At 39.1% G+C, this 915048-nt stretch overlaps 15 protein-coding genes, 2 non-coding genes and 7 pseudogenes across 28 annotated transcripts; 8 read left to right on the top strand and 16 right to left on the bottom strand.

The window, feature by feature from the left end:
* Positions 1-35739: 35739 nt before the first annotated feature.
* Positions 35740-45071, top strand: CEBPD (CCAAT enhancer binding protein delta). Its single transcript, XM_057307783.1, has one exon. The coding sequence runs from the start codon at positions 35861-35863 to the stop codon at positions 36680-36682; it is 822 nt and encodes a 273-aa protein (XP_057163766.1). The 5' UTR covers positions 35740-35860; the 3' UTR covers positions 36683-45071.
* On the bottom strand, positions 37811-516508 carry SPIDR (scaffold protein involved in DNA repair). Of its 5 annotated transcripts, XM_057307780.1 has the most exons (22): positions 516372-516508; positions 514553-514582; positions 490972-491127; positions 490062-490128; positions 477123-477293; positions 473086-473252; positions 374158-374402; positions 355362-355462; positions 329256-329469; positions 196337-196532; positions 194376-194623; positions 111228-111368; positions 106196-106390; positions 74869-74956; positions 73803-73946; positions 73651-73710; positions 63286-63472; positions 62448-62600; positions 45316-45409; positions 44130-44244; positions 43798-43851; positions 37811-38683 (listed from the first exon to the last, which is right to left on the bottom strand). In XM_057307780.1, the coding sequence occupies exons 1-22, from the start codon at positions 516402-516404 to the stop codon at positions 38528-38530; spliced, it is 3015 nt and encodes a 1004-aa protein (XP_057163763.1). In that variant the 5' UTR covers positions 516405-516508; the 3' UTR covers positions 37811-38527. The 5 variants fall into 5 exon arrangements, with proteins under 5 accessions (XP_057163763.1, XP_057163764.1, XP_026372290.2 ...); XM_057307781.1 differs by lacking the exon at positions 106196-106390 and having other exon boundaries at positions 516372-516507; XM_026516505.4 differs by lacking the exons at positions 106196-106390; positions 514553-514582 and having other exon boundaries at positions 516372-516506.
* Positions 127977-128080, bottom strand: LOC113268182 (U6 spliceosomal RNA). Its single transcript, XR_003321044.1, has one exon. It is a non-coding gene; the product is annotated as a U6 spliceosomal RNA (small nuclear RNA).
* A 91-nt stretch (positions 516509-516599) lies between the features above and the next one.
* Positions 516600-597018, top strand: LOC113250087 (uncharacterized). Of its 8 annotated transcripts, none has more exons than XR_008957757.1 (21): positions 516600-516823; positions 520151-520444; positions 550426-550540; positions 568667-568713; positions 569523-569693; positions 574733-574953; positions 579388-579450; positions 584848-584900; positions 585311-585335; positions 585960-586024; positions 586506-586533; positions 587396-587472; positions 588065-588089; positions 588742-588806; positions 589398-589422; positions 590067-590131; positions 590613-590643; positions 591521-591597; positions 592190-592214; positions 594009-594092; positions 595931-597018. XR_008957757.1 is itself a non-coding variant. In XM_057307777.1 (21 exons), exons 6-20 carry the CDS (start codon positions 574911-574913, stop codon positions 594075-594077), a joined length of 741 nt encoding a protein of 246 aa, XP_057163760.1. In that variant the 5' UTR covers positions 516600-516823; positions 520151-520444; positions 550426-550540; positions 568667-568713; positions 569523-569693; positions 574733-574910; the 3' UTR covers positions 594078-594092; positions 595931-597018. The 8 variants fall into 8 exon arrangements, 7 of the variants coding, with proteins under 7 accessions (XP_057163760.1, XP_057163756.1, XP_057163762.1 ...); XM_057307777.1 differs by having other exon boundaries at positions 594004-594092; XM_057307773.1 differs by having other exon boundaries at positions 516638-516823; positions 520374-520444; positions 594004-594092.
* A 58247-nt stretch (positions 597019-655265) lies between these two features.
* Positions 655266-656231, bottom strand: LOC113249155 (olfactory receptor 11G2-like; annotated as a pseudogene).
* An 8622-nt stretch (positions 656232-664853) lies between these two features.
* Positions 664854-665804, bottom strand: LOC113249154 (olfactory receptor 11G2-like). Its single transcript, XM_026490692.1, has one exon. It carries the CDS (start codon positions 665802-665804, stop codon positions 664854-664856), a length of 951 nt encoding a protein of 316 aa, XP_026346477.1.
* A 15249-nt stretch (positions 665805-681053) lies between these two features.
* LOC113249159 (olfactory receptor 11H6-like) lies at positions 681054-681919 on the top strand (annotated as a pseudogene).
* A 21607-nt stretch (positions 681920-703526) lies between these two features.
* LOC125281079 (U4 spliceosomal RNA) lies at positions 703527-703609 on the bottom strand (annotated as a pseudogene).
* A 7302-nt stretch (positions 703610-710911) lies between these two features.
* On the top strand, positions 710912-711881 carry LOC113249073 (olfactory receptor 11G2-like; annotated as a pseudogene).
* Positions 711882-721369: 9488 nt separating this feature from the next.
* Positions 721370-730642, top strand: LOC125281712 (olfactory receptor 11H6-like). Its single transcript, XM_057308129.1, is given in 6 exon segments — positions 721370-721376; positions 722474-722574; positions 726562-726634; positions 728977-729197; positions 729199-729897; positions 730562-730642. Coding segments are annotated over 6 exon segments (1182 nt in total).
* Positions 730643-734011: 3369 nt separating this feature from the next.
* On the top strand, positions 734012-735015 carry LOC125281711 (olfactory receptor 11H7-like). Its single transcript, XM_048215368.1, is given in 2 exon segments — positions 734012-734435; positions 734438-735015. Coding segments are annotated over 2 exon segments (1002 nt in total).
* An 11398-nt stretch (positions 735016-746413) lies between these two features.
* On the bottom strand, positions 746414-747360 carry LOC113249078 (olfactory receptor 11H6-like; annotated as a pseudogene).
* Positions 747361-759510: 12150 nt separating this feature from the next.
* On the bottom strand, positions 759511-760514 carry LOC113249076 (olfactory receptor 11H7-like). Its single transcript, XM_026490631.2, is given in 2 exon segments — positions 759511-760088; positions 760091-760514. Coding segments are annotated over 2 exon segments (1002 nt in total).
* A 3369-nt stretch (positions 760515-763883) lies between these two features.
* Positions 763884-773179, bottom strand: LOC113249081 (olfactory receptor 11H6-like). Its single transcript, XM_057308128.1, is given in 6 exon segments — positions 763884-763964; positions 764629-765327; positions 765329-765549; positions 767916-767988; positions 771975-772075; positions 773173-773179. Coding segments are annotated over 6 exon segments (1182 nt in total).
* Positions 773180-782594: 9415 nt separating this feature from the next.
* On the bottom strand, positions 782595-783626 carry LOC113249153 (olfactory receptor 11G2-like). The gene has a single exon (XM_026490691.3). The coding sequence runs from the start codon at positions 783528-783530 to the stop codon at positions 782595-782597; it is 936 nt and encodes a 311-aa protein (XP_026346476.2). The 5' UTR covers positions 783531-783626.
* Positions 783627-794847: 11221 nt separating this feature from the next.
* Positions 794848-795800, bottom strand: LOC113249150 (olfactory receptor 11G2-like; annotated as a pseudogene).
* Positions 795801-805823: 10023 nt separating this feature from the next.
* LOC125281710 (olfactory receptor 11G2-like) lies at positions 805824-812307 on the bottom strand (annotated as a pseudogene).
* A 1580-nt stretch (positions 812308-813887) lies between these two features.
* On the top strand, positions 813888-814022 carry LOC113249087 (U4 spliceosomal RNA). The gene has a single exon (XR_003313687.2). It is a non-coding gene; the product is annotated as a U4 spliceosomal RNA (small nuclear RNA).
* Positions 814023-817492: 3470 nt separating this feature from the next.
* LOC113249072 (olfactory receptor 11H6-like) lies at positions 817493-819838 on the bottom strand. Its single transcript, XM_048215367.1, has 2 exons — positions 819800-819838; positions 817493-818443 (listed from the first exon to the last, which is right to left on the bottom strand). The coding sequence occupies exons 1-2, from the start codon at positions 819836-819838 to the stop codon at positions 817493-817495; spliced, it is 990 nt and encodes a 329-aa protein (XP_048071324.1).
* Positions 819839-833704: 13866 nt separating this feature from the next.
* LOC113249074 (olfactory receptor 11G2-like) lies at positions 833705-834673 on the top strand. Its single transcript, XM_026490629.3, has one exon. The coding sequence runs from the start codon at positions 833705-833707 to the stop codon at positions 834671-834673; it is 969 nt and encodes a 322-aa protein (XP_026346414.2).
* A 9090-nt stretch (positions 834674-843763) lies between these two features.
* On the bottom strand, positions 843764-844732 carry LOC113249075 (olfactory receptor 11G2-like). Its single transcript, XM_026490630.2, has one exon. The coding sequence runs from the start codon at positions 844730-844732 to the stop codon at positions 843764-843766; it is 969 nt and encodes a 322-aa protein (XP_026346415.2).
* A 19317-nt stretch (positions 844733-864049) lies between these two features.
* On the bottom strand, positions 864050-864817 carry LOC113249082 (olfactory receptor 11H6-like). Its single transcript, XM_026490636.3, has one exon. The coding sequence runs from the start codon at positions 864815-864817 to the stop codon at positions 864050-864052; it is 768 nt and encodes a 255-aa protein (XP_026346421.2).
* Positions 864818-889953: 25136 nt separating this feature from the next.
* On the bottom strand, positions 889954-890922 carry LOC113249079 (olfactory receptor 11G2-like). Its single transcript, XM_026490632.3, has one exon. It carries the CDS (start codon positions 890920-890922, stop codon positions 889954-889956), a length of 969 nt encoding a protein of 322 aa, XP_026346417.3.
* A 17761-nt stretch (positions 890923-908683) lies between these two features.
* Positions 908684-909610, bottom strand: LOC113249083 (olfactory receptor 11H6-like). The gene has a single exon (XM_026490637.2). The coding sequence runs from the start codon at positions 909464-909466 to the stop codon at positions 908684-908686; it is 783 nt and encodes a 260-aa protein (XP_026346422.2). The 5' UTR covers positions 909467-909610.
* Between the last annotated feature and the right edge of the window lie 5438 nt (positions 909611-915048).

Raw genomic sequence — 915048 nt, 5'->3', positions numbered from 1 at the left:
TTCAGAGACTATTGCACAACTGCTCAGAATGGTAAATGACCTCATTACACATGGGGGACTACATGTCTAACCCATATCTTGTCCCCAACCTGTGATTCTTGGCTGAATAAAGATATTTGTCTGGAAACCAGGAATAAAAGAAGATATCTGTACTGATGATAAGGAAATAGGAATAATAATAAGATTTTTTGGGATTTTCTATATGTAGGGTCATATCATCTGATAATAATTTAACTTCTTTTCTAATTTGTGTGCTTTTCTTTTTTCTTGCCTAATTGGTCTGACTAGAACATCCAGTACAGTGTTAACTAACAATGGTAAAAGTGGGCATCCTTGTCTTGTTTTTTCCTCAACTGTAGGGAGACATTTTCATCTTTCGCCATTGAGTATTATGGTAGCTGTGGGACATTTACATATTATCATGTTGATAAAGGTCCCTTCTGTTCTTAGTTTGCTGAGATTTTCATCATCATAGAGTGTTGAGTTTTGTCAAATACTTTTTGCATTAATTGAGATGAACTTGTGGTTTTTCTTCATTAATGAATGTGAATTGCAATGATTGATATTTAGATGTTGAACCATCCCAGGATTGCTGGGATAAATCCTGCTTGGCCATGGTGAGTAATCCTTTTACTATGCTGTTGGGTTCTGTTTGCTAGTATTTTGTTGAGAACTTTTGAATCAGAGTTCATAAGGGATATCGGTCTGGTTTTCTTATGGATCCTCTGTCTGGCTTTGGTATCGGGGTGATGATGGTCTTTTCAAATGAGTTAGGAAGTTTTAACTTCTCTGATATTTTTTAGAAAAGTTTGAGAAAGATTGGTGTTACCTTTTTTTTTTTTAAGACTTTAAAATTTATTTTCGAGAGAGAGAGTGTGTGTGTGCCGGTGTGGAGAGAAGCAAGTGGAGAGAAAATCCCAGCAGACCCTGTGCTGAGCATGGAGCCCAATGTGGGCTCGATCTCACGACCCCGAGATCATGACCTGAACTGAAGTCAAGAGTCAGATGCTTAACCGACTGAGCCATTCAGGTGCCCCAGGATTGGTGTTATCTCTTAAGTGTTTTATAAAATTCATCAATGAAGTCATCTAGGTGTTGACCAGCTCTTTGTTGGGAGATTTCTTTTTGTATTTATTTTTGTCGTTTTTCTTTTTTTTTTAATTGAAGTATAATTAACATACAGTATTATAGTAGTTTCGGGTGTACAATATAATGATTCCACAATTTTTTTTCAAAGAGTTTATTTGTTTGAGAGAGAGTGAGAGGGAGAGAACACAAGCCAGGGGAGAGGTAGAAGGAGAGGGAGGGGAAGAAGACTCCTTGTTGAGCAGGGAGCCCAATGTGGGGCTCAATCCCAGGACCCTGGGATTAATACCTGAGCCAAAGGCAGATGCTTAACTGAGCCACCCAGGCACCCTATTCCACAATTCTATACATTTCTCAGTGCTCATCAGGGTAGGTGTACTCTTGATCCCTTTTGTCTATTTCACCCTCCCTCCACTCACTTCCCCTCTGGGAGCCACCAGTTTGTTCTCTGTATTCAAGAGTCTGGTTTTTTATTTGTCTTTTTTCTTTGTTTGTTTTGTTTCTTAAATTCCACATACGATATTTGTCTTTCTCTGACTGAATTATTTCACTTAGCATTATACTCTCTAGGTCCATCCATGTTGTTCCACATGGCAAGATTTCATTCTTTTTTATGGCTGAGTAATATTCGTGTGTGTGTGTGTGTGTGTGTGTGTGTGTGTGTGTATCACATCTTCTTTTTCCATTCATCAAGTCAGTGAACATTTGGATTGCTTCCTTACCTTGGCTATTGTAAGTAATGCTGCAGTAAACATAGGGGTGCATATATATTTTCAAATTAGTGTTTTCATCTTCTTTAGGTACATACCCAATAGTGGAATTACTGGATCATAAGGTAATTCTATTTTTAATTTTTTGAGGAATCTCCATACTGTTTTCCACAGTGGCTGTACCAGTTCGCATTCCCACCAGTAGTGCACAAGGGTTTCTTTTTCTCCACATCCTCTCCAACACTTATTTCTTATGTTTTTGATATTAGCCATTCTGACAGGTATGAGGTGATATCTCATTGTGGTTTTGATTTACATTTCCCTAATGATTAGTGATGTTGAGTATCTTTTTATGTGTCTGTTATCCATCTGTAAGTTGTCTTTGGAAAAATGTCTATTTAGGTCCTCTCCCCATTTTTAATTGGATTATTTGGGCTTTTTGGTGTTGAGTTATATGTGTTTTGGTTATTGACCCTTATTGGACATACCATTTGCAAATATCTACTCCCATTCTGTAGGTTGCCTTTTCATTTTGTTGTTTCCTTTGCTGTGCAAAGCTTTTTATTTTGATGTAGCCCCAAGACTTTATCTCTGCTTCTGTTTCCTTGCCTCAGGAGACATATTTAGAAAAAATGTTTTTGTGGCCAGTGTCAAAGAGATTACTGCCTGTGTTCTTCTGGGAGTTTTATGGTTTCAGGTATTTGTTGGGAGGTTTTTGATGCTAATTCTATCTTAACTAGATATAGGTCTGCTTAGACTTTCTATTTCTTCTTGATGCAATTTTGGTATTTAATATTTCTAGGAATTTATCCTTTTTAATTAGGTTATTTAACACGTTCGTATTTTTATTTCTGTAAGGTTGATAATTTTATTTCTGGTTAGTTATTTGTGTAGTCTTTTTTTTTTTTTTTTTTTTTTTTTTTAGTTTAAAAGGAAGCATGTGAATTTTGTTGACATCTTCAAAGAACCAACTTTTGGTTTGTTGATTCTGTTATTTTTCTATACTCTTTCATTTCTGTGCATTAACTTTTATTATTTCATTAATTTTCTAGCTTTGGGTTTAGTTTGCTCTTTTTTTCTTTAGTCCTTAAGGTTATTCTTAGGTTATTCATTTGCCATCTTTTTTTTTTTTAAATATTTTATTTATTTCTGAGGCAGAGTGAGAGAGAGAGAGCTCACAAGCAGGGGGAACAGCAGGCAGAGGGAGAAGCAGGCTCCCCACCAAGCAAGGAGCCTGATGCAGGACTTGATCCCAGGACCCTGGGATCATGACCTGAGCTGAAGGCAGATGCTTAATGACTGACCCACCCCAGCATCTCACCATCTTTATTTTTTAATGTAGGTGTTACATGTGACTATTGCATTTGTTGCATTATGTTTTGGCATAATATTGTGTTTTTGTTTTCTTTGTATCAAAGTATTTTCTGATTTCCTTTTGTGATTTCATGTTTGACTCCATTGTTTTAAGAGTATGTCAATTTCCAAATATTTGGAATTTTTCCACTTTTCCTTCTAAAGAAGGGATTGATTTCTAGCTTCATTGCATTTTGGTCAGAGAAAATACTTCACAAGATTTCAATCTTTTCAATTTACTGAGATTTGTTTGGTGCCTAACATGTGGTCTATCCTGGAGGATGCTCCAGGTACATTTAGAGGAATGTATGTTCTACTTTTGTTGGGTGGAGTGTTCTATGTCTGTAGGTCTAGTTGGTTTATAGTGCTGTTCAAGCCCTCTATTTCCTTATTGTTCTTTTGTCTGGATGTTCTGTCTCTCCATTATTGAAATTGGGGTCTTGAGGTCTCCCAACTGTTATTGTAGGTCTATTTCTCCCTTCAACTCTGTCAATGTTTGCTTCATGTCTGGGGGAGGGGGATTCCTCTTTGGTGTGTGTATCTTAATAATTGTTATATCTTTTTGATGGATTGACCTTTTTACTGATATACAATGTGCTTTTTTTTTTTCTGGTCTCACACAAAGTCTATTTTCTGATATTCGTAGCCATGCCAGCCTTCTGTTGGTTACTAGTGCATAGAATATATTTTTCCTTTTTTTTTTTTTAACTTTTAATCTGTTTGTCACTTTGGCTCTAAAATGATTCACCTGTATATGGTATATAATTGGATTCTGCTTTTATAATCCATTCTGCCAATATCTTTCTTTGAATTAATGAGTCTAATTCATTCATATTTCAAGTGATTAGGAAGCACTTCCGTCATTTTTCTATTTGATTTTTATAAGTATCGTATTTTTCCCCTGAATTATTTCAGTACTGTTTTCTTTTGTATTTAATCAATTTTGGTAATATACCATTTGAAATCCCTCCTTGTTTCCTTTTCTGTATGTTTTTAAGTTTTTACTTACAGGTTATTCTGGTGATTATAATTAACACCCTAAATTTATAACAACATGGATTGAATTAGTTTTAATAGCATACAAGAACGTTGTTCCTATAAAGCTCCAGGCTGTCTCCCACTTTGTGGTGTTGTTACAAATACATCTTTATGTATATGTCCCCATTAATATAGAATTATTATTTTGTGCAGTTGTCTTTTAAATTACATAAAAATAGTAGTTATAAACCAATATTTATTTATATACTTATATTTACCAGAGTTTCTTGGTAAGCCTTGTAATCTCTTTTCTTTCAAACTGGAAGTTATGAAAATCGTAATGCTGGAAAATTCTTTTTTCTCCCTTCCCTAGGTTTACCATTGTTGTTTCTTGATGGCTGCAGTTGTCTATTTTTTTTCTCACTTTTTTTTAAAGTTAGTTTCAAAGGTAGGATTTAGTCATTCATCAGTTGCATATAACATCCAGTGCTCATTACATCAAGTGCCATCCTTAATGCCCATCACCCAATTAACCCTGTTCTACCTATTCTACCACCACCTACCCTGCAGCAACCCTCAGTTTGTTTCCTACAGTACAGCATTTCTTATGGTTGGCTTCACTCTCTGTTTTCCTCTTACTTTATTTTTCCTTCCCTTTCCCTATGTTCATCTGTTTTGTTTCTTAAGTTCCACACATGAGTGAAAGCCTATGGTATTTGTCTTTCTCTAACTGACTTATTTCCCATCACATAATACCCTCTACTTCCATCCAAGTCATTGCAAATGGCAAGATTTCATTCTTTTTGATGGCTGATAATACTCTACTATACACACACAAACACAGACACAGACACACACACACACACACATATATATATAATGTAAAATGAAATATTCCATATATTAATATTCTATTATATATATGTCTGTAGACATCTGGGCTCCTTACATAGTTTGGCTATTGTGGGCATTGCTGCTATAAATATTGGGGTGCATGTGCTCCTTCAAATCACTGTTGTTTATATCCTTTGGATAAATACCTAGTCGTGCAGTTGCTGGGTTGTAGGGTAGCTCTATTTTTAACTTTTCAAGGAACCTCCATACTGTTTTCCAGAGTGGCTGCACCACTTTGCATTCTCACCAACAGTGTAAGAGGGTTGTCCTTTCTCTGCACCTCGCCAACATTAGTTGTTTCCTGTCTTGTTAATTTTAGCCATTCTGACCAGTGTGAGGTGGTATCTCATTGTGGTTTTGATTTGTATTTCCCTGATGCTGACTGATGTGGAGCATTTTTTCATATGTTTGTTGGCCATTTGTATGGCTTCCTTGGAGAAATATCTGTTCGGGTCCTCTGCCCATTTCTTCACTGGATTTTTTGTTTTTTTTGGGTGTTGAGTTTAACAATTTTTTATAGATTTTGTATACTAGCCCTTTATCTGATAAGACGTTTGCAAATATCTTCTCCCATTCTGTATCTTATCTTTTAGTTTTGTTGACTGTATCCTTTGCTGTGTAAAAGCTTTTTATCTTGATGGAGTCCCAGTATTTCATTTTTGCTTTTGTTTCCCTTGCCTTTGGAGATGTGTCTAGCAAGAAGTTCTGCGGCTGAGGTTAAAGAGATTGCTGCCTGTGTTCTTCTCTAGGATTTTGATGGATTCCTGTCTGCCATTTAAGTCTTTCATCCATTTTGAGTTTATTTTGTGTAAGAAAGTGGTTGAGTTTCATTCTTCTGCCTGTGGCTGTCCAATTTTCCCAACACTATTTGTTAAAGAGACTGTCTTTTTTCCATTGGATATTCTTTACTTCTTTGTCAAAGAGTAGTTAACCATAGAGCTGAGGGTCCATTTCTGTTCCACTGATCTATGTGTCTTTTTGTGCCAGTACCATACATATTGTCTTGATGATTACCACCTTTTAATATAGCTTTAAGTCCAAAATTGTGATGCCTCCAGCTTTGGTTTTCTTTTTCAACATTGCTTTGGCAGTGTGGGGTCTTTTGTGGTTCCATACAAATTTTAGGATTGTTTGTTCCAGCTCTTTGAAAAATGCTGATGGTATTTTGATAGGGATTGCATTGAATATGTAGATTGCTTTGGGCAGCATAGACATTTTAACAATATTTGTTCTTTCAATCCATTAGCATGGAATATTTTTCCATTTCTTTCTATCTTCCTCAATTTCATTTATAAGTGTTCTATAGTTTACAGAGTACAGATTCTTTACCTCTTTGGTTAGATCCTAGGTATCTTCTGGTTTTTGGTGCATCTATAAACGGGATTGATTCCTTGATTTCTCTTTCCTCTGCCTCGTTGTTAGTGTATAGAAATGCAAGTGACCTTTGTGCGTTGATTTTATATCCTGGGACTTTGCTAAATTCCTGTATTAGTTCTAGGAATTTTTCGGTGGAGTCTTTTGTTTTTTTCTACGGAGAGTATCATGTTATCTGCAAAGAGTGAGAGTTTGACTTCTTTGCTGATTTGGATGCATTTATTTCTCTTTGTTGGCTGATTGCTGAAGCTATTTCTTCCAGTACTTTGTAGAACAACAGTGGTGAAAGTGAACATCCCTATCGTGTTCCTGACCTTAGAGGAAGAGCTGTTAGTTTTTCCCCATTGAGGATGATATTCGCTGTCTTTTGTATTTGGCTTTTATGATATTGGGGTATACTCCCTCTATCCCTACACTGTGGGGAGTTTTAATCAAGAAAGGATGCTGTATTTTGTCAAGTGCTTTTTATTTTCATCTATTGAAAGAATCATATGGTTCTTGGCTTTTCTTTTATTAATGTGGTGTATCACATTGATTGATTTGCAGATGTTGAACCACCCCTGCAGCCCAGGAATAAATCCCACTTGGTCGTGGTGAATAATTCCCTTAATGTGCTGTTGGATCCTGTTAGCTAGTATCTTGATGAGAATTTTTGCATCCATGTTCATGTCTTGTTTTGTTTTTGAGTAGTTTCAGAAGAATAGGTATTATTTCTTCTCTATATATTTGGTAGAATTCCGTTTTGTTTGTTTTGTTTTTGAGTAGTTTCAGAAGAATAGGTATTAATTCTTCTCTAAATATTTGGTGGAAATCCCCTGCCACGCTGTCCTGCCTTGGACTCTTGTTTGTTGGGAGATTTTTGACTACTGATTCAATTTCTTTGCTTGTTATGGGTCTGTTTGGGTTTTCTATTTCTTCCTGTTCCAGTATTAGTAGCTTAAGTCTCTAGGAATGCATCTATTTCTTCCAGATTGCCTAATTTGTTGGCATATAATTACTCATAATATTCTCATAATTATTTGTATTCTTCGGTGTTAGTTGTGATCTCTCCTCTTTGATTCATGATTTCGTTAATTTGGGTCCTTTCTCTTCTTTTTGATAAGTCTGGCTAGGGGTTTATCAATCTTATTTATTCTTTCAAGGAACCAGCTCCTAGTTTTGTTGATTTGTTCTACTGTTTTTTTGATTTTATATATCATTGATTTCTGCTCTAATCTTTATTATGGATTTAGGCTGTATTTGCCTTCTTTTTCCAGCTTGTTTAAGTGTAAAATTAGGTTGTGTATTGTTCAGACTTTTCTTGTTCCTTGAGGAAGGCTGTAGTGCTATATACTTCCCTCTTAGGACTGCCTTTGCTGCATCCCAAAGGTTCTGAACTGTTGTGTCTTCATATTCATTTGTTCCCATGTGTTTTTTTAATTCTTCTTTAATTTCCTGGTTGTCCATTCATTCTTTAATAGGATGCTTTTTAACCTGCATTTATTTGTGTTCCTTCCAAATTTTTTCTTGCTGTTCACTTCCAAGTTTTATAGTATTGTTGTTTGAAAATATGCATGGTATGATCTCAGTTTTTTTGTAGCTTTGCAGCCCTCTATGATCAGTAAACTTGGTGAGTGCAAGTTGTTTGTGCTGGTTTTCTGGGGGAGGAGCCTATTGCCCTGATTCTCAGGTGCACTTGCCCTCATGGAAATGCACCTCCAGTGTGCAGAGGCAAGACTTGGTGTAAGCAGTTCCGGACCCCACTAGGTGGCACTGTTTTGCTCCCTGAAGGCTTTCAGCACTAATGGGTGGGATTAATATGGCCCCACCCCCCTCTCTAGCTCCAGAGCTGACAATTCATGCCCCCTGTTCTTCAGTGAGCCCTCACAGAAGAGCAATCAATCACTCATCTCCCTGGTTTCCATCAAAACTCTGTATTTACCCAGTCTGTGACTGAGCATTTTTATCTTAGGCATGCAACTGAATTCCAAAGCTCCAAGTTTTATGGACTTCCAAGGTGTTGACCTGCCCTGTTCCTCCCAGGGGATGGGGGGCATTTTGCCATGCTTTTGCCTTTTGCTGGACCCTCCCAGGAAAGTTGCAGGACCGTATAGCAGTTTGAAGTTCATGACAACACAGAAAAGAAAGCTGGCATCTAGACTCACTGTTTTCAATCAGCTTCCCCACTCTTGTGCCTGGGAACTCTGTTGCACTCAGGCAGCACCATTCTTGTGACCCCGGTGATCCTGAGATCACACTGTCACACCCGGGATTCCACCCTATTTTGCCACCTGAGCACATTTGAGGCAAGGACATACCCCACTGTAGCTAACTTCTAAAAGTTTCGATTTTGTGCTCTACTCCTGTGCCTCCTTAAGCAGACTCCCTCCCTCTGCTGTATTCTCAGATATATCTTCCCAGATTCAAGTCTCCATACCTCCTATCTTCCAAAAAGTGGTTGCCTTTCTACTTGTACAGTTGCAGCATTTCTTTTCTCAGATCTCTGATTGATTTCACAGGTGTTCAGAATGATTTGATAACTATCTATCTGTATTCCAGGGATGAGACAAACTTAGGGTCCCCCTAATCCTCTGCTATAACTCCCATTTGTGTCATCTTTGATTTCTTTCAGCAAGTCTTACAGTTTTCATTTAACAGATTTTTCACTTCTTTGGTTAAATTTATTCCTAGGTGTTTTGTTGTTTTTGATGCTATTGTGAATGGGATAGTTTTTATTGTATTTTTATTTTTAGATATTTCATAGTCTATAGAAATGCAACTGGTTTCTGTATATTGATTTTATATTTTTTTAACTTTATGAAACTCTTTGATTATATCCAACAATTTATTAATTGAGTTCCTGAGATTTTCAAGATATAAGATCATACCATCTGCAAATAGTGACCATTTTATTACTTCCTTTCCAATTTGGATGCCTTTTCTTTGCCTTGCCTGATTGCTCTAGCTTGGGCTTCCAGAACTATGTTGAATACATGGAGAGAGTGGATACCCTTGTCCTGTTCCTAGTCTTAGAGGAAGAGCATTACATTTTTTCCCATTGAATATGTTAGCTGTTGGTTTGTCACATAAGGCCTTTATTATGTTGAGGCATTTTCCTTCTACATCTCAATCTGTTGAGTGTTTTTATTATAAAATGATATGTTTTGTCAAATACTTTGTCTCCATCTATTGAGATAATAGTATGATCTTTATCTTTCATTCTATTAATGTGCTGTATCACATTTTATTGATTTGCTTATGTTGAACCATTCCTGTATCCCAGGGTTAAATCCTTCATGGTCATGCTGTATAATCATTTTAATGAGTTCTTGTGTTTGGTTTGCCAATATTTTGCTGAAGTTTTTCCATCTCTGTTCTTTAGGGATATTGACCTGTAGTTTTATTATAGTGTCCTTACCTGGCTTTTGGTATCAAGTTATTACTGGCTTCACAGAATGAGTTTGGAACTGTTCTCTCCTCTTCAGTTTTGTGGAAGAGTTTGAAAATGATTGGTGTTAATTCTTTAAATGTTTGGTTGAATTCACTAGTGAAAGCCATCTGGTCTTGAAGTTTTCCATGTTGGGACATTTTTGATTATTGATTCAAACTCCTTACTCATTATTGGTCCGTTCAGACCTTCTTTCTCTCTCTCTCTCTCTTTTTTTTTTTTTTTTCCTGTTTCAGTATTGGGAGGTTGTATGATTCTAGGAACTTAATCCATTTCTTCTAGGTTATCAAGTTTGTTGGCATATACTTACTCATAGTACTCTCTTATGATCCTGTGTATTTCTGCAGTGTCTATTGGAATTTCTCCTGTTATATTTCTGATTTCATTTATTTGAATCTTTTTTCTTAGTTACACTAAAGGTTTGTTGATTTTGTTTAGCTTTTTGAAAAACCAGCTCTTATTTTTGTTGATCTCTTCTATTGTTTTCCTGGCTTCTAATTCATTTATTTCCACTGTGATCTTCATTATTTCTGCTAATATGACTTTTGTTAGTTTTAGGCTGAATTTGTTCTTTTTCTGATCCTTTGAGGTTTAAAGTTAGATTGCTTATTTTCAGTCTTTAATATTTCTTTATATATATAATTTTATATATTAATTTATATTTTTATATATTTTATAATTTATTTATATTTTATATATTGTTTATTTTTATATTATATAATGTATTTATATTTATTTTATATTATATATTATACATATATTAATGTATTTTATTTTATTTATATTTTATTTATTTTATTATATATATATAAAAATCAAAACTGCTTTTGCATCATCCCATAAGTTATAGTATGTATAGTAAGTTATAGTATGTTGTATTTCCATTTTCATTTGTTTTGAGATATTCTTTGGTCTCTTCTTTGTTCCATTGGTTGTTCAGGAGCATATTGTTTAGTTTTCATATATTTGTGGATTTTCCAGCTTTCCTCATGTTGTTGATTTCTTGTTTTATGTCACTGTGGTTAGGAAAGTTACTTGGTATGATTTTAGTCTTAAATTTTCATAGACTTGTTTTATGTCCTATCGCATTATCTATCTTTGAGGGTTCTGTGTGTACATGAGAAGAATTTGTATTCTGTTGTTGGATGAAATGGTCTACAGATGGCTCTTAGGTCCATTTGGTCTATTGCTTAGTTCAAGTGCATCCTTGTTGATTTTCTTTATGGATGACCTATCCATTGTTGAAAGTGAGGTATTGAAGTCCCCTATGATTACTTGTTTATTTTCCCCTTTATTTCTGTTAGTGTTTGCTTAATATACTCAAGTGCTCCCATGTTGGATGTGTATATATTTATGATTTCATCTTTAAAAGTGTGTTGTGTGCTTTGATATGTTTTCATGTCACTGATTAGTGTCTTTTTTTTTGGCTTGAAGAACTCCTGTCAACCTTTCTTGTAAAGCAGGTATAGTGGTGGTGAACTCCCTTAGCTTTGTTTTTCTGGGAAAGCCATTATTTCCCCTTCATATATGAAGGATAACTTTGCAAATAAAGTATTCTTGGATGGATTTTTAAAATTTATTTATTTATTTATTTATTTATTTATTTTATGTTTCCACACTTTGAGTATGTTATTTCACTCTTGCCTGGGCTATAGGATTCTGCTGATACCCTAACAGGGATACCCTTGAAGATCACATTTCCTCCCCCTCTGGCCACCTTTAAGATTATTTCTGACAGTTTCATTATAATGTATTTTGGAGAAGGTCCTTTTGCATTGGGATAACAAGATGATATATTCACTTTGTGGAGTTGTATGTTCAGCTCTGCCCAGATTTTGGAAGTTCTCAGCTATTATTTCTTTAAATAAACCCTCCACCCTTTTCCCTCACTTCTCCTTCTGGCATCCGATTATTCTGATACTTATCTTTTTGATGGAATCATACAGTTCATGTAGGCTTTCTTCACTCTTTTAAACCTGTTCTTTGATTTCTTCTGTGTTATTTCAAAATTCCTTTCCTCCAAGTCACTTACTCTTTCTTCCATCTGATCTGCTCTGTAACAGAGGCTATTTCATTCTTCATCTCATTCATTGAATTTTTTGGCTCCAAAATTTGTTTTGTTTTAATAATTTCAATCTCCTTGGAAAATAATTCATTTTGCTCACATATTTTTTCCTGATATTATTGAATTTCCTTCCTTAATTTTGTTGTAACTTGTTGAGTTTCTTCATAATCACTATTTTGAATTCTATATAAATTAGATTGCAGTATTCTCTGCCTTTGAACTTGGTTGCTTGTTTTCTTTTTTGGATGCCATATTTCCTTGGTTTTATATATTTCTTGTGGCTATGCATTGATGCTTTCACATCTGAAGTAGCAGACAGCTCCTTAACTGTTAATTGCCTTCAGCAGTTGGGCTGTTATATTCTGTAGTATTGTTGTTATCTGATGTCACTTCTATACATTTCCTCTGTGTTTGTGAAAGTAAACTTGCTTCACTCTTCTTGCTTTCTTGTGGCCCAATAAATAAATAAATAAAAATAAAATAAAATAAAATATATATATAATGTATAAATATATATAATGTATAAATATACATATATATGTATATTTTTAAATTCAATTTAATTAACATGTAGTGTATTATTAGTTTCAAAGGGAGAATTTAGTTATTCATCAGTTGCATATAACACCCAGTGCTCATTCCATCAAGTGCCCTCCTTAATGCCCATCACCTGGTTACCCTATTCCCCCACCCATCTCCCCTCCAGCAACCCTCAGTTTGTTTTCTAGTTAAGAGTCTCATAGTTTTTCTCCCTGTTTTCATCTTACTTTATTTTTTCCTTCCTTTCCCATATGTTCATCGGTTTTGTTTCTTAAATTCTACATGAGTGAAATATGATTTTTCTTTCTCTGACTTACTTCATTTTGCATAATACTCTCTAGTTCCATCAATGTTGCTGCAAATGGCAAGATTTCATTCTTTTTGATGACTAATACCACATCTTCTTTATCCATTCCTCTGTCAATGGATATTTGGGCTCTTTCCATAGTTTGGGTATTGTAGACATTACTGCTGTAAACATTGGGGTGCATGTGCCCCTTCAAATCTTACTGTTTGTATCCTTTGGATAAATACTTAGTAGTGCAATTGCTGGGTCATAGGATAGCTCTATTTTTAACTTTTTGAGGAATCTCCATGCTGTTTTCCAAAGTGGCTGCACCAGTTTGAATTTCAACCAACAATGTAAGAGGGTTCCCCTTTCTCCGCATCCTTGTCATGGCCAAATTTTCAAGCTTTTATGTCTTCTCTGGTTCTTAACATTCACTGATGTGGCTATTTGAAACCTCTCCTTTTTTTCCAGAAGGTTGTGTTAGAGCTCTGTATAGTTTCTTCCTTGCCCATATACAGTGGCCTGCTTTCTGAGTGTGCTCCCCTCTCTACTAGAGCTTGCTCTCAAGTCATACTGGGGAGTGTGTGCCAGGAGCCAGCAGGAGAGTGGAGGGAGGTGTGGGTTTAGCATTTAGCACGTTGGGGGTGCCCTTGTATCCTGCAGGGACATCTCTAGGGGTGGTACTGCCAGAGGTTCGTGGGTAGACTTACTTCTAAGTAGAGTCCCTTTAATGGCTTTAAAATTAATCTTCCTCTTTCCCATTATCCTCCTTCCCCTCAGTGGTAGAGCTTCCACCTTAGTACTCTGCATGCTGTTGAAGATAAATGGGTTTCTGCAGCTGTGTTCTGCCTGCATGAGGCAACCAGGCATTTACTTACTAACTTCCATCTCTCCCGTGGGAGAGGTTGCCTCCACCTGACAGATCAGCTATATTCAGTGTTTCCTTGGGGGGGGGGGGGGGTTGTTGGGAAAGTTTCTCCTAGTGTTTCCACTGTAACCAAATTCATTTCTCCCCAGTAATGTGCTGGAGTTTTCCCTTTGGGAAGGCTGATCTTCTACAATTTCTGTCTCGTGTGTGAGTGCCGGCCTAGGTTAGAACTCACCAGATTTTGCCTGACAGTGATGGGAAAGGTCCAGCTGTTTTGCTGGCTTAGCTGGTTCTGCAGCTTGTTTGGAGGTTTGTCTGGTTCTTACTGGCTGCACTGGTGAGTGAGATGGTTCTTTTTGCTAAGTCCCAAAAGACCCCCTAAGGTCCTTTTGTTTATATATGAATATCTAATCCGTAGATTAAAAAGGGAGATAAACAAAAAAGGAATGTCACACTGCCATGTTGCTTAATGTAACTCCTATGCATTTTGTCTTTTAAACCAAATAGTAAAACAAAAGAGTTTACAAACCAAAAATCAAATAACACTGGCTTTTACATTTATCTATATAAAAGGTAGCTATCTTTACCACCCTTTATTTCTTTATGTGCCTTTGAATTACTGTCTAGTGTCTTTTCATTTCAGCCTGAAGGACTCGCTTTAAGATTTTTTTTTTTTTAAGATTTTATTTATTTGACAGAGATAGAGACAGCCAGTGAGAGAGGGAACACAAGCAGGGGGAGTGGGAGAGGAAGAAGCAGGCTCATAGTGGAGGAGCCTGATGTGGGGCTCGATCCCATAACGCCGGGATCACGCCCTGAGCCGAAGGCAGACGCTTAACCCCTGTGCCACCCAGGCGCCCCTCGCTTTAAGATTTTTTGTAAGGGCAGGTCTGCTAGTGAAATACTCCCTTAGTTTTTGTTTATTTGGGAATGTCTTAATTTCTCCTTCATCTGTGCTGGATATATTCTTTATTGTCATATATTTCTTTTATCATGATGCTCCTGGCTTCCATGGTTTCTGAGGTGAATCTCTTGCTTGTCATGAGTCACTTTACTCTTGCTGCTTTCAAGATTCTCTTTGTGTTTGTCTTTCCACCATTTGATTACAATCTTTCTAGATATGGATCATTTTTGAGTTTATTCTATTTGGCATTTGTTTGGCTTCTTTGTTGTGTAGATTCATGTCTTTCATAAAATTTGGGAAGTTGCTGGTCTTTGTTTCTTCATATAGTCTTTCTGCCCCTTTCTTGGGAGTTCCATTGTGCATGTGCTGTTGTTCTTGACCCAACATCCCTTAGGTTCTGTTCACTTTTCTTCATTCTTTTATTTTTATGCTTCCCTGATTAGATAATTTCAATTGTCTCATATTCAAGTTTGCTGAGTCTTTTCTTCTGCTTGTTTACTTCTATTGTTGTAACCCTCTAGTGAAATTTTCACTTAATTGCAGCTTCAGAATTTGGTTCCTATTGATAATTTCCTGAATCTCTTGATAGTCTCTATTTGGTGGTACATCATTCTCCTGGTTTACATTAGTTCTTTGACCATGTTTTCCCTTAGTTCTTTGAGCATATTTAATACAGTTGATTTATTATTGTGATTATGATTGAAATAGAGTTGACATACAATATTATATTAGTTTCAGGTGTACAACAGTGATTTGATATTTATATACATTATGAAATGATCACCATAAATCTATCTAACATCACCTATTCCCCCCACCTTCCCTTTTGGCAACCATCAGTTCTCTGCCTTTATGAGTCTGTTTCTGTTTTGTTTTGTTTGCACATTTGCTTTCTTTTTAAGATTCCACATATAAGTGAAATTGTATGGTATTTGTCTTTCTCTGTCTCACTTGTTCACTTAGCATAATGACCTCAAGATCCATCCATGTATTCACAAATGGCAAAATTTCATTAACCTTTATGACTGAGTAATATTCCATATATATATTTCATTTTCTTTATCCATTCATCTGTCGATGGACACTTAAATTGCTTCCATATCTTGGTTATTGTATATAATGCTGCAGTGAACATAGGGGTGTATGAATCTTTCCAAATTAGTGTTTTTGTTTTCTTTGGATAAGTACCCAGAAGTGGGATTGCTGGATCATATTGCAGTTCTATTTTTAATTTTGAGGAACCTCCATACTGTTTACCAAAGTAGGTGCACCAATTTTACATTGTCACCATCAGTACACAAGGGTTCCCTTTTCTCCACATCTTTGCCAACACTTTTATTTCTTATCTTTTTTATTCTAGCCATTCTGCCAGATGTGAGGTGATATCTCACTGTAGTTTTGATTTGCATTTCTCTGATGGTGAGTCATGTTGAGCATCTTCTATGTGTATGTTGGCCATCTGTATGTTTTCTATGGAAAAGTGTCTATTCAGGTCTTCTGCCAATCTTTTTTTTTTTTTAAAGATTTTATTTATTTATTCAACAGAGATAGAGACAGCCAGCGAGAGAGGAAACACAAGCAGGGGGAGTGGGAGAGGAAGAAGCAGGCTCATAGCAGAGGAGCCTGATGTGGGGCTGGATCCCATAACGCCGGGATCACGCCCTGAGCCGAAGGCAGACGCTTAACCGCTGTGCCACCCAGGCACCCCTTCTGCCAATCTTTTATTTTATTTTTTTTATTTTATTTATTTTTTTTTTTAGATTTATTTATTTATTTATTTATTTGACAGAGATAGAGACAGCCAGCGAGAGAGGGAACACAAGCAGGGGGAGTGGAAGAGGAAGAAGCAGGCTCATAGCGGAGGAGCCTGATGTGGGGCTCGATCCCAGAACGCCGGGATCACGCCCTGAGCCGAAGGCAGACGCTTTAACCGCTGTGCCACCCAGGCGCCCCCTGCCAATCTTTTAATCAGACTGTTTGTTTCTTTGATGTTGATTTGTGTGAGTTATTTATATATTTTGGATATTAACCACTTATTGGATATATTATTTGCATATTCTTCCACTCAGTAGCCCCCCTGCTTTTTTAAATTTAAGTAGGCTCTACACCAAATGTGGGGCTTGAACTCATTACTCCTAGATCAAGACTTGTATGCTCCACCAACTGAGCCACCCGGGTGCCCCTCACTAGCCCTTTTTAATTTTAATTAATTAATTTTAAAGATTTATTTATTTAGAGGAAGAGAGCACATGTGGTGGGGGAGGGGCAGAGGGAGAGAATCCCAAGCCTACTCCCCACTAAGCACGGAGCCCAGTGCAGGGCTCAATCTCACCACCCTGAGATCACAAAATCAAGAGTTGGATGCTTTACTGACTAAGCCACCCAGTAGCTGTTTTTAAAATTTTTTATTTTAATTCCAGTATAGTTAATATACGGGGTTATATTAGTTTCAGGTATACAATATAGTGGGTCAACAATTCCATACATCACTCAATGCTAATCATGACAAGTATACTTCTTAACCTCCATCACCTATTTCACACCCCCCCCCACACACACACCCACCTCCCCTCTGGTGACCATCAGTGTGTTTTCTATAGTTAAGACACTGTTTCTCAATTTCCCTCTCTCTCTCTCTCTCTCTCTCTCTCTCTCTCTCTCTCTCCACTTTTCTTATTTGTTTTGATCTTAAATTCCACATATGAGTGAGTTCATATGGTATTTGTCTTTCTCTGACTTAGTTCACTTAGCATTATACTCTCTAGCTCCATCCATATCCTTGCAAATGTCGATTTCATTCCTTTTTATGGCTGAATAATATTCCTCTCTCTGTGTGTGTGTGTGTGTGTATGTGTGTGTGTGTGTGTGTGTGTGTGTCTACCTGTTAATCTTTTTTTTTTTTTAAAGATTTTTTTTTATTTTTTTATTTATTCATTCAACAGAGATAGAGACAGCCAGCGAGAGAGGGAACACAAGCAGGGGGAGTGGGAGACGAAGAAGCAAGCTCATAGCGGAAGAGCCTGATGTGGGGCTCGATCCCAGAAGGCTGGGATCACGCCCTGAGCAGAAGGCAGACGCTTAAGCGCTGTGCCACCCAGGCGCCCCTACCTGTTAATCTTTTGATGGACACTTGGGCTACTTCCATAATTTGGATGTTGTAAATAATGCTGCTATAAACATAGGGTGTATGTATCCATTTGAATTAGTGGTTTTGTGTTTTGGGGGGTAAATACCCAGTATTGCAATTACTGGATCATAAGGTAGTTCTATTTTCAACTTTTTGAGGAATCTCCATACTGTTCTACACGATGGCTGCCCCAGTTTGCATTCCTCCAATAGTGCATGAGTCCGTTTTCTCCACATCCTCACCAATACCTATTGTTTCTTTGGTTTTGATTTTAGCCATTCTGACAGGTATGAGGTAATATCTCACTGTAATTTTGATTTGTATTTCCCTGATGATTTGTGATGTTGAGCATCTTTTCATGTGTCTGTTGGCCATCTGAAGGTCATCTTTGGAGAAATGTCTGTTCATGTCTTCTGCCCATTTTTTTTTTTTAAAGATTTTATTTATTTATTCAACAGAGATAGCCAGCGAGAGAGGGAACACAAGCAGGGGGAGTGGGAGAGGAAGAAGCAGGCTCCCAGCAGAGGAGCCTGATGTGGGGCTCGATCCCATAACGCCGGGATCACGCCCTGAGCCGAAGGCAGGCGCTTAACCGCTGTGCCACCCAGGCGCCCCATGCCCATTTTTTAATTGGACTGTTTTTTGGGTGTTGAGTTGTATCAGTTCTTTACATATTTTAGATACTAACCCTTTATCAGATATGTCATTTGCAAATAATCTCCCATTCTGATTGTTTCCTTTGCTCTGCAGAAGCTTTTTATTTGATGTAGTCCCAGTAGTTCATTTTTTCTTTTATTTCTCTTACCTAAGGAGACCTATTTAGAAAAGCGTTGCTATGCCAATGTAAGAGAAATTATTGCCTGTGTTCTCTTCTAGGATTTTTATGGTTTCAGGTCTCACATTAAAGTCTGTAATCCATTTTGAATTTATTTTGGGGTAAGTTGTAAGAAAGTGGTGGTCCAGTTTCATTCTTATGCACATAGCTGTCCAGTTTTCCCAACATCATTTTTTGAAGATATTTTTTCCCATTGGATATTCTTTCCTGCTTTGTCAAAGATTAATTGACCATATAATTGTTGGTTTATTTCTGGGTCTTCTGTTCCATTGCTCTCTGTGTCTATTTTTCTGCCAGTACCATACTATTTTGATTGCTACAGGTTTGTATTATAACTTGAAGTCTGGAATTGTGATAGCTCCAGTTTTGTTTTTCTCTTTCAAGATTGTATTGGTTATTTGGACTGTTTTGTAGTTCCATACAGATTTTAGAATTGTTTGTTACAGTTCTATGAAAAATGCTGTTGGTATTTTGGTAGGGATTGCATTAAATCTGTAGATTTCTTTGTGTAGTATAGCCTTTTAACAATATTTGTTCTTCTAATACATGAGCATGGGATGTCTTTTCCTTTCTTTGTGTCATCTTCAATTTCTCTCATCAATGTTTTACAGTTTTTAGAGTAGAGGTCTTTCATTTCTTTGGTTAGGTTTATTCCTAGGTATCTTATTCTTTTCAGTGCAATTGCAAATGGGATTGTTTGCTTAATTTCTTTTCTGCTGTTTCATTATTAGTGTATAGAAATGTAACAGATTTCTGTACATTGATTTTGTATCTTGCAACTTTATGGAATTAGTTTTTCAGTTCTAGCACGTTTTTGGTGGAGTCCCTCAGGATTTTTATATATATCATGTCATCTGTAAACAGTGCAAGTTTGACTTCTTTGTTGGTGATTTGGATGTCTTTATTTCTTTTTGTTGTCTGATTGCTGAGGCTAGGACTTCCAGTACTATGTTGAATAAAAGTGGTGAGAGTGAAAACAGTATGGAGGTTCCTCAAAAAGTTAAAAATAGAGCTACCCTGTGACCCAGCAATTACACTACTAGGTATTTAACCAAAGGATACAAATATAGTGATACAAAGGGGCACATGCACCCCAGTGTTTATAGCAGCAATGTCTCCAGTAGCCAAACTATAGAAAGAGCTCAGATGTCCATTGACAGATGCGTGGATAAAGAAGACATGGTATGGGGGGAGAATAAGGTGGCAGAGGAGTAGGGAACCCTATTTCAACCAGTCCCCTGAATTTAGCTGGATATCTACCAAACCATTTGAACATCCACGAAATCAGCCTGAGATGTAAGAATATACATCTGGATCTCTATAAGCAGAAAATCTCCGGTGATCGCAAGGTATGAAGGGCAGAGCCGTGATTCTGAAGGCAGATATTGGAAGATAAACAGCAGGGGAGGGAGCCGCCATAAACTGGCACCAGGAAGGTGACGTGGAAATCCTCCAGAGAACAAAAGTTCAAAAAACCGGTTTTCACTAAGCTGACCACCCCACCACGCCCCCCCCCCCAGGGGTCAGGGCAACTCTGCCCAAGTAGGGTTGCCTGAGTAACAGCGCAGCAGGCCCCTCCCCCAGGCTGGAAGAAAAAGAGGACAACAACCCTAGGGTCCCTATAAAGGAGGTGCATCTTTCTTGGGTCATGGTTAATACTTTGGACTATGTACATTCCCTCAACCACCCTTCGACACTAAGAAGAGGAACCCCCAACAAAAAAAAAAGAATCAGAGACTATAGCCTCTGCCTTCAGCTCAGGGCGTGATCCCGGTGTTATGGGATCGAGCCCCACATCAGGCTCCTCTGCTATGAGCCTGCTTCTTCCTCTCCCACTCCCCCTGCTTGTGTTCCCTCTCTCGCTGGCTGTCTCTATCTCTGTTGAATAAATAAATAAAATCTTTAAAAAAAAAAAAAGATTGGCAGAAGACCTGAATAGACACTTTTCCATAGAAAACATACAGATGGCCAACATACACATAGAAGATGCTCAACATGACTCATCATCAGAGAAATGCAAATCAAAACTACAGTAGATATATAAAGAACATTCTACCCTAAACCAACAGAATACTCATTCTTCTTGAATGCACAAAGACCTTTCTCCAGAATAGACCACATACTGGGTCACAAATCAGGTCTCAATTGATATCAAAACATTGAGATTGTTCCTGCATATTTTCAGACCACAATGCTTTGAAACTGGAACTCAATCACAAAAAAAAATTTGGAAGAAATTCAAACACTTGGAAGCTAAAGAGCATCCTGCTTGAGAATGTTTGGGTCAACCAAGAAATTAAAGAAGAACTTAAACAATTCATGGAAACCAATGAGAACGAAAACACATCAGTTCAAAACCTATGGGATACTGCAAAGGGCAGTCCTAAGGGGGAAATACATAGCCATCCAAGCCTCACTCAAAAAAGTAGAAAAGTCCCGCATGCACAAGCTAACCTTACCTAACGGAACTGGAGAAAGAACAGCAAATAAAACTTAAACCAAGCAGGAGAAGAGAAGTAATAAAGATTAGCGTGGAGATCAATGAAATAGAAACCAGAAAAATAGTAGAGCAGATAAACGAAACTAGAAGCTGGTTCTCTGAAAGAATTAATAAGATCAATAAACGTCTGGCTAGACTTATCCAAAAGAAAAGGGAAAGGACCCAAATTAATAAAATTATGAATGAAAGGACAGAGATCATGACTAACACCAAGGAAATAGAAACAATTATTAGAAATTATTATCAGCAACTATATGCCAATGAATTAAGCAACCTGGAAGAAATGGATGCCTTCCTGGAAACCTATAAACTACCAAGACTGAAACAGGAAGAAATTGACAATCTGAATAGAACAATAACCACTGACAAAATTGAATCAGTAATCAAAAACCTCCCAAAAAAACAGAGTCCAGGGCCAGATGGATTCTCAGGGGAATTCTACCAAACATTTAAAGAAGAAATAATACCTATTTTTCTGAAGCTGTCTCAAAAAATAGAAACAGAAGGAAAACTTCCAAACTTGTTCTCTGAGGCCATCATTACCTTGATCCCAAAACTAGGCAAAGACCCCATCAAAAAGGAGAATTGCAGACCAATATCCCTAATGAATATGGATGCCAATATACTCAACAAAATCCTAGCCAATAGAATCTAACAGATTAAAAAGATTATCCATCATGAGGAGGTGGGTAATATTCCTGGAATGCAAGGGTGGTTGAACATTCACAGATCAATCAGTGTGATAGAACACATTCTTAAAAGAAAAGACAAGAACCATATAATCCTTTCAATGATGCAGAAAAAGCATTTGACAAAATACAGCATCCTTTCCTGATTAAAACTCTGAAGAGTGTAGGGATAGAGGGTACATTCCTCAATTTCATAAAAACCATCTACGAAAAGCCCACAGCGAATATCATTCTCAATAAAGCTCTCAGTTTCCCTTAAGATCAGGAACATGACAGGGATGCCCACTATCACCACTATTCAACATAGTACTAGAAGCCTTAGAATCATCAATCGGACAACAAAATGAAATAAAAGGTATTCAAATTGGCAAGAAGTCAAACTCTCTCTCTTCATAGATGACATGATTATGTAGAAATTCCAAAAGACTCCCCCACAAATTGCTAGAACTCATACATCAATTCAGCAACATGTCAGGATACAAAATCAATGCACAGGAATCAGTTGCTTTTCTTTTTATTTATTTTTATTTTTTTTAATGATTTTTTATTATATTATGTTAGGCACCATACAGTACATCCCCAGTTTCTGATGTAAGGCTCGATGATTCATTAGTTGTGTATAACACCCAGTGCACCATGCAATACATGCCCTCCTTACTACCCATCACCGGTCTATCCCATTCCCCCACCCCCCTCCCCTCTGAGGCCCTTAGTTTGTTTCTCATAGTCCATAGTCTCTCATGTTTCATTCCCCCTTCTGATTACCCCCCGTTTCTTTATCCCTTTCTTCCCCTACCGATCATCCTAGTTCTTATGTTCCATAGATGAGAGAAATCATGATAGTTGTCTTTCTCTGCTTGACTTATTTCACTTAGCATTATCTCCTCCAGTGCCGTCCATGTTGTAGCAAATGTTGAGAACTCGTTCTTTCTGATAGCTGAGTAATATTCCATTGTATATATGGACCACAACTTCTTAATCCAGTCATCTGTTGAAGGGCATCTCGGCTCCTTCCACGATTTAGCTATTGTGGACATTGCTGCTATGAACATTGGGGTGCATATGGCCCTTCTCTTCACTACGTCTGTATCTTTGGGGTAAACACCCAGTAGTGCAATGGCTGGATCATAGGGTAGCTCAATTTTTAACTTTTTAAGGGACCTCCACACTGTGTTCCAGAGTGGCTGTACCAACTTGCATTCCGACCAACAATGTAGGAGGGATCCCCTTTCTCCACATCCTCTCCAACAATTGTTGTTTCTTGCCTTGTCTATTTTTGCCATTCTAACTGGCGTAAGGTGGTATCTCAGTGTGGTTTTGATTTGAATTTCCTTGATGGCTAATGATTTTGAACATTTTTTCATGTGTCTGTTAGCCATTTGTATGTCTTCATTGGAAAAGTGTCTGTTCATATCTTCTGCCCATTTTTTGATTTGTTTATTTGTTTCTCATGTATTGAGTTTGAGAAGTTCTTTGTAGATCTTGGATACCAGTCCTTTATCTGTAGTGTCATTTGCAAATATATTCTCCCATTCCGTGGGCTGCCTCTTAGTTTTTCTGACTGTTTCCTTGGCTGTGCAGAAACCTTTAATCTTGATGAAGTCCCATAAATTCATTTTATCTTTTGTTTCTCTTGCCTTTGGGGATGTATCATGAAAAAGGTTGCTTTGGCCGATGTCGTAGAGGTTGCTGCCTATGTTCTCCTCTAGAATTTTGATGGATTCCTGTCTCACATCGAGGTCTTTCATCCATTTGGAGTTTATTTTTGTGTATGGTGTGAGATAGTGGTCAAGTTTCATTCTTTTGCATGTAGCTGTCCAATTTTCCCAGCACCATTTATTGAAGAGACTGTCTTTTTCCCACCGGACGTTTTTTCCTGCTTTATCAAATATTGGTTGCCCAAAGAGCTGAGGGTCCATTTCTGGGCTCTCTATTCTGTTCCATTGGTCTATGTGTCTGTTTTTGTGCCAGTACCATGCTGTCTTGGTGATCACAGCTTTGTAGTACAGCTCGAAATCCGGCGTTGTGATGCCCCCAGCTTTGTTTTTCCTTTTCAACAGTTCCTTGGAGATTCGGGGCCTTTTCTATTTCCATACAAATTTAAGGACTATTTGTTCCAGTTCTTTGAAAAATGTCATGGGTATTTTGATCGGGATAGCATTGAAAGTGTAGATTGCTCTGGGTAGCATGGACATTTTAACTATGTTAATTCTTCCGATCCATGAGCATGGAATATCTTTCCATCTTTTTATGTTTTCCTCAATGTCTTTCAAGAGTGATTTATAGTTTGTAGAATATAGGTCCTTTACGTCTCTGGTTAAGTTAATTCCAAGGTAACGTATGGTTTTTGGTGCTATTGTAAATGGGATGGATTCCCTAATTTCTCTTTCTTTGGTCTCGTTATTCGTGTATAGAAATGCAACTGATTTCTGAGCATTGATTTTGTATCCCGCCACATTACTGAATTGCTCTATAACTTCTAATAGTTTGGGAGTGGCTTCTTTTGGGTTTTCCATATAGAGGATCATGTCATCTGCGAAGAGAGTCATTTGACTTCTTCTTTGCCGATTTGAATACCTTTGATCCCTTTTTGTCGTCTGATTGCTGTTGCAAGGACTTCTAGTACTATGTTGAATAATAGTGGCAAGAGTGGGCATCCTTGTCGAGTTCCTGATCTTAAGGGAAAGGTTTCCAGCTTTTCCCCATTGAGAATAATATTTGCAGTAGGCTTTTCATAGATGGCTTTTATGAGATTGAGAAATGTACCTTCTATTCCTACACTCTGAAGGGTTTTAATCAGGAAAGGATGCTGTATTTTGTCAAATGCTTTTTCGGCATCGATTGAGAGAATCATATGGTTCCTGAGTCTTTTCTTGTTGATATGATGTATCACGCTGATTGATTTGCAAATATTGAACCACGCTTGCATCCCAGGTATGAATCCCACTTGATCGTGATGGATAATCCTTTTAATGTACTGGTGGATTCTATTAGCAAGTATCTTGTTGAGGATTTTGGCATCCATATTCATTAGGGAAATCGGTCTGTAATTCTCCTTTTTGAGGGGGTCTTTGCCTGGTTTGGGGATCAAGGTAATATTGGCCTCATAGAATGAGTTTGGTAGCTTTCCTTCTGTTTCTATTTTTTGAAATAGCTTTAGGAGAATAGGTATTATTTCTTCTTTGAATGTTTGGTAGAATTCCCTAGGAAAACCATCCGGGCCTGGAGTTTTGTTATTTGTAAGGTTGTTTATCACTGACTCAATTTCTTCATAATTAATTGGCCTGTTTAAGAAATCAATTTCTTCCTGTTTCAATCTGGGTAGTTTATAGGTTTCCAGGAAGGATTCCATCTCTTCCAGATTGCTTAGTTTATTGGCATATAGCTGTTGATAAAAATTTCTAATAATCCTTCCAATTTCAATGGTGTTCGTCGTGACCTCTGCTTTTTCATTCATAATTTTAATAATCTGGGTCCTTTCTCTTTTCTTTTGGATAAGTCTTGCCAGTGGTCTGTCAATTTTATTGATTCTCTCAAAGAACCAGCTTCTAGTCCTGTTGATCTGCTCTACTGTACTTCTGGTTTCTGCTTGATTGATTTCAGCTCTAATTTTGGTCAACTGCTTCCTCGTGCATGGATTAGGCCAGTCCCTCTGTTGCTGTTCCAGCTTTTTGAGGTGAGAATATAAAAACTGCCTTTTAGATTTTTCTATTCTTTTGAGTGAGGCTTGGATGGCTATGTACTTTCCCCTTAGGACTGCCTTTGCAGTACCCCATAGGTTTTGGACTGTTGTATTTTCATTCTCATTGGTCTCCATAAATTGTTTAATTTGATTTTTGATTTCCTGGTTTATCGAGTCATTCCTGAGCAGGATGGTTCTTAGTCTCCAAGTGTTTGAGTTTCTTCCAAATTTTTCCTTGTGGTTGAGTTCCAATTTCAAAGCGTTGTGGTCTGAGAATATGCAGGGGATAATTTCAATCTTTGGTATCAGTTGAGACCTGTTTTGTGTCCCACAACATGGTCTATTCCTGAGAATGTTCCATGGCATTAGAATAGAATGAGTATTCTTTGGTTCTGGGGTGTAGTGTTCTATATATATCTATGAGGTACAACTTGTCGAGTATGGCATTCAAAGCCTTTGATTCTTTGCTCAGTTTTTGCCAGGGTGTTCTTTCTATTTCTGATAGTGGAGTGTTGAGGTCCCCTACTATTAATGTATTTTTATTTATATGTCTCTTTATTCTGGTTAAGAGTTGGCTTGTGTATCTTGCTGCTCCCCTTTTGGGGGCATATATATTTATAATTGTCATATCCACTTGTTGAATACTTCCTTCAAGAATAATATAGTGCCCTTCTGCGTCTCTAACTATAGTCTGTAGTTTTTAAAATCCAATTTATCTGATATGAGAATTGCTACCCCAGCTTTCTTTTGAGGTCCATTTGCGTGAAAGATGGTACTCCATCCCCTTACTCTCAGTCTGAATGCATCTTTGGGTTCGAAATGAGTCTCTTGTAGACAGCAAATGGATGGGTCATTTCTTTTTATCCAATCTGCAACCCTGTGGCGTTTTATGGGATAGTTCAAACCATTTACATTAAGACTGATTACTGAGATATATGATTTTAATGATGCCATGTTGCCAGTAAAGTCTTTGTTTGTATTGGTTGTGACTTTCTGTTCTGTATCACTCTTGGGGCCTTTTTACTTTTATAGAACCCCCCGTAATATCTCCTGTAGGGCTGGTTTTGTGGTTACGAAATTGGTTAGTGACTGGTGATTCTGAAATGTCTTTATTTCTCCATCAATTCTGAATGACAGCCTTGCTGGATAAAGGATCCTTGGCTACATGTTTTTCTCTGAAAGAGCTTTAAATATGCTCCCCCAACCCTTTCTCTCATTCCAGGTCTGTGTAGACAGGTCTGACGTAATTCTGATGCCTTTGCCTTGGTACGTGAGAAATTTCTTTGCCCTGGCCGCTTTCAATACTGTATCCTTGGATCTAATATTTGCGAAATGCACTATGACGTGACATGGCGTAGGTTTGTCATGGTTGAGCTTGGGAGGGGTCCTCTCTGCCTCTTGGACACGAATGTTTGTTTCCCCTCGCTAGATTAGGGAAGTTTTCAGCTACAATTTGTTCAAATATCTCTTCTAGACCTCTGTTTTTCTCCACCCCCTCGGGGATGCCGATGATTCTGACATTGGATCGTTTCATTGAGTCAGTAATCTCCCGTAGCCAACATTCATGGGCGTGGATTTTTTTAAGAACAGCTTCTATTTTGTTTTTTTCCTCTCTTAACCCATCCTCCAATTCACTAACCCGTTCCTCTGCTTCTGTGACCCTGGCCGTCAGAGCCTCTAGTTTTGCCTGCATTTGGCTCATAGAATTTTTAATTTCTGTCAGATTCGCTCTCATTTCTGTCCTTAGGGATTCTATATTCTCAGTAACCTTTTCGTTAATAGTTTTTTCATTTCTACTCATCATTTTGACCATCGTTACTCTGAATTCCATTTCTGATAATTTGGTTACATCCATATCCATTATTTCTGTGGCAGAGGCCACAGACTCACTGTCTTTTCTTTGCTGGGGGGGGGCTTCTCCTTCTTGTCATTCTGATGAGGAGAGGTTGCGGGGTTTCCAGAGCCCAAATTATTGACTGGGTCCCAGGCCGTGCCCCTTGTTTTATAGGGATCTTTGGGATGTGGGCTTCTTCTTTAAAGATTTTATGTATTTATTTATGTGGCAGCCAACCAGCGAGAGAGGGAACAGAAGCAGGGGAGTGGGAGAGGAAGAAGCAGGCTCCCAGCGGAGGAGCCCGATGAGGGACTCCTTTCTGGAACGCTGGGATCATGCCCTAAGCCGAAGACAGGTGCTCAATGACTGCGCCACCCAGGCACCCAGGTTGTGGGCTTCTTGATTTTTCAGCCTGCCTTCTGTGTTCTGGGGGAGGGGCCTGCCGCGCCGATACTCAGGCAACCCTGTTTGGGTAGCGTCTCCATGTCCCCTGCGAGGGGGGATGGGGATGGGCACTCTCTGAACCAGTATTTCCAGGCTTTTGTTCTCTGGCGGCTTTCCCTGGCGGTCGGCTATGCCTCTTCTGAGAGTCAGAGCAGCAGCGGCCGAATTTCAGCCTCTGTCACAGAACAGAAGGATTGCGGACCGTTCTCTACTAGTGTTCTGGCCACTTTAACTCTGTTACTGTTGGTGCTGCTCAACCCTGCAGCGTCCCGGGATGTGCGCCCCACACCTGGTTTCTCAGTCCTCACTTCCAGGGCCGGCGCGTCTCTGTCCTTTGTGTTTCTAACGCCGCCAGCCGCCAGCCGCCCCGTGCGTGCTCCCGGACCTCCCGGTCTCAGTCTGGATCCAGTGAGCGCACTGAGATTCCGGTGTTCTGCGAGATGCCTAGTGGCGCGTGCTCCCGGCTCACGGTCTCAGTCTGCTGTTTTGTGGGTGCCGTCCGTGAGCCCCGCCCGCTCTCCCGTGCAAGTGGTTACCGCTTCCCGGCGCCCGAACGCAGCGGCTCCCTCCCCCTTCCGTTTATCTTCTGATATCTGTGCAGGGTTTCATGGCTCCCCGCTTCGTACCTCAATACTCAGCGCTGGAGATATTCATTTGTAGAGATCCAGATGCATCTTCCTGCATCTCAGGCTGGTTCCGTGGTTGTTTAGGCTAGGCTGGTCTGGTATCTATCCAGCTCGACTTGGGGGACTGGCTGAAAAAGGTGTCTCCTAGTCCTCTGCCATCTTAACTCCTCCTCCTCCCAGTGGATCGCTAGCTCTTTGTGGACAGGAACATATTTGTCATCATCTTTGGGTCACCAGTGGCCAGCACAGCACCTGCCACATAAGGGTAAGCGTGTCCAAGACTTCTAAGGATCCTCTTGAAGTATGTCTTCACACTGCAGACTGATTAAAAGGCCTCCTTCCTGCAGCTCGCCGCCTGGCCGCCCTCTCTGTCCATCTGAAGGAAAGGAGCCCCAGAGTTTGCTTCCCCGTCTCAGAAATCAGTTTCTTTTCTATACACTAACAATGTAGCTGTAGAAAGAGAAATTAGGGAATTGACTACATTTACAAGAGTACCAAAAACCATAAGACACCTAGGAATAAACCTAACCAGAGAGGTAAAGGAGCTATACTCTAGAAACTACAGAACACTTATGAAAGATGTTGAAGAAGACACAAAATGATGGAAGAACATTCCATGCTCATGGATTGGAAGAATAAACATTGTGAAAATGTCTATGCTGCCCAGAGCAATCTACACTTTCAACACCATCCTTATTAAAATACCATTGGCATTTTTCAAAGAGGTGGAACAAAAAATCCTAAAATTTGTATGGAACCAGAAAAGACCCCGAATAGCCAAGGAAATGTTGAAAAACAAAGCTGGGGGCATCACGTTACCTGACTTCAAGCTGTATTACAAAGCTGTGGTCACCAAGACGGCATGGAAAAAAAGACGGTCTCTTCAATAAGTGGTGCTGGGACAATTGGACAGCTATATACAGAAGAATGAAACTGGACCATTCCCTTACACGATATACAAAGATAAACTCAAAATGGATGAAAGACTTCAATGTGAGACAGGAATCCATCAAAATCCTAGAGGAGAACACAGGTGGTAACCTCTTTGATATCAGCCACAGTAACTTCTTTCAAGACACGTCTCCAAAGACAAATGAAACAAAAGCAAAATGAACTTTTGGGACTTCATCAAAATAAAAAGCTTCTGCACAGCTGAGGAAACAGTCAACAAAACTGAGAGGCAGCCCACGGAATGGGAGAAGATATTTGCAAATGACATTATAGATAAAGGGTTGATATCCAGGATCTATAAAGAACTTCTCAAGCTCAATATTCAAAAAACTAATAACCCAGTCAAAACATGAGTAGAAGACAGGAACAGATACTTCTCCAAAGAAGACATACAAATGGCCAACAGACACATGAAAAAATGCTCAACGTCACTAACCATCAGGGAAATACAAATCAAAACCACAATGAGATACCACTTTACACCAGTTAAAATGAGAAAAATTAACAAGGCAGGAAACAACAAATGTTGGCGAGGATGTCTTGGTGGGATTGCAATCTGGTACAGTCACTCTGGAAAACAGTATGGAGGTTCCTCAAAAAGTTAAAAATAGAGCTATCCTATGACCCAGCAAGTGCACTACTGGGTATTTACCCTAAAGATACAGATGTAGTGAAAAGAAGGGGCACATGCACCCCAATGTTAATAGCAGCAATGTCCACAATAGCCAAACTGTGGAGGGAGCCGAGATGACTTTCAACAGTTGACTGGATAAAGAATATTTCTCAGCCATCAGAAAGGATGAATACCCACCATTTGTATCGACATGGATGGAACTAGAGGGGACTATGCTATGAGAAATAAGTCAAGCAGAGAAAGACAATTATCATATGGTTTCACTCATATGTGGAATATAAGGAATAGCATGGAGGACATTAGGAGAAGGAAGGGAAAACTGAACGGAGGGAAGTCAGAGGGGTAGACGAACCATGAGAGACTATGAACTCTGGGAAACAATCTGAGGTTTCATGGCGGGGGAGGGGGGTTTTGGGTTAGCCCAGTGATGGGTATTAAGGAGGGCCCGTGTTGCAATGAGCACTGGGTGTTATATGCAAATAATGAATCATGGAATGCTACATCAAAAACCAATGATGTACTGTATGGTGAGTAACATAAAAAACAAGTGGTATATATATGGTATATATAATGGAATAATACTCTGCCATCAAAAAGAATGAAATCTTGCCATTTTCAATGATGTGATTGGCACTAGAGTGTAGTATGCTAAGTAAAATAAGTCAGTCAAGGAAATACAAATATCATGATTTCATTCATATATGGAATTTAGGAAATAAAACTGATAAACATAGAGAAAGAAAGGAAAAATAAAATTAGAAGAAAACAGAGGGAGGTAAACCACAAGAGACTCTTACCTACAGGGAACAAATGGAGTGGCTGGAGGGGAGGTGGGTGGCGGAATGGGGGACTGGGTGATGGGCGGCATTAAGGAGGCACGTGATGGAATGAGCACTGGGTGTTGTATGAAACTGATGAATCACTAAACTGTACCCCTAAAACTAATAATACACTGTATGTTAACTAACTTGAATTTAAATAAAACCAAAAAAGAAAAAAAGAAAAAAGAAAAAAAATGGTGAGAGTGGACGTCCTTGTCTTATTCTTGACCTTAGGTGAAAAAGTTTCAGTTTCTCCCCATTGAGTATGATGTTCACTGCAGGTTTTATTAGACCTTTATTATGTTGAGGTATGTTCCCTCTAAACCTACTTTGTTGAGGGTTTTTGTCATGAATGGATGTTGTACTTTGTTAGATGCTTTTTCTGTATCTACCGAAATGATCATATGGTATTTATCTTTTCTCTTATTGATGTGATGTATCATGTTGATTGATTCACAAATACAGGCTTTGTTTTAATAGTTACCTTAAATGCCTGAAGCCAAAGGTAAAAAAATATATATGCCCCCCCCCAGTACAATTTTAGTTTTTGCAGATTGGATGCTTAGCTAGGCTTTTATTAATTCTGCCTTGGTTTTCATTTCTTGAATGAGTGGAGCATGAGTACAGCCAGAAGTGGAAGACTGGGGTATTGTAGGGCCCCTTCTGACTACGCAACCCATCCTGAGCGTGCACGCGGACTTCTTGATTTCCTGGCATATGCAGGAGCTTTTAAAAGCCCGTTCCTCCCATTTATCTCCTTTTCCAAAGTCTTCCTTCCCCAGGTTTTCGGTCTTACTATTGCTTGCCCCAGGTTTTGCTCTTACGTGCTTTTGGCCCAAATGCCACCCCTTGCTCCACTCCCTCAGGGAGTCACTGGACAGATCCAAACAGGCATCCTCAGTTCATTGTGAATAGTCTGCCTTGCTCCCTCTGGCGCCAGCGACCTGCACCAGGAATTCACCCTGCCGTCTCAGGACTGCCAGCAATCTGGAGAATGGGGGAGAGTAAGCAGATAGTTTGAAATGCCACCGCACTTGCTTAGTGCAGGGGAGCAGCTGCTTTCTTCATCATGCTTTCCTCTAGCTGTTGTACGTTTCTGGCCAGATTGTAGACTTCTATGAAAGCAGATTCTGACAGTTTTGCCCGTTATTGTGGAGGGACAGAGCCCTGCTGTTCCCTATTCCACTATTTTTAGTGACTTTGCTCCTCTCATTTTCTTAAAATTACTACTTTGTACTCATATAAAGAACTCAGTCTCCTTTAGAAATTGATTTTAATAATGTATCGCTCGAATACATATGTAAACAGGAAAATATAAGCCAGGTATATTGCTTAAGATATTTCTACACTTCACATTCACTGCTTGCCTGCTCTGAACCACTTTTCAATTCAGTCTTTGATGTTTGGGGTTTCTACACAACACTGCTCTCTGTCCGCCCTAGAGAGTTTATGATATAGAACTTCTTAAGAGAGCACTCTCCACTGTCATCCCAGGACTTCACTCCCAGCCTCTGACATCCGTATACAAGCAATGACAATCATAACTGACACACTGGCCCAAGGTGACTGTCCTATGAATCCTTATTTCAACAAAATATGAAGAAACATACATCTAATAATTGGCAATACGTGGGACTATTTTTCTTAGAAACCAAATGAGGAAATGATTAACTTGGCTAACGGACAACGCAACAAAAAGACACCATTTTGGTAGGGCTGGAAAGTTGATGGAAGAATCTGGCCAGCCAAGCAGTAGAGGAAAAGCCCTGTCAGCAGAACCATCAGCATCACACACAGGGGACCAGGCAGGTCTGTAGAATAGTCAGAGTTGAGTCACGTGTCAGTTGCTTGTGGTAGGAAATGGATTTAAAGAAGTGGGCAGTGGAGGGTTCACACTTGGAAAGTGAAACACTATTGTCTTGGCCAAGGACTTTTCAAAAGACTCTGAGGAACAGAGTGATGTGATGACATCTTCCTCTTCAGAGATCTCTTGGCCATGTGAGGAATGGATTGCATGTGGAGGACAGATTGTGAGATCTGTGGCTCTGTGGGTGAGCATGTGTGACAGAAGTGCCACTAAGGGGATGGCTGAGGAGCTGGGCTGTGACAGGGAGGAAGGAGACAGGACTGACAAGTGTAGGCTGACTGGGAGATAAGTCCACTTGACAAGACAGGTTGGGAAGGCAAACCACTTTTCATTTCTGTTTTTATTATTGGGAATGTGAGCAAATATACGGCAGGTTGGACAACTGACCCACATAATCAAATACCTGTTCTCAGCTCTGGCTGCTGTTTAATCTGGGGGCTTGGTCTCATAAATTAGAGACTAAGGTGGATGCAGAACTGTTTACATATCACAGTAGATTTTTAATAAAATCCATAGGATTTAACAGCACCAGGGATGTGAGCCCAACAGACATGGACCTTATGTTTTTACTATATTGGCCCTTGTCTTTTTCAAAATTAATACATTTGGAATAAGGTTTATCTAAGAAAGTGTATAATTGTAACCTCACTATTGTCTAACATAAAACACATACAAAAATATACCATGAAGTTAAAATTAGCCCCAAGGTAGGTTAAAATATATAATGTGATAGTTGAGAATAATAATCTGAAGAGGGCGCTAAAGTCAGCAAAGTGTCTTTCCTCTTGAGACTTCATTTTTACATTTTAGATAGCACTGTTCACAAAACATTTGTACTGTTTCAGACTTTAATTGGGAGGAGACCTGTTCTTGTTTCACATCTTGTACCATATGAAGCATCCAAAAATGATCCCTCATTAGAACTTGAGTTATGGTCCCTGTGTTACAAACGCGGAGAAGGAAACCCGAGTAACTTTCTAACCCTGAAAATGCTCAAAAATACTAGAGCATACTGAAAAATTTAAGCACTTCCAGCCTCCTGGATTTCTAAAAAGGTTGATGTGTTTGGAAACTCCACAGAGAGTGGACTTCATCTGAACATCTCAACTGTGCTCAACGTAGGAGCGCCCTCATAAACATGGGGAATCCAAAGGTTCCCAAGTTTCACAGGAGCGCTTTCTTACTTGATGCCTTCCTTTCAGCAGTTCTTCTCAGAATACCAAAGCCTCAAGGAGGCTCAAGTAATTACTTGAAACAGAACCCTACCAATGAGAAATGATGAAGAACTCAGTATTTGAATACATTTAAAATTGAATAAATTTAGAGGAGACCTAGGAAAGAGCAAAAAGAGATTTCAAGAAAGGACTATGAACTACCGTCAAAAAAAAAAAACTTATTATTTTTAAAAAAACTAATTTGCCCTTGGGGCGCCTGGTTGGCTCAGTCGTTAAGCATCTGCCTTGGGCTCAGGTCATGATCCCAGGGTCCTGGGATAGAGAGCCCTGTGTCAGGCTCCCTGCTCTGCAGGAAGCCTGCTTCTCCCTCTCCCACTCCCCTTGCTTGTGTTCCCTCTCACACTGTCTCTCTCTGTCAAACAAATTAAAAAAAACAAAAAACAATTTGCCTTAAAATGTCACAACAAATCCATACTTCGCTGGTCTATGACCTCTCCCTCTAACTCCTTCTGGAAAAAGAAAATATTGAAATCTAAAAGTGATTACTAATTAGTGCATAGTACATTTTAAAAATGTTGGCCTAGCATGTCTTTCAAACTCAATCCTAATCTGATATCTGAATGTACTAATCTCACTGAATTATTTTTGAGAATATGGTTCCTCTGTATATTTATTTTACATCCTCTAATTGGAGAGGGCTTCAGTAGTGTTTCTATGGGTTCCTAAATACGTAAGAACTAAGAAATTTGTCTGGGCATGCATGAGCCCACACTACATGTGTCACTCGGTTTTACTCTTCATAGGAAATTAATCAATAGTATAACATCAACACTGTGTGCCCTCTCCAAGTCATTCTAAAGCAACAGGTTTGTCCTTGTAGGAAACCTATAAAATATCCATAGCACATTATTACAAAATACCTCTGGAATTGACTGCAGAAACTCCGGTAAAATTTGTGGAGCATTAGGTGTTTGGACACAAAATCTGGTGAGTGAGAAGCCGAAGCTAGGCATAGATTTGAGATGGAGGCCATGTTTGAATAGGGACTGTGATTTAATAAATGGAGTTGACCAGAAATGCCCCAAATTTCAGGAAACTTAATGAACAAAATCAATCTATACTGTGCTTTCATGCACTTTACAGTATGAAGAGCTAGCAAGTTAATAGTCTATCAGAGCTGCAAGTACAAATCTCTTTCTCCTAAAGACCCAAATGCTTTAGATTCAAAAGGACTTCTCCGGAATACTGAGCAGAGAAAAAGTTCCCGGAACTAAAAACAGAACTGGAGACCTCACTGCTTTAGAAGGGCTGGAAGGGACGTCAGCCCGCGGGGAGCGCGGGGCCTCGGGTTCGCGCTGCTCTGCGGGATTCGAGCCGGCCGTCGGGCCTGGTCGGGGCTGGGCGCGCTGGCGCTCGTCGTATTTGGGGCGGCCCGCGGCTCAGACATGCCTCGGGACTCCTCTTCCATTTGCTGCGCTCCGCAGCCCCTGCGGCCTGGACGCTCCAGCCGCGAGGCGGAGCCTTGACCCCCAAGGCCTTCGCCCCCAATGCGAAGGGACAAATCGGGCCCCGAATTCCCGGAAACGCGCGAAGCAGCCCCCCAGGGCGCCCTCCCCGCCGCCCCGCAGGCGGACCAGGGTCCCCAGGACGGGAGCTGTGGCTGGAGAACGTCCCCAGGCTCTGTCCTCAGCGCCGAAGCCGCCCTCCCCCAGCTTGAGCTCCTCTGACGATGGGAACCGGCCCGGGACGCGCGCGCCGCAGCCAAGTCCCGGTTTTGATTTCACTGCCTGCTGCGAGAGTGAAGAGGCTCCAAACCCGACAAACAGGAAGGAGAGAAGGAGCCGGAGTGCGGGCAGAGGGAGGGTCATTCCCAGCAGAGGCGCAGGGGCCGGGCCGGGGGGCGGGGAGGAAGCAGCGCCCCTTCCCCTCCCGCGCGGGCCGGAGGTGCGGGGACGGGGGCCGCGGGGAGGTTCGGGGGCGGCTCCCGGGCCGGGCCGGGTGCTCGGGGCGGGGCGGGGGCTCCCTGGACGCTGCCACCCGCAGCCCCCCTCCCCGCGGCCCCGGGGCGCCCCCGCGGTTCTGGAGCCGGGGCGGGGCGTGCGCGTCAGCTCGGGCTAGAAAAGGCGGCGGGGCCGGCCCAGCGAGGTGACAGCCGCGCTCGGACGAGGAGCCCGGCCTGACGCCGCCATGAGCGCCGCGCTCTTTAGCCTGGACGGCCCGGCGCGCGGCGCGCCCTGGCCGGCAGAGCCCGCACCCTTTTACGAGCCGGGCCGGGTGGGCAAGCCGGGCCGCGGGAGCGAGGCGGGGAGCCTGTCCGAGCCAGGCGCCGCTGCCCCTGCCATGTACGACGACGAGAGCGCCATCGACTTCAGCGCCTACATCGACTCCATGGCCGCCGTGCCCACCCTGGAGCTGTGCCACGACGAGCTCTTCGCCGACCTCTTCAACAGCAACCACAAGGCTGGCGCGGCAGGCGCCGGTGCGGGCGCCCTGGAGCTGCTGCCCGGCGGCCTCGCGCGTGCCCACGGCCCGGGCACAGCCGGCCCGCGTCCGCTCAAGCGCGAGCCCGATTGGGGAGACGGCGACGCGCCCGGCTCGCTGCTGCCTGCGCAGGTGGCCGCGTGCGCGCAGACCGTGGTGAGCCTGGCGGCGACCGCACAGCCCACACCACCCACGTCGCCCGAGCCGCCGCGCTGCAGCCCCGGGCCGAGCCCTGCTCCTGGCCCGGCCCGGGAGAAGAGTGCGGGGAAGAGGGGCCCGGACCGCGGCAGCCCGGAGTACCGGCAGCGGCGCGAGCGCAACAACATTGCGGTGCGCAAGAGCCGCGACAAGGCCAAGCGGCGCAACCAGGAGATGCAGCAGAAGCTGGTGGAGCTGTCGGCCGAAAACGAGAAGCTGCACCAGCGTGTGGAGCAGCTTACGCGGGACCTGGCCGGCCTCCGGCAGTTCTTCAAACAGCTGCCCAGCCCGCCCTTCCTGCCGGCCGCCGGAGCCGCCGACTGCCGGTAACGCGCGCCCCGGGGGCGGGAGAGACTCACCAACGACCGATACCTCAGACCCGACCGGCCGGGGAGCGGAGCGCGCCCCGCCCGGACGCCGCGAGAGCCGCTAGGCGCCGGCTGCAGTTTCTTTGGGACGCGCGAAGGAAGGAACCTACAGCCTGGACTTAACACCACTGAACTTCGAGAGAAGCTATACATGTTTATTTTCCCTTAAATTATTTTTATAATGGTAGCTTTTCTACATCTTACTCCTATCGATGCAGCTAAGGTACATTTGTAAGAAAAAAGACTTTCCAGACAAACCCTTTGTATTGTAGATAAGAGGAAAGGACTGAGCATGCTCACTTTTTTATATTAATTTTTACAGTATTTGTAAGAATAAAGCAGCATTTAAAACCACCCCGATTCCTGTATTCACGGTGACTCCTGAACGCTGGTAACCCCAGAACCTCGCCGGGGAGGGCACATTCCAGTGCCAGACACGCAGCAAGGCCCCGGGGAGGCGGCGGGACCCAGGTGTGTCCGTGAGGGAGAACCAAGTTCCTTAAAAGAGGGGGTCTGCTTTGCTTTTGAAACCAGCCATGGCGTACCTCCAAATGTTGTATACTTGCCTAAGATCGGCGAAGCGCGGCTAAGCTCATGTCCGGCTAGCAGCTTTCTGGTGGAAGGTGCTCCCAAAGAAGGAGCCGGGCCTGGAGAAGGGGCCGGCTGGCCTCCCGGCCCTGCAGCGGCTTTACGGGGTCTGTGAAGAAGAGCTGAGAGGCTGCGCGAGGGGTGAGGGGGTAGTGGAGGGCTCCGATTATCCGAGAAACGTCTGACTCATCTTTGGCTTTCATGGGACTTTGCTTTCACTTTCTTCAGTCTTACGTACTGCTTCGAATACATTTTTCAAGTGGGGATAAACAAGAAACAGCCCTGTAGTAGACGCAAAGGACGGTCAAAACTACTCAAAACTGACTATCTTGACAGTCACTGTAACGTTTCAAAGGTTAATCAGGACACATAAAGCCGTTTGCCTCTCTCCCAGCCCAAGTGGGTACTAGGCGCCCTTTCTTGCTCTGCGCTGCTAGAGCATATTATGTAATTAACCGTGGCCTGCCATGATTATATTTTTAGAAGGAAGGAGACAAAAATCTTTATTGTCTAAAGATAATTTATTCATCATTTTATGTTAATTTAAATCTCTGCCAACAAAGCAAGATAACCAACCACTTCTCTTGAGTCTGTAATCGTGGCTTTCTGTGCACAGTACCCAGCAGGATTACACAGGCCTATCTACAGTGAGCCATCAATACCTCTGTGCAGTATAGCAATAATCACACCAGGTAACTTATCTATACTTTACGGGTAACAGTTTTACCTCTGACACAGTTCCCCAGAACATTTTCCCAAAATGCTTAAGTTGGACACATATTGTGCAGTAGAACAGTAATACTACAACTTAGGACACATGTTTCAGCTTTGCAGGGTACTCTTTGGGACAGTGTTAAATAACTAAACTACCAAGAAAGGCATGTTGAATGGTAAAATTAAACTTAAAAATTACAAGTGAACAAAATTTTTTTCTTGCTGTTTTAATATTATTGCCTAAGATGAAATACAAAATGAAGACCTTAGGCTTACTTAAGTTTTAATAACGTTCCTAAATTTGCAAAAAGGTAAAAATAGAACTAGAAAAAAGTATTTTGATGTTTAGTTTACAAAATCATCTTACTAACATTTGCCCCAGAAAAATCTAAGTTCCATTTCAAGATCATACAATACATTTGCTCTGCCCAGAGTTAACAAATAACTACCCCGAGCCACCACCACCTCCACCACCATTGTGACTGCATCGCAAAGTTCACAGATCCTATGGCAACCGGCATTGTTCGGAAGAGGCTCTTCCTGCACTCAGCAGCTCAATTTCCTCCAATCCAACGCAGCTAGCTGGGTGGGTGGTTACAGACTGGACAAAACAATTCAACAACCCCACCTCCTTTCCGAGGACACTCTTCACTTCATAACTCTGCAGTGATAGAAGGCATGCTGGTTAAAGCAAATAGAGTTAGCCCCGGACATTCTGTTCCCAACACAGAACACCAAAGAGCAGAGCAGAAGGTCCTTGCCTCAGTCTGTAACCTTCTACTTTTCAAATGGTAAGAGCAACACGGGTAAGGAGGGAAAAAATTAAGCGCTTGATAAAAAGCTCTATTTATTATGGCAAATGAAGGAACTCCTTTTTTCTGCTGTCTGTTAGTGGATGCAAAAAGCATGTCCCAGCTGGCTGTCCTATGAGAGGAACTGGGGACGGACATACAGAGGGACATGTCCTGTTCTCTAGCAGAAAGGCTGGGGGCTGGGCATGCATCATGCTTGCAGCTGTCTCCCACTTCCTTTGGGACACTTCCCCAATCTAGCAACACTTCTGGTCAAAGGATTTCCTGGTACTTTGCCCCAAACTTCCCTCCTCAATAGGATCCCATTTCTTCTAGAGTAACACTGAGCCAAAAATGTCTATGTTGTAAAAAGCTTTTCCTTCACACTGTTTGATGAGTATTTTATGGTGATTGGTTAATCTTGAGCAGGTTTTATCTCTAGATGAGAACTCAGGGCACTGGACAGCAGGGGTACCAGATGACTAGGCTAGGAAGGTATGGCAGGGCCTTGGTGGTCTCAAACCTCAGAACATTTTCTTCCTGGGGTGGGGATGGGGCTGAAAATAAAGAGCAGCTCAAAAGCATTGGGATAAATCAAATCTGTGGCCTTACCAGAGACAGAAGCCCTAGAGGGTAATGTGTTCTTTCAGAGACTCCTTTGCTGCCACTTGCAGAGTACTAACTGGGGTATCTCACTCCTCTGTGCAAGACGCTTAACACATCTCTACAGTAGCTTGGTTCAGTATGTTTTAGCTCACACGTTCCATCATTAATGTGTCTTGGCAAAGGAGATTGAGGCTGGAGGGCTCCAACAACGTAGCCAAAGTTATCTCTTTAGCTCCTTGGTGCCCTCCGATCAAAGGTGGGCACCTCACTGCCGTCACCCTGGATCCTGGGCTGGGCTCAGCGACTGCTTCTTAAGAAGAGTGTGGTGGAAGGGACATTGAGTGGTGTCCCCGGCTTACTCAGGAAGGTGCCCAGCCTCTGCCTACCTCTCTCGGGATCCAGACACACGCCCTGAGGGAATCCAGACTGTGTGGCATCTGGCCAGAGCCCAGGAAGGTCCCAGGCAACAGGAGTACAACAGCCGGCCAGGGACTGAAGGGCATTCTGTGACAACAGCCCAGCCTTTGGGGTACCAGCTGATGTCCTGTGGAGCAGAGATGAGTTGTTCTGGAAGAGCCCTATCCAAATTGCTGGTCTATGTGCAGAGTAAGTGTGAAGGCCACTAAGCTTTGAGATAGTTTGTTCTGAAGCAATACATATCAGGTTCAATCTGGGATGTGAGCAGTGCTCTAACGCCAAACCACTGTGATCATTTTGCTTTCCTGTCTTTTAAGTCAGGCATGGTGTGAAACACCTAGTGTATTCAATATGGTTTGTAGAGTTTAGGCTTCTTTAGTAAAAAAATTAGAGTAAGGTCAACAGAGGGATGGGGGAGTAGGAGTTGTAATCAAGACAGGTGAAGAGATGGAACTAAAGTCTCTGACCGGACAACCATGGCTGAGGCCTTCCTCCGCTTAGTTCACCTGTGACACTGATGTCAGGTTCATGGCCCACTGCCTTGGTCATTCATCAAGGGCTTGCTATGAACCATGAAGAGACGGCAGAAAACCAGACAGCCACAGGGGTGCTGGTGCAGAAGGAGCGCACAGGGCCATGCAGAGGGAGCGGTTGTTGTCCAGGTCTGGGAGGACTGAGGTAGGCCAGCTGGATACTCCTTTGCTGTCTCTTCCCACTTTAACTAGCCTTGTACCTTTGTGTCTGGGGAAGTAGAAGGCCCAGGCACTCCTATAGTCACTTGGGGTAAAAGTACAGAATTCTAACTTGAAAAAAATAAGTCAGCAACAGATCATTTCTTTTTACAATGTCAGGTTTTGCAGCTATAGTTTATAATAAGTATATCATAGTCAATAATAACTACATTACTTATAAATGGAGATCAAATGATAAATGTATTTTGGGGGGAATTAGTTTGGAGAGATTAAACAAACAATCACACCAGCAAATGCAAACACACTGTTCATATGAATGTAATGAATGTGCATATGTGTAAAACACGTCTCTATTTTTGAAAAGCACACACTATTTTCCTTCAACTTTTCTTTTTCTGAAAGTAAGGAAACCAACTCAAATTTCATATTGCTATAATGTGACCTTTGAGAACTGACATGTACAACGGCAGCAAACTCCATTGTTTTCACATTTGTAGCTTGAACACATTAAAGTTGAGGCTTAAAACTTAACACTCATGCGTCCTAGCCAGAAACAGTACATCTGTTCCTGGGAATAGAGTTCTCGTGGAAAGCCTCATTTGATTCTTTGGATTTTGGCCAATGTGCATTCTCATCCCGAAAACTGACAGAATCCATACTGGAAAACTCATGCTCACGTCTACACAGAGGTCCTTCTTGTACCCATCTTCTATCAGCTTCTTGCAGGTCATCCGATCCGTACATCTGTAAAGCCCTAACTACCCACTGTGAGTAAAGCTGGAGGACAGGGGATGAGCTTCTGGCCCTCCAGGCTTGCAATTTACCCTAATTCGACGGGTGTCAGCTCCGATAACACAGCACCCAGAAAGGTGGTACCTGAGGCCGTTGCCACCCTGTGCCCCTCACCCACAGGCACACACTCAGGCACCCTCACGTACACATGAGCACACACAGGTGTATACACACACTCAAGCACACCCATGGGCAAACCCGTCTACACTAAGATACACACACACACACACACACACACAGAGGGTTGTACACACGCCCTCTTAAGCACTTTATAAATAGGGTTTTGCCTACAGGCACTCCGTAGTTAAGAAGTGTAATGTGCAAGAGGTACAAGTCAGCCTCAGTCAGAAGGAAATCAAATGTAGAGGCAGGATTTCTGCCAGGGCCTCCTCCTGGTCTCTGGGTCCCCACAGGGAGGTAGGGTAGTCAAGGGCAGCCCACGGCTGGAAGCTTCCTAGAAGAAGCACCAGGCTGCTCTCCTGGGGAGCCTGCGAGAAACCAGTGGGAGATCAGGCCTGAGTCTGGTAGGACCCAGCCAAGGCCACCTGAGGAACTTCAGGGCAGACAGAGCACCTCTGTGCTGTGTGGGACTCCAGGGAGCTATGCACCATCCCAAGTGCTGTTGGGTTTTGTTTGTTTAGGTTGTGGGTTTTGGTTCATTTCCTATGTGTTCTCCTTAAGCAGGAGTTTTCCCCAACACTTCCCCAACCTTTTCCATGGAAATATCTTCCCTGATAACTTGGATCTGCCATCTGGAGCACTTGTTTAAAGCCCCCTCCAATTCATAAGCCTTACCCAACATCATGCCCTTCTTTCTTCCTCCTCCCCTACCTCAAAGACTGAGAGATGAGGGGACAAGGGATCAGCCAACAGATACCACTGTCTTGTCACACATTAAACATATAAACTTCAGGAAGAATAGAAACGTATGCACAAGGATCCCTGTCACCTCCCCCCACTCTGTTAGGTGGTCACTTGTGGGGATAACAATGCACCCAACAAAGACTGTGACTGTAAGCCCTGCACTCTTGTTTCTTCAGTGGTAAAATGTGGATTCTGCTCCACTGAGATACTGGAGAGATTAAATAAGGCAACATGTGAGAAAAGTGGTGAGCACAGTTCTTAGTCCATTAGAGTCATTTACTTACATTTTACTTGTAAACAATCAGGGAATACTAGCTCATAAATCCTCCTACGGCCTGGTCTACACATCAGTCCCTACATGTGAAACAGCCCTTTAGATAAAGGTCTGGGGCTGGGCTGGGGGTGTCATGGAGTTGCTTTAGGAAACTATGCCCAGGCTGGTGGGCTTTATTCCAGGGAGGCAGCCAGAAACTCTTTTTAGAGCTCCACAGACAGCTCCACCCTGAAATCGGGGTTGGAAACCATAATCAGACCAGTGATCCTCAAGGATCCTATTCATGGCTTTACCCATGTTCCGATTTAATCCAAACTTTGAGAGCCATGGTTTTGAGGAATGAATGCAAATGGCTGTTCTGCCTCCTCATACTGCCAGCCCCTCCCAGGGGGCAAAGGCTGGCAGCCACCGGAGACAGAAGCCCCTCACGCTCCACAGGATGGATAAATTCAGCCTTGTATTCTGACTGGAATCGGAGCTGAAATTTGACCATAGGACCCCTATCAGAAAGTTCTGTAGATGATCAGCCCCCTTCTCACCACAACCTCCCCAGCTGGCCCAACTCTGCTACTTGGATGTGGACCCTAACGCTGGCCATGGATAACTTTTGTGACCTGGGGGCTGTGCCCTGGCATCACCCCAGTGGTCAGTCATCCCCAGTGCTCTTCTCTGGGGTTCAGTGATTCCTGAAGCCACTTGTGGTGCTTTTAAATGGTTTTGACAAGGCAAAGTTGGCGTCTCAAGGAGAGACCTCTCTTGTTTATGAGGGCCAAATTTCACAAGGAAGAAACTGTCTCTAGATCATAAGTTATATATATTTAGGTGGTGGTTTTCTTGGAGGAACACACCACTTTACTAAGCCTCACACCATGGTAACTCTCAGGGAAGGCAAAACAGTTCTGAGAAATAATGGTCAAGTTTCCAGTTACTCAGATTCTGAAATACTCAGCAATTAAAAAACACAGAGTGTGTGTCTCAGATATTTCTGTTCTATTAACATGAATCACGGCAGTCGGACTTGAAATGTCACCGGTCTAACTATAATCAAAGCCAGGGGGGCATATTCATGTATCTACTGCAAGGTTGGTCAGGAAATCACCTCAGTTCCAAGAAGGAAAGGATCTCATGAACAGACACAGGTATTTGTCAGGGAATGACAGCAGTAAGACTTATCCATGTCTTGGTATAGTCTAAACACTTAGCACGCACACAATGATATTGTGGCACTTTGTTGTAATTGCAAGTACCTGGGACAGGGACCTTCACCTGGAGATGATCCACTGACTCGGGGCTTAAGAACACAGGGGTGCACACCTGGGCTGCATGTCCCTGGACTTACCCCATCCTCGCAGGCAGCAAACCTCAGGAGTGAAGAAATACTGGTCTGGGACAGCTGCAATAACAGTGGGGCAGGCTGATTAAACTCCCAGGACTGGGGCAAGTGCCCACGCCCACGCCCACGCGTGGAGATGGATGTTCAACCTAAACAACCTTCATCTCTGTAGCAGCTTTCACCTCAGAGCCACAGATGTGGAAAGACTGCTTTCCTGGGGGGGTGTCCGTCCCCTCCCCTCCCCAGGGAAGGAACAACAGATGCTGCCCCCTTGGCTAGTGCGGGAGCAACTCCATGAGGTGAAGTTGGATGCACATGGGCTCCCGCACCGCTCCTACCTTGACCCTCACTGTGCACTGGGGTCGAGAGGGACAGTCCAGGAACACCTGCAGGTGCCTTCTGAGAAGAGGAGAGGTGACCACACGGGAGCAGTCCCCACAGGAAAAGGTGCCTCTGTTGTTTGGAAACACACAGGGAAGGTAAGACTTGAAAAAGGCACAAATCAGAAGAGTCCAGCAGTAGACAGGCATTTTTTTTCTAAACTCGAGTGTTCGCTGATATAGAAAAGGGAGATTTACTCTCAGAAACCAAGTTCCTGAAATAGGCCTGAAGAAGCTCAGCCTGTTCTGAGGGATCAGCGTCAGCTTCCGGCTAACGGCTACAGGGGCAACTGACGCCCCAGGGGGCGGAAGGGACACTCAACCAGGGAAGCCTCATTCAGGCTGGGCAGAGAGGATGACCGCAAACATCCCATGAAGCGAAGTGGAGGCCCTGTGCTCAGTAAGGGGAAGTCAGGGCTTCCCAGCTGCCTGAACAGGAAAACGTACTTCTAATCACCAGTAGCTACGCTCCTTACGGCTCCCAAGTAAACCCGTGATACAATCTCTTATTGTCTCTAAAACAATCCAGTGATGACTTGTTTATACATAAGACCACCAACCCAGGAGGCATCAAGAAAACACTTGTTCTTTAGTTATTAAGAAGCAGAAAAGTAATGAGCATGCCCCTTTCTGACTGTCGGGTGACAAAGTTACCCTGGGAGGCTGGGGAACTGGCTCAGAACTACATTGATAACCAGCCCCAGCTCCCAGAGCACAAGGGAGGATATACTCTGGTCAGGGAAGGACTGTCTGTTTATGTAGCTGTTCGCTGGTCCCTGGAAAAGTCTGCACCCCTGCAAAAGACAAGCTGTACAGTTACCAAGTTTGTCTTATTCATTCAGGTTTGCTCTGAGTTTTTCTTTTTTCTCCTAGCTGATAATAAAGGAGCTGAGTACAAAACCTGCCTCTTTTCTCATTTAAGACAGGAGCAACTGAAAGGACCAGCAAAAGTCCATGTTATAAAGAAGTAAGCACATCTAAGTGCCATGGCCTCCCACCTGCCAGTCGAAGAACTTGCTTTCCCAGTGGGAGCTCATGCCTGGACCTTAGCACGGGAAGCTGTCCCGAGACAGTGCGGCAGTGGAACCCCTAGGACTGGCTGTGGCCGCCCTGGGGTCTTTCAGGCCAGCTCCTACACCCTTACCTGTCTCCTGGGCTCTGTTCCAATCTCTCGTTGCCACACAGGTCACAAGTGGGCCATGAGAAAGCAGTGCTGCCATCCACACCAACCACAGTGCCTAGGCCCAATAGAAAGCAAAAGCTGGAGTCCCAGAGGCAGTGTCTTCCCTCCCAACTTCTCTTTGCCCCTTAAGACATAGATGGTAACAAGAGATTCCTTAGACTATTTTTCTCACTTATGAGTTCATATAAATGTTCCCAAGCTTTTTATAATTTCCACGTACTGCACAAACAAAACTACAATAAAAAGTTTTAAAATTTGCCCACATTACTACCCAACCAAGTATCTCCATTCTGCCTCGTCTTTTTAGTCTCTTTTTCCAGATGCATGCATACTGAAATCATCATAAGCAAATTGTCAGGGCAATGTCTCATTCTACTTTGTAGGTTGCTGTAGGGCTGTTGTAGGGACTGTCTTATCGATATTCCATTCAGGTGATGTGTCACAGTTCCCTCCACATTGGACATACAGGTCTGGGGCAGCGGACAGCCTTCCACATAAGGCCTTTCCTGTACTGATACACCTCCCTTAGGACAGATTCCTGGAAGCAGAATCACTCTGCCAAGAATATGAGTACTGGAGATACAGAAACACCCTTTTAGAAAGTGTTTCCCCAAGGACTTTCTGATTCACACTTTCACCATCCATTTACAGAGTGCTAGCCTCACTGAGTTGTATCCTAGCATCACCTCAGTATTTGCCTCCTTAATAGGTATAATGAAATTCCTTATTTTAGTTTCTACTTCTTTGATAAGGAAAGAGAAATACACAAAAAATATAACGATGAATGCTACAGCCCCTACTCTTGTGAACTCCATAGTGTGGTCGAGATGAACAAATAATGAGAAAAACAGCATGAATATGGGAGAAAATATTCACAAAAAACACATCTGATAACCGACTGTTATCCAAAATATACAAAGAACTCTTAAAACTCACAACACAAACAACCCAATTAAAAGATGGGCCTAAGACCTTCATAGACGCCTCAGCAAAGGTGCTATACAGATGGCAAATAAGCATATGAAAGATGTCGAACATCATGTGATTAGGGAAATGCAAATTAAAACAAGAACACCAGAAAAATTCAAACAACGCAACTAAAAATGGGCAGCGGACCTGAATAGACGTTTTTCCAAAGAAGACATTTGGATGGCCAACAGACACATGAACAGATGCTCAACATCACTCAGCATCAGGGAAACACAGATCACAATCACAGTGAGATATCACCTCCCCGGTCAGGATGGCTAAAATCAAAAAGATGAGAGAAAACAAGTGTTGGTGAGGATGTGGAAAAAAGGAACCCTAGTGCATTGTTGGTGGGGATGTAAATTGGTGCAGCCACTGTGGAAAACAGTATGGAGGCTCCTCAAAAAGTTAAAAATACAGCTTCCATGTGATCTAGTAATTCCCTTACTAGATATTTACCCAAAGAAAACAAAAACACTAATTTGAAAAGATATACCCACCCCAGTGTTTATAGCAACATTATTTACAATAGCTAAATTATGTTAAGAGCCCAAGTGTCCATGCATAGAGGAATGGATAAAAAAGATGTGGTATGTATATATACAATGAAATATTATTCAGCCAAAAAAAAAAGAATGCGATCTTGCCGTTTGCAACAAAATGGATGGGCCTAGAGGGTTTTATGCTAAGTGAAATAAGTCAGAGAAAGACAAATACTATATGATTTCACTCATATGTGGAATCTAAAAAACAAAACAAATAAACAAAAAGCAGAAACAAACCATAAATACAGAGAACAAAGTGGTAATTGCCAGAGGAGGAAGGACTGGGGGGATATACGCTTCCAGTTATGGAATGAATGTAATGAGGATGAAGCTACAAAATAGAGAATATAGTCAGTGGAACTGTAGAGCTGTATGATGACAGATGGTAGCTACATTTGCAGTGAGCATAACATAATGAATAAAGTTGTCAAATCATTATGTTGTACACCTGAAACTCATGTAACATTGTGAGTCAACTACAATAAGTAAAAAAACAAACAAAAAACAAAAACAAAAACAAAAAAACCACCCAACAACGAGACAACACTCCATACCTATTAGAATGGCCAAAATCCAGAACACTGGTAAGAATGTGGAGCAACAGGAACTCTCATTCCTGGTTGGTAGGAATGCAAAATGGTATAGCTACTTTGGAAGACATTTTGGCAGTTTCTTATAAAACTAAACATAGTCATACCATATGATCCAGCAATTGCACTTGGTGGTATTTATCCAAAGGAGCTGAAAACTTATGTCCACACAAACACCTGTATAAAGCTGTTTATAGCAGCTTTATTCTTAATTGCCACAACTTGGAAGCAACCAAGCTGTCTTTTAGTAGATGAATGGATAAATAAACTGTGGTACTTCCAGACAATGGAATATTATTCAGCACCGAAAAGAAATGAGCTACCAAACCATGAAAAGACGTGGAAAGAACTTAACGCACATTGCTTAGTGAAAGAAGCCACTTTGAAAAAGCTATATACTGCATGATTCCACCTATACGACGTTCTGGAAAAAGCAAAACTATAAAGACAGAAAAAAAAAAAAAAGATACGGACAGTAAAAAGATCGGTGGTTGAGGTGTTAAGGGGGACAGAGGGATGAATAGGTGAAGCAGAGGACTTTTAGGTCAGTGAAACCATTCTGTATGATACCATAATGATGGATACATGTCAGACATTTGTCTAAACCCATAGAATGTACAACACCAAGAGTGAACTCTAATGTAAACTCTGGACTTTGGGTGATTATTATGTGATAATGTAGGCTCATCAACTATAACAAATGTACCACCCAGGTGGAGGATGTTGATAGTGGGGGATGGAGTACATGTGTAGGGTATGGGGAATCTCTGTACCTCCTGCTCAACTTTCCTGTAAACTTAAAACTGCTCTAAAAATAGTCTATTAAAAATTATCATGAAATAAATGCTAAATTGAGAAATGGAAAAGGCCCCTGGAAGTAGAGAAGAGAGGCTCTCTATGCTACTTGAGGTCAGGGAAGGTTTCCCCAAAGAAGAGACATGAAGTGGGGCTGCAGGTGGGGTGGGGGGGCACAGGCTGACCCTGCACCCTGAGGCAGGGCTGGAGGCCAAAGGGGCATGAAGGAAAGTAGGTGACATGGCTGTGAGGTTAGGAGACCCAAGTCATCCAGGATTTTGCTGGGGATTGTAGACTTGGAAGACATGAGAAGCCAGTGAAGAATTTTAAACAGGAGATTGAGATAGTCTACTTTGTTGAAATGTGAAGCATTATAGATATCATCTAGATATGCTGGCAAATCACAGACCATTCCTGTTGAAAAGTGGTTAAACTAGACATTTGAAAAGAAGTAAGATGTGACCTAAGTTTCCAGAAAAATAGAAGAATCATCCTTCCCACTCCTGGAGCAAAAATTTCATTCCCCACTAGAACAAGCATTGGGAAAAAATTTATCTGTAGAGGCTAAAACAATTGTTAGAACAAAGTAGGCTTGATTTACTAAAATGCATTCGTGCAATGCCCACTTGAATGACTTTTTAAAAATGAAAATAATAGATCTTGATTTTGAAAAGGCTGTCCCAGCTAATTTCATTGTCCTTGCAAATCTAATCAAGACTGAGTCAAAGGGATGAAAAGCAAAGTCAGTAATGGGTTATAATACAGCCGGAAAGGAGTGTTGACCAATTCACAATAGGCAGAGGCATAAGTAGGGCCAAGCAGGATGCGCGACTCCCATTCCATGGGCGTGTGTGCCCAGCAGTACTTAGTAAGTGTCTGCTACATGAATTAATAAAAAGAAGACTCCTACCAACTGAAGTTCCTTTCTTTTTTTTAAAAAAAAGATTTTTATTATTTATTTGACAGAGAGAGACAGCGAGAGAGGGAACACAAGGTGGGAGAGGGAGAAGCAGGCTTCCCGCCGAGCAGGGAGCCCAATGTGAAGCTCAATCCCAGGACTCTGGAATCATGACCTGAGATGCTTAAAGACTGAGCCACCCAGGCGCCCCTAAATTCCTTTTTATCCCAAGGTATCTTTGGGTGTTAACTGCATTTACAATTAGATGGGATTAAGCAATTTCCTTCTAGTAGGGAACAAGACGCAGTTGAAGAAATTTATTTCATCTGGGGTCTACACACCACTGGAAATACCTTCTGGTAACTCTAACTAAATTTCAAGGGAAGACTGGGAAGTGTACTATTGAACTTTTAGTATCTAGAACATTCATTTATATGATCGTCAGAAGGAAAAAAAAAAGTAAGAGTTTGAAGGTTCTGACACCACACATCATTTGGCTGCAATCTGCTATTAAAAGCTTTTACTTTCCTTATCTTATTTACAGAAATCTCTTATAACTAGGCTTGGGAAAGGTATATCACATATTTATTAAAACACCTTTTTAAAAAGGTTCTTTCAAACGCTCCTTCCTGGGAAGTGCAGGGACTCCTTTCTAGTAGGGCACATAGCAGCTTCATGCTCTGGTATTTTCTTCAGTGACTTTTAACTCTCCGCCACACCCTCCTCTCCAACCTTTTTGTTCTGACAGAAAGAAGTTGGGGCTCAGAAGTGTTTCCTTCTAGTTAGAGGCCAAAGCCTGGTTTGAAGACAGGACTTGGCCACGCCTTCCCAGGGAGACAGTACAAATGTGCACTTGCTGAGTTCGTGCCCACGCGGTGAGCAAGACCACCACCCACTAACAAGGGGTATATTAAGAAGTGGTGAGCAATACAAAGAAATAAAAATCAATGCTGCAAAACTTTGTCATCCTAAAAAAATAAACTGGGAAGAAGTCTTTGCATAGTCTGGATGCTGATGTTTGGGCAATGAGATGAGAAGGTCTGGCAACCTGAGGGAAGCAGTGAGTACCATCCCCTCACCAAAGCTCTGTTTCCTAGAAGCACTCATGCAGATGGACAGATGTTATTTCTCAGTGAGCGGCTGACTCACAGTACTCTGAGTTTGTTCAAGCCCTGCCTGGGGAAAATGCTCAGTGTTCTGCAAGGTCCACACCACACCAATGCCCAGCTGACTTAGCTGCTGCAGAGAGCTATCCAACTCCCAGCACTGACTTCCTACAGATGATGAAAGAGCCTGCTTGGGGCTATCTTTGGACAAGCCATCACTGGACTTTCTGGGACAGGGACGGGCAGAGTAGGGCAAGGCTGAGTTGCTGAGACAGGGTTGTCTACTACTGTTACTTCACAAAGTAGTGAGGACTCTAGCCCTGCATGACTTTGATGGAGTCAGATGGGGTGAGTCCACAGCTGGTTGGAGAGCAGGGCAGGGAGCCTCTGTACCTCTCTGTCTGTCAGTGGGATCTGGTCAGTGCCCCAGCCTCTGCCTTGTCTGGGGTGTTCCTGCATGGGAGGCTGGGCCAATCTTTGCTATTTTGCAGCTAGGGTTTTGTTTTCTCTTAATCCTTAGTTAACTGGTTCTTATCAGAGGATCTGGCAGCACTGTGATAGCAGTGTTTACATATCCACCTGACCCACCCAGAGGCCTGCAGGACAACTTCAGAGAGAGACCCACAGGGAACTCTACAGTGAAATGGTGACATGCGAAGGAAAATAACATAGGTCAGAAACTGGAGCTACATAAACTAAAGAAAGAGCATTAGAGAAGGAATAAATGAAGGTGAAAGAAAATCTTTTACATTTGTTATTCTAAATTAATCTAAAATATAATAGTTTGTTTAAATAAAAATAACAACAATGTATTCAGTTGACTATACCTTATGGATAAATGAAGTGAATGTCAGCAATGTTCTAAGGAATGGGAGGGAGGAACTGAGAATATCCTTATAAGATACCTGTACTACCCCTGGAGCAGGAGAGTGTTATTTGAAACTGTACTTGATTGGTTGGAAGTGTACTAAAGAATGTTTAAAAAAAGTGTTAATATGCTGAGAGAGAGGAGAAAATAGAATCATAAAATGCTCAGTTAAAACGAGAAAAGGCAGAAAAGGTGGAAGATGAAACAAGAAACAAGACCAATGAATGGAAAACAATTATAAAGATGATAGATATTAATCCAATTATATACGAGTATTGACTTCAAATGTGAATGGTCTAAAAACACAAATGAAGAGAGACTATCAGAGTGGACAAGAAAACAAGAGCTAACTCTATGTTGTCTACAAGAAATCCATTTCAACTGTAAAGACACATAAAGATTAAAAGTAAAGTTATAAAAAAAAGATATACCCTGATAACACTAATAAGAGAAAGTTAAAATAGTTACATTACTTTCAAGCAGAGCAGACTTCAGATCAAGGAAAATTATCAGAGACAGAGAAGGGCATTAAATAATAATAAAGGGGTCAATTTGCCAAGAAGATATAACAATCCTTAATGTGTATGTGCCTAACAACAGAGTGAAAATATGTGAAGCAAAATGATAGCACTTCAAGGAGAAATAAACAAACCCACCATTATATTTTATTTATTATTCTTTGAGACATCAATACCCTTCTATAAATGATAGATCCAAAGGCAGAAAATCATAAAGACATAGTTGAACTAAACAGCGCCATCAATCAACTGGATCTAATTGGCATTTATAGAATATGCCACCCAATGACAGCAGAACAAACATTTTTCTCAAGCTCACATGGAGCATCCATCAAGATAGACCACAAAGTGGGGCATAAAATACATTTAAAATTATAGAAATCATACAGAAATCATACTAAGTATGCTCTTAGACCATAATGAAATTAAACAGAAGTCAATAAAGAAAGATAGCTGAAAAACTCCCAGATAATTGGAGATTAAATAATGTACTTCTAAGTAACACATGGGTCAAAGAATAAATATCAAGAGAAATTTTAAAATATTTTGAACTAAATGAAAATAAAAACACATAAAAAATGCTTAGAGAGAAATTTATTCTACTGTATGCATATACTAGAAGATATCTAAGATCAATAATCTAAGTTTTCATCTTAGAAAAAAAGAAAAGAGAAGCAAATTAAAACCAAAGCAAGGAGAATATAAGCAATAACAAAAATTAGAACAGAAATCAATAAAATTAAAAATAAGAATTCAATAGAAATTTAAAAAACCCAAAAGTTGGTCAATAAAAGATCAATAAAAATTGATAAACTTCCAGCTAGGCTAATCAAGAATAAAGAAGAAGAAAAAAATTATTTCTATCAGAAATGAAAGAAGGGCCATCATTACTGATCCCATAGAAGTTGAAAGGACAATAAAAGAATGTCAAGAATGACTCTATGCCCCCAAATTTGCTAAATTATGTGAAATGGACCAATTCCTTGAAATACACAATCTATCAAAACTCACACAAGAAGAAATAGATGATCTGAATAGGCTTACATCTATTATAGAAATGGAGTCAATAATTCATAATCTTCTAAAACAGAAAGCACCAGGCTTCGGAAGTGTTCACTGGTGAATTCTACCAAACATTTAAGGAAGAAATGATACCAATCCTCTACAATCTCTTCAGAAAATATAAGCATAAAGAATACTTCCTAAACTCATTCTATGAGGATGGCATTACCCTAATACAAAACCAGATAAAGACATTACATGAAAAGAAAACTACAGAATAACATCTCTCAAGAACAGAGATGCAAAGTTCTTTACAAAATATTAGCAAATCTAATCCAACTATATATTAAAAAAATGTAACATGACCAGATGTGGGATTTATTCCAGGGATACAAGGCTGGTTCAATATTTAAAAAAAACTCAATTAATGTAATCTATCATATTAATGGACTAAAGAAAAAAACATATGATCATATCAATAGATGTATAAAAATAATTCGACAAAATCCAACATCCAGTCATGATAAAAACTTTCAGCAATCTAGGAACAGAGAAGACTTCCTCAATTTGGTAAAGAACATGTACAAAAACCCACAGGTGGAATAAACCAATAAAGAAGCCTTAGAAAGGGATAAAGAAAGGGGGGGGGGTAATCAGAAGGGGGAATGAAGCATGAGAGACTATGGACTCTGAGAAACAAACTGAGGGCTTCAGAGGGGAGGGGGGTGGGGGAATGGGATAGACTGGTGATGGGTAGTAAGGAGGGCACGTATTGCATGGTGCACTGAGTGTTATACGCAACTAATGAATCATTGAACTTTACATCAGAAACCAGGGATGTACTGTATGGTGACTAACATAATATAATAAAAAAAAAAAGAAAGAAAGAATAAGGCAGATCCAATATAATTTGTATCACAAAAAAATCAAGTTTACATAAGATGATTAATAATACTCTACATTTTCTTTTTAAAAATTTCAATTTCTATGTGACACTTTTGTCATAAAGCTTACACAATAAATGTATAGCAGAAAAAAAAAGAAGCCTTATGTAGGAAACAGTTAATTAAATCTAAATGATTAGGGCGCCTGGGTGGCTCAGTCATTAAGTGTCTGCCTTCGGCTCAGGGTGTGATCCCGGCATTCTGGGATTGAGCCCCACATCAGGTTCTTCTGCTGGGAGCCTGCTTCTTCCTCTCCCACTCCCCCTGCTTGTCTCTCTCTCTCGCTGGCTCTCTCTTTCACTGACTGTCTCTCTCACTGGCTGTCTCTGCATCAAATAAAAAAAATAATAAAATCTTAAAAAAAAAAATCTAAATGATTAATATGAGGGTCCCAGGACAATAGCTGAGAGAAAAGCAACTAGTCAAGAATGATTTGGAGGGTATCATGGGGAATCCCTCCCATAGAGGGAGCTGTAGAAGGAACACTCCAATGATTTGTCACTTTTTTTGAGATTTGGGGCGGGGGGGGGGGGGGGGAAGGATGTAGTGAAGACAATGCAAGGAAAATAAAAGTCAATATAAAATTAATGAGAAATCACACAAGAAAGAAAATAGAAGTGTGATATATTAGTTTCCTGTGTTCAGTGAAAAAATATATATATATTCATTTTTATATAATAAAAATACCACTGAAAGTCAAACTGTAGAAAAAGAAAAGAAAATCTGTAGACAAAGTGTTCACTCTTAATTATGGTTATAGAACAGAATATCATCAATCTTACAGATATAAAGTATAGAAACAACTGCAGAAAGGTAGAAAGTGTAAAGTAAAAGAAGTGTAGAAGAGCTAACATGTTTTCTTTAAAAATATGGAATGAAGAGAAACTATCTTTAGCAGAAAGAATGACAAACAAATAAACAAAACCCCTACAGCCAACATCATACTTAATGGTGAGAGAATAGATGCTTTCCCCTTAAGATCAGGAATAGAGCAAGAAATTCCCTCACACTATTTCTATTCACTTTTATACTGAAAGTACTAGCTAATAAAATAAGACAAGAAAAGTAAATAAAAGTACATGAATTAGGAAGAAAGAAAAAACCATCCTTGTTCACAGATGACACTGTTTTCTATGTAGACTCCAAGATTAAAATATAAAAAAAGCTTTTTTTTTTTAATATATAGGAACCGTTTCCCCATATACTTGCAATGAACAAATGGAATTTGAAATTAAAAACACAACACCATTGGGGCGCCTGGGTGGCTAAGTTGGTTAAGTGTCTAACTCTTTGTTCTGGCTCAGGTCATGATCTCAGAGTCCTGAGATCAAACCCCACTTGGGGCTCTGTGCTCAGCGTGGAGTCTGCTTGAGATTCTCTCCCTCTCCTTCTGCCCCTCCTGTTCATGCTCTCTCTCTCTAAAATAAATAAATTAATTAAAAAAAACCCAACACACCATCATTTACATCAACACTAAAACAAGTAAAATACTTAATTGCAAATGTAACAAAGTATGTACAAGATATATACGAAGAAAACTTCTTAAAAACTCTGCTGAAAGAAGTCAAATCTAAATAGATATCCATGTTCAGGAATAGAAAGACTCAATAGTGTTAAGGTATAAATTTTTCCTAAATTCATCTACAGATTCAACACAATCCCAATCAAAATCCCAGCAAGTTATTTTATGGATATCAACAAATTAATTTTAAAGTTTATATGGAAAGAAAAAAGAACGCCTAGAATAGTCAAGACAGTATTGAAAAACACAGTTGGAGGACTGATACTACCCAGATTATTCATAATATCAAAAACAGACATCAACTGATGAATGGATAAACAAAACTTGGTATATCCATGTGATGGACTATTAAGTTACAAAAAGGAACAAAATGCTGATAAATATTATAACCCGGTTGAATTTTGAAAATGTTCTGCTATATGAAGGCAGCCAAAAACAAAAAGAACACATATGATTCTGTTCAAATGAATTGTCCAGAAGAAGGAAATCCATAGAGACATAAAGTGGTTAGATTAGTGGTTGCCACAGGCTGGACAGAGTGGTCAGTGACTGCTAATGGACATGAGGTTTCTTTTTGGGGTGATAAAAATATTCTGGAACTAGTTAGTGGGGATACTTGCACAACTCCATGAATATACTGAAAAACACTGAGCTGTACACATCCTGCTTTCAGCCCAGGTCATGATCCCAGGGTCCTGGGATCGAGTCCCACATCAGGCCCCTTGCTCAGAGGAGAGCCTGCTTCTCCCTCTCCCTCTCCCTGCCTCTCCCCCTGCTTGTGTTCCCTCTCTCTCTGACAAATAAATAAATGAGATCTTTAAAAAAGAATAGAATGCAACTTCATTTTCAAAGCCACTGAGATGTCAAAAGACAAAATATAAAACAGGAGGTAGTGGCACAACATTGTGAATGTACTAAACACCAATGCATTGCTCACTTTAATTTTTTTTTTTTTTTACTTAAGTATAATTAACTCATGTGTTATATTAGCTTCACGTGTACAATATAATGATTCAACAATTCTATATGTTGGGGCACCAGTGCTGTTAGTTTTGTACACATACGAGTCTCAAGCAGACTCAGTCGGTTAAGCATCTTGCCTTTGGCTCAGGTCATGATTTCAGGGTCCTGGGATCGAGCCCCACGTTGGGCTCCCTGCTCAGCAAGGAGTCTGCTTCTCCCTTTCTCTCAGCCCCTCCCCTCACTTTTGCTCGCTCTCTCTCCCACTCTCTCAAATAAATAAAAACCTTCTAAAAACAAAACAAAAAAACAATTCTATGTTACTAAATGCTCATCAAGGTAAGTGTACTCTTCATCCTCTTTATTTATTTCACTCATACCCTACCCTCTTCTCCTCTGGCAACCACCAGTTTGTTCTCTGTATTTAAGTCTGTTTTTTTGGTCTCTTTTTTTCTTTGTTCATTTGCTTTGGTTTTTAAATTCTATGTATGAGTGGAATCATATGCTATCTCATATGCTTTCTCTAATTGACTTATTTGGCTTAACATTCTACCCTCTAGGTTCTTCCCTGTTGCTGCAAATGGCAAGATTTCATTCTTTTTTCTGTCTGAGTAACATTCCACTACATGTAAATACACCACATCTTCTTTATCCATTCATCTATCAGTGGATACTTGGGTTACTTCCATATCTTGGCTATTATAAATAATACTGCAATAAACTTAGGGGGGGGCAGATATCTTTTTGAATTAGTGTTTTTGTTTTCTATGGATAAATACCCCATAGTGGAATTACTGGATCATATAGTAATTCTATTTTTAATTTTTAAAAAAAGATTTATTTATTTCTTTTTAGAGAGAGAGAGAGAGTGAGAGAGCATGAGTGGGGGGAGGGGCAGAGGGAGAGGGAGAAAATCTCAAGCAGAATCCCCACTGAGCAGAGAGCTTGATGCAGGGCTCAATCTCATGACCCCAAGATCATGACCTGTGCCAAAATCAGGAGTCAGACATTTAACCGACTGAGACATCCAATCACCTCTTATTTTTAATTTTTGGGGAATCTCCATACTGTTTTCGACAATGGCTGCACCAATTTCCATTCCCACCAGCAGTGCATGAAGGTTCGTTTTTCTCCACATCCTCACTGACACTTGTTATTTCTTGTATTTTTGATTTTAGCCATTCTGGCATGTATAAGGTGATATTTCACTGTGGTTTTGATTTGCATTTCCCTGATGATTTGTGATGTTGAGCATTTTTTTATGTGTCTTTTGGCCATCTGGATGTCTTCTTTGGCAAAATGTCTATTAAGGTCCTCTGACCATTTTTTAATTGGATTATTTGGGTTTTTTGTTGTTGAGTTATGTAAGTTTTTAAATATATTTTGGATATTCACCCCTTATTGGATATGTCATTTGCAAATATCTTCCCCCATTCAGTAGGTTGCCTTTTTATTTTGGTGATGGTTTTTTTTTTTTTTTTTTTTTTTTTTTTTTTTTTGCTATACAAAAGCTTTCTATTTTGGTGTAGTCCCAATAGTTTATTTTTCCTTTTGGTTCCCTTGCCTGAAAAGACATATCTAGAAAAATGCTGCTATGGCCAATGTCAAAGAAATTATTGCCTATGCTTTCTTCTAGGAGTTTTATGGTTCCAGGTCTCACATTTAGGTCTTTAATCCACTTGAATTTATTTTTGTGTATGATGTAAGAAAGTTTTCCCAGCACAATTTGTTAAAGAGTCTTTCTCCACGCCATATGCTTGCCTCCTTTGTCATAGGTTAACTGACCACATAAGCATGAGTTTATGTCTGGGCTAGCTGTTCTGTTCCCTTGATCTATGTGTCTATTTTTGAGCTAGTATTTTGTGCTAGTAGTATGTTTTAATTACTATAGCTTTGTAGTTACCTACAGCTGGGATTGTGATACCTCCAGCTTTGTTCTTCTTTTTTTTTTTTAAGATTTTATTTATTTATTTGACAGAGATAGAGACAGCCAGCGAGAGAGGGAACACAAGCAGGGGTTGTGGGAGAGGAAGAAGCAGGCTCATAGCAGAGGAGCCTGATGTGGGACTCAATCCCATAACGCCGGGATCACGCCCTGAGCCGAAGGCAGATGCTTAACCGCTGTGCTACCCAGGCGCCCCATCCAGCTTTGTTCTTCTTTATCAAGATTGCTTTGGCTATATGGGGTCTTTTGTGGTTCCACACAAATTTTAGGAGAGTTTGTCCTAGTTCTGTGAAAAGTGTTCTTGGTATATAGACAGAGATTACATTAAATCTGTAGATTGCTTTGGGTAGTATGGACATTTTAACAATTTATAAAATGTTTATAATTTAATATTTTGTAAATCCCACTTATAAATTATTTTTTAAAAAATATGAAGTTCTTCAGAAACTAGAAAAATCAGATCTTCTCTTTCTCCATAAGAATCTACACATTCTCCTCTTTTTGCATCTCTGTGGCATTCACTGGCTATGGATAATGGGTTAGGTTTCAGACTCTCCTTTAGAAGCCAAATTCTTCAGGTACGTATTTTCTCATAACACGGGTGCTACAGGTGGTGGTGATTCTTATGGTCTTATAATAACAGGGTCCCATAAAGCTTTTTTTAAAAGATTTATTTATTTGAGGGGGGCAGAGCAGAGGGAGAGAATCTTAAGCAGACTCCATGCTGAGCACTGAGCCTGAAGCAGACTCAGTCCCATGACCCATGAGATCACAACCGGAGCCGAAACCAAGAGTCAGATGCTGAACCGACTGAGCCACCCAGGCGCCCCAGGGTCCCATGCAGCTTAAGCAGTGTGGGTGGATGGTGGTCCCTCTCAAATGTGGGGCAGAGAACACTGCTGGGAGGCTGCTCCCACACCCTTCTCTCTCTTTTGAGCCCCCGACCAATCCTGGGCTCTGGGAGAGGTAAGGGGTTGGGATGAGAATAGGTGGCAGCCAGTGAAGAGAACGAAGGTGGAAGGGAGGCTTCTGGAGGTGGTGGAGATGTGCAAAGGGCAGCAGGCTGTGGGCAGAGTGACAAGGACAGGTGCATAGTGCACCTGCTGCAGGGCATGTGTCTGCACTGTGCACTGTCCTCACAGCCTGTGCCCAGGGGCCCAGCAGAGGCAACTCTTGGAAACCCCCACAGTCCACTTAGCCTCTGCAGCTTCCAAACAGCCTGTCAGCAACTAATCCAGCTTTGTACCATAGTCTATCTTTGGTGCTGACAGAATTGCTTCATTTAAGACAACAAATTGATCATACAACCTCCTTAGCATGTCTGGGAATAGCAGAACAAGACAGAGCCAGCTCCATCCCAAGAGGGACCTGCCTCCTCCAACACACAAAGCTTTTATAACTGCCCTTGGCACCTCTGTGGGTTTTCCATACGGCCTTCATCTGTCTGGAAGACCTTCACCACTCTGTCTGACAAATCCTAACAGTCCCAAGGCCACCTATCTACTGCCTCACTTGTTCTTGCCCTCAGCCAGCCCTCCTGGTCTGTAGCAGTGGAAGCACTGAGATGTCATCCTTCTCCACCAGTCTGTGAGTGCTCCAAGCCCTCAAAGCCTCATGTGCATTATCTTATTTAATCCTCAACAGTGCTTTAAGGTGGATTCTATTAGCCCTGTGTTACAGATGAGAAAATGGAAGACCCAAATGATAGGTGGCTTGTTAGAGTCTGCTTTCTTCAGGACCGCTAGGTTATACTGCTCATTTCTCACTTCAATCACAATCTTAGTTATGTTTTGGTACTAACACTAAAAGATGTAGCACAGAAAAGAAAATCCAGATGGCCTCAACACAATGAATGAGTGCTCAATCCTACAAGCAGGCAGGGGAATGTGAATTAAAGCAACAACAATGGGATCAGATTTTGCTGTTCATAAAAATTATAAAAAGATTCAGGAATCTAGTAGCAGGCAAGGCTGGAGGAAATAGGCCCTCTTAGAAATTACTTTTGGAGGGGCGTCTGGGTGGCACAGTTGTTAAGCATCTGCCTTTGGCTCAGGGCGTGATCCCGGCGTTCTGGGATTGAGCCCCACATCAGGCTCCTCTGCTAGGAGCCTGCTTCTTCCTCTCCCACTCCCCTGCTTGTGTTCCCTCTCTCGCTGGCTATCTCTCTCTCTGTCAAATAAATAAATAAATAAATAAAATATTTTTTTAAAAAAAGATATTACTTTTGGAAATGAGAATTTTCGTATCCTTTTTGGAAATTAATATCTTTTAATATTAAGGATACACCAATAGTGTGGCCACTTTGGAAAACACTTACATATTTCTTCAAAAAGGCTAAGCATAGGGTTTCCCATATGACCCAGCAATTCCACCCCTAGATACATACCCAAAATTTGAAAACAGGTTGTTCAAACAAAAACTTGTCCATAAATATCCATAGCAGCACCATTTACAACAGCCAAAAAGTAGAAACAACCCAACGTCCATCAACTGATGAATGGATAAAACAAGATGTGGTGCATTCATACAATGAAATATTCAGCCATAAAAAGAAATGAAGTGCTGATACCTGGTACCTCATAGATAACTTTGAAAACACTATGCCAAGTGAAAGAAGCCAATCTTGAAAGACTACATAATGTGTGATTCCATGTATGTGAAATACCCAGAAAAAGCAAATCTATAAAGACAGAAAGTAGATCAGTGCTTTCCTAAGACCAGGGTAAGGGCTGGGTGGGGGAGAGCATAATGGGGAGTGACTGACAATGGGCATGAAGTTTGTTTTTGGGATGATGACAATGTTTCTTTTTAAAGACTTTTTTTTTTTTTTTTTTTAAATAATCTCTACACCTAATGTGGGGCTCAAACTTACAACCTGAGATCTGGAGTTGCATGCTCTACCGACTGAACCAGCCAGGTGCCCTGACGATGTTTTAAATTAGATTGTGGTGATGGTTGCACAACTCTGTGAATACACTAAAACATTTTAAATGAGTGAATTGTAGCAATGAAAGTTATATCTCAAAAAAGTTGGTTAAAAATACATGAATCCTAAGACCCTGAAATCTTTCTACATAGAAATCAGTAGAGATTCATATGAAGGATGTTTATTTCAATCTTGTTTATAATTGCAAAAACAGAGGAACATCTTGGATATCCATCAGCAGAGAGACAGTTTATTCATAGGAGGGAATATTATACAACTATTAATACCCTGAGTTACATCTTTATCTATCCACCTGGATGGACATCCCTGCTAGAGTACTAAGTGAGGAAAGCAAGTGACAGGATAACGTGTTTTAGAAAGTTTTGCAAAGTCACACACACGAAGGGGGCAAATGCATGTGCTTCTATGTACACGGGGTGCAGCACGGTATGTACACAGCAGGAAATCGTTAGTCTTTCCCTTTATTCATCTTTCACTAATTCCACTGGATATGCACTACTTTTATCACTAAAAAAATTTAAAAAGTTAAAAAAGAGTATTAACGCTGTGTTCAGCACCAGACTCACAGAGCTAACCAGCTACTGAAAAATCTCAGATGTATCAAAAACACCTAAACTCTCCCAGACAGCTTAGATTGTTCTCTCAAAGCTGGCCTCTTCCACCATATCCTACTCCATTAAACAGCTCTACCATTGCCTTGTTGCCTAAGCCGGAATCTCAGAAGTCATCACATACATTCTCACCCTCCATCTATGCCTTTCTCCCTCTGTACTGAATTGACTACCCAACCTGTCAGTTTCCCCCAACTAAACCCACTTCCAGATTTACTTCACCTCCTCCCTTGTCTCACATCTTGGGACTGGTGCTTGCCCTCCCACTGGTTACTACCCAAGGCCCTTTCCCTTCCATTCTGCTCTGCAGAGAAATAACCTGCAGTACCTGCCTCTCTGTTGATGACAGAGTACACTCCTGCAAGGGCCACCCACCTGGACAGTGATTGGCCCTTCAGCGTAATCTCTGGTCACTCCATCCATCCAGATGCCTTTCCTGCCCCCTTCCAGACTCTGGTACTCCCCCATTCTGCCCTGTCAGCAGACGTTATATGCCTTATTCTTTTCCTGTCAGATAGTCTTCCTACCCCAACTCATTCACCTGATTGGCTACTTCCTATCCTTCAGATCTTAGCACACGGCTCCTGTCCCTGGGGAAACTACACTGAGATTCCTGACAAGGTGAGGTCCCAGCAATCAGCACCTGGAGCCCTCGGAACATTGCAATTCTATACCTGATTCTGTGAACAGCTCATTGAGGTCTTTCTATACACAACAGAAGTCTAAGAGGCAAGAACCTCTTCTGATTTTGTTCCTTAGATATCCAAAGTTGGGAACAGGTCAGACATAAAAACTTGTTGAATAAATAAAAAGAATATGAAGTATCATATTAAAAAAATATAAATACCATTTCCACCAGGATTGACTGCCCACCTTGAATGCTGCAAATGGAGTTGACCTGAGTGACAGAATCCAGTTCATTGAGCTTCACAGGGCCAGTCAGTTCACAGGAGCGAGCACTGGAGTCCATACCCAAAAGGGGCTTTTGAAGCAAGAGGACACTTCGTGCAACACAAACAATCCGACCTGCCAACAGAGACACTTCAGGTTACTGAAGCACCGAAGAAAAAAGTGAGTTCTCCTGCCAGTAAAGACAGTGTCCTTTGCCAACCCCCCTGTGGGCAGAGGGCACAGTTTTGCGGACCATCCATTGTATCCAATGACACGTGCACTGTACGGAAAGGAAGTGCTAAAGCCACCAGTGCACTAAGCGGGGAAAGCACACAAAACCAGATTCAAATTCATTTTAGAAAGGTGAATTTTGTGGTATGCAAATTATAGCTCAACAAAATAAAATAAAAATATATAGTTTGGGCAGGATTCTAGTTTGATTCCTGGGAAAAAAGAGCTAACTAATCTAATTTATAATGTTCCAGCTTTTTGTTTGTTTTAAAAAATGATGTTCCAGGCAATGGCTTCAAGTGGCTTCTATACCTGTAAAGTGTGCAACCAAGAGACAATCCTTGAGTGACCAATGGCATCTTTCACAGGGAGTGTCAGCCCTGCAGGGGTTCTGGTTCTGTCCAGGTGGCCATGACAGGGACTAGTGAAATCTGAGGGCTGGAACCATGGGCCTCTTCCACTCCATGTGCCATGTCCACAGCTGGCTTCATGGAGGGGCCAGCAGTTCCAGAGTAAGGGAAAGCCACAATGCCATTTTATGGCATCTATCAGTCACCACTGGGTCAAAGCTGTGAAGAAGAAAGCATACCTTGGGCTCGGAGAGTGTCCCTGAAGAGAAAGCTGTGAGAGACAGCCCCAGTGAGCGCTTCCAGGACTTCCTGGCTCAACACACATGAGGGGGCCACACAGACTGTCACGGTTTTGGGGAGGCCAGAGTTATTCTCATCCTGCATCTGCAGGGTGACATCAGTCACCATCAGCCAAATCTCCCTTTGCTGCGGAGGAAGCAAACTGTTTAGCTACAATTCAAAGACACAGTCAAGTCTATTAACTTTAAAAGCTATTCTTCTATCCAAAATTTTAAAAAACCAATTATGTTAGATGATTATTACTAACAATTTTAGTTATCATTCCAACAAATATTTTCAAATATACTATAGATTATGCATATCTTGGTCACTAGCCCCCATTGACATGGCTGTGCCCTCAGAGCCCAAACCCTATACCTGTTTAAAGGGCTCTTTTACTGGGATATAATCTGCCCTTCCCTAGCACTTGTCCTTGAACTACTCAGGGAGATTTCATTGCTCTGTTCCTCCAGATCTCACGTTCCCATACCTAGGATGTTAATTACCATATTGTTTTATATTTAGTCCATACACATTCTTCTTTCCTGTTAGATGTAAGTTTCCTAAGGTTCAGACATTGTTAGGAACTGAATGTTTGTATCTACCCCAATTCATATGCTGAAGTCCTAACCTCCAATGTGATAACGGTAAGTAGGGTCTTTAGGAGGTAATTAGGTTACAAGCCTGGAGCCCTCATGATGGGATTGTCTTTCCAAGACATGAGAGAGTTTGTTTCCTCACTCTGCTCTCCACATTGTGAGGATGCAAGGAGATACCCTATCGTAAACCAAGAGAGCCCTCACTAAGAACCTGACCTGTTGGCACCTTGATCTCAGACTTCAATACTCCAGACCTGTGAGAAATAAACTGTTGCAGTTTAAGCCACGCAGTGTATGGAATTTTGCCATAGCAGCCCAAACTGACTAAGACGGGAATACTTGTTACTTGCCCCAGATTTTGTATAGGGCTCTAATATAAAGCAGGTATAAAATATTTGTTGTATCTGCAACAAATTCACTTTCACTTTTTGGGTTTTTTAAAATGTTTTTTTCTTTTTCATTTAAATACAATTTTGTTAACATACTGTATTATTAGTTTCAGGGGTAGAATTTAGTTTTTCATCAGTTGCAATATAAGACCCAGTGCTCATTACATCAAGTGCCCTCCTTAATGCCCATCAACCAGTTAACCTATCCAACCAACCACCTCCCCTCCAACAACACTCAGTTTGTTTCCTACAGTTAAGAGTCTCTTATGGTTTGACTCCCTCTCTGTTTTCATCTTATTTTGTTTTTCCTTCCCTTTCCTTCCCCTTCCTTTTCCTTCCCTTTCCTTCCACTATGTTCATGTTCTGTTTTTCAAATTCTACATATGAGTGAAAGCATGGGATATTTGTCTTTCTCTGACTAACTTATTTCCCTTAGCATAACCCTCTGGTTCCATCCATATCATTGTGAATGGCAAGATTCCATTCTTTTTGATGGCTGTGTAATATTCCATTGCATATTATACCCCACATCTTCTTTATCCATTCCTCTGTCAATGGACACTGCTCTTTTTACAGTTTGGCTATTGTGAACATTGCTGCTATAAACATTACATAGCAGGTGCTCCTTCTGATCACTATGTTTTTATCCTTTGGATAACTGCAACTGCTGGGTCATAGAGTAATTCTGTTTTTAACTTTTTGAGGAACCTCCATACTGTTTCCCAGAGTGGCTGCACCAGTTTGCATTCCCAATGGTGTTAGAGGGTTCCCCTTTCTCTGCATCCTCGCCAACATCTGTTGTTTCCTGAGTTGTTAATTTCATCCATTCTGACTGGTGTGAGGTGGGATCTCATTGTGGTTTTGATTTGTATTTCCCTGATGCCAAGTGATGTGCAGCATGTTTTCATATGTCTGGTGGCCATTTGTATGTCTTCTTTGGAAGACATCTGTTCATGTCTTCTGCCAATTTCTTGACTGGATTATTTGTTTTTTGGGTGTTAAGTTTGATACATTGTTTATAGATTTTGGATACTAGCCCTTTATCTGATAAGACATTTGCAAGTATCTTCTTCCTTTCCACAGGTTTCCTTCTAGTCTTGTCGACTGTTTCCTTTGCTTTGCAAAAGCTTTTTATCCTGATGAGGTCCCAATAGTTCATTTTTGCTTTTGTTTCCCTAGCCTTTGGAGATGTATCTAGCAAGAGCTGCTGTGGCTGAGGTCAAGAGGTTGCTGCCTGTGTTCTCTAGGATTTTGATGGATTCCTGTCTCACATTTAGGTCTTTCATCCATTTTGACTTTATTATTGTGTATGGTGTAAGAAAGTGGTCCAGTTTCATTCTTCTGCAAGTGGCTGTCCAATTTTCCCAACACCATTTGTTGAAGACACGGTCTTTTTTCCACTGGATGTTCTTTCCTGCTTTGTTGAAGATTAGTTTACCATAGAGTTGAGGTCCATTTCTGGGTTCTTTGTTCTGTTCCATCAAACTTTGTGTCTGTTTTTGTGCCAGTACCACACTGTCTTGATGATTATAGCTTTGTAATACAGCTTGAGGTCCAGAATTCTGATGCATCCAGCTTTGGTTTTCTCTTTCAGCATTCCTTTGGCTATTCGGGGTCTTTTCTGTTTCCACATAAATTATAGGGTTGTTTGTTCCAGCTCTGTGAAAAATGTTGATGGTATTTTGATAGAGATTGTACTGAATATGTATATTGCTTTGGGCAGCATAGACATTTTAACAATACTTGTTCTTTCAGTCCATTAGCATGGAATGTTTTACAACTTCTATCTTACTCAATTTCATTTATAAATACTCTATACTTTTCAGAGTACAGATTCTTTACCTCTTTGGTTAGATCCTAGGTACCTTCTGGTTTTTGGTACAACTATAAATGGGATCGATTTCTTGATTTCTCTTTCCTCTGCCTCATTGTTAGTGCATAGAAATGCAACTGACTTCTGTGCACTGATTTTATATCCTGGGACTTTGCTGAATTCCTATATCAGTTCTCACAATTTTTTGGTGGGGTCTTTTGGGTTTACTATAGAGAGTATCATGTCATCTGCAAAGAGCGAGAGTTTGAATTCTTTGTTGATTTGGATGCCTTTTATTTCTTTTTGTTGGCTGATCACTGAGGCTAGGACTTCCAATACTACGTAGAACAACTGTGCTGAGAGTTAACATCCCTGTCGTGTTCCTGACCTTAAGGGAAAAGTTCTCAGTTTTCCCCATTGAGGATGATATTCACTGTGGGTCTTTTGTATATGGCTTTCATGATATTGAGGTATACTCCCTCTATCCCTACACTGAGGGGAGTTTAACCAAGAAAGGATGCTGCATTTTGTCAAATGCTTTTTTTGCACCAAGTGAGAGGATCATATGGTTCTTGTCTTTTCTTTTATTAATGTGGTGTATCACACTGATTAACTTGCAGATATTGAACCACCCCTGCAGCCCAGGAACAAATCCCACTTGGTCGTAGTGAATAATCCTTTCAATGTACTATTGGATCCTATTAGCTAGTATCTTGGTGAGAATTTTTGCATCCATGTTCATCAGGGATATTGGTCTGTAATTCTTTTAGTGGGGTCTTCCATTTTGGGATCAAGGTAATGCTGGCCTCAAAGGATGAGTTTGGAAGTTTTCCTTCCATTTCTATTTTTTGAAACAGTTTTAGAATAGGCATTAATTCCTCTTTAAATGTTTGGTAGAATTCCCCTGGGAAGCCTTCTGGCCCTGGACTAGTTTGTTGGGTGATTTTTGATTATTGATTTAATTTTTCTTTTTTTTTTTTTAAAGATTTTATTTATTTATTTGACAGAGAGAGAGACAGCCAGGGAGAGAGGGAACACAAGCAGGGGGAGTGGGAGAGGAAGAAGCAGGCTCCCAGCGGAGGAGCCTGATGTGGGGCTCGATCCCAGGACTCTGGGATCACGCCCTGAGCCGAAGGCAGACGCTTAACCGCTGTGCCACCCAGGCGCCCCATGATTATTGATTTAATTTCTTTGCTTGTTATGGGTCTGTTCAGGTTTTCTATTTCTTCCTGTTTCATTTGGGGTAGTTTATATGTTTCTAGAAATGCATCCATTTCTTCCAGATTGCCTAATTTGTTAGCATATAATTGCTCATAATATTCTCTTAAAATTGTTTGTATCTCTTTGGTGTTGGTTGTGATTGCTCCTCTTTCATTCATGATTTTGTTGATTTGGGTCATTTCTCTTCTTTTTGATAAGTCTGGCTAGGCGTTTATCAATCTTATTAATTCTTTCAAGGAACCAGCTCCTAGTTTTGTTGATTTGTTCTACTGTTTCTCTGATTTCTGTATCATTGATTTCTGCTCTAATCTTTATTATGGATTTAGGCTTTATTTGCTGTTCTTTCTCTAGCTCCTTTAGGTTAGGTTGTGTATTTGAGACATTTCCTATTTCTTGAGAAAGGCCTGTATTGCTATATACTTCCCTCTTAGGACCACTTTGCTGCATCTCAAAGGTTCTGAACAGTTGTGTCTTCATTTTCATTTGTTTCCATGTATATTTTAAACACTCCTTTAATATCCTGGTTGACCCATTCATTCTTTAGTAGAATGTTCTTCAGCCTCCACGTATTTGTGGTCCTTCCAATTTTTTTCTTGTGGTTGACTTCAAGTTTAATAGCACTGTGGTCTGAAAATATGCACGGTATGATCTCCATCTTTTTGTACCAGTTGAAACCTGATTTGTGACCCAGTATGTGATCTATTCTGAAGAATGTTCCATGAGCACTCAAGAAGATTCTGCTGCTTCAGGATGAAATTCTCTGAGTATATCTGTGAACTCCAACTGGCCCAGTGTGTCACTAAATCCCTTGTTTCATTCTTGATCTTCTGCTTAGATGATGTGTCCATTGTTCTGAGTGGGGTGTTAAATCCCCCACTATCTTTGTAGTATTATCAATGAGTTTCTTTCTTTCTTTTTTTTTTTTTTTTAAGATTTTATTCATTTAGTTATGAGAGAGAGAGAGAGAGAGAGAAGCAGTGGTGGAGGTGGGGCAGAGAGAGAGAGAGAAGCTGACTCCCTATCAAGCAGGAAGCCTGACTCAGGGCTCAATCTCAGGACCCAGAGATCATGACCTGAGCTGAAGGCAGATGCCTAACCAACTGAGCCACCCAGGCACCCCTATCAATGAGTTTCTTTAATTTTGTTATTAACTGGTTTTTATGTTTGGCTGTCCCCAAGTTAGGGACATAAATATTTACAATGGTTAGATCTTGTTGGATAGACCCTTTTATTATGATATAGTGTCCTTCTTCATCTCTTATTACAGGCTTTGGTTTAAAATCTAGTTTGTCTGATATAAGGATGGCTACTCCAGGCTTTCTCTTGATATCCATTGGCATGATAAATGGTTCTCCACCCCCTCCCTTTCAATCTGGAGTTGTCTTTGGGTCTACAATGAGTCTCTTGTAAGCAGCATATTGATGGGTCTTGTTTGTTTTTATCCATTCGGCTACCCTATGTCTCTTGATTGGAGCATTTAGTCCATTTACATTCAGAGTGATTCTCGAAAGATAGGAAGTTAGTGCCATTGTAAAGTTGTTATTCCTGTAGATCGTCTCTGTTCCTTTCTGGTCTTTGTTACTTTTGGGCTCTCTCTTCACTGAAGGGATCCCCTTTAATGTTTCTTGCAGGGCTGGTTTAGTGTTCACAAATTCCTTTAGTATTTTTTTGTCCTGAAACTCTTACTTTTCATACACTTGTTAGTTAATTTAAGAGTGGAGAAGCCTAGAAAACACCACATTTTTTTTTTCCCTTCAAGTTTTTGTTTAAATTACTGTTAGTTAACATATAGTGTAATATTAGTTTCAGGTGTAGAATTTAGTGATTTATCACTTACATACAATACCCGGTGTTCATCATAAGTGCCTTCCTTAATACCCATCACCCATTTAGCCCATCCCCCCACCCACCTCCTGTCCAAAAAATCTCAGTTCTTTCTTATAGTTAGAGTCTGTTTTCTAGGCAGCTCTTTCTGCCCATGGGTCAAGTCCCCATGCTTTAAGTTAAAAAAAAAAAAATCTGTTTTCTAGTTTGCCTCTTTCTTTTTTTCCCCTTTGCTTGTTTCATTTCTCAGATTTCACTTATGAGTTAAACCATATGGTATTCTTCTGTCTCTGACTGACTTACTTCACTTTAGCATATTACCCTCTAGCTCCCTCCATCCACATTGTTGCAATGGCAAGATATCATACTTCTTGATGGCTGAGTAATATTCCATTGTGTATATAGACCACATCTTCTTTATCCATTCATCAGTTGATGGACACTTGGGCTCTTTCCATAATTTGGCTATTGTTGATAGCTGCTATAAACATCGGGGTGCAGATGCCCCTTCAAATCTGTATTTTTGATTCCTTTGGATAAATACCTAGAAGTGCAATTGTGGGATCAAGGGTAATTCTGTTTTTAACTTTTTGAGGAACCTCTATACTGTTTTCCATTGTGGCTGGACCAGCTTGCATTCCCATCAACAGTGTAAGAGGGTTCCCCTTTCTCTGCATCCTGCCAAAACCTGTTGTTTCCTGTGTTTTAATTTTAGCCATTCTGACAGGTGTGAGGTATCTCATTATAGTTTTGATTTGTATTTTCCTATCGATGAGTGATGTTGCATCTTATAAAACACCATCTTAATCAATTGATAAAATATCACAGCACTGGGACAAATCAACTGTGTGCCTCCTGATATAAAGACAGTATATTTATGTGGTATTCCTGACAAAGATGCATAACTTGAATCTATTCATGAGATAACACCAGGACAATCTAAATGGAGAGATGTTCTATTAAGTACTGATCTCTCGTCTTAAAAACTGTCAAGGTCATAAAAGATAAGCCAAGATGCAGAAATATTCCATCTGAAGAAGAAAGAGACATGACAACTAAGTGCAGTGCATGACACTATATTGGACTGTGGAGTTATAAATGATTTTGGGGGAACAACTAGCAAAATCACATTTTAAAAAATGGTAGATATCTCAGGAAGGGCAAAGATTTCTACAAGATTATCTGTAGTTGGGAGTTTTTCTGACAAACTTCAAAGACTTTAGATACTCTTTGTAAATACCCTGGATTTGGCTTACTATCTCTTTTTCAGTCTCTTGATGAGCCAAAATGGTCTAATTTCCTTTGAAATTAACTATCAAATTATCTTTACCATTGGGGCGTCCTCTGTAAAAAGATGCAAATAACCAATTAATTCAAAGCAGTGCTACCAATCTAATTGCTATAATTTTATTTAAAAATAGATCTGTTCCATACAAAAATGCCCAATTAATTTTGACACAGTCACAAAAGCAATTCAACAGAGGAAAGACAGCCTATCAACAAATAACGCTGGAACAACTGGACATCCATAGGCAAAAAAGAGGAAACTTGACATAAAAAAATTAACTCAAAATGCAGTGTGGATTCAAACGTAAAATTATAATTTTTCTAGAAAAGAACATAAAAGATAAACTTTGGGACCAAAAACTAGGCAAAAGGGCTTGACTTGCCTTAGATTTTATGACAAAAGCATGATCTATAAGAGGGCAAATTAATAAATTTGCATAAGAATGAAAAACTCTGCTCTGCAAACCCCTGTTGAAAGGATGAAAACACAAATTACAGACCATGAGAAATATCTGCAAATCATATATCTGACAAAGGCTTTGTACACAGAATATATAAAGAACTTCCAAATTCAGCAGTAAACAAAGAAATAATCCAAACAGAAAATGGGCAAAAGACATGTATAGACCTTTCACCAAAGAAGTTATACAGATGGCAAATAAACATATGAATGGATTTTTCGACATCTTTAGTTCTCTGGATGAATCTCTAGAGTCGACGACAACCACCACCACCACCACCACCACCACCACCACCACCACCACCACCAAATACCTCCCAAAGGAGCTGTTACAGGTCAAATTGTGTGCCTCTAAAAAGATCAACTGAAGTCCTAACTCTAGTACCTCAGAATGTGACCTAATTTGGAAATAAGGTCTTTACAAATTTAACCAAGTCAGGATGAAATTGTGACAGCAGGCCCTCATCCAATCTGACTGGTGTCCTTATAAAAAAGGAAATTTGGACACTGACAGGCACAGAGGGAAGACCACGTGAAGATACATAGGGTGAATATGGCCATGTGCCTGGGGTGATGTGTATATAAAGCCAAGGATTGCTGTCAAGCACTAGGAGCTGCAAGAGGCAAGGGAGGGTTTTCCCTAGAGCCATCATAGAGAGCATGGCCCTGCTGACATCATGATTTCAGACTTCTAGGCTCCACAAGTGTGAAATGATACATTTCTGTTGTTTTAAGCAATCTAGTTTTGGTACTTTGTGCAGCTGGCCCAGGAAACAACACTGATATATATTGCATGGTTTCATTTGTATAATGATCATGAAATAACATAATTATAATGACACCAGATTAGTGCTACTGTCAGTTTCTTGGTTTGGGTGTTGTATGGTGGCTATTGTGGGCATGGGGTGTTAGTATGGGAGAGGGTGTACACTATATATTTCTTTGAAGCCTATTGTGAATCTATATTACCATGAGTCTAAAAAGTTAGAATAATTTTATTCAAAATAAAAGTTAAGGGGATGCTTGGCTGGTCCAGTTAGTAGAGCATGTAACTCTTGATCTTGGGGTTATAAGTTTGAGCCCCAGGCTGGGTGTAGAGATTACTTAAAAATCCTAAAAAAAAAAAGTTAAATACAAAAAATATGTCTTTCATTTGCATGACTTAGCCATTTGTATTATGGAAATACAACTGAATCTTCTTTGATAACTCAGGTTTCTTGCAGTGACTCATTGTGCCATTCTTAAAGTCAACTGTCACGTAGAATGTATAGGTGATTGACTTGAGCACACAGTGGCCCTGGGACTTAGCTTATTTCAATTTCTCCCTGAGGAAGTTGGTTTCTGGTGATTCTGTCCCACAAAAACACAATCCAGGAGGTAGAAAATTTTAGTGCACTGAGGAATTTGTTCCATTGACTTCCTAAATACCACTAGTTCTTTGGTACACACACCCACTGAAACCCATACTTGTTGGCAGGCTGCACCCATGCTAGTGGAAGCATATTTCTTGGCAGAAAACTTGGGACAGGAGGGTATCAGTGTTTTCAACCAGCCACAAGGCAGGGTTCCTTCATCCAGTGAGGCAGATGATCTTTAGTTTGTCTTTCTCTGTCCTAGGGCTCCCCTCCACTGGGGCTGTTGTCGAGACTAGCAATGGTGTATCTGACACCTGTTGTTTATTTTCCACCTCTGTTGTCAGCTGGGGCTTTGAGCAGGTGAGGCTCTGTGGGCAGGAACACGTGGTATATTGCCCGAGGACAGTATTCTATCTGCAGAGTAAATGGCAGCTGCACAGTGAACCACTGTCTGATGTCACAGCCCTACAACCTGGAATGTGTGTTAGAATAATAGGAATATGCCAGATGCCAAGCATGTCTTAACATACTGAGCGTCCTGCAGACAGTGGGTGGGGGAATTTGCAGTCAGCTCTCAGTTCGCTTCAGGGTTGGAAGGTAAGAGACACATCAGGTGCCTGGACCTCATCTTCACTATGGGCCTGTCCCTGTGCCTGTTGAGCCAAATTCTGGGATGGCTCACAGGAAGCGCTGTGACTGACTTATGTCAATCACTCTCCGATTCCTCAGGAGAGGTACCAATTCACTAAAAGGTGAACAGAGAAAAGGAAAACGAGGATTGAACAACGGGATGTTCTGTATATCTCAGGTGACAGACTTGATGGATGTACCTCTCTGAGTTAAGGTCAACCAGAGGTTTCTTTCTTGCAGAACTTACACCATATGTTCAGCTTGCCAAAAACATTCCCGTCTCTTGTCTGTTTCTTGCTGATCTGTGGAGTGGGAAAGCAGCGAACAAGCAGCTCCTTTAGGCTGCAGCTCCCCAGCACTCCTGAGACCTCCCAGGGGCTTTCTTCCCCTATTGATGGCTCAGAGCTATTGGGCAGTTCTGACAGGGGCTAACCTCAATACTGAGATTCCTTCTTCCACCTCCTTTCTTTCCTTTCTACAATCTGTGTGCCAGAAAGGAACTCACAGTGCTGCACTGTGAACCTTTCAGATGACCTATGCCTAGGTTGTTTCATACCCAGTACTTACCACAGTGGCTGGCAGGCAGCACCTGCACAAGGACTGGATTAATGGCCTCAGCATGGATCAAATATAAATGGATTTTTAAAATGCTTTTCTATTTTAGCACCCCATTAATTTCTATGAGGTTATCCTTTAATAAACTTTATAACACCTTATCAGAAAGAGAAAGGAAGAGGGATTGATTACCTGTGGTCTTTGATAAATCACTCTGGCATAGAAACTGCAACGGGTACTAAGATCATTAGTCTGAAAAGGCATTGAAAATGATTAGAACATCACACAAAGCACACAAATACAGTAAAAATAATTACAGACCCTATCAGAAACACAGATGTTACCTGGAGAATTTCTCTTAAGAAGCGGGGAACTGGAGGCTGGTAAAGCTTAGAGATGGGATCTTCTTCAATGATATCAATTTGCCCCCCATTTGGGTGAGCAGTGAGGATGTAACAGAAGCTAGGAGGAGGCACAGGAGTTTCTACCTGTTTAAGAAGAAGGCAAAGGTAGAACATAAATTCAAATTCACTATGAAAATCTACTCTTTCATATATAGATATTTATTCACAGATGCATTCTATTTCTCTGGAAGGTTGTATAAGAAATAGATTATGTTGTTTATCTCTAGGACCAAGCATAAGAACTTTTATACTTTTTGAATTTACTATGGATTCAAGACTTTATTTAAAAAATTCATTCTTCAGAGTATTCTTGAAAAAATGATTTAGAAACTTTTTACTCTTAAATAATCAAGAATTGGGCATTTTGACAATTATTTTCCTGGCTTAGCCCTGTATAGTCATAGTTTTAGCAGTCTGCCAGGAAGTTAGCTACCACACAAACAAGACAGCCCCCGTTTTCAGCTTTGGGAGCAATGGCCCAAAGTAGCCGCTGGTCAGTCTGCTGGATAAAACTCAGGATGGAGAAAAAGTGACACATTTTGATCAGTTTTCCTACATGTGAGCAACTACCATAAACAATTTTATGTAGCAGGAAAACGGAAATCCATGGTGGTTGAAAGGATATCCATGGAGTTTATTTATTAGGTAATGTGAGTTTGTGCTCTAATTGGTAACTGAGCGTTGGTTCTAATAGTGATTGAGAGATGGTGGGGAAAACATCTTAATTACGATGAGGCTAAGACGCTAACTGCTGCAATGGCATGCAATGGCTGTGGTTTAAAAACTTGCTGTAAATTAACCTCAAGAAGAATGGAGTATGGCATCAGCAGAGAAAGCAGCCAGAGTCTGGACTTTGGAGTGAGGTGAGCAAGTCTGAATCTCTGTCCTCCTGGCTCATGGTCACTGGACCTCCCCTTTCCAGGGATGTGGACTATGGGTGGGCCTGGCTCAGCAGTTGGCATAGAGCAGGCAGTGACCAGAGGAAGCTCTTCAGATGCTGGCTTACCTCTTCACAGGCTCGGCCATGGCCAGGTGCTTTCAGAGGCATTACTGGAGGCCACATTGTATCGATCAAACTGAAAAGCCCTGCTGTCCTGGAAAAAGAAAAGATGTTGTCCATAATATTCAGCACTTCAGTGCCTCTTTATGAGCTGGTCGTATGCAGTTTTGCTTAACAGAAATTATCCCTAATGCCAAGGAGACACCATTTAGGATGTGTGGTGATTCAGATGGGGAAGACAGTGTCACACAGACTGACAGGCCTTTGAAACCGCACAAGAACAGGAAGGATATTGTTCATTAAATTATGATACAGTTCCCAATGAAGTATTTTACAGCCATTGAATGGTTACATAGAAAATATTTAAAGACATGAAAAAATGTTTCTGATACCTTGCTAAGTGAAAAGCAGGCAACAAATTATAACGTTCTTAGGGATATATCTATGCATGTACCTACATGTAATAATCCAAAGGAAAAGGAGACTGAAAGATATAAAATGATTTTAGTGGGTATCTGAGTAGAGCTTAGAAGTGATACTCACTTTCTTCATTTGGCTTTTATGTGTTTCCTATCTTTTTCCAAAATAGGTATGCGTTACTCACATAAGAAGAAAATTATCTATTTTTTAAATTATATTGTTAGTCACCATACAGTACATCCCTAGTTTTCGATGTAAAGTACCTTGATTCATTACTTGCGTATAACACCCACTGCAACATGCAATACGTGCCCTCCCTATTACCCATCACCAGCCTATCCCATTCCCCCACCCCTCTCCCCTCTGAAGCCCTCAGTTTGATTCCCAGAGTCCATAGTCTCTCATGGTTCATTCCCCCTTCTGTTTACCCCCCCTTCATTGTTTCCTTCCTTCTCCTACCGATCTCCCTGCTATTTCTTATGTTCCATAAATGACTGAAACCATATGATAATTGTCTTTCTCTGCTTGACCTATTTCACTTAGCATTATCTCCTCCAGTCCCGTCCATGTTGCAGCAAATGTTGAGAAATCGTTCTTTTTGATGACTGAGTAATATTCCATTGTATATATGGACCACATCTTCTTAATCCAGACATCTGTTAAAGGGCATCTCGGCTCCTTCCACGATTTAGCTATTGTGGACAATGCTGCTATGAACATTGGGGTGCATAAGGCCCTTCTCTTCACTACATCTGTATCTTTGGGGTAAATACCCAGTAGTGCAATGGCTGGATCGTAGGGTAGCTCTATTTTTAACTTCTTAAGGGACCTCCACACTGTTTTCCGAAGGGGCTGTACCAATTTGCATTCCCACCAACAATGTAGGAGGGATTCCCTTTTTCCACATCCTCTCCAACATTGTTGTTTCCTGCCTTGTCCATTTTTGCCATCCTAACTGGCGTAAGGTGTTATCTTGGTGTGGTTTTGATTTGAGTTTCTCTGATGGCTAATGATTTTGAACATTTTTCATGTGTCTGTTAGCCATTTGTATGTTTTCATTAGAAAAGTGTCTGTTCATATCTTCTGCCCATTTTTTGATTTGATTATTTGTTTCTCGTGTATTGAGCTTGAGAAGTTCTTTACAGATGGTGGATACCAGTCTTTTATCTGTAGTGTCATTTGCAAATATCTTCTCCCATTCCGTGGGCTGCCTCTTAGTTTTTTTGACTGTTTCCTTGGCTCTGCAGAAGCTTTTTATTTTGATGAAGTCCCAATTTTCTTCTGTTTCTCTTGCCTTTGGAGATGTGTCATGAAAAAGGTTGATGTGGCCAATGTCGTAGAGGTTGCTGCCTATGTTCACCTCTAGGATTTCGACGGATTCCTGTCTCACATTGAGGTCTTTCATCCATTTGGAGTTTATCTTTGTGTATGGTGTGAGAGTGTGGTCAAGTTTCATTCTTTTGCACATAGCTGTCCAATTTCCCCAGCACCATTTATTGAAGAGACATTTTCCACTGGATGTTTTTTCCTGCTTTGTCAAAGATTAGTTACCCAAAGAGCTGAGGGTCCATTTCTAGGTTCTCTATTCTGTTCCATTGGTATATGTGTCTGTTTTTGTGCCAGTACCATGCTGTCTTTGCGATCACAGCTTTGTAGTATAGCTTGAAATCTGGCAACGTGATGCCCCCGGCTTTGTTTTTCCTTTTCAACAATCCCTTGGCGATTCGGGACCTTTTCTGGTTCCACGCAAATTTAAGGGCTGTTTGTTCCAGTTCTTTGAAAAATGTCATGGGTATTTTGATCGGGATAGCATTGAAAGTGTAGATTGCTCTGGGTAGCACAGACATTTTAACTATGTTAATTCTTCCAATCCATGAGCATGGAATATTTTTCCATCTTTTTGTGTCTTCTTCAATGTCTTTCAAGAGTGATTTGTAGTGTCTAGAATATAGATCCTTTACGTCTCTGGTTAAGTTAATTCCGAGATAACGTATGATTTTTGGTGCTATTGTAAATGGAATGGATTCCCTAATTTCTCTTTCTTCAGTCTCATTATTCGTGTATAGAAATGCAACTGATTTCTGAGCATTGATTTTGTATCCCGCCACATTACCGAATTGCTCTATAACTTCTAATAGTTTGGGAGTGGAGTCTTTTGGGTGTTCTATATAGAGTATCATGTCATCTGCAAAGAGAGACAGTTTGACTTCTTCTTTGCCGATTTGGATACCTTTTATCTCTTTTTGTTGTCAGATTGCTGTTGCAAGGACTTCTAGTACTATGTTGAATAATAATGGTGAGAGTGGGCATCCTTGTCGTGTTCCTGATCTTAAGGGAAAGGCTTTCAGCTTTTCCCCATTGAGAATGATATTCGCTGTAGGCTTTTCATAGATGGTTTTTATGAGATTGAGGAATGTACCCTCTATCCCTACACTCTGAAGGGCTTTAATCAGGAAAGGATGCTGTATTTTGTCAAATTCTTTTTCTGCATCAATTGAGAGGATCATATGGCTCTTGACTCTTTTCTTGTTGATATGCCTATCACACTGATCGATTTGCGAATTTTGAACCACGCTTGCATCCCAAAGATGAATCCCACTTGGTCGTGATGGATAATCCTTTTAATGTACTGTGGATCCAATTAGCTAGGATCTTGTTGAGAATTTTGGCATCCATATTCATCAGGGATATCGGTCTGTAATTCTCCTGTTTGATGGGGTCTTTGCCTGGTTTGGGGATCAAGGTAATACTGGCCTGATAGAATGAATTAGGTAGTTTTCCTTCTGTTTCTATATTTTGAAACAGCTTCAGGAGAATAGGTATTATTTCTTCTTTGAATGTTTCGTAGAATTCTCTGGGGAATCCGTCAGGCCCTGGACTCTTGTTTTTGGGGAGGTTTTTGATCACTGCTTCAATCTCTTCATAAATAATCAGTCTGTTTAAAAGATCAATTTCTTCCTTTTTCAGTCTTGGTAGTTTATAGGTTTCCAGGAAGGCATCCATTTCTTCCGGATTATTTAATTTATTGGCATAAAGCTGTTGATAGAAGTTTCTTCTAATGATCCTTCCTATTTCATTGGTGTTGGTTGTGATCTCTCCCTTTTCATTCATAATTTTGTTAATTTGGGTCCTTTCTCTATTCTTTTGAATAAGTCTGGCCAGTGGCTTATCGATTTTATTTATTCTTTCAAAGAACCAGCTTCTAGTTCTGTTGATCTGCTCTACTGTGCTCCTGGTTTCTATTTCATTGATTTCTGCTCTAATCTTGATCAACTGCTTTCTTGTATATGGGTTAGGCCCGTTCTTCTGTTCCAGCTCCAGCTTCTTGAGGTGAGAATATAAAAACTGCATTTTAGATTTTTCTATTCTTTTGAGTAAGGCTTGAATGGCTATGTATTTTCCCCGTAGGACTGTCTTTGCAGTGTCCCATAGGTTTTGGACTGTTGTGCTTTCATTCTCCTTGGTCTCCATAAATTCTTTAAATTGAGTTTTGATTTCCTGGTTTATCAAATCATTGTTGAGCAGGATGGTTCTTAGTTTCCAAGTGTTTGAGTTTCTTCCAAAATTTTCCTTGTGATTCAGTTCCAATTTCAAAACATTGTGGTCTGAGAATATGCAGGGAATAATCTCAGTCTTTTGGTATCGGTTGAGACCTGTTTTGTGACCCGGTATATGGTCTATTCTGGAGAATGTTCCATGTGCATTTGAAAAGAATGAGTATTCTGTTGTTCTGGGCTGTAGTGTTCTATATATATCTATGAAGTCCATTTGGTCTAGTATGACATTCAAAGCTCTGGTTTCTTTGTTGATTTTCTGCTCTGGTGCTCTGTCTATTGCTGATAGTGGATTGTTGAGGTCCCCTACTATTAACGTATTTTTGTCTATATGTCTCTTTATTCTGGTTAAGAGTTGGCTTGTGTATCTTGCTGCTCCCCTGTTGGGGCATAGATATTTATAATTGTCATATCCACTTGTTGGATACATCCTTTAAGAATAATATAGTGTCCTTCTGTATCTCTAACTACAGTCTTTAGTTTAAATCTGTCTGATATGAGAATTGCTACCCCAGCTTTCTTTTGAGATTCATTGGCATGAAAAATGGTTTTCCATCCCTTCACTTTCAGTCTGGATGTATCTTTAGGTTCAAAATGAGTCTCTTGTAGACATCAAATGGATGGGTCATGTCTTTTTATCCAATCTGCCACCCTGTGGCATTTGGGGCAGCATTTAGGCCATTCACATTGAGAGTGATTATTGAGAGATATGATTCTAATGATGTCATGTTGTCTGTAAAGTCTTTGTTTCTATAGGTTGTAAAATTCTGTTCTGTATCACTCTTGGGGCCTTTTTTCTTTTATAGAACCCCCCTTAATATCTCCTGTAGGGCTGGTTTCGTGGTTACAAAATTGGTTAGTGACTGGCGATCTTGGAAGGTCCTTATCTCTCCCTCAATTCTGAATGACAGCCTTGCTGGATAAAGGATCCTTGGCTGCACGTTTTTCTCTGAAAGAGCTTAAAAATGCCCCCCCACCCTTTCTCTCATTCCAGATCTTTGTAGACAGGTCTGATGTAATCCTATTATTTTTTCCTTTGTATGTGAGAACTTTCTTTGCCCTGGCCGCTTTCAATACTGTATCCTTGAATCTAATATTTGCGAAATGCACTATGATGTGACGTGGCGTAGCTTTGTTGTGATTGACTTTGGGAGGGGTCCTCTCTGCCTCTTGGACACGAATGCTTGTTTCCTTTGCTAGTTTAGGGAGGTTTTCAGTTACAGTTTGTTCAAATGTCTCTTCTAGACCTCTGTCTTTTTCCACACCCTCGGGGATGCTGATGATTCTGACATTGGAACGTTTCATTGAGTCAGTAATCTCCCTTAACCTACATTCTTGAGATTGGATTTTTTTGAGCCAAGTTTCTGTTTTAACTTTCTCCTCTACCATCCCATCCTCCAATTCACTAATTCATTCTTCTGCCTCATTTACCCTGGCCGTCAGAGCATCTAGGTTTGACTGCATTTGATTCATAGCATTTTTAATTTCTGCCAGATTTGCTCTCATTTCCACCCTTAGAGATTCTATATTCTGGTTAATATTTTTGTTAATATTTTTTTCAAGCCTACACATCATCTTGACCATTGTTACTCTGAACTCCATTTCTGATAATTTGGTTATATCCATATCCATCAGTTCTGTGGCAGAGGCCACGGACTCATTGTCTTTTCTTTGCTGGGGGGGATTTCTCCTTCTCAGCATTCTAATGAGGAGAGGTTGCGGGGTTGTCCAGAGCCCAAATTATTGACCAGGACTCAGGCAGTGCGCCCTTGTTTTATAGGGACCTTAGGGATGTGGGCTTCTTGATTTTTCAGCCTGTCTTCTGGGGGAGGGGCCTGCCATGCTGATTCTCAGGCAACCCTGTTTGGGTAGAGTCTCCCTGTCCCCTGTGAAGGGGATAGGGATGGGCACACTGTGAGCCGGTATTTCCAGGCTTTTGCTCTCTGGTGTCTTTCCCTGGCGGTTTTCTGTGGCTCTTCTGAGAGTCAGAGCACCAGTGGCCAAATCGCAGCCTCTGTTTCAGAACAGAGAGATGCCGTCCACTCTCCACTGAGCTCTCTTTTCCTCTTTAACTCTGTTTCTGTTGGTGCTGCTAAAAGCCCTGCAGCATCCTGGGTTATGCGCCCCACAGGCGGTGTCCTTCCCTCACTTCCAGGTCCAGCACGTCTCTGTCCTTTGTGTTTCTAACACCACCAGCCGCCAGCTGCCCCTGTGCGCTCTGGAGCTCCGTTTCAGTTTGGTTCGTGAGCACTCCGGAGCACAGGTTTTCAGTCTGGTTGCGCGCACTCCTGAGATCCCGGTTTCAGTCTGGTTCCAGTGAGCGCACCAGAGCGCAGGTTTTCAGTCTGGTCGTACGCGCTCCTGGACTCATGGTCTCAGTCTGTTCTCTAGCAGGTGTCCACGAGTCCAGCCCGCTCCCCAGTGCAGGTGGCTACAGCTTCCCGGTGCCCAAGCGTGGACGCTCCCTCCCCCTTCCGTTTCTCTTCTGATATCTGTGCATGGATTCACGGCTCCCCGCTTTGTACCTCAGTACTCAGCGTTGGAGATGTTCGCTTGTAGAGATCCAGATGTATCTTCCTGCGTCTCAGGCTGCTTCCGTGGGTGTTCTGGATGGTCTGGTACCTATCCAGCTCGGCTCAGAAGACCAGCTGAAAAAGGGGACCCCTACTCCTCCACCATTTTAACTCCTCCCTCTCCAGAAAATTATCTATTTGTCAAATACACACACACACACATACATGCATATCTCACAAAGGCTTCTTAGGTTTTGCTCTAAGTTTCAACATGTAAATATATAATATGTTGTTTTTTTTAAAAGCTTGTGTCCGTAATAATTAATGTGACATATTATTATTTCTTTCAGTGTTTAATAGCAAGTACTGTTTTCGGTGCTTATGATCTAGCAGTTAATATACCTGAACAACTCAAAACCTGAAAATCATGTACTAGAACAAGACACCTCCTTTTGGTTTCTTACACCAATTACAATAGAAAAAAACCCATGCAGAGTATGGCCTGTGACAAACACCCAGCTCGATATCATTCCTGTGAACTTTTAGGTTCTGGGTCAAAATCAAGCAAAAAAATAAGCAAAGGCATGAAATCACATGCTAAAAAAGGGCTGCCTAGTGAAAATTCACTCTCTCCCTCTTGATTATTTCTGAGAAGTATGCTGCTGCAGCTATTTGTGTGAGTGATGGACAGGGCTGGGTGACCCAGAGCTGCCTAGGTCAGGAAAGGCTGTCAAGGAAGGTTCAGAGGTGAGCTCATTTGACCTCTCACTGCCCTTCCGTAAGACTAAGGAACTGGTGGGCCCACTGTGCCTCTGGGTGAGGGGGAGGGAGAGGTGGAACAGGACATGGACTGTCCACTTGCTCCCTGTCTGCCATGTGCCCAGGACTTCCTGTTTCCAGCTTGGCTCCTTTCTTTTCACTGAGCATGCCCCCTGGCTCATGTTCCTCTGCCATCCTCTCACTGTTTGATATGAGCTCCCCAGGGGATGGGCATGGATTTGTCCCAGTTACATTTCCACTGCTGCAGAGAAGTGCCCAGTTCATACAAACTGGTCAAAAAGACTTGGTGAATGAATAATTGACACCCACTATCACAAGCACCTACATACTTCATTGCAGAAATCAGACCTAGCACCTTCGATATGCTCATTTACTATTTGTAAGTCTGAGAAACACAATGTTCAAGGGCAAACTAATTTTCTACACCAATAAATAACCCGTTTCTCACCGTAGACCTGACCACATTTCTAAGACAAACCTAAGACTTTACTCAAGCCCTTTGATTATGAGGGAGTGGGTGCAGCATGGGCCTTGGGGTCAGACCTGTGTCTCGCTCTAGCTCTGCCTTTTATGTACTGTGACACCTTAAGAAAGTTGCTTAAATCCTGGCCCTTCTGTCTCCTCTTCTCTAAAATTGGGAGAGATCAGTAAAGAACTGCTGTTTTATTTCAAGGAGTGAAAGAAATCATGCATGTACAGCATCTACTAGGGTATCTATGCTCAGAATAAGTACTCAATACATGTTTCTGTTGTGTGGAGTCCCACAAACTCCATGACGACAGAGTTCTGTGGTCAGTTAGGGTTGCCGTGTGCAGCATAACTGTGGCTTAGCAGGACACAGTGGAGTGGTAGACTATGGAAAACCTTTTGTAAAAGACACATGTAAAATCTGGACAAATGGAAGTTTCTTCAATTTATAGCCATGAAATCCTTTTTGGTGTAATCACTATTAATATCCTAAGAAATCTGTGTTCCCTTGGAATCTTCTTTGAGAAGTGCTGTACTATGAACATAGCCTTAGCAAAGTTCTATTTGAATTTAATGATGTTAATTAAGAGGATGCTAACGGCTAATTTTTTTTTTTTAAAGATTTTATTTATTTATTCGACAGAGAGAGACAGCCAGAGAGAGAGGGAACACAAGCAGGGGGAGTGGGAGAGGAAGAAGCAGGCCCATAGTGGAAGAGCCCGATGTGGGGCTCGATCCCGTAACGCCGGGATCACGCCCTGAGCCGAAGGCAGACGACTAACCGCTGTGCCACCCAGGCGCCCCACTAACGGCTAATTTTTAAAAGTTTGAGCTGGTTACACATTTATATTTCAATGTAGACTCTTACGTATGGGGTTGCACTGCATTAAATAGAAAGCTTAGTCTTATAAAAAATCAGCTTCTCTCCTGTTCTGAAAAATAGATATGATTCAGATGGCTGTTGCTGCTTTGTGAACTAGAGCCTTCATCTTGGGCAGGACACACATTCCTCGAAATGACTCCAGACTGTGCTGAAGCTAACTTTTGGCACAGTTAAAGTGTATTGTTCTTCCTCCTTCAGTTCATTCCTTACCATTCATTTTTACATAAGGTTTCACTTTGTTGCATAGGGAACTCATTCTTTCTAAAAAGCCATCCCTTTAAAATATGTTTAAAACAACAAACAAGCTGTCTGACAAGGTAGAAGCCACCAAAAGTTTGTATTTTAATTTTTTAAGAATTTTATAAAATAAATGTTTAATTAAAATAGAGGAGGGACAGGACATATAAAGTCATGTTTATAAATATGATTAAAAAATCTGAAAACATCATTTTGCCAGAATAAATTTCTTAGGATATATCTTAATTTACAGATTGCATAAAGTGAATCTGCAGAAAAATTTGAGTCACATCTCAGAAAATTAGACAGCTTCTATAGTATATTTTTATTTACAGTAACATGTACTTTTCAAATGGGAAGCCATCAAGATATATGCACATATTAAAATTATATTTACCAAACTGCACACTTAAAATACATTTTGTACATTTTGTTATGTATATTTTACCAAAAAATAGTATCTAGTATTTTGATTGGGGTCTCTGGGGACTGTTGATAGTTCATAAAAAGGGGTATACTCCCTTCTGTGTGAGATGTGATGCAATATTCTTTACTGTATCATAGGAACATAGAAGGTGGTATAAACCCTATTTTTAAAATTGAGATATGTCACAAATGAAAAAATTCATACTTTTCCAGTGTACAGTGCACTAATTTTTACTGTATTCATAGAGTTGTGCAACTTTCAGCACTACTTTCAGAATGTTTTATCATGCCAATACTATCCCAGATACACCCCCTGCTGTGCCCATCAGCAGTCATTCTTGCTACTGATCTACTTGCTGTTTTTATGGACATTGTAAATAAATGGAATGATACACTATGTGGTCTTTTGTTTCTGGCTTTTTTCACTTAGCGTAATTTTTTTAAGGTTCATCCATGTTATTGTCATGTGTCAGTACTGCATTCCTTTTTTGGCTGAATAATATTCCATGGTATGGATAAATGACATTTTATTATCCATCAGTTCATGGACATTTGGGTTTCCACTTCTCAGCTGTTATGAAAAGTGCCTCTATGAACATCCATGTACAAGTTTCTGTGTGGACATATATTTTCAGTTCTCTTGGGTAGATAACCTAGGAGTGATTTGCTGGGCCATACAGTAATTCTGTGTTTAACTTTTTGAGGAACTGCCAAACTGCTATACACAGTGCTGTACCATTTTACATTCCCAACAATGTGTGGGGTTATAAATCCAATTTTGCTTGCAAGTTAAATATATATATTTTTTAAAATTTGGAAACATGAAACTTTGTATCTGGAAGGATTTATAAAGGAACTCTTGGTATTTTTTTCCGACATTCACTTTTGGACACTCTGAAATTTTAACAAGAACATATATTACTTTTGTTATTCATTTTGAAAACCAAAAAGTTATGGCTCTGTTAAAACAGTGGTAACCAGTCAAGAAAAGTGTCTTAGAGTGAAAAGAAGATTCTCTTTAGTCACACACAGGTCTGGTCTAAGCCTAGCTGTGACCACCCCCACCCCCCACCCCGAGCCATGGGGCTGTGGGCGTGTTTCCAGGGTGGCTGTGGGGACTAGAGAGAATGTACCTTCTGTGCCTGAGTGTGGCATAAATGGCAGCTGCTATTGCTATTACTGGTATTTTGAGGTACTTCCAAATAAACTCCAAAAAAGTAATATCATTTAATCCAGTTACTTAACTATTACTGTTTTTTAACTCTTTAATCAGTAATTCATTTGATTTAAAAAAAAACTTATTTTGAACTAACTATAGATTCACAGAAATTTGCAAAGATATCAGAGACATTCTGTGTAGCCGTCACCCATTTTCTTATAACAGTCTAGGTGTGTAAAGCACTAGCATAGAATAAGCTAGTGATACAACTACTCATAAATGCAAAGTATACTCTTCTCAAAGACACTTACTCCTGCGACCAACAGCAGAAGCAGAATGTGGGATCAGAGATTTCCTTTAAAATGGTTTTCAACTCGGGTGCCTGGGTGGTTCAGTCAGTTAAGTGTCTGCCTTCAGCTCAGGTCATGATCTCAGGGTCCTGGGATTGAGTTCCATGTTGGCTGCCTGCTCAGCGGGGAGTCTGCTTCTCCTGCTCCCTGTGCCCCTGCTCATGTTCTGTCTCTCACTCTTTCTCTTAAATAAATAAATGAAATCTTTTTTTTTTTTTTAAAGATGGTTTTGAACTCTTCCTCTCTTTCTAACAAGAGTTACAGGGGAGGGGACCAATTTGAGGGCACCACCAGAAAAATTCTCATAAATTTGGCATAAGAATCTGAAACGGTGTCAACACTCAGAGTCAAGGTGCCTCACCCTAGGACAAGAACGGTGCAGGGAACTGAATAAGCTATGTATGCTCAGAAAACACCAAATGGGCATATCCACTTAGAGAACTTTTGGCTGAGAAAGGCAGCTCTCTGGCCCTTGACTCACAATGCTCTCGGTTATACGATAAGTTAAACAGGACTGGGGTCAGTCCTGGGGCAGTGACAGCAGGTCCTCTGTTTGGCACTGAAAAGGAGGCTGTGCGAGTAAGGGGTGTGACTGGGGACAACATTAAAGAGGAATTTCAGATGAGGAAGGAAATGGGGCTCCAGCTAAGTTTATATATTTTAATATATGTAAATATATATATGTAAATGTATATATATAAACAATGTAAATATATATATATATGTAAATGTATATATATATAAACAATGCTAAGTATGTATTTTTACACGAATTTTATAAATTCTTTGGTGCAATGAATGATCGACTTCCTCTGGTCTCATTATATCCAATCTTATTTATCCTGACTGGTAGATAATTAATGCCATTTAGAAAACCAACTACTCAAGTAAGGGAAACTAAGACATTCTCCGCCTCCAGCCCATTGGAAGAAGGTGAAGGTGGCAAGTTTTTCCTTCTGCATACTAGATTAACTGATACTACCTGCTTGCTTGGCCTGTTTTCTGAGTTATTTTAGGGGCTATTTTCCCCATCTGATATTGTATTATCTAACTACAAGTCCCAAGTCTTCACTGGGTAATCTAACACTGCCTGAATCACTTTCTTTGGGGTGTGGGTAGAGTGGAATTTGCTCCAGCAGATTTAAACCACAATGGTGGTGTCAACTATAATAGGAAGGCAACAAGTAAAGAAGCAACCTGGTCCACTGAGTTGGTTCAGACTTAGATCTTTTTTTTTTTTAATCAAGCATATATTTTGGGTATAAAATGTTCCTAAAATTTGCCATGTAGTTGGTAATTTCTCCAGACCTACTATGATAGCAGTACTCAGAACTCTGCAACACAGATTATCTGAAAAATGGAATACTTCAGACTTTTGTTTCTCAAAGTGGGACTTGATGACCCCTGGAGGTCTCTGACACCTTTTTAGGTGGCCCACAAGGTCAGAACTATTTTCTAAAACCTAATTTCCCTTTCTCACATGTGTACAGTGGAGTTTTCCAGAGGCCACAGGATGCATGATACTACAACAGTCTGAACACAGAGCAGAAATGATACTCCACTGTCTTCTATTCAGCCAGACATTAAAGAGATCAGCAGAACATAAAACAATACTACTCTTCTCACTGAAGTGGTTTTGTTTTAGAAAATATTTTTCATAAAAATGCTAGTTATGTTATTATTTAATGGGCTTATTATTGGGATTTTTAGGTGAACTAATAAATATTTAATTTTTTTCAGTTTTAATTTCAAATATGTTAAGTATTTTTTTATAGACTCTTGTTTTTAAGATTTTATTTATTTGAGAGAGAGCAAGCGAGCACAAGAGGGGGAGGGGCAGAGGAAGAAGCAGACTCCTTGCAGAGCAGGGAGCCTGAAGCAGGGTTCCATCCTAGGACTCTGAAATCATGACCTGAGGTGAAGGCAGGTGCTTAACTGACTGAGCCACCCAGGCGCTCCTCAAATATGGTAAGTACTAATCAACATAACCCACGTTTTAAAAAGTCTCCTTGGGTTCTCATTAACTTTGAAGAGTATAAAGGGCTTCTGCGACCAAGAAGTTGGAACTGTTCTTTAAGCCTTAAGGTTGCCCAAGACCGACTCTCCCATTTTCCCTTCATGTCTGTCTGTCTCCCTCTATGCACTGGATGATGGCCATCTGCCATTAGATGACATAGGCTGCACATCTTCCTTCACACAGCACTGGTTCTATGTGCCTGAACTCCTACCTATCAGAAGACAACAGGCTAAAGAAAAAAAAAAAGAAGATAACAGGCTTCAGGCATTTCTGGTAAGTTGTATGTTTAGATATAATCACAGTGCAGTCTAAGAAATAATATCGTCCTTATTCCTGAATCATTACTAATAGTGTTCCACTTAGACAGGAATATTATTTTCAGTTGTAAAGATAACTTTCCACTCTTTGTAACATTAGGTCAATGCATCTGCTTACTTGAATCACTTTATACTTTCTTGTGGCCCAACACTCAAGAAGAACACAGTAGTTCTAGAAGCAGGCCAACTGGCAGTGCTGAGAAAGACCTATGGGGATCCCGAGGAAGGTGTCTTCCTGGGGATGGGAGCACTTGGGGGGGTGCACACTTGCTCACCCAGGGGAGGAAGCCACCTCCAGGAGTTGCCTACACTTCCACTGTGAATGCCTTGTCAGTACCAGAGAGAACAGCAAAAGTGAAGCAGTTCTAAGGAGACTATTCCCACAGGAACCATTGTCAACATTTGTGCAAGAATACAGGTGTGAGAACAGACAGAGGAGCCTCACTTGCAGGTGTTCAAAACCATCTAGGAATCCTAGGAAGGCAACAAATCTCTTTTCTAGGAAGGTAGTCCCTCTTGAAAATCCAGATATAATCATAATAACAGCTACTAATTATTACTTGGTAATTTTATTATGGGCCAAGGACTGTTTTAAGCATTTTTATTTTATGTTTCATTACAACCCTGTTTGTACAGATAAAAATCACAGCAAATTAACTGACTTGCTCAAGGTTACCCTTTCTGGTAACACATAGTAGTTTAGACTTAGAGAGGTAAAAAGAAAGTATTTCTTCAGAGGCCTTATAGCCAACATGTGCCCTCCACCGTCCATGGCCAGGTGCTGTGGTCTTGCAGGGCTGGCTCCCTTTCTTGCAGTGTTGCTACCTCTTACAGAGGGTCCATGCCATACCCACACCACGCCATGGGAGAGCACAGAGGTTCCAGGGGCCACCACCAGTAAGTAGCAAGAGGCTGAAGCCAACTCCATATCAAAGCACCCCATTAGGATCTGGTGACACTTTAAAACTTCTCATGACAGGTATCATCTGGGTCAAAGTTAGCTCTTACTTGCTATAGCACAGACATCACGATACCCAAGTAGGTCCTGGCAGTCAGAATGGTAATAGAAGAGTGCCAGGAAAGCTATGCTGGAGAGCAGCTGGGCATACCCTCATGGGCAGAGCCCCTTTGCCTGTCCTGGGAAGGTGGTGCTGAAGAGGTTGGGAGAAGGGATGTGTGCACACAAACTTGGGGACACTGGCGTCATCCCCAAGCCACTTCTTGACGAGGCAAGGGGAGGCTACACTTGAATGGGAGTCTGGAGAGAAAACAAGTGAAACTAAAGACCCAACGAAGTCATAAAAAGAAATTTTTACAAGTAGCTAAATGAGAAAGAATAGTCCGCAGCAACAGAAGCACTAATGTATTATGTTACAGGTGGTAGGGCACAAGGGAACAACACAACCCCTCTCTTTAAAGGAAGGCAATGGTATAAGTCATTTTGCCCAGGCCATCTTTCTAAGCATGACTACTTTTATTTGGTACAGGTAAAAATGCTCAAAGAGAAGAAGAAAATGTTAAATCATCACTATGTATCTCCCAGACCCAAAGTGAATACAGTATAAAAAAAGTGAATACGGTATTAAAAAAAAGTCTGCCTTTCTCAGATTTTCCTTTAGAGGGATTGCCAATTATCATCAAGGGTAGATAAGAAGGCTCTTTAAAGATATGCCTTCATTGTTTAACAGGCTACACTGATTATGCAAGAGGATAGCTTGCAGCTGGGGTGGCACTGGGGGTGTTCAGAGCACTGACCTGGGCAGCAGAGCTGAGCCCAGAAGCCCACAGAATGTCACCACCACCTGGGATCCACACGGGAGCCATGAGTTGTGCACATGTGGGACCACATCCCTGCAGGACTGCAGGCTAATCTGGGGGTGGGGGGCAAAGAAAGGGTCTTTATAGTTAGTCTGAAGTGGCACCTCCCTACCTAAACCCCACCTTATTCTCTCTTCCCAAGGCCTGTTGTGACCTGAAATGAGCTTATTTATGAAAAATTCTCAAATGGAGGCAACTTGCTATGTGTGACAACAGTTGCCAGCATTCCGTGTGCCTTCTCTATGCCGTACTAGAAAGTGAGCCTGGGGAGGAGTTGGGTGGTCCAGTGAGCACAGGGTGCCCAGACCACAGGCCTTCACTCTACCATTCAGCATTAAGTGTGCTTCGCGTGCCACACCCACATCTGGCACTGAGGATTTTGCGGAGAACAGGCACAGCGAAGCTGCTCTCAGGCGGCTGGCTTTCTTGGTTTACACAAAGCTTCCATTTGAGAATTTTTCATAAGCCTTGGCTCTCCTTTTAAGAAACCTTCTAATTTTCTTTTGTCTAATCACACTTGTTCATTTAATTAATCTAGTATCAGACTCTACTAGTCATAAATACAGTTTTAACATAATTCAAGAAGAAAAAAGACTGTCTTCCAGAAGGTACCATATGTCCCTTTATGTCCTTTTATGTCATCTTCATTACACTCAAAAGAGAACTTTGAATGAATTAAATAAGCTTTGTCATGATACTGAAATGTATTTCCTTCAAAGAGTTTGGTCTACTAGAGAAGACATTACTAGATGGCCCAGGAGGTCCTTAACAAATTGACAGGAGCCATGGAAACCTTGAGATCCTAATAAGATTAGATAACCAGTGATTTAAAATGTATCATTATACTGGTGAGATGGTAACCTGAGGCAGTCACTTTGGAAAACAGTTTGGCAGTGACCCAGCAATCCTGATCCTGGGAATTTACCCTAGAGAACCGAGCACTTCTGTCCATGCAAAAATTGTATATGAGTGTTCACAGCAGTTATTATTATTCATGACAGTAAACAAGAAGCAACAACCCAAATGTCCATCAGCTGATGAATACATAAATAAATCTGGTATATCCGTATAATGGAGTATATGGCAGCCATAAAAGGAATGAAGTACTTGGCAAATACTTCAAAAAGCCAAGCATAAAAGACTACAGACTATATGGTTCCATTTATACGAGGCGTTCAGTATACGCAAATCCAGAGACAGAGAGCAGATTAGTGTTTGTCAGGGGCTGGGGAGGATAGGAAGCAACTGCTAATGGGTATGGGGTTTCCTTTTGGGCTGATAAAATGTTCTGAAATTAGTGATGATGGTCACACACTTTGTGAATATAAAAACTACTAAATTGTATACTTTTAGAAGGGCAAGTTTTATGCTGTGTAAACGGAATCTCAACAAAGCTGTTACTTGAAAAATATAACTAACTGAAGACAAGGATCTCCAGCAAGGAGACCTCCAGCCTTGACCTAAAATAAGTCCAGCGTTACATCCTCTTCAGTTCTGCTTAATGATTTTGCTCCATACATCATCTTTCTTCCCTTTCCTAGAAGCTCTCACCCAAACGAATATCAAATATCCGGAAAACCAAAGGTCGGGGACTTCTGCAATCAAATAGTGATGCTGTCATCTTTACTGGAAAGCTTACATGGGACCCAATAAGCAGTACGAGGGCTGGGAGAAAAGAGGAGAGAGGCTGGGGAAAGCCAGACAACCCTTTTTTTTTTTTTTTTTAAAGATTTTATTTATTTATTCGACAGGATAGAGACAGCCAGCGAGAGAGGGAACACAAGCAGGGGGAGTGGGAGAGGAAGAAGCAGGCTCATAGCGGAGGAGCCTGATGTGGGGCTCGATCCCATAACGCCAGGATCACACCCTGAGCCGGAGGCAGACGCTTAACCGCTGTGCCACCCAGGCACCCCAAGCCAGACAACCCTTAACACCCTTCTTTTATAATGCCTGCCCTTCCTTTTTCTAAGTCAACACAGGCAGGATATGGGGCACTAGCTCTGTGCTCCTTGTGGGTGCCCCTACACCCCACGTGAGCCAGGCATGCTGTTGACCCATGGAAGCGAGTCCATGGCCCTGCACAGGCCTGCCCCGAACTCTGACATAGAGGCTGTACGTGTGCTGATGCCCAGTACTTGCGGAAGCTAAGGAGAACATGAACACTAAGAAAAATACATCATTTTCACCTGAGTTTGCATAGACATCTATATAAAGACATGGACAGCTTTTGGAATAGGCTGATCTGATTGATGGCTGAATTTCAAGGAGTGATTTCAGATTTAAACCTTCTTTGGTGATGAGAAAGATACTGAAAACAACAGAAAGAATACTGTAAAATAGCTTTTCAGTGATACTGCTAGGATGGTTGTATTCACTGAGAATGCACCCCTAGCTGGGTCTGGACCTCAGCACCTGTACACATGTACTCACACAGCCCTCTAACCACTCCCCTGCAGGGACATACCTTCCCCAAGGTTGAGTAGCCAGCAAGGGCATCAAATCAGGCATTTTGACCACAGAGACATTTCTCTACTAAGAATAGTCCACAAATACTTTATAGATGTAGGGAATAACATTTCCCACGGTTGGTCCACAGAATTTCAGGAAGGTACTTTTCAAACTGTAGATAGCTGGAGAAACTGCAAAAAGTAAATTAAATATACACCTGAAATCAAGCCTTTTGCACTATTCCTTTCAATCACTGATTAAACTGCTATAATTATGTAAGATTAATTTATAGCTCTGTGAATATTTTACAAGATATCTACTACTTATATTAAAAAATGTTCTTCCTAATCTCAACTCTTTCTTCAAGGTTTGAGATATAAAAATATTAACTAGCACAATTTTGTATAGAACAAGTTCTTTGCAAATTGCTGTGCTACGTTAGCAGGAAATATCACACACACACACACACACACACGCACACTGTTACTTGGGAAGTCAGGAATGTCTATAACATGTTGCTATCTGGAAGTCTGCAAGGTTCTAGGTCTTTCTGATGTCCCAGGTGGTATTTATTATTTCAAAAGTGTCACATGTTCTATTCACTCACTAGTGTGGAAGCAGGAACACCCACGTTTCCACAGAAAATCTGTCAGCCCATATTTTTTGATACATGTTTTTTACCAAACATTATTACAAGTATGCTGATACTTGGAAAAAACATCAACAACAAAAAAACCCCTGCCTCCTTACAATCCGCTATCATGACTTCACATATTAAGTAGCCTCCCTTCATATACTCTAAGACTGAAATAATTTACAATGGGGTGTCAAATAATGAAGAGGAAAACAATAAAACACCCTTTACCAAGTGAGTGGGCTCCAACCTAATTAATAAATCAATCTGCCCTACTGCATGGATAGCTTCAGGGAAAAAAGTATGGTGCTAGAAACACAGAAGTACAGTACGTTTTCCCCAACTACTGTGGCAGGAAGCAATGTCAGCTCCCCCATGCCCCCACCGCGTTCTGAAACTGGCATTTCTAAGCATATGTCATAGGAGAGGCAGCCTGCAGTGGGGAGGCTCTCATGCCTTACCTCCACCCCCACCCTATCCAATCACAGAAAGTAACTGAGGGGAAGGATGGTGGTTTATTTTGTAATCAAGCATCTGGCATAGGCCATAGCAGCCTGTACTCCTAAGCCCAACCCAAGTACAATCAAACTAGACTATGCTTCAGGATACCATCGCAGAAGCTGAATTTGCTTTGGAGCCATTTAAAGCGCGTTTAAGGTAAAATATTTACTCTTGATGAGCTTTAAGTCCCTCACCTATGAAATGAATAAAATAATATTTCCTTTAAGGGGTTATTTTGAGGATTATATACAAGTGCACACCCAGCATTGTATCTGGCATATGATAAATAGTAGCCCTTGTTATTATAAACACCCTTTTGACTTATTTTACATTTTACTGTTTCCCTTGATGCCTTGGTTAATCTCATTACCTATAAGCAGATTTCTTTTTTCTTTTTTCTTTTTTTTTTAAAGATTTTTTATTTATTTATTTGACACAGAGAGAGAGACAGCCAGCGAGAAAAGGAACACAAGCAGGGGGAGTGGGAGAGGAAGAAGCAGGCTCCCACCGGAGGAGCCTGATGTGGGGCTCAATCCCAGAATGCAGGGATCACGCCCTGAGCCGCTCAACGACGGAGCCACTCAGGCGCCCCTATAAGCAGATTTCTTGAACCTGGGGGAGACCCAGCCTCCCACTGTGCTGGGCGTGGTCCCAGGAGAGGTAAGGGTCATTTCAAAGAGGCTTATGATAACTTCATGAGGCCCTGCCTGTAGGGTCATGAAAACAAGTCTAGTTACATACTCTTGGCTCAAACAGTTCCACTTTGGGAATGCTATCCCAAATCAAAGTACAATTCATGACCTCAGGGTATGAAAAGATTTCTTAAACAAGTGAAATGAAAGCACTAACCATAAAGGAAAAGATTGACAACTTTGATAAATTAAGTATTTCAGCTAATAGAAAAAGAACAAAAAGACATGCAACCTATATAACACATAAACCATATAGAACCACTGAAGGACTCATTTTCAGAATATATAAAGCTCAATATTCCAAAAGAAAAACAAACAACAGACTTGAATAGACCAAAGAGGAAATACAAATGGCCATTAAACATAGCAAAAGTTTCTCAGCCTCAGTAAGTAATCAAGGAACTGAAATTTAAACCAAAATGAGATTCCACTACAGATCCATCAAGCTGAAAAAGAATAAAGTCTGGAAAAAATAAGGAAAAGACATCTAAAGATGCCAAATAATGGAAGGAAAGTAGAGCAGCAGGAACACTTCACAGTGCTAACAGGCAAGATTGGACCTCCTGCTTTTGGAAAACAGTTTGGCATTACCTACTGAGGTTGAAGAAGCACCCTCCTCCCCACCATGACAGGCACACACTTGTACACTAGGGGCCACACATCATTGGGTTTATGCCACTGTCTGTAATGTCCAAAATGCCTAGAATGATTATATGGATAAACAGTCTGTGGTAAGTGCATAGATCTAGAAAGAAAATGAACAAACCAGAGTCACCTACAATAAATGGATGCATCTTACCAAGTTTATTGGTGAAACAAAGTATCAACAGCACACAGGTGCTCAATGCGAGGGCCCCCACTCTGAGCTTCTTGGCTGCTACGTATGGCTGGGGCCTGTGGCATCTCTTTGGTGAGTGAAAGAAGCAAAATTTAATAATATACATGTATAGTATCATCTCTATAAAGGTCAAAAACAGGCAAAGATAACTATATTTTTAAGAATGAATGCAAAATGCTAAAACTATAAAGAAAAACAGAAGAAATCTGAGGACTGAGATGATCTCCAGAGGAGGGACAGGGTATGTCACCAGGAAGGACACATACTGGGGGTGGCTTCTGGACACTGATCGTGTTTTGTTCCTTGAATTCAGTAGTGGCTTCATGGGTGTTCTTATCAATCATTCTATACTCTACAATTATGCATTCTTTCACAGTTTGTTATATTTCACAGTAAAAAAGGTGAACGTAAAAGAGCAATACATAAAGGAGACATGTATATATACACACAAGGATGTTAGCTGCAACATAGCTTTGAAGCGGCAAAAACTGGAAACAATCTGAAAGTCTCTCAGGAAAGGGACATCCTCATGAGATTATTAAGCGAAAAAAGCAAACCCTATCTCTTTGTTTAAAGATGTGTTTACATTCATGAAGAGAGGTATGAAAGATCACACTCACTGGAATGAATACCAAGTAGAAAGAGAGATCATTAAATTTCCTTTACTCTTTATATTAATTATTTGTACAGTGACAACCAACAGTGGCTATATTATTATCTCATTTGCAGATAATATTGAAAGTCCTAATGTGAGGCTTTTTACAAATGTGTGGTCCAGGTTCAGTGGACTTCATGACAATCCACTCCATTGTTGGCAATTCTAGGAAGGAAGCAAACTGCCTTTTTTTTTTTTTTAATGGTAATGAAAATTACCTTTCTTGGAATTTATATTTTCATTAATAAGTATCTAAGCAACTGAAAAAGAAAATCTCTAACTAAACCTGAAGCATTCAGTGTAATTATTTACTAGAGATCTGATACCATTCCTGGTTACTCAAGATAATTCTAGTATAGATAGCTTATTGCTATTGTTTAACAAAAACAATGGAAAACACCAAGAATCTAAATTAATACCAACACGACTGACAAGAAGTAATCAGATTTCTTATTTAAGGGCCAGGGACTGTAACCATAAAGCAAATGGGAAATTTACAGAAATGAATTCCCCTAAAACTGGAAGTAATTAAATGTCAGCTGCAATACTGAAAATGCAGGCTTTGGAATTTGATGGATCTGGCTTGAGCCCAGCTCACATATTTGGAGCCAAAGTATTTAATTTCAGCGAGCTTCAGGATCTTCATTCAACATAGAATAACATCACCTAATATGCCAGCTAGTTGAGGGTTAAATGAAAGAGGGGCCTTAGTGACATTGATACTTTCTCTTTCCATTTTCTGTGCCCCATATGAACAGACAGATATTTTATTGGCAAATCCATAAAGATTTAAGAGTATTCTATCTAAAATTAAGACCTATAAGATTCTCCAAATCTGAAAAGCCAGCTAAGGATGGCATATTTAAATTAAACATCTGATTTCATATGTGAGATTAACAGAAGAACACACTCCCATCCAGCTTCTGGATTATACCCTTACCTGTGCCCTCATGATAACTATTGCCACAGGCTATTAACCTGAGAGAGGGTGGAAAAAGCTATATTCATGTGTAAAATGTTTATAGGAGCAATTAATCCTCAATAATTACTTTCCAACTATGCTGCTGGAACCCTAAGAAGCCAGGTGGAGAGGCTGTGGGGGCCTCCACTCATCCACTTCCTAGTTTTAAACAGAACAGCTCCACATGGATTTGCTGTCATGTTTCAACTGAACTTTAGATTTCTATTTTTAAAAAAAGTTCTAAAGTTTTAAAACTGCTGGCCTGCTGGTAGATAATTATGATTTTTTGTGAGGAAAAGAACAGCAGGGGGCTAGAAAGAGGAATTGCTGAGATTTCCAAGAGAAGGAATGAATGAAAAAGAAAAAAAAAAATCCTGCCCATTTACTGAATTCTAGAGTTGTTATGCTGCAAAGCACATTAAGTAGATAAACCGCCAACCTGGAGAGACAGGTACTAGTTGTTTTTATGTTCTTGTATCAGCTGATCTTTCTTCTGGTTTCTTTGATCCTTGTTTTAACTAAATTTCTCTGTACTTTTACTTCCACTGGTTTCATTATCCATTCTTTCCCATTATGATTGGGCAATTGACAAGGCCTGGCAATTTCCAACTGGCTTTCTTTTCTTTCCTGGAAAAAAGTGGAACACTTCCAATTTCTAATTATCATTCTTCTAAATTACTCTATTGTCTTTCTCTTTCCATTTTGTTTAAAACAAGACAACAAAGTCTTAGATCAATTCAGGCCAGATTTCTACTTTTCAGCTAATTAGAAAAGAAAAAATAAAGTAGGAAGAAGAAGGAAAGAACCACTGTTTATACGGTGTTTTAGACTGTACAAAACACTTCCATGTATTATCTCATTAAATTCTCCTAACAACCCTGGGAAGCAAATACTATTTATCCTGATTTATAACTAAGAATGGGATTAGTTTTGATCAACCAGCAAACATTAAGAGCTAATATATAACTCAGATATACTGATTCTGAGACCAGTATCCTTTATCAACACTGAATCCCAACTGCCTCTGCTCAGTGTCCAGCAAAGTTCTTGGAAGTATGAGTTTTGTTTTTTAACCAGCAAGTCCCCTGGCAGACATAGTTATGTAACTCCAAGGTAACTTGGTTCTATTTTGTCTCTTGGTTATGGGGTGAGTATGTAGTGAAGTGAGGGAGGAAGATCAAAGACAGTTTTGAGATTACTACTAATTTTGTTTTATATAGCCAAGAAATATTTGTGACTGTTTTGGTTCTGAATTTATCATTTGTTCGTCAGGTTTTTTTTTTTTTTTTTTATTATATTAGGTTAGTCACCATACAGTACATCCCTAGTTTTTGATGTAAAGTTCCATGATTCATTACTTGTGTGTAACACCCAGTACTCCATGCAATATGTGCCCTCCTTAATACCCATCACCAGCCTATCCCATTCCCCCCCACCCCGCCCCCGCTGCAAGCCCTCAGTTTGCTTCCTAGAGTCCATAGTCTCTCACGGTTCATTCCCTCTTCTGTTTACCCCCCTTTCTTCTTCCCTTTCTTCTCCTACCGATCTTCCTACTTCTTATGTTCCATAAATGAGTGAAACCACATGATAATTGTCTTTCTCTGCTTGACTTATTTCACTTAGCATTATCTCCTCCAGTGCCGTCCATGTTGCAGCAAATGTTGAGAGATCATTTTTTCTGACGGCTGAGTAATATTCCATTGTAGACATGGACCACATCTTCTTAATCCAGTCATCTGTTGAAGGGCATCTCAACTCCTTGCACGATTTAGCTATTGTGGACAATGCTGCTATGAACATTGAGGTGCATATGGTCCTTCTGTTCACTACATCTGTATCTTTGGGGTAAATACCCAGTAGTGCAATTGCTGGATCATAGGGTAGCTCAATTTTTAACTTTTTAAGGGACCTCCACACTGTTTTCCAAAGTGGCTGTACCAACTTGCATTCCCACCAACAGTGTAAGAAGGATCCCCTTTCTCCACATCCTCTCCAACAATTGTTGTTTCTTGCCTTGTCAATTTTTGCCATTCTGACTGGCATAAGGTGTTATCTCGGTGTGGTTTTGATTTGAATTTCCCTGATGGCTAATGATTTTGAACATTTTTTCATGTGTCTGCTAGCCATTTGTATGTCTTCATTGGGAAAGTGTCTGTTCATATCTTCTGCCCATTTTTTATTTGTTTCTCGTGTATTGAGTTTGAGAAGTTCTTTGTAGATCTTGGATACCAGTCTTTTATCTGTAGTGTCATTTGCAAATACCTTCTCCGTGGCTGCCTCTTAGTTTTTTTGACTATTTCCTTGGCTGTGCAGAAGCTTTTTATCTTGAAGTCCCACAAGTTCATTTTTTCTTTTGTTTCTCTTGCCTTTGGAGATGTGTCATGAAAAAAGTTGCTGTGGCCGATGTCAAAGAGGTTGCCGCCTATGTTCTCCTCTAGGATTTTGATGGATTCCTGTCTCACATCGAGGTCTTTCATTCATTTGGAGTTTATCTTTGTGTATGGTGTGAGAGAGTGGTTAAGTTTCATTCTTTTGCATGTAGCTGTTCAATTTTCCCAGCACCATTTATTGAAGAGACTGTTTGTGTGGAACCAGAAAAGGCCCTGAATCGCCAAGGAATTGTTGAAATGGAAAAACAAAGCTGGGGGCATCACACTTCTGGATTTCAAGCTGTACTACAAAGCTGTGATCACAAAGACAGCATGGTACTAGCACAAAAACAGACACATAGACCAATGGAACAGAATAGAGACCCCAGAAATGGACCCTCGGCTCTTTGGGCAACTAACCTTTGACAAAGCAGGAAAAAACAGTCTCTTCAATAAATGTTCGTCAGGTTTTTATTGAAAACTATGTTAACCGCAATGGAGGACACAGGAAAAATAATACTTGGCTTCTGAATGGTAGTCTGTTTTTGGTCAAAAGATAATGGGAAAATAAATTTATGTCTGGGAGAATGCTTTCCTATGGGTGTCTGCCTGGAAACCTGATGAACCTATAAGTCATACCACGAAGGCCTTCTTGTTGAAGCCTTCCTACTGACTCAAGCAAATGAGGGGGATTATCCACCCACTCCTGCAAAAACCTTATGATACTGTTATTGATTGGTTCCAAACTGCTTCCCTGCTAGAATGTAAACTCTCTGAAAACTGGAACTAGGACACCATCCATGTATCCACAGTAAGATGATGTGTTAATGAATGAATAAGGGAAGAAAAAGAAACATGTAAAAGTCTATAGTCAAAACAGAATTTCTTATCTAATGGACTACAGTGCAAATTTATTTTTATTGAATAATTTTTCTATACACTATCAGGGCAATAATCTTGACAATGGTTAGTGCATGACCTGTGAAGTTCAAAGAGAAGCTCTTAGGTGGTTTGTGGTTGTCATTCAACTTTCCTGTGATCAATCTGGTGGGTGTGCCAAGCCTTGCTGCACTCTGTTGGTTTTTTCTTTGTATGCTTTAATCAATGTCTTGATTTTCACTATCACTGATAATAAAAACAAATTAGAGGAGATATAAAATAGCTTTCTTATCCTAAGGATTTTTCATTGAAAGATAAAGGTGATGAATAATTTAGAGGGGTGCCCGTTTTAATAAATCCTTGTCTTAATTTCCGCAAAATAATGGTTAAGGTTAAATAACGGGCATCCCCTTTCTGAGCCCCTAGTCCCTAGTTACTCCTTTTTGAGATATGTGAAATTATGCCCAAAGGTTCCATTTAGAAACTATTCTTCTCCAACTGCACCTATGAAACATTTGTAGCTGTTTTCATAACTCATTGTATGTTTTAGTCAATCAGTTCATTTTTCTATTTTCCTTTTTAAAAACTGAGCTAAAAGTCATACAGCATAAAATTAACTCTTTTAAAGTACATGATTCAGGCGCATTTAGTACATTCACAGTGTGGTGTAACAATCACCTCTATCTAGTTTCAAAACATTTTCATCACCCCCAAAGCAGACCCCGTACCTGTGCGCAGTTGCTTCCATTCTCTCCTATACCCAAGCCTTGGCAGCAGCCACCAGTCTGCTTTCTGTCTTCAGAGATTTGTCTATTCCAGGCATTTCATATAAATGGAATCATATAATATATGACCTTTAGTGCCTGGCTTCTTTCTCCTAGCATAATGTTTTCAAGGTTCATTCATATTGTAGCACATGTCAGATTTCATTCTTTTAACTCAGTTTATTTTTGACTTATTAAAACCTGTTTTGTTTGCCACTTCATTTATTCTCTGGAATACATGCCTTCCTTTACTTCTGATTATATTTCTTTTCTTCTTCAGGTTGGGATTATTCACAATATTTTTAAAAATTTGAGTATAGCTGACACACAATGTTATATTAATTTCAGGTGTACAACACAGTGATTCAGTTTTTCGATACATTATAAGCTATGCTCAGCCCATATGTAGCTACCATCTGTCACCATATAAGGCTATTGCAATATCACTGACTATATTCCCTATGTTGTACCTTTTATCTCCATGACTTATTAATTCCATAACTGGAAGCCTGTACCTCCACTCCCCTTCACTGATTTTACCCATCTCCCCAACCCTCTTTCCCTCTGGCAACCATCAGTTCTTTGTATTTTATAGGGCTGACTCTACTTTCTGTTCGTTTATTCATTTGTTTTATTTTTTAGATTCCACGTATGAGTGAAATCATATGGCATTTGTCTTCCTCTTATTTCACTTAGCATAACAGGTTCATCCATGTTGTTGCAAATGGAAAGATCCCATCCTTTAAACAATCTTGAGAAAGAAGAACAAAGCTGGAGGTATCACACTCCCAGATTTTAAGATACACTACAAAGCTGTAGTAGTCAAAATAGTATGGTACTGGCACAAAAACAAATACATGGATTAATGGAATAGAACAGAGAGCCTAGAAATAAGCCCATGCTTACATGGTCAATTAATCTATGACAAAGGAGGCAAGAATATACAATGGGGAAAAGACAGTCTCTTTGATAAATGGTGCTGGGAAAACTGGATAGCGACTTGCGAAAGAATGAAACTGGACCACTTTCTTATACCCTACACAAAAATAAACTCAAAATGGACTGCAGACCTAAATGTGAGACCTGAAACTATAAAAACCCTAGATGAAAAACAGGCAGTAATTTCTTTGACATTGGCCATATCAACATTTTTCTAGACATGTCTCCTAACGCAAGGGAAACAAGAACAAAAAATTATTGGGACCACATCAAAACAGAAAGTGTCTGCACAGTGAAGGAAACTACCCACAAAACAAAAAGGCAACATACTGAATGAGAGGACATATTTGCAAATGACATATCCAATAAGGGGCTAATATTCAAAATATATAAAGAACTTATACAACTCAATACCAAAAAAACAAACAGTCCAATTAAAAAATGGACAGAAGACATGAATAGGCATTTTTCCAAAAAGCACATCCAGATGGTCGCAGACATGTGATAAGATGCTCAATATCATAAATCATCAGGTAAATGCAAATCAAAAACACAGTGAGATATCACACCTTATATCTGTCAGAATGGCTAAAATAAAAAAGATAAGAAATAGCATATTTTGGTGAGGATGTGGAGAAAAAGGAACTCTCCTGCACTGTTGGTGGGAATGTAAATTGGTGTAGCCACTGCAGAAAACAATATGGAGATTCCTCAGAAAATTAAAAATGAACCAATAATTCCACTACTGGGTACTTACCTAAACAAAACATGAACAGTAATTAAAAAAATATGCACCCCTATGTTTATTGCAGCATTATTTACAACAGCCAAGATATCTAAGCAACCCAGGTGTCCATCAATAGATGAACAGATAAAGAAGATGTGGTGTATGTATATACACATACAGTGGAATATTACACAGGCTTGTGATTATACTTCTGTGTTTGCACAGAGGTAAGGTTTTGGGGTTGATATCCTGTTTGTTTGTTTTTTTTCTGGCAAAGTTCTAGCCTGTGTCAGATTTTATAGGAGAGCTTTGGAGAGCGAATTATAGATTAGATTTTGTCCAAACTTTAACAGGAGTTGGGCTTTCATAAGACACTCATTGGCTAAGGGCCACCTAAACTAAACTAAGGGGGACCCAAATTCTCAGATACTTCCAGCTGTTTTCACAGGCAGGTAAAACAGTATCTGTGGCTGAGGGCAGTCCTTTGAAGACAGGGACAGATGTGGGCCCACAGATGCAAAAGTACAAAGGAGCTGGGGATAGGGGTGGGGTGGTACAAAAGAAATGATGGAAGGGCTTTAAGGGGATCTGGTCCAATATCAATAGTTGTTTGCTACAGGGATTATTTATTAATTCTGATTAAATGATTCCCAATCATTAAACAAATTATTCATTTCGTGATTCTGAAACATTTTCATTTTAAAAGAATTATTCAATAGGTAAGCGATCCTGTTCAGATGTTAGCTTAGCCAAGGGCTACACTATAGGAAATCCTTCTCCTTATTATTTCTCAAACACACCATATACAATTCTGTCCCACGGACTTTGTACTTGTTTCTTCTGCCAGGGTCTTAACACCACAGGGAGAAAAATATGACTTTGTGATAGAGGAGCCTGCCTGTTTCACCCTGCTCCCAGTCTTGCTATCACTGACTAGATGTTGTGTGCCTCTTACTGTGATGCAGTACAAAGCGTACAAAGTCATCACGGAGTATTCTAGCCCCAAACTATTTAAATAGACTTGGATCAAACCTTTCCTAACTTCCAGTGTACAATATAAATACTGTTTTATACAGTCAGTGTTACCTGGTAGTAGAGCACTGGGTTTGCCCACTTATTTACCATTGGTTTGCTCATCCTCCCTTCTTGCACCTCACGCATTTCAGTTTGGTTTAATTGTATCCTTTTGAATTTTCTTATTGGTGCTATGTCCCCGTATTCTTCTGACTCGGGCTTATAAGTTCCCTCTTGCTTTTGTTTTGATTGTTCTTAATTAAGCCGCTGAATACTAATGACTATTTAGCTGATAATAAAAATACAGAAACCAAGCTTTGATGCATGATACTGCTTAGGTTACCTTATTTCTTCTATACATCTCCTTCTTATCATAATAAAATGAGCACGTAGGTCTTTGTAAATTAACGATGAAACTTTTCCCAATTATTCTCATTGTTCTTAAGCAAAATGTATGGTACTAAAACTATTTTAAACAGATTAAGTTATTAAGTAAAGATCTCCTTGTATCAGAATTAATTAATGTGATTGCAGCAAAGCAATCAAATATATAAGGAAGGAATTCAACAGGTGGAGTTTAGAGTTGTATATCTAATCATGATTTGTGTGACTTGGGACTATAACCTCAGATTTCAAAAAATACCTTCCCTCTAAATAAAAATAAAAGGTATGATTTCTATTAATCTTTGATTAGAATCTAATAAAAATAACTGTCAGTTCACAGTAACAAAGACACTCAGAAATAAAGTGATTAGAGCAAACAATAATTAGGAAAATAGACATCATCTTCCTAAAATGTTTCTATTTCAAAGAAAAGTTGTGTAGAGCTTGTTTTACCTTCACAAATGCTTTACACTGAAAGTCACAATCTAGCTGACTGTAATCCTTTCTTTATATACCTTCAAGGTTTACTATATTTATTATGCTCAGCCAAAGATGTATGCTCCGTACCTACCAAAAAGATGGCAACTTTGCAAATTAATCGGTAAGAAGATTGTTTAAACAACAGGTTCAATATTTTCTTTAAGGAAAAGATGTACAAATGGAAAAAGTATCTTTGTGTACAAAGCTAAAAATAAAAGACTCCCTGAAAGGGAAAGTAATAAACCTAAAGAGGCCTGAAGGTTATCTGGTCTAGTCATTTCATTTCCAGATGTATCAGGGGCCAGAGTTACTGGTACTGGTAGCACAGCCAGGAGTACAATCCAGGTCTCCTGATTTCAAGTTAAGACTCTTTCCACTCTATGCAGAATGTCCATTTGGTTGCCCTCAAATTAGAGAACAGCACAGCAGCAAAATAAGGGGGTGTGGGCAGCACAGATATATAAGAAACTCTCTATAATGTCAGGAAAGAAATACATCAGAACACAAGAACAACACATACACAATATTAAGAAAGGTTGAAGAAGAAGGGGGGATACAATCTTGAAAATATTTGCTTATTTAAACTACTATTTACTGTTCTACTGTTGTTTATGCTTCCCTGTACAATTGTTAAATAGAGACCAAAAATAATTCCACTTTCAAGGACAATAGAAAGATTAAATTTTCATTTAAAATACTCATTTTAAGAAACAATGGCAGAAAGAAAACAATAAAATCTACAGAGGAAACACAAAACACACTTCTAAACTGATTAAGGGGTAAAATTAGTAGCATGAAGCTTGTTTAGGGGAGCTTCCTTTTGCTTCTTTGAGCATCACTGGTTTCAAGATTTAGTATATTCTCATCCACTGACATTTTATTCACCTTCCAGAAACCTAAGCGATCCCCAGGAGCAATTTTATTTTTCAAAATCATGAAATTATTATTAAGAACATCCCTTAAAAGAAGGCTTTCCAACCACAGCAATTAACAAGAGTTTCTGGACCTCAAACCCCAAAGGAAGCATGTAGCTCTTTAAAAGGGTGGCCTTTTTGAAGAGGGAAAATCAAAGGAAGGAAATTACTGCATAAGTTTCTTACCCAAGGAGAACTCTCACCACCACATATTTCCTGCTAAAAGAGCATCTGAAATGGTTCCTCAATAATAACCCTAACCCAACCCAGTCGACTTGCACTGAATAATTCCTAATGACTCCCTTCTACTGCACTTCTGTGTACTCTGGGTCACATCCAGCTGAAGCGAAGGCAAAGGTCTCCACAGGAGACTGAACACCTTAGTGTCACATCACACTGGAGTTTGACCTTGGCCCACTGTGTGACCCTGGGCCAATCACCTTCACCTCTAAGATGGGGGTGAGAACAGAGTCTTTTACTGACTCTTGTGAGGACTAAAAAAGACAAGAAAACCAAAGTGCAATGCATGGAAACTTTTTTTCTGTGAAATATTAAGTAATGGACATTCACACTCTCCCCCTCTTTGGTAAAGCGTTTTCACAGCACAACCCCATGCATGTCCCCTTAGACTTTGTGAGGCAAGGTCTATGTCCAGAGGTTCATAGAGAGCGTGGCCCTCACTTGCACTGGATGCAAGACTTGGGGCCAAATGATTTCCATTCTTCCTGCTAAAATTGAGCTCCCACAATTATCACTTACCATGTACAAAAATATACACCCAAATCTTATTGAGGAAAACTCTAAGATAAACCCAAGCAAACAACTAATGTCCATTTCACAAGTACTTATTATGAGCGTGTCATGTGCCAGGAAATACAATGGTGAACAAGAAACAGCACCTGCCCTCACAGAGCCTAACAATGGGGCAGACCAGTTTGAAATACTGGCCACCAGGCATTCTAATCAACGTCAACTTTTACTGATTGTCTACACCATGCAAAGGAATGTGACAATGACCAAGACAAGGTCTGTTATCTTGGTGTGAGTCAGAGCCAGGCACATGGTGCAGGCCAGCTTGAGAGAGCCATTCCAAGATTCCTCATAAGTCTTGATGTTTGTATATTATTACCAAAAAAATGGACATATTCAAACTCAGGCCTACAATGTCACTCTTATTTACATTAAAGTATACCTGTCTAGTAGGACACAGGTCAGCAGGAATCCTACAGAGTCCTGGGCGTGGGCATTGAAGTGAGCAGCACTATGACCACTGGGTGCCCATGTGGAGGAAGGGAGGAGATGACCCAGCAGTAACTGCAGGAGATAAAGGAAGCGGTGCTGGGTACAGGTGCCAGGAGTCTTAATGAAGCAGCATCTTAAGATTGGCCTATGAAGGAAAGGTGCGGCTTAAATAAGGCCCAGGGGAAAGGCAAAGTGTTCTAGGTCTAGGGCATGGCACATGCCTAAGTGGCGGGACTAAAGGCCACAAATGCAGCTCACTGGGAACTAGCAGGAGGGCTTGTAAAGGACTTCTGAATCCTGACTATGGGGTTAGTATTTGAGCATTTTGATTAAACTTGGCTTCCAGTATAAAAATTTTCAGTACTTAATCTGTTACCTTGAAAAAAAAAAGTTGACATTTAAAGAGTAACTATCATTTGGATCATTCTCGGAAATGCACCACCCCACACACAAAGTGCCCACCCCTCACTCTATCATGAAAGCTGACCAGACTTATCTTCAGTCTGGCTCCCAAAGGAGATAATGGAGACAGTCTTCCCTCCCTTCCTCATTCTAGTCCTTAGCCCCAGGCCTTTCCTGTTCTCTTCAGGGTTCCTAAATCTTGACCTGCCCTCAGAAACCCCCTCAAAGGTGGCTGCTATCAGCCCACAGCTCTCTGTATTAGGCACTTGCCAGTCAGTGTCTGCTTGGGTCACCCCTGGCTCTCCTGTGGTCCACGAGCTCTTGGAGGGAACCGTCTATTTTTACAGTCCTGGTGGAGCTGCCTGCAGGTATCAGAAATTAAGATTAGTTCCTAACTGGTTCTTTGTTCTCCTTCTCTCAATTGCTATAGAAGTTCCCAAATCTGTAGCCCTGCCCCAATCTCTCCCTCTATCTCAAATCCACTAGAGGTAGGTAAAACAGCAGGATCATCTTAACTTGATTTTTATTTTTATTATCTCTTCTTTTCTTCTCTGAAAATCCACAGAGGCCCTAATTTTCTCTTGGATTGATGCAGAATCCCTAAAAATAGGACATAAGGCTTTATCTAGTTGACTTTATACCCCAGTATATTCTGGTTTAGGATAAATCCCAAAAATCTAGCACAGAGCTAGCTCAGTGCCACAGCCATCAGCCAGGGGCACAGCACCAAGAGGCACTAAAGAATTACAGAATCAATGAGTGAATTATCTTTTCAATAAACCCTCTCATTTCCTCTTTTGCATATTATCTCCACAGATAACATCTTAACAGTTTGAAGAGAACTTTTCTTTCTGACAGGTCAGGATGTTTAAGGCATTTGTTCTCACTAACTTCTTTTATGAAATCTGAGATCAGCCAGTTAGGATCTAGTCACTTAAAACATTAACTGCTCCAGTACTTGTGCCTGTCTAGTTTTCTGTTCAAAGGGATGGAATTTAAGGTCAAAGATCATGTCAACTGCTTCCTTCTCATTCTGGGTACTCAGGTAGAGCCTTCTGTATATAGTGAGTACTGTTAAATGCTCTTCAATAAAATCTTCCCTTAAAGGGCCAGTCAACAGATCTAAATCAAATACCACCTACAAATTAGTCATTTTAGACGCAGAGATTAGTGGGTTTTAACAAGTGGGACACAAATATGAGTAGGATTTTGAACTGAAAGAATTTCCCCCCCCCCCACAAAAAATTTGGCTAGCTATATTTTCCATTTCTATAGGGGTAACACGTATTTTAGGAATTCTTTTCCCCCTCAGTATTTCCCTATCATATAAAAATAAAATCGTATAATAATCAACAATAAAAAGATAAAGTTCATACATAGAATTAAGACAGCAAAGTCATGTAACCTTTCTGCTCATTTGACCCACTAAACTGCTGCACAGGCCACGTGGGAAGACAAAGGTCAGGGCACATGCCTTAGGAGGAGAGAGTCACTGGACAAATAGCAGGGAGTGCTCTAGAGAGGAAGAAAGCACAGGCAGAGCTCCACATTCTGTTTAATGAGCATGCCTCAGCAGTTTTTTTTTTTGAAAATGGTAGTTTTTTTCCTTTAAATCCAGGCTATTTTTCAGGCTCTTTTTGCTTTAAGCAGTCAGTTTGGACACACAACTCCAAAAATACGTCAGAGAAACACAAAAGATATGATTGTTGTTTTTCTGCAAGCTTTTCTAAATGAGGCAGGTAGACAGAGCAGCGTTCCCCACACACTGATCCAACAGCATGTCTGTCTGACTGGACAGCTCTGAGGTCATCGGTCCACTTCATAGCCCTTGTAGGGAGTAGTGATTTTCCATCACTAGAAGCATGGATCAGATGAAATCTGTCAGCCAAGATCTAAAAGACTTCATGACTTAGCCCAAACACACAACTATTTTCCAACTGGCAAAAAAGTTATTTTCTATATTAGATATTGGAGGTATATAATAATAATTAATCATTTTAGCTTGAATTTTGGGAAGTAAATGTACTTTGTTAACGTTTATGAGAAGTATATTTTGTTAGAGTTTATGGGAGTTGCCACGAAACAAAGTAATTTGGGGGAAAATAAAAGAGACAATTTGTGTTTACTGGGCCACGGATGGATGACTGACAATGGATGATATCACTAATAGGCAATTATAACATCCAGCATTCCTAAGTGATTTAATCATTTGTTTTGAAGAAATATAGTTTCCAAAAGACCAAAAAGAAAATCTAAACATTTATTTGGGTAGCTGTGTGCCAAAATTAAATTATTATTATTATTATTTTTTAAAGATTTCATTTATTTATTCGACAGAGATAGAGACAGCCAGCGAGAGAGGGAACACAAGCAGGGGGAGCGGGAGAGGAAGAAGCAGGCTCATAGCGGAGGAGCCTGATGTGGGGCTCGATCCCACAACGCTGGGATCACGCCCTGAGCCGAAGGCAGACTCTTTAACCGCTGTGCCATCCAGGCGCCCCGCCAAAATTAAATTAAATATATAAGTAAAGAAATTAATCCCAAACTAAAAAAAAAAAAATCGAGTATTTAGTTACAAACCTAAAAATGGTATGGGTTCCAAAAAGTTTGTTTGTAAATGAATTATTTGCAATACTCAGTGCATTTCCTGTGGTAAAAACATTTCCTATGGGAATGTTATAGATCTAGTAGTAGGGATCCCCTTGTAACCCACAAAAAAGTAGATTAAGTCTTAGGAACACATACAACTATAAAGCATAATGGTAAAAGAACATGAACTTTACAGAGCCAAAGACTCGGGATTGCAGTAGCTCTGTCATTAACCAGTAGAACTGCCAGAAGAAGTTATGTGCTGTAGTCTCCAGCAAGAAGCCTCCCAGGGCAGCCTCTGTCTGGCCTGTAACACACCAGGAAAGCTGGCAGCTGGAGCAACTGTGCTGCCCCATAGGGAGGATTTCCCGTGATGGGGCACCCACTTGGATCCTGGTGTGCTCAGGTGGGAGGCTCATGTGTAGAGTTCACACTGAGGAAGACTACCATGGCCCTGATAGAGTTAATGCTGTCAGGTCAATATGTTGGGGCAGCGATACCATTTACTGTATCTACACAGTCTTTTTAGAAGCTTGTAATTCTAAACCGTAGGACTAAAATGAGGTTCAGCCTTAATAAAGATACATTTCATGTGAAACTTAAGCTTTTCACACATGTAGATATGCTTTCTAAATATCTGGGCAAACCTCCCCACCCCCAATCTATAACGCAATTGCATTATAATATAGCCACCCTTTCATAAATAAAAGGAAGCATTTGTTATAAGACAAATCTTCATGGATCTAAAATGTTCTTGTATCTATCTACCCAGGGCTTATAGGGGATCTTTCTATGAAATACATGTCTTTCAGGCAGAGCCATCACTCACCTGCACAGTACTATATGAAAGCCAGATGAGACACGGAGTTGTGGTCTCTGGGAATGCTGACTGCCTACATAGGTCCGTCAGAACAATACTCAATAAATGTTCACAATTTAGAATGACCATGGCTAGAATGTTCATTATGCAAACAACTGGAGGATGCCATCAATAACTGCTTCAAAACCAGAACATCATATATTCATCATGGGTTTTTTTTCTCTCAGATTCTGGTATAAGCTCAGATGTTACAATAATTAAGTAAAAAATTAACATCAAGAGAATTAATACACTATTGAAGGAAGGAGAGATTAAAATAAGATTGAGAAAATCCCAAATTCACTGTTTATGCTAATTCTCTATATGACTGGATAGTTTGATTAAAAATGTTTCTTCTTTTCCCTAACTTACAGATTTAGGATGATTAATGGAGATGTAATTGCCATAGTTTGGACCAGATCTACATACCATTCTATCCTGCTATCCAAAAACACATTTTAAGGTAGGGTACCATGAAACTTGACAGAGAACAAAACTTTCTTACTATGGAAAGCAAAAAGATATGACAACCTAAGAATTTGTTTAATGCTGATAAAATGTCCTTATACTAAGTTATATTTTCATTTACATAAACTGACTAATGTAAAACTATCTTATTTTTTAACTAGGAAAACATACAGAAAAAAAATCTTTAGAATTAAAGCACACATGCATAACATTTTTTATCTTCTTAACTTTCAATAAAATTAGGAATCACTAAAACTGCATTATTGTTTTTGTTGCCAATTTTTCTCCTAGAAGTACTTTATGAGCTTGATTCACCTCTGGCCTAGTTTTACAGGCAAACTCTAGGATCCTAGTTTATCGTCTTTAAAAATAAGAGATAAGAGGCATTTGGGTGGCTCAGTTGGTTAAACATCTGACTCTTGATTTTGGCTCAGGTCATGAGATCAGGTTTGTGAGATCGAACCCCACCTCTGGCTCCATGCTCATGGGGGAGTCTGCTGAAGAGTCTCTCTCCCTCTGCCCCTCCCTCCGCTTGTGCTCTTTCTCTCTCTCTCAAATAAATAAGTCTTAAAAATAAATAAATAAATAAATAAATAAAAGATAAAACACTAATAAAGGAACCAGTCATTGCAGCAAACTAGATGCTATTACAGAGTGTCCTCACCTTCCTCTGGTGGCCTTCTGTAGAACCTTCATTCCCATCAGGCTGCAGGACTTCCCTTCCAACTGTTGGTCCTTCAAGATGGCACCCTCAGAGTGCACTTCACTGAACATTCCATAGGCATCTTGCACGAGAAGGCAGACTCTACAAAAAAGTATTTACATTTTTTTAGGAGACAGTTTTTGATTCACTACAGAGGTCAGGATTTCCTTCTCCTTTACTAGAGATCCATTTTAATCATTTTCCTGAATGGGTAAATCAGGGTAGAGGAAGTTGAATTCAAACATGCACTTTTAGATTTGTACTTACAGGTGTTGGGACCACTATACACAAAATAAAGAAGGAAAGAGAATTTTCTTTTGGCATAAAACTAAACCCTGAGCCAAATGTGGTTTAAAAGCACACGAAGAAGATCATCCTTTCAAATAAAATATATTACCACTGCCCAAAAAGAGATTACCCTCTCTCCCCATTTTTATCCTGTCTGTTATAACAGGAAACACTTCTATTTTGTATGGATGTTCAACACTGAGAAAAGCCTCAATGGAACATTATGATGAAAACAACATTAATAAGGGGCTTTCTCTGAGAAGGCACATATTTACAGACATGCATATCCCACAAGGATAAAAACCAGCATCTCTGCTGGCAGCAACACAGACATGATGGATATCCAATGACATGATGGGATTCCCCCCAACTTTTAAGTTCAAAGGGTAGTACTTATAAAAACCTATTTATGATTGAATCTCCAATCCTTTCACTTCATAATTCAGGTACATGAAGTCTTATTTATTATGAAATGACACATTCTCAGAAAATATTTACTGAAGCCTGAAAAAAATTAGGCAGTAAATAACACCACCAAAAAGACTGAGGAACAAAACTATTTTACGGATGAGGGTGTATAGGAAAGTATATGGTGAGAAAGAACATATGACAAATGATGAACGAATGAATGCTAAATCTGAAGCAATGAACTTTTTAAAAAAAGATTTTACTTATTTATTTGTCAGAGAGAGAGAGAGAGAGAGAGAGAGAGTGCATGCACAGCAGGGGGAGCAGTACACAGAGGGAGAAGCAGGGGACCACTGAACAAGAAGCCCAATCTGGGACTCTATCCCAAGACCCTGGGGATCATGACCTGAGCCTAAGACAGACGCTTAACCAACTGAGTCACCCAGGTGTCCATGCAACAATGAACTTTAAATAATGCTTAGAAGCTAGACTTCCCAATTAATTCTCCCAGGTCCACAGCCCCCCCCCCACCCCCGCCAATTCACAAAAGGCGCAAAGGTAAATCCTGTCTGAAGGAAATCACCTTTAATTTTAGCCTGGTGTTGGGTATTAAGGAAGGCACATATTGCATGGAGCACTGGGTGTTATACACAAACAATGAATCATGGAACACTACATCAAAAACTAATGATGTACTGTATGGCGACTAACATAACGTAAAAAAATAAAAAAATAATAATTTTATCATTAGCTGTCATGGAGTAAAATCAAATAAAAATGTGCTTGAATAAAAATCGCTAGTATAGGGGTGGCTGGGTGGCTCAGTTGGTTAAGCATCTGCGTTTGGCTCAGGTCATGATCTCAGGGTCCTGGGATCCAGTCCTGTATGGGGCTCCCTGCTCAGCAGGAAGTCTGCTTCCCTCTCCCTCTCCCTTTCCCAACTGTTTCTGCTCTCTCTGTCTCTCAAATAAATAAATAAAATCTTAAAAAAAAAATCACTAGTACAAGGAAACAAATCACTCTGTGGAAAGAGTAAAACAAAACAAAACAAAAACAAAAACAAAAAATAGATCTCCAGAGGACTTGACATATTAGAATTAAAAGATATGAAATACTGAATAACTATTTTAAAAAGGTAAAATCACAAAGATAAAATACAAAACAAAAATCTATACAGTGTGACTTGGCAGATTTGAAGAATGAAATAGAACTTTCAAAAAGGAAACACTACATTTATTGAAATAAAGAAGTTATTAAAAAGGTGTAAACAAATGGTTACATGTACCTGAAGAGTGTATATATGTGAACTGGGTTATAAATTTGAGTAAATAACCTAGAATGCGTAATGAGATAAAAAACATGAGAGAAAACAGAAGTACAGAAGATAGAATGAGAAAGTCTAACATTTGTCTAATAGGAATTTCAGAAGAACAAAATAGAGGAAGGAGAAGCAATAATTTAGTAAGTGCAAATTTTCTCCCCAACTGATGAAAAAAATGAATCCAAAGATACAGGAAGAGAAATAAATATCAAGCAGGACAACTAAAAGGAAACCCATCCTAGGACACATACTGTAATAAAACTAGAGAACATCAAACACAATGAGAAGATTCTAAAAGCAAAAAGGGTGAAAAGTCCATCCGCAAAGGAATAAAAATTTGATTTACACCAGTCTCCTCAAAAGCAATGAATGAAGCCGATGATAGTGAAATATTTTCAGAATTATGGAAGCCATTTCAAAACTGTATCAGCAAAACTATCTTTCATGAATGATGGTAAAATAAAGGCATTTTTAAATAAAGAAACACTAGGCACATTTTCCACCTATAGAGCCTGATATATGTACTAGTTATTAGGATAATTACTAAAATAATTTCTAAATTATGCATTTTAGGAAGAAGGAACTTATTCTGGAAAAAAGGTCTAAGATACAAGAACTACTTTTCATCAATACAAACAAATCAAAACAAAACAGTAGGATAAAATAACACCAACACCAATAATATCAACTAATGCAGGGGGAGCTAAAAAACTGGAAATGGAGAGCAAGTAGGTCAAATGGGGTAATGAACTTCAAATGGTCCCATGTGGTCATATCGCCCAGAGCAGGATGAAGATATTAACTCCAGACTTCACTGAGTATTTACATCTGGTAAAATTTCAACGATAACCACGAAAAGAACAGAAATATGGTGTATAACTTCCAAATTACTAGATGGAAAAAAAAATGGAATGAGAAATATAGGCAAAAACAAGCAAAGAAAAAAGTCTCAGAAAATGCAAAGAAAAAGCACCAAAAAAGGCAGAAAAATGTAACGTAATAAGTATGATGGTAGACACAAATCTATGTACATTTGAAATGGAATAAAAATGATTTAAACTTGTCAATTAAAAGGCAGAGTTTGCCACGTTCAGTTTGAACGAAAAAAAAAAAATAAAAATGATGTTGACAGGAAACTTCTTAAAACAGAGGAAGGTTCAAAGGGTGAAAAAAAAATGTTTTAGGCAAATATTAACTAAAAAAAAGCTGAGGAGGTGGTTTTGAGACTAAATTAAAGAGATTCCAGGAGAGAAAGCATTATTAAGGGTAAAAAGGTCACTAATACTGATTTTTAAAAAGCTTTATTTACCAGGAAGACATATAATTCTAAATCTGTATGCTCTCAGCCTTGAAATATATAAAGTATAAACTGACAAAACTACAGGGAGAAGAACAAATCCAACATTATTGTGGGAGATTTCAACCCACCCCTGCCAAGTGTTAAGTTAATCTGAGGAAAATATTAGTAAAGACTTGGAAAACTTACAAATACCTAACAAGTTTGATTTGTTGGGTAGGCAATTAGAAAAACTGCCCACAATTAGAGAAAGTGCACTCTCAAACACACATAGGACATTTATAAAATGTGACCAGACACTGGGCCATAAGTCAGGTCTCAATGAATTCCAAAGAATCAGTATTGTATGGGACACATTGTATGTCTACAATATAACTAAATGAGAAATCTAACAAAATATATATAGTTTAAAAAATCTTCCACTTTGAAATTTTACAACATCCTTTTCAACCCATGGGTCAAATATGAAATCATAGTAGAAAAGAGTATTTTGAACAAGTTGATAAAAATACCACATGCCAAAATTTCTGGATTACAATGATTCAGGGAATTTGCAATCTTAAATATAGTAAAACATGATCACTTTTCCTTTTCTATATAGATCTTTAAATTAGTTTTCTTCATTCCCCCTTCTGATTACCCCCCTTTCTTTATCCCTTTCTTTACATCAAAACATAAATAAATAAATAAATAAATAAATAAATAAATAAATAAATAAAATTAGTTTTCTATGTACTTATCATAAATTCTACACCTCAGCCAATTACCAAAATGTTCCTTCAGGGTGGTGAACCTCACATGTACTGTGCCTTGATGAGGCTCTCCTGGAGCCTCTGCCTCACTCCAGTCTGGACTGGTTAGCATAGTAGTCGTCCAGTATTTCCTGTCAGAAAATCTGAGGGATTTACTTTGCTGCTTTAGAATTTTAGATCTCCTATTTTCTATATCCTATGTCTTCCTTTCTTACTTGACTTCAAGTTAGTAGCTCACAGCTTCTAGGTCCCTAAGCAGGGGCAATTAGGAGCTAAAATCATTGAAACCATTCATGAAATTGTCAATAATCTATCCTCAAACTTTATGGGCAGTTTGGCTGGGTATAGATTTCTAGATTGGAAATAATTTTTCTATTCCAAGTTCAATACTGCTTTTGTCTTCCTCCTTTCTCTACAGGAGCTGAGCTTTGTTCTAGTTCCCAGGGCACTGACAACACTGCATGGTGATATTCCTCGGTACAGATCTATTTCTATGTACTGGGTGAGTAATATCCTTGGTGGGTCCCTTCACTGTGGAATCATATCTACTCTGTCATTTCATTGATATTTCCTCTCTATTTTTTCTCTTCTTTCATTCTGGTTATTGGACATCCTGGACCAGTTAAGTTTATTAACTTTTCTCTCCTATTTTCCACTTCTTTCTGGCAGTTCCTTCAACTTTGTCTTCCAATGCTTCTAATTAGGTTTTTCATAATTTCTACTTTTATATGTTTAACTTGTAAGAGTTCTCTTTTAAGCTCTGAAAGATGTTTTCTTTCCCCCTGATAATTTCCTCTTTCATTTTGTGGTTGCACTATCTGTAACTTCATTTAAGAAGCTTTCTTTAGGCCCCTGCTGTCTGTTCCCACTTAAGAACAGAGCTCTAACAAGCTTCCTGGACTCACCATGGGTAGGAGGAAGAACTCATCAACCATGAACAACACACGGGCAAATAGGCTGGGCCATTTTATGGCTGGGGAATCTCAGAGGTTAATATCTTCACATCTCCTCTTGATGAGAAAATTCCTCAGAAAAGACTATGTTTACCTTGGCACAGCACTATATGCCAGGGTAAGGGAGAAATGACCACTCAGCATTGCGGAGTAAGTGAATAGGACATGATCAATTCCTGGAGAGACTTGGAACTAATCATTCACTTCCCCTCCCCTTTTCTTCTTCGTTCCTTCCTTCCTTCTTCCCTCCCTTCCTTCCTTCTTCCCCCCCTTCTTCCTCCCTCCCTTCCTTTTTTCTTTCTTTCTTTCTTTCTTTCTTTCTTTCTTTCTTTCTCTCTCTCCCTCCCTCACTCTCTCTCTCACTTTTTTTTCTTTCTTTCTTCCTTCCTTCCTTCCTTCCTTTCTTTCTTTTTCAGAAAGAATCTTAAGCTGGGTGTGTAGCCTGAGGACAGGCTCAGTTTCATGACCGACCATGAGATCATGACCTGAGACAAAATCAAGAGTTGGTCACTTAACCAACTGAGGTACCCAGGTGTCCCTGTTTTTCTTATTTTAGTCCTTTCATCTGCTACCAGAGGTAATAGGAAAACTGGAAACACTAAAAAATAAATAAATAAATAAATAAATAAATTCCTTAACTGCTGTCGCACATTATACACAAAAATTAACTCAAAATAGATCATAGACCCAAATAAAAAATTAAAACGTGAGAAGAAAATACAGTAGAGAAATCGTTGCAACCTTGGGATAGGTAAAAAATCAATTATTTTGAAATTATCAAAATTAAAACTTCTCTTCAAAAGATGCTATTAAGAAAATGAATAAGATGTGGTCCATATATACAATGGAATATTACTCAGCTATCAAAAAGAACGATTTCTCAACATTTGCTGCAACATGGATGGCACTGGAGGAGATAATGCTAAGTGAAATAAGTCAAGCAGAGAAAGACACAATTATCATATGGTTTCTCTCATCTATGGAACATAAGAACTAGGAAGATTGGTAGGGGAAGAAAGGGATAAAGAAAGGGGGGGTAAACAGAAGGGGGAATGAAGCATGAGAGACTATGGACTCTGAGAAACAAACTGAGGGCTTCAGAGGGGAGGGGGTGGGGGAATGGGATAGGCTGGTGATGGGTGGTGGGGAGGGCACGTATTGCATGGTACCTGGGTGTTATACGCAACTAATGAATCATCAAACTTTACATCAAAAACCAGGAATGTACTGTACTGTATGGAGACTAACATAATATAATAAAAAAATATTTAAAAAATAAATAAACAAACAAACAAACAAACAAATAAATAAATAAATAAACAAATAAATAAAAAAGAAAATGAATAGGCAAACCACAAACTAGGAGAACATATTTACTAAATATACATCTGACAAAGGACTTGTATTTGGATTACATAAAGAACTATAGAACTTATAATTGATAATAAAAATAATAATACTCTATATTATAAGAATAGAAAGACAAACAATCCTATCAAAAAATGGAGTAAAGATACAAAACATCACAAATTCCATTTCTATGGATTATCTTGACTAGTTAAATCCACAGAGACAGAACACAAATGATGGTTGCTAGGGGGTAGGTGGAGGCAGACATAAGGAGTAACTGTTTCTCTGTATGGCATTTTCTTTTGGACTAAAATATTTTGGAACTAGAAGGAAGTGGTGATTACATAATACCATAAGCTTTATATTATGTGAATCTCATTTTATTGGAAAACAAAATGGACAAAAGATAAGAATAAACATTTCATTAAAGAACATACACATGTGGCCAATAAACACATAAAAAGATGCACAACACCATTAGTCATAAGGGAAATGCAAGTTAAAACCACAATGAAATACCACTACACATACACTGGAAAGGGTAAAATAAAAAAGGTGGATGGTATTAAGTTTTGTTGAGGATATGGAAGAAATGAAACTATCAGATTTTAGGTGGATGTGTATATGTTATAGCCACTTTAGAAAAAACTTTGGCGGTTTCTAGTAAAGTTAGACATATACTTATCACATGGCTAGCCATTCTACTCTAGGATTTTTCCAAAAGAAATAAAATCATATGTCCACACAAAACTTGTAGACAGATGTCTATAGTAGCTTTATTAAATAATAGCCCAGGGCACCTGGGTGGCTCAGTTGGTTAAGCTTCTGTCTTCAGCTCAGGTCATGATCCCAGGGTCCTGGGATCCAGACCCACCCTGCTGAGCAGGGAGCCCATTTTTCCCTCTCCTTCTGCCTGCCACTCCCCCTGCTTGTGCTCTCTCTCTCTCTCTGTGTCAAATAAATAAATAAAATATTTTTAAAAAATAAATAAATAATAGCTCCAAACTGGAAACAAGACAAGTGTTCAGTAATAGCCGAATGGATAAATAAATTGTGATATATCTTTACAGTGGAATACTACTCAGCAGTGAAAAGGAACAAGCTACTGATACACAGATGACTCTTGAAAACATTGTGCTGTGTGGGAAAAAAACATGAAAAATATATAAAAGGCAAAGTAAATCGACAGTAATAGCAAGCAGATCTGTTGCTGCCTGCAACTGGGGCCGGGAGAGACTGACAGCAGAGGGTATGGGAAACTTTTGGGGTTATGGAAATAATCTATGTCTTCACTGTGGTTGGTATTAGGTGGTAGATATATTTGTCAAAACCCACTGCTTAAATGGGTGCATTTTATTGTATGTATGTAAACTGTATTGCATGTAAATTATACCTTCAAAAGGTTGGTTAAAGAAAAAAAGGGTGGGGTGCCTGGGTGACTCAGTCAGTTGGGCTCGGACTCTTGATTTTGGCTCAGGTCATGGTCTCACGGTCCTGGGATTGAGGCCTGCATCTCTCTCGCTCTCCTTCTGCTTCTGCCCCACTCTCTCTCTCCAAAATAAATAAACACATCTTTAAAAAAATAATAAAGAAAAAAGGGTATAGGAGACAACTTAAAGAAGATTCCACAGGATAATCATAGGATAATTATGGAGAAAAGACAGGAAAACTTATAGGTACCTCTGGTTCCAACTCTTTGTGCTAAAAACTGGCAAACAATGGGGAAGAATCAAATGCTTAAAAATCCATTAGAAAAATATTATGCTTTGCAAAGAAGCATTTCCCCTTGTCATTATACACGGACTTTCAAAGGAAAACTGTGATATCATCTAAGCACATGTTTTCTTGTGCATCTTCGACAAATACTGAAAACCACTTACTTTTAGAGACAGCTCTCAGAGTATGAAATTATGAATATATTTGGATATTTTTTTAAAAATACATTATTGATGTTTCATGAAACAAAACTTAAAATCTTACTCTTTTGATGAAATCTTCTCCAACATAAGGAACCACATAAAAATTACTAATTCCAGCCTGAAAACATGAGGGTTGAAACTGCTCCCATGTTCTCTATCTGAGCTACAGCAGGCTCTCAATAAATACTCCTTCCATGTCTGAGAGAACGAATGAGGCTCTGTTGTGAACACACGCAGCAAACTCACATAATACCTAATTGCACAGTGTTCACAGAAATATTCATTCATATATTCACTCACTAATGCATTCGTTTGAAGCTTATTTGGCTTATACTTTATAGGATATGTAAGGAGGAAAGGGGTCAAATAAAAATGTAATAGAGAATCAAATAAAACATTGAGCAACATTAACACCTAACACTAATATAATGTATTATGGCTAATTACAGCATTCTCATATTATCTACTAAATCCTTCAACTGAGGAAACTAGGCATTATTGACAGATGAGGAGAGTGAGCTCAGAATGTTTATAAAGTCTACCCAAGATAGTAAGGAGGGAGGAGAATCAGGTCTTAAATACAAGGCACTCAATTTGGTATTTTTGTGCCATAATATCACATTACAGTAACAAGTTATAGGAATGTAGAAGACTGATTAATTTTTCAGAGTGGAACTGGAGACAGCATCCCAGAGCAACTAGCATTCTAGTCTGCAGGGCAAGCACCAAGAAGGCAACAAGGAATAAATTCATGGCAAACTTCATGATGACCATAAATCCAGAGTACCTAAATCTAATCTTTATAGAGGGGCAATGAGTTTTTCCACTGCAAAGTCAAACTATTTAAGATATACATAAATTGTAACTAGTCCATAATGAGGCCACTTATCCAAAATAACTTTATCCACTCTGTAAGTTTCAAAAGATACATTTATTTATTGATTTATAGAGAAAAAGGAGAGGAGGTGCAGAGGAAGAGGGAGAAAGAGAATCTTAAGTAGGCTCCATGCCCAGCACCGAGTCCAACGCAGGGCTCAATCTCACAACCCTGAGATCATGACCTGAGCTGAAATCAAGAGTTGAACACGTAACTGACTGATCCACCCAGACACCCCAAAAAGATACTTTAAATGTTTGACAAGAATCATATTAGAATATTAAGGTCAGAATGTAAGGAATTTATGCTAAATTATCATTTTAAAGGCTGCTAATGTAAATAAATAAAGGAATATAAGGAAATAAAATAAAATAAGGAAATAAAAGGAAATACTCTTAAATCACTTGAAAACAATTTTATTAACTGTTTGATACTGTATGACTTTAATCAGAATCCCAAGTGGGAAAGAATGAAAGATTACTCTTTCATAATATTGTCCTATTTAAAACAGTATGCCATGTGAACGCAAGGATGAAAGTATACATTTTTGTGTTGAATTTATAATGTCTTTTTTGGTCCACAGACCATTTCATACCATAGCCTCCTGGAGGGAAGTACTTCAATGTTTTTTTTCCTCATTTCCTAATTACCCCATCACTTGACTTGCTTCTCTGCTCCATGTTTAACTAGGGAGGTTGAGGCAGAACCTTGGGGAATCAGGCTTCATTTCCTAAGGAGGAAGCCTCAGGCTTCCTGTAAGAGTGGCCCTGTAACAGCTCAATTAATGACTGCTTGACTATACTGATGCATCCAGCACTGTTTTTTGTAAGCATTGTTGTTTGTTAATGTATGCAAAAGTCAAGATGAATATAAAGATCTCCATGGATCTGCTTTATAAAACTAGAGAGAATTTTTGATTGCTTGTGTTGAAAAGGGAGAGATGAGGAATTAGCTAGTACCTTTTCCTTAAATCTGTTATGATATTTGCCTTTATCTCAAATAGCCAAGGAATGCTGCTCTTGTTTATTCTTCTGCCCTAGAGAAGAGGTATTAATACTTCTTTCTCCCTCTTCTGTTCATGCCTGGCCCCACACACTCCCCCACCTTGTCCTGTTCACACAGCTGAAGCTCAGGAGCTCAGTGGGTCAGGCCTGAGGTGGAGTCACTGTCCTCATTGGTCCAAATGACCTGGAACTGTGTCATTCAACAGACAGTCCAAACCAGAGTTAGCTCATCGCCAGCACACAAAGAATCCCACCCTCTTGTTGCTGCTTCCTGCTTAGTAAATATTATCTCCTACAATCAGGGCTAGTGTGACAGGTCTGAACAGAAAAGGGCCCCCTGATCAATTTATTTTTCCTGAATCACCAGGAAAATTCCCCATATTCCCCATAAATAACATCATATTCAAAGGAACATAAATGGCTTCCCGGGGAGGAAAGAAATATCATGTTAGTAACTCTGGGACCCTAAAAAAGTTACTTATTGAATGAACTTGAATTTACTCATCTTAACATAGGAATAAAAGAACCTAACTGAGAGGGCTGTTGTGAGCATTCGAGCAACGATACAGGACTCAGCACAGTGGCTGGCACAAATACATCAATCTTTCCTTTGCAGGGTCCTTAGGCCAATTTTATGATATAATTTTCTCCATACAGTTCTTGAACATCTTTTGTTAGATTTATGGCTAGATCACTTATGACTTTGTTTGATATTTTAAATAGTTTTTTTGTTTGTTGGTTGCTCTGTTGCTGGTGAACAGAAATACAGTTGAGTTCTGTATTGAACTTTTGTAATCCATCAATCTTATTAAAATTATTTGTAATACTTTTTATGAAGTTTTACATAATCATTTCATCTATGCATAATGACAACTTTGCTTCAGCCTTTCCAATCCTTATGTTTTTTTTTATTACATCTTTTCTGGCTGTACTATAGGACCTACAGCACAATGCTGAAGAGAAGCCAATGACATTGAGCATCCTTATCTTGATTTTGAATAAAATGTCTTCAGTGTTTCACAATTATGATACGCTGTAGGGTTTTTTGGTTGATATCCTTCATCAGGTTAAACATTCTTAGTTTGCTGAAAAATATTTTTAATCATGAATGGGTGTTGGACCTTATCAAATGCATTTTCCGTATTAATTGAAATGACTATATGTTCTTATCTCCTCTGCTAATGTTGTAAATGACAATTATACCTTTTTAAGTTACTTTTTTAAAAAGGATTTTATTTATGTATTTGAGAGAGAGAAAGCATAAGCAGGAGGGGCAGAGGGAGAGGGAGAAGCAGACTCCCCACTGAGCAGGGAGCCCAACGCGGGGCTCAATCCCAGGACCCTGGGATCATGACCTGAGTCGAAGGTAAATACCTAACTGACTGAGCCACCCACGTACCCCTAGAGCTTTTCAAGTTAAAGCAATTTTTTTACTCCTAGGATAAAGCCAAGATCCTATTTGCTATATTTTGTTTAGGAGTTTTCTATGTTCATGAGTGATAATGACCTTTAATTTTAATTTTTCAAACTAGATTTAATTTTTTTTTAGTTTTTTAAAAATTTTTTATTATGTTACGTTAGTCACCATACAGTACATCCTTAGTTTTTGATGTAGTGTTCCATGATTCATTGTTTGTGTATAACACCCAGGGATAGGCCAGTGATGGGCACATATTGCATGGAGCACTGGGTATTACTTCTTCTATCAAGACTATTTATAGTAGTTTCATACAATCAGTTGACATGGATTCTTTTTTCTTTGAAAAATCTTTATAAGATTTGAACGACCTGCTTTTCGAAAGTTTGAAATAATTTAGTAATAAAATGAATTGAATCTAGTGTTTTTCTGGGAAGATTTTTAACTATCAACTCAATTTCTCTAATGATAATTGGGCTATTTGGGTTTTCTAATTTTTAATTGAGACATTTGGTTAAGATATATTTTCCTAGGGATTTGTCCATTTGGTCTACATTTTTAATTAATTTATTAATTTATTAAGATTTGTAGTATATATGTATATTTTTGTTAAGTTTTTATTTTAATTCCAGTATAGTTAACATACAGTGTTATATTAGTTTCAGGTGTATAATTAGTGATTCAACAATTCTTACAACACCGGAGCTCATCACAAGGACACTCCTTAATCCCCACCACCTATTTAACCCATCTCCCCATCCACCTACCCTCTGGTAACCATCAGTTCTCTATAGTTAAGAGTCTGTTTCTTGGTTTCTCGCTCTCTTTTTTTTCCTTTGCTCATTTGTTTCGTTACTGAAATTACACATACAAGTGAAATAATATGGTATTTGTCTTTCTCTGCCTTATTGCGCTTACATAATATTCTCTAGCTCCAGGCACGTTGTTGCAAATGATGAACAAAAGAGTTCTTTCTTTTTTATGGCTGAATAATATTCCACTGTGTGTGTGTGTTTGCATATCTTTATCCATTCACCTACTGATGGACACTTGAGCTGCTTCCATAATTTGGGTATTGTAAATAATGTTGCAAAAAACATAGGAGTCCATGTATCCCTTTGAATTAGTGTTTTTGTATTTCTGGGGTAAATACCCAGTAGTGTGATTACTGGATCATAGGGTAGCTCTATTTTTAACTTTTTAATGAAATTCCATACTGTTTTCCACAGTGGCTGTACCAGTGTGCATTCCCACCAAGAGTGCATGATAGTTCCTTTTTCTCCACATCCTCGCCAACACTTGTTTCTCGGCTTTTTTATTTTAGCCATTCTGACAGGTGTGAGGTGATATCTCACTGTAGTTTTGATTTGCATTTTCCCGATGATCAGTGATGTTGAGCATCTTTTCATATGTCTATTGGCCATCTGTTTGTCTTTGGAGAAATTTCTGTTCCTGTCTTCTCCCATTTTTTAATTGCATTATTTGTTTTTTGGGTATTGAGTTGTGTTGATTCTTTATATATTTTGGATATTAACCCTTTATTAGATATATCATTTACAAATATCTTCTCCCATTCAGTAGGTTACCTTTTAGCTTTGTTGATGTTTCCTTCACTGTGCAGAAGCTTTTTATTTTGGTGTATTCCCAATAGTTTTGCTTTTATTTCCCTTGCCTCAGGAGACATATCTAGAAAAATGTTGTTATAGCTGATTTCAGAAAAATTACTGCCCATGTTCTTTTCTAGGATTTTTTTTTGGTTTCAGGTTTCACATTCTTTTTTTTTTGTTTCAGGTTTCATATATTTCATCCATTTTGAATTTATTTTTGTGTATAGTGTAAGAAGAGGTCTAGTTTAATTCTTTTGCATGTAGCTGTCCAGATTCCCCAACACCATCTGTTGAAGATCGTCTTTTTCTCATTGTATATTCTTTCCTAATTCACTGAAGACTAACTGACCATATAACTGTGGATTTATTTCTGGGTTTTCTATTGTTTCATTGATCTATGTGTTTATTTTTTGTGCCAATACTATTATTTATTTATATCTTCTCTTTTTCTTTATGAATTTTACCGTAGAATTACTTAACATTTCAAAGAACCAACTCTGGGCTTTGTTTATTTACTGTTCCTTTATGCCATTAATTTCTACTCTTACATTTATAATCTCCTTTGTATTTTCTTTGTATTTATTCTATTTTTAACTGTTTCTTATATTAGAGGCTTAGCTCATTAATTTTGAGCCTTCCTTCTTTCTAAAGTGAGTTGTTTAGACTACAAAATTTCTTATAAATATCAAATTAATGATATCACGTAAATTTTGATATTTAGTATTTTTATTATTTATCAGTTTTAGGAATTTAAATTTTCCATTATTGTTTCGTTTTTAATCCATATGTTATTTGGCAGTATTTAAATTTTTTTCTATAAGGATTTAAAATACATATTTTTAAATTAATTGCACTAAGGTAAGAGAATGTGCTTTCTAATAATGATTCCTTTAAATCTGTAGAAAATTGTTTTATGGTCTAGCAGATAATCAATTTTTATGAAAGGGTCAAATGAGAAGAATGCATATGGTTTAGTTGTTAAGTAGAGGGCTTTGTACATGATCTATAAGTCAAGTCATTTAAGAGTGTTTTTCAAATATTCTCTTTCTTTACTTTTTTGTCTGCTTCCCTGATCAGTTATTGCAGTATTTATCCTACAAATCAGAAGATTAAAATAACAATTTCTTAAATGTATGTGGGTTAGAAATTCATCATCTTGATGGCAGTTAGTTAGTGCCAGGCTCTCTACTATTTGCATTGTCTTACCCTCGAAAGGCCACTAAGAACTAGGCTGGCTATTACTATCCTTACTTAACACAAAAAAGACAGAAGATCAGAAAGATTTGGTATTGTACCCAAGACTGTACAGCATTAAATAAAATTCAAAAAATAAAATGAATATGTATGGGTGCCTGGGTGGCTCAGTTGGTTAAAGGTTCAACTCTTGATTTTGGCTCAGGTCATGATCTTAGGGTCCTGGGATCAAGCCCTGTATCAGCCTCCCCACTCAGTGGAGAGTCTGCTTGTTTCCCTCTCCCCCTGCCCCTCCCCTGCTCTCTCTTTCTCTCTCTCTCTCTCTCTCTCACACACACACACACACGCACATGCTCTCTCTTTCTCAAATAAATATATCTTTTTTAAAAACTGAACTTTAAAATCAATAAAATAAAATGAATGCATAAACATATTTGATATAAATATCTCTTTAAATGTACAAAAATGGTAAATAATCAACATAATTTCCAGAGCTAAACCTCTATCATATTTCAAGTACAGGTGAAACTGATCTACATACTGCTGCAGTTAGCAGTAAGTCAAAAGAAGCATGTGGTCTAAGAGAACTCTCTGTGCTGATGGAATGTTCTACATCAAGTGTAGTCTAATGTGGTAGCCACTAGCCACATAGAGCTGCTGAGTGCTTCATTTGTGGCTAATGTAAGGAAGTGAATTTTAGATTTTATTTATTCTTAATTAATTTAAATGTAAATAACCACCTGTGGCTAGTGGCCACCCTATAGGACAGCACAGTGTAAAGGCATAAGAATAAGAGAAACCAAAACTCTCAATACCTCATAATTGGTTGAAACCTTTCAAAGAACAGTAAATACAAAGTGACAGCGAAAGTGAACAAGAAGTAACAGTCCATTTAAAAATATTTTCAAATTATGTTTTATCAAATACTAAAATGTTAATAGGTATTCCTTGAAAATCATCACTATTATCAAAATGCTGCTCACAATATTTTTTCTAAAATATACTTTACTAGATCTATGGAGAAAAATGTATCAAAATCACATATAATTATTAATCTGTGTTCAATTCTTCTTGCAAATATATTTTATACCCTAGAATACCAGGAAATGCCTGACTAGTCACCTGATGAACATATATATGGTTTGAGGTCTGCTCATTGTGCATAAGCAATATTTAGCACATGGTACCCAGAAGAATTTGCCATCTATCTTAAACAACTAAACATTTCCACATATATGTATGACATTAGTTAATATGTTGTAGCTCATATGTTATTTCTCATAACTTTGTGAATGAAAAAGAATTATTTAAAAATTAGGGTTCTGTGGCTTATAATCAGGTCAAAATGAACAACTGGAGCCTTTGGTTCTACCAAAATTGAGGGGATGAGTAGCCTAAGATAAAACAATGTTCGTTTTGTGATGAACAAACTGAAGGCTTCAGAGGGGAGGGGGGTGGGGGAATGGGATGGACCGGTGATGGGTAGTAAGGAGGGCATGTATTGCATGGTGCACTGGGTGTTATAAGCAAGTAATGAGTCATCGAACTTTACATCGGAAACCAGGGATGTACTGTATGGTGACTAACATAATATAATAAAAAAAATTAAAAAAAAAAACAATTAATGTTCAATCCTACTGACTTAACCTCAGGATTTAAAGACCAAAAAGCAGTGTGATGCCAGTTATTTGTTTCTTTTGAAATTCTGAATATTGTTCCATCGCGTCTGGCCTCCATTATGTCTATGCTCTTTTCTTACTGGGTTCTCTTATTATATAAGTCACTTTCCACTTGTTGCTTTCAAGGTTTTCTCTTTACCTTGGGTTTTCAACATTTTGACTATGATATGTCTGGGTATGGATCCCTTAGGTTTATCCTACTTGAAGCTCTTAAACTTCTCAGATGAGTAAAGTTCACCAGTCAAATTTGAAACGTTTCAGCCACTATTTCTTCTGCATTTTTTTTTCTTCTGATATTTTTTCTGCACCCTCCTCCCAATTCCCCTGACTTTCTGGCACACCCATTACATGTATGTTGGTGCACTTAATGATGTCCCACATTTCCATGAGGTTCTGTTTCATTTTCTTCATTCCTTTATTTTCCTCCTTAGGATATTTGCCATTTGGGAGATTTCTATAATAATACAGAAATGACTTATTTTGGTGTGCTCTAATTCTTCATAAGGATTGAGTTATTTAAAAGTCTTCACAAACCTTTTAATCTCTAAAACACTCTGTGGTAGTAAATTTGAGATTAAGTTTTAACATCCTATTTAAATTACCATTCTCTTTTGGGGAAGAATTTTAAATTAGATGAAAGTCTTCAAAATATGTAATGCTTCACAAATTTGTGTGTCACCCTTGTGCAGGAGCTATACTAATTTCTGTATCATTCCAATTTTAGTATAAGTGATAGCAAAGTGAGCACTCATCATTTTTTTTTTTCCTCTCTCCTTTAGATTGTGCAAGCTCAATTACTCTGGATTCATGTTCTCTTTCTTCTGTCACCTGAAGTCTACTGTTGAGCCGAGCTAGTGAATTTTTCATTTTAGTTATACTTTCTAACTCCAGAATTCCCATTCGGCTCTCTTTTATAGTTTGTATCTTTTCATTGATATTCTCCATGTGATTAGACACTGTCATCATACCACCCTTTAATTTCTGAGACATGGTTTCCTTGAATTCTCTGAATAGGAATGCCTTGAATTCTCTTTATAATGGCTACTTTGAAATTTTTGTCTGCTAAGTCCAGCATCTGGGACCCTTCAATTGCCTGCACTCTTTTCCCCTTGTGTATGGGTCACCCTTCCCTGTTTCTTCACCAATTTTGTAATTTTCTTTTGATATCCAAGCATTTTTGATAATATATTGTGGCAACTCTAGATATGGATTCCTCCTCTACCCCAGGGGTTGATGCTGTTGTTATTTGCATGGTAGTTTATTCAGTTGTTTACTGACTTGTCTGAACTACTTATTCCTGCAGGCTTCAGTATCTAATGCTCCTGTCCCCATTTTTTTTTTTTTGTTTGTTTGTTTTTAATCTTTTCACATGCCCCTAGGTCACCATAAGCCACTTTTTGGTGAAAGCTTATGCTTAAAACCCCTTGGAAGTTAGATTTTTACTCTTTGCCATTGGATGTATATACCTTGGGGGTTGCTATCATCCCTCTCCATCAGGCAGGGCTTATAATCCCCCTCTTTAATCACTCATGTGAGGGTATGGCCTTGGGCCTGCCAGACTGCCAGGGATGTGTGTCATTTATTTTAAAGTCTGGCTTCTTAGGAGTTGCTCCTGGGTCAGAGTAGCTTATTGTTCATCTAGTGTGGCTGGAGGTGGTGCTGAGGACTGCAGTGTCTGAGGCTTGCATCCCAAATCTTCCCTGTGGGTTGCTCTGACTGTTCCTGAGTGGATGAAGCCAACCAAGCACACCCTTCTTTTTTTTTTTTTTTTTAATATTTTTTTATTATATTATGTTAGTCTCCATACGGTACATCCCTGGTTTTTGATGTAAAGTTCGATGATTCATTAGTTGCGTATAACACCCAGTGCACCATGCAATACGTGCCCTCCGTACTACCCATCACCAGCCTATCCCATTCCCCCACCCCCTCCCCTCTGAAGCCCTCAGTTTGTTTCTCAGAGTCCATAGTCTTTCATGCTTCATTCCCCCTTCTGATTACCCCCCCTTTCTTTATCTCTTTCTCCTACCGATCTTCCTAGTTCTTATGTTCCATAGATGAGAGAAACCATATGATATTTGTCTTTGTCTTCTTGACTTATTTCACTTAGCATTATCTCCTCCAGCAAGCACACTCTTCTTGACTCTGAAAGTTTTACTGTGATACTAGGAGGGTTCTTCTTGGCTCTGTCTTTTCCCTGATGCTCTCTGTTAAACTTCTGATTGGTCGGCTGTTTCCTTGTTGATATAGTATCACAGAGCTACAGGTACTCTTGGAATTGCTCTTCACCAAGATCCCCATTATTTTAAAAAATGCCCTTGGGCACGGAATTGTACTGTGTTCCAAATAAAGTCAGCACTCTTAAACAGTGCCTGAAAGCCCTTCTTCCTTATAACCTGTCTTCCTCTGGGCAAAGCTTCTGAGTCACTCATAGAACTGGGGGTTACACCTCTGCTCTAGAGTGGGTGCTGGGTGGTACTCGTCTGGGGGTGCCTCTCTGGTACGGTGCTTCTAGCCTATGGGTGAATTGGGGTAGAACAATTGGGCTAGTATTCTTAGCCTACCACACTTGGGGCAGAGCTGCAACATGGGCTAGGAGATCTCCTGCAGTGAAACTGCACCCTAGACTGTGTGCTGAGGGGAGAGGAGACATCTTCTTGACTGCAACCTTGGAGTAAGTGCCCCACAATAGTCTTCATAAGACAAACTGGGTTGGGGGGGTAGGTCATGGCTCAAGGGCCACAGACTCCTTGTTCTTCCTGAAATACAGTAGATTCGCTTGATTCTCTTGATGGAATGTTTCTCCATTTACTGTATGCCTTTAGGAAAATTTCCTGAGGCTTTAAATGATTAGTATTTTTAAGCTTTCTCCAGTTAAAATGTTTATTAGGGAGAGAATCCACTGTGTCTTCACTCTGCTATTCCAGAAGCTAGTCTTCCATTTTTATCTTCAATGTACTTCCATTAAAAATAATGACCCTCTGGATATTTAGCACGTGCTGTGTAAGAAAACATAATGGCTCTTTAGCCATTATTTACAAGTTTTGAGGGTCTCTGGAAACTACCCATTCTGAATTTGTAGACTTAAGTGTGAGTTGTCCCTTTTTCCTCAAAGATCTCTTGATTTGCTTGAACACAATAATGGAGTCAAGTACAAAATTACCAAGTCAGACAAAAGAAGTACAGTAGATGCAGTGAGCCACAGAGGTCCACAGAGCCATGATATAAACATCATAAGATTCTTAATAACAATGGCACTTATGCGTTTTTCACTGTACACTAAAACAGTGCCCTGGCTTTTTGCTGAGCAGGGAGCCTGATGTGGGGCTCGATCCCAGGGATCATGACCTGAGCCGAAGGCAGGAGCCTAACCAACTGAGCCACCCAGGTGCCCCTAAGCTGAGTCTTGAAGAGGGACAAGTCAATCATGCAAAAGGTTGAGAGAAAAGGACTTAAAACAGAGAACACAGCATATACAAAATCCTGTGATGGGAAAGAGCTTTTATATGTTTAAGAAATTGAAAGAAGGCTAGAAAATAAGAGAGGGGGGTAGAGGGAGGGAGAGAGGGAGGGAGAGAGGGAGGGAGGGAGGGAGAGAGGGAAGGAAGGAAGGAGGAAGGAAGGAAGGAAGGAAGGAAGGAAGGAAGGAAGGAAGGAGAAAGAAAAGAAAAGAAAAGAAATGAGAAGAAGAAAAGAAAGAAAAGGAAAAGAAAAGAAAAAAGAAAAGAAAGGGAAAGAAATAAAGAAAAGGGAGGGAGGGAAGGAGGGAGGAAGGAAGGAAGATATGAAAATGATAATAAGGTAAAGACTAATATTTGGTGATTTTGATGCAGTAATCTTTTTTTCAGTGGATTATTCTTAATTTAAAATTAAAGTTACATTTATAATAAAATTAAAATGTTGATAAGCATTTGTAAAGAAAGGAGAAAATGGGATGGGAAGGAAAGGACTGGGTTGGGGGAAGGAAAGAGAGACATCATTCTGGTGGAATCACGTGGTTGGACATGGCTGGCACAGTGATGCCTGACAGTGGCTGGGGGTAAAGGCCATATGATGCTGGCCATGTGGAGGCTGACTTGAGAGGGGAGCAGACTCTGTGCTTAGCGTGGACCCTGATGCAGGCCTTGATCTCACGACTCTGAGATCATGACCTAAGCTGAAACCAAACGTTCACCATTTGAGCCACCCAGGTGCCCCACGAGATTTGACATTTTAAAGTTATGTGATGGGTCAGTGTTAATAAAACTGAGTTTCTGCTTTGGGAGGCAGTTGAGTATACCCTTTGCTTTCCTGCTATAGAATACCCACTGGACAAGACTAATGTGCACATGTAGTAATACCGAATCTGTGCTGCCAGTGATGGGCAAGCTAAGCCTCAGGCCCTGGGTGACTTTTCATTCTCCACCTGGCACTGAGCACTGCTGGTAGGTACCCTATGCCTAGCGTGAGAGGGACACCACTATTTTTAAAAGTGATTAACTTAGAAATGCGGAGAGAAAATGTCTCACGGGGAGGAAGTAGGATGTTAGTGGTTTGAATAAGAGCCTCAGAACTGTATTTGTTCCATGAAAAACTTTGACGTTCAAAATTCTTGGAATAAAGATCTGGCAAGTGAATGCCACTTATTTAAAATCAATGTTCCACCCATGTCTAAAATGTAGACCCTCATCCACATAAGATCCCTCCTCTTATTTTCATGATTTTAAGCATGTGGTGCAGGGGAGAGGCAAGTCTGCAAAAGAGGGGCTCTGTTTTGAGCTCTGCTGTTGATGGATGTGAGCACCTGGCTATGCACCTGTATAATCCAGATTAGTTTAAGTCTGCTTCCTACCTACTAGAAGCTTGCACTGAATCTGTGCTCAAAATCTTGATTTCCTTCACCCACTAGGCAAATTTATTATTACAAATGCAGTTAATGGATAAGATTATTCTCTAATCAGGCGGCCCCTCTCCTAAGTCTGTAAGCAGGTATGTGCATCTTGGTGAAGGGGCTTAGAGAAAAGTGCTTGATAACAGCACAAAGTCACCCTATGCTACACAGAAATGGCATTGCCACACATGAAACCAACCCGTAAATGGCCTTGTGACACTCCCCTTGTCATCCAGCTACTGCACCTCTCTTTGGAAGGTAAAGCTCTACTCTGGGTGAAGCAAGAAACAATCGTGAAAATACTGAGGGTCTTCAGGCTAGCCCCTGCTCCCAGCCAGAGACACCCCACCCCTCCCAGTGGGGGGAAAATAAGATAGCAGTCAAAAAGTAGTTCAACAATCTCCTGTTTCAGCCATGAGGAGTCATTCGGGAGGACTTTGATTCCATGAGTTTCTGAGCCATGAGGGTGAGGCCCAGACCATGTTGGAAGAACTGACTAAAACTGGTGCCAAATGAAACTACATTCCACAGTACATTCCCAGCAGCATAAAATAATACAGATAAGAGGTTCACTGTTCAATCACATTCATATCATGTTGGAAGTATAAAAGTCCATTATGGAGTTAATATTTGTCTTTAAGAATGTTTTTTTCTTTCTCTTACCAGCTTAATGGCAGATCATGCTAATTAAAGAATTAATTTAAGAATTCTAAAAATTCATGTATTCTTAATCTGCAAAAATGAGAACAAAGCACAAGGAATAAGGAAAACAAAACTGTTGATCTGTAGGGGGAGTTTCAGTGAGACTCTAATTTAATTCCTCTTTGAAGTTTCAAATGTTCCTCCCCAACTTTTGAAAAATATTCAATTTCCCCCTTCCTTTCACTCACTGGCTCAGTTTCATAGAAACGCAAGAGAAGAAAAAGAAACAGTGTGTGCCTGTGTGTGCCTGTGTGTGTGTGTGTGTGTGTGTGTGTGTGTGTGCGTGTACACTGAGAGGGGAGATTACGTGAACATGTGGGATGTTTACCCGGGTTATGGGAGCAGTTCTTAGCAGTCCACCAAGAATTCCCGGAATCAGAGTCAGTCCGGCCGCTTTCTTCTAGGTCAGTGTCAACTTAAGCAGCCTCTAAAGATCAACAAGGTTCTTTCTCTCCACATTATAATTTCTTACTAAGCCTCCATTTTAAGGAAGGAATGGAAGAAATTTGAGGACAAAGTGGGGGGGGGGAAGCAAGAGAAAGGAAAGGGGGAGATAAAAGGGGGAGAAGAGAAGAGAGTTTGGATATGAACAGGGGGAAGGAAGAGTCACAGAAAAGAGGGAGGGAAGAGGAAGAAAAGCAGGAGAGAGAGACAGCAGAGGGCTGAGTGGGTGGAGGGCCTTTCCCCAGCTCCACCAACCCGCTCAGCAGACGGGAAACCAGATACAGCAGGACATTGTGTTCTTCTCCTGAAAAACAACCAGACTGCACTCCTAAAGTAAACAGTTAATCCTGTTGTTTATCTTTGTAACATGAGGAGATGTTAACAGGATGATTTCTACTGCACAGAAATGTGGTTTTTATTCATTTTAAAAAATCATATTTTCTCTTTGATAAAATAAAAGTGTGACATATTAACTTTATAGTATCAGTGAACAGGAAGGAATAACAAATCTTTCTTTGCTAAAAGTGACTTAACTAAAAGATGCCAAAAAAGCCTGAGAAAAGCCTTTTCTTCACTCAGGCATCCTATTTATTTTTGGAAAATATTGCATTACTGAATCAAACCAAGTCAAACCAAAACAAAACCTGCTGTAAGTTCGGTCCATTCTAAACTTTGATTTTGGGTATTGCTCGTGGAAATAAGACTATAACTGGGCCAAGACAAGAAGAGTAAGAAGAGTACATTTTATATGTTAGTAGAAGTTTGCCCACAGAACAAATTTTCAAAGATATAGAGTTATTCTTACACATTTTTATTAACTGAAATTTTTATGGAGGTACTGTGGATTCACATGCAATTGTAAGATATGCTATGGAGCTCGTATGTACACTTGCTTAGTTTCCCCCACTAGTGTACTATTATATTAGCAGATAATGGTACAATATCACAGCTAGGATACTGACATTGATACAATCCACCAAATCTTACTTGTGCTAGTGTGCATGTGTTCATGCGTGTATTCAGTGCTATAAAGTTTTACCGCCTGTGTAGGATCCCATATTCAGCACCACAGTCCAAAAAGTGAACAGTTTCATCACTACAAGAATCCCTTAAGCTGTCTTTTTTTTTTTTTTTTTCCAGCCAGGCACCACTACTCTTTTTATTTTTAACATAAGAGTTTAACAAACTTTTTTTTTTACTTAGAGGAGATACTATAGATAAGTACATGATTAAATTTATATATTTATATAAATATATATTTATATAAAAATGTATATATATTTTATTTATTTTTTATAACCCACTTCCCACCATCTCCCCAACATCTGATGTTATTAATCTGTCCTTCATTCCCAAAATTCTGCCATTTCAAACTGTTATAAAAACAGAATCATCTAGTATATGATCTTTGGGACTGGATTTTTCCCCTCATCACAGTTTCTGGGTGATTAACCCAAACTATTGTGCCTTTTATTTTTTAGCAGCTTTGAGACATAATTTACACGCCATAAAATTCACCCAGTTAATAAAAACAGTAAGTGGCAAAATACACATACTATTTACCATTTTAACCATTTTAATGTGCAATTCAGTGGCATTAAGTACATTCACAATGTTCTGCAACCATCAACACTCTTATTCCAGAATATTTTCATCACCCCAGAAGGAAATCTCACTCTACTAAAGTAACCTCCTCATCTTCCTCTCCCAAGTACCTGGAGACAACTAATCTACTTTCTGTCTCTATGGATTTGCCTATTTTGGATACTTCACATGAATGGAATCATGCAATATGTGGCCTTTTGTGTCTGGCTTCATTCACTTAGCATAATGATTTCAAGGTTCATTCACATTGTACATCATTCATTTTTATTGGTGAATATTCCATTTTGGGGTTATTTCCACTGTTTTCCATTTATGAAACAATGGTGCTAGGAACATCTGTGTAGAAGTTACGTGGATAATGTTTTCAATTCTCATGGCTACATATCTAGGAATGGAACTGTTAGGTCATATAGTAATTCTATGTTTAACTTTTTTTTTAAAAGGCTTAAAATGTATTTTAGTAAGTTGATGCTACATTACTGATCCATTTCTCAGGAAAACTCCAAAGATATCAGGGACAAATAAAACATGGTATACTAATAAAAAATGCACAACGTAAGTACCTAAGATAGGCAAGGCTAAGAGCTACTGTCTGACCCTCAGCACACAGCAACCCTGTCCTTAAGATTGTACTAGGCTTATTAAGAAAAGTTGTGAACAACATCGTAGACACAAAAGGGCCAATCCTGTGTTGTCCTTACCCAAGAAAAAGATGCAGGCAGATTAATACAAGATTTAAAAAAATATATACTAAAATGAAAATCTCTAAGAGAAAATGTCTTCCTTAGGATATGATGGGGTAATATATGGGATATAATAGAACTATATGTATGTTATCTGCGACCTCTGTGGACATTTGCCTGAATTCCCACCTGTGAGTGACTGGAGCAATGGGACTAAGGTCATTGGGGGATGTTTGCTTTTGTGGTGTATGTGGCAGTGTCTCTAGGGTTGTGAGGTATAAGAATGAGAAAGCAAAGAGAAGAAGGATGGACAAAGAATGGAATGATCAAAATTAATGGGGGCTCTAACTGGATCCATATTGTCATGGTTCCACTCTGCACCCAGACCCTCAACAATCACATGACACTTCAGGAAAGCACCACAGATGATCCATTAGTTAAATGATATACTACACAGAACTGATTTGTTAAGTATTGTTCCTCCCTTGTCTTCTATATTTGATTTTTTGAGGAACTGCCAAACTGTTTTACAAGGTGGCTGCACCATTTCACACCCCACTAGCTGAGTATGAGGGTTCCAATTTCTCTACCCCTCACTGATATTATTGTCTGCCATTTTTATTATAGCCATACTAGTGGGTGTGAAGTAGTATCCCACTGTGGGATTTGGTTTGCATTTCCCTAATGACTAATGATATTGGTCATCATGTACTTCTTGGACATCTGTATATCTTCTTTGGAGAAATGTCTATTCAAATCCTTTGACCAGTTTTTATTCGGGTTATCTTTTTATGTTCAGTTGTATTAGCTCTTCATATATATTCTGGATACAAGTCTCCTATCACATATGTGATTTGCAAAAAATTTCTCCCATCCCCTGGGTTTGTCTTTTTATTTTCTTGGTGATGTCCTTTGAAGCACAGAAGTTTTTAATTTTGATGAAATCCCATTTATGAATTTTTCTTTTGTTGTGTATGCTTTTGGTGTCATATATAAGAAACCACTGCCTAATATATAAGGTTATGAAGCTATATTTCTATGTTTTCTGAGAGTTTTATAGTTTTTCGTTCTTATGTTTAGGTCAATGATCCATTTTGAGTTTATTCTTCTGTATGGTGTGAGGAAAGGGTCAACTTAATTCTTTTGCATGTAGGAAGGGGAAGGGAGGGAAGGGAAAAAGAAAAGTTTCAACCCTGCCGAATAGAGGATTTAATTAGAGTTTTAGAGTCTATCATTGGCAAAGGGTTGTACAAATGTATCTATACTCCCTAAAGTACACAGACTAAAATTGCTGCTGTATTTATTTAGGTCCAATGAATACAGAGCAAATGTCACTGGCCATTATCTTATTTCATCCAGTTCCATTACTTTACCATCATCATTCAGAGGACTCCCAAAGCTCTATGCCTTCTGATCCAAACTTATTCTTCCTCCTACGCATTACCTCTTTGTGTAAAGTGGACCCTACCATTCTCAGTCACTGTTTCAAAACCTGAGAGCACTCTTTACTTCCTTTTTTCACATCCAGTTGCTACAGCTTATCCATTTTACCTTCATATTTATCTTTTTAATATCATTCTTCCTTCTCATTCCTGTTATCATTATATTGTTTTGCTTGTGACTTTGTTGCCCAAAAAAGCTTCCTAAGCTCATTCTTCCTTTTTTCTAACCCCCCCTTAAGGGACAGAGTTAATCATGTCACTGAACTAATCACGACCTTCAAAGGTATCCTAATGACTTCTACATGTCTCGACACGTGTGTAAGTCTAAGAAGATCAAGTTCCTACAACCATTTCCCCATCTGAGTCTTGGCTCCCATTAGTCCCTCTAAAATAATCTGATATTCCTTGTCACTTCCACTCGTCTAAGTATGTTCATTTTCAAAATCAAATTCTAATTCCATGGAGATGTCTCTCATTCCAATAGTGAGAACAATTCTTCCTTTTTCTTTGTAATCACAGTGGTTTTCTTTTGGGGGGGGGTTGCCTTTATTTTAGTTCTTACCACATTCTACTCTTTTTTAAAGATACTTGAATAGATCTTTTTTCTCTACTTTTTGTCTGGAAGTTTCTTTATTTTCCCTTTTTCCATTAAGTTTTTAATTTTTAATTCCAGTATATTTAAAATACAATGTTGTATTAGTTTCAGGTATACAATATAGTGATTCAGTAATTCTGTACATTACTCAGGGTTCATCATGATAAGTGTACTCTTAATCTCCATCATCTAATTCACCCACCCCCCCACCTCCCTTCTGGTAACCATCAGTTTGTTCTCTATAGTTAAGAGCCTGTTTCTTGGTTTCTCTCTTTTTTTCTTTCCTTTGCTCATTTGCTTTGTTTCTTAAATTCCGTATGAGTGAAATTATATAGTATTTGTCTTTCTCTGCCTTATTTTGCTTAGCATAATACTTTTTTTAATGGGAAAATACAATTTAATTGTTTTATAATATGGCATTATTTTTTAATAATAATATTTTTTATTATATTATGTTAGTCACCACACAGTACATTCCTGGTTTTTGATGTAAAGTTTGATGATTCATTAGTTGCGTATAACACCCAGTGCACCAAACAATACGTGCCCTCCTTACTACCCATCACCAGCCTATCCCATTCCCCCACCCCCCTCCCCTCTGAAGCTCTCAGTTTGTTTCCTGCTTAGCATGATACTCTTGAGCTCCACCCATGTTCTTGCAAATGGAAAGATTTCATTCTTTTAAAAAAAAACATTTTTATTTATTTATTTGATGGATAGAGTGAGAGAGAGAGCAAGAGCGAGCGAGCACAAGCAGGGGAAGCAGCAGGCAGAGGGAGAGGGAGAAGCAGGCTCCCTGCCGAGCAAGGAGCCTGATACAGGGCTCAATCCCAGCATCCTGAGATTATGACCTGAGCCCAAGACAGACACCTAACCAAACTGAGCCACCTAGGCACCCTGAGATTTCATTCTTTTTTATGGTTGAATAATATTCTATGGTGTATATATATACACCCCCTCTTCTTTATCCATTCATCTACTGATGGACACTTGGGCTGTTTTCATAATCTCACTATTGAAATAATGCTGCTAAAAACATAGGGATGCATGTATCCCTTTGAATAAGCGTTTTTGTATTTTTTGGGTAAATACCCAGTAGTGCAATTGCTGGATCACAGGGTAGTTCTATTTTTAACTTATTGAGGAAACTTTATACTGTTTTCTACAATGGTCACACCAGTTTGCATTCCCACCAACAGTGCACAAGTGTTCTTTTCCCCCGTATCCTCACTCACACTCATTGTTTTTGGGTTTTTGATTTTAGCCATTCTGACAGGTCTAAAGTGATATCTCATTGTAGTTTTAAGTTGCATTTCCCTGATGATACAGAAATTAATCCACAATTATATGGTCAATTAATCTTTGACAAAGGGGTAAAGAATATACAGTGGGAAAAGTCTCTTCAACAAATGGTGTTGGGAAAACCAGACAGCTACATGCAAAAGAATTAAACTAGACCCCTTTCTTACATCGTCCATAAAAATAAACTCCAAATGGATTAAAGACCTAAATGTGAGACCTGAAACCAAAAACATCCTAGAAGAGAACACAGGCAGTAATTTCTCTGACATCAGCTGTAGTGGCATTATTCTAGATAAGTCTACTGAAGCAAGGTAAATAAAAGCAAAAATAAACTATTGGGACTGCATCAAAATAAAAAGCTTCTGCACAGTGAAGGAAACAATCAACAAAACTAAATAAAAGGCAACCTACTGAACGGGAGAAGATATTTGCAAATGACATACCCAGTAAAGGGTTAGTATCCAAAATATATAAAGACCTAATACAACTTAACACTCAAAACCCAAATAATCCAATTAAAAAATGGGCAGAAGACATGAACAGACATTTCCCCAAGGAAGACAAACAGATGGCCAACAGACATATGAAAAGATGCCTAGAAGTTTCTCAAGGGCAGGGATTGTATTTCTTATTCCCTATGTGCCCAACACAACTCTTAGCTCAGAGCTTTACAGATGATCCACATATGCTTGGTATACCAAGTTGAATTAATCAACAAGTATTTTTTCAGGCTTTTTGGGGATAGAAGGTATAAGATGTAGTTCCTACTCTCAGGTACTTAAAATGCTTTCTTCAGGTAATTCATAAGGAGACTTCTACATTGTTCTAAAGTATAGGTGTGGGAAAGGAAGTGTTAGTATTCCAGTGAAATACTAAGTTAGAACAAAATAAATGCAGGAAAGGAGGGAGGGAGGAATAAGAGCTAAGAAAGTTTATTACTCAAAATGTGCCAAATTAACTCAGCAGCCCTGGGCAGACTGTGGTTTTGTTTTCTCTCAATTTATTCCCCAACTCACTCTCAAATGAGGGGTCACTTGGTATTCTCACTTTTCCATGTCTACTCAGCACTGAAACCTAGAGACAAAGGTCATAACTGAGAATAGAGTAAGAAACAAGGAACCATGCAAGGGGCATAGTTTTCGTAGTGCCATAGGTAAGTTAGAGTATCCCACTGATTCCTCTGGATCACCAAATAGTATGTCAGCCAAAGCAAGAGTCATCACAGCCTTTCTCAACCAGGGTTCTGCAAGGGAACTGAACCCTAAAACTCTGAGGTAGCACTGCATGAAATGAATAAGAACTCTCCATTGCATCTAAAATGGCACCAGTTATGTGCACTCTTAGGAGAAATGAGAATAAGCTTCAGGGTTCTATACTCCCAATGTGGGAGCCAGTCTAGAGTATATGAACCTGAGAGTAAACAGCACTACTGTATTGGGCCTATTGAAACAACAGGGAACAGTGTTTAATCATTCTTGGATGATTTGCTTCTGAATCAGGGTTTCACACTCTAGGCTAACTGGCCTAGAAACCAGTCCCACCTAATGCAATGGCTTATAAATCATCTATGTTTGTGAAGTACAGGTGCATATTCTATCTACTCTGACTCTACCAAATAAGACACAGATTACCTACGCAAAAGGCAAACGTATAAGGCTTACTGGGTTTTTTTCTGAAATATCAATGGTGATTTTCTAAATTCTTCTGCAACCCTAAGAATACCTGTTCTAGAAACAATATCACTGAGAAAAATATTAAATTGCTTTATGATATTTTATAATAAAGTAATTTCAATTCCAAAGACTAAACCATATTCAGTTTACTGTATTGAGAACAGACAAGGGGTCATTTTTAGAAGACAACTCTATTTCTCAGAGAGAAGGAAGCTTCTCATGTATGAATTTGTTCCATTTCCAGCCCACCTACCTCAGTACATAGGACTACATGCCACACCAGCTGACATTCCACTGAGCTTCTTACCCATCCTCAACTTCCCACCTAACCTGGGCACCCAGGACACCCACTGCCTCCAGGTCTTTGTTTTGCAATGACTACTGTCTATCCTACATCTGCTCACTCTCCAAACACCAGCTTTCACACGAAGCTCAGAGCAGTCTCCTTTCAGCAGGTAGCCTGCTTTGTCCTCTTCCTGCCAACCTTCTAGAAAGTATGGGCTTAGCTTATTTGCATTTATTCACTTCTTATTCGCTTGTGATAATTTAGAAGTTTTTGAAAATAATCTCAAATTTACTAAAAGTTCTAAATACAGTACAAAGCATGTCCCCCCCCCCAATCATTTGGGAATAAGTTTGTACAAACAAGGACTTTCTCTTACATAACTGCTGTACAACCATCAAGGGGAGGAAACAAACACATAATTCTCAGACCCCACTCATGCATCACCCATTGTTCCAGTCATGTCCTTTGTAGCAAAAGGAGATAACTCAGAATCACGTATTACATTAAGTTGTCATGTCTCTTTAATCCTCTACAACCTGGAAGCGTTTCTCAGTCTTTCTTTGACTTTCATGACCTTAACATTTTTGAAGGATACAGGCCAGTAATTTTGTAGTGCACAATCCTTCAATTTGGGTTTGTCTGATGTTTTGTCATGATGAGATCCAGCTTATGTATCACTGGTAAGAATAACACAAAACTGATGCTATATTCTTCTAAATAGTTGGCATACTATCTCAATTTGTCCCATTACTAACAGTGTTCACTTACTACTTGATTAAGGTGATGTCTGCCAGGCTTCTCAGCTATTTCCTTCTGAAATTAAAAAATACTGTGTGGGAGATACTTTCAAACAATGTAAATATCCTATTCCTTATCAAATTTTTAATTCATTCATTTTTATACATGAGTGTGGACTCATGGATTCTTACACTATGGCCTACAATCCATAACTATTATTTATTTCGATGTTCAAATTGTCCCAGATTTTGCTAGTGGCAGTTCCTTGCAAGCTAGCTCCTGAGTTCTTTTGATGTCTCCATCATTCTCTAAGAATGTTCTTACTTTCTGACATAATGAAATGTTCAAAGCTCATCTTATATTTTGTCTCATCCAAACCTGGAACAGCGATTTCACCAAGGAGCCCTGGTTTCTTTCAGATATTTAAAAACTAATATTTGGGTGCTAAATTGCTCATTGCTACCAGAGTATCACTGCCTCAGGACCTCTTAGTAGACAGAGCTAGGGAGTGTACACACACACACACACACACACACACACACACAGCAATACACATTTACTTCTGTTTATTCATCCATTCATTTATTTAGAAAACTATGAGTTGACACCACCATGGGGTTCATTTCAGTTTTCCCCTTTTCTACATTTTGTTAACTCACAGGTACCTCAAACTCAGCACATCCAAAACTAAAAGTAATTTTTCTAGTTTTCTCCAAATCTGTTCACCCTCCTAAATTTCTCATCTCATTAAACGATACCATTTATTTTGTTGCCCAAACCTTAGAATCCTTCTAGATTCTTCCTTTTCCTCCACCTTCCACAACCAATTATTCATGGAGTCCTGCCTTTTACACTTCTCAACTATTTCCAAATGTACACCACCCTTTTATCCATTAGTTTGTCTAAACAGATGAGTTAGACTTCTTGCTTTTCACACAGGCATTTACAGTTACTTTCTCTTCTGTTCAGAAACTTCTAGTGTATGACACCTATCACATGTAGAGAAAAATCCGAAGAATTTGCTATAGAAAACTAGAACAAAGTTCTAGATCTTCTCATGACCAGAACCCTTACCCTATTCCTTCTATCTTCATTTACAATGTATGAAAACCCACACTGGCCTCCCTGCTGTTTTGTAAACAAGTCAAGCATGCCCCTGCTTTGCAACCTTTTCCACTCACCCTCTCTGCCTGGGACACTCTTCCCCCAGACATCTGCATGGTTTGTTCTCTCACCTCCTTTGGAATTTTTCTCCAATATTACCTTCTCCCAGTGAGGCTTTCCTTGATCCTCAGGTAAAAAGAGTAACCACTCAACATTCACTATCCCCTTATCCAACTTTATTTAAAGCCATAACCACTGTTACTTTCTTATATTACATCCTTTGTCTGCTGCCAGTCTTTCCCAATTTGTAAGTCCCATTAATTTATGTTTAAATCTTTGAATTAGCACAAAGATTGTGTGTGTGTGTGTGTGTGTGTGTGTGTGTGTGTGTGTGTTTTAAAAGATTTTATTTATTTGACAAAGGGAAAGAGAGAGCACACAAGCAGGCAGAGCAGCAGGCAGAGGGAGAAGGAGAAGCAGGCTCCCCAACCAGCAGAGAGCATGACATAAAGCTGGATCCCAGGACCCTGGGATCATGAGCTGAGCTGAAGGCAGAGGCTTAAGCGACTGAGCCACCCAGGCGCCCTGGCACAGAGTTTTGTGAGTTTTTTTTTTTTTTTTGGGTCTTATTTATTTTGTATCACTAACACCCAGGACAATGTGTGACACATAATAAATATCTGGCAAATGAACATTTCCTCATGGTCTTCTTAGTTACATTATACAGTAGATTAATATTCTATCATGTAGCATGTTATGATTAAATAATTCTCCTTTTACTGGATATTTAGGTTGCTCCCCCCCCCCCCGATTATAAGGCACTCCTACCATGAAGAACAGTGTGTGTGTGTGTGTGTGTGTGTGTGTGTGTGTGTGTGTATGAATGTTTTTGTTTGTTTTTCATCAATTAAGTTTCTAGGGATTACTGGGTCAAAGAGTATATCTTTATTGCTATATGTTATGTACTGCTCTCCAAAATAGTTGTAATGCTTAGAAATTCCATTAGCAATAACCATTAGTGTATAAAGAGTCCTAAAATTTTTCTAAATAATATATATAATTCAAAATTTTAAAGTGTTACAGGAATATATGACAGAAAGTTTCCCTCCCATTCTTGTCCTCCATTCTCCAAATTCCCATATGTTTACATAGATATTCACTGTAATTTGTATTTTACATATCCTTCCACAGTTTTTCTCTCTCTTTCCTTATCGCCCTCTCTCCCCCTCCCCACCCCATGTATATTCTCCAAGGAAAATAGCACATTTCAAATCTGCTCCTTGCTTTTTGTATTTAACCAATGTCATAAATTTTTCTTTTTTTTTTTTTAGGGAGGGGTAAGGGTCAGAGGGACAGAGAGAATCCCAAGCAGGCTCCACACCCAGCACAGAGCCCAATGTGGGGCTCAATCCCATAACTCCAAGATTATGACCTGAGCCGAAATCAAGAGTTGGATATTTAACCGACTGAGCCACCCAGGTGACCCAATGTCATAAATTTTTCTATATAAGTTCATAGAATGCTTCCTCATTCTTCTTTTTTGTAGCTGCATAGATAGCTCTATGGCATTCTATAATATGGATGTACCGTAATTTAGGTTTAATCTCTAATGCTAAGCATTTAGGCTGTTTCCATGCTTGCTATCCCAAACGATGAGTCAGAGAATAACCCTGTACTTCATATGTATGTAAGTGTACCTGTAGGATAAATTACAAGAGGTGGAAGTGCTGGTCAAAGAATTAATGCGCTTACAATTTACACACCTGCACACATTCACAGCCCCCCATATTTATATGTGCATACTAGCAAAGCCCTCTCTATGGGGGTAGTAACAATTTATTCTCCCTCCACCAATGTGAGAGGCTGCTTGTTTCCCTTTAGCCTCACCAAACAAATGTTACTGAAGTTTTGGATTTCTGAAAATTTGATAATAGTGTTTTTTAAATTTGTATTTCTGCATTATGACATATTCGTCTTTTTATATGCTTATTTTTATCTATAAACTGTGTGTTCATATGTTTGCTCATTTTTATTTTGGGTTATTGGCTTTTTCTCTATTTCTGTGGGTACTTTGCATATTAGAGAGATGGGTCTTGTCATATGGATTGCAAATATATGTCCAGTTTGTGATACTTTTGACTTTACTGTGCAGATTTAATAGAATTTATTAATATTTTCTTTTGGAGCTTTTGGATGTTAACTCACAGAAAAAACTTTTGCTCCAAGATAATTCTCCCATGATTTCCTCTAGAATTGTTTTAGCTTTTATATTTAAATCTTTGATCCATTTGGAATTTATCCTGGTGTGGGATAAGAGGTTGAGATCCAATTTTTTTTTTTTTTCCCGGATGGCTCATCTGTTGTCCTTGCACCATTTACTGAAATGGTTAATTTTTTCCCACTTTTCTGAAATATGTGTATTATTTACAAAATTTCTATAATTGTGACTGTCTTTTCTGTTCCACTGGTTTATCTATTACATTAAGGGAGAAAAACCCTTTAATTTTAAAAAGTGGCTTTCATTAAATGAACAAAGGAAAAAAGAGAGAGACAAACCAAAAGACAGACTCTTAACTATAGAGAACAAACTGATGGTTACCAGAGAGGAGGTGGGGGTGGGGGTGGGGAAAATAGCTTATCTTGATGAGACTGCGTAAGATATGAAATTGTTAAATCATGCTACTGTATACCTGAAACAAACAAGTACATTAACTACAGTGGAATTAACATAAAAAATAAAAAAATTTTAAAAAGAAGTTGCTTTCATTAATTTCTGCTTCTAATAACTAGATGTCACTTATCTTCAGTGTTTTTTGTGAAAAATAAAGGAAATAACTCCTGCCTGTGGTGAAGATCATGGATGGCTGACCAGGACTGGCATTCCTTCTAGCCAGAGCTGAAGCCAGAACCCTCTGGTGGCTGAGTAATGTGGTTCTTCCCTACCCCCTGAACTGGAAAACTACTTACTCTGACTCTCATGTCCTGATCTCTCTTCCACTGCAGGTTCATATCAAATTTGATTTTTCCAGCTCAATGATTAATGAGACTTCTATCTCAACAAAGCCATACTGGAACTCTAGGCTCCCACTGCTAAACCTCCCAAGTCCCCGCCACCTCAGTTACTTAAAACCATCAAACCAATAACCTCACAGTCATCTTCCCTTCCCCCTCTACTACCCTATACCCAATCATCAGCAAGTAACATGCACTCCATCTTTAAAACAGATCCCAACCTTTCAGGTTTTTAACACTTCTTCACTAGCACTCTGGTCCAGCCATCAGTCTTACCTGTCTGGATTGCTGACACAGCCTTCTCTTTTGTTTCCTGTACTCCTGTGCCTCCACATTCCATTTCCTCTAGAGCAGCCAAAACAACCTTTTCAAAGTAAGTATCAGATCATATCCATCCCATGTTTAAAACCTTAAAGTCTTCCCATCATACCTGGCATGAAGCTGCCTGCCTCCCCTTGTGCTTATCTTCTGTAATGGCCCCTGGGTTCACTAAACCCCAACCCCACTAGCTTCTCTCCTGCTCCTTGAATGTACCAACTTCATCCTTATCTCTGTAATAGTTGATGCCTTTGACTAGAAAGTGTGTCTCTCAGAGCTTTTCACGACTGGCTCCACCTCTTCATTCAGGGCCTACCTCAAAGGGTAGGCTTTTCCTTACTAGTCATTCCAAATGACCTTGATACCCTCACCCAAATCACAACATCATTCCCATAATGACAGCAATGCCTTTTGAGCACCTAAGGAGAAAGAGTTGACTTCGGCCTCCATTCAGATTTATGCTGTGCCTGGTTGGGTCCTACCTCCCCCTCCTTGCCAGGTGTGTAGGTTAAGGGGGTGGCTGGGGAGGCCAACAGAGGAGGCTGCAATCCTCAGGGAACTTCCTCATTGGTAACCCCTCCAGTACTGGCTTGGCCATGTGGCTAGGTTTGGTGTGAGTGGAAGTCATTGCTAAGGACCAGCCACCAGCACTCTGCCCTCAGTGCAGCCAAGAAAGACTGAGGGTGGAGGCCACAGGTTTCAGAAATGAGAACACCACACCCTAAACCTCTGTTGACACTGCGCTTATACTTTAAACAGTGCAATTTAAAAAGTGTCTACATGTCACTGTGATGAATGACCTAAAAAAGTTTATATAATTGAATAAAACATAACATGGAAAAAAACCGACCTTTAATAAATTGATAGGATGTATTGGCTATTGCTCTCCAAGGTCGCAGTAGTATATAGCTGAATTAATATTTCATTTTGGGCAGGAAGAAAAGTCCCTCCCCCCTTTTTTTAAAGATTTTATTTATTTATTTGACAGAGAGACAGCCAGCCAGCGAGAGAGGGAACACAAGCAGGGGGAGTGGGAGAGGAAGAAGCAGGCTCCTAGTGGAGGAGCCTGATGTGGGGCTCGATCCCAGAATGCCGGGATCATGCCCTGAGCCGAAGGCAGACACTTAACGACTGCGCCACCCAGGCGCCCCGTCTTTCCCTTTTGAATAACACTGTTCAAAGTGTCTTCATGGCAAATTCTTTTTGTGTATATAATATATAGGAAATATTTCATTAAGTATTGAATTGCAGCTTTCTGTAAATTACAAGATCACAGTTATAAAAGTATGGAGAAGAACACTACACAATGCAGAACGGAAAATAAAGAGTATTTTATCTACTAATCATCTCAATATTAGTATTTTCCATCACATCTATGTGGGCTAAATTTGGCTTAAAATACCTTCCACTTAAAAAAAAAATCCCATAGTATGTATATGTAAAATCTACATTTTAAGGCTTTCGTAAACCTCAGCAGCTATCTACCCAACAGATATTGGCTGAGAAAATCAAGATGTTAGCAAGGGCTGTCACTGCAGTAAAACAAAGTAGAATAAATAAGAGTATTCTAGATTGAGTCAGTACACAAGATTCAATATGCCAGAACCCTCACATATGAATGAGATCCATTCCAAGACCTTGATAATTTCCCACGTTTACAAAGATTGAGAATATCTGTACATGTTTTGCCTTCTACCAAAACACATTTTTGTTGAATTTTCCGTGAACAGACTCACATAATTCAAAACTGACTTTTTCAGTCTTTTTCAACCTTCACTGAAGTTTCCTCTCTTACTGATGACCTTTTTTAAATAAGAAAAACCTGAACTTTACAAGAGTTACTGTTTATTAGAGGTCTCAGAGAATATGACACAGTGGTGGCACAGGGTCTCTCGCTGGGCTGCATGTAGCAAGCCTAAGGCAATTTCTTAGTCTGACACAGTCACCACCATTCACTAGGTACCTTGCATAGACTGCAGGGCCATTCTCAGCCAAGGCTATGGATGCTAATCCTTGCATATCAGGGGCCACTCTGGTTTGTGCACAAATACTACTTAGCCCAGAACACCACATCAAGCCCTGTCACTGCCACACAGATCTGCCATTGCTTCTAGGCCCCAGCAGTCTGTGGCTAGCTTGGATCAGACCTCGCAAAAGTGCTAGTTTCCTTTCCTCTGCCAAACCTGCTGGCAAATATTCCAATTTACTTCATTATTGAACAAGAAGCCATTTTGGGAATTTGTTAACTTCTAACCTAGCTTTTCCATGGGTTGGGTTGGGTAAAGCTGAGATAGTCAGCAAGGCTTCTGTGTTGGGTGGTGGCTGAGTTCCGGGACTTCATTTGGTCCATCCTCTCTTGACGGTTTGTCCTTATCACCTTAGAGGCCAAATAAGGAAAAGCAGCTCTTAAGGACATGCATCCATTTGTGCTTGCCTTATTATCATCACTTTTTACTTAAAAGTTTCAAGAACTCTTAAGCCCTTAGTACTATTATGCTTAAGCACTTACTATTTAATAAACTCACCATCATTGAGCACTTATTTGTAAAGGTCATACTCTTTAAAAATGTCGCATCTTGGGAAACTTGGGTGGTTCAGTCAGCTAAGTGTCTGACTGTTGATTTTGGCTCAGGACATGGGATTGTGCCCCGCATCAAGCTCCATGCTCAGCAGGGAGTCTGCTTCTCTCCCCTCTCTCTCTCTTTCTTTCCCATCACTCAAACCCTCCCCCCACCCGTTCACAGGCACACACCCTCTCTGTCTCTAAAATAAATAAATAAATCTTAAAAAATGTCTCACCTAAAGAAGGTACTCAAGTAAATCTGTTGAATTGAATCTTCAGAGATAAAGCAGAAAATGAATCTAAGACAAAAATTATGGAAATAAAAAATATTCAGAAATAACATTAAGTGTTGCAGAGAGAAAAAGTCAGAATTGATTAGTTTTATTTATCTAATTTCTTAATTTATAGAGTATCTATTTGCACTAAGATTTGCTTACTTCAAAAAATTTTTAAGCAGCACCTCAACTATGCATGAATATTTTGAGCATCTACTAATTAAACTTCCCTTTTAAATCACAGCTCAATAGTTGTAGTCTATACTGTAAGATTTTATAGTTTTAATAACCTTTTTTTTTTTTTTAGATTTATTTGACAGAGAGGGAGAGAGCACAAGCAGGGGGAGTGGCAGGCAGAGGGAGAGGGAGAAGCAGGCTCCCCGCCGAGCAGAGAGCCCAATGTGGGGCTCAATCCTAGGACCCCGGGTTCATGACCTGAGCCAAAGGCAGAGGCTAAACTGACTGAGCCACCCAGGCACCCCTATGGTTTTAATACTTATTATCAAGTAATGTATCCAGTAATTTTAGAACTTTGAATTCTTTTTTTTTTTTAAGATTTATTTATTTATTTCAGAGAGAGCGAGAGCACGCATGAACAGGAAGGGCAGAGTGAGAGAGAGAGAGAGAATCTTAAGTAGACTCTGCTCTAAGCGCGGAGCCCAATACAGTGCTCAGTCTCATGACCCTGAGATCACAACCTGAGCGGAAACCAGGAGTTGGACGCTCAACCAACTGTGCCACCCAGTTCCCCAACTTTCAATTCTTTTAAAAAGACAGAACATTAAGTTAAATGATAGAAATATATCTTTGCACATTCTGCATTCCATAGCTACTGGCATTCTAAAATGAAATTTTAGGACTGTGGGTCTTTGCTATTTTCCTCTATTTCCTTCCTACATTTTTACTTCTCTCTTCCTAGTGTGTTCTAATTTTTTTTTGGGGGGGGGGATATGAATGATTCCAATTTCCCTCTATGGGCCTCCCTAAATTACAGAGACTGAGAAGCAAACTCTACACGTCTGGGGTTCTCTTGTGACTAAAATCCCTGATGTGACTTAGGACCTGTCAATCAAAGTCAGAAGTGATACCATACCCAGGCAGAGCTCCTGATTTTTGCTACTTCTGCTAGCAAGCATAACAGTGACAAAGATCTCAGGGTTTGGCGAATTGCTTTGAAGGGTTAAAAGGCAAGAATGAGGCTTTTAGTTCATTGATTCAGCTTGTAGCCCACAGTGTGTCTCTAGAGTGGTATTAATGACCGCTTTCTGATCACGCAGCCCCCTACTCTTAGCCATGGCTCTGGAGTTGCTGGAGAAATGAAGCACCAGACCTCTGGCTGTAGAAGGGAGAGCAGCTCCCATGGTGGCCTGGCTCTTCAGGGCTGCTCTGATAGTCTTTCTTAAAAGTTCAGCACAGAGTCTATTTCTTTAGTTTTCCCAATGATTCTATAAGCATCCTGAATCCTTTAATAAATCTCTTTCTGCTTAAGATGGATAGAGTAGACTTCTTTCTCAATTAGCAATTCTCGTATCAGACAGACTGGATTTTAAACTAAAGACTGTTGTTAGAGATACAGAAGGATACTATATTATTCTTAAAGGGTGTATCGAACAAGTGGATATGACAATTATAAATACCTATGCCCCCAAAAGGGGAGCAGCTAGATACACAAGCCAACTCTTAACCAGAATAAAGAGACATATAGGTAAAAATATGTTAATAGTAGGGGACCTCAACACTCCACTATCAGAAACAGACAGATCACCTAAGCAGAAAATCAACAGAGCTTTGAATGACATACTGGACCAGATGGACCTTATATACAGAACACTACACCCCAGAACAACAGAATACTCATTCTTTTCGAATGCACATGGAACTTTCTCCAGAATAGATCATATACTGCGTCATAAAACAGGTCTCAACCGATACCAAAACACTGAGATTATTCCCTACATAGTCTCAGACCACAATGCTTTGAAATTGGAACTGAATCACAAGGAAAAATTTGGAAGAAACTCAAACACTTGGAAACTAAGAACCATCTGGCTCAAGAATGATTGGGTAAACCAGGAAATTAAAAATCAGTTTAAACAATTTATGGGGACCAACGAGAATGAAAACACAACAGTCCAAAACCTATGGGACACTGCAAAGGCAGTCCTAAGGGGAAAATACATAGCCATCCAAGCCTCACTCAAAAAAATAGAAAAATCTAAAATTCAGTTTTTATATTCTTACCTCAAGAACCTGGGGCTGGAAGAGAAGAACAGGCCTAACCCATGCACGAGAAGGCAGGTGATCAAGATTAGAGCAGAAATCAATGAATTATAACCCAGAAGCACAGTAGAGCAGATGAACAGAACTAGAAGCTGGTTCTTTAAAGGAATAAATAAGATTGATAAGCCACTGGCCAGACTTATTCAAAAGAATAGAGAAAGGAGCCAAATAAATAAAATTATGAATGAAAGGGGAGAGATCACGACCAAAACCAATGAAATAGGAAGGATCATTAGAAACTTTTATCAACAACTTTATGGCAATAAATCAAACAATGTGGAAGAAATGGATGCCTTCCTGGAAACATATAAACTACCAAGTCTGAAACAGGAAGAAATTGATTATTTACATAGACTGATTAATTATGAAGAGACAGAAGCAGTAATCAAAAACCTCCCCAAAAACAAGAGTCCAGGGCCTGACGGATTCCCTGGGGAATTCTACCAAACCTTCAAAGAAGAAATAATACCTATTCTCCTGAAGCTGTTTCAAAAAATAGAAACAGAAGGAAAACTAACAAACTCATTCTATGTGGCCAGTATTACCTTGATCCCCAAACCAGGCAAAGACCCCATCAAAAAGGAGAATTACAGACCGATATCCCTGATGAATATGGACGCCAAAATTCTCAACAAGATCCTTGCTAATAGGATCCAACAGTACATGAAAAGGATTATCCATCATGACCGAGTGGGATTCACCCCTGGGATGCAAGGGTGGTTCAACATTCACAAATCAATCAGTGTGATACATCATATCAACAAGAGAAGAGTCAAGAACCATATGATCCTCTCAATTGATGCAGAAAAACCATTTGACAAAATACAACATCCTTTCCTGATTAAAACCCTTCAAACTGTAGGGATAGAGGGTACATTCCTCAATTTCATAAAAACCATCTATGAAATCCTATAGCGAATATCATTCTCAATGGGGAAAAGCTGGAAGCCTTTCCCTTAAGATCAGGAACACGACAAGGATGTCCACTCTTGCCACTATTATTCAACATAGTACTAGAAGTCCTTGCAACAGTAATCAAGATGACAAAAAGGGATAAAATGTATCCAAATCAGGAAAGAAGAAGTCAATCTGTCTCTCTTCGCATATGACATGGTACCCTATATGGAAAACTCAAAAGACTCCACCTGCAAACTACTAGAATTTATAGAGCATAGACCAATGGAACAGAATAGAGAACCCAGAAATGGACCCTCGGCTCTTTGGGCAACTAATCTTTGATAAAGCAGGAAAAAACATCCAGTGGAAAAAAGACAGTCTCTTCAATAAATGGTGCTGGGAAAACTGGACAGTTACATGGAAAAGAATGAAACTTGACCACTCTCTCACACCATACACAAAGGTAAACCCCAAATGGATGAAAGACCTCAATGTGAGACAGGAATCCATCAATATCCTAGAGGAGAACATAGGCAGCAACCTCTGCAACATCGGCCACAGCAACCTTTTTCATGACACATCTCCAAAGGCAAGAGAAACAAAAGAAAAATGAACTTGTGGGACTTCATCAAGATCAAAAGCTTCTGCACAGCCAAGGAAACAGTCAGAAAAACTAAGAGGCAGCCCACAGAATGGGAGAAGATATTTGTAAATGACACTACAGACGAAAGACTGGTATCCAAGATCTACAAAGAACTTCTCAAACTCAAAACACAAGAAACAAATAAACAAATCATAAAATGGGCAGAAGATATGAACAGACACTTTTCCAATGAAGACATACAAATAACTAACAGACACATGAAAAAATGTTCAAAATCATTAGCCATCAAGGAAATTCAAATCAAAACTACACTAAGATACAACCTTACGCCAGTTAGAATGGCAAAAATAGACAAGGCAAGAAACAAGAATTGTTGGAGAGGATGTGGAGAAAGAGGATCCCTCCTATGTTGTTGGTGGGAATGCAAGTTGGTACAGCCACTCTGGAAAACAGTGTGGAGGTCCCTTAAAAAGTTAAAAACTCAGCTACTCTATGATCCAGCAATTGCACTACTGGGTATTTACCCCAAAGATACAGACATAGTGAATAGAAGGGCCATATGCACCCCAATGTTCATAGCAGCATTGTCCACAATAGCTAAATCGTGGAAGGAGCCGAGATGCTCTTCAACAGATGACTGGATTAAGAAGATGTGGTCCATATATACAATGGAATATTACTCAGCTATCAAAAACAACGATTTCTCAACATTTGCTGCAACATGGACGGCACTGGAGGAGATTCTGCTAAGTGAAATAAGTCAAGCAGAGAAAGACAAATATCATATGGTTTCTCTCATCTATGGAACATAAGAACTAGGAAGATTGGTAGGAGAAGAAAGGGATAAAGAAAGGAAGTGTAAACAGAAGGGGGAATGAAGCATGAGAGACTATGGACTCTGAGAAACAAACTGAGGGCTTCAGAGGGGAGGGGGGTGGGGGAATGGGATAGGCTGGTGATAGGTAGTAAGGAGGGCACGTATTGCATGGTGCACTGGGTGTTATACGCAACTAATGAATCATCGAACTTTACATCAAAAACCAGGGATGTACTGTATGGTGAATAACATAATAAAAAATATTATTATGGGGGCGCCTGGGTGGCACAGCGGTTAAGCGTCTGCCTTCGGCTCAGGGCGTGATCCCGGCGTTACGGGATCGAGCCCCACATCAGGCTCCTCCGCTATGAGCCTGCTTCTTCCTCTCCCACTCCCCCTGCTTGTGTTCCCTCTCTCGCTGGCTGTCTCTATCCTGTTGAATAAATAAATAAAATCTTTAAAAAAAAATATTATTATGAAAAAAAAAGAACTTACAGAGCAACTCAGTATGTGGCAGGATACCAAATCAATGCTCAGAAATCAGTTGCATTTCTATACATGAATAATGAGACTGAAGAAAGAGAAACTATGGAATCCATTCCATTTACAATAGCACCACAAATCATAGGTTATCTCGGAATTAACTTAACCGGAGACGTAAAGAATCTATATTCTGGAAACTACAAATCACTCTTGAAAGACATTGAAGGAGACACAAAAAGATGGAAAAATATTCCATGCTCATGGATCGGAAGAATTAACATAGTTAAAATGTCTGTGCTACCCAGAGCAATCTACACTTTCAGTGCCATCCCGATCAAAATACCAATGACAGTTTTCAACGAACTGGAACAAACAGCCCTTAAATTTGTGTGGAACCAGAAAAGGTCCCGAATCGCCAAGGAATTGTCGAAAGGGAAAAACAAAGTTGGGGGCATCACGTTGCCTGATTTGCACTACAAATCTGTGATCACAAACGCAGCATGGTACTGGCACAAAAACAGACACATAGACCAATGGAACAGAATAGAGAACCTAGAAATGGACCCTCGGCTCTTTGGGCAACTAATATTTGACAAAACAGGAATAAACACCCAGTGGAAAAAGACAGTCTCTTCAATAAATGGGGCTGGGAAAATTGGACAGCTACATGCAAAAGAATGAAACTTGACCACTCTCTCACACCATACACAAAGGTAAACTCCAAAAGGATGAAAGACCTCGATGTGAGACAGGAATCCATCAAAATCAGAGGAGAACATAGATTGCAACCTCTTTGACATCGGCCACAGCAACTTTTTTCATAACACATCTCCAAAGGCAAGAGAAACAAAAGAAAAATGAACTTGTGGGACTTCATCAAGATCAAAAGCTTCTGCACAGCCAAGGAAACCATTAAAAAAATTAAGAGGCAGCCCAAGGAATGGGAGAAGATACTTGCAAATGACACTACAGATAAAAGACTGGTATCCAAGATCTACAAAGAACTTCTCAACTTAATACACGAGACACAAATAATCAAATCAAAAAATGGGCAGAAGATATGAACAGACAGTTTTCCAATGAAGCCATACAAATGGCTAAAAGATATATGAAAAAATGTTCAAAATCGTTAGCCATCAGGGAAATTCAAATCAGAACATATTGAGATACCACCTTACGCCAGTTAGAATGGCAAAAATTAACAAGGCAGGAAACAACAAATGTTGAAGAGGATGTGGAGAAAGGGGATCCCTCTTACACTGTTTGTGGGAACGCAAGCTGGTATAGCCAGTTTGGAAAACAGTGCAGAGGTCCCTCAAAAAGTTAAAAATTGAGCTACCCTAGGATTCAGCCATTGCACTACTGGCTATTTACCCCAAAGATACAGACGTAGTGAAGAGAAGGGCCATATGCACCCCAATGTTCATAGCAGCATTTTCCACAATAGCTAAATTGTGGAAGGAGCTGAGATGCCCTTCAACAGATGACTGGATTAAGAAGATGTGGTCCATTTATACAATGGAATATTGCTCAGCGATCAGAAAGAATGATTACCCAAGATTTGCAGCAACATGGAGAGGACTGGAGGGATTTTGTTAAGCGAAGTAAGTCAAGCAGTGTAAGACAATTATTATATGGTTTCGCTCATTTATGGAATATAAGAAATAGCAGGAAGATCGATAGGAGAAGGAAGGGAAGACTGAAGGGGGGTAAACAGAAGGGAGAATGAACCATGAGAGCCTGTGGACTCTGAGAAACAAACTGAGGGCATCAGAGGGGAGGGGGGTGGGGGATTGGGATAGGCTGGTGTTGGGTATTAAGGAGGGCACGTATTGCATGGTGCACTGGGTGTTATATGTGAGTAATGAATCATGGAACATTACATCAGAAACTAAGGATATACTGTATGGTGACTAACATAGCATAATAAAAATTTATTATATAAAAAAAAAGCAGTATAGACCTCTGTCAGACATTACAATAGCCTATGTAGACAATGATAAATATCTACATAGATTCTAGGACCCCCTGCCCTAAAGCTGAGGCCTCAGTAGAGATTTGGTAATCAATATACTGGGAAAGGATAATTCTACCCTATATCAGTTTTACTGAGTTATAATTGATGTATAACACTTTATTAGTTTAAAGGGTACACCATACACTTTTCTTGACTAGCATGACTATTTTATCATTTTGTCACTAGTACATGTTTCCAAATTGTTACGATTTCAGATTTAATTTTATTTATTAGTATAGCATTCAACCATTTCTTAGTTAGTGTTTCTGAGTACATTTCTCTACACATAGGGGAAATAGCTCTGGGTTCTATTTCCCAAAGCTGCACAGAAAGCCAAAAATTACGTCTGCCGGATTTTTACCCAGTGGGAAGTAGGTGAGGATGCTGACTTCCTATTACCTCCCAGAAGCCAGAGGCAGCTTGGCCCATACACCTTCTCCTTAGGGTAGTCTGTTTGTATATTTGATGCTTGGTTATAGGTCTTTCACAGTTCTTTTAACTGATAACTGAGCAAACCTCAGGGTCCCACTCTTAACTAAAGTGTTAACCTGATGATCTATAAGCTTTCTGGGTCAAGGTGGTAAATTAAGCATTATAGTCAGAAATAGAACAGATTCACTGGAAACTTTAGTTATCCCCATGGATGATAAAAATTTTCCTCCAGCTGTTTAATACACCATTATTTCATTTCTGTAGGGCTGATAAACTGCAAAACAAAAAGAAAAAAAGAAGCAGTGATCTTTCTGACAAATGTTTTGTGAAAGGTAAGTCAGTGAGTGTTGAATGGGCTAGGTGGTACCTGGGCCAGGTGAGAGCAGTTCCGTGTGCCAGTCAAGGCTGGGCCAGGCACTTAGGCCATCCTCTGGCTCAGGCCGGAACATGACGCTCAAGAAGAAACAGTGACTTTAACGAATATCTTTGCTGATCTCAGGGTATATAAAGAGTGCAGATTTTCCTTTGGAGGGACACAGTGAGTCAGAATATGAAGTCTTTTCTCTTACTTTTATATTTGAAAAAAATTGTTTTCTTTGCTTTTAAAAGCTGCATCTGTGCCCTCCTTAGAGGGCACATATTGCATGGTGCACTGGGTGTTACACGCAACTAATGACTCATCGAACTTTACATCAAAAACCAGGGATGTACTCTATGGTGACTAACATAATATAATAAAAAATATTATTATAATAAAAAAAATAAAAGCTGCATCTGGGATCTAGATGAGAATCTAGACTAGACTTGAGATTATTTTGAATTTAAGTTCACTATGCTTTTTTCAAGTCATACTATTGCCATGTACCCTGAATGAAGATGCCTCATACATATTAAGTGATAGTAATGATGAATGCAATTAGTAAAAAGCACTCTGTCTCCTTCCCCTCTCTCTTCAACCACGCTTAGTGAATGTCTGCCCTGCACTAGACTCTGGTTCCTATGCTAGAGTTGCAAACCTCAATGAAACAAATTTCTTACACTGATGAAGTCTGCAGTTCTGTGAAATCTACAGAATGAAAAACTCAGATTTTTTAAAAAAATAGCTCATGAGATATGCCCAAAACGGGGAAAATTAAAAAATACTCCAAATCCAAAACATTTAGTTTAAAATTCAATGCATAGACACCAATCAGAATGGCTAAATAAAAACATACTGAAAAAAAAATACTGAAAACACCAAATACTGGTGAGGATGCAGAAAAACTGAGTCACTCATAGATCGCTGGTGGGAATGTAAACTGGTATTGCCACTCTGGAAACAATTTGGCAGTTTCTTATTAAATTAAACATGTAACTATCCCATGACTCAGCAATTACGCCTTTGGGCTTTTATACCAGAGAAATGAAAACTCAGGTTCACACAGAAACCTGTACATGAATGTTCATAATAGCTTTATTCATACTCGTCAAAAACTGGAATTAGTCTAGCTATTCTCCAACAGAGAAATGTTGAATCAAACTGTGGTAGATGTACACCATGGAGCACTACTTGGCCAACAAAACAAATCATTGATATTTGCAACAACTTAGAATTATGCTGAGTGAAAAAAAGCCAATCCCAAAAGTTTATGTATTGTATATTCATACAGCATTTATATAATATTCTTGAAAAGAGAAAATTAGAGAAATGGAGAGCAATTCAGTGGTAGCTAGGGCCTAGAGTGGGGGTAGGGGGTGAAGTACACTGGGAAGGTGGGGCAGGAGGGAAGTGGATGTGGTTATGAAAGGACAAAAGGAGGAAATATCGTACGTGCTGAAGATGGTCAGTGTCTGGAGTGTAGTGGTCCATACACAAACCTAAATATGTAATAAAATTGCAAACAACTAAATACACAAACACATACAAGTAAAATGGGAAATCCAAACAAGATTGGTAGATTACATCACTGTAATATACTGGTTGTGATATTGTACTACAGTTTCACAGAATGTTAACTATGAGGGAAACTGGGTCAAGGATGCATGGGGTCTCTTCTGTATTATTTCTTAAAACTGCATGTAACTCTACAATTATCTCAATAAAAATTCCAATTTAAAAAAGACAAAACAACAAAAAAACACAACATTAAAACCTTTAATGAACATATTTATAGCATTCACTACCAAAATATGCCTGTGGCCTCTGTGTCAGACAACAATTAAAATTACTATTGGTTCCATCATAAAAACATCTACCACGTAGGCACAAGAAATAGTGAGATTCAAAGTGAGCATCTGTCCAATTAAAATCATTTTATCACAACTTTGATTTGGTAATAAAGCAAGTTTAAGCATCTATAATACTAATGGATACTTAGAACCTGAAAGATGCTTATTCACAAAGGACCTGATGGAATCTTCCCAGTCAGGTCCCTCCATGGTACCACGTGAGCTACTTTCATTCACTGTTCAGGAAGGTTAAAGAGATGTGTCCACATGTCTGAGGTAGAACACAGACACATGGACTCACACCAAGGGCTACACTTTCTCTCTTCCGGGTCTGATCCAAGTGGTAACACATTACTCATAAAATATATAAGTAATAATTCTATACAGCGATATCTGAGTAGAAGTGATTTTTCTTCCCTCTCTCTTCTTAATTTTCTTCTTCACTTCATGTTTGACATCTACTTTTCCACATCCTGATGTCTGCTTTTTTAAAATTATCATTTCCATATCTAATCATAAAAAGGAAAAACAACAATTTTTCCACATCTCATGCACCACAGGCAGCATGGCATGAAAGCCTAACAACAGCAGACTAGTAACACTTCTCGTTTTCATGGCCCTACTGGTTCTATTATCTTCCTTTCCTAAAGAAAAAGCATCTTAGTCCTTTCATTGCTACCCACACGGCTAGAAAAAGTAAGAGGTGACACTGAAATGCTCAGTAATGTTTTTTTTTCTTCATCCAAAAGTCTAAACAACTTTCTGATTGAAAAGATGATTTTTTGTTTAAAAATATGTTTAAAGGATGCCTGGTAGGCTCAGTTGGTAAAGCATGTGACTCTTGATCTCAGGGTTGTGAGTTCAAGTCCCATGTTGGGCATGGAATCTACTTAAAATAAATAAACAAACAAACAAACAAACAAACAAGTTTTAGACATCAAAAAATAGTGTTACTAATATTAATTTTCTAAACACCTGATTATAGACACCTGTTTCAACAGCTGGGTTCTTTACAAGTGGAGCTAACAGTAGTAATTGCTCATATTTCAAATAAAAATATGGCTAGTATTTTTTCTATTATCTGTAGCAGTGCAGGTTTCCATTCCAGTAAATAAGAATAACCATTTTTGTGATATGACCAGTGGGTCTAAATGATTACTGTTCTAGCGAGCTACAGAATGTGAAACAAGTTAGCTGCTACATTTATAAAATCAAGTTACTCTGTGCCCTTATTTGCTTTAAATGCTCAGAGTCACACAGACCTGGTTGTGAGTTCTAGCTTAGCCTGAGATGAGTTTTCAGTCTCCTTACCTTTCAGCAGACTCCTCTAAGCAAGGGGAACACTCACACCCACCTCTCTGAGGTGCTGGCCTTTTCCATTACTGCTATGCAGAGTGCCACCAGCAGGTACTATGTGGATATTTTACATGCTTTCTTTCATTAGTATCTCCACAAACAAAGAAAAACACAAACGCTTGGGATATCATTAGTTCCCAAAAAAATTCTCTTCTTCTCCCCACTGATCGTAGTCAAATTGAAATGTTGCATAGAGTAAAGACAATTATAGTTTGCTAACGTTCTTTGGGCTAAGAACAAAATGTTTCATGATCTCAACTTAAAAGCAGTATTATAAAAAAAGACTAGAAGAGGGGCACCTGACTGGCTCAGTTGGTAGAGCATGTGACTCTTGATCTTGGGGTCATAAGTTTGAGCCCCACATTAGGTGCACAGATTAAACAAACAAACAAACAAATAAGACTAGAAGATTAACATACAGAATGATTATACAGGGGACAGAATTAGAACACTTTTTCTATTTATGCAAATTTTGAAACTTTCCATAGATGTCACTATATTGCTTTTATCGTTTAAAGTCACAGTAAAAATATTAATGGACCAGGCTGCCACTGCACAGTCATATTACCTCATGCATAAGACGGGCTGTGAGCACAAACAGTGAAAGAGTGCAACGTTGAGCAATGCTGCTTGTATTTTGAGTTTTGCCAAGCCTAGCCCATGCCTGGGTACCATGTGTTAACTCTCAAATTTCAGACCAGGCAAAACTTTGCTATTTGTTTGAAAAAGATGGGATGGTGGTTCAACTTGGCATTTCACTATCAGTATAGTCAACCACAGTGCAGAACATGTCAAAATTGAATTAAAATGTAAATATCTGTTATGGTATGTAATGAAAAAAGTTGTGAAAAAACATTTCCTAACCCCCTTCCATTTTTCTAAAAATAGTCCATTCCAAAGGGTTTAACTCAAAATATGTTCCACTTGGGTGTTGGGGAGGGGGATGTGTGTGTGCAGAATTCTCTTTTACATCTGTGACTCCTGCAAAAATATCTGGCAGTACATTCAGTTCTGTGTCTTAAAACCTCACAGGGCCAATTTAAAAATAATATTATAAATGCTCATGGTTATCATCACTTAACTAATCTAAAGCAATAAAACTGTTGGACCTTTAGTCTTCTTAGATCATCCTGAGGTAACATCTGAATTCTGGCCTCTGGTCTCATTAGAAAGACTTGGTTTGTCACAGAGTACATTTTATATAAAACAAGGAGCTGTATTTCACTGCCTTTCAGAAAACAAACTACAGCAATCATCGATAACTGTATTTTGATTCTCTAACTTTTTGGTGAATTATCAACTCTGAAAAGTCAAATACGAATTATTCGTCAACTCTCCATTTCTTTTACATATGTTCTGAGCAAATAAAATCTAAGTCCACTTTCCAGATACAAATGTCCTCTTTCACCATTTGCCCAACATATTTATTGTGATGATTCATGAATCCAGTACTCTTCTGTGCTACTTTTTAATTTAAAAAAATGCAGTCATATTTGTGTGGTTTTAAGATTTGTGTAGTTTTAAAATTCATCAACTAATACACTAAATATGCAATATGAGGAGGTAAGACCCAAGTGATTATAAACAAATGCCTACATTTTAATTTTAAGAACTGTTCATAAATTGATCCTAATACAGGTTTTCCTTAAAATCTATAGTTACAAATAAGTTCAAAGCCTTAAACCAAAGACTGTGATCTTTATTCTCCCAGTGTTACAAGGCCATGGGAGCAGTCACGATTTAGGTCTGGAGGGTGCCCCAGGGAAGAGCAGAGACTTGGGGCTCACATTTCCCCTCCACCATCCAGAGCCTACATGAGCTTCAGCAGTCTGAAGAGTGGTCAGAAATTTGGGTGCCCTTACTGAGGTGTGCCTTAGTCTCTTTACAATTCCCTCCCTTCCTATGGAGTCCCTCATTCCTTCTCCTTCCTCCCCCTTCCCTGAGGATGCTTGGGGTTGGTCCCATTTTTGCTCTAATAGTCTATAGTTCTCCCTTTAAGGCCTCCAATTAATTATTTAATTTTTATTTATGTTCAATTAACATATAGTGTATTATTAAGAGGTAGAATTTAGTTATTAATCAGTTGCATATAACATCCAGTGCTTATTCTACCAAGTGCCCCCCTTAATGCCTATCACCCAACCCTATCCCCCCACCACCCTCCCCTCCAGCAACCGTCAGTTTGTTTCCTAGAGTCAAGAGTCTTCTATGGTTTGTCTCCCACTCTGTTTTTGTCTAATTTTTCCTTCCCTTCCCCTATGTTCATCTGTTTTGTTTCTTAAATTCCATGTATGAGTGAAATCATATGATACTTGTCTTTCTCTGACTGACTGATTTCACTTAGCATAATACCCTCTAGTTCCATCCAGGTCGTTGCAAATGGCAAGATTTCATTCTTTTTGATGGCTGAGTAATATTCCATTGTGTGTGTGTATACACACACACACACCCCACATCTTCTTTATCCATTCATCTGTTGATGGACATCTGGGCTCTTTCCAAAGTTTGGCAAATGTGGACATTGCTGCTATACACAGAGGAGTGAATGTGCCCCTTCAAATCACTATGTTTGTATCCTTTGGATAAATACCTAATAGTGCAATTGCTGGGTTGTAGTGTAGCTCTATTTTTAACTTTTTGAGGAACCTCCATACTGTTTTCCAGAGTGGCTGCACCAGTTTGCATTCCCACCAACAGTGTAAGAGGGTTCCCCTTTCCCCACATCCTCACCAACATCTATTGTTTCCTGAGTTGTTAATTTAAGCCATTCTGACTGGTATGAGATAGTATCCCATTGTGGTTTTGATTTGTAGTTCCCTGATTAAGGCCTCCAATTTCGTATGAGTTTGGCACTGTGTCTTCCTTCCAGTGGTTATCGCCATTTTACATTTTTTGAGTCAACAGTGCTAATAAATGGACTTGATCTACACCCCACATGATTAAGAACCAGTTATTTTGCATTAGCCACACAGATTTACCCAAAGAGCAGGGGATTACAGGTCAAATGACATTTGCTGAATAAGAAGTTAGTAATCTCTTCTCTAGAACATTTAGCCCATATGCACCTCTCAAAGTTGGGTATGTGAGGCGAGATGAATGTGTGGGTAACTAAGAGAAGCTCCATGTCCTCAAGTTCTACTGCTCTGGAAAAGGTCAGTTGTACAACACATCAGAAGGCAGCTCCAAATTGCCCTGGACCAAGGTAAGTATACCTGTCATATGTACAATCAATAATGTTATTTCATAGCAATCTAAAGCTCCCAAAGCACTTTACACACCTCTTCAACACTATAAAACAATGTGTATATTATTCTCTCTGCTTAATGTGAGAAAACTAAAGCTCAGAAGCAGTAATTAAGTTGCCCAGTATCGTAAGACCATGTGGAGTACCAGAGCTGACAATGGAATTTAGAGACTTTCATTACAAATGCTGGATTCTTCCCCCCCCCCCCTTTACTGCTTTCCTCAGGACGTACATTAAACATTGCTTTCATCCATATTTTTATACTATTAACACTTACTCATGTGCTTTCTATTTCCCCTGTGTTCATTCTCTCACTTGTAAACCATAAATCCTGGCATAAAGTTTGTGATTTTTTTTTTAAGTTTCTGATTTTTATCTTACTGTGGGGTTCATAAAGGTATACTGGTATACTATCTGTATCATTTTGTAATTCAACATATTTGAGAGACAAAGTATGCAGAGAAATCCCAACATTTCTAAATGTCACATCATTTTACCCCATGGGATAGTAGATATTTTATCTGAAAATTAATACATTAAGCCCTGTAATTTTACACATTCTCTTCTGTATGTAGTTCAAAAAAACATAAGCATAGGGGCACCTGCGTGGCTCAGTTGGTTAAGCTTCTGCCTTCGGCTCAAGTCATGATCCCAGGGTCCTGGGATCAAGCCCCAAGTCAGTTTCCTGGCTTCAATGAGGAGCCTGCTTCTCCTTCTTCCCACCACTCATGCTCTCTCCTGCTGTCTGTCTCTCTCTCTCCCTCTCAAATAAATAAATTAAAAAAAATACATAAACATGTACGTGTACCTTCACGTGTTATTTTGATGTGTAGGGTGGGAAGTGGGAACTGTAGTAAACAGTGGCTGAAAATTCTCTTATCCTTCATAGGAAATACAAAACATAAAAAAATTTACCTATTTGTATGGGTCATGCATTAGCAAACTACGGCCTATGGGCCAAATCCTGCCTGTCACCTGTCTTTGTAAATAAAGTTTTCTTGGACCTCAGCCATGCACATCTATTTACATATTAGTGTCTATGGCTGCTTTCACAGACTTGACAGTGTAACAGAATAGCTAACTTGAATAACTGTAACAGAAACTGTGGTGTGGCCTACCAAGCCTAAAATACTGTGTTTGCCAACTACTGGTCTATATAAATGCAAAAAAAAAAAAAAAAAAAAAAAAAAGATAAGACTTACTATGTGGCCTGCAATGCATCTTTGTTACGTCATTTAATTCCGTAAACTATTTGGTGAGGTGGGTGATAACTGAGTAACTATTACCATACTAACACATGTAATCACTAAGTCTCTAATACTGTCATACTCTATTCTGGGGAAAAAGAAAGTGGAACGGGGAAAGGAGAAGAATGAAGGACAATTTTTTTCTTAGGATCCAGACTGGGATCCTATGAGAGATGGCTATATCTCTTCAAATAGCTGCTCTCTATTAAAGAAAGAATCTTAGCCCTCGTATTTTTATGACTTAATCATTTAGCACTTTTCAAAGGCCTAAGCTCACTTTTGCAAATAAATTAAGTTGAAAAGGAGGATATATTTTCTAATTTCTGATGAGACTAACACAGGAAGTAGCTGAGGCCTACAGATTCTTGGCTACATCAGAATACAGGCTAAATTGGTTTATCCTTTAATCTCCAAACAAGCTACACAATAATCCAATAAACACTGTCTGTTCAAAATGTTTTCCATTTTCCACTTCCATTTCTCTAGATAGAAATGAATATATAATTAATAAATATAATGTAATATAAATAATATATACTTATTTCTATCTCCTATTTCTTCATTTCTATATTTAACTTGTTAGGAATCATTTAAATAGAAATATGTATAAATAGAAATATATATTTTTTCATTTCTATCTAGCTATTAATGGTTTCCTAAAAGGTAAATTTTGCCTTCAGTCAGAGTTTTCAATTCATGAAAAGCTACAGCAATATGAACGGTTCTGTTTAACTTATCCAGAAATGGTTGGGCAAATTATCCTCTACCCTTATAGGATGACGATTCCATGCTGTGGCTAGAGTTAAAACAACTTTCTTCACCTAATTTTTAAGATACTGATGGGAGAACATCCTAGCTCTCTTTAAAAGCATAATCCAAGGAAGCATAATCTGTGAAGGATGGCTAGTTTAATACAGAAACCTATCTATATTTTTGAGTTCCTTGTTTGTTTTCAAGGATGGACCTCAGGGAGTTCCTGTATTTTAACAGAGGCATTCTAAATCACATCCCATGACAGACTGAGTTCATGTAAACACAGTCAGTGGTATCATGAGTAACAAAATCTGTTTCCATCAGAAGCCCTTTATCCTGCGTAAGAGACCTGTACACTAATAGGCAGCCGAGGCTAACATTAACCAGCTACAGCTGGTTCAATGCTATAAAAAGAACTAATGAAAACACAAATGCTAACTCTTTATTCCACTTCAGCCAGTACGTCAAGCCTGCACAAAGACAACCGTTTCCAAATATTCTCTGTGAATGAACTGGCTGGGCCTGGTTTTCTGAAGTTGTTTACTGAACAGTGTGTGCAAGGACTCACTGAGCACTGAGGTGGGGGAGGGCAGGAATCGCATGATCTATTAGTGCACAAAGCCAACTTTCCGGACAATCTTGGATTTAGTTCTATAACAAATAGGGGGCAGAGAAAATTTTCAAAAGCAGAACTAACTACTTTGAGCAATTTCTTAAATACACATGCACACACACACACAAATACACACTTTGATTACTTAGGGTTTTGTTATGAAAATGTATCATTAAATCTGAGATAAATTCTTAAGTAAATGTAAATAATTTCTTATTAGGTGAGTTCACTTTCCAGGAGAAAGCAATCTGATGAAGAAATTGCCACTATTTTAATTCTTTACACAACCTAAAAGATCTAGACTTTTAGTTAGTACTAGAAGGGACTGTGGTGATTTTTTCCCATCTTGTCATCTCACAAATGGATCATCTGGGGCTCAGAGGATCCTTAGCCTGCCTGCCTCAGACCACACTGCTTGGTGGCATAAAGAACCTGGATATCCTGGCATCCAAAACTGTTTCTCTACTCCATCTTGTGCTAGACGTGGCTAAATGAACATAGCCAAGAAAAACGAACAGAGTGCCTGGCTTACTTCATAATATCATGGGTTTTGACCTAATCCAGACTTTTAATGTATGAGGTTACTTGCAATGTCAACTGAAAATTTAGGGAGTTTCCTTGGCATTTTTTCATGTTCTTGAATAGGCTGAAAGTGTTATTCAGTAAACTATTCTGCTGGATAAAAGGGTTTTTGCCTTGGACATGCAGGGCTGATGCTTGGTGCCAGAGACATTAATCTGCAGTGCAGATGCTAATTCATATGTCATCAGCACCTCTCCTCAGGACTCCAGTCCTGCACTTCCATCTGCCTGTGTGACATATCACCAGGGTGTTCTATCATCACCTCCATTTCTACATTCTGCTGAGGCACTCACATGTAAATTAATGTGAGATACCAAACCACAGATCCAGGAAGCTCAGAGAACACGAAGCAGGATAAATGCCAAAAATAACCCCAAAACCCTACACCTTGCCATATTATTTTCAGATTACAGCAAATGAAAAATAAAGAAAAAAATCCTTAAAAGAGCCAGAGGAAAAACAACAAATAGATGAACAAAGCTAAGAATTACATCTAACTCCTCCCCTAGACATCACTCAAGCAAGAAGAGAGTTAGTGAAATATTTAAAGTGCTGAGATTAAAAAAAACAACAACAACAAAAAACCACCAACCTAGAATTCTGTACTCTGTGAAATTATCCTTCACAAGTGAAGGAGAAATAAAAACTTTCTCAGACAAACAAAAATTGGAGTAATTTGTAGCCAGGAGACAAACCTTGCAAGAAATGATAAAAGAAGTTCTTCAGAAGGAAGCAAAATAACATAGGTCAGAAAGTCGAAAAAAGGAAGAGTACCAAGGAAGAAACAAGTGAGGTTAAAATAAAAACTTTTCTTAATTCTTAATTAATCTAATAAATAGCAGTTTGTTCAAAATAATTATACCAATAATGTATTCAATTATGTATGTTTATGTATGGACTTTACATATATATGTGTATGTGTGCTTATATATATATACACACACGTATGCTTATATGTAAGTGAAATTAATGACAGCAAAGGATGGAAAGAAGGAATTAGAATTATTTTGTTATTATAAGGTATTCACACTACCCATGAAGTGGTCAGTCTTATTTCATAGTAGACTTGTATTAGTTGCAAATGTATATTGCAAATTCTAGGGCATTCACTAAAAAGAAATTTTAAAAAGTATAACTGACATGCTAAGAAAGAAGAAAAAAGGAATCATATAAAATGCTCAGTTAAAACTACAAAGGGGATGAAAGAGTAGAGGACAAAAAAGAAAAAAAAAACCAAGAGCAACATATAGAAAAAAGCAATGAATATAGCAGGTATTAATCCAACTATCACTAATCACTTTGAATGTCAATGGTTTAAATGCTCCAATTAAAAGGGACTGTCAGAGTGGATCAAAAAAAAAAAAAAATGACCCAACTATATCTTGTCTGCAAAAAACTGACTTTAAATATAAAGACATATACAAATTAAATAGATGGAGAAAAATATACCATGCTAATATAACAACATACTTATGGTATTGATATTCTAATTTTTAAAATACGATGCTAACACTAATGAAAACAAAGCAGGAGGGGCTATTTTAAATCAATTTTAAAAACTTTAATTACAGTATAGTTAACATACAGTATTGTATTAGAGAGCTATTTTAATTTTAGACGGAGCAGACTTCAAAGGTAAGTAAGGTTATCAGAGATAAAGAAGGACATTACATTTCTACAAGAAGACTTTAACAATTCTTCATTTATGTCTGACAAAAGAGCATCAAACTATATGAGACAAAAACAGAACTGCAAGAAAAAACAGATGAATCCACTATCATAGCTGGAGACTTCAACATCCCCTTTCTCACAAATGGATATGTCCAACAGGCAGAAAAGCAGCAAGGACATAGTAGAACTCAACTGCACTATCAATTAACGGGATATAATTAGAATCTATAGACTACTTCATCCAGCAGTGGCAAACTACACATTCTTCTCAAGTTCACATGGAACATTCAACAAGACAGACCACGGTCTGGGCCATAAAACACAAGGTAACAAATTTGAAGAATAGCAACTATACAATGTTTGCTCTCAGTGGAATTAAATTAGAATTCAATAACAGGGCGATAACTTGAAAATCCCAAAATACATGGAGATAAAAGAACAAACTAAGTAACACATGGATCTTAGAAGAAATCCTAAGAGAAATCAAAAAATATTTTTAAGTAAATGAAAATGGAAACACAACTTACCAAAATGTGTGGGATGATACCAAAATAGTACCTACAGGGCAATTTATACTATTGAATGCAGTTTTTAGGAAAAAAAAGAATAATCTAAAATCAATAATGTAAATCCACCTTAACAGATTATAAAAAGAGCACACTAAATCTAAAGTAAGAAGAAAAAAAATATAAAGGTGAGAGCAGAAATCAGTGAAATTAAAAACAAGAAATCAATAGAGAAAATCAATGAAAAAAAAGCTGATCCTTTGAAAAGATCAAAAAAATCTATAAACCTCTGGCCAGGCTAACTAAGAAAAAAAGAGAGAGGATATAAATTACTAATACCAGAAATGAGGGAGGGCACATCACTACAGATCCCATGGAAATTAAAAGAATACTAAAGGAATACTATTAACAACTGTATGCCCACAAATTTAATAACTAGATGAAAAAGACCAATTTCTAGAAAGATACAACCTGCCAAAATTCATATAAGAAGAAACAGATGATCTGAATAGGCCTATATCTATTAAAGAAACTGAATCAATAATTCAGTCTTTCAAAACAGAAAGTATCACGCTCAGCTGGGTTCACTGGTGAATTTGATCAAATATTTAAGGCAGAAATTACTCCAATTATCTATAATATCTTTCAGAAGATAGAAGCAGAGAGAACACTTCTTATCTTATTCTACAAGGTTAGCATTACCCTAATACTAAAACCAGACAAAGATATTACAAGAAAGGAGAACTATAAACCAATATATCTCTTCAATATAGATGCAAAAATCCTCCCCCAAATATTAGCAAATCATATCCAATAATGTATAACAGGAATTATATGCAATAATCCTACCAAGTAGGATTTTATGCCAGTTAGGCAAGGCTAGTTCAACATTTGAAAATCAGTTAAATCAATCCATCACATCAAGGGACTAAAAAAGAAAAATCACATGATCATATCAATAGATTAAGGAAAGCATTTGACAAAATCCAGCACCCACTCACGATAAAAACTTTCAGTAAACCAGGAACAGAGAAGAACTTTTTTTTTTTTAAAGATTTTATTTATTTATTTGACAGAGACAGACAGCCAGCGAGAGAGGGAACAAAAGCAGGGGGAGTGGGAGAGGAAGAAGCAGGCTCCCAGCGGAGGAGCCTGATGTCGGGCTCAATCCCAGAACGCCGGGATCACGCCCTGAGCCGAAGGCAGACGCTTAATGACTGCGCCACCCAGGCGCCCCAGAGAAGAGCTTTCTCAACTTGATAAAAATTGACTACGAAAAACCTACAGCTAACATCATACTCAATGGTGAACAACTAGAAGCTTTTCCACCAAGATCAGGTACAAGGCAAGGATGCCCCATCTCACCACTACTGTTTAGTATTTTACTGGAAGTCCTTGCTAATGCAATAGTGAAAAAAAAAAAAAAAAAAGGAAATAAATGGTATACAGATTGAGAAGGAAGGCATAAAACTGTCTTTGTTTACAGATGACATGATCATCTATGTAGATAATCTGAAAGAATTAAAAAAATAAAAACCTCTTGGAACTAATAAGTAATTATAGCAAGGTTGCAGGATACAAGGTTAATATATAAAGGTCAGTTGCTTGCCTATATAACAACAACAAACAAGTGCAATTTAAAATTAAAAACACTACACCATTGCGGCACATGGGTGGCGCAGTCAGTTAGGTGTCCGAGTCTTGGTTTAAACTCAGGTTGTGACCTCCGGGTTGTGAGATGGAGCCCTGGGTCAGCATGGAGTCTGCTTAAAACACTCTTTCTCACTCTCCTCCTCACCCCCTCACTCTCTCTCTCTTCATAAATCAATCTTTGAAAAAATAAAAACACCACCATTTAAATTAGCACCTCCCAAATGAAATACTTAAGTGTAACAAATTATGCACAAATGCACATAAGAAAAACTATAAATCTCTGATTAATGAAATCAAAGAACTAAATAAATGGAAATTTATTCTATGTTCATGGGTAGTAAAAATATTGTCAAGATTTCAGTTATTCCCAACTTGATCTATAGATTCAATGCAATCCCAATAAAATCCCAGCAAGTTATTTTATGGATATTGACAAAGTGATTCTAAAGTTTATGGGTAAAGCAAAAAACCTAGAATAGCCAACACAATATTGAAGAACAATAAATTTGGAGGAATGACACCAGCAACTTCAAGACTTACTATAAAGATACAGTAGTCAACACAGTATGGTAATGGTGAAAGAATAGAGAAGTAGATCAATAGAACACAATAGGGAGCTGAGAAACAGACCCCTATAAACATAGTTAGCTTATGTTTGACAAAGGAACAAAGGCAATACAATGGAGCAGATAGTCTTTACATTACATGATGCTTGAACAACTGAACATCTACATGCAAAAAAAATCTAAAAATAGAACTTATACCCCTCACAAAAATTAACTCAAAATGGATCATAGATCTAAATACAAAATGCGAAACTATAAAACTCTTAGAAGATAACATAGAAGAAAACTTAGATGATCTTGGGTATAGTGATGTCTTTTTAGATACAGCACCAACCAAATAAATGATCCATGAAAGATATAATTTATAAGGTGGACTTTATTCAAATAAAAAACTGCTGACCCGTGAAAAACAATTTATGAAGAAAATGTGACACAAGCCAGGGACTGGGAGAAAATATTTGTAAGATATATCTGATAAAGTACTCCTTTACAGAATTTACAAAGAATTCTTAAAACTCAACAAAAAGAACACAAACAACCTGATTAAAATAAGGGCAAAAGACCTTAACAGATACCTCACGAGATACACACACACACACACACACACACACACACACACACACACACAGATGGCATATAACCATATGAAAAGATGTTTCACATCATATGCCCTAAGGGAATACAAATTAAAATAGAAATAAAATACCACTACACATTCATTAGAATGGCCCAAATCAGGAACACTGACAGACCTAATGCTAGCGAGGATGTGGAGCAACAGCAGCTCTCGTCATTGCTGTTGGGAATATAAAACAGTACAGCTACTTTGGAAGACAGTTTGGCAGTTTCTTACAAACCTACTCTAACCATAAGATCCAGCAATCATACACCTTGATATTTATCCAAAGGAGCTGAAAATGTATGTCTACACAAAAACCTGCACACAAATATTTATAGCAGTTTTATTCATAATTACCAAGACTTGGAAGCAATCAAGATGCCCTTCAGGAAGCGAACGAATAAATAAACAGTGGTACATCCAGACAGTGGAATATAAACATTAAAAATAAATGAGCTTTCAAGCCATGAAAAGACATAGAGAAACCTTAAATGAATATGATTAAGTGAAAGAAGCCAATCTGAAAAGGCTACAGACTGTATGATTCTGACTATATGACATTCTGGAAAAGGCAAAACTATGGAGACAGTACAAAGACTGGTGGGTGATAGGGGTGGGTCAGGGGAGATGAACAGGCAGAGCACAGAGGCCTTTTCAGAGCAGTGAAAAGACTCTGTATGATACTATGATGATGCGCATTTGTCATTATACTTTCCTCTAAACACAAAGAATGTACAATACCAATTGTAAACCCTAATGTAACATACGAACTTTGGGTGATTATGATGTGTCAATGGAGGTTCGTTCTTGGTTAACAAAAAAAAAAAATACCATTCTGGCTAGTGATGTTGATTAAGAAGGTATAAGGAATATCTTTGTACTTTCCTTTCAGTTTTGCTATAAACCTAAAATTGCTCCAAAAAAAAATAAAATAAAGTCTTAAAAAAGGAAGTGGGGAGGAATAACATAGATGTTAGATGACAGAATCAGGATTAAAACATTGAATTGGTTCGTGGGCTGAATCTGCCAAAACAAAATTTAAGAGAGATAAATATAAGGTGCTGCACTTGGCTCCAAAAATAAATCAACTCCAAAGGCAAGGACAGAGAAGCTCATCAGGAACTTCAGAGCCTTTAATATAGGAGAACAACTAGGATTATAATGAGAACCATGTATCACGTGTGTAATATGCTGTCATGCATGAAAGTAAACAGATTCTACACGATCCCAAGAAGAAGCATCAGTTCCAAGGGTCAGACGACCCAGGAAAAGAGACTTAGGCTCAAGATAGGAGAGAAATTTCCTAGAGTGAGAACTGAACATGAACGGGCTATAGTAGAGCACCGTCATGTGTCTGCCATCAGAGGAGTCCAATCCTACTGCAGCTGAGACTCAACTATCAAATCCATAACTTACAACTGCTATCTAAGGGCCAGTCCAACTATAAGATTCCATGATTCTATAATATTTTGGGGCGCCTGGGTAGCGCAGTCGTTAAGCGTCTGCCTTCGGCTCAGGGCGTGATCCTGGCGTTCCGGGATCGAGTCCCACATCGGGCTCCTCTGCTGGGAGCCTGCTTCTTTCTCTCCCACTCCCCCTGCTTGTGTTCCCTCTCTCGCTGGCTGTCTCTCTGTCACATAAATAAATAAAATCTTTAAAAAAAAAAAAAAGAAGATTCCATGATTCTATAATATTTTTATTAAAAGACATTTAAACCAAAAATACAAATTAATCAAACCAAAGCTGAATAATCCTACTACGTGGAAAAAAATATTCAGAGGTTCATCGTGTAGAATTGTATCTTGGAGCACATGAAGTTGCCAAGACTAAGAATAACTCAAAGTGAGGTTCAACTATTAACAAACTTAAAGCTAACAATCAGTTCTGTTTTGGATAATTTATTGCAAAAGGTTTTGTGTTTTGTTTTTTTTAAATAAGTAATACATTCACATTCTTTCTCTTCTTCTCAACCACCTGGTTCTCCTGCCATGGGACAAATAAAGTTACCAGCTTTTGTGTATTCTTCCACATATATTTTATGCATATAAAAAGCATTTAAGTCCATATTGCCCCTCAACCTTTGTTTTATCCAAATGGTAGTATATTTTGTATATTGTTTTGAACTTTGTTCATTTGTTTTAATAGTACATCCTTAAAGACCATTTCATATTAATACACAAAGAGCTTTCACATTCCTTTTTTTTAAGTGACAGAATAATATTCCATTTTTGACATGGCTATGGCTCCTAAAATAATTTGAAATTCCTCATGAATAAAGCTGAAGACCAGTGGAATTAACTAATAATCTTACTTTTAAAGTCAATTCCTTAGTTGTTCTTACCTCAAAGCACACAGCTATCTTTAAAAACAATCTTATAATTACACAAAACAGAATCTATAGATTTTAAAAATAAGAACTTATATAGAGGAATAAATTGTTTCCCAGGTAATTATGGGAAAATAACACATCATCTTCTTTTTTATATGTTTTGAGAGTTTACAATTAAAAAATTAAATCATGAGAAAATATAGCTGTATGAATAAAAATTAAATCGTGTTAAAATTTAGATAGTGATCACTGTGCAGCCTATCATCCTCGGAAATATTTTATTTTATTCAATTTGAGTTGATGTATGCAACTAAAGAGGAGAAAATACTTATAATTCAAATGATTCAAAGTTTGAATAAATTCAGTTTGGTTTTCTTTCAACACTGCATAAAAATGGCTAAACTGTTTTGAACTAATTGGAATAAAAGCCTTACAGCGATAGATACACCTTTCTTTTATGGAAGATATTTCATTAATTAAAAAAAAAAAAACCCAGCTGGACAAATCAACTAGAAATGATATACTGGAAGGATTCTGATTCAAATACAAACCACAAGTATAGAAGCCTATTAACACTGCAGTGATCTCTTGACTTCGGAGGGTCATCCAACACTACACTTTCACAGCTTACTTGGTGACTAAATGTACACTGTGGTCAAAGGACACCATGAACTCTAAGGATGTCAAAGCTCCTGACAACACAACTGTAGCTGTCCTGAAGACCCGTGGTGTATCTCTGGCATAATGGCATACTAAGCAGCATCCTAGCACCAAGAGTGTGAACACAGTTGCTCTAACAGGAACATGACATTCATTCTAACTTATTATTTCCCATCCCCCAAATGGCATTAAGTAATCTAAGGTTGGTGTATTATCCAGGGCAAGTCTTGTATGGAGCTGACTTTTATTCAGATGTCCTAAAATAGCTGTTTTAGGACAGGAACTCCATTTTCTCTTTCTTGTACATGCCATTTTTTCACTGCAGGGTGATGTGCCACAATAGGCACTAGATAAAGGTCTGCTAATTAAACAATACCTCTTATGTATTATGCTTTTAACCCTTGTAAAAATAAACCTTATTATTTCCATTTGACACTAATAAAGGGTAATGTTGGGTATTCTTATATCCGGAATAATGCTCTTCTCACTTACACAATCATGTTTAAGAAATTCTAACCTTATACTTTCAATACAGAAATGAATATGAATAAGAAATGACTTCAAAGAGGGGCGCCTAGGTGGCTCAGTCAGTTGAGTGCCTGGCTCTTGGTTTTTGGCTCGGGTCATGATCTCGTGGGTTGTGAGATTAAGCCCCTAGTCAGGCTCCGTGCTCAGCGCAAGCACTCTCTCTCTCAAATAAATAAAATATTTAAAAAAAAGATTTTATTTATTTATTTGAGAAAGAGAGAGAGAGAGAGAGCACAAGCAGGGGGAGAGGGAGAGGGAGATGGAGAAGCAGACACCCCGCTGAGTAGAAGCCCACATGGGGTTTGATCCCAGGACTCCAGGATCATGACCTGAGCTGAAGGCAGATGCTTAACTGACTGAGTCACCCAGGCGCCCCTAATATAAATCTTAAAAAAATAAAAAAATAAATGACTTCAAAGACTTCAGAAATCTGACTTGTCTATTATCTCTCCTCTGCTCCTATAAAGTCAGAAATGCTCTTCCTTCATACTCCCTTAGGTACGAATGAAGGTAACAGTGTATGCTCCAGCTTTGCTCCCAGGACTTTATACAATGGGTGTTAAAACATAATGCTAAGTGAAATAAGTCAAGCAGAGAAAGACAATTACCATATGGTTTCACTCATTTATGGAACATAAGAAATAGGAAGATCGGTAGGAGAAGAAAGGGAAGAATGAAGGGGGGATAAACAGAAGGGGGAATGAACCATGAGAGACTATGGACTCTGGGAAACAAACTGAGGGCTTCAGGGGGGAGGAGGGTGGGGGATTGGGATAGGCCGGTGATGGGTATTAAGGAGGGCACGTATTGCATGGTGCACTGGGTGTTACACGCAAGTAATGAATCATGGAACATTACATCAAAAACTAGGGATGTGCTGTATAGTGACTAACATAACATAATAAAAAATTATTATAAAAAAAAGAATAATAGTCTGAACATGAACAGACATTTCTCCAAAGAAGACATACAGATGGCCAACAGACACATGAAAAGATGTCCAACATCACTCATCATTAGGGAAATGCAAATCAAAACTAAAATGAGATAGCACCTCACACCTCATATCAGAATGGCTAAAATCAAAAATATAAGAAACAACAAGTGTAAGCAAGGTTATAAAGAAAAAGGAACCCTCATGCACTGTTGGTGGGAATGCAAACTGCTGCAGCTACTGTCGAAGACAGTATGGAGGCTTCTCAAAAAGCTAAAAATAGAGCTACCTTATGCTCCATCAATCACACTACTGGGTATTTGCCCCTAAAATACAAAAACACTAATTCAAAGGGATACATGCACCCCTATGTTTATTGCAGTATGATTTACTACAGCCAAACTATGGAAGCAGTCCAAGTGTCCATCAATAGAAGAATGGATAAAGATGTGGTATATATATACAATGGAATACTATTCAGCCATAAAAAAGAATGAAATCTTGCCATTTGCAACATAGACTGAGCTAGAGAGTATAATGCTAAGCAAAATAAGTAAGAGAAAGACAAATACCGTATGATTTCACTCATGTGGAATTTAAGAAACAAATGAGCAAAGGAAAAAAAAGAGAGAGGGAGAGAGAGAAACCAAGAAACAGACTCATAACTACAGAGAACAAACTGATTGATGCTTCCAGAGGGCAGGTGGATAGGGGATGGGGGAAATAGAGAGGGGGATTAAGAGTACAACAGAATTGTTGAATCACTGTATTGTACACCTGAAACAACACTGTATGTATGTTAACTATACTGGAATTAAAATTTAAAAACTTAATAAAAAAAGAATAAAAAAACCATAAATTATTTTTTTAAAAAAGTAACTTCACAGTATAGAAACCTAACAAACCCTAACTCAGTTAGCAATCAAAGTCAGCCACAACAGAGATATGCTGTTGATATCATGTTGTTAGTAGTACGTACCTCTGATATGATGTAATGAAAATGACACTTTACCTCTGTGAACTTCTACCCTGAAGCCCATACCAGTGTAAACAGCAGAAAAACAAAAGTTAAGGGATACTCTACAAAATACCTGGATAGTAATCCTCAAAACTGTTAAGGTCACTAAAAACAAAGAACATCTATAAAATTGACAGTCTAAAGTAGTCTAAGGAGACATGACAAAAACATGTACAGGAAAAGGACATTAGGGAAAATCTGAAGAAATCTGAATATAGTATGGATTTCCTTTAATGTAGTATCAATATAGTATAGTATTATTATAGTATATAATATAGCATAATAAAGCAATAATAATATAGTATGGTAATAACCTAATATCAATATCAGTTTAATAAGTGTGAGCCTGTATCATACGAATATAGGATGCTCACAATAGGGAAACTGGGTATGGGGTACGTGGGGACTCTTTGTGAATCCAAAACCAATCTAAAATAAGTTTATCAAACTTAATTAAATAAAAAAAGCAAATATATGCTTATAAATTCCCATTACAGAGAATACTACTGCAAAGAAGTATCAAGGAGAATGGAACTAGTTCCATAACCAGATGACTCAAAGCAATTATTTCAATAATTTGGTTAGAATACACTCTCTACTAAGAATCATCAAATGTAAGTATATTCTCTAATTCCTAACCATATAATGCATAATACCAAAAAAAGGTGGATTAGGCTATGCAGAAAAAGCATTTGACAAAATCCAACACCCTTTCATGATGAAAACATACAACAAAGTAGAACAAGGGAACATCCTCAATCTGATAGAGAGCACTTATGAAAACCAAAAACCAACCAAACAAACAAACTACAGTTAACATTATACTCAATGGTGAAAGACTGAAAGTTTTTCCCCCCTTAAGGTCAGGAACAAGACAAAGATGGCAGTTTTTAATACTTCCATTCACTGTTGTACTAGAAATTCTCTCCAGATATTCTACTCAGAAGAATTAAGTAAGAAAAAGAAATAAATGGCAAATAAGTTGGAAAGAAATAAGTAAAAATATCTCTTTACATGTGATAGTACAGTTGTTATTAAAAATTTAAAAAAAAAGAAAGAAAGAAAATAACAAGTGTTGACAAGGATGTAGAGAAACTGGAACCCTCATACAGAGAGGTGGGAATATAAAATGGTGCATCTGCTGTAGAAAACATTCTGGTGGTTTCTCAAAAAGTTAAATACAGAATCATCACATGACCCAGCAATTCTACTCTTAGGGTTATACCCAAGAGAAATGAAAACATATCCACAGAAAAACTTCAAGGCAGATGTTCATAGCATCATCATTCACAATAGCTACAAAGTAGAAACAACCCAAATGTCTATCAGCTGATAAATGGGTAAACAAAATTTGATGTACCTATATGATAAACTTTATTCACCCATAAAAAGGCACGAAGTACTAATACATGCTACCACATGAATAAAAACCTGAAATCAGTATGCTAATTGAAAGACAGCAGACACAAAAACACATATTTTATGATTCCATTTAAATGAAATATCCAGAAAGGTAAATTCATAGAGACAGAAAGCAGATTAGTGGTTGTCAGGGGCTGGGAGAGGGAGTTTATAAGGGATGGACTGCTTAAAGGGTACAAAGTTTCCTTTAGCATGATAAAAAATGTGTTGGAACTATATAGAAGTGGTAGTTGCACAGCATTATGAACATACTAAATATCACTCAGCTGTATACTTTAAAATGGTTTATGCTATGTGAATTTCATTTCAATTAAAAAAACTTAAAAAGATAATGTGTGCACAAACACAAAATTCGTATGTTCTTTTTTTTTTTTTTTTAAAGATTTTATTTATTTATTTGACAGAGAGAGACAGCCAGCGAGAGAGGGAACACAAGCAGGGGGAGTGGGAGAGGAAGAAGCAGGCTTCCAGGAGAGGAGCCTGACGTGGGGCTCGATCCCGGGATCACGCCCTGAGCCGAAGGCAGACGCCTAACGACTGCGCCACCCAGGCGCCCCAAAATTCGTATGTTCTAACAGGAATTGAGGGAGCCTGTCCCACAGCATCTAGTTTCTTCTCCCCAGAGGGAGGGACTAGAAAAAGTCCCTTAATTTAATTTTTTAATTTTTAATTTTTCTTTTTTAAGTAGGCTCCATGCCCAAGGTTGGATTTGGACTCATGACCCCGATATCATGAGTCACATGCTCTACGGATTGAGTCAGCCAGGTGCCCCAACAGTCTCTTCTTATGTAAACTTGTAAGCAGTCTATTCATAAAGAGGCATATATGAATATCTATGTGAAAATAAGCGTATTCATTGTTGTTTTTACTAAATGTTAACTGAACAGGCTCTCTCCAAACAGGGGAGATGGTGGAGTCAAAGCTACCTCAGGGCCAGAAATCCCTCAGAGATGGGGTTTCATTAATGTGCCTCGACTCCTCAGGCTGTACTCTCCCCCATTTTCCACCCACCCCAAAAGCAGAGAACAGATACTCTTCTTTAGGAAGCACCTGAAAGAAATTAAAAATCTAAACATAAAGGTCAAATGCTAGAGAGCCTGTTGTGATGAATGACACGTGCTACCAAACACAGGTCTCCCCTGCTATCTGACAAGATCGAGCGTGTTTAGGGTGGCATGGCCATAGACTCCCCTGCTATCTGAAAGTAGAGCATTCCTATTAAAACTTTCTTGAGCTGAAATGGCATAAAGTAAAGAAGCAATTACCATTAATTTATATGGAAAAATTTTTGAGTATTCCCAGACCTCAAAAATAACCTCTATTAGGTTTTTCTAATACATCACTAGGACACATCACACATCACTAACACATCACTGACAGATGCACAAAATAAATCGAGATAAAGTACAGATGCTCACAGATACAGTTCAAAGCCATGGTGGCTTGATACTGAGTGTAGTTCCAGGGAAGAAGCTGCACAATGCCAGCCCTGGTGGGCACATGCTGCCTCTAGAATAGCTTGGTGCAAAACAAATGCTGAGGCTATTTTTGCTTTGCATTTTCACTTTTTTTCATAAAAGCAAAACTCTTCTTTGGATTTCTTTCGGTTAGCGAAAACAAGCACTAATGTAGGTCTTTTGTAAAAGCAAAGTGATGTAATGTGAACTTTGGAAAAATGAGAGGTATCTGTATACAGTAACTTTTGTGCAAAGTATATCATTATAGGAAATCTCATTCTAGTCTTTTCTGAAGAGAAGATGTTGAACTAATGAGCAGAAAAAAAACTGGGATTACTTATATTCAAAAATTGTAAGGATAAGATTTACTGGTATTCTTGCTGTCATTGCAGTTCCACTTTTCTTTTTCTTTTTTTTGTTTCAAGTTTTTATTTAAATTCCAATTGGTTAACATATAATTTTCCACTTTTCTATAGCTCACATAATGAAAGGGCTTTAAGACCTTCAGGTTTTCCCCCATTCAATGTCTGGGGCTTTCTTGGATAGTCAGTGTTCTTATATTGTAACTTATCTGGGTGCAAAGACTCAAGGTACATAGTTGAATAAGCTAACTTTAAGTTTTCCAAAAGTCTATTTAAGTGGTAAAATATCCAGGAGATTTTTATATTTTTTTAAAATAGTTTTTAAAGATTTTATTTATTTATTTGACAATGAGAGAGAGAGAGAGAGCATAAGTAGAGGTAAGGAGCAAGGAGCCCAATGCGGGGCTCGATCCCAGGTCCCTGAGACCATGACCTGAGAAGAAGGCAGACGTTTAACTGACTGAGCCACCCAGGCATCCCAATTTTGATATTTATTTCATTCTTCTTCCCACTCCCAAACACACAAATACAGTCTGGTCCTTTTTTTGCCTCCCCCACAACCTCCGGAGCTTGCAACAGCTGCACTCAGATTCCTACTAGAGAGAGGAAGGGTAGTCATCACTTAAGGAAAACACAATGCAGGGCAGGACACAGCTCACAAGGCAGCTGTGAGAATTAGAGCTACTAAAGACCTTTAAACCTCTGCCCACCATCTTCCCGTGGATGACTCAGTCTTCCTTTTTGTTTAATTCAAATCATGAGTTCCTTCCTTTTCAAGTAATTAAGTTTGGTTTAATGTTAAAAGTTAGGTTTTCATCCTTTCATCTTTTACCCGTGTCTGCTTAAGGTTTTCTTGACATCTCTTAGTTCTGCGTTAATTGTAACAAATGTATCAAACTCAAATCATTACCGACGGGATTCTTTTACTTTCTTTATAAATCCTCAGTCAAGAGCTGCTCTTGTTCCTCCTTTGCCACCTCCCTAAGTGCCCCTCCTTTTTCTTCCTCCACTTCCCTCCTCCTTTACACTGAATGAAAACTCCATAGGGGCCTCTGGTCCAAGTATCTCATTTTCTGTAAGACTGGTGAGGACTAGACTTTATCTTTTTGCTGATATATTGCAGAGTATTCCTGGCAATTCTTACTGCACTAGCCTCTTTATCAGTGTTTTTAGAGAAACAACAGCATTGCAGTACATCTCCATGGACCAATTGGTCCTGAGAAAGAAGAATACATAGTCCCACAGCTACTACTTTTCCCCATCTATGCATACTTGTTAAGTGTCCACTAACATTCATGGTCTGGTACCAAAATATGATGAGTCACAGTCCTTGATCCCCAGAGGGTTAAACAGGAGAAGTAAAATTTAAAAAAATATGTATGGCCTTATTTTGGAAGGACTGACAAGTACCAGTGCAATGTATAATACCTGGCCATTATGATTACTATATAACCAAGCACCTGTCTAGATACCTCTATCTGTCACTCTTTTTTTGTCCCTGTGCAAGTAAATGTGAAGGTTCAGAATATTTATATCACTGCTAGGCAAACTGGTCCAGAAAAAACAAGGGTACCTGTTGATATATCATAAAGACTCTTTCTTGTGAAGGACACTCTTCCAAAGAATTGTTTTGGAGGTTCTGTTTGCTCCAGGTTTCTGTGGAGCATGGGGTTGATTTGGCTCTAGCTAATTAGAACTGTAGAGCCAAGAAATGAACACAAGGATGAGCTTACCAGGACTGCCAGCTGGCTGCCCTAAGTGCTCTGGGTCTAGCAGCAGCTGGGAGACAGGGCAGGAACAGGTCACCTGACAGAGCCAAACAGGGAGGAAAGGGACAATAAGGTGTAGCAGCCTAGCTAGAGCTGGAGTCAAGATGGGTATTACACTTAATCTCACCCCATCTGTGCTTTTGGCTATAGAGATATGTGGTGTTGTGTGCTGGCATTTGGCTGCCACTGCATACTCTGCCAGTCTATGTGTTCTGTCCCTCATAGCTCTACTCTGTGCTGTCATCTCAGAAAAGTACATTCCAGAGCTGCAATCTAGCTCACAGGAAAGTTCTAGCATGACCACAGTACTGCTCCAAAATGCAGCTGCAGACACAGAGGGGTGGGGATACAGACTATTAGAGGTCTCCAGCCTCTTTTAGCAACAAAGTTTCCAGGGAAAGGAGGTCAGAGATAGGCAGAAAATTCCATGCCTTTTATATTGGGCCACTTTGAAATCATTCTCAATCTTGATGGATAACAGGTGCTGGAAAATCATCAAGGCCAGGTTAAGATGCAAACTTAGAACTATGGATACACATACCATGTCTGGCTATGATTCTGGAAAACTACTCTTGCTATCTTCATTCTGTATGAAAATTTCATTTTCATGATTGTCTATACTCACAGCACAAGGCTGTTGTCATTCCCTTTGATCTTTTCCTTCAAGTCTAACAACAATTTAATACATAAAGAAAAGAACATGGGAACTTTCATTTCAATTTCATATTATCAATAAGCTCATTAAGGATACATACTCAGGATATGTGTGTCATAAATGTAAAGGACGGATCAAATGACATGGGTTGATATTATAGAATATTTATTTTTATTTATTTTTTTAGGGGGGGGGCAGAGGGAGAGGGAGAGAGAATCTTTAGCAGGCTCCATACCCAGCATGGAGCTCAATGTGGGGCATGATCTCATAACCCTGAGATCATGACCTGAGCTGAAATCAAAAGTCAGATGCTTAACAGACTGAACCACCCAGGCACCCTTGAATATTTAAGAACTTAAACATAGTGCTTTCAAATAGTCTACAATTCTAATTCTATTCTGAAACATTTAAAATTTCAATCTGCTAACTGAAACCTGATACTAGATCAATAAAATAATAAAAATTTAAAGAAGAGATAAAGGGTAGAAAAATGGCTCCATTTCCTACCATTTAGAATGGGCAAAATGATACACAGAGACATAATACAGTGCCAATAGTCATAAATGTGAAAAAAAGAGATATAATAGAAATATATTTAGGAACATATATAGTAGGAACAGTATATGCATAAAAAGCATTAATGAATACTACCACTACTACTTTGCATAATCCTCACCAGCAAGGACTTTACAATCTTATAGTAAAGGCTGACACATGTGTAACTAACTACAGTACAAAAGCTATAACAGTCATAAAACAAATAGTGTTAAAAGCGTTTACTTGGTGTCAGGCATTTTATAAATGTTATCATCATTAAATCTTCAAGTTTGAAAGTAATGGTACTAACTTTATGGGGCTGTTGTGAAAATGGAGAGATAAGATCGATTGGTCGATCTATCTGCCTACCTACCTACCTACCTTTAACCCAAAAAAATATAGCTAAGTAGTTTTTCATTCTATCATGCTGAAAAAGAGGCTAACTCCATAGGGGAAATTAGGAGAGATTTCACGGGGCAAGTGGTATAAGACTGGGTAGTGAAGGATGCATAGGACTTCAAGAGAGAAGAATAGAAGAAGATGAGCTACCATACTGCACCAAAGCATCAAACAACGGTTTCTTTTTCCCTGCCTTAAGATACTTAAAAGAATTGACAGGACAATTAAGAAAGAAAAAGAAATAAAACCTACCTGGATTGGAAATGAAGAAGTAAAACTATCTTTATTTAAAGATTACATAATTTCACATATGGAAAATTCTAATGGATCCACTAAAAAACTATTAGAGTTAATAAGCAAGTTCAGCAAGACTTCAGCAAATAGGTCCATATATAAAAGTCACCTGCACACCTACACATTAGCAATAAATATTCTAAAATGAAACTAAGAAAATAATTTCGTCTGCAATAGCATAAAAGAATACTTAGATATAAATGTAAAGAAGTGTTAAGACTTCTACTGAAAACTATAAAACACTGCTGAAAGAAATTAAAAAACTAATGAAATGAAAAGACACCTCATGTTTATGGATCCAAAGACTAAATATTGCTGAAATGGCAATTCTTTTCAAAGTGATCTACAGATTCAACATAATCTCTATCAAAAACCCAATTGTTTTATTCCAAAATTGACAAGCTGATTCTGAAATTAAAATATAAATCTAAGAGACTAAGAATTCCCAACACAATCTTTAAAAAAAGGTTAGAGTACTTACATTCTGATTTCCAAATGTACTATAAAGTTTTAGTAATTAAGATCATTATGGTACTGGCATAAAGGTAGATATATATAGGTCAATAGTAGAAAACTGAAAGTCCAGAAATAAATACTTATATCTGTGGTCAATTGTTTTTTGACAACAGTACCAAGAAAGTTTCAAAGAGAAAGAATAGTCTTTTTAGTAAATGGTGTTGGACAACTGGATACACACATGTAAAAGGATGAACCACCTGTCTCACACCACACACAAAAATTAACGCAAACGGATCGTGGACCTAAACATAGGACTGTAAACTGTAAAACTCTTAGAATAAAATATAGGAGTAAATTTTCATAATCTTGGATTAGGCAACTGTTTCTTAGATGTGACATCAAAACACCAAAGCACAAGAGAAAAAAAAAGATAAATTGGACATCATTAAGGTTATAAACTTTTGTGTTTCAAAGGACACTATCAAAAAAGTGGAAAAAATACTCCACAGAATAGAAGAATATATTTTCAAATCATATATATGATAAGAGACTTGTAATCAGAATAACTAAAGAACTCTTACATTTCAACAAAAAAAGGACAAATGACCCATTTAAGAAAACAAGCAAAGGATCTGAAGAGGCATTCTCCAAAGAAGTATACAAATGGTCAAAAAGCACATGAAAACATGCCCAACATCATTAATCCTTAAGGAACTGCAAACCAAAGCAACAAGGATATGCCACTTCACATCCACCTGGATGGCTATAATAAAAAAGATAATCACAAGTCTTGGTGAGGATGTGGAGAGACCAGAGCCCTCATACACTGCTGGTGGGAATGTAAAATGGTAGTTTCTTTGAAAAACAGTTTAACTCTTCATAGAATTAAACACGGAGTTACCATATGACCCAGCAACTCTACTCCTAAATATATACTCAAGAGAACTGAAAACGTATATTCACAGAAAGAACTTGTACACAGATGTTCATAGAAGCACTATTCATATTAATCAAAAGTAGAAACAACCTAGACGTTCATCACCTGATGAATTAACTGAATATGGCATACCCATACAATGGAATGAAATACTGATACAAGTCACAACATGGGTGAGCCTTGAAAATATTGTGCTAAGTGAAAGAAGCCAGTCATAAGACCATATATTGTATAGTTCCATTTATATATGTCCAAAACAGTCAAATCCATAGAGACAGAAAATTGGTGATTGCCACAGGCTGGGGGAAGGAGGAGTAAACAGTTAATGGGTCTGGGGTTTCTTTTTGAGGTCACGAAAGTGTTCTAATATTAGACTATGGTTATAATTGCAAAACTGTAAACACAGGAGTGCAAAGAAAATATGGCAAAATGACCTTGGGATATCTTACAGACCATCAAGAACTGTCTTAGAGAGGAAGTAGCAAAACTTAAGAGCTGGGTACCTGAGACTGAAGTGTTTATTTAAGACTTATGAATACAGAACTAATGATTAAAAGAGGATTTAAATTTACTGTGAGAGCACAAGTAAGGGAAACCTAAAGAATGAGATATAGTTCATATCATTAATAAGAATACATTAAAAAATATGAGTCCCCACTCTCATATTTTTTGCATTGCAATAAAAATACTCAAATCATTGAAAAAGAGTAATTCCAACTTTTCTGCAACATGAAGAAAAAAAGAAACTTCGGAAATAAAGTATGAATAACAATAACAGCCTTATGAGAGGGTGATGCTAAGTAGTTTAATCAACAGAATCAGTCCACAGATTCTTGTATGTGGTAGCATGTAGAAACAGAGCAGGTGAGATGGTCCTGTGTACTGTTGAGGGGGAGGAGATGGAGGCTTTCCCTGGGGCTCTTTCATCACTGACACATAGGTATCTCTGTTCTGGGGAAGGAATGCCATGCCACTCAACCTCTACGCACAGAAAAGGAGACCTGAGTCCACTATAACATCCAATCATTTAATAGGAAGAAAAGGAAACATTCACAATCAGGGAAAAGAGCTGCATGTACCTAGGGAGACCTGGCTGGTGAGCACACAGCTGAGGAATCAGGGCACCACAGCCGACAGCCCTCTCATCAAAAGGAATCTTGCAAACTTGATACAAGTCTTTCTCTACTGTCCAAACACGCACAAAAGCTAATCATCATAAAAGAACACTAATCATCACAACCACTACATACTAGTTTGTGTTCCTCATTCTGCTTTAATACTGTATCATTTTCACCATCAGGGGTCTGGGATGTCTTTAAATGCTCTAGACAAAGACAAAAATATACCAGCCATAATTACCAGCACCATCCAATACTGGACCCAGCACTAGGGCAGTTTTCTGTGGTGTTTATTACAGAGGAACTTCTATGCCTCCATCATTTAGAAGGCAGTAGTCACATTTCATATGTATGAATTTACATAAATGTTTGTTTTCTAAAGTAAATGAGCAGCAACTCCTTGTTGATGGGTGGGGGGCGGTGCAGCCAGGGGAGTGGTGCAAAAGGACAGGAGTAAAAACCACCTTCAATCAAGCTTCTCCTGCAGCCAGGCAACAGACTCAACTCTAACATAAATGTTGGTTTGTAATATGATCTTCTTCTTTCTTTATTTTAGGTTTCTATTATTGTAACAATGTTATTTATCACTATTTTACAATTTTGAAGTCTTGGCAATTACTTTTGAAGAGCTAGTGAGCCACCTTCTATTGAGTCCTTATGTAAGAAGCATAATGCTAAACACATTACATACATAATCTCAGTTTATCTTTATCATGAACCTGAATAATGGAAAGAAATAATTCCAATTTCATAAATAAGGAAAGAGAATTTTCCCCAAGTCTTCCTACTGAGTGGCGGAATCAGCATTTGAACCTAGACCAGTTTGATTCCAGACCTTCTGCTCTTCCCATTAATGGTCTGCCTCTACCTCAATGCATTTTCAAAAATTTTAATTCCAATATATTAACATACAGTGTTATATTAGTTTTAGGTGTACAGTATAGTGATTTAACAATTCTATATATTAGTCAGTGCTTATCACAATAAGTGTACCCCAATGCATTTTTAAAAGAAAAATGGTACCTACACTGGAAACCATGGACAGAATGCCCTCATGAGTTTTGTTGTTCCGTTGAACACTTGACATTCTCATTCTCTTATGCATCAACAAAGCACTTACCATAAAAATCAAAACCTGTCCTTCCTCCACACCTCCCACTCACTCTTCAACTCCCTACCAGCTAGCTTCCAGTCTTACGTCTCCCCTGCACCTCCTAAAGTTATACAGGAACTTCTCAGCAACCCATTGCATGTGTTTCCAGTCCTCATTTTATTAGGCTGCTCTGCACCACCAACTTCGCTGCTACTTGCACACACGGAAAATCCTGTCTTATGTGCTGCCACAGTACATTGGGTCTTCCTCTTCCACCATTAGCCCTTCCTCTTTAGTCTCCTTTGCTGGTCCCCTCTTCTACCTGTTTTCCAATGCTACAGGACTTTAGATCTCTGTGCTAGCATTTCTTCTTTTCTTCGTGTCTACTTTTTCCCTAATGTGATCTCATTGGCCACCCTGGTTTTAGAGACTTACTAGCTGTGACACAACACCCCTAGAAGGGGTGTGGGGAAGAGGAGCAGGAGGAACCACCTGGGATGAGGGCTAGGGGCATCTGCCTTTCACTGTATGCCCTCTAGTGCCTTTGGAACTCAGCACCACGGACAAATATAACCTATACAAATTAGCAAATAAAATCAATGAATGTACAAATGCACGTCGTGACCAGCTATAGGCTGAAAACTGCCAAATGTTTATCTCCAACCTAAAATTCTTCTCTGAATGTGAGATCTTTATATTCAACTTTCTCATCTGACACCTCTCCTTAGATGTCTCAGGAATCTCAAACTAAATAGGCCCCAAACTGAATTCTTAAGCTTCCCTCCAAACCTGTTCTCATCCCAGTTTTTCTCACCTCAGTAAGTAACTCATCATTCCACCAAGCAATCAAACTGAGCACCATTCTTATTATTTCCTTTAACTTCACTCTCTCCACATCCAATCCATTCTCAAGTCATCACACATATCTAGAAGGTGACCCTTTTCTCCACATCCCAGTGACGCCATGTGAGACTCAGGAGCCCAGGCTGACTTGGAGTCCTACAGTGTGCCTCTTCCTGGTCTCTCCACTCCCACTGGGACCGACTCCATGTGCCTCTTCCTCTTCCTAAACCATTTTCCATCTCACAACTAAAGTCATGTTCCAAACAGGTAAAGTTTATTTGGGGTCAGTGGGCAGCCCTGGCAAACACTGCAGACCATGTGTGCAGCCTACATCTGGCTTGCCTCTCTGGGCTCTCCCGCTGGTCCACACATCTTGGCCAGATCAGCATCTCCCTCCTGTCTAGGAGTTTTCAAAGGTGTGTTTTGCTTTTTTTTTTTTTTTTTTAAGAATTTATTTACTTATTTGAGAGGGAGAGACAGAGCACAAGCAGGGGGGAGGGCAGAGGGAGAGGGCAGAGAGAGGGAGAAAACTCCACGCTGAGCAGGGAGCCCTACATGGGGCATGATCCCGGAACTCCGGGATCATAACCTGAGCCAAAGGCAGATGCCCAACCGAATGAGCCACCCAGGCGCCCCTATGAGCTTTCAAAGATATTCTCTCTTCCACTGCAATTCTCTTTCATCTGCTTTTTACCTATCATCCACTTATCTCTCAGGCACCAGCTTAAATAGTACTGCCTTACAATACCCATCTTTGAATTCTCTAAACTAAATCTTGTCCCTTCTCCATTGGTTTCTCTCGTAGTGTCCTACTTTTCTTACCAGAGCACTTATCACAACTTATAATCATAGATGTACTTGCTTTTAATTGTCTTGTGTGGGACTTCCCCACTGGACTATGCTCCATGACCATAAGGACAATGTCTGACTTTGTTAATCACTGAGGACCCAGAACCTAGCCTAGGACAATAGTGGATTTTTAAAAATCTTTCCTTAGTGAAAAGGAAGAAGAAATACAGGAAAAGAGACTAAAGGAAGAGTCAAAAGATGAAAAGAGAAAATAAAATATCAAGATTTGGAGAAAGAAAATGTACTCTTTTCCTGAGCTCAGCTCAACAAATTTCTATACAACTATAATGCATGATAACTATTAAACTGTTAAACTGGGAGGTTCTGTCATTCCAACTTTTTGTCAGAACATAAGACCACTAGCAAGCTGAATTCAATGCCCTAACAAAAGACTAACTCTCCCATTATCAATACTTCTGTAATGACAAGCAAGAAAGAATGTACATCTCTAAAGGATAAAATTAAATTATTTGTCCCTAAGTTAAATATCTGAAGGAGAAAGGATGCGGATGTTTCAGAAAGGGAGCAAGAAAGTCAATGTTTAATGGCAACCAGCATGGTCTGGGAGTGAGGTAACACGGTCCAGAGTCCGCTCTGCCATGAGGTAGGGAGTCACTAAGGAATTCACTCACTTTTTCTTTGTCTCAGTTTCCTCTATTATAAATTATCTCCAAGACCAGTGGTCCCCTTCTGCTAAAAAACAAACAAACCCCAACTAAACAAACAAAAAACCCCATTACTTTATTAGTCATGCATTTATTTCGCATTCATTCAATATGCAGTGGATCTAGATAAAGGTGGGTTTGGGCTCTGAACTGTCTGCCTAGATTAGTGGTTAGGGAGTGCCTTCGAAGTTGGTTTTTTGTTACTTTTGATTTTAGTGATTTATAAAATTCAAGTTTATACTGGTTATTCTGACCCATAACACTTGAGAAACTTTGTAGAAGTGTTTTCTTTAACAGCTTGAGTTAAAAGAAGTCATTCAGAAGAACAAGGGACAGAAGACTCTTACATGTTATAGTTCCGAAATCTAAAATGTATATGTGTCAGTCATCAGGGAAATTCAAATCAAAACCACATTGAGATTCCACCTTATGCCAGTTAGAATGGCAAAAATTGACAAGGCAATAAACAACAAATGTTGGAGAGGATGTGGAGAAAGGGGATCCCTCTTACACTGTTGGTGGGAATGCAAGTTGGTACAGCCACTTTGGAAAACAGTGCGGAGGTCCCTCAAAAAGTTAAAAATAGAGCTACCCTAAGGTCCAGCAATTGTGCTACTGGGTATTTACCCCAAAGATATAGACGTAGTGAAGAGAAGGACCATATGCACCCCAATGTTCATAGCAGCATTGTCCACAATAGCTAAATTGTGGAAGGAGCCGAGATGCCCTTCAACAGATGACTGGATTAAGAAGATGTGGTCCATATATACAATGGAATATTACTCAGCCATCAGAAAGAACGATTACCCAACATTTGCAGCAACATGGACAGGACTGGAGGAGATTCTGCTAAGTGAAATAAGTGAAGCAGAGAAAGACAATTATTATATGGTTTCACTCATTTGTGGAACATAAGAAATAGCAGGGAGATCGGTAGAAGAAGGAAGGGAACAATGAAGGGTGAATGAACCACAAGAGACTATGGACTCTAGGAAACAAACTCTGGGAAACTCTGAGGGCTTCAGAGGGGAGGGGGGTTGGGTGTTGGAATAGGCCAGTGATGGGTATTAAGGAGGGCACATATTGCATGGAGCGCTGGGTGTTATACACAAACAATGAATCATGGAACACTACATCAAAAACTAAGGTGTACTGTATGGTGACTAACATAACATAATAAAAAATTATTTAAAAAAATTTAAAAAATAAAGTGTAAGTGTATATATATATATATACATACAAAATCTAAAGTGTATATATATACACACACACATATATATATGTATTTTAAAAATTTATTTATTTATTTGAGAGAAAGCATGAGCACATGTAAGTAGGGGGAGGGGCAGAGGGAGAGAATCTTCAAGCAGCATCCCCAGTGAGCGTGGAGATGGACACAGCGCTCTAGCCCATGATCCATGAGATCACAACCTGAACTGAAACCAAGAGTCAGATGCTCAACCAAAGGAGCTACCCAGACACCCCTGAAATCTAAAGTGTATTTAAATAATGTTTCACAGCTCAGAGGAAATGAGCCTTTTGACTGAATCTATGTGTCCCTTTTCTGGACTGGCTGGCTCCAAATGAATTTCCTTTTATTTTTCAATGTTGGCAACAATCTGGCTGTCTGCCATCAGAAGATGAGCTCTTACTGATCTTAGAAAAGTGAGACTGCTAAAGCACTGGGGACAGATTGAGACAGACACCTATGGCTGAGGCGCTAAGTGCACTTAGATATGACTCACCACAGTGCTCCATGAGGACTCCTCTGGCCTCGTTTGGGCAGAAAAGGGAGAATTATTGCGGCAAAATATCTACCATATGACAGAGTCATTTCTTTTTTGCAGGCCTTAATTTCTTGGGATATGGTCATTTCTGGCACTTTATGGAAAACACATAGTGATCAACATTGTCTTTCAGTTCACTGATAGAAGGATCTCTGGGGTATAGCAGGTTATGGCAAGAGAGCAGACCTGGAGCTGCCCACAGTGTAAGGGGTCACTATGCCATTTCCCTGCCTGCTGCACTCATGCCTCTGGATGAGAATGACTCCCATGTGCTGCACAGGAGTTCACCCAAAGTTACAGGTAGAAACTGTAAGTAGAAAAGAAAGGAATCTTTCAAACTATAAACTTAAGTCTTTTAATAATGTTTTCTCTTATATACATGCTACATGTGTATAAATAAAAGTCTACATTAGAAAACATGTTTCTAAATGATCCTCCAAAGCAGATATTTTAATGCTTTTGATAATATGCCCATTAGCAAAGAATTAGTACAGGGTTAAGTATAATTTTCTTTCTATATTAATTTTGTTTGTAAACTGGAGCTTGATCATTATAATAGCATTATGAATCTAGAAAATATTAATAATCAGTTTTACAATAGTACTTTTTTTGTACCCAAAAGACATCTCAGAAGCCTTGTCCTCAAACCCAAGCTCAAATGCTATGATTTTCTCTCCAAAGGTTCATTTTCTTACACAATCCAATCAATTTTCCCTGTGGCTGGGCACTTTCACTACTCCTACTGCCCAGGATGACCTGACTCCCCAGTCAGGCTTAAACTTAATCAATCACATCTTGGTCCTAACTCAATTTTATCCCCTTTCTTTCAGCTCCATACTCTCTACAACCCTGACATATTTGGGATTCTATCTCATGATGTTATTCGTTTTGTCCACCTGTATAACTGTCAGCAAGTTAAGAACCTCTCTAAGGCTCAGTTTCCTCATCTGTGAAATGGGACTAATGCCCTCTAGACTCAACATTGTATAATCTCATGTGTGCTACAGGAAACACAGCACACACAATGCATATTTAATTACATCTGAATAACTGAAGGTTATTTTCTTATTTTTGAAGTTTATGCCTGGCCTTTTTTCAATCCACAATTTAGGACAGTCTCATTTGATATGTCCCAGTGTATGTTCTAAGGTACAAATCCAAAACATTCGTAATGCCAGCCACTGGCAGCAACTCACCAGAAGCTAACTTCCAATTCTTCTTTTTGCTTAACAAGTAAAACAAGTACCACCAGAGAAGCTAGAGGGATAGGATTCGAGGTGTACACTGCTTGTGATTACTCAAAAGGAAGCAACCTGTCAGTTTCTCCTTGCCTTCTCATCACTGTGACTCAGTCCCTGCTGTCCCCAATCTCCTCTGAGTGTGTGTGTGGTCTGCGTGCTGGGCTGGAGAAGCTTTACCAAGATCATCATTGCTTAGGTTACTCAATATTTCCTTCTCCAAAGCCTAATGCTGGATACATTCCATGAAAAACGCAAAGCAAAACAAAACCTATGTCTGATCTAATAGTGGCTCAGATAATTCTATTTAGGTTTACCACAGATTTAAGTTAAAGACTACAAGACTGGTCTACACCTAACAAGTTAAAAACCCTAAAATGATATAATCATTTCAGACGTACACATATTCCAAACAAAATTAAATTTTTTTCTATAAATCCAAAAGAAATATTCTCTAACTCTATACCTGAAGGAGACTTTTTGAAACTCATAGGACTTTCAAATAAAGTGCCACCCACCTGAAGAGGATTCATAATTAACACAGAAATGTTTCTTGTCGCTCCTTCTGAATGCTATCAGAAGGCACTATAAGAATAGGATATTGCTATAATTACTGCTTCTTCAATATGTGTTTTCTTTTAAGAGGAGATATAAAAAAAAGGTTTATGAACTGGTATCCATACTTTTAATTTCTATTATATTATAAGTCCATCTCACTGCTTTGAGGACAGTTTCACACAGAAAGAAATACAACCTCAAAAGGTTATGCCAAGGCTGTGACAAATAAACCCTTCAGTCAATGACATGACTACAGCTATTTGAAAAAACACAGGAAGGGCCTAAATACAAGTAAAAGAAGATATCATTCCCATATTTAGTATGAACAAAGTACTTTGAATATGGGTTTGGCTAATGTAGCTGCACTGTCACCAAGGTAGCCCCTAGCCACATGGGGCTACTTTTAACTACAGTTAATTGAAATAAAATAAAACTTGAAATTTAGTTCCTCAGTCCCATTAGCCATATTCTGAGTGCTCAGTAACCATACGAGGTCAGTGACTACCCCACTGGATAGTATAAATATACGACATTTAATTCATTGCAGAAAGTGCTGATATAGGTTAGAACAGCACTCTCTGAAAGCCACAGATTTATTAATTGCCATTTACTTACTTAGGTTTTTAGATACATAAACCTTGACAGATATTGCAGTGGTCTTTTTAGGTATGGTAATCACATGTCCTGGCTTTTCTAAAACAATACCAGTATTTGTCTATATTACTTTTAATAACATGAACCATTAAAGGTAAAAGTAAATGCAACAAATTAAATTTTTAGTAGGACTTTTTATATTAAATAAATAAATAGATTCCTTTGTCACATCACGTGTCCCAAATTTTGATGCAAGAAAAAACAAAAATTAAACACTCATGTACATGGTAAAGGCAGCCAAGAGTCTACTTTCTCCAGGAAGAGTCTCTACTTTCTCTAAGTGACTCTAGCACCGACGCCTGTGTCTTAATTACTCACCGAACTCTAGGTGGGTCTGAGCCAAGTAGAGCAGCTGAACCACCTCCCTGCTGATATCCGCCGGGAAGATAGTAAACTCTCTGTACCACCACTCGGACCCCAACTCCTGACCATGTGGCAGCTCCCTGGCTTTCCACTGCATCCAGAAGAGAATCCCTCAGGGGAGCTTGGGCTGGGAAGCACTGTTTGGCTTCCTCATGTCCGTGGTTGCAGTCTGTCCTCATGGTAGTGAGACCACTACACATAACCTGGCCAAGACATGCAAAGGGAACAATTTCAGTTTAACTCACAAAAGCATGGTACATACCAAACCATGACATTCTGAGGCAATCTTCTGATGTAACTACAGAACACCAAAGGAATAATGAAGATAAGACATTGCATGGGCCTCTGTGTCTGCCAGGTAACTAATGCTGTTGAGGAGGGCAAAGTGAGCAAGACGCCATGGGAACAGCAAAGAGTGTTTCCAATCAATAGAAGCACAAATCATCTTGGGTCTTTGAAAACATGTAAAGTCCTGCTATTACAATACTTTATGGTAATTTAGAAAATTTTTCTTTTATGAGAAAACAATTTTTCTTTTATGAGGTAAACAATCCCAACAGGACAAACTAAAAAACAAAAGAATGACTAGGGTTTCAAAATTAAGTCATTATTAAGTGCTTGTTGTGTGCAGTCTACTAGGCTAGATACTTTATAGGCTCATGTAACCTCCCAACAACCCTTTACAATAATATTAAATATCATAATAAGATAACACTTCCAGAGTACATTCCAGGCACTCTACTTTATGTACTATACTTACAAAACAAACATACTTAGATTATATCATTATTAGATTATATCATTATTACCATTTTAAAGATAAAAATATCGAAACACAGAAAAATTCTGGAGCTTGCCCAATGTTACTCAGCAATAAGTGGTTGAAGCAGAATTTAAACTAGGAATCCTGGTTCCAAAGCCTATATTCATAACCACGATGTTACACTGCAGTTTCATTGTACTGTTGTAAGACAAAAATGTTATCTCAAGAATTTAATATCAATAGCTATTTACAACTAAATGTTAAAACAGTAATGCACTTTGAGCCATAAGTTAAATTAATTAGAGAGCCCTCTTTTTCCCATTATCCCTTTCAGATACTTCTTTTGATAGTCAAAGGGAGAGTACGCTTGTTGACGTATTTACAAACAAGATGAAAGTTTGTCTACTTTTTTTTAAGAATTTATATATTTATTTGTCAGTGAGAAAGAAAGAGAGAGTACAAGCAGGGAGAGTGGACACAGAGGGAGAAGCAGGCTCCCTGCTGAGCAAGGAGACCGATGGACCTGAGCCGAAGGTAGATGCTTAACCGACTGAGCCACCCACACTATCTGTCTGCTTAGTATTCTGTTCACTGCTGATTCAGCTAACTGGGTGAACCTGAGATGGTGCACCTGGAGTTACACACACTTAGAGCTTGGAATGGTCCCTGGAGTGCCTTTCTTGCCTTCTATGAGTGAAATTTAGTGGTTCTCTAAATTTATCTTGACAAATGATCATGGCTTAGGGCCAATAAAATTTCAGAAAATAATCTATAGCATATATTTTCAAGTTTATGCACTTCTTTTTATCCTAGGGGATACAGATATAGTGAAAAAGAAAAATACAACTTAAAAAGGCTTAAGCAAATTCTTAGACAATTACAAAATGAGAATAAAAAAATGAAAAATCATATATTTTGATAGATTAGGATAAAGATTAAAAATAACAATTAGATGAAATAAACTGAGAAAAGACTACTAGTAAATACTGAACTGCTTCATACTTTCTTCAGGAATAACAATAATAACAAGATGTTCTAACATACATATTTACTGAATATTTGAATGGGAACCAAAGGTAAACATCTTTGCTTATACCTTTCAAATACAATATTATTACTAAGCATAAAACACCTAAAACAAGTGGAAATTAACCTGGCTTTCAGGTGATTTATTTGTTAGATTCTTCAATCTAAATATTTGAGCCAAACTGATACTTCTTCTTGGAAGGGATGTGTCCCAACAGCGCATTTCATGTATTCTTTTTGAATCTTCTTTGGCAACAACTTTCTGACAAAAATAAGTATTCAGAATAACAGGGCAACTTCCATTTGGGATAATAAGCTTTTGCCTGGAAAAGAGAAAGAAATATAACAGTTTACAGTTATGGTTTATTTACAATGTTGGGTTTCCCTCACATTCTTACTAAATCAGGAATACAAAGGCAATGACTCACCTGCTATAGACAGATAATACCAAGTCGGCCCATAAAGTGACAGCCACAGATGAATGAATGGATAGAGAATATGTGGTACATATATACACTGGACTATTACTCAGCCATAAAAAGAATGAGATCTTGCCATTTGTGACATGAATAGACTTAGTATTATATTAAGCGAAATAAGACAAAGATAGGCAAATACCATATGATCTCACTTGTATATGGAATCTAAAAAACAACAAAAACAAATAAACAAAAACAGAAACAGTCTCATAAATACAGAAAACAAACTGATGGTTGCCAGAGCAGCTGATCTTGGGGTGGGAGGATGGACAAAATGGGTGAAGGGGATTCAGAGGTACAAACCTGAAGTTATAAAATGAACAAGTCATAGGGATAAGAAATACTACATGGGGGACATAGTCAACAACATTGTAAAACTTTGTATGATGACAGATGGTAACCTATCATGGTAAGCATTGTGTAATGCACAGAACTACCAAAGCACTACGTTGCACACATGAAACTAACGGGTTCTTGTATGTCAACTATATTTCAATAAAACAAACAAACAAAAGTGACACCCACCCTCACATGCTCAGGAGAGAATGTCAGTGGAATTGATTTTACTGTTCTAGTGCAAGTCTGTGTCAGGACAGCAGGAACGGAAGAAGGCCACGTCACCACTCGGGCTCACCACCTGAGCTCTCTCAGGTCTCCTACGTTAGTAGATGATGGCGTTGGAGAAATGCAGTGAATGAGGCTCAAGAAGCTCACACTCAAAAATTACCCAGACATTAAAATAAATGTTATTTACAAATGAAACCTTCAGACACTTTGAAAGCTCTAATCTTCCAAAGAACATGACATCAAGACCCAAAGGACCTCCTACCTTCACTATCAAATAGAACACAGTCACAGAAATGCTTCACATTTAAGTTGAAAAGGAATGTGGACATAACAGACAAAATTCTCCTGGTTCCTTTCAGATATCTGATTTGACTTCTTCAACACTCATTCCTCAAAGGAGGTAGTGCTGCTTAACATTAAGGAAAACTTAGGACTTCTACTTCTGGGAAGGTGGGAGTAGACATACTTTTCCCTAACTTATCCTGTTAAGCACAATTAAAATACCTAACATTATATAACAACTAAACATAAGACACTGAGAGGTGGAAAGAAGGCACACCAGCTAGGCCCTAGAGACCTTGAGACCGAAGGAACAACAGAGTAGTGTGTTTCTGGATTTTCTGTTTGCCTCTTATATCCCAGACTTCAAACTGAAGAAGATGGCAACCTGATACAGCGATGGGTACAGATAAAAAAGCCCCTAAAAAAGCTTACTCTCTCCAACTAAAGGCTAAGGAAGGGACAGCCTAGTAAAACACAACACTTTTAGAAAATGACTGCTCTAATCTAGGCAAACATCACAGAAAACCTGTGGACCCGCTATCATACACACCAGAAAAGGGTGAGTGGGGAGCTCAGACTTCCACTCTCGTCAGGCTGTAATAAAAAGTCTCAATAGTCCAGGTGGGGTGGTGTGAGAGAAGGCAGGATAGAGTATTGGGACTTCCACCCCTGCAGGCTTCTAATGAGCTTTCCCTGATCAACCCCCACCCCCCAACACATATACACTATGACAGTGGAGACCACCTGAGGGCCTGGACTACCACCCCCTCCTGACATCAGTAGCCAGTACTCCTGGCTACTCTCTATCCTCACACCTTCCTCCAGTGCTCTCAGTGGAAGCCATGTGGGAAACAACACCCCTGGCATTCCCAGCAACGGTGATGTCAGTGGAGGCCAAGCAGGAAGCTGGAACTCAAATCTACCTAGCAGTAACAAGGAGTCCTTACCCTCTGAGTATTAATGGAGGCCAACTGGGGAATTTGGACTTCTTCTTCCACCTGCCAGTAACAAGCCCCACCAGCAACCTCCACTTCTCCTCTCAGAACAGTATCATACAAAGCCCCCTAAAACAGATTTAAATAAGATCCAGAATCTCATAATACATCAATGTACAGGTTACTATCTAAAGTCCTTTCTTATACTAATTCCCAGGAAAAATCCCAAATGAAAAAAGATAATTAATATACGACAATGCTGAAATGACAAAGGTATTAGAATTATTCGACAAAGATTCTAAAGTAGCCATTATAAGCATGCTTCAATAGGCAATTATGGGGGGGGAGGAGTTAAGATGGCAGAGGAGTAGGGGTCCCCTTTTTCAGCTGGTCCCAATTTGAGCTGGATATCTACCAGACCATCCTGAAACCCCACGGAAGCAGCCTGGAACACAGGAATACATCTGGATCTCTACAAATGACCATCTCCAGCGTTGAGTATTGAGGTCCAAAGCAGGGAGCCCTGAATCTGTGCAGATATGGGAAGATAAACGGAAGGGGGAGGGAGCCGCCGCGCTCAGGCGCCGGGAAGCGGTAGCCACCTGCACTGGGGACAGGCCGGAATTGCGGACCAGCACCCGCGAGAGAGCAGACTGAAACCGTGAGCCTGGAAACACGCATGCGACCATACTGAAAACCAGAGCTCCGGTGCGCTCACTCGAATTAGACAGAAACCGGAGATCGGGAGTGCTTGCGCGACCTGACTGACAACCGGAACTCTGGAGCGCTCACTGGAACCAGGCTGATACCAGGAGCTCGGAAGCGCGTTGGTGACCAGTCTGAAAACCGGCACTGCGCTCCGGAGTGCACACAAACCACACTGAAACAGAGAGCTCGGGAGCTCGCGTGGGAACCAGGGCAGCTGGCGGTATTAGAAACACAAAGGACAGAGACGCGCCAGCCCTGGAAGTGAGGGCTGGGACACCAGCTGTGGGTTGCACAACCAGGACGCTGCAGGGTTTTTAGCAGCACCAACAGAAAGAGTTAAAGAGGCCAAGAGAGTTTAGTGGAGAACAGACTGTGATCTCTCTGTTCTGAGACAGAGTCTGGGATTAAAAGGCCACTGCTGCTCTGACTCTCAGAAGAGCCACAGCAAACTGCCAGGGAAAGTCACCAGAGAACAAAAGCCCGGAAATACCAGCTCAGTGTGCCCATCCCTATCCCGCCTCGCAGGGGACAGGGAGACTCTACCCAAACAGGGTTGCCTGAATATCAGCGCGGCAGGCCCCTCCCCCAGAAGGCAGGCTGAAAAATCAAGAAGCCCACATCCCTAAGGTCCCTATAAAACAAGCGCACACTGCCTGGGTCCTGGTCAATAATTTGGGCTCTGGTCAACACCGCAACGTCTCCTCATCAGAATGACAAGAAGGAGAAATCCCCCCCAGCAAAGAAAATACAATGAGTCTGTGGCCTCTGTCACAGAACTGATAGATATGGATATAACCAAATTGTCAGAAATGGAGTTCAGAGCAACAATGGTCAAGATGATGTGTAGGCTTGAAAAAAATATTAATGAAAATATTAACGAGAATATAGAATCTCTAAGGGTGGAAATGAGAGTGAATCTGGCAGAAATTAAAAATGCTATGAATCAAATGCAGTCAAAACCAGATGCTCTGACGGCCAGGGTAAATGAGGCAGAAGAACAAATTAGTGAATTGGAGGATGGGATGACAGAAGAGAAAGTTAAAACAGAAACTTGACTCAAAAAAATCCAATCTCAAGAACGTAGGTTACAGGAGAGTATAATGACTCAATGAAATGTTCCAATGTCAGAATCATAGGCATCCCCGAGGGGGTGGAGAAAAACAGAGGTCTAGAAGAGATATTTGAACAAATTGTAGCTGAAAACTTCCCTAATCTAGCAAGGGAAACAAGCATTCGTGTCCAAGAGGCAGAGAGGACCCCTCCCAAGCTCAACTACGACAAACGTACACCACATCCCGTCATAGTGCAATTCGCAAATACTAGATCCAAGGATACAGTATTGAAAGCGGCCAGGGCAAAGAAATTTCTCACATACAAAGGCAAAAATATCAGAATTACATCAGACCTGTCTACCAGACCTGTCTACCAGACCTGGAATGAGAAAAAGCGTTGGCAGGGCATTTTTAAAGCTCTATCCGAGAAAAACATGCAGCCAAGGATCCTTTATCCAACAAGGCTGTCATTCAGAATTGATGGAGAGATAAGGACCTTCCAAGATCGCCAGTCACTGACCAATTTCGTAACCACGAAACCAGCCCTACAGGAGATATTAAGGGGGGTTCTACAAAAGTAAAAAGGTCTCAAGAGTGATAAAGAACAGAAATTTACAATCTGTAGAAACAAAGACTTTACAGGCAACATGACATCATTAAAATCATCTCTCTCAATAATCACTATCAAGGTGAATGGCCTTGTGTGGAGATCCCTTAAAAAGTTAAAAATGGAGCTACCCTATGATCTGGCAATTGCACCAAAGATACAAACGTAGTGAAGAGAAGGGCCATATGCACCCCAATGTTCATAGCAGCATTGTCCACAATAGCTAAATTGTGGAAGGAGCCGAGATGCCCTTCAACAGATGACTGGATTAAGAAGATGTGGTCCAATGGAATATTACTCAGCCATCAAAAGGAATGATTTCTCAACATTTGCTGCAACATGTGCGGGACTGGAGGAGATTATGCTAAGCGAAATAAGTCAAGCAGAGAAAGACAATTATCATATAGTTTCACTCATTTATGGAACATAAGAAGTAGGAAGATCGGTGGAGAAAAAAGGGAAGAAGAAGGGGGGGGTAATCAGAAGGGTGAATGAACCGTGAGAGACTATGGACTCGGGGAAACAAACTGAGGGCTTCAGAGGGGAAGGGGGTGGGGGAATGGGATAGGCTGATGATGGCTAAGGAGGGCACGTATTGCATGGAGTACTGGGTGTTATACGCAAGTAACGAATCATCGAACTTTACATCAAAAACTAGGGATGTACTGTATGGTGACTAACATACATATAAATACAATAGGCTTTCCAACTCCTATTGGGTTTTCAAAATTGTATTTAGAGTTGTAGCAACAATTAGAACATTCTCCGATATAGTTCTAAATGCATATAAAAACAATATAAGAAAATCATAGTTTGAAACAGTAAAGGGATATAAGAGGTAAGGTTTATACACTTCATAAAAACTGGCAAAATGTTGACCCAGTAGACTGTGATAAAATTTAATCCTTAGACCAATCAATAAAATAGCTATAAAAAGAGATATACACAGGGGCGCCTGGGTGGCTCAGTCGTTAAGCGTCTGCCTTAGGCTCAGGGCGTAATCCCAGGGTCCTGGGATCGAGCCCTGCATCAGGCTCCCTGCTCCACTGGGAGCCTGCTTCTTCCTCTCCCACTCCCCCTGCTTGTGTTCCCTCTCTCACTGGCTGTCTCTCTCTCTCTGTCAAAATAATATATAAAATCTTTAAAAAAAAGAGAGAGAGATACACAAAAACATTATAAATAAATTAAAATAAAATTCAAAAAATGTTCAGGTAACCCACATGAAGCCAGAAAAAAGAAAACAGAAATGAAAAACAGAAAGAGAAAGTAGAGAAGACAAAAAATAAAAAGGTAGACCTAAGTCCTAACATATCAATAATTACGTGTAAATGGTCTAAATAAACCAAGTAAAAAACAAAATTAGCAGAGTGGATTAAAAAAATCATGATCCATTTATATGCTGTCTAAAAGAAATTCACCTCAAATATAAAGCTATAGGTGAAATGAAAGTAAAAAGATTTAGAAAATACATCACATAAACATTAAGAAACATATAGCAAGGGGAGGGGTATCATATGAAGTAGGCTTTAGAGCAAAGAAAATTATCAGAGACCAGAGGAACATTACATAACGACTTTTACCAAAAGTGCAAAGAAGAATTAACACCAATTTATCTGCAAAAGTGGCATAATTTACACACACAAACCCAAAAGGGGCTCATTTTTTTTTTTTGATCTCTTGTTGACAAAGTGAATAAACTCATGATAGATGCAGGATTATTGCATCAAAATAAATAAAAAACATTAATATATTTGGCCTGTCCTCAATGCAACTACATTAGATAACTGTACAAATATACCCATGATCTCAAGCATTGGTGTTTTTGCTCACTTTCCTCCATTTTCTTCTTATTTATGAACAGACTTTAGGGCTTCTTAAAGTGTTTCAAATACCTTGCTAATCTCTATTATAAAGCTCACATTTTTATTCGCTAATAAAAATAAAGTTTACACTCCATATTTTATTATTTGCCTATTAGAAACATAAGTCTCTAATGCTAATAGCTCCCATATTCTAATTTTCCTTAGTATTTAATGTTCAGTTCTATATGAAAATATTCAAAACATAGTCTTGATAAAAAAATTAACTTTGAAATTTTACAATTCATAGCAATCTGATAAGGAAGGTAGACCTGGCAGGAACCCTTTTTAGCAATAAAAAATAGAACTATTTTCATTTCAAATGGGAAAAAACGAAATTAGCTGATAGGCAATTAACAAAAATAAACATTAAAGTAATGCAGTTTGAAAGAGCGATGTCCTTAATTAAATGTGTATCATTATGCAATATCACAGCATTTCTGTTTACTTACCCAGCCCTCTACCTTGGTAGCAAAGTTAGAGTTAATCCAAACTAAGAATCTTCCAGATTCCCGGAGATTATAGAAATGATAATATACAGTGTCATCCCAAATAAGCAGATGTTTTAAAGTTTTAAATTAACATTAAAAAAAGATTTACCTTTTAACTATTAATCTGGACCTCTTTTATAATTAAACAAGTCACTACAAATTTAGCAAAAAGAAAAGTTTTAACTCTCTATTTTGAAATGTAGCTGAGTAATTATGTATTTTCAAAAATAGCACATTATAGATATATTGAGAGATAGATAAATAGATAGATACATGTCTATCTATCTATCTATCTATCTATCAAAGCCTGGAAACACGCATGCGTGTTGTTAGCTTTGCTTACAAGAAGGGAAACCCAAGGCAGAAATAATGGTTCTTTGGCCCAGCTGTAGGGCTCTGAGAGAGACAAAAACTCAGGCCATGCTACTGGACCATGTGGCCAGCTCACCCACCCCTGCATCTTCTGCAGAAAACAAGGGGGAACATTTATTCTAATGATGACACAAATGTTTATTTAATTATACACAAAACAAAAATACTGAATATACACATTTAGTAAAATTCTTCCTGATTCAATCTAATCAAACTGAATGAGTCTAGAATAGAAATGATTTGTAAGGATGTTTAGTTCATTACTTTAAATCACAAATTAAAATTATACTCCTTAGAAAAGAGAAAGTTTTGGCAAGCCTTCTGAAACAGATATAACTAATTTTTTAAAAATTAAGTTATAATTGACATACCATATTACATTGTTTCAGGTGTACAAAATGAGTCAGTATTTGTATATATTGTGAAACGATCACCACAATAAGTCTAGCTAATATGCATCACCATATATAGCTACAAATTTTTTTTCTTGTGATGAGAACTTTTACGATCAACTCTCTTAGCAACTTTTTTTTTCTATTAGCAACTTTCAAATATACAATATAGTATTATTAACTATAGTCTCCATGATGTACATTACATCCCCAGGACTTACTTGTTTTATAACTGGAAGTTTGTGCCTTTTGAATCCCTTGACTCATGTATCCCGCTCCCAACCCCTGCTTCTGGAAACCACCAATCTGTTCTGTATCTATGGGCAGATATGACTAGACTTCGACTAGCACATCACTTGCTTCTGTACAGATAGTACAGAGGTTTGAAAATAATCTATTCTCTATGATAAACATACTTGATATCTTGTTCAAATTTCTCATGTACTCCCAAGTACCTTCTATCTTCAAAGATAACTACACAGGCAAACATAATCTAACTAGATAGATCCACAGGATCATATTTCTGAATTAGGGAAAGTGATTGAGGTTTAAAATGATTTAGCATAATATGGGCAGTATGAAATTTCAGTCACAGATATAACTTGCTACACTCAGAGGATCTGGGAAATTAATTCAAATAACACAACTAATAACAAGATTTGGAAGGCTAGTAGATACTGAAAGACCTTAAAACCCTTATCTAGGTCCATTTGATTCATTTCAGTCTTTTTTTTTTTTAAGATTTTATTTATTTATTTGACAGAGAGAGAGAGAGCTGCGAGAGAGGAAACACAAGCAGGGGGAGTGGGAGAGGGAGAAGCAGGCTCCCAACGGAGCAGGGAGCCTGATGCGGGGCTCGACCCCAGGACCCTGGGATCAGACCCTGAGCTGAAGGCAGACGCTAAACGACTGAGCCACCTAGGCACCCCTCATTTCAGTCTTTTTATTGAACACCTAGGATGTGCCAGGCACTAGGAACCTAGTCAAGACAGTTTTACTAAAAAGGAAAAGGGTGTTAATGAGATAGGATACCCCAATGGAGGACCCTCTGTGAGTAATCCCACTGTGGTTAGGGAAGTCTTCCGGGAGAGGGAGCCGGTTGAGGGGTGTCATGGGTCAGGGAGGGTGAAAGCACAAAGAAGAGACGCATGGAGGCCTCCAGAGGTTGCCCAGTGGCAATGACCACAATTTAGTTTCAGTGTGATGAACAAATATGTCACACTACCACATCACTGAGTCTCTTCAAAAAAAAAAAAAATCCACATGTTCAATTTCCTTTTCTAGCAGGAAAAGGAAGTTAGAGCTTTTCAAGCATCCATATCCATGGTTCCATCATTATTTCTCTACATAGTATGACCTCTCAATTTCATTTTATACTGCAATCCAATATTAACTGCTATGGACCTTACAATCATCTCTTGATGTATCTTACCCCACAAATGTTGTATGATGACCAAAAAAGAAAGTTTACAGAGCATGAATGGATTAAGATTAATATTATAACATATTTAACTAGTATTTCTAAAGATCAAACTGAAAATAAAAACAAACCTAAGGTGTTAAACTTCACGTGACAAATCATACATAAAACCAACAACATCAGTGAACATTATCATGGCACTGAAGAATATGCATTTACTTCCTAGCAAACTCTCTGAGCATCCTTGAGATGGCAGCAGGGTGGGCTATATGGGAGAGTTATACACACAAATGAAATACACAAAAACTATAAAATAACAGCTTTCAAAGGAGTCCAAGTACTAAGGTTTCTGGTAGAAATCTTTTTTTTTGTTTGTTTTTGTTTTTGTTTTTAATAGAGAATACTGTATGTTTGGGGCACCTGAGCGGCTCAGTGGGTTAAGCGTCTGCCTAGGCTCAGGTCATGATCCCAGGGTCCTGGGATCCAGTCCCATAACAGGCTCCCTGCTCAGCGGGGAGTCTGCTTCTCCCTCTGCCTCCTGCTCCCCTGCTTGTGATCCCACGCACTTTCTCTCACATAAATAAATAAAATATTTTTTAAATAATAGAGAACTCTATATATTTAATAAAAATGACTATTTGTCAAAGTGTTCTCTGAAAACAGAAATGACTGCTCAAGCACATGTTTTGCATTAAGAACCGTTTCCATAACTCCTCACCTGAGAATGTTATATATAGAACTCAAGTAAACAGAGGGGCGCCTGGGTGGCACAGTGGTTAAGCGTCTGCCTTCGGCTCAGGGCATGATCCCCAGTGTTATGGGATCGAGCCCCACATCAGGCTCCTCCGCTATGAGCCTGCTTCTTCCTCTCCCACTCCCCCTGCTTGCGTTCCCTCTCTCGCTGGCTGTCTCTATCCCTGTCGAATAAATAAATAAAATCTTAAAAAAAAAAAAAAAGAACTCAAGTAAACAGGAAACAACAGACTTTTTAAAAAAATGTCCTTAAGATCAGAGAAGGAAAATCAACTGAAATATCTTTTCATTTTCTAACATTTCAAAGGTTGACAGTTCTATCACTATCAACACTGACAAATGTGAAATGCCCTTGTAAACACTGTTTTCAGGAAGTCCGAGGTTTGTGAGCAATGTTTCTTTTTATTTTCCCACTTGTTATGTGTTCTCAAATTTTTTGTGTCTAGCAAATGATTAAATCAAGACTATATTTTGCACTGAATATGTTGATAAGGGTGATTGTGACTGACACATAGCCCCTTAAAAAGCAAACTGTTTATTCCGAATCATAAAATAAGGTCAATTTGCTTATTTACAGTCTAGGAAGAATTCATGCCAATCTGTGGTAGGAGCAAAGAGGATTAATGGGTTAATAGGATTAATGCAGTGACCTAAAGAAAACAAAGACAAACGAATTTTTTTTTCTTTTCTTCCTTCTTTCCCCTATCTTCTTTCCTTTCCTCTTCCAACGACTAACTAGCTAAAGAAGATTGGACTAGGAACTGTAGTTGCCGGAAGAACAAAATCTAGTTTAATTTTTCTTTTCACTGAAGACATGCTTGGGAGAAACCAATCAATTTTGTTTACAGTTTACCTTCATCTCTAAGCCTTACCTACCCCGGGCCCAAATCTGACTAGTGTATACACCAGGAGAGGCTGGGTCATTGGGTGGGGAGTAGAGAGGGCTTAAGGTCCATGTAGGGCCATACAAAAGGGAAGCAAAGAAGTGCAGTAAAACATTCTTTGTGCTACAAAAGGAGGAACATGGGCTTCTACAGGGAGACAGAGGACAGACTTCTCCATATTAATTAAGTCTCTTCTAAAATGCTTCTGTGAGAGGTCTTGATGGGCTGGTTCAACAATAACAAAAACAAAAAAAAAATGTTGTTTGCATGAATGTCCGTCCTTCTAGCTTCCTCGGGATAAGTTGTTCGTTTCTCTGTGCACTGAGAGTGCTTTTCACACTGATGTGTTTGTGTCTGTTTCTACAAAGAAATGCTCAACTACTAGAATATATCAGCTGTTTCATTTTTATCTTTGTTTTTTGAGTGCCAAACAGTACTTGACATCAGCAAGAAACCCAACAGATGTTTCCTAAACTGATGAATAAAAGTTTATTCCTATTTATCAGATATATGTATAGAGAAATGAGTGTGACTTTAAATAACTAAATCAGGCCTACTATAACTGAGCCCTATGAGTTCCAAGTAGGAATCTGGGAATGGTATAAATTTAAAATAAGGTCTTGGAAAAATGAAAGTTCTAAAGGGGGAGCATCCAGGCCCATGAATGTCTACTGCATAGCACACAATAATTTGAGAGGCCAGAGAGAAGATATGAGTTTTGGATCTAAGACGTCTTAGAGTTAAATCCTGGTTTTGTCACTTATTAGCTGTGTGACTGTTGACAAGTTCAATCTAGTTTGTTTCTCTAAAATGGGAGTATTAACAGTAGCAAGAGGTACTCCACAGATCTCTTGTTAGAATGAAATGAATGAACTGATGTGTTTTCCATTCAGCTTCACCCCTGCAAGGGCTCAGGGGGTGAGGCTGTCAGTGCTGCTGCTGCTCCAACTGTGAGTTTTATTTTCAGTCATTTCACATTAGTCACTGTCTACTGTGCAGCAAAAACTAGGGTTATTTAGTCTTATTTCCAAGGCCCATTTTCTTTTTTCTCCTAAAGATTAACTAGGATTACAAAAGAAATATTACTTTTCTGTTACCCACTCATTTGCTAATTTGCCTAACACCTTCTCTGCTATTGATACTCACTGCTTAGATTCTGCTAGGTCTTACTGCATTGGCCTACAGTCTTAGTACTCAGTCTTTCAGTCTTCACTCCATAGAATAAATATATCTATCCCAATCTTCAGAGGAGGCTAAATAACAATCATTTCTATACCACTGGTCCATTCCAGGGCAGAAATACAAACCAACTGGCTTTAAAGCTAGTCTAGTCTTTTTCCAAGATACGAGGCTACCTTCCTAGAACAAGAATGCGACTCACCACTTGGACACTGGCAAGGAAGTTTCTGCCATTTTCCCGAAGGAACCAAAGCAATGAGAAGAGGAAGTGATACAAATTTACATGAGTTGGTTAACGAGCCCACAGGATAGATCAGGCTGACAAGAATACATGAAGTTTAGGTGAGACTATAGGAGATTACGCTTCTTGTTCATAGCTGTGAAGTGCTAGGCAGTTTGACAAGCTGCAATGGAGGGACTTTAAATTTAACTGCACAAAGGTCTCTGGTGATAGCAGAACATTTAAAGCCACTTTCTATATCTGTGCCTATATGGTAGCCACTAGCCCTTGTAGCTAATCAAATTTAAGTTAAATTAATTTTAAAATGCAATTCCATAAATTGCATGAGCCACATTTCTAGTACTCAATGTGACTAGTGCTTATCATAGTGGACAGCACATTTCCATCACTGCAGAAAGTTCCATGCAGCTATCTGAGAATTCTGATTTTCAGGATAAACAATACCATGTTCTACTCATCAGTAAATGCTTTTTGATCAATTGATTGATGGATTGGATTTGAAAGGGGCTACTATGCCCAGTGACTTCTAAGGCTAACTTCACAAACTTTGGGCCCACCATGTCCCCTACTGTGGACACCTACACCAGCACATGGGCACTAAATCTAAGTCAGTGACAAGACAATGTTTATGATTTTTGTTATGAATTTTTAAAATTGGCAAAATATCCTGCCCATCTTCTCAGTTATTTAAAGAGTGAATGGGCACTCTTTCTCCCCCCCAAAAATTCAAATTTATTTTAAGAAAGATTTAAAGCGGTGCCTGGGTGGCTCAGTCAGTTACGTGTCTGCCTTCGGTTCAGGTCATGATCCCAGGGTCCTGGGACTGAACCCAGCATTGGGTGCCCTGCTCAGCGGACAGCCTGGTTCTCCCTTTCCCTCTGCTGCTCCCCGTGCTTGTGCTCATGCTCTCTGTCTGTCAAATAAATAAGTAAAATCTTAAAAAAAAAAAAAAAGAAAAAAATTTAAAAACAGAAGTCCTAGGAAATCTTTCTAAACTGAAGAATTAAGCCAACTTCAGAAATAAGAAGTTTCAGGCTTATACTTTGTTTTCAGCTTTTTTACTGTGTTCAAATGCCTTTCTTTTACCTTTCTATGCAAATCAGACTAAGAAACTGATAAAAACCACTGCAGAACACTGACACTTATAATTGTGAGTGCTATTTTTAAATTCCCAGAATACACTTTGTCTAATTCCCCTTTTACCCAAATAAACATAACACTGAGGAACAGTTTATTTCTGTTTGACAGTGGCTAGTATAATAAATAACATTTAAGATGAATTCACAGAAGGGTATAAAATATGAGAACAAACTTCCTTTGTAAACCAGAAGTCTAGTTCTCTTGACAAACATAAGCCTCTGATCTGATAATGTCCTTTTCAAGGAACAGGGCCACTGGGAATGTCAATTTAAAGAAAGAATCACCATGTTTCTGGCAGTGATTGTAAATTTTATTTTCAAGGCACAGATCCCACACTTTTATTTGCTAATGAAAATTCTGCCAGAACTTGACAGGAAATACAAGGAGAACAAAGCAGAAAGAAAAGCCTGGTCTGAAGTCACAGTGACTTGGGTTTAAATTCTAGCTCTGCCACTTATTGCCTCTTTTGTCTTAATCAAATTACTTCAATTTCCTGAACTTTTCATATCTAAAATGGGGATCATACATACCTAATGGCGTTACTGTGAGATTAGGTACATAAGCCACACATGCAGATGACTTACATATAATGCCTGGCACATAGACTAGCTATTCTTTAAAAGAGGAGCTAGTATTACTAGATACTGGCTATTTCTAAAATCTCGAGAAGTTAACCTAATATTTACAATGCAAGATAGGATATCTTAGAAAAATTAATTTTTTTCTGGGTTACTGTAGCATATTCATTTCTATACACAACTGGGTAATTAAAGGTCTTAGAAATGTTCATACAGTTTTACTCAACAAAGTCACTGTAAAGAATCTATGCTAATGAAATAATCAGATATGTGAACAAAAACGTCTATGTATAAAAATATTAATTATACTCATTAAATATAGGGAGATATAGCAAAGAATCTAAATTTCTAACAAAAAGTAGAAAAACAAATCATGAAACAGTGATACAAATGATAACATTAAAATCATAATTCAAAAAAATGTGTTTAATGAAATTGTGAATTATACCATTGTTGTTATGCTGTTGAATTAGAAAAACAGACTTGGGCCTATAACAACTCTGTGATCCCAAGATGGTAAGACTATATCTTACTAATATAATGTTCTTAGAAAGACAAAGTGCTAGAATAATCTGCACCAAAAAATTAAGCAATTTATCCCTAGATGAAAGGATTATATATGGGTAACTTTTTATGTTCTTCTCTGTATTATTGTGTCTTTTTTCTTCCCACAATAAAAGTGTACTTTTTAATATGTATAAATAAACATTTAAATAAATCTTTTCTTTAACAATAAATTGCCTCAAATAATTGGGTAAATTATGTAACAATCACTTCCTATTTGAGTAACTCTCAAATATGACCAAACCAACCCACCGAGCTACTACTCAAACATTTCCTTCATATTTTCTTTTCCCTAGCATCACAATTTTCTCTCTCTCTCTAATTTTAGATTTGTGCAATGATAGTACCATCTCTCCACAGAGTTGGGTTTGTGATTCTAATACTCAAAAGGCTGATTATCACCTTTCAGCTACTTTGCTGCAATTAAAACATGTTCCACTAGGTCAATGAAGCACAAGGCTATGGCTGGGCTTCCTATAGGTATGTTTCCTGTTTCCTCAGTAAAGCATTACACCTGTTCTGTTCAATACTGTTTTTGAAAACCAGAAGTAGGAATCATTATAACAAGATCCAAAATATATGCATTAACAAGTGAAGTGTGTAGTGCAGTCCTGAAAGAAAACTGGATACCTTAGTATCAGTTATGACTGGTCCCTGTCTTTAACGATCATTCTGACACTGAGTTGTAAGGCATCTCCGGAATATAATGTATTTACATGCTTGTCAGCATTACTTCTCCCAGGCCAATCTTAAATACTTATCTTTATGGTCTTTATCTCCCAGTGTGACTCCAGAACAAAAATTTTCAAAGCTTAGCATGAATCAGAACCACAGGCTTGTTAAAACACAAATTGTTGCACCCCACCCCCAAAGTTTCTGATTCAGTAGGTCTAGGGTGGGGCCCCCTCGCTGGCATTTTTAACAAGTTATAAAGTAATGCTGATGCTGATTGTCCTATAGCCATACTTGGAGGATTACTATTCCAGAAAAACACACATAACCATTTAAACAACTACCTATAATGCACCTCAAGCTCACCCTGACAAAACCCCTGCCCAGCTATCAGGACTTCGCCTGAGTGAAAGGAAGCACTTCTACGGAGGCCTTCTGGTTTGGCCAGTACTTGTAGGAAAGCAACACTTCCTCCTTTGAGTTCTATCACATCTGGTCAAGCTTTGAAATCATTACAGCTGTAGTGTTTTAATGCTTTAACTTGTTGGCATGAACAGCTTGGCTTTCTCATCCCCAAATTAACTATAAACATCTTACTCCATGCAGCAGAAGAAAGAGAAATTATTAGGTAAATCTCTGGGCCCACAGCTCAATTGCTGCAGAGAATTACAATTTGACACTTTTCTTCACTTGATTGACTTAACAAAGTCTCCTATGCATCTGGTCTGTAGTATCAATAAGTCTATAGCATACATATTTTTAGAAACATCCAATACACCACTCCACATTTTTTCTAGGTATAAAGTATCTATTCAGGGCAGCAGGGTGGCACAGCAGAGAGAACATAGTCTACAGAGTCTACAGATTTGCATTCAAGCCTCAGTTTTGTCCGGTACAAGCCAAATGATCTTGATTATATCACCCAAACTAATAGAATCCATTTTGTCTTGTATATGGGTATAGCAACATTTATGTTAGAGCATTTTAAGGAATAATGGATAAGAAACTATTTGATATATTAAAATGCTTTATATAAAATATTTACTATTCTTCAAAGACCTTGGATTTATGAAAATTATTCTAGAAAACTTTAAAAATAGTACCTTTCCCATAACAAACCATTTACAACTATCATTTCAATACAATTTAATATCATTTAAATAAAACAATGATACTTTTTAAACTACTGAAATTGAGAAATCATGGGGTGTCTGGGTGGCTCAGTCAGTTAAGCATCTGTCTGCCTTTGGCTCAGGTCATGATCTCAGGGTCCTGGGAGGGAGCCCCACATTGGACTCTCTGCTTAGCGGGGAGTCTGCTTCTCCCTCTCTCTCTGTGTGCCCTCCTCTCTCTCTCTCTAATAAATAAAATGTTTAAAAAAAAAAGAAATTGAGAAATATTTGGTGTATCATTTTTACTCAGAAATAAATACATTTCTAAACACACAGGTAACAAAGCCTACTCTAACTCTAGGATGTCAATAACAACAAACCTCAACTGTGGGAACCATTTTTCAAAGAACACGGAAACTTAGAAATAAAAAGATGAAGTGCCAATACCCAAGACAAGCAAAGGGTCAGAGTTGGTGACTCAGTTTTTACTGAAGCTAATTTTTACTACAGCTCTCAGAAGAAGAAACTGGCTAAGGATAAGCTGAAGATCTACTGATTTTAAATCAGTAAAAGCAGCCAGGCAGTTGTTTGTTTTGTTGTCTAGTTTTTAAAGTCTAGTTGAGATGAAATGTTGATTAAAAAACCACTTAATCAATAAACATCATAGTAAGTATTCAAATGAATAATTTAATAATTTGCAAACAGATTTAGATCATTAAAGATCAACAAAGGCAACAAGGTAACAACTTACTTTAAAAGGTATAAAAAGGAATTCTAGTAATGGTCACCACATATAATGTAAGTCTAGGTCAGCTCAACAAAAGCAGAATATGTTCATATGCAAAAAATGTTTTAATGGTTAAATCTTTTGATTTCAACAATAAAATTGAGATGGCACAAAATATGAGAAACAGACTATAGTATTTGAATAGTGTACTGAGAATAGAAAGCGGTAAAAGTAAATGAAATGGATTGAAAATTGTTTTTCTAAAATCCACAAAATGTCCCAAACTGAAATTTCAGTTGAAAATTTATGAAATTCAGAACAAAAGGATTCACGCTAAATGGCATTAAAAAGAATTTGAGAAGACAATGATCACAGAAGAGCTGAAGTTGACACTACTAAAATAAAAGAATCAGTAAAATAAGACAAATAAATATTGTCCTCAAAAATTACAAAGCCGAAGTTTAATTATTACCACAAATATGCAAATACTAAGCTTAGTCTAGCTTCAAACAGAAAAACCTCAGTTAAACTAGATAAATGTGCAACTCTGGTTAAAGGACACTGCTTTAAATTATACAAGGAATAAGAACATTCTGGCATCAAAACTGTATTTTACAGAGGAAGCATAACTTCTCTTGAATGGCACTGTTATTTTCACAAACAAAGAAATTAGGGCAAATAAGGACAGCAGAAACCTCACAATGCCACACAGCAACCAGAGCACAGTCAAACCACAGCAGGGTGTATCATATGCTGACATCAAAACTATACCCAAGGTGAGCCTCAACCATCCATGAGAGAGACAGTATGCTAACCAGAGTCAGAAACACATACACAATTTTTGACCCTTAGAAAGTATGACTGTGCGCTGAAAAAGAAAAACTTTCTCTGAGATGCTAGAACTATCTAAATGCTGTAAGTCCTGGTAAGGATTAATCAGGGGAAGGGATGAAACCTCCCAAGCTTAGCTTCTCCTCTGACTTGCTCCCATTACCTTCTACCAGACTTGGCCTCTCTGACATGTCCTTCTGAGAGCTGCTTGGCTCTGGCCACAGATTGTAATGTGGCCCCCTCAAATGTGAGTGTAGAACAGGGACATGTTTGGGCAGCCACCACCCTCATGACAAACTCAACACACTCTGACACTCCCAGGTTATCACAGAGGATTCCTAAGCCTGCCCTATCTGAAGGAGAAGTGTGGAACCACAGAGAAGTCAGTGTGCCACTACACTGTCAATTCTCCATCCTTGAAGATTAGTCATACCCGCTTGAAACATAAACTTAGCTACAACCACCAGCCTCTGCATCCACCCACACTTCATGTCTCCCCAGGTGCGAGAGATTGCCGAACACTGTGCTGAACCCTCTAGGGGACAATCAGGACAAGCAGCAACTGGACTCTGCTCTCAAAAGTTCATCGTGTAGAAGTTTCACATCATAATTTAGACACCTTATTTATTTGTTTGTTTGTTTATGCTATCTTATGTTAGTCACCATACACTATAAATCATTAGTTTTTGATGTAGTGTTCCATGATTCATTGTTTGCGTATAACACCCAGTGCTCCATGCAATACGTGCCCTCCTCAATACCTATCACTGGGCTAACCCAACCCCACCCCACCCCCCGAAATCTTCAGTTTGTTTCCTGGAGTCCATAGTCTCTCATGGTTCATCTCCCCCTCTGATTCTCCCCCTTCATTTTTCCCTTCCTTCTCCTAATGTCCTCCATGCTATTCTTTATGTTCCACATGTAAATGAAACCATATGATAATTGTCTTCCTCTGCTTCACTTATTTTACTTAGCATAATCCCCTCCAGTTCCAGCCATTTCGATGCAAATGGTTGGTATTCATCCTTTCTAATGGCTGAGTAATACTCCATTATGTATACGGACCACATCTTCTTTATCCATTTGTCTGTTGAAGGGCATCTCGGCTCCTTCCACAGTTTGGCTATTGTGGACATTGCTGCTATGAACATTGGGGTGCACGTGCCCCTTCTTTTCACGACATCTGTATCTTTGGGGTAAATACCTAGTAGTGCAATTGCTGGGTCGTAGGGTAGCTCTATTCTTAACATCTTGAGGAACCTCCATACTGTTTTCCAGAGTAGCTATACCAACTTGCATTCCCACCAAAAGGGTAAGAGGGTTCCCCTTTCTCCACTTCCTCTCCAACATTTGTTGTTTCCTGCTTGTTAATTTTTGCCATTCTAACTGGTGTAAGGTGGTATTTTATTGTGGTTTTGATTTGTATTTCCCTGATTGCTAGTGATGTTGAACATTTTTCATGTGTCTGTTAGCCATTTGTATGTCTTTTTTGGAGAAGTGCCTGTTCATGTATTTGACTGGGTTATTATTTTTTTGAGTGTTGAGTTTGAGAAGTCCTTTATAGATCTTGGATATCAACCCTTTATCTGTAATGTCATTTGCAAATATCTTCTACCATTCCGTGGGTTGCTTCTTAGTTTTGCTGTTTCCTTTGCTATGCAGAAGCTTTTCACCTTGATGAAAGTCCCAAAAGTTCCTTTTTTCTTTTGTTTCCCTTGCCTTTGGAGACGTGTCTTGAAAGAAGGTACTGTGGCTGAAGAGGTTACTCCCTGTGTTCTCCTCCAGGATTTTGATGGATTCCTTTCTCACATCGAGGTCTTTCATCCATTTGGAGTTTTATCTTTGTGTATGGTGAAAGGGAATGGTCTACTTTCATTCTTCTATATGTAACTGTCCAATTTTCCCAGCACCATTTATTGAAGAGACTGTCTTTTTTTCCATTGGATATTTTTTCCTGCTTTGTCAAAGATTAGTTGATCATAGTGCTGAGGATCCATTTCTAGAGTCTCTATTATGTTCCATCGGTCTATGTGTCTGTTCTTGTGCCATGTACCATGCCGTCTTGGTGACCACAGCTTTGTAATACAGCTTGAAGTCAGGTAACATGATGCCCCCAGCTTTGTTTTTCTTTTTCAACACTTCCTTGGTGATTCGGGGTCTTTTCTGGTTCCATACAAATTTTAGGATTTTTTGTTTCAGCTCTTTGAAAAATGCCAATGGTATTTTAATAGGGATGGCACTGAAAATTGTAAATTGCTCTGGGTGGGATAGACTTTTTAACAATACTTACTCTTCTAATCTATGAGCATGGAATATTTTTCCATCTTCTTGAAGACACCTTATTTTAAATAGAATTTCAAATCATTTTATACTATAGGCTAATCTGTGTTAAACTTACTATCTAAATCTTAATGTGAATGACTTTTTTTTTTAAGATTTTATTTATTTATATACCAGAGAGAGAGAGAGAGAGAGAGAAAGCACAAGCAGGGGGAGTGGCAGGCAGATGGAGAGGCAGGCTCCCTGCTGAGCAAGGAGCCAGATGTGGGGCTTGATCCCAGGACCCTGGGATCATAACCTGAGCCAAAGGCAGATGCTTAACCGACTAAGCCATCCAGACGTTCCTGTGAATGACTTCCTGCTTAACAAACACAAAATGTTCTTGTTTTGTAATATAAAGACAAGGCACATAAAGATTTGTTTTCATCAATGATGGTGTCATTTTCTTCTATTCTTAGGGTGTTGGTCATTTAATGCTCTTCTCTTTCTGGACTTTATTTAGTGGGTTTCCTGGGGGCAGGTGATGGCAAAGCTCTAGCTTCACTAGAGACAGTGAGTCAATGTGTGTGAGAGTATGAGAAAAACAGACCCATCTGAATGGAAGGCTTTTCCATACTCCATTTTTGTCCTTAAAACATTTCTCATTTGCAAAGCAGATCTCCAAAGAAAACAATATAAGAATCAATTGTATAAGTGTTTATATCTTCTTTTACAATGTATTATTGATAATATCTACTAACTGGAATTCTTTGCCCCCTAAAATTTACATATACACAAAGATATATGTATGTTAAGGTTGTAAACCATCTCTCTGAGGAGCTATAGTATTTATACCTTGGAAAAGATTTGTAACAGTAAAGATTTTCTAAGTATCTTTGTCAAAATAAACCAAATAGATTATTGATATTATATTCTAAATAGTCTGTAGCATCCTCTCAGTAAAACCAAATAATATCCAGGTATTTTATATTATTTCAAAGTTTAGACACTGCAATTAAATTTTTCTCCAGGACATTTACTGAGCATTTATTATATATAAGAAATTACTCAGTATAACAACAGATAGAAATAAGAATAGGATTAGCTTGATAAAGACTCTGGCCTACTAGGAGAGGGAAAGATATAATAATGTATATTGTTATTATGTTTATCATAATGTTTAATAATTATGCTTATTATTACAATGATTTGCATTTTATACAATGAGCACTTTATAAATTACTTTTCCTTAAATGATCTCATATGATTCTTTTTTTTTTTAATATTTTTTATTTATTTATTCGACAGAGATAGAGACAGCCAGCGAGAGAGGGAACACAAGCAGGGGGAGTGGGAGAGGAAGAAGCAGGCTCATAGCAGAGGAGCCTGATGTGGGGCTCGATCCCACAACGCCAGGATCACGCCCTGAGCCGAAGGCAGACGTTTAACCACTGTGCCACCCAGGCGCCCCTCATATGATTCTTATAACTATCCTGAGAAGAAAGTTATCTATGCAGAATTAGCTTCATTTTAGAGGTGAAAACTGCATGATTTGCATAGCACATCAGTGAAAAGGCCAAGACTGACATCAGGGCTCCAGACTCCTAAGCTGGTAGTGATGGTACTATGGTATGACTGAGCTTATGAAGACAACTAAAGGGAGCCAACCAGAGCTAACAATTCATGCTTCCTATGTGCCTGACACCTTTCAACTCATTAACTCCTGTACAACTCATAGAAGATCCTCTGAGGCAAAGAGAAGTGCAGTAATTCCCTAAAAGTACACAGCTAATAAGCAGTGGACCAAGATTTGAATAGAGGCAGCCTGACATGACAACCCATGATCTCAATCATTACTCTTTTTTTTTAAATGATTTATTTATTTTAGAAAGAATGTGAGCACATCCCTGAGTCGGGGGGGGGGGGCGGGAGAGAGAGAATCCTCAGGCAGACTCCCCACTGAGTGTGGAGTCTCAGATGGGGTTTGATCCCAGGACCTCAAGATCATGACCTGAGCCAAAATCAAGAGTCAGCCGCCCAACCCACTGAGCCACCCAGGCACCCCCTTAAATCATTACTCTTATTGGCATTTGCATGTCTTCTTTGTAGAAACATCTATTTATATTCTCTGCCTTAAAAAATTGATTTTTTTATTATTGAGTTGTAGCAACTCTTTATATACTCTACACACAAGTTACTTATTAGCTATAATTTGCAAATATTGCTTCCCATCTGTGGGTTCACTTTCTTTTTTCTTCCAGCTTTACTGAGGTATAAATGACATATAAAAATTGCATATATTTAAAGTGTACAACCTGATGTTCTTATATATGTACACACTGTGAAATGATTACCACCATCAAGCTAATTAGCATATCCATCACCTCACATAATTACCTTTTGGGGGGGGGGAATGAGAACACTTAAGATTTACTCCCTTGGCAAATTTCAAATATACAATATAGTATTATTAACTGTAGTCACCATGCTGTGCATTAGGTCACCAGAACTTATTCATCATACAGTTCGAAGTTTGACTCCTTTGACCAACATCTCCCCATTTCCCCCACCCCCAGCCCCTGGTAACCAATCTTCTACTCTGTGTTTCATGAGTTTGACACTTTTATATTCCACATGTAAATGAGATCATACAGTATTTATCTTTGTGTGCCTGCCTTATTTCACTTAGCATAATGTACTTTTCACTTTATTGATATTATCTTTTCAACCACAAAATTTCTTAATTTAGATGATATGCAATTTATCTTTTTTTTCTTTTGTTGCTTATGCTTTTAGTGACATATCTAAGAATCCACTACCAAATCCAAGTTATGAAGATATAGTTCTATCTTTTCTCCTAAGACTTTTATACTTTGGCTCTTACATTTAGGTCTTTGATTCATGTTGAGTTACTTCTTGTATATGGTGTCAGGTAAGCATCCAACTTCATTATTTTGCATGTGGGTGTCCAGCAGTACATTTGTTGAAAAGATTATTCTTTCTCCATTGAATTACCTTAGCCTTTGACAAATATCAACTGACCATAGATACATGGGTTGACTTTGGGGTTTTCTAATCTATTCCATTGGTCTATGTTTATCCTTACGACAGTAACAAACTGTACTGATTACTATAGTTTTGTATTAAGTTTTAAAATTGGGAAATGTGAGTCTTCCAACTTTGTTCATCTTCTTCAAGACTGTTTTGGGGATTCTGGGTCTGGTGAGTGTACATATGAATTTCAGGATCAGCATGTCAATTTCTATAAAGAAGCCAGCTGGGATTCTGATAGATATTGTATCAAATCTATGTATCAGTTTGGTAAGTACTGCCATCTTAACAATACTAATTTCTTTCAACAATGTTTTATAGTTTTCAGAGCATAAGTACTATACTTTTGTTAAATTTACTCCTGAAAATTTTATTCTTTTTTATTCCAATGTAAACAGAATTGTTTTCTTAATTTCATTTTCAGATTGTTCACTGCAAATGTACAGAAGTGTAACTGATTTTTATATATTCATTTTTTTCCTGCAACCTTGCTGAACTTATTTATTACTTCTAATGGTCTCTTAGTGAATTCTTAAGTGTTTTCTACATTTGAGATCATGTCCTCTGTGAAATGAGATAGTTTTATTTCTTCCTTTCCAATCTGGATACCTTTTGTTTTCTTTTAATGCCTAACTGCCCTAGGTAGAAATTCCAGTAAAACGTTCAATAGTGGTAAAAGTACATTTCTTTTTCTTATTGATAATTTTAAAGGGAAATAATTCAATCTTTCATTATTAAATATAATGTTAGCTGGGGGTGTTTTGTACATGCCCACTATCAGGTTGAGAAAATTTCCTTCCACGTCTAGTTTGTTGAATGTTTTATTAAAAGGTGTTGAATTTTGTCAAAAGTTTTTTCTGCATCTCTTGAGATGATCATGCTATTATTATTCACAAACTGCCTCTACTGGACATACATATCATTCCTGGTAGGAAGTGATTAGTTAAGAAGGATACAAATAACCTTGCATATAAATTGAAGAAGAGCTCGTTTTCAGCTGAAGAAATAAGGACAAGATTAGAACCAAATTTTAAAAACAGTTTGATTTGTTATTTTCTGTAGTTACAGTTATCTGTAACATTAATAACAATAGATACTTAAAAATAATTTTATTGAGATATAACCCACACATATATTTCACCCAAAGTATAAAATTCAGGGGTTTTTAGGATACAACATTATTAATTTTAAAATTGTGAATAATATATGTAACATAATACTTGCCATGTTAAACAAGTCAAGTGTACAATTCACTGGCATTAATCATATTTACAAGGTTGTGCAGCTTTCACTACTATATCCAAAATTTTTCATCACCCTAAACAGAAACTCTATACCCATTAAACAAAACTCCCCATTTCCCTTAGTCCTAACCCATTAACTGCTTTTATCTGAGTCTATGAATTTGCTTATTCCAGGTATTTCATTACAAGGAAACATACAACATGTGTCCTTTTGTTTCTGACATTTCATTTTGCATAAGGTTTTCAAATTCACATCCATTTTGTAGCACATATTTGAACTTCCATTCCTTTTTTTTTTTTTAAAGATTTATTATTTATTTATTTTTGAGAGAGAGAAAGAGAGTGCAAGCGTGCAGGGGGATGGACAGAGGGAGAGAGAAACCCAAGCAGACTCCACACCGAGTACGGAGCATGACGTGGGGCTCAATCCCATGACCTGAACCGAAACCAAGAGTTGGATGCCCAACTGACTGTACCACCCAGACACCCTGAACTTCATTCCATTTCATGAATAAATAATATTCCATGGTGGGTATATACTACACTTATTAATCTATTCATCTGTTGATGGACACTTGGGTTTTTCCATCTTTTGGCTCTGTGAAAAATGCTGTTATGAGCATTGGTATATGTGAATCTGTTTAATTCCCTCCTTTCCATTCCTTTGAACGTATACCCAGGAGAGGAACTGCTGAATCACATGATAATTCTCTGATTAGCTTTTTGTGGAACTGTCAAAATGTTCTGCAAAGCAGCTGCACCATTTTACAATCCCACCAACAGTGCACAAAGGTTCCAATTTCTCAACATCCTCAACATTTGTTATTTTCCATGTCTTCCGTAATAGCCATCCCAAAGTGTATAAGGTAGCATCTCATTGTGGTTTTGATCTGCAATTTTCCTAATGACTAATGAGGTTGAGCATCCTTTCATATGCTTAATTGTCATTTGTATATCTTCTTTGGAGAAATGCCTATTCAAATCCTTTACCTATTTTTGAATTGGTTTTGTTGTTGTAGTTGTTAACTTGTAGGAGTTCTTCATATATTCCAGGTATTACTCCCTTAGCAAATATATGATTAGGAATTTTTTTCTTCCATCCTGTGGACTGTCTTTTCATTCTTGCAAGAGTATTTTTTAGATGCACAATAATTTTAATTTTGATGAAGTCTAATTCATTTATTTTTTTCCTTTGTTGCTTGTGCTTTTGGTGTTATATCCAATGTCATGAAGATTTTCCCATTTTTCCAGGAGTTTCATAGTTTTAGAACTCATACTTAATTTTCCAATCCATTTTGAGCTATTTTTTGTATATTGTGTAAGGTATGAGGTTCAACTTCATCCTTTTGCATGTTGATACCTGGTTTTCCCAGCATCATTTGTTGAAAAGACTATCTTTTTCCCATTATTGTTTTAGCACTGTTGTCAAAAATTAATGATCATATAGATAAGAGTTTATGCTGTGTTATATTTAATTCCATTGGTCTATATATCTATCATTATGATGGTACCATACTGTTCTTATTACTGTAGCTCTGCAATGAGTTTTGAAATCAGGAAGTGTGAGTAATCCAAGTTTATTTTCCTTTTCCAAGATTATTTTGGCTACTCTTGAGAGCCCATATGAATTTTAGGATGGACTTTTCTACTTCTGTAAAAAATACCATTGGGATTTTGATAGGGATTGTATAGCAATGTATGGATTGCTATCGATAGTATTATCATCTAAACAATATTAAGTCTTCCAGTCCATGAATACTTTCATTAGGTGCATATATATTTATAATTGTTATCTTTCTTGCTGAATTGAAACTTTATCAATACGTAATGTCATCTCTTGTAAATTTCTTTGATTTAAAATTGATATTGTCTCAGTAATATAGCTACTCCAGCTCTCTTTTGGTTACTATTTGCATGGAATATCTTATTCCATCTTTTTATTTTCAATCTCTATTTGTCCTTATAACTAAATTGAGTCTCTTGTAGAAAGTATACAGATAGAACCTGGGTTGTTTTTTTTTTCAATCCAATCTGACAATTTCTATCTTTTAAGAGTTGAGTTTCATCTACTTACATTTAATGTAATTACTGATAAAGACAGATTCATTTCTAGATTTATCTATTTTTTCCTTTATGATGTATTTTTTTTCTCCCAATTCCTCTATTATTGTTTCTAAATAGTTTTTTTATAGTGTACCATTTTAATTCTCTTTTTTCCCTTTTCTGGAAAAATATCAGTAAGGAAATATTGGCTTTAAACCACACATTAGATCTGATGGACATAATGGATATAAATACAGAATGTTCCATCCAAAAGCATTAGATTACACATTCTTCTCTAGCATACATGGAACATTCACCTGATAGATCATATGATAGGCCACAAACAAGTCTTAATAAATTTATGAAGACTGAAATCACATCAAGCATCTTTTCTGAGCACAACGATATGAAACTAGAAATCAATTACCAGAAGAAAATTTGGAAAAAATCAAATATGTGGAGATTAGACAATATGCTATCACATAAATACAAATGATCATAAGATACTATTAAAAATAATTATATGTCAGGTGGTATCTCATTGTGGTTGTGATTTGTATTTCCCTGATGATGACTGCTGTTGAGCATTTTTCATGTGTCTGTTGGCCATATGTATGTCTTCTTTGGAGAAATGTCTGTTCATTTCTTCTGCCCATTTCTTGGCTATTTTGAGGGGAGAGTGTTGAGTGTGATTACTTGTTTATAGATTTTGGATACAAGCCCTTTAACTGAAAAGACATCTGCAAATAACTTCTCCCATTCTGTAGATTGCCTTTTAGTTTTGTTGACAGATTAAATAAAAAATTTTTTTAAAAAGGAAAAAAAATAATTACATGTCAACAAATTGGACAAGAAATGGATCAATTCCTAGACACATGCAACCTACCAAAACTGAACCATGAAGAAATAAGGTAATCAGAACAAATTACTAGTATGTAGATTCAATCAGTAATCAAAACCCTCCCGACAAACAAAAGTCCAGGACCAGACAGCTTTATTGGTGAATTCTACCAAAAAGTCAAAGACGAATTAATACCAATTGTTCTCAAACTCTTCCAAAAATTAGAAGAGGAGGAGACACTTCCAAATTTTTTTATGATGCTAACATTACACTGATACCAAAATGAGACAAAGATGCCACAAGAAAAGAAAATTACAGCCCATTACCCTCATGAACATAAATGCAAAACTCCTCAACAAAGTATTAGCAAACTGTATGTAATAACACATTAAAAGGATCATATACCATGATCAAATGGGATTTATTCTAGGGATGCAAAGATGGTTCAATGCCTACAAATCAATTAATGTGACAAACAACATTAACCAAATGAAGGATAAAAATCATATAATTATCTCAACAGATGCAGAGAACGCACTTGACAACGTTCAACAACCATTTATGATAAGAACTCTCAACAAAGTATGTATAAAGGGAATGTACATCAACATAATGAAGGCCATCTATGACAAGCCCACAGCTAACATCATACTGAACAGTAGAAAGCTGAACACGTTTCCTCTAGGATCAGGAACAAGACAAGGATGCCCACTCTTGCCTTTTCATTCAAAGTAGCACTGGAAGTCCTAGCCAGAGTAATTAGAGAAGATAAAGAAATAAAAGTCATCCAAATTGGAAAGGAAGAAGTGAAAGCATCACTGTTTGTAGATAACATGATATTGTATATAGAAAACACTACAGATACCACCAAAAAGCTGTTAGAACTAGAAATGAATTCAGTAAAGTTGACATATACAAAAATCAATTACTTTTTATACATTAACAACAATTAGAGAAGTTAAGAAAAAAATCCCATTTATAATTGCATCAATAAGAATAAAATACCTAGGAAGAAATTTAACCAAGGAGGTAAAAGATTTCTACGCTATAATCTAGAAGACACTAACAGAAGAAACTGAAGACAACACAAATAAATGAAAAGATATCCCATACTCATACTCATGGATTGGTAGAATTAATACTATTAAAATGACCATACTACACAAAGCAATTTAGTTTAATCCCTAACATAATTTCAATGACATTATTCACAGAAATAGGACAATCCTAAAATATGAATAGAACCACAAAAGACACCAAATAGCTAAAGCAATATTGAGAAAGAAGGAACAAGCTGGAGGCAGCATGCTCCCTAATTTTGAACTGTATTACAATGCCAGAGTTATCAAAACAGTATGGTATTGGCATAAAAACCGACAGATAGATCAATGCAACAGCTAGAGAGCCCTCCTCCCCAAGCCCCTTTCACAAATATGTTCAATTAACTTGTGGCAAAAAGGTCGAGAATATACAATGAGGAAAGAAAAGTCTGTTTAATAAATTATGCTGGGAAAACTGGACAGCCACACAAAAACGAATGAAACAGGACCACTATTTTATACTATATACAAAATCAATTTAAATGAATTAAAGACTTAAACATAAGGCTTGAAACCACAAACCTCCTACAAGAAAACATAAGTGGTAAGTAAGTACGTTGACATTGGTCTTGGTGATGATTTTTTGGATTTGATACCAAAAGCAAAGGCAATAAAAGCAAAAATAAACAAATGGGACTACATCAAACTAAAAAGTTCTGCACAGCAAAGGAAACTATCAAGAAAGTCGAAAGGCAACGTACAGAATGGGAGAAAATATTTAAAAATCATATACCCAATAAAGGATTAATATACATATATACAAAAAACTCATGAAACTTAATAGCAAAATAATAATCCAATGAAAAATGGGCAGAGGATCTGAATTGACATTTTTTTAAGAAGACATATAGATGGCCAGCAAGTATATGAAAAGATGCTCAATATCACCACTCATCAGGGAAATGCAAATCAAAATCACAATGAGCTATAACCTCACACTTGTTAGAACAGTTAGTATGAAAAGACAACAAATAACAAGTATTGACAAGGATGTGGAGAAAAGGTAGCTCTCATGCACTGTTAGTGGGAATGTAAACTGGTGCAGCCACTAAGGAAAACAGTATGGAGGTTCCTCAAAAAATTTAAAAGAGAAATACCATACCACCCAGCATTTGTACTTGTGGGTATTTATCTGAAGAAAACAAAAACACTAACTTGAAAAGATAAATGTAGTATTATTTACATTAGCCAAGATATGGAAATAACCTAACTGACCATTGATGGATGAATAAATGAAACGAATAAAATGTGTGTATATTATTTTACATTTTCAATAGTAAACATATTATATTATACACACACATACAATGAAATATTATTTGGTAATAAGGAATAGATATTGCCATTTATGACCAAATGGATTGAACTTGAAGGCATTATGCTAAGTGAAATTAGCCAGACAAAGAAAGACAAATATCATATGATCTCACTTATTTGTGGAATCTTAAAAAAAGAAAAATTGAACTCATAAATATAGAGAACACACTGGTGATTTCCAAAGCTGGCAGTGAAGGGAGGGTGAAATGGGGGACTGTGGCCAAAGGTAAAAACTTCCAATTTTAAAATTAAAAAAATCATAAGGGGTGGAGGAGAAAAGATGGCAGAGGAGTAGGGGAACTTTTTTCAGCTGGTCCCCTGAATCAAGCTGCATGTCTACCAGATCATCCTGAACACCCACGAAATCAGCCTGAGATGTAGAAAGATTCAACTGAATCTCTACAAACGAACATCTACGGCGCTGAGTATTGAGGTATGAAGCAGGGAGCTGTGAATCTGCACATAGATATTGGAAGATAAACGGAAGGGGGAGGGAACCACCACGCTCAGGCACCTGGAAGCAGTAACCACCTGCACTGGGGAGCAGGCCAGACTCGAGGACCGGTAGCCACCGAGAAACCAGACTAAAACCAAGAGCTCCAGAGCGCAAGAGAACCACATTGAAACAGGCAGCCTGGGAGCCCGTGCGGAAACCAGGGGCAGCTGGCGGTGTTAGAAGCACAAAGAGCAGAGACATGCTGGCCCTGGGAGTGAGGACTGGGAGAGTGGCTGTGGGGCGCACAACCCAGGATGCTGCAGAGTTTTTAGCAGCAGCGACAGAAACAGAGTTAAAGTGGCCAGGAGAGCTCAGTGGAGAGCAGACTGCAATCTCTCTGTTCTGAGACAGAGGCTAGGTTACGGCCACTGCTGCTCTGACTCTCAGAAGGGTCACAGAAAACCACCAGGGAAATCTGCCAGAGAACAAAAGCGCAGAAAAACCAGTTCACAAGGTACCTATTCCCACCCCCCACACACAGGGGACAGGCAACTCTACCCAAAAACGGTTGCCTGAGTATTAGCGCGGCAGGCCCCTGCACCAGAAGGCAGGCTGAAAAAACAAGAAGCCCACATCTCTAAGGTCCCTATAAAACAAGTGCACATTCCTTGGGTCCTGGTCAATAATTTGGGGTCGTACTGTACAACGCCGTAACCACTCCTCATCAGAATGACAAGGAGGAGGAACCCCCAACAAAGGAAAGAAACACAGACTGTAGCCTCTGCCACAGAACTGATGGACATGGATACAAGCAAATTGTCAGAAATGGAGTTCAGAGTAACAATGGTCAAGATGATGTGTAGGCTTGAAAAAAATATTAATGAAACTATTAATGAGAATATAGAATCTCTAAGGACGGAAATGAGAGTGAATCTGGCAGAAATTAAAAATGCTATGAATCAATTGCAGTCTAAACTGGATGCTCTGACAGCCAGGGTAAATGAGGCAGAAGAAACAATTAGTGAATTGGAAGATGGGATGATAGAAAAGAAAGAAAAAATGAAAACTTGGCTCAAAAAAATCTAATCTCAAGAATGTAGATTAAGGGAGATTACCGACTCAATGAAACGTTCCAATGTCAGAATCATCGGCATCCCCAAGGGGGTGGAGAAAGAAAGAGGTCTAGAAGAGATATTTGAACAAATTGTAGTGGAGAACTTCCCTAATCTGGCAAAGGAAACAAGTATTTGTGTCCAAGAGGCAGAGAGGACCCCTCCCAAGATCAATGAGAAGAGACCAACACGACGTCACATAGTAGTACACTTTGCAAACCTTAGATCCAAGGAAGCAACCTTGAAAGTGCCCAGGGGGAAGAGAATCCTCACCTACAGAGGGAGGAACATCAGAATAATGTCAGATCTGCTACAGAGACCTGGCAAGCCAGAAAAAGCTGGCAAGACATATTCAGAACAATAAGTGAGAAGAACATGAAGCCAAGGATCCTTTATCCAGGAAGGCTGTCATTCAGAATTGATGGAGAGATAAGGACCTTCCAAGACTGGCAGAAACTGAAAGAATATATGACCACCAAGCCAGCCCTACAAGAAATATTAAGGGGGTTCTATAAAAGTAAAAAGACCCCAAGAGTGATACACAACAGATATTTACAATCTATAGAAATAAAGACGTCACAGGCAACATGGCATCATTAAAATCATATCTCTCAATAATCACTCTCAATGTGAATGGCCTAAATGCTCCCATAAATGCCACAGGGTTGTAGATTGGATAAAACGACATGACCCATCCATTGGCTGTCTACAACAGACTCATCTTGAACCTAAAGACACATCCAGACTGAAAGTGAAGGGATGGAGAACGATTCTTAATGTCAACGGACCTCAAAAGAAAGCTGGGGTAGCAATTCTCATATCAGACAGATCAGATTTTAAACTAAAGACTGTAGTTAGAGATACAGAAGGACACTGTATTATTCTTAAAGGATGTATCCAACAAGTGGTTATGACAATTATAAATATCTATGCCCCCAACAGGGGAGCAGCTAGATATACAAGACAACTCTTAACCTGAATAAAGAGACATATAGATAATAATATGTTAATAGGAGGGGACCTCAACACTCCACTCTCAGCAACAGACAGATCACCTAAGCAGAAAATCAACAAAGAAGCAAGAGCTTTGAATGAGATACTGGACCAGATGTGCCTCATAGATATATACAGAACACTACACCCCAGAACAACAGAATACTCATTCTTTTCGAATGCACATGGAACTTTCTCCAGAATAGACCATATACTGGGTCACAAAACAGGTCTCAACCGATACCAAAAGACTGAGATTATTCCCTGCATATTCTCGGACCACAATGCTTTGAAACTGGAACTCAGGGATGCCTGGGTGGCTCAGTCATTAAGTGTCTGCCTTAGGCTCAGGGCGTGATCCCGGGGTCTTGGGATCGAGCCCCCCATTGGGCTCCTCTACTGGGAGCCTGCTTCTTCCTTTCCCACTCCCCCTGCTTGTGTTCCCTCTCTCGCTGGCTCGCTCTCTGTCAAATAAATATATAAAATCTTTAAAAAAAAAAAAAAAGAAACTAGAACTCAATGTGGAAGAAACTCAAACACTTGGAAACTAAGAACCATCCTGCTTAAGAATGATTGGGTAAACCATGAAATTAAAGAAGAACTTAAGCAATTTATGGAAATCAATGAGAATGAAAACACATTGGTCCAAAACCTATGGGACACTGCAAAGGCAGTCCTAAGGGGGAAAATACATAGCCATCAAAGCCTCACTCAAAGGAATATAAAAATTTATTTATTTATTTTTTTAAATTTTATTTATTTATTTGACAGAGATAGAGACAGCCAGCGAGAGAGGGAACACAAGCAGGGGGAGTGGGAGAGGAAGAAGCAGGCTCACAGCAGAGGAGCCTGATGTGGGGCTCGATCCCAGAACACCGGGATCACGCCCTGAGCCGAAGGCAGACGCTTAACCACTGTGCCACCCAGGCGCCCCAGGAATATAAAAATTTAAAATGCACTTTTTATATTCTGACCTTAAGAAGCTGGAGCTGGAACAGAAGAACAGGCATAACCCACTCATGAGAAGGCAGTTGATCAAGATTAGAGCAGAGATCAATGAATTAGAAACTAGGAGCACAGTAGAGCAGATCAACAAAACTAGAAGCTGGTTCTTTGAAAGAATAAATAAGATCGATAAGCCACTGACCAGACTTATTCAAAAGAATAGAGAAAGGACTCAAATTAATAAGATTATGAATAAAAGGGGAGAGATCACGACCAACACCAAGGAAATAGAAACAATCATTAGAAGCTATTATCAACAACTATATGCCAATAAATTAAAGAACCTGGAAGAAATGGATGCCTTCCTGGAAACCTATAAACTACCAAGTCTGAAACAGGGAGAAATTGATTATTTAAACAAACCGATTAATTATGAAGAGATTGAAGCAGTGATCAAAAACCTTCCCAAAAACAAGAGACAAGGACCTGACGGATTCCCTGGGGAATTCTACAAAACATTCAAAGAAGAAATAATACCTATTTTCCTGAAGCTATTTCAAAAAATAGAAACAGGAGGAAAACTCCCAAACTCATTCTGTGAGGTCAGTATTACCTTGATCCCCAAACCAGGCAAAGACCCCATCAAAAAACGAGAATTACAGACCGATATCCCCAATGAATATGGACGCCAAAATTCTCAACAAGATCCTAGCTAATAGGAGCCAACAGTACATTAAAAGGATTATCCATCATGACCAAGTGGGATTCATCCCTTAGATGCAAGGTGGTTCAACATTTGCAAATCGATCAGTGTGATAGATCATATCAACAAGAAAAGAGTCAAGAACCATATGATCCTCTCAATTGATGCAGAAAAAGCATGTGACAAAATATAGCATCCTTTCCTGATTAAAACCCTTCAGAGTGTAGGGATAGAGGGTATATTCCTCAATCTCATAAAAACCATCTATGAAAAGCCTACAGTGAATATCATTCTCAATGGGGAAAAGCTTAAAGCCTTCCCTTAAAAACAGGAACACGACAAGGATGCCCACTCTGGCCATTATTAATAGTTCAACATAGTACTAGAAGACTTGCAACAGCAATCAGACAACAAAAAGGGATAAAAGGTATTCAAATTGCCAAAGAAGAAGTCAATTTATCTCTCTTCACAGATGACATGATATTTTATATGGAAAACCCAAAAGACTCCACCCCCAAATTACTAGAACTCATAGAACAATTCAGTAATGTGGCGGGATATAAAATCAATGCTCAGAAAAAAGTTGCATTTTTATACACGAACAATGAGACGGAAGAAAGAGAAATTAGGGAACCGATTCCATTTACAGTAGCACTAAAAATCATATACCTCGGAATTAACTTAACCAGAGAGGTAAAGGATCAATATTCTAGAAACTATAGATCACTTTTGAAAGACATTGAAGAAGACACAAAAAGATGGAAAAATATTGCACACTCATGGATCAGAAGAATAAACATAGTTAAAATGTCTATGCTACCCAGAGCAATCTACACGTTCAACGCCACCCCGATCAAAATACCAATGGCATTTTTCAAAGAGCTGGAACAAACAAACCTAAAATTTGTGTGGAACCAGAAAAGACCCCAAATTGCCAAGGAAATGTTGAAAGGGAAAAACATAGCTGGGGGCATCACGTTGCCTGATTTCAAGCTATACTACAAAGCTATGATCACCAAGACAGCATGGTACTGGCACAAAAACAGACACATAGACCAATGGAACAGAATAGAGAACCCAGAAATGACCCTCGGCTCCTTGGGCAACTAATGACAAAGTGGGAAAAAACATCCAGTAGAAAAAAGACAGTCTCTTCAATAAATGTTGCTGGGAAAACCGGACAGCTACATGCAAAAGAATGAAACTTGACCACTCTCTCACACCATACACAAAGATAAACTCTAAATGGATGACAGACCTCGCTGTGAGATAAAAAGCTAATGCATAGCAAAGGAAACAGTCAACAAAATGAAGAGGCAACCCACAGAATGGGAGAAGATATTTGCAGATGACACTACAGATAAAAGGCTCATATCAAGATCTATAAAGAACTTCTCAAACTCAATACACGAGACACAAATAATCAAATCAAAAAATAGGCAGAATATATGAACCCTTTTCCAATGAAGCCATACAAATGGCTAATAGACACATGAAAAAATGTTCAAAATCATTAGCCATCAGGGAGGTTCAAATCAAAACCACATTGAGATACCACCTTACTCCAGTTAGAATGGCAAAAATTAACAAGGCAAGAAACAACAAATGTTGGAGAGGATGTGGAGAGAAGCGATCCCTCTTACACTGTTGGTGGGAATGCAAGTTGGTATAGCCACTTTGGAAAACAGTGTGGAGGTCCCTCAAAAAGTTAATAACTGAGCTACCCTATGATCCAGCAACTGCACTACTGGGTATTTACCCCAAAGATACAGACGTAGTGAAGAGAAGGGCCATATGCACCCCAATGTTCATAGCAGCATTGTCCACAATAGCTAAATCGTGGAAGGAGCCGATATGCCCTTCAACAGATGACTGGATTAAGAAGATGTGGTTCATATATGCAATGGAATATTACTCAGCCATCAGAATGAACGATTACCCAATATTTGCAGCAACATGGATGGGACGGAGATTATGCTAAGTGAAATAAGTCAAGCAGAGAAAAACAATTATCATATGGTTTCACTCATTTATGGAACACAAGAAATAGCAGGGAGATTCTAGCAGAAGGAAGGGAACAATGGGGGGCTAAACAGAAGGGGGAATGAAACCGGAGAGACTATGGACTCTGGGAAACAAACTGAGGGCTTCAGAGGGGGAGGGGTGTGGGATTGGGATAGGTCGGTGATGGGTATTAAGGAGGGCACATATTGCATGGAGCACTGGGTGTTATATGAATCATGGAACAGTACATCAAAACTAATGATGTACTGTATCTTGACTAACATAACATAATAAAAAATTTTAAAATCATAGGGGTATTATGTAAAACATGGTGACAATAGTTAATAATACTGTATTACATATTTGCAAGTTCCCATTATTAGAAAAATAAATTGTAACTATGTGATAGATGTTTACTAGATTTATTGTGATCATTTTACAATATATACAAATAGCAATCATTATTTTGTATATCCGAAACTAATATAATATTGTATGTCAATTACATCACAATAGAAAACTTCAACATATATATAATTATTTTATTTAATATTTAAATATTTAAATAGTAATATTTAAAAATGTTTCTACAACACTAGAATGACACAACAAGGAGCCTTATTTTCACTTTTAAAAAGTAAATACACACTATTTCCTTAGACATACTTGAGGAACTTGGTGTAAACATTACTCTGTATTCTAATTTGAAGTTGTTTTGTTTTACTGCCCAAAGTATGCAAGTCACCCAAGGAGCAAATTAGACTTGGTCAGTCGATTTCTTTTACACAGAGGGAGTAAACCTAAAATGAATTTGTACTCCATTTTATTTAATATTCCAACTATTAAGAAAAATTGCTAAATAAAAAAAGCTTAAGTTGAGCAAGTTAATACTTTTAGAAATTCATTTAGAAATGATGAAATAATATATTCATTATGTGTGAAACTATCTGATTTTAAGAAGTCTTCGTATTTAAGAAAAGCACATGTATACAATGAATTACGAAAATATACTTAACTACCAAATTCTATAACAAGTAAATATTTGAATGTGAATTGTTTTTTTTTAAAGGATTTTATTTATTTATTTGAGAGAAAGAGAGCACGTGTGCAAGAAAGAAAGAATACAAGCAGGGAAGGAGCAGAGGATGAAGCCGACTTCCTGCTGTTGAGCAATGAGCCCAATGCAGGCTCAATACCAGGAACATGACCTGAGCCAAAGGTAGACACTTAACCTACTGAGCCACCCAGGTGCCCCTTGAATGTGATTTCTTAAAAGGATTAAATGGTCCTTAAGTCTTGGAAGAATTAGATTTAAGTTCTTTTTCACACTTTGAAGATTTTTCTATACCCAAAGATATCAACCTTAGACTTAATAGGAAAGTAATAAAGTAGCTGAAAGAATAGTCAGAGATCATGTTAAATAGGTATTTCCTCCCTCTTATTTCCAACAAGAGCAACTAAAAAAATTTTCAAAGACCGTAATCGCCCAAGTGTCCTTACTATTGAAATCCATAGATTAGAGACAGTAAGCTTTTTAGGAGTGTTATTACAAAACTGATAGCATTCAAGATAAAGATTAGGGTCTTTTCAGATTCTTATTTTCTCATACCCTGTAGACTACCCCCAGCATGTGACTCTCCTGATTTATTGTGTATAGAGAGGAGCCCAAAGGTCACGTGGAGCTCCAAGGCAAACAAGTGGTGTTTCTAGTAGAGAGAATATGGGCACTGGAATCAGAAAGACTTGAGCTTAAGAAGGCCTATGTGACCTGGACCCATCTCTTCCTGGCCTTTTGTAAGAATTTATAATAACATGTATAAAAGAACAAAACACATTGTGGTCCTTAGTGAGGATGACTGACTTCTTTCCTTCACTGGTGAAGATGACAACCAGTAAAGTACTGTTTCTAATGAGCTCAATAATTCTAAATACCAGGAAGCATACTTGCTAAAAACAAAAACAAAATAAACAAAAAACCTGTCATAAACCCAAAGAATGTTGAGAAATTTTCTCTAGACTGCAGTCAGAAACTTTCCTGATAAAATGTACAAAGACTAGATGTGAAGTGCATTCAGACTGCATGGTCAGGGTATAGCTGGAGGGGTAGTTTAAAAGGGGTGGAAGATTGCTCTGGGTAGCACAGACATTTTAACAATACTTATTCTTCCAATCCATGAACACGGAATGTTTTCCCATTTTTGTGTCTTCCTCCATTTCCTTCATAAGTGTTCTGTAGTTGTTAGAGTACAGATCCTTTACCTCTTTGTTTAGGTTTATTCCTAGGTATCTTATGGTTTTTGGTTCAATGCAATCCCTATCAAAATACCATGAAAATTTTTCACAGAACTGGAACAAACAATCCTAAAATTTGTATGGAAAGAGAGTAGACCCCGAATAACCAGGGGAATGTTGGAAAAGAAAATCAAAGCTGATGGCATCATAATGCCAGACTTCAAGCTGTTTTACAAAGCTGTAATCATCAAGAGAGTATGGTACTGCCATAAAAACAGACACATAGATCAATGGAACAGAACAGAGAGCCAGAAATGGACCCTCCACTCTATGGTCAACTAATCTTGGACAAAGCAGGAAAGAATATCCAATGGAAAAAAGGAGAGTCCCTTTAATAAATGGTGCTGGGAAAACTGGACAGCCACATGCAGAAGAATGAAACTGGACCATTTTCTTACACCACACACAATGATAAACTCAAAATGGATGAAAGACCCCAATGTGAAACGAATCCATCAAAATCCTAGGGGAGAACACAGGCAGCAACCTCTTCAACCTCAGCCACAGCAACTTCTTGCTTTTTGTTTCCCTCCAAAGGCAAGGGAAACAAAAGCAAAAATGAACTATTGGGACTCCATCGAGATGAAAAGCTTCTGCGCAGCAAAGGAAACAGTCAACAAAACTAAAAGGCAACCTACAGACTGGGAGAAGATATTTGCAAATGACATATCAGATGAAGGGCTAGTATCCAAGATCTATAAAGAACTAATAAAACTTAACACCCAAAAAACAAAAAAACCCAATCAAGAAATGGGCAGAAGATATGAACAAACATTTCTACACAGAAGACATACAAATGGCCAACAGACACATGAAAAAATGCTCCACATCACTTGGCATCAGGAAAATACAAATCAAAACCACAATGAGATAGCACCTCACACCAATCAGAATGGCTAAAATTAACAAGACAGGAAACAACAAATGTTGGTGAGGATGTGGAGAAAGGGAAACCCTTCTATACTGTTGGTAGGAATGCAAGCTGGTACAGCCACTCTGGAAAATGGTATGGAAGTTCATCAAGAAGTTAGAAATAGAGCTACTCTATGACCAAGAATTTCACTACTAGGTATTTACCCCAAAGATACAAATGTAGTAATCCAAAAGGGCACCTGCACCCCAATGTTCATAGCAGCAATGTCCCCAATAGTCAAACTGTGAAAGAGCTGAGATGTCCATCGACAGCTGAATGGATAAAGATGTGGTATATATACACAATAGAGTATTACTCAGCCATCAGAAAGGATAAATATTTACCATTCACATTGACGTGATGGAACTGGAGGGTATTATGCTGAGTGAAATAAGTTAATCAGAGAAAGACAATTATCATATGGTTTCACTCATATGTGGAATATAAGAAACAAGGCAGAAGACCATTGGGAAAGGGAGGGAATACTAAATGGGAAGTCATCAGAGAGGGAGAAAAACCACGAGAAACTCTTAACCATTAGGAAACAAACTGAGGGCTGCTAGAAGGAAGCTGGGGGGGTGGGTGACAACTGGGTAATGGGCATTAAGGAAGGCATGTGATGTGATGAGTACTGGGTGTTACACGTAAGTAATAAATTATTGAACAATGCATCTGAAACTAATGATGTACAGTAAGTTGGCTAATTGAATTTAAATAAATTAAAAATAATAAATAAATTAAATAAATAAATAAATAAATAAAAGGGGTGGAAGATGGGACTATGACAAAGGAGTGTGAATAAACATTTTCTACAGCTTAATCCTAAGAACAGGCATGTCTGCAACAAATATAAAGCATTTAAAAAAAAACACCAAAAAACACTTGTCTTAAAACCTTTTTTTTTTTTTTTTAAAGAATCCTCTATATATTCATGTATGGAGAAAAACAGGTCCTTTTCCCCCTGAGATTAAAAAGTGGTAAACACAACATCAAGTCTGTTCTGGACTGTACATTTTTTGTAGCCTCCTGACACCCAGCAGTCACCTAAGGTGATAATGGCATGGATTAGCTTTCTCTGTCCTGACTCTGGAGGCCCCTGTATATTTTACTTGGGGGGCACTGTATATTTGGCCCCAAACATTTGTCTCAGCTGGGGGTGAGAGTGGAGAGAAAGACTATGTCAGGTCTCTAGGCATGGTAACATTTCCAGGTGGCACCAACTGTTCTCATTTTACCCCTTGAGAAAATTAAATGTTAAAGTGGCCTCTGTTGAAATTGAGACTATGGAACCTCTACCATCATCTGTTACATAGGTAGCATCAATATAAACAAAGGTTATTTAAAACTGGTTATCTTTTTGAATCAGTGGAATATTATGGTATCAGTAAGAATGGTCACAAATACAACTCAGAAGAATGGACATATGTATATTATATAATGCCAAACAGAAAGAGAAGAAAGTTATGTCTAAGGCTGCAGTTAAAAATCTAGATGAATCATCATACTTTCATGGATGTGAGCATTCCAAGATATATATAAAAAAGAAAGGATAGAAGAAAGGAAAGAAGTATCTTTTTCTCATTATAAAAATAATAAATGACCATTAAATGAAGCTTGGAAAAATAAAAAAAATAGAAAGGAGAATGAAAATCATTAGGCAGACTGCCATGAATACTATGGTGTAATTGCTTGTCTTTCTTCGAACTTATTTCACAGTTGTAATCATGCTTCACAAGGAAAATTCCATATTTCACTTCTCAATGTTATTACACAAATGTTTATTCATATCAATATAATTAATACCATGCAATAAAACACAATGTGTCAATCATTATTTATAAGGCTTCATGCTGACCTATAGGATCTCTTAGATATGGGATAGGCAGGAGGTGGGCAGATACTGGGAGAGATGAGATGAGGGACCTTTCAGACAGACAGGGTGAGGAACTCACCAGAGAGAGATGGGGTTGAGGGACCTACAGGAGAGGCAGGGATGAGGCAGGGGAGGAGAAGGGGTGAGGCAGGAATGACCACTGCAACCAGGATGCAAGCTGGAAAAAGCCAATGAATCTAAAAATTAGTTGGTCAGGAATTTACTATGGAGTAACTGATCTCAGAAGCAAAGTGCAACTGAAGATCAATGCAATGGGCTGAGAACAGAATGTAAAATCTGCCATGGAAAGAGAGGCTGCTGCTTGATTTCTTAAGTTGCAAAGGGAAGGAGAGTTATGAGGCACAGCTTGAGGCAATATGGCTCATAGGTGGACAGAGGGAAGGGCTCAAGGTAAGTGACGGAGCAAGACACTGAGGAAGTTTGAGGATTAAATGTCAGGATGTTAGAGTAATTCTACCTGGCTGCATGTGGAAACTCCAAAATAAATATAATACTTGAAAATACTTGAAACACTGATACGCTGCCATGCAGATATGTCCAACACTTCACAGGCCCTGGTACTATAACCAGGGTGCATGCCAGGAGTTTGATTTGAATGTATGTAGTGTTCAAGCCATTATTAAATTCATAGCAAAGATCTTACAAAGCACCTGTTCCATGCCTGGCATTCTGCATATGCTTTACCTCAGTGAACCATTATGCCCATCCTACAAAGGAGGTGCTGGTAGTATCACGAATTTAAAGCTGAGGAAACTGAGGTGGAGACAGATTAATGTCCCAAGATTACAAACCAGGAACAGAGAAGCTGGGCTTGAATTAACTCTGCTTTAAGCAATCTAACACTATACCTAGAAAGGACACCTTCCAGGCACAAAAGAATTGACTCAGTTTCATTTTACAGTGGAGTCCAAAGGGAGTGTTTGGAGTGAAATGCTCATTTTTTGGAGAAAAACACAGGTACTAACTCTTAAAGTGGTAAAATGTGGGAATCACTGTGGATTTAAGAATGGATAGATGACCCCAAGATAAATATAATGGGAGAGTAGGAGAGCAGTAAGAAAAAAATAACTCTTTTCTGATTATAAAAGTCATAAAATAGACATTATAGGAAACTTGGGAATATCAGAAACATAGAAGAAAAAATATCATTACTAGGCTGCCAGTCATAAAGAACATATCGGTGTAATGCTGTAACTCGGGTATAATATGTAAAAGCAATCACATTGGGCTTCTTGGACTTTTGTCCCTGAGCAAACCCAAGAGATGTTTGGCAAACTGCCTAAATAGTCTGAACTTCTTGGCAGAAACTGGAAGGCTTTTCAGGGAACTGAGAATCCCAAAGGAACTCTTAGATGCAAGAGGACAGCTGCAAGTTGAATGAGAGAGAAGGAACATGCTCAGTTGTCTGGCATCTAAAGACTGAAGAATAGAATCTAAGTGGCTAACTCGAGGACCTCTAGAAAAGATGCTGCACCCCAAGAATCTGAATAACCAGTAGGAAGTCTTTTCCTGGACCCCACCAGTACTATGTGTGAAAAGATGTATTTGGAAAGAATTGTCAAAACTATAAAAATGTCCCACAAGGTAAAAGAACAGCAATTCCTATCAGGAGAATTGGGTAAATGTCAAGTTTCACATTGACATTTGCATTTTATAGTTTAAGAAAGAGTTAATACCAGGGAATACTATGAAATGTTCTTTGGTTCAGCCAACAAAAACGACCACTTTTGATAAGATCACCTGAAATTTTAATCAAGTATGGCCTATCAACATAACATAAGCAAGAAAATTTTACCACTTTAACCTGTGTCTATTTTCCCCAAAGGGAATAAGCATTTTGCTTTAAATAGATACAACACTGCATTAAATGTTATTCTTATCAGAAGGTGGTCATTCACAGGTTACATAAAAGTAAAATCAACAATCAAAGTTTCTGTTTGTATTTGGTAAAGTCAAACTGACCTGAAAGAAAAAACTTGAATTTGGGACATAGAAGAAACAAAATGCTCCCACACGGAGTCCTTCCTACCAAGATTTCTTTCACTGTGTTTCAGTTCATTTTTTCACAAGGAAAGCAAGGGCCTGTGAATATGGCACCACATGCTGCTGCCCCTCGTCGTCATCTTTATGTCCTCTCCAAACAAGCAAAGGGGATGTTTCTGTGTCAACCGGAACTGCGTCATGTGTCTACTCAACTCCCACTGCACAAAAACTGAAAGACCTCCCCAGTTGTCAGTACCAGCCCTCTTCAGGAGAGTGTACAATTGTTTCTTTATGCTGTCATGGACATTTTATAGATGAGAAAACAGAGGCATGAATGACCAGGTGATGGCTCACAAGGACTGCCAGAGCTGAGGAAGGGGGCCCGGCTCAGGTTGGGCTATGCAAAGCACCTGTTTCCAGTGGAATGCATGTGTGTAAGTTAAGCAAGACAATCACATCTAGGCGGGTGCAATTGCTTTTTAAAACTACAACCTGTAGTTTTAGTCACATGGCACACTAGGATATAGGTACAAATAATTAAACGAAACAAATTTGTTCAGTACTGAATTCCTATTATTCCAAAAGCCATGTAACTTAAAAATGTCCACTACTTATATAAGTGACTTTTTCACTTCTTTACACCCAAACTTTATTTTCCTTTTGTGTTAAACAGCTAATTATTTAAAGGAAAACGCCATGATAAAGTAGTGACAAACCAGAGAAGTAAGTAAGAATAAACTCTTAAAAGACGAAAACAAACCACATCAGCAGCAGCCACAAAGGATATTAAAGTCTACAAATAAGGATAAGCATCAGATACTGCTCAAGATATACCTATGCATATTTCACTGGATTGTTACAAGGTTAATGCGGAATTCAAAATTTTCCTCATGTTTTAAAAACAGAAAAATCTGTTACTTATCCAGAACTGAGTTTGTAAAGACCATAATCAACCACAAGTTCTGGATGTAAACTTAACTTGCCCACTATTTATTGGTATCTTACTGGAATAAAGACATTGCAGGACTCTTCCTCTTTGGGAGAAAAATAATTTGTGTTCAGTTGGAGCTATGTAAAACTCAAGATATACTATTTACATTTGCATGCTATAAATATTTGTATCAAAGTTAAAAAAAAGCTGTGTCTGTTTTAAGAATATTAGAACTGCACACAGCACAGTACTTTTCTGCAATAGAAGCATCAAATTATAAAACTCGTTCCTTAATCAACTATAGAACTCACAAGTTTGGTACATACATAAGGAGATCATTGATGTCTTTAGTAATACACCACAGATTAATCAGCTTCAATCTGAGATGAACTATGCAAAATGCTGACCAATACCATAAACTAAGAATTTTAAAAGGTAGCCATGTAGTGGAGCGTTCAGGTTATCTACGAAGAGTTAAGCCAATACTGATTTCTGCTCTCCCATTATTTGCAATTTGATACAGTAGCAATGATGAAACTTAAGATGTTTTAAACAATGAGAAATATATATATTGAAGACTGTTTCTGACTTGCATCCAGTTTAGGAAATAACCAAACACAGTGTACAGATTAGCACAAAAGACCTTATCCTTTGCTCTCTACCATTCATAATCACTCTGCAACTGCCCCTTTTGTTAACAGTCCAAAACAGAGGATCAGTGGCTGGCCTGTTCTAAGAAGACATAAAGGCTTACTTTTTAATGTTCAGGGATGGTTTTCCAATTTATTAAGACATTCCTGACCCCAAACACCTAGAGTTCTCTTCTTTTCCCCATCTCTCATTCTCCCCATTTCAGGGGGACATATGTCCATAGTATCTAAACTAGATTCAAAATTCTTTTTCTCAGAGAAATAATGTTATAAATGTGGTTAAGGAGAGATGAAGTTTTGTTATCAGTAAAATGTTAGAATATATTAGTGTGAAACAGACTTTTGGGAGCTAACCTGGGAATGGAACCATAATTTCTATTACTGTTCTTTGGGCAAATAGAGTCTAAGTTCCAAGACAAGAAGTTTTGGGAAGCAAACCATTCAAATTCATGGGGGTGTAATTTGGGGTCAGAAAGTAAAAAGTATGCAAGGCAGGGACATGCAAACACTCTAATTTAAACTTACTAATGCTATTCCTAACACCATAATTACTTGTGACAACTTTTAGTCCTAAATATTCACCTACAGGTTTAAATTACAACATGTAGGTTGGGCATTATTTATGTGTATGCACAGGATTTCATTCTCCAAGTAATGTGAAGGCCAGATATGTTACTATAATACATATGTGTTCCAGAAAACAAATAGAAGGAATTTTTCAGCCTAAATATCTAGGCCTCAGATGACAGTTCTGGCTTGGGAGGCACAGCTCACCCTGCAGTTAGAGGAGATCACACCTAGCATCTCCCCTGGAGAATGAGGCCAGTGAGTGGACAGAGTGGGTGGAATCAGTGGGCAAGTCGGGAATCAGTGTGGGACAACCGTAAGGGCAAGCTAAACCAGTGACTCCGAGAAACACCCCCTTCCCTGGCCCCCAAGAGTCCATCTGAGGTCAGCGTGCCTTCAGGTCACAGTTGTGGCTCTACACTTGAGGTCACTAGACTTATGGGTTAGTTTTCATTATCTGTCTTTTCTTTGGCCTAACAGAGATAGAAAGTTGTCCCTGACTGACAATAGATAATGTAAAAGGAGTGCGTATGGCCTTCAGGAACTTAAAGAAATGGGCACCTACGTCCCATAAAAACTCATTAACATGCCTGATCCATGTCTACTTATCTAAGAATTTTGCTTCTATTATTTTATTCAGTTCTCATAATAACCTTGTCAGGTATATAGGGTACTGTCAACATTCTTACTTAATAGATGAGAACGGTTCATAACTGCTTTGCTGTCAGTGACAGTGTGATGTTCTTTCCATGCCACAGTGATTTTTACCAAATGTAGTAAAAACTCACATACACTGAATGCCTTGAATACCCAAACGCTCAGGAGAGGAGACAAACTAAATATAGAAAACCACAGGTTTCCCTTCATATCATATAGTCTAAAGAATAAACATGCCTTGACTCCCAATCCCAACCATTATCATCTCCATTAAAATGCAATGTGCACAGAAAGGAATCTGAGCTCTATTATATTCTATAGATTCATACAGAATTAGTATAGAATTAAAATATGACATATATATATATCTCATATATCTCTATCTATCTCTCTCTCTCTCTCTCTCTCTCTCTCTCTCTCTCTATATCATGTTACTAAATCACTGATGGACCAAACAAAAAGTTACTAGACCACATCATTATAGGCAAGTGTTTATCTCCCAGTTCCCACTGTTGAGTGTGCCAATGAGATTTTAGTGATGGGAGAGACTGGAATTACATCTTCTATTTTTTTCACTTTATATAGTATGCAGGAAGTGCTAGGGATATAATAGGCACCAATAGATACATGTTGAAATAACTTTTTCTCAGTTCCTTTAGAAAGTCATTCTTATCCTGGAATTGTTATTTTATATAATAAAGTGCTATGGCTGAATTTATTTCTCATATTTTCCGATTCTTTTTTTTCCCTAAGAGTCTATATATATATATATAATGTCTTCAGAAATCTGTGCTTTTAGGGCAATAAAATAATGATCCTGAATGCATACTGGGAGAAAGTCAAAGCAAAGCAGAGATAAAAGCTACAATAAAAAGGGAAATGATTATACCACTTGTTTATTTACAAGTACTGTAGATTAGATCATGACCATCTAAGATTTAGGAAAAATCTATTAGTCAATGAGGAAGTCTCAAAGGAGACTTTCCTTTCCTAGCAAAGGAAAATGAAAATAATTACACATCAAAATTGGTGGCAAGCAGCTAAAGCAGTGCTGAGAGGAAATCTTACAGCATTAAATGCATATGTGAGGAAAGTTTCAAATCAATAATCTCAGATCCCTCATCAATGACACAAAAAGAAGAGCAAACTAAACTCAAGCAAGCAGAGAGAAGGAAATAATATAGATAAGAACAGACAGAAATCAACAAAGTTAAAAAAAAAGAAAAATCAATGAAACAAAGAACAGGTTAATGGACAAGGTCAACTATACTGACAAACCTCTGGCAGGACTGACAAAGAAGCAGAAGACACCAATCACCAGGGCTCCTGGGTGGCTCAGTCTGTTGAGCATCCGACTCTTGATTTTGGCTCAGGTCACGACCTCAGGTTTGTGAGACTGAGCCCCCCATTAGGGCTCTGCACTTATCAGGGAGTCTGCTTCTATCCCTCTGCCACAGCCCCCCCACCAAATAAATAAATCTAAAAAAAAAAAAAAAAAAAAAAAAAGACGACACAAATTACCAGTATCAGAAATGAAATAGGGAATATCACTGCAGACTGCAGAAGACATCAAAAGGATAATAAGGCTATACTACAAACAACTCTACACACATAAATTTGACACATTAGATGAAACGAACCAATTCCTTGAAAAAATACAAACTACCACAACTCATACATTATGAAATAACTCCTGTCATTCATATCATATCTGACGTTTTTCAGATTTATCTCCTTGCTTGCATTCATGAGCACTCTCATCCAGGTATCTATAAGATGACAAATAGTTGAGTACTCATCTACTCACCCCATATTTCCTCTTTAGCAGTCTTGATCATTCAAAAACAGCAGGTAAGAAAGTATTGCTTACAGAAAGTTTCTTTCTAAATTGCTTCAATTTCCTTTTGAGATTTTCTAGATCTTATTTTGATAAATGTCTCCAGAATTGGGTGCTTGGTTTCTTTCAGTAAAGATCAGATGTAGGTATACGATGTGTGTGCATTTGTATGTATATGCATAAACATGTTTTCTAATAATTTTAATTACTGTGAAAATGAGATAAAACTGCCATTTCAGAACCTTTATTTGAAATGTGCAATACTGCCATACACCTAATTCTGAATGTTGCTACTACTAGCATAAAGAAAAATTATTAAGTATAGTATTTTTAAAAATTCTCCTACTCACTACTGTACTTTAAATTATTTCAAAAACATGTTCTTTCACCATGAGAAGATATGCACAGTCTTGTGGTGATGAGCAAAAGCACGTGAGTGGGCCAATTGGGCCACCTACTAGCAGTGTTCACTTGAGCAAGTTTCCTAACCTGTGAAATAGGGGTGGCAGCAGTTTCTAACCATTGGATTATTGTGAAGATCAAATGAAATTATTCATACTAAGAATTCAGTACAAAGATAGGTTTATATTATGTTCTTTTAAGAGTGTAAAATCTGAAAAATGTCCATTATCCATTAATTCACCTCCTAACTATTTCATGAATACCTACTATTTCGCAGACACAGAGTTTCATAAAGCAGTCTCTGACTTAAAGGTGCCTACTCCCTAAGGACAGTAAGGGAAAGACAAGAAAAGAAAATTTCCACAGAGAATGGAAGGTGGTACAGGTAATACTGTAAATCATGGAGACGATTTACAAAAATGGAGTTCCAAAATGCTGGTCTTAATGCAGAATGGAGGTAGAGAAAGATTCCAAAAGGAGGTGATGACAAGATCTCAGTCTTGAAATAAAAAGTAGACTGGTAGGCTGGCTACTGGGGCAGAAGAGTGCTAGGGACTGTCGAATAGAAGGTCAAAATACCTTTTTTAATTTTTTAAAAAGATTTTATTCATTTATTTTAGAGATAGAGCGAGTGATCAGGGGGAGGAGCAGAGGGAGAGGGACAAGCGGACTCCATGCTGAGTGCGGAGTCTGACTCAACCCTAAGATCATGACCTGAGATGAAATCAAGTTGGATGCTTAACCAGCGAAGCCACCCAGGTGCACCAAGAAGGTCAAAATACTTTATTATATTTTTTGAATACATTTCCTGGTAATACAAGCTTTCAAAAAATCATCCTATAGTTATAGAAATACTATTTATTAAATTTATGTTTAAAATACTATACATTTATTTTTAAAAAGTAAATAAAAATAACTCTTCTGTTTTCTTTTCCCTTTCCATTTATTTGACTATAAAAGTCAGCACATTGCTTTTTGGACACTTTCCTCTGTGCTGCAGGCCAGCTTACCCATTCCCAAACAAATGAGAAATCTAGAGAACTCTAGAGAACTACTGACTCTGTTTCATTCAAAAATTGTGGTCATAAGTGAGCCTTATGACCTTTTCATGATATTATTCATAAAAGTGTTTAAAAGTCACCTATTTTATCCATCCCCCTTTGGCAATCACCAGCTTGTTCTCTGTATTTCAGTCAGGGTTTTTTTTTTGTCTCCTTTTTCTTTGTTCATTTGTTTTGTTTCTTAAATTTCACATATGAGTGAAATCATATAGTATGTTTTTCTCTGACTTATTTTGCTGATTTAGCATTATGCTCTCAGGTATGTTCATGTTGTTGCAAATGGGAGGCAATATTTAATTCTTTTTTATGTTGAGTAATATTCCATCATGTATATACCACATCTTCTTTATCCATTCATTGATTGATGGACACCCTCTAAGTTCCTGCCCTCTCTTGCTCTCTTTATTTCTCACCTATAGAATTTTTTTACTTCTTCACTTTTTCTTTAAAAAAGATTTTATTTATTTATTTGAGAGAGAGAGAGAGACCATGCACAAGCAGGGGGAGTGGCAGGCAGAGGGAGAGCGAGAAGCAGGCCTGCCGCCGAGCAGGGAGCCTGATGTGGGGCTCAATGCCAGGACCCTGGGATCATGACCCGAGCTGAAGGCAGAGGCCCAACCTACTGAGCCACCCAGATGCCCCTACTTCTTCCTTTAAAAACTGGATTAAGGGACAGAGAAATTTGGTCAAATGCACTAGTAGGCATGGGCTGGGTCCCCACCTTGGAAGGAGAATGCAGCTGCTAATAGGCAGTCCTAACTGGGTTTCAGGTCTGAGAATAAGCAATCAAGATACCAACAGAGAACCTCCCTTAGGAAAAAGAGATTCTTAAGGAGGAAAGCAAAGGACCTTAGAGTGTTACATAGCAAACTCCATCTCTCAGGATTGCTGGATAGGAATCTCCAAAGAGGTTGCATGCACCCTCACTACCTGACTCTTAAGACTTCCAGGAATCAGTTTTTTAAAAAGCAGGGAGTTCAGCTAGAACATGGCTCTTGCATTTCATAATTAGCTTGTCATTTTATAATTATTAGATATAAAAGGTGAATATACAGTTGAGGTAATGCTTTATTGTACATAAGTTTCTTCAACTGAATCACAAGTTTAGCAGTCTAATGATCAGACCCTTCCTCTTGGGGAAGGGAAGAGGATCTATGTGTGGTGGGAGAAATGTCCATGGTTCCCTAAGTTAAAGAAAAGAAAAAGGTCTTTACTGTGATTTCCACTAGCCATCACTCCATTGTTTAGGTTTCTTCTTAGCCCACCTTCTCGAAAGAATAATTGTTTGCCTCAACCTTCAGTAGTTCAGTTTCCCCCAACGTAGTCCGTTAAAACACCTCCCCAGTCCAGTCACGGAAGACTCCACAGTGCAAACTAAAGGGGCACTTTCTTATCTTATTTCATCTGTCTGTTGACCACATTTTTTCCCCTGGACACTGGATAACTATCGTCCCCTCTAGTCCCTGATGCCCCTTACCAGGGGCTCGTTGCTGAGGGTCTTCACTTCCTCTTCCCCCTCTGCACATTTCTCTTGCTTGGACCCTGCAAGCCTCACTTCACATGACGGTGAATCCCATGTGCTCCTCAGCTCCATACCTACCTGCTGATCTACAACTTGGGCCTGAACATTTTGCTTGCCCTCTACTCTAACTATCTAACAAATGATTGGATCATACGGATTTTTAATGAACCTGTCAAAAATGGAACTAGAAGTCTTCGATGGCTTCGGTATTATCTATTTTGGTTAACACCCCCATTAGCATGCAATTATCTAAGTCAGAATCTGGAATTTGTCTTAGACCCTTTCCTCTTCCTCAACCTGACAATCCTTTAGGAGTACTTTCAACTTTAATCACCCTCCTCAGGCTTCTCTCAACAGCCTTCTAAGTGCCAACTCTGCCTACTTTGAGCTCGTCCCCCATGATGCTGCCAGACTACCCACCGGACCCACAAACCTGTGCTCCTTTCACTCCACCACTGCTCCATGCTCCCTCCCATCAAAGGGTAATAGAGCATGCTGTTGAAATATCATTCAGGTATTTAAGTTATAGCAAGTCTGTAAGAATGGATTCATCTACTTCTCCTTGCAATTTTACCAGTTTATCCTCACATGTTTTGATAGGTCTCTCAACAAGCACATAAACATTGAAGGCTGTTATGTCTTCTTGGAGAAGAGGCCTACTCATCATTATGTAATGCTCCTCTGATAGTTTTACTTGCTGTGAAGTCTGCTTTGTCTGAAATTAACATAGCTATTCCAGCTTTCTTTTGATCGATATTAACATGGTATAGCTTTTTACATCTCTTTACTTTTTAAAAACTAAGGTATAATTGACATATAACATTGTATTTGTTTCAGGTGTACAACATGATTTGATATTTGCACATATTGCAAAATGATCACAATAAGTCTAGTTAACATCTGTCATCATACATAGTTGCAAATTTTTTTTTTCTTGTGACGAGGACTTTTTACTCCCTTAGCAACTTTCAAATATGCAATATGGTACATACTATTAAGTATACTCACCATGCTATACATTACATCCTCCTGACTTGTTTATGTACAACTAGAAGTTTGTACCTTTGGACCCCCTTCACCTATTTTGTTCACCCCTCTAGCTACCTCCCCCAGCCAGCAACCACCAATTTGTTCTCTGTATCTATGAGCTTGGCCTTTTTTTCTTTTTAAAGATTCCACATTTAAGTGAGATCACACGGTATTCGTTCTTTTCTATCTGACTTATTTCACTCAGCATAATGCCTTCAAGTCCCATTCATATTACAAATGGTAGGCTTTCATTTTTTTCCTGTACTTCTTTTTATCTGTCCATCCATCCATCGATGGACACTTAGGTTGCTATCGTAAATAATGTTGCAATGAACACAGAGGGGCACACACCTTTTTGAATTCTTGTTTTTGTTGCCTTCAGATAAATACCTAGAAGTGGAATTGCTGGATCATATGGTATTCCTGTTTTTAGTTTTTTGAGGAACCTCCAAACTGTTTCCTACAGCAGCTGCAACAATGTACATTCCCACCAACAGTGTCATTCCCTTAATTTTAATCTGTTTTTATATTTAAAGTGAGTTTCCTATAGATAATTTGGTTCTTTTTTCCACTCTGTCAGTCACTCTCTTTTAATTGGTGTTAGGCTACTGATGTTTAAAGTGATTACTGGTATAGTAGGATTAATATGTACCATATTTGTTACTGTTCTCTATTTATTGCTCTTGTTCATTGTTCCTATTATTGTCTTACCCACTTTCTGCCTTCTGTGGTTTTGAATGAGTATTTTAGTTTTCTCTTCTCTTAACATATCAATTATACTTCCTCCTAAAACTTTTTTAGTGGTTACCTTTAAGTTTTCAATATATATTCCCAACAAATTCAGTTCACTTTCAAAGAACACTGTATCACTTTATGGATAGTGCATACACTTTATAACAAAGTATTCCCAATTCCTCCCATCCCTTATAATACTGCTGTCATTCATTTCACTTATATATAAGCTAAAACCACTGAATACATTGTTGGTATTGCTTGGAACAAATGATTATTAAGATCAATTAGGAATAAGAAATATATTTTATTTTACCTTTATTCTTCTTTTCTTTATGTAGACCCTAATTTCTGACCTTTCCTTATTTCTAAAGAATTTCTTTTAATGTTTCTTAGAAAGCAGTCTACGTCGACAAATTCCCTAAGATTTTATTTGTGTGAGCTAGTGCTTGTCTTTTACTTCTGAAGAATATTTTTGCTATATTAGGATTCTAGACTGATGTTTTGGGTTTTTTTTTTTTTTTTTTCCTGCTAATACTTTGAATATTCCATTACACCCTCTTCTTGCTTGCATGGTTTCTGAATAGGGTGTGATGAAATTCTTATCCTTGCTTCTCTATAGGTAAAGTGTTTTTCCCCCTCTGGCTTCTTTCAAGATTTTTTTTTTTTTTTTTGGTCTTTGATTTTCTGTTTGAATAGGATGTGCGTAGGTATAGATTTTGTTGTTTTTCCTGCTTGATATTCTCTTAACTTCCTGGATCTGTAGTTTGTTGGCTATCATTAATTTTGGAAAATTCTCAGTCACTATACATTGCTTCAAATATTTCTTTCAATCCTTTCTTTCTTCTCTAGTATTCCTGTTACATGTATATCACACTTGGTCCATGGTTCTTAGATATTATGCTCTACCTTTTTCAACCTTTTTTTTTTCTCTTTTGCATTTCAGTTTCTTTCTACTGGCATTTCTTCAAGCTCACTGATTCTTTCCTTGGCCATGTCCAGTCTATTGATGAGCCCATTAAAGGCATTCCTCATTTCTGTTTTGGTGTCTTTTATTTCTAGCATTTCCTTTTCATTCTAGAAAAGAAAAGGGTTTCGGGACGACTGGGTGGTTCAGTAAGTTGAGCTTCTGCCTTCAGCTCAGGTCATGACCTCAGGGTCCTGGGATCAAGTCCCACATCCTGCTCCTTGCTCAGCGGGGAGCCTGCTTCTCCCTCTGTCTATCGCTCCCCCTGCTTGTGCTCTCTCTCTCTCTCTGACAAATAAATAAATAATCTTAAAAAAAAAGAAAAGAAAGAAAAGCGTTTTTATCTCTCTGCTTACATTACTGTTCTGTCCTTGCATATTGTCCGCTTTTCTCTTTAGAGCCCCTAGCATATTAATCATGTTTTAAATTCCTAATCTGATGAATTCTTTTTTTTTTCTTTTTTTAAAGAGAGAGAATGTATGTGCATAAGAGAGAGGGGGGAGGAGAGGCATAAGGAGAGGGAGAGAGAGAGAATCTTAAGCAGGCTCCACCCCAGTGCAGAGCCTGAGGAGCGGCTCAATCTCAGGGCCCCGAAATCATGATGTGAGCAGAAATCAAGAGTCCAATGCTTAACCGACTGAGCCACCCAGGTTCCAACATCTCTTCAATATCTAAGTCTGGTTCTAATGTTTGCTGTTTCTTTCAAACTATGTTTTTTGCCTTTTAGAGTGCTTATAATCTTTTATGGAAAACCAGACATCAAAGGATCTAAGGAATATATGCCCATCAAATGAGGTTTTGTTTTTATGTTATCCTTACTGTTTGTTGTAGCTATATGTGTCGAAAGTGAAATTTTTCTCTGGTCTTTGTTGCTCCTGTTGTCTTTTCATTTCCAAGGAGACTTCTTAAGTAAGGTCCGAGTTACATTTTTCTTTCAGATTTATTTCTCTGTATTAGGGCTCAGTTTGGATTGTGAACCTTCTAGGTACTTCTCAGCTTTATCCACTTAGGTGAGGTAAGAAGACTAGAGGGACCTGAAGTTGAGTATTTCTATTTCCCCAGGTCAGATGGGCTTTGATAAAACCCCAACAGGTTAGGCTCTGGTAAAACAGTTTCTCTTGAGGGCAGGCCTGTTAAGAAGAACAGAATGCTCTGGCACATTTCAAGATGGCTACAGTTCCCTTCCCTCCATTGGAAGCATGAATGGATATTTCTCTGATCCTCCCTGTGAGAACCTGATAGGGCTTCTGGAAGTAGGGCTCACAAAAGTATGCTTCTGCCCCCACCCTCCCAAGACTGGGGCCCCTGAGGTTTTTAACTCTCAACCTAATCCACAGAGTCTCTAGCAATTTGTCAATTACACTTGAAAGTTCTTCTACCCTGATAGTAGTTCCATGAATGTATATCCTCCTGGGTTTCTGCTCTGGGAAGATGCGTCTCTGCATTCTCTTGTCTGTCTCTCCAAATTTGGGGGTGGGGGATGGTGCGCCCTATGACTTTGTTATAACACCTGACAAAACTTGGTAGAACGTGTATTAGAAAGGATCATTTCTTCACTAAATGTGAAGATGTCCAGAAGGATACAATGGCACCAGCCTGAGTGCCCTTAGGAATAATATATTTGGGGATGGTGGTGTGCCCTATGACTCTGCTGGACCTAAAAGAATTGTTGATTTTGTTTGGTTAGCTTTTATCTTGTGAAAATAGGTATGATGATTTCCAAGTTCCTTATATGTCAGACCAGAAACTGGAAGTCAGAACTCCTGTTTTGATTGCTTCATTTTGGCCTCTTTATTATTTTTTTTATAATAATATTTTTTATTATATTATGTTAGTCACCGTACAGTACATCCCTGGTTTTTGATGTAAAGTTCCATGATTCATTAGTTGCGTATAACACCCAGTGCACCATGCAATATGTGCCCTCCTCACTACCCATCACCAGCCTATCCCATTCCCCCACCCCCCTCCCCTCTGAAGCCCTCAGTTTGTTTCTCAGAGTCCATAGTCTCTCATGCATCATTCCCCCTTCTGATTACCCCCCTTTCTTTATCCCTTTCTTCTCCTACCGCTCTTCCTACTTCTCTTTAAACACTGTCTTGTTAGCATTCCTGGATGTCCACTGCTGCCACCCCTGCAGCACTCTATGCTTGGCTTTGGGAATCCTGTCATCCATTTCTTCACTTCTGTACTTGTGGTTCTTCTGAACACCAGGCAGCTGAATGTTCCACTTCCATAAAATATCCAGGCATGAACCTGGTTTTTTTCTTTTTGTTCTCGTTCTGCTGCTATATGACAGTCAGCTGGCTTTAATCCAAAAGAAGACAGTAGGTTCCCTATGACCAAAATCTGTATCTTAAATGTTCTGATTTTTCTCTTAGTACCTAGCAAAGCAGTAGCAAGGCAGCAGACTCTTTGTTAATAATAAACCCAAAATTTATTGATATTTATCCAATTAAATATTCAAATTTCTTCCAATTATATAAAACTAAGCCTAAAGAAAAGGTAATCTGGCTCTAGTTCAACGGGCCAGAACAGAATTAAATAATAAGATCAGGATAGCAAGAAATACATATGCTGCAATGTCACCAGGGCAGGATGGTGTCACTGACCCTCAGGCATCATCTCCACATTCCTTATTTCAGTATCATGTGGCACTGCCTCAACAGGAGGAAGCAAACTCTGGGAACAGCCACCAAAAAGGCCAGTCTTCCTTTCTGTCCTTTCTCCAAATTAAGAGGTTGGCTCTCAGTTTAACTCAGGAGAATGACTCTAAATATATTATTTCTGAAGGCACTCAAGCCAGTGCCATTGTATCCTTCTGGACATCCTCACATTTAGTGAAGAAGTAATCTTTTCTATACACATTCTGCCAGGTTTTGTCAGGTGTTATCATGGAGGCACCTGGAGTGACAATGAGTACACTGAGTCATATTCTTTATTGTTCCAGAGAGAAGGGATAAGCCCCACAGATCTTACACACAAATACAGAGGGCAGCCTGCATGACCTGGGGTTCCCTCCAGGAATACTCAATGGGCCCACTCAGGTTGGATTAGTCAGCAGTGCCACCACCCTGCTTTGTGATTTCTCCTTATACAAGTTCTTTCTTTACACAAAACTTTGAAAAGAGGGAAAACATAAAATTTCCTACTTTTTCACCCCTACTTATTAGCAGGGTAGAAGAAGACACACCAGTTTTTGTGTTGTTTTATTTTGTTTTAGGCTTTCTCTTATTCTGGTAAATGGAATATCAGGATTCTCCACAGAATCATGTGACACAAGGCAGCAAACAGCTGCCCTCTGGCATGGTATGTAAATGAACTCAGTCACCCTTTGGGTTTTCCCCTCTTCTTTCCCTGCTCTTTAGGGAGGACACAGAATCATAGGGAGTAATAGCTGAAGTTTGCTCTGTACTTTAATAGCAGGCAGGAAGCCAAACTGCAAATACAATGACTGGATTCAGTTTTACAGGCAAACACTGGAACTGAATTCACCCTAGTCCGGGAAGAATGCCTGGGATCAGAACTAGCAGGAAATCCAATTCAAAACAGGGTGTGTCATCTTTAATTCACAGTATGGCCTTTACACCTTTAATGAAGTCCTTTGGAAATAAAAGCTTCCTTCTGCTTAGGGTCGGCACAAAAGACTAAATTTTATTCAAATGATACCAGAAATGTTGTGCAGGAATGTCTGCATTCCCACAGCTTGCACACTTGGTAGAGAGTGTTAGCTGTGCTCTTTCTCCTTTGAATACTGATTGTTAAAGTCTTAGAAGATATTAATAATTACTTAACTCTCCCAACTCCCTTTGAACCTCTGACCCCTCTCTTACATCATGTATTATCAACTCCCCTCTTATTCTCTGGGTCATTTGAATACATGAATATGAGAACTCTCTGAGATCCTGAAAGAATGAGGCAGTCACATACTTTGGCCCAACACCCCCTTGAATGTGCCAGGAGGTTTACATGCCTGTGTCTTGTGCCTCTAGCTGGAAGGGACAGCACCCTGAGAACGGACAAATGCAAATGCCTAGAGTCTACAGTTCCAGCAGGGGAGTGTCAGGAGAGGTCAGGACCTCATGCCCAGCTGCCCATGGTCCGGCCTTACCAACATTGTGATTATCGGAGCCCAAAGGGATTGCTATCAGGCAGGTGAAACACGGAGCTAAATGCCACTTAACAAACATTCTCATTTGGATGTATGGGGGGAGAGAACAGAAGAAGTAAGTATGAAATAAAGACTTCACAAACTTATTAAAGTTGTTGGTGAGGAATAAGAAGGTGTGGGGTGGCGGGGGGAGGATATTTTTCATCCCCACGATGGAATTATTTTATGCAAACTCAACATTTTATGTAATTTATAGCATCAGGTGTAAAGTTGCCAGATTTACCAAATAAAGTATAGGATGGCCAGCTAAATGTGAATTTCAGATAAACGGTAAGTAAATTTTTAGTGTAAATACGCCATCTTAACTGATATTCGCATTTACTTGGGTACCCTCTATTTTATTAGGCAACCCTACGCAGGTGTCAATTCTAACAAACTGATGATCCCTAAACTAACTTGTCCTTCAAAACACAAATAAAAAATCAGGGCTGAGATTCCAGGATTGTGAATCAAACCAATGCCAACAAGTTGTGCTTGACACTCAGTTCAGCCATCACTATTTTCTCATGGGGATGTGGACAAAGATGCCATCTCTTCACCCAACGACAGGAAAACAGAGGGGCCCACAGTTCTGTAAAAAGACTTTGCAATAACTCTTAAATACTAAAATTTTAACACCAGAGACACTAGGTTATGTAATGGTGTATACCACACTTCTGTTTTCCTGAGGAAGTTAGCACTTCTTACTGAGAAGACTGTGGCTTGCTCATGCTGTTACTATTAAAAGAAAACATGTGCTTTTGCATACTCAAACAGAGCAGCATGTAATAAAGAGAAAAGAGTGGCAAACCTGGATGTAATGTGTTTTACATCAGGGATCAAATGTAATCTGTATCACCAACCAACATGAAGGCAGATTTGCACTGAAGTCAAAAGGACAACAGCCCCCTGGAACTGCAGCCTGTATTGCTTCAGACTCCAGATAATTTGCTTAAATTGGTGGCTATACTGAGGAATTTCTAAACAGCTCAAGTGTTAAAGTTAAGCCTTAAAACCTCTGTATTCAGTTGGTCTTTCCCCCTAAAGCACACAGAGTCTTCAAACTTCCATGAACAATGGGAATGTGCCTTGCTCTACTGTATGAGGTGCTCAGTCCACACTGGTTGTGTATTTGGCCACAGAACAGACATTCAGTCCTACTAAAGACCACCTCTGGTGTGATGCCTCAATCTTACTGTTTGCTTAGGGTCAAATAGAACAAAACCGGTTTTCAATAAAATACCAAGAAGCTTCACAAAAAGGAATTTAGGTGAAAATATACCACAGCACCACGGTTCAAATTCTAAAAGAAAAACTTCTTTTAAAAATCCCTAATTCTTAATGTTAAATGTTGCTTTCAAAACAATGTGGCAGAAACATCTTGAGATTATTATAGATTTCACAGATAATGTATTTTAAAGAGTTTTGTCAGAAATAGTAATCATACTAGGGGCACCTGGCTGCCTCAGTTGGTAAAGCATGTATGTGACTCGTGATCTTGGGGTCTTGAGTTAAAGCCCACTGGGAGTAGAGCTTACTTTAAAAAAAAAAGAAAGAAAGAAATCGTAATACTACCAGGAGGGGGAAAAAAATCCATCAAAAAATAAGGACATCCAGTAAATAAAACACTTTTTAGGATTAAAAAAGACAAACCATGTTTTAAATATTCAACAAATACTTTCCACTTTTGTCTTTTTGAAAGAGCAAAGCAATAGAATATTATGCAGACAACACAGTGATGTTTGTGATTTTTGATACGAACACATTTGTACCCAACCCAACCTCTGCAAACAGGGAGGGGAAGGGGTTAGGCAGGGGAGGGGGTACTGGTCAGCCTAAGGTCACTCTGGCAGCCAAGAACAGCAGAACTTCCTCTTTCCCTTTGAGCTCACAGGCCCTAGCACACCCAAGCTGGCTCTAACCAAATCTTTAGCCACTTTTCCTGCTGCTGACAGCCAAATGGGGAAAATAAATGAATTCTGAAACGGTTATTTTCTTCACAGATTCGGGGAAAGAGACCATGCAAGAAGAAACACGTGTGGGTATATACGGTCACATATTATTAAGGATGCTGCAGAAACCAGAGAGCCAAAGTACACACTTAATCTAAAACAACGAAGCAGGGCGGGAACAGGATGATCCTTTTAGTGCTAAAATTCTTTTTCTCCTGCTCATACATTTCTAAGAACTAGGAACATCCTTCATTAACACAAAATACTGCCCTATCTTGCTGATTAGATTAGATTTCCATCTATCAAAACTAACTGGAATGCTTCCAAATATGAAATGGATTTCTCCTCTATTAGAATAACAAAAATATCTGGGTATTTTTTTCCAGTATCCTCCTTGTAGGTTCTGTATATTCTTCATTTATAGCCATGCACATTCCATAATACCCAGGACAGAAATTTCTGGTTTTAATTATTTGTTCTCAAGGAGAAAATAGTAAGGAAAGGAAGATATGTGAAACACAGTTATCACTAGTTTATTAGTCAAAGCAACTTTAATCAAATCTCTGCAGTAAAAGTGAGTGAGGTTATCCTCAAGATTTACTTGGTGCCACCCTCCTAAAAACAAGTCACACTTTTGATGCTTAAGTGGATTCTATCTGATTTGCCTCTAATTTGACACCCTACTTTTAGGAGCCTCTCTGCTGGCAGATGATTTGGTTCCAACATTCACTCTCAGAGGCGCCTGGGTGGCTCAGTCGGTTAAGCGTCTGCGTTCGCCTCGAGTCATGATCTTAGGTCCTGGGATTAAGCCCCGCATCGGGCTCCCAGCTTGGCGAGAAGTCTGCTTCTCCCTCTCCCTCTGCCTGCTGCTCCCCCCGCTTGTCCACTCTCTCTCTCTGTCAAGCGAATAAAATCTTTAAAAAAAAAAAATCACTCTCAAAATGCTACACATGCATTGTCCTCTGAAGAAGCGAAGCCTTCTTACTCTTCTTCAGAGCAAGGCCATATCCATATTTATATGGAAGCTGTATTGCACTGCAAGATTAGGCAAAGCTGTTCTCTCAAAAGGAAGGTTCTGCAGTCATGTCCCTGGAAAATTTTTGAATCTCAATCCCTGGATGAGATTTTCTCAAGGTCACTGACATTCTCTTGTTATTAACAAACCACAGGAGACTCAAGAAAACTTGACTAGGTTATCTGTGTGCTAAACACTAATACAAGTCTAAGACAAAAATGGGTTTCTTTTCTGAAGCCAGTTAACCAGAATACGACTCTGGAGTCTGATATGCCCAGCGTCACACAGCTTTGTGATCCTTACTAGTGGTAGGACATTAGCAAATTATTTAAACTCTGACTTCAGTTTCCCCATCTGCAAATTTAAGAAGATAATACCTCTCTTACACTGTGTTAGGGATTAAAAGAAGAATCTATACAAAGTGTTAAATTTGACTAGCTTCTTTTTTAAGGACCACATTAAGAATTTTCATGCCAACTGTAGCATAATGTCTTGGGCTGCCAAGGGTTAGACGGGGAGAGGTAGAGAGACCAAGAAGGAAAAAGTCAGGGTACAAAGATTCTTAAGGTTAAATTTTAAAATGAACAAACAAAATACTCTGGAGCCAGAATTCTTGGAACTTGCCTGATACAAGCATAAAATTTAACCATTCAAGTTTTGTTCAGTTCAACTCAAACACTCAAAATGTGTAGCAGTTTCAATAGGAAATAAAAGATCAACTGAACAGGTCCCTGCCACTCCTGGGCTCACTCATACACATTCAACTGACCATTAGCAAACTAGGGAGTCAAAGAGCTAGGTGATCATTAGAGTGCTTATAAAACATGTCTCCCCATGTTATTAGAGGCATATCACTCTAGAATTGCTTTTCAGAATTTCGCAGGAAAACTGAGAAAGAAAACTAACTAAAAGTCAAGTAACAGATACTCCACATTCAAAATCCATGCAATGATTTATTATCTGCAGTAAAGTTGAGGTGTACTTTGGTAGCCAACTCTCCTCCTTTCCCCAGGATTCAAAATGAATTTGTGCTATACTGAGGGTGCAAGAGTTTAATACAATGGCAAGGGTAAAATTTAAAAATCTGTCAGACTTTGTGCTTATGAACTAGCTTAGCTGTCTTTGAAACTGATCGTGTACTTTGGTTTCGAATTTTTTAAGATTTTGTCCCCCAATCAAGCTTATTTATTTATTTATTTATTTATTTATTTATTTATTTATTTTATAGAGAACGAGAGCACAAGAGAGAGCACATGAGTGGGGGCAGAGGGAGAGAATCCCCAAGCAGACTTTCCGCTGAACACAGAGCACAACATAGGGCTCCATCCATGAGATCATGACTCCAGCGGAGATCAAGAGTCAGATGCTCAACCCACTGAGCCACCCAGGTGCCCCTAAAGCATATTTATTTTCAAATTATTCATACACTGATGAAGCAAGGCACTAATTTTGGGCAAGGTTTATAGACTATCACTACAATGAAACAGAATATAAAGGTAAGAAATAAATCCTATGATGTAAAGGAATACAGAATGTGGTAAGAGAAACATTTAAAATCATCCAGGGAAGGATTATTCAGAAGGTAATGCTGATAAAACTATTTGGAAAAAAATATGAAAATTGATTCCTATCTCATTTTATACACCAAAATACAATGTAGATGTATTTATGTTAATTACAAATAATAAGACCATAAAGTTACTAGTAGGGAAATAAGCATTTTGTTGATTTCATAATTTCAAGATGTCCTTACTGTAGAGTAATAATTTCACAAACATTTTCTTTTCCAGTTATTTAATGTCTACATATTGTAGCTTTAGATTAAAAGCTGTTTTTCAAAGAATACTAAAAATCAGTGAAAGTGAAGATAATCATTTTAGATACTTAATGAATCTAACAAAAATATAGCAAAAGATTACAGTGTAGCAAAATTAGCTAATTAGAGGAGAACTCTTTCTCTGAACCCTCACAGAGTAGTGGCCATCTAGGGCGACCTGTGGTCACAGATGTGTACATCATATCAAGTAACCAGTGTTTGTGGGCAAGAGGAGGACTGGAATTGGAGAAAGCTTGATGAAAAACTCTTTGCATCTTTGCTCTACACTTCTATTTTGCAGGTAACAGAAAGTAATTGTTTACTGGGGGCATTTCAGAATTTTAAAGTATATTATGTACTCAACATCACTATTCATTAGGAAAATGCAAATCAAAACCATGATGACGTCCCACTTCACGCCCATTAGGATGGCTATTTAAAAAAAAGAAAGAAAGAAAGAAAAAGAAAAAGAAAAAGAAAAAGAACAAGCATTGGTGAGGATGTTGAGAAACTGGAACCCTCGTGCATTGCCAAAGGTAGACTTCAGAAATGAAGAGCATCATGGCTTCCTGAAAAGCAGTCATATCCCAGAAACTTGGTGTGCTGTTTGTAAGCTGTATGCATGCATATAAGGACATAATTTTCCTTTAAAGCAATCTTGAATATCTGTCATACATATATTTATATTTCCCTCATTTCCTTCATTAGATTGTTTTCTTAGCATTGCCTACTCAAATTACTTTCAATCATCAACTCTGACAGCTTTGGAATGATATCAAAAGAAAAAGATCCCACAGAATTTAGCATAGATTTGAGTATCCTCTTCCTTTATGCCTCACTGTACTTTTAGATTTTACCACAGCAACTGTAAAGGAATACTACACGTATTTATGGACACATAATCCCCCTCTGATCCTTCAGCGCCCACTTCACCCCCCCACCCCCACCAAACAGAGAACAAAGAGCACATCTTCTTCAGGTCCTCCTCAGTACCTAGTCTGTCCTGACACAGAGGAAGTTACTCAGTAAGTATTTGTAGAATTGATGGGTGAACACATCTGGGATATATTAACTCTAAGACCAGAGATCACTATAGAAGGTGAATTTTTGTTATGGAAAGTCCCTCTTCCCCAAATCTAACAGTCATTTCCATACCAAATGAATGAAATAGAAATTTCAATCAGTAACTGCAGATTTCTAGAATTTAACAAATGTAAAATATCCAGGACAAAGCCAGGCACGTTAAAGGCAACAAATCCCTAGTTTTTTTTTCGTAAATCCTGCTGAATAATATTTTTAGTTTTCAGTAAATTCTTGCTATTAGATTCAGGGTCTTCTAATCAGAAAGACTTTTATAAAAGCATATGGTATATGCAAAGTATACGCAGTACTATAAATCTTTTTCTGGACCAATCTCCTAGCTGCAAGCACCACTGCGACTGAGATATTACAGACCCTGCAGTTAGTCATCATGCCAGCCTGTGGTGCCACAGGGTTCAACAGTGGGGCAAGAAACAGAAGAGAACAACAGTAGGTGACTCTAGCAAAAACAACCTGTGTTCCAAATTCTAATAACAGACTGTAGAAAAACACACATTTAGACACACACCTAACCCTAGAACTTTTAGTCATTTTAAAGCTATTAGTGAGGCTCTTATCCCAAGCAAGACTCTCTTCCATTCCCACCCCTATGTCTAAAAATAAAATAGTACATTACAGAGGCATATTTTGCTTGCTTCAGCCAAGAGCTCAGAAAACCCCCCAAGCCCTACTGTAGCTGGATCAGTCCATTGTATGCTATGAGTCAGCACTTCTCCACAATTCTGGAAATTCCTCACCAGCAACATGACCTACAACAGGAAGCCAACTTTCCATTTCAATGTATAACAGGAAGTATTCAGACACATTTCACCTAAACTGAAGAACTGCTGTTAATATAATTGCTGTTACACATCAAAATAATTAAAAATCTACAGAAAAGCATCCATTTAAGAAATACTTTTTTTACTTGAAAGTACACAGACACAAATTTTGATTTGCTAAACCAGTAAAATGAATTTGAACAAAGGTACTTCGGTGGCCAGAAGACATGAAAATACAAATTAGGTTTAAAATTTAACTCAATTACTGTCCAATTTTCTGTTGCACACATTATTGCAGAGTTGCATGACTCTGGCAAAACCTATGTTTACTGTATTAAGAGTCGGCCAAGTTTTGTTTTGAGTATCTGGCTTGGCAAGTAATGTGATACACAGAAATAATAACAGAAATGTAAATATTTTGAGAAAAAAACCTCTACAGCAAATACTTTAACAGATATACCTCTTCCTTCAATTAATGGCTTGAACTTATTCAATTAGCACAAAATACATTAACAGGTTCCAGAGATTTTATGTCTCAGACGTGACTTTTTAGAAAATTAACAGGCATGAAACTCATGCACAAGGGTGCCTTTTCCTTGCTTTGCCCTAAGAAAACTGCTTTCGTAGTTAAAATGTCAGCTACAAGAAGTTGTTTTTCTATAGTTCTTAAAGAGAGTTTCAAAATTTAAGTTCAGTAAAAAGCCAAATAGCTCAGCCATTACAGTCATTAATAAATGTATTTAACATTCGTGCAGCATCAGAATGCAAGACATCTGGTTCTAATTTCAATTTTGGCTCAGAATAAAAGTGCCTCCCCCACAATAGTTTGATTATAAACTGTTCTTTTCCTCCTCTCTTTTTTTCCTCTTTGGAAGCTGTTGTCCTTCATTCTTGCTGGAAGCCACCTGACCACTGCCAGGAAGAGGAATGCAAAACATTCCCAGGAGCGGCTGTGACGTAAGCACCACATTCCACCTCTCCGTGGTCAGAGCTGTCGGGAAACTCCAGCCTCCAGCAAAATCCCTCAAATGAGATAACAGCTGAGGCCTGTACTAAATCACACTAAAAACTCTCATGTTCTGCTTTAAAGATGGATAGTTAAAGAGAAAGAGAATGAGAGCCAGAGAGACTGAGGAAGGGAAGGAAAGAGAACAGAGCTGGCTTTATAAGGCACATTTACTGTTAATCTTTAAAACTGTCTATTTGTTCCTACTTAGGATTAGTGTGTAGACACGGTAAGATGAACAATAGAATAGGCTGGGCTTCAACTTGCAGACTTTCCTCAATTAACCCAACAACTGGTTTCCAAAGCCCCTTATAGAAGAGACAATTCTATTGAAGGATGCTTTAGACATGTTAAGTAGTAGATGCATTTTCTCTAAAGAGAAATACTCTAAGATAGATACTGAAAGGTTTAAATATTAAAGAAAATTCTAGCAAAACATAATCCTCTTACATACAATATTCATTTGTAACTTCCTAAATTCTGTTAACAAGTATATTTTAACAAATTAACAAATATATTACACATGATATTTTGTACTCTGTTGTTTGCACATACTATAACATATATTATTATCCCATGCTATATTATGATCTTCTATACTTTATGAAACTCTAAAACTATAAAATGCTTCTTGGGGTGGAGAGGGGACCTATTAAAAAAAGTGTTTTACACACATAATTTTTTTTGTTGCTGCCAAATGATGTCCTTGGAATAAATTTGCTAAACTAAACTGCATAAACTAAATTATGAAATTTCTTATGGCATTAGCTACATGCTGCCATACTGATTTTCAAAAGAACTATACTCAATTATAAGCTTCCTGTAGCCACTGTACTGTAACTTGGTCAGCATTTGTATGTATATGCACAAATAACTGCACATACAGTTGGCATCTAATAACTTGCCAAAGATACTTTAATGTATATTTTTCTGATTAATAATTAGACTGAAGAGTCCTTAATGAGTTGAGTTTTGGGCAATTTTTGTGGTTAGAACTTTTAGGAAAAAAAAATAGTACACTTGTAGGTATTATCAAAAAACAGATTTTACCAATCTAGTGAAATGCTAAATAAAGAAACACTGAATTTGGGATCTGAATAAACCACCTAATAGAGGCACAAAAATTATTCAAGTATAGATAAAAAGATAGTCTTAGTATGTCTCTTTTATGGAAAAGATAATGTAGTAGGATGACATGCTATAGACTGGTTGAACATAATGCTACGTTAGGTTTGAGTGGCAAACATAGGTGTCTTGACCTGGTAGAATAATACTCTCTCCCTTAGACAGCAAAGGAAAAGCCCAGAACACAGCAAAAAATTTCTAGGATGGGCCTGCAGTGATATTCGAAGAATTTAGTATTATTTTTATAGTCACAAAATGGGAAATCTTTCTAGAGACTGTATGGAAGGGTTTATAAACATTCTAAGTATTTATTGCGACTCACAACTTAGGCACTGTTTTATATTACTGTGTTTTTTTTAATGGTTTTCAATCCTGGTTTGCCTTTAGAAATTATAATTTGAATATTAAAATGTGTTAATCACAAATGAGAATATTTAATCCAGGTTGCTTTGATAAAGAAACTGCTGACCTCAATTATTCAAGATGGAATGCATACCAATGACTGTGTTTGTTGCTCATTAGTGGAAATGATGCAAAAGAACTGTTAGACCAGTTGGCCAACAATGTGCTTCCCTTTGGCATGTCAAGTAACAGAGAGGGAGAGAGGGAGGGTGGGTTGGATCCTCCCTCCAACCTTGATGAAGAAACATAACATCTGTCCTCATGGTTTCAATACTGAAAGTCACAGTTAATTCTTGATATTTTGATTGTATCCACACATTGACATTATAGTCAATTTGAAAAAGAAAACAGTACCCACCTTGTTTATTCATTCACTCTCCTTTGGGTACCTCTCAATCATTCTGCTATAAAAGTGTATGCCTCTTTCAGCAAGGCCGCACTGTATGTAATTGAGACAATTCACTTTGTTAACATCATAAGCAGGCTCTCCAAATGAAAACTGTGCCTTATGTAGTTTCTTTACTAGCCTGTCTTTTAGAATAATGCCTGAAAACCAGGTGTCCAATGACCAGATTGTAAGAAAAGAGATCCCAAGGCCCCACAGAACACTCTACATACAATGTCTATTTACACTAAACCCTTTACGCTTGCAGAACTAATGATCCTAGCACCCTTTATCAAAAGATGAAGTGCTTAAAAGCTGTAATTATGCTAAACAAAAAATGGTAAAAAGTTTTCATGACAGAATATATATTCTTTATAAATGCATGCAGATGTTCTACAGAACATACCATATGGAGAGTAAAATTAAAAAGACTGAAATTCGGGGCGCCTGGGTGGCTTAGTCATTAAGGGTCTGCCTTTGGCTTGGGTCACGATCCCAGGGTCCTGGGATCGAGCCCCGCTTCAGGCTCCCTGCTTGGTGGGGAGTCTGCTTCTGTCTCTCCCACTCCCCCTGCTTGTGTTCTCTCTGTCATTCTCTCTCTGTCAAATAAAAAAGTAAAAATCTTAAAAAAAAAAAAGAAATTATACAAAATATCTTCTTTGACTACAATGGAATAAAATTAGAAATAAATAGTACAAGGAAATTTGGGAAATTCACAAACACATGGAAATTAAACAATGCACCCCTAAATAACTAATAAGTCAATGAAAAAAATCAAAATATTACAAATTACTTTGAAAGGAATAAAGTAGGAAATACAACACAGCAAAACTTATGAGACACAGGTAAAGCAGTGTTCAGAGGAATATTTATATTTGTGGATGCCTATATTAAAAAAGAAGAAAGACACAAATCAGCCTCAGCTTCCATATTAAAAATACAAAAGAGCAAACTAAACCTAAAGCAAGCAGAAAAAGAAAATGACAAAGATTAGGCAGAAATAAGTGAAATAGAGAATTGAAAAGCAAGAAACAAAATCAATAACCAAGATGGTTTCTTTAAAAGATCAACAAAATTCACAAACCACTAGCTAGACTAACCAAGAAAAACTAAGAGAAGACTTAAATGGCAAAAATCAGTAATGAAAGAAAAGAATGAAACACTACCAACCTTACAGAAATCAAAGGGATTATATGGAATACTTTAATGTAATAATATGAGACACCAACAAGTTGGATAAATGAAATAAAATGCATAAGTTCCTAGAAAGACAAAAATTACCAAAACTGACAGGTAGAAATAGAAAATTTTAATATAACAAATAAAGAGAGTGAGTCAGTAATTTTAAAACTTCCCCAAACCAAAGGCCCAGGCTCAGATGCCTTCGCTGGTACATTCTACCATATTTTTATTTTAAAATTTTAAAAATATTGTATTTATTTATTTGACAGAGAGTGTGAGAGAGAGCACAAGCAAGGGGAGCAGAAAAGGGAGAAGAGAAATCAGGAGCCAGGGGAGCAGAAAAGGAAGAGGAGAAAGCAGGGGCTCCACTGAAGAGAGCCTGATGGAGGCCTCGATCCCAGGATCCTGGGTTCATGACCTGAGCCGAAGGCAGATGCTCAATGGACTGAGCCACCCAGGTGCCGTCTACCACATTTTTAAAGAAGAATCAATATCAACCCTTCACAAACTCTGCCAAGAAATAAAACAGAAGGGACTAATTGCTCATTGTGCAAAGCCTGGAAACTCCTACCACCTCACTGTGACCCTACAGAAATTTAGACTCAGCCATTTCATCAGAGTACAAAGCATTTCCCTAAACATAAAATTTAATCCTCTATTTCACTTCAAAATTTCATTTTTCCTTGCATGAACTAAGATTAGAAATTAAAATCTAGGGGCACGTGGGTGACTCAGTTGGTTAAGTGTCCCACTGTGATTTCAGCTCAAGTCTATGATCTCAGTGTTCTATGATCAAGCCCAGCATTGGGCTCTGGGCTCATGCTCAGTGAGGAATGTGCTTGAGATACTCTCCCTCTCCTTCTATCCCTCCCCCCACCTCTAAGAAATAAATAAATCTTTAAAAAAATAAATTTAAAATCTATTTGCCACAATTACTCTACTATAGTAAAATAGTGTTTTTAAAAATATTTTACTTATTTATTTGAGACAGAGAGCGAGTGCACGAGCACAGAGGGAGAAAGAGAAGCAGACTCCCTGCTAAGCAGGGAGCCCAACGCGGGGCTCAATCCCAGGACCCAGGGACCATGACCTGAGCCAAAGGCAGATGCTTAACCAACTGAGCCACCCAGGCAACACTCTACGGTAAAAAAAAGTTTAATTTATACACTTGCGTCACAGAATTCTTAAGTAAATGAAATACCTTAAAGGAACTTAGAACATTGCCCAGCATTTAGTAAATTTTGAAGTACTACCTTATTTCTTAATAGCTATCATTTTAATATTCTTTATTGTTTAGTATGAGGCTTGGCATTCAGTGACCTGTATATTTTCACTTTCTGATTCGTTCAATGTCAAAGTTCTCTGTGATTTTGAATTCAAAAGTTCTGAGATTGCATGCTCATAATTACAAGACATTATGTCGGAGGTGAATTTGGTAATTAGTAGGCACTCCATATTTATTAAAATGTTTGGGGGTTTTTGAGTTGATATTTATTACAGGCAAAAAGAAATCATTAGGGATTTCCATCCACTTACCCCAACCTGTATCTGAATAATGACATAATTTAATCCCAAATGTTTATTTTAAATATCTCAGTATTAAATATCTCAACATATTTTTCAACTATCACATTATTCTTTTATTTAGAAATGTAAGGTTATTCTTTGCTTCCAAAGGCTGGATTATACTCTCCACATTTCATGTAAGAATAGCAGCAATATAGTAACAAATAATTTTCTCTAGTGTCATTTAAGTGCTTATTCATTAAACATTTTCTCATTATAGGATTTAAACAACAAGAAAACACTTTTCTAGAACAAGGAGTTTAGTTTTATTTTCTCTGTACATTTGCAAAACACTTAGGACCAACACAGAATAATAAATAAATAAATAAATAAATACTTCTGTGAAAATATAATTAAGAAAAAAAAAAAAAAGGCCTTAAGAGGGATCAGTGCCTTAGTCCACTGTGCTACAGCAACTCTGATTGGTCCAAAGAATTGAAAATATATTTGGAGGACATAATAAGAGGCAAAAGAATGAAAAATTACTGAGGGAAGGGCCTTTAAGTGGGCCAAAAGGGGGAACTGGAAGCCAGATGTGAGTCTGAGTAGGGGGAAAGGATCCCGCTGGTCACTCTTAGGTGTGGGTTGTAGAGGGTGAGTATATCCATAAGGAGGTATCAGTGGAGGAGATCCACACATAGCATGTGGAGGTGTAGGACCTGGGTGACCCATGGAAATCCCAAAGGAGGCCCCCACACGGGCATGCTCATTAGAGGAGGCCCAAGATACGGCATTCCCAGTGGTGGTTGGGATGATGGCTACCCAACAGAGCCTGGGGGTATCCTAAACCATGAGGGCCATGGTACACCCATACCAGAATTAAAGATATTTCAAGAAAAGAAAACTACCAACCACTATCTCCCATGAATAGAGACGTGAAACTGTTCAACAAAATATGAGCAAACAGATCCAGCAACATATTATTAAAACAATTATACATCATGAGTAAATATGCTTTATCTCAGGAATGCTATGTTGGTTTAACACCTGAAAATCAACTAACTTTATCAAGGGAATAAGGGACAAAAAACACATGACCTGAATAGACACAGAAAAGTCATCTGATAAAATCCAACACATTTTCATGACAAAAATTCAACTAGGAATACAAAATATCTTTCTCAGTCTCATAAACAGCATATATAAAAATCTTATAACTAACCATCATATAATGAATACTTTCTCCCCATGATCCAAAAAAGGACAAAGATGCCTACTCTTGTCACTTTTATTCAAAATTGTAGTAGAGGTTCTAGTCAGAGAAATTAGGCCAGGGGGAAAAAATGCATCAAGATTGGAAAAAAGAAAGAAAACTCTCTATCTGAAGATAATTAATCTTGTATATCCTAAGGAATCTTCAAAAAAAAAACTATTAAGAGTAATAAATGAGTTCAGCAAGTTTACAGGATATAAGAACAACAAAAAATCAATTGTATTTCTACACCATACCAATGAATAATGTTAATATGAAACTAAAAACAAAAATTTCATTTACACTAGCATGAAAAGTAAAATACCTAGGAAAAAATTTAATAAAGTGCAAAATGTTTACTCTGAAAAATACAAAGCACTGATGAGAGAAATTAAAGAATTCTTAAATAAAAGGATATTGTTAAGATAGCAGTGTTCAGTGAATTAATCTAAAGATTTAACATAATCCCTGTGAAAACCTACCTAGTTTTTTGAAGAAACTGACAAGTTAATTTTAAAATTTATATGGGTATGTAAGGGACCTACAATAGTTGGAACAATATTAAAAAAGAGGAACAAAGTTGGAAGATTCACACTTTTTGATTTCAAAACTTACTACAAAGCTACAATAATCAAGACAGGGTGGTACTGGAATAAAGGCAGACATATATAGATGAACAGTGGCATAACGATGGGTACATAAGCCAAATGGCTAGCAAACACATGCAAAGATGCTCAACATTGTTCATTATCAGGGAAATACAAATCAAAACCATAATGAGATACCACCTCATACCTGTCAGAATGGCTAAAATTAACAATTCAGGAAACAACAGATGTTCGTTGGGATGTGGAGAAATGGGAACCCTTTCGCACTGTTGGTGGGAATGCAAACTGATGCAGCCCCTCTGAAAAACACTATGGAGGTTCCTCAAAAAATTAAAAATAGAGCTACCCTACAACCCAACAATTGCACTATTAGATACTTATCCAAAGGCTATAAAAATGCTGATTCGAAAGGGCACGTGCAACCCCAACGTTTATAGCAGCACTAACAACAATAACTAAATTATAGAAAGAGCTCACATGTCCATTGACTGATGAACAGATAAAGAAGATGTGGTGCATATCTATAATGGAATATTATCTGGAAATCAAAAAGAATGAAATCTTGCCATTTGCAATGACACGAATAGAACTAGAGTGTATTATGCTAAGTGAAATAAATCATCAGAGAAAGACAAATACTGTATGATTTCACTCATATGTGGAATTTAAGAAACAAAACAGATTAACATAGAGGAAGGGAAGGAAAAATAAAATAAGATGAAAATTGAGAGGGAGGCAAACCAGAAGAGACTCTTAAATGCAGAGAACAATCTGAGGGATGCTGGAGGGGAGTTTGATGGAGGGATGGGCTAAATGGGTGATGGGCATTAAGGAAGACTCTTGTTGGGATGAGCACTGGGTGTTTCATGTGATGAATCACTAAATTCTACTCCTGAAACCAATACTACACTATATGTTAACTAACTTGAATTTAAGTTAAAAAAAAAAAAAAAAAGAATGGACACATTAATTAACAGAAGAGAAATGACCCTTATTTGTGGTCAACTGATTTTCATCAAGGGTGCCAAGAATAATCTTTTCAACAGATGGTAAGGGACAACTGGATATCTACAGGCAAAAGAATAAATTCAGACCTCTTTCTTACACCATCTATTAAAGTTAACTAAAAATGGATCACAGATCCAAACGTATGAGCTAAAACTATAAAACTTCTAAAAGAAAATATAGGGGTAAATCTTCATAACCTTGGATTAGGCAATGACTTCTTAGATATAACACCAATAGTAAAAGTGACAAAAGAAAAAACAGACAAATTGGATGTCAGTGAAATTAAAATTGTTTATGCTAAAGGACACTATCAATAAAGCAAAAAGACAACCCACATAAGGGACAAAATATTTGCAGAACATAAATATAATGAGACTTGAACCCAGAATATAGAGAGAACTCTTATAACTCAATAATTAAAAGATAAATAACCCAACTAAAATACAGGCAAGGGACATGAATAGGCATTTCTCCAAAGAAGATATACAAATGGCAAAGAAGCACATGGAAAAGGTACTCAAAATCATTAGTCATTAGAAAAATGCAAATCAAAACTACAATGAAATACCATTTCATATCTACTAGGATGCCGATTATCAAAAAGACAATAACAAGTGTTGGTGAGGTTGTAGAGAAATTGGTATACTCATTCATTGCTGGTAAAGTAAAATGTAAAATGGAGCAGCCACTTTGGAAAATGGTCTGGCAGATCCTCAACATGTTAAACATAGAATCAGCATATGACCCAGAAATTCTACTTCTAGGTATATACCAATGAGAAATGAAAATGAAAACTTATGTCCACATAAAAACTTGCATATGAATATTCATTAGCAGCATTGTTCGTAATACTCAAAAATGGAAACAACCCAAATATCCATCAACAGATGAATGGATAAACAAAATGTGGGATATCCAAATAATGAAATATTATTTGGCCACAGGAAGGGATAGAGTATTGATAGCTCATACAACAAGGATGAACCTTGCTACTACGCTACATGAAAGAAGCCATTTACAAAGGACCATATATTGAATGATTCCATTTATATGAAATTTTCAGTATAGGCCAAAGGGACAGGACATAGATGACTGCTTGTCTAGTGCTAGGGGCTTAGGGTCAGTGAAAAGTGAAAGCCAATGGTCACTTCCGGGATGAAGAAAATGTTCTAAATTGATTGTGGTGATAGGTGTACAACTCTATATATTAGAAGAAACACTGACATTTTAAGCTGATTGTATGGTATGCTAATTATATCTAAATTTTTAAAAGCAGCTCTCATATAGTAACTGTATGGATTATGCCTTGTTCTACTGAAATGATTTTAGATGATGCCTATACCATCTAAGAGGACAGGGAAAGAAAGTGAGGTGAGAATCTCAATATGCCAATTTCCAACTGATCTGGATATAATAAAACTCTCATTTGGTGAAAGTCAGGTCAATTCCTTGACATGTGTAAATATGCATTTATAAGAATGCTTGTAGGTACCAGCAGCTCTAAAACGCATGGCGCTTGGTGGCAGTATTGCTACCATGCTATTTGATTTGATCGGATCCTTGCTCTATGCAATACACATATAAGATAGCAAGATAAAATTCAAAGCAGTAACTTAAAAAATATTGTCAACTGAAATACAATTGGCTACAACAATCCTAAAGATTCATTCTGATGGCTCTATTTCAACATGGAGAAAGTTACAAGAACTATCAATAGCCCCATGCAACCTCCCCCTCACTAGAGTGAAAACATAAATCACAGCCAGATCACATGAGTGAACATTAAAAGCTGAAAAATTAAAAGATGCAAAAGATGCAAAGGTTTTCATTAAAAGATGCAACATTTTTTCAAAGGTAAACTAAAAAAACAAGCATTTCACTTCAACCCTAGAACTAGCAGGGTAAGCAAATTCCTCATCAAGCAAAAGTCAGCAATCCATGGATTTGGCAAGTCCTGTATGTATGCCCATGTAAAGGGAGGAGGGTCTCAATTAATCTCATATCCTAACAGCCACTGTCAGATTCATACACAGTGGCATGCCACTTAATAGAAACACTAGTGCTTTATAGCTCAGTAGGCCTATACTCTCATTTGAGCCTCATAAAAGCCCTGTGGAATCCAGTATTCTAAGCCCTTTCATCTTAAATGATCAAATTAGATAGTCAATTGTGATTTGTAAATTCAGTCAACATGAAGCCTGACAATATAAAGAAATCTTTCACAGTTTCGATATAATTAAAAAATATTTCTTTACACTAACATTTATTTATATATTCACTGGTATACTGCATTTAAAAAATGCTACATCTCATAAAATGTGGATTTCCTTCACAAGTTAATAAAATTAATTGTGGTGGGCACCTGGGTGGCTCAGTCAGTTAAGTAGCCTGACTCTTATTTTGGTTCAGGTCATGACCTCAGGGTCATGAGATCGAGCCCTCCATTGGGCTCCATGCTCATCACTTTCCCTCTGCCTTTCCCCCTGCTTGCACTCACGTTCACATTCTCTACCTGAGTAAATAAATAAAATCTTAAAAATAAAATAAAATAAAGTAAAATAAAATAAATTGGAAATTGTTCTTCAGGTCAATCAGTCTCATTTATTCTCCTGGATAGATGCTGTTTATAACTTCCTGCATTTGGAAGAAGATTTTTCACTACATCGTATGTCTTTAAAAATGTAACTTGAATATATAAATCTAACAGGAATAAATGTTAACAGGAAATTTTGACTAGGCCCAAAACTCTTCACCAATAATCCGACGTCAAACAAAATATTTTATAACTCTAATAATAGGTCAGAATCTATTAAGCCTCTGGAAACATCACCTTAAAAACATGAAAATATATAAGTCTGCAGGTTGTTAAGTTTAAAAATTTGTCCAAACCTATAGCATGCACAACACCAAGAGTGAATCCTAATGTAAACTATGGCCTCTGAGTGATAATGATACATCAATGTAGATTTATCAATTGTAATGAAGGCAGCACTCTAATTAGTGATGCTGATAATGACAGAAGCTATATATGTGTAGGAGCAGAGGGTATATTGGAAATCTCTGCATCTTTGGCTCAATTTTGCTGTGAACCTGCTAGAGCTGCTCTAAAAAATAAAGTCTATTTTGAAAAAATGGAGCTCTCATTAAAAGCACAGAATTTAAAAGATACATTTAAAAAGTAAATTCAAATTCTTAGTAAAAAAAATCTTTTAAAAAAAGGAAAACACTAAAGAAGTATTTAATAATTTATCATCTTTGCCTTTTCTCATAAGAGCCCTTTGGGGAATTTTTCACCAAAAAATGGATCTGCAGAGGTGTATCAAAAATGTCATGTCTGGGGTGCCTGGGTGGCTCAGTCGGTGAAGCACCTGCCTTCGGCTCAGGTCATGATCCCAGGGTCGGGCTCCCTTCTCACCAGGGAGTCTGCTTTTCCCTCTTCCTCTGCCTCTCCCCACCGTCACCCCCCACGCCCAGGTTTGTGCCCTCTCTCCCTCTTGCGCACTCTCTCTCTCTCAAATAAATAAATAAAATCTTTTTAAAAAAAGTGCCATGTGCAAAGTCAGAGCCATATGATTTTGTTAAAAAAATAATAAAATAATAATACACACATATATGTAAATATATAAATAACTGATGAAAACAGCAAACATTATCTAAAAATGAACCACAACACCCAAGCAGTTGATATAACCAATTGCTCTAACACATGTGCCCAGAATCCCAACCACTAAGGCATTCATGGAGGGCCTCATGAAGGCCATGTTTCCAGTGCAGGGATAAGGCATACTCTGTGTGGCCCTCCTCCAATGGGGGACTATAGAGCAGGAGGGAAACAGCCAGGCAGTGAGAGAAAATTATAGCTGGCCTAAAGAATTTGGAAAAAATCATTCTCAAAGTTGAAAATGTTAATATATAAGAATTACCTAAAAGCTGACTGCAAGACATGTACATATATCACACACATGACAATTTTTCATTTTTTATTTGGTTCCAAAATGAAGTTTTAAAGAATGGTTCTGTTATTTACTCTTCCCTTTCTGCTTTTTGAAGGAAATATTAAATTCTTTTAAAGGGATGTTCTATTTAATAACAAAAGAAGCTTTGTATTAACTTAAAAAAAAAAGACCTTTATTTTTAATTCCAGATAATAAACATCTAGCTACCTAAGGACCAAAATCTTACCATAATAATATAAAGAAGACCAAAATCTTAAAAATTTACCAACTTCTGGATGAAAAAGTATTTTTAAGGAGTTGTCGCTACATGGACCAGTTTTAAATCCAATGACACAATAGGAAAAAAAAAATACAATCTCCTCACCATCCAAGCACAATGAATGGACTCCCTGCCATGCTTTGACCAGGCAGGTTGCTGGGCCTGCTGACCTCTACCAGGCTCCAGGTCTGCCTCCAGGACTAGTATAAGTTTTCAGCTTTTATTTCACAGTACTGCTGAAAAATAAATAGGCCTGAAAAATTACTACTAAGAATCAGCCTATTAACATTTTCCTATTTGATTCTGAAGTGTTAGAAATGAAGTACAATACTTAAAAGAACAATCTATTTTTGGAGTCCCATAGCACTAATTTTCTTTCTTAAATGTTTTCCAGGAAATATATTTTTAAAATCTCCTTAAATTGTATCTTAAAATAGCTAATTGTGCTATTTGTGGCATTAACTCTGATTTTTTTTTTTTTATTGGTTATGGGTTTAAAGGTAATGAACAATTTTCAACCTATATGGAACAAGTGAGTCTTTCTACAATATCATTCCAATTTATAGCAAATTCTGTAATTGAAGATCTGTTCTTTGTATGTTACTGTGCCAGATCCATAGTTCCTGTTCTTAAGGAGCTAACAATCTGCAAAGTAGGAAGATAGGAGGGGCGTCTGGGTGGCTCAGTCGTTAAGCATCTGCCTTCGGCTCAGGGCATGATCCTGGCGTTCTGGGATGGAGCCCCATATCAGGCTCGTCCACTGGGAGCCTGCTTCTTCCTCTCCCGCTCCCCCTGCTTGTGTTCCCTCTCTCGCTGGCTGTCTTTGTCAAATAAATAAATAAAATCTTAAAAAAAAAAAAGTAGGAAGATAGGAGAAACCTAAGTAACAGCTCCTACATTAGGAGAATATGACAGATGCTACATGAAACACAATTTTAAAAAGCAAACAAATAAGCAAACAAACAACAACAACAACAAATGGTAAAGGTTCAAACACTGGAGAGAGCCCATCCAGCTGGAAAGAATCAGGACAGACTTCATGAGGAAATGGAATTTGAGAGGTCTTAAATGAAGAGTTAAGACATTCCAGGCAGAGTGAGGGGGGAAATACCAGGAATATTGAGTTGGTTCATTAACTAGGCCACAGAATAAGTAACAGAGCAACAGAAATACACTTGGAAAAGTTCTATGAGGGAATCATAACTTTCGCAATAAGCAGCATTGCCTATAGCTGTATGCTACAAGGAACCACCTAAGGATTTTGAGTAGATGAGCAGTGCAGCCAAAGCTATGTTTCCAAAATTTGTATCAGGGCTATGGCAACACCAGTAGTAAGATACAAAATGGTTGGAAAAACAAAAACAGGACCCAGAAATGGGAAGGTAACCAGCTAGAAGTCACCACAATGGCTTAGACAAGGAGTAAAAACATACCAGTGAAAATGGAAAAGAAAGGGAACTAAAGAGCTATTTTGGAGGGACAGTCTCTGCAGACTTAGGCACTTATTTGTCACTTATAATTTGGTAGGCTATGTTAACCAGATTCCTCCAACCACCAGGAATAAGGAGTAAATTCGTTAGGGCTAAAATGTACGATGGCTGACCTGTTTCTAAGAGATGAGAGAGCTGACAGATTTTCAAAACTAATCCCTACATAAAGGTTTTCCTTAGTCTATTTTTCAAGATATTTGGTTTTATAGCTTGGGAAGAATAAAATGAGGTGTGTGGGCAGCATGGGCCACTTTCACTGCATCAAGTCCTGTGTCTTTACATGTGGCATAGGGAAGGAGCAACTCTGAGGCACAGAGGTTTAGTTATCCAGACTTCATGTATCAGGTTAGGGAGCAGGGGCTCCTGGAGAACTATACTTGGAACTACTCAGGGGTTGAGTGTCACCGGATAAAGGTGGAGACCTTGCTACCTCCTTTCTGGCCTTCTGTGGTCTGGTTTCCTTCCATTACTTTGCAGGTGGTTGTGTGCTAAGAGATCTTGATATGGAATTATTTTAAAAAACAAAAGGCTCAATAATGGCCTGCCTGAAATCTCAGCATGCCTATATCCCATACCCTTTTGGGAACACTAAGATAAACAGTCCAGAACAACTACTCTGAGTAGTTGCCCCTGGGCCTCCATGTTTATATTTAAGTCACATTCTTTGCTCTCTGAAACAAGGTTTTGTGGCTTCCTAAGATAGCCTCTCTGCTTCAGTGTTTTATTTTGGAATATTTTCAGACTTACGGAAAATATGCAAGAACACTCTCATGCTATTGAGAGTGAATGGTGAACCTTGTTTTGTCACCTTCTCCAAACACATGTGCACATAACATAGTACTGTTGTGGTTGTTGGTTACTATTATCATCTTGCTGAATCGCAGAGAATGATTTCATGGTCATCATGGTCATTTAGCTAAAAAAAATTTTTTTTAAAGCAGTTTTAGGTCATAGCAAAATTGATGGGATAGTACAGAGATTTTCCATATATGCCCTGCCCCTACACATGCATAGTTTCCCCCATTATCAGCATTCCCCCAACAGAGTGGTACATTTATTACAATTGATGAACCCATATTAACACATCATAATTGCCCAAAGTCTACAGTTTACAATATAATATAGTTCACTCGTGGTGTTGTATATTCTCTGGGTTTAGAAAAATGTACAATGAGTGCTATATATCCATCATTATAGTATTAAACAGATTATTTCCACTGCCTACAAATTCTCTGTGCTTCTCTTAGTTATCCCTCCCCTCCCTTCCATAACCCTTGGCAACCACTGATCTTTTTACTGTCTCCCTCGTTTTGTCTTCACCAGATGCCATATAGCTAAAATCATACAGTGTGTGGCCTTTTCAGACTGGCTACTTTTATTTAGTCATATGCATTTAAAGTTTATCCATGTCTTTTTATGCCCTGATAGCTCATTTTCTTTTCGTGTTGAATAATATTCCATTTTCTACATGTACTGTATAGTTCACTGTATACTTCATCCTCACCTATGAAGGATATCTTGGTTGTTTTCAAGTTTTGGCAATTATGAATAAGGCTGCTGTAAACATCTATAGGCAGGTGTTATGTGGATAAAAGTTTTTAATTACTTTGGGTAAATACTAAGGAGCACAACTGCTGGATCGTATGGTAAGAGTGTTTTTATTTTTCAATTAATTAATTAGATTTTATTTATTTATTTGAGAGAGAGACAGCACAGAGGGAAAGGGAGAGGGAGAAACAGACTCCCTGCTGAGCAGAGAGCCCAGGACACTGAGATCATGATCTGAGCTGAAGGCAGATGCTGAGCTGACTGAGCCACCCAGGCACCCCTAATTTTTATTTATTTTTAAAAAGATTTTATCTATTTATTTGAGAGAGAGAAAGGGAAGAGGTGTAAGTGGGGGAAGGGGCAGAAGGGGAAGGAGAAGGGACAAGGGGACTCCACAGTGAGTGCGGAGCCTGACACAGGGCTCAATCTCATGGCCCTGAGATCATGATCTGAGCTGAAATCAAGAGCCTGATGCTCAACCAACTGAGCCACCTAGGCACCCCAAGTATCTTTACTTTTGTAGAAATTACCAAAGCATCCACAGCAGCTGTACCATTCTGCAGTCCCACCAGCAATGAATGAGAGTTCTTGTTGCTCCATAACCTTTCCTGTTGTCAGTGTTCTAGGTTTTGTCCATTCCAATAGGTGTGCATTGTTGTCCCACTGTGGTTTTAATTTGCATTTTCCTGATGACGTATGATGTGGATTGCCATCTGTATATTTTCTCTGATCAGGTGTCTGTTAAAGTCTTTGGCCCATCTCTTAATTGGGTTTTCTTATTGTTGAATTTTAAGAGTTCTTTCTATATTTTGTTTTTTGGATTTTTTAATGTAAATTTTGTTAGTTACCATACAATGCAACATTGGTAATTTACCAGAGTCAACTTTGGGTATCAAAATTTGAGAGATTTCTTTAGATAAAACTCCAACTCTACCCCATCTCCATCCCAACACTCTCCTAACCATGCTTCTAGGAATGCAAATGAGCTACTTCATTGATCAGAAAGAGACCAAGAGTTTTAGATCATAATTATAATATGCCTCAATGGCCTTACAGCAACAATTATTGATTTTTTTTAAGCAGACTCCATCCCAGCATGGAACCCAATGTGGGGCTTGAACTCAAGACCATGAGATCAAGACCTGAGCTGAGATGAAGAGTTGGATGCTTAACTGACTGAGCCGCCCAAGTGCTCCAGCAATTACTGATTTTGTTTCGACCAAAGACCATTGTGAAAATGGGTTATAAAGAGTCTTCTCCCTAGAAAAAGTAACATACACATACATTTCACATATTGTCTGTTTTAGAGATGAGCAGCACCACTATTTTGTCAATTTCCTTGTCTTTGGGGTTCAGCTTCTCACTCATGTCCTTGAGGTGTAATCTGTGTGACCACCTATCCTAAATGGTCTATACGTTCCTGTAGGCTAACTGCTTTGGGGATGGCAGTTACCCCCAAGGATCAGCACTTGGTACTGGTAGTACTCGTACCACACAGAATATTATTCAGACCTTATTAGAATCAAGAAAAGCAATAAGCCTGTCTGTTTGGAGTGAACTAGCTTCACAGCTTATCTCTTATGCTGCCATTTTCTATTAACTCTGTTGAATGGCAGTAAGTAAAAGGATAAAGTTAATATAAGCTAGATGATATAAACTATAAAATAATATAAGGATTTTTTAAGAGATTTTATTTTTAAGTAATCTCTCCACCCAACATGAGACTCGAATTTACAACCCAGAGATCAAGAGTCACATGCTCTACTGACTGAGCCAGCCACACACCCCAAATTATAAGGATTTTTAAAAGATAAAAATAAGGCCAAAATAAGAGAGCTTACTTTAAAAGATAAAACTGAACAAAGATCTAAGGATATAATAAAATCTGTTCAAAAATAAGACAAGTCCAAGAATATAATAAGAATCACACAGAAATGCACAGTGATTAAAAAAAACTCAAATTGTATGGCCTCTTGAATAGGAACTGGTAAGATCTTTAAGGTTGAGGCAGCTAAAGAATGGGAAAGCTGGACTCCCTACCATGACTCTGGGCAATGCCTCACTGCAGAGGGGCTCTGAGATCCATATCCTTGTCTGGGGAAAAAGGCAAACAAATCCAGAATAGTAAGGTCAGAGGAATCAAGGGGCTGAGCCTTTCTTCATATCTTACTCTCTTCACTGTTTGGAAGCATCTCTGAAGCCTATATCTGGGATCAGTGTTCCAGTGGAGCCTAACATAAAATTCTCTTATGACACCTCTCACTTGTAGTTGCCTATTCCATTATTCTCTCCCTCGCTAGACAGTTAGAAGGCACCTATGTACCCTATACAGAACAGTTGTTCCATGAATATTTGCTGGCCCTGTACATAAGAATGAAAAGCAAAGGCACAAGTAGGAAATGGTATCCTCTAGAAGTAATGAGAAACTTAAGCTTGAGAAAACTAAGGCTCTCAAAGGGTAAAATCAAAGAGGGCAGCAATGTCAATCAAAGGGTGATCTGGGTCTTAGAAGCAAATAAATGTATAAATGAAAATTTCAAAGGGTGTAAGTAAACACTGGATTGAGCTGCAAATTTCAGGTGCTATAGTAACATGGAGGGGCATAAGCAACAGGAGAAGAAAAATACATACTTTAGATACAAATATCTATGCACAAATTCACCTTGTACGTTACATAACTATAAACTGAATACTCATATTAAAGGTAATAGATGTTAGAACATAAAGAATCACCCCCAAAATATTTATCTACTCTGAGGAGAGTAACGTATGACTGATGTTGGTTTGGGATTAAATTGAAAGTGACATTGTCATCCATGTGCAATGACTGTTAAAAGGAAGGCAGATCACTGCCGTACCTAAAATGTACTTGACACATTAAGAATGAAGAGTAGTTTGATGTAGTCCCACTCGTTAATTTTTGCTTTTGCTGTTTGTGTTTCTGGTGTCACATACAAAAAAATTATTGCTAACACCAATGTTGAGAAGTAATTTCCCTATGTTTCCTACTATGAGTTTTAGGATATCAGGTCTTTGATACATTTTGAGTTCATTTTTGTGAGTAGTGTTATGATAGGAGTGTGATTTCACTTTTCTGCATGTGTTAATCCAGTTTTCCTAACAACATTTGTTGAAGAGACTTTCCAAACTTAAAATCTTCTGCACAATAAAAGAAAAAATCAACAAAATAAAAAGGCAAACTACAGAATGGGAGAAAATTTTAGCAAACCAAACACTAAATGAGGAATTAATACCCAAAACACATAAATAACTAATATAACTCAACAACAACAAACACCTGATTAAAAATGAGCAGAGAAACTAAATCGAAATTTTTCCAAAGAAGGCATCCAAATAGCCAACGGGTACTCAATATTGCAAGATGCTTAACCTCACTAATCATTGGGGAAATGAAACTCGAATGAGGAAATGAAATATCACTTCATAGCTGTTAGGATGGCTATCATTAAGAAGATAAAGATAACAAGTGTTGGTGAGGATTTGGAGAAAAGGGAACCCTTGTACACTGCTGGGTAAAAAGGCAAACTGGTTCAGAAATTATGGAAAACAATGTGGAGGTTCCTCAAAAAAATTAAAAATAAAGCTACTTTATGAAACAACAATTCTACTTCTGGGTATATACCCAAATGAAATAAAAACAGGATATTGAAGAAATAAATGCAATTGCATGTTTATTGCAACATAATTCACAAAAGCCATGGTACAGAAACAACCTAAGTGCCCTTTGATGGATGAATGCATATGTATATATGTATATATCATGTATAATGATACATATCAAAATATATCAAATATATATCATAATCTAGCTATCTATATCAAAATATATCATATATCAAATCTATCATATATCAAAATACATCATAATATAGCTATCTATCTATATCACACAGATGAATATTATTCAGTCGTGAGAAAGTAAATCCTGTCATTTGTGACCATCATGGATGAACCTTGAGGGCAATATGCTAAGCGAGATAAGTCAGAGAAAGACAAATACTGTAAAGTAACACCTATATATATAATTAAAAAAAAAAAAAAACCAACAAACTCTCTAAAAACAGAGAGTAAAATAGTGGTTACCAGGGGCTCGAGGGTAGAGAAATAGGAGAGATACTGTTTAAGGGTACAAACTTGCAATGAACAGTAAATAAGTCCTAGACATCTAATGCATAGTATAGTGAATACAGACAACAATATTGTATTATGATCATCAAACTTGCTAAGAGACTAGATCTTAATTATTCCAACCACCAAAAAGAAAGGATCATCATGAGGTGATACTATCACAGTCACAATCAAAATACAAATATATAAATATCAATATGTTGTACATCTTAAATTGACAAATATATTTAAATAAAAAAGAATGAAAACCAGGGACTAAGAACTCTACTATTTCCAGAGACTTCCTCTTAGCCAAATTCAAATGGTCCTTCTATAGGTTTTTTTTTTAAACTCAATTATGCATACTTAACCTTGTGGATCATATATGCAGCCCAGTCATTCACACATGCTGGTCTCCCAAAATTGCTTTCCTAGCTCCACCAGTTCTTTTTTCCCTTAGTATTTACTCTAATAGTCATTCAATACAGGTTGGATATGAACTATAAAGCAGGTACTATGCTAAACGTCAGAAATTCATAAACAAAATAATGCCACTGACAGAGCAAACTGCACAACTGGAGGGAAACAAGAGGCCATATAGTAGAAGACAGGAGGTGTAGATATGTGATTTAGGGGAGAAAAGGATCATGGATGTTGCAAAGGGGAGGGAGCCTTGATCACCAAGAGAGGAGAGAGGGAGAGAGAGAGAAAGAGAGAAAGAGAGAAAGAGAGAGAGAGAGAGGAGCACACAGGGATCGTACAAGGGAAACACTTCCCCAAAGCAACTGACTGGGAAAACAAGAGGGGCTGAATTTTTATAACCAGCGGAGCTTAAGGACTGGAGTTTTAGAGGTCCAAGCTCTGGGTGGTGTGGAACGTGGGGGGTGGGGGGTGGGGGAGAGTGGGGACCTGGGCAGCATGGTAGTGCTCCTGTGGAGGACAGATAGGCTGGAAGTGTAGACCCATTATCTGAGGATGTTCTGGGATGTACTGGGAGAGGTGTTTCTCCCTTCTTAGAGCACATCTGGGAGAGTTGGCATTGCCTCTCCAGGGACAAAAGAGCCAGTGGGTGCCATTACACTCCCCGCCACCCCCAGCATAGGCTCAGAGACACCTACTGAGGACAGCTAACCTGGACACCAGCTTTTTGCTGTGCTTTAGTCCAAATTCCAAGCTCCTGTGCCTTAGTGCGATTGCACTTCTGGGACAAACCTGCACAAGCCCCAGTGTGGGGAGACCCTCCCGCAGAGGACCAGCGTGGGACTGCACAAGGACAATTCCCTAAAGTTTGGAGTTTTAAAACTCAGCTGGTCTGCCTGGGATAAAACACAGGTGCATTGCACTGCCAGGCAGGCACTGCCCAGACACAGAGAGGGTGAAGACAGGGATCTGAGGGATGGTCGTATACACAAGGAAAGACTGTTCACTCTTCTATTAGGGCTTCCTGGATAGAGAACTCCCTCTCTGGGTGGAGGAAGGGGGCTGGAGACATTTCCCTCCCCAAACCCCAGCATAAACGAACTTCAGTAAGCAGCACAGTGCCAACAGTGGTTGCCTAAACCTCTTACACCAAACCCCGACTCCCTGCACTCTACAGATGTTGCTTTACTAGGGAAAGTGTGCCTGAGAACCAGAGCAGTGGACCCCTCCCCCAGAAGACCAGCACAACCCCACCCCCTCATATACGTCTACTAATCATAGACTGCTGCAGAGCTACAGCTCTAGTGGAAATAGCATCAGGTCACATTTAACAAGAAGAACAGGGGACACATAGTCAAAACTCGCCACACTCTGACCAAGGTCCAAACACTCCTCACTGTAGGGAAAGAGAAATTTTGTAGAGGACTAACCTGAGGGAAAGAGCAGACAAAACACAGCAGAGTGCACACAGGATACACCAGAGACAGTTCCTGAAGTGCAAGGCCCTGGGTGGTATAGGACCTCTTCTTTATAAAGCTATTACTCTCAGAAGCAGGAAACATAACAGGTTTTCCTGACACACAGAAGAAGATAGAGACCTAGACAAAATTCCAAAATGGAAGAATTCTTCCCAAAAGAAAGAACAAGAAAAGGTCGTGGCCAGGGATCTAATTGAAACAGATATAAGTAATATGCCTGCTATAGAATTTAAAGCAACAATCATAAGGATGCTTGAGAAAAGCATACAAGACATGAGGGAGGCCCTTACCACAGAGATAAAAGACCTAAAAACTAGTCAGGACAAAATTTAAAATGCTATAATAGAGATGCAAAACTAACTGGATGTAATGACCACAAGGATGGAAGAAGCAGAACGAGTAAGTGATATAGAAGATAAAATTATGGAAAATAGTGAAGCTGAAAAGAAGTGGGAAAGAAAAATATTAGATCACACAGGTAGACTTAGGGAACTCAGTGTCTCCCCAAAGCATAATAACATGCACATTATAAAAGTCTCAAAAGAATAAGAGAGGGAAAAGGCGGCAGAAGATTTCTTTGAGTACATTATATCTGAAACTTCCCTAATCTGGGGAAGGAAACAGATATTGAAATCCAGGAGGCACAGAGGACTCCCAACAAAATCAACAAAAGCCAGTCAACACCAAGACATATTGTAGTTAAATTTGCAAAATACAGAGATAAGGGGAAAAACCTTAAAAGCAGCAAGATAAAAGAAGTCCCTAACTTACAAGGGAAGACAAATAGCAGCAGACTTCTCCACAGAAACATGACAGGCCAGAAAAGAGTGGCATGAGATATTCAACATGCTAAATGGGAAAAATATGCAGTCAAGAATACTCTATCCAGAAAGGCTGTCATTCAGAATAAAAGGAAAGATACAGAGTTTCCCAGACAAACAAAAACTAAAGGAGTTCATGACCACTAAAACAAGCCCTGTAAGAAATATTGAACTATGAGTGGGAAAGAAAGACCAAAAGTGACAAACTAGAAAGAACAGAAATAACAACTTAACAAGTAATACAATGCCACAAAATTCATATCACTCTGAAGGTAAATGGACTAAATGCTCCAATCAAAAGACACAGGGTATCAGAATTGATAGATAGATAAATAAATAAATAAATAAATAAATAGGACCCATCTCTGCTATCTACAACAGACTCATTTTATTTTTTTATTTTTTAAATGTTTTTTTATTATATTATGTTAGTCACCATACATACAACAGACTCATTTTAGACCTAATGACACTGCAGATTGAAAGTGAGGGAACAGAAAACCATTTACCACGTTAATGGGTATCAAAAGAAACCCAGAGGAGCCATACTTACATCACACAAATAAGATATTAAATCAAAGACTGTAACAAGAGATAAAGAAGGGCACTATACCATTTAAAGCAGTCTGTCCATCAAGAAGATCTAATAATTGTAAATATTTATGCCCCCAACTTAGGACCACTCAAATATATACAACAACTAATAACAAACATAAAGGAACTCACTGATAATAAGACAATAGTAAGGGACTTTACACCCCACCCACAGCAATAGAGAGATCATCTAAGCAGGAAATCAACAAGGAAACAATGACTTTGAATAACACACTGGGCCAGATGGACTTAACAAATACATTGACAACATTTCACCCTAAAGCGGCAGAATACACGTTCTTTTCGAGTGCACATGGAGCATTCTCCAGAATAAATCACACATGGGGTCACAAATCAGGCCTCAACAAGTACAAAAAGACTGGTAGCATACCATAAATATTTTCAGACCACAACACTATGAAACTTGAAGTCAACCACAAGAAAAAATTTGGAAAGAGCACAAACCCATGGAGGTTAAAGAACATCCTACTAAAGAATGAATGGGTCAACCAGGAAATCAAAGAAGAAATATAAAAATACCTGGAAACAAATGAAAAGAAAAGATGATATAGTACAAAACCTTTAGGATACAGCAACAGTTATCACAAAAGGGACATATATAGCAAAACAGGTCTACCTCAAGAAGCAAGAAAAATCTCAAGTAAACAACCTAACCTTATACCTAAAGGAGCTAGAAAAAGAACAAATGAAGCCTAAAGCCAGCAGAAGGAGGTAAATAATAAAGATTAGAGGGGGAAATAAATGATATAGACACAAACAAACAAACAAAAAACACTAGAATAGATCAAGGAAACCAGGAGCTCATTCTTTGAAACAATTAATAAAATTGATAATCCCCTAGCCAGACTTATCAAAAGGAAAAAAGAAAGGACCCAAATAAATAAAATCACAAATGAGAGAAGAGAAATAAGAACCAACACCACAAAAATACAAATAATTATGAAAATACTATAAAAAATTATATGCCAATAAATTGGGCAATCTGGAAGAAATGGAAAAGTTCCTAGCCATATAAACTACCAAAACTGAAACAGGAAGAAATAGAAAACTTGAACAGACCCATAAGCAGCAAAAAAATTGAATCAGTAATCAAAAATCTCCTAACAAACAGAAGTCCAGGGCCAGACAACTTCCAAGGGGAAATCTACCAAATATTTAAAGAAGATTCAATTCCTATTCTTCCCAAACTGTTCCAAAAAATACAAATGGAAGGAAAACTTCCAAACTCTTTGTATGAGGCCAGAATTACCTGGATTCCAAAACCAAACAAAGATCCCACTAAAAAACAGAATTACAGACCAATATCCCCAATGAACGTGGCTGCAAAAATTCTCACCAAGATAGTAGCAAATTGAATCCAACTCTAATTAAAAGAGTCATCCACAACAATCAAGTGGGATTTATTACTGGTATGCAAGGGCAGTTCAACACTCGCAAATCAATGTGATACATTACATTAACAAAAGACAGGACAAAAACCACATGATCATTTTAACAGATGCAGAAAAAGCATCTGACAAAGTATAGCATCCATTCGTGATAAAAACCCTCAAAAAGTAGGGATGGAGGGAACACATCTCAACATCATGAAGGCCATATATGAAAGACCCACAGCCAATATCATCCTCAATGGGGAAAAACTGAAAGCTTTTCCTTCATGGTCAGGAACAAGACAGGAACGTCCACTCTCACCACTGTTTTTTTACATAGTACTGGAAGTCCTAGGCTCAGCAATGAGACAACAAAAAGAAATAAAAGTATCGAAATTGGCAAAAAAGAAGTCAAACTTTCACTTTTCGCAGATGACATAATCTATGTAGAAGACCCAAAAGGCTCCATCAAAAAATTGCTAAATGATACAGGAATTCCAAAAAACGCATAGGATATAAAATCATTGCACAGAAGTCATTGCACAGTTGCACTTCTATACACTAACAATGAGGTAGAAGAGAGAAATCAAGGAATTGATGCCATTTACAATTGCACCAAAATCCATATGATACCTAGGAATAAACCTAACCAAAGAGGTGAAGGACCTGTACTCTGAAAACTATAAAAAACTTATGAAAGAAACAGGAAAATACAAAGAAATGGAAAAAATTCTATGCTAATGGATTGGAAGAACAAATACTGTTAAAAGGTCTATACTACCCAAAGAATCTACACATTCAATGCAATCCCTATCAAAATACCATCAGCATTTTTCATGGAGCTAGAACAAACAACCCTAAAATTTGTATGGAACCACAAAAGACCCTGAATAGCCAAAGCAATCTTGAAAAAGGAAAGCAAAGCTGGAGGCATCACAATTCTGGACTTTAAGCTGTATTACAAAGACTACAAAGATGTAGTCACCAAGATACTATGGTACTGGCACAAAAACAGACACACATATGAATGCAATGGAATAGAGAACCCAGAAATAGACCCTCTACTCTACGGTCAACTAATCTTTGACAAAGCAGGAAAGAACATCCAATGGAAAAAAGACAGTCTCTTCAACAGATGTGTTGAGAAAATTGGACAGCCACATGTAGAAGAATGAAACTGGACCATTTTTTTACACCATACACAAAAAGAAAGAAAAAATGGATGAAAGACCTAAATGTGAGACAGGAATCCATCAAAATCCTTGAGAAGTACACAGGCAGCAACCTCTTCAACCTTTGCCACAGCAACTTCTTCCTAGACACATCACCAAAGGCAAGGGAAGCAAGGACAAAAATGAACTACTGGGACTTCATCAAGATAAAAAGCTTTTGCACAGCAAAGCAAACAGTTCATAAAACTAAAAGGCAACTTATGGAGTGAGAGAAGAGTTTTGTTAATGTCTTATCAGGTAAAGGGCTAGTATCCAAAATCTATAAAGAACTTACTAAACTCAACACCCAAAACCAAAAAAGTCCAGTGAAGAAATGGACAGAAGACATGAACAGATATTTTTCCAAAGAAGACATACAAGTGACCAACAGACATGTGAAAAAATGCTCCCTATCACTGGGCATCAGGCAAATACGAATCAGAACTACAATGAGATACCACTTCACACCTGTCAGAATGGCTAAAATGAACAACTCAGGAAAGAACAGATATTGGTGAGAATGTGAAGAAAGGGGAACCCTCTTACACTGTTGGTGTGAATGTAAAGTGGTGCAGCCACTCTGGAAAACAGAATGGAGCTTCCTCAAAAAGTTAAAAATAGAGCTACCCATGGCTACAATTGCACTACTAGGTATATCCAAAGGATACGAATATAGTGATTCTAAGGGTCACATACACTCCAATGTTTATAGCAGCAATACCCACAAGAGGCAAAGTATGGAAAGATCCCAGATGTCCATTGACAGATGAATGGATAAAAAGGTATTTTATACATATCACCATGGAAAATTACTCAGCCATCAAAAGGATGAAATTTTGCCTTTCACTAAGACATGGATGGAAGTAGAGAGTACAATGCTAAGTGAAATAAGTCAGTCAGAGAAAGACAAATAGCATATGATTTCACTCATAACTGGAATTTAAGCAACAAAAAAGGTGGAAAAATTCACAAACACGTGGAAATTATGTATAACATGTTACGGAATAATGTATAATATGAAATTGAAATACAGTAATGAAAATGAAAATACAAAACACCAAAATTTAAGGAATGCAGCAAAACAGTTCTAAGAGGGAAGTTCATAATGATAAATGCCTACATAAGGGAAAAAAAAACAAACCCAACTCAAATAAACAACCTAACTTTACAACTCAAGGAATTAGGAAAGAAGAACAAATTAAGGCTAAAATTAGTAGAAGGAAGGACATAACAGAGATCCCAGCAGAAATAAATGAAATAGACACCGAAAAGACAATGGGAAAGATCAATAAAACTAAGAACTGTTTTATTGAAAAAATATAACTAGACTAATCAAGAGAAAAAAAGGAGAGGAATTAAATAAATAAAATCAAAATAATAAAATCAGAGACATTACAAATGATTCCATGCATGTACAAAGGATCATAAGAGACTACTGTGAACAATTATATGCCAACAGATTGGACAACACAAAAGAAATGGATACTTAAGAAGTATACAACCTACCAAGACTGAAACATGAAGAAATAGAAAATCTGAATAGGTGAATTACTACTAAGGTGACTGAGTCAGTAATCAAAAATGTCTCCAAGAACAAAAGTCCAGGACCAGATGGCTTCACTGGTGAATTTTATCAAACATTTAAAGAAGAATCAATATGAATTCTTTTCAAACTCTTTCAAAAAATATAAGTGGAGGGAACACTTACAAACTCATTATATGTAGCCAGCATTACCCTGATTCTAAAATGAGACAAGGCCAAAAGAAGAGAAAATTATTGGCTAATATTACTAACGATCATAGATATAGAAATCTTCAATAAATATTGACAAACCCAGTTCAACAATTCATTAAAAGGATCATATATCATGATCAAGTGGGACTGTTTTCAGGGATGCAAAGATGGTTCAACACTGACAAATTAATCAACATAATGCACCACATTAAAAAGAAAGGTTAAAAATCATATGATCATCTTAATAGATACAGAAAATGTACTTGACAAAATTCAGTATCTATTCATGACAAAAACTCTCAACAAACTGGATATAGAGGGAATGTACCTCAACATAATAAAGGCATATATAACAAGCCCATAGCTGACATCATACTGAACAGTGAAAAACTATGAACTTTCCCACTAAGATCAGGAACAAGATGAAGATGCCTACTCTCATTTTATTCAACATATTACTGGAATTCCTAGCCATAGCAATTAGGGAAGAAAAAAAAAAGATATCCAAATCAGAAAGGAAAAAAAGTAAAACTGTCTCTATCTGCAGATGGCATGATTTTACATATAGAAAATAGAAAAGACTATGCCAAAAAAACCTCTTAGAACTAACAAACAAATGCAGTAAAGTTGTAGGATACAAATCATTATACAAAAATTAGTTAAGTGTTATACATTAACAACAATCATTCCAAAAGAGAAATTAGGAAAACAATCCCATTTACAAATGTGTCAAAAAGAATAAAATACCTAGGAAGAAAAGGAGGTGAAAACTCTCCTCACTCAAAATTATAAGATGTTAAATGAAATTGAAGAAGACAAAAATAAATGCAAAGATATCCCATGCTCATGGACTGTAATAATTAATATTTTTGAAATGTCCATACTACCCAAAGCAATCTACAGATTCAGTATAATCCCTGTCAAAATTCTAATGACATTTTTCACAGAAATAGAAAAAAAAATCCTAAAATTTATATGAAAGCACAAAAGACTCTAAATAGCCAAAGGAATTTGGAGCAGAACAAAGCTGGCAGCATCACATTCTCTGATTTCAAACCAAACGTTTTAATAGTTTAATTACAAAATTAAAGTAATAGTAGAAAAAGAATGGTATTGGCATAAAAACAGACAACCAGATCAACAGAACAGAATACAAAGCTGAGAAGTAAACCTATAGATATATCTATAGTCAAATAACTGATGGCAAAGAAGTCATGAATATATAATGGCTAAAGGACAGTCTCCTCAATAAATGGTTTTTGGAAAACTGGACAGCTACATGCAAAAGAATAAAATTGGACCCCGTCTTACACCATGCTCAAAAATTAATTCAAAATGGGATAAGGAATTGAATGTAAGATCTCACATCTAGAAGAAACACTAAACTCCTAGAAGAAAACACAGGCAGTAAGCTCCTTTGCATTGGTCTTAGGTATGAGTTTTTGGATTTGACATCGAAAGCTAAGGCAATAAAAGCAAAAATGAATGAGTGGGATTACAAACTATAAAGCTCCTGCACAGCAACAGAAACCATTAACAAAATGAAAAGGCAAGCTACAAAATGGATGAAAATATTTGCAAATCTGCAAATCACATATCTTATAAGGGCTTAATACCCAAAATATATCACAAACTCATATAACTCAATAGCAAAACATAAAAAGTGATTAAAAAATGGGCACAGGAAATAGACATTTTTCCAATGAAAATGTCCAAATGGCCAAGAAGTACAAAAATAGGTGCTCAACATCACTAATTATTAGGGAAATACAAATCAAGACCACAATGAGGTATCACCTCACATCTGTTAGAAGGGTTATCATGAAAAAGACAAGAAATAACAAGTGTTGCTGAGGATATAAAGAAAAGGGGATCCCTGTCCTCTATTGGTGGGAATGTAAATTGTTGCAGCCACTGGAAAAAAAAGTATTGAGGTTTCTTATAAGAAAAATAAAAAAATAGAACACCATATGAGCCACCAAGACCACTTCTGGGAATATATATAGGAAATGAAAACATGATATTGAAGTGATATTTTTACTCCCATGTTTATTGCAGCCTTATTCACAATAGCCAATATGTGGAAACAACCTAAGTCTAAGCAATTGGCTAAATGGATAAAGAAAATGTGGTACATTTATACAATATACGTGATATTATTTTGCAATGAGAAAGAAGGAAGTTTTGCCATTCGTGACAACATAGATGGGCCTTACAGGCATTAGGCTATGTGAAATGAGCAAGAGAAAGGCAAAGACTATATGGTATCACATATATGTGGAATCTAACAACAATAAGAAGTAAAACTCATAGAAAATCGTTGACAGGGATTTAGGGGTGAAGGACATAGAAAAACGTTGTTAAAATTGTCAAATTATTCACCTTAAGTTTTGAAAATCTAATTTCAAACATGGTCACTACAGCTACTAACATCTGTATTAAAAAACTGAAATTTGCTAAGAGAGTGAACTTAAATGTTCTCACCAAAAAGGTATTAAATCAATTTTGATTCTCAGGCAGCAAGATGTAAAAGTTTCCCCCCCATCCTTCTTCCTTTTTTTTTTTTTTTATTTTTTTTTTTTTTAAGATTTTTATTTATTCGACAGAGAGAGAAACAGTGAGAGAGGGAACACAAGCTGGGGGAGTGGGAGAGGGAGAAGCAGGCTCCCCACCTAGCAGGGAGCCAGATGCGGGGCTCGATCCCTGGACCCTTGCATCACGACCTGAGCCGAAGGCAGATGCCTAAGACTGAGCCACCCAGGTGCCCACCCCTTCTGATAAATGGAATTCATTCTGGTTAGCAAGAAGTGTCAGAGTACGATGTTTTAAAAAGTATGTCTGTGGTTATTTTAATGCATTTATTTATGTTGGGGGTGTCCTTCCACATTTGAAGGTACTCATGGCATCATATTATTCACATAGCCTGGAGTTCAGAAATAGACTAATCTATTAGAAACAACTAGGAAAAAAGCAAGAAAGAAAAAAAAGGAAGGAGGGAGGGAAGGGAGGGAGGGAGGGAGGAAAGGAGGGAGGGAGGGAGGGAATTCTCTTCAGCAAAACTGAATGTTAAAGGAAATCCTGAGATGTTCTAAGGAGAAAATATTTAAAACCAAGAATTGTATACCCAGCCAGAGAGCATTCAAATGGGAGGGCAATGATATTAAAGTGTTTGTAGTCACACACGTACTCAGAAACTGACCTTCTCTAGAGTTAAGATTTGTTCATGGATGATTTAGAGAAAATGAATAGTCAGCCCAAGGAAGAAAACATATAGGCTAAAGAATGGTAAGCAAAGAACCCAGTAAAATGCATAGATAAGTAGAAATATATATTGAATAAACTTAAAAAAAATCTAAAACTAAATTCTTAAATGGTTACAGCACAAAAGTAGTGAGAGAGAAGGGGAGAATAATAGCGTGCTAAAATTTTGCCTTTTGGTAAGAAAAAATATAGAAATAAATGAATTTTAGAAGTTTACAGGGGTGCCTGGGTAGCTCAGTCAGTTAAGCGTCCAGCTCTTGATTTCAGGTCAGGTCATGACCTCAGGGTCGTGCGATGGAGCCCCACATGGGGCTCCACGCTCAGCATGGAGTCTGCTTGAGATTCAGAGACTCTCCCTCTGTCCCTCCTTCCACTCATGTGTGCACATGCTCTTTCTCTCTCTAAAATAAATAAATAGAATATTTTAAAAAAGGAAGTTTATAGATTCACACATGTTTATTTTTATTAGGTAATCTCTACATCCAATGTGGGGCTCAAACTCATGACCATGAGATCAAGAGTCAGAGGCTCCACCGACTGAGGCAGCCAGATACCTCAGATTAACACATGTTTAAATGGGCACGCTAAAATTGTAAGAATCACTTAAGCAATAGGAAATAGATGCAATAACTTCTAAAGCTATGAGAGGAAAAGAATATGGGATGAAAAAATCAATCTATCTAATAAAAGGGAGAAATAACATCTTAAACTTATAACAACCTAGTTTGAATAATGCCATCTTAGTTTCAATATTACACAAAATACTCTGCTCTTACACACCTGTCTTCTGCTCTTTATGTTGCTATCATCACAGCTTACATCATCATACAACATAGGCCCATTAACAAAGATTTATAATTAGTGGTGCAAGCATTTGCCTATTAATGAAGAAAGAGAAAAATTACAAATAATACTAAAAAAAAAAAAAAACATAAGTAAAGGCCACTGGTAGCAATCTCCTGGAATTTAGGAAAAATTCCTGTGAAGGCCATCCAACCTATGAAGCAACAATTTAACTTTTTAATGCCCAAATTTACAGTTCCAGCAGCTCTAACACAACTATCATATACTGACATGATACCTACATGCAGACCTAAACATATGGAGTGAAAGCAGTAGTTTTACTGAGTTTTTTCTAAGGGCCATTACTAAAACTACACATTCTCTTGTAATTTTTCAAGTTAAAACTTTTGTGTTTATCAGACAGCTGATCCTGGCTGATATCAATAGGTTATTGAGTGCTAGGAACAATTTCTGGAAGAAAAACTTCAAAGAGGTAATCTTAATAACTTCTATTTCCACTTAAGCAATATGTAATTTTTAAAAGTTAAAAACAGAATAAAATGAAACCAATAACTAAGAAAATAGACCCTTTTTTTTGTTTTCTAGTTAGAATACTGTATTAGTTTAGATTGAGCAAGTCATAATCATCTATCTCTTATCTTTTGGGGTCATTTCATATGTGTCTTCTTGGCTCTATATCAATATGCTTATTATTTCCTTTCTTATTCATGCTTAACACTGGACATAAAGCCACCATTATATTCTCAAAGAGATACAAATGATAAGAAACATGTAGTCTTTTAAATAATATTTACTTCACAGAAAAGAGTTACACTCAAAAGCTCAGATACATAAGAGGTTAATAATTATCTAAAAATTATCAAAGAATTATATTCTCCTTGAAATTTTATAATAGAATTTATTTCTTAAATCAGTACATAATTTTAAAGATCACTGCATGTTTATTTTTTTCACTTTTTAAATTTAAATTCAATTAGCCAACATACAGTACGCCATTAGTTTCTGATGTAGTGTTCAATGATTCATCAGTTGCATAAAACACCCAGTGCTCATCACATCTCATGCCCCATAAACTATTTTAATTATGAAACACCAGCCTAACAAACACAAGTCTATTCCCCAATAATTGGTGTGATTCTTACACAAAAGGTAGGAAAGAAGTTAAAAGCAAAACTATGTGAGACAACAGGACACAATGCACTATCCATCATGAGTACATTCTAATCAGGGTATGCTTCTAGAAAACATGGCAGGCTAGGGGGAGGATGGGGAACTGAGTTTGGATGCTTCTGCTGGGCCACTAGTCTACCTTCCTTAACGAATGCTTTCCCTAAACTAGGGGAAAGCGGTAGAGGTAACAATAGCTCAGCTACATTTGTCCCCTGGGCAGTATTTCAAGACTTAATATTGCTGCTTTCAAATAATCCAGTTAAAGACTTCCTTTCCCAACACATCCTCCTATTTCCCACTGTCACTTCCTCATATTTAAAGAGAATCTATGCAATGTTTACTTTCAGAACATAAAGTTTCTTCCTCAGAGATATAAAGTAACTCAGCAAATATTAAAGAATTTGTTTTCTATAAAAAAGTGTCCATTATACTATTGGTAAAAACAATAATAGATACAACTCAAGCAGATCTGAGAGCCAGGAATTTTGAATTTTAATTATGAGCCAGCCACAGACTGACTCCGTTGGTTTCACCAAACTATACTTAAACTGTATAATCTCTGCATTCTCATCTGTAAAGTGAAAGTGCAATGGTGAGCACTGTGGACTCTGAAAGTGACAAATTCCACTGACAATCCCATAAAAGAGAACAAGGAACAATTCTGTTGGCCTGGATTCTCATTTCCTAAATTAAAACAATTATTTCTAAGATCCATAGGATTCTAGAGAGGGAGGGGCAGGAGGAGACAGAGAGAGAGAGAAAATATTAATCAGGCTCCACGGCCAGCTTGGATCACGACAGGGAGATCATGACCTGAGCCAAAATCAAGAGTCAGACACTTAATCGACTGAGTCACCCGGCACCCCCAAATAGGCATTTATATTTTCTGTTGCCAGGGGACTAAGGTAAATTTTGGAAAGGGAATATAGATTCAGAACTCTGTTTTTACATTACTGACTTGTCTGAAAGCGAAAATACGCAAAACAGTGACCTGACCTGTTCACATATCTCCCAAAGGCAAAGAGTTGACCTTCAATCCCATCAAAAAGAGGCCCAATGTTGAGAACCAACACCAAGAATGTGACACTGTGATGGGGGTTGTAATAATCTTTTAGGCACTGGCACTCCTACTATTCTACTCTTTGGATTATTTTTATAAGATTGTATCCCTAAAATAGCCAGGGATGCCATTTTTACTGAGCAAACTTTTTGAATAAGCTCATAATTTATAGATATTCATATTCAAAATATTACATTTAAATCTTTTCAACATCCATGGATGCTTTAAGATTTTTTTCTCCTTCTGATCACTTTTCATTCTTTCTTTTTTTTAATGAATCTATTCTTTTATTCATACACATACACATTTGAGTAGGGGGAAAGGCTTAATCTTTTCAGGTTTGGGGGCTACTAAAGATATTTATCCCTGTCCCCAGAAGGGCAGCTTCTGTGCCTGGATGCTGTTCTCCAGAGGTGGCTGGATTCAGAGGACGGGAATGACCTCCCAATGGCTCTATAGAAGTGGGCATCTTTGCAAATGCGCCTGAGTCACTTTTGTAAATTGCAAGCACTTGTACTAAAAAGGAAGATCCTGTGCTGATGAATCCAACCCTTCTTACAAGCGTCTGGCGGGTGGAGTGGGTGCAACGGGGCACTAATCCTCATTCTTCTTCCAGACCCACACCTGGGACCACAAGCAGGACACAACCTCAGCTTCCTCCTTTGCAAATGATGTCATCTTGCCTCACAGAAGGTTAGTGCACACTAAATAGAGTTGTGTGACACCAGCACAAAGACAGGCCTGCGACAGATGCTTAATAAATAAGAGCTACTGTTCTGCACAGGTGGAAACTTTATAGTAGCCACACATGAAACCAGGTCAAGAGGCCAGCTTGTGGGGGTCTCCGGGGAAAGTAGGCAGACCCCCTTGGCTAGTGAAGCCTGTATTGAGCTTAACACACAATTGTTTCTTGGATAAATGAGTGGAAGGTAAACCTTTTACTGAGCACTTTCTAAGGGCCAGTTGTGGTACCAGCTCATATAAATTCCACAAAAATTATCACCATTAATTCTGTCCACAAACTTGTGGGGTCTTCTGATCAATTTTTTTTCACCTAATAAGGAATGCTGAAGTGACTTTTTACAGTGTCACCATTCCAGGCTGTGAGAGAGAATATGTCTAACGTAAAATCAGTTAGAAGCCCAGTGATCATGCCTACTTGTATATATTTTTCCTTGTCTCCTTGGCAGTAATTTAGCAGGAGAGTTCTATTGTTAAGTGAAGACTACCTGTCTTTGCTACTATACTATATACTATTGCTATATACTATATTATCAGGCTGTGGAAAGATGACGAAAACTTCCCAAGCATTTTTATCTTAGCTGGGTATGAAGATCTAGTAAACTATGTGCTTTTATAGCTGCAAATACTAACATACATATCCCCACCCCCATTTCTGCTTCCTCAAAAATGAGCTGGCTTTCCAAATTCAAGATTTTCTGGGACAACATAGGGATATGGTCATACAGGTCTTGCAAAGCCAATTTCCAATTATGCCACAGATACTAGCCTTGCACTCAAGAAGCTCACAGTGAAGGAGGAAAGACAGAGGTAAACGCAGTTGCTTTTCTATTGAATGTGCTATAATGGAGGCATGTGGAAGGAACCATGATGGCACACAAGAGGGAGCAACCAAGTTTGCCTTGAGTTGGGAGGAAGATGGCATGGAAGGTACCAAGAAAAGGAGCAGGAAAAGTATATGTTTTGACATGTACTAAGGGCAGTATGTGAAAAAACACTCCAGGCAGAAAGAACAGTGCCCACAAAGAAGGGGAAACACAGAGTAGACCCTCAGTGACCACAGTAAGCCATTACTGTTTTGACAAAACCAAAGGCCACCTCTATACTAACCTTTGTCTTATCTTCTAGATTATTATGTTGAAATTAATAAAAAAAGAAAAATTCAGAAAAGCTTTCTAATTCTAGCTGAGACCTATATGGGTATAGCATGTTATGCTTCTACAATATGAACATACAGAAGGTGAAGAACATGATTGTTTCCAAGATGTTTTAAGCAAGAAGAAATCTATATTAAATTGTGAAATACATTTTTGTTCATATGTATTATTTAACCTGATGGCTCCCAATGTGTTTGTGTATCTGAAAGAATTAGTGTGCTAAGTGGAGTGTTCTTAAAGAGGGGTACACACTGGGAGAGCAATGCAGTCACACTTCTCTGCACAGGAGCTCACAGGTCAGTGTACCTCGGTGCCAGGGAACTCAGGGACCATGCTCACTAACACCCCACCCCTGGAAGACCATGGTCAGAAAGCAGAAATTTTTTAAACAGTGAAACTTTTTGTTTGCTTTTCCAATCTTTCCTTTGAGATAAAGAGTACTCATGGACCAATTGGGAGGCTGCATTAGATATGAAACATTCCATTCATTCAATAATGTTTAATATTTAACCATAAGTTTATTGCTTTAACTGTAATGTTCTTAACAGGGCTTCAAAGCTGGATCAAAACTGGCTGTGTCTCTGGCCAGTGGCCACTCATGTTGTTGCACTAAAGTTACTTATGTTGAGATCATGATGTCGAGCCTCTCTGAGGTAAATAAACCTTGTTCTACACAGAAAAAAAGTATCCTTTGACCTGAACGCATCACATATTTTCAAAAACAAGTCAGTAGTATATCTCATCTCTAGGACTTCACTTAATTTGCCCCACATGTAGGTTCTTAGTAAGCAGTGCTATACTTGATCCTTTAATACTCACAATACTCTACAACATTACTTCACCACTCCCTCTGGAATTTTCACCTAAGTTTTACATGATTTTCACAGTCAATCACTGCATGAATGTTGAATCCTCCAAACCATAGTTATGCAGTTGACCTTTGAACAGCATAGGTTTAAACTGCATGGACCTGCTTATACATGGATTTTTAAAATGAATATGTTGAAAAACTTTTTGGAGATTTGTGACAATATGAAACAACTTCCAGACAAACCGTCTAGCCTGGAAATATCTAAAAACTTAAGAACAAGTTAGGTATGTCATAAATGCATAAAATATACATAAATATTAGCCTATTTTATCATTTACTACCATAAAATATACACAAATCCATTATAAAAAGTTAAAATTTATCAAAATTTACACACACACAGAGATTTCAATTGGCAGTTGAAAGAAATGTAAACAAACACAGATGCAGTATTATTATATTATTATAACATATATAGTATATTATACTATTAAATTACATTATATGACAACTTAAAGCAAAAAGAAGTTGAAGGATCTAAAGCTGGAATTTAATGCCAGCAAAGAATGGTTTGATAATTTTAGAAAGAGGTTTGGCTTAAAAAATGTGAAGATAACAGGAAAAGGAGCTTCTGCTAACCAAGAAGAAGCAGATGAGTTCCCAGGCTCCACTAAGAAAATCATCAAGGAGAAAGGATATCTGCCTGAACAGATTTTTAATGCAGACGAAAGTGTCCTAACCTGGGTAGAGAAAATTTAAAAAGCTGCAAAGGATATTTATTAGTAAGGAAGAGAACCAAGATTTAAGACAGGAAGGGACTGGCTAACTCTACTGTTTTGTGCAAATGCAGTCAGGTTTATAATCAGGACTACCCTTATCTATAAAGCTGCTAAATCCTGATCCTTGAAGGGAAAAGATAAACACCAGCTGCCAGTTCTGGTTGTATAAGAAGGCCTGGACAATGAGAACCCTTTTCCTGTATTGATTCTATTGATGCTGAAGACACAAAGTATCTTGCCAGTAACTAACTGCATTTTCAGTTGAAAGAACTGAAATATTGAAAGAATATTGGAAAATGGCCCTGGCCACACAGAACCCCATGCGTTCAACAATGAAGGGGCTGAAATAGTCTACTTGTCCACAAACACTACATCTCCAATTCAGCCTCTAGACCATGATGTCATAAGGTCTCTTAAGTCTCATTACACATGGTGCTTACTCTATGGAAATGACTGTCAACACCATGGAAGAGAACCCCAAGAGAGAACATCATGAAAGCCTAGAAGGATTACCCATTGAAGATACCATCAATGTCAGGGAAAAAGCCACGAAAGCCATCAAGACCAAACAATACATTCCTGCTGGAGGAAACTGTATTCAAATGTTGTGTATGACTTCACAGGATTTAGGTCAGAGCCAATCAAGGAAATCATGAAAGAGATTGTGGATATGGCAAAAAAGGTGGGGATGTGTGAAAGGTTTCAAGATATGGACCTTAAAGAAATTAAAGAGCTAATAGACACTACACTCAGAGATGAGTGCTTCCAAACCAGCTCCAGACGATAAGACACAGAAGAAGTAGTGCCTGAAAACAAACTGACATTAGACAGTTTGGCAGAAGGATCCCGATTATTCAAGACTACTTTTAGGAGCACCTGGATGGCTCAGTTAAGCCTTTAGTTCAGGTCATGATCTCAAGGGTCTTAGGATTGAGACCTACATCAGGCTCCCTGCTCAGCAGGGAGTCTACTTCTTCCTCTCTATCTGCCTCTCCCCCAGGTCATACTCTCTCTCAAATAAATTAAGTCTTCAAAAAAAAAAAAAAAAACCCACAAAAAACTGCGGTTGCAACATGGACCCTTCTATGATAATAGGCATTGAAACTAAAGCAAGAGGTGGACTAATATCATATAGAAACATTCTTAGAGAAATCAAAAAGCAAAAAAGTCAGATGGATATTAGGATTTATTTCCATAAAGTCACACTGAGCGTGCCTGCCTCTCCATCCCCTCCTTCTACCTCTTCTACATCCTTTGCCTCTGCAACATTTGAGAGAGCAAGACTAAACCCTCCTCTACCTCTTCCTTCTCAGCCCACTCAATGTGAAGAGAATAAAGATGAAGACTTTATGATGATCCACTTCTACTTAATGAATAACAAATAATTATGCCATATGGATAACAAATTTAGCTGTGGTGTATGTGTGCATGTATCTTTGCAAGAAAATCTAATAACTGTACAAGACAATTTTGTGTCATCATCATCATTGCCTAAGCATTTATTGTGTAGAACATCAAACATCATATCATGTACAAGATTCACATGCAAGGGGTAAGCCTATCCTTACCTAGGCATAAGGTGAGTGATATTTAATATAAAATTAATAACATTAGTTTCATACTGCTTTATAACTTTCTTCCAAAGAATTATATTGCTGTACAGTATGCCTCTTTCTCTTGTAACTGGAGACTGCATATCAACTTATCATCGGATATAAATGGGTTTTTTTTAATGTTAACAATGTTTCCAATACTATATTATGAATATGACTATAATATGGTACACCATAAAAATTTTGTAAGGATTCATTCATTCATTATTGTATAGGCTAAGCTACATGAAGCAATTGTATTCATTACAATAGGCCACCATACTGCAATCATACTGCTGCTTTTTTGTTATCAATATGTGAATCATTAAACCTGTAAAATAAATGTGAATTCTTCCCACATTGTCTTTTCATTTTTGATGTTTAGTGTTAGTAATACATATAACATCTGCAATGTTTTGTGTCATATAAGACAATATTGATGTAGGTTCTAACAGACAGATAATCCATCTTGTGAACAGATGACTTAAACTTTTGGTATAGATAAATGTAGTACAGTACTATAAATGTATTTTTTCTTCCTTATGATTTTCTTTCTTTTTTTTAAGTTTTTATTTATTTACTTGAGAGAGAGACAGACAGAGTATGAGCAGGGGGGAGGAGGCAGAGGGAGAGGGAGAAGCAGACTCCCCACTGAGGAAGGAGCCCAATATGGGACTCAATCCCAGGACCCTGCAATCATGACTTGAGCCAGAGGCAGACGCTTAACCAACTGAGAAACCCAGGTGCCTCCCTTACACAATTTTCTTACAACATTGTCTTTTCCCTAGCTTACTTTATTATAAGAATATATAGTATATAATACATACAACATACAAAATATGTGTTAGTTGACTGTTTAAGTTATTGGTAAGACTTTTGCTTTAATAGCAGGATATTACTAGTTAAGTTTTTGGGGAGTCAAAATTTATACAAATTTCCAACTGTGTGGGGGTTGGCACCCCAACCCCCTTCATTGTTCAAAGGTCAATTATAATTATGTTTCTATAGTGTCACAGAGAAATACAAATGGAAACAGTTGGGTTCATAATGGGCTATCCTATTTATTATTTATCCTCAGTCACCTTGTGAAAAGGCACATATAGTATCATCTGCCATGTTATAAGTAAACATTATGAGACTCAAAGAAATGACCAGAAATGTAGGATTGGGCCTTAAACTCTGGCAAGTGTAGGCTCAGTACTCTTCCCACCAACATTCCTTGAATCTAAGGAACCAACATATCTCTTTGTTCCCACAGGCTGCTCAACCCAGTAACAATCTCATGGATTCTGGTCACCATTCCTCTCCCTGCTGCCACCTTATCACTGGTTGGTCACAACACAGCATCTACTGTTAGGTCAGATTAATTGCCAACTCTTCTTGAGCCTCATGATGGGACTCTGCAAGGTGACAATCCATTATTCCAGCCTCTTCTCAGAGAGAGACAGTGGGGAGGGAGGGGTAAGCCCTGTTTAACACTTATACCTAATACTTTAACAAATATTTTTGCAGAGTTCTGCTTTGTGAGACAGAAAAAGGTCTTTCCTCAGTGAGTCTTTATGCTTAGGTTTCTTGGTATAGAAAATAGGGGAAAAAAGAGTAACAATCCTGAAGGGCTATTGTGAAGCTAAATAAGATTCAGAAACTGAGCACTATACCTGGCATATAATGAACACTCATACAAATGTTAGCAATGATCATGTTTGTAGTATTTATAAATTTAATGATAACTTACTTGGGACATCACTGGAATTTTAGAATCCTGTGAACTTATATATATTTAGAAAGCGATTGATTGACCTTAATTCAATATACCCATTCTTAATATTAGTATCAAACTAAGTTTTACTAAATAGTCTATTTAAATCAGATTTATATATTTTTAGCTACAGTGTGCCTCTACATACACATGTGTACTACAGAGGTATGAATTTTGGTAAAATGACCAATTTATGAACTAAAACAAACATCAGAGAATAAGTAGCTCTTTTAACTGCTCCCTTCCTTTTTTCTGTACTTGTTTTTATTATAGTAAAACACACATGAATGTTGCCATTTTTACTATTTTTAGGTGGGCAATTCAGTAGCATTAAATGTATGCATAATGGTGTAAAACCATCACAACTATCTATTTCAAGGACTTTAGCACTAGCCCAAACAGAAACTCTGTACCTCTTAAACAGTAACTCTCCATTCCCCTCACTCCTTACTAATGTCTATGCTATTTTCTATCTCTATGAATTTGCCTATTCTAGATAAGTCATATAAGTGGGATCAAATAATATTTGATTTTTTGTGTATGTATTCTTTCATTAAGCGTATTTTCAAGATTCACACAAGGTGTAGCATATATTAGAATTTCACTTTTTAAAGGATGAATAATATTTAGTTTTATGTATATACAATATTTTGTTTATCTATTCATCTGATGCTATATTGTTAGCACCAGGGGGTTGTTTCCTTCTTTTGGCTGTTGTCAATAATGCTGCTATGAATACTGGTGAGCAAGTATCTGTTTGAGTCCCAGTTTTCAATTCTCTTGGATATATACTCAAGAGTGAAACTGCTGATACCTGGCAATTCTGTTAAATTTTTTGAGGAAGAATCCAAACAATTTTCCACAGCAGCTGTGCCTTTTAAAAGCCCCACCAGCAGTGCAAAAGAGTTCCAATTTCTTCACATCCTCATCAATATTTGTTATTTCCCATGGTTTCTGATCATAGCTATGCTGATGGGTATGAAGTGGTATCTTATTATGGTTTTGATTTGCATTTCGCTAGTGACTAATGATGTGGAGCACCTTTCATGTGTCTATTAGTCGTTTGTATATCTTCTTGGGAGAAATATCTATTTAAGTCCTTTGCCCATTTTCAAATTGCATTGCTGTAGGAGTTCCTACAGAAAATGAAGATTTTCTCCTGTTTTTTCATCTAACAGTTTTATAGTTTTAGCTCTTAAGTTTAGGTCTTTGATTAATTGTTAATTTTTGTGCATGGCCAAACTTCCTTCTTTTGTATATGGCTATCCAGGTAACTATCACCATTTGTTGAAAAGTCTGTTCTTCCCCATGGATTTAGTGCCATTGTCAGAAATAATTTCAGCACATATAAGGGTTTATTTTGGGTGCCTCTATTCTATTCCATTGTTCCATATCTCTGTCCTAATAACAATACCATATGATTTTAATTACTGTAGATTTGTATTAAGTTTTGAAATGAGGAACTGCGAGTCCTCCAATTTTGTTTTACTTTTTCAAGATTATTTTGGCTACTTAGGATTCTTTGATACTCCATATGAATCTCAGGATGGGTTTTCTCCATCCAGAAAAAAATGCTATTGGAATTTTGATAGAGATTGCCCTCATTCTGTAGATTTCTTTGGGGACTATTGTCACTTAACAATATTAAGGCTTCCTCCAATTCATGAACATGAAATGTTTTCCGTTTATTCATGTCTTTCTTAATTTCTTTCAGCAAAGTTTTACAGTAGACTTGTAGTAGGATTAATTCTATCTGTAGAAGTCTTACATATCCTTGATTAAATTTATTTTTAAGTATTTTATTCTTCCTGATGCTACTGTAAATGGAACTGTTTTCTTAATTTCCTTTTTCAGATCATTCACTGCTAGTGTACAGAAATACAACTGCCTTTTGCATGTTGATTTGTACCCTGCAACTTCATTTATTACCTCAAACTATCTGTGTAATCTTTGGGGTTTTCTCTATATAAGATCATGCCATCTGTAAGCAGAGATAATTTTACTTTTTCCTTTTCAATCTGAATGCCTGTACTTTCTTTCTTTGCCTAACTGGCCTATCTAGAATTTCCACTACTATGTTGAAAAGAAGTGTTGAAAGGTGGTCAAACTTGTTGTGTTTCTGTTCTTACAGGAAAAGCTTTCAGACTGTCACCATTAAGTGTGATGTTAGGCCGTGGGAATTTGATCAATGTCCCTATATCGGGTTGAGGAAGTTCTTTTCTGTTCCTAGTTTGTAGACTGTTTATAGTAATAAAAGGGTGTTGGATTTTTCTTTTTTCAGATGCTTTTTCTGCATCAATGCAGATGATCATATGGTTTTCTCCTACATTCCATTAATGTGGCGTATTACATTGATTGATTTTCATATGATAAACAATCCTTGCATTCTGGTAATAAATCCCACTTGGACATGATATATAATCATTCTTTTCATATGCTGAATTCAGTTTGCTAACATTTTCTTGAGGATTTTTGCATCAATATTCATAAGGGATATCGGTCCCTAGTTTTTTGGTATTATTTTTCTCTAGCTTTGGTATCAGAATAATGCAGTCCTCATAGAATGAGTTAGTAACTGTACCATACTCTTCAATTTTTAGGAAAAGTTTGAGAATGATTGGTATTAAATCTTCTTTAAATGTTATGGAGAATTCACTGGTCATGGGTTTTTCTTTGTTGGAAGATTTTTGATTACTGATTAATCTTCTTACTAGTTATAAGTCTGTTCAGATTTTCTGTTTCTTCATGAGTCAGTTTTGATAGATTTGTGTGTTTCTGGGAAATTGTTCATTTCATCTAAGTTATCCAATTTATTGGTGTTCAACTATTCATACTATTTTCATAGTCCTTTTTATTTCTGTAAAATCAACAGTTAAGTGTCCCTCTTCATTTCTGACTCTAATCATTTGAGTCTTTTCTCTCTTGCTTTTGTTTCTTTTATTTCTTTAAATAATTTTTAAAAGATTTTATTTATTTATTTGAAACAGAGAGAGAGGAGCAGGGGGAGTGGCAGAGGAAGAGGGAGAAGAAGGCTCCCTGCTGAGCAAGGAGCCCAATGCAGGGCTTGATCCCAGGATGCTGGGATCATGACCTGAGTCAAAGGCAGACGCTTAACTGATTGAGCCACCCAGGCGCCCCTGTTTTTTTTTTCTGAGGGAGTCTAGCTAAATGTCAATTATTTTGATGTTTTCAAAGAGCCAACACTTAGTTTAGCAGATTTTTTCTACTTTCTTTCTATCCTCTATTTTTTTTAAATGTCCACTCTAATTTTATTATGTCTACCCTTCTGGTTCCATTGGATTTAGTGTGCTCTTCTTTCTTTTAGTAGCTTAATATGTACAGATAGGTTTCTTCTTAATTTTAAGGTGTATGTTTACATTTATAAATTTCTAATGACACAGTATTTTTGCATTGTAAACTTAGGTGTGTTTTATTTTCATTTTCATTTGTCTCAAGGTATTTTCTAATTTCTCTTGTGATATCTTCTTTAACCTATTGGCTGTTTAAGACTGTATTGTTAATTTCCACATATTTATTAATTTTCAGTTTTCTTTGTGTTTGTAATTCTAGTTTTATTCCACTGTGAACATAAAAGGCACTTTTTAATTTGAATTTTTTTAAATTTAAGATTTGTATATTTTGTTTCCTAGGGCTACCATAACAAAATACCACAGACTGGGGAGCTTGGAAAACAGAAAATTATTTTCTCACAGTTCTGGATGCTGTAAGTCCAAGATCAAAGTGTCTGCAGGTCTGGTTTCTCCTAAGGCCTCTCTCCTTGGTTTACAGATGGCCACCTTTCCATTGAGTCCTCACATGACACCTTCTCTGTGCACATGCATCCCCGTCTGTCCTTATAACAGCACACCTATTATATTGGATTAGGACTCTACCACATGACTTCATTTAACCTTATTATTAATTCTTAAAGTCCCTATCTCTATTGTCAAATTGTGAGTTGTACAGGAGTGCTTAGAAATTTAACATGAGGGGCCCTTGGGTGGCTCAGATGGTTAAGCATTTGCCTTTGGCTCAGGTCATGATTTCACGGTCCTGGGATTAAGCCCCACATTGGGCTCCCTGCTCAGTGGGGAGACTGCTCCCTCTCCCTCTACCCTTCCCTTCCACTTGTGTGTGCACTCTCTCTCTCTCTGTTTCAAATAAATAAGTAAAATCTTGAAAAAAAGAGAAATTTAACATGAATTTTGGGGGAACACAATTCAGCCCATAACAACTTGTTTTGTGGCTTAACATCTGATTCAGGTTGTTCTATGTGCACTTAAGAAGAATGTACACTCTGCGGTTTGGGTGTGGTGTTCTGTATATGTTTATTAGGTCTAACTGGTTTATTGTGTTGTTCCAGTCTTCTGTTTCTTATTGAGCTTCTGTTCTGTCCATTATTGAAAGTGGGATATTGAAGTATTGTAGGTCTATTTCTCGCTTCAGCTTTTCGTTTGCTTCATACATTTTTGGAGTTACTTTGTTAGGTATGTGTATGTTTATTTATTTGAGGGGGGGTAGGGAGGAACAGAGGGATAGGGAGAGAGAATCTCAAGCAGACTCTTCACTGGGTACAGAACCCGACTCAGGGCTCAATCAGGACCCTGAGATCATTACCTGAGCTAAAATCAAGAGTCAGACGCTTAACCAAATGAGCCACCCAGGCGCCCCAGGTCTGTATATGTTTAGAATTGTTACATCTTATTGTATTGAACCTTTTATCAATATATAATATCTATTTTAATCTCAGCCTTTTTAAATTTAAAATCTATTTTGTCTGACAATAATATATCCACTCTGGTTCTCTTTAATTACTGTTTGTATGAAATTATATTTTTTTTATTCTTTTACTTTCAACTACTTTGTGACCTTATATTTAAATTGAGTCTCTTGTAGACAGCATATAGACACTGTTTGTTTGGTTTTTCTTTTGAAATCCAACCTGCCAATCTCTCCTTTTTAATAGCTTTGTTCCATCCATTTACATTTAATGTGATTACTAATAAGGAAGGATTTATTTCTGCCATTTATCTACTGTTTACTGTATACCTTATACTTTATTTTTGAATTTTAGTTCCTCCAATATTTTTATAGTACAATATTAATAATTGCATATTAATGTTAATAATTACATATTTAGTTGATTTTTTTGTAGTGTACATTTTAATTTCTTTCTTCATTTCTTTTGTCTATATTTTTAAGTTATTTTCTTAACATTTACCTTGCAAATTACAACTAATACCTTAAACTTATAATAACCTACTTTGGAAAAGATCAACTAAGTTTCAATAGTATACAAGTACTTTGCACCTGCAGTACATCTCCTTCCCTTCCCCCTTTTTATTGTGTTGTCACAGACTACATCTTTATACACTGTATTACCATTAACATACATTTATGATTATTAGTGCATGCATTTTCATGTTAAATAATATAGCAAACAGTACAAACAATACCCAAAGTACACTAATACTGACTTTTATATTACTTCTGTAGTTACCTTTACCAGTGTTCATTTTCTACTTAGGTTCAAGTTGCCAAACATTTCACCTGAAGGACTGCCTTTAGTATTTCTTGTAGGACGGGTCTACTGGAAATAAACACCCTTGGCTCCTGTTTATCTGTAAATGTCTTAATTTCTCTCCCATTCTTGAAAGATCATTTTGCAAGACATACAATTCTTGGTTGAGTTTTTCTTTCTTCCAGGATTTTTTAAAAGATTTTATTTATTTATTCATGGGGGGCACATCTGGAGGGGGACAAAGGGAGAGGGAGAAGCAGACTTCCCACTGAGCAGGGAGCTTGACCTGGGGCTCAGTCCCGGGACCCTGTGATCATGACCTGAGCCAAAGGCAGACGATTAACCTACTTAGCCACCCATGTGCCCTCTTCCAGGATTTTAAATATGTCATCCAACTGCTTTATGATCCCATTTTTTTTTTTAAGACAAGTTACGTCAATATTTTTTAAGGATCCTTTGCGCATGACAAATTCCTTTTCTCTTATCCCTCTTCCTTGGATTTTTAACAATTTCACTGTAATATGTTCTGGTGTGGATCTCTTTCAGTTTATCATTCTTGGAGATGGTTTAATTTCTTGGATATGTATATTTATGCCTTTCCTCATACTTGGAAGGTTTCTGGCCATTATTTCTTCAAATATTTTTTCTCATGTTTCCTTTTTCTCTTTTCCTTCTGGTACTCCTATAATGCATATGTTCTATATTTGATGGTATCTTTCAGGTGCCTTGGGTGCTGTTCATTTCTCTTTATTCTTATTTCTTTCTGCTCCTCAGACTATATAAGTTCAACTGTCCTATCTTCCAGTTCACTGATCTAAAGTTTCACTTGTTCAAATATGCTGTTTGCATCAAAAGGTTCAAAACTCTCTAGTGAATTTTAAAAATTAAATTACTGTATTTTTCAGCTCCAGAATTTCTATTTTTTTAAAAAAAATTCTGTATTTCTATTGAAATTTTCATTTTGTTCACATATTATTTTCCTTATTTCCTTTAGTTTTCTATCTATGGTTTCCTTTAATTCATGGTACATATTTAAGACAGTTGATTTCACATCTTTGACTAATAATTCCAATGTCTGGGCTTCCTCAGTGACAGTTTCTGCCACATTATTATTTTTTTCCTGTTAATGGGCCATTCTTTCCTGTTTCTTCGTGTATTTTGTAATTTTTGTTGAGAACTGGACAGTTGAGTATTATTTTGTGGTAACTCTGGAAATTTAATTGTCCCATTCTTCAGGGATTGCTGAATCTTACTTGTTGAGGGCTGCATTCATCTGTTTGACTTTTCAGTATTATCTATTCAAGGTTTGTGTTACTTGTCATATGCGGTGCCTGTTATTTCTGTTCCGTTATCTCTGAGGTCAACTAATGATATGGTAAAGATTTCCTTAAATGTTTGGCTCCCAAAAGGGGAAAGTAGACAAATACTGTCTCTTTAAATCTCTTGGAAACCACTTCAGCCTGTGGGGGTTGAAAAAATGTCCACTGGCCTCTGCCAGTTCCTCAGTGATCAAAAGCAGCTTTCAGCAATCAATACACAACCCTGATATATTGCCCACCCTGGCTCCAGCATTCTGCACCAGGATCGTTAAGGCTGAGGATGTGGGATGGTAGCTACTATCACTTGAAAGGCTGAAATTCCTCCAAATTTACTCTTTATCAAAGTCTTCTCTGGAGCTACAAATGTTCAACTACATTCAGTTCCTACCAGTGCACTAGTTGTTTAGGTGGAAGTATTTCCTACTCCACCATTTTTTGAGACATCACTACCCTTACTTCTTCTCTTGACCCATTTTCATAGATTAGGAAAAATGTGGTCATTTGTTGCTCATGATTTGCTTATATATTACCCTCCATTTTGGCTTTCCTCTATTGTAAAATGCAATGCACTTTTGCATATTACACTCTGAGCAGTCTGACAGTCTATCAACCAGTCCATATTTAAGTAGCCTTTCCCAAAGTTATTTCAGCGCAGAACCTTTTGGTTGTAGTCCTATGAAGATCCCAGGGAAAACTGTTCTGCAGCTGATATCTGCTTTTCTTCTTTTCTCATGAAAGCATAAATGATTGATTTTGTTCTCTCCTCCCTTCTAGTTTTTTAGATTTTCCAGATTACTATCATGGCATTCATTCTTTCCTTTTCTAATTGCATTAGTTTTCTTTCTTATTTATTTCCTCTCAAGACATCCTGTAATTTGGGTGGGAAAAAACTGCCCTTCTGGCTGTCACAACAGAAAGTCAGTACCACCCAGGAAACAAGCTTTCCATCTATAACACTGCTTTACCCCTTGCAATAATTGTTGGCAACATCTTCGTTTCAAAGAATCCAGGTGGCAAATATAAAGGAGGAACAAAAGCAGCTGTGAATAAGCTTATGGGTTCTACATTGGTCCTCTGGCACTTACCAAACATGGGTTACACTGAAAACCCAGACCAGCTGACAAGAGTTTCTCTTTTGGCATCTCAATCTCTTTTATGTTTACTCAGGACTCTAGTTATTGCTGGTGTCAAGAAGGTACTATTGATTGTGCCCCCAAAATCAATCCAAGTCTCCCCATTTTACTACATGGCATCATAACTCACTTGTTTCCTCAAACCAAAAACTTAGGAGTCTTCCTTGTTTCTTGACTTTCATTCACATAGCACATCAAACGTATCAGCAAATCATGTTGCCTCTGACTCCAAAATATATCCCAAATCTGTTTACCACCCTAATCCAAATCATCTTCCTTACACTTGAGCCACTTCCAAAGCCTCCAAGATGCCTTTACTCTAGCCTCCTACAGTCAGTCTACACAAACGTCAAAGTGTGAACCAGATCACATCTCTCTTTTCCAGGACAGCAGGGAGGATTCAATACCAGCTCTTTATAACATTGTACACAGGTTCTCCAGCCTCACACGCTGCCACCCCTGCATTAGAATTTCCACTTCATCCATCTAACACTATATATATCCCTGCACACACCCTATACCACCATGCCATTGTGGCCTCTTGGGACTTTGCTCATTCATTCTTTTCCACTTCAAGCCCTTATTGTCCCTTCCTTTGTTCTTTGAAATGTAGCCCTCATAGCTTGGATAGGTGATCACCAACTCCAGGAAGCTACCCTTGACACTCTCAAACTATACTCTTCCCAGCGTGCATGTGTGTGTGCACACACACACCTCTACTGATCTACCTATCAGTTGTACTGCCCTCCTCACTGTCCTCACATCCCTCATACAGAGCTCTACTTGTATATATTCTAGAGTCCTTTATAGCTTGTTTATGTTACCTTTCTCTTCCACCACTCTGTGAGCTCCTTAAGGGCAGAGATGATTTTGTCATTTTGGTTTTTTTGTTTGTTTTTTCGTTATGAGAGAGAGAGAGAGAGAGAGCCCATGAGTGGGGGGAGGGGAAGAGGGAGAAGCAGACTCCCCACTGAGCAGGGAGGCCGATGCGGGACTCTATCCCAGGACCCTGGGATCTTGACCTAAGCCAAAGGCAGACGCTTAACTGACTGAGCCACCCGGGCACCCTGATTTGTCATTTTGAATACTGTATCCCCATTATCTAGCAGAAGGCCTATTATAGCATATGTAAACATTCAATAAATGCATCTTAATGAATGAATAAATAAATGAAATATACTGACACATACTCTCATTCAAATACAGAGCATAAGACTGACAACGTCTTGATGATTATTAATACTCAACACTGATCATAGAGTTATTGAATGTCTACTATGACTAGCATTATTCTCATCATTGGAAATAGAGTAGGAAAAAAGACATAAAAGTTTTAGCTAAAGTAATAAGAGAGGGACAGGTAAGGAAGCTTAATATTAGGAAGGAAACAACAAAATTATTATCATAAGTGATATAACTATAAATAAAAAAGTTTTATTACATGAAATAGGCATATAAATAAATAAGAAAGTCTGTAGGAACCCCAACAAATATGGGTAAAAGTTGAGACAACTAATTCTCAAAAGAGAATCTGTCATGAGTAAATAAATATAAGAAAAAATATTCAAAAAAGACTTTCACAGAGGGGAGGAAAAAAGATGGTGGAGGAGTAGAAGACCCTATTTTAATTAAGCTGGATATCTACCAAACCATTCTAAACACCCGCGAAACCAGCCTGAGATGTAAGAATATATATCTGGATCTCTACAAACAGAATATCTCCAATGGTCTTGAGGTATGAAGCAGGGAACCATGATTCTGCACACAGATATCGAAGACAAACAAAAGGGGGAGGGAGCCGCCATAAGCTGGCACTGGAAAGGTGATATGACACCAGAGTGCAAAAGTATCCTGTGCTGGGGACCAGGCACAGACTGGCAGACTGGTAGCGTGGGTGCTCACATGCAAACCGGGGATGGCTGGCAGTTTTAGAAGCACAAAGGGCAGAGATGAGCCTGGCCCTGGGCTTCACCCTAGCAGTATAGCAGTGGGGCACACAACCAGAGAGGATGCGGTTTTTAGCAGTACAGAAAAAAACAGAGACGGTGTGGCCTGGAGAGCTCAGTGAAGAGCAGACTGAAATTTCTCTGATCTGGTATAGAAGTTTGGGTTCTGTCACTTCTGCTCTGACTCTCAGAAGAGACGCAGAAAGCCACCAGGGAAAGCCGCCAGAGAACAAAGCCCCCCCTAAAAATGGTTTTCATTCAGCCCACCCACCCCACAAGAGGCAGGGCAACTCTGCCCAACAAGTGTTGCCTGAGTAACAGCACAGCAGGCCCCTCCCCCAAAAGACAGGCTGAAAGAACAAGAAGATGACAACCCTATGGACCCTATAAAACAGGTGCATTGTGCTTGGGTCTTGGTTAATACTTTGGACTCTGTACATTCCCTCAACCACCCCTCAAGAGAATGACTAAGAGGAGGAACACCCAACAAGGAAAAGAATGAGAGACTGTGGCCTCTGCCACAGACCTAATGGATATGGATATAAGCAAGATGTCAGAGACAGACTTCAGAGCAGCAACTATGACGTTGGTATCTAGCCTTCAGAAAAACATTAGCAACAATATAGAACCTCCAAGGACAGAAATGGGATCTAATCAAGCCGAACTTAAAAATGCTATGAATGAAATACAGTCTAAACTGGATACTCTGACTGCCAGGGTAAACAGGGCAGAAGAACAAATTAGTGAGCTACAGGATAAAATAATAGAAAAGGAGGAAACTGAGGAGGTCTGGGAAAAACAGATTAAAGCCCAAGGGATCAGACTGAAAGAAATTAATAACACTATGAGACGTTCCAATGTCAGAATTATAGGGATCCCCGAGGGGGTGGAGAAAGAGAGAGGTCTAGAAGAAATAATTGAGCAAACTGTAGCAGAGAACTTCCCTAAGCTGGGGGAGGAAACAAGCGTTCGTGTCCAAGAGGCAGAGAGGACCTCTCCCAAGATTGATGAGAACAGAACGACACCATGACATATAATAGTACAATCCACACGTCTTAGATCCAAGGAAACAACCTTGAAAGCAGTGAGAGGGAAAATATTTCTTATGTACGGAAGGGAGGAACATCAGAATAACACCAGAACTGTCCACAGAGACCTGGCAAGCCAGAAAGGGCCGGCAAAACATATTCAGGGTACTAAATGAGAAGAACATACAGCCAAGGATACTGTACCCAACAAGGCTGTCATTCAGAATGGATGAAGAGACAAGGAGCTTCCAAGACCAGCAGAAACTGAAAGAATATGGGACCACCAAGCCAGCCCTCCAAGAAATATTAAGGGGCATTCTATAAAAGGAGAAAGACCCCAAGAGTGATATAGAACAGAAATTTACACAAGCAATCTACAGAAAAAAGGACTGCACAGGCAACGCGAAGACAATAAAATCATATAGTTCAGTAATCAGTCTCAGTGTAAACATCCTAAATACTCTCATGAAACGGCACAGGGTTGTAGACTGGATAAAAAGACATGACCCATCCCTATGCTGTCCACAAGAGACTCATTTTGAACCTAAAGATACATCCAGATTGAAAGTGAGGGGTGGAGAACCATTTTTCATGCTAACAGACCTCAAAAGAAAGCTGGGATAGCAATTCTCGTATCAGACAAACATATTTTAAGCTAAAGACTGTAGTAAGAGATACGGAAGGACACACTATATCATTCTTAAAGAGTCTATCCAACAAGAATATCTAACAATTGTAAACATATATGCCCCCAACATGGGAGCAGTCAACTACATAAGCCAACTGTTAACCAAAATAAAGAAACATATTAATAATAATACTTCAATAGTAGGAGACCTCAACACTCCACTCTCAGCAACAGACAGATCATCTAAGCAGGAGATCAACAAGAAACAAGAGCTTTGAATGACACACTGGACCAGATGGACTTCATAGATATATGCAGAACATTCCACCCTGAAACGACAGAATACTCATTCTTCTCGAACGCACATGGAAATTTCTCCAGAATAAAACACATACTGCGTCACAAATCAGGTCACAACTGATACCAAAAGACTGGCATTATTCCCTGCATATTCTCAGACCACAATGCTTTGAAACTGGAACTCAATCACAAGAAAAAATTTGGAAGGAATTTAAACACTTGGAAGCTAAAGACCATCCTGCTAAAGAATGTTTGGATCAACCAGGAAATTAAAGAAGAACTTAAACCATGGAAACCAATGAGAATGAAAACACATCAGTACAAAACCTATGGGATACTGCAAAGGCAGTCCTAAGCCATTCAAGCCTCACTTAAAAAAAAAAAAAAATAGAAAAATCCCAAATATACAAACTAACTTTACACTGTCGGGAACTGGAGAAAAAAGAACAAATAAAGCGTATGCCAGGCAGGAGAAGAGAAATAATTAAGATTAGAGCAGAGATCAATGAACTAGAAATCAGAAATATAGTAGAGCAGATCAATGAAACTAGATCAATGTTTCATTGAAAGAATTAATAAGATAAACCAATGGCCAGGCTTATCCAAAAGAAAAGACAAAGGACCCAAATTAATAAAATTATGAATGAAAGGGGAAAGATCATGACTAACACCAAGGAAATAGAAACAATTATTAGAAATTATTATCAACAAACTATATGCCAATAAATTAAGAAACCTGGAAGAAATGGATGCCATCCTGGAAACCTGGAAACTACCAAGACTGAAACAGGAAGAAATTGACAATCTGAATATGCCAATAACCAGTAACAAAATTGAAGCAGTGCTCAAAAACCTCCCAAAAAACAAGAGTCCAGGCCTGATGAATTCCCTGGGGAATTCTACCAAACCTTTAAAGAAGAAACAATACCTATTCTCCTGAAGCTGTTTCAAAAAATAGAAACAGAAGGAAAACTTCAAAACTCATTCTATGACGCCAGTATTACCTTGATCCCAAAACCAGGCGAAGACCTCAAAAAGGAGAATTACAGAAGGATATCCCTTATAAATATGGATGCCAAGATACTCAACAGTATCTTAGCCAATAGACTCCAACAGTACATTAAAAGGATTATTCATCATAACCAGGTGGGATTTATTTCTGGGATGCAAGCGTGGTTCAACATTCGCAGATTGATCAATGTGATAGAAGACATTAATAAAAGAAAAGACAAGAACCATATGATCCTCTCAATTGATGCAGAAAAAGTATTTGACAAAATACAGCATCGTTTCCTGATTAAAACTCTTCAAGGTGTTGGGATAGAGGAAATATATTCCCTAATTTCATAAAAACCATCTATGAAAAGCCCACAGTTAATACCATTCTCAATGGGGAAAAGCTGAGAACTTTTGCCTTAAGATCAGGAACACGACAAGAATGCTCACTCTCGCCACTCTTGTTTAACATAGCACTAGAAATCCTAGCAGCAGCAGACAACAAAAAGAAATAAAAGATATTCAAATTGGAAAAGAAGAAGTCAAACTCCCTCTCTTTACAGATGACATGATACTTTATGTGGAAAAGACTCCACCCCCAAATTACTAGAACTCATACAGCAATTCAGTAATGTGGCAGGATACAAAATCAATGCACAAAAAATCAGCTGCTTTCCTATACACTAACAATGTAACTATAGAAAGAGAAATTAGAGAATCGATTCCATTTACAATAGCACCAAAAACCATAAGATACCTTGGAATAAACCTAACCAAAGAGGTAAAGGATCTCTATTCTAGAAACTACAGAACATTTAAGAAAGAAATTGAAGAAGACACAAAAAAATGGAAAAACATTGCATGCTCATGGATCAGAAAAATAAACATTGTTAAATTGTCTATGCTGCCCAGAGCAATCTATACTTTCAATGCCATCCCAATCAAAATACCACCACCATTTTTCAAAGAGCTGGAACAAACAATCCTAAAATTTATATGGAATGAGAAAAAACCTCGAATCGCTATGGAAACATTGAAAAAGAAAAACAAAGCTGGAGGCATCAAGTTGCCTGATTTCAAGCTATATAACAAAGCTGTGATCACCAAGACAGCATGGCACTGACACAAAAACAGACACATAGACCAATGGAACAGAACAGAGAATCCAGAAATGGACCCTTGGCTCTATGGTCAACTAATCTTTGACAAAGCAGGAAAAAACATCCAGTGGAAAAAAGACTCTCTCCAATAAAGGGTCCTGGGAAAACTGGATAGCTATATATAGAAGAATGATACCTGACCATTCTCTTACACCATACACAAAGATAAACTCTAAATGGATGAAAGACCGCAATGTGAGACAAGAATCCATCAATATTCTAGAGGAGAACACAGGCAGTAACCTCTTTGACATCGGCCACAGCAACTTCTTTCAAGACACGTCTCCAAAGGCAAGGGAAACAAAAGCAAAAATCAACTTTTGGGGCTTCATCAAGATAAAAAGCTTCTGCACAGCAAAGGAAACAGTGAACAAAATAAAGAGGCAGCCCACGGAATGGGAGAAGATATTTGCAAATGACACTTCAGATAAAGGGCTGGTACCCAAGATCTACAAAGAACTTCTCAAACACCACACCCAAAAAACAACTAATCAAGTCAAAAAATGGGCAGAAGACATGAACAGACACTTCTCCAAGGAAGACAAACAACTGACTAATGGACACATGAAAAAATGTTCAACATCATTAGCCATCAGGGAAATTCAAATTAAAACCACATTGAGATATCACCTTACACCAGTTAGAATGGCAAAAATTGACAAGGCAGGAAACAACAAATGTTGGAGAGGACGTGGAGAAAGGGGATCCGTCTTACGCTGTTGGTGGGAATGCAAGCTGGTACAGCCACTTTGGAAAACAGTGTGGAGGTTCCTCAAAAAGTTAAAAATAGAGCTACCCTATGACCCAGCAATTGCACTACTGGGTATTTACCTCAAAGATACAGATGTAGTGAAAAGAAGGGGCACGTGCACCCCAGAGTTCATAGCAGCAATGTTCACAACAGCCAAACTGTGGAAGGAGCTAAGATGTCCATGGACAGATGAATGGGTAAAGATGTGGTCCATATATACAATGGAATATTGCTCAGCCATCAGAAAGGATGAATACCCACCATTTGCATCAACATGGATGGAACTGGAGGGGATTATGCTAAGTGAAATAAATCAAGCAGGGAAAGACGATTATCACATGGTTTCACTTATATGTAGAACATAAGGAATAGCATGGAGGACATCAAGAGAAGGAAGGGAAAAATGAAGGGGGTGAAATCAGAGGGGGAGAGGAACCATGAGAGACTATGGACTCCGGGAAATAAACTGAGGGTTTCAGAGGGGAGGAGGGTGGTGGAATGGGTTAGCCTCATGATGAATATTAAGGAGGGAACGTATTGCAAGGAGCACTGCGTTTTATATGAAGTACTGTACGGTGACGAACATAACATAATTAAAAGAAAAAAAGAATAAGCATTCACTTTGACCAGTAGCAGGTACTCTACTATGAGGTTTATAGATAACTATATCAAGACATGACAGCAGTGACAGGAACAACAAAATGCATACTTTTAGCTGACTAAAACAGTTCCTAAAATCTACTCTGAAAAGCAATCTGAAATATATACCAAATTATATACATGTGTATGTGTATTAAAGAGTTATTTATGTTAGAAAAAATGGATATATACTACATGCTGATAATATAGAAAAGAATAAAGAAACAATATCATAATGTGTAGTCATTAGAAATGTTGACTGTAGGGGTGCCTGGGTGGTTTAGTCAGTTAAGAGTCTGCCTTTGGCTCAGGTCATAATCCCAGGGTCCTCGGATCGAGCCCCATGTCAGGTTCCCTGCTCAGTGGGGCGTCTGCTTTTCCCTCTTTCTCTGACCCTCTCCTCTACTCATGCTCTCTCCCACTATCTCTTTCTCTCTCTCTCTCTCTCACATAAATAAAAATCTTAAAAAAAAAAAGTTGAGTGTGCATTGATGTGACTGTTGAAAAACTGGCAGCAGTGGGAACATTTATAACCTTGACAGGTTACTATGGTAATAATATACTGAAAAGCTCAAAATCTACCATATTTGTGAAGTTAAGAATTTTTTTCTTTTTTAAGTAGGCTCCATGCCCAACCCATGTTGAAATCATGAGGCCAAGATCAAAAGTCATGTGCTCTACCAACTCAGCCAGCCAGCCCCCCTCTAAGCAAGAATTTCTACTTCTGGAAATATCCTAATATCATTAGTTGGGGGTATAAATACTTTCATTCAGTACTGTTTCAAACAGCTCAAAATGGGAAGCAACCTTAAAAACTCAATAAAAGAGACTGCTTAAATTATGATATATCCATATAGTGAAATATTAGGTAGCCATTAAAATGATGATACAGATATTCATGATAATGGACAAAGTCAGATTTCACTCCTTCCCCAGATTAGAATGCATATTGTAAGGGGGGAAAATTATTTGCTACACAGTGTACTAACAATATTTTTGAATGAAGAAGTGAATGAGTCGGTAAGGTAGGAGGTGTCCTCGCTGTCTCGTTACTCTATCACATACTCATCATTTTCTGGCGTTCATCTTGGCTTTAGATTTGGTAGTGGGTGATATTCAATTAGCCAGATGAGTTCTACCTTCCTCTTTCTACAACTAGCATCACAGAAAACTTCTTTTTTCACATTAAAAAAAAAAAAAAAAAGTGTTCAACTTGGTAAAATGTTTCTTTGGAATCATATTTAAAATCAGTTTTCTTTAGTAGTAAACTTTATTTATTAATTGATAAATGTTAAAACTATGTGATTGGGGACATGAGATTCATCACACTGCTATATTTTTATATGTTTGAAATTTTATACATTCATGACCTTTTTTTAATAAGTTGCTTAGTGTTGTATAATTCTATGACTATTTCATAATACAATAAATCTTAGGCAAGGCATTTTACTTCTACATTCATTCCCAGATTTACTGAGACAAAATAACACTACATCTTAAAGGAATTCAATAAAATTTATTAGGTAATATATAAAAAGGGCTCTTAACTCCTTTGGGTAAGTAGCCCTTTTACAACTAAATCCACATTTATTACTAAAGGACAAATGGAAGTGTCTGAAGTCTACTGATTGTTTTGAAAACTGTTCCCATGTTCAAAGCCAGTTTCAACGAACACAAAAGGCTTTTAGTGGGAAAAGAGCAGATAGCCTACAAGGAAAAAAAAATATTTAAGGTGGAAACTTCTCATGTTTCCACTAAAAAAAATAAAAAATATAAATAAAAAGATGTTATTTTTATTATTTTGGCTTTTTTTTCTTTTAACTATGAGGGGGTTGTTTGTTTGTTTTGTTTTTTGTTTCTTTGAGGGGGGGTGCAAGCAGGAAGGGCAGAGAGAGAGTATCATAAGTAGGCTCATGCCCAATACAAGGCTTGATCCCATAAGATCTTGATCTGAGGTGAAATCAGAGTTGGATGGTTAACTGAATGAGCCACCCAGGCACCCCTAAGTATGAACTGTTTTTAAGTGACAGCTAGACTAACTTCAGTAAACATTTGGATAACAGGGGGGAGGGAGTTAAGATGGCAGAGGAGTAGGGGTCCCCTTTTTCAGCTGGACCCCTGAGTCGAGCTGGATAGGTACCAGACTATCCTGAACATCCACGGAATCAGCCTGAGATGCAGGAAGATACATCTGGATCTCTACAAACGAACATCTCCAGCACTGAGTATTGAGGTACGAAGCGGGGAGCCGTGAAACCGCACACAATAATCGGAAGATAAACAGAATGGGGAGGGAGGCGCCCGATCGGGCACCGGGAAGCAGCAGCCACCTGCACAGGGGAGCGGTCAGACTCGCAGACCAGTACCCGTGAGAGAGCGGACTGAGACCGTGAGCCAGGGAACATGCACAACCAGTCTGAAAACTGGAGCTTCAGAGCGTCTGCGAGCCACACTAAAACAGAGCTCTGGAGTGCGCGGGGGCCACTGGCGGCCGGTGGTGTTAGAAACACAAAGGACAAAGACGCGCTGGCCCTGGAAATGAGGGCTGGGATGCCGGCTGTGGGGCGCACAACCGGGACGCTGCCAGGTTGAGCAGCACCAACAGAAACAGAGTTAAAGTGGCCAGAACATCAGTGGAGAATGGTCTGCGATCCGTCTGTTCTGAGACAAAGGCTGAGATTCGGCTACTGCTGCTCTGACTCTCAGAAGAGGCACAGCAAACCCCCAGGGAAAGCTGTCAGAGAACAAAAGCCTGGAAATACAGGCTCACAGTGTGCCCATCCCCCTCCCCCCTAGCAGGGGACACAGAGACTCTACCCAAACAGGGTTGCCTGAGTACTGGCGCGGCAGGCCCCTCCCCCAGAAGGCAGACTGAAAAATAAAGAAGCCCACATCCCTAAGGTCCCTATAAAACAAGTGCACACTGCCTAGGTCCCGGTCAATAATTTGGGCTCTGGACAACCCCGCAACCTCTCCTCATCAGAATGACAAGAAGGAGAAATCCCCCCCAGCAAAGAAAAGAAAATGAGTCTGTGGCCTCTGCCACAGAACTAATGGATATGGATATAACCAAATTATCAGAAATGGAATTCAGAGTAACAATGGTCAAGATGATATGGAGACTTGAAAAATATATTAACGAAAATGTTAATGAGAATATAGACTCTCTAAGGGTGGAAATGAGAGCAAATCTGGCAGAAATTAAAAATGTCATGAATCAAATGCAGTCAAAACTAGATGCTCTGACAGCCAGGGTGAATGAGGCAGAAGAATGTATCGGCGAATTGGAGGATGGGTTAGTAGAAGAGAAAGCTAAGATAGAAACTTGGCTCAAAAAATCCAATCTCAGGAATGGAGGTGACGGGAGATTACTGACTCAATGAAATGTTCCAATGTCAGAATCATCAGCATCCCCGAGGGGCTGGAGAAAAACAGAAGTCTAGAAGAGATATTTGAACAAATCGTAACTGAAAACTTCCCTAATCTAGCAAAGGAAACAAGCATTTGTATCCAAGAGGCAGAGAGGACCCCTCCCAAGCTCAACCACGACAAACCTACGCCACGTCGCGTCATAGTGCAATTCTCAAATATTAGATTCAAGTATACAGTACTGAAAGCGGTCAGGGCAAAGAAATTTCTCACGTACCAAGGCAAAGGTATCAGAATTACATCAGACCTGTCTACACAGACCTGGAATGAGAGTAAGGGTTGGGGGGGGCATTTTTAAAGCTCTTTCAGAGAAAAACATGTAGCCAAGGATGCTTTATCCAAGGCTGTCATTCAGAATTGATGGAGGGATAAAGACCTTCCAGAATCTCCAGTCATTGACCAATTTTGTAACCACAAATCCGGCCCTACAGGAGATATTAAGGGGGGTTCTATAAAGGTAAAAAGGCCCCAACAGTGATACAGAACAGAAAGTCACAATCTATAGAAACAAAGACTTTACAGGCAACATGGCATCATTAAAATCATATCTCTCAATAATCACTCTCAATGTAAATGGCCTAAATGCTCACATAAAGCGCCACAGGGTTGCATATTGAATAAAAAGACATGACCCATCCATTGGCCCTCTACAAGAGACTCATTTTGAACCTAAAGATACATCCAGACTGAAAGTAAAAGGATGGAATACCATCTTTCACGCCAATGGACCTCAAGAGAAAGCTGGGGTAGCAATTCTTGTATCAGACAGATTGGATTTTAAACAAAAGACTATAGTTAGAGATACAGAAGGGCACTATATTATTCCTAAAGGTTGTATCCAATAAGTGGATATGACAATTATAAATATCTATGCCCCCAACAGGGGAGCAGCAAGATACACAAGCCAACTCTTAACCAATATTAAGAGACATATAGATTAAAATACGTTAATAGTAGGGGATCTCAACACTCTACTATCAGAAATAGAGCACCGAAGCAGAAAATCGACAAAGAAACAAGAGCTTTGAATGCCGACGAGTTGGACCTCATAGATATATACAGAACACTACACCCCAGAACCAGAGAATACTCATTCTATTCTAACGTCCATAGAACATTCTCAAGAATAGACCATGTTCTGGGTCACAAAACAGGCCTCAACCAATACCAAAAGACTGAAATTATTCCCTGCATATTCTCAGACCACAACGCTTTGAAAGTGGAACTCAACCACAAGGAAAAATTTGGAAGAAACTCGAACACTTGGAGACTAAGAACCAACCTGCTCAAGAATAATTTGATAAACCAGGAAATCAAAAATCAATTTAAACAATATATGGGGACCAACGAGAATGAAAGCACAACGGTCCAAAACCTATGGGATACTGTAAATACAGTCCTAAGTGGAAAATACATAGCCATCCAAGACTCACTCAAAAGAATAGAAAAATCTAAAATGCAGTTTTTATATTCTCACCTCAAGAAGCTGGAACAGCAACAGAGGAACAGGCCTAATCCACGCACGAGAAAGTAGCTGATCAAGACTAGAGCAGAAATCAATGAATGAAACCAGGAGCACAGTAGAGCAGATCAACAGAACTAGAAGCTGGTTCTTTGAAAGAGTAAATAAAATTGACAAACCACTGGCAAGACGTATCCAAAAGAATAGAGAAAGGACCCAAATTAATAAAATTATGAATGAAAAGGGAGAGGTCACAACCAACACCAATGAAATTGGAAGGATTATTAGAAACTTTTATCAACAGCTTTATGCCAATAAATTAAGCAATCGGGAAGAGATGGAGGACTTCCTGGAAACCTATAAACTACCAAGACTGAAACAGGAAGAAATTGATTTTTTAAACAGGCCAATTAATTATGAAGAGATTGAAACAGTGATAAAAAAAACGTTCCAAAAAACAAAACGCCAGGACCGGATGGTTTTCCAGGGGATTTCTACCACACATTCAAGGAAGAAATAATACCTATTCTCCTAAAGCTATTTCAAAAAATAGAAACAGAAGGAAAACTACCAAACTCATTCTATGAGGCCAATATTACCTTGATCCCCAAATCAGGCAAAGACCCATCAAAAAGGAGAATTATAGACCAATTTCCCTAATGAATATGGATGCCAAAATTCTCAACAAGATCCTGGCTAATAGAAGCCAACAGTACATTAAAAGGATTATCCATCATGACCAAGTGGGATTCATCCCTGGGATGCAAGGGTGGTTCAACATTCGCAAATCTATCAGTGTCATAGACTTTATCAGCAAGAAAAAAGCCAAAAATCATATGATTCTCTCAATAGATGCAGAAAAAGCATTTGACAAAATACAGCATCCTTTCCTGATTAAAACCCTTCAGAGTGTAGGGATAGAGGGTACATTCCTCAATCTCATAAAAACCATCTATGAAAGGCTTACAGCAAATATTATTCTCAATGGGGAAATGCTGGAAGCCTTTCCCTTAAGATCAGGAACACGACAAGGATATCTTTAACTTAGAAGTCAGTGCAATAGGAGGGTACCTATTGCATGGTGTACTGGGTGTTATACGCAACTAATGAATCATCGAACTTTACATCAGAAACCAGGGATGTACTGTATGGTGACTAACATAATATAATAAAAAAAAAAAGAAAGAAAATAAAGTAATTCTTTTTCTAAAAAAAAAAAAAGAACTACAGGGTATTATGCTAAGTGAAATAAGTCAGTCAGAGAAAGACAAATATCATATGATTTCACTCATATGTGGAATTTAAGACACAAAACTGATGAACATGGGGAAGAGAAGGAAAAATAAAATAGGATAAGAACAGAGAGGGAGACAAACTGAAAGAGATTCTTTTTTTTTAAATATTTTATTTATTCATTTGAGACAGAGAGATATAGAGACAGAGAGCATGAACAGGGGGAGAGGCAGAGGGAGAGGGAAAAGCAGGCTCCCTGCTGGGCCAGGAGCCCCATGTCGGCTCCATCCCAAGACCCTGGGATCATGACCTGAACCAAAGGCAGATGCTTAACCATCTGAGCCACCCAGGCACCACTGTAAGATACTCTTAACTATAAACAACTGAGGGTTGCTGGAGGGGAGGTGGGTGGGGGTAACAGATAATTGGGTGATGGGCATTAAGGATGGCACTTGATGTAATGAGCACTGGATGTTATATGCTACTGATGAATCTTTAAATTTTACCCTGAAATTAATAATACACTATATGTTCACTAACATGAATTTAAATAAAACCAAAAAATTTTAAAAATGTAAAAATTTTTAACTAATTAATCCATAAAAGTATTATAATAAAACACAGAATAAATTTTTAATCTCACAGCAAGAGAAGTCTTAACTTCTTTACTACCTATGATATAAAATGTAGAAACTACAAAAGATAGATAAATTCAGTCATGGAAAAACTACCCTGCTTTTCAAAAATAAATAAACAAACAAAAACACCTACCCCCTAAAAAAGTTGAAAGACTAATGACAAACTGGGAGAAAACCCATTGTAATGTATACAATTGACAAGGAGCTATTTTTATCACTTCTAAAGAGTTGATACAAATCACTAAGATAAAGATCAACAACCAAGAGAATACAGGTCAAAAGTCATCAACAGGCAGTTCACAGAAAATAAAATATTAATGGTTCTTAAATACAGGGAGCTAAGCCTAAGCCCATATTACAGTAAAAGAAATGCAAATTAAAATTATAACATTCATTTTCCAGTTTTTAAATTGATAAAGTTCAATACAGTAGGTTAGTAAAAGGAAAACAGGCACTTTATGTACTGCTAGTACAAATGCAAAATGGTGCCATTTGATAATGTCTGCTAACATTAAAGAGGTATATATCCTCTGACCCAGCAATAATACTTAAATTCATCTTAAAGCTCTTCCTCACACACGTAGAAAATGATGTAGTCCTGCTTGTAGTAACCAAAGAGGAGGAGCAACCTACATGTCCATTCAAATAATGATATCTTTAATAACTTAGAAGTCAGTGCAAAAAAAAAAAAAATGTGGCAACTATTTATATACTAGCATGTTGTTACTGAATGATCTCCAAGATGCATTTTTAAAATAGAAAAGCATGGTACATAAGTATTGTTAGATACAATTTTTGTAAAAAAAGAATAATTGCAGGAAATACATAATTAAGTTTATATTATATATGCATCTCTCTATATAGTTGTGACTGTGTGACACACACACACCATCTCTGAAGGTAAGAAACTGATAAGAATGGTTCCTTTGGGGGATGAGAATTGAGTGGCTGGGGAGAGCAAGTATGAGAAGAAGACTCACAGTTCACTGTATATCCTTTGATACCTTTTGTAATCTGTATCATATATTTTAAGTACCTACTAGAAAAACCAATTAAATATTTTTAAATGGAAGGGGAAAACCTATACTAAAAGTATGGAGATTCAGAGGCACTATGATGCTACAGGGACCTACATAACAACTCTTAAGAGTTTGACTTTCTCCACTTATTTAAGGAAAAGATAAATCAACGTGATATATCACATCAACAAGAGAAAGGATAAAAAAATATGATCATTTCAATAGATGCAGAAAAAGCATCTGACCAAGTATAATATCCATTCATGATAAAAACCCTCAACAAAGTAAGGTTAGAGGGAACACATATCAACAAAATAAAGGCCATCTATGAAAAACCCAGAGCTAACATCCTACTCAATGGTGAAAAACTGAAAGCTTTTCCCCTAAGATGAGGAACAAGAGAAAGATGTCCTCTCACCACTTTTATTCAACAGAGTCCTAGCCACAGTAATCCGACAATAAAAAGAAATAAAAGGCATCCAAATTGGTAAGGAATAAGTAAAACATTCATTATTTGCAGATGGCATGTTACTACATTTGGAAAACCCTAAAGACTCCATCAAAAAACTACTAGAACTGATACATGAATTCAGTAAGTTTGCAGGATACAACATCAATATATAGAAATCTGCTGCATTTCTATACATCAATAATAAAGAGTAGCAGAAAGAGTACTTAAGGAAACAATCTCATGTACAACTGCACCAAAAAGAATAAAATAGCTCAGAATAAACTTTGCCAAAGAGGTGAAAGACCTGTACTCTGAAAACTATAAAACACTGATGAAAGAAACTGAACATGACACAAAGAAATGGAAAAACATTCCATGCTCATGGATTGAGAGAACAAATATTGTTAAAATGTCAATACTACCCAAAGCAATCTACAGATTTAATACAATCCCTATCAAAATACCAACAGCATTTTTCACAGAAATAGAATAAATAATCCTAAAATTTATATGGAACCACAAAAGACCCCAAATATCCAAAGCAAACTTGAAAAAGAACAAAACTGGAGATATCACAATCCCAGATTTCAAGGTATACTACAAAACTATCATAAATCAAAACAGTATGGTACTGGCACAAAAGTAGATACACAGATCAATGAAACAGGATAGACAGCCTGGAAATAAACCCATGATTATATGGTCAATTAATCTATGACAAAGGAAACAAGAATATGCAGTCTCTTCAATAAATGGTGTTAGGAAACTTGAACAGCAACATGCAAAAGAATGAAACTGGACCAATTTCTTATACCATACGTAAAAATAAACTCAAAATGGATTAAAGAACTAAATGTGAGACTGTGGTACATGTGTATGTGTATAAAATATATATGTATATTATTTAGCTGTTAAAAAATAATGAAAGCATATATGGAATTTAAGAAAAACAAACAAAAAAGAAAAAAGAGACAAAAAAACGGACTCTTAAATATAGAGATCAAACTGGTGGTTACCGGGGGGGGGGGGGGGTTTGGTGATGGGTGAAACAGGTGAAGAGGATTAAGAATACTCTTAGTGTAGGGAGCACTGAGTAATGTACAGAATTGTTGAATCACTATATCATATACCTGAAACTAATATAACACTGTACATTAATTATACTGGAAATAAAATTAATCAATTAATTAATTTAAAAAATAAACATATAAATAAAATGAAGAAAACATATAGGGGCAAAAGCCAGGATCCAGAGCATACTAATGTTTCTAAATGTAGTTCTAAACATAACCACGCTGGAGTCTTCAGTGTCTCACCGTAAAACACTCAACATAGCTTGAATATACATTTTTTGTTGAAATACAATAAATGAAAACATAAACTGTGGTTGTATATAAGAAGATAAAATAGGATACTCTGCAAAAATCAAATACTCTCAATATTACTGAGTTTTACTATAAGCTTCCAGAAATTACTTCCAATGAAACAGTTGAAAGAACACAAGAAATTACAGGAACAAAACGCTAGACAGAGGAGCACTGTCAGGACAGGGAGGAAAGTGCTCACTCACTCCATGGCAAAATACTAAACTAAAATATTTTAATTTGCTTGAGTGTGAAAAACAAAGTAGGAAGGGACAATAAAGGGTGTGGAAGGAGGTAGTTTTCAATTTTAGATATGGGACCAAAGGAAGGGCTCTTGAGAAGGCAACATCTGAGTAAATGCCCAGAGAAGATAAGAAAACTGCAAATCATGCAGACGTGGGGAGGCATGGGACACAGCACCCCAGCACAGGCAGTGGCAAGAACCCAGGCCCCAGGGGGAAAGTGGCATGGAATCTGAGGACGAGAATGGAGTCTCTGGTAGCCACAATGGAACAGGGGAAGGAGAAAAGGGCGGGAAATAAGGCCCCAGAGCTCAGGAGGGGTTTGTGTATGAGGTAAGCAGACACTGGGGCATGTGGAGCCAAAAAGCAGTATGACAACTTATATATTCATAGCTTTGCTCCTTTAGAAAGAGACAGAAGGAGATCATGGAAAGAAGCAAGGAGATGATTTAAGAAACTATTGCAATAATCCAGGGGACAGACAATGATAACCCGGAAATGTTCTGACAGTAGAGGTGGCAAGAAGTGCTAGATTCTGTGTGCATTTGGAAGTGGAGCTACCAGGAAGTTCCCACAGGCAGAAGGGAGATTATGAGAAAAAGAGGAGTTGAGGATATGTGGAGGAACTACAAGAAGGTGGTTTCCATTTCCTGAGTTCGGGAAGAGTGGGGAAGAGGAGGGAGGGTCAGGAGCTTGATTCTGCCATGACTTCAGCACCCAAATGGAACCATGGCTGAGGGAGTAAGGAATGCTGCTCTGGTGATGGAGCAGAGGGTGGACTGCAGATAGTTTTGGGAGGGATCAGTGTGCAGCTGGCATTTAAAGTTACAAGATGAAATGAAAGCACCAAGGGGATGAGGTGGACAGGATGGAGAAGAGGTCTAGTACTGAGCCTAGCAGCACTTTAGTACTGAGAAGCCAGAGAAAGGCATAAGGAGGAGCACAGGGGAGGCAGGGAAACAAAGCAGGAGTGAGCACTGCACTGCAGGGAGACATAATGGCCACGCAAGTGACCATAGGAGAAGCAGCATGGAGGTCATTGCCTATGCCAAGGGTGTGGTATGGGGAGTGCTAGGCTGGAAGCCTGAAGAAACAGGCTCAGTAGAGAATGGGGGGCAATATGGCCATGGTAGGAAGAGGAAGTACAGTCAAGATGAATTAAAAAAACATTTTTAACATGGTAGAAAAATAATGGGGTGATTTTAGGATGATGAGAAATTTCAGAAAAAAGAGAATTAATGACCTTGTGTTCTTTTCTTTAAGATTTTATTTATTTATTTGAAAGACAGCATAAACACAAGGAGTGGGGGAGGGGCAGAGGGAGAAGCAGACTTCCTACTGAGCAGGGAGCCTGACGCAGGGCTCGATCCCAGGACCCTGGGATCATGACCTCAGCTGAAGGCAGACATTTAACCAACTAAGCCACCCAGGTGCCCCATTGGTATTGTATTCTTGAGTGAGCTACACAGAAAGACAGTTGGTCGTTACAATATTATTCATAATATCCTCAAACTGAAGACACCTAACTATTAACAGAAGAACAGATGCATTAATTGCATAAATTAATACAATGGAATACTTTCTAGCAATACGAATGAACAAAATGCTAAATGTAACAACATTGATAAATCTCACAAACATTATATTAAGTGAAAGTAGTCAGGAAAAAGAGAATGGATATTGTATGATTATTACATGGTTCTATTTAAATGAAGTTCTCAAACATTCCAAGGAGTCTACTGTATCGTAAGTCAAGATCATAGTCACCTGGTGTGGGAGGGAGAGGGAGAAAATGAGAGGGGGTTAGGGTGGTCCCAGGTATGCAGTGCATTTTATTTTTTGGACTGGATAGAAATTACATAGTCAGGGCACCCGGGTGGTTCAGTTAGTTAAGTGGCTGCCTTCGGCTCAGGTCATGATCCCAGGGTCCTGGGATCAAGTCCCTCATTGGGCTCCCTGCTCAGAGGGAGTCTGCATCTCCCTCTCCCTCTGCCCCTCCCACTGCTCATGCACACATGCTGTATCTCTCTCTCTCTCTAATAAATACATAAAATCTTAAAAAAGAAAGAAAGAAAGAAAGAAAGAAAGAAAGAAAGAAAGAAAGAAAGAAAGAAAGAAAGAAATTACATTGTCACTTTGTGATTATTTGTAGAAATGTACACTTATAATTTGTGTATGATCCTATTGTATCTTATACTATTCAATAAAAGATTTATTAAAAAACAAAATAATAAAATAAAATAAAATAAAATGCAAGTTACCCTATGACATTTGCAGCCTGTTAGTGGAAGAATTTAAGTAAAGACTGAGAATCACTCACTATGGAACAGTGAAAAAAATATCCCTGTGGGAGGGATGTTTAACTTTTAAGATTTATAAGTCAACCTCAAACCTAAGAATTTAACAGATGAATGAAACTTCTAAAATATCTGCCAATAAAATCAACCGTTAGCTCTGAAAACAAACAAGGCTGCTCAAACGTTCCCTCAAAAATAGTAAGATTTTCTTCTTTTTATAGTAAAAAATAACACCCTATAGAGAAGAAAGCAAACATGTATTCTTAAGAATATTTTCTGATCCATTAATGACCATTTATGCTCCTAAAGATCAAACCCTCCTATGTCTTAATACATACTTTACATCCCTCCCAAAGCGATTAGCAAAGTAATATTAAATTAATGTGCATTATCATATTGTTACATAATGCCTCTTACTAAAATTATATTTCTAAGACAGAGAAGAACAAAAACCACTAGATTTTATAAGACACCACTTAGATAGGAAGCTTGATATGGTCGTTTCTCCCACACCCCTCTGCCCTCAAATTATCGAAAATGTCCTGTCAAAAGTACAAACAAGCATTCAAATACAGTTTAGTGCTTCTGTTACGTAAAATCTATGTCAAATTCTGGCTTCCTTCTCCTGGCATTTCTCTATAATAAGGTGACAAAAATGTTCATCATAAAAATATCTTTTGAGACAAACTCAGTTAGTAACTGCTGGAATCAGTTATTTGCACTCACCAGGGAGGGTAGATATGGACGATGTCCTGGGGATGTCCCCTGAGGTGGCGAGCAGTCTCCTTGGTGAACAGAACCTTCAGGCCAGTCCTGGGGGCTTCACCTTGAGAAGGGCTGTTGACCTGCAGCCCTGCTAAATGCTCACACATGGCAACTTGGATGGTGCATTCCTCATGCAGCTCTAGAATTTTCACAATTAATGCACCAGATTTTCCACCTAGAAGGTGAAGGAAAAAAAATCAAAATGAAGTATAACAGACATATGGTCCAACTGTGAATAAAATGCCATGAAAAAAAGAACCACATTAAGATCGCTTTATTCACCTTGAGAAAATGGTTTGTACACTTTGCAATGTACAGACTCTAACACACTCACTGTAACATCTTTTTAATCAAAATAACTTACATGTTGCATTTTAAGCAACATAAAAAATAGTCTTCCATCATTAACAGTCTTGCATACATAGAAGACTCAGACTCATCATTTCACAGAGCATGTTTTTATACCAAAACTTTAACTATTTTGATAACCACAACAAAGGGAGTAAGACCACTTATTGATTCTTCTTATATGCTCCCTCCCCCTCATGACCTGCTTTGATTCTCTACTTTGGAAATGATGCAGTAGATTAGCTGGTTTCAACTGTTCCAATGATCATAGAGATTAAAAGTAAGGATTTCTGAGGAATGCTGAATGTTAGGGCTCAAGATTTAAAAGACGGAATTTAATCTGAATTTAAGTACTGGCTCTCTGATTAATTAAGTTCAGTCAAGTTAGATGGCATTTCAACACCTGTTTTCTCATGTGTAAAATGGGGATTGTGTCACCTGCCTCAAGGAACATTTTTAAGAATTAAATGAGAGAATTGAGGTTGACGGTGTGTGTAACCTAAAACCCGTATGTGTCCCAGAAACTGTCACAAGCATCAGGAGGCCTAAATAAGGATGCATACCTCAGTACTGTTTATAAGAGCAGAAAACTGGACCCATGACAAATCAATAGGAGGAAGGGTAAACCATGTTCTGTGCATACAACAGAACACCATGCAGAAGTTAGCAATGGTGGGTTGGGTCTATATGTATCAGCATGGAGAGATCTTGAAAACAAGAGGGGATAAACAAGATAATGGAGAATATGATACCCATAATGCTATTTTTTTAAGCACAGAAAACAATAAAATATTGTTGCGAATACTTATGTGACACAAGTATATAAATAAGACTAGCAGGATACATAGAAACACGTACCTAAGGAGAGGGAGAGGAACATAACTCAGAATTTCACACTTATCTGTCATACTTTTTCTATGATAAAAATATGTGAATCAAAAAAGATAAAAGATTAAAATGTGTTATTAATTCCAGGAGGTTAAGTATACTTTTGTTTTTCTATTACATTGTTTTTTAAGTAAAAAAATTAAATGAAATGAAATAACAAAAGCTAAGTGTCTAGCATAGTACTCTGCTAATAATAATAGACACTGATATGAGTGTTCTTTAGCACTTTAGCCAACTGGTTAAGAGTGAATAATAAAAATTAATATTTAAATAGCACCAACGTTTTAGTTATATAATTTAATTTCATTTCCATTTCTTTCTCCCTTTCTTCATCATCTTCCACTCACCCCTAATTTTCCATTCCTTCGTCTCTCTGGGGGCCAATAGCATGTGTTCACATGTTAAGCAAGGCCACACCACTGAGCACTACCTTGAACTACTGTTTCCTAAGGTATGTACCTATCTTGCTACTATTTCTTAAGGTAAGGAAGGAAACAGAATGGGGGAAGGATATGAACAAGCACAATGTCAGGCTGGCTGGTACTAGTCACTATGGGGAGGGAAGTGAAGGAATGAAAACAAGTATTACAGAAAGGCACTAACTAGGCAGTAAGCATTGAGCCTCCTCTGCCACAATAGCTGTTACTTTAATAAAAAGTGGCTTGCCCTCAGTTGATGAACAAGAAAAGAAGGCAGGATAACATAAAGGTCACTCTGGTACACACACCATTTTTCCCATGCAGGGCAGCCACAGCAGTAGGTGGAGAACAGGGTCTTTAGCAGCAAAGCCCCTAGCTTTAGGGGCTGCACTAGCTACAGGAGCATTTGTGGACATATTTTAAGAATTTTTAAAACTTCTACCTGTACTCAGGGCTCATCCCTAAAACTGTGCAGTAGGCATGGAACCTCTCCCATCAACCAATGACAGCAGCTGCTGTTCTGAGCTCCAGGGCCCATGAAATCAGGTAGTCCGGCAGAGCACACCCTCTTGGCTCTGTGTGGCAGTGTCTGCCTAAGCTGTACAAGTTCTCAACTTGGGTACTAATTATTGTCTTGTGCAGCTCTGACTAAAAGTGAAACAGGTTTTCAGTGATATGCCCAACCCTACAGTTCCCACAGACCTTGACAGATTGTATAAAGGCAAGACGTTGTAGAAACACACAATGTAGTTATTATAGCAGAAACACCTATATTTCTAAGATGAATCACACTGCTACTAACTACACTCTCCTTGAAGATTTTTATCATAAATCCTGGCATTATTCCTAAAACTATGGTTTCTGCTAAAGATACATAGCACTAAATAACTTGTAAAATAAACATGCTTCATGGTATTAACTATCACCACAGCCCAGGCTCTGCAGCATAGAATAAACATACTTTTTTTTCTTAAAAGATTTTATTTATTTATTTATTTATTTATTTATTTATTTATTTATGTAAGAGCAAGAGACAGAGCATGAGCATGAGCTGGGGGAGGAGGCAGAGGGAGAGGGAGAAGCAGACTCCCCGCTGAGCAGGGAGCCCGACGACGCAGAGCTCCATCCCCGGACCCTGAGACCATGACCCGAGCGGAAGGCAGATGCTTAACCAACTGAGCCACCTAGACACCCCCAGAATAAACATACTTAATGGTACTACCACTACAGCCCTGGTGTATTGTGGCACCAAATAAGCATGCTATTTGGTATTTCAATAAACACACTCTATGATATTACTACCACCACAGCCATGATGCAGTGCAGTATAGAAAACACATGCTTTATGGTAGTATCACTAGAACCCTGGTGTACTGCTGTGTAGAATAAACACCCCATACGGTATTGACTATCCCCCTTATGTACTACAGCATGGAATAAACACACTGTTTATCACCAAAGTCCTGGTGCACTGCAGCATGCCTGGTGACTTAAACAGGCTTGGTAAAGAATGTTGAGCAGTGCCATCTAGGCTGTACCACAGGGCTAGAACAGCACAATGTTCCCCACGAAGCACTCTAAAGTCTCTCATAGAGAATGTCCTCCAACACAGCCTTAGGGAGAAACCAGTGGCCTGCCTTCCCTAAAGAAATTAAGGCAGCGTAATTTCCACTTTGTGTGAGGGATAAAAAAGTGAAAAGCAACCTAAGACAAACTGTGTATTTGGGGAAAGCTTTCAATCTAGGCATAAGAGACATTGGTTTTACAAGTGAAGATTAATTAAATGGGTGGTACAAAAAAGGCATTTCTGTGCCAGAAAGGCAACATTTTGCATCAATGCTTGTAAGACTCAGTCAAAATATCACTTTGCCCAGGAAGGGATTACTGAATCCTAGCCAGAAGCAACTATTCCTTCCCTTTTGAAATCCTCAAATATACCTTATCTATTCTTACCTTCTTTTTAACAATGTCCTCATTTTTAAATGGAGACAGTATGAGCCATTCTTAAGAACACTGCAAACATCAAGAGATATAACACAGAAAGCCCATAGTGCAGGGCCTGGTCCATCACTGTCAGTGTTATTAACTTTCCAAGGCATTTTCAAATCTATTATCATACTTGACCTACAATAGCACTATGAAATAGGTAAGGAAGATATTAATGTTCCTTTTTGGCAGATAAGAAAACTAAAAAAGTTACTTGCTCACACGACTTTCTTATGATCAGAGAGAATTACCAGCAGGTCTAACCCTAGAAATTGAATGTCCTTACAAGTCACAGACCAAAATGTCTCTCAGGTTAAATGCTGGTTAAATACAGGAAATTGTGAGTGATGCTTTTTTCCTACTTTAGTATGTTAAAACATAAGACTTGTTTAAAATGTAAAGAAAGCACATCCAGTTGAGAAATGGAGGCTCTCACTATGGCTGGACATTGTCAGATTGTCAACACTGATCACTGCATTGTAACAGAAGAGGATAACTTTGTCACATTACCAAATACTTAAGAGTAAATGCCACAAAGATCAAATGGAGAGCATGAATAGTAATATATAACACCAAAGACTTTAAACGATTAAGGAAGAGGAATAAAAGGATTCATATAGAATGTATACCACAGGATATAGTAATTTCTATCCATATATATGAATAGCAGATAAAATAGTTCTTAGTTAAAAATGGAAAATATTTAACTTAAAGGCTAACTTTTGCCAAATGAATGTGTGAATGATTTACTTTATCAGCTAACTGCCCTCAAAAAAACGTGGTTTTAAGTGACTAAGAGGCCACAAAAGAATCAAATAAGTAAGAACAAAATGTATCTGAGACTCCTGGGTTAAATGACTTCTTTGAAATATACAGGCATTTACTTGAAATACACAGGTAGTCAGGGTCCATTTACATGCAAAGTCAACTCCTAAGTAGGTTATGTTGATGAATTAATATGTATTATAATAACTTTCATGAGCATTTATATAAGAAATACTATACAAGAGATTAACGAAAATTATACAAGAAAGTACCAAGTGAAATTAGTTAGCATGTGGGGATATTTAGATATTGCGATATTGAAATGATCCTTCTCTAGAGGACAGAAACATCCGTAAGTGTTTCTAGGAGAAAAACTTTTCATAATATATTTGTTGCACTCTAAGTTATTCCATTTAATTAACCGAACACTGGCTACATAGTAATAAGGAATTTCGCCCTATATTATTATTCTCTCTTTATTTTCATAGATTCCCATTAGACTAGTCTATACAGCATCTTGCTTTAAAGTATATGGCCTACTATTCTCTGAAACTGGTGCTTTTTCTCTTCTTCAGACCAAATCATCAAAAGTGCCCATCATTCCTTTTTCCCTCAGTCCCAACCCATGTACTAATCTATTGTACATAATAATCTATTATACATAAGGCCCACTACGGTGCTCTTTTTAAGTATAAATTGAATAACAGTCACCCCTGTGCTTGAACCCTTCAATGGCTATGTACTACATAAATTCCAAACTACTTTCCATCGTATAGAAAGACCTTTGTTACTTGTTATTTCTTGCTGCTCTAACCTCAAATTCCCCAGCTCTACTCAAGGATTTTTAATTATTTCTATAAGAAGGTGAAAACTAGACCATACTTTTTTTTTAATGTTTTTTTATTATATTATGTTAGTCACCATACAGTACATCCCTGGTTTCCGATGTAAAGCTCGATGATTCATTAGTTGCGTATAACACCCAGTGCACCATGCAACAAATGCCCTCCTTTCTACCCATCACCAGCCTATCCCATTCCCCTCTGAAGCCCTCAGTTTGTTTCTCAGAGTCCATAGTCTCTCATGCTTCATAGACCATACTTTTAAGAAAGAGTTTCATCATCATCTCCTGGGGGGACTCCCTGAACACAATTTTCTTTTTCCATCCAGCTGAGTTTATTACTCTCCTTTATGTCATCATTGTACCTCTTACTTATCAACATTTTCACACATAAAATGAATAGCTTTGTCTACTAAACTATGAACTCAGTCCCGTATCTGGATCAGTACCAATAAATATGTATGAACTAAATGAACCCTGATACAAACTGATGTAAAGAACTTTGGGGACTATTTTACTAGCCTTAATTTCACTGCAAATCAAGATGATTTTAACTTACTTCCTCTTACCTAAACTGGACGTGATATGCATCAAGAGAATGCAAATTAACTATGATTCAAGTGATGCTCCAAGAAGAAAAATGCACACACAACACATTCCAAAATCAAATCCAAGTGATGTATCTATTCACTGTTCGTATCTTACCACTGCTTTTTTCATTAATATGTACTGAAATCTGAATTGTATTTGTTTGTACATAATCATACTATCTTTTTTTTTGAGAGGTTACAACTATGCTTAATTTTACCAAGGATTCCCAAACATCTAGCAATATTATGCTCCTGTGAGTATTCAATGTGTGAGACTCTTACTAATTGCAATATTGCATTATTATTGTTTGTTAAATCAAAACTAGTTTTTGAGTAAATTTTGTAAGCTGCCATCAGATCCATTTAGTAATTTCATGATAAAATTCAAAAAGCTCCAAGCAGGAGGTCTAGATTATAATACCTAAAAACTATATTCTGAAGAAATTCACATCTTTATCTTGTAAACAGCACAATTACTTTTTGTTTAAAATTTATGTTGTACCATAAAATTTTAAGTCATCTGGCAATGATGAACAGACACATTTGTTAACCACAAGTGCTTACTGAACGATAAACAATTGTGCTTTCACTTCTTGATTCCACATTTTTTTTTGCCTTTTCACCCAGTTTAAAATATTCTTCTCCAAAAGCCACAATAATTCTAAGCATGAAACAGAAATCTGAAACACAAATCTTAAAAAAAAAAAAAAAAAAAGACAAGACAATACTGACTGGACGACTGGATGTTCATCACAGTCTGTAGCAATGAGAACAATCAGAATTTAGTAAAGCACACCAGTCACCTGTGGTCACAATGTCACAGTGCTACCACCAGGAATGTCACTGTGACTTGTTCTGCAGAGGTAGCCTGTACTGTTTTGGGAGAGGGTGAAGACGCAACAGAAGGTCCAATTTTTTAAGAAATCCACTAAGAAAAAGTATACAAAGGTTCCAGGAAGACAGCAGATCCCTAAGCGAAGTTTATACAAAACTGGACAAGAAGGGGTACTTTGGATTCGTATGTTGAAGACCTAACAGTGTGGCTGCGTTTGGAGTCAGGACCTCCAAGAAAGTAACTGAACTTGAATGACTGATCTGAGCCCTGATAAGTTTAGTGTCCTTGCAAGACGAGACAGCAGAAATCTCCATCTTTCTCTACCAAGCATAGAGAAAAGGCCACAAGAGCACACAGCCAGAGAGCTGCTACCTAACAAACAAGGAAGAGCAAAGCTCCTCACTGGAAATTGACCATGATGGAACCCTGAACTTGGACTTCAAGCTTCTAGAATTATGAGAAAAAAATTTGTTGTTTAAGCTACACAATCTATGGTATTTTGTTGTGGCAGCTCAAGCTAGGTACTGCTGTAACAAATACCTAAAAATGTGGAAGTAGCTTTAGAGCTGGGTAATGGGTAGAGGCTGGAGGAGTTTTGAGGTGCATTCTAGAAATATGTATGTTAAGGATAATTCTAGTGTGGTATCAAACAGAAATGAGGAGGAGATTATTAGAAACTGGAGGAAAGGAGATTGCTATGAACTGAATGTTTGTATCCCACCAAAGTTCATATGTTGAGGTCCTAATCCCTAATGGTGGTATTTAGAAGTAGGGCTTTCAGAAATAATGAAGTCATGAGGATGGAGCTCTTATGAATGGGACTGGTCCCTTACAACGAGAGACACAAGAGAGATGATCTCTCTCTTTGCCACTGAGGATACAGCAAGAAGGTGGCCATCTACAAACCAGAAAGTTGGCTTTCACCAGGAACTAAATCTACTGGCACCCTGAACTCGGACTTCCCAGTACTGTGAGAATTAAATACCCGTTGTTTAAGTCACCCAGTCTATGGTACTTTGTTATAGCAGCCCAAACTGATTAAGACAACAATTTTTGTTATAAAGTGGCAAAGAACTCAGCTGAACTGTGTTCTAGTGTTCTGTTTTGTTTTTTTATTTGTCAGAGAGAGTGAGAGAGCACAAGCAGGGGGAGCGGCAGGCAGAGGGAGAGACAGAAGCAGGCTCCCCACTGAGCAAGGAGCCAATACGGGGCTCGATCCCAGGACCCTGGGATCATGACCTCAGCCGAAGGCAGCTGCTTAACCGACTGAGCCACCCTGACGCCCCTGACCAAGTGTTTGTAGAAGACAGAACTTGTGAGCCACAAGATCGGATATTCAGCAGAGATTTCCAACTAAAACATGAAATATATAGCCTGCATCCTCCTGACTTCTTAAGAGTAAAATTCGAGAGGAGAGAGATGAATTGAAGAAGGAATTGTTAAGCAAAAAAGGAAGCAACACTTCAAGACTTGGAAAATTCTCAGCCTGGCCATATTACAAAAAATGAGAAAGCATGTTGGAAGAGAACACCAAGGGTGTGGCTAACTATCACTTGATAAAGAGACTGTGGGATGTATGAGCAAAAACACTGCCATTTGAACTGAAGGAGATGTACACCAGAAGGAATGAAAGAAGGCTGTCAGACTTCTTACATTCTGCAGGACAGAACAATAGGGCTATTCTTTTGTGAATGTGCATCATCCTTCAAAAAAGGGAAGAATGACTCCAAAGGCGCTGAGGAGATCATCAGGGCTGCCACTCACCACTAGCCCAGGGGGCAACGCTGATTATTTCTCCTGCTTTCCAAAGTATGGGTCTACCTTTTTGGTTTAGGTGGGCCAAAATGCCCCTTCTTTGCCTCAGTGGTGAGGTCTTTGCAGACAGCCTTAAGGGTGCAAGGCCCCACAGAGCCATGGGGGTAATCCTGACGTCCCAGTAGACCTGGAGAGCAGAGCACTGAATCAAAGGGAATTTTCCCTGAGCCTTAAAATCTAATGGAATTTTCCTTGGTAATTTTTGGACTTACTTGAGACTTATCACCCCTTTCTTCCTTCCTATTTCTTTCTTTTGGAAACCTGTCCCAGCATTGCATTTGGAAGCACATTAACTTGTCTGGTTTCATAGGCTCATAGCTATTGAGGAATTATGCCACTGGACAAATGATACCTAGACTCCCACCCACCTCTGATTTAGATATTTAGATGAGACTTGGGATATTAGATTTTAGAGTTAATACTGGAATAAATTAAGACTTTCAGGGTTGTTGGGATGAAATGAATGTATTTTGCATGTGAGAAGGGCATTAATTTTGTGAGGACTCGGGCAAAAAGCTTTGGACTGAATGTGTCCTCCTAAATACATATGTGAAGCCCTAACCCTAACCTCCCATGTAGCTATATTTAGAGATGGTGCTTCTAAGAAAGGAATTAAGGTTAAATGAGGTCATAAAGATGGGGGCGAAGATTCATTAGGATTAGTGTCCTTATAAGAAGATGCACCAGCAATCTGTCTTTCCTCTTGTGCACAAAGAGGTCATGTGAGCACACAGCTAGATGCAGCTGTCTATAATCCAGGAAGAAAGCTCTCACTGGGACTGGATCATGGTGGTTGACACCCTGATCTCAAGAATTCCAGCCTCTAAAACTGAGAGAAGTAAATGTCTGTGGTGGAAGACCCCTGGTCTGTGGCACTTTGTTATGGCAACCTGGGCTGACTGAGACAGGGGCCATTACAGGTTAACCTTTCCAAGGAGTGAAGTGTATAGGACCACTGCATGTGCAAACTGCCCCTTCCACTCTGAGTACTCTCAAAGCAAGGTCCTCTTTATTAAAAAAACTTCCTCATTTAAAACACCTTATTTCATAACACTGTAGGTAATATTTTTGGCCCATAAAATAGGTTTTAAGTGGTGTCCAAAAATCACACTGAAAACAACTTTTAAAAAATTTTAAGGTTAAAGAGAAAAGTACAGAAATAGATATCTAAATATCTCTTCTTTAAATGTAACATCAACTGAAAAATAAATGTGTTCAGAAAAATTTCAGGAATCATTAAATAGCAACTTACTAATTACGGATAATTAGAAGAATGCTCTAGTTTAGAGGCTCACACCCACCGTCCTCTAAACAATACTGAAGAAGGCCAGAACTGCATGTGCATCTGTACAGAACAGCACACCCCCTGCATGTGGGAACACTATAAATCTCTGTAGCAAAAAGAGCTGAAAATACACTTATTGATACATTAATAGAAGCCAGGGTACCACTACTGCCATGTTATTCTTGATACTTATTACATATCAACCCTCAACCCTCTGCCCCACTGTAATAACTATTAATAAAGGATATTCTAATAACAACTTCTAATTCATTAGTTAAGTCACTTTATATTAGGTCAAAATGGGTAAAATCTACAATTAACCAGAGCAGTGCATGTCCTAATGAGTACAGCAAACTCACAACTACCAAACAAAAGTAGGTATTTTATTCTTGGGTGCTCTTTTCAACAACATTATAACAAACACTAACAGGGGAGAGGGGAGGAAAGAAGAGAAATTAGCTTAAGGGTTAAAATGAGATGATGTCATGAAAGTGCCTCTCACAAAAGGCATGCAGTAAGACACCAGAGAGTTCCAATCATGGAAAAACTGCAGGGATGTAAAACACGTACAGGGACTCCTCAGTGAAAAATGCTCAGAGTGCCTTTACATGGAAACACCACACAAGACAAGGTAAAACAGCAAGACAGGATTTTATTTATTTATTTAAGATTTTATTTATTTATTTGAGAGAGAGAGAGGACGAGGTGGGGGGGGGGGTAGGAGCAGGTAGAAGAGGTAGAAGTAGAAGCAGGCTCCCTGCTGAGCAGAGAGCCGGATGTGGGACTTGATCCCAGGACCCTGAGATCATGACCCAAGTTGAAAGCAGATGCTTAACCGACTGAGCCACCCAGGTGCCCCAAGACAGAATTTTAATAGTAGAAAGAACCCAAGGCCTAACTGAATCAACTCTTATCAGTAAAGAAAGTGAGGTACAGATCACATGACCCATATAGGCTCTGGCAGAGCTGGGACCAAAACCACATCTCCCTACTAGGACCATGTTTGCACTCAGATGTCATGTAATGTTTTTAAATTCACCACTGACATTTATTTATTTATTTCATAAACACTTCCTGAGTTACCAGGCACTGACTGGAGTTGCTAGGCAAGCCCTATATATTTTTGTAGCACTCTGCTCAGTTATTATTTACTTATACTTCATACAATTCCAGTATAACAAGATACTGCCAGTAAAATTACAAGAAGAGAAAAGCATATTAGGCCCAGTAGCCAAACATATCAGGAAGGACATAGCTGACTCACGAAGGAAGTAGTTAGTGTGCAGGAAGTAGTTAGTACCCTGCACATGTGTGGAGTAGCACAGAAAGTGGGCAGTGGGAAATGAGACTACATCAGGTAGGCTGGACACATGACCAAAAATGCCACATAAGACAGCTTAAAGGTGGTAAACACTTACTCCAAGAACAAGAAGCACTCAAAAGAAATCTCTTAAAGCTGAAGTGTGGAACTATCAGATTTGCCTTTTAGGATGATGACCCTGATAGGCCGAAAATGAGGAAAGGTCAGTGGCAGGGAGACCAGATGGAAACTGACACAATCATCCAGGCGTGAGGGAATTTGAGCCTTAACTAGTAGCAAATGGGATAAATGAAGAGATCTGACTTAAAAGACAGTTCTGAGGCTGAATCACCAAAATCTAGGGTTGAGATGGATTGAAAAACATGTACAAGAAAGTCCAACTGAAAACTGCTCAATTAATAGAACAGGGAAGGCAAGTGCTGGGGCATACTGTGTCTGTGGAACCTGTAGGATTCTTAGGTGCTGGTGGGGCTGGGGCTAGGCCAAGAAAGGCAGCAGGACACAGAATTATCAAACCTTCCAGCAGTCCCTGAGGAGGCAGCATGGAGATCCTCAATTACCCATCAAAGACACATAGGACAGGAAGAGGGCCAGGACAGAAGTCTGAGGAACATGTGCTGGGGCTGCACACAAAAGAGTAGCCAGCAAAGAACCACGAAGGAAAATAAACATGGGAAGAGGCAAACCAGGAGGGAGCACTGTCCTTAAAGCAAGGGTGACCAGCTTGTGTGAGTGCTGCAGAAAGAGGGCCTCCTGGCCACTCTTTTAAATCACTATCACAATACAAGAACACAGCTTCCAATTTTTTACAACTTTACAAGGCATTTTACTAATACAAGAACTTGTTTATTCTGTTTGCAGGCTGAAAATGTTCCTATTTGGTAAGAGAAAAATTTACAACTGCATCTGTTCAGAAAGATAGGTAGGGTAGTAAGGAGGGCACGTATTGCATGGTGCACTGGGTGTTATACGCAACTAATGAATCATCGAACTTTACATCGGAAACCAGGGATGTACTGTATGGTGACTAACATAATATAATAAAAAAAAACATTAAAAACAAAAAAAAAAAAAAAAAAGAAAGATAGGTAGGACTGTGTGATAAGCAGGCGCCCATTCTTAGAGCACCTTCTTTCAGTAAGATTCACACTAGCTACCAGAGCAGTGCTACCTGGCACTCTTCCTTGCCAATCTCTACTGGAAGATGAGGAAAAGACAAGCCTGGGCTTGTACTTTCAGTCTTCTCCAAGCAACAGGATCCCAAGTGGAAAACCTATAACTCCTCTGAAAATAAAAATGAGCTGAAGAAATATGGAAAACTAGATTGGTGGAAAGGTTAAGACGACACACACAGATTTCACAGTGTGATACTGAACTAGGCTAGAGGGTAAAAATGACAATTGTTCAAGAAAGCCAAAAAAAAAAAAAAAAAAATGCTGCCCTGCCACTATCAATACTTTCCTAAAGGCTGAAATTTGGGTTTTTAAGATGTAGATAACATTCATCATTGACAAGGTCCCAAATGAACACTGTGAAAGAATTTTTATTTATTGAACCACATATGGGATTCAACAGGAAACATGTTTTACCTACTACATAATTCATTCAGAATGGGCTAACTGTGCAATCTTATTTTTGGATCATTTACAAGAGAAAACAGAAATAAAGATTCTTTAAACCACAGGCCTATGAGAAAACAATCTTAAAACTGTAAACTACTATTTTTCTTTTCATATAAAAAGAAATGGAGCCAGCATAGATTAAGAAAACCTACAGGGAAACTGAAAGTATCATTGAATTCTGCTGTGTCACCAAACCACATTTTATAGATTTTTTACACAGAAAAATTCACAAGAAATAATTTATTTCTAAGAAATGAAGGTAAAAATGGATGTGGCAGAAGCAGCTAAGGTATGACAGATACATCAGCCAGAGAGCTGAGTTTGGTATTAAGCATTCCTTCCCCCATTTCTCAGATCCCATCATTTATTTTTAATAAAGTTATGAAAGTCAAATATAAACTCTTTACTCCTCTGTTAATTTATACTTAAAATGATCATTGGAAATTATAGTTATTTAGGACATGAAATCTGAAACGATGGACAAACTAATACCATAGCTTGTTTCCTGACTTGACTACCTCAGCCTAGAGTACTCATGTGAATTCTTGCATATGATGGCTAAGAGCCATATTAAATACCATGGCTATAGAAAAATGCAGGTAGGGGTAGAAAAGAAAAAATAAAGCTTAGACATCTAATTGGCCATCTGGTTTTACTGGCTACAGGGAAGCTGAAGATAATCCAGACAGAGCTCCCTTGACCCCAAAGGAAAGGGGAAGTAAAGAAAAGGAACTACAGCAAACCTCTCCAGCCAAATTGGAATTGACCCACACTGAGTAGGTCATAGCAGTGTCCCTTCAATTGAAACTAGGGTGGTAAATAAGGTAGATTAGAGAGTTTAAGAAAAAAAAATTTTAATGACTTTTTAAAGACTCTGGATGACAAAACTAACAACGCTTCTTCAATCCATGTCATTCTCATTCTGTAAAACTAAATAAACATACATTGTTTTATAAACTTGTCCTATTATGCCCCAAATCCCCTATGTTTCTACAGAAACAAAATATTTAAAAGGCACAAAATATTGCCCAAAATCAGACAAATTAAATGAACAGCTCACCACAACTCTCTTTCCTAACTTTAAAAACACAGCTACAGGAGACTTAGATGAAATCATATGTACTAGTAAGTACAATTATTTTTCATCTAAATAAATGGCTCTCAATTTGCCAATCAACTTGCTTTGGTAGAAATAATCAGCCTAACACTTTCTACCCCAAATTATTCTTTAATTATGAGAAAATATTGCAGCAAAGAAATTAGGTAGGTCTTTTAGACACACATATATCCACATGGGATTCTTGACTCTTCTTCCTGCTCACACCACTGTTTCTGTATAGAAAATGCTGGCCCTGACATTCCTTCTTCCTCTCTTCAGTGAGTCTGAAAAATGACCCCATTTTCAGGGGTTCCCCAGCCTCAGAGGGGCCCCTTGAAAGCAATGAGAAAGAGGCAGGGGCCATATTTCTGGCTGCCTGTTCTCAACAAGGTCAATGGTACCCTACTTCTCAGGTCCTGCAGCCACTACTCCTGGGCTTGGCCAGAGGGACTCTGGGGGCAGTGGGTAACCTCAGGGCCAGTGTTCTTCCAATCTCAGCCATCCTTTGCATCAGGAGCAGAGAAATGCCTGTGTAAGGTTTGTGCCGGTAACAAGGAGAGCCCCAGGAGGAGTGCCTAATGGGAAATTGTAGTGTTAGAGATTACAAAACCAAGCCTCTGAGCTTGTTCATAGCTGATCATGATCAAGGACAAACAACACCTTATACTCTGCCTTTTGAAAACCTGCCTCACTGGAAAAACCAGGCTCATTATTGAGCTATTCACCTGCTGATACAATGGTGCACGTTTTAGTAGTTCATAAGTAAAATCCAGGGTGCTATTTGCTACTTCACATTTTTCTCCCTTCTTCTTTAATTATAAAAGCAGTATGCTTGATTTTGATAAATTTTTTTCTATTATAGAAGAAATCCTGTCCCAACAACTTTTGCTTTATTTTTATTTTTTTAGATTTTATTTATTTACTTATTTGAGAGAGAGAGAGAGAGAGCACGCACGCAAGCAGAGGCAGCAGCAGAGGGAGAGGGAGAAGCAGGCTCCCTGACCAGACAAGGGACTTGATCCCGGGACCTGAGCCGAAGGCAGACACTTAACTCACTGAGCCACCCAGTCACTCCTCAACACCTTTGCCAATGATAACCTTTGTTAATGGTTTTCTACAATGTATTTTATAATATTTACTAATACTACCAAACTGTTATACAATGTGAAGAAAGCCTAAAACCATTAGTTAGAGTTGTTCCACAACACTATCCTGAGTATTTTATTATAGTTAATCATCAGCACAAGGAATAGTATATGGATTCTTTCAATTTCTCTTGAAATTGTATAAATAAAATATTCTTCAAGGAGTAATTCACTGTAGTCATTCTCTCTACAATTCCTAAGGAGTAATATACTTTATTCCTTCTGGTTTTGGTGTTTCTTCTGATTTTCCAAAAAGCACTTCAATAAGTAAAATTTTATAGGCATTATTAAAACATCTTCAAGTGCAAAATACTGTTTTGTTTCCTCCTAAAGAATAAAGTTTACTATTTTAAATAAGGAGCCAGAAAAAATTAATTATAATGTTATAACAGGGTCAGACAGCTGTGTCAGTGGTGGAAGCATTTATGTTGCTTAATAAAAGCTTGAATAATAAGAGTAATGGTGGTTGTAGTGGTATTTACTTTATATGTACAAGTTAAGCTGCACGTCTATGTTTCCTGGTCTTTTTTCTTTGTGTTATGTTTCAACACAAAATTTAATTTAAGCAAAGGAAATATTCACATGGTAAAAGGGCATTTAAATAAAAATTCTGTTGCATCCTGGATTTTCCAAAGGTTTAAATTGTACTATTATATTTCACTGCCTGAATATAATATATACTAAGTAAACTGCTTCTTATTGGGCCTCAATACTAATGTAAAGAAATCCTTCAATTATAATGATTTTGCACAAAAGGAAAAACACTTCAAATATGGGCTATTCAGGCCAACAGGCACATGAAAAGATGTACAACATCACTAATCACTAGGGAAATGAAAATCAAAACCACAGTGAGATACCACCTCGCACCTGTTCGAATGGCTAGCATCAAAAAGAAAAATAACAAATGCTGGCAAGGATGTGGAGAAAAGGAAAGCCTTGTGCACTGTTAGTGGGGATATAAATTGGTATAACCACTGTGGAAAACAGTACAGAGGTTCCTCAAAAAAATTGAAAATAGAGGGGTGGCTAGGTGCCTCAGTTGGTTAAGGGTATGCCTTCGGCTCAGGTCATGATCTCAGGGTCCTGGGATCGAGCCCCTCCTTGAGCTCCCTGCTCAGCAGGGAGTCTGCTTCTCCCTCTCCCTCTGCCCCCAACTTGCTCTCTCTCTCTCCAATAAATAAATAAAATCTTTAAAAAAAAATTAAAAATAGAAATACCATATGATCCAGCAATTCTACTTCTGGGTATTTATTCAAAGAAAGTGAAAACATTAACTTGAAAAGATATCTGCACCCCCATGTTCATACCAGAATTATTTACAATAGTGGAGATATGGAAACTACCTGTGTCCATCAATAGAAGAATGGATGAAGAAAATGTGGTATGTGTATATGTATATCTATGCATGCATACATGCACACACACAATGGATATACATACATATATATATATGAATGGAATACTAATAGATACACGCATGTGTATACACGCATGTGTACAATGGATACATGCATACACGCACACACACAATGGATATACATACATATATATATATATGAATGGAATACTAATGGATACACGCATATGTATACACGCATGTGTACAATGGATACATGCATACACGCACACACACAATGGATATACATACATATATGTGTGTGTGTGTGTGTATATATATATATATATGAATGGAATACTATTCAGCTATAAAAAGGAAATATCCTGCCATTTGTGACAACATGGATGGACCCTGAGGGCATTATACTATGTGAAATAAGTCAAAGAAAAATATTGTATGATCTCACTAATATGTGGAATCTAAAAAAAATTAAAAAACAAAAAACAAAAAAATACCGAAATTCACAGAGAAAGAAATCAGATTTGTCGTTACCAGAGGTGGAGGGGAGCAAGCACACACATGCGTGTGCGTGTGCGTGTATGTGTGTGTGTGTGTGTGTGTGTGTAAGGGGAATTGGATGAAGATTATCAAAAGGCATAAACTTCCAGTTTTAAGATATATAAGTACTAGGGATGTAACCTACAAAAGTGACTACATCTAACGCTAAAACAGTAAATCCTAATAGTTCTCATCATAAGAAAAGAATAGTTTTTCTTTCTATTTTTTTATATCTATATAAGAAGATACATGTTAACTGAACTTACTGTGGAATCGTTTTATGATATTTGTATGGCAAATATTTATGCTGTACACCTTAAACTGATACATTGCTTTTCTCAATGAAACTGGGGAAAAGATAGAAACAGGAAAAAATTGGGCCTTCAAAATCTCAGTTAAACAAAATATAATATTTCTGGCAAAAATTAATAAAGAACAAAGCCTCCAATATCTCATAATTAGTTAGCCATCTTCCTTTGACAATCTGTCCTAGAACACAGAGGCTGCAGGTACCCACTGTAACTCTGAAGCTGTCTTCCATGGCCTGTCTAGTGTAGTGCCCACCCTCACCCTCTAAGAAATTCTTTACTATGCCAACCTGCACCTATATTCTTTCTTTGCTTATCATCTAACCACTAAAACTGAAGTTCTATAAGTGCAGTGACCAGATCTTGCTTATTCATGGTGCACAGTAGTCCCTCAATAAGGACTTGTTGAATTAATATAAACAATTACCTGTCTAGCTCCTTATCTGTGATCCTCTCCTGCAACCATTCATCTCCACCATGAGATTCTAAGCATCAGCAAAGCAGGAGTATGGAAAAAGAACATGTATTTCATACAACTAAAACAAAAACAGAAATATAGGCACAGGGGCACCTGGGTTGCTCAGTTGTTGATTAAGCGTCTGCCTTCAGCTCAGGTTATGATCCCAGGGACCTGGGATTGAGCCCTACATTGGGCTCCCTGTTCTACAAGGAGCCTGCTTCTCCTTCTCCCTCTGCCTGCAGCTCCCCCTACTTGTGCTTTCTCTCTCTGTCAAATAAATAAATAAAATCTTAAAAAACAAAAAAAAAGAAAAGAAACGTAGAAATACAGGCACAAAAAAATTTCATCTGCATAAATGATGTACAGGACAATTTTATAAAAAAAGACACTAAGTATTACTTAGTTGTTTACCTTTTACAATACAACTTAAAGGAGAATCAATGTTTTCAATTAGCTAACTGAAGTGACCTAAACATCCAAAAAAGCTCCCCAAAACAAACAAACAAAAAAACCCCACCCCATATTGTTCAACAACAGGCAGGGAAAACAGGATTTTAAAAAGTAGTGGCCCTGTCTCCCATTCCCAAATCAGCTTTCTTCATTTAACAAATAATTTCTGATTCTACGGACTAACAACAGAACATTCTGGGTACTTTCATGATCTGGAAGGCATAGTGCAGCTCTCAAGGGTTCTGGAGATGACTGGTGACATGAAGAAGTGTGTAAGCACTGCCTCACTCAATACCTGGCAGGAAGAAGCATTCAGTGGGAGCCATCACTTATATTATCTGCATCAGTCTGAACTCTAGTCTCACCTATTTGCATCATTTCTAAAAAACTTTCAAGTCTGGTATTCAGAAATCCAAGAAAAAATAACAAATGGCAGATTTTTTCCCCTAAATTCAGAGACTCTTCTCTGGAAGAGAAGAGAGCAACAAATAAAAACAAAAACCCCATAAAAAAAAAACCAACAAAACCATTGAAGGGGACATGTGTAATAAAATGTGACATAAGAAAAACAATAAGCAGTGAATATAATTTTGTAAAAATCATGGTGGGAAAGTTAAGGAAATCATTATTCTCAATGCAGAGACTAGGAAATTAAAATAATAAGAGAAAAGAGAAAATAAGAACTCCTGAAATCTGAACATATTTACTTTAAGCAGATACACTCATAGTGCATGGTTATCTAAAAGAGTCTGGCAGTTGAATAACTCTGTGAATTTTAAGGAGCCTCAGTACCTTGTCTAGGTGAACCAGCACGGGCATTATACCAACTAACTGGGGAGAGGTCCTGAGGGGCTGGCTAGTGGTGTTAAGTGGAAAGCAAGGTTTCCCTGGTGGCAGTATGAAGATGCTGTTGAGCAATGTGGGAGAATGGCATTATACAAGTTATAATATTTTGTGGCCTACACTTCAAAATTTCAACTCACCATGACCCAGTGGCAAAACACAAAAAAATATAAAAATCCTAATACAAAAGCTATTAAATACAAATATCAATATGAATAACTAAGTTCATTCTTTGCTTTTGTAATACTAATCTAAGCTCAAGACAACCTATTTATTACGTTTGAAACACATACACATGCACAGAAAACCTACATTATTTTTGCCTTCTCAGGCATATCAAACAGGTGTTCCAAAGTGAGAACTCACACACACATGCTCAGTGACCACTCTCAACATATCTGATAGACCCAAGTTGAGGAAAAAGAAAATTCAGAGAGAATTCTGCTTTGGACACCAGTAAATGCTACTGCACTTCACTGATTTTACTTGTTTCTCCCCACTCCCCAATAATCTTTTTCAAATATAGAGTGAACTTTTCAGAACAAAAATCTCATAGTGAAAAATAATTTATCTTAAGAACATCTTTTTTTTTTTTTTTTTGGTTTCACTTTCCTTTTTTTCCCCTTACTCTCTTCCTAAGCAAGACAAGGAGTTCACAGGTTTTGTCCATCTAAGAATATACTTAACTATTTCTGGTTTTAAAAACTTAAATATCAAACATATTGTGAAAATATCTGTCATGCTCTTACTAAAACACAGGTTGGACAATGGAACCAGGGCACAGACTTTGCTATACTCATGTCTCCAGAACTCAGTCATGACACAGGCATATATTCTCAGTGCTGGCCTGGATCTGCCTCCCAACAATCTACCTAGAACAAGATGGGCTATGATCACAGGCCACTGACAGTTTGATGCAAATCTGCCTCTGCTACCTGCTGGCCAGACACACAGGGCTGTGCCTGTTCGCATTCTCTTCATCTTTAAATAGTATCAGAAGACCTAACTGGAAGGGTTATCGTGAGGATTAAATGGGTTAACAAATACGTGAAATGCTTTGGATATCACGTAATAAAAACTGGCCATCACAAAGCAGTATTGGAAAACTGTTTCCTCTCAAAAAGGAAGAAGAAAAATTGAATAGCTCCTGAAGAGAAATCTAGGAAATATTTTTGCCTCTATAATCATTCATTCCCTATTCCACAGCCACATTTCAAAATGCGTATTTCTAAGGCATCACTCTGGAAGGTGGGCCAGTGGTTGGAGTGGACAAAATAGAGGGGACTAAGAAGGATAAATGTCCAATTATAAGATAAGTAAGTCATGGAGATGAAAAGTACAGCACAGGGGATATAGTTAGTATAGTTAACAATATAATGTAATAACATTGTATGGTGACAGATGGCAACTACACTTACAGTGAGCACTGAGTAATGCACAGAATTGCCAAATCATTATGTTGTACACTTGAAACTAATATAACATATGTCAACTACACTTCAACAAATTTTAAGAAAACCCAATCATGGCCTCCAGGCCCTGAGTGGTCAGGTCTCTGGCCCCCTCTTCTCTGCCTGTCAACTCACACCCCCATCTACACTAGCATTCATGTGCAGCACACATACCTCTCTCTGCTCTTTAAACAGCCAACCTCAGTCCCTCCTTAATAATCACAAAAAACAAAACAACAACAAAAAACAATAGCTAAGGAAATAGGCACACATTTAAAATTCATTCAAGTTTGAAGAACCTTGAGATATGTCTTTTATATTGAAATGTACTCAAAGGTACAAACAGGGAAAACAAAACTAATTATTAAATGGTATAAGTGGGAGTTATAAAATAGCTCAGAAAAGTAAGCTATACATGAGGGAAGAAAAGAAAAATTAAAATCCACAAAGCAAAGGTGTTAAAGAAATTTTTATGTTATGTTAGAAATATTCACTGAAATATTTGATATTAACATACAACGTCTGGACATGCACTTACTATAACACCTGGTAATTGCTGCCCTGATCATTTATACCAGAAAAAGGAAAACCTATGTTCACTCAAGCACTTGTACACTAATGTTCATAACACCTTTATTTGTAATAGCTCAAATTTGGAAATGATCAAACTGTCCCTCAGCATGCTCACTGTTAAACAAACTGGTACATCCACATCATGGACTACTACTCACCAGTAAAAGGAAGTTAACTATTGATATACATACAAACTTGGATAAATCTTGAGGGAATTATGCTGAGTGAAAAAAGCCAATCCTGAAAGGTTACACACCATATTATTCCATTGATAACAACATTTTTGAAATGACAAAACTATGGAAATGTGGTGAGCAGATTACTGGTTGTGAGGTGTTAGAGAGGAGGGTAGAAAAGAGCTGGCTGTAGCTGTAAAAGGGTAGCATGAAGGATTCTTGTGGTGATGGACGATTCTGTATCCAGACTGTGGTGCTGTGGTGGTGGGCAGCTGAATCTATACATGATAAAATTACATAAAAACACACACACATACACACAAACCCACAAGTATATGTAAAACTGGTAAAATTTGAATAAGGTCAGTGAATTGTATCCTGGATTCATATTCTGGCTGTGCTATCGTACTTTGGTTAGGAAAGATGTCATTGTTGGGGGAAAGCAGGTGGAGGGTACAGAAAATCATTATCGTTTCTTACAACTGCATGAGTTACATGTCAATCTATAGCTATCTGAAAATAAAATGTTTTCAAAAAGGGCAGAAAAATGTGTTGGAGACAATCACTCAAACATTTCAAATCAATAAGGAAGTTCACATCCTTCCTCACTATGGGTTAATTAGATAATACTCTTCAAATTGGAACAAATGTAAGAAGAAAGGCCTCAAGTAAATAATTACAATCTACATATTAATTTTGTAAACCATTCTTCTCATGTATGAAGGAAATAAAGATAGACGGAGTGAGATATGCTATACTTAATATCTAACCAAAAACCAAAATGTGGTTCATAAAATTACTACTAATTTCTAGATTTCCGGTAAACCCATTAGTAGAAGGGAAAGCCAAGCCCGATGTATTCACCTGTTCAGTCGAAACTGACCTAAGATGAACAATCCACTTCCATGTGTGAGAAACAAAATGGAACTCTGACTTCAATACTTGTAAACCCAAAGTTACATCCAAACCCTAAGGAAGAGGAGAAGCTGGTTTTGGCTGCTTCTGAACTATTAGATCTGGTATGAAAATGACCTCAGAATAATTCAGTGTCTCTATTTTCACCATCTACTGAGTGCTGACTCTGTCCTGCAGCTGTGTGGCTTCCATGAAGTATCAAATTTATTGTTAGCACAAGCTCAATAGTTGAGATACTACTGTTACACTCACTTATGATAGGGAAATTAAGAGGCTCAGAGCATTTAGATTAGTAACATAGATATTTTAATAAATCCATCATTAAACCTCAGCTATTTACTAAATTTTCACCCTTGGGATTGGGGGTAGAGGAAGCTACCTCTATTTAATATTTGTAAGTTTTTCTTTTATTTACTCAGTTACTATAAATATGTAGAAATAAGAAAACATAAATTTGTAAACTGAAAGAAAAAGCTTTTTCTGCCAGGTCACAAAGTAAACAAATTAGTGAAATTTTCTTCCTAATACATGTTTATAATAAATTATATCAAAAGGAATGAGAAAAATGGCACAATGTATTACAGGACACCAAGAAGAGGATGTAATAGACCTGAAAAATAAGAAATTCATCTAAAAGAAAGAAATGAAAAATAAAATCCACATCTAAAAAATGTTCGGACTTGTAAAAGAAAAACCTGTTGGAAGGGCACCTGGCTGACTCAGTCGGTAGAGCACATGATTCTTGACCTCAGGGTTGTCAGGTTGAGCCTCAGGTTGTGCATGGAATCTACTTACAAAACAAAAGAAAGTAAACTCCATTGGAGATAGGCACATTCATATACCAAAGTAATGGATTCATTTTTGGCTCTGTGTTTTTGTTTCATTTTGCCTTTGTCTTTTATTCATGGTATAATTTATATACCCTCTATCCCCAAATTATACGGGACATTCCAAATAAGCTATTTGGTGTTTATGAGCCAAATAAAGGTCTTATTTTCCCCCCTTCATTCCAGGCACACAGTCACACTTGTTTGACTTGGTATTTTTCTATTCCAACTTCCAGAAGATACTCATTCTACTCTGTGCTTGACAATTTGGTCAATTCACTGTAATGAGAAGCCTGGACAACAACGTAGAATGACTTCTAGTATATATTAACATGAATAATTAAGAAGACAATCTGCCACCTCCCTATCAAAATCATAAGATTTCAGGGTATCCTACACAAGATTCATGATTCAGAACCTTCAAATTTATGTCCTAAGCTCCTTAAAATAGTGCTCTCTCAAGAATGTGATATGGACCTTCACACTGAAAGACGACATTTTCCCCAAACAAAATCACATTGTATCAATATTTCTAATTTTGCTGGTTCCTTAATCACTTGCCTTCCTAAATCCTAACTTTCTCCAGCCCAAACAGATCATCTAATGAAGGTCCACATAGATTAGTGAATAAGAACATGGACTACAGAGATAACCTCAAACCTGGGCTTACTCATCTATACCATACATTCATTCGATCTACAACTTTTTTCTTTTTTTTTAATTCATTTTATTTTATTTATTTATTTGAAAGAGAGTGATAGAGAGAGAATGAGCAGGAAAAGCAGCAGAGGGAGAGGGAGAAGCAGCCTCCCCGCTGACTAGGAAGCCCATGACCCCATCCCAACTTCTCAATACAAAGCCGATCTATATCACTAAGAAATAAAAGTTGCCTCATTGAAACCTACTTAAATATTTATATCCACTCAAAAAGAAATCCAAGCTTACTATTCTCTTATATGATTACTTCAAAGGAAGGAAGGCAAAAGCAGAACAGGAACGAAGAGTAAGTTTGAGAACGTAGGTGGCAAAGCCATATTTTTCTGGTTCAAGTAGAACAAAAGAAATTTTTAATGCATAGAACCCCAAACTAAATTCAAAATGACACAAAGTTAAACAGAACTACTTAGAGGTGGAGGTGAATAGATTATGGGAGAAAGTGATCACTCCAAGTCAAGGACATTCATATTTGAGAGGTTAAGTATATATATGTAAGTATTTATAAATAGGAGAACATGAAAGAGCACCAAAATATAAATAGAACAGGAAAGATTATTAAAATGAGATAACATATTATTAAACCACAAATGGTACTTGTTAATTTTTATTAAGTAAGTCTTAAAAGAAAAAGATCACAAGTTAATCATAGGGCTAATATCGTGCTATTTATTATATTCTACCTCAACACTGATTAGTTCAAGGAGGGATACATGTCTCAGTAGATCAATGAAAATCACTTCAGAATTTCTGGTAAAAGACTGGAAAAGAAAACATTCTTTTTATTGGATTTGAACCTGTGAGTTACCACCTGGAAAAGACCTGACAACCTTTTCAGACCAATATGCCTGAAGCATAAAATCTCCTCCCTCTGGCTTTCAATTATAAGCACTATTAAATTCTTTTTTGGGCTTAAGCCAGAGTATTACTGACTTCCCTAAGTAATACAACTTGTCAACTTTTATATATGCTTGGCTTTCTGACTGATTAAATGAGTTGTAAAGATGATTATTTAATATAATCCTTGTTTTAAAAAAATGACAAGATACAAATTAATAAATGTAACAACAGGCTGATTCATAGCACCATGTAACAAAAAAAGTATTCTTGGGTCATAGTTAACAGGTCATCCTGATACATATTATAATACTCTAATACAAGAATGTGAAAGAGAAAAGACAGTTGCTAAAAGACAGCTGGAAAGGATTTTATTTTATTTTATTTTATTTTATTTTATTTTATTTTATTTTATTTTAGATTTATTTATTTGTTGAGAGACAGAGAGAGCCAGTAAGTGGAGAAGGGGCAGAGGGAGAGAAAATCCAAGCAGACTCCTGTTGAGCATGAAGTCCTACGTGGGACTCGATCTCACGACCCATGAGATCAGGACCTGAGCCAAAACCAAGAGTTGGGCGCTGAAGTGACTGAGCCATCCAAGCACCCCTACTTTATTTTTAAAATTTTTAAATTTTAAGTAATCTCTATAACCAACATGGGGCTCAAACTCACAACTCTGAGATCAAGAGTCAGATGTTCCACCAACTGAGCCAGCCAGCTGCCAGCTGGTAAGTATTTTAAAGATAATAAATGAGATCAGAATTAAAAAGTCTTCCAGAAAAATGCACAAGAGTTGACAACATACTACTTGAGTATTCTATCTAGCACTCCTGTTCTATTTTGCATGCTAACATTTGCCAAAATAACCTGTGAGCATATTAAAATGCCCATTCCAAGGATCCCCCTGGAGATAAAACTACTAATAGATTTGGAATAGATGACCATGCCCACCCACCTCTTCCCCACCTCCTGATGGAGAGACAGACCATTCAGGAAGAAATCAGTCTCACAGGAAAGGAAAGGAAGCTTTTCTAGGTATATGAAATATTTTTAATATCAAAACAATTGTTAAGAAACAAGATTTTCAGTCACTTCCTTGTAGTATCAACTTTCAAACTACATTTTGCAATTCATTAGAAGGGAACTACATCAATTTAGTGAGACTAGGATTATGGTAAAAATAAAAGAGAATGAAGAGTATATCATACCTACTAAAGTTAGTGTTGTTATAAAAATGTTTCAGGGGTGTGTGTGTGTGTGTGTGTGTGTGTGTATGTGTGCATGCAAGGCATGTGTGCACTGGGAAAAGATATAAGATGTACTTCTTACTAAGGGTCGCAGTCACAAAAGTTTGAAAGCTACTGGCTTTCAGATACAGCAAAAGATAAAACAAAAGAAAGGCCTAATACAGCACCCTCCAAGTCAGATAAAAAAAATAGTCTTCTATTGAACTGTGAGAAGTTCTACAGGGAGGGATCAGTAGACCTTAAAGAATGGACTCCTCTTTCAGAACAATTTGTGAGACCTAAAGGACACCTGGAGAAAAAGAAAATGTCATGAAAATAGTAATGATCAAATTTATATATCTTAATGTAAAATACTTTCAACTGGTACATTCTTTACTCACAGTCTCAGATTTCAGTGCAGGTCTTACCTGAGAGTGTCTTTTGGTAAGAAACACACTGATGTCTCCACAAAGAAATGGCCGATCTCTCTCGATTCTGCAGGCTATTTAGTCTTTCTGCTAGCCTGCCCCTGTTTAATGAATTATATTGTATTAAGTTAGTTAAAAGAAATGTTTCAGAATAGTTGGAATATTTATATTTTATACTCTCCAACCAGAGACAAATAGATAGAACATACAAATTCTAACTTATCTGTCATTAAATTGTCTTCCTAGAGGCCAACCCTCCTAGATCAGTAACCTTTTTTTAAGACTTCTTGGAAGGTCAGTTTCTCAATTCTTAGAAATACAAACTACTCTCAGATCAATTTGACTTTCTTTCTATTCTTTCCTAGTTTATTCCATAAACATATACTGATCACATCTTTCCTGTTCTACCTAGCAAAGTGCTAGGTGCCAGGGATGCACAGAAGGCAATGAGCCATGCCATGGGGGAGCCTCACAATCTGCTCACCTCACAATTTGACAAAACATATAAATTAAACTGTGGTCAGAATTGTAGTCAAGAATAAAACCTGCAAACTGCTGATAGGCAGAACATTAAATAAGAAAATTTGGGTATGGGTTTATTAATTGGACCACAGAGACAATTGAGTATTAATCACAAGCACACAGCAAGGATACCAACATTATAAAAATAAAAAAAATACAAAGAAACTTCCATGTATGGCAGGAAGATGATTCATAAAAATGGACATACTTCACAAAAATCCTTACCCATCAATGAATAATATATATAATATTATACTACTATATATTATTATACTAATATAATTATATTATTATACTAATATTTATATATTATAATTATACACTGTTATAGAATCATTATATTGTTATATATTATATGATATAATAAATATAATGTAATAAGTATTTTATATTAACATAATATAATGCTTATAATATATTAACATATATTAAAGCATATATAATATGTATCTTCGTTGAAATGTATATTATAAATACATACGAACATATATATACAAATATTTTTGATTCAGTAAACTACCTAGGGACAGAGAAGTCACCAGCTCCTAACACATCTGTGCTCTCAAGAAAAATCAGGATCAGTTGTTAACCACCATTATGACCACATGCTACATATATATTATCTCATACATGTATCAGCTCACTGATCATTTCAGTACATAGATAATATGCTGAAGATAGAAAAAAGAGATCACTTTTCTAATAATATACCTTTATTAAGAAAGAATAAACATCAATAACTACCAAATAGATGATAAAAATCAAAGCTTAGAGAGAGGTTAAGGAAATTCTCCAATATTACATAACCAGCCACATGATGAAATAAGTTGTTGAAACCAGAAAAGACTTATCATAGTGCCCAGCATTTGAACCTTCAAGAAATAGTAGTCATTGGTGTTACTGATTTTATGATTTTTACTTGCACCCTATGTTCTTTCACTGAAATGACTGAAAGATCTTATTTTTATACATATTATGTGTATTATCATACTACCTACTTTGTTTTTCTATAGACACCTATTTTCCTATGGCACTATTATTTCTGTGTAGTGTATAAATATAAATATATATACATATATATATTTAAAATTCTCATAATCACAAATATGCGGAAGAACCTCTACTTTATATATGTCTATCTGTACTTAATATATGTATAAGCTCTGCTTCATATCATTCTGCTTACAGAAAGTAACTCATTTATATACCTTCTCTAAACAACATTATAAGAGTAGGTACTATCACCATCTTCATTTTACACATGATAAACTGAGGCACTGAGAAATTAAACACCTGTGCAAGACATGTGATAAGCGGCACACCTGGATGCACACCTAGGCAGTCTGGCTCCAGAGTTCATAAGCTTAGCTTCAATGATGCATCTACTGCCTCTTAGTACTACTTAAAAAGAAACTCATACTAAACACAAGAAAAAAAGCAAAACACTGTATTCTTTGTACAATGATCTAGATAGCTATTTGTCAAATGCTGGTTTTCAATCCTACGACTGTGAAGAAAAGAAAAAAGAAAAAAAGAAAAAATGCAATCTGAAAGCAGTATACGGTTAAGGCCATATCCCCAAGTAAACTGTAGAATCTCACAAGTAAACTGTAGGAATTAGAAGATGAAAAGTAAAAAGATAGAGTAAAAATAAATGTAGAACAGTTCTCTGCATGTGGGAATATCTCGAGCCATAAGATAGAATCAGCATTTGAGCTTGCTTTTAGTCATTAGGAGGTGTGCTGATGCTTCACAGAATATCTCTTCTCTAATCCGCCCAGAGAAATTCTCATCAGATGCAACAAAACTTAGGAATGGAAACACCATGACTTCTATTCAACAATCATAATTCTAGTAAAAACCTATACGACGTTATTTTTTTAAAGATTTTATTTATTAATTTGAGAGAGAGTGCAAGTGAGAGAGCACAAGCAAAAGGAGCAGCAGAGGGAGAGGGAGAAGCCGACTCCCCACTGAACAGGGAGCCTGACCTGGAGCTCAGTCTCAGGACCCTGAGATCATGACCTGAGCCAAAGGCAACTGCTTAACTGACTTAGCCACCCAGGTGCCCCCTATACCACATTAAAAAAAAAAAAAAAAAAAAAAAAAAGTCATGCAAGCAGTTCAAGAAGGCTTTGTTTATATACATGGAAATTAACTTTTTTTTTTTTAGTTCCATTGAAGTATAACTGACAGATTTACTAAGATATTTAAAGTGTACATTGTGGTGATTTGATATACATTGTGAAAGGATTCCTCCCATCTAGTTAATTAACAAATTTGTTACCACACATATTTAACTTCTGCATGTGCGTATGAGAACATTAAAGCTCTACTCTCTTAGCAAATTTCAATTGTACAGTACAATGTTAACAACATTAGTCAGTGTGTTTTACTTTTCTTTCTAAACTAACATCAGATTTTTTTGTTCTTCAATCTGAAAAACTGTTAAATCATATCAAAGCTCAAAGGTAGTAGCCATTACTGTATGTTACTTTAAATCCTCAGAACTTATTCATCTTATACCTGGTACCCTTTTACCACATTCTCCATATATACACAACAGGCGCTGGCAACCACTATTTTTTTTTTTTAAGATTATTTATTTATTTATTTGACAGAGGTAGACAGCCAGCGAGAGAGGGAACACAAGCAGGGGGAGTGGGAGAGGAAGAAGCAGGCTCCCAGCAGAGGAGCCTGATGTGGGGCTCGATCCCAGGACTCTGGGATCACGCCCTGTGCTGAAGGCAGACGCTTAATGACTGAGCCACCCAGGCGCCCCTGGCAACCACTTTCTTACTCTATTTCTATGAGTTTGACTTCTTTTTTGTTTTTAGATTCCACTTACAAGTGATACCATGCAGTACTTACCTTTCTCTGTCTAGCTTATTTCACTTTGTATAATGCCCTGAAGGTCCATCTATGTTGTCACAAATGGCAGGACTCCCAACTGTGTGTGTGTGAGAGAGAGAGTGCACGTGCGCATGCACACACATCCATCTTCTTATCCATTTATCCACTGGCTGAGATTATGTTGTTTCCACTATTTTGAATAATGCTATGATAAACATGGGAGTGCAAATATCTCTTTGATATCCTGTTTTAATTTCTTATGGATTTATTACTGAATGGTGAATTGGTGGATCATAAGATAGTTCTATATTTATTTTTTAAGAAACCTCCATACTGTTTTCCACAGTGACTGTACCAATTTACATTTCTACCAACAGTGCACATGGTTTCTGTTTTATTCACATCTCCACCAGCACTTGTTATTGCGTTTTTTTTTTAATTTCCCTAAAGATTTATTTATTTATTTTACAGAGAGAGAGTGCACGCATGCCCACAAGCAGTGGGAGGGATAGAGGGAGAGAAGCAGACTTCCAATGACTGCGGAGCCCAAGACAGGGCTTGATCTCATGACCCTGAGATCATGACCTGAGCCAAAATCAAGAGTCAGTTGCTCAACATACTGAAACACCCAGGTGCCCACATCTCGTCTTTTTGATGATAACCATTCTAACAGATATGATTGATATCTCACTGAATCTTGTCTTACATTACCCTGATGATTAGTGATGTAGAGCACCTTTTTCATGTACCAGTTGGCCATCTGTATGTCTTCTTTGGATAAGTATTCAGTTCCTCTGCCCATTTTTAATTGTTTTGGTTGTTTGTTTGTTTATTTGTTTTTGCTCAGTCGTAGGCATTCATTATGTATTTTGGATATCAGTCTTTTAATAGATATATAATTTGCAAATATTTTCTCCCTTTCAGAAGAATGCCTTTTTCATTCTGTTAACGGTTTTCTTTTTTGGTGCAGAAGCTTTTCAGTTTGATGTAGTCTCACTTGTTTACTTTTGCTTTGGTCGCCTTTGCTTTTGGCACCAAATCCAAAAAATCACTGCCAAGATCTATGTCATGGGCTTACCCCCATGTCTTCATCTAAGAGTTTTATGGTACTGGGTCTTAAATTCAAATCTTTAGTACATTTGAGTCAATTTTTGTGTATTGTATAAGATCATAGTCTAGTGTCATTTTTTTGCATGTGGCTGTCCAGTTTTCCCAACACCATTTATTGAAGAGACTGTCCTTTCCCCATTGTATATTCTTGGCTCCTTTGTCACAAAGAAATTGACCGTATAGGCATGGGTTATTTCCAGACTTTCCATTACGTTCCATTGAAATATATGTCTGTTTTTATACCAGTACCATACTGTTTTGATTGTTACTGCTTTGTAATATAGCTTGAAGTCAGGAAGTGTGATGTCCAGCTTTGTTCTTCTTTCTCCAGATTGTTTTGGCTCTTTAAAGTCTTTTGTGGTTCCATGCAAATTTAAAATTGTTTTATTCCTGTGAAAAATGCAATTGGAATTTTGATAGGGGTTGCAACGAATCTGTAGATTGCTTTGGCAGTATTAACATACTAACAATATTAATTCTGCTAATCTATGAGAACATTTATTTTTGTCTTCCTTGATTTCTTTCATCAGTGTCTTATACTTTTCAATGTAGAGTACTTTTACCTCTTGGGTGAAATTTCTTCCTATGTATTTTTTTTTAAAGATTTTATTTACTTATTTGAGAGAGAGCATGAGCAGGGGGAGGAGCAGAGGGAGAAGGGGAAGGAGAAGTCAACTCCCTGCTGATCGGTGAGCCTGACACAGGGCTGGATCCCAGGACCTTGAGATCATGACCTGAGGTGAAGTCAGATGCTTAACCAACTGAGCCATACAGGTGCCCCTCTTCCTAGGTATTTTAATATTTTGATGCAATTATAAATGGGATTATTTTCTTAATTTCTCTTTTGGATAGTGTATAGAAATACAACAGATTTTTTTATATTGATTTTGAATCCTACAACTTCACTGAATTCATTTACTAGTTCTAACACTTTATTGCTAGAGTCTTTAGGGTTTTCTACATACAACATTATGTCATCTGAAAAAAAAAATGGTTTTATTTTTTTCCTCTGCAATTTAAATGGCTTTTAATTCTTTTTCTTGCCTAACTGCTATGGCTAGGACTTCTGGTAATCTGTTGAATAAAAGTGACAGGAGTGGGCATCGTTGTCTTGTTCCCCATCTTAGGAGTATCATGTCGTTGTAAGCTTATTATATGTGCCTTACTATATGTGCCTTATTATATGTGCCTTTTTATGTTGAGGTACTTTCTCTCTCAAATCATTGGCATTTTTTCTTATGAATTGATGTTGATATTTGTCAAAAGCATTTTATGCATCTGTTGAGATACTCATATGATTTTTCTCCTTCATTTTGTTAATATAGTATATATATCTTGTTTATTGATTTCTGTATGTTGAACCATCCTTGCATCCTTGGAATCAATCCCAACTGATCATGGTGTATGAAACTTTTTTCAATTTGGTTTACTAAAACTTTATTAGGGATTTTTGTGTATGTTGAACAGAGATACTAGTTGTAATTGTCTTATGGTGCCTCTCCCTGATATTGGTATCAGAATAATGCTGGTCTTATAAAATAACTTTGGAAACATTTCCTCCTCTCTTGTTTTTTGAAAGAGTTTGAGAAGGATTGGTAATAGTTCTTCTTTAATTGTTAGGTAGAATTTACCAGTGAAGGCATTTGTTTCTGAAATTTTCTTTGTTGGGAGGTTTTTGATTACTGATTCAATATCCTTACAAGTAATTGATCTGTTCACATTTTCTCTTTCTACCTGCTTCAGTCTTGGTATGTTGTATGTTTCTGGGATTTATCTATTTCTCTTAGGTTGTCCAATTTGTCAGTGTATAATTGTTCACAGTAGTCTCTCATGACCCTTTGTATTTCTGTGGTATCAGTTGTAATGCCTCCTCTTGGGATATCTAATTTTATACATTTGAGTCTTTATTTCATTTCTTGGTATGTCTAGATAAAGATTTCTCTATTTATTAATCTCTTCCAAAAATCATCTTTTAGTTTCATTGATCTTTTCTATTGTCTTTTTAGTCTCTATATCATACACTGACACTCTGATTTTTATTATTTCCTTTCGTCTACTAACTTTGCACTTATTTTGTTTTCTTTTTATGATTCTTTGAGGTATAAAGTTACATTGTTTATCTCAGATCTTTCTTTTTTTCTTACTAAAGGCATTTTTAAAAATATTTCAATTTAAATTCAATTAGCCAACATCATTAGTTTCAGATGTAGTGTTCAATAATTCATCAGTTGTGTATAAACCCTAGTGCTCATCACATCACGTGCCCTCCTTAATATCCATCACCCAATCACCCCATCCCCCTCCATTAGCCTCCCCCCCCCCCCAGCAACCTTCAGTTTTTTTCCTATAGTTCGGAGTCTCTCATGGTCTGTCTCCTTCTCTGATGACTTCCCATTCCCTCCCTTTCTCTATTTTCCTCTGTGCTGTTTCTTATATTCCACATATGCGTGAAACCATATGATAATTGTCTTTCTCTAATTGACTTATTTTGCTCAGCATTATACCCTTCTCTTCCATTCACATCAATGTAAATGGTATTTATTCTTCCTGATGTCTGAGTAATATTCCCTTGTACATATATACCACATCTTCTTTATCCATTCATCTGTCCATGGACACCTTGGCTCTTTCCAAGTTTGACTATTGTTGACAATGTTGTTATGAACACTGGGGTGCAGGTGCCCTTTCAGATCATTACATTTGTATCTTCGGGGTAAATACCTAGCAGTGAAATTTCTGGGTCATAGGGTAGCTCTACTTTTAATTTCTTGAGGAACCTTCATACTGTTTTCCAGAGTGGCTGCACCACTTGCATTCCCACCAACAGTGTAAGAGGGTTCCCCTTTCTCCACATCCTCACAAACTATGTTGTTTCCTGTCTTGTTAATTTTAGCCATTCTGACTGGTTTAAGGTGGTATTTCATTGTGGCTTTGATTTGTATTTCCCTGATGCTGAGTGATGTGGAGCATTTTTTCACATGTCTGTTGGTCATTTGTATGTCTTCTTTGGAGAAATGCCTGTTCATGACTTCTGAACATTTCTTGACTGGATTATTTGTCTTGGGGGTTTTGAGTTTGATAAGTTCTTTATAGATTGTGGATACTAGCCCTTTATCTGATATGTCATTTGCAAATATTTTCTCCCATTACTATAGGCATTTATCTCTATGAACTTCCCTCTTAGAACTACTTTTGTTGCATCCCGTTAGTTCTGGTATATTGTATTACCATTTCCTTTGGTATTGAGATTTTTTTTTTTTCTCTTGTGGTTTCTTTGACCCACTGGTTGTTCAGGAGCATGTTTTTCAATCTCCATGTATTTGCGAATTTTCCAGTTTTCTTCCTGTAATTGATTTCTAGTTTCAAACCACCGTGGTCAGAAAAGATGGCTGATATGATTTCAACCTTCTTATGTTGTTATGGCTTGTTTTATGGTCTAACATATGATCTATCCAGATGTTCATGAGAAGAATGTGTACTTTGCTGTTCTTAGATGTAATGTCCTATAAATGTCTGTTAAGTCCATCTGATGTAATGTCTCTAAGTCCAATGTTTTCATAATGATTTTGTTTGGATGATCTAGCTATTGTTGAAAGTGGGATGCTGTAGTCCCCTAATATTGTATTTCTGCCTTCTTTCAGAACTGATAAATTTGCTTCATATAATTAGTGTTCCTATGGTAGGTACAAGTATTTACAATTGTGATTACATAATGATCATGTTTTATTATAGTTTGTGGCTCGAAGTCTGTTTTGTCTGATATAACTATAACAACCCCTTTGGGTTACAATTTTCACAGAATATGGTTTTCTATTCTTTCACTTTCAGTCTGTGTGCTCCTTTAAGGAATGAATGAGTTTCTTAGAGGCAGCATATAGTTGGGTCTTGTTCTTTTAATCATTCAGCCACTCTACGTCTTTTGATTGGGGAATTTAATCCCTTTATATTTAAAAGTAATTGCTGATAGATATGGACTTACTATTGCCATTTTCTTAATTGTCCTCTGCCTTTTTGTAATATGTTATTCCTTTCTTCTTTTCTTTGTCTCTTCCATTTTAATTTGATGATTTCCTATAATAGTCTGTATTGATTCCTTTCCCTTTATCTTTCTATTATAGGGTTGTTGTTTTTTTTTTTTTTAAGATTTTACTTATTTACTTGAGAGACAGAGCACAGAGGGAGAGTGAGAGGGAGAAGCAGACTCCCTGCTGAGCAGAGAGCCTGATGTGGGGATTAATCCCAGAATCCTGAGATCATGACCCAAGCTGAAGACAGACTTAACCGACTGAGCCACCCAGGCACCGCCTATTACAGGTTTTTACTGCGTGGTTACTATGAGGCTTATAAGACATCTTATATTTATAACAGTCTATTTTAACCTATAACAACTTAAGTTCAAATGCAGACTCGAGCTCTATATGTTTAGTCTCCCCTGCTACAATGTTTTTGATGTCACAAGTTACATCTCTTTATATTGTTTAGCCATTAACAAATTTTTGTATAGATTAATACTTTTGTCTTTTAATCTTCATATTATAAGTGATTAACCCACCTCCATCACATCATTAGAATATTCTGAAATTAACTACATATTTGTATTTACCAATGAGATTATACTTTCATGTTTTCCTGTTACTCATTAGGGTCCTTTTATTTCAGCTTGAACAAGTCCCTTTAACATTTCTTGCAAGCCTAGACTAGTGTTGATGAACTCCTTTAGCTTTTGCAGATGTGTAAAACTCTTAATTTCTCTTTCAGTTCAGAAGGACAACTTTGCTGGGTAGTGTATTTTTGGTTGGCAGCTTTTTTCCTTTTAGCACACCGAATATATCATGGGACTCCTGCCTGCCTGCCAAGTTTCTAATAAAAATCCACTGACTAAAAATCCATGGTGGTTACCTTGTATATAACTAGGTGATTTTCTCTTGCTGCTTTAAAAATTCTCTTCTTGGGATCCCTGGGTGGCTCAGTTGGATCTGCCTTTGGCTCAGGTCATGATCCCACGGTCCTGCTTCTCCCTCTGCCTGCCATTCCCTCTGCCTGTGTTTTCTCTCTCTCTCTCTCTCTCTAATAAATAAATAAATAAATAAGATCTTTTTAAAAAATGAAAATTCTCTTCTTTAACTTTTCATAATTTAATTATGTTTCTTGGTGTGGGTCTCTTGAATTCATCTTATTTATAACTCTGTGGACTTCTTGGATCTAGATGCCTATTTCTTTCCCCAGATTAGGGAAGTTTTCAGCCATTATTTCTTCAATAAGCTTTCTGCTCCTTTCTGTCTCTCTTCTTCTGGACAACTGTAATGCAAATATTCATCCACTTGATGGTATTCTTTAAATCCCTCAAGGTATCTCTAGTCTTTTCCATTCTTTTCTCTTTTTGTTCCTGTGTTTGGATGAATTCCACTGCCCAATCTTGGAGTTCACTGATCTTTTCTTCCAGCTGATCTAGTCTTTTGAATTTTTCTGTAGTTACTGTATTCTTTTCAGGTCTGTGGTTTCTATTTGGTACATTCTTTTATTTTCTATCTCCTAAAATTCTCACTTTGTTCATGCATTATTCTAACCATGGAAAACATCTTTATGACTATTATTTTGAACGCTTTGTCAGACAAATCACTTATTTCCATTTCATTAAGATCTGATTCTGGAGTTTTTCCTTGTTCTTTTTTTGGAACATATTCCTGTTTCTTCATTATCCTTGATTCTCTGTTTCAGTTTCTATGCATTAGGTAAAGCAGCCCCCTCTTCCAGTCTTCATAGAGTGGTCTTGTGTAGGAGAATGAACCTTATTGTTCAGCCTGCCCTGAGCTCTTAGTTGTCTCTCAAATCTCTGCAGAAGTCAAGGCTGCCTTCTTTGCTCTTAGTAGCTCCCAGTAGTTGTGGGTGCCAATACCTATCAGTGTGCCAAAGGGTAGGATCTCAGTCAGCACTTAGATATAGGCTGACTGAAAGCTAAACCCTTAGTCAGCAGCTTTTAAAGTATGCAAGCAGACTTCTTTCAGGAAAAGACTGGGAGCTGGGCATTTTTTCCCTGCTCCCTCTGCTCTAAGTCCTCAAGAGATAACCAGGTAAGATCTGCTTCTTTATTTGCTACAGACCTGTGGGACCCACAAACCACAAGTCCCCCTAGCCATCAGAGCCAGGAGATCAAGAGAGGTACCCTCTAGGAGACACTGAAGATCTACAGTGTGCACAGAGATGTCATCTGACCTCCCTGATCTCTGGGGAGGATGAGAGTCAGTACCTAGGTGTGTGTTAAATTAGAAGCCTGGTCCTCAGGCAGCAGCAGCTTTTACAGTACACAAATAGCCAGCTTTCAGGAAAAGACTGGAAGATGGGTGTTATATACTCCCTCTGTGCTGAGCCCTGGAGGGAAAACCATGGCAAGTCCAAGCCAGGTTAAGAACTATTTCTTTGTTTGCCTTAGTCTTGGGGTCTTGTGGACACAAGCCCTATTTCAGAGCTAGGTGTTTTGGGGTTCATCTCTCCAGTGAAAGTCTTAAAAGTTGGGGTGCTAGATGCTGGGTTCAAACTCTTTGCTCCTCATGGAAAACTAGGGAGTTATGAGTTCCCTACCTATTGTATGTCAGTATGCCAAGGGTGGGATTTATGGCTGGAGTGTATCTTACCCTTTCCTACCCCTTTCAATGTGGGTACTTTCTAATTCATCCAATGTATAGGAATTGCTCAGTTTCTGGATTTTTTTCAAGAGGAACTGCTTCATGTGTAGGTACAGATTTGGTGTCTTCATGGGGAAAGTGAGTTCAAGAAGTTCTTATATTGCCATCTTGGATCAGAGCCTCAAATCGACTCTTCAATATAGTCAGCAAAGTTACTTAGAGATAAAATTCAGAACACCAATGGAGAAAAAATATTCACTAAGCAAGTTAAGATATTCTAATTATCTTTTATATTAAAAAAATTGATTGGTAACCTATCTGAAAAGATTCCTGGCATCAATTCAACAGGGCTAAGCATTTCTACAAAAACAGTATGAAGTGAAAAAGAATAAAGATTCAAAAATATTCCCCCCCAAAAAAATATTCCAACATTTCCAGGAAATAAGCCTATTAAAATATTTTAATAAGCTATATAAATAAAGAAAAAATAATTTAAATAAATGTAGTATAAGATTTTCAAGTTTTGCGGGGCGCCTGGGTGGCTCAGTCGTTAAGCGTCTGCCTTCAGCTCAGGGCGTGATCCCTGCGTTCTGGGATCGAGCCCCACATCAGGCTCCTCCGCTGGGAGCCTGCTTCTTCCTCTCCCACTCCCCCTGCTTGTGTTCCCTCTCTCGCTGGCTGTCTCTATCTCTGTCAAATGAATAAATAAAATCTTTAAAAAAAAAAAGATTTTCAAGTTTTGCTTTCTGTTAGATAGAATAGACATTGTAAAAAATAACCTGATGATAAGAATGGAGAAATATGGCTTTATTATTGAAAACATACTTAAATATAAGACCAATTTTTCATTGACTTTTATTAGTTATGACTTAAACAGAATGAAGCAATGAATCAAAGAGATAAAAATCAAAAAACAACAACAAAAAGAAGGCCCAAAGAGATTGAGTAATATTTCTCTATGGGGCAAACCAAGGGAAAGGGCTAGTGTTCTTCAACCTTGAAATGCCAACAAGTACTTAACTAGATCCTTACTAGTGAGCCATTACCAGGTTAAAAACAAACAAAAACCAACAATTATTTTAATCACTCGTCTATTCATTCTAGTTAAGAAAAATCTATTACTTACACCTGGTTTTTTTTTGTTTTTTGTTTTCCTTAGCAGCAGTTTATTTCTCAGGTACTCTGTTGTCCTTCTATGACAAAAGCTGGTGATCTTTTACTGTAAGGATTATCAGGACATCAGTATTGTCGGCATTTTCATAAGAGTTCACTTCAAGAAACCAAATATTTAATGCAAAACTTTCTTTGATCATTATTAGACAGCTAAGAGATTTTCCTCTCTAAATGCATGATGCTCTAGTGCTTTCATTACAAAGCAGCCTATGAATCAAAATATGTTACCCTTTTCCCTGCTTCAGAAGGAGGTCAACAAACCAGTTTAGCAAAGCTGGCTCCTATTGTCAACAGTCTTCTTGTTTGAATGCCTGAGACTGACAACCCTAATCACATCAAACTCATTTTTAATATTTCAACACATTAACTTTAAAGGAATGACCACAAAACAGACATCCCTCATTTAATTATCACTTAGAAATCACAAGAAAACAATCATTTGCATATTGCTGGAGTTGCTTCAGCAAAAACTCTATGTCCTCAACTTCTTTGAATGTTCCTTTCATCTTACTCCTCCCCTGAGGACTCACTGGCAGTGACCCTAAACTGCAGCTGCCCTCCCTTCCCTCCTTTCCACCCAGTGGACAGGGAGGGCCAGGAAGAGACAGTCTTGCTCCTCACAAAGGCTTCCAGTTCCCTTATGCTCCAGCTGTGAAGCATAGGAGAGGAATAGTCAACCCCTACCCAGAGGCAGGCACCTTCAGGGCTGTCCCACCCATCCTTTGGAGGCTTGGGCTTTAGGCTACCATTCTTGTTGATTTCAGTGCCTCCCCATTCCATGAAGTCCTCCTCCACCTAACCTCAGCCACTCATCTGCCCCATTCATTCTCTAAGTCTTGAAATTACAAATTGCTTCCCTCCACTAACTCAATTCTGAGCACCCATCATTCTTACCTGTCTAGCTTATTGCCTCTAGTATTAGCACTTTAAGTGTTTGACCAACCTCTTCCCAATCTAGAATAGGCTGGTCCTACCCCCCATCTCTTTGTACTCCACACCCTGCCTGTTCTTATTTCCTACCTTACCTGGTCTAGATTTCATAGTCCAATATTACAGTCACTACATGGAACTTTTATTGACTACTTTCATTGTACTCACTGTACAATCTCAAGCTCTGCCTGTTCCACATTTGCAGCCCTATAGTTCAATCCATATTGACTGGTTGATCTCAAACTCAAAATGACAACTCCCAATAGAACCTTATCTTGCCAAACAATCCCAATGCACATCCCTTGTCCATTGACTCCCCCACTACAGGACTATGTATCTACTCTCTATCCTCATTCCTCCAATGCCATCTCCTTGTCATTACTCTCAGCTAATGAAAATAATTTCCATTTCACTGACAAAATGGAAGTGATCAGAAAGAACTTGAGTTCCCACTGCCATATATAGCTACCTGCAACCTGAATCTGAGGAGACTCTGCCCTCTGTCCACAGATGACTGTCTATGCTCCTGACCCAGCATACCCCTCCATTTGCACACTCCTGTCACCAAATCAGACACAATACCAGTAGTTATCCTTTCTTTCCCCTACTGAGGACCTTTGCTGTCAATATACAACATGTGCTATAATTCCCACCCATAAAAAAAAAAATCTCAATCTCCACATTCCTTCTAGTTAACAACAACTTCTCTACACCTCCTAAAGCAAAACTCCACCAAAGAATTTTCTATTCAAGTTGTCTTCAGTTTCTCTTTTTTCCATTCTCTTTAAACCCACAGCAGTCTGGCTTAGCCCAACCATAACACTGAGAAAGCCCCACATTCCTTGCCCTCCACAGTGCAACCCAGCAGCATCCATCCCAGTTGGTTGCCCTTTTTCCTTCTCAAAGACACATCTTTACTTGACTTCCAGGACACCACACTCTTTAGATTTGATCCCTCCCACAGCAGCCTCTTCCTCTGGGCCCCAACGACTGCAGAATGCCTAGGGCTCAGGCCTCACAGAGAGATATTCCTTTCAATCTGCATTTGATCTCCTGCAAACTGACCCTGCTGGTGCTTTAAAACCATCTGTACATGGGAGCCTACATCTAGCACCAGCACTGTCACTGAAGGTCAGAACCATATCCTATTCAGATATATAATGTACAAATGAACATAGTCAAAAGCCTCATGATTTCTTTCATCAATGTTGTATAGTTTTCAGGGTAGAGCTCTTTCATCTCCTTGGTTAAATTTATCCCTATTTTACTGTTTTTGATGCTATTGTAAATGAGATCATCTTTTTAATTTATTTTTCTGTTAATCTGTTGCTAGTGTATATATGGATCTGCTACTGATATTTGTATGTTAATTTCATATTCTGCAACTTTACTGAATTCATTGATTAGATCTAACAGTTTTTTAATGGAGTTTTTAGGATTTTTTATATACAGAATCATGATGAAAAAAATGCAGAAAACACAAATATATGGAAAGATATCCAATGTTCATGGATTGAAAGAATTGATATTGTTAAAATGCCCACAACTACCCAAAGCCATCTATAGATTCAATGCAATCCCTATCAAGATTCCAATGGCATTTTCACAGAAATAGAAAAAGCAATCCTAAAATGTGTATGGAACCACAAGAACCCCAAATAGCCAAAGCAATCCTGAGAAAATACAATGAAGTGGGAGACTTCACACATGCTGATTTCAAGCTATATGATAAAGCTACAGCAATCAAAACAATATGGTACTGGCATAAAAACAGACACGTATAGACCAATGGAAGAGAATACAAAGCCCAGAAATAAACCCATGTATACAGAGTCAACTAAAATTTGATAAGGGTGCCAAGAATATCCAATGGAGAAAAGACAGTCTCTTCAATAAATGGTGCTGGGAAAATTGGATATTTACATGTAAAAGAATGAAACTAGACTCCTATTCTTACACTACTCACAAAAATTAACTCAAAGTGGATTAAAAACCTAATCCATAAAACCATAAAACTCCTAGAAGAAAATATAGAAAAAAAGCTCCTTGACATGGGTCTTGGCAGTAATTTTTTTGGATGACACCTAAACCACAAGGAATAAAATGAACAAGTGGGACTACATCAAACTATAAAGCTTCTACACAGTAAAAGAAATAATCAACAAAATGAAAAGGCAGCCTACAGAATAAGAGAAAATATTTACAAGTCACATACTTGATAAAGAGTTAATATACAAAATACATAAAGAATTTACACAACTCAATAGCAAAAAAACGAATAACCCAATTTTTAAAAAAATGGGCAAAGAACATGAACAGACATTTTTCTAAAGAAGATATTTAAATGACCAACAGGTACAGGAAAAGGTGTTCGACATCACTAATCATCACCTCACACTTGTTGGAATGATTATCATCAAAAAGGCAAGAGATAACAAATTATTGTTAAGATATGCAGAAAAAGGGGGCGCCTGGGTAGCACAGTCATTAAGCGTCTGCCTTCGGCTCAGGGCGTGATCCCGGTGTTAGGGGATCGAGCCCCACATCAGGCTCCTCCGCTGGAAGCCTGCTTCTTCCTCTCCCACTCCCCCTGTTCCCTATCTGGCTGGCTGTCTCTCCGTCAAATAAATAAATAAAATCTTTAAAAAAAAAAAAAAAGATATGCAGAAAAAGAATCTCATGGGCACTGTTGGTGGAAATGTAAGTTGGTGCAGCCACTATGAAAAACAGTATAGAGATTCCTCAAAAAATTAAAAATAGACTATATGATCCAGCAATCCCACTGCTGTGTATATATCTGAAGGAAATGAATCACTATTTTGAAGAGGTATCTGCATCCCCATGTTCACTGCAGCATTATTTACAATAGCCAAAAAATGGAAACAACCTGAGAGTCCACTGACAGATGAATGAATATAGAAAATGGTACACACATACACACACACACACACACACACACACTGACTGAATTATTATTCAGCCACAAAAAGAGAAGGAACTTCTGTCATTTGTGACAACATCGGTGGACCTTGAAGGCATTATGCTAAGTGAAATAAGTTAGACAGAGAAAGATACATACTGTATGATCTCACTTATATGTGGAATCTAAAAACAAAACAAAACAAAAACAAAAACAAACAACCCACCACAAACTCGTAGAAAAAAAGATTAGATTTGTGGTGACCACAGGTGGCGTGGGGGGCAGAACTGGAGGAAGGTGATCAAAGAATACAAACTTCCAGTTACAAGATAAATAAGTATTGGACATGTAACGTACAACATGAGGCCTACGGTTAACACTGCTATATGGTATACTGGAAAGCTGCTGAGAGAGTAGATCCTAAAAGATCTTATCACAAGGAAAAAAACATTTTTTTTTTTTTTTTTTTTTTTTTTTGGTATATATGAGGTGATGATGTTAACAACTTATAGTGGTCATCATTTCACAATATATGTAAGTCAAGTCATTACACTATACACCTTAAACAGTGCTGTATATTATTTATATTTTCATAAGACTGAAAGAAAAAAGAACAAATGTAAAAAGAGACTATTACTACTAAGAATGCAGACCAATTTTCTACTTTTATAAAGTAATGGGGTGGGTGGGTGACACAATAAGACCAACTGATAGAACTGACCACATAAAATAGAAACCTTCATACATTCTTGCCAAATACACCTCAATGTCAAACAGCAAAGGTAGTGGGGAAAAAAAAATTCAATTTTTCTTTGAAAGTATAGAAGCAAAACAATAATAAAAATTCTGACCCCAGTATATAAACTGTATAAAGAATGTATATGGTCAATTTACAAGAAAGTAAAAGGCTAACAATTCCTTCCCTCAAAAAAAAATAAAAAATTAAAAAATAAGGCCTCATGATTTTCTCATCAAGAAAAACCAAACCAACCAACCAAACAAACAAACAAAAAGAAAAACCAAATAAAACAAAACCATCAGATCCCCCGCACCCCCCTCTTAAGGCAATGTCAGCTCCATGGAATGCCCTTCCCCACACCTCTTAGCCATTCTTGATCCCTCGTTTCTGCTTTCTTTCCATAAAGTTTATCTTCTTTTGACATTACTTCTACTTTACTTCTTAGGTCCTCATCACACACTCCCCTACACAGTCAGGGCTTTAGTTGCTATGTCTCCAGGATATGCAACACTGCTCAGAACATAGTAGGCCCCCACGAGGGTTGGGGACATGGCTTTCTGTAATTGCGTGGCATCGACTTCAACAACAAAGACATTCAAATCCCTCTAATTTCTTCTTTTCATGTTCCTTCCAGAGATTAATACAAACCACCACCATTCTCTTTTGAGGCTTTAAGTTTCTCTACTTTGGGCATAAAGCCTGAGTTATTTTATGTTATAAACATATATATATGGTGAATAGGCATGAACCGACCCACCATGCTACACCCATTCCGCTAGACCCTGTGACATCCTTATACTTGTCCCTCCACTCCTACACTTAAGACAGGTCTCTCCTCTCCTGATGCCCCTTCCCTACTTCCTTCCCTGGACCACTCTGTCTCCACTGGGTCCTCCTCATTATTCTCTAAATAGTCCTCATCTTTCCTCTGTTGACTCCTTGAACCTGAGATCCCTTTCAAGCCACTAGCAGCTAATCTGCACATCTGACTTCTTGCCTGAAATCCCAGTCCTAGCAAAAGAATCACAGCACTGTCTCTACTCTTTGTCCTGGACACTCCTTGAGCCATGGGTCCCTGGTTTCCTCCCCTGCTGGTTCACTAACATTGCCACTGAGTACTCAGTACACACTGTACCTGCCCTCTCTTGACATAAACATTTCCTAAACAGATCCAAACCTGTGTGTTTTTCATTGCCACATTTACTCTTTCTACTGAAACTCCTTTTTGCCTTGAAACTCTCTACTAAGTTTGCTTTTGTGGCACTGCTTCCCACAAGTTCTCACTTTCATTGAAATTTTGTTTTCATTGTTTTGTTCTAATTTAAAACACAAAGAGACCATGTATTACACAGGATTGGGACACGGATCTTAGAAGGCATACTCTTATTCCCTTCACATGTCCTGCTTGACCCCCCAGTGGCCTGCCCCTTGTGGTTATTCATATACATACCAGGCAGTTTCCTATCTGTGTGTCTTTGCTCTCTTATACATCCTTGCATTTGCAAGTATTCCCTTGGACAATCTCTATAACCATACTTGTAAAATTAACCTGAATATATTTATTTCTCTTTCCATCTTCGTAATATAACTTATGCGAAAACAGGAATATGCTTTTACTTGTCTTAATTATCTAAGTATCTGGAATGCTGATGCTCAATAAAATTTGATAAACCCAAATAACCAATCCCACTAAGGAAAGCATTCATATAAGCTGTCATGACTGAAACAATCAATGCTTGACTTGGATAAACCGTTCCCTATATCATCTCCAGAAATTAGAACTTCTATAATAGCTTATCAAAGTTACAATTATATTGTAAATTTTCGTCCCCTACTAAACAAGTTTAAGTATTTCTAAATTAACATTTCAGGTATTTGGATTTTAAAGAAAGATAAAGAAAGATTTTTAAAAAGGTGTAATTTAACCTTAGAAGCTTCTTCTTGTTTGCTGATGTTTCTGGAGTCCTGGGAAATGTCTGTTTCTGAGGTGTGTACAAAACAGTCTCTGCAGATTTCACCCTCTGCTTTATAGGTCTCTCCATCATCTGTCTATCATCAAATCCAAAATCCATGTGGTATTTCGGAGAGGATTCTGAATCAATGAACACGACATTCTCTGAGTCCTCTTCCTTTTCACTATCTGATGAATATTCCGAAATTTCTGTAGAGCTCTGAAAAATATTAAAAGAAATGCAATTAAATTTGGATAACTCTTTATACAAGTCCATATTTATATATGCCTTTGCTCCATTCTCCTCTGGTAACATTCATTGAAATAACTTTGTAAATAGTTACTTAAAGGTTAAACTTTTATTTTGAAATTACTATCAATGGTTCCTATTTAAGAATATGAGTCATTGCCTCTTTTTACTAACAATTCCTAAAATGTTTCTTACTTTATCCTACTCAAATTTCTACTTCAACTTTTTTTTTAAAGTGGATTATAAAACAGGAGATCATATCACATAGCGAATCCTGGACAGAAGAATCAAAAAACGTTTTCTGTGATGTCGTCTGTCTTTACTTAGACACACACTAAAATATTTAAGTGTGGTAGGTATTTTATTTTCCCAATACTTGGATTCACAGGTCAGTCCCATTTTGTTCTAACATCAGCAACAATTTATCCTTCAACATTCTAATTTTCCAGTGTATTAGTAAGCTCTTCTAATTTAATACCTTTAAATTTTTTTAAATTTATTAAATGAAAACAGTACATTTAGTTGAAATGGATCTTCTGTACCCACTCAATTTGTAGGGTAGGCATGGGGTCCCTCATGAGGAGCCCTGTTTATTTTGATGGATCAACGTGGACTGTGTCCCTGGCACTGTAGCGGACACTTGGTTCAAGAGAGTGAATAGGAGACTGCAAGGGGTTAAGAGAAGAGGGATAAGATGAGTCTTCTGGGGGGGGGGGGAGATGGCGGAGGAGTAGGGGACCCTTTTTTCAGCTGGTACCCTGAGTCGAGCTGGATATCTACCAGACCATCCTTACCACCCACGAGATCAGCCCGAGACGTAGGAAGATACATCTGGATGTCTACAAATGAACATCTCCAGCGATGAGTATTGAGGTAGGAAGCAGGGAGCCCTGAATCCATGCACAGATATCGGAAGATGAACGGAAGGGGATGAAGCGCTCAGACTCGGCCACCGGGAAGCAGTATACGCCTGCACTGGGGAGCAGGCTGGATCACAGACTGGCACCCGCAGGAAAGCAGACTGAGACCGAGAGCCCAGGAACGCGCACGGGACCAGTCTGAAAATTGGAGCTGTGGAGCACTCAGTGGAACCGGACTGATACCAGGAGCTCGGAAGCACGCGCGACCAGACTGAAAACGGCAGCCCCGGAGCGCTCAGTGGAACCAGAATGAAACTGGAAGCTCCAGAGCATGCCCCTGTCCAAACTGAAAACCAGAGCTCCGGAGCTCACACTCAAACTAGACTGAAACCAGGAGCTCAGGAGCACCCACGCAACCACAATGAAAGCAAGCCAGAGCTCTGGAGTGCTCACGAGAACCAGACAGCTACTGTGAGACAGGGAGCGAATGCACGACCACACTGAAATCTGGAGCTCCAGAGCACGTGTGAACCACACTTAAACAGGGAACTCTGGAGCGTGTGCGGGAACTGGGGGCAGCTGGCGGTGTTAGAAGCAAAAAGGACAATGCCAGCCATGGAAGCCAGGACTGGGAGAGTGGCTGTGGGGCGCACATCCCGGGACACTGCAGTGTTTTTAACAGCTCCGACAGAAACAGAGTTAAAGAGGCCAGGAGAGCTCAGTGGAGAGCAGACTGCAATATCTCTGTTCTGAGAAAGAGGTTGGGATAGGGCCACTGCTGCTCTGACTCTCAGAAGAGTCACAGAAATCCACCAGGGAAAGCCGCCAGAGAACAAAAGCCCAGAAACACTGGTTCACATTGTGCAAATACCCACCACCCCCTCACAGAGGACGGGGCAACACTACCCAAACAGGGTTGCCTTAGTATCAGTGCAGCAGGCCCCTCCCCCAGAAGGCAGGATGAAAAATCAAGAAGGCCACATCCCTAAGGTCCCTATAAAACAAGTGCACACTACCTGGGTCCTGGTCAATAATTTGGGCTTTGGGCATTCGCACAACCTCTCCTCATCAGAATGACGAGGAGGAGGAACTCTCAGCTAAGAAAGGACACAGAGACTGTGGCCTCTGCCAGAGAACTGATGGATATGGATAAAACCAAATTATCAGAAATGGAGTTCAGAGTAACAATGGTCAAGATGATGTGTAGGCTTGAAAAAATATTAATGAAAATATTAACGAGAATATAGAATCTCTAAGGGTGGAAATGAGAGCGAATCTGGCAGAAATTAAAAATGCTATGAATCAAATGCAGTCAAAACTAGATGCTCTAACGGACAGAGTAAAAGAGGCAGAAAAACAAATGGGTGAATTGGAAGATGGGATGGTAGAAGAGAAGGTAAAAATGGAAATGTGGCTCAAAAAAATCCAATCTCAAGAATGTAGATTATAGCAGAATACTGACTCAATGAAACGTTCCAATTTCAGAATCATCGGCATTCCCAAGGGAGTGGAGAAAGAGAGACGTCTAGAAGAGATATTTGAACAAATCATAGCTGAGAACTTCCCTAATCTACCAAGGAAACAAGTATGTGTGTCCAAGAGGCAGAGAGGAACCCTCCCAAGGTCAATAACCACAGACCTACACCACGACCCATCATACTGCAATTCGCAAATATTAGATCCAAGGATACAGTCTTGAAAGCCGCCAGGGGGAAGAAAATCCTCACGTACAGAGGGAGGAATATCACAATAACGTCACACCTGTCTGCAAAGACCTGGCAGGCCAGGAAGGGTTGGCAAGGTATTTTCAGAGCTCTAACTGAGAAGAACATATAGCCAAGGATCCCTTATCCAGCAAGGCTGTCATTCAGAATTGAAGGAGAGACAAGGACCTTCCAAAACCAGCAGAAACTGAAAGAATATGTGACCACAAAGCCAGCACTACAAGAAATATTAAGGAGGGTTTCATAAAGGTAAAAAGACCCCAAGAGTGATACAGAACAGAAATTTACAATCTATAAAAACAAAGACTTCACAGGCAATATGACATCATTAAAATCAAATCTCTCAATAATCACTCTCAATGTGAATGGCCTAAATGCTCCCATAAATGCCAGAGGGTTGCAGATTGGATAAAAAGACATGACCCATCCATTGGCTGTCTACAACAGACTCATCTTGAACCTAAAGATACATCCAGACTGAAAGTGAAGGGATGGAAAACCATTTTTCATGCCAACGGACCTCAAAAGAAAGCTGGGGTAGCAATTCTCATATCAGACAGATTAAATTTTAAACTAAAGACTGTAGTTAGAGATACAGAGGACACTGTATTATTCTTAATGATGTATCCAACAAGTGGATATGACAATTATAAATATATATGCCCCCAACAGGGGAGCAGCTAGATACACAAGCCAACTCCTAGCCAGAATAAAGAGACATAAGGATAATAATACGTTACTAGTAGGGGACCTCAATACTCTGCTGTCAGCAATAGATAGATCACCGAACAAGAAAATCAACAAAGAAACAAGAGCTTTGAATGACATTCTGACCCGATGGACCTCATAGATATACACACAACACTACACAACTGAACAACAGAATACTCATTCTTTTTGAATGCACACAGAACCTTCTCCAGAATAGACCATATACTGGGTCACAAAACAGGTCTCTACCGATACCAAAAGACTGAGATTATTCCCTGCATATTCTCAGACCACAGTGCTTTGAAACTAGAACGCAATCAAGGAAAAATTTGGAAGAAACTCAAACACTTAGAAACTAAGAACCATCCTGCTCAAGAATGATTGGGTAAACCAGGAAATTAAAAATCAGCTTAAGCAATTTTTGGAGACCAAAGAGAATGAAAACACAATGGTCCAAAACCTATGGGACACTGCAAAGGCAGTCCTAAGGGGAAAATACATAGCCATCCAAGCCTCACTAAAAAGAACAGAAAAATCTAAAATGCAGTTTTTATATTCTCACCTCAAAAGCTGGAACAGGAACAGAAGCACAGGCCTAACACACACACAAGAAGGCAGGTAATCAAGATTAGAGCAGAGATCAATGAATTAGAAACCAGGAGCACAGAAGAGCGGATCAACAAAACTAGAAGCCAGTTCTTTGAAAGAATAAATAAGATCCATAACCCACTGGGCAAGACTTATTCAAAGGAATAGAGAAAGGACCCAAATTAATAAAATTATGAATGAAAGGGAGAGATCAAAACCAACACCAAGGAAATAGGAAGGATCATTAGACTTATCAACATCTTTATGCCAATACAATAAACAACTTGGAAGAAATGGATGCCTTCTTGGAAACCCATAAACTACCAAGACTGAAACAGGAAGAAATTGATTATTTAAAAAGACCGATTAATTATGGAGATATTGAAGCAGTGATCAAAAACCTCCCCAAAAACAAGAGTCCAGGGGTTGCGGACTCCCTAAACATTCCTGACAGAATTCTACCAAACATTCAAAGAAGAAATAATACCTATTTTCCTGAAGCTGTTTCAAAAAATAGAAACAGAAGGAAAACTACCAAACTCATTCTATGAGGCCAGTATTACCTTGATCCCCAAACCAGGCAAAGACCCCATCAAAAAGGAGAATTACAGACCAATATCCCTGATGAATATGAACGCAAAAATTCTCAACAAGATCCTAGCTAATAGGATCCAACAGTACATTAAAAGGATTATCCATCACAATCAACTGGGATTCATCCTTGGAATGCAAGGGTGGTTCAACATTCGCAAATTGATCAGTGTGACAGATCATATCAACAAGAAAAGAGTCAAGAACCATATGATCCTCTCAACTGATGCAGAAAAAGCATTTGACAAAATACAGCATCCTTCCCTGATTAAAACCCTTCAGAGTGTAGGGATAAAGGGTACATTCCTCAATCTCATAAAAACCATCTAGGAAAAGCCTACAGCAAATATTATTCTCAATGGGGAAAAGCTGAAAGCCTTTCCCTTAAGATCAGGAACACGACAAGGATGCCCACTCTCACCATTATTATTCAACATAGTACTAGAAGTCCTTGCAACAGCAATCAGACAACAAAAAGGGATAAAAGGTATCCAAATCGGGAAAGAAGAAGTCAAACTGTCTCTCTTCGCAGATGACATGCTACTCTATACGGAAAATCCAAAAGACTCCACCCCCAAACACTAGAACTTATAGAGCAATTCAGTAATGTGGCGGGATACAAAATCAATGCTCAGAAATCAGTTGCATTTCTATACAGAAACAATGAGACTGAAGAAAGAGAAATTAGGGAATCCATCCCATTTACAATAGCGCCAAAAATCATACGTTATCTCAGAATTAACTTAACCAGAGAGGTAATGGATCTATATTCTAGAAACTACAAATCACTCTTGGAAGACATTGAAGAAGACACAAAGAGATGGAAAAATATTCCATGTTCATGGATCAGAAGAATTAATATAGTTAAAATGTCCATGCTACCCAAGCAATCTACACTTCCAATTCTATCCCGATCAAAATACCTATGACATTTTTCAAGGAACTGGAACAAACAGCCCTTAAATTTGTGTGCAACCAGAAAAGTCCCTGAATCGCCAAGGAATTGTTAAAAAGGAAAAACAAAGCTGGCAGCATCACGTTGCCGGATTTCAAGCTGTACTACAAAGCTGTGATCATAAAGACAGCTGTGGCACAAAAACAGACACACAGACCAATGGAACAGAATAGAGACCCCAGAAATGGACCCTCGGCTCTTTGGGCAACTATTCTTTGTCAAAGCAGGAAAAAAATTCGGTGGAAAAAAGACAGTCTCTTCAATAAATGGTGCTGGGAAAATTGGACAGCTACATGCAAAAGAATGAAACTTGACCACTCTCTCACACCATACACAAAAATAAACTCCAAATGGATGAAAGACCTCGATGTGAGACACGAATTCATCAAAATTCTAGAGGAGAACATAGGCAGCAACCTCTACGACATCGGCCAAAGCAACCTTTTTCATGACACATCCCCAAAGGCAAGAGAAACAAAAGATAAAATGAACTTATGGGGCTTCATCAAGATAAAAAGCTTCTGCACAGCCAAGGAAACAGTCAAAAAAACTAAGTGGCAGCCCACAGAATGGGAGAAGATATTTGCAAATGATGCTACGGATAAAAGACTGGTATCTAAGATCTACAAAGAACTTCTCAAACTCAATACACGAGAAACAAATAATCAAATCAAAAAATAGGCAGAAGATATGAACAGACACTTTTCCAATGAAGACATATAGAGGGCTAACAGACACATGAAAAAATGTTCAAAATCATTAGCCATCAGGGAAATTCAAATCAAAACCACACTGAGATACCACCTTACGACAGTTAGAATGGCAAAAATTTACAAGGCAAGAAACAACAATTGCTGGAGAGGATGTGGAGAAAGGGGATCCCTCCTACATCGTTGGTGGGAATGCAAGTTGGTACAGCCACTCTGGAAAACAGTGTGGAGGTCCCTTAAAAAGTTAAATATTGAGCTACCCTATAATCCAGCAATTGCACTACTGGGTATTTACCCCAAAGATACAGACATAGTGAACAGAAGGGCCATATGTACCCCAATGTTCATATCAGCATTGTCCACAATAGATAAATCGTGGAAGGAGTCGAGATGCCCTTCAACAGATGACTGGATTAAGAGAGATGTGGTCCATATATACAATGAAATATTACTCAGCCATCAAAAAGAATGATTTCTCAACATTTGCAGCAAAACATGGACGTGACTGGAGGAGATAATGCTAAGCAAAATAAGTCAAGCAGAGAAAGACAATTATCATATGGTTTCACACATTTATGGAACATAAGAAGTAAGAAAATCGGTAGAACAAAGGGAAGAAGAAGGGGGGGTAAACAGAAGAGGGAATGAACCATGAGAGGCTATGGACTCTGGGAAACAAACTGAGGGCTTCAGAGGGGAGAAGCGTGGGGGAATGGGATAGGCTGGTGATGGGTATTAAGGAGGGCACGTTATTGCATGGTGCATTGGTTGTTAAACAGAAGTAATGAATCATGGAACTTTACATCAAAAACTAGGGATGTACTGTACGGTGACTAACATAATATAATAAAAAATTATTTAAAAAAATTAGAAAATAAAATAATAAAATTTTTAAAAAAAAAGAATACATTGAATGCAGACTATCCACGTGTTCCCTAAGCTGCTATAGCTAATACAAGGAAATTTTCAAGTCTATCCTTGCTCTCACATACTTATAATTGATTTCAAAACTGGAACAAGTAAGAACTAAACTACAAATACAAAGTAATATATGAATAATTCAAGACACGTTTGGCACAGCAGATACAGGTGTGGAGAAGAAAGATCACTTGGAGCAGTATAGCTTAAAAAATCTTTTACCAATAAAGGCAGCATTTGACTCCTGCATTGTCTCTGGCTCAGCCCTGCCCTTCACTAGCTGGTTACCTTATGCAATTTACTTAACTTCCCTATGCCTTTGTTTCCTCATCTATAAATTGGAGATATAATAATGCCTAACACATTAAGCGTTTAGTTAATGTTAGCTATCATTTTTAGCCCATACAGTAGTTAATGCAAGCGTTTGGTTTTAAATTTAATATGTTTTTAAGTTCGCACTTTATTTTCTGGAAGGTTTTTTTCCTTGATTTGTAGAAGGGTCTCTATGTAAAAGACAATGAGGAACACAACAAATAATGTCTTTAGCAGTCAATCAAAGATACAAACAATGCGTTAACTAGCAGAACAACTCATATTTTTTTTCACATAGGCATTTCCAAGAGGAAGCTAAAAGTAAAAACAAACACCCTTAGGAAAAGTTAACTAGAAACTATCACTTTACATATTGTAGTTTAGAACTCTCCTTGAGCTGATAATCCCTGAAGAATGTAGGAAGTCTCCTTACCTGGACACAGAAAGGAACTAAAGCTCACCAGACACCACATATGTTAGCCCAAGCCTGACAGTACGGAACACATATTCTTTCAGAACGGATGTGGTATGCATATACACAAACGTGTGTGGGTGTGTGCATGCACATTAGTGCAGAGGTGCATGTGTGCCTGGCACTGGAAGAAGGGGAAAAGTCAAAGGTAGGTCAGAGAAGTCTGCAGTTCATAAGCTTGTTTACATTTCACCTTTATATCACAGAATCCGATTAATAAGAAAGGACTATGAGTATTGGAACAAGAAAGACGGTTTTGAATTGCACCTCAGCTATTTGTTTTGTGACTTTGGATAAGTAACTTCACAGACTCTCCCATTTCTCAGTTTTTTCAAAAATCATATGATTCAATAGATGCAGAAAAAGCATTTGACAAAATACAGCATCCTTTCCTGATTAAAACCCTTCAGAGTGTAGGGATAGAGGGTACATTCCTCAATCTCATAAAAACCATCTAGGAAAAGCCTACAGCAAATATCATTCTCAATGGGGAAAAGCTGCAAGCCTTTCCCTTAAGATCAGGAACATGACAAGGAAGCCCACTCTTGCCATTATTATTCAACATAGTACTAGAAGTCCTTGCAACAGCAATCAGACAACAAAAAGGGATCAAAGGTATCCAAATCGGCAAAGAAGAAGTCAAACTATCTCTCTTCGCAGATGACATGATACTCTATATGGAAAACCCAAAAGAATCCACACCCAAACGTTTAGAAGTTATAGAGCAATTCAGTAATGTGGTGGGATACAAAATCAATGCTCAGAAATCAGTGCATTTCTATACATGAATAATGAGACTGAAGAAAGAGAAATTAGGGAATCCATCCCACTTACAATAGCACCAAAAAATCATATGTTACCTCAGAAATAACTTAACCAGAGACGTAAAGGATCTATATTCTAGAAACTACAAATCACTCTTGGAAGACATTGAAGAAGACACAAAAAGATGGAAAAATATTCCACGCTCATGGAATTGGAAGAATTAACATAGTTAAAATGTCTACGCTACCCAGAGCAATCTACACTTTCAATGCTATCCCGATCAAAATACCAAGGACATTTTTCAAAGAACTGGAACAAATAGTCCTTAAATTTGTATGGAACCAGAAAAGGCTCCGAATCGCCAAGGAATTGTTGAAAAGGAAAAACGATGCTGGGGGCATCACGTTGCTGGATTTTGAGCTGTACTACAAAGCTGTGATCACAAAGATAGCATGGTACTGGCACAAAAACAAACACATAGACCAATGGAACAGAATAGAGAACCCAGAAATGGACCCTCGGCTCTTTGGGCAACTAATCTTTGATAAAGCAGGAAAAAACATCCAGCGGAAAAAAGACAGTCTCTTCATTAAATGGTGCTGGGAAAATTGGACAGCTACATGCAAAAGAATGAAACTTGACCACTCTCTCACACCATACACAAAGATAAACTCCAAATGGATGAAAGACCTCAATGTGAGACAGGAATCCATCAAAATCATAGAGGAGAGCATAGGCAGCAACCTCTACGACATCGGCCAAAGCAACCTTTTTCATGACACAGCTCAGTTTTAACATCCAAAAATGGAAAATTCTCTTTGAAATATTTCAAGAATTAGAGATAATAGCTATTTATTGTGACTTATTTCAAGCACATGGAAAAGCATAAAAAAGATATAAAAAATATATACACTCCTCACCCTATCACCCTATGTCACATGTTATCAGGATGCAAATTACCCTTCATTTTATTTTAAATGATGCAGCTGACATTTTACATATCTCTTCTTGTTCCTGTTTTCCTCCTTCCTAAAGTAAAGCTCTCCTTCACTTGGCATTTTATTAGAGTCCTGTTTTTATCACAAACACACATATATAAACTGTATAGTATTATTTTGCAAGCTTTTATATTTTATATAAAATTATAAAATGGTGTCCTCTGAACACAGCTTTGAATGACGTATTTTTTATCAATATTGTTTTTTAATATTTATCCATGTTCACACATGTAGTTCTAATTCAGTGCTGCCCAATGCAAGAAACATGTAATTTTAAATTTTCTAGTAGCCACATTGAGAAAATAAAAAGAAACAGGTGAAATTATGATAATATATTTTATTTAACCAAATATATAAAAGGATTACTATTTCTTGTCTGACCTCTCACCAGAATCACCTTGAGAAGCTCCCTCACTATAACTCAAAACTCTTCCAGGCTCTACTCATTACCCAGTTCCAAAGCCACTGCCATATTTTAAAGTATTTCTTACAGCAGAATCCCACTTCTTGGTACCAATTTGTCTTAGTCAGCTCAGGCTGCTATAAAAAAATTCCATAGACCAGGTGGCTTACAAAATAGACATTGAGATCTGTGGAGACTGGGGAGTCCAAGGTCAAGGTGCCAGTCAATTTGGTTGGGGTTGAGAGCTCATCCTAGCTTGCAGATGGACACTTTCTTGCTGTGTCCTCAAAGGGCAGAGAGACAGAAAAAGAGATCTCCCACATGTCTCTCGCTCCCTCTTTTTCTTTATTCGAGGAGAAAGCACGTGAGTTAGAGAGTGAGAGAGAGCATGAGCAGGGGGGAGGGTCTGAGGGAGAAGCCGACTCACCACTGAGCAGGGACCCTGACACCAGGCTTGATCCCAGGACCCTAGGACCAGGACCTGAGCCGAAGGCAGACACTTAACTGACTGAGCCACCCAGGTACCCCTCTTCATGTCTCTTCTTATAAAGGCAGTAATTCCATCATGAGGGACCCAGCCTCATGACCTAGTCACCCCCAAAGGCCCCATCACCAAATACTATCCCAACTGAGAGGGCTTCAATATACGAATTTTGGGGAGGGGAACAAAATTCAGGACATAGCAATCTTCTTACACATTTTTAAAAGTTTTTATTTTAATTAGTTAACAAGCAGTGTTATATTATTTTCAGGTATACCATATACTAATTCAACAATTCCATATATTACCTGATGCTCATCACAAGTGAACTCCTTAATCCCCATCACCTATTTCACCCACCCCCACCATCCTCCCCTCTGGTAACCATCAGTTTGTTCTCTATAATGACTCTGTTTCTTGGTCTGTCTCTCTCTATATATTTTATTTTCCCTTTACCTCTGTTATGTTTCTTACATTCCATATATGAGTGAAATCATATGGTATTTCTCTTCCTCTCCCTGACTTATTTTTATTATATTCTGTACTTCCACTAATGTCATTTTTTATACCTCAATTAATATTCCATTCTATATATTTACATGCAGTATACATTTACATTGTATATATTTACATGGATACATCTTTATCCATGTATCAGTCATTTGTAGTTTTGCTTGTATTTCCCTGATGATGAGTGATGTTGAACATCTTTTCATGTGTCTGTTGGCCATCTTGATGTCTTCTTTGGAGAAATGTTTGTTCCTGTCTTCTGCCCATTTTATAACTGGATTATTTGTTTTGGGGTATTGAGTTTTATAAGTTCTTTATATATTTTGGATACTAACCCTTTATCATGTATGTCATTTGCAAATATCTTCTCCCACTCCACAGGTTGACTTTCAGTTTAATTGATTGTTTCCTTTGCTATGCAAAAGCTTTTTGTTTTGATTAAGTCCCAAAAGTTATTTTTTCCTTTGTTTCCCTGGCCTCCAGAGACTTACCTAGAAAAAAATTGCTACAGCCAATGTCACAGAGGTTAGTTACTGCCTGTGTTCTCTTCTAGGATGTATATGGCTTCAGGTCTCACATTAAGGTTTTTAATCCATTTTGAATTTATTTTTGTGTATGATGTAAGAAGTGATCTAGTTTCATTTTTTTACATGTAGCTGTTCAATCTTCCCAACACCATTTGTTAAAGGGACTGTCTTTTTCCCACTGGATATTCTTTCCTGCTTTGTCGAAGATTAATTGACCAAATAGTTAAGAGTTCATTTCTGGGTTCTCTATTCTGTTCCACTGACATGCTGTGTCTATTTTTGTGCCAGTACCATACGTTTTGAATACTACAGCTTTGTAATATAACTTGAAATCCAAAATTGTGATGCCTCCAGGTCTGCTTTTCTTTTTCAAGATTGCTTTAGCTACTTGGGATCTTTAGCGGTTCCATAAAACTTTTAGAATTATTTGTTCTAGTTCTATAAAAAATGCTGTATTTTGATAGGGATTGCATTAAATGTGTAGATTGCTTTGGGTAGTATAGACATTTTAACAATATTTGGAAACAATCTTTTTCCAATCCAGGAGCACAGAATGTTTTTCCATTTCTTCCGTGTCATCTTCAATTTCTTTCATCAGTGTTCCAGAGTTTTCAGAGTACAGGACAGGACTTTCATCTCTTTGGTTAGGTTTATTCCTAAGTATCTTATTATTTTTGGTGAAATTGTAAGTGGGATAGTTTTCTTAATTTCTGTTTCAATATTGGTGTATAGAAATGCAACAGATTTCTGTGCATTGATTTTTATCCTGCAACTTTACTGACATCTGTATCAGTTCTAGTAATTTTTTGGTGGAGTCTTTTGGGCTTTCTACATAGAATATCATGTCATTTGCCAATAGTCAAAGTTGACTTCTTCCTTGCTAATTTCGATGCCTTTTAATTCTTTTTGTTGTCTGATTGCTGTGGCTAGGACTTCTGGTACTATGTTGAATAAGAGTGGTGAGAGTGGACATCCTTGTCTTGTCCTGACCTTAGGGGAAAAGCTCTCAGTTTTTCCCCATTAAGCTGATGTTAGCTGTGGGTTTTTCATATATAGCTATTATTATGTTGAGGTATGTTCCTTCTAAACCTATATTGCTGAAGGTTTTTATCATGAATGGATGTTATACTTTGAAAAACACTTTTTCTGCATCTATTTAAATGATCATATGTTTCTTATCCTTTCTCTTATTCATGTGATATATCCCATTGATTTACGAATATTGAATAAATCCCACTTGATTGAGGTGAATGATTTTTTTTTCAATGTATTAGATTCTGTCTGCTTGTAATTTGTTGAGAATTTTTGCAGTTGTGTTCATCAGAGATCATGGCCTGTAGTTCTCTATTGTAGTAGTGTCTTTATCCATAGTGGAATCTTTGGTATGAGGGTAACACTGGCCATAGAACGAATTTGGAAGTTTTCCTTTCACTTCTATTTTTTTGGAATAGTTTGAGAAGAAGAGGTATGAACTCTTTTTCAAATATTTGGTAGAATTGTCCTGTGAAGGCTTTTGATCATGGACTTATGTTTGTTCAGAATTTTTTGATTACTGATTCAACTTTGCTGGTCAACAGTCTGTTGAAGCTTTCTATTTCTTCTAGATTTAGTTTTGGGAGTTTATATGTTTCTAGGAACTTATCCATTTTTTTCCTAGATTGTCCAGTTTGTTGGCATATAATTTTTCATAATATTCTCATAATTATTTGTATTTTTGTAGATTGGTTGTTATTTCTCCTCTCTCATTTGTGACTTTATTCGTTTGGGTCCTTTCGCTTTTCCTTTTGGTAAGTATGAATAGAGATTTATCAATTTTATTGTTTTTTTCAAAGAACCAGTTCCTGGTTTCACTGGTCTGTTTGATTGTTTCTTTAGTTTCCATATCATTTATTTTTGCTCTAAACTTTATTATTTCTTTCCTTCTGCTGGTTTTAGGTTTTGTTTGTTGTTCTTTTTCTAGCTCTTTTAGGTATAAGGTTAGGTTATTTATTCAAGATTTTTCTTGCTTCATGAGGTAAGCTTCTATTGCTACAAACTACCCTCTTAGAGCCATTTTTTGCTGCAGCCCAAAGGTTTGGATCATTGTGTGTGTGTGTGTGTGTGTGTGTTTTGTTTTGTTTTGTTTTTAAGTTTTTATTCATTTACTTGGGGAGGAGGGAGAGGGAGAAGGAGAGAATCTCAAGCAGACTCCCCACTGAGTGTAGAGACAGAAGCAGGGCTCTATCCCACGACCCTGAGATCGCGACCTTGGCTAAAACCAAGAGCCAGTTGCTCAACCTCCTGTGCCAACCAGGTGCACCAGGACCATTGTCATTTCATTTTCATTTGTTTTCATGTACTTTTCTATTTCTTTATATTTCCTGGTTGACCCATTTATGGTTTAGTAAATTTATTATTTATCCTCCATCTATTTATGGTCTTTATATATTTTTTCTTGTGGTTGATTTGTAGTTTCGTAGCATTGTGGTCAGAAAAGATGCATGGTTGACTTTGATCTTTTTGAATTTGCTGAGGCTTGTTTTGTAACCTAGCTCATGATCTATTCTGGAGAGTGTTCTATATGCACTTGGAAAATTCTACTGTTTTAGGATGGAATGTTTTGAATATAACTTTTTAATCCATCTGGCCCAGTGTGTCATTCAAAGCCACTGTTTCCTTGTTGATTTTCTGTTTAGATGACCTATCTAATGAGCGGAGTGTTAAAGTCCCCTACTATTATTCTATTATTATTAATTCCTTTATTTTGTTATTAACTATCTTACATATTTGGGTGCTGCTATGTTATGTTGAGTTGCATAAATATTTACAATTATTAGATCTTCTTGTTGGATGTCCCCTTTATCATTATATAGTGTCCTTCTCTGTCTCTTGTTACAGTCTGTTTTAAAGTCTATTTAGTGGGGCACCTGGGCAGCTGAGTCAATTAAGTGTCTGCCTTCAGCTCAGGTCATGATCCCAGCGTCCTGGGATAGAGTTCCACATAGGGATCCTTGCTCAGTGGGGAGCCTCTTCTCCCTCTGCCTCCCACTCCCCCTGCTTGTTCTCTCTTTCCCTCTCTCTGACAAATAAATAAACAAAATCTTTTTTTTTAGTCTATTTTGTCTGATATAAGTATTGCTATTCCTGCTTTCTTTTGACATCTAACTGTATGATAAATGTTTCTCCATCCCCTCACTTTCAATCTGCAGGTGTCTTTACATCTAAAATGAGTCTTTTGTAGGCAGCATACAGATAGGTCTTGTTATTTTAACCATTTTGTCACCCTATGTATTTTGATTGGGAGTTTAGTCTACTGACATTCAAAGTAACTATGGACAATATGTACTCATTGTGATTTTGTTTTGTGGTTGTTTCTGAGGATTTTCTCAGATCCTTTCTTGCCTTCCTTTCATGTTTTGCTGATTTTGTTTAGTGATATATTTGGATTTCTTTCTATTATTGCATATTTATTAGTGGTTTTTGATATATGGTTGCCATCAGGTTTGTATATAACCTCTTCTGCATATAGCAGTCTATATTAAGTTGATGGTCATTTAATTTTGAACCCATTCTTTCTGCCTCTCTTCCCTATGTTTTAGGTATATGTTGTCTTATTTTACATCCTCTTATTTTGTGAGTTCCTTGACTGATTTTTTTACAGAAATAATCAGTTTGACTGATTTTGTTTTTCCTACCTTCACACTGTCACTTTTGATCTTTCCCTTCCCCTCAACAAGTCCATTTAATATTTCTTTCGGGGCTGCTTTAGTGGTTATATACTCCTTCAGTTTTTGTCTGGAAAACTCTATCTCTCCTTCCATTCTGAATAATGCCCTTGTGGGACTAAGTATTTCTGGCTGCAGATTTTTCCCATTCAGCACTTTGAATATATCATGCCACTCCCTGTTAAAAAAAATCCCCTGCTAGGTTTATGGGGTTTCCCCTTTATGTTACTGTCTTTTTTTTTTCTTGATGCTTTTAATTTTTTTTCTTTATCATTATATTTTGCCATTTTAATCACAATATGTCTTGGTATGGATCTGCTTTTGTTGATTTTTGGGGGAATTTTCCATGCCTCCTGTATTTGGTTATCTGTTTCCTTCTCCAGATTATGGAAGTTTCCAGGTATTATTTCTTCAAATAAATTTTCTGCCCTCTTTTCATTCTCTTCTTATCCTGTGACTCCTGTGATACAAATGTTATTACATTTGAAGGAGTCACTGAGTTAAGTCTATTCTCATTTTGCCTAATTCTTTTTTCTCTTTTGTTCAGCTTCATTACTTTCCATTCCTCTGTCTTCTAGATCGTTAATTCGTTCCTCTGCTTCTTCTAGTCTGCTCTTCATTTCATCCAGCATGTTAATCATTTCATTTACTGAGCCCTTTATTTCTGCTATGTTATTCTTTATCTCTGTGCTAAGAGTCTTCCATTCTTTTCTTTTTGTTTTCATGAGTATCCTTATGATCAATGCTTTAAATACCCACCAAGCACGTTACTCATATCCGTTTCATTTAGATCTCTGGCCACGGACCTGTCCCGTTCTTCCATTTTGGATAAATTTTTCTGTCTTCTCATTTTGTCTAAGTCTTTCTACCTGTTTATGTGTGTTAGGAAAGTCAGCTATGTCTCCTCTTCTTGAGGGTAATAGCCTTATAAAGAAGCAGTCCTCTAGTGCCTTACCATGTATCACCCCTCATTCCCCAGGGCCTGGCGCTTCCAGGCATGTCTCCAATGTGTACTGTGTGTGCTCTGTTGTTTTGTCCTGGCCACTTTATCTTTCAGACTGGTCATCTACAGAGGTTCTCTTTGCCTACCATGGGAAGTGTTTGGTCCCTGGCCTGAATGTAGTGCATTTTAACTAGGTGTGCTCTGGTCTGCTTGTGAAATGAGACCTATCTGCCAGAACCAAGGCCTTACAAAACTCCCAAGCCAGGAGAACCAGGGTGAACAGGGGTTTGGGCTGGTCTTCTGGGGGAGGGACTTGTGGCACTAGGACTGAGGCAAACAAGACTGGGAAGGGTGGTTCTGCTGGAGCATTGTGTGTTGGGGGGAGGGGGAGCTTGTGTTAGGTAGCAAGTGTCAGCGCAGTGCTGGTTCCCGTAGGTGGCCCTGCGCTTATGTGGAGCGGTGGCAGAGGGAAATGGTGCTGGCCAGTTCCTTTGTGCCTGGAGGGTTCTCTCTGTGAACACTGCATTTCTGGGACATGCTCCAAAATAAGCAAATAACCTCCCCACTGTGTGTCCCAGGCACTCTTCAGATCACTGTTTCCATGCTTTATGTCTGTGGGTTCCTTGCCAGCCATCACTCCAAAAGCAGCACAGTGCCCTCCAGGCTCTATCCCAGGTAAGCCTGCTGACCTTTGAAACTCAAAGGCTTTCAGGGCGCTTGGATGGCTCAGTTGGTAGAGCATGTGACTCTTGATCTCTGGGTTTTAAGTCAGAGCCCCACACTAGATGTGGAGATAACTTTAAAAAAAAAAATCTTTAAAAAAACAAAACCAAAAACTCCAGGCTTTAAGTTCTGCTGGTTGTCAGAAATCAGGAAATTCCACCTCTCTCACTTACCAAGCCAATTGCTATGGGGATTCATTTTCTCCCTCTGTGCTTCCCTGTGTGTTAGTCTGTCTCTTGCTCTTCTCTGTGACAGTGGCTTCCTCCTGACTATAGTGGCCACAAACTGCTTCTCCCCTAGACCATGTCTCCACACTTCCTACCTTCCTTGATATGGCCTCTTCTCTACCTTTAATTGTGGAGTTTGTTTTGCCAGTCTTCAGGTCAATTTCTGGGGTATTTAGGATGATTTGATAGTTATCTAGTTGTATTCATGGGATGAAGCAAGCCTAGAGTTCTCCTACTCCACCGTCATCTTCTTCTCTTCTTATACTTTTTAATTTTTATTCTGACAGGTATAAAATATTTCATTCTTGCTTAAGTTTGCATTTTCTCGATTATCCACAGGGTTAATCTTTGCACTTTTTTATTGGCTCTTCATATTTCTTTTTCAGTGAATTGCTTATTCATACACTTTAGCCATATTTCTAGTAGGAGAGACATTTACTTTTTACTCATATGGGTCTAAATGTACACAGATTGAGAGGTCATCAGAAAACCATTATTACAATTTAAAAATGACAGAGGAAGAACCAGTACATAAAACCGAAATCCCTTCTAGTATCTTAAGAAAATTTTCTCAACCAAAGATTTTTAAATCATTATCTCTGGTAGACTGCCTAGTGCTACACAGTGACCCAGTGTACTTGGGCAATATTTTTGTTCCTTGAAAATTTTTATTCTTTACCAAATCATCTTTATACAAAACATATTACTTTATTTCAATACTGGATCTCAAGTACCAAAATAAAGCCTTATTTTTTTTTCTTTTGAAACACATATTTTCCAATATTTTCTCCTGTTTCCTTTGGAAAGCTAATCAACTGGTGCCCTCTTAAAACTTTCTTATAATATTACTTCTTTCAGGTATACAGCCTTCCACTATTACAGAAATAATACCAACAAGTAAATGTTGATCTTTTATAGTAGAAAATTTACTGCAGTGGTCAAATTCCCAGAGCCAAAGAGTGACTGTAGCTACGATCATTATTTGCTAATGTTTGAAACATAATATACTTATTAGTATTGTGATTCCTTTTCTTTCCTCTGACCTAGTAACTTCAGAACTAGGAGACACCTGAATTAGTGCTTAAATATCACAAATGGCAAGATTAAAGTATGAGCGAGGGGTAGTTCCTGTGAAATCAGTCACCAAAAGACAATGACAACATTGTAAACTGTCTGTAACTGAAGCCGCCTACAAACGTATCAAAATCGTAAAGTGTTCAAAACTTTCTCAGTTTCCAAAAGTGAGCAATACTGCTATAATAGACAACTGTCACAATTTATTTCTAACTTCTCTCTTCAGAGAACTATCAATGGAGGAGATAGCCTTCAACATCCAAGCAGCCACAGGTGGGCCTCATCCATGTCTAAGCAGCCATGTGTCTACTATGATTTGCCTCAGGTAGACAAGTCACCAAAGTTGGGCCAATCAGATTTTTAATTGAGGGATATAGAGTCTGGGAAGTAGAAGCTAAGACACACTAATGGTTAATCTCTAAATGAAAGATCCACGATTTCCTGCTGGTGAGGTTCCCAGAGCTGCCCTGAGACCCAGTTCATCCTTCACCTTTATCTTAGATTCCATGAGATACACAAGCATGATTCCAATAAATTTCCTCTTCTTCTTTTAAAGTAGCTAGATTTGTTTTCTGTTGCTTATAACCAAGAGGCTTAATTATCTTCTATATATCTCCAAAAAGAAAAAATTTTCTATTAAACAAATATTTATTCAGTACACGCTGTGTGCAAGATGTTATGCAAGAGAGAAAATCTGAGACCTAGTTCCATAAATAGCTTGAAATCAAATAAAGGAGATATTACAAGCATGGTTCACATTAAATGTTACAAGTGGGCAAAGAATGGAGCCCTTATTTCTGTCCCATTTGAAACCAGCATACATACCAGGAGAAATAAAACCTACACCATATTTCAAAGCATTCGAAAAAAAAAATTTTTTTTAAGATTTATTTATTTATTTCAGAGAGAAAGAGCATGAGCAGGGGAAGGGGGAGAAACTAAGAGAAAGAGAGAGAGAGATAGGCAGACTTTCCACTGAGTGCGGAGCCCAATGTAGTACTGGATCTCATGAGCCTGAGATCATGACCTGAGCTGAAATCAAGAGTCGAATGCTTAACCAACTGAGCCACCCAGGCACCCCTGGAAAATTCTTAATAGATGAAAATGAGAAGAGAGAAGAAAGCACAGAAGTTAGGAAACTAGAATGGATATTCAAGATATATAAACAAGTTCACATAAAGTTTAGGGTTCACACTAGGAAGCAGGAGGAAATAAGAATAAGATAATAAGAACAATATAATCTTACAGATTGGGTGTGTGTGTGTGTGTAGAGAGAACACACATGTTCTCTTACATAAAGACAAATCAATAGACCCATCATCCATGGGAATATGCTCAAATTTATTTCTTGGAATAATGATGCGCAAATTCTTTCACATGCTTCCAATGTAGCTTCTAAGTACCAGTGACTGGTCTGAATCAGTGGTAAAGTCTCTGCATTCAGACTTGTTTCTATTCCCAACCCCACTGCTGAAATGCATTAACAAATTAAGTTTTGATAACATTTTAATGTACTGAAAGTAATTCAATACAATTCATTTTTCACCTACTACTTTAATAATCACTATTCTAAAATTGTTTGGTAACCAATAGTGCTAATGAAATACTTCAGAGGAAGAGTCAATTGGTTCAAAGAAGGCAAAACAGGATAGTGGTGCTACTAACGGAAATAGAGCATACCTTCAGGAGCAAAGAAAGGGAAAAGAAGATACTATTTCTAACACAGGGAGTCTTATATGATCACAGGACTAGCACAGACACCTGGCAAGAGGCTGGAATGCATCTGCTTGGCAAAGAGGTCATTGGAGAAGAAATGATCCAAGACACCAACCTTTAAGATGCCCAAGTTGTGGACACATGTGAGAACAAACCAGCCACAGCATTCTACCTACCAGAGCTCCCTGAACGTTAAGGAGTATTTATGTGACGGTAGCCTCATCATAGACAACCTCTTTCTGGTTGTAGGATAGGGATCACAAAGACTTCTGTTACTTTCAGGGATTCTTTATTTTGATATTCTATAATACTATACAGCTAAAATGATAAGAAAAAAGACTCCATCGTTTCTCTAATCTGCCAGTTACTTGGTAATGCACACAATATCTGGGCAACAGGAAGAGCTGGGATAAAATAAGAATATACTTAAGTGAGCTGATTTTAAAAAGAGTAATAAAAAAATCATACAATTTTTCATACAATCATACAAATAGGTATTAATTCAATAAGCACTGTTTTTTCTTTAAAAAATAAATTTTAAGTAACTATCACAAATTTTAGATTTAAAAATTAATTAGCATAATACTTTATTCAATTCATCTGATACCCTTGAAGCTAATGTAATCCTACCAACAAATTTCTTCATGGAATGTTCAGGGAAGATTCTCGTTAGTGATCTCCCTGAACAATTAAAGAGCTACTCCTGAACTGAAGTGTCCCAATTCCTGTATATCAAATCTAAATTTAAATCCATGTATGAAAGTCGACATGAGTAGGCACCTCTTAGATTAAAAACTGTGTCTACTAACAAAGTAAAAAAATAGAGGCTAATTACAAGAATTAGTGCCTCCATAGTAAAGTTACTTCTACAACAAATGAAACAAATTAGATCAAACACTGCTAACACTTAGAAATTTAAAGCTTTTAACTCTGAAATGTATTGAAAGATCACACTAAGAGCAATAGTAGAATACTAGTAATAAATCACCACTTCTTATTTTTAAATGACGCCTTTGTAGCTACTTACTAACTCAGCTGGTAAAACAAAGAAAAGGAAAATAGTACCTAAACTAAAATCACTTTTTTAGATAACCAATTATAAGACAGAAAACAGCTCACTTGACTCATATTTCATGCAAAACAAAAGTCTCAAGCCCTTTTTTTCAGCCCAGGTGAGGAGGTGTCCATGAGGGGAGGGAAGGCAGGTTGGGGGTGGGGTTCACTGAAGACACCTTGTTTGCCTGATGGTGGGGGCGGGGCAGGTGCTGGCTGCACCCTGACTTGCAGGGCCAGGCGAGTTCCCCATGCCACATCCGGCAGTGCACTGCTTTCTGCTCTCTGAGACTTCCCACTCAATTACTGACCCATGCCCAGACCTGCCCTTGTAAGATCTTATGAGATCACCAAGAGTCAGGCTATGCTAAGTTCACCATGTTTATTTTGGGTTCAGCCTTCCTTTCTTAAAGTCACACTACAAGTGAGATCAGTAGTGGCATTTTAAAAAAAGAACAAAAGGATTTTAAGACTCTGCCTGCTTAGAAGCTTTTAAATCTAATAACAACCACTAAATGTTTTTAGGGAAGGTAGAAGATAAGGGCAACAACAAAAATGCCACAGAAGATAAGCCATGGCAACTGTGGCAAATAAAATGACCAAAACGAAGACAGCTCTTAAAAATTAAAGGGAATGAAAGAGTACTGGTGACTGATAAACCAACAAATACACTTAGCAAACGCCTTTATTTCCACTCCCAATGTTAAAATGGAATTCACTCTTTTTAACAAATTAATTGAGTGCCTACTATGTATCAGGAATCATTCTGGGTACAATGATTGTAGTGGGGAGGCACCAAAATTCATACCCCAGTGGTCTTTAAATTCCAATGGAATCACATACACACCCCTTAATTAACGTGGGCTATTTTCTGGCTAAGTAATCAAGAACTGCACAGTTGTGTGGAAAGCAAAACCACCAAAAATGTAAAGATTATATCTATCAGACTCCCAGTTGCTCACAGAATTTTATTTTCTATTGGGATTAAAAATCAATAAACACAACACAATTCTAGACAATACAGACTTAAACTATTGATAGGAGATATACTTTCACTATTTACTTGGTATGTTTGTGACTGAAACTTTCACTATTTACTTGGTATGTTTGTGACTGAAACTTTATCCATGAAAACTGGAGCCAGTTTGTGTGGAAAAACAAAAGCAATAGATTTTCTCACACACTTCAGAAAAAAAAAATCTTTTCTGAGGTAAACAGGTTTAACAAGCTACTCCCATGGTCACACCTTTGTAAACCACTTGGCTTGCCCTCCTCAAATATGTTTCCAACCTCAAATTCCAGCCCGATGAGAATGATAGAACTTAAGTCCTATCGACATAGGATCACAAAAGCACAATTCCACCTGATCTTAAATTCCAAAGAGCCTGCTCTGAGGAACCCAAAGAGAAAATGAGAAACAGCAGGACAAGGCGCATCTTAAAAGAAAGGTAGAGAGAGAGAAATTACAATGCTCTAGAAAGAACCTACGGGGTCAGTCATACTTCACCAAGCACAGCTGAGTGTGGAGGTCAGAGCATATGCCCAAGGACAAAAATCCACAGCAAACAAGTAGCGACCTGCCCAGAACCAGTGATTATAGAGGACAAGAAAGAAAAGCACCCCCTTGTCCAAGGAAGGCAGTATATAACTGTAGAATATGGATACAGTCTGTGATACAACCTATCCAGCCATTATCTGTTTCAAAACATGTTCAGAGAAAGACACAGCTCTGAGTCTTTCTGTAACCCTGCCAGCTGGCACACTCAGGTAGGGGCAGCACACCTTGTCCCCGGTCTGCTGGAGGCTGAAGGGTCCTCCAACTCAAACCTGCATTCAAAACTGAGGCCTCAAAATTAATAGAGAAGCCCAAATGAGAGTGTGGTCTAAAACTTAATCTGTTCATTTATGCAAATGGAACGAGAGGGAGCACACAGTCTGTTTCTGATTATGAGCTAGGCTTTTTTCCCCCCCCAAAACAAAGAATTGAAATCTTATACAATGGTGGAACTGGGGAGGGAAGGGAATGGAAGAAAATCAGTGAAGCCTAGGAAGGCGGAAAGAGCTTCAACAGAAATATGCCAGGTAAGTGCCCTAAGAAAACAAAGGCAATAAAGAAAAGCAAAAACAGTACAAAGCAAGTATACAGCCCTGTACAGAAGACCTGGGATGTGCCTCTCCAAACACAAGATTCATAAGATGTTAATAAGAGAAAATGAGCTCTACAATCAAATCAGTATGAATAAACTAGGTTGAATAAAATTAAACTGTAAGATTTCTCAGGAGCTTTTGTTTATTTTTTATTTAAATTCAAACAGTCAACCTATATTACATCATTAGTTTCAGATGTAGAGTTCAATAATTCATCAGTTGCATTATAACACCCAGCGCTTATCACTCAGGAGCTCTTAATATGCCCATGTGCATTGTGACCTCTAAGAGGGGGCTGTAATACGTAGTGTTTCCTAAACATATTTGACTACAATTTGCCCAGTTTTTCACTGAGCATCTCATGGAACTGAAAACTGTAAAAACTTTTTATACTTCAATCATTTTAATGGAAATCCCTCATAAGTGAAGTTTTCCATAACTTATTCTACTTCTATCTTCTTAAATATCACATGCTCAATAGAGTTTAATATTTTCTTGACAATTCAGAATTATTCTTGTGGATACCCATTATTTTGTACTGTGAGGTAATGCACTTCTGCATATGCCACATGGATTTCCTTCCCTCCATCTACAAAGCTGCTGGCTGGCCTCAATCCTACCTAGGCCCAAGCCTGCTCCTAGCAGCCTCTCTGACTATCAAAGTCATAGACTGCTTGTTTGCCTGGAAGCAACAAAGCTCCATGTTGGACATCAGGACTACCATGATTAATAAAATACAGATTTTGCTCTTTAGAACTTTATATCTGGCTACTTTTTCAAAACTAAGTTGAGCCACTAACAGCCCAAAACACTCACTGCAGGAATACATGGGTAGCTCAGTTGGTTAAGCATCGGCCTCTTGATTTTGGCTCAGGTCGTGATCTCAGGGTTGTGCGATCCAGCCCTCCACTGGGCTCTGCTCAGTAGGGAGTCTGCTTGAGATTCTGTCTCCCTCCCGCATGGCCCTTCCCCCTACTTGTGCACGCACACATGTGCATGCTCTCCCTCTCTCAAACAAATAAATAAATCTTTAAAAACAAAAAACAAAAAACCTCACTGCAAAGCAAATCTACTAGCAGTTACTTCAGAGGCCCAGGGCCTCCTTCTACATCCAAGGTTAGGTGAAAAGGCCCTAATCAGATTTCAGGTAGATGGCTCTAACCACATCTTATACATACAGGAAGATGTATAAGGAAGCATCTTCCTCAAAATAATCAAACCTGATCAAAATAATCCTCTCAAGATTCCTTTGAGGTGAAAGGAGGCAAACTAGGTAAACTGAAACAGAGGAAGATTAAGTTATTTATATGTAGTTGTCCAGAGTTACACAGGTTAAGGCAATAATCTCAGGAATCCCCACTATCCACATAGTATCCTACACACACGATACCAGGCTCTCTTGAAAATGCCAGCCAAAAGAATAGGGGAAAAATTTTATACACACACACATATATATATTTAACTTCAGCAGCTACAAATATGCAGAGAGGCATAATGAATTATCTCTAAAGAAGAAATTTGTCCTGTATATTGTTCCGTAACTATGAGGTTCAATAAAGGTGATACGTCAAGTACTTTAATACTAAGGAATTTAAAAGGTACAATGTTTCATAATGCTTATTTCATTATTTCAAAAACTAAGAGATAATATATAATACACTGTTGGGAATTTTATTGGCCACAATGAGCTAAAATGATATTATGGAGATAAGTCATCTCTGAAATGATTACTCTTTGACATTCATGCAAGAACATGAACTTTGGAAAAAAGTGCCAGACTGTTTCAGTCTCTATAAAAACCAGAAAGAGCAAACGTAGTCCTGGAAACCTCACTCCTCAGAACATTATTTGTTTAAACTGTGAATTCAAACAAAACAATGTTTATTTTGGTGAAATTTTAAAGACTCGTGATACTATAAAGTTATTCTGAGCTTGATTTATGAAGTCATGAAGGTAATTTCTTACTTGAGAATAAGATAATGCTGACTAAAATAATGAAGTCATTAAAAGAACATATTTGAAATATAATTATACCTAGCATTATATATATAGCATTATATATATAATATAAATAAAAGCATTATATATATTTATATATATAACTTATATATAAATATATATAACTACATATATAACTAGCAGAAAATTTACAACTAAAATACATTTTTTGTTTGTTTCTGAACACAAATCTTGTGCTTCTGACCACTTATTATGGGACATTCATGAAAATGTTAACTCAGTAGGTTGAGTTGGTACAACCATGTTTATTCTCAGAAGGGCCTGTTTTCCTGACTGGCCACTGACTGGCACTTGGGAACTGATCTTTTGGAGTATTCTGACAGAAATATTTTGCACACTCAGTACCTTGGCCACACTGTACTATTTTGTCCAGATAGTCTATGCAAACAATGTAATTTGTGGTGAACATCTGATTTCTTTTTGAGGGACTAGAGGTTCACTGCAGTCAGTCACGCAAGCACAGTTATCTACATGATGGAACCCCAACAGAAACAGTGAACTTCTCTGGTAGGCAACACTTAGCCTATGTTGCTGCAATTCATTGCTAGAGGAATTAAGTGTGTACTGTGCAACTCCCCTGGAAAACGACTGCTAGAAACTCGTGCCTGGTTTCATTTGTGTTGCTTCTGGTGTACCTTTTCCCTTTGTTGACGTGGCTTTGTGTCCTTTGCTGTAATAAATCATAGCCTAAGTATAATGACTTCAAATCCTATGATTCCTTCCAGCAAACCACTAACCCTGAGGATTGTCTGAGGGGTTCCAGACACATGGTTTATAAGATTTTATTATTTTTAACACATTTTCCATCATTTGAGTAGGGTCAGAGGTACAAGCTAATCTAATCCTGGTAATCAGGTAAGGCTGGATATACTTCTTTTAATAGTGTATATTCAAGACAGAGAAATATCATTCCCCATCCATGGAAGCCATTTAAGGTTAGATGAATATGGTTTTAAAGCAAATTACCATCCACACAGAGGTTGGCAAAATTTTTTGTAAAGGACCATACGGTAACTATTTTAGGCTTTTGAGTCTTTTACAAATACTCAACTCTGAAATTGTAGTGTGAGAGCAACCACAGACAACACACAAATGCGTGAGAGTGGCTAAATTCCAATAAAAATCTGCAAAGTCAAGTAAGGGGCCTGATTTGGCCTGCAAGCTATAGTTTGCCCACCCCACTGCAGAATAAATGAGTTTTAATAAAAACGACTCCTCAATTTCTCTTCTAGGTAAGGAAAACTACAGATTAAAAAAATTATAAAACAAACAAAGCCAAGGAAAATAAATACCAAGGTTTCTTCTCTCATCACTCAATGAATAAACATAAATTGTCTAAATTAAAAGTTAAAATTTAATTTTAAAGTTCAACTTAGTATTTACTGATACCCACTGTGACCTCAGTACAACATTAGTTATGAAGAGAAAACGCAAGTATAAGACTCTGCTCAGGAGTGCCATTCAGTTGAGCGACCAACTCTTGATTTCAGCTCACGTCATGATCTTAGGGTCATAAGATAAAGCCCCGTGTTGGGCTCCATGCTCATCAGGCAATCTGCTTGGGATTTTCTGTCTCCCTCTCCCTGTAACTCTCTCCCTGCTAGTGTACACCACTCTCTTTCTCTAAAATAAATAAATCTTTAAAAAAAATTTAAAAAAAGACTGCTCATTGGCACTGGGATATGCCTAGGCTGGTTGACATTCCCCTATACTGGTTTTCCATTACTTCATAACAAATTACTACAAACTCAGTGGCTTAAAACAACACCCATTTATTAGCTCTGTATTCAAACTTTATCCAGACAAGCAGGGGTGTAGGCGTGGCATGCTGGGTTCTCTACTCAAGGTCTCCTGAGGCTAAAATCAAGGTGCTGGGTGCTGCCTTCTCATCTGGAGCTCAGGATCCTCTTTCAAGCTCACATGGCTGTGGCAGGACTCAGTTCCTTGCAGTTGTCAGAATGAGGTCCCTGTTTTCTTGTTGGCAGTCAGCTGGGGGCTACTCTTAGCCCACATTACTTTCCATATAATCCTTTTTTGACTGACTTTCTCCCACATCTGTCCCTAAACCTATTTTTTTTAATTTCCCAGAGGGACAAGAAGAAAAAGATGGCTCAGTAGAAACCAGAACACCTAGAATGAGCAAAACAAATTAACCTAAAAGAGCACATGACAACAAGTCAAGAACAGCTCAACGTTTATTAAAAGAAGAAAAAAAAAAACAATAACCAATAATGTGATTATGATGGTTGACAACAGCACTTCAATAGTAAGCCTCAGGGATAAGCACTTTCCACAACTTATTTCTCCTGTGCCCCTGGACATTTATTAATACCTGAAAGTCATTATCTTTCACACTTTCCATTAATTTAGAATTTCAAAAAATGGAAATTATGCCAGAAAACATTTCTATATAATCAAATATTAACATGGGTTCTGTAGAAATTTTAAACAACGGTAACTTGGGCCTACTACTAAAATCCTCCTTGATTTGCAAATTCTGTAAAATGACTGACTTATTTTGGATCTATTGAAAATCCAATGAACTGACCTGTCTAGGGCAAATACTTGGAAAGCCTACATAATGAAAAGCACTGACTTTAAAAAAAAAAAAAAAAAAACACAACCAACAAGTCAACAGTAGTCTATACTGCCAAATTTTAAACCTGGAAATCTCAAATGCTTTGAATGCATTTCCCCTTCAAACTACCAAACTCAGACTAATTACTTTTCTCTGCACTATAGTGTGAAACTTATATTGGATTAGAAATGTTTAAAGTACTCTAAGTAAGTGTTATATAATGATAGTCTCCATGTCTTTTGAAATAAAAACTGTCAATTTAGGGGATTTGCCTATGGAATTTTTTTAAAATATTTTTTTAAAACTAAGACTTTCAATTAAGAGAAGGTTGTAATCTTCATCATTTATCTTTAATTAAAATTAGCAGCACTATTTGAAGTACTACTTTCCTGATGACTGGATATTTTCAATCAAGTTTTTAATACCATTTCAGGAATATGTTCCATAGCAGTGATCTGAACAGGTTTACTGTTTACCCCCATTTTCCACAACTACATCACTAGCTTAATAATTAAGGAATACATTCTTGAAAACCTTATTCTAATTCTAACCCTTGTACCTCTTCCTTTTCATTTCCTTTGTGCCTAGCATAGTACCTAACTCCATCGAGGAATTTTAGACATTGTGTTAATTCTTTCACATTACATATCATTTGGAAAAGTGTTAATCCTGGCACAAAATGGCTCTTTTGATACTAATTGAAAGAAAATTTTAATTCACTGTCATGTCTGTAAAACCAAATGCTCTAGGCAATATTGGAAATACAAAAATGAATAAGACATCTTCATATTGATGCAGTAGAAAATGAACTGGCACTTGAGTCAGAGACCTGGTTGTAATATCCAGTATCTACTAGTGGTATAACCAGGACAAGTTTTTAACCATTCTGAGTAATGTCTCAAATTATAAAAGAGGAACAATAATATCTACTTCACAAAGTCATCATAGGGATTAAAAGAATATAAAAAGCACTATAAGGTATTTATGAACAGGAATAGTATCTGGTCTTACTTATCCCTAATGTCTGGCACTGGCTATGCAAATTATAAGAGTTTTATCCTTACTCACCAAGCAAACTTTAAATTACATGTATACTATATACCAGGCAGTGTTCTAGGCTGAGGACAAAAAAGACAGTTCCTTAACCTTAGAAACTTACAATGTTGAAGAACAGAAAAGCAAACATGTCAGTGACATAAAGAGTGACAGGTATCACGGTAAATGTGAGGGTATGGGAGGATTCACAGGGAGCAAGGGCTCAAGTTTATGGGAAAGAAAGGCTGATGGGAAGGCCTTCCCAGAAGAGGTGAATTGAAAATGAGTACATCTTTCACAGGTGAGATAGAGGTTGGGAAGAAGAGGGCACTCTAAGCAAAGACAACAGCAAAGGCAGAAATATGAAAGAATAAAGAGCCTGCCATGTTTGGAAAGCTGTGATGTAATGGCAGAGCCAGAGGACAAATGATTTAAGGAGTTAGGCTAAAAGGTAACTGCCATCTCCCAGAATGTTCCAGGCAGAGGATTTCTAACCACCTGGTAGAATTTAGCCATCTATATATGAGTGAACCCCACCTTTTTTCTTTCTTTCTTTTTTTTTTTTTGGAAGCAACCTACTATGTACCAGAGGGCTTTATTTTCATGATCTCTTTTGATCCTTACTATAACCCCAAGATAGGTGACATTATACTCACTTTATAGAGAAGGCCCAAAAAGGTTAAGTAATTTGCTTCTAGGTACAGAGTAATAACAACAGGGACTCCAACCTGGCCCATCTGAACCCATGCTGTCCATTCTCTTAACTCTTATGCTCTATCACAGTTTTTAAATGTTTTCAAACTGCATTTGACCACAATACACACTTCAGCCACAATACACGCTTTAGCAGGCAAAACATACATGTCTACAATTGAAACAACAGTTTCATGAAGCAGCATATATACTTCAGTTGTTTTCATTCTCTTCCTTTAAAAACAAATCTGATTGTAGTTGTAAGGAAGAACAAGTGATCAGTAGTGTCAATGCTCCTGATAAGCCATGTAGGATGAGGATGGAGAGTTTGCCTTTGGATTGAACCTAGTGTAGTTCTTTGGTGGCTTTGGGGAGTAGCACCATTGGGGAAGGAATAAAGCGAGACAGAAGATGGAGGAATGACATTAGAGACAGCAAACTTAAGCGATGAATCTCAAGGAATTTTACTTTTCAGGGGGGCTGGGAGGAATGAGACAGAATCTGCAGCAAAAGCACAGTCAAGAAAGGTGTGAGTAAGCACCTGTGTGGCTCAGTCATTAAGCATCTGCCTCCGGCTCAGGTCATGATCCTGGCATTCTGGGATCCAGCCCCGCCTCAGGCTCCCTGCTCAGCGGGAAGCCTGCTTCTCCCTCTCCCACTCCCCCTGCTAGTGTTCCCTCTCTCGCTGCCTCTCTCTCTGTCAAATAAATAAATAAAATCTTTAAAAAAAAAAAAAAAAGTGTGAGTTTCGTTTTGTTTTGTTAAATATGGGAAAAGAACTCTCTTTTGCAAGCATAAATAAAAAGCAAATAGTTTGACATTCAAGGCCCTCATCATCTTAATTCTCTAATCTCATTTCCTACTGCTCTTCCATAAAAAACTAACTCAGCTGCACCAAATTACTGAAGTTCCCAGAATGCTCTGCTCTACCCTGTCCTTTCTTGTCTTTCTCTTCGCTTCCTTTCCTTTCCCTCCCCTTACCCCCCCTCCTCCCCTCTCTTCTATTTTCTTCATACTATTTCTTTTTCCTGGAATTTTCTTCTTCCTTCTTGCCTACTTGGCAACTCCTACTCAATGTTGAAGACTTTGAGCATCCTTCATATATGAAGCCTTTCTGTCCACCCCTGACATTATATGTGAATTTTACTGAAAGCATCCACAAATCTACTATCTAGATTCTACCCTTAATATTTTCCTATAGTTCCTTTAGCATGTATCTACTATGGGGGCTTTTTTTTTTTTAATCATCACACATTGTAACCATTTTTATATACTAAAACTATTTGTATACATGTCTGTCCTTTCCTTGAGATTATAAACTTCATGAAACCTTAACTAGGTTTCTGTATGCATGGCTCCAAGAATATAGATTGACATAGAGAAACTTACTGTAGGAGAGAATGTGAACTAAATTACTATTGGCCATATCACTTACTGAAAACTTCTCTTTATCTCATCTCTGAATAACAACAGCAGAAAAATATTTTTTTTTCGTAATATACCTTTCCCTCATGCGTTGAGAGTCCTAGGGGTAACTGTTCCATTTGAATATCAACAAAGGGGAAATAAACTTTGTGCCACTTCTGCAGTTGACAGAGAAGGAAACTAAAGAGGTTCCTTCTGCTTGGGGAGGAGATTTCTTTCTACATTAGGAATTATATACACAAAAAGACCCTCCAAGAGACAACAACCAAAATTTTAAAAGAATGTTCATTTGAGAGGTTAACCACTTCTTTTCTAACCCATTGTTATATCTAGGAAACCATCTTCTCAAAGGATAATCATGAAATCAGCATCTGTGCAGAAAAGATTAATAGTACACAACAGACTGTGCAGAAAACAGGAGAGAATAGAAGATAAAATAAATGGAGATTTATTTCCATTGTGTTAAAGAAAAAGACTCATACAATTGGGACAGTGGGGAAACACGCAAAACATCTTAAAAAATAAAAACAAATAGACAAATAAAAAAAAGTCACTGTTGGAAATCAATGAATTTAATATGCCCATAAGGGAAAACAGCACTGGACAACAAGATCTTTTTTAGACTATGGTAAAAATATTTTCTTTCCACATGTACTTTGTTTCCCAGATGATTAGCCTCCTAAATATACCCTTGGAAAAGAAGTTCTTTCTACAAAGTATCCTCTTCATAACTGCCATTCAGAATATCAACTGCCTACCATGACACAGCAACCAAGAAACATGAGGCTTTTGTTGGAGACAGTCAACTTGTGATTTCCTGCTAGACTTTCTCAATTCATAGGATGATGAAATGGCCTGGTGTTGCAATGCATTTATGGGTGTAGGTAAAAACATAGGACATCCAAGACAGAAGTGGCAAAAGAGAACAGCACCCAGCAGGAAGTTGTTCCTACAAAGGAAATTGCAGTTTCTAAGATGAAGAGGAAGTCAAGAGGGAAAATTAAGTGTCTTAAGAACTTGAGAAAATATTGAAGAAACTACTTGTGGTCTCAAATATAGCTAAAACATTAAGGAGTATATTCATGTTATCATTAATTGTAAATCTGAAGCTTTGCCAATGCAGTTTGGGGCAAAGCTCACCCCAAAAGTCAAATCATGCCTACGTTAACTGTCTTTCTCTTACGACCTGTAGCTCTCCTCTCTTCTTTACAGAAAACTCTTCTGGAAAAATGTCTGATATTATTGACTGAAAGGGATAGAGGAAGGACACACACTCATCTGTTCCTACACACTGTAAGAATCTTCATCATGTTTCTCTTTGTTTTATGATGTTCGTGCAATGTCTTCTTCACATACAAGCCCATCCCAGAATAAGCTTTCAGTCTCTATATACCAAATGGCTAACTTCTCCTAACATTTATTTCCACTTGCTCACAAAATGTACACTAGTCACAGACAACACATTACCAATCAGTTCTTTGGTGTTATATAGAATAGCCCAAGCTATCATTTTTACTGTAATACAACTTGCACATAATAAGGCCTAAGGAAACCCTGGTGGGAGTTGTTTCTACCCCTATCATCTGCACACATTAGAAATTCAACAGCAATTTCATACCCTGCCTACTTATCTCTCTTTAAAAAAATTTTTTATCATGCCCAGAATTCTTTTTCTGATGCTTTCAAATTATGCACAGATCTTGTCTATCATTAAACAGGAAACAGTATTACAGACATGTTTTTAGTTAACAGTAGGCTTTATAAATACTTACTAGTGGTATTAAAAAGAAACTATCAACAATTTTTTATAAAAGACCACATGGCTTTGTTTCCTGAGTATGGAAAGTAAGTGTGAAGTGCATCTACCATACCACTTTCCCTCTTTACATCGAGACCACACCACAATCACCTCTGCAAGACATTGTGAGGCACTGAGGATCTGCTGTTTATTCTAATCACTCAAATCTTATTTTAGTATTCACTATTCTACTCTGAACAATCTGCATTCAGGACTGGAAATCTCCCTAGCAAAATCATCTTTTTGACTTTTCAACTCCTTCTGACTCTGTAATAACCACTGATATCCATCATCCTATAGTTTCTAGTTTGGCTTCTGAATCACTGTGTTCTTATGATCTCCATCTTCCTTTCTTTCCCGTTTTTCTTCAGCTGCCCTTTTTTCTCTAACTAGTACTTCATAATTCCTTCCTTACCTTCGTTCATTTAATAAATGCTTACTGAATACCAAGTACTCTGCTAGATGATGCTGCTGTTACAACACTGAGTGAGACTCACGCTGGTTATGGACAAGGAATAACAATGTAATACACTAAGTGCTATGAAAGAAGTGAGGACTAGGTGCCATAGGGCACAAAGCCAGACCCAGGGGTGGGGGTCAAACAAGAAGTTTAGGTGGTGCAGATGAACCTGTGAATATGCCAGGACACACCAAGGTGGCAGAACTTTTTGTCAGCTATTTAACTTCCTTATATTCCCATATTCCCTCTGTCTTAAATATGTGCATTTATATAATGATGTATACCAGCTGTCCCCATCAACCACTGTTCACAAACTTTGTATTAGGTTTCTACTGCCATGTAAACAAGTTACCACAAACTCAATGGCTTAGAGACATGCTCATTTATTAGCTCATCATTCTGTAGGCCAGAAGTCTTGCACGTTCTAACTGAGTCCTCTGCTCAGGGTATCACCAAGTTGAAATCAAGGTATTGGCTACGCTTAGTTCTCCTTTGGACGCTCTCAAGAAAAACCCAATTCCAAGCTCATTCTTCTTGGCAGAATTCAGCTCCTTGTGGGTTTATGATTATTTCCTTGCTGGCTGTCAGCCAGGGTCCACAATGAGTTGCTAGACGGCACCACATTCCTTGCTTTGTGGCCCCTTCCAACTTTAAACCAGCCTTAGTACATAAATCCCTCTCCTGCTTCCAACCTCTGAATTTCCCTGTCTCTCTGAGCTCTAGATCCAGGTTTAAATGGCTAATGAGATCAGGTCAGACCCACTGGGGATCAATTCTCTTCTTACAGTCCACTGTGCCACACAACAAAACCTCATCATGGGAGTAAACTCCATCCTACAGTCTCAGGGATTATGCAGGGTACAACAGGGAGTAGGGCCGTTGGGGGCCATCTTAGAATTCTACCTACCACAGTTTATAAAGAAAACACAAAAACTTGGCATCAAAATACTTGGCATCAAACAAGAATTTTATGGCACTGATTAAAAAATAGGGTACTTGGATTCTCTCTATATAAGGATTTTATTTTTCAATCCTGACAATGCAAGAATCAAAAAATTATAGACAACTCTCAAAATCTTTCTCCATCCCTTTTACACTTAATCCATGCATCTTTACAAATGTCTCAGAGACATTTATATTTGAATATCTCAGTCAATGTCACATGTAAAACTGAACGAATAACCTTCAGAGTTACCCCTTCAGCACTCCAGGATCTCAGCCTTAGAATAATTATTTTATCTTTTACTCTGTGTTCTCTTTGACATCAAAGTGAACTGAAACTAATTCATCAATAAACAACAATTCACTCTCCTTTGTATTCTCAAGAACACTGTGTCTAGAACAGGATCATGAGAAACACTGGTCTCCTCCCTGCCACTTTCTTCTCTTTTTGTCCATGTACACATGGGCCCATCTTAACTAAGATGTCCACCAATAAAGTCCCCAACCCAGGAACCACAATGGCCTCTCATTCCAGCACTCAAGGCCAATACCCAGCCATTCCTTGGGCCCCACACTCCTATTGGACAGTGCATGTCTACCTCTTGGCCACCTCCCTTTCTCATCCCAGCCACAGGCCTCTGCTCAGGGCTCTTTCGGCAAGACACACCTCAGCCTTGAGGGGTCAGCTCCACAAAGGCTTTTCTCACTCTCACCTACAATCTGCCTAAAGCTCTCTGCACCCATGATACCCTGGTTTTCTCTTTGTCTCGCTCTTCTCCTACCACTGTTTAATAGGGTCATGTACCATCCTCAGTACATCAAGAACTGTGTGTGTATGTGTGTGTGTGTGTGTGTGTGTGTGTAAAGTGTACATACATATACAGCTGACTCATGTTTGAACTGTGTGAGTCCACTTATAAGTGGATTTTTTTTGATACAGTACAGTACTGTAAATATATTCTCTTCCTCATGACTTTAATGATATTTTTCTCTAGCTTAATTTATAAGAATACAGTATGCAATACATATAACATACAGAATATGTATAAACCGACTACTTAGCAGTGAGCCTTCTAGTCAACAGTAGGTTATTAGTAGTTAAGCTCTAGCAAGTCAAAAGTTATACTCAGATTTTCAGCTGCATGGATTGGGGGATCAGCGTCCTTAACCCCCGCATTATTCAAGGATCAACTGTATATTCTGTTTCATATCTTTCAGCTTCTTATGCAACACACACAAGAAGCTAAGCAGTTCTTTTCTCCCACAATCCAATCTACATCTCCATTCTTAACTTTTCATCTGTTTTTATAATCCCTCTCTCTTCTTGCTTAGAAGAACAGTCTTTAGAATAGAGGTCAATAAAGTAGGCCATCCATTCTGGTCTCTATAGGAATGAGGTAGTAGTATAAATAACAGTCCAGAGTTGCATATGTCAATTTATTTAATGTTTAAATTAAATAATATTTAAGATTCTTAAAATGAGAGTAAACAGATTCTAGGAAAACAGATTCTAGGAAAATAAACTACTTCTAGACATTAAGGACACAGAGCATAGGAACCTTCAAAGTAAGAAGAGGAATAGAACTTGGAAAACACGCATTTCACATGCATAATGGCATGTGCATAAGAGCAATTCTGTTTCATAAGAAAAGATGGGAAACAATCTGAAAGTCTACCCACAGAAAAATGGCTAAATGGATGAGGCTATCACTACATGCTGGAATGCTGCCCCATGGTGGTAAAAAGAAGGAGACTTCCCGAGTCACCATGAAAAGACCTGAGCACACTAAACGTGTACTTCAATTGCAGAGCTCTGTGACAAGCATGCTGCCATTTGTCTAAAAGGGCTGGGTAATAGATCTTCATATACATCCACTTTGCCTATTGGGGGAAGGAAACGGGGTGGATGGGGACGGGAGTTAGAGTTGTCATCCTTTCCTACGGCATATGGACCTTATAAACTGCTACCTAAGCTGGGGCAGAGCTACTTCTGCAAATGTGAGAATGGGGCAAACTCATCCACAGTTTGTTATAAAGCTCAATGGCACAGAACAAGCTTGATAACTTCCAGAAATATGCATATATGTCTTTACCTTATCCAGATCCTCTGGCAGAAGAAAACAAGCTGATAAATAATATGCCCCAAACATTTGTGGACTCCTTCTTCAGCTACAGGTGTGACGCTGTACACAGCACAGATACAATCCAAAAGAACAAGTCACAGGCCTGCTGCGAGGGCAGAGGAGGAGGCGTGCAGGGGATTGTGCCTACGTGGCATCTACACACAGGAGGATATCTACCTCACAGTAAAGACTGTCCAGTCCTGCCATTTGCAACCACAAAGACGGACCTTAAGCACATTATGCTAAGGGAGAGAAAGTCAGACAGAGAAAGAAAATACTGAATGATATCACTTATATGTGCAATCTAAAAAAGCCAAACTCATAAAAATGGAGAACAAAATGGTGGTTCCCAGGAGATAGGAGGTGAGGGGGACAGGACAGATGTTGTCTAAGGGTACAAACTTAAAAGGAGTAGCAAAAAAGTCCTAGAGATTGAAATGTACAGTAAAGTGAATACAGTCAACAATATTGTATTATAATCAATTTTCTTGCTGAAAAATTAGAAGTTATCCCAACCACTAAGAAGAAATGAGAATTATATAACATGACAGAAGTGTTAACTACCATTACAATGGCAATCATACTATATATGTAAATGTATCAAAGTAGCATGTATGCCTTAAATTTACACACTGTTCTATACTGAATATATTTCAATTAAAAAAATTAAAAATAAATTAGAAATAAAAAGTATCTATCTGCTACCTGCCTATGTGTATGCAGGGAAAGTTTGGAAACTCACTTAAGGCTCTGAAGTATTTATGGATCCACGAACTCAGAGGGAAGAAACTAACTTATTGTGGTGATCATTTTGCAATATATACAAATGTCAAATCACTACGTTATATACCCGGAAGTGATATAATATTATATGTCAATTAGACCTCAATTTAAAAAAGAGAAAACCAAAACACTGCTTAGAACAATAGCTAGGGTTGTTCTGATAGCTTTCAGCCCAGATTAGGCCAATGATGGCAACAGCTCTTCTAGTGAACTTCAACTGAGAGTCGCCAGGAGTATCAAGCTCCAGAGTCTGGGTCAAGGAAGCAAGAGGTACCTACAGGAACACTCGGCTCACAGTATCGTTGGCTTCGTGGCCAAGGGGGTAGAAGCCAAGAGTTTGGAGGAGGCTAAGGTCAGTTTTAAGTCTACAGGATTAAAGTGATCACTTACTGTTCTAGGCAAAATACATAATATACTCTCATCATAAACCAAATGTTTTATTTCATAATTAACTTTAGAACAATACCTTTATAGGAGCAATAACTGAGCACTGAGAGCTTATTCCCCCTTCCCCATGTTTGCCTTTGAAACAGTAAGCCAAGTGTCCTTAGAACACAGATCCCTACCTTTGAATGAATCCAGCAGACTCTATAGACACATCATCCACCTTCCTTTATGTCTTCAAAATAGCTTGCAGAACTTTGCTGGGAGAGAGTGATTTTACTTTATTCACTGAGCGAGAGAGGGAGAGTGAAAGGCAGGGAGGGAGGATTGAGAGAGAGTATAGAACATAAGCAAGGAAACCAGCCATCCAGTAAGTGTCCTTCTTGAGATCACTGCCAGAGGCTGGGGTAGCAGACAAGGGAAAAAGAGAAACCAAAAAAGCAAAGAGTTTGAAATATTCTTCTACCTAAATAAACAAAAAAAACCTGTAATTTTTATGCCTTTTAATTCCGTCAGAGATACTTTTTTTCCACATGAATTAGCCTATGGGACTCCCCTGGAGTTTACTGCAACATGACCCCCAATAAACTCACTGCTTTGTCAGCTCACTAGAGAAAAGAAGGAGACATGTGGGCTGACCATTTGAAGGTGGGACAGGATTTGGTAAGTATAGATTTGATCTATGATGGGGTGATCTTGAGCTCACTTTGGCAGCACATATACTAAAATATAATGGGGTGATTCCAGCCAGAAAAAAGAAGATGGGTAAAGATGGGTGGAAAGGGCCTGAATTCTCCCTGTAAAATTTTATTTCTCAGGCTGAGTAGATTTGTGGGTGTTTGTTCTTTTTTCTCTTTACATTTTTTGTGTACCTACTTCATTTCATTTTTAAAAAAATAGGAAATACAACATATTCCACAAGTAGAAGAAATCTAATATGGTTAACATGTAAGCGTGTGGACAAAAAGCAATGGGAGAAAATGTTTAAGACATGGCTAGGCCCACACACCAGTACCAGGTGAGACAAGCTCCAAGACCACAGGGCACAGAGGAAGGAAGATCCGTTGGTCCAACTCTCTCAAGTAACACTGCAATAGTATTTAAAACAGGAGCTTTTGATCCTGCTGCACATCACAATCACTACTGGTCTTTAAAAATAATACAAGTGGTTCTGTCAGTACCATGCAAGAGAGGGAGGCCAACTAACTTCGCAGCCTTTCAGGCATAACACCACATCTGTTTTCCGAGACAGCAAGCCAGGCCTCAACTATGCCAACATCAGAGGAGTATGCACGTACATGCACACTTGTCCAGGCACACACACACACACACACACACACACACCCACACCATACCCCTAGCACTCCACTTCCACATCTGTTAGGCTTCAGTACCCATGCTCACACTTCTACACTGGCCACCAATATGCTTTCCTGGGGTCAATCTGGTTATTACAAGAACTAAACCTCAGATTGTCAAAAAGATGTGAAACACATGGAGCCTGTGGGCTAGACAACTACAACAAAGTGCAGTCCAGGAGCAAACGCTGTGTGTCCCTGATGACTGAGGGTTCCTGGCCTTCATCACTATGGGCCTGCTCTCTCAGATCATATTAAGCCAATTAAGTAAAATCTGGCCTCAGGCTATTGTTTCTGCCCTTGACCCCTAGCCTGCACTCTTGGGCCCTGAGTTCCTGAACTCCCCCTACACTATGCTAGCTCCAAGGCCAGTCACCTACAGACATGCCACAGCATGGCTCTCCATCTCACAGCAACTCTCAAATCACAGAATCAACTTGCAGAGCTTCTAAGAGTGGCTGGGCCTCTCCAGGTCTTGATTGCAAGGTCTGTGGTAAGCCCAAGAAATTGTATTTCTTGTAAGTTCCTAGGTTTTACTACTATTGCTGGTTGGAGAACCACTGCTCTGTGCAGTACTAACAACTGAATATTTGGTTTTGATTTTCATTCCTGGGACAGTGGACTCCCTAACTAAGCACAGGGGGTTACAGTCCCCACTCAGGCCCTTCCCGGGGGCCACAGTATGTCACACATCCACAAACCAGGATCAATGTACATTCATCTTGTCTTCTCCTTATTAGTGGTCAGATGGATGGAAGGCATGATGGAAGGAATGGAAAACATGATTTTTTTTTCAGATGTACAACTTGTGATTTCACAAATTCATACATTATGCTATGTTCACAAGCACAGCTACCATCTGCCCCATTACACTGCTATTACAGTATCACTGACTGTTTCCTTATGCTCAGCTTTTTATTCCTGTGACTTACTCATTGCATTACAAGAGGACTGTATCTCTCCCCTTCATCTGTTTTTGCCCAGTCACCACCCCCTCCCCTCTGGCAACCATCACTTTGTTCTCTGTATTTATAGTTCTGGTTCTGCTTGTTTATTCCTTCTTTTTAGATTCCATTTATGAATGCAATCATATGGTATTTGTCTTTCTCAGTCTGCATTATTTCACTTAGCATAACACCCTCTAGGCTCACCAATGTTGTCTCAAATGGCACAATCTCATCCTTTTTTATAGCTGTGCAATATTCCATAGTACATACATACCACATTTCCTTATCCATTTTCCACTGTGGCTGTACCATGAACTGAATTATTAATAAAATGACTTGCTGCCATGACAAATTCATATAGTGCTTTACCATTTACAAAGCATTTTCATCCTCATGTTGCCCCACCTGAACTTGACAACAAACTGTAATAGTAGATATTACTATTCCCTTTCGGGGATGATCAAACTGAAGTCAGAGAGATTATGAACCTACACAAGGTCACAGCACTAGTACTTTAGATATGTCCTTTTATGTAACTGTGGTCATTTAATACATTTATCAGTTGTATTTTTTTTTTAGTGTCATCAGTATCACTCATCACTTATTTTCAATACTAAAAAGTGCAAGAGCATTTAAGCAAGGTGTGAAAAAATATGTGAATGCTTACCATAAACAATAAATGCTGGCTGAATCAATCTTATCCTACCATGACTGCAAACAGCACCAAAACAGTATTTATGGTCTGACAGTCCCAAGAACAAGGCTGATGGGCAGCAAAAGATACTTTAAAGCACAAGATTCAAACCAACAACCAGTGGACAAGGTTTTGTTTTTAGTTTTTTCCCTAAAGAGTTTTTCACTTGTGGTTTCCATTTTTCATTTGAACTACTTACTTATATGTAGAAATTGGGAGATTTCACATACAGATCTGGACTTACGGCTTCTCTTGAAATTGAGAGATCTGGCAAAGCTGGAAGCACATTCTTGTAAAGCAATAGCTGGCTGAAGCTTGTCAATCATCCTTGTGCTCAGCCAGGGAGACCTTTCCAGTCTAGGAGGTTTATACCACTCACCTAGGTCCAAAGGCATTTATAGGCCTCCTGCCCTGGAACTTGTTCTTACATAGTTAAAATGAATCAATAACAAACAAGGTGAGAAGAATAAATTTCTCCAGGCTCACAGAATTACAGTTTGAGAGTGATATAGTTTGCTGCCTACGGACTACTGAGAAATAACTAGCCACACAGCAATGAAATGGAGAGCCTGATTCTTATTGCCTGTCTTCTGAGAAAGCCAGTCTCTCCATTTCTGTAAAACAGTGATAAACCGTCCCACCCTCTTTCACACAGTTTTACATATGTGCATATGTATAGACATACAATACAGTAAGGAAGTCAATCCCGATCACACTGTTATGGCTTGTTATTACTGAGGATCCATTTTTTTGGAGCGGGAAGGGTATCTTTGGAGGATAAGACTAATAGAACATTCCAAAATGAGAAATACCATTCATGACATGTTTTTGAGGCACACAAAAAAACACACAACACACAAACAATGACTATATTTTCTTCAGAGATGGGATGATCTCCACCCTAAATTATAGGACACACATAAACGTTATAGGATATAATGTTGAGTGATCAAAATCTCAAGTTTATCTGCAGTGGTAAGTTAATATTCTACGAAAAGGGGGGAAAGAATTAAAAAAAAATTCATATCCCCACCTTTATCCCTGCAAAAAAGGTAAGACATAAAATCACTATCCTATATTCATCAACTCTTTTTTCATTTTTGCCCCTATAGGTATAGCCCAAAAGAAAGGCTGTTTCAGGCTCCTTTACAAAGTGCTCTGGTGCACAAAACCAGGACCTGGTACACCCAAACACCCTTCAGCTGTGGTGCTTTTCAAAGAAAAGAAGCTGTTGAAGTTTGGAACTAACAGAGTGTCCCAACATAGCGATAACAGAGGTGATATAAATTCTTTATCTAATGTGCTATCGTGAATACTATAAAACAGAACAATACTAAGATTTATAAAAGTAAAAGGGTCTGACACCTCTATGGCTAACTCTCATCACCATTTGTCTATGAAATTCCAGTCACACTATAGTTAGTATCTTAAAATGAAAATAAATTACATAAAAATGTTAACTCTAATTACCTCCAGCTATAGAAACCATATCAAGTTTATTGTGATTATGAGTTAATAATACAGAATACAATCAGTAAGATATGTGTGTGTATCCTACATCATAATTTCTAAATGTAAATATCTATGGGGAGGACGAAAACCCATAAAAAAGAAAGGAACACAAATCTTTAAAATTTTCCCACTAAGGTAGTATAAGGGTAAGATGGCACTCTTAACCTGAGAAATTCTTATCAGACCATCGAAGCCAATGCCATTCCATGTTTAGAGACAACTACGCAGAGAAAAAAAAAAGTGATTTTATTTAATCATTTTCTTTTCACAAGACAGTTGTGGGGTGGAGAGTAGGCATAAGGAGTTCTTAACCTCAAACCTTATTGTTAAATTGAGAAAACCTGTGTTAGGTCCTGTCTCCTGCCACCACAGGAGAATGGACCAAACTCCGGAGTAAATGTACACTGTAAAGTTATCATTTTGTTTTGTCTGTTTTGTTTTTCAACTTAACATTTATTGCAAACTCACCATAGGCAGTTGCCAAGTCCTCAAAAATAAAAAGCTTTGAACACACTACTTCACTGTCAAGGTCTGCAGAGATACACTAACTATAAAAATAATTTTGTGCAAACAAGTGGGAGAGAACAGTAATTTGGGTGAGAAGATGACCCTGGAGGGTTTGGGATGGATATTTCAGCATAAGCAAAGGTTCAGAGGTGTGAAAATATGGTCCACGTGAGAATCTCCTATTCCCTAGCTCCTGTGCTTTGAGCTTTCTTTTTTCCACTGCCTCCTCTATTTCTATTTTTCCTACTTCATACTTTCAGCTTATTCAACTCCCTTGCCTCTAGTTCACCCATCTTTCTACCCACTACAAATTTTCTGGGGAGCATTTTAGCAAAGCCACTTTGTATTTTAATGCTTTCAATCTAAAGCTGTCATTTTTGGTATATAGTTATTTGGGGAAAAGTGAGATAATCTGTCAATATTCTTTTTTTTTTTCTTAATTAAATTTTTAAAAAAGGGGGGTCCCCCAAAGCCCAACTTATTTCTTAACGGATTTGATAAATAAGGGTGGCAACTCCTCACCAGGTTAGAGAACAAAGATTATCAGAATAAAATATATGTACGCCACATGTATTTCAGTGACTAAACATTCACAAATCTCCTAAAACTGAAGACAAGTATATTTATACTTAATGTTCTCTAATATCATTCACTGACCTTTATGCAGCTTTAAAACTCTACATCCTCAACACATGAGAGCTATCTTTTCTTTCTCCTATTTCCTCTCCATTTCCCTCCCCAGCTTTTTATTCAGAACTCCAAATTACAGACTACGAATTTCCTTCTTTTAAGTGAAAAACAAAATAAAGCTTGAGGCTCACTGTACATTCCTTCTTAGAAGTTCAGCTCAATAAATCAAAAGAACCAGAAACTGTATGGTGAATAAAATAAATGCTATCTTGATACTACAGAAAGAAAGTAATCCATAACCACAGTGAAATGATGGAATAAAAATTTAAAAAAAAATTTGACTTATGCAAATATTCTCCTTCTCTTGGCCTTCCTAAATCCCTCCACTTTGGTCATTTGTTCAGACAGATACCGTAGAACCTAGTGAGATACCTTGAAAAACTACCAGATATACACTGAGTAGAGCAGAACACTGTCTCCCACACAGGCAAGAAAAGCACAGCAAGTTTTGACAGGTAGCAAGGGAGTGGGTGTTAGGACATGGAACCATGGTGGAATGATTTTCCCTCCCTCAGATCCAAATACCAAAGTGTGCCAAGACCCAGAAATTTGGATGGAGGACTCTAAGTAAAAGATGAACAAGAAGCAAGCTACTATAGACAATTTAATGTGTTCTCTTATAAGCTTGGTTGATAAATTCATACTCTTTCCCCTATTCTTTAATCTCCTATTTATTTAAGAATCAAAATCTTTTACATGAGCACTCAACTTAAACTGACTGGAACACAGGAAATTCTTCTTTCATGATCTAATTCAAAGGTTCCATTGGATGTCCTCATCTGCCCCTTACCAACAGAGTAATGCCACGCAAGTTTTTAACCTGAGATACAGCCATGTTATCCAAGATGCAAAATAAAGACAGTACTATTCATCTCAACAGGGTCATTGTGGAAACTGAATGAGAAAATACATGTAAAACAGATTCTGTGGCACATATTAGGTAGTCACCCACAAAATAGCAGCTGTCATTACTATACAAGTTTTAAAAACTGAAGTTCTACATCCAAAATTTCCTAGGGCTTCATACATATATTGGTCTTACTTTGGATTTAAGAAGGAACTCCTCCCTGCCACTGCCCATGACAAATGGGTGGATTGTTCAGTAATGCTTTTCATTAAAATTTCTTCTGGAAATATAAGTTATACAGACCATAACCACATATTCAACCCATGGGATACATTAGCTTTGTTAATGAGCCAGTCTACTTAAAATTTAATTATCACATAAAACCCTGGTAATAGATTTTCAAATAACTGAGCCATGTGATCATGCATGCTTATTACATACTCATTTCTTTAACTACTTTTCCTAATTAAGTACAGAATCTTTCTCCAGTTAATTTTTCTCATAGTTGAAAATTCTGATTATATCAGGATGCATATTTTAAGTATTCTCAACTAAGTATTGATGGACACTCAGAAGAAACTGTTACTAAATGCGAAATTATGTTCCCATGACAACAACTGCAATCTCTTAACTTTGTCTTGTCATAAGGGAATAAATATAGAATAAAAAAATATAATATCACTAATTCTATTTTCATGAGACTTGAATATTTAGTTGTATTTAGTTATACTTTTACCAAAGGTATAGGTATTTAACTCGAGAGTATATAAGTCTTTTGTCACCAGTTTTTAAAGAAATCGCTGCCACTATCCATCTACATGCCTTGCCTCTACTTTATTCATTCATTCATTCATTCCTTCACTCATTCACGATGATCCCAGACCTCAAGAAGCTCTCAGTCTAACTGGGAAGAAAGGCAGGTAAAGCAATGATCACTGGAAGCTATGACAAAGGGCACTATGGAAGTAGGAAGAGCACTACCGTGATGTAATACACAAATCCTAATTCTCAACTAACAACTACAATGTGCCCCATGAGGAAGGAGAGGCAGTAATACACTCCTTCCAATATTTAACATTCTAAGGTTTTCTGAGAAATTCATGTATATTCAATCTACATCAAAAATACTTAACACTGAGGGCACCTGGGTGGCATAGCCATTTAAGCATCTGACTCTTGGGTTTCAACTGAGGTCATGATCTCAGGGTCCTAGAATCAAGCCCCACGTCGGGCTCCACACACTCTCTCTCTCTCTCTGCCCCTCCCGCTTGTGCTGTCCCTCTCTCTAAATAAATAAAATCTTAAAAAAAATATTTAATGCTGTTCAGAGGTACTTGAAAGTACAATAAGTGATTACTTTCGCCAAAGGAAGATTTGATGGGGAAAAAAGTTTCTTCCATTCAAGTTTCATTGGAAGCGCAGCCAATGTAACCCATGCAAAAATATATGCCAAAGAAATGTTTACATTATAGCTTTTTGATAACATGTTTTGTTTTAAATATTTAATATGTGTCCATAAAAGCATATACTTATGATTTGTTTTATATATTTTTATAATATAAAAGCATTAATGAATAAGAAAGACAATGAAAAATCACAAAACAGAAACATTATCAGACATTAGCCAAGAAATCAGATATTTCAACAGACACTAAGGCAAGTCTTTAAAACCTTCAGAAACAGGGGTGCCTGGGTGGCTCAGTAAGTTAAGTGTCTGCCTTCAGCTCATGTCATGATCCTGGGGTCCTGGGATCAAGCCCTGCATCAGGCTCTCTGCTCTGTGGGGGGGCCGGCTTCTCCTTCTTCCTGCCTCTCCCCCCACCTCCCCACTTGTACACTCTCTCTCTGTCAAATAAATAAGTAAAATCTTAAAAAAAAAAAAAAAAACCTTCAACAAGTATCAACACAAACTAATCACCTTGGTTAAATACTGCAACGCATAGGAAAAAAAGTTATCTTCTGATGGTCTAGTGAGCTAGTTATAAGGCAAGATATATTTGTTCTCTCATTTACATTTATGTAAATTAAGTATTTTTAGAAGAAATGTGATTAAATATGTACGATTTTCAGGCAAAACTGCTCTAATCCTTAGCTTAATATACTTACTGCATTCTGAATACAACAGAGTCAATGCATTTCTGTGATTGGAAAACAATGATAGTAAATGAGAAAAATAATGAGAAAGAGCCATTCTTTCAAAAATGTGAAGGAATAAATAAAATACTTAAATATATCTTGATTATATACATCCCTTAGCAAACACTGTATTTCTCCTGCTTCTAATTCACTTTCCTAATTTTTAATTCATATATGTGACTGAGAAAAGCACTTTCTGAGTATGTGTTTTCTTCAATGATTTATCCAAATACCTTAAATGACACAACAGAGTCCATATAGTACATACTATATACTTGTCTGGTATGGTTAGGTGAGTTGTGATATTTCACCAGTTTAGGCACAGCCAGTCAATAAAAAAACAAGAAAATGATGTCAGTATCAAGAATTGTTTGCATATTTAAAACAAAAAACCATATCCCTGAAAAATAATCTTGTTTTAAAACAATTCTCTAGACCCACCTAACATGCAAAGACAAGAGGAACATTCCTCACTCAGTTCAGAACCTACACTGAAACTTATCTGAATGAACTTGACCCTGGTGGGCAGCAAGCCAACAATCTTCGTCACTGAATGACTTGACAGAACACTGTGTTCCTGACACAGACACCAAAAAAAGGTGTTGAAATCCATGCTAAAGAAAATCTCAGTTTACATTTTAAGTCAATTTTTAAATAAAATAAAAGATACTTAAATATGATAAGGAATTTTCAGTGTTTGGTACATATTTATTTCAGGTAATTTTTTTATTCTTACTCCATTTGGGTCCATTTCAATGCTTCCCTAACAATCACTGGAACCCTCCCCCCAAGCAAAATGAACCTATGCTCTGGCCCTCCTCCTGTACCTCCTCCTCTAATAATGTACCTGGAAAATTCCAAAGCACCCTGAGCGGGCATATCAGGGAGGGACAGCAAGTAAAGCCAAAAACAATGTATTGACTCACTTCCGCCAAAAGCCCTGGAGAAAGATGTGGGCCACAGTTCAGTTCTCTCACGCGATGCAGTCGCAACAGGTAAGAGGTAGTAAAGTTATATCATTCCCAAACAGGTTATGTTAACTCATCCGCAAAGGTAAGATGCAAATGAGAAGGCAAGTAAAACACAATTTGGCAGGTAGTCTATATATTTTTTTCCGGAAAAAACTCTAGTCTTTTCCTTTAGTTTTTGCCATCTTCCTTTTCTCCTGCTCCGAAATCCAGGTCTCCAAACATGCCATACAATACAACATGAGCACAGTTTGTTCTCACCATTAGCTGAAAGCAGTTCCACACTCACCTCATACTTTGGGGGAAACCTACGTAAGTCCTGTGTGTTCAGAGTGAATAAGACTCGAACTACAAAACGTTTAGCAGTCTACACTTGCAGAAATAACTAACAAAATGATAATGTTTGTTTTTTTCACCCTTAAGCCATTTTACTTACTTCTTTACTAATTTTACGGGCCTCAGGCTTGTGTGATTAACAAACATCTGGAGGAAAAGTATTTTAAAATCATACAAATATATCCTGTTTCTCATTATTTTTAATATTCATTGATGGACCTTGCCTTCAGCAATTACTACTGTCGTAAACTAAAAGATGATTTTCTATTTCCCTCATTCCTTCTACATTTATTAGAATTCTTCTTTAAGGAGAAGTTGTTCTTTCTCTACTATTTATTTATTCAATCGTATATCTGTATCAGTATGAACTTATGTCTATTTATTGGGGGGGTATAATCCAATATTATCATTCTTTACTTCATTGCTCCAATTGTTCCAGCTTGGCCACACAGAACATTTTCAGATTAAATGTGTCCTTTGGATCTTCCCCTCCCTTTTCTGAACACTTTCTGATTTTCTGAAAATACAGGATGTTCCAGGCACATCTTATATTTTCTCTGTCCTGGCCACAGATCCGGCCATTTTACCAAGGAGCCCTGGTTCCATTCACTGGAGCGTGGTATTAGAAACCAAGACCTAGGAACTAGGTGTGCTTGCTGCTCACTGCTTCTAGGCCCCTCAATGGACAGAGATAGGAAAGTAAACACATACATTTATTTCTACATTACTTTCTTAAATCTATCTACACATATATGTGTGTGGGTATGTGTTTTAAAGTACATAAGTTCACATTGATACACTGAACTCCAATACAGCACCACAGAGTTCATTTTAGTATTTCCCATTGCTTATTTGTAACTTCATTCTCCCCTAGGTCTCAATTTCTACAATGTGAAATATATTTACTTCTTCAACAATAAAACACATGCAAAGTATTTTCAAAATTGCTAAGCCATACATCTATGAGAAACAATCTTACCAACTACAATAAAGTGTTTGTATACAGTTTTTTGTCTTTAGCCTTACAGAATTTAATCTAAGATTGCTTTCTCAAGTTACTTAGGTCAGCTCCCATCTCCTCAAACCTTTCAGGGAAGTTATATCATCTACCACAGTCCGTACCATCTTGAGTTCCCCCTGACAAACCCCTGATTTATTTAGCTGATTTATTTAAATGTGCATAGTAAAATTCACTCTTTGGGGCATACAATTCTGTAGATTTTGACAAATGCACAGAGTTGTGTGTCCACTGCCACAGCACCTGAAAGACAGTTCCCACACCCTAAAAACTCACGTTGTCCCATTGCAGTCAATCCTTTAGCCGAAACACTGATCTGTTTTCTATCATGACAGAATTGTAACATACTTGGTTCTGGCTTCTTTCTCTTAGCTAAATGCATTTAAGATTCATCCACGTTGTCGCATGGATCAATAGTTGGTTTCTTATTATTACTCGGAGTATTCCACTGTGTGATCCTTCCATTCACCTGATGAAGGACTTCTGGGTTAAGTACCTAGAATTAAGACTATTGGGTCATATGGTAAATATATCCTTAATGTGTATGCGTGTGTGTGTGTTTATTTATTTGAAATGTTTGACATATAACATCATTAAATTATAAGATATACAACATGTTAATTTGATACATTTGTATATTGTAATGTAACTGTCATTGTAGCAATGCTACCTCTATTAAAAGACATAATTATAATTTCTTTTTGGTGGTGGGAATAATTAAGGTCTAGTCACTTATTAAGCTGATGATTATAATACAGTATGGTTTTCCATATTCACTCAACTATGCATTAGATCTCTAGAACTTGTCAACTAGTTCCAAGTTTGTACCTTTACACAACATCTCTCCTATTCCTCCACACTCTAGATCCTGGTAACTACCAATTCACTCTGTTTTTATGACTTTGGTTTGTTTTAGATTCCACATAAAAGTACTACCATGCAGTATTTGTGCTTTTCTGTTTGACTAATCTCATTTAGCACAACATCCTCAAGATCAATCCATGTTGTCACAAATGGCAGCATGTCCTTATTTCTTGCAGCTGAATAATATTCTGTCGCATATACCACATCTTCTTTATACATTCATCTGTTCATGGGTCACTTAGGTTGTTCTCCCATCTTGGCTATTGTGAATAATACTGCAGTAAACATTGGGGTGCAAATCTGATACTCGGTTTTCATTTCCTTTAGATATATACCTAGAGGTGAAATTGCTGGCTCACAAGGTAGATTATTTTTGAGTTTTTGAGAAACCGCCACACTGTTTTCCACAGTTGACGAAATAATTTACATCCCAACAACAGTGTACAAGGGTTCTCTTTTGTCCACATCCTCACCAACACTTGTTATCTCTCATTTTCTTGATAATAGCCATACTAATAGGTGTGAGGCAATATCTCATTGTGCTATTTGATTTGCATTTTCCTGATGATTAGTATTCTTAGGCATATTTTCATATTTTTGTTGGCCATTTAAATGTCTTCTTTGTTTGGAAAAATGTTTAGTTCCTCTGCCCATTTTTTAAAATCTTATTAGTTTTTCTTGTTATTATTGAGTTGTATGAGTTCCTGTTATGTTTTGGATATTGACCCTTATCTAATATCTGATTTGCTCACATTCTATAGTTTCCCTCTTCATTTTGTTTATTATTTCCTTTGCTGTACTAAAGCGTTTAAGTTTGATGTGGTTCCACTTACTGATTTTTGTTCTTGTTATTTGTGATATAACTTTTTGCTCTTGTTATTTGTGATACAGCTTTTGGTGATATATCCAAAAAGTCATTCCTAGCCAATGTTGAGGTGCTTCTTCCCTGTATTTTAAGAAATTTTATGGTATCAGGTCTTACATGTGAGTTTTTGATCCACTTCAGGTTAATTTTTGTGAGAAGATAGAGATCTAATTTCATTTTTCTGCATGTGGTTATCCAGTTTTCCCAAATTTGTGAAAGTACTTATCCTTTCTCCATTAGGTATTCTTGGCTCCCTTATGGAATATTAGCTGACTGTACATGCCAGAGTTTAATTATGGTCTCTCCATTCTGTTCCATTTGTATGTGTCTCCTTTTGTGCTAATACTATAGTGTTTCAATTACTATAGGTTTGTATAGTTAGAAATCAGGAAGTGTGATGCTTCTTGTTTGTTCTTCTTTCTCAGGATTGATTTGACGATTTGGGGTTTTTTGTTCCATACAAATTTTAGGTTTGGTTTTGTTTTTTTCTGTGAAGAATGCAATTGGATTTGTGATAGAAATTTTGTTGCATCTATAGATGGTCTTGGGTAGTATGGACATTTTCACAATATTAATTCTTTCAATCTATGAACATGAGACATCTTTCTGTTTCTGTCTTTTTAAAATTTCTTTCAATAGTTTTCATTGTACGTATCTTTCATTTCTTGGCACATTTACAGATATTTTATGGGTTCTGGTGCTATTGTGAATGGGATAGTTTTCTTTATTCCTTTTGCAGATGTTTCATTATTACTGTATAGAAATGAAACAGATTTCTATATATTAATTTTATATTCTGCAAGATCACTAAATTCATTGATTTGTTCCAACATGTTTTTAGTTGAGTCTTCGGGATTTTCTATATACAAAACTTGTATCATCTGCAAATAATGACAAATTTACTTCCTCCTTTACAAATCTGGATACGTTTTATTTCTTTGCATTGCCTAATTGCTCTAGCTAGGGCTTCCAGTACTGCACTGAATAACAGTGGGAAGAGTTGTCTTCTTCCAGGGCACTGGGGTGGCTCAGCCAGTTGAACATCCAACTCTTGGTTTCAGCTCAGGTCATGACCTCAGGGTCATGAGATCAAGCCCCATGTCAGGCTCTGCACTCAGTGGGGAGTCTGCTTGAGATTCTATCCCTCTCCTTTTCCCTTCCCCCTGTTCTCTAACATAAATAAATAAAATCTTTAAAAAAAAAAGTTGTCTTCTTCCTAACATTAGAGCCTTTCACTATTTAATACTATGTTAGCTGTGGGCTTATGGCCTTTATTATGTTGAAGTATATTCCCTTTATACATACTTTGTTGAGAATTTTTATCATAAATGGATGTTGTATTTTGTGAAATGCTTTTCCTGCATCTACTGAGATGATCATATGATTTTTATCTTTCATTTCATTAATGATTTATTGATTTGCATATGTTGCTCCATCCTTCCATCCTAAGCATAAATCTTTTTTTTTTTAATGTTTTTTTATTATATTATGTTAGTCACCATACAGTACCTCCCTGGTTTTTGATGTAAAGTTCGATGATTCATTAGTTGCGTATAACACCCAGTGCACCATGCAATACGTGCCCTCCTTACTACCCATCACCAGCCTATCCCATTCCCCCACCCCCCTCCCCTCTGAAGCCCTCAATCTTTTTAATATGTTTTTGAATTTACCTTGCTTTATTTTGTTGAGGATTTTTCCATCTACGTTCATCAGGGACATTGGTCTATAATTTTTTTATATGCTCCATATCAGGGTAATAATGCTGGCCTCACAAAATAAGTTTGGAAGTATCCCCTCCTCTTCAATTTTTTGGAAGAGTTTTAAGAAGTTTGGCATTATTCTTTTAAATGTTTGATAGAATTTCCCAGTGAAGCTATCCGGCCCTGAGGTTTCTGTGTGTTGTGAAGTTTTTGATAATGGATATAATCTCTTTATTTGTTATTGGTCTGTTCAGATCCTCTATTTCTTCCTGATTCAGTCTTGGTAGGTTTGTTGGAATTTATCAATTTCTTTATGTCATCTAATTTCTGTCATACAATCATTTATAATAGTCTCTTCAGATCTTACGTTGCTCTCATTGCAACACTCGAGAGTACATATAAGGAGTTAGCCACATAGTTGGGAGAGGTGTGGGTTTAGCACCCGGGGCCCTGGGGGTGACTGTCTGCCTGGTAGAGAGCCCCTCAAATAGAATACTTCATAAAATCTTGTTTCCCCTCATTCTTACAACTCATCACGCTGGCTGCTATGTGTTTCTGTAGTATCAATTGTTAATGTTCCCCTTTTCACTTCTAATTTACAAGCACACCTTATTTTATTGCACTCCACTTTACTGCACTTCACAAATACTGTGTTTTTTTAACAAATTGGAAGTCTTTGGCAGCCCTGAGTCAAGATAGGCACCATTTTTCCAACAGCATTTGTTCACTTTTTGTGTCACATTTTAGTATATCTCAGAAACTCAAACTTTTTCATTATTATATTTGTTATGGTGATCTGTGATCACTGATTATAACCAGCTGAAAGTTCACATAATGGTAAGCATCTTTTAGCAATAAAGCATTTTGAAATTAAGGTATATACAATTATTTTAGACAGAATGCTATTGCACACTTAATACACTACAGTATACTATAAACATAACGTTTATACATCTTGGGAAACCAAAAAAAATTCATCTGACTCACTTTATGACAATATTTGTTTTACTGCAGTGGTCTGGAACCAAAGTTGCAAAACCTCTCAGGTATGTCTGTATTTCAGTCTTCTCCTTTTCTTGGTTACTCTAGCTTAAGCTTTGTCAAATGTGTATCTTTTCACGGAACCAGCTCTTAGTTTCATTTGATCCTTTCTATTATTTTTCTGGCCTCTATTTCATTTATTTCTACTATGCTGTTTATTATTTCTTTCCTTCTGCTAACTTTGCCTTAATTTGTTCTTTTTCTAGTTATTAGATGTATAAAGCTAGGTAGTTTAGTTGAGATACTTCTAATTTTTAATAGATTCATGTTGCTATAAACTTTCCTCTCAGAACTGCTTCTGTGGCATCCTACAGGTATTGGTGGTTGTGTTTCCATTTTCATTTATTTTGAGATAACTTTTTTGATTTCTTCTTTGACTCACTGTTCAGAAATATGTTATAGTTTCTGTATATTTGTAAATTTTCGAACTTTCCTCTTGTCAATTTCTAGTTTCTTTCCATTGTGGTCAGAAAATATAGTTTGTATGATTTCAGTCTTCTTAAATTTGCTAAAACATGTTTTATGTCCTATCATTATGATCTTAGAAAATGTCCCATTTGCACATGTGAGGAATGAGCATTTTATTGCTGTTGGATGAAAGTTCTATATATGTCTGTTAAGTCCATTTGGTCTAAAGCAGTGTCAATTCCAATGTTTTCTTGTTGATTTTCTGTATGGATGATGTATTCATTGTTAAAAGTGGGGCACTGAAGTCCCATACTATTACTGTATTGCTATGTATTTCTACCTTCCAATTTTAGTATTTGCTTAATAATATTTAGGTGCTCTGATGTTGGGAGGGTATATAATTGTTATACTTTATGTACTGAACCCTTTATTATGATAAAATGTCCTTCTTTGTCTCATTTTCATTTTTGGCTTTAAGTCTATTTTGTCTGATAGAAATCTGGCTACTCCATTTTCTTTTCATATCCATTTGCATGGAATATCTTCTTCCATCCCTTCACTTTGAAGTTATGTGTGTCTTCAGAGCTGAAAAGTCTCCTATAGGCAGCAAATAGCTGGGACTTGTATTTTACTTTAGTTTTGTTTTGTTTTTTTAACCCATCCAGCCACTCTGTTCCATTTGGTGAATTCAATCCATTTATTTGTCGAATGATTACTTATATGCAAAGACTTACTACTGCCATCTGTTTCCTTTCTGGTTGCCTTAAATCTCCCATTTGTTCTTCTTCCCTCTGTTTCTGCGTAACTTCACAAACTGGCGATATTCCATGGTGGTATTCTCTGTCCTCTGCCTTTTTTTTTTTATGTTCTGTGAATCTGCTTTAGATTTTTGCTTTGTGGTTACCATGATGTTTACATAGAACATCTCAAAAATAAAACAATCCAATTTATGCTGAAAGGAACTTATCTTCACTTGGTCATAAAATCTTCACCCTTTTACTCCTCCCATTTCATATTTTTGATGTCACAATTTACCTCTTTTTCTACTGTGCATTTGTTAACAAGTTATAGTTAACTACAGTTATTTTTAAGACTCTGCCTTTAATCTTATACATTAGTTAAGTTGTTAATACATTAACCTATTACAGTATTGGAATTTTCTAATCTGACCGTATTTTTCACCTTTACTAGTATGTTGTGTACTTTCCTACGTTTTCATGTTGTTGAGCAGTATTCTTTATTCCATTTGAGGAGCTCCTTTTAGCATTTATGTAAGACAGTCTAGTGGTGATGAGCTTCTGCTTTTGTTCATCTGAGAAAGTCTTTATCTATCCTTCATATCTGAAGGATAACTTTATTAGATGGAGTACTGCTGGCTGTGAATTATCTTTCAGCACTTTGAATATGTCAGTCCACTCTCTCTTGGCCTAGAGGGTTTCTGCTGACATATCTACTGATAACCTAACAGGGATTCCTTTGTAGATTATACCCCCTGCCCCCAACCTTTAGTATGCTTTATCTTTGATTTTTAGTAGTTTCATTATGCTATGTCTGGAAGAAGGTCTTTTGGCATCAAGATAACAGGGTAATCTATCAGCTTCTTGAACTTAGATAGTCAAGTCTTCCCCCAGGCTTGTAAAGTTTTCAGCTATTATTTCTTTAATTAAATGTCTGCTCCCTTCATCTTGTCTCTTTCTGGAGTCCTAATTATTTTGATGTTTGCCCTTTTGATTGAGTTCCATAAGATCACATAGGCTTTTTTCATTCATTTTTATTCTTTTCTCTTTGTTCTCTTCTACTTGGTTCTTACCAAATTCCTACCTTCTAACTCACTTATTTGATTTTGCATTTGCGCTACTCTACAGATACTATTGTATTCTTCACCTCATTCACTGAGTTCTTTAGCTCCAGGATTGCTATGGGTTCTTCTTTATGGTTTCTAGATCTTTCATAAAGAGTTCATTTTTCTCATGTATCTTTTTCCTAATGTCATTGAACTGCCTTTCTGAGTTTTCTTGTAGCTTGTTGAATTTCTTCAATACAGCTATTTTTAATTTTAAGCTAGATCACGGTATTTTGTGTGTTTGGGCTCAGCTGTTGGAAAATGATTTATAACTTTTGGTGAGGGCATATTTCCTTTTTTTTTTTTTTTAAGTTCTTTATATTTTTGTGTTGCTGCTTTCACACTCAAATTATTTTTGTTGGTTATCTTTAGATTGTGGTACTGCTCCTTCATGTTGCTTCCTTGGGGTTTCAAAGGTTTATCATGGCTAGAGCTGCTCCACTCTTCTTGCTCCCTCTTGTGGCAGAATTCTTAACCATTGTGTTTCCTCTTATTCTTATAACTCATCAAGGCTGGGTGCGGGAAATCTCTTACTTTTCAGAAGGCAGTGCTATAGCTCCAATTTGTGGTTTCCCCCCTGCCCACTGACCCTAGATGATTTTTCTGATTATCTGCTCTCATTGCAACACTTGGGAGTACATATAAGGAGTTAGCCGAATAGTTGAGAGAGGTATGGGTTTAGCACTCAGGGCCCTGGGGATGCCTGTGTGCCTGGTGTGGAGACCCTCAAGTGGAATACTTCATAAAAGCTTGTGGGCAGAATTCCCACTGAAGAACTGAAGCAGAAAATAAGAACCACATTCCTTTAATCCTCTCTGATATTCTTACCTGCTTCCTTCCCTTTCTCCTCTGTTCCCCCATGTCATGGAGGTCCTGCCTCAAAATCAGGGTGCCTGTATAGAGAAATGGGTTTATCTGGCTGCAACACACACAACTAGGATAACTGGGTATTCACTTACCATTTTGTACCTCCTCTACAGAAGTCCCCACTGACAGACAGCTTACCTCATGCAGTGTCACCTTGAGGAGAGAGAAGGCTTCGGCAGAGTACATCCCTCTCCTCTACATGCAAACCTGTCTCTATACCACTCTCAAGCCGTGCTGGAATATCCTCTTAAGCTAAAAAAACTTCTACAAATTCTCTCTTGCCAAAGGGTATCTGCACAGGTAAATGCTCTCCACAGTTTTTTCCCTGACCAGGCAAGTCAGAATGGAGCAAGTTCACTGACTTCCTTGAATCCATAGCCCTTACCAAGATCTTGCTTATTTTCAGATGCACAGATAGGCTAGAAACCTCCCAGGTCCCTGGGCATGGATGCCAAAGGCACTTCTGTTTGTGAATGGATGTCTAATTATTTGTTAAAAGACGAGAGAAAGGAGGAATGACTCATATAGCCATGGTGCTGACATCACTCATCAGTATATCCTTAACTTTTTAAGAAAATGCCACACTGTTTTCCAAAGTAGAGGCATGATTTTGTATTCCCAAAAGAAATGTGTCAGCATTCCAGTTACTCCTCATTCTCATTAGCACTAGTTGCCATCAAGTTGTTTGGTTTTCGTTGTTTTTTCAGCCATTCTAACAGGTGTGTTGTAACAGGTGTATTTTACACATGGGAAACCACACATATGAATCTTAATTCCTATCTTCTCCTAGAGAATAAGAAAGTTTAGATATAAGTTTAGTTGTTCCTGTAACACAACAGTTAGAACTACTGCTACCTTTACATAAACATATTTTCTCCATTATATCACAGCCCCTACCACTCCCAACTTCTATGTCAGTCTGCTTTACACATTCACGCTATCTGCCTGATCTGCATAGCCATCTGAGTTTGAGACCCACATATAATTCTTGGTAGGAGCCTACTGTGCCACACCCAGCCAAACCCCAAAAACTTAAATCCACATCCTCAGGTCCTTTAACAATCTTGCCCCAAACAACCTTTATAATTTTATCTTGAAACATCTTCTCCACCCTAAATTCTTATACTCCCGTTTGCAAAGATACTTAAATATGCCTCTTTATCTCTAACTCATTACCACATTTCCTACTTTATGAAATCTTATTCAGTCTTCAAAACCCAACTCTGTTTCCTCTCTGAACTCACCTAGTTTCTTCACATTGCTTTTAATACCTGTGACCTTAAAATAAGAACCAATTTATAAGAAAGTTGTTTCTCAATGGTATACTACTGCTTTCAAATTTAAACATTCACTTAAACCAGCAATCCTCAACCATAATAATATGATGTAAGATGTGGTCAACAGCAGTGAAGAAATGTAAGATATGGCCTTTAATAATACAGTTCATAGGTTCACATTTGCCCCCTTATTTAAGAAATTGGAGTAGAATCACATCACACATTCTCCCTTACATTCCAATAGGCTTGCTTTCTATCTTTCTTTTATTTTTTTTTAAAGGTTTTATTTCTTTGACACAGAGAGAGAGAGAGCACAACCAGGGGGAGTGGTAGTCAGAGGCAGAGGGAGAAGCAGGCTCCCCGCTGAGCAAGGAGCCTGATGTGGGACTCGATCCCAGGACCCCGGGATTATGACCCAAGCCGAAGGCGGACACTTAACTGACTGAGCCACACTGACACCCCTCCAATAGGCTTTCTTGAGTGACAAAGTCAGACATGAATTATTAGTTAGTACCAGGAATGTACATAGCTTTCAAAGTATGACACATAAATTATATTAAATGTCATCCTTCCTATGTATCAAATTTAAAAGTAGTTTAGAACCACCAATCTTAGCCATCATATGGTGAAACATTCTCACAAGTAATCCATTTCCACTCAGAGTTTCTTCTTGGGAATCTGTAAATTCTCTTTGTTATAATTTACTTAATCTCTCTTCTACACATTTCATTCTTTAAGATGGAGATGATAATAATAGCAAAGTTCCTGGATTGTTAAGAAAAAACAAACCATATACATGAAATTACCTAGTATAGTGTCCGCTACAGACAGGTTAAGTATATAATAAATGTACTAGAATTTTATTTTTCCCTCCACTTCATCAATTCATTGATCCAGTCAACATCTGGTAAGTATCTACCACATGCCAACCTCTGTGGTAGGTATTGAATGACAAATAAATCAAAGGTCAGATAATGTAGAGTCAAAGGTCAGACTAATGAAGAGAAGGGATTTACAGTCTCTTCCTGAATATTAGAAAAATCTTACTCTCAGATACCTGGAGCCAAAAATAGTTATGACTAGATAACATATGGCAGAAACTCTAGAGAGGAAAGCAGTGAGGCCAAAGAAAAAGCCGTGAGTTGGCAGTCATTCTATCTGTTTCTATCCCAGGACCTTCTCTCTGTCCAGATAATTCCTCCATTTATCAATCATGGGTCTTTGAGAGTTTACTTCCCTAATATTAAGATGATTCTACACGAAAATAATCATATAGAGAAGTTCAGGTAAGATGGCAAACAGGGAGGCTGAGCTTACCCCATTGCATGAATACACTGAGATAACAGCTACATATATGCAACTAACTCTGAAAACAGTCTAAAAAATGGCAGAACAGACCTCCTACAGTTGATTGTACAGAAGAAGCCATAATGAAAAGGGTAGAAGGGGCAGAGACAAGAATGGGAACCAAACCCTCTGGTGAGACTAATCACAAATGGGAGGGCCACGACAAGCACAAAGAAGCAAGATGATCAGATCCCATGCCAGGTACTCCCGGCATTAGGGACCTGCACTAGAAAGACAAGTCCTCATAATATGTGGCTTTGAGAACCACTGGGACTTAACTTTGGGAGCTTTTAAAATCAATGGGGCTTAACTCCAAGTACTTTAAAAAATCATCAGGCTTAACTACAGGAAAGCCAAAAGTTGACAGGAAACTAAGTCCCCAGTCTTAATAAGCTAGCATAATTAATAACTTGGCCCAAGACACAGCACGGAAGCAGCAGTTTGCAAATTACCAGGGGTATATGTGAAAGAGACTTGTTATTAATCTCAGAACATGAGCTGGAGAGGCAGGGGTCTTCACTGATAGAAAGGAACAGTAGGCAAGAGAGTGATGGTGGGTGCCGTTTCTCTTACCCTCCCCCAGCCTACATAGCTGGACACTTGCAGGAGCCAACATGCACAATCTCCATCTATCTTGCAAACGCACCCCATCCAAAATACTGAATACAGCAGGCTTTCTCCAAAGTGGTTTCTGCCCACCATATACCCTATAAGCAGCCAGGGCCAGTGCAACTCCAAAGCGACTCTTGACCTGGGGAAAAGGGAAGATAACCCCACACACCAACATGCCTGCAGTTCCATCAGCCAAGCATCTTAGCTAGCTGCACAGGGAGTCAGCCCTGCTGTTTGGTACACCATAACTGTGGCAGAGAGGCTGAATGCAGACACCTAATCTGACTGCTGGCCCTACCCAGCATTAAGGTAGTAGTAGCTACAGCAGAGAGGCTTCTTAACAGCACAGTAATCAAACCCTGCCCAGTACACCTACAGCAGGCAAAGTGGGTCATTGCAGCTGCCTGGGCTGAAAGCAAATGCAACTCAGCCAGAACAGTAGGGTATAAACAGTCCACACAGGAAACACTTCTGAAGTGCCTGGTTCTGGTGTCCAGAGGGGATTGCACTACAGAGCACCAGAGGACTTCTACACAAGGCCACTACTTTCCAGACCAGGATATGTAGCTGACCTCACTAATACACTGAAATAAACACAGAGAGTTAGACAAAATGAAAACACAGAGGACTATGTCCCAAATGAAAGAATAAGACAAAATCACAACAAAAGAGCTAAATGAAATGGAGATAAGCAATATGCCTGATAAAGAATTTAAAGTAATGGTCATAAAGATACTCATGGGATTTGAGAAAAGAGTAGATGAAGTCAGTGAGAATGTCAACAAAGAGATCAAAAATATAAAAAAAGAACCGGTCAGAGATAAAGAATTTAAAAACTAAAACAAACGAACAAAAAAATACACCAGAGGGAATCAATAGCAGATTAGAAGAGGTAGAAGACCAGATAAGCAATCTGGAAGAAAGGATAATGGAAAGCAATCAAGCTGAAGAGGAAAAATAAAAAAAGAATAATAGAAACTCAAAGACATCATCAAACATCCCATTTGCACTACAGGGATCCAAGGAGAAGAGAGAAAAGAAGGCAGAATGCTTCTTTGAAGAAATAATAGCTGAAAACTATCATTTTCAGAGGAAAAGAGAGATATCCACGGCCAAGAAGCATAGAAAGCCACCATCAAGATTAACCCAAGAAGGTCCACCCCAAGACACATACTAATTAAAATAACAAAAAGTAATGATATAGAAAGAATTTTAAAAGCAGCAAGAAAAAATAAAACAGTTTACCTATAAGGGAAACCCCATAAGGCTATAAACTGATTTTCAACAGAAACATTGCAGGCCACAAGAGAGTGGCATGATATATTCAAAGTGCTGAAAGGAAAAACCCTGCATCCAAGAATACTCTTCTTAACATCAACTTTTAACATTTAGAATAGAAGAGATAGAATCTCCTAAACAAACAAAAGTTACAAGGAGTGCATCAAAACTAAACCAGTCTTGCAGAAAATGCTCAAGAAAATTCTGAGTGGAATGAAAAGGCCCTCATTAGGGTTGTCTGGGTGGATCACTCAGTTAAGTGTCTGCCTTCAGCTCAGGTCATGATCCCAGGGTCCTGCGATCGAGTCCCACATTGGGCTGCTTACTCATTGGAGCCTGCACCTTCCTCTACCTGCTGCTTCCCCTACTTGTGCTCTCTCGCTCTCTCTCTCTCTGACAAATAAATAAATAAAACATTTTTTTTTTAAAGCCCTCATTAGAAGAATGTTATACAAGCCAGGTAAAAGCAAACATATAGTAAAGGTAGTAGATTAGTCACTTATAAAGCCAGTATGGAGGGTAAAATAGAAAAGTAGTCAAATCAATTATATCTACAAAATTTAAATATGCAGAACAAAAAGATATAAAATACAGTAATATATACATAAAATGTGAAGGGGGAAGTAAAACTTTAGTGCTTTTCGAATGTGTTCAAACTTAAGTGGCCAACAACTTAATATACCACATGTTACATATGAACCCAACGGTAAGCATAAATAAAAACCTATAATAGATAAGCAAAAGAGAAAGAGAAATAAAGCCAAGAGTAACACTAAAGAAAGCCATCAAACCACACACACACACACACAAAGAAAGGAAAAGAAAGGAACAAAGAACTACAAAAACAACCAAAAAACAATTAGCAAAATGGCAGTAAGTGCGTACCTATCAATAATTACTTTGAAGGTAAATGGACTAGATGTTCCAATCAAAAGACACAGGGTAACTGAATGGATAAAAAAAATGAGACCCATGTATGTATTGCCTTCAAGAGACTCTCTTCAGACCTAAAGACACATACAGACTAAAAGCAAAAGAATGGAAAGAAATACACCATGCAAATGGAAACAGGAAAAAAAAAAAAAAAAAAAAAAGCTGGGCAGCAATACTTATACCAGAAAAAACAGACTTTAAGACAAAAACCATAACAAGAGAAAAGAAGGACACCACATAATGACAAAGGGGTCAATCCAAAAAGAGGATATAATAATTATAAATACCTACGCACCCAAAGTAGGAACACCTAAATACATAAAGCAAATATTAACAAAGGGAGAAATTTATAGTAATATAATAATAGTAGGGGATTTTAACATCCCACTTACATCAATAAATAGATCATCCAGACAGAAAATTTATTGATTTGGTTTTGAACCACACATTAAACCAGACAGACCTAATAGATATACAGAACATTCCATCCAGCAGAAAACACATTCTTTTCAAATGTACATGGAACATTCTCTAGAATAGATCACGTTAGGCCATGAAACAAGTCAACAAATTCAAGAAGATTGAAATTATATCAAATATCTTTTCTGACTGCAATGGTATAAAACTAGAAATCAATTACAAGAAAAATCTGGAAACAACACATATACATAGAGACTAAACAATTTGCTACTAACAACTAACAGGTCAGCCAAGATATTAGAAGAAATTAAAAAAAATAAAATAAATAGAGACAAATGAAAATGAAAATGCAATGGTCCAAATCACTGGAACAGAAAAGCATTTCTAAGAAGGAAGTTTATAGTGATATAGGCCTACCTCAAGAAAAAGAAAAATCACAATAACCTAACCTTCCACCTAAAGGAGACAGAAAAATAAAAAATAAAGACCAAAATCTAGAAGGAAAGAAATAATAAAAATTAGAACAGAAATAAATGAAACAGAGACTAAAAAGAACAATAGAAAAGCAATAAAATCAACAGCTTCTTCTACGGAAAGAAAAACAAAATTAATAAACCTTTGGTCAGATTCATCAAATAAATAAAATCAGAAATAAAGGAGGAGAAATAACAACCAATACCACAGAAATACAAAAGATTATAAGAGACTATTATGAAAATTTATATGCCAAAAAATAGGACAAAATGAAAAAAGTGGATAAATTCATAAAAACATACAACCTTCCCAAACCGAATGAGGAATACAAAATTTGAACAGACCAATTACTAGTAATAAAATTGAATTAGTAATTAAAAAAAAAAAAAAACTGCCAACAAAGTCCAGGACGAGATGCCTTCACCGGTGAATACAAGACAAAAAGAGGGGGAAAAAAATTTCTAGACTCATTCTAAAAGGCAGCATTACCATGATACCAAACCTAAACAAAGACACTACATAACTAGAAAACTACAGGCCATTATCTCTGATAAACACAGATGCAAAAATCCTCAACAAAATATAAGCAAACTAAATTCAACAGTACATTAAAAAAAACATTAACCATGATCAAATGAGATTTATTCCAGGGATATAAAGGGGGTTCAATATTTGCAAATCAATATAATACATCATATTAACAAGAGAAAGGATAAAAAATATATGATCCTCATTATAGATGCAGATAACCATTTGACAAAACACAATGTCCATTCATGATAAAAACTCTCAAAAGAGTGGGTTAAGAGGGAACATACTACAACACAATAAAGGCCGTATATGATAACAGCTAACATCATAATCAATGGTAAAAAATTGAAAGCTTTTCCTCTAATATCAACAACATACGGATGCTGACTCACCACTTTTACTGAACACAGTACTGTAAGTAGCTGTAGCAATCAGAAGAAAAAAAAAATGTAACCAAATTGATAAGTAAAAGAAGTAAAACTATTACTACTTGCAAAAGATGTAATACTACATAGAGAAAATCTTAGACTCTACTAAAAACTGAGAACTGATAAATGAATTCAGTAATGTTGCAGAATACAAAATTGATATACAGAAATCTGTTATAGTTCTATATGCTAATAGCGAACTTGCAAAAAGGAAAATTAATAAAACAATCCCATTTACAATTGCACCAAAGGAATAAAATGCCTGGGAACAAATTTAATCAAGGAGGTGGCAGACCTATCTTCTTATGACACAGATGAAAGAAATTGAAAATTACACAAACAAATGCAGAGGTGTACCATGTTCCAGAACTGCAAGAAATATTGTTAAAATGTCCATACTATGCAAAGCAATCAACAGATCCAATGCAATCCCTATCAAATAAGAAATAGTATTTTTCATAAACTACGACAAGTAATTCTAAAATTTGCATGGAAACACAAAACACCCCAAATAGCCAAAGCAATCTTGAGAAAGAAGAGCAAAGCTGGAGGTATCATAATCCCAGATTCCAAGATATACTACAGAGCTCCAGTCATCAAAAAAGTATAAGACTCGTACAAAAACAGACATATAAGTTTAAGGAACAGAACAGATAGCCCAGAAATAAACCCAAACCTATATGGTCAATTAACCTATGACAAAGAAGGAAAGAATATATGATGGAGAAAAGACAGACGCTTCAACAACTGGCACTGGTAAAACTGTGAACAGCTGCATGTAAATGAATTAAACTGGACCATTTTTCTACACCATACAGAAAAATAAACTCAAAATGGATTCAAGACCTAAATATGAGATGTGAAAGCATAAAAATCCTAGAAGAAAACACAAGCAGTAATTTTTCTGACATTGGCCTTAGCAACATTTTTCCAGATATGTCTCCTGAGGCAAGGGAAACTCAAGCAAAAACAAACTATTGGGATTACACCAAAATGAAAGCTTTTGCACAATAAAGGCAACCATCAACTAAACAAAAGGCACCCCAGGAAATAAGAGAAAATATTTGCAATTGATATATCTAATAAAGGGTTAGTATCCAAAATACACAAAGAACATATACAACTCAACACCAAAAAACCAAACAACCCAATTAAAAAATGGACAGCTAACATCATAGTCAATGGTAGCTGATAGACTTTAATAGACATTTTTACAAAGAAGACATACAGGTGGCCAATAGACACATGAAAAGATGCTCAACATCACTCATCATCAGGAAAATGCAAATCAAAACCCCAATGAGCTATCATCTCACACCAGTGAGCCAAAAAAAAAAAACAAGTTTGGGGGAGGATGCAGAAAAAAGGGAACCCTTGTGCACTGCTGGTGGGAATGTAATTGGCACAACTACTGCAGAAAACACTATCGAGGGTCCACAGAAAATTAAAACCAGAAATGCCATATGACCCCATAAATCCACTACTGGGTATTTACCCAAAGAAAACAAAAACACTAATTCAAAGAGATATACGCAACCCTATATTTATTGCAACATTATTAATAATAGCCAAACTATGTAAGCAACCCAGAGTATCCACTGACAGATGAAAGGATAAAGAAGATGTGATATATATATATAAACACAGCAGGAATATTACTCCATCAAAAAAAAAAAAAGATCTTGCCATTTACAACAACATGGATAGACTTAGAAGGTACTAAGGTAAGTGAAACAAGTCAGAGAAAAACAAAAACCATATGATTCTTATGGAATCTAGAAACAAAGAAATAAACAAAATAATGGACTCTTAAATACAGTGAACGAACTGGTGGTTGCCAAAGGAGAGGTACGCCGGGGACTGGGTAAAATAGATAAAGGGGAATAAGAGGTAAAACATCCAGTTATAGGAGACTACCTGGGCTGTGTAGCTGATTGAATCCTTGAAGCCTCTGAATAAACTTTTAAGAATCTGGCAGGGGAATGCACAGCCCCACTCCCCTTGCCACCACTCAGGACAAGCTTCACTGGTGTTGATCCCAAGAACATTCTTTAATAAGCCTCCTGCTAGCTAAATTCTATCTCAGAGTCTGTTTCCTGGGGAGCCTATCATGATCTCATTTTGGTCATGTTCAAGAGATGTCTTAATACCTTTAGTCTTCCACACAGGATGCTGCAGGGTTTTTAGCAGCACCGACAGAAACAGAGTTAAAGTGGCCAAGAGAGCTCAGTGGAGAGTGGACTCTCTGTTCTGAGACAGAGGCTAGGATAGGGCCACTGCTGCTCTGACTCTCAGAAGAGACACAGCAAACCGCTCAGTACAGAGCGATCTCTCTGTTCTGAGACAGAGGCTAGGATAGGGCCACTGCTGCTCTCTCAGAAGAGACACAGCAAACCGCCAGGAAAAGCCGCCAGAAAACAAAAGCCTGGAAATAAAGGCTCACACTGTGCCATCCCCATCCCCCCTCGCAGGGGACAGGGAGACTCTACCCAAAAGGGTTGCATGAATATCAGCACAGCAAAACCCCCCAGAACTCAGGCTGAAAAATCAAGAAGCCCACATCCCAAAGGTCCCTATAAAACAAGTGCACACTGCATGGGTCCTGGTCAATATTTTGGGCTCTGGGAATCCCCGCAACCTCTCCTCATTAGAATGACGAGAAGGAGAAATCCCCCTGAGCAAAGAAAAGATAATAAGTCGATGGCCTCTGCCACAGAACTGATGGATATGGATATAACCAAATTGTCAGAAATGGAGTTCAGAGTAACAATGATCACGATGATGTGTAGGCTTGAAAAAAATATTAACAAAAATATTAACAAGAATATAGAATCCCTAAGGGCGGAAATGAGAGCGAATCTGGCAGAAATTAAAAATACTCTGAATCAAATGCAGTCTAAACTAGACGCTCTGACGACCAGGGTAAATGAGGCAGAAGAACGAATTAGTGAATTGGAGGATGGGATGGTAGAAGAGATGGTTAAAACAGAAATTTGGCTCAAAAAAATCCAATCTCAAGAACGCAGATTACGGGAGATTACTGACTCAATGAAACGTTCCAATGTCAGAATCATCGACATCCCCAAAGGGGTGGGGAAAGAGAGAAGTCTAGATGAGATATTTGAACAAACTGTAGCTGAGAACTTCCCTAATCTGGCAAAGGAAACAAGCATTCGTGTCCAGGAAGCAGAGAGGAACCCTCCCAAGGTCAATGAGAACAGACCTACACCACATCACGTCATAGTGCATTTCGCAAATATTAGATCCGAGGATACAGTATGGAAAGCAGCCAGGGGGAAAAAAAATCCTTAAGTACAGAGGGAAAAATATCAGAATAACGTCAGACCTGTCTACACAAACCTGGCAGGCTAGGAAGGGTTGGCAGGGTATTTTCAAAGCTCTTTCTGAAAAGAACATGCAGCCAAGGATCCTTTATCCAGCAAGGCTGTCATTCAGAATTTATGGAGAGATAAGGACCATCCAGGACAGGCAGAAATAGAAGGAATTGTAACCAACAAACCAGCCCCACATGAGATATTAAAGGGGTTCAATAAAAGTAAAAAGGCCCCAAGAGTGATACAGAACAGAAATTTACAATCTGACACTTAGGAGTTAAGACGGTGGAGGAGTATGGGACCCCTTTTTCAGACGGTCCCCTGAGTCGAGTTGGATAGGTACCAGACCAGCCTGAACATCCACGGAATCAGCCTGAGATGCAGGAAGATACATCTGGATCTCTACAAATGAATATCTCCAGCGCTGAGTATTGAGGTACGAAGCAGGGAGCCATGAAACCGCGCACAGATATCGGAAGATAAACGGAAGGGGGAGGGAGCCACTGCGTTCCGGCGACGGGAAGCCGTAGCCACCTGCACGGGGGAGCAGGCGGACTCACGGACCGGCACCCGGGAGAGAGCAGATTGGGACCTTGAGCCAGGGAACATGCGACCAGACTCAAAACCAGAGCTCCGGTGTGCTCACTGGAACCAGACTGAGACCGGAAGCCCAGGGAACGTATAGGGGCCGCTGGCGGCTGGCAGTGCTGGAAACACAAAGGACAGAGACACGACGACCCTGGAAATGAGGGCTGGGACCCCGGGTGTGGGGCACACATGCCGGGACGCTGCAGGGTTGAGCAGCACCAACAGAAACAGAGTTAAAGTGGTCAGAACATCAGTGGAGAACGGTCTACGATCCCTCTGTTCTGAGACAGAGGCTGAGATTCAGCCACTGCTGCTCTGAATCTCAGAAGAGGCACAGCAAACCGCCAGGAAAAGCCGCCAGAGAACAAAAGCCTGGAAATACCGGCTCACACTGTGTCCATCCCCACCCCCCCTTGGAGGGGACGTGGAGACTCTACCGAAACAGGGTTACCTGAGTATCGGCGTGGCAGGCCCCTCCCGCAGAAGGCAGGCTGAGAAATCAGGAAGCCAATAGTCCTAAGATCCCTATAAAACAAGGGCACACGGCCTGGGTCCCGGTCAATAATTTGGGCTCTGGACAACCCCGCAACCTCTCCTCATCAGAATAACCAGAAGGAAAAATCCCCCCCAACAAAGAAAAGACAATGAGTCTGTGGCCTCTGCCACAGAACTAATGGATATGGATACAACCAAATTATCAGATATGGAATTCAGAGTAACTATGGTCAAGATGATGTATACACTTGAAAAAAGTATTAACGAAAATGTTAACGAGAATATAGAATCTCAAAGGGAGGAAATTAGAGTAAATCTGGCGGAAATTAGAGTAAATCTGGCAGAAATTAAAAATTCTATGAGCCAACTGCAGTCAAAACTAGAGGCTCTGATGGCGAGGGTGAATAAGGCAGAAGAATGTATCAGCGAATTGGAGGATGGGTTAGTAGAAGAAAAAGCTAAAATAGAATCTAGACTCAAAAAAATCCAATCTCAAGAATGTAGGTTACGGGAGATTACTGACTCAATGAAATGTTCCAATGTCAGAATCATCGGCATCCCTGAGGGGGTGGAGAAAAACAGAGGCCTAGAAGAGATATTTGAACAAATTGTAGCTGAAAACTTCCCTAGTCTAGTTAGGGAAACAAACATTCATGTCCATGAAGCAGAGAGGACCCTTCCCACCTCAACCATGACAAACCTATGCCACGTCACGTCATAGTGCATTTTGCAAATATTAGATCCAAGGATACAGTATTGAAATCGGCCAGGGCAAAGAATATCTCACGTACCAAGGCAAAGATATCAGAATTACATCAGACCTGTCTACACAGAACTGGAATGAGAGAAAGGGTTGGGGGGGCATTTTTAAAGCTCTTTCAGAGAAAAACATGCAGCCAAGCATCCTTTGTCCAGCAAGGCTGTCATTCAGAATTGATGGAGAGATAAAGACCTTCCAGAGTAGCCAGTCATGGACCAAATTCGTAACCACGAAACCAGCCCTAGAGAAGATATTAAGGGGGGTTCTATAAAGGTAAAAAGGCCCCAAGACTGATACAGAACAGAAAGCACAATCTATAGAAACAAAGACTTTCCTGGAAACATGGCATCATTAAAATCATATCTCTCAGTAATCACTGTCAATGTAAATGGCCTAAATGCTCCCATAAAATGAAACAGGGTTGCCGATTGGATAAAAAGACATGACCCATCCATTGGCTGTCTACAAGAGACTTGTTTTGAACTTAAAGATACATTCAGACTGAAAGTAAAGGGACGGAACACCATCTTTCACGCCAATGGATCTCAAAAGAAAGCTGGGGTAGCAATTCTCATATCAGACAGATTGGATTTTAAACTAAAGACTGTAGTTGGAGACACGGAAGGGCATTATATTATTCCAACCAGTGGATATGACAGTTATAAATATATATGCCCCAAACAGGGGAGCAGCAAGATACACAAGCCAAATCTTAACCACAATAAAAACACATATAGATAAAAATAACCTAATAGTAGGAGACCTCAACACACCACCATCAGCAACAGACAGATCACCTAAGTAAGAAATCAAAACAAACAAGAGCTTTGAATGCCATACTCGACAGTTGGACCTCATAGATATATATAGAACACTACACCCCAGAACCAGAGAATACTCATTCTATTCTTATGCCCATGGAACATTCTCAAGAATAGAACAAGTTCTGGGTCACAAAACAGGTCTCAACCAATACCAAAAGACTTAAATTATTCCCTGCATATTCTCAGACCACAACACTCTGAGACTGGAACTCAACCGCAAGGAAGAATTTGGAAGAAACTCAAACACTTGGAGACTAGAACCATCCTGCTCAGGAATGACTCGATAAACCAGGAAATCAAAAATCAATTTAAACAATTTATGGAGACCAACAAGAATGAAAACACAATAGTCCAAAACCTATGGGATACTACAAAGCAGTCCTAAGGGTGAAATATGTAGTCATCCAAGCCTCACTCAAAAGAATAGAAAAATCTAAAATGAAGTTTTTATATTCTCACCTCAAGAAGCTGGAACAGCAACAGAGGGACAGGCCTAATCCATGCACGAGGAAGCACTTGACCAAGATTAGAGCAGAAATCAATGAATTAGAAACCAGGAGTACAAGAGAGCAGATCAACAGAACTACAAGCTGGTTCTTTGAGAGAATTAATAAAATTGACAGACCACTGGCAAGCCTTATCGAAAAGAATAGAGAAAGGACCCAAATTAATAAAATTATGGATGAAAAAGGAGAGGTCACAACCAACACCAACGAAATTAGAAGGATTATTAGAAACTTTTATCAATAGCTATATGCCAATAAATTAAGCAATCTGGACGAGATGGAGGAATTCCTGGAAACCTATAAACTACCAAGACTGAAACAGGAAGAAATTGCTTTTTTAAACAGGCCAATTAATTATGAAGAGATTGAGTCAGTGATAAACAACCTTCCAAATAACAAAACTCCAGGCCCGGATGGTTTTCCTGGGGAATTCTACCAAACATTCAAAGAAGAAATAATACCTATTCTCCTAAAGGTTATTTCAAAAAATAGAAACAGAAGGGGAAGCTACCAAACTCATTCTATGAGGCCAATATTACCTTGATCCCCAAAACCAGGCAAAGACCCCACCAAAAAGGAGAATTACAGACCAGTTTCCCTAATGAATATGGACGCCAAAATCCTCAACAAGATCCTGGCTAATAGAATCCAACAGTACATTAAAAGGATTATCCCTCATGACCAAGTGGGATTCATCCCTGGAATGCAAGCGTGGTTCAACACTCGCAAATCGATGAGCGTGATACATCATATCAAGAAGAAAACAATCAGGAACCATATGATCCTCATATCAAGAAGGAAAGAATCAGGAACCATATGATCCTCTCAATTGATGCAGAAAAAGCATTTGACAAAATACAGCATCCTTTCCTGATTAAAACCCTTCAGAGTGTAGGGATAAAAATCATCTATGAAAAGCCTACAGCAAATATCATTCTCAATGGGGAAAAGCCAAAAGTCTTTCCCTTAAGATCAGGAACACGACAAGGAAGCCCACTCTCGCCACTATTATTCAACACAGTACTAGAAGTCCTTGCAACACCAATCAGACAACAAAAAGGGATAATAGGTATCCAAATTAGCAAAGAAGAAGTCAAACTCTCTCTTCGCAGATGACATGATACTCTACCCAAAAGAAAACCCAAAAGAATCCACTCCCAAACTTTTAGAAGTTATAGAGCAATTCAGTAATGTCAAAATCAACGCTCAGAAATCAGTGCATTTCTATACACGAATAATGAGACTGAAGAAAGAGAAATTAGGGAATCCATCCCATTTACAATAGCACCAAAAACCATACGTTAACTTGGAATTAACTTAACCAGAAACGTAAAGGACCTATATTCTAGAAACTATAAATCACTCTTGAAAGACACTGAGGAAGATATAAAAAGATGGAAAAATATTCCATGCTCATGGATCGGAAGAATTAACACAGTTAAAATGTCCATGCTACCCAGAGCAATCTACACTTTCACTTCTATCCCAATCAAAATACCGAGGACATTTTTCAAAGAACTAGAACAAATAGTCCGTAAATTTGTATGGAACCAGAAAAGGCCCCGAATCGCCAAGGAACTGTTGAAAAGGAAAAACAAAGCTGGGGGCATCACAATGACGGAGTTCAAGCTGTACTACAAAGCTGTGATCACAAAGACAGCATGGTACTGGCACAAAAACAGACACATAGACCGATGGAACAGAATAGAGAACCCAGAAATGGACCCTCGGCTCTTTGGGCAACTAATCTTTGATAAAGCAGGAAAAAACATCTGGTGGAAAAAAGACAGTCTCTTCAATAAATGGTGCTGGGAAAATTGGACAGCTACATGCAAAAGAATGAAACTTGACCACTCTCTCACACCATAATCAAAGATAAACTCTAAATGGACGAAAGACCTCGATATGAGACAGCAATCCATTAAAATCCTAGAAGAGAACATAGGCAGCAACCTCTACGACATCGGCCACAGAAACTTTTTTCATGACACATGTCCAAAGGCAAGAGAAACAAAAGATAAAATGAACTTCTGGGACTTTATCAAGATAAAAAGCTTCTGCACAGCCAAGGAAACAGTCAAAAAAACTAAGAGGCAGCCCACGGAATGGGAAAATATATTTGAAAACGATGCTACAGATAAAAGACTGGTATCCAAGATCTACAAGAACTTCTCAAACTCAATACGTGAGAAACAAATAAACAAATCATAAAATGGGCAGAAGATATGAACAGACACTTTTCTAGTGATGACATACAAATGGCTAACAGACCCATGAAAAAATGTTCAAAATCATTAGCCATCAGGGAAATTCAAATCAAAACCATACTAAGATACCACCTTACGCCAGTTAGAATGGCAAAAATTGACAAGGCAAGAAACAACAATTGCTGGAGAGGATGTGGAGAAAAGTGATCCCTCCTACATTGTCAGTCGGAATGGAAGTTGGTCAGCCACTCTGGAAAATAGTGTGGAGGTCCCTCAAAAAGTTAAAAATTGAGCTACCCTATGACCCAGCCATTGCAATACTGGGTATTTACCCCAAAGATACAGACGTAGTGAAGAGAAGGGCCATATGCACCCCAATGTTCAGAGCAGCATTGTCCACAATAGCTAAATCGTGGAAGGAACCGAGATGCCCTTCAACAGATGACTGGATTAAGAAGTTGTGGTCCATATATACAATGGAATATTACTCAGCTATCAGAAAGAACGAGTTCTCAACATTTGCAGCTACATGGACGGCACTGGAGGAGAAAATGCTAAGTGAAATAAGTCAAGCAGAGAAAGACAATTATCATATGATTTCTCTCATGTATGGGACATAAAAACTAGGAAGATCAGTAGGGGAAGAAAGGGATAAAGAAAGGGGGGGTATTCAGAAGGGGGAATGAAGCATGAGAGACTACGGACTCTGAGAAACAAACTGAGGGCTTCAGAGGGGAGACGGGTGGGGGAATGGGGTAGACTGGTGATGGGTAGTAAGGAGGGCACGTATTGCATGGTGCACTGGGTGTTATACGCAACTAATGACTCATCGAACTTTCCATCAGAAACCAGGGATGTACTGTATGGTGACTAACATAATATGATAAAAAAAATTTTAAAAAAAGAAATTTACATTCTATAGAAACAAAGACTTCACAGGCAACATGACATCATTAAAATTATCTCTCTAAATAATCACTATTAAGGTGAATGCTCTACATGCTCCAATAATATGCAACAGGGTTGCAGATTGGATAAAAAGTTATGACCCATCCATTAGCTGTCTATAAGAGACTCGTTTTGAACCTAAAGATACATCCAGCCTGAAACTGAGGGGATGGAAAACCATTTTGCAAGCCAATGGACCTCAAAAGAAAGCTGGGGTAGCAAATCTCATATCAGATTAAATTTTAAACTAAAGACTGTAGTTAGAGATACAAAGGACACTATATTATTCTTAAAGGATGTATCCAACAAGTGGATATGATAATTATAAATATCTATGCCCCCAAGAGGGGAGCAGCAAGATACACAAGCCAACTCTTAACCACAATAAAGACACATATAGATAAAAATACGTTAATAGTAGGGGACCTCAACACTCCGCCCTCAGTAATAGACAGAGCACCTAAGCAGAAAATCAACAAAGAAACAAGAGCTTTGAATGACATACTGGACCAGATGGACCTCATAGATAGATACAGAACACTACACCCCAGAACAACACAATACTCATTGTTTTCAAATGCACATGGAACTTCTTCCAGAATAGACCATATACTGCGTCAAAAAACAGGTCTCAACTGATATCAAAAGACTGAGATTATTCCCTCCACATTCTCAGACCACAATGCTTTAATCTGGAACTCAATCTAGGAAAAATTTGGAAGAAACTCAAACACTTGGAAACTAAGAAACATCCTGCTCAGGAATGACTGGGTAACCAGGTAATTAAAAATCAATTTAAACAATTTTTGGAGACCAACGAGAATGAAAACACATCATTTCAAAACCTATGGGACACTGCAAAGGCAGAACTAAGGGGAAAATACATAGCCATCCAAGCCTCACTCAAAACAATAGAAAAATCTAAAATGCAGTTTTTATATTCTCACCTCAAGAAGCTGGAACAGCAACAGAAGAACAGGCCTAACCCACACATGAGAAGGCAGTTGATCAAGATTAGAGCAGAGATCAATGAATTAGAAACCAGGAGCACAGTAGAGCAGATGAACAGAACTAGAAGCTGGTTCTTTGAAAGAATAAATAAGACCGATAAGCCACTGGCCAGACTTATTCAAAAGAATAGAGAAAGGACTCAAATTAATAAAGTTATGAATGAAAAGGGAGAGTTCACAACCAACACCAAGGAAATAGGAAGGATTATTAGAAACTTTTATCAACAGCTTTATGCCAATAAATTAAACAACCTGGAAGAAATGGATGCCTTCCTAGAAACCTGTAAACTACCAAGACTGAAACAGGAAGAAACTGATCATTTAAACAGACTGATTAATTATGAAGAGATTGAAGCTGTGATCAAAAACCTCCCCAAAAACAAGAGTCCAGGGCCTGACGGATTCCCCGGGGAATTCTATCAAACATTCAAAGAAGAATAATACCTATTCTCCTGAAGCTGTTTCAAATAATAGAAACAGGGGGAACACTACAAAACTCATTCTATGAGGCCAGTATTACCTTGATCCCCAAACCAGGCAAAGAGCACATGAAAAAGGAGAATTACAGGCCGATATCCCTGATGAATATGGACGCCAAAATTCTCAACAAGATCCTAGCTAATAGGATCCAACAGTACATTAAAAGGATTATCCATCATGACCAAGTGGGATTCATCCCTGGGATGCAAGCGTGATTCAACATTCACAAGTCAATCAGTGTAATAGACCATATCAACAAGAGTCAAGAACCATATGATCCTCTCAATTGCTGCAGAAAAAGCATTTGACAAACTACAGCATCCTTTCCTGATTAAAACCCTTCAGAGTGTAGGGATAGAGGGTACATTCCTCAATCTCATAAAAACTATCTATGAAAAGCCTACAGCAAATATCATTCTCAATGGGGAAAAGCCAAAAGCCTTTCCCTTAAGATCAGGAACATGACAAGGATGCCGACTTTCGCCATTATTATTCAACATAGTATTAGAAGTCCTTGCAACAGCAATCAGACAACAAAAAGGGATAAAAGGTATCCAAATCGGCAAAGAAGAAGTCAAACTATCTCTCTTCGCAGATGACATGATACTCTATATGGAAAACCCAAAAGAATCCACACCCAAACTACTAGAACTTATAGAGCAATTCAGTAATGTGGCGAGATACAAAATCAATGCTCAGAAATCAGTCGCATTTCTGTACACGAACAATGAGACTGAAGAAAGAGAAATTAGGGAATCCATTCCATTTACAATAGCACCAAAAATCATACGTTATCTCGGAATTAACTTAACCAGAGATGTAAAGGATCTATATTCTAGAAACTATAAATCACTCTTGAAAGACATTGAAGAAGACACAAAAAGATAGAAAAATATTCCATGCTCATGGATCGGAAAAATTAAACATAGGTAAAATGTCTATGCTACCCAGAGCAATCTACACTTTCAATGCCATCCCAATCAAAATACCAATGAAATTTTTCAAAGATCTGGAACAGCCCTTAATTTGTGTGGAACCAGAAAAGGCCCCGAATAGTCAAGGAATTGCTGAAAAGGGAAAACAATGATGGGGGCATCACGTTGCTGGATTTCAAGCTATACTACAAAGCTGTGATCACAAAGACAGCATGGTACTGGCACAAAAACAGATTCATAGACCAATGGAACAGAATAGAGAACCCAGAAATGGACCCTCGGCTCTTTGGGCAACTAATCTTTGACAAAGCAGGAAAAAACATCCAGTGGAAAAAAGATAGTCTCTTCAATAAATGGTGCTGGGAAAATTGGACAGCTACATGCAAAAGAATGAAACTTGACCACTCTCTCACACCATACACAAAGATAAACTCCAAATGGATGAAATCTAAATGAATCGATGTGAGACAGGAATCCATCAAAATCCTAGAGGAGAACATAGGCAGCAACCTCTACGACATCGGCCACAGCAACTTTTTTCATGACACATCTCCAAAGGCAAGAGAAACAAAAGATAAAATGAAATTCTGGGACTTCATCAAGATAAAAACCTTCTGCGCAGCCAAGGAAACAGTCAAAAAAACTAAGAGGCAGCCCAGGGAATGGGAGAAGATATTTGCAAACGACACTACAGATAAAAGACTGGTATCCAAGATCTACAAAGAACTTCTCAAACTCTATACATGAGAAACAAATAAGCAAATCAAAAAAATGGGCAGAAGATATGAATAGACACTTTTCCAATGACGACATACATATGGCTAACAGACACATGAAAAAATGTTCAAAATCATTAGCCATCGGGGAAATTCAAATCAAAACCACATTGAGATACCACCTTACGACAGTTAGAATGGCAAAAATTCACAAGGCAAGAAACAATTGTTGGAGAGGATGTGGAGAAAGGGGATCCCTCTTACACTGTTGGTGGGAATGCAAGTTGGTACAGCCACTTTGGAAAACAGTGTGGAGGTCCCTCAAAAAGTTAAAAATTGAGCTACCCTATGATCCAGCAACTGCACTACTGGGAATTTACCCCAAGGATACAGACGTAGTGAAGAGAAGGGCCATAAGTACCCCAATGTTCATAGCAGCATTGTCCACGATAGCTAAATCGTGGAAGGAACCGAGATACCCTTCAACAGATGAATGGATTAAGAAGATGTGGTCCATATATACAATGGAATATTAGCCATCAGAAAAAACGATCTCAACATTTGCAGCAACATGAACGGGACTGGAGGAGATTATGCTAAGTGAAAAAGTCAAGCAGAGAAAGACAATTATCATATGGTTTCACTCATTTATGGAACATAAGAAATAGCAGGGAGATCGGTAAGAGAAGGAAGGGAAGAATGAAAAGGGGGTATACAGAACGGGGAATGAACCATGAGAGACTGTGGACTCTGGGAAACAAACTGAGGGCTTCAGAGGGGAAGGGGGTGGGGGAATGGGATAGGCTGGTGATGGGTATTAAGGAGGGCACGTATTGCATGGTGCACTGGGTGTATACTCAAATAATGAACCATGGAACACTACATCAAAAACTAAGGATGTAGTGTATGGTGACTAACATAACATAATAAAAAATTATTATTTAAAAAAAAAATGCTCATGGAGGGCCGATTGGGTGGCGCAATCGGTTAAGAGGCCGACTCTTGGTTTCGGCTCAGGTAGTGATCTCAGGGTCATGAGATTGAGCCCCATGCTGGCTCCACACTCAGCATGGTATCTGCTTAAGTTTCTCTCTCCCTCTGTTCCTCCTCTGCTCTCTCTCTTTAATAAATAAATCTAAAAAAAATACTACTACTACTTGTGGAAAAAAATGATTTGGACGACATTAAATCTGTAGATTGGCTAGGGAAAATTTCATTGTTTTAATTCTAAATACTTGGATTTTTCTGCATATCTCATTATTAATGTTTTCTACTTTAAATTCAACCATAGTTAGAAATTACAGTCCTTAGAATTTCAAACTTTTGAAACTTATTGAGAAGTTTTATGGCCCAATATATGATTAATCTTTGTATGCATATCATGTGCAGTTGAGTGGGATGTGCATTCTATTGTATTCTAGTTACATGTGATGTTCTACAAATGTCAATTAGGTCAATAGTGGTTTTCAGATCCTTTATGTTCAAACTGTTTTTTTTCTTGGTCTAGATTTTCTATAATTTATAGATAGTATGGTGTTAAAATTTCTAGCTCTGATTACAGATCTCAAGCACTTACAAATTTGTGGTTGACATGTCTTTCCGGTAAGTGTTACCACTATGAAATGTCCTTCTTTGTCTCCAATAACGCTGTTTGAAATCTATTTTACCTAATATTAATATAATCACTCCAGCTTTCTTATAATTACTATTTGCATGCTACATTGTTTTCCATTTATTTTCTATCTATGTCATTACATTTTTTAAAAAAAGATTTTATGTATTTATTTGAGAGACAGAGAAAGGGGGAAGGAGCAGAGGAAGAGGAACAAGTAGACTGCGGGCTGACCATGAAGCTCAAGGCAGAGCTTGATCCCACAACCCAGAGACCACGACCTAAGCAGAAATCAAGAGTTGGACTCTCAACCAGCTAAGCCATCCAGGCATCCCTGTGTTATTACATCTAAAATGCATCTCTGGTAGACAGCAGATAGGGAAGTCTTGCATTTTACCAATATCAAGCTCTACCTTTTCAGTAAAATACTTTATCTATTTTCATTTAATGTAATTGTTGATAGGGTTAATCTAGGTCTATAATTTTGCTATTTGTTTTTTCTTTTTTTTTAAGATTATGCTTATTTGAGAGAGAGAGGGAGAGAGAGAGAGCACACAAGTGGGGGGTGAAGGGCAGAGGGATAAGGAGAAGCAGACTGCCCGCTGAGCAGGGAGCCCGATAAAGGGCTCCATCCCAGGACCCTAAGATCACGACCTGAGTCCAAGGCAGATGCTTAACCCACCGAGCCACCCAGGTGCCCCATTTGTCTTCTTTTCATCTCATCTGTTTATATTCATCTGTTACTACCTTTATATCACTTTTTATATTCTCTGAATACACTTTAAATTCTACTTTGATTTCTCTATTGTTTTTCAGCTATACTTATTTGTATTTTATTTTTCATTTTTAGTGTTCATTGTAGGAATCATAACATACACCTTTAACTTTTCACAGTGGACTTAGAGCTACTATTTTACCACTTCCATAAAATAAGAACCAAGTAAGGCACAAAATTCGATCTACCTAGCCCAATCCCTTATTCCACAACTACCATATTACATCAACATATGCCATAAATGCCATGTTATAGTGTTAATGTTATAATTTTTGCTTTAAATTATCAGGTTTAACTTTTTTTAATAAGTAGGGAGGAGATTATTTTTTATTTATCCACATATTTACCAATTGCCATGTCCTCTATTCCATCCTGAAAATGTGAATTTTCATCTGGTATTACCTCCCTTCAGCCTGAAAGAACTTCCTTTAGCATTCTTGTAATGTATATCCGCTGCAATGAAATCTTTTAATTCTTGTTTATCTGAAAAGGTTTTTATTTTGCCTTCATTCTTAAAAGGTATTTTCACTGACAGAATTCTGGGTTGATTTGTTTTTCCAGCCATGTAAAAGTGTTCTATAGCCTGCTACCCAGCACTGTTTCTGATAAGTAGTCAGCTATCACTTATTGTTACTGTATCGGTTCTCAGGGTGCTTTCAAGATTCTTTCTTTATCATTTCAACTGCTTGACTATGATGTGCCTAAGTGTGATTTTCTTGTATTTATTTTGTTTGGAGATCACTGAGCTTCTTGAATATGTAAATTTATGTCTTTCACCAATTTGGGGTAAATTTCAACAATTATTTTTCCAAAAATTTTTCCTCCAATTTCTCCTCTCCTATACTTATAGGACTTCATTAAAATGTATTGCTGGATCTTTTGATACTGTCCTACCAAATTACTGAGGCTAACTTCATCTTCTAAAATCTTTTTTCACTTTTTAGATTAAATAATTTCTACTGATCTATCAAGTTCATTGCCTTCTTTCCCAATCTTCTATAATCCTATGTAATGAATTTTTTATTTCAGGTATTGTACATTTAATTATAAAATTTTCATTTGGTTCTATTTTTGCGTCTGCATTCATTATGTGCATATTTTCCTTTATGTCCCTAAACAGTTAAAACAGCTACTGATTCTAATATATGAGTCATATCAGGACCCATCTCAATCAATTGCTTTTTCATTTTAAGTATAAGTCATACTTTTCTAGCTGGGATAATAGGGTGACAGTGAGAGGAGGAACATTTATACTAAGAGAAATTGACAAAGCTCCTGCTCTGGTATCTCATTAGCTGAAGTTTAGACAATTAAGAAGGGAGATGTTGGAAAAATAAGGATGTAAATTCTGAAACAGATGCTATAAATCATAAGGGCACATAATTTCATATAGAATAAAAACCAAAATATGCTTGTTATGAGATCACGAACACACAGATCATATATCTAATATCTACAGATCATACAGACAGGCATTAACTTGTTTATTGTACTTCACCTTACCGAATTTCACAGATACTGCATTTTTGCAAGTTGAAGGTCTGTGGCAAGCCTGCATCAAACAAGCCTATCAGTGCCATTTTTTCCAACAGCATTTGCTCATTTTGTGTCTCTGGGTCACATTTTGATAATTGTCCATATTCACAATACTGTAAACTTTTTCATTATTGTTGTATTTGTTACAGTGATCTGTGATCAGTGATTATCATTTGCTGAAAGCTCAGAAGACGGTTAGCACTTTTTAGCAATAAAGTATTTTTTAATTAGATTGTTTTGTTAGACAATAATGCTATTGCACACTCAAGAGACTATAGTATAATGTAAACACAACTTTTACATGCCCTGGGAAACCAAAAAATTCACTTGACTCATTTTATTGCAGTATTTGCTTTACTGTGCTGATCTGTAATGAAACCTGAAATATCTCCAATGCAGGCCTTGTATAAACATAAATTATAATATAAAATAACCAAAAAAATACACATTCCTCAATATAACCTCTAACATCCCTCCTTTTTTACCATGAGAACACACTAGAATATGGATTTCTTCTGAAGTGCAATGTTTCTATAATGAAATCTTTAAAATAAAATCAAAACGCCATTACTAAAAACTCCAAACTTGCTTTACAAGCATTAAATTTTGTCGGTTTTTATATAAACATTATATTTGAAAGCCAGTTTCTAAAATGTGTTTTTGATCATCATAATTATTTCAAGTCCATATACAAAGTATGCAATGAACAGTTCTTAGACATTAACAATTAGTACATATTTAGTCACATCATTTTATTCCAATTCACAATTAAAACTCATTAAAAGTGAAATTAAATGTATTACTTTCAAATTTCTATATAAATATAAACAAATGAATAAAAATAAACAAAGATAAAATTGCAAATATGCTCATAAATTTAGAAATATTTTCAGGGGCACCTGGGTGGCTCAGATGGTTAAGTGTCTGCCTTTGGCTCTGGTCATGATCCCAGGGTCCTTCCTCAGCAGGGAACCTTCTTCCCTCTCTCCCTCTGCCTCTCCCCCTGTTTGTGTTCTCTCTGTCTCTCTCAAACGAATAAATAAAAATTCTTTAAAAAAAAAAGAAATATTTTCAAAGATCACTTTGTAAAGGGTTACCCACGTAAGAATACAAACTTTTGTTTACTCTGTTGAAACTTTTCCATATTTCATCTTCTATGAGCTATTGAATCATTTGTTCTACCACTACTGTTAAGTATACAAAGAAAATATCTATTTCATAACAATGAATATGTATTTCAAATTTGAAAACCTCATTTGTTTTCTTTAAAACTTCATGAATTACTTTGAGATCTTACATTTGTGTCAGCCAGCTTCTGCTGCACATCTTCAACAAAAACCTGAACCTTATTCAGGTTATCTGATATTTATTATGCCTGTTAACTTGCATTAGGAGTCACTACATAAAATACACAAGAATTACATGACAAAGCTCACCTAAATCCAACTTCCTTCACACTTCCTGAAAAATGTAGGTGATGAAGAGAAATCACTGCTGTGACTTTGCTGCCCTCTACAGGAATGGTTCTTGGAAGACACATAAATTGTGAAAAGCCAGACAGCATACTACCCAATACAGAAAGTAATATCAATAATCAACTATATTTGTTAAAAGTGCTAAAAGACAACATTACAAAGAGAAGTTATTGCTAGTCTCTTTGATTTCTATCACGCTTTTCTTCCAAGTAGTTGAACATGTTGTTAAACTGTTATACTCCAAGGAATACAACCTAAGTAATTAAGATTTGGTATCAGATTCCATGAGTTAGAATCTCATTCTGCCACTTATTAGCTATATCTCCATTCCCTCATCTATAAAATGGAGTTAGTAATAACATCTAGTTGACATGATGATCAGCACTTTAATAAAGTGCCTGACATACAGTAAAAACACAGGGCTATCGTGTTGTTAATGTTATCATTGCTATTACTATTATTGACACTATAACAAAATGACCAGGACCACAGCTCAGAAACTAGACAGCCTGAGTTAGAACCCTGGCTCTGTCACATACTACTTTATAACCAAAGAAAAATTACTTAATCTCTCTGTGCCTTAGAATCCTCTGAAAATTAGGGATGATAACAATAGTTTCCATCTCACAAGAGCTATTATGACATTTAATTAAGCTAATGTACATAGCACAGCACTCAGAAGAATGCCCCACAAGGAAGAATTCATAATGTTAACATGTGCTGTTATCACAAGTTCAGTTGCCTTTACATAAGCACTACCCCTGCTCCAGAGAACTGGCAAAATTATGCTCACAGGCAAGACTGTTTCCTAAATCAACAATATCACTCATGTCAGCCTGGGCAAGGGATTCATAACAGACCTAAATTATAATCAATGTTTCCCACTGAGTGAAAGCATGGTTCTCCCACCGAGTAAGTATCCATACACCATATACGTTCTATTTCTACAAAGATTCATCAATGAGAGACAAATAGTGTATTGTTGGTAAAATATTAACAATTATTCAGTAGTAAAAGGATAGGGAGAGTTTGCTTCTGGAGAGCTAAGTTATACTTACAAAATTCCTAATTATAGTATAAACCTTCCCCCCTTCCATTTTATTCAACATACATGGCTCATTTAAACATTATAACAAACACTGCTGACACCCTACTCATATCTCCTTCCCTATATTCAGTGATGCTGGCCCTATCTCCAATGTCCAGCAATTTCATTTCTTTGCCTCAGGGATTTCTCTTGCTGCCAGAAGCCATTTTTCCCCACCTGTGCAGTAGTCTCTAAGAATTAGGAAATACTCCATCGCCCAAATTCCACAGAGGGCCAGCCGATAACCAATGAATGAAGGGATCTACATATAAATAACCCAGCTTTCTTGCCCCTTTCCTGTCCCTCTGATGGGATAATTCTGAGGCTCCCAGAGTTTTACAGCAGTGCTAAGCTACAGGTGCCCACAATAATTAAAGATCCCTTGATTGGCTGCTATCCCCCATCCCAGGCTCACTTGCTCAGCACTAGGTGTTCTCAGGGCATGCTTCTATGCAAATTCAAAGACAAATAATAAACTGTGAATATAGATAGACAAGTCCACAAAAACCACACTTCACATATTTTACTTTTCTCAACATACCTGAAATGTTGAATAAACAAAAGAGAAAGATTAAGGTATTACTCTTAAGTATTAGGAAAGAAGTACTAGTGTGACTGCAAGATGCTGGGCAGAGCATGCAGGTATGAGTCTCCTGAGGGCAGATGCCAAAACACCACCAGCTATAGAAGAGATTCACTGAAGGAAGCGCCTGCAAAGGATAAAGGGGAGAAAGTAGGAGTCAAGGAGAGATTTAAGACCACAGTGCAGGTCTGAAAACTATGAAAGGAGGAGAAGAAGGAAAAAGAATTGGGTAGGAAAAGTCTCAGACTGCAGTGCAACCCATCAGTAACATGGCCCTAGTACAAACAAAATGAAGGATCCTGAAGGATGGCAGTTGGGGCCATCAATCAACTGTGTTCCTTGCAGTGGAAGATCTGAGTACACATTTCCACAGCTGCACTGCAGGGAATGATGATGCAAAGTGACATTATCGCAGCAACTTAAAAAATGTGTCTGGAGAAAAACTTCCTCTCCTCCAAGATTGTTGGTTATCAATGTGTACTACTGTTTTGCATGATTATATACTTCACGTAATGCAGTATCAAACTGTACATATCCTTTGGCAAACTGGCTTACTTCCTCAATATTATTCATGATGATAATACAGCTCTCTACTATATACAAAACAATTTGCCTGTGTTCATATAAAATTAGCTTACTTTCAGAAGTTTTTTCTCTTCTAAACAATGCTACAATGAATAGTCATGTATATATATTCCTCTAGGCATGTGTGAAAATTCCTCTGACCAGTGGCTTTCAAACATTTTTGCTTAAGAACAGTAAAAAGTACATTACATATTGTAATTCCACACACATATACTAATAAATACAACTCAATATAAAATTGCATGAAAATATTGTTACTAACTCATACATTCTAATGTCTTTTATTCCACTTTATTTTTAAAACTCATTGAATCAATTACCCACTAATGGGTCATAAGCCAGTTTGAAAAACTCAAGGATATTTATCTAAGAGCACAACTCCAGGATCATAAATTATGAATAACTTCAGCTTTATTAGAACTTGCCAAATTACAAAATAACTAAAGCAATTTACATTCAACAGCAACTATTCCTGTTGATACACATTCCTGACATTGGGCACCATCACCTTCCTTAAACAGTGCTTAAGTAATCTCGGTAATATGTAGTATTTCATTTTTAATTTACAGTTCCTGTACTACTAGTGAGACTGAGCATCTTTTCACATGCTTAGGTTTCCCTTTCCTGCTCATGATCTGATTTTCGTTTGGGCTATGTCTTTTCCTTACTGGTTTGTTGAAGTTCTCAATATATTCTGGATACTACTACAGAATGTCCTTTTAATAAACATTTTTTAATTCAAGCAATAAATGTACTTGGTTCAAAATTCAAAATAGCATACAAGGTTAGTCAATAAAAATAGCTTCCTACCACTCTAAAGATAGTCCATAAAAACACATATTCTTTCCAATTTTTTTTTTTTATTTTCTTAGTTAACATACAGTGCAATATTGGTTTCTGGAGTAGAATTCAGTAATTCATCACTTACGTACAACACCCAGTGCTCATCACACAACTGCTCACTTTAATACCCATCACGCATCTAGCTGATTCCCCACCCACCTCCTTCTAGCAACCCTCAGTTTGTTCTCTATCATTAAGAGTCACTTACGACTTGTTTCCCTCTCTTTTTGCTTTTCCCCCTTCTCATACGTTCATGTTTTCTTTCTTAAATTCCACATATCAGTGAGATCATATGGTATGTCTTTCTCTGATTTATTTTACTTAGCATAATGTACTCTAAATCCATCCACATCATTGCAAAAGGCAAGACTTCATTCTTTTTGAGGGCTGAATAATATTCCATTGTGTATATATACCACATCTTCTTCATCCATTCATCAGTTGATGGACATTTGGGCTCTCTCCATGGTTTGACCATTGCTGATAATACTGCTATAAACATTGGGGTGCATGTACGCCTTTAAATCTGTATTTCTGTATCCTTTGGGTATAGGGTCCTAGGAATGGAACTGTTAGACCACAGGGTAGTTCTATTTTTAACTTTTTGACAAACCTCCGTACTGTTCTCCAGACTGGCTGCACCAGTTTGCATTTCCATCAACAATGCAACAGGGTTCCCTTTTCTCCACAGCCTCACTAACACCTGTTGTTTCTTGTGTTGTTAATTTTAGTCATTCTGACAGGTGTAAGGTGGTATCTCATCATGGTTTTGATTTGTATTTTCCTGATGACGAGTGATGTTGAAAATCTTTTCATTTGTCTGTTAGCCATCTGAATGTCTTCCTTGGAGATGTGTCTATTCATGTCTTCTGTCCATTTCTTAACTGGATTATTTGTTTTCTGGGTGTTGAGTTTGGAAAGTTCGCTACAGATTTGGACACTAACCCTTTCGTTATCAGATATGTTGTTTGTAAATACCTTCTCCCATTCTGTGGACTGCCTTCTAGTTTTGTGGATTGTTTCCTTTGCTGTGCAGAAGCTTTTTATCATGAAAAATCCTAATACTTCATTTTTGCTTTTGTTTCTCTTGCTTCTGGCTAGGTGTCTAATGAGAAGTTGCTGTGGCTGACATCAAAGAGATTGCTGCCTGTGTTCTCCTCTAGGATTTTGATGGTTTCCTGTCTCACAATTAGATTTTGAATCTATTTTGAATTTATTTTTGTGTATGGTGTAAAAAAGTGGTCCAGTTTCATTCTTCTGCACATGGCTATCCAATTTTCCCAATATCATTTGTTGAAGAAACTGTCTTTTTTCCATGGGATTTTCTTTCCTGCTTTGTTTAAAAGTAATTGACCATATAGTTGTGGATCCATTTCTGGGTTCTCTATTCTGTTCCACTGATCTATGTGTCTGTTTTTATGTCAGTACCATGCTGCCTTGATGACTACAGCTTTCTAATACAGCTGAAAATTTGGAATCATGATGCCTCCAGTTTTGTTTTTCCTTTTCACAACTGCTTTGGCTATTCATGATCTTTTGTAGCTCCAAACAAATTTTAGGATTGTTTGTTGTAGCTCTGTGAAAAAGCTGGTGGTATTTTGATAGTGATTGCATTAAATGTGTAGATTGCTTTGGGTAGTATAGACAGTATTGCTTTGGGTAGTATAGTATAAGTATAGTGATTGCATTAAATGGGTAGATTGCTTTGGGTAGTATAGTTCCTCCAATCCATGAGCATGGAATATTTATCCATTTCTTTGTGTCCTCTTCAATTTCTTTCATAAGTCTTCTGTAGTTTTCAGAGCACAGATCTTTTACCTCTCTAGTTAGGTTTATTCCTAAGTATCTTATTATTTTGGTGCAAAAGCAAATGGGATCAATTCCTTGATTTGTTTTTCTGGCTGCTTCGTTATTGCTGTATAGCAATACAACAGATTTCTGCACATTCATTCTATATCCTGTGACTTTGCTGAATTGCTCTATCAGTTCTAGCAATTTTTTGATGGAGTCTTTCAGGTTTTCTACAGAGTATCATGTCATCTACAAATAGTGAAAGTTTGACTTCTTCCTTACCAACTTAGATGCCTTTTCTTTCTTTTTGTTCCCGGATTCCTGAGGCTGACTTACAGTACTATGTTAAATAGTAATGTTGAGAGTGGACATCCTTGTTTTGTTCCTGACCATAGGGTAAAGGCTTTCAGTTTTTCCCCACTGAGGATGATATAAGCTGTGGGTCTTTCATATATGGCCTTTATGATGTTAAGGTATGTTCCATCAATCCCGATTTTGTTGAGAGTTTTTATCAAGAAAGGATGCTGTACTTTGTCAAATGCTTTTTCTACATCTATTGACAGGACCATATGGTTTTTATCCTTTCTTTTAATAATGTGGTATACCGTGTTGATGGATTTGCAGATGTTGAACCACCCCTGCAGCCCAGGAATAAATCCCACTTGATCTTGGTGAATAATTATTTTAATGTACTGTTGAATTCTATTTGCTAGTATTTTATTGAGAATTTTTACATTTATGTTCATCAGAGATATTGGCCTGTAATCCTCCTTTTTAGTGGGGTATTTGTCTGGTTTTGGGGTCAAGGTAATGCTGGCTTCACAGAATGAGTTTGGAAGCTTTCCTTCCATTTCCATTTTTTGGAATAGTTTGAGAAGAATAGGTATTAACTCTTCTTTAAATGTCTGGTAGAATTTCCCTGGGAATCCATCCAACCCTGGACTTTTGTTTGTTGAGAGATTTCTGATTACTGATTCAATTTCTTTGCTGGCTATGGGGTTGTTTAAATTTTCTATTTCTCCCTGTTTCAGTTTGGTAGTTTGTAGGTTTCTAAAAATTTGTTCATTTCTTCCAGGTTGCCCAGTTTGTTGGCACATAATTTTTCATAGTATTCTCTTACAACTGTTTGTATTTCTGTGGTGATGGATATAATGTCTCTTCTTTCATTCAAGATTTTATCTATTTGGGTCCTTTCTCTCTCCCTCTCTCTCTCTCTTTTGATAAGTCTGGCTAGGGGTTTATCAATTTTATAAATTCTTTCAAGGACCAGCTCTTAGTTTCGTTAATCTGTACTACTGTTTTTTCTCTTTTTGTTTCTATATCGTTTATTTCCACTCTAATCTTTATTATTTCCCTTCTTCTGCTAACTTTAGGCTTCATTTGCTGTTCCTTTTCTAACTCCTTTAGGTGTAAAGTTAGGTTGTGTATTTGAGACTTTCCTTGCTTTTGAGGTGGGACTGTATTGCAACTTAAAACTGCCTTTGCTGCATCCCAAAGGTTTTGGACCGTTGTGTTTTCTTTCATTTGTTTCCATGCACTTTTGTATTTCTTCTTTAATTTCCCGGTTAGCCCATTCATTCTTTAGTGGGACGCTCTTTAACTTCCATGTATTTGTGGTCTTTCCAAATTTTTCCTTATAGCTCACTTTAAGTTTCAGAGCATTATAGTTTGAAAATATGCATGGTATGATCTCAATCTTTTTATACTTGTTGAGGGCTGATTTGTGACCCAGTATGTGATCTATTCAGGAGAATGTTCTGTATGCACTCAGAAAGAATGTATATTCTGATGCTTCAGGATAAATGCTCTAAATATATCTGTTGAGTGCATCTGGTCCAGTGTGTCATTCAAAGCCCTTGTTTCCTTGTTGATCTTCTGCTTAGATGATGTCTACTGCTGTAAGTGGGGTGTTGAAGTTCCCTACTATTAATGTATTATTATCCATGAGTTTCTTTATGTTTATAATTAATTGATCTATATATTTGGGTGCTCCCAAGTTGGGAGCATGAATATTTACATTTGTTAGACCTTCTTGATGGATAGATCCCTTAATTATGATATAATGCCCTTCAGCTCTTGTTACAGTCTTTGTTTTAAAATCTAGTTTGTCTGATATCAGTACGGCTATTCTGGCTTTCTTTTGACATCCTTTGGCATGATAGGTGGTTATCCCTCCCCTTTCAATCTGCAGGTTCTTTAGGTCTAAAACGAGTCTCTCATAGGCAGCATATAGACGGATCTTGTTTTTTAATCCAATCTAATACCCTGTGTCTTTTGATTGGAGCATTTAGTCCATATACATTCAAAGTGACTACTGAAAGATATGAATTCAGCACCACTATGTTATTTGCAGAGTTGGTGACTCTGGTGATGTTCTCTGGTCCTTTCTAGTCTTTGTTCCTTTCGGCATTTTTTTTCCTAAGGGGACTCATAGGGTCCCCTTAGTATTTCTTGCAGGGCTGTTTTAGTGGTCACAATCTCCTTTATTTTATTTTATTTTATTTATTTATTTATTTATTTAGTCTAGGAAACTCTTTATCTCTCTTTCTATTCTAAATGAGACTTGCTGGATAAATAACTGCAACTCGTTACATTGAATGCGGGAATAATAATTCCAACTCATCACACTGAATAATTCCAAAGCATCATATTGAATAATTACAACTCATTACATTGAATATTTCCTTCAACTCCTTTCTGGCCTGCAAGGTTTCAGTGGACAGATCTGCTGTGAACCTGATCTGTCTTCCCTTGTAGGTTAAGGACTTTTTTTATCTTGCTGCTTTCAGGACTCTTTCCCTGTCTATTCTGTGAATCTGACTATGATATGCCTTGGTGATGGTTGGCTCTTTTTGAACTTAATGGGATTTCTCTGTGCTTTTTGGATTTTGATGTCTGTGTCTTTCCCCAGGTTAGGGATGTTTTCAGCTATAATTTGTTTGAATAAACTGCCCCTTTTTTTCTCCCTACATCTTCTGGAACTCCTATGATATGAATGTTTTAACAGTTTAATAAGTCACTGATTTCCTTAAGTCTATTTGTGATCCATTACCTGTTTCCTTCTTTTTTTCAGCTTCCTCATTTTCCATCATTTTATCTTCTGTATCACTAATTCACTCCAATCATTTGTCCGTCCTCATTTTTATGGCCTCCACTTGGAACTGCATCTTGGTTATAGCATTTTTAATTTTGGCCTGACTGGATTTTAGGTCTTTTGTCTCTGCAGTAAAGGATTCTCTAGTGTTTTCTATGCTTTATTCAAGCCCAGCTAGTATCCTTATAATCGTTATTTCATATTCTAGTTAGCTATATTGATTAAGTCCATGGCTGTGAGTACTACCTGCTATTCTTTCTTCTGGGATGAATTTCCCCATCTCATCATTTTGTCCAGAAAAGAAAGGAAGATATGGAGCTGGGGTGGCTCAGTCAGTTAAACCTCTGCCTTCAGCTCAGTTCATGATCTCGGCCCCGTGTCAAGCTTGCTGCTCAACAGGGACTCTGCTTCTCCTTCTCCCTCTGTCCCTCCCCCCACTTGTGCTTCCTCTCTCAAATAAATAAATAAATCTTAAAAAAAATAAAGAATCTAGATCCCAAAGTGAGAAAAAAATATAAAAATAAAATGCAATGAAAGTAAACAAAAAATATAAAGTATACATATAAAAATTTAAACTTCTAAAAAAGAAATGCAAAAAATAAGAAATTAAATGAAAAAAAAAGTAAAGAATAAAAGTTCAAAGGAGGCTAGATACTCTAATTTTCCTTAGAGCTGAAGCTTTGCAGCCCTCTATGATCAGTAAAATTAGCGCAAGCAAGTTGTTTGTACTGGTCTTCTTGGGGAGGGGCTTGTTGTGCTGATTCTCAGGTGGACTTGTGGGGGGGGGGCGGGGCTTGGTGTAAGCAGCTCTGGACTCCACTAGGTCCACTAGGTGGCCCTGTTTTGCTCCCTGAAGGCTTTCAGTGCTGAAGGGCATGTGGGAAGAATATGGTGGCACCCCACTCTCCAGCCCTGGAACCGAAAATTCGTATCCCACAGTTTTCAGGGAACCCTCACTGAAGAGCGATCAATCACTCTTGTCTCCCCAGTTAGCATCAGAATCCTGTGTTTACCCTGTCTGTGTCCAAGCTTTATTATCTCAGGCATGCACCTGAGTTTCTAAACTCCAAATTTTAGGGACTCCTGTGGCACAGACCTGCACTGATTCCCCAGGGAGGGTCTTGACACGCTCCTGCAGCCCCATCCCAGGAAAAGCAATCAAACAACCACACAGCAGTTCACGGTTTACCGCAATACAGATCAGAAAGCTAGCACCTAGACTCACTGTTCTCAGCCAGCTTCCACGTTCCTATCCCTGAGAACAGTGCAGCACTTAGGCACCACCCATTCTACTTACAACCTGAGGATCTTCAGACCACGGTGTCACAGCTGGGATTCCATTCACACTTTGCCACCTGAGCACCTTTAAGCAAGGCACATTCCCCCACTGTAGCCAGCTTCTAAAAGTTCCAATTTTGCACTCTGCTGCTTATAATACTTTTGCGGTAGCTTTCATAAATTGGCTCTCTCCCTGCTCCCATCATATCCACAGCTCTATCACACAGGAGTCAAGTCTCCGCACCTCCTACTTTACAAAAGGTGGTCACTTTCCTACTTGTAGAATTGAAGTTTTTGTTCTCTCAGACCTCCGATTGATTTCCCAGGTGTTCAGAATGGTTTGATAACTATCGAGTTGTATTCAAGAGATGAGACAAACTTAGGGTCCCCTTAATAATCCTCTGCCATCTTAACCCCCAAACTCTTTCCATTTTTCTATACAATTATTCTATATCCTGTTTTGTCATTTAAAAAGGTATTTTGAAAATTATATCATAAGCACATGGAACTACATCTTTCTTGCACTTAAAAAAACTTATCAGTTTTACTGAAGTATATAACTTATGCATACTAAACTACACATACTGGACATATTCAATTTGACAAGTTTTGACATGTGTATATTCCTTTGAAACTATTACCACAATCAAAATAATCAATATTTCCATCAGCCCCACTTTCCAACATACAGTGTATACTCTGCCTCATTCGCTTGAGGGACCTGCGGCTAAACTGTGAAGGTTAAGTTATATGGACCTTGACTTTCGAGCAATGAGCAATCATCAAAAAGTATTTCAGTAAGTGAGTAATAAAGTCACAAATTTTATTAAGATAAATCTACTAAAAAGACATAAGCTAAGAAATTAATTATAATGCTGAAACAATACAGAGAATAGGTGAAAGGGCCCAATTTAGGGCAGAAGTTGTGAGGATGTTAGTTTAGAGGTCAAATCTGCATGACCCACTAATGAAATAGATTCAGGCAGTGAAAAAGGAAAGTTATTAACTAAGACCAAAAACACACAAAGAGGATGAGCTTGAGTCAAAAAGAAAAGAAAGGATATGGCCTGGGACCCCTTTGACTTACAGTAATTTAGGATATTCATGCAAAGATGTCATTAGGCAGCTGGAAACCCACGTGGAATTCAGGACAGCAACTGGGTTATAGAAAGATTTAACAGTTATCAGCACTTGGAAGAAAATGTTGCTTGAGAAGAAAATAAAGAAAATAACTGAATCTCTGTTTCCATATGAGAAAGAGAATGGAAGAAAAGGACACAGTAGTTAAGGCCATAGAGAATACCACCACTGTGATAACACAGACCACAAATCCAAAAGGATTTTTCTTATATTGTAGGAATGCTTCTCAATGTCTATTTAGAGAAATTCATTTTTGAGTCAATGGATTCAATTCATTCATTTCAAATGACAAGGTAGTATGTTACACTTTAATGTACAAGTTTATTAAAAAAAACAGGTATACTTCATGACAATCTACATGGAAGAAGTCTTGAATTTTTAAATACAAAGCAAGCCAAGGTCTTCTCTTTTCTATGACCATTTCTTTCAAAGTTCTGCCCATTTGCATGCTTCTTCCAACATAAGAAAACAATCACTGTAGATTCGGAGGCATTCAACCAACACCTGAATATTTCTACTGCAAGATTTCAATCACGGATGCCTTACTACATAAGTAACTTGTTTTCAGAGACATTATCTTTTCTAACAGTTTCCTTATCTGAAAATTGGGCATGACCACTTCTACTTCACAAGATTGTTTTAAGGCTCAAATGGAAAATGTAATGCTATAAACTAAATATTGAAACCTAATTTTATGTTGAAACCTAATCCCTTATGTGATGGTATTTAGACGCAGGGCCTTTGGGTGGGGCCCTCATGAATGGGATTAGGGCCCTTATAAAAAGGCCCCAGAGATCCCTTATCCCTTCCAACATGTGAGGACACAGTAAGAAGACAGTCTTCAGTGAACCAGAGAGTGGTCCCTCAATAGACACCGTATATGCCAGCACCTAGATCATGGAACTTCCCAGCCTCCAAAACTGTTGAGAAATAAATTTCTGTTGTTTAAGCCACCCTACCTATGGTATTTTTGGTAAAGCATCTCAAACGGACTATTACACGTACATAAAGCAACTAGTATAATATAAGACCCAATATATATGTTTAATATATGTGATCTGTTTCTCTGTTTTGTCTTTAAGGAAAAAGCCACTGACTGCTATATTTTTCTTGGTTTTTTATTTAAATTGTTAAATAAATACAACAAAGAAGAAAATAAACTTCTCCAGTAATTCTACTACCCAGAGATATGCTATTTACATTTTAGAGAACTATGGATGCTTACCATTTACTTCTTATAACTACATATTTTATTATTCAAGAGCTTCCCTGAAAAGTCTGTGTCCTGTAATTTTAACAAGGTATGAACTGAACTGCAAGCACTACAAAACCTAAGTGCAAGACTTTCTCAGGTAGTGAACCCAGCTAATCACCCAGCACCTTCATCTATGCAGCATTAGTCTTTCTCATAGTTGTGGTAATTTACAGCAGCTTTCAAAGGATGAACATATCCTCAGTTCACAGAATATTTCTCTCAAAAAAAGCCAAGAAAAAAATTAAAAGTTCTAATAATCTTATTTTCTAATAAAAAAAAGTTTCTGACAAGAGTAAAATACTAAATTTTTTATTTAGTGATGGCAATACTCTATGATGAGAACAAATCCACCATTCTTTCTTTTCAAAATAAGAAAAAGGAATTTATAAACTAATTTTATTAAATGCTTTCTTATCAGTACAGAACCTGCTCATGAAATATCAGATAAAACTCTAAAATTATAAAGACAGGTAGCCTATGATATGAAGCTATGCACAAAAATCCCATCTTTCTCAACAGAAATGAGGTGCTTTAAAAAGCCAAACACACGAAGTAACAGATATTTCAGCCACTGAAATCACCACCACAATTAACATTAAGAAAAACTTTGGGGACACCTGGGTGGCTCAGGCGGTTAAGTGCCTGCCTTTGGCTCAGGTCATGATCCCAGGGTCCTGGAATCGGGCCCCGTAAGGGCTTCTCCTTGCCTAGTGAGGAGCCTGCTTCTCCCTCTCCCTCTGCTTATGCTCTGTTAAATAAATGAATAAAATCTTAAAAAAAAAAAAATTTAAGGGATGCCTGGGTGGCTTAGTCGGTTAAGCATCTGCCTTCGGCTCTGGTCATGATCCCAGGGTCCTGGGATCAAGCCCCACGTCAGGCTCTCTGCTTAGTGGGGAACCTGCTTCTCCCTCTCCCTCTGCCTGCCCCTCTGCCTGCTTGTGCGCTCGCTCGCTCTGTCTCTCTCTGACAAATAAATAAATAATCTTAAAAAAAAATTTCTAAGAAGCAAAGACCATGCTATTAATGAAGGTTTTCTTTCACACTAAAGAAGTTCATAGAAAAAAAGGGTTACTAGTCTAGTCCCTATATTGAAAGGTCAAGAAAAACTTTTAGGTCACGGCACAACACTTCCTGGTCTGATTAGATATGATTTATTCCAAGGGTTTTGGTAGTAGTCTTGGGATTTTCAATGGTCCTTTGGGATCCTCGAGTTAAGATTTTACTGCATGTACAGCTTAGTCTTTTGCTTTATCATTTGGCATTCTCTCTATAAACATTTTTACCATATCAACAATAAAAACTCCTCAAAAACATAAAATTTAATGGCAGAACAATATTTTAAAATAAAGATATATTTTTCATTTTTTATTGTGGTGAAATATATAGCAAAAAATTTACCATATTAACCACTTTTAGGTGGACACCTTAGTAGCATTAAGTACATTCATAACGTTTATAACCACCACCACTAACATTTCTAGAACCTTTTCATTATCCCAATCAGAAACTCTGTATACATTTAAAAATAACTCCCCTTACTCTTTAGCCTCTGGTAACCTCTGTTCTACTTTCTGTTTCTATGAACTTGCCTATTATAGGTACTGCATATTAATTGAATCATTCAGCACTTCTCCTTTTGTGTCTGGCTTATTTGATCTACAATAAGGTTTTCAAGATTCATCCATATTGTAGCATGTATTAGAATTTCATTCCTGTTTTTTCTTTGAGAGAGAGAATCTTAAATAGGTTCCACATCCACTACGCAGAGACCAATGTGGGGCTGGATCTCACAACGCTGAGATCATGACCTGAGCCAAAATCAAGATCGGACACTTAACTAACTGAGCCACCTAGGCACCCCAGAATTGTCATTCCTTTTTAAGGCTGAATAATAATCCACTGTACATATATACAACATTTTGTTTATTCTTTCATCTGTTGATGGACATTTGGGTTGTTTCCACCATCCAGCCATTGTGAATAATGATGCTATGAACACTGATGTACAAAAATGTTTGAGTCGTTGCTTTCAATTCTTTTCAGTATATATCCAGAAGTAGAATTGCTGGATTATGTGGTAATTCCATTTTAACTTTTTGAGAAACCACCAAACTTTCCCATAGTGGCTGTAGCATTTTACATTCGCACCAGCAATGTACAAGGTTTCCAATTTCTCAACTTTTTTTTCCATTTATGGATAATAGCCACCCTAATGAGTATAAAGTGGTGTCTCATCATGGTGTGGATTTGCAGCTCCCTGACAACTAATGATGATGAGCAGCTTATCATGTGCTGGATTGCATGAAAGATCAGGAAGGTGGCCAAGATGGAATAACAGCAAATGGATTTGTTCTCCCACTTAAAACACCAAAACAAACAAACAAACAAAAGAGAGAAAGAAAGAGGAAGGAAGGAAGGAAGGAAGGAAGGAAGGAAGGAAGGAAGGAAGGAAGGAAAGAAGGAAGGAAGGAGAGATGGGGGAGAAGGAAGGAGAGATGGGGGGAAGGGAGGGGAAGCGAAGGGAAGGGAAGGGAAGGGAAGGGAAGGGAAGGGAAGGGAAAGGAAGGGAAAGGAAGGGAAAGGAAGGGAAAGGAAGGGAAAGGAAGGGAAAGGAAGGGAAAGGTAGGAGGGAGGGAAGGAAGGAAGGGAAGGGAAGGGAAGGGAAGGGAAGGGAAGGGAAGGGAAGGGAAGGGAAAGGAAGGGAAAGGAAGGGAAAGGAAGGGAAAGGAAGGGAAAGGAAGGGAAAGGAAGGGAAAGGAAGGGAAAGGTAGGAGGGAGGGAAGGAAGGAAGGGAATAACCCAGACAAAATACATGAAACAATGGTTTTCAAGACACTGAACATCAGGCAAGAACACTAATCCCTGAAACTCGGGAAATAAAAATTGAGCTCTACAATTGCCCTAGCTTACTTTCATAAGAGAATTTCCAAACCACACAGTAGAAAAGGGGAAGTGAGGTGGAGTCCATGGGAAGAGACAGAACTGAGAGTCCACAAAAGTAGCTAGAGTTCATAGGATAGAATAACAGAAAAACCAGAGCTACATAGAAAACTACAGCAATCCCCCCTCAAGTATTCAGCAGAGTTCTGATCAGCACGTGTGGTCAGTATATGAGGGAAAGAATCATCTGGAGAACAATGCCCAGTGCTCACACAGGGTCAGGACACGGCAGCTACTCTTGTCAGGCACATTGGAAAAGTAAGAGCATTACTAGAATACTCAAAAAGATAATGGGACAGAATACTGAACACTTCTCCAGACCCATCTAATAAATCATAAAGCAACACCCAAAGGATGAAACTGTTTCCAAATAACTGCCCCAAAATATTTAAAGAAATTTTTAAAAATCCAGCACCCAACAACATAAAATTCACAATGTCTGGTATACACTCAAACATTTTCAGGCATGCAGAGAAGCAGAAAAATACAACATACAATGAAGAAAAATATTAATCAATAGAAATAGACACAGAAATAACACAAATGGTAGATTTACAGAAAAAGCCACAAAAACAACTATTATAATTATACTCTATATTTTCAAAACAGAAAAAAATATGATGAGGTTAAGAAAGATAATATAATAAGATTCATACCAAACTTTAAGAGATGACAAATACACTGGATAGTATTAACAGCAGATTAGATGCTGAGAGAAAAAAGATACTAAACTTGGAAAATCTAGCAACAGAAACCATTAAAAATGAAAGGGGGGTGGTGAACACAGCATCAATGATCCCATGATACAACATGAAGCAGCCTCATTAATATACCTATAATTGTAGTCCTAAAGGAAAGGAAAAGGGAAGTCAGGAAAAAAAAATGTTGAAGGCAAAAACCTTTCCAAATGTGATGAAAACTTTAAACCCATTATGTGAAGAAGAGAGTTAACAAAGCTGACCTAAGATGGGTATCCTTAGAAAGGCCTGCTTGTAATGTTGGTCCTTGCCTACCTCTAGTTATTCAGACATCAGGACAATTACCATCATTCCCTAATGATAAGAGTGGCTCCCTCTGCTTAAACAATACGGCTTAGGCTGAATACCCGTTTTCCTTCTTGAAATTGAAATTCTAGTACATGCAAGGCAGAGAAAGTCCCTACTTTACCAGCCCCCAATAAAAACTCTTGGCACTGTGTCACCAATGAGCTCCCCTGGCAGGTAACATTTTACAGACGTTGTCAAAACTCATTGCTAAAGCAATTAAGCATATCCCGTGTGACTCCACTTGAACAGGACTCTTGAAAGATTGCTGATTTTGCTTTGTATTGTTTCACTATAATATATCATAGCCCTGAGTATGACTGTACACTAAATTCTGAGAGTCCTCCTAGTGAATTACCAAACCTCGGCGTGGGCTTGGAGCCAATTCACCACATACTCAAAAAGCTTGATAAACTCCAAGCAGAAAACCACATGTAGGCATATCACAATCACACTGCTTAAAAGAAGTGGTAAAGAGAAAATATTTAAAAATCATGAATGAGAGGGGAGCCTGGGTGGTTCAGACAGTTGAACAGCTGACTCTTGATTTCAACTCAGGTCATAATGTCAGGTTCCTGGGATTGAGCTCCATGCTCAGCATAGAGTCTGCTTGGAATTCTCTCTCTCCCTCTCCTGCCCCTCCCCACACCTCTCTCAAATAAATAAATCTTTTAAAAAATCAAGAATGAGAATAGCTTCATGCTTCTTGACAGCAACTTTGGAACTAGAAGACAATGAAATAATGCCTTCAAAATTCTGAAGAAAAATAATTTCCAACCTAAAATTCTATATAAATTGCCATCCATTATCAAAGTTTGATAAATACATCTTCTGACATGTCATTTATCTTCCATAAATCCTCTCTTGAAAGCTACTAGAACATGTACTCCTCACACTGAGTGAAAACCAAGAAAGAGGAAGACATGGAATCCAGGATAAAGTTGCTCCACATTGGAGAGAAGTGAAGGGAATTACCAGGAAGATGCTAAAGAGAGACCTAAGGGCAGCTACATCCGCACAGCAGAGAGGATGAGTTCAAATTAGAGCAGCTAGGAGGCTGTGGGAATGAGTTTTCCAGAAAGACAAAACTGCTTGGAATGCCTACTTTGCCTGAAAACCTTAACAGGAGAGCTAAACAATGGCAAAAACTTAGTTTTATTAACAATAAATAAAGTTAGGCAAACAAAAACCCAAAGTAATTAACTCCAAGGAAAATGAAAAGTTGTGAAGGAAAAATAATCATAATTAATATTTGCCTTGGTTCTAAATATTATGCAATGCTGAATACTAATCTAACCAAACCATAATACATGTGTCCTGGGAGAATGGGAAAAGTTCAATGTGTAGCAGGTGGAGGGAGTGGGTGAGGAGATGGTTACCCATGTTTAGAAGTACATTATAAGCATGTTATTTAGAGACAAGGAGGTAAAAAATGAAAGAATCACTAAGAGTCAAAAGTGACTGCCCTGGAAAAGTAATTTAAAATAAAACACCAAAAGGCTGATTAACAAATGTTATAACCAGAAGGAAAAATTTTGAGACAACTGGTTCTTACCTTCACAAGCTCAGAGAGCCTCTTCTCTTCACTAGTCGAAGAATGATTGCTTGAACAAGAAGCACAGTCTGATATTTCCACAACACTCTCACTGTCTTCAAATTCATTATACTCACTAGTATCTTCCCTGTCACTGTCAATCTCCCAGTCAATAAACTGCAGTTCATCTAAAAAACACAATTTTAAACAATTTTATATAACCTTAATGTTTCTTAATCTATTTTCTTTATTCTCAGTAGTTAAAAACATCCATATTGCTGAGTAATTTTTAAAATATGTATTAAAGACTGTCAAAACTATATTCCTACTCTTACCTCTAGCCATCCTGTTTCTCCTATCACCCCTACCCCAATTCTCAGGTAACTACTTTTATTAGTTGTTTTTGTATCTTTCTAGAGTTTTTCCAGCATGTTCGAGAGCAAATAAAATATACTATAATTTTTTTTCCTCCTTTCTGATACTTTTTTTTTTTTTAATTTTTTAACTTAACAGAGGTTTTCCATATCAGTAACAGGGAGTATCCTCATTCTTTTCTACAACATAGTATTCCACTGCATAGTTGACCCACAGTTTATTTAATCAGTGTCCTTTTTTTTTTTTTTTAAGATTTTATTTATTTCTTTGACACAGAAAAAGGCAGAGGGAGAGGGAACACAAGCAGAGGCAGTGGGAGAGGGAGAAGCAGGCTTCCCGCCCAGCAGAGAACCCGACAGGGGGATCGATCCCAGGACCCCAGGGACCATGACCTGAGCCGAAGGCAGATGCTCAACGACTGAGCCACCCAGGCGCCCCGTTAATCAGTCTCCTATTAACAGACTTCTTAAAGGATTTTCACCTAAAACTCTTTTTATAGATTTTGCATCAGTAAAAAAACTAGTAAATTTAGTTGTTTTTTTTTAAAGATTTTATTTATTTATTTGACAGAGAGAGACAGCCAGTGAGAGAGGGAACACAAGCAGGGGGAGTGAGAGAGGAAGAAGCAGGCTCCCAGCGGAGGAGCCTGATGTGGGGCTCGATCCCAGAACACTGGGATTACGCCCTGAGCCAAAGGCAGACACTTAACGACTGAGCCACCCAGGCGCCCCAAGTTTTTAGTTTACTTTATAAGCATTGTTATGTAGGTGCTACTTTTGCAAAATTTAATTTGGAAGTTAAATTATTTTCATATATCAAATAACCAAATTTAATCTATTTTTAAAGAAATAAAAGTAGTTACTAAGGATATATTAATCTTTGAGGTATCTCTGAGACATATAACATAAACCGTACAAAGCCCAAATATTCCCTCACAGCTACTTCAGCAACTTAGAGGGCTAGTAAAATATCTTGGCCCTATTTCAGAGGTCTAATAACAACAATCTTATTTCCAGACAGAAGTAATATTAAAAATAAAATAACTTACCAACTTTAATACCTGAAAGGGAATCAAATTAAAAACCAAAAAAGAAAAGAAAAATTTAAGCTAGAGGTAAAAGTATGGAATAAAGCAAATATATGAGTCTTCTTTTATCCAATACTGTTGTTCCAGAAAATAAAGGTCCACTATAATAATTATAAAAGACTGGAGGTCAGACTGGTCTGAGAGGAGCAGATACGTAATGGCAGTAAAATAAATGCAGGAGCCACGCTCACCATTAGGGAATGGAAGGGAAATACCACATGTAACAACACGTTTACTCATGGAAGCCAGGCAGTGGAAAGCATAAAGAAATTCTCCAGGTTGCTGAAAGCAACACAGCAGAAAGCCAAGGGAAAGGCAGAGTTCTGAGGAACGCATTCATTCCTCATTCGTTCAGTAAAATCAGTGCCTACTGAGGTCCTACTACACCATCCTAGACACTTACAATACCAAAACAAACAAACACGAGAGATAATATAGAACACTATTCCTACCCTGGATAAGCCCATCGATGAATAACACTTATACTGCAGTTGCTGAGTGCTATTAAATGATATACCACAACCCAAACTAATAAGACCTTACATTCTAAACAATAATTTTATGAAGTAGGCAAGACAATTACTGTTAGACTAAAACTTGCATTTCATAGATAAAGAAACTAAGTCTCCAAAACGTTGAGAAGTTTTTTCAAAGTTATGTAAAAGACAAATGGAGGGGGGGAATTTTTTTAAGAAGAAAAGATTTTGACAATTTTAACTCAGGGCTCTTCCCTCTCAATCTCAATTCTGGGCCTTAAGGCCCAGAGACTAATCCAATACAGCTGGAAGGAGGTCTGGGTATATTGTGTTTAAAACTCACCTGGAAATTCTGATAAGAAGCCAAGTCTGTTAAGCACCAGAACACTGTTGAAGCACACAGCATTGAAGTTAGACATCCCTGACTATACATAGTAATCAGAACACTTGTTAAACATGTGACTCTGGGCAAGTGATTTGACTTCTCTGAGTCCCAATTTTCTTCTGTAAAATGAGGGTACTCAGCTCACAGGATGTAACAGATATAAAAGGAAATAATATACATAATATCCAGCCAAGTGTCTGGGGTAAAACAAGAAACTGATAAACAGTAATTAAAGGTAAAAAGGAGTGAGGGGAGGAGGAAAGGGAAAAGGAAGCGAGAAAAGTAAGAAAGCAGTTACATGCATGATTAGATACACACCAAGGGGTCATTATCATTTACTTGTTACCTAACAGTCAACCTGCTTAAGAGAAGTCAACAATTCGTTAACTCATTTCAAAGTAATGAGCTCAAAGAACCTTTATATTCTTAGAATTTTGAAAACTACTATGTCTTTTAATAGAGAAAGACATAGACAATTTTAATAGCAGCTTTAATGAGATGTAATGCACATAGCACACTATCCACCCATAAAAAAAATAGTTTTTAATAACAAAGCGTTCTTAGATGTGTAAAGACCAAGAGTTACTTAACAATGAATTTCATTAAAATGGCTGAATTAATAAAATAAGCCCTATGAGCTTATGTATAACCTTAAAATACCACCTCACCTGTTTATTACTAGAATGTCAATTGGTAGTTACCAAGATGGCATACAAAGTGGCCTCACCTTCCACAGGGTTTGTTTGTATAAACTTAATCTTAACCAAGTAACCAACTCACATGAAGCTTATTTTGAAAGCATTAAGATTTTTAAATACTCTAGATGAGCTATATATTCTAAAAATTGTAAAAGGACATGATTTTCCTAATTCTAAGTCTGTGGTTCTCAACTCGGGATGATTCTGTCCTTCTGTGGATATCTGACAACATCTGGAGACATTTTTTAGCTGTCACAGCTGGGGCTGGGGGAGGCATGCCTGGGTGGCTCAGTCAGTTAAGCGTCTGTCTTCGGCTGAGGTCATGAACCCAGGGTCCTGGGATCGAGTTCTACATCAGGCTCCTTGCTCAGTCGGGAGCCTGCTTCTTACTCTGCCCGCCCTCCCCCGGCTTGAGGGTGAGCACACATTCTCTCTCTCTCTCTCTAACAAATAAATGAATAAAATCTTTATAAAAAACAAAACAAAACAACTGGGGCTGGCGGAGCTACTTACTGTCACTAGTGAACAGAGGCCAGAGATGCTGCTAAATACCCTATACTGCACAGGAAAACACCCCCCTCCCCAAAACAAAGAATTTTCTGGCCCCAAATGCATTAGTGATAAGGTTGGGAAACCTTGCTTTAAACTGTTAAAAACACAATATAATAAAAAATGCCATCAAAACAGAAACTTAGGTTATATTTCTACCACACATTTAATATCATAGTATTTACCAAAAACGGGTCAGCAAGGGGCAATATAGCACTATACAGTAGAGACCCTAAGTGGAATCCCAACCAATTTTACTGTTCACGCTTAACTTGTTAGCTGTAAAAATAATACTTGTAATATTTATCTGTTAGAGTTTTTGTGAGAAATAATATATGAAAAAAATGTTTCTAAATGGCTGAGCATAGAGGAAAGGACTCAGTACAGTCATTACATCACTAATACTATCAGAAAAGGAATGAAGTTTTTTCCAATACTGAACCCAATATATATCAGAAAGAGGATTTCTTACCAAATTCTCAATTTACCTTCACTGGCCCCATCGTTCCTGTTACTGTTACAAAACCTGTCTATTCTAGAACCATGTCCATTATGTCTCTGTGGTTTAAAAAGTGTTCTATCCTCTTCTGACAGATCACTTCCACTGGAACTCCATGTTATATCTATAAGCTCACTGGTACTCTTAGATGCAGTAGTTTCTGTTAAAGAAAAAGAAAATATATAAACACAATCAACTGATATACTTATTTAGCAGAATGAGATTTCACGCATGTTATTCTGCCGAAGTCACAAATAAAATTCTGATGATAGTGAAAGCAATGTCTTGATCATCCTGCCTAACGTTCTATGTGTAACCTAAGATTCTTTTAATTAAAACCAAGTTTTAAGAAGAAACAGAAGAACTAATTAAGTTATAAAAAACAAGGAAAATGACTGTAGCACAAATGAAAACTCAAAAATATAACCTTGAACTAATTATAGAATTATAACTTCCTAGAATATTTGATGAAACCAAAAGAAAAAGACAAAATGTGAAAAAAACCACAAAACCAATACTTGTGTGGAACAGGAATGCTAGAAGAAGACTAGCCCTAGTAGCAGTCATGTGCTTAAAAACACTTAACAACAAACTCTTTTAACTAAATTTATTATTTTGAGGTAATAGTAGATCCACATACAGTTGTAATAAACAACAGAGAGCCATTGTACAATTTACCCAGTTCCTTCAATGTTAACATTTTGCAAAACATCACAACTAGAATGTTGATTCTGATACCTACAAGACACAAAACAATTCCATCACCATGAGGACACCTTACATTACCTTTATAAAGCCACATCATAGCCAATCTCCCTACCCCAATTGTTAACCTCTTGCAACAAATCAGCTTTGCATTTTTGTAATTTTGTCATTTCAAGATTGATATATACATGGAATCATACTATCTTAGACTTCAGGATTGGCTTCTTGTATTCAGCATAATTCCGTCACCATTCATCCAAGTTATTCTGTGTATCAACACTTTCTATTACTAATTAGTATTACATGATACGGATGCACCATAGTTTATCCATTCATCCACTAAAGGGCATCTGTGTTGTTTCTAGTTTGGGACTATAACGAATAAAGCTGCTATGAACATTGTACACAGGGTTTTATGTGAATGTAATTTTCATTCTCTGGGATAAATGTCAAAGGGCAATTGCCAGGTTGATTGGTAATTGTATGTTTTGTCTTATAAAAAACCGCCAAACTTTTCCAGAGTGGCTGTAACATTTTACAGTCCTATTGGCAATGTTTAAGTTTTTCCATATCACTGACAGCATTTGGTGTTATAACCACTTTTTATTTTAGCCATTCTAATAGGAAACGTAGAAAGAATGGGGCTACTCCATCTCGATGTAACAGGAAGTCAACAGGAAACTTTATTGATAGTGATCAGAAAAGGAATACACACCAAAAAAAATCAATTTTTCTGCTTATATTTATAATTGAGTTATAATGCTAAAATTTAAAGTATCTTAGACACATTTCAATATTAAGAGGTTAGATATTATAGGGAGAAAATATGGCTGCTAAATACCCTGGTCCCTGAGTCGAGCTGGATATGTACCAGACCATCCTGAACACCCACAGAATCAGCCTGAGACGCAGGAAGATACATCTGGATCTCTACAAAAGAACATCTCCAGCGCTGAGTATTGAGGTACGAAGCGGGGAGTCGTGAATCCGCGTACAGGTATCAGAAGGTAAACGGAAGAGGGAGGGAGTCGCCGCACTCGGGCACCGGGAAGCAGTAGCCACCTGCACTGGGGAGAGAGCCGGACTCCCAGACCAACACTCGCAAGAAAACAGACTGAGACCATGAAACTGGTAACGCGCGTATGACCAGACTGAAAACCAGAGCTCCGGAGCGCTCACTGGAACCAGAATAAACCGGGAGCTCAGGAGCGGGCGCGCATCCAGACTGACAACCTGAGCTCCCGAGCGCACACTCGAACTAGACTGAAACCGAGGGCTCGGGACCGCGCATGCGACCAGACTGAAAACCAGCACTCCGGACCGCACGAACCACACTGAAACAGGGAACTCAGGAGCATGGCAGGAACCGAGGGTGACTGGAGGTGTTAGAACCACAAAGGACAGAAACCTGCCGGCCCTGGAAGTGAGGGCTGGGAGAGCGGCTGTGGGGCGCACAACCCGGGACGATACAGGGTTTTTGGCAGCACTGACAGAAACAGAGTTAAAGTGGCCAAGAGAGCTCAGTGAAGAGCGGACTGCAATCTCTGTTCTGAGACAGAGGCTAGGATAGGGCCACTGCTGCTCTGACTCTCAGAAGAGTCACAGAAAACAGCAAGGGAAAGCCGCCAGAGAACAAAAGCCAGGAAATAACAGCTCACATTGTGCCCATTCCCAACCCTCCTCGCAGGGGAGAGGGCGACTCTACCCAAACAGGGTTCCCTGAGTATCAGCGGGCAGGCTCCTCCCCCAGAAGGCAGGCTAAAAATCAAGAAGCCCACATCGCTAAGGTCCCTATAAAACAAGTGCACACTGCCTGGGTGCTGGTCAGTAATTTGGGCTCTGTACATCCCGGCAATCACCCGCTCATCAGAATGATGAGGAGGAGAAATCCGCCCCAGCAAAGAAAGATAATGAGTCTGTGGCCTCTGCCACAGAACTGATGGATAGGATATAACCAAATTGTCAGAAATGGAGTTCAGAGTAACAATGGTCAAGATGATGTGTAGAATTGAAAAAAAAATATTAACGAAAATATTAACGAGAAAATAGAATCTCTAAGGGCGGAAATGTGAGCAAATCTGGCAGAAATTAAAAATGCTATGAATCAAATGCAGTCTAAACTAGACGCTCTGACGGCCAGGGTAAATGAGGCAGAAGAACTAAGTAGGGAATTGGAGGATGGGATGGTAGAAGATAAAGTTAAAACAGAAAATTGGCTCAAAAAAAATCCATTCTTGAGGCGCCTGGGTGGCACAGCAGTTAAGTGTTTGCCTTTGGCTCAGGGCGTGATCCCGGCGTTATGGGATCGAGCCCCACATCAGGCTCCTCCACTATGAGCCTGCTTCTTCCTCTCCCACTCCCCCTGCTTGTGTTCCCTCTCTCGCTGGCTGTCTCTATCTCTGTCAAATAAATAAATAAAATCTTTAAAAAAAAAAATCCATTCTCAAGAATGTAGATTACGGGAGATTACTGACTCAATGAAACGTTCCAATGTTAGAATCATTGGCATCCCCGAGGGGGTGAAGAAAGAGAGAGGTCTAGAAGAGACATTTGAACAAACTGTAGCTGAGAACTTCCCTAATCTGGCAAAGGAAACAAGCATTCGTGTCCAAGAGGCAGAAAGGACCCCTCCCAAGGTCAATCACAGCAAACCTACACCACGTCACATCATAGTGCAATGCGCAAATACTAGATCCAAGGATACAGTATTGAAAGCGGCCAGGGCAAAGAAATTACTCATGTACAAAGGTAAAAATATCAGAATAACGTCAGACCTGTCTACAGAAACCTGGCAAGATAGGAAGGGTTGGCAGGGTATTTTCAAAGCTCTATCCAAGAAGAACATGCAGCCAAGGATCCTTTATCCAGCAAGGCTGTCATTCAGAATTGATGGAGAGATAAGAACCTTCCAGAATCGGCAGAAACTGAAGGAATTCGTAACCAACAAACCAGCCCCACATGAGATATTAAGGGGGGTACTACAAAAGTAAAAAAGCACCAAGAGTGATACAGAACAGAAATTTACAATCTATAGAAACAAACACTTCACAGGCAACAAGACATCATTAAAATCATATCTCTCAATAATCACTCTCACTATCAATGGCCTAAATGTTCCCATAATGCCACAGGGTTGCAGACTGGATAATAAGACATGACCCATCCATTTGCTGTCTACAAGAGACTCATCTTGAACCTAAAGATACACCCAAACTGAAAGTGAAGAGATGGAAAACCATTTTTCTTGCCAATGGACCTCAAAAGAAAGCTGGGGTAGCAATTCTTGTATCAGACAGATTGGATTTTAAACCAAAGACTGTAGTTAGAGACACAGAAGGGCACTATATTATCCTTTTTTTTTTAAAGATATTTTATTTATTTATTTATGTGACAGAGAGACAGCCAGCGAGAGAGGGAACACAAGCAGGGGGAGTGGGAGAGAAAGAAGCAGGCTCCCAGCAGAGGAGCCCGATGTGGGACTCGATCCCAGAACGCCGGGATCACGCCCTGAGCCGAAGGCAGACGCTTAACGACTGCGCTACCCAGGCGCCCCGAGCACTATATTATTCTTAAAGGATGTATCCAACAAGTGGATATAACGATTATAAATATCTATGCCCCCAACAGGGGAGCAGCAAGATACACAAGCCAACTCTTAACTAGAATAAAGAGACATATAGATAATAATATGTTAACAGTAGGGTACCCCAACACTCCACTATCATAAATAGACAGATCACCTAAGCAGAAAATCAACAATGAAACAAGAGCTTTGAATGACATACTAGACCAGATGGACCTCATAGATATATACAGAACACTACACCCCAGAACAACAAAATACTCATTCTTTTCTAATGCACACGGAACTTTCTCCAGAACAGACCATATACTGGGTCACAAAACAGGTCTCAACCGATACCAAAAGGCTGAAATTATGCCCTGCATATTTTCAGACCACAATGCTTTGAAACTAGAATCAATCAAGGAAAAATTTGGAAGAAACTCAAACACTTGGAAACTAAAAACCATCCTGCTCAAGAATGATTGGGTAAACCAGGAAATTAAAAATCAGCTTAAGCAATTTTTGGAGACCAACGAGAATGAAAACACATCGGTCCAAAACCTATGGGGCACTGCAAAGACAGTCCTAAAAGGAAAATACATACCCATCCAAACCTCACTCAAAAGAACAGAAAAATCTAAAATGCAGTTTTTATATTCTCACCTCAAAAGATGGAGCTGGAACAGAAGAACAGGCCTAACCCACACACGAGAAGGCAAGTGATCAAGATTAGAGCAGAGACCAATGAATTAGAAACCAGGAGCACAGTAGAGCAGATCAACAGAACTAGAAGCTGGTTCTTTGAAAGAATAAATAAGATCGATAAGCCACTGGCCAGACTTATTCAAAAGAATAGAGAAAGGACCCAAATTAATAACATCATGAATGAAAGGGGAGAGATCATGACCAACACCAATGAAATAGGAAGGATATGAGAAACTTTTATCAACAGCTTTATGCCAATAAATTAAACAACCTGGAAGAAATGGATGCCTTCCTGGAAACCTATAAACTACCAAGACTGAAAAAGGAAGAAACTGATTTTTTAAACAAACTGATTAATTATGAAGAGAATGAAAGAGTGATCAAACATCTCTCCAAAAACAAAAGTCCAGGGCCTGATGGAATTCCCGGGAATTCTACCAAACATTCAAAGAAGAAATAATACCTATTCTCCTGAAGCTGTTTCAAAAAATAGAAACAGAGGGAACACAACCAAACTCATTCTATGAGGCCAGTATTACCTTGATCCCCAAACCAGGCAAAGACCACATCATCCAGGAGAAATACAGACAGATATCCCTGATGAATATGGATGCCAAAATTCTCAACAAGATCATGGCTAATAGGATCCAACAGTGGATCAAGTGGGATTCATCCCTGGGATGCAAGGGTGGTTCAACATTCACAAATCGATCGGTGTCATAGATTTTATCCAGAAAGAAAAATTCAAAAATCATATGATTCTCTCAATAGATGCAGAAAAAGCATTTGACAAATTACAGCATCCTTTCCTGATTAAAACCCTTCAGAGTGTAGGGATAAAGGGTACATTACTCAATCACATAAAAACCATCTATGAAAAGCCTACAGCAAATATCATTCTCAATCAGGAAAAGCTGGAAGCCTTTCCCTTAAGATCAGGAACACGACAAGGATGCCCACTCTCGCCACTGTTATTCAACATAGTACTAGAAGTCCTTGCAACAGCAATCAGACAACAAAAAGGGATAAAAGGTATTCAAATCGGCAAAGAAGAAGTCAAACTGTCTCTCTTCGCAGATGACATGATACTCTATATGGAAAACCCAAAAGACTCCACCCTCAAATTACTAGAACACATAGAGCAATTCAGTAATGTGGCAGGATACAAAATCAATGCTCAGAAATCAGTTCCATTTCTATACACGAACAATGAGACTGAAGAAAGAAAAATTAAGAAATCCATTCCATTTACAATAGCACCAAAAATCACATGCTATCTCAGAATTAACTTAACCAGAGAGGTAAAGGATCTATATGCTAGAAACTACAAATCACTCTTGGAAGACATTGAAAAAGACACAAAAAGATGGAAGAATATTCCATGCTCATGGACCGGAAGAATTAACATAGTTAAAATGTCTATGCTACCCAGAGCAATCTACACTTTCAATGCCATCCCGATCAAAATACCAAGGACATTTTTCAAAGAACTGGAACAAATAGCCCTTAAATTTGTGTGAAATCAGAAAAGGCCCCGAATCGCCAAGGAATTGTTGAAAAGGAAAGACAAAGCTGCGGGCATCACAATGCTGGATTTCAAGCTGTACTACAAAGCTGTGATCACAAAGACAGCATGGTACTGGCACAAAAACAGACACATAGACCAATGGAACAGAACAGAGAACCCAGAAATGGACCCTCGGCTCTTTGGGCAACTAATCTTTGACAAAACAGGAAAAAACATCCAGTGGAAAAAAGACAGTCTCTTCAATAAATGGGGCTGGGAAAATTGGACAGCTACATGCAAAAGAATGAAACTTGACCACTCTCTCACACCATACACAACGATAAACTCCAAATGGATGAAAGACCTCAATGTGAGACAGGAATCCATCAGAATCATAGAGAAGAACATAGGCTGCAACCTCTTTGACATTGGCCACAGCAACTTTTTTCATGACACATCTCCAAAGACAAGAGATACAAAAGAAAAAATGAACTTGTGGGACTTCATCAGATAAAAAGCTTCTGCACAGCCAAGGAAACCGTCAGAAAAACTAAGAGGCAGCCCATGGAATGGGAGAAGATATTTGCAAGTAACACTATAGATAAAAGACTAGTATGCAAGATCTACAAAGAACTTCTCAAACTCAATAAACGAGAAACAAATAATCAAATCAAAAAATGGGCAGAAGATATGAACAGACACTTTTCCAATGAAGACATACAAATGGCTAACAGACACATGAAAAAATGTTCAAAATCATTAGCCATCAGGGAATTTCAAATCAAAACCACATTGAGATACCACCTTACGCCAGTTAGAATGGCAAAAATTGACAAGGCAGGAAACAACAAATGTTGGAGAGGGTGTGGAGAAAGGGGATCCCTTTTACATTGTTGGTGGGAATGCAAGTTGCTACAGCCACTTTGGAAAACAGTGTGGAGGTCCCTCAAAAAGTTAAAAATTGAGGGGCGCCTGGGTAGCACAGTCGTTAAGCGTCTGCCTTCGGCTCAGGGCGTGATTCCGGCGTTCCGGGATCAAGTCCCACATCGGGCTCCTCCTTTGGGAGCCTGCTTCTTCCTCTCCCACTCCCCTGCTGTGTTCCCTCTCTCACTGGCTGTCACATAAATAAATAAAATCTTTAAAAAAGAAAAAAAAAAGTTAAAAATTGAGCTACCCTGTTATCCACCTATTGCACTACTGGGTATTTACCCCAAAGATACAGACGTAGTGACGAGAAGGGCCATATGCATCCCAATGTTCACAGCAGCATTGTCCACAATAGCTAAATCGTGGAAGGAGCCATGATGCCCTTCAACAGATGACTGGATTAAGAAGATGTGGTCCATATACACAATGGAATATTACTCAGCCATCAGAAAGAACGATTACACAACATTTGCAGCAACATGGAGGGGACTGGAGGAGATTATGCTAAGTGAAATAAGTCAAGCAGAGAAAGACAATTATCATATGGTTTCACTCATTTATGGAACATAAGAAATAGGAATATCAGGGGCGCCTGGGTTGCACAGCGGTTAAGCATCTGCCTTCGGCTCAGGGCGTGTCCCGGCGTTATGGGATCGAGCCCCACATCAGGCTCCTCTCCTATGAGCCTGCTTCTTCCTCTCCCACTCCCCCTGCTTGTGTTCCCTCTCTTGCTGGCTGTCTCTATCTCTGTCAAATAAATAAATAAAATCTTTAAAAAAAAAAAGAAATAGGAAGATCATTAGAAGAAGGAAGGGAAGAATGAAGAAGGGGTAAACAGAAGGGGGAATGAACCATGAGAGACTACGGACGCTGGGAAACAAACTGAGGGCTTCAGAGGGGAGGGGGGTGGGGATTGGGATAGGCTGGTGATGGGTATTAAGGAGGGCATGTATTGCATGGTGCACTGGGTGTTATACACAAGTAATGAATCCTGGAACTTTAAATCAAAACTAGGGATGTACTGTATGGTAACTAACATAACATAATTAAAAATTATTATAAAAAAATAAAATTTAAAAAATTTTAAAATAAAATTAAATAAAAGAAGTTAGATATTATAATTCAAGTTCTTAGTAGAGTTAATCGGTTCAGAAGTTAAATGGCTTCTCTCAATACATATTTACATAACAACTGATGAGTAAGCCTTGAGGAAACAGAAAAATAAGAAAACTCCTCCCTCAAGGAACGTATGGTTTGCAAGACAACACAAATCATAACAAGAAAAATTAAATATTATATTCGAGGTATGTCACAGTATAACAGTGGCACAAAAAAAGCAATGCTCCACTTCGTGTTGATCAGGAAAAGAGATTCACTGACAAAATGATGTCTGAAAAAACAGCACTTGCAGTGAAAGGCGCAAAAACATAAAATAATTGTAAAGATTTACTGAGCACATACTTGGTGCCATGAACATCCAGAATTACTAAACTTGTCTACCCTCAAAGATAAAATTAAAAATAATGTTCATCCTTATTGATTTAAATAGCTAATAAAAACTAAGCTGTGTATTTACTTGCAAAAGACATCATATCAGTCCCTTATATTATTATGCATCTGGAAAAGTAAACTGAAAAGGAAGGAGTGAAATACTACAGACAGAACGTTTGTATCCCTTAAAATTCACAGTGCTGAAACCTATTCCCCAGTGTGTGGGATTAAGATGTGGGGACTTGGAGGTGATTAGGTAATGAGGGTGGAGCCCTCATGCATGGGATTAGTGATCTATATAAGAAGCCCCCAGAGAGATTCCTGGCCCCTTCCTCCATATGAGTCCACAGCAAGATGGTACAGTCATGAACCTGGAAGTGAGACTTCACCAGACCCTGAATATACTGGACCAATTTCTGCCATTTATAAGCTACCTAGTCTATGGTATTATTGGTGTATTGGTCTATTAGTCTGATCAGACTAAGACAGGAAGGAAGTAAAGTTATCACTATTTTCAGATTACATAATGAATTCATGGAATTCATAAACCCATGAATTACAAACACTTTAAAATTTATGTAGATAAAACCACTACCAGGAATTTATTAGCAACTCATTTTATTTGCTGAAAAGGGCACCCTTGAAATCAAGACCCATTCCAATGAAATTCTAGGAAGGACATCAGTTAGACTATGAGAATAGCTACAACAGGTAAACATTTCTGGGCACCCTTTGCAAACCAGACATTGTGCTAGCAGGTAGTATTACAGGCTGAATTGTGTTACCCCAAAAGTCATTCATATGTTAAAGTTCTAACACTCCAGCATCCCAGAATGTGATTATTTGGAGAGAGGGTCTTTACAGAGGTGATCAAGTTATTCCAATATGACAAGTGTCCTTATAGGAAAGGAAAAATTTGGAGACATGTGGGGAGTGTAGACAGTGTGAAGAAACACATGGATAGACAACCATTATAAGCCAAGGAAAGAAGCCTAGAGCAGATCCTAGAAGGAACTAATTCTGCTAATACCTTCATTTTGGACTTCTAGCCTCTAGGGCTGTGAGATAATAAGTTTCTGTTATTCACACTACCCAGTTAGCATACTTTATTACTGGTACTTTATTATGGCAGCCCTGGCAAACTAATACACCTAGGATATATAGAAGAGCAATAGAGAAATCTCCGCCCTTAGGAAACCAATGGTCCAAAGAGGAGAAAAGCAGTTCAACAAATAAAACAAAAAAATTTAGTGATGCCTCTCAAGGAGCAGATTTCTGACCTCAATAACAAAATTTTAAGAAAACAATCTGTAGGGCATTTAAGGAAAAAAAAAAAAAACTAGTTCCTTTTTATTTTATACTTTCACTTTGGTAAGCATACAGATTTTTTTTTTTTAAGTTCTACTTTTTAAGGAAAATCATCTACAAAGGTTCCAGTCTCTTATTTCAAGTGTATCATCTTCCTTTGTCTTCCTTCTCCCACTATTTCCCATTGCCTGTTGCCTCCCCTATTCAGTATTCTCTGGTTACAGTGCCTTACAGATGAGGAAATAGAGACATGGAGATGTATCTTCCCTTTTGTGCACACTCTGCAAAAGTATGTTCCCCCACTTCTGCTTCCCAGCTCTCACAAAAATATTACTGCCAGGGGCGCCTGGGTGGCTCAGTCATTAAGCGTCTGCCTTCGGCCCAGGGCATGACCCCAGGGACCTGGGATCGAGTCCCATCGGGTTCCCGGCTCAGCGGGAAAAGTCTGCTTCTTCCTCTCCCACTCCCCCTGCTTGTGTTCCCTCTCTCGCTGGCTGTCCCTCTCTCTGTCAAATAAATAAATAAAATCTTAAAAATATATATATTACTTCCACACCCTAAAATTTCTGTTAATATGTCTTAAACTAATACTTTAGAAGCTACTATTGGGATGCCTGGGTGGCTCAGTCAGTTGTGGGTCCAATCTTGGTTTCAGCTCAGGTCATGATCTCAGGGTCGTGAGATCAAGCCCCACGTCGGGCTCCACACTGGACATGGAGCCTACTTAAGATTCTCTCTCTCCCTCTCCCTCTGCTGCACCCCTCTCTCTCCCTCTCTAAAAAGAAAAGAAAAAAAAAAGCTACTATTTAAAAAATGAACCAGTTCTAGGAAATACCTTGAGTCCCTCCTTCCTATCAATTTGTTTTCAAATTTTTGTTAAATTATTAACAATACTTTCTTGCCTTAACAAGCACTTATGCTGTAAATAAAGTAATTATACACTGACAAAAGCTCTTCCAGCCTTTCAGAATATATCGATCATTCTATGGTGTACAAAGTACAGCAGGCTGGGTCGAGTATATATCGGCACAGGGAAATCAACCCAAAAGATCTTTTTTAATTAAACACAAGGTCACAGCTTATTTTATATTTCTTTTTCTCTTCAAGTTGAATTTGGCTATACTTACTTAAAATCACCAGAAAAATATAACAGCCATATCTGTAAAAGAAAATCTTTTCTACATATATTATGACAGTTTAGAAATCAGAATTAAATCGATCTTTGAAAATCACAGCATTTGGCACTAATAACAAGAAAAGTTAAATTCTGCAGTTCCATCAGAAGATTATGGAATTACAAAAGACGTGCCAGTTTATAACATAGTGTTTTATGAATTTAAAAAATTGGGGAAATTTTATTTTTCGTTTTCATAAAAAGAACCCCCTAAATATTAGTGAAATAATTATATAGCTCTTATTCACAAAAAGTTTTCCCACTCCACAGAATTTTTAGCAGGCTTTCACACAGCTCTTCTTGCCATCGGACATAACAGCAATTGCTGCCATCAATTAAGCAACTACTAAGTGCAAGCCTTTGAAATAGACATTTTATTACTTTTTTTTTGGTTACAAATAACCCAGTGAGGCACACTTTTTTTTTTTAAAGATTTTATTTATTTATGTGACAGAGTGACAGCCAGCGAGAGAGGGAACACAGTAGGGGAGAGGGAGAGGAAGAAGCAGGCTCCCAGCCGAGGAGCCCGATGTGGGACTCGATCCCAGAACGCCAGGATCACGCCCTGAGCCGAAGGCAGATGCTTAACGACTGCGCTACCCAGGCGCCCCGAGGCACACATTCTTATACGCATTTCCCAGATGAAGAAACTGAGGCTTAGTGTGTTTAGCTTCTTTCCCAAGATCACATAGTCAGGACCCTAAGCGGCCAAAGGAGATCCCTAAGGTCTCAAGCACTGACTTTCCTTGCCTACCCACTGAGTGTGGCAGCAGAGCCAGCAACCTCCCTGATACCCCCTTTTCTTCCTTACTAACAAAAACCCAATCTTATTTGAGCAGCAACATAAATATTTAAAAATCTTTACTTTCACTTAAGTCCTTTAGTAGAGGTGACCCTATATAACAGATTCTGGCCAAAGGTAGAGATCCTGCGGGGGAATTCTTTCCCAGAAGAAAAGTATACCTGAAGAAAATCCTCAGAACCTGCAGTCTTCCTGAGAACTAGGCCCAGAGAATTTAGCTTCCACCTCATGACCACAAGAACAAACTCCACACTAAGGCTGCAGAACTCAGAACACGTCTGACTCCCTGAACTTCTTGTTGCAGGAGATAAATTCAACCCTATTTCTTCAAACACTTCTAAAAGTTTCCTACTATCTGTATCTGAAAGCTTTCCCTAACCAATTCACCAAGTAAGAATTTAATTGCCTGAAACAGTACAGTCCTTTTATCATAGGCCATAACTGTTACTTCCCAAGTCAGAATTTTTTAAATTCCTGGAGCTGTGAGCCTAAGCTAACCTACTGGGCTCTGCTGATAACAGTAAACCCAGGAAGGACACATAAAAAAAATTAATAATTATCTATAGGAGGCAAGAAAAAAATGGGGTAGATGGTGACAAAAATGAGAGAGTTCTCAAAAATTACCTTTCTACATTTTGATGTTTTTAAACCATAAATATATAGTCTATCCAAACTATGTAAATAAAACAAAGAAGGATATATTAGCTTTATACCTTTTCTGTCAAGAAATCAACAAAATATTACCTTTCTTGGGTCTAGGGGATAATTCGAGGTGCTTTTCTGTAACAATCTTCTTTTCAGCTGTTAATGACTGCAGGAAGATGACAATAATAATAATAATAATAATAATGTAATAATTTATGTGACAAGGGCTAAAAGCAAAAATATTTTGTAAAATACTCAAAACCTTAAACTATACCTTCCTTAAAATATGTCTCTCTTTTATTTATATTTACCAATAAGTATTCCCAAAGCACATACTCCTCATATATATATAAATGTATTTTCTTATTTTACCAGAATCTAAACAGAGAACTAACCATTAAGAGTTTATAACAGTATTCCATTTTGTACATATCTGTATTTCAAAATTAGCGTATATACAAAAATTAACCAGAATATCTTGTTGCCAAAAGATCCTGAGCATACAAGCATTTCATAAATATACTTCTTGTGAAGAGTAGGGTGTTCAAAGATTTGATCTTCTAAGAAACTTCTCAGTAGGTATCCCACATTTACTAAGAAGTACATAGGTTGAGCCTGGCAAAAAGAGGTGATTACTAACTTGCCATAATTACAAAAGGAATTCAAGGCTGAAAAAAGAAGACTGTACCGGGAAGCCTGGGTGGCTCAGCCGGTTAAGCGGCTGCCTTCAGTTCGGGTCATGATACTAAGGTCCTGGGATCCAGTCCCACATTGGGCTCCTTGCTCAGTGGGGAGCCTGTTTCTCCCTCTGCCTGCCACTCCCCCTACTTGTGCTCGCTCACTCTCCCCCTTTCTGATTTAAAAAAAAAAAAAAAAAAAAGACTGTACCAATTACTATGTCCTGAAATAAGAAAGGGAATTCCAAAGAAATATAATTACAATGGCCTAAACACTCAGGAATCTAAGTATCCTTTGGCATTCAAGGAAAACAATTTTATAATTACTTTACCAGAGTCCCAGAAGTGTCCTGAAATCCTTCTCCACATCTGAGCCATGCTTCAGAGAGGGAAGCAGTTGCCCCCACTGTCCTGAGACCTGCTCTTCTGAATTTCAGTGAACTTCCTCTTGGAAAGGATGGGTATTCTACATCCCAATTTCTTTTTCTCTGTGGAGATGGTTTTTAAAGAAAAAAAACAAAAATTAAATCAACTTCATTAAATATACATTAAGTTGACAATTAACACTGTGGAAACCCAGGAATGGCAATGGTGAAGGCACAACTTTTGAATGTCTCTGAATCCCCATGTAAAAAAAAGTAACAAGAAAGCACATAAACATCTACAATTAGAGAACAAATTCCAAAATACAAATAGGTGAGGACAAATATTCAATCCTCCAAAAGTCCTGCATATGATTCTATCTGAGAGCAAAGCTGAGAGAAGTAAAGGAGCAAAGGAGGATCTGAGTACATAGACATGTGGTAATCACTAGGAAGTCAAGGAGGCAATCTGAGAATGAAATGGTAGCTGAAACAGGGTGAGGACAAGGGTTCCACCCAAGGAGATCCAAAGGAGTAGAAGCAGTCTAGGACACTCAGCACTGGTGAGCCAGGACTACCTTCTTGGACCAAGCCTCACATTGCAGAAAAACTGCTGGCAGCTGAATCTGCTCAGCAGCACAAGGATGGTAGAGACAAGGAAAAGAAAAGGGCCAGATGAAGTGGAGGAAGGAAACAGAGCCAGAAAATATCTAAATAACAAATAAACAAATGGCCATATTTTTGCAAACTACAAGAAAACAACAGAAATTATAAAAGCTATTTTCAATTCTGCAGCCTTCTAAAAATTCACAGAAACTATAACATAAAAACAGGCAATATAAAAGGATCAAGGTTAAACCCAATACAAAGTTATAACTAGAAAAAAACAGAATGGAGCAGAATAACATCCCAACACACAAAGAAAGCACATTAAAGACATGCTGATAGGGGCACCTGGGTGGCACAGTGGTTAAGCATCTGCCTTCAGCTCAGGGCGTGATCCCGGCGTTATGGGATCAAGCCCCACATCAGGCTCCTCCACTATGAGCCTGCTTCTTCCTCTCCCACTCCCCCTGCTTGTGTTCCCTCTCTCGCTGGCTGTCTCTATCTCTGTTGAATAAATAAATAAAATCTTAAAAAAAAAAAAAAGACATGCTGATAGAACAGAAAAAGTGTAACCTACTATTTCAATATGAGACAACACATTTAGATTATAAAAAGTCAGAAATGAAGTAACAAAACTTAAGCAGTAGAATAAAGTTAAAAAATCAGCTGAGGGAACAAGCCCAAATGTCCATCCGCAAATGAATGGATAAAAAAGATGTGGTATATATACATGTATATACAATGTACATAGAATGGAATGAATATATACACAAACGCATATACATACAATGGAATGTTACTCAGCCATGAAAAAGAATGAAATCTTGCCATTTACAACAACATGGATAGAGCCAGAGTATGTTATGCTGAGTGAAATAAGCCAGTCAGAGAAAGACAAATACCTAATGATTTCATTCATATGTGGAATTTAAGAAATAAACAGATGAACATAAGGGATAGAGAAAAAGAAAGAGACACAAACTATAAAATAGGTTCTTAACTACAGAGAACAAATTGAGGGTTTCTGGGGGGAGGTGGGTGGGGGAAAGGGTTAAATGGGTGATAGGGATTAAGGAGGACACTTGTGATGAACACTGGGTATTGTATGTAAGTGATGAATCACTAAATTCTAATCCTGAAATTAATATTACACTGTATGTTAGCTAACTGGGATTCAAATAAAAACTTGAAACAAAAAATATTCTCTCAACATGGAAAAAAATCAGCTCAGGAAAAAGACTAAACTGGAAGGAATCCAAGAGCAAGTAGCTATCACAGATAATATCTTAAGAAAGTAATAAGGAGGAAATTTTAAAGTTCACCCACCTCTAACAAAGAAAGTAAAAGCATTCAAGAGAAACAGTAATCAATCAAGTCTCTCTTGTGATCCAACATACAATAATAGCAATCCCTGAAGAAGAAGAAAATCAAGATATTGGGACAGAACAAATATCAAACAAAAAAAACATTCCTGAAATCTTAAAAAAAAGGAAACTGCATATTGAAGCATACCACACACCTGGTAATATCGACCCAGAAGCAATCAAAACCAAGATATATCCTATACTTTTAAACAAACTCTTTGAACATTTAGGAAAAGGAACAAATGACTTACAAGTGAATAAAAATTACCTTATCATAGGGTGTTGACAGCAACTTTATGCCAGAAAAAAACAGAAAAGTGTATTTAAGATACTCAAGGGAATGGGGCGCCTGGGTGGCTCGGTCATTAAGCGTCTGCCTTCGGCTCAGGGCGTGATCCCAGCATTCTGGGATCGAGCCCCACATCAGGCTCCTCCACTGGAAGCCTGCTTCTTCCTCTCCCACTCCCCCTGCTTGTGTTCCCTCTCTCGCTGGCTGTCTCTATCTATCTCTGTCAAATAAATAAATAAAATCTTAAAAAAAAAAAAAAAAGATACTCAAAGGAAGAAAATGTGAGTGAAGGAGTTTATCTAGAAACAGTGATAACATTGATTTATTTTCTCCAAATGTTTTTGCATAAGTTTTCCTTTTTTTTTTAACAAATGTCTACAACAGACATGTATTCATTTCATAAGACTTTAAATTTGCATTTTATTTAAGGAAAATCTTTTAGATTTGCATCACAAATCAAATTAAGGTCAACTACTATGAGTTGATCACCTGAATAACACAAAAAACCCCAAATCAACACCACTGTGGTCAAAAATAATAGTAAGTTAAGATTAAAATACACCATTAAAACTTCCGTAACAAATCCATAAAAACAAATTCAGCCATAACATAGATAGTATTTCAACACGTAAGAGCGCTAAGCATATTCCTCTTTATGTAGAAATTCCTATGGCAGGGCAGCACTACAAAAGGAAGAAGCATCAATCCTCAAGAGAGTATTTACCCTCCCACTAGATGCAGTTTCCCCTGACAGCTCTGAAGAGGTTCACTTCGTTAACTAGAACAATAAATAAAGAGGAAGATAACATTTGGTCTCTTTTGAGCCTTTTTTTTTTTTTTTTAACTCCAGAATACTCTTCAATGCATTAAATCAGCCCAGGTCACCTCTGTAAAGAAATGGGTGACATGGAATGGGATGGGATAGGGAAGTTCAAGATGAGCCTGAAGTATCTTGAACCAGAGAGTAAGAAAGCACTCAAGGAATGAGAACTTGTCATAAGGACAAAGGAGCCTGCATGAACGGCCTCTCACTGGCCAAATATGGAACATTCCTGTATCAAATAAATAATGATAGTAAAGGATTATAACCTATTGAATAAAATAGGAATGAGTCTACATTGATAGGAACAGTGGATTGAGAAAATCATCAATGAAAGCTGAAACTAGTAGGTGACAGTTTAATGATGCAGAGGATATCTATATGCTCATGAAGCATCTCCCCACAAATTACTTATTAATTCCAAAAGGAAAAACTTTACAGTGGGGAAACTTGTCAGACACCACCTTAATCAAGGAATCAGCATCACGTGCCTCTTAATAGGAGGGACTGAGAACACAAGATTTCTGTGGTATTCCTACCAGAAAGGCATAACCTAAATCTAAACTGGGGGAAATATCAGTCAAGACCAAAATAACTGGACTGTACACCTCAACAAGGTCAAGAAATACAAAGAAAGTCTGAAGAACTGTTTCAGATTAACAGAAGATTAAAGAGGCATGGAAAGGAAATTAAATGTATGATCCTGGATTGGATCTTGGACCAGAGAAAAAGGTCATTATTAGGCAATTGATAAAATCTGAATATGAACTGTTGACTAGATAATAATATTGTATCAGTTTTTAATTTCCTATTTTTGTAATTATGCCATGTTTATGTAAGAGGATATTCTTATTCTAGGAAATAAAAGGGGTAGAGGTACAGAAAAAAAAAACTGATAGACACATGCATAAGGAGAGAAAGAGAGAAGAAGAGAAGGAGGGGGAGAAAGAGGAAAAGAAAGAGAGAGAGGCAAAAAATAATCTAGTGAAATGGAGTAAAGGGTTGTATTAGTTTCCTAGGGTTGCTGTAACAAATGACCAGAAACTTACTGGCTTAAGATAAAATTATTCTCACAATTCTGCAGCCAAGAAGTCCAAAATGAAGGTGTTAGACCCTCTGAAGGCTCCAGGGAAGAATCTTTCCTGGCCTCTTTCTCCCAGGAATCCTTGCCTTCCTCAGATTGTGGCTGCATCATTCCCATCTCTGCCTCTCTCATCTCGTGGCCTTCTCTCCATCTCTCTGTGTATGTCCTCTTGCCACAACTCATTGGATTTAGCGCTCACCCTGATGCAATATAACTTCACCTTAACTAATTATATCTGCAAAGGTCCTGTCTCCAAATAAGGCTACATTCTGGAGTTCCAGGAGGACGGAGTTTGTAGAGGACACTATTTAACCTATCTACAGTTCCACCGTAAGAAACTTCATTACACTATTCTTGCAACTTTTCTTTAAGTTTGAAATTCTGTCAAAATAAAAGTTAAAAAAAAAAACCACAAAATAACTACGTAAGCCCAGGATGATCCCAGCAAGAAGAGGAGAAACACAGTCGATTCTTATTATTCATATAGTTATCATTCCATAAAGTCACCACAAACAATGAATTAGCAAATACTGAACCACTATTCCTACGGAAAATACAGGGTGGATTCCTGTCAGTATACAACCTTATTTTATGTGTGTTTCTGCTTAAAAACAACTTATTTAAAATATATAGTTGATTCTTTAACATTGAACTCATGGGCAACAGCACTGTAACTCATACCTGAACAAAGCTGATCTAACACGAATTTTCTCTGTAAGGCACATCACAGCTGTTCTGCACTCAGGGACACTACACAGCACCTCAGTACTACGGTTGGGGGCCATTTTACACACTGAAATCACACAAAGCACAAAACTGTGAAAAACATGGCATTAAGTAGACCAAGAAAGGACACACTTGTTTACAGTTTAAGAGCTGGAACAAGCAGGCAGAATGAGCCCTTGTTTGACCTCAACCGAGAACTTACACATCAAATGACTCAAATTTTTCTCTGCTCTACACATGCCCACAAATTGCTATAAAAGCACCACAAGCATTGAATTGGGGATCACAAATAAATTTGGGTAAAGAGGGGAATTTGTAGATACAGAATCTGAATAATGAGGATCGACTATACTTTGAATAGAACTTTGAAAGGGAGCAATTGAAGTTGTTAAAATACAAAAAGTGTTTCATTGCTTCATTGCTTTACTATCCAGCCCCCCAGAGACCACTTTTCCTTCTTATTGCTGCTCTGTTCAGTTTTTCATTTCTTTAGGTACACCATGTTTATGAATTTTATTTATTCATTTTGAAACTTTACTCCCTAAAAAACTAAACGCATGCCACCATACATCTTTGGGCTGCTCCCCCTGGAAAGTTTCTAAATAGTATTTGTTTGGAGTATCATTTAATAATTTTGGGGAACAAATAAGATGTCTAACTGAATGCAAAGGGGAGTTTTCTTGAGTATCTGAATAAATCCCAATGGCTCAAGCCATATACTTGAAGAACATAAAAGTTTTTGCAACCAGGAATTTACCTACATTAAGAAGAGATAGTGACTCAGGGACCCTCAAGTCTGAGGAACAGATAGAAAGTTTTAATCAAGTTGGCTAGTTAGCAAGCGCTGTGATGCTCAGAGCTCATTCTATCAAATACTTGCCCATTTGTTTCTTCAGAGGTCTTTCCTTCCCTCAGTTAACAGAACATTTCTCAGGCCTGTCACTCACTGCTTTGGTTACATTTGACTGGTCCTTTACTTCTCTAGATTTCATCCATACTCAGATTCTTTAGGGACTAGAACCCTCTAATTAATATAAATGACAGAAATATGATGTTCTTATCTTCAGTCAACATTTATTGAGTGCCCAGTGCATGCAGACACTCTGCTGGGCCTCAGGGATACAAGATGAGCAAAAAAGACCCTGCTCTCCAGTAGCTCAGGCTGTGGTGAGAGAAACTCTCCCACAAATCTGGCGACATGAAAGCCTAAGTCATAGTTCAGATACCAGCTAGCCTGGCCTTCAACCTTACTTTTCAGCCTTCCCCTCCACTCCCCCAATCAATCTATTCTCCTTCACATTCAACAGAGCCTACACATTTCCACCACCGTAACTGCATCCATGGCGCTCTTTGCTGGAAATCACCTCTCCATTCCCTTCAGTCTCTCCAACTCTGCCACAGATTAATGCTCTTCTCTTCCATGAAATATCCCCCAATACCTCCACATACATACCTCCTTCTGTGAAGCTATCATGTCTCCAGTTTATTCTACTCCTTCCATTAGAACAATAGCAGAAGGAGACATGTGTCTAATCATCTCATCACCTCAGTGCACAGTGCTCCCCACATAGAGGTACTCATTAAAATGACTGCTGAATGAATATGTAAGTTATTTATCATACTAATCATCATTGGTTTACAGATGCTAATGATATCTAAAGTAAATCAGAGAGTAGGCATAAGCTTAGGGGAAATTCAGTATACTACATTTCCATTTTATCCATCAAATGTAACAAACAATACCTCCACCACAGCTTCTTTTACACTGTTAGTAATCATGTATCTGTCTCTCTCCAGTGTTTACTCAGCCATAGAGGAGGCACTTAAAATGGCAGCTTCACTGGCCTTCTCACCCAGCCATCTTTTTTTTTTCTTCTAGTGACAAAGCAGACCCCCATTACCACAGTTTTAGGCATCCCACCTGGCCATTGTCACAGGACATCAGCCTGGGGCCACAGTGACTGGTCCAGGGATGCCATGAGACACAAGCTGAATCAGTCAGAGGGCCTCTCTAGGACTTTTCTAATCGAGTCTATTATTACCCTCTCAGAGAACAGAAACATCAAGGCAATTTCACAAGTAGAACACAACTTACAAACCACATGTTCAGGTTGTGCAGTCAGAATGCTCTCAATGACCTGTGCTACTCGTTGGCCACATTAACACTAAGCCAGGTTAGTGATTTTTCTCAAGACACAGTTTCTGCATCTGTAAAATGGAGATAACATACTTACCTCAAGACCATTATGAAGATTAAATTGGCACTAATAACAATCCTATGTAATCATAGTACTATAGACCATAATTACAGAAAGCAGAAGAATAATTAATTAATATTCACAAGTTAAAATGGGAATATGTGAGACTGCCTATCAACTCGGAAGCAGGCATTCACCAGACATTGAATGTGCCATTGCCGTCATCCTCAACTTCCCTGCCTCCAGAACTGTAACAAATGTGTTGTTTATAAACCACTCAGCGTATGGTATTCTGTTACAAGCAACCCAAATAGACTAAGACAATTTAGTAGGTGCCAGACACTATAGCATATGTGTCATGTATATTACCTCATAAAGATTCTAGATGATATAGTAGACTGAAATAAATAGTACCAATCCTATGTTATACATAAAACTAAGTGTTGAAGAGATTACCTAAGATCATACATCTATAAATGGCAGAGCCAGGATAAAAATCTAGACTAGTCTAAGCCCAAGGACCATAGTCTTAATAGGGTCACATCTTTCTGCAAATGAGAAAAAGATCCTCCTACTCAAGTCACTATACTTCCATCTACTGGAAAACTGTCATAATATATTGATTTTGTTAGGAAAGATACCTTATTACCATCTACTGGAAGAGGATCATAATAAATACACATTTTTCAGGACATAATTATGAATGGGGCCTCTGAGGGCACTGCAGGTCTCAACCTGCACAACTAAATACAGTTCTGGTGGTTAAAAGCAAATAGAATTTCAATATATTTTTATTATTATTGAAAACTAAATTCAACAAACTGGGCTTTATAATAGTTCAAGCACAGAAGACACAGAGATAAATCATGAACCCTGTCCTCAAGAAATAAATATGATCAATGGGTATGTTACAAAACACAATAACACAGAATGAGAGTAATAGCAGAAGTTAGTATAAGGCAGTATGATGTAAAGATTAATTCTAAAAATCATTTTTTAACTTCTCTCATTCAAGCCTTATGGTAACTCTGTGAGTGAAATAGGACAGGAATCACATACTTCAAAATGGGGACACTGAATGTGCATCAGTGAGGCACATTTGTGAATTGAAAAAGAGGATTTGTGTTTGTTAAAATGTGGGCTCTCAAAGTGTGAAAAGAAAGACAACGATGAGTAATGGAGTTCTTAGGAAAAAATGAGAAGACAAATGTATAATAAAGAATTTAACCTTACTCAAAATGAGGTCTGGCCTTTGTTGTTGGCTTCTGGGAAATAATCCCTAAACCCTTGAAATATCATGGCTGATAGGGTATCTTTCTTTGCCTGATGACCTCAGTTACACTGGATGGTCTAACAGTGTGATTTAGGGTGGGGACTAGCCATACCCTATAGTGTTAGCATGGGGACTGGTGACCAGAAAGACAATGTAATGATTTAGAACGGGGGCTCTAGATCACACACGGAAGAAGCAGAAATGGAAGACAGAGATCAGCTATGTGGGCAATCAATCATGTCCACAAAATGGTGAGTCTATTCAGGCTCCTCTAACAAAATACCATAAACTAGATACCTTATAAACAACAAACACATGTTTCTCACAATTCTGGAGGACAGGAAGTCCCAGATCAAGGCATCAGCAGGTTCAGTGTCAGGTGCTGGTGATATCTAATGAAGGCTCACTTCATAATTTATGCTATCTTCTGACTACAGCCTTAGAAGGCAGAAGGGATTATGATGTCTCTGGAATCCCTTTAATAAGGGCACTAAACCCATTCATGAGAGCGCCACCATCATAACCTAATCACTTCCAAAAGGGCTCATGTCCAAACACTAGGATATTGGGGATGAGGTTTCAATAATAAGTAGGGTGGGACACAAACATTTACTCTACAGCAAAGCCCCCAATAAAAACTCTGAACACCAAGCCTCAGGTGTTCTTCCTTGATATACCACACTATACATACCAGAAAATTAGCCATTCTAACTCCAGAGAAAACAAGAGAAGCTTCATGTCTGAGACCTTTACTGGGTTCTGCCCTATGTGCTTCTTTCCTTGGATAATTTTAATCTCTATCCTTTCCTTATAATAAACAGTAACCATGGGTATAATAGCTCCCAGCAAGTTCTGTGAGTCTTTTTAGTGAATTATGCAGCTTGAGGTTGGCTTTGGGATTCTGGGAGCCTGAAGTTGGTGTCAGAGGTGAGAGTGACCTTACATGGAGTAATCTCTCTAGCTGGGCAACTGGCTAAAACTCTAACTCCTCACAAGAGAGACAGTAAGCTAGATAAGAGGAGGTGTACATCACAGATCAAAAGAGAAGCCACAAATGAGATTAATAAAGAATAGGAGAAGAATGACTAATTAGGTAAAATAAAGTTTAGATTTAAGAATAATTTGGGGGGGAAGGCTGGATGGCTCAGTAGGTTAAGCGTTTGCCTTCAGCTCAGGTCATGATTCCAGGTTCTGGGATCAAGTCCGGAGTCCAGCTCCTTGCTCAGTGGGGAGCCTGCTTCTCCCACTGCCTGCAGCTCCCCCTGCTTGTGCACACACTCTCTGACAAATAAATAAAGAAAAATCTTAAAAAAAAAAAAAGAAAAAAGAAAGAAAGAAAGAAAGAAAGAAAGAAAGAAAGAAAGAAAGAAACTTTCTTTTTCAAATTTTAGGAATTAACCTAGAATATACATCCAAACCTGAGGAGCTATGTTTGAAAAAACAGAGGGAAAAAAAGGAATGTTAAGAATTCTAACAAAACTGCAAAAGAAATCAGAGTTGAACTAGAGAAACAAATTGCGCTCTCCAGGTACCAAAAAAAGGGAGAAGAAAACAAAAATATATTGGAATTTGTAATATGAACATGTGAGCACACACATACAAACACAACACATAATCCTGAAGCAGGTTCTGGCACTCTGACCACTTAGTGGACTGTATTAATACCACTAAAGAAACAAAACAAGTGAAATGCTAAGATGAGTTGAGGCCACTTCTTCAAAAAGTTTCTAAATCCGTGACAGATAAAGACAAAGTGGTCGGCCATAAAGCACATTAAATCCAAAAAGAAACAGTAATCCATGTTTTTATTATCCTACTGTGTTAGGGTAGAATTGAAAGAGGCCAGTACAACAAAGTTGAAAGTTTGAGACAAAGGTCTCATCTATTGCATACTGAAGCAATTTACTTAACACCTGAACAAGTGATTGGCTATTATACTGGACATCTTTTTAAGGATCTCTTCCATCACAGACTTTATAATTCTAAGAATGAGCGCCTGGTAAATAGCAACTAAACAAAGATGTTCAATGAATGAAATATCTGAATCTCCATATCCCTATATGTAAACTGCAGGCATTTAATAGCATGACCTCAAATATTCCATCAAGCACTAAAATTCCACAATTCAAGTGACTCCGACCTCAAAGTCAAAGGGCCCCAACTTATCCAACGTTGCTAACACTAATATAAACAAATATTTGCTTCATCACCTACACCTGAAATTTACAAATTGTACTTTAATAACAAAAAGGATGAACTCTGGAACCTAGTTGAAAACATACAACAGGGAGAGGCTTGGTGAAGAAAGCAACTACCCCTTTGCAGTAAAAGAACACCATGGCATTTTTAATTGCACACCTACCATCCCTTGCACGCTAGGACAGCAGTGGTCATGAAGACAGCAGCCCACACTCCTGGTACATGTTACTACTGCCAGGGGAACAATATGGACTTTATTGTAAAATAATTATGCTCATGTGTTTGGACCTGTCTTGTGGCTTCCTATGGACTGAAGCAAGGGTTTTGGTTTCCCTTTATTCCACACAGCTTGGAGCATCTCCCAGGCAGGGACAGCTTCCCATGTAGAGCTTGCCAAGAATTTAAAGAAACAATTATAGGCTATAGTAACCTAGGGCAAGACATAACAGCTGGGACAAGAGCCAGACAGAATGAAATGCCTAAAAAAGTACAGGTTGTGAAAGGAGATACAAGGGTGAAAAGGGGTATTAAAAGCTCTCTAGTGTACACAATACCCAAAATATGGAAAAAGCCCAGAAGGAAAAATGGATAAAGATGATCTGGTAGGTGCGCGCGCATACCGACACACACACACACACACACACACACACACTGAAATATTTCTCAGCCATCAAAAAGAATGAAATTTTGCCATTTGCAACAACGTGTATGGAACTAGAAAGTATTATGCTAAGGTAGAGGGGAAGTTAAGATGGCGGAGGAGCAGGGGTCCCCTTTTTCAGCTCGTCCCCTGAGCCGAGCTGGATAGGTACCAGACCATCCAGAAAACCCACAGAATCAGCGTGAGACGTAGGAAGATACATCTGGATCTCTACAAATTTCGAGCACTGAGTACTGAGGTACGGAGCAAGGAGCCATGAATCCGTGCACAGATATCGGAAGAGAAACAAAAGGGGGAGGGGGAGGGAGCCTCCGCGCTTGGGTGCCGAGAAGCAGTAGCCACCTGCACTTGGGAGCGGCCGGACTCTCGGACTCACTTGAGGTGAGAGAACAGACTGAGACCGGGAGCTCAGAAGGGCGCGCACACGCCCAAACTGAAAACATGCGCTCCGGAGTGCACGAGAACCACACTGAAACAGGGAGATCAGGAGCACGTGCGGGTGTAGCTGGTGGCTAGCGCTGTTAGAAACACAAAGGACAGAGACCTGCCGGCCCTGTAAGTGAGGGCTGGGACGCAGGCTGTAGGGTTTTTAGCAGCACCACACAAACAGAGTTAAAGAGGCCAGGAGAGGTCAGTGGAGAGCGGACTGCGATCTCTCTGTTCTGAGACAGACCCTAGGATATGGCCTCTGCTGCTCTCTCAAAAGAGTCACAGAAAACCGCCAGGGAAAGTGGTCAGAGAACAAAAGCTTGGAAATACAGGCTCACAATGTACCCATCCCCATCCCCCCTCTGTGGGACAGGGAGACTCCACCCAAACAGGGCTGCCTGAATATCGGCACGGCAGCCCCCGCCCCCAGAAGGCAGGCTGAAAGAACAAGAAGCCCACATCCCAAAGGTCCCTATAAAACAAGAGCACACTGCCTGGGTCCTGGTCAATAATTTGGGCTCTGGACAACCCCGCAACCTCTCCTCATCAGAATGACGAGAAGGAGAAAGCCCCCCAAGCAAAGAAAAGACAATGAGTCTGTAGCCTCTGTCACTGAACTGATGGATATGGATATAACCAAATTATCAGAAATGGAGTTCAAAGTAACAATGGTCAAGATGATGTGTACACTTGAAAAAAATATTAAAGAAAATATTAACGAGAATATAGAATCTCTAAGGGTGGAAATGAGAGCGAATCTGGCAGAAATTAAAAATTCTATGAATCAATGCAGTCAAAACTAGAGGCTCTGACGGCCACGGTGAATGAGGAAGAAGAACGTATTGGCAAATTGGAGGATAGGTTAGTAGAAGAGAAAGCTAAAATAGAAACTTGGCTCAAAAAAATCCAATCGCAAGAATGTAGGTTACAGGAGATTACTGACTCAATGAAACATTCCAATGTCAGAATCATCGGCATCCCCAAGGAGGTGGAGAAAAACAGAGGTCTAGAAGAGATATTTGAACACACTGTAGCTGAAAACTTCCCTAATCTTGGAAAGGAAACAAGCTTTCGTGTCCAAGAGGCAGAGAGGACCCCTCCCACCTCAACCACGACAAACCTACACCACGTCACATCATACTGCAATGCACTAATATTAGATCCAAGAATACAGTATTGAAAGTGGCCAGGGCAAAGAAATTTCTCACGTACCAAGGCAAAGGTATCAGAATTACGTCAGACGTGTCTACACAAACCTGGAATAAGGGAAAGGGTTGGGGGGGGCATTTTTAAAGCTCTTTCAGAGAAAAACATGCAGCCAAGGATCCTTAATCCAGCAAGGCTGTCATTCAGAATTGATGGAGAGATAAAGACCTTCCAGAATCGCCATTGACCAATTTCGTAACCACGAAACCAGCCCTACAGGAGATATTAAGTGGGGTTCTATAAAAGTAAAAAGGCCCCAAGAGTGATACAGAACAGAAAGTCACAATCTATAGAAACAAAGACTTTAGAGGCAACATGGCATCATTAAAATAATCTCTCAATAATCACTCTCAATGTAAATGGCCTAAATGCACCCATAAAACACCACAGGGCTGCAGATTGGATAAAAAGACATGACCCATCCATTTGCTGTCTACAAGAGACTCATTTTGAACCTAAAGATACATCCAGACTGAAAGTAAAGGGATGGAATACCATCTTTCGTGCCAATGGATCTCAAAAGAAAGCTGGGGTAGCAATTCTCATATCAGACAGATTGGATTTTAAACTAAAGACTGGAGTTAGAGATACAGAAGGGCACTATATTATTCTTAAAAGATGTATCCAACAAGTGGATATAGCAATTATAAATATCTATGCCCCCAACAGGGGAGCAGGAAGATACACAAGCCAACTCTTAACCACAATAAAGAGACATATAGATAAAAATACGTTAATAGTAGGGGACTTCAACACTCCACTATCAGCAATAGACAGAGCACCTAAGCAAGAAATCAACAAAGAAACAAGAGCTTTGAATGCCATACTACACGAGTTGGACTTCCTAGATATATATAGAAAACTACACCCCAGAACCAAAGAATACTCATACTCATTCTATTCTAATGCCCATGGAACATTCTCAAGAATAGACCATGTTCTGGGTCACAAAACAGGTCTCAACCAATACCAAAAGACTGAAATTATTCCCTGCATATTCTCAGACCATAATCCTTTGAAATTGCCACTCAACAACCAGGAAAAGTTTGGAAGAAACTCAAACGCTTGGAGACTAAGAACCATCCTGCTCAAAAATGATTCGATAAACCAGATAATCAAAAATCAATTTTTTTTTAATTTTTTTTTAAAGATTTTATTTATTCATTCGACAGAGATAGAGACAGCCAGCGAGAGAGGGAACACAAGCAGGGGGAGTGGGAGAGGAAGAAGCAGGCTCATAGCGGAGGAGCCTGATGTGGGGCTCGATCCCATAACGCGGAGATCACGCCCTGAGCCGAAGGCAGATGCTTAACCGCTGTGCCACCCAGGCGCCCCTCAAAAATCAATTTAAACAATTTATGGAGACCAACAAGAATGAAAACACAATGGTCCAAAACCTATGGGACAGTGCAAAGGCAGTCCTAAGGGGAAAATACATAGCCATCCAAGCCTCACTCAAAAGAATAGAAAAATCTAAAATGCAGTTTCTATATTCTCACCTAAGAGGCCGGAACAGCAACAGAGGGAGAGGCCTAATCCACGCACAAGAAAGCAGTTGAAGAGTAGAGCAGAAATCAATGAATAAGAAACAAGGAGTACAGTAGAGCAGATCAAAAGAACTAGGAGCTGGTTCTTTGAAAGAATAAATAAAATTGACAGACCACAGGCAAGACTTATACAAAAGAATAGAGAAAGGACCCAAATTAATAAAATTATGAATGAAAAGGGAGAGGTCACAAGCAACACCAATGAAATTGGAAGGATTATTAGAAACTTTTATCAACAGATTTATGCCAATAAATTAAGCAGGCTGGTAGAGATGGACGACTTTCTGGAAACCTACAAACTACCAAGACTGAAACAGGAAGAAATTGATCTTTTAAACAGGCCAATTAATTATGAAGAGATTGAGTCAGTGATTAAAAAGCCTTCCAAAAACAAAACTCCAGGACCGGACGGTTTTCCTGGGGAATTCTACCAAACATTCAAAGAAGAAATAATACCTATTACCCTAAAGCTATTTCAAAAAATAGAAACAGAAGGAAAGCTACCAAACTCATTCTATGAGGCCAATATTACCTTGGTCCCCAAGCCAGGCAAAGACCCCATCAAAAAGGAGAATTACAGACCGATTTCCCTAAGGAATATGGACCCCAAAATATTCAACAAGATCCTGGCTAATAGAATCCAACAGAACATTAAAAGGATTATCCATCATGACCAAGTGGGATTCATTCCTGGGATGCAAGGGTGGTTCAAAATTCGCAAATCTATTAGCGTCATAGATTTTATCCAGAAGGAAAAAGCCAAAAATCATATGATTCTCTCAATAGATGCAGAAAAAGGATTTGACAAAATACAGCATCTTTTCCTGATTAAAACCCTTCAGAGTGTAGGGATAGAGGGTACATTCCGCAATCTCATAAAAACCATCTATGAAAAGCCTACAGCAAATATCATTCTCAATCAGGAAAAGCTGGAAGCCTTTCCCTTAAGGTCAGGAACACAACAAGGATGCCCACTCTTCCCACTATTATTCAACATAGTACTAGAAGTCCTTGCAACAGCAATCAGACAACAAAAAGGGATAAAAGGTATCCAAATCGGCAAGGAAGAAGTCAAACTATCTCTCTTCACAGATGACATGTTACTCTATATGGAAAACCCAAAAGAATCCAATCCCAAACTATTAGAACTTATAGAGCAATTCAGTAATGCGGCGGGATACTAAATCAATGCTCAGAAATCAGTTACATTTCTAACCACGAATAATGAGACTGAAGAAAGAGAAATTAGGGAATCCATTCCATATACAATAGCCCCCAAAACCATATGTCACCTTGGAATTAACTTAACCGGAGATGTAAATGATCTATATTCTAGAAACTATAAATCACTCTTGAAAGACATTGAAGAAGACACAAAAAGATGGAAAAATATTCCATGCTCAAGGATCGGAAGAATTAACATAGTTAAAATGTCCATGCTACCCAGAGCAATCTACACTTTCAATGCTATTCCGATCAAAATACCAATGACATTTTTCAAAGAACTGGAACAAACAGTCCTTAAATCTGTATGGAACCAGATAAGGCCCCGATCGCCAAGGAATTGTTTAAAAGGAAAAACAAAGCTGGGGGCATCACGGTGCTGGATTTTGAGCTGTACTACAAAGCTCTGATCACAAAGACAGCATGGTACTGGCACAAAAATAGACACACAGACCAATGGAACAGAATAGAGAAAACAGAAATGGAAAGAGCTCGATGTGAGACAGGAATCCATCAAGATCCTAGAGAACATAGGCAGCAACCTCTACGACATTGGCCACAGCAACCTTTTTCATGACACATCTCCGAAAAGCAAGAGAAACAAAAGATAAAATGAACTTGTGGGACTTCATCAAGTTCTGCACAGCCAAGGAAACAGTCAAAAAAACTAAGTGACAGCCCACGGAATGGGAGAAGATATTTGCAAACGACACTACGGATAAAGACTGGTATCCAAGATCTTCAAAGAACTTCTAAAACTCAATACGCGAGAAACAAATAAACAAATCATAAAATGGGCAGAAGATATGAACAGACACTTGTCCAATGATGACATACAAATGGCTAACAGACACATGAAAAAATGTTCAAAATCATTAGCCATCAGGGAAATTCAAATCAAAACCACACTAGGATACCGCCTTATGCCAGTTAGAATGGCAAAAATTCACAAGGCAAGAAACAATTGCTGGACAGGATGTGGAGAAAGGGAATCGCTCCTACATTTTTGGTGGAAATGCAAATTGGTACAGCCACTCTAGAAAGCAGTGTGGAGGTACCTTACAAAGTTAAAAATTCAGCTACTCTATGATCCAGCCATTACACTACTGGGTATTTACCCTGAAGATAAAGATGAGGTGAAGACAAAGGCCATAAGCACCCCAATGTCCATAGTAGCATTCTTCACAATAGCTAAATCGTGGATGGAGCCGAGATGCCCTTCAACAGATGACTGAATTAAGAAGTTGTGGTCCATATATACAATGAAATATTACTCAGCTATCAAAAAGAACGATCTCTCAACATTTGCTAAAACATGGACAGCACTGGAGGAGATAATGCTAAGTGAAATAAGTCAAGCAGAGAAAGACAATTATCATATGGTTTCACTCATTTATGGAACATAAGAAGTAGGAAGATCGGTAGGGGAAGAAAGGGATATAGAAAGGCGGGGTAATCAGAAGGGGGAATGAAGCATGAGAGACTATGGACTCTGGGAAACCAACTGAAGGCTTCAGAGGGGAGGGGGGTGGGGGAATGGGATAGGCTGGTGATGGGTAGTAAGCAGGGCACGTATTGCATGGTGCACTAGGTGTTATACACAACTAATAAATCATCGAACTTTACATCAAAAACCAGGGATGTACTGTATGGTGACTAACATAATATAATAAAAAAACATTTAAAACAAAAAAAACTAGATGCTCTGACGGCCAGGGTAAACGAGGCAGAAGAACAAATCAGCAAATTGGAGAATGGATTGGTAGAAGAGAAAGCTAAAACAGAAACGTGGCTCAAAAAAAACCAATCTCAAGATGTAGGTTACAGGAGATTACTGACTTAATGAAACGTTCTAATGTCAGAATCATCTGATTCCCGAAGGGATGGAGAAAGAGAGAGGTCTGGAAGAGATATTTGAACACATTGTAGCTGAAAACTTCCCTAAACTAACAAAGGAAACAAGCATTCGGTCCAAGAGGCAGAGAGGACCCCTCCCAACCTCTATCACGACAAACCTATACCACATCACGTCATACTGCAATGCACTAATATTAGATCCAAGGATACACTATTGAAAGCGGCCAGGGCAAAGAAATTTCTCACATACCAAGGCAAAGGTATCAGAATTACGTCAGACCTCTCTGCACAGACCTGCAATGAGAGAAAGTGTTGGGGGGGGCATTTTTAAAGCTCTTTCAGAGAAAAACATGCAGCCAAGGATCCTTTATCCAGCAAGACTGTCATTCAGAATTGATGGAGAGATAAGGACCTTCCAGAATCGCCAGTCACTGAACAATTAGGTAACCACGAAACCAGTCCTACAGGAGATATTAAGGGGGATTCTATAAAAGTAAAAAGGTCCCAAGAGTGATACAGAACAGAAATTTACAATCTATAGAAACAAAGACTTCACAGGCAACATGACATCATTAAAATCATATCTCTCCATAATCACTCTCAATGTGAATAGCCTAAATGCTCCCATAAATGCCACAGGGTTGCAGACTGGATAAAAAGACATGACCCATCCACTGGCTGTCTACAAGAGACTCATCTTGAACCTAAAGATACATCCAAACTAAAAGTGAAGGGATGGAAAACCCTCTTTCATGCAAATGGATCTCAAAAGAAAGCTGGGATAGCAATTGTCATATCAGACAGATTGGATTTTAAACTAAAGACTATAGTTAGAGATACAGAAGGGCACTATATTATTCTTAAAGGATGTATCCAACAAGTGGATATGACAATTATAAATACATATGCCCCCAACAGGGGAGCGGCAAGATACACAAGCAAACTCTTAACCAGAATAAAGAGACATATAGATAAAAATACTTTAATAGTAGGGGACCTCAACACTCCACTATCAGCAATAGATAGATCACCTAAGCAGAAAATCAACAAAGAAACGAGAGCTTTGAATGCCATACTCAACGACTTGGACCTCACAGATATATATAGAACACTACACCCCAGAACAAAAGAATACTCATTCTATTCTAATGCACATGGAACATTCTCCAGAACAGATCATGTTCTGGGTCAACCAACTGGTCTCAACCGATACCAAAAGACTAAAATTATTCCCTGCATATTCTCAGACCACAATGCTTTGAAACTGGAACTCAATCACAAGGAAAAACTTGGAAGACACTCGAACACTTGGAAACTAAGAACCAACCTGCTCAAGAATGATTAGATAAACCAGGAAATAAAAAATCAGTTTAAACAATTTATGGAGACCAACAAGAATGAAAACACAACGGTCCAAAACCTCTGGGACACTGCAAAGGCAGTAGTCCTATGGGGAAAATACATAGCCATCCAAGACTCACTCAAAAGAATAGAAAAATCTAAAATGCAGTTTTTATATTCTCACCTCAAGAAGCTGGAGCTGGAACAGAAGAACAGACCTAATCTACACACGAGAAAACAGCTGATCAAGATTAGAGCAGAGATCAATGAATTAGAAACCAGGAGCACAGTAGAGCAGATCAACAAAACAAGAAGCTGGTTCTTTGAAAGAATAAATAAAATAGATAAGCCACTGGCAAAACTTATCCAAAAGAATAGAGAAAGGACCCAAATTAATAAAATTATGAATGAAAAGGGAGAGGTCACAACCAACACCAATGAAATAGGAAGGATCACTAGAAACTTTTATCAACAGCTTTACGCCAATAAATTAAGCAACCAGGAAGAGATGGAGGCCTTCCTGGAAATCTATAAACTACCAAGACTGAAACAGGAAGAAATTGATTATTTAAACAGACCAATTAATTACGAAGAGATTGAAGCAGTGATCAAAAACCTCACGAAAAACAAAACTCCAGGGCCTGATGGATTCCCCGGGGAATTCTAGCAAACATTCAACGAAGAAATAATACCTATTCTCCTGAAGCTCTTTCAAAAAATAGAAACAGAAGGAAAACTACCAAACTCATTCTATGAGGCCAATATTACCTTGATCCCCAAGCCAGGCAAAGACCCCATCAAAAAGGAGAATTACAGACCAATATCCCTGATGAATATGGACGCCAAAATTCTCAACAAGATCCTAGCTAATAGGATCCAAGAGTACATTACAAGGATTATCCATCATGACCAAGTGGGATTCATCCCTGGGATGCAAGGTTGGTTCAACATTCGCAAATCGACCAGTGTGATAGATTATATCAACAAGAAAAATGCCAGGAATCATATGATCCTCTCAATAGATGCAGAAAAAGAATTTGACAAAATACAGCATCCTTTCCTGATTAAAACCCTTCAGAGTGTAGGGATAGAGGGTACATTCCGCAATCTCATAAAAACCATCTATGAAAAGCCTACAGCAAATATCATTCTCAATGGGGAAAAGCTGGAAGCCTTTCCCTTAAGGTCAGGAACACGACAAGGATGTCCACTCTCGCCATTATTATTCAACATAGTACTAGAAGTCCTTGCAACAGCATCAGGCAACAAAAAGGGATAAAAGGTATTCAAATCGGCAAAGAAGAAATCAAACTGCCTCTCTTCGCAGATGACATGTTACTCTATATGGAAAACCAAAAAAAAATCCACTCCCAAACTACTAGAACTTATAGAGCAATTCAGTAATGCGGCGGGATACTAAATCAATGCTCAGAAATCAGTTGCATTTCTATACATAAACAATGAGACTGAAGAAAGAGAAATTAGGGAATCCATTCCATTTACAATAGCACCAAAAATCATACGTTATCTTGGAATTAACTTAACCGGAGACGCAAAGGATCTATATTCTAGAAACTATAAATCACTCTTGAAGACATTGAAGAAGACACAAAAAGATGGAAAAATATTCCATGCTCATGGATCGGAAGAATTAACATAGTTAAAATGTCCATGCTACCCAGAGCAATCTACACTTTCAATGCCATCCCGATCAAAATACCAATGACATTTTTCAAAGAACTGGAACAAACAGCCCTGAAATTTTTTGGAACCAGAAAAGGCCCCGAATCGCCAAGGAATTGTTGAAAAGGAAAAACAAAGCTAGGGGCATCACGATGCCGGATTTCGAGCTGTACTACAAAGCTGTGATCACAAAGACAGCATGGTACTGGCACAAAAACAGACACATAGACCAATGGAACAGAATAGTGTAAACACAAATGGACCCTCGGCTCTTTGGGCAACTAATCTTTGATAAAGCAGGAAAAAACATCCAGTGGAAAAAAGACAGTCTCTTCAGTAAATGGTGCTGGGAAAATTGGACAGCTACACGCAAAAGAATGAAACTTGACCACTCTCTCACACCATACACAAAGATAAACTCCAAATGGATGAAATACCTCGATGTGAGACAGGAATCCATCAAAATCCTAGAGGAGAGCATTGGCAGCAACCTCTACGACATCGGCCACAGCAACCTTTTTCATGACACATCTCCAAAGGCAAGAGAAACAAAAGATAAAATGAACTTGTGGGACTTCATCAACATAAAAATCTTCTGCACAGCCAAGGAAACAGTCAAAAAAACTAAGAGGCAGCCCACGGAATGGGAGAAGATATTTGCAAATGACACTACAGATAAAAGACTAGTATCCAAGAGCTACAATGAACTTCTCAAACTCAATACACAAGAAACAAACAAATCATAAAATGGGCAGAAGATATGAATAGACACTTTTCCAATGATGACATACAAATGGCTAACACACACATGAAAAAAATGTTCAACATCATTAGCCATCAGGGAAATTCAAATCAAAACCACACTGAGATACCACCTTATGCCAGTTAGAATGGCAAAAATTCACAAGGCAAGAAACAACAATTGCTGGAGAGGATGTGGAGAAAGGGGATCCCTCCTACATTGTCAGTGGGAGTGCAAGTTGGTACAGCCACTCTGGAAAACAGTGTGGCGATCCCTTAAAAAGTTAAAAATTGAGCTACCCTATGACCCAGCCATTGCACTACTGGGTATTTACCCCAAAGATACAGGCGTAGTGAAGGGAAGGGCCATATGCACCCCAATGTTCATAGCAGCATTGTCCACAATAGCTAAATCGTGAAAGGAGCGGAGATGCCCTTCAACAGATGACTGGATTATGAAGATGTGGTACATATATACAATGGAATATTACTCAGCCATCAGAAAGAATGATTACACAACATTTGCAGCAACATGGACGGCACTGGAGGAGATAATGCTAAGTGAAATAAGTCAAGCAGAGAAAGACAATAAGGAGGAAGATCAGTAGGAGAAGAAAGGGATAAAGAAAGGGGGGGTAATCAGAAGGGGGAATGAAGCATGAGAGACTATGGACTCTGAGAAATAAACTCAGGGCTTCAGATGGTGATGGGTATTAAGGAGGGTACTTATGGCATGGTGCGCTGGGTGTTATACGCAACTAATGAATCATGCAACTTTACATCCGAAAACCAGGGATGTACTGTATGTTGACTAACATAACATAATAAAAAAATATTATTATAAAAAAAAAAGAAGTAAAATGATGCTTAAGCAGAGGAATAACAATATAATCAAAGTGGTGTCTCTAAGGGAAAGTCATCGCAAAAGATGGAATAGGAACATGCTATATTCCTGGTACCACAAAAACATTCCAAGCATGAAGTACTTTTGACCTGACCTAGGGTGACAGAAAAGGGGAAGGAAAAAAAAAAAAAGAAAAAACCTGGGGAAAAACTACTGGGGTAGCTAGCTTCCAAGATGGCTCCCTACCCTACCTTTTAGCATTCACATCCTCTCTAGTCCCCTCTCACACTGCTCCAGGTGGATCTGTGATTAAGAGAATAGAATGGAAGAGATGGCATGTCACTTCTGATACTGTTATAAAAGACACTTTGGCCTCTTTCTTAGTCCATCCCTCTTTCTTTCTCTTCAGTTGCCATGTTGTGAGAACAGCCCTATGAAAGTGGTAAGGACCTGATACTTCCAACAAACACATGGGTGAATTTGTAAGTGGATCCTACAGTCTCAGTGACCCTTTATTTGACTGCAACTTGTAGGAGACCCTGAGCTGGAACAAGCCATTGAGCCATTCCCAGATTTCTGACCTTCAGAAACTGTATAAAACACATGCATTTGTTTTAAGCTCCTTCAGTTTTGATACAATTTGTTAAATAGCAATAGATCACTAACACAATTATGAAAAAGAAAAACTGATAAGTTCTTGAAAACTGATAGAATGAAGAGGACAGAATTGAGTCTCAAATCAAAAACTAAGATTTCTAAGTTAGGATATAATGTGAATGCCTGACATTAAATTTTTGGTTGCCAACACATCCATTTCAGAAGACATCCATCTTGAATAAACATAGCACCAGTTATATGACAATTACTACCAAATCAGCATGATAAGGAATTAAGCCGTCCCTCCTCATAAAGGTCCCTCTTTCAAAAAACCCTTGAAAACCTACATAACTGACCATTTGAGTGACCCTGCTTCTTCCTTCTGGTGCCCTAATTCCCACTCTTAGGCTTTAAATTAGCCAATAAAGAATGAACCTCGAAAGCCCTAGATATCTCACCCTCAGACCCTAATTAAGGCAGACCCCAGGTTCTCTTGCTCTTCTTCTCCCCCAACCTCCCTCAACCTCACAGTGTGGCCCTTCGTTGTACAATATACCCTCCAGGACCTATGAGTAATAAATCTCACTCCTCAAAGTTCCCTGATGGATTTTGCTGAAGTGCATCCTGAAATCATAACCACATGGTCTGCTCAGCCAGAACATTGGCTCTGGTCAGGGCAAATGGCTCACTACAAGTAATCTGAGGGCCCAGGCTAGTGCCTCAGGCATTCCTAGCCAAGCATTTCTATGAATAGGCTGAGACCAACACAATGCAGAAGAAACTGATATGAAATTGATAACTTCATGATACACGGAGTTTAAACTGAGCTCAAGGAAGTCAGCTATATAGCAGTGACACCTACCATCAATCTGTGAGATTGCAGAGAACAAATCTGTAAAGTGAGAAAAAGCACAAGGTCAAAAATTAGAACGTGGCAGGAAAAGAGTAAAGAGTAAGGGGTGCCTGGGTGGCGGCTCAGTCAGTTAAGCATCCAACTCTTGATTTTGGCTCAGATCATGATCTCAGGGTTGTGAGACTGAGCCCAGAGTTCAGTTCTGCACTCAGTGGGGAGTCTGCTTGAGATTCTCTCCCTCTCCTCCTGCCCCATCCCCTACCTCATGCACTCACACTCTCCTCTCTATATAAAAATAAATCTTTAAAGAGATGTAAATGAGCAGATCCAAGACAAGAAGAGAATCAGGATAGCAACAGTCAGGGATACTTGCTTCCCCCCCAAGAAAAGAATTAAATAAAAGTGACAAATGTGCCAAATGCTACAGTGACCATGAGTTAACAATTTCATGTAATTCCTTGATTTTTTTTTTCACATTTGAATATTTCTGGAATCAGAATGTGTCTTACAATCAATAGGTATGTTTGATATAGGTTTCTTTTACTCCCTATAATCAGTTACAAAATTCAGTGTCTGACAATCGATGATATTCCAGAAGCAAAGAAATCTAATAAGGAAGTGAACCAGTACATGTGAACTATTTTTTCAAGAATTTTTTTTTTTTTTTTTTTTTTTTTTGTAAAAGGAAGAGGAGTCAAAGGAGGCACTCAGAGACATCTGAGTGGCTTAGCCACTTAAACCCTACTCTTGATTTCACTCAGGTTATGATCTCAGGTTCATGAGATCAAGGCCTCCCTACCCCCCCTGAGCTGAGCATGGAGCCCCCTTAAGATTCTCTCTCTCCCCTTTCCCTCTGCTCCTGCCCTCTGCTGGAGGGTTCTCTCTTGGGGGGAAAAAAACGAAGCACTGTGTTTGCTTTTTAAAATTTTGTTCTAATATGATGAGACAAGCATATTTGTAAGCAAGGATCTTAGAAACAGCTTAAAAAGGTAATGGACACGTGAGTGCCGAGACAAACACAATTCACAAAAGAAAAAGACGTACTCACAAATTCAGGTACAATCATCTAAATATCATAAATGCAATATTCCCTATACACCTACCCCATGTCCAGACACTGTGGTATGAGTTGGTATACAGTTTGGCACCGGTTAGCTTCAGACTCCTCTCCCACAGACGCATTAATAGAAGATTCAGAAACAGTTTAGGATAGAAAGGAAAAGTGTGGCAACAGAGATATCTGGGGAAAAAATGGCACATCCATTCTAATATCCACCGCAACTTTGTGTGTTACACGACAGTCAAAAAAGACACAATGCCAAACACAAGCGAGTAAATATATCTCACACGCTAGTTCCAGATTCAACTCCTGCTGCTACCTTCCGTCCTCTCCAGCTGCGACCTCTCGCCTTTCCCAGTAAGTGGCTCTCCCCTCCGCGCCTCTAGTGGTTTTTCTCCCGGCCCTCCCATCCCACCGGGAACGCGCGGCCCCAGAGGGCCCGCGGAGGGCTCAGTCCCCACACCGAGGCAAGAGACCGACCTCAGAAGAGGCAAACCGCGACGCGGGTTCGATTCTTGCTCACCGTCAGAACCTGCCGCAGCCTACCAAGATCACCGTCTACACAGCGCCCACCTCTCAACCCTACCAGCCTGAGGCCAGCCACGCGCTCCTTGCGCCCCGTCTGCCCGGCCCATGGGGAAGAGAAGGGAGTCGGGACACGCTGGCGCGGCAGGGGGGTGGGGGGGGAGACTCCAGGGCGACCGGCAGAGACAGCACAGAGACAGCATGCCTGGCCTGACGCGGGTTCCCAACGCATAACTTACTTACCTTCCGGCCACTACAGCCGCTGCTGCGGGGCATCTCTAAGCACACCGCCTCTGCCCGCGCTATCAGAGTCCCCAAAGGCGCGCCTCTTACTCAAGGCGCCGGAAGGCTGCGCGCCTCCGAACGCTCAGGGCGCGCCGTATCGCGCGCTGCAATTGGCAGGCTCTCGGGCGGGGGGCGGGGCTTCTCCAGGCGCCCTGCCTTCCAGGCTCTGTGCGCCTCACGTGCGTTGCTATTGGAAGAAGTTCGGGTGTAGGGCGGGGTTTCTCAGTCACTCGACTCCACAGACTTAATATGGCTGGGTTGTGACCGAAGTGGGCTCTGTTCACTACCTCTTTGAGTGCGGAAGGTGCTGCTCCGGTGCTTATGGCACTTATCGTGAGGCTTGCGATTCTGCGGAGTGAGCTCTGGGCTGCGTTGCTACCCATGGAGTTCCTGGTTGGGGAGCTGCTTAGGTGAGTTCTTGGAGGGGGGAGGGGGGAAGCGTCAGACTCCAAGTGTGTTTCAAATACAGTTCTTAGGTGGTCTGTTTTGTCAAGCAACAACTGCCCTTAAATAAAAACTGGAGGGGCCCCTGGGTGGGTCTAGAGAACAAAATGGACTCTCATGTCAAGCAATGACACAAGCAGTTAAAGGTACTGGGAGTTATCACTAGGACCAGTTGTCAGCTGACACCCAGAACCGGTAACTCGCAGAACAAAAGGAAGTCTCCGAGGGCCCAGAACCTATTAAATTCTTTTTAAAAAGGGGAGGATTTTGGCAGCAAACTGTCAGATTCTTAAGACCTGACCCCTCTATGTCTGACCACTTCGAAAAGGCAACTGCCGCCCAAGGCTCTGCAGGATTGATCTCCACACAGAATCGAGATCCTTCATTGCTTGAATGTAATAAGCCATGGGTGCTGAGAGCTGACCAGACCAGACAGAGGCTCTGTCTCAACTGCGTGCCCACAGACTAACTTAGCATTGGTTCCTTAACTTCCTACACCTTTCCATTATCTTGTTTGTTGTTTGGTTTTTCTTATGCCCTGCTCTGTGTGCTGTATCAGAAGCCAAGTGTAATCAATCACATGGTGAAATATCATTGAGTTTGGAATCCTGAACCCGCTTTATAATTGTGATTTAACTTTCCTTTATGATTGAATAAAGCTGACATTGTGGAAAGACACAACTCGTGTGTGTGCCTTGATAGCATGCTCATGACAGTGGCTGTCAGTTACACCTCCCAACTCTTGATCTCAGCTCAGGTCTTGATCTCAGGGTGGTGAGTTCAAGCCCAAGACTCCCAGTGTGGAGCCTACTTAAAACAAAAAACAAACAAACAAAAACCTTGAAGTAGGCTACAAATTCAATAATCAATACTTAAGGAATGGTTCTAGCTGCTGAAACCAAAAGAAAGGAGTGTTCTTTCCCCATCTATTGAAGCGGGGGTAGGTTAGGTATCCAGAGCAGAAATTCTCAAATTTAGGACACATTAAAATCCCGAAGAGAATTTGCTATAACAGGGGTGACTAATTTCGGAATCTGTAGGTCTAAGGTGGTGCCAGAGAATTTGTATTTCTGACAAGTTCCCAGATGATATTTGATGGAGAGAACAAAGGTAAAAGAAACATAGAAAAAAAATTAAACTTCCTTCCAACTTACAGCACATTGACAAGTACTTGAGACAGGCAGGAGCATAGCTTAGCTTAACATTAGCCTGACCTCCAGGATCCTGTAAGTCTCCTTTAACCTAAAAATTCCTTTGGAAACTTCCTTTATCTCTATCCACCCCCCAAGATATATGTTAGCAATCATCCTCCAAGCATATTGCACACTGATATACATCTAGAGGGTCTCATGACTAAGATTTTACTGGACAGTATAGTAGATGACCTTTTCCTAACAACAGCTAGCCTCTCTAGGTCCTGGAAACCTTGCTTCCAAATTCCTGAGAGACTTACACCATCCCTAACTCCCTCCCAACTTGAAAGTATATAATCAGCCACACCTCACAACCCCAGTGCAGCTCTTTCTGCCCACAGGTCCTGTTCCTGTGCTTTAATAAAACCATCTTTTTGCACCAAAGATATCTCAAGAATTCTTTCTTGACTCTTTGCTCCCAAACTCCAACATTTTCACATCAATATTGTTGATGCTGGTCCTGTAACTCACTTTGGGAAGTAGAGGCAACCACCATTTCTTAGATTCCACAAGTGTCTCAGCACTTTGAGAAGTAAATATAAAACAAAACACAAGGGGAAGAGGAGCTGGGACTGAGTAGAAACTGAATTAGATCACGAAGTCTAACTAGATAGGAATATGCTGTAATAAAAGCATCTGTTGAAGAAAAAACTAAAATGATGATTTAAGCAAGTTGAGAAAGTGTCAGCCTGGGGAAGAGAAAAGGATTCTTCATGGTACCCTCAAAAGTATAGTGGAAGTGGAGTTTTGTCTTCTGCTTCAATTTATCCATTCTCCCTATACATTTGCCATTGTTGCCTCAATTAGGCCTTATGACACAGTTTGACCATCTTATTGCATCTCTGCTTTGGCTCTCAATTTTATATCTACAATCGACCTCTCCATGCTGCTCAGCTATAGCCCCATTACACTACCTGCCTGTCATTGCCACCTGAATGTCTGAGAAACTCTTTAACCTAAATTTTTCTCCTCCCCAGATAAGATAATTCTCCATCTCAGTAGTGGCACCAACATCCGCCCAGTAGCTCGTGATGAAACCTGGAATTTTCGTGAACATTTTTTGTCTCTCTTATCAAAATCTGGACTGTCCCACCTCCCATTTGTAAATTTCTCACCTATCCACTCGTTCTCCACTGCCACTACCATATTCCACGGCCACTAATTTCTTTTGCCCAAACTACTCAGTAGCTTCTAACCAGTATCCACTAATCCAGTCTTGCCCCCATCTACCATATACATAGAATCCATTCTCCATATACACATTCCAGTGATGTCTATGCTGCCCATATTAGTCTTCCTTTCAGTTGCCAAACGTACCCCGGGGCCTCAGGGTCTATGGATTTGCTACTCCATTTGCCTGAAAGGCTCTTGCCTTCATATACAGCTATTGAAAATTGTTGACCCTGGGAGAAAGATACATAGAAGTTTAATATATTATTCCTTCTACTTTTCAAACATTTAAAAATCATTTTTAAAAGTTTAAGTTGAGATTTTTAAAAAACAAAAACAAAAAGAAACAAACAAAAACCCCAGAACTTGATCTTAATTTCTCTGAACTCCCAAAGCTGAGCCTCCCTATTCATTTTTACAGACCCTATGCTCCTTTGAAGATGTTATAATAATCATAATCTAAACAATCATAATTATCATCTGGCTCCACCTCCACATTATAAGGTAGTACCATTTCTGTCTTCTTGACCTTTACATCTCCAGCACATAGCACAATGTTCCATATACAAAACACTCTAATATTTGCTTGAATGAATGAATAAACTAATAATTATTAAATAATTATGTCTAATAATTTACTTGAGGTCTCACAGCTACAAAGTGTTTAGGATTAGAACTCATGTGTGACACCAAGGTCCATGTTTTCTCCATTCTACCATTCATAAGATAGTATGATTATGAGGAATTTTCCATTGAATAGAGAGACTCAGCAAAAGTCAATTATCAATAAGAAAGATAAGTCTGTGCTGGAATGCATTTTTGAATATTCCCCAGTCTTGTCAACAAATATTCGATGCCAAAACATAAAAACAAGTGGGAAAAACTTTCACTTTTCTCATCAGACTTTTTGGCCTGGCTCTTGTTTTGCAGATATCTGGGGTTTTTTGTGTGTGGTTTTCACTCGGCTTACAAGGATCCTAAGGATTCCATGGAAGGGTCATTGGAGTCTGTGATGGGGGCAACAGTCACAACAGATCTCTACTATACCACCGGGGCAGTTCTTCTTCCCTCTGTTTTAAAAATAGGGTGAGATTTCATATGAATGAGAGAGAAATGTTTGAAATGTACTAATCTAGTCTATATTCTTTTCTAGCCTAGTAGTTAAGATTGCAGTGGACTGCAACTGAAGCCAAGATTTGAACGTGAAAAAATGAAACTGTAAAGGTATCAAAATAAATCATAATCAAATTCATGTATAATCTTGGGGGGGGATGTTTCTTTCTAACTATGACTCAAAAATTCACTACTCATGATAGGAAAGATTGATAAATTCAACTGCATGAAAGCCTTAATTTATGCATGGCGAAAACTACAACGAGCAAAGTAAAAGACAACACAATAGGAAGAATATTTGATACTCCTCTCATATAAAAAGAATACTCCCCTAAAGTATAAATTGCTCTTGAAATCAGGAAAAGAATAGTCAACAACACAATAGAACATGGGCAAAAGACATGAGGTGTTCACAGAAAAAGGGACACAAATACCCTTTATATATATGAAAAATGTGTCACCTCAATCATGAGAAATACAAATTAAAACTGCACGCAGAAAATATAGGCTGAAATCTAGATATTTGATGAAACACATTAAGGTAAGGGCACTCTCATAAACTACTAATGGAAGTACAAAATCATAACACCACTATCAAGGGGAATTTGGCAATATTTTTCAAAATTAGAAGTGCATTTATCCTTTAAGCTAGTAATCTCACTTCTAGGAATTATTTCTACAGATATACCTGCATACATATGAAATGATATGTATGTAAGGATATTTATGCAGTATTATTTGCGAAGGTAAAAGACTAGAAATAACCAAAGTACTCATTTACATAAAGGAGACTATTAAATAACCCATGGTACACCTTCACAAAGATCCCTAGGATATATTTTAAAAAGCAAAGGGCAGAATAGAGTTCATAGCATGTTGTCTTTCTAAGGGTATGAAACCAGGGAAAGACTGTTATTTATATTTGCTTGTGTCTACATGAAGATACACTAGACATATAGAAGGAAAAAAACCTTATTTTATTTTTTTAAATATTTTTATTTAAATTCAATTAACCAACATATAGTACATCATTAGTTTTTGATGTAGTGTTCAATGATTCATTAGTTGCATATAACACCCCACGCTCATCAAATCATGTGCTCTCCTTAATGCCCATCACCCAGTTACGCCATCCACCCACCCCTCTCCCCTCTGCAACCATCTGTTTGTTTCCCAGAGTCAAGAGTTTCTCATGGTTTGTCTCCCTTTCTGATTTCTTCCCATTCAGTTTTCCCTCCCTTCCCCTATGGCCCTCTATGTTATTCCTTATATTTCACAGGAGTGAAACAGTGTGGCAATTGTTTTTCTCTGATGGATTTATTTCACTTAGCATAATCCCCTCCAGTTCCATCTCTGTGGTTGCAAATGGTAGGTATTCATCCTTTCTTATGACTGAGTAATATTCCATTGTACATATGAACCATATCTTCTTTACCCATTCATCTGTTGAAAGACATTTTGGCTCATTCCATGGTTTGGCTATTGTGGACATTGCTGCTACGAACATGGGTGTGCACGTGCCCCTTTTTTTCACTACATCTGTGTCTTTGGGATAAATACCCAGTAGTGCAATTGCTGGGTTGTAGGGTGGCTCAATTTTTAACTTCTTGAGGAACCTCCATACTGGAAAGAACCTTATTTTATATGGAGTTTTATTCTGTATAGAGGAGAGGAACCAAGTGATTGGCATGAAGGAAATAAGCCTTCTGCATCTCTACCTTCTAATATTGTTTTTATTTTTGAACTGAACATATACTTACTCAAAAAATAGATTGAAAAATTAAGAAAAATGTATGCTATGTTCTGGAGTGATGATGGTTGCATAGCTGTAAATATAGTGAAAACCGCTGAATGGTATACTTTAAAAGGTGAAATTTAGGGTATTTGCATTATATTTCAATAAAACAGTTATTTAAAAAATTGGTCAGGGACTGATAGCATCAGTATCATGTGGGAACGGTTAGAAATGAAAATTCCTGGGCCCCATCTTAGACTGACTAAATCAGAAATGTTATGGGTGGGGGCTGGCAATCTGTTCTGACATGCCCTCCAAGTGATTTTGAAGTATGCTCCACTTTGAGAACCACTGGATTAGATGTGGTTGCTAGGGGTAACAGGTTCTTGTACAGTACTAATCTGAAAGCATCTCACTAGGAAATCCATGCACTCAGGGTAGGAAGAGAAGTCCTCCTCAATCTTCTTTTTATAATCATAAAAAACAATAATGTCAATAATCATAATAGTATCTAATAAATGTGTGCAGGCACTGTATTAATCCCTTTACATGAAAATAAGTGTCTAACAGCCTACATTAGGACATAACCCATACATTGTAAGTTCTCAAAAGCTGTTAGATATTACTATTGTTTACCTAAGATTTCTTTGTTATTATTATTTATTATTATTATTATTTTGTAGTTTATTATTCACTTCAGATCATCTTTTTTAGCATCTCTTTTTACAGTTTTATTGAGATGTGCCATACAGAACTATATAAGCTTAAGGTGTACAGCATACTAATTTGATTTACATATATTCTAAAATGATTACCACAATAAGTTTAGTTAATACCAATCATATTATATAGATATGAAAGAAAAAAAGAAAAAGAAAAAAATTGCTTTTTTTTTCTTGTGGTGAGAACTCTTAGGATCTAACGTCTTAAAAATTTTCAAGGGAGGGGGCCTGGGTGGCTTAGTCAGTTGAGCATTGGACTCTTGATTTTGGCTGGGTTGTGATCTTTAGGTACTGGGATGCAGCCCCCCACTGGGCTATGTGCTCGGCTCCGAGTCTACTTCTCCCTTTCCCTCTGATCCTCCCCCACTGTGTGCATGCACACAATCTCTCTCTCAACTAACTAAATAAATAAAATCTTAGAAAAAAAAAACTTTCAAGGGGTGTCTGGGTGGCTCAGTAAGTTAGGCACCTGACTCTTGCTTTTGGCTCAGGTCACAATCTCGTGGGTGGTGGGATCAAGCCCCACATCAGGTTAGGTGCTCAGAGGGGAGTCTGCTTGATGATTCTCTCCCTTTGCCCCCCCTGCCCCTTATAAATAGATAAATCTTTAAAAAAAAAAAAAAACCCTCCCAAATTATACATCTCTAGTATTTGCTTATCTCATAACTGGAAATTGTACTGTTTTTTTTCAGTCCTCAAGAATATTTTTTTCATTTAAATTCAATTAATTAACATATAATGTTTTATTGATTTCAGAGGTAGAAGTCAGTGATTCATCAGTCTTATACAATACCCAGTGCTCATTGCATCACAAGCCCTCCTTAATGTCTATCACCCAGTTACCCCATGCCCACACCTCCCTCCCCTGAAGCAACCCTCAGTTTGTTTCCTATGTCTCCTATGGTTTGTCTCCCTCTCTGGTTTCATCTTGTATTATTTTTCCTCTCTTCCCCTATGACTCTGTGTTTTGTTTCTTAAATTCCACATATGAGTGAGATCGTATGATAATTGTCTTTCTTTGATTGACTTATTTCACTCAGCATAACACCCTCTAGTTCCATCCATGTCATTGCAAATGGCAAGATTTCTTTTTTCTTTTTTTGATGGCAAAATAATATTCCATTTTACATATATACCACATCTTCTGTATCCTTTAATCTGTCAATGGACACCTGGGCTCTTTCCATAGTTTGGCTACTGTGGCTATTGTTGCTAAAAATATTGGGGTGCAGATGCCCCTTCAGATCCCTATCTTTGTATCTTTGGGGTAAATACCTAATAGTGTAATTGCTGTCTATTTTCAACTTTTTGAGGAGCCTCCATACTGTTTTCCAGAGTGGCTGTGCCAGCTTGCATTCCCACCAACAGTGTAAGAGGGTTCCCCTTTTCTCCACATCCCTGCCAACGTCAGTTGTTTCTGACTTGTTAATTTAGCCATTCTGACTGGTATAAGGTGGTATCTCATTGTGGTTTTGATTTATATTTCCCTGATGCCAAGTGATCTGGAGCATTTTTTCATGTGCCTGTTTGCTATCTGTACGTCTTCTTTGGAGAAATGTCTGTTCATGTCTTCTGCCCATTTCTTTATTGAATATTTTAATTTTTTGAACACTAAGTTTGATAAGTTCTTTATAGTTTCTGGATACTAGCCCTTTATCTGATCTGCATTAGCAAATATCTTCTCCCATTCTGTTGGTTGTCTTTTGGTTTTGTCGATTGTTTCCTTCCCTGTGTAAAAGCTTTTTATTTTGATGAAGCCCCAATAGTTCATTTTTGCCTTTGTTTCCCTTTCCCTTGGAGACATGTCTAGCAAGAAGTTGCTGTGGCCAAGGTTGAAGAGGTTGCTGCCTGTGTGCTTCTCTAGGATTTTGGTGGATTCTCTCTCACATTGAGGTCTCTCATCCATTTTGAATTTATTTGTGCATGGTGTAAGAAAGTGGTCCAGTTTCATTCTTCTGCATGTGGCTGTCCAATTTTCCCAGCACCATTTATTGAAGACACTGTCTTTTTTCCAATGAATATTCTTTTCTACTTTGTCAAAGAAAAGTTGGCCATAGAGTTGAGGGTCTATTTCTGGGTTCTCTATTCTGTTATATTGATCTATGTGTCTGTTTTTGTGCCAGTAACATGCTGTCTTGATGATCACAACTTTGTAATAGAACTTGAAGTCTGAAATTGAAGCCACCAGCTTTGGTTTTCTTTTTCAACATTCTTCAGCTATTTGGAGTCTTTTATGGTTCTATACAAATTTGGGGATTATTTGTTCCAGCTCTGTGAAAAAAGTTGATGGTATTTTGATAGGGATTACATTGAATGTATAGATTGCTCTAGGTAGCATAGACATTTTAACGTTATTTGTTCTTCCAATCCATGAGCATGGACTGTTTTTCCATTTCTTTGGGTCCTCCCCAATTTGTTTCATGAGTGTTCTATAGTTTTCTGAGTACACATCCTTTGCTTCTTTGGTTAGGTTTATTCCCAGATATCTTATGGTTTGGGGGGCAATTTTAAATGGGATTGACTCCTTAATTTCTCTTTCTTCTGTCTCATTGTTAGTGTATAGAAATACAACTGATTTCTGTGCGTTGATTTTATATCCTGCCATATTGCTGAATTCCTTTATGAATTTTGGCAATTTTGGGTTGGAGTCTTTTGGGTTTTCCACATAGAATATCATGTCATTTGCAAAGAGTGAGAGTTTAACTTCTTTTTTGCTGACTTGGATGCCTTTTATTTCTTTTTGTTTTCTGATTGCTGAGGCTAGGACTTCTAGTACTATGTTGAACAACAGTGGTAAGAGCGGACATCCCTGCCATGTTCCTGACCTTAGAGGAAATGCTCTCACTTTTTCCCCATTGAAAAGGATATTCACTGTGGGCTTTTCCTCGATGGCTTTTATGATATTGAGATATATTCCCTCTATCCCTACATCAAGAAAGGATGCTATACTTTGTCAAATGCTTTTTCTGTATCTATTGAGAGGATCATTTATTGATGTAGTGTTTCACATTAATTGATTCGTGGTGTTGAACCAGCCTTGAAACCCAGGAATAAATCCCACTTGGTTGTGATGAATAATCCTTTTAATGTCTGGTTGGATCCTATTGGCTAGTATTTTGGTGAGAATTTTGGCATCCATGTTCATCAGGGATATTGGTCTGTAATTCTCCTTTTTGGTGGGGATCTTTCTCTGGTTTTGGGATCAAGGTAATGCTGGCCTCATAGAAAGAGTTTGGAAGTTTTCCTTTCATTTCTATTTTTTGAAACAGCTTCAGAAGAATAGCTATTAATTCTGTTTTAAATGTTTGGAAGAATTCCCCTGGGAAGCCATCTGACCCTGCACTCTTGTTTGTTGGGAGATTTTTTTTTTTATTACTGCTTCAATTTCCTTGCTGGTTATGGGTCTGTTCAAGTTTTTTTTTAATAATTTTTTTTATTATATTATGTTAGTCACCATACAGTACATCCCTGGTTTCTGACGTAAAGTTCGATGGTTCAAGTTTTCTATTTCTTCCTGTTTCACTTTTTGTAGTTTATACGTCTCTAGGGGTGCATCCATTTCTTCCAGATTGCCTAATTCATTGGCATATAGTTGCTAATAATGTGTTCTTATAATTGTTTGTATCTCTTTGGTGTTAGTTGTGATCTCTCCTCTTTCATTCACGATTTTATGTGTGTGGGTTCTTTCTCTTTCTTTTTGATAATTCTGGCCAGGGATTTATCAATCTTACTAATTCTTTCAAAGAACCAGCTCCTACTTTCGTCGATCTGTTCTACTGTTCTTTTGGTTTCTATTTCATTGACTTCTGTTCTAATCTTAATTACTTCTCTTCTCCTGCTGGATTTAGGCTTTATTTGCTGTTCTTTCTCCAGCTCCTTTGGATGTAAGGTTTGGTTGTGTATTTGAGACCTTTCTCGTTTCTTGAGAAAGTCTTGTATTGCTGTATACTTCACTCTAGGACCACCTTTGCAGCATCCCAAAGGTTTTGAACTGTTGTGTTTTCATTTTCATTTGTTTCCATGAATTTTTTAAATTCTTATTTAATTTCCTGGCTGACCCATTCATTCTTTAGTAGGATTCTCTTTAGCTTCTGTGTATTTGAGTTCTTTATCATTTTCCTCTTGTGATTGAATTCCAGTTTCAAAGCAGCATGGTCTGAAAATATGTAGGGCATAATTCCTTTCTTTTGGTACTGGTTGAGATCTGATTTGTGGCCCAGTATGTGATCTATTCTGGAAAATGTTCCATGTGCACTTGAGAAGAATATGTATTCTGTTGCCTTAGGATAGAATGTTCTGAAAATATCTGTGAAGTCCATTTGGTCCCCTGTGTCATTCAAAGCCCTTGTTTCCTTCTGCTTAGAAGATCTGTCCATTGTAGTGAGTAGGGTGTTAAAATCCCCTAGTATTGGGGCACCTGGGTGGCTCAGTCATTAAGCGTCTGCCTTTGGCTCAGGACATGATCCCAGCATTCTGGGATTGAGCCCCACATCAGGCTCTTCTGCTAGGAGTCTGCTTCTTCCTCTCCCACTCTCCCTGCTTGTGTTCCCTCTCTCACTGGCTGTCTCTGTCAAATAAATAAATAAAATCTTTTTAAAAAATCCCCTAGTATTATTGTATTATAGTTGAGGTGTTTCTTCTTGACTTTGTTATTAATAGGCTTATATAATTGGGTGCTCCCTTGTTAGGGGCATAAATATTTACAACTGTTAGATATTCTTGTTGATTAGACCCTTTAATTATGATATAGTGTCCTTCTTAATTTCTTATTACAGTCTTTCATTGAAAATCCAATTCGTCTGATAAAGGATTGTAACCCAGGTTTCTTTTGATGTCCATTAGCATGGTAAATGGTTTTCAACCCCTCCCTTTAAATCTGGAGGTGTTTTTGGGTCTAAAATGAATCTCTTACTGAGAGCATTTCGATGGATTTTGTTTTTTTTTTAATTCAATCTGATATTCTGCATCTTTTAATTGGGGGCATATTTACATTCAGAGTAACTATTGAAAGATATGAATTTAGTGACATTGTATTACCTGCAAAGTGACAGTTACTTTATTTTGTCTCTGTTCCTTTCTGGTCTATGTTAGTTTAGGGCTCTCTCTTTGCTTAGAGGATTCCTTTTAATATTTCTTGTAGGGTTGGTTTGGTGACCACAAATTCCTTAAGTTTCTGTTTGTCCTGGAAGTTTTTTATTTCTCTTTCTATTTTGAATGACATCGTAGCTGGATAAAATATTCTTGGCTGCATATTTTTCTCATTTGGCACCCTGAATATATCATGACAGTCCTTTCTGCCTTGCCTGGTCTCTGTGGATAGATCTGATGGCCAATCTAATATTTCTACCCTTGTAAGTTACTGACCTCTTGTCCTGAGCTGCTTTCAGGATTTTTTCTTTATCTCTGAGATTTGTAAGTTTCACTGTTATATATTGGGGTGTTGACATATTTTTATTGATACTGAGGAGGGTTCTCTGTGCCTCCTGGATTTTGATGCCTGCTTCCTTCCCCAAATTAGGGAAGTTCTCTGCTATAATTTTCTCCAATACACCTTCTGCCCCCTCTCTCTTTCCTCTTCTTCTGGGATCCCAATTATTCTAATATTGTTTCACTTCATGATATCACTTATCTCTCAAATTCTCCCCTCATGGTCCAGTAGTTATCTCTCTTTTTCTCAATTTCCTTTTTCTCCATCATTCTATACCACTAATTCTCTCTTCTGCCTCACTTATCCTAGCAGTTAGAGACTCCATTTTTAATTTCATCTCATTAATAGTCTTTTTTATTTCAACTTCATTTGATTTTAGTTCTTTTATTTCTCCAGAGAGGGATTCTCTAGTTTCTTCTATGCTTCATTCATGCCCAGCTAGTATCTTTATAATAGTTATTCTGAAGTCTAATTCCAACATCTTCCTTATATCCATACTGATTAGGTCCCTGGAAGTAAGTACTGCCTCTTGTTCTTTTTTTTTTATGTGAGTTTTTGTGACTTATCATTTTTTCCAGAGAAGAATAGATAAAGGAAAGAACAAAATACTAAAATGGCAACAACAACCCCAGGGAAATGTATGCTAAACAAATCAGACAAGACCCAAAACTGTGGAAAATAAAAAAAGAGAGAGAGAATAAAATCAGACAAGCGAGCAGAATAAAGCAGTACACAGGATTCTGTGCATATTTTGGTCTGCTTTTTAGAAAACTAGATCACAAAATTGTAAAGAAAGAAAAGCATATATGTATAAAAATAAGGTTAATTACTATGGTTAATACTATGGTATTAATAAGGTTAAATACTATGAAAAGATAGAATATAAGTGTTAAAAGGGAATAAGGTTAAATAAGGTTAAATACTATGAAAAGATAGAATATAAGTGTTAAAAGGGAAATTAAAAGACAAGAAAGAAAAGAAGAGAAAAAGAAAAAACCAACAACAACAAAAAACAAAGGGGTATAAACAGACAGGTGAACAGTCCAGAGTAATACACAATCTCCTGGATGTATTTTGGTCAGTTAGAAGAAACTACATCTCAAAATTGTAAAGACAGAAAAACTTACATATACAAAAATAAAGTTAAATGCATTGAAAGCACAGAATGTAACTGTAATGATGGAAATTTGTACCCTGATGTTCATAGCAGTAATGTCCATAGTAGCCAAACTGTAGAATGAGCCACCCATTCAGATAAAGATGTCATTCATATATACAATGTAATATTACTCAGCCATCAGAAATGATGAATACCTACCATTTGCATCCACATATATGGAACTGGAGGGTATTATGTTGAGTGAAATAAGTCAATCACAGTAAGACAATCATCATATGGTTTCACTCATATGTGGAATACAAGGAATAGTGTAGAGAACCATAGGGGATGGTAGGGAAAACTGAATGGGAAGAAATCAGAGAAGGAGACAAACCACAAGAGACTCTAGACTACAGGAAACAAACTGAGGGTTGGAGAAGGGGGGAGGGGGAGGTGATGGTAACCAGGTGATGGGTATTAAGGAGGGCACGTGATGTATGGTCACTGGATGTTATACGCAACTAATGAAACATTGAACATTATATCATAAACTACTGATGTACTATACCTTGACTAATACAATTAAAAAACAAAAACAAGGAAAAGCAAGAAGACAAAGAAAAAAAGAATAACAACAAGGACAAAAATGAAATATGATCAGACAGGTGAATAGAACAGAGCCATACATTAGATTTGGGGTATATTTAGGTGTGTTAGAAGAAACTGCATCCCAAAATTATAAAGAAAGAAAAACTTATATATATATACAGAAATAAGATTAAATCCAGTAAAGAGATAGAGTGCAAATGTAAAAGTGAAAATTTAAGAAGATTTTAAAAAGGAGTTGATGAAATAAGAAATTGGCCGAAAAAGGAAAGAAAATTTTTTTAAAAAAATTAAAGTTGAAGGATTAGAAAAAAGATGGTGGAAGACTAGGGGACACCTTTTTCAGCTAGCCCCCTGAGTCGAGCTGGATATCTACCAGACCATCCTGGAAAACCACGGACTCAGCCTGAGATGCAGGAAGATACATCTGGATCTCTACAAATGAACATCTACAGCACTGAGTATTGAGGTACAAAGTGGAGAGCCGTGAATCTGTGCACAGATATCAGAAGATACATGGAAGGGGGAGGGAGCTAACGTGCTCAGGCGCCAGGAAGTAGTAGCCACCTGCACTGGGGAGCTGGCCGGACTCACGAACTGGCACCCTTGAGAAAGCAGACTGAGACCATGAACCTGGGAACCAGACTAAAAACAGGTGCTCCGGAGCGCGCATGAACCATGCTGAAAAATGGGAGCTCGGGAGCACGCACGGGAACCGAGGGTGACTGGCAGTGTTAGAAGCACAAAGGACAGACTGACGGGCTCTGGAGGTGAGGGCTGGGAGAGCGGCTATGGGGCTCACAACCCGAGACACTGCACAGTTTTTAGCAGCACCAACAGAAACAGAGTAAAAGTGGAAAGAGAGCTCAGTGGAGAGGAGACTGCTATCTCTCTGTTCTGAGACAGAGGCTAGGATTCAGCCACTGCTGCTCTGACTCTCAGAAGAGCCACAGAAAACTGCCAGGAAAAGCTGCCAGAGAACAAAAGCCGAGAAATACCAGCTCACATTGTGCCCATCCCCATCCCCCCTCACAGGGGACAGGGAGACTCCACTCAAACAGGGTTGCCTGAATATCAGCGTGGCAGGCCCCTCAACCAGAAGGCAGGATGAAAAATCAAGAAGCCCACATCCCGAAGGTCCCTATAAAACAAGTGCAGGACTGCCTGGGTCCTGGTCAATAAGTTGGGCTCTGGCCATCCCTGCAACCTCTCCTCATCAGAATGATGAGAAGGAGAAATCCCCCCCAGCAAAGAAAAGATCATGAGCAACAATGGTCAAGATGATGTGTAGACTTGAAAAAAGTATTAATGGAAACATTAACGAGAATATAGAACCTCTAGGGGCAGAAAAGAGAATGAATCTGGCAGAAATTTAAAATGCTATGAATCAACTGCAGTCTAAACTAGGCGCTCTGACAGCCAGGGTAAACGAGGCTGAAGAACAAATTAGTGAGTTGGAGGATGGGATGGTAGAAGAGAAAGTTAAAACAGAAACTTGGCTCAAAAATATCCAATCTCAAGAATGTAGGTTACGGGAGATCACTGACTCAATGAAACGTTCCAATATCAGAATCATTGGCATCCCTGAGGGGGTAGAGAAAGAGAGGTCTAGAAGAGATATTTGAACAAATTGTAGCTGAGAACTTCCCTAATCTGGCAAAAGAAACAAGCGTTCATGTCCAAAAGGCAGAGAGGACCCTTCCCAAGGTCAATGGCAACAGACCTACACCACGTCATGACAAAGTGCAAATCGCAAATATTAGATCCAAGGATATAGTATTGAAAGCAACCAGGGAGAAGAAAATCATTATGTACAGACAGAAAAATATCAGAATAATGTCAGACCTGTCTACAAAGACCTAAAAGGATAGGAAGGGTTGGCAAGGTATTTTTCAAATCTCTATCTGAGAAGAACATGAAGCCAAGGATCCTTTATCCAGCAAGGCTGTCATTCAGAATTGATGGAGAGATAAGAACCTTCCAGGATCGGCAGAAACTGAAGGAACTCGTAAACACAAAACCAGCCCTACACGAGATATTAAGGGGGCTTCTATAAAAGTAAAAAGGCCCCAAGAGTGATACAGAACAGAAATTTACAATCTATAGAAACAAAGACTTCACAGGCAACATGACATCATTAAAATCATATCTCTCCATAATCACTCTCAATGTGAATGGCCTACATGCTCCCATAAAATGCCATAGGGTTGCATATTGGATAAAAAGATGACCCATCCATTGGCTGTCTGCAAGAGACTCATCTTGAACCTAAAGATACATCCAGACTCAAACTGAAGGGATGGAAAACCATTTTTCATGCCAATGGACCTCAAAAGAAAACTGGGGAAGCAATTCTCATATCAGACAGATTAGATTTTAAACTAAAGACTGTAGTTAGAGATACAGAAAGACACTATATTATTCTTAAAGGATGTATCCAACAAGCGGATATGACAATTATAAATACCTATGCCCCCAACAGGGGAGCAGCAAGATATAAAAGCCAACTCTTAACCAGAATAAAGAGACATATAAATAAAAGTATGTTATGACATTCAATAGATGACTGGAGTAAGAAGTTGTGGTCCATATAGACAATGGAATATTACTCAGCTATCAAAAAGAACAATTTCTCAACATTTGCTGCAACATGGATGGCACTGGAGGAGATAATGCTAAGTGAGATAAGTCAAGCACAGAAAAACAATTATCATATGGTTTCTCTCATCCTTGGAACATAAGAACTGGGAAGATCAGTAGGAGAAAAAAGTGATAAAGAAAGGGGGGGTAATCAGAAGGGGGAATGAAGCATGAGAGACTATGGAATCTGAGAAATAAACTGAGGGCTTCAGAGGGGAGGGGGGTGGGGGAATGGGATAGGCTGGTGATGGGTATTAAGGAGGGCATGTATTGCATGGTGCACTGGTTGTTATACACAAGTAATGAATCATGGAATTTTACATCCAAAAACCAGGGATTTACTGTATGGTGACTAACATAATATAATAAAAAATATTATTATAAAAAATACATTAATAGTAGGGGACCTCAACACTCCACTATCAGCAATAGACAGATCACCTAAGAAGAAAATCAATAAAGAAATAAGAGCTTTGAATGACATTCTGAACCAGATGGACCTCATAGATATATACACAACATTACACCCCAGAACAGCAGACTACTCATTCTTTTCGAACACACACAGAACTTTCTCCAGAATAGACCATTTACTGGGTCACAAAACAGGTCTCAACCGATACCAAAAGACTGAGATTAATCCCTGCATATTCTCAGACCACACTGCTTTGAAAATGGAACTCAATCACAAGGAAAATTTTGGAAGAAACTCAAGCACTTGGAAACTAAGAAAAATCCTGCTCAAGAAGGATTGGGTAAACCAGGAAATTGAAAGTCAATTTATACAATTTTTGGAGACCAATGAGAATGAAAACACAACGGGAAACTATGGGACACTGCAAAGGCAGTCCTAAGAGGAAAATACATAGCCATCCAAGCCTCCCTCAAAAGAATAGAAAAATCTAAAATGCAGTTTTTATATTCTCACATCACGAAGCTGGAGGTGGAACAGAAGAACAGGCCTAACCCACACACGAGAAAGCAGTTGATCAAGATTAGAGCAGAGATCAACGAATTAGAAACCAGGAGCACAGTAGAGCAGATCAACAGAACTAGAAGCTGGTTCTTTGAAAGAATAAATAAAATAGATAAGCCACTGGCCAGACTTATTCAAAAGAATAGAAAAAGGACGCAAATTAATAAAATAATGAATGATAAGGGAGAGGTCACAACAAACACCAATGAATTAGGATCACTAGAAAATTTATCAACAGCTTTACACCAATAAATTAAGCAACCAGGAAGAGATGGAGGCTTTCCTGGAAACCGATCAATTACCAAGACTGAAACAGGAAGAAATTGATTTTTTAAACAAACCGATTAATTATGAAGAGATGGAGTCAGTGATCAAACATCTCTCCAAAAACAAAAGTCCAGGGCCTGACGGATTTCCCGGGAATTCTACCAAACATTCAAAGAAGAAAGAATACCTATTCTCCTGAAGCTCTTTCAAAAAATAGAAACAGAAAGAAAACTACCAAACTCATTCTATGAGGCCAGTATTACCTTGATCCCCAAACAGGAAAAGACCCCATGAAAAGGAGAATTACAGACTGATATCCCTGATTAATATGGACGCCAAAGTTCTCAACAAGATCCTAGCTAATAGGATCCAACAGTATATTAAAAGGATTTTCCATCACAACCAAGTGGGATTCATCCCTGGGATGCAAGGGTGGTTCAACATTCCCAAATCGATCAGTGTGATACGTCATATCAACAAAAAAAGTGTCAAGAACCGTATGATACTTTCAATTGATGCAGAAAAAGCATTTGACAAAATACACCATCCTTTCCTGATTAAAACCCTTCAAAGTGTAGCGATAGAGGGTACATTCATCAATTTCATAAGAACCATCTATGAAAAGCCTACAGCAAATATCATTCTCAATGGGGAAAAGCTGGAAGTCTTTCCCTTAAGGTCAGGAACACGACAAGGATGTCCACTCTTGCCATTATTATTCAACGTACTACTTGAAGTCCTTGCAGCAGCAATCAGACAACAAAAAGGGATAAAAGTTATCCAAATCGGCAAAGAAGAAGTCAAACTGTCTCTCTTCACAGATGACATGATGCTCTATATAGAAAACCCAAAAGAATCCATCCCCTTAGTACTAGAAGTTATAGAGCAATTGAGTAATGTGGCAGGATACAAAATCAATGCTCAGAAATCAGTTGCATTTCTATACACGAACAATGAGACTGAAGAAAGAGAAATTAGGGAATTCATCCCATTTACAATAGCACCAAAAATCATGTTACCTCAGAATTAACTTAACCAGAGATGTAAAGGATCTATATTCTAGAAACTACAAATTACTCTTGAAAGACATTGAAGAAGACACAAAAAGATGGAAAAATATTCCATGCTCATGGATCGGAAGAATTAATACGGTTAATATGTCTATGCTACCCAGAGCAATCTACACTTTCAATGCCATCCCAATCAAAATAGCAGACATTTTGAAAGAACTGGAACCAACAGGCCTTAAGTTTGTGTGGAAAAAGAAAAGGCCCTGAATTGCCAAGGAATTGTTGAAAAGGAAAAACAAAGCTGCGGCATCATGTTGCCAGATTTCAAGCTGTACTACAAAGCTATATGCGAAAGAGTGAAACTTGACCACTCTCTCACACCATACCCAAAGATAAACTCCAAATGGATGAGTGACTCGATGGGAGACGGGCATTCATCAAAATCATAGAGGAGAACATTGGCTGCAACCTCTTTGATTTCGACCACAGCAACATTTTTCATGACACATCTCCAAAGGCAAGAGAAACAAAAGAAAAAATGAATTTGTGGGACTTCATCAAGATCAAAAGCTTCTGCACAGCCAAGGAAAGAGTCAAAAAAACTAAGAGAGAGCCCATGGAATGGCAGAAGATATTTGCAAACGACACTATGGATAAAAGACTGGTATCCAAGATCTACAAAGAACTTCTCAAATTCAATACACAAGAAACAAATCAAAAAATGGGCAGAAGATATGAACAGACACTTTTCCAATGACGACATACATATGGCTAACAGACACATGAAAAAATGCTCAAAATCATCAGCCATCAGGGAAATTCAAATCAAAACCACACTAAGATACTGCCTTACACTAGTTAGAATGGCAAAAATTGACAAGGCAAGAAACAAGAATTGCTGGAGAGGATGTGGAGAAAGGGGATCACTCTTACATTGTTGGTGGGAATGCAAGTTGGTACAGCCACTCTGGAAAACAGTGTGGAGGTCCCTCAAAGAGTTAAAAATTCAGCTACCCTATGATCCAGCCATTGCACTACTGGGTATTTACCCCAAAGATACAGACGTAGTGAAGGGAAGGCCCATATGCACCACAATGATCATAGCAGCATTGTCCACAATAGCTAAATCTTGGAAGGAGCTGAAATGCCCTACAACAGATGGCTGGATTAAGAATATGTGATCTATATATACAATGTAATATTATTCAGCCATCAGAAAGAACGATTACCCAACATTTGCAGCAACATGGACGGGACTGGAGGAGATAATGCTAAGTGAAATAAGTCAAGCAGAGAAAGACAATTATCATATGATTTCACTCATTTATGGAACATAAGAAATAGGAAGATCATTAGGAGAAGGAAAGGAATAATGAAGGGGGGGTAAACAGAAGGGGGAATGAACCATGAGAGACTGCTGACTCTGGGAAACAAACTGAGGGCTTCAGAGGGAAGGTGGGTGGGGGGATTGGGATAAGCCGGTGATGGGTATTCAGGAGGGCATATATTGCATGGAGCACTGGGTGTTATATGCAAATAATGAATCATGGAACATTACATCAAAAACTAAGGATATACTGTATGGTGACTAACATAACATAATAAAAAATTAGTATAAAAAAGTAAAGTTGAATAACTAAAGAATAATGGGGAATAGTCATGAATTCTATGTGCTGTATTCCCTTAGCACTGGAATTTTGCAGTTCTCATTGATGGGTAAACTTGGTCTTGGCTGGATGTTAGTGCTCATATTCTTGGGTGGGAGGCTGTTGTGTTGATTCTCATGTGTCTTTGCCCCATGCGTAGTTGTCCCTCCCTCTCCAGGGGGCCAGGCTAAGTAATCTGCTCCGGTTTGCTCTACATAGCTTTTGTTCTGTGAAGGCTTTCCACGGAGTTTTAGAGGATGGGAATGAACATGGTGGCCTCCTAATCGCTGGCTCTGGAGAGAAACCTTGGAGGCCCCATTCCCCAGTAAGCCCTCAGAGAAAAACAGTCAATCACTCCTGTTTCCCTGGTCCCTGGCCACACTCTGGGCCCACCTGACCTGTGACTGAGCATTTCTATCTCAAGCACGCAACCCCATTTCAAGTATCCAAATCCTGTAGAGTCCTGCCGCATGCTCCCACACAGCTTCTCCAAGTGGAGGAAGGGAGGTCTCACTGGTTCTGCTGCTTCTTGGACCTCTGCTCAGAGAGCAATCGCCTGACTGTCACAGTTCAAGGTTTATGGTAATCCTGAGCTGAGAGCCCACTCCTGGGCTCACTCTTTGTAGCGGCTTCCCCACTCCAATCCCTGGGAGCTCGGGCATACTCAATCTTCCTGTGACTTGAGCATCCTGAGACCACACTGACCCAGCTAGGGTTCCACCCCTGCTTAGTAGCCTGAGTGATGTCCATCACCGGAGCAGACTTCTGAAAGTTCCTATTTTGTGCTCCACTGCTATATCACTTGCCGGTGGGTGGCTGATGGAGGCTCCCTCCCCCCAAGGTCTATCTTCCCATATATCACCTTGGATTCATTTCACAACTCCTACCTTCCAGAAAGTGGTCACATTTCTATTTGTAGAGTTGTAGCTATTCTTTTCTTAGATCTCTGGTTGAGTTCATGGTGTTCAGAATGATTTCATAGCTATCTAGCTGAATTCCTGAGACCAAATGAAATTAAGGTCTCCTACTCCTCCACCATCTTGGACTATCTTCTGCCTATTTCTTGACTGGAGTCTTTGTTTTTTGTGTTGAGTTTGATAATTTCTTTATAAGTTTTGGTAACTACCTTTTGGTAAGTCACTTGAAATATCTCTTACCATTCCATATGTTGCCCTTATTTTTTTTTAAAGATTTTATTTATTTATTCAACAGAGATAGAGACAGCCAGTGAGAGAGGGAACACAAGCAGGGGGAGTGGGAGAGGAAGAAGCAGGCTCATAGCAGAGGAGCCTGATGTGGGGCTCGATCCCACAATGCCGGGCTCACGCCCTGAGCCGGGGGCAGACGCTTAACCGCTGTACCACCCAGGTGCCCCTGAACTTACTTTTTTTGATTAATTTATTTTTCTTTAAGTTTCATGATTTATTACTTGTGTATAACACCCAGTGCACCATGCAATACATGCCCTCCTTAATACCTATCACCAGCCTAATCCATTTTCCCCCCACCCCTCTGAAGCCCTCAGTTTGTTTCCCAGAGTCCATAGTCTCTCATGGTTCATTCCCCCTTCTGATTATCCCCCTTTCTTCTTCCCTTTCTTCTCCTACCAATCTTCCTATTTCTTATGTTCCATAAATGAGTGAAACCATATGATAATTTTCCTTCTCTGCTTGACTTATTTCACTTAGCATTATCTCTTCCAGTTCCATCCATGTTGCAGCAAATGTTGAGAAATCGTTCTTTTTGATGGCTGAGTAATATTCCATTGTATATATGGACCACATATTCTTCATCCAGTCATCTGTTGAAGGGCATCTCGGCTCCTTCCATGATTTAGCTATTGTGGATAATGCTGCTATGATTATTGGGGTGCATATGGGCCTTCCCTTCACTATGTCTGTATCTTTGGGGTAAATACCCAGTAGTGCAATGGCTGGATCATAGGATAGCTCAATTTTTAACTTTCAGAAGAAACTCCACACTCTTTTCCAGAGTGGCTCTACCACCTTTTATTCCCACCAACAATATAGGAGGGATCCCCTCTCCCCACATCCTCTCCGGCATTTGTCGTTTTCTGCCTTGTCAATTTTTGCCATTCTAACTGGCATAAGGTGGTATCTTAGTGTGGTTTTGATTTGAATTTCCCTGATGGCTGATGATTTTGAACATTTTTTCATGTGTCTGTTAGCCATTTGCATGTCGTCATTGGAAAAGTGTCTGTTCATATCTTCTGCCCATTTTATGATTTGTTTATTTGTTTCTTGTGTATTGAATTTGAGAAGTTCTTTGTGGCTCTTGGATACCAGTCCTTTATCTGTAGTGTGATTTGCAAATATAGTTTCCCATTCCGTGGGCTGCCTCTTAGTTTTTTTGACTGTTTCCTTGGCTGTGCAGAAGGTTTTTATCTTGATGAAGTCCCACAAGCTCATTTTTTCTTTTGTTTCTCTTGCATTTGGAGATGTGTCATGAAAATGTTGCTGTGGCTGATGTCATAGAGGTTGCTGCCTATGCTCTCCTCTAGGATTTTGATGGATTCCTGTCTCACATCGAGGTCTTTCATCCATTTCGAGTTTATCTTTGTGTATGGTGTGAGAGAGTGGTCAGGTTTCATTCTTTTGCATGTTAGTGTCCAATTTTCCCAGCACCATTTATTGAAGAGACTGTCTTTTTCCATTGGGTGTTTTTTCCTGTTTTGTCAAATATTAGTTGCCCAAGGACCAAGGGTCCATTTCTGGGTTCTCTATTCTGTTCCATTGGTCTATGTGTCGGTTTTTGTGCCAGTACCATGCTGTCTTTGTGATCACAGCTTTGTAGTACAGCTTGAAATCTGGCAACGTTATGCCCCCAGCTTTGTTTTTCCTTTTCAACAATTCCTTGGCGATTCAGGGCCTTTTCTGGCTGCAAACAAATTTAAGGGCTGTTTGTTCCAGTTCCTTGAAAAATGTCATTGGTATTTGGATCAAGATGGCATTCAAAGTGCAGGTTGCTGTGGATAGCATAGACATTTTAACTATATTAATTCTTGTGATCCATGAGCATGGAATATTTTTCCATCTTTTTGTGTCTTCTTCAATGTCTTTCAAGAGTGATTTGTAGTTTCTAGAAAACAGATCCTTTTCGTCTCTGGGTAAGTTAATTCTGAGATAACGTATGATTTTTGTGCTATTGTAAATGGAATGGATTCCCTAATTTCTCTTTCTTCAGTTTCATTGTTTATGTATAGAAATGCAACTGATTTCGAAGCATTGATTTTGTATCCCGCCACATTACTGAATTGCTCTATATGTTCTAGTAATTTGGGGGTGGAGTCTTTTGGGTTTTCCATATAGAGTATAATGGTCTGCGAAGAGAACAGGTTGATTTCTTCTTTGCCTATTTGGATAGGCCTATTTATCCCTTTTTGTTGTCTGATTGCTGTTGCAAGGACTTCTAGTACTATGTTGAATAATAGTGGCGAGAGTGGACATCCTTGTCGTGTTCCTGACCTTAAGGAAAAGACTTCCAGCTTTTCCCCATTGAGAATGATATTCGCTGTAGGCTTTTCATAGATGGTTTTTATGAAATTGAGTAATGTGCCCTCTATCCGTACACTCTGAAGGGTTTTAATCAGGAAAGGGTGCTGCATTTTGTCAAACGCTTCCTCTGCATCAATTGAAAGGATCATATGGTTCTTGATTTTTTCTTGTTGATATGATGTATCACACTGATAGATTTGTGAATGTTGAACCACCCTTGCATCCCAGGGATGAATCCCACTTGGTCGTGATGGATAATGCTTTTAGTATTTTGTTGGATCCTATTAGCTAGGATCTTGTTGAGATCTTTGGTGTCCATATTAATCAGGGATATTAGTCTGTAATTCTCCTTTTTTGGGGTCTTTCCCCGGTTTGGGGACAAAGGTAATATTGGCCTCATAGAATGAGTTTGGTAGTTTTCCTTCTGTTTCTATTTTTTGAAACAGATTCAGGAGAATAGGTATTATTTCTTCATTGAATGTTTGCTAGAATTCCCCGGGGAATCCATCAGGCCCTGGAGTCTTGTTTTTAGGGAGGTTTTTGATCACTGCTTCAATCTCTTCATAATTAATCGGTCTGTTTAAAAAATCAATTTCTTCCTGTTTCAGTCTTGGTAGTTTATAGATTTCCAGGAAGGCCTCCATCTCTTCCTGGTTGCGTAATTTTTTGGCGTAAAGCTGTTGATAAAAGCTTCTAATGATCCTTCCTATTTCATTGGTGTTGGTTGTGACCTCTTCCTTTTCATTCATAATTTTATTAATTTGGGCCCTTTCTGTATTCTTTTGCATAAGTCTTGACAGTGGCTTATCAATCTTATTTTTTCTTTCAAAGAACAAGCTTCTAGTTCTGTTGATCTGCTCTATTGTGCTCCTGGTTTCTAATTCATTGATCTCTGGTCTAATCTTGGTCTACTGCTTTCTCGTGCGTGGATTAGGCCTATTCTTCTGTTCCTGTTCCAGCTTCTTGATGTGAGAATATAAAAACTGCATTTTAGATTTTTCTATTCTTTTGAGTGAGGCTTGGATGTCTATGTATTTTCCCCTTAGGACCGCCTTTGCAGTGTCCCATAGGTTTTGGACTGTTGTGTTTTCATTCTCATTGATCTCCATAAATTGTTTAAATTGATTTTTGATTTCCTGGTGTATCAAATCCTTCTTGAGCAGGATTGTTCTTAGCTTCCAAGTGTTTGAGTGTCTTCCACATTTTTTCTTGTGATTGAGTTCCAATTTCAAAGCATTGTGGTCTGAAAATATGCAGGGAATAATTTCAATCTTTTGGTATCATTTGAGACCTGCTTTGTGACCCAGCATATGATCTATTTTGGAGAACGTGTCCATGTGCATTAGAATATAACGAGTATTCTTTTATTCTGCAGTGTAGTGATCCATTTATATCTACGAGGTACATCTGGTCTACTATGGCATTCAAAGACCTTGTTTCTTTTTGATTTTCTGCTTAGGCGATCTGTCTATTGCTGATAGTGGAGTGTTGAGGTCCCCTACTATTAAGTTATGTTTATCTATATGCCTCTTTAGTCTAAGAGTTGGCTTGTGGGGGGCGCCTGGGTGGCGCAGTCATTAAGCATCGCCTTCAGCTCAGGGCATGATCCTGGCTTTGTGGGATAGAGCCCCACATCAGCCTCCTCTGCTATGAGCCTGCTTGTTCCTCTCCTACTCCCCCTGGTTTTGTTCCCTGTCTTGCTGACTGTCTCTATCTCTATTAAATGAATAAATAAAATATTTTTTAAAAAAATGAGTTGGCTTGTGTAACTTGCTGCTCCCCTATTGGGGACATAGATATGTATAATTGTCATATCCACATGTTGGATACATCCTTTAAGAATAATATCATGTCCTTCTGTATTTCTAACTACAGTCTTTAGTTTAAAATCCAATCTGTCTGATATGAGACTTGCTACCTCAGCTTTCTTTTGAGGTCCATTGGCATGAAAGATGGTTTTCCATCCCTTCACTTTCAGTCTGGATGTATCTTTAGGTTCAAGATGAGTGTCTTGTAGAAAGAAAATGTATGGGTCATGCCTTTTTATCCAATCTGCCACCCTGTGGTGTTTTATGGGAGCATTTAGGCCATTCACATTGACAGTGATTATTGAGAGATATGATTTTAATGACGTCATGTTGCCTGTGAAGTCTTTGTTTCTATAGATTGTAAATTTCTGTTCTGTATCACTCATGGGTCCTTTTTACTTTTATAGAACTCCTCTTAATATCTCCTGTAGAGCTGGTTTTGTGGTTACGAATTTGGTGAGGGTCTGGTGATCCTGGAAGTTCCTTATCTCTCCAACAATTCTGAATGACAGCCTTGCTGGGGGTAAAGGATCCTTGGCTGCATGTTTTTCTCGGATAGAGCTTTGAAAATACCCTGCCAACCCTTCCTCTCATTCCTGGTCTGTGTAGACAGGTCTGACGTAATTCTGACACTTTTGCCTCTGTACATGAGAAATTTCTTCACCCTGGCTGTTTTCAATACTGTATCCTTGGATCTAATATTTGCGAATTGCACTATGACGTGACGTGGTGCAGGTTTGTCATGGTTGAACTTGGGAGGCGTCCTCTCTGCCTCTTGGACACGAATGCTTGTTTCCTTTGCTAAATTAGGGAAATTTGCTGCTACAATTTGTCAAATATCTCTTCTAGACCTCTCTCTTTCTCCACCCCTTCGGTAATGCTGTTGATTCTGATATTGGAACGTTTCATTGAGTCAGTAATCTCCTGTAACCTACATTCTTGAGATTGAATCTTTTTGAGCCAAGTTTCTGTTTTAACTTTCTCTTCTACCATCTCATCCTCCAACTCACTAATTTATTCTTCTGCCTCATTTACCCTGGCTGTCAGAGTGTCTAGTTTTGACTGCATTTGATTCATAGCATTTTTAATTTCTTCCAGATTCGCTCTCATTTCCACCCTCAGAGATTCTATATTCTTGTTAATATTTTCATTAATATTTTTTTCAAGTCTACACATCATCTTGACCATTGTTACTCTGAACTTCATTTCTGATAATTTGGTTATATCCATATCCATTAGTTCTGTGGCAGAGGCCACAGACTCATTGTCTTTTCTTTGTTGGGGGGGATTTCTCCTTCTTGTCATTCTGATGAGGAGAGGTTGCGGGGTTGTCCAGAGCCCAAATTATTGACCAGGACCCAGGCAGTGTTCTCTTGTTTTATAGGGGCCTTACGGATGTGGGCTTCTCATTTTTCAGCCTGCCTTCTGGGGGAGGGGCCTGCCATGCTGATATTCAGGCAGCCCCATTTGGTAGTCTCCCTGTCTCTGCAAGGGAGGATGGGGATGGGTACAATGTGAGCTGGTATTCCCGGGCTTTTGCTCTCTGGCTGCTTTCCCTGGTGGTTTTCTGTGTCTCTTCTGAGAGTCAGAGCAGCAGTGGCCAAATCCCAGCCTGTCTCAGAACAGAGAGATTGCAGTCCGCTCTCCATCGAGCTCTCTTGTCCTCTTTAACTCTGTTTCTGTTGGTGCTGTGAAAAACCCTGTGGTGTCCCGGGTTGTGCACCCCACAGCCGGTGTCCCGGCCCTCACTTCCAGGCCCCGCTCGTCTCTTTCCTTTGTGTTTCTAACACCGCCAGTCACCCCCGGTTCCTGCTCGTGCTCCCGAGCTCTCTGTTTTGTGTGGTTCTCGCGCACTCCAGAGTGTCTGTTTTCAGTCTAGTCGTGCATGCGCTCCCGAGCTCCCAGTATCAGTCTGGTTCCTGTGAGTGCTCCGGAGGTCCTGTTTTCAGTCAGGGCGTGCATGCGCGCTCCCAAGTTCCTGGTATCAGTCCGCTTCCAATGAGCACTCTGGAGATCTGGTTGTCAGTCTGGACACGCACCCGCTCTTGAGCTCCTGGCTTCAGTCTAGTTTCAGTGAGCGCTCTGGAGCTCCGCATTTCAGTCTGGTCACACACGCATTCCGAGGCTCAGGGTTTCAGTCTGCTCTCTTGCTGGTGCTGGTCCGCGAGTCCAGCCTGCTCCCCAGGGCAGGTGGCTACCACATCCTGGCACTCGAATGCCTTGGCTCCCTCCCCCTTCCATTTATCTTCCGATATCTGTGTGCAGATTCACAGCTCCCCACTTCATACCTCAATACTCAGCACTGGAGATGTTCATTTGTAGAGATCCAGATGTATCTTCCTGCATCTCAGGCTGATTCCATGGGTTTTCAGGATGGTCTGGTACATATCCAGCTCGACTCAGGTAACCAGCTGAGAAAGGGGAAGCCTACTCCTCCACCATCTTAACTCCTCCCCCTTTTCCACTTTTCCATCCTAAATCCCATTTTATTTTTATATAATATTCTGGGCCAGGAAGAGTCAAACCATGCTTAGATTTAGGGTGAGATTCCAGAAAATGTTAAGCACTTACCTGATGGCACTGTGGTGACCAGCCCTAAGGGCTGTGTTGAGAGACAGCATTAGGGTGATATTCTGCCCTCAGACTTGGGATGCTAATCCTGTTGTTGAGTTTTAGGTTTTTGGATAGGAGCATGCCCCCCAAGCCATCCTGGTGGTTTAAGTGGCATGAATTCCGTCTGTGTTCCTACCTGACTCTTCTGGGATTAAGCAGGTCCCCAAAATCATTCCTGCACTCAGAACTAGGGTTCAGGCATGGTCAGGGCTACATCAATGCCAGGGCTAGGGTTTGGTTATAATGGTAGTTCAGAGACCTACCCTGAAGGTTGTGCAGAGGGCTTCCTTCCATGTCAGGCTCTGGCTCGCAGTTTAGACTCAGGGAAATTCTCATATTGTTGCTGAATTTACATTTTTTTTTTTTGCTAGAATCCTCTCCAGCAACATCACAGACATTGCAATGGCTCAGTTTCTTTCTGTGTTCCTTCCTGATTACTCTGGCATTGGTCAGGTGTCCCAAATCCATTGTACCCTCAAACATATGGTTAATGCCCTGTCTGGACCATAGCCAGGGCTAGGGTTAGGGTTACACTCTGGGAGATGGTAAGGGCCAATTTGATGGTAGTGCCAAATCTGCCCTAAAGGGTGAGTGGAGGGTGAGCATTAGGGAGAAGTTCAGTGTAATGTTTTGCTTCTAAGGACTATATGCATGTGGGGCTGAGGGGCAAGTTTCCCTAGAATCTTGCTCTCCAACCTCACCCAAGTGGTTGCAGGTTGCACTGTTTTGTTGTGTATTCTTGGCAGATTCTTCCTGCTCCAGGTTTCTGTCTCAAATCCCAACTTATTCTGATATAGCATTCTGGTCCAGGAAAGGCCAGAGCCATACCTAGGGTTAGGGTGAGATTCCAGAAGATGTTTAGGTACCTACTCCTTTTTCTTTGACACCCACTTTTGAAAACACTTCTGTCTTTAGGAATGAAGGATATTAGGTGAAAGACAGTTTTTCTACAATGTTGTTCCTCAGAGTAAAGTATATGTCACTTTCTTTATGCTTTTGCTCCCACCTTTGGGAATTCTTCTATCCTCAGGAAATAAGATATTAAGTTGAAAGACAATTTCTCTAGAGCATTTTTTCTTACACTTAAGTATAATGCACATTACTTATGCTTGCACACAAATGTTTGAAAATGCTTCTATCTTCAGAAAACAAGATTAGATGAAAGTTGCATTCTCCACAGACTTGTTTCTCAAAGTTCAATATATGGCACTTATGATTTCACACACACACTGATAATGCCTCTCTTCTGAAAAGATGTTAGTTGAATGATGGTTTCTCTACCGTGGTATTTCTCAGAGTTATGCATACTGTACTTCCCTAATGCTTCCACACATTTGTTTGAAAAAGCTTCTATCTTCATGAAACAAGATGTTAGTTGAAAGATGCATTCTGCACAGACTTGTTTCTCAGATTTAGGTATATGTAAATTTTCTTATGCTTTCAAACATCCTTTTAAAAATGCTTATGTCATCGGGAAAGAACATATCAGTTGAAAAATCATTTCTCTACAGTGTTGTTTCTTAGACTTAAGTAGTTGGCACTTTCCTTATGCTTAGACACATACATGTCAAAACCCTTCTATCTTCATTAAACAAGATGTTAGTTGAAAGTTGTATTCTCCACAGACTTGTTTCCTACAGTTAAGTGTATGACATTCTCCTTATGTTTCCAAACATAGATTTAAAAACGCTTCCATTTCATGAATCAAGATGTGAGTTGAAAGTTACATTCTCCACAGACTTGTTTCTTACAGTTAAGTATATGGTACTTTCCTTAAGCTAATGCTTCTATCTACGGGAAAGAATGGGTTAGTTGAAAGATGGTTTCTCTACATTGTTGTCTCTCAAAGAGAAGTTTATGTACGTTCACCTATATTTGAAAATGCTTCTTCATGACACAAGATGTTAGTTCAAAGTTGCATTCTCCACACACTTGCTTCTAAGAGTTAAATATATGGCATTTGCTTTCTTCTTTGAAATACATTTTTGAAAATACTTCTATCTTCAGGAATGAAGATGCTAGTTGAAAGATGCTTTGTCTACAGTGTTATTTCTTACAGTTAAGTATAATGCACATGATTTATGCTTCCACACATAGAATTGAAAATGCTTCTGTGTTCAGGAAACAAGATGCTAGTTGAAACAAGTATTTTTCACAGACAAGTTTCTCAGACTTAAGTCTATGGCACTTTCCTTACACTTCCCTACATACTTTTGAAAATGCTATCACCAGGAAATAAGATGTTATTGAAAGGTTGCCTTTCTGCAAGTTTGTTTCTTAGAGTTAAGTATATGGCACTTTCCTTATGCTTCCACACATACATTTCAAAATGCTTCTATGTCATGAAACAAGATGTAAGTTGAAAGAAACATTCTACATAGACTTGTTTCTCAGAGTTAAGCATAAGGCACTTCCTTTATGCTTGTACACATTCTTTTGAAAATGCTTCTATCTTCAGGAACAACGTTACTTGAAAAATGGATTCTCTAGAATGTTGATTGTTAGAGTTAAGTTGTGGAACTTTCCCTATGCCTCCACACATATATTTGAATACTCGTCCATCTTCATGAAACAAGATATTAGTTGAAAGGTGCATTCTACAGACTTGTTCTTCAGAGTTAAGTATGTGAAACATTCCTTTGCTCTCTCACACACTTTTGAAAATGCTTCTAACTTCATAAAACAGGGTGTTAGTTGAAAGTTCATTTTACACAGACTTTTTCCTCAGAGTTAAGTATATTGCACTTCATTATGCTTCCACACATGCATTAGGAAAAGCCTTTTGATGAAACAAAATTTGGTTGAAAGATGCAAACACAAAGACTTGTAGATAGTGTATTCCTTATGCTTTAAAACAAACTGAGGGCTTCAGAGGAAAAGGGGGTGGGGGAATGGGATAGGCCGGTGATGGGTAGTAAGGAGGGCATGTATTGCATGTTGCACTGGGTATTATACGCAACTAATGAATCATCAAACTTTACATCAGAAACCAGGGATGTACTATATGGTGACTAACATAATATAATAAAAAACATAAAAAAGAAGTTGGCTTGTGTATCTTGCTGCTCCCCTGTTTGGGGCACATATATTTATAATTGTCATATCCACTTGTTGGATACATCCTTTAAGAATAATATAGTGCCCCTCTGTATCTCTAACTATAGACTTTAGTTTAAAATCCAATCTGTCGGGGCGCCTGGGTGGCACAGTGGTTGAGCGTCTGCCTTCGGCTCAGGGCGTGATCCTGGCGTTATGGGATCAAGCCCCACATCAGGCTCTTCCACTATGAGCCTGTTTCTTCCTCTCCCACTCCCACTGCTTGTGTTCCCTCTCTCGCTGGCTGTCTCTATCTCTGTCGAATAAATAAATAAAATCTTAAAAAAAAAATAAAATAAAATCCAATCTGTCTGATATGACAATTGCTACCCCAGCTTTCTTTTGAGGTCCATTGGCATGAAAGATGGTATTCCATCCCTTTACGTTCAGTCTGGATGTATCTTTAGGTTCAAAATGAGTCTCTTGTAGACAGCAAGTGGACGGGTCATGTCTTTTTATCCAATCTGCAACCCTGTGGTGCTTTATGAGAGCATTTAGGCCATTTACATTGAGACTGATTATTGAGAGATATGATTTTAATGATGTCATGTTGCCTGTAAAGTCTTTGTTTCTATAGATTGTGACTTTCTGTTCTATATCACTCTTGGGGTCTTTTTACTTTTATAGAACCTCCCTTAAATCTCCTGTAGGGTGGTTTCGTGATTATGAAATTGGTCAGTGACTGGCTATTCTGGAAGGTCTTTATATCTCCATCAATTCTGAATGACAGCCTTGCTGGATAAAAAATCCTTGGCTGCATGTTTTTCTCTGAAAGAGATTTAAAAATGCCCCTCCCCAACACTTTCTTTCATTCCAGGTCTATGTAGGCAGGTCTGACGTAATTCTGATACCTTTGCTTGGTATGTGAGAAATTTCCTTGCCCTGGCCACTTTCAGTACTGTATCCTTGAATTTAATATTTGTGAATTGCACTATGACGTGATATGGTGTAGGTTTGTCATGGTTGAGCTTGGGAGGGGTCCTCTCTGCCTCTTGGACATGAAAGCTTGTTTCCTTTCCTAGATTAAGGAAGTTTTCAGCTACAATTTGTTCAAATATCTCATCTAGACCTCTGTTTTTCTCCAGCCCCTCGGGGATGCCGATGATTCTGACATTGGAACGTTTCATTGAGACAGTAATCTCCCGTAACCTACATTCTTGAGATTGGATATTTTTAAGCCAACTTTCTACCTTAGCTTTCTCTTCTACTAACCCATCCTCCAGTTTGCTGATACGTTCTTCTGCCTCATTCACCCTGGCCATCAGTGCCTCTAGTTTTGACTGCATTTGATTCATAGCATTTTTAATCTGCCAGATTCGCTCTCATTCCCACCCTTAGAGATTCTATGTTCTCATTAACATTTTCGTTAATACTTTTTTCAAGTCATCTTGACCATTGTTACTCTGAATTCCAGCCTGCCTTCTGGGGTGGGGACCTGGCACACTGATACTCAGGCAACCCTGTTTGGGTAGAGTCTCCGTGTCCCCTGCGAGGGGTGATGGGGATGGGCACACTGTGAGCCAGTATTTCCAGGCTTTTGTTCTCTGGCGGCTTTCCCTGGCAGTTTGCTGTGCCTCTTCTGAGAGTCAGAGCAGCAGTAGCAGAATCTTAGCCTTTGTCTCAGAACAGAGGGATCACGGACTGTTCTCCACTGATGTTCTGGCCACTTTAACTCTGTTTCTGTTGGTGCTGCTCAACCCTGAAGCATCCTAGGATGTGCGCCCCACACCCGGTGTCCCAGCCCTCACTTCCAGGGCCGGCACATCTCTGTCCTTTGTGTTTCTAACACCGCCAGCCACCAGTGGCACCCGCTCTCTGAAGCACCGTCTCAGTGTTTCTCGTGGGCGCTCCAAAGCTCCGGCCCTCAGACTGGTCGCGCGCTTTCCCTCGCTCACAGTCTCAGTCTGCTACCTCAGTCCGCTCTCTCGCGGGTGCTGGTCCGCGAGTCTGCCCGCTCCCCGATGCAGGTGGCTACCGCTTCCTGGGGCCTGAATGCGGCGGCTCCCTCCCCCTTCCTTTTATCTTCCAATATCTGTGCAAGGTCTCACAGCTCTCCGCTTTGTACCTCAATAATCATCGCTGGAGATGTTCATTTGTAGAGATCCAGATGTATCTTCCTGCATCTCAGGCTGAATCTGTGGATGTGCAGTCAAGGTCCCGCTTGACTCTGGGGACCAGCTGAAAAAGGGGTCCCCTACTCTCCACCATCTTAACTCACAGTCAGAAAACCATTTTTCATGCCAATGGACCTCAAAAGAAAGCTGGGGTAGCAATTCTCATATCAGACAGATTAGATTTTTTTTTAAAGATTTTATTTATTCATTTGACAGAGAGAGAGAGACAGCCAGAGAGGGAACACAAGCAGGGGGAGTGGGAGAGGAAGAAGCAGGCTCCCAGCAGAGGAGCCTGATGCGGGGCTTGATCCCAGAACACCAGGATCACGCCCTGAGCTGAAGGCAGACGCTTAACGACTGAGCCACCCAGGCGCCCCTGGATTTTAAACTAAAGACTGTAGTTAGAGAGACAGAGGACACTATATTATTATTAAAGGATGTATCCAACAAGTGGATATGACAATTATAAATATATGTGACCCCAACAGGGGAGCAGCAAGATACACAAGCCAACTCTTACCCAGAAAAAAGAGATATATAGATAAAAATACGTTAATAGTAAGGGACCTCAACACTCCACTATCAGCAATAGACAGAGCACCTAAGCAGAAAATCAACAAAGAAACAAGAGCTTTGAATGCCATACTTGATGAGTTGGACCTCATAGATACATATAGAACACTACAACCCAGAACCAAAGAATACTCATTCTATTCTAATGCCCATGGAACATTCTCAAGAATAGACCATGTTCTGAGTCACAAAACAGGTCTCAACTGATACCAAAAGACTGAAATTATTCCCTGCATATTCTCAGATGACATTGCTTTGAAACTGAAACTCAACCACAAGGAAATATTTGGAAGAAACTCAAACACTTGGAAACTAAGAACCATCCTGCTCAAGAATGATTGGGTAAAGTTAATTCCAAGGTAACGTATGGTTTTGGTTCTATTGTAAATGGGATGGATTCCTTAATTTCTCTTTCTTCAGTCTCATTATTCCTGTATAGAAATGCAACTGATTTCTGAGCATTGAATTTGTATCCCACCACATTACTGAATTGCTCTATAACTTCTAGTAGTTTGGGGATGGATTCTTTTGGGTTTTCCATATAGAGTATCATGTCATCTGCGAAGAGAGACAGTTTGACTTCTTCTTTGCCGATTTGGATACCTTTTATACCTTTTTGTTGTCTGAGTGAAATAAGTCAAGCAGAGAAAGACAATTATCATATGATTTCTCTCATCTATGGTACATAAGAACTAGGAAGATTAGTAGGGGAAGAAAGGGATAAAGAAAGGGGGGTAATCAGAAGCGGGAATGAAGCATGAGAGAGTATGGACTCTGAGAAACAAACTGAGGGCTTCAGAGGGGAGGGGGTGGGGAATGGGATAGGCTGGTGATGGGTAGTAAGGAGGGCATGTATTGAATGGTGCACTGGGTATTATACGCAACTAATGAATCATCGAACTTTACATCAAAAATCAGGAATGTACTGTATGGTGACTAACATAATACAATAAAAAATAAAAAATAAAAAAACTAAATAAAATAACTGGTTGATTCACAAGCATCCTGCAGTGGTAAACAATACATTTTCGGTTTTTTTTGTTACTGTAGATTTACTGATTTTTAATACGTTTGATGTATTTTAATCGATTTCAGTTATTAAACTTAAAAAAAAGAATGATTGGGTAAAATAGGAAATTAAAAATCAATTTATACAATTTATAGAGACCAACGAGAATGAAAACACAATGGTCCAAAACCTCTGGGACACGGCAAATGTGGTCCTAAGAGGAAAATACATAGCCATCCAAGCCTCACTCAAAAGAATAGAAAAATCTAAAATGCAGTTTTTATATTCTCACCTCAAGAAGCTGGAGTTGGAACGGAAGAATCGACCTAACCCATGCATGAGAAAGCAGTTGATCAAGATTAGAGCTGAGATCAATGAATTAGAAACCAGGAGCACAGTAGAGCAGATCAACAGAACTAGAAGCTGGTTCTTTGAAAGAATAAATAAGATCGGCAAGCCTCTACCAAGGCTTATTCAAAAGAATAGAGAAAGGACCCAAGTTAATAAAATTATGAATGAAAAGGGACAGGTCACAACCAACAACAATGAAATAGGAAGGATCATTAGAAATTTTTATCAACAGCTTTTTGCCAATAAATTAAACAACCTGGAAGAAATGGATACCTTCCTGGAAACCTATAAACTATCAAGACTGAAACAGGAAGAAATTGATTTTTTTAAACAGACCAATTAATTATGAAGAGATTGAAGGAGTGATCAAAAACCTCCCAAAAAACAAGACTCCAGGGCCTGATGGATTCCCTGGGGAATTATACCAAACATTCAAAGAAGAAATAATACGTATTCTCCTAAAGCTGTTTCAAAAAATAGAAACAGAAAGAAAACTACCAAACTCATTCTATGAGGCCAGTATTACCTTGGTCCCCAAACCAGGCAAAGAACCCATAAAAAGAAGAATTACAGACCGATTTCCTTCATGAATTTGGATGCTAAAATTCTCAAAGAGATCGTTGCTAATAGGATCCAACAGTACATTGAAAGGATTATCCATCAAGACCAAGTGGGATTCATCCCTGGGATGCAACGGTCGTTCAACAATTGCAAATTGATCAGTGTGATACATCATATCAACAGAAAAAGTGTCGAGAATTATATGATCCTCTCAATAGATGCAGAGGAAGCATTTGACAAAATGCAGCACCTTTTCCTGATTAAAACCCTTCAGAGTGTAGGGATAGAGGGTACATTTCTCAATCTCATAAAAGCCATCTACGAAAAACCTACAGCGAATATCATTCTCAATGGGGAAAAGCTGGAAGCCTTTCCCTTAAGATCAGGAACACGACAAGGACGCCCGCTCTCGCCGTTATTATTCAACATAGTACTAGAAGTCCTTGCAACAGCAATCAGACAACAAAAAGGGATAAAATGTATCCAAATCAGCAAAGAAGTAGTCAAACTGTCTCTCTTTGCAGATGACATAACACTCTATATGGAAAACCTAAAGAATCCACTCCCAAACTACTAGAACTTATAGAGCAATTCAGTAATGTGGCGGGATACAAAATCAATGCTCCAAAATCAGTTGCATTTCTATACATAAACAATGAGACTGAAGAAAGAGAAATTAGGGAATCCATTCCATTTACAATAGCACTAAAATCATACGTTATCTCAGAATTATCTGTTTTCTAGAAACTACAAATCACTCTTGAAAGACATTGAAGAAGACACAAAAAGATGGAAAAATATTCCATCCTCATGGATCCGAAGAATTAACATAGTTAAAATGCCTACGCTATCCAGAGCAACCTGCACTTTCAATGCCATCCCGATCCAAATACCAATGACATTTTTCAAGGAACTGGAACAAACAGCCCTTAAATTTGTGTGCAACCAGTAAAGGCCCCGAATCGCCAAGGAATTGTTGAATGGGAAAAGCAAAGCTGGGGGCATCACATTGCCGGATTTCGAGCTGTACTACAAAGCTGTGATCACAAAGACAGCATGGTACTGGCACAAAAACAGACACATAGACCAATGGAACGGAATAGAGAGCCCAGCAATGGACCCTCGGCTCTTTGGGCAACTAATATTTGATAAAGCAGGAAAAAACATCTGGTGGGAAAAAGACAGTCTCTTCAATAAATGGTGCTGGGAAAATTGGACAGCTACATGCAAAAGAACGAAACTTGACCACTATCTCACACCATACACAAAAATAAACTCAAAATGGATGAAAGACCTCGATGTGAGACAGGAATCCATCAAAATCCTAGAGGAGAACATAGGCAGCAACCTCTACGACATCGGCCAAAGCAACCTTTTTCATGATACATCCCCAAAGGCAAGAGAAACAAAAGATAAAATGAATTTATGGGACTTCATCAAGATTAAAAGTTTCTGCACATCCAAGGAAACAGTCAGAAAAACTAAGAGGCAGCCCACGGAATGGGAGAATATATTTGCAAATGACACTACAGATAAAGGACTGGTATCCAAGATCTACAAAGAACTTCTCAAACTCAATACACGAGAAACAAATAAATCAAAAAATGGGCAGAAGATATGAACAGACACTTTTCCAATGATGACATACAAATGGCTAACACACACATGAAAAAATGTTCAAAATCATTAGCCATCAGGGAAATTCAAATCAAAACCACACTGAGATACCACCTTACACCAGTTAGAATGGCAAAAATAGACAAGGCAAGAGACAACAATTGTTGGAGATGTGGAGAAAGGGGATCCCTCCTACATTGTTGGTGGGAATGCAAGTTGGTACAGCCACTCTGGAAAACAATGTGGAGGTCCCTTAAAAAGTTAAAAATTGAGTTACCCTATGATCCAGCCATTGCACTACTGGGTGTTTACTCCAAAGATACAGACGTAGTGAAGAGAAGGGCCATATGCCCCCCAATGTTCATAGCAGCAATGTCCACAATAGTTAAATCGTGGAAGGAGCTGAGATGCCCTTCAACAGATGACTGGATTAAGAAGTTGTGGTCCATATATACAATGGAATATTACTCAGCTATCAGAAAGAACGAGTTCTCAACATTTGCTACAACATGGACGGCACTGGAGGAGATAATGCTAAGTGAAATAAGTCTAGCAGAGAAAGACAACTATCATATGATTTCTCTCATCTATGGAACATAAGAACTAGGATGATCAGTAGGGGAAGAAAGGGATAAAGAAAGGGGGGGGTAATCAGAAGGGGGAATGAAACATGAGAGGCTATGGACTATGAGAAACAAACTGAGGGCCTCAGAGGGGAGGGGGGTGGGGGAATGGGATCGGCCGGTGATGGGTAGTAAGGAGGGCACATATTGCATGGTACACTGGGTGTTATACATGACTAATGAATCATCGAGCCTTACATCGGAAACCGGGGATGTACTGTATGGTGACTAACATAATAAAATAAAAAATCATTATAAATAATAAAAAAAAGAAGATGTGGTCCATATATATAATGGAATATTACTCAGCTATCAAAAAAAGCGATTTCTCAACATTTGCTGCAACATGGACGTGACTGGAGGAGATAATTCTAAGCGAAATAAGTTAAGCAGAGAAAGACAATTATCATATGGTCTCACTCATTTATGGAATATAAGAAGTGGGAAGATTGGTAGGAGAAGAAAGGGAAAAAGAAAGGGAGGTTAAACAGAAGGTGGAATTAAGCATGAGAAACTATGGAGTCTGGGAAACAAACTGAGGGCTTCACTGGGGAGAAATGATATAGGCTGGTGGTGGGTATCAAGACGGTATGTATTGCATGGTGCAGTGGATGTTATATGCACGTAATGAATCATGGAACTTTACTCAAAAACAGGGGATGTACTGTATGGCGACTAACATAATATAATAAAAAATATTATAAAATTGAAAAAAAATGAATATACATCCCTTCTCACAATTTGCTGTGTCCTGCATAATGACAGTACTGCAAACATATCTTGAAGAGACAACAGCATACAGAATAGATCTCACAACTACCAAGATCATTGTGGAATGTGTAATCATTAAACAAAGTGGTTGTGGAAGCTCGACGAAAAGGCCACAAACTTATCTGTAAGAAACAACAGTGTACAGGAAGGGTCCATCAATGAACATCACCCCGATGAATATACAACCCTCAAAGTGGGGTAAGTATGCATCAAGAAAGGAACACATACATATCTCCAAGACACAGCAGTGTACAGAAGCACACTTACAATGAACATCATCATTCATGAATATGGAAGCCTTGACCAAAGTGGAGGTGGAAGCATAAGGAAAGGAACACATAACTCTCTCTTGGAATCAACAGTGTACAGAAAACCACTTACAGCAACCATCATCTTTCCCAAATAAGGAAGCAATCATCAAAGTGGTTGAGGAAGCACCAAGGAACAGATACGTATCTCTAGCAAACAACAGTGCACAGGAAGCAACTTGTGATGAAAAGCATCTTTCCTGAAGATGGAAGCATTCCTCTAAGTCATTGTGGAAGCATAAAGAAACAGTCACTTCCATATCTCGAAGAAACCACAGAGTACAGGGGCCCCTGAGTGGTTCAGTGGTGAAGTGACTGCCTTCAGCTCAGGGCACGATCCCAGGGTCCTGAGTTCGAGCATCGCTTCTTGCTCCCTGCTTGGCTATCAGGCTGCTTCCTTCTCTCCCACTCCACCTGCTTATATACCTCCTCTTGCTGGCTGCCTCTCTGTCAAAGATATCAATGAAGTTAAAAAAAAATAAAAAGAAAAAAGACACAAACCACAGTGTACAGGAACAGCCTGACAACTACCAATCTCTTTGATGAATATGTTATCATTAACCATAGTGGTTGAGGAAGCATGACGAAAGGGTTTCATACTTATCTATGACACCCAACAGTATACAGGACCTGACCAACTAACATCTTCCTTGCATAAGGAAGCACTTGCTGAAGAGTTTGTGGAATCTTGAAGATTGTGTGACATCCTTATCTGTGATGAACGATAGGGTACCAGAACAATCCTTCAACTAACATCACCCTCTTGAAGAGTGATCCCTTCTCAAAATTGGGTGTGTAGGCATAGGAAAAGGATCACATCCTTACCTCTAAAGCACAACGGCTTCAGGATATGTCCTTAGAGTAACACCTCGTTCATGAACATGGAAGCAGAAATCGAAGTGTACTTATGGAAAGGTACTTTCCATGTGCACTTGTTTCTCCAAGTGTATGACCCTTTCCTACCGATGCCTCTCAATCATATGAAAACACTTCCTTCTTCATGGAATAACATGTTGGTTGCCAGACGCTTTGTTCAGCGTCTCATCTCTGTCAAAGAGGTAGGCAGCATTTTCCTTATCCTTCCCCCAATACATGGGTAGCCACATCAATGTCCAACCAAAGGGATGTGAGTTGCATGGTGCTCCATACACGGTGTTTCATCTTTTGGTTCAGTATATGGCACTTTCCATATGGGTTGACACAACGTCATGAATGCATCTCTATCTGCACGTCCCAACTTGTTTGTTTAGGGAGGGGTTCTGCACACACTTGTTTCTCCAAGTTAAGTCAATGACACTTTCCTTGTCCTTCCTCATACGTTTCAGTACGCCTCAATGGCCACCAGGATTGATGTGAGTGGAATGGTGCTTATACTCTGGTATGCTTGGAGAAGCCCTTTCCTTATGTTTCTGCAGAAACATCCATAGGAAAGAGGACGTAAGGAACGTTCTGCTCTCCCCAGACATGTGTCTGGGGGCAGAACATATGGCACTCTCCTTACGGTTCAAAACATGCATGGGAACTAATTTTCATGAGCATGAAAATATGTCTCGAGAGATGGTTTGAACACAAGTCTTGATTCACTGAGTTCAATATGTGGCACTTTCACTGTGCTTGTTTCACCGGGTTAAGTACATGGCCCTTTCCTTATGCTTCTTCACACTGGAGAACTCCTCAACTGTCACCAATAAAGATGTGAGTGGAATGGTGTTTATTATACTCTGGTATGCTTGGAGAGGCCCTTTCCTTATGTTTCTTCAGAAATATCCAAAGAAAAGAGGATGTAAGGAACGTTCTGCTCTCCCCAGACATGTGTCTCTAGGCGGAACATATGCCACTATCCTCGTGGTTCAACACATGCATCTAAAGTCGTGTGAATTAGCATGAAAGACAGGTGTTGAGAGATGGTTTCAACACAAGTCTTGATTCACTGAGTTCAATAGGTGGCACTTTCCTTGGGCTTGTGCACAGAATTTTTGTTTTCTTTTCATTATGGTTTTTTTATTATATTATGTTAGTCACCGTACAGTACATCCTTGGTTTCTGATGTAAAGTTCGATGATTCATTAGTTGTGTATAACACCCAGTGCACTATGCAATACGTGCCCTCCTTACTACCCATCACCAGCCTATCCCATTTCCCCACCCCCTCCCCTCTGAAGTCCTCAGTTTGTTTCTCAGAGTCCATAGTCTCTCATGCTTCATTATGTTCTTTAAAGATTGTATTTATTTATTTGAATGAGAGAGAGAGAGAGACAGAGAGCAGAAGAGAGAGAGAAGGTGAGCACATGCAGAGTAGCAGGCAGAGGGAGAGGGAGAAGCAGGGTCTCCGCTGAGTAAGACCCCCACCCGGTCAACTCGGGGCTGCATCCCAGGACCCTGGGTTCATGACCTGAGCAGAAGGCGGTGGCTTAAACAACTGAGCCACCCATTGCCCCCAACTCAGACTGTTGAATCTGTGCCTATATCCTTGAGACAACATGTTGGTTGATGGATGCTTTCCTGCACAGCATGTTTCACTTCTTTAAGTATATTGTACTTCCCTTCTGCATTCACGCATAGATTGCAAGGCGCCCCTATCTGCTTCAAAGAGAATAGTGGTTGAAAGTTGTTTTCTAGGCAATGTGCCTTTTCTAGGTAAGTATTCTGCTATCGATAATCCTCCAAGCATATACATGAACACACTTCAATCTTCCTGTGGGAGGATGCTACTGGAATGCCGTTTTCTGTGCGGTTTTTGCTTGGGAATATGGAGACAGCATTTTCCTTGGGCTTCAACACCTACTTTTCTCATGCCCACAGCCCGCATGGATCGGGATATTGGTGGATGCGTCCTTTCTACACACACATGTCTCACTAAGCTCAGCATCTGGCCCTTTCAGGGTGCTTCCACACATACCTTTTTTTTTTTTTAATGTTTTCTTTTTATTTATTTATTTTGTTTGATGGAATGTTCGATGATTCATTAGTTGTGTATAACACCCAGTGCACCATGCAATACGTGCCCTCCTTACTACCCATCACCAGCCTATCCCATTCCCCCACCCACCTCCCCTCAGAAGCCCTCAGTTTGTTTCCCAGAGTCCATAGTCTCTCATGCTTCATTCCCCCTTCTGATTACCCCCCTTTCTTTATCCCTTTCTTCCCCTACCAATCTTCCTACTTCTCATGTTCCATAGATGAGAGAAACCATATGATAATTGTCTTTCTCTGCTTGACTTATTTCACTTAGCATTATCTCCTCCAGTGCCGTCCATGTTGTAGCAAATGTTGAGAACTCGTTCTTTCTGATAGCTGAGTAATATTCCATTGTATATATGGACACAGCTTCTTAATCCAGTCATCTGTTGAAGGGCATCTCGGTTCCTTCCACGATTTAGCTATTGTGGATAATGCTGCTAGGAACATTGGGGTGCAAATGGCCCTTCCCTTCACTATGTCTGTATCTTTGGGGTAAATACCCAGTAGTGCAATGGCTGGGTCATAGGTAGCTCAATTTTTAACTTTTTAAGGGACCTCCACACTGTTTTCCAGAGTGGTGTACCAACTTGCATTCCCACCAACAATGTAGGAGGGATCCCCTTTCTCCACATCCTCTCCAACAATTTCTGTTTCTTGCCTTGTCAATTTTTGCCATTCTATCTGGGGTAAGGTGGTACCTTAGTGCGGTTTTGATTTGAAATTCCCTGATGGCTAATGATTTTGAACATTTTTTCATGTGTCTGTTAGCCATTTGTATGTCATCATTTGAAGTGTCTGTTCATACCTTCTGCCCATTTTATGATTTGTTTATTTGTTTCTCGTGTATTGAGTTTGATAAGTTCTTTGTAGATCTTGGATACCAGTCTTTTATCTGTAGCATCATTTGCAAATATCGTCTTCCATTCCCTGGACTGCCTCTTAGTTTTTTTGTTTCCTTGGCTGTGCAGAAGATTTTTATCTTGATGAAGTCTCACAAGTTCATTTTATCCTTTGTTTCTCTTGCCTTTGGAGATGTGTCATGAAAAAGGTTGCTTTGGCCGATGTCATAGGGGTTGCTGCCTATGTTCTCCTCTAGGATTTTAATGGATTCGTATCTCACATCGAGGTCTTTCATCCATTTGGAGTTTATCTTTGTGTATGGTGTGAGAGTGTGGTCAAGTTTCATTGTTTTGCATGTAGCTGTCCAATTTTCCCAGCACCATTTATTGAAGAGACTGTCTTTTTTCCACTAGATGTTTTTTCCTGCTTTATCAAAGATTAGTTGCCCAAAGAGCCGAGGGTCCATTTCTGGGTTCTCTATTCTGTTCCATTGGTCTATGTGTCTGTTTTTGTGCCAGTACCATGCTGTCTTTGTGATCACAGCTTTGTAGTACAGCTCGAAATTTGGCATTGTGATGCCGCCGGCTTTGTTTTTCCTTTTCAACAGTTCCCTGGAGATTCGGCGACTTTTTGGTTCCTTACAAATTCAAGGGCTATTTCTTCCAGTTCTTTGAAAAATGTCATCGGTATTTTGATCAGGATAGCATTGAAAGTGTAGATTGCTCTGGGTAGCATGGACATTTTAACTATGTTAATTCTTCTGATCCATGAGCATGGAATATTTTTCCATCTTTTTGTGTCTTCCTCAATGTCTTTCAAGAGTGATTTATAGTTCCTAGAATATAGATCCTTTACATCTTTGGTGAAGTTAATTCCAAGGTAACGTATGGTTTTTGGTGCTATTGGAAATGGGATGGATTCCCTAATTTCTCTTTCTTCAGTCTCATTATTCGTGTATAGAAACGCAACTGATTTCTGAGCATTGATTTTGTATCTCACCACCTTACTGAATTGCTCTATAACTTCTAATAGTTTGGGAGTGGATTCTTTTGGGTTTTCCATATAGAGTAGCATGTATCTGCGAAGGGAGACAGTTTGACTTCTTCTTTGCTGATTTGGGTACCTTTTATCCCTTTTTGTTGCCTGATTGCTGTTGCAAGGACTTCTAGTACTATGTTGAATAATAGTGGCTAGAGTGGGCATCCTTGTCGTGTTTCTGATCTTAAGGGAAAGGCTTTCAGCTTTTCCCCGTTGAGAATGATATTTGCTGTAGGATTTTCACAGATGGTTTTTATGCGATTGAGGAATGTACCCTCTATCCCTACACTCTGAAGGGTTTTAATCAGGAAGGGATGCTGTATTTTGTCAAATGCTTTTTCTGCATCTATTGAGAGAATCATATGATTTTGATTTTTTTTTTTGGATGAAATCTAAGACACTGATAGATTTGCAAATGTTGAACCACGCTTGCATCCCAGGGACGAATCCCACTTGGTCATGATGGATTATCCTTTTAATGTACTGTTGGATTTTATTACCTAGGATCTTGTTGAGGATTTTGGCGTCCATATTCCTTAGGGAAATCGGTCTGTAATTCTTCTTTTAGGGGGTCTTTGTCTGGCTTGGGGACCAAGGTAATATTGGCCTCATAGAATGAGTTTGGTAGCTTTCCTTCTGTTTCTATTTTTTGAAATAGCTTTAGGAGAACAGGTATTATTTCTTCTTTGAATGCTTGGTAGAATTCCCCAGGAAAACCGTCCGGGCCTGGAGTTTTCTTTTTGGAAGGTTGTTTATCACTGACTCAATCTCTTCATAATTAATTGGCCTGTTTAAGAAATCAATTTCTTCCTGTTTCAGTCTTGGTAGTTTATAGGTTTCCAGGAAGTCCTCCATCTCTTCCAGATTACTTAATTTATTGGCATAAAGGTGTTGATAAAAGTTTCTAATAATCCTTCCATTTTCTTTGGTGTTGGTTGTGACCTCTCCCTTTTCATTCATAATTTTATTAATTTGGGTCCTTTCTCTATTCTTTTGGATAAGTCTGGCCAGTGGTCTGTCAATTTTATTAATTCTCTCAAAGAACCAGCTTCTAGTTCTGTTGATTTGCTCTACTGTACTCCTGGTTTCTAATTCATTGTTTGCTGCTCTAATCTTGGTTAACTGCTTTCTTGTGCGTGGATTAGGCCTGTCCCTCTGTTGCTGTTCCAGCTTCTTTAGGTGAGAATATAAAAACTTCATTTTAGATTTTTCTATTCTTTTGAGTGAGGCTTGGATGGCTATGTATTTTCCCCTTAGGACTGCCTTTGCAGTATCCCATAGGTTTTGGACCATTGTGTTTTCATTCTCGTTGGTCTCCATAAATTGTTTAAATTGATTTTTGATATTCTGGTTTATTGAGTCATTCCTGAGCAGGATGGTTCTTAGTCTCCAAGTGTTTGAGTTTCTTCCAAATTTTTCCTTGTGGTTTAGTTCCAATTTCAGAGTGTTGTGGTCTCAGAACATGCAGGGTATAATTTCAGTCTTTTGGTATCGGTTGACACCTCTTTTGTGACCCAGAACATGGTCTATTCTTGAGAATGTTCCACGGGCATTAGAATAGAATGAGTATTTTTGGTTCTGGGGTGTAGTGTTGTATATATATCTATGAGGTCCAACTCGTCGAGTATGGCATTCAAAGCTCTTATTTCTTTGCTGATTTCTTGCTTTGGTGATCTGTCTATTGCTGATATTGGAGTGTTGAGGTCCCCTACTATTAGCATATTTTTATCTCTATGTCTCTTTACTGTTGTTAAGAGTTGGCTTGTCTATCTTCCTGCTCCCCTGTTGGGGGCATATATATTTATAATTGTCATATCCACTTGTTGGATACATCTTTTAAGAATAATATAGTACCCTTCTGTGTCTCTAACTGTAGTCTTTAGTTTAAAATCCAATCTGTTTGAGATGAGAATTGTTACTCCAGCTTTCTTTTGAGGTCCATTGGCATGAAAGATGGTATTCCATCCCTTTACTTTCAGGCTGGATGTATCTTTAGGTTCAAAATGAGTCTCTTGTAGACAGTGAATGGATGGGTCATGTCTTTTTATCCAATCTGCAAACCTGTGGCATTATGGGAGCATTTAGGCCATTTACATTGAGACTGATTATTGAGAGAGGATTTTAATGATGCCATGTTGCCAGTAAAGTCTTTGTTTCTATAGATTGTGACTTTCTGTTCTGTATCACTCTTGGGGCCTTTTTACTTTTCTAGAACCCCCCTTAATATCTCCTGTAGGGCTGGTTTCGTGGTTACGAATTTGGTTAATGACTGTGGATTCTGGAAGGTCTTTATCTCTCCATCAATGCTGAATGACGGCCTTGCTGGATAAAGGATCCTTGGCTGCATATTTTTCTCTGAAAGAGCTTTAAAAATGCACCCTCCCAACCCTTTCTCTCATTCCAGGTCTGTGTAGACAGGTCTGACATAATTCTGATACCTTTGCCTTGGTACGTGAGAAATTTCTTTGCCCTGGCCGCTTTCAATAGTGTATCCTTGGATCTAATATTTGTGAGTGCACTATGACGTGACGTGGCTTAGGTTTGTCGTGGTTGAAGTGGGAGGGGTCCTCTCTGCCTCTTGGACACGAATGTTTGTTTCCCTTGCTAGATTAGGGAACTTTTCAGGTACAATTTGTTCAAATATCTCTTCCAGGCCTCTGTTTTTCTCCACCCCTTCGGATGATTCTGACATTGGAACGTTTCATTGAGACAGTAATCTCCCGTAACCTACATTCCTGAGTGTGGATTTTTTTGAGTCCAGATTCTTGTCTAGCTTTCTCTTCTACTAACCCATCTTCCAATTTGCTGATATGTTCTTCTGCCTCATTCACCCTGGCCGTCAGAGTCTCTAATTTTGACTGCATTTGGCTCATAGAATTTTTAATTTCTGCCAGATTCACTCTCATTTCCGCCCTTAGAGATTCTATATTCTCATTAACATTTTTGTTAATACTTTTTTGAAGTCTACACATCATCTTGACCATTGTTACTCTGAACTCCATTTCTGATAATTTCATTCTATCCATATCCATTAGTTCTGTGGCAGAGGCCACAGACTCATTGTCTTTTCTTTGCTGGGGGTGATTTCTCCTTCTCGTCATTCTGATGAGGAGAGGTTGCAGGGTTGTCCAGAGCCCAAATTATTGACCGAGACACAGGCCGTGTGCCCTTGTTTTATAGGGATCTTAGGGATGTGGGCTTCTTGATTTTTCAGCCTGCCTTCTGGGGGAGGAGCCTGCCACGCCAATACTCAGGCAACCCTGTTTGAGTAGCGTCTCCATGTCACCTGCAAAGGGGGATGGGGATGGGCACACTGTGAGCCGGTATTTCCAGGCTTTTGTTCTCAGGTGGCTTTCCCTGGCGGTTTTCTTTGCCTCTTCTGAGAGTCAGAGCAGCAGTGGCCGAACCTCAGCCTCTGTCTCAGAACAGAGGGATCGTGGACCGTTCTCCACTGATGTTCTGGCCAATTTAACTCTGATTCTATTGGTGTTGCTCAACCCTTCAGCATCCCGGGAAGTGCACCCCATACCCAGCGTCGCAGCCCTCACCTCCAGGGCACGTCTCTGTCCTTTGTGTTTCTAACACTGCCAGCCGCCAGCCGCCCCCATGTGCTCCCAGAGCTCCCAGTCTCAGTCTGGTTCCAGTGAGCGCACCGGAGTTCTGGTTTTCAGTCTGGTTGCGCCATTTTGCTGGCTTTAAAATGGGCAGCAGTCATGGGACTCCATCAGTGAAAGCAACCAAGGGCACATGTGTGTGCATTTCTTCAGCCAACATCAACTGAGACCCCACTGTGGGCCATGCTCCATATTAGACGCTGGGAACAAGTTGGCTCTATCCTCGAGGTTCCTAGTGCAGACGACACATGACAAGCCGCCCATACAATGGCTCTGTCTTATTCATGCCTGTATCCCTCATGCCTCACACAGAGCCTAGCATATAGTAGGAACTCAATAAATAGCAATTTCCTTGGAGAGTGGGACAGTGTGGTGGTCAAGTCTCTGGCATTTGGAATTTGGGAACTTGGGTTTGAATTACAGCCTGTCCAGTTATGTGCTGTGCAGCTCTGGGCAGGTCACTTCATCTCTCTGAGAACCAGTTTCCTTGTGGGTAGGATGGGAACTTAGATCACAGGGCCTGTGGGGGGTTAAGGAGCTGATTTTTGAAAAGAGCCTGGCCCGTGCTCAGTGCTCAGATTACACCTACTGGAGTTAATGTGGTCACCGTAATGTCAGTGAGCTCTGGCAAACAATCCAGTCTCCACTCACTTTCTGGAAAGTGAGAAGGGCTGACAGACCACCTCTGTGTCATTTACACTAGAAACCACAAAATCAAAACTGGTGGTTGACCTTCCTTCCCTTCATCTCTCCTTCTTCCCTCCCTCTCCCCTGCTGTGCTCTCCCATTTCAACTCCTCTCTCTGCTTGCTGCCCCCTCCTCCCAAAGAGAGCTACATTCAGGTAGGAATCCAGGGAGGAGGTTTCCGGGAGCAGTCTGGCTCACCGGCTGCTTTGCAGACTGAGGTGGGAGACTGGGGTTGTGAAATCAGAAAGAAGTAAATATGTGTGATGTTTGTCTTATTTTCTTCATATATCAATGACAAAATAGTAGGAGATATTATGTGGATGGGTTTCAGGTGTGCTCTGCTATTTAAGATGATCTTTCCCCGAGACCTGCTCTTTTCTGCTCTGCATCTGCCAAGCAGCAAACCTGGCTCATGTTTGAATCTCGTGTGTTGGGAACTGAGCAGGGGAGTTACTGGGTCGGGTGTGGTATGACCCCTGCTAGAGGCGGTCTGGTGGGACACAGTCTGTCCCGCACACTTGAGCTGGAGACAGAGTGCTTCCCTGTGATCCAGGTGCGGGAGGTGCTGGGGACCCTCTCCCTCTGCACCTTCGGGTCTCGGACCGGCCCCTGCAGGGGCCGCCCTCAGGTCTGCCCTGGGGGAAAGGGCGCTGCCATGGAGGGTGGCACAGAAAACTTTCCCTGTGGGGCTCCTGCACTGCTCCTGGGTCCTGCTGCAGAAGCAAGGTGGGAGGCACGCCCCGGAGCACATCTCTCTCCTCCTCTCCTTGCCCACATCCCCGGTCCTGGGATCAGAATAAAACCTGCACTTGGCTCCGTGGGAGAGAGGCCCGGGTGTAGTGGCCCGGAGACCCTCCCCGGCTGGCGGGAATTCTAGAGGCCTGTGTGAAGGCTGCTGGGTTGGCTGCACACAATGGCTCTCACGGTCCCACTGAGCTCCTGGGACCAGCCAGGCCCAGGACAGAGGCTCTGAGCACCAGAGCCAGAATCCCTGCTCTTGTCAAACTTGCTGCTCCAGCTACACAGCGATGGGCCTGCTTCCCAGCTCGTGGTCACAGCCCACCCTGGGTCCTCCCCTCAGGCCTGCCCGGGGCCTCCCCAGTCCTTCCAGGGCTCAGCTCTGGGGGCAAATGCTGGCAGGCACGGGTGTGGGTGGGGCCGCACCTGCTGTAGAGCCCCTGTCACACCCCTGACAGAGGAGAGGAATTTGGACAAGTTAGTTTCCTTTCTTGCCTCTGTGGAGACGTGTGGAGGGCCTGGGTCACCTCGCAGCAGCGTTTCTCAGGCTCTGGAGATGACTCGTGTACATGAGAACCAAACGATGCACTCAGATGGGAAGGAAATTCCATGCAGCGCGAATTCAGAATATGTTAAGCAGTTAGGATTAAAATTGCATACATTTCACTTTCCACTTTTGTAAAAAAATAAAACAAATACAACTTGTATTATAGTTGAAAAAGCAGTGTCTTCTGTCCCCTCTTCTTGCGGGAATATATAAAGGCATAAGAGTAATGATGCTAACATGAGGTGTACTGATTGGCTTTTACCTGAAAGTCACAGGCAGGATTTGATGATGAGTGAGGAAGAAGAAGGAATGCGAGCAAGGAAAAGAGGGCAGTTTCAGGTCTCTGTCCATTATGCAGGTGCCGGTGTCAGGATGGGTTGTACTGCAGGTGGGTTGGGGGCAGGGTCCCCACTCTCAGCCTCTGTCGTCAGACTCCCTCTCCTCACAGGCCCAGAGGGTGGGACTTGGCCTTTCTCACCTGGAGTTAAGTACATTAACTTCCCCAGTGGGAGCTTTGCATAGAGAGGAGCTTCCCTGCCTTCCCCTGGGACCGTGGTGAAGCTTCCTTGTCCACAGGATAGTTTCTGTACTGGAAGGTGGGTTGGACTCTGTGTTTCAGCAGCTCACTTAGCAGGGCCCAATTCCTTCCTCTTGTCCCTGGACGTGCGTTCCAGAACCCAGGACTCTAGATCCCTGATCTTGGACACCAGCTCCCCCAACTGACCCTGTGTCCTGATCTCATTCTTCTGAGTGACCACAGGGCAGAAGGGACACGACAAACCTTTCCCATGGGGCTCCTTCATCCATGAATTGATGCACTAGTGGCCGCAGATATAAGCACAGTTTAGGTACATAGCTTTTTCTAGATAACCTAGGCAGATGAGACATTTGCTTCGTTCTTTAAAATGTTCGGCCAGACCCGCTCTCGGGAATAATAAGTATACTGGAGTTTCCTAATGACCCAAATGACCATGAGGGCTTGAGGTTTTATCCTCTTTGCTTGCATAGACCTGTCACGTACCTAGTATTTCTCATCCCTCTACAAGAATATGGCCTATAGCATAATACAAATATGAATATGAATATAAATATAAATAAATGACTCTTGGCCCGGAACTTCTGATATCTGAGATGCTATTTAGAATAAATGGTGCAATTGGTCATTCAGCTTTGACCTGAGCTGGTGAAATGAACCAGATCTGGGGTGTCCGATATCGTAGCCACCAACTACCGTTGGCCTTCGAGCACCTGGAATTCAGCTCACCTGAATTGAGATGTGCTCTGAGTGTAAAATGCACACTGGATGCTGAAACCAGAATAAGAAAGAGAACTTAAATTATTTTATTGAGATTTTTAAAACACTGTCTCATTCACGTAAATGCATGTTGGTGTGATACCATTTTTCCAATTACAATTCTTTTGACTTTTCTCCTTTTACTGTGTGTAATGTGGCTACTAGAAAAGTTGTGATTGACGCAGGTGGGTCACATTAGATGTCTGCCAGATGCCTCCAGCTCGGGAAGCTGGTCCCACCTGGCCGCCACTCAGACCCGGAACAGCAGCTGATGGGTGGAAGCAGTCAATGGGGAGCTCAGTTCAGCATCTCGTGGGACAGTCCAAGCTATGATCTGGTTAAGGAAAAGGAAGACTGGGTCATCTCTCCATCGTGGGTATTGAAAATCTAGTCCTGCCCACAGCTCCGGGAGCAGAGAGCCCGAGTGCCCCCAGTGTCTCTAGGTGCACACGCTGTGCTTGGAATTGAGTTGGGCTCAGAAACACTTGCTGTATTAGTAAAATACTTCATTCCCCAGACTTTGCTCTCTCATATTTGCCTTTTGTAGAACCTGAGAAGTTAAAAACAAAATTGCACAAGATTGGGTGTGTCCTCTGTGAGATTCTTCTTGGGTCTTCCACTCCCTCCAAAGGTGACTCGGTTCTGGAACAAGAATGATGCACAAGGGGCACTTTTTGTGAAAGTGTTCTCTTCCCACCTACCATACCAGCATTCACCTCTTGAATCTGATTCATTTTAATTTAATTCTAGGAGAAAAGCGATTTGCTGATGACAGAAAGCTTGTGCCACAAATGGTTTTATTCAGCATTGGCCAAAATTTCAAAGGGAGACACACGTTCAGAAAATTTGAATTTGGGTATTTACAAATCTCAAGAATTGCCTGTGGCCAATAAGTACATTTTTTTTCTTGTCTTCTGGACAAAATCAGTCATGTACTTAATTTCATCAACATTACTCCATATATATTACTCCATATATATACTTGTAAAAATTCATGCTTCATCATTAATCCACACCATGGAAGGTAAAATTCCAATTTCAACTCGACTCATATTTTCTTAACATTAAAGCCTTCAGCTTTACTAATTAATAGCCACCCGTCACTAATATTGGTACAAATTCTCTTTCACTTTAGCTCAGCTATTTAGAACGTGCAGGTCCAGACTGATGGACACACAACTTATTTGCTAAGGAATCATGGGGAACCAAGTGAGGGGGATGGCATTTGGCTCTGCTTCGTTCCCATCCTCTGAGATGGATTCTTCACGTTGATTTTATTGCCACTCAGTGACTAAAAAAAGAAATCTCTTATTGCTACCATGTTTTATTGCACAGTGAAATATAAAAATACAGGTGTATCAAAACCATGAAGCCAAATATATATTTGAGATTCAAAATATGGGAAGGTCATAACAACAGTTCATAAATTATACATATTTTAAATATCCTTTTTGGCGAACCCTCAGAGAAATTTGAGGGGTTTTGTTGTTGTGCCTCACTTATTTTGTGTTTTTCTCTTCAAATAGAGAAAGCCCTGGTGGATTTTCAGGCTTGAGTGACACCTGAACTTTTGGTGAGTCCAGTGGTCGCAAACACAGCTGGCCGCTAGGTGGTGCTGCGTCTGAAACTATGCCAGCTCTTCCCTCTTCTCTGTCCCCACCCAGGCTTACCCCCTCCTCCATTCTACTATCTGAAATACCCAGCAGAGGGCAAGGACCCATCTGATTCCACAACTGCTCAGTTTAGTAAACATTTCTGTCTCTTGATAATGAGGGGTATCTTCACCACCCGCTCCTCACAAGACTACTAAAAATTAGAGCAGTTTAAACTCATAGGTAAATGTTCAGCCTGCCTTCTTTCTGGAAACCTTTATCCTTTTTATAGGGAGGAGAGCGGCAGAGGAAGAGGGAGAGAGAGAATCTTTTTTTATTTTGTTTTATTTTAAAGATTTTATTTATTTATTTGACCCAGAAAGAGACAGCCAGAGAGAGAGGGAACACAAGCAGGGGGAGTGGGAGAGGAAGAAGCAGGCTCCCAGCAGAGGATCCTGATGGGGGGCTCGATCCCAGACCTCTGGGATCACACCTTTAGCCGAAGGCAGACACTTAATGACTGCACCACCCTGAGATCATGACCCGAGTCAAAATTGAGAGTCAGACATTGAAGTGACTAAGCTACCCAGGCGCCCCATTAAACCTTAATGACATGGCAAAACTTGGCTAAATCCAGTCTCCCCTCAATTATTCCTACCTGTAGGAACCTTTCCTTTTGTCCCAAGACAAATCATTTCTTTATGTTGCTCTCCCAGGACAACTTATAAATGCTGCTGCTTCTTCTTTCTCCCTTCTCTCTTTTTAAAAAGATTTTATTTATTTATTTTAGAGTGAGAGCACTCACAAGCAGCGAGAGGAGCAGAGAGAGAGAGAGAGAGAGAGAGAGAGGAATATACTCCTTCCTGAGTGTGGAACTGACACAGGGCTGAATACCAGGACCCTGAGATCATGGCCTGAGCTGAAACCAAGAATCCAACGCCCATCCGACTGAAACACCCAGGTACCCAACTTATAAACATTTCTAATAGAATCGGTTACTATTCTTTTCTTTTTGGATGGGTGTGGTCTTAATTCTTTTTGAATGAGACAAATTTAATAGCTGGGTCTGTGGTCTTGATTTTGGACATCAACTACAAGGAGTATTCAGCAAAAAGTAGACAACAAATAGTTATTACTGGATTGATGTAGAATTTAATTTTATAACTTGAAATCAATCTGATTTCCCTTATATTATCTCTTGATTTTCATGCTCCCTACACTTTCCTGCTTATCTAGGAGTAATGTAAAACAATATAACATAATTGAAGGGAGAAAACTTGATTGGACATTATGCAAAGAATAAACCAAAGGTCATTTACCTAAGTTGTGGTACGATGTCAAGAAGGGAAATATGAAGATGTTATGAAAATTATTTGTAATTTCCCATCTCAGAAGTAAAGTCTACAATTCTCATTATTCTTGGACATTTTCAAATGTATCCAAACTTGTGGTGAACAAAAGAAAGCAAATATGAAACTCATGAGTTGCAATATTTAGAAATGGTGGTTGGATTTGACTATGAGGCACACAACCTTCTAACAGGCTATACATGCTGTGGGGTCACACTTTGGTCAGCCACCCGCAGATTTAAAACTCATACACTTTATTAGCATTAACAAGGGGGTGAAAAATTGTGTGAAATGGCTGATCAGCAATAATTGTTCTGTGAATATGAATTTTAGTTTGGATAAAAGACATGATATGATTTACTGAAACTTTAGATGTCTCGTTTCTATTATGCTCTCTTGCAAAATTTTCAAAAAGGAAAGGCTGTTGTCCAATTTCGGGAGGTCTGGGGCCTGTTCCAGTTTGTCTAACAATGCTTGAAAATACATATTTGCAATCATGGAGAAAAAAAGTTGGGGAGAAATGACTGGGTCCAGAGAGTGAGCTTTGAGAGAATACTTCCCAAAACACTTTTAATACTTTGAAAAAATTGATATATAAGAATAGGTGTATTCCTTTTTACATCAGTGGGGTCTGTGACTAATTCCATAGAGATAGATATTGACCGTTTAATATTGGGTTAAAAGAGATCAGGAGGAATCCCCATTTTCATTCTTTTTTTTTTTAAATGATTTATTTGTACATTTTAGAGAGAGAGAGAGACAGTGTGAGTTGGAGGAGCAGAGTGAGAGGGAGAATCTCAAGCAGACTCCATGTTGAATGCAGAGCCCAATGCAGGGCTCCCCTAGGAACCCCCATTTTTCTTAAAGGGGGTTAGCAGACATGGCTTAAGACAGGGCTTCTCAACCTTGGCTCTGTTGACATTTGGGGCAAGGGAACTCTTGTGGGAGCTGCAGGGAGCCTGGTAGCGTGTGGAGCAGCATCCCTGGCCTCTACCCATCAAATGCCAGTAGCACCCGCCCCACAGTTGGGAACGTTCAATGTACCCAGACATTGCCGAGTGTTCCCTGGGAGCCAAAGCACTCCCTGCTTGGGGACCACTGGAAGCCAATATAATGTGTCCAGAGAACTGGGAAGATACACCCACTGGGTATAATATTCTATTATGTACCCCTTAATGGAGTAAAAATAATCTCAGACCAAAGAGACATTGACGGGATATGAATACAGGGAGAACAAGAACACCAATGCAAGCCTCATCACTGTGTAAATGCCTGGAGGCCAGGATTCAAGGCGAGTAGAGAGGAGCCCAAATTAATTTATTTTCATTCATTAAAATGATTGATAATCATTCATTCCATTCATGGGTTTCTCACATTCTACAGAGGGTGGCTAAGGCAAGAGCAAGATGGAAAGTTTAGACGAGGTTGATTAAATTGTTACTGAGCCACTACCACCCATGCCTGGCAACATGTACGTAATTTTGTCCCACATTGACTCTGGGTTTGAGAATCCCAGGCACAGATGTGAGTCTCAGCACTCAGTCTGAAGAAGTGGATTATTTCAGGATGTTCATAAATCAAAGTGCAGTATAGCCTGAGACAGCCTGAACAGCACTGGCCAATAGGATTCCATGATGTAAACGATCTCTGTCTGCCCCGTCCAATATGGTAGCACCAGCTCGGAGTGGCTCTTGAGCCCTTGAAATGTGGCCACCTTTCTTGTGTCACATGTGGAAATGTGAACATTTGGGGGATAGTGAATTAAAAATACATTGTTTAGTGTGCCTGGGTGGCTCAGTTGGTTTAAAGACCATCTCTTGATCTCAGCTCAGGTCTTGATGGTTGTGTGTTTCACTCAGTATAATACATTCCAGTTCCGTCCAGGTCGATGTAAGTGGTAAGAATTCATCCTTTCGAATGGCTGAGTCATATTCCTTTTTATACATGGAGCCTATCTTCTTTATCCATCCACTTGTGGATATGAGTCATTCTAGTGAAATTATCAACCCTAAGGAGGGGGTCTGAGGGAATACCTGACCTTGTGGTTGGGCAGAAGTGTGGGTAGCTTGAACACCCCATTTCTGACTGTCCTCTGCAGTGGGGACAGACTTGTGGGACTGAGCCCTGAAATCCGTGGAGTATGAATTGAATTGTTGGAGAACTTGGCGAGTTGGTTGTGGCTGGTGTCAGGAAATAGAGCACACGGGTGTACTTGAAACATGAACACATCTCCTCCCTCCACTGCACCAATTGACTACATAAAGCCCCCCCCCCCCATGGGGGTCCTCTGTGCTCTGTGGTCTCTTGGAAGAATGGAGTCAGGTTCGACTGGCAGTAGGGGAAGTTGGTTTCCAAGATCAAAGATGTGGAGCCTAGCTGAGGGCTATTCCCTAGGTGAAGCCATGGATGCCGAAATGACCCCACTGCCCCCTTCCTCACTAAGGACTCAGAGATTGTGATATCACAGTTGGTTCCCCACGAAAGGTGGGAATTATCTGACTTTGGGCATTTTATGGGCCTGTGCCCCTCAGTCCCAAGTGCAGAGTAGAGTGACCTGGTAGGTCTCTGATAAAGACTGACGGTTGAGATCTGCTCTGGACACAAGTGAGCCACCCGACAGAGTCCATTATCAGGACAGATCGGTTTCTCTTGAGACATCTATTCTTTGGAGGAGCGATCGCCTCATACACTCTTCCTTTCCTGTTGCTTCCCTACCTCCTTTGGTCTCTTGATTGGTGCCCTTGTGGAAGTTCTCCCTGCCATGCCAAACCTCAGGTGGAATCTATTCCCTATGGAAAGCACCTTCCTCATCTCTTGATTTCCCTCGCAAGACATGTAACACAGTCTTGTCCTTTTTCTTGGCTTTGTGGGGGGAAAATGATACTACTAATGTGTGTCTTAACCTTTTGATATGGAAAAGGGTGTGGCTATCCCAGAGTGCAAAAAAAAGCAAAGGCTTCAGAAATCATACTGCCCCCTATGTCTGGTCTTGCTTATTTCCCTCCTTACAACATTTTTACTGATTCACTGCTTAATGATCGTGAGACAAGGTCTCTCTTATAGGCATCATTAATTGAGTCCTGAGTTCAATGTTCAGAACAGATTTCTGTGGGAAGGTTTATTGACTGTGGAAAGAGCAGAGATAAGCCACTGAAATGCAAAAGGAATATGTGGGCCTCTTCTATGTCCAGGCTCTGCATTCTGACCAGTGGCTGAATTTGTTTTTTCTCTCCAGTGGGTATGACCTCAGATGTAGATACACCCAATGACAACCTCATGATTTCTGCTACCCTGAGGAGTGTCCAAAGTGGGCATTCGGTTCAGATAGAATCTGAAAGAGGTGCTGAGAGGTTCAGCTACACAACTGGCATCATGGACTCCCCTTGGTTGCCCTCTGGCCACCCTACTGGGAAGTAGATCTGGGGAACATGCAAAGAATAGATGTGGGCATTTGCAAAGAATCTGTTCACTAACACAGGAAGTTCCAACTGCCTGCAAAACTTGGATTCTGGATTGCGGATTTGAGAAATAGAAAGCCCTCGTTTATTTATTGGCACTGGGCCTAGGGCTGCTCTTTTCATGGACCCCAAGTTCTACCTAGTGGGGATCATCCTGGGTGTGGATATGTGAAACCTTTCATTTTCTAACGTCAGCATTGTGTCCTGGATGAATTCCTAACCTTGTGACCAGGTTTACTAAAGTAGTACTTTACCAAAGTAAAGGGGTTGTTTTATGCCATTATTTTCTGGGGCTTGATCTCACGAATCTGAGATCATGACCTGAGCCAAAATTCAGAGTCCAAGGATTCACCAGGTTCCCCGACTACATACAGTTTTTTTTTTTTTTTTTTTTTTTAGCATGTATTGTAGTTGCTTGGTTAAGTCCATGGCACTTGGTTTTGTTCTAAAAGGTTTCCTTCTTTATGTATATTTGGAGCTGGTTCCTTCCATTTCCATTGCTACTTTTCATGAACAGATCAAAATCCTGTGTCTATTGAGTGCCCATCCATGAGCCAGAACACACACTGAACCCTGCATTTTGGGGAGTATTTAAAGTACTTCATTTAGAAAAGTACTAGCTGTATGTATTGCCCTCAACTCGTTCACTATTACAGAAATGCAGTGGTGAAAATACAGTGATATTTCCCCCCTCATTATTCAGGGAAGAGTCTGCTTTACATACACATACTGGCCAAGAGATTCACAAAGGTTGAGAGGTAACTAAGTACGTCCTCTCAGCTATACACAGAGAAAAATCAAGTAGTATGCATAGACGGTGAGAGAATGACATAATTTCATTAGTATATGCTTAGAGAAATATGATTTGAAGAATGGAATTTCTGTGAACACTGTTCTTCATTTCACCTGGGACCCATTTTAAAGTATATTCTAGAAATGTCTGGTGACTCTGGAGGATAGAATGGGTGGGGATGGTGTTTTAAATCAAGAGTGGGACCTCTATTCTCAATCTGTTTTTCTTTTCCCTCTTCACCCTGAAGTTTGGCTAGTGACTCTATTGGGGGGGGTGGCAGGTCATCCCCCCTCATGTCTTTTATTTTCAAAAAAAAAAAAAAAGAGTGAGAAAGTGTGAGACTGGGGTTCAACTTTCGAAACAAAGCGTTTACTCTCCCATGCCCCCCTTGTCTGTGAAGACAGGCCCCTGTCGACACCAGAAGTTGGCCGCTGTGCAGCTGCATTGACTCTGAAAGGTTTATGATGACACCGTTGCCATGGTGACTTGAGCCTCACCTCTGCTGTCCTTTCCAGCTGGGACTCTTTGAGCTGACCTATTCCTAGGGATTGGTGTTTGCTCTGCTGCTCCAACTCAGAATGGGAAATTGCTGTGGTTCCTGCTGTGGTTCCTGCTGTGATGGTATGTTCCTAATGATCTTCTGAATGCTGTTTGCTATGACTCAGTTCACTCTTTCTCAAACTATTTTTCTCATCGTTGAAAATTTCCTCTCTCCCAATTTCATCTACATATGTTTTATAGTTTTGTTTTATCCCTTGATTTCTACTGTTGGTGGTTCTACTGAGCTAGCAGCCTTGGTTTTTGTCCTCCATGGAGAACAATGGACTACTTCCTATGATATCCTGCACCCCTCACTTGTCACCCCTAGGTTCTCAAGGGGGGAAAATACAGCAGTGTCTATGTTCGTTTAAGTTTTTTAAGCATCCTAAATTCTATATTCACATTATGCATTTCTGAAATTTAGAGTGAACCCAGAAAGGTTGATACGGAAGACATTTATCATTATTTTCTCAGTGTCTTACAATGTCTGCCCTGTACCGTTCATCCCCAAAGGGGTATGGATTTCAGGATTTTGGGGACATGTGGGTTCGTTCCTATCAATAGTTGCCCCAAAGAGATCCTCAGAATATGAGAGTCTACATTTCAATTTATGACCCCCAAACACACATTTCCATTTCTAAGAACTTTGGGTGTTATCCAAAATGACATTTTCTAGAGATTTCAATGGTATGCTACCACCCGTCCCATTCAGCACCCCAGACGTAAGTATGGTGACAATAGCATGACCTTTTTTTCTCGGTGCCGCAATGAATAGCCGGCCTTTAATGTATGGTGAAAGATGGGTAACTGGTTAATGGATCGAGTTAATGAGTGATCGATAACCAAGTACACAGATTATTAGTGATGCACAAAGAAAAATAGGTGATGTAGACACAAGAGCAGAGACACACACATTATATATATAAGTATATATGTATATCGAGATGATTGCATATGTTTGCACATAGGATTATAGCTTGAAAACAGAACGTGTCTACATTAAAGTGGTTTTGATGTAATGTGTTTCTTAGTTCTCCTGAACTTTCATCCAGATCTCTTCCCAAAAGCTAAGCTATGTTTTTTTTTCTATGAGTTGACAAGGGTCTCAGGAACTCCTAGTTTGTTTGGAGGCACTTCTATTTGTGCGAGGAATAAATAATGCAAGATGGCATTGTTTCACATGTTTGAAAACACAAGACTTTGTAACAGTGACCCTCCCTTCCTTTACACTGGGATTCATCTCATTTGATCTGCTGACCTTAAGACAGGCAACTGGAACATTTTAGAGAACAGTCATGGATATTTGTGGACAAGGGCCCCAGAAAGTGGATTCAGGGAGACGCAATAGGTTTGCTCGTTTGCTTTTTGTTGTTGTTGTTGTTGTTTGCCTCTGATTCTGTCCAAAGGAAATCGTGTTGGGGTAAAATGCTTGTATTTAGGCAAAGCAGCTGTGTGTCACAGAGCAATGGTCTGGGAACTCAGACTCCCAGATTTGAATCCAGCTCTGGAACTTGTGAAATTGTGAGATCTCAGGCAAGATCTAGACCCTCTAATTCACCTTTCTGAACACGTGACAGGTGTTCATTCTTTCAATGCTCATCACACACTTATGTGATGATTTGTTTCCTCTCCCTGTTCCTCAGGTGGAGGAACGGAGGCACAGAGATGAATGTGACCAGGTTCATGAACTCCTCTAAGTAAAGGAGCCAGGAGGTGAACCCAGGCCTGCAGTCCAGTGCTCGTGCTCTAACTACTGAACCGAACTGCACTTATGACTCAGTCATGGGATCCGTAGTTACTGTGGAAAGAAGCTTTAGCATCTGCATGGATGTCAGGAATTCCCTGAGCCAAGGGGAATCCCAAACACTGTTTGTCATTATGAGGTCACCTCGGTGGTCACATAGCCCAGGGAAGCTCTTGAGCCATAGATGTCCAGATCTTGCCATAGTCATTCATCTGAAAAGGACGTAGAAAGCCTGGTTCATTTGAAGCCATGATTGTGTTCAGTTCAAAGATTCTGAGGGTTTGGAGGCACCGTTTAGGACAAGCCAGTCAAACTCTGTTTGAACACTGGGCTACTTCTCAGCACCTGACCTCAATCTGGTCAGAATGGAGGAGACCCTTTCATGGTGTTTGATGGCATTGTCAGTATGAGTAAGCCCTAGTCATGCCGACATCCTGTGACCTTAGGGACACTGCTGGGACAAGGAAAAATAAGACTCAAAGGACCAGTTCATGATTAACCTTCTGTCCAGAGCTGGTCAGTGCCTGGCCAATCAGTGTCTTGGCATAGTCACTCTTCAGGTTATGGCACAAATAGAATAAGAATAGGGAGCATGCTGGGCGGTGCCTGGCTGGCTCCGCCAGTGGAGCATTTGACTCTTGATCTCAGGGTCGTGAGTTCTGTCCCCATGTTGGGCATGGAGCCTATTTTAAAAACAGAGAGAAAAGAATCGGGGACATAGTGTTGTAGATTTGATAACATTCTCCCCATGAGCCCTAAAAAAATGCTTGAATGCCATGAACTACACACTTTAGGGACACTGACCAACAAGAACTCAAACACTCGTAACAGCCTGCTGTCCATCATCCTTGTTTGGACACGCTTGTCCAGCTGGGCCAGGGAGTGTCCATGCTCCAGTGGGGGCCTTTGCTCCTTCCGGAGCTCTCCCATTGTTGGCTAGTAAGTGCAAGCATGGAGAGAGGCCATGCTTCATGACTATATACACATAGCCTTGCAAAGCAAGACTAGAAGTCAAACAGCATCAAATGAATAATGGTGGTTGGTTTTCAATGATAGAACTTCATTGTTGACAAATCGTCAACAATTGATGAGCTTCCTCACAAAGGATGTGAGATGAAATGCAACAGAAAGTCGTGCTTAGATCTGAATCTAAGTCTCTCAATAAAAGGTTGCTTATTATCACGTGCAAAATTGTATACAGCAGATGATAGATTTAAATGCAAAAGCAGGTCTGGGTGATCCTTACGGAGAGTCGTGATGGGGGAGCTTCTCCAGGGTGTGGGTATGGAAGGGTCCCTCTCTATGTGTCCTTTGTATATTCCCTGATTTTTAAAAAAAAGATTTTATTTGAGAGAGAATGAGAGAGCAGAAGCGGTGAGTAAGGGGGATGTGGGGGGGGGGGAGGAGAAGAGGGACAAGCAGGCACCAAGCAGAGTGCAGAAACAGAGTCCCGGCTCGATCCCAGGACCCTGAGATCATGACCTGAGCCAGGTCAGACACGTGACCCACTGAGCCACACAGGCGCCCCTGAGGGGTCCCTCTCAAAGGAGGTGGGGCTTGGTCCCCCGCCACTGCAGGGTTTAGAGAAGGATGAGGAGTCTATAAAGACTGGATCTGGGGGAGGAAGGAAGGAACAGGGAAGGTGCCCATTCAGAGCCAGTGCAGTCCCGGTTCACTCTTAGCCAGGCCTTAGCCCAGGCAGTTTGGAGACTTACTTAGATCAATACCAGTGAGATACTAGAGGTCATAGGCTTAATTTATTAAACCAGCAAAGCACTAGCCCAGGTGGCCATTTTTCCAGTTAATTCACAGGAACTGCTCAGCCAGGGTTGATCAGTTGAAGGGAAGCTAATTCTTGGTAGAGCTGTCATGTGACAATTAGTTTGGAAAGTCCTGGGTTCTGAATCAGCTTGGGAGCCCCGCAGACCACTGGTCCCTGAGGGTGCTCAAATGGTCCTGGGGAAGGCTCCACGTCAGAGAGCTAGTAGGGTGAATGCTGTGAGAGGATGGCCACAGTTGGGCTTCCCCTGGCCCTTCAGAGGGGCTTGTCAAGGGGCATCTGCACTGTGTTCTGGGTCAGGGGTTGAAACCTAGATGTGCGAAGGTGAGCTAGGATTTGGACTTTGCTGTTGGCTCAGGCACCTCCCCCAGGGCATCCACTGTCTCCCACAGACAACTTGGGGCTGGAGGATATGAGAAAGAGACGAGGGAGCCCTGGTTCAGGGCTGCAGGGCTTGATCTAAGGTGTCTGGGAAGGTGTCAGGTGTTCTGGGACCTCTCTCCCCAAGGAACCAACTCCATTCCTGTCCCAGCTCCCCCACTCAACATTAAGTTGTCTCTATAGCTTGGCTTTGGTAAATAGTGCTGCCGAACATGGGCAGATATTTCTCTGAAATCTAGACTTGAATTCAAATGGATTTCTTATCCAAGAGTGGGATTGCTGGGTGTAATGGTAGTTCTTTTGTGAATTTTTTTGATGAAGTCCCATATTGTGTTTTCATAGTGACTGCATCAGTTTACATTCTCTGTGGGGTATTTGAAGGCTATATGAACCCTAAGACCTTCCTGAAGCCCTCTCTGACTCAGGTGGCTTTGCTAGGCAAAATGATGAACCATGGGATCAAAAGTTTGAACTCTGATGAGCTTATCACTCCTTTTCCTATGGTCTTCTGATAGCAAGATGTCAACAGCTCTTTCTGTTGTCATGCATTTCCCACGGTCTCTGAGAAAACAAAAAACAAAAGTGAAGAAAACATCCATATTTTCTCCAGGTCTCCGGAAGCTGGCCAGGAGAATAAAGCCGAAGGTTCACCCCACTTCTGACCCTGTCGAAGGTACCGTGGAAATTCATTCATTAAGTTGATTCAAGAATAATTATTCTAGGGGCACCTGGGTGGTGTCCAACTCTTGATTTTGGCCCAGGTCATGATGTCAGGGTCATGAGATTGAGCCCCGTGTTGGGCTCCATGCTGGGTATGGAGCCTGCTTCAGATTCTCTCTCCCTTTCCCTATGCCCCTCCTCTGCTCACACTCTCTCTTTGTCTCTAAAAGAAAAAAGAAGAAGAAGAATCATTACACTAGTTTTCAGTGTCCCATACTTAAGACAAAAATGCCAAGCCATATTATTTTTGTTTCACGTGTGAAAATTTTAATTTAGCTGGTCACTCATCAGTTTATAACCACAGTAGTCAAATGGCATTTGCAACTCAAGTCTGTTCACATTTCATGGTAGGCATAGTGAAGCTACCGAATGGACATTAGTCTGTTATTAAATATTAGGAAAAATAGATCTTTTATTATTTTTAATGAATAGACGTTATTACTTCGAATAGGTTTAGATTAAGATAATTGAGCAGATAATATAAAAAGTTTCCCTATCACCCTTATCCCTTGGCGCACAATTTCCACAATCCTTAAAAGCTTCATCGGTGTGGAACACATGTCACGAATCACAAACCAGTGTAGCGATATTAATACTCATTGAATGCCAGCATCGCTAGGAAGGTCTGCTCCGTGTTGTGCAGGAGTATGGGTTTCAACAAATGCGTAAAGTCGTGTATCCACCATGTACAGAGTAACTTCACTGCCTTGAAAATCCTGTGTTTAACCTATTCATGCCTTTGCCCTTTCTCTAGAAATCTTAACAACCGTTGACCTTTTGTCATCTCTATAGCTTTCCTTTCTCCAGAATGTCATCTAGTTGGAACTGTAAAGCATGTTGCTTTTCCAGACTGACTTCTTTCACTTTTATCTATACAGTTCACATTCGTCGATGTCTTTTTGTGACTTGATTGCTCAATTATTTTTTTAATCTTCTTTTTATTATTGTTTGAGACAGAGAGAGAGTGAAAGTGTGTGGGGAGGGGCGGAGGAAGAGGGAGAGAGAATCTTCAGCAGCCTCCAAGCTCAGCAGGGAACCCGTCTGACGTGGGGCTGGATATCATGCCCCTAAGATCATGACCTGAGCCCAGATCAAGAGTTGGATGCTTAACTGAGTGAGCCAGCTATGTGCTCTGGTAGCTCAGCTCTGTTTATTATCAAATCGTATTGCATCGTAAGGGTGTATTGCCGGTTGTTTCTCCGTTCACCTAGTGTAGGACAGCTTAGTCGCCTCTAGATTTGGTGTTCATAAATCAAGCCGATAGAAGCACTCCTGGGCCAGTTTTCATGTGGACACATTTTTCAACTCAACCAGGTAAATACCTAGGAGTGAGATGGCTGGATGACACAGCAAGACTGTGTTTTGCTTTGTAAGATTTGATAGGATTCACCAGTCAAACCATCTGGGGCCGGCTCTTCCTCCCTGGGAAATGTATTAACTATCAGTTAAATGTCTTTGATACCTGCCTGTTCAGATCATCTATTTCCTTTCAGTGGGTTTTGGTAGTTTTGTGACTTTGAAGGAATTGGCCTCCTTCCTTTCAGGAATCCTAGAATTTTTCCATGTATTCCTTTAGAATCCTTTCAACGTGATGTCTCCTCTTTCATCTCATGTTTATGTGTGTCTTCCCTCTTTCTTCATGGTTAGTCAGGCTAGAGCTTTATCCATTTTACTGATATTTACAAAGAACCAGCTTTTGTCTTGGTTTGGTATTTTTTGTCCGAGAGTTTTTTGTGTTCCATTTCATTGGTATCTGCAATTACATGATTTTTTTTCTCTTACTTGCTTTATATGACATGACTCTTTTTTGCCTTGTTTTCTAAGGAGGAAGCCTATTCACTTTGAATCTTTCTTACTTTCCAACATGATGACATTCAGTAGTATAAATTCTCCCAGGCACTGCCTTTGCATACATTTTTGTCAACGTATGTTTTCATTTCGTTTAGTTCAAAATCTTTTCAAGCTTCTCTTGAAACTTCCTCTTTGACCATTTTTTAAAAATTTCCAGCTATTTGGGGATTTCCCAAGATTTCTTGCTGTGGTTGAGCTCTAGTTTAATTTCATAGAGGTCTGAGAGCAGCTGTTGTATTGCTTCTACTCTTTGAGATGTGTTGGGGTGTGTTTTATGGCCCAGCATGTGGTCTCTTGCTGAATGGTCCAGTGAGCTGGAGAAACAGTATATTCTGCTAGAGAGTCTGTGCTCCAGGAAACCTGGATTCCCTGTGTTCCCTTTCCTGTCTCCTCAGGGCCATGTTTGTCCTGTGTCCTCCCCTCTCCATGGATGCGAGAGTGGTTGATTTTTCAGTGTCCTCAGGCTTTTTCTTGTTCGTAGGGTGGACAGTGATTGCCATGATCCTTGCATGTGGAGCCCTCTACTTTTGTCTTCATGTGCCCTCAATCTCCCTTCTCCTGAAATGTGTCTTGACTTCAAGATATTTGGGCACACGCTGCTTCCATTCATATAACCAGGTCTCCAAAAACAGCCGAGAAGCCTGTGTCTAGTTGTCAGCTTACATAGCAAAACACACGTTTTCTTTGACGTTCCACCTTTTACATTGGCTGTTATCCTAAGTTAGAGGTTTACAAAATATCAGCCATATGCTTTCACTCGATGTGTTACCCTCCCAGAGGTATGGACTAGTGAAAATAGAGAATATATGTGTTTTTACATATATCCATTGAGTATCCAGCCTTTCACACACAATGACAGACCAAGAAACCCATTGACAGAGATGGATAGATACGCATGTACATAGGGAGTTAGTAACATAGAAAAAAGAAAAGGTAACATTTTGAGATGAAGAGACATATGAATTTCTGTATGTAGACAATTGCATCCTTGTGCACATAGAGCTCCAGTTTTAGAAAAGCACGAGCCTCTATTCATGTGGTTGTGAGGTAATGCACAGGTCAGGTCCCCTGAGTCTGCATCCAGCGCGCTGTGCAAAGGCGAAGCTCTGGTCTTTCGCATGACTGGGCAACAGGTCTTAGCTTGAGGTGCTCACGTGTAGGAGGAGGAAATCACACAAGATGATAGAGTTTCACACGTTGTAGAACACGAGTATGTTAGGTACATAAGCTCTCTCCCACCAGTCAACTGGTGTTCGTCGTGTTGGACCAGATAGCTGTCAGGTCAGGCAACTTATTCATTCTGGGAGCATCATGCACATTATTTTGGGAAATGGCCACTTAGTGTGTCCTCAGGCAGTCAGGAAAAGCATTTCTGAGACCTTTATGTGACTCCTTAAGCACCGGGTCTGGCTTAACATAAAGGAGTCCTTTTTAGGCAAAGCAGGTGTGTGTCGTGGGGAAAGCACTGGCCTGGGAGCTTGGACAGCAGAGTTTGACTGCAGCTCTGAGTTTTGTGGAGTTATGTCATCTCAGACGAGACATTTCACCTCCAAGGAACCTTCCTGAGCATTTCCATGGCATGCTTTACTTACACTAACCATTCAACCCTCACCACCAATGCAGTGTACTTTGCTTGCTAAGGGCGCTCTTCAGATGGAGAAACTGAGGCACAGAGCTGAATGAGCCCAAGCGCACAAGCTCTTAAGTGGAAATGCCAAAATGTGCACCCAGATGGCTGGGCCCATGCTGCTACTCTGAGATATGAACTGCACTTCCCACACTGACAAGCATAGCTCTGAGCCATGGGTTCAACAGAAACCATGCAGGATCTTTCCAAGGCCTGTGTATATATCTGAACTGCATGAGTCTACAGAGATCCCAAGTACTGTCTACCATTATGAGGTGGCCTCAGTGGTCACACGGAGGGCAGACTTGGGCATAGCCCTTAGTGTGAAAAGCACACAGAAGGTCCAAACTGTCCAGCTCACAGATTTTGAGACTGGGAGGCACAACATTGAAAAACCTGGTAAATCTCTCTCAGTGTTGGGTCACTTCTCAGTGGCTGGCCCCAAATGGGAATCAAGAGAGAGTTTAATGCTCTTTGATTGCATGATCCCCCTGAGCCCCAGAAAGCCTCCAGTGCTGGCAATGACACTCCCAAGCAACAAGGACAAATAAGAACTCCAAGTAACATTTGGTTACTAACCCAGGGTCCACTCTTTTTCCTGCACCTCTCTTACAGAGATGGGGTAGAGGACATCAGGAGGAACCCAGGCTTCCCACTGTAAAGGACCATCCCATTAGTGGATGACTACTGCTAGCATGGAGAGCCACCCGACTCAGTGAACACATACATGAGACACACACTGGACAGAAAAATACCATAAGATTAATGATGTTATTTTTATTTATTTCATATTTTTAAATTTTTGGACTATCTTCTGTCTTTAGGGTGTCTTTATTTTTCATCATTATTTTTGAATGGAAGTAGTTGAGTTGACACACCATATTCCATTCGTTTCAGGTGTACCTTTGCCTTCAATGGCAAAGCCAGGACTCTGTTTCTCCCTTCTTTGCTGCTTCTCTTCTCTGCATCTCCTTCCATGAAGAAGGGGGCTCACCAATAGCCAACTGCAGGCTTTTCTTTTTTAATGTAAATTCAAATTAGGTAACATATACTGTATTAGTAGTTTCAGGGGTAGAACTTAGTGGTTCATCTGTTGCGGTAACAGCCAATTGTCATTCCATCAAGTGCCCTCCTTAAGGCCCATCACCCAATTACCCCATCCTCCCATTTCAGCAGCCTCAGTGTGTTCTCTAGATATATGGGAATATTACTCAACTGTTGAAGGACTCAAATCTTGTCATTGGCAAGTGCATGCTGTTAAACCAACCACATCCCTCACCAACCCCCCCTTCAGCAGCCCTCAGTTTGTAATATAGATACACTGTAAATTACTCAACCATCAGAAGGAATCAAATCTTGCCATTGGCAACTGCATGCTGTTTAACCAACCACATCCATCTCCACTGTTCTGTCATTCAAGTCAAGCAGAGCTCTCTGAGTCATTCATGAGATAGAGCACCGTGGCGGGAAGGTACTCTGTGTCCTCTAGTCTGTCTCCCATTCGGATGGCCAGTTGGAGGAGCTTTGTCCTGGCAGAACAAATAGAGAGACTTCGCTACGGGCAGAGGGAGGGGTGGGGCTCCCTCACGACACCACAGTGTGCAACCAGGCGACCTCTTTGTAGACTAACTGACTCACATCGACCAGGTTGCCTTAAGCTAGAAAGTCAAAGGTCTGTTTCTCCTTCATTTTCTCATCCTCTTGTTTGCTTTTCCTCACCCACCAAGGAGAATGGCCCAGCAGCAGCTCAGCCCATGCTTCTTAACCAGTCACTCCCATACAGTCTTGTCCCGTGTCCATATCAACAGTGATCACAGAGTAATTCCCGAGTAGGACCAACAATGGACTGACACTTACTCTGTGTCCTTTCAGAGTCTATCAAGGAGGACCTTGGCAAGAAAGCACCATGGCCCAACACATCGAGGGTAAGCTTGGCTGTCTTTGCCTGAGAAAGAAATGTTTCTTACTTGAGTTTCGTCTTTTTGAAGTGAGTTCAGCTATGACAACATGACAGTATAGTTTTTAGACGTGAGGTACCATTTTCTTGGGGTGTTGGGAGGGGAGGTTGTAAACTGTGTGGTAGGGGACCTTTTACTCAGAAGCGGTTTTTCCTCCCTGAATTAAGAGTTTTGTAATTGTGCTTCAGGGAATTTGAAAGATCCATCCCCCAGGAAAAGCTCATGCCTTTTCCATGGGTGCACACTGTGCTTCCTTTCTGGGCCTTTGTCTTTCCTGCTGTTTCTCATTTGGTTTTCAATAGTCACCAAGAGAACCGGTGATGACACAGTATGCATATGACCTGACCCTCAGGGTGTGTTCTTTTCTGTAAATGCAGGTGGCCCCAGAACCATGTGGAGGTGGTACGTATTCTGGAATCAGTCCCTTGCTGAGGAAAAACTCTAGATGGTAAGGCAGGTTGGGGGGATGTCCTCACTGTCCTCAGTCTGGAGAACCATCTGATTCCAGATTCCTGGTAGGACTGAGGCTTGGGAGTGTGGGGAAAAGCAGACTCCAGGTGAGAAACTATGTGCATGTGTCCCCAGTCCTAGGAAACCAATGCATTCCCCCTGGGTGGTGTGGGTGTGTGTGCATGAGGCTTGGGGGTTAGGTGTCTTGTGTAGTGTGATTGTGAGTGTGTGTGTGTGTGTGTGTGAGAGAGAGAGAGAGCAAGAGAAAGAGATACAAAGACAGAGACAGAGAGAGAGAAGACAGAAACATAGAGAGAGAGAGAGAGAGAGAGAGAGGTGTTTCTCCAGGAGATATGTCAGACAGATACTGCATGATGTCACCCTTCTCCAAAGCCATGTTATCACACTGCACACTTTAGAGCCTTACTGCAGTGGGTGGCCCAGCAGGGGCACTTCAGTTCATGCTTGGAAACCAGCTGGCTGCATACACCCCAGCCTTGTGTCCATATCCAGCAACATTCCATGAATATTCTTGAGCAACAAGAGGAATGTGCTGACGGGTACTCTGTGTCCTAGATGCCTTGGAGGAAGACATGGATCCCATCAAAGGAGACAGCGCCGGAGGCACACCTCTTGCCATGGTGAGCTAGAAGTTCTTTGTCCGAGGAACAGATGTTGCTTTCTTGGTTTCTTTCCAATCAAATTCAGATGAAATTCAGACAATGTATATTTGAGATTATACATATAGATCTCATACAATTTTCCTTTTTGGGAGAGCATGGAGTGGTTGTCTCTGCCAACCGTTAGCTGATCGAGAGGACATTTAGCATTGGCAACACCAAACATGGTTCTAAACGCTGTGGTAGGATCCTGTCCCTCAGTAACACTTTCTCCTGCTTGGATGAAGCATTTTGTAGTCATCGTCCTGAATGGACTGGACAGACATGTCCCCCAGGAAAAACAACTTCCTAAGGCATCCAGTTCACTTACTTTGGGGTCGTTGGACTCAACCACTGTGTTCCATCTGGGTTCCTAAAGTCATTGAGGGAAATAAAGCTCACACAGACAGATAGTGTGTAGCATGACCTGAGCCTCACGGTGTCCTCTTTTCTGTCCCTGCAGGTGACACCTTCAACCACCAGTGAGAGCGGTACGTATTCTGGAATCAGCGTCTTCCTGAGATAAAACTCTAGATGTTAATGCAGGTGGGGCATCTTTGCAATCCTCCGTCTGGCGAGCCACCCTGATTGGGTTGTGGGGGTGTGGTGGACAGGAGATTTCCCAGGTGAAAAAGTGTGTCCATGTGTCTACAGTCCTAGGAAGCCATTGTATTCCCTGTGTGTGGTGTGTGTGTGTGTGCATGAGGCTTGGTGTTGGGGTGTCTTTTGTGTCTCTATGTGGTGTGATTGTGAATGTGTGATTGTGTGGTAGACAGGGAGACACAGACACAGACAGAGAGATGCACAGAGGGAGAGGGAGAGATGGAAAGAGTGAGAGAGAGATTGCATATGTCTCCAGGAGGTGTATTCCACTGCCACTGCACAATTCCCATTGTCCACATTCTCAAAAAAAAAAAAAAAAAAAAAAAAAAAAAAGAAAGAAAGAAAAGAAAAGAGCGAAAAGACAAGAAGAGATAAAGAAATCTCATCACAGCGCACACATTATAGCCCTATTACCGCGGGAGGCCCAGCGGGGCGTTCACCTCATGCCTGGGAACCAAATGCCTCCATATGCTCTAACCCCATTCATAGAGAGCAATACTCCTCGAGGCATTCTTTTTTTTTTTTTAAAGATTTTATTTATTTGAGAGAGAGTGAGTGAGAGCACAAACAGGTGAGAGGGGCAGACCCTTGCTAGCAGGAAGCCCCATCCAGGACTCGATTCCAGGACCCTGCGGCCCTGACTTGAGCTGAAGGCAGATGGTTCACCGACTGAGCCACTCAGGTGCCCCTCCCCGCATCTTTCTTGAGCAGCACCACTAATACGCTGACAGGTACTCTGTGTCCTTTTAGATGTGACTGATGATGGCGCTGTCTGGTCCTGGCTTTATCAGAGGATCACAGAGGAGGAAGGCCTGCCTCTTGCCAAGGTGAGCTTGCCTGTCTATCCCCGAGGAACAAATGTTGCTTTCTGGGTTTCTTTCCAACCAAATTCAGATGAAATTCAGATAGTATACTCTGTGTTGGCGAATAGAACATAATACTAAAACAAAAATCATTTTCCTAATGTCAACGGCTTGTATATGGAAATGAAAATATTTTTATATACAGATTTTATGTAAAAAGCTATATATACTTTTGAGATTCTACATATGTAATTTCCCTGGTGGGGAGAGCGTTGAGTGGTTGTCTCTGCCCACCGTTAGCTGATTCGAGAGGACATTTAGCATTGGCAACACCAAATGTGGTTCTAAATGCTGTGGTAGGATCCTGTCCCTCAGTAACACTTTCTCCTGCTTGGATGAAGCATTTTGTAGTCACCGTCCTGAATGGACTGGACAGACATGTCCCCCAGGAAAAACAACTTCCTAAGGCATCCAGTTCACTTACTTTGGGGTTGTTGGACTCAACCACTGTGTTCCATCTGGGTTCCTAAAGTCATTGAGGGAAATAAAGCTCACACAGACAGACAGTGTGTAGCATGACCTGAGCCTCACGGTGTCCTCTTTTCTGTACCTGCAGGGGACAGGAGCATCTGGTGAATGCGGTACGTATTCTGGAATCAGCCTCTTCCTGAGACAAAACTCTAGATGTTAATGCAGGTGGGGCATCCTTGCAATCCTCCGTCTGGCGAGCCGCCCTGATTGGGTTGTGGGGGTGTGGTGGACAGGAGATTTCCCAGGTGAAAAAGTGTGTCCATGTGTCTACAGTCCTAGGAAGCCATTGTATTCCCTGTGTGTGATGTGTGTGTGTGTGCGTGAGGCTTGGTGTTGGGGTGTCTTTTGTGGCTCTATGTGGTGTGATTGTGAGTGTGTGTGTGTGTCTGAGAGAGAGAGAGAGAGAGGGACAAAGACAGATAGAAAGACAGAGAGACATAGACAGAGAGACAAAGACAGAGAAAGAGAGAGATGACCGAGAAAGAGAGAGAGACAGAGAGGGGGAGAGAGAGAGAGAGAAAGGTGTTTCTCCAGGAGATATGTCAGACAGATACTGCATGATGTCACCCTTCTCCAAAGCCATGTTATCACACTGCGCACTTTAGAGCCTTACTGCAGTGGGTGGCCCAGCATGGGCTCTTCAGTCCATGCTTGGAAACCAGCTGGCTCCATACACCCCAGCCTCGTGTCCATATCCAGCAACATTCCATGAATATTCTTGAGCAACAAGAGGAATGTGCTGACGGGTACTCTGTGTCCTAGATGCCTTGGAGGAAGACATGGATCCCATCAAAGGAGACAGCGCCGGAGGCACACCTCTCGCCATGGTGAGCTAGAAGTTCTTTGTCCGAGGAACAGATGTTGCTTTCTTGGTTTCTTTCCAATCAAATTCAGATGAAATTCAGACAATATACTCTGTGAGGCGAATTGAACCTAATACTAAAACAAAAATCATTTTCCTAATGTCAACTGCTTGTATATGGAAATGAAAATATTTTTATATACAGATTTTATGTAAAAAGCTATATATACTTTTGAGATTCTACATATGTAATTTCCCTGGTGGGGAGAGCATTGAGTGGTTGTCTCTGCCCACCGTTAGCTGATTCGAGAGGACATTTAGCATTGGCGACACCAAACGTGGTTCTAAACGCTGTGGTAGGATCCTGTCCCTCAGTAACACTTTCTCCTGCTTGGATGAAGCATTTTGTAGTCACCGTCCTGAATGGACTGGACAGACATGTCCCCCAGGAAAAACAACTTCCTAAGGCATCCAGTTCACTTACTTTGGGGTTGTTGGACTCAACCACTGTGTTCCATCTGGGTTCCTAAAGTCATTGAGGGAAATAAAGCTCACACAGACAGATAGTGTGTAGCATGACCTGAGCCTCACGGTGTCCTCTTTTCTGTACCTGCAGGGGACAGGAGCATCTGGTGAATGCGGTACGTATTCTGGAATCAGCCTCTTCCTGAGACAAAACTCTAGATGTTAATGCAGGTGGGGCATCCTTGCAATCCTCCGTCTGGCGAGCCGCCCTGATTGGGTTGTGGGGGTGTGGTGGACAGGAGATTTCCCAGGTGAAAAAGTGTGTCCATGTGTCTACAGTCCTAGGAAGCAATTGTATTCCCTGTGTGTGGTGTGTGTGTGTGTGCGTGAGGCTTGGTGTTGGGGTGTCTTTTGTGGCTCTATGTGGTGTGATTGTGAGTGTGTGTGTGTGAGAGAGAGAGAGAGAGGGACAAAGACAGATAGAAAGACAGAGAGACATAGACAGAGGGACAAAGACAGAGAAAGAGAGAGATGACCGAGACAGAGAGAGAGACAGAGAGGGGGAGAGAGAGAGAGAAAGGTGTTTCTCCAGGAGATATGTCAGACAGATACTGCATGATGTCACCCTTCTCCAAAGCCATGTTATCACACTGTGCACTTTAGAGCCTTACTGCAGTGGGTGGCCCAGCAGGGGCACTTCAGTCCATGCTTGGAAACCAGCTGGCTCCATACACCCCAGCCTCGTGTCCATATCCAGCAACATTCCATGAATATTCTTGAGCAACAAGAGGAATGTGCTGACGGGTACTCTGTGTCCTAGATGCCTTGGAGGAAGACATGGATCCCATCAAAGGAGACAGCGCCGGAGGCACACCTCTCGCCATGGTGAGCTAGAAGTTCTTTGTCCGAGGAACAGATGTTGCTTTCTTGGTTTCTTTCCAATCAAATTCAGATGAATATCAGACAATGTATATTTGGGATTATACATATAGATCTCATATAATTTTTCTTTTTGGGAGAGCATGGAGTGGTTGTCTCTGCCAACCGTTAGCTGATCGAGAGGACATTTAGCATTGGCGACACCAAACGTGGTTCTAAACGCTGTGGTAGGATCCTCTCCCTCAGTAACACTTTCTCCTGCTTGGATGAAGCATTTTGTAGTCACCGTCCTGAATGGACTGGACAGACATGTCCCCCAGGAAAAACAACTTCCTAAGGCATCCAGTTCACTTACTTTGGGGTCGTTGGACTCAACCACTGTGTTCCATCTGGGTTCCTAAAGTCATTGAGGGAAATAAAGCTCACACAGACAGACAGTGTGTAGCATGACCTGAGCCTCACGGTGTCCTCTTTTCTGTACCCGCAGGTGACACCATCAACCACCACCAGCGAGAGCGGTACGTATTCTGGTATCAGCCTCTTCCTTAGATAAAACTCTAGATGTTAATGCAGGTGGGGCATCTTTGCAATCCTCCGTCTGGCGAGCCGCCCTGATTGGGTTGTGGGGGTGTGGTGGACAGGAGATTTCCCAGGTGAAAAAGTGTGTCCATGTGTCTACAGTCCTAGGAAGCCATTGTATTCCCTGTGTGTGGTGTGTGTGTGTGTGCATGAGGCTTGGTGTTGGGGTGTCTTTTGTGTCTCTATGTGGTGTGATTGTGAATGTGTGATTGTGTGGTAGACAGGGAGACACAGACACAGACAGAGAGATGCACAGAGGGAGAGGGAGAGATGGAAAGAGTGAGAGAGAGATTGCATATGTCTCCAGGAGGTGTATTCCACTGCCACTGCACAATTCCCATTGTCCACATTCTCAAAAAAAAAAAAAAAAAAAAAAAAAAAAAAAAAAAAAAAAGAAAGAAAGAAAGAAAAGAAAAGAGCGAAAAGACAAGAAGAGATAAAGAAATCTCATCACAGCGCACACATTATAGCCCTATTACCGCGGGAGGCCCAGCGGGGCGTTCACCTCATGCCTGGGAACCAAATGCCTCCATATGCTCTAACCCCATTCATAGAGAGCAATACTCCTCGAGGCATTCTTTTTTTTTTTTTTAAAGATTTTATTTATTTGAGAGAGAGTGAGTGAGAGCACAAACAGGTGAGAGGGGCAGACCCTTGCTAGCAGGAAGCCCCATCCAGGACTCGATTCCAGGACCCTGCGGCCCTGACTTGAGCTGAAGGCAGATGGTTCACCGACTGAGCCACTCAGGCGCCCCTCCCCACATCTTTCTTGAGCAGCACCACTAATACGCTGACAGGTACTCTGTGTCCTTTTAGATGTGACTGATGATGGCGCTGTCTGGTCCTGGCTTTATCAGAGGATCACAGAGGAGGAAGGCCTGCCTCTTGCCAAGGTGAGCTTGCCTGTCTATCCCCGAGGAACAAATGTTGCTTTCTGGGTTTCTTTCCAATCAAATTCAGATGAAATTCAGATAGTATACTCTGTGTTGGCGAATAGAACATAATACTAAAACAAAAATCATTTTCCTAATGTCAACTGCTTGTATATGGAAATGAAAATATTTTTATATACAGATTTTATGTAAAAAGCTATATATACTTTTGAGATTCTACATATGTAATTTCCCTGGTGGGGAGAGCGTTGAGTGGTTGTCTCTGCCCACCGTTAGCTGATTCGAGAGGACATTTAGCATTGGCGACACCAAACGTGGTTCTAAATGCTGTGGTAGGATCCTGTCCCTCAGTAACACTTTCTCCTGCTTGGATGAAGCATTTTGTAGTCACCGTCCTGAATGGACTGGACAGACATGTCCCCCAGGAAAAACAACTTCCTAAGGCATCCAGTTCACTTACTTTGGGGTCGTTGGACTCAACCACTGTGTTCCATCTGGGTTCCTAAATTCATTGAGGGAAATAAAGCTCACACAGACAGACAGTGTGTAGCATGACCTGAACCTCACAGTGTCCTCTTTTCTGTACCTGCAGGGGACAGGAGCATCTGGTGAATGCGGTACGTATTCTGGAATCAGCCTCTTCCTGAGACAAAACTCTAGATGTTAATGCAGGTGGGGCATCCTTGCAATCCTCCGTCTGGCGAGCCGCCCTGATTGGGTTGTGGGGGTGTGGTGGACAGGAGATTTCCCAGGTGAAAAAGTGTGTCCATGTGTCTACAGTCCTAGGAAGCCATTGTATTCCCTGTGTGTGGTGTGGTGTGTGTGCGTAAGGCTTGGGTTTGGGGTTTCTTTTGTGGCTCTATGTGATATGATTGTATTTTTGTGTGGGAGACAGGGAGAGTCAGACACAGAAAGAGAGATGCAGAGAGGGAGAAAGAGAGATGGAAAGAGCGAGAGAGAGATTGCATATTGCTCCAGGAGGTGTATCCCACTGCCACTGCACAATGTCCATTGTCCACATTCTCAAAAAAAAAAAAAAAAAAGAAAGAAAGAACGAAAGAAGGAAAAGAAATTAAAAGAAAAGAAAAGAAACGAAAAGACGAGATAAAGAAATCTCGTCACAGCGCACACATTATAGCCCTATGACCACAGGAGGCCAAGCCGTGGCCCTCAGCTCATGCCTGTGAACCAAATGCCTCCATATGCTCTAACCCCATTCATAGCGAGCAATACTCCCCGAGGCATTCTGCTGCAGAGGTGAGGTGAGAAGCACATCCTGGAGCACATTTCTCTCTTCTCCTCACCACATCCCTTATACTGGGAGCAGAGCAAGACCTTCACTTGGCTCCATGGGAGAGAGGCTCATATGCAGCTGCCCAGAGACCCTCCCTGGCTGACGGGAATTCTAGAGGCCTGTGTGAAGGCTGCTGGGCTGGCAGCACACACTGCCTTTCACGGTCCCTCTGAGCTGGTCTCCTGGGACTGACTGGGCCCAGGACAGAGGCTCTGGGAAGCGGGGCCAGGGTCTTTGCTCCTGTCAGATTCCACTGACAGTGATGGGCCTGGTCCCCACATCGTGGTCACGGCCCACCATCGGACCTTCCATCCATCTGCTCGGGGCCTCCCCTAGTCCTTCCAGGTCTCAGGGTCTTTGGTGAACACTGCAGGTACTGGTGTTTATGTGGCCACACCAGCTGGAGAATGCCCGTCCCCCCACTGACAGACTAGGGGAATTCGGACAAGTACCATTACCTCTACTGTCACATTCATCTCCTCTCTGGGCTAGGACACTTACGGGCTGTCATCAATAGGAAGTGTGTGTCAAGTGCCCAAGATGAGCCCAGGCATGGGGCAGTCTACTTGATTGCCCAGTTGATGGTCACTCTCAGGGCCCAGCATCACCTCAGGCCCGTGGCAGCCGCCTCCATGTTAGCTGCATTGGCTCATTGATCAACTGATTGACTAGGGAGCGTGTCAGTAAACCCATGATCTTTCCTCCACTGTTCCCATTGCAGAGAACAGTCTGGTTGTTGGAGGTGACAGGAGAAGGGAAATAAGAAATTAATGATTCAGGGAGGGAGGAGGGAGGGTAGCAGGAGGGAGCAGAGGAAGGTAGGAAATCATGGGGACAGAAAGTCATGGGCACCACCGTGGCTGCCTCTTGAAAGAATGGGCTGACAGGCACTGCTTCCTGGTCCCAGTTATGAAATCTGAGGGCTGGGAAGGGCCCAGAGACCCTGGACGCCTTTCTCATCAGTGAGGTAAAGGGATCACGGCCCCATGGGTGGTGAGGTGGGGGGACTGCGGAGCTGAGGGCAGCATTGAGTTTTGGGGTCGGGGACATAATCCCGGGGGCAGTGGCCTGAGTCCTCACTTCACCCTGATTTTCCCCTTTCCTTTCCCAAGACCAGGCCATGACAATGCCCACTGTCATCCATAAGGAAGACGACTTTGCAGGATGCGAAGACTTGGACCCATAGATCCACCATCCGCATGTAATTTATTTCCTCTTTCATTTTTATACTCTTTTTTTTTTTGGTAAAGATTTATTTATTTAATTTTGGGAGAGACTGAGATGGCACAAGTGGGGGAGGGGCAGAGGAAGAGAGAGGGAGACCCCAAAGCAGAATCCCCACTGAGGGCAGAGCCTGACATGGGACTTGACTCCAGGACCCAGAGATCATGACCTGAGCCGAAATCAGGAGTCACATGCTTACCCGCCTTTGCCACCCAGGCACCCGTCTCCTCTCTCTTATTGAGAAGGTCCTTTTTGTAGCTTTGGCCAAGTTCCTCTTTCCTGCTTGTTATGATCCTCCTCCTGCAGGACCTGGGCTCCTCCTGGCACTTGATGTTCTTGGATCTTCAAATCTATCATCTCTCTCTTCAGCCCTGTCATTTTTGGGGCCCAAGGCATGAGATGCACAAATGTTCTATTTCTACCAACTGTCACCAGCTCTCTTGGGAATCCTCTAAACCTAACCCCTCTCCTCTTCCAGAAAAAAATGTCTGATGCTCATGTGTACATTCATCACAATCCGAATTCTTGTTCCTCACGACTTCACCAACGATGACTTGGCTTTTCAAGGCCAACTCTAGACAACCTGATTGGAACAAAATCATTCATTTGAGAAGCATCATCGGAAAGGAGGAAGCCCAATGGGTAGCACATTTTGGATGCTATGTTGAGGCCTCCAAAAGAAATTCTGAATCCAAAGTTGTTTCACTAAGAGACCAGAAGGGTATATCCTTTTTGTTCTCTCCTGGACAGAACAGTGGCATACCTGGACAGTCATGGCCCAGGAGTTCACTGAAGGCCCCTCTCCTTTTCCCATGTGCTCGATTAAGACTGAAAAAGGAAATCTAAGTTTCCCTTGTAATTCAGTTCTTATATAACGTGTGAATGATCTCCGACTTTGTCCAGAAAACAAAAAAAGCCTCTAAAAAGGGTTCTCTTTACTTGCTCTCAACCTTGGCCAAAAAGAAATATAGAGTTTCACAAGAAATTACAATTTTGCTGGAACACAGTTCATTATTTAAGACATTAACTGTTTCAAGTGGGCAAAACATTTTCATCCTTCCATTAAAAGTAGCAAAACTTTCAGAAACCTGTGAGCTCCCTGGGTGCAAATACACACTAGCGATGATGGCTCTCCAGTCTATTCCCTTGGGAACACACGGGCTCTCCCACTAAATGAGTAGCTGGAAGTTCCTTACCTGTAGGAATTTCACTACCCAGACTAGATTGCACTACCCTACTACGTGCAGACATGGCAGCATATTGCAAAGAGCTCTTGTAATAGTGCCCAAGTTTTTCACCAACAGCTTCAGGCCTCCATTCCTGAAATCTTCCTGGAAGCCTCTTCATGATCTTCAACCTCAGGAAGAGATATCAGAAAAAAACTGCCCTTACACATCCCCTGAAGGGACCCCTTCGGGTACTGTTTAAAAACAAAGCAGTGTAACTCCTGGGAGTTCACCCTTGGCTTCACATGTCTCTACTAAAATAAATAAAATAATTTAAAAAATCAGAATTTCACACAATTAGAGGGCTACTCAAACTGAGGCTTCTCAGGGATCCTCTGGAAGTAGCCAGTCTTCAGAAGCAGGCAGCTGCCCCAAGATTTTCAGAACAGGCAAATTGTGATGGCTAGTGGGCAGTTTCCACACAAGATATTGGGTCAAGACTCCCATTTGATTCTTTTTCTGTTTTGTATCTGCTCAGTTAAAATAATTCTTCTCATTTTCCATAAACCCTTGTTGCCATTCACCCAGAATGACCCCTTTACTCCCGCTTTCTTATTCTAATCATTCTACTAATTATTACCCTTGATAGGTCAGAACATCCCTGACGTCACTCCTGGGTTTCTGACTGCTGGATGTGCTGTCCGTCCGAAGAGCCCCCATGGTATGTCCCTCTGGGAACTTCTGATTTCATCAAATGAAATGAATCACCAAGGTTGGACATTGCAACTCCTGTGTCAGCTCCAAACAGAGGCCACTTTTGATGATTCAGGCACACGACTTGGAGGAATTGCTATGTCTGCCCCAAATGAGAACAGTGTTCCCTTTGGTGGGAAGTGCATAAATAGAAAAAGCCTGTAAGAAATCTATCTCTAATGTTGGCAAAAGCGGCTGATAACTCTTGGCATGTCACTTAATCTCTCTATGTTTTAGTGCCTCCCACTAGAATATGGCTTACAGCCCCTGCTCTGCCCCCACCCACCTCAATAGGGCTGACCTGAGGATTACAGGAGATGGTAACAGGTATTGTCCACGAGCAGTAAAGCATCCTCCCCATGTAAAGCTAAGAGTGAGCGTCCATCCTCTCTTGCTGTGGAGCCATCCACGTCCCCTCTCTGGATTCCACCACCACCAAGTGTCTACCTTATTCTTGCAGTCGCTCAGTGATTGACCACTTAGGGTGATTATGAAACACCAGTCATTTATTTTATTTTTCTTAAGGCTTTCCTTGTGTTTATTTACTTTTAGCCTCATAACATAATTCTAATAAGTAGGCCACAGTCACATTTCAACATCTCAGAACAGGCAAATGAAACACAGAGGGGTGTACGTAACTTTCTTAGGTGCTCGCGGCTCCTGCCTGGAGTCAAGAGTATCACCTGACCCCAAGCAGTGATTCTGAAAACTCTACCTCTGGCCAAACAACAGGGGGCACCCTACCAATGACCCAGTTGAAGGTACTGTGGGAATGGACTCATTAGGTTCATTCAAGAAGAATGATGCTACTTTATTCAGTGACCCATATGTAAGAGAAAACCAGCAAAATGTGAAGCCACATTCTTCTCTTCTGTATGCAAAGGCAAATGATCAAGTCAATCAGTATCGCTGTAACTCCAGCAGTCAACGTGCATTTCTAACTCAAGAATGGGCTCACCTTTACCAGTAAACAACATCTTTAGCTAACGTACGGACCTTTAGCTGATGTTCGAACCAATATTGGCTGAGACAGATCGCTCCCTGAAAGAGTGTTCTTGGATTTTAAAAAATTAATAGGCATTATTGACAACAGGAGGTTTAGACAAATCTAAGAGTTGAACAGATAACATAGAAAGTTCCCATAACCCATGTCCCCCGACCCCAATTCCTCCACTAATACCATCTTATATGGATGTGGTGCATTTGTTATAATTAGCAAAACAATATTGATACACTTTTATTAACTGGAGGTCTATAAAGGAATTCAATTTTGAAATATGCCCCAACATGGACGGACCTTGAAAACATATTATGCTCTGTGAGATAAAGCACGGAGAGAAAGACCAATATTGCATGATTCCACTTCAGGGCCCTGAAACCCTGCCACTCCAAGGACTTTGCGGGGAGGCCAAGACAGATGCATTCCAGGTCTCCAGGGAGCCCAGGGTCTCATCAAGGCATGTGGCCTGTAAACAAGTAGGTGGTGAGTGGAACAGAGAGTGGAGGGCACTTCTCGCAGTTTGAGGGGCTGAGGAATATTTCCTAGGTCAGTTCTGGGATTGCAGGTCCACCAGGAGTTGGCTGGATGGACCCAAACAGGCTTCTGCCTGTTGGTGATGAACAGAAGGGAGGAGAGTTCAGAGCAGAGAGGCCCAGGGGAGGCAAGCTGCTGCGGGTCCTACTGTGGAGCCATGGTCCTCAGGAGGGGCAGTGTGTCCCCCAGGGGACATTTGGGAGGGATTGACTGCGATAGGTGGCTGCAGAAAGGGACCCAGGAGGCCTGGAGGCTGACTGAGCACAGTCCAGGGGGACAGTAACCGTTGTCACCACTCTGCCCTTGCTGTCACGGACCCAAGAAGCCCCTCTGCTGATCCAGAGCTTTCTGGGTTCGTGGGGCACACATCTATTGAGTAAGCACAAGTTCTTTCTGGACCCCACGATTTCCCGACTTTGAGGCCCACATCATCTGTCAATGAGCAGGTTGGCTGTCTTCTGTGTTTGTGGATGCCACCACACCCCACCAGCTCTGGTTTTAATTAGGGCAGGAGCACAGCTGGGTCCCGGGCTGGGTCTGACAGTTGTCATTGCCTCTTCAGACATGCGTGGAGGCGGTCTGGCGCAGCCTGGTTGGGAGGCTTGGTCATTCATAACATCTCATCAACTGCAATCCCTTGAAAACCAAGGAACTTCAGGAGCCATTCAGAGCTGCAGAAGCCCCCCAGAACTGATAACATGCACCCCACTGCTTCCTTGGCAGGGGGGTTTTATTTGCAGGGGAACCCCCAGGATGGGGTCACGCTGGGGTTTCCTGGGGGTGGGTGCAGAGGAGGGGCCGACAGCAGGGGACAGTGCTGAGCTGGCACCAGCTCCCATTCCCAAAGCTGAGATCTGTGGACAGATGGGGAGGATGACTGAGGGGAAAGACATGTAACCGTGGGAGAAGGGCGCACTTGAAGGAACATTCTAGGAGGAGGCACTGCCCTTGGCCCTGGGAGGTTGGGGGGGGGTGGCAGGAGGGGTGAGGAGGAAGAGAAAAAGCAGGGAGCACTGGGCCTGCCCCTCAGGAGCACTTGTTGGTTCCTGCCATGTTCTCTCAGCTCCAACAGCCCTGGGGAAGATGAAACTGTGTCCACATCTTGGTGGCTGGAAGGATGAAGGGGAACAAGGGTCATGGGGGCCCAGCACTCAGAGTCTCCATCCATCACCACGGCTGTGCCCTCCCTCTCAGATGCTGGCAGAGGAGGAAGAATGTCGGGGAAAGAAAGCAGAGTGGTGGTGGCAGGGTGGCGGGAATGCGGGGTCTGAGGGGGGTGACGTGACCAATGTGTGGTCCTCCTGCCCTGTCCACAGGGTACCAGATCCCTTACCGCCTGGCCAGCAAACAGCCCCAGCACGTTCACGACGGTGGAGGTGGGGACCATGGTGAGGCAGTTTACAGCAGCCAAGCTGGCCCTGGAGTCGGCATACATCTTCAGGCTTTTGGCCAAGATGAAACACCACTAGGGGCTGCCGCTGGTGGCCACCGTCATCACCACTGAGAAGAGACGTACAACCCCGCGGCCCAAGTCCACTGTTGTGGGGCTGTGGGGAGGAGAGCTGGGCCTAAATGGGAGCCGTGAACTTGCTGGGTCCATGGCTTCCTGGGTCAGGCCCTGCACTGTTGCATGTCTGCACAGCCCGACATTTACCAGAAAGACAGGAATGTCCCAGGTTTAAAGCTGGAGACGCGGCTCAGCGAGGTTGTGTAACTGGCCCAGGGTGGCTCTGAGTCATCCTGTTGGAGCGCAGCTCCCTGAAGCCAGGAACTTGATCGCTGATGGTCAAAACCAGGTGCCCAGCTCATCAGGGGCTCAATAAACAAGTTTTCTGCCCAGCAGTCATAGGGAGATCTGTCTCCACGGACGCTGCTTCCGTTCCAAGCACTGGTGAGATGCTTATTGTACATTGTCTTGGTTTATCCTCACAAAGGCCTGGGGAACAAAGCGCTGTGAGCCCCAGTTCTACAGAAATGGGGCCCAGACGGATTCAGTCATTTGCCGGGGACACAGCTGTGAGGCCGTAACGTGGACACCCTCCACAGACACTCAGTATCCTCCACCTACAGAAATCTGCTGTGGGTTCCCATCTCAGCGAGTGCCTGACATGCCCTCCAGCCTCACTCTGGAATCTGCCTCAGCAGACTCCCTCCCCAGGGCCGCTCAACTCCAGGTTGGGATATCAGGGCCAGACCCAGAGGTCTCAGGGAAGAGGATGACAGGAAGGTGATTGTGCACAGAGTAAACGGGTGGGCTCTGGGAGTCCCCAAGCATCAGGCTCTGGAGCTGTGTGACCTTAGGCAAGGCCCTTCCACTCTCTGTTCCCTGCACTCACCTGGTGGCTTCTTGGGAAGCCTGAGGGCCAGCATGGTCCGCAGAACTCCAGGGACAGAGCTGGTGCCATGGCTGCACTCAGAATGTGAGCCAGTGACCCCGTGGCCTGCGGGATCACTCTAGGAGAAGATCTAGACAGTCTTAGGGAGGCATGAATTGAGCCCAGAGTGCTTGGAAAACCATCCCAAGGGCCGATCTGAAACCTACAAAAGGCAGAAGGCAAAGGAGCCTAGCATGCACTGAGCCCGTACCACGCTCTGGCCACCTTCCAGGCACTGCGGCTCACTGCTCTCTCAAATTCCCTCACAAGCAGGCTGAGCAGCTGGGGAAGCTGATGCCCCACAAGGTGGAAGGGCCCACTGAGCTCTGGCACCTGCTCGGAGGCCGCCCCGGCTGGAAGACCCAGCTGCTCAGGACAGGGCTGCTCGGCCCAGGCACACGGCTGACCCTTGCGATGGCCAACGGGGGGACGCTGGTGTCCCCCATCTGTGGCTTCGGAGTTCCAGGGCTCCACACATTCCAGGGGAAGGCCGTAGCCTGCTGTGAGTCCCCCGACCTCAACCGCCGAGCCTCAGTCCCCCAAGGATGAAGACAAATGCACAGCCCCTCCTCTGACAAGGTTACCTCTACTGCTAACTGGAGGAAGGAAGCCTTGAAGTCACTGGAGACGCCAAAGCTTGAGGTGGGTGGAGAGACAGCCATGCATAGTTGGCCCCTGGCTTTTGGCACATAGCGCTGTCTGACCTGCAGCTGCCAGCACAGGGGTGGGGTTGGCGACACCGGGGACAGGCACTAGGAGAACCCCTCCTGCAGCTTTGGCCCAGGTCCTCAGGCTCCCTCTTGTCCGGGGCATGCTCAGGGCCCTGAGTACCTCTCCCAAAGGCTCTTGCCATCTTCCTCAGAGTTGATGCAGCTCCGTAGGGAAATTCAGCACTTTCTAAGGCACAGGGAAAGCCAGGTTTGCTAAAGGTGTGACGTGACTTAAATCCAGATGGAAGCATTATCAGGAGTGCCCTCCAGGAGACACTCTGGTCCACAGCGGGGCTGCTGCTGATGGGGCTGGGGGATGCATGCCCACACCTCAGCCCACATGCCAACCACCCGCACCACCTGCCTTGGGCCCATAGAGCTTAGGGGATGTTTTCCAGGGCCTGCAGAGCCCCCCAGCAGAGCTTCACTAATTGCCAGTATGCCCAGGAGGGTGGTCCTTGTGGCTGGTGAGGGGATGCAGGGCTCTTGCTTTGAGGGAGGCGGACCCCAACAGCCCAAGTGTGTGCTCCCAGAGGAGTGCCAACCACAGTCAGGTGGAAGGGCTCCTCCCACCATCACCTCTGGGTTGGCGATCATCACTGCTTCATTACCCACCACACATCCTCAACAGGATCAATCATCTTCATGATAAACAATTAATCAATTATTCCTTCCTCTGTGGGGTTCCTCTGCTGCAATTGATGGGACGGGGAGATGCATGCTGGGAACGATCCACGCTCGGGAGCCAGGTCCCCACTCCCTGCGCTCTGCACTCCCAGTCGCCAGCACTGTGGGGACAGAGTGGCGGTGACACGCCCCGGAGGAGCCGAGTGGGACACCGTCTGTGTTTCAGGCTCGGGTTGGCTTCCAGGAAGAAGGAGTCAGCATGACAGATGCACTGAGCCTGAGATCACAGGGAGAGTATACAGGGGCCTGGATGTGCTCAGCAGAGCCCAGGTGTCAACTTCGAGATGTTGTAGGGACGTGTGGTTGCCATGGAGCACGTGTGGGCTCATCCTCCTGTCTTTCCGACTGTCTCCGGCAGGAGAGAGCAGTGCTTTGGGAGCAAGCCAGGGTCTCCCGTGAGGTCCAGGCTGGGGCAGGTCCAGAGTCGGCTGTGAGGGAGACGCAGGTGCCTGCAGAACTGGGAATGAGCTCCCTGTTCTCTGCCCTCATGGGCAGCCCGTGTCCTCATGCTTGAGCTCACATGGTGCCTTCCTGGAGAAGCAGCCGGTCACGTGTCCCTGGTCTGTTCTGTTTTGGTTGCAGAGCGTCCAGTGCCCCCTCCCCCCCAAGAGCTCCTGGTGTCACTGGCAGAAGTTACTGCGCACAGCCTCCGGCTCCAATGGGTCCCGGGCGGCGACGGGTCCCCGCCCCCCCCCCCCCCCCCCCCGCCATCCACTACTTCATTGTGCAGGTGCGAGAGCTGCCCCGGGGAGAACAGCAGACCTACTCCTCATCCATCTGCCACAAGGCCAAAGCCTGTGCTGTTGAAAGGTACCCAGAGCCAAGCACGCCCTCCCCAGGGAACAGAACAGGGAATATGTGTGGGCCAGAGACGCACCCGGACAGCTGAGCTCTCTTCTCCTAGTGCACACTCCCTGTACCAGGGACCAGGACTCCCACCTCCTGGAGCCGCTCTGGCCTCTGCCTTGGGTCTGTCCTCTGGGCATGCCCTGTGCATGTCATGTGCACACCCCAGGTCCCAGAGATGGATGAGGCACAGATGATGGGGCCAGGGAGCCTGGAAGTATGGGCTCTAGTGCCCTATCCCCTGAGAGGCAGATGTGGAGGAGAGGGAGGTGGGGGGAAGGGGTGTCACAGCCTGAGAGAGTTGCACCTTCTCTTTGTGCTCTTTGTCCTAGTCAGCAAGACAGACTTGTTCTGTCATCCATTAGTGATGGCTGAGGAGGGAAATTGGAGAGGCATCCCCACTGCAGCTTGAGAACCCAGCATTTATCCAGCTGCTGAGAAACCACCAAGCAAAGGCAGAGGGGAGTGGTGCCAACCACCACAGCTAAGTTCTTGGCACCTACAGCCTCATTGGGGCCCCTCCTCATGTTCTCACCCCCTTCTACAGTGAGGGACCAGAGCACCCCCTCTGCAGTGAGGGACCAGGACACCCTCCCCTCTGCAGTGAAGGACCAGGGCACCCCCTCTCTATGGCGGGAGAGCAGGGCACCCCTTCTACAGTGGGGGACCAAGGTAGCCCCCTCTGCAGTGGGAGATGAGGGCACCCCCCCCCACGCTATGGTTGGAGACCAGGGCATTCTCCTTTATGATGGCTCATAGGAGACCAGGGCTATCTAACCATCTAGGTGAGGGTTCTCAGAAGTGACCGCAGGCCTCGTGTCTCCACAAGCAGGCCTGGCTGTGCAGGCTCACGCCACCCTGTAGAAGCCCCCTGGGTCTTTCTGGTGGGCAGGCCTGTCTGGGGAGCTGGCCTCACATCTTTCCTGTCCTCCTCCTCTGGCCCTGACTGTGGTCACGTTCCCTGAAGCTCACGTCAGGCTGTGAGGGGGCCATGAAGGAGCGTGTCCCACCTGCTCTGAGGGTTCCAGGACCCTGGCCAGCACCTCTCATTGGGATGATGGAGGAGGCCTATACCCCATTCCCAGGCTGGCCAATGTTCCTCTCACCTTTCAGATAGAACACCATGTACTGATTCCCCCCCTATTCTGAGCACTGTGCTGTGAAATCTCACATTTCTCATTGAACCCACATGATAGCCCAGTGGGGGGAGATCATCGTCCCCATTCTACAGAGGAGAGCTGAGAATCACAAAGGTCATATTCGCCTGCAGCCCCAGCACCACCCACGGGTGCACCTCCTGACCCTCCTCCTTTGCAAGGCTGCCCAGCTCAGTTTCTGCATGCTGCTGAACCTCAGCCAAGGGAAAGGAGCAGCCGGGGTGCGGGAGCTCCTGCACCGGCCTTGATCCTCAGGCACCCTCTCCCCAAGCTGTGGGGGAGGAGTGGGGGCTGGCATGTGGCTCTGTCTCTGCCTCTGACATGTGGCAACAGCAAAGTTTAGAGAGAAAAGGAGCTCCCTCTCCTGGGTTCAAGGTGTAAGCATGTGACTGGGATGCCACGTGATGCACACGTGGGTGTGGTCAGCACTGGGCATCACAGGGAGTCACCCCTTTGGGTAGCCATGTGAAAGACAGGAGAAAAAGGAACTCCAATGGCCTTTTCTGTCCCGGAGCTTCCTGAGATCAAACAGACAATGGTGAGCAGGGGACGTCACGTTGGAAAGGAGGGGGCCATGTTTCCCGGCAGACAGTTTGATTTGGTGTGGGAGACGCTGTGGTCTGTCCCCTCCAGGGTCTCTTCCACTTGTCAGCAGACACACACCGTGGGCCGAGTTTCTAGGATAGCAGCGCTTTGCACGTGGCCGTGGTGTGGCCTCCCTCCTGTTCAACAGCCTCAGAGCAACGTTATCCTCCTCTTTCTCGACGTTCTTTTTACATTTTACATTTGCTGATTGCTTGAAATCTGCCAATGACCAGAAAACATAAAAGTTTAAACCAAAGTTCAAAGCAAAAAGTTTTGCCATCTACATCAAGTGGCCGTCCACACATTTAGAGGGTGTGGGTCTGGAGCAAGAGGGAGGTTCTGGGTTGAGGGACATATCGGGGCTGCACCCCGCAGACATGCAGTACCATAGAGGAGGAGAAGGCCCGTGGGCCCAGAGCCACACAGACATTCTGGGTGTTACTAGGATGGGACAGCAGCAGTGTGAGCTCAGCTGACAGCCGTGTATCCACTGATAACAGGGCCTGCCGTTCCTCTGTGTGTCCCCAGGGCGACGCGATGGACCCAACCAGGAGGGCCGGAAGGAGATTACTGTGTGAAACTAGAGGGATTCTGTTCAAGTCAGGATGCTGGCCCCATCTCCACGGGGTTCTTTTTTTGCTTCTTCCATGCCATTTTAAAAAATAAAGCCACGTGAAAAGTCATTTAAATGGCCTGGGATATTCTGCATGGGATCAATATTCTTTGATCTTTGTGATGCTAATCACGAGTTCTGAATAGATGAGGCATAAAGGCAGCGGTAGGTAGCCTCTAAAATGATCAGGACTCAGGCTTTATTTTCATAACCAAACCGGGCAAATGAATGTAGGGAGCTCCTTCTGTGTATGAGACTCTGCCTCCAGCTCCATGGCAGGGACAGGGACAGGAAGCTGCCTCCGTGCCACCCTCACCCGAGTACTTTGGCTGTGGAGCTGAACAGCAGGTCAAGCACAAGCTTGGTTTCTAACCGTGCTTGCTTCCTGCGTGCTTGGACAGTGAGCGTCCTGAGCCACTGACCTGTTCCCTCCCCAGACAGCTGGAGTTTAGGAAAAGGTGTTACCTCAAACATTTACCTAAACCCAGCCAGTTTCGAGTGTGGATGGCAGAAAGCTGACAGGTAGAGGGTGCTGAGTGGGAAAAGGCCAAGGGAGTCTGTGCGTGGCAGATGCATTTGGGGACAACGTGGTCACTGTGGGCAGGGGTAGAGGAGGACTTTGGGAAGACAAGAAAGAGGAGGTCACATGTAGGAATTGCCCATTCCATGAGGGGGTCACGTCCTGTGACTGTCACGGCAGCCCTGGGAAGGCCGGGTACCGGTACCGCCATTCTCACAGATGAATAAAGGGAGGCTCAGAAAAGTTTGAGGACTGGCCCAGGCTCGGATGCCAGGACCAGACTCTGGATTCTGGTTGGGCCGACCCTGATGTGGGCGTGGCGTGTGAACAGGGAACAGAACTGAGGGAAATGAAAGGGGTTGAGGAAGAGGGTCCAGGATGGTTTGTGCCTTTCTTCACAGGTCACCAGCACTGAAGTCCTGCTCTGCCTCAGGGGGGAGCACGGCAAGAGCCCCGGGGCGGGTGGAGGCCAGTTCAGGACTGGGAGGTAGACCAGGGGTCTAAAGGACTGGCTATGCAGGGATGAGGAGGAAGGGCTGGGTGAGCTTGCAGGGGCCGGGGACCAGGAGAGGGGACACTGGGACTGTTGTCACCTCCCATGGAGCTCCCTTCACTGCTGCTGGGTCCCTCTTGGTCTGTTTTTAGGGCACCTAGTGGGCTTCCTACCCCGAGGAGAGGGTGCTCCAGCAGCTCAGCCCCTGGGTATGCCCTGTGGCCCCCGAGACAGCTAACAGTCCTGTAAATGACATGAGCCCGGGAAACAGGCCTAAAGCTGGGAACTCTGCTTCCTGCTCTCCGTGAACCCTCCCCTTGACCTCAGACCCTGGGGGACGCTTCCAGCTGTCTGAAGTGTGTGAACTGCACCCCTGCTGTGTGTGCTGGGGTGGGAATGGAGGAGGCGGCCCTGCCTCAGATTCCAAAACAAAGCATTAGAGAACAGTAGGTGCTAAACATGGAGGGATCAATGACACGTCTGACACATGTCCTCAAGGTAACATGGTAAGTGAACACGAGCACTAAATACAAGGACGAGGGTCGTTTCTGGCATGCTGACATGTGCCAGACATCATGTTGATGGTGACGAGCGTCCTCTCATTCACCCCTCCTGAGTCCTACCCCCATTCCTTCCTCCCTCCCTCCCCTTCCTTTCTCTCTTCCTCCCTTCCTCACCAAGCGCCTCCTAGGTTCAGGGCCTTGTTCTTGGTGCTCAGGGCACAGCAGTAAAGGACACCACCTCAGTCCCTGTCCCTGTGGTGGAAGGCAGACAGTCGTCCAGGAGGGGAACGGTTACTTACAAATCATGGTGGGGTTGGTGAGGGGATGGATGGGCCTAGAGGACAGTGTGCAGGGCACGGGCTCTTCCTGGAGCCACTTGAGCTGCTGCCAGAGGGTCCTGATGATAAGGAGAGCAGCCAGGATGCAGTGAGTGCACCTTGGGTACTAGAGTCTCTTTCCTGTGCTGCTTCTGAACGGAAGCTGCATGACCACCTCATGATCTCAGTGCTTCTGTCAGCCCAGGTGAGATGCTTCTGGCTCACTGACCTGCCCAAGGCTATGTGGGGGTTAGCATGTAGGCTGTTGGGCTTCAGAGTGCACGTTCCTGACAACCGCCCTGGGCCACCGTCTAATCTAAGAAGGAGAAGCTAATGCAAATATGGGGCCTCAGGCGGTTGAGGCAGGAACCCAAGGAGAAAACCATGTGGTTGTCACCAGAGTTAGATAAAATAGTTCCTAGGAAGCCAGAAACAGATAGGAAAGAATTTGTTTTAACTTTATAAAGGATAGCTCCCCCAGAAACCAGGAACAAAGAGCATTCTTAAGGATGGAACTTTGGAAGCACCCCCAGGACAGCCAGGGCCAAAGCAAGGTCACCTGGCATGCCTTCTTTAGCTGTGGAATGGGGGCACAGAGAGGTCAGGAGACAGACCTGCAGTCGCGGACCAGCCGTAGTAGGGCAAGCTGGCACGAGAGCATCCTTTGAGGTGCCGGCCGACAGAGAACCACTGTACTCCCATCTTAGGCAGGAGGGCATATGAAAACAGTTAGAGGAAGATTCTTCTGATCCAGTGTCCAAAGATAGTTATCAGTCTTTGAAAACACAGGAACCTTCCTCTAGGCAAAGGATTACCCAGACCCCATTTGCAAATCAGATGGAAGTGGGGCTGCTGTTGTCTGACTCGGGGGGGGGGGGCATGGGAACCCTCTGGTCTCCTAGAGGATCCCTCAGAGCCTCCGGGGGTTCCACGGTGCTCGGTTTGAAACCCACGAGTTTACAGGTTGGTCTGGGAAGGAGGACAGAGGCCCAGCATAGAGGTGGTGAGGGTTTGCCCACTGGTAGCTGAGGAAGCAGGCAGAGGCCAGACCCACTCCTGCTCTCCTGGTCTGGGAGATGGACACAGGGGCAGAGCCTCGCCTGAAACAGAGCTGTTGCCATGGGGGCAGGGGTGGGGGGGGTCTCCTCATCTTCTCCTTCAGAAGTAATGGCAAGGAAAGCCACAGGAGCAGGCCAGCCAGTGACCCAAGGAAGACTGGAACGTCCTCTGCTTAGAAGTCTGTCTGGAGTGCGTGTGGTACAGAGCTCAGCACAGGAGACCATCAACACGGACCTGCTCAACGGAGGGAAGGAGGGAGGCCTGAGCGGTGGCAACGAGCCACGCACCCAGAGTATCCGTGCCCCTTAAATCCCCATCAGCAGGCAGGCGGGGACATTTTCCCCCACGGACAACTGGCATTACCTCTGTCTCAGGTACGGCGGAGAGGTTGTCCCAACACAAGATCCTCTTCCAGCCCCGGCCAAGCCTCTGGCCAGTCCTCTGGTAGGGGGCAAGGGCCTTAATGGGACTGGGCCTCGATTTTCTTGTCCTTGCAATGGGAATCACAGGAAGTCCAGCAGACAGAACTGCTGTGCAGTGAACCCGGGCACTGCCTGTCCAGGGCGTGGCGCTCTTGCCAGCCGGACAAGTGCAGAAACGAGGGGCAGACAGAGATGGTCTTTGGAGCCAGGTGGGCCTGGCCAGGGCAGACCCCCACGGAGGGGCACTTCTGGGTGAGCAAGGAAGTGGTTAGGTGGGCCCTCTTTTCTGGCTCTGAATCCTGGGAGGGCTGCGGTAATCAGCTCCTCCTGAGAAATTCTTGCATCCCTCAGAGAACGGTGATTTGCTTTGCAGGAGAAGCTCTAATGACAGGAGGGGCCCTGAGTAAAACCGCCAGCCTGGGCCTGCCTGGACGTTCCCCACTCCCCTCCACCCAGAAAGCCCTCTGTTCCTGGGGGCAGGCTGTGAGGACAGCGCCGGCTGCCTGAGGGCCCCTCCCTGGGCAGGACAGATTCCGTGGTCACTGAGTGCCTCTTCCTCCTGGCTGCCCGCTCCCTGTGGCCAGAGCTGGGAGCAGGACAAAGGCGAGGGGCTCAGGCCCTCGTGGCTCTTCTGTGTTTCAGGCTGAGGCCCTTTACTTCCTACAAGCTGAGCCTGAAAGCCACCAATGACATCGGGGACAGTGACTTCAGTGCGGAGATGGATGAGGCAACCATGCTGCAGGACGGTGAGCCAGCTGGGACCCAGGCAGGCGTGCAGACACGGGTATCTTCCATAGCTGCCACCTTTGGACCCGCAGACATGGGCTCCCACAGAGAGGCCCCGCTTCATCCCGAGCCAGGAAGGGGTCACCCTGGGGAGGAAGGGCAGTGGCTGCTGAGCAGTGGGGTTCCGTGAGCAGCAGACAGCTCAGAGCACTCCGAAGCCTCTCGCTGTGAATCTACTTCAAGGGCTCACAAGTGGAACAGAGGTTCCTTTGATTGGCTTCCAAACCCCTACAATTCATTAGCATCCTAGAACTTGAATAATTTATAAGGTCAAAGGGTAACCGGGTGTTTTTTTTTTTTTAAATAAGAATAGTTTTTTATTATATTATGTTAGTCATCATACAGTACATCCCTAGTTTTTGATGTAAAGTTCCATGATTCATTAGTTGCGTATAACACCCAGTGCACCATGCAATACGTGCCCTCCTTACTACCCATGACCAGCCTACCCCATTCCCCCACCCCCCCTCCCCTCTGAAGCCCTCAGTTTGTACTGGGTTTTGAGAGGTTTCCCCATTTTTCTCATTCACGAACCACTCCTCAGTTTTGCCGTTTGACAGAAGCACAGGGAAGTGATTGAGTTGAGATCCCCTGAAAGCTCCAGGTGGTTCTTACCCATTGTCTCCCACCTCAGAAGCAGACCCCAAGATCCCTTGTGCTTTTGGGTGCCAATCCTGCCAGGCCCAGTGGCAGGCCAACTTTTAGGAGAGGAGGGTCGCTCTTGCTTCAAGATGCTGGGGCTCAGATCCCAGGCTGCAAACCTGAGCCCTCAGCTCACCCAGCAGCGCTGGGTACTCATTCCCCACCTTTCCGTCTTTCTCTTTTATAAACTGGGAGCATGGGTCCTAACGTGAGTCCTTGGGTGAGCTGGGGACCAGCAGAGAGGTTCAGGGGGACACTTCCAGCTTCTTGGCCTTACGTGGAGATTCCTCTTCTGCACATGCAAGGCGTCTGTCGCCAGGACAGGCCCCCAGAGAAACTGTGGTTGTCTCTGTGGCTCATATTTTAATCTTACATTTAACACAACTGGGGTTCTGTTTGGGAGTAGCTCTGATTTTTAGCAGGTGGAAGCAAACACAGCAAGCTGATTTTGTTGGCGAGTCTTTGAGGAAGTTGCAAGCCAGTGAGCAGGACACCACAGACTCCCTTTGCCCTTACAAGGCTCAGGCTCCAGCAGACCTGGCTTGTTTTGGAAAAAACAAAAACAAAAACAAAAACATTCAAGGGCCTCTCCAGGTTCCTAAAGGCCTGTCTCAATCCTTTGATATTTAAATCCTTTCTTTTGATGCACCTATCCTGTTACCTTCCTCCTTTGAGATTTGCAGTTTCTCTTCACAGTTGACTGCCTTGTGTTTGCATGGTACCGCCCCCAGAACCACAGAGCCACTGAGCTGCACAGACTCCGGGGCTTGGGGGGCCCTGGGCTGGGGTGGGGCGGCGGGGGGGGGGGGCTTTCCATGTGTGGGTGGTTTGCTGATAAACATTTTCTTGTTATGGTGGTTGGGATACTGAGAGGCCATCAATCCAGTGTGATCTGGAAAGCTGGGTAAGGGTCTACCATGGACTTCAGACAGACCAACAGGAGGCCAGAGAACATGCAGTAGAGGGCTCCCCAGAAGGCAGGATGGGGGGCTGCAGGTGTGCTGATACCGCCATGTCCCCGGTGCTGGGTGCCCTGGCAGGTGCAGAGGAGACTCACAGAGCAGGTGACCAAGAGGCCAAGTCTCAGATAGTCAAGTGGGTATGGGGTGGGGAGAACAGCCTCAGTCATTCCACTCAGTGACTCTTGCCAAACATTTGATGTACCGTCTCAGGATCTTACAGTGGGCAGCCATGCAAGGGCCAACTCAGTATGCCTTTTGGGTTCAGTGGGAGCAGGGTTAGGGAAGGGGTGTCTGAGGAGGCCTGCGGAACAAGATGGATGGTACAAGACTGAGTTTCCAGCGTGTAGGGCATGGCCAAGGCAGAGCCAAACTGACCTTGTCCCTCCAGAGAGCAGAGCTGAGCCCCACCATTGTCCAGAACATGCAGCTGTCCCTCCACCCCCAGAAGTCAGCCTCCCTCCCTTAGAGTCGGAAACCAAGAGCACTCTGGCCTGGGTTGACCCTCAATCCTGTTCAGAGCCTCTTTGAATTAAGTCCCTCCAATAAATGATGCCTCTCCTCCAGGGATGGGTGTGTGTCCCTGAGAAGATGTGGGAGAGCAGGAAGGCTCCCCAGGCAGGGTTCCCAGGGAAGATAGCCAGGCGCCTTTGTGTGTCTCCATGTGGGTCTGCTGGGGGGTGGGGGCGATAAAGGCATGATGTTATCTTGTCATCTGCATCAGAATCTGGTCCCTTCTATCCTGGCAGAAACAGGCTCCGCAGGCAGAGAAGGGCATCCACAGGGAAGGGAGGCCAAGGCCAGGATGTTGGTTTGCCGGCTTGCTTCCCAAGCAACCCCCCAAGCCAGTCTCTGGTCCTGCCTCCTCACCAGAACCAGGAGGGAACTGGCATTCCTGAGGAGCGGTAATGCATCCTCCCGCGTAAAGGACGAGAAGTACACCTCTACCCTCCCTGCTCTGTGGCCGTCGAAGCCCCCTCTCTAGAGGCAGCAGCTACTTGAACAGTTACAGAGCACTTATTTTTTTTTATAAGAATATTTTTTTATTATATTATGTTAGTCACCATACAGTACATCCCTGGTTCTTGATGTAAAGTTCCATGATTCTTTGGTTGCATATAACACCCAGTGCACCATGCAATACGTGCCCTCCCTACTACCCATCACCAGCCTATCCCATTCCCCCACACCCCTCCCCTCTGAAGCCCTCAGTTGGTTTCCCAGAGTCCATAGTCTCTCATGCTTCATTCCCCCTTCCGATTCCCCCCCTTTCTTTATCCCTTTCTTCTCCTACCGATCTTCCTAGTTCTTCTGTTCCATAGATGAGGGGAACCATATGATAATTGTCTTTCTCTGCTTGACTTATTTCACTTAGCATTATCTCCTCCAGTGCTATTCATGTTGCAGCAAATGTTGAGAACTCATTCTTTCTGATAGCTGAGTAATATTCCAGTGTATATATGGACCACAACTTCTTAATCCAGTCATCTGTTGAGGGGCATCTTGGTTCCTTCCACGCTTTGGCTATTGTGGACAATGCTGCTATGAACATTGGGGTGCATATGGCCCTTCTCTTCACTACGTCTGTATCTTTGGGGTAAACACCCAGTAGTGCAACTGCTGGATCATAGGGTCGCTTAATTTTTAACTTTTTAAGGGACCTCCACACTGTTTTCCAGAGTGGCTGTACCAACTTGCATTCCCACCAACAATGTAGGAGGGATCCCCTTTCTCCACATCCTCTCCAGCAATTGTTGTTTCTTGTCTTGTCAATTTTTGCCATTCTAACTGGCGTAAGGTGGTATCTTAGTGTGGTTTTGATTTGAATTTCCTTGATGGCTAATGATTTTGAACATTTTTTCATGTGTCTGTTAGCCATTTGTATGTCTTCATTGGAAAAGTGTCTGTTCATATCTTCTGCCTATTTTATGATTTGTTTATTTGTTTCAGCCCCAGGGCACGAGTGATGCAGCACCCGCGTGCAGCCCAGAAGCCCTGCTTTGTGCAGCCCGTGAGCAGAAAGGTCTATTTCTCCATGAGAGACAGCTGTAAGACTTGCTGGAGCTCCTCCTCCTCCCCCTGGAGCCGGAGCTCCCACTCCTCCAGCTCTTTGGCAGACAGCTCCATGGCCAGCTACGAGTCGCTATCAAAACGGCTCCTCTCACTCAAGGCTCCAGGGCACAGGCCTTCTGAGCTGGTGAGCAGGATCTCCTGGATGGCCCTGTGGGGAAAAAGAGGCAGAAAAAAGCAGCCCATTACCAGCAGCATCAGGGTGACAGCAGCATCTGCATTTACCTGTCCCCTGAGAGCACACCATGCAAGGCACTTTATATGCGCCCCATGGCCACATTGCCATTCAGTCCCCTGTGGCTCTGGAGCTGTGGGTGCCGTGTATAGGTGAGAAATCCGAGGCTCAGGGAGGTGAACAAACCCGCTCAGGGTCTCCTCCCAGCTCCTCCTCCACTGTCTTCCCATTGATGTGTCCTAGGGCTCAGCCCAGGAAACAGGAGCTCTTTAAGGCCTGGCGTCTGTCTTGTCCACCTCTGGGTGATCGGCACCCTACACAGGACCTGGTCTTCTGCAGGTGATGGAGCCCGCGTGAGAGAAGAAACAAACCCCAAATACATCCTGAACAGGCCCCGCTGCTGCTCCCCCCGTCCAGGTGGCAGTCGCGCTCCTCTTAGGAAGGTGCCTAATACAACACTGGGTCCACCCTCTGCTGAGGCCAATGTGTGTGATGTGATCTATTGCTAAGATTTTGTTTTGTTTTGTTTTGTTTTTTGGGTTTTTTTGTTTTGTTTTGTTTTTTTGGGTTTTGTTGTTGTTGTTGTTGCTGCTGCTGCTGCTTAAAAATGGCCTCAAAATCCACTTAGGAGAGTCTATAGCCACACAAAGGGAACTACACTTGAGTGACAGACTGTATGAGCCACTGCAAGTTTCAGAACAGCCAGATTAAATGTTGTGACCAATTGAGAAACACTGGTGTCTGTTATGAGTTGTACTCAGTGTGACCATAATACCGTCACTGTCTAGAAAACACACTCAAATCCTTAGATTTCAAATAGTGCTGGGCCCTATGAGAGGCAGGGATTGACTATCCTACTAGGAAAAATCAAACTTGACATTTTCTAATGGAGGAGACATTTAAGTGGGTCAGCAGCCTTGAAATTACAGGTGGCATTCACATTTTTAAACAAATTACTGGAAAGAAGGGGGTTTACAGGTGAAGCATTTCATTTGGAATGCAAATCTATATTTAAAAATAGTCTCTTCGTTTTGTTTGCTCTGATTTAGTAAATTACACATATTTTTTTATACTTCAGTTGCCCAGCAGTTGACAGGTATTTATTTCTACAATATATCCTATTGACCACCTCCTGCTCTGGGCTTCTTGCAATTAGTTTGTTCTACTGGGCTCTGAACGGGGACAGCTGATGGACACGCATGCCTAGTTCCTTTGGTACAGCTGTCCGCCAGTCACAGAGCTGTCCGACGGCAACCACGGGGCTCCGAGCCCCATGTGTTCGGGGGCCAGGACGGCACGGGGCAAAAGCCACTTTGTAGAGGTGATGGGCTGTTCCAAGGCTCTGAGATGTCTTTATAGAAAAAGAGCTTACTTAGTTACTGGCAAGCCAAATGCCACATCTACAAAGGAAATGCTAAATTTCTGGTAGAATTTAGCACAGTAGAGAAGACCAATCTTGGGGTTGATTAAGTAGTGGAGGGTGGGAAACAGAAGCTCTTGGGACCTTGAATCTCCGTTTTGAATGTCTCCCACCTCCCACCAAAGGCCCTACAGGAAGTTGGGGTTGTGAGACCTAATGGGCCTTACATCAGAGATCTTGAAGTTCACCTTTAACCTCCTATTTTTACAGAGGAAGAATGGGGAGGCAGCGACGCCTAACAGGGACACGTCATCCGCTGGAAAACTGGGGTCCACCGACCTAGAGAAGACATTTGGAACTGTCACCTTTAAGGGTTCCTTCACTTCTTGAGACGTGTCACTTGGCAGTGGAGTGAAGGAAGGGTCCACAGTCACTCCGTCAATTCCTGCACATTCTGCATGCCTCACAGAGCCCAGGCTATGAAAGCCCCACTCTCATCCCTCCTGGAGCAACCGTGTCAAGTCTGTCCGTTTAACCCTCATAGAACCTCTAAACGTGCTCCTCACTCATGGTCAAATTGCACGTGAGTGGAGCTAATACCTACTGATGCCACTGAGCTGCCACATAAGGAGAGGCAGCAGGAAACTTCAGCGGTTACGGGCCATCACTTGAGAGTTCAGGAAGCCCCCTCATGGCTGGTGTACACACCCCAACCGTGGCCTTCCTGTCCTGACTTCCCACCCAGCACCCCTCCTCCATTAGCAGCACCAGGATGGCCGGGGAGTCCCCTGACCCGGCTCTTCTCTCCCTTGCTCCTTGCTGGGCAGCAGCTCTAGCCTGGAGGGGTCTCCAGCATGTTCTGTCCTGGCCTACAAGGCCCATGGAGGCAGTCCATTTAGGACGGGGTCCCCTAAGGCCTCCTCTGGGTTTCCTGGCATGCCCACGCATGCCCTTCGGCCCCTCCCTTTCTAACGGAGTCCCTTCCAGTCCTCCCCTCTTGCTAGGCTCCGCCCCCAGCTAGGCATGGCCTCTGCCTCTCCAAGGCCATGTCTAGACCACAGTTTGCTTTGGATTCCATCATCACCAGGGCCCCTACATCTCCTGACCTCAAACCATCCCCTCTCTCCTGCCTGGTCTGGATGTGATGCTGGCACTCTCCTGAACAATCTCATCAACCTGGAGGAAGAAGATCAGCTGCACGGACCCCTCCGTGGACCACTAGCCCAGTGTGGCCACTTCTAGGCATACCTCACCTCACTGTGGCCATGAACACAGACCAGGGCTCCTGCTCCCATCTCCTTACCCCATGACCATCTGCTCTAGGCACTGCCCTCCCCCTCCCCAGGAAGGCTGCCCCATTCTGGCCTCAGGAACTTCCCTTGTTGACCAGAGTTCCCACGACGTTCTCATTGCTGCCCTTGGCCCTGCCTATTGCTGTGTTGTGCCTGTCTGGCCCAGCTCCAGCTGGGCTTCTGAACCCAACCCCCCGGCCTGGCTGAGCCCTCTCCACAGACCCGGTGAGCACCCTTGCTGGGACAGGGCAGCCTTCCTTGCCAGTTCTCCCCTCTGTGACTTTTGTCTTCAATGCATGTTGCTGTTGGCAAAAGTACCCAAATTGGAAATGAGGCAAAGAGAGGTCAGAGTGTCCAGTGCTGTCCATGGCCCACCAACACTACTTCATTATCTAGGACAGAGGTGCCTTGAGCGGACTTTCACTGAGGATTAACACCTGGAACGTAGGGAGGACACATGTAACCCTGTGGGTATTCTGTCTGATAGGAGATGATCACTGTAGAAGAGATCACTCCCCAGGCTATGGTTTCTTGGCCCTGTCGGACGACACCCAGTTCTGTGTGTACCATGGAGGCCTCGCTGGGCCACCCTTCCCCAAATGTCTGCAATGTTCAGCCCTGGAGGGTCTGCACCAGCCCCGCTGTCACACTGGCCCTCCTCAGAGAGCCGAGCTCAGTCTCCTTCCCACAGCTTGGCTCGGGGGGTCCGTGGTGCTCCCCCTAGGTGGGCACACCAACCACGTGGCGTCCTCTGACCTGCCACCGACCCTCGGATGCTGTCACGGGGTCCGGCGGGCAGGTCCCAGCTCCCGACACCAGCTCAGGAAACACCCTGCCCTTCCCAGGCCTTACCTGCCACTGGATCAGAAGAGAGGAGGTGGTGTGTGGTGTCACCCAGATAAAACTTGGAGGCTCTCCCAGACCTGTAATACAAGAAAGAAGAAAGCGAGGATTACCTGGTTCTGCTTGTACTTGGCTGCCAGTCTGGAGATCTGTTCTCATCTCCTGCAGTCCCCACGTCAGTCCTGTGGATTGTAACCCACATCATAGAGTTCACAGCATTGAAATTTAGAGATTTTAAGTGGCTTGTCCAGAGTCACAACACTGATGTGTGATGCATCTGGGACAGGAATGTAGTTGGTTCCCTGAGGACAGAGGTCCCTGAACACCTGGGACCACTAGGTCATGCCCTGTACACAAACCAAGGGCTCTTCTCACTCTTTCTCAAAATATCCTGCCCCAAGATTTCTGCAGGAGACAGTTGATGCCCGAAAGAGTTTCCTGGGCTGAGAAAAGACCTCAAATCCTGACCTAGCCTCTTGCCTCTAGATTTTAATCCCTGACCCAAAATCCAATGCAGATGCTCCCAAAGTGAAGCCCCTCTGAAGGGCCGGGGGAAGCCCGACTGTGGCCGTCCTCCCCCAGCATCTTTGCACTGTCGGCCTCCTCATGTGGAGCCTTCCTGGTGACCAGCTGAGCACCCTCAGTGACCAGCGAGTGGTCTGCTCAGCTCACAGGTTGACTCAGAACCCAGGACATTCCTAAACAACCCTCACATGTCACCTCTGCCAAGAATTATCTTCCCTTCAACTGACCAACCCTGGCTGAGCAGTTCCTGTCAATTAACTGGGAAAATGGCCATCTAGGCTGGTGCTCTGATAACTTAATGAATGGAGTCTGGACCCTCAATGTCTGACTATTGATCTGAGCAGCCATCCGAGCAGCCTGGACTAAGATCTGGCTGACAGTGGACAGGGGCTGCACTGGCTCTGAGTGGTCACCTTCTCTTCTCCTTCCCTCCCCTCCAAAATCCAGGCTCCACGGGATCCTCATCTGTCCCTAGGCCGTGCAGTGGCAGGGGACAGAGCCCATCTCGTCTTAGAGCAACCCCTCCACACCACCCCAGGACTCTGATAATCCTCCAGGCCCTCCTTCCTCTGTCACTACTGAGTATTTTTCCAAAGAAAACAAAAATACTAAATCAAAAAGATATACACACCCCCTATGTTCATTGCAGAATTATTTACAATAGCCAAGATATGGAAGCAACTCAAGTGTCCATCAATAGGTGAATAGATGAAGATGGGTTACACACACACACACACACACACACACACACACACACACTGGAATATTACGCAGGCATAAAAAAATAATGAAATCTGCCATTTGCAACAACATGGATGGATCTAAAGGGTATTATGCTGATTGAAATAAGTCAGTTAGAGAAAGACAAATGCCATGTGATTTCACTCATATGTGGAATATAAAAAAACAAAAGAAATAAACCAGACTCAAATGCAGAGAACAAACTGGTGATTGCCAGAAGGGAGGTGGGTTGGGCATGGGTGAAATAGATGAAGGGGATTAAGAGGTACAAACTTCCAAATATAAAATAAATAGGTCATGGAGATGAAAAGTACAGCATAGGGAATACAGTCAATAATCTTTTGGGAGGCCTGGGTGGCTCAGTCAGTTAAGCAGCTGCCTTCAGCTCAGGCCATGATCCCTGTGTTCTGGGACCAAGTCCCGCATCCGGCTCCTTGCTCAACAGGGAGCCTGCTTCTCCCTCTGCCTGCCACCCTCCCTGCTTCTGCTCTCTCTACCTCTCCTTCTTCGACAAATAAATAAAATCTTTAAATAAATAATAATAATATTTTAGTTACACTGTATGGTGACAAATGGTGACTGCACTTGTCATGGTGAACACGGTAACATATAGAATTATCAAATCAATATGTTGTGCACCTAAAACTAATATAACATCACGTGTATATCAATTATACTGGATGTATCTCAATTATACTTCATAATAAAAAAAGAAAAAATACACGACGATGAATTATGGTCAGCTCAAAAACATTTGCTAAAAGCAAGATTTCAAATTAATCATTTTCTTGATACTGGAGTAGAAAGAATAAAAACTGGAAAAGACGGTGAGCTGGCGACCTCTCTCGCTAGTAAATTCCAACAGCTGCTCATTAGCTCATCTTTTATGTCTTTAACCCTAGCATCTGAATGTGTTTCTGAATACTTGCATGATCACAGACTGTAGTGTTTATCTGTGATATCCAAGTCCCTACATGTCAGGTAATACGTTTCTATTTATAGTTTTTCCCTGCAGAAGCCTCAACAAAAGCAAAAATGACAAATTTTGGGGTGTTGCCAATTAATCAATCAACTAATATTGTGGTTAAATGTACATAACATAATATTTATCATTTTTACCATTCATAAATGTACAATTCAGTGGCATTAAATACATTAATAATGTTGTATAGTTGCCATTACTGTTATCTATATCCAAAACTTATTCGTCATCTTCCACTAAACCACTCTACCCATTAGACATTAACTCTTCCTTCTCCCCTCTCCCAGTCACTCTATTCCACTTTCTGTCCCTATGAACTTAACTATTCTGGGTACCTCATGTAAATGGAACCATCTAATACTAGTCCTTCTGTGTCTGGCTCATTTTACTAAGCATAATGTTTTCAAGGTCCATTCATATGATCACATACTTCAAAATTTCATTCCTTTGTGTGGCTGAAAAATATTCCATTACTTATATTTCTTTTTTTAAAGTCTAATTTAGCTAAGTAATCTCTATACCCAACGTGGGGCTTGATCCCACAATGCTGAGATCACGACCCTACTTGAAATTAAGGGTCCAACACCCAACTGATTGAGTCACCCAGACACCCCCATCCTAGTAGTTTTAAAGTCATATATCACTGTGGTTTTGACTTGCACTAAAAGGCACCAGTTTTAAAAAAAAAATTATATTTATTTTTTAATTCCAATATAATTAACATACAGTGTTATATTAGTTTCATTGTATAATTTAACAATTCAACAATTATTTATTTTTTTAAAATAGGCTTCATGCCCAGCATGGAGCCCAATGTGGGGCCCAAACTCATGACCCCAAGATCAAGATCTGACCTGAGACCAAGAGTCAGACACTTAACCAACTGAGCCACCCAGATGTCCTACAATTCAACAGTTCTGTACATTTCTCAGTGCTCGTCATGATAAGCTTACTCCCCATTACCTATTTCACTTGTTCCCTGCCCTCCCTCCCCTCTGGCAGCCATCAGTTTCTTACCTGTACTTAAGAGTTGGTTTTTTGGGGGCGCCTGTGTGGCTCAGTTGTTGAGCATCTGCCTTTGGTTCAGGGCGTGATCCCAGAGTTCTGGGATTGAGCCCCGCATCAGGCTTTTCTGCTGGGAGCCTACTTCTTTCTCTCCCACTCCCCCTGCTTGTGTTCCCTCTCTCGCTGGCTGTCTCTCTCTCTGTTAAAATAAATAAATAAAAAATCTTTGAAAAAAAAGAGTTGGATTTTTGGTTGTCTCTTTTTTTTTCTTTGTTCATTTGTTTTGTTTCTTAAGTTCCACATAGGAGTGAAATCATATGGTATTTGTCTTTCTCTGACTGGCTTATTGCACTTAGCATTATACCCTCTAGTTCTACCTATGTCATTGCAAATGGCAAGATTTCATTCCTTTTTATGACTGAGTAATTTTCTGTTGTATATAAGTACCACATCTTTATTCATCTACTCATGGACATTAGGGCTGCTTCCATAGCTTGGCTACTGTAAATAGTGCCACAATAAACATAAGGGTGTGTATATCTAATTCGGAAAGATACATACACCCCTATGTTGACTGCAGCATTGTGGTACAATAGCCAAGATATGGGAGGCGCCAGTCTTAACTTAGGAAAGAAGTGTTTTATGACTGTGATTTAGGAAAATACTTCAGCGGCCTTTTTGGTTATGAAAGGCAAAGCCCAGAGCATAGCCTGGAATGGAGAACTGGAGACAAAAGAAGCTAAACTGCTCAAATAATAAAATCATCTGAATTTCTGATTTTCACCTGGTGCCTGAAAAACACATGGCGGAGGCCTTGAGATGGGAGCACGATACAAGAGCTGGGACAATGGCTGCGTGGGGAGGAAGTTGACCCCAGCCTTCTGGCATCAGAAGGCTCATAAGATGGACCGTCAGTGCTATCTGGCATTTGGGGTTCTCTGGTTTTCTGTGATATGCTCTAATTCCAAACCCACTCCCTGCCCAAGTCCTTAGCCCATACCATAGCCTAGATAGTTTGTAAATAACAAAAATGCTCGCTCACAGTTCTGGAGGCTGAAAAATCCAAGATCAAGTCAGCATTGTTAGTGAACCCAAGTTTGGCTGCATATCACCTGAAAGATCATCATGGAAGAGATGAGTTTCGATTGGAAAGGAATTTGAGCTTTATTCAAGAGACCGGCAACCTTGGGAGAAGGTGGGCTCCTATCCAAAAGCCAACTCTGAGGTTTCCGCCTGGCCCAGGCATTTTTAAAGGGGTTTAGGGTCATTCATCAGCAAAGGGGGTGCAGTGGCCTGCAACATTTCTTCATCATGTGCAGACTCCATGCCAGCTACAAATGTTGCTTCAGTGCTCTGGGGTTGTGCAAGGGGATCTGGTTCTTGTTCCATGATGTGCAGGAGTCCTCTGTTCTTTCTGCAAAGGAGGGCATGCCAAGGGAGGTCAGTAAAGTCATTTGTGTGACCTAAAAGAAAGAAAAACATTTTGGTCAAAAAAAAAATTGCTAGGCTGATCAGAAAACCGAGGTGGCTTCAAACAGACTTGCTGACCTCTGTGGCCTGGGAAAGTTCTGGTTCTTCATTCCTTAAGGTGAGTGGCCTGCAAATCTCAAAGCAAGGCAATTAGTTCTGTTACAGGTCAAGAGCCTTAGGTCAGCAAGTAAGGACTGTGTTCACTTGAAGCAAGTGACCCCTTAAGCCCAGAAGGAGTGCTGTTAGGGCATCATGGTCATTTTCTGGTGAGCGCTGCCTTCTTTGTTCATAGCTGGTGCCTTCTTACTTTGTCATGGTGGAAGGGACAAGGGAACTCTGTGGGATCTCTCTTTTTTAAATTTAATTTAATTAATTTTTTTAAAAGGTTCTATTTATTTATTTGAGAGAGAGACTGAGAGAGAACACGAGCAGAGCAGAGACAGAGGGAGAAGCAGACTCCCAGCCAAGCAGGGAGCCCAGTGTGGGGCTCAATCCTAGGATTCTGGGATCATGACCTGAGCTGAAGGCAGATGCCCAACAGGCTGAGCCACCCAGGTGCCCCTGTGGGATCTCTTTTGTAATCCCATTTATGAGGGGTCCACCTTCATAACCTAAACACCTCCAAGACCCCACCCCCTAATGCCGTCACATTGGGAGTTAGGATTTTAATATATGGATTTAAGAGGCCACAAATATTCAGACCATAGCAGGGATTATGCACAATAATGCATAATAGGGGCATCTTGGGCAATAAAGGAAGGGGGGTCGTGTCAGATGTTTAAGGTGATTCAGCCTAAACCTATAACCCCCGCCTCAGGAGTGTTGAGGAAATCGCCAAGTGTAACAGGAAAACATATGGGAGAAGTTCTGAACAAGAAGTGAACATTCGAAGAATCACTGGAGATGTGCAAGAAGGCTCAGGACATCCCATGGTGAAGATAGAATGAATTCTGCTCTTGCCTGCCCAGGATCTATTCCCCTCCTACCAGTTATAGCAGGTGACCGGGGGGAGGGGGGAGGGGGCAGAGTCACCATCCTTCCAGGTTTATAAGGTAACACACCTCATTCCTAGCGCCACCAGTGAACACGTGCCCCAGATGTGACCAATCAGCATCAGCCATCCCTCTGGCTACAGTGATTGGTTCAGAACCTGGAGCATGTGACTCAGAGCTAGACCAATGGGAATTATACTAAAGCCTTTTTTTTTTTTTTGCCTGAGTTGTTGAAAGCCATTTTGGGTCTCTGTTGGGATGATGAAGTCAACACGGAAGGAAAGAGATCTGAGAGGACCATGGTGATGGAAACAGTGGAAGTCTCGTGACACTGAGCATCTAGCCTGGGACTCCTGGACTACATTTTGCAGTCACGTGGAACTCACGTGCAGTCATGCAGTCATGTAAGCCAATCGATTTCATTTCTTGCTTTAGCTTGTTTGTTGAGTTGGGTGGCTGTGATTTTCACCTGAAAGGGTCCTGACACGTGGTGGATCCAGAGAAACCTGAGTGGAAGAAGTACTCCAGTTACCTGAGCAAATGGAATGGCTGTCTCTGTTGTTCACCTGTCCGGTCAGCTAACACAGCCATCTGCTCTCTCGCCTCCTCCCTCTGACAGGGGCAATTCATGGCAGTGTGCGTTGTCATCAAACAGGGATCCCCCCCAGGGATCCTTCATGTCCTTTAGACTCTTTTTCTTGTTTGGGCTTTGAAGATTACGTTTTGAAAATGTTAAAGCTCTGGCAGAAGTGGACTGTCAGATTGATGACAAGGGACTGGCTTCCAAAAATGTTATGTATTTTAAAATACAGCTGCAAAATGTATATTTTCAGCTACATTTTGAGCAGAGAAACAAAGGTCTTCTCCTGCACCATTTGTGCCTTCCGTTGTTGATGAAGGTTGCCTTTTTTATTTCCCTCAAACAGAATTATGTTTATGCTCTTGTGTCCTGAGACAAGGTGAAATTTAGTTCTGTTCACATTTTAAAACCATCAACTCTGGCAGCTTTTACCTTCTGCCCATCTGAGCACACCTACTTTGAGCGCTTCCAAAGTTACATATTTTGTTTGACACCAAGTCACAACTGTATTCCAGAGACTTGTGTCCCTGGCCAGGGAGTTTTTTGTGCAAATGAAGCTGCTGCTGCTTTGTTGTTGTTGCAATAATGTCCTTTCAGAGTTGGTGTTAAGACCAGGAACTAACTCCGGCAACAAGTAAACCATTTGGAATCTGCCACCAAACACTTTTCCCCAATCTACAGGAAACAAACACAAGTTCATTTGTCTCATTCTCTAGGCTTTGGAATTTGTGTGGAAAGGGCGCACTCTTGCCCAGGGAGAGGGCAGGGTGGGGTAAAGGATCCTTGATTTTACATTAGCTGGATGCTCAGTATTTCCTTAGGGGCTGTGGCACGTAACTTGTCTTTGCCTCAAGACCCTAGTATTGACACTCCACTGAACTGGGGACTGAAGGACACGCCTAACTCTAGATCTGAAGGGGTTAAATGAGACATTTGTGATACAGCAGAATTCACAAGCAATTGCTTCATGCTTGGATTATGTGACTTGAAGCCACAGTTTTTTTCTCTGTACATTCTAGGGTCTGGAAAAGCGCCACGACCCCATCATTTTCCTTACCACATGCTTCTAACTTTCCTTTTGGAAAATCTGTTTATTTTCCTCTCTCTGTACCCTGAACTGCTCCAGGCAAAAGTAGAATGAGGTAGTTACAAGCATAGATGCTTGAGCCAATATGCTTGGGGTCAAGTTCTCACTCTGCTTCTTTCTAGCTATGTGACTTAAACTCTGTGAGCCTCAGGTCCGTTTTCTGAAAAATGGGTGTGATAACAGATATTCTGCCTTGTAGGGTTGTTGCAAAGGCTAAATGAGATGATGCTTCTGCATGGCGAGTACTTCCCAAACCTGGAACTCACTGCTGGGCCATTGGTATGCTTAGCCTTCCTCCAGACTGTGCAGTTCGTTATAGTAAGGATGTGAATTTGTATTGATGTGTGTTAGTTTCTATGTGATGACAAAGACTAAAAACACCATGTGTCTCACGTCTGCAGAGCGAGGCTTGATGCAAGTCCTCTAGGAGTCTAGTAATTTGGTAGAGTCAGTCCAAAGAGAAAGAGGCACTGCCTGTTCGAATGGCCTGGACATCTAGCAGGAGGGTGGGTCAGGATTAGAAGTGCAGTTATGGAGACTTGCCTGTTCTCTCTGCCTTACTCAGTCCTTGAGCTCAGGCCCCAGAGTATATCTCTTCCACTAGGGGACAGGAATTTGGCAGACTGATTCAGGCTTTGAGCCCTCGTTTGGCTTCTCTGAATAAGCAACAAATATGATATCCCATGCAATATTAGGAATGTCCTTTTACTGATTGTTATTCATTGTTTACATGAAATTAAAATTAAATGAATGTCCTGCACCCCTGATGGAAGAAATTTATAGTCCAGTTAGAGAAATAAGACATTCACAAGTCACCAGAAAATGAAGTACAATAAGCTGAGCATCAGTAGTTCAAGGGTGGGTCGCCTGGGTGGCTCAGTCAGTTAAGCATTTGCCTTCAGCCCAGGTCATGATCCCAGGGTGCTAGGATCGAGTCCTGCATTGGGCTCCTTGCTCAGTGGGGAGACTGCTTCTTCCTCTTCCTCTGCCTGTTCTCTCTCTCTCTCAAATAGATAAATAAATAAAATCTTTTTAAAAAGTCAAGGGTTGTGAGCATTTGGAGGTAGAAATTATTATATTTAATTGTAAATGGCCTGCTATTTTAGTACTGTACAAATATATGTGAAGTTGCTAAGTGGAGAAAACAGGCTATTTTCAGTTTTTTTTTTTTTTTTTTTTTTTTTTTTTTTTTTTTTTTTTTTTTTAGATCTTACCCATTCATTTGACAGAGAGAGAGACAGCCAGCAACAGGGAACACAAGCAGGGGGAGCGGGAAAGGAAGAAGCAGGCTCCCAGCGGAAGAGCCCAACATGGGGCTCGATCCCAGAACTCCAGGATCACGCCCTGAGCTGAAGGCAGACGCCCAATGACTGAGCCACCCAGCCGCCCCTTATTTTCAGTATTTTTATTGTTTTTCTTCCTCCCCTGGCCCTTTTGCGTACTCCACATTATTGCTCCACCTCCACCTGACAGACATTTGAGAAAACTTTCCTGTTCCCGGGACTGTTCCAGACACCAGGGGCAGAGTGGTGAACCAGATAGACATTGTCCTGCCTTCATGGAGTTCACAGTTTGGAGGGAAGACAGGCAACGGCAGGGAAACATCAAAGAACAGAATCACTTGATATAGTAATGACAACTATAGGAGAAGGTGGGCTGAGTGTGGAGGCTGTGTCGGGGGCTCCGGAAAGGGCACTCTGAGGAGCAGACACTTGAGTGGAGGCCTCAGTGGTGTATAGCTGCCTTCCAGGCACATGCCCCAGGGAAAAGCATGTCAGGCAAAGGGAACAGTAAAAATCCTGAAGCAGAAAAACAAAAATGAGGCCGAAGTGCCTGGGGCGTTATTACACACGGTACATTAAATAATAGCTTATTCTCCTTTTTTTCCTAATCCTTTTATTGAAGGGTGTATGCATTTAAACTGAAATGGTTAAATGATAGGCAGCTAAAGAAAGAAAATAAAGCTAGGCATTGCAATAATCCACGAACTATTAGGTAGACTATAATGATTTTTAGGGTCCATTTTAAGCCCACTTTTCTAGGATGTATTTACCAGAATAATTCCAGAATAATCCCAGTCACTCATAATGCATCATGTCATTTACATGTATTATCTCATTCAACCATCTACCAATGTAGAAGCAAATGCTCTTACTATCATCCCCATTTTATAGATGCAAACACTGACACCCAGAAAGGTGATCTAATGGGCAGGAAGACTGAGATTGGAGGCCTTGTCACTATGCTGTACTACTTTTTTCTTTTTTTTTTAAATTTCATTTATTTATTTGAGAGAGAGAGAGAGCACAAGCCGGGGAAAGGGAGAAGCAGGCTACCCTCCAAGCGGGGAGGCCAACACAGGGCTCAATTCCACGACCCTGGGATCATGACCTGTCCCCGGGATCATGACCTGAGCTGAGGGCAGACACTCAACCAACTGAGCCACCCAGGAGCCCCAGCTTCTTTCTACTTTTAAAGACAGCAGGTACCCATGGATATTAGGATGTGCTAATTGACCCACCATGAAAAATGAGTCAGGTCCCTGATCTTGGCTAAAGAGAAGCTTTCTCCTTCCTTCTTGCAGGCAGAGGTTTGTTGCATGCCCTACATTCCAGCATTTCCCAGGGTAGATATCTACAAAAGAACTCTGCCAGCCTAATGGCAATATTCTTTGTGGATGCCTAAACGCAGTATTATTGTTGTTGATTATTATTATTGTTGCTGTTATTTCTTATGTCATCTATAACAATTTTGAATTCTGTAACTCTGTGATTGTTGAATAGGTGTCTTTCTAACTAGCATGAAAGTTACATGAGAGCAGGGGAGTGAGAGGCATCTACTATTTTTTCTTTAAATAAATGAAGACAGTTCCCTTTGGGACATCCTGAGTTTGGATCGTTCCACCTAAAAATAAAACAATCAGATATTTTACCAGCAAAAATGCATTTATTTGGGATTAACAGAGATTACAATTCAGGACCTGCAAGCTATGGCAAAACCATAGCCAAGTTCAACAAACAAAGGAGAGGGACTTATTTTATGGCAAAGAAGGAGGAAGTCAGGAGAGGTTGTTTTGAAGGAAAGTCCATTGCAGAAAAGCAAGAAATGGGGGTGATGACAGTTTCTTATTGTCTGGGTTGCAGGGGTAGTCAATTTCTTGTAGGACATGCAATGTACATCTTTTTCTGCTGGGGCCTGTAATTGATGATTCTTTCCTGTTGAGGATTCTTCTGTTGGGTCTGTAATTGACAATCCTTCCTGTAACTGACACTGAGTGCTGTGATTGTCCCTTCCAGCTTCCCCTGAGTTCGCTTTGACAAGGCTTCTCTTTATTTTCACAGGCTATGACAATAGAGAGTTGAAAGAATGCTTTTCCATCTCTTTGCATCACATATCCATTGTGAGGTAAACAGTGTTAACCCCACTATAAATTAAGCCTTAAAAATGAGGTGTAGCGTTAAGCCAAACACTTAACTAAGCTCTGTTTGCTCATTTCTTAAGCAACCCTTCACTGCACGTGTTATGTTATTGTTCTAAGCTCTGGGACAGAGCAACAAGCAAGAACGAAATCGCTGCCTTGGGGCACCTTACATTCTACGGAGGATAGCGGGTACTCAGGAAATACCAAGTGTACATTAAATGTATAAGGTAAACAGGGATGAGTTAAGAGGGAGGGGGGATGAAAGAGGGAACAAGAGTAAGGAGAGTGCATGTATGTTGAGTGAGTGGGAGGGCACATATTGCATGGAGCACTGGGTATTATACGAAAACAATAAATCATGGAACATTATATCCAAAACTAAGGATGTACTGTATGGTGCCTAACATAACACAATAAAAAATTTTTAAAAAGATTCAAAATGAAGTAAGTTTTGCTAAGAGAGCCACTCCAACTAGAGTGGAAACGAGGACACAGAAATAATACATCTGCACATCTCCTCTTTCAGTTTCCGAACACCACGAACTGTGGACTCCTGGCACTTGTTACTGCTCAGCTACAACCGGACCACCTCCTCCAACACAGCCTTCTACTTTGGACTGAACTAGAGACAATGTAACAACTGTTAGCAGCCAGCCCTCACCACAGTTCTTTCAAAACAAGTGCCTGCGTTTTTCCTTCATAGACCTGCTCTCCCTGCTGAAAATAAGGGGCACACCTGATTTCTCGCCAATCCTTGTTTCCCAGATGACCGTCCCTAGTTCCCCAAATTGAGGTTTCAGGTGTTTTCCAGCATCTACTCTTGATGGACACGAATGATGTGCAAATGCAGAGCCCACTTGAGGCTATTGATACATCATCAGGTTATGGCAAATACCAGAGGAAACATGAAAATGACAAAGTACACTTCAAGTTAAATTGAGGTTCCTGAAATTGCGTTGTTTCCATTTAAATCTTTTTCGAGGGGCACCTGGGTGGCTCAGTTGTTAAGTGTCTGCCTTCAGGTCAGGGCGTGATCCCAGAGTCCTGGGATCGAGCCCCACATGGGGCTCCTCCACTGGGAGCCTGCTCCTTCCTCTCTCACTCTCCTGCTTGTGTTCCCTGTCTCACTGGCTGTCTCTCTGTCAAATAAATAAATAAAATCTAAAAGAAATAAAAATAAAAAAATGAATCTTTGTGGAAACTTTGGTTCACAAGAATCAGCTCTGGGTGTTATAAATATAATTTATACTTTGGCATCACTTCAGAAATCCATTCATTGTGATCCATCACAGCCTATAAGGTACTCTGAATACCTATACTTACATTCACACCACCACCACCAACAAAAATCCTCTCACAGGCATAAACTAAGAATAGTTGTTATCCGACATTTGCCAAAGTGACAGTGATTACTTGATGATATTATTCAAAAATTAACTTCTTAAAAGTATCCATTTAATGACATATTTCATAAAGTTTTACAAAACTGTGCCAGAAAAATGATCTGTTTAGTTATCAATTGGGTAAAATGGCATGATTGCATTACCCCTAGAAACGAAAGGATGGCTTCATCATGTGTAAATTTATGCTGTTACTCATGGATTCTTTAATCCTATTATGTTATCTAAGCCATAAAATACTTTAGAGAAAATCATTTCTATCTTTCTTGCCTAGAACTGCTTATTACCTCTAACTTTCTGCCCAGGGGGCTCTGAATTTTCATTTTGCAAGGGACCACACAGAGCATGTTGCTGGTCCAGCAGATGGTTCCAATTTATGTGGCCCCCTGCATGACAGCTCTAGGGAGTGGATGGACAAGGGGTGAAACCAGCAGAGAGGTTTGGGGTCCAAACACTCAGAGTGCACAGACTGACCTCAGCAGCCAGAGGGTCCTGCCCAGCTGGGACCTGCCTCATCTTATGAGTCCATGCAGGACACCCACTGCAAGAGTAGCCTGGCCCCATGACCTGCACACACACCACGGGAGGCCCCATCCAGTGGTGGCGAGGACCCGCTGTCCACACAGAACTATCCACATTACACAACAGAAATTCAGGATGGAGGGCAGGAGAGAGGGAGGTCAATGCACTAAGGACCTCTATAATCTGAAACACAGGAGAAATCCAGTGTTTCCAAGAATGTTTTTCTATCCCCTGCAGAAAGGAAACTTGGAATCCAAATTAATGAAATTTATTGGAAAATGAGGGAGATATGTTTGCATACTTAGCTTGTGGCTCAGGCAGTCCTCCCCTGAGACATTAGTAAGTGTCACTCTTGGCTGTAACGGGCTCCCTGGAAGGAAAACAGGGACATCCTGGGGATCTTATTTATTTGAGAGAGCAAAAGAGAGCAAGACAGAGTGCACGAGTGGGGTGAGGGGCAGAGGGAGATGCAGACTCCCCACTGAGTGGGGAGCTTGATGCTGGGTTTGATCCCCGGAGTCCAGGAGCCTGACTTGAGCTGAAGGCAGACGCTTAACCCACTAAGCCACCCAGGAAACCCAGGAAAGACTTTTTAAAACAGTGTTTTACTAATAAAAGTTTTATAGAATAGCGGATGTAAAAAGAAAATTTAAGTCTCCTATGTGTCCCTGCCAGGGGTATCCTTTTTTTTTTTTTTTTTTTAAGTTAGTTAACATACAGTACAGTATTGGTTTCTGGAGTAGAATTCAATCATTCATCACTTACATACAACACTTAGTGCTGATCTGTGTCCTCTTTCATACCCATCATCCATCTACCCAACCCCGACCCACTTTCCTCTATCAATGCACAGTGTGCAGAGCTGCCTTGGGCTCTGAAAGTTCTAGCATGAGCCATCACCACGGCAACCTGATGATGATGCACACCTTCCCTTCCATTTCAACTGTCACTCTGTGAGCCCAGCCCTTGCAGTTTGGTTAACAGGTGTGAAGCTCCCCACGATGGGAAATCTGAACTGTTTTTCTACAGGTATGTTCGTGTCGATTTTCTGAATTCACTTCTCTCAAGTTGGCTGCCTCACTTTTAGAGAAATTGGTTTCTTTTTTAAATTTTTCTTTTCATTTCCACACTCCAATTTGTCCACAGGTTCAGATGAAAATTCTAGGTTTTCCGTATTAGTTAATTTTGATTTTTCAATGAAACTGGCTTCCTTAAATAGCTTCTAAATTCGGAAAAGTGGACTGTTTCTGAATGACAATTTTGTCCATACTCATACAGAGAACACACGAAGGAAATACACCACACTGCTCTCAGTGGATCAGGAGGATCTTGATGCCATCCCAGCAACCCGTGATAGGGAAAGGAATTCCAGGGCAACTCTTCTCAACGTAGATGATAAAATCTGAAAGCAAGTGTGAGCAGTCCAAATCCAGAGCTTTAAAAAAGGAGAAAAAAACCAGGGACTTTTGACCCCCCCCCCAGCCCCAACATTGGGGCCCATGCTCCCCCTCCCCCATGTAATCACCTCGGCCTGCCGCTCTGCTGGCTGCACAGCCAGCGGATCCGGCCTGCCAGGCTCCTGGGGCCTAATCCTAACCCTAGCTCGGCCACTGAGCGGCCCCTCCCCAGGGTCCTGGTGCCACAGCACCGGGTATTGGGGACACCTGACCCCAGTGCTGGACTCAGCCTGCCACCCCACAGCCAACAGGGCCCCTCAGGGTGCCGCCTAGCATTCACGGCGGGAGAACCCGCAAGGACCCCCAAGCCCCAGGCCACCTTCAACGGCCCACCGCGCCACAATGCTTGGGCCCACGCTCCCCCTCCCCCATGCCTTCACATCGCCTGCTGCCTTCCTTGCCACCCAGCTGGCAGATCAGGCTTGTTGGGATCCTGGGGCCTAACCCTAACCCTAGGTCGCTGACAAGGGCCCCTTTCCTAGCCTGGCGCAGCAGTGCCTGTAATTGGGGATCCCTGAGCCCCAGTGCCAGACTCAGCCTGCCAACCGCAGCCACCCAATCCCCTAGGGGCGCCACTGAGCAGTCAGGGTGGGAGAACCGGCAGGGCCCCCCCCCCAGCTCCCGGCCACCTTCAATGGCCCCCTGCGCCACAATGCTTGGGCCCACACTCCCCCTCCCCCCGCGCCCTCACCTTGGCCCGCCACCCCACTTGCCACACAGCCAGCAGATCGGGCCTGCCGGGCTCCAGGGGCCTAACCCTAACACTAGGTCAGCTGCTGAGGGGCCCCTCCCCAGGGGCCTGGCACCACAGCCCTGGGGATGGGGACCCCCAAACCCCCCAGCGCCGGACTCAGCCTGCCGCGGAGCCACCACCCGGTCCCCTCAGGGCGCTGCCAAGCACTCAGTGAGGGACAACAGGCAGGGCACCCCCGAGCCACCAGGGACCTTCGACGGCCCCCCGCGCCACAACCCTTGGGCCCATGTTCCCCCTCCCCCGGCCTTCCTTCGGCCCGCTGCCCCGCTCGCACGCAGCCAGCTGATCGGTCCTGCCGGGCTCCAGGGTCCTAACCCTAACCCTAGGTTGGCCTCCTAGGAGCCCCTCCCCAGGGGCTTGGCAACTCAGTGCCGGGGATTGGGGACCCCCGAGCCCCAGCGCCCGGACTCAACCTTCTGTTGTGCCGACACCTGGGCCCCTCGTGGCACTGCGGAGCATTCAGGGCTGGAGAACGGGCAGGGCCACCCAAGCTCCCAGCGACATTTGACAGACACAGAGCGCCACAACCATTGGGCCCATGCTCCCCCTCCCCCATGCCCTCACCTAGGCCCGCCTCTGTGCTCACCACACAGCTGGCGGATCGGACCTGCCAGGCTCCTGAGGCCTAACCCTAACCCTAGTCGGCTGCCGAGATTTTATTTATTTATTTGAGAGAGAGAGTGAGCAAAAGACAGAGCACAAGCCAGGGGCGGGGGCAGGGGACAGAGATGCAGAGGGAAAAGCAGACTCCCCACTATGCAGGGAGCCTGATGTGGGGCTCAATTCCAGGATCCTGGGATCATGACCTGAGCTGATGGCAGATGCTTAACCGTCTCAGATGCCCAGACGCCCTGTTAATAACTTCAAGACTTCTACATATCTTTTTATTTTCTGTCTTGGAGCCTTCTCCAAAGCCTCTGGGACCCAGTCAGCTAGAGAGAAAATGCAACTGAAATATAAAGAAAGTATTACCCTTAAAGACAACTGTCAACCTAATGGGTGGAGTGGCCAGTGGATAAATGTTCCCACTTCTTAGACATGCTGGCAGAATCAAGCCCCATATATCCCAATTGCTTACACCGAAGACCTTGAAATATACAAACTGGCATTAGTTCTTCCTGCTTCCAAGTCTCACTCTCCCTGCACTCTAGTCCTCTTTCCTAGGTAACCCCAAATAAACTATACACCTGTGTCTTTATCTGAGGTTCTGATTTGGGGAACCTAAACCAAAACAAATATTAACTCTGATCTTTCCCAATTATGCCTCTCACAATCAGAACACATAAGCATTCCTACTGCCACATCTACACTACTTTCATTCTTAGACCTTCCTTCTTAGAAAATAAGGCATTTCTCATCCTTTTCGTAGGCAACCTCTCCACTGTTTCCTTGAACCCATCCTCTCATACATCTCCAAAGACTTAATATTTACCTTCTTTTTCCAGAATGATGAATGTTAAACTTTTATCTTTCCAAAGCCTCCTTCTCCAAACAGGAGAGACAGGAAAGGAGGGGGATTGAGAGAGAGGTTGAGAAAAGAAACTGTCTGCCTGGAATGTATTCATCTTCAGGTGCTCACATTTTTCCTCCATATCTAGATGACATGAAAAAATAGTGTATGGTCAACCTCCACTTCATCTCTCATGTACCCCTTAATCCCCTGTGATCTGGTTTCCCACTTCCTCTGCTCTGCTTTCCTTCATGTTTCTGTAGAGGAAGAACATTAATAACCATGCAGATAGTTTCCTTTAGGTGTAAAAAAGTCCAGTAACTCAAAAGATTTCCAAACCTGTCATCACTTTCATTAGTCAACCTTATCTTATACCAGCATAGACATGAACTTTACATTCTTGTGATTCCTCATTAGCTGGGTTTGACAACGTTGGATACAGACTGGAAATAAGTTTTCTTAGGATCAGTTGCAGCTCTTTACAAACAAGGGTAAAAGTAGAAAAGACAAAATCTAGTTAATTTTTTATGTTTTATCTTTGGACATGGAATTAACAGAAGTCTAAGCTAGTATTTCTCAAGCTTTAATATAGCAGCATTATCAACAATAGCCAAATTATGGAAAGAGCCCAAATGTCCATCGACTGATTAATGCATAAAGATGTGGTATATATGCAATGGAATATTACTCAGCCATAAAAAAGAATGAAATCTTACCATTTGCAATGACATGGATGGAGCTAGAGGGTATTATGCTAAGCAAAATAAGTCAGTCAGAGAAAACAAATACCTTATGATTTCACTCATATGTGGAATTTAAGAAACAAAACTGATGGACATGGGGGAAGTAAAAAAGAGATCCAACCATAAAACAGACTCTTAACTGTAGAGAACAGAGGGTTGATGCAAGGAGGTGGATGGAGGATGGGCTGGATGGGTGATGGGTATTAAGGAGGGTACTTGTTGTGATAAGCACTTGATGTTGTATGTAAGTAATGAATTACTAAATTCTACTCCCAAATATTATACTGTATGTTAACTAACTGGAATTTAAATAAAAACTTGGCACTACACAAAATATGCATATAAATCACCTCTATGTCTTTTTAAAATGCATATTCTGATCACTTAGTAGAGAGTGGGGCATAAGATCAACATTTCTGAGAAGTTCCCAGGTGATACTGCTGCTGCTGGTCCATAGACTATAATTCAAGTAGCAAAAATCTAAACATGACCTATCTAAAATGTCAGAAGAGACAAGTTCCTGAATAGGAATGACTTAGTAATATTTCCAATTGACCCACATTGCCAGGAAAAAGTCAGAATTGGGAAAATAAATGAAGATAATAAAGAGGTTTCCCAATTTGCCTTTATAATATTTTGTTTTATCTCAAATATCGAGTATTGGTGAAAATACCTTCATTTATTCACTTATTCATTTTTTTCAATGCGTAATTTGTTGAGCGCCTGCTATGTACAAGGATCTGCGCTATGCATTAGAGACGCAGTGGTGAGCTAAACTGGACCTGAAACACTCTTATAGAGCTTAGTATAGTATATAAATTCTACTATAAATTATATATATATATATAAATTTTATATATATATATAAATTTTATATATATATATAAATTTATATATATATAAATTTATATATATATAATTTAAATAGCCAGATAAATAAACATTGAATTGAAGATTCTCAGTCTCATCTAAGTTCACTCAGATGTCCCTATTCCAAGTTTCTGCATCCCAATCTGTTTTAATTATCTGTGACTGCATAATTACACTAAAACTTATGGTTTAGAACCACACAAACCATGTATTATCTCTTATAAGTCTGTGCATTTACTGAACTCGGCTTGAAATTCTTTCCTTCACATGGTGTTGGCACAGGCTGTGATCATCTGGAGGCAAGATTACACCTGAAACAGCTAAGAAAAATCACCTAAATGGCTGCTAGTTGGTCCTGGTTGTTGGCTGGAAGCTCGGCTAATTCTATAACCTAGAGCTTCTTGCTTCTGCCCCTACATGTTCTGAGAGGCAAGAGTGGAAGTCACAGATCTCATAAGGCCCAAACTTGGAAGCTACACAGCATCACTTGCATTGCGTTCTACTGATCAATACAGATCACAGGACCAGTTTATACATAAGGGGAGGAGAAGATACCACCTCTTGATAGGGAAACGGCAAGGTCACATTCTAAAGAGGATGTAAGATAGTGATATTCTTTGGGACATCTTTGGAAACACAATCAACCACATCGTCCACCCTCTGATCCTGACCAATCACATCCCTCCCACATGTAAAATATATTCAACTTCTCCTCCAAAAGGCTTGCTCCATTATGGTAGCAGGCATTAGTACAAAATCTCATCATTTAAAATGATGCATGAAGTTCCCGGGTACAGTGACCTGACAAGATAACTTCAATATTCACTTCTGTTTAAAAGAAAGAATTTCCCTTCTTTTTTCCCTCCCTTTGTGAATAATTCAGCCATCAAGCCATCAGGTCTGGCAGAGAGTAGTGGGTGTTCATGGTAGAGAATTAACCTGCATAATCCAGAAGGAATATCGAGGCCCAAGTGGGTTAAAGAGAGTGGGGAGAGGTGGGGCAACTGGGCATGCAATTTTAGAAAGTGATAAAGTTAGAAGAGTCTCCAGGTATGGGAAAATCCTGGTGTGAGGTGTCTATGCTCAAGCAGGATGACAGGTCCATCTGCACAAGGAAGACTGGTAGCATACAGTGGGATTATCAAATACATTAAAAATCAGGTATAATAAATTAGGCTTCTCACTGTCAGAAAAGGGGTAACAATACAGAAAGAATGAAATCTAGAAACGAACCCTGTAGTGTTAACTGTAATTGAAAGTACCAGTGTAAATTCATGGATAAATCTAGAAATAAATCTGCACTGAGAGGTCCTAGCACAGAGAAGTGCCAACACCAATAAGCATACCCACCACGTTCCATTAAAGGGAACCGGAACTCTTTGAGAAAACGGCCGATTCCAGAGCTAAGATATAGAAAGCACAAGATGAGCCTGGAACATCTTTTCTGTGCCAAAAACCAAGGCAGTATTTAACGATTTGTGTAAACATACCAAAAGGACACAAAAGTGAACTTGAGTGAGTTATCAACAAACAAATCAGAGACAATTTCACAACAGATCTGTAACTATTCAATGAAATAGGGAACTATCAGTCCATACAAATAAATAAATAAACAAACTGAAAGTCTTATGAGGTATTTTCTAAGCTTCAAGTTGCCTTTCCTCACAATCTGTTTACTAATAAAAAAAAAAAGGGGGGGGGAACTTACTTTACAGTGAGTGGAGTAGGCTGGCAGACAACACCTTAATCAAAATAAAAATTGCCATAAATGGGATGATAGAATGCAATAGAGGAAAATGGTGTCTATTGCTGTCAAGGATATCTAACCTGAACTTAAACCTAAAGTATAGAAAACAAACCCAGTTTGAAGAACACTGTACAAAATAATTGGCCTATAAATTTTCACAAATGTCAAGGTCAGGAAAAGACCCAAAACCTATCCCTCCCTACTGTAGAGAAACTACAGACACATGACAAGTGTGGCCACCATGGAGGTATGCCATACAGATCTCCAAGAAAAAAAAAATGTTGATCAGCTATGAGGAAAGTAGTTAGCTGACAGTCTCTAGCTTCCCTACATTTATGATTCACCATGACATTTATTTTTTTAAGATGTTTTTATTTATTTGAGAGAGAGAGAGAGAATGAGTGTGGGGAGGGGCAGAGGGACAAATAGACTCCACGCTGAGCACAGAGCCAGACATGGGGCTCAATCCCAGGACCCTGAGATCATGACCTGAGCTGAAGGCAGATGCTCAACCGACTGAGCCACCGAGGTGCCCCTCACCACAGCATTTAAATCAAGGCCATGTTCTTCCCACAACCAGTCCCTAGCTAAACATGGGGTGAAGGTGCAGGCCTGACCCAGTGAAGGAAACCTTTGAGCCAGGGTTCCCCATTGAGCTAGCTAAGACTTTCTCAGAGCTGCTTCACAGTCTGAGGCTCCTCTTCACCAATCCCCTTCCTTCCCTCTTCCTTTCTTACGTGTCAGTCCAGCATCTCGGTTTAAAAGCTTTCCTGACTGTGCCTGCTGCCCCTCCCCTTTATTTTTCAGATGTTCCCTCAATAAATTTTGTATACCTCTAACTCTGTTAGACGTATCTACTCCCCAAAGGACCCAAATGACACTACAACTAAATGCACTGAGTAATTCTGAATTGGATTATTTTTGCATATACACAGATACACACACACACACACACACACACACACACACACATTGACAAAACTATAATGAGGTTCTGAAGATTAAATGGTAATGATGTATCCATGTTAATTTCTTGATTTAATGGTTGTGTTGAGTCACATAGGAGAATACTCTTAGAAAGGCACATGACAGTATTTGGGGATGATGGCTTAGGGGGAAAAACCCACTTTTTTTGTACTGTACTCTCAAGTTTTCTGTAACTTTGTGATTGTTTCAAAATGTAAAAAATGGAATCAGAAGACAAGAAGAAGTTCATTAGACCATAGTAATTCTGAAATACAAATGAGAACATGGCGTCAATTCCTTCTTTTCCAGGGTATTAAAAATTGAATTGCATTCCCCAAGATTTATATGTTGAAGCCCTGACCCCCAATGTGACTCTATTTGAAATGTGGCTTATAACGATGAAATTAAGGTTAAATGAGACCATTAGGGAGGGGCTAGAATTCAATGGAAGAGGAAGAGACACCAGGATTGTGCACACATAGAGAAAAGGCCATGTGAAGAGAAAGTGAGAACGCAGCCGAGGAGAGAGACCTCAGGAGGCAGCAAACTTGCCAACACCTCAGTATTGAGTTGCTAGGCTCCAAAACTATGAGAAAATAAATTTCTGTTGTTTAAGCCACCCTGTCTGTGGTATTTGTTATGTCAGCCCCAGCTGACAACAGAGCGGGGAAAGGAATGTTCAGTGATTTTGTTCACACGTTTGCTTTTTATTTTTTGTTTTTTTAAAGATTTATTTATTCATTTGAGGGAAAGAGAGAGAGAGAGAGAGAGAGAGAGAGAAAGCACGCAGAGGGACAGAGGGAGAGAGAAACTCCAAGCAGACTCTGCATTGAGCACAGAGCCTGACATGGGGCTTCATCTCACAACCCTGAGATCACAGGCTGAGCTGAAACCAACAGTCAGACTCTTAACTGCCTGCACCACCCAGGTGCCCCTCAAGTTTGCTTTTCAGGAATGCTTCTCTATGGCTATTGGCTCCAGGCTCCACCCTCTGAGTTGGCTTTCTGTTTCCATTAGAAAGTATTTGGGTTTGTACTGGAGTCGCTTTCTTAGCCTCTTTCCCTCTCATAAAAGTTTGGAGGCACAGAGGTCTCTTTTAAATTTGAATTGTCCCTGTTTTAGTCCAAACTGGTAGTATTTCTGCCAACCAACATCCTAACTTGCTTGTGAGAATCTGGTGATACCCTGAACTCATTTTATAATCCAGAAATTGACACCATTAAATGTGACGTCCACTTTACAGCAAGATCAGCACTGTGGCTGTCAGAAATAAGAAATGGCTGCCATGGCACCTCTCCGTTTCACTGACCATGACCTCAACGGAGATTTTAAAGATCTGACCTCACCAATGCACCAGGACGCTCAGAGAAAGCCACCCCATGCCACAGTTCTTATGGTCATCACTGCTGCCATAACAGTCAAGTTCAGCAGCCGCTTCGTTGACCAAGGCACTTACTTACAATCAGTAACAACTTATTTTTTATAGTTTTCTGACCTTTTTATTTTTTTATAAAAGCTTTATTAAAATATAATTCATATACTAAAAAAATTACCCTTTTGAAGTGCACAATTCAGTGGTTTTAGTATATTCACAGAGTCGTGGAAACCATCATCACTAATTTTAGAACAATTTCACCACCGCAGTAGTAAACGCTGTAACCTTCCAGCAGTTACTCTCCCTTCCCCTCTTCCTCTATCTTCTGGCAATCACTAATCTACTCTGTCTTTCTAACTGGCTGCTTTAACTTAGTGTATTTTCAAGATTAGTATGATATTGTCGAAGTTAGTATAATATTTTCAAGACTCATCCATGTTTTACATTATCAGTATTGCATTCCTTTCTATAGCCAAACACGCCATTGTATGGACATGTCACAACATTTTGTGTATCCATGTGTCAGTTTCACTTTTTGGCTATTATGAGTAATGCTGCCATGAAAACTCTCGTACAAGATTTTGTGCAGATGCATATTTTCTTTCTTTTTTTTAAACTTGTTTTGGACACATATTTTCAGTTATCTTGGATAGGGAGGATGAGTTAAGATGGTAGAGGAGGAGGACCCCCCAAACACAGCTAGATAGTTATCAAATTATTCTGAGGTCAGAGAGAAAAAATCAATTGGAGTTCAGAGAGAAAAAAACTGCAGGTCTACAAGTAGAAAGGTGACCGCCCTTTTGGAAGGTAGGAGGTGTGGAGACTTGAATTGGTGGAGATAGAACTGTGGATACGGGGCAGGGAGGGAGCCTGTGTAAAGAGGCTACCACAAAGTATTATAAGCAGCAGAGCACAAAATCTGAGCTTTTAGAGGTTTGCTACCGTGGGTGACATGCCTGGCTTCAAGGTGTCAGGTGGTGACGTGGGGCAGAATCCCAGGAGTGACAGGGTGGTCTGAGGATCTCTTGGGTCACAAGAAGAACAGGTGCCCCTAAGGGCTGTGCTGTTCCCAGGCAGAGGAGTGCAGAAGCCGGCTGAGAACAGCGCCTCTTGGTGCCAGCTTTCTGCTCCGTATTTCCATAAACTGTGAACTGCCCTGCAATTGTGCCACCAGTTTCCTGGACAGCTGGCCTGCAGGAAAGGCAAAGGAAGACCCTCTCCTGGAAGAACAGTGTGGGTACACACTGTGGGAGTCCCTAAAATTTGAAGTTTTGAAATTCAGTTGCACACCTTAAATAAAAAGGCTCACATGGGCAGGGTGAGGGCAGAGTTCTGATGGAAACCAGGGAAACAAGAGGAGTGATTGGTTGCTCTTCTGTGAGAGCTCACTGAAGAATGGCGGGCACCAACTTTCAGTCCCCAGGCTAGCCTGCAGAGATTTATCCCATCCATCAGCGCTGAAAACCTTCAGGGAGCAAAACAGTGCCACCTCGTGGACGCTGGAGCCCCTTACACCAAACCCTGACACCCCCTGCATCCTGGGACACATTTCCATTAGAGCCAGCTAGAAAATCAGCACAAAAGGCCCCTCCTCCAGAGGACCAGCAGAAAAACTCGCTCATACCAAGTTTACTGATCCTAGAGGGCTACAAAGTTTCAGCTCTAGGGGAAAATAGTATCTAGTCTCCTTTGAACTTTAATTCTTAATTTTTTATTATTATTTTTCATGTATTTTTTCAATTCCTTTTTAAAATTCAATTCCTTATTTCTTATTTTTAAAATTTTTACATATATAATTTTTATATTTTTTTATTTTGTCATTTATTTTCAATGTATTTTGTTTATTTTTTTATTTTTGGACCTAGATACTTTTTTTTTTTTTTAAGATTTTATTCATTTATTTGAGAGAGAACACAAGCAGGGAGCGGGAGAGGGAGAAACAGGCTCCCCACTAAGTAGGGAACCCTATGCAGGGCTCAGACCCCAGGACCCTGGGATCATAACCTGAGTCAAAGACAGATGCTTAACCAACTGAGCCACCCAGGCACCTGAATCGAGACTCTTTCAACAAACAGACCAAAACACACTCAGGATCCAGTTTTTTTTTTTTTTTTTTATTTCGGGGTAGGTTTCCTTTGTTTTTGTTTTGGGGGGCTTTTTTTCTTTCTTTTTTTCTTTTCTGGACAAAATGATGAGATGGAGAAATTCATCCAAAAAGGAAGAACAGAACGTAGAACTCATGGCCATGGATTTAATCAATACAGATAGAAGTATGATGTCTGAACTAGAATTTAAAACAACGTTTAAAAGGATACTAGCTGGACTTGAAAAAAACATAGGAGACACTTACTGCAAAGACAAAAGAACTCAAATCAAGTCAGCCCAAAATTAAAAAGCCAGAATTAAAAATGTTATAACTGAGATGCAAACACAAGTGGATGCCATAAAAATGAGGACGGATGAAGCAGAGGAGTGTATCAGTGGTATAGAAAATAAAATTATGGAAAATAATGAAGCTGAATAGAAGAGGGAAACAAAGGTAATGGATCAAAAGGTAGACTTAGGGAACTCAGCAACTTATTAAAATGTAATAACATTCCTATCATAGGAGTCCTGGAAGAGGAAGGGAGAGTAAAAGGAGCAGAAGGTTTAGTCAAACAAATTATAGCTGAAAACTTCCTTAATCTGGGGAAGGACACAGAAATCAAAATCCAAGAAGCACAGAGAACTCCCATTAAATTGAACAAAAGTAGACCATCACCAAGGCATATCATAGTCAAATTCACAAAATACACGGACAAGGAAAGAATCCTGAAAGCAACAAAGAAAAAAAGTCCTTACACATATCGCATGGAGCACTGGGTGTTATACGCAAACAATCATGGAACACTACATCAAAAACTAACGATGTACTGTTTGGTGACTATTGTAACATAATAATAATTTTAAAAAGTCCTTAACCTACAAGGGAAGACAGATCATGTTCACAGATCGGTCCACAGAAACGTGGCAGGCCAGGAAGGATTGGCAGGATATATTCAACATGCTGAGTGGGAAAAACATGCAGCCAAGAATTCTTTATCCAGTAAGACAGTCATTTGGAATAGAAGGAGAGATAAAGAGTTTCCCGGACAAACAAAAACTAAACAAGTTCATGACCACTAAACCAGTCCTGCAAAAAATTTTAAGGGGGACTCTTTCAGTGAAGAAAAGAAACCAAAAGCCACAAAGACTAGAAAGAACCAGAAAACATCACCAGAAACACAACTCTTCATGTAACACAATGGCACTAGATTCATATGTCTCAATAATGACTCTGAATGTAAATGGACTAAATGCTCCCACCAAAAGACATAGGATATCAGAATGGATAAAAAAAAAAAATCTATCTATAGGCTGTCTACAAGAGACTCATTTTAGACCTAAAGACACCTGCAGCTTGAAAGTGAGGTGATGGAGAATCATCTATCATAGTAATGGATGTCAAAAGAAAGCCAGAGTAGCCCTACTTTTCTCAGACAAACTAGATTTTAAAACAAAGACTGTAACAGGAGATGAAGAAGGGCATTATATCATAGCTAAGGCATCTATCAAGAAGATCTGACAATTGCAAATATTTATGCCCCCAATTTGGGAGCACCCAAGTATATAAATCAATTAATAATAAATATAAAGAAACTCACTAATGATAATACAATAATAGTAGAGGACTTTAACATCCCACTTACAGTAAGGTACAGATCATCTAAGCAGAAAATCAACAAGGAAATAATGGCTTTGAATGACACACTGGACCACATGGATTTAACAGATATATTCAGAACATTCCATCTTAAAGAACAGAATACGTATTCTTTTTGAGTACACATGGAACATTCTCCAGAATAGATCACATCCCGGGTCACAAATGAGCCCTCAACGAGTACAGAAAGATCAAGATCAGGGGCGCCTGGGTGGCTGAGTCATTAAATGTCCGCCTTCGGCTCAGGTCATGATCCCAGGGTCCTGGGATCAAGCCCCCCTTCCCTGCTCAGGGGGAAGCCTGCTTCTCCCTCTCCCACTCCCCCTCCTTGTGTTCCCTCTCTTGCTGTCTCTCTGTCAAATAAATAAATAAAATCTTAAAAAAAAAAGATCAAGATCATACCATGCATATTTTCAAACCACAACACTATGAAACGTGAAGTCAACCACAAGAAAAAAATTGGCAAGACTTCACATACATGGAGGTTAAAGAACATCCTACTAAAGAATGAGTGAGTTAATTAGGAAATTAAGAAGAAACTTAAAAAATACATGGAAGAAAATGAAAATGAAAACACAACAATCCGAAACCTTTGGGATGCAGCAAAGGCTATTCTGAGAGGGAAATACATTGCAATACAGGCCTACCTCAAGAAGCAAGAAAAGTCTCAAATACACAACCTAACCTTACACCTAAAGGAGCTAGAAAAGGAGAGCAAATAAAACCTAAAGCCAGCAGAAGAAGGGAAATAATAAAGATTAGAACAGAAATAAAGGATACAGAAACAAACAAAAGAAACAGAACAGATTAATGAAATAAGAGCTAGTTCTTTGAAAGAATTAATAAGATCAATAAACCCCTAGCCAGACTTACCGAAAAGAAAAGAAAAAGGACCCAAATAGATAAAATCAGGAATGAAAGAGGAGAGATCATAACCAACCCCACAGAAATACAATTAGAGAATACTATGAAAAATGATATGTCAACAAGTTAGGCAATCTAGAAGAAATGGAGAAATTCCTAGAAACTTACAAACTACCAGAACTGAAACAGGAAGAAACAAAATTTGGAGGGAATTAAGATGGCGGAGGAGTAGGGGACCCCTTTTTCAGCCGGTCCCCTGAGTCGAGCTGGATAGGTACCAGACCAGCCTAAATAACCACGGAATCAGCCTGAGACGCAGGATGATGCATCTGGATCTCTACAAATGAACATCTCCAGCGCTGAGTATTGAGGTACGAAGAGGGGAGCTGTAAACCGTGCACAGATATCGGAAGATAAACGGAAGGGGGAGGGAGCCGCCACGTTTGGGCTCCGGGAAGCAGCAGCCACCTGCACAGGGGAGCGGGCGGACTCACAGAGGGCACCCGCCAGAGAGCGGACTGAGACTGGTGAACGAGCGCCACCAGGCATCTCCCGGAACACCGGAATCCCGGTGTGCTCACGGGATCCAGACTGAGACCGGGAGCTCCTGGAGCACGCGCGGGGCGGCTGGCGGCTGGCGGGCCACCTGCACGGGGGAGCGGGCGGACTCGCGGTCGGCACCCGCGAAACAGCAGACTGAGACCCTGAACCGGTGCGCGCGCCACCAGGCTTCTCACGAAACTCCGGAATCGAGGTGTGCTCACCGGGCGTAGACTGAGACCGGGAGACCCGGAGCGTGCGGGGCGGCCGGTGGCTGGCGGCATTAGAAACACAAAGGACAGAGACGCGCCGGCCCTGGAAGTGAGGGCAGGGACACCGAGTTGGTGCGCACATCCCGGGACGCTGCAGGGTTGAGCAGCACCAACAGTAATAGAGTTAAAGTGGCCAGAACATCAGTGGAGAACGGGCCGCAATCCCTCTGTTCTGTGACAATGCAGCCTCTGCTGCTCTGACCCTCAGAAGAGGCATAGCCGGCCGCCAGAGAACAAAAGCCTGGAAATACTGGCTCAGAGAGTGCCCATCCCCATCCTCCCTCGCAGGGGACACGGAAACTCTAACCAAACAGGGTTGCCTGAGTATCGGCGCGGCAGGCCCCTCCCCCAGAAGGCAGGCTGAAAAACCAAGAAGCCCACAACCCGAGGCGCCTGGGTGGTGCAGTCATTGAGCGCCTGTCTCCGGCTTAGGGCGTGATCCCAGCGTTCCGGAAAGGAGACCCTCATCGGGCTCCTCCGCTGGGAGCCTGCTTCTTCCTCTCTCACTCCCCTGCTTCTGTTCCCATCTTGCTGACTGTCTGTCTCCCTCTCTCAGATAAGTAAATAAATAAAATCTTTAAAGAAGAAGCCCACATCTCTAAGATCCCTATAAAACAAGGGTCACGGCCTGGGACCCAGTCAATAATTTTGGGCTCAGGACAACCCTGAAACCTCTCCTCATTAGAATGACAAGAAGGAGAAGCCCCCCCCAGCAAAGAAAAGACAGTGAGTCTGTGGCCTCTGCCACAGAAGTAACGGCTATGGATGTAACCAAATTATCAGAAATGGAATTCAGAGTAACAATGGTCAAGATGATGAGTAGACTTGAAAAAAGTATTAAGGAAAATGTTACTGAGAATATAGAATCTCTAAGGGCGGATATGAGAGCGAATTTGACAGAAATTAAAAATTCTATGAGCCAAATGCAGGCAAAACTAGAGGCTCTGACAGCCAAGGTCACGGAAGCAGAGGAAAGGGTTAGTGAATTGGAGGATGGGTTAATAGAGGAAAAAATAAAAATAGAAGATGGTCTTAAAAAAATCCACGCCCACGAATGTTGGCTACGGGAGATTACTGACTCAAGGAAACGATCCAATGTTAGAATCATCGGCATCCCCGAGGGGGTGGAGAAAAACAGAGGTCTAGAAGAGATATTTGAACACATTGTAGCTGAAAACTTCCCTAATCTAGCAAGGGAAACAAAAATTCGTGTCCAAGAGGCAGAGAGGACCCCTCCCAAGCTCAACCATGACAGACCTACGCCACGTCACGTCATAGTGCAATTCGCAAATATGAGATCCAAGGATACAGTATTGAAAGCGGCCAGGGCAAAGAAATTTCTCACGTACCAAGGCAAAGGCATCAGAATTATGTCAGACCTGTCTACACAGACCTGGAATGAGAGAAAGGGTTGGGGGAGCATATTTAATGCTCTTTCAGAGAAAAACATGCAGCCAAGGATCCTTTATCCAGCAAGGTTGTCATTCAGAATTGATGGAGAAATAAAGACATTTCAGAATCGCCAGTCACTAACCAATTTTGTAACCATGAAACCAGCCCTACAGGAGATATTATGGGGGGTTCTATAAAAGTAAAAAGGCCCCAAGAGTGATACAGAACAGAAAGTCACAGCCAATACAAACAAAGACTTTACTGGCAACATGGCATTATTAAAATCATATCTCTCAGTAATAAGTCTTAATGTAAATGGCTTGAACCATCCCATAAAACGCCACAGGGTTGCAGATTGGATAAAAAAAAAATGACCCATCCATTTGCTGTCTACAAGAGACTCATTTCGAACCCAAAGATGCATTCAGACTGAGAGTAAGGGGATGGAGTACCATCTTTCACGCAAATGGACCTCAAAAGAAAGCTGGGGTAGCAATTCTCATATCAGATAAATTGGATTTTAAACTACAGACTATAGTTAGAGATGCAGAAGGGCACTATATTATTCTTAAGGGAAGTATTCATCAAGTGGATATGACAATTATAAATATATATACCCCCAACAGGGGAGCAGCAAGATACACAAGCCAACTCTTAACCAGAATAAAGAGACATATAAATAAAAATACATTAATAGTAGGGGACCTCAACACTCCACTCTCAGAAATAGACAGAACACCCTGGCAAAAACTAAGCAAAGAATCAAAGGCTTTGAATGCCATACTCGACGAGTTGGACCTCTTAGATATATATAGAACACTACACCCCAGAACCAAAGAATACTCATTCTATTCTAATGCCCATGGAACATTCTCAAGAATAGACCATGTTCTGGTACACAAAACAGGTCTCAGCCGATACCAAAAGACTGAAATTATCCCCTGCATATTCTCAGACCACAACGCTCTGAAATTGGAACTCAACCACAAGGAAAAATTTGGAAGAAACTCAAACACTTGGAGACTAAGAACCATCCTGCTCAGGAATGACTCGATAAACCAGGAAATCAAAAATCAAATTAAACAATTTATGGAGACCAATGAGAATGAAAATACAACAGTCCAAAACCTATGGGATACTGCAAAGGCAGTCCTAAGGGGGAAATACATAGCCATCCAAGCCTCACTCAAAAGAATAGAAAAATATAAAATGCAGTTTTTATATTCTCACCTCAAGAAGCTGGAACAGCAACAGAGGGACAGGCCTAATCCATGCACGAGGAAGCAGTTGACCAAAATTAGAGCTGAAATCAATCAAGCAGAAACCAGAAGTACAGTAGAGCAGATCAACAGGACTAGAAGCTGGTTCTTTGAGAGAATCAATAAAATTGACAGACCACTGGCAAGACTTATCCAAAAGAAAAGAGAAAGGACCCAGATTATTAAAATTATGAATGAAAAAGGAGAGGTCACGACGAGCACCATTGAAATTGGAAGGATTATTAGAAATTCTTATCAACAGCTATATGCCAATAAACTAAGCAATCTGGAAGAGATGGAATCCTTCCTGGAAACCTATAAACTACCAAGATTGAAACAGGAAGAAATTGATTTCTTAAACAGGCCAATTAATTATGAAGAAATTGAGTCAGTGATAAACAACCTTCCAAATAACAAAACTCCAGGCCCGGACGGTTTTCCTGGGGAATTCTACCAAACATTCAAAGAATAAATAATACCTATTCTCCTAAAGCTATTTCAAAAAATAGAAACAGAAGGAAAGCTACCAAACTCATTCTATGAGGCCAATATTACCTTGATCCCCAAACCAGGCAAAGACCCCATCAAAAAGGAGAATTACAGACCGATTTCCCTATTGAATATGGACGCCTAAATCCTCAACAAGATACTTGCTAATAGAATCCAACAGTACATTAAAAGGATTATCCATCACGATCAAGTGGGATTCATACCTGGGATGCAAGCGTGGTTCAATATTCGCAAATCAATCAGCGTGATACAGCATATCAACAAGAAAAGACTCAGGAACCATATGATCCTCTCAATCGATGCCGAAAAAGCATTTGACAAAATACAGCATCCTTTCCTGATTAAAACCCTTCAGAGTGTAGGAATAGAAGGTACATTTCTCAATCTCATAAAAGCCATCTATGAAAAGCCTACTGCAAATATTATCCTCAATGGGGAAAAGCTGGAAGCCTTTCCCTTAAGATCAGGAACTCGACAAGGATGCCCACTCTCGCCACTATTATTCAACATAGTACTAGAAGTCCTTGCAACAGCAATCAGACAACAAAAAGGGATCAAAGGTATTCAAATCGGCAAAGAAGAAGTCAAAATGTCTCTCTTCGCAGATGACATGATACTCTACATGGAAAACCCAAAAGAAGCCACTCCCAAACTATTAGAAGTTATAGAGCAATTCAGTAACGTGGCGGGATACAAAATCAATGCTCAGAAATCAGTTGCATTTCTATACACGAATAACGAGACCGAAGAAAGAGAAATTAGGGAATCCATCCCATTTACAATAGCACCAAAAACCATACGTTACCTTGGAATTAACTTAACCAGAGACGTAAAGGACCTATATTCTAGAAACTATAAATCACTCTTGAAAGACATTGAGGAAGACATAAAAAGATGGAAAGATATTCCATGCTCATGGATCGGAAGAATTAACATAGTTAAAATGTCCATGCTACCCAGAGCAATCTACACTTTCAATGCTATCCCGATCAAAATACTGAGGACATTTTTCAAAGAACTGGAACAAACAGTCCTTAAATTTGTATGGAAACAGAAAAGGCCCCGAATCTCCAAGGAACTGTTGAAAAGGAAAAACAAAGCTGGGGGCATCACAATGCCGGATTTCGAGCTGTACTACAAAGCTGTGATCACAAAGACAGCATGGTACTGGCACAAAAACAGACACATAGACCAATGGAACAGAATAGAGAACCCAGAAATGGACCCTCGGCTCTTTGGGCAACTAATATTTGATAAAGCAGGAAAAAACATCCGGTGGGAAAAAGACAGTCTCTTCAATAAATGGTGCTGGGAAAATTGGACAGCTACATGCAAGAGAATGAAACTTGACCACTCTCTCACACCATACACAAAGATAAACTCCAAATGGATGAAAGACCTCGATGTGAGACAGGAATCCATCAGAATTCTAGAGGAGAACATAGGCAGCAACCTCTATGACATCGGCCAAAGCAACCTTTTTCATGACACATCCCCAAAGGCAAGAGAAACAAAAGATAAAATGAATTTATGGGACTTCATCAAGATTAAAAGTTTCTGCACAGCCAAGGAAACAGTCAGAAAAACTAAGAGGCAGCCCACGGAATGGGAGAATATATTTGCAAATGACACTACAGATAAAGGACTGGTATCCAAGATCTACAAAGAACTTCTCAAACTCAATACACGAGAAACAAATAAACAAATAAAAAAATGGGCAGAAGATATGAACAGACACTTTTCCAATGAAGACATACAAATGGCTAACAGACACATGAAAAAATGTTCAAAATCATTAGCCATCAAGGAAATTCAAATCAAAACCACACTGAGATACCACCTTACGCCAGTTAGAATGGCAAAAATAGACAAGGCAAGAAACAACAATTGTTGGAGAGGATGTGGAGAAAGGGGATCCCTCCTACATTGTTGGTGTGAATGCAAGTTGGTACAGCCACTCTGGAAAACAGTGTGGAGGTCCCTTAAAAAGTTAAAAATTGAGCTACCCTATGATCCAGCCATTGCACTACTGGGTATTTACCCCAAAGATACAGATGTAGTGAAGAGAAGGGCCATATGCACCCCAATGTTCATAGCAGCAATGTCCACAATAGCTAAATCATGGAAGGAGCTGAGATGCCCTTCAACAGATGACTGGATTAAGAAGTTGTGGTCCATATATACAATGGAATATTACTCAGCTATCAGAACGAACGAGTTCTCAACATTTGCTACAACATGGACGGCACTGGAGGAGATAATGCTAAGTGAAATAAGTCAAGCAGAGAAAGACAGCTATCGTATGATTTCTCTCATCTATGGAACATAAGAACTAGGATGATCGGTAGGGGAAGAAAGGGATAAAGAAAGGGGGGGTAATCAGAAGGGGGAATGAAACATGAGAGACTATGGACTATGAGAAACAAACTGAGGACTTCAGAGGGGAAGGGGTCGGGGGAACGGGATAGGCCGGTGATGGGTAGTAAGGAGGGCACGTATTGCATGGTGCACTGGGTGTTATACACAACTAATGAATCATCGAGCCTTACATCGGAAACCGGGGATGTACTGTATGGTGACTAACATAATATAATAAAAAATCATTAAAATAAAAAAAAGTAAAAATAAAATGGAAAAAAAAAAGAACTTAAAAATGTTGAGGTTAAACAAATAACTGAACTGTCTTTGTTTTTTCAGAATATAGTTTCTCTGCCTAGAGGGGATAAGTATTATTATTCAAATTTAATCATACCAAGGAATTACTAAATTCTACTCCTGAAACCAATATTACACTATATATTAACTGACTAGAATTTAAATAAAAATTTGAAGAAAAAAAAAGAAATGTGACCAGTTCTAATTGAGAAGTGTGCTAAGTGTAAAATTACATACTGATTTTGAAGGCTTAGTATAAAAAAAGAATGTAAATATCTCATTAATAATGTTTATGTTGAGTACATGTTGAAATAATACTATTTTAGATAAACTGAGTCAAATAAAATATATTACTAAAAGTAATTTCACCTATTTCTTTTTACCATTATTAACATGGCTACTAGAATATTTAAAATTATATATGTGGCTCACATTTGTGGCTCATATTATATCTTATTAGATTATACTGATTAAGACTGATCTCAAAGAATCTAATAGCTTTAAATACCATTAATATGTTGATAATTCTCAGGTTTTTATCTCCACTCCCAACCTCATCTCAGACCTCCAGAACTGCATATCCAATGGCCTACCTGAACCTCCACTTGGACACTTATTCATTGATTTTTAAGTGTATATTCCTATCTTTTATTTTAGTGGACCAATATCAGTGCTTGTCTTGACATAGGATAAGAAATTCTGGCTAATGTGCCTAATTCAAATGCAGGTTAGTCTTACTCTGTTACAAGACAATAAGTAGATTTCCCTGGTATATTTACTAACAACATATATGCATTTTTATATTTTAATTCCTTCAAGGTTTTCATATGGAAATAGCTGCCTTCACTGAAAATTTGGGTATTACTAGGCAAATCTAACTTTGTCTATGAGATCATTTTAAATATGGGACACATAATTTAAACATTATAAGAGAGATTTCCATCTTTTAACAAAAAAGGCAGTGGAAAGTAATTAATGTTAGCTCTTTCTTGAGATAAGTTATAAGCCTGTCATTTCTACCATCTTCTTAATGCCAGTAAAGGTCATTTGTGCTCCAAGGACATATTTTTCAAGATTATCAGAGTAATACACTGGCTTGTCCTTCACCCAGGTAATGTCTTACTTCTTATCACACCCATGTAAGAGAATTGTGCGGTCTGACACATCTTCAATTCAAACAGCCAATGGAGATTTGAATCAGTCTTGAGCCTGTCATACTTTTCAATAGTATATCTCGAGGTATACTTCTAAACCAAAATCTTCTTGCCTTTCTTAATACAACTATTTTAATTTAGTTCTCTAATCATGCTTATTAGAATGTCCCCACACTCAATTGTCTTGCTCTTTAGCTCACCTAAAATGTGAAATAGCTGAAACAGAAACCCTTTACTTCCTTTGGGGTTCTTCCCAAAATTCAGATTAAAAGAAGCCTTCCCAAACTATACTATTTAAAAGAGCATCCCCCCACTCCCATTATTATCTGTTCCCTTCACCTGCTTTGTTTTTCTTCCAAGTATTTATTACCATCAGAACTGTATTGTATTCTAGGGGCACCTGGCTGCCTCAGTCAGTGGAGCATGCGACTCTTGATCTTAGGATTGTGAGTTTGAGCCCCACGTTGGGGGCAGAGATTACTTAAATAAATTAATTAAAAGAAATATATTGTATTCTAGATACTTCTTTTCTATATCTTTATTTCTGGCTCCTCATACTAGAACATGAACTTCATGAGAGCTAGCTATCATTACTATATCCTCAATGCCCAGAGAAATGCCTAACACACAGCAGGAGCTCAATAAATGTTTGTTGAATGGACTTGTTAACGAAATAAACAATTATTTGAGTTCCTACTATTGAAGAAGCCATTCTGGAACAATGAAAAGATAGTATAACTTATATTCCCTGCTTTCAGGAAACTTACAATATAGCTGATAGGAAAGTGAAAAAAAATAACACAAATGACGCTGTAACAAATACCCAAAAGGCAGTCTGATTATGAGTAAACATCGGGCAAAACTCAAAAATGCTATGACTTTAGAAAAGAGTATTATGATGAGTTATAGTGGGCAACAAAATTTCAAGGACAGCATGATGGTGCCTAAAAATGGGCAAGTTATTATTAAAACAGTTTTAAGCTCAGATTGTAAAACTAAGATTGTACTACATTAATCAGGGAAAGTGAATCGACCGTAGTAATTGGGCATATTTTTAATAAGGTTCTATTTTGAGGACTACTTAAGAGGAACCTTGAATTACATACAAACTAAAGAATTTGGACATGACTAATCACATGCAACTTCTGCTAGCATAATCTTGTCTAACAGCTGACCCTTTCTCTCTAGGGTACCACCTCCCACAGGTGGCTGCTCAAATCACTGTCTTCAGACTTTTCAGAAGTCCTTTCAAATTGGTATTGTTCTCTTCTTCAGTGCCACTTGGTTTTTGTTTCTTGTTCTCAAATGTCTTATCTTCTCCAACTCACCGTGCAATAAGATCATTATAACAGGATAAATAATTGGCACTCTTTTTATAGTCATCTGTTATTACTATTCCCATTTTCTATGCATTCCACAGGTCTGAAGGCTCATTATTCCCCATTTGACTTTAATTTTCTTGGGTGCTTTTCTTGTTTTGAGTTCTTATGCTGTTTTTAAGGCCAAGTTTTCTTTTTGGTGACCTAAGCTAATGGCTGCTTTTAGGTGTTCTAAAACTGCTGAGACAATGGTTTTTCAAACTTTTTTGACCACAACCCACGGGAATAAATTCATCCAAAATTGTGACCAGTACACACATTCATATAAAACTGAAACAGAAGTTTCTTAAAACAACACCAACCTTATCACAAATACTGCATTTCTTTTTTTTTATAAAATTTTTTATTATATTATGTTAGTCACCATAAAGTACATCCCAAGTTTTTGATGTAAAGTTTGATGATTCATTAGTTGTGTATAACACCCAGTGCACCATGCAATACGTGCCCTCCTTACTACCCATCACCAGCCTATCCCATTCCCCCACCCCCCCTCCCCTCTGAAGCCCTCAGTTTGTTTCCCAGAGTTCATAGTCTCTCATGGTTCATTCCCCCTTCTTTTTACCTCCCCCTTCCTTCTTCCCTTTCTTCTCCTACCGATCTTCCTACTTCTTATGTTCCATAAATGAGTGAAACCATATACTTGTCTTTCTCTGCTTGACTTATTTCGCTTAGATTATCTCCTCCAGTCCCAACCATGTTGCTGCAAATGTTGTGAAACTGTTCTTCTTGATGGCTGAGTAATATTCCATTGTATATATGGACCAAGTTGGTACAGCCACTTTGGAAAACAGTGTGGAGGTCCCTTAAAAAGTTAAAAATTGAGCTACCCTATGATCCAGCCATTGCACTACTGGATATTTACCCCAAAGATACAGACATAATGAAGAGAGGGGCCATACGCACCCCAATGTTCATAGCAGCATTGTCCACAATAGCCAAATTGTGGAAGGAGCCAAGATGCCCTTCTACAGATGACTGGATTAACAAATAATGCATTTCTATCCTACTTTATCCCATTCCATTTCTACGGACACATTTTATAAAGCCTCAAAATGAATAACTGCTGGGGTGATTCATTGCCTCTAGATAGACTGACAGTATCTGTGGTCTCTATGATCAACAGATGCCTTTCTAATCAGACTGAAAATGATTATTTATATATTCTTTGCAGGAGGACAGTTATATTAGTTAGTGATGTCATTTGAAAAACGGTGTTCACAGAAAACTAGGACTCAAAACAGTTTTTTCTCTTTAGTCTTTTCTCTTCCGATGTTTTCCTCACCATTGAACTCATAAGTGTCTTCTTATGGTCAAATGCTATTTGTTCAATATTATTATGATCATCAGAAAATCTCATTATTATTCAAATTTAATTGTAATTTGTTTACCAAAATATTTATCATAATCAACAAAAATTGATTTCAAGTGCTTAGTCAATGAACAGTTCTATCTTATTCACCTCCTGTCAGATTTATAAATGTAGTAGCTTCTGGAAAGTTTGTGTGCTTTTCTTCCTTAGCTTTTTCATTCTTTTCAAAGGTCAATGGTTTCAGTTGTTGAGTGTCATTAAGTCTAAGATGATTAGAGAAACACTCCAGATCCCTCTTATGGCAGGGACTGCTGTTGCCCACCCAAAGTGCATCCACCTTTTCCTTAGCCCAGGAAACCTGATTTGTTCAGAGTAGGAATGAGTCCTGCTAAAAACATTCACTTCTTCAGCTTCCTTGCAGCTAGTTTGGTCATATGACATAGTTCTTGCCAATGAGGACTGGGGTTTCTGGGGAGGCTTTTGCTTTCCTGGAAGTTGAAATAGCAGTTTCAAGTTCCCCTAACCTGGAATGGGGAAATGCCTGGATGTTTAGCAGCCATCTTGTAACCATGAGTAACAAATATAAGAATGAGGATTTATAAGCACAGATCCAACACAGAGTGGTATATAAATAATGTGTGCGTGTGTGTGTGTACACATATTTGTTTGAAACTTTATTTTTTAGAGCAGTTGTCTTAGGTTCACAGCAATTTCCCATATGCGTCCTAACTCCACACATGCATTACCTTTCCTATTATCAACATCCCCCACCAGAGTGATACATTTGTTATAAGTGATGAACCCACATTGACACATAATCACCCAAAGTCCATAGTTTACATTAGGGTTCACTCTTGGTGTTGTCCATTCTATGGGTTTGAACAAATTTATAGTGACATGTATCCACCAAACAAAACAAAACAAAAAAAGAAATTGGGATTTATCCCCAAAAATCTGTGTAAGTAGAGAGGAGATAAGGATTGATGGACTTATGGAAAGGAGGGCTAGGTTTCCCTTTACAGGTGTGGAGTGCTAGGACCTGGACAAAAATGATCAGTGAAGATGACAATGGATCACAGGGAAGATGCCACAGAATTTAATGACAATAGGATTGTTAAAATCTTAGGTTCAGGTTGTAGATCAGTGGAGCCATTGGCAAATAAGTACAGCTAGAGCTAATTTAAAAGGAGGTCATCAAATTTAGGATCAAACATTTGAATTTGAAGTAGATTTTCATGAAAAAAATATCCAGCAGAAGGTTGCAGTTATGTGACTAGGATTGAAGTAAAGCCAGTATTGGCGTTATCCTAGGAGAAAGTTTTAGCCCAAGGTCTCCTCATGAGGTGCAATACTTTAAGTTAAATGACTACTCCAGAAAAAAAGAAATCAGAGAATAAAAATCACCTCTGGATAATATTTATCCAGAATTTTACAGAGAACTATGAATGTAAGTGAACCCTAGACCTGGACAGTAGTGATCTCACAAAGTCTATAGCTCTTTGGCCTACGTGGAGTATTAAGTAACTTATGTGTATCTGCATATGGAGGATTAGACCTACCTCCTAAAGCGAAAGCATTGGCAAAATGTGAGAGTCAATCAAGTCAATATAACCTTACTAGGTACCCTAGTTGGTGTCCAAAACCATACTTGGAATTATGGAATATACTAAAGCAGTGCTTTAAAATTGTCACTGATGTTGAAGGTTTTTAAAAAAAATCTGGTTAACTATGTGTAATTATTGGTTAATTATGCATGTGTTTGCAACACATTCAACATTTGCTATGCTCTAAAAAACAAAAACAAAAACTAGCTCTGATGAAAGCAGAATTTGAAAATTTTGAAATACATCAAGTAGTTTGTAATGAAAACCAAAAGATAAACTAGAAACTGAGTCATAAAGAAATACATGAAAATCTTACTAAGTTGTATTTCAAAATAAAATCTATCTAAGGTACAGACATATCTGGAACATAGCAGCAACAACTTCCTAAGATTCAAATCATGAGTGTGATGAATTTTTTAAAATCATCTTCCCAATATATGAAGATAAAATCAAATGAAGGGAAAAACAAACCATAATCTCATTTGTTTTGTTATGTTCCATCCTCCTAAAACATTAATGATGCAGTATATTAAATTCAAATTTGAATCCTTTAGACATTTCCCACAATAAAACATTCATAATTTTCTTCAATGCCTCCTTCATATCTTTGTTTCAGAAGTTGTAAATCAGGGAATTAAAGAATGGGGTTGCCAAAGCATAGGACAAGGTCACAAACTTGTGCATCCCAGGATAGTCCCCAGAACCTGGGCTAACATACATCACCATGACTGAGCCATAGAACAGACACACCACAGCAAGGTGGGAGACACAAGTAGAGAAAGCCTTATGCCTTCCTGAGCCTGGGGGTATTTCCAGCACCACACTCAGGACACAGATGTAAGTGCCAAGGATGTATGGGAAGGTGAGAAAGATGATGAGAGAGCTAATGATACCACAGATCAGAGTAATTCCAGATACTGAAGCACAGGACAATGCCAGCAAAGGTGCAAGATCACAGAGAAAATGGTCGATGGTGTTTGGACCACAGAAAGGCACCTGAGATATTAGAGTCAAAGGAGTCAGTAACCAGAGAAAGCCCCCCGCCCAGCAGAAGACCACTAACCAAGCACATAGGGGGTAGGTCATAATGGTGGAATAGTGCAAAGGTCTACAAATGGCAAGAAATCGATCAAAAGACATCACTGACAGAAATAAGCCCTCAGCAGCACACATGGAGAAGAAGAAGTAGAACTGGAGCAGGCAGCGGGCATAGGAGATGCTCTTGGTCTGGGAGATAATGTTGGCCAACATTTTGGGCACATCAGAACTGACATAGCAGATCTCCAGGAAAGAGAAGTTGGCCAGGAGGATGTACATGGGTGTGTGGAGTTTCCGGCTTGACCACACAGCACAGATGATGGATGTGTTCCCCATGAGAGTCAGAAGGTAGATGAGGGAGAAGATGACAAAGAGGAGGACCTGGATGTCTCTGCGACAGGGAAATCCCAAGAGGATGAACTCACTCCCAGACTCAGACATGTTAGTAGTCTCCAAGGTCCTCATTAGTCTGACCTGTGGAAGTGACAGAGACAGTAAGAACCACAGAAATATTTACACTATTTTTCTTCTTCCTGGTAAAGTGATACATGTTTATTTTCCTCAATTCAGGCTTGTGATATTACTATCTTCCCTTTGGAAGTGTGAGTTGTTCTTTCCTCTTCATTTCCTTCCTCCCTTATTTATTCAATAAACATTTATTTTGCATATATTCTTGCCAGGCATTCTTCTAAGAGATAGGAAGAAGACGATAAATAAAAACGTAAAGTACCTGTTCTTTGGAACTTATGTCAAATATCTTTTGTTCAAAGCAACTTCAAACAATACATGCGTGGCTCCAGAATTTCTACATAAAGGGAGTTTAGGAGCTTCAATCTGATTGGAAGAGAGCTAAGGAGATTTACCTTGGAACCTAATTTGCATAAAAAGGAAATTGTTTTTATTTAGATTATACGTCCATTTGTGGCAACTTCTTGGAGAGCTGATACAGAACATGGAGTGATGTTAGCATCCCTCCACCTATATCATGGTGCTGCCACTCACACAGTAACAACAGCATATGACAAATCAAAACAAAATAATTTCTTGTCATGTAAGACATGATTATACTCAGAAAAAATAAGGAAAGGCTTTTGAAAAGAGACATGGACCTTAGCAAAAGAGCAGCAGTGGAGGCAGAAGCTTAATAGCATATAATAATAATGTGAAAAGATTTGGATACAAGACGTTATGTTTAAAGAAAAGTCCAAGACAGTGGAAATTAGAATACTTGTAAGAATAGTGAGATAAAAATTTCAAAGATGGGGCCATGCGGCCAAGGTCTAGTTCAGGCTTAATTTCCTAGTCAGTGGAAAACAACTGGAGCTAGTCTAGTAGAAGAGTAAAAGGATCAAAGGTTTATGGAAGCTACACTTGTAAGACAAGTTCTCAATTAGAAGGTAAAGAATTTAGCAGGAAACTATTAGAAAGCTATTTCAGTAGACCAAGGAAAAAGCGTGAAGAGTCTGAACTAGGGTACTATAGAAGCAAAGAGATAGCAAGAATGGATTCAAGAGACGTGCAATGGTAGAAACCTAAGCTCGTGGTCTTTAAAATCCACAGAGGCAATTAAATGCTGCTCAAGGAGCCAAAAAGACACAGAAAAGAGAAATTGCCTATTCCATTTGCCCGTCATACTCTTCAGCTCTCTTCTGATTATCCTTGACTATTGTATTTCATTAACTAAATTAGCTTCCACTTACAAAGTTTTCTCCTCCTACAAGCCACACACAATGGGTGTTGATTTGCTGTTGTCACCTGTGTGAAAGAGCATAGTAAACAAGAGAGTTGTCTAAATTATTGCCACAGTGTCAAAGAAAAATGTTCCCATTTTCCTATCAGTTGAGAATACAGTTCTTTTGAAGATGAGCTGCAAAGACAAGATGATAATTTGACAAAAAACATTTCCCTAATCCCATATCCAATATGGTTTATATAATAGAAATGGTATTTATAAAGGAAAATAATCATGAATTTTTTTGCCCTTTTTCATAGCAATATATACAACAAAATGGACACTGAGACAGGAAAGAAGTCACTGTTCCATGTGCCCAGATGTACTTATCCCAGTGCAGCCCAGAAGTCAGGGTGTCAGCTCCTTGGTAGAACACTTTTTGGTACCTTTTTTACAAAGACCCCTTTCAGGTTTTACTCAGAGAATAGAGCAAGGCACAAATCTCTCCCTCCCCCATTACTTATCCCTTCCAGACTGTGAAGCCTATCTCCAGAGACCTCAACCTCAGGAGCAATGGAAGCAATTATTGTGCATCATACAAACCCGGGGCATGTTTCATCTTCAGTGATTATCATATTGGAGATGAAAACTACATGAATGTGCACACACTCATCTGTGCAATCACACACACACACACACACACACACACACGCATACACACATTCTAAACTATCACAGTATTATTCCCTCCAGAGTTCCCTCTCCTAAACTTAATAAATTACTTTTTAGCTAACAAAATTTTTTGAAATGATATGCACATTACTTTCAAGCTTTGTTAGGAAGAGTCTCCCATTCCTGTTGTCCAAACGGCAGTTTAAAGATCTTGTCCACTATATACAGAATGAGCTTATCCTTAGACATCCACAGAGCTACCAATTTCCATTCTTTTCAAACTCCTTAATTCCACATGCATATCGAATAGAGTAGATGTTGGCCAACTAAGAAGTTAAGACACTGATTGTCTGATGGAGACAAATTCATTTCCTCTTCTTCAACTCAACGATACATGTTTTCTAAGCCTTCCTTGTAGATAGGCGTGCTCATGCGACTGTGTCCTAGTCAGCAGAATGTAATTAAAACTGATGTGCAATACTTTACGCTTCACCCAGGCATGGTCCTTGATGATCTCTGATATAATTAAGTATGTTGACCTAGGAAACTGAGTTTTGAAGATGATGACACCAAGGATGGAAAACAGCCTGAGTTCCAGAATCATCATTTGAAAAACAATTGCCTGTCAATCAGGAACACCCATTTGCACTTTAAGTAAGCAGTAAACACCTTTAATATTTGATCCACCAAAAAAAGAAGGTTATTTGGAGAATATTAATGTGACTAATTGAATCAAATATTTACCTTTTGATAAATGTATGAAGAAAATAATCTGTGGGTGACTATATTAAAATGTATATATTTGTGGGCTTATTCCCTCCAATTTTCTAATTCCAAAACTGCAAAGAAAAATTAAAAAACGGTGTTTGTGAAGGATATATTCTGAGAAATAAAAACTGTGCGTCATAGAGTGACTGCATCCTAAATTTATGTCAATGCAGCCACATTTCCCTCCGAAGACATTTCAGAGCTTTCTTCATCGCTGTTACGTGTCTCTCTGTCCTTAGCAGCAAGGCCCAGCTTTTCATACTGTGCTGCTGGTCTCGTTCTGCAAACTAGACATATAGCAACGCTATTTTATGTCTCCATTATGATGATGTCTGTCAGTGTCAACTGAAAGAACATGGAATATATTCTTAAGACTCTTCATCCACGGTGACCCAATGTTGACCCTTCAGACTGAAAATCTACATCCCCAAGAACACAAAGCTAATGACCACACTAAATAAATACCTGCAGAACTGTATTAACTACCCACAAGCCATTAGAGGACCAACCTAGCTCTCCTGCTGTTTTAATAGCACATCTGAGGGATACAGGATTCTTTAGAACTCACTAGATCTATTACTAAACCAGGTTATTACCCTTAGAACTCTTACACATATTACAAACCACACATCTGTTAGAGAATTTTTTATATTCTGATCTCTAAAGATGGGTTTCAGATTTCTAGCACATGGCATTTTGACCTCTTTACACAGAGTAGTTTTCAGTGGCCTATGAGAGCTGTATAACCCTTAACACAGACTTTACCATACATTCTCTATGCAACAGCAAAAAGCCCCCATGGAAATACGCTACAAACAGAGGGCTGGAGGTAATGTGAAGGAGATGCTGTTGTTATTATCATTGTCATTATTACTTTTTAAATTGTTCTCAGATCCCAAATATGCGGTTGTGCCCAGGAATTATTCCACTGTTTGGAGTCTAAGGTGAATGAAAAGCTCAGAATTTCCATTTGGACATGTTCAATTAGAAATGAAGTATGATTTTATTTTTTTGAAGATTTTATTTATTTATTTGAGAGAGAGAGGACAAAGATAGTGAGAGAGCACAAGCAGGGAGAGTGGGAGAGGGAGAAGCAGACTCCCCACTGAGCAGGGAACCCAACACGGGGCTCGATCCCAGGACCTGATGCTTAATGACTGAGCCACCCAGGTGCCCCCAAAGTATGATTTTAATTGAACAGCTACCCAACTGAAATATCAAGCTACTAACCTTAAACTGACAATATTAGTGTAAAACAGATTTCCCACCTTGACTCTGTAAGACTCTGAGTTGTCAGCTGTTTTCAAGAGGAACCTGAAATTCTCAAAAGATTGAGTCAGGGCACCTGGGTGGCTCAATCTTTAAGTGTCTGCCTTTGGCTCACGTCATGATCCCAGAATTCTGGGATTAAGCCCCACATGGGGCTCCCTGCTCAGGAGGAAGCCTGCTTCTCCCTCTCCCACTCCCCTTGCTTGTGTTCCCTCTCTTGCTGTCTCTGTCAAATAAAAATAAAATCTTTAAAAAAAAGATTGAGTCAATACCATTAATCTGAATTCATCTTCTTCTTCAAGTTATTTGGATGGCCTACACTACCTTTGATAAGAGAAGGAGCTATCCTGTGGCACTGAATGACACAGAATCTAAACAGAGGCCAGATTTTCAAAAGTGCAAATATGATTGTGTCATTTCCTTGCTTTCAATCCTTAAATACCTCCTTCTCCCCTACAGGATCAAGTTCAACCTCATTAGTGTCTCTAAGTTCCTGCCTCCCTAAGTTCATCTCCTTTCAGGACACCACCATCCATGCACTCTACGCTCAGTCATACATGTTGTATATGCTACTCCTTCTGCTTTTATTTATTTATTTATTTATTTATTTATTTAAAAGATTTTATTTATTTATTTGGCAGAGATAGAGACAGCCAGCGAGAGAGGGAACACAAGCAGGGGGAGTGGGAGAGGAAGAAGCAGGCTCATAGCAGAGGAGCCTGATGTGGGGCTCGATCCCATAACGCCGGGATCACGCCCTGAGCCGAAGGCAGACGCTTTAACCGCTGTGCCACCCAGGCACCCCTATGCTTTTAATGCCATCATCCACCCTCCTCCTTCCTTTCTATCTAGAAAATTTCCTGCTTGTCATTCAAGATCCAGCTGATTTGTTAACTTCTCTGTGAACCCCTCCCTAACCTATATTCTTAGTCCAACACTCTTTTTTGTTTTTCTGGCAACCTGTACATTCCTCTCTCTTTGCAGTTTTTGTTTTGTTTTGTTTTGTTTTTTGGATTGTGCCCACATAAGTCAAGAATTCCTTAAGAACAAGGATACTATCATACGCATCCTTTCTCCGCATCCTCACCAACATCTGTTGTTTCCTGGCTTGTTAATTTTAGCCATTCTGACTGGTGTGAGGTGGTATCTCATTGTGGTTTTGATTAGTATTTCCCTGATGCCCAGTGATGTTGAACACTTTTTCATGTGACTGTTGGCCATTGCTTTGTCTTCTTTGCAGAAATGTCCCTTCATGTCTTCTGCCCATTTCTTAGATTATTTGTTCTTTGGGTGTTGAGTTTGATAAGTTGTTAATAGATTTTAGATACAAAGCCTTCATCTGATATGTAATTGGCAAATACATTCTCCCATTCTGTCGGTTGTCTTTTGGTTTTGTTAACTGTTTCTTTTGCTGTGCAAAAGCTTTTTATCTTGATAAAGTCCCAATAGTTCATCTTTGCCTTTGTTTCCCTTGCCTTGTAGACATATCTAGCAAGAAGTTGCTGCAGCTGAGCTCAAAGAGGTTGCTGCCTGTGTTCTCCTCTAGGATTTTGTTGGATTCCTGTCTCACATCTTTCATCCATTTGGAGTTTATTTTTGTGTATGGTGTGAGGAAATGGTCCAGTTTCATTCTTCTGCATGTGGCTGTCCAATTTTCCCAACACCATGTGTTAAAGATAATGTCTTTTTTCCATTGGATATTCTTTCCTGCATTGTCAAAAATTTGAAAAAAGAAGAAGAAGTTTTTGCAGGCCCCAGAGTTCCATGTGTAAGACCACACATCCTCTGGCCCATGCACCACTATCAGCAAGATTAGAGAGGAACGCCAAGGCTCTGCTGTCTTCTAGTAACTTCACCCTCTTCTCCCTCCCCATCAACCTTTCTATACCAGCTGCTACGGAAAGAGAGCATCAGTTTGTGCTCCTTTTCCCAAAACGGCCCCGATCTGACTCCACTAGTAACAAAAAGAGAGTCTTCCTTGTCTCTTTTGCTGCTTCCAGGTTTTTATTGCTCCCTCCTCTCTAAAAGCTGCTTTAAAGTTCAATCTCCCCAAAAAATAAAAAAATAAAGTTTAATCTCCATTTAGAGGAAGAGGACAAGGGAAGGGACATGGCACAAAGAAAACACAGTAAGTCATTTATCTAAGGTCACTAATTGAAAGTTTCTGATCTCCTAACCCTAATTCACCCCATCCACACCCACGCTCATTACCAAGGAGAACGTAAGAAGACATAGAGTTGCACTGTCCGTTTCGGTAACCACTAGCTACCTGTGGCTACTGACACTCAAAACATGACTGGCCCAAACTGAGATGTGCTGTAAGTATAAAATTCAGCCCAGTTTTCAAGACTTAGTATAAAAAATTAAAACAAAATGTCTGGTTAGTAATTTTACATTGATTATATGTTAAAACCGAACAGGAGAGGCTCTGCCTGTGAGACCTAAAAAGTGGGCAACACCAGGCCGCCTCAAGAGCAAATTCCTTCATGTGCCAAGAGTTTGCACACCTCAGGGGGCTTGATCTTACATCCCAGAACCAAAATTATTCCTTTCTTTAATTTTATCCCTAGTGATAATGCAGTTTCTAACAATCATGCGCTCTAGGGTGGAAGAAATTCCCTGAGGTGGCAGGCAGCCTTGGAGGAAGGGGAGTGGCTGCCTCCTTGTGACCTCTCTGTGTCCTCAAAGAGCAAAGCAAAGGCGCACCTGGGAGTGCAGAGCGCTGCTGCAGTTGGGGAGTGGAGAAGTATTTGTGACTTGAAGGGAAAGATCCTACCCCATCTGTAGTTTTAATTACTGAGAAAAAAACTATCACAGCAACATCACAGGGGAAAAGAAAACACACACACAGACAAGATTGCAGCAGCGGGGGTTACTGGAAATGCTTTTTTTTTATAATCATATTTTTTTATTATATTATGTTAGTCACCATACAGTACATCCCAAGTTTTTGATGTAAAGTTCGATGATTCATTAGTTGCATATAACACCCAGTGCACCATGCAATACGTGCCCTCCTTAATACCCATCACCAGCCTATCCCATTCCCCCACCCCCCTCCCCTCTGAAGCCCTCAGTTTGTTTCTCAGAGTCCATAGTCTCTCGTGCTTCACTCCCCCCTCTGATTACCCCCCCTTTCTTTATCCCTTTCTTCTCCTACTGAACTTCCTAGGTCTTACGTTCCATAGATGAGAGAAACCATATGATAATTGTCTTTCTCTGCTTGACTTATTTCACTCAGCATTATCTCCTCCAGTGCCGGGAAACGTTAACATGATAACAATCCAAATAAAAAACAACTGGCATTGTAGTATGCTTTACATGTTAAAATCATTTTAATTGTGGTAAAATACATATAACTTGACATTAAACAAATCTTAACAATTTTTTAAGTGGCATTAAGTACATTCAGATTGTTGAGCAATCATCACAACCATCCATCTCCAGAAAATTTTCATCTTCCCAAGCAGAAAATGTGTATCTGTTGACCAATAATTCCCCCTCCCCCTCCCCCAGCCCCTGGCAACCACCATTCCACTTTCTGTCTCTGTGAATTTGAGGACTTTACAAAAGTGAGATCATACAGTATTTGTGGTTTTGTGACAAGCTGGTTCATCCATGTTTCAGAATTTCCTTTCTTTGTAAGGCTGGATACTACTACACTGTGTGTATACATCAAATTTTGTTGATTCGTTCACCTGTTGATGTGTATTTGAACCGCTTCCATCTTTTGGCTGTAGTCTGCATTTTACAGATACTTTTTTTAAAAAAAGATTTTATTTATTTATTCGACAGAGATAGAGACAGCCAGCGAGAGAGGGAACACAAGCAGGGAGAGTGGGAGAGGAAGAAGCAGGCTCCCAGTGGAGGAACCTGATGTGGGACTCCATCCCATAACGCAGGGATCACACCCTGAGCCAAAGGCAGATGCTTAAGCACTGCGCCACCCAGGCGCCCCTACAAATACTTTTATATAGGATTGCTCATTTGATCCACATTAGAAAACCCCAAAATGTCCTTTTTAAAAACTGGGAATGAAAGTTTTGATTTGTTGAGGTGGAACCAGAACAGGGCCCTCATCAATCTTTGTCTAACAAATCATTGTCATCATTTTCATAATACAAAGAAATGTAGGGGGGTGGGGCAGAAACCATTCTTGTTTTGATTTGCATTTACATAGACTTCTTTCAAGAATCAAAACATTTTTTCCTTAAAAATAGGCACTTTTCCCCTTTATATAAATATAATAGGATCATTTAAAAGTTTGGAAAAAAGAAACTGCTGAAGCTCATAACTTGGCAACAATAGCTAATGACAATAAATTTGAATTAATTGTTATCAATAATATATAATATTACATTATATATTATTTATTGAGTGACAAGCACTATTTTAAACGGTTCCAAATATTAACTCATTTAATCCCTAACACTCTATGATGCAGACATGAATATTAAGATCGTCTTCAGTTAAAATTGGAAAAATAGACAAATAACAATTTGAGTAACTTACCCTTAGTCACTCAATCAATACAGAATAGAGACAAGCTTTGAATTTTAAGAATTCTCATGTGGACACATTTATTCTAGATCTAGCACCTTTTCTTAGTTTTAAGTATAATTTTTCTAGATTCTTTACAACAGGACTCAAAAGGAATTTTATCTCACCAAACCGTCTCCCATTCAGGAATTATTTCTAACTTTACACATAACTTTCCTGAGTGCAATCTTCATCTCCTTATTCCTGAGGCTGTAGATCAGAGGGTTTAAAAGTGGAGTTGCAATTGAGTAGAACATTGTCAAGAACTTCTGCATGCTAGGCTGACTGGCTGCCCCTGGGCTTACATACATCACCATGACTGAGCCATAAAACAGGGACACCACCATCAGGTGGGAGGCACATGTGGAGAAGGCTTTTTTCCTATTTGAACCTTTGGGAACCTGTACCACAGCTCGAAGGACCAGGATGTAGGACACAAGGATGTAGAACAAAGTGATAAATGTTATCACAGCACTAAAAATGCTACAAGTCAGCATTGTCTTGGGGACAGGTACACATGATATGGCCAGCATTGCCTTAAGATCGCAGAGGTAATGATCAATGACATTTGAACCACAAAACGGAACTTGGGAGATAAGGATGGCTGGGGTCACCAACCAGAGGAAGCCACCCACCCAGCAAGCAGACACAAGCGTTCTGCAGACTTTCCTGGTCATTATGGTGGAATAATGCAGTGGTTGGCAGATGGCAACATACCTATCAAGTGCCATGAGGGCCAGGAAGAAGAGTTCTGTGGCACAAAGAGAGAGGAAGATGTAGAACCGTAAGACGCAGCCATTATAGGAGATAGTCTTGGTCTTGGATAGGAAGTTGAACAACATGTTGGGCACATTGGAATTGATGTAGCAGATCTCCAGGAAAGAGAAGTTGGACAATAAAGTATACATAGGAGTGTGGAGTTGCTGGTTCCACCACACAGCGCAGATGATAGCACTGTTGCCCAACAAAGTCAAAATGTAGATGATGGAGAACAAAACAAAAAGGAGAATTTCCACCTCTTGACTACATAGGAAACCCAGGAGGATGAATTCATGAATGATAGCAGTGCCATTATTGTTAGGCAAAACATGCATTTCTCTCTAACCTAACATGTACACAGACATAATCAGAACCACATATTGAGAGTCTCCTATTTTATCCAGCCCTCCATAATACCTCAATTTCTCATCAGAACTAGGTGGTATTAGAAGTAGAGAATAAAATAAAATATTAATATTCAGTCAACATGAAGAATTTTTTTCAAAATAGCTCTGTTGGAAGACAAATAGAAAAACACCACTGGTAACATTACTTTGAGTATAATTACTTTACTTTAAATATTTTCTCCAGAGCTTTTTCTTCTTACTTTAGCCTATGAGAAAGAGATAGGAATGAATCATTACACACCTTAAATGCTCACCTTTAACCCTAGCACAGCTAATAAGCTTCAGGAAGGAGTTTACGCCATTAAACTACACTGAAATATTTTACTGCCTACACTATCATTTCAGTCAGCATCACGCGGTCCACACATTTTCCCTATTTCACTACATTATTATAGAAGCTTAGCAGATTCTAGTAAGAAGTCGTGTCCATAAATAAATACACTAGTTCATTAACGAATGTCTAGTAAAGATTTACATCCCCAGATGATTCTAGTGTGACAAAGACAGTGCCTGACTTCTGAGAACTACTATTATACCATATGGGCGCCACAGAAGTTTGAACTCAGGGAGGGTTGTTTCAAAAGATGCAAATTGATGGCAATGAAAGTAAAATATGGAGCCTACACTGGAGTTAGAAGCACAAATACATAAAATAAAATATTTCATAAAAAACTGAATGATAATTCAGCAAACCGCAGTCTAAACTAAGGAATGTAACATGTGCTTTAAAAATATTTAAATTATTTTAATTTGATTCAAATTATCCTCTGTGAATCCCCTTCATTTACATTAGCTATATAGCATTTCAGTTCCTTTGCAAAATTTCCCACTTTACTATTTTTTTTAAATGGCATCACATACTTTACTTTTTAGTTAGAACAGGTTTTCCACCTGCTCATTTTTATTTTCTACATATTTTGTATCATTTTCCCTCAATTTTCATTTTTTTAAATATTTTATTTATTTATTTGACAGAGGGAGACAGCCAGTGAGAGAGAGAACACAAGCAGGGGGAGTGGGAGAGGAAGAAGCAGGTTCCCAGTGGAGGAGCCTGATGCGGGGCTCCATCCCAGAATGCTGGGATCACGCCCTGAGCCAAGGCAGACGCTTAATGACTGCACCACCCAGGAGCCCTGTCATTTAAATTTTTCATTCTAAATATACATAGTTTAGTGAAAAAACAAAGGGCTTGACATCTTAATCTTTTTTAAGTACAAAGCCAAAGTGACTGTTTAAGAATGAGGTGTAGGTTTTATCATAATTACAAATGTTTTTTAGTTTTAAGAAAAAGAGTCAAAATTCAGAAAGACCCAAACCTGAAATCCTAGCCCTTTTTAATGTAAGATTTATAACCTGGGACAAGTGACTCCTCTCTCTCTCTCTTTCAATTTCTTTATCTGCAAAATAAGTATAATACCTACCATGGAGTGTTAACAAAGCATTAAATATAATGTTTATAAAGCACCTAGCATTGTACCTAGTATAAAGTAAATGTTTGGGGGGGGGGATGGGGCTCATTTTATTGCTGTAATTACCATAAGCAAAATATGAGCAGGTTCTTCCTAAAAAGTAGTTGTTTGAACCTAAAAGAAGAATATTCAGCCTCTATATACATTCTGATCTTTGCACATTCAATCCTAGGAATGATATGAACTTAATGCACTTCTATGCCACTAACATTTGAAAACATGCCCTAAAAGCACATATGGAGGGGTGCCTGCATCTGCCTTTGGCTCAGGTCATGATCCCAGGGTCCTGGGATTGAGCCCCGTGTTGGGAATCTGCTTCTCCCTCTGCCTCTTTTCCTGCTCATGCTCTCTCTCTATGTGTAAATAAATTGTTAAAAACAATAAAAATAAAAAAACAAAATCACATATGAAACTCAGAATAAATATCTCAATAAAAACATTATAGCTGCATTCCAGAGTGGCTCAGAGAAGCCCAATATTGCAGTTACTTTAATTATTCCTTACCCCTTGAATTGAGCCCCTTTTGACATTATCCTATACAATTTTCCTTTCTCTCTGATTCCAACCTGTTGGCTTCTATTCTGTTTTCATTCCCTTTTGCACTGTAAGTACTTCAACTACAGATTTTGTTATAGATTTTTGTGGGTTTCCTGAAATGAACCATTATTAGGAAAATTCTTTCTGTGGGAAAAAAAATCCATTTTAGTTAAAACTTACGAGTCCAGGCACAGCTCTCTCCTCTACTGCCTTGCTTATGTTAAAGCTGGGAGGGCAGAAGTGAAGTAAAATCCCTAGGTCTAGACTGACAAAAGTTCTTTCTTACCCAGAGATAAACTTCAAGTAAGCTACTGGAATGACAGGTTTTAGAAATATGCAATAGCTTCCCATGTCATAGGGTAGTAAACCAGACAAACAAGACATGAACCCAGGTTTGGATGATTCCAAAGTTCATAATCAATCTAACCCAAATAGATTGTGGGCCAAAGAAGCATAGAAAGAGCTTAATCAAAAAATAATATTCAGGAGGTCTGTCCCCGCTTCTGCCTGCTACAGGATACTATATCCCCTCTTGTCTCCCCTCTCCTGCCAACCCAGCATGACTAGTAGCTAGGAACATGGAATATCCCCCCCCTCCCATCTCAGCATTATTTTCAGCGTCCACCTGGATGCTGTTAAGCAAAGCTAACAATAAGCAGGGCAGGGCACTACAAAATACAAAAGACCTTGATCACTGAGGTGACTGTGAACAGCAAGCTGATTTGGAGAGGGTGGGAAGCAATTTGGAAAGACTGTGGAGGGGAAGGATGAAAAGAAAGTTACTACACTGAAGCTCTGTTACCAGGAGAATAATTATACAATCAGAGGAGATATTAAAAATATGAGACCTGAGTCTGAGTTTTTCATGATATAAATGACTAAAACTGGTTTAGAAATTTTTAAGAGACAATAAGACCCTTAAGTTTGAGACATGTGAAGAACTTCACCAAGATTCATTTCCTTGTACATCAGGAGTTTCCCGAGTAATGTTCATTCTCACAGGAATTTTATCAAGGGAAAACTCATGGGGCCTCTCCCCATCTGGCCACTTTGCAAAGGTGATACACCATGCGGTTAAATTCTCAACTAAGTGACTTCCTAAAGACATCTATTCATTCATTTAGCACACATATATTTGCCATCTTTTGTGTGGAAGATAGAATAAAACGGACTCATTCATTCTCACTAGTGAGATACGTCTAACCTCCAGTGAAATCCAAGCGACCTGTCTCCAGGAGAAGTATCAGTTTCTAGCATTCAAGTACTTCTGGCTCTGACAGGATTTTATTTAAGGAAAAGATACCTCCTTTGTCTCCCCTCCCTTCAGTTTGTTTGCTTTATCCTGAGGACCCACCCAAAAGGAACACTGGGAGACGTCTTAATTGCCCTCTAGGGCACACAATTTTTTTTTTTTTATTGAGCTATGAGAAGGAGACGACTTGGATGCATAACCTCTGACTTCCTGGAAGTGTATCTGTTATCTTCTCAGACCTCTGAGGGATATTCAGACCCTAAAATTTTTCACTCTATCCATTGTGGAAGCTTCTTTAAGAACCATTGTTTCGGATGAGAACAGATACAACTTGGTTTGATCAATTTCCCTCTTTTCAAGTATTATCCTTTTTAATTATTATCACAACAGATAAGTTACAAAGACATAAACAGTATATGTCATAACTGCTGCCCTTCTTTTCTTCCTTTTCTTGAGCAACTTAACTGGTTGGTAATTTTCAGAATGAAATAAATATAATGGTACCATGGCTGTTTCCACTATTTTAGACTTTAGAATAATGATTGTTGTATAAGACATTGATGAAAGAAACTGAAGAAGATACAAATAAATGGAAAGATATTCTATGTTCATCGACTGTAAGGATTACTATTGTTAAAATGTCCATACTACCCAAAGTAGTTTATAAATTTAATAAGATCCCTATCAAAATTCCAATGGTATTTTTCACAGACAGAGAAAGCAATTCTAAAACTTGTATGGGAACACAAAAGACAGCAAAGCAATGTTGAGAAAGAAGAACAAATCTGGAGGCATCAGACTTTCTGGTTTCAAACTACATTATAAAACTATAGTAATAAAAATAGTAATGTATTGCCATAAAAACAGACACATAGACCAATGGAACAAGTCAGGAGCCCAGAAAGAAACCCATGCATGTACAGTTCACTAATATTTGACAAGGGAGCCAAGAATACTAAATGGAGAAAAGACAAGCTCTTCAATAAATGGTGCTGGGAAAATTGGATATTCATACATAAAAGAATGAAACCAGACCCCTATCTTACATCACTCACAAAAATTAACTCGAAATAGAGTTAAAACTTAAATGTAAGACCTGAAACTATAAAAGTCCTTAAAAAATAGGAAAGATGCTCTTTGACATGGATCTTGGCAATGACTTTTTGAATAAACACATAAAACACAGGCAACAAAATAAAAAATAAACAAGTGAGACTATATCAAACTAAAAAGCTTCTTCACAGTAAAAGAAATAACATAATGAAAAAAACAACCTATAGAATGGGAAAATGTTTGCAAAACATATTTCTGATAAGAGGTTAATACCTGATATATATATAAAGAATTCCTACAACTCTACAGCAAAAAACCAGAACAGACATTTTCCCGAAGAACACATACAGATGGCCAATAGACACATGATAAGATTGCTCAGTATCACTCATCATTAGGGAAATGCATATCAGAACTACAATGGGACACTGGTCAGGATGGTCAGCAGCAAAAAGACAGGAGATAACAAATGCTGGCAAGGATTTAGAGAAAAGGGAACCTTTGTGCACTGGTGGTGGAACTAATATGGTATAGCCAGTGTGGAAAACAGTATGGAGTTTCCTCAAAAAATTAAAAACAGATCTATCATATGATCCAGCAATGTCACTTCTGGGAATATAGCTGAAGGAAACAAAAACACTATCTCGTAGAGATATCTACACACCCCTGTTCAAAGCAGCATTATTTACAATAGCCAAAACATGGCAACAACCCAAGTGTCCATCATTGGATAAATGGATAAAGTATGTTGTGCATATATGCACAATGGAATATTATTCAACTATTTAAAAGAAGGGAATCCTGCCATTTGCAGCAGCATGGATGGACCTTGAGAGCATTATGCTAAGTGAAATAAGTCAGATAAAGACAAATAGTGCATCATCTTAGTTTTAGGTAGAACCTTAAAAAAAGTAACTTGGAAAAAGTGATCAGATTTGTGATTACCATAGGCAGGGGGTAGGGGAAGAGGAAATTGTATAAAGGTGGTCATAAGGTACAAACTACCAGTTATAAGACAAATACTAGGGATACAATGTACAACATGATAACTATAGCTATTGCTGTTCTACAATATATATAAAAGTTGTTAAGAGAGTAAATCCTAAGAGGTCACATAGCAAGGAAAATTTTTCCTTTTTTTTTTTTTGGTATCTATATGAGATGATGGATGTTAACTAAACTTATTGTGGTAATCATTTCACAACATATATATAAATCAAATCATTATGCTGTGTATCATAAACTTATACAGTAGTGTATGTCAATTATATCTCAATAAAACTGGAGAAAAATCCATTATTAGTAACAAAATAATGCAACTATAAAAATGAAACATGAATATTTTTCTTCTATAAAAAGAAATATTTTTAAATACCATCCATATGCCTATAAGGATATCATAAGATGGCATCTTCATCAACACATCTTTTTTTTTTTAAGATTTTTATTTACTTATTTGACAGAGAGAGAGAGACAGCCAGCGAGAGAGGGAACACAAGCAGGGGGAGTGGGAGAGGAAGAGGCAGGCTCCCAGCACAGGAGCCTGATGTGGGGCTCGATCCCAGAATGCTGGGATCACGCCCTGAGCGGAAGCAGATGCTTAACGACTGCGCCACCCAGGCGCCCCCATCAACACATCTTTTGAGAATCTCTTTTAGAAAGCAATTTGGCAATATGTATTATGAGCATTAAGTTATATATATATCTCTAAAATATACATGTTTTTTATGTATATATATCTTTTGACATTATCATTTTCTTTCAAACAATCTATTTCAGGGAAATGTTCTAAAATTAAACAAACATTTAAACCCAAATATTTTTATTGCACTATTTGAAGATTGGAAAATTCAAAATAGCCTAAGTATACTAGGGAAATATTATAAATATAACACTCACTATTATGTAGCATTGAAGAGTTTTAATTACGTGGAAAAAATGCTTACATAAGCAGGATACTAAATTGTAAATGCTTTACGACCTCATGTACAAAGAAAAATTGTTAGAACAAAATAGAACAAAGAAAATATACCGAGCTTTTCCTGAATTTATGTCTACTTGATAAAATTACCAGTAATTTCTCAACACTCAGCTTTTCTGAATCTTCCAAATTTTTTTTAATCATATATTACTTTGATAATCAGAATTTTTAAAAATTGCAACAGTGATACCTGGCACACAGTTATGTTCCAACGATTAAACAACTTATATGTAAGAATTTGTCACAGTGCCTGACATGAGATGAGTTATCAGTAAGCACTGTTTTCCTTCCTTGCCAAGTAAACATACAGGGTAAATAGTTCAGTATTTAAGAATTCAGGCTCTACTCTCAGAGAGAACTAAATTCAGATATTGGCATTCCCGTTTATTAGATGTGAAACCTTGAATAAATTAATTTATCTAATCTTCAATGACTTCACCTATAAAATAAAAATAATAATAATATTTAACATGTTGGATTATTATGGGAGTTAAATGAAATTATTCAAAAAAGGTACACATTTTATTCCCTATAACAAAGCAAGCTTTCAATAAATATTAACTGCTAGTATTTGTATGTCAAAATAAAAGGGCGGCTATGGGTATGGACTGACTTTTGGATTCATGGCATGAATTTAAAACAAAGTAATCAAAATAGGTGTCCCTTTAAACCCAGAAAGTGGCTCAGAATTGCATGTCAAATGGACAGTGTCAACAGACGGAGTAGACTCATAGCTCCAGTATGAGAAAAGGAGTATCAGATGCTTGAAAAAAAAAATCATCCAAACATGGGTCCTTGGGGTCATGTGCATCCAGCTGAGGGAATCTCAGCAAAGAATCCCTTTAGGGAAGCTGGCTTTGGCAAACTTCAAGAGTTTCAAAGGGACAAGTGGAGAATCCAACTTTTCATTCTTATCACTGCTAGAAGGGGACAAAAAAAAAACAAACACATCTTCTTCAACTTCCAAACAAAACAAAACAAACAAACAAACAAAAAAACATGTCCACAAATGCACTGAAAGTGAAGGCACAGGGATAGAACTCAGAGCCAAGGGAAAGGTTTATCTGCAGTCCCTGTTTCCTATTCTCCATCATTCTTGAATCAACTCCTTCAACAAAGGGCAGGTGCCCATATTGCGTGAATGTGGGACAGAAAAATATATTTTGAGTGTGAAAATCTGAGTCTGAGAAAGTACCTTTCTAGTTGAAGAAGAATCCATTACTTTCAAGGGTTGTCAACTGGAAAGCCAAAAGAATAAAGATAATTTTATTGCCTTCATTTGCTCTGTTCTGTTGTCACGTTTTCTGTCCCCTTTATCTAAACTACAGCATTCTCCATAAAATTTACTGAAGAAAAGGAAAACCCAAAATGGAAACTCATTTCAATTTCCTTTTTGTTTCTTTTACAGAAGAAAAGCAGACTGAGGATAAGCTACGACCCTTTCTAATGAGAGAGGAGTAACAACACAAATCCTCTCCAGAAGTTGATGGTTATTATTTCTCATGTTTCACTTGATGTTTTTTATCTTAACTTCTAATCTCTGCTCTAGGTTTATGAGATGGTATCGGTCACCCAAAAGTAAAAAGCAGCCTCGGGATGCCCTGCTGGGAATCATCCCTTTCTCCTCAACCCTAGCACAGAGGCTGACTTCACTGGGTTTAAATCCAAGTGGCAAGTGAAGGGGGATGAGACCCTACATGGCAAGTCAAACATGATACAGATCACGGGCTTCCTAGAATCTTGGAACATCCCAGGAATAAAGTTCATAAAAAGTGCTCAAAGATGGTAGAAGATCCAGAAGGGTAAATACCTTCAAAAACAATATCTTATAATTATTTTTGAGATTATAAGTGATATACGATATTCATAGAAATTTTAAGAAATATAGACATATACATATTACATAACCTATCATTTGACCTTGAAAAAGTTGCCACTATTTTTATTTCTTTATAGGAACTTTTCTATTCCTTTGTATTATTTACTTTCTTTACAGAAATGTATATAAAGAACTACATAAACCCTTGCTACACAAAGAGTTCTATAAAGAACTTTGTAAACCTTTACTGCTCAAAGGATCAGCATTACCTTATTGCCTTTTAAAAATTTTTTTTCATTTCTGTGTAGTCAACACTATTACCTTATGTTACATTAGTTATACAACGTTATTTTGGTGTCAGGTATATAAAACAGTGATTCAAATTCTCTATATGTTATTAAAAATGTAGAATCCTAAGCCCCATCCATTCCTTTTGAGTCAGAATCTGTATTTTAACATGATCCCCAGAAATTCTTCTGTACTGTTATGATGAACTTGCTTATTATTGATTTTTTCTACATCCCTGATTTTTATTTAAAGAGTATAGAGATTTTAAAATCTCTGGGTATTTCCAGATTGCCTGCCAGGAAAAAAAAACAAAAACTTACAAGTTTATATTCCCTCCAAAAGTTCTTCTGTCATTTCATTGCATCTTCACCAACACTGGTATGATTACCTATCCTAATTTGAAAAGCAAAAGAAAAATTATCTTTTTCAACTTTAAGTTACCAACCTTTATTTAGAAATGTGGGACGTTAACTTCTACAACTTTTACACTGACATTTCATAGTCACTTCTTTAAATGCCCCTTAATTTTATTGAAAAGAATATTTATGATTTTTAAGACATTTAACCAGGCCAGAATATAAATACATGTCCCAAAACATTCTTTGCACTGAAAATTATACAAGAATTCAGTCAGCACTTAGTAAAATTGTGTTGTATTTTTGAAATCGTTTAGGTCAGTGATTAGCTATAAAACCAAATGAAGTTTAGAAAATAAGCCAGAAAGGATTGTACCAGCACATAAATGTTCAATAAATGGTGGCAAAATGGTTAATAGAAAATGAACTAAAGTGCATGATAGACAGCAGTCAAGAAGTTAATGCTGCTATTTAAAAAATATTTTACTGAAAATGGTATGAAATATTGTTCTTTAATTATACAAGTACTGAAACTCTAGAAGATGGGTAGTATTACAGCCAGTTCTTAAATTTTCCAGGGTCAGAAATCCCAAATCATATTGTCATCTTAGAAGTAACTCTATGGAAAAAAAGTAATAAATGGAGAGAGAGAAAGAAAGAGACAGAAACAAATACAGAGAGACCAGTAAAATAAAGTGATAATAAAGAAAGCATGAGTCTCTCTAAGGAATTTAGTGAGCTTTTCACTGGACAAAGACCTAAATGAGACGGTCTTTCCAATGCTAGCTGATAGCATCGAGAAAGAGGGTCTCTTTGCTTGCAAGGTTTATGAGATTAAAAAAAAAAAAAAAGACTGGGCCATCTCCTGCTTTCTGGAGAGAAAGGCATGGCACCCATCAATCCAAATTAAAATATGGACAGCTCCAAAAAATGATCTTCTTTGCAAAGCATGGAGAACACGTGTAAGAGAGAACTGATGGGAAAATTGAGTAAAACAGCACTCAGTAATTATAAATAAGTTTAAGTTCTCAAACCTAGATAAATTATATCCCCAGATGCAGAGAGAATTTACAGATGTGATTTCAAAACCACGACTGGTGTCTCTCCAGGATTCTGGAGAATGAAAGAAAAATTTTAAAACACTGAAAACGAGTAAGGGTACCAGTTTAAAGCCCAAAATTTGCTTCTAAAAGTTTTTTCATAAACCATCCATTTAATAATATATGCCAGAATGTCTTCCAGGATTATAATGTCATTTTCACCCCCTTATAATTCTTACATATTTTGAGCTTAGCCATCTATCAACAATTGTTGGTAATAATAAATGCTAACCTAGGAAAAGTTTTAAGTGACATGAAAAAGCATTTTCTCATGTTCTACATAATATTTTAATCAGGCATAGGTGAAACATGAGAAACTTTATAAATTTATAGGCAATAAAAATAGAAAAGAAAGCTAGCCTTTGATAGTCTTAAGATCTTAATTGACTGAAACACGGTGAAATTCAGTAATTAACCTCCCTCACTTCGAAAATTCAATGACACAAGCACCAGAGAGGACCAATCTTGTTTTAAAGAAGTTCTTGTGAATAAACTCTAAAGACTTTGGCAAAATAAAAATTCAATAAAAGGCAACAGTACAAAGTTACTGTCTAAAAAATCTAATGTCAACTCAGGTCTGCCTGAGTTTCTAGAGCAAAAGAGATTACGGCACAGTGTGCTCTGTGTCAGTCACACAGTACGAGGGGTCCTGTGCTCGGTTTTAGAAAGATCACATCTTCTGAAAGGTGTGAACAACCAAAAGAAGGCACCCTGGAAATTATGTCACATTCAGTTAAAGAAACCAAGAGTGCTTAGTATAAACTGAGAAGATTCAAAGAGGACATGACTCCCTTCCTCAAATATTGTTAAGTGCTGCTGGGTAGACCTATTCTGAGCATCAGTATAATGTAATGAAAGACTACAAATCTGCTCGGGACCGGCACTGACTGCCTTCTTGTGACTCAATTATTACTTCTGTAGTTGTTGGAAGGTCAAGAAGGACAATGCACAGTCAAAATCCTGACAGACTGTGTGCATATGGTAGGCGCATAGTAAGTGTTAACCTTCCTTCCCCGAGGCAGACGTAAGCAAGACCAAGAGGACACATCGAGATGGCCATGTGACTCAAGAATGTGAGAGAGAACAAGGAAGTTCATTACAACTTCTAAAAATGAAAGCTGTTCTGCCATTCATTGCGCTCTTTGTCATGGATTATTCCAGCAGAAGCTAGATGACCAATCAGCAGGAAAGCAGAAGAGAGGGGCTCTTACTGCTGGCAGGAAGAGAGACGACAGAATCCCAAAGTCTCTTCCTGCTCCCAGATTCAGTAAGGTCGGATCAATAGGAAAATGTGACTTTGTAGATGCCATTCTAACCCATGATATCTCTGAGGCCAGTGACTATGAACAATACATTTTCCCAAGAAATAGAAGGTCCGACTTGACAGCTTATCTCCTCCAGAGTACAAAGAATGGAATCCAACTACTCACTTAAGTGAGTCCCTAGGACACAGCACACTGAACCAGTTGTCCTTCATGCTACAAGAACAACTGGAAAACAGAGACTGAGGCAAGCAGTGTGGAAATGCAATAACATTATCTAAGTGGTGAAGAAAGTGTAAATAATAAAAGGCCTTTTATAAATCAAAGGCTGCAACAAATAGAATTTTAACACCCCAAACTGCAAAGAAGTGTGCATGTAGCCCCCTTACGTGTCCTATCATACCTTCTTAATACCCTCTCTTTAAAAAAGAAAAAAAAATTTCATTACTTCTTTAATTATTTATCTTAATTTTGCAGAAATGGGTAAGAGGTGACCTGCCTCCTCACAACAGAGCAGCTAACATTGGACAGCAGAAAAGTCAGGTAAGAGTAAAATAACTACCGTACTCAGGGTAGCATTTCTGTGCCTTTTAACTTTTTATTACCAAAAAAAAAAAAAAAAAGACAAACCATGAGAGACTATGGATTCCAGGGAACAAACTGAGGGTTTCAGAGGGGGTGGGGGTGGGGGGATGGGCTAGGCCAGCAATGGGTATCAAGGGCACGTGTTGCATGGAGCACTGGGTGTTATATGCAAACAATGAATCACAGAACGCGACATCAAAAACTAATGATGTACTGTATGGTGACTTACATAACATAATAAAGAAATAAATTTAAAAAAGGAGAGAGATAGCTATGTAAAATGAAAAATAAAAGGAAAAAAACACAATTCCACCAAAGTGTTATAATTTGAGGGAAGTTCGGGAGACGCCACCTCCCTCCCCTCAGATGACGTGGTGATGTCTACAGCACCAACAGTTATCCATTTTATTAATTTGATGCACTTTTTCCCTGGAGCGGGAGACATTCTGGGTGCATCCACCCTGAAGTTCCATTGAAAGGATGACAGTAAAGTAGGAGCCAGAAAGCACGGACTCCTGTCCTGACCGTCACTTACTGTTTTGGGATCTCAGGCATTTAATCTCCTTGAGTCTTTATCTCCACATATATGAAATGGAGGCAATAATCCTTGCTGTGGCTTCCTATAGAGTAATTAAGAAGAACTCCCTGAAGAAAAGATACATGCTAGACATAAGGGTTAACTTGTTCAAAAGAATCCCTTTCAAGCCACCCTCCCAAAGAGCAAGTTGCGTCCTATGAGGTTCCATTGAAATGAAGCATCTACTGCCTGGTGCTTAATGACTTCCTCCTTCCTGTGGCTGAGGGGAAGAGTCCTGCTGTTAGCCTGTCATATCCTAAAGAGGCAACTGCAAAGCTTGAACCACAAACCCCAGCGCACTAGGAGAAACGCTGGCGCCCCTCTCCCCCAGCCCCAAACTCTGAGTCTAGAAATAAGACTAAACCAAGTTTAGTTCCTCATGTTGATGTTATATCCTGGCCCTAATCACATTGGTGGAGGGGTTAATACCTCCCTAATCCTATTGCTAAAAACAAACAAACAAACCAACCAAAAAAACCTCACAGCTTAAGGGTTGATGTGCCTTCTTAGAATGTAATCCCTAGATTTCGGTATGCCACTGTGGTTATAATGAGCAAAATAAAAGGGACCTGCATGCCTGTGACTGAACCTGGGGCTACAAGTTTCCCCAGTAAATGCTGCTCCATTACATCTGGTGTGTGCGCCACCGGGTCAGGTGCCCTCGTGTACATAACATGGAAAATGAAAACTGCTAAAGTCTTCACAGATGCTGGGGGTTCAGCTTATGCATGAGCTTACTGGATTCCCCTCCCCCCGCCCAGAGAACTGGTATTGTTAAGAAAAGGTGAATGGAGCATTTGACTTCTGAGCTTCTAGAATGGGAAAGGAGGAAAAAGGTGAAACAGATGATACACCATATACCAAATTTCGGGGTTTAACTTGGCCTAGGTCAACGCCTAAAATTTAGATAAGCTTCTCTCTATTCCCTTGTATCCAAAAGAAGAGCCAGGCTTCTTCCAGGGCTGAATAAACCACAAAATCCAGGAATACCAGAGGAGAAAAGGACCCCGATTCCCATAAATCTGCCTCTTCTGAAATAGTATTTGTTGGTTCTCCTCTGTTATGCTCATTTGCATACGGTCTGACCCTCATTTCCCAGGAAATCCCACAGAAGGGCGAGGCATGGGTGAGGGGCAGTGGGGGAAGGATCACCCAGGAAGTTCTGTAGGCTTAACAGTACGTGGCCTTAATACACACTAAGGTGTAGCCACCGGGAAAATGATCCTATCATATAAGACCACAATGGTAACTGTGCCAAGGAAGACAGTCTATTAAGAAAAAAAGAGAGCCTCTGGTGTGTCCGATGGACAACAAATGGTCTTCAAAAGAAGCTTCTGAGGGAGTTGTATTCAGTGTGGTCTGAGAGGACTGAGAAGGGTCCCCTATTCACACACATACGACACGTACTTAGTCTGTCACATGGCTAAAATTCCACGAGGAAAAACATTCTTTTGCACTTTAAAATCAGTTTAATTTACAAGATCAACAAAGGAGTGTAACATCTAGCCTAACGAGCCCTGAACAGTTTAGAATAGTTTATATTTCTGTAGCATTTTATAATTTTTTTAAAAGATTTTTTATCTATTTATTTGACAGAGACAGCCAGCAAGAGAGGGAACACAAGCAGGGGGAGTGGGAGAGGAAGAAGCAGGCTCCCAGCAGAAAAGCCTGGTGTGGGGCTCGATCCCAGAACGCTGGGATCACGTCCTGAGCCAAAGGCAGACGCTTAACGACTGCACCACCCAGGCGCCCCGCATTTTATAATTTTTAAACTGCTTTTGCATACAGTATTTTATGCAATTTTCATGTCATCCTTGCTGTGGAGGTCTCATTATTCATATTTTATGGAGAAAGAAACATAGTCTCAGAGCTTAAGTTATTTCCTGAGAAAATACTCCTCAGGCAGTGGCAAAGCCAAGAACTGTAATGTCTCCAAAGCTCGTGCTCTGCCACACCAGTGGATCCCAAACCCAGGTGGAGCCCAGGAATCTACACCTTTCAAAGGCTCCCTCATATGGTTCTAATAATATCAAAGCCTGGAGCCCATGTAACACAGCAGCATCCTACAGATAGAGGATAGATACTAATGGCCTATAAATGGTCACTTAATGTAGGTAAGTTAGAACTCCCTTAAAGTCACTCTGTGGTTATTTTCATAGCTGGTTTCTTTCTTTCTTTTTTTTTTTTTTAAGATTTTATTTATTTATTTATTTGACAGAGATAGAGACAGCCAACGAGAGAGGGAACACAAGCAGGGGGAGTGGGAGAGGAAGAAGCAGGCTCATAGTGGAGGAGCCTGACGTGGGGCTCGATCCCATAACGCCGGGATCACTCCCTGAGCCGAAGGCAGACGCTTAACCGCTGTGCCACCCAGGCGCCCCTACATAGCTGGTTTCAAAGCCTCATGTTCTCTCCTTTATGTCACTTATCTGATAGTACTGTTTTGTCCAGTAACGCTGACAATTCTAATTTTTTTTTTGTAGTTGAATTGCCAATGTCAACGTTTATATCTCAATTTAGCCTAGGTCAGCCACCTATTTGCTAGGTGTCTAGACAATAGAGAATGTTCTCCAAACTTGGGGACACCTGGCAACCCAATGGGAGATGCAGATAGGAAATACCTGAATTTCTATTTTAACTTAAAGAAAACTTTTTTTTCAAAATATTCACCCACATTTAGTATATTGATTGACAGTGGTCTGCATAAAGTGAAGAGTCATTTATAGAAGAGTATACTCAACCACTGTATTGTAGGAGCACTCCCTCAAAAATAGGAACCCTTGGTCCAGACCCCTCCCCTATAATCTGGAGAATGTGCCATCTCCTGGGGAGGAGTCAGGGGGCGTAATACCCTTTGTACATGTAACCTCTGCTATAATCCTCATAGGATAGAAGGAAATGACTTCAGAGGCCAGAAATATTTCTCACATGGTGAGTGAATTCATCCTCTTGGGCTTCCCTTGCTGCTGGGAAAAACAGTTCCTCCTCTTTTCCATATTCTTTGTGACTTATATCCTGACGCTCCTTGGAAGCATGGCCATCGTGTGTGCAGTGCGCTGGGACTGCAGGCTCCACACCCCAATGTACATTCTGCTGGCCAACTTCTCCTTTCTGGAAATCTGCTATGTCAACTCTGATGTGCCCAATATGCTGGCCAACTTCCTCGCCCAGACCAAAACCATCTCCGCTCAGTGCCTCCTCCAGTTGTACTTCTTCCTCTCACTGGGCACAACTGAATGTTTCTTTCTGTCCATCATGGCCTATGACCGGTTCCTGGCAATCTGCCGCCGGTTTCCTCTGGTTTCTGATCCCAGTGATACTCGTTACCCAGCTACCGTTTTGTGGCCCGAATGTAATTGATGACTTTCTGTGTGACCTGGGTCCTCTCCTGGCCTTGGCTTCAGCCTGTGTCCCAATCCCAGGGACAGTTCTCATATGTGGCACCATGAGTTCCCTCCTCATCTTTGCCACCTTCTTCTACATTATGGGTTCCTATTCCCTGGTGCTGAGGGCCGTAGTGCAGGTGCCCTCACATGGTGGCCAGAAGAAGGCCTTTTCTACCTGCTCCTCACATCTGGCTGTTGTGTTTCTACGGTTCTGTCATGATAACGTATGTGAGCCCAGGGTCAGGGCAAGCAGAGGGAATGCAGAAGTTCACAACTCTATTCTACTCAGTTTTGACCCCCTTTTCCAAGCCCATGATCTACAGCCTCCGGAATAAAGAAATGAAGGATGCCTTGAAGAAAGTTCTAGGAGGTTCCTAAAACTGGTCTGTGATGTTAGTGTCTTATTCCCAGATGAGTTCAGACTGTGAGCTTCCTGTCAGTGACCAGTTAAGAAACTGGCAAATAGATGTGAATATTTTGAAGGAGGCATTTCAAAATTCTAAATACCGGGTTATCAATGAAGCCTTTCCCCAGGTGAAATTAACTCCCTCTTCCATAGCACATTATGTGGACTTCTATTGAACATCTCCTTCATTTTCTTCTTGTGTTTTAGTTAGCTGTCCATAAATCAGTCCTACATGTCTCCCCATCCTTAACAGACTCTCAATTTTTAAAGAGCAGGGCCTATGTTTTATTAATTTCTGTAACTCCAGAACCCAATGTCACACCTAGGACAAAAATGTCAATAATGTCAATTTAAATAAAGAAAATAAATTTGTTCTTATTTCCTCACTAGAGTCTATCATACTTGTCATCCTTTCAACAGTCAGGACCATATCTAAAGAAATTATGAGAACTCTATAACAATCTATATTTTATATATCCTATGGATGAAATGAATGAACTTCTAGAAAAATGCGAGGTCAACCTAAAGTGGTTGGACCAATGATTAAATGATAATCAAATCAGTGGAGGAGCCTCACAAAGATGAAAGTTACTGTCTTAAGAAATTACCTGCTTCCTGCTCTTCATCAATCCCTTTGTCTAATAATGCAACTGCTTTATTTCATTTTCTTCTTACTAACCATGCTTTCACTCTGCACATTTGAAAATATACAACTCTTACCACTGAAAATGTGGTTTGGGATCATTTGCTGGGCATCACTGGGGATCTTCTTAGAAGGTAGAAGGATCTCAGGGCCCACCTCAGGCCTATTGAAGTAGGATCTGCATTTATTCTCATGAGTTATAATACACACTACATTTGGAAAACCTCTGATTTACAGATTTCCTGTTGGCTCACAGTAATCACAACAGCTACCTCCACTCAAGCAGTGGTTCTCAAGCAATTTACTCAGATTTGGGGGTGGGGTGTAGGCACGGTATTCTGAAAATCTCCCTAAGAAATTGTAAAACAGAGAGAGGGTTGGGAACCCATGCATTAAATTTAGGTACTTCTGTGCGGCACCTGGGTGGCTCAGTCGGTTAAGCATCTAACTCTTGATTTCAGCTCAGGTCATGATCTCAGTGTTGTGAGATCAAGCTCTGCGCCAGGCTCCACACTGGGCATGGAGCCTGCTTAAAGATTCTCTGTCTCCCTCTGCACCTCCCTTGCTTCCCTCTTAAAAAAAAAAAATTAAGGACTTCTAAACTCCACAATAACACCAAAAGAAACCACATCCATCTATATTCCTTTTCTTTTCAAAGCCCCCTTAGTGCAAATCAACCATATTGAATATTAGATAACAATAAGACATGTCATAACACAAGTAAAATAATCACTTCGCTAAAAAAATTTTATATTTCAGATAGGTAAGTCTCTTTTGAATACTTTTACACATTTACATTTGGGAGATATGTATATTAAAAAGAATAGAGAATATGAAATACTATCCTGGTGCTGTACTAGCCTTTGGAATAACCCAGATTAGCAATATTTTTTTCCTGTCCTCTGAGAGACCACACCCCAGTGATGGAAATAAAGTTTTCTAACCTTCTTGCTTTATTTTATAATAGCTTGATTGAAAAACAGTTTACATACCATAAAATTCACTTTTTTAAAAGTGGACAATTCAGTGTTTTTAGTTTATCCACATAATTGTGCAACTATCACCACTAACAAATTTTACAGTATTTTCATAACCTCAAAAAGAAACCCCATACCCGTTAACAGGCATTCCCTACTCCCCTCTTCCTTCAGCCCCTGGAAACCACTAATCTACTTTCTGTCCCTGTGGATTTTGCCTATTCTGGGCATTTCAAAAAAGTGGGATCATGCACTGTGTGGCCTTTTGTGGCTGGCTTCTTTCCCTTAGCATAATGTGTATCCACAAACAACTCATCCATGTTATAGCATGTGTAAGTACTTTACTGCTTTTTATTGTAAAACAATATCCTACTGTATGGATATACCACATTTTGTTTACACATTCATCAACTGATGGACATTTAAGCTGTTCCTACTTTTTTGTTAATATGAATAATGATGTTAGGAATATCCATGTACACATTTTTATGTGAACATATGTATTCATTTCTCCTGGATATATACTAGCCCATGTAGGCTGCCATGACAAAATACCACAGGCTGGGTGGCTTAAACAATGGAAATTTATTTTATCATAGTTCCAGAGACTGGAAGTCTAAGATCAAGGTGCTAGCAGAGTTGGTATTTGGTAAGGCCTCTTTCCTCGGCTTGCAGACAACCACCTTCTTACTGTATCTTCAAATGGCCTTTCCTCTGTACATGGTAGGAGCGGCACTGCTGTGTCTCTTCCTTTTCTTGTAAGTACTGCAGTCTTATCAGATTAAGGTCCTACCCTTTTGACGTCATTTAACTTTACCTCCTTAAAGGCCCTATATACAAATACAGTTGCATTGGAGATCAGGGCTTCAAATGAATTTTGGAAGGACACAATTCAGTCCATAATGATACCTAAGTAAAACTACTATATCATGTGATGACTCTTTTGAAGAATTTCTGGACTCCAAATTTGCTGTACTATTTTATAATGCCACCAGCAATTATTAAGAGTCTTAAATTCTCCACATCTCAGCCACACTTGTTATTCTCTCCCTTCCTCATGTCCTCTTTTTTCTTTTTTTTTCTGACCTAGACATTATGAAGTAGTATCTCACTATGGTTTTGATTTGCATTTTCCTAATCACTTATATTAAACCTCTTTTCATGTAACTATGCCTAACCCAACATCACAAGTATTTATGCCTTTTTTCTCAGAGAGTTTTACAGTTTTATCTCTTACATTTAAGCCTATGGACCATCATGAAATAATTTTTGTATGTGGTGACAGATAGGGGTCCAACTTCATTCTTTTGCATATGGATACCCAGTTGTCCCGGCACCATTGTTTAGACTATCCCCCCCCCCCCCACCAACCTAGGGACTTATCTCAGCACTCTTGTGGAATAATAAACAATAAATATAAGGATTTATTTCTGGACGCACAATTCTAAATATATATATGTCTATTATCATGCTAGTACCACAACAAGCTAGTACAAGATTATTGTATCTTTGTCGTAAGCTTTGAAATCAGGACGTGAGAGTCCTCCAACTTTGCATTTCCATATGAATTTTAAAGTCAAGTCATTAATTTCTTTTTTTTAGGTAAAACAAATGATGCACTTTATGCATTTCCATTAATTTTTTCACACTTACAATATTTTATAACTTTATATAATTTTCTAAAGTTATGCTTCCCAAACTTAAAAATAACAATATTAATGTGATTGGGCCTAAGAACACATGAAGTAAAAACTTAGAGAATTGCAAGGAGGGAGAAAGAAAGAAATCCACTATTATAGTTAAATTAAACGTCTCTTTTTAAGTAACTGATAGATTAGGCAGGAAGAAAATCGGTAAAGACACCGTTTACCTGAATAGCACTATTAATAAACCAAATCTACTTGACATTTATAAAATAGTCCATCCAAAAACAGAATACACATTCTTTCCGAATGTGCATAGAACATTATTCGCCAAGATAGACCATATTCAGGGCCATAAAACACACCTTAACAAAGTTTAAAAGAATAGAAATAATACAAAGTATGTTATCAGACCACATTGAAATTCAAGTAGAAATCAATAACAGAAAGATAACTGGAAAATTCCCAAATATTTGGAACTTAACATACTTCTCTTCTACACATGTGGCAACAAAGCCGTCTCAAGAGATTTGAAACCATTTTAAACTGAATGAAAATGAAAACATATCCCATCAAAACTTGAGAGATGCAGCAAAATCAGTATTTAGAGGGAGGTTTATAGCATTAAATGCATCTATTAGAAAAGAACAAATATATAAAATTAATTACATAATATTCTACCTTAGGAAATCTAGAGAAAGAACAATTAAGCGTAAGACAAGCAGAAAAATTAATAAAATTCAAAGCAGAAATCAATTGAATTGAAAACAAAAAAAAGATCAATGAAACAAAAACCAATTCTTTGAAAATATTATTAAAAATTAGTAAACCTCTAGCCAGGTTAAGCAAGTTAAAACAAAACAAAACAAAACAAAAAAACGGAGCAAGAAGACATAGAAGGACATTAAAAGAGTAGTAAAGAAACTATAAGTTTATGTCCGCAAATTTAATAATTTAGATGAAATGAACAAATTCCTCAAAAGACACAAACTATAATTCACACAAGGAGAAATAATCTGAATATATCTATATGTATACATCTAGTACCTATTACTATATATTTAAAAAGTACAATAAACTTTAAAAAACATTATCAACAAGATCAAATGATTTTACTCGTGAATTAACAAATAAATGATACCAACTTTCCTCAATATATTTCAGAAAATACAAACAGAGGGAACATTTCCTAATTCATTCTATGGGCTCACCATTATACCATCATCCTATTCCCAAATCCAGATAAAGGCATTACAACAAAGGGAGAGGTACAGGTGGAAAATAAGCACATGAAAAGATGCTCCACATCACCCATCATTAAGGAATTATAAATCAACATAATGAGATACCATGACAAGCCATTAACAAGAACGGCCAAAAGCCAAAAACTGAGGATAACAACTGCTGACAAAGATGTCAGCAACAAGAACTGCCATTCACTGGCCATTCGCTGGGAATGCAAAATGATCCAGCCACCCTGGAAGACAATCTGGCAGTCTCCTCCAGCCTGAACTTAATTATACCACACTATCCAGCAATTGCACTCCCAACCATTCACCACAAGCTGATTCAAAAACATACGCCCACAAAGAAGACCTGCACACAAATACCTACGGTAGCTTTATTCGTAATTACCAAAACCTGGAAGCAACAAAGAAGGCCTTCTGCAGGGGCATGGACAACGAACTCTGATACACCTATACACTGGAATATTTTTCAGTAACAAAAAGAAATGAGCCATCAGAACATGAAAAAAGATGGAGGTCACGTCATTAATTTCTGTTGAAGATAACTCAGGGAGTATTGCCACTGAATAGTATTAAATCTTCCAATCCAATTATAGGATCTTTATTTATTTATAGTAACTTCTTGCAACAATGTTTTGTAGTTCTAGTCAGTATTCAAGTCTTGCCTTTTTTTTTCTAAATTAATCTGTCGGATTTTTATTCTTTTTGATGTTATTGTAAATAGAATCAGGATGCCTTATATTTCTTTTTCTTGCGGAGGCTTAGAATTTTTAGTACAATGTTAAATATAAGCAGCAAGAACATTTATCCTTGTCTTGTTCCTCATGATAGTGGGTAAGCCTTGAGTATTTCATTGTTAAATGTAAGGTTAGTCATGGGTATTTTATAAATGCCCTTTATCAGGTTCAGGAAGTTCCCTCCTATTCCTAGGTCGGTCAGTCTTTTTCTTTCTTTCTTTCTTTTCTTTCTTTCTTTCTTTCTTTCTTTCTTTCTTTCTTTCTTTCTTTCTTTCTTTCTTTCTTTTTCTTCTTTCTTTCTCTCTCTCTCTTTCTTTCTTTCTTTCTTTCAGATTTTTATAATGAAAGAATGTTGGAATTTGTGAAATGCTTTTTTGGTATCTATTGAAATGATCATATATTTTTGTCCTTATTCTATTCATACGGTAAATAACACTAAATGCTTTTCAAAGTGAAATAACCTTGCATTCCTGTGATAGATCCCACGGGTCATGGCGTATTAACCTTCTTATATATTACTGGATTTGTTTTGCTAGTATTGTTTTGAGATATTTTTTGTCTAGCTCATAAGGGATATTGGTCTGTAGTTCTATTTACTTCTTTACTTGACAACTTTGTCTAGTTTCAGTCTCAGACTAATACTGGCCTCATAAAATGAGTGAGAAAGATGACTTCCTCTCCTTTATTTTTGAAATTCTCTTCCTCCATTATTACCTCCTTTTGTGTTAAATATATATTTCTTAGTATACCACTTTCATTCCCCTTTTGTTTCTTTTGGTGTATTTTTAGAGATATTTTCTCAGTGGTTCCATCTTAAAACAATCTATGTGGATTAGTTTCAACTTAATTTCAATAGGATAAAAAAACTTGGCTTCAGTGTACCTCCTTTCCCTCCTTTCTGCTTTTGTTGTCATACAGATGACATCTTTATACATTATAAACTCACTGACACGGTTTTATAATTATTGCTTTATGCAGTTGTTTTTTTAATCAGAAGAGGAAAAGAGTTACAAGTAAAAATATATTTATACTGTATTTTATATTTACCTTCATTGATATCTTTATTGGTGTTCTTTACTTTTTTTTTACTATGTTCAGTTAACCAGCATATAGTACATCATAAGTTCTTGTTGCAGTGTTCAACGATTCATTAGTTGTGTATAATACTCAGCTCTCATCCCAACACATCTCCTCCTTAATACCCATCACGGTAACCCCCATCCCCCACCCCTCTCCCTTCTGTAACCCTCAGTTTGTTTCCCGGAGTCCAGAGTCTCTCATGGTTTGTCTCCCTCTCTGATTTCTTCCCCTTCAGTTTTCCCTCCCTTCCCTGAGGTCCTCCCCATCTTTCCTTATGTTTCACATAGGAGTGAAACCATATGATCATTGTCTCTCTGCTTGATTTATTTCACTTAGCATAATCCCCTCCAGTTCCATCCATGTTGATGCAAATGGTGGGTATTCATCTTTTCTGATGAGTGAGTAATATTCCATTGTATATATGGACCACATCTTCTTTATCTTTACTTTTTAACAGATTCAAGTCTAGTCTTTTCTTGTCTACCTGAAGGACTTCTTCTAATATTGCTGTAATGCAAGTTTGCTAGCAACAAATTATCTCCATTTTTGTTTGTGGATGTCTTCATTTTTTCCTTATTCTGTAAAAGATAGGTTTACTAGATATAAGATAACTGGTTGACAATCTTTCTCTTTCAGTCCATTTGAAAATGTCAATTCACTCCATTTTGCTTTCCATGGTTTTGAATGAGAGGTCAGCTGTTAATCTTATTTAGGATCACTTCTATGTGATGAGTTGTTTTTCTTTTGCTGTTTTCAAAATTTTCTGTCTTCTTCTCTCAAGATTTTGACCCTGATGTGTTTAGACATGGATCTCTTTGAATTTATCCAGCTGAAATTTATTAAGCTTCTTCTATGTGTTAATTCATATTTTTCATCAAATGTGGCGTATATTATTTCTTCAAGTATTTTCCTCCCCCTTTTTATCTCTTTTCTTGTTCTTGGACTCCCATTTGATGTTGGTTGCCCAACAGTACCCTACAGTTCTCTGAAACTGTTCATTTTTCTTCATTTGTCTTTCTTTTAATTCCTAGTTTGGATAGTCTCAATCTATTTTCAAATTTGCTGATTCCTTCTTCTGCATACTCAAATATTCCACTGAAACCCTCTATTAAATATTTTTGTCACTGTACTTTTCAACAAAGAGTTTCCATCTGGTTCTTTTTGATAATTTGCATCTCTTTTTTAATATTCTCTACTTGGTGAGATATCATTCTCATAATTTCCTTTAATTGTTTATTTTTTTAAATTTTTTTTAAAGATTTTATTTATTTGACAGAGAGAGATACAGCGAGAAAGGGAATACCAGCAGAGGGAGCGGGAGAGGGAGAAGCAGGCCTCCTGACGATGCGGGGCTCGATCCCAGGACCCAGGATCATGACTTGAGCCGAAGTCAGATGCTTAATGACTGAGCCACCCAGGTGCCTCCCCTTTAATTCTTTAGATATAATTTTCTTCAAATCTTTGAAGTTGTTTATAAAAGCTTATTTAAACTCTTTGCCTAGTAAGTCCCACATGTGGGATAGTTTCTATTGACTGCTCTTACTATTATTATTATTTAAATTCAATTATTGAAAGTATAGTACATCATTAGCTTTTGGTATAATGTTCAATGATTCATTATTTGCATATAACACCCAGTGCTCATCACATCTATGGGCCATACTTTTCTGTTTCTTTGCATGTCTTTTTTTTTTCCCATCTAAAACTGGATATTTTAAATAACATAATGTGGCAACTCTGAAAATCAAATTTCCCCCACTCTTCCAGGTGTTGCTTTTGTTTTATGTGGTTGTTCTTGCAGCTGATGATGATGTTTGTTTCTTCAATGACTTTTTTTTTTTGATAATTCTATAAAGTCTGTATCACCTCTTATATGTAGCTCCTGAAGTCTCTGTTTGGTTAGCTTAGTGGTCAGATCATAATTGCACAGAGATTTCCTTTAATGCCTTTAACCAAAAGGTTATCCTCTCTTTGCAGAGGGACTCCATGTTAGGACAACACTTCAGTGTTCCAGGAGTTTATAACTGCTTTAACTCCCATTTCCTATTTGTGTGGGGCCTCATATGCAGCCTCAAGTAAAACATTGTGGCCTTCTTAAGTCTTCTTTGGAAAAGTGCATAGCCCTTCACATATGGGTGACCTTCTAGATCCCCAGGAATACACTGAGATATTTCAAAGATCACTATAGACATCTCAGTCCCTAGACCTAATTTATAAGGTTTTTTTTTTCCTTTCCAGGTTCCCATTTGTCCCAGCTAATAGCACTGCTCCAAACAGCTGTAATGTTGAATAACTACCTTCACTATATTCAAAAATATCCTGAGATAGGGCTTTTCCCACTGATCAAACTCTGCTTCAAGCCAAATAACGAGTACTACACATAGGGTTTTTCCAGGGAGCTGTAAGATGGGCCAAATAGTGAGAGTTCTTTGGTGATGGGGCTTTTTGAGGAGTTCCAAACCTAGTCTTCCTTCTCTAGTGGCTGCTACTCTGTTGGTTTTCACAGATTCCATGGTTTAAGGCTACTGGCTTTTAAGGCTATTGGGAAAGCAGGCAGAGTGAGAATAACGCCAGTTAAAATGCCACAAATTTAACTCTTCTTACCAAAATTCATCTCTTTTATTGAAAAAATATTCTTGAACTGTTGCAAGCCTTTGGTTACTTTCCAGATTTATGACAAAACTTGTTTTGATAATTCTTGCTTGATGCTTTTTTGAAGGAGTGGGTTTTTGAAGGCCCTTACTCTTCCATTCTGCAAGTCCCTTTCTAAATTTCTAACCTCTTACAATACAATAATATGAGTTATATAATGACTTGAATGTTACGTAGTGAAACTGTTTTAATAATATCATAGAAGCAAAGCCATAGCCAATTCTGCCTGTAAGGGTGAATATAAAATGTAATAGAAAGGTCATGGCATTTGAGTTAGATATTGAAAAAAAAAGTAGAAGATACTTGCACATATATTCTAGGAAAACAACTCAAAGGAAGACATAAAAAAATAGAATCAGTCCCATAGTAATATAGGCAGAAAGCAAACGTAAAGCACTTGAGTTCTACAATATAAGAGAACAGAGTGTCGACTAAGGAAGAGTGACCAGAGAATTATGAAGATACCCATTCTCGTGATCCCTTTACTTTGGTGATCCCTTTAATTTTGCTGTCACCCTACACCAGTCTCACCTACAGTTTTCATCATGTTGTTGCTGAGAACAGATTCTATGCTTTATTCTTATTCTTGCCTCCTAAGACATGAAGAACGAATTCTTTCACCATTTCGACAATTTTCTATTACATTCTTCCTTTTTGCCAGGAATTATTCTAGGTGTGGGCAATAGAGAAGTGAATAAAGGCACAAGACAAAACCTTTGTTCTCATAGAGCTTATGCTCTGGAGAGGACAAGAGAATGACAATAAAGAGGTACAGAATTCCATTTACTGTTAAGTGATACAAACAAAATAGAATAAGGAAAGGGAAGCGGTTGATGTGTATTTCAAACAAGGTGGTCAATAAAGTGTTTTTGAAAGAGATGGAGATTAGAAGTGAATGAAGCAAGGAACCAAGATATATGAATACCTGGAAGAAGAATATTCCAGGCAGAAAAAGCTTTCTAGCACATAGACCCTCAAGGTGGAGCAAAACTAGCATGTTCAAGGTACATTTCCCGTGCGACTGGCTTGGAGTGAATGAGAATAAGATCATTAAGGTAGCCAGAGCCTGGAATATGTAGATCTTGTAGGCTACAGTAAAGATGATGACTGTATCTTAAGAAGATATTACTGATAATAATGATAGCCGTAGTAATCATTTTTATAGTTTGCTGCACCAAGGGAGAATATCCCAAAAGAACCACAGGACATCTCAGTAAGAACCTGGAGAGGTTTTATAAGATTTGAGCTTCATGTGATTTGAGGGAAAGTTCACCAAAATGGGAATCTGTTTTAGATAAGCTGCTGTCAGAAAGTGAGCAATTTAGTGATTGGCATCTTAGGTATTTTTACCTAGAAGGTGGGAGGAATTAAGCAAGACTGGAGTTGTCAACAGTAAAGAAGCAGGAGTCACTCACACAAGTGGGGAGAAGGTGACGTTCAGTTATTTTTGTGGTTTTTAGAGGGCCCTTGTCTTTGTCTCTCTTCACATCTGATTACAAAATGATGTTGGTTTGTCTTAATCCACCATAGTCACGGAGTAACCTTATCTGATACTTTATGCAGATACTCAGGCTTAGTGGGGAACACTACAGCATAGCACTCAGGCACTGGTTCTCTGCACTATATTTTTCTCTTTCTCAGTAATAATAGGAAATGCTTACTTTGTATTAAAAATGTGTCAGGCTTTATATATAAATGTATCTGCCTTACAAATAAACTCATTTAATCTTCATCTCAACCATATTAAGTAAATAATATTACTATTCCAACTTTAAAAATGATGAAACTGAGAGCAAAGTAAATCCATTCAAAATTACAGACTTCCTAGGGCAGTTCACCGTAATCATTCTTAAGACCACGTCTCCTGAAGAGGCAGGTGCCGAATGGGAGGAACAACTACTCTAGAGCTGTCTCCTTCTCAGCTACAAAATGATTCCCCAAGAAGGAAAAAAAAAAGACAGAATTCACATTCTGCTTATAATTGCTCTTTGAGCTAGCAATGATAGAGTGAGCTGCCCTGCATCTTCACATTGCAGAGCTCACTGCCACTCTCCTCTCCCTGTGTGCGTGAACATTATTTTTTACAATAATATGATACAGAAGATAGTAAGAGTAGACTTAGACTCAAAATTATTTTATTCTTCTCCCTGTTGCAGACAGGAAAGTGCAATAGTCACTATTCAAACCTGAAAAGAAATATGAACTAGTACACTACCACCCATCCAACCATTTATTTCTGCTGATTCTGTTATCATTCCATGTATGACATCTCATTCTGTTTGCTCAAGGAAGAAAAAATATTTGAAGACTTTTCAAAATATTTCAAAAATTTTTGAAAATTAGGAGCAGTCACCAAATGACAGATCCAAGAATCTCGAGGAATAAAATGCATAATAAATACCCATACATGTGAACCCAGAAAAATACTATTTAAACTGCTGTGAAACTATAGGCCAATATCTTTGATGACTATAAAAGCAAATTTTCTCAACAAAATACTAACAGATGTAATTCAACAGCACATTAAAAGAATCATACACCATGATCACGGGAATTTTCCCCAGGATGCTGGGAAGATTCAACATATACAAATCAATATATGTATATGAAATATATATATATATAATATAAATGTATATAATATATATAATAGGTTAGGTAGGATTTATGTTACACACAGTAATAGAATATATAAAATATATATTATTCATTAGTATTTATTATATATATTTAAATATATTTAAAATACAAGTTATATTCTACTTTACGTGTTTTATGTATATTATGATAGAATATTATTCAGCCATAAAAAAGGAAATACTGAAAAGGAAATTTGTGACATCCTTGAATATTGAAAGCATTATGCTGAGTGAAATAAGTCAGACAGAGAACAATAAATAGTGTATGTTCTCACTTACATGTAGAATCCAAAAAACCCCAACCCATAAAAACACAAAACAGATTGGTGGTTATCAGAGATAAAGAGTGGAGAAAATGGGTGAAGGTGGTCAACATATGCAAACTTCCAAGTTATAAGATGAAGAAGCTCTAGGGATCTAAAATACAGCATGCTGACTATCCTCAACCGTATATTATAATTGCATATTCAAAAGTTGCTAAGAAAATAGATCTTATAAGTTTCCAACACAAGAAAAAGAAAATTTTGTAACTATGTGTAGTCATGGCTATAAATTAAATTTAGTAGTAATCATTTTCCACATATACATATATCAAATCATTATGTTTTACAACATAAATTTGTATAATGTTATAAGTTAATTATAACTCAATAAAACTGGAAAAAATAAAATAAAATAAGGGAATATTTCACAAATATCTTTTCTTATCAGAAGGGAGAACTTTACTATGTATGGGAATATATATACTATGCTTGTGTTTGTCTCTCTGTGTATTTTTAGATCTATTTTTTTAAAAGATCAAAAGTGCCCCTCAACTCCCTCCAGTTGAATTCTATAGTTTAACACATCAGTTCAACTATCTGGGGTGGTAACGTCCACCCAATGAAAGTAGAATAAATTCTTGCTCCCAAATTATAATTCTGGCAGACCTCAGTGTCGAGAAAATTCTTTGTGCATTCAAACATCAAAGGCTTTCAATGAATAAATCACTCAAAAAACTGGCTGTTATGCTGACTAGGATATCAATTTTCATGACTCAAAAAGTGCTGTTACCACGTAAAAGACAAAAACACATCTCCACCTTACAGAAATGATGCTGGGAAAGTGAGCAAACTTCAAGTCATAAACCCTCGTGAAACTTTTTGCTCATGGATGCTGTGTAGCCAATAATAAATTGTTAACAAGAGTGCAGTCTCATTACAGATGGCTCCAAACCAATAACAGAAGAAAAACATTAGCAAATATCTAAGCACACTCATACCCATGTACACATGCACACATCGACATAAAAGGAATAAAAACGAAAGGGTCCGAAAGTTCGAGTAGCCTCTCTCAGTAATAACTCACGACAAAGAAGAAAGAAAATTTCAACAATCATGCCAACCTTTAGGGTCATTTGCTAAAACAGTCTGAAATAACCTAAAGGGCTACATGGGGAGGTGTCTTCTAGAACCGTGGCATTCCATCACATTCCCCATGTTCTCTACTCCTGGAGTTGTTCACCGTGAAATGGAATTTACTTATCAGTGTCATATTAGAAGCACAGAGTGAACCGGGGAGAAAACTTGTTAGTATAAAGAACGAATAACCCCTTTCAACCCATGGAGCGAGTCAACAGGAATGAGCATGAGAAATCTGATGCCATGACTCTGATACTGACCTATAGGAGAATCTAAAACTTGCCACAGACTCAAATAATGAATAAAACTGAAGGTAAAAGAACAAGAAAATAAATAAGAAGCTCATGTCCCAGGTCAGCTGGTGTTGCTATAGTGACTGCACCATCAAAAGAGTAATCTGTCCAAACAACAAAACACATTTGTTCTAAGAATAGCATGAGAGTATCTATCTGATCACCACTAGGGAGCCTCAGCCCCAAAGGCCCATCAAGGGGCTCCTGAGGGAAGGGAACATTGGCACATAACTGACAATCTTCTCTCATGAACTCTCACTTCTGGAATTCACAAGGGACTATATCCCCAAGGAGGAATCGAACACAGATTCCAGAGAAACATAGATAAGTCTCCTGTTGTGCAACAAATATGCCAATTTCTCTCCAAAGCAGTATCGTGCCTCCAGCAACGTAAGCACCCTCTCTGGGCTGCTCTCTGCCAAGGACGTCGTGCCCTCCATCGTGCTTGCCTTCTGCAGCAGTGAAAGCAGAAGGTCTGTAAGGAGGTAGGTTGAGAAGACATGCAAGCATAGGACAGCTCTTAGGTGGGCCCTGTAGCTCTGCCTTCTTTTATGTGTTTGTGGAAATAATAGCACCTCAACTTACATGAAGAATGTGAGGAGGTTCATCTTTACAACTGAAGGGATGACAGTCAGGAAATGAGAGAGATGAGGATGAGGAAGTATGGAAAGTCCATCCTTATTAACCAGGAGGTGCATCCAGTCAGAACCAGGTCTTTGGGGGAAACAGCATGTTAGTGAAGTGACATCTGGAAATGACTGACAAAGCGGCTCTGAGGAGCAGGCCAGATAAAACTTTAGCTCTCTCTGATTTTAGCGGAGTGTGGCTCTGCCACAGAGCAGATGTGCAGGCATCGTGAGGAGGGAGAACAACCTGACCGAGCACTGCTGGGTCGTGGGTTCTCTCCCACATGGCTTACAAAGCCCTTGCCAACCTCATATACATTAAGCACCAAATACTCCCTTTAGACCTCTTTCCCGGGGTTTCTTTGGCTTCTGGGTTTCTCTGAATTCCTGACATAGAGGAATTGCTCACAGCTTGTTTTACCCAAACATGATCCAGTCACAGACCCAAGAGGAGCCTTACGGAGAAGTGTGAAGTAGAAAATCCTGAATTACTCTGACCTCTTGTGTCACTAATTCCAATCATCAAGATCCTCCTCTGGAAAGTAATGCATTTTATAACTAATACAATAAATATTCTTTGCTGGAATACTTTTATTAAAAGCATCTGGATCTCTATTCTGTACTTATATTTTATGAAAAAATATCACCACTCTATCATGTCACTTGGGGCACTTAGGCCCAAATGGTGACTGTCCCTCAGTAATGGAAGGGATCCTAAAATAAATTAATAAGTTAAGACCAGACGACTAACAACAGAATTGTAGGCAATTTCATAGGCTTTGTTTTGCTTTTCTCACCATGGAAATCACACACATCTTTTTTTTTTATTTAATAATGTTTTTTTATTATATTATGTTAGTCACCATACAGTACATCCCCGGTTTTCGATGTAAGGCTCGATGATTCATTAGTTGTGTATAACACCCAGTGCACCATGCAATATGTGCCCTTCTTACTACCCATCACCTGCCTATCCCATTCCCCCACCCCCCTCCCCTCTGTAGCCCTCAGTTTGTTTCTCATAGTCCATAGTCTCTCATGTTTCATTCCCCCTTCTGATTACCCCCCCTTTCTTTATCCCTTTCTTCCCCTACTGATCATTCTAGTTCTTATGTTCCATAGATGAGAGAAATCATATGATAGTTGTCTTTCTCTGTTTGACTTATTTCACTAAGCATTATCTCCTCCAGTGCTGTCCATGTTGTAGCAAATGTTGAGAACTCATTCTTTCTGATTGCTGAGTAATATTCCATTGTATATATGGACCACAACTTCTTAATCCAGTCATCTGTTGCAGGGCATCTCGGCTCCTTCCACGATTTAGCTATTGTGGACATTGCTGCTATGAACATTGGGGTGCATATGGCCCTTCTCTTCACTACGTCTGTATCTTTGGGGTAAACACCCAGTAGTGCAATGGCTGGATCATAGGGTAGCTCAATTTTTAACTTTTTAAGGGACCTCCACACGGTTTTCCAGAGTGGCTGTACCAACTTGCATTCCCACCAACAATGTAGGAGGGATCCCCTTTCTCCACATCCTCTCCAACAATTGTTGTTTCTTGCCTTGTCTATTTTTGCCATTCTAACTGGCGCAAGGTGGTATCTCAGTGTGGTTTTGATTTGAATTTCCTTGATGGCTAATGATTTTGAACATTTTTTCATGTGTCTGTTAGCCATTTGTATGTCTTCATTGGAAAAGTGTCTGTTCATATCTTCTGCCCATTTTTTGATTTGTTTATTTGTTTCTCGTGTATTGAGTTTGAGAAGTTCTTTGTAGATCTTGGATACCAGTCCTTTATCTGTAGTGTCATTTGCAAATATCTTCTCCCATTCCGTGGGCTGCCTCTTAGTTTTTCTGACTGTTTCCTTGGCTGTGCAGAAACCTTTAATCTTGATGAAGTCCCATAAATTCATTTTGTCTTTTGTTTCTCTTGCCTTTGGAGATGTGTCGTGAAAAAGGTTGCTTTGGCCGATGTCGTAGAGGTTGCTGCCTATGTTCTCCTCTAGAATTTTGATGGATTCCTGTCTCACATCGAGGTCTTTCATCCATTTGGAGTTTATTTTTGTGTATGGTGTGAGATAGTGGTCAAGTTTCATTCTTTTGCATGTAGCTGTCCAATTTTCCCAGCACCATTTATTGAAGAGACTGTCTTTTTCCCACCGGATGTTTTTTCCTGCTTTATCAAATATTAGTTGCCCAAAGAGCTGAGGGTCCATTTGTGGGCTCTCTATTCTGTTCCATTGGTCTATGTGTCTGTTTTTGTGCCAGTACCATGCTGTCTTTGTGATCACAGCTTTGTAGTACAGCTCGAAATCCGGCATTGTGATGCCCCCAGCTTTGTTTTTCCTTTTCAACAGTTCCTTGGCAATTCGGGGTCTTTTCTGGTTCCATACAAATTTAAGGACTATTTGTTCCAGTTCTTTGAAAAACGTTCTCGGTATTTTGATCGGGATAGCATTGAAAGTGTAGATTGCTCTGGGTAGCATGGACATTTTAACTATGTTAATTCTTCCGATCCATGAGCATGGAATATCTTTCCATCTTTTTATGTCTTCCTCAATGTCTTTTAAGAGTGATTTATAGTTTCTAGAATATAGGTCCTTTACGTCTCTGGTGAAGTTAATTCCACGGTAATGTATGGTTCTTGATGCTATTGTAAATGGGATGGATTCCCTAATTTCTCTTTCTTCGTTCCCGTTATTCGTGTACAGAAATGCAACTGATTTCTGAGCATTGATTTTGTATCCCGCCACGTTACTGAATTGCTCTATAACTTCTAATAGTTTGGGAGTGGCTTCTTTTGGGTTTTCCATATAGAGTAGCATGTCGTCTGCGAAGAGAGACATTTTGACTTCTTCTTTGCCGATTTGAATACCTTTGATCCCTTTTTGTCGTCTGATTGCTGTTGCAAGGACTTCTAGTACTATGTTGAATAATAGTGGCGAGAGTGGGCATCCTTGTCGTGTTCCTGATCTTAAGGGAAAGGCTTCCAGCTTTTCCCCATTGAGAATAATATTTGCAGTAGGCTTTTCATAGATGGCTTTTATGAGATTGAGAAATGTACCTTCTATTCCTACACTCTGAAGGGTTTTAATCAGGAAAGGATGCTGTATTTTGTCAAACGCTTTTTCTGCATCAATTGAGAGGATCATATGGTTCCTGAGTCTTTTCTTGTTGATATGATGTATCACGTTGATCGAATTGCGAATGTTGTTCCACGCTTGCATCCCAGGGATGAATCCCACTTGGTCATGATGGATAATCCTTTTAACGTACTGTTGGATTCTATTAGCAAGGATCTTGCTGAGGATTTTGGCGTCCATTTTCATTAGGAAAATCGGTCTGTAATTATCCTTTTTGATGGGGTCTTTGCCTGGTTTGGGGATCAGGGAATATTGGCCTCATAGAATGAGTTTGGTAGCTTTCCTTCTGTTTCTATTTTTTGAAATAGCTTTAGGAGAATAGGTATTATTTATTCTTTGAATGTTTGGTAGAATTCCCCAGGAAAACCGTCCGGGCCTGGAGTTTTGTTATTTGGAAGGTTGTTTATCACTGACTCAATCTCTTCATAATTAATTGGCCTGTTTAAAAAATCAATTTCTTTCTGTTTCAGTCTTGGTAGTTTATAGGTTTCCAGGAAGGCCTCCATCACTTCCAGATTGCTTAATTTATTGGCATATAGCTGTTGATAAAAGTTCCTAATAAACCTAACAATTTCATTGGTGTTGGTCGTGACCTCTCCTTTTTCATTCATAATTTTAATAATTTGGGTCCTTTCTCTTTTCTTTTGGATAAGTCTTGCTAGTGGTCTGTCAATTTTATTGATTTTCTCAAAGAACCAGCTTCTAGTCCTGTTGATTTGCTCTACTGTACTTCTGTTTTCTAATTCATTGAATTCTCCTCTAATCTTGGTCAACTGCTTCCTCGTGAGTGGATTAGGCCTGTCCCTCTGTTGCTGTTCCAGCTTCTCGAGGTGAGAATGTAAAAACTGCATTTTAGATTTTTATATTCTTTTGAGTGAGGCTTGGATGGCTATGTATTTACCCCTCAGGACTGCCTTTGCAGTATCCCATAGGTATTGGACTGTTGTGTTTTCATTCTCGTTGGTCTCCATAAATTGTTTAAGTTGATTTTTGATTTCCTGGTTTATCGAGTCATTCCTGAGCAGGATGGTTCTTAGTCTCCAAGCGTTTGAGTTTCTTCCAAATTTTTCCTTGTGGTCGAGTTCCAATTTCAGAGCGTTGTGGTCTGAGAATATGCAGGGGATAATTTCAATCTTTTGGTATCGGCTGAGACCTGTTTTGTGTCCCAGAACATGGTCTATTCTTGAAAATGTTCCATGGGCATTAGAATAGAATGAGTATTCTTTGGTTCTGGGGTGTAGTGTTCTATATATATCTAAGAGGTCCAACTCATCGAGTATGGCATTCAAAGCCTTTGATTCTTTGCTTAGTTTTTGCCAGGGTGTTCTGTCTATTTCTGAGAGTGGAGTGTTGAGGTCCCCTACTATTAATGTATTTTTATTTATATGTCTCTTTATTCTGGTTAAGAGTTGGCTTGTGTATCTTGCTGCTCCCCTGTTGGGGGCATATATATTTATAGTTGTCATGTCCACTTGTTGAATACTTCCTTTAAGAATAATATAGTGCCCTTCTGCATCTCTAACTATAGTCTGTAGTTTAAAATCCAATTTTTCTGATATGAGAATTGCTACTCCAGCTTTCTTTTGAGGTCCATTTGCGTGAAAGATGGTACTCCATCCCCTTACTCTCAGTCTGAATGCATCTTTGGGTTCGAAATGAGTCTCTTGTAGACAGCAAATGGATGGGTCATTTCTTTTTATCCAATCTGCAACCCTGTGGCGTTTAAAGCAAGAATTTAAACCATTAATGTTAAGGCTGAGTACTGAGAGATATGCTTTTAATTCTGCCATGTTGTCAGTAAAGTCTTTGTTTGTATTGGCTGTGACTTTCTGTTTTGTATCACTCTTGGGGCCTTTTTACTTTTATAGAACCCCCCGTAATACCTCCTGTAGGGCTGGTTTCGTGGTTACGAAATTGGCTAGTGACTGTCGATTCTGAAATGTCTTTATTTCTCCATCAATTCTGAATGACAGCCTTGCTGGATAAAGGATCCTTGGCTGCATGTTTTTCTCTGAAAGAGCTTTAAAAATGCTCCCCCAACCCTTTCTCTCATTCCAGGTCTGTGTAGACAGGTCTGACGTAATTCTGATGCCTTTGCCTTGGTACGTGAGAAATTTCTTTGCCCTGGCCGCTTTCAATACTGTATCCTTGGATCTAATATTTGTGAAATGCACTATGACGTGGCGTGGCGTAGGTTTGTCATGGTTGAGCTTGGGAGGGGTCCTCTCTGCCTCTTGGACATGAATGTTTGTTTCCCTTGCTAGATTAGGGAAGTTTTCAGCTACAATTTGTTCAAATATCTCTTCTAGACCTCTGTTTTTCTCCACCCCCTCGGGGAGGCCGATGATTCTGACATTGGATCGTTTCATTGAGTCAGTAATCTCCCGTAACCTACATTCGTGGGCGTGGATTTTTTAAGTCCAGCTTCTATTTTCGTTTTTTCTTCTCCTAACCCATCCTCCAATTTACTAATATGTTCCTCTGCCTCAGCGACCCTTGCCATCAAAGCCTCTAGTTTTGATTGCATTTGGCTCATAGAATTTTTAATCTGTCAGATTCGCTCTCATTTCTGCCCTTAGGGATTCTATATTCTCAGTAACATTTTCATTAATACTTTTTTCAAGTCTACTCATCATCTTGACCATTGTTACTCTGAATTCCATTTCTGATAATTTGGTTACATCCATATCCATTATTTCTGTGGCAGAAGCCACAGACTCATTGTCTTTTCTTTGCTGGGTGGGACTTCTCCTTCTCGTCATTCTGATGAGGAGAGTTTGCAGGGTTGTCCAGAGCCCAAATTATTGACTGGGACCCAGGCCATGCCCCCTTTTTTATAGCGATCTTAGGGATGTGGGCTTCTTCCTTAAAAATTTTATTTTATTATGTGGCAGGTATACAGCCAGAGAGAGAGGGAACACAGGCAGGGGAGTGGGAGAGGAAGAAGCAGGCTCCCAGCGGAGGAGCCCGATGAGGGACTCCTTTCCGGAATGCCGGGATCACACCCTAAGCCGAAGACAGGAGCTTAATGACTGCACCACCCAGGCGCCCCCGGGTGTGGGCTTCTTGATTTTTTAGCCTGCCTTCTGGGGGAGGGGCCTGCCGCGCTCATACTCAGGCAATCCTCTTTGGGTAGAGTCTCCTGTCCCCTGCGAGGGGGGATGGGGACGGACACAGTGTGAGCCGGTATTTCCAGGCTTTTGTTCTCTGGCAGCTTTCCCTGGCGTTTTGCTGTGCCTCTTCTGAGAGTCAGAGCAGCAGTGGCCAAATCTCAGCCTCTGTCTCAGAACAGAGGGATGGCGGGCCATTCTCCAGTGATGTTCTGGCCACTTTAACTCTGTTACTGTTGCTGCTGCTCAACCCTGCAGTGTCCTGGGATGTCCGCCCCACACCAGGCGTCCCAGCCCTCACTTCCACTTTTGACCATAGCGCTGTCATACCTGCTATCCAAAGAAAAGTGAGAGGTTGAAGGAAAGGGTGACAGAGAAAGGAAAAAGAAGTGGATATTTGGGGAAGAGTTCCTCCTGACATGATTAAAATGAGGGGCAGGGGGTTGGTCATGAGAAGCAGTACATAAATCCCGTAAACTCTATTATTCAAACAAACTTTCAGGTAACTATCTTGATTACCTGAATTATGTTCTGAAGAAATGCATTTTCCTTGGTTTTGTTTTTTTTTATTTCCTTTGAGTTTTCCTCTCAAATTTACAAGATAAAATGCTGGCTGAAATAAGGAGAGAGGGTTTTTCATTTCTATAACTTGATCCAAATAGGATAGTGACTGGAATTTGTAGGACTCTAGAGGGCAGATACTGAGGTGAGTGGCAGTGAGAGCATGGTGCCCTCAGGATCCTGGAAGCAGGGAGAGAGAAATTAAAACAAAGTAAAAAGTATATTCAGCAGCCACGAGGACCAACTACTCCCCCACTGTGGTTTCATCTCACACAGCTTGATGGGAACAAGTCACCTTCAGAGCAGAGAGTAACCTCTACACATGAATAGACGTCTGTGATAGTGAGAGTCACCTTGGCAAACTGAACCAACTTGAGATCACAGGCCATAGGCTGCTAACACCTGCACTGGTGATAGCTTATGGATGCAGCCTCTGTCTAAGAAAATATTCCTATGTCATTGGCATGAGTAGTGTATGCTGCCATGAAAACACCAGACGTGGAGAATGTGTTTTTATTTTATCGGGCCCTTCTTAAGACTTAGTTATTGCTGATGTTTATGTGATATTTCCTTTAAAAATGAAACTTTAATACAGGGAACTATCAACTAACAATTGGAATGGACAGGCGAAACGTTTCTCAGAACTGGGTTGTTTGAAATTTGACATTAGTGTTCCCATTTAACCCTGTTAGGTGATGTAAATGCCCACGTTGGCACCTAAGAATCTAGGTAACACATCATACACCTGCACCTACTGAACTATATTCTAGCCAACACCCATACCTGATAAAAGTTCTTAGCAAACGGGGGTAGACAGAAGCCTCTTCGATCTGTGAAGAGCTTTCAATTAGCAATAATCGCACCTCAGATGAACCTCATTGGCTATGATACTGACACTGTGCAAAGCTCAAAACATCTTTGATCTGTAAAGAATGTTTTCAAACACCTACATCTAACATCATACTTAAATGTGAAAGTGAATGCTTTCTCCTAAAATCAGAAACAAGACAAGAATTCTGCTCTTACCATTTCTATTCAACATTGTATTGCAAATGGTAGTGCAATCAGGCAAAGCAACAGGCATCCTGATTGAAGAAAGAAGGGGTACTGTCGTTAATTAGACATGACATGATCATCTATGTAGAAAATCCGATGGAATCAACAAAAGAGGTTACTATAACTAATAAGCAAGTCTTTCAAGATTTCAAGGTACAAGAACTATATATAAAAATCAATTGTATGGGGCCCCTGGGTGGCTCAGTCAGTGAAGCGTCTGCCTTTTGCTCAGATCATGATCCCAGGGTCCTGGGATTGAGCCCCAAATTGGGCTCCCTGCTCAGCAGGGAGCCTGCTTCTCCCTCCCCCTTGCCTACTGCTCTGCCTGCTTCTCTGCAACTCTGTCTCTGTCAAATAAACACATCTTTAAAAAACTAAATAAAATAATTAAAACCAATTGTATTTCTATAAGTAAGCATTAGCAACAATCAGAAATTGAGATTTAAAAAAAATGATGCCATTTGCAATGGCATCAAAATATACTGAATACAGATAGAACTGTTAAAAGATATGAAAGATTTACAGAATGCAAACGACAAACATAGTTGAGAGAAATTAAAGAGATAAATACCTGTAAAGATATAACTTGTCGATGGGTTAGGAAATTCAGTAGTGTTAAGATATCATTTCTTCCCAAAATGATCTATGGATTCAATGCAATCTCAATCAAAATCCCAGGGGGTTTTTTGATAGAAATTAGAAAGCTAATTTTCAAATTTAGAAATGCAAAGGACTTACACTAGACAATATAAAGTTGGAGTAACACTGTTTAAGACTTATTATAAAACTACAAATGATTAAAACAACGCAGCATTGACATTAAGTTAAACAAACGGATCAATAGAAGGAAACAGCATCCAGAAATAGTCCCGATTTTAAACAAAAACAACGAGTGGAGAAAGGATAGTAATTTTAATACATGGTGCTGGGATAATTGAATACCCATATCAAAAAAAATAAACTTAAGGGGCGCCTGGGTAGCGCAGTCGTTAAAAGCGTCTGCCTTCGGCTCAGGGCGTGATCCTGGCGATCCGGGATCGAGTCCCACATCAGGCTCCTCCGCTGGGAGCCTGCTTCTTCCTCTCCCACTCCCCCTGCTGTGTTCCCTCTCTCGCTGGCTGTCTCTCTGTCACATAAATAAATAAAATCTTTAAAAAAAAAAAAAAAAAAAAAATAAACTTAGTATCTCAATACCTCATAAAATACAAATTAACTCAAAATAGGCCATCGATTATAAAACCTACAACTATAAAATATCTAAAAGACAAGACGGGAAAATCCTTGTGACCCTGGCTTAGGCAAAGATTTCTTAAATACAACACCAAAAGCATGATTCATAAAACAACAAATTCATAACCTAGACTCCACCAAAATCAAAAAATCTGCTCTTGGAAAGACACTATTAAGAGTGAAAAGACAAGCCACAGCCTAGGAGAAAATATTGGCAAAGCTTGGTTCTGCTGAAGGACTTGCATCCAGAATATATTTTAAAAAACACTCAAAATATCGATAAGAAAACAAATGACCCAATAAAAATATGGAAAAATATTTGAGCAGACACTGAACAGAACATATACAAATGGAAAATAAGCAAATGAAAACATATTCAACATCACTAGTCGTTAGGGCATTGCAAATTAAAATCACAATGTGCTACCACTCTATACATTCCAGAATCACTAAAACGGAGAAGGCCAACTGTCCCAGTGTTGGTGATGACACAAAGGCACCAGAGCTCTCGTACACTGCTAGTGTGAATGTACCATGGCACAAGCACGTGAGCAAACAGTTTGGCAGTTTCTTAAAAAGTTAAGCATGTATCCACCATATCGTAAAGCCATTTTCTCCCTAGCTATTTACCTAAGAGAGAAAAGCATGGGACGTGCAAAGTCTTATACACAAATGTTCCTAGCAGTTTTATTTATAATAACACGATACTGGAAACAACCCAAACATCTATCAAAGGCGAACAAATGAGAAAATTCATGTCTACCTATATAAAAGAATATGATTCAGAAATAAAAAGGAATAATGCATCGATTGATATTCATTCATGTTGTTGTATCTAACACTTGTGCTGAATGAAAGAAACTAGAAAAAATACATTAAGTATGATCCCAAATATACACATATAACATATATGTCATATATATAAGATATATATATCTCTCACATATATATAGCTATGAAAAATGCAAACATCTACAGTAAGAGAAATAGCAGTGGTTATGTAGAGAGTGATGTCAGGGAGAGGAAGGAGGGAGGAATTGCAAAGGGGCATACTTAGGGAAGTTAGAGATAGAATTGTGGGTTGACTAATATAACAATCAATTGATTTGTCAATATATCATTCTACCGGTATGAGATATAAAGCAAGGAAAGTATTTCAACTTGTATTGGAAAAACAGACACACACACACAGAAATTAAGGTAGGCCCCCAAGGGAAGTGAATAACAAGCATAGAGATGTCTCTTGACACTGTTTTCTTTTTAGAAGCAGTAAATGGATCCTCAAGGATCAAAACAACAGGGCTGACTTCCTGACAGGCTCTGTTTATAACCCCTCAACAACTTCCACAAACACAATCAAGGATCCTTATCACAACCACTTCCACTTCTTTTCTCCTCTCCATCTAAGAAAATGAAGAGCTTTTGAGAAACTTCAGCTTGGAATTCCTTTTGCTGACCCAGGTAAAAAGGTTATGAAGGGTTTAGAAGAGCAAAAGTCATAATCTACTAGCTTCTGTCCATAGCTCTCTTCGAAATTGCCACAGCCGTACACATTCAGCCAATTATTTCTTAAGCTTTTACTGGTCAGGCAGTGGTCCAGGTACTGCTGCAGGCATTTATCTCATTCGATAATCTTTACAACAGCCCTTTAGAAAGGGCATTATTAGGCCCACTTTATCACTAAAGAAACGGAGTATCAATTTCCTATGACTAATAAGAAAAAGCTGTTGACTCTAAATCCAATGTTTTTTCCATTATGCGCACCTGCCTACCACTCACCCCAATCAGGAAAATGATCCTTACTCTTCAGTATTTTCTACAGATTACCCAACATTAAAAATGTGACAGCACCCTCGCGGAAACTATACAAGCTAGCTAACGGAGGGAATTGAGTGGTCATGAGCCATCTCCAGACTAGCTATGGAGACAGGGCCAAACCCGTCCACACACCATGATCAGGAAATGTCTTCCTCCAGCTATGTATCCCAGGACCTGGCTCACTCACTCACTTAGTCCATCTCAACCTTTCCCAAATTTAACAAGTAAACCCAAAAAAGATGACTGCTGTCTTAACTCAGTCCCTTAACTCAGCCTGGGGTCATAAACACATTGATGTTCACAGCGCCCTCTGCAGTCGATACAGCAGGAATCCACCAGTATTTTGTTTCTTTTCCTTTTCCTTTTTTTTTTTTTTTTTGACAGCTCCTGCTCAGACTTGTGGCCAGTAAACATCATAGTTTCTTCTGTACAGAGGAGCTAAGTGGTAAAAGGTAAGTAGCAATACAGTCCTGTTAAATATATTAGTTGGAGCGTAAAACGGTGATGGCCGTTCCTGTTTTCTAGAAGAGCGCTGTGAGACCCCCTGACACAGAACTGCTCTGAGAGGGAATGGTTTCACTCAAAAGTCTAACATGATTGGTGTTTCGGTTTTTAAGAAGTTATATGCTGCTGCTTGGAAAATAGAGGGTAAAGGAACAAAAGTAGAAGCAAGGAGTTCTTTTAGGTTGCTGCTGCCGAAGTCCCAGGAAGAAAAGATGGTCATTTGAACTTGGGAGACAACAGCGAAGACAAAGAGAAGTGTATGACACGAGTCATAGTTTAGAAGCAGCAACATCTTGCTGGTGAACTGGATGTGAGGGGTAAAAGAAAGGAAGAGACGCAATATTAGACTAAAGCAGGAAAAGTAACTTCTTGAACATTAAGCCGTTCAAAGTGCTGAAAATATTTTGAGGTGATGGACGAAGTGATTATTGCAAAAAATAACCTTTAGACGCATCCTGCAAAGCACTTTGATTAAAAATGCCCCAACCACAGGGTGCCTAACTGGCTCAGTTAGTTAAGCATCTGACTCTTGACCTCAGCTCAGGTCTTGACCTCAGGGTCTTAAGGTCAAGCCCCATGCTGGGCGTGGAGCCTAGGAAGGAAGGAAGGAAGGAAGGAAGGAAGGAAGGAAGGAAGGAAAGAAGAAAAGAAAAGAAAAGAAAAGAAAGAAAAGAAAAGAAGAAAAGAAATGCCCCGACCACAATTAGTAATAAATTATTTTGACCTATTGAAAACTGAATGACATTTCAGAGTCAGTATTAAAACTGTTAGGCCTAAAAAGGACCTTTTCTAACTTTATGGAATTGGAGTCCATATGCGGCTTTCACATATTAAAACAAATTTATTCTAAGTCCCTCTTTCCATTCATTACCAGTTATGTATTGTCATGGCTTCGACGTTTGTTCACTGCCCCATTCAAAGAACAGGGCATTTGGAAATGTGGTTGCTTCAGGAAAGCCTACATTCTAAAAATGCTCATCCTGAATGAGAATAGGGTAAAGTAACGCAAAGGTGTATTAGATATTTTATGTCTGCTTTAAGTTTGCCTTCAAACGATGAATACTTGGTATCTGAAACTTAGCCACAGTCCCAAGTCACACGTTCTTAAAATCAGAGAGGCAAGGGCATCTAGAAAGTGTAAGTCTATGGTCCAAGAACCAGAGCCTCTTCCTCCCACAGCTGAGGCTCTCAAAGACCCACTGTAGTATAAGACATAAACTAGCAGGATCTTGGGAAATTATATTGGCCACATGAGTTCCCCATGTCGTGAAAATCATACAAAATCCAGAAATAGATCTGGCTCAGAGAGGGAAGTTTTGTACACAGTTTAGAAGTTCCAAACTATTACTCAGTTTGCTGGTCCCCGATCATAAATCTTCCTCTCAAATCAACACAAGAATGCACTATCATCAAGGACTTCTCCCCTGACACTTCTGTCATTTTATTCAGGGAAATCTTACTGTTTTTGAATACTCCAAAAGACCACTGTCAGACTCCTTACATAACTATGCCAACTCTCAGAAATAGTTTGATTAACTGATACTACATTCCAGATAATGCACATGGATATTTTTCACGTTCCTTATGTATGCCCTATTTACAGAGGCTTCCATAACCAAGACCCAGGAGTAAGGGTGGGATTATATAACAAAGGTTGTGCTTTGTGGTGTGGTGTGGTGTGTTGTTGTTTTTTTTAAACTGAGAAAAACATGAAGCCGTTATGCAAATGTGTAACCATCCAAGGTCATTCTGCCTTGAGGCACTCCCAAACAGGGACTAGAAGGGAGCAAAAAAATTAATGTTTTCTCTTCTTTTCAAGTTTCCTGCTACATGTACCTTAACATTAGAGCAGTAGTATCAGGTTCCACAGTTTATGGAACTAGAATAGAAATAGAAATAGAACAGCTCTACAAAACAGAAAATTTTGTAGTCATATCCCCAGCCCAAACCATCAAAGACTTGTTTCCACAAAACCACATTAATGCTCATCTATCCCTGAACTGTATCTACCCTAGGTGGCTGGGGAACTATAGTAACAAGGGTGAGCTGCAGCTATTTCCTACAATTTGAGTGTTTTACTCGTGAAGCTGGTAGACTGCCTTACCAAACAGAATAATTGAGATTGTTAACTCCCTCAAAAGAGAAAGTGATTCCAATAGGCCCAAGGGTCACTGCTCCAAGGCCACACAATCTGAGTCAGCTTTGCCCATAGCCCTGTTGGTGTGATCTCTTTCTAGGAACTGAAATAAGTGCATTATTCATTCATTTTATAGGTATTTATTAAAAGCTACCTAAGTGCAAAGCATTGTGCTAATTCCCAAGCATTTCTGGTACACTAACTTACACAAACTGACTTCAAGCCTACGAAAAAGTTCTATGTGAAACTTCCCCTTCAGAAAGATGCTTCTGAGTGAGCCTTTCAAAGAATTCTCTCTGGGAGAGGCACATTGGAAATGTAGGTACAGTAAAGAAATGCCTTATTTAAATTATAAGGCTGATCACAAGACTCAATGTTCATGTAAGATGAACAACAAACTCCCCAGAAGTGGCTGTAAATTACATCATGCATTACAATGTTCTCATAAATCAACTTTGGGGACCGTTTTCTTTTTTTTTTTTTCCTCACTTCTGGACTACTCTCTTGAGAGCAGAGCAATTTTGATATAACCAGCTACTTTAGGAAAAAAGTTCTGACAAGGAGAGAACCACCCAGTCCAATATCACCAGAAGAAAACAAAAAAGGGAGAAGCCATTAAAACAGTCTTTACAGCATTCCCCTGGCCCTGGTAAACATTGACCTTAACATTAGGAAAGAATGTAGACCATCAGAGCTCTCGTATATGGTCAATAGAAGTGAAAAATAGTGCAATAAGAACGGAACATTGTTTAGTTTAATAAAGTTGAAAATACACACTTCTGTGTCCAGCCTATAGAAACGAGTGCAAGTGTGAACCAGGAAAAATGAACTATGTCTTCATAGAGTTATTCCTGGTAGCTTCAAAGTGGAAATAATTCCTCTAACTGGTGGTTTATTCATAGAATGTAATAATATAGAGAAGTAAAAATGGGGAAACTACAGATAATGCAACAATATGAATTTCACAAACCTTACTGTTGAACAAAGAGGTCAGCCAAAAGTATAATTTCACTTATGTAAACTACAAAAACAAGCAAAACCAAATACTTTTGTTCAGGGATGCATACTTAGTTACTAAAATAAACAAAAGGAAGTGATTACCATAAGGAAAGGACAGTGTTACAATTGGAAGGATAGAGAGGCAGAGGATACTGATTGGAATGGAGCGTGAGGGAAGGTTCTAGGGTGCAAGTGATAGTCTCTTTCTTGACCTCAGTGGTTACCTTGGGCATTTATGTTAATGATCAAGTTATAAGCTTATGTAGTAAGTATGTTTGCATATATTTCACAATAAAGAAACATCTCTGTCTACCCACTGATATTCACCAACTTCTTGTGTTTTTCAGTCCAACAACTCAACTAGAACAGTATTTCAGGATTAGACAAAAATAGTAATTACTGAGATATAAGTGTTTATTGCATTCCACTGGGTGGTTTTGATACACATCTGGGTCCCTATCTACACAGACATTCAATAATGTGATGGTCTTTTCACAGCTCCCAGACCCATGAAAATCTCCAACACCTCCAGCACAATCACTGGCTTCAACCTCCTGGGCTTCCCTTGCCCCAGGGAAGGGCAGATCCTCCTCTTTCTGCTCTTCTCTGTTCTCTACCTCCTGACCCTCATGGGCAATGGGTCTATCATCTGTGCCGTGTACTGGGATCAGAGACTCCACACTCCCATGTACATCTTGCTCACCAACTTCTCCTTCCTAGAGATCTGGTATGTCACCTCCACTGTCCCCAACATGTTGGCCAACTTCCTCTCTGACACCAAGGTCATCTCCTTCTCTGGGTGCTTTCTCCAGTTCTACTTTTTCTTCTCCTTGGGCTCTACAGAGTGCTTTTCCTTGGCTGTTATGGCATTTGATCGGTACCTTGCCATCTGCCGGCCTCTACGTTATCCATCCATTATTACAGGACGTCTCTGCACCAATCTTGTGGTCAGTTGCTGGATACTTGGTTTCTTCTGGTTCTTGATTCCCATCATCATCATCTCCCAAATGTCCTTCTGTGGATCCAGGATCATTGACCACTTCCTGTGTGATCTGGGTCCTCTTCTAGCACTCACTTGCAAAAAAGCTCCTGTGGTAGAACATGTCTTCTCCACCTTCAGTCTTCTGCCCCTCATCACTCTCTTTCTCTTCATCATGGGGTCCTATGCTCTGGTCCTAAGAGCAGTACTCAAAGTCTCTTCAGCAGCTGGGAAAAGAAAGGCTTTCTCCACCTGTGGGTCTCATCTGGCCGTGGTTTCACTGTTCTATGGCTCAGTACTTGTTATGTATGGGAGCCCAACATCTAAGCATGAAGGTGGAGCACAAAAGATTGTGACTCTGTTCTATTCTGTTGTGACCCCACTCCTTAATCCTGTGATATACAGTCTTAGGAACAAAGATATGAAAAATGCACTGCAGAAACTTCTGGGAATGTAAATGGTGTTCATCAAAAAGGCTCTTGGGAAATTAGAGCCCAATATTATATTTAACTTATTTACAAAAATTGTATTTAACTTATTTTCAGGTTAAAAAAACTAGTTTGTTTTTAAAATTTTGAATATAGTTGACACACAACATTACACTAGTTTCAGGTATACAACTCAGCAATTTGACAAGCTTATACATTATGCTATGTTCACCACAAGTATAGCTATCATCTGTCTCATTACATTGCTATTACATTATCACTGATTGTATTCCTTATGCTCTGGCTTTTTATTCATGTGATTTACTCATTGCATAATTGGAGGCCTGTACCTCCCTCTCCTCTTCACCCATTTTGTCCAACTCCCACTCCACTCTCCACTGGTGACCATTTGTTTATTCTCTATATTTATAGGTCTGGTTCTGCTTTTTGTTTATTCATTTTTTTAAAATAACACTTACAAGTGGAATCATATGGCATTGTGTCTTTCTCTAACATATTTCACTTAGTGAAATACCCTCTAGGGTCCATCCAAGTTGTCTCAATGGCAAGATCGCACCCTTTTCTGTGGCTGTGTAGTATTCCATTGTGTGTCTTTTCCTTATCCATTTGTCTCTTGTTGGTCACTTGGCTTGCTTCCATGTCTAAGCTGTCGTAAATAATGCTGCAATAAACATAGGGATGTGTGTATCTTTTCGAGTTAGTGTTTTTGTTTCCCCTCGTTAAATATCCAGTAGTGGAATTACTAGATCATATGGTATTTCTATTTTTAATTTTTTGAGGAACCTCCATACTGTTTTCCACAGTGGCTGCACAAGTTTGCATTCCCAACAATAGTACACAAGGGTTCCATTTTCTTCACATCCTTGCCAACACTTGTTTCTTGTGTCTTTTATTTTAGCCATTCTGACAGATGTGAGGTGATATCTCATTGTGATTTTGATTTGCATTGTCCCTGATGATCAGAGATGTTGAACATCAAAAACAAAAAAAACTAACTAATTTTTTTCCCAAAAATTATTCATTGTACTGCTGACCAAAAACCTTAAGCACCTATAGGCATGGATCTGTGGTTTATTTCTTCCCCTGGTACTTGATCATTTGTCCTGTTTCTTAGCATGCATTTTTTTTTTTAACTTTCTTGTAGCGGTAGAGAAAATGGAGGCTGATAATTTTGATTTCATGTAAAGATTTCAATTTAAGTATAAAAATAGCCTAGGCCAGTCTTGCCTTTATTCCTGGAATGTGACTCATACTCCAGGGAAGTCTTCTGAGTCTCATCTATTAGCCTGGACTGTTTTCAGGGCCCCTCCACTTCAGCATACCCTGGCTTTCTATTTCTGCGCTCCTTGAACCCCATGCTCCTGAAACCTCTGCTCAGCTCTTTAGACTTCCAGTTTTGCTTTCTGCTAGATTTCTTGAAATCTCATCTTGCACATTAATGGATTAGAAATCAATAAATGCCTTGAAGGGATACCACATCATATTTTAGCCTCATTTCTCTGTGGTTCTCCTCTCTCCAGGACTTGTTTCTCAAACTCTACCTTCTCTAGTGGCCACAAACACTGAACCCTTTATATTCTCAAATCAGTGAAATTCCTGCTTTCTGCTGAGACTTTATTCTTCCTTTCTGCCATTCTTTCCCACATGCCTCCATATCCTCATACTGCCCCCACCCAGGGAAATGTCAAACGTCCTCAGGAAAAAATCACTCAAGGTGAATATAAAACTCATTTCCTTGTCCTTCCCTTCTTGGAATTGTAACCCCTGAAGTCTTGCCTGTGTTGACTGTTTTCCAGTGCCTTCAAAGGATTGTGTTAGGTATTCTGTCCAGATTTTGTGGTTATTTTTGGTGGAAAGATTAGTTTAAGACAAGCTGCTTAGTCATGACAAAATCAGAAATTCTTTTCTATTGCTTTTATTGCATCTAAATTGCACATGGGCTCGCTTCCTTCACTTTCCAAAGATGATCTTGTAGAAAAACCAAGCAAAAATACAGAGACAAATCAGAAACAAGTGGGTATAGGGACTGGCATAAACACAAGTTTGGGATGCAGACCTGCTTTTCTTTTTATTGCAAGCAGCTCCAGATTCCCAAGGAGAAGTGGGGGCAGGGCAGTCCTGCTTACAGTAAAAGAAGAGCTAACACCAGAACTGCAGAGAACAGACTTAGGCTTTTTTTTTTCTTTCTTTCTTTCTGTATATGAGGTGCTTAGCATTGTAAATCAGTAAATATATCTACCCAGGAGTTATATTAGTCACGTGGACTGGTTCTCCTTGAACTCCCTCCCAGGTCCTAAATGAAAGGTCATCTTAATACTGAAATGTCTTTACTAATTCAATGACCTGATCTGCAGATTAAGAAAATAAAGGTTGGGAACCAGGAGTGGCATGTTGAGGATAACTTTAATGGTAAAAAATAAAAATTTCCTATCCACCACCCTTTTCACTAGCCCAAGTTACTTTTTTGTTACCAACTAATCCTGTATTTCTTTCTTTAGGACTTTTCAATTATTTTCCCATAATAATTTAGGAAGTCTCAATCATCTGCCAATTAAACAGTGTTTGTTTCCTTAATATACATGAAACTCTATGAACAGTAAGAGAACAGAACAATATCCCAATAAGACAATAAGCAAAAGGATATAGACAACATGCAGAAAAGATTCTTAAACATAAGGAAAGAGCAGGAATTCATTCGTAAAAAGATAAAGTAGAATAACCCTATGATGGTATCTCATTTTTAACCCATCCGAATAACAAAGATTAAGTAGTTTGATAACCACTGTGTGGTTGAGGAGAGTGAAATGGCTTCTCTCATGCTTGCCTGTGGGAGAATAAATTTTATGAGCTCTATACAGGACAATCAGGCAACTTTGATCAAAATTTAGAAGACATACACCCTGTAGCCCAGCAATCCAACTTCTAAGGTACTCAGTCCAGATATTCTTACACACATGGGAAATGGTGAAAGTATAAGAATATTCATTGCATATTGCTGTAATAGCAAAACGTTGAGAAAAATGTCAGTTCCTATGAATAGAAGACTAGTTAAATAAACTATGGCTCAGTCATGCAATGGAATACTGTCTTCAATCTTACAGAATGTGAAGCAGTTCTATATGTAACGTTGTATAGTATCTCCAAGATATATTATATTTTGGGACTTATTATTATTTTTGAAGTATAGTTGACATCCAAGATATACTGTTGAGTGAAGAAAGCAAGGCGAGTAGCTGAGTGTAACTACCTTTCATGTAAGTGTATAGACTATCTCCTGAAAGAGATCCAGAAACTGATAAGAGGAGTGTCTTCAGGTGAGGAGAATTTGGTGCCTGAGGAACAAGACTGTAAAGGAGGTGTTTGCTTCAAACCCCCTTTTGAACTAAACTTTTGTGTATATGCCTGTATTATTTATTTAAAAAAAATTTTTAAAATTATATAAATTTATTAAATATAAAATTTACTAAAAATTTATTTAATTCATTTAAAGTAAATAATGTATTTTAATTTTTAAAAACTAAATAATAATACAGTTGTTTTTAAGTAAAGAATAACTTTCCAGAGGAATTTTTAAATAATTAGATATAGAAAATCATTCCCCCAATGCCCCCCCCCCCAACAACTCTAGGAGTCCTTAGGAGCCTATCCATTTATTAAAAAGTTGAAGTAGGGTCCAAAGAACATCTTAACATTTTTTGCTTAGACTTTTTGGCACTGTAGAGAAAATATGAGACATGTCTTTTTTCCTCTTAGAGCTTCTACAAATATCCTGTGACAAACTGTAACTACTGTATCACATTTATATTTAGACATCCTCCCTCTCGTTGTTCAACTATATACTCTTGTTGTTGAACATCTACAATACCAGACATTGAACCAGGAAATAAATTTGATACATAAGTACATAAGAGACATTTTCTTCCCTAATAGGGCTCGCAGTCTCATAGTAGAGATGCATAATAAAATTGCAAGTGTTTTCTTTTTATTAAATGGTACAATTGCAATAATAGGGGAAAGACCAAGTACTATGGAAGATCATGAGAAGTAGCATGTGCACAAGCATGGATTTGTGTCACACGAAAGAAGATTTAAGCATAGGGGTGCCTGGGTGGCACAGCGGTTAAGCGTCTGCCTTTGGCTCAGGGCGTGATCCTGGCGTTATGGGATCGAGCCCCACATCAGGCTCCTCTGCTATGAGCCTGCTTCTTCCTCTCCCACTCCTCCTGCTTGAGTTCCCTCTCTCGCTGGCTGTCTCTATCTCTGTCAAATAAATAAATAAAATCTTTAAAAAAAAAAAAGAAGAAGATTTAAGCATAGCTAATCATAGGGCATGTTCTTTTTGCAAGTATACCTCAGGTTACAAAACAAAAGTGCTTCTAATAAAAGGCATCTATATGGGTAAGGAAGAAGATAAACTGTCACTATTTGCAGATGACATAATATTCATTGAAAACCCTAAAGACTCCACCAAAAAATTATTAGAATAAATGAATTCAGTAAATTTTCAGGACACAAAACTAATACTGAGGAATCAGTCGTGTTTCTATATACTAATAATGAAGTAATAGAAAGAGAAATTAAGGAAACAATCTCAATTACAGTTACACCAAAAAGAACAAAATACCTAGAAATAAGCATCACTCAGGAGGCAAAAGACCTGTAGTCTGAAAATTATAAAACATTCATGAAAGAAATTGAAGATGACACAAATAAATGGAAAGGTAGAGACACCTGGGTGGCTCAGTTGGTTAAGCATCTGCCTTCAGCTCAGGTCATGATCCCAGGGTGCTGGGATCAAGTCCCACGTCAAGCTCCCTGCTCAATGGGGAGCCTGCTTCTCCCTCAGTCTGCTGCTCCCCGCTGCTTGTGCTCTCTTTCCCTCTGACAAATAAAGAAAAATAAAATCTCAAAATAAATAAATGGAAAGATATTCCATGCTCACGTTTGGAAGAATTAATACTGTTAAAATGTCCATACTACCCAAAGCAATCTATAGATTCAATCCCTATCAAAATACCAACGCCATTTTTCACAGAACTAGAACAAATAATCCTGAAGTTTGTATGGAACCACAAAAGGCTCCAAATAGCCAAAGCAATCCTAAGAAAGAAGAACAAGGCAGGAGGTATCACAATTCCTGATTTCAAGATATACCACAAAGCTGTAGTGATCAAAGCAGTATAGCACTGGCACAGGGGTGCCTGGGTGCTCAGTAGGTTAAGTGTTTAACTCTTTTTTTTTTTTTTGTTAAGATTTTATTTGTTTATTTGAAAGAGAGAGACAGAGAGAGAGGGAACACAAGCAAGGGGAGTGTGAGAGGGAGAAGCAGGCTTCCTGCCGAGTGGGGAGCCCAATGTGGGGCTCGATCCCAGAACTCTGGGATCATGACCTGAGCCGAGGGCAGACACTTAATGGCTGAGCCCCCAGATGCTCCGAGTGTTCAACTCTTGATTTCAGCTCAGATCATGATCTCAGGGTCATGAGATGGAGTCCTGCATCAGACTCCAAAAAGAATGCTAGGCATGCAGCCTGCTCAAAAATTTTTTCTCTCCCTCTCCCCCTTGCTCACTCTCTCTGGAAAACAAAAACAAAAACAAAAACAAAAACCCAAAAAAAACAGCATAGTACTGGCACAAAAATAGACACATAGATCAATAGAACAGAGAGCCCAAAAATAAACCCATGCTTATATGTCAATTAGTCTATGACAAAGAAGACAAAATTTTACAATGGGGAAAAGACAGGCTCTTCAATAAATGGTGCTGGTAAACTTGGACAGCTACACACAAAAGAATGAAACTGGACCACTTTCTAACACCATACACAAAAAGTAAACTCAAAATGGGTTAAAGACCTAAATATGAGACCTGAAGCCATAAAAATCCTAAAGGAAAACATATGCAGTAATTTCCTTGACATCAGCCATAGAAAAATTTTTCTAGATATGTCTCCTAAGGCAAGGGAAGCAAAAGCAAAATCAAACTACTGGAACTACACAAAATAAAAAGCTTTTGCACAGTGAAGGAAACCATCAATAAGACAAAAAGGCAACCTACTGAATGGAAGAAGGTATCTGTCATTTGCAAATAATGTGTCACATAAGGGGTTAATATCTAAAATATACAGAGACCTTACACAACTCAATACCAGAAAATAATAATAGCAATTAAAAATGGGCAGAGGACCTAAATAGACATTTTTCCAAAGACATACAGATGGCCAACAGACACATGAAAAGATGCTTGTCATCACTAATCATCAGGGACATACAAATTAAAACCAAAATGAGATATCACCTTAGATCTGTCAGAATGGTTAAAATAAATAAATAAATAAATAAATAAATAAATAAATAAATAAATAAGAAATAACAAGGATTGGCGAGGATGTGGAGAAAAAGTAACCCTGTGTACTGTTGGTGGCAATGTAAATTGGCATGACCAATGTGGAAAACAGTATGAGGGTTCCTCAAAAAATTAATAATAGAAATACCATAGAATCCAATAATTCCAGTAGTGGGTATTTACCAAAAAATACAATAAAAAATACTAATTCAATAGATATATGCACCCCCAATGTTAATTGCAGCATTATTTACGATAGCCAAGATATGGACACAACTTAAGTGTTCATCAATAAATGAATGGATCAAGAAGATGTGGTATATACAATGGAATATTAGACAGCCACAAAAAAGGATGAGATCTTGCCATTTGTGACGATTGATGGACCTAAAGTGTATTATGCCATGTAAAATGAGCCAGAGAAAAGCAAATACCATATGATTTCACTTATGTGTGGAATCCAAAAAAATGAAACAAATGAATAAACAAAAAAGCAGAATCAGACCTATAAATACAGAGAAATGATGATTACCAGAAGGGAGAGGAGTGATGGGATGGGCAAAATGAGTGAAAGGCAGTGGGAGGTACAGGCTTCCAGTTATGGAACGAGTAAGTCACGGGAATAAAAGACCTTTATATTATTGTTGAATCACTACGTTGTACCTGCAACTAATGTAACATTGGAGGTCAACTACACTTGAAGTTAAAAAAGGAGGGCACGTATTGCATGGTGCACTGGGTGTTATACGCAAGTAATGAATCATCGAACTTTACATCAAAAACTAGGGATGTACTGTATGGTGACTAACATAATATAATAAAAATTATTATTAAAAAATAAAATAATTAAATTTTTTTTTGGAAAATAATATGTGCTTCTAGGCACTCCTCTATAAGCCACTATATAACGACTCCTAGAGAGTAATGAGCTCCCCCCATAAAAATGACTATAAAATATGATGTAAATTGAAGTCCAAACTGAATTATTATTTTAAAATTTTTAGTAGGGTGGCACCTGGGTGGCTCAGTCAGGTAAGCCACTAACTCTTGATTTCAGCTCAGGTCATGATCTCAGGGTCATGGGATTGAGCCCCAGCTCAGGCTCTGGGTGTTGGGACCTGCTTGGGATTCTCTCTCTCCCTCTCCTTCTACCCCTCCCTCCCAGCTCACACACACATGTGTGCATGCCCTCTCTCCCTCTCTCTCAACTAATTAAGATAAAATAAAATTTTTAGTAAACACAAGTTTTCATAATAGAAAGCTGGTTACTTCAATCTACCATCCCGATAAGAATAAAGAAAAATACTGAATTTTTTTAAGTAATCTCTATGCCCAACATGGGGCTTGAACTCACCACTCTGAGATCAAGAGTCACATACTCCACCCACTGAGCCAGTCAGGCACCCCGAAAAATACTGAATTAAAAAAGCAAAACTTGGGGTACCAGGGTGCCTCAATTGTAAGCATCTGCTTTTGGCTTAAGTCATGATCCCGTCGTGGGATAGAGCCCCACATCGGGCTCCCTGCTCAGTGGGAAACTTGCTTCTCCCTCTCCTTCTGCCTGCCACTCCCCCTGCTTGTTCTCTATCTTTCTCTCTCTCTCATCAAATAAATAAATAAAATATTTATCAACAAACAAACCAAACCAAAACTTAAAAATATTGACAATCTGGAGAGACAACATGAAACTCCTAAGTCAATTTTTTTGGAAGTCTGAATGGCAAGCACTAAAGTCATTCATGTTCACAGTGCACTTGCCTATAGTTTAAATCCGTATGCATCATGGCAATGCCTGGCTGAAGAGATGGAGAGATGGGAACCCAGGGCTCACATCAAGTTGAAGGAACTTCATAGGGGAACCCTTAGTGGTCTTCATCCTCAAAGAAGTATGAACCAGAACTAAACCTGACCACCATTCAGAGGAAAACCAAAAATTAGCCATCCCTGGAAGTTCGTGACCATGGTTCAACTGTTGCTTGAATTTACACATACCATTTTCTCCAACTGCCCCAATATATTGTCGGGGTCTGTGGGAGAGTGGAATGGGAAGTTATTGCTTAATGGGTACAGAGCTTCAGTTTGGGATGATGAAAAGGTTCTGGAGATGAATGTTGGTGATGGTTCCATTATAATGTGAATGAACTTAATGTTTCAGGACTGTATACTTTAAAATGGTTAAAATGGTCATTTTTATGTTATGTGTATTTAACCACAACACAAAATATTGTAAAACCAAGAAAAAGAGGTAATAGAGGAAAAAAACCTAAAAGTACTCAAATAATACAAAAGAAAGCAAGAAAGAAGAAACAAAGAACAGATAGGACAGACAGAAAACAAATATTCTACCAGTAATTAAGGATTAGAAGCAAAAATTTACAGATGTCACATGTGTGAAGAAAACACACTCCCAGGATACAATGTATGTTGTAAACATTTTCTATATTTCACAGTGAAAAAGATTTCTCCCAAAACAAAAAATTCTCTCCAAATCACACAGACACCTCACCATTGCCTTTGAGACATTATTCCCGCCCTCACGCTGGGGGCCAATTTAACCCAAACTGTATGAAAACTATGGATAAAGAAAGGATGTCACACCAAGCAGTCTTGGGGGAGTCATAAGCCATCCCAAGGGGAGACTGAAGACTTCACAATAGTCTAAGATGAAACTTTAATTGCACCCTCGAGTCTCAACAATACACTCTTCACCTTTATTCATCAGTATCCCCATCTTGAAATCTCCTCATGAGGTTCAGATCTACAGCAAAAGTAACGAATATATAAGTCACCTGTTAAATTTGCTCTGCTGAGTGAGACAAATAAAAGATCTGGGTGTCTGGGGGTGATTGAGGTCTCTTAGACAGCTCTTCATGAAAATATCAATATGTCAATTGAGGCCCACACCTCAAGGATGGATTATAGGGCTGTGCTTCTTTTCACTGTTGCCCAACATAAGTACCCTATTGCTATAACTGTTTCTTTTGAACACTTCAGGAAGGGAAGAAAGGGAGTTGCAACCGTTACATTTGTATATCCCAGGGTTCTCAGGGTCAGGCCGCTGCATTTTTAGTGCACATAAAGGGAAGAGAGGAATCAATGAGAAGATACAGACTCAGTGTTTATTCCCAGCTTTCTCCACATGTAGCCCTATCATGAAGGGTAAGTAACTTTTCTGTCTAGGCATCACTGCATTTTTTCTAAGACAGCTACAAGAGGATGCTAGCTCCAGTAAAATCTCATTTTAATATTAATACATTTTTGCAAACTTGTGTGGATTTTATGTCTCTGGATATGTGATTTTATCCACAGTATCTCCAGTAACTTAATAATAAGTTGTGTTACATGAACTGTTGACTCCAGGGCCCAAGACTCAGATCACCTGCAGCTTAACAATCCCTAAAAATGTCTTGCCTAATGATTCACAAAGGAATGCCTCATTATTCAGAAATTTGATAAGTTACATAATTTGGTATTAGAAGGCTGTTCAGTGTTGTGTTCAATAACTTATTTTCTACATACAACACCCCAAATTAAATATAACTTATCCCCCTTAACTCTTATGTACATCACAGGTAATGTAGTGCCCTTCCTTTAACCATTTATTTTCTATATCTTGAGTTATTAACACTACCATGTTTTAATGTCTTTTTCCTTTATATCAGACAAAGCTCTATGTTAAGAGCCAGAATATATAAGAAAGACAGTAAAATAAATCTGAGCTAAAAGAGAGCTACCCAGAGCTCTGCTGTGTGATACACTGAAACTTAATGACTTTTTAATGTTTCTTAGGTTCATTTAATATAGTTTTTCATTTAGGTTTATAAATGTATGCTGAAAATTTTATCCTAGCTACTTTGTAATCATATTTGTTGGTAGTGTTAACAACAGCTATGAATTTTCTCATGTCTAATTATTCCAGGAATTGTACCAGGTATATGTATTCAACAGTATTTGCCCAAGAGCTCAGAAAAATAGGTGTTAACTTGCTCAAGAGCACAGAGTATGTCATATGGTAATTGATCCTAAATCAGTGTGATGTTATCATTTATTTTCCTTTAAGTACAATGATAGAAGAGGACCACTGAGTTATATAGTACTAGATTGAGTCAATCAGTTGTGAACCTGATCCAGCTATAGTATGTCACCACGTAGCTATTGCCAGAGTGGGTGATCTCCTCCTTCCTCACCAAACCAGGTGCTTTTCTCCTAAAACCACACTCTCAGTCCTTCGTAATAAAGCCCATTTTTCTTTCTAGATTATATGTATAGCAGCTCCACTCCATTGCTGGACCATCCAAACAAAGAAAGCATCTACGTTGATCTCCTAAGTGCCCAGGATGGGTTTGAAAATCATTTGGTAGGGAAAATCAACAGGATATGGTGACTGCCTGCCTATGGGAGGTGACAGAATTAGAAAATGTCTTGAATGATCAAGTTTCTGGCTTTGGCAAATGTCAAGAGTGGAGCCACGCACCAAGAAACATACAAAAGGGAGAGGGAGCTCTTATAAAGGAAAAGATGGCATAAGAAGTATTGAGCAGAATGGTGATTATAGATTTGAAAATATAAAAGAGCAAATGACTAAGGAGGCTTATATTTAGAATGGGCACTGACATGACAGGGATATGAGGCAAGAAGGGATTAGTAGGCCACAGGTTTAAGATTTTTTTTTTAATTTATATATTTGACAGAGATAGACAGCCAGCAAGAGAGGGAACACAAGCAGGGGGAGTGGGAGAGGAAGAAGCAAGCTCCCAGCAGAGGAGCCCGATGTGGGACTCGATCCCAGAACGCTGGGATCACGCCCTGAGCCGAAGGCAGACGCCTAACGACTGCGCTACCCAGGCGCCCCAGGCCACAGGTTTAAATGTGACCTTGCTACACGTTTGGTCAGAGTCACTAAGACTGTCTGATGATGCTCAGAGTGGGTACTCCATGATAGTTCATGAACTCAGTAGATTAGCTTTTTGGTGATAAGATGGCAAGTCTGAAATTTATTCAACCACTAATTCATTCAATAAATGCCTACTATGCACTATAAACTCAGTCAACTGAGAATATAAAGATAAATTAATGTCATTCATTAATTATAGAAGTTTTCAATCTAGGGGGAAACAAATACATGATTTCATCATTATGGCACATGATCTAGTGGAGACATATATAACATGCTATAGAAATATTAAACAGGAATTCATCTTATAAAAAATTTTTAAAATAAAGCTAAAAAATGGATAAAGATGATACGGTATACACACACGATGGAATACTACTCAGCCATCAAAAAGAATGAAATCTAGGGGCTCCTGGGTGGCTCAGTCGGTTAAGTGTATACCTTGGCTCGAACCATGATTTCAAGGTCCTGTGATCGAGCCCTGTCTTGGGCTCCCAGCTCAGCGGGGAGTCTGCTACTCTCTCTGAGGGAATGTTCTCTCTCTATCAAAATAACATACTTTTTAAAATGAAAAAAAAAAAAAGAATGAAATCTTGCCACTTGCAATAATGTGGATGAAGTTAGAGTGTGTCATGTTAAGCATAATAAGTCAGAGAAAGACAAAATACCATATGATTTCACTCGCATGTGGAATTTAAGAAAACAAAACAAACAAACAAACAAAAAAAAAACGATGCACATAGGAGAAGAAAGAGAGAGAGAGAGAGAGAGAGAAGCAAACCGTAAGAGATTCTTAATGATAGAGAACAAACTGAGGGGCGCTGGAGGGAGGTGGGTGGGGGATGGGCTAAATGGGTGATGGGCATTCAGGAGAGCATGTGATGAGCACTGGGTTTTTATATGTAAGTGATGAATCACTGAATTCTACTCATGAAACCAATATTATGCTATATGTTAACTAACTACAAGTTAAATTAAAAAAATTTTAAAGAAAAAACAAAGCTAAAAAATGAATTTATCTTATATGTACTAGGGTTTTGACAGAGAAAGACAAATATCATATGATCTCACTTCTTTGCAGAATTTAAAAAAACAAATGCATAAAAAACAAAAAGCAGAATCAAACCTATAAATGCAGGGAACAAACTGATGGTTACTAGAGGGGAGGGGTAGGGCAAATGGGTGAAGGATAGGGTCTTCCAATTATGGAATGAATAAGTCATGGGAATAGAAGTTACAGCATAGGGAATGTAGTCAATGATATTGTAATAGCACTGTATGGTGACAGATGGCAGCTACACTTGTAATGAGCACAGTCTAACGTATAAAGTGGTTGCATCATGTTGTAGATCTGAAACTAATATTACACTGTATGTTAATTAGCTGGAATTAAAATAAGAACTTAAAACATTTTTTTAAAAATTAAAAAAAGAGATAGTGGCAAATTACAAATAGACTCCTGAAGTTCTTGAACCACATTGATCATACTATGATTATATAGACATTTACAAAATATTCTCATATCTAGTATCTCATCTCAGTTTCATATCAGACTTATGGAGAATACAAGGAAAAATTATGTGTCTAATATTTAAAATGTGAAATGAGCCCACCAAGCTCTCACAGCTGTAAGTAAAAACATTTAGGCTAGAACCAAAATTTTCTGTGTCCTAGTTTTCTTTTACCCCACCACCTTCTCTTTAAGTTCAACTCTGCTCCCACCCATAAAAAATGCCCCCTTTTTATCCCAGGTCACTTCTTTTCATATGATGCCTGAATAACCTTCTCCCCCACTTCCCTGCCTCTCCCAGGCCTCTTTCAAAAGCCCCCCCCCCCATGCTTCAATCCAATCCAGCTTTTCCAGATACAGTCATCCATAACTCAGCTTCTAGTGACAAGTATCCCTACAAATATCATTCTTAACCCTCTCTCCAAACCATGATCAATTAATTCCTGATCCTACTGAAATCCCTCCCAAGCTGTTTCACACACCCACTCCTTAACCCAGACTCTAATGCTCTATCATCTACGCAGTGGTTCTCAAACATCGGCATGCAACGGAAACACATGGCAAGTTTGTTAAAACAGATTGCTGGGCCCACACTGAGTTTCTAAGTCAGAAAGGAGCCCAAGAACTTGCATTTTAACAATTTTTCAAGTGTTGCTGGTACAGGGACTACATTCTTGAGAACCTGCTCTGTCCTTACACAGCCTCACTCCTAAACCCGGTAGTGCTCTCTCCTGGAGCTCTTGCTATGATTGAATTCATCTACCTCTCAGATGCTCTGTCCCATCTTCTTTGTTCTCCTTCTCCTGATACCAGGAAAAGAATTCATACTTCCTACCTCTGAGCCCGTTACAGTGCTAAACCTTCATTTTTACTAATATTGCATCATATAAGTCAACAACATTACAAATCTACTTTTATAGAAGACTATTTTCCAAACAAATGTGTTCAAGCTATACTTAAAATTGAAAATGGAAATTCTTTACCTTATGTTGATCAAAAATTAAGTAAAGTATGCATAGACAAACAATTTTTAAAATTTAAGTGCTTATAACTTTGGCACCAAGATAAAACAGGTATATTTTGGAAAGATAGCTCACCCTCCCGGCCCCAAACCCACCCAGCCCCCGCCCCGTGTCTCTCCCTCCCTCTCTCTCTGTCTCTCCATCTCTCTCTCCTCTCCTCTCCCATTAACCTGTCCCACTCACTCCTCTCCTCCACTTCATCCCCCAGGTAGATCGGGTCCTTAGAGGAAGGATTTCTCCATCACTTCTGTTTGGGGTAATATGGTCACATTAAGGACTCACTCTAGTATCTGAGTTCCCACTCTACAACTCACTTAGGGAAGATGGGGTTCAAATGTCTTGGATATTTTGGGGGCCATTAAATCTTCAGTTAGAAGGTAGTCTGAGTCTTGCACTGCGTTTTGATTCTAATATTGTTCAGTAAAGTTTCGTTAGACAAATACCCTTCGGCAAGGGCAACGAAAGCAGAATGTTCTTATTTTTCAGAGTTCTTGATAAGTGACAAGTGGGAAATGGAAAACAAGAAAGTCATCGGCAGGTTCCCTCGTCCTTTAGTTTTACCAAATTCACAAATTAACCTTAAAAATGTAAGTATTTAAAGGAAAAAGAATCCCCTCACTTCTCTGGGCAAGTGGCTTAAATGTCGAACAAGTGGTTGGGGTTATGGAGGAGGATTTGGCTTCCGTATCTGTTCGTACAGAATGGACTATCCACGCTCCTTGTTCCTCCTCATCTCTCCAAATGTTCATTCATTGTATCACTTGAGGTGAATAGAAAGATGAAAGAAGTGGATTTAAGTTCACCATTTGAGCTACTGATAGATGTACTTTGAGGTGGAGGAAGCAGAAATGGATGCCGTGAGATTTCACATAATCTGTGAAATCCATATGCCCCTTTTCCTGATCCTATATTCCACAGGTCACTAAAATTTCACTGCAGCACAAACGTCAAAAGGTCCTGGGCATCATGAAGTCAGATGACCAGGAAGGAGGTAAGAATAATGAGGTCTGGTTCCAAGTCAAAAACCATGAGCTGGAATTATATTTCTTTTCTTGGTGACAAGAACTTCCTGGGTTGTGAGTAAAGTAAATCAATTTGTGTCTCATGTCTCTGCCTACTGTCCTGAAAAGCCAAAAATAGCTCATTTATGTCAAATAAGGTTGGCAACCATGCTACGACACTCACTCACAACATCTAAGTTATTATGAGCTGGAATAAATAGCTTTTTCCAGCCCACAGTATATAACTGGGTATGTGCTATGGAAACACACAGTTCAAGACACTACAGATGGAGGTGGCAATCTTGATTGCTTTTGTAAGTCATAAGTTCCAAAAGGGGAGGAATTTTATCTTTCATGCTTACCATTGTACCCCTGGATGTAGCACACTGCTGGGACTATAACAGTGAATAAACATTTGTTTAATGCCTAAATGAATAAGTAAATGGATAACGTGCTACAATTTAAATTCAACATTCAACTTTTTTTTTTTATTACAAGCCAAATAACTATATTTTCTGACGAAAAATGACAGCATGTGCTCTAGCAAATACAGGTATAGTTATGGGAGGTATATTTGAAATTACAACTCTTCTAGAAATTTTGATATATATGGTCATATTGTAGTCCATTGAACGAACTTACTTGGACAAAATTTAGATTTTCATAAAAGTCATGTTTATTAGAGTCTTTCTCATTATTCTAAAAATATTGTTGATCAATACAAATATGCAAAGTTACCTTGGCAGTAAAACATTTACCTCTCAGTTTGCTCCAGGTTTGATCAAATACTGAGAAGCAGGCCTCATGATCTCTGAAGATTATTTAAATGGCATAAAGACGCAATTTCATATCTTAACAGCCACATTAATAAATAATATGGTCAATTATCCTATATCTGTAGTCATGATATTACTAAATTTAAAATCCTGATGGTGGTTTTACCCAGCCAAGTGTCTTGAATTTTAACCAGGAACCTCTAGGACAAAGAATTCAGCCTGGACATGGGGCACCTGGGTGGCTCAGTCAGTCAGGCGGCCGACCCTCGATTTTGGCTCAGTTCATGATCTCAGGGATTCTCTCTCTCCTTCTGCTCCCACCCCTTGCAAAATTAATTAATTAATTATTAATTAATTAATTAATAATTAATTAAGCAAGCAAGCCTGGATCAAGAGCTTCAGAAAGGTTTTAAGCAACATCCAAATTTATACTCATGTCTCAATTCCTAACTCAACCAATATGAGGATGATCTTTCTGGTCTTGGCATATCCTAAGGCGAACCTTCTAATTCATTATTTAATTTAGGTAAAAGCAAGATGATACATGTTGAGTTATGGTGCTTAAGGCTTAATTCCCAGAAGAAGAAAAAAAGGCACATGGTTTCATATACTAGACAAAATTGGCATACCAGCTGCAAGTTACCTCAAAAGCCTAGCCATGATGTAGAATAGTGCAGCTTAGGGGGAAACAAGCCAGGAAAAAATGGTGGCATCCAAAAAAAGGTCATGTATATTGGACACAATAGCTTCCATTTGTTATTTACCCCCCCCCATCATCACCATAATGGAAGAGGAATGAGACTTATTTGGTAGAGCTTCAGCAAAAGAGAGTCCCAGCAGGATCAATGCATAGAAGTAAAAAGGAGACAGATTTTGCTCAACATAAAGTACTTTGAGAGAACCAGAGCTCCTCAAGAGGGAATGAGCTAAACTGTTTTACAAATCCAGATGCCACCTAGCAGAATGTGACTTAGAGGGGGCTACATAAATGATTTCCCCATCATTTTACAGAATCCTGAGGTTTCTAGAGCATGTTTCTCAGAGCAGAAACGCAAGGGGGCTCAAGACTCCCACCACACAGTTCTACTTCTCTGCTTTTTATTGGCCTTTTGAATGTGAAATTCTAAGAAGATAATTTATTGTTTCAGATTTATTCTCAAATTTTGTTTCAAAGTAAAAGAATGTATCCAAAGTGTATACTTACATGTAGAATATCCAAGAGGCAATGATCTTAATATGAAATTACTGAGACTCAATGTTACAGGAATATTCGAAATGAAGTGAAGTTTGCTCCAAACCAATCTCCAAATAAGCCAGTGTATCTAGGAATTCCTGCCTTTGCACATTTAAGTAACCCCTTAAATTTCTCTGAACTCCAGTTTTCTTATCTGTAAAAGAGAAGGATGAAGAAGCACACCTCCCTATAGCTCAAAGGGTCATTTGGAAGATCAAATGAGACAATGTAAAATAAAAATACTTTGTACAAGTCAATTGTTAACAAAACCTATAAAAGTTCATTATTATTCACTCCTTAGTTGCTTCTGTTTCTCTAACAGCTTTGGAATCCCAGAACACAACAACACAGCATTTTGTGACTGAGTTTGTCCTTCTGGGTTTCCCTGGTCAGGGGGAGATGCAGAACTTTTTCTTCTCATTCATCCTGGTGGTCTATCTCCTCACCCTGCTGGGGAATGGGGTTATTGTCTGTGTAGTGAAATGGGACAAGCGGCTTCACATGCCCATGTACATCTTCTTGGGAAACTTTGCCTTCCTAGAGGATCTGGTACATTTCTTCGACTGTCCCAAACATGCTGGTCAACATCCTCTCTGAGACCAAGACCATCTCCTTCACTGGATGCTTCCTCCAATTCTATTTCTTTTTTTCCCTGGGTACAACAGAATGTTTATTCTTGTCGGTCATGGCTTATGATCGATACCTCGCCATCTGTCGCCCACTACATTACCCCTCCATCATGACTGGGAAGCTCTGTGTGGTCCTGGTCTCTGTTTGCTGGGTGAGTGGATTTCTCTGCTATCCAGTCCCCATTGTCCTCATCTCCCAACTTCCCTTCTGTGGACCCAACATCATGGACCACTTTGTGTTTGACCCAGGCCCATTGTTCGCACTGGCCTGCATCCCTGCTCCTTCCACTGAGCTTATATGCTACACCTTCAACTCCTTGATTATCTTTGGCCCCTTCCTTTCCATTCTGGGATCTTACACTCTGGTACTCAGAGCTGTGCTTCGTGTTCCTTCTGGTGCTGGTCGAACTAAAGCTTTCTCCACATGTGGGTCCCACCTAATGGTGGTGTCTCTATTCTATGGAACCCTTGTGGTGATGTATGTGAGCCCAACATCAGGGACTCCAACAGGAATGCAGAAGATCATCACTTTGGCATACTCAGCAGTGACTCCACTCTTAAATCCCCTTATCTATAGTCTCCAAAACAAAGACATGAAAGATGCCCTAAAGAAAGCCCTAGGATTAAGAACTAACCAAAACTGAGACATTTTTAGAGGGTATTATGCTCAGCAAAATAAGTCAGTCAGAGAAAGACAAATACTCTATGGCTTCACTCATATGTGGCATTTAAGAAACAAAAACAGATGAACATGGGGAAGGGAAGGAAAAATAAAATAAGATAAATCAGAGAAGGAGGCAAACCATAAGAGACCCTTAACTCGAGGAAACAAACTGAGGATTGCTGAAGGGGCAGCGGGTGGGGGGATGGGGTAACTGGGTAATGAGCATCAAGGAAGGAATTTGATGTAATGAGCACTGGCTGGTATATGCAACTGATGAATCACTAAGTTCTGCCCCTGCAACTAATAATATACTTGATGTTAACTCAATTGAATTTAAATAAAACATTTTAAAAAAGAAAGAGAAGGAGAATTTGTCATGTCTGACCTTTATTATTTATAAAAACAATAGAGAATGGCTTCAGTAAGTCATGTTCTGGCTCATACTTAAGTAGAGGAAGATACTTTTTTTCCATACTTCCTTAGCAGTTCAAGTTCAACTCATCAATGAAAAATGCTAAATAAAACATTTTAAACATGCATTACCTTGCTAAGTAATTACATTTTGTTATTATCTCTATGTTGTTTTTGATGTATCTTCCCTGGTTTAATCTTAGCTGGTGGAAAGAATGAAATGCACGTGTACCTGGAGCCTTTCAATAGGAGTGCAATCGTCTAAATTCAGAAAATATTCTTAAAGACAATGGACCAAAGGGGCACCAAAAAATAAACCCACCCAGTAACAGACATTGCCGTTGTTTAAAGCTGTCTTTTACACCAAAAACAGAGTATGCTTCATACTTGCATTATGTAAAGTACAAACTCTCCTGCCATTCAAAGCTCTCATTCACTACACTGCTCCATTCAGTCTTCTAAGCCTGTATTTCACAAAGATCTATCTATACGTTCTTCCATTTGGACATCTTTACTCATAGCGCTTCTCCCAAATAAACTGTGACAATGCCACTTGCAATATGGAATAACAATGTCCTAAACGTATTTTTATGCCTCTCAGAAAGTTATAGGGCAAAGGCTCAGTGAGGAAAATATTAAGAGAAAATTATACCAAGAACAAATTCCAGCTTTCTGCCCAAACCCCATGTTGAAACAGAAAAGCCATTAGCTGAGAGGCCAATCTACTTAAAATGAAAGTATACCCTTTTAGTTATGGCTGTACTGGAAATGAAATTAGATGTGCCAGGAATGTTGGTGCTAGGTGATGAAACACTTTCATACACCATTCCTCAAACCTTTTCACCACCAAAGAGTGTTTGGCACACCGTGGTCAGAGAACATGGGCTTCTGGGGACAATGTTCCTTTTAAAGTCAAAGTTTTATCTTAAAAATAATCAAAAATTATACTTTCTGTTCCACCATACATATTTAGTATAATACAAAATTATCTTGTCTGAGTAAAACTGTCCCTTCAGGAAGACATTTAATTAGGGGCTGTGTGTATCCCATGGCACAGAATCACATACCCTGTTTGAGAAAACGAACTTAAAGAGATTATGGGGTCCCCAGAGAGTCAATGTAGCACATTACCTACTAATCGCTATGGGCCAACTTATCAGAAATATTAATGAAACCCCCAGGCAAGAAGGAAGAAGGTCCCTAGGGAAGGAATGGAACGTTCTAGGATCATACGAAGACATAACTCAGAATTCTCAACAATGGATAACTGACACATAAATTAACACCAGCACACATCTCTGTCACGCTCTGTTGGAAACAGGCCACTAGAACCTTTTGGTGCAAGGGAGGTGAAATAAGCCTGCATGAAGCTCTCACACAGGGCTTCCACATTAAGGGCAGTGAAAGAGAGAATCTGTGGCCTCCCTATGAACTCTCCCCAGGACCTGGGAAAGCTTCACAATATACAGGAAAAGGCATCTCTGATGGGCGTTGCTCTTATGCACCACAGGTGGGCCTATTCACCTACATTTTTTCATTTAATATGCTCAAGAGATTGAGTATCAAGGAATATTGGTTCCTCACAACTCAAAAGACAAAACTTTCAGAGTATTTAGATAACCCTGGAACTCATACTCCCCCAGATAAGTGTACTAAATGGTGCCAAAGTCATCCACAGATCTTCCCCTTCTCAGGAAGTGACTGGAACACCAAGAATGGTATGATTTTCATAGATATTTTGAACAAAACAGTATGGAACTAGTTCCATCCACTGGGACCGAAACCAAGAGAAAATAGGGATTTGTTTTGTTTTGCTTTGGTCTCCTCTCTCAGCTCTCCCCTCTGTCCATTGCATTACTCTTCTCCACCCTCAGGAGAGGTGGCATTAAAAAAATTTTAAGGGTAAAATCAAATCAGTGTATATAATGAGTAAGATTCACATATAATTTAATGGTGAATATATTAGGAATTGCTTCTTTAATCATGTTGAAAATTATTTGTGAAATTCATTTACCATGCTTTCCCTACGGCTAATAGTTGTTCCGTGAGGTCTTTTTCTAAAAGAGTAGTCTATGGCTCAAATACATAGACCTAAGTCTTGCGCATTTTGATTTCGAGTCAAAGTCTGTGAATCTGATTCAAGTTATTGGGCTGTTGTTCCAGGTGGTAAGTGGCTGCTCTCTGCATCATTGCTTTCTTGTCTTGTTGAGAACAGAGGTCTCTTGCTTGGAAAGCACGGAGTTCCCATAGTGAGGAACCATTTGCTTCTCACAAGATGATCTATTCTCTAGAACCCTGATCAAAATGATGATCAATGCAGGGTAGTTTACTTCTTTATAATCATCCTAGTTCAAAAAAGAAAAAAGAATGTATCCCCATCTTTCGATGTCTTTCTCTTGGTTTCTTTTCCACAAGACTACAACCTTCTTTGGCTGAACCAGTCCAATAGGAAGGTCATGTTTGCTTCTAGAGGAATAGGTTCATAGTTCACTTTAGGCATTATTCATTTAGTGAACCTGCAACAGCTGCTTCATTATAAACACTTTTATGTTACTTAATATAACCTCACTGAATAGGAGGATTTTTTTCCATTTGATTATGTTCAGTGAGTACTATGAATATTCTATGTACACCACTTCTATCAACTGTTTTTAAGGAAAATTCTCCTCTTATCAAAGTTAGAAGTTGCTTGTTAAAAAATGTCTGGAGATTACAATATGTTAAAGCTACCATTGTGCTCTTTTCTCTGAGTTGTAGTTGATTCTTAAAAAGACATCATCTTTGGTGATGGTGTTGTAAAGGGAATAAGGGCAAGTCTTGTTTTCTATCAAAATTGGGAGTATTTTTTAAAGAAACTGAAGTAAAATCTTCCGAACAGTGAACTTGAAGAAAGACTTGTGACAGCAGTGAGAAGAGCTTTAGAAGACAATCTCCTGGTGATTTTAATTTTCTTCCCCGATACACTGCATGTTATATTAATCTTTAATGACATATTTTAAATGGATATGAAGTGTGTGATAAATTATCATGTGAAAGTAATCATTAGGTGAATTATAGTGACTTTTCATTGCTAAAAACAAAGGATTAAATACCAAATTGTAAATGAGCTTCAGTGCGATGTAAACATCTTTAAATAGGAAATAGCAGTAAGAATTAATTATCCAGGTATCTTTGTTGATTTTCTTCCAGTATCATGAAAAAGTGATAGAAAATAAATCTCCTAATGGAAATAGCTCAAGAAAAAAGTGGGGGGAGACAGACAGGGAGAGAATTTGTAATGATGTCAAAGCTCAAACCATTCAAATCTATAAAATGTGTTAGATACAAACCTATTTTTAAATGATAGCGTAAGTATACTCACATTTTGAAGTGAATTTATAGCACTAACTGCTATATATGAACTTTCACTGAAAAAAAATTAAATATAAGACAAACTATTTTTGCCTCTAACTCAAATATTTCCATCAAAAAAAGGTGAAATTTAACTGATTTTGCCCACTGACAAAGAGTTCAAAGAGCCTAGAATTGTACAGTTACAAAGAATCAGGGCCAAATGGCTCGCTCAGAACAGAGCAGGATTTACTCAAGACTTGTTTTAGGATTTGTAATACATTTGCCTGGTCACTCAAACTGCCTGTCCTAAGAAGTGTCAAATGTTTCAGCAGCAAAGTGACTCGTCGCTAACTCTGTCTTCTCTCCACAGTCTGGAGACCGTGAGTAAGTCAGGGATATCTACTGTGACACAGTTCGTCCTGTTGGGTTTTCCTGGTCCCTGGAAAATACAGATCATCCTTTTCTCAATGATTTTGTTGATCTAGATCTTGACTCTAACTGGGAATATAGCCATCGTTTGTGCAGTGAGGTGGGACCATCGACTCCATACCCCTATGTATGTGCTCCTGGCCAACTTCTCCTTCCTAGAAATCTGGTATGTGACTTGCACAGTCCCCAACATGCTGGTCGATTTTCTTTCCAAAACCAAGACCATATGGTTCTCCGGCTGCTTCACTCAATTCTACTTCTTCTTTTCCCTGGGCACAACCGAGTGCTTCTTCCTCTGTGTCATGGCCTATGATCGGTCCTGGCCATCTGCCGTCCACTGCACTATCCCTCTATTATGACTGGGCATCTCTGCGTCATTCTGGTGTCTCTTTGTTGGCTCATTGGTTTCCTTGGACGTGCAATTACTATTTTCTTCATTTCTCAACTACCCTTTTGTGGTCCCAACATCATTGATCACTTTCTGTGTGATGTGGACCCATTGATGGCATTGTCATGTGCCCCTACACCCATCATAGAGCATGTGTTCCATTCTGTGAGCTCTCTTAGCATCATTACCACCATTTTGTACATTCTTGGGTCCTATGCCCTGGTGCTCAGAGCTGTGCTTCAGGTTCCTTCTTCAGCTGGGTGGCAAAAGGACTTCTCTACCTGTGGATCCCATTTAGTTGTAGTGTCCGTGTTCTATGGAACCACAATGGTGATGTATGTGAGTCCCACATCTGGCGACTCAGTTGCTATGCACAAGACCATCACCCTGATATACTCTGTAGTGACACCAGTCTTAAACCCCCTCATCTTCAGCCTACACAACAAGGACGTGAAATTTGCCCTCCGTCAGGCCATTTGTGGAATGAGAATCATCCAACCATTGTGAATAGGTTTTGCGAAAAACAATGATTCATTTTCTGAAAGTGGAATGGTAATCCTCTTCTTCTAACCCAGATTTGGCTTTATTCATAACTATGATGGTCCTGTGGTGCAAAGCAAAATTCATCATGTATTTGATCATACTTTGATGTTGCTTTTAGTTTCATAAATGTGTTTCCATGGAAAGAGATTGCCACCCCTTGCAGAGAAAAAAATAACTCCTAAAAATTTTAATATTTACTTCCAGGAAGATTTTGACTTTTTCAGTATGCAATTTCTGTCCATACAATTTTGTTAAGAGATGTTAATCAAATTGGTTATTGTTTACATGGCTGTCTGATGCTTTGTTAAAAAGACACATAACACATAAAATGCCTTTTGTCCTGGATTTTTGGCAGAATATTCTGGTTTCTCTTCAGATCGTATAAATCTTTCACCTTTTATTAAATTTTGGCAGAAACCCCACACATCAATGTTGGCTACACTAAGAGACTGTAACTTCAGTTTCACAGTTCTTACTTATTACCCTCATCAACAGTGCACAAAGAGAGACTGGAAGTTTGGTGTAAGCCATGAGGAAATATATATTTGATGAGTTGTTAGTATGCAATTCCCATAAAGAAAATGGGCCATAACAGGAGCAAACTGAATTCCCACCACTAATAGAGCAAATACAGAATATTCACCTTTAGCCTAGTTAGGGCTCATGGAAAGTAACCAACTTAGACCATCTTGAAAGGGATTTCACCCAAAAGCACTACTTGGAGAATAAAGCAACCCCCAAAGTGAGTCTATATAGCACGGGTCACCAGAATCCAGGGATGAAAGAAGTCATAAGCAGCCAACAATGAAGCATTACCTACATCAGAGAACTGCAGTTTAGGGAGCTCCCCACACCACCACCAAAATCAACATACAAACGTCTCCCAAACAATAAGGCAACTATACCAGTCAAGGAAAAGCCTTTTACCTTTACTTTTCTCCCACGTGAAATCTAGAGTAACCAGAGGCAGTATAGTCATGTGGGAAACAGGAGTAAAAAGGCAGAGGAGAAGAAGTACATCAAGCCTGAGTCAGACCCAGTCTGGAGGATAAATCTTAATTTGGATAAAAAATAAAAATTTTGGTTTTAGATTATACTAGAACTTCCAATATCTGGATAAAGAGACCCTATATTGATACTAAAAGTAATCAGAAAAGCTATCACATTGGCCCAAGATATTATCCACAGATGGAGACGAATGGAACATCAGAAAGTGTCCAAAGTAAAAGTGGTGAGAAAAAATAAAGTTCCTTTGTGTTTAGACCCTACCAAGTCTAAAACAAGCGATTAAATAGAGTACAAAGGTTTTTTAAAATGCTATAGCCTAAGAAAGGAAGAAAACCCTCACCTGAAGACCAAAAGACATCTCTTTGAAACTCTTGTGCAACTACAGAGCATTATGCTTCAAGGTAAGTAGAAGGACTGAAAAAAGGTGGGACAGGAATTAGACATCTACTTGGGAAGCTACTAAACTATCCACCACAGTTTTGCCTTAATTCAGCACTAATATTTTAGTGATTCAACTGAACTCATTAGCTAAAAAAGGCACAGAAATTATTTTGTATAAAATAGCTCACACGTATCCTACTACTGCAACTTAATACCTATTCTTTTGTTAAGATGTGATTCAGAAATCACTTCCACTAAAAAAACCTTCCAAACATCCCCAGGCTGTGCTATGTGTCCTTCATAATGCATCTAAAATACACCAGGGAGATTGGTAAAAAGATGACAGAGGAGTAGGGGTCCCCTTTTTCAGCTGGTCCCCTGAGTTGATCTGGATAGGTACCAGACCATCCTGAACACCCATGGAATCAGCCTGAGACGCAGGGAGATACATCTGGATCTCTACAAATGAACATCTCCAGTGCTAAATATTGAGGTAGGAAGCGGGGAGCCATGAATCTGCGCACAGATATCGGAAGCTAAATGGAAAGGGGAGGAAGCCGCTGCACTCGGGCGCCAGGAAGCAGTAGCCACCTGCACGGGGAAACAGCCGGACTCCCAGACCGCCAACCCGAGGAAGCAGACTGAGACCGTGAGCCTGGGAACGCAAGTGTGACCAGCCTGAAAACCGAAGCTCCGGAGTGCTCACTTGAACTAGACTGAAACTGGGAGCTCGGGAGCGCTCACGCGACCAGTCTGAAAACCAGCGCTCCTGAGCGCACGTGAACCACACTGAAACAGGTAGCTCGGAGCGTGCTCGGAACCGGGGGCAGCTGGTCATGCTGGAAGCACAAAGGACAGAGTTCTGCTGGCCCTGGAAGCGAGGGCTGGGACACAGGCTGAGGGGCGCACATCCTGGGACGCTGCAGGGTTTTTAGCAACACCGACAGAAGCAGAGTTAAAGTGGCCAAGAGAGCTCAGTGGAGAGCGGACTGAGATCTCTCTGTTCTGAGACAGAGGCTAGGGTTTGGCAACTGCTGCTCTGACTCTCAGAAGAGTCACAGAAAACTTCCAGGGAAAGCGCCAGAGAACAAAAGCCTGGAAATACCGGCTCACAGTTTGCCCATCCCCACCCCCCCTCGCAGGGGACAGGGTGATTCTACCCAAACAGGGTTGCCTGAATATCAGCACAGCAGGCCCCTCCCCCAGAAGGCAGGCTGAAAAATCAAAAAGCCCACATCCCTAAGGTCCCTATAAAACAAGTGCACACTGCCTGGGTCCTGGTCAATAATTTGGGCTCTGGACAACCCCGCAACCTCTCCTCATCAGAATGATGAGGAGGAGAAATCACGCCCCAGCAAATAAAGGAGACAGACACTGTGGCCTCTGCCACAAAAATGATGGATATGGATACAACCAAATTGTCAGAAATGGAGTTCAGTGTAACAATGGTCGAGATGATGTGTAGGCTTGAAAAAAAAATAACAAAAATATTAACGAGAATATAGAATCTCTAAAGGCTGAAATGAGAGCTAGGCTGGATGAAATTAAAAATGCTATGAATCAATTGCAGTCTAAACTAAACACTCGGACGGCTAGGGTAAATGAGGCAGAAGAATGAATTAGTGAATTGGAGGATGGGTTGGTAGAAGAGAAAGCTAAAATAGAAACGTGGCTCAAAACAATCCACTCTCAAGAATGTAGGTTACGGGAGATTACTGACTCAATGAAACGATCCAATGTCAGAATCATCGGCATCCCCGAAGGGGTGGAGAAAAACAGAGGTCTAGAAGAGATATTTGAACACATTGTAGCTGAAAACTTCCCTAATCTAGCAAGGGAAACAAACATTCGTGTCCAAGAGACAGAGAGGACCCCTCCCAAGCTCAACCACGACGAACCTACGCCACGTCACGTCAAAGTGCAATTCGCAAATATTAGATCCAAGGATACAGTATTGAAAGCGGCCAGGGCAAAGAAATTTCTCACGTACCAAGGCAAAGGTATCAGAATTACATCAGACCTGTCTACACAGACCTGGAATGAGAGAAAGGGTTGAGGAGGCATTTTTAAAGTTCTTTCAGAGAAAAACACGCAGCCAAGGATCCTTTATCCAGCAAGGCTGCCATTCAGAATTGATGGAGAGATAAGGACCTTCCAGAATCGCCAGTCATTGACCAATTTCATAACCACGAAACCAGCCCTACAGGAGATATTAAGGGGGGGTCTAGAAAAGTAAAAAGGCCCCAAGAGTGATACAGAACAGAAATTTACAATCCATAGAAACAAAGACTTCACAGGCAACATGACATCATTAAAATCATATCTCTCAATAATCACTCTTAATGTGAATGGCCTAAATGCTCCCATAAATGCCACAGGGTTGCACACTGGATAAAAAGACATGACCCATCCATTTGCTGTCTACAAGAGTCTAATTTTGAACCTAAAGATACATCCAGACTGAAAGTAAAGGGATGGAAAACAATTTTTCATGCCAATGGACCTCAAAAGAAAGCTAGGGTAGCAATTCTCATATCAGACAGATTCGATTTTAAACTAAAGACTGTAGTTAGAGAAATAGAAGGAAACTATATTATTCTTAAAGGATGCATCCAACAAGTGGATATGACAATTAAAAATATCTATGTCCCCAACAGGGGAGCAGCCAGATACACAAGCCAACTCTTAACCAGAAAAAAGAGACATATAAATAATAATACATTAATAGTAGGGAACCTCAACACTCCACTCTCAGCACTAGACAAATCACCTAAGCAGAAAATCAACAAATATACAAGAGCTTTGAATGCCATACTAGACCAGATGGACCTCATAGATATATACAGAACACTACACCCCAGAACAACAGAATACTCATTCTTTTCGAATGCACATGGAACGTTCTCCAGAATAGATCATATGCTGGGTCACAAAACAGGTCTCAACCAATACCAAAAGACTGAAATTATTCCCTGCATATTCTCAGACCACAATGCTTTGAAATTGGAACTCAATCACAGGGAAAAATTTGGAAGAAACTCAAACACTCGGAAACTAAGAACCATCCTGCTCAAGAATGATTGGCTAAACCAGGATATTAAAACTCAATTTAAACAATTTATGGAGACCAACGACCATGAAAACACATTGGTCCAAAACCTATGGGACACTGCAAAGGCAGTCCTAAGCGGAAAATACATAGCCATCCAAGCCTCACTCAAATGAATAGAAAAATCTAAAATGCAGTTTTTATATTCTCATCTCAAGAAGCTAGAGCTGGAACAGAAGAACAGGCCTAATCCATGCACGAGAAGGCAGTTGATCAAGATTAGAGCAGATATCAATGAATTAGAAACCAGGAGCACAGTAGAGCAGATCAAAAGAACTAGAAGCTGGTTCCCTGAAAGAATAAATAAGATCAATAAGCCACTGCCCAGACTTATTCAAAAGATTAGAGAAAGGACCCCAATTAATAAAATTATGAATGAAAGGGAAGACATCACAACCAACACAAATGAAATAGGAAGGATCATTAGAAACTTTTATCAACAGCTTTATGCCAATAAATTAAACAACCTGGAAGAAATGGATGCTTTCCTGGAAACCTATAAACTACCAAGACTGAAACGGGAAGAAATTGATTTTTTAAACAGACCAGTTAATTATGAAAAGATTGAAGCAGTGATCAAAACCTCCACAAAAACATGAGTCCAGGGCCTGACGGATTCCCCGGGGAATTCTACCAAACTTTCAAAGAAGAAATAATACCTATTCTTCTGAAGCTGTTTCAAAAAATAGAAACAGAAGGAAAACTACCAAACTCATTCTCTGAGGCCAGTATTACCCTGATCCCCAAACCCGGCAAAGATCCCATGAAAAAGGATAATTACAGACCAATATCCCTGATGAATATGGATGCCAAAATTCTCAACAAGACCGTAGCTAATAGGATCCAACGGTACATTAAAAGGATTATCCATCAAGATCATGTGGGATTCATCCCTCGGATGCAAGGGTGGTTCAACATTCGCAAATCAATCAGTGTGCTAGTCATATGAACAAGAAAAGAGTAAAGAACGATATGATTCTCTCAATAGAAGCAGAAAAAGCATTTGACAAATACAGCATCCTTTCCTGATTAAAACACTTCAGAGTGTAGGGATAGAGGGTACATTCCTCAATCACATAAAAACCATCAATGAAAATCCTTACAGCAAAGATCATTCTCAATGGGGAAAAGCTGGAAGCCTTTCCCTTAAGATCAGGAACACGACAAGGATGCCCACTCTCGCCATTATTATTCAACATAGTACTAGAAGTCCTTGCAACAGCAATCAGACAACAAAAAGGGATAAAACGTATTCAAATCAGCAAAGAAGAAGTCAAACTGTCTCTCTTTGCAGATGACATGATACTCTATATTGAAAACCCAAAAGAATCCACCCCCAAACTACTAGAACTTATAGAGCAATTCAGTAATGTGGTGGGATACAAAATCAATGCTCAGAAATCAGTAGCATTTCTATACATGAACAAGACTGAAGAAAGATAAATTATGGAATCCATTCCACTTACAATAGCACCAAAAATCATACGTTATCTTGGAATTAACTTAATCAGAGACGTGAAGGAACTATATTCTAGAAACTACAAATCACTCTTGAAAGACATTGAAGAAAACACAAAAAGATGGAAAAATATTCCATTCTCATGCAATGGAAGAATTAACACAGTTATAATGTCTATGCTACCCAGAGCAATCTACACTTTCAATGTCATCCTGATCAAAATATCAATGACATTTTTCAAAGAGCTAGAACAAATAGTCCTTAAATTTGTGTGGAATCAGAAAAGGCCCCGTATCGCCAAGGAATTGTTGAAAAGGAAAAACAAAGCTGGGGGCATCACATTGCCGGATTTCAAGCTGTACTACAAAGCTGTGATCACAAAGACAGCATGGTACTGGCACAAAAACAGACACATAGACCAATGGAACAGAATAGAGAACTCAGAAATGGACCCTCGGCTCTTTGGGCAACTAATCTTTGACAAAGCAGGAAAAAACATCCAGTGGAAACAAGACAGTCTCCTCAATAAATGATGCTGGGAAAATTGGACAGCTACATGCAAAAGAATGAAACTTGACCACTGTCACACCATACACAAAGATAAACTCCAAATGGATGAAAGACCTCGATGTGAGACAGGAATCCATCAAAATCCTAGAGGAGAGCATAGGCATCAACCTCTATGACATCGACCACAGCAACCTTTTTTATGACACATCTTCAAAGATAAGACAAACAAAAGATAAAATGAACTCGTGGGCCTTCATCAAGATCAAAAGCTTCTGCACAGCCAAGGAAAAGGTCCAAAGAACTAAGAGGCAGCCCACAGAGTGGGAGAAGACACTACAGATAAAAGACTGGTATCCAAGATCTACAAAGAATTTCTCAAACTCAGTACACAAGAAACAAATAAACAAATCAAAAAATTGGCAGAAGATATGAACACTTTTCCAATGAACACACAAATGGCTAACAGACACCTGAAAAAATGTTCAAAATCATTAGCCATCAGGGAAATTCAAATCAAAACCACATTAAGATACCACCCTACACCAGTTAGAATGGCAAAAAATTGACAAGGCAGGAAACAACAAATGTTGGAAAGGGTGTGGAGAAAGAGGATCCCTCCTACATTATTGGTGGGAATGAAAGTTGGTACAGCCACTCTGGAAAACAGTGTGGAGGTCCCTTAAAAAATTAAAAATTGAGCTACCCTATGATCCAGCCATTGCACTACTGGGTATTTACCCCAAAGATACAGACGTAGTGAAGAGAAGGGCCATATGCACCCCAATGTTCATAGCAGCAATGTCCACAATAGCTAAATCGTGGAAGGAGCCGAGATGCCCTTCAACAGATGACTGGATTAAGAAGTTGTGGTCCATATATACAATGGAATATTACTCAGCTATCAGAAAGAACGAGTTCTCAACATTTGCTACAACATGGACGGCACTGGAGGAGATAATGCTAAGTGAAATAAGTCAAGCAGAGAAAGACAACTATCATATGATTTCTCTCATCTATGGAACATAAGAACTAGGATGATCGGTAGGGGAAGAAAGGGATAAAGAAAGGGGGGGTAATCAGAAGGGGGAATGAAACACGAGAGACTATGGACTATGAGAAACAAACTGAGGGCTACAGAGGGGAGGGGGGTGGGGGAATGGGATAGACCGGTGATGGGTAGTAAGGAGGGCACGTATTGCATGGTGCACTGGGTGTTATACACAACTAATGAATCATAGAGCCTTACATCGGAAACCAGGGATGTACTGTATGGTGACTAACATAATATAATAAAAAATCATTAAAAAAAAAAAGTTAAAAATTGAGCTACCCGATGATCCAGCCAGTGTACTACTGGGTATTTACCCCAAAGATACAGAGGTAGTGAAGAGCAGGGCCACATGCACCCCAATGTTCATAGCAGCAGTGTCCACAATAGCTAAATCATTGAAAGAGCCAAGATGCCCTTCAACAGATGACTGGATTAAGAAGATTGGTCTAAATATACAATGGAATATTACTCAGCCTAAGTAATATTACTCAATGGAATATTACTCATTAAAAAGAACAATTTCTCAACATTTGCTGTAACATGGATGGGACTGGAGGAAATAATGCTAAGCGAAATAAGTCAAGCAGAGAAAGACAATTATCATATGGTTTCACTCATTTATGGAACATAAGAAGTAGGAAGATTAGTAGGAGAAGGAAGGGAAGAAGAAGGGGGGGTAAACAGAAGGGGGAATGAACCATGAGAGACTGTGGACTCTGGGAAACAAACTGAGGGCTTCAGTGCAGCCGGGGGGTGGGGGGGAATGGGATAGGCTGGTGATGGGTATTAAGGAGGGCACATATTGCATGGTGCTCTGGGTGTTATACGCAAGTAATGAATTATGGAACTTTACATCAAAAACTGGGGATGTACTGTATGGTGACTAACATAATATAATAAAGAATATTATTTTAAAAAAGAAAAAAAATGAATGAACAAACAAAAAGCAGAATCACACTTATACAGAGAAGAAGCTGGTGTCTTCCAGAAGGGAGGGGGGGTTGGGAGATAGGCAAAATGAAGAGTGAAGAGGAGTGCAAGATACAGGCTTCCAGTTATAGAATGAATAAGTCACGTGAATAAAAGATACAGCTTAGGGAAGATAGTCAATGGTGTTTTAATAGTGTTATATGGTGACAGACGGTTAGCTACACTTGTGTTGAGAATAGCATAATGTATAGTGCGGCTGAATCACTATGTTGTACATCAAAAACTAATGTAACATTGTGTATCAACAATACTCAAATTTAAAAAATATATAGTTTTCCAACCCATGCACAAGTTATATATTTACATTTATTTACATCTTCAATTTCCCTCAGCAAAGTTTTGTAGTTTTCATTGTATAGGTCTTTCACATCTTTTATCAGATTAATCCCTATTAAATGTTTCTGTGACTTGTAAATGGCATTTTTAATATCAACTTCTGACTGTTACTAGCAATTGCATATAGAAGTACAAACTTGTTGTATATGGATCTTGTATGTTGAAATGTTGGAAAACATATGTAATACTTCTAGTAGCTTTTTTTTGGTAGATTTCACTGGATTTTCTACATAATCATTTCACATCTAATGAAAGAAAATCTTATTTCTGTCAATCTACATGCCATTTTTTTCCTTTGCCTGATTGCACTAACACGTTCAGTATAATGTTGAATAGAAGTGGTGAGAGCAGACATCTTGTCCTGATTTTAGAGGAGAATCATTCATTTTCACAAGTATGATGTTGGATTCAGATTTTTGAAAATGTCTGCTACAGATCAAAGAAGTTTCTGTCTAACCCAGTTTGCTAAGAACTTTTCTCAGGATGGGTGTTAGTTTGAATGCAGTTTCATATGTACAAGTATATTATGAATTACTTAAATTTTTATGTACCAACCTGGGCATTTAACTACATTACCTAATAGTTTAAATAGGGAATATTTAAATAGTTTAAATAGGGAAATGTCAAATTTACTTTAAAGGAAATTCATAACTGGAGGCTGAACTACTTACTAATATCTTATGAGTCACAAAGCTTCATTTTATTCTTTTTATTTTTTTTAAAGATTTATTTGAGAAAGAGAAAGAGCAGCGTGACGGAGCAGAGGGACAGGGGAAGAGTCCTAAATAAACTCAGGTCTGAGCACAAAGCCCAACACGGGGCTCGATCCCAGGACCCTGAGATCATGACCTGAGTCGAAATCAAGAGTCAGATGCTTAACCGACTGAGCCACCCAGCCAACCTCTAAGTGCCAACGTTTTAAAAAATGTAAACCTGGGTGCGCCTGGGTGGCATAGTCATTAAGCGTCTGCCTTCGGCCCAGGGCGTGATCCCAACGTTATGGGATTGAGCCCACATCAGGCTCCTCTGCTATGAGCCTGCTTCTTCCTCTCCCACTCCCCCTGCTTGTGTTCCCTCTCTGGCTGGCTGTCTCTATCCCTGCTTGTGTTCCCTCTCTGGCTGGCTGTCTCTATCTCTGTCAAATAAATAAATAAAATCTTTTAAAAAAATGTAAACCTGTTTCCAGGTATCTTAATTTTCTTGCACAGCTAAGAAAAGCTAAGAATGTAATCTAGTCCTTATTTTATAAATGGAGGATTTCAAAACTGCTGCAGGAAAAGAAACTCCTTCTGTCATGAGTGATCGAGTCACCTATGGTATTCACTGTAACTTCTTTCACTTTTCCCAATATGAGACTTTTATTCCTCTAGGTCACACATGTATGGTGTCTATAGCGGCTCTATAAGATCAGTCTGTGGATTGGTACTGGTCTAGGTGCACTAGAATCACCTGAGTAACATTAATAGGAATTTCTGGGTCTACTTCAAAGATTCTGATTTAGAAGATCAGGAGAAACACCTGGGAAACTGTTCTTGTAGAAAGATGCACAAATAAGGGCGTGTGGGTGGCTCAGTCTGTTAAGCATTGGACTCTTGATTTCAGCTCAGGTCATGATTTCAGGGTCATGGGTGCAGCACCGTATTGAGCTCTGCACTCAGCAGGAAGTCTGCCTGACCCTCTCTCCCTCTCCTCCTGCCCCTGCCCCCACTTGCACTGTCAAATAAATAAATCTAAAAGAAAATTAAGATTAAAATTAAAAAATTAAAAGATCCACAAGCAATTATGAGGCAGACAGGTCTGAGACACAGTGTTTTAGAACATTTTAGTCTTTAAGGGGTCAATTAAATTTAAAAGTTTGGTCCAGGAGCGCCTGGGTGGCTCAGCCATTAAGCATCTGCTTTCGGCTCAGGTCATGATCCCAGGGTCCTGGGATCGAGCCCCGCATCGGGCTCCCTGCTTGGCGGGAAGCCTGCTTCTCCCTCTCACACTCCCTTGCTTGTGTTCCCTCTCTTGCTGTCTCTGTCAAATAAATAAATAAAATCTTAAAAAATAAATCAATAAAAAATAAAAATTTGGTTCAGTTATGACTTCAGGTTACCACTAATTTCCTTTAACGTGAGCAAAAAGGTGTGAATGCTCTTCTCTTCTACTAGAAGTAGAGCAGAGACCATTTGACTAGAAAAACCAAGTGTAAGAATGGATTCATGTAATAAAAGTCAAAAAAATTATGAGGTCAAGGTCTAGGTGAGTGACCACAGATAACAAGCAAGCAGTTATTGGAGGTCAGGGTAGAAGAGTCCAAAGTTCAGACACCCAGGTCATTTAATTCAAGTTACCACCAATCAAGCCCTGATTTCAAGGCAAGATCTGGTTTAACTGTGCATATTATTGTACTATATTTAACTAGGCAGAAATAGATGAATTCCAGTCTGTATCTCCAGGTGTATGGATGAAAAAAGACCATTTAAGTGGGAAAAAATGAGGAAAAATTTTATGGTCTTTGTCCACTCATGAGTTCTCACTTGCTTTGACTAATTTCTGTGCATGTATAAATTTTTCTCAAAGCAAATTTCATGTCCTTATTCCAGAGACTGTAGATCAGTTTATCAGTGGGGTCACCAATGAGTAGAACAAGGTTACAATCTTCTGTATCTCAAATCCAAATCTCATTTGGATTTCCAGAGGTTGGGCTGATGTACATCACCATGATGGATCCATAGAAAAGAGACACCACAGCCAGATGGGAACCACAGGTGGAGAAGGCCTTACGTCGGCCAGCTGCTGAAGGGACACGCAGCACTGCTCTGAGAACCCGGGTGTAGGACCCAAGGATGAAGAAGAAGGTGCTGAAGATAATAAGAGAGCTCAATATAGAGCAGGAAAGCTCAAATCCAGGGGCAGGGATGCAGGACAGGGCCAGAAGAGGACCAGGGTCACAGACAAAGTGGTCAATGGTGTTGGGGCCACAAAAGGGGAGTTGTGTGATAAAGTAGATAGGGATTGGATAGCAGAGGAAAGCTGTGACCCAGAACAGGGCCACCAGCTTCATGCAGAGATGGCTGTTCATGATGATAGGATAATGGAGAGGCTGGCAGATGGCCAAGTACTGATCAAAAGCCATGAGGGGCAGTAAGAGGGTCTCCGTGGTGCCCATGGAGAAGAAGAAGTAGAACTGGAAGAAGCAAGCTGTGAAAGAGATGGTTTTGGTCTCAGATAGGAAGTTCTTTAACATATTGGGAATAGTCGTGTTTTGTAACAGATCTCCAGGAGTGAGAAGTTGGCCAGCAGAATGTACATGGGGGTGTGAAGCCTGCGATCCAGCTTCACTGCACAGACAATGGCCCCGTTCCCCATCAGTGTCAGGATGTAGGACAGAAAGAACAGCATGAAGAGGAGGACCTGAACCTCCCTGGAGCATGGAAAACTCAGGAGTATGAATTCAGTCACTGTGCTGACTCCTGACATATTCATGGCTTCCTAACGGATGGAGAAGAAAAGTGGCAATGACAAAGATGGCCTTAATCTATCATCCTCAGGATTATTTCCTTTTTGGAGATCCCTAACTCCCTCAGATTCTAGTATTCCATTAAGTAAATAATATAACTATACTGCTGAAATCTATGACCTTTGGAGAGTGCTTGGTATGATCAGACTTTGAATTTTGTATTCTCACATTTCTCTTTCAGAATTTTCTCACAATAAAAGACAGGATGTTATGTGATAAGCAGCGTGGAAAAGGTTAATGACAGTACTCACAAAGGTAAGTACGTATGAAAATTATGTATTTATTTCTATAGATTAGGAGATATAGACCCTTAATATTGGATACAGAATTTCAATTACTTACATCTTTGGAATTAGAGACACAAATGTTAGGCATCAGAAAGGAAGAAAGATAACGACACACTAAAATCTTTATGCATTTCACTGTTAATCTGGATCGGTGTTGAATTGTAAGTGTTGGTGTCTTAAGGTTATCTGACAACTGAGACAAAAAGCATCAAACATACCATCTATTCTTCAGTATTCATCATGGTTTGTTAATAAAAATTTGAACTCCCAGGCACCTACATAATAAGTTTCATATCGGTTCCCTCTTCTACCTGTTGAATTAAAATACTTCTGTAAAACGTGGGTCTAGGTTACATCTCTACTAATAGGTAGAAAAACTGAGCAATGTATCCAGTGTATTATTTAAGGATTTTTGAGGGTTTTGCCTGAAGTGTCACAAAGTGTCCTAGAAAGGCCTCTAATCTTCTGGCTTATGGATAGAGGCAGAGACCCCCAAATGTCAGATAGTGCCAAGCAGACTCCTCTGGGAACCAAGAACATTGGTGTCAGCCATAAACTCTCCCACTGGACAAAGATTCCCCGTCTACTTCCTCACCCCTCTGTCACCCTCATCCTACTCTAGGTGTGGAAGGTTGGCATTGTTTCGGGCAGTTGAAAGAGAATCTTTGTGGAAACTTCCTTCTCTGAGTTAGACTTAGATGTTGTGTGATTTCCATGGTGAGAAAAGCAAAACAAAGCCTATGAAATTGCCCACAATTCTGTTGATAATAGTTTGGTCTTAATTTATTAATTTATTTTAGGAGCTGCTCCATTAGTGAGGGACAGTCATCGTTTGGGCCTAAATGACCCAACTGACATGATTGAGTGATGATACTTATTCAGAAAAATACAAGCACAGAATACAGATCCAGACACTTTCAATAAAAGTCTAGCTAAGAATATTTATTAATGTAATCATTATAAAATGCATTACTTTCCAGATTGCATAATGCCATAGCTTGGAGGATGATCTTGATGACTGCAATTAGTGACACAAGGGTTCAGAATAATTCAGAATTTTCTACACCACACTTCTCCGTAAGGCTCCTCTTGGGTCTATGACTAGATCATGTTTGGCAAAACCAGGCTGTGAGCAATTCCTCCATAGAAGGAATTCAGAGAAACCCAGAAGTGAAAGAAACCACTAGGAAAGAAGTGAAAAGGAGGAAGTATTTGCTGGTTAATATGTATGAGGTTGGCAAGGGCTTTGTAAGCCATGAGGGAGTGAACCCACCACCCAGCAGTGCTAGGTCAGGTTGTTCTCCCTCCTCACGATGCCTGCTCATCTGGTCTGTGGCAGAGCCACACTCGGCTATAATCAGAGAGAGCTGAAGTTTTATCTGGCCTGCTCCTCAGAGCCGCTTTTTCAGTCATTTCCAGATGTCACTTAACTAACATGCTGTTTCCCCCAAAGACCTGGTTCTGACTGGATGCACCTCCTGGTTAATAAGGATGGACTTTCCAAACTTGCTCATCCTCGTCTCTCTCATTTCCTGATTGCCAGCCCTTCAGTTGTAAAGATGAACCTCCTCACATTCTTCATGTAAGGTGAGGTGCTATTGTTTCCACAAACACATAAAAGAAGGCAGATCTAATATGCATAACTAAAAACTGTCCTATGCTTGCATGTCTTCTGAACCTACCTCCTTACAGATCTGGCAGGTCTGACTTGCAATATTCTGTTTTCACTGCAGCAGAAGGTAAGCACGATGGAGGGTATGGCATCCTTGGCAGAGAGCAGCCCAGAGAGGGTGCTTACATTGCTGGACACATGATACTAATTTAGAGAGAAACTGGCACATTTGCTGCACAACAGAGACCTATCTATGTTTCTCTGAAATCTGTGTCTGATTCTTCCTATGGGATAAGTCTCCTATGAATTGCAAAAGTGACAGTTTATGAGAGAAGATTGTCAGTTATATCCTCAGGATATGTTCCCTCTGGAACCCCTTGATTGGCCTTTGGGACTCAGTTTCCCCCATGGTGATCAGATACTCTCACGCTATTCTTAGAGCAGATGCTTATTTTGTTGTACAGACAGGTCACTCTTATGAAGGTGCAATCTCTATAGCATCACCAGCTTAGCTGGAATACAGGCTTTTTGTTTATCTTCTTATTCCTTTATATTCAACTTTATTCATTTTTTGAGTTTTGAAGTCTTACCTGTCAATATCAGAGTTATGACATCAGAGTTCTCATTCTCATTCCTGTTGGCTCACTCCATGGTTTGAAAAAGGTCATTCCATTTCTCTGGTAACAAGCTCTCTTAAGTCAGGTCTGTGTTTCCAGTAGTACACTGATAAGTAAATTCCATTTCATGCTGGACAGGTCTCAGGAGCAGAGACCATGGGGCATGTGATGAAATGTCAAAGTTCTAGAAGGTACCTCCCATTCTAATCCTCTAATGTATTTCCAACTACTTTTAGCAGATGTCCCCAAAAGCTGCTATGAATGCTGAAATTTTCTTGGCTTCTTTTAAGCAAGACATTGTTAAGAGCAGTGTCTGAAACTTTGGGTCCCCTTTGTTTTCTTTCTTTCTTTTTAGGTGTTGTTGACATAATACATTATTTTAGTTTCAGATGTAGAACATGATTTGATACTTTTTTATATTGCAAAATGATCACTACAATAAGTCTAATTAACATCCATCACCATACATAATTACAAAATATTTTTCTTGTGGTAAGAAATTTTAAGATCTATGCTCTTACTTAGCAGTTTTCAAATATGCAATACAGTATTATTAACAATAGTCACCATGCTGCATATTACATCCCCAGGACTTATTTATTATATAACTGGAAATTTGTAACGTTTGACCCCCTTCACCTATTTCACCCATCCCTATCCCTAACCTCTGGGAACCATCAGTCTTCTTTATCTATGAGCTTGGTTTTAGGATTTTTGTTTTGTTTTGATTTGATTTTAGATTCCACATATAAGTGAGGTTATAGGGTATTTATCTTTCTCAGTCTGATTCATTTTACTTAGCATAACACCCTCAAGTTTCATCCATGTTGTTACAAATGGCAGGATTTCCATCTTTTTTATGGCTGAATAATATTCCACCACTATATACACACTACATTTTCTTTATCCTTTCATCCACTGATAGACATTTAGGTTGTTTCCACTTCCTGGCCTTTGTAAATAATGATGCATTTAAACAGGGGTGCAGATATCTCTCGTAGATAGGGATTTCATTTCCATCAGATATATACCCAGAAGTGGAATTGCTGGATTATATGGTAGTTCTCTTATTAATTTTTTTTTTGAGGAAACTCCATACTGTTTTCCATAGTGGCTATACTAATTTACATTCCCACAATAGTGTACAAAGGTTCTTTTTCCTCACATTCTCACCAGCACTTGTTATTTCTTGTCTTTTTGATAGCCATTCTAACAAATGTGAGGTGATTTGTCACTGTAGTTTTGATATGCATTTTCCTCACGAGAAAGAGATTTGTTAAGTGCTCCCTCATTTAAAAAAAAAAAAGTACTCCCTCATTTTATTTTAATGACGAGTGAGAAAGTAGTAATAAGGAAGGTAAATAGCAAGTATAATCTTATTTATTGGGGATTAAATGGTCCTAATTACTACTAAAAAAGAATGGTAAATTCATTAATATGTTATGCTGTATAAAAAGAGCATTGGATCATGTCTCAGACGGACCTCTCTTTGAATTATAGCTCTGTCATATACTCAACTATATGATCCTTGGTATATTATTTAACCTCATTAAGCCCCAGATATTTACTATAAATATACTATTTTATTTATTTATTTATTTATTTATTTATTTATTTATTTATTTATTTATTTATTTTAGTAATCTGTATAGTTTTCCTACCTCTAGACTTCAGGCATGTGATATGAGCTACAAATCTCTTCAATTAGAATGTGGATAGCGTTTTTACTTTTTTTTTTCTCGTGTTTATTTTATTTTATTTATTTTTTATTTTTTATTTTTTATAATGATTTTTTATTATATTATGTTAGTCACCATACAGTACATCCCCGGTTTCCGATGTAAGGCTCGATGATTCATTAGTTGTGTATAACACCCAGTGCACCATGCAATACGTGCCCTCCTTACTACCCATCACTGGCCTATCCCGTTCCCCCACCCCCCTCCCCTCTGTAGCCCTCAGTTTGTTTCTCATAGTCCATAGTCTCTCATGTTTCATTCCCCCTTCTGATTACCCCCCCTTTCTTTATCCCTTTCTTCCCCTACTGATCGTCCTAGTTCTTATGTTCCATAGATGAGAGAAATCATATGATAGTTGTCTTTCTCTGCTTGACTTATTTCACTTAGCATTATCTCCTCCAGTGCTGTCCATGTTGTAGCAAATGTTGAGAACTCGTTCTTTCTGATAGCTGAGTAATATTCCATTGTATATATGGACCACAACTTCTTAATCCAGTCATCTGTTGAAGGGCATCTCGGCTCCTTCCACGATTTAGCTATTGTGGACAATGCTGCTATGAACATTGGGGTGCATATGGCCCTGCGCTTCACTACATCTGTATCTTTGGGGTAAATACCCAGTAGTGCAATGGCTGGATCATAGGGTAGCTCAATTTTTAACTTTTTAAGGGAACTCCACACTGTTTTCCAGAGTGGCTGTACCAACTTGCATTCCCACCAAAAATGTAGAATGGATCCCCTTTCTCCACATCCTTTCCAACATTTGTTGTTTCCTGCCTTGTCTATTTTTGCCATTCTAACTGGCGAAAGGTGGTATCTCAGCGTGGTTTTCATTTGAATGTCCCTAATGGCTAATGATTTTGAACATTTTTTCATGTGTCTGTTAGTCATTTGTATGTCTTCATTGGAAAAGTGTCTGTTCATATCTTCTGCCCATCTTTTGTTTTGTTTATTTGTTTCTTGTGTATTGAGTTTGAGAAGTTCTTTGTAGATCTTGGATACCAGTCTTTTATCTGTAGTGTCATTTGCAAATATATTCTCCCATTCCGTGGGCTGCCTCTTAGTTTTTTTGACTGTTTCCTTGGCTGTGGATAAGCTTTTGATCTTGATGAATTCACACAAGTTCATTCTATCTTTTGTTTCTCTTGCCTTTGGAGATGTGTCATGAAAGAGTTTGCTGTGGCCGATGTCGTAGAGGTTGCTGCCTATGCTCTCCTCTAGGATTTTGATGGATTCCTCTCTCACATTGACATCTTTCATCCATTTGGAGTTTATCTTTGCGTATGGTGTGAGATAGTGGTCAAGTTTCATTCTTTTGCATGTAGCCGCCCAATTTTCCAAGCACCATTTATTGAAGAGACTGTCTTGTTTCCACTGGATGTTTTTTTCCTGCTTTGTCAAAGATTAGTTGCCCAAGGAGCCGAGGGTCCGTTTCTGGGTTCTCTATTCTGTTCCATTGGTCTATGTGTCTGTTTTTGTGCCAATACCATGCTGTCTTTGTGATCACAGCTTTGTAGTACAGCTTCAAATCCGGCAATGTGATGCCACCAGATTTGTTTTTCATTTTCAACAATTCCTTGGTGATTCAGGGCCTTTTCTGGTTCCACACAAATTTAAGGACTATTTGTTCCAGTTCTTTGAAAAATGTCATTGGTATTTTGATCAGGATGGCATTGAAACTGTAGATTGCTCTGGGTAGCATAGACGTTATAACTGTGTTAATTCTTCATTCCATGAGCATGGAATATTTTTCCATCTTTTTGTGTCTTCTTCAATGTCTTTCAAGAGTGATTTGAAGTTTCTAGAATATAGGTCCTTTACGTCTCTGGTTAAGTTAATTCCGAGATAACGTATGATTTTTGGTGCTATTGTAAGTGGAATGGATTCCCTACTTTCTCTTTCTTCAGTCTCGTTATTCATGTATAGAAATGCAACTGATTTCTGAGCATTGATTTTGTATCCCGCCACATTACTGAATTGCTCTATAACTTCTAGTAGTTTGGGGGTGGATTCTTTTGGGTTTTCAATATACAGTATCATATCATCTGCAAAGAGAGACATTTTGACTTCTTCTCTTATTCCTTTTTGTTGTCTGATTGCTGTTGCAAGGACTTCTAGTACTATGTTGAATAATAATGGCGAGAGTGGGCATCCTTGTCGTGTTCCTGATCTTAAGGGAAAGGCTTCCAGCTTTTCCCCATTGAGAATGATCTTTGCTGTAGGCTTTTCCTAGATGCTTTTTATGAGATTGAGGAATGTACCCTGTATCCCTACACTCTGAAGGGTTTTAATCAGGAAATGATGCTGTATTTTGTCAAATGGTTTTTCTGCTTCTATTGAGAGGATCATATGATTCTTTACCCTTTTCTTGTTGATGTGATCTAGCACAATGATTGATTTGCGAATGTTGGACCACTCTTGCATCACAGGGATGAATCCCACTTGGTCTTGATGGATAATCCTTTTATGTACTGTTGGATCCTACTGGCTAGGATCTTGTTGATAATTTTGAAGTCCATAATCATCGGGGATATTGGTCTGTAATTATCCTTTTTCATGGGATCTTTGCCGGGTTTGGGGATCAGGGTAATACTGGCCTCAGAGAATGAGTTTGGTAGTTTTCCTTCTGTTTCTATTTTTTGAAACAGCTTCAGAAGAATAGGTATTATTTCTTCTTTGAAAGTTTGGTAGAATTCCCTGGGGAATCCGTCAGGCCCTGGACTCATGTTTTTGTGGAGGTTTTGATCACTGCTTCAATCTTTTCATAATTAACTGGTCTGTTTAAAAAATCAATTTCTTCCCGTTTCAGTCTTGGTAGTTTATAGGTTTCCAGGAAAGCATCCATTTCTTCCAGGTTGTTTAATTTATTGGCATAAAGCTGTTGATAAAAGTTTCTAATGATCCTTCCTATTTCATTTGTGTTGGTTGTGATGTCTTCCCTTTCATTCATAATTTTATTAATTGGGGTCCTTTCTCTAATCTTTTGAATAAGTCTGGGCAGTGGCTTATTGATCTTATTTATTCTTTCAGGGAACCAGCTTCTAGTTCTTTTGATCTGCTCTACTGTGCTCCTGGTTTCTAATTCATTGATATCTGCTCTAATCTTGATCAACTGCCTTCTCGTGCATGGATTAGGCCTGTTCTTCTGTTCCAGCTCTAGCTTCTTGAGATGAGAATATAAAAACTGCATTTTAGATTTTTCTATTCATTTGAGTGAGGCTTGGATGGCTATGTATTTTCCGCTTAGGACTGCCTTTGCAGTGTCCCATAGGTTTTGGACCAATGTGTTTTCATGGTCGTTGGTCTCCATAAATTGTTTAAATTGAGTTTTAATATCCTGGTTTAGCCAATCATTCTTGAGCAGGATGGTTCTTAGTTTCCGAGTGTTTGAGTTTCTTCCAAATTTTTCCCTGTGATTGAGTTCCAATTTCAAAGCATTGTGGTCTGAGAATATGCAGGGAATAATTTCAGTCTTTTGGTATTGGTTGAGACCTGTTTTGTGACCCAGCATATGATCTATTCTGGAGAACGTTCCATGTGCATTCGAAAAGAATGAGTATTCTGTTGTTCTGGGGTGTAGTGTTCTGTATATATCTATGAGGTCCATCTGGTCTAGTATGGCATTCAAAGCTCTTGTATATTTGTTGATTTTCTGCTTAGGTGATTTGTCTAGTGCTGAGAGTGGAGTGTTGAGGTTCCCTACTATTAATGTATTATTATTTATATGTCTCTTTTTTCTGGTTAAGAGTTGGCTTGTGTATCTGGCTGCTCCCCTGTTGGGGACATAGATATTTTTAATTGTCATATCCACTTGTTGGATGCATCCTTTAAGAATAATATAGTTTCCTTCTATTTCTCTAACTACAGTCTTTAGTTTAAAATCGAATCTGTCTGATATGAGAATTGCTACCCTAGCTTTCTTTTGAGGTCCATTGGCATGAAAAATTGTTTTCCATCCCTTTACTTTCAGTCTGGATGTATCTTTAGGTTCAAAATTAGACTCTTGTAGACAGCAAATGGATGGGTCATGTCTTTTTATCCAGTGTGCAACCCTGTGGCATTTATGGGAGCATTTAGGCCATTCACATTAAGAGTGATTATTGAGAGATATGATTTTAATGATGTCATGTTGCCTGTGAAGTCTTTGTTTCTATGGATTGTAAATTTCTGTTCTGTATCACTCTTGGGGCCTTTTTACTTTTCTAGACCCCCCCTTAATATCTCCTGTAGGGCTGGTTTCGTGGTTATGAAATTGGTCAATGACTGGCGATTCTGGAAGGTCCTTATCTCTCCATCAATTCTGAATGGCAGCCTTGCTGGATAAAGGATCCTTGGCTGCGTGTTTTTCTCTGAAAGAACTTTAAAAATGCCTCCTCAACCCTTTCTCTCATTCCAGGTCTGTGTAGACAGGTCTGATGTAATTCTGATACCTTTGCCTTGGTACGTGAGAAATTTCTTTGCCCTGGCCGCTTTCAATACTGTATCCTTGGATCTAATATTTGCGAATTGCACTTTGACGTGACGTGGCGTAGGTTCGTCGTGGTTGAGCTTGGGAGGGGTCCTCTCTGTCTCTTGGACACGAATGTTTGTTTCCCTTGCTAGATTAGGGAAGTTTTCAGCTACAATGTGTTCAAATATCTCTTCTAGACCTCTGTTTTTCTCCACCCCTTCGGGGATGCCGATGATTCTGACATTGGATCGTTTCATTGAGTCAGTAATCTCCCGTAACCTACATTCTTGAGAGTGGATTGTTTTGAGCCACGTTTCTATTTTAGCTTTCTCTTCTACCAACCCATCCTCCAATTCACTAATTCATTCTTCTGCCTCATTTACCCTAGCCGTCCGAGTGTTTAGTTTAGACTGCAATTGATTCATAGCATTTTTAATTTCATCCAGCCTAGCTCTCATTTCAGCCTTTAGAGATTCTATATTCTCGTTAATATTTTTGTTATTTTTTTTTCAAGCCTACACATCATCTCGACCATTGTTACACTGAACTCCATTTCTGACAATTTGGTTGTATCCATATCCATCATTTTTGTGGCAGAGGCCACAGTGTCTGTCTCCTTTATTTGCTGGGGCGTGATTTCTCCTCCTCATCATTCTGATGAGGAGAGGTTGCGGGGTTGTCCAGAGCCCAAATTATTGACCAGGACCCAGGCAGTGTGCACTTGTTTTATAGGGACCTTAGGGATGTGGGCTTTTTGATTTTTCAGCCTGCCTTCTGGGGGAGGGGCCTGCTGTGCTGATATTCAGGCAACCCTGTTTGGGTAGAATCACCCTGTCCCCTGCGAGGGGGGGTGGGGATGGGCAAACTGTGAGCCGGTATTTCCAGGCTTTTGTTCTCTGGCGCTTTCCCTGGAAGTTTTCTGTGACTCTTCTGAGAGTCAGAGCAGCAGTTGCCAAACCCTAGCCTCTGTCTCAGAACAGAGAGATCTCAGTCCGCTCTCCACTGAGCTCTCTTGGCCACTTTAACTCTGCTTCTGTCGGTGTTGCTAAAAACCCTGCAGCGTCCCAGGATGTGCGCCCCTCAGCCTGTGTCCCAGCCCTCGCTTCCAGGGCCAGCAGAACTCTGTCCTTTGTGCTTCCAGCATGACCAGCTGCCCCCGGTTCCGAGCACGCTCCGAGCTACCTGTTTCAGTGTGGTTCACGTGCGCTCAGGAGCGCTGGTTTTCAGACTGGTCGCGTGAGCGCTCCCGAGCTCCCAGTTTCAGTCTAGTTCAAGTGAGCACTCCGGAGCTTCGGTTTTCAGGCTGGTCACACTTGCGTTCCCAGGCTCACGGTCTCAGTCTGCTTCCTCGGGTTGGCGGTCTGGGAGTCCGGCTGTTTCCCCGTGCAGGTGGCTACTGCTTCCTGGCGCCCGAGTGCAGCGGCTTCCTCCCCTTTCCATTTAGCTTCCGATATCTGTGCGCAGATTCATGGCTCCCCGCTTCCTACCTCAATATTTAGCACTGGAGATGTTCATTTGTAGAGATCCAGATGTATCTCCCTGCGTCTCAGGCTGATTCCATGGGTGTTCAGGATGGTCTGGTACCTATCCAGATCAACTCAGGGGACCAGCTGAAAAAGGGGACCCCTACTCCTCTGTCATCTTTTTACCAATCTCCCTGGTGTATTTTAGATGCATTATGAAGGACACATAGCACAGCCTGGGGATGTTTGGAAGGTTTTTTTAGTGGAAGTGATTTCTGAATCACATCTTAACAAAAGAATAGGTATTAAGTTGCAGTAGTAGGATACGTGTGAGCTATTTTATACAAAATAATTTCTGTGCCTTTTTTAGCTAATGAGTTCAGTTGAATCACTAAAATATTAGTGCTGAATTAAGGCAAAACTGTGGTGGATAGTTTAGTAGCTTCCCAAGTAGATGTCTAATTCCTGTCCCACCTTTTTTCAGTCCTTCTACTTACCTTGAAGCATAATGCTCTGTAGTTGCACAAGAGTTTCAAAGAGATGTCTTTTGGTCTTCAGGTGAGGGTTTTCTTCCTTTCTTAGGCTATAGCATTTTAAAAAACCTTTGTACTCTATTTAATCGCTTGTTTTAGACTTGGTAGGGTCTAAACACAAAGGAACTTTATTTTTTCTCACCACTTTTACTTTGGACACTTTCTGATGTTCCATTCGTCTCCATCTGTGGATAATATCTTGGGCCAATGTGATAGCTTTTCTGATTACTTTTAGTATCAATATAGGGTCTCTTTATCCAGATATTGGAAGTTCTAGTATAATCTAAAACCAAAATTTTTATTTTTTATCCAAATTAAGATTTATCCTCCAGACTGGGTCTGACTCAGGCTTGATGTACTTCTTCTCCTCTGCCTTTTTACTCCTGTTTCCCACATGACTATACTGCCTCTGGTTACTCTAGATTTCACGTGGGAGAAAAGTAAAGGTAAAAGGCTTTTCCTTGACTGGTATAGTTGCCTTATTGTTTGGGAGACGTTTGTATGTTGATTTTGGTGGTGGTGTGGGGAGCTCCCTAAACTGCAGTTCTCTGATGTAGGTAATGCTTCATTGTTGGCTGCTTATGACTTCTTTCATCCCTGGATTCTGGTGACCCGTGCTATATAGACTCACTTTGGGGGTTGCTTTATTCTCCAAGTAGTGCTTTTGGGTGAAATCCCTTTCAAGATGGTCTAAGTTGGTTACTTTCCATGAGCCCTAACTAGGCTAAAGGTGAATATTCTGTATTTGCTCTATTAGTGGTGGGAATTCAGTTTGCTCCTGTTATGGCCCATTTTCTTTATGGGAATTGCATACTAACAACTCATCAAATATATATTTCCTCATGGCTTACACCAAACTTCCAGTCTCTCTTTGTGCACTGTTGATGAGGGTAATAAGTAAGAACTGTGAAACTGAAGTTACAGTCTCTTAGTGTAGCCAACATTGATGTGTGGGGTTTCTGCCAAAATTTAATAAAAGGTGAAAGATTTATACGATCTGAAGAGAAACCAGAATATTCTGCCAAAAATCCAGGACAAAAGGCATTTTATGTGTTATGTGTCTTTTTAACAAAGCATCAGACAGCCATGTAAACAATAACCAATTTGATTAACATCTCTTAACAAAATTGTATGGACAGAAATTGCATACTGAAAAAGTCAAAATCTTCCTGGAAGTAAATATTAAAATTTTTAGGAGTTATTTTTTTCTCTGCAAGGGGTGGCAATCTCTTTCCATGGAAACACATTTATGAAACTAAAAGCAACATCAAAGTATGATCAAATACATGATGAATTTTGCTTTGCACCACAGGACCATCATAGTTATGAATAAAGCCAAATCTGGGTTAGAAGAAGAGGATTACCATTCCACTTTCAGAAAATGAATCATTGTTTTTCGCAAAACCTATTCACAATGGTTGGATGATTCTCATTCCACAAATGGCCTGACGGAGGGCAAATTTCACGTCCTTGTTGTGTAGGCTGAAGATGAGGGGGTTTAAGACTGGTGTCACTACAGAGTATATCAGGGTGATGGTCTTGTGCATAGCAACTGAGTCGCCAGATGTGGGACTCACATACATCACCATTGTGGTTCCATAGAACACGGACACTACAACTAAATGGGATCCACAGGTAGAGAAGTCCTTTTGCCACCCAGCTGAAGAAGGAACCTGAAGCACAGCTCTGAGCACCAGGGCATAGGACCCAAGAATGTACAAAATGGTGGTAATGATGCTAAGAGAGCTCACAGAATGGAACACATGCTCTATGATGGGTGTAGGGGCACATGACAATGCCATCAATGGGTCCACATCACACAGAAAGTGATCAATGATGTTGGGACCACAAAAGGGTAGTTGAGAAATGAAGAAAATAGTAATTGCACGTCCAAGGAAACCAATGAGCCAACAAAGAGACACCAGAATGACGCAGAGATGCCCAGTCATAATAGAGGGATAGTGCAGTGGACGGCAGATGGCCAGGACCGATCATAGGCCATGACACAGAGGAAGAAGCACTCGGTTGTGCCCAGGGAAAAGAAGAAGTAGAATTGAGTGAAGCAGCCGGAGAACCATATGGTCTTGGTTTTGGAAAGAAAATCGACCAGCATGTTGGGGACTGTGCAAGTCACATACCAGATTTCTAGGAAGGAGAAGTTGGCCAGGAGCACATACATAGGGGTATGGAGTCGATGGTCCCACCTCACTGCACAAACGATGGCTATATTCCCAGTTAGAGTCAAGATCTAGATCAACAAAATCATTGAGAAAAGGATGATCTGTATTTTCCAGGGACCAGGAAAACCCAACAGGACGAACTGTGTCACAGTAGATATCCCTGACTTACTCACGGTCTCCAGACTGTGGAGAGAAGACAGAGTTAGCGACGAGTCACTTTGCTGCTGAAACATTTGACACTTCTTAGGACAGGCAGTTTGAGTGACCAGGCAAATGTATTACAAATCCTAAAACAAGTCTTGAGTAAATCCTGCTCTGTTCTGAGCGAGCCATTTGGCCCTGATTCTTTGTAACTGTACAATTCTAGGCTCTTTGAACTCTTTGTCAGTGGGCAAAATCAGTTAAATTTCACCTTTTTTTGATGGAAATATTTGAGTTAGAGGCAAAAATAGTTTGTCTTATATTTAATTTTTTTTCAGTGAAAGTTCATATATAGCAGTTAGTGCTATAAATTCACTTCAAAATGTGAGTATACTTACGCTATCATTTAAAAATAGGTTTGTATCTAACACATTTTATAGATTTGAATGGTTTGAGCTTTGACATCATTACAAATTCTCTCCCTGTCTGTCTCCCCCCACTTTTTTCTTGAGCTATTTCCATTAGGAGATTTATTTTCTATCACTTTTTCATGATACTGGAAGAAAATCAACAAAGATACCTGGATAATTAATTCTTACTGCTATTTCCTATTTAAAGATGTTTACATCGCACTGAAGCTCATTTACAATTTGGTATTTAATCCTTTGTTTTTAGCAATGAAAAGTCACTATAATTCACCTAATGATTACTTTCACATGATAATTTATCACACACTTCATATCCATTTAAAATATGTCATTAAAGATTAATATAACATGCAGTGTATCGGGGAAGAAAATTAAAATCACCAGGAGATTGTCTTCTAAAGCTCTTCTCACTGCTGTCACAAGTCTTTCTTCAAGTTCACTGTTCGGAAGATTTTACTTCAGTTTCTTTAAAAAATACTCCCAATTTTGATAGAAAACAAGACTTGCCCTTATTCCCTTTACAACACCATCACCAAAGATGATGTCTTTTTAAGAATCAACTACAACTCAGAGAAAAGAGCACAATGGTAGCTTTAACATATTGTAATCTCCAGACATTTTTTAACAAGCAACTTCTAACTTTGATAAGAGGAGAATTTTCCTTAAAAACAGTTGATAGAAGTGGTGTACATAGAATATTCATAGTACTCACTGAACATAATCAAATGGAAAAAAATCCTCCTATTCAGTGAGGTTATATTAAGTAACATAAAAGTGTTTATAATGAAGCAGCTGTTGCAGGTTCACTAAATGAATAATGCCTAAAGTGAACTATGAACCTATTCCTCTAGAAGCAAACATGACCTTCCTATTGGACTGGTTCAGCCAAAGAAGGTTGTAGTCTTGTGGAAAAGAAACCAAGAGAAAGACATCGAAAGATGGGGATACATTCTTTTTTCTTTTTTGAACTAGGATGATTATAAAGAAGTAAACTACCCTGCATTGATCATCATTTTGATCAGGGTTCTAGAGAATAGATCATCTTGTGAGAAGCAAATGGTTCCTCACTATGGGAACTCCGTGCTTTCCAAGCAAGAGACCTCTGTTCTCAACAAGACAAGAAAGCAATGATGCAGAGAGCAGCCACTTACCACCTGGAACAACAGCCCAATAACTTGAATCAGATTCACAGACTTTGACTCGAAATCAAAATGCGCAAGACTTAGGTCTATGTATTTGAGCCATAGACTACTCTTTTAGAAAAAGACCTCACGGAACAACTATTAGCCGTAGGGAAAGCATGGTAAATGAATTTCACAAATAATTTTCAACATGATTAAAGAAGCAATTCCTAATATATTCACCATTAAATTATATGTGAATCTTACTCATTATATACACTGATTTGATTTTACCCTTAAAATTTTTTTAATGCCACCTCTCCTGAGGGTGGAGAAGAGTAATGCAATGGACAGAGGGGAGAGCTGAGAGAGGAGACCAAAGCAAAACAAAACAAATCCCTATTTTCTCTTGGTTTCGGTCCCAGTGGATGGAACTAGTTCCATACTGTTTTGTTCAAAATATCTATGAAAATCATACCATTCTTGGTGTTCCAGTCACTTCCTGAGAAGGGGAAGATCTGTGGATGACTTTGGCACCATTTAGTACACTTATCTGGGGGAGTATGAGTTCCAGGGTTATCTAAATACTCTGAAAGTTTTGTCTTTTGAGTTGTGAGGAACCAATATTCCTTGATACTCAATCTCTTGAGCATATTAAATGAAAAAATGTAGGTGAATAGGCCCACCTGTGGTGCATAAGAGCAACGCCCATCAGAGATGCCTTTTCCTGTATATTGTGAAGCTTTCCCAGGTCCTGGGGAGAGTTCATAGGGAGGCCACAGATTCTCTCTTTCACTGCCCTTAATGTGGAAGCCCTGTGTGAGAGCTTCATGCAGGCTTATTTCACCTCCCTTGCACCAAAAGGTTCTAGTGGCCTGTTTCCAACAGAGCGTGACAGAGATGTGTGCTGGTGTTAATTTATGTGTCAGTTATCCATTGTTGAGAATTCTGAGTTATGTCTTCGTATGATCCTAGAACGTTCCATTCCTTCCCTAGGGACCTTCTTCCTTCTTGCCTGGGGGTTTCATTAATATTTCTGATAAGTTGGCCCATAGCGATTAGTAGGTAATGTGCTACATTGACTCTCTGGGGACCCCATAATCTCTTTAAGTTCGTTTTCTCAAACAGGGTATGTGATTCTGTGCCATGGGATACACACAGCCCCTAATTAAATGTCTTCCTGAAGGGACAGTTTTACTCAGACAAGATAATTTTGTATTATACTAAATATGTATGGTGGAACAGAAAGTATAATTTTTGATTATTTTTAAGATAAAACTTTGACTTTAAAAGGAACATTGTCCCCAGAAGCCCATGTTCTCTGACCACGGTGTGCCAAACACTCTTTGGTGGTGAAAAGGTTTGAGGAATGGTGTATGAAAGTGTTTCATCACCTAGCACCAACATTCCTGGCACATCTAATTTCATTTCCAGTACAGCCATAACTAAAAGGGTATACTTTCATTTTAAGTAGATTGGCCTCTCAGCTAATGGCTTTTCTGTTTCAACATGGGGTTTGGGCAGAAAGCTGGAATTTGTTCTTGGTATAATTTTCTCTTAATATTTTCCTCACTGAGCCTTTGCCCTATAACTTTCTGAGAGGCATAAAAATACGTTTAGGACATTGTTATTCCATATTGCAAGTGGCATTGTCACAGTTTATTTGGGAGAAGCGCTATGAGTAAAGATGTCCAAATGGAAGAACGTATAGATAGATCTTTGTGAAATACAGGCTTAGAAGACTGAATGGAGCAGTGTAGTGAATGAGAGCTTTGAATGGCAGGAGAGTTTGTACTTTACATAATGCAAGTATGAAGCATACTCTGTTTTTGGTGTAAAAGACAGCTTTAAACAACGGCAATGTCTGTTACTGGGTGGGTTTATTTTTTGGTGCCCCTTTGGTCCATTGTCTTTAAGAATATTTTCTGAATTTAGACGATTGCACTCCTATTGAAAGGCTCCAGGTACACGTGCATTTCATTCTTTCCACCAGCTAAGATTAAACCAGGGAAGATACATCAAAAACAACATAGAGATAATAACAAAATGTAATTACTTAGCAAGGTAATGCATGTTTAAAATGTTTTATTTAGCATTTTTCATTGATGAGTTGAACTTGAACTGCTAAGGAAGTATGGAAAAAAAGTATCTTCCTCTACTTAAGTATGAGCCAGAACATGACTTACTGAAGCCATTCTCTATTGTTTTTATAAATAATAAAGGTCAGACATGACAAATTCTCCTTCTCTTTCTTTTTTAAAATGTTTTATTTAAATTCAATTGAGTTAACATCAAGTATATTATTAGTTGCAGGGGCAGAACTTAGTGATTCATCAGTTGCATATACCAGCCAGTGCTCATTACATCAAATTCCTTCCTTGATGCTCATTACCCAGTTACCCCATCCCCCCACCCGCTGCCCCTTCAGCAATCCTCAGTTTGTTTCCTCGAGTTAAGGGTCTCTTATGGTTTGCCTCCTTCTCTGATTTATCTTATTTTATTTTTCCTTCCCTTCCCCATGTTCATCTGTTTTTGTTTCTTAAATGCCACATATGAGTGAAGCCATAGAGTATTTGTCTTTCTCTGACTGACTTATTTTGCTGAGCATAATACCCTCTAAAAATGTCTCAGTTTTGGTTAGTTCTTAATCCTAGGGCTTTCTTTAGGGCATCTTTCATGTCTTTGTTTTGGAGACTATAGATAAGGGGATTTAAGAGTGGAGTCACTGCTGAGTATGCCAAAGTGATGATCTTCTGCATTCCTGTTGGAGTCCCTGATGTTGGGCTCACATACATCACCACAAGGGTTCCATAGAATAGAGACACCACCATTAGGTGGGACCCACATGTGGAGAAAGCTTTAGTTCGACCAGCACCAGAAGGAACACGAAGCACAGCTCTGAGTACCAGAGTGTAAGATCCCAGAATGGAAAGGAAGGGGCCAAAGATAATCAAGGAGTTGAAGGTGTAGCATATAAGCTCAGTGGAAGGAGCAGGGATGCAGGCCAGTGCGAACAATGGGCCTGGGTCAAACACAAAGTGGTCCATGATGTTGGGTCCACAGAAGGGAAGTTGGGAGATGAGGACAATGGGGACTGGATAGCAGAGAAATCCACTCACCCAGCAAACAGAGACCAGGACCACACAGAGCTTCCCAGTCATGATGGAGGGGTAATGTAGTGGGCGACAGATGGCGAGGTATCGATCATAAGCCATGACCGACAAGAATAAACATTCTGTTGTACCCAGGGAAAAAAAGAAATAGAATTGGAGGAAGCATCCAGTGAAGGAGATGGTCTTGGTCTCAGAGAGGATGTTGACCAGCATGTTTGGGACAGTCGAAGAAATGTACCAGATCCTCTAGGAAGGCAAAGTTTCCCAAGAAGATGTACATGGGCATGTGAAGCCGCTTGTCCCATTTCACTACACAGACAATAACCCCATTCCCCAGCAGGGTGAGGAGATAGACCACCAGGATGAATGAGAAGAAAAAGTTCTGCATCTCCCCCTGACCAGGGAAACCCAGAAGGACAAACTCAGTCACAAAATGCTGTGTTGTTGTGTTCTGGGATTCCAAAGCTGTTAGAGAAACAGAAGCAACTAAGGAGTGAATAATAATGAACTTTTATAGGTTTTGTTAACAATTGACTTGTACAAAGTATTTTTATTTTACATTGTCTCATTTGATCTTCCAAATGACCCTTTGAGCTATAGGGAGGTGTGCTTCTTCATCCTTCTCTTTTACAGATAAGAAAACTGGAGTTCAGAGAAATTTAAGGGGTTACTTAAATGTGCAAAGGCAGGAATTCCTAGATACACTGGCTTATTTGGAGATTGGTTTGGAGCAAACTTCACTTCATTTCGAATATTCCTGTAACATTGAGTCTCAGTAATTTCATATTAAGATCATTGCCTCTTGGATATTCTACATGTAAGTATACACTTTGGATACATTCTTTTACTTTGAAACAAAATTTGAGAATAAATCTGAAACAATAAATTATCTTCTTAGAATTTCACATTCAAAAGGCCAATAAAAAGCAGAGAAGTAGAACTGTGTGGTGAGAGTCTTGAGCCCCCTTGCGTTTCTGCTCTGAGAAACATGCTCTAGAAACCTCAGGATTCTGTAAAATGATGGGGAAATCATTTATGTAGCCCCCTCTAAGTCACATTCTGCTAGGTGGCATCTGGATTTGTAAAACAGTTTAGCTCATTCCCTCTTGAGGAGCTCTGGTTCTCTCAAAGTACTTTATGTTGAGCAAAATCTGTCTCCTTTTTACTTCTATGCATTGATCCTGCTGGGACTCTCTTTTGCTGAAGCTCTACCAAATAAGTCTCATTCCTCTTCCATTATGGTGATGATGGGGGGGGGGTAAATAACAAATGGAAGCTATTGTGTCCAATATACATGACCTTTTTTTGGATGCCACCATTTTTTCCTGGCTTGTTTCCCCCTAAGCTGCACTATTCTACATCATGGCTAGGCTTTTGAGGTAACTTGCAGCTGGTATGCCAATTTTGTCTAGTATATGAAACCATGTGCCTTTTTTTCTTCTTCTGGGAATTAAGCCTTAAGCACCATAACTCAACATGTATCATCTTGCTTTTACCTAAATTAAATAATGAATTAGAAGGTTCGCCTTAGGATATGCCAAGACCAGAAAGATCATCCTCATATTGGTTGAGTTAGGAATTGAGACATGAGTATAAATTTGGATGTTGCTTAAAACCTTTCTGAAGCTCTTGATCCAGGCTTGCTTGCTTAATTAATTATTAATTAATTAATTAATAATTAATTAATTAATTAATTAATAATTAATTAATTAATTTTGCAAGGGGTGGGAGCAGAAGGAGAGAGAGAATCCCTGAGATCATGAACTGAGCCAAAATCGAGGGTCGGCCGCCTGACTGACTGAGCCACCCAGGTGCCCCATGTCCAGGCTGAATTCTTTGTCCTAGAGGTTCCTGGTTAAAATTCAAGACACTTGGCTGGGTAAAACCACCATCAGGATTTTAAATTTAGTAATATCATGACTACAGATATAGGATAATTGACCATATTATTTATTAATGTGGCTGTTAAGATATGAAATTGCGTCTTTATGCCATTTAAATAATCTTCAGAGATCATGAGGCCTGCTTCTCAGTATTTGATCAAACCTGGAGCAAACTGAGAGGTAAATGTTTTACTGCCAAGGTAACTTTGCATATTTGTATTGATCAACAATATTTTTAGAATAATGAGAAAGACTCTAATAAACATGACTTTTATGAAAATCTAAATTTTGTCCAAGTAAGTTCGTTCAATGGACTACAATATGACCATATATATCAAAATTTCTAGAAGAGTTGTAATTTCAAATATACCTCCCATAACTATACCTGTATTTGCTAGAGCACATGCTGTCATTTTTCGTCAGAAAATATAGTTATTTGGCTTGTAATAAAAAAAAAAAGTTGAATGTTGAATTTAAATTGTAGCACGTTATCCATTTACTTATTCATTTAGGCATTAAACAAATGTTTATTCACTGTTATAGTCCCAGCAGTGTGCTACATCCAGGGGTACAATGGTAAGCATGAAAGATAAAATTCCTCCCCTTTTGGAACTTATGACTTACAAAAGCAATCAAGATTGCCACCTCCATCTGTAGTGTCTTGAACTGTGTGTTTCCATAGCACATACCCAGTTATATACTGTGGGCTGGAAAAAGCTATTTATTCCAGCTCATAATAACTTAGATGTTGTGAGTGAGTGTCGTAGCATGGTTGCCAACCTTATTTGACATAAATGAGCTATTTTTGGCTTTTCAGGACAGTAGGCAGAGACATGAGACACAAATTGATTTACTTTACTCACAACCCAGGAAGTTCTTGTCACCAAGAAAAGAAATATAATTCCAGCTCATGGTTTTTGACTTGGAACCAGACCTCATTATTCTTACCTCCTTCCTGGTCATCTGACTTCATGATGCCCAGGACCTTTTGACGTTTGTGCTGCAGTGAAATTTTAGTGACCTGTGGAATATAGGATCAGGAAAAGGGGCATATGGATTTCACAGATTATGTGAAATCTCACGGCATCCATTTCTGCTTCCTCCACCTCAAAGTACATCTATCAGTAGCTCAAATGGTGAACTTAAATCCACTTCTTTCATCTTTCTATTCACCTCAAGTGATACAATGAATGAACATTTGGAGAGATGAGGAGGAACAAGGAGCGTGGATAGTCCATTCTGTACGAACAGATACGGAAGCCAAATCCTCCTCCATAACCCCAACCACTTGTTCGACATTTAAGCCACTTGCCCAGAGAAGTGAGGGGATTCTTTTTCCTTTAAATACTTACATTTTTAAGGTTAATTTGTGAATTTGGTAAAACTAAAGGACGAGGGAACCTGCCGATGACTTTCTTGTTTTCCATTTCCCACTTGTCACTTATCAAGAACTCTGAAAAATAAGAACATTCTGCTTTCGTTGCCCTTGCCGAAGGGTATTTGTCTAACGAAACTTTACTGAACAATATTAGAATCAAAACGCAGTGCAAGACTCAGACTACCTTCTAACTGAAGATTTAATGGCCCCCAAAATATCCAAGACATTTGAACCCCATCTTCCCTAAGTGAGTTGTAGAGTGGGAACTCAGATACTAGAGTGAGTCCTTAATGTGACCATATTACCCCAAACAGAAGTGATGGAGAAATCCTTCCTCTAAGGACCCGATCTACCTGGGGGATGAAGTGGAGGAGAGGAGTGAGTGGGACAGGTTAATGGGAGAGGAGAGGAGAGAGAGATGGAGAGACAGAGAGAGAGGGAGGGAGAGACACGGGGCGGGGGCTGGGTGGGTTTGGGGCCGGGAGGGTGAGCTATCTTTCCAAAATATACCTGTTTTATCTTGGTGCCAAAGTTATAAGCACTTAAATTTTAAAAATTGTTTGTCTATGCATACTTTACTTAATTTTTGATCAACATAAGGTAAAGAATTTCCATTTTCAATTTTAAGTATAGCTTGAACACATTTGTTTGGAAAATAGTCTTCTATAAAAGTAGATTTGTAATGTTGTTGACTTATATGATGCAATATTAGTAAAAATGAAGGTTTAGCACTGTAACGGGCTCAGAGGTAGGAAGTATGAATTCTTTTCCTGGTATCAGGAGAAGGAGAACAAAGAAGATGGGACAGAGCATCTGAGAGGTAGATGAATTCAATCATAGCAAGAGCTCCAGGAGAGAGCACTACCGGGTTTAGGAGTGAGGCTGTGTAAGGACAGAGCAGGTTCTCAAGAATGTAGTCCCTGTACCAGCAACACTTGAAAAATTGTTAAAATGCAAGTTCTTGGGCTCCTTTCTGACTTAGAAACTCAGTGTGGGCCCAGCAATCTGTTTTAACAAACTTGCCATGTGTTTCCGTTGCATGCCGATGTTTGAGAACCACTGCGTAGATGATAGAGCATTAGAGTCTGGGTTAAGGAGTGGGTGTGTGAAACAGCTTGGGAGGGATTTCAGTAGGATCAGGAATTAATTGATCATGGTTTGGAGAGAGGGTTAAGAATGATATTTGTAGGGATACTTGTCACTAGAAGCTGAGTTATGGATGACTGTATCTGGAAAAGCTGGATTGGATTGAAGCATGGGGGGGGGGGCTTTTGAAAGAGGCCTGGGAGAGGCAGGGAAGTGGGGGAGAAGGTTATTCAGGCATCATATGAAAAGAAGTGACCTGGGATAAAAAGGGGGCATTTTTTATGGGTGGGAGCAGAGTTGAACTTAAAGAGAAGGTGGTGGGGTAAAAGAAAACTAGGACACAGAAAATTTTGGTTCTAGCCTAAATGTTTTTACTTACAGCTGTGAGAGCTTGGTGGGCTCATTTCACATTTTAAATATTAGACACATAATTTTTCCTTGTATTCTCCATAAGTCTGATATGAAACTGAGATGAGATACTAGATATGAGAATATTTTGTAAATGTCTATATAATCATAGTATGATCAATGTGGTTCAAGAACTTCAGGAGTCTATTTGTAATTTGCCACTATCTCTTTTTTTAATTTTTAAAAAAATGTTTTAAGTTCTTATTTTAATTCCAGCTAATTAACATACAGTGTAATATTAGTTTCAGATCTACAACATGATGCAACCACTTTATACGTTAGACTGTGCTCATTACAAGTGTAGCTGCCATCTGTCACCATACAGTGCTATTACAATATCATTGACTACATTCCCTATGCTGTAACTTCTATTCCCATGACTTATTCATTCCATAATTGGAAGACCCTATCCTTCACCCATTTGCCCTACCCCTCCCCTCTAGTAACCATCAGTTTGTTCCCTGCATTTATAGGTTTGATTCTGCTTTTTGTTTTTTATGCATTTGTTTTTTTAAATTCTGCAAAGAAGTGAGATCATATGATATTTGTCTTTCTCTGTCAAAACCCTAGTACATATAAGATAAATTCATTTTTTAGCTTTGTTTTTTCTTTAAAATTTTTTTAATTTAACTTGTAGTTAGTTAACATATAGCATAATATTGGTTTCATGAGTAGAATTCAGTGATTCATCACTTACATATAAAAACCCAGTGCTCATCACATGCTCTCCTGAATGCCCATCACCCATTTAGCCCATCCCCCACCCACCTCCCTCCAGCGCCCCTCAGTTTGTTCTCTATCATTAAGAATCTCTTACGGTTTGCTTCTCTCTCTCTCTCTCTCTCTCTTTCTTCTCCTATGTGCATCGTTTTTTTTTTTTTTGTTTGTTTGTTTTGTTTTCTTAAATTCCACATGCGAGTGAAATCATATGGTATTTTGTCTTTCTCTGACTTATTATGCTTAACATGACACACTCTAACTTCATCCACATTATTGCAAGTGGCAAGATTTCATTCTTTTTTTTTTTTCATTTTAAAAAGTATGTTATTTTGATAGAGAGAGAACATTCCCTCAGAGAGAGTAGCAGACTCCCCGCTGAGCTGGGAGCCCAAGACAGGGCTCGATCACAGGACCTTGAAATCATGGTTCGAGCCAAGGTATACACTTAACCGACTGAGCCACCCAGGAGCCCCTAGATTTCATTCTTTTTGATGGCTGAGTAGTATTCCATCGTGTGTGTATACCGTATCATCTTTATCCATTTTTTAGCTTTATTTTAAAAATTTTTTATAAGATGAATTCCTGTTTAATATTTCTATAGCATGTTATATATGTCTCCACTAGATCATGTGCCATAATGATGAAATCATGTATTTGTTTCCCCCTAGATTGAAAACTTCTATAATTAATGAATGACATTAATTTATCTTTATATTCTCAGTTGACTGAGTTTATAGTGCATAGTAGGCATTTATTGAATGAATTAGTGGTTGAATAAATTTCAGACTTGCCATCTTATCACCAAAAAGCTAATCTACTGAGTTCATGAACTATCATGGAGTACCCACTCTGAGCATCATCAGACAGTCTTAGTGACTCTGACCAAACGTGTAGCAAGGTCACATTTAAACCTGTGGCCTGGGGCGCCTGGGTAGCGCAGTCGTTAGGCGTCTGCCTTCGGCTCAGGGCGTGATCCCAGCGTTCTGGGATCGAGTCCCACATCGGGCTCCTCTGCTGGGAGCTTGCTTCTTCCTCTCCCACTCCCCCTGCTTGTGTTCCCTCTCTTGCTGGCTGTCTATCTCTGTCAAATATATAAATTAAAAAAAAAATCTTAAACCTGTGGCCTACTAATCCCTTCTTGCCTCATATCCCTGTCATGTCAGTGCCCATTCTAAATATAAGCCTCCTTAGTCATTTGCTCTTTTATATTTTCAAATCTATAATCACCATTCTGCTCAATACTTCTTATGCCATCTTTTCCTTTATAAGAGCTCCCTCTCCCTTTTGTATGTTTCTTGGTGCGTGGCTCCACTCTTGACATTTGCCAAAGCCAGAAACTTGATCATTCAAGACATTTTCTAATTCTGTCACCTCCCATAGGCAGGCAGTCACCATATCCTGTTGATTTTCCCTACCAAATGATTTTCAAACCCATCCTGGGCACTTAGGAGATCAACGTAGATGCTTTCTTTGTTTGGATGGTCCAGCAATGGAGTGGAGCTGCTATACATATAATCTAGAAAGAAAAATGGGCTTTATTACGAAGGACTGAGAGTGTGGTTTTAGGAGAAAAGCACCTGGTTTGGTGAGGAAGGAGGAGATCACCCACTCTGGCAATAGCTACGTGGTGACATACTATAGCTGGATCAGGTTCACAACTGATTGACTCAATCTAGTACTATATAACTCAGTGGTCCTCTTCTATCATTGTACTTAAAGGAAAATAAATGATAACATCACACTGATTTAGGATCAATTACCATATGACATACTCTGTGCTCTTGAGCAAGTTAACACCTATTTTTCTGAGCTCTTGGGCAAATACTGTTGAATACATATACCTGGTACAATTCCTGGAATAATTAGACATGAGAAAATTCATAGCTGTTGTTAACACTACCAACAAATATGATTACAAAGTAGCTAGGATAAAATTTTCAGCATACATTTATAAACCTAAATGAAAAACTATATTAAATGAACCTAAGAAACATTAAAAAGTCATTAAGTTTCAGTGTATCACACAGCAGAGCTCTGGGTAGCTCTCTTTTAGCTCAGATTTATTTTACTGTCTTTCTTATATATTCTGGCTCTTAACATAGAGCTTTGTCTGATATAAAGGAAAAAGACATTAAAACATGGTAGTGTTAATAACTCAAGATATAGAAAATAAATGGTTAAAGGAAGGGCACTACATTACCTGTGATGTACATAAGAGTTAAGGGGGATAAGTTATATTTAATTTGGGGTGTTGTATGTAGAAAATAAGTTATTGAACACAACACTGAACAGCCTTCTAATACCAAATTATGTAACTTATCAAATTTCTGAATAATGAGGCATTCCTTTGTGAATCATTAGGCAAGACATTTTTAGGGATTGTTAAGCTGCAGGTGATCTGAGTCTTGGGCCCTGGAGTCAACAGTTCATGTAACACAACTTATTATTAAGTTACTGGAGATACTGTGGATAAAATCACATATCCAGAGACATAAAATCCACACAAGTTTGCAAAAATGTATTAATATTAAAATGAGATTTTACTGGAGCTAGCATCCTCTTGTAGCTGTCTTAGAAAAAATGCAGTGATGCCTAGACAGAAAAGTTACTTACCCTTCATGATAGGGCTACATGTGGAGAAAGCTGGGAATAAACACTGAGTCTGTATCTTCTCATTGATTCCTCTCTTCCCTTTATGTGCACTAAAAATGCAGCGGCCTGACCCTGAGAACCCTGGGATATACAAATGTAACGGTTGCAACTCCCTTTCTTCCCTTCCTGAAGTGTTCAAAAGAAACAGTTATAGCAATAGGGTACTTATGTTGGGCAACAGTGAAAAGAAGCACAGCCCTATAATCCATCCTTGAGGTGTGGGCCTCAATTGACATATTGATATTTTCATGAAGAGCTGTCTAAGAGACCTCAATCACCCCCAGACACCCAGATCTTTTATTTGTCTCACTCAGCAGAGCAAATTTAACAGGTGACTTATATATTCGTTACTTTTGCTGTAGATCTGAACCTCATGAGGAGATTTCAAGATGGGGATACTGATGAATAAAGGTGAAGAGTGTATTGTTGAGACTCGAGGGTGCAATTAAAGTTTCATCTTAGACTATTGTGAAGTCTTCAGTCTCCCCTTGGGATGGCTTATGACTCCCCCAAGACTGCTTGGTGTGACATCCTTTCTTTATCCATAGTTTTCATACAGTTTGGGTTAAATTGGCCCCCAGCGTGAGGGCGGGAATAATGTCTCAAAGGCAATGGTGAGGTGTCTGTGTGATTTGGAGAGAATTTTTTGTTTTGGGAGAAATCTTTTTCACTGTGAAATATAGAAAATGTTTACAACATACATTGTATCCTGGGAGTGTGTTTTCTTCACACATGTGACATCTGTAAATTTTTGCTTCTAATCCTTAATTACTGGTAGAATATTTGTTTTCTGTCTGTCCTATCTGTTCTTTGTTTCTTCTTTCTTGCTTTCTTTTGTATTATTTGAGTACTTTTAGGTTTTTTTCCTCTATTACCTCTTTTTCTTGGTTTTACAATATTTTGTGTTGTGGTTAAATACACATAACATAAAAATGACCATTTTAACCATTTTAAAGTATACAGTCCTGAAACATTAAGTTCATTCACATTATAATGGAACCATCACCAACATTCATCTCCAGAACCTTTTCATCATCCCAAACTGAAGCTCTGTACCCATTAAGCAATAACTTCCCATTCCACTCTCCCACAGACCCCGACAATATATTGGGGCAGTTGGAGAAAATGGTATGTGTAAATTCAAGCAACAGTTGAACCATGGTCACGAACTTCCAGGGATGGCTAATTTTTGGTTTTCCTCTGAATGGTGGTCAGGTTTAGTTCTGGTTCATACTTCTTTGAGGATGAAGACCACTAAGGGTTCCCCTATGAAGTTCCTTCAACTTGATGTGAGCCCTGGGTTCCCATCTCTCCATCTCTTCAGCCAGGCATTGCCATGATGCATACGGATTTAAACTATAGGCAAGTGCACTGTGAACATGAATGACTTTAGTGCTTGCCATTCAGACTTCCAAAAAAATTGACTTAGGAGTTTCATGTTGTCTCTCCAGATTGTCAATATTTTTAAGTTTTGGTTTGGTTTGTTTGTTGATAAATATTTTATTTATTTATTTGATGAGAGAGAGAGAAAGATAGAGAACAAGCAGGGGGAGTGGCAGGCAGAAGGAGAGGGAGAAGCAAGTTTCCCACTGAGCAGGGAGCCCGATGTGGGGCTCTATCCCACGACGGGATCATGACTTAAGCCAAAAGCAGATGCTTACAATTGAGGCACCCTGGTACCCCAAGTTTTGCTTTTTTAATTCAGTATTTTTCGGGGTGCCTGACTGGCTCAGTGGGTGGAGTATGTGACTCTTGATCTCAGAGTGGTGAGTTCAAGCCCCATGTTGGGCATAGAGATTACTTAAAAAAATTCAGTATTTTTCTTTATTCTTATCGGGATGGTAGATTGAAGTAACCAGCTTTCTATTATGAAAACTTGTGTTTACTAAAAATTTTATTTTATCTTAATTAGTTGAGAGAGAGGGAGAGAGGGCATGCACACATGTGTGTGTGAGCTGGGAGGGAGGGGTAGAAGGAGAGGGAGAGAGAGAATCCCAAGCAGGTCCCAACACCCAGAGCCTGAGCTGGGGCTCAATCCCATGACCCTGAGATCATGACCTGAGCTGAAATCAAGAGTTAGTGGCTTACCTGACTGAGCCACCCAGGTGCCACCCTACTAAAAATTTTAAAATAATAATTCAGTTTGGACTTCAATTTACATCATATTTTATAGTCATTTTTATGGGGGGAGCTCATTACTCTCTAGGAGTCGTTATATAGTGGCTTATAGAGGAGTGCCTAGAAGCACATATTATTTTCCAAAAAAAAATTTAATTATTTTATTTTTTAATAATAATTTTTATTATATTATGTTAGTCACCATACAGTACATCCCTAGTTTTTGATGTAAAGTTCGATGATTCATTACTTGCGTATAACACCCAGTGCACCATGCAATACGTGCCCTCCTTTTTTAACTTCAAGTGTAGTTGACCTCCAATGTTACATTAGTTGCAGGTACAACGTAGTGATTCAACAATAATATAAAGGTCTTTTATTCCCGTGACTTACTCGTTCCATAACTGGAAGCCTGTACCTCCCACTGCCTTTCACTCATTTTGCCCATCCCATCACTCCTCTCCCTTCTGGTAATCATCATTTCTCTGTATTTATAGGTCTGATTCTGCTTTTTTGTTTATTCATTTGTTTCATTTTTTTGGATTCCACACATAAGTGAAATCATATGGTATTTGCTTTTCTCTGGCTCATTTTACATGGCATAATACACTTTAGGTCCATCAATCGTCACAAATGGCAAGATCTCATCCTTTTTTGTGGCTGTCTAATATTCCATTGTATATACCACATCTTCTTGATCCATTCATTTATTGATGAACACTTAAGTTGTGTCCATATCTTGGCTATCGTAAATAATGCTGCAATTAACATTGGGGGTGCATATATCTATTGAATTAGTATTTTTTATTGTATTTTTTGGTAAATACCCACTACTGGAATTATTGGATTCTATGGTATTTCTATTATTAATTTTTTGAGGAACCCTCATACTGTTTTCCACATTGGTCATGCCAATTTACATTGCCACCAACAGTACACAGGGTTACTTTTTCTCCACATCCTCGCCAATCCTTGTTATTTCTTATTTATTTATTTATTTATTTATTTATTTATTTATTTATTTATTTTAACCATTCTGACAGATCTAAGGTGATATCTCATTTTGGTTTTAATTTGTATGTCCCTGATGATTAGTGATGACAAGCATCTTTTCATGTGTCTGTTGGCCATCTGTATGTCTTTGGAAAAATGTCTATTTAGGTCCTCTGCCCATTTTTAATTGCTATTATTATTTTCTGGTATTGAGTTGTGTAAGGTCTCTGTATATTTTAGATATTAACCCCTTATGTGACACATTATTTGCAAATGACAGATACCTTCTTCCATTCAGTAGGTTGCCTTTTTGTCTTATTGATGGTTTCCTTCACTGTGCAAAAGCTTTTTATTTTGTGTAGTTCCAGTAGTTTGATTTTGCTTTTGCTTCCCTTGCCTTAGGAGACATATCTAGAAAAATTTTTCTATGGCTGATGTCAAGGAAATTACTGCATATGTTTTCCTTTAGGATTTTTATGGCTTCAGGTCTCATATTTAGGTCTTTAACCCATTTTGAGTTTACTTTTTGTGTATGGTGTTAGAAAGTGGTCCAGTTTCATTCTTTTGTGTGTAGCTGTCCAAGTTTACCAGCACCATTTATTGAAGAGCCTGTCTTTTCCCCATTGTAAAATTTTGTCTTCTTTGTCATAGACTAATTGACATATAAGCATGGGTTTATTTTTGGGCTCTCTGTTCTATTGATCTATGTGTCTATTTTTGTGCCAGTACTATGCTGTTTTTTTTGGGTTTTTGTTTTTGTTTTTGTTTTTGTTTTCCAGAGAGAGTGAGCAAGGGGGAGAGGGAGAGAAAAAATTTTTGAGCAGGCTGCATGCCTAGCATTCTTTTTGGAGTCTGATGCAGGACTCCATCTCATGACCCTGAGATCATGATCTGAGCTGAAATCAAGAGTTGAACACTCGGAGCATCTGGGGGCTCAGCCATTAAGTGTCTGCCTTCGGCTCAGGTCATGATCCCAGAGTTCTGGGATCAAGCCCCACATTGGGCTCCCCACTTGGCAGGAAGCCTGCTTCTCCCTCTCACACTCCCCTTGCTTGTGTTCCCTCTCTCTCTGTCTCTCTCTTTCAAATAAACAAATAAAATCTTAACAACAAAAAAAAAAAGAGTTAAACACTTAACCTACTGAGCACCCAGGCACCCCTGTGCCAGTGCTATACTGCTTTGATCACTACAGCTTTGTGGTATATCTTGAAATCAGGAATTGTGATACCTCCTGCCTTGTTCTTCTTTCTTAGGATTGCTTTGGCTATTTGGAGCCTTTTGTGGTTCCATACAAACTTCAGGATTATTTGTTCTAGTTCTGTGAAAAATGGCGTTGGTATTTTGATAGGGATTGAATCTATAGATTGCTTTGGGTAGTATGGACATTTTAACAGTATTAATTCTTCCAAACGTGAGCATGGAATATCTTTCCATTTATTTATTTTGAGATTTTATTTTTCTTTATTTGTCAGAGGGAAAGAGAGCACAAGCAGCGGGGAGCAGCAGACTGAGGGAGAAGCAGGCTCCCCATTGAGCAGGGAGCTTGACGTGGGACTTGATCCCAGCACCCTGGGATCATGACCTGAGCTGAAGGCAGATGCTTAACCAACTGAGCCACCCAGGTGTCTCTACCTTTCCATTTATTTGTGTCATCTTCAATTTCTTTCATGAATGTTTTATAATTTTCAGACTACAGGTCTTTTGCCTCCTGAGTGATGCTTATTTCTAGGTATTTTGTTCTTTTTGGTGTAACTGTAATTGAGATTGTTTCCTTAATTTCTCTTTCTATTACTTCATTATTAGTATATAGAAACACGACTGATTCCTCAGTATTAGTTTTGTGTCCTGAAAATTTACTGAATTCATTTATTCTAATAATTTTTTGGTGGAGTCTTTAGGGTTTTCAATGAATATTATGTCATCTGCAAATAGTGACAGTTTATCTTCTTCCTTACCCATATAGATGCCTTTTATTAGAAGCACTTTTGTTTTGTAACCTGAGGTATACTTGCAAAAAGAAAATGCCCTATGATTAGCTATGCTTAAATCTTCTTCTTTTTTTTTTAAAGATTTTATTTATTTATTTGACAGAGATAGAGACAGCCAGCGAGAGAGGGAACTCAAGCAGGAGGAGTGGGAGAGGAAGAAGCAGGCTCATAGCAGAGGAGCCTGATGTGGGGCTCGATCCCATAACGCCAGGATCACGCCCTGAGCCAAAGGCAGACGCTTAACCGCTGTGCCACCCAGGCGCCCCTATGCTTAAATCTTCTTTCACGTGACACAAATCCATGCTTGCGCACATGCTACTTCTCATGATCTTCCATAGTACTTAGTCTTTCCCCTATTATTGCACTTGTACCATTTAATAAAAAGAAAACACTTGCGGGGCGCCTGGGTGGCACAGCGGTTAGGCGTCTGCCTTCGGCTCAGGGCGTGATCCCGGCGTTCTGGGATCGAGCCCCACATCAGGCTCCTCTGCTGGGAGCCTGCTTCTTCCTCTCCCACTCCCCCTGCTTGTGTTCCCTCTCTTGCTGGCTGTCTCTATCTCTGTCGAGTAAATAAATAAAATCTTTAAAAAAAAAAAAAAAAGAAAACACTTGAGCAATTTTATTATGCATCTCTACTATGAGACTGCGAGCCCTATGAGGGAAGAAAATGTCTCTTATGTACTTATGTATCAAATTTATTTCCTGGTTCAATGTCTGGTATTGTAGATGTTCAACAACAAGAGTATATAGTTGAACAACGAGAGGGAGGATGTCTAAATATAAATGTGATACAGTAGTTACAGTTTGTCACAGGATATTTGTAGAAGCTCTAAGAGGAAAAAAGACATGTCTCATATTTTCTCTACAGTGCCAAAAAGTCTAAGCAAAAAATGTTAAGATGTTCTTTGGACCCTACTTCAACTTTTTAATAAATGGATAGGCTCCTAAGGACTCCTAGAGTTGTTGGGGGGGGGGGCATTGGGGGAATGATTTTCTATATCTAATTATTTAAAAATTCCTCTGGAAAGTTATTCTTTACTTAAAAACAACTGTATTATTATTTAGTTTTTAAAAATTAAAATACATTATTTACTTTAAATGAATTAAATTTTTAGTAAATTTTATATTTAATAAATTTAAATAATTTTTAAAATTTTTTTAAATAACTAATACAGGCATATACACAAAAGTTTAGTTCAAAAGGGGGTTTGAAACAAACACCTCCTTTACAGTCTTGTTCCTCAGGCACCAAATTCTCCTCACCTGAAGACACTCCTCTTATCAGTTTCTGGATCTCTTTCAGGAGATAGTCTATACACTTACATGAAAGGTAGTTACACTCAGCTACTCGCCTTGCTTTCTTCACTCAACAGTATATCTTGGATGTCAACTATACTTCAAAAATAATAATAAGTCCCAAAATATAATATATCTTGGAGATACTATACAACGTTACATGTAGAACTGCTTCACATTCTGTAAGATTGAAGACAGTATTCCATTGCATGACTGAACCATAGTTTATTTAACTAGTCTTCTATTCATAGGAACTGACATTTTTCTCAACGTTTTGCTATTACAGCAATATGCAATGAATATTCTTATACTTTCACCATTTCCCATGTGTGTAAGAATATCTGGACTGAGTACCTTAGAAGCTGGATTGCTGGGCTACAGGGTGTATGTCTTCTAAATTTTGATCAAAGTTGCCTGATTGTCCTGTATAGAGCTCATAAAATTTATTCTCCCCCAGGCAAGCATGAGAGAAGCCATTTCACTGTCCTCAACCACACAGTGGTTATCAAACTACTTAATCTTTGTTATTCACATGGGTTAAAAATGAGATACCATCATAGGGTTATTCTACTTTATCTTTTTACAAATGAATTCCTGCTCTTTCCTTATGTTTAAGAATCTTTTCTGCATGTTGTCTATATCCTTTTGCTTATTGTCTTATTGGGATATTGTTCTGTTCTCTTACTGTTCATAGAGTTTTATGTATATTAAGGAAACAAACACTGTTTAATTGGCAGATGATTGAGACTTCCTAAATTATTATGGGAAAATAATTGAAAAGTCCTAAAGAAAGAAATACAGGATTAGTTGGTAACAAAAAAGAAAGAAAGGAAAAAAAAAAGCCTAAATCTGTTCTCTGCAGTTCTGGTGTTAGCTCTTCTTTTACTGTAAGCAGGACTCCCCTGCCACCACTTCTCCTTGGGAATCTGGAGCTGCTTGCAATAAAAAGAAAAGCAGGTCTGTATCCCAAACTTGTGTTTATGCCAGTCCCTATACCCACTTGTTTCTGATTTGTCTCTGTATTTTTGCTTGGTTTTTCTACAAGATCATCTTTGGAAAGTGAAGGAAGCGAGCCCATGTGCAATTTAGATGCAATGAAAGCAATAGAAAAGAATTTCTGATTTTGTCATGACTAAGCAGCTTGTCTTAAACTAATCTTTCCACCAAAAATAACCACAAAATCTGGACAGAATACCTAACACAATCCTTTGAAGGCACTGGAAAACAGTCAACACAGGCAAGACTTCAGTGGTTACAATTCCAAGAAGGGAAGGACAAGGAAATGAGTTTTATATTCACCTTGAGTGATTTTTTCCTGAGGACGTTTGACAGTTCCCTGGGTGGGGGCAGTATGAGGATATGGAGGCATGTGGGAAAGAATGGCAGAAAGGAAGAATAAAGTCTCAGCAGAAAGCAGGAATTTCACTGATTTGAGAATATAAAGGGTTCAGTGTTTGTGGCCACTAGAGAAGGTAGAGTTTGAGAAACAAGTCCTGGAGAGAGGAGAACCACAGAGAAATGAGGCTAAAATATGATGTGGTATCCCTTCAAGGCATTTATTGATTTCTAATCCATTAATGTGCAAGATGAGATTTCAAGAAATCTAGCAGAAAGCAAAACTGGAAGTCTAAAGAGCTGAGCAGAGGTTTCAGGAGCATGGGGTTCAAGGAGCACAGAAATAGAAAGCCAGGGTATGCTGAAGTGGAGGGGCCCTGAAAACAGTCCAGGCTAATAGATGAGACTCAGAAGACTTTCCTGGAGTATGAGTCACATTCCAGGAATAAAGGCAAGACTGGCCTAGGCTATTTTTATACTTAAATTGAAATCTTTACATGAAATCAAAATTATCAGCCTCCATTTTCTCTACCGCTACAAGAAAGTTAAAAAAAAAAAATGCATGCTAAGAAACAGGACAAATGATCAAGTACCAGGGGAAGAAATAAACAACAGATCCATGCCTATAGGTGCTTAAGGTTTTTGGTCAGCAGTACAATGAATAATTTTTGGGAAAAAAATTAGTTAGTTTTTTTTTTTTTGATGTTCAACATCTCTGATCATCAGGGACAATGCAAATCAAAATCACAATGAGATATCACCTCACATCTGTCAGAATGGCTAAAATAAAAGACACAAGAAACAAGTGTTGGCAAGGATGTGAAGAAAATGGAACCCTTGTGTACTATTGTTGGGAATGCAAACTTGTGCAGCCACTGTGGAAAACAGTATGGAGGTTCCTCAAAAAATTAAAAATAGAAATACCATATGATCTAGTAATTCCACTACTGGATATTTAACGAGGGGAAACAAAAACACTAACTCGAAAAGATATACACATCCCTATGTTTATTGCAGCATTATTTACGACAGCTTAGACATGGAACAAGAGACAAATGGATAGGGAAAATACACACAATGGAATACTACACAGCCACAGAAAAGGGTGCGATCTTGCCATTGAGACAACTGGGATGGACCCTAGAGGGTATTTCACTAAGTGAAATATGTTAGAGAAAGACACAATGCCATATGATTCCACTTGTAAGTGGTATTTTAAAAAAATGAATAAACAAAAAGCAGAACCAGACCTATAAATATAGAGAATAAACAAATGGTCACCAGTGGGGAGTGGAGTGGGAGTTGGGCAAAATGGGTGAAGAGGAGAGGGAGGTACAGGCCTCCAATTATGCAATGAGTAAATCACATGAATAAAAAGCCAGAGCATAAGGAATACAATCAGTGATAATGTAATAGCAATGTAATGAGACAGATGATAGCTATACTTGTGGTGAACATAGTATAATGTATAAGCTTGTCAAATTGCTGAGTTGTATACCTGAAACTAGTGTAATGTTGTGTGTCAACTATATTCAAAATTTTAAAAACAAACTAGTTTTTTTAACCTGAAAACAAGTTAAATACAATTTTTGTAAATAAGTTAAATATAATATTGGGCTCTAATTTCCCAAGAGCCTTTTTGATGAACACCATTTACATTCCCAGAAGTTTCTGCAGTGCATTTTTCATATCTTTGTTTCTAAGACTGTATATCACAGGATTAAGGAGTGGGGTCACAACAGAATAGAACAGAGTCACAATCTTTTGTGCTCCACCTTCATGCTTAGATGTTGGGCTCCCATACATAACAAGTACTGAGCCGTAGAACAGTGAAACCACGGCCAGATGAGACCCACAGGTGGAGAAAGCCTTTCTTTTCCCAGCTGCTGAAGGGACTTTGAGCACTGCTCTTAGGACCAGAGCATAGGACCCCATGATGAAGAGAAAGAGAGTGATGAGGGGCAGAAGACTGAAGGTGGAGAAGACATGTTCTACCACAGGAGCTTTTTTGCAAGTGAGTGCTAGAAGAGGACCCAGATCACACAGGAAGTGGTCAATGATCCTGGATCCACAGAAGGACATTTGGGAGATGATGATGATGGGAATCAAGAACCAGAAGAAACCAAGTATCCAGCAACTGACCACAAGATTGGTGCAGAGACGTCCTGTCATAATGGATGGATAACGTAGAGGCTGGCAGATGGCAAGGTACCGATCAAATGCCATAACAGCCAAGGAGAAGCACTCTGTAAAGCCCAAGGAGAAGAAAGTGTAGAACTGGAGAAAGCACCCAGAGAAGGAGATGACCTTGGTGTCAGAGAGGAAGTTGGCCAACATGTTGGGGACAGTGGAGGTGACATACCAGATCTCTAGGAAGGAGAAGTTGGCGAGCAAGATGTACATGGGAGTGTGGAGTCTCTGATCCCAGTACACAGCACAGATGATAGACCCATTGCTCATGAGGGTCAGGAGGTAGAGAACCGAGAACAGCAGAAAGAGGAGGATCTGCCCTTCCCTGGGGCAAGGGAAGCCCAGGAGGATGAAGCCAGTGATGGTGCTGGAGGTGTTGGGGGTGTTGGAGATTTTCATGGGTCTGGGAGCTGTAAAAAGACCACCAAATTACTGAATGACAGCGTAAAGACAGGTGAGAACCCAGATTATATTTAAACCATCTTGGGAAAGAAAATAGAGACCTATATCTTAATAGTTATTTTTGTCCATGAAACTGAAATATTGATCTGGGTTACTTTTTATTCTCACTGACCTTTTCATTGTGGACTCAAGATAACTTTGGTTAGAATTGATAAGTCTTGAAGGACAGTATTGTAGAGGAGTTTTAAGATTATATTAGACCTTATATTTAATAGAGTTTTTATCCACCTACTTACCTATTCTCACAAAAATGAAAATTTTTTCCATTTTCAGAAGAGGTGATATCATTGCAGTTGTGGCAGAAACTGTGTCAAAGTATTATGTAACACAAACTAGGAACTTTTTTGAATGACTTCTTTTACATGATTTTTGAAACTGGCCTTATTTAAAACTAAGTGATTAACTTAATAATATTATATGCCAATTTTATGTGTGAAACAGTCAAGGCAATTGGAGGGAATTAGCCTTAGTTTCTGTTGTATTGAAACAACAATTGTAGCCATCCACAGTTGACCAAGGCCAGAAAATTGTTAATGGGCCATGTAGAAACAGGTCTGTGCTTACCAGAAAAAGAGATATGAATTTGCCCAGTTTACACTTACAGATATGATTCTATTCCAATAATATAAACTATGGATATTAGTAATAACATGGAATTCTAAATAGTGTGGGTTTGTAGGGGATGCAGAGCTAAACTTTACTCCATCCCTCACTAAATACTGAGGATGATCTCAAGGCAGAGTGACTTTTAAAGGTTGAGTATTACATATAATGCTTTTCTTTTGTTCTAAATGAGTTAGAATACCTTTGTTAAGCAATTATGCACTCGGGCTTTGGAATCCATTAGAAATCTCTGTAAATAAATGTATAAATAAGCAACAGAAAGTCTGTGTTCCCCACCCCTCCTTTTATGTTAAGTCCATATTTTGCTTTTGGAAATTTGGCACAAGGACCCAGGCAGTCTAATAATTTCTTACTGTGAGTAATCAAGTCCTGAGAAAACTGTAGGACCAAGAGCAGAAGGTGACAGCAAGCAGCTGATACTCCTCAAATATTAGGTCTGGGTGCTTAGAGAGTTGCACTGGAGGGAGAACACAGTTGTGTAAAGGGAGGTGGTGGGGGATGAGACTGGAGGAATTGCAACCCAATAAATATTCTTTTAAAACCATTTCTGGGTCATTTTAAACTCAGAATCCCTTGTTCTGATGGCATGGGGGATTGGGGGAGCTGATTAAATCTCCACAGATCTGCCCAGCTCTATTTAACATATAAAAACTGGAATAAGGTTTAATGGACTCTGCTGTTGGTGGGGGAAAAGTGAGCTAGATTCTTCTGGTACCTGCACTATGAACTTCCATTTCCTAGAAGTCTTTTCTTTTTCTGCTTTTAAACTCATTTGTGTAGGGGCCTAAAAGGTTTCTGAGATCACACATTTATCTTTTAAAAAGGGGAATTGGAAGCAGACAACAGAAGAGTGTAATATATTTTTTAAAGTCACTCTGTACCAACTTCACTCATGATTAAGGACGTTAAGCATTTAGCCTTTTTTTTTTTTTTTTTTTTTTTTTTTTTGCAGCACACCCTGCGGTGTGTTTTCAAAGTTATGTTGGAGTCACATGAGCCCGTTGATTGCTAAAGAATAAAACAGGGACACACAGGAGGCATTCTGCTATGTGTAAAGTTTCTTAATGGATTCTAAAAAAAGATTACGTCTGTAAGTCTAGTACCAATTTAGAGGAGGATAACTTAATTATAATCATTTAAAAACAAGGGTTACTAATAATGATTAGTATTTTTGACCAGGGTTGTTTTGCTGGTATTTGTGAAATTTCATTTTAGGAGTAAGCATCTGCTCAACAATCTAATAATTGGCCCCTGGATTAAATGTTTAAGAACTCTATTCCTCCCTGGTAGAACTTATTTCAGTGTGGTATTTCTTGCCTTTCTTTTGCCCTCACATCTCATTCATCAGCAATTTCTGTTCATTTGTCTCCAAAATAAGTCTCTGGTCCACCTACTTCTCTGTAGTTCAAGCTGGACCAAGGTGATGCTGTTCTGACTGCTTCCACCCTTCCTCTCTACAACCTGCTAAGCATGCCACAGCCAGAGTGACTATTTAAAAAAGGAAAGTCAGATCAGTCCTTTTTCTTGCATGGAGACTTCAATTAACTTCCCAAAGCACTTAGAGTAAATAAAATCTCCAAACAAGCGTCTTTGATTTGACCCTGCTTAACATCTCCAACTTCATCTCATAATTCTGTACAGGTACATACTTTCTTTGTCCGTCATACACACATGCCCCCCGACATACACTGTTGTGCAAAGGGGGTGTACACACTTCACTGACACCAGGACTTCAAATATAAAATAGGGTTCAACAAGCAGAGGTGTTGCAGAGTGTGCCCTTCTCTGTGCTGATCTCACTGAGGGGTGTACATATTTGGATTATACTCACACTAGCCAGCATTTCAGTAAATACAGACCCATTTCTGTAATGCTTTACACCAAGGGTCAGCAAATTTTGTCTTAGAAATTTTGGCCTGCAGGGGTGCCTGGGTGGCTCAGTCAGTTAAGTGTCTGCTTTAGGCTCAGGTCTTGATCCCAGGGTCCTGGAATTGAGCCAGTGGCCTCAGGCTCTCTGCTCAGTGGGAAGCCTGCTTCTCCCTCTCCCTCTACCTGCTGCTCCCCCTGCCTGTGCTTTCCCTCTCTCTCTTTCAAATAAATAAATAAAAATCTTAATTTTTTTTTTTTTGGCTTGCAAGCCATGTAGTCTCTAACTTCTCACCTTTGCTGTTCTGTGAAAGCAACTACGGATAATACCCAAGTGCATGCACATGGCTGTGCTCCAATAAAATGTTATTTATGTCCACTGAAATTTGAATTTCATGTAACTTTCATGTGTCGCAGAATGTTATTCTTATATTGATTTTAAAATGTAAGTTAAAAATGTAAAAATTCTTAGTTCACTGGTCATAAAAAACAGGCAGCAGGCCAGGTTTGTTCCATTGGTTATAGTTTACTGACTCCTGCTCTTTGTATTTATAATAGGAAGGCAAGGACCATCTATTTGTCTATGGCATGATGGCAACTTGGTCCAACAATAATGACATTTTAAGAAAAAGAGGCGTCAGCAGTTGTAATCAGCTTGTTCTGCTGAGCAGACCTGTTTGGACAGCTTTCAGCTAAATTACAAAAATGAATTTATAAAGCTATCAGGATTTGCCTTTGTCTCTGCACACACACGCACACACATATATGTGCACACAGTGGTTCAGAAATATAACACTGGCCTTCCTCTAGTTTCTAGAAGCAGTCAAGTACTTTCCTGACTCAGGCTCTTTGTTTTTTGTCCTTCAAGTTCACTTTTTATCCCCAGTGCCCAGCACCATTTGAAGAAAATAGTATTTTGTAAATATTTGTTAAAGAAATGATTACCTACATTGTTACAGAGTATAGATAGATGATAGATAAGTATTTACCCATTATTTCATTTGAACTTCAAAAATCCTGTGAGATGAAATTTTAGGTAATGAAGTGTAGAAGAAAGACGCCAAATGACCTGAGACTACCAGACCATTGGCCCGGACTTGAGAGGAATTCCGTTCAAAGGAAGCAATGCAAGATGAATGTTCTGGATAGTAGGACATGTTTCCACCCCGACCCGGAGATTTTCTCTCGACTGCTAAAGATAGTTGTGGTCCCACAGCTCTGGAAGTTGAAGTAGGAGAGAGTGGGATGGAAATTCTAGATTTAGTGTCACAACTGAGTTTCTTAGTGGCTCTTATGGAGGTTTTTGTTTTGTTTTTTGTTTTAAATCTTTATAAGCTTTGATTTCTTTATATGAAAAGGGAGTAACAGCATATGATTTTCAATCACTTTTTATTATAAAATGCTTACTCCTATTCCAAGTACAGCAAAAGTACACATGCTATGAAGACGTTACAGACCTGGAGGTGGTATTTTAGTCACATTTATGTCTCAGATAAAACATCAGTTGGATAGATTGTTGCTTGTATAGGAAAACCAAAACATCCAGGCCAACAGCCTGTCAGGGCAATTCTCCCATGTTGAGAGTCTGGCAGAGCTGCCCTAGAAAACAAGAAGGGTGTGAAAAATGATTCTCTGTGTGCCACCACGATTTCATGCTGACCTAACTAAACTGACAGTGAGTAAAAAAAAAAAAAAAAAGACATTTTGAACAAGACTGCATTGTTACTCACCTTTTATTAGTTGGCATATCTGTACAGAGAGCGGCAGCGTTTTTCTGGCATGGGGCTTTGGTCAATGGCAGAAAGATTCTCCAGACTCAGTTTTAGAAAGTACTGTGTCCGATGTAGTGCACATATGGGTACAGTGCTGTCAAAGCTGTGGTAGGTACTCAGCATGTGTAGACTGAGTTAATTAAAAAGTCCAACAAAATAAACTACACTCTCACCTTCATTATATCTTGGAAAGGTTGGGAAACGCCCAATCTAGGACAGCCAGGTCCTCAGCTGTAAGATGAGAGAAAGACGTCTCTCTGATATGTCGCTTTTTTCCTGAGGCAAGTCCAAGAAGACACGACAGTATGGAAGTACTATCGGCCTGCTCTCATAGCAGCACACCCATCTACTTCATTTGGTTTGGACAGATGATCCCACCTGTCCCATTTTTGCAAAGCCCTTGAAAATAGGAAGTGTTCTCATTTATGAGAAGTCATAGGCAGCTAAGCATAGTAGAAAAGCAAAGTATTTGGAGTAAGGAGCCTAGGGTTTGAATTACAAATCATATTTTACCAACTGTATGAACTTTGTCAGTTATATAAATCATTTCCCAGTTTGTTCTTCTGCAAAATGGGCTGAGTAACAGTTTCAGCAAGGGGTTGGGGACTCTGAGATAACATGTGGAAGAACCTTATCTAGGTCCTGACACAAAAATGCTTAGGAATTGTTAGTCCTGAAGCATAGTGAAAGGGAGCCTTGTTTAGGGGGTAGTAGTTTTTCTAGCTCTTTTATGTTTATTTTCTCCTTTAAGCATTACATCACCGCTTTCAAGGGGACAAAAGGGGAATCCAGACCTGAAGTTTCCCTTACAGTGTCTGATCTTCCTGGAGAGGAGAGCGAATATCTTCCACAACAACCATCAGTGAGAGACGGTGTAGAAATAGGGTGATCTCTTGGTATTTTCCGTGGGTTGGAGGGATTATAAGCAGAGCCCCCAGAGAGTGAGCCCTCCTCCGTGAGGATCCCCTTTCCACTTCTAGAAAGAGAACCATGTCAGGAGACTGTTCTGTGCTAGTTCGTTTCTTCCCCTGGGGCCTGCCTTGTCTGGAGACTCTGATGCCTTCCACCTTTGTTTTCTAGTAGGGTAGAAAATATTACCTTTTCCAGCCCCAGACTTCTCAGGGATGACATGAGATCTAGTCAACCTCCAAACCCACTCAGAGCACCTGCCAGCTGCCCGAGGGAAAATCTGTCAAAGTAACAGAAGATGTGGTGGCTGTATGCAGGCAGCTACTCACTGGGCCTCTAGTGAGTGGTGTGAATCATGGGTTTTAGGGACAGAGCCTCTTCTGACTTTCCAGAAAGGAGAGAGGGGGGAAGGTGTGATGAGATCTCAGGCATAATGGGCTGTGCAGTTGTAGCAGGAATTGATCTTCTTGGCTCCTACCTGGTTTCTTTTTAGATCTTTTCCTTTCTTGTTTATGACTGGGCTCTGTGAGCCCCAAGCAGCTGAGTCTTAGGGCTCACTTTCAGGTCCAGGAGAGGCCAGAGCGGGGCATTTCATAGTCCCACTCCAGCAGTTGCATCCGGGAGTCGGGCTCTATGCCTTCCTCATCTCTGATGGAGTGCAAGTCTTTTGGCACAACTCTTTCTCTGTCCCTCTGTTTCCAACTGTGGAAGAGGGTTCCTCTTAAAGACTGATTAGTTCATTTTGCTTCCTTGTTTGGACAGCTTTAATGAGTCTCTCTGTTCACAGCACAAGATTCAAAACTGACAAACAAGAACACCTGCAATTCAGCTCTAACATTATTATTCCTGTTATTTTCCTTTCTCCACCATTTCTGACAGATGTCCTTGTGTCATGGCCACATTAAGCTACTTAGGCATGCAATGGAAGGTCATATATTTTCATGGAGTGAATAATTTCACCCTCTGAAAAGTAGAGAAGAACACTGCATTGCTGACTGGCAATGGGAGAGTTAAGCCCTGTGGTGTGAGGGACCTGGGGAGACTAATTTACTCATGTAGATAGAGAGAACTAATTTATGATGTGTCCTCTTTGTATTCTTTCTTTCTGTTTGTTTGTTTGTTTGTTTGTTTGTTTCGTTGGTTGGTTGGTTGGTTGGTTAGCCTCTCCTCTCATTGATTTCCTCAGCCCAGGTTTTTTCTCACAGAATTCTTGGAGGTGGTGTTAGTACAGTGTAACAGAGGTCATCGGTTCCCTGTTCATATTCCCTCCATATTTCCTCCTTTGTTTCACTTTAGTGTACCTGCCAACATCCACACTTATTTCCCAAAGGATTTTGTTGTTGGTTTTATTTTGTTTTGTTTTCTGACTGGGAAACTGGCATTGCCTGCCTGTTCTTCATTTCTCCAGGCCAGAAGTTCTGGAAGTTAATGACCTCTGCACTCCCCGGAAGCCCTCAACTATGGACAGATGAGAACTGGGATATCAATATTCCAGCTTCCTTGCCCCTATAGCGGGATAACTCTGGGACGTCTACTTTGCTACTTTGGGGTTCTCCAGAGGGTCTATCTCTAGTTACCCACAGTGGTAGCTGGCTTGACAATGTACCTATCTTTGTGGGAATACTTCCTTGTTTCACTTTTCTCTGTCAATGTTCCCTTCATTACCCAAATGAACTACTTGCACTGGAATCCTTGTCTCAGGATTTATTTCTGGGGAGACCAGCAAAGACATAGTGGCAGGTACATTATGGCCCTACCACCATTTGTAACACTGTTTAGATGAGCAAATTTGTTTCAAGTTTCAAACAACCAATAAACATGTTTTTTCCAATTAAACTTTTTGACAATTTAAATATTGTCAGATGGTTGCTATTCTTTATAATGGTTTCTTTAAGAGTATTACTAACTTAGCTTGGAAAGGTGAATTATGAAAGTTTATGAAACAAAAACATCAACAATTTACCCTTAAATTTCATCTATAAATAACTCTCCATACTATCCACTCTACAACTTTTTGCTTTACCTAATTCTGTCATCTCCTTTTCATTGGTCATAATAGCTGGACAAGATTAGATTTGGGGCAAGTTTTCTGCTTCTCTTTATGAGAATTATGAAACCAAACAAGCATAGCCATTCAGTTTTCACCAATAAACTCTGGTCAAAATTGATTTTTTTTTTTTGCTTTTGAGTTGTAGACATTCTTTATGTATTTCAGGTTTTAACCTCTTGTCAAATATATGCTTTGCAGACACTTTGCCATTCTGTAGGTTGCCTTTCCATTTAGTGCGTTGTTTCTTTTGCTGTGCAGAAGCTTTTTAGTTTGATGTAGTACCACTTGCTGCTTTTTGCTTTTGTCACATGTACTTTTGGTATCATATCCAAAAGTCATTGCCCAGACCAGAAACTTTTCTGTGTGGTTAAGAAGGTTTTCCCCATATGGTTTCTTCTAAGAGTTTTACAGTTTTAGGTCTTACATTTATCTTTAATCAGTTTGAGATGATTTTTGTATATGGTGTAAGATATACTTCCACTTTCATTCTTTTGCATGTCGATATCCAGTTTCTCAACACCATTTATTAAGGAGACTATCCTTTCCCCATTTGGTATTCTTTGGTCCTACTGCCAAAGATTAGTTGACCTTATATGCATAGGCCTAGTAGATGTGTCTTCTTTCAACTTTGTAAGCTTACTGTTATAATTTTGAAACCTGCTACAAAGTTGGATGTGCTAATTGTTAATTTTCCCATCTGCTGTCTGAACTGGAGAATAGTATGCTGTACTTTCTTTTCCAAAGTAGTCACTTAGTCAAAACAGATGTGTTCACATCCTACTCAACATGTATGTTCCCTCAAAATATTGCTACAGTCAGAATATTTCAGGTTCTTATCCGGTTGGTTGTATCAGTTTCTTATTGCTAATACAACAAATGCCACAAATGTAGTGGCTGAAAACATAATGCTAAGCAAAAAAATCAAGATAGTTTATATTATATATGTCCCTATTTAAGACAATCGTACTCTCTAAATTTATGGGACTCTATGTGTATATTGTGCATGGTTATATAAGGTGTATGTGGAGTACAAGTGTGTGAAAGTGTGTCTCTGTATAAATATATAATTACATGGGTATGGAGAATAACATAGAAGGATATACATTGGGTTATTAGTCTTATTAATAGAGTGTGAGGTGGTTGTGGTGAGGAGACGTGGAGAAGAAGCAAAGGGAGGAAGAAAGAGTAAGTAAAGAACAAGTAAAGAAAAGTAAAGAAAAAAGCAAAGGATGCCTTCCATAGAGACAGCAGCATGTCTGTTGTGCCCATATATGTAAAACTATATATGTGTGTGTGTGTATAAATTATTTACATCCATTAATATAAATTATATATAATATGCATATTCAGATAGACATATCTGAGGAGATGATTACCTAAAATTTAATGATAGCTATCTTAGGATAGTGGGATTTGGGGTGATTTATATCTGTTTATACTGTACTATTTAAAAATGTTTGTAATAAACATGCATCATGTAAATAGAAGAGTATTAAGATGTTTTCATTATAAAAATAATTGCTATATTACAAATGCATATTGAATAGAAAAAACTGATTTTACTTTGAGATAATGCTGAATGTAAAGGGTAGGGTAAAAAGCTGACACAGTTTCCAGCTCTTATGGTTCCTGCCCAAAGGGAAATCAGATGGTCTATTTGAGTTTCCATGTCTCTTGAAGAATAATTTCCATGTTTCTTTTTTTTTTATTTTTTTTAAAGATTTTATTTATTTGACAGAGAGAGACAGCCAGTGAGAGAGGGAACACAAGCAGGGGGAGTGGGAGACGAAGAAGCAGGCTCCCAGCGGAGGAGACTGACATGGGGCTCGATCCCAGGACTCTGGGATCACACCCTGAGCTGAAGGCAGACGCTTAATGACTGAGCCACCCAGGAGCCCCAATTTCCACGTTTCTGTTATACAGCATAACTTTCATTTGCACATGTTGTGTTTTAAAAATATATTTTGATTTTAATTTTTGTCATATTTTATGTTTAGACTTTTGCCTGTAATTGCAGTAAATTAGAGAATATGAGTTGGACTTTAAGAGCTTCATAGACACTTCCCAGAGACACTCCTGACCTTTATTTTACTGGGACCCTGTAGACCATGAGCTGTAGTTAGCTGAATGGAAATAGTTCATTTTCCTGCTCTTTGCCCCTCACCTCTCCCTACTTTGCACTATTCTCCAGCCAATTTCTATAGCAACTAATATCTTTCTTGGTTGTAGTCCATCTTGCAATTTAAGTTTTTTCTCATCATAAACTGTAAACTCCATGGGGGGACTAATACATGATTTATTCACCTTATTTGATTCATTTCCTAGCTCTGTACCCAACACATTGAAGTTATTCATTAAATTTATTTTTAAAGATTTATTTATTTATTTTAGAGAGAGTGCATGAGTGGGGGAAGGGGCAGATGGAGAGAAACAGACAATCCACTGAGTGCAGAGTCTCACACAGGTCTTGATCCCATGACCTGAGCCAAAATCAAGAGTCAGATGCTTAACTGGCTGAGCCACCCAGGGGTCCCTCGTTAAATGTTTTTTTTTTTTTAAAGATTTTATTTATTTATTCGACAGAGATAGAGACAGCCAGTGAGAGAGGGAACACAAGCAGGGGGAGTGGGAGAGGAAGAAGCAGGCTCATAGCGGAGGAGCCTGATGTGGGGCTCGATCCCAGAACACTGGGATCACGCCCTGAGCCGAAGGCAGACGCTTAACCACTGTGCCACCCAGGCGCCCCCCTCGTTAAATGTTTTTAATGAATGAGTAAACAATAAAGAATATAAATATAATAGTTCTGAAAAGAGTCTGGCTATAACTTTAATGCAGTTTATTTCCTCCCACAAATTCTCAGATGACAAAGTGATTCCCACTTGCTCTTTCCAGAACTAAGAAGTCTGAATGAAATGATGTCTGTGGGCTCTTAGATCCTGGCTCCTTCATATGCTATGGAAGGCGGCCTGCTTTATAGATTCCTCAAGGAACCCAGGAATTGTGAAGGAACTGTTCCTCAGGATCCAGTTCTTGGAAAATTTGCCAGGAGAGATGACATCATCATCAGCAATAAAATTTTGTATCCAGGATAACAAAGTACACAGAGGAAATAAATCTTTTCTTTTGTATCCAAGACACCCTCCATCCTCTCTTCCCAAGTGCCACCATTGTTAGGCTTCATATCTATCCTTTGAAAGCAAAGTCTATCCTTTTTAAACAAAAATGCACAAATTTATAATTTCATACATAAATGACAGCTATACATCATTTATGCACTTAACAATATAACTTGTAAGTGATTCCATATCTGTACATTGAAACTTCTCATATAAAAAAGTATCATTTGCTATTGCATGGGCACATCATAAGTTACCTAAACAGATCTCAATAAATGGGCATTTAAGGGGTTTCTAGTAATTTGCTATTACAACACTGCAACAATGAATAGTCTTCGTCACGCATATTTTCATGTATGTATGATTGTATGTGTAGACCAGGTATTTAGGAGTGAGTGTAATTTCTGGGTTAATGGATAACGTGCATTTTAAAGTTTGTTAAATTGTTTGTGATTTGTTCCAAGTAGACATTGTACCAGTTTACATTTCTATCAGTAATATATATATTTCTCCCTCCTTGGATGAAAGACTCTTTGATGGCTGCATATCGGAATGGCAAAAATGCTTTCTTATAGTTTATTAGGTATTTCTTTCTTTATGAGTAGAAAGAGCAGCTCTTTAAAAAATAAAAAAAGATTTTTCTGTTCATTATAAAGTTATGACCAGAGCCGGTGACAAAATTTCCATTCTCCAGCTTCTTCATCTATAAAATGAGGGAATTGGATAATGTTTCTGAGTCCTTTCTTGCTCTGATGATTCTAGGAAAAGTATAAACACCCACAATGAATAAGTTCAATGATAAGTTTGAACAATTCTCAGAGTGGTATTGGTTATTAATTTTTTTTCACCTGAAGAAGTATGAAGGTAGGCCAGTTACCCAAAGATTTTTCTCTTTTTTTTTACCAAGGTCAAAATTTTTATATTCCTAGAAATTTCTGAAGGGCATGTTTCATATCTTTGTTCCTCAGACTGTAGATCACTGGGTTAATGAGTGGGCTTCCTACAGAATAGAAGAGGGTCACAAGCTTCTGCATCCCAGATTCATGTTCAGATGTTGGGCTCAGATACATGACCATCACTGAGCCATAGAACAATGAAACCACAGCCAGATGGGACCCACAGGTGGAGACAGCTTTTCTTCGTCCAGCTGCTGAAGGCAACCTCAACACAGCTCTCAGGACCAGAGCACAGGACACCATGATGCAGAGGAAAGGAATAAATAAGAGTAAGGAACTTAAAATCATCCAAAAAAAGACTCCATTACTGGGGCTCTGGCACAGGTGAGTGCTAATAGGGGACCTGGATCACACAGGAAGTGGTCAATGATCCTGGATCCACAGAAGGACATTTGAGAAATAACAATGATAGGGACTGGGAACCAGAGGAATCCAAGTATCCAGCAACTGACCACAAGATTGGTGCAGAGATGTCTTGTCATAATGGTTGGATAATGTAGAGGCCGGCAGATGGCAAGGTACCGATCAAATGCCATAACAGCCAAGGAAAAGCACTCTGTAGAGCCCAAGGAGAAGAAAAAGTAGAACTGGAGAAAGCGCCCAGAGAAGGAGATGACCTTGGTGTCAGAGAGGAAGTTGGCCAACATGACATACCAGATCTCTAGGAAGGAGAAGTTGGTGAGCAAAATGTACATGGGAGTGTGGAGTCTCTGATCCCAGTACACAGCACAGATGATAGACCCATTGCCCATGCGGGTCAGGTGGTAGAGAACAGAGAAGAGCAGAAAGAGGAAGATCTGCCCTTCCCTGGGGCAAGGGAAGCCCAGGAGGTTGAAGCCAGTGATGATGCTGGAGGTGTTGGGGGTGTTGGAGATTTTCATGTATCTGGGAGTGATGAAAGAACCCATAATTACTGAATATTCCTGGAACAGCAGCAGGACTCAGGACTCAGGACTCCATTTTCTTTGTCCAAAGAAGAAACTGAGATTAGTTTATTTATTCATTATGAATTCAATATTTAATGAATGTTTACTGCTTGCTAGGTATTTTATTATAGATACTAGAGATACAGCAGTGAACAAAATAGATTAAAAATCCTTATTGCATTTAGCTTTTCCCAGGTAGGAGAATGCAGTGTAGACTGACATTACTATGTGTAATTCTTTTTCTCTCCTCTTAAACTAAATATACTGGGTTAACTCTCTTCTTGACAAATGCCTTTTTAAGAGTAGGCTGAGGTTCTTGTTATGTCTAGCAGCAGTGTCATGGAGATGACTGGGGGTACAGATGATCTTCATGTTTAGAAGGGTTTCTGTAATTTTTTTTTTTAATGAATGGATAAATGTATTGCCTTTAGGAACTCCATGAACAGTCACCTAATGCACCTGCTTGTAGGCAGGTGCCTTGTTCGTCATGTGATTCTGGAGCAAGAAAAATGTGGGACTTTTGATGTCACTTAAAAATTATTTGACATTTAGCTATATTTTAAACTAACCTGGTGATTCACTCTAATGCCATTTTGTCCCAATTCATTGGGCAAATCCATCAAGTTTGCTGGAGAAAACTACCTGAAAAAATATCACCTAAGGCCATTTGGGTAGATATCCTAAAAAATAAAACTAACATCAATAATCTGAACATATTGGAAAAGGTCTGTTCTCTGGGGTAAGGATGCAGTGGTGTGCTGGAACCCCTTCTCTGGTCAAGTTTGTTTAGGACATTGACTTGATTGCCAGGTTAAGGGGTACTCATGCGTCCCCTAAGAACTTCTAAGATTCTAACCATCTCTGTCTCAATGTGTATTACCACAGGGCTTTCCTGGCCTCTGCTAGGATTGGAAGGGATGGGGAGATGATGACTGCATTATGAGCTCCATCTTCTGTATGCATTCGCCTAGCTTTAAAATCAGCGGTGTCAGAGCTCAGGTTAAGTTCCAAATGATTATATACTTATTTCTCATAAAGGGGAGCTGAAAGCAGGTTTTATTTAAAATCTCTTATTTGTAAAACAACTCTTTTCATGTAGGATAAAAATATTCAGGACTTCTTGCCTTTGTTGGAGAAAAATTTTTATCCTAATTTGCCTGTCTTTTTGTAGAATGTGTTATAACTAATATTGGAGTGACTTGGTACATTGCTTACTCACAAGCAGCAGAGGGTGGGATTTGATATAACCCATGAACTCAGGCTATCCAGTCTCAGAAGTTAAAACAGAAATTTTATGAAACTTGTGAGTTTATAATATTAATTTACAGACATGATACCTGGATTTAATCAATTCAAGGAATCTGTTGCTTAGTAGTGACTGTGTGTTTTTGGTTTGGATTGTGTTGCTGGGTTTCCTCAAATCTCAATTTATACTCAGTCATCTATTTGACCATCTCATTACTGGAAATGTGGATAGTTGAGTAAATCTTTGAGGGTTTTCTTTTTTTTCTGTATATTTTAATTTCATATCTCCCTTTCTCATCCTTTATAACTCAGTTGCAATTTCCATTTGTTCTTTTTCTAAAATTTGTCTTGATGCATCTGCTTTTCTCTTTCCCCTGCACCTCCTTGTTCAAACTACCATTATTATTTCTCTGGATTACTACAAAGCCTCCTGAATGATCTCTTTTCTTCCTGCCTTTGTGTCTTTACAAGCAATTCTCTACAGCAGCTATACTGACCTTTTAATAATGTAAATAAGATTGTGTCATTTCTTTGTGTAAAAACATTCAGTAACTTCCCCAACCTAGAATAGAATCCAAGTTCCTATTTATGGAGCATGAGCCCCTCAATGATCCGGCTTTCACCTACTTCACCATTTTTTCCCCTTCTTCCTCCTTTTCCCCTTGTCTGCCTTTCCCTCTTTCTACTTACTCAGTTACATGGGCCTTCTTTCTGTACTAGAATAAGCGAAGCCCATCTCTGACCAGGTGCTTTTACTCTAGGTTTTTGTTTTTGTTTTTTCTTGGTCTGGGAATCTCCTCTGGAACCCATTCTTCAGGTTTCACTACAAATATTCTCTTCTTCAGAACACTCGATGTTAGTTCCTCTGCCATTCTTTCGTTCCTAAATTTTTATTTGTTTTCTTTTTAGCACTTTTCAAGATCTGAAATTATTTTATTTCTTTACTTATTTGTTGTATTTGCCAGTTGAATGAAGTCAGAGTACTTGTCTGTTGAATTCATTGTTTGATTATAGTTGTGGCACATAGTAGGTATTTAATAAATTGTATAACTGCTCTTTTTTTCAAAAAAAATTTTCTGATTGTGAAATACATGTATCATATGAAACTTTGGAAAAATACATGACTTGTAATGAAGAGAATAATAAAAGCTTTTAAAAATATCTATAAAAGTCATTTTAGGAGAAATATGTTCTAAGCCTTAAAATGATATTATTTATATGAAAGTGATTTTTACACCATGGGAACCAAAAATTAATGTGAGTGAAATTTGCAGGAATGTATTCTTCAGTAACTTCTGTGTATTACCTTGAATTACTAGATTTCAGGGAATCTATTTGAAAGGGGGTTATGAGAGATTGAATGTTCTTGGTAAGAGAAGCTCTTCTCTTTTTAAGTGATCTCTTCAATTGCTAAAGAATGGCTGGCAGAGTGGAAAAGTAGAAACACAAAGGCCTCAATTCTGTTGATTAAAAAAAAAACTAACTTGTTTATGGATCTAGCATAGTAATTTAACATCTCTTAGTTTCTTAAGTGTAGAGTGGGAACTGAACCACAGAATTCTTAATCCTATTCATGTCTGAGATGTTTGTTGTTATTCTAGGAATGCCCAGACTGCACAGGATAGTTGGACTTGCAAATCTAGAAGTGATATATAATCCTGGAATGAAAACCCTTGCTGGATGTTGTATTATCTATGAAGATACAAGACACAGGACAGCTTGCAGAATAGTTTTCCAGGTAATAGCCTGACAAAACTGTCTTGGAAAATAGGAAATGTGTAAAATATTTTATGCTAATACTAATGAAATTCAATGTGGTTAAAGATAGAGGTATTTCTGCTAAGCTGTGTTGTTACTCACCGTTTTTCAGTTCGGTCCTAAGCGTAGAAAGCAGATGCTGTGTTAACTGTCAGTCTAAGTTGGCTGGGTGCCCCTGAATTGGCCTCAGAGGTGGTGTGGCCAACGTTGTGGAAACATGAACACGGGAGCCTCAACTGTGTCTATGCACTCAGGCTGCTCCGACAGAGAATTAACAAAACAAAACAAAGAAGCTTCACTTTTTAACTTGTGAAAGTATTATCCATAATCTTGACGCATCCAGCTGGTCCCAGAAACATGGTGGAGTGCGAGTCTTGGTATCCTCACTAGTTAAGTTCTTCAGGCAGCCAGCCAGCCAATTTCCCTGTGAGCATAACCCTCTGCCTTACACCTGGTGGGAGGGACGGGTGTGGGGGGAGGTAGGCGGGCGGGGCTGCTCCATGGAGGACCACATCTGGGGTCAAATCCTACCTTCCCCATTTCCAGCTGTGAATGCATATTCATCTTTCTATGATTTGGTTTCTTTTCCGTAAGGTAGAGAGAGTGCGAGTATTGACTCCAGAGGGTGCTTTGAGGATTAAATAGTATTTGTAAAATGACTGGCAACCAGTTAGTGATATATAGCCCTCTATCCCATTGTAGAAACTTTCTTGGAAGCCCTTGAAAGTAAGTGTACTTATCCATTGCTGATAAGCTGTAGGCAATGCGGCATAATAGAAGTAGCCCGGGATTTGAATATGGGAGCCCAGGATTTGAATTCCAGCACTTACACTGCATTGTTGTGGGAAATTCTACAGGCCAGTTATTTCTTATCTCTTAGCTTCCTCAAATGTCAGATGGCGGTGATAATGCCTTCCCCGAAGGGTTGGTATAAAGACAGCTAAATGATATAACGAATTGACAAGGTGGAAGCACTTTGTTGATATCTGGCATATAATAAATGTTAGATGTGTTTTGTAAGACTGTAGCAGAATTAGCGGGAAACTTTTTTCAGAGATGTAGATACTCCAGCTCTATTTTAATATTTTTTCCCTCTCTAAGCACTACAGTCCCTTCCTTCCTGAAGCAGGAAAGGGAATCCCAACGGAAACTTCTCAGCCAGTTTCTTATAGGCTTTTCTGAGAGTAGAAGTAGTTGCCTTTGTGGCAACCAGCTGGAGAGAAGGTGTAAAATAGGTTGGAATGGAGATGAGTGGATGTATGTGCTGTAGGATCCAGGAATTATAAGCAGAGTTTGTCTTTTGCTCCTTGAGGATTCATTTACTCTTTCTAGAAGGGGAACAGTGCCAGGAGACAGGTCTGTGCTACTTATTCCCTTGCTTACTCCCTACCTTCTCTGGAGACCCTTGTACCTTCATTTCTGTCTTTGTTTTCCCCAGTGGTGGAGGAAGTAATATTTTTACTGGGTCTAAATCTCTTAGAGATAGCCAGAGATGCAATCAATAGCAATTGCTCCCTCACCAACCTGTTCAGCATATCTGTCATATGCTCAAGGGAAATTCTGCCAAACAGGACCCTAGATAAGGTACCAGTGTTACAGAAGTTTATTTTTTGGACTTCTGACACATTGATGTCAATCGTGGGTTTTGGGGACAGATTCCCCTTCTCCCTACCAGAAACACATCGGTTGGGGGACCTTAGCCAAGGGACTGTGGAATCACTGTCTTCCCAAGACCACCATGACCTCCTCTTCTTTCAGATCAAGGTTCTGAGTTAAAACAGTTTCACTGAAGAATCCTGCCTCTCTGGAACACTTACCAGCCTGAGGATGCTCTTGGCCAAGGGGGCCACATAGCAGGGTCATTCTGCAGCAGTGTGCAGAGAAGCTGCCCTTGGGGCATAGACTTCAATTTTTCTTCATCCTCAACAAAGGAGCAGATCTTTTAGCACAGCTCACACTCCTTGAAGGAGATTTCCTCCTAAACATCTCACATCCTGTTGAAGCACCTTTGACATTTCCCCTACCCACAGTGTAAAACTCGAAGTCTATAGCCTGGTCAGTAAAGCCCCTGCAGCACAGCTCTGCCCTATCTTCAAGTCTTGCTTCTCAGAGTTCCCTGCTCCAGCCATACTTACCTATGCACACACACAATTCCAGCCACGTATTTGCTGAGTGAGTCATTTTACCCTCTGAAAGGCTTGAAAGAACACCCTGACTCTGAAAGCAGGAGAACCCACCTGGAGTGAGCTGAATTCAATATCCAAATAGCAGGTTTACAAGTTAATTGTATGCAAGAGTATCCATGTGTTTCTGTGCTTATTTTTCTTCCGTTTTATTTGCTATTCCTACCCCTCCTGGTACCTGTATTTAGATCTCAGAACACATCTATGCTACGAGCAAGTACATCATGGATTGGATAGGATACTGTGTGCTGACATAGGCACCTAATCACCATTTATAATGTGTAGATGGGAAAAACTTGTTGCAAATTTCAATCAGTCTTGGCTTGTATTTGTATTTTCAGCAATGATTACTTTAAAAGCATACACTTTATATGGGAAACTTGTCACATAAGAGGATGGAAAACAAAAACATCGGTGACAACTAAATCCTCAGGAGAGTTGATGGTATTTATTTCACAATATTCTCCTTTTCCTGCACGTTTCTGGTCAGCTATTTTTAAGGATGAAGTTCAAGATATTTGCACATCATCGTATGCTGTTAGTAACAGTAGGTGCAACGATCAGCTGTAACAAAATTCTCTGTTTCTCTTTTTGTTAATTATGACCACAAATATATTTCATGTGGTCTATCACGACGTAAAATGTGGAAACTTCTTCTGTAGTGTATTGATCCTTTGTGTTATTTCTTTAGAATTATTTTTCATATTTTCTCAAATATACACACACAAATGTACATACGCACTTACATATGTATGTATCTGTATCTGTATTTAAATAAAACTGGGTTCTGAGTTGTGATTTTTATTATCTTTTGCAGACCAACTTACTCTAGGTGTTCATTTACACTTGTTAGATAAATCCATTTAAATAGTAAAAATAAAGTCTGCCAACTTTTTGGGGACATATTACCTTGGAATGTGAGGCATACGAACCTGCAGTCTGTGATTGATATGTCTTCAGTTTGCCGTATTGCTAGAATGACTTCATCACGATTTACATCTTATCAGCTGATATCAGAGTGCAGTACCCATGAGACTGACTGAAATGAAGCTGATGGGCCAAGAGGCCTTTCTCTTGCTAGCCACTCTGAAGTGTTCATTATTTAATCTTCCTGCCCTGCCCCCATTCTCTCAAGGGACTTAGCGCTCTCTCTTAGTTTAATTCTGAGAAATTTCAGAAAACACGTTTTGAAGTGATAAGCTTTATTAGAAGAAAGTAAGGGACAACTTGGTTAGTGAGATTTTATGTAGATGAATATCCGTAAGTTATGCCAGTTCTTTTGATCTGGGGAAACTCTGAGCCAGATTTATCATTCTTATTATAATTAAAGATAATTTATTATAACAAATAAAATTATTAATGTATAATTACTTGATAGAGAAACATTTTAAAATAAAGCCTAAGATTAGAAAAAAATAGGAAAAAGAGACCTCCATATTATTACCTCAACATTGCCATTTAAACTATTTTGGTGTTCTGGCTGAAAGAATAAGTTCTGAATGTAATATGTTAAATATTAGTATAATAATTGTACTTTGTTCTTCAAAGATTGATTTTTATATTTCAATATGCAAAAGACATTTTAAAAATTATGCTCAGTCAGCCAGGCATTTTTTATTGTTCTCCAATTCTCTTTAACATCTATTTATCTTAATTGTTGAATTGTGAATTATATTGCATCTTGGAGCCATAGTTACCTTGATTAAGGATGTTCATCACTCATTAGTATATCAATAGGTGTTGCCAATCATAAATCATGATTAGTAATCATGAGTAGTAAGTGCCGTATGGACACCTATTCTAGAAACACTTCTTTTCTGTGTATTGCAATATACTTGTAGATAGATTGTGATCTCTGAATGGTTGAATGCATTTTTCAGAACTTGTCATGCTTTCTCACCCCTTAATACTCTTGGCTTTTACCGTACTCTTTTTTCACTTGCTCCCATATCAACTTATGATTTCTTTGTTGCTAACACATCTTGTCCATTTACCACTTGTTTGTGAGCCCCACAAGAGAAGGAGATATGTCTTCCTCACGTCTGTGTGTTAGTCATCTTCTAGCTCAGTCCCTAGCGTATTAACTATATTTAGTTGTTTTAATGAGTAAGGGCTCATGGAGAAAAATGGTACAACGAGAATAAAAATATAGCCACTTTCACTTTTTCATAGTTTATGTACTCTCATAGGTCCTCAGAGGAGGAAGACATTTCTACTTTGTTCTAACAGAACCAAAGAATTTTAGTGAGATGACATCAAGAGGTTGTCAGTTTTCTTCTTTTTCATTTTCCATCAACAATCAGTCCTCTTCCTAATTTCCCAAAGAATCAAAGAATTATGAAAAAATGTTTCTCTGGTCTAATTTCATAGTGGAATAGTTTTAAAATTTATTTTTTAAATGTTAAACCATTGATTGTTTAAATGTCTGTTTAAATCCAGTACATGCTTATAGAGAGAAATTTCAAAAATACAAAAGCATATGCAGTGAATGTCTTCTTTCCTGGCCCCAAATACCCAGTTCTCTTTCTCAAAAGCAATCACTGTTCTGCTTTCTTCTTTCTTCTTCAAGAAGCATATAATGTATTTATGAGCACAAATATCTATTTACCATAATCTTTCTCCCCATGAAAGATAGCCCAAGATAGAGAGTTTTTTCCATCTTGCTTTTCCTTTAATGATGTACTTTGAGGATAGTTTTAGATCAATAGACATGTACAGATCTTCATTTTTACAGTTATATAGTATATTTCATTCTATGGATATATAGTAATTCAATCCTTAATTGATAGGAATTTAGATTGTTCTACTCTTTTGCTATTAGAAACAGTAGTCAATATTCTTGAACATAGGCCATTTTTCTTACATGTGAGTATACTACTCAAATCACGATCTAAGAGTGGAATTGCTGAGTCAAAAGTCCCTTAAATTTTGATAGTTTTTGTCAAAATGTCCTCCATAGCTGTTTTAACAACTTATGCTCTACTAGCAAGGGAAGAGATTGCTGTTTTCCCCCACATGATGTTTTATCTTCGTCAATTTTTGTATTTCTCCAGTTCAAATAAAATAGAATGTCTTTTTAGATATTTGAAAACATCTGCTATTTATTTTTCTTACATTTGGCAGTTTTTCTTTTGTGCTGATGCTATTTTTCTTACTGATCTGAAGATATATATTTTTATCTTCAGATCTATATATATATATGTATATATATGTGTATATATGTATATATATGTATACACACACACACACACACACACACACACATATATATATATATATATATATATATATATATATTTGCCTATTAATCTTTTGTGTATAATTGATGCTACCAACATTAAGTTTCTGGAGGGCAGAAATTTAAGCTCAATCAGAAGAATTAGGTCAATTTGTTGTTGTTGAAAGGATAATAGAAAACTTTAGGTTTTGCCATAGAGTTATAATCTTGTGTAATTTGTGAGGCTAAATACAAATGAAAAAATAGAGGCTGAATTATCCCTATTGAAAATAAGGGAAGAGACTTTCTGCTCTCACTCCCTTTTTTTCCTTGAGCATTGACTTTAGAAAACTTGTAATTAAATTATCTTTTTCTCTCTTTGAAATGTAAAAATTAAAAATCTGAATGAGCCTTTTTTTATTATGCTCAATTAGCCAACATATAGTACATCATTTGTTGTTGATGTAGTGTTCAATGATTCATTAGTTGTGTGTAACACCCAGTGCTCATCACAACACTTGCCTTCCTTAATACCCATCACCCAGCTACCCCAGCACACCAGCCCCCACCCTTCTTTAACCCTCAGTTTGTTTCTCAGAGTCCAGAGTCTCTCATGGTTTGTCTCCCTCTCTGATTTCTTTGCCTTCAGTTTTCCCTCCTTTCCCTTATGGTCCTCTGTGCTATTCCTTATGTTCCACACATGAGTGAAACCATATGATAATTATCTTTCTTTGCTTGACATATTTCACTTAGCATAATCTCCCCCAGTTCCATCCATGTCAATGCAAATAGTAGGTATTCATCTTTTCTGATGCCTGAATAATATTCCATTGAATATATGAACCACATCTTCTAAATGAGCCTTTTGCCAGCTTTATGATGCACGAACGTCTTTGTCAAAGACCTAGGAAGTCTCTTTGAAGTGTAATCATCAAAGTGGGTAGTGCCCCAGTCTCCCAGTTTCTGTGGGGGTGTAGGAGCCTAGCTTTTTTGGCCTGTCTTCCAATGTGAAAAACTATCCCAGGTAGCATAGATAGGTTTATTTTTCCTTTGTTGGAAGCCAACTGGCAAACACAGATGGCTATCCCAATTACTAGGTGAATCTAGGATGAAGTATGTGTGACAAAGGGTGCTGTCAAGTCTTTCTTGAGGACTAGTTACTATTTATCTTGAGAACATGTATGTAAATGGGTTGTGGTTGCTTGGCTACATAAAGGAATGAGATATTTTTATGTCTTTCCATCTCTTAACAGATTGCCGTGATACACATATTCCCTTGCTTTAATGATTATTCAATAATAAAACGGTTCTATTCTCTTCTACCACTGTGGAGAGGTTTTCTGGCTTGGCAGGAGACGTTTATAATTCAACTTCTCCAACAAACTCAGTTCAGTTTATCATTCTAGGACTCTATCAGTTGTAAAATTAGGGAGATGGAGTGCATCTCTGTGATTCTTTATAGCCCTATAAAATCTAGGAAATAAACTGTATGGTGTATAAAGTTCATAAATAATATAGACAATTTTCTGAGTGATGTGAGTCTTCTTTTTAACTAAGAAATTAAAAACAGATTCTGTCCCCAAATATTTTAAACCAAGACTCTTACTTTTAGGTTCCCAATAATTTCTTTATAGCATGTTTCATATCTTTGTTCCTCAGACTATATATTACAGGGTTGATGAGTGGAGTTACTATGGACTAAAACAAAGTCACCATCTTCTGCATCCCAGCTTCATGCTTGGATGTTGGGCTCACATACATGACCATCACTAAGCCATAGAACAGTGAAACTACAACTGGATGGGACCCACAGGTGGAGAAAGCTTTTCTTCATCCAGCTGCTGAAGGAACCCGCAACACAGCTCTCAGGACCAGAGCATAGGACACCATGATAAAGAGAAAAGGTATACCTAAGAGCAGAGAACTTAGGGTAGAGTTAGTTAACTCTATTACAGGGGCTCTAGGACAGGTGAGGGCCAACAGGGGACCGGGATCACACAGGAAGTGGTCAAAGATCCTGGATCCACAGAAGGACATTTGGGAGATGATGATGATGGGAATCAAGAACCAGAAGAAACCAAGTATCCAGCAACTGACCACAAGATTGGTGCAGAGACGTCCTGTCATAATGGTTGGATAACGTAGAGGCTGGCAGATGGCAAGGTACCGATCAAATGCCATAACAGCCAAGGAAAAGCACTCTGTAGAGCCCAAGGAGAAGAAAAAGTAGAACTGGAGAAAGCGCCCAGAGAAGGAGATGACCTTGGTGTCAGAGAGGAAGTTGGCCAACATGTTGGGGACAGTGGAGGTGACATACCAGATCTCTAGGAAGGAGAAGTTGGTGAGCAAGATGTACATGGGAGTGTGGAGTCTCTGATCCCAGTACACAGCACAGATGATAGACCCATTGCCCATGAGGGTCAGGAGGTAGAGAACAGAGAAGAGCAGAAAGAGGAAGATCTGCCCTTCCCTGGGGCAAGGGAAGCCCAGGAGGTTGAAGCCAGTGATGATGCTGGAGGTGTTGGAGATTTTCGTGGGTCTGGGAGCTGTGAAAAGACCATCACATTATTGAATGTCTGTGTAGATAGGGACCCAGATGTATATCAAAACCACCCAGTGGAATGCAATAAACACTTATATCTCAGTAATTACTATTTTTTTTTAATACTGAAATAGTGTTCTAGTTGAGTTTTTGGACTGAAAAACACAAGAAGTTGGTGAATATCAGTGGGTAGACAGAGATGTTTCTTTATTGTGAAATGTATGGAAACATACTTACTACATAAGCTTATAACTTGATCATTAACATAAATGTCCGAGGTAACCACTGAGGTCAAGAAAGAGACTACACTTGCACTCTAGAACCTTCCCTCATGCTCCATCCCAATCAGTATCCTCTGCCTCTCTATCCTTCCAATTGTAACACTGTCCTTTCCTTATGGTAATCACTTCCTTGTTTTTGTTTATTTTAGTAACTAAGTATGCATCCCTGAACAAAAGTATTTGGTTTTGCTTGTTTTTGTAGTTTACGTAAGTGAAATTATACTTTTGGCTGGCTTCTTTGTTCAACAGTAAGGTTTGTGAAATTCGTGTTGTTGCATTATCTGTAGTTTCCCCATTTTTACTTCTCTATGTTATTACATTCTATGAATAAACCTCCACTAAGATGAATTATTTCCACTTTGGAGCTACCAGGAATAATTCCATGAAGATATAGTTCATTTTTCCTGGTTCACACTTGCACTCGTTTCTATAGGCTGGACACAGAAGTGTGTATTTTCAACTTTATTAAACTAAACAATGTTCCGTTCTTATTGCACTATTTTTCACTTCTATTGACCATATACAAGAGCTCTGATGGTCTACATTCTTTTCTAATGTTAAGGTCAATGTTTACCAGGGCCAGGGGAATGCTGTATAGACTGTTTTAATGGCTTCTCCCTTTTTTGTTTCCTTCTGGTGATATTGGACTGGGTGGTTCTCTTCTTGTCAGAACTTTTTTCCTAAAGTAGCTGGTTATATCAAAATTGCTCTGCTCTCAAGACAGTAGTCCAGAAGTGAGGAAAAAAAAAAAAAAAGAAAACGGTCCCCAAAGTTGATTTATGAGAACATTGTAATGCATGATGTAATTTACAGCCACTTCTGGGGAGTTTGTTGTTCATCTTACATGAACATTGAGTCTTGTGATCAGCCTTATAATTTAAATAAGGCATTTCTTTACTGTACCTACATTTCCAATGTGCCTCTCCCAGAGAGAATTCTTTGAAAGGCTCACTCAGAAGCATCTTTCTGAAGAGGAAGTTTCGTATCGAAATTTTTCGTAGGCTTGAAGTCAGTTTGTGTAAGTTAGTGTACCGGAAATGCTTGGGAATTAGCATAATGCTTTGCACTTAGGTAGCTTTTAATAAATACCTATAAAATGAATGAATAATGCACTTATTTCAGTTCCCAGAAAGAGATCACACCAACAGGGCTATGGGCAAAGCTGACTCAGATTGTGTGGCCTTGGAGCAGCGACCCTTGGGCCTATTGGAATCACTTTCTCTTTTGAGGGAGTTAACAATCTCAATTATTCTGTTTGGTAAGGCAGTCTACCAGCTTCACTAGTAAAACACTCAAATTGTAGGAAATAGCTGCAGCTCACCTCTGTTACTATAGTTCCCCAGCCACCTAGGGTGGGTACATTTCAGGGATAGATGAGCATTAATGTGGTTTTGTGGAAACAAGTCTTTGATGGTTTGGGCTGGGGATATGACTCTACAAAATTTTCTGTTTTGTAGAGATGTTCTATTTCTGTTTCTATTCTAATTCCATAAACTGTGGAACCTGATACTACTGCTCTAATGTTAAGGTACATGTAGCAGGAAACTTGAAAAGAAGAGAAAACTTTTTTTTTTGCTCCCTTATAGTCGCTGTTTGGGAGTGCCTCAAGGCAGAATGACCTTGGATGGTTACACGTTTGCATAACGGCTTCATGTTTTTCTGAGTTTAAAAAAAAAAAAAACACCACACCACACCACAAAGCACAACCTTTGTTATATAATCCCACCCTTACTCCTGGGTCTTGGTTATGGAAGCCTCTGTAAATAGGGCATACATAAGGAACGTGAAAAATATCCATGTGCATTATCTGGAATGTAGTATCAGTTAATCAAACTATTTCTGAGAGTTGGCATAGTTATGCAAGGAGTCTGACAGTGGTCTTTTGGAGTATTCAAAAACAGTAAGATTTCCATGAATAAAATGACAGAAGTGTCAGGGGAAAAGTCCTTGATGATAGTGCATTCTTGTGTTGATTTGAGAGGAAGATTTATGATCAGGGACCAGCAAACTGAGTAATAGTTTGGAACTTCTAAACTGTGTACAAAACTTCCCTCTCTGAGACAGATCTTTTCTGGATTTTGTATGATTTTCACGACATGGGGAACTCATGTGGCCAATATAATTTCCCAAGATCCTGCTAGTTTATGTCTTATACTACAGTGGGTCTTTGAGAGCCTCAGCTGTGGGAGGAAGAGGCTCTGGTTCTTGGACCATAGACTTACACTTTCTAGATGCCCTTGCCTCTCTGATTTTAAGAACGTGTGACTTGGGACTGTGGCTAAGTTTCAGATACCAAGTATTCATCAGTTGAAGGCAAACTTAAAGCAGACATAAAATATCTAATACACCTTTGCGTTACTTTACCCTATTCTCATTCAGGATGAGCATTTTCAGAATGTGGTCTTTCCTGAAGCAACCGCATTTCCAAATGCCCTGTTCTTTGAATGGGGCAGTTAACAAACGTCGAAGCCATGACAATACATAACTGGTAATGAATGGAAAGAGGGACTCAGAATAAATTTGTTTTAATATGTGAAAGCCACATATGGACTCTAAGTTCCATAAAGTTAGAAAAGGTCCTTTTTAGGCCTAACAGTTTTACTACTGACTCTGAAATGTCATTCAGTTTTCAATAGGTCAAAATAATGTATTACTAATTGTGGTCGGGGCATTTTTCTTTTCTTTTCCTTTCCTTTCCTTTCCTTTCCTTTCCTTTCCTTTCCTTTCCTTTCCTTTCCCTTCCTTCCTTCCTAGGCTCCACACCCAGCATAGGGCTTGACCTTAAGACCCTGAGGTCAAGACCTGAGCTGAGATCAAGAGTCAGATGCTTAACTAACTGAGCCAGTTAGGCACCCTGTGGTTGGCGCATTTTTAATCAAAGTGCTTTGCAGGATGCGTCTAAAGGTTATTTTTTGCAATAATCACTTCGTCCATCACCTCAAAATATTTTCAGCACTTTGAACGGCTTAATGTTCAAGAAGTTACTTTTCCTGGTTTAGTCTAAATTGCGTCTCTTCCTTTCTTTTACCCCTCACGTCCAGTTCACCAGCAAGATGTTGCTGCTTCTAAACTATGACTCGTGTCATACACTTCTCTTTGTCTTCGCTGTTGTCTCCCAAGTTCAAATGACCATCTTTTCTTCCTGGGACTTTGGCAGCAGCAACCTAAAAGAACTCCTTGCTTCTCCTTTTGTTCCTCTACCCTCCATTTTCCAAGCAGCAGCATATAACTTCTTAAAAACCGAAACACCAATCATGTTAGACTTTTGAGTGAAACCATTCCCTCTCAGAGCAGTTCTGTGTCAGGGGGTCTCACAGCACTCTTCTAGAAAACAGGAACGGCCATCACCGTTTTACGCTCCAACTAATATATTTAACAGGACTGTATTGCTACTTACCTTTTACCACTTAGCTCCTCTGTACAGAAGAAACTATGATGTTTACTGGCCACAAGTCTGAGCAGGAGCTGTCAAAAAAACAAAACAAAACAAAACAACAACAACAACAAAAAAAAGGAAAAGGAAAAGAAACAAAATACTGGTGGATTCCTGCTGTATTGACTGCAGAGGGCGCTGTGAACATCAATGTGTTTATGACCCCAGGCTGAGTTAAGGGACTGAGTTAAGACAGCAGTCATCTTTTTTGGGTTTACTTGTTAAATTTGGGAAAGGTTGAGATGGACTGAGTGAGTGAGTGAGCCAGGTCCTGGGATACATAGCTGGAGGAAGACATTTCCTGATCATGGTGTGTGGACAGGTTTTGCCCTGTCTCCATAGCCAGTCTGGAGATGGCTCATGACCACTCAATTCCCTCCGTTAGCTAGCTTGTATAGTTTCCGCGAGGGTGCTGTCACATTTTTAATGTTGGGTAATCTGTAGAAAATACTGAAGAGTAAGGATCATTTTCCTGATTGGGGTGAGTGGTAGGCAGGTGCGCATGGAAAAAACATTGGATTTAGAGTCAACAGCTTTTTCTTATTAGTCATAGGAAATTGATACTCCATTTCTTTAGTGATAAAGTGGGCCTAATAATGCCCTTTCTAAAGGGCTGTTGTAAAGATTATCGAATGAGATAAATGCCTGCAGCAGTACTTGGACCACTGCCTGACCAGTAAAAGCTTGAGAAATAATTGGCTGAATGTGTACGGCTGTGGCAATTTCGAAGAGAGCTATGGACAGAAGCTAGTCGATTATGACTTTTGCTCTTCCAAACCCTTCATAACCTTTTTATCTGGGTCAGCAAGGGAATTCCAAGCTGAAGCTTCTCAAAAGCTCTTTATTTTCTTAGATGGAGAGGAGAAAAGAAGTGGAAGTGGTTGTGATAAGGATCCTTGATTGTGTTTGTGGAAGTTGTTGAGGGGTTATAAACAGAGCCTGTCAGGAAGTCAGCCCTGTTGTTTTGATCCTTGAGGATCCATTTACTGCTTCTAAAAAGAAAACAGTGTCAAGAGACATCTCTATGCTTGTTATTCACTTCCCTTGGGGGCCTACCTTAATTTCTGTGTGTGTGTGTCTGTTTTTCCTATACAAGTTGAAATACTTTCCTTGCTTTATATCTCATACCGGTAGAATGATATATTGACAAATCAATTGATTGTTATATTAGTCAACCCACAATTCTATCTCTAACTTCCCTAAGTATACCCCTTTGCAATTCCTCCCTCCTTCCTCTCCCTGACATCACTCTCTACATAACCACTGCTATTTCTCTTACTGTAGATGTTTGCATTTTTCATAGCTATATATATGTGAGATATATATATATCATATATATGACATATATGTTATATGTGTATACTTCGGATCATACTTAATGTATTTTTTCTAGTTTCTTTCATTCAGCACAAGTGTTAGATACAACAACATGAATGAATATCAATCGATGCATTATTCCTTTTTATTTCTGAATCATATTCTTTTATATAGGTAGACATGAATTTTCTCATTTGTTCGCCTTTGATAGATGTTTGGGTTGTTTCCAGTGTTGTGTTATTATAAATAAAACTGCTAGGAACATTTGTGTATAAGACTTTGCACGTCCCATGCTTTTCTCTCTTAGGTAAATAGCTAGGGAGAAAATGGCTTTACGATATGGTGGATACATGTTTAACTTTTTAAGAAACTGCCAAACTGTTTGCTCACGTGCTTGTGCCATGGTACATTCACACTAGCAGTGTACGGGAGCTCTGGTGCCTTTGTGTCATCACCAACACTGGGACAGTTGGCCTTCTCTGTTTTAGTGATTCTGGAATGTATACAGTGGTAGCACATTGTGATTTTAATTTGCAATGCCCTAACGACTAGTGATGTTGAATATGTTTTCATTTGCTTATTTTCCATTTGTATATGTTCTGTTCAGTGTCTGCTCAAATATTTTTCCATATTTTTATTGGGTCATTTGTTTTCTTATCGATATTTTGAGTGTTTTTTAAAATATATTCTGGATGCAAGTCCTTCAGCAGAACCAAGCTTTGCCAATATTTTCTCCTAGGCTGTGGCTTGTCTTTTCACTCTTAATAGTGTCTTTCCAAGAGCAGATTTTTTGATTTTGGTGGAGTCTAGGTTATGAATTTGTTGTTTTAGGAATCATACCTTTGGTGTTGTATTTAAGAAATCTTTGCCTAAGCCAGGGTCACAAGGATTTTCCCGTCTTGTCTTTTAGATATTTTATAGTTGTAGGTTTTATAATCGATGGCCTATTTTGAGTTAATTTGTATTTTATGAGGTATTGAGATACTAAGTTTATTTTTTTTGATATGGGTATTCAATTATCCCAGCACCATGTATTAAAATTACTATCCTTTCTCCACTCGTTGTTTTTGTTTAAAATCGGGACTATTTCTGGATGCTGTTTCCTTCTATTGATCCGTTTGTTTAACTTAATGTCAATGCTGCGTTGTTTTGATCATTTGTAGTTTTATAATAAGTCTTAAACAGTGTTACTCCAACTTTATATTGTCTAGTGTAAGTCCTTTGCATTTCTAAATTTGAAAATTAGCTTTCTAATTTCTATCAAAAAACCCCCTGGGATTTTGATTGAGATTGCATTGAATCCATAGATCATTTTGGGAAGAAATGATATCTTAACACTACTGAATTTTCTAACCCATCGACAAGTTATATCTTTACAGGTATTTATCTCTTTAATTTCTCTCAACTATGTTTGTCGTTTGCATTCTGTAAATCTTTCATATCTTTTAACAGTTCTATCTGTATTCAGTATATTTTGATGCCATTGCAAATGGCATCATTTTTTTTTAAATCTCAATTTCTGATTGTTGCTAATGCTTACTTATAGAAATACAATTGGTTTTAATTATTTTATTTAGTTTTTTAAAGATGTGTTTATTTGACAGAGACAGAGTTGCAGAGAAGCAGGCAGAGCAGTAGGCAAGGGGGAGGGAGAAGCAGGCTCCCTGCTGAGCAGGGAGCCCAATTTGGGGCTCAATCCCAGGACCCTGGGATCATGATCTGAGCAAAAGGCAGATGCTTCACTGACTGAGCCACGCAGGGGCCCCATACAATTGATTTTTATATATAGTTCTTGTACCTTGAAATCTTGAAAGACTTGCTTATTAGTTATAGTAACCTCTTTTGTTGATTCCATCGGATTTTCTACATAGATGATCATGTCATGTCTAATTAACGACAGTACCCCTTCTTTCTTCAATCAGGATGCCTGTTGCTTTGCCTGATTGTACTACCATTTGCAATACAATGTTGAATAGAAGTGGTAAGAGCAGAATTCTTGTCTTGTTTCTGATTTTAGGAGAAAGCATTCACTTTCACATTTAAGTATGATGTTAGATGTAGGTGTTTGAAAACATTCTTTACAGATCAAAGATGTTTTGAGCTTTGCACAGTGGCAGTATCATAGCCAATGAGGTTCATCTGAGGTGCGATTATTGCTAATTGAAAGCTCTTCACAGATCGAAGAGGCTTCTGGCTACCCCCATTTGCTAAGAACTTTTATCAGGCATGGGTGTTGGCTAGAATATAGTTCAGTAGGTGCAGGTGTATGATGTGCTACCTAGATTCTTATGGGCCACTTGGGCATTTACATCACCTAACAGGGTTAAATGGGAACACTAATGTCAAATTTCAAGCAACCCAGTTCTGAGAAACGTTTCGCCTGTCCATTCCAATTGTTAGTTGATAGTTCCCTGTATTAAAGTTTCATTTTTAAAGGAAATATCACATAAACATCAGCAATAACTAAGTCTTAAGAAGGGCCCGATAAAATAAAAACACATTCTCCACGTCTGGTGTTTTCATGGCAGCATACACTACTCATGCCAATGACATAGGAATATTTTCTTAGACAGAGGCTGCATCCATAAGCTATCACCAGTGCAGGTGTTAGCAGCCTATGGCCTGTGATCTCAAGTTGGTTCAGTTTGCCAAGGTGACTCTCACTATCACAGACATCTATTCATGTGTAGAGGTTACTCTCTGCTCTGGAAGGTGACTTGTTCCCATCAAACTGTGTGAGATGAAACCACAGTTGGGGAGTAGTTGGTCCTCGTGGCTGCTGAATATACTTTTTACTTTGTTTTAATTTCTCTCTCCCTGCTTCCAGGATCCTGAGGGCACCATGCTCTCACTGCCACTCACCTCAGTATCTGCCCTCTAGAGTCCTACAAATTCCAGTCACTATCCTATTTGGATCAAGTTATAGAAATGAAAAACCCTCTCTCCTTATTTCAGCCAGCATTTTATCTTGTACATTTCAGAGGAAAACTCTAAGGAAATAAAAAGAACAAAACCAAAGAAAATGCATTTCTTCAGAACATAATTCAGGTAATCAAGATAGTTACCTGAAAGTTTGTTTGAATAATAGAGTTTACTGGATTTATGTACTGCTTCTCATGACCAGCCCCTGCCCCCCATTTCAATCATGTCAGGAGGAACTCTTCCCCAAATATCCACTTCTTTTTCCATTCTCCGTCACCCTTTCCTTCAACCTCTCACTTTTCTTTGGATAGCAGGTATGACAGCGCTATGGTCAAAAATAAATCGCTCAGCTCATCTCTGGGATCAGTATATTTCATTTATTCATTCCATAAACATTTACTTATCTCTGTGATGCACCCTGAATTACAGCAATGTAGAAGATAAAGTCCCTGCCTTTGTGAAATTTACATTTTAGTGAGGGAGACCAATAATAATCAGGTAAACACATAAATCTACAATTCCAGTTAGTCGTAGTAGTATAAAAAAGAATAAGGGAGAAAAGAAAATTTGTAATTATGTGTGGTGATAGATTGTTAATTGGACTTACTGTGATGATGATTTTGCAATATATACATATACCAAATCTTTACATTTTATAGCTGAAACTGACATATCTTTGTATGTCAGCTATCTCTCAATAAAACAGAATATATGATATCGAAAATGTTAGGGTACGATAGGGAGTAATTTAGATGAGATGGTTAGAGAATGCCTTTGTTAGGAGGTGACCTTTCAAAGTCAGAAAATATGCCATGCAAAGTTTTAGGCGAACCAAGTCCCATGTAAGGACAGGTAAAAGTTTGGGATTTTCGAAGAATACAGAATAGTTTATTTGGCTGTCCAGAAGGTAAATGGTATATGAGGCTGATGAGGTAGGCAGGATCAGATCAACTAGAACCTTCTAGGACACAATAAATAATATTTGATCTGAACTCCTGGGAAAGCCTGCTCAGTAATATAGAGGAAGGCTTAATAAAAATATCTCATCTTAATAAAACCCTTACCACTTCATAAGCTCTTCTTGGAACTGTTTATTTATTTACAGCTTTATTTATATGTGCCTTTATTATATTATATTCCATCTTGTTCCATTAAGGATCTGACATACCAAAAGAAAAGTGCAATAAAAGAAAGAATAAGAGAAATATGAACTTGGAAAGAAAAAAATAGAATGATTATTTTTGGATGAGATCATATGCTGGTATTAAAGTGAAGCCTCTAAATGTGTTATGAGGAACGGGGAAACAAAGTGAAAATTGGGGAAACATTATCTGTTACATGATTCTCATTAAATGTATAAAGAAAACAAGTGGGTTCACAGGGAAAGCTGAATTAATGGCTCTTAGTCCTATAATAATTTCTTTAATGGGGATTCATACTAGCGAAACTTAAGAAATACAGTGAACATTGGTCCCCAAAGTATGTGATGCAGATAGATAGATGATAGATAGAGATATACAGAGATATATTCTGGTTCAATATAGCTGCTTTTTATAACAGTTCTCAACAAAGTATAAAGGCATTATATAGAAGTACAACTCAAGAGAAGCAATTCTTCGCAGATCTAATAATTTTGATCCACATATTAGCTTTCTGATGTCCTGCCTTAACCCAAAATTTGACCCAGAGTATCCTAAGAATAAAATTTAGAGCTAATTGCATGTTCACCCAAATCAAAGATTAATAACCCCTTATTTGGATACCAAAATTCTCTTCTGTGATATAGAAGTTGAGTTTCAAGGACTAGTCACAAGAATGGAAGGAACTGTTGATATCACAGCATTTCTTTTAAGAAGTTTATTAGATTCTTTCTGAACTGGAAGTAATTTCCCAGCTAATGCAGTATTTCATTTCTCTCTGCCACATATTTATTTAAAATAGTGGTTCTGGGGCGCCTGGGTGGCACAGCGGTTAGGTGTCTGCCTACGGCTCAGGGCGTGATCCCGGTGTTCTGGGATCGAGCCCCACATCAGGCTCCTCCGCTATGAGCCTGCTTCTTCCTCTCCCACTCCCCCTGCTTGTGTTCCCTCTCTCGCTGGCTGTCTCTATGTCTGTCAAATAAATAAATAAAATCTTTAAAAAAAATAAAAAATAAAAGAAAATAGTGGTTCTATAAGATCACTTGTGGATTTGTCCTGGTCAGGTGCACCAGAACCACCTAACATTAAAATAAGGATTTCCAGGGGCCTACTTCAAAGATTCTGATTTAGATTTGGAGAAAACTGAGAATCTGTTCTTTAAAAAAGCTCCCTAATTATGAAACAAGTTTGGGAGACAGTGCTTTAGGTCATTGTCAATCTTTTGGATGTCAATTAAATAAAAATTTTGGCTCAGTAATGATTTGATTGGCACTTGTTACTTTTTATCTGAGCTACAAAGGTATGAATAGTCTTCTAAGGAAGAAAAGCCAACTGTTAAATGGATGCACTTAATAGAGGTCAGAAAGGCATGAAGCCAGGGACTGTGTGTTTAATCACAGATAAATGGATATGCAGGTATTGGTAGTCAGACATCCAGGTCATTTAATTCAAATTACAATCTACAAAATCCTGATTTGAGGGCAATGTATGATTTAACTTGGCATACTGTTGTCTATTGTGTAACAAAGCAGGAATAGATGAATTTGAGTCTATGTTTCAAGGGTCAAATGAATAAACACCTACTTTGTAGGTGGGAATGGAAATGGGGAAAACAATTTGATTTTTGACCAACTCATGAGCTCTCATTTGCTTTGACTACTTTCTGTGCACATATGAAATTTTCCCAAGGCAGATTTCATGTCTTTGTTTCGGAGACTGTAGATCAGTGGGTTTATAAGTGGGGTCACCGATGAGTAGAACAAGGTTACAATCTTCTGTATCCCACCTGGATTTCCAGAGGTTGGGCTGATGTACATCACCATGATGGATCCATAGAAAAGAGACACCACAGCCAGATGGGAACCACAGGTGGAGAAGGCCTTACGTCGGCCAGCTGCTGAAGGGACACGCAGCACTGCTCTGAGAACCAGGGTGCAGGACCCAAGGATGAAGAAGAAGGTGCTGAAGATAATAAGAGAGCTCAATATAGAGCAGGAAAGCTCAAATCCAGGGGCAGGGATGCAGGACAGGGCCAGAAGAGGACCAGGGTCACAGACAAAGTGCTCAGTGGTGTTGGGGCCACAAAAGGGGAGTTGTGTGACAAAGTAGATAGGGATCGGATAGCAGAGGAAAGCTGTGATCCAGCACAGGGCCACCAGCTTCATGCAGAGATGGCTGTTCATGATGATAGGATAATGGAGAGGCTGGCAGATGGCCAAGTACCGATCAAAAGCCATGAGGGGCAGTAAGAGGGTCTCCGTGGTGCCCATGGAGAAGAAGAAGTAGAACTGGAAGAAGCAAGCTGTGAAAGAGGTGGTTTTGGTCTCAGATAGGAAGTTCTTTAACATACTGGGAACAGTCGTGTTGATGTAACAGATCTCCAGGAGTGAGAAGTTGGCCAGCAGAATGTACATGGGGGTGTGAAGCCTGCGATCCAGCTTCACTGCACAGACAATGGCCCCGTTCCCCATCAGTGTCAGGATGTAGGACAGAAAGAACAGCATGAAGAGGAGGACCTGAACCTCCCTGGAGCATGGAAAACTCAGGAGTAGGAATTCAGTCACTGTGCTGACTCCTGACTTATTCGTGGCTTCCTAAGGGATGGAGAAGAAAACTGACAATGACAAAGATGGCCTTAATCTATCATCCTCAGGATTATTTTCTTTTTGGAGATCCCTAACTCCCTCAGATTCTAGTATTCCATTAAGTAAATAATATAACTACAGTGCTGAAGACTATGACCTTTGGAGAGTGCTTGGTATGATCAGACTGTGAATCTTTGTATTCTCTCATTGCTCTTTCAGAATTTTCTCACAGTAAAAGACAATGTTATGCGATAAGCAGCGTGGAGTAGATTAATGACGGTACTCACAAACGTAAGTAGGTATGAAAATCATGTATTTATATCTGTAGATTAAGAGATATAGACCCTTGATATTGGACACATAATTTTAATTACTTACATCTTTGGAATTAGAGACACAAATAGTAGGCATCAGAAGAGGGAGAAAGGTAACAACACATTGAAACCTTTATGCATTTCACTGTTAACTATGAATCAGGGTTGAATTCTAAGTGTTGGTGTCTGATAACTGAGACAAAAAGCATCAAACGTGCCATCCATTCTTCAGTGTTCATCATGTTTTGTTAAGTCAATAAAAATTTGAACTCCCAGACACCTACATAATAGGTTTCATATCAGTTCCGTCTTCTACCTGTTAAATTAAAATACTTCTGTAAAACGTGGGTCTAGGTTACATCTCTACTAATAGGTAGAAAAACTGAGCAATATATCCAGTGTATTATTTAAGGATTTTTGAGGGTTTTGCCTGAAGTGTCACAAAGTGTCCTAGAAAGGCCTCTAATCTTCTGGCTTATGGATAGAGGCAGAGACTCCCAAATGTCAGATAGTGCCAAGCAGACGCCTCTGGGAACCAAGAACGATGGTGACAGCCATAAACTTTCCCACTGGACAAGGATTCCCCGTCTACTTCCTCACCCCTCTGTCACCCTCATCCTACTCTAGGTGTGGAAGGTTGGCGGTGTTTTGGGCAGTTGAAGAGAATCTTTGTGGAAACTTCCTTCTCTGAGTTAGACTTAGATGTGTGTGATTTCCAGGGTGAGAAAAGCAAAACAAAGCCTATGAAATTGCCCACAATTCTGTTGTTAGTCGTCTGGTCTTAACTTATTAATTTATTTTAGGATCCCTTCCATTACTGAGGGACAGTCATCATTTGGGCCTAAGTGCCCCAAGCGACTTGATTGAGTGGTGATGGTTTTTCATAAAATATAAGTACAGAATAGAGATCCAGATGCTTTTAATAAAAGTATTCCAGCAAAGAATATTTATTGTATTAGTTATAAAATGCATTACTTTCCAGAGGATGATCTTGATGATTGGAATTAGTGACACAAGAGATCAGAGTAATTCAGGATTTTCTACTTCGCACTTCTCCGTAAGGCTCCTCTTGGGTCTGTGACTGGATCATGTTTGGGTAAAACAAGCTGTGAGCAATTCCTCTATGTCAGGAATTCAGAGAAACCCAGAAGCCAAAGAAACCCCGGGAAAGAGGTCTAAAGGGAGTATTTGGTGCTTAATGTATATGAGGTTGGCAAGGGCTTTGTAAGCCATGAGGGAGTGAACCCACCACCCAGCAGTGCTCGGTCAGGTTGTTCTCCCTCCTCACGATGCCTGCGCATCTGCTCTGTGGCAGAGCCACACTCTGCTAAAATCGGAGAGAGCTAAAGTTTTATCTGGCCTGCTCCTCAGAGCCGCTTTGTCAGTCATTTCCAGATGTCACTTCACTAACATGCTGTTGCCCCCAAAGACCTGGTTCTGACTGGATGCACCTCCTGGTTAATAAGGTCGGACTTTCCAAACTTCATCATCCTCATCTCTCTCATTTCCTGACTGCCAGCCCTTCAGTTGTAAAGACGAACCTCCTCACATTCTTCATGTAACGTGAGGTGCTATTGTTTCACAAACACATAAAAGAAGGCAGAGCTACAGGGCCCACCTAAGAGCTGTCCTATGCTTGCATGTCTTCTCAACCTACCTCCTTACAGACCTTCTGCTTTCACTGCTGCAGAAGGCAAGCACGATGGAGGGCACGACGTCCTTGGCAGAGAGCAGCCCAGAGAGGGTGCTTACGTTGCTGGAGGCACGATACTGCTTTGGAGAGAAATTGGCATATTTGTTGCACAACAGGAGACTTATCTATGTTTCTCTGGAATCTGTGTTCGATTCCTCCTTGGGGATATAGTCCCTTGTGAATTCCAGAAGTGAGAGTTCATGAGAGAAGATTGTCAGTTATGTGCCAATGTTCCCTTCCCTCAGGAGCCCCTTGATGGGCCTTTGGGGCTGAGGCTCCCTAGTGGTGATCAGATAGATACTCTCATGCTATTAGAACAAATGTGTTTTGTTGTTTGGACAGATTACTCTTTTGATGGTGCAGTCACTATAGCAACACCAGCTGACCTGGGACATGAGCTTCTTATTTATTTTCTTGTTCTTTTACCTTCAGTTTTATTCATTATTTGAGTCTGTGGCAAGTTTTAGATTCTCCTATAGGTCAGTATCAGAGTCATGGCATCAGATTTCTCATGCTCATTCCTGTTGACTCGCTCCATGGGTTGAAAGGGGTTATTCGTTCTTTATAGTAACAAGTTTTCTCCCCGGTTCACTCTGTGCTTCTAATATGACACTGATAAGTAAATTCCATTTCACGGTGAACAACTCCAGGAGTAGAGAACATGGGGAATGTGATGGAATGCCACAGTTCTAGAAGACACCTCCCCATGTAGCCCTTTAGGTTATTTCAGACTGTATTAGCAAATGACCCTAAAGGTTGGCATGATTGTTGAAATTTTCTTTCTTCTTTGTCGTGAGTTATTACTGAGAGAGGCTACTCGAACTTTCGGACCCTTTCGTTTTTATTCCTTTGATGTCGATGTGTGCATGTGTACATGGGTATGAGTGTGCTTAGATATTTGCTAATGTTTTTCTTCTGTTATTGGTTTGGAGCCATCTGTAATGAGACTGCACTCTTGTTAACAATTTATTATTGGCTACACAGCATCCATGAGCAAAAAGTTTCACGAGGGTTTATGACTTGAAGTTTGCTCACTTTCCCAGCATCATTTCTGTAAGGTGGAGATGTGTTTTTGTCTTTTACGTGGTAACAGCACTTTTTGAGTCATGAAAATTGATATCCTAGTCGGCATAACAGCCAGTTTTTTGAGTGATTTATTCATTGAAAGCCTTTGATGTTTGAATGCACAAAGAATTTTCTTGACACTGAGGTCTGCCAGAATTATAATTTGGGAGCAAGAATTTATTCTACTTTCATTGGGTGGACGTTACCACCCCAGATAGTTGAACTGATGTGTTAAACTATAGAATTCAACTGGAGGGAGTTGAGGGGCACTTTTGATCTTTTAAAAAAATAGATCTAAAAATACACAGAGAGACAAACACAAGCATAGTATATATATTCCCATACATAGTAAAGTTCTCCCTTCTGATAAGAAAAGATATTTGTGAAATATTCCCTTATTCTATTTTATTTTTTCCAGTTTCATTGAGATATAATTAACTTATAACATTATACAAATTTATGTTGTAAAACATAATGATTTGATATATGTATATGTGGAAAATGATTACTACTAAATTTAATTTATAGCCATGACTACACATAGTTACAAAATTTTCTTTTTCTTGTGTTGGAAACTTTTAAGATCTATTTTCTTAGCAACTTTTGAATATGCAATTATAATATACGGTTGAGTATAGTCACCATGCTGTATTTTAGATCCCTAGAACTTCTTCATCTTATAACTTGGAAGTTTGCATATTTTGACCACCTTCACCCATTTTCTCCACTCTTTATCTCTGATAACCACCAATCTGTTTTGTGTTTTTATGGGTTGGGGTTTTTTGGATTCTACATGTAAGTGAGAACATACAATATTTATTGTTCTCTGTCTGACTTATTTCACTCAGCATAATGCTTTCAATATTCAAGGATGTCACAAATTTCCTTTTCAGTATTTCCTTTTTTATGGCTGAATAATATTCTATCATAAAATACATAAAACACGTAAAGTAGAATATAACTTGTATTTTAAATATATTTAAATATATATAATAAATATTAATGTATAATATATATTTTATATATTCTATTACTGTGTGTAACATAAATCCTACCTAACCTATTATATATATTATATACATTTATATAATATATATATATATATATATATATATATATATTTCATATACATATATTGATTTGTATATGTTGAATCTTCCCAGCATCCTGGGGAAAATTCCCGTGATCATGGTGTATGATTCTTTTAATGTGCTGTTGAATTACATCTGTTAGTATTTTGTTGAGAAAATTTGCTTTTATAGTCATCAAAGATATTGGCCTATAGTTTCACAGCAGTTTAAATATTATTTTTCTGGGTTCACATGTATGGGTATTTATTATGCATTTTATTCCTCGAGATTCTTGGATCTGTCATTTGGTGACTGCTCCTAATTTTCAAAAATTTTTGAAATATTTTGAAAAGTCTTCAAATATTTTTTCTTCCTTGAGCAAACAGAATGAGATGTCATACATGGAATGATAACAGAATCAGCAGAAATAAATGGTTGGATGGGTGGTAGTGTACTAGTTCATATTTCTTTTCAGGTTTGAATAGTGACTATTGCACTTTCCTGTCTGCAACAGGGAGAAGAATAAAATAATTTTGAGTCTAAGTCTACTCTTACTATCTTCTGTATCATATTATTGTAAAAAATAATGTTCACCCACACAGGGAGAGGAGAGTGGCAGTGAGCTCTGCAATGTGAAGATGCAGGGCAGCTCACTTTGTCATTGCTAGCTCAAAGAGCAATTATAAGCAGAATGTGAATTCTGTCTTTTTTTTTTCCTTCTTGGGGAATCATTTTGTAGCTGAGAAGGAGACAGCTCTAGAGTAGTTGTTCCTCCCATTCGGCACCTGCCTCTTCAGGAGACTTGGTCTTAAGAATGATTACTGTGAACTGCCCTAGGAAGTCTGTAATTTTTAATGGATTTACTTTGCTCTCAGTTTCGTCATTTTTAAAGTTGGAATAGTAATATTATTTACTTAATATGGTTGAGATGAAGATTAAATGAGTTTATTTGTAAGGCAGATACATTTATATATAAAGCCTGACACATTTTTAATACAAAGTAAGCATTTCCTATTATTACTGAGAAAGAGAAAAATATAGTGCAGAGAACCAGTGCCTGAGTGCTATGCTGTAGTGTTCCCCACTAAGCCTGAGTATCTGCATAAAGTATCAGATAAGGTTACTCCGTGACTATGGTGGATTAAGACAAACCAACATCATTTTGTAATCAGATGTGAAGAGAGACAAAGACAAGGGCCCTCTAAAAACCACAAAAATAACTGAACGTCACCTTCTCCCCACTTGTGTGAGTGACTCCTGCTTCTTTACTGTTGACAACTCCAGTCTTGCTTAATTCCCCCCACCTTCTAGGTAAAAATACCTAAGATGCCAATCACTAAATTGCTCACTTTCTGACAGCAGCTTATCTAAAACAGATTCCCATTTTGGTGAACTTTCCCTCAAATCACATAAAGCTCAAATCTTATAAAACCTCTCCAGGTTCTTACTGAGATGTCCTGTGGTTCATTTGGGATATTCTCCCTTGCTGCAGCAAACTATAAAAATGATTACTACGGCTATCATTATTATCAGTAATATCTTCTTAAGATACACTCATCATCTTTACTGTAGCCTACAAGATCTACATATTCCAGGCTCTGGCTACCTTAATGATCTTATTCTCATTCACTCCAAGCCAGTCGCACGGGAAATGTACCTTGAACATGCTAGTTTTGCTCCACCTTGAGGGTCTATGTGCTAGAAAGCTTTTTCTGCCTGGAATATTCTTCTTCCAGGTATTCATATATCTTGGTTCCTTGCTTCATTCAATTCTAATCTCCGTCTCTTTCAAAAACACTTTATTGACCACCTTGTTTGAAATACACATCAACCGCTTCCCTTTCCTTATTCTATTTTGTTTGTATCACTTAACAGTAAATGGAATTCTGTACCTCTTTATTGTCATTCTCTTGTCCTCTCCAGAGCATAAGCTCTATGAGAACAAAGGTTTTGTCTTGTGCCTTTATTTACTTCTCTATTGCCCACACCTAGAATAATTCCTGGCAAAAAGGAAGAATGTAATAGAAAATTGTCGAAATGGTGAAAGAATTCATTCTTCATGTCTTAGGAGGCAAGAATAAGAATAAAGCATAGAATCTGTTCTCAGCAACAACATGATGAAAACTGTAGGTGACATTGGTGTAGGGTGACAGCAAAATTAAAGGGATCACCAAAGTAAAGGGATCACGAGAATGGGTATCTTCATAATTCTCTGGTCACTCTTCCTTAGTCGACACTCTGTTCTCTTATATTGTAGAACTCAAGTGCTTTACGTTTGCTTTCTGCCTATATTACTATGGGACTGATTCTATTTTTTTATGTCTTCCTTTGAGTTGTTTTCCTAGAATATATGTGCAAGTATCTTCTACTTTTTTTTCAATATCTAACTCAAATGCCATGACCTTTCTATTACATTTTATATTCACCCTTACAGGCAGAATTGGCTATGGCTTTGCTTCTATGATATTATTAAAACAGTTTCACTACGTAACATTCAAGTCATTATATAACTCATATTATTGTATTGTAAGAGGTTAGAAATTTAGAAAGGGACTTGCAGAATGGAAGAGTAAGGGCCTTCAAAAACCCACTCCTTCAAAAAAGCATCAAGCAAGAATTATCAAAACAAGTTTTGTCATAAATCTGGAAAGTAACCAAAGGCTTGCAACAATTCAAGAATATTTTTTCAATAAAAGAGACGAATTTTGGTAAGAAGAGTTAAATTTGTGGCATTTTAACTGGTGTTATTCTCACTCTGCCCGCTTTCCCAATAGCCTTAAAAGCCAGTAGCCTTAAACCATGGAATCTGTGAAAACCAACAGAGTAGCAGGCACTAGAGAAGGAAGACTAGGTTTGGAACTCCTCAAAAAGCCCCATCACCAAAGAACTCTCACTATTTGGCCCATCTTACAGCTCCCTGGAAAAACCCTATGTGTAGTACTCGTTATTTGGCTTGAAGCAGAGTTTGATCAGTGGGAAAAGCCCTATCTCAGGATATTTTTGAATATAGTGAAGGTAGTTATTCAACATTACAGCTGTTTGGAGCAGTGCTATTAGCTGGGACAAATGGGAAGCTGGAAAGGAAAAAAAAAACCTTATAAATTAGGTCTAGGGACTGAGATGTCTATAGTGATCTTTGAAATATCTCAGTGTATTCCTGGGGATCTAGAAGGTCACCCGTATGTGAAGGGCTATGCACTTTTCCAAAGAAGACTTAAGAAGGCCACAATGTTTTACTTGAGGCTGCATATGAGGCCCCACACAAATAGGAAATGGGAGTTAAAGCAGTTATAAACTCCTGGAACACTGAAGTGTTGTCCTAACACGGAGTCCCTCTGCAAAGAGAGGATAACCTTTTGGTTAAAGGCATTAAAGGAAATCTCTGTGCAATTATGATCTGACCACTAAGCTAACCAAACAGAGACTTCAGGAGCTACATATAAGAGGTGATACAGACTTTATAGAATTATAAAAAAAAAAGTCATTGAAGAAACAAACATCATCATCAGCTGCAAGAACAACCACATGAAACAAAAGCAACACCTGGAAGAGTGGGGGAAATTTGATTTTCAGAGTTGCCACATTATGTTATTTAAAATATCCAGTTTTAGATGGAAAAAAAAAAGACATGCAAAGAAACAGAAAAGTATGGCCCATAGATGTGATGAGCACTGGGTGTTATATGCAAATAATGAATCATTGAACATTATACCAAAAGCTAATGATGTACTATACTTTCAATAATTGAATTTAAATAATAATAATAGTAAGAGCAGTCAATAGAAACTATCCCACATGTGGGACTTACTAGGCAAAGAGTTTAAATAAGCTTTTATAAACAACTTCAAAGATTTGAAGAAAATTATATCTAAAGAATTAAAGGGGAGGCACCTGGGTGGCTCAGTCATTAAGCATCTGACTTGGGCTCAAGTCATGATCCTGGGTCCTGGGATCGAGCCCCGCATCGTCAGGAGGCCTGCTTCTCCCTCTCCCACTCCCTCTGCTGGTATTCCCTTTCTCGCTGTGTCTCTCTCTGTCAAATAAATAAAATCTTTAAAAAAAATTTAAAAAAATAAACAATTAAAGGAAATTATGAGAATGATATCTCACCAAGTAGAGAATATTAAAAAAGAGATGCAAATTATCAAAAAGAACCAGATGGAAACTCTTTGTTGAAAAGTACAGTGACAAAAATATTTAATAGATGGGTTCAATGGGATATTTGAGTATGCAGAAGAAGGAATCAGCAAATTTGAAAATAGATTGAGATAATCCAAACTAGGAATTAAAAGAAAGACAAATGAAGAAAAACGAACAGTTTCAGAGAACTGTAGGGTACTATTGGGCAACCAATATCTAATGGGAGTCCAAGAACAAGAAAAGAGATAAAAAGGGGGAGGAAAATACTTGAAGAAATAATATACGCCACATTTGATGAAAAATATGAATTAACACATAGAAGAAGCTTAATAAATTTCAGCTGGATAAATTCAAAAAGATCCATGTCTAAACACATCAGGGTCAATATCTTGAAAGAAGAAGACAGAAAATTTTGAAAACAGCAAAAGAAAAACAACTCATCACATAGAAGTGATCCTAAATAAGATTAACAGCTGACCTCTCATTCAAAACCATGGAAAGCAAAATGGAGTGAATTGACATTTTCAAATGGACTGAAAGAGAAAGATTGTCAACCAGTTATCTTATATCTAGTAAACCTATCTTTTACAGAATAAGGAAAAAATGAAGACATCCACAAACAAAAATGGAGATAATTTGTTGCTAGCAAACTTGCATTACAGCAATATTAGAAGAAGTCCTTCAGGTAGACAAGAAAAGACTAGACTTGAATCTGTTAAAAAGTAAAGATAAAGAAGATGTGGTCCATATATACAATGGAATATTACTCAGTCATCAGAAAAGATGAATACCCACCATTTGCATCAACATGGATGGAACTGGAGGGGATTATGCTAAGTGAAATAGGTCAAGCAGAGAGACAATGATCATATGGTTTCACTCCTATGTGAAACATAAGGAAAGATGGGGAGGACCTCAGGGAAGGGAGGGAAAACTGAAGGGGAAGAAATCAGAGAGGAAGACAAACCATGAGAGACTCTGGACTCCGGGAAACAAACTGAGGGTTACAGAAGGGAGAAGGGTGGGGGATGGGGGTTACCGTGATGGGTATTAAGGAGGAGATGTGTTGGGATGAGAGCTGAGTATTATACACAACTAATGAATCGTTGAACACTACAACAAGAACTTATGATGTACTATATGCTGGTTAACTGAACATAATAAAAAAAAAGTAAAGAACACCAATAAAGATAACAATGAAGGTAAATATAAAATTCAGTATAAATGTATTTTTACTTGTAACTCTTTTTCTCTTCTGATTAAAAAAACAACTGCATAAAGCAATAATTATAAAACCGTGTCAGTGAGTTTATAATGTATAAACATGTCATCTGTATGACAACAAAAGCAGAAAGGAGGGAAAGGAGGTACACTGAAGCCAAGTTTTTTTATCCTATTGAAATTAAGTTGAAACTAATCCACATAGATTGTTTTAAGATGGAACCACTGAGAAAATATCTCTAAAAATACACCAAAAGAAACAAAAGGGGAATGAAAGTGGTATACTAAGAAATATATATTTAACACAAAAGGAGGTAATAATGGAGGAAGAGAATTTCAAAAATAAAGGAGAGGAAGTCATCTTTCTCACTCATTTTATGAGGCCAGTATTAGTCTGAGACTGAAACTAGACAAAGTTGTCAAGTAAAGAAGTAAATAGAACTACAGACCAATATCCCTTATGAGCTAGACAAAAAATATCTCAAAACAATACTAGCAAAACAAATCCAGTAATATATAAGAAGGTTAATACGCCATGACCCGTGGGATCTATCACAGGAATGCAAGGTTATTTCACTTTGAAAAGCATTTAGTGTTATTTACCGTATGAATAGAATAAGGACAAAAATATATGATCATTTCAATAGATACCAAAAAAGCATTTCACAAATTCCAACATTCTTTCATTATAAAAATCTGAAAGAAAGAAAGAAAGAAAGAAAGAAAGAAAGAAAGAAAGAAAGAAAGAAAGAAAAGAAAGAAAGAAAAAGAAAGACTGACCGACCTAGGAATAGGAGGGAACTTCCTGAACCTGATAAAGGGCATTTATAAAATACCCATGACTAACCTTACATTTAATGGTGAAATACTCAAGACTTACCCACTATCATGAGGAACAAGACAAGGATAAATGTTCTTGCTGCTTATATTTAACATTGTACTAAAAATTCTAAGCCTCAGCAAGAAAAAGAAATATAAGGCATCCTGATTCTATTTACAATAATATCAAAAAGAATAAAAATCTGACAGATTATTTTAGAAAAAAAAAGGCAAGACTTGAATACTGACTAGAACTACAAAACATTGTTGCAAGAAGTTACTATAGATAAATAAAGATCCTATAATTGGATTGGAAGATTTAATACTATTCAGTGGCAATACTCCCTGAGTTATCTTCAACAGAAATTAATGACTTGACCTCCATCTTTTTTCATGTTCTGATGGCTCATTTCTTTTTACTGAAAAATATTCCAGTGTATAGGTGTATCAGAGTTCGTTGTCCATGCCCCTGCAGAAGGCCTTCTTTGTTGCTTCCAGGTTTTGGTAATTACGAATAAAGCTACCGTAGGTATTTGTGTGCAGGTCTTCTTTGTGGGCGTATGTTTTTGAATCAGCCTGTGGTGAATGGCTGGGAGTGCAATTGCTGGATAGTATGGTATAATTAAGTTTAGTTTGGAGGAGACTGCCAGATTGTCTTCCAGGGTGGCTGGATCATTTTGCATTCCCAGCGAATGGCCAGTGAATGGCAGTTCTTGTTGCTGACATCTTTGTCAGCAGTTGTTATCCTCAGTTTTTGGCTTTTGGCCGTTCTTGTTAATGGCTTGTCATGGTATCTCATTATGTTGATTTATAATTCCTTAATGATGGGTGATGTGGAGCATCTTTTCATGTGCTTATTTTCCACCTGTACCTCTCCCTTTGTTGTAATGCCTTTATCTGGATTTGGGAATAGGATGATGGTATAATGGTGAGCCCATAGAATGAATTAGGAAATGTTCCCTCTGTTTGTATTTTCTGAAATATATTGAGGAAAGTTGGTATCATTTATTTGTTAATTCACGAGTAAAATCATTTGATCTTGTTGATAATGTTTTTTAAAGTTTATTGTACTTTTTAAATATATAGTAATAGGTACTAGATGTATACATATAGATATATTCAGATTATTTCTCCTTGTGTGAATTATAGTTTGTGTCTTTTGAGGAATTTGTTCATTTCATCTAAATTATTAAATTTGCGGACATAAACTTATAGTTTCTTTACTATTCTTTTAATGTCCATCTACATCTTCTTGCTCCATTTTTTTTAAACTTGCTTAGCCTGGCTAGAGGTTTACTAATTTTTAATAATATTTTCAAAGAACTAGTTTTTGTTTCATTGATTTTATCTATTTTTTTGTTTCCAATTCAATTGATTTCTGCTTTGAATTTTATTAATTTTTTCTGCTTGTCTTAGGCTTAAATTGTTCTTTCTCTAGATTTCCTAAGGTAGAATAGTATATAATTAATTTTATATATTTGTTCTTTTCTAATAGATGCATTTAATGCTATAAACCTCCCTCTAAATACTGATTTTGCTGCATCTCTCAAGTTTTGATGGGATATATTTTCATTTTCATTCAGTTTAAAATGGTTTCAAATCTCTTGAGACGGCTTTGTTGCCACATGTGTAGAACAGAAGTATGTTAAGTTCCAAATATTTGGGAATTTTCCAGTTATCTTTCTGTTATTGATTTCTACTTGAATTTCAATGTGGTCTGATAACATACTTTGTAATATTTCTATTCTTTTAAACTTTGTTAAGGTGTGTTTTGTGGCCCTGAATATGGTCTATCTTGGCGAATAATGTTCTATGCACATTCGGGAAGAATGTGTATTCTGTTGTTGGTTGGGATATTTTATAAATGTCATATAGATTTGGTTTATTGATAGTGCTATTCAGGTAAACGGTGTCTTTACCGATTTTCTGCCTGCCTAATCTATCAGTTACTGAAAAAGAGATGTTTAACTTAACCATAATAGTGGATTTCTTTCTTTCTCCCTCCTTGCAATTCTCTAAGTTTTTACTTCATGTGTTCTTAGGCCCAATCACATTAATATTGTTATTTTTAAGTTTGGGAAGGATAACTTTAGAAAATTATATAAAGTTATAAAATATTATGTGTGAAAAACTTAGTGAAAATACATAAAGTGTATCATTTGTTTTACCTAAAAAAAATAAATTAATGACTTGACTTTAAAATTCATATGGAAATGGTAAGTTGAAGGACTCTCACTTCCTGATTTCAAAGCTTACTACAAAGATACAATAATCTTGTACTAGCTGGTGGTACTAGCATGATAATAGACATATATATTTAGAATTGAGAATCCAGAAATAAATCCTTATATTTATTGTTTATTGTTCAACAAGAGTGCTGAGATAAGTCCCTAGGTGGTGGTGGTGGGGGATAGTCTCAACAGTGGTGCTGGGACAACTGGGTATGCATATGCAAAAGAATGAAGTTGGACTCCTATCTCTCACCACATACAAAAATTATTTCAAGATGGTCCATAGGCTTAAATGTAAGAGATAAAGCTGTAAAACTCTCTGAGAAAAAAGGCATAAATACTTGTGATGTTGGGTTAGGCATAGTTACATGAAAAGAGGTTTAATATAAGTGATTAGGAAAATGCAAATCAAAACCATAGTGAGATACTACTTCATAATGTCTAGGTCAGAAAAAAAAAGAAAAGAAAAAAAAGGACATGAGGAAGGGAGGGAATAACAAGTGTGGCTGAGATGTGGAGAATTTGAGACTCTTAATAATTGCTGGTGGCAATGGAAATTGGTAGCTCTGTGGATGTTTAAGGATAAGCTCATTCTGTATATGGTGGACAAGATCTTTAAACTGCCGTTTGGACAACAGGAATGGGAGACTCTTTCTAACAAAGCTTGAAAGTAATGTGCATATCATTTCAAAAAATTTTGTTAGCTAAAAAGTAATTTATTAAGTTTAGGAGAGGGAACTCTGGAGGGAATAATACTGTGATAGTTTAGAATGTGTGTATGCGTGTGTGCGTGTGTGTGTGTGTGTGTGCGCGTGTGTGTGTGTGTGTGATTGCACAGATGAGTGTGTGCACATTCATGTAGTTTTCATCTCCAATATGATAATCACTGAAGATGAAACATGCCCCGGGTTTGTATGATGCACAATAATTGCTTCCATTGCTCCTGGGGTTGAGGTCTCTGGAGATAGGCTTCACAGTCTGGAAGGGATAAGTAATGGGGGAGGGAGAGATTTGTGCCTTGCTCTATTCTCTGAGTAAAACCTGAAAGGGGTCTTTGTAAAAAAGGTACCAAAAAGTGTTCTACCAAGGAGCTGACACCCTGACTTCTGGGCTGCATTGGGATAAGTACGTCTGGGCACATGGAACAGTGACTTCTTTCCTGTCTCAGTGTCCATTTTGTTGTATATATTGCTATGAAAAAGGGCAAAAAAATTCATGATTATTTTCCTTTATAAATACCATTTCTATTATATAAACCATATTAGACATGGGATTAGGGAAATGTTTTTGTCAAGTTATCATCTTGTCTTTGCAGCTCATCTTCAAAAGAACTGTATTCTCAGCTGATAGGTAAATGGGATCATTTTTCTTTGACACTGTGGCAATAATTTAGACAACTCTCTTGTTTTCTATGCTCTTTCACACAGGTGACAACAGCAAATCAACACCCATTGTGTGTGGCTTGTAGGAGGAGAAAACTCTGTAAGTGGAAGCTAATTTAGTTAATGAAATACAATAGTCAAGGATAATCAGAAGAGAGCTGAAGAGTATGACGGGCAAATGGAATAGGCAGTCTCACTTTTCTGTGTCTTCTTGGCTCCTTGAGCAGCATTTAATTGCCTCTGCGGATTTTAAAGTCCACGAGCTTAGGTTTCTACCATTGCACGTCTCTTGAATCCATTCTTGCTATCTCTTTGCTTCTATAGTACCCTAGTTCAGACTCTTCACGCTTTTTCCCTGGTCTACTGAAATAGCTTTCTAATAGTTTCCTGCTAAATTCTTTACCTTCTAATTGAGAACTTATCTTACAAGTGTAGCTTCCATAAACCTTTGATCCTTTTACTCTTCTACTAGACTAGCTCCAGTTGTTTTCCACTGACTAGGAAATTAAGCCTGAACTAGACCTTGGCCGCATGGCCCCATCTTTGAAATTTTTATCTCACTATTCTTACAAGTATTCTAATTTCCACTGTCTTGGACTTTTCTTTAAACATAACGTCTTGTATCCAAATCTTTTCACATTATTATTATATGCTATTAAGCTTCTGCCTCCACTGCTGCTCTTTTGCTAAAGTCCATGTCTCTTTTCAAAAGCCTTTCCTTATTTTTTCTGAGTATAATCATGTCTTACATGACAAGAAATTATTTTGTTTTGATTTGTCATATGCTGTTGTTACTGTGTGAGTGGCAGCACCATGATATAGGTGGAGGGATGCTAACATCACTCCATGTTCTGTATCAGCTCTCCAAGAAGTTGCCACAAATGGACGTATAATCTAAATAAAAACAATTTCCTTTTTATGCAAATTAGGTTCCAAGGTAAATCTACTTAGCTCTCTTCCAATCAGATTGAAGCTCCTAAACTCCCTTTATGTAGAAATTCTGGAGCCACGCATGTATTGTTTGAAGTTGCTTTGAACAAAAGATATTTGACATAAGTTCCAAAGAACAGGTACTTTACGTTTCTATTTATCGTCTTCTTCCTATCTCTTAGAAGAATGCCTGGCAAGAATATATGCAAAATAAATTATTATTGAATAAATAAGGGAGGAAGGAAATGAAGAGGAAAGAACAACTCACACTTCCAAAGGGAAGATAGTAATATCACAAGCCTGAATTGAGGAAAATAAACATGTATCGCTTTACCAGGAAGAAGAAAAATAGTGTAAATATTTCTGTGGTTCCTACTGTCTCTGTCACTTCCACAGGTCAGACTAATGAGGACCTTGGAGACTACTAACATGTCTGAGTCTGGGAGTGAGTTCATCCTCTTGGGATTTCCCTGTCGCAGAGACATCCAGGTCCTCCTCTTTGTCATCTTCTCCCTCATCTACCTTCTGACTCTCATGGGGAACACATCCATCATCTGTGCTGTGTGGTCAAGCCAGAAACTCCACACACCCATGTACATCCTCCTGGCCAACTTCTCTTTCCTGGAGATCTGCTATGTCAGTTCTGATGTGCCCAAAATGTTGGCCAACATTATCTCCCAGACCAAGAGCATCTCCTATGCCCGCTGCCTGCTCCAGTTCTACTTCTTCTTCTCCATGTGTGCTGCTGAGGGCTTATTTCTGTCAGTGATGTCTTTTGATCGATTTCTTGCCATTTGTAGACCTTTGCACTATTCCACCATTATGACCTACCCCCTATGTGCTTGGTTAGTGGTCTTCTGCTGGGCGGGGGGCTTTCTCTGGTTACTGACTCCTTTGACTCTAATATCTCAGGTGCCTTTCTGTGGTCCAAACACCATCGACCATTTTCTCTGTGATCTTGCACCTTTGCTGGCATTGTCCTGTGCTTCAGTATCTGGAATTACTCTGATCTGTGGTATCATTAGCTCTCTCATCATCTTTCTCACCTTCCCATACATCCTTGGCACTTACATCTGTGTCCTGAGTGTGGTGCTGGAAATACCCCCAGGCTCAGGAAGGCATAAGGCTTTCTCTACTTGTGCCTCCCACCTTGCTGTGGTACGTCTGTTCTATGGCTCAGTCATGGTGATGTATGTTAGCCCAGGTTCTGTGGACTATCCTGGGATGCACAAGTTTGTGACCTTGTTCTATGCTTTGGCAACCCCATTCTTTAATCCCCCGATTTACAACTTCCGAAATAAAGATATGAAGGAGGCATTGAAGAAAATTATGAATGTGTTATTTTGGGAAATGTCTAAAGGATTCAAAAGTTGAATTTAATATACTGCATCATTAATGTTTTAGGAGAGTGGAACATAACAAAACAAATGAGATTATGCTTTTTTTCCCTTCATTTGATTTTATCTTCATATATTGGGAAGATGATTTTTAAAAATTCATCACACTTATGATTTGAATTGTAGGAAGTTGTTGCTGCTATGTTCCAGATATGTTTGTACTTTAGATAGACTTTATTTTGAAATACAACTTAGTAAGAGTTTCATGTATTTCTTTATGACTCAGTTTCTAGTTTATCTTTTGGTTTTCATTACAAACTACTTGATGCATTTCAAAATTTTCAAATTCTGCTTTCATCAGAGCCAGTTTTTTTGGTTTGTTTTTATTTTTTTGGAGCATAGCAAATGTTGAATGTGTTGCAAATACGTGCATAATTAACCAATAATTACACATAGTTTTTTTTTTAAAAAACCTTCAACATCAGTGACAATTTTAAAGCACTGCTTTGGTATATTCCATAATTCCAAGTATGGTTTTGGACACCAACTAGGGTACCTAGTAAGGTTATATTGACTTGATTGACTCTCACATTTTGCCAATGCTTTCACTTTAGGAGGTAGGTCTAATCCTCCATATGCAGATACACATAAGTTACTTAATACTCCACTTAGGCCAAAGAGCTATAGACTTTGTGAGATCACTACTGTCCAGGTCTAGGGTTCACTTACATTCATAGTTCTCTGTAAAATTCTGGATAAATATTATCCAGAGGTGATTTTTATTCTCCAATTTCTTTTTTTCTGGAGTAGTCATTTAACTTAAAGTATTGCACCTCATGAGGAGACCTTGGGCTAAAACTTTCTCCTAGGATAACGCCAATACTGGCTTTACTTCAATCCTAGTCAAATAACTGCAACCTTCTGCTGGATATTTTTTTCATGAAAATCTACTTCGATTCAAATGTTTGATCCTAAATTTGATGACCTCCTTTTAAATTAGCTCTAGCTGTACTTATTTGCCAATGGCTCCACTGATCTACAACCTGAACCTAAGATTTTAACAATCCTATTGTCATTAAATTCTGTGGCATCTTCCCTGTGATCCTTTGTCATCTTCACTGATCATTTTTGTCCAGGTCCTAGCACTCCGTACCTGTAAAGGGAAACCTAACCCTCCTTTCCATAAGTCCATCAATCCTAATCTCCTCTCTACTTACACAGATTTTTGGGGATATATCCCAATTTCTTTTTTATTTTGTTTTGTTTGGTGGATACATGTCATTATAGATTTGTTCAAACCCATAGAATGGACAACACCAAGAGTGAACCCTAATGTAAACTATGAACTCTGGGTGATTGTGTGTCAATGTGGGTTCATCACTTATAACAAATGTATCACTCTGGTGGGGGACGTTGATAATAGGAAAGGCAATGCATGTGTGGAGTTAGGGCGCATATGGGAAATTGCTGTGAACCTAAGACAACTGCTCTAAAAAATAAAGTTTCAAACACATATGTGTACACACACACACGCACACATTATTTATATACTGCTCTGTGTTGGATCAGTGCTTATAAATCCTCATTCTCATATTTGTTACTCATGGTTACAAGATGGCTGCTAAACATCCAGGCATTTCCCCATTCCAGGTTAGAGGAACTTGAAACTGCTATTTCAACTTCCAGGAAAGCAAAAGCCTCCCCAGAAACCCCAGTCCTCATTGGCAAGAACTATGTCATATGACCATACTAGCTGCAAGGAGGCTGAAGAAGTGAATGTTTTTAGCAGGACTCATTCTTACTCTGAACGAATCAGGTTTCCTGGACTAAGGAAAAGGTGGATACACTTTGGGTGGGCAACAGCAGTCCCTGCCATAAGAGGGATCTGGAGTGTTTCTCTAATCATCTTAGACTTAATGACACTCAACAACTGAAACCATTGACCTTTGAAAAGAATGAAAAAGCTAAGGAAGAAAAGCACACAAACTTTCCAGAAGCTACTACATTTATAAATCTGACGGGAGGTGAATAAGATAGAACTGTTCGTTGACTAAGCACTTGAAATCAATTTTTGTTGATTATAATGATTATTTTGGTAAACAAATTACAATTAAATTTGAATAATAATGAGCTTTTCTGATGATCATAATAATATTGAGCAAATAGCATTTGACCATAAGAAGACACTTATGAGTTCAATGGTGAGGAAAACATCGGAAGAGAAAAGACTAAAGAGAAAAAACTGTTTTGAGTCCTAGTTTTCTGTGAACACAGTTTTCCAAATGGCATCACTAACTAATTTAACCATCCTCCTGCAAAGAATATATAAATAATAATTTTCAGTCTGATTAGAAAGGTGTCTGTTGATCATAGAGACCACAGATACTGTCAGTCTATCTAGAGGCAATGAATCACCCCAGCAGTTATTCATTTTGAGGCTTTATGAAATGTGTCCGTAGAAATGGAATGGGATAAAGTAGGCTAGAAATGCATTATTTGTTAATCCAGTCATCTGTAGAAGGGCATCTTGGCTCCTTCCACAATTTGGCTATTGTGGACAATGCTGCTATGAACATTGGGGTGCGTATGGCCCCTCTCTTCACTATATCTGTATCTTTGGGGTAAATCCCCAGTAGTGCAATGGCTGGATCATAGGGTAGCTCAATTTTTAATTTTTTAAGGGACATCCACACTGTTTTCCAAAGTGGCTGTACCAACTTGGTCCATATATACAATGGAATATTACTCAGCCATCAAAAAGAACGGTTTCACAACATTTGCAGCAACATGGATGGGACTGGAGGAGATAATGCTAAGCGAAATAAGTCAAGCAGAGAAAGACAATTATCATATGGTTTCACTCATTTATGGAACATAATAAGTAGGAAGATCAGTAGGAGAAGAAAGGGAGGAAGGAAGGGGGAGGTAAAAAGAAGGGGGAATGAACCATGAGAGACTATGGACTCTGGGAAACAAACTGAGGGCTTCAGAGGGGAGGGGAGTGGGGGAATGGGATAGGTTGGTGATGGGTATTGAGGAGAGCACATATTGCATGGTGCACTGGATGTTATATGCAAGTAATGAATCATGGAACTTTACAGCAAAAACTTGGGATGTACTGTATGGTGACTAACATAACATAATAAAATTTTATTAAAAAATGCATTATTTGTGGGGCGCCTGGGTGGCACAGTCGTTAAGCGTCTGCCTTCGGCTCAGGGCGTGATCCCAGCATTATGGGATCGAGCCCCGCATCAGGCTCCTCCGCTATGAGCCTGCTTCTTCCTCTCCCACTCCCCCTGCTTGTGTTCCCTCTCTCACTGGCTGTCTCTATCTATCTTAAATAAATAAATAAAATCTTTTAAAAAATGCATTATTTGTGATAAGGATGGTGTTGTTTTAAGAAACTTCTGTTTCAGTTGTATATGAATGTGTGTACTGGTCACAATTTTGGATGAATTTATTCCCGTGGGTTGTGGTCAAAAAAGTTTGAAAAACCATTGTCTCAGCAGTTTTAGAACACCTAAAAGCAGCCATTAGCTTAGGTCACCAAAAAGAAAACTTGGCCTTAAAAACAGCATAAGAACTCAAAACAAGAAAAGCACCCAAGAAAATTAAAGTCAAATGGGGAATAATGAGCCTTCAGACCTGTGGAATGCATAGAAAATGGGAATAGTAATAACAGATGACTATAAAAAGAGTGCCAATTATTTATCCTGTTATAATGATCTTATTGCACGGTGAGTTGGAGACGATAAGACATTTGAGAACAAGAAACAAAAACCAAGTGGCACTGAAGAAGAGAACAATACCAATGTGAAAGGACTTCTGAAAAGTCTGAAGACAGTGATTTGAGCAGCCACCTGTGGGAGGTGGTACCTTAGAGAGAAAGGGTCAGCAGTTAGACAAGATTATGCTAGCAGAAGTTGCATGTGATTAGTCATGTCCAAATTCTTTAGTTTGTATGTAATTCAAGGTTCCTCTTAAGTTGTCCTCAAACTAGAACCTTATTAAAAATATGCCCAATTACTACGGTCGATTCACTTTCCCTGATTAATGTAGTACAATCTTAGTTTTACAATCTGAGCTTAAAACTGTTTTAATAATAACTTGCCCATTTTTAGGCACCATCATGCTGTCCTTGAAATTTTGTTGCCCACTATAACTCATCATAATACTCTTTTCTAAAGTCATAGCATTTTTGAATTTTGCCCGGTGTTTACTCATAATCAGACTGCCTTTTGGGTATTTGTTACAGCATCATTTGTGTTGTTTTTTTTCACTTTCCTATCAGCTATATTGTAAGTTTCCTGAAAGCAGGGAATATAAGTTATACTATCTTTTCACTGACCCGGAATGGCTTCTTCTATAGTAGGAAAACAAATAATTGTTTATTTCATTAACAAGTCCTTTCAACAAACATTTATTGAGCTCCTGCTGTGTGTTAGGCATTTCTCTGGGCATTGAGGATATAGTAATGATATCTAGCTCTCATGAAGTTCATGTTCTAGTATGAGGAGCCAGAAATAAAGATATAGAGAAAGAAGTATCTAGAATACAATATATTTCTTTTAATTAATTTATTTAAGTAATCTCTGCCCCCAACGTGGGGCTCAAACTCACAATCCTAAGATCAAGAGTCGCATGCTCCACTGGCTGAGGCAGCCAGGTGCCCCTAGAATACAATATAGTTCTGATGGTAATAAATACTTGGAAGAAAAACAAAGCAGGTGAAGGGAACAGATAATAATGGGAGTGGGGGGCTGCTCTTTTAAATAGTATAGTTTGGGAAGGCTTCTTTTAATCTGAATTTTGGGAAGAACCCCAAAGGAAGTAAAGGGTTTCTGTTTCAGCTATTTCACATTTTAGGTGAGCTAAAGAGCAAGACAATTGAGTGTGGGGACATTCTAATAAGCATGATTAGAGAACTAAATTAAAATAGTTGCATTAAGAAAGGCAAGAAGATTTTGGTTTAGAAGTATACCTCGAGATATACTATTGAAAAGTATGACAGGCTCAAGACTGATTCAAATCTCCATTGGCTGTTTGAATTGAAGATGTGTCAGACCGCACAATTCTCTTACATGGGTGTGATAAGAAGTAAGACATTACCTGGGTGAAGGACAAGCCAGTGTATTACTCTGATAACCTTGAAAAATATGTCCTTGGAGCACAAATGACCTTTACTGGCATTAAGAAGATGGTAGAAATGACAGGCTTTATAACTTATCTCAAGAAAGAGCTAACATTAATTACTTTCCACTGCCTTTTTTGTTAAAAGATGGAAATCTCTCTTATAATGTTTAAATTATGTGTCCCATATTTAAATTGATCTCATAGACAAAGTTAGATTTGCCTAGTAATACCCAAATTTTCAGTGAAGGCAGCTATTTCCATATGAAAACCTAGAAGGAATTAAAATATAAAAATGTATATATGTTGTTAGTAAATATACCAGGGAATCTACTTATTGTCTTGTAACAGAGTAAGACTAACCTGCATTTGAATTATGCACATTAGCCAGAATTTCTTATCCTATGTCAAGACAAGCACTGATATTGGTCCACTGAAATAAAAGATAGGAGTATACACTTAAAAATCAATGAGTAAGTGTCCAAGTGGAGGTGCAGGTAGGCCATTGGATATGCAGTTCTGGAGGTCTGAGATGAGGTTGGGAGTGGAGATAAAAACCTGAGAATTATCAACATATTAATGGTATTTAAAGCTATTCTTTGAGATCAGTCTTAATCAGTATAATCTAATAAGATATAATATGAGCCACAAATGTGAGCCACATATATAATTTTAAATATTCTAGTAGCCATGTTAATAATGGTAAAAAGAAATAGGTGAAATTACTTTTAGTAATATATTTTATTTGACTCAGTTTATCTAAAATAGTATTATTTCAACATGTACTCAACATAAACATTATTAATGAGATATTTACATTCTTTTATTATACTAAGCCTTCAAAATCAGTATGTAATTTTAAACTTAGCACACTTCTCAATTAGAACTGGTCACATTTCTTTTTGTTTCTTCAAATTTTTATTTAAATTCTAGTTAGTTAATATATAGTGTAATATTGGTTTCAGGAGTAGAATTTAGTAATTCCTTGGTATGATTAAATTTGAATAATAATACTTATCCCCTCTAGGCAGAGAAACTATATTCTGAAAAAACAAAGACAGTTCAGTTATTTGTTTAACCTCAACATTTTTAAGTTCTATATTTAGTCCTCAGACTTCTCAAACTATACCTGCACTATCCAACACAATAGCTATGACGGTCATGTGGCTACTGATCACTTGAAATGTGACCAGTTGTTGTAGCCTTTCTGGAAAACAGTATGGAGGCTCCTCAAAAAGTTAAAAATAGAACAATTGCAATTGCCCTACTAGGTATTTACCCAAAGGATACAAAAATACAGATTCAAAGGGGCACCTGCACCCTGATATTCACAGGTTTTCCTCATTTTAATCCTGATTTGGTGGCAGAGGAATCTCCTGAGTACACTATGTCATGGAAGTAGTGTTCTCGCACATCCATGAACTACATCTTAGAAATGAGTCTTTCCTGGAGAATTGTATCTTCAGCTTCAGTGTCCTAATGTGTTCCAGACCAGTAGTCAGAAGCTCCCTCAGAAGCTGGATGAAATTTCCTTCTCAGACATTTAGATGAAAGTAGGGGGTGGTGTGAGGGCCAGGCAGTCATAGAGCAATCTTCAAGTATAATCCAATTTATATAGCCATTCAAAATACAGAATTTATATTTTTGTATATAAACACACAGAAAAAGGCCTAGAAATATACCCACCCAAACTGAACACATTGCTAAAGAGACAGGTATGTGGAAGTATGGAGATATGAGGATTTTCATTATTTTTTCCTATTTGGTCTTTTACAATGAAATTGTAAAATGTATTACTTGCATAATTAAAAAGAGTCTAGAGAATGTAGAATATTATTTATCTCAATGTAGTTAAGCAAGCCCTGGTTATTGAAAATTCTATGTATATAACATTTAGACCAAAACAAAAAAATGTTTAATTTTAAAATGTGAATATCTTTTTCAGACACTGAGATAAAAATCTCATTTATTTGGTTAATTGTGGTTCATTTACTCCCAGGCCAAAAAAAAAAAAATATGACTCAGAGTAAAAGAGTAAGTGAAGAATCTTTCTTATCCACTCTCCACCAGTTCTAAGAAGGGTGAGTGGGCAGCATTAAATTTGACTGCAGCTAATGAGTCTTTCCTAGAAGGTGGATGATTTTTTCCCCTTTAGTTGAACTTCTGATTCTCAGAATTGCAGATAATGCAGCAATAACTTATCAGAATCAGAGTATGTTCTACCAGCACTCATCATGAGATAGATAAGCCCTCAGCTACCCATAGGGAAGTCTATTTCCCCTTTCTCATCCTGCTTCTACTTCACTGTTATTAATATGGATCATTTAGTTAAGTCCTAGCTTGTGTAACTTCTAGAGGGAACATGGCCCAGGGATATGATAGGGAGTCCAAATAAATGGGTTGTTAGAGTTGGCGTTTTTCTTTTGTTTTGGCTGCCTAGGATCTCAGTCCTTTTTTATGGCTGGGAGAATCCCAATATTAGCAAGCTTGGAGCTTATCTTTGCATAATTGGATTTTTTTTTATTGCCAGGTATTAACTCGTCTAGCTTTTCTCGTAGCTACAGCACAGGGATGTACTCTTGGTTCCACCAAGCAGATACAGCTACACCAGATTTTGATTCGGGGGCTAGTGATTCAAGAAGTGGAAATGGGGTGGAGGGCAGCAATGTTGAAACATTGGCATTAAAAATAGCGATGAAGCAGGTAGTGCAGCTATTGCAGGAAAGACAAGCTCCTAGCACAGAATTGACAGCGGTTGAAACTCTGGCATCTGCTGGCCCATGGCAGCAGGTGTGGCTCTAGTGATGGCGATTTTTCATCAGACCAGTTCTGCAGAATAATTTGTACATTGGTCATTGAATCTGAGCCTCAACTCTGGTTTTTTACCTTTCATTGATTCTGTGAAATTCCTGATATCCTATCAATAAATCTTTTCCATTGTCATGCTTAATCAGCCACAGTCAGCTTCTGTTGTATACAAGTAAGAACCCTGTTATGATTATGTAAGCGTAGAGTTACCCCTGGTAGGTGCAGTCCCAGTAATCTGCCGAGGACAAGGCGAAACTGATTCTTCAGTATTGTAGGTTGTCCTGAATTTTCCTCCTGTGGTCTAGGAAGCCTTGTCATTTAGCATATTCTATTACAGAAAATACCCCCAAAGCCAAAATAACTTGGAGGAAGACTTTAAGATATCTATTTTTACATAGAAAACTAAATTGAGGTCTGGTCCGGGTTGGATGTTGTCAGTCAAATCATTAGCTTTTTTTTTCCAACATGTAGGAGACGACTTCACAAACCAGCCCTTCCCCCAGAAAAGGAAATTTTGTGCCCCGGTCTAAAATATGAATATTTCCAAGTAGAGGCAGATTATCAGGCCAAGTCAAAAAATTTATAATAAATGCTGATTGCCTGTAAGTATCCCATCCTTTGTTTGACAGTTTATTCCCTGGTTTCTCATGCCTATTTTCTGCAACAGTAAATGTTCCTCTACTCAAAGCTTAGAAGGTGCTGAAACCCAGGTCTGGGTAAGGAATACTTAATGATTTGGCATATGTGAACGTGTGCATGCCTTTCTATGTATCCTCTTCAAAATTGGACTAAGAATTTTCTGTATTAAGCATCCATATCATTTCCTGTTTTCGTTTGCTGCACACCCTGGACATTTTACCAATGCTTGGTAGTAAAGGAAACACAAGTGAAAAACACTACTGTTTCAGTGACAGATACTGGGTCCTTGATCTTATAAATAAAGCAATTGAATTTTTGTTAGTGCAATGAGTAGATAGTATATTTCATTATAGAAAAATCAATAGTTGGAAAAGAAAAAATAGTGATAAATTTGAAACACAAAAAATAGACAGGATGAGGGTTCTTCATGTGTAATGAGTCACACTTTCACGAGAGTAAGGAATTAAACACTCAGATGTGCCCAGAAGATATTTTTTTCCCCTCTAGTGAGAGAAATTCGGTATTCCTGAGAGAATGATAGGACAACTTATTTCTCTGTATTTTTAGAAATTTCTTTTGATGGTGCTCCCAGGACTTTCTTGAGTGCATCTTTCATATCTTTGTTCCGAAGGCTGTAAATCAGAGGATTAAAGAATGGGGTTGCCATGCAGTAAAACAAGGTCACAAATTTCTGTGTCCCAGGATGGCTCCTGGAGCCTGGACTCACATACATCACCATGACTGAGCCATAGAACAGGGAAACCACCAAGAAATGAGAGGCACATGTAGAAAAAGCTTTGTTCCTACCTGAGCCAGCTGGGACCCGAAGGACGGCACGCAAAACTAAGGTATAGGACCCAAGGATGTAAAGGAAGGTGATGAAGATAATAAGAGAGCTTACAGTAGCACAAGTTAGAGTAGTCTTGGGAACTGGAGTACAGGACAGAGCCAGCAGTGGTCCCAGGTCACAGAAAAAATGGTCAATGATGTTAGGGCCACAGAAGGGCACCTGGGTCATAAGAATTGCAGGTATCAGTATGGATAGAAAGCCACCTACCCAACAGGAAACTACTAATCGGGCACATAGATGGTGAGTCATGATGGTGGGGTAATGCAGAGGTCGACAGATAGCAAGGAACCGATCAAAGGACATTGCAGACAGAAAGTAGCCCTCAGCAGCACACATGGAGAAGAAGAAGTAGAACTGGAGCAGGCAGCGGGCATAGGAGATGCTCTTGGTCTGGGAGATAATGTTGGCCAACATTTTGGGCACATCAGAACTGACATAGCAGATCTCCAGGAAAGAGAAGTTGGCCAGGAGGATGTACATGGGTGTGTGGAGTTTCTGGCTTGACCACACAGCACAGATGATGGATGTGTTCCCCATGAGAGTCAGAAGGTAGATGAGGGAGAAGATGACAAAGAGGAGGATCCGGATCTCCCTGCGGCATGGGAAGCCCAGGAGAATGAACTCAGTCACAGAGCCAGAGATATTGTTGGTTTCCGAGATATTCATTCTCCTAATCTATGAAGGAATGAGCCATAAGGATCATTATCTTAATCATATTTTGTCTCTTTAAAAGTTATTTTTATTTCTTCTGACTCCTATATGCTCCTTTAATGCACTTTTGTAAAAAGGCTCTATATGGTTCTGAATTCAATAATTCCCTTCCCAGGATCTAGCTTAGCCCAATGAGGTCAGTGTTCTGGGAGAACGTGGTATGCTCCCACAGCCCCCACTCAGTCTTCATTTTCACAGTGTCAGTTTCACTGGCATCATGTAACCAAGTCCAAACCGTTTTTCTCCATTTGCATTTAAGTTAATTCTATTTTGATATATAGTTTCATAATATACACACTCATATATTTATATACCTGATTTCTTCTTGCTGAAAAGAAAATTTTGTATAGTATTTTGGAAAATATTAAGGCAAATCAAAGTTCAAATATAACCTGAAATGGAATGAGGTCAGTACAAAAAGAGCATCTTACTATGTTGTCAGTAACATAATATTGTCAGGAGATCTGTCCTGAGTAACTGCTGACTGAAGCAGGGTGCTGAAGTCACTGCCACAAATTCCACTCTAGCAAGTACCTATTAGCTTTTTTTAAAAAAGTTTTTATTTTAATTCTAGTTGTTTAACATACCTACTAGCTTCTTACACCTGTATTTAACTTCTACTTGCTCAGCAACAGCTAATTTGATACCAAAAGGACCCAAGTTGGCTTCACTCCTTTATTAGGAGATCCTGGTTCTCAAATAGAATCCGGAGGCCGATGAAAGAACACCAGCTTCTTAGTTCTGATGCCTCATTATCTTGTTACTACCTGGTGATGAATTGTCTTACGTAAAAAGACAATAAAAATGGAAGAAAAGCTCTTATTTAATTCTAAAACTGTGGGAGAAATACACCAGTATAGAATGTTAGTGTCAGAAGGATCTTTGAGATTATCAAGCTCAATTTCCTCATATCATAGAAACTGAAACCAGAGAGGTTAGACTAATCCAAGGTCGTGCTGATTTTTCGTGGAAGAAACACATCTAAAACTTAGGTGTTTGGACATCAGTTCAGACCTTTTCCCATAAACTTTGTTATTATGGACCCTATTTTTCTCAGATGGCTGCAAAACTATATTGTGTATGTATTATCGCTTTCTCTCCTTTGAACCAGATTCCTATTATTATAAATAATAAGGACTTTAATAAGACAGTTAGCCAAAGCTGGAAATCACTATCTTAAATCCTCCATTCCTCTTTGACCTGCACTGTGTCCTAATTCTTGGTACTGTTTATGACATGAACCCACTTTTGGACACTTTCTTTGAAGCACAGTTGACTTCTAAAATAAATGTAATAACAACCACTGTCATGCATTAAATATTTATTGTGACAGTCACTTAATGTTCATTATGCCATTAAATTCTGCTCTCTCCAGTTCTAGAGCCTTAAAACAAACAAGTACTTTCACATTTCTAAGTGTAGCATTGAATTTTATTGTCCCTCTGAGTATGTTGACTCTAAAACCTAACCTTTTTTTTTCTACATGACTGTCAGCTATGGATATATTTGCATTTCCTTATTGTTTTTGATGCAGTGTGTTCACATGCAACTTGCTTGTATCAAATTTACACTTGTGTCTGTGGAGGATTAGCCCCAGGAAGGCTGTGTGAAGAACAGAGGCCGTATACCACAGGGAAGATTATTTATGTCATTCTCATAGTCTCTCTCTCTCTAGTTCACATCAGGTATGTCAGGAACAGTGGTGAGGCAGGTATCTTCCAGGACAGCAGTTTCCACTAAATACCAAAGGGAGACCAAATATGAGATTATTGTGCTCCTGCAGAGAGCAAACATGGCCTACAAATAGACTGGTGAACTGAAATGGGAAAAAGTAACTCCCAAGATTGTGGGCTCACTGAAGGAGGCTGCGGGCTGGAAATTCAGTGATTGTAAGGGATGGTGTGATGCTTTAACCCAGAACTAGACAACCTAATTTTTCTGTATTTGAAATTTAACTGAAGTATATAATATGTGCCCTCACACTCTTTAGTGTGACCATAATTTTACTTATACAGTGAAACTGACAATGGTGGGTAAGACTGCATGTAAACGGGGCAAAGAAACATCATAAGAACAAGAGTGGAAGGAAGGTGTGTTTTGGGGTGGTTTTATTTGAATGAGTTAGAATTAGTGTAAACTCACCTCACAATTAAGGAAAGAATATGGAGCCCTTGAGGAGAAGCCTTAAATGTTTTTTGAAGGTTGCTCTTAAATTGCTAATCAAAGTTTGAAGGAAGAGGAAAGAAAATATCCAAAAAGAGAAAGAAAGTTTTCTTTTAAATTCTTATGTGTAATAAAACTTGGAGCTGTTGGGAGTGCTCTTCCTTTCTTTCTCAATTCAGGAGCAGACTTCTTCGTCTTTGAGAATCCCTCTATTCCTGCCTCACTATTCTAAGTCTGTCTCTCCCCCCGCCTTGGGTCATTATAGGATCTATCTGGGACTACCCGTTGATTTTTCTTTTCACTGCAAATATAAGCATTCTTAAATCTTCATTATACTTCATGAAAATAAATATCCACTACTTACAAATACTTTATCTCCTCTGAAGCGATGTGAAACCCACTGCCTTTTGTCATCTTTTTATCTGGATGATAATGCGAAACGGAAGTGGCAGCTCAGATTTTCCTGATGAGATTTTTAAATAAATATATTCTGGATAGACATTTGAGATGCCCTGCAGGAAGAATGAAGGCTTTGTAAAAAAAATTATATATTATTTTATATACTTTCTCTAAAATATAAAATACATTTATAGATAAAAATACAAAAGAAAATGCACAGCCCTTTTTTTCCTGTAGCAATATTACAGGTTTTTTTTTTTTCTATAGCAGTATTTTCTGTAGCAGTCAAGGGGTTCACACTTGTATCCTCTTAGAGGGCTGAGATGTGCAGCAGTTTGGATTCCTGATGGCACTTTCTCACAGTTTGAGCCTCACAAAGGATTCTCTTTATCTGTTACACAAAAAGGAGTAGACTGTCAGGAAACTCTCCATTTGTTTTATTATGCGTCTCTTTCTGGCTACATACTGTCCCAGGAGGCCTCCCCTCAGGAGCAGCAGGGACAATCACAGTGCTCAGTCAATCCCCAAGTGTGTTTTACTTCCAGCGATGAGCTCAAAGGTGGAAGGGCCTCACTGAACCCATCAGTGAGATTGTCACCTAATAATGGCCCTTCTGGTTTGCTGCTCACCTGACACCTCCAGACTGGTTCTGGATTTTAAAAACCAGCTTCAGATTGGATGTCACCAGTTGTCTCAAAGCTCCTGGAGTCCCTTTCCCTCAGAGGTGCTTCTTCAGATGACATTTAAGTTCACTTTAACAATCCCCAAATCCTGATTATCTCCCCAGTCATCCACTAGAAGAAACTTCCCTCCCCATCTTTATCACTGAGTGTAGTGCTGTGAGAATTGGTCTCTACTAGCCCTGCAGCCTCATGACCACATGAACTGAGGCCCACTGGAACCGTCCAGTGGCTTCCAGGCTTTGAGAGTAGGAAAACCTGGAGTTTCCCTTAACATTCAGAGCCTCCTCCTATGGCCTCAACCCCAAGGATTCTATGTCTCTTTAGAGTTTAAAATTATCTTCCTCCTGCCCCAACGGATATAAACATTCTACCTAGCTTTATAGCATGCCTAGATGATAGTTTTCAGTACCTGCTACGTGCTGATTACTGTGTCAACAGATTTCACATGCATTACCTAATATAAATACTCCTAAAATTATTTTGAAGATAGTCTTACTAGTTAAAATGATTAAACAGAAACCCACAGGGTGTAAGAGTTTATATTTGACTGTATTTCAACTTGGTTTATTCACTTTCCATGAATAGGATGCCTGTAGTGAAAAATTATATTTAATCTGCCTATAGCTTCAAACTGTTACTCTTTCTTAGTCATTGTTATGCTTTTTAGCCACCCTGGAAAACTGCTATTCACATTATTATTATTGGGACATCAAGGTGGCTCAGTCAGTTAAGTGTCCAACTCTTGGTTTCTTCTCAGGTCGTGATGTCATGTGTCATGGGATCAACAGGCTCTGTGCTCAGCAGGGGGTCTGCTTGAAGATTCTCTTCCTCTGCCCTTCCCCCCACTTGCTTGTGTGTGCATTCTCTCTCTCTCTCAAATAAATGTCTTTTTAAAAATTATTACTATTATTATTTGCTTCTTTTCTTTTACAAACCTTTTTACTTCAAACACTAACTTGACCAGGTTGTTCAGAAGCTGCTGTCTATGGTTTAACTTGCTGTTTATCTTGGTACAGGGAATTTCATTGAAAGACAAATGCCCATTGTGAATAAAGATTTATTCAAAATAATCATTGCCCACAAAGAGCTTTCAGGGTAATGAGCTAGTTTGGCAAAAGTTCCAGCAAGGAACCCTGTGCTAGGGGAACACTTTATATCCTTTTCATTTTTTGCTGCTTAAGCAGATACATGGTCGTCCCACACTGACAATGGGGTGCATTTGACTTCCTGGGCATGGTTCATAGGAAAGTGGGAGTCAGGCCAGTTTCAGACCTCACCTTATTCTGTTAGGCACTCTGTAGCTTGTGTTAGGCAACTTCTCTCTTCTCTAAGCTTTCGTCATTTTAGCACACAGGTATGAGGTGGCAGAAACTGGCCAGAATGTCTGTAATCCAAGCTGAGAAAGGCAGCAAGAGTGGAAATATCCCACTCAACTCTGTTCAGTGTTCAACAGTCCCTGCAGAAAGTAACTTGGGGCAAATATTTCTGAGTAGAATTAATTGTTGGCCTTACTTCCTCTTTCTTCTCCTGGTGCTAACTTAAGGATACTCTAATTTTTCCATTTTGGAAGTACCACTGATGTATCTGGAAGTCTTCAACCCACAAATGCTTTCATATTGCACTTGGAGACTCCTTTTTAACCTCCTCCCTCAATGACCTGGCTTTTCTTTTGAGTCTTTGTCACTTTGATGATGGATCTCTAAACTCTTTGGTGTAATCTTTATTTTTCATTTATTTTGTTATTTTTGTGCGTGTGCAATAAGTTTTTATTAAAGAACTAATGACGTAAAGGGAAAACGGGAGGAGAGAAATGTTTTACTGACACATGGGGCCAGCCTGACCCACAATCAGTTCATTATACCTGTATAATGATCTGAAACCCCCCCCCCCCCAATTTTTTTCAAGTTTTTATTTAAATTCCAATTAGTTAACATATGGTGTAAAATTAGTTTCAGGAGTAGAATTTAGTGATTCATCACTTACACACAACACCCAGTGCTCATCACAAGTGCCCTCACCCATTTAACCCATCCCCCTGCTCACCTTGCCTCCAGCAATCATCAGTGTGTTCTCTATAGTTAAGAGTCTGTTTTATCGTTTGCCTCCTTTCCCCCATGTTCATCTGTTTTATTTTTTTTAATTAAACTTTTTATTTGGAGATAATTGTAAACTTACATGCAGTTGTAAGAGATAACACAGAGAGACCCATGTACCTTTTACTTGGTTTTCCCCAGTAAACATCTTACAAAACTACAGTATTAGATCATAGACAAGATACTTACATCAATAAGAGGAAAGATACAAAACATTTCCGTCACTACCAGGATCCTTGGTGTTTTCCTTGTATTGCCACACTTACTTCCCTCTGGCCCCATCTCTTTAACCCCTGGGCAATCACTAAGCTTTTCTCCATTTCTAGAATTTTGTCATTTCAAGGAAATAGAATGGAATAATACAGTATGCAATTTTTGGTACAATCTCTTAGAAATATTTTGATATTAGTAATATTTATGTTGTATCCCATTAGCATGTGACCTTCCAAATCAGCTCTTTCCCTTTTTAATTTCAGAAGTACCTCAGAAATCAGTCTTCTCTGACATTTCACTTCCCTAGTGGAGACAGCAATTCTGAAAAAAATTGAAATTTTCTTTTTTTAAAGGTTTTATTTATTTATTTGAGAGAGAGATAGCGAGAGAGAGTACAAGCAAAGGGGGGAGAGCAGGGAGAGGGAAAAGCAGGCTCCCCGCTGAGCAGGGAGGCTTATGTGGGGCTTGATATCACTACTCTGGGATCATGACCTGAGCCAAAGGCAGATGCTTAACTGACTGAGCCACCCATGTGTCCCCAAAATTGAAATTTTCTGGATGTTTCAGCTTCAGATAAATTACTCAAATGTAAGCTTGAACCCTATGTTTTTCTATCATTCTTCATTGTGATTACGATTATGATTATTATGTTTTTCTCTCTTTTCTTTCCATTTTCTGATTCCATTTCTTTGTGTTTTCTTCCTGAAGTTGGTGCCATTAACAATGGAGGCTCTGTGATATTGCCAGTGAGCTCATTGCCTCATTTGTCTTATTCAATTTGTTAGTATGTAGTTGAGCTCATACAGTAAAGTCCTGGGTTTGGATATCTCAGAGCTTTAATGCCAGTTTGGATATCCCAGGATAAAGCTAAACTAAAGCCAAATAGGACATTTTGCTGCTGAAGAGGAAATATCCTTTGGGCCTGGAAGTCATTGCTTATGTTAGGAGTACCTAAGGGAAACTAGGCCTGATGAGGTGTTTGGATTCAAACTCTGGGAAGAAATCAGCTTTGAGCCTGAAAGGCATTGGCAGGAAGTGGTGCACCTGGGGTAAATCTCATCATCTCAGGCCCTCTTTTTGTCAAGTGAGATGTTGCTGAAGCTATGGCAGCTAAGCCTCAAGGGCTCTGGGGCCAAGCTTTGCTTTAGTCAGTACAGCCCAGGATATTTAGGTTCCCATCTGTGTATAGCCTTCTGAAGGCCATATATAAAAAGTCCAAGGGTTGTCTTCTGTGGAATTTGGGTGAAAGAGAGCGAAGTGGCCAAATATGCATCCTTGGTCATTTCCTAATTGAATTTATAGGGTTTTTTGGGGGGATTTGTTTTCTTTTTTAAAATTTGAATATAGTTGACACACAACATTACATTAGTTTCAGCTGTACTACAGTGTGATTCGATAACTTTATATATTATGTTGTCTTCACCAGAAATGTAGCTACTATCTGTCACCATGCAACACTATTTCAATATCATTGACTATATTTCTCATGCTGTGTTTTTTATTCCCATGACTTACTCATTCCATAACTGGAATCCTGTATCTCCCACTCCCCTTCACCCATTTTGCCCATTTTCTCACTCTCTCCCTTCTGGAAACCATCAGATTATTCCCTATATTTATAAGTCTGATTCTGTGTTTTGTTTTTTTGCTTATTCATTTGTTTTGTTTTGTTTTTTTTAAATTCCATGTATAAATGAAGTCATATGGTATTTGTCTTTTTCATTCTGACTTATTTTAGTATAATACCCTCTAGGTCCATCCACATTGTCAGAAATGGTGTGATCTCGCTCTTTTTATATGGCTGCATAATACTCCATTGTTTATACATACCACATCTTCCTTATCCATTTGTCTATCGATGGACACTTAAGTTGCTTCCATATCTTGGCTATTATAAATAATGCTGCAGTTAACATAGGAGTGCATATATCTTTTTGAATTAGCATTTTTCATTTCTTTGTGTAAATACCCAGTAGTAGAATTACTGGATAGTATGGTATTTCTCTTATTAACTTTCCGAAGAAACTACACACAATTTTTCACAGTGCCTGTACTAATGTACATCTCTACCAACAGTGTAGGAGGGTTCTTTGCTCCATATCCTTACCAACACTTGTTATTTTATCTGTTTTTGATTTTAGCCATTCTGACAGGTATAAGGTGAAATCTAATTTTGTTTTTTTTTATTATAATAATATTTTTTATTATATTATGTTAGTCACCGTACAGTACACCCCTGGTTTTTGATGTAAAGTTCAATGATTCATTAGTTGCGTATAACACCCAGTGCACCATGCAATACGTGCCCTCCTTACTACCCATCACCAGCCTATCTCATTCCCCCACCCCCTCCCCTCTGAAGCCCTCAGTTTGTTTCTCAAAGTCCATAATCTCTCATGCTTCATTCCCCCTCTGGCTACCCCCCTTTCTTTATCCCTTTCTTCTCTAATTTTGGTTTTGATTTGCATTTCCCTAATGATGACTGATGCTGAGCATCTTTTCATGTGTCTATTGGACATCTGTATGTCTTCCTTGGAAAAATGTCTGCTCAGGTCTTATGTCCATTTTTAAATTGGATTTTTTTGGGGTGTTGAGTTGTATGAGTTCTTTATATATTTTGTTTATTAACTCCTTATTGAACTATCATTTGCAAATATCTTCTTCAGTTGACTAGGTTGCCTTTCTGCTTTGCTGAGGGTTTCCTTTGCAGTCCATGAGCTTTTTATTTTAGTCCAGTACCATAGTTTATTTTTGCTTTTGTTTTCCTTGCCTCAGGAGATACATCCTTAAATATGTTGCTAAGGCTGATTCCAATAAATTAATGCTTATGTTTTCCTTTAGGAGTTTTATGGTTTTAGGTCACACTTTAGGTCTTTAATCCATTTTGAGTTTATTTTGGATATGGTATAAGAAAGTGGTCCAGTTTTGTTCTTTTGCATGTAGTTGTCCAGTTTCTCCAACACCATTCTTTTCCTCACTGTATATTCATGCCTCCTTTGTCGTAGATTAATTGACCACATAAGTATGGGCTTTATTTCTGGACTATTTATTTTGTTCCATTCATCTAGTGTCAGGTTTTGTGCCAGTATTATACTATAGCTTTGTAGTATATTTTGAAATCTGGGGTTGGGATACCACTTTTTCAAGATTGCTTTGGCTATCCAAGGTCTTTTGTGATTCCATACAAATTTTAGGATTATTTCTTCAAGTGTTGTGAAAAATGCTGCTGATATTTTGATAGGAATTATACTGAATTTGTAGATTGCTTTGGATAGTATGGATATTTTAACAATATTAATTCTTCTTTTCCTTGAGCATGATATATCTTTTCATTTGCAGTTTTCCAATTTTTAAAAACATGTCATGGATAATAACAAGTCCATAGGGTTGTTGTATATAATAGATAAGGTGACTATTCCCAAAATATATTCAGTGGAATAGTCTTAATAAGGTGATTTTGGGGAAAAGGAAGTTATCCTGTCAAAATTGGATAAAGCTCCATCCAAAAATATTTATTTTGGTGATTCATAATGCTTATAATGTTCTTGAAGTCTTCATGAATAGGCTTAATTTGGTGTAACCTATTACTTGCTTTATTTAATTATAGGACTTTTTTGGGGGGCGGGGCAGAAGGAGAGAGAGTATAATTTTTTTCTTTTACAGATTTTATTTATTTCAGAGAGACAGAGCACACATGCAAGCATGAGTAGGGGGAGGGGCAGAGGGAGAAGCAGGCTCCCCACCGAGCAGGAAGCTAGATGCAGGGCTCTATCCAGGACCCTGGGCTTGATCCCAGAACCCTGGAATCGTGACCTGAGTGGAAGGCAGATGCTTAACCAGCTGAGCCACCCAGGCGCCCCATGGAGAGAGAGAATCTTAAGGCTCCATGCCCAGCACAGAGCCCAACACAGGGCTTGAACTCATACCCTGATATCATGACCTGAGCTGAAATCAGGAGTTGGATGCTTAACTGACTGAGCCACCCAGGTGCCCCTAGGACTTTTTTTTTTTAATTGAGCAGACCCCTCCCCACCCTTTTCTATTAACTGCACATGGATTATTCCTTGAAAAATATTTTGGAAAATTTGGAGATAATATTTACAAGTGATTTATCTCTGTGACTAACAGCTGACAAATGGTCAAATAGTGAGTATTATTGAAATAAATGAAGTGGGCTGAAAGGCTATCCTCAGTATTTGAAGAGGTAAGAATTTATTATGTGGTTTGAAAAATATGTAATTTTTTGATAGTGGTTGAGGGGAGTGAGGGGAAATTATGAAGACCAGAAATCACCTGTTGAGTAGGATAGACTTTTATTTGTATCCTTATAAATAGTTCATCTCTTAAACTAGATAAATCTGGAAAAAAAATAAATTTTGTTATCAAAGTATTCTTAATTTATAAAATCCTGAATTCAGCAAAAGTTACTAATTAAGTTGGATTTCATTCCATAAGTGGCAGCAACCTGAAATATCAGGTGAAAGTTTTCCTGGGATATGGGAAGTCTGATATGTAAAGAGCCTTGTTAATTGTTACCTGAAAGATGGTTACAAACGCAGAAACCACACACCTTTAGAAAGAATCAACAGCACATTTTATTCATTACCACACAGTTTCATTTCTTTTCCCAACCTACTAAGAAATATTGATGACCATAGAATGAATAAACTATGAGCACCCAGAGGGAATCATAATTAAAATAATCAGAACAATATTAGCATCTTATACCTACATTAAAGATATTTTAGAGTAAGTTCTATTAAGGGTTTTTTTTTTCTTTTTTATCAGTAATTTGTCCAGGCATCTGCTCAGCCACTCAGTTCACTTTGCTTCTGTGAAATAGAACAAACAAAACCTCTCTTTTGTTATGAAACCCACAGAAATCCTGCCCCTCTAAGTCCAGATAACCTCAAATCCTTGGTTCTTTCCTGAAGGATGTCCAGTTACAGTCACACTTCACTTTGTGAAAAGGATGACTCTGAAGGCTATAAATGTAGCTCCGTAAGTTGCGTCTTATTTCCCTATTGCCTTTTATTACATTTTAGGGAGTTAGACTTGAAAAAAATAGATGGCTAATGGTTAAAATAAAATGTATATTCAAATCAAAAGTTGCGATTATGTATTTTTAAAGAAGATATGATCTTGAGGGGCATTTTGGATAATACTTAAATACACCACACAACAAAAATACTGAAATAGGATATGGTTCTAAAAACAGTCAATTAATGATGAATGGATAAAGATGTGGTATATATATACAATGGACTATTACTCAGCCATCAAAAAAAATGAAATCTTGCCATTTGCAGTGACATGGATGTAGCTAGAAGGTATTCTGCTAAGCGAAATAAGTCAGTCAGAGAAAGACTAATATCATTATTGCACTCATGTGGAATTTAAGAAACAAAACAGATGAACATAGGGGAAGGGATGGAAAAATAAGAGGAAAACAGAGGAAACCATAAGATACTCTGAACTGTAGGAAACAAACAGAGTTGCTAGAGGGGGGATAGGGTAATTGTGTGATAGGCATTAAGGAGGGTGCTGGATGTAATGAGAACTGAGTATTATATGCAACTGATGAATCACTAAATTCTACCCCTGAAACTAATACACTGTATGTTAACTAAATTGAATTTAAATAAAAATTTTAAAAAATTATCTGCTTAATGTAAAAAAAAAAAAAACTTTTAAGAAAACTGAGCTCCTCTTACATAACCGAATTTCTTAAGAAGTGTAAATCCACTATGTATTTCAGAATTGGAGCAATCTGTAAGGGTGTAACATAGGTCATAAACTTGTTTAGGGATTAACACTATCAACAAATTCTCCTCCACTGATAGTTACTGACTAAAAGGAAGGATTTCTGTAGGAGAAAGTCCAACCTTGCTGGTGTGATCTTATCACTCTAACTCCAAAGAATGATGCATGCTTTCACTCTAAGGATTTTAACAAAATAAACTAATAGCCTTAGGTGAGTGTTAAGTAGTAGATCAGAGAAAACTCAAAATAAGAATTAGGAATTTTGTGACAGGGAGTCAAAAAAAATGGCAGAGGATTAGGGGACCTTTATTCAGCAGGTCCCCTGAATCGAGCTGGATATCTACCAGACCATCCTGAACACCCACAAAATCAGCCAGAGATATAGGAAGATATATCTGGATCTCTGCAAACAAACATCACCAGTGCTGAGTATTGAGGTACGAACAGGGGCTGTGAATCTGTGCACAGATATCGGAAGATAAACGGAAGGCAGAGGGAGCCGCTGCGCTCGGCTGTCCGGAAGCAGTAGCCACCTGCACTGGGGAGCAGGCCAGACTTGTGGACCAGCACCCAGGAGAAAGCTAGACTGAGACCGGGAGCTCAGGAGCACGTGTGCAACAAGACTGAAAACCGGCGCTCCAGAGCACGCTTGAACCATACTGAAACAGGGAGCTTGGGAGCATGCACGGGAATCGGGAGTGGCTGGCGGTGTTAGAAGCATGAAGGACAGAGACGTGCCAGCCCTGGAAGCGAGGCTGGGAGAGTGGCTGTGGAGTGCACAACCCAGGACGCTGTAGGGTTTTTAGCAGCACTGACAGAAACAGAGTTAAAGTGGCCATGAGAGCTCAGTGGAGAGTGGACTGCGATCTCTCTGTCCTGAGACAGAAGCTAGGATATGGCCACTGCTGCTCTCTCAGAAGAGTCACAGAAAACCACCAGGGAAAGCCACTGGAGAACAAAAGCCCATATATACCGGTTCCCATTGTGCCCATCCCCACCCCCCCTCACAGGGGACCAGGCAACTCTACCCAAACAGGGTTGCCTGAGTATCAGTGTGGCAGGCCCCTCCCCCAGAAGGCAGTCTGAAAAACCAAGAAGCTGACACCCCTAAGGTCCCTATAAAAAAAGTGCAGACTGCCTGGGTCCTGGTCAATAATTTGGGCTCTGTGCATCCCTGCAACCTCTCTTCATCAGAATGACGAGTAGGAGGAATCTTCAGCAAAGAAAGGAGACAGAGACTGTGGCCTCTGCCAAAGAACTGATGGATGTGGATATAACCATATTGTCAGAAATGGAGTTCAGAGTAACAATGGTCAAGATGATGTGTAGGCTTGGTGGACTCTGGGAAACAAACTGAGGGCTTCAGAGGGGAGGGGGTGGGGGAATGGGACAGGCTGGTGATGGGTAGTAAGGAGGGCACGTATTGCATGGTGCACTGGGTGTTATACACAACTAATGAATCATGGAACTTTACATCAAAAACCAGGGATGTACTGTATAGTGACTAACATAATATAATACAGAAATATTATTATTTAAAAAAAGACACAAAAGCCAAAAAAAAAAAAAAAAGAAGACTGATGAATCACTGACCTCTACCTCTGAAACTAGTAATACACTCTATGTTAATTAACTGAATTTAAATTTTTAAATATAAAATACATTTTGGAGAAAAGAAAAAGATGATGTGTAGGCTTGAAAAAAATATTAACGTTGGGGTGCCTGGGTGGTGCAGTCATTAAGCGTCTGCACTTGGCTCTGGAATGATCTTGGCATTCCGGAATCGAGCCCCACATCAGGCTCCTCTGTTAGGAGCCTGCTTCTTCCTCTCCTACTCCCCCTGCTTGTGTTCCCTCTCTCACTGGCTGTCTCTCTCTGTCAAATAAATAAATAAATCTTAAAAAAAGAAAATATTAACGAAAATATTAACGAGAATATAGAATCACTAAGGGCAGAAATGAGAGTGAATCAGGCAGAAATTAAAAATGCTATGAATCAAACGCCATCTAAACTGGATGCTCTGATGGCCAGGGTAAATGAGGCAGAAGAACAAATCAGTGAATTGGAAGATGGGATGATAGAAAAGAAGGAAAAAACAGAAACTTGGAACAAAAAATCCAACTGCAAGAATATAGATTACAGGAGATTACTGACTCATAGAAACGTTCCAATGTCAGAATCATCAGCATCCCAGAGGGGGTGGAGAAAAAGAGAGGTCTAGAAGAGATATTTGAATGAATTGTAGCTGAGAACTTCTCTAATCTGGCAAGGAAGCAAGCATTCGTGTCCAAGAGGCAGTGAGGACCCCTCCCAAGATCAATGACGACAGACCTACACCACATCACATGATAGTGCAATTTGCAAATATTAGATCCAAGGATACAATCTTGAAAGCAACCAGGGGAAAGAGAATCCTAACCTACAGAGGGAGGAACATCAGAATAATGTCAGACCTGTCTACAGAGACCTGGCAAGCCAGGAAAGGTTAGCAAGGCATATTCAGAGCTCTAACTGAGAAAAACATGCAGCCAAGGATCCTTTATCCAGCAAGGCTGTCATTCAGAATTGAGGGAGAGACAAGGACCTTCCAAGACTGGCAGAAACTGAAAGAATATGTGACAAGCCAGCCCTACAAGAAATATTAAGGGGGGTTCTATAAAAGTAAAAAGGCCCCAAGAGTGATATAGAACAGAAATTTACAATCTATAGAAACAAAGATTTCACAGGCAACATGACATTAAAATCATCTCTCTCAATAATCACTCTCAATGTGAATGGCCTAAATGTTCCTATAAAACGCCACAGGGTTACAAGTTGGAAAAAAAGACATGACCCATCCATATGCTGTCTACAGGAGACTCATTTTGAACCTAAAGATACATCCAAACTGAAAGTGAAGAGATGGAAAACCATTTTTCATGCCAATGGACCTCAAAAGAAAGCTGGGGTAGCAATTCTCATACCAGACAGATTAGATTTTAAACTAAAGACTGTAGTTAGAGAAACAAAAGGAAACTGTATTATTCTTAAAGGATGTATCCAACAAGTAGATATGACAATTATAAATATCTATGCCTCCAACAGAGGAGCAGCTAGATACACAAGCCAACTCTTAACCAGAATAAAGAGACATATAGATAATAATACATTAATAGTAGGGGACCTCAACACTCCACTCTCAGCAATAGACAGATCACCTAAGCAGAGAATCAACAAAAAAACAAGAGCTTTGAATGATATACCTCATAGATATATACAGAACACTACACCCCAGAACAACAGAATACTCATTCTTTTCAAATGCACATGGAACTTTCTCCAGAATAGACCATATACTGGGTTACAAAACAGGTCTCAACCAATACCAAAAGACTGAGATTATTCCCTGCATATCCTCAGACCACTATGCTTTGAAATTGGAACTCAATCACAAGGAAAATTTTGGAAGGATCTCCAACACTTGGAAACTAAGAACCATCCTGCTCAAGAATGATTGGGTAAACCAGGGAATTAAAAATGAGATTAAGCAATTTTTGGAAACCAATGAGAATGATAACACATTGGTCCAAAACCCATGGGACACTGCAAAGGCAGTCTTAAGGGGAAAATACATAGCCATCCAAGCCTCACTCAAAAGAATAGAAAAATCTAAAATGCAGTTTTTATATTCTCACCTTAAGAAGCTGGAGCTAAAACAGAAGAACAGGACTAACTCATGCACGAGAAGGCAGGTGATCAAGTTTAGAACAGAGATCAGTGAATTAGAAATCAGGAGCACAGTAGAGCAGATCAAGAAACCTAGAAGTTAGTTCATTGAAAGAATAAATAAGATTGATAAGCCACTGGCCAGGCTTACTCAAAAGAATAAAGAAAAGACTCAAATTAATAAAATTATGAATGAAAGGGGAGAGATCACAACCAACACCAATGAAATAGGAAGGATCATTAGAAACTTTTATCAACAGCTTTATGCCAATAAATTCAACAACCTGGAAGAAATGGATGCTTTCCTGGAAACCTATAAACTATCAAGTCTGAAACAGGAAGAAATTTATTATTTAAACAGACCAATTAATCATGAAGAGATTCATCCAGTGATCAAAAACCTCCCCAAAAACAAGAGTACAGGGCCTGATGGATTCCCTGGGGAATTCTACCTGACATTCAAAGAAGAAATAATACTTATTCTCCCTGAAGCTATTTCAAAAAATAGAAACAGAAGGAAAACTACCAAACTCATTCTATGAGGCCAGTATTACCTTGATCCCCAAACCAAGCAAAGACCCCATCAAAAAGGAGAATTATAGACCTATATCCCTGATGAATATGGATGCCGAAATTCTCAACAAGATCCTTGCTAATAGAATCCAACAGTACATTAAAAGAATTATCCATCATGACCAAGTGGGATTCATCCCTGGGATGCAAGGGTGGTGCAATATTTGCAAATCGATCAGTGTGATAGATCACATCAATAAGAAAAGACACAAGAACCATATGATCCTCTCAATTGATACAGAAAAAGCATTTGACAAAATACAGCATTCTATCCTGATTAAAACCCTTCAGAGTGTAGGGATAGAGGGTAAATTCCTCAATTTCATAAAAACCATCTATGAAAAGCCTACAGCAAATATCTGTCTCAATGGGGAAAAGCTGAGAGCCTTTCCCTTAAGATCAGGAACACCACAAGTATGCCCGTTCTTGCCAATATTATTCAACATAGTATTAGAAGTCCTTGCAACAGCAATGAGACAACAAAAAGGGATAAAAGTTATTCAAATGGACAAAGAAGTCAAGCTGTCCCTCTTTGCAGATGACATGATACTCTATATTGAAAACCCAAAAGACTCCACCCCCAAATTACTAGAACTTATAGAGCAATTCAGTGATGTGGCAGGATACAAAATCAATGCACAGAAATCAGTTTCATTTCTGTACATGAACAATGAGACTGAAGAAAGAGAAATTAGTGAATCTATTCCATTTACAATAGCAGCAAAAATCTTACGATATCTCAGAATTAACTTAACCAGAGAGGTAAAGGATCTGTACTCTGGAAACTACAGATCACTCTTGAAAGACATTGAAGAAGACACATAAAGATGGAAAAATATTCCATGCTCATGGATAGGAAGAATAAACATAGTTAAAATTTCTATGCTACCCAGAGCAATGTACACTTTCAATGCTATCCCGATCAAAATACCAATGACATTTTTCAAAGAGCTGGAACAAACAGCCCTTAAATTTGTGTGGAACCAGAAAAGGCCCTGAATCACCAAGGAATTGTTGAAAAGGTAAAACAAAGCTGGGGACATCACGTTGCCGGATTTCAAGCTATACTATAAAGCTGTGATCACAAACACAACATGGTATTGGCACAAAAACAGACACCTAGACCAATGGAACAGAATAGAGAACCCAGAAATGGACCCTCGGCTCTATGAGCAACTAATCTTTGACAAAGCAGGAAAAACCATCCAGTGGAAAAAAGACAGTCTCTTCAATAAATGATGCTGGGAAAATTGGATAGCTATATGCAAAAGAATGAAACTTGACCACTCTCTCACACCATACACAAAGAAAAACTCCAAATGGATGAAGGACCTTGATGTGAGACAGGAATCCATCAAAATCTTATAGGAGAACATAGGCTGTGACCTCTTTGACATCGGTCACAGCAACTTTTTTCATAACACATCTTCACAGGCAAGAGAATCAAAAGAAAAAATGAACTTGTGGGACTTCGTCAAAATAAAAAGCTTCTGCACAGCCAAGGAAACAGTCAAAAAATCTAAGAGGCAGCCCACAGAATGTGAGAAGATATTTGCAAGTGACACTATAGATAAAAGACTGGTATCCAAGATCTACAAAGAACTTCTCAGACTCAATACATGAGAAACAAATAATCAAATCAGAAAATGGGCAGAAGATATGAACAGGCACTTTTCCAATGAAGACATACAAATGACTAACAGACTCATGAAAAAATGTTCAACATCATTAGCCATCAGGGAAATTCAAATCAAAACCACATTGAGATACCACCTTACACCAGTTAGAATGGCCAAAATGGACAAGGCTAGAAACAACAAATGTTGTAGAGGATGTGGAGAAAGGGGATCCCTCTTACAGTGTTGGTGGGAATGTGAGTTGGTACAGCCACTTTGGAAAACAGTGTGGAGGTCCCTTAAAAAGTTAAAAATAGAGCTACTCTATGATCCAGGAATTGCACTACTGGGCATTTACCCCAAAGATACAGATGTAGTGAAGAGAAGGGCCATATGCACCCCAATGTTCATAGAAGCATTGTCCACAATAGCTAAATTGTGGAAGGAGCCAAGATACCCTTCAACAGATGAATGGATTAAGAAGATGTGGTCCATATATACAATGAAATATTACTCAGCCATAAGAAAGAACAATTACCCAACATTTGCAGCAACATGGACGGGACTGGAGGAGATTATGCTAAGTGAAATATGTCAAGCAGAGAAATACAATTATCATATGGTTTTACTCATTTATAGGACATAAGGAATAGCAGGGGGATCAGTAGGAGAAGGAAGGGAAGAACGAAGGAGGGTAAAGAGAAGGTGGAATGAACCACGAGAGACAATGGACTCTGGGAAACAAACCGAGGGCTTCAGAGGGGACGGGGGTGGGGGATTGGTATAGGCCAATGAAGGGTATTAAGGATGGCATGTATTTCATGGAGCACTGGGTATTATATGCAAATAATGAATCATGGAACACTATATCAAAAACTAAGGGTGTACTGTATGGTGACTAACATAACATAATAAAAAATTTATAAAAAATTAGCTCATAAAAATAAAAAAGGAATTTTGTGACTATTGTCTATCTCCAATAGGATTAAGATAGATGCTAAATATAAAGGGCCAAACATTAGCCAGGATTTAACTCCTTTTGTTGCAAGTCTAGTGTTGGTTAGACTTTTTTATTTTTATTTATTTATTTTTTTAAAGATTATATTTATTTGTCAGAGACAGAAAGAGAAAGCACAAGCAGAGGGAGAAGCAGGCAGAGGAAGAAGCAGTCTCCCCACTGAAAAAGGAACCTGATGCAGGACTTGATCCTAGGACCCTGGGAAACAGACCTGAATGAAAGGCAGGTGCTTAACTTACTGATCCAAACAGGTGTCCCTTATTTTATTTTTATTTATTTTTGTTCTTTTTTAATTTAAATTTTGTGAGTTAAAATATATGAAAATTGGTTTCTGGAGTAGAATGTAATGATTCATTACTTACATATAACACTTAGTGCTCATCACAAGTGTCTTCTTTTTGGCGAACTCCCATCCTGTCTTCCAGAGTGGCTGTACCAGTTTGCATTCCCACCAACAGTGTAGGAGGGTTCCCCTTTCTCTGCAACCTCACCAACATCTGTTGTTTCCTGAGTTGTTAATTTTAGACATTCTGACTGGTATGAGGTGGTATCTCAGTGTGGTTTTGATTTGTATTTCCATGATGACAAGTGATGTGGAGCATATTTTCATGTGTCTATTGGACATTTGGATGTCTTCTTTGCAGAAATGTCTGTTCATGTCTTCTGCCCATTTCTTGATTGGATTATTTGTTCTTCAGGTGTTGAGTTTGGTTAAGTTCTTTATAGATTTTGGATTCTAGCCCTTTATCTGATATGGTCCTTCATCCATTTTGAGTTTATGTTTGTGTATGTTGTAAGAAAGTGGTCGATTCCATTCTTCTGCATGTGGTTGTCCAGTTTTCCCAACACCATTTGTTGAAGAGACTAAGACAGTTTTATTCATTAAAGAAAACTAACCCGTCATGCAGTGAGGGATATTTAAGATGATGGTGGGCTTTATTGTAACAGTTCCCTAACAAAAATTATTGAATTCTATAGAAAATTATCTTGCCTCATATCTTATTAAGATAGGTTGTGGTGGATCTTGGCTCTCTCTGACTTCTGATTTATATTTTATAGGCAGGTATTTCAGTCCCAAAGACTTTCCTTAAGGCAGTCTTCATCTCCTTGTTCCTGAGGCTATATATTAAAGGACTGCAGAGGGGTGTTATCACAGAATAAAATAAGATAATGAATTTTTGAATTTTCACTGGGTGTCCTGATCCAGGACAAATATACATCACCATAATGGAGCCATAAAACAGGACGACAACTGCCAAATGAGAAGCACAAGTAGAGAAAACCTTGTGCTTGCCAGCCCGTGAGGGCATCCACAGCACAGTCAGAATCACCAGAGCATAGGAGCAAAGAATAAAGAGGAAGGTGCCAATCATGAAAAAAGCATTGAAAGTAGAGTAAATGAGCTGAGTGATAGTGTCTTCAGAACAAGACAGCATCATCAGAGGGACAGGATCACACAAAAAATGGTTGATGGTATTTGGGCTGCAGAAGGGCAACTGTGAAATGAGAACAACTGGAGTTAGGAAGAGGATGAGCCCACCTGACCATCCAAAGATGACAAGGCCGGTGTACAACTGTTTAGTCATGATGCGTGGGTAATGTAGAGGACGACGGATGGCAAGGTACCTGTCAAAGGCCATGATGCAAAGGAAGAAGCCCTCATCACACCCAAAAGAGAAGAAGTAGAACTGTGTGAAACAGCTCACAAAGGAGATAGTCTTGCTTGTGGACAGGAAATTGGCCAACATATTAGGGACGGTCGTGGTGACATAACATATTTCTAGGAGAGAGAAATTGCCCAAGAATATGTACATGGGGGTGTGAAGATGCTGGTCCTACAGCACAGCATAGACAATGGCCGTATTCCCCATCAGAGTCAAGATGTGGACTACTGAGAAGAGCCCAAAGTAGAGGAGCTGCATTTCTGGGCTTGAGGGAAAGCCCATGAGGATGAAGTGGCTAACGGAGTTGGTGGTTTCTGTGCTGGGCGCATTCATTGGTTTGGAAGACATGATGACTTGGTTCCTGCACTTTAACGGAGTATGCTGGTTCTTCCTGAAAACACGAAATTCTTTTTTTTTTTTTTTTGATAAAGTAACAAACAGTGAGGTTTCTGTTAAAGCAACAAAGCTGTCATCATCATAACTTGTTTTCCAAGAGTATGATTTCATTTTGATAAGATGTAAATAATAATATAAATAAAAACATGGTGTGGGGCAATCATTAAACTAGGTCAAGATACTGGATTACAGATTAGGAGTAGAAAATTGAAATTTCTTTCTAAAGTATAATGTAAAATTAATTTGTCATAATTAGTAATATTGATAAGAACATCAAATGAAGTACTACTTATATAAAGACATTTCAAAAAGTTCTGTCTCACTGAGATACAGTGGAAGGGCACAGGGAATACTCCTTTTTGTGCTTGTTTATGGTATTATAAAGTGATGACTAAAATAGTTCTCTGGTTCATTAGATAGTTCATTATATGACCAGACATGTTTGCTGTGTAAAAAATGCTTTCTCTTTATCCAGCCTGTTGGATTCATCCCCACAGCATGGGGAAGAGCCTTACGCTTTGGCACCTAAAATTACCCCTAGTTTTTTGTTATTGAATCACAGTTAAAATCTGTATGTCTTATTTCCTTAGAAACCTACTCTTGGCTATCACATTTGGCATCTAAGGTGGAAGGACCACTGTTTATGTATACTCATTGCCCATGGCACTATGTAGACTGTATCAAGTCTGAATGCAACCTGGCAGTTCAGTCAGTTTGTTTCCCATAGCAGTCGTATCATATCAGGTGGCAGTGGAAACCATGTACTAGCATTTCTCCAGATACAAGAGTTTTTGTTTTTCCTCTGTCCTGGCAGACAAAGATTCTCCCTTGATCTGTTTTTATTGTATAGTAAGATTAAAAAAAAATTATTTATGATTTTTATCCTGAATGATTTTTTTATGTTCTCAGCTGAGGTTGTTGTATCTGAGAAAGAATTAAATGTCATCTTACATAGAGACAGCAAGGTGTGGAACTACTGAATCTTGGCCATTCACTAGAAGTAAAAAGTAGAGTGGCTTTAAGTTAACTACATTTAAATTGTACTTAATTATGTATAGTGAGGACAAAATATACAGAAACAAAGAGAGAAAAGCATAATATTAATATTAATGTAAGAGACAATTGATATTCTTAAGTTTCTAAAATACTCTAATCTATGGAATGCCCACAAATTATTCTGCTGCATTCTTTTATGGAAGAAAAGGCTCACTTACATGCCTAACAGGTCTTAGTGGTTTTCTTCATAACTCTTTCGACTGAATTTTTAAAACCATTTATTTTTGTCCTTTTTATTCTGGACTGTGACCTAACATATTGGTATCCTTTTCTAAGCTATCTTAATTAATTTTTTGACTGACAGTGGTATACAGTAACAGTGGTATATCAAATCAGCATCAGTAATCACCCTGTTTGTGTCTCCTGTTACAGTATTTCTTGGGAATACTAATTGTATTAAGTCATAATCCAAAGAAGATCCTACAAATGCAAGAAACAGCATACAGATGCTGAATGGTTTTGTCATTAAAGGAAGTTGTTTCACATAAAACCAAGGCATATTAAATTAGTAAAACTGAGAGCAATGTATGAGTTACATATAATATCAGTGGAATTGGAGGTTTGTTATATTTTCTCTGTTAAACAAGCAACAAAATTCATCATTTAACCATCTCTAGTAAATTTTTAGTTACATACATTTACACAAAATCCCCAGGCTTCTTGCTGTAAACAATACTTATCTGTATTTTAAAGGGATAAGGAGGCCAGATAAATATATTTCCCTGGAGTTGGGCAAACAAGAGAAAAATTAATATTTTCGAACTTTTCTGTCTGAATTTTATTCTACTCAGATATTTACATTTTCAGAGCAAGAAGAAAGCACTTGCCAGTAAATCCATTTATGGAGAAAATCAGCATTTGTAATAGGGCATGCAAAGTTTTAACTCGCTCCTTGGATATGTGTCAAGAAGAAAGGTCAGAGAGGGGGAATAAAATATTACCCCCCAGAGTGAAAAGCATGTGAGGGACTTCTGAAGAATTGGAGAATCCAGTTTGTAATCTGCCATGAATTGTGCAGAGTGAATTTTAGATTTTTTCCCCCCTAGGTGCAAAGCTCATACTTATGGTTAAGATTAAGCCTAGGTGAAGAAGGTATTGTCTGTATTTATTTCTTTGCATCGTAGTCTTTTGAGATTTGGAACCCTCTCCCATGACATTTTTAAAGTATTTGTTCAATAGATAAGAGTGTTTTTTAACTTTATTTATTTACAGTGAAATTCCAAGCCCTGCTATTCCCTGAGGATTAGTGCATTGCAGAACTGGGTTCTTACCTTCTCTTAACACATTTTCTCACCAGGCATTGCAAAAGGTTCCTGGGGAATAATTAAATAGTAATAGAGCTTGTTGTAATAGCTACAATATGAAGATACACCACTGGATTCCCTATTTCTATATTGAAGAAAGAGAAAATTCTTTCCCCATCAATATTAGTTCTTAAATTTGTTGTTTAGGGACATTTCAGTCACAATTTTATCATATTAGTTAGAAAAATGACATTTTAAGTGCTAACACTAGTATGGAGTTATTTAACAACTATTTGTCAAGTACTTAACATGCATTGGGAATATATCCAGGCAAACAAAATAGAGTAAGTTCTTACTACATAGAACAATACAGTGGGGTAGGGAAAGCAACAAAAGATCAAATCAGTAAGTGCATTATAATTTTTTGTTGTTGTTTGAGAATAATGAAGTGTGAAAGTGGAGTGGACCAGAAATAGGGCAGGAATTGTAATTTTAAATAGAGTTTTAAGGAAAGCCCAACAGAGATAGCAACATTTGAGCATGTGCTTGGAAAAGTGAGGGAACAAACCAAGAGGATATCAAGAGATTTCAGGCAGAAGGAACAGCTAATACTAGGAATATGTGCAGTGGTGTATCAGGAGAAAAGCAAGGTGGCTGGTGTGCTGGAGTAGTGTCAGCTAGGGAGATGGCCTCTTTCTTTGTCCACTCCTGCTATCCCCATTTCTTCTTTGTATAGCATCTGTACTTCTTTGTAGTCTTCTTTCTTTAAATATTTCCCCCTGCATTTATTGAGCTATAGTTGGCGTATAATATATAGCAACAATATGTAAGTTTAAGGTATAAAATGTACTGATTCGATACACTCACGTATTGTGAAGTGATTACCACCATAACATGAGCTAACAACTGCCTCGGCTCATATAATTATTCCTTATCTCTTTGATGAGAACATTGAAGAGTTACTCTCTTAGCAACTTTAATTATGTAATACAGTGTTGTTGAGAATAATTATCATGATGTACATTAGATCCCCAAAATGTTTTCATCTTATAACTCGAAGTTTGTATCCTTAGACAAACGTCTTCCCATTTCCCCTACCTCACAGCCCCTGGCAACCACCAATCTGTTTTCTGTTTCTATGAATTCAGATTTTTGAGATTCTACATATAAGTGATATAGTATTTGTTTGACTTGTTTCACTTAGAGTAACACCCTCAAGGTCCACTTGTGTTGTCATTAATGGCAGGATTTCCTTCTTTCTGATGGCTGAATAATATTCCATCGTATATATGACTGCATCTTTATCCATTCATTTGTAGATGGACATTTAGGTTGTTTCCATATCTTGGCTAGTGAATAATGCTGCATTAAACATGGGGGTACAGGTATCTCTTCTACATGGTGATTTCGTTTTCTTGAGATTTATACCCAGAAGTGAAATTGCCAGATTGTATTATATTTCTATTTTTTTATTTTTTGAGGAATCTTTATACTGTTTTTTTACAGCGGCTGTATTAGTTTGCATTGCCACCAACAACGAACCAGGGCTCCCTTTTCTTTTACATACACACCAACACTTTTTTTGTCTTTTTGATGCTAGCCATTTTTTCAAGTGCAAAGTATCTTTTGTGATTTTGATTTGCATTTCCCTGATGATTAGTGATGTGGAGTACCTTTTTATGTACCTATTGGTCATTTGCATATCTCTTTTAGAACTAAGTCTATACAAATCCGTAGTGCTTTTTAAAATTTATATATATTTATACTTTGCTTTAGTTGTATGAGTTCCTTATATATTTTGGCTATTAACCCCTTATCAGATACACAGTTTGTAAACATTTTCTCCCATTCTGTAGGTTGTCTTTTATCTTGTTAATTGTTTCATTGCTGTACAAAAGCTGTTACTTTGATACAGGTCCACTTGTTAATTTTTGCTTTTGTTGCCTGTGCTTTTTGCATCAAACCCAAACCCCCAAAATCATTGCTAAGACTATAAGGAAACTTTCCGCTATGTTATCTTCTGAGAGTTTTATGGTTTCAGGTCTTATGTTTAAATCTGTCATCTATTTCAAGTTGATTTTGGTGTATGGTGTAAGAGAAGGGTCCATTCAGTCTTTTGCATGTGAATATCTAATTTTTCCAACACCATTTATTGAAAAGACTATCTTTTCCCCATTATGTATTCTTAGTTGATCATATATGTATGATTTTATTTCTGGGCCCTGTATTCTGTTCCAATGTTCTATCTGTCTGTTTTTATGTCAGTACCATACTGTTTGGGTTCCTATAATTTTGTAATATAATTTGGAATCAGAATGTGTGATAACTCCAGTTTTGTTTTTCATTCTCAAGATTGCTTTGGTTATTTGGGGTCCTTTGTGGTTCCATACAAATTTTAGGATTATTTTTTCTATTTATGTGAAAAGTGTCACTAGAATTTTGATAGGGATTGCCTTGGACTAGATTGCTTTGAGTAGTATGGACATTTTAACAGTATTCTTAGAACTCATGAATATGGTATATCTTTTCATTTTATTGTGCCCTTTTCAGTTTCTCTCATCAGTGTCTTAAAGTTCTCAGTGTAGAGATCTTTTATCTCTTGGTTAAATTTATTCCTATGTATTTTATTCTTTTTGATGCTATTGTAAATGGGATTGTTAATTTCTTAATTTCTTTTTTTGGATATTTTATTGTTAGTGTATAGAAACACAACTGATTTTTTGTGTATTGATTTTATATCTTGCAACTTTACTGAATTAATTTATTAGTTCTGCAATTCTACAGTTTTGTAGGATTGTAGTTGTATGGGATTTGAGCTGGGTCATGTTGCTGCTGCTGACTCTGCAGTGAAGTCTGGTGTTGGGACTGTCTGCAGGATTTTGGGCAGGTGTGGATCCTCTCTGATCCTTGGATGGGGAAAGTGCTTTTAGAACCATGGTGTATATGGTTGGTGCTGAGACAAGCTTCTGCGTTAGGTTCTGCAGCGGGTCCACAGATGGCATGCTCGTTACCAGATGCAGACACAGGGTTGCTCTCACAGGGTCCCTGTAAGAGCCCTGCCAAGTCTGTGGGTGGGTACCTAGGCAGACAGGATTAATCTCAAACCACTGAGAGCAGCTATACCCAAATCACAGGGCTAATTCAGTCTTTGCAGTTGGACTGAGATAAGCCAGCAGGACTGGGAATACTGATGGGCATGTCTCCTGCCTGTTTCCTGAGCTGCCAGAATTGCTTTCACACTAGGTGGGCAGAGCTGGAGCCAAATCACAGATGGCTTCAGTGGCCATATTCAGGACCATGGCTAAATTCATTTTCTGTACCATATGTATTTTTGAAGAGCAGTTTAACATAGTCTAAGTACATGATATGTAGACATTAATCGGGCAGTTGTGCTCTTTCCCATGTAATCAGAAAAAAGAATCAGAAATAATTCCTACTCACTTGGAATAGGCAACAAGGCTGTGTTAATGCAGCCAACCGCTTTGATAGTACAGTCCAATAAGACCTTGAGTGGTAGACGTTCTGCAGAACTCACACTAGCCCACTGTATCAATGACACGCTAATTGGATTGGATAAACAAGAAGTGGATAGTTTATTGGAAGCTACATGGGGTGGAAGAAAACCCTATGTGGATACAGAGTTCCACCATATTAGTAGAATTGATGTTTTTTCTAACATATTGGCTTACATAGCATCAATGCTCTCCCTTAGCGATATCAGCACAGCATCAGGTGGGTGGTATCCTTTGCTGAGAATCTGATTTTTCAGCTTCGTAGGGCCTGATCTCGAAGCTTTTAGGTTTTTAATAATTCCAACTTTTTTCCTTTGTTGCCCCAGAACCAAAAGTGGCATCTGGCTCATTTGATTTTGAGCTTAGTCTTCCCTGTTTCCTTTTTTCCTTTTTCTTTTGTTTTGCTTGACATTTCTTTATTACCTTTGTAATCTCTTTTTTACATTAAGTTCTCTATGTTACAATACTTTATATCTGTTGACTGGACTTTTCTGATACAGAAGTTGCTGCCAGCAATGGTTCTGGAAAACTAATCTTCAAAAATGGCAGTTTGGGGCTACTTTGATTTTTCTTTGTGGCTTCAACACAATGCTTACTAACTTGTCTGTTCTAGTGGAATTCTAGTAATCCTTAGTATTTAATGACTTAATAATTAATTAAGTTATTTTCAATAAATTGTCCTGGGAAGACTGGATATTGACATGTAAAGGAATGAAGTTCATTTACACAATCTCACACCACATACAAAAATTATCTCAAAATGGATCACACCTAAAAGCAAAAGTTAGTACTACAAAACTCATAGAAAAATTCATAAATGTAAATATCTGTTTAGGCATAATTTGATTAGACAGTGGTTTCTTATAACACCAAAAGCACAAGAGGCAAACAAAAAAATAGACTGTACTTACTCAAAATGGAAATTCTTTATGTTTCAAAGGATACCATGAAGAAAGTGAAAATACATGGGGCGCCTGGGCGGCTCAGTCGTTAAGTGTCTGCTTTTGGCTCAGGGCGTGATTCCAGACTCCTGGGATCGAGCCCCACATCAGGCTTCTCCACTGGGAGTCTGCTTCTTCCTCCCTGACTCCCCCTGATAGTGTTCTCTCTCTCGCTGACTGTCTCTCTCTCTCTGTCAAATAAATAAATAAAATCTTTTTAAAAAAAGTGAAAATACAGGTCATAAGGAGAAAATATTTGCAAATCATGTATCTGATAAGGGACTTATATTCAGAACATACAGAGAACTTTAATAAATCAACAATAAAAAGACAAATAACTGAATTTAAAAGTGGTCAAAGAATTTAAGTGTACAGTTTTCTAATGAAGATATGCAAATAGTCAATAAGCACATTTTCATGTGCTTTGTGGTAAGCCAGTGTGGAAAAAAGTTTGTCAGTTTCTCAAAATATTAAACAGACTTGGCATATAACCCAGAAATTCTACCCCTAATATATATCCAAGAGAACTGAAACAGTTTGAGAAGAATAGGTATTAACTCTTCTTTAAATGTCTGGTAGAATTCCTCCAGGAAGCCGTCTGGTCCAGGACTTTTGTTTCTTGGGAGATTTTTGATTACTGATTCAATTTATTTCCTATTTCTGGGTCTGTTCAAATTTTCTGTTTCTCCCTGTTTCAGTTCTGGTAGTTTGTAAGTTTCTAGGAATTTCTCCATTTCTTCTAGATTGCCTACCTTGTTGACATATCATTTTTCATAGTATTCTCTAATTGTATTTCTGTGGGGTTGGTTATGATCTCTCCTCTTTCATTCCTGATTTTATCTATTTGGGTCCTTTTTCTTTTCTTTTCTTTTTGATAAGTCTGGCTAGGGGTTTATTGATCTTATTAATTCTTTCAAAGAACTAGCTCTTATTTCATTAATCTGTTCTGTTTCTTTTGTTTGTTTCTGTATCCTTTATTTCTGTTCTAATCTTTATTATTTCCCTTCTTCTGCTGGCTTTAGGTTTTATTTGCTCTCCTTTTCTAGCTCCTTTAGGTGTAAGCTTGGGTTGTGTATTTGAGACTTTTCTTGCTTCTTGAGGTAGGCCTGTATTGCAATGTATTTCTCTCTCAGAATAGCCTTTGCTGCATCCCAAAGGTTTCGGATTGTTGTGTTTTCATTTTCATTTGCTTCCATGTACTTTTTTAGTTTCTTCTTAATTTCCTGGTTAACTCACTCATTCTTTAGTAGGATGTTCTTTAACCTCCATGTATGTGAAGTCTTGCCAATTTTTTTCTTGTGGTTGACTTCACGTTTCATAGTGTTGTGGTTTGAAAATATGCATGGTATGATCTTGATCTTTTTTTTAAGATTTTATTTATTTATTTGACAGAGAGACAGCAAGAGAGGGAACACAAGGAGGGGGAGTGGGAGAGGGAGAAGCAGGCTTCCCCCTGAGCAGGGAAGGGGGGCTTGATCCCAGGACCCTGGGATCATGACCTGAGCCGAAGGCGGACGTTTAATGACTCAGCCACCCAGGCGCCCCTGATCTTGATCTTTCTGTACTTGTTGAGGGCTCATTTGTGACCCAGGATGTGATCTATTCTGGAGAATGTTCCATGTGTACTCAAAAAGAATACGTATTCTGTTCTTTAAGATGGAATGTTCTGAATATATCTGTTAAATCCATGTGGTCCAGTGTGTCATTCAAAGCCATTATTTCCTTGTTGATTTTCTGCTTAGATGATCTGTACCTTACTGTAAGTAGGATGTTAAAGTCCTCTACTATTATTGTATTATCATTAGTGAGTTTCTTTATATTTATTATTAATTGATTTATATACTTGGGTGCTCCCAAATTGGGGGCATAAATATTTGCAATTGTCAGATCTTCTTGATAGATGCCTTAGTTATGATATAATGCCCTTTTTCATCTCCTGTTACAGTCTTTGTTTTAAAATCTAGTTTGTCTGAGAAAAGTAGGGCTACTCTGGCTTTCTTTTGACATCCATTACTATGATAGATGATTCTCCATCACCTCACTTTCAAGCTGCAGGTGTCTTTAGGTCTAAAATGAGTCTCTTGTAGACAGCCTATAGATAGATTTTTTTTTTTATCCATTCTGATATCCTATGTCTTTTGGTGGGAGCATTTAGTCCATTTACATTCAGAGTCATTATTGAGAGATATGAATCTAGTGCCATTGTGTTACATGAAGAGTTGTGTTTCTGGTGATGTTTTCTGGTTCTTTCTAGTCTTTGTGGCTTTTGGTTTCTTTTCTTCACTGAAAGAGTCCCCCTTAAAATTTTTTGCAGGGCTGGTTTAGTAGTCATGAACTTGTTTAGTTTTTGTTTGTCCGGGAAACTCTTTATCTCTCCTTCTATTCCGAATGACTGTCTTACTGGATAAAGAATTCTTGGCTGCATGTTTTTCCCACTCAGCATGTTGAATATATCCTGCCAATCCTTCCTGGCCTGCCACATTTCTGTGGACCGATCTGTGAACATGATCTGTCTTCCCTTGTAGGTTAAGGACTTTTTAAAATTATTATTATGTTACAATAGTCACCAAACAGTACATTGCTAGTTTTTGATGTAGTGTTCCATGATTCATTGTTTGCGTATAACACCCAGTGCTCCATGCGATATGTGTAAGGACTTTTTTTCTTTGTTGCTTTCAGGATTCTTTCCTTGTCCGTGTATTTTGTGAATTTGACTATGATATGCCTTGGTGATGGTCTACTTTTGTTCAATTTAATGGGAGTTCTCTGTGCTTCTTGGATTTTGATTTCTGTGTCCTTCCCCAGATTAAGGAAGTTTTCAGCTATAATTTGTTTGACTAAACCTTCTGCTCCTTTTTCTCTCCCTTCCTCTTCCAGGACTCCTATGATAGGAATGTTATTACATTTTAATAAGTTGCTGAGTTCCCTAAGTCTACCTTTTGATCCATTACCTTTGTTTCCCTCTTCTATTCAGCTTCATTATTTTCCATAATTTTATTTTCTATATCACTGATACCTCCTCTGCTTCATCCGTCCTCATTTTTATGGCATCCACTTGTGTTTGCATCTCAGTTATAACATTTTTAATTCTGGCTTTTTAATTTTGGGCTGACTTGATTTGAGTTCTTTTGTCTTTGCAGTAAGTGTCTCCTATGTTTTTTTCAAGTCCAGCTAGTATCCTTTTAAACGTTGTTTTAAATTCTAGTTCAGACATCATACTCCTATCTGTATTGATTAAATCCGTGGCCATGAGTTCTACGTTCTGTTCTTTCTTTTCGGATGAATTTCTCCATCTCATCATTTTGTCCAGAAAAGAAAAAAAGAAAGAAAAAAAAAGCCCCCCAAAAAAACAAAAACAAAGGAAACCTCCTCCGAAAAAAACAAACAAACAAACAAACAAAACCTTGGATCCTGAGTGTGTTTTGGTCTGTTTGTTGAAAGAGTCTCGATTCAGGTGCCTGGGTGGCTCAGTTGGTTAAGTGTCTGTCTGTGACTCAGGTTATGATCCCAGGGTCCTGGGGTCTGAGCCCTGCATAGGGTTCCCTACTTAGTGGGGAGCCTGTTTCTCCCTCTCCCGCTCCCTGCTTGTGCTCTCTCTCAAATAAATGAATAAAATCTTTTAAAAAAAGGTATCTAGGTCCAAAAATAAAAAAAATAAACAAAATACATTGAAAATAAACAACAAAATAAAAAAATATAAAAAATATATATGCAAAAATTTTAAAAATAATAAGGAATTGAATTTAAAAAAGGAATTGAAAAAAATACATGAAAAATAATAATAAAAAATTAAGAATTAAAGTTCAAAGGAGGCTAGATACTATTTTCCCCTAGAGCTGAAACTTTGTAGCCCTCTAAGATCAGTAAACTTGGTATGAGCGAGTTTTTCTGCTGGTCCTCTGGAGGAGGGGCCTTTTGTGCTGATTTTCTAGCTGGCCCTAATGGAAATGTGCCCCCAGGATGCAGGGGGTGTCAGGGTTTGGTGTAAGGGGCTTCAGCCTCCATTAGGTGGCACTGTTTTGCTCCCTGAAGGTTTTCAGCGCTGATGGATGGGATAAATCTCTGCGGGCTAGCCTGGGGACTGAAAGTTGGTGCCCGCCATTCTTCAGTGAGCTCTCACAGAAGAGCAACCAATCACTCCTCTTGTTTCCCTGGTTTCTGTCAGAACTCTGCCCTCATCCTGCCTGTGTCTGAGGCTTTTTATTTAAGGTGTGCAACTGAATTTCAAAACTTCAAATTTTAGGGACTCCCACAGTATGTACCCACACTGTTCTTCCAGGAGAGGGTCTTGCTTTGCCTTTCCTGCAGGCCAGCTGTCCAGGAAACTGGTGGCACAATTGCAGGGCAGTTCACAGTTTATGGAAATACGGAGCAGAAAGCTGGCACCAAGAGGCGCTGTTCTCAGCCGGCTTCTGCACTCCTCTGCCTGGAACAGCACAGCCCTTAGGGGCACCTGTTCTTCTTGTGACCCAAGGGATCCTCAGACCACCCTGTCACTCCTGGGATTCTGCCCCACGTCACCACCTGAGCACCTTGAAGCCAGGCATGTCACCCACGGTAGCAAACCTCTAAAAGCTCAGATTTTGTGCTCTGCTGCTTATAATACTTTGTGGTAGCCTCTTTACGCAGGCTCCCTCCCTGCCCCGTATCCACAGTTCTATCTCCACCAATTCAAGTCTCCACACCTCCCCACCAATTCAAGTCTCCACACCTCCTACCTTCCAAAAGGGCGGTCACCTTTCTACTTGTAGACCTGCAGTTTTTTTCTCTCTGAACTCCAATTGATTTTTTCTCTCTGACCTCAGAATAATTTGATAACTATCTAGCTGTGTTTGGGGGGTCCTCCTCCTCTACCATATTAACTCATCCTCCCTATCCAAGATAATTGAAAATATGTGTCCAAAACAAGTTTAAAAAAAAGAAAGAAAATATGCATCTGCACAAAATCTTGTACGAGAGTTTTCATGGCAGCATTACTCATAATAGCCAAAAAGTGAAACTGACACATGGATACACAAAATGTTGTGACATGTCCATACAATGGAGTGTTTGGCTATAGAAAGGAATGCAGTACTGATAATGTAAAACATGGATGAGTCTTGAAAATATTATACTAACTTCGACAATATCATACTAATCTTGAAAATACACTAAGTTAAAGCAGCCAGTTAGAAAGACAGAGTAGATTAGTGATTGCCAGAAGATAGAGGAAGAGGGGAAGGGAGAGTAACTGCTGGAGGGTTACAGGGTTTACTACTGCGGTGGTGAAAATGTTCTAAAATTAGTGATGATGGTTTCCACGACTCTGTGAATATACTAAAACCACTGAATTGTGCACTTCAAAAGGGTAATTTTTTTGGTATATGAATTATATTTTAATAAAGCTTTTATAAAAAATAAAAAGGTCAGAAATCTATAAAAAATAAGTTGTTACTGATTGTAAGTAAGTGCCTTGGTCAACGAAGCGGCTGCTGAACTTGACTGTTATGGCAGCAGTGATGACCATAAGAACTGTGGCATGGGGTGGCTTTCTCTGAGCGTCCTGGTGCATTGGCGAGGTCAGATCTTTAAAATCTCCGTTGAGGTCATGGTCAGTGAAACGGAGAGGTGCCATGGCAGCCATTATTTATTTCTGACAGCCACAGTGCTGATCTTGCTGTAAAGTAGACGTCACATTTAATGGTGTCAATTTCCGGATTGTAAAATGAGTTCAAGGTATCACCAGTCTCTCACAAGCAAGTTAGGATGTTGGTTGGCAGAAATACTACCAGTTTGGACTAAAACAGGGACAATTCAAATTTAAAAGAGACCCCTGTGCCTCCAAACTTTTATGAGAGGGAAAGAGGCTAAGAAAGCGACTCCAGTACAAACCCAAATACTTTCTAATGGAAACAGAAAGCCGACTCAGAGGGTGGAGCCTGGAGCCAATAGCCATAGAGAAGCATTCCTGAAAAGCAAACTTGAGGGGCACCTGGGTGGTGCAGGCAGTTAAGAGTCTGACTGTTGGTTTCAGCTCAGCCTGTGATCTCAGGGTTGTGAGATCAAGCCCCATGTCAGGCTCTGTGCTCAATGCAGAGTCTGCTTGGAGTTTCTATCTCCCTCTGTCCCTCTGCGTGCTTTCTCTCTCTCTCTCTCTCTCTTTCCCTCAAATGAATAAATAAATCTTTAAAAAAAACAAAAAATAAAAAGCAAACGTGTGAACCAAATCACTGAACATTCCTTTCCCCGCTCTGTTGTCAGCTGCGGCTGACATAACAAATACCACAGACAGGGTGGCTTAAACAACAGAAATTTATTTTCTCATAGTTTTGGAGCCTAGCAACTCAATACTGAGGTGTTGGCAAGTTTGCTGCCTCCCGAGGTCTCTCTCCTCGGCTGCCTTCTCACTTTCTCTTCACATGGCCTTTTCTCTGTGTGTGCACATTCCTGGTGTCTCTTCCTCTTCCATTGAATTCTAGCCCCTCCCTAATGGTCTCATTTAACCTTAATTTCATCGTTATAAGCCACATTTCAAATATAGTCACATTGGGGGTCAGGGCTTGAACATATAAATCTTGGGGAATGCAATTCAGTTTTTAATACCCTGGAAAAGAAGAAATTGATGCCATGTTCTCATTTGGATTTCAGAATTACTATGGTCTAATGAACTTCTTCTTGTCTTCTGATTCCATTTTTTGAAACAAACACAAAGTTACAGAAAACTTGAGAGTACAGTACAAAAAAAGTGGGTTTTTCCCCCCAAGACATCATCCCCAAATACTGTCATGTGCCTTTCTAAGAGTATTTTCCTATGTGACTCAACACAACCGTTAAATCAGGAAATTAACATGGATACATCATTACCATTTAATCTTCAGAACCTCATTATAGTTTTGTCAGTGTGTGTGTGTGTGTGTGTGTGTGTGTGTGTGTATCTGTGTATATGCAAAAATAATCCGATTCAGAATTACTCAGTGCATTTAGTTGTAGTGTCATTTGGGTCCTTTGGGGAGTAGATACGTCTAACAGAGTTAGAGGTATACAAAATTTATTGAGGGAACGTCTGAAAAATAAAGGGGAGGGGCAACAGGCACAGTCAGGAAAGCTTTTAAACCGAGATGCTGGACTGACACGTAAGAAAGGAAGAGGGAAGGAAGGGGATTGGTGAAGAGGAGCCTCAGACTGTGAAGCAGCTCTGAGAAAGTCTTAGCTAGCTCAATGGGGAACCCTGGCTCAAAGGTTTCCTTCACTGGGTCAGGCCTGCACCTTCACCCCATGTTAACTAGGGACTGGTTGTGGGAAGAACATGGCCTTGATTTAAATGCTGTGGTGAGGGGCACCAGGATGGCTCAGTCAGTTGAGCATCTGCCTTCAGCTCAGGTCATGATCTCAGGGTCCTAGGATTGAGCCCCATGTCCAGCTCTGTGCTCAGCGTGGAGTCTATTTGTCCCTCTGCCCCTCCCCACACTCATGCTCTCTCGCTCGCTCTCTCAAATAAATAAAAACATCTTAAAAAAATAAATGTCATGGTGAATCATAAATGTATGGAAGCTAGAGACTGTCAGCTAACTACTTTCCTCATAGCTGATCAACATTTTTTTTTCTTGGAGATCTGTATGGCATACCTCCATGGTGGCCACACTTGTCATGTGTCTAGTTTCTCTACAGTAGGGAGGGATAGGTTTTGGAGTCTTTTCCTGACCTTGACATTTGTGAAAATTTATAGGCCAATTATTTTGTACAGTGTTCTTCAAACTGGGTTTGTTTTCTATACTTTAGGTTTAAGTTCAGGTTAGATATCCTTGACAGCAATAGACACCATTTTCCTCTATTGCATTCTATCATCCCATTTATGGCAATTTTTATTTTGATTAAGGTGTTGTCTGCCAGCCTACTCCACTCACTGTAAAGTAAGTTTCCCCCCCTTTTTTTATTAGTAAGCAAATTGTGAGGAGAGGCGACTTGAAACTTAGAAAATACCTCATAAGACTCAGTTTGTTGATTTATTTATTTGTATGGACTGATAGTTCCCTATTTCATTGAATAGTTACAGATCTGTTGTGAAATTGTCTCTGATTTGTTTGTTGATAACTCACTCAAGTTCACTTTTGTGTCCTTTTGGTATGTTTACACAAATCGTTAAATACTGCCTTGGTTTTTGGCACAGAAAAGATGTTCCAGGCTCATCTTGTGCTTTCTATATCTTAGCTCTGGAATTGGCCGTTTTCTCAAAGAGTTCCGGTTCCTTTTAATGGAACATGGTGGGTATGCTTATTGGTGTTGGCACTTCTCTGTGCTAGGACCTCTCAGTGGCAGATTTATTTCTAGATTTATCTGTATTTATCGAAAACCATGAATTTACTCTGGTACTTTTAATTACAATTAACACTACAGGGTTCGTTTCTAGATTTCATTCTTTCTGTATTGTTACCCCTTTTCTGACAGTGAGAAGCCTAATTTATTATACCTGATTTTTAATGTATTTGATAATCCCACTGTATGCTACCAGTCTTCCTTGTGCAGATGGACCTGTCATCCTGCTTGAGCATAGACACCTCACACCAGGATTTTCCCATACCTGGAGACTCTTCTAACTTTATCACTTTCTAAAATTGCATGCCCAGTTGCCCCACCTCTCCCCACTCTCTTTAACCCGCTTGGGCCTCGATATTCCTTCTCGATTATGCAGGTTAATTCTCTACCATGAACACCCACTACTCTCTGCCAGACCTGATGGCTTGATGGCTGAATTATTCACAAAGGGAGGGAAAAAAGAAGGGAATTTCTTTCTTTTAAACAGAAGTGAATATTGAAGTTATCTTGTCAGGTCACTGTACCCGGGAACTTCATGCATCATTTTAAATGATGAGATTTTGTACTAATGCCTGCTACCATAATGGGGCAAGCCTTTTGGAGGAGAAGTTGAATATATTTTACATGTGGGAGGGATGTGATTGGTCAGGATCAGAGAGTGGACGATGTGGTTGATTGTGTTTCCAAAGATGTCCCAAAGAATATCACTATCTTACATCCTCTTTAGAATGTGACCTTGCCGTTTCCCTATCAAGAGGTGGTATCTTCTCCTCCCCTTATGTATAAACTGGTCCTGTGATCTGTATTGATCAATAGAACGCAATGCAAGTGATGCTGTGTAGCTTCCAAGTTTGGGCCTTATGAGATCTGTGACTTCCACTGTTGCCTCTTAGAACATGTAGGGGCAGAACCAAGAAGCTCTAGGTTATAGAATTAGCCGAGCTTCCAGCCAACAACCAGGACCAACTAGCAGCCATTTAGGTGATTTTTCTTAGCTGTTTCAGGTGTAATCTTGCCTCCAGATGATCACAGCCTGTGCCAACACCATGTGAAGGAAAGAATTTCAAGCCGAGTTCAGTAAATGCACAGACTTATAAGAGATAATACATGGTTTGTGTGGTTCTAAACCATAAGTTTTAGTGTAATTATGCAGTCACAGATAATTAAAACAGATTGGGATGCAGAAACTTGGAATAGGGACATCTGAGTGAACTTAGATGAGCCTGAGGATCTTCAATTCAATGTTTATTTATCTGGCTATTTAAATTATATATATATATATATATAATTTATATATATAAAATTTATATATATATATAATTTATAGTAGAATTTATATACTATACTAAGCTCTATAAGAGTGTTTCAGGTCCAGTTTAGCTCACCACTGTGTCTCTAATGCATAGCACAGATCCTTGTACATAGCAGGTGCTCAACAAATTACACTTTGAAAAAAATGAATAAATGAATAAATGAAGGTATTTTCACCAATACTCGATATTTGAGACAAAACAAAATATTATAAAGGCAAATTGGGAAACCTCTTTATTATCTTCATTTATTTTCCCAATTCTGACTTTTTCCTGGCAATGTGGGTCAACTGGAAATATTACTAAGGCATTCCTATTCAGGAACTTGTCTCTTCTGACATTTTAGATAGGTCATGTTTAGATTTTTGCTACTTGAATTATAGTCTATGGACCAGCAGCAGCAGTATCACCTGGGAACTTCTCAGAAATGTTGATCTTATGCCCCAGTCTCTACTACGTGATCAGAATATGCATTTAAAAAAGACACAGAGGTGATTTATATGCATATTTTGTGTAGTGCCAAGTTTTTACTTAAATTCCAGTTAGTTAACATACAGTATAATATTTGGGAGTAGAATTTAGTAATTCATTACTTACATACAACATCAAGTGCTTATCACAACAAGTACCCTCCTTAATACCCATCACCCATCCAGCCCATCCTCCATCCACCTCCTTGCATCAACCCTCTGTTCTCTACAGTTAAGAGTCTGTTTTATGGTTGGATCTCTTTTTTACTTCCCCCTATGTCCATCAGTTTTGTTTCTTAAATTCCACATATGAGTGAAATCATAAGGTATTTGTTTTCTCCGACTGACTTATTTTGCTTAGCATAATACCCTCTAGCTCCATCCATGTCATTGCAAATGGTAAGATTTCATTCTTTTTTATGGCTGAGTAATATTCCATTGCATATATACCACATCTTTATGCATTAATCAGTCGATGGACATTTGGGCTCTTTCCATAATTTGGCTATTGTTGATAATGCTGCTATATTAAAGCTTGAGAAATACTAGCTTAGACTTCTGTTAATTCCATGTCCAAAGATGAAAAATAAAAAATTAACTAGATTTTGAGTTGCAATTGTAAGGTAACCCATTTTTTGTCTTTTCTACCTTTACCCTTGTTCGTAAAGAGCTGCAACTGATCCTAAGAAAACTTATTTCCAGTCTGTATCCAACGTTGTCAAACCCAGCTAATGAGGAATCACAAGAATGTAAAGTTCATGTCTATGCTGGTATAAGATAAGGTTGACTAATGAAAGTGATGACAGGTTTGGAAATCTTTTGAGTTACTGGACTTTTTTATACCTAAAGGAAACTATCTGCATGGTTATTAATGTTTTTCCTCTACAGAAACATGAAGGAAAGCAGAGCAGAGGAAGTGGGAAACCAGATCACAGGGGATTAAGGGGTGCATGAGAGATGAAGTGGAGGTTGACCATACACTATTTTTTCATGTCATCTAGATATGGAAGAAAAATGTGAGCACCTGAAGATGAATACATTCCAGGCAGACAGTTTCTTTTCTCAACCTCTCTCTCAATCCCCCTCCTTTCCTGTCTCTCCTGTTTGGAGAAGGAGGCTTTGGAAAGATAAAAGTTTAACATTCATGATTCCGGAAAAAGAAGGTAAATATTAAGTCTTTGGAGATGTATGAGAGGATGGGTTCAAGGAAACAGTGGAGAGGTTGCCTACGAAAAGGATGAGAAATGCCTTATTTTCTAAGAAGGAAGGTCTAAGAATGAAAGTAGTGTAGATGTGGCAGTAGGAATGCTTATGTGTTCTGATTGTGAGAGGCATAAGTGGGAAAGATCAGAGTTAATATTTGTTTTGGTTTAGGTTCCCCAAATCAGAACCTCAGATAAAGACACAGGTGTATAGTTTATTTGGGGTTACCTAGGAAAGAGGACTAGAGTGCAGGGAGAGTGAAACTTGGAAGCAGGAAGAACTAATGCCAGTTTGTATATTTCAAGGTCTTCGGTGTAAGCAATTGGGATATATGGGGCTTGATTCTGCCAGCATGTCTAAGAAGTGGGAACATTTATCCACTGGCCACTCCACCCATTAGGTTGACAGTTGTCTTTAAGGGTAACACTTTCTTTATATTTCAGTTGCATTTTCTCTCTAGCTGACTGGGTCCCAGAGGCTTTGGAGAAGGCTCCAAGACAGAAAATAAAAAGATATGTAGAAGTCTTGAAGTTATTAACAGGGCTTCTGGGCATCTGAGTTGGTTAAGCATCTGCCATCAGCTCAGGTCATGATCCCAGGATCCTGGAATTGAGCCTCACATCAGACTCCCTGCACAGTGGGGAGTCTGCTTTTCCCTCTGAGTCTCTGTCCCCCTCCCCCACCCGTGGTTTGTGCTCTGTCTTTTGCTCACTCTCTCTCTCTCAAAGAAATAAATAAAATCTTAAAAAAAAAAAAAGAAGTATTGAGGTTAACATCACCATGAGTCCAAGCTTGCAGCTGCCTAGGCAGCTGTTGCTGAAATAGGTTGAGTAGATGTAATGCAAGGCACCAAATGCTTTTCTATAGTCCCCTACTTGACCTATTCAAATCCATTTGTTCACTTTATTATGTCTACACTGTTTCTGAGTTTTCAAGGTTCTGGTAGCCAATCTTTAAAAATACAGTACAATACAATCTATAAAAATGACTTCGTGCAGAATGGTTAATGAATAGCCATCATAGATTCATCCCCCTCCTCCACCACCCATTCTAGCTGTCCCTCATCTTTGATGAGCAACTCAGATAGTCTAACTTGTTTGCCTGCTGGGAGCACCTAGATCTTTATCTCATAATTCTGAGCCTTTGGTTGTTTTGCCCTTTCCAGGCTGCATATGTTGCATTTTCTTGTTCAGTGATATAACTGGGCCTGAGAGCACCAAAAGAAGAATTCTCTCAATTCCCAACGTACTCGTCCCATCCCTATTTTGTAGCAGCAATCATGGATAATTACAATAGATTACACTGACCAGTATAGTGAATCCTTTATCTGTCTGTTGGTCCACCAATAAGAGAGTTCTAAGTAGAAACAGTCATAGCATCAGGTTTAATGGAACCCATTCTTTTTTTTAAAAAAAGATTTTATTTATTTATTGACAGAGAGACAGCCAGTGAGAGAAGGAACACAAGCAGGGGGAGTGGGAGAGGAAGAAGCAGGCTCCCAGCAGAGGAGCCCGATGTGATCCCCGGGATTACGCCCTAAACCGAAGGCAGATGCTTAATGACTGAGCCACCCAGGCGTCCCTAATGGAACCCATTCTTAGTCCGCTCATAGAATCTTCTCCTCCTCCCATCCTGGTAGCTCATGATTTATTGGCAGAACTTAAGTTTGTAGAGGCAGCAAGAACAAATTCTGCAAGTGAATCACTGGAAATTATGGGGAGTCAAACTTACTTCTAGTTTCTTGTTCTCAGACTTTTGTAATTTTAGCTGTTCAGGGTGAAGCCCTTTTTACATTGATTAAATATGTGTACTACTTTCTGGAGGACAGAGTCCCAAATGCTCGGTGTAGCCCCAAACTGATCCTCATTTACTCCAGTGGTTCTCGAATGGAGACAACTCCCCCCACTGACCAGGGGATATTTGATGCTGTCGGGACACATTGCTGGTTGTCACACGTGTCACACTTGTAGGTGGACGGTGGGTGGGGGTCAGGGATGCTGCTAAACTTCTGCACTGCAAAGGATAGCTCCCCATAACAAAGAATTATTTAGCCCATAATGTCAGTAGTACTTAGGTTGAGAACCCTGGTGATCCTTTAATGTTGCATTCGTGTATTCAATCAAGTCGACTCCTTCAATGTGATGCAGTATATGGTAGGACCAGTGAATCATGCGATCATGTGCCTGTTTTTTACTTTGTGGGGTGGTAATGTTATGCAGGGACCCATATTAGTAAATCAGGTATTCCATAAGCATACGGATAGTGGTACAGTCAGAGGCTCTTCAGGAAAGGAAGTCAAACTCACATCCAAGAAAAAAAAATCACAGAAAGGACAAATAATGAAAGTAATTTGAATGCAGTCAATGCTGCTTAGTTTTCTTAAAGGATCGTGCCACACTGAGGGTTTAGCATTTGTCTCTGATTGAGGATGCATCCTCAGTAGCTCAGTGGCTTTACCAACCTTGGTAGGAGAGGGTCCATGTTTTGTGGCTTATGTATACCCTCCATCCCTACCACTCACTTCATGTGCACTTTGTATAGGCACTAAGGTGAAAGGGGTCAGAGCTGCTTGATATTTCCTGGATGACTTGTTCTTTGTACCTGGAAGGACTCCACTGTGGAGGATCCTCTCTGACAGACTTTGATTTGAGACACAAAGATTTGCACACTTTGTGCTCACACTCATAGGTCTATTCGTATACTGCCTCTTCAAACTTTGACTCTGAAGTTCCTATCTGGTTCCTTCTGGGTCCTTGACCAAGCAGTAAAACTTTTGCAGCAGTCATTAGGCATGTATATTCTCATCTTGTGTAGCAGGCCATTTCTCCCACCATATGAAAGTAGACCACTAAGTGTATTTCTCCCAGCACTTTGCTTTATGAGAATTTCCTCCACCCTTATACTCTATGGCCACCTGTGAGAGGGGCTACGGTACAGCGGTAGTACATTTTCCCCTTGAAGTAGCATATATTCATTTGTGAACCAGGCCTGAGGTTCTTTTCCTTCTTTGTCAGCTGGTTTATGAAAGCTCACTTCCACCATGAAATAATAGGTATGAACTAAGGAAGAGATGTTGGTGAAGTAAAAGTGGGTCTATGTCTTAAGGGAATGCTTCTTAGTATACCAAATAATTTGCAGTTCTATCTAGTGGCAGCAAACTTAATATGAGTTAAAATAACATGGGTGAGAAAAATTTGGCTAATAATTAACTTGAAGACAATTAAAAATATAGGAACTGTACATCTTCATAAAAATCAATACAACATTTTATTAAGAATCACTAATCCGTATAATTTTTTTCCTATATAATTAAGAAAGATGAATGGAACTGGCATGAACATTCTTTTTTTTTAAATTTTGTTTATTTTCTTGAGAGACAGGGTGAGAGAGAGAGCATGTGTGAGAGAGAGAGAGAGAGAAAGAGAGTGAGCACACAAGCAGGGGGGGGAGGGCAGAAGGAGAAGCCGACTGAGCAAGGAGCCTGATGCAGGACTTGATCCCAGGGATCATAACCCAAGCTGAAGGCAAACACTTAACTGACTGAGTCACCCGGGCACCCCTGGCATGAGCATTCTCTAAGCTCCACAGATGAATATCGACTAAAATTATTAGCACTTCAAACCTACCATTGGATATTCTTTACGGATTTGTCAAAGATTAGTTGAGCATAAAGTTGCAGGTCCATTTCTGGGGTCTCTAATCTGTTCCACTGATCTATGTGTCTGCTTTTGTGCCAGTACCATGTTGTCTTGATAATCACAGCTTTGTAATATAGCTTGAGGTCAGGCATTGTGATATCCCCAGCTTTGGTTTTCTTTCTCAACAATCCCCTGGTGATTCGGGTCTTTTCTGGTTCCATACAAATTTTAGGATTGTTTGTTTCAGCTCTGTGAAAAATGTCGATGTTATTTTGATAGGGATTGCATTGAAAGTGTAGATTGCTCTGGGCAGCATAGACATTTTCACAATGTTTGTTCTTCTAATCCATGAGCATGGAATGCTTTTCTATCTCTTTGTGTCTTCCTCAATTACTTTCATAAGTGTTCTGAAATTTCTAGAGCACAGATCCTTTACCTCTTTGGTTAGGTTTACTCCTAGGTATCTTATGGTTTTTGGTGCTATTCTAAATGGAATCGATTTCTTAATTTCTCTTCAGTCACATTGTTAGTGTATAGAAATGCAACAGATCTCTGTGCATTGATTTTATATCCTGCCACATTGCTGAATTGCTGTATGAGATCAAGTAATTTGGGGGTGAAGTTAAACCTACCATTGAAGTTGGTTTGAACAAAGTTCTAAATGGCTTGTATTTTCTTCCAATATAAAGTATTTTTCAGACAGTTGTTCAGCCATTTAATTTGTTTCTTATGTGAAGTAGAATAAAGATAGCCACTTCTTTTCCAGAATTCAGAAATCCTGCCTTTCAAGCTTAACAAATATTTGCAGTCCAAGTTCTTTATGAATTAAAATCCAGTTGCTGTTTCACATCACTTTGTGGAGCAGATGACTTCTTGAAGGCTACAAACTAAAATTCTGTAAATTCCATTTTATATTATGATTTCTTTTAATCGTGTTTTGGAGAGTCATGTTTAAAAAAAAAGTGGCAACAGGGGCGCCTGGCTGGCACAGTGGTTAAGCGTCTGCCTTCGGCTCAGGGGCGTGATCCCAGCGTTATGGGATCGAGCCCCACATCAGGCTCCTCCGCTGGGAGCCTGCTTCTTCCTCTCCCACTCCCCCTGCCTGTGTTCCCTCTCTCGCTGGCTGTCTCTATCTCTGTCTAATAAATAAATAAAATCTTTTAAAAAAAAGTGGCAACAGAAGAAATAAAAGTCATAATTAAAATAACAATGTTAATTAAATATTTTATGGTGGTAGTTTTTATTTTTTTAATTTAAAAAAAATTTTTTTAAAGATTTTATTTATTTATTTGACAGAGAGAGAGAGAGACAGCCAGCGAGAGAGGGAACACAAGCAGGGGGAGTGGGAGAGGAAGAAGCAGGCTCCCAGTGGAGGAGCCTGTTGTGGGGCTCGATCCCAGGACTCTGGGATCACGCCCTGAGCTGAAGGCAGATGCTTAATGACTGAGCCACCCAGGCACCCCTGGAAGTAGTTTTTAAATTTTTATTTATTCATTTTTTAAATTCCTCTATTATGATGAGGACTGAGTAATGTTTAGAATTGTTCAATCACTAAATTGTACACCTGAAACTAACATAACACTGTATGTTAACTATATTAGAATTAAAATTTTAAAAATTAAAAAATAAAATTGAATAAAGGTACAGAACAGAAAAAACAGAAGGTTGTATTAAGTTTAAAAGTGAACATAGAGGTATTTACATAAATTCAAGAGGCTAAATGTAAGAAAATATTGATGGATCAATATACTATTGGTTTATTTTTGTATTATGCCATAAAAACTCACTGAGACAGGTCACTAGTTAAATATATTGGAAAAAAAGTTCCCATATAATTAACATACAGTGTTATATTAGTTTCCATGTGCAATACAGTGATTCAACAATTCTAAACATTACTCAGTGCTTATCACGATAATTATATTCTTAATCCCCTTCACCTATTTTACCCATCCCCTCATCTATCTCTCCTTGAACAACCACCGGTTCTCTATATTTAAGAATCTGTTTTTTTTTGTTTGTTTGTTTGATTATTTGTTTCGTTTCTTAAATTCCACCTGTAAGTGAAATAATATGGTACTTTTTTTTTATTCTGAATGACTTATTTTACTTAGCATTGTACTCTTTAGACCCACCCATGTCATTGTGAACAGCAAGATTTCATTCTTTTTTATGGCTGAGTAATATTCCATTGTGTATAATATGTATACCATATCTTCTTTATCCACTCATCTATGGATGGACAGTTGGATCACTTCTATATCTCAGCATTTGTAAATAATGCTACAATGAATCTAGGGGTGCATATATCTTTTCTAATTAGCATTTTCATTTTCTTTGGGTAAATACCCAGTGGTGGAATTACTGGATCATATGTAATTCTTTAATTTTTTGAGGAACCTCCATACTGTTTTCTGTGGTGCCTGAACCGGTTTGCATTCTCACCAAGAGGGCACGAGGGTTTCTTTTTCTCCATATCCTTGTCAACACTTGCTTCTTGTGTTTTTGATTTTAGCCATTCTGACAAGTATGAAGTTTATAGAAATAGTTTTAAGGATACTTATATTAAAATAATTCACATAGTGCTAACATTAAAACTCACATGGTACCAGAAGCTGTTGTTTAACTGGATTTACCCCAAAGTGAGTTATGCTCTGAGAAATGTCTTAGACTTTGTTTAGCTCTTATCTTTACTATATTCGAGGTAGTTAATGCACTTTAAGTTCCTAATCCTTGTCTTGTACACTCTGAAAAGTCACTAATACCCAGCTAAGGCTCTTAGTCTATGTCTTTAAAGACACATGCTGCATTCTGACAAGGTAGACTTCCTTCAAATTTGAATCTTCTTTATTGGTCAATATGTCTCATATAGAATTATTGGTATAGCATTAATACCCAAAGCAATCTATGATGTCTGTTACATGTGTAACAGTTGCTTCAACTCAGTAATGCGCAATAGACTCTGTCTTCTTTTTAGAAATTGAATTACATATAGAAGGACTAATGGGCTTAGATACTAAAATTTCACTTACTTGATATTTAACTCAAAACAAAATTGAATCCACTTGCTAAAACATATTCCTGAATAAGACTACTGCATCTTGTGGTGAGTGGTGTTTAAGATGATAGTAGTAGTTTCTTAATAAAACTTAATTTATGGACAAATATATCACTCATGTTTTATTAAAGTAATTTGCACTTGAGAGATGGAATTCAACTCTCATTTACATTTTATGAACACCGTGTCCAGTTCCAAAGATTTTCCTCAGAGCAGTCTTCATCTCCTTGTTCCTGAGGCTATATATTAAAGGACTGTAGAGGGGTGTTATCACAGAATAAAATAAGGTAACGAATTTTTGAATTTTCGCTGGGTGTCCTGATCCAGGACAAATATACATCACCATAATGGAGCCATAAAACAGGACGACAACTGCCAAATGAGAAGCACAAGTGGAGAGAGCCTTGTGTTGGCCAGCCCGTGAGGGCATCCGCAGCACAGTCAGAATCACCAGAGCATAGGAGCAAAGAATAAAGAGGAAGGTGCCAATCATGAAAAAAGCATTGAAAGTAGAGTAAATGAGCTGAATGATAGTGTCTTCAGAACAAGACAGCATCATCAGAGGGACAGGATCACACAAAAAATGGTTGATGGTATTTGGGCCGCAGAAGGGCAACTGTGAAATGAGAACAACTGGAGTTAGGAAGAGGATGAGCCCACCTGACCATCCAAAGATGACAAGGCCGGTGTACAGCTGTTTAGTCATGATGCGTGGGTAGTGTAGAGGATGACAGATGGCAAGGTACCTGTCAAAGGCCATGATGCAAAGGAAGAAGCCCTCATCATATCCAAAAGAGAAGAAGAAGTAGAACTGTGTGAAACAGCTCACAAAGGAGATAGTCTTGCTTGTGGACAGGAAATTGGCCAACATATTAGGGATGGTCGTGGTGACATAACATATTTCTAGGAGAGAGAAATTGCCCAAGAATATGTACATGGGGGTGTGAAGACGCCGGTCCCACAGCACAGCATAGACAATGGCCGTATTCCCCATCAGAGTCAGGATGTGGACTACTGAGAAGAGCCCAAAGTAGAGGAGCTGCATTTCTGGGCTTGAGGGAAAGCCCATGAGGATGAAGTGGCTAATGGAGTTGGTGGTTTCTGTGCTGGGCGCATTCTTTGGTTTGGAAGACATGGAGATGACTTGGTTATTGTACTTTAATGGAGTATGCTGGTTCTTCCTGAAAACAGCAAGTTTCCTTATCTTTTATTTCATAAAGTAGTAAACAGATTTTTGCTTAAGCAACAAAACTGACTTTCATGACTCAGCCCCTGAACAAAAATTATTTTAAACAGTCACAATAAAGGAAAGAAGGAAAACATGAATTGGAGACAAATTTTTCCTTTCTAAGAATGCTAGGCTAGATACTAGGAATGCCAGCTTTTGTGATTCTGGATAATTATCTCTATTAGTCTACTCTTTCACCTGTTTACCTACACTATCAATAGTACATTTCTGTGCATGTGGAGTTCTTTCAACAGTCTGAGTACTTGATTCTTTATGATTTATAACTGATTAAATAATAAAAAATATTAAACCAGGACACTTTAAGAATCTGTCTAAATGTAGTATCGTGTCAGGACATAAACTAATATTCATTTTCACTTTCAGTTCCTCCAGGTTACTCATGGTTTTAAAATGACAAAAAATACTTCTGTCATTCCAGGACTTTTCTCTCTCTCTCTCTCTCTCTCTCTCTTTTTTTTTTTTTTTTTTTTTGCTGTTTTATGTATTCATACCAATGTTTAGTGTAAAAAATGTTTCCTTTCCCTTTTAGGCAACTGAATGCACTATACACTGTGAGAAAGAGTCCTATACCTTGGCCTCTAATTTGCTCTGGCTACATATTTTGATGCACTTCCATGTGCATATGTGAACTAGATATGACCATTATGGCAGCTGACCTGAGGGAAAGCAGCTGGTCTGAGTGACTGTGACCAAGTTCATTGGGTGCTCATTCATAGTCAAGTTGGCTGCAAGAAAAATGGAAAAATAGTTTTATGTTTCTGTGAGGATTTTCATAGTTGTTTTTCCCCGCCCCCCACCCCCGACTTTTCTCACATGTTCCTTTTTCTCTCTCTTAGGCAGACCTTTGGTATCTTTTTACATCTCACTAAGTCCCATCTAGGCCTTTCCTGTCTGGGCATATCTGAAACAAGCAGCTTCTCACTTCTCTTTTTCTTGGGCTACTTCCATCTGAAGTAGTTGTTATTAAATCAAAACTCAATTCTCCTGTTTCTTTGGTACCTTACTCTGACCTTTTACATTAAGCAAAGTAATTCATTCAAAAATATTTATTAAAATTCTCTACTGTGTTAAGTGGTCTTTTAAGTGCTAGAGAAACAGATGTGGATATGACAGATATTGCATTAATAGAGCACTTATTTTTTTCCCCACTCCTGGAAATATTTTTGAATTTTATAAGGAATATTTAATAAATCGAAGAAGCCTTTTCAAGGTGGAAATCCAAGACTCTCAGTGAAGGAAGTCCTGGACCTATTTGTGTAAAGGTCAGACCATATAGATGGCTGACTCTTTTATTTGACCATTATAATGGCATCTAGATTGGAAGGACTACTATTTATAGATTCTCATTGCCCTGAGATTGTATATACAGTTGTAGTAAGTCACATGAGCCAAATCCTTGACTCTATGAGTTTTCTAAAAACAGTTTATATTAATGTTTTTAAAGAAAGAATAAACTCATTCACACAGGGCTCTTGAGAAATCATGTCCTCTAATAACCTTTTTGAAAGTTTTTTAAAAAAATTATTGAACTATACTTGTTATATTAGTGTCAGGTGTACAACATAGTGATTTGACAATTTTATGCGTATTGCAATGCTCGCCACGATAAGCGTAGTTTTCATGTTACCGAACATGTTTTTACAACATTATTGACTATATCTCCTATGTTATACTTTTCTATATTCCAATGGATTGTCCTGTCCTTTAGACATTCCTGTGGTCCTATTTACTCAGGACCCTAGTGTGAGCCGTATCAGTTAAATTATTTTATTTACAGAATGGTCATTGACAAAGGATTTGTTTCAAATCATTATTGATATGTACCCCTCTTGTTTTAAAATATTTCCTAGGGATAATAATTGTCCAATGCCAGAGTTTAGGGTACATCCTGTATGTACAACAAAAATAACAATAAAAACACAATATGCTGAAATCTTGTGTTACTTCAAAAAGAACCCACATTAAACCAGTGCTCATTAATATAACGAAACTGAAAAGTAACATTTGGGCTTGGGAAAGAAGATATCTCTGGAAAGAGAGATTTGCTGTATTTACTCACCAAGCAACAAAACTCATCAAAATAAATCCTTCTCCAGTGATTTGTCAGTTAATATACATCTTCACTTGAAATCCTAAGCTTCTTTGTATAGATCTCTTATTTATCTTTTAGAGTGATATACAAACTGAGTGAGAAATATTCTCCAGAACTCAGAGAAACAAGGAAATTGATATTTTTAGGCTTTATTTATTTGTCAGCATTTCATTCGAATGAAATATTTTCATTTTTTCAAAGATAAGACACTTCCTGTAAAATTATTTTTGCAAAAAATTCGAGCACATGTGGGCCCACATGTTATACAGTTTCCACTTACTCTTTGGAGGAATGCTGAGAAGAGGTTTAGAATCCAGACATAAAATATTACTCCATAGAGCAACAGGTACATGAAGGACTCCCGAGAAATTGGATGATCCAGTATGTAATCTCTCAGGGATTTCAAAGGGCGAACCTTACAAGGTATTTCATCTCTAGCTTCAGAGTGCAAGTTTATGATTAAAATGAAAGCCCAGATGAAGGGGTTAGCTATGTCTATTTCTCTGCATCATGAACATTCAGGATTTGGGACTTATCCTCTTGATGATTTGATAGTATTTGTTCAAAAGAGCAGATAATTTTTGAATTTTTACTTACTTATAATCAAACACCAAGTCTTAGTATTCCACAAGAAATAATGAAGATATAGAAGTTGATTCTATCTTTTTTCCTTCTCTGGTATCCATGTATTGCTGAAGGTTTGGGAGGGACTAATTAAGTCGTAATAAGGATGGTCATAATAGCTACAATAGGAAGCTCTATCGTTGGATTCCCTTTATCTACTTTGAAGAAGAAACCATTCTTTGATCATCAAATATCTGTACTTGAGGTAGTTTGTTAGAGATTTCTTGGGTCTATTTTATGTACAGCAGAAAGAATTGGCAGCTTAAACTCATAGAAACAAAGGTTAGAATGGTGATTGTCAGGGACTGGGAGTGAAGGAAATGAAGAGATGTTTGTCAAAGGGTACAAATTTCCAGCTATAAGATGAATAAGTTCTAATGTACGGTATAGTGATTATAGTTAACAACTATGTATTATATACTTGAAAGGCACTAAGAAAGTAGATTTTAAATGTTCTCACCACCACCACCAAAAAAAAAAAAAAGTAATTATATAAGGTGATGGAAGTGTTAACCTTATTGTGGTAATCATTTCACAATATACAAATGTATTAAATCATCATGTTATAATGTTATATATAGATTTACACAATGTTATATGTCAATTATATCTCAGTAAGACTGGGAAGAATTGGCATCTCAAGAAATTTAATTGGCATGCTGTTATTCCACAAATATTTATTGAATACTTACCATGTACCAGTCAATATTTAATGTCCCAGGGATATTGTATGAAACAACCTTACAACTCCTGTCTTCGCAGTACATATATTCTTTTGGAGGGAGAAAAAAAATAAATAACATAAATAAGATAATTGTATTATTAGAAAATATGAATAAAAAATAGAGTAGGGAATGAGAAGAGAATGTTAGAATGGCAGGATTTCATGACTTTAACTAGGGTGGTAAGGCAATTCTCATAGAGAAGATAACATTTAAACAATGTCTTGAAGTGAGAGAACAAACTGTATGGTTATCTGGGGGTATTGCATTTCAGGCAAAAAGAATAGTCAGTCATAGGAACCAAAGGCAGAAGAAAGGGTAATATGTTGGAGAAAGAGCAAAGAGGCCAGCGTGGCAGTGGGAAAAGTAATAGGACAAGGCGGTAGAGAGATAACAGGGTGAAGACGGAAGCTCTAGGGACTTACAGGCTATTGTAGACATCAGCTTTCACTGTTTAGAAAGGATCAGTGAGGGAATTTAAGCAGAGAATAAAGTTATCTGGCTTGAGGTTTTTTTTTTTTTAATTTTAAAACATGGTCCCTAAAAATATGCATATTGTAATTATACAGCTCACTGAATTACTAAAAGAACATACTTCCACTTCACCACCACCTGAGTAAAAATCATTACCTCGCCTCTCAGAAGCGTCATTGTCACCTTTCCTGGTAGTACTTCTTTCTCCAGAGTTACCTCTGTCTCTACTTTAAGTAACATCAATTTGCCTGTAATGAGGATTTGGGACGTTCTCTCTTGATGATTTGACAGTATTTGTTCAAAAGAAGAGATAGTTTTCAAAATTTCACTAATAATCAATCACCAAGTTTTCAATTTCCCTGATTTTGAAATGTACATAAATAAATCATACAGCATCTGTTTTGTGTCTGGAAACTCTTATTCATAATTAAATTTCTGAGGTTTATTGGTGATCTTTCATATAAATGTAGTACATTTATTTTTATTACTACATATTATTCCTTTGTATGAATGTACCACATCTCCACCTTACTGTTTTTGGGACATTTGGGTTGTTTCTAGTTTGGGGGAACTACAAGTAATGCTGCAATGAATAATACCCTACATATCTCTTGGTGAATGCTTACAAGAATTTATGTTGTGTATGTATGAGATTGCTGGATTCCAGGGAATGCATAAATTCAACTATAACAGATAATGTCAAAGAGTACTCCAAAATGGTTATTCAAATGTATTGTCTCATGAGTAGTCTACGATAATCCTCATTATACTGTGTTTTTGGTTTTTTTTATGTTTTTTTTTATTATATTATGTTAGTCACCATACAGTACATCCCTCGTTTTTGATGTAAAGTTCAGTGATTCGTTAGTTGCATATAACACCCAGTGCACCATGCAATATGTGCCCTCCTTACTACCCATCACCAGTCTATCCCATTCCCCCACCCCCTCCCCTCTGAAGCCCTCAGTTTGTTTCTCACAGTCCATAGTCTCTCATGCTTCATGGTTTTTGTTTTGTTTTGTATTTGTCCTTGGTTATGTCAGTTTTTCGAAAAAAAAAACATTCAGGAAAACACATCCTGTGTTATATTCTTTTTTAAATAATGACTTTTCAAGAGTCTTGCCCATTTTTAAATTATTGGGAATTTTAAAGGTTTTAAAAATATATTCTGGGGGAACCTGAGTGGCTCAGTCAGTTAGGTGTTGGACTTTGATTTTGGCTCAGGTCATGATCTCAGGGTTGCGAGATGTAGCCCTGCATCGGGGCTTTATGCTTAGTGGAGAGTCTGCAAGAGAGTTTGTCTCTCCCTCTTCCTCTGCCCTGCCCCCCCCCCAGTGTATGCTCTGTCTCTCTCTCTTAAAATAAATAGCTATATATATATATATATATATATATATATATATATATATATTATAATGTGTATTTTATATATATATTGAAAACAAGCCTTCAATCAGTTATATATATTTCAAATACTTTCTCCTGTTTAATAAGCTTATTTTTTCAGTCTCATAATTGCTTTTTAATGATAAGTTTTTTCTTCTAAATTTGAATTTCAGCATAGTTAACATATAGTGTTACATTCGTTTCAGGTGTACAATATAGTGATTCAGCAATTCCATGTATTACTCAGCGCTCATCAAGAGATGTACACTCCTTAATCTCCATCACCTATTTCACTCATCCCCCATTTATCTCCCCTCTGATAACCATCTGTTTTTCTCTACAGTTAAGAGTTTGTGTTTTGGTTTGTATCTCTTTTCTTCCCCTCACCCTTTGCTTGTTTTGTTTCTTATATTCCACATATGAGTGAAATTATATGGTATTTGTCTTTCTTTGGCTTATTAATGAACAGAAGTTCTTAATTTTAATGTGTCTAATTTATCAATCAAGTTTCTTTATGGCTAATTCTTTTTGTTTATTTCAAAGTTATGAAAATATTCTATTTTTTAGAAGTGTTGATGCCTGAAGATCAGAGTTAAGATGGCGGAGGAGTAGAGGACCCCTTTTTCAGCCGGTCCCCTGAGTCGAGCGGGATAGGTACCAGACCAGTCTGAACATCCACGGAAACAGCCTGAGACGCAGGAAGATACAGCTGGATCTCTACAAATGAACATCTCCAGCGCTGGGTATTGAGGTATGAAGCGGGGAGCCGTGAAACCGAGCACAGATATCGGAAGATAAACGGAAGGGTCAGTGCAGTGGAGGGAGCCGCCGCATTCGGGCGCTGGGAAGCGGTAGCCACCTGCATGGGGGAGCGGGTGGACTCGCAGACCGGCACCCTCGAGAAAACAGACTGGGACCTTGAACAGAGAGCGCGTGCCACCAGACTTCTCACGGAACTCCAGAATCCCGGTGTGCACACTGGAAGCAGACTGAGACTGGGAGCTCCGGAGCGCCTGGGGGCGGCTGGCGGCTGAAGGCAGGTGGTGTTAGAAACACAAAGGACAGAGACCCGCAGGCCCTGGAAGTGGGGGCTGGGACGTGGGGTGTGGGGCGCACATCCCGGGACGCTGCAGGGTTGAGCAGCACCAACAGAAACAGAGTTAAAGTGGCCAGAACATCAGTGGAGAACGGTCCGCAATCCCTCTGTTCTGAGACAGAGGCTGAGATTCGGCAGCTGCTGCTCTGTTCTCAGAAGAGGCACAGTAAGCCGCCAGGGAAAGCCTCCAGAGAACAAAAGCCTGGAAATACCGGCTCACAGCATGCCCACCTCCACCCCCCCTTGCAGGGGACACAGAGACTCTACCCAAACAGGGTTGCCTGAGTATCCCTGCGGCAGGCCCCTCCCCCAGAAGGCAGGCTGAAAAATCAAGAAGCCCACACCCTGGGGCGCCTGGGTGGCATAGTCTTTGAGCCTCTGTCTCCGGCTCAGGGCGTGATCCCGGTGTTCCGGAGAGGAGTCCCTCATCAGGCTCCTCCGCTGGGAGCCTGCTTCTTCCTCTCCCACACACCTGCTTGTGTTCCATCTCTCGCTGGTTATCTCTCTGCCACATAAATAAATAAAATCTTTAAAGAAGAAGCCTACATCCCTAAGATCCCTATAAAACAAGGGTGCATGGCCTGGGTCCTGGTCAATAATGTGGGCTCTGGACAACCCCACAACCTCTCCTCATCAGAATGACGAGAAGGAGAAGTCCCCCCCAGCAAAGAAAAGACAATGAGTCTGTGGCCTCTGCCACAGAACTAATGGATATGGATGTAACCAAATTATCAGAAATGGAATTCAGAGTAACAATGGTCAAGATGATGTGTAGACTTGAAAAAAGTATTAACGAAAATGTTAATGACAATATAGAATCTCTAAGGGTGAAAATGAGAGCAAATCTGGCAGAAATTAAAGATTCTATGAGCCAAATGCAGTCAAAACTAGAGCCTCTGACAGCGAGGGTAAATGAGGCAGAGGAACATATTAGCGAATTGGAGGATGGGTTAGTAGAAGAAAAAACGAAAATAGAAGCTGGACTTAACAAAATCCAATCTCAAGAATGTAGGTTACGGGAGATTACTGACTCAATGAAACGATCCAATGTCAGAATCATCGGCATCCCCGAGGGGGTGGAGAAAAACAGAGGTCTAGAAGAGATATTTGAACAAATTGTAGATGAAAACTTTCCTAATCTAGCAAAGGAAACACGCTTTCATGTCCAAGAGGCAGAGAGGACCCCTCCCAAGCTCAACCATGACAAACCTATGCCACGTCACGTCATACTGCATATTCGCAAATGTTAGTTCCAAGGATACAGTATTGAAAGCGGCGAGGGCAAAGAAATTTCTCACGTACCAAGGCAAAGGTATCAGAATTACATCAGACCTGTCTACACAGATCTGGAATGAGAGAAAGGGTTGGGAGGGGCATTTTTAAAGCTCTCTCAGAGAAAAACATGCAGCCAAGGATCCTTTATCCAGCAAGGCTGTCATTCAGAATTGATGGAGAAATAAAAACCTTTCAGAATCTCCAGTCATTAACCAATTTCATAACCACAAAACCAGCCCTACAGGAGATATTAAGGGGGGTTCTACAAAGCTAAAAAGGCCCCAAGAGTGATACAGAACAGAAAGTCACAACCGATACAAACAAGGACTTTACAGGCAACATGGCATCATTAAAATCATATCTCTCAATAATCACTCTCAATGCAAATGGCTTGAATGCTCCCATAAAACGCCACAGGGTTGCAGATCAGATAAAAAGAAATGACCCATCCATTTGAGGCCTACAAGAGACTTATTTTGAACCCAAAGATGCAATCAGACTGAGAGTAAAGGGATGGAGTACCGCCTTTCACGCAAATGGACCTCAAAAGAAAGCTGGGGTAGCAATTCTCATATCAGACAGATTGGATTTTAAACTAAAGACTATAGTTAGAGACAGAGAAGGACACTATATTATTCTTAAAGGATGTATCCAACAAGTGGAGATGAGAATTATAAATATATATGCCCCCAACAGGGGAGCAGCAAGATACACAAGCCAACCCTTAACCAGAATAAAGAGACATATAGATAATAATACATTAATAGTAGGGGACCTCAACACCCCACTATCAGAAATAGACAGAACACCCTGGCAAAAACTAAGCAAAGAATCAAAGGCTTTGAATGCCATACTCGATGAGTTGGACCTCATAGATATATATAGAACACTACACCCCAGAACCAAAGAATACTCATTCTATTCTAATGCCCATGGAACATTCTCAAGAATAGACCATGTTCTGGGACACAAAACAGGTCTCAACCGATACCAAAAGATTGAAATTATCCCCTGCATATTCTCAGACCACAACGCTCTGAAATTGGAACTCAACCACAAGGAAAAATTTGGAAGAAACCCAAACACTTGGAGACTAAGAATCATCCTGCTCAGGAATGATTCGGTAAACCAGAATATCAAAAATCAAATTAAACAATTTATGCAGACCAATGAGAATGAAAATACAACAGTCCAAAACCTATGGGGCACTGCAAAGGCAGTCCTAAGGGGGAAATACATAGCCATCCAAGCCTCACTCAAAAGAATAGAAAAATCTAAAATGCAGTTTTTATATTCTCACCTCAAGAAGCTGGAACAGCAACAGAGGAACAGGCCAAATCCACTCACGAGGAAGCAGTTGACCACGATTACAGCAGAAATCAATGAATTAGAAACCAGAAGTACAATAGAGCAGATCAACAGGACTAGAAGCTGGTTTTTTGAGAGAATCAATAAAATTGACAGACCACTGGCAAGACTTATCCAAAAGAAAAAAGAAAGGACCCAAATTAATATAATTATGAATGAAAAAGGAGAGGTCACAACCAACACCAAGGAAATTGGAAGGATTATTAGAAACTTTTATCAACAGCTATATGCCAATAAATTAAGCAATCTGGAAGAGATGGAGGCCTTCTTGGAAACCTATAAACTACCAAGACTGAAACAGGAAGAAATTGATTTCTTAAATAGTCCAATTAATTTTGAAGAGATTGAGTCATTGATAAACAACCTTCCAAATAACAAAACTCCAGGCCCGGATGGTTTTCCTGGGGAATTCTACCAAACATTCAAAGAAAAAATAATACCTATTCTCCTAAAGCTATTTCAAAAAATAGAAACAGAAGGAAAGCTACCAAACTCATTCTATGAGGCCAATATTACCTTGATCCCCAAACCATGCAAAGACCCCATCAAAAAGGAGAATTACAGACCAATTTCCCTAATGAATATGGACACCAAAATCCTCAACAAGATCCTTGCTAATAGGATCCAACAGTACATTAAAAGGATTATCCATCACGATCAAGTGGGATTCATCCCTGGGATGCAAGTGAGGTTCAACATTCGCAAATCAATCAGCGTGATACATCATATCAACAAGAAAAGACTCAGGAACCATATGATCCTCTCAATGGATGCAGAAAAAGCATTTGACAAAAACAGCATCCTTTCCTGATTAAAACCCTTCAGAGTGTAGGAATAGAGGGTACATTCTCAATCAAGCCATCTATGAAAAGCCCACAGCAAATATTATTCTCAATGGGGAAAAAAGCTAGAAGCCTTTCCCTTAAGATCAGGAACACGACAAGGATGCCCACTCTCGTCACTATTATTCAACATAGTACTAGAAGTCCTTGCAATAGCACTCAGACAACAAAAAGGGGTGAAAGGTATCCAAATTGGCAAGGAAGAAGTCAAAATGTCTCTCTTTGCAGATGACATGATACTCTATATGGAAAACCCAAAAGAATCCACTCCCAAACTATTAGAAGTTATAGAGCAATTCAGTAATGTGGCAGGATACAAAATCAATGCTCAGAAATCAGTTGCATTTCTATACACGAAAAATGAGACTGAAGAGAGAGAAATTAGGGAATCCATCCCATTTACAATAGCACGAAAAAGCATACGTTACCTTGGACTTAACTTAACCAGAGACATAAAGGACCTATATTCTAGAAACTATAAATCACTCTTGAAAGACATTGAGGAAGACATAAAAAGATGAAAAAATATTCCATGCTCATGGATAGAAAGAATTAACATAGTTAAAATGTCCATGCTACCCAGAGCAATCTACACTTTCAATGCCATCCCGATCAAAATACCAAGGAAATTTTTCAAAGAACTGGAACAAATAGTCCTTAAATTTGTATGGAACCAGAAAAGACCCCGAATCGCCATGGAACTGTTGAAAAGGAAAAACAAACCTGGGGGCATCACAATGCTGGATTTCGAGCTGTACTACAAAGCTGTGATCACAAAGACAGCATAGTACTGGCACAAAAACAGACACACAGACCAATGGAACAGAATAGAGAACCCAGAAATGGACCCTCAGCTCTTTGGGCAACTAATCTTTGATAAAGCAGGAAAAAACATCCAGTGGAAAAAAGACAGTCTCTTCAATAAATGGTGCTGGGAAAATTGGTCAGCTACATGCAAAAGAATGAATCTTGACCACTCTCTCACACCATACACAAAAGTAAACTCCAAATGGATGAAAGACCTCGATGTGAGACAGGAATCCATCAAAATTCTAGAGGAGAACATAGGCAGCAACCTCTACGAAATCGGCCAAAGCAACCTTTTTCATGATACATCCCCAAAAGCAAGAGAAACAAAAGATAAAATAAACTTATGGGACTTCATCAAGATCAAAACTTCTGCACAGCCAAGGAAACAGTCAAAAAAACTAAGAGGAAGCCCACTGAATGGGAGAATATATTTGCAAATGACACTACAGATAAAAGACTGGTATCCAAGATCTATAAAGAACTTCTCAAACTTAATACACGAGAAACAAATAAACAAATAAAAAAATGACCAAAAGATATGAACAGACACTTTTCCAATGATGACATACAAATGGCTAAGAGACAAATGGCTAAGAGACACATGAAAAAATGTTCAAAATCATTAGCCATCAGGGAAATTCAAATCAAAACCACACTGAGGGGCGCCTGGGTGGCACAGCGGTTAAAGCGTCTGCCTTCGGCTCAGGGCGTGATCCCGGCGTTACGGGATCGAGCCCCACGTCAGGCTCCTCCACTATGAGCCTGCTTCTTCCTCTCCCACTCCCCCTGCTTGTGTTCCCTCTCTCGCTGGCTGTCTCTATCTCTGTCAAATAAATAAATAAAATCTTAAAAAAAAAAAAACCACACTGAGATACCACCTTACGCCAGTTAGAATGGCAAAAATAGACAAGGCAAGAAACAACAATTGTTGGAGAGGGTGTGGAGAAAGGGGATCCCTCCTACACTGTTGGTGGGAATGCAAGTTGGTACAGTCACTCTGGAAAACAGTGTGGAGGTCCCTTAAAAAGTTAAAAATAGAGCTACCCTATGACCCAGCCATTGCACTACTGAGTGTTTACCCCAACGATACAGACGTAGTAAAGACAAGGGCCATATGCACCCCAATGTTCATAGCAGCATTGTCCACAATAGCTAAATCGTGGAAGGAGCCGAGATGCTCTTCAACAGATGACTGGATCTAGAAGTTGTGGTGCATATATACAATGGAATATTACTCAGCTATCAGAAAGAACGAATTCTCAACATTTGCTGCAACATGGACAGCACTGGAGGAGATAATGCTAAGTGAAATAAGTCAAGCAGAGAAAGAGAAATATCATATGATTTCTCTCATCTATGGAACATAAGAAATAGGATGATCGGTAGGGGAAGAAAGGGGGGGTAATCAGAAGGGGGAATGAAACATGAGAGACTATGGACTATGAGCAACAAACTGAGGGCCTTAGAGGGGAGAGGGGTAGGGAATGGGATAGACTGGTGATGGGTATTAAGGAGGGCACGTATTGCATGGTGCACTGGGTGTTATACGCAACTAATGAATCATCGAACTTTATATCGGAATCTGGGGATGTACTGTATGGTGACTAACATAATATAATAAAAATCATTTGAAAAAAAAGTGTTGATGCCTTACTTTCAAATTTAAAAGCTGCAATTATCCTGGTCATAATTTCTGTGTATGGTGTGACATAGAGGTAAAATTTCATTTTTCCACATGAAAATCCATTTGACTTAGACTTTTTTTAATCAAAACTATATTCTACACCTGCTGTATAGTCCTATTTTTATCATAAATTAAGTGTCCATGTATGCATGGGTTGGTTTCTGGATTCTCAATGAATTTTGTCTGTCTCCTTGTACCTATTGTACCAGTAGCACATTCTCTTAATTATTGTAGCTTTATAATAAGTTTTGATATCAAGTGAGATAAGTCCTCCCAATTTATTTCTCTTCAAACTCTTCTTGATAGTCTTTGCCCAATGCCTTTCCACATAACTTTAGAATCCTCTTGTCAATTTGCACAGAAATTATTGCTGGAATTCTGATTGGGATTGCTTCTAATGGGGACATTGATTGTCATCTACAGAATAATTATTCTTATAATCCATGGACTTGGCATATCTTCCTATTAATTTATATCTTCTTGAATTTCTTTCAACAAGTTTTATAGTTTTCTGTATAGAAGGCTTGTCAAATACATTTGTTTTCCTTTTTTCCCACTGAGCTCCTCTCTTCATTGTTTGCCATTGTTATAATACAGAGAGATGGGTTGGGGGGCAAATCATAACATGGAAATTTGTAGCCAATTGCAAGGATATTTGTGAAGTTTGCGGCTTGTTGACCTCATTCCAACTTGGCAGTTTGAAGTCAATTTCTTACCTCCTCCCCTTCTTTTCTAGCTGGGGATCCCTTTACCAAATGAAGCAGTAAAGTCAGAGCACTTTGCAGGTCCAAGTTGCTTCCAAGGCTGTCTTGACATCCTAAATCCCCAGAGTTTCTGGGTCCTTTGGTCCCCCTCTTCTGGTTCCTCTTTATTTGCCTGGAGTCTTCTCACTCTGTTTTTCCTCCCGATTTGTTGAGAAATAATTGACATAGGTCACTGTATAAGTTTAAGGTGTGCAGCATGATGGTTTGATTTACATCTGTTGTGAAATAATTACCACTATAAGTTTAGCTAACCTCCATCCTCTCACATAGATGCAATTTAAAGAAAATAGAAAATTTCTCCTTAGATGACAACTCTTAGAATCTATTCTCTTAGCAACTTTAAATCTCTAAGGGCTGTGAGTAGTTTGCACTTCATTATTTCTCCAAACCAGGGCTCACTATTTAGCACATAGGAGACACTCAGTAAATGTTTGGGAGATGACTATATTAAAAATGAGTGCAGGAATATTTCAAAGGAGAAGAAGAAAATGGTGGGAAAGAGAAAATACATCATTCAGATATCATATGGTATCTGAATAATAGACACTGACAATTAGGTTTTAGCACCTTTGAATGTGTTTGGGATGGGAAAATAGTGTACATTTTGTCAGTAGTAAGTTTATGGCTTCAGGAGTTTCTATAAGAATAATGTGAACATTATCTCCTCCAGTGCCGTCCATGTTGCAGCAAATGTTGAGAAATTGTTCTTTTTGATAGCTGAGTAATATTCCATTGTATGTATGGACCACAGCTTCTTAATCCAGTCATCTGTTGAAGGGCATCTCGGCTCCTTCCATGATTTAGCTATTGTGGACAATGCTGCTATGAACATTGGGGTGCATATGGCCCTTCTCTTCACTACGTCTGTATCTTTGGGGTAAATACCCGGTAGTGCAATTGCTGGATCATATGGTAACTCAATTTTTAACTTTTTAAGGGACCTCCACACTGTTTTCCAGAGTGGCTGTACCAACTTGCATTAGAGATAATTCTAAGTGAAATAAGTCAAGCAGAGAAAGACAGTTATCATATGGTTTCTCTCATCTATGAACATAAGAACTAGGAAGATGGGTAGAAGAAAGGGATAAAGAAAGGGGGGGTAATCAGAAGGGGGAATGAAGCATGAGAGACTATTGATTCTGAGAAACAAACTGAGGGCTTCAGAGGGGAGGGGAGTGGGGGAATGGGATTAGGCTCGTGATGGGTAGCAAGGAGGGCACGTATTGCATGGTGCACTGAGTGTTATACGCAACTACTGAATCATCGAACTTTACATAAAAAACCAGGGATATACTGTATGGTGACTAACATAATATAATAAAAAAATATTACAATAAAAAAGAAGATAACCAAAATTATTCACCCATTCATAAAAAAGAAAGAAAAAAAAAAAGAGTAATGTGAACAGAATTTGGTTTCCAGGGTGGGATGTGGTTTCAATATTGGTAATACCATTCTTTGGGGCCTAAGATCTTAAAGACAATCTAAGGCACATTTTGTTGGGGGATGAAATTCAAGAGGAAATTCAGAAAAAAATTCCTGGATATATTGATAGGGAAGCCTGGAAGGATATGGGGAAAACTAAAGACACGACTATTTTTTAATTATTATTTTTTTTATTTTTTTAAGATTTTATTTATTTATTTGAAATAGAGTGAGAGCCAGTGAGTGAGAGAGAGTATGAGCAGGGGCTGGGGGGAGGTGGGGCGGGGAGGGCTGAGGGAGAGGGAGAAGCAGGCTCTCCACTGAGCAGGGAGCCCAATATAGGGCTCAATCCCAGGACCCTGAGATCATGACTGAGCATAAGGCAGCTGTTTAACTGACTGAGCCACCCAGGTGCCCCAAAAGACACAACTATTGAAGAAATTAAGCTTGTCAAAATACATAGATCAGGTCATTTTCCCACACACAGAGCTGATAATTAGAACCCTGGGAGGGAAATCATTTTAGGGGGACAACTTTGAAGGCCTGAGACTCACCTGCCTAAATCTCTCCTAAAATATCTCTTTTAGTGTGCTCTCATCCTAGAAATAATACCTTTAATAGGTTTTGCACTTATATAAAGGTATTTTTCTTATCATTTTAAGTTGTATACCACTGTAGGACATTTGCTCTTTGACTTGTTACTAGACATATACACTGTGCTAGGAAATTATATACAATTAAAATGACTATTTTAGAAAATCTAAGAAAAATTGGCAAATATGAAATAATATAGAAAAAATTAAAAATACTATTAATGACACTACTAGTCCTTTAATGGGTCATATAAAAATAATACTTTGTCATATTTCCCCACTTTTCCCATTCTTATTTGTAATCATTTTATAGCAATTTTTTGCATGTCTTCATAAAATTAAAAAAAATTATTTTATTGAAGTATAGTTGATACACAATGTTACATTAGTTTCAGGTGTACAACATAGTGATTCAACTTCTCTGCTCACCACAGTGTAGCTACCATCAGTTACCATACAGTGTTATTGCATTACTATTGACTATATTCCCTATGCTGTAAGTTTTATCCCTGTGACTTATTCACTCCATAATTAGAAATCTGTATCTCTCACTTGCCTTTACCCATTTTGCATGTCCCCTTACTGCTTTTTTGTTTGTCAAGTGGAATTATTGGATCTTTGGTATTTCTATTTTTAATTTTTTGAGGAACTTTCATAGTTTTCCATAGCAGCTATACCAATTACATTCCCACCAACAGTGTACAAGGGTTCTTTTTCCCCTTCATCTTTGCCAACACTTGTTATTTCTTTTCTGTTTGATGCTAGCCATTCTGCCAGATGTAGGGTGATATAACTCCTTGTAGTTTTGATCTGCGTTTCCCTGATGATGAGTGATGTTGAGCATCTTTTCATGTGTCTTTTGGCCATCTGGACGTCTTCTTTGAAAAATATCTATTCAGGTCCTCTGCTCATTTTTAAATCAGATTGGATGTGTGTGTGTGTGTGTGTGTGTGTGTGTGTGTGTGTGTGTGTGTGTGCTGAGTTCTATAAGTTCTTTATATTTTTTGGATACTAACCCCTTATTGGATATACCATTCACAAATATTTTCTCCCATTCACTAGGATGCCTTTTAGCTTTGCTGATGGTTTCCTTTGCTGTGCATAACTTTTTTTTTTTATTTTGGTATAGACCCAATAGTTTATTTTTGCTTTCATTTCCCTTGCCTGTGGAGCCCTATCTAGAAAAAATGTTGCTAGGGCTGATGTCAAACAAATTACTATCTATGTTTTCTTCTAGGAGTTTTATGATTTCAGGTCTCACATTTAAGTCTTTAATCCATCTTGAGTTTATTTTTTGTGTATAAGAAAGTGGTCCAGTTTTGTTCTTTTGCATGTAGCTGTCCAGTTTTCCCAGCACCATTTGTTGAAGAGCAACCATACTATTTTATTTCTTTTTTTTATACTATCTTATTTCTATCCTCAGACTTATACACACTATCCTCTCGACATGGTTAGTTTTCATTCTACACAGATAGAAAAATTCTTTAAAAATCATAAAGAACTTAAACAATCAATTATTATTATTTCATTAAGTTTTTTCCAGGTAATCATATTTCCAGGTCTCATCTCTGTTTCAGTACATTTATTCTTTTGTATTGAATGGTACTAAGATAAGGAATATAGTAAGTTATACGAACTTAAAACAACCCAAAGAGCAAGCAGTTAGAAAAAAAATCCTACTTTCACAAAATCCTATTTAAGAATTAGATTTGCTGAGAAGAAATTTTTTGACGAGCCCAGTTTGAGGAACAATCCAAAACTGCAAAGGGCCTACATATAGAAAACAAGTATTCTGAATAAGAAAGGAAAAGATGTTCTGGTTTTTCTGGTGGGTGGTGGGAAGAGCATGAGGAAAGAAGAGAAAGAGGCAGAACAGGTATAATATGAAAGATAGACTGCATTTTCTAGCACAGTGGGCATTCCTATGACTTTACCTAACCCCAACCTGTAGTCAGGTTAATAAATCCACACAAAACTGGAATTACTTTGTTTTTGAATAAAATGTTGAAGGGGTGAGTCTCACATTCAGACTGATAAGATCAAAACAAGATAGGGGGTAGATTCAGGGGTGGGAGAAAGGAAGCACACATGAACATGTTTATATGGTATATATGTAGGGAAATGGTGGGTATTTAAGGCATATGATCCCTGAGAAACTGGGTATCAGAGACAAAGTTACCTATATCTGTAAAAGATAGAAGCTGACCAGGTGACATCTGGGTTATATTTGGTTTTCTCCAAAGAGTCCTGATAATGTTTCACATTTTCCTGTTTGCATGCAAGACACACAAGAATATTAATACAATAAAGCCTAGTATAAATTATAGATTGATGCAAGTTCTTGTAAGATCTTATTTGCTATTTGCTTCATTGAGATGCATTTCTAAAAATATTCCAGGGAATATGGGAGACATATTTGCCTCTCAAATTTACTTAAGACCATTAACTTCCTATAATTTTATATCACTATGTGTCCTACACATATATGGATTCTAGCTCTTGAGAGGTTGTCTTTGACCAAATCTCATAATCCTAAACAGTTTTCTCAGGGCCTTCTTCATCTCTTTATTCCGGAGGCTATAGATGACGGGATTGAAAAATGGAGTCATCACAGAATAAAATAAAGTCACAATTTTTTGGATCCCTGCTGGATTGCCTGCCGTTGGGCTCACGTACATCACCATGATAGAACCATAGAACAGGGACACTACAGCAAGATGGGAGCCACACGTGGAGAAGGCCTTCTGTTGGCCTTCTGCTGAGGGGACCTTCAGCACAGCTCTGATCACCAGAGTATAGGAGCTGGTAATGAAGAGGAAGGTGGAGAAAATGAGGACTGAGTTAAAGATGGCACAGATGATCTCAGTAGCAGGAGCTGGCACACAGGACAGCTTCATAAGGGGCCCTGGGTCACATAAAAAATGATCAATTGTATTGGGACCACAAAAAGGAAGTTGGGAGATCAGGTAAACTGGGAGAACAAAACAAGAGAAGCCACACACCCAGCACCCAGCTCCTATTCTGATGCAGCGCTGAACAGTCATGGCAGTGGGGTAGTGCAGGGACCTGCAGATAGCAAGGTACCTGTCAAAGGCCATGGCAGACAAGAAGAAGGTCTCAGTGGTGCCCATGGAGAAGAAGAAGTAGAACTGGAGGAAGCAGCCATAGAAGGAGATGGTGCTGGTCTCACAGAGCAAGTTGGAGAGCATACTGGGGACAGTAGAAGTGACATACCACATCTCCAGGAAGGAAAAATTGGCCAGCAGGATGTACATGGGGGCGTGGAGATGGGTGTCCCACCACACTGCAGAGATAATGCACAGGTTTCCAGTTAGTGTCAGGACATAGACTGCAAAGAAGAATGAGAAGAGGAGGATCTGAATCTTCCAGGAACAAGGGAATCCAAGAAGAATGAATTCACTCACAGGGTCAGGGTGGTTATTTTCAACTGGGTTTTCATTTTTTTTTCCTCTTCAAATTGCAGTAATAAGATATCACCATGTTACAAATGACTACATCTTAAGATGTTCTCCAATCTTCTTTACATTTCAATTGGCAGCACGGTTTTAGATTACTTAAAGATATTTAGCACTATTTGCCCCGGTGATATTGGGAGGAAATAAGGAACTTGGGGGTGTGCGTGCTTGTTACAGCTTACCATCATGATTGCCATGCCCATCAAGGGCCATTAAGCCCCTGCCTTTTTTGTGTGTGTGTCCTCAGCACTACATAAAATTAAGATAGATGCTTCTTGTCATTCAGAGGCTTTCAACCAAGTTCAGGAACGTCAACTTTAAATCAACCGTTGCTTACAGCAAGGCCACTTTGACATTTGTGTGCCCTCTTATTTTTAAAGATCTCCTGAAATCACACAATTTGCAATATTACTTTCTCTCAGGGTTTAGTGACATAGGCACAATTCTTCAAAGCATTCTTTATTTTTAACTTGGTTCTCTTTGCAGTTAAAAATTTGTTGCTGAAGAGGAGTAAGCTGCTTGTTCTGTCACCTTGAATAAACATTTTAAGTGAAATTGGTATGAATGAATAAGGCTTATTTTTTTTTACTTTTTTTTTAAAGATTTATTTATTTGAGAAACAGTGAAAGTGAGAGAGATCACAGAGAGAGAGGAAGAAGCAGACTCCCCACTGACCAGGGAACCCAACGCAGGGCTCGATCCCAGGACCCTGGGATCATGACTTGAGCTGAAGGCAGATGCTTAACCAACTGAGCCACCCAGGTGCCCCTGAATGAATGAGGTTTAGACTAAAGACTACTGTTCTCTTTTAACTGAGATTTACCCTAACTAGAGTACACAGGCTTCAGTCCTCATTTGAAATTTATCACATGCAGGGAAAGTACCTCATGATGGTATTCTATATATATTTTGCCATGTAAAGTAAAAATAACTATGGTGTTATATCACTGAAAGCATTCTGAGATTTGAATTGTATTAGTTGGAGATCTGTGCATAGACTAGTCATTCTCATTTTTCTCTATGTATTATCTCAGGCTTCTGTGTCAGAGTTTCTCCTGGCTAATTTGACCTGTACATGTTTTCCACTCCCCCCTCCCCCCACCGGACCTAATCCTTGATATTTTTCCTTCTGCAATGATCCTCTCTCTGTAAGTGACCTGCCAGTTTGCCCCTTGATTAAAAACCAACCATCTATGTAATATGAAGCCAGATTTTTCTCTCCCTAGCTATGAAGTCTCTTCTGCAACCTGGATTTATCTACCCAATTTCTTTCTCAATATCTCCATTTGATATCTAATGGAACATGCCTATGATTAAACTCTTTTTGATTCTTCTCCCCTCAAACTGGCTGATCCTTCCTTCACCGCCATATCACAAATGGCACCACCATTCACTCAGCTGCTCAGGCTATATACTTTGGTCACATCCTTTCCACTCCTCTGTATACTCTACATCAACAAGGGCTCTGTTCAAAACATGTTCATGTTCAAAACATTCAGAATCTGAACAGTTTTTAGCATTCCTATCAGCTTTCACCCTGGTGCATGCTACCATGAAATTCTCATTTTGACTACTACAAAACCCTCTTAAATTGCCTGTTTCCATTTTTATATGCCTAGAGACTGTTACCCACATAGTAGCTAGATGACAGTTTTTAGAAAATTTGACCATATCAACTACTTGCTATCAATCTTTTAAATACACTTAAAACGCCCAGTTCCTTACCATAGCTAGGAAGGCCAGTGAGGCCTTCCTCCATGTCCTCATTTCCTACCACTCTTCCCCCTGCTGGCCCACTCCAGCTGTGCCGATCCTTGACTATGCCAGGGGTGGCCCATATCCAGGCCTGGAACATCCCTCTGTCCACCTGGCCAGTATTCACGTGCTTTAATCTGTTACTTCATTCAGATTTCTGGTAAAAATCAGAAACTCACAGAGGCCTTCCCTACTTTAGCCCATCTTTGCTATTCTGTTTCCCAGTCCCACTTGAGTTTTCTTCAAAGTGCCTATCGCTACCTGGCATTGTATTATCTACTTAGTGTGTATTTTCTGTCTCAACAGTATGAATGTAAGAGGAAGACATTATTTTGCTTACCAATGTATTCCTAGAATCCAGGACACTCTCTGGTATTTTATAGGTGCTTATTAAATATTTACTGTCTCAATTAATGAACATGGCCTAATACTAACCAATTAGGAAAATATTTGCTTGTAGCCAGAGGAAAAAGCTTTTTAAAAAAATGCAAAGACTGGAAACTCCACTTTGCTAAATACAAAAGCAGGGAAACAGAGATTTTGCTTGTTACGGGGATACACCATCAGTCCAAGGAAACAGGAGCCTGCTCAAGACAACCCCGTTTGACTCATTTCATCTTTCGTTATGTCTCTTTCATCCACACTGCTTTGCGCCATGAGCTTTCTCACTGCTGCTAGGCTATAATCTGCTCTAAGCCTGTGTGTGTGCTGGATGCGCACACTGTTTCTTGCTGTCTTCTCTGTTTCTCATTGTCCATATCTTTATTTTTATTAAATGGCTTTTGTAATTGTTCCCTCTCATTTTTAAATAGGTAAGTGAACTGTTTTAGGTTATTCCCTCTTGAAGAAAATGTGTTTCTAGTCCATAACTGACATTTTTTCTCTATGTAGTTAGTCAGTGTCCTTTATAGAAAAGTGTCCCTCTCTTACTGCCTGATGTTTTCTTCTGCCCCATAGTCAGGGTCAGGAAATCTGGTGCATGTGACTGAATAAGTAATACGGTTTAGAATGGAGTTGTCATTCCACGGTTTATTCTTGGCCCATGTGGTTTGTGGTGCAGCTGACATCTCAGTTTAAGTCAAATACTGTTATTTTTACTAGATATATTTATTAATATATTTATAAATAAACCACATATAACAACATTTATTTAGAACAGTTCTGATGCTGGAGACTCTCTTATATAGTTGAGAGTGTAACCAATTTCCATTAGGAGGAAGCTATTTTAAATTACATTTTCATATGGAAAAAATACAACAAAGGGTTAGAGGAAAGTGAAAAGGACATTACCAAAACAATCTGAGCTGTACCTTACCTAAAGCTGTTATGGAGGCTTATAGAATCAAATAGAGGGCAGACATTAATATGTCGGTTTCTTTCTCCTGGAGTCAGCTTCCTTCTCCTTGTTCTCTCATTTCAGCAGGGGAATGCTAAACCCAGTGGTGTTCCAATATACGTTTCTTTTCAGGCTTCTGACAGGGGATGAGTGTTGGAAGGTAGTATTATCAAGGATAGCAATTATTTGAAGCCCATACAATGACTATATTGACCTTTTCAGGCAGATTACATGAAGTCATAAAGGGTGCCGTGGTCTCTCCTGATTTGGGAACAACTGATTACAGCCCTGCCTCTAAAGGAGGGTATGTAGCAAACACATTCTGAATCATGATCTTTCTGTTCTTGAGAGTCCATCTCGGAGATGTGGTGACCAGAGCACTCTGTGTGTGCACTCAGGCCTTACTGCTGAGCTCCAGTCCCTTGTATACTTTTTTAAAATTATAATAATATTTTTTATTATGTTAGTCACCATACAGTACATCCCTGGTTTTTGATGTAAAGTTTGATGATTCATTAGTTGCATATAACACCCAGTGCACCATGCAATACATGCCGTCCTTACTACCCATCACCAGCCTATCCCATTCCCCCACCACCCTCCCCTCTGAAGCCCTCAGTTTGTTTCTCAGAGTTCAGTCTCTCATGCTTCATTCCCCCTTCTGATTACCCCCTTTCTTTATCCCTTTCTTCTATCGATCTTCCTATTTCTTATGTTCCATAGATGAGAGAAACCATACGATAATTGTCTTTCTCTGCTTGACTTATTTCACTTAGCATTATCTCCTCCAGTGCCGTCCATGTTGCAGCAAATGTTGAGAAATCATTCTTTTTGATAGCTGAGTAATATTCCATTGTATATGTGGACCACAACTTCTTAATCCAGTCATCCGTTGAAGGGCATCTCGGCTCCTTCCACGATTTAGCTATTGTGGACAATGCTGCTATGAACATTGGGGTGCATATGGCCCTTCTCTTCATTACGTCTGTATCTTTGGGGTAAATACCCACTAATGCAATGGCTGGATCATAGGGTAACTCAATTTTTAACTTTTTAAGGGACCTCCACACTGTTTTCCAGAGTGACTGTACCAACTTTCATTCCCACCAACAATGTAGGAGGGATCCCCTTTCTCCACATCCTCTCCAACATTTGTTGTTTCCTGCCTTGTCGATTTTTGCCATTCTAACTGGCGTAAGGTGGCATCTCAGTGTGGTTTTGATTTGAATTTCCCTCATGGCTAATGATTTTGAATATTTTTTCATGTATCTGTTCGACATTTGTATGTCTTCATTGGAAAAGTGTCTATTCATATCTTCTGCCCATTTTATGATTTGTTTATTGGTTTCTTGTGTATTGAGTTTGAGAAGTTCTTTGTAGATCTTTTTAATAAACGTGCCAAGGTTGGCTTCTGACCCTTCTGGATTACCTGACTTTTCCCAGTGGCCTCATCTAGGAATAACAATGAGAAAGTTTTGGCTAGATCTCAGAATGTATTTCTTTAACTGAGGCCTAAATTGGTCCAACCTCTAGGGGAAAAGGGAAAGATGGTGAAGCCTGGCTCTAAGCTGAAGAATAAGTTGGTCTTGAGCCTTGGATCAGAATGTTAAATATAACCAGAAGCATCTGCATATATTTTTATAGTTATGCAGCTGTGTTTTCCCACAAAAGAGACAACATTGGATTTAGGAATGAAATTGTAAGAGCAAAGCATTCCACAAAGCCAAAGGATACAGAGTTCAGTTATAGTAGAGAATTTACAAAACCCTTCTAATGCTGTTCCATCTGTTTTTTTCTTTCTACAATTGAATATATATATCCCCCCAAGCATGCTGCGGTAATTCTGGGATTTTTAGATCAGTAACAACTGTTCCATTATTACCTGACTATAAAGTGTTGGTCTACTTGTTTTGTGAATTTGTCCTTTTCATTTTACTTCAGCCTGGGTAAAGTAAATTAAACATTTATATCCACATTATAATTACTACAACTAATATTGTGACTTTAGAATGTATAATGGAGGTAATGCTCTAATACTGTTTGACTCTACAGACATCAGATAAAGAGTCCTTCATAAATTCTGGATCCCATAATTTAAGAAGCAAATGGGCAAATGACAGTGATTTTGGAGGAAAGCAATTTAGAAAGGCTTGAAAGTATGAAAAATGGGTAACAGTGGAAGGAACTTGCATATTTAAACTGGAAGACAGAAGACTCTATCAGAAAAAAGGGAAGGTGATCATTTAACAGAACAATTCGATTTGTCCCATTTGTCTCCAAAGTACAGAAT

The sequence above is a fragment of the Ursus arctos genome, unplaced genomic scaffold (assembly GCF_023065955.2).
Source record: "Ursus arctos isolate Adak ecotype North America unplaced genomic scaffold, UrsArc2.0 scaffold_6, whole genome shotgun sequence".
Lineage (NCBI taxonomy): Eukaryota > Metazoa > Chordata > Mammalia > Carnivora > Ursidae > Ursus > Ursus arctos.
The sequence above is the reverse complement of the archived record's forward strand: the minus strand, read 5'-3'. Positions and strand labels throughout refer to the sequence as shown.

Coding starts and splice junctions, on each gene's coding strand:
- LOC113249079 (XM_026490632.3), bottom strand. CDS start 890,922: ATGTCTTCCAAACCAAAGAATGCGCCCAGCACAGAAACCACCAACTCC.
- LOC113249075 (XM_026490630.2), bottom strand. CDS start 844,732: ATGAATATCTCGGAAACCAACAATATCTCTGGCTCTGTGACTGAGTTC.
- LOC113249153 (XM_026490691.3), bottom strand. CDS start 783,530: ATGAAAATCTCCAACACCCCCAACACCTCCAGCACCATCACTGGCTTC.
- LOC113249074 (XM_026490629.3), top strand. CDS start 833,705: ATGAGGACCTTGGAGACTACTAACATGTCTGAGTCTGGGAGTGAGTTC.
- SPIDR (XM_057307780.1), bottom strand. CDS start 516,404: ATGCCCCGCAGCAGCGGCTGTAGTGGCCGGAAG. Junction 44,245..45,315: donor GAACAGAGCCCAGGAGACAG/GTAAGGGTGTAG, acceptor TCCAAACAACAG/AGGCACCTTTTCCTGTGGGG. Junction 43,852..44,129: donor AGTGCACAGTGAGGGTCAAG/GTAGGAGCGGTG, acceptor CTGTTATTGCAG/CTGTCCCAGACCAGTATTTC.
- LOC113249082 (XM_026490636.3), bottom strand. CDS start 864,817: ATGTACATATTCTTGGGCAATTTCTCTCTCCTAGAAATATGTTATGTC.
- LOC113249083 (XM_026490637.2), bottom strand. CDS start 909,466: ATGTACATCCTGCTGGCCAATTTTTCCTTCCTGGAGATGTGGTATGTC.
- CEBPD (XM_057307783.1), top strand. CDS start 35,861: ATGAGCGCCGCGCTCTTTAGCCTGGACGGCCCGGCGCGCGGCGCGCCC.
- LOC113249072 (XM_048215367.1), bottom strand. CDS start 819,838: ATGATCCAGTCACAGACCCAAGAGGAGCCTTACGGAGAA. Junction 818,444..819,799: donor AAGAGGAGCCTTACGGAGAA/GTGCGAAGTAGA, acceptor TCCATCCCTTAG/GAAGCCACGAATAAGTCAGG.
- LOC113249154 (XM_026490692.1), bottom strand. CDS start 665,804: ATGCATGTTTTGCCTAACAATAATGGCACTGCTATCATTCATGAATTC.
- LOC113250087 (XM_057307777.1), top strand. CDS start 574,911: ATGGGAAATTGCTGTGGTTCCTGCTGTGGTTCCTGCTGTGATG. Junction 574,954..579,387: donor CTGTGGTTCCTGCTGTGATG/GTATGTTCCTAA, acceptor TATTTTCTCCAG/GTCTCCGGAAGCTGGCCAGG. Junction 589,423..590,066: donor AGGAGCATCTGGTGAATGCG/GTACGTATTCTG, acceptor TCTGTGTCCTAG/ATGCCTTGGAGGAAGACATG.